General features: G+C 39.2%; 24 protein-coding genes, 1 long non-coding RNA gene and 1 other non-coding gene across 50 annotated transcripts; 17 read left to right on the top strand and 9 right to left on the bottom strand.

Moving 5' to 3' along the window:
- Positions 1-3,709: 3,709 nt before the first annotated feature.
- LOC131689727 (zinc finger protein 345-like) lies at positions 3,710-5,981 on the top strand. Its single transcript, XM_058975019.1, has 2 exons — positions 3,710-4,155; positions 4,221-5,981. Exons 1-2 carry the CDS (start codon positions 3,932-3,934, stop codon positions 5,941-5,943), a joined length of 1,947 nt encoding a protein of 648 aa, XP_058831002.1. The 5' UTR covers positions 3,710-3,931; the 3' UTR covers positions 5,944-5,981.
- Positions 5,982-8,181: 2,200 nt separating this feature from the next.
- On the bottom strand, positions 8,182-9,775 carry LOC131689744 (UDP-N-acetylglucosamine transporter). The gene is made up of 3 exons (XM_058975041.1): positions 9,501-9,775; positions 8,921-9,439; positions 8,182-8,861 (listed from the first exon to the last, which is right to left on the bottom strand). Exons 1-3 carry the CDS (start codon positions 9,508-9,510, stop codon positions 8,332-8,334), a joined length of 1,059 nt encoding a protein of 352 aa, XP_058831024.1. The 5' UTR covers positions 9,511-9,775; the 3' UTR covers positions 8,182-8,331.
- A 323-nt stretch (positions 9,776-10,098) lies between these two features.
- On the top strand, positions 10,099-18,799 carry LOC131689736 (uncharacterized). The gene is made up of 2 exons (XM_058975031.1): positions 10,099-10,302; positions 17,578-18,799. The coding sequence occupies exons 1-2, from the start codon at positions 10,236-10,238 to the stop codon at positions 18,729-18,731; spliced, it is 1,221 nt and encodes a 406-aa protein (XP_058831014.1). The 5' UTR covers positions 10,099-10,235; the 3' UTR covers positions 18,732-18,799.
- Positions 18,800-19,610: 811 nt separating this feature from the next.
- On the top strand, positions 19,611-315,483 carry LOC131689682 (serine/threonine-protein kinase tousled-like 2). Of its 10 annotated transcripts, XM_058974952.1 has the most exons (10): positions 19,611-20,877; positions 21,469-21,636; positions 40,377-40,462; positions 282,803-284,496; positions 300,913-301,351; positions 301,422-301,600; positions 301,665-301,857; positions 301,919-302,124; positions 302,296-302,515; positions 302,576-315,483. In XM_058974952.1, the coding sequence occupies exons 2-10, from the start codon at positions 21,603-21,605 to the stop codon at positions 302,888-302,890; spliced, it is 3,366 nt and encodes a 1,121-aa protein (XP_058830935.1). In that variant the 5' UTR covers positions 19,611-20,877; positions 21,469-21,602; the 3' UTR covers positions 302,891-315,483. The 10 variants fall into 10 exon arrangements, with proteins under 10 accessions (XP_058830935.1, XP_058830945.1, XP_058830991.1 ...); XM_058974962.1 differs by lacking the exon at positions 21,469-21,636; XM_058975008.1 differs by lacking the exons at positions 19,611-20,877; positions 21,469-21,636; positions 40,377-40,462 and adding an exon at positions 72,870-73,508.
- A 2,541-nt stretch (positions 315,484-318,024) lies between these two features.
- LOC131676192 (uncharacterized) lies at positions 318,025-332,809 on the top strand. Its single transcript, XM_058955314.1, has 5 exons — positions 318,025-318,247; positions 320,541-320,723; positions 330,610-331,820; positions 331,890-331,950; positions 332,207-332,809. The coding sequence occupies exons 1-5, from the start codon at positions 318,025-318,027 to the stop codon at positions 332,488-332,490; spliced, it is 1,962 nt and encodes a 653-aa protein (XP_058811297.1). The 3' UTR covers positions 332,491-332,809.
- A 3,931-nt stretch (positions 332,810-336,740) lies between these two features.
- Trnae-cuc (transfer RNA glutamic acid (anticodon CUC)) lies at positions 336,741-336,812 on the bottom strand. Its single transcript has one exon. It is a non-coding gene; the product is annotated as a tRNA-Glu (tRNA).
- Positions 336,813-345,373: 8,561 nt separating this feature from the next.
- On the top strand, positions 345,374-348,152 carry LOC131689665 (elongation factor 1-alpha-like). Its single transcript, XM_058974915.1, has 2 exons — positions 345,374-345,993; positions 346,063-348,152. The coding sequence occupies exon 2, from the start codon at positions 346,304-346,306 to the stop codon at positions 347,693-347,695; it is 1,392 nt and encodes a 463-aa protein (XP_058830898.1). The 5' UTR covers positions 345,374-345,993; positions 346,063-346,303; the 3' UTR covers positions 347,696-348,152.
- A 3,678-nt stretch (positions 348,153-351,830) lies between these two features.
- Positions 351,831-352,455, bottom strand: LOC131689674 (histone H2A-beta, sperm-like). The gene has a single exon (XM_058974926.1). The coding sequence runs from the start codon at positions 352,397-352,399 to the stop codon at positions 352,031-352,033; it is 369 nt and encodes a 122-aa protein (XP_058830909.1). The 5' UTR covers positions 352,400-352,455; the 3' UTR covers positions 351,831-352,030.
- Positions 352,456-359,582: 7,127 nt separating this feature from the next.
- Positions 359,583-362,018, top strand: LOC131689658 (F-box/LRR-repeat protein 4-like). The gene is made up of 3 exons (XM_058974903.1): positions 359,583-360,134; positions 360,195-361,015; positions 361,065-362,018. Exons 1-3 carry the CDS (start codon positions 359,847-359,849, stop codon positions 361,849-361,851), a joined length of 1,896 nt encoding a protein of 631 aa, XP_058830886.1. The 5' UTR covers positions 359,583-359,846; the 3' UTR covers positions 361,852-362,018.
- A 7,991-nt stretch (positions 362,019-370,009) lies between these two features.
- Positions 370,010-567,573, top strand: LOC131689633 (uncharacterized). Of its 3 annotated transcripts, XM_058974884.1 has the most exons (9): positions 370,010-370,149; positions 387,070-387,757; positions 414,320-414,697; positions 463,797-463,845; positions 476,154-476,323; positions 476,473-476,805; positions 555,262-555,567; positions 555,923-557,694; positions 566,222-567,573. In XM_058974884.1, exons 3-9 carry the CDS (start codon positions 414,479-414,481, stop codon positions 567,333-567,335), a joined length of 3,963 nt encoding a protein of 1,320 aa, XP_058830867.1. In that variant the 5' UTR covers positions 370,010-370,149; positions 387,070-387,757; positions 414,320-414,478; the 3' UTR covers positions 567,336-567,573. The 3 variants fall into 3 exon arrangements, with proteins under 3 accessions (XP_058830867.1, XP_058830850.1, XP_058830859.1); XM_058974867.1 differs by lacking the exons at positions 370,010-370,149; positions 387,070-387,757; positions 414,320-414,697 and adding an exon at positions 430,716-431,167 and having other exon boundaries at positions 463,267-463,845; XM_058974876.1 differs by lacking the exons at positions 370,010-370,149; positions 387,070-387,757; positions 414,320-414,697 and adding an exon at positions 430,716-431,181 and having other exon boundaries at positions 463,267-463,845.
- On the top strand, positions 492,329-492,685 carry LOC131689651 (uncharacterized). The gene is made up of 3 exons (XR_009305441.1): positions 492,329-492,377; positions 492,438-492,510; positions 492,571-492,685. It is a non-coding gene; the product is annotated as an uncharacterized LOC131689651 (long non-coding RNA).
- A 715-nt stretch (positions 567,574-568,288) lies between the features above and the next one.
- On the bottom strand, positions 568,289-570,606 carry LOC131689608 (uncharacterized). 8 transcript variants are annotated; one of them, XR_009305435.1, is made up of 5 exons: positions 569,724-570,606; positions 569,557-569,654; positions 569,350-569,498; positions 568,973-569,073; positions 568,289-568,893 (listed from the first exon to the last, which is right to left on the bottom strand). XR_009305435.1 is itself a non-coding variant. In XM_058974843.1 (3 exons), the coding sequence occupies exons 1-2, from the start codon at positions 570,361-570,363 to the stop codon at positions 569,368-569,370; spliced, it is 927 nt and encodes a 308-aa protein (XP_058830826.1). In that variant the 5' UTR covers positions 570,364-570,606; the 3' UTR covers positions 568,289-569,073; positions 569,350-569,367. The 8 variants fall into 8 exon arrangements, 2 of the variants coding, with proteins under 2 accessions (XP_058830826.1, XP_058830813.1); XR_009305436.1 differs by having other exon boundaries at positions 569,354-569,498; XR_009305432.1 differs by having other exon boundaries at positions 569,350-569,654.
- Positions 570,607-572,099: 1,493 nt separating this feature from the next.
- Positions 572,100-582,753, top strand: LOC131689601 (ubiquitin carboxyl-terminal hydrolase 30 homolog). The gene is made up of 3 exons (XM_058974811.1): positions 572,100-572,355; positions 572,460-573,903; positions 573,960-582,753. The coding sequence occupies exons 1-3, from the start codon at positions 572,274-572,276 to the stop codon at positions 574,105-574,107; spliced, it is 1,674 nt and encodes a 557-aa protein (XP_058830794.1). The 5' UTR covers positions 572,100-572,273; the 3' UTR covers positions 574,108-582,753.
- Positions 582,754-583,118: 365 nt separating this feature from the next.
- Positions 583,119-586,155, top strand: LOC131689590 (rab GTPase-binding effector protein 1). Of its 2 annotated transcripts, none has more exons than XM_058974799.1 (5): positions 583,119-583,663; positions 583,727-584,004; positions 584,072-584,179; positions 584,323-584,862; positions 585,077-586,155. In XM_058974799.1, the coding sequence occupies exons 1-5, from the start codon at positions 583,456-583,458 to the stop codon at positions 585,905-585,907; spliced, it is 1,965 nt and encodes a 654-aa protein (XP_058830782.1). In that variant the 5' UTR covers positions 583,119-583,455; the 3' UTR covers positions 585,908-586,155. The 2 variants fall into 2 exon arrangements, with proteins under 2 accessions (XP_058830782.1, XP_058830775.1); XM_058974792.1 differs by having other exon boundaries at positions 584,072-584,191.
- Positions 586,156-592,315: 6,160 nt separating this feature from the next.
- On the top strand, positions 592,316-593,529 carry LOC131676191 (uncharacterized). The gene is made up of 2 exons (XM_058955313.1): positions 592,316-592,880; positions 592,970-593,529. Exons 1-2 carry the CDS (start codon positions 592,316-592,318, stop codon positions 593,527-593,529), a joined length of 1,125 nt encoding a protein of 374 aa, XP_058811296.1.
- A 2,591-nt stretch (positions 593,530-596,120) lies between these two features.
- Positions 596,121-714,668, bottom strand: LOC131689500 (E3 ubiquitin-protein ligase Ubr3). Its single transcript, XM_058974626.1, has 12 exons — positions 713,806-714,668; positions 703,451-704,234; positions 655,946-656,688; positions 655,665-655,893; positions 655,425-655,604; positions 647,932-648,167; positions 647,718-647,873; positions 598,666-602,029; positions 597,760-598,403; positions 597,568-597,699; positions 597,362-597,501; positions 596,121-597,300 (listed from the first exon to the last, which is right to left on the bottom strand). The coding sequence occupies exons 2-12, from the start codon at positions 703,767-703,769 to the stop codon at positions 597,183-597,185; spliced, it is 6,261 nt and encodes a 2,086-aa protein (XP_058830609.1). The 5' UTR covers positions 703,770-704,234; positions 713,806-714,668; the 3' UTR covers positions 596,121-597,182.
- LOC131689510 (uncharacterized) lies at positions 609,867-646,437 on the top strand. Of its 6 annotated transcripts, XM_058974653.1 has the most exons (7): positions 609,867-610,289; positions 620,491-620,859; positions 620,924-621,241; positions 636,330-636,471; positions 644,808-645,393; positions 645,457-645,837; positions 645,903-646,437. In XM_058974653.1, exons 2-7 carry the CDS (start codon positions 620,521-620,523, stop codon positions 646,222-646,224), a joined length of 2,088 nt encoding a protein of 695 aa, XP_058830636.1. In that variant the 5' UTR covers positions 609,867-610,289; positions 620,491-620,520; the 3' UTR covers positions 646,225-646,437. The 6 variants fall into 6 exon arrangements, with proteins under 6 accessions (XP_058830636.1, XP_058830674.1, XP_058830653.1 ...); XM_058974691.1 differs by lacking the exons at positions 609,867-610,289; positions 620,491-620,859; positions 620,924-621,241 and adding exons at positions 621,540-621,731; positions 635,512-636,196; XM_058974670.1 differs by lacking the exons at positions 609,867-610,289; positions 620,491-620,859; positions 620,924-621,241 and adding exons at positions 621,540-621,731; positions 635,500-636,196.
- A 6,864-nt stretch (positions 714,669-721,532) lies between the features above and the next one.
- LOC131689531 (uncharacterized) lies at positions 721,533-722,779 on the bottom strand. The gene is made up of 3 exons (XM_058974729.1): positions 722,486-722,779; positions 721,970-722,423; positions 721,533-721,900 (listed from the first exon to the last, which is right to left on the bottom strand). Exons 1-2 carry the CDS (start codon positions 722,633-722,635, stop codon positions 721,971-721,973), a joined length of 603 nt encoding a protein of 200 aa, XP_058830712.1. The 5' UTR covers positions 722,636-722,779; the 3' UTR covers positions 721,533-721,900; position 721,970.
- Positions 722,780-723,702: 923 nt separating this feature from the next.
- On the bottom strand, positions 723,703-725,254 carry LOC131689581 (uncharacterized). The gene is made up of 2 exons (XM_058974779.1): positions 724,992-725,254; positions 723,703-724,184 (listed from the first exon to the last, which is right to left on the bottom strand). The coding sequence occupies exons 1-2, from the start codon at positions 725,133-725,135 to the stop codon at positions 723,795-723,797; spliced, it is 534 nt and encodes a 177-aa protein (XP_058830762.1). The 5' UTR covers positions 725,136-725,254; the 3' UTR covers positions 723,703-723,794.
- Positions 725,255-725,624: 370 nt separating this feature from the next.
- LOC131689564 (uncharacterized) lies at positions 725,625-726,953 on the top strand. Its single transcript, XM_058974757.1, has 2 exons — positions 725,625-725,846; positions 725,893-726,953. Exons 1-2 carry the CDS (start codon positions 725,703-725,705, stop codon positions 726,304-726,306), a joined length of 558 nt encoding a protein of 185 aa, XP_058830740.1. The 5' UTR covers positions 725,625-725,702; the 3' UTR covers positions 726,307-726,953.
- Positions 726,954-730,835: 3,882 nt separating this feature from the next.
- On the top strand, positions 730,836-731,865 carry LOC131689573 (uncharacterized). The gene is made up of 2 exons (XM_058974767.1): positions 730,836-731,090; positions 731,371-731,865. Exons 1-2 carry the CDS (start codon positions 730,938-730,940, stop codon positions 731,764-731,766), a joined length of 549 nt encoding a protein of 182 aa, XP_058830750.1. The 5' UTR covers positions 730,836-730,937; the 3' UTR covers positions 731,767-731,865.
- Positions 731,866-732,896: 1,031 nt separating this feature from the next.
- On the top strand, positions 732,897-733,823 carry LOC131689553 (uncharacterized). The gene is made up of 2 exons (XM_058974745.1): positions 732,897-733,228; positions 733,285-733,823. The coding sequence occupies exons 1-2, from the start codon at positions 733,079-733,081 to the stop codon at positions 733,693-733,695; spliced, it is 561 nt and encodes a 186-aa protein (XP_058830728.1). The 5' UTR covers positions 732,897-733,078; the 3' UTR covers positions 733,696-733,823.
- Positions 733,824-734,182: 359 nt separating this feature from the next.
- On the bottom strand, positions 734,183-735,178 carry LOC131689542 (uncharacterized). Its single transcript, XM_058974735.1, has 2 exons — positions 734,883-735,178; positions 734,183-734,820 (listed from the first exon to the last, which is right to left on the bottom strand). Exons 1-2 carry the CDS (start codon positions 735,030-735,032, stop codon positions 734,368-734,370), a joined length of 603 nt encoding a protein of 200 aa, XP_058830718.1. The 5' UTR covers positions 735,033-735,178; the 3' UTR covers positions 734,183-734,367.
- A 7,122-nt stretch (positions 735,179-742,300) lies between these two features.
- On the top strand, positions 742,301-892,985 carry LOC131689504 (uncharacterized). Its single transcript, XM_058974641.1, has 9 exons — positions 742,301-742,494; positions 742,786-743,135; positions 763,270-763,869; positions 788,023-788,202; positions 819,753-819,844; positions 847,144-847,269; positions 867,968-868,153; positions 879,848-879,982; positions 883,616-892,985. The coding sequence occupies exons 3-9, from the start codon at positions 763,477-763,479 to the stop codon at positions 885,042-885,044; spliced, it is 2,541 nt and encodes an 846-aa protein (XP_058830624.1). The 5' UTR covers positions 742,301-742,494; positions 742,786-743,135; positions 763,270-763,476; the 3' UTR covers positions 885,045-892,985.
- Positions 892,986-907,440: 14,455 nt separating this feature from the next.
- LOC131689526 (uncharacterized) lies at positions 907,441-916,948 on the top strand. Its single transcript, XM_058974718.1, has 5 exons — positions 907,441-907,579; positions 907,631-908,388; positions 910,497-910,768; positions 915,714-916,022; positions 916,450-916,948. The coding sequence occupies exons 3-5, from the start codon at positions 910,538-910,540 to the stop codon at positions 916,714-916,716; spliced, it is 807 nt and encodes a 268-aa protein (XP_058830701.1). The 5' UTR covers positions 907,441-907,579; positions 907,631-908,388; positions 910,497-910,537; the 3' UTR covers positions 916,717-916,948.
- A 10,547-nt stretch (positions 916,949-927,495) lies between these two features.
- LOC131676485 (cuticle protein 21.3) lies at positions 927,496-939,588 on the bottom strand. The gene is made up of 5 exons (XM_058955548.1): positions 939,501-939,588; positions 939,166-939,433; positions 929,333-929,380; positions 928,106-928,286; positions 927,496-928,029 (listed from the first exon to the last, which is right to left on the bottom strand). Exons 1-5 carry the CDS (start codon positions 939,510-939,512, stop codon positions 927,948-927,950), a joined length of 591 nt encoding a protein of 196 aa, XP_058811531.1. The 5' UTR covers positions 939,513-939,588; the 3' UTR covers positions 927,496-927,947.
- Between the last annotated feature and the right edge of the window lie 15,957 nt (positions 939,589-955,545).

Here is a 955,545-nt window from a genome sequence, read left to right as displayed (position 1 = left end):
ACCGATAAAGGGAAGTTGAAGATCGGATGGTCAGTATGCCCAGTTAGCATACCCCAGCCGCCTTCAGTGGACCTGTGTTTTAAATGTCTGGAGCCAGGCCACAAGTCATACGACTGTAAGGGCCCAGACAGGAGCAAGTTGTGTCGTCGCTGCGGCGAGGAGGGACACAAGGCACTGAAATGCGAGAGGGCACCCAAGTGTCTCATCTGCGCTAGCAAGAAGCAGGGCCGCAACCATGTTATGGGCGGACCTGCGTGTCCCTTCGGGGAGGCGGGAAAGAGGAAGCAATGGCAAACGTCACACAGCTGAATCTTAACCACTGCGCATCTGCTCAGCAGCTGCTGTGGCAGTCGGTATCGGAGTCGGGGACAGATGTCGCCCTCCTATCCGATCCGTACAACGTCCCTGCCGATAACGGCAACTGGGTGGCTGACGGGACTAGGATGGCGACAATCTCTACAACGGGACGGTTCCCGGTTCAGGAGGTAGTACAGTCCTTTGCGGAGGGTGTCGCGATGGCCAAGATCAATGGTGTGTTCTATTGTAGCTGCTATGCCCCACCTATGTGGCCAATAGAACAGTTCAACCAGATGATCGATAGGCTTTCGTCTGACATGGTGTGTCGAAAGCCGTTTGTCATAGCGGGTGACCTCAACGCTTGGGCAGTGGAGTGGGGCAGCCGCTGTACAAATAGTAGGGGCCAAGCGCTTCTGGAGGCGCTTGCGAAACTCGACGCAGTGCTAGTCAATGATGGTTCCGCTAGCACATTCCGTAGGAATGGGGTCGAGTCGTGGATTGACGTAACGTTTGCCAGTCCGAGTTTGGTCCCAGACATGGACTGGAGGGTAGACGAGGGCTACACCCATAGTGATCACCTAGCAATACGCTTCAGGATCAACTATGGTGTGCAGCATCCGAGGGTGGGTAATCCCTGTCAGGTACGCGGGTGGAAGTCCAATCACTTCGACAGCGAAGTTTTCACCGCGGCCCTGGGACTGGAAGCCAACAACGACAGTCTAAGCGGGGATGCGCTGGTGGCTGTTCTATCACGCGCGTGCGACGCCACTATGCCGAAGAAAACCCTGCCAAGAAATGGCAGAAGTTCGGTATATTGGTGGAGTGCAGAGATCGCAGCCCTCCGATCAGCTTGCCTACAAGCTAGACGTAGGATGCAGCGAGCCCGTACTGAGGAGGTTAGAGTGGATCGACGTAAAGTGTTTCGTGCTGCGAAATCGGCCCTTAATAAGGCCATCAAAAACAACAAGAGAGCGTGTTTTGACAATTTGTGCGAGGAGGCCAACGTGAATCCGTGGGGCGATGCCTACAGGATCGTGATGGCAAAGACCAAAGGGGGCTCCTCACCCCCCGAACGGTCGCCAGAACGGTTGGCGAGAATTATCGAAGTACTCTTCCCGTCCCGAGCCATAAGTCCCTGGCCCCCGGTGCCGCAAGGCACGGTGGGTACAGACGATATGGTGGCCCCGGTGACGAATGAAGAGCTACTTGCAGTAGCTAATTCTCTAGCAGTGAATAAAGCTCCAGGGCCTGATGGAGTTCCAAACAGCGCTCTCAAGAGAGCAATCATGGCGAACCCGAACATGTTCAGGATGGCTATGCAGAGATGCCTTGACGAGCGCCGTTTTCCGGATAGATGGAAAAGGCAGAAGCTGGTACTGTTTCCGAAGGCCGGGAAGCCGCCTGGTGACCCATCAGCGTACAGACCAATCTGTCTGATTGACACGACGGGCAAATTGCTTGAGAAGATTATCCTCAACAGGCTAACTCCATACACAGAAGGTACGGAGGGCCTGTCAAGTAATCAGTTCGGTTTTCGAAAGGGAAAGTCCACGGTGGACGCTATCAACTCAGTGGTAAGGACTGCCGAGATAGCGATCCAACGGAAAAGGCGAGGTATTCGATATTGTGCGTTAGTGACACTTGACGTGAAGATCGCATTCAACAGCGCAAGCTGGGATGCCATCGCGCTCTCGTTAAACCGACTTGGTCTGCCGGTGGGCCTGTACCGGATCTTGGAAAGCTACTTCCAGAACCATGTACTATTATACGAGTATTATGGAACCTTATGTATGACGGGGTTCTGAGACTAAAGTTCCCTCCGGGTATGAAAATCGTCGGTTTCGCCGATGATGTCACCCTGGCGGTCTACGGGGAGTCAATCTCCGAGGTAGAACTAACGGCGGCACACGCGATAAGCATAATGGCGGAATGGATGAGCGCGAGAGACCTAGAGCTCGCCCATCACAAGACGGAGGTGGTTGTTGTTAAAAACCGTACATCGGTACAACAAGCAGTTATCCAAGCGGGAGAAGTCGAGATAACTTCAAAGGGGAGCCTGAAGATTCTTGGGGCCATCATAGACGACAAGCTGACCTTCGGCAGCCATGTCGACTATGCGTGCAAGAAGGCTTCGACGGCTGATCAATCAATTGAAATGGTAAACATACTAGCAGTATTAGTCCTTACTCGCGATTCCTTTGCTACAACTGTGCTGTTTCTTCTCTATCTTATACCATAACTCGATGATCCTTGTTCTAATTCTGCTAATGAAGGCGTAACAAATATTTATCCACTATTCCCCATAAAGTTTGCTCGAACCGAATGTCCACCTGATTCGACTCGAATAGACCACACCGACCCGAAAGGGTTGCTTATCATTTCTGAGAGCCGGTGTACTTGGTCGAGTTTAATAATCATAAGAACAAGTCCTGAATAATTAACTATCTCTTAGGTGCCGGCCCTGCACTCCTTTCCTTAACTAGCCTCATACTCACGATCAAAAGAGTCGACACAACTAGTAGGATCCACATGTCTCCCACCCAAGCGAATCGATCAACTCGCAAGTAGGAGCACATATCTACCAACCAGCCAAGAAGACTTCCGAATCAATGAGAATGGACCATGCCAGTCGAAAGCCACAGGCCCAGCGCCATCTCGTACAGTGTCATTGACTCTGTCAATATGAGAACCTACAAAGCCTAACTGTTCGTATAGATTTTGGTTTGCTGAAACGAAACAAGAAAAGCAAAATAATTGTGGTTAGTATCGTAGTTATAATATATAAGTAAACGATTTCTCATCTGTTGTTTGTTTCCTTGTTCGTAGTCCTGACCTTCCTGTTCCTGATCTGCTTGGGCTACTGGCTTTACGTTTCCTTGGCCGTCATGTTCTCTTGCACCGTTGTCTTGAAAAGACAAAACAAAAAAAAATAAAATAAATGCGAAATGCTCTCCTTCCAGACCCCGAACATAACCCTTACTTTCCCTTTGCTTATCATTTTGGTACCAGCCAGGAAGCACTCGGCCTTGTACTCACTGCTCTTGCACCATCCTCGTGGTTTTTCTCCATTTATCACTGGCGTCACATGTGATTTCCTGAGCAGACAATTGAAAGAAGATTGCCAGGTAATTAGTGCACTTTCTGCACCAGGTGTCATATCGCATTTGTAGATACACATATTAAGTGTTTCTACTATAGGATATGATGGCCGAAAGGATAGATAAGCAACCCAAGCTCCCCATCTAATTCAATGCAATTAATGATTTTAAAACAGTCATTTCACTTTCAAACAGTTTAAAATTCAACCAAACTTTTTGTTGTTTCAAAAAGGTCACTTTTTTCTGTGTGTAAATTGAGTGTATCACTCAATTTTGAGTTAAATCGAATAAGCGTGTGACTGTCAGCGCAGAAGTAAACAAAACGATTCAAGATTTTTACACGGAGATTTTTCTCATTTTGCTTAATCTTTTCTTAATTTGAAATTTGTTGTCTTGCAGCTTTCGGAAATATGTTACTGTGTGCTGTACATCACGCCAAGTATGTAAACTAAGGAAATTGCAGTGAGATCAATTGATATTGAGCGTAATCGAACCTATTCTCGAATCGACGAAAATACGACATCATTCCCGTCGCAATGACCTGCTGTGTCCAACAGTGCCCTGGAGGGTCAAACTTCGTCAGCTTCCCGAAACTGGACCGATTCCGACAGCGCTGGCAAGAAGCAATCAAAATTGGAAGCGGAACAACGATAGTTTTGCCACCCGGCAAAAACGCCCCATTTGAGCAGCAAATCTGCACCTCACATTTCCCCAATCCAGATGAATTGGTTTACCAGGAGCCAACTCGGTTTATTGATAGGTAAATTCAGTTACTATTTTAATAGTAACATCTCTAATTCAGAAATGATGTGTCATTTTTTTTAGAACGGGTCAGATCCGAGAAGTCGAAAGCTGCCGGCTTTGTTTACGCTTTCAACCGAAACCAGCAATGCTTGCCATAGACGAGCAGCTTGCCGGTCATAACATAGGCAGCCTAATTGCGACAGCGTTGAAGATACGTTTGAAACCGTACGATTTTCTGCAGCATATTTGCCACGAGTGTCTAGTGAAAATAGATTTGGTCCGGGCGGTGCAGAGTCAATACGTACTCCGGGATGTTCAGTATCGGACACTGGAGCTGATGAAGATTCCGTTCATACCAGTCAAGAGTGTTCTGCCGGATACAAGGCATGATGTTTCATTGGATATTAAACCTGTTGTTTCGCCGGAAACGATGGAGGTTGAAACTTCGGATCAGAGTATAAAATTGGAGCCAGAAGTGACCATAGAAGAAAGCAATCTGGTAGAACAACTCAAACCGAAAAAGCCTAAAAGAACAATGGATAAACCAAGGAAAAAGTATAAAAAACGTGGGCAAAACCCCGTGAAAATTATTCCGAAAGAAGATCGTCTGAGATCGATTAACGCCAGAACCTGCTACATTTGCAGCACCAAGGTTCTGTTTGATAGCACCGATGAGCTTCACAAACATCTAACGGAAGTGCATGCCGGACAAATCGACTATGTATGTGTCCATTGCGACGGCAAACGATTTGCGGTTGTGTCCGGTTATAATAACCATCTGTGTCTGCACGATGTTTCCGAACGCCCGTTAAAGTGTAACTTTTGTGCTTTACGATACTCGACCAAGAAAGGTCTTCAAGTACACGAGAACAAACTACACGGGGCGAACCATCAACTGCCGAAGCTATGCATTTCCAAAAGGATGAAACCACAGTGCGAACACTGTGGCAAATTTTTCCCATCGATTATGCGAGCACGGGAGCATAAATTGGTTGTGCACGAGAATGGAGTCGTGGCTGAGTGTAAAATTTGTTTGAAAACGTTCGTTACAACGGCGAATCTTCGACGGCACATGTTGGTCCATAGTAAGGAGCGACCGTACGCGTGTAACATTTGTGGTATTCGTTTTCGTGTCAGCACTTATTTGACTAAACACATTCTGGCAGATCATCAGGGTAAATCGGCCTATCATTGTAAAGTTTGTGACATTCCCTTTCGGAATCAAAGCGAATACTACCGGCACCGGAACAAGCTTCATCTGAAACCGAACGTTCGGCTGTACAGATGTCGTCTCTGTTCGGAGGTGCCCGTGACCTCAAAGGATCTCGAAGCCCACATCGAAGTGTGTCATCCGGGCGGAGATTATCCGTACAAACGGTGTACGCAGTGCGATGAAAAATTTGTGACCAACATGAAGCTAGGCGTACATTTGCGTGCAAAGCATGATTTTGGAAGCAAACAGCAGCCGTTCGTTTGTGACGTCTGCGGAAAGGAATACAGTCAAAAACATAGCCTTCGGGTGCATTTGGCTAATGCGCACAGTGGTGAGAAGTCGTTCTGTTGCGACGTGTGCGATAAACGGTTCGTCTTTCAGAGCAACCTTACCCGGCACCAGCAGATGCACAAGCTGGTTAAACGATTCTCCTGTGACTTTTGTGGGAAAACGTTCGGTCAGAAGACGGCCATGATGAATCACCGGCGGAACATTCACACCGGCGAGAAGGCATTCGTCTGTCCGGTGTGTGGGGCAGGATTTAAGGAGAGTTCAACTTTCTATCGGCATAAGGCTGCTTGTAAGATGTAATACGGTGAACTATATGTAATCAAGAACATGGTGTTAAATGGGAGTCGTTATTTATTTTCCGAGTGAATATCACTGAAGAACCGAATGACGGGGGGGAAGGGGAGGAGTTGCTTCTCTAATCTTCCGGTCATCACATCGCATGCTTTGGTATTGTTAGTATGAATAACAAACATGAAGATGTGACACAAGGCGCCAACAGTGCACTAAAATCCTGTCAATCCTATTTTTCATTGGATTGTCTGCTCTAAATATATCACCAGGGGACCATTCATAAATGATGTTGGATATTGACAATAGAGAAGAGCGTCACGTAACGAGATAAAAACTAAAAATGAATTTTAGACGTATCAGAGGATCAGGGATAAAAAACGAACAACATTGCTTATGAATGGCCCCCACACAAAGAATATTCCATAACGAATATCACGTAACATCGGTGACAGAGCATTGGGATCAAGGCCAAGTCCCCCCTGGGTCGTGCAAAACTGAGAAGCAACATCAATTTAGGCACAGATAGCAGACGTCCATTTATTTTCATTTTGTTTTGTTTTGTCTTTTCATTTGTTTCTCCTGCTATGATGTCTAAATCGATCGAGCGTGACGGCCAAGGAAACGGAAAGCCAGTGGCCCAAACAGACCAGGAACAGGAGGGAGGACTACGAACAAGGGAAACCGACAACAGAGGAGAAATCGTTTATTTATTTATTATAGCTACGATACTAATCACAATTGTTTTGCTTTTCTTGTTTCGTTTCAGCAAACCAAAATCTATACGGATTAGCACATACAAACAGTTAGGCTTTGTAGGTTCTCATCTTGAGAAATGACAATGACACTGTACGAGATGGCGCTGGGCCTGTGGCCTTCGACTGGCATGGTCCATTCTCATTGATTCGGAAGTCTTCTTGGCTGGTTGGTAGACATGTGCTCCTACTTGCAAGCTGATCAATTCACTTGGGTGGGGGACATGTGGATCCTACTAGTTGTCGACTCTTTTGATCGTGAGTATGAGGCTAGTTCAGGAAAGGAGTGCAGGACTGGCACCTAGGAGATAGTTAATTATTCAGGACTTGTTCTTATGATTACTAAACTCGACCAAGCACACCGGCTTTCAGAAATGATAAGCAACCCTTTCGGGTCGGTGTGGTCTATTCGAATCGAACCAGGCGGACATTCGGTTCGAGCAAACTTTATGGTTAATAGTGGATAAATATTTCTTACGCCTTTATTGGCAGAGATTCTTTTTGCGAAATCCTAAAATACCTTCACTGGTATAGCTACTCAGGATAATAATAATAGAAAATTAAGGGTTTGCCTGGTCCATAATGTAATGAATATGTATATTGACTAGGACAGGGATAATCGAGTTATGTTATAAGATAGAGAAGAAACAGCACAGTTGAAGGAAAAGTATTCGCGAGTAAGGACAAATACTGCTAGTATGTTTACCGTTTCAATTACTAGTCGATTGATCTGCTTCGGACCTAGGAGACAAAAAGGAGATTAGGAAGAGACAGAAGCGGATTCAATGCAAAATTTGCCAATATGACGTTGACCCCAAGGCGATGGTAGGATTATTTTCCATAGGGTGACAGACTAGATGACACGACGTTACACGCTCTGAACTTGCGCCAAATAGTTTGTATGTATGTATGAAATTCGCGGACATCACGGCTGACTGCGATCTCTAATTTACTTAACAGTCGATTGATCCGCTTCTGACCTAGGGGACCCATGAGGAGATCAGGAAGAAAATAGAAGCGGAATCAATGCGAAGTTTTAATTGCATCACTGACGACTTAGCACGCGTTGTTAGGAGCAGGATACATTGGACCAGACAAAACAGAGAACTTGACGTTACGTTAAGCTGCAGTCCCATCTTCCCGATAAAAAAAAGAAAAAAACTGATCACAATTATTTTGCTTTTCTTGTCTCGTTTCAGCAAACCGAAATCTCTTTACTATCTCTTCATTTTCTGTCTCCAACTATCCTCTATGTAATGTATCTGAAACTTGTGGGACTGGTTAATAGCCGGCGCCTGCTTGTGGAAGAAACTGGTGTGCTATACGGACTAGCACATACGAACAGTTAGGCTTTGTAGGTCCTCATCTTGACAGAGTCTAGATGGGCGGATGAACGTCTGCCAGGGTGTGGGCTGAGAAATGACAATGACAATGACAATATCACTGAAGAACCGAATGATCATTTCTTTAAAAGGTTGTCATTTTTTATTGAAACTTTAAATAAACGCGCTGTTTGCTTAAGTAACAAGGACTTATTTGTTCTAAATTGCATTCGAATTATCAACCCAATCGACAGTAAAATATTCGATTTAAGTCTAAAAAGAAAAATACTTTTTGCACACCTTCGACCGACCGGCACACCGTGTTAAACCTTCTCCGCTAGCAGTCTCTCCTGATCCGGATCCGGGTGTAGTTTAATTACTTTGTGCTTACCGGCCTTACTGCTCGGATCGTACCCGTACAGGAAAATCGATCCGATCACGAGTGCGGCCCCGACGCTAAACTGCAACGTCAGGTTGAAATCAAACAAATACATCGACGCCACACAGGAGATAATGATGGCCAGCGAGGTCGCGAATCCTTTCAAAATATTATCCGCATACTTGACCACCACGGCCACGATCAAACCCCCGCCAGCCTGCAGTCCAATCAGATAGCAAATAAATCCGTCGTACCCGAAAAAGAACCCATCGGCGGTCAGCTTCGCGCCATCATTCACGACGCAGGTCAACAACCCGAACGGGAGACTCAGCAAGCTGAGCTGAATGTTTCGCATCCAGATGGAAATGTCTGCCCCCTTAAGCATCTTCTCGAAGAAAATTCCGGCAAAGCCGGATAAAAAGCAAGCACCGACAGCAGCCCCGAATCCGAGCAAACGATTCTGATCTGGTTCCCCTGAAATAAAATAAAAATTTCCTTATCATTTCCCATCAAAGTTACAAAAAACTACCCACCTGGCATCTGCTGCTGCCGGGAGGCAGCCTCACCCCCGGAATCCGTCTGCGCCAGCTGCACACTAGCCACCCCGATAACCAGCGCCACCAGTGCACCCCACTGCGTCGGCAGTAGCCGCTTCCTCAGTATGATCACCGCAAAAACGGCCGTCGTCAGAATCTTCAGCTGGTACGTAACCTGATAGGTGGCCGCATCCAGATGTGACGCGGCCACGTACAGCAAATTATTCTGTACAATGTACAGAAACGAAGGCACACAGATCTTCAGCGTGTCGAGCGGTTGCTTGACGATCGTGGCGTGTAGGGTACCCTTGAAGCGCGGTAGGCTTTTACCTTCTTCTAGGAAAACCAGCACCAAACTGGTTGCCAGTTTGACCACCTCGGCCATTACGACGGCCGTCGAGCTGAGAAACATCGGCCCGGATCGGGTCCGGGCGTAACGCATGCTGAGACCGAGGATCGCATTCTGCAGGGTGAGCGTGATCAGGCTGAGATATTTCAGGTTGCTGTTAGTGGGTTCTGCAGAAACGGGTTGCAAATTTATACATCAAACAACGGTTTTCACGGGATGATTACTTACTAGGGGCCATTTTTGACAAGCTTTCAGTCTCCTTTATTAGAATCAAACGGTTGTTCGGTTCGGGTAAGTGTCCATTCCACCAGCAGAACGATTCCGGCGCACTAATCAGTAATAAACAAATAAAAATAAAACAATTTCAACTAAAACTGATACGCGTAGGAGTCGTTTTGTTCTCTCCTTCTCGGTGATTGCAAAATTTTTGATTACGTTGACAGAATTGACCATTTGCCAATCAGAATCGTTGTTTGCTGCTTTCTTTTTCATCTTCTGTGAGTATTTTCTCATTTTCTCCGTCCGTCGGTAAAGCAGTTCTGATCATCTGTCAGAAACAGAGATGCCAGGTACTTTTTTCAAATGTCTGCGATAATAATTTTAAAAGTCTGGGAAGAACAAAAAATGTCAGGAAAGCTAGTGTAACCAAAAGCCTTTATATTCAAAAATCTGCAAATATCTGCAACCAAACTAAGAAATCTGCAAATATCTGCAACCAAACTAAAAAATCTGCAAATATCTGCGTCATCGAAAAAATCTGCAGCTTAAATTAAAAGTCTGCCAATTTGCAGACTTGTCTGCAAATCTGGCATCTCTGGTCAGAAAGTGCGAAGGGTGATCGGAATCATAACAAAGTAGCGAACAGGGAGCAGATACGCGAGTGCAGTGGTGTTTTTGTTGCGATTTCTGTTAATTTTTGAGGCTTTTGTGACACATTTGTGCATGTAACAAGTAGGCGTTGTAATGTTAAAGGCTTGCGTTATATCGGACGTTGTCTGCGTGGAAGCAGAACGGGACAATCCCGTTTTGTGTAAGTATATTCAGAGCCGCATGTTTTGAGCTTTCTGTGTTTGGAATCAACTGTGGTAATCCCATATAGCACCTTGTCAATTTTACAGGTTAGCGTCAATAGTTGGTACATTAGGGTGACAATATCGGGACATTATTGTTTAAGGTTCAAAGAGCTTGGGTGAGCATCTATACGAATTGAATGCTTGATAGTATGCATTGGAAATAATGTGTTCAACTTTGTCACCGGTTTATCCACATAAAGCATTTATTAAACTCTAAAAGAAGAAAATCAGTCGATTTATTAGATTATAATTCAAATTATACTGTATCGATTTTGTTGGCTATTTTCGGCAAATTTGAGACTAAGAGAAACGAAAGCAATGAAATTGAAAGACGGATAGGTATTCTAGAGCGAATTGGTAAAAAAGTAGATAAAAATTCTGCTAGCTGAGCTGTGTCATTAATTGCTATCAGCCATCCGTGCGTGCGGAACGAAAAAATCAATAAGTAGTTCAATCACAATAGGATCGGTGCGACACCGATAGCTTGGTGTCGATTGAATGCATACGTCACGGCTTGATGCTAGCAGAAAGGGAGAAGAATGATCGCATGGTCGTTCTAAGCGAGGATTTGCGAAGAATTTTTTGCCGGCGTCGGCGGTAAAACATGATGATGAGTTATGTTCTACCATAAACCATGCGGTAGACTTGGGTGCAACGCCCAACTCCTACTCTGCAGAAGGCAAAGAATTCTTCACATTTCCTTTCGATCATGCCCATATGAGCCTGCCTAGTTCTAGTTTTCCGTTCTAAGTTTATAACTGATTCGCTCTAGAATACCTATCCGTCTTTAAATTTCATTGCTTTCGTTTCTCTTAGTCTCAAATTTGCCGAAAATAGCCAACAAAATCGATACAGTAGAACCTTGCGGTAATTAAAATATAGTAACAATTCAAATTATGCAAAATAGTTGGTGAATATGGTTGTCACCCCTTCGGGTTTGACCCGGAGACTCCGGTTTTGTGGAGCGATCTCCGGGTTTCTGGGTATTAAATTAATTTCTCCGGGTTTGGTGGGAAGATGCATAATTTTAATTTTTTTGAAAATGATTGATTCTTTGCAAAATATTTGAAAAGTGAGTTTACTGAACCAGATTATTTTACCCGACTAACCATTCGTTTCAAGGTAGCGAAGATGAGTTCAAATATTACTGATTTCATTCGCTAAACAACGAAAATGAAAAACAAATCAAATTTATTACAAATTAAGGAAATTTATATTTTGCTATATGATACAATTGGAATTATGCATCCCACTAAGTCGCTCAGAATAGTGTAAAAGTTATTTTGCTGCAATTTTACCAAAAATCACTTCACTATTGATGGTTGTTATCTGCAGCTGCACCAAGGTATGGCGGATTTGTTCTAATTCAACTGGCTAGGTCAACATCAAACGAATTCTTCCGGTGTTGTTGCTACTCCTGCAGTAACTCCGGTTGGCTAGGGAGGTGAGTTGTGCCCCTTTTTTGGGACCTCTGGTGATGAACAACCACATAGTGTTTCCCATCTGATGCCGTTGCCCTACCTTCTTTGCACTCCTTTTCCTGTTAGTTGTGAAGGAGAGCAATTCTCGTTCGACTTATCCTCCACTGCGAGAGTAGCTGGTGCTTTTGTTTTCTTGGCACTTAGCTGGAGAAGTAAGAATACTACACCTGATTATACCGACAAAACCGTTCTCAAATGTGAGCAAATGCAGCTTTATTTTATTGCCATTGAAGAGTGGTGTGCACTAAGCTTCATAAAATCGTAACACTCTACGGTGATTAGGTGTAAGTTTTTGTAATTTTCAATTCTAATTGCTCTAAAATGTCGAGCAATCGCTTTGAGTCCAATATCTATCTAGTTACACTCAAAATCCACCACACCCTGGTCAGTGAAAATCTCCGGATCAAGGTCTCTCCAGCGGGTGGAACAGTATTTGTAATTGATTTAGCATGAACGATACCTTGGTTGTTGTACCTGGTTTATTGCACTTCTGTTTGCAAGTTCAGTGTGCGGAACTATCCACATACACATCAGTCGAAATGTCCAAGAGAAAGCTGAGTTACTGATCAGCAAGCTTCACTTTCAGCTGTAGTGGCCCTACAAGAAATCAGGGAGGCCATACGAGTTTGCTTTTAACAGTTTTGAACACACCGTGCGACTTATTTAACGGGTCCCAAAATAATTATCAGTGTCCTTTTCCGGACAATCCAGCATTTCTAATATGAGTTACAATCTTCGTTTACAAGAAACAAACTCGTTCTCATCTACGTTTTTCATTCTCTTCTAATATAAATGTAGGGAATTTCAATAGCGTCGATTATGGCGACTACGTTCGCTTGCATTCCTATATACTAGAAAAAAAGGCGAAAATCTTGACGCACGTTTTCTAAAAGTTTTTTCTTATAGTCAAGCTTTTCTTTTGAATTTTTTATTGTAGAATACAAAGTATCGGATTTGGCAGTCGTATGGCAGTGATTTTTTGAAATAGGATGCTTCTAACTTTTCAATATAGGGGCCTCGTTTCAAAAATTTTCGCCCGGAATTTAACCCGCTTTTTTGAACGCGAATATCCGCCGTTGTACTGAATGCAAAAATAGATGTTTGCGCTATCTGATCGAAAAACAATTTTGTAACTAATTCCGTAGAATGCACAAATGCCAAAAAGAACGGAAATTGTGGATTTGGTCAAAGCAGCAACTCTGCGCATTGATTGGTCCGTACAATTCAACCAACGGACCAAGTGATCCAATCTAGTTTTCGTTCGAAGCTTTACCTCTTTGACGATGGAAGTAAACTGTTTTTTCACTGATCAGTCCTTTTGTGTTTAACATAAATTAAATCAAGTACAAAATCGGGCGTCGCATGCGAGTGCGGCATGATTCGTGTAATATACTCGTGCTGGCTAAACCACACATACGCTGCTATGTTTGGACGCGGTAAAGGAGTTTCTATCGATCGATTCCATCATTCGCTGAAAAAGGGTCACTACGCTGAGTGTGTCGGTGCCGAAGCGCTCTGGTCTACCTGGTAGTAGCGATTTAATATTTTACCGACAAAGTATTGGAGCTGGTAGGACACGCTGCCCGCGATAACAAAAAGACGCAACCTTTCTGGCCGAAACAACAAAAAATCGCCCTTTTCTGGGCCATTATTTTCCACGCATAAATTAATTAGATTTTTTTCTGACTAATGTACATTGTAACACAGAGAACAGACGTCCATCTTCAGCATTCAACTTGTGTAAAATCTCTAACGGTTTCGAAAGTAGTTGGGATATCCAAACTAGGTGCGCTACTGTCGTTATGTTTTTTTTGTGGCTGAGTTCGACAGAATTGACAGCGGTTATTCCTCTACCCAGCCAAACTAGTCCGGAACCGGTTCGGATTTCCAGCATGAATTCCAGCTCAAATGCATCAACCGATAGAGTCGGAATCGGTTGTTTTCTTTGAGTAAGATTCCATACTGAATCCATTCAGGATTTCGAACCGGTTCCGGAATGGATTTGACGGATAGTAGTTGGGATAGGTTGGTGTGGCGGCGCTAGTGTTTATCGTATATTAATTCAAATGTTTACACACGTTTTTTAAATATTTTTGTTCGATCATGGATGTCTGTTCTCTGTGATTGTAAGGATTTGCCAATTTTTTAATATCAACGAAAAAGTCATCGTCTAATGGGACCGTACAGTTGAAATGTGACATAGTTTCTCATCCCCCTTGCGTGCTATTTTTCTGTTTATGGAACCATACCTCCTCACCGGCCATTTTGTTAGTTGAATTAAGCTGCGAAAACAAACACACACACCTCAGAACTTTTGGGGAAACCGCGCGCACCTTCATTTTCAATTATACTGAAAACTAGTGCCTCTGCCGCATCGCATTAAGATTGAAAACAATTCAAGCCGGAAGAAAGAAAAGGGAGGTTGTAACGTAATGAAAATTTTAGTTAATTCTTACTAGAATAGAATATTGGTTGGTCCTGAAATGGACCCGTTGGTTTGTGTTTTATTGTGGATTTATTACTTGGTGTGGATAGCGCACAGATTGGTATCCCGAACTAACCAGCCAGACATCGCTGACTTCTTGTAATTATTTATTTATATAGACGAGAATCGAAGCGATTAGTCGAATCCAACGAACCCCTTTTCATTCTACCATTTGAGCCAATGCGTTGAATAAGAATTGTATCGAAAATTAGTTCCACGCATTTCATTTCAAATCATTTAAAAATTAAGTTCTATTCGAACCAATGTTTAATTCTTTATTGTACGAGATTGAACTTGAACATTGTGAATAATGAAATTATTCAAATTGATCAACTTACCATTACCATTACATTTTTGGACGCTTTCGTCCCAATTTTTTTCAACTTCTGCTGCTTTGTCAGTTTTTTTTATTAGACCGCTCAGTAACGTACGTTGGGCCGAAACTGAGTGCGATTTGGTTGATTGATGTTTTTCTCAACGAAATCTATACCCCATCTCCGTGAGCCAATTGTTGAGTTGTTCTGGCGTAGTGCGGCGACACTAAATCCGGCCAAAACAGTGAACGGGTACTATGCTTCTTACGTTAAGGCAGCAACCTCTTCTGATGGCACTCAGATCAATGAAGGTACGTCTCTGTCGATGATAGATGCTGCAGTTGCAGAGAGTATTAAATTGCGGGGCCCGCTTGCTCATGTGTCCTACCTTTGGATGAATAGTATTTTGCACAAGGAAGAATAGTTGACGATGCTATCGTTCCGCCTTTCTGGACAATCTGGTGCTGCAGAATATCGCTCTATCCCCGGTGAAATTCAACATTGTCCATGTCAAGCGATTGTATCCCATGTTAAAGCTGAGATCCGTATTGCTTGTCCCTATATACTGACCTGCTCGAATAATGCTGAATGTCTGAATGTACGTACCTCTGTAGAAGGTTTGCAATTGACTCGTCATTTGGAATGAGCAATCCATGGACCAATAGATCCGCTCATTGCTGGTTCAAGTAAACATTATGCATTCCTGTTCTCAGTAAACGGTAACGTTGAACTTACCCATCTGGTGAAGCAAATATATAAGGTTGAAATTTTTGGGATTTCTGGACAGACGGCAAATATAGCGAAGATCAATATTGCATGCAATATATGCGATATTGCAGCAAAATTCAAGACTAATTTGATAAGAGGTACGCTAGGAAATGGCAGCCTGTAGAAATAGCTGTAACACCGAACACACTGGTGTCTACCTCACTTTAGCGTGATGAGCGTCGAGAAGTTTCGTTTGGTCATGGATATCAAAGCAAATCCACATGAGTTTTCTCCGAATGATCTGCTACTAAAAGGTACTGATTTAGTCCCGCCACTAATTACGATTCTGATCGGAACCAATATGAAGAAGATCTCCGTCTCCGTCAAAATCTAGAGCTGTGTTGGATTTATTTGATCTTGAAATAGTAGCGAATCAGAAACAGGATGATGTTTGTGTCCTCGGAATCAGGTGGGACCTGCAGTCCGATGAATTCGCATTTCCACTGAACTTTCCCAAGCTGGATGCGCTGTTCCGGACAGGCAAAGCTGTGCCTACGAAGGGGCAACTGTTCAAATCTATGACGGGCATCTTTGAACCACTAAGTTTACTCAGTCCTGTTACGATTCACCAAAAGTTCATCTTTCAAGAACTATAGTGACTGCAGTCCGGATGGAATATTGAATTTCTGGCGGCTTTGTTTCAAGATGGATGGAGTGGTTAAATTAAAATGCTAAACTGTGAAAACTACGACTGCCAAGGCACTAATATCCAGCAGTACCGTCATTTGATGATGTAGAATTTCCTACTTTCTGCGACGGGAATGATAAGGCTTCCGCTTGCGGGATCTATATGGTTCGACGAGATGGAAGCCACGCGTTTCTTGGGTATGTGCTAAATCACTGGTGGCCACCCCCTGAAGTCACAAACCGTGCTGCGGCTAGAACTGCAACGATGCGTTCTTGCCAGCCAATTGATGTTATGGTGCAATCAGAGCTGACGATATAAATCAAAAAGATTTTCTTCTGGAATGATTCGAAGATTTGATTGAGTTGGTTAAAGAACAATCAAAACTGGCGGTATACGTTGGTGTTCGCGTTTTAAAAATTAGAGATGGCAGTATACTAGAATAGTTGCGTTGCTCGGACTTCATTTAGTGTCAACTGGTCGAAATGTGCTCCGTTGGATATGTCTTCTGCTGAGCTTGTGAATATCCTTTCCGAATCTGCAAAGAATTACGTCTCATTGGATCGGCCGTGATTTATACCCCGGGAGATTTGTCACAACAAATATGCTGAGTTTCACGACTAACTGTATTGCGGGCATAGAGGCCAAAGCACAGATGGGTGTCATACGTACTGATCTAAAAGCAGCGTTTGAGAAAATCGATCACAGGATACTTCTTTGCAAGTTATCTCGTCTTGTCGGAATGTTTTCTCAACTCGTGACCTGGTTGAACTCGTATATTTCTGGAATAGTTTCACAGTTCGAGTTACTTAACCTGTCACTAATGGTAAAAATTCTTCAATTATTTTTGCTTAAACACGGGACATTCGGAGTTTGAACTGGCTTGAAATGCCCGTTTTCAAAGGATACACTGACAACCCAAGGAGATTTTATGTCCGAGGTAATCAACGCAACGAGAATATTGTCATAGAAATAGAAAGCCCGGAAACGCTCGATCATTTCTATTTCTAATTACAGGTTGCCTCTGAGACCGCTTGCTTTCTTGAGTGTTAAAAGGACCTGATTTGCCCTCACCACTTCCGATTATTTTTAGCCTATTTCGGTAATGTGGTGACATCAGGGAAATATTCCACCAATTTAAGATCGTCAATTACAACATTTCCCCATCGTGCTTATCTAAAGCAGCCTAACACGTTAGAAATTTGAACGGGCGATGGTTCACAGGTTAATATCCTCGTACAGCGGAAGTTATTGTGAAGAGCCACTACATCAATGATTTGCTAGAAATGTTTCGGACAACTCAAGATGCGTTAAACACGATGAACGTAATAAGTCATACATACATACGTCCACTTGTCAGGGGGACAGGCGAGGGGACAGGGATATCAGCTTTCATTGATTGCCTCCAAAACTATCGTGGTCCCGCAAGGTAACTGAAGTTATCTAAACCAAACTTAAAGATTATAAATAAAACTATACAAAGAGTAAAGCGACATTTGTTACCATTTTCATCAATTGATCGAATTCATAACAAATAATCCTTGTTTTCTTCCCCTCAGTAAACTTCCAAAACGCCGAAATGGGCTACAAGGACGACAACCAGATCCAGTGCTTCCGAGCGGTAGATACCGGCCGAGCAAATGACGACGATGATGCTGTCGACCCCGACCGGCAGCGGCATTCTCGCATGGCCGTGGTCATCTCCGAGCAGCAGGCCTACCGTGGTTATCTGGGCGAGGGACTACCAACGGATCAGCTAAACACGTACGTCGCGATTCGCAACAAGAAAACCGGTAAAATGCGACTGATCCAGCTGGAGGAATGTACGATGATTAACTCCTGCTACGATGATAATCGGAACAAGTTCGCCGACCTCGGTGCGGATAAAGGTCAGACTGCTATACGGCAGTTTGGTGGCAAGCATGCGCTTCGAGTGCTGGACCGGATGGCCCGGTCCGGAAGCAACATCGATGTTATGAACGAAACTATTGAGGAGTCGGTGCAAAAGTTTGACGACGAACAGTTCACCGAGGATAACGAGTTTACCAAGAACAAGCTGGAAGGGGAACTGATTTTGGCCAGTATGAAACCACCGAGGAATCCAGCAGCGGTAACTCCTGATGAGCTATACCGTCTAGAGGATATGATTTCGGAACCAGTGCTGAAGGAGCTGAATACTGTCTCGCTGGAGTTGTTGCAGAAGGATCCGGCATCGCTGCAGCTGGCAACTGTATACCTCACAAATAAGGTTAAAGCGGCACTTCAATGCAAAGAACCCGACTCGGTGGAGAACATACGCACGATCGTAATTTGCCTAGTGATGGATGCGCTAAGTCAGCTTTTAGACAAGCACAATCGTTCTTTGAAAAACTTGCAGCTGTCCGCCTTCAGCAAGCAACTGAATCGGGAGATAAAGAGTAACTTTTCGCAAATCAATCACCACAAACAGTTGAAAACCAAGTACACGGAGCACAAAGCTCTGACTTACTATTTGGCGCTGGCTTTCGCGCTGGAAGGGTGTGTGCTGAATGTGGATCAAATTCATACCGGATTGGGCATTCCTCGGAACGATCTGTTGAAGTTTGCGGCCTTCATCGGCGGGACGTACAATTCGGCGAAAAATACGTTGACGCTGCGGATGGGTGGAGGAGACGGTAGCTTCTCGGGTGGACGATCGTTTCTTGGGAAGAGGCGGTTTGGTAGGAAGAAATAGGGACGTTGGGGGGATGTGGTGAGTTTTTGATGTTCGTTCGAAAATTAATAAAAATGATTTGAAGAGAATTTTTTTCGAGTTTGCAGTAATTTATCCGAAATATTCATTACAAAAGTTATTAATGGGTTGAACCTATTTAAAAATAATCATGAAAGGCTTGAATTTAAACGTTTTACCCTTATTCTTGCTTGAGCCGGATTCCAACAAATATCCGTTAAAACACTAGCGCAGCTATACCAGAACTTCCCAACTAAAGGCATAGCTAGGGCGGTCAGTTTAAAATCTGTTTTGAGGCATAACTGGGTTGTCTATTTAAAAAAAATGACAGCTGAAATGTGATAGCTGTCATTTCAGTCCAATTCACTAGTGCATCTGTTGGTATTATCTCAATTACCGTTAATATTTAAACAAATTTTACGTTCAAGGCTAACCTCTGTTATTTGTGTTTTTATGGCTATTGCTAACTTCTATTTACTCGTTTTTTTAAAATTCCCTAACATCTAAAAACATTCCCGCAACAGAGTATTCATCGTTACTCGTATTTTAAAGTTTTTATAGAGTCCGATTTTTATTTTCATTCACCTATATCGGAAAGGTTCTTCGGAGTTCCCCGTAGAATTTATTTATTTTAAGAAATAATTTTAAGAATTTGTTCGAAATGCTTTCATTATAAAATTGAATACAAAACTTTCCGTGCAAATCAGATTCCTGAACCCCGTTACCACAGTTGAATCACCGCCCGTCAAAATATCGCGCGCTCCGCTCCCTTGTATGCGTGTGTTTTTCTCCATTCTCGCTTTCGCGTTTCTGCATCGGTTGTATCACACACCGCCAGCGGAAAAGTAGGCGCCTGTGTGTGCGATCAAACTCGCGTATATGGGAAGTAATTCTAGTGCTGTGTGCGGTTGGTTCGTAATCGCTCAAAGTTTGGGCGTAGTTTTATCGCGGAAAATCATCCTATTTTCACCCGGGTCCGTTTCCGGAGCATCCGTTGGCTCTGTCCGCATCCGGTGTCGGTCAGTGCGGAAGTGGAACGTGCGAGCAAGCCGCTAAAATTAAGGCCTCAAAAAGTTCGAATCTGTCCGAGGTATCGGAGTGTGAACTGTGGTGAAGAAAAAATCTCACTTTTTGCGATTGTGCGAAAGTGAGAAAATCGACTCATCGTTGCTTTGCAGCACAGTTTGCTGGTGTGCGCGCGTGTGTGTAAAGGCAGTGCGAGTGAGAATAAACGAACGAACGAAAAGAACTGTCAAAACAGCTCTTCGGCGCATCACCCCGAAACCCGTGTAGAAAGATAGACACGGCTGAAGAAGAGGAAGCGGAATCTTGCAAAAACAAGAAAAACAATTTCGCTGCTTGACGGCTCTGCACTTTGGTGAAGACGGCGAGGAAAAATAGTTTTTTTTTATCGGTTTTTCGCTCGATTGGTGGCGATTCGGAAGTGCTTTTGCCCCCTTTCGCGAGTTTGGGATAGAGCAGAAAGTTGCATCCCGTCTGTGGTTGCAGCCAAGGACATACACAGTGCGACAGGAGGAAGACGCTCCGGGAAGATTCAGTATCGTGAAGTAATTTTTTTTTCCAGGCGGATTCGTCCGTCAAGCCGGAATTAGAATATTAATCGATTTTACCCGATTCGGAGAGTTTTTTCCGTCGGGGATGGCACCCGAAATGGATTGAGACTGGGTGTGAGGTTTGACAAAGAGTTTGAGAAACTGCAAATTCGGATGGAATTCAGTGACATTTGACGAGAAAATCTGCAAACGATTAATTGCAATCAATTAATTAACGGTGATTAGACGGAGCAGCAGCAACAGAGCGAAGGTGATTCGCGATAATTGGCAGCCATATTTAAGTTGTTGCATCTCTTCGGGGTGAAAATTTATGAGAGGAAAAAATCTGGTGTGATTTCGTCGGGGCAACAAAAAAAAGAGTCACGATTGATTTCGAAGGTTCGGCAGAGTGAGGCTAGAAGTTCGAGTTGGGAGTAGTAGAACCGGGCCAGCATTCCGTCGCTGGCTGGTGGGATTTTTTGTTGTGTTCGGGGAGTTTCGTTGGTGAACAATTTGTGCCGATCGGCACCGTGAAAAGTATGAAATTGCACTTTTGACATCCGGCTGCAGCTTGATCGGGTTTCATGACCAGTTTGGTAAGTATGGGTTGGTTTAATAATTTGATTAAAAATATTAGAATAGGAGTAGGCAATTCTATAGTACATATCAACTTCTTCACACCCTCTTATCTCGTCCAATGAGCGAACGTAACATGGGATTTTCCCTTTCATATCTTTTCGGATCACGTGATAGTTTATTTTACACTGCAGGTCACTGTACGACCTGTAATCTTTGAGTCGAAACTTCCAGATAACCGATAATCTGCCCCCGTTAAACTCTTCTCCGTTCAATTAGATATGTGAGCAATTTTTGTAAATTTTGGTTCCGTTAGGCTATTTTTAGTCCTGAACACACGTCAGGAAACGCTTTTCAACACACTCCCGTCAGCTGAGCTGTGTTTTAATTTAACCTATTACTTATTGCTGACTTTCTAAAAAACGAACTCGGTGCTACGTCATCTACATTTTTTTCCGCTGACCTTTTCGTTCAGTCATCAAACGGTGCTTATGACGTGACTCTAGCGAGTCTAAAACATTGATTTCCATCGCCGATAATCTGAACTTACATGTATTATTCACTCACGGAATCGATTCCGGTTTCGTTCCGCTTTTCTCTTTCTATTCTAGGCCCTCTGTTAAATACTAACAAACCACCCCACCCCTGGAATCCGAACAGAACAGAACATGGCAGCTCGTTAGGCGAGGGACGGCGGCAGACTGGACCGGTGAATCCGTTTCCCCCCCGGATCGCTGTCACAGGAATGAATGATAGACGCCGGTCCCGTGCCGGAGGAGGTGAGAATGGTCCACATACGTACATCCTATGTTGCTCTTGGACAGCCGTACGCTTTTGGTTGATTCTGTTCTGTTCGGTGCTTGCTTGTTAGAATTTTGTTTGTTTTTCCGAAAAAAAATTCGTTATTTTCTTTGGCGTAATTATTTGCCATGTTCTGAAATATTTTCTGTATATTCTAAAGTTCTCAATTTAGGCTTCGCCGATAAAAGAACCTGTCTTGATACTACAAGATAGTCTCAGCTCTCCCCTATTGCAAAAATTGGAGCACGAAGCGGTAAAAGATGGTCGCTGCATGCCCCCTATAAAGAGTGTCATGTCATTATACTGATGTACTGCTATCGATTACAAGACCATGTGGCGTCTTAAAAATGATCAATGATTAGAGGAGAAAAAAGGGATTTCACTCTTTTTTCTCCTTAGGGAGAAGGTTTGCCCAAACTGGTTCTCATCAGCTTAATCAGGATTTTTTTTTCTTGTGGGACATTACGCTACATTAGATGTTTGTTCAGGATCTCAAATTGTTTGTTCGTTTTTGAAGTTAGCGTCAATCCGGCGTTAGCTTAGTCCGGCTCTATGCTAATCAGATTCTGATGAGACGAAAAACACAAATTTCATTACTAATTTAATATTTTGCTATAGAACTGGAACAAATCGTACACGGAAGTCTCTGTGTCATACGTAAACTTCGTTTAAGCTTTGAAAATTTTTGTAAAATTTGTATACAAAAATAACTTAAATTTGCAATGATTTTTATACGTATTTGACGTACCTGTCAATACGGTTGCGCGGCATTTTTCGGAAGACCTTAAAAAGGTATTGAAAACATGTGAAGTCTTCTGAAATTTTAATCAAATTCAAAAAACTGCAAAAAACCTAAAGATTTTAGAAAATTGCAGGAAACTTTCGAAGATTTTTGAACATTGCAGAAAGCTTCTGAAAATCTTCAAAAACTGCTGAGTGCTTCCAAAATTTACGAAAACTTCCGAAAACTCGAAGATTTTTTAGGTATCTGTCAGAAACATTTCTACGAAGCACGAAGGCTTCTGAAGACTTCTGTAGACTGCAGAAACCTTTGGAAGATTTTCGAAAACTGTAGTAAATTTTAAAAGATTGCAAAAAATCATCCGAAGATTTCAGAAAATTACAAAAGACTTCTGAAGACCTTTACAGACTGTTGACAGCTTCTTAAGAATTCTGAATACCTGGGGGTGGGCGTAGCGTATTGGTAAATCGATTGCCTCGTACGCAGCGTATATGGGTTCGAGTCCCGGCCCGCACATAGGGTTAGAAATTTCACAAGAGATTTTTCTAAACCGAAGAGGCAAATGGCATTAAGGTTAAAACCTCTAATCGAAATAAAAAAAATTCTGAATACATCCAAAAACTCCTGAAGATCTCCGAAGCTTCCAGAATGCTTCTGAAGACATTCTGGAGCATAAGAAGACTTCTGACGATTTTTGATGGTTTCTGATAACTTCTGAATATTTCTGAAGGGGTCTGCCAACTTATAACGTCTTCTGGAGGTTTCTGCAATTTTTTGATATCTTCTGAATTTTCTGAAAACTTCAGAGAGAAAATTTAGTGAGCTTGCTTCTAAAATACTAAAAAAATCTTTCAGTGTGGTGCAACTGGAGTTGTAGAGGCTCGAAAGAGCTCTCTTCCAGAATCACTCACTACAGTTGCAGACGAGACGGGAAATGTCAGTCTCTAAAATACTGCTTGCGGCCAATCGCACCGGATCGTGATTCTGATTGTGATGTTGAGCGTAACGTTCAAATGGGACGTGTGAAGACTGCATGATCGCGTGGAAACGAGCGTTCATATGTTGGCGCTTGAGACCTCGTTAATAAATTCGAAAGGGTTTACACGTTAAGTTGATTGTCAGGCTGTTTTTATGTTTGCAAGATCGCGGGGCGTAGTTTGCATTTGTACCCAGGGTTGTATTATCGCGAAGGGCCCGAGCGATTCGATGTTAACGTGTTCGATCGCATGGGCGTTTGTATGTCGCGTGTGTGTAATGTCGTTCTTATCATCCCCGAGCAAAGTTGAACAACAAAATTACAACAAGTAGAATTCATATTTCGAAAATAGCATCAAAGTAAAATGTTATTTTGCTATCCATTCTGATGTTAAATTTAGAGTGCACGATTCAGATGCCAGAAGAGAGTGAGCTCCCCCATATCACTAGAATACTCTACAAATGTCGCCCTGAAATTTATTGTCTAGTGTATTTGAGCATCACAATTTTTTTTTGTATGGCTCAACTAAAGGAATGGGCCTAGACTGCTATGACCGAGAGTAGGGGCTTCCGTTCGTGACCGCGTGGGAACGAGCGCCTGATTAATCGCATTTGAGTCCACATTTACAATTTTGTAATGCTAGCACGTTGATTTAATTGCCGGGACGTTTGATTCGACGCGAGATCGTTGGCGTAGATATGCGTGAGTAATCGCTTATACAACAGGGTTTTTTACCGGGAAAGACTCGAGCGTTTGTATGCCATCTCAAACCGTTTTTAGGCGGGATTGCTGTTTGAGGAGACCCCATAATTTTGTATCTGGTATGTTTTTAATGCCAAAAATAACATTACATTAAGGAAGAGTAACAGACAATCGTTTATTTAGGTATAGGGACCGCAAGTCAATCCAGCAAATTTTCAGACAATATTTTCCTAAAATTCCCTTGCGAAATGTAATATCGTACTCTTTTAAACTCTTCCTCGAAAATCCATTTCCATTCGGACTACTTCGTTCTCTACCAGCTGACATGTATTTTGTCTTGTCATAGCCCACTTCTCACAGTTCTCACTCTTTAAGAAGCATAAACGCCTCTTCCACTACACTGCGATCGACTCTAATGATGTTGATGTCGTCCACGGAGTCAAGAAGCGTGTAAGATTTAATTTTATTACGCATGGTAAACATGCTGTTTGCAATTTGGCACTTAACCCAACTGTGGAAACGTGTCTGAGAGGGAGAGTGGAGATGCCAACTTGTCATTAACATTTCGCAGCGAATTTGTTCACATTGATTTGGGATATCTCTTATGCTTTTTGTAAGCTTGCTTTGCGCTGAAAATGTTGGAAATGATAATTGAAGTTACTGGCCGGCTGTTCGGAGTTCAAATTACTCGTTTCGAATTGTCGGAAATTGATCGCGAGCGACTTTCGTACATATTGCTTAAATCACATTGTCTATCGATGAATAGATACCAATATTGTAGTCCACGCAGCCTTATCCTTTTATGCAGTCTTCCCAAGTGAACATCGAACACCATGTTCGATCTAGTTCTGTGCTCATCTTATACCCACATGTCATGTGCAAACTCGAACCCGCTAATGCGTACCAAAACACGTGCACGTGTTCGTCTGCACATCCGAACCCCATGTACGTACGCGGTTTTCGTACACACAGGATCTTGACACTAGTTTTCTCTGTCTCTCACTCATCATCACTAGCGTTGACGCATTCTGTTTTGTGCATGCCTTTCTTGTGTACGCACACAGTGTACGTACACGGTACTTAAACCTAAGTTTGCACATCGTTCGCTTGGGTTCGGTGCTCGATGCAAACCTGTACACAAGGACAAAGTATGTTTGAGGTTGAACGCGTGCACGAAATTTTGTACACGGGTGCAAACTTGTCGATGTTCATGGGAAGACTGGCTTTATGTAGCGCCCCGCGGAAGAAGAATTATTAAAATGCCTATTCGAACAGCATTCATATTTCTACTAGTGGTCGCGCAACTGAAAACTTTGATCTAAAATTAAAAGACAAAGCGCGTGAGTACTTAGCTAAGTCACAATATCTACCAAGATATATCCTGATTCATCTCCCTACCTACCAATCCTATCCGCAACTATGGTAACACTGTCGAGGCATGAATAAATGTATGAGTAATATTCCGAGTTGCGTGAAATATTACTCGAGAAAATATCAAGATTAAATTCTGTGAAATAATTCACAGCAATGAAAACCAGATCATGATCAACATATACTTATTCATGAATCAGCTCACTTCGTATAGTCTGACCGTGAACAGTGTTATTAAATTTATTGATAAAATTAGTTTCAAAAAGGCTCCATTTTGTTCACGGTTCTGTTTTCGTAACGTAAAAATGTTATTGTTCCAGCATCCATGGCAATTTATCTACGATTTTGCGTACAATTTTTTTCCGTTTGCGACGGGGATCCCTCTCGCAGGTTGATGGGATTGACGGTATTGTAAACATCATCAAGCCACAATATATTCAATAGAGTTATCTAAATATAAGGACCTTCGCTCTTTTTAGTTTTTATTTGCACCAAGTTCTACTACTAGAGGTTAATTAGTTCTCATGTTAATATTCCACCAAACATTATGACTACTGAGGATTTGATTTATATAAGAAGCCCGCTTCAAGATGTTGATTACAATACGCCTCGATAGTGGTGTGTCGGGGAGGCCGGGAGGGCTGATATGAGCCTTTTGTCTGTTCTATACCTTTCCTCTATTCACCAGCTCATAACCAACAATCAACCAGTAACAAATAGATAATTGAGAAAGGATGTGCTATGTGTGGTGATTGGCTATTCAAGTATTAGTAGTGTTTGAAGTACTAATGTATGTCTCATGTGATGATCATAACTTCAGCTGTATCTTGTACCTATCTAATCTATTACGTCTCTCATATATTGTCTTTTATTTCTTCTTTTCGAGTCCTATACTGCCATTCTACACCCGCCTTCAGCTGGGTCAACAAAGATGGTGATAGTGTACGTCTTAACACTCACACATTCTCAAACGCGATCTCAGCGGGAACCCACAAAAATGCCATCGTGCACGCGATTACGAATCGGTCATGTCTGAAAGTCTATCCTTGATCCTAGAAGCCTAGGTCCATGCCTTCAGCTGGACCATTTAAGAAAATACGCCCATACCTATTAGACAACACGTCTCATGGCGACATGACCGGGAACCCTATCGATATAAACGATCCCACTCTCTGCCAGAATTAAAACCGCGCACTGAAAATTTAATATCAGACTCACGGTTCGCGCAACCATTCAAGAACATACGTTACAAAATCACGTCAGCGCACAAACGTTAGAGCCCCTCGCGATTTTCCAAGCAACATACGAACTTGCAAACATGATTACACCCCGGTGATAAGGTGAAAATCTCAGCACTCATAAACTTACCAACACGATCTCAAGTGTCAACCTACAAACTCCCGCGCTCGCGCCATCATGAATCGGGATCGTCCGGAAGTATCTATCCTCGGTACAAACAATCTAGGTCCTTGTTAATTATTAAAAAAATAATAAAATTGAAAAATAGCTCCCATATCCACTAGACAAAACGTTCCATGGTGACATGACCAGAAACTCTAGTGATATGGGGTAACTCTCTCCCTGTCAGAATGTGATCCGTACACCGAAAACTAAAGATCAGAATGACGGTCCGCGAATATATAAATCGCCGCAGGGTTTCAAAATCGAATTTATACACGCGAAGTCACATACACGCGAGCACACGGGACAAACACGTCAACATACGAACGCTTAAGCCCTTCGCGATCATCTACGCACACCTATGCCCGCGATCGCGTAAACTGTAGCACTGCGGCAATTGTGTGAACGTTTTAGTACTTACGAAGTTACAAACGCGATCTCAAACGCCAACCCGCAAATGCGCGATCATGAATCGGTCACGTCCGGAAATCTTTAACCTTCATTCTAGCAATTTAGGTCTATACATTCAGTTGGACCAATCAAAAAAAAAAAAATAAAGCTCATATCCACTAGACCACGCGTTCTACGACGACATGATTGGGAACTCTAATGATATGGAAGAACCCACTTCCTTCTGGAATCTGAACCGTACACAAAAAATTAAGTATCAGATTCACGGTCCGCGCGCGATTATTCTAGAACACACGCGAATATGCGAAAGGCACACGGTTATGAAATAGAATTTATGCACGCGAAGTTACACGTTAGCACACGCGACATACAAACGCACACGCGATCGAGCACATTAACGTACAAATATTCAAGCCCTTCGCGATGATACACGCGATTCCGAGTCCCTACGCCCGCACATGCCTGAACCGTACAAAGAATATCACATTCAGAATCACGGCCCGCTATAATTGGCCTATTGCAGTGTTTTATTGGACGACATTGCCTGTCTCGTCTGCAAATTGTAGTATGTGATTCTGACGGGGAGCCCTTCCGAGAACCTAGCTCTACAGCTCCAGTAGGACAACTCTCGAAAAAAAAAAAAAAAAAAAAAATTGAGGGTACGTCGGATTTAAAGGCTTGTGAAAACTTCACGATCGCATGGAAACGAGCGTTTATATGTTCGAGCTAGAGACCTCGTTTATAAATTCGACAGGGTTTACACGGTGAGTTGATTGCCGAATTGTCTGTACTTCAAGTTGTACGTGGATGATCTCATTTCATTTGTGACCTGGTTTGTATTATCGCGAAGGGCCCGAGCATTTCGATGTTAACGTGTTCGATCGCATGGGCGTTCGTAGTCGCATGTGTGTAATTTCGTTTGTTACACTATATGAGTCTTGAATATCCACGCGGACCACGATTATGATGTTTAATTTAGAGTGTACGATTCACTAGATTATCTTGCAAATGTCGGCTTGAAACTGGTTGTCTAGTGTATATGCGCGTCACTTAGGTATATTTTTTTGAGCATGGTCTAACTGAAGCAATGGGCTTAGACTTCTAGGATCGGGAGTAAGGGATTCGGCTCTTGACCTATTTATGATCGCGTGAAAACGAGCGCATGATCGCATTTGGGATCAAGTTTATAGTTTTGCAAATGCTAACACGTTAATTTAATCACCGGGGCGTTTGCTTGCTCGCGAGATCGTTGGCGTAGATATGCGTGAGTGATCGCGTATGTTACAGAGTTTGTATTATCGGGAAAGGATGAAGCATTTGTATGTCATCTCGAACAGTTTTTTCCATTAGTCTGTTAAGCTTGTTTGACCTGCGTCAACCAAAACTGAACAGAGCCCCATAATATTTTCAGGAATTTTGTCAAAATTAACCTTTCAATTTCTTACACCTTTAAGGTTTTAATGGTATTTTTTTTAAAGTATAGAAAGTGTTAGTCAACCCAGTCAATTTCCACACAATAGCGCAATTTTGCAGCATCTTTTCTAAATGTTCATTGTGAAATGTTAAAAATTGGGCCAATGACATTGAATCTCTGGAGGCACCTTGTGAAAGCACGGTGTACATCGTAACTCAAGATATACTAGCACATTTTGCGTGGACCTTCTCTACCCGTATCTCCGTTTAAAAGTAACTGACAGTGTTTGTTTCTGTACGATCTGTCAACAGATTCCAGTACCGGTCGTTAATCATGACTGGCAAAAAGCTGATTTTAGCGTACAGAACTTCCGTGGCTAGTGCTACGATCCTACTAGCACTGAGAATCCTTCCTGGTCAGGGTTCGAACATATGACGACTGGCTTATGAGATTAGCGCCACACCCTCTGAACCGTCATGCCAGGGATGATCGGACCAGGGGACATCGTCTCTGATGAAACTTTCCTTTCCTTGCGTGAGCACTTTATCGTCGTACTCACGTTTCTTACGTTGAAGTAGTCTTTTTGTTGGCTGCCAACAGCTCTCCATACCGTTCTGACGTGTAGCCGCTGCAAACATTCGGGTCCTAGGTTGGGTTTTCTCTTTTCCATATTACTCGTTATCTTTAAATAAAAAAATTAATTTAATTCATGGTGTACATGAAGAATACAAAACTTCATCCGTGAACAATTGTTGGTTGTTTGTAAACATAAGTAGGGTTGCCGTATTGGATTCAGTGTCTGTCTGCGTGATTAAGTTTGTCTGCCAGATATTGATGAAATGAAGTGGAAACGCAAATCCATGGGGTTTTTTTTCGTCCCTCGCTTGAACCAATCTAGTTCGGACGATTTCCAGGTGTGGTATCCTATACTTCGATGGCTCTTTTAACGCATTAAGCTACCACGTTGCGTTTAGCTTATCTTAATGTAGATGTTATAAAAGTTCAAATTCCATATTGTTTTATATTCAAATACTGTGGCTGTTGCGGGTTAATTTTTTTAACTGTTGCAATTGTGTTTGTCTTCTAATACATGCACGCATCTTTGAAGTGGAAATGATAATTACCTTCCAGATATTTTGTATCATTCCAGATTGACAGCACTACATATTTCAATCCATCGCTTCATTTGTACGACTTAGCAAGTAGAGATTTTCCACTACTTTGGTTCTAATTTATTTGCCCAGCAGACCCCAAGTGACAGGGCGGCCAAAATGCTTTCACCAGAACTTCGGATTTTCGTATACAGAAGTAAAAAAATAAGCTAAAAAAATTATCTTGCAATAAAAACCTCAGAATACTACTGCTGCAACCCAATTCAAAGTAAAATAGATTTTTGTGAGATACTATGGCCCGACACAAGTCACATGAATCATATTTTGAACTTTTTTGTATTATGTTTCTTATTTTTAAATCAATAAATTTACGAAAAAATCATTAGAAAAAATAATACCGGTCAAATAGGAATCAACCGTTACTATTCACAAATCAGATTTCAACTAAAGACCGGATACTTTATTCGTCCTCGAGTTCTAATATATTCTAGACGTCGTGGTATTAAATCGACAAATGCTTCCAGGACCAAGATCTGAACGTTGAATTGTTTAAACAATGGAAGCCTAATAACAATTTCACTTATATATTGATTCCAGGACGGTAAACCTGAGGTAGTTTGATAGACTCGAGGAATTTGGGATTCCAGGATTCCGACATATTTGATAGTTGACTTTTGATTCGGAGACTACAATTGTATATTGTATTAATTAAATGAAACTAAGAACGGGTACGTTGTGATTCTGAGTTTCTACTATTAAGGGATATATGTATTTGTAATTCTGGGAACCACAACACTACAAAATCCTAGAATTATTTTGTTTCAAAACTTTTTTTAATTTTCAGTATTCTTCAAATCTGGAATCTGAGGAAAATTGGATTCTGGAGATGAGAGATTCCTGGATCTCAATTCAAAGTATCTGGTACACGTTAACAGAATTTCAAAATCCTAACGCGTAGAATTTCAGAAGTTTCAAATTACAGTGAGCCTCAGAAATACGTAAATCTGAGTTCTGAAATTTTGATATGCCGAATTCCGAATGTTTGATATTTGAACTTTTCAAATATCCGATTTCGAGACTCCAAAATATTGGACGTTCGATTTTAAGACTTGCTTACATTCTAGGATTCCGGTATTCAGATAGTCAGAAATACCGGATTTTTTCCAAGGATCTTGGATCTTCATTCAAATCAGGGCCTTTTGACCTTTGGTTTAGTGATTGTGGGAGGTTAATGCTTTGTTATTCTAGGATATTTTCTTAATTCAAATAACTCAGGATACTGTTATTGGAAATGGGACGGAAAAAATGATGACTTTTTCCTTATATAGAACTAGTCAAGTAAAGGTTCCCAACAAAACTTTAGTATTTTGGTTGAAGAAGTCTCTCTGATCTCTCCAGGATCTGAGAATTCATCGAAGATCGTTGAGATCGATTTTCCTTTTCTTTGTAACCGGAATTGCGGAGACTGTTTGAGGATTTAGGTAAAGATTCTTCTTTTACACCATTGCCATGGCTGGTTTAGAACAGCTTGAGTATGGTCCGAGATCGTAGATTCATACTCGCTCCTAACAGTAACGATAATATCGTCTGCCTAACCCTATATTTCAAATACCAGACCTTTCAGTTCATTCAGGAGTTCGTCTACTACCAGGACCACAGAAGGGGTGACAGCGCTCCTCCTTGAGGAAAACCTCTAGTTGTTCTCATGGTTATAGTAACGCATCCCAGCGACACTGTCACAGTTCGGTCACACAGCAACCTTTGCGGTCAGCTGAGTGTATATTACTAGGACACTATCTAGACATGAGCAACAGCGATGCGATTTTTAAACATTTGTTCATCCCGATGTATCTTTTTTATCCGATTCGATTCAATGTTTGGCAACATCGATTTTTTATTTAAAGGAATCGAACTTTGTTTTCAAAATGCCCATCATTAACATTGTCTTTAATTCTACTAGTGTTTTTTCTATAATTTTTTTTTTCGAATTGAAATAAAATGTACAAACATTGTTGCCAGTTGTTGTTGGTTTATTTTGGTAGCACATGGTCTACAGGTTGATGTTTTGACATAATTTCAGATAAATTCCCACCGTAACTACGTTTCAAAAATCCTTTTCGATCGGTCAAAAGTTGATCAATTTTGGTCATTTTTTCGACAATGGGTTTACATTTCGTGACAATGTTTGCCTCTAACTCATCAGTTGCATGCAGTTTATCGGTGTAGACGAGAAACGAAACGTAGCACCGTGAAAAAAATCTGAGGTTACCAAACTGCAAGAAAACGGCATCAAATCAACATTAACATTTTCGATAGGATTCGTTTATCGAACATCGTCTTCAATAAATCGATGGTTGCAACGGCCATATGACTTGATGTCCCATCTCATGTAGACCACAGGTCTTCCAAATCTTGTATAACAATATTTAGAAGCAAACTGTCCTCAACCATAGCTCGATGTTGCTCGCAAGTGATGTTGACGTTGGCCTCAGCATGAAGACCATAAATAATAAACCTCGTAATCATGAAAATATTTGTGTTTCCACAAAACTAATTTGCGCTAAAATAGACATGACGTAGGTTTGGTAAATGTGTTCTGAATATGCTTAGTTTTTATAAATATAGTTTGTAATTTAGGGATACACTGATTTGTATTAAGGGGTAGGTAGGGGTTGGGGTGCGGGAAAATAGGGTAAAGTTTGAATTTGTGAACTTCAATCACGGTTTCCGCCATGTCATTACCAAATTGATTTTGTGTACGTGAACTAGTTCACAACTTCATGAACACTGTTCATAAAACCAAAAGTTGACTCATGATGTTATTCATAGATTTAGAAACATTGGTTCACAAAATCAAAACCTTGTGGAGCTCGTCAACTATTTCACGAAACTCGATATTTTATTCATGTTTCTTTTCAACTTTCGTGAACTAATTCATGATTCCTAATATATGTCACGATCCAATATCCGTGCTCGTGAAATAGTTCACAAAATCATGACATATTCACGGATTCGTGAGCTGGGCATGGTTCCTAGTACATGATTCACGATTTGTTGTGCGTGTTTGGGATTTTTATAAGATATCCCTAATCATTTTCAATTGCATGCAACATGGTAATGAAATTTTCACGTGAATTTTCTCTCAAAATTTGGGGTGAAATCATTTTTGTTCCATACACTTTTTCATGAAATGTTCAGCCGCTAACGACCAGTAATAGGTACGAGCAGTAGATATACGAAAACTATTAAAAGCTCGAACATCGTTATTCTTTTGATAAGGTTCAGTCCCTAGTAACAATTTACGTTTTATGACATTCTTGAAGCCCTACTTGAAACTTAGAATGAACTTGTGGTGTGCTATAAAACTAGAAATGCTACTTGAGGTGTGATGTCTGGACAGTGAAGGAAAACTGCGCTGTGCGCCACAAATTGTGTTCGTGATATAGTTCACAGAACAAGATACCGCGAATCATTCACATTTTTATGATTAGGTTTATATTATATACTTATCACGTTATCCCGAGTAAAAAAACCGATGGTAACCAAAAAATAACAGATCTTGATGAGGCGAAGAGAAATTACGAATACAATAAAATTGCTGATATCATGAATATGAGTCACAGTATTCCCCTTTGTCTATTCGAATGAAAGCTCTAAAATATAATATTACGATAACATGAAATTACTAGTCTTGACTAAAATCTTGAAATCATGAACATAAATCACACAACTCGTGACAAAAATATTAAAAATCGTGACCAAGATCCTGAAATCATGAACATAAATAACCATAAACTAGTGACCAAAATATCTCGATAACGTGAATAAAAATTACGACAATCGCGACTAAGATCCTGACATCATGAACATCGTTTGTATGTCGGCTGTGTATTCCCAAATTGCGAACAAGGATCATAACCAAAATTAAAAATGTCCAGGGAACAACAATAGTAAACCCAACCAAACATTCGAATGTAACGCCATGTATATATCCGGGGCGAACTAGTTTTTTGGAAACGCAAATAGTTTCTTGAATACGAGGTTTATTCTTTATAAATTCAAGGATTTGGTTCGTAAACCATGAATTTATAAACGGATTTTTTTCCGTGCAAGCGGAATGGTGCTTTTGAAAAAGTGGCTGCGATTTTTGTCGCACTACCACATTGGGCTGAGGCACGCCACACAACTGTCTAATGAAAAAAAATGTAATGTTAAGCCACTTTTTCAAAAGCACCATTCCGCTTGGTCAATTAAGTTGCCACTAACTATTTTGCATAATTTGAATCGTGATAATCTAATAATTCGACTGATTTTCTTCTTTTAGAGTTTTAAAAAGGTTTTATATGGATTGACCGTTCGCAAAGCTCAAGGTTTCTTGAACCTGCATCCACTGGTTGGACGCAATTTAGATTATGACGTTGAGAACTGAGTAGGATTTATGATGGATTTTTTCCGATCAATCTACTTCTACAAACATTCTTTACTACTTTTCTCGCAACTCTTTTAATCTGATACTTAAATGACACGCCTTTTAAATCTCTAAAACTAGGATTGAGTAGTCTTTTAGGCTTACAAAATCGGGACATTTTTTCTTTCTCTTTACTAAACTAAACTAAACCGAAGCTGTTACATATTCTTCTCTAGTCCATAGACCTAGTCTCATAAAACTTTTTGATTATTTAGTATAAATTTTCCTTAAGTGGGTCTACCAATTAAAAAAAATATTTTTTTTATGTTTGCATATTTTTGCGAATCCAATATGTACTCTTATGTCCAACTTCGTGGTACTGAGGAAAGCGTCGCTGAGTCGGTTGCATTACATTAGGTAAGCACCATTACAACGTTCCTCACCTTACGCCAAGGATCGGTGAATATAGCCGTGACCGACAATGGCAGTTTTCAGATAAAATGGAACAACCGAAAGGAATATGCAGCCTGAATTACTTAATTTACATGAATCTGTCATCGACGAAAACACCCTGTTTTGTCACGGAAAATTTTATATATCAAATATTACAAAACACCAACGATGGAAGTTTCCAGATAAAAGTGTTTTGCTGAATCGCGCTCGAGGACACTGATCCGTGGAAACTTCACACACAATGTTCTCGGAGAATGGTGATTTGTTGAAAAGGTTTGCCTAAGGTAAAAATGAAAATTCTTCGGCCTCCCGTTCGCATGCGGATAGTTGCTGCTGCTATAAGAAACAATTCATAAAATACGTAACGCAAAGATTGCCCAAAATTGACTGCCCCCTCTCCCCATGTAACAAATTTTCACAAATTTTTCTATCCGCATTACGCAACAAATTATTTAAAAAAATATTTTTCTTCAGTAAAAACATGTTATGATGATGTCCAAGCAAGCAAAACAAACTGCTACTTTTATTCGTCTTGGGGTAAACGTTTTTCTATCTGTTGTGGGTTGGTTGATCTAGCCAAACGATGACGCAATGTGGTTTTTTTTATATTGGCGTAGCTGCCCTGCCGTTCCTTTTTTTCCGCGAGATGGAATAATTTTTGAAGGTATAAAAAACTTTATAGTGCTTAAAAACCTCTATCACGCCGTAAAACAATATTCTCTGGTACTGCATACTTCTGATAAGTTCATTGCAAGAGTCGTGACAAAATAAGGGGAGCAAAACTTCTTCCTAATTTCTATCTCAGATTGGTTTATGCTTGTGATACGCCCTATTCCTTTTTATCTGATCCTATAATACCGATTAACAGGCTTTGTGGATCTTAGGCAACATTGTGTACATACCAAGGTCAGATCTCCATGTGCCCATTTTGTAATTAGACAGAACACTATGGAAAAAAGATGCTTTAACCATAAAAAATATGTAATGCAGCAGAAAAGAAAAACGCTATGCATTCCAATGATTAATTCAATCAACAAAACAATCAAAAAATTACTGCGATTTGTTTGATTGAGAAGTCTTGATAAATTATAAGAAGGTCTGGAATTTTATGTTCAGTAATGATTCGACACCTTGTTATATTTGATGAAAAAGTTCACGGAGCAAAAATTTATAAATAATATTCCAATAAAAATTTCAAAGCCATATGCAGAGTTTCGTTAAAGTGAAAATGATAAGTGATATCTTCTACATTTGTGAACTTTTTCGCAAACACACAAGTACCACTTCACGAATCCATGAAAAATATTCGTAATTCTGTGAAATTGTTCACGTAAAGTTATTAAGATCATGCACAAAATTACGAAACTATATCATTCACTATAACGTTCCGAATTTTGTGAAATATTTCTCGAGAATGTATCAAATTTAATATTGCGAACAAATGGCAAATATTGATGGCAAAATTTGTATGGCGTGTCATAATTGTGCATGGAAAATTTTCCATAGGAAAAAAGCATCAATTATTAACTTTTATTAATATCTTCGGCTTTATTCGGCCTAGAAACAATCGATGAGATGCATTTTGAAGGAAATTGAGCAAGCAATCTAGAAAAATAGTAATTTTTAATTACAGTGTTGCCAAACATGAAATATTGCCAATTTAAAAGTAAAACTGCATATTTCTCGCAATACATGTATTTTTATTTTAAAAATTATTATGCCATTGTGTTCCCCAGACATTTTTACATATAAAAGCATCTAAAACATCTACATTACTTAAGCGAATCCCAATATGATTTAAAGCAAGAAACTGACAATTTCTCTTCACTTTTTTCGCTATAACTCAGTAACCAAGCAAAATTTCAAAATTCTGAAAACGCCATTTTGTAAAGAATTTTCAGATTAGTAATGTTACATATCTAATCCGGTTTACCTTAAAATGGCGTTTGTCATAAGATAGCACAACAGCGACGATGTGTTGACGCTGAAACACTTGAAACCAGCGGCGGATCCAGGAAGAGGGTTCGGGGGGTCCGTATCATATTTAATTAGCTTAATTAGCTCAATGTCGCAATCGAACCAGGTATGTCTATTATGTGAGGATGATTGTGATGAGAGAGACGGGGAAGGGGTCTGAAGAGGGTGCATGAGGTGGTCGTTCGAGGGAGATCTGTTGACGTGCTTTGAGGGTTTAGAGAAGGGTGGTGTGTAATGTGGGGGAGGGGGCTTACGAAAGGGTGGTGTGTAATGAGAGGGAGCAACTCCTCACCGCATATACCTAGCTACACCCCTGTTTAAATACAGAAAGCTTATATAAGTCAAAAAATTAGGTTTAGGTTGGCAATTTTCATTGCATAAACTTTCTATATGAAAAAGGCAAATAGAAACAAATATTTCTACGGATTTTTTCATCAGAATTGGTCAGATTAGGTATCCCCCTCTCCTAGGCTGACGGGTTTGACGGTATTGAAAACATCTTCAAGCATATTTGAGCAGACACCTGCTTTAAGATGGTTATTCCATTACGCCTCGATAGTGGTGCATCGAGGAGACCGAGAGGGCTTATGGGCCTTTTTTATGTTTTTTGTTATTTCATACTCTGCACCAGCCCAAACTAACAGTCAGCTAAGAACCTGTGCACACTGGCGTGGATGATTGGTGGGTCGCCGTGGATTGACTTTTTCTGTGGGCTGTGTTTGCAGACATTGTTCAACAGCTTAACGGCTGTCTTTTTGAGCACGGCTCGCAGTGGGAGTCATTGTGTGTCGATTTACCGGCCGACCTCGTCAACGTGCACAGGTGCATTAAAAAAAAATAACAGTTGAACCCTATTAGTTGTGTTGTGTTGTAATAATTGTAGTTTTTAGTCCTAGTGTAAAATTGTTATGTGCTAGTAATATGTCTGTCTGTGTATGTGTTCGTCTGAGGATTTGTGACATATGGGTCAGGGAATGGATGCAGAACTGGCTTATATGATAGAATAGTGGGTAATCCTTCTTTGGATCACTTTTTATCGGTGTTCAATTCGTGCATTCGATACGACTCATTCGGATTAGATAAATGAAGGTACGATTAATTTACCGACGCACATCAATCATCCATTCCCGGTCAGCATAGCATGAGGAACTTTTAACGGAATGCAATTGTCGTTAATGGTAAATATATATCATTTTCTGGCATTTAGACGATTCCAAGTAGTTTTATTGCATGTTATATGGGCGTTGTTCAAATAATACTCAATAATAATACTAACTCTTCTCTTTATTTCATTTTGTTTTATTTATTTTCGGTCTCATGCGTCACATTCCTATGATGACCTCTCCGAGTTCATTCATCAAAAAAGGGTAACATTGCTGTCAACAATGACTATTCGCTACCATCAGACGTCGCCAGGCTTTAGAAGAATTGAGATGTACTCTCATACTCAATTGAATCAGATAAGTAGGAACGACCAAAAACTGCAAGTAGCATATTACACACGTCTTATTTTAACACATTAAATATTATTTGTATTAACTTATTATTTACAGGTAACACATATCTCAACACACAACACTTCCCATACACACGTAAACATTCAAACTCGCAAATATACAAATGCTCGACAGGTGACTGGGCCAAGCGCATTCACTCGTAGGATCTATCATTTCGATGATCGCCTCGATTCTACGAAACCAGTGCACAATTAAGCTGACATAAACTTATCTCGTCTGGTGAATGCATGTAACCTGGAAGCCCCAGACACGACAGGACGAGACGGACAGATGACGGACAGGACGTGACGGGGCCTAGTTCAGAGTTTTAGGCATTATTCAATGCACGGCTGGCGACATAAAAAAAAGAAAGGATCTGCTATGTGTGGTGATTGGCTATTCAAGTATTAGTAGTGTTTGAAGTACTAATGTATGTCTCATGTGATGATCATAACTTCAGCTGTATCTTGTACCTATCTAATCTATTACGTCTCTCATATAGTGTCTTTTATTTCTTCTTTTCGAGTCCTATACTGCCATTCTACACCCGTCTTCAGCTGGGTCAACAAAGATGGTGATAGTGAACGTCTTAACACTCACACATTCTCAAACGCGGTCTCAGCGGGAACCTACAAAAATGCTATCGTGCACGCGATTACGACTCGGTCACGTCCGAAAGTCTATCCTTGATCCTAGAAGCCTAGGTCCCTGCCTTCAGCTGGACCAATTAAGAAAATACGCCCATACCTATTAGACAACACGTCTCATGGCGACATGACCGGGAACCCTATCGATATAAACGATCCCACTCTCTGCCAGAATTCTAACCGGGCACTGAAAATTTAATATCAGACTCACGGCAACCTACGCCCACGAACTCGCAAACATGATTATACCCCGGTGATAAGGTGAAAATCTCAGCACTCATAAACTTAGCAACACGATCTCAAGCGTCAACCTACAAACTCCCGCGCTCGCGCCATCATGAATCGGGATCGTCCGGAAGTCTCTATTCTCGGTACCAACAATCTAGGTCCTTGTTAATTAATAAAAAAATAATAAAATTGAAAAATAGCCCCCATATCCACTAGACAAAATGTTCCTTGGCGACATGTCTGGAAACTCTAGTGATATGGAGTAACTCTCTCCCTGTCAGAATGTGATCCGTACACCGAAAGCTAAAGATCAGAATGACGGTCCGCGAATATATGAATGGCCGCACGGTTTCAAAATCGAATTTATACACGCGAAGTCACATACACGCGACCACACGCGACAAACACGTCAACATACGAACGCTTTAGTCCTTCGCGATCACCTACGCACACCTATGCCCGCGATCGCGTAAACTTGATAACACTCCGGCAATTGTGTGAAAGTTTTAGTACTTACGAAGTTACAAACGCGGTCTCAAACGCGAACCCGCAAACGCGCGCGATCATGAATCGGTCACGTCCGGAAATCTTTAGCCTTCATTCTAGCAATTTAGGTCCATACATTCAGTTGGACCAATCCAAAAAAAAATAAAGCTCATATCCACTAGACCACGCGTTCTACGGCGACATGAATGGGAATTCTAATGATATGTAAGAACCCACTTTCTTCTGGAATCTGAACCGCACATAAAAAATGAAGTATCAGATTCACGGTCCGCGCACGATCATTCTAGAACACACGCGAATACGCGAAAGGCACACGGTTATGAAATAGAATTTATACACGCGAAGTTCATACACGTTAGCACACGCGACATACAAACGCACACGCGATCGAGCACGTTAACGTACAAATGTTCGAGCCCTTCGCGATGATACACGCGATCGCGAGTCCCTACGCCCGCACATACCTGAACCGTACAATGAATATCACATTCAGAATCACGGCCCGCTACAATTGGCCTATTGCAGTGTTTTATTGGGCGACATTACCTGTCTCGTCTGCAAATTGTAGTATGTGATTCTGACGGGGAGCCCTTCCGAGAATCTAGCTCTACAGTTCCAGTAGGACAACTCTCGAAAAAAAACAAAAAAAAGGTTTACAAATTTCACGAAGTCATTACCGCTTTATATTTCATTGCTAAGTAGGTAGAATTAAGTAATGAAAAGTTGATATCTTTCAACTCCTATCTTACTGTATTCTACTGGAATTAGACGAGCTTAGGCAAGCTTCTTAATTTGCTGAAAATGTGATAGTCACAAGAGAATGAATATGATTCTAATTCGACTAACCCGAAACCCCATCTATTTCCCTTCCAGGTGCATCAATCAAGATGGAACACTTCCAAGCCGCGATGGATCCGCGCAAGCAGGAACTACTCGAGGCCCGTTTTCTGGGAGCAAGGGTGAGTACCAAAAATATCCATTGGCCTCAACTAATAGAACCATGCGTCATCGTGAGAAAGCAATTTCGTCCTTCGGTTCCCATCGTCGATTGGAGATTTTTGTCGTTGATGTTTTCACTATACTATCCAATCCTTAAAACACCGAAAAAGGCTCGGTTGTTATCGATCCGTAACATTTCCCGACCGTATCGGTGGAAAGGGGGTGACTGAAGCTCGATTACAAGAGCAACTACATACCGATACAACCGGTTTTTTCCTTCTTCTTCTTGGAACCGAAAAAAGGAAAATAATTTGCCTTCTCCGCTTCACGCAGCCCAGCCTGCTGGGATCTACATATCTTCAAGCGGAAGGAAAAACGCGTGGAAATCAGCGAACTCCAAGAAAGGAGCCACATCCGCCCGGTGGTGGCGGATCTGTGCGCTCGTTGTGCGTGTGTGTGTGTGTGGCTATATTTCGGTCTTACCCCGTACTGTAGTAGCAGGCACAAGGCACAGCAACGTCAACGACATGATTTGTGTGCTGCACCAGCTAAATAAAGAAGGCGAAAAAAAAGGCGGCGACTGTTGCTGGAACTGTGGCCGCGCAAACATTTCTAGTGGAACAAAGTTTGTCTTTATGTTAACCCCCCCTACCTCCCTCCCACCCGGAATGGGTTTGAGGTGGATGGAAGTTGAGTAGGTTTACCTGTACGGTATTGCAAAGTTGGTTATCAACCTGGGAAAAAAATCAAAATGAAATGAGATTGTGTATGTAGATGAAATCCTGAAAAATCTAGAATAATTTCTAATGAGAATGGTTGGGAGTGGTTCCCTATTTTCAATTCCAAATAAAATCACTTTCGGTTGAGATTCATCGTATTATTCTGACAAGATCTCATTCGAAATCCGGATCTGAACTGGATCGATTCTATCGCTTTGTATGCAATTTCGGTTTCCATCATCTACTTCGTTTAAAATTTTCTACAAAGTTCCTCAAATGTGTTTAGTTCCTCTCTCGGGGTAGCCTTTCCCATTATGCACCATCCAATGGCGTCCGGGTCAACCGGTTACCACAGATCCCTTGCCGGTGAAACGAACAAATTCTCGCCGAATATCGATTTTATGATTATTCATTTCGTGTGTTCTGTGTGAGTGAGTTTGTATGTGTGTGTGTGTGTTTGTATGAATATATATGTTGTTGGTTAGTTGTACCGCAACAACCCGCGCGCCCACCCATTTCGAAAGTACGATGCCATTGTTCTCAAAAGCCTTGCCATACATCCCCTTTCCCACTCCCCCACCACCATGCCACCACCATCCAGTGTGAAACTTTGGCTCTCTTAGTCCCGACACTGGCGAGATGCGCCTTCCGTGATGTGTGCTGTATGTCCTTTTCTCTGTTTGTTCAGATGTGCATCCTGTGCATCAATCCCTCCTCTTCCATTTCCATTCCATTTTCAGTCGCTGCAGCTTCCCAAACCGAACCGAACCGAAAGCGCTGCATTAGTTGCAGTGAATGCACTTGCTGCTGCTTCTGGCTAGCAAGCTAGCTATTCCCGGTGTACATACATATTCACAACCCACTTGACACCCACCACCCCCGCGCCGTAACCGTGCCGAGTCATGCAAGCAAAAAGTCCTTTGGCGCACCTTATTATTATATACCATAAAGTATCATAAGTGCTGTTCCGGGAGTTGCGAATCGCTCGTTGTGTCCTCCTACACGTTTGCTTTCCCCTCCTTCTCCCAAAACGAAACAGCGTCGGAACAACGGAAGCCTGAACCCCCCGTGCTGCAGAGAATCGTCAGCCCGAGTTGTCGTCGTCGTGGTCCTTACATAACTTGATGGCAAAAACCCGAAAGCTCGCAGCAGAACTCCCAACAAGGTTGAATAATAACAAAAACACTACGTTAGCGACACAATAACGAGAGCTGTGCAAGTGCAGTTCCCAGCAAGCAAGCAAGCAACCAATGGCAATTATTCGACTCGATGGCAGGTCGGTACAGAACGACGGTCCGACCACCTCGACGAGAGACATATTGTTTGGGAATTAATTTAATTTAGTTTTAATGAGGAAAAGCGCCTATGTCTCTCGTTTGACCCAGGCCACCACCGGTCTGCTGACCGTTTCCATTCACACGTTCTGCAGCGCCGTGTCGGTTATGCTCTGGGATCACATATCTCAAACACGTCCAATCGTTGCTCATTAGCGATGAATAATTAAGATCTGCTGCTCGTTGGGCCGCCATTTTGCATAATCTAAATGCAAGAAACGAACGGTGATAAGATCCGGCTTTGGGTGTTATGTAGGAGCAAATTTTCTAGTGCGTTGAATGTCTAGCATTTAATATATTTCAAAGTTTGGCGATCTTTAAAGTCTTGAAAATTATGATTTACTCTGCCTAAGCTCAATTTCCTCCAGCGTGTGGTTTATCCGCTCCGAAGTAACAGTGGATTTTTGATATTGTAAGATTCGTCCCTCTGTTACTTAGAGAAACAATACGGTTCATGTAAAAATGTGAAGATCATTCGTGATATCGATTTCATTCAGAGAATTGGTTACCTCAAACCGGGGAATATTGCACATTAAAAAAAATCGAAAATTTTTCTTGAAATCAAGCACATGTAATGCCTTGAATTTTCGAAGCTGGTGCCCATAAATTAAACACAATCCAACAGTTGATCAGCCGAAATCATTGAATCAAAAAGAGAAAAACGTTTAAAAAGTTGTATAAATTGCATACCTCCAGGCAATTTAATGCCCGAACATATAACGCCTCAAAAGATTTAAAAATTGGCGAGAAAAGACACAGAGTCGTTTTGCCAAACTTTTTTCAGAAAAATAGTCAGAAATTAGGCGGAACTGATGAATATACATCATTCGAGCGGCTCAGAGATCTTCCAAAGTTTTTAGGATAGCATAGTTGTGCGTTTCGACTTCGTCTCATCAGAATCCGACATAACTTAGTGACAGGATTAAACTGGCACCGGATGGACTCTAGCTCAAAAAAAAAAAACAAAAACACTATTTGTGTCTCTAAGCAAATCCCTAGTTTTGCGTGATGTCCCGCAAGAAAAGGGAGCTCTGATTAAGCTGATGAGAATTAGTGAAATCAAAACTTAGTTTGGTTTAGCAAACCAACGCAAAATACCATATTTCTCCTTGGTGGAGAACAATTTAGGTAGGTACTATTTTTTCTCAATTAAGGAGAAAATCATGCGCTAGCTTAGTTCTGTCACTAAGCTAATGTCGAATTCTGATGAAATAAAGTCGAAATGAAAATTCCATAATTAATTTGGTTATAGGTTTTGTGCTCTTCACGCGCAAAGATGGGTTTAAATAATTTTCTCTTTAATGAAAAAAAAATAGCTTCCACCTAAATTTTTCTCCATTAAGGAGAAATATTGCGTAGTGCACAAGTTTGGCGCTTGACGAATAAAGCGCAAAAAACGAGAGAGCGCTGATTGCTCGTTTCAAGCATAATTCGAACATTTCGATACCAAAGAAAAAACAGGATGTTTCGCAAATTTTCATCTAGGGGGCCAAGAAACGATCCGCTTTGAAATGTACGGGGTGCAGAAATTCCTTAAATTGGGACTAACGCCTGGAGAGTGTTGCCAAAACGTGAGTCCCGTAACTACACGACGCTGTCAACGGAATATCGTTATCGCGAAAATGCTGTCGAATTTCGCTTTGAAATACCTGATTTGGCAAGCCATATGCATTTGTGGCAAACGTCCGAGACCAACTCTAAAATCGTGCACGAATTCTGTGGATTTTGCTTGGAAAGAAATAAACCCACCAAATTGTCTTGAACTCCGTCGAATCGAAACCTATTAGACCACGACGAAACGGAAAGCAAAGGTCCAATATGAAATAATGAGAAAGTAGAAAAAAAATTAGAAAATGGAGGGCGTCAATCGCAAATGTCCAGCACACACCTGGGCAATAGTTTGTTGTTCCTTGAAACGTTTAAGCACTGCATAGACGGGGATTTTAGCGATTTTCAGCTCCTGTGCAATTCCACAATCCGATAATGCTGGGTTTTGGTGGATAGTGTGCACTATTGCTATTGCTTCATTTCTTCGAACTTTCACAAAACAAAACTTACAATATTTAAATGAAATACTCGGTAAAGAATCTACTGTCAAATACTTTTACATCCGACCACTTGACGCGCTTTGATAGATAAATAAAACTATCGGTTCTACCGTACGACAGGTTCGTATGCTCTATAATTGCAATCGCAGATTTATGTTGATTAAGATTTGGATAACTTGGATTTCTTTAGATATTTCCATAGAATCAACTCGTGGTATTTCATCCTAAGTGACTCTGGCAACTTCTATGCTCAGACCACGCTGTGTACATACGAAAATCAGATTATCACGTGACGATGCTGTCAGAAAACTTCATACTACGGAAAGTTCTACGTGGAAATTAGTAGGAAAATGCATGTATTATAAGTGAAATCAACACACAATTTTCAGCAAAACGACAAGCAACCCAGTATTTCTGAACCAATATCCAGCACAACTGACGGAAAAGCAAACAGCAAAGAACGACAGTTTTACAGCTGCAACATAATAAACGAAATTTAAATTGAAATATGAACCTCACGCTGCAGTCCTCCGTTGAGACAGAAGTCGGTGTAGACTTGTCACGTAATATCCTTAGATCGTTACATGACACGAAATAATATTCCCCCGTCGAGCGAACCTGAGTGTAGTGCTGAATACCCTTTTTCAAAGCAAAGTTCTCAACGTGTTTCAAATGAGGCAACAAAGAGAACAACACTGTAATGATACTGAAACATTTGTTTGTACCTTGAAACTCCTACACAAAATACTATGCTACTGAACATGCCCTAAGGAATTTGGTAGGCCTTATTGCTTCCAAACTTGTTATAAAAATTGATGCCAATCAGTTTTTTTTTTGGTCAGATGGCATTACTTTTTGCTGGACTACCAAGGATCGCTTCGGAATAGCTTGGCAACTTTTTGAAAACAAATCAAAACTGCAACTGCTCTAACATTACTGGATCTGCTCACCCACCAAACTCTTCAACTAACCGCCGTTCAGTAGGCACAAACCCAGTGGAGTCTGCCCGTTCTGTAGAAATACCTACAGAAGCATGTTGTCAGATGTCTTAGTGATAAAAAACGCTTGAGGTAGATCCGAAATATGGAACGAGTGTGCCAATAACACATGAGAAGCGATATAGGCTTATCACCCTAGGTACGTACAAGCATATTTTGACAGGGGACGTGGCTGTAACTTCTGTGGATATCTTTAAACATTTTTTAAAACCTCTGATAAATCAGTAACAAAAACCCAATATAATGTAACGTATCTAAATGCAATTAAAAAAAGAGAAAAACTACAATTCTCACGGTATCATATAGATATAAAAATAACCTTAAGATATAAAACCCCTTTCAAATGACCACATCTTTTGAATGATATCCACATTGATGATGTCCCTCGCCATTTTGTTGTAACCGGAAGTCGCCATCAGGGTGTCCCAAAATGACATCATGTTAAAAAAGTCATCGGGCTCACTTCTTAAATGAAAGGTTAGGGTATTGGGACCACTTTCTTCTTCGGAGTGAGTTTGCTAAAACGCTTCCTACTGGTGGCGACTTTTGATTTTTTGAAAAATGAGCCGATTTTGGATAAAATTTCAAATTTATGCCTGTTGAAGAGGTCTGAACTGTCTTAGTTTTATTTTTAGCATTTTTTATTTTTCTGGAGATCCAAACGGAGAAGTTTGGTTAGTTAGTTTGTACAAATTTAGAATTATAAGAGCGGCAGGGCCATTAAAACTTAGCAAAAAGTGAAATTTTTGGTGTTTTTCAGTATTTTTTCTTCAAAACTGCGTATCTACAAAATTTAAAAAGTACAGAGAACACTTTATATAGTTGATCCGAATTCAGGGGCGTAATTTTGCTGAAGAAAGTGTATAGCTATGGCTAATGGGGTATGAGTAATTTAAAATTTTGTTAGATAACTTTTGACATTTTTAGCAATTTGTCAAAAATAATGCTGTTCCAAAAAGTATATCAGTTCAAATGTGCTTTGACCACACATTGTTTTTCGAAAAATAGCAGGAAAATTATGAAAAATGACGTTTTCTGTACGTCTTTAGTATGTCAGGACGAGGTTTAATGAGCATCTGATGATTTTTTTTGTAACTTAAATTATAAAAATAATAACTTTGCTAATGACGCCAAGTCTCTAATTATTTTTTGAAGAGTTAATTCTCCATAATTACTTCTAGCAAGCATCTTCAACAAAACGATTGTGTCAGAAGATGCGCTGTATTCTGTTGTAAAACTTTTTCGAGGATATTTGTCCCAAATTTGACTATTTCGGAATTATGTGATCCAAACAGTAAATATCAGTTTTTCAACACTCACCTCACTCTTCTGCATTTTTCTCCACTTCAAAGTTCCTAACATGAAAATAAGACTTTATATATAAAATGTAAGTACGTTAATCAATTCAGCCTTCAAATATACGCCATAACTTGCCATTAACTCGACATATTTGTTTAACTTTAGTGATTTTCAAACCCGCTAGGTGGCTATTAGTATAGAAAATATTTTAAAAAAAAAATCGTCAAATGCTCATAAAAACCGATTCTGATGTACTAGAGACAAGCGAAAAACGCCATTTTTCATCATTTTCTTTTTATTTTCCGAAAAATAATATGCGGACTAAGCCCACTTAAGTTGTTTTATTTTGTAGAACAGTGTTATTTTTTATGAATATCATAAAATGTCAAAAGGTTATTTAACAAAAACGTAAATAACTTATACCCCATTGGCCATAGCTATACACTTTCTTCAGCAAAATTACGCCCCTGCATTCGGCTTAACTATATAAAGTGTTTTCTGTACTTTTAAAATTTTGTAGATACCCAGTTTTGAAGAAAAAATACTGAAAACACCAAAAATTTCACTAAATTTTACTAAGTTTTAATGGCTCTGCCGCTCTTATAATTCTAAATTTGTACAAACTAACTAACCGAACTTCTCTGTTTGGATATCCAAAAAAATAAAAAACGCTGAAAAAATATCTAAGACAGTGCAGGACCGCTTCAACAGGCATAAATTTGAAATTTTATCCAAAATCGGCCCATTTTTCAAAAAATCAAAAGTAGGAAGCGTTTTAGCAAACTCACTCCGAAGAAGAAAGTGGTCCTAATACCCTAACGTTTCATTTAAGAATTTCATCGGGCTCGATGACTTTTTTAATATGATGTCATTTTGGGACACCCTAGTCGCCATCCTGGCTTTCAAAATGGTGCTAATCATCAATTCCCGATGTCTACTGAACACTCTCTTTCAAATGACATCCATATTGATAATATTCACCATTTTGTGATAACTGGAAGTCGCCATCTTGGTTTTCAAACTGGCGGCAATCGTCAATTTTCGGTGTCTGCTTTCAAATGACACCCATATTGATGGCGATTCTCGCTATTTTGTGGGAACCGGAAGTCGCCATCTTGGCTTTTATAATGTCGGTAATCGTCAAATTCCGATGCCTGCTGACCTTTACGGATTCTATATCTCACGATGTCTAAGATGTCGAAAAATTTGCTAAAATTTCATTACCCACAAGTCCGAGTAAGAAATATCTGATTATTTTCATAGCGCAAATATACCAGTCTTGCCCTGAAAATTTTGTCGAACCGCTTTTGCGCGAATTGCTATTTGACCCACTGTTACCTGAGGTTGTGATGAATATACCATGTCTGATCTAACAGAATATTTTAACCCACTTTTGCTCTGAGCAAAATTGCTCTCAGCCTCTCAATATAACCGGCGATGCAGTAGAAAATGAGAGAAACGCAAAAATCAGCCTGGAGACGAGCGCAGTTGACGACAGATTCCCAGCGCTGGTTTTACCGGAGATTCAGGAGGAACACGTTAATGTACAAACGCTCGAGCCCTTCGTGATGATACACGCGATCGCGAAGTGCCTACGCCTGCACATATCTGAACCGTACAATGAATATCACTTTTAGAATCATGGTCCGTTGTAATTGGCGTTACGTAGTGTTTTAGTGGGTGACATTTCTCGTCTTGTCTGCAATTGTAGTGAGTGATTCTGATGGGAAGTCCCTCCGAGACCCTATCTATAATACAACAAAAATTAACTGTGATTTCATTTTCAGTGAGTCGACGTAATTTTACTTTTACGAAGGGTAGATTGTGCTAAAAGTTCGACCTTTTAAACAAAAACTCTTCTTCCAATTGGGTCAAAGCGACATTCAATTCGAAGACTACCAACTTCGTACCTTCCATCTATGGCTGAAAACCCAATCAATAATCCTATCCCGTGTGCACTTACACACTTGCGAACACACACAATCTGTCTCTCTCTATCTCTCTAGCTAAGCCAATAAATATGCGTTTGGTGCGCTTCCTCTGGACCTGGACCAGATTCTGACGATGGCTGGTGCAGCCAGCCATTTCCCGGAACTGCAACGCGTATTTCCACCCATCTCAACCTGGTGCTGCTGCTGCTGCTGCCCGGTTTCACCAATGTCAGAAGAATCAAAAGTGAAATTGCATTGCGTCTATTATATAACAGCTCGGGAGTAACGACGGCAGCGACCGACCCAGCTTCACAGTCGATCGAAGTGGAAGGATGTGAAAAATAAGCTGTGTGGAAAGCTTTCCATCCAGGGGTGGGGGTTCTGATTCGTACAGTTCTCCGGGAATGTAGGGGACGATGGGGGGAAAGGGGTAGTTTGGCCATTTTTCGGTTATGTATCATCGGTGCGCACAGAACGGATGTCGGTGGCCTGCTTTTGCTGTATTTACTGAAAGTTTAACCATACTTTCAATAAGTTTACCGGTCGGTGCCTAGAGGAGACTTTTATTTCGGAACTCACAACAAAGCCCGACCCGACCGTCGTACTATGTGCAAGTATTCAAAAGAAAAAGGAAAAGCTTTTCCCCGTCCGGATGATTTGCGTACAGTTTTTTGTTTGAACAAGGAAAGGAGGGAAACTTTGGCATACATAAGGCATACCCCCCAACATGTTATCATCATCGGGGGGTTTTCTTCTCGCCTCGTCAGGGCATCGTAACATCATCTCGCTAGGAAAATGAGTTTATGGTATACATAAATATTTGTACACATAGCCTAGCGAGGGCACAAACACGCACACATACATCCGCACAAAGCATCAGTCGAGAAAGGATCCTCCAACTATTGCCTTGGTTCATTCGCCGTTGTCGAGCTGTTGTGCGTTTTCCCGGTACCCTGACTTAGAGTGTCCCTTAATCAATCGCAAAAAATTAATTTCAAGAATTGGTCCAAGTCAAAATGAAATAAAGTTTTAATAAAACAATAGATGTTCTGCCAAAGAGTTTTGATTTCAGGGACACCCTACCTCAGGCACCCAAGTGAAGAGAAAGCACCTACAAAAGTACATAAAATAATTCAATCTCGCTCCAACCCTTGGATAGAGCACCCAAACCAAAAAAAAATGACAGTGTGCAAACCTACTCCAAAATTCCAATCATACCGTGTGTCTCCATTGCGCTTTTCCTCTCTCTCTCCCTTCTCCACTCACCTCATCCATCGCCGGAGACGAGAAGAGTCGAAAGCTATAAATTTATTCACATTTACATGTAGCAGTCCATCCCAACACCACCCACTTCCCGTAGAAACGGCCTTGCTTGCTTGCTGGTATCCTCCTCCTTCTTTCATCGATGATCGCGCACAGTCAGTAGGACAGAGCTGACGATGACGCTATTCCACAAATCACGAAATCTGCCCAACGGGCTACAGCAAGCGAACAAAAAAAAACGGTGATTTTGGTGGCACCACCTAGATTAGCAAGTAAAATTTAAATTGTTATTGAATCTCACGCATCTTCGGTGGACGATGAATGTCACCTGGATTCCTTTTGCTTTGTCTTTCGCTAGGCTGAACAGGTTATGTAATTGCTTTGTTTGCCTTCGGCATTAGGTTGTGTGATTTCATTCGAGTTTTATTAAAAGCATCACTATCCGTACCGACTAAAAGCAGTTCTCGTTTAATCGCAAACTAATGAAAAAATCACCGTTGCGCTTGCTGAAGATGTGACAAAACTAATGTCTAATGCAGCAGATTGCTTGCCAAATAATAATTTTGTGTTGCAAAATTCGCTACCCGAGCGAAATTCAGTTCCATCGTCAGATTTTTTTTAAATAAATTTTTGGTGGAATCAGTTTTTGGAGAACCAATATCTCGTAAAACTTATTATTAGAGCATGAAAGCTAACTGTCAAGAAACATTATTGATAAAGAACAGTTCACAGCAGTAAAAGAAGAGAAAAAATTCTCTTTTGTTTACTATCAACAACTGGCGTGTAACGGTTTGTCCAGAATTTGCCTTAAAAGTTCATTTTGTCAGTTGGCTTTTACGTCCTAATCGTAAGCTTGTCGAGAAATAATCTTTTTTTCGTCGATTACACCCTTTTGACATTTTTTTTGAAATTTGTCTCAAATTTTATTTTTTTGTTAATGAGATTCCAAAATAATCTGCGGGAGGTTTTCGGTGCAAACTGCTAAAGGATTCCTACAACCCTCGGCATGATACTGTACCTTGATGTGGTCCGGAGACAGTGATTATATCACAGAAACTTGGGATACGATTATTTTCTTTTTAGTTAAGCTACATTGCGATCAATTTTAGTACTTAACTTGGCCACCTTTATTATCCACTATCATGGTCAAATAATACACAATGTGGGTTTAGGGCCAATTTCGCTCTGGAGGCACCTTTCTTTTATTGCTATATTTTAAATAAGGTCCATGCTAAGCACTTCCTAACACAAATTGCTTATTCTCTCATATACATTCACAATCTCTCATTCCAAATGCACAAACGTGGCCTTCTCAAACACCCCGGTAATTAAGTGAATGTTTTCACCTAAAAATTCACTAATACGGTCTCAAGCATCAACCCACCGCTCGCGCAATCATGAATCGGTCACGTCCGGAAGTCTCTGCCCCTGATCTTAGCATCCAAAACTAATGCTTTCAATTAGAGAAATAAAAATAAAAACTAGACAAGACGTCTACGCGCGATCATTGAAGAATACGCGAACATGCGAATGGCAACACGTTTAAAAAAATAATATGTCCACGCGAAATTACATACACACTAGCACCTGCGACAAAAACGTTAACATACAATCGCTCGAGTCCTTCGCGATCATCCACGCACAACCACACCCACGATCTCGCTCGAACAGGATAACAACCCGGTGGCTAAGAGAACGGTTTAGTACTTATAAATTCACAAACGCGGTCTCAAGAGTGAACCTCCAAATGCCCGTGTTCGCGCGATCATGAATCGGTTTCGTCCGGAAACCCATATTTTCGGCCCTAGTAGCATAAATCCAATGCCTTCAGGTTGACCAATCAAAAGCACTAAACTACACACTCCATGTAGACATAAAAATCGAATTTATACACAAGAAAGTCACATACACGCGACTCACAAACATACAAACGCTTGAGCCCTTCGCGATCATCCACCCAACCTACACGCGCGCTCTCACAGACATGATAACATCCCGGTCATAATATGAACGTCTCAGCACTTATAAGCATTCAAACGCGGTCTCAAGCGTGAACCTACAGTCCCCCGCATTCGCGCGTTCATAAATCGGCTACGTCCGGAAGTCTCTATCCTCATATCCACTGGACAACACGTTGCATGGCGACATGATCGGGAACACTTGCGATATGGAATAACTCACTCCCTGTCAGAATGTGATCCGTTCACCGAAAACTAAATATCGGAATGACGGTACGCGTGGCCATCCAAGAACACACGTGAATAAGTGAATGGCCACAGGGTTACAAAATCGAATTCATTCACGTGAAGTCACATACACGCGACAAACACGTCAACATACGAAGGCTTAAGCTCTTTGCGATCATCTACGCACGCCTACGTTCGCGATGGCGCAAACTTTATAACACTCCGATAACAATGTGAACGCTTTAGTACTTACGAAGTTACAAACGCGGTCTCAAACGCGCACGATCATGAATCGGTCACGTCCGAAAATCTCGATCCTCCATTGTAGCAACTTAGGTCCATACATTCAGTTATATCAATCAAAAACTAAAGCACATACCCACTAGACAACACGTTCCATGGCGACATGACTTGGAACTCTAGTGATATGAAAGAACCCACTTTGTTCTAGAATCTGAACCGCACACGAAAACTTAAGTATCAGATTCACGGTCCGCGCGCGATCATTCTAGAACACACGGGAATATGCGAAAGGCAAACGGCTTTAATATAGAATTTTTACACACGAAGTTACATGTTAGCACACGCGACATACAAACGCACACGCGATCGAACACGTTAACGTACAAATGCTCGAATCGTTCGCGATGATACACGCGATCGCGAAGTTCCGACGCCCGCACATACCTAAACCGTACAATAGATATCACATTCATATTCACGGCCCGGTACAATTGGCCTAAAGCAGTGTTTTAGTGAGCGCTATAGCCTGTCTCGTCTGCAATTGTAGTGTGTTATTCCGACGGGGAGCCCTTCCGAGAACTTAGCTCTACAGCTCCAGTAGGACAACTCTCGAAAAAAAACTTTATTGCTTGTATTAGAAATTACACTAACTTAGAGGCAAGACTAAGCTAGCGCCGAATTGACGACCTTTTGGTAATATCCGACAGGAGAAAAGAGATTGAAATCGTGAGTTAAGCGTAAGCAATTATGCGAAAAAAATCCCCCAGAGGCAGTATTCGAACCTGTAACCCTTGGGACTCCGGTCCAATGCAGAAACCCTGAGATATGATGACGTCCCAGAAAGAACGCATGATTATCGCATTGGCGACAGTGATCGTACACTGCATTTGGTATCGGAGCGGAGAAATTAAATAGATCAAATGTGTTGGTTGGTAGCAGTGGTTGTCTGTGATCCCGCTGTAGGGGCATGGTATGATTAGGGTTGCCAATGCGATAATCAAGTGTTCTTTCTGGCACATCATCATATTCCAAGGATAGCATAAGGGTTTGTGTATTGGGCCTGAGTCCCAAGGGTTGCAAGTTCGAATCGTGCCTTTGGGGTTTTTTTCAGATAATTGCTTTCGCTTAACTAAAGAATTTTAATCTGTTTACCTCTTTGGATACAAGAAAAAAGTCTTAAATAAGGTATTCGCATTTACGTAAAAAACCAAAAAAAAAAAGTATCATTTGCCGAATTGACGCTAGCTTTATTCGAATTGGTGTGACAGATAACAAGAAAAAGTTATTGACCAACTGGAACAAATCCATTTGTCTGATTTCTTCTAGAACATAGATGAACCTATAATTTTAGTGAAAGACAGATTTGGAATGTTTTTAGCACGTAAAGTCAAAATTTCATCTCAGATATGCGCAACTTCCAGAGAACTTGGGAAAAAAGTTACAGTGCCACGAATACTTCCAGTTTTTTTTAGATTCACATAGAAGATTTACTTATGTAAATTTTGCTGTTCTTTTCCCGCCAACTATTTGTTAGATTTTAAAAACTAAATAAAGCTATTGAGTCAATTTTTATGCATTTGATCGACTAAAGATCTAGTATGTGCTTACACTGAAATAATTCAACACCTTCCCAAGTGGGGGCAAAATCGACCATTTACCCTATTAATCGAATCCCTATCCCTACTAATACTTACATTCCTCCCGTTACTTTAGCGGAGTGCGCTGTAGTATATACGGCTTCTAACAACAGTGTCGGACTAACAATCCTTCCCTTAGGTTGCCCAGGCATTATTGTAATTAATATAATTATTTATTTGTTAAGGTTCTTCCCCGTTCGTGTGTACGGCCATGTCGTCGTCTAAATCTAAATCTAAAAATAGATTATGTGATTCTTGAGGTCGCTGATTACGATTTTGATATCAGAATTCGAAATTTTAAAATGGCGCCTACAAAATGGCAACCATTTTTTACGAGATTGGCAAATTTTGTTACAGTTAGTATAAAACTCGCTTCACGGGTTTTTTTCGCGTCGCGCTGTCGCCATATTGGATCCACCATTTTGAATTTTACATTTTAGACGTCAGAATGAGAACCAGCGACCCCGAAAGCCTTTATAAAGCTAAAAATAACAGTATTAACAATGAAAAAAACATTGCGTCGCAAAGGGTTAACAAGCGGTGTGCTTCTATTCTGCACGAGATGAGAAAGTAGACTGTAATGCCAGGCATTGCCATATATGTTCTCTTTGAATTATTAGCTAATCCTGATAGATAATGGAGTGGCAACCAGGGGTAATCGGAGTACGGGTTCGGATACTTTAAAAACTTTTTGCTCATGAATTATGTTAATTTCAAACGGTGTGAGAAAAGCGAATGTGATATCTCGAACCCGTCGAACTTAATTCTCATACATAATTTCTCCGTCACTAGCTTGACACTGATTTTTCCTATAAAATTTAACTGATTATCTTTCTTCTCACCCGATCAGGTGACATTTTTTATTTTCGTTAAGATAAACAAAAAAGTCAAAATATACACTTCATTGCCAAGAAAACCGACAACGAAATAGGATAGACTTTTTTGTCATGTTTTTGATGAGCGCCAGCACTACAGCAAGCATAAATAAGGTAACTTTTCATGTGACAATGAGTTTTTAATTGTTCTCGGTGTTGTGTTATCCGGAGTAAATGAACTCTTATAAGTGAGAAATGCTCTCTATTTTTCGACATATTAATAGAAGAAGCAATCGAATGGAACACCGGATCACACACATATAAAGTACGCGAAATGTCAACAAATTCAATGGTTTCGCTATGTCCAATCAAAACTTTATCGTTTCTTACAAACTTAGAGTTCAACCCTCAATTTACAATCACGACATCGAGCATGTTGTATGGTCATGTACCAAGTAATGTGTCGTCAGGTCACATGTAATGGATTCTCTTCGTTCAATTCAATTCAGCTTGGGATGTGTTGGGAAGCTGTAAACTCCCCTGTATGACCGTCTTCCTAAATCGTACCAAAATTCACAATTTAGTCCTTATTCTTAATTTAACTCATTCTCAGAAGTCCCCAGTATCACTGTTCCAAGAATTATCTATGGATTTTAGAGCAAATTCTAAACGACATAATACGGCTGCGTCATATGAGCCGATCAGCTCGAAAAAATTTTCATATAGAGGTTGTAAAACTGTTTTTCTAAAACTGTCGGGTTTAAGAAACGCAAAAACTTGTCTTACTCAAAACAAGTGCCTCTCTCGCAGTGTTAGAAGCAAACTAGTTTTCAAAATAATAGCAAACAACGAATTCAATTTTCACCGTTAACCGAAACTGCCCCTGGCAGCACTGCTTCAGCGGACTCCAAACCTGTAAAGGCTTGTAATTTTCCAATTTTTAAAGTTGCGTGAAGATATTCCGAATATGTTCGGAATTTTATCTCAACTAAAATGAGTAAAATTGAGACCTTTTCTACCTATGAATTATTTAGAATGAAAAATCCGTCCGAAAACCTCATAGGATCATCTCGTCAGGCCGCACTCCTGCCGTGGATTCGACCTGCAACTGCACCCAACTGTTTTTGCAATCCGATTTCGTTATTCTATCTTTAAAAAAGCATCCCCCCGTAATTCACCCCGCTCCATCCAGCGCCTGTTTTTTTCACAACCTACAGTCGAAAGGCGACATGTTTCTCACGCACATCAGAGCTCGGTTATATATTTTCGTTGAAACGTACGAGCTGGACACCCGTTCCTTTCCCCCACGCTCTCTTCTGAGTTCTGCAACGTGAATAGATTGGTAGCATAGTGCCTGCCAACGAATAACACATTTCTGATATGGACCTATTCTGTTCTGTTGCTGCTGCCTTCTGCCCCCTGTTGGATGACTGAGAACCAACAGATGATGGTAATGGAGATGATGATGATGATGCTGGTGGTTCTAGAAAAGTCCCCGAGAGCAGATGCTTTCGATGATACATATACACGCAGGATTTCCGTGTTGAGAAAGTCAGCTTTTCGTTCTGGCTTTTTTCAACGGCCATGTGATTAAAGGGTGTTTTCGTAAAAAATAGCATACACAGCGATTGCGATAATTCTAAACCAGCACTAAATTGGCGCCAGTTATGCACTAAAATCGAAAAAGTCACACGTCTTGCGTGAACGTCTAATAACTGGCTGGTACCGAGTGATGTCTCGGTAGTACGCGCAGAAGTTCATATTTACTGATGAGGAATGTTGTACCGAAACTGTCTTTAACTAGCATTAAGTTGGTGTTAGTTACTGACGAGGAGAATCCGATACACGAAAAAACAAATATTTCCAGAGTTTGTTACTGAATTTGGGCACACATTTTTTCCGTGCACGATTTAAAAAGGTACAGACAAATTTGAGTGTACTTTATGTGGGAAAATTGTACACTTTCTAAACTATTTTGTTCTCTGTTTCATTTGGAAGCGTATCAAACATTTGGGTCCTTTTGGAATCTTTGAAATTGATTTCTCTTCCCTCTTCCTCCTAGGGGTGGCAAACAATCCAATTTGCTTTTCGTTCTTTTAGCTCACCACCCGTTCACAGGCGGAGCCCAATGCGATCGGCATTCGAGATTTAACTCTTTTAACAAATTCATATTTGATAGACAAAAATTAAAATGTGACTCTGACCTAAACTGGTGAGGATAAGAAAATTCTTTAAACTCAAAGTTACAAAATCTTCATAGAGAAGAGCAAGTTTGTAAACTGAAACATTTGAGAATGCGCTAGAAAATTTGGCCCAGCCGCCACCTTCCCGAAATGGGTCTTGATCGATTGCAGCAACAACCACTTTTGCCTTGCCTGCTGGAGTCTCCTGTTTTCATTATGTACACAACTGTACATGTGTGAGATGACGGTCGGACAGAAAAGCACCAGCGAAAAATCCGTTGTGTTTCCCTGATGGAGCAGCTTGGGGGGGTATGGGGAGCAGCTTCAGTTTATATATTATTTATAGGAATAAATATTTTTCCTTACTCCTGCAACATTTTTGTTTGCTAACTTATCCGCTTTTTAACCACCCTTCGTCCTCCCAAATCTTTTCCCCACCAACCCAGACCCCAGAAGAAGCAAGCAGGTTGGCATGTCCTTCATCGACCGGTTCAGCTTCTGCTTTTTTCACAGAGACTAAACTTTCGCATATCTCTTCCGCTTTCTAGTAACCAACCCCGCACCGGATCAACCACGGAATTCCCCTCGGAGATTCGAGTGCTGCTTTAAGCCATGTCACCTCCTTTTCACTCACCTGTTCGTTCATCCCTGGCTGTTTCTTTGTTCGGCCACCGCACACGATGGTGATGATTTTTCACATCGCTTTTCCGCTTTTATTTTGTTTTTTCGGAGCAGGAAAAATTAAATCCAATTTATTGATTTTTAGCCTCGGCACGCGATCACCGGAAACATTCTCAACGTCGCCGACAGCCGGTGGGCTCGAGTGTTTGTGTGTTAAGGGGAGAAAATTTGTTTCTGAATAGGATGAAAAAAGTTGTTTCTCCAATGTCCGCAATTTCAGGTACGGGCTGGTCAGTATGCCTTTCGTCGACTCCGATTCGGATTTCTATCTGCATTTGGATCGCTACAAGTCAAACTTATCGCGGAACTCATTATTTCAGTTGAATTTGGCATACGTTTTCCCTATTGAAATGGTTTTAAATTTAGTTGACGAAATCTGGTTAGCACAGTCACTTAAAAAAAGAAACAAAGCTAAAAGTGTTCTTTTTCAAGGTGTGTTGCTTCTAATAAGTAAGAATCTATTGGTCTACTGATGTTGTAATCGCATAATTGATAACATTTTATAAATAAAACATTTTCACTGACAAACATAAATCAAACGTCCAGTACAAACAGCCAGAGAGACAACTCGTTTGGGACATTAGTTGGATTGAAGCAAGACGATGCACTTTATAACTTGACTTCGCGGACGACTTCGACATCGTTGACGTCGGCCGCAGAGCAGTGGAAGAGTCATTTGGATATGTTTCTTGTTTTGACGTAAGTCATGTTTTCTGCTTTAAGCATTGAAAATGCTTTACTCCACTATATGGGGCTAGGACTAGGTGTAAAACTAAAATCTAACATTCGACCCGCGTCACAAAAATGTGGCATAATTTCAAACGACTGTCGCGCTGTTAATTGTTGATGGATTTGCGTCATTTATATACCAATCGATTCAGAGAAGTCCAACATAAAAATTAATTGCAACTTTTAATTTGTTTTTCAACTGCACATTATTGAAAAATCCGTATTATTGTAAATCCATTGAAAAAATGTAAGGAAACAGACAAAGTTATCACTTACGTTTTGTTAATTGTTGATGGATTTTCATGATTCTAGCACCAATTGGTTCAGAAAATTGCCAGTAAAAATTGTTATCAATTTTATCTGTGTATTTTATTAGCACACTATTGAAAAATCTGTAAATCCACAAAACAATAGGGAAAACTTATACAATTTTCACAAATTTGCGCAACATTTTCCCTAACACATGCCTCATCTCGACACTTATAAACATCTTACATATTTCATCTCTTGCGTAACGAATGATTTTTTAGTCACGTAAAAAAAATTCATCGCTTGATATAAAAGGAAAGTTTCTGGCCAAATTCTTTCATTGCCATACCTACTCTGCTGATAGAACGAAGTATGTTATCGCTAGTGCTGGTAGGATATCTGTTATATCTTTCATTTGATAGGAGCTACGGAAGAGGAGTGTTTGTGTGCACTGGAAGGATTTTGCTCGTAGTTCCAAGCGACGATGGCGGAACAAAAGCGAGATGGCGAATTGCTGGTTTACGCAGCGCGTTTAGTCGTGCAGGAAAGGCTCAAATCGTTTCATAGGATTCTCGTCCTGTATCACAAGATAGTTATTAGCATTAGTATGGTATAGGCGAAAGAGGGCACTTCTGAGAATGATAAGAAAAATAAAAGGGGTAGTTAAATTTGTATACTGATGGTTTTTAGGAAGGCGTATACGAGGGACATATAGAGGAGATGCCGGATTGCCAGTTCATCTCGAATTGGGACGTTGGTTGGTCTTCCTCGGGCCCGCAGGGTATCCATTACTCGAGAACTGGCGGAACTGTACTCGGTGTACGTCCAAACAATGTGCTCGATGTCGCGATAGCCGATACCACTATCTAATGAAAATATTTTTATTTGTCGTACAAAAGAATGGTCTTCCATTTGCACCAAAAAGTTGATAAAAGAGATCACCTTGTTTTACAAAGTGCTTATTTGACATGAGTTGCGAAAGGGGAATGTTCGTGTGTGTACGCAGCAGAAGCGAATCGCCGACAAGGTTCGAATTGTTTCAAAGGATTCTCGTCCCGTATTACCAAACATAATTATAAGCAAACTGTGTTTATTAGAACGAATACATTATGGAAAAAGAAATCAATCCTTTTCTTAATTTGTATTAAATTTGCGCTTGTTAATTCTGTACTTTTACCAGTGAATCATAACATAAACATTCACACATGATGCAAAAATCTCTTTTATTAGCTGGTCTTAAATTTGTGCTTGTTAATAATCAATAATGTATCTTTACAAGTGAACAATAACATTAAACATAATGTCGCATTTTCAATGTCGGTGGTCGTGTCTTGTACACAACCTTCTAATTTTTTTTCCAAGGTTTTAAGCAACCTGTCCAACGAAAATCATAGTATAGATGGTTGGATTCCGGTTTTTGAACCCGAAACCGGGCTCGGATTTTATAAGTTTAAATTTCTCGGGTCTGGGTTTTTTTAAATTCGTAATTTTCGTTTGGGTCTCGAACCAATCAAATCCAACCATTTTTTTGTTGTCACTATTTGAAGTAAGGTCAATGAACTTGAGGTCGTGATACGCATTGATGATACGTGCTAACGTACTTGCATTTCGACGATTTTTAATATTTGGCCAAAATACTGTGTGTGTTCTGTTTAATCCACTGGCAGGCTTGTAGGGGTTCGAAGTCGTTCTGTGGACTCTATGTGAAATGTATAAGTATCTCTACTGACGCGTAAATCATACTATCTGAAGTATAAAAGAAACTATATACCTCATCACAGACGAATATCCTAACGCCAATGAGGTGATATTAAGAACTCGTCAAAGAAAATTGATCGACATCGACATTGAAACCAGTTTGGCTGCACCGACGCGTAACGCGGGTGGCGTCATGTAAACTGTCGAGTACGAATTACAAATAGCTTAAGGAGATCCCCTGCTAAGCCAAGACAAGTTTCGGCTTCACTTGTGTCTCATCGGCATAAACAGAACTTCTGCTCGAACGGAACATCACGTTTGATCAGTCGTTTGATTGAAACACATAGTGTGTTTTAGTTTTAAGGGATTTGCGTCAAGCCGGCGCTAATCTATTCCGACAATGTGTTAGTGTCGGTTTCTGATGAGGCGAAGCCGAAACGCAACATAGTATGAAATAAGGATTTGTGCCCTCCTGCACAAAGACTGGTTTTTACCAACAAATTTTCACCCTAGTGAGAAATTTTGGTTTTTACCAAATTTTCCTCCTTAGGGTGAAATATAGCATAGAGATCCCCTACTTTCGAGGCCCGAAATTAAGCTGTTTTTAGGGGAATTAATTGCAAGTTATCTATTGATTAGATTTCATTTCTTTTCTTTTTTTTTGGAAGCTATACGTTCGGATTTTGTAATTTTAATTTGACGACCTTGAAACGGCACTGATTACATTGATATCAAAACTACTTGCGAGTAGACTTCTCATAAAAGTATTAATTCAATTCCAATTTTTTTTTATCTTTGCGTCATTTTTGGCATATTAGGAAACCATAAAAATGGAACAGAACAAAATTTTGCAAATCTGTCACGGGAAAACATTGCGGTATGTTTAAAGAATAACTTAAAAAGCATTGAAATTGGACCAATACTTTTTGAACAGTCTTTTTTTTTTTTTATTCAAATCGTTTATTTGATAAGGCACGTTGCGTTAGCTTAAAGGTGCCAATTTTGTTTTGTTTTACATTTTAAATTGCTTAAAACTAGGGGATTACATATTGATTTTTTTAAAAATGAAACGAATGCGATTTTATAGCTATCTTATATATCTACACAAGGGGATAATATTGTTTTCGTAAGATTAGGGGGGTCATTTAGTTTTTGTGGCAATATGGTTTGACATTTTTATCAGTGAGATTATTGGAGCAAATAATGTTTAATTAAGGGGGACAATTTTTTACGACTAACTTAAAACTAGGAATAACTAGAGGGCATGATTGAATTTTGTAAAGATTCGTAATTATAGTTATTTTTGTGGGTAGTAGAGTTGGGCAATTTCAACGAGATTATATAATATAATAGTTAAAACTAGAAGAGACAAGAAGAGCTAAATGCTTCGTGATGATATTGGGGGGGGGGGTAGGGGTGTTACTTCTGGGTATAAGAGTCAGGGGAGGGAGGGTAGACAAAGATGGCAGGGAGAGAAAATTATTTCAGTTTCAGGCATCGTGAGATCAACGGATGGATTACAAACTCGGGTGGCCTTCATCAGGGGAATCATGTACTGGGACGTCGGGTGGTCCTCCTCAAGATGGCAGGGGTTTTTCTAGACGATTTCGTAGTACGGCTCAGATGTGGATCGGCTACATTTCGAGTTAAGCGTGTTATGTTCGTGCCGTAGGTCCCGTGTTTGTTGGCTCATTCGATACAGATGGTTTGATACAGGTGGAAGAGCGTTCTGAGAATGATAAGGAGATAACAAGGGGCAGTTAGACTTGTATATTGATGGTTTTCACAAAGGTGTATATAAGGGACATATAGAGAACGTCGCGGCTTGCCAGCACATCTCGAACCGGGACGTTGGTTGGTCTTCCTCGGGCCCGCAGGGTATCCATTAGCCGAGACCTAGCGGAACTGTACTCGGTGCACGCCCAGACAATGTGCTCGATGTCGTGATAGCCGTCGCCACAAGCGCAGATACCACTATCCACGAGCCCAATACGCCGGAGATGTGCATCCAGCGTGTAATGGTTTGCCATGAGTCGGGACATCACACGAATGAAGTCACGACCCACATCCATCCCCTTGAACCAAGGTTTCGTCGATACCTTAGGGATTATCGAATGTAGCCACCTTCCCAGCTCTCCACTGCTCCACGAAGTTTGCCAACTTTCGAGGGTTCTCTGATGAGTAATACTGAAAAATTCGCTGAAGCAAATTGGTCTTTCGTAAACGTCTCCTTCTAAGGCACCCACCTTAGCTAAGGAGTCTGCCTTCTCATTGCCCGGAATGGAGCAATGAGAAGGGACCCATACCAAGGTAATCTGGAAAGAGTTGTCAGATAAAGCACTCAGTAGCTCCCGTATTTTCCCCAAAAAATACGAGGAGTGCTTTCCATGTTTCATCGAGCGAATAGCGTCAATGGAACTGAGGCTATCCGAAACGATGAAGTAATGGCCTGCGGGTAATGTTTCAATGACTCCAAGGGTATACTGAATGGCAGCTAGTTCTGCGGCGTAAACTGAAGCAGGGTCACTGAGTTTGTAGGAGGCGGTGAACTTTTGATTGAAAATACCGAAGCCAGTGGATCCTTCGAGGTTTGATCCGTCAGTATAAAACATCTTAGAACAGTCGACTTCTCGGAATTTATTATAAAAAATGTTTGGAACCACTTGTGGGCGTATGTGGTCCGGAATTCCACTAATTTCGTCTTTCATGGATGTGTCGAAGAAAACAGTAGATTCAGAAGTATTTATGAAATGCACACGGTTGGGATTGTAAGAAGAAGGGTTAATATTCTGCGCCATGTAGTCAAAGTACAGGGACATGAAACGGGTCTGAGAATTGAGCTCAACAAGCCTTTCGAAATTTTCAATCACGACCGGGTTCAAGATATCGCATCGAATGAGCAATCGATATGAGAGTTCCCAAAATCGATTTTTCAACGGGAGAACGCCCGACAGCACTTCGAGACTCATCGTATGGGTCGACTGCATGCACCCTAAGGCGATACGCAAACAACGATACTGAATTCTTTCGAGTTTGATGAAATGTATGTTCGCGGCGGAGCGAAAGCAGAAGCATCCGTATTCCATTACCGACAGTATCGTTGTTTGATACAACCTAATTAGGTCTCCTGGGTGGGCACCCCACCATGTTCCGGTTATTGTACGAAGAAAGTTGATCCTTTGCTGGCATTTCTGTTTCAGATACCGAATATGGCATCCCCAAGTACCTTTCGAGTCGAACCAGACCCCTAGATATTTTACTGTGAAGACCTGAGCGATAGTTTGACCCATTAATAGAAGCTGTAGTTGTGCTGGTTCACGCTTCCTTGAAAATACAACTAGCTCAGTTTTCTCCGTGGAGAATTCGATACCCAGCTTAATAGCCCAAGCAGACAAATTGTCCAGGGTATTCTGTAATGGTCCTTGTAGATCGACAGCTTTGGGTCCCGTAACAGACACCACGCCATCGTCTGCAAGTTGCCTTAACGCGCAGGAATTGTCAAGACATTCATCAATGTCGTTGACATAGAAATTGTATAAAAGGGGGCTTAGACATGAGCCCTGGGGAAGGCCCATGTAGCTAAATCGTGATGTCGATAAGTCACCATGCGAAAAATGCATGTGCTTTTCCGACAACAAGTTTAGTAAAAAGTTGTTTAAAGTCGCTGAAAGACCATGCTGGTGCAGCTTCTCTGAAAGAATGTTGATAGAAACTGAATCAAAAGCCCCCTTAATATCTAGGAACACTGATGCCATCTGCTCTTTACTAGCATAGGCCATTTGAATTTCGGTTGAGAGCAACGCAAGACAATCATTCGTCCCTTTGCCTTTGCGAAAGCCAAATTGTGTATCTGACAGTAAGCCATTTGCTTCGACCCAATTGTCGAGGCGGGATAGGATCATTTTCTCGAACAACTTCCGGATACAAGATAGCATTGCGATCGGTCGATACGAATTGTGGTCGGAGGCTGGTTTTCCTGGTTTTTGGATGGCGATGACCTTCACTTGCCTCCAATCGTGTGGGACAATGTTAGCCTCAAGAAACTTATTAAATAAGTTCAACAAGCGTCTCTTGGCAGAGTCTGGCAGATTCTTCAACAAGTTGAATTTGATTCTGTCTGGCCCTGGAGCTTTATTGTTACACGACAAGAGAGCAAGTGAGAACTCCACCATCGAAAAAGGTGTTTCGTTCGCGTTATCGTGACGGGACGCGGCGCGGTAGATCTTCTGTGCCGGGGCGGAATCCGGACAAACCTTCTTGGCGAAATCGAATATCCAACGGTTTGAATATTCCACGCTCTCATTAGTACTGTTTCGATTTCGCATACGTCGGGCTGTTCCCCAAAGAGTGCTCATCGATGTTTCTCTCGTTAATCCGTCGACGAACCGGCGCCAATAACCGCGTTTTTTGGCTTTCATCAAACTCTTCATTCGCTTGTCTAACGTCGCGTACTGTCGAAAACTAGCGGGTAACCCGTCGTTCCGGAAGGTCTTAAACGCGGCGGCCTTCTCTGCGTACACGTCTGAGCACTCTTTATCCCACCAGGGATTGGGAGAACGTTTTTGTATGTTCGCGCCGGGTACTGGCCTAGTCTGAGCTTGATTCGCGCTGTCGAGAATCAAGCCAGCCAAAAAGCTGTACTCTTCCTCCGGAGGAAGTTCTTGAGTAGATTCGATGTTGTCGGATATCGCGGCAGCATAGCTCTTCCAATCGATATTTCGTGTGAGGTCATACGAAATATTGATTGATTTCAATGGCCTTGAACCGTTATTGATTGAGACTACAATCGGCAGATGGTCGCTGCCGTGGGGATCAGGAATTACCTTCCACGTGCAATTTAACCGCAGCGATGTTGAGCAAAGGGACAAGTCTAAGGCGCTCGGGCGCGCTGGAGGAGCAGGAATCCGTGTCATTTCACCCGTGTTTAAAATTGTCAAATTGAAGTTATCGCAAAGATCCTGAATTAAGGAAGACCGGTTATCATCATAGAGGCAACCCCATGCTGTACCGTGAGAGTTAAAGTCTCCTAAAACTAGTCGCGGTGCTGGCAGAGATTCTAAGATGTCTTGTAGCCGTCGGTGCCCAACCGCGGTGTTGGGGGGAATATATATGGAAGCTATGCAAAGGCTTTTGCCTTTGGTTGTTACTTGACAAGCGACAACTTCAATACCTGTTATCGAGGGAAGGTTAATTCTGTAGAAGGAATAGCACTTTTTGATCCCCAAAAGCACTCCTCCATAGGGGGTGTTTCGATCCAGGCGAATAATATTAAAGTCGTGGAAGTTGAGATCTATGTCGGAAGTTAACCAAGTTTCACATAATGCAAATGCATCACAACTCAAATTATTTATTAAAATTTTGAAGGAATCGATTTTCGGGATGATACTTCTGCAATTCCACTGTAGAACAGTGATCAAATCCGTGACCTCGTTCGATGAGTTAGCCATCGAAGGATACAATCGCTGAGAGGAGGGGCCATTTAGCAGTCAACTGCTTCAAAAATGTTCTCACTGTAGGGAGAAAAGCTAACATAAGACATAGGATCAGTAATATTGACAGTTTTTATTATCCAGTCCACTATGTCCGAGAGTTTTATAATTCCAGTGCTGTGATTACTCTCGAACTGAAACAAAGGAACACTTGGGATTTTTGATGTTCCTGGAAGTGCTGGGAACTCCTTCTCTGAGCTTAATCCTCCGAGACCAGGAGCTAATTGCTTCGGTTTGGTTGCAACACTTCCAATAGATGTGACTTTCGGAGCCCCCTCAAGGGACACCTTCTGGCCTTTACAAGGAACTTTACGAGAGGAAGTGTTCCTCCTCTTCCTATAAATTCTAGGCACCCTAGTAGATGTTCCCTCTTGTGGGTTACCAGCCTCGCCCTCGTCAGGAGGCAAGTGAGTATAGATGTTTGCTGAGGATGGTGGCGTAGCATTCTTTAACATTTCTGCGAAAGAATGTTTGGATCGTCCCGCAAGGGAACGTTTCAGTTTATCCCCGCGTAGTTTGTACGCGGGACATGCCGAGATATCATGCAGACTCTCCGCACAGTAAGGACACTTTTCGGCTTGCTTACTGCACGAATCATCCAGATGATTCTCCCCGCATTTTCCACAGCGGGCCTTATTGCTACAATGGGTGGCTGTGTGACCCAGTTGTTTACACTTTGTGCAATTCATGACCCGCGGCACAAACAGACGCACAGGCAGACGAACCTTGTGCAAGAGGACGAAATTTGGCAAAGCGGTACCAGCGAAGGTCACCCGATAAGAGTTTGATTGGGGGTACGTTTTTGAACCATCCCCCGCAACTACTACTGAGTGCAAACGTTTGCACTCAAGTATTTTAACTGGCTGAAGTAAGCGGTCTCTGAATCGGCCAACCCCGTACTTCAGCAGATCCTCGCACGTCAAACTCTCATCGGTTACGACGCCTTCGGATTGTACTCTTACAGCCGGAATATACACGTTATAATCCCGCGTAAAGTGCTCACAGCAAGCAATATCGTTTGCCTGCTTTGAGTTGGCTAGCAACACCCTTATCTTGTCCGAGCGGACCTTTGAAATTTCGGTCACAGCCGAGAACCGTTCCGTCAGGTCTCTAGAAATCTGAAGAAGATTCAGTGATTTAGTCTTGGGCCGAAAGAAGACCACAAATGGACCAGTTGAGAGTTCTGGATAGCATTTGGGCCGGGGGGGAGCCTTAGAAGTTGAACCCGATTCAACTTCCATTTGACCATCCGGAGAGGGAACCATAGAAAACGTCAACGCACGGGGTCAGCGCCCGCGCAGACGGAAGAAAGCAATAAATGTGTTACAAAAGACAAAAACCACTTAGCTTTAAACTGGTGTCCAACGACGAACCGATCCAGCTTATACAGCTGGCTATTGTTTAATCCTCACACGCGAACAAAAGACTGAGGACCGAACCGAACTGGCAAAATAACCTTGAATGCGGATTAACACTATTCTTTATCGCCTCAAACACAGCACTACGGACTAGAAAAAACAACCTCTGTCTCGATGGAGAGCTCGAAAACGAATGATTTGAACAGTCTTATTCGGCAGTATTTTCAACCTTAATGTAATCAATGATGTTTCAAGGTCGACAATGTTTTTTTCTGGTCATCAAAATTAAAATTTTAAAGCCAAGACATCTCCAAAAATAGCATAACTTTGGGCCTCGAGGGTAGAGGACTCCTTTAAAAGTTTTGATCTGGCAGGCAATTCGTGGATGCGTTGAATTCAATTCTGGCATCCCGTAACTACTATCACTTCTGTGGCATCACGTGAATTCAAGGCTAATTCAATTCCATGATAGTTTGAATTTAAAAATGAAACTTATGCACCCAACTAGAGACTGGGATATCGCAAGTTCGATTCCTGCTTGAGGACATATCTTTTCTCAGTGTGTACAATAAAAAGGTGAAAAAAGGAAAAAAAACATGACTCACGTCATAACAACGAAATTCCAACAACGGCTGGATTTGCCGGTACACTCAAGTTTTTTTTACGCGGTTTTTTTACGCGGATTTTGAAATTTACGCGGTTTTCATTTACGCGGTTTTTGAAATTTACGCGGATTTTGGAATTTACGCGGTATCCATCAACGAGGTTCCCTTTATCGCGGATTCTTAAATTTAAGTGGTCTTCATTTACGCGGATTTTGAAATTTACGCGGTTTTCATTTACGCGGATTTTGAAATTTACGCGGTTTTCATTTACACGGCCTGTATCCCCCGCGTAAAAAAACCATCTGCTGATAGGCTTTGAGAGCAGACTTCAATATGCTTCCCCATAGCTCTATACACTACCAAAGTCTGGCGGTGTCTGAGCTAGCTAATGGCGCGCAAACAGTGATAACAATATCTCAAGCCGGAACGCGTGCCACTGAAGCTAAGAATAGATAACGAGTTAGATCTACCTGGGAAGGGGCGGTAACGATTTGCATATAAGAGGCATCGGGGGTAGATGGGTCCTTTTGTAGGTATTGGGGTTGTTGCGGTGATCACGATACTGTTTGGGAATCTGCGATGACATCATCACAGTTTCTCAAGGGTGGAGTGGTTAACGCACCCAACTAGAGACTAGCACCGATTTCTGCGTGAGGACATATCTTTTCTCAGTGCATCCAATAGAAAGGTGAATTGCCACCGTTCCCGTATTTCTTTCTCTGTCTATTTTCCTTTGGACACGTTCCTAAAAATTAAGTCACTGTTAGTTCCGAGAAGGTGAAAATGGTCCCCCGTTATTTCAGATTTTGAGAAAAGGTTGTTAGAACTTCAGCAAAAGTTGACTGAGATCTCGTTCGAACAGTGAATATCTACAGATAAGTATACGTTTGAAATTCTAACAAATTCAGCAGACCTTGCAACATTTTCCGCTTGTAACACATTATTATATGAAAAGATAGCGATCTTAGTTTCTGAAAGATACAAAGTCTTTAATTAATTAAGGAAAAGTCGCTATTATTTGTGATCTTTCCGGATGTTGAACGAAATTTCCTCGCTGAATTTTGGAAATCGTTCATGTTTCTCTCGTTATCGTACACGTCGATGTCGTCATGGTTAATGCTGCTTTCATGCTCATGGTCACATGTTTTTCTTTGCTTTTAAGCCGCGGGTGGAAAAATGGGATCTTTCACAGTTGCTTTCTCGCTGATGGTGCAGGCTGTAGATTTTGAGGAACTGGACGCAATTTTTGTAGTCGTCATTATTGCTTGAAAAGCAGCCAAAAATTTGGCTACCACACAGATTTTCAGTATGCTCCACAGATTTCCGCATGTTTCCGCTATGATGCACTCAATTTGATATTTGTCGATTCTGTAACTACGAGCCCGAGAGTTTGGAACATATTTTCTACCACTGTGAAGCATTAGTCGGTGATGCTTTGGAAGGCATCTTATGCTGCCTTGTGAGATATGGCATACCTGTCCCAGACGGATCCTTAGCTACATTAATAATCTACTACCATGTTGGGACGACACATGTTGACAAACAGACAACTCGTTTCCGACTATGATCTATTTGGGCAATTTGTAGCATACAGAGAAAATAGGGCCAGTCACAAATGATAATCTGAATAGTGGTCGCAGTGTCAAAGTTTCCCCTAACACAAAATCGGTGCCAAATCGTGTAGCCGTACCTCAATTTTTTCATCGTCCACCTTTACGCGGATCTTGATTAGAACGCTGTCACACTCAACCACATATTTTGAATTGTTACGAAAAATGAATCCGTTTGTCTGGTTGAATTTGCTGAACGTTATTAGTACTGTGTTGTCAATATGATAGAATTGAATATAGGTACATCGTCGGTAATTGCTCTGCATTTTAAATAATCGACAAAGAGACTTGAGGTCAATTGCCATCCTATTTGACCGAAACATTACGTTATGATGCTTAGACTGACTCACTCCCCAGTGCCGGAATAAAACTAATGATTTTCTTTGTACTTAGGACAATGTACACAAGAAAAATGGGGGTCGTTTGTCGTTTGCTTTACGCTGGTTTGAACGGAAACAGATAGTAGACTGATAATATTGACAGTTGTCTTCGATGGTTATAAAGACTGCTGAGTGTCATTTTACCGAACTCAAATTAAACGAATGCAAGAAAATTTTACTATTTTTTCTTGTTTTGACTACATTGAATCGTTCCGATAGCTATCAGCCGTTTTAAAATATTTGGAAAGCGGGATGGAAGAGAAGACGCTTACATAGATTCGAATGACTGATGTAAGTACGATAGATAAAATTATTCTGAAATCAAAACTACAATTGCTTGTTGCACGATAGCCTACAAAGCGAAGAGCAAATCACAAATAACCCTTGGAAAAGATATGTGATGGTCAGTTCAATGACATATAAAGAACGGCTCATGTTGTAAAGAAGGAAAGTTATAAGTTTTTCCCTAGCTCATATAAGAATCCAAAACTTTTTTAACTGTTGGGGTCAAGAAAAACGAAAAGTATCTTTGATTAATACATACGCTTCTCTTGCAGTGCTAGAAGCTGTTCAACTTTAATTTTCCGATGCTCATTACAATTCTAGAATATTTACAATAGTCAAAACGCATGGAAATGGTAGATAAAGGCAGACTACATTGATAGAATTTACAAGCTTTGAAAAATATTTCAAGTTAACGAAGATTTATCAATTTTTTTCCGCTGGCTGGCAGCACTGCTTCAGTTGAATCCAACAATTACAATAATATAAGTGCCATGAATTCTGGAACAAACACATTTTCACGCTACGAACTCAGGACAATGAAAACAATCGTATGTTTTATAATTTTGTTCAATTTCCTTTCAGTAACGCTTGCACAACGCTTTTATTAGTGTAAATAATAGTTTTGGTTTTGTGAACTTCGGTCACGGTTTCCGTCACGTCATTACCAAATCGATCCTCTGTATGTGAACGTTTTTGGTAAAAATATTCAAACATTAGTCATAAAACCAAAGGTTGACTAGTGATGTTATTAATAGATTTAAGAACATAAGTTCACAAAGAATTTTATCCATGAATCCATTCAATCCTCGTGAACTATTTCATGATTCCTAATATATTGGTCATGATTAAGCTGACCAACGCTCACGAAAAAATCCGGACACCTTTCAGCAACGAAGCGTAATCGTTTACCATGCTCAGATAGATGGTTCGCATAGTGTACGGATTTTTTCGACAGACTTGGTCAGCTTAGTCATGATCCAATATCCGTAATCGTGAAATAGTTCACAAAATCATGAAATATTCATGTCTTCGTGAGCTGATTCATGATTCCTAGCAAAACAATTGTAACTTACCATTCGTTCCCGTGAAATAATTCACGACATCATAAAAAACTCATGTATTTGTTATCTTGTTAATTATTCCTAGTACAATAGTCACGTATAACCGTTCGTGCTCATCAAATAGTTCACAAAATCATGAAATATTATTCATGTATTCGTAAACTGGTTCATGATTCTTAGTACATGATTCGCGATCTATTTTGTGTGCTTGTGATATTTAGAAGATATCCCTAAACAATTTCTATTCCATGCAACATTGTAGTGAAATTTTCAAGCGAAGTTTTTCACAAAATTTGGACAAAGCGAAATCACAAAAATTGCGAACAAACTCCTGAAATCATGAACATTGTTTGACTGTCGGCGGTGTATTCCATAATTATGAAGAAGAATCATAACAAAAACTAAACATGTCCAGGGAAGTGATTCGTAGCTATGCTGTCTGGGCTCAACCCGTGCCAACAGAAGACAAAAGATTAGCCTGTATGATTTTGGGCCTGTTTCTAATGACTCTGCCCCTTCTAGTTGTCCGATCTGTATACTTCAAATCTTTGCTCTCACTTGAGTACTATCGCTCTAAATTTTCATAACATCTCTAGCTAATTGAATGTCGTGAAAAATAAAAAATATTCATAATTTCAGGAATTTGGTCACGGTTTTCGTAAATTGTTCAGTTCACGAAATCGTGTTCTTTGTTTCATGTATTTATGAACGATTTTTTTCCGTGGAAAGGTAAAACTCCCTGTTATTAGTCTTTCTTGTTTTTGTGATCTTGCCCAAACCAAACGTTGTATCTGTTGACTACTGGTAAAATGTCCGTAAACCAGGTTCGGCTCTTTCAGGCCCGAAATAATCCACAAATATTTAATCTAAAAAAGGAGTTTCATTAAAAATCATTCAAAACTCATCGAGCTGCATCGAAAACCATTTTGCCACTCATTCGCCACAAAAAATACTTTCACTTCCCACCGTGACCCCAACCTCCACCGTGGGGACAGGACACACGTGTGAAAACAACGATGACGGGAAGCCTAAGCTGCTGCAACAGCCAGCGAACAGACTTCCGGAAACCCGAATCCGAACAATGATGATTGACGATGAGGTTGAGCGAGAGGACAAGGAGGCTCCGCGAAGATGAGCGTATATCACACTTGGGAGCCACCGGATCTCACCCAGCATGCCAGGAAGGCAGGCAGGCAGGCTCTGTTCCGTTTGACGAGTGGCGGCGAGATTCCAGCAGGCGGCCGTCAACTAGGATGATGATGATGATGACTATGATGATGGTGGTGTTGGTTTGCTGGTACTTTTGCCTACTGAGAGAAACAGTCGTCAGCCAGGCCCGGTGGTGGCCCGCGCGGAAGTTGCAAAGGGATTTCGGATTCCCTCCATCGGGTCTCCTCAAAATGATTTGAGTTTGGATGGTCGGAGAATGAGATTGAGTACAGTGGCCGCCACACAGGATAAGAGAGCAGCAGCAAGGTCCCATCCACGTCAACATCTCGCGACGCGTGTGAACGGGAAAAGCTTTGTGTGTCGTCCGTACCGTGTTCCGGAGCGAACATTCATTGCATCCTCGTTATCGCAAAACCCGAAGGCTCCAAAATAGGAAGAGTGGAGAAAGAAAAAAAAGGAACAAACTAACCCGCCTCCACCAACCACCCTACTACACACGACGGAGGATGGATGGGTGGACGAACTGACGACGGTTACAGAAGCAGCAGCAGCAGCAGGAGCGCATACAGGCAGACCGGCAGTCGGTGTCAGTGCCGTGTGATAGTCGTCAGTTACCCACACACACGGTCCCACGCGGAATCCCCGGGTGTTCCGGAGTTCGGTTTTTGTCTCGTTTCTCCGCTAGTAGTGGCGAGGGTGGGTTAAGAAGAGAAAAATAAACTTCAGTTACAGGATGCAGCGTGTGAAAAGAAGATTACAGAAGAAAAACGACTTTGTTAATTAGAAGATTGTCCGCTAGAGGGGGTGAGGAAAAGATTCGGAAGTGTTTTTCTTTTGTTAGTTTATTTGTTTGGTTTGTTACGACGACGTTGAATTTTAGTGTCAGTGGTCAGTGCTGGTGTAAACAATAAACGAATGTCATACCTGTCACGATTGGATATGACCCGGACGACGAGAGCCAACGGTGGTTCTTCGTCACTTTTGTTTAATAATGGTGGATCAGCGTCAAGGAGTACTACGGCTGCGATGGCAGCGGCGACAACGGCGACAGCGACAACAACTACCGGAAGGAGACGAGAGAAAAATCAATGACGTGTAAGTTTCGTTCCCGAGGTCCAGTGCTGCTTGGGCGGAGAAAATTAGATTGGTCTTGTCGCAGCGATTGTTGCGATGCACCACCACTCAACATACACACCACCGGCCAGGCCAAGCCAGGCCGCAAGTGTACGCGAACGGAGCAGATATCCGGCTGTATCTGGTTTCTTTTACTGTCTGTATGTGTGCACGGGGAGGTTTGATTTATAATCAACGGTACATTTCCTCCACCGCTGGCGGCTTCATGGAGCTGTGCTCCAACGTTGCCAATTTGGTTGGCCTGTTTGCTATATTTGCACCAATTTTCGCGCCGTGCTGTGTGTCGTAAGTTCTTAGTTTGCGATCCCGGTGGGATCCAGTATTGTAATCGCCGACCGACCGACAGACCGACGAAATTGGTTCAGTTTATCTGCCCCACGAGTAGTCGGTCTCTCGGTGGTTGGACTGGACTGGTTAAGAAGGGGTGTTCTCTCACTGTACGACAGCTTCTCGTCCGATTCTCAACTGTCCGGTTGGCGTTCTGCTTAGTTGGATAGTGCTGCCGAGGGGTGTCGCGATACGTCGAGAACTAAGTTCAGGAAATTTTTAAGTATGAGCAATGATTTTTTTTTAACCCTTAAAGGCGCAAAGCAATTTTTTTTCAAATTTTCTGAAAATTGCCTAACAGTTTTAATACGTTACTATGATATTTTAAAATGGTTTTCGCAATGTTGTTTTAAAACAACACTGCGCATTTAAGGGTTAAATCCGGGTTACTTAGAGGAGATGAATTAGATTATTTTTAAAAGTTTCAGACACCACTACATGATTGTACTGTGCATGGTAATTTGTTTTGATGTCATATTTGGGATAAAACGAAAAATTTAGTGAAGAAATTTTTTTTTTCTGCGAATCAATACTTAAGCCGATCAAATGCGTTACAGAATGTTGTATTAATACGTGAAAATGGCCGTTGGGACAAATAATTTAGTGGGTTCCTAAAAGCTATGTCATTCTGAACCCGGAATTCTGAATCATTCGGTATTTGATACTTTCTAGAATAAACTCAATCGATAAAATTTCATGGTATAAATCAAATATCCAATCTGATTTTATTGCACCCCTACCAGCGCATAAATCTATCGCTCGAATACATATTTTAATAAGAGATATTTTTAACGAGAGCGGGTTATTTCACCGAATACAGTTTCACTGAAAGGCCTTTTCGCCAAATGAATCAATTTTCCGCATGCTATTTGCCGAATGGATAATTGTGACTTACCTGCCAGGTCTCAAAAGTTAAGAAAATCTGCAATACTCATCCTTTCAATCGCAATTTGTGACCAAAGTTGTATTATCGTGCAGAGCTTGAGCGTTTGTATGTTGTTGCGGGTTTGTTGCGCATATGTAACTTTGCGTGCATAAATTCATTTAAATAACCGTATAACCCCTTCGTGTGGGCTTTTGAATGCTCGCACGATCCGCGTTTTAGAGTGTACGCAATACTCAACCCATCAACCCACATTATTTTCGTGCCACTACTAAATAGGAACGGATGCGTGTTTTCCTATCCCAAAATGTTATTGCAGTTAAGATTACAAAAGACACTAAAATAACAAAACGCTACAGAAAGTCGCACTAAATGCTGTTTTGCTTTGAAAAATTGTAGGGAAACTACCTTAAGGTTAAATATCAAATTCGACTCATGCGTTGATGCATTGCTCGCAACTTGTACGCAAACCGTGATATGATATTCTTTTCAATTTCCATCAATATAATAACTTATACTAATAAAATTTTAAACGGAAAAATGTTTAAAATGGTTGAAAAAAGAGGCACAATATTGTATATTTCAGAACTGGGTGGAAAAGATGGACACCTGGCATGGGTAAGATGGACATCGTGTCAAGCTAGAAATGTTTCCCGAGATTAACGGTCTTCAGGTTCAGATCGCTATTGTCTGGCGCCAAAAAATTATATCTATTAGCGTGCTTTAGAGAAAAATGTTTTGCTTAAATATCTTAAATAATAATTCGCGTATTAGACAATAGCAGTATCTTTCAGAATGAATTTTCCAGTTTGTGAGAAACGCAAAGTGTCCATTTTTCACACCGTGTCCGTTTTAGGCTACCTTCCCCCATTTAATTACAATGAGTAAAAATTACCGGATTATATGAATTTTATCCCAAATGAATTTTTTTTTTAATCTTTCTGGAATAATTTCTTTGATGAGTCCTTCTTTTGAGCATGAGCAACTTTTAAGAATTTTTTTATTGGTTCTTTCCTTTTTATATTCAGAAAAGATGAAATGTGCTAGTTAGACTATCGTGCCTCTGTCCAACTAGCGAGTTAGTCTCGTTAGTTTAGGCGAATGGCAGACTCCAAGAAGTAGTCGAAAAAGATGATAGTAATGTAGACTGAATTTTGGTCACTCATATAGTCAATATCGTTATGATTGTCAAAATCAATTAAGTGCTAGATTTTGCCTTTCAGTTGCCTTTAAATTGGGCCTTGGGATAACAAAAAAAAAACAGCTAAGTTAAAAAAGCCTGCGGCTGTTCTACAACATTTTATGACTTTTTTCCTTTGGGCAGATGTAGAATTTTTTGTTAACGTGGAGCTATACAGTTGGGTTCTCGGAAGGGCTCCGCTAGCGAATGACGGATCCCAATAGTAGCATGTCTGTAATAACATACGTACATGGAACTATTGAGATCCAGAGCTACAGGTCCAAAGCCCTGGTAAAGGAGGATGGTTGTGATGATCCGGGCCGAGATCACCACGTAAAGCAAGGTAGGGCATAACCCCAATTCCAAGGCGTGAAGCGACCCGTGCCGAGGGATGAGTGATCGAGGGGGTGAAAAAGATGCTCGATCGTTAACGGAGCCTGTCGGGTACCTGGGCAACCCCCACAGTAAGCGTCCCTTACCACGCTAATGCGGAGCTCTGGCGTGGCGGACATATATTTCTCGCGCTACTCGTGGGACTATACATGGAGGCAAATAAAAATAAAAATAAACAGACGGAGGTGCCAAACCCCTTCGCAAGAGGTGGTTTGGCGAGGTCTCCCCCCGTGGGGAGAGTAGTGGAACGATGAGTGCTGTACTCGAAAGCACCAGTGACCCCCCAGCAGCGGTAGGCAATACCCCTACCAATGCATCGGAGGGGCCAATAGCTGCGATGCGCAAAGTAGCGAAGCAACTCGATGCTATAATCGACTTCGCTAGCGCAAAGCAGAACATAGCCAAGGAGTTGAAGCTGAGCCTTCTGGAGCTCCGGAAAGCTGTTCGTGTCGCAAGACAGGAACAGCAGGCATATGTTGAGAGGGTGGAATGTCGGGAGAGGCCCGACAGAGAAACCCAGACAGTGGCCTCCAATAGGGAGGAAAGAGAGAAGGTCAATAGAGGTTCACAGACAGTGGCCTTTACCTTCTACGGAGCAGCCACGTCGATCGGAGTGGCGACCGAGTTCCCCTCGAAGGGAAAAGGAAAGGGCAATCGCAAGACGGCATCGAATGCGAAGCGCCCTAGGAAGTCGAAAGGAGAGGGTGCCAAAACCGACACCAATCGGCGTGCAACCGTCAAGGTCAAACGCCGCCTGGGTGAGGTAAGCGAGGGCGAGAGTGACCTCGCTGTGGAGAGCGATGGTACCAGCAACCCGGCACGACCGGGGCAGGGGAGCTCAAACCCCTGGACGCTGGTTACCAAGAAAAAGCCGGCACCGAAACCGGAGGTACCGCGGCCTGCGAGGAAGGCCAAGGACAGAGGCGAAGCCTTGTGGTTAAAAACCGACAAGGACAAATACGCCGATGTCCTTAAATCGATGAAGGCGGCCGAAAGCCTCTCGGCCCTTGGGCAGGATGTGCGTAGCGTAAGACGCACCAACACGGGAGAGATGCTCCTGGTGCTGAAGCGAGGCGCACAATCAAGTGCAATATATAAGGCCTTGGCTCAAGAGGTCCTTGGCGAGGGCGCCCAAATCAGGTCGCTAGGTGCGGAAACAACTCTCCAGTGCAAGCACTTGGACGAGTTCACGACCGCAGAAGACGTCGTCGCAGCCGTCAAGGAGCAATGCGGCGTCACAATCGAGCGGGCCTCTGTGCGATTGAGGGACGGACCCTCTGGCACCCAAGTAGCCTACCTCAGGCTACTGAATGCGGATGCCAAAAAGGTAACCGAGAAAGGGAAGCTGAAGATCGGCTGGTCGGTATGCCCTATTAGTATACCCCAGCCGCCTTCAGTGGACAGGTGCTATCGGTGCCTAGAATCCGGCCATAAAGCTTACGAATGCAAAGGCTTAGACAGGAGCAAGCTATGTCGTCGATGCGGCGAGGAGGGGCATAAAGAGCGGGGGTGCACTAAGGCATATAAGTGCCTTATCTGCACCGCTAAGAAGCAAGCCCATAAACATGCTATGGGCGGACCTTCGTGTCCCTTCGGCGAGTTAAATAAGAAGAAGCCGTGAGAGTCACACAGCTAAATCTTAACCATTGTGCAGCAGCCCAACAGCTGCTGTGGCAGTCGGTCTCGGAGTCGAGGACAGATGTCGCCCTCTTATCAGACCCGTACAGCATCCCTGCCGGCAACAGCAATTGGGTGTCGGACGGGTCTGGAATGGTGGCAATCTGTACAACGGGAAGGTTCCCGGTTCAAGAGGTAATACACCCCTCCGCCGAGGGTGTGGCGATTGCCAAGATCAATGGTGTGTTCTATTGCAGCTGCTACGCCCCACCAAGGTGGCCAATAGAACAGTTCTACCAGATGATCGATAGGCTCTCGTCGGACCTCGTGGGCCGGAAACCGGTAGTAATAGCGGGAGACTTCAACGCTTGGGCAGTGGAGTGGGGCAGCCGCTGTACAAATAGCAGGGGTCAAGCGCTAATGGAAGCGTTTGCGAAACTCGATACTGTGCTAGCTAATGATGGCTCCGCTAGTACATTCCGTAGAAACGGAGTGGAGGCGTGGATTGATTTGACCTTTGCCAGCCCGAGTCTGGCTCCAGGCATGGAATGGAGGGTAGACGAAGGCTACACCCATAGTGATCATTTGGCAATCCGCTTTAAGATCAACTATGGTGTGCAGCATCCGAGGGCGGGAGATCCCTGTCAGGTACGCGGGTGGAAGTCCAATCACTTCGACAGCGAAGCTTTCACCGCGGCCCTGGGACTGGAGGCCAACACCGACAGTCTAAGCGGGGATGCGCTGGTAGCTGTTCTATCACGCGCGTGCGACGCCACTATGCCGAGAAAAACACTGCCAAGAAACGGTAGATGCCCGGTATACTGGTGGAGTGCCGAGATTGCAGCTCTACGGTCAGCCTGCCTCAGAGCTAGACGTAGGATGCAAAGAGCTCGCACCGAGGATGCAAGAGAGAACCGCCGTGAAGTGTTTCGAGCTGCGAAATTAGCCCTTAACAAGGCTATTAAAAACAGCAAGAGAGCGTGTTTCGACAACCTGTGTGAGAGTGCCAACGCGAATCCGTGGGGTGACGCCTACCGGATTGTGATGGCCAAGACCAAAGGGGGCTCCTCACCCCCAGAACGGTCTCCGGACCGGTTGGCAACGATTATCGAAGTACTCTTCCCGTCTCGAGCCACAAGCCCCTGGCCACCTGCACTACGAGACAGTGCGGGCACGGTCGAAATGGTGGCTCCAGTGACGAACGAAGAACTACTCGCAGTGGCTAAATCCCTAGCAATGAACAAAGCTCCAGGGCCGGATGGAGTTCCAAACAACGCTCTCAAGGCAGCGATCATAGCGAACCCGAACATGTTCAGGCTAGCTATGCAGAGATGTCTTGACGAGTGCCGTTTCCCCGATAGATGGAAAAGGCAGAAACTGGTGCTGTTGCCGAAGCCCGGGAAGCCGCCAGGCGACCCATCGGCGTACAGACCAATCTGCCTGATAGACACGACTGGCAAACTGCTTGAGAGGATCATCCTCAACAGGCTCACCCCGTACGCGGAAGGTATGGACGGTCTGTCAAGCAACCAGTTTGGCTTTCGGAAGGGTAAGTCCACAGTGGACGCTCTCAACTCAGTGATAAATACTGCCGAGATAGCGATCCAACGGAAAAGGCGAGGTATTCGATACTGTACGTTAGTGATACTTGACGTGAAGAATGCATTCAACAGCGCAAGCTGGGATGCCATCGCGCTCTCGTTACACCGGCTTAGCCTACCGGTGGGTCTGTACCGGATCCTGGAAAGTTACTTCCAAAACCGCGTACTGCTATACGAGACCGATGCCGGTCAGAAAAGGGTTCCGATTACCGCCGGAGTCCCGCAGGGCTCGATCCTAGGCCCGGTGCTATGGAACCTCATGTATGACGGGGTTCTGAGACTGAAGTTCCCTCCTGGGGTCAAGATCGTCGGCTTTGCCGACGACGTAACCTTGGAGGTCTACGGGGAGTCAATTCCTGAGGTAGAACTAACCGCAGAACACGCGATTAGCACGGTGGAGGAATGGATGAGCGCGAGAGGCCTGGAGCTCGCTCATCACAAGACGGAGGTAGTTATCGTCAACAACCGCAAGTCGGCACAACATGCAGTTATCCATGTGGGAGAAGTCGCGATCACTTCACAGCGAAGTCTGAAGTCTCTCGGAGTCATTATAGACGACAAGCTGACCTTCGGCAGCCATGTCGACTATACGTGCAAGAGAGCGTCGACTGCTGTTGCGGCACTATCGAGAATGATGTCCAACAGCTCAAAGGTGTGCGCCAGTAGACGTAGGCTACTGGCAGGCGTTGCCGTATCTATCATCAGGTACGGCGGCCCGTCATGGTCAAGAGCACTGAGGGTAACCAGTTACCTACAGAAACTGGAGAGCACCTACCGCGTGATGTGCCTCAGAGTGATATCTGCCTACCGCACGGTATCACACGATGCATCCTGCGTGATAGCGAGCATGATGCCAGTCGGGCTGGTCATTCGGGAAGATGAGGAGTGCTTTGAGCTACGTGGAAATAGGGGAGCCCGCGAGCGCACCAGGGTGACCTCGGTCGCCAGATGGCAGCGTGAGTGGGACAACTCCTCGAAAGGTAGGTGGACCCACCGGCTGATACCTAGCATATCGAGCTGGGTGGGAAGACCCCGTGGGGAAGTTCACTTCCACCTGACACAATTCCTGTCAGGCCATGGCTGTTTCCGTCAGTACCTCCACAGGTTCGGACACGCGGAGGTCCCAGTCTGCCCGGACTGCCCAGGTGTAGACGAAACTGCCGAACACATACTGTTCGTATGTCATCGGTTCGACGTCGAAAGAAGAGCAATGCTTGACGTCTGTGGCTGGGACACAACCCCGGATACCCTTATCCAGCGGATGTGTCAAACGGTGGAGAAGTGGAACGCAGTCTCGGCTGCTACCATCCAGATTGCCAGTAGGCTACAGGTAATCTGGCGAACCGAGCAACAGACGGCGGGCACGGCTAACTAGTGATTGGTTAGCTGGAGCGAAAAAGGCCAAGCGCAAAATAAGAGAGTGAATGGTCTGTTCATGCCGAGGTAGGTTGGCGCAGCGAATGGCAACCGCGTAAGGGGTAAACCCAGCCACCCCGAAGCAAGACAGAAGAGTGAGTGTATAGGCGTATAAGTGGACTGCCTCATGCCAAGACGGGAGGGTCGTAGCGTAGTATGTTGGAACTAAGCTATCGATGCCTCATGGCGTGGCAGAGGAGTGAAAGGGTGAGCATCCAAGTCAGTCTCACACTGCATGTTAAGGGTGAGCATAAAAGTCAGCCTCACAGGTTGGTAGCAAGCAAGGAATGAAAAAGGTGAGCACAAAAGTCAGCCTCGCATGGTATGTCAGAAGTGGGGCCTAAGAAAAATGTCCCACATGGGATGCCAGAGGGAGTGACAAAGGTACAATAGAGTGGCACGATTGAGAGTGAATCAGGTGATAGGGTGAGCACCCAAGTCAGCCTCACATGGATGGGTAGGGCGAGCACAAAAGTAAGCCTAGCAAGGAATGAGTAAGGTGAGCACACAAGTCAGCCTCGCATGGAACGTAAAAGGTGAGCACAAAAGTCAGCCTCATGTGGGAGTGTTTGAGAGCGAATCAAAGTGTGATTGAGAGAGCACCCAAGTAAGCCTCATACAGGATGTATGATCGCGTGAGTGAGAGTGAATGAGTACACTTAGTACAGCCATCCCCCCAGAAGTAATACCGAGAGGTAGTTCCTGGGAGGAATGATGGCGGAGCCCAATGGAGTTTAGTCGGTATTAATGGCTGGTCACCATTCGAGTCCGACACGCCCCCAGTGCACCCCGTGTGGTAGATTGGACCCTACCGTTAGCACGTGTACTGGGCTAGGACATAAAGGTCTTCTCCATTGTAAAAAAAAAAAAAAAAAAAGGGCTCCCTGTCAGAATCACTCACTACAATTGCAGACGAGACGAGAAATGTCATCTAATAAAAACACTAACTTAATGCCAGTTGCAGTGGACCGTGGTTCTCGTTGTGTTATTGAGTGTACGGTTTAGATGTGCCGTTGTGGAGATTTCTTGATCGCGTGGGAACGAGCGTTCATATGTTCGCGCTTGATGTCGTGTTTATAAGATTATGAGCACTAGAACGCCTAAGCCTTGTCACCGGCGCGATTTTCATGTTCGCGAGAACACGTGTGTAGGTGTGCGTGGATGATCGGGAAGGATTCGAGCGTTTGTATGTTAACATGTTTGAACGCGTAAGCGATTGTATGGCGCGTGTGCTAGTGGGTATGTAACTACGCACTGTGTAGTACGCAGTATATAAATTCGATTTTGTAACCGTGTGGTAATTTGCATATTCCCGCTGTAAAAAATCTTTTTTCCATTTAAGCAAAAATTGAATCAATTCATTTGTGCACAACACCTGACATAGAAAATTCAAATTTAAATGTTTTGTATTCCACTCGTCAGTAACTGACACCAATTTACTCCCAGTTAGATGATATATCCAAACACCGAATTGGCTTTTTTGGTGGCATCCAACGGGGACAACTAAATGAAATGGTGAGTCAAGCAAAAGCAATTATGTGAAAAAATTCCCCCAGAGGCAAGATCCAAATCCGCAACCTTCGAGACTTCCGCCCAATGCACTAACCCGTTATGCTATCCCTAGGATATGATGACGTCCCAGAAAGAACTTATGATTTTCGCTCTGGCGACGGTGCGAGATTACACACAACGCTTTGCAGGCAGGGTACAATCACCGTTGCTAGTGCATCATATGTTCTTTCTGGGACATCATCATATCCCAGGGATACCATAAAGCTTAGTGCATTGGGCGGGAGTCTCGAAGGTTGCGGGTTCGAATCTCTCCTCTGGGGGAATTTTTTCACATAATTGCTTCCGCTTCACTCACAATTTCGATCAATTGCCCCCATTGGATACCACTAAAAAGTCTTAAGTATGGTATTGGCACTTACGTCAAAAAACCAAATTAATGAATTATTAAATCAAATTGGCAACAGTTAGACACCAAATGCAAATAGTTCACACAACATATGTGAACGCCTAAAGGAACTGGCTTGTACCAAGTGATATCTCGGCTAGCAAAGCACAGAAGTTCTGAGTCACTGACAAGAGTTCGTTTGCCTGTACTCGTCAGCGACCCAGAGCTTCTGTACTTGGCTAACCGAGACATCATTCGGTACAAACTCGGTTGCTTTTGGGCGTTCACATATGTTGTGTGAACCGTTTGGACTTACTGTCATACTGGCACCAATTTGGTATTATTTTGGACATATCGTCTAACTGGCAGCAAGTTGGCGTCAGTTACTGACGAGTGAAACACGAAACATTCTAATCCAAATATTCGCGTTGGTTTTTGAATGATCGCGCGGACTTCGAGTATTATGTTTAATTTTGAGTGAACGGATCCGGTGAGTTCATCCGTATCATCAGAGTTCCCTGAAACTTTTTGTCTAGTGTGAGCGATTTTTTTAGGAATGGTTCGGTAGGGTAGGAACACGCATTTGAATAATCGTTTATAATTTCATTGGTGTTAAAACTTTAAGTTAGTCACCGGAGAATTTTTATATTTCCTAGATCGCGAGATTAGGTTTGCGTGGATGATCGCAATTGAAAGTTAGCGTTTATGACAAGGGTTGTACTACCGTGTAGTGCTCGAGCGATTGTATGTTAAAGGGTTTTTTGGCGAGGGCACGTGCGTGTAACTTCACGTGTACGCCCAAGTATCATTTCTAGTTTTATAGTGCACTTTTACAATTTAAATTTTAAGAAGGGCTCCACAAGCGTCTTAAAACCTTAATTATTACTAGGGTGGATACGTTTCTGTAACCGTGTAACCGCTTGTAAATTCACCTGCCCTTACCTACTCGATTTTGAGTGAATGGCTCAGCTTTAGAAGAGAAAGAGCTCCCTCATATCACTAGAATAGTTGACCATGGCTAGCTGAGCTTATATGAGTTTTTATTTATTTTAGACAAATACTGAAGCTGCTAGGGTCGAAGGTAGTGACTTCCGAATGCGATCGATACATGATCACATGGTAACGGCTGTTGGATTATTCGCATGCGAAACGCATGTAAATTCGTAAACGCTAACGTATTGATTTGATCACCCGAACGTTTTTGTGTATGGATTATGCGCAGATGATCGCGATCGCATTGTCGCATGCGTGACCAGATTTGTATTATTGTGAATGGCACAAGCGTTTCTATGTTTACGTATTTGATTGCGTGAGCGTTTTTATGTCGCGTATGCTAGCGTGTGTATAACGTAATGTATTTGAATTCGTTTCTGTAACCGAGTAGCGTTTGCATAATCGCGTGGGCTTTTGACTTGTTGTTTAGTGTATATAAGTGCCGTAGTTTAGAGGGGGAGCACTAGGCTGCCCAGACAAATAACGAATTGTTGAAAACTCAATCGGGCAATCCCTGAATCGAATAGTTCTACCAGGAGTTTCTGCTCCAAATTTGAAACAAATTATACTAGTTTAGCTACTGGACCAATGTGTTTGAAGTTTGTATGAGATTTTTCGACAATTTACATGGAGAAAACGTTCTAAGTTGCATTTTCATCGCTAGGTGGCACTGTATGCATCAGTTTATCGCTGCCAGTGAAAAAGAAAAAAATAAATGCATCAAAACGTAAAAATGGCGGTTGGGACTTTTTGTGCACTTCCAAATAATTTAATGCGTCCCGAAAAACTATATCATTCAATGGTATCTAAAACTTTCTAGAATTAACCCCAGCGGTATAAATTTATAGTATAAATAAAACATCTAAAAACTGGTTGTAAGGTACCCCTACCTACATCGCTCGAATAAATAATCTGATAAATTGGGTCATTTCACCGAAAAGCGTTTTTGCCGAATGAGTCATTTTTCCGCATGCTATTTACCGATTGGATAAGTATGGCTTACGCTTCAGGCCACCAAAATTAAGAAGACTTGCAATACGCAATCCATCAATCGCTATTGAAATTTCGCGTTTGTGACCAGAGTTGTATTATCGCGCAGAGCTTGAGCGTTTATATGTTACCGGGTTTGTCGCGTGGGCCTGTTTATGTCGCGTGTATTAAACTTCGCGTGTGTAAATTCATTTATATAACCGTGTAACCGCTTGTATATTCGCGTGAGCTTTTGAATTCTCGCGCGATCCGTGATTTTTAGTGTACGCAATACTCCTCTCATCAATCCACATTCTTTTCATACCCTGACTAAATAAGAACGGATCCTAGTGTCAAGGCCTTATTTTCTGATCCCACAATGCTATTTTGTTTATTTGGTTATTTTGTTTATTAGAGCAGGGAAAGACCTTCTGGAGCAGATCTTCTTGCAAATTCGCTCTCCAGAAGGATCCAACACATGACAAATATCCGAATGATACATTTCATTCATGTCGTTTCTCGCGGCAAAGAGGGACAAGTCTGTCTTTACCAGGAGACATGTTGGTGGACTTGAGTGATTCGGAGTTATGCTGCCTAAACTCGACTCCTGCCAACAGAAGACAAAAGATTAGCCCGTAAGATTTTAAGCCGGTTTCTAAAGACCCCGCATATTTCACATCCATATTTGCATAACTTTCCCTACTAAGTAATTGCTAGCTAATTGAACGTCGTTAAAAAAAAACAAAAAAGAGAATGTAACTACATATTAGTCGAAATAAAAAAGGAAAAAAAATGTAACTAAAAGCTAAACAAACCACTATTAACATAAACATAATAAATCACTAGAAACTAATGCTATTACGACAAGAATCGTCGAATCAATCGTTATAAAATATCGACACATACTGGAAAATGTATCACTGCAGGCGTAATTCGTTCTGGCATGAGGGATTCGCAAATCTAAGAATACGGCGGCGGATGTCAAAATCCACCAGCTCTGAAGGAGATCTGGGCAATCAATTTTTGATTGAAGTAGATCAGCAATGCAAGCTGCTTTTGAAACATCTCGACGAACTGACACCAGATCGAGGTCGATAAGTAAACAGCGGTCCTGATAGTTTAAGAAGGGCAAATCGAACAAATTTACGCTGAGCAGCTTCTATACGCTGGATGTCAATTTCGTAATAAGGTGACCAAACAACTGCAGCATATTCGAGAGTAGAGCGAACTAAGGCACAATACAGCGCCTTTAAGCAGTGAACATTGACGATAAATGAATCCTACAAGCTTTGAGGTCTTGGTAACAGTCTACTGCAAAGTTTAAATCATTAAGATAAAGCAGAAATATGAAGGGTCCTAGATGACTGCCCTGAGGAACTCCAACGCTGACTGTGAAAGGAGATGTAGTATGGTCTCCAATTTTTACTACCGTTTCGCGACCAGTCAAATATGACTAAAGGCGAGTTCAGAACCACTGAATCCGAGCCTATTCAGTTTTGCAACAGTTATTTCGAAGTTAATTTTGTCGAAGGCTGCGGTGAAATCGGTATAGATAGAGTCGACCTGTTAAGGTAATGCTTGTAATGATTGAAAAATGAAAGATGTGTACGATACTGGATTCGATCGATTGGGCATTAAGCCGTAGTTCGAGCAATTCTGGGCGATAAAATCGAGAACTATTAACTCAAACAGCTTAGATACAGCACATAACGCAGCTTCGAAATTTCGGTTTTAATCCCTTTTTTGAAGACTGGCAAGCTATACGATTTTTTCTACGAAATGGGGAAAGTTCTCGACTGTAGAGAGGTATTGAAGAGCGTTGCTAATGGTACGAGAATACTATTTGAGCAGTTGTAGTTAAAATTATAAAAAGACACAATAAGAACACAACGGGCGAATGGCCATTTGGTTGAACAATGGCCCTCAATAAACAATTATACAATAAGAACAAAATGTTACAGAAAGTCGTGCTATATGTTTTTTTGGAGGCTAGGCTAATATTACCTCGAACGTAATTTTATTTTAATTTTTCTAGAATAATTTAATTGATTAGATGTTTCCTTCTTTTGAACATGAGCAGTTTTTAAAACTTTTTATGTTGGCTCTTTATACAAAAAGGTGATTCATGTATATTTAGTATGTTGTGCTTGTTAGACAATCGTGGTTTTTTCCAACTAGCGAGTTCGCCTCATTAGTTTAGTCGAATGGCAGATTACATGAAGTAATTGCCGAATCACGGCAATTCTACAACATTATTAACGTGGTTCAACTGGAGCTGCAGAGCTGGACTCTCGGAAGGGCAGTATCCCTCACGACAACTGTAGACAAGACGAGAAACAATTGCAAACGAGACCGACTAAAACACTGCTTAAGACCAATTGCAGCGAGTCGTGAATCGGATTGTGATATTGAGTGTACGGTTTAGATGTGGGGTTGTGGAGATATCTTAATCGTGTGGGAACGAGCGTTCATATGTTCGCACTTGAGATCGTGGTTATAAATTTAAAAGCATTAAAACCGTTCACTTAATCACCGGGCGTTTTCATGTTTGCGAGATCACGAGCGTAGGTGTGCGTGGATGGTCGGAAAGGATTCGAGCGTTTGTATGTTAACGTGTTTGTCGCGTGTGCTAGTAGGTTTGTAACTTCGCGTGTATAATTTTGATTGTATAATCGTGTGGCCATTTGCATATTCCCGTTGGTTTTAAAATGGGCGCGCGGACCTCGAGTCTGCTGTTTAATGGTGAGTGAACAGCTCCGATGTTAGAAGTGAGTGAGTTTCCTGCTATCGCCAGAGTTTCCAACAATGTCGCCCTGAAACGTGTTGTCTAGTGTACATGAACGTATTTTTTTGGGAATGATGCAACTGAAGGCATGAACGAAGGGTTCTAGGACCGATAGTAGAGGCTTTCGAGATGATCGATCCAGATTCGCCTATGAACGTGCATTTTGTATAATAACACTAGAGACCGCTTTTATAGATTATGAAACGTTCATTTAATCACAGCGGCGTTTTGAAATTTGCGAGATCGCGGGCGTAGCTTTGCATAGATGATCGCAATTGCTTGTTCGTGCTTGTGGCCAGGGTTGTATTATCGCGCAGAGCTTGAGCGATTGTATGATAATGGGTTAGATGACGAGGGCGTATGTGTGTCGCGTGTATAAATTCATTTGTATAATCATGTAACCGTTTGCATCTTCGTGTGGGCGATCCGTGCTTTTAATTGTATGGTTTAGATTTAGAAGGAAGTGAGTTCTTCAATTTCACCAGAGTATCGCACCATGACGAGCTGATCTAGTGTCAGGATGTCACACCGTGATTACACGAGTAACTGTCACTGGATTGCGCTTAAATAGGTGTCATTTTTTATTTGCTTCGTTCCTAAAAAGTAACACAATGAAAAATCTGTCCTGGAAAATGTAAAATACTCGCATTTAAACGAAGCGAAAAGTCGCATCCTTATTCATTCTTCCACACCTATACTAATGCGTTGAACAGAGATAGCATACACTTCCCTAACTAATGTATCCAAATGAGTGAGATGAATTGAGGTGCTAAGATGAGTTAGGGCACGGCTACCCTATATGAGTTTGTTTCTTTTTAGGAGGAAAGGCTGAAGGCATCGACCTAGGCTGCCAGGGCTTAAGGTAGGGGCTTCCGGATGATCGCGTGCCAACGGGTGGTAGTTTAATCACACTTGAAACCATGTTTATAAATTCAAACATATTGTCCTTACCACCCAAGCGCTTTTATGTATGCGAGATCGCGGACGCATGTGCGCGCGGATTGTTGCATGTACGACCAGATTTGTATTATCGTGAAGGGCGCAAGCGGTTGTATATTTACGGATTTTATCGCGTAGACCTTTTTATGTCGCGTCAATTTTTGACTGTTTGCGCGGGCCGTCATTTTGATGTTTAAATTTGAGTTCACAGTTTAGATGAGCGGAGAAAGTTAGCTTTCCGTTTTCACTGTAGTTTACAACTGTGGTACCCTGAGACTTGTTGTTTAGTGTGTATAAGTTCTGTATTTTAGAGTGGTACCGCCCGGACGAATACGATTCATGATCGTGCGAAAGCGAGCGATTGTATGTTGGCACTTAAGACTGCGTTTATTCATTCGTAAGAGCGATATCGTGGGTGTATTGTATGCGTGAATGATCGTGTTTGCGACCCGGTTTCAGTTATCGCGAAAGGCTCGAGCGTTTGTATGTTATTGTGCTCGTTCTTTTCATCGTTTGGGCGTTTGCAAAGATCGTGTGTACTAATGCGTTCCTGTAACCGTCTGATCGTTTGCATATTCCTTTGTGCTTTTAAGTGTAACCAAGAAACAGCACATATTCGACATTCATTCCGTAAAGGTTAGATGGACGTTCGACTCGTAGACTACAATGTATTAATCTTGCGTGAGATCGTTACAAGAACTGAAGGATAACGAGAAAGCTGAGCATCGACTTTTACCGGCAGGTACATTATTGGCACACGCAGTATGGGCGTTACAGCTGAATATTAATTTAATGGTCGTCGCCGTTTCTACCTTCCAATACAAGCAACTTTCCACGTATCAGTGTCAGGCAGCCCTGAACAATCTACTCAACGAACTGGAAGGCCCAGTTGTGTTCCTTGGACGAAGACTTTGATGCGCATTGTATTGCTTGCGGATCTGAATCAGTAAATACATTTGATCGGTTCATCTCGTCATTCTAAATGACTGTTCTCCGATTCACATCGACCCTGCTACGGGCAATTCATTGGCTATTGATGTTTGTTTCTGTTCTGAAAATCTCGCTCGAAAGTTTATCTGGTGTCCCCTTCCGGACACACACAACAGTAATTATTTCCCGGTCACGATCTTCATCCCGGGTTTATCGAATATATAAAAACTCAGAAAATAAAACAATTGTGTTTGTGATTAGGTCACGGAGATTCGAGCTCGTGAAGTGCCAGTCAGTTCGACAACTGATGCGTAATTCTGTCGGAGCAGAAAGTTAGATCTAAAACCTTTTATCTATCCGAGCTGGTTATGCTAATTTCGGGCATTTTACTGCCGAGTCATGCTGTTTAAGTTTATTCGGAGATTTTCTACTTGATATCCAGGCTTTAAGTGATGCAATGGACACCTAAATCACTATCATAATCTGCGGTCCATTTCAGTCAACTCTTTGAAAATCGCCGAATCGTATGCGGCAAAATGCCGAACATTATTATCAACACTCAGGTTGACTGTAACGACACAAATATTGCGAGTTGTTAGCTCGAGTATAATACAAGGGTATTATTTCCAACGGTAGAAATTTCCTTTTTTTTGGAAAGACAATTCTGGAGCCTTAACTGTGACAGCGTCACCTTTCTGCAAAATGCAGTAGGTACCCATTCTTTTTGATTTTGGCGTAACTCGATTTATTTTTCGTCAACGGAATATGGAGAAATTATTTCCTCAGAAAACGAATGGAAAAAATTCGTTACCAATATCATCAACAGAGTTTAATTGCTGCGAATGCATTTAATTGAGCCTCCATACATCGTACTAAACCAAGGCGTTCGGTCTGCTCAGAAAACGCTATCCACATACGAATGCCATATTGCTTCGCGCTAATACTATCAACAAAATACAAATTACTGTTAGCCATACTCGGAAGTAGTCCAGAAAAAGATCGCATCTTAGACTCCAAGTTCTTTGGCCAAGCCAGGAACTGTCTGTCAACTATCATGAAAATTATTTTTGTATGTATTAGAACATGTATTTATTTTTATTTGTTGAACACGGGGCAAATAAGTTAAAACCAATTTTACGGTTACCAACACTAAGAAAGTTGGATTTAAATTTTTTGGATCTCGAATTTTATTTTAATTTTCAAACATAATTCCAATACTCAAAATGTTTTACAATTGAACTTTTTTCAATTTTCTGATTGATGATTGACCGTGTCTTCAAATTAATGGTTTCAAATCTTTTTTTTGGAAGCTCTAAGCAAATATTTCACCGATTTAAAAAAAAATTGCAATCATTCCGTCTACAGATAGTTAAATTTTGACTTTTTTCAGTAAAAAATCTCAGAAAAACCATTAAAATTTAATACGTTCCTATAAATTTTTTTTTACTCTTTTCTTCTTTAGGGGTCCAAATATGCATAGGAAAATTGTAGTGAGATTCAACAGGATTTTTTTTTAATATATTAGGATATGCACATTTTTTATACTTCGCTGATTTTTATTTGGAGTTTTGCCCACTGAACTCGGGTCACATAGTTTAAAAACAATCTAATGAATACTTTTTGATACCTGGATTATTGTTCCAAGGGCTGGAGGAATTTTTGCTCTTGTCGATTCCTTCGTGCATTCCCTTTCACCCAAGGCGCACTGCACTCGGACAACAGTATAGACATATGAAACTCAGATTGCTGCAATGTGTCAATTTGATCAGACAACTCGCACATTCCTACGGTGAAGCAGTTTAGAAAAACAGCATGCCTTCAATCGCGGGCAAATCCGCAATTTTCAACTAAATTATCGTTATCAACGTCAGTTTTCAGAAAGAAGAAAACTTGCTCCAATATCTGTTCTAATCCACCGACCCCTCGGCGCGGAGGAAATCGAAGAAAAGCACACAAAAAACAACAATCTGCATATAAAACACACACGGGCGCGTTTCAATTGCTGCTGATGGTGTTTTGCCTTTTCGTTCGAGTAGTTTTTTCTTCTCTCCGCCTCTCGTTGTTTCTCCATCCTTCCAACAACTACCACACTAACTACGCCGCCTAGGGACTGGCGCTGGTTGCTGCTGCTGCTTCTGCTAGGGGGTACCGACGAGAGACGTGTGAAAGTGCGAGGGCAAGTTGAGAATTGCCGCACGAAACCGAAACCATGCGCATGCCATTTATATAATTTCGACTTCTAAAATTCCTCCACCGACCGACCCACTACCGAAGATTTTTTTTCGCTATGTGAATTGTGACAGGTTTCGCTCCAACGGCAGCCATATTTCTTAAAGTAGCACCCTGAGAACTTGCCTCTTCCAGTTACCAGAATTGATAACACGTCGTTGTTATTAAAATACAACTTTTTCATCTCCCCTCAAACAACAAGACAATGAATTTATTTTATTGTGAGTTCTAATCACCTCACTAATTATCGCTGGGTTTATTTGTCGAAATCGTTCACACCGTAATCAGCCGCCCAGAATCATCGCCATCGCGTTGTTGATGGGCAAGCGGCTCGTTAAAAATAAATCCGAATTAGTAACACGACACCATGTCGGTTAGTACCAGTGCCAGTGTTGCCGAAATGCAGATAGCTTTATCTCACCTTACGTGAGGAACCATTACAACGAAACTGGCAGCACTGTTTTGGAAGCGATTATTCGCCCCTCACACGCCCCAGTATGTCTTAATGCGAGTCGACGACGACGAGAATGACAGCGACGGCGGCGGCGGCTAGATAAAAACCGATTGAGCAGTGGTAGCCCACGACGATGGGAGGTGTAACACGAAAAAAGAAGAAGAAATAAACGCTCGTAAAATGCAACCGCAACCTTGCCAAGCACGCCAACGTCTAGTCATCGGGATCGGATATCGGTCTGTCGTTGGCGAGACGGGGTTTTGCGTGTCGTGAGAGTTTTGTTATTTTGCCTTCTTCGCTCTTTTCGAACGGAATGCAATAGGACGTAGGATGGGAGGGTGGTCGTTCGGTGTGAACATGAATAGAAGAGAATGAGAGCGGCTCACATTAAGGTTTGAATCGGGTTAGACACACGGCGAAATGTAAACACACTCCACACCATAATGAAGCACTCATTTTCCGACGGGTACCCATACCCATACACTGACTCGATGCGATTTCGGAAATCAAACCAGAGCTACCTCAACAATTTACGCTTGGATGGCGGACTGCGTACACATACTCACACGGACGAAAACTGTTAGTGGTGGGTCCGTCGTCGTCGTCGTCGTCGTTGTCGGTCTCGAACGGAAGAAAGTGAGTGTTTGTCGAGCTTTTTTTAGAATGTTTTTATTGATGATATCTCTAGTGCCGATGGATGTGACGGCTGGTCACGGTGTCGAGCTCTTGCTTGTGAATGTGCCGCCGCTTGTCATCGTCGGCGCTTTTTCCGTCACCATATTTTATTAAAAGCATTTTTAACACTGTCTGGGTCGAGCTCGTCGCTCGTTCGTCGATCTTTCGCTCGTGGTTTGATCGCACGGGCAGTGATGGAAGGTTAAAGGAGTTGACACGGTGGGAATTGTTTGACGATTTTGGTTGTCTGAGGGAATGTCGACTCTGAAAACACTAAAATAATCACAGGTCAAAAAAAATGATTGGAATGTTGAAGTTCGAGTCCAAAATGTGTGAGATTCTCACAATTACTTTTTATATGCATCCCAAACGGTGTTAATGTAAAATATAGGAAAAAATCCATTCTCGAAATTCCGTTATGTAAAAAATCTACCTTAATCTTCGTTAAAAATGCCTTGAAATTTTTTTCTGTTCACATTATTTGGTTTCAAGTACACTTGTCATCAAATTAAAAAAAAGATTTAAATTTTCCCACCGTACACGGCCTTTCCTGACCGACACTCTCAGGGTGCACAATCATGATTTAATCCCACAACAGCACAATCAGAGCGCGCCGCCGCCGGGTTTGAGTTGTAGGAATTCCGTTGCGATAATCGAGCGTGTCGAAACGACCATCAGCGCCGTGCCGATGGAAGAGGAGGAGTGCACCTCTTGAGTGCTCCCTATGACATACAATTTGCTCAAAGCAATATACGAACGAGACCGAGAGATTTGCTATGAAACCAGTTATGCCCATTCGGTGGTCCACATTGTGCGAGCACGATCAGAGAGAACGAATGTGCACTCGACAAACAGAAAGCGAAAAAAAATGAGAGCGAGAGGGAGAGATTGAAAATTTGGCAAACAGTTCAAGTTCGTCAGTCTCGCGGTCGTTTGTTCGTGCAAGATTCATTCTCTCTCTCTCTCTCTCTCTCTCTCTCTCGTTTCTTGCAGTTGTTATACAGCAAGGTAGCAAAATGTAAATAGGGAAATGAATACTTGCCGTTTTGTGGAGTATGTTTTGCGAAACTGATCAATTATTGCTCAGTGTGTTCTCGCGCTATCTTTTCCGTCGCCTTGCTACCTACCGCCCCATGAGGTTGGTTTACTGTTTTTCCTTTCTTTCGTAAAAGGTGGATGCAGTGTTGCCAGTTCTATAGTCGTACATCTATGGGTCTCCAAAAACCGTAAGTCAGTACCAGGTTCTGATGAGACCGTGTCGAAACGGGAATTCCTCAGCTTTCTAAAGTAAATTTTTATGGCCTTCATGCATACAATGGGTTTGATTTCTTCTAATGAGAAATATGTCATGTTTTCTACTAGTTAGGTTACTTTTATTCCAACTTTTAACAATTCCTCGTCTGGTTCTTCAAAAATTGTAACTCCTATCAATTCATATATTTGAGTGACCATAAATGAAAGGTCCAAGGACAGAACATGTAGAAACCGATTTAAATTTATTAGAATGTACAAATCAGATACAAATTTCTGGCGTAAAAATCAGACAGAGATTCTTCAGCATAAGAATCGCTTAAAAAGTTTTCTCCCGAAAATATCGTGAAGGTTGTACCTACAGTATACAAAACGGTTCAATACAATAAATTGTTCGCAAGAAAACTCTTATATCATGCCATTCCATAATACAATTCGGCTTGCAAGAACCGGATATATTTTTTCCGGTTTTTGTATTGAAGGGCTTTGAAATGACTTTCAACTGAATCAAAAAAAATCCCAGTCCGATTTTTACGCTTGATGTTTATATCCGATTACCACATTCATTTAAGCGGGTCTTATGAAGCACGTCCTGTTCTTGGGACTATTTCCGGTCGCTCGTTTGATAATTTTTTCCCAACAGTTATACAGAGGATGCTCATTACACCACATCAGCAAAGCGCCTGCCGAATCAGAAATTTGTTACCAAAAAAAAGATATGCCTAACATTCGATAATCTAGCGCTGGCGAAGCGGAATTTGGGGGAAAACGCTGCTATGTTCTATATTTCCGGATTATCTGAGTTGATGTTCTGACTGTTCTGTGCATATAATGAAGTCAAAGTGCTAATGAGTTTCCAATTTTACGGCTTGCGTGTTTTTACGTGGAGTATCGTCTCATGAGGACAGATGAAGAACATTCTGCTTGAGGTAACTGTTTTCAAGCGATTACAACTTCGCCGCTTGTCTTGAAAAATTGTGTGTTTGGGGGCATCCACAGGCTAGTGTTTGCTGGATTATCAAGGTGTGATAAATTTAAATAGTTGATAATCAGAGCTTAATATAAAGGAAACATGAGATCCATAATCTAATATCCAAGTACTGAAATTTGAAGCGAATTTTTCAGTCAGGATCAGAAATTTTAAAACACAAATGTATAAAAATATTGAATAGTAAATATTAAACATTAAGTACTTTGTGTTAAATACTAGATATAACATTTAAAATGCAATCTATAGCAAACAATATTAATTAAATCGAGTTTGAATAGAAAATAGAAACTAGGAAATATGGAACGGCTCACGAAAAAAAAGGAATCAAAAACAGGAAAAAAGCAAAACACAAAAAAGAAACAAGGGAACCGAAAAGAAAAACATGAAGCGAAGCATAGAAAATAAAACAAATCAAAACATAAAACAGGAAAACAAGAAAATATGGAAACACGACAACATGAAAATATGAAAACAAGAACACAACATGACAACATGAAAACTTGAAAACATGGAAAATATGAAAGCATAAAAAACATGAAAACACAAAACCTCGAAAGCATGAACATATGAAAACATGAAAACTTGAAAACATGAAAACTTGAAAACATGAAACTTGAAAACACGAAGACTAGAAAACATGACAACATAAAAACTTAAAAACATGGAAAACATGAAAACAAAACAGCATAAAAATAAGAACATGAAAACACGAAAACATGAGAATGAAAAAATGAAGCCACGAAAATATGAAAACTTGAAAACATGAAACATTAAAACATGAGAACACGAAAACATGAGAACATGAAAACTTGAAAACATGGAAAACATGAAAATAAAAAGAACATAAAAACAAAAACATGAAAACACGAAAACATGAAAACATGACAACATGAAGCCACGAAAATATGAAAACTTGAAAACATGAAACATGATAACTTGAAATCATGAGAACACGAAAACATGAGACTATGAAAACATGAGAACATGAAAGCTTGAATACATGGAAAACATGAAAGAATTAAAACATGAGAGCGAGAAAACTCGAAAATTGAAAACTCAAAAACATAAAAACATGAGAACATAAAAACATAAAAAGGAAACATGAAAATATGAAAACTTGAAAACACAAGAACATGAAAAGTTGAAAACGTAAAAACACAAGAACTTGAAAACATGAAAATTAAAACATGACAACATGAAACCACGAAAATATGAAAACTTGAAAACATGAAAACTTGAATGTATGAAAACATGAAAACTTAAAAGCATGGAAAACATAAAAAAACATGAGAACATAAAACACGAAAACCCAAAAATCGAAATCGCAAAAATATGAAAATGAGAAAACTTGATAACACGAAAATATCAAAACTTGAAAATATGAAAACTTGGAAACATGAAAACATTAGAACATGAAAACTTTTCATTCAAGAACATGACAACATGAAAATAGGAAAACATGAAAACAAACAACCTAAAAACAAAAAACATGGAAACACAAAAAACACGAGAACATGGAACCATGAAAATATGAAAGCTTGAAAATATGAAAACATGAAAACGCGAAAACATGAAAGTATGTAAACATGAGAACTTGAAAACATGGAAAAAAATGAAGGAATTAAAAACATGAAAACATAAAAACATGAAAACCCAAAAATCGAAAACACAAAAACATGAAAAATTGAAAACATGAAAACTTAAAAACATTAAAACAAGAGAACATGAAAACTTGAAACACGAGATCATGAAAACGCAAAAATATGAGAATGAAACCATGAAAATATGAAACATGAAAACACGAAAACATACAAGTATGAAAACAAGAGAACATGAAAACTCAAAAACATGGAAAACATGAAAGAATTAAAACATGAAAACTAAAACGCAAAAACATAAAAACATGAAAACTTAAAAAAACATGAAATCATGAAAACTTGAAAACATGCGAACACGAAAATTTGAAAACTTGAAAGCCTAACATAAAAACATAAACATAAAAGCGTGGAAAATATGGCAAAACATGAAAAGCGTAGAAAACATGAATATTATGAAGAACACGAAAAACGTGAAAAACATAAGTAACCTGAAACACATGGAAAACATGCAAAACATGGAAAACATGAAAGCATAAAACATAAAACAAAAAATAACGCAAAACATAAAATAAAATACTGAAAACGAAAATGGAAAATGAAAATGTAAAGCAGAAAATGCAAAGCGATACACATAAAACCGAAAATCGTTGAAACAAAATAAAGAAAAAGAAAATAGCATGTAGAACACGGAAGATAGGAAACAAAAAGTGGGAAATCGACAACAGAAAATAAAATTCTCTACATTTCTTTTGTAAGAAATGTAAAACAATTAAAATAGCAAACAGATGGTATGCGTGACCGCCGCCACTCACCGAAATGGGTCTGGGTTTAATCCCAGCCGAGGTTGTTGGGCTTCTGTTGCGACGTCTTCTTTCGGAAGAGGATTAAAGCCGTTGGTCCCAGTCCACGTGTTGGTGACCCGGTCCATGTGTTGATGGTCCAAATGGTGGAGTCATCTCTCCGCCGGCTTTGTTGATAGGCACTCAGTACGGACAGAGTCCGACGGAGCTAAACAACAAAAAAACAATCAGAATCAAGGTCGCTGCAATTGGCACTGTTTTAGTGAGTGACATTTCCCGTCTCGTCTGCAATTTTTGGTGATTGCTTCTGAGGGGTGTCCTTCCGAGAACCAAGCTCTATAGTTCCTGTTGAATCACTCCCAAAACGTATATTGAAGATGATAAATATAATACGATATACAGAATATTATATACTCAATAACAATAAATGTTGTATATAAAATGTCGAGTATTTGAAATTAAATTTAAATATTTAAAATAATAAATCTAAATGCAATTGAACGTTAAGTAGAAAATAGTGAACAGCTAAAAGTAGCCAATAAAAAATATGTTCCATATTTGAAAAAAGAAAATGAAAAGCGAAAAACAGAGCAATAAGAGTAGAATAGAAAACAAAAAGAAAACTGAAAACAGCAAACTGGAACTAGACAATAGCAAAAAGAAAATAGGCAACAGAAAATTGAAAATGGAAAAAAGAAAATAAATAATAGGGAATATGGGATAAGAAACACTAATCAAAAAATTAGTTAGAAAAAGAAATACGAAATAGGAAAGAAAAAATGAGAAAGAAGCAATTGACAATAAGAAATAAGCTATACGAAATAGGAGTATGGAAATAGGATAAGGGAAATTAGAAATAGGAAATAATGGGAATTCAAAATAAAAATTAAATAAGAAATGAGAAATGCAAAACGAGAAATATGAAATAAAATAAGATAATATAAATTAAAAATAGAATATAGAAAACCGAATGGAAACCAAGAAATATAGCTACTAGCAAACAGTAAATAATAAATCACGAGTAGAAAAAAACAGAATAGAAAACTGTAAATAAAAATTGGTCATATATTAAAATAGTTAAATATTTTTTTAATAAAATACTATAATAATAAATGGCAGTATTTTAGAAGAACTGAATAAAATGGATAAATAATGCTGGAGACACAACCGAAGTGAAAGAGTACTTACTTATGGCTATTTAGGGGTTATATACAAAGTTGGAACTCAAAAAACCGATTTTTTTTATTGAATATTCTGAAAGTAAGATTCCGTTTTTGGCATGCTCCATTTTTGGAAACAAAAATGTTCCATTTTTGGCAACATTGTTTTTGTTCATAGTAAATCTTTAAAAAAAATGATCAATACACATTTTGTTGTGATAATGGATATCACTTTTGACTTTATTTCCAAACATAGGAGTCATATTTACTATATTTTATGGAGGCGGGCATAGCGAATAAAATTAAATTTGCTGATTTTTTTGTATTATTTCATTCCATTTCACATATTCTTATATAATTAATGTTCTTGTAACATTTATGAAGTCACAAATTGAAAATAAAAGCTTTTAAGGTATGGTTCCATTTTTTGGCACGGTTCCAGTTTTGGCAACTGAAAAAAATATATTGTTGCCAAAAACGGTATCCTACTGTACATACTTTTGAAATATATGTGAAGTGAAGTAAACACAAAACTTTAAACGCAATTATCGCGTAACTAAGTTTTTTGAAAAGTAACGTTGCGGTGAAAGTGATATTGCGAAAACGATTCATCCGATCTTCATATTTTTTTTGAATTGTTTGTATTATTATTCTGGTGTACTTGAACTCCTTTTTCATCCAAAAATTTTCGATTCTTCGCAATGAATTTTTGTTTAAAATTTTAAACACCAAGAAACTCAATTTTTTGGTCAACATGTTTTTTTTATCGGATTTTTTTTTTTGGGAAATCGATCGGTTCAAGTACATCACAATACATTTTTCTACAATAATCTTTTTACTTTTTTGATTTCTGTTGAGCGGTTCGGCTTGGAGAGCGTTCACCGCAAACCTCTGCCAAAACACGCTTCGGAGGGTAGGCCATAACTTCACCAACCTTGAATATGTTTTAATTCAATCTGTTTTTTTCGAACTTCGATAGTACTACTAACGAACTGTCTTTCGCTTTTTCAAATAAAATTTGCGCAAAACACTTTAAAAAAATCACGAACTTAGCTCACTTTTCGCCACAACTTTGTATATAACCCCTTAAATCAACCATATTTTTGATAATCTAGCTACAATGCCAACATTTTTAAACTGGCCTCTGTATTGGAAAGTTAGAAGCACAGTACTTTAAAAACCATCGGAAAATTATCGTCAAGCACAATAATGCTGCTAGCCTTAGCTTAATTATTGAATCGTTATCAGTATTGAATTTCGTATATGGTGGAACTGCATGAAGATGACTTCCGTTAGGCTCCGGTTCCATTTGCACCTTCTTAAAATAGAAGGGCGGAAACGACAATATTTAAAATCAATAGCTACTGTGTTTAACCGGAGTTTGCTCTTATTTTGCTGCAAAGCTTCACTCGACTCAATCAACACACGACAAACAGATAAACGATCGTCACAAAAATAAAATCAGCAGTGTTTTATCACTCACGTCAGATCATGGCGACTGTTGTTTGTCGATTGCTTTACTTTCTTAAAGTACTAGATTGAGCAATGGTACAATGTGGACAGACTGTACTCCTGCTGCCCGATTGCATTTAAAAACGCTTTTTGCCTTTGCAGTTGCATTTATTATATTCCAACTGACTTTTTTAATGGGTACTTCATCTCTGAAATGACGAATTGGTGTGAGAAATTATTAGCAGAGGCTAAACAATTGTTTGTCTCAAATTCGGCAATTTTTGGGAAAATTGCCTACTGAAAAATTGAGTGGAAAATTTTTGTAATTTGTAGGCAAACTTGTTTTTTAGTTTTTCTCGTAATTATCCGAATCTCGATCATTTTCTCAATTATGATCCTATTTTACAATTACGAAAAAATCAATGAACATCTAAATGATTTTGTATTGACAGTGCAATCAATATTAAAAATCTTATCAAATGGATAAAACGTTCCAAGAAAATAACTTTCTATTGACGTTTCAACCAAAATGAGAAAGATCATTTTGATTTCAGGAATAATATAGAGTATGTTTTAAATGGTACCTACTTAATGGAAGGCCTCCGACTCGACATAAGGACCACGATGTCGGGTCCAAGAGTATCCATTTATCCAGGATTCATCACCAACGGGCAATATGATCTTGACACATTTTTAGTAATTTCTTTGAATGAAAAATCTTGTTAAGATTTTTAAATATTCAAATTGCATGATAATTAAAAGAGCAAAAGTAGCTGAAAAAGTTATGTTTATAACAGTGACCAAAAATACACTACATGTTGTAAGCTCAAGCATTGAAAAATTGAAATTTAATTTGTTTGAGTACTACTCTGCCAAGTTTATAGAAAAGTTTTTGGAACATCTGGAAAATCAGTGAATTTTATTTTTAAAGGAATGAGTCGATACCCTGAATTAACAAATATATTTAGGCACAAAAGTCATGAAATTAAGCTCCTACCAAAACCGGCATCACTGCCTACCGACTTTTGTTACGAGAGAGTGAGATCTCACTCGATGAGAGTATCAACAGTACAACAGGCGAGACAAAAGTTCATGCTTGGCACGACCGGCGGCTGTACATGAGTATGCGTGCGCGCTCGAAAAGAGAGCGTGCGAAGCGGCAGAGGCGTGCAAAAGTGTTGTAAATTATATTTAAAGAGACAGAGATTAGAGGTATTATAATACACTACACGGTCATGACGTGTAATAAAATATCACGATGAAAACAGTGAGCAAACATTATAGAGCGTCGCAAATGAGAGCGGCAGTGTGGGGCATGATGGGCAACGGTAGCTTAGTGAGTTTTAAGCTTTCGAACTTTTATTTTCTAACCCATCACGGTAGGACATTCAGTGTGCCACACGCCGGTCGATGACCGTCGCAGATGCTCAATTGACCCCATCTTCCTCACCCCCCTAATGTACCGACACGGGAGCTTAACCCGCTAATGGTACTCTACCACAACACAGTCACCGACTGACTGACTGACTTGACTCGACTTCGTTTCGACCCGCCACCGCTGAATGGGATCGTATCGCGAATCGTTTTGCACGGTTTTTTTCCTTCTTTCTCGAGAGGTTGTGGGGATCGGAATCTGGTCTTCTGTCTGACAGATGTGGAAGACGAACGACACACAGCGAGAGAGAGAAAGATACGTAATGGCATATGGATGCTTTTTCCCACCCTGCGGATTTGTGGGAACCTTAAAGTTTAAGGGGTACCGGAGAAAGAGAGTCGAGCTGCATCATCAGGTCCGAGGAGTGGTTGTTGTTCGGCGGCCCCTTGTTTGTTTCTGTTGTTCTTCTTGCGCGCATTTCGATCATGAATCGACCAAATGGCCGAAGTCGCAATGATATCGAATCGAGAAAAATAGCTTTGAAAATTCGGTTCAGAAAATTAAATCGTATTTTAACAGTGTTTGCATACTGCGCCTTCAAATGTATTGAAACACTTTGAAACAATACTAGTTTTCGGAAGCATAACTAAAATGTTTTATATAATAACGTTTTCGTTGATAAAATTGAAAACAGATTATTTCGCCGAGTGTTGTTATGAAATGTTGATTAGGCCATTTTTGAGTCGCCCTCTTGTTTTGACGACTCTCAATTTCGCCCTGCAGTGTCGCCAAAAAACAAAAATCAAATGTGGCTTTCGCCGTGCTCGCTGGAGGGGAAAATTTGTTATTCTTCCTGGGCGTAACAAGCACTTGGTTTTTGTTTAGGGCGATTCTGTTTACGGACCTTGTAAACAATGATGCTGTCAATTTCGCCTGTATACACTACCTTAGAAATGCAGAGGCGTAACCCGCCTGGCTTTTTGTTTACAGTCGAAAGTCGGATCCGCCGTTTTGTATTTTATTGATTTTCATGAAGTGTGAAATATTTATAAATGAGTTTTTATATTTTTTATAAAGTATTTTTACTCCTCTTTCAGATATTAATCAAATCTCTGTTTGTGTATATTTGTTAGTTTCGCCCATTTGTCGGTTCACGATCGATTTGTCCCTTCGTTTATTCGCTTTTGGAAGCGGTCGATGCGAAGACATCAGCGGAACTAGGCGGATGACGTAGGAAGCGGTGAAGAGCGCGCAGTGCTTCTTCTTTTTTTTCTTCCTTTTCTCATTCTGTTGAGTCTGTACATCTGATGGATTTTCTTGCGGTTGGCAGCGCTGATTTTTTCCGGTGCGCTTTGCTTCCGGCTCTCGTACCGAACGACGGCGGGGCCTCTCCGTTGGGTTACCCCCCTCTCGTGTGTGTGTGTATATGCGGCGAGTGAGCTGGATCGCGCGGGTAACGACAACGGAGCAGAATCGCAATCAATTTGAGCTCTTCTTCTTTTCGAGTTTGCTTTGAAAAATGGTCGTCGTTCGCGTGGAGGTTTGAAGAAGAGGCGAACAAAATAGCGTCGGAAAGGTCATTTGCGTGTGCAGGTTTTCCACTGTGTTTCTCCACGCTATCGGTGTTTTCTTATTCTTCTGCTGATTTTTTTTTTTGCTGGTCGGGTTGGCGGGTTTCAGGCTGCAGGTTGGAAAGAGAAGGGAATCATTGATTTGAATGTTACTTGTTCATATTTGTGAATGTGTCGCTTAGCTCTAGCCGTTGTTTTCAGCTCTTTAAACGATTCAAAGATGGCGGCAAACTGTGCACGAGTTGGGGATGTGATAATAAATTGCATGATCGCAGTTATGGGTTGTTTGGTTTGTAAAGCAATACTGATAACAATTTTTCTTTCCTTTTCAGGTAAGTCGGTTGACCATTTTTCCATTGATGTCACACATAAAATGAAGCTTGTAAGTTGTATAAGATTTTGCTGCTTTTCACATTCAATCTTTTTGGAATCGATGAGATACCGAAATATCAAATCTTTTGGTGTAAATTCTAGGCCAAATTAGTTCATTGAAGGAATAAACTTCGTAAAAAATCGTTTAATTAATTAGTTTGGTTAAACGTTTTGATTTCAGATGTTTGCATTGCATTTGCATTGACTTGCAAAGCAGAATCCTGTTTCGATCTCGTTATAGTCGCATCAGTATCAGACTATTTGTTCTAACGGGACGACAACCGTTGCCATTTTTTATACTTAAACACATGTCTTGTTTCCATTTTTGAACTTGAACGTCAAGACGACTGTCATACGCTTATGAGATGAGTTCGACATGTTAAACCCAACTTAGCTTTCGTTGTAAAAGTTTGTGCCCTACAATGGAAATGGTTTACTCAATTTTCGCTTGGTGTCCTCTCTAACAAAAAATATTCAATTTATCCTGTGTGGTTAGCAATTCTCGCTCAATGTTTTGAAGGAAAAAAACACGCGTCTGTTGTTCAAACTATATTGCACAAATGACGTTGATAACCAATAAAAAGAGAAATGGTTCTGGAGGACTAGAATAGTTAGTTTACTATGCCAAAAGTACTGCAAGTGTTTTGACGTGATCGGAAATTGTTTCGACATCGAAAAAACTATGCTATAGTGTGACACTATATGAGCTATAGTGTCTTTAGCAAAAATTCTCACTAGAGGTATTAGTGCTAAAGCTGAGATTGGTGATTCGTGAAAATAAAACAACTATTTAGCAAATTTGTAGAGAATATAATCGGAAACAATTTTGCGGAAGAGACTATGTGTATATCTGTCGATTTTAATACATTTGTGAAGTTTTCTGTGCTACGCCCTCTGAAAATTATTTAAAAAATTAACTTCCTGGTGATTTTTTCGAATTTCAAAATGTTCTAAAATTGTCTCCGACATAAGAAAATACAAATTTTTTATCATAATTTTTTTTTTCGAGGCTAAAACAATTTCAACCACGTTTTTTTCTTATAAATTGATTTTAAAGAAAGAACCGCAATCTTAACCGACATGGTCCTGCATTAAATTACCAAACTATTTGAGAAAAACAATTTGTTACCATACACTTCACCGTAAGCACATTGCGAATGTAAAATTAATCATTTTGGATGATGAATCGTATTTTACATTTTCGCATCATATATCATCATCGAAAAACATTACGATCGTGAAGAAATTACGTCATATAAGCTGCCATTAAGCGAAAAAATGACCGATTTACTAAATGGACAAATAAAACGTGCCACAAGCACGTCAAATCGAAGAATTTTCGACTGTTCTCAAACGTATGGTGTACGACAAGCGTTTGGTAAGCTCCAAACGAGTTGCAATTGATATCTCGTATCAAGTGAAAGTTAAAGGAAATCAGCATCATCACCGTCCAAAACCTAATTCGAGATGTTCGTCGCACACTGCATGAAATCGAAGATCGAATGTTCAATTTTTTTGGAGGAGACGAACCACTGCGACCAGTATTTAGATCTATAATGGTATCGAAGGTCCAATAACTGCACTGAGAATGTATTTTTCGACAGCTTACATATAAACATATATATTCCTAAACAAACAATAAATTAATGCTAAAGATAATAAGAAAAGTAACATCGCCTGAGAAGTGAACACCATTTTTTCACCAACACATACCGCGTCTACGTACCCGCACACAAATTTGAGATCGATGGTGTGATCAGCGATTTGAGTTTCTCGTGGGGGAATCTGCTAGACCTCTGCGTTTTCTGTTTCAAGGACCCCCTACTACAATCGGTGAAAGAAATTCTATAAAATATCTATGTTCACTCAGACTCGTATCGAACGATCGTTTTTTTGAGCCGAAATCGTTGTTCTTTGGCAGTATAACTTCAAAATTTATATTTTTATAACCTTTTTTCTATTATAACCGTAGTTGATCAACTCAATATGTTCTACATACTTGTGGGAGCGTTTAAAAAATAACATTTTGTTGATAGCTCATAATGTATATAAATTTAAAAAAGTATCACATTTTATGTTATGAACCGTCGTACATGAATGGTCACTCAAACAATGAGTCTCGCTATATCCTGATCCTATGTAATTTTTAATTTATGCTTGGACCAATAGGAATAGCTAAAATTTGGCTGCCAAAAAGTGCCCATGAAAACAGAAATCATTGATGGAAATAGTTCAAATTTATATGAAAAATAGTTTCAGAAATCCAAACATTGATTTTAAAGTATTGGTTCTTTCAATAAAAAAAAATGTATTTCAGTGATACCTGCAAGTTTATAGAGCATGTTAAATTAATCGATTAATGGTTTAACATCGAAAATTCGAAAAAACTAGGTCATAATTGCAAAAAGCAACAATTTCGTCACCTAAAACTAGGTCTGATGTCTGTTATGTCTGTGGTATCTTCGACGAAGCTATTCGTAAATATTTTACAACTTTGCCGAAGACATTAACCCTCTAAAAATTTAACAAGAAGTTTTGCTCGTGTACTCTACTTTAGCTTGACCGAAATGTTTTGTATTCACAAAGTTGCAGAATAATATTGTGGATATATCCTATAAAGAAATACTGACTTTAAAATGACATCTAAGGCCTCAAATATGTTTTGTCCCAACGTGTTTGGACTGGTCCCACTGTGTACCGCGTCTACGTACCCGCACATATACTTGAGATCGACGGTGTGTTTTGTCGCGCGGAGATCTGCTAGAGCTCCGGGTTTGCTGTTTCAAGGACCCACTACTACAATCAGTGAAAGAAATTCTATAAAAAAAAAATCTATGTTTATTTAGATTCACATCGAACGCACCGTCCCCGTTCGATATGTTCTGCCAAAATGCGTTTTCCTAGACCTAGGAGGCCTTTTTGTGACATGGGTTTTTAATTGCAAGCGATTTGGCCATACAATCACCCATCGTGGCAATAGGGTCCGGTATGGCAAATGAGGAGGAAATCATGGAGATGATTATTGCAGCAAAATGCTGAAAAGAGTCTCTACTGTGGAGAGCATCCACATTAGCTTTCGGCATATCCTGTGAACGAACAGTGCGAGAAGAAACTGACGCATTCCAGTAAGGAAGGGTCTAGGTGCATTTTTGCAGAAATGTTTGTCTATTATCGCTTTTTTATATTTTGATCTCCTAGAGTTATTTTTAAGCGTAATTTTAAGTCCGATGCTTCTGTTTTCTTTGCAATTCACATTTGTGTGTTTATCCTACGTGTTCACTGTCGTCAACCAGCCACAATTTGTCCTGTATCCCGTCAAAACAGTTTGCTCCAAATTTGAACCAAGTCTGGCTAACAGATCGACTAGGGTTATTGTACCGGTATCGATGATCCCGGAATTACCAACCAATTGTCGGTGTCGAAATACTGTAGTGAATAATAGCAGGTAACGGTATTTTCGGGGCTATGCAAAATTTCAGGTGAGGAATCTATCCCTTCCTGCACCATACGGTCGAAAATATTTACCACGATTCCACTAATAGCTGTGAGCTATTTTTTTAATTCGTTTATCTGAAGCGGCTCATTGCGCCAGGTTAACGGAACCGATGCTCTTATAATTACAAGATATAAAAAAAATAATTTGCTGGTAAAGGAGACCTTTTCTCGCGGCGGGCAAACATTTACTTCTTAACAAACTGCGTTTTTCGGTTCTCTAGTTTCTCTCTCGCCCCGTCGTTTATGCTACCTTGCTGCTCTCAATTTCTTTGCTTCTTGCACGCATGAATCACGAGTCATTTCTATTGATGTCCCTGATGATGGTGCTGGCCGATGATTTTGAGGTACCGGACGCAGCAATCGCAGCTATTTCCTTAACAGCAGTCACACATTTGGTAGTTCAGGTAATCGTTGTGTTGAGCTGATCAACTCTGTCGACCAAATCCGTACAACAGTCAGCAAAGAAGAGTATTTGTTCACTATGACCAGTTACGCAGTTCGCATAGTGTACGGATTTTGTTATCGGAGGTGGTCAGCTTAGATATTGTAGACTGTGTGTTAGATTTGATTTTCGTAAATTAACTTGTCTTAGCGGTTTGTGATGATGTTATAAGTTTTTTCGCTATGCTCGGTCTGTCAACAGAACTGGCAGATGATAATTTGTGCTTAATATGTACAAAGAGTATTCTGTATAACGGTACAGCTTCGTGTTTCGCCATTCGTGGTCAGCTAAAAAGAAATTCGTCGGTCAAACTGCACTTATTATTAAAAAAAACGCACCATTAGAAATATCTGCGAAGTAGTTCCTCTAAGTAACGGACCTCACTTTACCGCACAATCTGCTGGATCGTGTAATCGTACCTCAATTTTCCCATCGTTCATATACATGGGGATCTTAATTTGAACGTTGTCACCTTGTGTTTTAGGTCATTAAGAAAAATGATTTTTTATCTACTGTGTTAATTTATTAAACGTTATCAATACTGAATGCCTTATACGATGGAACTGGTTATAAGCGATTTTCGAAAGCATGCGCTCCATTCTCACTGCCAATGTTCGAATACGCATACGGAAAGGCTGAAATTCATTAGCCGTCGTATTTAACTGGAGCTCTATTTCTTGCCTCTGCGACTCACATCGATTCAAATTTAAGTATTAACAACTAACATAAACAAACGAAACCTTGATTTTTTCTTTGTAATCTTCCAAGAACGTCGTCGGATTAATTCCTTTGACTCGCTGTTTCCCATCGCAGGTTGTATCCTAATTCACGTTCGTTTGCTGCCAAATAAATTCAAGGATTTTGGCATGATGTTCCAAAAATGTTTGTACCCATTGATTCCTTCCTTGATCTGACCAATATGAACAGGGAGGGCTTCCAATAGCAGGCGTAGAATTCTAGTAATATTAATTCCCATATTGATGGGATTCGTTTCTTTCGAACTTAATAAATGTAAATTATCAAGAAATCTCGAGTACTTTTTCAAATGGACGTAAGTAACAATGAGAGATTCTCTTTGAGGTCTTTCTCTTCTGTTGATTACTCGGCCATTTCAACATTTACTACTCTACTCTTTGCATAATATTGTAGTAAAAACCGTCGGCTTTCGATATGTACTGGAAAATTAGTACAAAGTGTTGTAATGACGTCGCACAGTGGCGGGTCTTCAAACAAAAGTCGGACTAAACCTCAAATGTTACTTAATTTGGCTGAAAATCACAATTTAAGCTAATTTTGAGGTGCTGAGCTCATTTTTAAAGTCAAAAGTCGTAAAATATTAAATGCATTTTTCCATACAGTGTCATTGAACCTTTCTTATAACTATGATCCCGTTTTCATGATAGATTTTCCGTTACTGTTCACCAATGTCAGCAATATCATAAAAAATGAAGAACACTACATTAAATCCATTGTATAACGTGTTGGTTTACTGTAGATTGTCAAACTATTTTACACAAAACACCATGCGCCTCCATATCAGCAACAAAGCTTCAAAATCTCCTTAAAAATTTTGCGCACCTAGGCGCAGAACGAGACCATGATATTCGAAAAGTAGAGGTTATTTCGCATAGAATGTATACTATGTGACCGTTCCGAAATGATTCCGAAATTTGTACAGATTACATTAGTGAAAAAAGTATTTTTGATCTGACCACCTCAAACATATTTAAACTAAAAAGTTATAGTTCCCAGGAAATTTACCAAATGTATTTTATTCACTAACCAAGTTCTTTCGTTCCCCTACACAATGAAACTAGTTGTGCTAAAATCGGACCAAAATCAAAAGAACAACATGCATTTGAAGTGAACAGAGCAACAGTGGTTTCGGATATGAAAATCATTAAAAAATCCGGACTTTGCTACGTTTAAACTGATGTTAAAAATCGTGTTCTTATCCAATGATCATAAAATTTTGAATATACATCATTCAATACATGAGAAATTTGGTAAAAATATAAAATATTAATATTTCAAAAATAAATTTTTGAGGTTTTGGCCAGCCTTCAGCAACTGTGCGTCGTAATAAACGAAAGAGAAAGTAAACAAAGAGAGGCTCTCAATGTTACATACGTCCATTTGAAAAAGTACTCGAGAAATGTTGTCAGAATCTACTATATATTATTTTAATTTACTTTTCACTTCATATTTACTAGTAATTTCTTCTAGCGGTTTGGATCACCGATTGTCGTTGTTCCAGATTGTTTAAATTTTTAATATTTTTTTAACTGACACATTCTGTTAAACCTTGAGAGTTCAGTACCCCAGCAGAGATACCCTACACTCCGTAAGTCGGTTTCCCCCAACAGAAACAGATGCCCGGTTGTTATATGAAAGCTTCGCCATCATCAATGTCAGTAATACAACCACAATCGCTCACACCTACAGGCACGCACACGCTATGCGTGAAACTACGTAGGAATGAGAAATCTTGTTTGCTTTTCATCGATCCATAATGACCCAACGTGGACTGAATGCAAAGCTAACCAGCCACCAACCAACCAACCGACCGACCGACTGATCGACCGGACTAAACCGCGCCAAAGGCACGCAGCAAAACACACCTATAATAAAATAGTTTTCAATCAATTTCCAAATCCGGCACTGACATCGAAGCAAATATTTTCCCCCCGTAACAAATCCAACACAAGACCTGGGCCGTCGGTCGTCACCCGTTCAGCAGCGTGCAGTGCTTCCGACTGATTAAAAAGTCAATAAAATTATACACTTGTTCTACTGCTTGTTTCCCAATATCCGAAGCGTAGCCCGCGCCCCTCTCTCTCTCTGGTTTCATTTTGGTGGTTCTGTTGTTGTGTGGAGAACACCCCTAGCACAGTGGGTCAGAGCACTAAATATATCTATGTTCCAAATTAAAAAGTTGTCCTTGACAGTAGTCAATTTAATTAAAATCCAAAATATTTGTTAAAAGTATGTAGAAAGCTTCAATTTAAATTTTATTTAATGTTACGAAAGATGTCATTTGTGACAAAAAAGCTGTTCTAGGAACGTGTGTAACGCATAGGATTGCTAGCCAAACCATAACTTCTATGCTTTCTATGCTCATAACCAATCAAAACTTCTATGCTTTCGGGACATCAGCACTGTTACGTTTTAGTCTTAGTAGCCAAGTCGGCCTGTCTGATACTGATGAAACAAGATTGATGCAAAAGTCTATAAAAAACTGAAAGTAAAATACGATTTCACTGTATGAATGTGACAACCACTGCACTAACAAGCACATATCGATGATCCGTCATAAAAATAAGTGAAAAAGTTTTTTTCTCCTGTAAAAATCCTTAATAAAGAGAACCCATTATATCACAGTTAAAAACACAAAACTTCCGAGTTGAAAAAAACGATAGTAAAAACATCAACAAATGCCATCAATCAACCATTCTCGGAGCACTGTGCCTTCGAGGGGGAACCGCCTGTGGCAGTGGGTTCTGAACCGAAAAGTGGCTCGTTTAGGGCCCCTCGCATATTTATTATTATTACTATTATTGTTATTATTATTATTATTATTAGAGTTATCGCGCGCGCGTTGGATTTGCTCGTTCATTTGTTCCTGCGTCCCCGTCGACTTTGGAAACGAGATAGGGGCAGGCAGGGGGTGTTCGTTTATCATCGCTTATAACAGCGAACAAGCGCAACCACGAGAACAAAGCCACGGGTACACACACAGGCAAACTCTGGGTCAAGTCTGAGCGATTCATTAGTTTTCTTGTTTCCCCTTATTTGTAAAGCGGTGATTCTCGTGCAAACGAAAAAGTGGCTAATGTTGTTCAGTGATATTCTGATCGGCCGACGGTTGGGAGCACCGTTTTGATTCATGGGCTTAACTTTGATATGTTTGGATTACTTACTGTGCTATTCGGGTGTCAAATGGACAAATTTGCCATCAATCAAACGCACTCACAGATTTAACAAGTATGCTTACTCTAATATCTACAATTTCAAATAAAATTGATTAATCCGACTATCAGTTGAACAGCACAGGTTCTGATTCCGGTATTTTACTTTAGCTTGAAATCGTATATTATTGAAGAAGATATTTTGTGTTTTTACTAGGCCTTTTTTCTAGTCTGCCCATTGTAATAAATGTTATATTTTCGCAGAGCTTTATTTCATTCTCGAACTATTTGTAAGCAGAACATGCTGAAAAGTCGGACTTACTATCGCCATAATATAGACATCTTTCGGTAGCTTTATTGCAACAGGAAACCAACACCAATCCACACCATGCAGTATTGCCCCAGTAGATGGCTACATGTGGCCCAGCAAACCATTATTCACGACAGAAAAACGAATTTTATCGGTTGGATGGCCTCATGTACCCTATCTACAACAAGGGCTGGAAACTTGAGTATAATAACTATCGCGACATAGCGATCCTTTAAACCGCCTATAAGAGGTACTCTCCCATGTTCTGTTTAGCAGCCTGCGCCCGTTGGCCGGATCCTTTGTCGGCGAATAACAATACGGGTCTCGATCAACAATGGACCACATGAATCCAACTTGCGGACGCACTCTTTGTTTATAGATTTTAAAGCGATTACGATTCAGTAAAACGAGACTAACTATGGCAGATTATGCTTGAACCTGAATTTCCGACAAAATTGGTTAAGGAGATTCGTATGAAACAAGATGAGTCGAAATCGAACGCCAAAATAGCCGGAGAGACATCCGACTCGTTTGTGATCGAACCGTGGACAATTTTTTTGCTCATATTTTTTTTTGCTTCGTTTGATGGTTTGGATCTTCTTAGCATTGCCGAAGATACTGTCGTACTAACAAATCAACAATTTAAAATACAGTAGGTTTAAGAATGGCGCACTCACTAGGGTCGCCTGGCGTCAGAGTACCAAACTATCATTCATCCTTCTAAAAGGTCATAATTTACTTATAAATGAGAGTTTCCTAAATGGTCAGGATTCTGAAGAACAGCCGAAAACCTAATCTTAGATTTCTCGAGAAATATTAAATATTAAAAAATGTGCTTAAATCTATTGTTCTACAACTTCTTTCGGAAGTTTTGTTGCTTGGACCATTTCCAACAAATTCCCGGTGGTGGAACATGGATTGCTGGTTCAACGTTCTTGGATTGATTTTGGAACGTCATTGTGCTGCTCGCTAGGAAAAGAAACTACTTCGTTCTGGTATGAAGTATGAATGGTTTTGACGTGATGCCAAATTGCCATCCCCGGCTCGAAATTCTCGGACGGTAAAGACGCGCAAACCACTTCCACCGCTACCCAATCCCGCAACTAGTGTCGTGTCAGCAACCACTTAGTGCAATTCAATTTGTGTAGGACCCGAATTGAATTCAGCCGTAACATAAATTATGAAGATAATCTCAAATAAGGTACGCGTTGGTTTGTCTGACCTTAAGCAGCGGTTATTGCGATCAGCTCTTCACGTTGGAGTACTGCGTATATGCACCCTCACGTGACGTAGAAATTAACGGTGTCATCACCGTCAATCAGTTAAGATATTTGAATGTGAGCAATTGCGTTCGGTATCTTGCGTAGATGGGATGAATTCGAGTAGCTTTCCCCGGGTCTGCTCTGCCTAGCAACATGTATATTGACAAGGCGAGAGCTATCGAAGAAAGCAAAAACCTCCAATAAACAAACCTCAGAGAGAAGGTGGACTGCTGAAGTTATCTGATACTGTGGACTGGATTTTCGAAGCCTTCGATATTTTCTGATCCTGTTCAATCACTTCTAACTGCATTTCTTCCAACAGTAAAAATATTATTGACGCAGTTAACTGCTCAATAGTTTCTTGTTAGGGACCGTTCATGTACCACGTGGACCAAACAACCTTCGTTTTTGGACCCCTCCTCCGTGGACAAGCGTAGACAATTCCCGTATCCAATCCTACAATGTTCACGTCGACTTTCCCAACGTTTTTAGTGAGTAATTACATGAAAAGGGTTGTCAATGACAGGTAAATCACGGATATACCCAATGTGTTGAACTACTTTGATATTGGCTGTAACCTTGAGAACAGAATGGAAATAGTGAACCATCTTCGTGGGTTTTCTTCGAATTTTGTACAATATGTATCTCATTTTTGAACAAAATTGGAAACTTTTAAAATATGTATATCTAAAATATGTTACTGCATTCATCATATTCACTAAAATTCACGTAATTTATGATGTATTACATTGGTCAATATATGTATTGTCAACAACATGCCTACAATTCGAAAAATGATACACAAAACTGTGTCTAGGGGCAAATTTTTACTCTGTAATGACTTTCCACTGTTTTTTGTGATGACAGTGGCCAACCCCCCATCGACAAAAACATCGGAAAAGTCCACGTGAACATTGTTGGGCGCAGTTAGGGGTACAGAAATTGTCTACGAAGGAGGAAGAGGGGATCAAAAATGAATTCCGGAAAAGATGAGAAGACAGTAGCAAAGCACAATTCCCCGACTACATAAGGGGATCGTGCCATTTGAGTCAATATATTCTGATTTCTAATTCCTGATTCCGTCGGATTACTGAACTGGCACGCAAGGATCTGGTCTTTATATGTACATAAAGTGGTATGAGATATGCCAACGCCTCATATTTAGTGTTGTAGGGTCAGATAATAAGAAATAGGTCGGGGCATTTTCAAGACACGAACACCGTCAGAAAATAAAACCTGGGAAAAAAATCCGAGTGGTTGCAAACGTAATGGCGACTCCTTATCTCCGTATTACGACATAGTGTTTGTAATAAACTTTATAGTCGTACGACGTGTTGCAAGTCGTTTAGCGTTTACACCAACGCAGAATATGAAAAAATGGGCATATTTCGGGATTTTTTTTTTGATCTATTCAAGAGATGAATGGAGAATCTGTAAAATTGGATTTATAATACGAATTGTGAGGCACAAAAACTTTAAACTTTTTCGAAAATGCGCACTTTTAAATAATAAGTGAACACAAAATTTGTTTCCTTTGAAAAAATTAAAAAAAAATCCTGCGTCCGTCGCTGTAGAAAACAGTTCTGAATATACTGTGTAAATTTCAAAACGATCAAAAACACTTGTCTGAGTTACGTTTCCTACCAACTTTAAGAAAGCAGTTTCGAGAAAAAAACGCATTTCATGTTTTCAGTACGCTCGAGAGGTATTGCTGCAGAATTGAAAATTTAAACATTTAGGAATTATTGTCCATTTTTTTAGCAGATTTTAGGCTAATCAAAAATCTAGAATTTTTTAATCTACCGTGACGTAGCTCCTAGGTAAAATTAAGCGTCCTTCCTCGGCTAAGCTGTTGTTTGTTAACTGTAAAAAATTTCGTATATGATAGAACTGTATAAATGTGTCATCCATCAACTTAAGCTCCGTTTTCACTTTTGATTAACATTTAACATCACGGACAGAAGGACGGCAACGGCAATATTTAAAATCAACAACCACTGTAATTTAACAGTAAATGAAAATACAATCCCAGTCGGAAAAAATAGATGCTCTGCAGATAATTTTTTTAGACGATACCGAGTGCTAAATCAGTTTCCATATATTAACGCTGCATTTGAACAATATTTTATTGGAAACTTTACGAATGTTTTAAGGTAAATAATTTGTTTCAAGCCTCCACATATCTAACTATTATCGTTGAAAAATTGGACACTTTATCGTCGAATTTTTTTTAATTTCCAACGAAAATATAATTCTGTTTAACTACACGGAAGGTTATGAATCGAGGTATAATGATATTGTTTTAAATTTCGCCAAAAAATATTATTTTTGAAATAGAAAGTACGTACATCTTGTCAATAATACAAGTTAGATTTGATGTATTGAGAGAAAATGCTTGTCTCAAAAATACTCTATGTTCAAATTATTTTTACAGTGGACAATATAAAAGATTTCGTTCTCACGACTAGATTCCTCACTGTACATGGCTTTTACATTAATTCAAATTGTGGGTAGGGTGGTTCCAACTTTACTGATATGTGAAATTTTACTTTTTATTTGTCCGATATAAAGTTTCCCTGGCGTTAGAAAATTCAAGAAAATAATTTTCTAAAAAACTTTGTCGAGAACACTGGAGACCTGCAGAAAACAAACATTGTACACAATGTTCGCTCTGGTTCTCTGCTCATATTAAACTCACTTCACGTACGTGAACTCAAACACGCTATTTCGTACTAAAACACGTGCACATGTTCGCCTACACAACCGAACCCCATGTACGTACACGGTGTGCGCACACATAGGATCGTTTTGTCTTTCTTACTCTCATCATCACTAGCGTTGACTCTTTTTGCCTTGCGCAAATCGTGTACGCACCCGGTGTACGTACACGAGTGTTTGAACTAGAGTTTGTACATCGTTCGCTTGGGCTCGATGTTCGAGGCGAACATGTACATCAAGACGAAGCATATTTCTTGAGCTTTTTTTCTAAACGGCATATCTACAATGAGTGACTCTCATCGTTTACTTCCTCTGCTGTTAATAATTCGTTCGCTTTAACATTTATCCCTCAACTCTTTGCATAATATGCTAGTCAAATATCCCCTTTTTCGAGATGTACCGTGAAAGCGAATGTCGTGTGAAAAGTGCTATAGTGACGCCGTAATAATCGAAAGAAAAAGTTCAACAAAGAGAGTCACTCATTGTAGATATGTCGTTTTGAATAGAGGCTCTAGATTTGAGGTTGAACGCATGCACAAAATGTTGCACACAGGTACAAACTTGTCGGTGTTCATAGGAAGTCTGGCAAGAAATGCACAAAGCAAAAAATAAATTAGGGAGCTGCTTAAAAAAGGTATTTATTTATAGATATAACTTTTGCAGTTTTGATTTTTCGTCGAGATGACTTTAGAAGTGCTTTCAGATATTTTAAAGGAGAACAGGTTGACTATGAATGTCGAAACTCTAGCTTCCGTCGTTGGAAAGATATCTGCTCTTTTTGCAAAAAAAATGGACCGTTTCTAAATAAATTTTGTAGGCTATATCCAAATATCGTCACTGCCTCTTTTTGGTGATATATACTAAAAAGTGCTGTATTTCATATGGTAGAAGGAGAAGTGCCCTAATCGAAGATTTTTGTATAAAGTTTCCCTGTTAAATTTGCGTTTCGACTTCGTCTCATCAGAATCCGACACAAAGTTAACCCTAATCGAAGAATTTTAAGAATGTAATATTCTTTATGTGAATTTCTCATAACATTGAAAAAATTCCCTAAAATAATCTTTAAGCTATCCAAAGGTTGCTGTAGTGTAAAGTAAAAACTATATGAGTGAATCCGTTTTTTTAAGAAAAATCCTGGAATGGACAGTAGTTAAGATAGAGCTCGCATGTCTTCAGCCGATTTGTCTAAAATGTGTTATTCTGCAACTTTTTTCTTAAACAACTTAATCACTTAGTATTGGGTTTTAGCAAAAAGTTGAAGCTTTTCTATGCTATAATTTTTGCTAGTGAGAAAAATGGGTAAATGCCAATATTTCTTTCACAACAATTTGCCTTCCGATTTCGTCTCATCAGAATCCTACACTAACTTAGAGCCGGATCTCGCTGTATCTCTAACGGGACGTCACGTTTGACTAGTTGTTTGCTTAGGAACACAAATAGTGATTTCGTCTAGCGCGTCAATCTGGCGCTAAACTACTCCGGCTCTAGTGTCGGATTCCGATGAGACGAAGTCGATCCGCAACCCATGACTTTATTGAAATTCCTGCTGAATACATTCTGAATTACCGGGCAATCATTTTAAATATTTCATATTCGACTCATAATTTCCCAGAAACCTTTTGTATTTTTGATATTTTCGTTTTTCGTAGCACTTGAAACCCGAAAAAAAAGTTTTCTCACTGAAAAATAAAATAGCCTGTTTTTAAATAGCTCTCGTAATTACCTAGGGAATTATGAAAAAAAGAACTGTGAAAAATTTCCAAGCAGTTGGTCCCGTAAATTATGAGTTATTTCGAAAACCGCATTTTTTCGAGGCCCTTCCAGAGACTCACTTGCTCAGTTTTTAATATTTTGGCATGAAAATTGTGGAAAAAATTGTTGCATTGTTATATGCAAATTGAACGAATAAAATAGCACCCTCTTGAATAGTAAAAATTTAAAAAACAATATTTTTTCGTAAAAAAAACCTTAAATCGAGGTTCTATCATTATTTATCATGGTTCCTTCCGTTTCATTGAATCGTACGCTTCCATGAAATCCACGATCAGAGGTGCCTGTAAACAAGGTTGGACTTTGAATTGCAAATGATACCACTTTGTCGTACGAACGAGTTTTGAAATATTTGAATGACTTAATATTTTTTCTTAGTTTCTTATACGTGACTCAATGCGTGAGCCTCACGGAGCCAATGGAATTTTATATTTATTTGCAAATTAAATTTAATCTGATAGATTCAGCTCGTTTATTTGCACTTCGTTTTGTGGATATCGATGGCAGTTCTTCGTTTGATAGGTCTTTTGTCTTTATTGATCAGCTACTTAATCTGGCTAGACAGATTCCGATTCAGCGATTGGTTTGACTAGAAAAACTCAAATTTCAAATGTAGAGCAATACTCCTAATATAGGACCACTAATTGAAACTTTGATAGCGGTAAGCTTGAAGCTAGTTGGTACCGCTGCACGGTACTATCTTTGATTTTAGGCCTGAGTTTAGTCCGATCTAAGACGTTAGTACTTGTCATCGCAGAAATGGCTGCATCCTGAAGCCAAATGAAAACAGTGTAAAGGGGCGCCATATTCCTCTTGCATGCATCTCAATAATTTGAATCAACTTTTCGACCTTTATGTGCAATATTATGGCCCATGTTGCACACAAACCATATGAGGGCAAGTAAGCAAGTTTTATACCGTACGAAAAACAGGTATAATTGAGTTTTAAATGTCATTTTTTTGATATTCTTTGTCCCCCTATCCATAAGGTGCTGCACGCTCATTTGAAAATGCCATGTCGAAGAGTTATATTGCAGGTTAGCAGAAGTCGAATCATTTTGAAACAAACCGTAGAACGAAATTTTATAATTGGATGCAGAGCTGCATTAAATAAAAATTGTTTTCGTTTGTTAGTTTACTTATGGCTATCAAAATGAGTGAAGCGGTTTAATTTACCCATAATTTTTTAGTTAGTTTAACTAGAGGAAAAGAAAAGAATATATAATCACAATGTGTACCCTTTTCTACTTATATCTTCTCACAGAGAACACAAGAAGCAAGTGGAAGTTTTCTTATATTTTTACTGCTTTCGAAAGAATCCAAAATAATTAATCTTATATAAGATTGTAAATGAAGCCATGCCATACAACCTAAGTAACACTATGACATCAAGCAATCTGCTACAAATATTCTCATTTTGATCGTAATTTAAATAATATCGAAGCTTGCTTATATTGTTTCACTATTTATAATTTTCCATCAGATCTTGGACGATTAGCATTTCCACTGTAGAACAAATTGTCATTTAATTCATAGTGATAGAACAGAAGTGCACAGGGTTTGAAAGAAGTTGTGAAAGTTGAGACTGGACAGATGACTTGGAAAAATGACACAAAAAGTTGAATGCGGTATAATCGCCTAAATCGTGTCGGAACTTAAGGGGGTTGTGTAAAGTATTATCGGCAAAAAATTGAATTCCTTAATTTTTTTTTCGATGCAAAGATTGTCTATTCAGTCAGGTGCCACGTCGAAAACTGGTTTTGCGGTGTACACCATAACTCAAAATCTGCTGGACCAATCGTTGATACATTTGCATAGTTGTTTTAACATCACTCCACAAGTAACTAATGGAGCTTTTATTTCTTGGTCGATTTTCGAACTTTTCATAGCACTTTGAAGCCAAAGTCCGATTATTGCTAAAAAACAATGAAAATGCTATTGAAAAAATAATAAAATTAAGCGTTTTGCAAAAAACTTTTGTAGTTACCTGGGCAATGATGTGAAGAAGAAAAACTTTGCAAAATTCAGTACGATTGGTCCAGGAAATTTTGAGTTACGGTTTACACCGCATTTTGTCGAGGTGCCTCCTGAAGATTCACTGTCTGCATCAAGCAAGTGTCAGGTTCAATCAAGCAAGTGTCAGGTTCAATTTGTTAAGTTATATCTGGTCCAGGAAATTTTGAGTTACGGTTTACACCGCATTTTGTCGAGGTGCCTCCTGAAGATTCACTGTCTGCATCAAGCAAGTGTCAGGTTCAATTTGTTAAGTTATATCTGTCAATTGATTATCAGACAGATTGCAGACTATAGGAAGTAATTGATTGTAATTTATTATTTTGTAACCGGATTTGAAGCTTTCTCAATTTTTGCATGACGTCGGAAAATTTCGTTGAACTGAACGTTTTAGCAATCCAAGATGTTGAAAGCTCAGCAATTTGGATTTAACCCATTTGACAGATTTACTTCGTTGAAAATCAGCTTTTGAAGTTGTCAAATTCTCAGCTCAATTACTGAACTTTTGGTATATCAGGATTGATTAGGTAATCGCGCTGATAATTTGAATTACTTCATTTTGAGCAATTCTATATGCATGGTTAGTGGAGTAGTTGGGTAGGATGGTATAATAAGCCTCACCAGGCTAAAATGTTTCTTTTGAAATGACCACATAATTATTTGAAGCAAATAAATTATTGTTTTTGGCTTTTCCATGTGCTGTAGAACAGCGACTAATACAAACCTTTCCAAAAAAAAGGTAAGCTTCCATTATTGTTCTGTAAGCATTTGATTTAATTTGAAATAGTCAGATTTGGCTGAACTGTCTGACTACTAAATATAATGTTAGAGAAGCTCTTTCAATCCTTGGAGTGGCTAGCGACTAACAATACAACTCTATAACATTCACGATAATATGCACCATTATTAGCAAAATAACGAAATAACGATATATACCATGTTCACACTACAGAGTTGAAACATGTTATGATAATTAGCAACAAGAAAAATGTCATCGAGATAGCGTTAAAACACTAATTTACTTATTGTGTGAACGTAGTATTAGCCACTTGGATCTTAAATAATTCTAATGTTACTTTGTTTAAGCTAAATCGAGGATTTCAAAATTATTTTAAAAATATAAATACATCAGACTACAGTCGTGATTCGCTGGTTGGGCCACAGCCTTGTCCAACTAACGAATTTGATTCGCTAGTTGGACCGACTGACAAATGTCAAAAACTCTCCAAAGGAGATGTTGGCTGTGTAAATGCATCTGGTCACATCTCTAAATATTGTCAGATTGATTGTCAAAGTAAATTTGACATAAGATTTTGGCGTTCAAATGCTTTTTAGTTGGACAATGGCCCAACCAGCGGAGGTCCAATTAAAAAGCAGTCCAGTTAAAAAGCGTCCAACCAGCGAATCACGACTGTATTAAATTGTATAAACAGTGAATTTTCAATTAACCTCATTGTACGGTTTTTAACATTGCCGTATATTGCCGATCAGAACGCAGTAATGCAAATGGCAGCATCATGTTACCGGAAGAAGACAAAAATATGACATGCTCCTCTTGCGCATACTTCGTTATTTTCAATCCTCTCTTCAGCTTTCTTCTGGATCAATATAGCTCTCTTTGCTCGCAATAAAGATGGCAATAAATAAGCCAGTTTTAACTGGTAGGAAAGACAAGCATCGTCGAACTATATTTACCTGTATTTTTGATTTCTCTGTTTTTTCCTTCTCTCTACACGCTTGATTCCAATTGCTCATCGAAGGGTTACAGGAGAGCATATTTGGATAAATCGAATCGATTATCGCATATTCAGATCAAAGTTGTTTTTGCGAATAGGAATCAAAACTGCAAGAAGAATTGTTTTGATTATTTTCTTTTACATATCGCTGTGAGAATAAGTGGGATCATTTTATTCCTTAATATAAATCAATAACATGTTATCACGAATTATTGCCCATATATCTGTCGTATCTCACATCAAAGAAAGTGAATAACGAAAAAAATTAGTTTTTTTTCATTCGATAGATCCAAATAAATGACAATCGGATGTAGATCATAAAATGCACTATTTTATAAATTTTCTTATTTTCACTCCCAGTTCACAAATTGAATCAGAATGTTAAATAAAAGATTTTAAATATACGTATTTTTCCTATATAAATAAACTCACATAAAACATCCAAATAAAAATATTTTAAAATTGATTGCGAACGCAACGGCGATCAATATATTTGTTCGCAAAAATATATTACTAGGATGCTCTAAACTTTCATTTCTGTTTATTTATAAAATCGTAGAAATTTTGTTAGCAAATAAAATCGTTCCAATCTGCATTGATGCATTACAGAAATATGCAATCAACAATATGAAATATAACACTTGTGATCATTCTGTCAAAGTTTAATTTTTTGTTTGACCTTTGTTTACTTTTTATTTAAGCTTCGCTGAAAAAAACGTGTACAATTCTAATTCGCAGAGTGTGATCTAACCTTTATTTATAATTGATATTTATTCCAAACTTGTGAAAATTAGCTTGAAATGAATATAAATATTCACCCCCCCCCCCCCCCCCCCGGTGTCGACAGGTATCGTGTTCAATTAGAATGATATTCACAGTTCATTTTGAATTCAAATTGAAATATTTCAACCAATTTTTTAATCAAAGTTTAAAATTACTATCATGGCACCAGTTACAAACGATGGTTATACCACTTCAAACTTATTTTCTTTTATGCATTAAACATTATGTCACTACAAAATGCTGTACATCATCGGCCAACTATAAACTATCCACCAAGTTAAAGTTCTATGTTCAGAAACATATCAGACAAAATTGTTCTCACACGCTATGGAACGAGACATATGACGAAGCAAAGCTATTTTACTGCAAGAAAATATCGGAATGAAAAACAATTCTCCATGTTGTCTAATTTACTCATTTTCTTTAACATGAATTTGTTGTTTTTTAACATTATCGTGTATCGCAGATCAGAACGCAGCCATATAAATGACAGCATCGTTGGGTTAAAGCTTACCAAATAGTTTAGGCCGGTTTAAAAGTTAGTCCGGTTTAAAAATAGTTAGTACGCGTTTGAGCTTACGGCTATGAAAGAAGTTTCTCGAAGCTAGTGCGAGCTACGTTTAGAAAGCATCATTACATATCATCATGGGTACAGAAAGGCGAATGAAGCTACGATGACAGTACGTTCGACATTCCCATATTGTCAATAAAGTACATATGTGTGTGTGTGTGTGATACTCCATTTTGTTACACCTATTTTTGCTACAACGATGTGGTAAAACTTTTTTCCTTCACCAAAATAGCAAAAGCGCACTTCGTACATCTCCATGCCGAGTTGTGGCATTTCTAGGGAGGACCGAAGGGGTGTAACTGGGTCGTTTTGAGCGCTGATGGGTTGCTCCTGAAGGGACCATGGGGAGAGGTAAGCAGGTACAAGCAGACACAATACTCGCTTGGCGATAGAGTTGTTTTTGTGCTGTTCTGCTGCTGTTCCATTCCGTGTAGCATTCCATTCAAGCGAAGGCTAGATACACTGTAAAAAATTGTCGTCAAAATTAATCCTCGAGTCGATATAAACAAATCTTGTTTTCTTTTGTACGGTGCCATTCTTCTTCGCTTTTCTCCCGACCCATCGTCGTCGCACCCAGTCGGTTTCCGAGGCCAGATTCAATTAAATTGTGTGTGCATATAAATTCACCGCACATAAAACCATCTCAGCGCTCAGGTCTCTCGGTGCCATTATTTTTCGCATCCCGCACCCGGTTTGGTGTTTGGTGTAACGAAACGACGAAAATGAATGCGAAGGTTTCTCACTCACTGTCTCATTTGGATTCGGGTCGAGAGGTGGAATGGCCACCTTTCGATGATGATGATGACGATGATGATGATACGGCCCCGATGCCGCCTGCCCGGCCGTGGTCTAACGGCGACTGCCGCACATCCTTTCACTTGTTACTTTCATTACGATTGTGTTCTGTTGGTTTTTTTTTCGCTGCTTCAACTTTGCGAATCGTCGACAATTTTCGATGGCTTCTGCGCTCTACCAGGCTCAGTCGCTGATTACGCTTTCGAATCGAAAGACATGCTTTAAATTCACGTTAACTTGCTCGTTAAAAATCGAAGGTACCAAGCTTCTTGAAAGAAAGTTCCAAAAATAGCAATTTCAGTTAAAAATATGACAACATGAGATAGTAGGGTAGTGTCACCAACAACATTTTTTAATTCTACTGTCTCCTTTCGACAGTGCTGCAACTTTTTGAATTATCAAACAAACAGAAAAAAGCATCGAACAATTTCGAAGTACTTCCCCGCCCACCATATCGCCAACCACAAAAGCACTGCCGGACCGGGACCGGTCACTGACCTCTGGTTGTGCGATGCGGCAGCTCTGCCACGGCTACGAACGGGGACCAGACCTGCGGAGACCTCGGAGCGGACGAGGAGGCGCAGAGGAGAAGTAAAAAATCAAATCTCTGCATAAGCGCATAGAAAAGATTGCCGTTGTTGCACAGTTCGGCACTTGGATTTATGTATCTGTTTGTGTTGGATATTTGGTGCAGCGGTAACCCCTGTTGTTGAATATATATATTCGGCACTCGAAGATTGAGAAGTGGGTTGTGGAATCGGGACGGTTTATCCGAGTCGAAATAGGAACACCACAGATTTTTATTTGCTCGTTGGTACACGTTAAGATCGCTATTCTTCGTCAGGCTGAAGATTGGAATTAATGCGATCCATTTACTGATGGTTTCGACGAGGCCTTCAGAATCTGGACCTTGCTAATTTCGATTTTAATCCGCTAAAGCCCAATATTCCTAAAATTTTCAAAAAAATTGTTATTTCCGTAATAAAAAAAAAAACAGTCATCAGACTGCAACTACAGATGCCTTGCCAAATCTGAAAAAATTTATTTGAGAAGTGCAAGATAAATTAACCACAGAACATTCCGAAAGCCCCGAAGGAAGTGATCGAAATCCTATCAAAATAAATACCAAAATTCTTGGTATGACTTATCTTCGTGAATTTTTCAAAATGTGCATAGCCAGAAACAGGTCCAAATTACATCACCCAAACTCAGCAAGTAAAATCCAATCGCATCGGTTTGTAGTGTTTTTTTCTGTAATTTTGTAATCCACATAAACTTCCGATCTCAGTACCCGTACCCACCCGAAAGAATGGGACCTCGCTGCATTCCCATCGGAAGGGTAGCTGGTTGGATGGCTGATGTGGGGTGGTTTGGAAAATTGGAACACATTGCGTACATTGGTCGTGACGCAAACTGGTTGGGAAACTGCGTGGATAGCTAGCTGACACTGACTGTCATCGTCGTCGAAAATGTGTGTAACGCTTTTATGTATATTTTATCTGCAGCATTCACACAAGGCTTCCAGCTAAGACTACATTCGGTTGGGTTGAACAGAGTGGAGTTGGGGGATAGAATGTATGTTTTGTTATGTACGTCGGTGGTACATGGTGGCAGAGAAGGATTCGGCTTCCGATATGCTTCACTCTCGCTCCATAGCAGAGACAAGCGTCCTGAATTCGGCTCGGTGTAGGAAGGGTGTGGGTGGCGGAATAGCGAAAGGAAAAGGAGTGTGAGACGAGGAAAGTTGTACATGTGAAAATTTTCATCATTTCCATTTCCGACCCGGCAGGCCCGGCCAAGCGCAACAAAACCTCGTACGAAGCAATTCGCAATATTGATTTTAATCATCTAGGAGTACGGCAACGGTCTGGTTTGGAACTGTATGGGTAGTGCTGGTGGTGGTGTTAGTCGTCGTCGTGAAAGAATGATTGTGTCTATCTGCTGAAACTGTTGGCGGATTTCATTACGAGTACTCGTTCAGCTAAAAATTTGTTCACAATGACTCGAAATCCGAATTTATTATGCGTATATAATTATTCGATGTATAATCATTGTAATTTTCTTGGAATTGCGTCGACGCTAGGAAATAGGATCAAATTTCATTGTTCTGGCTTTTACTATTATAATCATTAAAGCACCATAAAATTACCATTAAAGTACCATACAAATTCTGCAGTGATAACGAAAAAGTACCAAAAAGACCATAAAAGTATTACAAATATACTGAAATTAGTTACAGACAAATACTACAAAATTTCTTAAAATATCCTGTTAGTATCGTAAAAGCGCAATGGAAGTAACATCATTATTTTATAAATGTTCAAATTAAATTTCAAGGCATAAAAACGCGAACGCGATCGAACACATTAATGCGGAAACGCTCGACCCCTTCGCGATAGTACACGCGATCGTGAAGTCCATACGCCCGCACATATCTTGATGTAAATGTATAATGTACGTGCATTATAATAATACAATAAAAGCACTATAGATTACCATAAAATTACTATAGAGTTGACATGAAAATATTATAAAGGTTCGATAATGAAAAACCATAAAGTACCAACAAAATATTATGTAGACAACAAAAAATAATCAGAAATGTTCTGTTGCCACACAATAAAAATACCATAAAAATATTAATAAATTTCCATTCCAGAACATTAAAAAATCCATAAAAATTTAAAAAAAAGCATCAAAAAGTTCTAAAAAGAATAAACACCGAAAAGAAAAAAAATAAGAGTGGGACTACAACTAAAAAATCATCAATTGTTTTCACGACGAGAATATGAAATACTTTTGAGCGGTCCAAAATAGACAAAAATCAAGCTATCATATTAGTATGCTCATGTTCTTCGTGGTGATATGACAGCTGAAAATTATCAATACTCAACCCACATGCAGAATTTAACTGTTATCCTTCTACTCAGACAAGACCATGCGTATTCCCCACACACATTAGGTGCGCTGTTGACCCTAAACAAACCAAGATATTAGTTTGCTCAGGTCAAAAAAATACCTCGATTGGATACACCCGGCGGACACGTGCTCCCGTACAATGCCATGAAATCAACGAACATATAAAACTAAATATGACAAAATATGTGTAATTTGAAAAATAATGAAATGAAGATTATTATTTACTTACAAGAAAATAAGATCGGAAAATGTAATTGTGGCTCATTTTCAAAGATTGCATTGTTGATGAATCGGTTTATAAAAATAGAAAATAAGGACGCGAATGAAAATAGCTGATCACAGCCTTTATTCATATTGTTTATCTTATCTGTTTTATTAATGCTGCTCATTCTATTCATTTTATGGATTTCATTCATTCTAAATTCTGTTTTTATTTATTTTTCGTTTCTTTTATTCACTTTGTACATTGAATTTATTTTATTTTTTTCATTCAGTTTGATTCGTTATATATATATATATATATATATATATATATATATATATATATATATATATATATATATATATATATATATATATATATATATATATATATATATATATATATATATATATATATATATATATATATATATATATATATATATATATATATATATATATATATATATATATATATATATATATATATATATATATATATATATATATATATATATATATATATATATATATATATATATATATATATATATATATATATATATATATATATATATATATATATATATATATATATATATATATATATATATATATATATATATATAGATATATATAGATATATATATATAGATATATATAGATATATATATATATATATATATATATATATATATATATATATATATATATATATATATATATATATATATTTAATTTTTTCCATCTATTCGCCGAAGTACGATGGGTAATGAACTAAAAATTAGACATCAGACGATTATAAAAACCCGTGCCTTGGTATCTACCGGGGAAATTAAATAGATCAAATGTGTTGGGGTGATCAGCTGCCATTGTGTGTGATTCCTCGCTTTGCAGGCAGGGTACGATCACCGTCGCCAGTGGGATAATCATATGTTCTTTCTGGGATGTCACCATACCCAGGGATAGCATAAGGGTTAGTGCATTGGGCCGGAGTCTCAAAGGTTGCGGGTTCGAGTCTCGCCTCTGGGTGGTGAATTTTTTTCACATGATTGCTTAGCTTCACTCACCATTTCCGATCGTTTTTCCCCGTTGGATACCACCAGTCGTTCAGATTGTTTTATTTTTTGCTCATTTAATTAGATAACCTAATTTTATTAATTCTTTTTATATTACCATTTTTCATGATTTTATTCATTTTATTCGTTCGGTCATTTAATTAATTGCATTGATTTGGACCGTTTACCTGCTGTGATCAATATATTCCTTTTATCAATTTATTTCATTCTATTTATTTACACTCGTTCTTCATACCATTTGTAGTACTTATTTCATTTATTTTCTTAATGTTTTTGTTTTATTTTTGTCATTCATTTTGGTAATTCTATTTGTTTACGTTATTTAACTTATCTGAATGATTTTAATTATTCGATATATTTTATTCATAGAATAGAATCATTTTATTTACTTTCTTAATTTTTTTTTCATTTTATTAATTTTATTTACTTGTTAAATTTTGAATTTATTTTATTCCATTTGTTTTACTTATTTTACTAATTTTAATAATTAATTTAATAGTTGTTTTTTTAGTTTTGTTTTATTATTTTACTTATTTTATTAATTTCATTGTCTTCGTTTATAATTTTACTAAATGATCCAACACACCTCGTCCTGCCCAAAGTTTAGTATTTTCACTTAATATAATTTCAAACGTTCACAATAAAAGTTTAGAAAAAAATTACGGAATCTAGATAAAAATCAAGCAAATCCTTTGTAGCGTGCTTGAGTTATGAGCGATTCTATGTATGCTGCTAAGATTTATATTGATATATAGAAAATAGAAGATTCACATATATTTTATAGTTCTACTATGACCATTTAATTGATTTCTCCATTTATTTATCATCAATTTATTTATTAAGGTATTTGTTCATTTTTTTATTAAGAGTATTTTATTATGCTTCTTTTTTATTTTATTTACCTGATTTGATTCATTTTATTCATTTCATCGATTCTTGAATTTCTTTTTTTGTTTTATTTGTTCTACTAATTTGCTCATTTTATTTATTTTATGATTTCAACCATTCTATTCTCCCTATTATTGGCGTTATTCATTGACTAATTTCTTATTTTCCCTTATTTTTCTTCTAATTTATTTAATTTGATATGCGTATTCTGCCCTTTATTTTAAAAATTATATTTAGTTTATTTTTTTGCATTTATGTTTTTTATTACCGGATCCTTGAAGCGAAAGGGTGCATTCTTTTCGGACTTTATATGCATATTAATAATTAACTTAGATTTTTTGTTCATTGATTTAATAGTATTATTTATATCACCTGTTATGTGCATTGAAAACATTGCATTTGAAATAGGATATATTTAGCTTGACTCATCATTTAATTTTTCCCAGTTTGATGCCACCAAAAAAGTTTTGAATAAGGTATTGGCACTAACTTTAAAACCCAAAAAAAATTATCAATTGTTTAATTCTAACGACGGGGTCACTCTCGTCATACCTCTTTTAACTGGACAAGTAACCAGAAATCGATCTTAGTCCGATGGATAATAAACTAAAATCAGACACCAGACGCTAATGAATACCCCGGCCTTTGTATTTAGGGGAGAAATGCGGTTGTGTGTGTGTGTGTGTGTGTGATCTCACTTTAGAGTCATGTGTTCCTCTTGGGACGTCATCATAGGCCAGGGATAGCGTAGAGGTGTGTACAGTGGGCCGGAGTCCCAAGGGTTGCAGGCTCGAATCCTGCATCTGGGGTAACTTATTTCACAGAATTGCTTTCGTTCAACTCGCCATTTCAATCTGTTTTCCCCGTTGGTTACTACCAAAAAGTGTTATTTGGTTATTTATTTATTTTATGTTGATCATTTTATATATTTATTTTCTTTCGTTATTTTTATTCATGTTATCCATTTAGTCATGTTATTGATTCTGTTCATCTTTCCATTGGCGTATTCTAAGAATTTTGTTCTTTCAAGTCGTCCTATTTTCTTTATTTATTTTATTCGTTATGCTATATTTTATTCGTATTTTTCATGCTTTTTTCTATTATTTTTAGTTTTATTTTTTCTTGCCTTAATTTATTTTGTATGTATTGTTTGTTTTGTTTGTTATATTCATTTCACTAATTTTATTCAATTTATTTATTGTACTCGTTTTCGCATGTTAACATTTTATTTTGTTTTTTTTTGTGATTTATTGCACTGTTTTTTTTTCGTCCATTTTGTTCATATTTTTTCCATATTGTTCATTCATTGTTTTCCTTTAAATTATGCAAATCAATTCATTTCAATTATTCATTTAATTAAATTCATTTTAACTCGTATTTCTCTCATCTTATTAATGTTATGTATAACCTTTATTTTAATTTTTTTCTAATTTTATTTATTTATTCTTTGTGTTTATGTCAATCGTATTGTGGAAATAATCTATTACATTGATGTTATATTTTTCGTCCTGTTCATTTTTTTTTGTTTTATTCATTCTATTCATTTCAAGAATTTCTTTGTTGCATTCGATGTATTATTTTGTTTTTTTGTTCTGCATTTTGTTGTTATTAATTGTTTTATTCATTTCATTTTTATTTTCTTTTTTCTAATTTTTTTCAATTGCTTTATTTTGTTCTTTTCTCTAAATAAAAACTAATGATTTGATATTTTTTCATTATTCATTTTATTTTATTTCGATTGTAAATGTTTTAGTCTTAGGGTCTTTTGCTTCTTTTGCTAATAAGAAAGAAAAATCTCCAACCGTATATTCGGTGTTGAAAATCGAGCCCAGGCAATCTATTGACCAACCACGATATAACGGCCCTTTATTCTTATTCATCTTATTCGTATTAGTCATTTCTAACATTTTATTATTTTTTATCCATTGCATGCTTTCTTTCATTTGTTAATAATTTAATTCAGTTGATTTATTTGTTTTATTTTGTTATTTTAACTTTCTTTATTATTTTTTACGATTTTTCATATTATTTTTTAAATCATTTTGGTCATTCTAGTTTTTTGATCCACTGTATTAATTGTATTTTTTTTATAATTTCATTCGTTCCATTATTTTTTTTCTTTATTTTACTCTTTTTAAGTATTTTATTTATTTGATTGATTATATGATTTCCATTCAAGTTTTTTCTCGTGTAAGGCTTGAAGCTACGTTTTATCCACTTCCAGTTGGGTCTGTACTTGGCATCAATTCTGCAAACACAGTGATATAAGAAGTAGCTCATATCTCTTTTAGACTAAGAAATCGGGCATTTGAGTAATGTTACATATTTTTCCCAAACTCCCCTAATCAAATCCGCAATAAACTAATCATTCTGGTCTCCAGAATAAAATAATTCAGTATTTATTGCATTTTTGGGCTGATCGAAACCGTAATATATTCGATCGGTGATTCACACGGTTAATGATACAACCGAGATTTTAGTGAAATTTAAAAGGAAACCTATTATATTAGGTTTTTCAAAAGTAGGACTTTATGCTGGTATCATATCCAGCTACAGTTCCATGTAGTGAGTAAAAGCAACAAGTTTCCTCGCCAGTTCGAAGTCGACTATCATCGTAAAATTCAAAATAGCGACCATTTCCTCCATCGACGGAGATTGAAACTCCTCCTTCGTTCGTTGGTATGTTTTTTCTACATTTTGCACTTTTACTATGACCCCAACGCAACACGGCCCGAGAAGCCACTAACTAAATCCAAGTCGGTGGTTGATGTGTTTTCTTTTTTTTTTGTACTTGTCTATTTTTCACGAATGTGAAGCGAGAAATCGCAATAACTAAATGGCAAATGAAGGAGAGGACTACTTACAACATTGCATTGCAAAGAAGCAAACCGCGTTCCAATGACCCGACGCCACCGCTGCGGTCCTATGCTTCGTGCGCACCACCATCACCACCACCGTCTTTCTAACCAGTAAAATTACGAAACTGCCCTCGACGACGCGGTTTCTGTGGGCATTTTGCAGCTAGGAAAATGATGTTGAAAAAAAAAACAGAGGAACACGTTCGTTGATTTGCTTTGTTTCCCATTTCTGACACAATGAAAGGTTTTATCTTTCAAGAATTTTTATACCGTTTGACTAATTTTTGTTGAAAATTTCTGTTTGTTTGTATCTGTTTTAATTTTATTGGTGAATTTAAACGCTATGTTAAGCTTCCATTCAAGCTTGTTTTATTTAAATTTAGTCTTATTTCTATGAAGGCTCTACATTTTTGAGTACTGAACTAATGTGGATTCGCATCCACAAATCGCCTGCCAGATCTGAAAATTTAGGCTAAAACACTCTGAAACTCAAAATATTCTTTAAATTTTAATGATAATTCGGTTTTTTTTCAATGGACTCAGTTTTGGTGAATTTGGTGAGTCCATATCCACATATCGCCTGCCAAATCAGAATTTTTTTAGCAAATTTGTGCGAAAAGGATCTGGCACTGACCAATGGCTCATTGTTTCGCATCTTCAACCAATAACCACAGTGACTCATTGATTTAGATAATTTCGATTACACTTATTATCGAAACAACCCTCTCCTAGTCACAACATCACCAACCCAACAACTAGAATGTATATAATTAGCTAAACGTGCACTCATACAAACACACATCATCGGTGGCATACGTCATCGAACGTTTCACCAGCTAATAAATTACGTGTATTGGCGAATGATCGACGCAACAGGGCAGGGGTGTACACATGAAGCATCACGGTCTATCTGAACAGTTGCAGTTTAAGCAATAGCCAACCAGTAGCAATTGGAATGTGATATTTCATTCCATTTTGCATTCAGCAGCCATTTTTGCTGCTGCTTCCCCCCAACCAGGCCACAATCCGATCAACCAACCAACCGACCGTCCGACCGACCGACAAACTAAGGCACACAAGCCGCTCGCTCTGATGTGTTTGCGAGTACGCGAGAGATTTAAAAACTGTTACTAAATCAAAACAACAGTTAGTTGATCTCTTCGTCTCTCCGCCTCTGCTCTTCATCCTACTTCCCTTCGCCGTTTGTACACCAACCAAACAACGTTGGAGAATCGACGATGCGCATTCGGCAGTAAAATTGTGTAGTCCATTACAAAAAAATGGCGACCACCTTCACTAGCAGCAGCAGTGTGCATTGACAAAACAGCCGGGTCAGGGGGCAGGAGGCATTAGGTACTATTAATAGGTAAAGATCACCTGGCAATAATAGTGTTCGATTACCGGTGCGATGGTGCTGTACTGTAAGCCCTTTCTAATCGCGTTCAGAGTGGAGAAGAATAGGATGATGATGATGATGATGGGGGTCTTAGATACTGGGCAAAGGTCGCTGGAGTCATAATTTAGTAACTTTCGAAAATCTTTCGGCCAACCAACGACGCTGATGAGTCACATGATTCATGCAGCTTACCCTACAGTCGATAGAAGTCGTTGGCCACAAAGTGGCAACAGTGTGTGCGCCGTCATAACCGCAAACGATTGAGAAGGTAATTGAGCCACGTAAAGATGAAGACGTAATTGAAATTGGCACTGTAAGAAAAATATCTTAGTTTAGGTAGATTTGAACGGTTCCCGGAAGAAATCGCTCGAATGTTTTTCTTTCAGTGCCACTTACACCCTCTCTGAGCAAGCTCTGGTCGGGTCCGTAGAAATGTAGCGTCGATCACGCGCTATTTAAATTAACGGATAATAATTCACTCGCCAGTTTGTTTGCGCATGCAAATGATCTGGTCTTTTTCGACACACTTAACCAAAATGGTCCCCAACCACCCGTTTTCTACATTTTTGAAAGGATTATTTATCACGTGAAACAATGTTTGGGTGCTCATCCGTGATGCCAGATTTGAGCATTGAAAAACGCTTGGAAATTAAAACCGTCCGTCTCTATTGGGGGCTCGGCAAGAATTTCTGCGTGCAGGTTTTTTTTTCTTTAGAAAAAGTACCTTCACTTAAAACATCGACCAATGTGCTTAGTAAGGCTCCCTATCCGACAAAAATCTTTGCAGCTTAAAAAGCATGATTTTGTTAAATTTAGTTGAATTTTTGTGCTTCGAATTCGTCTCATCAGTAACAAGCAGCAACTTGGGGTAAGCTAGATTATATATCCAAGTTAGCACCACTTTTTAGAACTTCGCCCTCTAGGGGTCCGTAGACCCCAGGTTGAGAATCACTGGTTTAGACCATTAGGGCATAATGTACCCTTCCTACATATGGTGCGAACGTTACCCGGCCTCTCCCAGCAACTGATTAAGACGACTAAACTAAGTCTAAAACCGCTGATTCTGATGGTTCAAATTTCCGATTTGGCCCTTTTTCTTTTACAAAATTTAGCAATTTGAATATTGATTTCTTTTCTTGGATATAGGGTGATGAGCTTATTTTCACCATACTAAGCAAGGTGCTTCACTAATTCGGTAATTTCTTGCCTTACAATCAATGGAATGCATAAAAATTGACATCAGCCGCTTTGCTTCGTTGTTAAGAACCAATATAAAAAACACAAATGCGTTGAAAGCAGTAAAATTCTCGTGTTTGAGCGCAATGAAAACTCGAATCGAGTACCCCTATTGTTGCGCTACCATTTAACTCAATGCGTTGAACAAAGATGGCAGACACTGCTCTGACCAACGGCTTCAAATGGGTAGGGTGATAATAGAAACATGGCGCAAATAGGCTCATCACCCTAGATATAGTCATGACATGTATAATAAATTTGTGATATATACATTTGAAAGTTTACAATGAATATAAACAACGATGAAATCCTAGTGTTTTTGATTAAGAAAGGCATAATTATACCGCTAGGTGGGTTAAAACAGCGTCTTTTCTTCATTCGCCATGTTTTGTTTCCTTTTATTATTATATCTTAAATTAGAATCATAGTACCATTCACTAACACAATCAATTGCATATTCTCTCACAATCTCTCATTCCAAACGTACAAACGCTCGTGGCCTTCGCGATAACACAAACCTAATCACAAACGCAAACTTGCAATTGCAATCATCCAAATATGGTCACGCCCGCGATCTCGCCAACATTAAAACACACCGCTAATTAAGTGAACGTTCTAGCACTTACGAATTTACAAACGCGGTCTCAAGTATTACCCACTTGCTCGCGCGATCATAAATCAGCCACGCCCGGAAATCCCTAGCCTCGCCTTCAGATGGACCAATCAAGAAATAATGTCGCCAATATCCAGTAGACAATACGTTCCACCACGCTCTATTAGCATCTGAACCGTACACCGAAAATTAAGCATCAGATTTACGGTCCGCGCTGGATCATCCAAGGACACACTAATATGCAAATGGACACAGGGTTAGAAAATCGAATTTATACACGGGAAATTGCATACAAGCTAGCATACGCGACATTCAAACGCCCACGCGATCGAGCACGTTAACGCACGAACGCTCGGGCCCTTCGCGGTGATACACGCAATCGTGAAGTCTCTACGCCACGCACATATCTGAACCGTAAAATGTATATCGTCGCTGTTGTGCTATCTTATGACAAACGCCATTTAGGGGTAAACTGAATTATATATGCCACATTACTTGTTTGAAAAATCTCTACAAAGTGGCGTTTTCAGAATTTTGAAATTCTATTTGGTTACTTAGATATAGCGAGAAACCTGATAAGAAATTGTGAGTTTTTTGCTTCAAATCACTGTATCTAGGGATTTGCTCAAGTTATATTGAAGTTTTAGATGTTTTTATGTGTGAAAATGTCTGAGGAACACAATGGCATAAACATTTTCAAAGAAAAATTACACGAGTTGTGAGAAAAACGCAGTTTTAGTTTTAAACTGGAAATAAAGCATATTTGGCAACACTGTAATCAAAAATAACATTTTTTTCTAGATTCCCTGACTCATTTCCTTCAAAATGCATTTCACCGACTGTTTATAGAGCATATGAACGCAAAAATATGAATAAAATAAAAAAATGGTTAATTTTTTTCTATGGAAAATTTTCCATGCACGATTATGACACGTCATACAAATTTTGTCATCAATACACGCCTATGATACGTGTGAATGCGACTTTTGTTTACATTCATAGTTAAAACTCGCAACATAGTCAACCGATCTTCGTAATATTTGAGAGATTAATGCAGAATAAATAGAAGCATCAATTGTCTTTTTTGAATTGTTTATACCATTTATAAGTTTCAAAATATTCAATCTCAAACTTTAAAAATCGTTTTTCTCGAAATGTGCTAAATGGCGCTTGTCATAAGATAGCACAACAGCGATCACATTTAGAATCACGGCCCGCTGCAATTGGCCTTAAGCAGTGTTTTAGTGGGTGATATTTTCCCGTCTCGTCTGCAATTGTAATGAATGATTCTGACAGGCAGCCCTTCCAAGAACCTAGATCTACAGTACTAGTAGGACAACTCTCGAAAAAAAAAAGAAATCCCGCTGACTAAATCAATTTCAATGCTATGTAGGTTTTTTTTTAGCGAGAGGATAAAGTAATCGAAAGTTAATGGCACCTTAATTAATATGCCTATAAAGATGAATTTAAGCCCATTATCTTCTTTACAAGTTTACAAGATAGAGAATAATTAAATAATATTGTTCTTTAAAGGAAATATATGAAATGTTGTTTTTGTTTCAGACATATACTATAGAAATATATACAACGAACAGCTCATGTTAATAATAAGGAAAATGCCAGAATGTTTAGATTAGTAAGCACAACAATTGTGAAAATAAATAGATTGCATTCAATTTAATTCATATAAATTACAATCCACCATATAGCATTCTGCCAAACGAGTCATTCGGTCAATTGACCCTCTTGACAAAAGGGCACCAAACAACAAAAACAGATTTGTATTGATCGGATTTTTTTTTTTGAGAAAACCTTGCGATTAAATTTTTTTTTTCGATTTTGATATTTTAAACCATGTACTGATCTATGAAGTACAACATAGAAAGATTTGCTCTCAAATTTTCAGTTTGCTGCCAGTTTTTTTAAAGAGTTGAATTTGAAGATAGCTTTTAGATTACGGTTTGGCTTTAATCACCTGTATGTACAACCACTATGTATGTTTTATTTCAGTGGCTTCGTCAGTTAATAAAGAATTCAGTTCGTTTTAACACATTAGCGTTTTGAACTAAAGAAATTAGATTTTGTCCACCTAACAGTGAGTAGATTTTCTCTTTACCTTCAAAAAGGCAAGCTAAAATTATGACTTCAAGAATCATCGCTCCTGTGACCCAACGAAATCAATTACCTATTTTTTTGTCGTTTTATCAGTGAGAGAATCGAAAGCCCGAAAATGCTTAATCATTTGTATTTCAAATTATAAGTTAATTGAAACTAGAGAACTACAAATAGCCGGGCCTCGAAGACCGTAAATATCTGCTAATATTGGTTTGTTTGGTTTGTGCAGTGAAGCGACTCGTGGAATATGCGGGGGGCAATACGCATTGTTTTGTCTGAGTGATATGATGCATTAAAACACGTTTTATGGACGAAATGTTGATTATTTTCGGCAAATCAATAAAATAATTATATGTGTCCTTTATTATACCTCCGGCAGTTACGACTATTATCTACATTAAGGCGGCCGTTGGCAGCTCTAAGACCAATTCGCCTGAATTTAACAATGCTGTTCACTTAGTGAACTGTGACTCTTCCGGAGGGTTAATTATGATTATATTACTAGTAACCAAATGAACATTGTACACAATGTTTGCTCTGGTTCTGTGCTCATATTAAACTCACATTTTGTGTATGAACTCGAACACGTAATTTCGTACCAAAACACGTGCACATGTTCGACTGCACAACCGAACCTCATGTACGTACACGGTGTGTGTACATCTAGCGTACACACGGGTTCGTGGCACCAGTTTTCTCTTTCCCACTCTCATCATCACTAGCGTTGACTCTTTTTGTCTTGTGAGAATCGTTCTCGTGTACGCACCCGGCGACGTACACGGATGTTTGAACTAGAGTTTGTACATCGCTCGCTTGGGTTCGATTTTCAAAGCGAACCTGTACATCAAGACGAAGCATGTTTAAAGTTGAACGCGTGCATGAAATTTTGTACACAGGTACAAACTTGTCGATGAGCATAGGAAGTCTGCTAGTAACATTAAATTTTGAGCAGTAAAAAAACAAAGTCTTGGTACTACATTCTGTAGCGAAACATGACCTTCAACGGATTTCGCAGACAATTCTTAATATACAGAGCAATTGCAGGATTAGTGCAACGATCGTACTGACCACTAAGAATTCTTCCTGGTTGGGGCTCGAACAGACGACGAGATTCTTTTATGAGACGAACGCCTTTTCCATCTGAACGCTCTTACCTGTCTTATCCTAAATTAGATGAGAAGTGAAAAAGTTTTACTTAGATAGCTTGAGTAAAATAAGTGCTAAATAGAATGAATAACAATTTTTACTGGCATCCAAAGACTCCTCTACCATTCCCTTTCCGCACGAAATTGAAAAATAAATAAATAAATAGTGGTACCAAGGATTGACGATTATCGGAAAATTCGAAAAAGTGGTTTTAGATTATGTTAAATCTATTTGCAAAAAATTAATGCTTTATACGTTTTAACAAAAATATATATTTGAGCTCCACTTTTTTGAATTTTTCGAAACGTACTACTACCAATCCTTGGTACCGCTACTTATCTATCTAAATTGGGATCTTCAAATAGCCGAAGTGGAGTATTTGTATACCACTAAAAATCTTTTTGCCTTTCTCATATAAAGAAAGGCTATGCAATCACTGTAAAAATCGACTTTTTAACCAAGGCCCGGAGGGCCGAGTGTCATACACCATTCGATTCAGTTCGTCGAGATCGGCAAATGTCTGTGTGTGTATGTATGTGTGTGTGTGTATGTGTGTGTGTGTCATTTAAACTCACACAATTTTCTCAGAGATGGCTGAACCGATTTTCGCAAACTTAGTTTCATCTGAAAGGTATAACGTTCCCATAAGCTGCTATTGAATTTTTAGTTGATCCGACTTCCGGTTCCGGAGTTACGGGTTGAAAAGTGCGGTCACACAGCAAATTCCCATATAAACTGGTACCACCATGATGTTCAAATGATGTAAAACATATCAAAATTGATGTAACATTACTCTAGTTTGCGGGTCTGGATCACTAATGATCAATTAAAGCAGCTTTGACCACATTGGCCACCTATGACGGTTCATAACGCCCCCGGGGAACTCGCCAAGTTCCTAAACTAATATCACACCCATTCCACAACGAATTCTCTACCGATTTTTACAAACTTGATTTCAAATGAAAGATACAGTAATGCCATTGACTGCTGCTGAATTTCATTCGGTTCTGACTCTTGCTTCCGGAGTTACAGGAGTGTTGGTAAGGATACACTGGAATTTTCCATATAAATCGGTACAATCGTAATACCTCAGAGGCTAAAAACTATTGAAATGGTCACCAAATTACTTCTAATCGCAGATCTAGATCACTAATTGCCAATCAAACATTCTTTGAATATATTGTCCAATATCGACGATTCCGGAAGTCCGGAATTCCGGGCATATTCCACAATTAAAGTCACATCGGTTCTTCGGTGATGACTGAACCGATTTTCTCAAACCAAGTCTCAAATGGAAGGCAAAATATGCAGTTGAGTATTGCGTCACCACCCCTCCCCCCGCCTTGCCCTTACACCTCCCTCCTTCATCACTCCCCTTCCCTTGGACCACCCTCACGCCTGCATTTCCTTCATCCATCCCGTATACCGAAATAAGATGAAGGATTTCTCACGCATCCTCCACTCCCACTCTACTAACCCCCCATTCCCTACACGTTCAAACCCATTCCACCAACCTTTCCAAATTATAATCACATGAAGATAACATTGAACTCATGCTTATTAAGCTAATTAAATATTATTCTTTTGCCTTTCTTATATAGAAAGGTTATGCAATTGCTCCAAAAACCGACTTTCTAACCGAGGCCCGGAGGGCCGAGTCTCATATAACATTCGACTCAATTCGCCGAGATCGCAAAATATCTGTGTGTATGTATGTGTGTATGTATGTGTGTATGTGTGTATGTGCGGATTAACAAAATGTACACATCGGTTTCTCGGAGATGGCTGAACCGATTTTTACAAACTAAGATTCAAATGAAAGGTATAATATTCCCATAGGTTGCTATTGAATTTCATTTTCAACCGACATCTTGATCCGGATTACGAGTTGAAGAGTATGGTTACAAAACAAAATTTGTTGATTTGTCCACATCGGTTTCTCGGAATTTTCTGAACCGATTTTGACAAACTTGATTTTAAATGAAAGGTCCATCAGCTGCTGTTGAATTTTGTGTGGATCCGAGTTCTGGTTCCTGAATTACAGGGTGATACGTACGATCACGCAGCAAATTCCGATTGTAACGAATTTTGCGATGAATGTAAAAAGGTGATTTTTTTTCCAAAATGTGCACAACTGTTGAATTTGTAGATCTAGGTCCCCAACAGTCATTCAAAGGCTCTTTGGTCACACTGGCCACCATCGACGGATCCTGAAGTATCCAAATTCAGAATAACGGTTATATTGGTTTCTTAAAATGGCTAGACCGATTTGATCAACTTAGTCTCAAATGAAAGGTGTTGCGTCCCCGGAAACTGATATTAAATTCCATCTCCATCCAACTTCCGGCTCAGGAGTTACGGGTTGTGGAGTGCGATCACATAGAAAACTCCGATTCAAACCGATACCGCGATGAATGCAAAAAGGTGCTCTTATATATGTACTTGCCAAGTGTAATAAGAATGAAAGAGATTTCCATAATGTTATATTGTACGAACCAGCTATTATATCATAGTTTGGAGAAATGAGAAAGGCACAATTGCACCTCTAGGTGGATTAAAACAGGTTTTTTTATAATTCGTTTATTTGACACGGCTCGATATGTAAGCAGCAAATAAATGATAAAAATCTTTTAATGTGTGTCCATCGAATTCTCCTTACGCAATTAACCAGTGCACGTGGAGATTTTATTCTGTTATCATGGAGGTTTATGATTTCTTTGGTTTGTTTCTTGGGTTTTTGGATTGCCAACGTAAAACCATCGTTTTCGTTTTCTGTCTTGTTGTTGAAGGTGCTGTTTGTTGTTTCAGATAGTTCAACATGTGGTGGTAGTTGTGAATTAGTTGAAAATGATGAGGCCACTGTATTTTTTCAGTTCTTGTGGGCGGCTTTTGGTAATCCTGCGCGGAGTTTCCCGTAGTGTGCTGATCATTTGCAGTACTGCCAAGTGGGAGACTGATTGTCATAGGTACACAGCGTGGTCTGAGCTCAGATAGAGTCAGGCCACAGAATCACGAAGAAAGTAATGAGGCGCTACAGCCGCACACTCAACACTACAATAGCGTTGCCAAAGTCTGGCAAGTTTATCATCTCTAACGGAAATAATTTTTCCGCATTGCGACATGAACTGGCGAATAGTGCTATCGAGTGCACGCGGAGACAGGGAATGTAGTCGTGGTACACGATTGCGTTATCTACCGTCTTCACACTCAACATAGTGGCGCACGTTGTCAAGGGAAACAAATTGTTCGGCTAAGCAGTTACTTTTGAATCCTATCAGTACTACATGACGTACATGGTGAAACTGGATAGAAAGTTTGCTTGAGACACATTTTATCGTATGGGTCCCCTAATGTTGGGACCACGAAAATTTACACGGTAATGACACCACTTGTGGGATTAGGAATCAACACACAGGGGCGGGCCGATGAGGGTCATACTTTTCTCGTCACTATACTGTTCCGGCCATAAAAGCAATCAACGAAAAAAGTTCAAGGGATCAAAGTAAAAAAATCAAGGAAATTATGGTTTATCACCAGATGGAAGAAATTGTTTTGTGGAACCGTAGAATAAATCGTCGGTTATGTACATACTAAAGATAAAAGAATCCAAGGGCGAGCCCTGTGGTATTGTTTCAGATGATATCTTTGAAAAGCGAACAATTTGTTTACGTATTGCCAACTGAAATTTGTACAATTTTAGGAGTTTGGGAGTTTCACGTCAATAGTGTTAAAAAAATAATAAAAATGTCAATGTGTCGGTAAAAGTATCCTGCTGAAGTCGGTATAGAAGGTTTCTTACTATGTGGTTAAGGTTGTCAAATGACGCGAATTATACTAGATTACATTTAGTTGAGCGACGTTTACGTTTTCTTTAAATACATTGAAGGTGTATAAGAGGGTAATCTGTACATTTTCGAATATCTGCGACACTGATTGCCAATCAATTGACCGAAAGGTTGAACCTTACTACCCAGAGAACGAAGCAAAACGAACAGCACAACCATCATTTTTACCTCTCCGTACCATACCTATCTACATCGCTAGCTGACCCCTTTCCCCAAGAAAGTCCCGCAAAAGCCCAGAAAACGGATCGTGTAAAACAAAAAACCACAAATTTGAACTTGAACTTTGCTGAGAGTCCGGTTTGTCACACGCGCGTTCCTCCAGCTTGTATCTGGAGGTTGATCTCCTCGCACTGGAAAGATGATGCCTACCTAACTACCTACAGCAGAGAAAGGAAGAAAACAGGGAAGAGACTTGGACACAATTTCATCTTCCTCATTTCGATCCGGTTTCACCAGGTCCTCCACTCGGTCTACCACGATCTTGATCGTGGTGGTGGTGGTGGTCCACAAATCTATGTCGCTCGGTTTGAACATGTTGAAAATACGCGCGAGACTTTCCTGAATTACCGGTTCGATCAGCGGATTTCAGCTTATGAGCCGACCGTGAAGTTCGCTGCATTTTTATACGCGCGAATCGGGAGCAGACCACCACCATTACCACACTGCTGCAATGACCGACGCGGAAGGGTAGGCGGGCGCTGTCGGAGGCCAAACGGGTTCGCGGATTGACCTTTGCATTCCAGCTGCTACCGCCGGGTACTACGGGTAGTAGGGAATTCGCACCCATATGCTAAACGGAAAGAGAGGACGGTCAGCAAGTGCTAACAGCGAACAAATAGGCAATTTTTTGATTTGTTTACAGTTCGCGCAGCGTTCCGCTGAATTGTCGCGCAGCAATTAGCGAATTATTCACGTGGCATTGTGTCACCACCTTTGTGGGGACAGCTTTGTCAATGGGGGCGCGACGAAGGTGAACAATTGTGGCGATTTCGAACGAGCTGCGGACAGAGTTGAGTCATCTCAGGCCCAGGTTGGTCAGTGGTCACACGGAGGTGGACAATTACTCAGTCATCCTACACAGGGCGAGATGTAAGTGTGTGAGTGCTTTGACCGCGCTGGTTGATCTCATGCGTGATATTATGAATTACCATAAAAAGACAAGATGGTAGCTTTGATGCCGGCCTAACATCCTCGTGTTAGAATCAAACGTTTCAACGGTGTGTTAATAGTTGGGAAGCTCTTTCACACGTTTATTTTCCAATATATCATAAATGTCACGGCTGGTGTGTTCCAGATATTGACGCACCGGTTCAATCAGGTCAATCCCAATCGAACCCTGGTGAGGCGCATAACCTTAAATAATTTTTCTAAGCACAATGGTGAATGAAACTCTTCAAGGGGACAATTTCTAAGACATTTTCGGGTGTAATAATTGCAGGAAAAGTCTACCTCCTCGCCAAATTGATTGTTACACAACGTGGCAAAACCGCATCGTTCTGTGGTCCACACGAAGTCGAAGCTAAAAATAAATGGCATGCGGTTTGCACATAACAACTAAGCGCTGCAATTATCCACCTCGCCAACAACAACAACAACAACAACAAAAAAGTAGCGAAATTTATGGTGACTACTGTCAGTCGTCAGTCGGTGGTACACCTATCTATATTGGAGTGCAGTGACGGCCTCGACACGGACAACGGACCTCACGGTGTGCGTGTGCGTGTGTGTTTGTGTGCTTATTTGTATGTATGCACGCGTCGTATGCGAGGTGAGTTAAGTTGATTTTCGCACGCAGTAACCAATGCTGGCTGGCTGGCTGAACTGATGATATGGCCGGCCATTGGCCATGGGGAGTACCACCTAGTTTAGGCTTTGGTCCGAAGGTGCACCTTTCCCCCTATTCGATCGTCGTCGTCGTCGTTGGAGAGCAGAAAATGTGGCAACATTGCATACATTAAAACGCACTTGATGCTCATAACGATCAAAATCATGGCGGAGAAACGGTTAATTTCACTTGAAATGATGTTTTAAGAACGGAACACAGTACGTGAAATCAAAACATATATAAACCAGATTAGGGTTCAGTTACTTTGGCAACTCGAAATTGAAAGGGAGACAAAATTTAATGAATTGTTAAAAATATTGTAAAAACTAAGTAACACCCGAAAACAGATGTTGCTTCTCGCTTTCACTTCTTTCGATGCGTTTAAATATTAGATCCTTTATAGGTGAAATCTCTAACTGCCAATTGGGGATTGTTTCAGTTTCCGCTTTCTCAGTTGGTGCTAGAATTTTGTCTTAATTTCAAATTTTTAAATCAAGGAGCCCTTTGTTTTATTTTGTACCAGAACCATAGATTTCAATTTTATCCCAGACATCAATACTAAGGATAGGCGTTCTTTGATTTTTAAGCTTTTCTGCAAAACAGCGCATTTAATTTGATCACAGTTTGTAGGTGAAAACTGTAACGGGATCATTAGGGTTCTATCCAAAGTAAAAACATTTTTCAGTATTTTTTATTTATACTTCTTAACATTGCTTCAGATTAGCCAAAGAAAGCCGACCTTTATTCTGTATCACATTTGTAATCTTGGCTACTACTGAATACTTTTTAGCAAGTTCCCAGTAATTTAACTAACTCATTTCCAAGGACCAGAGCACCGCCTTAAGACCAATGGGGGCTCCATTGGTACCATTGGAGAGTTCCCCAAAACAAACGGGTGTCCCACAGCAAATTTCATCAACGAAAAAAAATCCATTGGGTATTTTCTCTTGAAAATTGGAGAAATGGCGTCACCCGAAAAGTGGCGAACGGCAAAAGGCGTCGGCGAAGTCACGAGTCCGGAAACTGTACACCCAGATGCTGACGAAGCCTCAATGTCCCTTCATGGATAATGAGACTTACGTTAAGGCTGACTTTCGGCAGCTTCCGGAGCCACTGTTTTTCACCGCCCATCACAAGTTTGATGTTGCGAAGGAAGTAAGGAAGCTAAAACTTTCGAAGTTTGCCAAACAAATACATGATTTAGCAAGCGATCTGCTCATGTGGCAAATGGAGTGTGCCGTTCGTGACTACCGGGACTGTAAAACGGGGAGATCTACCTCAAGGAGTGTCTACAGAAGCGTTTGCTACCTCTGGTGAAGCAACACGTGCGCCATACGATCTTCTGACCGGAACTAGCTTCGCGCTACTATTCAAATGGTAAGAAAGCCAATGGGGTCAAATAATGGGCAATTATGAAGCAGACACTACGGAAGCAGCCCAATGAGGTCAAATCTGAGGAAGACATGAGCAAAAAGTAGGTTTCCGTACAGAAGAAGCTTCAGCCAGATGTTGAACAGAACCTAATGAGTCGAGTTAAGCGTAAGGTACGAGCATGCGGTTATGGTATTGAAGTCAAATGAGTTAATTTGCCAAAAGCTTACTAATGGGTTATATTTTATTGTCTGAAAGTTTGAAAATGATCGGTTCACTAGGTAATTTTCAACAGCGTTTTTTTTCGTGGTGCAATTAGATGTGGGACACCCTTTACTAGGACGAAAGTAAATAAAGCACTCCCCGAGTGCACCGACCGGTCGCATTGTAATAATCGTCTTCTCAATCAGTGTTGATGTACTGTCTTCCGAAAAGAGGGTCATTCCGCATTCGAAGAGCTAATTTAGTTCAACATTTGCATCTGGATGCATGAAATGGGCGGGAACCAATCACGAGCGAGCTTCGGTCAGATGTTTTGAAATCGGTTTAGTTGTCCATGTTATTTAATGAATAAATAAAATTAAAGCGGAAATAAAAATAGTGGTCTCTGCTTGTAGCACGGAACAATACAAACTATTTAAATCACAATTCAGCTGACAAATATTATCTTCTTAATGTGTATAGTCCTTTGAGGAGATGTTCGACGACGGTTACACGTTTATATAAACGAATTCAAACACGTGAAGCGTTCAAGTACGTTAGCATAGAAACGCTTGTGCTTTCCGCGATAATACACTACCGAATATATAAACGAGATCTCAAGTGCCATTACACTAAAACTAACACCCGGTCCCACGCGAATACGAAGCGGTCACGTGCGGAAACCCCTATATTTGGTCCTAGTTCCCAAGGTCCAGCCTTTAAACTCTGTCTATAAAAAACAAGCAAACTCATATAAATTAGAGGACTTAGGGCGCCATGACCGGATACTCCACTAATATGGGGAAATTCGCTCTCTTCCACATCTGAACCGCACGTTAAAAAACGCGGGTCGCGAAGGCTATCGAAAGCCTTCGCGAATGTGCAAATTACACGGTTATACAAACGAAATTATACATGTGAAGTTACCTACAAGCAACACACACGCGCCCTCACGACCAAACACGTTAACATACAATTGCTTGATCTCGGCGCGATAATACAGCCCTGGTCACATACGCACACATACAATTGTGATCATCTATGCCAACCTACGCTGGCGATTTCGCATACATAAAAGTGAGCGTTTCAACACTTACGAATGTATAAACACGGTCTTAAGTGCGATTATACAAACGCACGCGTTCCCACACGAACCTGAATCGATCGCTTCTGAAAGTCCCTACCCTCGGCTCTAGAAGCCTAGGTCTATGTCTTATGTTGGACCATTCTCAAAAAAACGCTCATGTACACTAGACCAAAAGTTTCAGGGCGCTATTTGCAGGGAACTCTAATGATATACGGAAACTCATTTTGTTCTAGCATCTGAACTATACACTAAAAATTAAACATCAGACTTAAGATTCGCGTTACCATTCAAGGGCTCGCGCGAATATGCAGATGGACACACGGTTTTACAGACATATTTATACACGCGATGTTCCATGTAAACTTGCACGCGCGACATACAGACGTTCACGCGTTCAAATACGTTAACATATAAATGCTCGAACCCTTCGCGATTATCCACACATACCTAGGTCCGCATTCTCGCAAACATTGAAAAGTCCCAGTGATAAAGTGAATGTTTTAGCTCTCAGGAAATTTATAAACGCGGTCTCAAGCGCGGACAAATGAGTATTTCACCTGGTAATCTTCACGTTATTGCTGTTAATTCAGATCAAAGCGTGTTGCGCGGATTCATAAGCATAACCGCTTACGCGCACTTCTCGGGAAGAAACATTCTCTTTCAACAATAATATCCAGTTGAAAGATAATTAAAAATAAAATTTGTTCAACTTATATCTTCAGAAGTTTTCTTTAAGCAATTTGGGTTGACTATGCACGTTTATCGTAAATAGCGAACTAAATTTTTGGTTTTAAGATAACACTACAAAACAAAATTAAAAAAAAATTGGGAGCAGAACGACAAAAAACTGGCGAAAGTATGAGGTCACAGGAAATCCCTGGTGAAGATTTTTTTTAAAAAAATAATTGGAACGGGGCTTCACAGCTTAAAACCAAAGTTTGTATGGAGAACTAAAAATGGTGATCTTAAATGTTCGCATAAAGTCTTACATAAAATGCTTATTACATCAAAAAAGTAATGTGCATTTTTACCTAAACGATGCTATTTTTCAAAAATTTCACATAACTTTGATTTTAAACTGTGAAGACCCGTTCCAATTTTTTTCAAAAATTTCTTCGCGATGATTTAGTTGGAACCCTAAGTCCGCGCCATCATTTTATTTTTTCTGCTCCCAATCCCGGTTCGTTGGTAAAATTTGATCCAACAATGTCAAAAATGTGTTTTTCACCTAAAAAATGTTATTTTTTTTAATTCCACAAAATTTTGGTTTTAAACTGTGAAGCCAAAAATTTCTTCACCAGGGGTTCCTGGGACCTCAAACTTTCGCCATTTTTTTTTTTCGTTCTGCTCCCCGATCGTCTGTAATAAGACTGTTTCCAGTAATCTGCAAATGAAGCTATGAAAATAATTTCAAATTGTAGACCCTTAGTTTAGACAAAAAAACCATATTTGAAGCAAAGAAATATTAGCTCCTTCAAGCGAACGGATCGTACTGTTGCCAATAAACCGATTGTTTAAAAAAGAAAAGTTGAAAAACAGAATAGAGGTCGATGCTAGAAAAAAAATTCGTTTGGCAAGCAATTTGTATCTACGGAAATACACAATTATGTTACGTTGGTAATTAATAATAAAGACATTTATCGAAACGAGTGTCTTCGGAGTAGGTTCTCAGCGCAATCCCATGTACATGCAGGAAAACATTCCGTTTAAAGTAAGCTGATAACGTCTTTAGAAGCAGTATTTTTTTAAAGTAATTCCGTTAAAAATCTACAATTTGTTTTTTTTCGAGTAAAAAATTTCGACTTTTTTCCTAAAAAATCTGTAAAAGTCAGCCCACACATATTTTTACTAAGAAATTACCAGAATCCATGCAACTAATAAATTCTTGAATTATGTAGCTCCGCCAATTTGCTTGGAGAACACAGTTATTTCATTGGCGAAAGTTTCGTCTCGATATGAACAGTAGTAAAATAGTTCTGCTAATAGATGTAAGACGAGAAAGGAATATTGTTCCTGCACACCACCGACGTTGAAAACCCGACGTTATCAATTCGAAAAAAATGTAGATAATTTTGGCTCCCAGATAAGTTTTATCTGACCACAGCACGGGGTGAGTTCCCCATCAAATTCATGTTTGTTGTCGCCTATAAACTGGTTCAGAAGTTGATGATCCGGCAAGGAATTTACAGCTGCGGGCTCAGAACTATACTTCACAGTAAGAGTGTCTGGAGACATGTATACTGCCTTTCATGAAGGCTCTCCAAAAGGTTTAGTTTAGTTTTTGAAGAATTTAGATGTATTTTAATGTGTTACATTATACGAATCATCAACATTTTTTTTGGTCCAAACAATCGTCTAATTGGATACCGAAATTGATGGGTAAAAAGTACAACGAGGCCGCATAAGTTAATTCACAGATGTAGCTTCGACAATAACTTCAAATTGTAAATCTTTAGTTACAAGAAGTTCAAAATATAACACAAAATAAAATTGGATGATTAAAGATTCGTGTCGTGACTGAATAACAAAGGAAAGCTGAAAAACCAAATTGTGGTCGATGTTATAAAAAGAATCCGTTTGGCAAGTAATTTGTAATTGCGGAAATGTAAGATTCGCCCACGTTTGTAAATATTAATCGAGATATTCAACACAGCGAGTGCCTTTTGAAAAGTTTTTTTGGCCTTTTCCGATAAAACAGCTTAAGAGTACTGTAAAATGAAGCCTCTTTGCAGGAATTGCTCTGATCATGCGATACTTACTTGATGCTGGCTAATTTAATTAAACATTGTACAATAATAATTTTGGAATTGTCTGATTTTAGGCATCGTGAGGACTTTTGGAAAATTGTGGGAGCTGGATCCTGTAACTGATCTCTTAGCAGAGGTCCCATAGTTGTCAAATTACCATCAGCTCTTTTTTGAAGAGATGCTCGAAAATATGGACTAGGGACAATGCTTCGAATGGGAAGCGAAGTTTGATTAGGTTGATTGTCTGTAAACAAAAAACATGCACACCGAAAAATTGCATACATTTCAAAATAGGTTAAAAATTTATTTTTGCAGAATGCGTAGAGTTGAGACAAAAACTCAATGTGACTACAATAATATTTTTAAAAGTGGAAGGAAAATGATAAAAAATAACGTTTTCCTTTTGCCTCTAGTAGTTCAGGATCGGTTTTTATGAGTTTTATATAAATAGCCTCTAAGCTGGTGCAATAAAATTTTGAAAACGAGGACTCGTTTTGGATTTGTAATCTTTAATAATGAAGAAAAGTAAAATTAATGCTCGAAAACACTTTTTTACGGCCACGATCACATTATTTCGTCAATTTTGGGTGTTTAGTATCATTGAAGAATATTTTTTCTAAGAAAGTAATTTTGGCGGTTAATCCTCCTACAAATAATTATAAAGCATAAAAAATTTAGTTCTATATTTAATGTCTTCAGCAAAGTTTTTGCAATTTCAAACAACTTTGTTGAATGGGACGGGCTAAGCGTATTTGGTAAGTTGATTTCCTTGTACTCAGCTCACCTGGGTTCCATTCCTAACCCCCGCATGCAAGGTTAAAAAAAATTTCTAACCTGATAAAGGAACCGAAAGACCCTAAGATTAAAGCCTCTATAATCAAAATGAAAAGAAACTTTGTTGAAGACATTCCATAACTATATTTGTTGAAGGCATGAATGCTTCGTGTATTCAGAGTATCGAAATATATTAGGCTACATGTAAAGAAAATCTTTAAAACAAGTTATCCTGATATTGCTTTAATTGATAATTCTCTTCTGCTATGTATAAACAATAAAAGGTAGTCTCTGAAGCTTACAAGAAAAAGTTTTATTGAAAAAAACTGGCATTACAAAATTTCTTAAATATCGTTTTACTCGCTGTATTTCACTTTTGAAGCCATCAAATTCTCAACAAAGTTGTTTAAAACGACAATAACTTTGCTGAAGACAAATCTTACTATTTTTGAGTTTTTAGTTACTTCGTCATAATTACGTCTAGAAGATTTATCCAACAACATTATTATATCAAAAGATTCGATTTTTATGTTGGAAAGATTCTTCGAGGTTATCAAACCTACAAAGTTGATAGTTTCGAAATTATCTGATCGTGAGTTTTTGAACATTTATTTCACTTTGTATTTGCATTCTTTGACTTCGTTGGCATATTATAAAAGAAATTATAATAGGCATCTGATAGAATTATTGTTTCTGAACTTTCACTAATTTATCAAACTTACAGTAAATTTGAGCATTTTCGAAAAAATCAACGTTTTTTATCAAACCCTCCCCCTTGCAAATCAAATTTCTGGCTACGCCACTGAATGATATGCATTTTCTATTTTAAAAAAGTTAGGGGCAGGCGAGTGTTTTTTTTTGCTGCAGTGGAGGGAACTGAGACTGAACATGTGGCCTTCGACTGGCATTCTCATTGGTACGGATATATTGACTGGTTGGTGAATGTGTTTTCCTACTTACAAGTGAATTGATCAATATACTTGGGTGAGGGTACATGCCGTTCCTGTTAGTTGTCAACTCTGATCCGGATCACATCTCACAATCACCAAAACACCATGGAAATGGTCTCAAAATATGGTGTTAATATAAAAAATACCGGACCAGGCTAATAACCCGAGAATACTTTTTTTGGTATTCATACCAACACTTAGTATCCATTGAATATAAAACCTCATTGAGGTATTAAGCAGGTATTTAAATACATTTTTCAATGCCTACTTAATACCTCAATGAGGTATAATACTTTATTTCAGTATTATTTATGTATTCCAGCGATTTTTAAAAATACTCCATCAATACCTTATTGAATACCTCCATACAATGAATTTTCTTTTCGGAAGGTTCAAAAATGTTTTATTTTTTCAGGTATTAAAATAACTCCTTTCATTTTCAAATAGTTATTCGTAGAGCATGTCTGTGTTATAATTTTTTGGTGTTTTACCTCTTCTGTAGATCTCATTAATACCATATTTTAGTATACCGTCGTTGGTATGGAATACCTGAATTTAGTATTCCGCCAGAGTTTTTCGTTTTCTCGGGAGTCAAAGATCGGCAGGGCAAAAACAAAGCTAGGAGTTGAATGCTCGCAGCGGCTGCTGTGTCACGGCAGATAACAATATGACGAGCTGAAGGCAGTCTAGAAAAAAATGTTGACTAGCGTTAGAAACGTGGGTACATATTTCGTAAAAGTAATTACGATTAAAATGAAGATTATTATGACGAACGACCAGGCGTGAATTTGTTTGCATCGTCGGAAAGAAGTAGAACTTTGAGTAATTATTGAACGAACATAGTAAAATCACAAACACAATAGATCAGCTATTGATCCTAAGAGAAAAAATGTTATTAGGGAAATGGGAAAACCTGCAAGTCTGTAGGGATGAACAGAATTCCGACCGAACTTACAAATTGAGTAAGCGGTTGTTTACAACGTAATCGAGCTGATCTGGAAAGAAGAAAAAAATACTTTGGATTAGCTGAACGGTCTCTGGGATTCTTGTGAATAGCAGACAGACTAAATATTATTTATATTTTTAAATTAGTTATGGAATTTTCGTTTCGACTTCGTCTCATCAGAATCCGACACTAACTTAGTGACAGGACTAAGCTAGCGCCGAATTGACGCTAGCTCCAAAAAACGGAGGCACAATTTGCGTTCCTGAGCAAGCCCCTATTCAAGCTTGATGTCCCGCAAGAAAATTTCGAATAATTTAAAAATGCTGTTCAAGAAACTTTTAAAACAATATTGCCGACTTTCATGCCAGAAATAGAAATAACCTACCAACCAACCAATTTTTCCTTCCAAGAACAAAAACTTTCCACTACCTCAAAACAAACTCATAATAAATGTAAAATTGGTTCTCACTGGCTGCTGCCACGTCCCCTCACCGCAACCATTAGGCAACCTTCTCCTATCATACCGAACCCCCGGAAACTCCTAAAATACCTTCGAATGAAAGAAAGGAAGGAAGGAAATGATGGAAACAGCCGTGGTGTGTAAAGTTAGCCTCGGAAAGATATGCGTGAGTGCGATGGGATTTTGAGTTCCATCACGCACACATTCAAGAAAATGAGATGATTCCCTCGGCACTCAGTAGTAACTCAAACCTAAAGAGAGTCGCCGCAACACGTGCCCGTGGGATTTTCTCCGCAGAGAGATCCTGCGCCGTTTCTCCGGTGGCACACACTATAAATGGGCAGAGTGCATCGGCATTTGAGCGATCTTGTTTTCGTGTGGTTATTCCCTGTTCCTTCCCCCACTCCTGCTCCCGAGACTCACACACAGGATGACACGGTGAGATTTCTCTCATATTCTCGAAACGGTTGAAACGTAATTATGTTATGGTAACTTCTTTCAACAAGGTGGTGATCCTATTTTGTTTTGGGGTGTAAGTACTTCATTGGATTCACTGGTTGCATGCATCCTGTTACTCTAGTTAGGGCGCTCGTTCGGTCGCTCGCGCGTATGTATTTGTGAGTGAAGAAATGGGTGTAAAAGGGACGAGGTGGCAACCCTATAGTCAAGGAGTGAATAAATGAGGAGGTTTTTTTTATTTATTTCGATAGCCTCTCCCTCTCGAATCAGGACAAAACCGCCTTGTCGTTTGCGATGCCCACAGACGGTGAATGACGGTGGTTCTGGTGAAAATGTGGGCGACAGGAAATTGAGTGCGCTTTGGCTGGCTGTTTAATGAAAATCGATACATGGCGCTTGAATTCGGTTAGACATGCTGACGTATTCGTGCGCTTGTTGGGGAGCTTAAAACCTACTCGTAGGAAGGATGGAGGGCATGTAGGCGTTCATAGTTTATAAAAAGGATGAAAACCAAACGAAAATGTTGCTTCAACTCAGATCCTAACACATTAAAAATTCCATTACGTAATGCGTAATGAAATATTTAGTCTAACTTGATCCGATCCGTATCTATAAGGAGAAGAAATAGAAGAAGCAAAATGCCGTTTCATTCTACAACAAATAACAGAAGGGGAGAAAGATAAACGACGTAGATGGGAAGTGTTGTACGAAATGCGTTGTTAATATACCATGATAGGGGAAGATGAAGATCAAGATGCCCAGATCCGTCAAAGGTTGAGGGCATTTTATGTTCCATTGCTATTGAAAGCAGTTTTACATGGCAATTTTAGAAATTGGCAACCCGCAAACAAGCCATAGTCAAAGATTATAGAACTTGCTTAACAACTCATAATATTATCGAATGACACAATCTTTCTTCGAAACCCACCCTGAATGGAAAATACAGGACGCGATTAGCTGCTACTACTATTTTTATAGACCTTTGGAAGGGATGTTGTGCGTGGTTTCGAGCAGTGTCCTTGAGAGATGTCTTTTTTGTGGTATCTTCCCTGGAAAGACGCAGTTTCGATGCGACGTAATATAAGGAGGGTTAATTGATGGCGCAGTAATATCTACGTAAAACCTGTATGCAATAATGGGGTAGGGTGAGGGAATGCGCCAGTGTTCGATGGGCTGGTAGTTTTCCATTGAACTAGCACGATTTTTGACTACGCTAATAACATTCATCGGTGGAGAGTTATACAACTTTAAGACGTGAATCGATCTGATGGCAATGATATAAAAACATATTTTATTTCCTTTCTTCAAAGACGTTATACTCTTCTGTCGAACGAGTTTTTCTTGAATATCGTACCAGTCTCCGCAAAAGTTGTGCTTTTAAGTCACAGCTGCAAATCGCCAACCAAACCAAATATTATTAAGTAATCATTTTATTTAACCTTGCAAAATATAAATAGTAATTCTTGGTCAATAACAATTAATTATGTATAACAATTATAATGAGAATTTGATATTTATCTGTGACCTGATGCCAGGGTCTAAGTTTATAGAATATGGAACAAATATCAAAGTTGTGCAGAACTTGCTCTGCAAAACTTGAATATTAGTTCCATATTCTACAAGTTAAATACCAGCGAAAAAAAAAAAAAATAACGAAATTCAAGTTTTGAAAGCGTGAAAAAAACTAAAATCAGAATTTTAAAGAACTGCTCATGCTTAAAAGAAGGAAAAAAATTAATAGAAGTAACTATTCTGACAATATTCAAGCCGAAACCTACCAAAAAGGCGTGGTAGCATCTCGATACAAAGATGCGTGAAACAATTTCACTCCGTAAATATCCATTTTAAATAGCATTTAAAAACGGGTGAAATTATCTTCATACAAATAAACGACACCCGAAAGCTGCCATTGAACAACCGGATAACGCCTTTTCAAGCGACCGTCGGAAACCATTCCCTACCGAACACGGACCGACGTAAACAGTGTGGAAAATATCGATTTTCATACCTCGTTTTAATTTTCTTCTTGTCGCCGCGGGTTCGGCTTGTCGGTTTTTTTTTGCCGTTCTAGCCATTTGCTGGGCTGAGATGGACTTTTTTTTGTGCTGTCATAGCTCAACAGGAGCGGCGAAACCTTTTCTGGTACACACACAGACAAACATTCACACACGAGCGCGCTTGCGATCGAGAAAGAAAAGTGGTATTCTGGTCCTTTTTTTAATAAATTTTCATCCTTTCTTGAGTTCGGGCGACCGAATTTTTTTCCCACTCCCGGAGTCCGGTTGAGTTCAGAATATATATTTTTGGCTTTACTAGCCACTAAAAACTCCTGTTTCATTAGCTAAATCATCGACTTTAACTAGAATCCGAGGGAATCAGAACTTCACCGATACTTATTGCACTTTTCCTTTCTTTTGTCTCTCTTTACAGGTAAGTTCATTCACTGGATATTTCACTCAACCCACGTGTAATTTTGTTATGAATGATATCGACCAATCTCGGATGAAATTCCCACGGCATTCCAGTTTTGGTATAGTATCGATTGAAATTGTTTGATTCTATTCAACACAAGCCAAAACCATAACGCTAGCAATGCTCGATGTTTGGGCATTGCGTCATTCAATAAGACTTTAAAAGTTAGTTATAATAAAATATTCTTTTATTGTTAATATGTGGAAGAAAAAATTTATCTGAGATTATGAGTTTCAATATCGTTTCTAACTGTCTGAACTTGAGTTTTAAGTGGTTTCTTTCTATTCCACGGAAATGTAAGAAATAATAGAGTATACGAAAAATGACACTACCAAATATTGGCATGAAACAAATGGTAAAAGAAAAAAAAATGGCTAAAGGGAATAACGGAAAAAAAGGAAAACAAAAATTAGGATGACTCAAAAAAAATGGTAGAAAATTCGAAATCGAAATTGTGTTGAAATTGAAACGTGTGAAATGTAAAAAACAATAAAGCGGAAAATTTAGAAACTAAATAATCATGAAATGGTAAACCAAATATTATGTAAACGAAAAAAGAAGAACTATTAAATGAATGAAAAAGAAGCAAAACATCGAAATATACAAAAAATATCGAAAACTGTATGTACATCTATTTAATCAAACAGGTAAAATTGGAACTGAGAAAAAAATTGAAAAAAAAAACTCAGTGATAGAAACATAAGAAAGGTGTAAAACAGAAATTTAAAATAATGAAAAAAGACGACAAACTGTAAAAATTAAGGATTGGAAAGATGAGAATTCAGAAATCTAACAAGGAAAATCAGAAACGCTGGGTTTCTGATAGTAAAATAGGAGCACTTGATTTTTTTTTGGTGAAGTGCTGGGAACTCCTGGTTGTATCTCAATTTCCCAAAACCAGGAGATTTATAGCAGCACTTATAGTTCACGAATGATTTTTATTTTGTAATCCTGTTTGTGACAGCTTAGGGCCCTTACGAGGAAGCTGGGGTCAGGTTGGATTAGGTCTTTTCCTACAATTTCCAAGCAGAGCTAAAGAATGCCCCTCGCTAGGGTCATTAGAGGCGGTTGGCAAAGGGAACCTATGGGTTTTCGGAGATAAGTGGCGCAGCTCTTTTAAGCATTCCTGCGTAAGCACGTCTGAAGCGATCGTTGACGGATCACTTCAATTTATCCACTCACAGCTTGTACGTTGGGTATGTCAAAAGCGCATATGGATTCTCCCCACAGTAAACACACTTCTCAGCGAGCCTGCTGCATGCATTATGCGCATCGCGTTCCCCATGTTTGCCGCACCGCTGCTTGTTGCTACACTAGAAGGTGGCGGTATGACATAGCAGCTTGCAATTGGAACAATTTATGACCCGCAGGTATAAACAGACGCACAGGTAGACGAGCTCCTCCCACTTCAACGTAGCTCGGAAGTGTTGATCCGGCAAAAGTCACGCGAAACTAGTCTGCTGGATAGAACTTCCCATCTTCGATGAATATTGAGTGCAATTGCTTGCACTCAAAAATCTTAACTGATTGAAAGTTAGGGTCCTTAAAGCGGCCAACCCCATCATTCATCAGATCATCGACAGTTAGACCCGCATCACTTACCACACCGTCAATCTCCACATCACAAGAAGGAATGTAGACGCGATAATCCATCGTAAAGAGGCTATTGCTAACGCTTTCATTGACCTGTTTCAAGTCAGTAACGACTACGCGCAGTTTATCTGACTAAACCTTTTCAATCTCGGGTACGGCCGAGTAACGTTTTGTCAGCTTCCGCGCAGCAGTTATGCTGTTTACCGTTTTATTTTTGGGCCGTCATCCGCGTGACCTTCACACAGTAGAGAGCTGGTATAGCTTGTCTAAACAAAGCCGTCTTTCAGGTAAGAAAACTAGACACAATTTATTGTTTATAATGTTTATACTCTAGTTCTTGCTGAGATAATCACCTTCACCGATATCGCCTAACTGAAGGTAATGTTACACCAAACAACGCGTGTGTGTAAGGAACGGGCGCTCGGTTACGAATGTATCCACAGAGATGAATCCTAATAATTATCTTATCTCACGGTGTTGACATACAGTCTCCGGACATCTGACAAGTTGACTTGTTGGACTTGCTGAAACCCAATGAAATCTTTCTATTCAAGATTTGCGGCTCGATGCATGAAATTAGCGGGAACTAATCACGAACAAACTTCGGTCAGTTGATTTAAAATCGGGTTTTTCGCGTGTGTATGCTGCCCTCCATCCATCGAAAATGAAAGTAATGCCCTCTACTAGTAGTACGTAACAACACAACCTAATTCATTTACCAGCCGTGTACAGCTCACGAATATTTCCTTCTTGGTATTGTACAGCCTTCCGTTCACCCCAAGCAGCCGAATACGAATGATAATAGAAATAAATATTTAAAACTTTTCATCATTTAAGTGTTCGGTAGGTTATTGACGGCTCTGACCGAGATGAGTTGAAAATTTTCACCATTTCCGAATATTTTTCGAAATATTTTTTTCAAATCACAGTTATTGCGTTATTAATGCACTTTTTAAAATTTTAATACTGCATTGCCGAACATATTTTCGACAAAATGGCCCGACCCATCAAACCATTCTGTTAGGTATAATGTAAGTTATTAACGTTCAAAAACTGACACTGCTGCCACAGCCGATATTTTGAAACGGAACCTCTATACTGAAAGCTTAAATGTATTCTACATTAAAAAGATGAGTGGGTAATGTCTGGGACATAACCGAAGTGAAGTAGAATACACTTAGACTATTAATTCGAATGCTGCAATGGCAACTTGAAGACGATGGTTTCGGTAACGGGACCCAAAGCTATCGATTTACAAGGACCATTACAAAATACCTTGGACAGTTTGTCTGCTTGGGTTATTAAGCTGGGTATCGAATTCTCCACGGAGAAAACTGAGCTAGTTGTATTTTCTAGCGTGCGTGAACCAGCACAACTACAGCTTCTATTAAAGGGTCAAACTATAGCTCAAATCTTCACACTGAAATATCTACGGGTCTGGTTCGACTCGAAAGGTACTTGGGGATGCCACATTAGGTATCTGAAACAGAAATGCCAACAAAGGATCAGCTTTCTTCGTACAATAACCGGAACATGGTGGGGTGCCTACCCATGAGACCTCATTAGGTTGTATCAAACAACGATACTGTCGGTAATGGAATGCTTCTGCTTTCGCTCAAGATGTTTTTGCTATTTTTCCATGAAAATTATGAAAATTACTCGACATTCTTCTGAGGAAGCGTCTTTGTTTTAATAAGTCAGTAACGACTACGCACAGTTTATCTGACTAAACCTTTTCAATCTCGGGTACGGCCGAGTAACGTTTTGTCAGCTTCCGCGCAGCAGTTATGCTGTTTACCGGTTTATTTTTGGGCCGAAAGTATACCACCCAAGGACCAGCGGATCCATCCTGATAAACCTTGACACGGGGGGGGGGCTGTGAGATATTGAGGGAAAGTAGGGAAGGTGGATCTTCTGTCTCCGAATCAAATAGGCGTTCCTATTCCCCCCAAAAGATTCATCTTTGGAGGTCACCCGCGTGACCTTCACACAGTAGAGAGCTGGTATAGCTCGTCTAAACAAAGCCGTCTTTCTGGTAAGAAAACTGTTTAGCACCTCACCACACTGCACTGCCAGACACAATTTACTGTTTATAATGTTTATACTCCAGTTCTTGCTGGGATAATCACCTTCACCGATATCGCCCAACTCAAGGTAATGTCACACCAAACAACGCGTGTGTGTAACAAACGAGCGCTCGGTGACGAATGTATCCACAGAGATGAATCCTAATAATCACCTTATCTCACGGTGTTGACATACAGTCTCCGGACATCTGACAAGTTGACTTGCTGGACTTGCTGAAACCGACTGAAATCACAATTCTTTCTGTTCCAGATTTGCGGCTCGATGCATGCAATTAGTGGGAACTAATCACGAACAAACTTCGGTCAGTTGATTTAAAATCGGGTTTTTCGCGTGTGTATGCTGCCCTCCATCCATCGAAAATGAAAGTGATGCCCTCTACTAGTAGTACGTAACGACACAACCTGATTCATTTACCAGCCGTGTACAGCTCACGAATATTTCCTTCTTTGTATTGTACAGCCTTCCGTTCACCCCAAGCAGCCGAATACGAATGATAATAGAAATAAATATTTAAATCTTTTCATCATTTAAGTGTTCGGTAGGTTATTGACGGCTCTGACCGAGATGAGTTGAAAATTTTCACCATTTCCGAATAGTTTTCGAAATATTTTTTTCAAATCACAGTTATTGCGTTATTAATGCACTTTTTAAAATTTTAATACTACATTGCCGAACATATTTTCGACAAAATGGCCTGACCCATCAAATCATTCTGTTAGGTATAATGGAAGTTATTCACGTTCAAAAACTGACAGGGCTGCCACAGCCGATATTTTGAAACGGAACCTCTATACTGAAAGCTTAAATGTATTCTACATTAAAAAGATGAGTGGGTAATGTCTGAGACATAACCGAGATGAAGTAGAATACACTTAGACTGTTAATTCGAATGCTGAAATGGCAACTTGCAGACGATGGCGTGGTTTCTGTAACGGGACCCAAAGCTATCGATCTACAAGGAGCATTTCAAAATACCTTGGACAGTTTGTCTGCTTGGGTTATTAAGCTGGGTATCGAATTCTCCACGGAGAAAACTGACCTATTTATCATCAAAATCGGTTGAAAAATGGCAGAGTTAATTTTTTTTTCCAAATAAAAACTTGCTCGCAACTCTTAAGGGGTTAGTTAGATATTGTCTCACACTATAAAATGCTATAATTATATATTCCGTTATTTTTTTCAATTTCAAGCTCAATTTTCACACACATACTTTTGAATATATACGTAACCAAGCAAAAAAAATATTTTTTGAAAATTTTATATGAGACTGTCCCCTTAAAAGTTTATGCGAGCAAGTTTCGGATTTGGAAAAAAATATTAACCCTGCCATTTGCCAACCGATTTTGATCTGTAATTGGTCTTTGGATGGGGGGAATTAAATGTCTCACTAAACCTATATTTAAACGAAGACTCTTCCTAATAAAAGTGTACAGCAATTCGCATATTTTTAATGAAAATATCACAGAATAATGGGAACTTTCATATTGTTGTCCCAAAACCGCATAGTACTTTTAACAAAAGTAAATAACATACCATATCGTTGGAAAGGTTCGTTTTTTTTCCAAAACACTTAGAGAATTTAAAATCTGTTGAAAAATGACCTTGCTGAAAATTTTTTCGTGCTAAAAATCCTGAAAACTTGGTTTTTGCTATAAATCAAGATTTTGAGGGTATATTAAATTGATCAAACGTGGTTTTGTGTTGTATTTGACGAGATCTACAACCTTTAACAGATCACTTTAAAGTACATTATTTTTTGTTATTTTGTAGCACCGTGTGATTGCTCTGGGCAATCGGCTGCCGAAAATTTTGAAGATTTATCATATGGTGAATTAATACGAAATTTCTCATTCGCGAAATGTGCTTATATATCCAACCATGTGAAGTGCTGTTTATGCTGTATGCATTCGAATGTTGTTCAAACAGCGAGCAAGCAATAATATTTTTTTTCTGTTTCTCTAATTCGTTAAAATCCATCCAAATAGAATTTTATTCTACTGTCTCAACTTCAATCGTGACGTGTGATGATACCTAGATCAATAGAATTCCGATTCCGCGCGATTTGATAGTTACTGCTTATGATAAGTAAATAAAAATGGAAAAAAATACGTTTGTAAATTCATGAAACGAAGATCACGATTCCGTAAACGGAACGATTTTTAAAAGCCGTGCCCAAGTTCCAGAAATTATGAATAATTAACAACGTTTTCATGAAACTATTAGTGTTTCCAAAAAACTAGTTCGCCACGAATATATGCATTCGAATGTTTAGTTGAGTTACTGTAATCGTTCCCTGGTCGTGGTTAGTTTTTGATTCTGGTTCATAATTTGGGAATATAGCGCCGACAGTAAAACGATGTCCATTATTTCAGGAGCTTATTCGTGATTTTCGTAATTTCTCATCACGTCACCGTCATGAGATAACTGCCGGATTTTTTGCTGGAGTAGCGTGATTTATGCTCATGATTTCAGGATCTTAGTCAGGATTTTCGTAATTTTAATTCACGTTATCGTGATTCATGTTCATGATTTCAGGATCTTAGCCACAATTTTTTATATTTTTGTTACGAATAGTATGATTTATGTTCATGATTCATGACTGCATTATTTCGATTCATTGTCGTGATTCATATGGGCGCTATCATGATATTTTATTCTTGAGTTTATTTACGAATTTGACACGTGAAGTGATGTAAAACATGCTGAAATACACCAAAATACAGTTTTTATATGGGATCTTCTGGATCTTGGTTATAGAATTGTCATGGATTGAACCCATTTCAAGTACTATCAAACCATCATGCAGTGGGAATTAATTTAGATCAAGAGCATAGGGGGATTACGGGTTTTTCTTTTGCCCGGGAAGTGTGACTGATTCGTGGAATATTGTTCTTTTTTTATTTTAAATATATTTGACATGGCTCTGCGTTAGCACAACTGAGCCGTGGATCTTTTATGTTTTTACAATATTTAAAAATAGAAAAAATATCGTTACAGCCTGTTCGTCGGGTCTTGTTGACGCATCGTACTGCTGCATGTTGAGATCCTCTTCCTGGCAGTTGGTTTAGTGGTACTGGGCTCGATCGTTGTTGAGCTGGTGTTTGTTAATGCCCGGTCCGCAGTCGTTGGTTTACCAACTGGTTGTGGTTTAGCATACGACCACTGTATACCGGCTTTGGTCGTATCAGGTGATTTTCTTAGCAGTCTCTACGCAAGATTTCCCGGGGTGTAGCGGCTGATTACAATATTGACATGTAGGAATCTGCCCTGAGTATGTAACTAGTGTTCGTTGTGAATATTCAACACCTTGAGGTGATTTGCATGTAAAGGCCAGTAAGAGGGAATAGGTTTTGTCGGACGCATTCTCACAACATGAACGCTGTTGCGGAGTCGTGAGAAGAAGTTCCTCCAAGTATCTTCCTTAACACTATTCACCTCTCCGTATTTTGACATGATTTGTTTGATAGCGAAGGAACTTGTACGTGGTACCAGGTCATGTACCTTTATTTCAATACTGTCAACATCTATATACGTTGGGATACTGTATAAAGTGTCATTACAATCGAGGGGGTGTTTCGTGTTCTGGGAAGAGAAAATTCTGCTTAACTAATGTTTTTGATCATAATCAGTACCACATGACGTAAATGGTGGAATTGCACCGCATTAACTTTTGCTACGTTGAGCTTCATGTTCACCTTCAACATTTGTTCCACTCCATAGACCAAGCGGCGCGCGAGTAAATTTGATTACCTGCCCTACTATAACCGCGGAGCTACTTCTAGATTCTGAACTGGGCGAGATGAGAAACCGAACTGAATATTGTTCTGTGAACTATATCACGAACACGATTTGTAACTCTATAATGTGGAGTAGAATAGGGGGGAAATAGGTATCAGCCCCCAAATAATTCAAGGTAACGTTCAAAACATTACGTATTCGCGTGAAAGGAAAATTCTCGTCATAAATGCAAGCGCGTTAGATATTTTGCCTGAGTTAACAATATACTAATTGAAGGTGTTGTTGAAGTAGATAATCGAAAAATCATGAGCGGAAAGGAGAAGGAAAAGGAAACCAAAAAAAAACTGCTCCGAAGCGCAAACGTGATCGTCGCACAGTTAAGCAACCACGTGAGCCGGAATGCACAACTTCAATTCCACACTCTGGCAACGACGAGGACACCGAAGAAGTCATTCGAAAGTACAGAACCAGACGTAGCTGCTGAACAAAAAAATGTTATTTCAACATTTCCTTCCGCGGTTTCATGATTTTTCACATCATTTGCCACTTCCTCGTTTTCTTACCTGAATGACGTCAATGGATTGCATGTATTATTTGTGTTATATTTTTTTGAACAAATCTACTGCTCGTACTTATTACTGGTCGCTAGCATCTGGACATTCATGAAATAGTGCATGGAACAAATATGATTCTTCGAATAATATTCCAAATTTTGTAAAATAGTTCTCGCGAAAATGTCATGATTTTTTTTTGATGCATGAAATTGAAAATAATAAGGGGTATCTTCTAAATACCACAAGCATGCAAAATAGAGGAATTCCACGAAGATCCGTCCGAAAATCATTAAAATCGTGACCGACCATCTTAGATTCCGATGAAACTTTTCACGTTTCACCGTCATGGAAGACTAAATATTTTCCACAGGTAATAAGATTATTTTGACTCAAGAGCAACTTTTCAAAAGGGCGTAAATGTTTCTACATGTATGAATTTCAATTTTTTTTTGTTCGCTTACTATATTTTATACGGCAAAACTATCTAAGAACGAGTTACAGGGAATGAATACTTCTGTCTGAAAAAATTTGCGCTGAAAAAAATGTGTCATTTTTCAAAGAAACTAAAATTTATGATAAAAATTTAAATTGCTTAAAAAACCCCATTTTTTAAAACATTTTGAATGTGATTGCATGATGGAGAAAAAATCGGTAAAAAAGGTTTTCTAACAATAACTTCGTACATGTTTTTAAATTTCATACTAATTGACATACAAAATTGTAATTTTATTATAAAATATAATTCTAAGCACCATTTAAAATTAAAATGCATTTTACAAAAATCTTCCAAAATGCGATATAAAAAATTAAAAAAAATGGGTTTTTAAATTTAAATTTTTATCATAAATTTTTGTTTTTTTGAAAAATAACACATTTTTTTCAGTGTATATTTTTGTCAGACAGAAGTATTCATTCCCTGTAACTTGTTCTCAGAGAGTTTTGCTGTATAAAATACAGTAATCGAACAAAAAAATTTTGAAATTCATACACGTAGAGACGTTTACGCCCTTTTGAAAAATTGCTCTTGTGTCAAAATATTCCAATTGCCAGAGAATATCATGGAGATTCATACAGTGAACACACTTGCAAAGTTTCGTTCGAATCGACGATGGTCATATTTTGCGGTCGGCCGGTTTCTCATGGAATCCCTCAATAGTCGTAAATATTATACTAGGTATCATGAACCAGTTTACGAGTACATGAACAACATTTGATAATGTTGCGAACTATTTGACGAGCAATTCCGAGTTACGTGAAATAGCTCACAAGAAAATATCCAGACTGTTTTGGTTCTGTGAACTAATGTTCCTAAATCTAAGAGGTGTTCATAAAGTTATTAACTAGTTCTCGTAAATAGTTTCTGAATCCAGAAAACTAGAAAGTGGGCAAATCGGCTAAAAATTATCGTAAGTGCTCATAGTATTTCAGTTTTGAGGGTACTCGAGCATCTTATTGGTCTGTTACTGGATCTTGCTCTTCCACAGAGCCCCGCCTGTTATATCATCAATTTTATTCTCCTAAATGCTATGCTCAGCGATGTTCTAAGTTGCCACTAAATATCAATTTCTCACTTAGAAAAGGACATTGGATTTTTTTAGTTTGAAATCGGAAAAGGGTACCCTGTCGGACACATAAGGGTTAATCGAACCGATTAGGCCACAAAAAAGACAATTTCTGAAAAACTATTCGAAATACATTAAAAGTTTGATAAATTTTCATCCAGGCCCAGTGTGCAACAAGGGGTTAAACGCAGTCACGAGGCTGAATAAAAGCGATTAATACCACGTTCAATTGGCAATAACGAAAACACATTTTATCCGATCCGATCTACTTTCGGACGGTCATTGAATTGCCGTAATCATATATAAAGTACAAACATACAAATACACACACAGAGAGAGCATTTTAGCTGCAATGAAGACCGAAAAGAAATTGCGGAATAATTATCAGCTTCTTTTTGTACCCTTTTTATTGCACATTTTCTTTCGAACGGGATGCACCACCAACACCATCACAAAGAGGGAGGAATGTGCAACGACTGGCCCCCATAGCTGCGAGAGAATATTTAATCGGAGAGGAAACATTTCCAAACAAGATATACGATCAATTTCACAAATTGGGTGTACTAAAATAGTTGCCGAGTTGTGCTCACTGCACAGCACCAAAATTATCATTACCTTCCATAAAAAAAGTGTGGCAACGTCAGGTTGTAAATAAATCCTCCCCGAAAAATTGGCAGCGTTTATCGATCGAACGATATGGTGTGTACCATCAACCACAGTAATAAAAATATTATCATGCACCGAAATAACTATAATTGAAAGAGGAGAAGAGTGAGAAACCCAAATAAACGTGTATACAAAATACAAAAAAAAACTGAAACATCACCTACCAAACCGACGCCGAAACGAACGAAAAAGGTAGAAGACACATACCGAAAAAAAAAATTGTAAACATTTCCGTGTGTACATATTTTAGCCACGGCTGCCAGTCCCGCTGAAATGGAATGAGGTGAATGAAGAAGCGCAACAACGGCAGCAGTAGGAAAAAAAGTGAAAATTTGTTAGTATGCGCGCGTCCACTTATCTACTGGTATCTCCTCTTTTTTCTATATCGCTTTGTGGTTCCTCCTCGGGTGCTGTTGAGTTTGGGTTTCCCGAGTAAAGAAGGATACTCACATATGGACTAGACTAAGTGTGAGAATATCAGGCAAAAATATGGATTCAATGAAATAATGATTGGAATTATCGACTCGTTAGTTTATCAAAAAAACTTATAAAAGCTCCCAAAATAAGAAAAAAAAATGAAATGAAATGTTTAGGTTGTTATGAAATGAAAATCAGAAATGCAATCAACATTTTTTTTTAACGGACCACTTCAATGTTATCTGTGATAATAGCGCATCTGTATGTTATCATGTTTTCCTATGTATTGGTAATGTGCATTGCCTCCATTATTCTTTGATACCTAAAATAAAAGTCGAAAAACATTTAGAAACGCTCAGCGAATAAAAATATTTATCCGTTACGAAGATTTCCTGTCCCAAAAATCCGCATCTCAGTTCAGATCGCCGCAGTATGGCGCTCTCTGACACTGCAGCACTCTGGGTCATTTATCTCCGTAACTAAACAATAGAACTCACTCAACGTACCTTGATCCCTTTATGATAAGTATTAGAAGCTTTCCTAATTTATAGTTCCCTGAAAAATAGTGCCGAAACAGGAATTTCCTGTCCGTAAGTTTTGCGTAAAAACATGTTTGTTTACATGTCCATCGGCAACACTATAGCATATCAGAAGGCTTTCGAGCACTACGTGAAAATCATTAGATTGTGGTCAAAATTGGATATGTAATCTTGCGAAACACACATATTGCATCATAGTAAAATTTAAACATGAAATAGGTCTTTGAGAGTAAGTTTTATTTCGGAAAAAGTAATACAGGTAAGCGTTTATCTCATTTCTTTGAAATAAAGCTATGAACATTTGCTAGCATAATTGACCATTCATTATCGACCGTTTGTTACAGTGTGAAAGCTTTTTGGATAAAATCATATCTCATGGCCAGCTAGCCACAGTTTCGCTTGTTTGTTGATATAAATGACTTGACTTGCATTGATGTCAAATTCTAAATCTAGGCCGCAAGTTGAAAAGGGTTTATATTACTTTTGGGGAATCGATGTTTTATTTTTTCGCATGCTACTAAGGCCAATGTTGTACATTGTACCTGTAATGTAACTGTATGTTTATTTCGGAGATAAATTTGTATCAGTATAATAATTGCAATGTAACAAGCCGACATCTATCATATTGCACGACAAATAACATGTGACTTTTGTAAGTACTCTGTATAACAAAAGATAAACTCAAGTTTACCAGGTACCATACAAGCCTATTCGAATTGATGGTTAATTGCATGCATGCTTGGCACAATCAATCGAAATAAACGAGGTGTATTGTCATGGAAAATTCGGCCACGTTTGACGAATAAAATGAATATATTCGTTTGATATAGACCGTTATTTTCAACTACTTACGAGGATTACCATTTTTTCATTCATCTTACGGACTGTGTGCAGGAGCATGCTGTACGATTACGCCCCTTTGCCATATGTTATACGCAAAAAATCGTCAAAATGTGTCAATTTAGGCGTCAACAAAAACAAAGTAAAGCCATCGTTCCCAAGATTCGACGCAAAACGGAACAACGGATGCAAATCTACCGAATTTATGAATTCTTTTTGAATGGACCTCGGACATTTCATTACTGTTTTGTAAAATCAGTTCTATATCTCTGTACTGCCAGGTCAGGTACGTTTCCACTATCGGTAAAGGGTTACAGCAGCGTGTGATCGAGAGCTGGTGGATGAGTAAACAATGCGAGGTCTTGTTTGTTATATTATAAATAACTGAACAATTGTTTTTGTAGCTAGCGACCCTTCTAAGACAAAATTTTGAAACAAATCCACGAAATGGTGTGGTTTATGACATTCAGTCATGATACTAGTCAAGTGAATAGCGTGTTCGGTAAGAAACGACCAAGTACCATGCGAACCTCAGAAACACGGAGAAGAGACAGAGGCTAGTGATATTGTAGTGCTGCCAAAGGACCAAAGCACCCTCAGTGTTTTCGAGTGGAAGATATTGTGAAAACTTTATGGTGGACAGCAGATATAGCATAAACCATGAAGACAACCTATGGAACACGAATTGCGACAACTGCTTGAATAACTTCCCCGTCGGTCATATAACAACAGCTGATCCAACAGAAGGACAAGAGATGATCAGCGGGCGAAAAAAATCGACAAGATTGCAGGTGATATGTAGAGTCTTCCTTTCCTAGGGCGACGTACGGCCATCGACTATGAGGACTAGATACGCATCAATGGTCATCCAATGAGACTTTCGTCGTATGTTCATGAACCAATCTGCAAATACTTTCAGTGTCATGGTGTTCATTTTTTGCAATTGTCCTATATGCTGAATGTCTGCTTCGAAATCTCTTGAAAGGCGCGGATACATCATAGTTTATAAATGGATTGTGAGGTACGCAGCTCACCTGGGTCCGATTCGAAACCATCGCACGGGTTTTCCTAACCCTGGTGATAAAAAGGAATCTATGTTGCAATTCATATAAGAACCCAATTCGGTTTTTTGTTCAATGCTGAAAAAACTTTAGGCACGCATCTGAGATCAGCTTCATGCAAAATCGACATTATTCGCATGTTATTAATACGTGTAACAACTAAAGGACCTTTTCAGATGTAACGCTCATTTATTTGTAATGCGTGTCTTGTCAAAACCCATCAAAGTAATCAACAGTGTTCCTAAAATACTTTCATCGTCGATATAATTTTTCCGTTGAAGTGGTCCCTTAATTGTAGAGGTTTTAACCATAGAGTCATTCACCTCTTTTCGGGTTAGAGAAATCTCTTTTGGAAAAATCTCTAACACTATGTGCGGGGTTGGGAATCGAACCCAGGTGAGCTGCGTACAAGGCAACCGATTTACCAACTAAGCTATGACCGTCCTCCATTAACTACATAAATTTATTTTATGAATTAAAAAGCACATTTTCTTGTACTCATTCCAGTACATCCCAGTACTCGGGACTCATTCCGGAAGTTTTACTAGTCTCATGCCGCCAGTGCTTCTTCAACACCTCAATAGCACACTGTGGTAAAATATGTTAAGGCCCTGGTGCCCACACAAAACAAACCATCGCTTAATTTCACGGATGGGCCCCTCGTCATCCATCGCAGTAAGCAACGGCGATCGAATCAGTATCAAGTGACCACCGATCACCATCAACGAACCCCCAACTCTTCACGAACGGCCCGCGATCACTCTACCTACATGCACTCACTCATATCGAATCTGATCGGATCGAATCGTATCGTATCAGTGATCCTACGGTAGCTCCACTGGGGAGATTGAACCACAAACCGTGTGAAGAAGGAAGGGGGGGGGGGGGGGGGTGTTGAATAATTTAATGACCTTGAATATAAACGAGCCGATGCTAATGTGGTTGTGTGAAGCGACGCCGGGCGAGCTTTGCCGAAGCAGCAGCAGCAGAAAAAGAGCACTGAACTCTGGTGGTCGCGGCCGCGTACTGCGCGGTAAGCTCCCCGTCGTCGTCGTCGTCGTCGTCGTCATCGTCGTTGTGGGCAGGCATGATCGCGAGCCGGATCGGTGTGAGAGATCGGCCTCGGCATGGTATGGCATAGTTGGCGAACGATTGGGGCCCCCCCTCATGATCGCCATCAGCGGAAAACGGAATGTGCGCGAGAGATTATTCATTCTTTCCTCTGTGTGTCAGTACGCCGCCCGTGTGTGTTAAGTGGTTTTCTTTTATCTTAATTCGGCGTTGTATTACACGCTTTTTCGGTGTTCGGTTCGGTTGAGGTGTTCTGTTCGAATGATGTGGTACTTTAGTACCGTATTGCTTGTGCATTTTGTATGCATTTATGCATTCGAGGGGAGTGTGATTTGTCTGTTGGAATATGTTATTCATCGACTGTCATAAATGGCGACCATCAATGAATAACAAATGATAAAGAATAAAATATCATGTTTCGTTATCCAGTTTCCATGCTTATTCAATTTAAATGTATTTACTAGCTCAAAATAAATCAATTTGGGATGATAATTTGTCCAATTTCAAGATTGTTAGAAAAGTAGCGTGAGATATTGAACGATAATAATTCCCGTTGTACTGAACAAAACGAATAATTTATGGCGTTATTTTCTCGAAAATTGTTACAACAGTTTTAAAGAACCTCTGACAGACAATTGCTTTAAGATGGCTATTGCATTACGCCTAGATACCAGTGCATCGAGAAGACCGAGAGAGCTTATGGGCCTTTTTATGTTTGGTGTTTTTTCATACTCTGCAGCAACCCAAACTAACGATCAGCCAACAGCCTGTGCACACTGGCGTGGCCGACTGGTGGGATGCCGTGGATTCTTTTCTTCTGTGGGTTGTGTCTGCAAACAATGTTCAACATTTGCTAGCATTTAGACGAGTTCAAGTAGTTTGATTGCATGTTACATGTGTTCTTTTATTCTTCTTCATTAGTCTGTTTTTCTTGTACTACTCATGTATACCAAAAATAATATCGATCAATTTATACGCTTCTGCCTACTTTCTTTCTTTTTGTTACTATATCCTAAATTAAATTCATACTAACATTCACTAACACAATAAATTGCCTATTCTCTCATAAATACTCACAATCTTTCCCATTACAAACGTACAGTCGCTCGTTGCCTTCGCGACAACACAAACCTTGTCACAAACGCTAACATGTATTTGCTATCATCCACACATACTAACGTCCGCGATCTCGCCAACATTAAAACATCCCGGTAATTAAGTGAACGTTATAGCACTTATGAATCGACAAAAGCGATCTGAAGCACGTCCGAAAGTCTCTGCTCCCGATCCTAGCAGCCTAGACTCATGCCTTCAGTTGGACCAATCAAAAAATTATATTCATATTCATAGCGGTTCTCAACCTTTTTCGTTCCACGGACCCCTTGGAAATCACCCTGCACAGTGGGACGAGCCCGGACTTAAGTCCGTATATGAAGGTTATGCGATATTCCCACTAGTATTTTTCTCGTATCAGCTGTGCCATCAGAGACATTTTCGCGAGATTTTAGGTGATTTGAACGTAAAATGGATTTTTGACAGCTTTTTGAAGGTCATAACTCAAGTGTTTTTGCATTATTTGACCATAGGAACTACATACGATTATTTTCATTTTTCAAAGAAACGGTTGATTTTATGCATTGCATTACTTCACCAAAATTATCCGTGTGATAAAATTACATCGTAAAATCGCCAAAAATTAGTCACTAGTTGGTTTAGTTAGTGTTTAGATAACTGTTTGTCATGATTTTTTTTATTGAATTCGAACTTCAAATGCGATAACAACAACGACGCCCGTGAATGCCCGCGATCACACTATACTCATTCGAAAGCTTTTAATTTTCTCTTTAAAATAAGTCTATGCTAGTTTTGCGAAAACTTGCGATAAGAAGTCAAAATTAAAAAAAAATGTCAATGGAGACGCATGGTTATTAGTGATATTGAATTTGAATAATCACTTTATAGCTAGAATAATGACATTAATACATACACAACTTTCAAATAGCATTGAGAGCATGATCTACAAGGGTTTTACTAGTGATCAAGAATAAGAAACCGATTGGGAAGTTTGGTTTTTAGGTGGTAAAGGTATTAATAATGTTTAAAAATCAGTAAATATTCTCAACCATCTGAAATATGTCAAAATGTTTCTGGAACTATTTTTGCTAACTTATGCAATAACTGTCAAATTGAGTGAAGTGAGTTCTAGTCATTTGGTGAGACTATTTTGATCCGAGTTTGCATAGCACTGATATAGCTTAAGGGTATGCGATATTATCCATGTAAAATAAGACCATTTTTAATTTTTACGCGAAAAAAGGAATTTGAATTTTTTATTTAAGATATGAAATAAGCAATCTAAGTAACTTAAAACACACCTGTGAAAAAAAATCTTGTTGATTAGTGAATGTAAATCAACATTCCACTAAGACGCTCAAAATGTTTGTTTTGGAAATGAATGAAAATGTAGTTTTCATGTCAAGTAACCCAATAATGAATTAAACGTCCCAAAATTAGTCTAACACATCTAATTTGATCCTTAAAAACAAAATAATCATTTCTAAAACCCCATAATGAGATGACAATCAATTCGTTTCAATGTGGAAAATAAATTTCAAATTTACTATTGAAAAAAATCATTACAAAAGACAATATATTTACTTTTGAGCCACTCTAATAAGTAGTAAAGTTAATTTCTATTTTCATAACCAAAATAGCGCACAAAAATTTCTTTAAAAAAATTTTGAACCTTCACAACAAAATAATTATTTTTGAGCCACCCTAATGTATAATGAATTTTTTTAAGTGTTCATATAAAAAACGATTTAGCATACAAAAATTAACATACACAAATTTTAAGAGCGATTTCGAAAAAAAAAATTTTGGGACACCCTAATGAATGGTAAATGTTTATTTTTAAAATGTTTTAATATCAAAAACGAATTCAGCGCACCAAAATTACATAAAAACGGCCTATTTGAACCGATACGGTAAAGTTTGGACTTTAGTCCACCTTTTGTTCTAAGTCGTGCCACTGTGCCCTGGGTTGTTGCGGACTCCCACCGATAAATATCGATTTTGTTTGCTATCAATATGTTATTTTCAGTTTGTTAGAAAACAAAACTAGAAATTTCAATATGCTCTCGGAAAATATATTTTTCATCGCGGACCTCCAGCAACAACCCTAGGAGTCCGCGGACCCCAAGTTGAGAATCACTGCACTAGACAACTCGTTCTACGGGGCCATGACCGGGAACTCTAGTGATATGGAAGACTCTCACTTTCTTCTAGCATCCGAACCTTGCACCGAGAATTAAGTTTCAGATTCACGGTCCGTGCGCGATCATCCAAGAACACATGCGAATGTGTGAAAGGCACCTGATAATAAAATCGAATTTATACATACGAAATTACGTACACGTTAGCACACGCGACATACAAATGCACACGTGATCGTACACGTTAACGCACAAACGCTCGATCCCTTCGCGATGATACACGCGCTCGCGAAATCTACGCGCGCACATACCTGAACCGTACAGTGTATATCACGGCCTCACGGCCCGCTGCAATTCGCCTTAAGCAGTGTTTTAGTGGGTGACATTTCCCGCCTCGTCTATAATTGTAGTGTGTGATTCTAACGGGGAGCCCTTCCAAGAATCTAGCTCTACAGCGTTAGTAGGACAACTCAAAAAAAGAAATTTTAAATCTTTGTTAACCTTGTTTCTAGTTTTTCCATTTCAATTTTTATTTTTTTTTCATTTTTTATACATTCATTTGCATTATAATTGTTTTTATTTGTTAATATATTTCATTCCTGCACTTTTGTTACTTTTATTTTTACTTTGCTTTTAAATTTATTTATTTTTCATAGTTTTGGATTTTACTATTCTATTTAGCAATTTGTAATTTTTTATATTTATTTTTTTGTGTTTAATTCTTTACTTTTCTATTTTGTAATGCTTAAATTGAATTTTTTATTTACATTTTTATTATAATTTTTGATTTGCTAATATGTTTCATTTTTCATACAATTTTTTAAATCTTTATTCTTTTTTTAACTTCTAGTTCTTTATTTATTTATGTTTATCGTTTGCGCTTATTTACTAGTTTTTAATTTTTAGTTTGTGTTTTAGTTTTTGTGTACATTTCATAGGTTTTAGATTTCAGTTTTTAATTCTTAGTTTTCAGGTTTTAGTTTTCAGTGAAGTTTTATTTATTATTTTTCATGTTTTCTTAATAAAGTTTTATTTCACATGTTTTTGTTTTCGTTTTCAATTTTTTCTTTCTACTTTTTTATTTGTAGGGTAAGGTGGGGTAAATCCGACCTAGTAAATGGTTTTGGCTGTAAAATGCTCATTTTACATCGGATCAAGTCGTTTTATATACCAAATTAAAGGTTAAACTCCTGGGCAACTTTCTATATACAGCGTTTTATTCGCATCTTGGGAAAATTTTGAGATACAAGATTTTAACGAAAATGTTAATTTTTGCTGTTTTCAAAAATGGTGGGGTAAACCCGACCCCCTATGTTTTTCGTTGATTTAGCGCAGATATTACCCAAATTTTATGGTTTTTCAATGATAAATCAATGAATCTTGTGTTATTGAATTGTAACATGAAGAAAATGGAGTTCAATGTCAATCTTGGAATGCTAAAATCACGAGCAGGAGCACGTAATGATATTCCCATTTGCATCGGAGCAATTGCTTGACGAATACTATAATCATCACGTTTTTGTGTCTTTCATTTGTAATTATGAACCATTTTTCATAAAAATAATAAAAAATAACAATAAAAATATATTTCAATTTGATAAATAAACATTTTCTTAGCAAAAAAGCGGTCGGATTTGCCCCACCGCGCCATTTTTCATTACGGTGCAATTAAAAAAAGTTATGAAAAAGGTTGAACCAAATTCCTACACACTTTATAGGACTTCATTCAAAGAATTTAAATCTACTTACATTTTTTATGCAATCACTTTAACAATCAGAAATATCCTGTTGGCAATAATGCACAAAAGTCAAATAAAAAGTTGTAAAAACACACTTTTTGTCGTTTGAGCATCTCAATGTAGATTAATAAAATGCTGTCATGCCACCATTATGATTATTTTCGATGCTCTACACGACACCATTGATATTAGTTCGCGTAGTGCTTCTGATTTTCGGTAACAGAGAGTGGTCGGGTTTACCCAACGGTCGGATTTGCCCCACCTTACCCTAATATTTTTGGTTTATATATTTTTAGCGTTTATTTTTAATGTTTCATTTCGTCTGTTTTATTTGTTATTCTTAATTTTTTATTTCTTTTCAATTTTATTTTCAATTTTAGTTTTGTTAATTTTTGACGGTTTAGTTTTTATTTCGTTTTTATTTGTTTTATTTTTGATACAATATTTTTATTTCCAATCTTTTTATACATTTTAACCTTAGGGTCATTCGACTCTTTTCGGGTTTGGGTCTCTCTTTTGGAAAAATTTGTAAACCTATTTGCGGGGTTGGAAATCGAACCCAGGTGAGCTGCGTAAGAGGCAATCGATTTACCAACTACGCTATGCCCGTCCCCTCCAATCTTCTATATTGATTCCTTATTTTATATTTTTTATTTTACATTCTTTATTTTTTATATCAATTTTAATCATTTTTTATTTTGAATTGCAGTGAAGATCCGATTTTGTCAGACTCATGCAAATTCGCTTGATGGGTCCTAGCAAATGAACAAAGTCAAATTCGCGTAAATCCTTTCTTGAGCACTTTCTGGTTTCGAAATTAATTTTCATATTCATTTTTAATTGTTGTTTGTTCATTTAGCTGTTCATTTGTTCAATTATTCACTTGTTTAGCTATTCACTTGAATATTTTTTTCCTTGACAGCATGTTTACACTTTTTACTTTTAACGGTTTCACCTTTTTACTTTGTTTCTTTTATTTTTATTTGGCTTCATTACTTTTCATTTTTGCTTTGTTACTAGTTATTTTTTTTAATTATTTTCTCATTTTTCTATTTTTTCACTTTCAATTTTTTTACATTTTAATTTTTTATTGTTGAATTTTTTATTTTAATTTTTACATTTTTTACTTTTTGCATTCTAACTTTTCTACTTTTTCTCTTTTTTGCTTTTCTACTTTTTCGCTTTTCTACTTTTTACTATTTAATTTTTCTGTTACAGTTAACAGAGTTTTTTTTTTGGGTTTTTACGTAAGTGCCATTGCCTTAATTTAAGACTTTTTTGGTGATATTCAAAGGGGATATTATTGCTGCCTTCCATATTTTTGCACATTATTTTCGTGACTCCAAAGCATATTTTAGGCCACTTCGAAGCTTCTAATTGGAACGAAATCAGTTAACAAACTTTTTCTAGATGAAACATGCAGGTTTTCCGCCATATTGCAATTTTGATAGAAATTATTTTGCAACAGCTTCTGGTTGGAAAACTCAATCTCTACACCTGTTAATAATGAAATAAATTTTAAACCATGAAGTTTGGTGGTTCGGGTCTCATGTAACCTTATTAATCTGTTGTCATCCATTAGTATCGCTCTCATTGAAAACGAACCTACAAAAATCGTATAGATTTGCTTCGCCCATTCATTTGCTGAATGATTCGCTGTAATTTTCATTGTTATTTACTTAAATATAATTTTTTTCCGACAGTGATTTTTAAAACAACATAATTTTTGTTAAACGAATTTTACACTGTTGCGAAATAGCGTGGGTGGTATTCCCCGGGTAAAGAAAGCGTATATTGTACTGCCCATGAGTAGGAGGACAACACCAATTGGGTTGTCGTATATGCGTAAAAAATACGCATTACGATGTCAGAGTGGACCGCGATAACCACGGAATGTGCTGAAGCATCGGTAGAACGTGATAGTTCAGTTAATTAAACCTTCTGGCAAATTTCACTCACAGCTGATCGAGTTTAGAAACACCTTCTTTGATTGTCAACGCAACTATTCAGGAAATGTAATGTCGTATTTTATTGGGGCTAAGTTCTAGTCATTTAAGCAAAAAGTTTTTTTTTGTGAATCAGATTGTCAGACCTATTTTCATAGTTCTTTAGTCCTCAATCCTAAATATCTGGGAAATATGAAGTCTTGAACATTCTCTATTTTTCATGTTTTAGATTTACGAAATTTTAAATTAATATAACAATTATAGATCTCAGCCGACTTAGCGATCTGAATATCATTATAAATCTTGGTTTTGAAGTTCTTATTAGTCATGGGTGCGTTTCGACTTCGTCTCTTCAGAAACCGGCACTAACTTTTTGTCGGAATAGATTAGCGCCGGCTTGACGCAAAATCCCTAAAACTAAAACACATTTTGTGTTTCAATCGAACGACTGGTCGAGCGTGATGTCCGTCCGAGCAAGAGCTAAAAAAAGTCCCGCCTTGTCCCACTTATTGCCTTTCGTCGATATAAAAGTTCAAGGTATCAACTAGTCAAAACCAAATTTCAGCTGCCGCTTTGTGGGTTGTTAAAATTTTTATGGGACGCATTTTTTCAAAATTTGACGAAGAAAACCTTTAAATCTTATAACATTTATCACATTTTGGAACTTTTTTTTATATATTTTTGAAATTTTTTTTCCATAGATATGGCACATATGTTGAACATATCAAAACAAACAACTTTACTTACGATTAATGTAACTCTCAGAAGTGTTATCGTGTGTTTGTTGCTCTGGGCAACCGGCTACCGAGAATTTATGATAGATTAAGCGTTTGTTGAATTTATTTTGATATGCTCGTTTTGTTAAAAAGCAACATTATTTGCGCGCGTTGTTATGCTAACTGCAGTGCATTTTAACGGTATAATATAAGCACTAATACCTGAAATACCTGGAACGAGTAACTTTGTATGTTTGAATATACAACCGATGACATGAGCGCGGTTTTCTTATGTTAATTACTAGATCAAGATTGGAGGCAATAAGAACGAAAAAAAACTAATTTAATTTAAAACAACGCTGCAGATGCAAGAGACAAAGATGGGACTCTGGATTCTGTCATTTTCTTTCCGAGAGTTGTCCTACTGGAACTGTAGAGCTAGGTTATCGGAAGGGCTTCCGATTTTGTCATTTTTTACGTCAATAATCAAGCTATAATATTTTTATACTCATGATTAAATGTGGTTAACAAAGCAATCAATAATATAGTGCATTTACTACTCTAAAGTATATGAAAGTACTCAATACAATGAGAACAATTATAATTGATTGATATGACTGCTTGTGTGACTGAAGAAATTGGTAACTGGTTTTGGATTCTTCTCACGAATTGTTGATCCTCAACTCTCATACGCAATTCAAAAGGCATTATTCGCTCAGACAAGACCATGCGTATTCCCCACACGCATTTAATTCCCGGTGGATTAGTTTCCTAGTTGGTTAACTAAAAATGTATTAAAATAAAAAGTTTGCATTAACATAAGGTTGGAAATTGTTTTTTGCATGCATTTTTTTAAACTATTTAGAAAAAAAATGATAAACTAGACAAAGTTCGAAAATGCCAGTCACCATTGGAACAACACCCTAAAAATATGCTGTGAGAGACCAGATTATGCTAAAAATACCTTCCAGTGCGCAAGAAATTCACGTTCCACGTGACACAGGGGGAACGCAAGAAAAAAACCCACATTGATTTATTACTGAAATGCCCAAGATGGCCGCCGCCGTTCGAAACTGTCGAACCTCTCGCGGATTGGAGATTGCATTAGCCTGCCGGTGCTGCTGCTGCTGCCGCTGCTAAACACAGCAGATCGAGAAGCACCTCGGTGGTGCCGGTTTGGTTCAATTTCTACCACACCGCATGTACACACTCAACCCCGGTCGGTCCCCTCCGGCAGAGGCACCCTTCAAGTTTCGCGCATTGAATTGTGAATAGCATTAGCCAGCCAGCATAGGCAGCTCTAGTCGGTGTATTATAGCTCTAGGTACCTATATAGTATCTCCGTTTCTGTTGTTGTTGTTGGTTGTTTGGGAGAGACCCCACCAAACCGACCGGGGCCTGGGCCCGGGCGGACTAACGAAGAACACCGTCAACAAGCAGCAGAAGAAGAAGAAGGTAACCGTTTGTTCGAACCGAGAAGAGTTTGGAGAAATACGCAGAAGCAACGGAGGAAAGGCAACGGTGGCGGCTGTGGACCAAACCGTATTTTGCAAAGTATGTATTCCACCATCCGATGCTGTGCTGCCGCATTTATGCCTTGTGGAAGCGACCAAAGCCCGTGATTCGCGCACATACCTATCACCTCGTCGTCAGTGAAACTAGTTTTTTTTCGTTGTTGTTCGTTCACTTTTCTATACGTGCACCGAAAACTGCAGCTATGTGCTATAGCGCATGTGAAGGCGAAATTTCTGTAACGAGAGACCCCCCGAAAGCCCCCGCCCCCCCTCCTCTAAATCACCTTGCCACGGGGTGGTCGGAGTTGAAACATTTTGCAAGCCGCGCCACGTTTCGAGTTCAAATGGTCAATGTAACAAACGTTGCGAGTTTTGCACAACAAATCTGCTTACGTTGGCGACGACCCGAGCTTCCAACTGATAGGTCGAACACCAGCATTCCGTTGGAGTTGGAAGAAGTGACCTACTTTCGGGCAAGGGTGCAACCTTTGGGCGCGAACAGCGGATGTCATTTCGAACAACATTTTTGACCCTAGCAACATCAGTCAGTCGGCTGTGCGTGTGTAGGTGTGCGTTTGTGTAATAAGACTCGATTCGAGCTAGCTATCGATGCCTAGTGTTTTTCCCTGGAATCTATCCGTTCAGCCACGCCATCAGCAGCTATGTTTTCTAGCACGGCTCGAGCGATTTGACGGTGGCTCATCATCTATTTACATACATTTTCATACCCTCCCATGCGGAGCCGGCGGCCTAGCGACGATCGAAAACGGTGACGCTGAGGGGAAGGTGGTAGAGGACAGTTGCCCGGTTACTAGGGGTAGGGGAGTGCCCCACCTTCTCAAACCAATTTCTCTTCGTGTTTTCTGCTAGAGAAATCCTATATTTCGACTAGTTAGCTAGGTTGGCTGTTTCGAATGGACACAAAATGGTGGAGGACCACGTAATGATTATTATTTGTGATTGTTTCGTCGAATTTATTGCAAGTACATAACCCATGAAAAACACCCCCACTCAAGGTGTTAGTCAAACTCAGTCCGCATTTTACTGTCAGACAAATATAGTTCTGTTGATCTTTCGTTATAGTTCGAGGATTTTGTCCTCTAGAGAACAATTTATCGAGTTAAAGCAAGATATCAAAAAAGAAAGACTATGCAAGTCAGATATCTTATGTAATTGATCTGCGAGAATCGGAAATAGTGTATTAATTAAAAACCGAATTGTTTAGAGCAGTGGTCTAGCAAAATAAATTGCCAAACAAATATCCCTAGTAGCGATTGAGGTTTTATGGTAGTTTTATAGTCACTGATAAAACTTAGATTGCTCTTGTAGCGTGCTATAAAACATCAATTGTTACCTGAGATGTGACCGGCTGAGGTGTTACGAAAAAAAGTTTCTGCATATGATCTGGTCACCCTATGCAAACATCTTAGTCTCGGGGCATAGTAGGTGTTAGCTCTATCGATTTCCTAATGACCAAGCAGTACATACTGATGCCATTTTCCTTTCGCAAGCCCGCTCATGTATAATTCGAGTTTCAAATTTAAACCAGTATTATAGTCAAACTATTGATTCCTTGCTGGGAATCCTTATGCATTAGTGACAAGAAAAAATGACCTTTTCCTAGTACCACCAGAAGTGTCTGCTCCAAATTGGAATCGAAGACTAGTCTAGCTACCAGACCAGCAACGTGCTTGGCAATTTTAGTTGCACATTTCACCGCATACAGGGGACTAACACTAACTTTTCAGTGGTAAGAGATATAAACAAGGTACAGAGGTCCCAAAGAGCAAAAAGGGTTTTTTTATTGCGTCAAAACTTCAACAATGTGATGTCTTTGAGAAAGTTTCTTAGAATGGAACTTCCCCCTTAATGGTGAATTACGAAATTTATTTTCTTCAATAATTCAGATAGAAAAATACTTACTTCAGCAAATTAGTACAGAAACTCATTACAAACACTCTACCTGAAGCCTTTAACTCTCTAGCTTTTATGATTTTTGAGACTTAGGGCATTATTTGTAAAAGGCCTCTTGAAAACGGTTTTTTCATCTAAGATTTCTTCTAGATTTATATAAATGTTCTAGAACATTGTTTGGACTTTTTTATGTTGTAACGACATTTAATTAGCAAGGGACTAGAACGTGTGAAATATTGTTCAATATTAAGAGCCATAGTACTTAAGGAAGAGCAGTGCTACGATCTACATTTCAAGCCTTTTATATGTATACATTTTATATGTATCACCAATACAGTTGCGTCGGTTCCCATGGTAAAGAGGGATAAGTCTGTCTTTGTCGTGAGACATGTTGGTCGACTTGAGCGATTCGTAGTAACCTAAGCTCGACTCCTGCCAGCAGAAGACAAAAGATTAGTCCGTAAGATTTTAAGCCTGTTTCTAATGACCCTGCCTGCCCTGAGTTGTATACAAATATTAAAAAAAAACAAAATAATGAGCAAACATTAAGATTTGTAGCCTGTGGAAACCTTGCAATGTTATGTACAGTATTAGCAATCAGCATTACGCTATGGATTTTACGTTTGTGACGATACCTTTTCCGTTTCGATAACTCGTCACAGTACACCAATAAACACTCCCTCGTATCGGACAGTCTCCGTAGTTCTATTTTTGATGGCCGCCAGGATATAGTCATTGTACCTCATAATATGGCAGATAATCAATATAGAAGCAGCAATATTCGAATATTTGTTGAATGATTAACAAAATGCATCATTCTTTCTTTCATGAGCTGTTCTTCGAGGACACATATTTTCTTCTTGGACAATTACACCATGCATGTATGTAAGAACTAATCTAAGTTAATGTGCGTTATTCATACCCTAATACAAATGAGACGGATTTTAAACAAGAGCGTTGAGTTTAATTTAGTTATGTGCAGTGCTGTGCAATCTCACGATGACCTTTGAATTGTGACGGTAAATATAAAGTGACTGTATCACCACGAAAATGATCGTTATTTAATTTCCATTTTCAGTTAACTTCCTCTCGCAGAAGCTGTGCAAGAGAGAACACATTGTAATGATAGACAAATTGAGTTCCATTTTTTGTATTGGTTTGGTAAATGAAATATTTTCAGTGTATTGTATTCAGGCAGCATGCGGTGCTTTGTTGATTATTTCTCCACCTTTCTCTTTCTTTTCTGCAAAGCTATTTGTGTGAAACCGTCTGTTTGTTAATACTAGCTCGTTGTTTGTAACAAGATGACCGTAATAACCGTATTTATATTATTAATAAAATGACGGTCAGTTTCAATTTCTCTCAATAATGATTTCAATGAGTGAGAGATTCAGAAGAGAACCGTCTTACTGTTGTCAATTCATTGGAATAAGAACCGCAACTCAATAAGCATTACTTACTGCTTTAATTGCTAAACGTTTCATTCTCTTTTGTCTAGCAGGTTTGCCATCAGTACCGTAATGGAGCTCAGCACTGGTTATATGTAATCTTTCGATTGTGCGTCGGGAAATTAACGCAAGCTGAGTTTGCAAAGTTCTGCTTCTTTTATTTAAGTAAAGATTTCTTCAAGTTTGATCAGTTTCCAGAGTAATTTAACAACATTAAAAAAGTTCAAACATTTACGCTCTTACCACGCGATTCCATCACCGCCAAAAAGTGATTTCCTTGAAGTGGTACTTCAACGTGATAATTTATGCCTAATGTCCATTGTGCAAACGTCCATTATGCCTTATGTATATTACGCCTAACGTCCATTATGCCAAACGTCTTTATACCTAACGTGCTTATGCCAAACTTATTTATGCCTAATGGGGCACACCCCAAAAATAATATCGATCCGTTCATACGCTTCTACTTCATTTATTTCCTTTTTTTCTTTATTCGGCGTGTTATTTTCCTTTTATTACTATATCCTTAATTTGATTCATACTGACACTCATTAACACAATAAATTGCATGTTCTCTGATATATACTCACAATCTCTCATTCCAAACGTACAAACGCTCGTGATCTTCGCGATAACAAAAACCTTGTCACAAGCGCGAACTTGCAATCATCCACACATACTCACGCCAGCGATCCCACCGTCACAACACCTCGGTAATTAAATGAACCTATAAATTTACAAACGCGGTCTCAAGCATTAACCCACCGCTCGCATGATTATGTATCGGTCACGTCCGGAGATTTTCACCCTCGATCTTAGCAGCCCAAACTCATACCTTCAGTTGGACCAAAAAAAAATAACGCTCGTATTCACTAGACAACACGTTTCATGGCGACAACCGGGAACTCTAGTGAAATGGGCAAACTCACTCTCTTATAGCATCTGAACCATACACTAAAAATTAAGTATCAGTTTCACGGTCCGTGCGCGATCATTCTAAAACACGTGAACATGCGAATGGCCACACAGTTTTAAAAAATAATTTTATGCACGCGAAGTTACATACACATTCGCACACGCGACAAAAACGTTAACATACAAACGCTCGAATCGTTCGCGATCATCCATCCACACATAAGGCCAACGGTGTCACAAATAGGATTACACCCCGGTGACTAAGTGAACGTTTTAGCAATTATAAATTCACAAACGCGGTCAAAGGATGTGAACCTACTATCGCCCGTGTTCGCGTAATCATGAATCGGCTACGTCCGCAAGTAGCGACCTTTGGCCCTGGTAGCATCGTCCAATTTCTTCAAACAAATGACGCTCATATGCGCTAAGCAACACGTTCCATGGTGATATGACCGGGAATTTTAGTGATGTGGAAGACCCCACTCTCTACTAGTACCCGAACCGTAAGAACGCTCGCGCGAATATGCGAAAGAACTTCTTCACTTTACGTGGTAAGTGGGAGGGTTCGGTAGGCTACCTTACCGGGGTCGCGCTACCTACATCGCGCTGGTGGGGCTACCACCTTAGGTATAGCTGACGTGATACAGCATTTCATACTCAGCTGCTGGATGCCAGAACAGACGCTGTTTGAGCCGCACCTCCTTGGTGAACAGACGCTCGGGACGTACCTCCTCAATCTAGCTGAAGTCAGAAGGCTGCACTACCAGCTAGGCACACAACTCTTAGCTGGCGGTCGTTGTAATCATATGACCCGGGGAATCATGAGGTAGGGACTATGTTGGAGCTATGTTGGACGCTCCTTCCAGCGAAAGAACACACGGTTATAAAATAGAATTTATACATGCGAAGTTACATACACTTTAGTACACGCTACATACAAACACCCACGCGATCGAACACGTTAGCGTACAAACGCTCGAGCCGTTCGCGATGCTACACGCGATCGCAAAGGCCCTACGCTCGCACATATCTGAACCGTACAATGAATATCACATTCAGAGTCACGGCCTGCTGCAATTGACCTTAAACAGTTTTTTAGTGGGTTACAATTTCCGTCTCGTCTGCAATTGTAGTGAGTGATTCTGACGTGGAGCCCTTCCGAGACTCTAACTCGACAGCTCCTGTAGGACAACACTCGAAAAAAAAATTAGTTTAATTATCAAGTTTTTTTTATTGATTATTTATGTTCTATTGTCCAGTATCTTGTGCAAAAAAACGATTATCATTTGTCCGTTAAAGAGTCCTAGACAAATTATCCGCATAAGATTTCACAACCAGAAAATCACCATATAATAAACTCAATAACCTACACGCAGGTTTTTACGAAATTTTTTAACCGGAATTTTCCAATGAACGCGGTTTTTCTTCCGCGAACATGTTCTAACTCCTTTTGTAATACTTTAAACAATTTCCTTGACAGAGTGAAAAACGGATCTCATCTCAACAATATGTGTATGATCGGAATAGTCATGACCAGTAGATGCCACAGATCGATGATTGACGCCATTTCAAAATCCAATATGTGCACTTCTGAGTTAGCAAATCTACACCAGATGTTATCAGTTTCTAGCTGACGAACAAAGCTTAATTCGTGTGAATCTTTTCTTGGGCATATGCTATTCATCTTATAGATGAAGATGGCGATCAGTTCAAGTTTTCAAAAATTAATAATATCCAATGAAATGCTCGAGATAAAAAAAACGCTTTAATGAAGGTTGTGTATTTCGACGATTGCAACAACTACTTTGAACTTATGAAACTCTTAGGGATTATATTCGAAAAGATGGAGATTATCCAAATATGTTATATCGCTTTAATTTCTAAAGCATTTAAAGAAGAGATTTCGTGTATTCAGAAAAGATATTCGAGAAATTATTCTCCACAACTTTTTCGAAAGCGTCAGCTCATTTCTCCTACCCCAGAAAAAAAATCAATTAAATAATTTAACTTCTAAGAGGATTAATCAATAAGATAGAGCACCAAATGACAGATTTTGCCATTTCGAAGATACACTTGACGTAAAGTAAGTCGTTTCAACGGAAACGTCCAATCAATACTTGCATCACTTCATTTTTCAAAATTTCGATGCTGTATTGTGGAAAGTTGTTCATTTTGATAATACAAACCTTTCTACGAAACACACCGAACTTGTCAGGATGATACTTAAAAAGTTACATTAAAGAGTTAATTTTAAGGGGTTACACCCACAAACTACAAGAAAATCGTTAAAGATATTGAAAATGAGAATTTTGCATATTCAGCAAAGCAGTTGGCAACAGTATGCTCTACAACTTTGCTAAAAACATAATCTAAATACATTTACTTGAAAGAAGGTTGGTAAATATATCTTACTTTTAGGTGGATTAATCATTAAAATCACAACACCCTATGAAAAGTCTTATAATGTCCACGGATTCCTCCGAAGACGTCATTGACCCAAGTTTAACGATGTAGTTCAAGGCGTTTCCAAAAATGTATGATGTTTACTAGTGTTACAAAGAAACCACTTGAGTCCTTTGATGTTCGTAGTGTTCGTTAATGGAATCGGCAAAATGTGCTACAAAAAATCAAATCTATAATTCAAAGTTCAAAGTATAGGCAAACGATTTTTTTCATTTAAAATTACCCGACGTTTTGGCCTCAAAACTGCTAACAATATTTGTTAGATGTTTCTCGATCAATCGGTGGCTTAGTAATTGAAGTCCATCAACTTATTGGATTATCACAAACTTGCATAATTTTGTTACAATGAAAATTTTTCAAAATTTACAGTAAGCACCAGTCCCAGATGATAGTCATTATCTTTGGTTCCAAAATGGCGTCTAATATCGATCTCCGGTATCTATTCGTTAAGCCCAATTCCTAAAATACCATTGTTGTTGTTGGGACACGGCCATAAATAAACTTCAAGGCCAGTGGTTGATCATCAATCTTCGCCATCTACTTGCCTACTACACTTTTAACTGAATAATACATAAAAATTTAGATTTTAGTGCTTACGAAAGCTCCCAAAAGTAGTGCTCGATCATCAAACAAACATAACATGCGGTACCAATCAGCACTATTGTACATCATTGAACTACAGAAACATCAGCGGTTCAAGGAGCCTTCCTTGAGGGGTTCTTGACATACAAGTAAATTAAATGTAGGTTCCTGGTTTTCTCTATTCTTCGATGCTACATCATGGGAATTGGAACAATCGAAAAAAATTGCATTCATTCCAAATTTCTCCATTTTAGTGATTTTATATCGCGGTTCACCTTGAGCGCAACCTTCCATACTCTCTATTATCTAGGATGACAGGCACAGACAGTTGGTCGATGTCGAATCCTGAATGGTTCCATAATGAATAGTTCGAACAACGGCGAGACTGCGCTCATTAAAGTTATTCCTCGAAAGTTTCTGACGTCTAATTTACATTTTTAACATACAAACAAAAAAATCTGCTGACCAAAAATTGGGAAGAAATACCAAAATATCGATGAGAAGCTCTCAGATACCAAATTATCTTCCAGGTAGACTACATCTCAACTGTTCGGGTTATCGCAGAAATTTCAAAAAGCGTTCAACAGGAACTTAAACTGTAACTATACCCAATGACACAACAATGCGTATTTTGTCCGCATATTCAAACCAAATAGAACATAGACTTACCGAAAACATGATAATTATTCAGTAATCAATTATTGAAACCTAGGCCAGTCGCCGAGATGCGTTACCAACAGAATGAGCGATGTGATTGTTTAAAAGTAAGTTGAGAATCCAATATCACTCCAATATGATGTGAAAAACTACTGTGCAAATGTCTCAGCGATTGGTCCAGTAGATTTTAAATTATGATGTACACCGCAAAACCAGTTTTCGACTGAATAGATAAATAATTTTCGCGTCGAAAAAAAATTAAATTATCCAATTTTTCGCCGATAACACCTTACACAACTCCCTTTAAGTTCCGACACGATTTAGGCGATTCAAACAGGGTTGCTATGGTTACTAATAAAATCCATTTGTTTTGAAGTCATACTGCTTCTTTAGCTAATAACTTTTCTCAACGAATTTTTAGAGACTTGCAATGTTCCCCGAATGTGTTCAGTAGAAGAATACCTTTAGAAATATATAGTGTACTGATTAATTGATTGATGAGGTGATTTTTTAAGTATTTATTTTCAATCTTAACCGATTTTCCTTACAAACTTCCATATAAACTTTGAAATTTTTGGAGGGTCCGTAGACACAACCGATCGGTACCAAAATTTGCACAATTACTAAGGGCCATAAAAGGAATCAGTAGAGCCTGGTGGACCTAAAAGTCAAAAATTGAACCAGTCTAGTACATCATTGAAGTACAACAGAAACATCAACGATGCCAGGTGCCTTCCTTGGGGAGTTCCTGACGTAAAATTAAATATAGGCCTGGAAATCTCTACTTCTCAATCCTACATCGTAAGAATCGGAACAACCGCAAAAAAGTACTGTCGATTCCACATTTCTCCATTATAGCGAATGTTATATCGCGGTTCATTTTGATTGCGACCTTTCATTTTCTTTATTATGTAGGGTGATAAACACAGACGGTTGGTTGACGTCGAGAAACCTGAACGGTTCCATAATGAGCAGGTTCAATGAGCGGCGTGGAAACGCCGGTTTCCAGCAAGACGGGAAAATGCAACTGGCGGGAGATGCTCGAAAAATGAGAAGAAACGTAGTTACCGAAACATCGATGTGACTTTTCAGAAGTAGTGAAGCGAATCCGCAAGCTCTCGGATGCCAGATTTTTTTCGAAGCGGACTACACCTCAGCGAGATCTGAAGAATTCCCATTACTATTTTTGAGGTCATTATTTTTAGTTTTGCTTGTAGAAAATAAATAAAAGATCAACGGCTCCGTTAAGCAAACGCTATGTCAATTAAATTATTTTAAAAAAACTGCTCGGGGTTAGCAGCAACTTAAACTATATTTGATTACATTATACCAAAAAAACTCATACCAACCGTGTCCTATGACACAACCATGCGCATTTTCCCCGCATATTCGTACCAAATTTGACCTACCGAAACAACAAATTTCCCCGTTTTTTCCAAAGAAAAATGTGAATGTAAAAATCCATGAAGAAATGGCCAGTTTGCTCGATTTAATTTGCTGACATCCATTCACCGCCAAACCAGAAAATATCAACCAGAGTGTAGGTTGCCGTTACAGATGTGGAACAAAAAACGACACAGGGTAACCCGAAAACAAACCTCAACCAATTGGTGGACCCCGTTTGCACCCGACGAAGAACGCTGTACCGCACCTCATCATTATCATCATCAGCATCTGTGCTCACTGTGATGACCTGGCTCTGGGACCGACCGAAAACGCAGCCGAACAGCCAGCAGAAGAAAAAAACAGTCAGCAGCACTGTGTGGGTTATTAAAAAGCTCCTCCGCGCGCGGATATGTAATAAATAACCGGAGAAAATAAGAAAATTTGTTGACGTAAGGCGAAAATGGCGAAAACTTGGACGTGAGGGAAAAACAACATCAACATCTCGAGGAAGGAAGAGAGGAATTAAAAAGAAAACCGCACACATAAAATTGAAAACAAACTTGAACCGTTCCGCGGATCCGACCCTGGCATGGATGGATGGGCCTCATGGGAATGGTTCCTATTACACGCACGAACAGCAACAATAGGAAGACGTTCCATTCGCAAAATCGTACACAGAAAAAAAACTCCGTTCCGTTTGATGGAAAGTGCGGCAACGCTGCTGCTGCTGCTGCTGCGAGAAAACAAAATTAAAGCAAACCAAAATCTAATAACAATAATAAGTGTGTAACAGCAATAACAACAACAACAACATGCAATCAATTTCCATTTCCACTGAATTGTGAAGCTACTACACAATGCCTATGATCGCGCTCTAATGCGGCAGCGTGGCAGCAGACGCCATGTTTGATTTTGACACCGGTTTTCTCGCCGGCCTTCCGATCCGATCCGCGCCGATCGGGTTGATGAGGTGTAGGAGCACACAATTTTTCTTTTCCCGTATGGAAAATTGTACAGTGCACCACCACCACCGCCATTAAGCACCCTTCCGCCTTCGAGCCTATTCGCTTCCGGCGTTTCGACGGTGGTGGTGGTAGTTACCGAAGTGATTCAACGTTATTCGGTGAAGAAAGCAGGTAAAATTAAATAATGGTGCTGCTCAAAATTAATGGATAGGAAGGGAAGGTGCTGGCAGGGGTTGGAATGAACCCGCGCATGTTCTTTATCGGAGTTTATTTTTACACGGTATGACGTGGATGACATTCCTAGGTAAAGCGTTGCTTAATGTTTCGGGGCACGGAACGGAAAAAAATATGGAACTAGCTCCAATTCCTACTCTTTCTAACTGGCTGACATAACTGTGGTTGGCAATCTCTTGTAACTGTACCTGTACACATAAACGCATCACCATTGTCGGTATGGTTTCATCACTCAAGTGAAATGAACGGGGAAAAGGTCACCTTTCACAACAATCCAAATGGTTCCGAGTAGACGAGCTTTTTTTTCTTGATAACTTTTCGAGTCTAATGTTTTGAAACTTATTTCGCCACCTCAACATCTAACTGTCGACTATTTCACTTGTTTAGCGCACCACTCAGATTTTTTTTACCATAAGCAATGATTTTCAGTTTTGATCGAGAAACACTTTATGTACCCAGAAATGTATAATATTTTCTGTTAGGTATCTTACAAGGAAGTCACTTGAGACCTGTGATGTTTCTTAGTATTCGCTAATGACAGCGACAAACAGTGTAGCCTGATGCTACGCATCCAACAGAGCAATTAATAAATTAATTTATGGTTTGGTCAATGAGTGCAACCTGGGCGGACTATTTTTTGCTCGTTGTTTCGACTAAAACAATGCTAAGAATCTTTGCGTATTTTTCTGTAGATTGATCGACGGCTTAGCAATAAAAATTTATCATACCCTTTTGGATTCTTTTTATGTATGTGGCTTTGAATTAATTCATTCGTCACAGCAGGCCTTTTCGATTGCGCATAAATGGCTCTGCTTATGAAGTTTGACCCTTCATACAGTTATACAGTACATGAATTGCATTTGAACTAATAGTTCAATTTTTGGTCTTTTGACTTAAGTGCCAATACCTTATTTAGGACTGGTGGTATCCAACGGGGGAAAACGATCGGAAATGGTGAGTGACGCTAAGCTATCATGTGAAAAAACTCCCCCCAGAGGCGAGATTCGAACTCGCAACTTAAGTGAAAAGGCCAAAAATTGAATTATTAGTTTAATTCGAACGGGCGGGTTCGCTTTCGTCATACCTCTGTTCACTGGGCAAGGGACCAGAAATCGATAGTCTTCATTAGCTTTGTCACCCACCGAAGTACGATGGGTAATGAACTAAAAATTAGACATCAGACAATAATAAAAACCGGGCCCTGGGTATCTAGTGATGAAAGTAAATAGATCAAATTTGTTTAGGGTGATCAGCTGCCGTTGTGTGATTCTCGCTTTGCAGGCAGGGTACGATCACCGTCGCCATTGGGATAATATGTTCTTTCTGGGATGTCACCGCACCCAGGGATAGCATGAGGGTTAGTGCATTGGGCCGGAGTCTCAAAGGTTGCGAGTTCGAATCTCGCCTCTGGGGGGAGTTTTTTTTTCACATGATAGCTTAGCTTCACTCACCATTTCCGATCGTTTTCCCCGTTGGATACCACCAGTCCTAAATTGCATTTAATTACATAATTCTGTCCTTTTGCTGTTAAAAGCATTTGCAGCCACCGGTGTAGCACGCATTGATGCTGGGTTTCTAGCATATCATCATTTCTTTATTTTTAATCTTTTACCTTATATGCTTATATCCTTATTTCCTTTGTCCTCTTGCCGTGTTTTCTTGTCTGTTATTTCCTTATTTCTCATTTGCCTTTTCAACTTTCTTTTTTTTGTTCTGATTATAGAAATTTTAACTTTTAGGTCATTCGCCTCTTTTTTCGAGCTAGAATACTTTCTAGTTATATCTTTGAAAAGCACCTTCAACTCTATGAAAGGCCTAATTATTTGTTTATCCTCTATTCCCATACTACCAATAACCATTGACCCAGAAATGCGCATTTCCTCCCGCATATTTGATGTACGGGTGGGAATCGAACCCAGGTGAGCTACGTACAAGGCAATTGATTTACCAGCTACGCAATGCCTCCGCTCTTATTTTATTTTTTCTGATTTTTACATTTACTAGTTTCATTTTCGACTTATTTACTTATTTAGTTTTTGACTCATTTTTGCGTTTTCTCATTTTGCTTTTTTATTTCTTTGTTTTCTTATTTGCGTATTTTTCTTTTGCCGTATTTTATTTCTCCCTTTTTTCCTATATCTTGCGGAGTTATTTCTTTGTTCTATTATCACTGTGTTTCGTTTTTGTCTCGTTTACCTATTCCCATGTTTCCTTTTTCCGTGTTTTGTTATATGGTTAGTGCTACTTCTCTATTATTTCCATTTTAACTTATTTTTTATTGTTCTATTTTCGTTTTTTCTTATGTCTATTTTGCCTTATTTTCTGTTTTAATTTCATTATTTTCCCTATTTTTTGTTTCCCTTTTCTGTCATTACCTTATTTCCGTATTATTAATTTCTTTAATTCCTATTCACCTTATTTTTCTATTTCCTTAATTTCAATCTTCTTATTTTTTTTTAATTTCTTGTCTCCGCTCCGAAATATTTTCTCATTTCCTTTTTTTCTAATTTTAGTTTCATTACATTACATTATTCTCTTTCGCCTTATTTCGTTGTCGCTTATTTTATTATTTCTTGTTTTATTATTTCTTGTTTCAATCGTTGTCCTCTTTTTTTATTTTTTATTGTTCCTCCTTATTTTCCTTTTGCAGTATTTTCTTATTTTGTTCCTTTCTTAATTTCATTATTTCATACATTCTTATTTCATTATTTCTCTATTTCCAATTTCTCTTGTTTCACCATTTTCCTACTTCCTAGCTATTTTGATTCTTAGTTTTCTTGTTTTCCTATCTCTGCCAAGAAATCTAATGTCTAAATTTCTTTATTCATTACTTCCCTTCCGTTTCTCTCATTTGCTTATTTCTTTATTTCCCTTTTGCTATTTTTTTCTATTTTTATTATGGTTATTTTCTTATTTTTTTCTTCGCTTTTGCCTAATAAAGCCTCTTTCTATTTTTCTATTTGCATATATTCTTATTTCTTTTTAGTCATTTTTCCTTGTTTCGCCTAATTCCTATTTCTTTATTTTTATTTTTCCTTTTTTTCTTTTGATAATATTTGTTCAACTACAGATTACTAAGTAGAGAAAGTAGAGCCAACTGAGAGCACGGATGTTGGTGCTCATGGTAAAGAGGGACAGACTAGTAGACTCGAACGATCCGTAGTAACTTTGCCTTAGGTCGACTCCTACTAGCAAAAGACAAAAGATTAGTTCGAAAGATATTAGGCCTGTTACTAATGATTCTATCACTTCTCGTTTTCCGATCTGTGTATCCAAATTTTTATGCTTTCTAGTTAGTACACATTATCTAATAAAATGTTAAAAGGAAAAAAAAGAAAAAGGGAACTAAATGGCAGACGAATTATTTTCTTTCACTTTTTTGGCTTTGGGCGTATTTTTGTGATTTTTATTTTCTTGTTCTCTTATATCTCTATTTACTTATTGCCTTGATATCGTATTATCATATTCCTGCTGTCCTATTTTCTTATTTCTTTTTAAATTTATTTCTCTATTTCCTTATTTTTAATTCATTTCTCTATTCCTTATTTTATTATTTAATTTCCCTATTCTGCCAATTTGCTTATTTGTTATAATTTCTTATTTCCCTTTCTCATTAACGAATTACAGTAAAGACCCGTTTTTATCAGCCCATTGGCGAATTTTAAGCTGATAAAATCGGGACGAATATTTTCCTTTCTTTTTAATAAACCGAGGCTCTTAAAATATTTTTCTTTGGTCCTCAGATATAGCCTCACAACGTTTTCTGACTATTTATTTTAAGTTCCCCTTAAGGGGGTCTGACAGCGCAAAATTTATAAAAAAAATAATATTTTTATTTTTGCATTTTTCGGATCTCTAAGATAAGAAATATATGCCCGAGAAATGATTTACTCGAATTCAACCTAGTTCGTCTGCTAGAGCCCATCAAACTACCAGCTATAAATTTTCATATGAAGCAGATAAAATCGGATCAAAAAGCTGATAAAATCGGGGATTGGTAAAATCCGGTCTCCACTGTAGTATTATTTTGTCTTATTTCCCTAGCTCCATGGTTCTCTTTTGCTTTATTTTCTTATTTTCTTCGTTCTCTCTTATTTTTCAGTTCTTTTTGTCCCTTTTGCCTTTTTCCAATACCTTATTTTCGATTTTCCTTATTTTTATGTTTCATGATTTCTCTCTAGCCCTAGTTTTTTGTTCCCTTAATTTTTAGTCGTTTATTTACTTTATTCATTATTTCTCTCTTATCTTATTTCTTCATTTTCATATTTCCTTTTTCTTATTTCTTATTTACCTATTTCTCTTTTGCCCTCTTTCTTTATTTTATCTTCTTGTTTCTCTCTTTCCAATTTATGACCCATTATATTGCTTTCCATGTTTTATTTTTTTTAACGATTCTGTTTCTGTATTTATCATATTGTCTGCTTTTTCCTGATTCAGTGAATACCCGTTGGTGGTTTTATGAATCGAAGCTGTTTAAATAGTTATTTTTAGCCCTTAGACATAGTCGCAGAATATTTTAGGGTAATTTAGTATTATTTTGATGTGTAATTTGAATATTTCCATATTTTCTTCTTTCATTGTTTCTCTATTTCCTAATCCTCTTGTTTCAATATTTATTTTGTTTCTTAGTGTCCCAGTTTTCTTGCTTTCCTATATTTGCCTAAGTACTAATTACCTTGATTTCTTTTTTCCTTATTTCAGTTTTCTCTCATTTCTTTTTTACAAAATTTTACTATTTCTTATTTTGTGAATTATATGGTTTCGCTTTTGCCTAATTAGGGCTTTCTCTGTTTTTCTATTGTTTTATATTCTTATTTCTTTTTAGATATTTTTCCTTGCTTATAAATTTCTCTTAAAGGGGGTCTTCCTGTGCAAAATTCATAAAAACGGCACATTAATTTTTGCAATTTTTAAATTCACAAAATTTACTCAAATTTGACTTTGCTCGTCAGCTAGAGTCTATCAAATGGATTTTGATGTGAAGTTTACAAAATCGAGTCAAACAGCCAACAGAATCGGAGGCCGTCGAAATCTGGTCTTCACTCTATTATTATTAATCTATTTTCTAATATTCTCTCATTTAGTTTGTTTTATTTTTTTTTTTTGTATTTTCTTATTTACCTAATTTCTTTATTTTTGTATTTCCATATTTTCGTTTATTTTCTTATTTTTTCTTATTTACTTATTTCTTTTCCTTCTGTATTTCTTATTTCTTCATCCACTTATTTCCCTACTTCCTTGCAGTATTATTTTTTATCGCTTTGAATATTTTCATATTTTCTTATATTCATATTTCATTAACATTATGTTTTCGGTTTTTCTCTATTTCCTCATTTTATAATTTCTTTATTTTCTAGCTTTCCTGTAGATTTTTATTTAAATTTTTCCTTTTCCATAAAAATAAATCGCTGGCATAAAATAATTGATCGATCCAAAACGATTCGTAACGTCGGCATGCATTTCGATTTTGTCGCGAAATTGTAAATATTGTACTGTTGTTTTAACGTACATCGTAGCCGATTGCGTATCGATTTTGCGAAAATGGCGGCTTTGCTCTACCAACAGAACCCTTGACTTTGCCATCGGCATTCGCTTGACGTTGACCAGTTTGACACTTCAATGTCTGCCTTCCTATTTGCAGAGTGATCTTTAGCGACGTTTAAAATTTTCGTCAATACTAGAAAGTATTAACAAAGGTATTGAACGTGTAATGGAAAAAAAGGCTTGTAGCGAGTAAAGGCGCTTTAACCTAGGCTTATTAGCCACGACAAGGTGTAAATACCTTGTCCCCATCCCCCATCCCAAAGGACCAAAGGAGTGACATTAACCTTCTTAGCCAAGTCACTCCCAACGATTACTTTATTATATCCCTTTTAAATTGAAACGGTCGGTACGGTTGTCCTCGTTTATTCCTGCTTTAAGATTCAAAACAATTCGTTAATTAAATTATTCATTAAATGAATAATTTAATTGCCGTCTAGTTTTGAAACATCTTCAAACCCAACTCTGCACAGCAGGCCTGGCCGTTTTAATATTTGTGACATATGAAAATATGCTTCAAATATTAATGTTGACAAGAAAAATATTACAGAATAACTGCAGTGTTTTCCAGGATCCTTTTCAATACTGGGTGTGTAAGGGTTAGAATAGAGTAGAATAGAAATGGCCAGACATTTTTTTCCCTAATACGCCTTAGAAAGAAAAATATAAAACTACTTGTGATGTTACAGTCAATCCGCCGGTTGTTGTATACGACAGGAAGTGTGTCCGCTGTTCGGTACAAACTAAGTAGTCTTGTTTGGCAGGCCATTTGTAGCTGCGAACTAAAAAGTAAAGTTTTCACCATCCCTGGAAGTCTTAAATTTCACCTAAATATAATACTAAGTCATGTTTTTAGTATATTTATAGTTTATTCTCGAAATTGCCGACTAATAATAATGATAATAAAACAACTCTTTAGAACTAATTTTACTAAATAATTATTTTTCTTCTCGTTACAGGTATGTATTTTGACATTCTTATCCGGTACAGATCACTCAGGTAGATAAGTATGAAATTGTCAATGTATCTCCTCAACCCATATTTTGCAGCTGATTGATATCGTTCAAATATATCAAGAATATCAGCGGTATCAGGGTATTTCCTTAGCGAAGTCACTAGTCACCATTCCACCATTGCGATCTTATATAATCCGTATACGAAATCGGCTGTCATAAATCATGGTTCTGTTTATAACTCGGTCGTTTTTTCGTTTATCCCTTAACACTTTATATAATATACCGGTCAATACAGTCATCTTTCAGCATGTAACCAACTAAGAGCCCCTCAATGTAACTTAGGCCCTATTGAAAAATTTCCCCAGAATTATTCGAATCCATTGACAGAGCTACCAGCAGAGCTTCAAACTTTCTCATTGCATTTACCCTATAACCTTCTTCACGATAAACCATCATAGCAACCATTTGTTTTGCCCACCAATTGATCATTCCTATTTGTGTCAGTGTGTATGTTTATTCTTTCCGAAAAACATCCCTCTTTTCACGCTGGCATTCACCGTATCACCTCGATGACATTTTTACGGTTTCTTTTGACTTACGAGGACAGCAGCCGATCCTCGGTGCTTCCTGCTGGTCGCGTGTTTCTATTCGCAAACAAAAGGACTTCAGGTAGAGGCAGGCGACGGACGGATACAGCTGGTTTGAGCAAGATGCGCTCTAATAACTTAAGTCGTAGGTTGTGTTGTGTGCATTGCACACTGCAGGAGGTGCTCGTTTTGGGTTGATTATCTGTGTCAACTTTCGTGTAGGTAGATCGTGCATCGACTAATGTTATAATCCGAATGGATCCTTCTTAGAAACTTTTCCTTTTAATTGTTTCTGTAATAGCTTGGGTTTGAAAGTTTTTTTAATCGTTTCTAATTTTAGCTGCTCATGGGATTTTTGATGGTATTTGCGGTAATTTCCGTCACTTGTGATAGTTCGGCATCATCAGTACGCGAAAAGGAAAAAGTCAAAATATATTCTTCGCTATCGAAAAGAGCGATACGTGGCGTGACTACCAAGATGTGAAAATTTTCCACAACCCTCGAACAAAAATTTATCCCACACGATTTCTTTCCGATTGTACCTTTTTACATTCTCTTGTGATCTTCCATGATCTACATACCTACCTACCTAGCTTCGTATTTCGGTCTACTGGAAAAACGAAGGAATTTTGCTGCTTATTGCTTCTTTAATTCTTCTCATTCTTGAATCATTCGTAGCTGGGAGAATGAGCGACCTCGAGCAGTTGTTTTCATCATCATCATCATCTCGGTTGGTCGGTCGCTCGCTCGGTCGGTCTCTCACCAACTTTAATAGAATCGGCAAGAATGGTTTCCACTTATCTTTTCGTAAAAAGGGGACAGGGCAATAGTCTGGAGCAGTGCAGCCAAGTTTAGTTTTTCTTAATTCTGGAGCTTTTAATTTAATTTAATGTTTATGATCAGTTCAATGCTCGTTTTTTTCTTCTACCTTTTGGTTTCTGTATGTACATACATTTTATGCTACATGCAACTTGTTTACCGTACCTTTTGTCTGAGCCCAAGATTTTAAGAATTATGGAAAAAATTAAATTCTTGAGCGTTTTTTCAAAACGTCATATCTGCAATGAGTTACTCTCTTTGTTTACTTTCTCTTCTGTTAATAATTCGGTCACTTTAACATTTATCCCTCAACTCTTTGCATAATATGCTAGTTAAAACCACCGTCTTTCGATCTGTACTGTAAAATATGTGAAAAGTGTTATAGTGACGCCGTAAAAATCGAAAGAGAAGGTAAACAAAGAGAGTAACTCATTGCAGATATGACGTTTTGAAAAAACGCTCAAGAATTATGATTTTTTTAGTGCCGCTCATAGATATCACTGAAAGCGTTTAAAAAATTTGGACAAAATTCTGGAAAAAATGCGCTTACAATTTCCAGTTTCGGGTATTGCCATTAACTCTTCGGAAATCTCAAAATGCGCCAAAACCGCCTAAGAGTTTCAGGCGGTCACCTAAAGGTAAATAATTACGCGGTTGTCGTGATGTTCATCTCCGACACACCACCGTGATTAATGGATCAGAGCTCCGCAAAACCTCCCAACCTACAAATCCAGTTATCGTTTTAGTAAATTGAATGCAAGGATATGGTCTTGCATTTGTTGCTTTACTATTTTTTCAAAAACTTTTGATTGGAGTTCTGGTTCCAGAGTTGCGGGTTGAAGAGCGAGGCGCACAGGAAATTCCTATATAAACTGGTACCACTATGATGGCCAAATGAAGCAATACATATTAAAATGGATCCAAAATTACTTAACCCATTATTGCCCAACCTACTATATATAGTAGGTGCTAAGAATAACTCCTATTACTCAATTAATAACGCAGAACAGGCATTATAAACGAGTTAATATTGTTCATATACTCTTGCAGAATATGTTTAGAGAAGTTAGAGTGGTTAAACCGGTGTTTATGTTTTGTTTTTAATCAATTTTCACTTAAGGGGTTACACATTTTTGTTAGGATGAAAAAAATCGATTTTTTGTAAATTAGATATTCCAAAACTACATACGCTGAGGAAAATTTTCTCAAAGTTTCATTAAGATCGGAATACTACAACTTAAGTTACAGCTATTCATAGACCGCTACCCATTCACCACTTGTAGGCGGTTCGTAGTGTTTGATACGCTAGAGCGTTGACTCGCTGGACCGACAGTAAAACTCGATTATCTCGGAGTTGTATTTTGTTGAAAAGTTCATCCGCGGTGATCACGATATCTCAGGAACCGATTAGCCGATCAATCTTAAATTTTCACTGGTTGTTCCTTATAATATCAGCTACTTTGAGTGCAAAAATAATTTTACTGGAATGACCACATCATTTTTCTTCGATCGGAAAACACAATTTGTGATGCGCGTGAAAAATAAGTTGGGCAATAATGGGTTAAATTTGCGGGTCTTGGTCACTCATGGCAAGTCGAAGTAGCTTTGACCACATTGGCCACCTATGATGGTTCTTGATGCCCCCGGGCCATCTTCCAAGTTAATGTCACACCTATATCTCAGCGAATTGATTTGACCTATTTTTGCACACTTGATTTAAAATGAAAGATATGACACTCTCATAGACTTGTATTGATTTTTCAGATTTGACTTTTGGTTCCGGTGTTATAGGTTCTAGAGTTCAAGTCACATCGGTTATTCGGTGATGACTGAATCGATTTTCACAAATCAAGTATCAAATGGATGTAACATGCAGTTGGTTGCACTCCTCATCAAACCCTTCTTCTTCTTCCCTTCCTGAGTCGCATCCTATAGACTATTTTAAACTTTCGTACGTATCGGTTATATGATTCCGGAAATATAGATTGCATCGTCCTGTCGCATATGAAATTCCTATATAAGCAGGAACAGAGATTTTTTTGAAAGGGAGGATCATATGATATTCCAGAATTCAAATTCGTATTTTTGATGCCAAATGTCTTGAAAATGTATGAAACGTCGAGATTTAATGTCACCTCGAAAAAAATTTGGATGCTTGTTCTAAAAAATAACAACCAATTTTCACTAATCTGGTCTTAAATGGAAGATATTATATGAACTAGTCATATAACTACAGTAATGGTTTTCGTTGATGAAATTATTCCAACAGCGTAATGCTTTACCAAAGTTTGCTATTCTCTTTTCAATGCTTTCTTACAGGTTTTGGCATTTTTTATGTGTAAATACTGTACTGTTCGAAACGGTAGAAAAGACTGCTTTTTATGGTGCGTCTAGGTATCATTGAACAAAGGTAATTACCACCTTTTACATTTTAACGACATTCAATATGCTACAGATTACTGGGTAGGGAAAGTTATGAATACTAAGCCATAGTACTCAAGTGAGAGCCAGGGTAATGAAGTATACAGATCGGAAAACTAGAAGTGGCAGGGTCATCAGGACAGGCCTTAAACCTTACGGGCGTAAATTTTGCCTTCTGTTTTCATAACTTTCCCTACCCAGTAATCTCTAGCTAATTGAATGTCGTTAAAATGTAGAAAAAAGAAAAAAATAGTCGAAATAAAAAAGGAAAAAAGAATAATTACCACCATTACGTTGTTTTCCTATCCTGCGCTGCAAAAATGTTTTCAAGATAGAATGGATGTCGAAATAAAATTGAAGTGCCAAGCTGAAACTTTTTCCACGTTCCTCAATTTTTTTAACGTTATGCCAACAAATGATATACGTACCAGCAAACAAGGTCGAAATCGATGGAGTGGTTTCCGATCCGAATTAGCATTGCCCAGATGTGCTGATTAACATGGTTGGTTGTTTCATGGATGCTTTAGCTTTAGCTAGTGAAGATGCTGGACCGCAAATGATTACATTCAGCATCAGTCCTGTGTTAATTCACTCTCATCTCGGGTAAGCTTCGTCGGGTCAGCTTACTTAACTATTTCCTCGTTGATAAGTTTCGATTACCGATCTAGTTAACTTTTTTGTGCCTCAAGTCATAAACTGCATTAATTGCGAACAATTGGAACACACGGGGAAGGGAAAGTTTCTCTACTGTAGGGAAAATCCACATGACCTAGACACGCCCGGCGTATTAGAACTAGGCCACCGGCTACTGAGATTATATTTACGCCCTTGTCTAATAAGAGTCAACCTTTGAGTTACAGTGTCTTCGGCAAAGTTTGTTTGTAAAACACTTTCCATTTTTTTAGAGGTATCAGTTTAGTGATTAATCCCCCTAAAGATTACATGCAAGTTTTGGTTTACTCATTTATGCATATAAAAATTTACTTAATCCTCCGGAAGTCGCGCATATGGCTCACTGAACGAGCAGCCGCTGATGCCCTAAGACGATTTTGCTAGTTTTTAGAGCAGCGTGCACTCAGTGCACTAGCGCGACTTCTGGAAGGTTAATTCAGCAGAGCTGTAGGTATGGAATAAGATTCAACCTTGTTCAAGAATCTTTATATCTATCTGTTGATTTCATTGGGCACTTGTGGATAGAACATTTTGTTTAATTAAATTTTTCTGATAATTTTCTAGAATTTTGAAACGTTCCAAGATTTTGTCCGGCATAAGAAAACACTCAATTTTTTAATGAAAATGTGGTATAGAAAATCTTTAAACCGCTAATTTTTGCATTCCATAAATTCATATGCATATATTCATATGCATATGAATTTATGGAAAAACGTTATTAAATCCGAGTATAACCATTTGTCGCATGTTGTCTCTTGTATTTAAAAATATATACAGTTGAAGCGTTGATTACCTTAAATTTTGAAGTTTTTTATGTTATCTGGATCGAGAAAATTCTTTCGGAGGATCATTTTTGCAGGTCAAAACACTCGGGGATGGTTTTCCAAATCGTACTGGGACACAAACATGTACGCGAAGAAGGCTCCCGCCTGTAGAGAATCGTGAAGGTCTCCGGAACGTTTCGCAATTTCAGAAATTTAGCGACGTTCCAAACGACAATGAATAGTTGGATGAGAGTCAAAAACGCGGTTATCGGCGCAGATTCGTTGACGCGTTCTTGAAAGAAACATCGCTGAGCACTCTTAGGGGCGCTGACCGACTGCAAATGTTGAAGCTCAAGTCTCTATGTCAAATTTTGTGCGGACATGACTAGGGGATGTCGTCGAATCGTCTGTTCGAATATTTTCAGCCGGAGTAGTCCTTGGAATATCAGAAATTAAGATCGCATTTTATATTCCAAATGTTTTGAAAATGTATAAGAATTCTAGATCTGGTGACAATCCGGAATTTTTTAAAACATCTTTTTAAATCGTTTGGATTAAGATAAGATATTAGTTTAAAAATGCAGCTCTTATTTTTTATGCCAAATATCTTAGAAACATGTAAAACGTCGAGATCTGGTGTCATTTTGCACAAATATATTTGTTTAAAAAAGTTCCATTTCTGGAAATGAGAAGTTTGAAATCGATATTTTCTAAAAAAATCAAGAATTTTCGTTTGAATGAGCACTTGACTATACGTTTTCAAAAGCTGCCTTTCCAAACATAAGACTAGAGTTATTAAATTATTATTATTATTATTAGGCTATTAAAAGTTTATATAGAAAACAATTCCATTCTGAAGAAAGCAATTATGGGTTTGTTCGAATCGGTCGATAACTTTTTTGTTATTTGTCACGTCGATTCGAAACAATCTTGAAATATCACGGTTTTCCGGATTAACCGAATTAGTTGTGGAATTTGCATTTCGACTTCTTTTCGTCAGAATTCGACACTACCTTCGTGAAAACTAAGATGCCGCTAGCCCCTAAAACGAAAACACACGATCTGAGCAAGCCCCTGATGCTGCCTTCATGTTCACGATCAGAAGTTCCTATCTTACTTGTTGCCCTTGTCAATATCTCAATTATTGTACTGGCTATTGATTTTGAGGTACTTGATGCAGCCTTTGCAGTTGTCAACATCACCTGTACAGCTCTCACAAATTTAGCAACCGTTTGAGGTTCAGATAATGGCATTTATTTCTTTAGATAAGCTTAGATCTCCTGAGTGTTTCGGCATTGCCATTAACTTCCTTGAAGTCGCGTAATGTGTTTGCGATTATCAGGATCATTGGAGATTACTCTGCAACCGATTGGGCTGCTTCTGTCCAGGATTTTTGATTTGTTGTTGGTTGTAGTGGGAGAGTTTAAGATCGAACTAAAGAGCTTACTTTCTATATAACATGGACTCCATTCACTTTATACAATTCCTAAAGATCCTTATTGTAGTAATAGAATGCCAAATAACAAACGTTTTTCCACGCATTCTTCACTGTGCCCAGGCTACTATTAAACATGTAAAGAGCTCCTTAACGGTTACCCAATTTGCGTTAAAGTCGTCTAAAAAGCTGTTTAAACAACGCTTTTGGCAAAATTTTCACTGGAACTTTTTCACAAAATTTGGAGCATTCTTGGTAGAATCATTTTTGTTCCATGTACTATTCCTATGTCCAGCTACTAGCGAGCAGTAGATATAAGAAAACTATTATGACCTAGAACATCGTCATTCATTTGATAAGGCTCAGTATGATGTTTCCACAGAAAAAAGAAAACTGTACCGAGCACCAAAAACACATTATAGAGGCACAAATCGTGTTCGTTATATAGTTTATGGAACAAGATCCCGCTTATTAGTCGCACATTAATGTCCCTGTTTATATTGTTGCTTCCAGTACAAAAACCTATAATAACCAAAATATAAAAAATCGCGATAAGGCGAAGAGAAATTTCGATTATCATAATAAAACTGCTCATGTCATGAACATCAGTCACATTACTCCACTAACTAAAATCCTGAAATCATGAACATAAATAACTCTACTCGTGACTAAAATATCAAGATAACGTGAATTAAAAATAACAAAAATCGTGACTAAGATCCTGAAATCATGAATTGAAAACTAAGATCCTGAATTCGTGAACATAAATGACTGCTCGTTACTAAAATATTTTGAAAATCGTGACAAAGATCCTGAAATATAAATAACATTACTCACACACAAATCGTGACTAGTATCCTGAAATCATGACTAAAATACCACGATAAAGAAATTACGAAAATTGTGACTTAGATCAGGCAATCGTTAACATAAATCATGCTACTCTGACAAAAAAATCCGATAGTAAACTCATGAATAAAATATCGCGGTAACTTGATGAGAAAACACAAATAAGCTCCTGAAATCAAGAACATCGATTAACTGTCGTCTGTGTATTCCCAAATTGTGAACAAGGATCACAACAAAAACCAAACATGTTCAGTGAACAACCACAGTAACCCTACTAAACATTCGAATGTAACGCCATATCTATTTTCGACGCGAATTATTGTTTTGGAAACACAAATAGTTTAATACTAGGCTTATTATTCATAATTTCAGGAACTTGGTCACAGTAAATACTTCAGTTCACGAAATCATGACCTTGTTTTCATGAATTTTTGAACGGATTTTTTCCGCACACTTCTGGGGATTCCAAATTCGTTTTCGATCTGCTTCCCTACGCAAACAAGTGTTATAAAGAATAGACTCCTAACAGTCATATCTGTAATAAGATGGCACAATACGGAAACCATGTACAAAAGTCACTAACATATCCAACCTACATCCAGTCTTCGTCGGCAAATCACAGTGCTGCACATACTACCTCCAAACCAACAGCCAGTACCGCCAACGATGAACCGAATGACAACGAAGACGAATACACACTTGGGACTTGTACGTCCAACAAACAATCTTATTAATTTATACAACGTCAACAGATAAAGGGGACTAATTAATCCTATTAGGCATCAATACGTTAGGCATAATGGGCATTAGACATAATACACACTAGACATAACGAACCTTGGGCATGAATGACGTTATATTTAAACTATCATGATGTGCAATTTTTAAAACTCATTTGAAACGATTTTAACGTGTTGAACACTGCCAAAACCTAGCTAAAAACCTGTTTTAATCCACCTAGAGGTGCAATTGTGCCTTTCTCATTTCTCCAAACTATGATTTAATAGCTGGTTCGTACAATATAACATTATGGAAATGTCTTTCATTCTTATTACACTTGGTAAGTATATATAAGAGCACCTTTTTGCATTCATCGCGGTATCGGTTTGAATCGGAGTTTTCTATGTGATCGCACTCCACAACCCGTAACTCCGGAGCCGGAAGTCGGATGAAGATGGAATTTAATATCAGTTTCCGACGACGCAACACCTTTCATTTGAGACTAAGTTGATCAAATCGGTCTATCCATTTTCGAGAAACCAATATAACCGTTATTCTGAATTTGGATGCTTCCGAATCCGTCAATGGTGGCCAGTGTGGCCAAAGAGACTTTGAATGACTGTTGGTGACCTAGATCTACAAATTCAACAGTTGTGTTTACATTTTGGAAAAAAAATTCACCTTTTTACATTCATCGCAGAATTCGTTAGAATCGAGATTTGCTGCGTGATCGTACGTATCACCCTGTAATTCAGGAACCAGAACTCGGATCCACACAAAATTCAACAGCAGCTGATGGACCGAGCGAGCTTCATTTAAAATCAAGTTTGCCAAATCGGTTCAGAAAATTCCGAGAAACCGATGTGGACAAATCAACAAATTTTGGTTTGTAACCATACTCTTCAACTCGTAATCCGCAACAAGATGTCGGTTGAAAATGAAATTCAATAGCAACCTATGGGAATATTATACCTTTCATTTGAATCTTAGTTTGTAAAAATCCGTTCAGCCATTTCTGAGAAACCGATGTGGACATTTTGTTAACAAATCTGCACATACACACATACATGCATACATACATACACACATACATACACACATACATACACACAGATATTTTGCGATCTCGGCGAACTGAGTCGAATGTTATATGAGACTCGGCCCTCCGGGCCTCGGTTAGAAAGTCGGTTTTTGGAGCGATTGCATAAACTTTCTATATGAGAAAGGCAAAAGAATAATATTTAATTAGCTTAATCAGCATAAGCTCAATGTTATCTTCATGTGATTATATTTTGAAATGTTGGTGGAATGGGTTTGAAAGTGAAGGGAATGGGTAGAGTGGGAGTGGAGGATGCGTCAGAAATCCTTCATCTTATTTCGGTATACGGGGTGGATGAAGGAAATGCTGGCGTGAGGGTGGTCCAAGGGGAGGGGAGTAATGAAGGAGGGAGGTGCCCGGGCAAGGCGGGGGGGAGGGGCGGCGACGCAATACTCAACTGCATATTTTGCCTTCCATTTGAGACTTGGTTTGAGAAAATCGGTTCAGTCATCACCGAAGAACCGATGTGACTATAATTGTAGAATATGCCCGGAATTCCGGACTTCCGGAATCGTCGATAGTGGACAATATATTTAAAGAATGTTTGATTGGCAATCAGTTATCTAGATCTGCGATTAGAAGTAATTTGGAGACCATTTCACTAGTTTTTAGCCTCTGAGGTATTACGATTGTACCGATTTATATGGGAAATTCCAGTGTATCCTTACTAATACCCCTGTAACTCCGGAAACAAGAGTCAGAACCGAATGAAATTCAGCAGCAGTCAATGGTATTACTGTATCTTTCATTTGAAATCAAGTTTGTAAAAATCGGTAGAGAATTCGTTGGGGAATGGGTGTGATATTAGCTTAGGAACTTGGCGGGTTCCCCGGGGGCGTCATGAACCGTCATAGGTGGCCAATGTGGTCAAAGCTGCTTTGATTGATCATTAGTGATCCAGACCCGCAAACTAGAGTAATGTTACATCAATTTTAATATGTTTTACATCATTTGAACATCATGGTGGTACCAGTTTATATGGGAATTTGCTGTGTGATCGCACTCTTCAACCCGTAACTCCGGAACCGGAAGTCGGATCAACTAAAAATTCAATAGCAGCTTATGGGAGCGTTATACCTTTCAGATGAAACTAAGTTTGCGAAAATCGGTTCAGCCATCTCTGAGAAAATTGTGTGAGTTTAAATGACACACACACACATACACACACACACACACACACATACACACACACAGACATTTGCCGATCTCGACGAACTGAATCGAATGGTGTATGACACTCGGCCCTCCGGGCCTCGGTTGAAAAGTCGATTTTTACAGTGATTGCATAGCCTTTCTTTATATGAGAAAGGCAAAACGATCAACATTTTAAACTACTGTTTCAACTTGAAGTGGTTCCTGATCAAATAAAGAATGATCGGCTTGGAGAAACTCAGCTTGCAACGATTACTGTAGTTTAGTTCGACCTCGAGAAACAGAACAATAGCAAAACTAGCGTGAAAATAGGATCACCCGTGTATACGCGAAGCAGTGTTGAACATTTTGCCTTACGATTTAGGATTTTGAAGTAGAATACTTCTAACGTTTCAATATGGGGTCCCGTTTCAAAAATTTCAGTTGAGAAATTTTCCCAGGTTTGAAATGCGAATATCTTCCGTTCTACTGGACGAAATCGCAATATTTTTGCACTATCTGATCGGAAATTTGTGCACGTATTTCGTATTAAATTTCGGAATTACTGCGACTACTATAAATAAACCAAAACAAGGATTTTCAGAAAATCCTTCGGAAACAGCGAGGAAAATGCGCAATTTGCCAGCATATCCAACGCAGAGCCGTCAAAAAGGAGCATGTAAGCGTTTCATTACATACGGGAATGTTATATATACAGGACACGCGAGCTTGTTTTGTATCAGTGGGTGCTCGCTTACCACACGAGCAACATGCTCGTCCGGACGGTACAATGAGCGGTATCATGTTTGCGTTCCCGTACCAAGCGTCATCGCAAGGTTCTTCGTGATAAAATCCAGGGAATCACCAAATCTGCCATTCGGCGTCTGGCTCGTCGTGGTGGTGTAAAATGCATCTCCAATTTAATCTACGAATGCTGATGGTGTGCAGAAAAATGTCATCCGAGATGCCTTGACCTACACTGAACACGCCAAGCGCAAAACCGCAATGAATGTCGTCTATACTCTGAAGCGGCAGGGACGCACTTTGTATGGATTTGGAAGTTGAAAAGGTAGAACTCACTTGTATCATTTAAAAAAGGCCCTTTTCATGGCCACCAAAACCATTTCAAAGAATAAGTTTGCATTTTCTGTTTCATGGACTGTTTCTCCCTGGAGAGCAATTTGGGTTAAACCCTAAATTATGATTTATTTCAGTACGTAAATTGCAAATATGGTCAGAAACAAACTGGAGTGAAGTGGAAAACATTTTTACTAGGCGCATTCAAAAAAGGTTCCAATTCTCAAACATTTTACCAAGGTGCCGTATTACATTACTCTCTTTACCCCGAGTGTTCGATAATCTCCGTAGTGGAAACACAATTTCAATTTTGTTCTTTATCAAAAATATGTGGTCGACCAACGAAGGGGTGGAGCTTCGAAGAACACATATTGAGGACAACACAAAAAAGGACGAGCTTACATTGTGCTGTAGTCAGGTATAAAAACTCAGCATGCTGTTGCTCACGCTCAGTTCGTTTCCAGCATCAGCATGCAGCAGTTCGTTTGCAGCATCTCCCGCAAAATTCAAACCGCCGTCCGTTTGCTGCTGTCAGAAGAGTTGGCCAAGCACGCCGTCTTCGATGGCACCAAAACTGTTACCATATACACCAGCACCAAGTAAATTTCGAACACTGCCCAAAGAAAAGGCCCTTTTCAGGGCCATCAATTTATCGACAAAGAATGAAATTGAAGTTTTGTTATTACAAGCATCAGCTTGTCAAGAGCGTTGGATGGTAAGTGAGCCACTTGTGAACAATACCGTCGCTTTCACGAGAATGGCACAAAATCAAAAGTTATTTGTGATTTATAGACATTTTAGTGTAATGATTCAATTTACAAAAATCGAACGTTTTCTAACGTTTCGATATAGGTGCTCCGTTTCAAAATTTTCGGCCAGAATGCTGCCTGTTTTTTCAAACGTGAAAATCTGCTGTTGTATTGAATGAAAACCTTCGATTTTTGCGCTGATTGGAAATAGTTGTGACTAATTCTGTAGAATGTAGAATTACTGAAATAACGGATTTTGTGAAAGCAGTGGTTGGTCCGTACAATTCGATTCCAAGCGAGCCAGACTAGTTTTCGTTGGAAGGTCCACCTCTGACAATAGAAGTAAACTATTTTATATTGAATTCAACTACAACTTCCTTGAAAACAGCACAGCTAAAAAACTTTTGAGAAAAACGCGCAAACCTAAATTTTCTACTATAATGGAAACTGCCTGTGCCCAGCCGCACTGCATCATCAAGATTGATAGTAATTCAAGCCGGGAGGAAAGAGGTTGTAAGGCAATGGAAAACGAAAATTTCATTTATATCTTTCTGGAATATAATTGGCTGGTCCTGAAAAGAACTTGTTGGTTTGTGGTTTATATTGGGTCACAATTTAGGCCTGCTCGATTGCTGATAGCTGTGAATTTCTCGCAGGGCGACAGTTTCTGTTCAGTAGTGATGAGGCTTCCTAACGCCAACCGTGACTGGGGCACTTTTTCACGGCCTTCGTTGCTTACTGCTTGCGGGGAGGCTTTCCTCCGGTGGACTTACGAGCGGTATGTTTGGTACGGGCCATTTATCAACAAAGAATCGAATTGACATTTTGTTATTACAAGCATCCGAAAGTAGCTTGCCAAGAGCGTTCGATGGCAAGTGAGCTACTTGTGAACAATATAGTAGATTTCACGTAGAATGACACAAAATAAAAAGTTATCATTTGTGTGTTTGTTTACAGTTTCGTGTTTACTAGGCGCATTCAAAAACGGTTTCAATTCTCAAACATTTTACCAAAGTGCCGTATTACATTACTCTTTTTACCCTGAGTGTTCGATAACCTCCGTATTGGAAACACAATTTCAATTTTGTTCTTTATCAAAAATATGTGGTCGACCAACAAAGGGGTGGAGCTACGAAGAACACATATTGAGGACAACACAAAAAAGGACGAGCTTACATTGTGCTGTAGTCAGGTATAAAAACTCAGCATGCTGTTGTTCACGATCAGTTCGTTTGCAGCATCTCCCGCAAAATTCAAAGTCCGTTTGCTGCTGTCAGAAGAGTTGGCCAAGCACGCCGTCTTCGATGGCACCAAAACTGTTACCATATACACCAGCACCAAGTAAATTTCGAACACTGCCCAAAGAAAAGGCCCTTTTCAGGGCCATCAATTTATCGACAAAGAATCGAATTGAAATTTTATTACAAGCATCAGAAAGTGGCTTGCCAAGAGCGTTGGATGGTAAGTGAGCCACTTGTGAACAATATCGTCGCTTTCAAGTAGAATGGCACAAAATAAAAAAGTTATTTGTGTGATTTGTAGACAGGTTAGTGTAATGATTCAATTTACAAAAATGTAGAATGTTCAATTACTGAAAATAACAGATTTTGTGAAAGCAGTGGTTGGTCCATACAATTCGATTCCAAGCGAGCCAGACTAGTTTTCGTTGGAAGGTCCATCTCTGACAATAGAAATAAACTATTTTATTTTGAATTCAACTACAACTTCTTTGAAAACAGCACAGCTAAAAAACTTTTGGGAAAAACGAGCAAACCTAAGTTTTCCACCATAATAAAAACTAGTGCCCCCGCCGCACAGCATCATCAAGATTGATAGTTATTCAAGCCGGGTGGAAAGGGGGTGGGAGGTTTTAAGGCAATGGAAAATTTCATTTATAATAATAATACTTTATAATTGGCTGGTCCTGAAAACAACTTGTTGGTTTGTGGTTTATTTTGGGTCACAATTTAGGCCCGCTCGATTTCTGATAGCTGTGAATTTTTCGCAGGGCGACTGTTTCTGTTCGGTAGCGATGAGGCTTCTTAACGCTAACCGTGACTGGGGCACTTTTACATGGCCTTCGTTGCCAACCAGCCCCTGTCAAGGACGACGTCTCTGTACAGCCAGCATCACTGCCTTGAAAGGCAAAACATTGATTTTGAGCCGAATGATTAGAAGCTGTATTTAGTTACAAAATGTCGATTAAATTAAATTATTAAATCATCCCACAAGATGCAAAACGTCGTGTGAAATGCTTGAATATCGAGCATAGTGCCGAACATAATTCTTTGTTTGGGGCTTTATAGCTATAACGCCCCATATATGTCGGTCGCTGTCAAACTCCATATGATGGTATAGGGTTGCCAGGGGGTTGTTGCCAACTGCTTGCGAGGAGCCTTTCCTCCGGTGGACTTACGATAATTGATAATTCCAAAAATACTCCAAATAAACTATGAATGTGCTAAAGTCGACAAAATCGCATAGAAATTGCTTATTCCAGAGCAGAATTTACCGGTCTAAAGTGTATTCTACTTCACTCCGGTTATGTCTCTGACATTACCCACCCATCTTTTTTCCATCACATTTTAGCGCTTTAGTACTGGTATTCTACTAAATGAGAAAAAACGGTTATAAGGTTATGTCTAAGAACTAAAGAAGAATATTTCATATTTATTTTAAGCTAGAAAATATCAGGCCACAATACACCATGGAACTGCACAGTGGCACGACTTAGAACAAAACTTTGCCTTATCGGTTCAAATAGCGGTTTTATGTAATTTTTGTACGCTGAATTTGATATTAAAACATTTTAAAAATAAACATTTACTATTCATTAGGGTGTCTCAAAAATATATTTTTTTCGAAATTCAAATTTTCTTAAATTTGTGTATATTAATTTTCGTGTGTCAAATCATTTAAACTTGTAAAAAATTGGGGTGGCTTGTAAAAAATAGGGTGGCTCAAAAATAATTTTGTTGTCAAGGTTCAAAAAAAATTTTTAAGAAATTTTTGTGCGCTGAATTATTATTTTGGTTATAAAAAGAGAAATTAACTTTACTACTTATTAGAGTGGCTCAAATGTAAGTATTTTGTCTTCTATAATTTTTTTTTCAAAAGTATACAATTAGTATAGTATTTTAAATTTTGGAATTTATTTTCTATATTGAAACGAATTGATTAACATATCATTATGGGCCTTCAGAAATTACTATTTTATTCTTACGGATCAAATACGATGTGTTCGACCAGTTTGGAACGTTCAATTCATTAGTGGGTTACTTGATATGAAAACTGCATTTTCTTTCATTTTCAAAAGAAATATTTTGAGCGTTTTAGTAGAATGTTTCATTACAACCCCTAATGAACAAGTCGGCTAACGATTTTTTTCGCAGGTGTTTTTGACGTTACATAGATTGCTTATTTCAAAACTTAAATTAAAATAAATCCTTTTTTCGCGTATATGGTTCATTTAAAAATGGTCTTATTTTATTTGGATAATATCGCATACCCTTAAGCTTTATCAGTGCTATGCAAATTCGGATCAAAATAGTCTCAGAAAATGACTAGAACTCAACTGTGTTCACTCAATTTGACAGTTATTGCGTTAGGTAGCAAGAAATAGTTACAGAAACATTTTATGACATATTTCGGATGGTTGAAAACATTTAATGATTTTTAAACATTCTTAATACCTTTACCATCTAGAAAGCTATACTTCCCACTCGGTCCCTTAGTCTTGATCACTAGTAAAACCCTTGTATATCATGCTCTCAATTCTATTTGAAAGTTGTGCATGTATTCGTGTCATTTGTCTAGCTGTAAAGTAATTATTCAAATTCAATATCAGCAATAACCATGCGTCTCCATTCAGTTTTTTTAAATTTTCTCGTTTCTGTTATTGCATTAGAAGTTCGAATTCAATAGAAATTCATGACAAACAGTTATATAAACACTAACTAAACTAACTAGTGACTTATTTTTGGCGGTTTTACGATGTAATTTTATCACACGGATAATTTTGGTGAAGTAATGCAATGCATAAAATCAACCGTTTCTTTGAAAAACGAAAATAACCGTATGTAGTTCCTATGGTGAAATAAGGCAAAAAACACTTGAGTTATGCCCTTCAAAGGCTGTCAAAAATTCATTTTACGTTCAAATCACCGAAAAATCTCGCGAAAATGTCTCTGGTGGCTCAGGTGATACGAGAAAAATACTAGTGAGAATATCGCATAACCTTCATATATGGACTTAAGTCCGGGTTCGTCCCACTGTGGACTGATAAAATCGAGCCATCGCACAGTGATCACCTTCCATACAAAAGTTGGACAAAACCTCAAAAGTGGTCCGCATTTAATGAAAACTTCACATTAGGGACGCTAAATTCATATTTGTTGTTTATTTTTTGTTTTTTATTACCTCAAAATATTGGTACTTAGGGTGGTACGAAAATTCAACATTTACGAATATAAAGAGCACTATTTCCGAAAATTAATTTTCAAAAAATTAGGTGCGATGAATTTTTTAGCAGAATACACATTTTTTCAATTGTTGATAATGATAAGACACATCTATAAATTATATTACGAACCCTGGGTAGTCAAAGGCTACCATGCGTCTCCATCAGACGTATCATGAAAAATCACTTTTTTTCATACCTAGGGGCAGAAAGGGGCAAAACAAGATATTCATTTCCGGAAAGTACAGTAAATTTCAAGTATCGTGAACAACAAGCGATCTTTCCGAACCGTTTCAAAAGCCACTTTAAACATTTTAACTTTAAATGATTGCACGGTTTATAATTTCATTTTCATATCTGTACGAGAAGAACGGCTTGTATCAACTAAATCGAATCGTAGCTGCAGCGTAAGTGCAGCGAATAACTTTTCAAATTTGAATCAGTTTGACCCCAATAGGAATCTTAACTAAAAAGATATATTCATTTGAATAACTTAGGTTTGAAAATAGTTTTCCTCAGAATTCATCCTCTATTTCACACTTGATGTTCTGTAAAAAATCGAACTCTCGTCCTCGGGACTTAATATTTTGAGCAGACTCTATTCAACCTGTTAAGAAACAGAGAAAAATGGTAAATCATGAAAAATCTAAAATAAAATTTTGAGGTTCTGTCCGGCTAGGCGACACTGTGCATCGCTGTAAAAGACTACAACTAAAATAGGTTCAACATTCGTCTTGTACCAAACCGATGTGAGGTATTTAGAGATTACAATCATGTCATACATACATGTTGCAATTTACGAAATAGAGAACAAGGTTATAATGTTAAAAGAACAGCTCATGAAATGAAGAATGAAAAATTACTATTTTCTTCCAACGACTATAACTTTGTATATCGGGTCGTTCGAAAATTTGCTACTCCAATTTCGCTCTGCGAACTTATTGAACAACTAAGCAGTTTTTGATGTGGACATCCATTTGACTTGCTTAATTTAACTCAGTTTGCAATTTCTCACTAATGTTACACGACCTGTCAGTCATATCCTAAAACACCAGCTTTTTATGGAGCACTAATAAGGAGAACCTTCAAAATATAAAAAAAAACTCGCGACTTAGCCAAGCTATCGCATTGAATTGAATCAAGTAGACAAAATTTATGAAAATATTTTTACCTTTCCAAACACGGCCTCGGGACTGTAATACTGGCAGCACTGCCGCTCCGAAGCCATGAAATAAAAATATGTTAATATCAATGTTCGCCGATGTTTTATACCATCTTCCTGTTTTCTTCTTGCATGCGTTTATTACGGGTCTTGTTCCGAAGCGGCACTCCACCCGTGAGTACCAGTCACTCACTCACTCACTCGCTCGCTCACTCACCTAATCTTTCCTTTCGGTAGACGGTGGCTGGCAGCTGTTGGCTGGCTGACTGGGTTTTGTTGTTGGATTGGATTGGCTGGTTGGTTGGTTGGTTGGCCTCTGCCTCTGCACTCAGAATGCCCTTCTTTTGTCGGGTTCAGTTCAGTCAGACTTTGGCAAACGTCTCGTCGACAGTGTGTGTTGTTGAATACCACACCACCGGACATACGGAGGGTGCTCTAGTTAGTAGTTTGCTTTGCTATAGGTAGTGCGGTTTTTTTTTTCTTTGGAATTCGATTCGGATTCAGTTGGCGGTCGCCGCGCCGAAACCGGAACGCAAAAAAGTAGTGCAGTGCAGCACAGCGGCAGAGAAGCTGGTGTAAACAGTTGACAGACCGGAACGGATTGTGATGAAAGTGCATCCATCCCCCGGGAACGAAACGGAGTGTTTTTCAGCTTTGGTGGAACAAGCAACGTTCGTTCAGGTTCGGGTGTATTGATTTTCCTCGCGCCTGAGTCGCGTTTAATTGAGGTTACTTTTCGTGTGAAGCAACGTCGAGGTGAAACGCACAGCACAGAAAGAGATACGAATTAGAGTAGCCGTTGCTTGCCACAGGAGTAGTAGCAGGAGGAGAAGGAGTATTCGGTGCAGTAAAGGTCCACGTTCAACCCCCGACAATGTGTACTGCTGCTGCTGCCCGTACTAGTACAGTACGTTGTACGGTTTGTGCGCACGAAAGTGTGAGATAGAGCGAACCGTCGTCGCCGCCTCCGCCTCTGCCACCCGGGGGAAAGTAAGGTTGGATTTCAGCTCATTTTAGCTTTAGCCCGTTAGCGTGGATCATAATATCGCGAACCGTTGGTTGGAGCAGAGACACGCGCCACGGTGGTGTACGGGCGAAAGAAAGAGAACGGAATAACAGTGGTAGAAAATAGTGTAAGAATCAGATGTGACACAATCTCCTCCGTGGAGCGAAGTTGGATTGGAACTCGCCGCCTGGGTTCTTCTACGGTCGATAGGAGCCGGGTCAGAGGGTGGTGGTGGTGGTGTGAAACAGTGATGGAGGAGCAGCGACTGCTGCGAGCCCAAGTCAAGTGGCTGTCAAGGCAGTTGTGGTAAGAACAAAGAAGGAAAAACATCGTCTGTTTGAGCTCGAAACCAAGCGCCGCCGAGGAGGTTACACCCAATTTGCAGCGCTTTAAGTTGAGAAGATCGGATCGAATTTTGTACGAGATCTAGTAGCCTTTGAAAGGGAGGGGGCTAACAAACGGTGTGTCCTCTCGCGACTGTGTAGGCAAGATATTTAAAAAAATCCCAATCGTGATATCAGTGAGTTGCAAGTGATCGGCCGAGGAAAAGTACCAAGTGCATTCGACGATAGGCAAAGAAGGTGGCGATCCAAATAGGTGGTTGATTTTTTTTTCAACGCTGCTTGTGCACTCGTGCGTGTTTGTAGGTGTACGTGTATGTGGTTCTGTTGCGAACGGTGTATAAGTGCATGTCACGCGCGCATTACCCAAAGTATTTTGTATTATTTTACCCTGCCTCCTCCTGCTCTGGTCCGCCGCCCGTTCGCTTCGCTGGCTGGCGATCGATGGGCCGACCGAGCGAAGAAGTAAATCAAAAAGGTGGCAGTAGGAAAAAGTAGAAGCAGAGGAAAAATATGTGCGCGCTGGTGCTGCTGCTCCTCTCCCCGGCCCAGGGTGGCGCGGTGTTTGTTGGCCCGCCGAGAGTCAGCAGTCGGTCGAGCAGAGTGGTGTTAAGTATTGGCAACATAGCAGAAATTAATATTGTTTAAGAAGAAGAAGAATAATAACAAGTTGACGGGGACGGCTCTAGGCTGTACGTGGCGAAGGCAAAGAAGAGCGGCAGCAAGAGTGCAGAAGTGCAGCGTTTGAATAAACGAGAGTGGAAAAAAAATAAAAACGAAGGGGGTTTGAGAGGAGCAAAGAGAGCAATATCAAATGCACATAGTTGTTTTTTTTTCGTGTGTTGTTCTTGTTATTGCTGTTATTCGCATTTATAACAGTTCCCAGTGCAGGCACTACTAATACAGGGTGACGTGAACGCAGCTCACCTCCACAGACACAGTTCCGTGCACGGAGTGAGCGGAGTGTGTACCACCGAACGGGTTGTGGATGGTTTGTTCGGTTGAGGCGACCGAAAAGTGGAAAGGCAATAGATTTCTACTGCCCGAAGTCAGTGTCTTTGTTCAAATTTGCAAGAAAAGAGCCGTCTCGGTTACGGCAGTACAGTGCAAAAAGGGAAATTCGTGCCCTATTGAGTGGTTGTTGTGTTAATCTGTGTGTGTGCGCCTGTATCAGCAAATCTATCAACTGTCATGCAACAACGTCAGAACCGTCACCACCTGTCAGAACCGTCAATCGACCGGCCGGAGGTAACCAGGTTACCTCCACGGCAGCACGGAGGAAGCACACCAGGACAGGACAGGTACCTCCAGTGAGTAAGCCGCCGTGTGTTGTTGCCCTTCTTCTACTTCTTCCTCATCCGTCGTTGATAAGAGGAGGCCCCCGTCGGCTCCGGTGCAGGTGTACTAAGCTGGCAGAAGCACAAAAGTTGGCCCGGAACCAAGACAAGGTCCGTGGAAGGCAGCAGCAGGGGAAGAAAACGGTACACTCGATGAAGAATAAGCAGCAACAGCAGCAGGCACCACCAAAGAAGCAGAAGCAGAAACAGCAACAAAAGCAACAGCAACAGCAGCAGCAGCAACAACAACAGCAACAGCAGAAGAAAAACTTGGATATCATGTTGAGCTCTTCCTACTACATCTATGTAAGTCTTGTCAATTTACGAACCCTTCGAGGTTTTATTTTTCGAAAGATTAGGTGTGCGGAACAGGGTTGCCATCTTTGAGTTTGTAATCGGGGTCAACAAAATTCTGAAATTCATTTAAATCTTGGCATTTGATTGTTTCAAACTACTCTTGAATTTACTAAAAAAAATGTTTAAAATTCGCTTGACATTTTGCTACATTTTTTTTGGAATTTGTCCGCCCAAAAGTCTTCTTAAACTTATAGCAAACTTATCAGAAATTCGCTGGACATTTTTTTCTAAAATTTGGACATATTTTAAAATTTGTTCTGGTTCTCAACCGTCCAGATTTGTTTGAGTTTATGTTGGGCTCATTTTTCTCAAATTTTAGATTTTTTTTAAATTTATCTCTGTTCCAAATTCTTTTAAAAATTGTCCAAAATCCAAATTTATATTTAAAATTTAACATTTTTGTATTTGTCTCTATTGAAATTTTTTTTTCAAAATTTATTGAAGACTTGTCTAAAACCTTTTTTTTTGTCCAAAAAATTATAAAATTGTTTTAAAAGCCTGTTCCACGGGAGCCTTTCACCGACGCCTACTGATTTGTCCTTGTCCAAAACTGTCATAAAAGTGAAATGTGTCCAAAAACATTTTAAATATATATTTGGGAAAATAATTTTGTTCAAAACGTTTCTAAAATATATTGGTAACTTAAAAGATGGTTTTTTTTTTCTAAAATTTCTGCTTCTGGCAAAATTAGTCTTTTTTTCAAAAATTATTCGAAAGTCAGCTAACTTTTTCCTCTAAAGTTAGATTTTTATTTCATATTACTAAAATTTTAAAAAAATTGTCTAAAGCATTTGACATTTATGTACGTGGTTTTAAATTTGTCGAAAAGTCTTTTCCGAAATTTCTGCTTTTCATCATTTTTTTTTTTAATTTTAAAATTTTCTCTGAAACAATTCCGTATCAACTTTTGAAAAGGGCTAATAAGATTGGTAAACAAACTTTTGTTTTGCTGATTTCTTATTCACGTTTACATTTTGGAATTTGTTTATCTCAAACTATCCTTGAATTTTGTTTAAAAAATGTTTAAAAATGGCTTGATATTTTGCCATATTTTTTTTTTAATTTGTCCACCCGTAAGTTTCCTAAAATTTATAACACACTTATCAGAAATTCATTGGACATTTATTTTTCTAAAATTTGCAAATATTTTAAAATTTGTTTTGGTTCTTAACCGTCCAAATTTTTTTTGGTTATGTTCAACGCATTTTTCTCAAATTTTTAGAAATTTGTCACTGTTCAAAATGCTTCTAAAATTTACTAAAAATTGTCCAAACTCGTTTATATCTAAAATTATTTTTTTTTGTATTTAGTTCTGTCCAAAATTTATTGAAAATTTGTCTAAAACCTTTGATTGTCCAAAGAAATCATTTTTTTTTTAAATCTGTACCACAAGTGTCTTTCTCCGACGCCTACCGATTTTTTTTTTTTTCGTTTAAATTGTCCTTGCCCAAAACTGTCAAGAATTTGAAATGTGACCAAAAACTATTTGTATATTTATACATTAAGGAATATAGTTTTGCCCAAAGCTTTTCGAAAATATATTGGTAACTTTAAAGACGTTTGTTTTCTAAAAATTTCTGACTCTGTTAAAATTAGACTTTCTTTAAAACTTTTCGAAAACTGTAATAAAATTTTTCGAAAGACGTCAGCTAACTTTTTCTTGTAAATTTAGATTTTGATTACATATTACTAATATTTTTGAAAAATTGTCTAAAACTTTTGACATTTATGTAATTCGTTCAAAATTTGTCGAAAAGTCGTCAAATCTTTTTTCCGAAATTTCTGTTTTTCATCATTTGTTTTCAAATTTTTGTCTAAAATAATTCTGTGTCCAGAATTCATTACAAGTTAGCTTTTTAATATTTATTTGAATCGAGTATATCACCATTTTTTTTAATTTATCAAAAGGCTTTTTCTGACATATTCAGAATTCATTTTTGAACAAACTTTTCCACAATTTGTCCACAACTCATCAGGACCTTTTCTCTGAAATTTTTATTTTTACTGTTTAGAATATGTACTTGTTCAAAACATTCCAAAAATTTGTTACAAATTGATTTAAAACTATATTGCATTTTTTCTTAAATTAATTTTTTTTTGAGTTGCTTGAAACTTTTTTCAAATTGTTTGAAAATTTCTCCAAAATATTTAGCTTTTACTTTGTCCTAAATGTTTCTAAAATTTGGAGTTGCACAAATTGAATTTTTTAAAAACTTTCTTATAATTTATTTGATATTTGACTATAAATCGTTTGCCCATTTAAAAAAAAATGCAATTTTTTTTGGAATTTGGCTTCATGCAAAACTTGTACTTCATGCAAAAATGTATAAGAAATTTATCTAAAACTTGACCAAGGCTAATTAATCCTCTGTCCCTAAATTGTACAACGAATTCGTCTGTAATAAAAATAAGTCAAAAAATCTTCGGGTCCTCTCATGGAAATTCTTGAAAATTTTAGAATTTGTATTAATTTGTCCTAAACCTGTCCAAAATTTGGTGAAAATTTGTCTAAGGTTCCCTTTCTTCTTTTTTATATTTTATGTGATTTTTGCTGCAAGAAGATTTTTTTCGGCATTTCGGTCTTTAAAATAAGAAATGTTGTTGTATACTGTCCGACGTTTCGGCGACCGGGATTGACCTTTTTCAAGAAAATCTAATTTTGTTTAGTTTTTATCTATGACAATGTTGTATACTCACATATTATATTAGCGTTGTAAGTTTGTACGTGTAAAACGACGATGGTGGCCGAAAAAGATCTATTTAATTTTAATATAAATCAGAATCAGAAATCAGAAATTTGCCTTGAACTTTTCAAAAAAAAATTTCTGGAATTTCCATTTTTTTAATTTCTTATCCAGATCTATCCTAAAATGTCGTCAGACCTGTTTTAAATTTCTTATTACAAATTTTTCAAAGCGTATCAGAAATTTGTCTAGAACAGGCCGGGTTAAAATTTTAGATTTCTTTCGAATTTCTCTGAGCTTTTCTGAATATTATATTAAAACCAGGGGACCATTTCTTAAATTTTAGATGTTTGTGTGCTATTTGACGTTGTCAACAAGCTTCCCTCAGATTTGTTTGGAATTTATCTATGTCCACACCTTTCTCGGACTTCATTAGAGATTGGTTTTCATATAATTTTTTTTGTGATTTCGTTGATGACATCTCTCCTAAAATCAGAAGAAATTTGTCTAAACACCTTCAAGCCTTTTTTATAAAACTTCTGATGCCTGATTTTCAAAACTTGTCTAAAACCCACACAGGTCAAATTGTGGTTTTTTTTCGGATTTTTTTTTTTCTAGTACAGTGAAGACCCGTTTTTATCAGCCCCTTGATGAATTTTAATCTTTATCGGGGACATTGACAAAATCGTTGTTCAAAACTATGAAACGGAGCAGTAATCACATGTTTGCTTAAATTTGTCGTTGTTTAAATCTTTGTTTTGATATTTGACCACAAGCATCGGATTTTTTCTGAAATCTTCGATTTTTTTCGATTTTGTTTTTTTAAGGAAAAAGATTTTTTTTTCATATTTCGCGTCTTTATGATATTTGTTCGTACCCAAAACATCCCCAAACAAATGTTTTGTAATTTGGCTAAGCAGTCGTCAAGACGGTGCCGGTGGTTGAGTGGTAAGCGTGACCGCCACTCACCCCAGTTGGTCTGGGTTCAATGCCAGCCGAGGTCGCTGAGTTTTTCCGGAGGTGAAAAAAATCTGTAGTCGGAAGGGAAGTAAACCCGTTGGTCCCGGGTCCATGAGATGGTAGGTCGATATCTAGTCCAGATAGTGGCAACGGAAATAGGCCAACGGAAAATATCTCGTCAAATATTTTTCAAAAGTTTCGGGTTGGTTTTTTAAATTGGTCAACATTACTTTTTTTCTACAATTTTGGACAGGTTTATATTGTCTTTGACCGTAACATTCCTGATGATAGAAAATTTCTATAGCAGAAATCAGGTCTTTTTCTTCTAAAATTCCAAAGCTTTAAAATTGTTGGAAGCTTGTTTATCTTTAAAAAAAACTTTAAAAAAATTAATGCTGTCTTTGACCAAAATAGTTCTAAAATCCGTTGAAAAATTATATGAAATGAATCAGGATTTTTGTAAGCTTGAAGATTATTTGAATTTTTTTCAGAATTTTCTTTAAACCTGCTAGACATCAGCTTTTTTTACATTTTACGTTTTTTTATTGAATTTAATTTTAGTCAAGTTATTTCTAAAATTTGCTAGAAATTTGTCTAAAACAAATTAGGCATTTTTTCGAAAATTATCTTCGTCGAAATTGTCTTTCTAAAACATTCCTAAAATGTAATGGAAATTTGTCCAACAACATTTGAGTTAACTTTCTTTAATTTTTAGCATTTCTTATAAAATTTTCTTTTCGTTGATTTTTTTGCGAAATTCCCGATTTCTGTTAAATTTTGTCTGTGCCCAAATCTTTTCTAAAATTAGTCAAGATTTGTCTGAAACTTATTGGGTATTTTTCCTGAAATTTCAGGTTTTCGGAATCCTTCGTCCAAATCTCTGAAAACTTTGCTCAGAAAAATAGGGACTACTCCCATGGCCGGCTGTGTGGAATTGTTTAGAAAAGCATATAGAGCACTCTCGGTAGCCGGCTACCCAGAGTTTCGATACATCAAAAAATAAACAAGAGCTTTTATTCTTCTACAAGTATCTGTGTACTCGAAAACTATTTAAATCAACCGATAACATGCTTCTGTGGTCGTATTGCTCGCTTAGGACGAATCTTCAACCTTATACTCTTCTTAATGTTGAAGTCCGCGACATCTATGAGAGAGCCTGATGAATCGTCAAACTTCCGTTAAGTAGGTGGAATATTAAAACTTTATCGGTATCTCTCCCTTTATTATTCCCGGCGATCTAGAGAGACGGACGCAGTCAGCAATGGTGGCTATCGTTCTGTTGAGGCTTTAGTTACGGTTTGATTGGTATGAGCTCCTACTTACCTCCTACTTACCTGAGCAACTCTTGTTAAATAATCAGCAGTGAAACATGAGAAATCAGCGTATAATCCGCCAAATGCATCGTCCAAACCTCACGCAACGCAACGATATTTTTATGTTAAGGGAAAACTGACCGCTTTCAAAAGCCAGTGTGATTAGTCGGACGTAATAATCAAATACACCAGTCCACATTTTCTTAGGTGTCAGTCCTGTATGCCTTCCCTAGAACAACCATCAGACCCAATGTTAAAGGAGTCTAGCAGGACCTAGATACCAAATAAGCGAACTGATCAATTTACTTGTAACACGTAAAAATTGATCACGCCAGTCGAAGGCCACAGGCCCGTTGGTGCAAAACTAATACAACGGTTTCATTCAATTAGTGATCACGGTAGATAATGAAAAACATGAACCATTATTCGACTCAGACCAAGCAATGCGTATTACCCCTGCATATTAAATTCCCCGGTACCGAATGGGCGGAAGTGTACGTATTTCATATTTCAGATTCGGATAAAAAATTTAATAAGTTGCTAGAAGAAATCAAATTTTCAGGAAGATAAGCTCCCTTTTTCCGATTATATTAATAGCTTTCGACCTTTCTGGGAAAAATCGGACGATTTGAAAAAAATGAATAATTCACAAGGCTTAATTATGGTTGAATAGATTGATTTTAAAAGTTAAATAAAATACTATTTTACTGATTGCTTGTTTGACAAATTTTCACTAGCATTTTTGAAAAAGACTGATAAACGAAATCAGTTTTTAGGTTTTGAGAAACACTTTAATTTGAAAAACTCTATGTAGTCTTGGAGTTACCAAGTGAGTGGACCATTCGGTTGTTCAAGCTGGACTAGCGCCTAGCGTCTTATCTCTATGGTCGGGATAGTGAAGTAAGAATAAGCAAATTTTCAAAACTATACTATCGGCCAGTCGTGGAATTTGCACCTTGACTTCTTATCATTAGTGCCATGGCAGACCGATTTGGTCGTCAGATAGACGAGAAATCCAAGAGATGGACCCCTGCTCGAGCTCGCAACCAAACAACTGAACACAGGTGAAGTCCTGCAAATACCGAAGCTCTGTTTACTGATGAGAGACATAGCGAAAACGGATCCTTATTTTGCTTAGCAAGCCAATGCAGAATTAGATTAAACCATTTCGTAGATGAAGGGCGCAACACCTAACTGATTCCACATGTTACGCTTTTATTATATTGTCATATATAAATTATCAGCCGACTCAGACCCAACCATGCGTAATACCCCCGCATAATCGACACCTAGATGGTTAGATAAACCGCGACAATCTAAGATAATTTTTCAAGAGCAAAATGTTTTCAGATTTTTTTACCAAAAACGCACAAAGCTACTGAAAAGTAATCAAACCGGACATGATAATGAGTAAAGTCAAAAATTGTGTACACAGTTTGATTACTTTTCTGAAAGAAATAAGGAAGCAGTTTAGACCACTTGTTTGTTTCATTCTTTATCAACAATATCAATACATGTTAATACACAGATGAATACACGTTGCAGTGTTTCTGAACACGGAATTATCCAAGACCTACTACGATAGCCACACCCAGCTATTCTACGGAAACCGATATGACCGAAACGTGCTCGAGTCACTTGGTTTTTCAAATCCAATCTTCAAGCAAACCGCACCATTTGTTGGAAGCAAACTCATATAACCATGGCTGCCAACATGATGCCACTGAAAAAAAAAATCGCTATCATATCACACACGAAGAGAAAAGGCAAATTGGTTGATTGCACAGGTGATTGAGGCGGGAAGGGAGGGGGGAGGAAGGTTGGTTTGCGCCAACCATTTTTACGAAGCCCAACCAGGCAGCAGGTGAATCCACTCAATTATTACCATTTTCCACTGCTTTTCCCACTTTTGTTTCGCACATCTTTTTAGTGCGCGGCGTTGCTGCTGTTGTTATTGCTGTTTGTTTACCTCCTTGACTCGCCGCGCCTTCTTCTTCCTCTTTGACTTTGTCTCTGCTGCTGCTGCTGCTGCTTGACCAAAAATGGGGAAAAACACGGTCTCGCTGCCAACCGAGCAAAGCGAAAAACTCTTCAACTTGGCAATTGGCAAAGCCCCCGGATCCGAAGGGACAGTAGGTACGATAAAAAGGGAAAAAAGTGTGTTTCTTTTTTTTCCAATGCGGATAATAATGGAATTATACACATTCGTAGCCGTCGTAGTTCGCTTGCTTGCAAGGGAACACATTTTTGCATAAAGTACCTGCAATTGAAGCAACGGCACCACTAACACATCTTTGTGTACTCGCTGCTGGCAAATATCGGGCGGCGGGTGGTTTAACGGAGGGAGAACGGCGGTAAGATGAAATTTCGTTTCGGTTCCCTTCTCTTTCTTATGACGGTCGGGGCTCACCTACGGTGAGCTAATCTTTCGAAAACCGGAGCAGTGTTGCCACGTGTATAATTTTATCTGAGAATTTCATAAAAAACAAAAATCTTCTGTTTCTCTCTAGGGAGCAAATCGGATTGAACCAAATTTGTACACGAGGGTACAAAACATTAATAAGTCGACCTAGTGTTCTGAGATTTCGCTTCATCAGTATCTGATATACTGACTTGGTCGCCAGTTTGGCTTCTAGAATGTCACACTTGTGTGCACGATTAAAACGACTGATTCTACTAGCTACGAAAAAATTCCAATTTCGCTATTTTATCGCTAAATAAAAAATTTTGTGCTTCCAGGATTTACCATTTTCATTTGATTGGACTTTTGTAGATCAGAAAGTAAATGAGCAACGAAAGGAATAGCAGCTTCTAACACTGGGAAAACATACTAAAACTTGCTCAAAGTAGATGGTTCGACTTTGACCAAGTTTTTTGTGTTTCTTGACCTCAATAGTATTACGAAAAATTTGTTCTATGGTAATACTGTCGGAGCAGAGAGTTACACCTAACACCTCTTTCCTGCCCAATCGTGCAAATGTTGGGCGATTTCCTGTATTAAGTATATGTAACACGCTTGAGCCCAAAAAGAAATTCTTGATCGATTCCTGACAAATTTAACACAAGATAATTCAAACTTAAGTTTGCTGTTCTTTTTTAGACAATTTAAATGAAATTAGGACTATTTTAAGAATGATTGGGGACAAATTAGGAAACATTTTTCAGGCCGTATTTACAAATTTCTCGCCGAATAGGATTTTTTTCAAACTAACTAATTTTTCAGTTCATAGCTTTCCGAAAGCGACAAATCCAAACAGTTCACTTAACATATGTGAACTGTTTGGAGATATCCAAAATATAAAACCCCTTAAGCAACAGGCTAAACCAGTCCGGATGTCTCGGTAAGTAAACCCTGACGTACTGGTTTGCTGACAAACTGAATGGTTTTTGGCTTCTGAACTAAATGATTGGCGCAATGTAAAAATTTTACCTCATGTTCTTACTTGCCGAACAATCATTCGGCCCGTCGGTTTAGGCGTCCACGTATATTGTATGAGCTGTTCGAATTTAGTGTCTAACTGTCGCCAATTTGGTGTCTATTGTGATTATTGTGACTGTATCAGCATCAGGGCTTAAGTCTTCCAGAACTTCTCGGTCTTCAATAAATTTCCGTAGCTTCAGTATTACTTGGCTGCCTTTGGAGGATACAAATAATTCAAATTTTCTGTCTATTCTTCTTTTTTCATAAGCAGAGTAGTTGTTTCGAATTATATTATATGTGGGGTCAATAATTTAAATTATTGGTTTATTATCCATCTTTATATCATGAGCTGCTTTTTGTTATTATATCCTATGTATCTCACGTGATATAGTCTATCCAACCAGCCCAATTACGATACCCAAGGATTTAGATGAAAATTTAGTTTTATCATTTAGCCTGTTTTAAGCCAAATAGAACAAGGAGTCATTTTTTTTCATTTGTTTTCGAGCGCTCGATCGAGACACAAGTGTTTTGTTCCAGTCCGTGAAGTGCATAGCGACAAAAACAGTGCTAATTCGTGTTCAAGGTTATCTTGCGCATTCTCTGCCACTTCGAGGTTTTGGACTTTTGTCTTCTTTTGTGCGTTTGTTAACCGTTAGACCGCATTCCTCAGCCTTTTGTACGCACAGTGAGGATTAAACAATAGCCAGCGATATAAGCTGGACTAGTGCATCTTGGGAAACGAATATACAGTTAAGTTTAATCTACCTTTTTTGGCACATTTACGGCTTATTCCTGTCTGCGCGGGTCGACTCCCAAGGCTCTCCACCGACCCAAAGAATATCCAGAGCTCTGTTAGTGTTGGTTTCTGATGAGACGAAGTCGAAACGCACCCATGACTTTATTTATATAAGAATAGGGTTATTGATGGATTCGGTTTTCACAATTCTTCGAACAATTTGGCAAGAATCAGAACTACCTGAAAAGTACTCGTAGACAGTCGTCGGGGATGGAACCGTTCTACCTGGAAAGTGTGTGCCACAAAATCTTTAAATTACGAAAGTCGCCTATTAAATCTACTAGCTTCATTGAGACTTGAGGCAGAGGCTTTGGCAACCTCTCCTCAAAGAAGTGTCGAAGACCTAGTCGCCCCTTTCTTAAAGGTCCCACAGTTCGTGGATTTGGGATTAGGATATGTGACGATATCTAGCTAGACGTTTAAATGATGAAAGATGATGTATTTATGATCCAATAGCGACGTTGTGTTCGAATCTGTTAGCAAATTCATGTTTAATACTGTCGGAGCAGACAGTTGCATCTAGCACCTCTACTCTACCATTTCGTACAAATACGTTGGGCGATTTCCTGCATTGTCTGTATGCAGAATTTCTTTCCGTACAAAGCGGTAGAGATAGAAGATAAATTCATCCCATTTTTACTGTATTCGATCAGAGCTGTACACATTTAATCACAGCACGTGCTGTACAGTAACTGGAAGATATTGAAAATGTTGATGTGTAATCGCTGATTTTGTTCAGGCAATTGAGACAACTTTGGGATAATTTGGAGTAAAATTACGAAAAAATTGTGATGAATTTGAAATTCTTCTTTTTCATGAGCAGAGTAGTTGTTTCGAATTATGTTGCATGTGGCGTCAATAATTTATATTATTGGTTAAGTATCCTTCTTTATATCATGAGCTGTCATTTCATATTATATCCAATGTATCTCATTATAGTCCACCCAACCTACCCAATTACGATACCAATGGACTCAGACGAAAATAAAGTTTTATCATTAGCCTAAGCCGAACAAGGCGTCATTTTACAACTAGAGTGATGAGCCTATTTTCGCCATGTTTCACCCTACCTATTTGAAGCCGTTGCACAGTGGTCGGAAACGCCAAAAACGTAAACTTAATTCACTAGAGGGCAAACCATCGAATATATTCACAGGGTGTCTTTGTAGGAATTGTTCGTATGAATATTCCCCACAATCTGATAAAAATTGAAATTAGGCATGGCTTACTATGATCGAACTAAAAAATAAACTTTTTATACTGACGAGGTAGAAAGTTGGTGTCTTCGACAAAGTTTTAGAAATGCTCGTAGTGAAGAATTTTGTTAAAGTTTTTTTGCGCAACAAATATGAAAAAAAATTTTTGTTGCATTTTGTAAGGAAAAAGTAAAAAAAACGTGATAAAGTAATCTTACCCTATTAATAGGGTTTTAGAGTGCCACGGACCAAACCTTACCTTTATTGTGCATAGTTTCGACAGTGACAAAAGTGTCTGTTCGTACATTTTGGTTTGCACCTTTCTTTCTTATACGTAGCTGAAGTTGGTGTAAAAAAAATGAAAAAATCTTCAATAACTTTGAAACGAATGAGTATTCTTACATACAGTCTTCGACAATATTAGGTAGTTTTAATACCTACACATTTGTCTGGATCATCGTTTGCACGAAAAGTCACAATGAAAAAAGTTATATTAATACATCCGTATTTAAGGGGGTTACCATAGAAACGACTTATAAATCGATAACTTTTAGTCCTACAAGCTCAAGTTCTTCAACAAAATTCTTCACTACGAGCATTTCTAAAACTTTGTCGAAGACACCCATTTTCTACCTCGTCAGTATAAAAAGTCATTTTTTTAGTTAGATCATAGTAAGCCATGCCTAATTACAATTATTATCATATTGTGGGGAATGCTCATACGAACAATTCCTCCAAAGAATATTTTCGATGGATTGGCCTCTAGTGAATTATGTTCACTGTGCGTTGGTGAGAGCAGTGTCTGCCATCTTTGTTCAACGAATTTAGTCAAATGGTAGGGTAACAACAGGGACACTCGATTAGATTTTTTCGTTGCACTTAAACTGAAGTAGTTCACCATTTTTTAAACCATTTTTTTTATTATATTGGTTCTTAGGAATGAGGCAGAGTGGATTTATACGCATTCCATAGATTGTAGGCCGTGTAATAATGAAATAAAAAGGCACCCTGCCTAATAGGGTTAAAATAGCCACTTTACCCAATATTCAGTATTCAACCACAGTAAACCAGCTAAATATTCAAGTGTAACCTACTTTGGGACTATTCATCAATTACGTAACGCTTTTAGGAGGGGGGACGACAAGTTGTGACATAGGGGGAGGGGGAGTTAGCTACATCGTTACCTAACATGTTTTCACAGCAGAGAAAATTTTTTTTCTGGGAATTTGTTACGTTATTGGGGGAGGGGGGAGCAATGGAGAAGTTTGTGACAATTTGTTACATGGAGGGAGGGGGGAGTCAATTTTGGGCAATTTTTGCGTTACGCAATTTATGAATGGTCCCTTTTGTGAAATCACAAATAGTTTCAAGAATGCATGGTTTATTATTCGCGTTTTCATGGACCTGGTCACAATTTTTGTAAATGGTTCATTTATTGTATGAACTGTTTAAACTTATTGCTTTTATTTACCGTATCATTTTCTAAACATTTATAACACAAAACCACGCCATGGTTGTGCTCACATCAGAAACGTACTTTGAGTTGATATGGAATTGCAATCATTCATAGCTTTTAGGTTTTTTCAAGATGTCCGCCACTGGCTGGCTGACTGTTGGCTGGCCGGTCGTTCAGTCAGTCGGTCGGTCGATTGGGGACGGTCGCCTCGGTGGCTGCATCTCGTCATTTGCGTGCATTCCCTGTATACTGAGCTGAGTTGAACTGAACTAAAACCAAACCGAACTGACTCGACTGACTGCGATGTGCGAGGCTTGCAAAATATGGGAAGTTTTTCTTCGAGCCAAACGAGCTGAACTGAGCTTTGGATGTGGCGGCTAGTGGCTGCTGGCTGAATGGCTAGGCAGGGAAGGAAGAGGTGGTTGATAGGATGCACAGAAGAGCTGCTGCGGTGTGGCAGTTTTCGAGCGAAATCGAACTGAGCTGATGGCTGCTTGCTTGCTGGTTTGCTTGTTTTGCTAGCGGACTAGCACAGCTCTATCAGGGCCCGAATGCTCTGGCGTGACGTGCGCGGGTGATATGTGTGTATATAAGGTGCTGTGTGGTAGGTGGTCCCGTGATCCGGGGGGATAAGAGGGGGGGGGGGGCTAGATCTATAACTAACTATACACGTAGGCAGGCAGCCAGAGTCGTTCAGTTATTCGTTCGGCAAACTCGGGCTACGGATTGGGGCCTCTCTCTCTCTCTATCTCTGTTGGTTGGTCGGTCGATTCAGCACGGACAGGGCGGGTAGACGGAGTAGAGAAAGGAAAAGAAAAGACCGTTCCGGACGAAACAGCATCAGCGAGTGCGCTTCTATACCCTTGGTTTGCGGGAGGGGTTGATGATGGTGGTGGTGGTAGGCGGGTGTGAGGATGGTAAAAGATTCAATAAAAGTATAATGAAATACATGAGAGCTGTGATAGCGACCGAAACGCGCAGCAGATGTAAAGGAATTGAAACACCCTGTTTGAAGAGGATGGAATGGAAACGATCTAGGGTGAAAGGCTGATGGCATGGAGGAGGAGGAGGTTTGGACGAGAAACAGTCTCTTGGAAATCGGTGTGAGTTGTGGGACTAAACAGCGGATAAAAGATGGCTGGTGGTACCAACTCTCGATATTGCTGCTAGTCCGGATCTCGCAACTCTCGATTGAGACAATGAGCCCGAACCCGAGTGGAAGGGGCAGCAATAGCATCAGCACACCAGCACCTTGTTTTGCTAATAGAGCACGAAATGGCACTTGGTGGTTGGTTTTGCCAGTCAGTAGCGGCGGCCATTGCTGTACATTATCCGTCGTTTGCACTCAAATTTCGACCTTCGAATCCAAGAACACTCGCTAGTTTACAGTTATCGGTGCTCTAGAGGGATAGAGAAATAGAAAGAGAGAGATAGAGACACTGAGAGATGAGGAAATAGTCAAACACCAGCCAGCACCAGTAAAAGCAACAGCAGCAGCAGCACCACGGAAACTAAAAATAATTCGAAGGTTATTCGCCTCTTTGTTTTCTGTTCCTCCATAATTTCCCACACGCCTTTCCATCGGGCGGCTCTCCGGGTGTAGCAGAAACGGCAACTGTGTCATCAAATCAATACCGAAATACGCCTTCATCCCCCTGCTCTTCCCCAACAAGTTACTACACTAAATATATATGAAATCACCGTAGCAGCTCATATTCAGGTACAGTCAGTGTGTGTAAGCATCTGGCATGACGTTCGACATCGTTGTCTTACTTTCCGAACTGAAATTGTCACCCCCTTCGGAAGCAAAACGAGCGGAGAACAAAGTCAATGGTTGAATTTGTTTGTCGAGGATTATTAACCGATTTTGCTTGTTTCAATTGTGTGTGTATGGCTCTGTTCACAAAAGTCCGCTTGGACGGGTGGAAACGAAATATTGCGTCACTTTCAAACGGAATGAATCAGGGTAAATTCAGCTATTATTGGATTTGGATTTCTAAGCCACAAAGATGGATTTCAAGATAGCGTTCGATTCAATAAAACTCAACAAACTTCTGACATATGATGGTACAAAGTTACCCTACCCGATAGAATAGCCTGCAGTAGCTAAGTTGACCCTAATCGGGCGAGGGACGGAAAAGGAACAGTTAGTTAGTTTCTATGCCGGAGGAATGTACAAAAACCAACTCCGATCGTCACTCAAAAAGGCACCGATTGTAGATAGCGTGTGATACTGCGATATAGACACATACATGCAAACAACCCAGCGAATGTGTGAAGCGAAATGAGTGGCGCTAGATGTGGCAGTAGTAGTGCAAGTTTTTCGATTTTGCACTTTTCGATGCACTTTTCGTACATTATCTGATTACTTATGAACCTTGGGTACTGTCAACCTTTTCAAAAAGTCCACCTTCGGGGAAGGATGCACTATACTGCAAAAAGTAGCTCTAAAAATTGGTGGGTAATGTTAGAGACATAACCGAAGTGAAGTAGAATGCACTTTAGACCGTTTATACGAATGCTGCAATTTTTACTACTTTCTGAAATTAAAATTAGTTATTTCGGTATTTCCAATGGAAATATGGGTACATGTACACCGAAATCTAAATTATTCAAATATTCGAACATATTGATTCTCATATTGAAGGGGGTCGCAATATACTCATGATGTTGCTCATTTAATATTTGAGCGACGAATAATTAAAACAGACACGCGGCACCTCTATTTGTGAAGTACCTGTATTTGATTGTGTCACTTAGATGCGAGTCTGTGCATATTCCAATATTGGTGAAAATTCATAGCATCTACCGCAGTGGTTTTCAACCTTTTTCTTTCCATGTACCCCTTCCCGATTATTGATCCCCATGATGCGCCCCTTTCTAAAAATTGCTTACCATAAGAAAAAAAAATGGTTTTCAGTTGGATGAAAACCGTAATTTTCCAATTAGAATCCTGTTCCTGTGCACTATCAGCAAGCATCTCAATTCTTGACACACTGAAGCAATATATAAAGACAAATATCCGTCTGAAATGTTAGGATAATCAGTCTAAATTTATCTTATCTAGACAGAGGCATTTCGGGCTCCAAACAGCCCACCGTGGTGGTATGGCCTAGAAATGCTGACCGGATCACTATTTATTGCAACAAATATTTGGACAGTACGCACCCTCTCATTCTGCTATAATCGTCAGAGGGGCTGATAGCACCACCGTCGCCACCGGTTGAACGACCAAATGTCATGACTTAGACTCACATGGAGACACGAGATAGGACTCAAATTTGCATTCTGGTTCACATGGAAGCACCTACAAAGGGGCAAACCTTGAAAACAAAAATGACTAACAGTACTATGATCAATCTTACAGCTAAATCGCAGGTATGCAGTATACAGTGAGGACCCGATTTTATCTATCACCGTTTTTGGCAGATTTTTGACCCCATTTTGTCAACCTCGCACGAAAATCCGTCTGATGCTCTCTAGCACCACCAAATTCGAGTAAATCCTTTCGTGAGCATATTTTTCATATAACATAGATGCAAAACTTGCAAAAATAAAAATATCAATTTGTTTTTAAAGTTGCTCTAGAAGACCCCGTACTGAAAATAACGTAATTTATTAAAACGGGCTATGGGGCTAAGTTTAGTGACTAAAGAAGAATATTTTCACTTGTTTATAAAATAGAAAGAAAGAAATAGGTTCTGATTTTGTCGATATCCCTATTTTATCAGCCTAAAAGCCTGTAGAACGTGTATCATTTGCCAAGAGAGATATAAATAATGTTTCGCGGGTTTTCGAACTAGTTCACGCGAAATTAATAACACGACAACAGTTACTTTTTATTTAAATCGTTTCGACACAAAAAACTGATACTTTATCCATTCGGTACACCATGAAAATGAAGAAAAGTCATGTTTCTATATATTGTGAATTAGTTCACATAGCGAGTAGACCATCAACAATTTTCCACACTTTTTTGATTCTGTAGAACTACGCTAGAAGCCGGTCAAACTCGATCAACATTTGGAGTGAAAATATGAAGTCGCGTGTAAAAACGAAGCGAAACGTCGAACAAGTGCTCCCAAACTCCCAACCCCTTTTTCGTTTTATCATCTAAGCCAAAAAAACAGGTTGAAATGGTTAGGATGACAATAAATGTATCATTAAAATAGGCTGAACGCCCTTGTTTCAAACCAAACGAATTTGTATTTAGGTATGGATGACACATAGTTTCTTTGAATGCATGTTGCAATTGTCCAAGAAGAACACGTTTGCTTTGAAGAACAGCTCATGAAATAAAGAATGGAACATTTTATTACTTTTTTCAACAGTTATACAAACTTGGCTGCTTCTACAATGACTTCATCCCACATTTATCTAGACAATGAATGTACTCTTGTTCCCATTGAAGATAAAACTACGGAAACTGTTTGATGCAAAGAAGAGATTTTCCCATGTACTCTGACGAGTTGCCAAAACAACGCCTTCTAGAAGTTGAAATATGAAAATAAATTTTTCTAGCTCATAATAATATTAAGCTACAATGTTCGTGCTAATACTCGAAAATGTCATCGAAAACCAGGAAAAACCGTTTTTTGTTGGATGTGGGTCCACTGTATGACGTCAAATATACAATTGATTGAATAAAAAAAAACAACTTGTTTGGCAGAAAATTTGTAGTTGCTTCCAAAATTGAAATTTTCTTCAATAGCACCTCAAGATATCTATCAAAACGATCATTTCGAAAGGAGCTTGCGGTCTTCTCTACTGCAGCACAAGAAAAATTATCTTCTCCAGCAAAAAATGGATACTGAGATTAAGATCAATTATAATTTTCGTGTAAGTTTCGGTTTCCTAATTCAAAGGACTCTAAAGGTAAACCTTTTTTTTTGACACAGATTCGGGGATATTTTGTGACAGCTTTGTGTGATGTTATATTTTATCCCGAAGGGAACGTTGGATTGTATCATTATGTGACTATACTTAACATTAGAAAGTTGAGCTCCGATCTCGTCTCATCAGTATCAGCCCGATTTCGAATTCGCTATGTTTTCCATGAGCAATCAACCTTTGTACTTGCGGGACTTCACCGCTACTATACGCAAAACTGTGCTATGTTTTATGGGACTTTATATACATGGGACAATTGTGTGTAGAACGATAGTTCTCTTGTGGCTAGTTTTTTGCCCGTGAATAATAGTAGTTTTTAGGTAGTATTTTTTAGTTTTCTGACTAATTAAAAAAAAATTGCTCGGAAACGGGAAAGCAAAATTCATTGAGATTTTTTTTTCATATTACAAAACACGCGTTAGTTTTGAAAATAAATTAGTGAACCTCCGGAAAATCCTTTTTGTGGTATACATCATAACTTAATCGCTTTGAAATTTTGCATAGTTCTTTTGCACATCGTACGCCAGAAAATTGTAAACGCTTTTATTTTTATCTCGATTTTTCAATTTTTCGTATCCGTTTAAACCAAAAACACGATTTCCGCTAAAAAAATTATTTTGTAAAAGCGACGACGAAGTACAAAAAAAATTCTTCAAGTCAATCTCGCGTATAACTATTTCCATGATGACAAAGAGTCGGAAAATAAAGAAAATGCGGTCGCCCATAAAAATTAAGCGTCAGAAGTAAGAAAAATGTGCTGCAAAGTGCCACAGACATGGTTGGAAAATAAACACGCATTGGCACTACAATTTGGCATTTTAAAAACTCTACAACCAATTGTTTGTTGATGAAAACAACGTTGTTTATTATAGACGTAAGCGAGCACTACAAGATACAGCAAAACAACTAAAAAAACAATTTGCTACCGTGCACTTCACTGTGAACACTGCGAATGGGAAATTCATCGTTTTGTATAGTGAATCGGCTGGCAAATCTAAATTCGAGCCGGGAGTGTTGTTTTGACAACCATTTCTTGCTCGCCTTCAGTCTTCGTTTCAAAAAAAACGAAGTCATACGCTAGAAGGTTCAGGGCGCCATGGTCGGATACTCTAGTGATATGGGGCTACTCACTCCCTTCTGAATTTGAACCAAAAACTCAAAATCGTGGTTCGCGCGAAGATTCAAAAGCCTACGCTAGTATTCAAGCGGATAGTTATACAGAAGAATTTATACACACGGCCACGCGATCAAAACCGTTAACATACAAATACTTGAGCCTGGTTTGTTGTAAACGCGAGCATGTACTCAACATTCTACACCTACGAACAGTCTTCCCATATGCACATCGCACGCCATGTTCGCTCTGATTCTGTGCTCATCATGAACCCACACTTCGTGTACGAATTCAAACATGTTATTTCGTACCTAAACCCATGCACATGTTCGCCCGCACAAGCGAACCCCATGTACGTATACGTAGGTTCGAGGCACTAGTTTTATCTATCTCACTCTCATCATCACTAGCGTCGAATCTTTTTGCCTTGTGCAAATCGTTCTCGTGTACGAGCCCGGTGTACGTACACTAGGATGTTGAACAGGAGTTTATACACCGTTCGCTTGGGTTCGATGTTCGAGGCGAACCTGTACATCGAGACGAAGCATGTTTGAGGTTGAACTCGTGCACTAAATTTTGTACGCAGGTACAAAATTGTGGATGAAATGACACTTCCTTTTAGATTCTAATAGATCATTTTTTCCCCTGGTTTCTGCTTGTCTCTTTTTATTTCATAACGAACATAAAAGAGAACGAGATTGCTACATACTGGAGAGATGAAAACAAAACGTTAATCTCGCCGAACTAAGTACTATATGCAGCCAGTCGTAACATTGTAGTCGCTCTTCGTGATTGTCTATTGATGTCTCTACTGCAGCTGGTTGCAACCTTAAGTGCATCGTGTGAAAATTAATAGATATGCATAACAGTGAAGTGGATGTTATACCACGATTTGTCCAGCTTGCTTTCACGCGAATTTTTTACTAGACTTTTAACTTCTTTTGTATGTTTTTATTGTTTGTTGCACGATTGTTAAAAATTATCACGATTTTCCGGATCAACAGGGTTTTAATGTGGAGCTTATTCCCCACATGAAAATAAAATTGTTTATAAAATTAGTACAAAATCTCAAGTTATCAAACTATTAAAATGTAAAAACTTAGATAGTGTTTACAAGCTTGTAAGAAGGTAAAAGGCATAAGAATAGCTGAAATTGGCGTCATTGCAAAAAAATTTCAACTTGCATATGTCGCAAAAATACTAAAAACAGAAAAAATTACATAAATAGCAAAAATTGTATGCATAATTGGATTTTTTTAAATATCACTGATACCTTTCCATCTTTGCAACATGAGCTGCTCTCTATTGGTTCAGTGTATAGTGGTATATCGAGACAGTCGAACAGAAAATTAAATTTTCCTCCAAAACGATTCTTTCCAACTGTTGGTGGTCCTCGAAAGAGTGTTTGTACATTGCAAGACTTATCTTTTGTTGTGGTCTCTTTTTGGGGTCCCCTTACCCTTACACGCAATAATTCCGCAATCGTAGGTTTTCTATTGGAACCAAGTTGATTGAAAAATTTCTTACGATTATGCGGGGGAAATACGCATGGCTCTGTCTGAGTGAGTTGTGGTAACTGATAATCCCTGTTTTAAAATTTAGAATCAATTGGTTGGAAAACTGTTCAGAAAAAAATTTAACTGCAATAAAAGGCTTGTTTGCAACGTAAATGTTTTAGTTCTCGTTCCAGGGTCCTCTAGTGACAACTTCAGCTCTTCGTGCGATGATGACGTATACCATTTGATCGGTCATTCCCTCGGTCGAAGCGACTCCTCTGTTGTAGTAAATCATCGTAGAGCTAATAAGACAAGATAATGATTATTTTTAAATCATTCAACACACATCCTTTGTTAGCTTTTAAAATCACACAACACCCTAATACGGGTTCACGTTGTGCACAAATACATCCAAAACCATTCGTCTATTTTTCCTCCCCTGCTCTCCATTTGCCCATTATGTATGTATATCCTCCGACTGAGAGTCAGTGTCCGCACGGGGGAGACCACAAGGGCATGCGGTCGAGCGAAGAGGGGGCTGGCGGAAGGAAAAACACATTATTCGTGTGGCTTTTATCCACACATACTCAAAACCGAGCTCCAGCTCCAAAGATACAGATATCATATCCATCCAGCAAAACTTATGTACACACTTTTATAACAACGTCGCTCGAGGAGCTGGCCGTGTAGTTCTTTATGCATTTTTCCCTAGCCAAGTCAGTAATCGTCAGTCGGCGACTGTTCGCTTTCTACACACCCCACTCGTCTATCCTTGCCTGTGGCCTTTTCTCCTCTTACCCACCACCACCCACCAAGTGTTTGTGCCGTTTTCTGAGTTGTACCCTCCTCCTCCTCATCCTACTGTTAGCACGCCATAGCTATGTTGTTGCTGAAGTTGAAAAATTATCTAATTTGATTGCCTATACTATTGTCGAAGCCTGTAATGGAATTTTCCACCACACGACGAAAGTCGCCTCCGCCATCACTATTTAGCGGTCAACCTCCGGCAAAGTACAGAAAACAATCACAATCACACCAGTAGTCAGACCGAAAGTGATAACCCAGTAGGCTGTTCATTTGTTCGTTCGGTTGGCCGGTAGTCAGAATCAACAATTACAACCACCGGACGCGCAAATGTTCACTGACAGTTTTTTTTTTGTTTTTTCGTTTGACAAAGCGAGGGCGGGCAGATAAACAGGTCAACATCTGGGTGGAATTTGCCCCCCTCCCCGTCTCGCTCTCTCTAGTTAGTTGGAGGGGGAACAGCGCAAATGTCACCTCCAACAACAACAACAACAACGGTGATGGTGGTATGGCATAAAGCATATTCCCACGCGCCAAGTGCGTCTGCTAGTGTCTCCTGTTCATGGCCACCTTTGTTTCCCCGCGGGTCGGGAAAGGGCGGGCGACATGCTGGCTGTTGTGGGTGTGGGCGAATTGCAAAATGGCGCTTTTCGCCTAGCTAGCTAGCTAGCTTGCTAGGTAGGAAAAAAAAACAGATTTGGTCCTCAGTCTCAAAAGGGCGATGCTGGATCTGTGTCCGTCCGTCCTGGCAACAGCGCAAGGAAAAGGATCCGTTTTTGTGATTCTTCGTTTCAGCTCCTTCAGCATTAAGCTATTTTTCTCATACGGTAACCGGCCCAATCGCGGATCGGTTGAGGATGGTTGGGGGGGGGGGAGGGATGCGAGGGGGGTGATGACCTAAATTTCGTTTCACGGCTGCCGTTCTTTGTACATGTCTTCCCGAAGCTGCAGAAGCAGCAGTAGGAGCAACCACCCGCCCGGGGAATTAGTTCGGTGGGAGCTGGTTTGTTCACAAAAAGGAGAGAACCTTTGTCATCGATTTTTTTTCTTCGTAACATGGCGTGGTTAAAATGGTGATGGAAAGTGGATGGATTAGTAACAAGAATCGTTTCGATTGGAGGGCGGTTTGTTTCTAGATTGTTGTTCTATCCGTGATGGAATATTTAGCTGATAACAAGCAGTTCGAGCGGTGTGCTATCGAGGAAAAAACGCGTGCTATATTTCTTTCTAAGGAAAAAAAAATGAAAAACTCCAATATTCTTCCCTAAGACGAACCACTCCCAACTTAATAAAGTCACTGAGTTTTGACTTCGTCTCATCAGTATCCAACACTAACTTAGACCCGGAATATGCGGCGCTAAATGATTCCGACTAAAAGTTAGTGTAGGATTCTGATGAGACGAAGTCGAAACGCAATCCATGACTTTTTTGCTCAACAGGTTATGAAATAGTCTATTACTGATCTCAAAATACCAGGGAAGCACTGTAAGACTCTTGCTATTTTTATTATTTCTTAATGATGTATATTTTTTAAATAATTTGTCCGTTCCAGGTGAAAGTTTAGATTTGGAAATCAGTTTAATTTCGTTTTCATTTACTTTTAAAATAAAATTAAATTTTGAACAGGCTTAAACACTTTCCTAACCGATATTTTTCTTTTTGTTACAGGTACGTATTACGATTATTTTACAATTGAACATAGAAATGCTGGCACTTGGGTAAGGCGCAAACTCGGTAATTTTTAGTGATGATATTTTTCTTATTAAGCTTTCCAAGCAAATGAAAAATCGAATCCAAGATGTTTAAATTATGGTTGAACAATGCTGAAAAATGTCAAACGGCTTCTTTGGATATTTTTATTAACAGATAGTTAAGAACGATGTTTTATCCTGACTTACTAGCTGCTAGAAGTGAATCATGGCAACAGCTTTTTTAATAACCGATCACACTTACGAATAGAGATGGTCTAAATTAGAGATGGTCGGGTTCGGGTTTTTGGACCCGAAACCCGGACCCGACCCAAACGCGACGAGTTTCGGGTCGGGTTCGGGTTCTATAAATTTACACTTCTCGGCTTCGGTAAATACCTTTCATTTGATCTATAACCCATAAAAATCGGTTCAGTGGTTCAAAAGTTATGAATTTTTAAAAAAATCAACTTTTGAAAAATCAGGGTTTTTTGAACCCGTCTAACGTGGAAAGGGACACCCTAATGACGAAATAAAAAAATATGTATCTAATATTTTTCGGTAAGGAACGATTATACCAAATATTGCAGAATTCTGAGAGATCGTATAACTTTTCTTTCATGGAATTGCTGTATATGTATGTGTAGAACGATTTTTTTCCCCAAACATGACAGTCAATCACCCCTCGGGAGATTCTTAACCATGAACCAAACACCCTGTATATGAAACAAGCACTTTTTGCAAATTGTCCCCAGGCTGGGCCATAGCATGATCCGGCTTTCTTCATGAAAATACAGGAGTTTCCACGATCTTGAACAAATTGATCGTAAAAATATTGTGTGTTCTGTTCAAGCCATTAGCGGATTCGTAGAAGTTTAGAGTCGTTCCGAAAACTCCAATGGAGATGTCGTTGTACCTCTACTAGCTAATGATATGACATCAAGAACGCGTTAGAGAATCTTGATTGATACCCTTCGACACAAGTTTGACCGTACCAACCATTAACGCGGGTGACGTCGTGTAAACTGTCGAATACGAATTGCCAATTGACATTGCTTAATTTTATACATGTAATTATATAAAACAACTCTTGCAGGAATGGTTTTCGATAGAAATTTTGGTTAAGTACACCGGGAAAGTGTGAATATGTTATTATTACGCCTTTTGTTTCCCCATGCGTTAGCCGCCGTTTTATCATACTTTCCGGTTAAGATATCGACATTTTTTCAAGTTTATCGGAACATTACAAACGTTCAATAATAGTACATATAAATTCCGAATTCCTATCACCAGTAATTCGTTTTGCCATAGGCAAATAGAACTTGATATGTACGGTGCTACTTCAGGTTCAAGTGATTCAATAATTCTCAGATGAGCCTTTGTTCCAGCTCGGATGCCTAAAATGAAAAAAATTCGGGATATTTGGTTGATTCTCCGTATTAACAAGTCCGGTTTCTTAAATTATACATTTTCTGGTTAGGGTCGGGTTCGGGTTTTTAAATTTTGAAATTGTCGGGTTCGGGTCGGGCTCTGGTTTTACAAAATTTTCATTCTCGGGTTCGGGTCGGGTTCGGGTTTTTCAATTTTAGAATGTTCGACCTCGGGTCGGGTTCAGGTTTTTTCAAATTTTAAAATTTCTGGCGCGAGCCGGTCGGGTTTTTAAATTTTGAAATTATCGGGTTCGGGTCGGGCTCGGGTTTTACAGAATTATCATTCTCGGGCTCGGGTTTTTCAATTTTAGAATGTTCGAGCTCGGATCGGGTTCGGGTTTTTCAAATTTTAAAATTTCGGGCACGGGTCGGGCTCGGGTTTTACAAAATTATCATTCTCGGGTTTTTCAATTTTAGAATGTTCGAGCTTGGGTCGGGTTCGGGTTTTTCAAATTTTAAAATTTCGGGCACGGGTCGGGTTCGGGTTTTTAAATTTTGAAATTATCGGGCACGGGTCGGGTTCGGGTTTTTAAATTTTGAAATTATCGGGTTCGGGTTTTACAAAATTATTCTCGGGTTCGGGTTTTTCAATTTTAGAATGTTCGAGCTCGGGTCGGGTTCGGGTTTTTCAAATTTTGAAATTTCAAGCACGGGTCGGGTTCGGGTTTTTAAATTTTGAAATTATCGGGTTCGGGTCGGGCTCGGGTTTTACAGAATTATCATTCTCGGGCTCGGGTTTTTCAATTTTAGAATGTTCGAGCTCGGGTCGGGTTCGGGTTTTTCAAATTTTAAAATTTCGGGCACGGGTCGGGTTCGGGTTTTTAAATTTTGAAATTATCGGGTTCGGGTCGGGCTCGGGTTTTACAGAATTATCATTCTCGGGCTCGGGTTTTTCAATTTTAGAATGTTCGAGCTCGGGTCGGGTTCGGGTTTTTCAAATTTTAAAATTTCGGGCACGGGTCGGGTTCGGGTTTTTAAATTTTGAAATTATCGGGCACGGGTCGGGTTCGGGTTTTTAAATTTTGAAATTATCGGGTTCGGGTTGGGTTCGAGTTTTTCAATTTTATTTAGAATGTTCGAGCTCGGGTCGGGCTTGGGTTTTTCAAATTTTAAAATTTCGGACACGGGTCGGGTTCGGGTTTTTAAATTTTGAAATTATCGGGTTCGGGTCGGGCTCAGGTTTTACAAAATTTTCATTCTCGGGTTTGGGTTTTTCAATTTTAGAATGTTCGAGCTCGGGTCGGGCTTGGGTTTTTCAAATTTTAAAATTTCGGGCATGGGTCGGGTTTTTAAATTTTGAAATTATCAGGTTCGGGTCGGGTTCGAGTTTTTCAATTTTAGAATGTTCGAGCTCGGGTCGGGCTTGGGTTTTTCAAATTTTAAAATTTCGGGCACGGGTCGGGTTTTTCAAATTTTAAAATTTTGGGCGCGGGTCGGGCTCGGGTTTTACAAAATTATCATTCTCGGGTTCGGGTTTTTCAATTTTAGAATGTTTGAGCTCGGGTTTTTCAAATTTTAAAATTACGGGCACGGGTCGGGTTTTTAAATTTTGAAATTATCGGGTTCGGGTCGTGTTCGGGTTTTACAAAATTTTTATTCTCGGGTTCGGGTCGGGTTTTTCAATTTTAGAATGTTCGAGCTCGGGTCGGGTTCGCGTTTTTCAAATTTTAAAATTTCGGGCACGGGTCGGGCTCGGGTTTTACAAAATTATCATTCTCAGGTTCGGGTCGGGTTCGGGTTTTTCAATTTTAGAATGTTTGAGCTCGGGTTGGGTTTCTCAAATATTAAAATTTTGGGCACGGGTCGGGTTCGGGTTTCTAAATTTTAAAATTTCGGGCTCGGGTTTTATAAAATTATCATTCTCGGGTTCGGGTTTTTCAATTTTAGAATGTTCGAGCTCGGGTCGGGTTCGGGTTTTTCAAATTTTAAAATTTCGGGCGCGGGTCGGGTTCGGGTTTTTAAATTTTGAAATTATCGGGTTCGGGTCGAGCTCGGGTTTTACAAAATTATCATTCTCGGGTTCGGGTCGGGTTCGAGTTTTTCAATTTTAGAATGTTCGAGCTTGGGTCGAGTTCGGGTTTTTTTTTTCAAATTTTAAAGTTTCGGGCACGGGTCGGGCTCGGGTTTTTAAATCTTGATATTATCGGGTTCGCGTCGAGCTCGGGTTTTACAAAATTTTCATTCTCGGGTTCGGGTTCGGGGTTTTTCAAATTTTAAAATTTCGGGCGCAGGTCGGGTTCGGGGTTTTCAATTTTGAAGCTCTCGGGGTCGGGTCGGGTTCGGGTTCGAAAAAATTGAAACTCGACCATCTCTAAAATGTCGACTGATTCGTCATCATTCAATAATGAACTGTTCCATTAGTGAGGAGGGAACGAATCAATGTAACAACAGTAGCAGCACGTCTCGAAAAACAGATTTTTTTCCACTGTTTGAAAGTGCATAATGACTGAGAGTGCTTATCAGCAGGCTCAGGTTGAATTCCAATTCAGGTTGACTTGAGGCACTGGCACCGATAAGAGGCGCTGGCACCGATAAGAAACGCTTGTTGTTTCTATTCGAAACATGTTTGTTCGTTCTTTTGTTTGAGGTTTTAAACTTCTGAAAGTCCATCAGTCGTCGGTCCAAGGATCAATTATTTTGAAGGAAATTTCAATGACGAACAATGGCGGCACACTGGAGTAGGATCTTTCTATATGAGCTTGCTATTTCCATGAGCTTTGGTGTTTCTAAATGGAAAATTTTGGTTGTACATAGCTCAATCCGCGAAAAAAAAATTAGTTTTTGATTAACAAGTGCGAATCGCTTGCCAAATCAAATGAAAATGTTTAGTAAATTTCTTTCTTTTATTTCTACTTTTTTGTTGGAGACGAACCGCTTTCTACTTATAAATCTTAGCAGTTTTTAGACGTTATTAAGGAAACAATCCAAAAAAATATCCAAAAAGGGTGTTTTTATGCATTCTGTAAAATGAGTTCAAACCGGTTAGCTGTTTGATTTCAAATTTTTTTTCCAAATTAACATGCAATTTAAAATTACATTCGAGTTCTCCACAATTCAATTTCTCGTAACGAAACTACTGTGCGCAAAAAGGGTTTGTTTTATTAGTCTAATAAAACTCAACATTTCGAGCCACAAGTGCAAATCGCCTGCCAAATCATTAATTTTATTTGCGCTACTATTGACAGTTTATACGATTTATGTTTCTAGTTTCACTAAAAGAAACAGAAGTGGACCCTTCTACAAAAGATATGTTAACTCGAACAGCAAGAAACCCATCGGTTAAAATTGCTGAACAACTTCATTGACACTGATACAGTAAAAACTTCAAATCGTCGTCCACCTGGGATCAGTCTGTCTGCCCGCCCATAGTAACGAGCCATAAAACGAATGAACTCCGGTCCCCTGCAGCCCCTCAGAAAACCGGTTCACTCATTTTACGGCGACTTCTTTTCCTGGTTGCCACCGCCCCGCTACGCTATTTATTTGCCTTTTACCGTCATCATCATCGTCGATGCCCCATGAATTTTCGCGCATATTAATCGAGCTATAAAATGATTTGCCATTTGCAAATTACCACCACCGACTGTCATTTTAATATCGTATCGTTTATGGGTTGTAAAGTGATCCGCTAAAAAAAAAAAGAAATAATGTCAGCACCATCATCAAACATTCAAGCTCTGATATCGCAAATCTGACTAATTTGAAATACATACTATCATCGTTTGTCCGTTCTGTTAGTTTTGACAGTGAAACGATCGGAGAATGTCGACTGTTATTTACGACCAACGAACGAACGAAAAAAAACCAATCGAGCCCAGAACGTAAATGTAGAGCTGCTGAATTAATTAACTGTTCGAGGTGGAGTAAGTTGTTGGTTCGTTTTTTTTCTGCGTTCGTCGAAGCAAATATGGCGACCGACGAAACCAGTCAGTAGCACTGAGCGTTACTAGAGCTCTAGCCATTTCAGGTCCGTTTCGATCGACCGATAATGTGTATCTCGAAGAAGCTTGAGTTAGAGACTACTATCGGGATACCTAGCTCGAGTTGTTATACGCACATCATACCGTACCACGCACATCTAGGAGGGTTCGGTCGGTTTGTGATTTACCTTTTTCGGTGCGTGCCTAGAGAGAAGCGGTACAGTGTCGTCGTCACGCAATATGTCACGTACACAAAGTGAGGGGATGTTGGTACGGGTTTGATTTTCATTTTCTATGGAAGTTGTATCGCCTCATCGCCATCATTATCATCATCGATCTTTGAGTGGATTCGTACTCGCAGCCATATTGTTGATTTCCTCGGGTATGGTACTGGAACTGTTCGTTTAGATAGACAACGACGATTTGGTAAGGGCTCGCGAACATATCCGTTGCAGATGTCAAGTGGCGAATAAAATTAAAAAAGCTCAATTTCTTTCCAACTGAATTAGTCGCTAAAAATGGTTTTTAAATGAGCCTTACTCTGCCCACAAGGAAGCAACTTGGAACATGTATTAGTCTTATTGTTCATTAATGCTATCGACCGGTACCAGCATGTCAAGCAGGACCGTGTCGACAATTTTGTTATCTAAAATTTCAAAAAACTATCTGCTTTGAAACATACAATATTTCAAAAATCGTAGAGAACTAAAAAGTAAATTATAAAAAATAGAAAAAATTATCCAAGAATTAAAAAAAGAAAATTAGTTTAAATTTTGTAACTATTGACGCTTAAACAAAATTAAAAAAGTTGAAAGCTTCAAAAAAATAAATATAAAAAGCCATAAACTTGGGATTGAAAGATTACACTTATACGAAAAAAATGAGATTAAATCCAAAAAAAAATCAGAAAAATAAAAATTTGATGATTTATAAAAACCAATAAACTAAAGCATCAGGAACACTGAGAAAAGAATCAGTAAAACTAATCTATGCATAGAAACAAAATCGGAAAGATTCAGAAAAATCACGAATAACAGTTGAATCAGGAACAATATCTCTTATGACGTAGAAAAAATAGAAAAAATAAAAAAAGAATGACCAGAAAGATAGAAAAAGTATAAATGAGTGACGGTTTATTATATAAACAACCAGTACTTTTAAAAGTTCTTAAGATCACAAAAAATTGGCAAATACCCAAAAAAAGTTGCAAAAATAGTTATGGAAAAGAAAACTGATGAATCGAGAATTTTCAGCAATCTAAATTTAAATAACAATTCAAAAATCCTAGATGATTCCCAAGTAACCCTAAGAATTAAGTCATTTATATTGGCTATAGATTTGTACTAATATTGAATAAAACCCTATTTCAGAACTTACAATGCAATCAAATTCTATATTAGCATCGTGAATGCATAAGGGCACAGCCGATTAACAGCATTATCGCCATCTCTTTATACGTATATAAAGCTGATAAAAGGCATACATGCTTCAAGGGTCTTTAAACCATGTATGCTTTACATTTTCATTTAGTGCTATGGTACTGGAAATATCAAGCCAATATCATGCTAATGTAATGCCGTGGCTTTATTCGTTATGTATCTTGTCTAGAGAATTATATTCAGCATTCGAACTTATGAAATATGTCTTAGGCAATTTTTGATTTTCAATTTCAATTTCCGATTGTCGTTTTTCAATTCATCCTTTGTTAATTTAGCTTTATCATTGTCAATTTTCTGTTTGTCCTTTTTCATTTTCATTTGCAGTTTTCTATACTCACTTTTTATTATCTCATTTGTTCCATTTTCTCTATTCTAATTTTTTATTCTCAATTTTCTATTCATCATTTTCCAATTTACAGCTTTTAGGCTTCAGATTTCATGTTTTTTTTTAATTTTCAGTTTAATTTTTCCCATTTTTTTATGTTTACGATTTTATTTTCAACATTTTATTTTAAATTTTGTATTTACATCTATTTTAAATTTTCCCTTTCCAGCTTTCCATATTCTATTTTTGTTTTCCAATAAATCAATTTCATTTTTTCAGTTTGCCTTTCTCCTTTTTAATGTTCAATTTTCTATTTATTATTTTCCATTTTCCGTTCACTTTTGAATTTTTTGTTGTTCTATTTTCTATGTGTGATTTTAATTTTCAATTTTGCTATTCAAGTTTTCCATTTTCAATTTTCTGTGTTCAACTATTCATATTTAATTCAACTATCTTCCCATTTTTTAACGTCAGTTTTCGTTTACATTTATTTTTACTTCTATTTTCCATTTTCAGTTTTATATTTTCTATTTTCAACGTTTAATTTTCCATTCTCATTATTCTATTTGTTTTTTTTTATTTCAATCTTCCATTTTTCCAGTTTTAGTTTTCATTTTAAATTTCCCATTTGAAATTTAGTTTATTTTGCTTCTCATTTGCTTCTATTCTCAGTTTTCTATTTGAAACTATTCAATTTGTCATTGTAAATTGTTTTCCTAGTTTAAAATTTGCAATTTACCATGTTTCCATTTTCAATGCTCAATCGTCTTTTTTCAATTTTGGATTTAAAATTTTCTATTTTCCATTGTTATGTCATTTTTCGTTTTCACTCCCTTTTATATTTTCTATTTTTGTTTTTAATTTTCTTTTTCTAATTTGTCGTTTCTATTTTTTCGCTTTGAATTTTTAATTTTTCTATTTCCCTTTTCCCATACTCCATTGTTAATTTTCTATGACGTCATCTAACACTTTAAATTATTTTCAATTTGCGGTTTTCCCCTTTTCTACTTTTTCCGTTTCAATTTGAATTTTAAAATTTCTGATTTTCAAAGTTCCATTTTGAATTTTTAGTAGTTTTGCTTATTTTTTATATTTTCTTTCCATTATTTTTAATTAATTTATCTTTTCAATTCTTAATTTAAATTTTTTAGTGCATATTTTTCATTCCTCATTTTTTTTTGTTTTTAATTTTTAGTAGGTCCTTTTTTATTATTCTATTTTTTGATTATTTTTTTCATTTTTGATCTTAGTTTTCTATTCTGTATTTTTTATTTAATTATTTTTTGTTTCTTTATTTGCATTTTTTTTATTTTTTATATTTATTGTAAATTGTTAATTTTTAATTGTCTTTTTGGACTTGAGCATTCATAAATTACGTAAAGCAAAAAATGCCTAAAATTGACTCTCCCTCCCCACATGTAAAAAATTATCACAAATTTCTCTACATCCCCTTCCCTTTCCTCAATACGTAACGAATTCTTTGAAAATTTTGTTTTGTTCAGTAAAAACATATTACGTAACGTTCCAGTTTAAGTCCCCGTACCTCACAATATGTCACAATTTGTCGTACGCCCTCCTATAAAAGCGTTTCGTAATTTATGAATGGTCCCTTATCGATGCTATGTTTTTAAGTTCTTATTCATTTTTTCTACTCATATTAATATTTTCTTGGCGCATTATTTGTTTCATTTCAGTTGTTTTATTTTTCTTGCTTTTTGTTTTTTTTATTATATTACTGATTATTTTATTTTTTTCATTATTCGTTATTTATTTTTTACTATATTTTTAGCTCTCAGTTTTTATTTTTTTATTTCATTTCCTGTTTTCAATTTTGAATTTTCAGTTCATAGTTTCCTATTTTCAATTATCCGTTTCCTATTTAAAATATTCCATTTTCAAATTTTTGTTTTCCATTCAAAATGTTTAATTTATCTTCTCAATGCTCTATTTTCCATTATTATTTTTCATTCCTAATTATTGATATAGGCTTTATCTTATTTTTTTTGTTTGTTTTTGAATTGGTTGTTTTTTTTATTTACAGTTCTTATTTTTTTATTTTATTTTATTTGTTTCGATTCATCTTTATATTTTTGATTTTTTTAAATTCTTTTTCAGTTTTTTTTTAAATTTTATAGTTTTTGTTGTTCATTTTTTAATATTCCATGTATTATACATTTTATTAATTTTTTATGTTTATATTTTTTATTATTTTATTGTTAATCATTCGGTTTTTGATGCTTGTTGAAATTCAATTTTTTATATTTAATTTTTGGTGCACGTTTTTTTATCGTCTATCTACAATTTACTTAGTATATTTTTTTAAATGTTCAATTTGATTTTTAGTTTTTTATTTTTAATATTTACTCTTTTATTTTGTGTTTTTATTTGTTATTCAATAACTTTTTTATTTATCATATTTTTTATTAGATTTTTTATTTAATATCGTGCCATTTTTAAATTTTTGGTTTTAAGAATTGATTTATGATTCCTAAGAGAATTTTTCATTTCCAGTTTCACATTTATTTTTTTTTTTTTTGCTTTTCGCTTCCTATTGTAGAATTTTTCATTTTCCCTAGGATGATTGGATTGACGGTACTGTAAATATCTTCAAGCAATATTACATGTTTCCGCTTCAGGTTGCCAGAGTTGGAGACTTCAGTGAGATGGGAAAGCTCACGTTCTTCCTTCATCTGAACCATGCACTCAAAATTTACCACCAGAATGACGACTAGTTGGAACATTCAAAAGCCCACACGAATAAGCAAACTGCTACACAGTCATATAAACGAATGCAAACACGGCCTCGCGATCAAATACGTCAAGATAGAAACACTTATGCCTTCGCGATAATACAGCACTAGTCACGCATGCGCACATGGAATTGTGGTCATCTGCGCACAACTACGCACATATTCTTTTCGCATACATAAAAACGCTCGGGTAATCAAATCAATATGTTAGCACTTCCGAATATATCAACAAGGTCTCATGTGCGGCCGTTCCCACACTATTATGAATCGGCTACGTGCGGCAGCTTTTACCTTTGGTCCATGCAGCCCAGGTCCATGCTTTCGATCTTCGTCTCGAAAAGAAAGTAAACGAACTCATATACATTAGAAGTCTCGAGTTGCCATTGTCGAACACTTTAGTGATTTGAGGAAACTCGCTCTCTTCCAGCTCTGAACCGCGGTTCGCGTGAACATTCAAAAGTCTACACAAATATGCAAGCAATAATCCCTGGTAACAATTGTGGTTTTATGACTGTTTAATAGCCTCTCAAAAAGCTTAGATTGCACATGTAGCGCGCTATAAATCTTCGACAATTATTTGGGACACGATTATACGAATGAATTTATACACGTGAAGTTCGCAAACTCGTTAACATGCAGTCGCTCGTGCCCTTCGCGGTAATACATTCCTGGTCACAAACGCGAACATGTAATTACAATCTACCGCGCAAAGCTATGCCCGTGATCTCGCAAACATGAAAACGCCCAGGTGGTGATCTTAACTTTCAAAAAGGCAAGCTAAAATTGTGACTTCAAGAAGCATCGATCGTAAAAGACCAAATGAAACCAAAAGCCTCTTTTTTGTCGTTTAATTAGTGCGAGAATCGAGTGCCCGAAAACGCTCGATCATTTGTATTTGTAAATTACAAGTTCATTGAGACTAGAGAACTACAAATAGCCGAGACCCCCATACCTTTTTGAGGGTTAAGCGCGAACATATAAATGCTCGTTTCCACGCGATCGTGAAATCTTCACGACTCCACATCTGAACCGTACACTCAATAACACGAGCAGAGCTACGGCCTGCTACTGAATTGGCTTTAAGCAGTGTTTCAGTGGGTGATATTTCCCGTCTCGTCTGCAATTGTAGTAAGTGATTCTGACAGGGAGCCCTACCGAGAACCAGTAAAAACCACACTTAATAAATAGAATTTTTCATTTCTTCATTTAATTTCTTTCTATATTTTGCATTATTTTTTATATTTTCTTTATTCAATTTTCCTTTTTTTAGGTTTTCCATTTTAAATCATCAGTTTTTGTCATTTCCTGTTTATTTATTTACTATACTGCCGTTCTACGCATAATTGTTCGATGTATTTAGGGAATCCCATAGAACTTGGGACAATTAAGCTTATAACGGCAATATATTTCGTGGTCGATTTTATATTTGTAATTTTTTGTACCATCCATTTTCCCAGTTTATAACTTTTAAATGTCCTATTTGCTTCTTTTAATTTGCATTTTTCATTTTCTATTTTTTATTTTATGTACCCTTATCAAATTTTTATTTTTAAATTTCATTTTTCTATGTTCCATTTTCAGTTTCCTATTTTTAATTTACTATTGTCTTTTTTGTATTGACCTCTAAATTTAAAAATTCAAAAAATTTAATGTTCTTATTCCAATGTTTCCATTTTCTTTTGAAATGTATACTTTAAAATTTTTATTTATGATATTTTTCATGTTCATTTATTTTTAGCTTCTTGATTTATTTTTTGAGTCTTTAATTTGTTTTTTTACCTTTTTATAGTTTTATTTTTTATTTTATTTTCAATTCTTATTTTATATTTAATTATATTATTTTCATTTTTTTTTAATTTTTTGTAGTACGTTTTGTAGCATTCTATTTATTTTGATTTTCAATGTTCAATTTTTACTTTAACTTTTTATTTTTACTTCTTAATATTTTATTGTGCATTTTTCTTTACATTTTGTTTCTTATTTTTAGTTTTTTATTTTATGTTGATTTTTCGTTTTTCTTTATATTGCATTTTTTATGCTCTTATTTTATTTATCTTTTCAAATAAAAGCCAATTTTAGTTTCCAATTTCATATTTTTAATACATATAATTGATTTTTGACAATTGCTTCCATTTTTTGAATTTTTCATTATTTATTTAATGTTTTTATTTAACCCTCACTTTTAGATGTCCGACGGGTCAAGGTTCTCAAATTTTAATGAAGGTTCATAATAGAAACAGAGATCAACAAGCGTTCTTGTGCTTTCAATTATCCCATTGATAAAACGAAAAAAAGGATTCTTAATTTCACTGGGTTTTGGAAGTGGGGCTTGTTGAAGTTACGATTTCACTTTTTTTCTTTTTATTAGCTAGAGACTACTAAGTAGGAAAAGTTATACAAATTTAGGGCAATAGTACTCAGTTGCAACAAGAATTTGAAATATACATTGCAAATCGGAAAACTAAAATTGATACGGCCATTAGGAACAGGTGTACAATTTTACGGACTAATCTTTTGTCTTCTGCTGGTTGGAGTCGAGCTTAAGGAGAGTTACTAAGAATCACTCAAGTCTATTGACATGTCTCACGGCAAAAGGAGACTTCGATTTCAGTTTACCATTTCGAGAGTAACATTTTTATATTTTTCTCCTATATCTTATATTTAATTTTATTTTATTTCTTATTAGTCGCTTTTTATTTTTTATTTATTATTTTTAACTTTTTTGATTTCTTTTTTTATCCACTTTTGTTTAATTAGTTTACAATTTTTCATTAATCATTTTTAATTTTCAATTCTCAGTTTTTAGTTTTAGATTTTCCACTTTCAGTATCCCGTTCTCTATTTTCTATGTGTTTATGGTTTCAAATCATAATTTAAAATTTTCAGTCTTCTTAGAGATGGATCGAAATAAAATGAAACTATTTACAACTTTCATCTTCAGGTTCCTGATTCGCATCTTTGTAATTTATAGATTTTTTTGTTCCTAGTTTCCAGCTTCAGTATTTTTATTTTTCGTTATCGTAATAAAAATAATCAAGCATTTTAAAACACTTTAAGGAATTGATAAAAATTGATAAGGGAAAGAAAATGGTTAAAATTCAGGAATATGTAAAAACTTATGACTATATGAGAAGAATGTTAGAGAGAAAGATAGAAAACATTCGTTCCAATCAGCTCCAAACTTGTCTTTGCTTTTGTAGTCATCAGTCTTGAGAATTTGGAATGCTTAATATCTTTGTTTTATCATTTTTTCACTCTAATTGCAAAATTTTACTTCTATTGTATGTCAGCAGATCCCTCTGACATGCTTCTAAGTCAAGGTGTAATATTACATAAACGCTATTGAAGCATCCCCTGGGCAGTTTGATGACTGACATGATGCAATCTGATAGTTATAAGTGACTAACGTCGATTGAATTTAGACTGATGTCTACGTGACTGTAGTATATGATGGTATTGTTCGAGATCAACGTATTCTCCCCACAGGTAATTATGCTGACTGGTCAAAATCTATGCTACTGGAATCCATGATGAAGTATAATGGTTTCGTAGCTTAGTTGCCTTAGCGTTTGGCATCGTCAGTGTTCCAGTCAGAATTTTGTACTTATTATGTTCACATGTAATCGAACACTCGGTTCGACTGAGATGTGCTTGATGTACAGCACAAATAGCAGACGTCCATAAAGTGCTTCCTTGCGGAGATCGAGAACGTTCCGAATTTCGTTCGAATCAGTTTTCTCAATCCAGTTCGAACATTTTCCGTGCTACCTTTAAAGTACTACTTCGGAGCACTGGATTTTCCTTTACTTCTTCTAGTGAATTTGATGCGAAAACACATCTAATAATGAACAAAAAATCGCCCGCAATGATAACGACTACCCAGTGACCCTCCGTTCAAGATGGCGCCGGCCACTGCCTTCTGATTTCTGTGTGCTGTGATGCTAATTTGCGTCGCCTACTAATCAGACAGTGCTCCGTTGTTGCGCGTGACGCAATTATAAATAGCTTCGCTGACGTGTTGCGCGAGTTTTTTTTTGCAGATTAGCAGGCGAATATTAATCAATTTACACATCGAATCCGAACGAGTGAGTGAGTACTGCTGCTGAGTGGACGCCTCTCGGAACCAGCCGAGAGTTTATTCAATTTCGATCTTCGACCGTTGGCTGGCCGGGTTGGTTGCCATGGAGAACCGTGAGCTTTAAAAAAAATTAATTGTCTGTATTTCTTTTCCGCACCTTTTGTACCACTTATTCACGGCTATATAAAAATAAATACCCACTCGCGAGTGATAGGTCTGCCCGGAGTTGAAACAGTGTCTGGTGTTGGTTGGTTGCGGTGCGAGGTCTCGTCGATGAGCGCCTGCCGCGAGGAGTGGGCATATTAAAGTGTAACAAACGCTGACTGCAAAAGTACCTACCTCCTATGTACACAGCAATCGACGGAGGTGGCCCGCAAAGATATAGCCGCAATCTGCCTTCCACCTCGTTTTTATGTATTTTCACAAATATAGCTCACCTGCTCCTGCTTCTTCTCATTTTCCTCCTCCTCCTCGTGATGTTTCTGGTGGCTGCTGCCCTCCACATTCGCCCACAAGTACCAACTTCCGCCTACTGTCGCTGCTGGAGTTGGAGCAGGGCTTCTTCATCACCGTCGTCGTCGTCGTCTTCTTTTCTCGAACATTCATACAGACACACACACACTTCGCTCGCTTATCATATCGTGAAAAAGGCGAAAAATTTCTGCCAGCACACGGTATTTCATCGCCGCAGCTCTTCATTTCCCAAGATGGCGTTTCGCTGATGCTGTTGGATTCTCGCTGTCGTCGTCATGCATCGAAAAATTGAACTCAGGGAGTTGAGAAAGTTAAAAAAATGCTGGGATGGAATCGGTTACGACATGCTCGAACTGAATGCAAAAAAGACACTTGGCCGAAAGTCGACAAATTGAGACGGCGATGATGAGGGTCACAGTCCCACAACCACCTCATCCCATCGCTGCGTGTACCTAATAGAGAAAGTTGACTCATCTCACTCGGTTTCAGCACATTGATGCGAGCTACAGAGCTACTAACCGACGAGGGCACCGGACGTTGTATGTGGGCCGATGGAAAATGCCGTTAAGTGGTGAAAATTCAACTTATATACTTCGTATGGTGATGTGATTCGAATGGTCGTCGTCTGTTTTATCGAATGTAATTTGTTATGTACTACTTTGCTAAACGTTTCCACTGATATAAAGTTACCTAACTATACTTAGTCGATGAGTAGTTCCTATCCGACCGCGAACGATTCATAATCTACCCCAATCGACCGACTGTCGGAAGTCCTAACCTAGTAATCTTCTCTCGACAGGGACATCAAGGTCGCACCCGCCGCCGCCTATCATTAATCTTTGTCTCGTTTTTTCCGATTCGCGCGCACGTTACGAGTCAGTGACTGTTGAGCGCCACACTGCTGTCGGTCACCACACCACGATCTTTGCCGCCTCGCTACTAGACCGAGTACACTGCATTCCACACGCTCATTTCAATCGCATTCAGTCAGTCAGCCCGCACTCACTTGCAGCACACTGCTCTCTATCGTTTGCTTGCCCTTTTTTCTCTCTCTCTGGCTTTTATGATTAAATTCTGAAAATGTTTTCATTACAAGCCGCAATCTATTTATAACACACAGAGTATATGCTACAAGCGCAGCAGGCGATGAGCGCCGCACTTCCACACGTCTGCTCGCGCTCACTGGCGGCCGGTGATGGAACATAGTTTACCCGAAGGGGGTCGGGCCACCGAGAAGCCGGTTCATTTCTGAAATAGCCCTATAATCGCCCGCTCTGTCTGTTCTACCCCGACAAACCGGTCCGGATGACTCTATCATAGCGCGAATCTATACACTCCAATCCAATAGCGAGGTAGCGAGCGCAGGGCACCACCCGAAAGAGTGCCCTGAACCGTGTAAACAGACACTCGGTGATGATGGAAAACCACAACACACCAACACATCGGTAGCGATCATATGGTGTAGCCGATGCCAAAATGAAAAACGTGAGAACATAGGACTCGAGCGGCGCACATAAAGCCCCTGCCTGGTGCACTGCTGGGGTACTCAGAGGACGACGACTGCACAGAGAGACAGGCAATAACAGAGAGAACGAAAACAACAAACAAAGCGGAGATTGGAGAATGAACAACAGGACGGGTCGATTCGGCGGCATGCGTGCGTGCGTGCTCTACGGCAAATGGGATCTCATGAAGCGAAACGTGTGGGAAAAGGGTCGCAAAATGGTACTCAATCTCTCGCTCTCGAATGCGAGACGGAAAGCATGACTGACTGATGATAACAGTCGGTGGTGCCCGTGTCGACGAGACGTTCGCAACGGAATGTAAATTGGATTTGCCATTTTTGCCTCCTTCCTTTTCCGTTCGGTTTTATTGTCGCAGAGTGACGTCGTCGGTACTCTGGTTGTGTTGTTCTTTCGTCACCGCCAGTGATGCCAGAGTCGAGGGGGATAAATGTGGAGCGTTTATATTTTTGAGTAGAGATAACAGTTATAAGATTTATAGTTTTTGCTGCACGAAAGAAATGTATAATAACAAAGCCATAATTTTCACTGCCACAGTACAGTAATGTGATAATAATGTACAGTGAAGTTTATTGTTGTAACGTACAATAACAATAATCTATTATGTTCCTACAGCAAATTTCAATAAAAAATAAATTTTCACAGTAAAATTATTTAACATAAACAAAACAATTTATGCTTAACCGCAGTCTTAAACTACATGTGGGTCATTCCACGCGAAGTGATCAAAAAAAGATGCAAACTTGAAATCGACCTTCACGGATTTGAACAAAATTTGGAGGAATTGTTCATCTAGGGCCAATATATAAAAACCCAAATTTTTGTGTCAATTGAACCACCCCTCGGGTCATAGGAGCACCCCCCGTTTTGGAAAATTGCCAAAACCCTTGATTTTCTTTTGATCATATCTCCGGTTCTATTTAATCTAGAATCAAACCACAAGATGGCTTTTGAAGAAAATTGTTCAAGGAGTCTTTTAAAAATATTATTTTTTGCCGATAGTGTTGCCAACTATGCAATTTTTTTCAGTTAAATATTAAAAGTTAATTTTTCTCTCAATACGAAAATTTTAATGCCATCGCGTTCTTCAAACATTTTTACATAAAAAACACTTATCGTCCCAATATAATATGAGCGCATCCTGAGATATACCGTTTTGAAGGGAAAAACTGCGATTTTCTCATATAAAAATCCATTTTTATTGGCCAAAATTGAGACAATCTTCAAACTGTCATAAAAATCGTCCGTGATCTGCTAGAAGCAAACCAAATACGTAGTTTTTCATCATTTCTCGTCTACTTTACGAAAAATTATGTCTGTACTCAGAATAGTTGGTTTTTTAGTGTTGAGCGCTTGCGATATTATATGGGAAATTGCGGTTTTTTCTCTTCAAAACGGTGTATCTCAAGATGCGCTCATATTATATTGGGATGATAAGTGTTTTTTATGTAAAAATGTCTGAGGAACGCGACGGCATTAAAATTTTCAAAATTAAAATATACATATTGAGAGAAATAATTTTTCTCTTTTAATATTTAACTGAAAAAATTGTATAGTTGGCAACACTGTCGGCAAAAAAAATAATATTTTTTTATAGACTCCTTGAACAATTTTCTTCAAAAGCCATCTTGTGGTTTGATTCTAGAGTAAATAGAACCGGAGATATGATCAAAAGAAAATCAAGGATTTTGGCAATTTACCAAAACGAGGGGTGCTCCCATGACCCGAGGGGTGGTTCAATTGTCACAAAAATTTGGGATTTTATATGTTGGCCCTAGATGAACAAGTCCTCTAAATTTTGTTCAAATCCGTGGAGGTCGATTACACGTGCCTTGATCACTTCGCATGGAATGACCCATATATCGTTTTTGTTGGACAGTGAAGTCAATTATTATATGAATTTTTACTTTCTACTCTGCACAAAAAATATAGAAGTAGTAATAACTATAATATGTATTGTTCTATTGAATTGTTATTGAATTCTTGCTTCAAAATGGGGTTCCATTTTTTACCAATGATTTTTATTTGATTATATTTTTAGTTCAAGTTACATTTTAAACCTACGTGTCAAGTGAAGCAAAGTGATAAGCGAATCTTCAAAACGAACTTATCAACTAAAAAAGAGATAATTCGTTGCTACTGATGTTGCATCGACTTCTGTCGGAGATTGCTTATATTATTATATTATATTATCATTTTCCTCAATCACGATTTTTTTAGGACTGAGCTAACATCGACCTAATTTTTCTTTTCATTTGTCTCTACAGTTTTATAATACCGAAGATATACGCTTGAACAACGTCTTCAAACTTCAGAATGTTTAATCCAAAATTACCTTTTGTAAGTAGGGGTTTGCCCACTACTCGGGTTCTTGTTTGCCCGGCGAACCCTTCTTTTCAGGGCGGCCTAGGTGCTTCTACAGAATTTCGGATTTTCGTTTCACAAGAAAAAAAAGTAAACAAACAAATAAACTAAATTTACCAATTTTTATTCCACCGATCCCCTTCACTGCATACTACGCTGCTTCGTTTGAAACTGCTGGCGGACTGGCGGGCGGGTTTCTCCGTACGGCCGGGACAACAACGGCCTGGTCTGTCTACTGGTATCCCAGATGGCTGCTCCGGCAGCGGTCCTTGGCGTTTAGCTAGGGAGGTGAGCTTGGCTCCTTTGTTGGAACCTCCCTAGCGACGTTGGCGACGAATCGCCGGATCGTCTACTCGCCGTAAACGATCCCGGAAGTTACCGCAGTAAACTTCCCAGGGGGAACCTTTGTCCGCCCTGCTTCGTTCTCCTTGGCTATTAGCTATAGAGGAGAGCTTGGCTCGTTCGACTTATCCTCTATAGCGAGAACGGTCGATGTTCGGTTCCTTGTGAATTAGCCGGGGTAGCGAAAGAACTCCTTTGCTGTTAGCTTACCCCTGTTGGCGAACCGACACCGTAGTTTTCACTGTGCCCGAACCACAGGCCGGCAATCTCGACGGGTGATTTTACCGTCGCACTCACGCACTTCGCTACACTTGCTATCGTGGCGGGAAACTGTCCCGAAAACAAAAAAACGTAATCTGGCAGACGTCTGTATATCGCCGTGGTTCGTCACTTTCTAAAAAAACTCGATGGCCGCCTTCCTCATTCGACCCAAAACAAACACCAAAACCAGCACCAAAAAAACGTACCGCCGCATAGCTGTCATCGCTATAGCACAGCATAGTCAGACCACTTTTGCAGCGAAAGGAGAGCGGTAACCTAACTAAACCCTATGCTATTTATTTACAAATACACAACAAAAATTACTACACCTATCTGGACTAATAACAACGTTCATGGACTATTATTTAAACGAAATTTACATCAAAAACATGAACGAGCATAATAACCAGCGGTGAGTTATGTTGCAATAACAATACACTCTACGGAGAGAGTACGCACAAATAGGTATATTTCCACCCAGTGCTAAATTGTTACCCTGACGGGTTACACTTTCAGTTAAGCAAACTTTTCCAAAAATAAACCTTTTTAGACAAAGTTCATACAGTGAAGACCCGATTTTATCAGCCTTTTGATTCGATTTTATAAGCTTCATATGAAAATTGATAGTTGGTAGTTTGATGGGCTCTAACAGACGAACCAAGTTGAATTCGAGTAAATCCTTTCTTAAGCATATTTTTCTTATCTTAGAAATTCGAAATATGCAGAAAAAAATGGATCATTTTTTTTAAATTGTGCGCTGTCAGACCCCCTTAAGGGAAACTTAATCTAAACAATCAGGAAAGGTTGTGAGATTATATCTAGGGACTAAAGAAGAATGTTTTAAGAGCTTCGATTTATTAAAAAGAAAGAAAAAATATGTCCCGATTTTGTCAATGTCCCCATTTTATCAGCCTAAAATTCACCAAGGGGCTGATATAAAAGGGGTCTTCACTGTATTTATTGTAAGGGGTACATAATAAACTAAGCTGCCTATTCAGTGTAATGAGCAACCAGAGCAACAAGAGCCTAGAGATCCCATTTCATCCCAATACAGTGACTGTGTGGTGCAGGTTGTACACGAATGGCATGCTGGGTTCATTTTCTTTAAAATTTATGCTGAAGACAATGTCGACACCACTTGCGAGCATAATCGAGACATGGTTGAGGACTGGTTGCTTCCAAATGTTATTACGCGAGATTTGGAAGACCTTTTGACTAAATAATTTGGGACAATATTGATTAAAGACGATGTTCGATAGACGACTCTTATCGAAAAGCGGTAATGTCGATTGGCTGCCTTCTTGCGATTTGATGTCCTTGGAAATTTTTTCCATGGTGCTACGTTAATTTTCGAGTCTTCACCGACAAGCAATTGATAAGCTACAGATCAGCATAGAATGAGTTATTCGTGAAATTTCTCCAGTTTCTCATGAAAAAAAACAATATTGACCAAAATAAGACTGATGGATAGGGATTTTTAAAACAATCACGGTGGACGTTCATCCGAAAATATTTCAAAAATCAAATTGTATAGCATATGCTATCAAAATACACATACAACAATGGTTCTCTACGGGTTTTTATCATGAGTCATGCGCTGAATTTTTTGAAGCGTTTTCTTTCTTGTGACAGCACAACTTGCCCAAAATAATACTGCATACAACATTGACGGTCTAAATAATTACTGCTTGATAAATTCTTTGTTCATTAGGCAGACTCGTGAATTTATGTTTATAAGATGATATATACCTTTAAAATATTTTATGCATTTTGTTTAAATTCCTTCATGATCTTTGAAAATAAAATTTTTGTCGTGAATCCGACCCAAATATTTAAATTGATCCAGGCACTTGGCTTGAGAAAAGCTCCCGACTTCAGTGGAATAAAAAACTTTAATTGTGTTCTTGTCGCATTTTTAGAATTTTTCCATATACAAGCTTTGACTGCAAATGATACGAAGACTTCTACCCGGGTCAGAGATGCTAGTAACATAACAGAAAAGTTCGAAGTTAAAAGTTAGCGGACGGGTAGAAGGTGGGGTTCCGCTGGTTAGTACAATGTCTAAATGTATCTGCTTTTGAACGTTCCAGTACTCGTAATTATTGATTAGGCCAGTGATAACGTATACAGTAGTGGACACGAAATTAATCCCTTTTGATGATAGGATCGAAAAATTAAAAAAGTTACTCGACTAACTGTTCCACGATTTTTATTAGACTATTCGTGTCTTATGAACAAGCCTAGTACAATGAAGACCCGTTTTTATCAGCCCCTTGGAGAATTTTAAGCTGATAAAACAGGGACATTGATAAAATCGGGTCATATATTTTTCTGTCTTTTTGATAAACCGCTCTTAAAATATTCTTCTTTGGTCCTTAGATACAACCTTGCAACCTTTTCTGATTATTCACTTTAAGTTCCCCTAATTCGCTTTAAGTTCCTCTTATTCCCTTTAAGTTCCCCTAAGTCTGACAGTGCAAAATTTAAAAAGGAAAATTAATGTTTTTTATTTTTGCATTTTTCGCATCTCTAAGATACGAAATATATGCCCAAAAAAGGATTTACTCGAATTCAACTTGGTTCGTCTGCTAGAGACCATCAAACTACCAACCTTTCATATGAAGCTGATAAAATCGGGGGTAGAGAAAATCGGGGGCTGATAAAATCGGGTCTCCACAGCGACCACCAACAATTTTAATAATTATTCCCAGGACTGAAGTTATTGCAGTCAGTTTTATTAGATTCCTGTGGAGCAAATATTATATAACCACGGGCATGTCATGAAAGAACGGAACTTGAAATTAAATACGTAAATGCAAACATGGTCAATTTTCTATTGACCCGTGATCATCGATACTAGTCAGATTAAAGTCGTATTAGGACTGATGTCCGATTATTAATTTTTACGCTAGTGTTTCACGACTAGATCCGTTTGCGCCTGCTCATTCTGCTACTATCAACAGAAGGCTACTATCGCCGGTCTAACGAGCAAATATCATCAATAGACTTAGACTCGCGTGTAGGTATGAGATAGGAAACTTGTGAGAACCCACCGTTAGATGACCTGCGAGTGCTAGTTTATGTTAACGGTGAAAATGAAATTTTGATATATTTTCGTAGCTTTGAAATATTATTAAAAACTGATAAAATTCATCAATTTCGGCTCGTATTGACTACCTTTTCCAATTAATTGGACTGTAGTAAAAAATCTACGAGAATTGTATTGGGCATCGAGAGGTAAAATGGAGCAGATTGTAGTACTTCAAGTCAAGCTAATAAGTTTTTCGTATTTCTTGCCCCAACAGTTTCAGGAAAAAATGATTTTTGAATCCCATATGCGCCAGAAAAAAAGTTGGACATTGAAGGGTTAAAGTTCTGAACTGAGTCCCAAGGAAAAGTTGATGACTGACATTCCACATTTCTCTCCGATTGACAAAGTGCGGTTGTGAGGCGATGTCAGCAGATCTTCAGAGGCTCCATGTTTGTAATCTCGTTGATTTCGAGTGAAAACCCGGTTCGTCTATCATTGTCGTTGAGCGTTGACTCTCCAATGTTCGATGGTCGGTACGATGGGTGAGGTTGTATCTAAAGACAGCCCAGCCCTCGATTACTTTCCTGGTCTGGTTTTGCAAGCGACAAAAATTGGCCAGGAGGAATGATGAGGGAGAGTCCTGCGGACTGAACGTAGCGCTTTACGGTGGACTTAGATTGCCGACTCGTTTTCTGCGCCCCAGGATGTGTTGGGGATCTCCGCTGGTTTGTGAGATGTAAACCTTGGTTGTCTGAGCCACGATGAGTCCGAATTCATCTGTTGTGTAGGAGTGGTCGAGTGTGTAATGGCGTTCTTCGATGGATTGCTCGTGGGTTGGCCAATCGGAATGATTAAATTGCTGGTGAGCTGAAACGAAATTAGGACACGGTGGAGAAAAGTTTGGACGTAAGAAGGATCATATCGAGAGAATCTTTCGATTTTGAACTTCTAAATTTATCGCTATTGCTGGAACCCTTCTTTTTGACGGCCGGATCTTCTAAGCTTCGGGGGCTGCTAACAACGAACTTGCCCTTCATTGCTGTTGTACCCACAGGGGCGGTTTCGGTGATGATAGCATTGTTCCAGGAGTGGACAGGTGGCTTTCTCTAGAGCATGCTGTTTTGTAATTTTGGCCATGGCCGCTTGCAATTGCGTTTGCTGTCTAGCGTCGTTTTCTTTCAGCAGCATGCATATCCCCCATATTTATCGTCCTCTGAATTCTGAAGCTTGCCTGGTCTTTAGGTTTACTATCTCCTGTTGTAGGTATGCTATGACTGTATCTCGATCGTCGTGGAAGAACGTAGATAAAACATCTTTGTTGGTGCTGGCATAGCTCGGACCGTGGCATCTTTTTGCTATCAGAGTACTGTCCTCAGGAAAGATCAGGTTTTGTCCTTCCCGATGAACCTAGAGCACTTTTCACTACGAATCAAGCGTCCTTGTCCTCGGTTATCTTGAATTTACACAGCAATTTTCCTTGGATGTCTCGTATTGTTGACTGCAGTTTGTGCAGGAGCGGTGTTGGGACAGAAACGACAACTGTGCCCAAGGCAATCGCACTTGAAGCAGGTCTGCGGCAGTCGGTAGAACTGTCCGATGCTAGTGTGAAATAGTCTAATAAACACATGTTCCCGAAGAATGGAACCGAAGCAAAAGAGAATGATCAGTGGTGTGGTGATCGATTTACCTTCAATCATTTTGGTAATGTAACTATTTTAATAGTCCTCTGGAGGACTATGAAAACTCTTTTGTGACGCTCACAAGGTTTCTTGGATCGGTTCCTGCGCTGTCTGCACCGATTTCAGAATAAGAAAAAGTATCAGTGGAGAGACGTTCTTTGTTCCCTGGTTCGTTCGTTGATGGCTTTCAATAACAGTGTGCTGATCAATACTGTCCCCGGAATTTATGTACACTACACTCCGCCGGACGGCGGGTGAGAAAATATCCAGGTAGCGTAGGTCGAGCACTTGCTTTTTTAGGCAGCCACGGCAAAAAATACAACCAGTTAGATAAATTAGACGAGCATCTAAACCAGTACTCATATTAGCACTCATTAGACACAATAATCCAAACACTCGTGTGACACATCGTCGCTGTTGTGCTATCTTATGTCAAACGCCATTTTGGTTCAAACTGAGTTAGATATGCCACATCACTTGTCTAAAAAATCTCGATAAAGTGGCGTTTTCAGAATTTTGACATTCGGTTTGGTTACTGAGATATAGCGAGAAACGTGCTGAGAAATTTTTAATTTTTTGCTTCAGTTGACTGTGTCTGGGGATTGGCTCAAATTATCTTGATACTTAATATGTTTTTATGTGTAAAACTATCTGGCATAATCATTTTCAAAACAAAAATACAGGAATTGTAAGAAAAATGCAGTTTTAGTTTTAAACTGGAAATTTAGCATATTTGGCAACACTGTAAACAAAAATTACTATTTTTTTCCAGATTCCCTGATTCATTTGCTTCAAAATGCATCTCTCTGATTGTTTATAGACCAAATAAAGCCAAAGATATAAAAGTTAATAATTGATGATTTTTTTCTATGGAAAATTTTCCATGCACGATTATGACACACCATACAAATTTTGTCATTAATATACATTTATGACACGTGTGAGTGCGACTTTTGTTTACATTTATAGTAAAAACTCGCAACATAGTCAACCGATCTTCTTAATAAGCCGTGTGGTGTCCGGCGGGCTGAAATCTTTTTGCACTATTTCAACCAAGAATAGAACCTCTGGGAACTGCTCTCATGTCGTAAGAGGCGACTAACAACATGCTAGGAGTTCCTAGGCCGACGTTTTGCTCCGTACCGAAGACTTAATCTGGACGGACCTTAAGGTTTTCCATATTACCCTCTTTCCAGTCTGTATTTAGTGAATCACTGACATATACTCACCTTTTCTGATTCGCCTTTCTTGATTGTGTACCAACGTTTTAAGTTTCTTCTGGCGGTTGTATATTAGCCGTAAATGACGAAATCTAATTCTACACTAAGTAACAGAATATATTAATATACCGGCACTTCCACGCCAAGGTTTAACTTCCAAAGCTTTGGTTTAAAAACCGTTTTTAAAAAATGGAAACTTTCATGTAGGAAATTTATTGAATTGGCCTAAGATGGAGCTGTCGAATTTCACAAAAAGCTTTTTATGTTGCAAGTGATCTGTAGTTGTGTTAAATTAGGTATTTTTCTATTATATTTGGAACCGTCTACCGACAAATCTACATTTACGAATACCTCCAAAAGTGACTCCTTGAGGTCTCATGAAGGCCTGACACTAGCTTTATGATACTTTTGCTTTTCTAAACAGTAATAAAAATCTCAACATTCAAGAACTTCACTTTGTCAGAAAATGTAGGGCCATCGGAAGCTAAAACTTCGTAAAATCGCACTCCTGGTCCTTTTTTCAGTGCAGTACTCTACGTCACTCGTTCAAATTTGCACCGCTCTTATGGTAGTCGGTATTTGCTAGTATTACTGTTCTCCCATCCATTCTGGTAGTCAAACGGTGGGATAGCAAAATTCTTACAAGTTTCCTATCTCATGCCTCCACGCGAGTCTAAGTCTATTGATGACATTTGGTCCTTAGACCGCAGAATGAGAGGGTGCGAACAGAATGAGAGGGTGCGAACAGATCTAGTCGAGAAAACATTGCCGTAAAAATGAATAGTTGATCGGAAATTAGCCCCAATACGACTAATCTGACTAGTATCTATGAACACGGGTCAATACGTATTGAAAATTCGCCGCGTCTGTTTTTATGAACCTAATTTAAAGCTCCGTTATTGCTAACAAGCCCGTGCATCAGGTTAACAATCCTTTATTTTTCCCTTCAGTGTTCGTTATTATCGCTCGTATACTTGTATTCCACAAACAATCCGATATGGAAAATAAGAAATACTTTCCTTGATTTATAACATCTCTCGCTATTTTTGCCTGTATAATGTGTTATCACTCGGTAGTTTTCAAGCCAATAAATATATCGTAGAGAAGAAGTAGCGAATTCTGTCCAAATACTGTTGCAATAAATAGTGATCCGGCCCATTACGCGGATAAGATTAGCTTTTCTAGGCAATACTCCCACGGTCGGCCGTGTAGAGTTCAAATTGCTTTTGTTTAGGGAACATAGTATACTCTCGGTAGCCGGCTGCCCAGAGTTTAAAAATAACCAAAAACTAAACAAGATCATCTCTTTTTCGAGTGATCGTGCACTCGAAGACTAACTAAACAACTACCTAATAAAACATGCTTTACAGGTCGCATCGTTTTCTTGGAGCGAATCCTAGACCTGATACCCTTCCAAACCACCAACTCCGCGACACCTATGGAAGAGTCTGATGAATCGTCGTCCTTCCGTTAAGTAGGTGGAGCATTAACACTTCCCGTCTACCTTATCCTTTATCCTTCCCCGTGAACGATGGAGATGGGGGCGGCCGGCAATGATGGCTATCATGCTGTTGAGGTTTTAATATGGGTCGGATTGGTATGAATTCCTACTTACCACTTCCTAAGCAACTCTTATTAGATAATCAGCAGTCAAACATGATGAAGTCAGTGTGCAATCCGCCAAAATCATCGTCACAACGCAACGCAACGCAACGCAACATAGTCAACCGATCTTCTTAATATTTGAGATTAATACAGAATAGATAGAAGCATCAATTGTCTTCTTTGAACTGTTTATACTATTTATAAGTTTCAAGATATTCAACCCAAAGTTTAAAAATCGTTTTTCTTGAAATGTGCAAAATGGCGCTTGTCATAAGATAGCGCAACAGCGACGACATGTGAACGGCTAAAGAAACTGCCTTATCTCAAATGATGTCCCGGGAAGCGAAGCAGAAGGTCTGGTTTACAGATGAAAAAGCGAAAACGAACTCTTGTCTTTTGGCTAGGTAATCAAACGTCTGGCATTGCGCAATAGCCTAATTTGACCCCAAGTTGGTGGTTGTTACTGAATCGATGAACTCGAAGCACAAAAATCATAATTTAATTAAATTAAGTTTTGTGCCCTTAATGCGCAAATTGGTTTAATCCAATTTTTCCCTTATGGGAATTAATATTGCACGTGTCTGTTTGCGGTATCATCGAATTCTGGCAGCACTGTTCATGTTTCCATTCTTGGCTCTCTCGACTTGCGGGCGCACATCGCCATATCCGACCGATTCCAATGATGCGATGCATATATTGGCAGAAGTTTCGGTTTGTTCATTCATGCTACTCTCACTCTTTTTCTCTCTCTTCCTCCTCTTGCGCTGCTGCTGCTGTTGCTGGTGCTGGTTCACATCCATTTAAACGGAATATTGAGTGGATATGCTTTAATGCCTTAATTTTGTTGTTGTTTTTACATTATTTGGCTCCCGTAACTTGTTGTTGTTGTTGCTATTGCTATTGTCGCTGTAGTCGATGTCCGCCGCTGGGTTGTGTTGATACGATGCTCGCTCATTTGCTCATTCACTCACCGATCAGTCATCGGAGAGCTCTTATTCTCATCGGGTCGATCTCGGATAGTGTGCCCTCTAGTCGTCGCGCGAGGATTTGTAAATACAACACACGGCCGCAATAATAACACTAATAGCAACAATAAAACACCGACTGTGTGGCTGGCTGCTGCTCTTCCTCCTTCCTCACTTCACACTGCTGGCAGCACACCGCGCCCCGCGTATATTTCGGATTCGTCGTTTCGTTCGCTCTTTGCTCCGGTTGTGCGAGCAGGCCGTCGTGTGTTCTTGAATACCCACAGGCCTCGCTCCGTCGTCGTCGTCGTCGTCGTGTGTATCAATAGCGTGTGTCTAGAGTATTTTTTTTTACATTTTCGCCCGTGTGCTTTCTTGTTGTTCCTGTGTTGTGTATTTTGTACAATATTCATTATTGACTGGTTGCTGGTGTGTCGCCATATTGGAATTTTAGATTTACTTGCGCGAGGCGAATTTTTCACTGCAACTTGTGATCGGAAAGTCGTTTGATAGTGGAAATTGTGCGAAAAGTTCGGAAAAAGTGACACGACCAAGAAGTTGGATGTGTTGGTGTGTGCATTTTTAACACGCGGAATAAACCATAAAAATATCAATTTACTACGGAAAATCGCCTCATGTGTGCAGTAAAACGATGACCTGTGATGGTAGTGGTAATTATATATTTTTATTATGTTATTTACGTAGAAAATGGCAGCAGAAACGTCAAAATATTGACTCCGACACGGAATGGGACGATGATAGGGTATAAAATTGAAAATTAAAATTTTTCGTCGCTATCGCGGCTTCGAGCTCGTCTTTAAGAAAATCAACGTCGGCCATATTTGGATTTTCGACGTGAGGAAACGAGCACGAACAGGGAAAAAAACGGCAGAGTTTCTCGTTCGCTGAATATACGTATGGATATAAAATGTGCCTATATATATGTATACATATAAATTGTATATTTGTTTCTCGGTAATCAAACTCGAACAGCAGTCAGAGTCAGAAAACATTGAACAGAAGAACAGCGGGTGTGGGAAGGAAGGAAAAAAGAGAGCGCACGATTGTGCGAGCGATTTTGACACTGCCGACCGAGAATGAACGGAGAGCGTGAGAACCGATGAAAGCGGTCGTGCCCCTTGTTGCCAAACTGGTTGGGCTCTTCGGTGGAAACGAAGTTTGCTTTGTTCCCACGTAGTTTACCAAAAGTTATACAGATTACCATAGAATCTAAATCTGCGCAAGAATTTAAAATTTTAATCAGGGAATTTAAAGATGCGATACTGGCAACCCTGTAGGGTCCAGACGAAAAAAAAAAATGTGCGAGCACTTGTGAGGAATTTAACGAGTCTTCCCCAAATAAACGATAACGGAATAAGTGGGTGTTGCTGCATCGGCATGACTTTAACCGGTTAGTCATTTATCACCCCTTTTGTGTGCGTGTGTCTTGCTTACACGTCACGGGTAAGAGTGGAATTAAAATCGAAGCTAAAAGTTCATCAAAATTTAATAATAAAGTTTTCACACGCTCCGCCACCAGCTTATCTAAATATGGCCGCAATCGGAAGTTATCAAGTAGCGTAAAACTGGTTCAAACATTATTCAGCTGTCTGTCAAGTTATCGCTCTTCTCTTGTTTTGCTTTGTCTACATCTATGAAGTCTGTAATCGGATGGTGTGCGTCCGTCCGTGCACTTATGCTCTCACCAGCTCATTCATACATGTTGCAAATTCTCGCGATTTGCAATCGGCATGTGCATCCCCCGCCCGAAGCATTGCACTCACTCTCCCGAAGTGGATTTCTCTCTAGTTTCAAGTTTGACGTGTTGGTGAGATCTCTCCCATAGTATTGAACGTGTCGAATTCGGTCGAGAGCCGGGTACGATTTTTATGAATTAAAAGACTCCGTCTCGGCATTCCGCTGTCTGGCTCGGTCCCGTCTAGCTGTGTGGTGTCTTCTACTCTGTTTACTTCGTGCACGCCCGGCATCGGCGGAGGACAACACTCACACCGGTCGGTACGCGGCTACCGACACTAATATACTCCCGACAACCGATCGTCGGTGTGTTTATTCGTGTGTTTGGTTCACCCACTTTGCTCATTCTCGCTGTGCGCGCCTTCTTTGTTTTGATTAGACTGACACCCGTTTGCAGCACATAATCGTCAGTGGTCACGTTCAAACAAATTAGCGACCATCAAGATAGTTATCATCAGATAGTTGGTTTGAATCGTTTCGTGCGGGAGCACGGTCCTAAATTCAGCCCTGTTTATGCTTTTTTTTTTTTTTTTTTCTTGTTTCGTTGTTCTCCGGCAAGTGCTATTCGAGGTGCGCGCGAATGTTGTGCGATGATGTGGAAGCTGCTTACGTCCGTTCCTTCCCCGCGGAAACCCTTGACCTATCAAATGGGCGATGATTGTGCAAAACGGTTTCTACTTTACCTTCAAGGCACACAGGATAGGGGATTGGCGTTACGCTGTGCGAGGTTTGACTCAATTCGATACCAGAAATTGACTATTTTTAGCACTACTCATTGGAGCAAAAAAAGGTCGACATCAATATGGTGCTGGCTGCTTTTAAATGTACTTGTGGCCTCCGAAATTGTCGCGTATATGTAGTAAGTAGAAAGTACTCTCCTGTGAGGTTTGCCAAAGCAATCGTGTGACGGGTTGCTCAGGTGAAGGATACAACGAACCTGAACATAAGATAAGATAGGGTGTGTTATCGTTTATCTTGAGTTGGGTTTTTTGACAAATTATCATGATGTAACGAAGATGTTTGATCACGCTTCACAACACAGCTCACATGATTTACGGATCCTATTTACAATTCTGCTATGAGGTCATTCGACACCAAAATTCTCAATCTATCGCTAGGTTAAACCCGCGCCCCTCAGAAGTATCTAATTCGAGCAATTTAATTACGTCGCATTTATTCCGAGCTTACCGATAGTAGAATATGTAATTAACTTCGATTACCAACCTTCCACCACCCCCGTTGATACCGCAACAGAGCTACACATGAACATGTCGCTCTACACCACCACCGTCACGATGATCTTTTAGGTGGCTAGTCCGGAGATAAATGACTGAGCAAACCACAACTCAGCGTCCGGAGGAGTTGCCTCGCACTCGATTCTAGTAATCGATCGGAACAGTTTGTGTTCTAGTCGAGTCGCTAGCTGATAGTAGTTGTGCCGAATAGACTTCCGAAACCTTTTATCATCAGGTTTTTTCTCCCTCTCCTATTTGCTACTGTCTCCTATTATGTGACCACAGCTGTTTACCAAGTTCATCATTATAAAAGTTAATGTTTTCCGGCAACACTGTCACTCATGAACACATATTGCACTGCCGGGCGATTACGGTATGTAACCAGCACGCGATTCACAGTTGGTACTCACACACCCTTCCGAGGGGTCGTGAGAGCGAAATGCACTCGTGTGTGTGTCTGTACAATCTGTATCTGCGAAAGCGATGTATGCTGGATAGGAATGTGGTGTGATTGTTGCATCACTGATGCGACGTGTTGCATTCATAGACTTTTGGTCGCATAGCATTTTAGGAGCTTGTTGCAGCTATTGAGCTGTCTTTGGTATTGTGCTTACTTGTCGTAAAATTCTACTTCGTAAGCAAGCAGTTCAACAAAATTAGAAATCGGCTCGGAACTGTATAAATGAGGACAATAGCTAAAAAATAACAGCTGATCGTTTCTATCGGAGTGTTACGAAGCATCTTTTGCCAACGCTTGTTCAGAAAACCGATTATCCCTTTTGACAAGTTGATACATTCCGTTTTCTTCCATATTGTACACACAATGAGATCTAGAAGTTTTTTGCTATTTGGACTTGTTTCTACTGATATGAAATAATACAATGAGCACCCGTTTTTATCTACCCCCGATTTTATATACCCTCGATTTTATCAGCTTCATATGAAAATTGATAGTTGGTAGTTTGATGGGCTCTAGCAGACGCACCAAGTTGAATTCGAGTAAATCCTTTCTTAAGCATATATTTCTTATCTTAGAGATCTGAAAAATGCAAAATTAAAAATATTTTTTTTTAATTTTGCATTGTCGGACCCCTTAAGGGGTACTTAAAGTAAATATATGTCCCGATTTTATCAATGTCCCCGTTTTATCGGCTTAAAATTCACCAAGGGGCTCATAAAAACGGGTATTTACTGTATCACATCTTTCAGATAAGTAAAATATGCTCTAGAAAGGATTTGGCTTAATTCTTCTGATAGAGCGCATATAACAAAACCGGGGGTAAACAAAAGCGGGAGTAGAAAAAACCAGGGGCTGATAAAATTCGGCCTTCACTGTGGTAAGGTTGTCAGATGTCATAGATTTTCTCGATGTCACTTGTGTATTGGTAAATAGCTTAAATTTAGCTTTCCAAACCAAATTCAAAATCCCAAAAAGCTTCAATTTGAACATATATTAAGCAATTTTCGTCGTACTCTATTTTCCTCCTCCTCCTCACTCCCTATGTTCCAGAATGCTAATCTATTCCGCACTCCTCAATTCCTGCCCTAGCACAACGATGCTCCACTAGGTACTCACGAGCGCCTTCCCATCAGGCATGTTATTTTGGTCGCCTTCCTGCCGTAGCACCTCGGCTTCAATGCTTAACGCGCTTCGCAGGCGCCCTCGCGTGGTTCGTTTATTGTCGTGCCGGATCGCAAAACGCTTACTCGTCTACCAAAAGACCAATTTAGCCGGAGCGTTTTTTCTACCGCAGCTTATTCACCACCTTTCTATCTCAGCCCGCCGTCGAATCGTCCAGTTGAACTCACGTGCACAGGACCTCTTCGCCAACTTCCTCAGCAACAAAACATTCCACCAAAACTATTAACCAATTGCCGCTGCCGTAGCGATATCTATCCACCGATTGCTGCGGCAGGAACGAAAGTTTTCTGTTTAATCAGAGAAGACGGGTGAACCTGTTCATTCAGTTTCTACGAATATGGGAAATATATGTGCATTTTGGTAACATGTGAAATTCGGCACAGAAAACTTCATTTTTAGTCGTATAATTATTTATAAAGAAGCCGAATTAGACAATCAATATAGGCAGCAAACAAGTCAATCACTTCTTCATAAAAATTTGGATGCTGTTGTAGCTCTTTCAATAACCTACTTTCTACTGTCATTAGCATCAGATTAAATAGCCTTCACACATCTGTGTTCGTAGATATTTTTTCATCCCACGAAGCACAGAAAAGAACGCTCTATTGAAACTGTTGCACTAGGCAGAGTTCCCACAAAATTTTTGACAACTTTGTAACTCTGAGAAGGCGTCGCCGAGTTCAATATTAACTCGAGTATTTCACTGAGCTTTTTGTTTCTGAATTCAGACTTAGAAAATAACACTTTTAGTCCATTGGTTAATGTCGTACCATCAAAACAGTCAAGCGGTACCATCACGGACTGCAGCTATTCTTTTGGAAATGATGCTTCATATCTCGAACATTTATCTGCACTTAGAAGGCCAACATAACGTATTTTTTCTAACGATTTGAATCGGCCGTTTATTGCGTGGATCACACGTTCGATTATGCCATTGAAAAGGTTATGGAAAGTATGTTTTGTTTGTTTCTTGCCCAATTCTGCATTGCCAACGATGTAGACTATGGATTTGAAGACATCTTCCAAATTGTGACCGTTTTTAATTTTTGAATGGTGATTCGGCATAGCTGAACAGCATTCATGCGTTCCAATATGTCAGGCTCTTTAGTTCACAGAATTCTGTAGAGAATATCAGTCATTATCTGCAAAGATAGCAGCGAAAACCTTCAACTGGAACACTGTGCTGAACTCAAGCAAAAATGCATGCAACACAGGTGACAATCCTCGCGCTCAACCAAATTTTTCAGCTCGATTTATTTTTGTAGGCTGCGAAAAAAAAGCTGCAATCGACGATAGTGTTTTAACCCTTTCATGCCCGACTTTTTTCTAGTGCATGTAGGGTTTCAAAACTATTTTTCCTTTAAAACGGTGAGGTCAAGAAACTCGAAAAACCTTTTTGCATAAAGGTAGGTGCTTTCCTTGCAGTGCTAGAAGCTGCTCAATTTTTACCTTTTAATGCTCACTACAATTCTCCTGGAATATTTACAATAGTCCAACTGAGTGGAAAACGTAGCCAAAAATAGTTTAAATTGATAAGTTTTATCAGTTTTCAATAATATTGCAACATAACGAAGTTATATGAAAAATTCATTTTCCGTCGTCAACGTAAACGGTCCCTGGCAGCACTGCTCCATTGGAGTTCACTCAGACTAATTGTAATAACTTCAGTTCTAGAGCTGATCCTTGTAACCGTTAATACTCAAATGAAAGCCAATAGTCACATTTATTAGCCTTACTTGTTTTTGTGAGCAAATCTTGCCTCAATCGAAAGTTATAGCTGTTTAAAAACGTTGTTGTCCACAAACAACATGGGCATGAATGGGTTAAAAAATCGTGATGTTCTATTGTCGTCCACACAAGCATGTAATAGCACAAGATTTAAAATATGTGCCCTACAGTGAATATGCTCAGTTTTAGAAAACTGCTGTTTGACTAATACTAGGGTTCCGCCCTTTTCTGCAGACATAATTGCCGCTCCGTCGAGAGCTTAAGCCACTAGCTTATCAACATTTAGACCAAACCAATTCACATTTTCTTCAACCTGCATCACAAGAACGGAAGCATTTTTGTTGTTATTGACATCCTTCAAACGCATCAACCTTTTCTCAGGTGTGTCTGTAAAATGCATTACTTATTGTGATAATTTTTGGTAAACCCATAAAATAGAAATACATACTGTTCTTCTTGACACAACGCGAAGTAAACAATTGCGATAATCTTGTAGAGTCTGTTGTCTAATCTAGCATGAACTGTTTAGAGTGAACGCGAAGCATCTCCTCAAAGAGTTGTACAATACAGAGAAGGAAATATTAGTGTGCTGTGTGTCGCTAGTTAATGGATCACTTTGTGTCGTTACCTGCTATCCGATTCTTTTCATTTCTGATGGTTGGAAAATAGCATATTCAACAAAACAAAAAATCGGATTTTTTAGCACCCGACCGAATTCAGTTCGTGATTGGATCCTGTTGGATAGCCGAAGACTTCATTTCAACATCGGAAAGAGGTGATTATTAGGATTATGTGCTAGTAACGGGGGAATTGGAACAAAAATCTCCCGCGCAGAGAACATTTTCTTTGGAAAACTATTAGCCCTTTTCAGCGCTATCAAACCGTGAACCTAGAATTAAATCTTTTCTTTCACCAATTTTCTTTTTTTTTATCCGATGGGTCGATATCAGAATGCATACACGGGAAACCCGATTTTAAATTATCTGCCTGAAGCTCACTCCTGATTGGTTCCCGCTAATTACATACACCTAGCCGCAAGCCTTCAACAGCTTTCGCTCGAAGCTCCACCACTTTGACGATGGAAGTAAACTAATTTCATACGATGGCCAGCCAATTAGGCTACGAATGAAAATTTCAGTTAAAAGATGGGTTTTCTGTGACATAACCGGAGTGTCGTGATTATGGATCGGACACGTGTTGCAAATCTAACAATATTCTACGGAATGGAGTTTGAATGGGGAATTTTCAAGTAATTCGGAACAGAATCATTGATGTTTGCATTGTTTTTTTCTTTTTTATTAACGACTAAGAGTGAGTCTATTTTTCTGTTTTTTTTATGTTGTAACGACATTTAATTGGCAAGGACGGTATGAAATATTTCTCAATATTAAGAGCGATAGTACTCAAGGAAGAGCAAGGAGTTGATGGAGGAAAGTTTAGAAAAGTGTGGAATAGAGTGATATGAGCAAGCTTAGGCATTCACGGCGACTTAACCTTTTGTCTTCTACACGCAGGAGTCAGGATATTTTGGCATTAAGTGTGAGTCACCTGAGGGATGCACTGTATTCGAACATTGATGAATGCTGCTGAATTCTGTTCTCTATGTTCAGACACATCTGAATGCAATTTTGATATGATTGGTTTGAGCATAGGTCGTCAATCGGTAATTATTTTATCATGTATTGTGTATTGCAGATTAAAAATTAAACCACTGGACAATTAAAGCATTGCTTCATGATATGAAAGTATATTTTTGGCTTTCTATATTGGCGTTTTGGCAAACAAGAGATCAATGCATGTACCTTTAAGTGTTTCTTGTGCAGAATTAGAGATAATACGAAGGTTATCATTTCATATTTTTCTACTTTGAAATGTGAATGTTAAAACCTCCCGAACCAACAATCAATAATAAATAACGTGTGACGAATACCTGCTTTTCTATAAAAGTTGTATCTGGCGAAATGTATACTACAACCGGCAATGTTTTGAAATGTTTAGCGCTGATGACGGTTTTGGTAAAAAATAGCGTCAATGTTGTAAGCAGAAGATATATTTTGTACTCTTCATATCATAGGTCAAGACTACTATACAACACATGGTAAAATAATAATCGATCTACACCTACAGCAACCATGTCATGCTGACAGAAATCAGTTGCATCCAACCGATGAACAACAACGCAAACATCGAAGGTTCTTTTCCAAACCATCACTGTTATCATAAAGAATAATTTGAGAATTTCCCATTCAAACGCGATCCCATTGAAGATTATTAGATTTCAAATAGCTCCCAAGTGAAGTCGCGACTCCCGAGTTATGGATTACCCACTAGATGACAACAATCTTGATTTTTTTTTCGAAACACTTAATTCTAACGGTAACTAGCTTCAAATAACATTTTTCATATATAAGCTTTTTCGAAAACTTTAGTTCACTCACAAGAATGCTTGTATGTGAAAATATATGAAAAATGGGCAATGAAAACAATAAATTCTTTTGTGCCAGTATCATCTTGTGTATCCCAAAATCTGCAGATATATAGCTTAAAGTGTAAGGATCGCCATTTCCGAAGACTGCGAATTGATCCGATTTTGCAGTAAAATGATATTCTCATATAAAGTTATGTTTTGCTTCTCTTTCGCGCACATGCTTAGAATAGGAAATTAAAAAAAAAAAATTTGGTCTTGAAAGTTAAATGCCTTTTTAGGGCAACCTCCATTCAATATGCGATCTGCAACAAAGCTGTTTGTTATAAAATAAGTATGCAGAGTTACTGTGAAATATATATATTGCTATAGAAACTTGAAACCTCGAAACTTGAACTGGAGCTATCGGAAAAAGCTTATATTTTGCATATGATTATCATTACCAATTACTATTCGAATTAGCAATGTTCTGAAAAAAAAGTCAAAATTGCCGGTCTTTCTTTCAGTATTCCACCACTCTTTAAAAAAAATAGGAATATTAATTTTTATTGTAACGCAATCAAAATATAGGATTCCCTGTACAATTATGTGAAAAAGACTGCAAAATTTCGAAACAAAAGTAATTTTGAGTTATAATATACATCGCATTTCTTCAAGGTGGGATAAAATTTAGTAAAATATTGTTCGAATGATGTAATATGGAAATGGACTGAATTAATTTGATTTAATCTTGAACTCCTCCCTCCCACCGACATGAACTCCTACGTTTGTGTTTCCATGAACTTCTATCATTTCGAATTCCATGTTTGCCTTCTTCAGGATGGATCCCGTTATATTTGCGGTTGATGATTTTTATACTTTTCTATACAAACTCCACGATAACGAGTTTGTTTTCTAATGTTCAGACATTCTTGCATTGCAGAATTCCGTCTGTCTCTGGTTTCCGAATAAGAGAAATAATTGATTCCCAGAATTAGTATGCAATAAATTTTAAAATGATTGGTTTCTGAGCCTCGCGTTTTCAAAATGTGCGACGAATTGCCGGATAATTGATTACTTTAATTATAATTCTTGCAACTATCTGTGATTGTAAAACAAGTGAATACTGTATACTAAGCAATTGGGCTTCTTTTATACAACATTGTTCGAACAATAACAGAAACAGGAAAGAAACTACTACGATCACCACGAGTTTTATTGCCGCTTCTTCAAGGTGCCAAAATAAAAGCAATGCAAACGTATTCAGTCTTGCTGATAAAGTCGAATCATAGGGTCTGTATTAGAGTGCTTCTACTTTTGGACAGGCTAACGTATAGGGGCGGGCATAGCGCAGTTGGTAAATCGATTGACTTGTACGCAGCTCACCTGAGCTCGATTCCCAATCCCGCACATAGGGTTAGAGATTTTTCCAAAGAGATTTCCCTAACCCGAAAAAGAAGTCCCTAAAGTTTAAACCTATATAATCAAAATAAAAAAGACTAACGTATTTTTAAGTGTCCTCAGTAACTGTACAATGTTTGGTATCGTCTAACTGCGTACCAAATTATTTTCAAAGTTTATAATGCACCTGTTATGAAAAACCAAATAACGTTGAAAAAATCCAATGTTTAGCGGATCGATAGAATCCTTTTCTTTAAAAAGTGCGTACAATTCGAAGGGGTTGATAACCACTGCTCTTTCACATAATTCGTTATTTGCAACACATCCATCCCAGTGGGTAGCGTAATCACGTCTGCAACATAATACCCCTTGCGTCACACCACACTCCTATGCCGACTATTATCGCACAGAATTGCGATGATGCCGCGCGACATCCCATCGTCACCACCACAAACACACACACAGGCGATCGAATCGAAAAACAGACGGCAGAAAATCGCGCATGATTATAATTCGATCGGAATACGCACACACACACACACACGCCGTAAGCGATGGATGATACACAGAAAAAGAGAGACTGCCTTTGGATGTGAATCTCGAAAAAAAAAGTTTATATTCTATTTTAGCTGTGTACTTCTTTCGCCATTTTGTTTAATAACTAGTTCGGAAAATTGACAGAGTTGTGTGCTGTTCGCCAAGATATATACGCAGTGTGGTGTGTCTCCCGGCGGGTTGTGTGTATGGCATATCGAAAAGGAAAAACTTTTTCTCTCCCAACGGGACGGAACTGATACACACTAAATCATAGGTGAAAATAGTGTACAGATTTGTCACCGAAACATGGTGGACAGTGTCTAAAGACGAAAATTTATCAATTGGCGGTTGTGTGTAATGGAAACCGTAGGAAGTAATGTCGTGATAATGGTGGAAAAAAGGATAAAATCATCGGAACTCTGACCAAGACAGAGGGCACCTCTGCCGTCACCGCTATAGTATCTCCACTGTCTATGGGTACGGGAGAAGAGGCTCACACACACGCCCTTGTGAGACTTTTTCGATCAAAACTAATCACGGTCAGTGTGAAAAATTAAAACTCAAGTTCAGTGAATACTACGTAGGCCTTAATTAAGAACAACGATTAATTATTCGCAAAAATTTTTCATTAACTTCATCCGTCCCGAAACACGGTCGGGGAAAAATGTGTGCTGTCAGCCATATTGATTTCGATGTGTGCCGATGATGATACATACGGACAACGGAGAGCGAGTGAGAGCAACAAAGAGAACCGTGTAGAGCGACGAGAAACTGAGTTTATCTGATTAGCAACCAGACGTCGTGGTTGTCGTCGTCGTTCAAGTTTGTCAGTGCATACAGCAGCAGCAACAGCGATAACAACAACAACAAAAACAACGGCGGGGAGCAGCACCGTTTCCAACAGTGCGGAGCCCCATTTGGCACTTTGAAAATAAGCATCAGCGAAATAAAACCTCGAGAAAGGAACCAATTTGGGGACTTGGTTTAGTTCCAAAGGACAACCACTGGGCAGCGCTGCCATCGGACGAGATTCTGCTGGTTGGTTGTCATTCTCCGCGTCGGGATGCGGTGGAAGGCACCGATCAGCAGCAGTGGCGGCGACAGTGGATGTACAGGACAGTTCGGTTCAACAATCAACAGCAGCAGCAGCAGCGCTCGGTGGTGCCGAGATGGATTTGACAAGTAATTGTTAATTGGTGGCAGAGTTTGTTGTGGTGATAAGGGAATGCGAGGGAAATTATGGGGTTGTCTAGTGCGATGTTATCGATGGGAGTGACACTCAGAAATGTTGAATTAAGTATTGAGAAAAAAAAGAACTGGCTCTCGAATAGGATTTGATTTTGACAGTGTGTGCCGTTATGGTGGTAACCAACAAACAAGTACTGATACTGTTTTTGTGGTTTGGTTTCGGCCAGGACCACCCAAGTTTCCTGATAGTGCTTTTGATTGACCGAATGAGCCACCAGCTGTACACAATTCAAAATTGATTTCGAAAAATATAATATGTCGCATTTTAAATAATTTAATGAGTTACATGGACAATTATTCTACAAAACCATTTTTCACATATCAAAGCCTTTCATCGACAAATTTAGTTAGTTTCTTCTGTATGACTTAGACATTCACTACATGTCAACTAATTACTTTAGATATGCAGATGTGCTTTCGCGCCTAATTAATGCCGATATTCAAACGGAAGAGGATTTCGAAATAGCAGCCATGGAACTGGAGTGCACAGTTAAAAGTGCCATCAAACAAATGCTGGAACATTCGAAAATGAGGAGCGGCAGCTAACTTGGGACGAGCGGTTCTTCCAGTTGTGGACGGGGGTCTAATACATAGTGAAAGAAAAGTGGTGCCACAATTGTTCAGGAAACGGGTACTTCGGCAACTGCACAAGGGACACTAATGTTGACCGAATGCGGTCCATTGCACGTTCGTACGACGAAGATATTTCCAAATTGGTTCAAACCGTAACACGTATTACAGTGAGGCGAAAATCGACAGAAACACAAACTTGGAGAAACTGCGGCTGTAGATACATCCAGATTATGCTAGCCCTGTGAAAGGTCAGACTACCTCATTTTAGTGAATTCGTTCTCAAAGTGATCCAGACGAAGGATACATGCTGCACAGTGTTTTTACTAGTTTCGGAACGTACTGGTGAGAGACGATGAAAGACAATTCGCTAGTGATCAGATGGAGATCAGTTTCGTCACGACAACGCAATCCTGGACCAGAAAGCTACATCGTTGTATCAAACGGCCTTGCAGAGAGATTAATTGATACCTATAAAAGAGCACTTTGAAAATCTTCATAAGAGGAGGAACAGTGGATGATATGTCCTTGCTATGCTAGAGGTCTACGCCATGCCGTAACGCACAAGGGGGAAGTTGCCCGCTGAAATCTTGCACTTCGTCCTTCTGGTGAATACTTCACCCATCTGTGTTCAGTAAAGAACTTCGCAATAGCCAAGCGGAACAATTTAAACGAAACATGCTGCTTTGGTATTCTTTTTGGCGGCCGAAAACTAGTCGATAACAGCAACACTGATCCGGTTTCATCTCCTAAGCAGTGGCACTTGTTATATCATTCCCGCTTTCATCCAGGCGTTAGCAAGTAGATGGTCGGAAAAATATCCAAAGAAGAGTTAAACTGCAACAACGAGATCAAAGTTATTCAGTAAAAAGGTAGTGACGTCAGCACTTTGAACTTCATATTCTTCAATCTTGCAGTTCACCCAAAGTACTATGATACAGCTCCTAACTCTGATACATGACCGCTAGGCATACTGTTCAGGAAATTTGAGGAAAGCCGTACCCAGGACATATAATGCTCACAGATCGATTTTCCTCTACCTTCAGAAGAAGCATGCCATCCGCTGATTCATCTCGGTCCTTCAACGAGCCTGTCGAGGACTCCGTCATAATCGGTAATTATGAAGAAGTATCTTCTTAAAACGAATATTGCGCCGCAACGCAGTTGGTACTGTGGAAGCCCTGGACTCCCGAGCAACCGCGTTCAGCAGACGTCCTGATCATGTGTGCGTAAGTAGAGAAGATGTCTTCCAAGCCGTCGACTGATGCGTTTCTACCTCTCGTCGTAAGCTACCATCGTTGCTGAAAAACGCAGCTATAGTCATACCAGTGATCGTCCGATTTTGTGAAAGTGATATAAAAACCGCCGAACTCGCTCCAAAATGCAACATTCCTACGTTCTCTGCTACTACTACAATCGAACGTCGGGGGTTCAAATTCATCAACAGCTATTTGCTCGTGACCACGGGCTGCTTTTATGACGTCATGGCCTCGATCGAAATTTGGCCAACCATTCTCTGATTCGCCAGGTGCTTGGTTCAGCATTTGATATCTACAACTTTGACCACAACGCCCTCAACATTAATAAGACGTTGGGTGGTGGTGTGCTTATCGCTGTTCGAAATTGACAGTATCGAGTCTGTTCAACGCTTCTTCGACATCTCCCACAGCGTAGGATTCCAACTGCCGATCCACGAGAACCATTGTCAGTTGATACACCTTGATACTCTCAGTTTCGGGAAGGGCCGCTCTCGAACCCTTTTCGTTTCGGACTTACTGTTTGCTAGAGCGGATTACTCTAGAACACCTAGATATTCACGCCTGTATTCGATCTGTGCGTAATAACTTCTGCGTCTACCTTTCAGGAGAACCTGAACCAGATCTTCCAGTTGTGAGTCACGATGAAGAAGCTCAAGTTACAACTGCCAAATCAGCTGCCGTCGAACAATCGGTTGATGATAAAGCTGGCCCAATTGAAGAAGGTTGAACCCGACATACCAGCGGTATCAAGGGTAGAAGAGGAACAGAAACCTGCTGAAGAGCAGCCAGCTAGGACACAGACCGTCCTTGCACCGGAACACGACGAGGAGGAGAAACTAGCTAAAGGAAGACAACCAACCACAAGTGCACCACTGAGCCAAGATGCAGCACCGGAAATGCCAGTTGAAGAAATACATCCGCAGATGCCACTCAAAGCGGACAATCTAATCAAGGAACACGAGGAAGTCCCTGCTAGTACAAGTTAAAGTTGAGGACGAGAATGTTTGTTCCGAAAACAATCAGGAACATATACCAGTGAGCCATGATGTCGTTGCAGAAGAGGGAGGAAGCGACGAAGAAAATCGAAGCTGATGTACATGAAACAGTGACACCAACTTTGGATAAACATGGACAGGAAGAGGAGAAACCGGCTGAACTTGTGGAACCGGACACGCCAGCAACCAGTAGAAAAGGACGCAACAGAGGAAATACCGGCAATCTTTAGCCATGAAAAACCAGCTAAAGAGGAGAAACCAATTGAAACCGAATCAGCAACGATTAGCGCTAAAAGACCTGTCCAACAAGACGAGGTGGTGAAACCGGTTGTAAAACAGTGGGCAAAAAGAAACAGACTGAGAAGGAAGAAGAGGTGTTGAAGTCGACAGAGGCAGCACCGGCAAGCAATCAGAAATCGATTGAAGTAGAAATGAACCTGTTTAACAAAAAGTGATTAGTGAAGTTGAGGATGAACAAGAAGCAAAAGGAGAAGCGAAACCAGTTGCTGAAAAGGACAAAGCCACTTCACCATCAATCTCTTGTTAGGAAGAACAGAAACCAGTACCGGAAGACTACCATCGCTCCGTTGAAAAATGCAGCTAAAGCAGAACCAACGGGCGATGATAGAAACTACTGGAAAAAACGGAAGAGGAAGAAGATGATTCCGGAACAGCCGTCCATACCTTTCAAGGATGAAGACAAGGAAGTTCTAGAGTCAGGCGATACTCAGAAACCGGAAGAGGATAAACCAGTGGCTTCGGCTGACAATGTAGAAATCCAACCCATCTCTACTGATGCACCGAAACCCGCCAAAGATGGAGCTGTTGTCTCTGAAGAAGAAAAAAAAAAACAGGCCCAATGGCTGATGAAGTCGTAGAATAGAAACCAATGCTCCTTTCATAGAATCTGAAGAACCAGCAACTACAGCTGCTACTGTTGTCGCTGCTGACGAAAAGTTTAAAGAACCGATTGAGGAAGATGAAATTAAACCGGATGCTGATGAAGCTGAGCCTAAACCAACGAAACTCCCAGTTAAGATGGATCAGGTGACAGAAGAAGAAGAACCAGCTGCGGAACCAGTTGAACCAGAAGAAGCTGAGCAACATGTTGGTGCGGAAATTCAGTAGTAGGATGCTCACGAAGATGACGAGGAAGGAACTATTGCGACAGAAGCCCCGGCCAAAGAAAACAACTCCAAAGACTGTTGTGTATATACAACCAAGGACTGTGTTGGTGTAGATACAGCCAATAAACAAGTATTCTGAATTGGAGTATTGGGCTTCAAGCGGTGTGACTCGGATCCATGCCTGTATAAAGAGAAGGAGTACAACTGTTGGTGCTATGAATTGGTTTACGATGTCAACTTGACTGTAGTGTGCGAAAACGAAGGCCATAGAACATAATATTCAACGATAATTCGGTATTAAAGTGAAGCGTGACGATTTTTTCATCAACCGGAAATTATGCATGCGTTTGGCCTGAAAAATGTCTAAGAATGCATAAGATTCGGGAAGCTGGAAGCAGGGCGTATATTTTCACAGCAGTGTCAATACTGAGTCGCAAAACGAGAAATCTCAGTCACGTCACTCAGTGACTAGAAGGAATTTTTTTTCTAGTCACTAGGTGACGTGACTGCGAATAGGACCCGAAATTTCCCTTTGCCGTTTAATGGGAATCTCTCGTAGTGACTTCAGAATAGGGTGAAAAAAGTCACGTAGAGTGAGGTGAGATTAGTCATATCACGTCACATGCCGCGCACAACAAGCCAGTCAATTTTGAGAGTCGACTCGGGTGAGCTGTGATTTCCCCTTACCCGGCCTTATTCTGCGCGGCGTCTGACGACTAGACACCTCCCTTTACGTGATTTTGCTCACAATTCTGAAGGGCCACTACGGGTGACGTGAGACGCCCATTTAACGGCAACGGGGAATTTCATCTCACCCGAGTCGACTCCCCGAAAAGGGCGAGAAAATTGAGGTGAGTTTAGTCGTCTCACGTCACACGTCGTGCAGAATAAGAGGCCTTATTCTCACAGTCACGTCACCTAGTGATTAAAAGGAAATTTTCTTTTAATAACTAGTTGACGTGACTGTGAGAATAGGGTCCAAGGATGATCGTAAAATGGACGTTTCACGTCACGCGAAGTGAATCGTCAGAAACGAAAAAGAAGAGTCACGTAGGGTGAGTTGCGATTAGTATGCTGACGTCATATACCGTGACGAATTTTTGAGTCCATGGGTCCAAAGGCTTGCAAAGATTACCACCCGGACAAGTGCTTTATCAAATTAGATTATTTCCAATAGTTTATGGTGCGAGTTAGTACTGGGCTTGTGGCCTTCGACTGGCACGGCTCACCCATGGTCACTCGATGATTTTTTTTTCATACCGCAATCTAAAAAAAATCATGGAAATCAGAATACTCTCAACGATAAATATCGTTTTCAATATTTATCGTTGAGAGTATGCTGATTTCCATGATTTTTTTTAGATTGCATGATTTTACTGGAAAACTATTGTACTGTATTGAAGAAAGTCTTCGTACGAAATTGTTTTTAAAAGTCAATTTTTGGATCTGCAAGCAGATCAAGAGTTTTGCCTCGAGTCATAATCGTGCAGTTCAACCTTCAATTTCGATATTCTATTAGTACTCATTCGGCTACCATAAATTCTTATCGTCTTATTTTTTTCCTCTCTTCCAGATGTCTGCCGGTACTCAGTTGCAGATGGCACCACAGACAACTATAGTACAACAGGTCGGCCAAAATCATCTCCATTCGCATCATCTACAACCGCAGCAGCCACACTCGGTGCAGCATCAACCGCCGCCGCCACCGCCTCCGCCGCATTACAGCAATCCCCAGCAGCAGCAGGCAACGTTGGCTGTCAGTGGATTGGGTCTAGTGCCGCAGCACGGTTCGCTCACTAGCTTACATCAGGCGCAGCAGCAGCAGCAGCAGCAACAACAGTCCCACTACACTAATAACAACAAGGATCAGGACTCGAACATGAGTACCGGTTCGTCGCATAGTGATAAGGAGCTAGAGACTATAATCAATACTCCGACGCCGGAGAAGATTCCCCGGACGCCGTCGGATCGAAAGCGAAAGCGGAAAGCACCGGACGACAATGGCGGTCCGGGCGGGGGAGGAGGCGCTGGTCATATTCGTGATAGAGATAGTGTTAAGGGTCCGCGTTTGTCGATACCACCATTAGGCGATAGTAAGAAAATCAATGACTACTTTTCCAAGCATCCGGTAAGCAGTCCGCATCGGCCCCACCCGGCCGGAACCGGAGTCGGTGGTCCCCTAGGAGCAATAAGTAATTCTGGCCCACAGGCACAGCCCGGCCAGCCTGGCAGTGGCATCGGTGGAAGCCAAGGGCAAAGCCAGCAGGTTTCCACCAAAAGTCCCAGCCCCCAGCAGCATGGTCAGTATCCAATGTATCCACCTAGTCCTCAGCCACAGCTCGGTTCTGTGGTAACCTCCAGTGGTAACCTAACCAGCGCCGCAGCGGCACAAGAATTGTACGTGCGTTCTCAACGCGCCAGCGTCGCATCTTCCACACTAGTTCCTCCATCATCAGTATCCGCCACGTCGTCGTTACTAAACTCATCCTCACCTGTTGTTTCCGCCGCTGGTGTCGTCGTTTCGAATGCCCAGCAACAACAATCGCATCGAGATCGAGATTCTCAGCCTCCGCCACCTCCCCTGCCACCTACCGTTGTTATACAGCAACAACAACAGCAGCAACAACAACAGCAACAACAGGTACAGACACAGTCGCAAGTGTCACAGGTGCAAGTGGTTACACCTTCGCCGACCAGCTTGGGGACCCCAAATTCTTCACTAGCCATTACTAGTCTAGCGTCGTTAAATCATGCCAACAACGGTACCAACACTAGCAACAACAACAACAGCAGCAGCAGTAGTAATCACAGCAGCATACCCACTGTCCAATCGTTAGCTCAATCAAATGCCCAACTGCAGCAACAACAGCAGCAGCTACAACAGCAATCCCAACCTCTGACACCACCGGCTCCCCTCATGGTGTCCAAACTGGTTCAAACGGATCTTACCCTGTCCGATATTAGTGACCGCGAGACGGACTTCGAAACGTCGCGGACCCGGGTCGACGAACTGTCGCGGCTATCGGACGAGCAGAAGTGTCAAATCACCGCCCACCAGAAGGTGATCGAGCAGCACAAGAGCCACATCAACAAGTGCATCGATGTGGTGAAGAAGCTGCTGAAGCAGAAGAGCAACATCGAAAAGAAGGAAGCCCGGCAGAAGTGCATGCAGAACCGGCTCCGGTTGGGACAGTTCGTAACGCAGCGGGTCGGGGCGACCTTCCAGGAGAACTGGACCGACGGATACGCATTTCAGGAGCTGGCAAAGTGAGTATATTGATTGTTTTTTTTTGTTTTGCGGACGAAGAGTACCCATATATGCTGAAGAAATGAAAATGAAATGTTACACCCAAGTTAGTAAAGTAGCGTCCGAAGCGACTCCGCCGAATTGCTCTGGCTTCAATATAGTAAGTGAGAGATCCTTTGTAACTTTGCTAACTTTTCTAAAGTTCGTAAAATTGCTTTAATCTCTCAAATTCAAATTCACAGAAATAACTCGAAGATTGAAACGCTTCACAGAGGTTTACAGATCCCCTCTATGTTCATAGGACTTTTCTGAAGCTCTTATAACTTCCCTTTAGATTAGGTGATTTTCTAAAGCACGCAAATTTATGTCTGCAGAGATTCTTTGACGTTCGCCCATTTTATCTGCAGCGAATTCGCAGAAAAATGGAACGTTCTGTAAAGTTGGCGACACTACCTTACAGTCCCCAAAATTGACTTGAAAACGTTCCTCAAGTTCGCAGTACCCCTGGAGCATATAGAACATTTCTGATATTCGCAGATCTTCCCTGTGATTCGTCGAACTTTTTTAAAGTTTGCTGAACTTTTCAAAAGCATGCTGATCTTCCTTTTAGTGTGTAGAATCTCACTGAAAATCACAGAAATTTCCTAAACCTTTTCTCTGAAGTTTGCAGAGTTTAGAACTTCTTGGTTTGATTTTCCTTGACGATTGTAAAAATGCTCCCTGAAGCTCGAACAGCTTCTTCGAGGTTTCTGAAGCTAGATCAAAAATTCTTGGAAGGATTCAGCATTTCCCTGAATTTCGAAAAACCTTCTTGGCATTCCCAGATCTACTTTGATATTTGCAGTATTTCTCCGAACTTCACAAAACTTCCCTGAAATTTGCTGAAGATTTCCGCACATGTCAGTTTTAGATAACAAAAAATCGCGAAGTAAAATTTGGATTTGTTGGATCATATCAACCGAGTAGGGAAGCTAATGTAAGTTAAATGAAATTTTTAAATCACCTAAATTATGCTGAGTTAAATTACAGCTGGAAGCTACAGTCACCAGATACGACCTGCTATCTAGAAGCTCGAAACGATCCCAACACCTTTGAAATTCACTGTGTGTCTTTCACCAGCAACCAGTTCGAGTCAACCTGGCTACAAGCCATACACGAAGCGCCACTCATCTGTGTGATAACGCTTTAGTTACTGGAACAAGATCGTGTGCCACGCAGAATCCCAAACTACAAAGGCAAGTTGTGGCTGTCTAGTCGTCTATGATCGATTCGTGAGTTATACTGATATAAGCCACATCATGCCCATAACCGGTAAGAACCAGTTGATTATGGCCTCTAATACAATAGCTCATTCATACACGACTACCACAACTGAACAGTGCTGACGAAGAAGATACCCTATGTCATCGGGAGTTACAGCACTATGGCCTTCACAGATTTGCCAATCGGTTTAAAGCTATTACGTCAGGCAATTCAGAATTTTCTCCCTAGAAGCATGTGATCTTTTCCAAGGACAACCTAGCTGGCTGCGAACAGCTTTAGCAGAAGAACGACAGATCACTTTCCACTTAACAATGAAACTACCAGGAAGCAGCTATTCGGAAGAGCGTTACTATCTTGATCGTTTCTATTCTATTCCTAGAGCACTCAACAGAACCGCAAGGACGGATGGCAGTTATGCAGCCTTTCTACGACTACTACTAATGTCTGACGCATTTTCGAGCAAGATCGCAAATTTATTCAGCTCTGGGAAATTGGCGGTGCTTGTTCAGTTAAAGGTAGTAAAAATTTGGATGCTTCTGAAGAACGTGTACATGGCAACACCTAAAAGCATGAGTTTAAACTTATCATGCAGTTCCTTCATGCAGTCAGCGAACACTAGACTCACTGGACCACATCATCAAGGCTATCGCTGAAACAACTCACAACATCTTTGAGCAGCTACAAGCACCTTTGAATGCGATCAAGTAGGCTTCTAAAATCAGAAAATAGTAGCCCCATTGTAGTCGCTTTCGAGACAGCAGACGTTAAAGAACAACAACACACACACAAGCTCACGGTGTTATACTTGTATCCAAAATCTGTGAAGGTCTTTCAGCTCTCACTTTGCGCTCAACTCTCGAGTCGAGCAGAAGTCTTTATTCTCGCAAGCGCAAGTCTTAAACGGGCGAATTAGTCGGAAAAACTAGTATCGGTCGGGCGTCTCAGTGTCGGAATGAGTCGGCGTGAAAACATATTTCGCATTGACTATGCGAATGTGCCGAAAAAACCCTCGTTTGAAGAGCTTCATCACTTCATAGGTACAACTCTCGAATTGCAGAAAGAGCAAATCGTACGTATCCAGTGCAGTCGTAATCTCGGATGTATTTTTATCAAGACAAACGACCTTGAACCCGCACAAAGAATTGTGGATGAACATGACAATCGACACGAAACAGAAGTAGAAGGGAAGGTATACAAATTAAGAATCTTGATGGAGGATGGAGCTGTGGAAGTTAAGCTACATGATCTATCTGAAAATGTATCAAACGAAAGAATCGCTGAAGCCATGACTGATTATGGAGACGTGCTATCTATTCGCGAACTTTTGTGGGACGAAAAATTTCTATTTGGGGGCCTCCCTTCTGGAATTCGTCTGGTGAAAATGATCGTCAAGAAAAATATCGAGTCGTACATCACAATTGATGGAGAAACAACATGCGTTTCTTATTACGGCCAACATCAAACGTGCCGTCACTGTGGAGAATTTATACACAATGGAATCTCCTGTGTACAAAACAAAAAATTGTTGTATCAGAAGATAACAGTTGATCAATCTAAAAAATCATACGCAAGCGTAACTAAAGAAGCCATTGCTCCTACAAGGAATCTGGCAACTAAACCAGAAAACGGAACGCTATCCAAACAAGGTTCTACTCTAACAATAGCGCCACCGCCTCCCCCGGAGGCTCCAAAGCAATATCAACTAATTCGGCAACCAGAGACTACCCCAACTACAGACTTTAGACCAAATACAATATTTTATTCTCTCTCTGAAATACCAAGCCAGCAGTCTCAAGCTAGCGCAGATAATCATCGAAAGTATCCTCCAAGTGGTAATGATACTGATGATTCCACGACCTCCAATATCAGCAGACGACTCCGCGAAAGACCGCCAGGGAAAAAAATGCGACACGAAAACAACAACGTACTGCTAGATTAATTACCATTGCAATGGATTACTGCAGTTATAACATAGCTAGTATCAACATAAACACAATAACAAGCCCAACGAAACTAAACGGTCTCCAATCATTCATTAGAATGATGGAAACCGATATTTTATTCCTACAAGAGGTGGAGAACGAGCAGCTCACACTTCCTGGCTATAACTTCTGTGTTCTGTAATGTGGACCACTCAAGAAGAGGAACAGCTATAGCACTAAAGGACCACATTCAATGCACGCATATCGAAAAAAGTTTGGATGGACGACTGATAACACTCAGGATACAAAACACCACACTCTGCAACATTTATGCTCCCTCGGGCTCGGCTAATCGATCAGAGCGAGAGAAATTTTTTAATAGCACCGTCCCTTATTATCTACGGCACAATACCGATCACCTCATCATGGCTGGTGATTTTAACTGTGTTCTTCGAGAATGTGACTCTACCGGCCCTAATAGAAGTCCAGCCCTACAATCAATTGAACGACAACTCCGATTACACGATGTGTGGCAGAAAATTCATCCGCGAGTCTAAGGACACACGTACGTCTTGCACAACTCGAGTTCTAGACTGGATCGAGCTTACATAAGCGCATCACTTGAAAATCAACTGCGAGAGGCAAGCACCCATGTCTGCTCCTTCTCAGACCATAAGGCTCTCACGATAAAAATGTGTCTTCCAAACCTTGGAAGGGAAAGAGGCCGCGGATTTTGGTCGCTTCGTCCTCATCTCCTCACTCCAGAAACGCTTGGAGAATTCAGCATCAAATGACAATACTGGACTCGCCAGCGGCGGAACTTCTCATTATGGACAGCATGGTGGATTTCGTACGTAAAACCCAAGATAAAATCATTTTATCGCTGGAAATCTAAACAAGCATTTAATCAATTCAATCGTGAGCACCAACGTCTATACTGCCTCCTTAGACAGGCGTATGACGGTTATTACAACAATCCTGCACTGTTAGCGACAATTAACCGACTGAAAGGCGAAATGCTGACACTGCAAAGACAATTCCATCAAATGTTCTCAAGAATAAATGAAACGTACATTGCGGGGGAACCAATCTCAAGCAATAGAGCAGCACATTTTCCAATATTTTTCAGAGCTGTATCTGGATGAAAGGAGAGAGAGAGCGTAAACGACAACATGTTCCAGTGCGACAGGATGATCCCGGAAAACGCCCACACGAACGCGGCATGTATGGCTGAAATTACCAGTATGGAAGTTTTCACCGCTATCAAGACGAGTGCATCGATAAAATCTTCTGGACCGGATGGCATTCCGAAAGAATTTTACCTCAAAACATTTGACATCATCCATAGAGAGCTCAATTTAATACTAAATGAAGCATTATGCGGGAATTTTCCCTCTGAATTCGTCGACGGAGTAGTTGTTCTCGTAAAAAAGAAGGACTCTGATAACACTATTCGTTCATATAGGTCAATATCGTTGCTTAACGTCGACTACAAGATTCTTGCTCGCATTCTGAAGACACGATTAGAGAGCGTGCTGAGAGTTCTCAAACTTTTAAGCGACGGACAAAAATGCTCAAACCCCGATCGTAATATATTTCAAGCAACACTTGCACTGAAGGACAGCATAGCACAACTGATATCTCAAAAACGAAAAGGAAAATTAATCTCTTTCGATCTGGACCATGCGTTCGATCGGGTTAATCGGCGATTTCTTTACAACACCATGTGCTCACTCGGTATTAACTCGGAGCTGGTAGATTTAATCTCTCGAATTGGTGAACGTTCGTCTTCTCGCCTACTACTGAACGGTCATCTTACTCCGGCATTTCCAATAGAACGATCTGTTAGACAGGGAGATCCGATCAGTATGCATCTCTTTGTCCTTTTCCTTCATCCGCTTGTGAGTACGCTTGAAAGTGTTTGTGGACAAGACCTCGTCGTTGCGTATGCTGACGATATAACCATCCTGGTCACATCTCTCACTAAAATTGAGTCTGTGAAAGACATCTTCTCACGCTTTGAGCGAGTCTCTGGTTCAAGGCTAAATTTGAGGAAAACGACATCTATTAACGTTGGACTCACCTACGGCGATCACATGAACCTCTCTTAGCTGCACACGGCAGAACAAATCAAGATTTTGGGAGTTGTGTTTGGCAATTCGATTCGTACCATGACAAGAATTAATTGGGAGGAAATAGTACAAAAGTTTTTGAAACAAGTGTGGCTTCATTCAACAAGACTGTTAACATTACACCAAAAGATAATCCTGTTAAACACATACATGACTTCAAAGATATGGTATGTCTCGTCAGTTCTCGCTCCGTACTGCGCACACACTGCTAAAATAACAGCAACGATGGGTACATTCCTTTGGCGGGGTGTTCCAGCTCGCATTCCTATACAACAACTTGCACGAAATCGAGAACAAGGAGGATTAAAGCTTCACATTCCTGCACTTAAATGCAAAGCTCTTTTGCTAAAACGAAACATTCAAGAGCTTGAATATACTCCATACTACAAATCATTCATAACTAATGATACACCAATGAGAAATATTATTCCTTCTGATCTCCTTTGTTTGAAACAAGTTAGGCAACTTTTTACCGATCTGCCTGTCAATTTGAAACAAGATCCATCAGCCGGGGGCATTCATCAGCATTACACAGCAATGACAGGAGTACCAAAAGTGGAGAGGAATGAAGTGAATTGGACGCGTGCGTGGAAAAACATTGCTACTAACTATCTGACGTCTGCACAAAAAAGTGATATGTACATCTTCGTAAACGAGAAAACCGAACATAGGCGTCTATTGTTCACAATAGGGCGTGCAGACACAAGAGTGTGTCTATTGTAACATAGTCGTTGAAACACTTAAACACAAATTCTGTGAATGACCTCGGGTAGCACAGGCCTGGAATCTTCTGCAGCATAACATACCAACGATCACTCCCGGACGACGTAGAATGACATTCGAAGACCTGCAGAGCCCTACTATGCAGAATATAGGACCTCTTAAAAGAGCAAAAATCCTCTTCAAATGTTATTTCTTCAGCGAATGCCTCCTAGCACCAGATATATTCTTACGATAAGCGACCGAACTATTGGAAAGTTGGTGGGAATAGTGGACACAATGTTGGAGAATCTATCTCGACATGTTGTGGTTGTATCCGGGTCCGATCAGGAACGAAGCCAAGCATCTGCTCTAACTGCCGAAATTCGTCATCTCAAAATAAATCCTGGAACTTCCCGAAGCCAATCATCATCCGTGGTCAGAGGCGATGCAATGAACAGAATAAAATTGAAAATTTGGAGGGCGTTCTCTCAAATGCTGTGATTCATGTAGATACACTGCTGCCAAAGACTAGTTTCTCGTTCCCTCGAGACGGTCCCCGTATCATATTGTTGGATCCTACTAGTAACATGAGGATTTTAATCGACACCAGATCGGACTGCCAGCCACCAATCGAGACAGATCAAATGGATCATTCTCGTTCGACCTTCACGCAGCTGATTGATCAAAGTATCCGACAGGCGAGTTATAACATCGGATCTTGGTCCGCGACGATTTATTTGAAGATTTTTAATAGCAGATGTCAATGTAGCAATCATTGGTGCAGATTTTCTGGTATACTAGTAGATCTCAAGCATCACCGACTAATTGATGGGCTTACTAAACTCAATTTCGAGACTATCACAATGCACAGCATCACGGTTGTATCCTCGAATCATCCGAGAACATTTGTCGGAATATTGAGATGTTCCACTGCCAACGGATATGAAGACCAGAGTCGAAAAATGTTTTTTTCGTTTACCAAAATCCGACGAAAATGACGAGCGAGCGATGCTACTTTCTAAACCACTAGAACATTACGAAACCGAAAATGAGACAACGGCCTACGACAAAGCATGCGGGTAAATTCAATTTCATTATTTCCTCCACACATTCGTTTTCGCTTCGAAATTGAGAACGACATTAGTCTCTTCGATTTTGCACATAGCGCTGGCCAAACGAAAAGAAACTAGTAACGATATTTATTTGTCGTTGTTCGATTTGGGAGAATAACAAGCTAGCAATGATATTGGACGACTGAAGGGGCAGTGGTGTACGTATTTCCTGTGTTTGCGGCGTTCTAGTTGCATTTTATGATGCATATTGCTATAATTTCATTTAATGAAAATTAAAATAAAAATCAAAATTAGGCCATTACAAATCTTTTTTAAAAATTATGTCCAAGTACAAATTTTTTTCTGAAGGGGGGGCAAACAAAAAATAAATATTTATTTTAATAAACACAATTTTTTTTTCTTTTTACATTTTCTTTCGATTGTTCTCGTGGACGTTTCCACAGGGTGATTTCGAGGTTGAGCTATTTGTTTTACTAGAAAAATTCAAGCAAACATTACTGAATCAATCAAAAGTTCACATAGGAAAGGGATGCTAAAGTTTTCGTTTTAAATAATTTTCCGAACAGTGCAATTTCTAAAATCCCAATAAAAGCTTGAAAGTTCTCTAAGAACTTAATGTAAACATTTAAGAGTACATTAAGGTATTAACTTTTGGTTGCTTGAATAGGTTTCGTTCCGTTGTGGCGGCACATGGACCGACTGTACACACAAGGCATGAAAATCGGTCAAAAGTGAACATGCTCGATAACAATGTACAGAAACAGGATTGCAACATTTCACTTTTGGAAAACATTCTGGAATGAATCCAAAGGTAAAGTGTGCGTCAATGTAATTATTCATCTCAGATATGGTTTTCTCTGATATTTTTTTCTATTGCGTATTTCGTATACAGTAGCCTGGCGAACGTACATCCTGTGCATACTATACTTTTTCGAACTCTAGTGGAAACATCAGCTTTGGTTTATCGCTTGTGCTTGAAGACTTGTAGATTTGTTTGCTTGGTACATGATAGTAATTCGGCTCGGTTCCGTGTACATCTTCGAAATCTTTGCATGTTTCTCCATCTTGTTGCGCAGTAGGTAGCCACATCAGAGAAACTCATTTGATAGTCGTACGGATTTATGAAATGTATAGCAATCATCAGTTCATTTTTTGTCTTTTTCATATAAGGAAGACTGCAATCACTCTGAAACTCGACTTTTTAAGCTACACCCGTCATATACCACTAGATTCAGTTCGTCGATATCTGAAAACATCTGTATGTTTTATAATATGCTTAAATCGCTTCAAAACTGCATTGGCCCTAGGTGGGACTCACTTTTGTGCCTAACCACTACTAATAGTCCTTACTTCTCTTCCTTCCTTTTGTTCCACTGCATCGAAGTGTTATATCGTGGGGAGGCTGATTCAGTCTTAAGACAAAATGATACATTAGAGCGGTTTAGCTCCGAACACATATCCGGCTAATCGCAGTGGTGAACTTCCGTTAGCCGTTTGGCTCCCGTTTCTGTGAACCATTTAGTTCCTGTTTTCGCGAGCCATCTCAATTCCTCGTCGGAAGTTCTCCCGATACCGATGCCTGTTGCGTGAGTCAATTAGCTCCCAGTTTTGTCGCAATCTTCTCGCATAGTCCATAAATCCTGCTCAAAGGGCCAACCAGTACTTGGAGAGGACGGTTCGGCGATACCGGATGGAGCGTAGCTTCTGGTTCGCTGCTTCCGGTTCGTTGAAAACTCGAGGACCCACCGCTGGTGCTTCACTCGACCTACTCGATCTTGTCCCTGACGTTGAAACTAGTCTGCTCACATGCTTCGGTCCGGCGATTCCAGCTGGTTCGTAATGCCCAGTATACTGGCGCCTCAAGCAAAGCTGTGGTTGCTCTCACAGCCTTCCCCTTAACATAATCATCGTAACTTTAAAAGTTCAAATCGATGATATATTTTCCCACCGCGCTGTCTTTCGGCTGCTAGTCATCACCAACTCTGTTTTATGATGGGCAATCGTCTCCGTGTCGAGTGTCTCCTCTTCTAGCGATTGTCCGATTACTTGGAACACCACATCATCCGTGAAGCCGAAAATCGTTATATCTCTGGGAAGGTTCAGCTTCAATACTCCATCGTACACTGCGTTCCACAGCGTCGAGTCGAGGAACGTCAGTTGTAGTTGTGATTCTCCCTTGTCTGTCTCGTAATGTTCGGTACTGAAAGTAGCTCTATAATATCTTGCAGAGTTTTTCATGCTGTACAGCGAATGGGCGATTGCTTCCCAGCCAGTACTATTGAAGCATTCTTCACGTCTAAGGGAACCACCACGCAAAAACGATATCCTTATCTCTGCTGTCTCCAAAGCTCCCACAACCGTTTGGATGGATTTCACTGTAGACCTGCCTATAAGGAAGCCGAATTACATGAGATGCCGTTCTCACGGTCCGCGTACTTCGTTAGCTTGTTCAGGATTACTCCTTTTCTCTAACATTACCAAGGGATATATTGACTACGCTGAAAGATCTCCATGTTGTCCCGGCATCGCAAGCAACATCAGCTTTTGTCGCTTCCAATTATCGGATCGTTTTGAATATATCCGGGCTCTCATGTATCACTTCACTTTTATGGCTTTCGCCATCTCGATAAGCTGTTTGTTGGTAAATCGATCTTCATCTTTGTGATCAACCTCCTCACTGTACGGCGAAAATAGATTCATGTTGTGGGGAAAACCTTTCGATGGTGACCTCCATCTTTTCCGGGCACCTTTCAGGTGGTGCAGCTGAGCCTTTTATCTTTGTTATGCCAATTTTGTAGGTCTCTCCTAAGGAAATTCGCGTTGGCTTTGTGGCAAGGCTTTCTTGTACAGCTTGACTGCTTTGTTGAGAGCGGTTCTTGCAGCTCGCTTCCCTTGAGCTTTCTGACATCTGTTTTAATTTTAAATATATTTTACACGGCTCAATGCGTTAGCACAACTGAGCCGTGGAGCGCACCTTGGGGGTCATTTGCTCCGTCTTCTCTCGCGTTTTCGTTTACGTCCATGTCATCATCGGTACTGCATTCATCTTGCTCATCGTCGGATGTTCTTATTTGTAGTTTGTGCTTACGGGTCGCTATTGTAAATCCTTCTTCATCGGTATTAGATTCCTTATTGGTGGTGTTGGTTGTTGGTTTAGAAACATTTGCTGTAATCGTTGTTACTTCGATGTTGGTAATGGCAGTTAGTTTAGTGGTACTGGGACCGATCGTTGTTGAGCTGGTGGTTGTGAATGCAGTCGTTGGTTTACCAACTGGTTGTGGTTTAACATACGATGATTGTATACCGGCTTTGGTCGTATCAGGTGGAATTTCTTTAGCAGTCTCTGCGCACGGTTTCCCGTGGTGTAGCGGATGATCACAACATTGACAGGTAGGAATCTGTCCTGGGTGCGTGACTAGTGGTCGTTGAGAATATTCAACACCATGAGGTGATTTGCATGTGAAAGTCAAGTAAGAGGGAATAGGTTTTGTCGGACGCATTCTCACCACACGAACTCCGTTGCGGCGTCTTGGGAAGAAGTTCCTCCAACTATCTTCCTTAACACGTGGTGCCAGGTCATGTCAACATTTATATACGTTGGGATACTGTATAAAATGTCATTACATTCGATGACGTGTTTCATGTTGTTCTGGGAAGCGAATGATTCTGCTTGACTAATATTTTTTAACATATTCAGTACCGCATGACGTAAATGGTGGAATTGCACCGCATAAAGTACCGCAAGCTACGTTGAACTTCAAGTTCACCTTCAACATTTGCTCCCCTTCATGAATTGATGGTATTACCGGATATTTCGTGTAGTCAACAGCAACACAGTTTGCCCGCATCGTGATATACTTTTGCTTGGCATTGTCACACTAGGCAGAAGGAATCAATTTTTGCTAAGCGTCGCGCGGGTAAATTTGATTACTTGCCCTGCTATTGCAGCGGAGCGATTTCTAGCTTCTGAACTGAGCGAGATGAGAAACCGAAGTGATCTTCGACTTCTTCTCCAAGCTCGGAGGCAACTTATACGTAAATCGATAATCGTTGTATTGCACCCGGCGACCGTTTCTCAGTTTCCCATCTCTTGGTATGGTCGCATTACACGCCTTTGTTAGTAGTGCCGTGAACTCGTTCGCATTTAGGTTGAAGAGGATACCCTCAAATTCAAGTTCTTCGACGGACACGTTCATGTGAAAAATCGCTGTTTTCCATCTTCCCTCGTTTATATATCTCCTACATATTCATATTCATGTGTAGTTCATAGTCCTGTTATCAATGCTGTACCAGATCGCTTGGTGGTCGCTGTGGATATATCCTCGCACACTTTTCAGTCCATCTTTCCGGTTACTCCAAGGCTACAAAAATTGACATCGATAATGGATTCCCGGTTCTTCCTGCGGTAAGTGCCGATGATACCATTATTTGTAAGATCTATATTTAGCTTTGCTAGAGCATTCTTGATCGCTGATGGCCAGACAAAATTCTTTTGATTCCAGCGTCTATCTCGAAAATTTCGCATGTTTCTGGTTCTTGGAATATTTCAGAATTAATGTCTCTTCGGCTTCTTGGAAAACGGCTTATTCGATTTTCACAAGCTTATCCTTAAATGGAAGGTTTGGTAGCAGATTTTGATCTGATCAAGTTCATAAGAATCGCACATATGGCTGCGGAAATACGGTATGAATACTACGATCCCATATGAAATCTTTAAATGTCAAAAACCTTTCGCTAAAGCTCATGTATATTGAATATTGAACCACATATAAATCTCCAGGAGTCTGATTTTAATTCAGGTTGTTTCTTTATCTAAATTATTTTCGAATGCAACGATCGATTATGTCTCTATCGACTGTGGCGTTTAAAATTGAATCGATTCAGAAGTCGGTCTGTATTAGCCTTTCCATGAGATGTTTGTTTGATAATACACAGATGGGTCCTTCCTTCCGCGACCAGCAAACGTTTCATTTGATGATGGGATGGTAATTTCTAAAACTACCATAATAGTTTTCAGTTACGAAAAGCAAAACTCTATGGAAGTTATTGTTGTTATATAAAACGTGAAAATTTTTTGAATTTTGAATATTTAAAAAAAAATTATTTGCCCCCTGATTTTTTTCAGCGATTTTGAAGGGGGGGGGGGGGGGGGGTGACATAATTTTTTAAAAATATTTGTAATGGCCTTACTGATTTGAAATTAAAACGAGATTGAATTTTCGTATTGTCATAGGAAAACAAAAGTCACTACTTCTGCAACTCGCATCCATAGAATCGAGAGAAGAAGGGGCGTTGGCTTTATTGTTTCGCTTTGTGTGAATTTAGTAACGAAGGAAGCAGCGAAAAGACAAAGGTGAATTCAGTGAATTTCATCGTTCATTGAATGGGTATGAGAATTTTAGGCTCTGATGAAGACTACCGTACAACATGGGATGATGCACCATATCTAGACTAAAGAACACAATAGAGTTCCAGCTCATAAGTGAACTAGAGATTTGCAATCCGTCTAGCAGTAGCTGGGTCAGTCCATTGCACTTGTGTACGTAGAAAGAGTGAACAATGGAGATTTGTTGGAAACTTTCGTGCTTTAAATCAGATAGCAGTGTCAAATCGTTACCCAATTCCTCATATTCAAGATCTGCTGAACGCCTGTCAGGGAAAAACGATATTTACGAAGCTCGACCTTCCGAGAGCAAACCATCAAATTCCTGCCGAGGATGCGGATATCCCTATGGCGCGGCTGTTATCACTTCGTTTGGGCTTGTGCAACGTCAGTCAAACGTTCCAGAGGTCCATGTACAAGATATACGTGGACGATACTAGCATTGCTTCGTCTTCTATCAAAGAACGTTGCCGTCATTCCCCCGGCCCACGGATTTTCCCGAAGGCTGAGATAATCTGGCCTTGTTTCACACAAACTAGCGTCGAGTTGTTGAGGTATATAGTCAGTAAAGACGGAGTCCTTCCATTACCTGTTCGGGTAAAACCTGTTACTATCAAGCACCTACGACGATTTTTGGTGCTAATCATTTGCATTCCAGCGGTGTAAGCAATCAATATCCCGATACATCGAAACCTCTCAGTTTACTAATAGACGCTTCAAATATCGCAGCTGGGACTGTGCTGCAGCAGTACTTGGAAGGTTGCTGGATGCCACTCGGATTTTATTCGAATTTCGGAACATAATTTAGGGCAATGAAATTGGCAGTAATTTCGATATATGCTGAAAGGAAGGAAATTTATCATTTTCACCGACCACAAGTCACTTTCAAATGCTCTAACGTAACACCCTAACAGCAGACTGCCGCACGAAGAGTGATGCGTGCAGTTTCTATCGGAGTTTACGGAGTCACATTGGACATATAAGGAGCCATCAAAAATCCGCTGGCTCAACCTTACGAAGGACCATACGAGGCGGTGCATCGCTCTGAGAAATTCAGGAATATAAATATTAAAGGAAAAGTTCAACGGGTTTCCCTCGATCGTTTGAAGCCCGCACTCTGTTGTGACCAAGGAATATGTGACTATCCAGAAGAGGACAAAAACACCTTTAGTCACACCTTCAGGTCTTTGCGCAAGGTTTCTGATGTGACTAGAGGAGGGGGGAGGCTATGTGGTGACGCTAAACACTCATACGCCCGTTCTCCGTGAAAGCGTTGCTGCGGAGAAAGCAGTTCTGAAAGCACGGATCCAGGTACTCCCCCGAAACTGGTGACGGATGACTGGAAAAAAGGGGGGCGAGAAGACGTAGGCCACGACCCGGCAAACAATTTTGCTGAATATTGGCGTGGAAAGATCTTGGTCAGCTTCTTCTCTCGGATCAAAGGCTTGTTCAGCTTTCGTTGTTTGTTGGGGATTCATTTGATTGTGGATGAGAGTCAATATGGGCGAAGGCTACGTGCATAGTGCTGAAGGAGCATCACAAGCAGATCCCGAACCAGAATTTCAAGGTAGGCGACAATATGGATGCTTACCTGGCGGATATCGGGAAACAGTATGCTCGTCTCGAAAATTCTGGTTTTGTGATGCAAAAAGGTCTAGACGGGGACTTCAAAAATTGTTCAATCCTTTGACGACGACTTTGGAATCGCGGATCGATTTGGGGTGGAATGTTGAAGCGTCAAAGCAACCCATGAATAATTCAAAAACATTGTGTCGTATTGATAAAGAATACAAATTTTAATACTACAGCAAACCTTAACCGAACACGTCCAGCTTGGACAACCAGGTACTGTCAAATTACGGAGGATTCGCCGCAACCTATGTCACGATGCACGGGGTGATGTCCCCAAGGAAATAAAGTTTGTTTTAACTTGAAGGAGGAACAGATCTGCCCTACTGCCCTACTCTGTTCAATCCGCAGTTGTTAGTCGCGTCATTCATTCAAACAGCCATGCCGCTCAATAATTTTGTATTTATTTTCAATTTCATCAGCCCTGTGAATATCTCTCTACTGGGTGCTGACTAGGTTTTTCAAGCAAAACTTCTCTTAACACACTTCACACTGTTCGTGTGTGCATGAAAATGCTAAACATGTCAACATTTAACATAATCTGGCCACTTCAAAGCAAATCACGGCTTGAAAAACCTTAATATTGAGTTTAGTCACGAAAATCCTGCCAACTTGAAAGTGAATGCTTGAGAGAGGCTTTAAATTTTTGTTGCAGTAGATTCAACTGAAAGTTGGCATTTGAAAATGAAAATTCACATCACTGGCTCGGAAACTTACGATCTGGCAAAGAATTTGCAACTGCAGACAAAACCAAACTTTGCCCTGATTCGAAGCTGTACAGGTAAGAGTGTCTGGAGAAATATCTGCTACCTTTCATTAGGATTCACAAAGGCTTGTGAATGTGATGAAAAGTGATGCTCTGGCCTTTCTCGTGCTCAATGAATACAGAGACTCACTCGGTTCATGTGGCTGTTTTCTATGGGTGGTTGTTCGGGTAAAGTTAAATAACCGAATAGCTAGCGACCAAGTTCTCCTAATACCAATTCAAAGCAAATATCGAAAATTGCAAAATTAACAGTATACTGAATCTAGCGTCTCTAGAACTATCTCAGCTTATCTCAGCGAATAATTTATCGTTGAGGGTAATTCACGTCCGCTCGACCATATTCCGCTACATAATGAAAGTTGCACAGCGCCAAGAATCGTAATTTATGCTCGACCAGCGATGAAATTGTCTCTTTTCAGGACCTTTGAGTACGACTACTTTCTTTTTAGTTAAGCTACATTGCGATCAAATTAAGTACATAACTTGGCGACGACCTTTATTACCCACTTAGCCATGGTCGAAATAATGTACAAACTAAGTTTATGGCCAACTTCTCTCTGAGGAGCTATCCTGGTTTGGGTCTCTTTTTAACTTGAAGTACCCCATGCGAAGACTCCAGATGATCTTCGGCAGCCCTTTGCGATCATCCACGCATACCTAGGCTCGTGAGCTCCAAAACATGATAACACCTCAGTGATAAAGTGAGCCGTTACAAACATGGTCTCAAGCGTGAACCCTCAAATGCACGTGCTCGCGGTGATCACCTATCGCTCACTCCTGAAGTCTATATCCTCGGTCCTAGAACCAATCAAAAATAACGCTGATATCCACTAGAAAACACACTCCATGGCGACATGACCGGGAATTCTAGTGATGTGGAGGAACTCACTCTCTTCCAGAATCTGAACCGCATACTGAAAATTAAGTATCCTATGCAGCAGGATCCGCACGTTTATTCATGAATACACAAATGACCACATGGTTACGAAATTTAAGTCACTTACGTGTTGGCACACGCGACAAACACGTGAACATACAAACGCTTAAGCCTTTCGCGATCATCCACGCACACCTACGCTCACGATTTTGCAAACTTGATAATACCACTGTGCTAAAGTCAACTTTTTTTGACATCACATGATTAAGAAAAAAATTGATATCAAATCTTATGGAGAAACTATTTTTTTTATTTCTGAACAGCCAACAGTAGTACTGTTCAATTCACCTTTTCATCACATTCTGCAGCGCAATTATTCGTCAAGTATACATCAATTCCTTGACCCTAACCCAACCCACACCCCGATTCTCTCCCATGGCGTTTTTGTGATCTGCATGGACAATTTAGCCATTACCCTTCCTATCATCGGACTTGTGCTGACTTGCGCTCTCATTGCCCCCACTAAACGCTGCAAAATTGTCCCTTGTCAGGGCGACAAAAAGAACGAAAAAAAAGTCGGTTGTATTGTGTATTTTATATAATAAGAGTTTAACAATGTCCCATCTCAAAAGTGTGATCAAACTAAAACCAGTTAAAATATGTTGACTAAATGAGCTTCAATTCCCCAGACGCCAGGAGGAGATCACTGCCGAGCGGGAGGAGATCGACCGCCAGAAGAAGCTGCTGATGAAGAAACGGCCCACGAACAGCGAAAGCGGCCGGAAGCGCAACAACTCGAGCACATCGGCGGCGGCGGCGGCAGCAGCAGCGGCAGCGGCGGCGGCCGCAGCCGGTTCAACGACGAGCACGGTTGCCGCCGCGAGCCAGCTGGCCTCCTCGCTGCACAATGGCAACGAAAATACGTTCCTAAAGCCGGACCCGGTCGTCGGTAGCGGTACCACGTTCACCATCCAGGAGTACTACGAGTGCGACGAGATCCTGAAGCTGCGCCAGAACGCGCTGAAGAAAGAGGATGCCGATCTGCAGCTGGAGATGGAGAAGCTCGAGCGGGAACGGAACCTGCACATCCGCGAGCTGAAGCGGATACATAACGAGGATCAGGTTAGGGTGACTACGACTGCCGACTGTGGGGAGATGTTCGCAGGTCTTAACTGTTGTGTACTTTTTTTGTTTGCAGTCCCGATTCAACAATCATCCCGTGCTAAACGATCGGTATCTGCTGTTGATGCTGCTGGGTAAGGGTGGGTTTTCCGAGGTGCACAAGGCGTTCGATCTGAAGGAGCAGCGGTACGTTGCCTGCAAGGTGCACCAACTGAACAAAGACTGGAAGGAAGATAAGAAAGCTAATTATATTAAGTGAGTTGATCGCTGTTTTTCACGACCTTGTAGCAGCAACAAATTGTTATTTTTTTCGATTCAGGCACGCGCTACGGGAATACAACATTCACAAGGCGCTCGATCATCCACGGGTGGTCAAACTGTACGATGTGTTTGAGATCGATGCCAACTCATTCTGCACCGTGCTGGAGTACTGTGATGGGCATGATTTGGATTTTTATCTGAAGCAGCACAAGACGATACCGGAGAAGGAGGCACGATCGATCATCATGCAGGTACGATCATCCCTTTTCACAATAGTGATTTTCTGCAATTGAAATGATTTTCTTTTCGCAGGTTGTGTCCGCTCTGAAATACCTAAACGAGATTAAACCCCCGATCATCCACTACGACCTGAAGCCGGGCAACATCCTGCTGACGGAGGGAAACGTATGCGGTGAGATCAAGATCACCGATTTCGGTCTGTCGAAGGTGATGGACGAAGAGAACTATAACCCGGACCACGGTATGGATCTAACGTCACAAGGTGCTGGAACTTATTGGTGAGCAAACCGGATCAGAAAATGAAGATTCTCTGTCCAACCTCGTCCACCGATCTTCGGGGGCGAGTCTCATTATTACAGCTTCGCTAACGCTCGCGCACTGATTCGATGCGACATCCAACATTGACTAACCGGAACACTTCCCCCTGTCTCCCTTTTCATTCTATTCAGGTATCTACCGCCAGAGTGTTTCGTCGTCGGCAAGAACCCGCCGAAAATCTCCTCCAAGGTGGACGTGTGGAGCGTTGGGGTGATCTTTTACCAGTGTCTGTACGGCAAGAAACCGTTCGGTCACAACCAATCGCAGGCCACGATTCTCGAAGAGAACACCATCCTGAAGGCGACCGAGGTGCAGTTCGCCAACAAACCGACCGTCTCGAACGAAGCCAAGGTGCGTTTCGTGCTTTGACCTGAAAGAAATTAGAATTAATTGAAATTTGTTTACTTTCAGAGCTTCATCCGAGGTTGTTTGGCCTACCGGAAGGAAGACCGGATGGACGTGTTCGCGCTGGCAAAGCACGAGTATCTGCAGCCGCCGGTTTCGAAGCACAACCGAGGTGCCGCGGCTGCGGCCTCCAGTCAAAATCAGCACGGTAGCGGCAACAGCGGAGTCGGTGCCGGTGGTCTGGGTGGTGCCGGGGGTGGTGCTGGTGGTGGTGGTGGCGGTTCTGGTGGATCCGGCGGTGGCGGTGGCAATCAAACCGGACAACAGACGTCCTTCTCGACGGGGATGTTTGGCACGATGAACCAATCCAGCTCGTCTTAGCTGTTTTTCAATGGCTGTCTGAAAGCTACTGCTGCCGTCGTCGTCGCCAATGGAAACACGGTGGTTAATGTTGCGATCAAAGCTGCCGCGATCGGACATCAGGCCAACAGCGACCACAATAACCATAGCAACATCAACAACAACTACAACAAAAACAACATCAACAACAACAACAATAATAATGTTTCGCCACCAACGTCATCCAACTCACCCAAGTAGGCGCATGGCGCCGTCTAGACTTAATCCCCGATGTTCGTACTGTAAGTAAAACAAGCAAATGTGATGTGCTAAGCAAAATCGAAACAAAACCCAAATAGATGGAAATGCCTCCCAGCCCCGGTCCCAGTTAGTTCCCAAAAAAAAAAAAAAAATACACTCACAGGAGACCCAGCGACACCGATGGAAACAGTCGAATTGCTTGCTACAACAACTACCCTCTTCCTGCGAAATCGCAGGCAGAAGAAGATAATTCAATGTTTGCTGTAAAAAAAAAACAAAAACGTTCATTAATGATGTTCCACAAAACAGATAGCATACGAAACCAGAAAATAGTCAAAGAAAAACGATCAACAAATCGCTGCCCCACCAAACCGAGTGTGCGGAGCAGCAGAACACAAATCGAATCAACACTAGGTAAAATGTTATAATTTCGGTTGTATTGTTTCGTGTTTATCGTGTACATACCATTAAACGGAAAAGGGGAAACTTAACCAACCAGCAACCAAAAACAACAACAACAACGCTCATCAGTCGTATTTGAGAGGCGCGCACTATTCAAGGCAGGGGAGGATATATAGGAAGAAAAGTCGACTAACGAATACACCCACACATTGACACAGTGGTAAGATTATAGGGGGTAGAAGATACAAAGGAGGATGCATGTTCGCGCACACGTGCACGTGCTCTTCGGGTACGCGGAATAGTTTTTGGTTCCAGAACATTATTATTATTATTATTTACACTGGACTTAGTTTTGTGCTACGATTATTAGGGTTAGAATCAAAATTTTTGAATTTTGAAACACAAATGTACCATTTTGAACAGTACGAAGGATTCGGTTGTTTTTATTTTTGTTGTTTTTTTTTTTAAACTGAGACGTGTGACGGGCAGATGGTCTAGATGGTAACGGTTGAGGTTGCAAAGCGATAAGATTCGGAGTCGGGAGAGTATTTTTGTCCTTATAGGGGGAAACTTTGCCACTGCGACCAGGTAACCTTTTGTGGCTGTCTGAAAAGTTTTGGACTAGAAATTTTTGAAAATGTAGCTTGTAAATCTAAAAGATTCTTCGAGAGATAGTAACTGTCAATATAGCATCGTCGTGAGTAATCAAAACTAGATAAAATAACGCTTTGAATTTACGATCCCTGGTAAGGTAGTTGGGATTTTCTGAGTTGAGTTCTGGCCACGGTAAGTGAAGGTGTTGGTTCTGATACATGCATTGATCGTTTGAAGTCTAGATCTACTAGACTATGACTTTCGATCTGGTAGGCAAATAATTTTCAAACATTTTATTTTTCAAGCAAATTTTGGCATTCGTTCTCCTTGCTACTTAGAAAATTAAGAGTTCAAGAAATCCAGACATATGGAAATATTAAATACTTCACTTCGAGAATACAAATATTAAGCTTCTCTATTCTAGATTCTAGGTGAAAGAATTGAACAATCCAAGAAGACCAAATACGAAAAATGGAAATTCAACGAGCCAGCAATCGAGAGTTCGATAATCCAAGAAACCATGAAACGATCCAAAATCCAAGAATTTATTAAATAGTAGTCAGCTAATGGTGAACTGAATGCATAGAAAAATCAAGAATTCTATTCTTTTAATAGAATTGTTGTAACTCGTCGGGGTAACAATTTATCACTGAATGTTAAATTTCAAAAAAAAACTCGCGGCGTAGTTTAGCGCTGGTCACTATGCTCGTTCGTGCTTTTAAGGTCACTACTTTTGCTGTAAAATGTGTGCTGATATATGGCATGATGCTGGTTTGTTTTGATCATGGCGAAGAAATCGGATGGCAAAATCAAACAAGAAGAAATGGTTCATGAAAAATAAAGGATTATCCCCCTTTTCGGAATAGTTTTGCAGTCTCAGAACAAATTCAACGGGGTGTGGTGATAGATTTCCGTCGAAAAGTGCCGGCCACTGGTTCGGGTATTGAAGTTTGAGCTGCATGGATCCGGAGACACCATCCGTTCTCGCTGTAGAGTCGAACGAGTCAAGCTCTACCGTGCTACTCTCCAAGGGTAACGAAGCAAAGCGCACAAATAGAAAGTTCATTGTGGTGACTTCCGGGATCGTTTACTGCGGGTAGATAATTCGACGTTATTACGCCACCTTTGTTAGGTAGGTTCCAACAAATGAGCGATGCTCACCGACGTAGTTAAATGGTAAGAACCGCTGCCAGTATGCTCTTTCATCCTTTGGAGGCAAATGTGTCCTGATTTTTAAACTGCGCACCTCTACAATGAATAGATGGCATTATGCTGGCATATTTTGATCGTGGCGAAGAAAGCAGATAGTAAAACCGAATAAAGCAACGATTCGCGGAAAAGAAGTGACGTTTATCCTTGTTTTCGGGACGGATTTTCCAACGGTGTGTGACGATAGATTGCCGTCGAAATATTTCAGTTCGTGTACTAAAGTTTGAATTACAGTAGTGGAACGCTAAACAAAATGGACGGTGTTTCCCACTAATACGGATCCGGAGGCAGCAGCCTTTTTCGCTGTAGAATGTACATCGTACGAGTCAAGCTCACTTCAGCCAATTTCCAAAGGGAACGAACAATTGTGTTATTTGGGAACATGGATGATCGTTTGCTCAAAGTCTTAGCGTACGAGTAGTCAAACGAAGAATCTGAAGCCAATTATCCTGGCCTGCGATTGCTGGTCGTCAATTGCAACGAGTATACGAATAACTACGGACAGGCGTTAACGGCAACGCAGATTACGAATATTTTGTAACGAAAATTAATATTTTGATACGCAAAGACGCCTTCGAAAGATACCGTATTCTGGTCATTGAAACCAAACGATGCTGAGTTACTCGAGCAAACCGTGTCAAGCCGCAGTCACCAATTTCGGTCTAATCAAGACCGAAAGCTGTTGCTGTTTTAGACGAAGTCGTGATGCTAATGCCAGTTTAACTATGTCGTAAAATCGTGGAAATGTTTTAGTACAACCCCAAACGCTGGATTTGAACCAATCGCAATCCTCGAAAGAAACAAAATTTGAAACGCAGTGTGGCAAATTTGCAGGTAACCCTTGCAATTATATCCTCCACTACGCCAAGAAATGCAGGACCCAGCCATAGAAATAGCAGGATTTCGACAAGGTCGCACGTTCCTTAATCCTCAGCACAATGTTCAGTATCAGACTGCATCGGTTATCCAATACTTCAGCGTCTGCCATTGTCTACGAAAACTACCATGTTATAACTATTCAACAAAATTTAGCGTAGGGCGATTTGCCTTCTTATTGGCGAACTGGAATCATTTTCCCTATTCCAAAGCCTACTTCGAATGACACGGGCCCAGCTGGCTTCCGTCCCATCACTCTAACAAGCTGCATGGCGAAGGTTTTCCAGCGAATAGTCAACAGACAGGTTGACTACCGAGCTAGAGGTGAAGGGACCTCTCGACAAACGACAACATGCCTTTAGGTCCGGTCGGGAACCTGACCGTGATGAACACTGTTTGGTACCTTCGTTTAATTTGTCCAAGGCATAGACATCGCATCCTACGAACACTACAGGAATGGCAGATACGCGGAAGAATGATTAACATCCTTTAACAGTTTTCTGGCAGATAAAACGCTCCAGGTTAATGTGGAGGTCCATTTATAGCCAGTACATCCGTTGGAAAGTTAACCGTCGGTTTAACACTCGGACCGATCGCTGAACTTTAAAGTGCACTGCAAAATGACAAAGCAATCCCGGCTGCGAATCCTGAAGATGATCGGTGCCAGGTTACCCCATGGTCAACGCGCTTCAAATGCTACAAATCGGGTCCGCAATTGTAACTTCGCGAATCTTCTACGGCATGGGGCTTGTAAGCAAGGATGAAGATGCCCTCACCAAAATGCTCGCTCCTGCATACAGTAGGATGATAAGATTCGCATCCGGAGCATGCGTCGCGAGCCCGATCCTAGTCATTATGGCTGAAGCAGTTACATTACCGTTTGATCTACTCGTTCTCTAAACAATTGTACGATTGGCTATCCACATGGATGAAAACAGCAAGGATTACGCTGATCTTCCCTTGGTGCATCGACCTTCCGGTCGTTCAGGAGCTCCTAGCAGAACGTTTCAGCCGCTCAATTGTCGTCTATACCGACGGTTCCAAAGACGATAACGCAGTAGGCGCGGGAGTATTCGGAGAACACTATCAACAATCGATTGGCCTTCCGCCGCAATGCAGTGTCTTCTCTGCCGAGGCTTTCGCAGTGAGAACCACACGTCAAGAGACCTGCTAATATGGTTCGATTCGACCAGCTGTTGTCTATCAGCAATCGAAGCTGGCACATCACAGAACCCGTGGATCCAGGAGATTGAGAACATGCTTCGAAACCGTCCAATCAAGCTGTGCTGGATTGCGAGTCACGCTGGCATCGACTCGCTGGAGAAGGAATATATCTGTTCCGAAAGCAGACGCCGTTAACCAAATCAAACCAATCCATTTGCCTTGGCAGTAGTATGAATACGTAGTGCTCCAGGCAATGTTGTAAGCTCAATGAAAGTTTGAGAATCAATCTGGCTGCCTAGTACCGTGCTGTTGGTTTCAGAAACACGGCATCTAGTTACTCACGTATTACAAAAGGCCTTCGTAGCTGATTCAGGAAGCGGAACCGCCTCGGACCATCGACTGCAGCGGACCTTCCATTGTTAATAGAAACCGGTTTCCTTCAGACATTGGAAAATTCCGAAACAAGGTTGATGTGTTGTGCCGACAGTTAGCAATTGGTGGAACATTTAACGAAAACGTGTCACACCTCCAATCATTGCTGACATACGCACGTTTCTGAAATTAGGACGAGAAAATCCGTGTGAATACTTTGAAGAACCTGTGAAGCAACTTCGAAACGAGAGGGCGAATGCGATGATTGTCTGAATCGTCACAGTAAAGTAGTTTTCCTCCGTAAGTAGATTTTGACTCAAGCTTCAATAAATGTATCTTTTCTTTCAGAAGCCAAAACAAGTCAGTACCATTCTTTTTGGATCTTTTTGTCATTTGATCGAAATTAACTGGCGATGGGGCTCCAACTGTGTTTACTCTGGATAACACATCGGCTGCAAAATTATGTTTTTTTTTGCGGCAGATGTTTCGAAGCGTATGTGTCCATTAACACAACAACACGGTGTCCATCACAAATCTTCTGCCTTCGACGAGATGCGTGAAAAATATCGCGGCGATCAAACAGCGAAGATTTCCGTTGCGCCGGTAAAAGCCGGTCACGAATAAAATTTCAACGGCCTCTAAACTTTGTTTACATACTGTTGCAATGCCGCTCTCGTTGCAAAATTTAATGCGTCAACCATCATTCCCACAAGTTTGGATGCATCTGGATACGAATATGTAAAATTTCGCGGTGTGGGAATATGTGAGCGTAGACTGGAGAATGATAATGATCTTCACAAAGCGTTGAAAACTTACTTCACGCTGGATAGCATGGGGTCATCAAACCAAACAAGTTCTCTCAGGACGATCAACGAGATAAGTCATTGTAAGAATCCCTAATCCGTCGTCCACTGCTGAACCACTTCGAATCCGGCCTGGTCTGAAGACACGATCACGTTCGACTTCCGGACAGTGAAGCGATGGAAATGTCTCGAAAACCGTTTGAGCAAGGATCCAGTAAGAAGATCCAAGAACATGTCAAGAAGGGTTACGTGAGACAGCTGACTTCGGAAGAACTTCCTGAAAAGCGTGTGCGTATTTGGTACCTTCATATATTCGTTGTGGTAAACCCAAATAAGCCGGGCAAGTTTCGCCTAGTACGGGACGCAGTTTCCAACGTGTTTCTGGTGTTGCTTTAAATTCAGTCCTCCTGAAGTGTTCAGATCAGTTAACATCGTTGTTGTCGGCGCTGATCTGTTTCCGTGAGTTCCGAGTAGCAGCATGCGGGGACATCAGGAAGATGTTTCACCAAGTGCGGATAGGAGACGAAGACCAACATTGACAGCGCTTCTTCTAAAACGGTACCAACGAGTCGAAACACAGTATTTACATCGTTAAGGTGATGACCTTGGACACATGCTGTTCACCGACACGTGAAGAACCTGAACGTGACGATTCGCTTGAAGGGAAGAACTTAAACATCGATAACGAAGCTACTACAGAAAAAATGCTCGGAATGTTGTGGAATACGACGATTCACTTTCAAAATATTAACCCATTACGATGATTATCTGCTCTCCGGCAGTCCGCAGAAGTTCTCCGCACATTGATGATGGTGTACGATGCATTGGGTTTGTTTACGCACCTGTTGGTGGTTTTGAAGATTCTTCTGCAAGAACTATGGAGAACATCAGTAGGTTGGAATGCTCCTACAAAAGACACGCAGTTCGAGAAATATTTGTATATTTAAAATTTGTGTTCATCTGACACTAAGTCTTAATGAACTAAACTAAAAATAATTAACCTAATGTAACAGCAAACGGTGACGAAATTGTGATGAATTATAATTGAGGTCAAAGTGCTCGGCAAGCTCGTTGAAGCGACGAACCATCGCTAAAATCGGACTATTAGCAGCGTAGTTGGTGTTTCGCATTTCGATGTGTAGTAATGTCCGAGGGCGAAGAACACGGGTTGGGGCGTAGAGGTTGATTTGTCCAAGGAGATCGGGAACATCATACTCAGCCAACAGAAGCTTTGATATGAAAAATGGCCTGCGAAGTATGTCTACGTTCTTGCAAAGTATGTAGTCTCAATAGTCTGCAACGGTTCTCATATGGTGGCAGGTTCAACGGATCATTCCAAGGCAATTGACGTAAAGCATATCGTATAAATTTGCGCTGGACAGCTTCAATCCTTTCACTCCACGTTACATGATAAGGGCACCAGACGATGTTTGCAAATTCCACCTGCGAGCGCACCAGTGAGCAATATAAAGCCTTGAAACACAGAGGATCCCGGAATTCGCTAGAAATTTTGAACATAGAACATAGAAGTCGATTTGCTTTGTCGATGGTCGCTGACAGGTGATTGGTATAAGTTAGCCTTTCATCGAGAATAACACCTAGATCTTTTACGTGGTCAACGCGTTGCAGCTGAGTTCCGGCGATGTTGTAGTTAAAATTAAGCATGTCTCTTGTACGATGAAAACTGATGACAAAACATTTTGTAACACAAAGGATCAACATGTTTCTTTGACACCAATTGTAAAATGTATCAATGAGACACTGTAACTCACGGCAATCGGCTTCATTCCTTATCACAAGAAATATCTTCAAGTCATCGACGAAAAACAGTTTCCCTCCACGCATTAGAACAAAGACCGCATCATTCACGAACAATGAAAATAGTAATGGACCTAGTGTACTACCTTGGGGAACTCCGGAATTATTGCAAAAAGATTCAGACACGTTGTCACCAATTTGCACGACGCACTCGCGGTGAACAAGGTAGGATCGAAGCCAGTGGCAGAATCTCGAGGTACATCCTAGTTTATCAAGCTTTGCAAGCAGTATCTCATGGTTAACTGTGTCGAAAGCGGCCTTAAGATCTGTGTAGACCGTGTCAACCTGGAGTTTCCTGGATATGTTTTCAATGCAAAACGATGTGAAGCTAACTAAATTCGTCTCAACCGATCGACCAGGGAAGAATTCGTGCTGACAAGGGCTTATGTAATGTTTACTAGCAAAAAACAGCACCTCGTTGATAAGCGCTTCGAAGATTTTCGACTCAACTCTCAGTGAAGTGATTCCCCGGTAATTCACGATGTTGCTTTTGTCATTTTTCTTGTGAACCGGAAACATAACTGAAAACTTCCAATCATCGGGAAACTTTTGCTGCTGAAGCGACACATTGAAAAGGTGCGTCAGATATCGGAACATTTTTTCAGAACAGCAGACGGCATAGCACTTTGTCCTGGAGCATATGATGATTTTGTTTTCCGTATTGCAGAGAGAACCGATTGTACTGAAATAGTGAATACATCCATATCCACTGCACCAGTGGGAACATCACGGGTCGCTTTTCCGAGCTCGATGGCAGATGGCACATCAGTCGTGAAGACACTTGAAAAGTAGCTGGCAAATAGTGAGCATTTTTCCGCCGTTGTAGTCGCTACTTCGCCATTGTAGACCATCCTAGACGGAAGACCCGTTTCCTTTCTCTTCGTTTTAACAAAAGCCCAGAATCCCTTCGGATTTCGTCGTAAGTTTTGTTGGATGCGGTTCACATATCCTTTGTACAGCAATTTATTGTAACAACGCTACTCATTACTGGCGAGTGCGAAAAAGCAATGGTTGACATGGCTGGTCGTTTTTCGGAAGGTACGATCTGTGTAAGTAACGAGATGTTACCGAACGTCAACGACCGTTAAGGCGGAGCTGGAAATGCACACATTTGTTACATTCCTTCGATTTCGCGAGAGGCTCACGATTGAGAGCTAGTTGGTAGGAGAGAAAATGAGAGTATAGCGCCATTGAAATTCCCGTCCATCCCGAAGTCCGGGCTGCAAGTGACCTTACTCGGTGTTTGATAGGCGGATACGATAATGACATCGCGGTACGTCTGAAACAAACTCCAAGGACGTGTTATGCTGGCTGAGATCCAACAACCGGCGATGTAGCCCATTCTTTGCGTTTCTGAAGTGAACTTATGGATCTTGTAGGAAGGCCGCAAGAATACTCTCAATGTACGTCGACAACTTGCAGCACTACGAGACAAGAACATCGTGTCTTGTAACCGCTGATGCAACAAGAGCTAGCTAAAGCGGAGGACTATTGGTTCCGCCAAGCTCAGACGGAAGTTTGTATCGATGAGATCACCGTGCTAGCCGTAAATCACTCTGCGATGGATGAGTGGACGAAGATGATTAAAAACAATCCACTGTTTCATTGCGCCTTCCTAAACAAAAATGGAGTTGCTCGTGTTCGTGGTCGAACAAAAGTCTGTTCGATCGCCGAACGCGATTTTGTTGAACCCGTCGTTGTCCCTCGTAACCTTCACATCAAACAGTCGATCATTGCCGACATTCACGAACGTTTCAACCGCAGAAAAAATCATTCCACAATCATCAACGAAGTTCTACAACGCTACCGTATTCCTCGTTTGAAAGTCACCTACCATGCGATTCGGAGAGAGTGCCAGAAATGCAAAAACGATCGAGCTAAACCGCAACCTGCAACGATGGCTGATCTTCCACATTCTCGTCTGACCGCTTTCAGCCGCCCATTCACCTTTCAGACGACATTTGGAGAAAAGGTGACTACCGACTCTTACGTAATGGCAATTCAAACCTTCGTGGATGTGAGGGGAGTACTGGCTGTCTTCTATATCGATTGCGGAACTAGCTTCCAAGCAACATGCAAGGTGATCAAGCAGCTCGATTTCGGAAAAACTGGCTAGCGAATTTACCTCAAGTCGCACCCAGTTGTGGACCTTCAATTTGTCGTACTCGTTCCACTTAGGAACGTCTGATCCGCTGTGTGAAGCTGAATTTAAGCACGCTACAACGGAGAAGAAGTGCATCAGAACGCGTCGATCAAGGTAGAAAACATTGTCAACTCGTAACCACTGACCGACATGCCCCTGAATAACGACGAATCACCTGTGCTAACACCTAACCATTTTCTGTTAGGACCAGTAAACGGTTTGCGGTCGTGGGTTCACTTCGATGACAGTCATACATAGAAGGAAGCTAGGCAGGCGAGTTTGGATCATTCGAAGAATCTCCGTAGAGACCTGTCCGACCTGGTCCGTTCTACCTTCCCATTGACTGTGGAGAGGAGCAAGGCTTGTCCAGCTGATCATCCACAGCGAGTGTGGTTTGGTGTCGCTTGTCTCCTATATGAATAACCGGGGAAGTGAGTAGCAGTTTGGCGGTTAACTTCTCTCTTCTGGGCACCCAACACCAATACGCTAGTTCCCAAATCACGCTGCGGTACTTCAGCGGAAATATTCTTCCCACTAGGTGAAAAAATTCGCCAAAGGCTTCTTTATGGAATTTTGCTAACAAGACTAGTCAAGGATTTAGCCACATGCTTACCCATTTTGGCGTTCGAAACAGGAAAATGATCCAAAATCTCTGTCGAGCGATAAAACGATCGTTTCGCTTGGTCCAAACCTAATTATAAATCATTAACATCCAAGCTCCCATTCTCGCAACCACGTCACCATGCTTAAGTTTGTTGTTGCTCACAACAACACATTCTTTGCAATAGTCGCTTTCCGTTTCTTCTCGAATTAGTTGATATAAATACTTGAAGTATCTACGGAGTTGTAGGGAATTATTCCTCAAAGAACTTTTCCGAAGACACTAAGTCTTCATTGTTTTTTTCGAATGGTCCAATCCAAACCGAATAAGCCATACAAATTCCAAAAGTCATCAAATGTAAATCAAATTTCAAATTCAAATTTTTAGTTACTAAAAGTTGTCCTATAAATTATCTGGAACTCAATCCTCTATGCGCGTGATCTGCTTCCATCGCAACCGCTACCATCAAGCTCGATTCGATCAAAATCGGATCCACAACCTCACATCGATATATCGTAATCCACCTCAACAGAGTATGACGGACGTAGTAAGGTAGCAGCAGAAGCAGCAAGCGGCTGTCAACCAAAACACTAAACGCAAGAAAATAGGAGAATGAAAGAAACAAAAGAGATGAGAGATGTAAATTAGTTGTGGACGAAAAGAGAAGCAATTGTTGTTTGTTAATTCCATTGAAATGAGACGGAAAATTACTCGGAAGTAAAGAGAAGCAGAGAGAGAGAGAGGGAAGAATGCGACGGCTCGAGAAAGCATCCACTGTTGTAATGTGGATGTGCCAAACCTTTTTTTCGTTATACTTTTTTTTTGTAAATATATTGTTTAGTGTTTGTTTTATTATTAATAAATTACGAACTACTGATTAACAAAGAATAGGAAACACCCACTCACACACACACACACGAACAGACTTTCAGACACACAATACTGGATGAGGACGCGCAGATACTTCCCTTTCGCGCCAACGTGATCCCCACCTGCGGTTCCATCGTTTAGGGATGGACCCGCAGGTGTAAAACAGAATAGAAACGAGAACGAATCGGGCCGACTTTCGGTCCGATTCGGCTTGATTGTATCGCCCCGAAAGAAAAAAAAAACAGGGAAAACCGGATTTTCCCTGTTTCTATCAGGAGGCGGTACACGCTAATGGCTCTAGAGATATTTTATTGGAATTCTTTTTAATCAACTTGATAGGGAAACCAAATACAATTGTGTGCGCGTGCGAACGAACCGTTTTAATTTTAATGGTGCGTGTGTGAGGGACAGCGAGCGTGCGAAACAGACATCCTTAAGGATTAGATAAAAAAAAAGTAATAACTCGCAGGAAGAGAAAGATGTAACGGGAAGAAAGAGAAAGAATGAGTTATATGAGCTGTTTTTTTTCTCTAAACATAGTAAACTATCAATAGAAAACGTGAACATAGGTTGAATAAAATGCGATGTAATCTCTTCTTAACTTCATAAGGAAATGATAAAAAAAGAAACAAAAAACGGTGATCGATCAGCTTGGAGAACGACGTTATTTTCCGAACTCACTCACTCACACACATAGTAGGGTAAAAGAAACAAAAAATCGGAAAAATCGAAACGCGTGGCGGTAGCTTCAAGATCCAAAAACAAACAAAAAAAATCGCTTTGGTTCCAAGTAAATAATCTTCTGCCGGGACGTAATATGGCCTGCTGGAAGCGGGTCGTCGTCGGTTGCGCTCAAAACGAAAACAAAAAATGTAAAACAAATTGCAAAAAAATAAAAATAGACGCAATTCCAAGTCGAAACAAAGCAAAGCAACACGGAAAGAATTATTCAAAGCAAAACGCAGCAGCAGACACACACACAGACACATTAAAACAAACAAGCTTATTATTAGAAGTTGAAATATCAAGTTTAGTGGTTACATTCAAATAATCAATAATGGAAGATGGAAGATACAGAACGCAGAGCATGCTAGCCAGAGGTCACATGCGGAAGAAACTAAAAAAAAATATAATAGTAATAATAGGCGTTAGGCGCGAAAGGGAGATGTAATAGAACGCATGCGGGTGTGTGCGTGTGTGGGTGTTATGAGCAGTGTGTGAATGTGTGCGTGCTGAAAACGTGTCTGGCGCAGAAAGTTGAGCAAAGCGAGCCAGCAAAAAAAAAATAACAATGTGAAGCCGAAGAGAGAGATGATACACTTGAGGATGCAAAATCGTGAATGTCGATGCAAACAACACATTTAATAAATTTAAAGTAATAACTATTAAAAAACTATGAATAATTAATGAAAAAAAAAACACATACAGATAAATAATTATAATAAATTATTTAAGATATGAGAAAACTTCTATATGTAATAATTATTAAAAAATTAAAATAAAAAAATACACTATTATTTGAGTCGCTGCTTTGGGCTGGAAAGAAATGCGAGAAAAGAAATTATCCTGCACATCTCGACCCCTAGTTCGCTGGAAAACACCTCGACATGGTGCGATGGGGAGTCAGTTTTTTCGCCTAGGAGAATAGTGCAACGGTTTTCCAGTTTCGACATATTTCTCGATTTTGCTCATCGCACACGGTACAAAGGTTTAAATATCACCGAAGAAACCGAATCCCACTGTTTTCCGATTTAGCGCAGTGGAGAATTTATAAATATGCTGTCCTTTAAATAATTTTATTGAACAAGTCCAGTGAACTGAGTTCCTGATAATGTGTGCTGATGAACACAAAATATCATAAACATCGGATTGAAAAAGTTGATTCGACAGGTACGAGGAGAGATGCGCGTAGTCAGCAAGATAGATCGACCAAGCTGAAAGTGACCGAAGAAATTTTCTTACCCTGGGAGGCTGGCAAGCGATCACTAGCGACCAAGTGAGTAGGAGACGATTTCCTGATACAGCAAAGGATAACGGCGGCTTTTATTGCTTGATGGAGTAAGGTGTTTAAATTTTAGATGTGATATCTGTTTCATGAATCTTTATATTTTCAGACTACCTTCTCATCTGGTCCAGTGCAGGAGGTAAAAGTCGCTCCACTATAGCTAATAGCAAAGCAAATCAGCAATTTTTCCTACCAATTTGTTACTTATCCTCTGCACTAACACTATCGTATCGGTACCCACGGTTATGAAGTGAATTGTGCGTGTCGCAGCAGATAAAACCACCCCTATCACGGGAAAATGATTGACTTTAAATAATACACTTATTAGACCTACTGTGCATGAGCTGGAACCGTTGCTGAAGGTTAAAATGGAGTTCAAGCTCACGGAAGTGACCCATGTATAGCTACATCATCCGATAACGAAAACATTCAGAAGTTTAGCCGAAACAGAAAGCTTCATGTGAAGAACAACATCCAACATGACTTTCAATTCCATCAACAGCAAGATCGTCATATATATGGACAATCATAAAATCGTGGTATGATGTTAACAACAATTGGCAACGTGCACTAGCTCGAACTTCATTTAAGGAATCATGTCGAAATACGGAGGAGTGGAACCAGCTACGTTGTGTAAATAAGGGCAACCAAACCTGTTCCCGCGTACTTGGCTATTAACTACAAAGCAAACTTTTGTACTATCCAAGAAACCAGTTCCTCAGGCGTTCGCGCAGGCCTGAGACTTTTTGGACCCAGTGTCTTAGTTAACAGCCAAGTCGTTCCGTTATGCTACTGATGAGACGTAATCGAAACACGAAATTCAACTTTATTTAGACTACGGCTCGGGTTAAATCCTACTCGGTTAAGGGAAGCCGGGTGGGAGAGAATTACACAAACCCCCTACTCGTGGGACCAAACAAGGAAAGAATAATAATCAAAGACAAATACAATAACGATAACAAAAATACAGCAGTAGAACAAAGAGCCCTAAAACAGTGTCAGATGGATAACGCCGAGCAAGGGAACTCAAACCTCAAGCAGGGACCATAGGAAGTCACCCTTTCACATTCACAAGAGCAATGCCTTCCATATCCTCTCAGGAGCCGTGTGATTCAAATTGCAGTGAGATGAATGTCGCTAATACTGAAGAATACGACTCAGACGACGGAGAAGTCAGTAAAGAATTTCAAAAGATATGTCACAGAGGAAGCATTACACGTGCCATCGGAAGAAGGTATGGGAGAAATCCAAAGAACCAATGCCACCTAAAGACTAAAGATGTGAAACATGTGCAAAAAATTGATGATTCAGGACGTCGCTACAGTGCAATCGCTGTACACAGCAAAAAAATATTAAACTTAATCTTAGCGCATTTCAAACTTTCGCAGAATAAAACATCATGTAATTATATTTCAAGCGTAAATCTATACCAAATGTCGTGCACATAAAAGGAACGCTTAAAATCGTGTAATTCTATATGCTTCTATGGAAATTTACATCATATTTATCGATTTTTTACGCAATGCAGTTTGTTTTCAGCCAATATATTTTATTTTTACATGATTTTTCGTAAATCTACGTTGACGTCGCAAAAGAAAGCGAAGCTCACAAATTCAACGGCAGCCATATTTAACTTCCATTCATTCGCTCGCGATTTCGAAAGTTTCCATTAAAAGGTTGGTTAAAATGGTTCTAAAAATCAAGTGTTTGAACTGTAAAGTGGTTTCCATAGATGTAAAGTGTTTTTTAGTTCATACTAAGATACATCGCCATGAAAAATTGTTTCTATGTCCATTTTCCGAATGCGCTAAGAAATTCGGTTCATTTGCATCATTTCGGAAGCATATTCGGTTCCGACATATGGATCCCTTTGATGGGCCAAAGAAAAGAGTATTGTTCAAGTGTTCCTTGGCTACTTGCGACTTCATTGAAGACAATTTTCATAAAATCATGAAACATGCTTCCGCCCACATCTCCTCCGGACAACCCGTCTATTGTCCCATGCAGTGCCCGTCTAGGAAACCATTTGCTACTACCAATAGCCTCAGAATACATAAAATGTATGCCCATAGAGGTGGTTTCAAAACGTCCGGTGTCGTATTAAGTACCGAAGCGATATCAGACTCTGTCGAGGAATGTGGAGGAAATGTTGGGGAACGGAATTGTGACAACTCAACCAGAGAAGTTGCTCGAGAAGAGGTCTTCGGAGTGTATGACACGGACGTAGTAGAAGATGATTGCGAGCTGCATCCGCTGCGAATTGTGGAGAAAGTATTGGGAAGTTTGTTCCTAAAGCTTCTTTCCAAGCACCATGTTACAAATAGTGCAATACAAGAGGTTGTGGAAGCACTCAGTGAAGTGTGTCGCGTTCAACAAAAATATCTTAGAGAACACGCGGAAGAGTGTGTCAGACGATTGGATTTGACCGAAGTTGCCAAATGTGTGTTGATTGGCGAATTATCTGATGGACTTCTTTTGAGCAAAATATTCGGATCAGATGGGATTTTCCGTTCTGCATATATGCGAAGAAAGTTTTTCAGTGAAAATTTTTCATACGTGTCTCCAGTGCAGATTGATCTCCAAAAAGATGAAAAACACAATGATTCTTTCTACTATTATGTGCCGATTCTCGAGACACTACGTGGGTTGTTGAATGACAAAAATGGGTACAACGCAATGTTTGGAAACAAGGCCTCAGTTCCTGGTTACATCAGTGACTATACTGATGGTTTGAAATTTCAACACAGCTCTTTCTTCAGTAGAAAAACTGTAAATATTTTCATTTACCAAGATGCGGCTGAAGTTGTGCCTAACCAACTGGGAAATGCTACATCTCGATACAAGCTACTTCTGGTGTACATGGTGCTCGGAAACCTCTCACCTCACTTGCGATGTCTTACCGATAACGTACACCTTGTTTCAATTTGCAAAAACAAAGATTTTACGTACTTTGGAACTAGCACTATATTTCGCAGGTTGATCGAAGATTTAAAAGAATTAGAGCATGAGGGGATTGTGATACATGGTGGTGGTGACAATGAAAGAGTGTACGGTTCAGTTTTTGCCACCATGAATGATAATTTGGGTGCTCATCAACTAGCAGGCTTATCAGAAAATTTTTCAAAAAACTCATACTTTTGTCGCACATGCTACACTACATTAGACTCGTTTCGAAGCAATCCTTACGAGATAGCAATCTCAAGGACTCCAGAGTTGAACAGGCAAGACTTGAAGACTATTGAATGTAATCCTACTCAAATTCCGTATCGTGGTGTGAAACGAAGTTGTATTTTCAACGAGTTAAAATATTTTGAGATGTTTGATTTGGGTGCTGTACCTTGTGTTGCTCATGACCTTTTCGAAGGGTGGGTAAATTATGATCTCTTTCTTATTTTCAAAACCATCGTGGCAACCGGTACCGTTTCTAGGTGTTATCTGGAAGGAAGGGTGAACAATCTGTTCAAACAACTTAATATAAGCACACAAATAGTATTCAATTTCACACGAAAAACAGGCAATATAAAAGCTAAGGCATGTGATGTGTGGCATCTCATACAGATTATCCCTTTCATATTCCTGAACAAACCTGACATAAATTACAACAATCCACAAATTATTATGCTTCTTCTAATCAAGAAAATAACTGATGTCATAACGTCTCCATTACTGTCAAGCATCCAGATCAAAATTTTGGCAACGGATCTCAGAGAATATCTAGAGCTGAGAACAACTCATTTTAAAGTGCCGCTAAGACCTAAACATCATTACACTCTTCATTATCCTCGTTACATGTTATGGATGGGACCGATAATATCGTACTGCACACTTTTCTGCGAAAGAAAGCATTGCTTTTTCAAACGCTGTCTTAGGACCACTATAAACTTTAAGAACGTTGTTAAATTTTGTAGTGAACAATATCAGTATTACCAGGGTCTTTTAAATACGCAAACCGAACGTTTCAGAAACAACTTTCTATTGGAAAAATTTGTAGACAATATTTCGAACGTACCGAAGTCTCTTCAAAACGCATTGCACGCCATCAGGCTAGATGATTCTAGAAATGTATTCGTCGAGAAAGGTACATTTATGGGATATACGTATTCAGTAGGAGACTGCCTTTTCTTGCGCCATGATGAGTATGGAGAATGTTTTTATGTTTTGAAAATCAAATTGTTAGTTTTCAACCCAAAACATGAAAGTATTACAATGTTCGGAAGCGAACTTATTGCTGTTGATATTCATGAACGAGGGCTTATGGAAATAAATCCAACCTATGAAGAAAGCGAAAAACTTGTCAGTTCACCACTTGAAGAATTCATTGACCGAGCCCCTTTGACTTTATTTATGGAGAACAATAAAATGTATCTTTTTATTAAGCACTCGATTCCGCCGATCCCGGAACAAAATATTTAGAACTCAAAATGTCAATAACACCATATAAAATATGCGATTCGTCACGTCAAGCAAGACACGTAGTCTTTGCTAATGGTACCATCAACAGCTTAATTGAAGAAGGTAATTATTTTTGCCAGACATTGTCGATAAGAGGAACGCATTAACAAATTATATTTCAGCAACCAAAAAATTTCAACGACCATTCCGTAACATTGTGCTTGCGAGCGATGGGTGCGAGCTATCCTGTGATATAGCATTATCTGCGTTCAACAAAGAACTACTGATGTTATTGGAATTCGAAGAGATCTGGACTCCTGAAGGATTTTATGCTAACGATACACAAACACTAAGAAAAGAACAAGGTATGTCGTTGATAAACTATTTATAAATCCGCATAGTCTACTGCTAATATGAATTTGCTACAAAGTATTCAATTCGAGAAAGCTTGGTTAGGATTGGACAAATCACATCATTTGAAATTACTTTATGTGCCAACTTACTCTATCTAAACACCAAGATAATTACCAGAAAACCATTACCATGTATACATTCTGTAAATCTCTTAAACTTCAATTAGACTATGCATTACTAGTAGTCATCAAGCCCCAGAGAAAAACTATATCAAAACATTGATAAAACGTATCACTATTAGAGTGGGTCATGGCGTCATCATGTCGCAAAAGACGGATGTTTTTCTTATACAATTCGGCATTTCGATTGATCAATTCATGGTGCATATGTACATTAAATGAATTCTAAATATGTGCATGTAAATTGAAAATGTGAACTAGTCCAATTTGTAATATGATATCCGTTAGTTGAAACATCAGTTTAAATTAAGTTTAAGAGTGGAGGTGTGCAAGGCATCTAACATCCACATACTTTTTTAGTATGCACTACACTTTTGCGGTAATTCATTAATCACTAGTGCTAAGTTTAAAAGGTTTAAAATAATAAATAATTTTAAAGTGAAAGTCTTTGCTTAAACCAGTTTCTGACGTTTTTTTGTGTCTGTCAGACTGGCACATACACGCTTTTTCAATTTTAACCCAATAATGAGCCAAAAATAAAGATACTATCCAACCCAGTAAAATTCAGTCGGCAAATGAGCCGGAATGTTGGCTGGTTCTGGTTCGATTTAGCCTCCAGCAACACAACCAATTCTACACTGAGAAACAAAAATATGCAGAGTTAACATACTTTATATTCCCTTTTCTTTTATTCTCGTGTGATTTTTATGCATTTTCTAGCATATACTTCTAGTAAGCATTCAATGAGTGGAAAGACCGAATAAGTTCAATGCATAAAATTGACAACAGAAGAAAGGACCCAGTAAAATTCAGTCGGAAATGAACCGGAATTCTGGCTGGTTCTAGATAGTATTTCAGATCCAGTAACACAACCGATTCTAACAAGAATCGGTTGTATTACTGGAGCCGGAATACGAATTAGAACCATCCAGAATTCCAGCTCATTTTCTGGCTGAACTTAACTGGGTAGAGGCAGATAGAAAAGTATGCTATCGATGACTGAATAAAGTACTGCGTGTAGTTAGAATCGGGTGTCACGAGTCGGAATTACCCAGTTTAGCTCAGCCGGAAATGAACCGGAATTCCGTCTGGTTCCAGTTCGCATCCCGGCTCCAGTGACACAACCGATTCCAACTAGAATTTGTTGTATCATTGGAGCCGGAATTCGAACTGGAACCAGCCAGAATTCCAGTTCATTTCCGGCTGAACTTTACTGGGTAGGGATCATCCTTATACCACGTGGACAACTTGGGGGAGGGGTAGAGGGTACGAAAAAGCCCACGCTTGTCCATGATGAGGGGGGTGGAAGGGGGGGGGGGTATAGAAATATTTCATGGGACTCATACTTATATATTTTTTTCTTAATAAGGTCATAAAACAAATTTGTGTCATCATAGGTTTAAGCGTTTGATGTTTCCCTTCAAATCATTCCAAAACTGTAACGCTTAAAGAGCCCGTAACAGCATGGCATGGTGTCACAAAATCAGTGGAAATCAACACCGGGCTAAATGCTCTCGAAAAAACTTGATTCAATCCTCTATATCGTTTTCAACTATTTTAGAGTTTTAAATAATGTTGTTGATTTTACATAAGCCAATTGAAGTTCATAGTTTACTTAAATGTTGTGTATTGCAAAAAAGCGTCTTTTAGGCATACAATTTTTAATGCTTGTAATTTTTACAAATGTCTCAGCAAACCTACAAAGTTTGAACTATTTTTTAATTCGATGCTTCAGGTTACAGCAATTTTCAAAACAGTCCAACACAATATGAATACCTGAAATCGAAATGATATTACTTGAGAAAAATCTCGGGAAAGTCCACGTGGATATTGTGGGGAGAGGAGGGGGGGTGGTAGGAGTACATGAAATGTCCACGCTTGTCGATGTAGGGGGAGAAGGATGTCAAAACTGAAGGTTTTTTTGGAATACGTGGTATATGAATGGCCCTTAAGGCAATCCATCACGACATTTGTTTGACAATTCAACGAGGGGTTTTGTCAACAAGTTTGCTCCTGCGAACAGAAAAAACCCGTCCAACGATTATACATCGATAGCTCGATTCGTTTGATGTTGGATCGAATCGGCGATTTTGTCGGACGTCGCACCCACCCGAGTTACGTCAGAAGAAATAATCAGCTGATAAGGAATGTCTCATGGATTGCCTAATACTAACTAGAATCAACCAGACTTCTGGCTCATTTCCAGCTAAACACGTTCAAACATTTTTTTTATATATTTAAGAATAATTTAATCAGGGATACCAGGTATTTTTTAAAAATGTCTTAACATTTCTTAAAAAAAATGTCTTCACATTTCTTAAAAAATGTCCAAGATTCTCAATCGGCTTTATATTTTAATCCAGAATTCTGCCAAAAATCAGTCAGGCTCCAAAATGGAAAATCTGTCTTCACAACCTTTCAAATGTCTTCAAGACTTGTGTTCACATCTGGCATCGCTGAATATACACTGGAAATAATCGACACGATAGAACCATATGCACTTAAACATCACTTTCATGTGCATCCCTTTGAATTTTACATGAAAATCCATTAAAAAGCTTCTCATGGGGTGTTTATTTATCCATTGAATATTCATTGCCGTGCTATTGAGTCGCAAAGTTTGAACTTTCCACATGACTTTAGTATGAAAAACATGTAGTGCATGTAAAACAATTGATTTCACCGATTCTCCTGCCAATGAAATCTATAAGTAAAACGAAGTTTTATTCACGTGTAATTCATTTGGAAATGTTAGTCAATGATATTTCTTATGATGTTAATGTGCTTTTCACACCATGTTCGCATGAATTTCATTTGAAAACCATATTTCCCACACTCGAATGGATATTCAAGTGGCAACCGCGTGCGTTTCATGTGTTTGTGGATTGAAACAATTCAATAGATTTCCACATAATGTTAATGTGTTAAGTTTTTTCAGTGTACCCATCTCAGACTATGCCGATAAATTAAAATATCCATTAATGCGTAGAAAATTGCCAATTTTCAATAGAAGTGGAATAACCCATTTAATGGGTAAACAACTTGTACTCATTAATGAGTACAGACCTTGTACGTCAACCTGGGTACGTTTTATCCATTATTTTTCGCAGAACAGTTACAACAAAATGCGTAAAAAATACCCATTCTTGAAAATCGCTCCAGAATGAAAAATATTGAAAATAGAATTGAATTGAATTTAAAAAATGATATTATAAAACTGAAGAAGCACCGATTCACGATAAGGATGTTCTAATGCCACAAAACTAAATAAGACCTGTCATTGATTAGAATATTGTTTTTGGCTTTCAAAGCAGTCAAAACTACCGAACTGGGTCATATTTGCATCATCCTCAGTAGTTTAAACTGTCGTCGTTTTCAGAGTATTGCCGAAATGTTCCGATTCTGCTACGGTTTCGGCTACGAACCGACAATTTGCAGGTTTCTCCACGATCCATAATTTGCAGGTTAACTCTATATATATATATATATATATATATATATATATATATATATATATATATATATATATATATATATATATATATATATATATATATATATATATATATATATATATATATATATATATATATATATATATATATATATATATATATATATATATATATATATATATATATATATATATATATATATATATATATATATATATATATATATATATATATATATATATATATATATATATATATATATATATATATACATATATATATATATATATATATATATATATATATATATATATATATATATATATATATATATATATATATATATATATATATATATATATATATATATATATATATATATATATATCCATTGGCATTACCTCATCGAGTGGTTGTGAAATGGATAAAAAGTACCCATTGTTAGAAACAAAAAAGTACCCATTTTTTGACAGCTCGAATAACTGCCGAAAATTGGCAATTTGAATACATAAAATGGGTAAAAAATTTTTGCCGTGCAAACTGAAATTATCTTGATGGCAGCGATGCCACATGTGTTTGGGAAACATCTGTAGAAGAACTATTAAAATGTCTGGAAAGTCTGTAGACGGTTGTGTAAATCCTTGTAACACTAGAGTATTGCTTTAAAATTAGATTGAAATTCGAATACTATTGTGAAGGAATCACTTGTATTCAAATACAGTTATTATAGTGCAATTTTACTAAACAATTTTCCCCTTTTAAAAGTCTGTAGATTGCTAGCCACATCTGTAGGAGACTATCAAAAGTCTGTAAAATAAAATCTGGCATCGCTGCTTGATGGGAATGATTTCTACACTAACATTTCAAATGGTCCTATCTGGTAAACGATCGGCATACGAAATCAAAAGGCAAATAAAATTGTGATATAAAACGAATAAGTTTTCAACATAGTTTCATAAAAAAACAATCGAATGAAATTTTTGTTTTTTAATTCAACTCCATTATCTAGCCTTAAACAGCAAATCCATTACTTGATACCTTTTGCCCTTGAATCATAGAGAACAGACATCCATGATCGAACAGATATGTTAATAAAATTTGTGTAAACTTTTGAATGAATATACGTTAAAACACTAGCGCTGCCACACCAACTTATCTTAACTATCCATCAAATCCATTCTGGAACCGGTTCGAAATCCTGAATGGATTCAATATGAAATCTGGCTCAAAGGAAACAACCGATTCCGACTCAAACGGTTGATGCATTTGAGCTGGAATCCATACTGAATCCACTCGGAAGTCCTGTCCTGGAATGGTTTGACTTGGTATCAAATACCCGATAATAAATACAACCAAGGATAGAAGCTATCTTTTTCAAATCTTCATTTGGGTTCAATGGCCAGTATTCTGAATCGGTTATCGATTTCTGCCAGAAATCAACCAGACATCCGAATAAATTTGTCTTCAAAATGAAAAACACGTCTTCACAAAATTTCAAATGTCTTCAAAATGAAGACAAATCTTCACATCTGGCATCTCTGAGTACAACATATATGTGTTTTGCAGGTTTTATGTAATGAAAATGGGTATAATTTAGACGCTTACCTGAATTGAAATGTACAATAACAAAACCATGTTTTTCACTGTGACAGTAATTTTACAATAATTTAGAGTAAATTCTACTTAGGCTACAATAAAAAACCTATTTTAATCCACCTAGCGGTGCAATTGTGCCTTTCTCAATCATGAATCACGAGAATGTGTGCGTTGTTTATATTCATTAAAAGAGTTCGAGTTCTAAAATTTTGAAAAAAAACAGCCACGGTAATATTGAACTGAAAAAAGGTGCGAAATCGGCAAAGTCCCAAAAAGTCGATTTTTACAAAAAAAAATTTTTTCGAGATAACATAAAATCTCGACGTTTCATGCATTTTAAAGATGTTTGGCATCAAAAATACGAATTCGATTTCTGAAATTTCATGGGGTCCCCCCTTTGAAAAAAAAATTTGAGTTCCGGCTTATATGGGAATTTCATATGTGACCGGACGGTTTAGTCTATATTTCCGGAACCATATAAGCGATCCGTACGAAATTTTATAGACATCTATGGGGATATTATAGCTATCATTTGGGACTAAGTTTGTGAAAATTGGCCCAACCATTTCCGGGAAACTGATGTGAGTTCGTAAATTTTGAAAGATGGCCGCTTTTCCCGGGCACTTCCGGAACCGTCTATGGTGGTTAATGTAGTCAACGAAAGTTTGGTTGGCCGTCGGTGACCTAGAACAGCAAATTTAAGTTGTTTGAGAGACATTTTAGCGAAATTTTTACCTTTTTTGCTTTCATCGGAGTATCGGTTTGAATCACAATTTGCTATGTGATCGCACGCCACAACCTGTAACTCCGGAACCGGAAGTCGGATCGGGATGAAATTAAATAGCCATTTACGGGGACGCAATACCTTTCATTTGAGGCCAAGTTTAGTCGAATCGGTCTAGCCATCTCCGAGAAACCGATGTGACTGTTATTCTGAATTTAGATACTTCCGCCGGGGCTTCCGGAACCGAGGATGGTGGCCAATGTGGCCAAATAGACTTTGAATGGATGTTAGTGACCTAATACTACAAATCGAAGCAGTTGTGGTCATATTTTGGAAAATTTTTCACCTTTATACATTCATTGCAGAATTTATTAAAATCGACATTTTCTGCGTGTTCGTACTTATCACCCTGTAATTCCGGAACCGGAAGTCGGATCCATTAGAAATTCAATAGCAGCCTATGGGAATGTTGCACCTTTCATTTGAGACTAAGTTTGTCAAAATCGGTTCATCCATCTCTGAGAAAAATGAGTGACATTTTTGGTCACATACACACACACATACACACACACACATACATACATACACACATACATACACACACAGACATTTGCCGAACTCGACGAACTGAATCGAATGGTATATGTCACTCGGGCCTCCGTTAAAAAGTCGGTTTTCAGAGCAATTGCAATACCTTTCTATTGAGAAAGGCAAAAACAAACTTCATCATTTCTACAGTAAATTTCAATGTCAAAACAACTTTTACAGTAAAAAAGGGGGGTGGTTATATCTTACCATTAAAAAAATCTATTTCTCTTCATGCATTCATACATTTATTTTTCTTCATGCAGTAAAATTTAATGTGAATTTACTGTATCAGTTTTCTGCTGAACCTTAAAATTGATTGTTATATGAAATTTTATTGCAAATCTACTGCAAGAACTCAAACAAAGTTGAAACAGTAATAACTATAATATTTATTGTTTTATGATTGTTTGTAGGGTAAATGCTATTGTAAAATTATATTCGGGTATCCTCAGCTACTCATTGCAACAAAGACACTACGCTATTATCACTGATAACTGACATAAAAATCATGATTTCAGTGTGTGTAAGAAAAATATCTTTCGTTTCAAAACTTGACATTACCCGGTGCTACACAAAGTTTACTCAAATTTGTGTACAAACGGTTTCTGTTGCAATCACTATCAAAGAATAAGTGTGTACTACCGTTTGAGTATCCGCCGAACTATGGATGTAGGAACTATAGTGTATGTATACAAAACAATAAAAAAAAGAATATAATGATGTGTAGTCGAATGTTTGTTAAGCATATTAGGCAAGAAGTGAAAAATAATTGTATAATCGACAACGTTAGTGATTTGGAAGATTGGAGCATTTGTCAGGTTAAAAAAATTGTGTTTATATCGAATTAAATGCAAGCAAACTATGAAAATGTGAGTACAATTATTTGAACACCTCAAAATTTTTTTCTGAAAAAACTTTGGTTTAGATGGAAGAATCATCCGTGAATTAGGTGGAAGAATCATCCTGTCTCGAAATCCAATATTACGTAGAGAGCTATTTGGTATATAGATTCAAGAAATTGCTCTTGTTTTGAAAGAATCAACCCTTATGTTTGAGTATACCGGGCAGACGAGTGGATCAACAGTTTCTTTGCAAACTTATTTGGCATACAAATTCAAGGATTTGTCATGTTTGAAAGAAGCAATCAAACCCTAATTGTGGGAAAAGAGCGACTCATGTTTAAAAGAAGGAATCAATCCCTAAGTGTGAGTAAACCGGGCAAACGAGTGGATCACCGGTTTGATTGCGAGGGATATTTGGTATACAAACTCAAAGAACTGCTCATATTTAAAGAAGGAATCAACCCCTGCTTGAGTGAATGTGGTATTCGGGTTAATGACATTCGGGCGAGTGGTCCATTCGGGTTGATGGCATTCGGGTAAATGGTCCATTCGGGTTAATGACATTCGGGTAAATAGTCCATTCTGGTAAATGGTTTTCGGGCGAACGTCATTCGGGTAAATGACTTTCGGGCGAATGTCATTCGGGCGAATGTGATAGAACCCTGTAAAGGTTAATGTTTTAAATTCTGCCTTTTCACCTGTTGATTTGGTATTAGTCTCCTGCAAGATCAAGCTGCTAGTCCTTCTTCAACTCGAAGAGCATGTCGCCTTTTTGGGTTTTCCTCCACATCCCTCACATCTAGGTCCTCTCTGACCTTCTTGAGCAGCGCTGCATACGTCATGGCATTATTGGCCCTGACGAGCACGGCTTCTCTTATTGTCGCCTTCTGACGAGCTAGGTTTTCCTTTCCTCTTCTGCTGCCCTTCTGCTTTTGCTGTTTCTCCTTCCGACCTACAACGATACTCCCTGTTGGGTCCTTTCCTTCGGCAACAACAGTGTCTTCGGGCGCGTGCCCTTCTTCCCCACGGAACTACGGCAAGGTACTACTTCGTGGGGGGATCGTTGTGCTTTCCTCGCACCTCTTTCTTCTGCTCTATCTCGGATCCTCACTTGGTTCATGGAGTGGCTCGACCTATGAACTTTGATTTAACTCTCGACTCTTCTTTCGCTTTTTGTCTCCCTCTATTACGTTGCCGTTTAGCTCTCGTCCCCGTGAGCCGTTTAGGTGTAGGTGCTGATTTCTTGAGCCATGTTTCCGTGAATCATTCAGTTCCCGGCCTTATCACGATCTACTTGGATAGTCGCCAACGGTGAACTCACCCTACTTCGACCGATAGTTCCCCGACGGAGGAATTTCCCCCGACACCGATATCCGCTTCCTTGAGACATTTAGCTCCCAGCTTTATCGAGATTGACTCGGATATTACTCTACTCCGACTGAGAGTTCCCTGGCAATGGAATTTCTCTCGGTACTGGTGTATGTTTTGTGAACCAATTAGCTCCCCTTTTCATCAAGATTCTGTCGGGTAGTCCGCGCCTGCGAAACTACCCTACCGTGCATTCTCAGGCGGTAAATTGCTCTCGGTATCGATGTACGTTTCTGTGAGCCATTTAGCTCCTCGCTCTGTCTACTCGGTCTAATCTCCAGCGGTGGATCTAGCCTACTCGCGAGCTACCCGGTAGGGTGTCGAGGTCGGTCCGGCGATTCCTTCCTTACACAGGGTGTAGAACAGCACACGCCTGTCAGCCCAATGTCGCCGTCCGATTCGTGATCCGTGTCCTGTCAGTTGTCGTTTACCATGGCTAGCATGCCATAATGAGGATGTTACTGGCGTCGATCCTGATGTGTCGGTTGGTACTCCGGTTGGGCTAGAGTGCTTTCATTGCTAAGATCTTAGATTATTGGAATCTTAATATCTTAGCAGAATCGGCACAGACTCGCTTCGTCGAAAATGCTTTCGGAGTTATGGCTTTTTAGAGGTTTAGCAGAGTCCAATCCAAACCCCACCATATCCTAGCAAAACTTCGCAACTCGTAGTAAGGCCGGAGGGCTCGTTAAGCCCCTAGACTCCTGTCCTTCCTGCCCAATATTTTATTCAACATATATATATATATATTTTCGATCCATCAGTCAAATCAATCAACAAGATGTTCTTTCACGAAATGTATGCTACCTGTAGATTCGTTTGCGTCTGGATGACGATTTGTTCATTAATTATGATTTATAATTGATCAAAGGTATCCTAAGTTGCTAACGTGCCATTTGAGCCAATATATTCTGATTCCTGATCATAACAAAAATATATTTCCAGTTATTTTGCAGTAAAAAAGTGCAAAAAACTGGAAACTGTTTCTACTAACTCGAATGATCAAAATACTAGACGCAGTGGCTGGTCTTCTACGAAAAGCTTGGTCTATACTGTAACCGTAGCTTGAATCAGTTGAAAATCTATTAATTTTGTCGAAAATATATGAACCATTTTCATACAATTTTGTTTTCTTCCATTGACAGAACTTCAACAAATGCCTATAGATCAGTTAATAGTTTCACCTATCCAGAACACGCACGCTATAGGTGGAGCAGAATCGTCGACATTGCAGGCATTCAATATTGATCCAAACGTCATGACCATTATTCCCAACCAATCCATATCTGTATCAAATCCTCTCATTGAGAGATTTTTAGCTAGAGGAATAACGGATCAGGATATTTCATTACAACAACCGTCCACATCACAGCATGTAAATGACACAGATTATTCGATTACTGAACAGGAGGACAACGTCAACCAAGTATCGGATAAGGACTCAGACGATCCTACGATTGAAGAAAACCAATCTTATAACCTGACAAGAAAGCGACCAGAATCCGTAGAAGTACTAAAAAGTACAAAAAAGCATGCTGCTTCTGAAATGAAATTTCGTTGCTTTGAAATTAATTGGAACAAACTGAGCGATAATATTTTGAATAAGCTTAACACTTTGCAAGAATTTAAAATTAATAACCCTAATGCCCAGATTCCAGCTGCACTTCGCATGACTAAAGGTGATACCAGCAGTTTAATCAACAATATCGTTGATCAGTTAAGGGCGATTGATACCGATATAAAGGCAAGTGTAATGGAAACAGTCGCTAAACAGTTGCTTTCCAAATATTCATGCCTCGAGATGGTCGATGATGATGGATATAAGAACGGGACGGACCACGTTGTTATTAAGCACAAAATGATCAGCCACAACGCGTATTTGAATCGCTTTCGACCATTCCAGGAGAACATTCCTCCCTCCAATAAAGGACGAAACGTACGAGCTGGTACATTGAAGAGCTATTGGAAATGTTCGAAGAAGGAATGCGCGAAAGATGTACTGTCTAAGCTCCGTCGAGATGAACCGGAATTGTTAACAGACGAATTTCTTGCATCGTCGCAAAGTTTTGTTAGATATCAACTAACTGAAACTAAGGATATCAAGAAGCTACTGTCGGAATACCCTGTTCTACGACGGCGAGGTTTATTGAATTACCACTTTGCGCAAGCCACAGGGGTTTGTGTTGATGATTTGCGCAAATATTATGATATGAAGCGACCAAAGATAATCAATTACTCTATTACTGCTGGTCGAAAATTTGTGAAACTCGACAACGAATGCAGTGATATGGAAGTACTTGGGTTTTTGGCTTGCCTTGTAGGAGAGAACATCAACGATCTAATTGTCAAAAAGGAGGTATGTATGATCTGACCATATACACTTTCAAGCATATACATAAATACCCACATATTGATACAATTGCAGATTGGAACACACCTCGACGAGATTCAATTGGATTCAGCCGGACCCCTACTGGTATCTGTGGGTAAGGTTCAATTACTAGATGCATATATGTGATGACTTCATTTATTCATTTTGTCTATTGAACACCCTGTCCCCGACACATTATTTTGCTTTATATGTACATTTGCATATAATGACCACTTAACTTAATTTATTTCCTAAACATGATGCACATTTTTTTTCATTTCTATATTTACTTTCGGCAAATTAATCCTACTCAACAAGAAACGATTGATTAAAAAACAAGTGGTATAATCATTGTATTTGTTTGTTTTCAGATATGGGACAAGATACTTCAATATACTACGTTTTCGCTGATCAGGCGCGCCTCTCCGAAGGTACTGCTGATGCCATTTGTGCCATGCAAGATCTGCTGTGTGTACATTTTGTGCACAGCTTTAAGTATCTGAAAATAGCATCAAAGTTTCTAGAGCTTTTGCAACAGTATTTTTTAAAGATAATACCTTCATCTGGATCCAAATCGAATGCTTACAGGGTAGGCAACAAACAGCGCATTGTTCAAAAAGTTATTGAACTATTGTCGAGACATGTATACAAATAAGACTACTATAGAAAATTAAGCGAAATCGAGTTAGGATTTGGAAGAGGGAATTTAAGCAGAGTAACAAAAGTTATAGATTTAGTAAACTTGAACCGATATTTTAAGTTATCATAGATCTTTCATGTAAGGTTTTCTTATTTGATAAGCTGATGTTATTATTTTGCCAGTCCAAATGGTTTTAGTTGAAATCAGCAAGTAAAAGTAAGCACCTAAATATCTCTTTTGTAACATTATATGTAGACCATTATTTGCTTTCTACATAACCGGTCAGTAACATGTGATTAATAAAAATTATAACAAAGCAACTGTTTTTTCTTTTAGTAATTTGGATAACTCAAGAAAGTTCTATCTTTTTTTTCGTTTCTGTGTGTATTGCATAATTATACATCGCTGTTTTAACATTTCCATAATATACGCTGAAATTTACGCGACGATTGAAATTTCAGTCAAAACCTGTAAATTTACTTTAACTCAAATTAGACGACGTGTAAAATTCATCTTTCGCATATTTTTCCGCCATTCGTCACGTTCCCTTTATGTGCATCACAAATCGTGTAATTTTACATAATATGTTTTATCTGTGTAGTTATCAGATATAGGTTATTCCCAAGAACATTACCAACAGATATCTGAATGCGGAGGAGACCAGCCAAATGAGGAAAAGTTGACTATGTCCAAGAGCCTTTATCAAGGCCCAATACAAATATGCGGAAACGTGTGTAATCATAAACTCCCCGACATCCAGATCCAGAGAAAGAGGATGTAAGGTATCTCAAGTGCCTATATTTCCTGAGCTGGAAAAGACTGAGTAGCGGGAAAGAAAAATCAACTACCAGGAATCCCAATCAGGCTGCTGGACACTCATAACCACGAAAATGACATGAATTATCAAAAACATCCGAAGTAATTATAAGCAGTTCTAAGCAGAAGGTTCGTGAAGCAATCAAAAGGAATTGGATTCATCCAAGAACCATGGACAGTAGGAACTCGTGTTAGCGGAATTGTAAGTTATTTTACTGTTAAGACAAAAGTCGTCAAAAAGGTTGAAAAAGCCAAAAAAAAAAAAAAATTCGTAATATCGCTCTTCATCGCTATTGAGGGTGTCTTCGACAATATTGTTTACCATTCGTTTCAGCGTGCTGCTGAATCAAAGGGGATAGAGCGTGCCGCTGTCGAATGGATTACTGAAATGTTGTGTTGCCGGACAGTGACAGCATCGTTGGGAGGCGAGACTAACTATGAGAACCACTAGAGACTGTCCTGAAGGAGGAGTGCTGTCACCCCTTCTGTGGTTCCTGGAAGTAGACGGTCTCCTGAAACAACTAGAAGGTATGGGATATGAAGTGACGGGTTACGTAGCTGACAGCTCAATTCTTAGGACCCGCTTTATGCCCTTGTACTTTGACTACATGGGGCAGAATATTAATTCTTCTTCTCACAATCCAAACATTTTTTGCAATAAATTCCGAGAGATCGACGTGGGTGAATGGAGAACAGTGAGTCTAGTTATGTAAAGTTTGTAAATTAGGCTTGTTGGACTATCCAACTCAGTCTTAAATCACATACATATAGAGCAACATCAGATGTTGAATCAAACTGTCCCCAACTCCCATTTGGCGCTGTTTTCACAACGGCACCCGCGTTACGGCTTGGTAAGGCCAAACTGGTGTCGACGGTGGCCAATTAAGGTTGTCTGGCGTATTCTTCACTAGCGTTTCTACATTAGAATCAGCAGACATCCTTTGTTCTGTATAAAGTGATAGGGTGATGAGCCTATTTTTACCATACTAAGCAAGGTGCCTTACTAATTCGGTAATTTCTTGCCTTACAATCAATGGAATGCGTAAAAATTGACATCAACCGCTTTGCTTCGTTGTTAAGAACCAATATAATAACACAAATGTGTTGAAAACAGTAAAATTCTCGTGCTTGAGCACAATGAAAACTCGAATCGAGTGCCCCTATTGTTGCGCTACCATTTGACTCAATGCGTTGAACAAAGATGGCAGACACTGCTCTAACCAACGGATTCAAATGGGTAGGGTGATAATAGAAACATGGCGCAAATAGGCTAATCACCCTATATGTTTTTTTCGCTTCAGATAGTTGGTATTCGCACCAGCAGAGTTCCAATGGAAATGGCGGATTTGATGATATGGATTTCGATCCTATAAGACGATCGGCTGACGGTGTCGAAATGCCAGAAGAGATTGGCAGCGGTAAGCTCCACTGCTTACCTCTCGCTCCAGTGAACCGATAAGATGCAGCTTACATGAGTCATTTAGCACCCAGCCTTCTCACGATCTACTCGGATAGTCCCCGAGGATGAACTCACCCTACTCCGACTGAGAGTTCCCCGACGGAGGAATTTCTCTCGACACCGATACCTAATTTCTTGAGGCATTTAGCTCCCAGCTTTCTCGAGATCTACTCGGATATTATCCGGCGGTGAGTTTCCTGGCAGCGGAATTTCTCTTGGTAGCGATGTCTGTTTCGTGAGCAAATTAGCTCCCATTTTTGCCACGATATAGCCGTGCAGTCCACGGCGCAAAACTTTAGTAGCGTCCGTGAATTTCTCGCCAGATACCGACGATACTTACAGCACCGACTTCACTCTGAACTAGCTGACACTCGATAGAGGACGGATTGTATCGGTTATCCGATGCTTCAGCAACTCTTCAACAGAATATGGCGCAGTGGCGTATTCCCATCCTGTTAACGATCTGGAATTATCGTACCAATTCCAAAGCCAACCTTGAGTGACGCGGGTCCAGCTGCATTCCGTCCAACCACCTTAACGAGCTGTATGGCGAAGGTTTTCGAACAAATAGTGAATAGCGACTAGTGGACTAAAAGTAGGTGTCTTGACAAACGACACAACACGCTTTTAGGTTCGGTCGAGGTACTGACACATGCCTTGCGGAGTTAGAGAGGTCACTTCTCGACCGTGACCAGCACTGTCTGATAGCGTCAGTTGACTTGTCCAAGGTTTACGATACCACGGGGAGGTATGGCATCTTACGTTATGGCAGATAAGTGGTAGAATGATCAACCTGTTGATCAGTTTGCTGGCACAAAGACCGTTCCAGGTTAATGAAGACGGTCGCTTATCGCTCGCGCATCCGCTGTAAAATGGTGTGCCACAAGGTTCAGGGCTCTCGGTTACCCTATTTCTCGTGGCCATTGAATCCGTCTTTCGCGTGGTTCCGAATACTGTAAAGCTCTTCTTGTACGCCAACGATATCGTACTCGTAGTATGGGGGTAGAAAGACCAGCCGCTTGTTACAGTAAAATGTGTAATTTAAATGTTAACAGGGAGGAATAAGAGGTTAGTGTGTACTGCAAGAGGTGGGCATTTGACAGCCCGCTTGAAAGCAAAAGATCGCTGCACAATTTGCTTGAAAACAAATCTCCGGAAGAACGGGTGACAAAATAAAAATAGGTAGTCTGATAAAAGGGTTGATCGAGTACGGTCGAGAGCGGTGGTGTTTCCCCCCGCTGTTTAGTCGAGAAAAACCCACGAGTGAAGGAAGGTCGAGGTCGGGCCGTAGTGCCACCGCCATTACAAAAGTGGCACCCCTTTTCCCCACGTGAGGAGGAACGATCGCATTCCTGCAAGTAAATAGCGCACTAGGAAGACCATATTCATGCAGCAAGTTTTGGTGGTGGACTGCAGTAAAACAACAGGTTTGTCGGAACGAACGCAAGGCTAGTTTTCCGTCCCCTTTTTGCTTCGGTCCCGTCGCAATCGTCATCGTGTTCATCGGTGTGGTGAAAATCACGTAGTTATTTCAACCGTGCGCTCCGCGATCGGGAAACAATTTTTATTATCGCCAGCGATTTTAACAAGACTGCGCTCGTGTTTCCGAGACCCGAAAGGAGGGATTTGAAAGTTCCGGAACATTCCGACGAAACCGAAGAACGTGTTGGGTTGAACAGTCTCAAACGCAAATTGACCTCGCAAGTTGCAACAAGTTCGTGCTATTATCGAGTGCACATGTCACGGTGGTGAAACCGTCCCACATCTCCATCAGCCTGCCTGCATGGTCATACAGGCACCCGCTTCGTGAGGAAGGACCGCCAGCTACGACACGTCACAGTGACCTACTTTTGGTCTCAAGATGACACTCAAGACCCTGGACATGATCGTCAAATACGGGTGAGTCTGCACATTATCTCTTCCCTTTTGTAATAACATTATATATGTGGGGTTTCGCCTTTTAATTTGGGTTAGATAGATGCTTGTTTGGTTCCCAAACCGGGAATCGAACCCGGACATTCCGGGTGAGAGCCGGATATCCTAACCACTAGACAATATGGCATGCTAATGTAGGCTGCGCATCCTGAAGATGATCAGTGCCAAGCTACCTCGAGATCAACGCTCTTCTTTATTGCAAATCGGATCCGCAATTATTACTTCGAGACTTGTATGGCATTGGACTCGTTATGAGGGTGGAGATGCTGTCATCAAAACACTGGCACCTGCATACAACAAGATGACCAGATGTGCATCTGGGCATACGTCACCCATCCGATCATAGCCATTATGACCGAAACAGGTACTCTACTGTTAGATCTCTTCATTCTCCAAACTGTAGCCCAATTGGCCATTCGAATGTTGGAAACAGCAGGGAGAACGCGAAACAGAAAGACAACGAACGCGACTATCTGATCGAAAGTGGTGCGATCACAAGCCCTAGGTCATTTGGAACATCAAGAAGCGCGTGAAAACTGCAGACCCTTCGAGAATTTTTCATCCAGTTGTTCAAGAGCTCTTGATGAATCGGCTCAGCCGTTCAACAATCGTGTACACTGATGGCTCGAAAGACGACGATACCGCAGTAGGAGTATTCGGACACCGGACACCGCAATACAGTGTCTTCATTCGCAATAAAAACAGCGTTAACAGCATACAACACGATTTCGTGATCATGTCCGAGTCCCTATCAAGAAGAGAAACTACCGTCGAAATCATACAAGGAGTTCCCCAGATGGCCGATAGTTAGGGGGCCTTCTCCTGAATTCAGCGGAAAACCAAACAATATTTGAGAACATTTTTTTGTGGAAAAACGGAAAGGCATTATGCTGTTTACATTTTTAAAAATGCTGTCAATTTTTCCTTCGTGGTACGTACAACAAAAAGAACTCCTTAATAATGAAGTAAAACGAGAGATGACCTAAAACAGCTAGTGGCATACGAACGCCACCAACATTTTAAAATGGCGAACAAATTGACGAAATCGGATGAGGGACTTCGAAAATTCAAAAACATCGAAGATCGACAAAATAAAAGTTAGCAATTCAACCAAATATTGTAACCATTCCATCGCAGCAGCACTTCATGTATTAACCGAAAGTTTTAATGACTCATCATAACTCTACCGCCGTTTATTTAGAAGATTTTATTCGGTGGTTCGAACTGATATTTTCAAGAACAACAGACGATGCATTGCGGCTTTCGGGTCGTGCCCAATATGATTTTAAAATTAACCATTTAAAAATGATGGTGACACTGATATCTGAAATCAAGGTGAATAATTATGCTTCTTTTTATCCATGTATAATCAATAAAGTAATTGTTAGGTAGGTCGGTTTAGATGACCTCTGGATGCCGTGGCAAGCTGCTTTGGTGATAACTATGAATGCAGTACTTAGAATGCAGAGTAAATTGATGATAGCCTATCCGGTAGTTTATACGTCTCAAAATTCACCCAGGACTGCGTGGAAAATTTATGTTCAGTGGTAACATCAAAGCAGCGTGGACCAACCAGTTTACAATTTAAAAGCCATCTGAGAATTATAACATTGTTACAGTACATGTAAGATGTCAGGAATTCGTCTTACGATATGGATGACCGAGAATATCTGTCTAGTTTCATGGATCATCTGCTCTGCTCAGGATACTTTAGCATAGCCCTCTCCGTACTCCGAATAAATTTATGATTTTGCAGAAACTGAAGTATCCGTTCTAATCATGGAAACCCTACATAACTGAACAACGCATTCTTTCACGTGGCTGGGTACATCATGCGAAATATTTGCAATAATACTACTACCTGTTCACGGTGTCTGCAAAGTTGCATCCCGGCAGTTCCGTTTGACAAATGTTTTGGGAAGTTTACAAGTTTGTTATCACACGCAAAAGGAAAGTCACTTACTTCGAAAAAAAATCAGTTCACCGCCATCACCACCAAGTATTGAGAACTGCCACAATTTAAGAAATGAAGCCGGTGAAAAGATGTTTATAATTTAAAAACAAAGCTAATAAAATTGGTAAAATGAGTAAAAGAAAATTGGACAGTAGGAGCAAGTTTAACTGATTTTTTGCTACTGCATTAAATATTCAACAGAAAGTGCTACAGAGTAATTAAATAACTAAAAATATCACATGCAGACTCTTGAACAAAACTTCTATACGGCTATGACAATTCAAAATTAATCCTCAAAGGTTCATCAAATTAACTGCAACAAAAAGCCTGTCCATTAAATGGAACGGAATATACTTGCGATGTGAGCATTTCATGGCCTAAGTTGGCGTCTTTGGAAAAAACAGTGGCAAATATCTCGCCTTGAGCCCGGTAATCGTATGCTAACTGAAGCCGTTTTTCATTGTAAAACTCCGGACAGTGTATTACACTGGGTTGCATTTTACTGTGCTGCGGCTCGATGTTGTTGGTGTCAACTTTCTAAGAAACAATCTTAGAAATAACACATTGAGTAATTTCATTTTGCTACGTTAGCTTTTACTTTGTAATCAATACTATGAATAAAAAAGGCACTGAACAGTCAAACATCGAATCCTTGTCAGTATTCTGCCGTTTCTTTATTCTGATTGTCCGTTTTCATGGTCTTGGTATAAGAGCCAAATGAAGGAATACGGATCTTCTCGACATTCCCGAAGATGTCGAAACCGCAGTTCAAACTTTTTCCAACGTTCTGGGATACGTTATGGACAGGCACGTTCCGAAGAAAGTTCACCATCGACAAGCCGCGGCCCTCCATGGCCAACGCACAATACCACTCAGAAACTATTACGTTAGTCTCAACCACGCTTATAAACGAGCCAGTCAACACTCTTTCTTTCGATATCAGCAAAATAATCGGCGCGATCTTAGGACGCATCCTAAACGTTTCTGGAAATACGTGAACGAGCAGCGCAAAGAATATGGACTACTGTCGTCTATGACTTTCAATGGTAACACAGCTACCACATCGCTGCTAGCAATGCTCCACTTGTAGGCCAAGCTTTGGGTGCTATCGATGTCGACGCAACGATGATTACCAGAGCTTCCTCTCGGCTTAAGTCATCTTTCAATCCGGGACCCGCCGGGTTCTCCTCTGTTATCCTGAAAAGGCATATTGAAACTTTGATGACTCCGCTTCTTCAAATCTTTCGAGCATGTATTGCTAGAGCAGTTTTTCCATCTTGCTGGAAATACGCGGACATGTTCCCAGTCCACAAGAAGGGTAATAAGCGAGACGTCAATAACTACCGTGGAATAACTTCATTGAGTGCTGTTTCGAAGTTGTTTGAGCTGGTGATTATGAAACTTCTTCAGGCTCATTGTAAGCAGTATCTAAGTGACGATCAGCACGGCTTCACGTCCGGACGGTCAACTGCGTCTAACCTGCTATGTGTTTAACATCCTACATAACAGAGAGTATGGAACATCGTGCTCAAACCGACGTTGTTTACACCGATTTATCTGCAGCTTTCGATAAGATAAATCACGATATCGCAATCGCAAAAATGGAGAGATTTGGAATAAATGGTAGTGTTTTGCAGCTGTTTCGATCCTACCTCACAGACCGAGATACAGCGGTCGTCATAGGAGACTGTCAGGCCCCCACCTTCATTTCTACGTCAGGAATACCTCAAGGAAGCCACTTGGGACCGTTGATGTTTCTGCTATATTTCAATGATGTACAACTAGTTCTGAAGACTCCACGATTGTCCTTCGCAGATGACCTCAAGATATTTCGACTAATTCGTTCAATTGAATATTGCAGATTACTCCAACAGCAGCTTGATGTCTTTGCTGATTGGTGTAACACGAACCGCATGTGCGTGAACCCGAAGAAGTGTTCGGTTATATCGTTTTCACGGAAAAGGGATTCGATTCATTTCAACTACCGTCTACTAGAAACAGACATTGAACGCGTTAGTCACGTTAAAGATCTGGGAGTGATTCTGGATTCTTAACTTACGTTTAAGCAACACGTCTCTTGTGCAGTTGGTTAAGCATCTCGAGCCCTGGGATGCATCGTCAGAATAGCCAAAAATTTTACGGATATCTATTGTCTCAAATCGCTTTACAGTTCTTTACCGCAATCAATACTAGAATATTGCTCTGAAGTTTGGAGTCCAAACTACAATAACGGCGTTGAGAGAATAGAGTCCATTCAGCGTCGCTTTTTGCGTTTCGCGCTTCGTTGATGGCCGTGGAGAGCAAGGATGAAAAAAATCGATCAAATGAAAATCAGTCGGCTCTCTCTACTGATATTTTTTCCGCTTTGATTTTTTCCAAAGTATAGAAAGTGATAGAAAATCGATTACTAGGATCCGTTTCGTTGCCTAGAAAACTTGTTTATTTTCAATACCTTTGATACTGATTGCTGTTCAAACTACACAGAAGTCAAAAGGTGTTTGGATTTACCTACTACATTTCGAATTCGTTTAAAGTACGCAAAATGCGCTTGTAGGCATTCCTAGGTATATTTTCCAGCATGAAACGGAAGCTAAAAGGACGTTTTACTGCAAGTCGTAGATCAAGTGGAGGGAAAGTACTACTGCAAAGCCAACTTCGCTTGCCAGTACAATCAAAGTACTTATTTTCCGAGTAATTTCAAGAGACACCTTGCTGCTAAACATCCCGAAGTTCTTACAAGGTTGGGTATTCCTACAACCGATGCCGTAGAGTCTCAGGCTAAGAATCAAAAGAAGCTGGTAGTAAATACGGATCGAAAAACGATTTTGTGTGGCACTCTGCTTTTGCTGGCGGAAGGCTACCCACTTTCATTTCCCGAGAGCCGAGGATTCCGGAAGTTGGTTGGACCACTTTGGAAAGCAGTGGGTATAACAGCGAACCGCAATACCCTTTCTTCGATGGTTACCGATACTTCCTCAGTAATGCGACACTGTATGAAGTTGGAATTGGCAGGTCGTATGGTGAGCATTAAGGTTGATAGTGCTACTCGTGGAAATAGACATGTGTTCGGGATAAATGTTCAGTATTACATGGAAGGAAGGATAGTGATTCGTAACCTTGGTAAGTCGATAAATTTGATTAAACAAGCTGTGTTATTCGACCTATGATCCTTTACACAGCCATGAAAGAGATGCATGAGCGTCAAACGAAGGAAAACCTAAAAGCGGCTATAGATGAACAAATGGAACGTTATGGCATCAAGCTAAATCAGATTTACTCTGTGACTCACGATAATGGCGCAAACATGTGTGCAACGGTTAGTCTTATGAGAAAGATGATAGAAGACGAGCACGTAGAAGATTCCTTTAGAGCGAGAACGATTTTGATGAAGTACATACCAAGCGATACTACCGATGGTGATGAAGGTACTGATGTTACCGATGATGGGAGTGATGTTCTCGAAGCGACGAGGATGATATAAATGAAGACTCAGATGATTTCACTGATGGTCGTGAAGGTGATGAAGAGAAACCAACTGTACCGGAAAAGGAAGATTTGTTTGGTGAAAAAGTTGAGGAAATTATCGGAAGTACCCGATGCGCTGCTCACACAGCTCAGTTGGCAGTATGGGATGTATTGGGACCATACGAAAGAAGAATTAACAAAATTAAAAAAACCGCCATCAAATTGCGACAGCAAAAATTTCACAAGCATTTGAGGACTGCCGATGCTCACCTTCCACCTATTGGAAACAGGACACGATGGAATGGAACGTTCCTCATGATGAAAGCTTTAGCATCTCAGAAGACTTTCTATATTCAGATGAGGAAAAGTTTTTCGGAGATAGGTATACTATACATGTTTTCAATATTATTATGTACGTACATGGATAATTGTCTAAATTCCCTCAACTTCAATCCTCACACTTTCAAACTGCATGTTGCATGGTCTATATATCAACTTATTTCAGATTTTTCTAAGGACTGGAAGTTCATTGAGAGGTTCTGTGAAGCATTTGGGCCAGTTTATTTTTAACACTGAAACTGAAAGTATGCAGTTCATATCTTGCCTATACCTCGATCCCAGATTCAATTTTCTTGAGTCTAAGAGATTGTCGGCTGAAGATAAAGAAAAAGCACAGGTTAGTGTATTTATCTTCACACTTTTTGGATGCCATGCGTAATGAATTTAAATTATATAGAAAGCTTCAAATATTCTTTGACATTCTAGGACTTTCTGCTAAGAGTATCCAACCGTTTGGACGAGTTAGAAGGCATTGAGTCCGTGGAAAATTTATCTTTAGTTATCGTATCAGCGGACACGAACAACGACGACGATGTAGAACAATTCCTAACAACCTTTTTTGAAGAAGACACTTCGCATTTCGAAGAATCACTCATTCTTCAACTTAAAAAGCTTGAAATGCGTGAGAAGGTGTCAATTTCTTCAGTTCTTACAACAGTACAACCGCAGGAGCCAGAACCTTCCTCCAGCCAAAAAAATTACAATACGCCTTTTGATATTTTAAAGTACTGGGAAATTCAAAAGTTTGTATCTCCGGTGCTATATAGGATAGCAATGGTCATACTAGCAGCTACATCAACACAGGTATCAGTCGAGCGTGCATTTAGTGCACTTAAAATCGTTCTTTCTGATCTTCGAATGAACTTGTCCGAACGATCTGTCGAGAATTTACTACTGATCAAACTAAATCCAGATCTTTTGGAGAAAGCTGCCAAGATGAACGACACCGATCAAGAAGCTAACTGATCCAACTAACCTTTTATTACCTCAAATATGTTGTTTTAAAATAATAAATAAAATTTGAATAAATTTTTTATTAGTAGACATTTATTCTTCAACGCAGGGTAGTTAATAGCAATAGTTTTGAAAATAAAGGAACTCAGCGATGTCGACGACTTGAATTCCAATTAATCCATCAGTTTGTCTTAAATTTTGGTCGATTTAGCCACACTTTTATCTAAAGAATAAATATAAAAATAATTACAAAACCATGTAGCCAGTGACATTTTTCGGAATTACCATAACTGCTATCTTCAAAGTCCCTGGAACCCAACATCAAGGTCGACTACCAATTGTGCTTATAAGTCCAAGCGCCAGCAGAATAACATCTGCCGAATGACAGTGAGAACTAGTATGACATGGTTGGATGACCGGCATTTATTTGCCAGCAGCTGTAATACAAATTTCAAATATTACGATAATGGGACGACTTCAGAGTGCGAACAACTAAATCATTATTCAAACAAAATCACTTCTCCCGACGACAAATTTTCCTTTCCGAACTTTACCGATTAAATTGTGATGATTTTTTTTCGTTGATATCGCTAAGCAGGCCTATCAATAGCGACCGGTGATAAAATCAAATAATGAGTCGGACGATCAAATATACTGGATGACTACTAGACTGAATGATTTTTTCATCCTTGGTGGAGAGATCCTTCCCGACTACCACGCTATGAAAACCGGTGTCAGCTAATTCAACTAGAGCAGCCCCTACATGTTCGAAGGAATACTGCAAGAGCTTTGTTCATCGCTGACACTCTGCAAGGTCGTATAGATGCCCCAGCTATTTTGGAACAAATCAACATAAACGTCGCACCTCGAGCACTACGCAGCAACATTATGTTCAGATTACTATTCCGACGCACTAACTATAGTATGTATGGAGCCATCACTGGTCTGCAGCGAATTTTTAACCAGGCAGCTTCAGCATTCGATTTCAACGTTTCTCGACAAACTCTGCGTATATGTTTTTCCAGACTGTTTAGCTGCTATTCTTTTATTTATTTTTGTAATTGTTAATGATTTATTTAGGGATACAATTTTACCTCAGCTGATCACAGCACCTGCTACTCTCGCTGTGGAGAAGTTGAACGAGGTTCGGTCGCCTCTATAGTCATCAGCCAAAGAGAGTGAAGTAGGTTGAATAACGGAATCGCTTGGCAAGCAAACTGCGATGTTTTCCGTGATACTTTTCTGGGAGCAAAGAATTCGGTAGCTTGTAACATAACCATAAGAGATTTTCCAACCAAGGAGCAAAGCTTACCTTCTTAGCTAAAAGGTAAGGATGGTTGTAGGAGCAGCCATCAATAACACTGGATAAATTCAATAGTTGTTGGTCGATCAAAAGAGGGTCACCTACCTTCCAGCTAAGCAGCAACAGGGAGGCAGTTTTGTAAAAGAAACAGTTAACTTTTTCAAAATATTTCGAGTGACATACATTTCGTATAGTTACCTCAGTCAATAGTTGAATTTAAATTTCCTAAAGTTGATTCGTTTTTTTCTTTGTATTATATTCAGCGATTCTCAACCTGGGGTCCCCGGCACCCTGGAGGGTCTTAAAGTCGTTGCTGGGGATCCGCAAAGAAGAGTCTTTCCCGGAGAGATTGAAATTTCAAGTTACAGAAAAAATCTGTAACAGACTGTAATTTTGGCAGCATACTAAATCGATGTTAAACCGTGGGGGTTCGCGATCACCCAGGGTGATTTCAAGGATCAAACAAGGATGAGAACCGCTGATTTGGAAAGACTTGATGGATACATCTTGGTTACCTTTGGGGCGAAGAGTCAATCGAGACAAATTTCAAAAACTCTCTAAAGGAGATGTTGACAGTGTAAATCCATCTGTTCACATCTCTAAATATTGTCAGATTGATTGTCAAAGTGAATTTGACGTGAGACTTTGACGTTTAGATACTTTTTTTTGGACAAGGGTCCAACTAGTTGAGGTCCAACCAAAAAGCGGTCCAGTTGAAAAGTGTCCAACTAGCGAATCACGACTGTGTATTGCAAAGAAAAATTAAATTCTAAAGATTTAACGAATAAATTGATGTAAATCCCGGTAACTCGGAGATCGGCCCAAAAATACGGAGTGACGGTGGCAACTCTAATTACTAAACGAGCAAAAGAATCGAATACTGGCTTCAAGCTAATTGTATCGATTAGGTATCTATACCAATACGCATGCAAGGGCTTATTTAAAATAACTAATTCCTCTACCTTCGATACGTATTTCAAAATCTGTTGAAACAAAACCCGCGAGTTAGCAAATGTGATGCAATTGGTTGATTAATTCTGGAGGAACAACATACCCGGCAAACGCTGCTGACTGTTAGTCACGCTTCTACACCCCTTTAGTAAAGCTAGAGATAGAATACATACAAAGGTAAAAACAGTAGAGTAAACATTTCATATGTACGATTTACACGATCCGTCGATATTCCGTCACCGGAACGGTACGGTACATTAATGGAATTAATCCGCAAATTTGAAACGACTAGCTGGTATCCTGGGAACTTACTTTAACATAAGCTATAAATGGCTTTTAAGGGTGTGTATTTCTAGAACGTATCTCTGTCATTGAAATTTTGCTAAAACAAACATTTTTTTTTCATTTTAGTACAAAATATCCAAAACTCGCGAGGCGAAGGTGTACCGGATATAAAGCCTATTGACTGCGTTAAACTCATCCCAGCGGATCGGCAACGTTAACGAATGCCACCGTATCGTGTGAACCACACTAATATTCAATCAGCACCAACACGCATTTACAACTGGTTGAATGGGAGGAAACTTATTTCCTATATTAACCCTCCTTTTTCCACCATTCAGCTCAGTAGTCAGTACAGCAACCAACCGAGATGGGTAAGGAGAAAATTCACGTCAACATCGTCGTCATTGGACATGTCGATTCGGGCAAATCGACCACCACCGGGCACCTGATCTACAAGTGCGGTGGCATCGACAGTCGTACGATTGAGAAATTCGAAAAGGAAGCCCAGGAAATGGGCAAAGGTTCCTTCAAGTATGCCTGGGTGCTGGATAAGCTGAAAGCCGAACGTGAGCGTGGTATAACCATCGACATTGCCCTGTGGAAGTTTGAAACGAGCAAGTACTATGTGACCATAATTGACGCACCGGGACATCGTGATTTCATCAAGAACATGATCACCGGAACGTCGCAAGCGGATTGTGCCGTGCTGATTGTTGCTGCCGGTACGGGTGAGTTCGAAGCCGGTATTTCGCAGAACGGACAGACTCGAGAACATGCCCTGCTGGCTTTCACCCTCGGAGTCCGACAGCTGATCGTTGGTGTCAATAAGATGGATTCTACAGAACCCCCGTACAGTGAGACACGTTTCGAAGAAATCAAGAAGGAAGTTTCGTCGTACATTAAAAAGATCGGTTACAACCCGGTCGCCGTACCGTTTGTTCCGATTTCGGGATGGCACGGAGATAATATGATGGAACCATCCACAAAGATGCCATGGTTCAAGGGATGGAACGTCGAGCGTAAGGAAGGGAAGGCTGACGGCAAATGTTTGATTGATGCTTTGGATGCCATTCTGCCACCGTCTCGGCCAACTGAGAAACCTCTGCGTTTGCCACTGCAGGATGTGTACAAAATCGGTGGAATTGGAACGGTCCCGGTAGGTCGTATTGAAACCGGTATCCTGAAGCCAGGTACTCTGGTAGTGTTTGCCCCAGTTAATTTGACCACTGAAGTTAAGTCCGTCGAAATGCATCACGTGTCTCTACCGGAAGCCGGCCCCGGAGATAACGTTGGTTTCAACGTTAAGAACGTCCCGGTTAAGGATCTGCGTCGTGGTTATGTCGCTGGTGATGCTAAAAATGTTCCACCGAGGGGAGCCATTGATTTCACCGCTCAGGTCATCGTCCTGAACCATCCGGGTCAAATTACTAACGGTTACACGCCGGTGCTGGATTGTCACACTGCTCACATCGCTTGTAAATTTTCCGAAATCAAGGAAAAGGTTGATCGTCGTTCCGGTAAATCGATTGAGGAAAATCCTAAATCCATCAAATCGGGTGATTCTGCCATCGTCAATCTGGTCCCGAGCAAGCCGCTGTGCGTTGAATCCTACCAGGAGTTTCCACCGTTGGGACGGTTCGCTGTGCGTGATATGAGACAGACGGTTGCCGTTGGTGTTATCAAGTCGGTTAACTTCAAGGACGCCGCCGGTGGTAAGGTTACCAAGTCGGCCGAAAAGGCGCAGAAATCGAAGAAATAGCCATCACTGGTTGAGGTAGTGGGTCAGTTTGCCGCAGTCGTCAGTAGCATTCAAATACGCAGCAAGTGCATCATCACCGGCAGCAGAAAACATTCGGAATCAACATCGAAACGGCTGATAAAAGCTTATCACTGCTTGCATCGCAAAGCATTCAGGCGAAAAGTTAGCGGACAGTTTGGTTCGGTTCGTTTTTTTGCTATCTTAGAAGAACAGCTTTGTTTATTAATAAACTTTTATCTATATAGATTGGAACCGAATGTATAGTATATTAAAGGGTGATAGTAGAGATTGTTTATAGCGGAAAAGGTCATGTGAAGTTTTGAATTAACGTTCAACTACTATAGTTTTTTGTAAATGTTTGGAAAATATGTTGTACTTCGAGTTTTTTTTTGTAATTTTAGGCTTTTTAGTCTTCAAATAAAATATTTATAATTGAACCGGGTATTGTCACTCGAAAACTAAATAGTTTTTTATTTGGGAGATTTTGGAAACTTTGTTATTTAAAGCTATTGGATTATTCAAAATATTTTTGTTTATTTACATCTATAGAGTGCAACTTTCTAAATGTAAAAATATACGTATGGGCACTCAGCCTCTTAATTTTTCATAACGATTTGTATATTGATTCTCTACGGTAATGTAAACAGGATTCTTACGTGAAACTCTCGGTATTTCTTGATGATGGTTTCAACACAGCAAAAGGATACGGATCAAGCTGGTTAATTCGAAAGTTAGTTGCATCGAAAAATGTCAAAAGCAGCACAGTACTTGACACAATTATCATCATATCAGAAAATTATTGATTATAAGTCTTAATGCAGTACGTTCGAGCCAAAGACAAAATTTTATATTTATTTAATAAATAAAGTTGTGAATCGTACGAAGAATGTCAATAAAATGCGTGACTCATTTTGCAATTTTACAATGAGTAACTCGATCCCTGCAGCTTTTACCGGCACTCACCGCTTGATGGCGCCCCAGTTTGGTGTTTATGTTTAGAGTGTACTTCCACGATTAAAAGAAAATCATCAACGTAGGCCGAGATGCAGAAAAATAAATATAAATAAAATTTCAACACCAAGAATGACACTAGCTACCGTTAAAACGCGAAGGAAATTTTCGCCAAGCATTTTTGGTATACTGTAAGTGATATTTTATTCGTATTTTTCCCTTCCTGTACTAAAGCTTGCGTGGTTCCTGCAGGGCGACGAGTTTCATCATCCAGCCTCCGCGAAGTTTTTGATTTTATTCTGGTTCCGGGAGCAGCACAGCTAGCGGTAGCACTTCTTTCCGGACTAATTTTTGTATTCTGGCGAGCAAATGTCCATCAGCAGCATAAAGATTTCTTTGGAAGGCTTTTCAACCGAAATATTGCAATTCTGGGATAAATGAGACGGTTCTTATTCACAACGAGCAGGATTACTTACGTTTCGCCAGAACGTATATTAAACCGAACATGAGTGAATTGGTTATGAGATTCGATGGATTAGTATCAACAAATAGGATACAAAAAGAAGGCTGTTAGCAATTGGTAGTCAGTAGTACAAAAAACCCGGTTAACGGCTAATGTTGATAAGTTTTGACGCTTACAAACTTATGCTGGAACAGGAATTGGAAAATAAAACTTACGGTGGAGTTCGATTTGTAGTAGCTGCTTATCGACACCGCTTGAAGGCTGGGCCACTCAGTAATGGCCATCGGACACATTTAGTACATTTCTTCAGTAGACCACGTAGCACGGACCCTCCATACCTCAGTATCGAGGATAATACACTAACCAGAAGCCTCTTGCTATTGCTTGGCCCGGTATTGCGCGGCATCATCAACATTGAAACCGAATAATCTGGGCATTCTAAATCACGATTGAATGCATTTTATATTTTCAGGTTGCTCGAACTAGGGCCGCCAGTCTTCTTGAACGTCCACCGCCCACGCATCTTCCTCGACTGCTTACAGTGCTGGATCTGTCCCGAAGTCGACGACCACTTCCAGGTTCTCTGCTGAGCAAACTTGAGCTGGTCTCTTTTCGGAATTCGCGCTAATGTCCAACCTACTGTAGTCTACCGAATTCGACTGATAAAGGTCTTCGGATGTCACTTGATATATGGATATGCGCCATCTTTATTTTCTACTGTGCAGCCGTCTTTGAAAGCGGCATTCTCTCACACAGTCGGTCGGGGCAGTCGGTAGTTTACTTCTTTCAAGTGTAGAGAGAGCAATATCCGGTCGGGCAATAACAAATATCAAATGCAATGATCCTCCGCCAGGACCCCTGTAAAGGGAGCACGGAATCAAATTGCATCACTTTCAAATAATTAGTTCAGGTATTTTCGTGTTGACTTCGTCTCTTCAGAACCACGGTACTTGACCAATGCACCGGGTTGACGCTAGTCCAAAATTGTAGGGAGGTAGGCAGCATTTTGCATTTGCCTGGTTAGCTGAAAACAAGGTTCGATTCCAGTATGTCTCATCAGCAAACAGAACCTTTTCACTTACGTGCCTGCTGTTAAGCGTTGCGTTAGAATGTGTAATAAGGAGAGAGGGGATAGACACGAGAGGCACGATCTTCAGGAAGTGCGTCCGGCTTCCTGACAGAATGGCACGGAACTTTAAGGCGATGCCGGAAACGTACATCAGACTGAAAGGTGAAGCCAGCAGGATTGGACTTGCCATCATCGTTTCGAAGACAAAATACATGAGAGGAAGAGGTTCTAGAGACGACAATGTGAACCACCCATCCCGAGTTCGGATTGACGGCGACGAAATCGAGATGGTCGACGAATTCGTGTAATTGGGCTCACTGGTAACAGCCGACAATGATACCAGCAGAGAAATTCAGAGATGGTTCTAGGAAAATCGTGCCTACTTTGGACTCCGGAGGACGTTCCGGTTGACCACAATTCGCCGCCGCACGAAGTTGATTATCTACAAGACGCTGATTAGACCGGTGGTCCTCTACGGCCACGACACCTGGACTATGCTCGTGGAGGACCAACGCGTCCTTGGAGCTTTCGAACGAAAGGTGTTGCGTACCATCTATGGTGGCGTGCAGATGGAAGACGGAATGTGGCACAAGCGAATGAATCATGAGTTGCATCAGCTGCTGAAAGAACCGTCCATCGCGCAGATAGCAAAAAATAGGACGTTTGCGATGGGCTGGGTACGTCGTAAGAATGTCAGACGACGACCCGGTGAAGATGATTCTTGAGGGTGACCCAACAGGAACAAGAAGACGGGGCGCACAGCGAGCATGGTGGATCGACCAGATAGACCTTTCGAAGACTGTGAGGCCGAGGCGACAAGCAGCAATGGACCGAGTGCAGTGGAGACGGCTTCTGCGTACAGCAAGAGACAACAAGGCGCTAACCTGAACGGTAAGGTAAGGTTTGTTGATGAACTCGCAGAGCTCTTCTCTCTTCCTCTTGAGCTCCAGGGTACAGTGCCTCTTGGGGTGTACTCCCGATCCGATATATTTTGTTGTGAACATCTGGCTCAGCTCAAACCCTAGCTTTCCTTAGACTTTCTGTTGGTCTCGCTTGTTGCCATTTGGACTGGGTTTGATCACCTGCTTCGGTATAGGTGATCTCGCAAGTTTCCCGCTTATTGCGATCACTGTTTTCCATTTAGTTTCGGAGCGCTATCTCCACTAGTTGTACGTAGTCGTCTCTAATGATCCCATGGCCATCTAGGTAAGCAGGGAGGCCCTGCTAGGGTTGATACTACTCTTCCTGGAAATATTGTTCAGAGCCTGATCGGAAATTGTCCATCCGAAGCTAGTGTTTTGACGATTAGTTACGAATGAGACCTACCAAGTTTGTACCGGGACAGAGGTTGCTACCCCATTCTCCTACCCGACATTTCAGGAAGGTGTGACCCATTCCGATTAAGGGTGTAGAATAGCGCTACTGTCAGCCCTGTGTCGGAAGCGCAAGCAAATCTGCGATTCACTCGTTTGCCGGTTCGAAATTCTTTTATGATGGCATATGTCGATTTCGAAAAAAAAAAAATCGAACCAAAAAGGCTCTTCTTGGAAAACGGGGCGAAAGTAAATTATTACCCACGTTTTTGCCAACTGTAGAATTTTTCCCTGGATTGTCTCCTGAGTTTGCCGTAGTATATATATAAAAAAATTGAATTTTTCAATTTTATAACGTCAGTTTTTATTCGAGGATATTTCTTCATAAATACTTTACAACATAACTCTAACACTTAAGTCTAAACAATTCAAACATTTTCATCATTCAACAAAACAACCACTAATTTATTCCACATACACACATTTTAGCTCTCGCGTCAGCGGTCACTTTTTTCACTTCGCCATTTCGACCGCAATGCTCACGGCCAGGGAGACATACCGGGCGGCAGAACGTACATCTGAGGAATAATACCAGCCTGTGGAATAGTTCCATGGCCCAGCACCTGTCGCAGTTCGGCATCAAACTCGATGGCCATCATCAGATGGCGCGGAATAATCCGAACCTTTCGCGCATCGCGTGCATTATTTCCCGCCAGCTCCAGGATTTCCGTTGCTATGTACTCCATCACGGCCGTCAGGTACACGGACGCACCGGCTCCAATCCGATTGGCGTAGTTTCCTTTCTTCAGCAGTCGGTGAATGCGACCCACCGGGAAGCGGAGTTCCGCACGTGATGAACGAGAACGTCTGGATTTGGTTTTCGTCGTTAGACTGGCCCGAGTGTCCATGTTGTGTGGATGTTAAGATATGTTGCAAACAAACTGCTGAACTGAACTGGTGCCGAAACGAGCGAAGTGAGTGCTTTTGTAGCATCTGTCTGCCCCCCAATTCGATGACGACTCGCATACAAGTTTATTCAACGTTCATGAACGCACATGTTGGCCGGCTTTGGTGCGTTTGTGTTCACGGAAAAATAAAGGCAATTGAAAGTTTTGTTTTGGACGGTGCAAGAACTTTTTTCTGGGTTGTGGGACTTGTCGCGTCTTCCACAAGTGAGTACATTATTTTGTTTCTTGTCTTTGTGTCAGTAGGTTCTCAATTGCCCTGTACGGTAGTATTATTTTCGTTGAAATGCTTAATTTTTCGCATTTCTGATGCTTTTCCAAAACCAACACATGAAACTGCATCGGTAGACATCAATCAAAAATCTTTCAACTTTTAAATGCTTAAATCATTTTTTTTTAAATAAATTTTTGAAAATTGTCTCACAGTTTTCATACGTTATATTGATTACTTTGAAATGTCTGTGGCAATACAAAAAGTAAAAAAATGGAAATGGGGATATTTCAATAAGATATTGGTGGATTTTTGTGTATTACACAAATCATACATGTAGATTGAGAATACCCGATACGGATGCTCTATCTGTTTACTTGCGATAATGTACATGCAATAACATTACAGGCGCCTCGTGTTTGTGTCGAAACGTACAAACATGTTTGCCAATTTTTTTCGTGGACCAAAACTGCCAGCGCATGCGCAACTTGACCGGGTGGCTAGTCTTGTTAGAACATGGAAGCGAAGCGCCGTCAAAAGGGAATCCAAACAAAAACATTGGTAGGTACATGGACATTTTTATGTTGCGTACCGTGGTCGCACAAATTAGTTCTGGGTGGTTTCACGTTTTGCACCTTAATATTTAAAGTCATTGGATGTTTTTCAACAACTAATCATACTTTAGAGTTGCAGTTTGAGAGTTCATCATAAATCCACGCATGTCAGAGGTTAGTTCGTTTTTCTGTGAAAGGAAAAGCCCGTGGGTGGAATTTAAAGCGTAGTGATTGATCTCAATTTTGGATCAATAAAAATTTTCAAGGTTTTGACCAAAATGCCAAATATTAATGTATATAATATTGTATTATTAGCTTGAAAAAAAATCCCAATTCTAATAAAATCTTTAGCCAGCATAAGTCACAGTTGATTGTGTGTTTGTTATTTTTATGCTGCGAACGGGGGCTAACATCAACCGACGGCGTGATGTGTCAGTGTTGCCGATGCTGCCACAATATTTGAACTAAGACGTCCAATTTCTACGTGCATTAATTTCAATTTTTTTCGATTCATGTATTTTATACAACAAAACTTTCTGAGAACGATTTTCAGGGAAAAAATATTTATGTTCGAAAAAAATATACACTGTAAATAATGTTGTATTCTTTTTCACAAAAACAAATTTGTTAAAAATTTAAATTGCAAAAAAATAAACATTTTTTCTAATTTTTTATATTTTATAAACAAAAACCTTAAGAGAAAAGAAATATTTTGAATGTGATTGTATGATGGAGACATACAAAACTGTAATTTTATTACAGAATATAATTCTTAGCCTTATTTTAAATCAAAATGAATTTAACAAAAATCTTCCAAAGTGCGATAGTTTTCGAGATATTTGGCATTTTGTTCCATCAAAAACGATTAATTCGTGTGATTATACCATTTTTAGAAGTTATTCGCGTTACCCAATTAAAAACTGTCAAAAATCTCTATTTAATGTTTATCATTTTACATACGCAAAAAAAACTTTTTCAGTGTATTTGGATCATGGAGAAGCTTTCAATAAAAAACATTTCTAACAACTTTTGACATATTTTTATAATTCATACTATTTGCAGTCAAAAATTCAAAATGAGGCTTAGAATAATATTTTGTAAAAAATTGCAATTTTGTATGTCAATTAGTTTGAAATTTAAACACATGTATAAAATTATTGTTAGAAAAACTTTTTTACCGAGAAGCACTCCATCATACAATCACATTCAAAATATTTTTTTTCTTGAGGTTTTTTTTTTCGAGAATTGTCCTACTGGAGCTGTAGAGCTAGGTTCTCGGAAGGGCTCCCCGTCAGAATCACATACTACAATTTGCAGACGAGACAGGCAATGTCGCCCAATAAAACACTGCATTAGGCCAATTGTAGCGGGCCGTGATTCTGAATGTGATATTCATTGTACGGTTCAGGTATGTGCGGGCGTAGGGACTCGCGATCGCGTGTATCATCGCGAAGGGCTCGAACATTTGTACGTTAACGTGCTCGATCGCGTGCGCGTTTGTATGTCGCGTGCGCGTTTGTATGTCGCGTGTGCTAACGTGTATGAACTTCGCGTGTATAAATTCTATTTCATAACCGTGTGCCTTTCGCATATTCGCGTGTGTTCTAGAATGATCGCGCGCGGACCGTGAATCTGATACTTAATTTTTGATTTTTGGTGTACGGTTCGGATTCCAAAAAAAAAGTGGGTTCTTACATATCATTAGAATTTCCATTCATGTCGCCGTAGAACGCGTGATCTAGTGGATATGAGCTTTATTTTTATTTTTTGATTGGTCCAACTGAATGTATGGACCTAAATTGCTAGAATGAATGCTAAAGATTTCCGGACGTGACCGATTCATGATCGCGCGCGTTTGCGGGTTCGCGTTTGAGACCGCGTTTGTAACGTCGTAAGTACTAAAACGTTCACACAATTGCCGGAGTGTTATCAAGTTTACGCGATCTCGGGCATAGGTGTGCGTAGATGATCGCGAAGGGCTTAAGCGTTCGTATGTTGACGTGTTTGTCGGGTGTGCTCGCGCGTATGTGACTTCGCGTGTATAAATTCGATTTTGAAACCCTGCGGCCATTCATATATTCGCGGACCGTCATTCTGATCTTTAGCTTTCGGTGTACGGATCACATTCTGACAGGGAGAGAGTTACTCCATATCACTAGAGTTTCCGGTCATGTCGCCATGGAACGTTTTATCTAGTGGATATGGGAGTTATTTTTCAATTTTATTTTTTTTTTATTAATTAACAAGGACCTAGATTGTTTGTACCGAGGATAGAGACTTCCGGACGATCCCGATTCATGATGGCGCGAGCGCGGGAGTTTGTAGGTTGACGCTTGAGATCGTGTTGCTAAGTTTTTGAGTGCTGAGATTTTCACCTTATCACCGGGGTGTAATCACGTTTGCCAGTTCGTGGGCGTAGGTTGCTTGGAAAATCGCGAGGGGCTCTAACGTTTGTGCGCTGACGTGATTTTGTAACGTGTGTTCTTGTATGGTCGCGCGAACCGTGAGTCTGATATTAAATTTTCGGTGCGCGGTTAGAATTCTAGCAGAGAGTGGGATCGTTTATATCGATAGGGTTCCCGCTCATGTCGCCATGAGACGTGTTGTCTAATAGATATGAGCGTATTTTCTTAATTGGTCCAGCTGAAGGCATGGACCTAGGCTTCTAGGATCAAGGATAGACTTCCGGACGTGATCGATACGTAACCGCGCGCGGGGGCTTTTTTATAGGTTCATGCTTGAGACCGCGTTTGAGAATGTGTGAGTGTTAAGACGTTCACTATCACTATCACCGGGTGGCCATTATGTTTATCAAGATGACAACTTTGTTTTTTCAAACATTGATTTGCCCGCAGTAACCAAAGAGCCGTAGCGTGCGGTTGGCCAGGTTCGCCCCCGCCAAGGGCGCCTGTCTCAGAGGGGCGCTAAAATTATGACTGGCTTTTTAATTTTTGTGAGAATAAATTATGAAATAATTCAAGATAGTGTGCCATTACCAAGTGAACACTGAAAAACAAGAGAATGTAAACACCAAAGGGTTGCAAAACTAATGTACTTTTTGCTCGAGGAAAGACTAAGTCATGTTCTAACTGCAACTGTTGTTTCAACTGACTGATCCCCGCATGAGGATCATCAGAGGGATACTCTTCCAAAAGTGCATAATGATTTGTCGTGGTGAGTTGCGTAGCTTTTTTTAGTTTATCTGCAAGAGTGATTAGATCGTCTTTAAAGGGAACGCTTTTAGATTCCTACCCGAATAGAATTTTACAACAGCATTTACCCTACAAACAATCATAAAACAATAAATATTAGTATTACTGTTTCAACATTGTTTGACGCAGAGTTCTCACAGTACATTTACAATAAAATTTCATGTAACAATCAGTTTTACTGTTCAGCAAAAAACTGATACAGTAAATTCACATTAAATTTTACTGTTTTAGAGAAAAAAATGTATGGAGAAAAAGCGATTTTTTCAATGTTAATATACATAACCACCCCCTTTTCTACTGTAAAAGACGATTTTACATTGAAAGTTACTGTAGAAACGTTCAACTCTCTTATTTTCCAGCATTCTCAATGCAAGTGTCCCCGCAACAGCCAACCCCCGTGATTCAGTAGACCCACGCACATTTTCGAATCGGTGACTCCACCGTCAATCTTAACTTTGTAAGCGGACATTTAGACGCGGTAATCCTTCATACAAGCCTTGCCACTACTAACTTCAATTGCTTTCTTTAGACAGAATATCACAATTCTGATCTTATCTGGACGACCTTTCGGTATACGCTGAGTCCAGTGAATTGTCCCACGAACAGCTCGTAAAAAACCGGGATTGGAAGTTCAACCGTGGGCCGACTGCTTAAGCAAAAGGAAGCTATCAAATCCACAATAGACAGTCATAGAGAACACGGAATAGAGCAACGACGAACTATGAAAGAACAGAATTTTCCGTTGATAGAAGAGACATTGTTCATGTGTATCCTGCAACAAAGAAACGCAAACATAATTAATCCGTCGGATGTTCTGAAGGTTAAAGCAAAACTACTATTCGAAACATTACAGCAAAACGAATGCTACGAGACATGTCAATTTCTTGCATCGAGTGGGTGTGCTCGTCGTTTCCGCACTCGTTTTGGACTACGTACAGTTGTATCCGCTGGAGAAAAGGCTTCCGCCGATCTCGAAGCTTACGTTAAGTTTAAAGGAGTGCTCATGAACAAAATCATGGAAATGGGTTTAAAACCTTCGCAACTGTTTAACGCTGATGAATCCGCATAATTCGTTAAACTGATTGCGTCTCGCACGGTAGTCTTGTGGGATGAAAAAGCTGTATCTGTCCGTAAATTGAATCGGATCAGATACTCTTTCATGCCTTGTGCGAATATGGACGGAAACTTGGAATTAAAATTTTTTTATCGGGACGTCTGAAAATCCGAGAGACCTTCCTCGTAACAAGAAAGCTCTACCTGTTTTTGATTATAATTCGAAGAAGGCTTGGATGACCCGACTCCTGTTTCGAAAGTAGTTCGATGAGGAATTTGTTCCCGCTGTCCGAAAGTTCTGCAACGAGAATGGGCTTAAACCAAAAGGGCTTCTTGTCTTGGATAACTGCTCGGCTCACCACGATTTAAAAAGTGACGATGAATTGATCCAAGTTATCTACTTGCCTCCCAATGTTACTAGCGAATGGCAACCCATAAACCAGTCCGTAATCAACGCAATAAAAATGCGTTATAAGAGAAAGCTTATGTTAAAGTTGGATCTTGAAGATGATCAACTGCCTTTTAATCAACGATTGAAAAATATTTCATTGACACAATGTCTGGATTGGTTGTTCAGCTCGTGGGATGAGGTTTCTGCTTCAACAATAAAGCATTCTTGAAACAAACTAATTGACAATTTCCCAGAATTTGAACATCATTAATCTCCACCGGTGGAGCATAACATGCAAGAGCTTAAATCTCTCATAGCTGCAGCAGACAAAGCCGCTGGTACTAACACCAGCGAATGTGACATTGTTCGCTGGCTCAATGACCAGGTTGTGGACTCGCAAGGGATATTTTAAGTGTTACAAGTTACCACAAATGAAGAAATAATTCATTCAGTTTCACAGCGGTTAGATAATACAACGTGTACCGAGGAGGAATGGTTGAACACTTCCGGCGATAATATTCCTGGAATGGACGAGCAACAGGTGAAGTGTGATGCATCTCCAAACTGCAAAAAAAAACAATCGTACTCAAATCATTAGATAATGTGATTGAGTACGTCAGAGATGACCTCCAAGAGTTCAGAAAATTAACATCTCTGCGAAACAAACTAATTGATGCTGAATGGAAGAAGTGCATCCAACATCCAACATAGTATACATCTATTTTACTAAGAACATTCTGGAATATAATTAAAGTTTCATTTGATTTTAAAGCATGTTTTTTTCTAGCTCGCAATAGAAATCAACTAATGAGCCCTTTGAAATCGATGACTTTCAAACGTCAATCAGTGTTTGACTTTTAGTTTTGACGTAAGTAAGAGTGTCTTGTAGTTGGGGCACACCCAACTAACGAACCCCCAACTAACGAATTTGCGCTGTATCAGTAACCCCTGGCATTCTTCGGAGCAGCTTTCGAGTTTTTAATTCCATAAATCCGCATTTGTTAGGCATAAAATCCCTCATAATAACCTGTAAGCGCAATCACAAATTGCTCAGCAGCTGAGTACTTCTGCATCAGCAAAAGAAAACTAAAAACAGCATAAAGCTTAATGATCCAATTGACACCGAAAAATCCATACTTATCTGTAATCTTGTAGGACCAGAAAAGTTCCCAATATCAGTAAATGTGGCAACACTGAATACATCGCGCGGCCCAAAGAGAATAGGGAAAGAGACGAATAGTGTGAAGCCAAAAATACCTTATTGAGCAGACCAATCGTGCAATGTAAATAAACATTACTCATGCCTGAGTTGGAGGAGATAAGTATTGTACTTCTATCAAAAAAGAAATTTGAATTTTCGTCAGAATTTAGCTCAATCGTGATTGTAAGGTGCATTCTAGAGTATATGTATGAGTAAAAATAAGCTTTAGAATTATTTCATCTCTTTGTTTCGAAATGCACATCGTTTGATAAACAAATCCATCGATCGACATACGGTTTGTTTTCAAAATATAATAGGAGTCATTTAAAGTGCTGCCTGTAGAAGCGGTTGCCAAAATTCTAGTGTTGAAATCATCATAAAGGGAGTGTTGCCGTTTTGACTGATTTTCACTCTTCGTCTCTTTCACTATTCTCTTTGGCGCGGCCGGGAGCTAACCTCAACCAAAAGTGCAGTGCAATTCTGTCAGTTGTTCTTTATGCATCTTTGCATTGCAAGCATATGAGTGCATCAGTAGACGGCAGAGTTTGTTGTTATTTTGCCTGCATCACAAGTGCATTGCCATTGTCTTCGACAGTGAACGAAGAAAAAAGAACAGTTAACTTAATTTGTGGTGAAAATTTTCATTTTTCGCTTGTTTCACTGGCTCAATTCTATAAAATAGTCACTTAAAAAGTTTTTTTTGTCGCAACCGCAATTGAATATCAGAAAAATAGTTTATTCATCCGTTTTCAAAACCGGTGAAGGAGCATGATAAGCGATTACTCCCTCACGTCCTCCGATTGTGATGATACGAGCAGTTACGCCGATACGACCGAGGACGACGAGGAGGAAGTTTTCTTCCAGCTGTCCGGTGGTGACCACCAGGATGGCACCGAAAAGCAAAAACTGGTCACCATCAAACAGTACGCCCAGAATGTAGTCGATTTCAGTTCGCAGTACGGAAGCGACACTAGCATTTCCTACACGGCCTACAACGTAACTGGGAAGCCATCGAAGTACCCGGATTATGGCGACTTTCCAGAGACGTTCGCTTTCGTAAGATGTGTTGAAAATAGGGTTATCAAATATGTTTCATCAGTTCACTTTGTATTACAGCGCACCTACGGTCCCTGGTGGAAACGAGCACCATCCGCCGGGCGCGAAATTAACTCACAGAGCAATACCGAGTATGTTCCTCCGACTGATGATTTTATCCTGGCACAGTTTGAAGAACTGGTGTATCCAGAGTCTATCACAGTATTCGAAACTTACAACCCAGGTGGCATCGTTCGTATCTGGGCATACACTCAAGCGGAGGAATGGGTTCTTCTGTGGGACGTAAGCGAAGTTGAAGCGGATTTTCTACAACCCATTGAATGCAATAAAGCTCGACAGTTCTGTCCTCGTTTGAAATCTTGCCCAAACCTTACACGTTACATTCGGCTGGAGTTTCATACAACCCGCCTCGAGTATTTTACACAAATAGATGCTATTCTGCTGGTAGGACAGAAAACTGTATTAAACAAAGGTGACAATTTCAAGAATCTGAAAACGGAAAAGCTCCATCCGACGGTGGATGAATTCGCAGAAGAGGAACTGCGAAGCTCAGAGAGTGATAGTCTTTCCAGTAGTCGCAGTGCGACTCCGACTGACGATACCAGATTTACTCTGGATCAAATGCCATATGAGATTCTTTTTAAAATCCTATCTTTTCTGGATTTAAGATCATTGTTTAGATGCGGAAGCGTCTGTCGGACGTTCCACCAGATTGTGGCTTGTGATTCGTTGCTGTACACCGAGGTTAGTCTGAAACCGTACTGGAATCGAGCCTCGTCATCCACTCTGCGCTCGCTAAAGAAGAGATGTGCCTATACGAAGAAGTTGGATCTGTCCTGGTGCGGAATGTTCAACGCTATTACTCCCAGTGAATTTAAATAGTAAGCTTCTTAAACTCGCTTTTAAAATAATATTTCATATTTGTTTTAGCTTTTTAGCGACCTGCGGTGGAGGTCTCACCCACTTACGTTTGGATTCCTGCAAGTTCATCAGCAACGAGAAATGTCTGGAAGCAATCGGGGAGCATTGTTTCGAAAATCTTCGGGAACTTACACTTCAAAACTACACCCCACAGAACGACGATTTCTCCGGCTTGGCTCACTTCCGGAATCTCGAGCGGCTCGACTTAAGCCGCTCAACCATTGATACGTTTTCCTTGGTCAGAGTTCTTGCCCGGAACGAACACCTGCGCCATCTTAATTTAGCATTCTGTTCGTTGGACGTCAGCATGGATGATGTAGCGCAGCATATCTCCAAGTACAACCGTCGACTGATCTCGTTGGATATGTGGAAGTCACATTCACTGACATCGGTTGGACTGGCGGCGCTCGCCAAGTGCACTGATTTGGAGGAGGCAGATTTTGGCTGGTGTCTCCGGGAAGAACCCACACCCGGTGAATCGTTACGTGCACTGGTGAAAAGTTGTCCCCGGTTAAGGAAATTGTACCTGGCCGCGATTCGGGGCTTTACGGATCGCGATCTGGATGCGATTGCTACCCATTGTGTCAATCTGGAACAGTTGGACTTGCTCGGTTGTATGGGCATATCGTGGGAGATGTGCTGTAGGCTATTGAATCGCTGCAAGAAGTTGCAACTGTTGGATCTAAGCTTCTGTGATAATCTGGACGAGCTGAAGATTGCGCTGATGCGAGACTGCTTCGATGTAGCCATCAAGCGGAGCCTGGTGGACTTTGGACCGCGGCGGGGTGAGTTTTGAAGGGATGGGCGTTGCCCGTGGTTGTGATTTTACTCGATATCATTCCAAGCCAGTACAGGATACCGATATTTTATTACATGATTAACTCAATATTTACATTTCGCTCCGGGGGGAGAGCCACGTTTACTAAAATACATTTGAGATTACCCCTGTTTGTATTGATAGGATACATGATCATGAACTATGTTGAAAGAAAGTCCTGGGATGGAATTGACGGAGAAATTCCTCGACGTCACGTCGAATTATGCATAAGACTTTAGTAGCAGACTGCTTGTATTCGAACGACACCAACTAGTCATCTAAGTGGCACCATGTTAACGCTAGTTACTGATGAGATGAGATCCTACTTTATCTTACTAATTTGTATATCCTTGTTATACAAATTAGCTCATTTCAATTTTTTTCCTTTTGGAATTAAATTTTAAGTGTTTTAGAACATATTTTGATCCCATTTCTAGTGGATTAATTCAATTACTCATCCTCGTACAGAACCTCAATCTATTTTACTATTAAAAAATAAGCCTGGAACCAGCATTAAACTCCGATAGTTTACTAATCAAGGACCAATCGATACATCACTGATTTTTTTGTGTGATCAAATGTAAACTATTTTCTAGAAAAATCCTTCCATTTACATCTTTGTAGTGGTGTGAGGTGGAGCTGATCATGACAATCAACGGGTTTTATTCGACGACAAATTTTCTATTCACAGTTTGCCACTAAACGCTTTGTTTAACTGATATTTAATTCTTTTTTAATTTCAGATTGGAGCAAACGAAGACACCTATAACTGCTATCTGATTCTTCAATCCTATCAATGGTAAAATTGCACCATATGATAATTGTGAAATTTGTACATGCTTATTCTTTTTTTTTGCAGAGACAGCAACGGTATGTTAGAGGCCACGCTCGTCGTGTTGAGGATTTTAAAATATGTGAAAATAGAAATTGAAAAGAAAATCTTAGTATCAGACTGTCAGCACGCCGACGACTGAGATGACATAGGGCTCATTCTAAAGGTAAGTTTTGTTTTGGCGGTGATGTTTAATGTTTGACACAGGATTCACAAGGCTTTCGTCCGCCATCGATTCGTTTCTGTCGAGTATTTTGATTTAGGTTCGGAACTATCCGCTCATCTACAAATTGGATTATTTCGAACTTTCTTATTAGAGAGAAAACGAGCATAAAGTTTCCCGCTTTATTGTAGTCAAGTCCGTTGTGTTTCTTGAGCTAGTATATGGTAGTATTTACGGCGAAGTTTGAGCCTACTTCACTGACATTGGCTCTGTAGCCGCACCAATCTTGCAATCTCCTTAGAGTCCAACTTTTGATGCAGTAACATCAGGAGTCGAGGAACGAGTCGTTACTGTATTCCCTTACATCCATGGAGAGAAGTGGTGGTGGGTGGAAGCAGAAAACTGTGACATTGCGTGACTTTCCGGAATCGTGATGTAGCATGCATGGCCTTTGTGCATGTGTGGTAAATGTCGACATCAACTACAGACCAGATCCGAGGTCTACCGTCGGCATAGCCGGAAGCTTCCTTGGCGAAATAGATTTCAGCTGCCGAGCTACGAAAACTGTTGTCAGTTAATACAGCTTTACACTCTTGGTAATTAAGCGGCAAATAATGTGAAAGAAAGTAACTTTCACAAGTGTCACACGCATACTCTCATTCTTAGGAAGAGTTCGTTCCGTTCGGTCGGCGAAAACCTTGCGTGAGAGCAGCCTGTCAAAAAGGAAGCTGAGGAGTGGTGCAAAAGCACACGGAAAGGTAACGAGCTGGTGGCGAATAAAGAAAATTACCAATAAGGCTTCAGCGCGAACCACGTGCCAGCTAAGCAGCGAGCCGAAAAAGAGTCTGAAAGAAAGGATTGATTTCTGGCGAGAACAGCAACCATCACACAAATCACCCCGAGGCAAGGGTAAGACCAAATCAGGCCATATCGGAAGAGAAAGTAGCAGACTGTTCCCTGTAGGGCGGTTTTTCCTGGTTTTCTTTCTTTAGATACGGAAGGCACTGGATCGAAGTAATACACTTATTAAGCCAACGAGAGATGACGGTGCAGACCAAGTGGATGCATTGGTCGTTTCAGGTGCAGATCAAACCGATGCATTTATCGCGCTCGCAACGGACTTCGGCAGGGATCGAGCCAAGGCATCTGTCGACCCGGAGATAGACGACGGCACAGATCAACTCGGTGCGACTCACTCGAACGAGCCAAGCGTTAGTGCATAGAGCGCCGGCGTGAGACGAGGAAGTGGGAGCAATCCGCTACTTTGAGCGAAAAAGGCTCTTCATGGGATTGGCCGCCCGTATCGAACGATTGTTTCTTGAGCCGACGGAGGCGAGCTTAGAGTCATCGTCACGATGCTACGATGTCATGTGACGTCGAGTGCAGACATGTCGATGGTGAGTACGTTCCATTATTTGGGACGAAGGCGAGGAGAAAGCTGACAGAATAAGCGAAGATTAGCATCAGATCGAAGTGGAAATAAAGTAAAGGAGGAGTGATTAGAGGAAGAGTGTAGGAGATAAGAGCATGACTTGGGGTGTGTGAAACCGTGTCACAATAAATTTATGTATGAACAAATTTTGTGGTTCTTTGTTGGTATGAGGAAATGCAACAGGGCAATCATCACTAAGAAGAAGCAGTTGAAAGTTATGGTGAAAAACATTCCTGGAGGACATGGACCATACCCAACATCAAATCCAGTGAAGTGTCCAGCGAGCTTCAAGAAAGTCCTACAATGTTCGAAATATCTAGCGGAAGCTTGGGAAGATCCTGCTTTACGATTGGCATGTCCTGTAACATTCAGTAAAGTCCTAAGAAGTGCAAGGGTTTTTTAGAGAGAAGATTCGGCCTTTACGGAAGTCTCAAGCATTTCATGACAACGAAAAGGCCTCAAGTTTTCCTGGATTGAACACGAGCTGCAGTAAATTTATAGCCGCTTCGGTAACATCAGTTGAAGTGCCGAATAACTTTACGGTACTTCAGAGAAAACCTACGAATTTCAATTATGATCCTTCAGCGTTACTGCAAGGTTGGCGCAGGCCTAGCTAGCCGCCCATAAAAATAGCATGCTCAGGAAGTTCAACCAGAAATTTCGGATGGACAAAATTGACACAGACATACGCAACGGAAACGGACAAGAGACTGGAAACTTGGGACATGGAACTGCAGCTCGCTTAACTTTATCGGGAGCACTCGCATACTTGCCGATATAGTGAAAGACCGCAAGTTCGACATTGTGGCGCTGCAGGAGGTGTGTTGGAAGGGGTCTACGGTGCGGGTCTTTCGCGAGAACCACACCATATACCAAAGCTGCGGCAATACACACGAGCTGGGAACAGCTTTAATGGTGGTGGGGGAGATGCAAAAGCGAGTGATCGGATGGTGGCCGGTCAGCGACAGAATGTGCAGGTTGAGGATCAAGGGCCGGTTCTTCAACATCAGCGTAATTAACGTGCATAGTCCCCATCTCGAAAGTAGCGATGACGACATAGACGAATTCTACGCGCAGCTGGAGCGTGAATACGATCGCTGCCCAAGACATTATGTCAAGGTCGTCATCGGCGACCTTAATGCTCAGGTTGTACAGGAGGTGGAATACAGACCGGTAATTGGAAGGTTCAGCGCCCACCAGCAGACGAACTAGAACGGCCCTAAGACTAATCGATTTCGCCACCTCCAAGAACATGGCCATAAGGAGCACCTTCTTCCAGCACCGCCTTCTGCACCGATACACCTGGAGAACACCGCAACAAACAGAGACGCAAATTGATCATGTTCTGATTGATGGAAGGCACTTCTCGGACATTATCGACGTAAGGACCTATCGGGGCGCTAACATCGACTCGGACCACTATCTGGTGATGGTTAAACTATCTGTAGTGAACAGTGTAAGATACCGGCGCCCGCCGCGGTATAACCTGGACCGACTGAGGGAAACCAACATCGCGACAACGTACTTGAAGCAGCGCTGCCACCGGAGGAGGAGCTCATCGATGCTCCCTTTGAGTACTGTTGGACCAGGATTAAAGTAGCCATAAGCAGCACTGCGGAGAGCGTCCTGGGATACGTACAGAAGAGTCGACGGAACGATTGGTTCAATGGCGAGTGTCAAGAGATATTGGACCAGAAGAATTCAGCACGCGCAGCGATGTTGCTTCAAGCCACTCGTCAGAACGTGAAGTCATATCGACGGAAGCGAAAACAGCAGAGTCGTCGTTTTCAGGACAAAAAGCGCCGCCTGGAAAAGTCTGAGAGAGAGAGGAGATGGAGCTGCTGTATCGCTTTCAGGAAACGCGGGCGTTCTTCAAGAAGCTGAATGACTCTCGCAACGGTTTTGTGCCGCGGGCCGAAATGTGTAGAGACAAGGAAGGTGGCATCTTGACGCAGGCGGATAATCGGGCGTTCGAGGAGGACGATTATGTCAGTGTCGCAGCCGACGGGGATGTACCGGCGCCCACTATGTATGAGGTTAGCGAGGCTATTCAACAGCTCAAGAACAACAAGGCAGCTGGTAAGGATGGTCTAGGAGCGGAACTCTTCAATATACAAGAAAAGGGACAAATTGGACTGTGAAAACTACAGAGCGATCACGGTGACAAATGACGCTTTATCCCAGTTTCTGTTCCGGTGCCTATCACCGCTGGTAAATGGATTTGTTGGGAGTTATCAGACCGGGTCAGTGGCGGATCCAGGGGGAGGGTCTTGGGGGTCCGAACCCCCCCCCCCCGAAAATTTTTAAGTTCTCGAGAAATTTTAAAATAGTTTCTATTTTAAATTCATTCCAAGTTCAAAATCATTGAAAACTATATTCGATTACCAATCCTGATTTTAATTAAATGAGGGTATTTCATATTACGTATGGACCCCCCCCGAAATTTTTTTCTGGATCCGTTCCTGGACCGGGTTCATCAACGGCAGATCAACAAACGACCAGATCTTTACTAAACGGTAAATCCTCTAAAAATGCCGTGAATATCCGGTCCCGACACACCACCTGTTCATCGACTTCAAAGCCGCATATGACACGGTGGACCGTGTAGAGCTATGATGATGGATGGTGTAAGGTGTTTTGTCAAAATTCCGGGCGCCCTCTCGGGTCCGTTTGAAATACGCAGGGGACTAAGGCAAAGGCGATGGGTTGTCCTGCCTGCTGTTCAATATAGCGCTGGAAGGTGTAATGCGAAGAGCGGGGCACGATTTTCACGAGGTCCGGACAGTTCGTGTGCTTCGCTGACGACTTGGACACAATCGGTAGAATCAAGGAGACGGTAGCAGATCTGTATACCCGACTGAAGTGCGAAGCAGCACGAGTAGGACTGAAGATAAATGTGTCTAAGACGAAGTACACGCTGGCTGGTGGAACCGATCGCGATAGGGAATGCTTGGGCAGTAGTATTACGATCGACGGCGACGAGTTCGAGGTGGTTGGCGAGTTCATCTATCTAGGCTCATTGGTGACTGCGGACAAAAAACACCAGCCGGGAGATCAGAAGGCGTATTATCTCTGGAAGTCGTGCTTACTATGGGCTCCACAAAACTTTGAGATCCAGGAAGCTTCACCACCGCACGAAATGCGCTATGTACAACACTAATCAGTGTGGTTCTCTACGGGCACGAAACGTGAACAATGCTCGAGGAGGATCTGCAAGCACTCGAAGTCTTCGAAAGAAGGGTGCTGAGAACGATCTTCGGTGGTGTGCAGGAGGATGGCGTGTGGAGGAGAAGGATGAACCACGAACTTGCGCGACTCTATGGTGAACCAAGTATCCGGAAAGTAGCTCAAGCTGGAAGGGTACGGTGGGCGGGGCATGTTGTGAGGGTGCCGGATAACAACCCCACCAACTTGGTTTTCACCTCCAATCCGGCAGGTACAAGACGGAGAGGAGCGAAGCTGGCTGGACCAAGTGGAGCAGAACCTGGCGAGTATCGGGCACCTGAGAGGTTGGAGAGAAGCAGCAACTGACCGAGTGACGTGGCGAAATATTGTGGAACAGATTAAATCATGATAATATGATGTATAATCAGGAAATTTAATACAGACTTACCTGCTGAGTTTAAATGAGAAGTATTAACTCTTTCATTCTTTTTGTATCTCGTCGAGGTATCAATTACAAAAATTGACTCACATTCACTTGCTTTGTTGTGCTGAACTTTTCTCGGTGAGCTCTGAATTTTTTGCGTAGATAAACCGTTTTGTTGATTTAGATAGATGTAGAATTTCACTTCACCGGCTAACAAAAAAATGCAAAAGCACCGACCACTCTCGCTGTGGAGGATAAGCCGCACTAGGATTGTCACAGCTAACAGGAGTAGAGTAAAGCAGGCAGCAAAGCGACAATGTCTGGGAAGCACACTGCGGCGTCTTCTGGAAATCACAGTCACTCGGGAGGTTCCAGCAAAAGGAATAAACCTTGTCTTCCTGATCAGCTGTTAGGGACCGCTGCAGAAGCGCCCAACATGAACACCGGAAGAACTCGTTTGAAACTAACAAATTCAGTTAAAATTATTCATCGTTTCAGTGTACCCGGTGAAATTGATTCAAAACCCGGAGGCCCAGAGATCGTCTCCAATAACCGGAGTCTCCGGATCTAACCCAGAAGGTCGTCAACCCTATTAAGGAGCTGCATGAAAACGAGCCAGGGTTCCCATTTCTACAGATTACCACCAACATGTTGTAATTTTTACAGCTGAATAGGTATGTGTTGGGTAAAATTCATTAAAAAATAGTCATAACCAATTTATGAGTAAAGTAGCCAACCTAATTATATTTAGCTTCAAACTGACCATCTTCACCGACCGAGAGTCGGATGGTGCCAAATCACGCTCGTTTAGAAGTAATAAATTATGTCTGCGCCAACAGACAGAGACTCATGGGTTCTCCAGTCGTCAACCTGCGACAATGAAAGTTACGATCCAACCGACCAGCTTCTCTACGGCGGCGCTTAGTGGTAAAAAAAATCTATGACCGCAAAACGGTGTGGTTGATGGTCGTCCATGGATGGTGGAGGCGGGTACGCGGTAAGCTATAAACCGAGCTGAGATCGTGCCTAATATAGATTCCCCGTTTCGGATGGTTGTGTGTGCACCACTGTGTTTTTTGTTGCGCTTTGTTAGGCCTGTCAAAGTTGATCCTTTTGTGAAGATCGGATTTGTTTACCCCGATCGAAAAGATGTGACCTCAGAATGTTGATATTCCCACAAGTTCCGAACGATGTGTGCTTTTCGATGGGTAATCAAATGACAAACATTTGCACTAGTGTATGCTTGTTGCCGTGCATAGATTCACAACTTTACGGAACGGTTTCGATGCTCAGCTGGCGTGGTGGTTTCCATGGTTCCTTCGTTATTGCGCAGTTTGTTGACTACATTCTGCGTGGGAGACGTCACTGGCAAGGCGAACAAGTAGTTTTGTTTTCTTTTCGCGTCAAAAATAAGAAGCTTTATTTTGTCTGAGTTTTATTACTAAGAATTGAAATATTGGTTTTTTGTACAATGCCTAAAAGAATTCTTTTTTTCAGACCCGAAACCGCATGAATTGTGGTGAGTAACATCCGGTACCACCCAGCCGCAGCATCCAACCTTGCACACCGAGGAAGCGTCTGACGACACACTCGGTTACCACTGATCGCTGATAGTGATCGTGACTAAAGCATCGATGACGCTAGTATCGCATTTTCAACTCGGCAAAGGCGGAACAAATACCTGCACCTACCTTTCTGGGCATAACAAGCAAATGACTGCGAGCGAGCGAAGCGAACGAACGAACGAGCTGTTATTGGTCATCATCACCCACCGCGCACATACACACACACACGCGGGGGGAGCTGCAAAATGTGTGTTACCCGAGCATACCTGCGAAGATTTTTGTCCCGCGCTGGTGCGCTTCTATCCCACCAATCAACCAGCGCACCATTGCTCCGCGCGGACAAGTTGCGGTACAAGTAAGAACCCGCTTCATGTTGCTGCTGCCTGACTCCCCACCGGCGCGGCACCTTGTTGCGGCTGATTACCTCCTTCATCTAGCCTCTGCTGAGCAAACCGCGTGTCGCGGTTTGACCACACAGCAACTATCGCGCACATCAAAACGAACGGGCGCGCGCGCGCTCTCTGATCGCGCTGATCGGTTGTCCTGTCCTGCGGCCTCTGCTGTGGATGTGTATTATGATGGGCAATATCAACGGGGGCCAGTTTCGTCGCGACTTCTGAGCGATTAACATGTGTGATTAATAGAAAAACTCGATTAGCCCCGAGGAGAGATTGGTGCTGTGCGAGATTTTGATCGGTAGGTTGTTTACAAGCGTTTAGAGCTGTTGATTTGTGAATGTGCTACGATACGTTATAGAGTTGATTGGTACCCTGATGGGAAGTTTTAAGTGGTTTTCAGAAGTTCGCTGTTTCTCCAATTCAAAAGAATAGATAACGGATTCTGAATAAGAGACAATCCACACTTTTGTCACCTTCACACGGGTGTGACTTTGCATCAGGCACCGTTTGTCCGTGAGGTAAAATTAACATGTCAGAAGGTGAATTGCCCATAAACGGACCGTGCCTTGCACTTGACACCATAAACACACTAATGTACGTATGTGCGGGCTTGGACAATAACGGATAGACGAGCGCCCACGGGTCAGGTGGAACTAAAGCTTCAAACAAAGGTCTAATTTGGTATTCCGTGGATCAAAAAGAAGAAACGTGCTGGAAGAGAATCACACATACATCGTTTTGTCATCAGCATCCCGCCGGCAAAGTTATTGTATTGAATCTATTCATCTGGTTGGTGTCACTTTGATGTTGTGGCTTGTCGAATAGGAGAATGTTTGCGTTCGTCTTTGAGTCATCATCGTAAGCGAAAGATTGCATGTTCGAATGGAATTGGGAAATTTTCGCAAAATCGTCGTTGAGTGACCCTGACAGAAACGAGGTGATGGGTTTTTAATCTGCATAGTAATAATAACGAATATGAGAAGGTTATTTTGACCCATTGCACAGTGGGAAAAAATGTACCCAAACCGATTTTTTGAATAGGCTGAAGCTGTAGAAAGTTGAATGGGACTAACCAAAAATAGTAGTCTTTTCGTAAAAAATTCCAGAGAATTGATTGAAGATAGACATAATAATCTCACGAAACGTGGGTTCCGATTTCACCCCAATTCTTCGCATGTTTTATGTTCGAAGTTAATCCTGGCTCTATACTTCGATAAAAAAACTATATGCGACTGATCGTTTGATAATTATTATGTAAACTGTCCCGGTTATCGTTTGAACATACTTAAAATTACCGCCAGAAGAGTGTGTACGTTATCATTTTACCCCAATTCTATCAGAAAAAGGACAAAAACTCAAGTGTGATGTTAAACCTGGCTGTTCTACTCGGAAAGAGGCTGAATGCCGATGATCAAAAGTAGTAATTCTTATCTAGAAAATATTCGGGAAATCGATTGAAGGTAGCGAGAATGGCCACACAAAACGTTTGTGCTCGTTTTACCCCTATTCTTTCCAAAATACAAATGTCAAGTTATACCATATTTAACATTTCAGGAAAAGGATCGAAAGTAGTTTTATGCTAAGTAACTCAGGGATTCGTTTGTACATATTAGAATAAAAATACGAAACGTGTTAACTCGTTTTACCCCAAATCCATTTTGAAGGTTCACTTGCCTATATTGCTCGGAAAGGGGTTGAATGCGGTAGAAGTTATATTTGTTATGTAAAAAAATCCAGAGAATCGATTGCAGAAAATCAGTTTGATCGCACGTATCGTGTGAATCTATTTTATCCTCATTCTTTCCAATACACAAGCTACCCCTTAAACGGGCTTTACCGAGGGGCAAGCACTAAAACTTCAATACGACGCAGTGCTAAAAGTTGTACTTAATTAGTTATTTTAAATACCGTTAAGTACCACAAAGTACATTAGGTACAGCCAATATTTAAAAAGTACATGACAAATCGACTGTAATACTAGAAAGTTTTTAAGTACAGATCTTTTCTACTTTAAATACGCTAAAATATTTTAAGTACCTCTTTTATGTACTTTAAATACTTTAAGTACTTGTACAAATTAATTACATTAAGTATCATATTTAGTACAACATAAGTAGTTTTAATTACTTTAGTTACATTTAAAATGCGCAGATATTTTCAATACGACGCACTCAAACCTGCTAGTGCTGCCCCCTCGGGCTATACCCAAGTAACCATAAGCATTAAGCCATTGCATAATATTGGCTATATATTTGCACTAATGTTGCATTGAAACTCAATTACTGCATTAACGGTGCAATCAAGCTCAATATTAGCATTATAAATGAATACATGCGCAGCCGAATTATAGCATTATCGCTTGCTTTGTAAACGTATATAAAGCTGATATAAGACGTACATGGTACAAGGATCTTTAAAGCACGTCTGCTTTACATGTGTGTTTAGTGCCACTATATAGCAAATATAAAACCGATATAATGCTATCATAAAACAGTGGGTTTATTCGTTATGCAATCCTCTTGATAATTATACACGGCATATTTCATTTCATTCGAATATCTGCTTTATAGCCTAGACAGCAAAAGCAGCGCACGTTAATTTCCATAAATCATTCATATCGCGTGAGAATGAAATTCCGAAAAGGATATACATTACAATGCATTAGAAGGGAGTAAATTGCGGATCCAAACAGTATTTTCATTTTCGGCTACGTTATAATGCTTATTGGTTACTTGGGTAGATCTCTGACGAAGGCTTGGATTCAATGTTAAATGGTCGGTGTTAAGTCAGACCGGACTAAGTCGCAAAACATAAAAAAATGAGATATTGATAGCACTGGATAAAGAATATCGTCAGCTACATTCGACGTTTGCCAGATTTGAAATATGTAACAATAAACAAGAACTATGGCAAAAATTAATTTCCAATCATAATGTAAAGGATGCTGCGATTCACACTTTAAACTCGTTTTTCTCGAAATCAATATTTTGTCACTTGGTCCGGTCTGACTTAACACCGACCAAATGGGAAAGCTTGTTCAATGAGGTCATTTTAACTAGTTATAATTTATTTCTAGGATTTTTGTTTATTATAAATACTATCTTCCATTGACAAGGCCAGTATCCTTCCGAGATATATAGTCATGCTCAATTGCAAAGCTCGATTTTGGGAAGATTGAGAGTAAAACGATTCTTCACATTCGAGCGATCACTCTAGCTCTCTACAATCGATTCTCTTAAATTTTATTTTACGTCAAGCACACAACTTTTGATCAGCTGCGCTTAGCCGCTTCCGAAATGCAGAGTAAGGTTTAGCGGAAAACACGAAATTTGGGAAGAATTTAGGATAAAACGGGCTCACACTTTCGTTTTTAACTACCTGCTATCAATTTCTCGGCTTTTCATAAATAACAAATATTACTTTTGATGCGCCGGACCCAGCCTTTTTCCGAAATGGAGAGTAAGGATTAATTTCAAATTTAAGTAATGGGAACTGGGATAAAACGTTAGCATATGTTTAATACCTAACTGTGTTCAATCGATTTCCTGCAACTTTTTCTTATAAAAAATACTAGTTATAATCTGCCACACGAGACCTTTTTCAGATATGTAGAGCCATCAGGATCAACTTCAAACTTAAGTTATAAGAAGCATTGGGGTAAGGCAAACAGGTAAGCGAGCCCAATTCAAAAGCACAAAGTTTAGAAGGTCCGGCGAAAGGCCCCAAATGAGGCTGATGGAAAACAAGTTGTCTTTTAATGTAGAATACATTTAAGGTTTCAATATAGGGGTCCCGTTTCCAAATATCGGCTGCGGCGCCGCGTCAGATTTTGAACGTTAATAACTTTTATCATACTTAACAGAATGATTTGATTTTTAGGCCAATTTGTTGCAAATATGTTCCTCTATGCTGTATTAAAATTTGAAGTATGTATATCATGTACTAATAACAAAAAAAATGTGTTTTGAAAAATCTTTCGAAAACGACTCGGAAAAGTGAAAATTTTCAGCCCATCCCGCACAGAGCCGTCGTTATGGTAGACCAACCGAACAATAAAATAATGAAAAGTTTATATATAGGTCCACTATATGATTGTTCGTATGGTTATTCGCATTGGGTTGCTTGACGAGAGCACTTGGTGGGGGAAAGACGGCATATTCCTTTGGTTAAGCCATTAGAAGCCGGACGGAAAAAAGGCTCATGCACGGCACGAGAACGAGGGAGAAAGCGATAGTATTGCATATTAGCGCGATTATATAAATATCTGTCGGTCGGTTTTTCACATCATTCGTATTCGTTCAAGCACTAGCAAGCAGCCAGTCCACCGAAGAAAAGCAGTCGGCGATGACGACGGCGGAAAAAGTGCCCCAGCTACTGGTGACTCATCGCAACCCGATCAGGAACTGTCGCCCTGCAAGAATTTCGCCCCAACTAAAGGGCAACAGAGTAGGCTATCGTTCCAGCGTCTGGGTCGTGAGATTGTGCAGGACTGCACAGTCGAGCTACGCTTACAAAGCTCAGTCGTAATGATGCCCCGAGAAGCCAACGATGCCTACTTGGTCGGTTTGTTCGAGAATGCAAAATAGTGCTTTCTAGCTCACCGTGTCCGCGGGGAGTGCGTCTGAATTATGCTCCCGCAATAAAACAAACGGTTCTTTACAGGACCAATTAATTGTGTTCTAATAAGAGTTAAACTGAAATTTACATTTTATGGTGTATAACAAATAATTTTCAGAGAGCAATATAAGAAATACGATGTGTGGAAAGAAAGAAAGAGAATTTAAATTATCCTCTCGCTCGTTTTCGTGCACTGCTTTTCCATTCCTTTCTGCTGCTACTACCATCATAACTAAAACGAATGTGCGTGTTCCCCCACCATCTCATGACCAGTGTTGCCACAATTGCATGTCGCTATAATAATTTGAATTATTTTATTGATCCTCTCTAGTATTGATAAAACATAGAACATGCAAAGTACACTAGTCGCATGCTTTTATTCGAACTTTTTGGCAGCCTCCGTTGATTAACTGCATAAATCGATTTTTTTGTGCAGCTCCTTGCTAGTAGCAAACTAAATAGCCTTTATCAGCGCTAACAAATAAAACAAAAGAATTTAAATTTGTGAAAATCTTCTCCTTCCTTCTTTTCAAATCTGCAACATTCTTTGAAAATATTGTTGGAATGTTTTTATTGAAAAACTGAACATGCAAGTTTGCTAGCACTGGCCACTATATTGAAGGCGATGGAAAGACAGAATATTCGTTTTGGTTATGCTAGTATTGGTAGCCGAACGGAAAGGAAAGGCACAGGAATGGCACGAAAACGAGCGGGAGAGCGATAGTAGTGCTTTCTCGTGTTTTCATATATGAATATTGGTCGGTCGGTTTTTCTCATCATTCGTATTCGTTCAAGCACTAGCAAGCAGCCAGTCCACCGGAGGAAAGCAGTTGGCGATGATGGCGGTCCGCAAAAGTGCCCCAGCTACTGGTGGCCCATCGCAACCAACTACCGATCAGGAACTGTCGCCATGCTAGTATTTCGCCCCAACTAAAGGGCAACGGAGCAACTAATCCGCTGGCTAACATTCCAGCGTCTGGTTCGTAAGGTTGTGTATTACTTCAAAGTCGAGCTACGCTTACAAAACTCAGCCGTAATGAAGCCACTGATGCCTACTTGGTCGGTTTGTGGGAGTGGGCGTAAATTACAATAAAAGCAACGGTTCTTTTCAGGACCAATCAATTGTGTTCTAGTGAGAGTTAAACTGAAACTTTTATTTTAAGGTGTGTAGCAAATTTTCAACAAGCAACATAATACGTTGGGTGGAAAGAAGTAGCTTGCACACGGAACAAAAATTTAAAGTATCCTCTCGTTCGTTTCCATTCCTTTCTACTGTTATTATCAGTATTACCAAAACGAATGTGTTGTTGCATGTGTTTAAGAGAAACGTTGAAGTCGCATGCTTCTATTCAAGCTTTTTGGCAGCCCCCGTGAACTAACTGCATTAAATGATTTTTTGTGCAGCTCCGTGCTAGTAGCAAACAAAATGGCCCTACCAGTGTCTGATTCGTGAGATTGTGCAGGATTTCAAAGTCGAGCTAAGCTTATAAAGTTCAGCCGTAATGGTACCCGAAGAAGCCAGTCTTGTCGTTTTGTTCGAGGCTACAAAACAGTTCGCCAGGCACGTAACTATCATGCCAAAAATATCCAACGATCCAGCGCATCACTATCAACACCAACGCCGATACCAAAGGTTCTTTTCAGAACCACCATTATTACCATAGAGAATTATTTGAAAATTTCCCATTCAAACGTGATTCTGTTGAATATTATTAGATTTAAATTAGCGTCTCGAATTGAAATCACGACGCTCCGGTTATGTGACAGATATTACCCACCCATCTTTTTTTATTGTGACCACGACACCCCATTTCAATATTTCTGAATGAACAGAAGGTCGAGTTTGGAAAGTTTGTAACTTTCATTGTACTTAACCAAATTACACAATGTTCGCACTAATGATTCAGAAATATGATCAGGAATCTTCTGTTAGATTTGTAAGTATGTATAATTTACATGAATAAAGAAAAATTGATTTTCAGGAATCAATTATTATCTGTTCTTCCATTGGCCAGTACTACGCGACTTCCTCATGCTAACAATTAATTTCATCGTTAGCCATCTCCCTCACCAAGGCCAACAACGCCAACAAAACCGGTCCTTTTCAGGACCACCATCATTTTTGTAAAGAATAATTTGAAATATTCCTCGCCCAAATCAGCTTTTGTCCGAAAATCCTAATGAGTATCAACATATTTGAAGAACGTGTTCCTTATGTATTCTACATCTCTCCGGTTATGTCGCAGACATTACCCACCCAACTTTTTATACCTCACGATTTCTGCTGAACGAAATTGCATGCAATCCGGAATCTTCACTGACAACCAAAGGATTGGTGGAGGAGTCAACCCCATGCTTCAGCAGCTCTTCGCAATTAAGGCCTCTGTTGAAGACCACACCATCAATCTCTACACCTTGGGTGGGCATGTAGACAAGATACTTCTTCGTACACGAACGCGTGTTGTTTAGTTAGATCAGGCGATATATTGATGTTGAATGGCTTATCTTAGATCCGGAAGATTAGATGGATATAATTTGTATAGAAACGGAGACTTATCGGTATTACTTCTGCCATCGGGAAAATATTCAAATCGACCTTCATTGAGCCTGAGCAGATTTCGGTAGTCGGAGATGCCTTCCCATTAGCCAACGCTATCATGCGGGCCAATTTAATTCGAACAAACGCATTGCGAATGATTTAATTTTTGTAATTTAAGCGTGTGTATTGCGAAAATGTGTCAAATTTCTAGTAATGCATGGTATAAGTATTACACCGGCCCTGGATTCACAAAGATCACACAAATAATACTCAGCGCGCTGAATAGTAGCCAAATGAAACAAATTATTTACCATTTTCGGACTCATATCCGTTTTGGATTCAACGCAAGTTTGCAAGCTACACCAATGGTTAGCATGTTCTACTACTCTTTGTTAAGACTTTAGTGCACAGGCCAAAAACCATCGGCTTAGCTAAATGGTGCTTTTGAAAAAGTGGCTGTGGTTTTTCATTGCGCAGTTGTGTTGCGTACCCCAGCTCGGTGTGGTAGTGTGATAAAAAATCACAGCCACTTTTTCAAAAGCACCATCCAGCTAAGCCGATGGTTTTTCCAGCAGGTATTTTACATGAATTGAATCGTGATGATCTAATAAATCGACTGATATTCTTCTTTTAGAGTTTTGAAAAGGTTTAAATGGATAATCTGGTGGCAAAGCTGAACACAATTTTTCTTACGCATACTACCAAGCCTTGAGGTAACTTGAGCCTTAACACATTTCAGTATTTCCAGCCATTCAGTACTTGGCACGGAAAAACACGTTGACTTGACTATAGCTCCTGTTTTCACTACAGCCTCTTACGACATGGGAAGCAGGAAACCAGTAGATTAATTCTTGGTTGAGATACTTCAGTCCACTGAATTCCACACGGCCTCTAGGTTAGTTTTATTCGGTAAAAGATAATAAGAATGTTATCAACCTTTTTGGTGGACCATAGCCACAGTTGAGTTCTCATCGAACATTTTTTGTTGTGATCTTAGGTCGTTTGATAGCCTCGAGACTCGAGAAAAGGTTCTATTGAAAACCAGCAACAAATGTCACTTTGCTGAAATATCCGTCTCTAAATTTACTGAATACGCGGCTACTCGGAAATTGCCAAGCTGAGTGTGTAGCAATGTTCACAGCAGTCAATGCAAGAGAAATATTTCTTTTTTTGTGCCTATTATCACAGAGTCTGTTCTCTGTGATAATAGGCCATCATCGAACAAAAATATTTAAAAAAAACGTGTGTAAACATTTGAACTAATGTACGATAAACACTAGCGCCGCCACACCAACCTATCCCAACTATCCGTCAAATCCATTCCGGAACCGGTTCGAAATCCTGCATGGATTCAGTGTGGAATCTTGCTCAAAGAAAACAACCGATTCCGACTCTATCGGTTGATGCATTTGAGCTGGAATTCATGCTGTCGAACTCAGCCACAAAAAAACATGACGACAGTAGCGCACCTGGTTTGGATATCCCAACTATCTTCGAGACCGTTGGAGATTTTACACAAGTTGAATGCTGAAGATGGACGTCTGTTCTCTGCGCTCTCTCCAACATCTGAGATTGGCGAGTAACGGTTCGCTCGGAAATTTCCTCCGAGGTGGATTTTGATAGTTAGCTTTTACGCCCTAATCATAAATTTGTCGAGAATTATTTGATATGTTGGAGAGGTTCCGGGGATTGTTTCTGTGATGCTTTCAACGACTGGAGTCGTTCCGAGGAAGCTGCTGGAGACGCTGAAGGAGTTGGCTGCAGAAGAGCACCTGCGCGATCATTCGAATGTTCGGCATGCCGGTTCTTGAAGAGTAGCAGAGCTGAGCTTTATTGTTTATAGTTACGCAGTTTTGTATCGTGTATTTGCAGTGATGCGGTAACGCTGTCCAAATAAATGTCTGTGAATACCGTAAAAAGCATACTTCGAATTCTATGGTGTGCAATGCAACACACGAAATCGCGTTGATGATGAAGGAGGCTTTGCTTTTCTTTGTTCTAAAGTTCATATATAGGAAGATCCCACGGCTCACAGAAACGAGGCTTGCTACTCCGCGAATTGACAGTTGTCGGTGACGTCAGAGGACTCGTTGAGATAAACAAATGGATTTCTCGAATGTTGTTAATTGACAATATTTGAGCTCCTACAGTAAAAAAAAAGTTGGGTGGGTAATGTCTGCGACATAACCGGAGAGATGTAGAATACATAAGGAACACGTTCTTCAAATATGTTGATACTCATTAGGATTTTCGGACAAAAGCTGATTTGGGCGAGGAATATTTCAAATTATTCTTTACAAAAATGATGGTGGTCCTGAAAAGGACCGGTTTTGTTGGCGTTGTTGGCCTTGGTGAGGGAGATGGCTAACGATGAAATTAATTGTTAGCATGAGGAAGTCGCGTAGTACTGGCCAATGGAAGAACAGATAATAATTGATTCCTGAAAATCAATTTTTCTTTATTCATGTAAATTATACATACTTACAAATCTAACAGAAGATTCCTGATCATATTTCTGAATCATTAGTGCGAACATTGTGTAATTTGGTTAAGTACAATGAAAGTTACAAACTTTCCAAACTCGACCTTCTGTTCATTCAGAAATATTGAAATGGGGTGTCGTGGTCACAATAAACAAAGATGGGTGGGTAATGTCTGTCACATAACCGGAGCGTCGTGATTTCAATTCGAGACGTTAATTTAAATCTAATAATATTCAACAGAATCACGTTTGAATGGGAAATTTTCAAATAATTCTCTATGGTAATAATGGTGGTTCTGAAAAGAACCTTTGGTATCGGCGTTGGTGTTGATAGTGATGCGCTGGATCGTTGGATATTTTTGGCATGATAGTTACGTGCCTGGCGAACTGTTTTGTAGCCTCGAACAAAACGACAAGACTGGCTTCTTCGGGTACCATTACGGCTGAACTTTATAAGCTTAGCTCGACTTTGAAATCCTGCACAATCTCACGAATCAGACACTGGTAGGGCCATTTTGTTTGCTACTAGCACGGAGCTGCACAAAAAATCATTTAATGCAGTTAGTTCACGGGGGCTGCCAAAAAGCTTGAATAGAAGCATGCGACTTCAACGTTTCTCTTAAACACATGCAACAACACATTCGTTTTGGTAATACTGATAATAACAGTAGAAAGGAATGGAAACGAACGAGAGGATACTTTAAATTTTTGTTCCGTGTGCAAGCTACTTCTTTCCACCCAACGTATTATGTTGCTTGTTGAAAATTTGCTACACACCTTAAAATAAAAGTTTCAGTTTAACTCTCACTAGAACACAATTGATTGGTCCTGAAAAGAACCGTTGCTTTTATTGTAATTTACGCCCACTCCCACAAACCGACCAAGTAGGCATCAGTGGCTTCATTACGGCTGAGTTTGGTAAGCGTAGCTCGACTTTGAAGTAATACACAACCTTACGAACCAGACGCTGGAATGTTAGCCAGCGGATTAGTTGCTCCGTTGCCCTTTAGTTGGGGCGAAATACTAGCATGGCGACAGTTCCTGATCGGTAGTTGGTTGCGATGGGCCACCAGTAGCTGGGGCACTTTTGCGGACCGTCATCATCGCCAACTGATTTCCTCCGGTGGACTGGCTGCTTGCTAGTGCTTGAACGAATACGAATGATGAGAAAAACCGACCGACCAATATTCATATATGAAAACACGAGAAAGCACTACTATCGCTCTCCCGCTCGTTTTCGTGCCATTCCTGTGCCTTTCCTTTCCGTTCGGCTACCAATACTAGCATAACCAAAACGAATATTCTGTCTTTCCATCGCCTTCAATATAGTGGCCAGTGCTAGCAAACTTGCATGTTCAGTTTTTCAATAAAAACATTCCAACAATATTTTCAAAGAATGTTGCAGATTTGAAAAGAAGGAAGGAGAAGATTTTCACAAATTTAAATTCTTTTGTTTTATTTGTTAGCGCTGATAAAGGCTATTTAGTTTGCTACTAGCAAGGAGCTGCACAAAAAAATCGATTTATGCAGTTAATCAACGGAGGCTGCCAAAAAGTTCGAATAAAAGCATGCGACTAGTGTACTTTGCATGTTCTATGTTTTATCAATACTAGAGAGGATCAATAAAATAATTCAAATTATTATAGCGACATGCAATTGTGGCAACACTGGTCATGAGATGGTGGGGGAACACGCACATTCGTTTTAGTTATGATGGTAGTAGCAGCAGAAAGGAATGGAAAAGCAGTGCACGAAAACGAGCGAGAGGATAATTTAAATTCTCTTTCTTTCTTTCCACACATCGTATTTCTTATATTGCTCTCTGAAAATTATTTGTTATACACCATAAAATGTAAATTTCAGTTTAACTCTTATTAGAACACAATTAATTGGTCCTGTAAAGAACCGTTTGTTTTATTGCGGGAGCATAATTCAGACGCACTCCCCGCGGACACGGTGAGCTAGAAAGCACTATTTTGCATTCTCGAACAAACCGACCAAGTAGGCATCGTTGGCTTCTCGGGGCATCATTACGACTGAGCTTTGTAAGCGTAGCTCGACTGTGCAGTCCTGCACAATCTCACGACCCAGACGCTGGAACGATAGCCTACTCTGTTGCCCTTTAGTTGGGGCGAAATTCTTGCAGGGCGACAGTTCCTGATCGGGTTGCGATGAGTCACCAGTAGCTGGGGCACTTTTTCCGCCGTCGTCATCGCCGACTGCTTTTCTTCGGTGGACTGGCTGCTTGCTAGTGCTTGAACGAATACGAATGATGTGAAAAACCGACCGACAGATATTTATATAATCGCGCTAATATGCAATACTATCGCTTTCTCCCTCGTTCTCGTGCCGTGCATGAGCCTTTTTTTCCGTCCGGCTTCTAATGGCTTAACCAAAGGAATATGCCGTCTTTCCCCCACCAAGTGCTCTCGTCAAGCAACCCAATGCGAATAACCATACGAACAATCATATAGTGGACCTATATATAAACTTTTCATTATTTTATTGTTCGGTTGGTCTACCATAACGACGGCTCTGTGCGGGATGGGCTGAAAATTTTCACTTTTCCGAGTCGTTTTCGAAAGATTTTTCAAAACACATTTTTTTTGTTATTAGTACATGATATACATACTTCAAATTTTAATACAGCATAGAGGAACATATTTGCAACAAATTGGCCTAAAAATCAAATCATTCTGTTAAGTATGATAAAAGTTATTAACGTTCAAAATCTGACGCGGCGCCGCAGCCGATATTTGGAAACGGGACCCCTATATTGAAACCTTAAATGTATTCTACATTAAAAAATAATATGCAACGGATTCATGACGTAAATGACGCCATAATTACTCTAGACACAGTGGATAATCAGTGCATCTTTGTGATTATTAGCGAAAATCAGGAATTTGGCTGCATGCCATAGAAAACATATCTCACCGTAATTTCCTGTTACCAGAAAAGGTTTTGGACGTCGGCATAGCTTCCTTGTGATGTATCAGGTGCCGATCATTCGTTAGCAGCAAACAATAAATGAATTCCATCCTATTGTTTTCACCGACGATTTCTATGACGCGCACTCGACAAATGTTTACACTCTAACGAGCTAGCCTGGTATATGTAAGCCGTGGGAAGATCCTAGCATGCGTCAAAACGAAAACTGCCTCTGTGCTCGTATGTGTGACAGTTTCTATGGCGAATGGTAGCGTCTACGTCATAAATACCAAGTTTTATAGGCTGTCCCTGTTCACTAACACTAAAAGTTTTGATGCATTTTGAGACCTTGTTTAGAAGGACTTTGGAATTAAGCGACAGGCTGTTATCGGTTGTTTATTTGGGTTTGCAGCAAAATATTTTTGTTCTTATGTGCCAAGTGCAAATTTCGATCGTTGCGATATTCCAAATTGGATGGAATGGAAGCTGTTGAAGAAAAAGTTGTCCTACTGTGATTTTAAATATCCTCCGATGGTTCTACGAGCGGGAGATTTTGAGAGCGCGAGATTTACAGCTCTGAAGACTCGTCATTAGGATTGAACAGAAAATAGGTAAAAATCGAAAACGAAAAAAGAAATTTTTTTCCACACCGTGTGTTAGATCTTCATAAAAATCAATCAGCACTACTTTAACAACATTCCACATAAGCTGATTGATTTTTATGAAGATCTAACACACGGTGTGGAAAAAACTGCTTTTTTCGTTTTCATTTTTGCCCATTCTCTGTCCAACCTTAACATCAACCAACCACTACGAACTTCATAAGCCTGATGGAAAATTAGATTACTAGATTGGTGCATCGGTGTTTCTTCGGAAGTTGGTAGTCTCGTTTAGTCTCTGCTTAAACTGTCATGAATAAACTAGTGATTGCCTAGGTGCTGTTTGTCAGTTGGTATCCGCATAAACGTGTACCATATGGCAACCATTGAATCAAACGTTGAAAAACCATTTTCAATATGGTGTGTTCAACTATAGATTAACCATTGCCTGGTATAATATCGAAAATAACCATTATCGTTTTCGCGCACTCGACCATACAAACAACGGGTTGTTTTTTCCATATACATTTTGACAACATACCATTCAAGAACCATAGAGTTTATGGTTACATGTATATTTTAGATCCAGCGTTGCATAAAATATTAGGTGGAGAAAAAAGTCTCTTCTCGTTCACATTTCAATTCTATCGATTGATGATGTTTTATTTCGCTGCGCTCGATTTTCTGCAGAAAGCTTCGTTGGCGCTATGTTGACTGACGCTTTATCCCATTGAGCTATCGCCGCAATATTGTAAGATGAGGATTTTTAATCATTTTAATCTACAGGTTTTTGGAGCAGAGTAAACAGATATACAAATAATAAAGACGATCAGAGCAATATTAACCTGTACGTAGTATACAAATCTTCGATTCAGGATACCCGGAAGGTATTGGAAAAGGTAGCTAAAATGAGTATGGTAGTTCAATACTTGAATTATAATGATGGAATATATCAATAGTATTCCCAAGATGGTGTGTATTATATGAATAGTTTGGAAATGGTTCCAAAGATTTCTGAAATGGTATTTATTTATACTAGTACCTAAACATTCGGAAGTAATCGCATACTAGACGATGCAAAGCTTCTGTTATCGAAATAGAATTCAGCATTTTGCTGGTGGCTGCGTTTTCAAATGCGCACTCTATTTTGACAAGTCGTATGTACAGTGTCAACTTTGACACCTCGTCAGCAGTGTCAATTTTGACAAGCGGTCTCATCAGCCTTGAGTTTCATGGCTATCATGTTCCCTGCTTCTTTATGTTCTCAATTCAAACGTTAAACGTCAAATTTGAAATTTGTTAGTTTATTTTCAAACGCCTTTTCCGATGATTTCATTTTTTGCGAATTTATTTATAAGCATGTCTTTGACTTTACTAATCTATCTAACAATCTTTTACACTACTACTGTCTTCTTTGGAGAGCTTATGACATTTGTCAGTCGGTCCAACTAGCGAATTAAATTCGTTAGTTGGACAGAGGCTGTGGCCCAACCAACGAATCACGACAAAAGAGATTATAACTACTAGAGGAAGCAAAGCGCCACTGTTTCCATGTATTCGCGGACTGAAACATGGGGTCTCGCTCTAGCATATTGTATCCCATTACTTTGACATGTATGTACCCGGGGAAATATGTGTCAAACTAATGGGCCTAGCATATGTAAGAGCGAGATGATAAATTTTCAGTGTTAACAGCGACACGCGGCCTCTAGTAGTTATAATCTCTTTTATAACGACTGTATTCCGATTGCGAATAGCAAAAACTTTCGAATAGAGTTCTATGTAAATCATTTCACTCACGCCACTTGGGTGATTTGTTTTCCTCCAGCTGTCATATGTAAAACTGTCAGCCAATTTAAACATTTGAAATAGTTCGCATAAAGTATTTATAATGGTGCTGAAATTCTCTTTGTTGCTGTAAAAATCATTCCGAAGACGTACAGGTCGTCAAACGGTGGGATAACAAAATTCTCACAAGTTTCCTATCTCATGCCTCCACGCGAGTCTAAGTCTATTGATGAAATTTGGTCCTTAGACCGGCGGCGACTGGGTGCTATCAGCCTTCTGCCGATAATAGCAGAATGAGAGGGTGCGAACAGATCTAGCCGAGAAAACATTGCCGTAAAAATGAATAGTTGATCGGAAATTAACCCCAATACGACTAATCTGACTAGTATCTATGAACACGGGTCAATACGTATTGAAAATTCGCCGCGTCTGTTTTTATGAACCTAATTTAAAGCTCCGTTATTGCTAACAAGCCCGTGCATCAGGTTAACAGTCCTTTATATTTCCCTTCAGTGTTCGTTATTATCGCTCGTATACTTGTATTCCACAAACAATCCGATATGGAAAATAAGAAATACTTTCCTTGATTTATAACATCTCGCGCTATTTTTGCCTGTATAATGTGTTATCACACGGTAGTTTTCAAGCCAATAAATATATCGTAGAGAATTCTGTCCAAATACTGTTGCAATAAATAGTGATCCGGCCCATTACGCAGATAAGATTAACTTTTCTAGGCAATACTCCCACGGTCCGGCTGTGTGGAGTTCAAATTGCCTTTGTTTAGGGAACATAATATACTTTCGGTAGCCGGCTGCCCAGAGTTTAAAAAGAACCAAAAACTAAACAAGATCTCTTTTTCGAGTGATCGTGCACTCGAAGTCTAACTAAACAACTATCTAAAAAAAATATGCTTTACAGGTCGCATCGCTTGCTTGGAGCGAATTCTAGACCTGATACCCTTCCAAACTACCAACTCCGCGACACCTATGGAAGAGTCTGATGAATCGTCGTCCTTCCGTTAAGTAGGTGGAGCATCAACACTTCCTGTCTACCTTATCCTTTATCCTTCCCCGTGAACGATGAAGATGGGGGCGGCCGGCAATGATGGCTATCATGCTATTGAGGTTTTAATATGGGTCGGATTGGTATGAATTCCTACTTACCATTTCCTAAGCAACTCTTATTAGATAATCAGCAGTCAAACATGATGAAGTCAGTGTGCAATCCGCCAAAATCATCGTCACAACGCAACGCAACGCGTAAACAAATACACTCTACGGAGCGTATACTCAAACATAGGTATTTTCCACCCAGTGCTAATTGTTACTCTGACAGGTATAATTTTCTACTTAACTTGGGTTATGTCTGTGACATTATTAGAGGTTTGGTATGCTTTCTATCAGAACTTTCATAACTTAGACCAACAAACAAACAAAATTTACAATATTTGCATAGTTCTTGAATCCCCAGTTCTTTTTATTTATCCGGGAAGTAAACCTCGGACCGATCGACGCACGTGCCGTTTTCTGGACTCCGCTAGCTTCCAGCAGCCAGTGCGGTGCGTGTGGGTAGCTTTTGTTCTCCTGCTCTACCCGATCCGAGCGTCAAGTTTCGCCAACTTTGCACGTAGTACCTACCTGCCAACCACCACCAAACCGAGAGCTCCACCGCGAGTCGAACGCGTAAATATGCCCATATTTGTCCACTTGCTCACTCACACATTTCATCCGACCAGTCCGTCCATTCAACCAATCGATCGACTTCTGAGTGGTCTCGCTGGCGACACAGGAAGGTTCAGTTCCGATATTCTACTTCTTTATGCGTTGTGTGTGCTTTTTTTCGTTTTGTTTTACTCGCATCATCACCCGCCAGCCAGCCAAGCGAGCGAACGAACCAGCCAAGTGTTCAAAGACGATCGAACAGGTCCACCTTCTGCGCCATCAAAAGCCGCGATTCGCGGCTAGTTGGTCCTTTCGGAAATAATAGGTTTGTTCCAGTACACGGAAGTCACTCCGGAGTAAACAGGAGCAAAAAATCTTAGCTCCTTTTTACTCCGGTTTGCTCCCAGAAGAAGAAAAAAGAGAAGAAGAGAGTACTGGAACGATTTTCTCCGGAGTACTTCCAGTTTCTCCTGGTACTGGAACAGACCTAATATGTTGTATAATACTGTCAGTATTAGTTTATCTGTCAAACTGTTCCCCATGCAGAAGATATCTAGTTAGCCGAGATTAATTTTTGTTTTTTTTTCTTTTCCCACAGATTCAATCAAGCAACGTCAAGAACGAAGAGAAGGAGGACAGCTTTGACACCTCTAAAACCGAACGGAAGCTTAGGAAAAATGATTCTGCCATCGATGCTGGAAGATTGTTCCGTGAATCAATCAGCTTTTTAGCAAGCAGTGAGTGGGTTTTCTGGACACGCGTGTATGGTTCGCGAAAAAGTGGTTTTAAGTGTCGATCAAAATAAGAGAAGAAATAATAATTCGAAAGTGGATTCGATGCGCGATTGAGTGAGGGGGTGTGATTTGTTGTTGTGTTATTGGTGTGTGTGTGTGTGTGCGTGCGTGTGTAGTTATAGAAGTGTCGCGCCACAGCAGGTCGTTTGAGGAGCTGCCTCGAGGAAATCTAGTTCTGGTCGAGAATCGGATCAATCCGGTACCGTGTACAAAGTTGTCGCGAATTTGGTGCAGCTGGTGCAAACATTGACGGATTTGATAACGACGGGAACCGGTTAGGTATCCGGTGAAGATCAAACAAGTGAATACATATTTAAAGTGAAGAAGATAAAGGATCAAACAAATTAGTGTAAACAATTTTTAACGAAGATTTCAACGAACGTTAAAGCTACGAACACTCCCTTGCGATTGGTCCTGGGAACGAAAATCGAAGAGTTGAGTGGATGGGAATCGCGAAACGTCGGAAGGTGATTAATAAATTTAGAACGAACGGTAAGTAGCCTTTTCAAACTATAATAATTTGATTACGCCAAGTAATTTGTTTAAGACCATATGTATGTAGTTACATGTAAGGTCGTATAACACCCGTGCAACGTGTAGTACACAATTTTTGCTTATGCCGCTCGCCTTCGGCATAATATCGCTGATCAAATATGCGGCATGATAACGGCTTAGGTCTGATGTTGAGTAATGGATACGCAACAATTTTGTAATCAGGTGTCTCGAAACGTTTTCAGACCGAGGGTGACGACAGCTTTTCAGTTTCTCGTTGACGCCGGTAAATTTACCTAACTTTCCCTGGAATGTAATTTATTGTAACATGTTTATGTCTGTTTGTTATAAACCAGACGGTTTATAACGTCACCCTTTCCGGGGACAAAACCCTAACACGGTAGCGAACACTATCGAAGAACCGCAGTAATTTAATTTCCATTTAAGTACCTACCGATCGCCGTTTTATGGAATGGAAATTGTCGCCTCGATTGCTTTGATGATCACCAAGGACGCCGTCAACCATGCGAGTGGGATGTTTATTTACTTTGATCCTACCTAGCGACGAGTCTAGAGATGGAGAAATCGCCTTCACGTTCAATGGTGTGCTAGGGCAAAACTGAAACTCTGGCATATCGCTGGGAAGATTAGCGCCACTTGCCCCCCTATTCCAGTACACGGCGAATGATTCATGGCACAGCATCAACATGTAATTGTGGTTATTGCTGCTGCTGCTGCTGATGCTGATGATGACAATAAATGTCGTGATCGCTTGTCACTTCGGCTCGGGCTGATAAATGTGTGTTTGTAATTAGACGAAGTACGTACCTGCCTGCTTCGATGGATTTCGGATTGAAATTATCTCGCAGGGCTATAAGTCAAACAATAACTCACTCTCGTCAGCGGTTCAGTGGTTGACAAGACAACGGGTTGACGGTTTTTCCGCTCCACCAAGCCTGCTTGGTTGGTGATTCTTGTGCTAAGCTATGCTGAGCTTAATGGCTCGCGAGTTGTGCGTGATTAACAGCGATTACGGTTTGTGGGTACATTTTCACAGGAAATAAATCCCAAACTAGTTCTAATCCATAATGGATTAGGAAAGGAATACGACGGGGGCATCGGTAAATCGTGACCCTTCTTTACCGGACAGCTAACGCGATAGCGATCGCGATCGATTCAACTGACAGTGCGGGATCTGTTCGTCGAGTCTTAAACGGGTTTATAGAACCAATGGTTTTGTTTTTTTGTTCTCATAAGAAACGTAGAAAAACAACCAAAAAAAATTAAAAAATGTGTTAATAGATTCGGCAGGTATACCACCTGCCTATCGATCCGTGACTAGGGAAAATTTATCGCGCTGAAAGCCATTTTTCATCGCCGATAATTGGTGAATGGACAGAACTATTTTAATTGTGTTTAATTGGTGGGTTCCCGGTAGTGCGCAGCACCTGATTTCATTTTCAGTGGAACTCGGAACATTCCATTCCAACATGCATTCCAACCGTACGAGATGGAAAAGAACTTCGTGGAGAGGTTTTAGTTAATGCATAAAACTAAGGTCAATTTTCATCTCCAATCTGTCATGCCAATGCACGCTCTCTCATACGTCTTCCGGAGGCGCTGGTTGGTGATCCGTAAACAGATAAAAACTGTAAACAGGATCATTAATGTAATGTAGCGTCAGTGTTCAAGGATCGACTTAAAAGTACAAAGCACAATGGCTTCAACATCGTCGTGCGACTACTAATATATGATAAACTATTAACACATCCGATATTATTTTGGACATTATCTCTACTCTACTCTCTTCTGAACGGAAAAAGTACCTAAAAAACTTTACACGAAAGAATTGAACGTGTCCATACTAGTACGCAAGAATTAGTGGTGGTTTCAATGCGCTCATCACAGTATGCTGTGTGTTTGACTGTCATCTTTCGTTTGTTTACTTTTTTGTACGATTTAATTTCTTCGTTTCCAAAATGACGCACATTGAAAAAGAAGTTAAAAGTAAGATTTTGGACACATGGCTAACTGTAAAAGGGGAACGAAAATTAGCGAAGCGCTTTGGAATTCATCAAGCAAGTGTAAAATTCATCATGAACCAGTTTAGAAAACGCTATTCTTTGGCTTACCTGACAGGAAGAGGCAGGAGACCCACGATCTTGCAACTCGCAACTGAACCAAAAAGCTGTATCTCTAATTGGGAAGAATAAATCGATGCCGTTACGTGAGCAGTCCAATAAACCTGGAACGACCGTCAGAATAATCCAACGTATGAAGAAACGAAACAATCTGAATTCCTACAAAAAAATCGTCAAACAAAGTGCAGAACAATGCAACGTACTGCAACAAGGACCCGGAGAATTCATTTCAAGCAACCGCATTTTGGTGGACTACGAGTCCCAAGTCCACAATTTTATATTGCTGTAAGGGAGGATGTAAGCGATGGGAACAGGTCGATTCAAGTGGAGAAAATTGGTGATCGAAACTTGCTGGTATGGTAAGCTGAATTTTTACACTACCGGAACTATAAATGCGGAAATCTGTCGATCTGAGTGTCTCCAGAAGAGTGTTGCTTCTTTTATATGACAATCATAGAATCTTTCCACTGTTTTGGCGGCTCAAACGTTCATTTGGATAGAACATTATTTTTTATATGAGATTACTAAGGATAGTAAAAGTTTTAGAAAAAAAAAAACATTTTGAAGCGGCATTGATTGGAAACAGGTGTGACAATGAAAAGAATAACAATTATGTTCAATAATTGAAGTGCTTTGTTGTCAAATTGATTAAGTGATATTGCAGCTCGTGAACGTTGAGTGACAAAAGTGAAAATTGAAAAAATTGAAATTGATTTGAAAGAAACACAATAACAGCGTTTGAACTGACTAGAAACAAATATTGCAATGTAGGAATAACTGCATAGCAAAGTTCACCAATTAAAGATATTTTTCGTTATGTTGAAAATGGTGACTTTTAGAAGAATCAAACTCAAGGCTCAACTGCTGCGGCGATGACAGCGCCACCAATCGTTGCTCTAATACATGACAAATTCTTTCCAACATTGTAGCTTCGGATGAGTTACTTTACTTACTTTACTCGAGGGTGATTACAAAGTGTTGAGACATTTCTCTGTTCCTTTAGTATTTCAATTCCAATCCGATAATCTTTCATTTCAGATCTCCCTCTTATTTTTATATGCTTTTGATAGAACACGGTAAACATGAGTTTGGAGAGTTTGCGAAGTCTACACGCATAGGGACAAACAAGATCATACGATAATATAGATATCGAAAACATTCGAACGGAATGGATTAACCTTTTATACTAGGCTCTCTTTGCGGAGGCACTGACTTGAATGTGGAAGAGTTAACAGAAACGTTAGCAATAGCATGTGACATAACCATTCAAAGAAAACTGGAACCAGGATACAGATGGCGGCCGGCTTTCTAGTGGAACAAGGAACTCGCAAGAGAGCTAGTACAGATACAGCGGGAGAGGAGCGAAGTATAATGTTGCGAGCAGCAAGGGCCAACTTAGGATAAATCAGAGCATGAAGGGAATGTGCCGAAAAGCTGATTCCAACCCCTAGAATGTTGCATGACAGTGTCTATACTTCACAATGTGAATCATGGTGTCAGCTATTTTAAACTTGTCTGCGTTGTCTGAAGAACAAATGAAACCGATACGTTTACTTTTATCGTGAGGTCTGGTTAAATGTATTACAAACAATCGTTTTGCCACCAAAAATTAGGTCCTGAAGAAGATCCCCAACCATGTGTCGAAACGTTGGTAACTATGAAAAATTGACGCAACTTTCACGTGACGCTAGTGCCGATATCATTTCGCATTTTAAAACACGAAATTGTTTGCGTCACAGTGTTAAAATCAAGATCCCCGTGTAATTTGACAATGAGAAAATCAAAGTACAGTTACGCGATCTGGTACCGAGTACTTGCGATGTAGCCATAATAAAATTTGTGCCGCAATTTGAAGAATTGGATACATGCAGGAACTACTTTCTAGGTCTCAAGGTAAAGATGGACAAGTCACTCTATGCCAGGAGACATGCTGTGAACTCGAGTGATTCGTAGTTATGCTGCCTAAGCTCGACCCTCATTAGCAGAAGACAAAAGTTAAACCCGTACGATATTAAGCCTGTTCTAATGAGCCTGCCACTTCTAGTTTTCGATCTGTATACTTCACATCCTTGTTCTTACTTGGGCACTATGGCTCTAATTTTCATAACTTTCCCTACCCAGTAATCTCTAGCTAATTGAATGTCGTTAAACGTTCAAATTTTGCAGGAAAGATTATCACTGAATTCCACCGACTTATACAAATGCAGTAAAATGCTTGATCAGCTTTTGCTTTTAACATTTAAAGTCAAGCGTAATGTCTCGCAAGAAAAGAAGCCCATTTTGAGCTGATGAGAACTAATGAAACTGAAACGTTTGGTTTGACTGAGCAGGCCCTATTACCACTAAGAAGAAAGCTTACCGAAAAGCCCAAAATTATTGAAAGGAAACGGGAGTGAAGGAAAAAATTAACCCATCTAGAATGTAAACTTTCTTCTGTAGATACTTTATAGCTACGTAGTACAGCTCGTTCGAACAGCATGCAACACAGAATGGGTGCAGAGGCAAATTGGTGGTTTATACTTATAATCCTACTTGCTTCATATTGATGGCTCTGTTCGAGAAATGTTGATTAATGCTAAATTTTTCCGTTATCTGTGATTAAATGTATGTCCAAATTTGCGTTTGGAAACTTTCGTGAGTTTCGCGAAGCTATGCAACAAACATTCACGACTGATGATTTGACGGTGCTCTTAGGCCGATGACAAGCTTACGCGATTTGCGATGCGGTAGCGGTAAGCGAAGCGAATGCGTTTGACCTATCTCTTTGGCGTGTGCATGTAGAACGCGTAATACTGTCATAGTAAAAGCGGGGCGAACGCGGCAAATCACTATGGACGCGTCCGCAAACGCTTCGCTTTCCGCTTCAGCTTGTCATCGGCCTTAGACTTTCAAGCTTCATCGTTCGTTCGCAGTTTGCCCATCTAGTGACCTACTGTGGACTTTTTTCAACCCTTTCGCTTGCTACGTTATTAATTAGCCATGAATTGAAGTTTTTTTTGTGGTCGACAAACAACGGTTAAGAAAAAGCTGCTTGGCTAAATCCAATACAATTTTATCATATAACTGGCACCAAGATAGTGCTAGTTACTGATGAGAAGAATTCGAAACGTTAAAAACTAGTTTTACATTTATTTGGTTTTCTGGCTTGTTGGCATCAACGTATATTTTGAGGAGGTTTTTACGATGAAGGCTTTCTAAGGTTTGAAAACGAGTTTCGTGTCTTGAAGGTACTTTGAAATGAAATTGAAAAGGAAGTGAAAATTAGGGTCTTGGGCATATGCCGATGAGAAGAAAGTGTAACTAAATAGGCCAAAACTGGCGAAGTGCGTTTGAATCTACCACGTGAGTGTAAAATCCATTATAAGCAAATTTGGGGACCACCATTCTTTGGCTAAACTGTCAGCAAGAGGCAGAAAACTCGGATTTTCCAACCCGAAACTGGATCAGAAAGTAATATTTCTAATTGGGAAGAATTAATACCGGTGCGTGATTAGTCGAATAATGCAGAAACGAGCATCGGAATGATCCAACGTATCAAGAAACGGAACAATCTGAACAATGGTCCGGGATCTTTTCCACCAAAGCAGTATTACAGTGTTCATATCACATAGAAACTTGGGATGTGATTATTTTATTTTTAGTTAAGCTACATTGGGATCAAATTTAGTACTTAACATGGTGACCATTATTACCCACTTATACCACGGTCGAAATAATGTACAATGTGGGTTTAGGGTCAAGTTTTCTCTGGAGGCACCCTCCCTGGGCTTCGGTGATGAGTCTAAGGGCACGTAGTCTAGGGTTAGAATCGGAATATATTGGCTTAAATGGCGCGTTCCCCGTATGTAGCCGGTGGGAGATAGGAGTGGGAGATCCGAGCGTGTGCTGGTTCTTTGATCTCTTAATCTCATGACTATGAGTCATCATTAGACCAAGTGTTTTTTGCGGATCAATGGACTGTCATCTATAACAGACGATCAGACCGAAGATGGGTGTTTTTATCTCTACTCGCTCGAACTGTCGCTCTGACTCGTGAAGATAGTGAGTAACATTTCTCTATAACGAAACGGATTCTTTGTTTTCAGAAACAGGGACGACAATCTCTTATGGATGGAACCTTTTTCTAAAACGTACTGTTCAGCCACTAGTTAATGCTCAACTTTTTAAGAAATTCCAAACTCCTAATCGTAGTCTAGATACATGTAATATCTGTTTCTTTCCGTAGCTAATATATTTCCATCCGCTCAATAGCATTGATAATCTATATTCCCTACTTTATAGATCAATTTACTCAGCCTTAACATTATCCATGCATACTAAAAGTAATCTATATTTGTGTTCTACCTTAAATCAGATTCACACTAACACTCACTTAGATTAAGCAAATGGCATACCACAATAGATCTAAATACCGGTCGCAGTGGTTCGTCTCCAAAAAAACCCACAAATGCATTAAATTGCATATTCTCTCATATACACTCACAATCTCACCCATTCTAAACGTACAAACGCTCGTGACATTCGCGATAACCCAAATCTGGTCACGAACGCGAACATGTAATTGCAATCATTCACATACTTACACCCGCGATCTTGCCAACAAAACACCCCTTTAATAAAGTGAATGACTTAGCACTTATAAATTTACAAACGTGCACTCAAGCATTAACCCACCGCTCGCGCGTACTCCCTTCCGTAAGTCTCTACCCTCGATCCTAGCAGCCTAGCCTCATGCCTTCTGATGGAACAACAAAAAATTACACTTGTATACACTAGACAACACGTTCCATGGTGACATGACCGGGAACTCTAGTAATATTCGAGAACTCACTCTCTTCCAGCATGTGAACCCGTACACTTAAAATTAGATATCAGATTCACGGTCCGCGTAATCCTCTAAAAGCACGGGAATATGCGAATGGGCCTACGGTTATACGGTCGAGTTTATACACGCGAAGTCACATACACGCGACAAACACGTTAACATACAAATGCTTGAGTCCTTCGCGATCATACACTCAACCTATATTCGCGATCTCGCAAACATGATAACATCCCGGTGGTAAGGTGAACGTCTCAGCACTTATAAATTTTCAAAGATGATCTTAAACGCGAACGTACTAACTCCTGCGCTTGCGCAATCATGAATCGACCACTTCTGGAAGTCTCTATTCTCGGTACCAACAGCAATGCCTAAAATTCTCATACCTATTCAATGAACGACGAAATTTAGAGAATTCATCTTCGTCCTTTCCTTGCCACTTTCGTCGCTAAATGCATGAAAAAATAAAACAATAAAGGCGATGTCCCCTCCTCTCTCGATTCTACGAAAACGAGTAGCAGCAGCAGCCACTTTCGTTTTCCTATGACGATCCGAAATTTCAATTTCGTTTTGATGCATGCTCAGTAATTTGCGACTATCATTCATTAAATGAAATTAATGCAATGTGCATCTAATAATGCAACTAGAACATAGTTAAAATGAGAAATATGCACACCGATCAGGCTTCCGTCTTACAATACCATCATTAGCTCGCAAATCTAAAGAATCGAGCATCGACAAATAAATATCATTGCTAGTGTATTTTCGTTTCCCCAGCAGTAAGGTCAATATCGAAGTTACCAATATCATTCTGAATCTCAAAGCGAAAACGAGCGTGTGGAGAGAATAATGAAAACGCTCTGCTACATGCTTGCTTTGTCCTAGCCCTAGCCCTCTCATTTTAGATTTCGCAAAGTGCTAGTGGTATGGAAAGAAGCTTCGTTCTTTCGTCAGTTTCGCCAGATTTTGGCAAATGAAAAAAACATTTTCCGACTCTGACCAGCAGTCTAGGCCCATGCCTTCAATTGAACCAATTAACCCTCAAATTAAAAGTTCATTGAAACTAGAAAACTGTAACTAGCCGGACCTCTGAGACCCCTTGCCTTTTGGAGGGTTAACCGGGAACTCTAGTGATATGGGGTAACTCACTCCCTGTCAAAGTGAACCGCACACCGTAAACTAAATATCATAATGACGGTCCGCGTGACCATACAAGAACACACACGAATATGGCCACAGGGTTACAAAATCGAACTTATACGCGCGAAATGACGTACACGCGACAAACACGTTAACATACGAACGCTTAAGCCCTTCGCGATCAACAGCGCACACCTACGCCAGTAATAAGGTGAACGTTTTTGCACTTACAAAGTTTCAAACGTGAACCTACAAACGTCCGTGTTTACGCGATCATGAATCGGTCAAGTCCAGACATCATTACCTCGGTCATAGCAACTAAGGTCCATACATTCAGTTGGACCAATAAAAAAAATAACGCTTATATCCACTAGACAACCCGTTCCATAGCGACATGACCGGGAATTTTAGTGCTATGGAAGAACTCACTTTCTTCTAGCATCTGAGCCATACACAAAAGATTAAGTATTAGATTCACGGTCCGGGCGCGATCATCCAAGAACACATGCGAATATGCGAAAGACACACGGTTATGAAATAAAATTTATACACGTGAAGTTACATACTCGTTAGCACGCGCGACATACAAACGCACACGCGATTGAACACGTTAACGTACAAATGCTCGAGCTCTTTGCGATGATACACGCGATCGTGAAGTTTATACGCCCGCACAACGAATATCACATTCAGAATCACGGCCCGCTATAATTGACCTAAAGCAGTGTTTTAGTGGGCGACGTTGCCTGTCTCGTCTGCAATTGTAGTGTGTGATTCTAACCCTTCCGAGAAAATAGCTCTACAGCTCCAGTAGGACAACTCTCGAAAAAAAACTTTTCTCTTCGTTTGATTCGATCGATTTTCGTGACCGCTGTACTCAGTAGCTGGAAAGAAACAATTATGCGTGGAACGGCAGTATTGTAGAACATAAAACCAAAAACCATCATTCCAGTACTACCCTTTAAATTATTTCTAAAATACGCTAGAACGATTCTAGTAACACTTAAAATTCCAGTGAGCCTTTATAACAGTTCTAGTGCGCAACAAAATTCAATATAGCGCACTCTCCAAACTTATACGCTACGCCACTAAAAATTCTAGTACACTCCGAAAACTTTTCTAGTACATCCCATTGATAATTTTTGTACACTTTTAAAGCTATTTTAGTGCACTTTTAGAACACAACTCAACCTTTTTGTGAAGAAAATTTTAACCTTAAAATAATACTCCCTTATGTATTCTAGTACTTCAATATAACAATGCCAGAACCCTGAAAATCGTTCCAATTCACTTATGGAAAAATAGTGCTCTATCAAAATATTCTAAGGCGATTCTATTAAATTCTCTAGAACCATTTTATTACGTCTATATTATAATTCAAGTAGCATATTGAAAAAATCCAGATTATCCTCAAGATCATTCAGAAGCATTGAATAATAAAAATTATCCCAAAACCATCATCACAATACACCCCTAGAACAATTCTAGTGTACTCCAATATCCATCAAATTACACTCTAGAACAATTCTAGTACATCCTTAAAGTTATTATAGTACGTCTCCGGAACAACTCTAGTTCACCACAAAATAAAATATAGCGCTATGCTCAGATTCTTGTACTACACCCATAATCTATTCTCGAACATCTCTAAGGTCACTCTAGAACACCCTATTAACAATTATAGTATCCTCCTAAAACTATTCTATTACAATTTAAAACCATTCTAGTACTAAAACAAATGAAAAAATACGCTCAAATTAAAAAAAAATGCTGCCAGCAATACCATTGGCTTGCGTTCATTTCGATCAAGCAGTTGTTGGAAATCCAAAGACCTTTGTCAAGACAGCCCACAAACTACTTGTTAACACATGTTGCAACGGTATTGTACGTGCGTCGAGTATGTTACGGGGAAATAATCTGAATCTGATACCAAACATAAAGCTGGACTAAGCAATTTTTGTTCCTAAGCAAACAAGCTTGACTAGCGTGATGTCCCGTAAGACAGAGGGTGCTATTAAACTGGAGAAAATGAGTTAGATCGAAACTATCTGAGGTGAAAAAATATGATATATAAACGTGTCCTGCTATAGTGTACAACTCAAGAAATACCACCTGGTGCAATGAGAAGGAATTTTTAAAATAAATTTTCTATTTAATTTCAAAATTTCACTAAAGCACTTAACAAAAAGAAATATAACAATTATTATTCATGTTTGGTACGTGCAGAAGAATTTTAGTAAACGAGATCAATTTCAATTAGATTTTTGAAGCGTGGAAAAACAGCTCATGTTTCAAATAATGGAAAATTTCATCATTTTTGTCCAATGTAATTTGAATGAAAATCGAGTTTCAGTTGTAATTAGGATACATCGCGAATCGAACGTTGCTTTCTTTGGGTTCCATTCCGAAAAAATATACATTACTCTACTGGCTGTATTCATACAGTATCCTATGCCACAATAGAGCTGTGGTTGGAGAACTGCCACTAATCGGAAATTATTTGCAGGCAATCTCCTTCATCATCCTGCTCGAAGATTCTCGTTCTATTTCCTAACCGGTGCCACACACAAAGCACAGTACAGATCAAGTAAGATTACTATTTCGGGGAGGCAGTACGAGCCATTTCTGTAGCATAATGCGTAATGTGAGTTAGTGATTTTGCCGGTGGCATTAGCCAATTCCTTAGCTTGGCCACATCGATATCAAAAGGTTGTTCGAAGTTCGTCGATCGCACGAGACGCTGACTGGGCAGAACGTCTTGAGTTGAACCGTAACAGGTTTGTAGATTCTAGTATAATAAAGTTAATCTTAGTTGAACAGTGAATTTGAGTACTTCAGTCTACTTTTATAAGAAGAAATTCGGAAACAGAAATCGTTAATTTGCAGTAGCTCCGAAGTTGCTAAGGATGCTAGCCTCGCAACCAGTTATTGGAGCTTGGTTCTCAATCCCGTTTCTCCATTTGTTTCATTTTTTGATCCGTTTGCTATTACACACTGCATTAGTATAACAGGTAGTGGCGACTTCGCGTCAAGCAAAAGGCGTATAAAATGTAAAACCAGCTCATGTTTTAAAAAAGGAAAGAAAATTTTTTTTTTGTGATTTTTTTGAAGGAAACTAAGAGTTGTGAAAAGCAGAACAACCAGATTTCAGGAGGAGTTTTCTTCGAGCTCCTCTCTTAAAGATGTTTGAGACATTAAATAATAGCTCAGACTTTAAAGAAGATAAAGTTAATACTGTCATCGGCATGAAAACGAATGTGTAGATAGCACATACAAACATGTTTAAATCGTTGTTTTCTCTAAGAACTATTCTTTAAAATATTTTTTAAAATTCAAAAATAACAGCTCATTTAGTGAAAAAGGATAAATTCACCGATATATTTAAAAAAAATCACTCAAATGAAAATAATTTTTTTTCGTTTTTTCTTGGTTCTAACCTCATGCAATTGACTAGAAATTAGAAAACAAATCGTCCATCCTCTGTGAATTACTCAACGAACATGTGTCTAGGCAGACTTGTCCCTCGTTACCATGATAACCTATATATCGCATCGCACGCATTTTTTCTTTCTTTGCCATTTTTTTAAAGGCTTGAAAGAACCGCTCATGTTCTAAAGATGGATCAATCAATCAGTGAAAATGAAAGTTGCCAAAAGCATTAGAATTCATTGCGAGAATTTGTTGGTTTTGCATTGATAGCTCCAAAATATTTTTTTTAGCTGGGCTGTTTTTCCAGTTTTAAAGTATTTTTAAGACATGAAAAAACGGCTCATGTTTAAAAAAAGGAAAATTTCGCTTTATGTTAATTTTTCATCGGAACGAAAATGAAAATATTGCTATCTATAGCAATGTAACGCATCTAACCCATTGCTTTTTCTGCGACTAATTTCTAATGAAAAGGATTTTTAGAAACTCTAACAAAGAGTTCATTTTTTTTCGAGAGTTGTCCTACTAGAGCTGTAGAGCTAGGTTCTCGGAAGGGCTCCCCGTCAGAATCACATACTACAATTTGCAGACGAGACAGGCAATGTCGCCCAATAAAACACTGCATTAGGCCAATTGTAGCGGGCCGTGATTCTGAATGTGATATTCATTGTACGGTTCAGGTATGTGCGGGCGTAGGGACTCGCGATCGTGTGTATCATCGCGAAGGGCTCGAAGATTTGTACGTTAACGTGCTCGATCGCGTGTGCGTTTGTATGTCGCGTGTGCGTTTGCATGTCGCGTGCGCGTTTGTATGTCGCGTGTGCTAACGTGTATGAACTTCGCGTGTATACATTCTATTTCATAACCGTGTGCCTTTCGCATCTTCGCGTGTGTTCTAGAATGATCGCGCGCGAACCGTGAATCTGATACTTAATTTTTGATTTTTGGTGTACGGTTCAGATTTCAAAAGAAGGTGGGTTCTTACATATTATTAGAATTCCCATTCATGTCGCCGTAGAACGCGTGATCTAGTGGATATGAGCTTTATTTTTTTTTTTTGATTGGTCCAACTGAATGTATGGACCTAAATTGCTAGAATGAATGCTAAAGATTTGATCGCGCGCGTTTGCGGGTTCGCGTTTGAGACCGCGTTTGTAACGTCGTAAGTACTAAAACGTTCACACAATTGCCGGAGTGTTATCAAGTTTACGCGATCTCGAGCATAGGTGTGCGTAGATGATCGCGAAGGGCTTAAGCGTTCGTATGTTGACGTGTTTGTTGCGTGTGCTCGCGCGTATGTGACTTCGCGTGTATAAATTCGATTTTGAAACCCTGCGGCCATTCATATATTCGCGGACCGTCATTCTGATCTTTAGCTTTCGGTGTACGGATCACATTCTGACAGGGAGAGAGTTACCCCATATCACTAGAGTTTTCGGTCATGTCGCCATGGAACGTTTTGTCTAGTGGATATGGGAGTTATTTTTCAATTTTATTATTTTTTTTTTAAATTAACAAGGACCTAGATTGTTGGTACCGAGGATAGAGACTTCCGGACGATCCCGATTCATGATGGCACGAGCGCGGGAGTTTGTAGGTTGACGCTTGAGATCGTGTTGCTAAGTTTATGAGTGCTAAGATTTTCACCTTATCACCGGGGTGTAATCACGTTTGCGAGTTCGTGGGCGTAGGTTGCTTGGAAAATCGCGAGGGGCTCTAACGTTTGTGCGCTGACGTGATTTTGTAACTTGTGTTCTTGAATGGTCGCGCGAACCGTGAGTCTGATATTAAATTTTCGGTGCGCGGTTAGAATTCTAGCAGAGAGTGGGATCGTTTATATCGATAGGGTTCCCGGTCATGTCGCCATGAGACGTGTTGTCTAATAGGTATGAGCGTATTTTCTTAATTGGTCCAGCTGAAGGCATGGACCTAGGCTTCTAGGATCAAGGATAGACTTCCGTACGTGACCGATTCGTAATCGCGTGCACGATGGCATTTTTGTAGGTTCCCGCTGAGACCGCGTTTGAGAATGTGTGAGTGTTAAGACGTTCACTATCACCATCTTTGTTGACCCAGCTGAAGGCGGGTGTAGAATGGCAGTATAGGACTCGAAAAGAAGAAATAAAGGACAATATATGAGAGACGTAATAGATTAGATAGGTACAAGATACAGCTGAATTTATGATCATCACATGAAAGACATACATTAGTACTGAGAATTGGGCCCTAAACCCACATTGTATATTATTTGACCATGGCAGTGGATAATAAAGGTCGCCAAGTTAAGTACTAAAATTGATCACAATGTAGCTTAACTAAAAAGAAAATAATCGTATCCCAAGTTTATGTGATATAATCACTGTAATACTGCTTTGGTGGAAAAGCCCCCGGACCACATCAAGGTACAGTATCATGCCGAGGGCGTAACTCTAACAAAGAGTTCATGTTATAAAAATGTCAAGGGTCACAAAAACTTTTCAGAAATTTTTATCTGAATGTAAAATTTTTAAAAGGCATTTCGATGCGTTGCCTCTCGTCTCTTAAGCATTGAGTTCTTTATGGTTGATTCCTAAAAAAAATACATTTAGAAAACCAGAAGAACAGCTCATGCTTCAAAGAAGGGAACATTCATCTTTATTTAAACAAAAATTTCGCATGAAAATTTTGTGGGAATTACGGTATATCAAGTATTATAAGCTCTGAGAGCAATTCCTTCGACGTTTTTATTATTTTCGGTTGTGATGCCCTACTAATAAAATTTAAGCGTTCAATCGAAGTTATTAAGACTGTTTTGAAATACTAAGGCTTGTGGCAGCTCTTTCCTATTTTATTCAATCATTAAGCATCGAAGCCTGTCGATGACGACGAAAACATAGGTTGATGTTAGCACATTTTTCACTCAATGCTGAGTAAAGAAGCCAATACGTGGTACAGCAGTTTTTGCTGAATGAAAGGTTCTTCCTGGCGTGTTCAGTGTTCATTGCAAATAATATGACATGGCAAAAGTGAGAATATAACATTGAATCATTTCGTCTTATTAATATGTTCATTAATCAATATCACTGCTTTAAAGGATACTTTCATTGTTATATTGTTAGCAATAACGATTTATTGCGTCTTATGCAATACTTTCTTTCGAAATGACGCCTATTTTTTGAAACTTGATAAAAAAAGACAGCTCATGTTTCAAAAAATGAAAATTGTGAAAAGGACTCACAATACACAATCTCATGCATTGCTTTCCCAAAATAAAAAATTTTGAAGCAGATTCCAATGTTTTTCCAGATTATGACATAATGACCCAAATGCCAAACGACGTTCAAAATGTGGTGCACTTTTTTTATTTTGTTAAATTGATGTAAAACCCTGTGCCGTTAATGTTTTCGGTCCACCAAAACCTCGAAATCAGGTTGTAAATTTCGGTACTCGATCACTCGCGGATCAACAATACAAAAACACTACTCATCAAAATTGACAAACACCAATAAATTTGATTGAAGTTTATTGCCCCTATTCCGAGTAGGATGCCGACTCACGTCACGACGGATAATGAATCATAGCATGTTTGTCTCCTGTTTGCGGCTACCGACCAACCGCGGCATGCTATGTTTCTCAAAAAGCTATCAACTTTAATTTCGTATATAGGTAGGCTCCTCGCAGTGCAGTCACAGGCTGTGAATGAACAACAACAACATTCCATATCTGGAAGTGGGACAATGAACGACGGAGGACATCCCTGCTTGGCTGAGGGCGATGCGAGTTTCGATGCTGAGACGATTGGTTTAGAGCGCTGCTCAGCCACGCTATGACCGCCGGGGATGACCTTAACCCACAGCGTGCTGGTGATTCGGTTCAGGAAATCCTTTCTGTTGGCGATCGTATTAAATCAAAACGAAGTCAGTAAAACAATTGTACTTTTACAGTTGGAGGCGGTATAATGATTACCGATTTATTACGATTACTGCAGCTACTTACTGATGAAAAAAACCAAGCAAAACAAGTTCAACCATTAGCAACGGTGATAGCGACGTACTAATTTGCGTCAAAACTTGTCAACTTTGGCGTGGGTTGCGCTTAATGGTAAATGCACTGACCGCTGCGCAATTGTGACTTCTTTCGAATTTAAAGCTTGATCTGAAAAGCAGCGTATGAATGACTCTGTGTGCAAAATTCCATCTCCAAAGCAATCGCCCGCCCGCTTGCTGTCAATCAGTTTTGCGTGGGGGACTGCGCGATGGTCATTCCGGGCGTGCAAGGAAAACAAAGATTCTTCCACAGCCTACTACTATTACTACTTGAAAACGACGCTCTACTGATTGAGGTTCAAATCAAAACTCAACGAGCGTTGATTGAGTGAGACAAAAATCGATGTAAATCAAGAATCATTCGATTAGGATGGAATTTATTACCCAGTGTCGTAACAGCTAAGATGGGTACGGGCAAGAACCGTGTTTGGGCAGTTCAACAGCTGTGCCACGGCCGTGGCATAAATTGCTTAATAAATGGCTAATTTATGTATTTATTAAAAAGGATTACCTACACGGTTGAATGCGAAGTAAAAGATTTTCCGGTTTCCGTTGTATGATGACCAGCATATTCACCATTTTTTTGACGTTTCGGTTATCACCTCTGTCGAGGTTTGATTTCATTCATTTGAGTTAATTACTAATTATGAGACTTCGACTACCCAAAAACCATAATTCATACGCAGTACAACTTCCGCGGGACTATCAAATGTCATAAATCGAAAAAAATTCTCGCCCCATTAACTCACATCGCACCGAATTCTTAAGTGCTCTGTTTTCATTGTAAAACCACGCAAGCGTCAAGAAGCATCAGGTCAGTCAGTAACTTGGCACTCGCCTCCTACGATTAACTTGAACAACGGCGCACTCGTTTCAGAATGGCCATTCTTTTTACTGCTTGTTTTGATCGATTCGGGGTTGGTAAAGTATTTTTTTTCGAATCGTTCACATATAGGAAATTTGAATTTTAATGGTCAGTGTACAGGTACTACCGATCTGACGGTAGTTGATTAAATTTTTATGGTGTTTTGATTGGCGTTGATGACATTCAATGAATTCTGACGCCCAAATGTTTGAACTTTTCTGTCTTCAATTAAAATTTGTTTTTGTTGTATTTACTATTATTGAAATACTTATTCAATCTGTAATTGTTCTGAAAAGATTATGTATTTGGCCACACTAATCTAGAGTAGTTCAGATAGATAAGGTCGGACGGGAAGCGAACAACAAAAAGTAATATTCAGACAATAGACATATAACTGAATAGAAATAATTCTCTATAAACTATGCATCTCACTGCACAACGAACCTATCATAGTTGGTTGCACCTAGCACCGACAAATGACCGTGTGTTTCCTACTTTATTATGTAAAACGTAGGAGTTCTGCGGTTGCTTTGATGTGAAACCAAGGGCTAGGTCATATGGTTAAGGGGATACTGACGCAACGTGCCTTCCATTCGAAGCATTTAGCTATAAAATGTCCCACTGTTTCTTTGCAAATTAATAACGCGTGTGCATATATTTAGGCTGAAGCTAATCTAAATACTCAAACAGAAATATTTGAATTTAGTGTCTATCTGGCGACCATGTCGGTCTGCGACAATACTGATGAGACGCAGGCGTAAATTCCCATAATTACAAAAATGAGTAGTTTGGTTGGAAATGCCTAACAATGCAAAGTCGCTTTTCTTTAAAAATATTTGATATTAGTTGTATTATTTCGCAAATGTAACCCCTTAATCCATCGGACTATAATTAATTCAGAACGCTGCTAATTGTCACTGTCGGAACGGTGATCGTGCATGTCGTTGCGGTGAATAGTGCCCAACATGTCAGATGGTTTATTCTGGGTAGATTGAAAAAAAAACTTGAATAAATTTTTTCCTGAAGAAAAACTTGTTTTCGTCGTAAGTTGGCAATTTTTGGTACATCTGCTTCAAATCGTCACTGTATACAATCATCAATTCTCGAAAGGCGGAGAGAACTTTGATTAGTGTCGCGACCATATCTGGTCATTGTAACAACTGTGAACTCAAGAATACTCCTTGTACCGGTGTTGTAGCATTCCATACGAGGCGAACTTCCTGAGGCCTCTACGGATTCTGACGGTGACGGTGATTCGAAAATATTAGACGCGTTCGGAAGCAGTATTGGTCAGTTTTTCGGTGATAGCGAAATGTGATTTGATGTTTAAAATTTTAATTTTCGAGTTCTTGATTTCCAATTTTAGAATTATAGATTCAAAATGCAAAAAAACAATTCCCATTTTAAAAATAACAGATTCGTTTCACGTTTTAGTTCTTAGAACATTAAATTTCCTGGTTTGGTTCAGCTTTTCCATTTTTCAAATGCTATAACCCCTAAACAGAGGACGTTCTAAAATATTCCAATAGCCTTCGTTGGATTAACGATGTTCAACAGCTAATTTGTCAGACTGTCGTCAATCAGTGAAAACGCATAGTTCTGATACTGGTAGAAAAGTACAAATATATAAAATTATTTTGGGGTTTAAAAGCTTACACATAAGACGACAAAGATTCCATTCAAGTAACATGAATTCGTAGCCGCTATCAAAATTAGTTTCCTCGATGTACATTGAACTCCGTGCGCAGAATTAATTCAAGGATATTGTTAATAAATTCCACGGAAAACTGGATCTACAGTTTGAAAGAAACCTGTGAATTTCCATTCAATTAGATGTAATAAAAAGCATCCATTGAATATAACGGAATGTAACATGTCATGCCAGAGAAGTGGATCACATGGCACATGGAACGCTTTGGAAGTCATATCTATCAATTTTCAAGAGAGATAAAAATAGCCCGTATGCAACTATCAAGTCATTCAAGAAAAATATCAAATATTCGAGATTAATCTAGTTTGAGAAAGCCTACAGTATTTACTTACTTCAAGTTACCGGCAGGAAAATTTCCGCATAACATGAGGAACGAGCCAATCGATTCATTATCTTCTGATTTCTTATTATGAATCGTTAGAAATCGTATCCCGCTCCTTCGAAAACCGTTTCTCACAAATTTTCATTTCCACACAAACACTATTCACATACTCTGCTTTAAAAAAAAGAAGCTATTAATACTATAACACAATTTTTCGCAACATTTCTGGCCACCCGATCTCGCAATACGCAACCGACTACATAGAAAACAAACACTTAATTTCCTCTACCTCGCAACGACACAACCTACTGCGATGACGCTCACGAGAGGCAGCTTTTTGCTCCACAGCTCGCTTCTTCACTTCCGAAAGCGACAGCACCACAGACAGCTCCGCGCATGATTGAACGTGTCGCGCGTTCAAAATGGTGTTTTTCTGCGCCGATATTTCGCAAACTTTAACACTGCTTTTAATCACAACACTTTACTCTGCTTTTTGGCAACGAATTTTGATTCTTCTGCCACATCTTTTTTTACCCATAGCACACATTAAACACTGCGAAGTGGAAAGCAGCAATTCCTTCACTGCACTGTGGTTGGATACTAGAATCCGCGACGAGTGAAACGCACTGTTTTCCGTACGAGAAAAAAAAACATCCGAAACATTACGCACGATAGTTGTAAACTGTGATAACTGATCTACGAAATTTGCTAGAAAACCGGGTGGATGAGGACTGTTCCTCCGGAACCGAACCGTAACGCGATAGCTGATGAACTGAACGAAAAAACATCGATAGGGCGATGTGCAGCGCATTGAGTGACTGAGCGTGTGTTTGTGCACTCTGCATAGTCGCGCACGCAGATGATCAAGGGAAGCGAGCAGAGTTGCCAGATTATTTGGTTGATTATCTGTATTATTATAATAAAAAAAACTTCTGTTTAACATAATATTTCATATCATTGCTGTTGTTTAAAATTTACTTCTCGGTTCTTGTTTTCATTTAGTGGCTGCCAGTGGCTGTTTTTGTTTAGTCTAATCAGCTTAAGCCTTTTTTCGTTGGGTGTGATACATTTCTTTTTATTGTCGTAGTCCAGTTATGATAGGACTCCAATTAGTTTTTTAGAGCTGTGATTTCCCACTTTGTCAGTTTCGTTTTAAGGGCACTCGATGAGACCCCACAGAATGGTTCTGGACCGATAAAACTAGTGGAAAACCCTCTTCTTGCTATTCATCAGCCTTTTCATTCCCTGAAACCCCACAATGTTCTGGAATTCAGTATAAATTGACATGATTTTTCTCGTCAATCGTTCATTTTTGGCCCATCTCCATAGAACAGCACGGACGGAGACTACAGCTATGATAAAAAGTGTTTCTTGGGAATCAATGGTGAAAGTTCCATCGTCCATCTTCACACTATCTATCTCATCTGTATTTTTGAGAGAGGTTTTTGTGGTTTCGCAACGACGGGAGTTTGTTCAACCCGCTCGCACATCAGTCTCCAACTCTTTCTTCGAGATTTCCTAATTTCTACGTTATAAGTCGAAAGAGAATTCTTGTACTCATCCAGTCCGGTTGAACAGTTTCCTAGTAACTTTTCTGAGCTTTTCTATGATTTTGTTCCACCTTATTGGATGTGAATAGATACGGAAGGTAGAATTTCTACACTAAACAATACACGAAGATATAATCCGAAATAAAGTTGGTAACCGAAGCCCATGAACGCGCAAGCACCATCGGACTCTTCTATTGATCGTTCCGTTCTATCTGCCCTTTTCTCATTCTGGATCCGAAAGTGTGCTCGTGCACACCGTTGCACACAGGCAGAAATTTGTACAAGTGCGTGCTGCTGGTTCAATGAGAAGTCGAAAGATGGTGTTGGAGTCACCAGAAAGCTGTTGCCGATGATTTGTTCGTGGAATTTGACAGTGGGATATCTTGTAGTACGCCACCTTTGCTTTGAGCAAGCTTAGACTGATAGAGTCTGAAGGGGAATGGTTACTAAAGGTGAAAATGGAGCTTTATCTCGAGAAAGTGACCTACTTACAGCTACATCATGTCTGTAATTGTGTACTGTTACTGTGTTCAGAAGTTTAGCTCAGGCGGAAAAATTCATAGTGAAAAATAACATAACCCAACGTCGCGCACTAGACCAGACTACATTAGTAGATGTCGAAATGTGGAGAAGTGGAATTCATTACGAATGATACTTAGAGAAAGCTTTCTACTGGCATAGTAACAGAACTTATTAGGCACAGTCTGGTTTCTCATCTTGCTCAGTTCAGACAGGACAGGACATGCAATCAAATTTACCCGTGCGCCGCTTTGTCTATTTACAAATGCAATCATTGATTCCTTCTACCTAGTGCGTGAAACGTGAACAAACAATGAGTGCCAATGCAAAAGAAGTACGTTGTACGTTGACGTTTCGGCCTAAAAAAGCGTTTCATAGGGTGATTGCCACTCGCTTACCTGCTACATATGGCTATTTTCTATCTAATATATATTTCTTGCACGAATGTATATTGTTGAACGTCTTTTTCGAACATTCCAGTGAAATTGTCATGTCTCTACATTTAAAGTTAACCGAGCAAAAATGCGCCATACAGCGAAGACCCGTTTTTATCAGCCCCCTTGGCTAATTTTGGGTTGACAAAATGGGAACAATAACAAAACATATTTGTTTATTTCTTTTCAATAAACCGAAGTTGTAATAATGTTCCTCTTCAATCCCAAGACATAACCTTATAACCCTGTCTGGTTGACAAAATTAGGTAAAAGAAATCGATAAAATGGGGGGCCGATAAAAACGGGTCTTCTATGTATTTCAAAACTTGTAGGACCTACAAGGTTAATATCTTCAGGAGATATACATATAATTATCTGACATACAACTGTGTCGTACACACCATCTTCCTATCTCGTACCAGTAAAAAGTTGATAATAGCGCCACCCTTTTTCCCATTTTTTGTTAACAAACTGTTAAGTTAATTTGTTAATTATTTCAACGGCATTTAATTAGCAAGGGACCGTAAGGTGAAGTATATTTTCAATATTAGGAGCCATCGTACTCAAGGAAGAGCAAGGAGATGAAGGAAGTTTGTTTAGAAAAACGTGAAAGGATCATATGAGCAAGCTTAGAGTTTCCCGGTGACTTAACTCTTTGTCTGCTACCGCAGGAGTCAGGATCTTTTGCCATTAGAAATGCGAATTACCTGAGTCTGCGTCATATTCGGACGAGCGTAAAGTAACTTGTTACTTCACGCTATCGGAACCGACAAAAAGTTAAGTCACGGAAAACTTCCACACTAAGCTTTTTACGACGTTGAAACTCATAGAATGAGCTAGTTTTTGCCCTCTCTTATTGCCTGCCAAGGTGTTTTGTTACATAAACTAACAGATAACAGTCGACTTTCTCATCTCTCATAGAGCAGAAGCTAAAACTCGCTAGGCTAGCGACTAATTTTACCTACCGCTTTTTTGTTTGTCCACAGCTCAAAGAGTGTTACTATGTTTTAATGACGCGTTTTTTGATCTGCGGCACACGCTAATCGCAGAATGATTGAGAAAAATCCTTTTTCATTTACAGAAGGCGTTACATTTACGTCCGTCGTGATTTGTATGGGATTTACAGTATAATTTTTATGCACCTAAAGATCATCTTACAGGAAGTTAGACGTTCATCGGCCAAGCGGTATGTCAACAATATGAAGGTTGGCTGGTTTGGATAAAACTTCTTCCTGTTATGCCATTTGATAACGCAAAAGAGGCCCTTGATAAATCAGGATCTAGCGTTTTAGAGTGGTGGAGCCCCTGATCGCCACAAGTAACTTTTCAACGTGGAAACGATTGTAACAACCTATGCACTTCGATCCATCTCTAATTTGAAGTGTCGAGATGAGAGTGATCAGTCCTATAGTGGTCCTTTTACTGGCGATATTCACCAAGCAAAAAGTGATGTTTCCTTAGATGAATTGGCATAGTAAAGCCACTACCAAGTGGATGTTTTCTTCGACAAGTCAGTCCTTTCTTGGACGATAACCATAACATCACTAGAATGAAGGAAAAGGCTAGAAAATGTTGGTAATCTGGTAACCTAGCTTATGTTATCAAGTTGCCATTAAAAAATCAACCTTCGAAACCACGAGTCGGTCGTGAACGCTGTGCTGCAGAGATTTTGTATCAGTCGACTTCGAACAACTTTGAAAAAGATTCGGAGAAGTTGTCAGTAGTGCAAAAATCGTGAAACAACTCCAAACTCTCGAGATCACTGACCTACCTTTCAGTTAGGTTGGCTGCATACAAACGGCCATTGTTAGACATAGGAGTAGCTTACTTCGGTTCAATAATGGTCACGGTGGGCAGAAGGTCTGAAAAGCGTTGCTTAACGATACGTGCAATATACAAAGAGATCGTGGACTCCCTTAACACCAGCTCTTGCATAATGACTCTTCGCAACTTCGTAGCCCACAGATAAACCCCACTGGCAGTTTACAGTGATAGAGGAACTATCTTTATAGGTGCGAACAGGGAACTCCACGGCGCAGTGAAAATGGTGAACCAGGACAAGATTGTACACGAGTTTACTACATGTGAGTGTGTCAGTGAAACGAAATCTGATGGAGATGGTTGTGAAACTGGGGGTATCCGAGAAAAAGAACTCCGAATCGTAGGCGATATCATAACTATAGCAGATCCTGCAATTGTTGGCCCAAGGATAAAGTAATCAGAACAGTGGAAAAAGACGGCCAGGCACGAAACAGTCAAAGGAGGTTAGGACCGGACAGCCGTGTCGAAGCAACGGACCCGACACACAGCGAGGGGATTATCAGAGTCACACACTTCCTGAGTCAAGAGAGTATAATCATTTGAGGTGGTGAGTGGGGTAGCTCTTTCTAGTATTTCTGCAAAAGAATGTTTAGAGCGTCTTTTGAAGGATCGCTACAGATTCTTCGGGCTCTGTTTGTACACGGGCCATGATTATACATGACATGAACTCTCCCCACAATAGCGTCACTTTTCAACAATCCCAATGCAAGAGTTATCCTCATGGTTCATTGTCACATCGATTCTTATTGCTAAAATGACACATTTTCTTGTATTTAGTCCAGTGCGACAATGCATGACGCGTGGTATGAACAGCCGAACAGGCGAACGATCCGTTTCGAAGAAGATGTAATTAAGCGCAAAGCAGTCCCGCCAATACGAGTTTGTAGGGACACACAATGTCGTCCCATCTAGTGCGATCGCCTTTCAAAACTTTCACTCACTGAAGCGAAGTCATTCCCGTGATTCAGTAGATCCACGCATAACAAACGCGAATCGGTGATCACACCATCGATTTTAATGTTGTGAGCGGACACGTAGACGCGGTATTCATTCATAAAACATTGGTCGCCACTAATGTCATTTGCTTGCTTGAGACAGAATACTACAGAACACTAGACTGCAATAAGAACGAGTCAGTATCGTGGCTTAGTTGAACGAAATGCGCCGTTTCCAAAATATATTTAATCACATTCAATGTGTCCAAAAAATTAGCATGGATGGGTCCAAAATTAATAAAATCTATGACGTAAAGAAATATCAACGTCATGTTTCTGCCAATTAATAAAAACCCCATTGACAGTTTTTCTCCAATGGTAGTAGTTTTTGAACAGATCAATTGCAAAAAAAACAGACAAGTACAAATTTTTCAACGTGGACGAAAAGCAAGGGGTGAGTCGCTTAGCACAAATCGAATTGTGCTCACAAACAAACAGCGTGGTAGCTTGTGCCGCAACGTGCCACGATGTGCCACGTTGTGCCACGGTGTTCAGTGAAACAAATGCAATGGTTGCTATGATTATTTAACTACACTTTGTTGACAGTTTTTGAGTTGTCAGAAGTGTGCCTCATTGTGCCACACATTGTGGTAATGAGTGAAATGATCGTGTATTATTGTGAATCGTTATCTTATATCGTGTTATCGTAGGTGATTCAGTGTGTATGGCACATTGTTCTAAGCGACTCACCCCTTGACGAAAAGTCACTTTCTCAAGGAGTCTAAAATTGATTGGTAACCCTATTCTTCACAAGATCCCATCGTATTTAAGAGGCTTTTTCCTCCAATAAGAATCACTTTATTTTAGTTCACTTTATTCAGTATTACTCGTATGAAAACGTTATATTTTTGAAATTTTTACCCAATTATAATAAAAAAGTTTATTGGCAATTTACAATTAATAATAAAACCTGGTGAAATAGATCCACTGGCATCGTTTCCGACTCTAACCGGGCCATACTTTACATGTTTATCTTTTATTTACCCAATCGCATAGTTTTGCCTCGCTTCGCCGATTGCAACGCCTACTCTGTGCTTTTATCATTTCGCATTACTATTCATTGATTCCTATTTACAGGGTTAGAAACGTTCCTCGTCGGCTCACAGCGTCTGTCATTGCATTTTTTGTTTTTTTTTGTTATACATATTTGCACATGTCTTATTTTTACGCGCTCGTCAGTCACTCAATTGATTAGTTTTCGCTACAGTAAAGCGCTGTTAAACTTCGGGGTTTCAGTTTCTATTCAGACTCGAAAATTGCCCGAACTGTCGTCACTCATTTGTGAGCAAATTGGGCTGAAGATTGGCAGTGAAATTGACTTCATGACCTCTGCTACTGCTGCTTGGTGTCCGGTTCAGTGGTAGACTTGAAAGTGAATGAGCCTAAAGGTAGGCTATCATCTGTGTTCGTGCGCTGTTGACTGGCTGGCTCATCGTGTCAGTGAGTGGCATGTACAATTAGTCGGAGAGTTGTGATTTAGGCAAAAATACTGGCCAAAATTCATTACTAATTTATCACAAAGGCTTATAGCCTTTGTCGACAAACTCGCCTTTCAATCTGATATAATTCTTCAGCTTGAAATGTTCGCTAATATGAGGAATGACGATGAGATTTGCCCTGTATTTTTCAAGAGAAAACAATCACTGCTGAGGTATAAGGAACAAAATAATTATAAGTCTCCGGAATTAGTACAGTCGTGATTCGCTGGTTGGGCCACACCTCTGTCCAACTAACGAATTTGATTCGTTAGTTGGACCGACTGACAGATGTCAAAAACTCTCCAAAGGAGATGTTAGTAGTGTAATTGCATCTATTGACATCTCTAATAATTGGCAGATTGATTGTCAAAGTAAATTTAACATAAGATTTTGACATTCAGATGCTTTTTAGTTGGACAATGGTCCAACTAGCGGAGGTCCAACTAAAAAGCGGTCCAGTTAAAAAATGTCCAACCAGCGAATCTCGACTGTATTGAATTATGGTTTTTAGAATCTCATAGGACTCAGAAAAAAACAACGGTTAATCTTAATTATGATCGTATTCCTGAAAGTTACGTCAACACAAGAAAAATGTCAGCGTTTCAACAACAAATATTTTCCGAAGGTGAGATGGCACTTGAGAAACGATTTCTCCGGCAAAGTGTGAATCACGCCACTTCCATATCAATTAGAAGCATATTATAAATGCTTAGTCTGTTCTAACTGCCAATTAACTACTACCGGCGACCGCTGGACACAATCGGTTCTTTACGGTCCATTTCCTTTGCCATTTTTGGTTCTCCGTCAGAAAATGAAGCTTGCTAGAGCTCCGGCTGTGGTAGTGGCGTTTCGCACGGAACTCAAGCGTTGGAAGAGTATGGAGTGATCGATGCTAGACACTTATTGATGTTTTATTCAATTTCCAATTTTTGGCCCGTGAATCTGTGAAAAAAAAAAAATGAAACGACAAATCTTAATTTTTATATAATACGAAAAGTAAGATCGCTCTTTTTAAACTACCGTTCTCTCCTTGATTCCAGTATTTTTCTTGTTTGAGTGCAAATACTCAATGTAAACTATTTATTTTCCTCCAAATGACACATCAAAACAGGTCAGTGCCCATAACAACTGCATAGAACTATTATTGAAATCCGATCTGAACTCATTTCCACCAGCCTGCTGTGATAGCAATCATCACGATCTGTCAAACCATGGAAGGGACATTTTTCTTCCACCAGACGTGACCGTCGTTCGATCTAAATAGTGCAAAAAATTCTTCAACTAACAGCATTTTTCTCTCATTCCTTCCACAGATTACGAAACATGGTTCCATTCTGAGCACGTGTGACCGAGGTGCACCCCGAAACAAGTGAAAACAAACAAAACAATAACAGCAAAAAATAAACGAACGAACTGAAAAAAATCTAGGTGCGAAATCGTCGTCGGAATTAACCAGTGACCCACAAAAAGACATGAGTGAACCGAAAAACCTGGTGCCGCCAAATCGAACAACGCCGGGTGCGTCGCGCAGGGCAAAGCGTGGTGCCGGCGATGCTATCGTGACGACGTCGAAGGCGACGCCGGCACCCAACAGCAGCGGCGGCAGCAACAATAACAACAATGCTGGCAAAACTATTGTCGCCGAGCAAAAGTTTGAAGGACTCACGCTTGAAGGCGTCAGCCAGAATTTGGTAAGTCACGATCTTTCCATTTGAGTGTTTAGTCTGCAAAGTGCTGTAGGAATGTTTGATTATTGTTTATTGTTACCTGTACCTTAATGTGTTTAACCTGTCCAGATTCGACTGCTGATAGTTGTTGTTGGATTATGTTTGCTGAGCGTTTTATTTTTCATTTTCAGTCTAATTGAGTTATGCAGCAATTTCCGTTTCAGAGCAGTATTTCTAAAGTTTGACAAGATCACGACTCGTGCATGCATATATGTAGATGAGCACAGCTGGGAACATTAATTGCGATGACGAACCATCTTTTCCCGTGCACCTACGCGTAGTAGGTTCATTGATGTAAAACACGTCCGACACGGTTAATGTGCGATCCTCCCGCAGCAGGTTGCTTCAGAGTGTAGCGGCAATAACCAGCTTTCAAATTCGCCATACAGCGATTCTGTGAGAAACCCCTCTAAGAACAACAGCCGGCATCATCTGCACTGACTGGCGCGGCCTACTACTACTACCGTTGATCAGATTGCCGCAAGAACGCCCGATCTCATAAATCGGCGCAAATACTGTCCAACATCACCCCCACGGTACATGTACATATGTGTGTGTGTCTGTATAGTATTCACCCGAGCAGCAATGCACCCGGTTATGTAACAATTCGTGGCTAGTTTTGTTGAGCAGGGCCAACTATGCATATACTATAACTTCGTTTAGGTTATGTTAGGTTAGGACAGCTCATTAAAACGTGAACGTGCTACTCTTCCCGCTGTCTCTATACTCTTGCTCTCTCTCTCATCAAGGTTGCAGAATCGCCGGTTGCTACTCGAACGAACGAACAAATACCGAAACCGAAATCAGCTGCATATACATTTCATGCATTTCGTCCGACTGCGCGGTTTGGTTGATGCCGGTAGACGCGATGGTATTATAGCAATTGGCAATAAACGGACATCAAGTAGCCCTTTTATTGGCCGGTCTGGTCGTTATGGTGAATATTTCGCGCGGCCCATCAAATAGCACCCCCGCCGGCTACTATGTTTGTGTTTAGCTCGTGGTACTGCACCGAACCGAACGACGACGGATGGATGCTATTGGGAAATGGTTAGTGCATACCTAGGGGTTTTGGTTGTTGCGTGTCAAAGACTTATCTCGTGAGTGTCTTGAACTAAAGTGGCCTCTTAATATGTGGACGATTGGTCAACATTATACCTTCGAGAGTGCTCTGTGGCGGATTGCGAATGGAATTGGTCAATATTATCGTATATACTGTATGTAATTTAACGCTTTATTTCATAGTACACTGAAACGCGAGAATCTACCTCATTAAAGACGCTGAATTTCCGTAAAAAGACTATTTTAATTTCTCGAAATAAACAAAAACGAGTGCGATCCGATTCTAAGACAAAATTTAAATTCTGAAAAATGTAAAACGTGATCTTATTCAACATACAGATTTATTACGATAACTTTAACACAACACAGATTTTATAGAACGTTTTTGTCAGACGGTGACATTTGCTGAAGGCGCTAGTTCTTTAACAAATTATTGCAAAACGAAGCATAACAATTTTTATATTCGAACACATTCGAATTTGTTGTTTTGATTTTGAATAGACAATATTGTATTCCGCTAATTTTTAATTTCCTGATCGCGCATCAATTATCTAAATTTATTCATTGAGTACCGACAAATACAAATGTTGTTATTAGAATAATACTAATAGTCAACAAAATCATCTGGCAACTCTGCTCACTTGCCTCGCTCATCTGCATGCGACTGTGCAGAGTGCACAAACACACACTCAGTCACTCAATCGCTGTGCGCGCTTCGCCAACGATGTTTTTCGCTTAGTTCATCAGCGACCGCGTTACGGTTCGGGTTCGGTAATTTTTTGTGAAGACGCAGTCCTCCAGCGCGACCGGTTTTCTGAAAAAAAGTTTCGTAGATCAGTTATCACAGTTTGGCATGTTTTCTTTTTCATTCGGAAAACGAGCTCGATTAGTGCGTTACCCTCGTCGCGGATTCAGTATCCTACCGGAATACCGCAGTGCAGTGAAAGAAGTGCTGCTTCCCTTTGCAGTGGATAATGAGTGATGAAAAAAAATCTGGCGGTTCTTTGCCCAAAAAGCAGAGTAAAGTGTTGTGTTTAAAAGAAGTTTTTAGGTTGGCGAAATATCGGCGTAGAAAACGCCATTTTGGACGCGCGACACGTTCAATCGTGATCATGCGCGGGGCTGTCTGTTGCTCTGTTGCTTTCGGAAGCGGAGCGAGCTGTGCAGCAAAAATGAAATGGAAATAATAGCACGGTGGCAGCATTCGGTTGACGCTGCCGCTCATGAGTGTGTCAGCGCAGTAGGCTGTGTCGTTGAAGGTGGAGGAAATTAAAAGTGTTTGTTTTCGATCTTGTCCACTGTGTATGTATAGTGAAATTGGGTAGATAATGCAAAAATAGTGGTGAAGTTTAAAAAAGCTTATTTTAAAGCAGAGTATGGAATAGTGTTTGTGCTCGCTTCGTTGTGGAAAAGAAAATTTGTGAGAATCGGTGTTCGAACGAGCTGGATACGGTTGATCGAAGTAAGTCATATTTTACAAAACTAGATCAATTTTGAATGGTTGAGATTTTTTGAAATGACATCGCAGCTGCGGTACGCACAATTTTTATTCCAACTGACGCTTCAGAACAAGTCAAACTGATGTTTTACACTTCTCATTACTTTTTCCAAAGCGTTCTATGCGCCCTGTGATTCATTTCTCCGCCTTACACGACGGAGCGGAAAGGGATATCATCGAATTTAATGACAATATCCTTGAGTTTAATCTGCACACAGAAGACAAATTGATTTGGATAGCTACTATATCACAAAGAGTTGATCGGAATTAGTCGGCGATGAATTTGTATATATGTTGATGTTTTATGGTCCGCATTTTATAAATGTCCATGTAAAAAGTAAGCGATCTCTACGAGTCCATGGTACTTAAGGGGAGCTTATTCTTCTGAGTAAGCTAAAAAACCCCTACATAATTTTGAATACTTCTACTTTACTATCGCTATAAGAAATATGCGTCTTCACTGATTGGCGATATCCTGACAGTTTAGCTGTTATATAACGTTGGTCCAATGAAGACCATTGCGTTATTGTGAAAAATTTTAGGGGAATACTAACCAAGAAATTTCAATACTGAAAAATCTGTATCGACCGATCCAAAAATTTTAAATTTGAGAAACTCAAAACCGACCCGAATCTGGCCTTTTTGAAATTAGAACTTTTTTTCTTATATTTGAATCTTAAATTTCTTAAATAGCAAAACTCGAACGAAACTTCAAAATTATAAAAATCTCAACACGACTTGAGCTCAAAATTTTTAAATTTAAGAAGCCCAAGAATGTTTAAGTAGGTATTCGACCCGAGCCCAAAGATTTTTTTTTGGAAAATTCGAACCTAAAAATTCAAAATTTCAAAAACCCTTATTTCCAATTATTAAAATCTTCCTGAACTCGAAAGTTTCGTATGCACTAAATCCGAGCCTGATGGCATTTATGAATTAAACCACGCACCCGAGAGGTCGGTACATATACTTTGCTATTTTTGCTTCTTTAATTTCTTCAAAGGAAATGATACTTCTGAAGAAAGTTTATGGTGCCTAGCGATGTATGACATACATGTCCTACACGGATCCTCAGCAACATTGGTAATGTATGTCGACAAACAAACAACTCGCCTCCAACTACATTTGATTCGGGTAATTGGTGACTTGCAGAGCAAACAGGGACTGCCACCAACGGTAATCAGATTAGCGATAAGTAGTCACAACGGGCAAAGTTGTCCCTACCAGAAAAAATCAATCCGAACCTTAACATTTTAAAGTTAACCCTGTTAAATATGCGTCTAAAAATTAAAAAAGTTTGAAGTCCTTTTTTATTTAAAAAAAAATTCCGCTCCTATTCGAAAAATGTTTTATCTGAAATTATCTAACCCACACTCTAACTTCACTCCAGCAGGGAAACGGTAAATTTGAAATATTCAAACTAGAGACTTACCTAGAGAACATAGGACCGTTTGAGAAAAGAAGAATTTGGCGCATGGTGGTTAATTTTGGACCAAAGAATTCAAATTTGAATAAACTGATTCCGAAATTTTTGAACTTGAAACACCCAAAGTTCACCCGGACCCAGCAGTTTAAATTTTTTTTAAACCCTAACTTGAGATCAAAAATGTTAGATTCGAAGAATCCAAGAACGTTATTGTAGGAATCATTGAATCCGACTCGGACCGAACAATATTGAAATTTAAATTTTTAATATTGAAGAGCTCGAACCGGATTTTATTAACCGCTTGGCATTCAGTAACCAAAATTACAAAGGCTAGACCAAAAAGATTCACGTTGTTGTGTCTGACCTGAAGCAATCAAATTCGCTTGCTCTTCACTATAGAATACCGCTCATATATCCCTTCACGAGAGGTGGAGATTCACGGTGTCCTCATCGCATCAAGTTTGATTATCGAAGAAAATATTCTGGAATATGGGGTTGACAATTTCAGGGAGCTCTCGTATCAGTCAATGAGGATAATTGCGTTTAGTATCGTTCAATGGAGGGTTGAAGACATGGATCCCCATCAGACTACTTTCAAGTGATTTTTCATGGTCTGCTCTGTCTAGTTTATATTGACAAATGTCGTCTATCACATTATCTCTCGACATCGTCCGCGTACAAACTGCGCGGGAATAATTCCAAGCGATCTTTAAACGCTCTATGTGCTATTAGGCAGAAATGCTGCTAGGAGCTATGTCAGTGTCACTTGCCTGGAAAAATTCCTATGAAATCGGTCTTCGATTCTGGAGAATGAAAAAGATTGCGAGGAACACGGAAAGGAAACGAAACGCCCGCTTACAAGTACGACTGTAGACCATCAATCGACTAGTAACTCACTTTTAATGGAGCAGAAACTGCCACCATCGATTGTCAAAAGTGTGCTATTGGAGGCAAGCTGAAAGCAACAATGGAAGTCATCGATGTTAACGCCGAGTACAAAGTACCAAAATTGCATTGCACTGTGTCGAGAATCATCAAACTGCTCGAGCGAATATAAATATGGTCAGTTACTAATTTTAGAACCATTCGAACACCATAAAATGATCTCAATAACCTATAAATGCACCGAAATAGGTTTTTTACATGGGATCTACTGCACCATGGCGATGGTGTTGATCCCATTACAGACTATGAAAATACCAATCTGGACCATGAGCATGGTGGTATTATGGGCTAATCGTGTACTCGGATGAACATTATGACCTGAAAGGAACTTTTCATATGCCGGTGAGTTCATACGAGACAACGAATTTTATCCCATAAAAGAATAGATTGAAATTGAACATCAAAACCTCAAAACAATTTAACGTGAAAAAAATAAAATTATTATGAACAAAATATTATGCTGACAAAATCGGGGGCTGGTAAAATTAGAGATTGACAGAATCGGGTCTTCGCTGTATCACAAATAAGAAATTCGGGAAAGGTTTGCTAAAATTTCACTAGGTTTCAAATAAAATTTGACTATATCATGTTCTACTTAGACACAACCATACGCATTTCCTCGCATATTCGATACTCAATTCCTTTTTTTTTGGCCACATGAACACTGCTTGATAACAAAGCAAATATTATTTGGATGTGTTCCAAGTTATTTCAGCTCGATTAGTGACGCCAATGAACGCGTGTTATCTCACATTGCAAATGATTTTGTTGTCAAAACTTGTTGATGAATGAATCAAAGCATACATCTGTTATGTCTTCCGAAATGTTTGTGAACTCCCAATCTTTCATTCCGGTGATATTTTTTGTGATTAATAATCGCTAAATATTTCTGCTACGATTTTGACATTTGAAATTACAGTCGATGTCCGAAAAAAAATCCGGAAATCAGGAAATTACACGGACTGACCTGGAAAACCTGTAATGTTCAGAGAATTTGTAATAAAATTAGGCAAATTTTTCAAACCGGTGTTAAATTATGTTTTACTATATCACTAATAAACAAACAAACAAACTACCGCCTAATGTAGCTACGCCACTACGCTTTACTTCGAGTACTGACCTAAATTAATTAATAACCCCTACGGCTGAGTAAGCCGGGCAAACGAGTGGATAACAGATTTGCTTGGAAGGGGCCGCCGCTTCCGACGGCGGGTCGACGCCCAGCTCGTCCAGTGGATCCTCAGCGGCTTGCCGCCGCTTCGGTTCCTTGGCCTCGGTTATGCGGTTACACCGCATTACGCTGGCTATGTGGTCAACTTTAAAGCAGTTCCGTACTAGTTTTATCGAACATATTTTGCACCTGATACATTCGAAAAAAAAAAATTGGACTATTGGAAATTTCAGTACTATTTTCTGTATAATTGATTGCGACAAGCGATCCAAATATGATATGCTATACCTTAACCCTTAAATGCATGAAACTCATTTTCCTTGGTACTCATTTTTCTGGCTGGATACGATATATACCTCTTGTTAAGGCTTTATGTCACGGAATTCGGTATGTTTCCAAATGGCAACAGTATGCATTTAAGGGTTTAATCGCAAATCAACGTTGAGAAAAGGATATAATTGGCCGATCAATCATATAAAGAATAGCTCATGTTATAAAAAAGGAAAAACACAAAAAAATTAAAATAGTTGTATTTTATAATTTACAATTTTTTTAGTCAAATGCTTGGTAGAATTCAATGTTTGTTTAAGATTAACATATAATAGCATAAGTATAATTAACATATAAGTTAAAATAAGCATAACAAAGTAAAAGTATAAAATAAATATATCTATTGCTTAAGTATTAAAGAAATTGATATGATGTAATCTTCGAGGCTAGTGTTTTCAAATGCTCTCGTGATTTGCCATTTATTGCTTGTAAACAATTTCTTTTGAATGTTGACCGAGCAGCGCGCGAGGTGTTCCAATTTTTTAAAACGTGTTCGAGTATTTCAAGTGGTATATGGCTAATTACTCGAGCAATATTAGCTTCTAATGCTTCAAACTTTTGATTTCACATAACCCCATAGAAAAAAGTCTATAGGTGTGATATCGCCCTATCTAGGCGACAAACTGACAGGTCCACGGTGAGAAATTAAATCTCTCACGCTTAATGCCACTGTTTCATTACTTGTGTGGCACTTGGCGCTGTCTCATTGGGACCAAATGTTGTCAAGATTACTAGCTTCAAGTTCGGACAATAACCAGTCTGTTAACATGCTTTTAAACCAAGACTCTTCCGTAAAATACGCCATGTTGTTGCATACGCCTGACTACAAAGCTGGCACGTGGGGATCTGGGCTTAATGTGTACAAAATATGTTCTGAGCACTGATAACACCTCTTGGTTGTGTTGTAGTAGCCGGATGAAAAGGAATAGGTCGAGCCACCCGCATTCCCGTTCGACTTAGTCGTGCTCTTCCGTTGAATAATGTACTTTTGAGTTGTTTGCGCCTTACTCGAAAATTGGTAAATTTAACTTCATCAGCGACCGCGTTACGGTTCGGGTTCGGTTTTCTAAAAAAAGTTTCGTAGATCAGTTATCACAGTTTGGCAAAAACTAGATCGGGTAGATCGCGACAAAACTGGGAGCAAATGGTTCACGAATACAGATATCGGTATCGAGAGAAATTCCGCCGTCGAAAAATTCTCAGTCAGAAGAAATCGGCTACCACAGGAGAGAAGAATAAAAACGCTGGTGGGGATGAGAAAGCCAAAAAACCAAAGGCTGCCGCTAAGAAACCGGCTGCGAAGAAATGGCGAGAATGCGTCCCACAAAACCTATCCCGTCCTGCCTGACCATTCACTGCAAATAAATCCAAGGTGTCACATATGTATAGTCAGCAAACATTGGTCACGTATCCAGGACAGATTCCTACGTGCCAAAATTCTGTGATCAGCCGCTACACCATGGAAAACCTTGAGCAGAGGCTGCTAAGGAAATTCCATCTGTTACAGGCCCGACCGAAACACAGTCGTCGTATGCTAAACAACAACCGGTTGCTGGCGCTGGCGACCGAGGACCCGGCAGTAACAAACACTAAATAAATAATGATCGTGCCCAGTACCAGTAAACGACTTTCTTGTTTTTTTTCTTCGCTTTAACCAAAAGCGAAGAAAAGAAACAACTATTACATCAAATGCCTCCAAACTAACAACCAACACCACTAATAAATAACAACCAACACCACTAAAAAACGACTCGTAAGAAGAAAGAATCAAACTAGAACTTCCAACAATGAACAGCATGAAAGCAGTACTGATGACGACATGGACCTGAGATAGACGGACTGACCCCCAAGTTGCAGAAGATAACGCAACTAATGCATCATCGTCAAGGAAAGAGGTCTCAACACACAGCAGCAAGCTGCTTTAACAAAACCCGACGGACTGGTAGTAACTTAGTATTTTTCTATTTTTACATCTTGTAAAAACATAATAGATCCACTGCTCAGTAGTGCTAACGTATTAAGCTGTGCCAAATAAGTCAGAAGAAAGAAATAGTCTAGAAATAACAAATCACCTTTCAATGTAAATCTGATAATTCCAAGTTGTTTATTGATCAATATATATATACAGGGTGTTTGGTTCATGAGTAAGAATCTCTCGAGGGGCGATTTACTGTCATATTTGGAGCAAAAAATCGTTCTACACATACCATCAAATCTCAACCGTTACAGAGTTATTGAACTTTTTGTGTGTTAAAAACTTAGTTGTCTTAAAATAGCTCTAGCTCAAAAATTATACCTTGTATTTCAAATCTTTTAGATCCGTTGGATAGGTGAGAAAATTTTCCACTGAAAAATGTCCTCAAATGTTTCAGCTAAGGAGGTTAAGTAATCTTTTCACAGTAATTTATTTAAAATTTAACAATTTTGATCGATTTTTTGTTCACTTCGCGAAAATATTAATAGTTAACATCACTATTTTAATAATTCAAATTGTTAGTCTTGAAAAGTTGTATAATTTGTTCTTTGACATGATACACTTATCTTGTCTTATTTTCATCTGTTTTGGTTATTGAACTTGGATATTTTTATCTCATATTCACTAATACTAGCTCTTATTGAAAAAGTATGGCACTTATTGAACCTTTTCTTATTTTTATTCGAAAGCCAGGAAAATTTGGCAGAGAAAAATGTATTAATACCTTTCAGTTAAGTGAATTTAGTATTCTTTTAAAGGTTCATTAGTTTAAAGTTAGTGTTATTATTAGCATTTTCGTTATTTTCTTAAAATAGTAAATAATAAACTTCACCATAATTATCGTAGAATCAATGCATCTCAGCAATTTCTACAATTCTTCCTTTGACTCCATTCAATTATCTCTTTTAGTTTCGAAGTAAAATCATTTTTATCTTCTCGTTTCATATGCAAAAACAACGATTTCGAACCCACTGCATTTGTGATAAGGTCATGCTGTGTTAACTATTAAATTGCAACGAAATGAAAAGCGATAGGGATAAAGTTTCAAATAACAAGTTGTAGAGAATATTAAGGGGCACCAAATGAACAATAGTGACGATAAATTTAGTTGATTAATAATTAGAATAATTACAAAAATCACCAAAAAACGTAAATTTTGAGTTATTTTACTAGTACAAAGTCATGTAGTACACTTAACTAAAATATATCTGTACATAAATCGAAACGAATTTTTCTCAGCTTTCCAATGAATCGCTGATAATAGCGATATTAAGCATATTTTTTAGATTAGAGTCTTTTAAGAACTTGCAAGTCAATTACAGGAAAAGTTTAGAAGTCAAATTACAAGGAAACGAGAAGAGATAGGAATATTATGTTGAAGAACAAATTATGAATCGTCCTCAAACCTAACTTTTGGATAATAGATATTGCTACAATCATAATTCATTATTTTGAGAAAATTAACAAAAACCTCATCAAAAACACTAACTTTTAATTACTTTACAACTAAAAGGTAATTAAAACTAATTATCTGAAAGACATGAGAAAATTATTCAACAGAAAATTTTCTCACCTTTCCAATGGCACTAAAAGATTAAAAATACGAGGTATACTTTTTGAGTTAGAGGTGTTTTAAGATAAACAAGTTTTTTATACAAAAAGTTCAATAACTCTGTAACGGTTGAGATTTGATGGTATGTGTAGAACGATTTTTTGCTCCAAATATGACAGTAAATCACCCCTCGAGAGATTCTTACTCATGAACCAAACACCCTGTATATATATATATATATATATATATATATATATATATATATATATATATATATATATATATATATATATATATATATATATATATATATATATATATATATATATATATATATATATATATATATATATATATATATATATATATATATATATATATATATATATATATATATATATATATATATATATATATATATATATATATATATATATATATATATATATATTGTAGTAGGAAACGGAAGGAATGTTAGTTCGACATTTGTTATTGCTAGAAATCGTATATATCACTGTGCACTCCACAAGTGTCATGGGAGGAGGAAACGTGCTAGCAGGAATGGAGCTTCGATAAAAAATTGTTCCGGAATTAGCGCGCGATATAAGGTTGAGTAATCTCTGGGCCACCAGGAGACTCAATAAATAGTTAAAAAGACTTTTTAGGAATATCATCACGGTAAATAGCGAAAAAATATCAAGAGATATACTTATAATTGATTTTTTTTTCGAATATGTTTTATAGAAGAAAAACTAGTAGAAGAAAAAGAACAAATCAATCTCGAACAAATTAAGCGAGACTAATGAACAAACTGAAGCTACAACAGAAAAATTAACAATGTAATTCTTAAAGAGAATATGAAATAATTTTGAGCGGCCCATAATAAGCATTCACTGTACCGCAAGCTTTACTTTGTATGTCGGATACATTAGGAAACTCATGTACGCGTCGTTTGTACCCCATCTCTGTTAGCACGTGGCCACAGATTTCACCAGACCGTTACACTTCCGCTGGAAGCGTAACCGCAACCCCCCACCTACAGTCAAAATGTATGCACTGACAGCGGTTAGGGCTAGAACCCGACTTTAATCCGCTTCCGACAACCAACAGATAAAAAATTCCACGAAATATCGTTTTAAAAACTTGACACTAATTGTAAATGTAGTAATACTAGATAAAGCTGCTCATGAAATAAAGAAGGATAAATAACAAAAAAATTAAATTAGTTTTTGTGCTCCAAAGCTTGTGGCTGTGGTCCACTAGGAGGTTAGTAACAGTCTATTATCTTTCTCATGACAAAAAAAAATTATTTCACCAAGAATTGATCCACTGAATTTCAGATCCCATCTCGTAAGAGGCAACTGAAAACTGGAGGTCTCGAGTCGAAGTGTTTCTCTATGCCGAGTCGCACATTGAGTGTCGTGAATATTATCCTTGCTATCCTTGCGACGTTTGTTTCTTCACAAATCGTGGGATTCAAATGATGGTCATGTCATTAATGCCCATTTTGGGGATTCGCTGTAAGCCAACGTGTTTGGTATGGTCTAGTTGCTTTGTACACTAAGTGCCGGTGATGAAATGTGCAGTGGTCTGATCGACCATGGTTCGAGTAGCAGGAGTAGCATAAACGTACACCAACTATGCATGCATTCCGCCTTTTTCAGGGAGGAAAAGCTTCCATAGGTTCAAGAATCGTATTTCCACGAAGAAAAGTTCTATATTGGAAATCTACTTAACCCCGTCTTACAACAAAATGGCGGGACAAATCCACGTGAAATGCCTCGTGCATGTAAATTTGTGTATAGTGCTATTGACGCATATCTTCTATCCGACCAAACAACTCGTGATATTTGTGCTGTCACAGCCAATACAGGGGATACGTCTATTGTTGGGTATACTTGCCGCATTGCCTTGTGATTATTTCAAAAGGGTTGTGTCATACTGTGACAGAAATGGGTTTCCACCCATGATCGGCAGTGATGCAAATACCCACAACATAATTTGGGGAAGCTCAGATATCAATTTGAATTTATGGACTAGTTAAGCAGCATAAATTTGCACATACTTAATGTAGGAAATCACTCAACATTTGCCCGGTCCGGTAGAGAAGAGGTGTTAGATGTAACTCTCTGATCTGACAGTATTACGCATGAGTTGGCAAAATGGCTCGTACCAGACTTCATCTCGTCGTTTTCGGATAATAAGTACATCGTCTTTGATCATTTAAACGTATAGATGTAGCAAACACTTGCGGTTGTAAATTTTAAATCTCTTTGATTAAACCGTTGATGCGTGTAGATCCTTTTTGGATTTTCGGGGAATCGAAAATTGAGTCCCTTCCCACAACATCACGTGTGAATACTGACGGTTGCGAGAAGCCATTAAAAATGGGTAAAATTTTGATAAAAATCACCCTTCAGCAATGTTTCGGCTCATGGTATAGAGTCTTCGAGTCTCAATACTTGTCGAGCTGGAGAAAGGCCACTATTCGATGGCGCTGAAGAATGATCTTCACGGGTGGCTCTTTTCAATCCCTCTTAACTCATTCATCCCCAGGTTCATTGGGTTTGGTTTAAGGTATGGTATTGTTTGGTTTCTCTCCGGATAACGAACCAACCTGTACCTGGCTGAAACAGCAATTGGATGAGATAAGAGGGAAGGCAGGGAATTTCCGTTTCATTTTCGAACCATATAACCCTCGCCAGCAAAAAGATATTTACATTCCGTGAAATCTTTAGGAATGTTTGAATAGTACTGAATTTGATGTAGCTAGATTTTTCATAACCCTGGTTCGTAGGCAGTTTGCTGGGAAACCCTGAGAACCAAGAACTGCAGTATTTTTGTCGTATCGACAATCGTTCTCTGGAATTTCTGAAAAAACGGTAAAACCTGAACTATGGCCTCCAAAAAGACACAGCGAAAGTTTATAAACCTAAATCGGTTTAAGCCGAATTTGAATGACAATTCTTTATCAGGAGCGTAATCGTTCTGTTATTTTAATATCCCCTCTGGGGTGTTATATCCGCTCATCGAGAAGTGTCTAGTTCGAGCTAGTTGCTATAGAAATATAGTATTCCTAGTTAAAGCTGCTCATGAAATAAAGAAGGATAAGTAAAAAAAATGAAATTAGTTTTTATGCACCAAAGTCATTGCAATACTAAGACATTCGTCTAAAACAGGATCGAATAATTATCTAAAACTTAGAAGTCATGGATACTCCGAAGTAAACATCTGAAAATGACAGTAGTTTCTTTCCCTCTTAGTAATTGTTTGGTTTAATATCCTTAATGGCCTTCGACCTGATGGCTGGACACCGTTCAATATAATGCGTGAAGTTTGAGGATCCGTTACTAAGAATCAGTGCCATCCGGTGAACTAGATCCCGGTTTAATAATAAAACATATGACATAAAACACAGTGTGCCATGACTTGCTAGTCCGTGCTAAAATTCAAACCACTAAACTGAACAAAACGGTCACACGAAACTTGATTGGAAGCGTAAATAGCTCACGATTTTCGTTTTCAATTTAGGTTGAGCTTTGGTCTTTTGGCATTATTACCATGCACTTTACACTTTTTGCTTTTTTGTAGCGAAAAAAATGACGACTACCGCCGTCACGTCTTTAAATGTTTCCCCCCGCATCGCTAACAATAACAATTCTATTCGCGGCTGGATACCTCCACTGTCAGAATCATCGCGGAGCCGGTTCATTAGTGTGTACAGTGCACTTAAGCCGTTCGCGCAATTAGAACTGGTGCTACTGATGATGACGGCACGCCGCCGCTACGCCGCACCGTGAATGGCTATCGTGTGAACATTCCGGTGACCTTAAAACTTCGTGAGCTCCGGGAGTAAAACCAATCATCGTTCTAGGGTAACTGCGACCAGTACCGGTTTCCTTCTTAAGTAACCTAGTCAAATGGTTCATTTACCCTACTGCTGCGATTTAATTTCCCACCTTGGGGGCCATAAAGCAAGTGATCTTTGCCTCGCGGTGCAGTCGGTAATCAATACGACCGACCGACCAACACCACCCTCTTCACCATCCATTGCATCATTCACGAACAACCGTACCGTAACCACCAGCTAGACTAGCTCTCGGTACAGTTAGGTTCCATTAGTAGTAAACATAGCCGCTCTAGTACTATAGTAGAGTGTGGTATTTACTTTACACTTATCAGTGATTGATTTTCATTGCTGTGCACATTTTTTTTTCTGCGCCGCACAGCGCCGATGCACCGGACGGCGACGACGCACAGTGGCGGGTCTTCAAACAAAAGTCGGGCAAAACCTCAAATTTTACCTAATTTGGCTGAAAATCACAATTTAAGCTAATTTTGAGGTGCTGAGCTCATTTTTGATGTCAAAAGTCGTAAAATATTAAATGCATTTTTCCATACAGTGTCATTGAACCTTTCTTATAACTATGATCCCGTTTTCATGATAGATTTTCCGTTACTGTTCACCAATGTCAGCAATATCATAAAAAATGAAGAATACTACTTTAAATCCATTGTATAACATATTGGTTTACTGTAGATTGTCTAACTATTTTAAACAAAACACCATGCGCCTCCATATCAGCAACAAAGCTTAAAAATCTCCTTAAAACTTTTTGCGCACCTAGGCGCAGAACGAGACCAGGATATTCGAAAAGTAGAGGTTATTTCCCATAAAATGTATACTATGTCACCGTTTCGAAATGATTCCGAAATTTGTACAGAATACATTAGTGAAAAAAGTATTTTTGATCTGACCACATCAAACATATTTAAAATTAAAAGTCATAGTTCCAAGCAAATTTACCAAATGTATTTTATTCACTAACCAAGTTCTTTCGTTCATCTACACAATGAAACTAGTTGTTCTAAAATCGGACGAAAATCAAAAGAGCAACATGCGTTTGAAGTGAACAGAGCAATGGTGGTTTCGGAAATGAAAATCAATAAAAAGTCCGGACTTTGCTACGTTTAAACTCATGTTAAAAATCGTGTTCTTATCCAATGATCATTAAATTTAGAATATACATCATTCAATATATGAGAAATTTAGAAAAAATATAAAATATCAATATTTCAAAAATAAATTTTTGAGGTTTTGGCCAGCCTCCAGCCACTGTGCGACGCGTGGAGTTTCTAGGTCTATGCTTTTACATGCAGTAGGCCGGTGTTGTTCAAACATAGGATCGTGAATTGTGTGCAAGTCTCTCTCGCTGTGTGTAGGAAAAAGGGTGGCGTTGGGAGGCGCTATCCGATCCGGTCGATTTTCCACGGTTAGCTAGTTTGTGGTTTGAGGCACTGTTAAAAATAGTGTAAAATTCTATACAACAAGTTGCATTTTGTCATTAGCTAGTGATGAGAAGAATTCGTAACACAAAAAATCAACTTTTCTAAGGTTCTAAATTAACTCAATAATTATTGATTTTTTTCACTGTGCCCCAGAATGCAACCCGTGAGAACCACCCCTTTCGAATTGGTTCCGAAAGTCACCCAGCCATCATCATCATTAGGTCGGTACTCCACCCTCCGCTCGATCACTGATGGCACGCGAGAGGGTAAGCGAGAGAGAGCACTAGAGCAAGCAGGAGAGCGTGAGTTGGTAACTTTAACTTTTTCCAGCAACTAGAAGAGCCTATAAGCGGACCCTACACGAGCAGAAATATTGACAATAAATCATTTATTGATTAATATATTGATGGTGTAAGGTCATCTTGAAAATATTGATTCTGTAGAATTTAAATGGGATTGATGGATTGAAGCAGTCTTGTCAATATATTTATTGACAATATTTCTGTCTCGTGTAGGGTCCGCTATAGGTCAACACGTACACACGACCACCGTGCCTCCTCGATTGCCCCTTCGATCACCGACGCGCGATGATAGGCTCCCCCAGTAGTAGTTTAGTTGCGCTTTAGTCGCTGTACTTTAGACGAAGAGAGAGAGAAACAAAAATGGCAAAATACTAAGCCGATCTAAACGAGAACGACGTCAAGAAAACCGGGCTGCTGATCGTCGTCGCACTAGCTTCTCACACCCCCAGCGTGCGGTCGGTCGGATGGTTGGTCGTGTTGGGTTGGGTAACGCGAATCAGCCCGAATTTTCGGGTTTAGAAGAGAAACCGTACCGAGTGATAGATAGATAGGTGGTAAACAATCGAAGCAAGCTCTGCACCTAGTCCGGATATTAGTTGACAGAAGAACGTTCTTTTTTTTGCTCGGTTTGGACTGGTTGTTTGAAATCGAATAGACGAATTACGTTTCCGTGGCGACCGTTTGTTGGCGTAGTATTGATTCCGGACCGTGCTAGGAACCAGGAATACCCGACCAACAGATCGTAAGATCGCTGCTGAAAGATACAGGAGGAAAACAAATCAAATTTTTACTAGTGCAGATCAAGTGATTGTTCATCGTGACAAGTAGCTGGTGGGTGCATGTGTGTTTGTGTGAGTGTCAGTGTTTTAATACTGGCGCAGCGGGAAGTAAGTGTTCAGCTGTGTGTATCGTGAAGCGCTCTGTTTGCAAGGTTAACTTTAATAGATGCTGCTGAGCTGTGAAACCTCGGAATGAAATAAACATTGACGATGTTATCATCATCATCGCCGTCGTTGTCGGCATCATTGAGCGAGTTGAATTGCGATGAAAATGGTTGATAATGGTCGGTTAGTGTTTGATCAAGTGCAACGGAAGTGAATTTAAAGTTCAAACGTAACCTTGAAATGGTAACAGAAGGGGAAGAAGATTCTCGCATCAGGTATTTTAGGGGAAAAAATCTTATTCAGCGGAGCCAGTTTGACTAAAATCTAGTATTAAGTACAAAAAAATGATCTCAATGTATTTCAAACGTCAGATATCTCAACTGACCCATATTGATGTCTGAATTTGGAGGAAAAACATCGTCGAATACTTTGACAGGACTAAGCTAGCGCCGGATTGACGCTAGCTCCTTAAAGCGAAAACACACTGTGCTCAGAAACACATAGTTTTTGCAGCTAGCGTTAATCCGTAGTCCTGTCACTAAGTTAATGTCAGCTTCTGATGAGACGAAGTCAAACCGCAAATTCCGTAACGAATTTGGGTGAAACCACTTTTTGCGCGTGAAGGGCACAAAACCTAAAACTTAATTAGTTATGGAATACGTTTCGATTTCGCCTCACCGGAATCCGATACTAACGTCAAATTTTTCTCCTTAGGGAGAAATACATATAACATAGTACATATTGTATTGGCGTTGTTAAGCCGAACCAGATTTCGATTTCACTGGTTCTCATTAGCTTAATCAGAATTCCTTCTCTTGCGGGAGGTATTTGCTCAGGAACTTAAATTGCGTCTCCGATTTTTTCAGCTAGCATCAATCCAGCTCTGGCTTAGCCCAGCTCTAAGTTACTATCGAATTCTGATGAGACGAATACGAAACGAAAATTCCATAACTAAATTAATCATTTACAGTTAAGTTTATCATAATACAACAATCTTTGAATAACCAACTTCGACGAATTTTGAGCAAGACTTTTTAAAATTACATTTAACCGTTTGAAAAGAGTGTAAAATGTTAGATTTTCTCAGTGATATTTAATAAAACAATTTAGAAATGATTATAACTAAATTATTTGTTGTCCTATAACTGTCGAATAAATTTTATAACTGATTTCTATTCGCGTTCCAACTTTACTTTTCGTTGGAAGTGATCGGAAACATTAATCAATTAATCGTGACATCGTTTTGCTTTTGTCATGGATGTCGCCTTCGTAGTAAGTGTGAAATTATTCCCTCCTACAAGGCACAATTTATGGGCTCATCAATATTTAACTAACCATCAGGTAGTGTGTTGTTATACAGTTGACATTTCCTTTTTGTACCCATTTGGTTTAAGTGTGTCGGTCTTAATTGGTTTATCTTGACATAGCAATCTTATTCTGGTTAGCGCCAGTCCAACCAGAACGAGTAGAAATTGTAAATTGGTGGAACTTTTAACTAAGTTTGTTATGGAATTTGCGTTTCGACTTCGTCTCATCCGAATCCGACCCTAACTTAGTGACAGGATTGAGCTAGCGCTGGATTGACGCTAGCTCGAAGAAAAAACGAACACTATTTGTGTTTCTGAGTAAACCCTTAGTCCTTAGTCGCAAGAATAGTGTTTTCGAGTTTTCTTTGAGCTACCGTCAATCCGGTGTTAGCTTAGTCCTGACACTATGTTAGTGTCGGATTTTGATGAGACGAAGCTGAAACTCAAATTCCATACCTAATTTAGTTATAGGTTTGGGAACTTTTAATATTTTTTTTCTGTATGTCAGAATTAGTATATATTCACAAGAGTAGATTATCCACCTCTGGTGACTCTTTAACCTGGATGTTTTTTTTCTGACCCGAAGATAGACTTCAAAAGAAACTCTGAAACCAGACAAAATTTCGAATCAAGGCCATTTCTCGATAAACTTTCGCAACACTTTCGTCACTGTTCTTTGCATAATGAGTTAAAAACAGTAATGTATGCTCTTTGGAATTTCTCCTGTAACCCGTGAGTGTAACAATTTAGCACAAGGTGGATAAGAGTTCTGTTTTGCCGGCTAAGAATTCAAAAGCACCAGCCATTATCGCTGTGGAGAATAAGTCGAACAAGCATTGCACTCCATAGCTAAACTCAAAAGAGAATGAAGCAGGTAGAACAACGGTATCGCATGGGAGGCACATTGCGGTGTCGGAATTTTTGTGGGGACAAAGAATTTGACGATTCGTCGCTAGTTGAAATTTGTGGAATGCAGTTGAAGTTGAAGTTTGTGGAATGCAGATTAAAGCAGGGCGGACGAGCAGGATCGCAAAGAAAACTTGTGAGGTGGGGGGGGGGTACAATGTACACCCGTACACCCCGATATCAACTCCGCTAGCGAATGACGGATCCCAATAGTAGCATGTCTGTAATAACATACGTACATGGAACTATTGAGATCCAGAGCTACAGGTCCAAAGCCCTGGTAAAGGAGGATGGTTGTGATGATCCGGGCCGAGATCACCACGTAAAGCAAGGTAGGGCATAACCCCAATTCCAAGGCGTGAAGCGACCCGTGCCGAGGGATGAGTGATCGAGGGGGTGAAAAAGATGCTCGATCGTTAACGGAGCCTGTGGGGTACCTGGGCAACCCCCACAGTAAGCGTCCCTTACCACGCTAATGCGGAGCTCTGGCGTGGCGGACATATATTTCTCGCGCTACTCGTGGGACTATACATGGAGGCAAATAAAAATAAAAATAAACAGACGGAGGTGCCAAACCCCTTCGCAAGAGGTGGTTTGGCGAGGTCTCCCCCCCGTGGGGAGAGTAGTGGAGCGATGAGTGCTACACCCGAAAGCACCAGTGACCCCCCAGCAGCGGTAGGCAATACCCCTACCAATGCATCGGAGGGGCCAATAGCTGCGATGCGCAAAGTAGCGAAGCAACTCGATGCTATAATCGACTTCGCTAGCGCAAAGCAGAACATAGCCAAGGAGTTGAAGTTGAGCCTTCTGGAGCTCCGGAAAGCTGTTCGTGTCGCAAGACAGGAACAGCAGGCATATGTTGAGAGGGTGGAATGTCGGGAGAGGCCCGACAGAGAAACCCAGACAGTGGCCTCCAATAGGGAGGAAAGAGAGAAGGTCAATAGAGGTTCACAGACAGTGGCCTTTACCTTCTACGGAGCAGCCACGTCGATCGGAGCGGCGACCGAGTTCCCCTCGAAGGGAAAAGGAAAGGGCAATCGCAAGACGGCATCGAATGCGAAGCGCCCTAGGAAGTCGCCAGGAGAGGGTGCCAAAACCGACACCACTCGGCGTGCAATCGTCAAGGTCAAACGCCGCCTGGGTGAGGTAAGCGAGGGCGAGAGTGACCTCGCTGTGGAGAGCGATGGTACCAGCAACCCGACACGACCGGGGCAGGGGGGCTCAAACCCCTGGACGCTGGTTACCAAGAAAAAGCCGGCACCGAAACCGGAGGTACCGCGGCCTGCGAGGAAGGCCAAGGACAGAGGCGAAGCCTTGTGGTTAAAAACCGACAAGGACAAATACGCCGATGTCCTTAAATCGATGAAGGCGGCCGAAAGTCTCTCGGCCCTTGGGCAGGATGTGCGTAGCGTAAGACGCACCAATACGGGAGAGATGCTCCTGGTGCTGAAGCGAGGCGCACGATCAAGTGCAGTATATAAGGCCTTGGCCCAAGAGGTCCTTGGTGAGGGCGCCCAAATCAGGTCGCTAGGTGCGGAAACAACTCTCCAGTGCAAGCACTTGGACAAGTTCGCGACCGCAGAAGACGTCGTCGCAGCCGTCAAGGAGCAATGCGGCGTCACAATCGAGCGGGCCTCTGTGCGATTGAGGGACGGACCCTCTGGCACCCAGGTAGCCTACCTCAGGCTACTGAATGCGGATGCCAAAAAGGTAACCGAGAAAGGGAAGCTGAAGATCGGCTGGTCGGTATGCCCTATTAGTATACCCCAGCCGCCTTCAGTGGACAGGTGCTATCGGTGCCTAGAATCCGGCCATAAAGCTTACGAATGCAAAGGCCTAGACAGGAGCAAGCTATGTCGTCGATGCGGCGAGGAGGGGCATAAAGAGCGGGGGTGCACTAAGGCATATAAGTGCCTTATCTGCACCGCTAAGAAGCAAGCCCATAAACATGCTATGGGCGGACCTTCGTGTCCCTTCGGCGAGGTAAATAAGAAGAAGCCGTGAGAGTCACACAGCTAAATCTTAACCATTGTGCAGCAGCCCAACAGCTGCTGTGGCAGACGGTCTCGGAGTCGAGGACAGATGTCGCCCTCTTATCAGACCCGTACAGCATCCCTGCCGGCAACGGCAATTGGGTGTCGGACGGGTCTGGAATGGTGGCAATCTGTACAACGGGAAGGTTCCCGGTTCAAGAGGTAATACACCCCTCCGCCGAGGGTGTGGCGATTGCCAAGATCAATGGTGTGTTCTATTGCAGCTGCTACGCCCCACCAAGGTGGCCAATAGAACAGTTCTACCAGATGATCGACAGGCTCTCGTCGGACCTCGTGGGCCGGAAACCGGTAGTAATAGCGGGAGACTTCAACGCTTGGGCAGTGGAGTGGGGCAGCCGCTGTACAAATAGCAGGGGTCAAGCGCTAATGGAAGCGTTTGCGAAACTCGATACTGTGCTAGCTAATGATGGCTCCGCTAGTACATTCCGTAGAAACGGAGTGGAGGCGTGGATTGATTTGACCTTTGCCAGCCCGAGTCTGGCTCCAGGCATGGAATGGAGGGTAGACGAAGGCTACACCCATAGTGATCATTTGGCAATCCGCTTTAAGATCAACTATGGTGTGCAGCATCCGAGGGCGGGAGATCCCTGTCAGGTACGCGGGTGGAAGTCCAATCACTTCGACAGCGAAGCTTTCACCGCGGCCCTGGGACTGGAGGCCAACACCGACAGTCTAAGCGGGGATGCGCTGGTAGCTGTTCTATCACGCGCGTGCGACGCCACTATGCCGAGAAAAACACTGCCAAGAAACGGTAGATGCCCGGTATACTGGTGGAGTGCCGAGATTGCAGCTCTACGGTCAGCCTGTCTCAGAGCTAGACGTAGGATGCAAAGAGCTCGCACCGAGGATGCAAGAGAGAACCGCCGTGAAGTGTTTCGAGCTGCGAAATTAGCCCTTAACAAGGCTATTAAAAGCAGCAAGAGAGCGTGTTTCGACAACCTGTGTGAGAGTGCCAACGCGAATCCGTGGGGTGACGCCTACCGGATTGTGATGGCCAAGACCAAAGGGGGCTCCTCACCCCCAGAACGGTCTCCGGACCGGTTGGCAACGATTATCGAAGTACTCTTCCCGTCTCGAGCCACAAGCCCCTGGCCACCTGCACTACGAGACAGTGCGGGCACGGTCGAAATGGTGGCTCCAGTGACGAATGAAGAACTACTCGCAGTGGCTAAATCCCTAGCAATGAACAAAGCTCCAGGGCCGGATGGAGTTCCAAACAACGCTCTCAAGGCAGCGATCATAGCGAACCCGAACATGTTCAGGCTAGCTATGCAGAGATGCCTTGACGAGTGCCGTTTCCCCGATAGATGGAAAAGGCAGAAACTGGTGCTGTTGCCGAAGCCCGGGCGCCAGGCGACCCATCGGCGTACAGACCAATCTGTCTGATAGACACGACTGGCAAACTGCTTGAGAGGATCATCCTCAACAGGCTCACCCCGTACGCGGAAGGTACGGACGGTCTGTCAAGCAACCAGTTTGGCTTTCGGAAGGGTAAGTCCACAGTGGACGCTCTCAACTCAGTGATAAATACTGCCGAGATAGCGATCCAACGAAAAAGGCGAGGTATTCGATACTGTGCGTTAGTGACACTTGACGTGAAGAACGCATTCAACAGCGCAAGCTGGGATGCCATCGCGCTCTCGTTACACCGGCTTAGCCTACCGGTGGGTCTGTACAGGATCCTGGAAAGTTACTTCCAAAACCGCGTACTGCTATACGAGACCGATGCCGGTCAGAAAAGGGTTCCGATTACCGCCGGAGTCCCGCAGGGCTCGATCCTAGGCCCGGTGCTATGGAACCTCATGTATGACGGGGTTCTGAGACTGAAGTTCCCTCCTGGGGTCAAGATCGTCGGCTTTGCCGACGACGTAACCTTGGAGGACTACGGGAAGTCAATTCCTGAGGTAGAACTAACCGCAGAACACGCGATTAGCAAGGTGGAGGAATGGATGAGCGCGAGAGGCCTGGAGCTCGCTCATCATAAGACGGAGGTAGTTATCGTCAACAACCGCAAGTCGGTACAACATGCAGTTATCCATGTGGGAGAAGTCGCGATCACTTCACAGCGAAGTCTGAAGTCTCTCGGAGTCATTATAGACGACAAACTGACCTTCGGCAGCCATGTCGACTATACGTGCAAGAGAGCGTCGACTGCTGTTGCGGCACTATCGAGAATGATGTCCAACAGCTCAAAGGTGTGCGCCAGTAGACGTAGGTTACTGGCAGGCGTTGCCGTATCTATCCTCAGGTACGGCGGCCCGTCATGGTCAAGAGCACTGAGGGTAACCAGTTACCTACAGAAACTGGAGAGCACCTACCGCGTGATGTGCCTCAGAGTGATATCTGCCTACCGCACGGTATCACACGATGCATCCTGCGTGATAGCGAGCATGATGCCAGTCGGGCTGGTCATTCGGGAAGATGAGGAGTGCTTTGAGCTACGTGGAAATAGGGGAGCCCGCGAGCGCACCAGGGTGACCTCGGTCGCCAGATGGCAGCGTGAGTGGGACAACTCCTCGAAAGGTAGGTGGACCCACCGGCTGATACCTAGCATATCGAGCTGGGTGGGAAGACCCCATGGGGAAGTTCACTTCCACCTGACACAATTCCTGTCAGGCCATGGCTGTTTCCGTCAGTACCTCCACAGGTTCGGACACGCGGAGGTCCCAGTCTGCCCGGACTGCCCAGGTGTAGATGAAACTGCCGAACACATACTGTTCGTATGTCATCGGTTCGACGTCGAAAGAAGAGCAATGCTTGACGTCTGTGGCTGGGACACAACCCCGGATACCCTTATTCAGCGGATGTGTCAAACGGTGGAGAAGTGGAACGCAGTCTCGGCTGCTACCATCCAGATTGCCAGTAGGCTACAGGTAATCTGGCGAACCGAGCAACAGACGGCGGGCACGGCTAACTAGTGATTGGTTAGTTGGAGCGAAAAAGGCCAAGCGCAAAATAAGAGAGTGAATGGTCTGTTCATGCCGAGGTTGGTTGGCGCAGCGAATGGCAACCGCGTAAGGGGTAAACCCAGCCACCCCGAAGCAAGACAGAAGAGTGAGTGTATAGGCGTATAAGTGGACTGCCTCATGCCAAGACGGGAGGGTCGTAGCGTAGTATGTTGGAACTAAGCTATCGATGCCTCATGGCGTGGCAGAGGAGTGAAAGGGTGAGCATCCAAGTCAGTCTCACACTGCATGTTAAGGGTGAGCATAAAAGTCAGCCTCACAGGTTGGTAGCAAGCAAGGAATGAAAAAGGTGAGCACAAAAGTCAGCCTCGCATGGTATGTCAGAAGTGGGGCCTAAGAAAAATGTCCCACATGGGATGCCAGAGGGAGTGACAAAGGTACAATAGAGTGGCACGATTGAGAGTGAATCAGGTGATAGGGTGAGCACCCAAGTCAGCCTCACATGGATGGGTAGGGCGAGCACAAAAGTAAGCCTAGCAAGGAATGAGTAAGGTGAGCACACAAGTCAGCCTCGCATGGAACGTAAAAGGTGAGCACAAAAGTCAGCCTCATGTGGGAGTGTTTGAGAGTGAATCAAAGTGTGATTGAGAGAGCACCCAAGTAAGCATACAGGATGTATGATCGCGTGAGTGAGAGTGAATGAGTACACTTAGTACAGCCATCCCCCCAGAAGTAATACCGAGAGGTAGTTCCTGGGAGGAATGATGGCGGAGCCCAATGGAGTTTAGTCGGTATTAATGGCTGGTCACCATTCGAGTCCGACACGCCCCCAGTGCACCCCGTGTGGTAGATTGGACCCTACCGTTAGCACGTGTACTGGGCTAGGACATAAAGGTCTTCTCCATTGTAAAAAAAAAAAAAAAAAAAAAAAAACACCCCGATATCAAGCAGCTAGTGGCGAAAATTAAATCTTCCGTAATGTCTGCTGAACGTGAGCAGTAGGCACTTTTGGTGAAATCTGAATCCGAGGAGTCACCGCAATACTCGTATGGAGAAGTGTGAGTAACCCGACAGAGAACCTGAAGGAACAGAAGAGCGAGCTAGAGCCAACCAGCAATTCGAGGAACGCTGGAAAGGTCAGTGGGGCTGGTGCATCGTGCAAAGTCAACAGGCGAAGCGGAAGAAAAACGGCGGCAGGAGGATAAAAAAAGAGAACGAACAGGAGAAGAAAGAAAAACTACAGGCTTCTCGGGAGAGGTACAAAGGCGATGCACTGATCGATAAAATATCGTACGCGGTTCTTCTCAAGAGAAAGAAAGGACCCCGAGCTGAAGGCGTACGTGAGATCTCTGCCGCGCTAGGGATTGAACGAGATCACGACCGTGGTAGAACCGAGGGGTGAACTGATTATACTGATTAAGCACGCTAGTACACGCGACATACAAACGCTGACGCGATCAAACACGTTAACATACAAATCGTGATAATCCACGTGACGTCGCAAACATTAAAGCGTCTCGGTGATTTGATGAACGTTTTAACAATAATAAATTTAAAAAACCCGGTCTCATGCGCGAACATACAAGCGCTCGTTCCCACGCGATCGTAAAATCTCCGCACCTTCACTTCTGAACCGTACATTGAATATCACGATCAAAATCATGGCCAGTTGCGATTAAGTAGTGTTTTGGTAGGGTTACATTTCCAGTCTCGTCTGCAATTGTAGTGAGTGATTCTAACAGGGAGCCTTTTGGAAAATCCTACTATACAGCTTTTGTTAGAGCATTCAAAAAAAGAGCTTATCGGCAGCAAATTTATTTACGGTTTCATGATGATCACTAAAAATATCTGCATAATGACACCATGAAACATTGTTTACAACTTTTTGAAGATTTGTTTTTGCTTTTTTATTTAAGTAGGGTAACCCGCGGCTATTCTGACCTATCTAAGCATATCGCTCTTTTAGGTGGATGTGATGTAAAAGAATTTATCAGTCAATGGTCCTAATTGTTAGTTTGAAACCTCACCTACATTTTGGAGCCATAAAAATTTGCACCTCTCCATGGCAGCGCTAGGCGACGATCAGCAAAACTCTACGTTTTTCCATCCTTTTGCAATGTGGTCAGACCGTCAATTTTGTTTAGTTTATTTTACAATGGAATTGTACCTATGAAATCTTTATTGAAGAAATTCCAGAAGATGCAAAAAAAATTACGTTAAAAAAAATTAATCTGGGTAGTTACAGCTATCGATTCGCGCATCATGAATTGTCTTTGCTGTGTGCAATCGTGTGCGCAGCTGCAAGCCGCTGAACGGCGGTTGATGGAATAGGGAGTCCGAATGGCACCGCGTACGCTTATTTCGCAAAAAGTGGTGAGCGTCTTGAAAATATCTGTGTTCACCCAAACAAAAATCATTTAATAAAAGAGGAACCTTAAGCTTTCCCAAACACCTGTTATTTTTTTTCACTTTTATTTCTTACAATAATCCTAGTTTTACCATTATAATGATTTTTGTTTTGAGGATGTCAAAAAAATGGAACACGAATCTCCTTTCTAAAAAAAACTGCAGAATGAGATTCATCCGTCAAAATTAATGTCTCAGAATAGTGCTTCCACGAATATTTACGACAGTCAGAAAGTTTCACGATTTTCTGAGAAATCGAGGGTGTCTGAATTACCTCTACGTTCTTAATAGCGCCAGGTCCCCGTAAGTTATTTTTCAAGCAACGACAACACGGCTATTTTCCAGATACCGATCGAAACATCAACAGGTTGGCGAGAAGATATATTTTACAAATCCTGGTACAGTTTGCTGTGAGGTTTGCCTAAAATTAATACGGCAACATGGGACAGAAACAAGCAGAACTTCCCTGAAGAAGAATTAGGCGAATAGACGAAAAAAAAATTTTAATTGGTAGAATTACGTTCAATCACTAAGTACAATACTTTCCAACTGATAACCGTCACTCTCCCAAGATCGCCACTACCACTATGGTAGATTTAAAACAATTCTAAGCTAAAGTAGAAATATTTTTTTTTATTTCGACGCTGCATTGCACTGCAAGGAGAATTATTAAGATCGTTATTTGTGCGCAAATTCCATTAATCGGATTTCATTTTGCTTTCAATGTAAAGTGTTCATCCGAAATGATGAATTTTTCATTCGCAATGTGTTTACGGTGAAGTGCACGGCAGCAAATTGGTATTTTTTTTCGAGTTGTTTCGCTGTATATTTTGGTGCTCACTTATGGTTATTGTAAATTACGTTGTTTTTCTTCGAAAATTCAGTGGACAGCTAGAAACGCCTAATTTTCGTGCTCATTTATGTATAGATCGTCCAACCTTTTTTTAGCTCTTGAAAGCACAGTTTTCTCTATTCTGGATCTAAACTGGCTTGTCCTTGAACACTTGAACGACTTCCTTCGTATTGAGTAGTCCAATTTGAGGTTAACAGTTCAGCAGGAGTACAGCTAACTGTAACAAGTGCATTGGTTGACATGTTAATGCTTGTTTAAGCCGTAGAATAAATGTCAGAATTTAGTCTAAAATTTTTCCGATGAGATATTATTAAGCAGTCATCTCCTTACGAATTTTTAAGATAAATTAATTCGTGCTAGTTCCATGATTCGACGGTACAACTCGCCTATGGAAAGCAATACATACTATCCAAATTTTCGGCAACTGTTCAGACCATAATGACAACTGCAAATGCTGCATCCAGTACCTCAAGACAATAGAAATGCACCACCACCAGCGAAATAGTAGAGTGGTCAAATATTATTCTGACAACTTCCTAAAAATATACATAACTGAAAGCATTTTTTCTTAAAAAAACGGGTTCTGGTACGCCCCTAGAATATTATAATATGCCTTTTAAACCGCTATTAAAATTCAGAAAAAAAAATAATTGGAATTTCGGGTGTCGACTTTTTCGCATTTCACCGAGGCAAAATTCGTTCATTTATCGTTTTAAATGGAGAACATTTCTCGGTATTTCGACATGAATTTGTGAATAGTGCTATGAAGTGTACGGGAAGATAGATCGTGTAATCGTACCTCGATTGCGTTACCTTCCTAATACACGGGGATCTGGACCCCTACATAGTCACACTCAACAAAGTGTTCCATGTTGTTCCAAATAGTTGTGTTAAACCGTTATTCTGGAATATCTATCAGTACAACATTACGTATGTGATGGAATTGAATGTGAGTCTCTTGGTTCAAAAAATTTTCTGTTCAGCATTTTCGTATGCCGTATGCCGAGTATCGTCCCGGTCAAGTCTAATAATATTAATTTATACGGAGAACAGGTCCACTCATTTCGATGCATAAGATCCTCATCCTTTCGTTTATCTACTTTTGTTTTAACTCTTTGTATATCTGGGTAAGATTAAAAGCTAACTGAGCTAGTGGCCATGTGAAAAACTGTTTAAAACAAGATCGAATTCTTTCTTACTGCAAAAATATCAATATCCATTGTAACCATTGTCATCTGTTCCAGGGCTACTACGTTTCGAATGAAGACCACAATTAGAACCCGTAAGAGCACCAACATTGATCACATGCATTAAAATGAAAGTTAGTCGAAATCCTATCGGAAGCATGAGGAAAATGGCGAATGAAACAAATGTATTCGAAAAACCGGATAGAAGGATTATACAATACGATCTTAATACGACTTGAAAAACGAACCGTTCGTCTTCTTGTTTTCGGATGAGGCACTACTTACCATGGACAATGTATCCAATAGAAGCACTGATGTACCGGATAACGTGAGATTCACATACTAAACCAATCATCCAGCTCGTGTGATGCTAGCTTTCAGTAAAACAAACGAGACTTGGTTTTGATTGGAAAAGACAGATACTGAGATATTGGGAGTTGTGAATACTGGTTTAGATAGATATTCTTACTGGAAGGCCCTAGTATGCTTTAGATTGTGTCTAATTTTGACCAAAAAGCAAATATTGTGTATCAGCAAGACGGATCGGCAACCCACATAGTCAAAAGAACCCAATTGTAACTATGAGAAACACAAGCCATGATTCTTGGTTAAAAAATGTGGCCTCCAAGTGCTAGATCATCGAATCTGCAGTTAGATTAAATGATTGGTCAACGGTAGAAATTGTTTTCCTGGAACCGTTCGATTACAACAAACCAACGCCTAAATATCCAATCGACGTAAGTAAAGCTTTAAATGCAGCAGGAGTTGAAAACTATGTCGACATACAAACAATCGGTAAACTTCACTTCAATGTCAATCTGACTAAATTGAACCTAAAGGACTGCATCTCGATGATTTGGTATCTAATGGTTGGACTGAGATCCCAGTGGATTATACGGCGATGATCCAAGTAGTATGTAGCAACATCTAGATCAAAAACGTTGAAAGACTGCAAAAACGGAACAAAGACAGGGAGCTCGAACGTACCCGGAAGGTAAAGAGTACATTCTGCGTATGAAAACTTCCAGTTAGAGTAGAGCAGTATTTATTCCCGGTATGGGCAATGCAGTCAGTGATATTTTGGGCATTAAAACGAAAAATGCAGATGTCGCAGTGAAATCAACAAAAAAATTGAAATTGATTTGAAAGAAACAAGAAAAACTAATAATGATGACGAAAGATAAGTTGTCGTATGGGGTGAATTGACAAAAATTTTGTACACAAAACTGTTTCGAAATACTACAAGATCTGGAAGAGGCTCACAACGAAGAACAATATATAGTCAGAAATTTGCGTAAAACCAGAACAAAACTACAAAATGAGTACGTGAAAGAAGAACTTGACGAATTCATAAATAATTCCCATAAAATCAGTGAATGGGAAAAGACTATGAATGATATCCAGAAATGTTGGAAAATTTTAAATGTCTAAAATGACTAGGCTAATGAAACTACTGACTGGTATACATCTCGAAATTATCAGTATGGAACTAGTGATAAGCACAGCACAGTATTAATGGAAAATGGAAGTTATTAGATAACACAACTGAGTAAGAAACTGATATGAATAAGAATATTCAAATTTTACAAAGCAACCAATCCAATAGAGACAACAGATGACATTTCATTACATTATAATATTCGTGAAAAGAGAAGACATAGTAATTGCAGGCATACAAGAAATGTCGATGAAGACAACATAAATATAGGACAAAAGGATATAACTTGGTAACTTAATGTATAGATGAATGTTTCGGTGCAGTTGGACTACTAATCCGATAGTACGTATATTTTGAAACCGTCCAATTAACTAATTTTCGTCCCGTGAAACTTGTTTCCATGCAATCAAGAAATCTTCTCGACGGCTTCATAAACCACTTTAAGCGCCACTCAGTCAGAAATTAACTAAAACCGCAGCAAGAGAAATCAAAGAACTGTTCAAATACTTGGGAGAAAGTAGATGGAGAGCTGCTCTTAGTTGAAGAATACAATGCTAAGAACCCGCTGTAAGAAAAAGAAACCAGACCATGCGAGAGAACAAAGATGAGTACAGGAGCAGGATAACTCGAAATTGCTTTTGCCGAATAATTGATAAATAACCACCATTCCAAGAATCAACTGCGCGCCTACAGCTATCGATTTGTCAATCGAAACCAAGGTTATTCTTGAGGAGTACAGCAAGAAGAGTTCGGCAGCAACTAATTGAGATCCTAGTGGAAGCACCAGCAGTCGCAGATAAAATAGTAATATACGATGAAACATTTGTGTCAAAGCGGATTTCAAGCAGGTCAAGAGATTTAAATGACTACCGGGAAAGGCAAGATTCAGGATTAGTTTCAGCAGAAAGGATTCTCAAAGTTTCCGAAAAATACTTGGTTTGGCAAGCGATCTGCACATGTATACTGAAAAGCGAAACTTTCAGTAAAGATATTCATGACAAGGAATGTTAGCAGAAACGCTTGTGAATCGTATACCTCCAACAGCGTGCAAATCGCATCATAGGACAAAAACCCTCCAAACTCGTCAGTGTAGCGAACAATATTAGGCAATCATCTGGCGGAACCTCGAAAAAAAAAACTCAGAAAGTAGTTGGAGAAACATGTCAAGACAATTTGGCGTTCGGCTTCAAATAAAGTACGGCGGTACAAAATCTGATGAAAGGTGTGTAATCTAAAGCCCGAAAATTTGCAATGAATTGGATTTATTTACTATGGATTTCGTATTTTATAGTCATAGAACTTCAAAAAGAAATATTGTTTGCGCTTTTATATAATAATCATGTTTGGCCAATACTAACCTACTGTGCTGGATGTAGCTGTCTGTCTGCAGGTAAGGTTGATGTTAATCATCTAAAAACAACACAGCAACAATATGATTATTTTCATATGCACACATTCCTGTGAGTGAAGGACTGCGACTAAAGAAAATACGATTTTCAGAACAATTGTCAAAATTAGAGCTACCTCCCTAATTTGAACATATTCAGTCAATGGAAAAAGCATTTCACCGAATTATTCCCACTTTGTAGAATCTTTTCTAGTCAAAAGTGTAATTTTTATAAATTTATATTATGTGTTTCGACTTCGTCTCCTGAGTAGCGTTGTAGACTGTTTTGGCCGCCAGTTAGACACCATTTCCAACAAATTCATACTACTTATGTGATCACCAGGACAGCCTGTCTCGACTGATGTCTCGGGAAGCACAGAAGTTCAGGTTTGCAGTTGATATATAGTATCTAGCAGGCGGCCAAGACGGTCTGCTTCGTTACTGGTGAGACGAAGTCGAAGCACAAAATCCGACTTTATTTTCGTTCGGTATTGTTAGGTATTCAAGCTCAAATTTGTTGAATGTTAAAGATTACCTCAGACCTAAACTAACAACTAATTTTCGGTCCCACCCTCTACCTCGGAAAGTGTGAATCAACAATCAAACATCATCTCCTGCGCGGCTCTCTAATCGACAGATTCAACAACATTACCATCGCCAGCATGATTGCTATATTTGATGAGTATGCTTGCCAACCTTGGGCGGTAGGTATGTACTTTGGGTACCTAAACACGCATCCTCTGGCAATCACACTCAAATAGAACGCACTTTTATTAGGTTCCCTGCCGCCACGCGTCACTTGATGAGGAGTCCATAAATAGTTTGCTGAGTTGAATTGCCGATGACCAAAATTAACTCAAACTCAAACCGTGTTTACCCGTGTTAACCGCGTCCCTCGATCGTCCGTGGGTCCGTCAGCTGCTGCTGGACGAATGTTGGTTGGGCAATCGGCGTCGTGATCTGCGCAAGGGAACGTGATCCATTCGAGGCAAAGTGCTAAAAATATTTAATTTCGTGTACACATACCATTTGCATTGTGTTTCTTTAGGCTTCTAGTAGGCAGGGCCTGCTTAGACGAAATTGGCCGAAAGTTGATTTTTGACAGTAGTTTCATTCATGGGTGATGGTTTAGCATATATTTGTCAGGTGGAATAATAGATGTATGAAACAAATTCATGCATAGGATTTTGGGTTTCTGCCACCCCTGTAGTTACCTTTTGCGCTAAGAAGTGTAGTGGATACGACCGAAACATACACGGTATGTTACGTAAAGTCTTCCCATTGAAGGCAAAAGACTAAAAGTGAAATGAAGAAAAAACAATGGCCCTTTCAAATGCAAATTTCAGAAACCGAAAACCGCTGCGCTAGTAAATTTATAGGGATCCTAATCCAGTGTGCCCATGCATAAATACATCACTGTTTGACTATCCTATTTTCTTAGATTATTTAAATTAATCAGTTTTGTGAGAATTATTCTGTCTGGCTGCACTTCTGTAATATTCTTCCGACCCCGCCGTCATTGGGTAAGCATTTTTCTAAGTGACCGGTGCACTATGGCGGTTTTCTTGCCGAAACACACACAGTCAGACACCGTCTGATTTTCTTACACCCCACCCCACCCACATTAATATGCGACCCACATATCCACGGGGCGGTGGGCTGTGCGCGCGCAGATCGACAACACGCGGAAAACCGACAGACTGTCAGAAGTAATTCTACCTTCCCCCATATCGGTTAGCATTCATCCGGTCGTCGTATCTACTACACTCGATCGATGTACGGCAGCAGCAGTAACAGCAGGCGGCGACGACCCGTCTTCTTCGGTGCATTCGTACGTTCTCGTTCTCTCGCGTCATCATCGTTCGCGTAATCGGCAGTGAACGCAAATTGGCGCAAAGCGCATCATCCATCAGTAGGCTGGCAGTCAGTCAGTGAGTTGGCGTAGTACAGGTGGCAAGAGGCGACGAACCGCCGGGTTTTTCGTTTCTGTTCTGCTTCGATAGAGTGCATTCGGTTTCGTTTCGGAAGAAAAACACTGAAATCCGTCAAACTGGGGGTCGGTGGGAGGGAAGTGAATTAAGTTTTTCACCTAGAAAGTGTAATGCTTTTTTGTGCAAGATTTGAGACAGTTGGCAGTTAAGGTGCTACTCACGATGTCACAACCCCCTCAAGTCGAGACAAAGATGAATTGGTTTTACCGAAGACACAAAGTGCCAATCTTCAATTCAGATAAATGTTCTGTGTTTTTACACAAGTAGTTATTTGTGAAATCAATTTCGAAATCAATTTGTCTACCTTATTGCGGTGTGATTCGAAGCATGACTTTTAGTACCTATCTGCGCGAAACTGTTACCAAAGTGTGGATCAAAACTGTGCAAAAACATGTTGTTCCAAGTCGAATACTTGTTGAGTGTCAAGAGAACTATTTTCCTGCGACAAATTCTGTAGCAAAATCAGCCGAAAAACTGGTCCCGATGACATATTTGAATGTCAAGTAACAAACATCTCTTAACCCCGTCGTGACATTCTCTCGAATCGTTATTCCAGTGCCTACTACTCTGCAACCTGTAGCCAAAATAGATGTTAGTTATGGTGGGAAACTGTTGTTAGCACGACCAAGTCGCTAAATAGTTCCGCCATCGCGTGCGCTCCGCCGCACCTTCAAGGACAAATTTCGTTCCCAGTTCCCAACCCAAGTGATGCTGCTGCTGTGAAGCGCGGTGGTGCTGGCTGTGAGTGTTGAGATTACCAAAAAAATATTGAGTTTGTATCCGAGCGGGGGGCCGAGGGAGTAACCGTAATGACAAATGAAAGTGAAGGTTTTGTTTTGTTTCCTACGGCGCCGCCGCCGCCTACTGTGAGGTGTGATTTAGAAACAATGCCGAAGAAGTGTTGTGATGGATTGGACTAAGAGATAAATGATGCTTCGGGTAGGAACTGTAGGATTTGAGATGAAACAGACGACGCTGGCATTGGATCGAGGTGAAACTTTGATGGACTAGTCCGATTTGAAATGGGAAATTCAGATCTAACAACAATAGACGAGTTTTGTGTTTTTTTTTTCTGACGAATTTTTGGGCATTAACGTACCTCGAAGTTAGAAGGGTTCAGACCGATTTTTTTCATTTCCTGGGCATCTTAAATTGATATTCATTATGATGGGTTAGAAGAGTCCGGTAGATCTTGCTAGTTTAAAAAATAAAAAATTAAAAACTAGAAATTTAAAAAAATGCGAAATGCAAAATTTAAAATTAAAACTTGACAAAAAGTAATGAAAAACGAAAAATGAATGAAGAATGAAGAATAAAAAATGGGAAATGAAAATTGAAGCACGAAAATTTAGAAATGGAAAAAGATAAATGTAAAACAAATGATGAAAAATGAAAAATAAAAAATCGAAATATAAAAATTAGGAGTTAAAAAATTCAGAAGTTGATGAAGTAGAAATTCAGTAAAAACCTAATAAATTAATGAGTTCAAATATAAAAAACGAATTTCGGAAATTATTGTATTTGAAAAACAAAAATACGCAGTATGGAAAAATAAGTAATTTAAAAAATAAATTAAACAAAAAAGTCAAGAATCAAAAAAATTAAAAATCAAAATTAATGAAGAAAATCAAAAACTAAAAATCCAGTTAAAAATAGTCTATAATGAAATACAATAAAATACAAGCGAAAAATTAAAAAAAATAATTAGGAAAATAAAAAACAAAAATATTTTAAAAGTTTTGTTTAGAAATTTAAAATTTTTTAATCAATCTTCAAATTTTTTTAAATTTCTGAATTTTTGATTTTAAAAGTTATAAAAATATAGAAATTTTGAAAAAATGAGAATCTTAAAAAAATGTTAAATCTATGGATACAAAAATTTAAAGTAATAATTTATAAAAAAGAAAATGGATAAGAAAATTCAATAATTAGAAAAAATAAGGCTTAAAAATATTAAGTTATAAAATAAACGAATTAAACATGAAAGCAATAACTAAACAGAAAATTATAAAAACTAGGAATTACGAAATTTAAGTATAAAAATAGTTGAACAAAATTAAAAAAAATCAAGTTTACGAAAATATAGTTAGAAAATTAGGAAGTCAGAAATTGAGAAATTAAAAATAATTACTGAAAATTTAATAAAAAATATGGATAGATTAAAAAATTAAAGATTGAAAGATCAGAAAATTCGAATGCAAAGAAATTGAAAAATAGGGGGTCAAAGAATTGAAAAAAATTAATCAGTTTAATTAAAAACATGGGAAGCGCGAAATCAATAAAAAAATATAGAAAATAAAAAGCATCCCAAAAATTTAAAAATTAAAGAATTCAAAAGTGAAAAATAATAAACAAAATAAAAATAATAATTTGAGACCAAAAATTCAGTGTGGAAGTTAGAAGACCGAAAATCAAATTTCAAGCATCAGAATTCCGAAATCAAAAATCCAAAATTAAAAATCAAGGATTTTCAATCAAAAATCGAGAGCCAAGAATCAAAAATTTAATTTCTGAAATCTGCTGAAAATCTAAAATCTGAAATCTAAAATCTAAGATCTAATATCTAAAATTTTTAATCTTAAATCTAAAATCGAGAATCTAAAGTCTAAAATATAAAATCTAAAAAAAATTAAAAATAGAATTTCAAAAGCCAAAATAAACATAAAACATAAAACATAAAACATAAAACATAAAACATAAAACATAAAACATAAAACATAAAACATAAAACATAAAACATAAAACATAAAACATAAAACATAAAACATAAAACATAAAACATAAAACATAAAACATAAAACATAAAACATAAAACATAAAACATAAAACATAAAACATAAAACATAAAACATAAAACATAAAACATAAAACATAAAACATAAAACATAAAACATAAAACATAAAACATAAAACATAAAACATAAAACATAAAACATAAAACATAAAACATAAAACATAAAACATAAAACATAAAACATAAAACATAAAACATAAAACATAAAACATAAAACATAAAACATAAAACATAAAACATAAAACATAAAACATAAAACATAAAACATAAAACATAAAACATAAAACATAAAACATAAAACATAAAACATAAAACATAAAACATAAAACATAAAACATAAAACATAAAACATAAAACATAAAACATAAAACATAAAACATAAAACATAAAACATAAAACATAAAACATAAAACATAAAACATAAAACATAAAACATAAAACATAAAACATAAAACATAAAACATAAAACATAAAACATAAAACATAAAACATAAAACATAAAACATAAAACATAAAACATAAAACATAAAACATAAAACATAAAACATAAAACATAAAACATAAAACATAAAACATAAAACATAAAACATAAAACATAAAACATAAAACATAAAACATAAAACATAAAACATAAAACATAAAACATAAAACATAAAACATAAAACATAAAACATAAAACATAAAACATAAAACATAAAACATAAAACATTTGAATTTAAAAATTTGAAAAATTTCTAAATTTGTAATGCTTAAAATTTGAGTATTGGACTATTGAAAAATTGGAAATTTGAAAATTTGGAAAATTGGAAAATTTGAAAATCGAAAAATTGGTAGAGTGGAAAATTAAAAAATCGGAAGATTTGAAAATTTGAAGAATGAAAAATTGGAAGATCGGAAAATTGCAAAATTGGAGCATTGAAAAATTGAAACATTGAAAAACGGGAAAACTGAGAATTGAAAATAGAAAATCTAAAATTGGAAAATAGAAAATCCGAAATCGAAAATTGAAAATTCGAATATTCAAAAACTCGAAAAATCAAGAATTTCAAAATTTGGAAATTTGAAAATTGGGAATTTGAATATTTGAAGATTTAAAAATTCGAGAATTCAAAAATTTGAAAATTCGAGAATTCAACATTTGAAGAATTCTAAAATTTAGAAATTCAAAAATACGGAAATTCAAAAATTTGAAATTTCAAAAATTCGAAAATTCAACAATTCAAAAATTCTAAAATTCGATTATTCGATAAATTAATTCAAATTTGAAGATTTAAAAATTTGAGAATTCGAAAATTGGAAGAACCAAAAAAAATGAATATTTGAGCGTTGAAGAATCGTCGTAGATAATTTAGTATTTTTTGATGGTTCAACATGTGTTAGTAGTTGGATAAAAATTTGTGAATGCAGATGAGTCCACTGTATTATTTTAAATGTCGTGGGTGGGTTTTTGGTAATCCAACGCAGAGTTTCCTGTAGTGTGCAGATTGTTTGCAGTACTGACAAGTGGGAGACTGATTGTCATAAGTTCACAGGGTGGTTTGAGCACAGGTTGAGTCAGGTCACATGGTCACGAAGTAAGGATAAGTTCCTCCACTTAACATCTCTAATGAACTAGCGAATAGTGCTATCGCGTGTACGCGGAGACAGATCATGTAGTCGTACCTCGATTGCGTTATCTTCATAATACACGGGGATGTTGACTCTAACATTGTCACACTCAACCTAGCGCTGCATGTTGTTTTGGGAAGCAAACTGTTCAGCTAAGCGGTTACTTTTGAATCCTTATCAGTACAATATCACGTACATGGTGAAACTGAAAGAACATCAATTCCGCTTGAGACACATTTTATGTTTCAGCAAGCACTCCATTTGTTGTATCGGTGGTCTAATTTTGGAACCTCGAAAATCCACAACGGCAGTGTAATGGCGCCACATAGAAATCTCCTCTCTATCCAAGGTCAACTCGATCAATACAGTCCTCACTGTTGGAATGCAAATAGCGGTGATTGACTTCTACAGTACAAAGCAACGGTAATGGTATATATCTCCGGTTTGCTATTCGTGACCGATGTCTTTTCTGGATGGAAGCACTGATTTTTCTTTATTTTATATTTTCTATTCTTGAGTTTGATTTTCTGTGCTTCGTATTCTACTCGTCAGTAATTGACACCAACTTGGGACCGATTCAATGTTAAGTTTTTATTCCAATTCTTTGATTTTCAAACAAACAAAATCTCCAATTCTATGAATTCTCCATAAATTCCACAATTTGGTTCCAACACCTAATCCAACTATTTCAAATATTTTCCATTGAAAATAGAAGTAAAATTATGAAGCAATCAATCTCAATAAGCTTAGATTTTCCCAGCATGAGTACACGTTTGTTCGTGACAACCGAACACAGTCTATGTATTGGAAATTGACGCTAGCAAAAAGACCACCGCTTGCTGTGCTGTTATGCCAGCAGTAGGTCACTTGGATCAACGATATTTTCCGCTTCCAATGAATGAAAATAAAAGAAAAATCAGGTACCCGAGGAGGTGAAGAACTTACAGATGGTAATCTGTCGTTTCTTTCATCATGACAGCCTCAGTAAATTGGGAAGAAAACAGGTGTGGTGCCCTCTTGGAGTTTTGTGGCGCAAATTGGGTACCTACCTGATACAGGTTCAATTACCTACGCCAACCCGAAAGCTGAATGATGGCTATCTAGGACGGTAATTGTAGATTTTTTAAGACGTTCTTTTTTCTAGTCTACCATGCTAAATTGTCTTTCAACATAAATAGTTTACGTAATAGTACCATAAATTTCACGACTGTTGGTATTTTTTGAGAAGTTTAAAACTTGTTTCACGGTCATTGTCATGACAATTGCTAAATGCAGATTTATTTCTTCTAGCTGACGCTTCGGTGGTGAAATGTACCAAGTGACAAATTTTCGTGAACAAAAAAGACAATTTTACGCTTATTAGATATGTAATAATGGAAATAACTGAAACCAATAATCAAGTGATTAGTTGTCGAAGGACCAATATAGATGGGGTTGGCACATCGTTGTTAGCATGTCATTTGCCTACGATAGCGATAGAGAAGCGAGCCGTAATGTGCGCAACAAATAAAAAGCACCCTTCAAAAATTAAGAATCAATCGAAGCAACCCATTCAAAACTACTCGGCAGCGGCCACCGACGACCAATCATCATTTCGTGTCCGTCGTTTGATGGTCGCCTGATGGTTTGTTGGCCTTTCGCGAAAAATATTGATTGCTCTACGAATGCCGAACCCTTGCCCAAGTGGGTACTCTGTGAGTGACCTTGTATTGCCAGCTGGTTCGGCAAATTTGCGGTAGGGAAAGTACGCGAAAAGAAAATTTGCACCTCAGACGGATAGTAGAAGGTAAACAAAGACCGCAAAAATCATTTCACTGTCTGAGGTGAATCCTGTTATAAGGTACGTAAAAAACAGTGTTTGAAATGGATTACAGTTTTATCACTTCAAATCCTCTTTGTTATGTTATGAAGTGCTCGCTCGATGCCACATTTGCAAATCATACAAACGATTCAATCTAACGTATGGGGTTATCCCAAATAGGAGGTATTTAACCACCGTAATCTACTGAATATTTTAATAGCAAACATTTCAACTCCTGAAAGGTGCACATTCAAAGGCCCTCTTTTCGATTAAAGGGTAACCAAAAAACCCTACTTGATAAATTGACTTTCGTAAGTTCAAAATCGAGCCACTTCAGTTTCTCCTCGACTGGAAGTCAAAAGAGCGTAAACACACACAAACATCGAACTGACCGAACTTGGTGGAAGCCCGGCATTTATGGACCTTAGTGGCCGCTAAGCCACTCTCTAATGCAATGCGGTTATTTAAAACGGTTTGGTGGAGAATGGATTGAACCTCTGAGTACTATAATTTAGCCGTCGAACTGACTGGTCGTAAATGATCGTTACAGAAGTGTGGTTAAAGGGACTTTCGGTTTTCGGTTAAAGTCTGAAAAATGATGGGTTTTTCTGTAATGAAAAACCCTTCACTGTTTTCATCTTTCTATGGGCGTTTCTTGGAAATACATAACTTTTTTGTGGCAAATTTAGAGTAAAAATAGGGTTGATTAGTGTAGACAGTTTCAATCACTTTTCACAAGGGCATTTTTAAACTTTTTTTGGTTATTACGAAGGTTTACCTTCATAACGGCCGAAACATTTTTTTAATGTGGCAAATTGTATTTCAAAAATAACCTTATTGGTTCTGTGTCAGTCTAAGGCGGTACAGTGAAAAATGCACTTCCAGAGACCTCAAGAAGCACCGAAGTTACTTTTGAAGGCTCCCAACTAGGAGGTACCAGATGTGATAAAAAACTGAATATTTGCCACATCCACGGTTTGCTTGCCAAACAAGAATTTTTATTACGAATTTCGACATCTTCACTGCGACACACGTATAATGTACTAGCTAATACCCATCGCGCGTTGCTGCGACTTTGAACGAAATAGGAGGAAAACACAATTTGTTCCGAAGCGCCATCTGGCGGGCCGATAATCCCCAACAAATAGCACACAAACACGCTCCATAACAAATACCTACTATATATAAATTTTGACGGTAATTGGTGAAGCCGTTTGGATGACCATTAATCATATACATACAAACATTGACTTTATATATATATATATATATATATATATATATATATATATATATATATATATATATATATATATATATATATATATATATATATATATATATATATATATATATATATATATATATATATATATATATATATATATATATATATATATATATATATATATATATATATATATATATATATATATATATATATATATATATATATATATATATATATATATATATATATATATATATATATATATATATATATATATATATATATATATATATATATATATATATATATATATATATATATAGATGGTCCAGAAGAAAAAATCATCAATTCGCTTTTTGACGCCTTTGCTGCTGCAACACGAGTGCAGTTTCCTCGTTGGTTTGACAGATCCGTCAATATGGGGCGGCGGCCGCCTGAGAGACAATCAGAGAAGTGAAGTCAAAAATAGAGATGCCGCGTGTACGTTTCAATCATTCGTTGCTCGCCTGCTAAACGAGCAACATCATGATTATAACGTCCGGACGGTACACTTAGTACAGGTTAAACACTCGTTTCTTCGCTTCGTGTAACGCTTATCGTGCGGGCGATTTGAAACGAACAAATATGGAAATGATATTTTTCGAGTCATGCACACACGATGATTTGGAAAGTGGGTAGGTAGGGTGAGTTTTTGGACTGAGCTCAACACACGGCAGGGTGCGACATGTGGGTAATGCTTTTGATTTAGCATCGAGAAAAAATCTTTATTTTAATGCTTGTGTGTGCGTTGGGCTGATAATTCTCATGTCAAAATTGCTTTTGGGTTTGTAGGTAGGGTCTATTTTGGCCCTATTAGGGAGAGTGCAGTACTAATTCCTCGGCCTACAATCGATGGAATGCGTATAAATTGGCATCAGCATCTTTGCATCGTTCCTAGGAACCCATCTAACCAATAAAATGGCCTGAAAATGGTGCTATACTTATGTTTGAGTGCGACGAAAACTCAAATTTGTGGGGGTGGGGGGGGGGGGGTGGTCAGGCAATGAACCTTTAGGCACATACGTTTCATATTTCGGATGTACATTGATGCTCCTTTATCACTAAAGCATCTGATAACATTCTTCTGTAGGTATTTCTGAAGCACGGGTGGACTCAACAGGTTTTGTGTTTACTTAAAGGCGGAAGTTAGCTGAAGATTGAGGTGGGTAAGGTGATTGAGTTATTTTAGAATATTTAATGTTCGTTCAATACGTTCAATGTTATCCCGAGGAGACTCAGACATCTCCTGCTACATTTTCGGGTTCGACATTGTTTATGCTTCCTCGGATGATACTTTCGCCTTGGTCTCGATAAGTGATTTTTCAGCATTCTCATCTCGCGATTCCCGTCACTAGTTGCTTTGTCCTAGCGCGGACTTTGTTCTTGCCTTTAATGATCTCGTAGAGCGCTTCTATTTTCTTTTTGAGATCTGTCGTGTTAAATCTCCCAACTTGCAGTGAATATAAAAATAGCCACACGGTTATACACGTTAACATACAAACGCTCGGATCCTTCGCGATCATCCACGCACCCCCCCTTAGGCCCACGATCTAGTAAATGTGAAAACACCCCTGTGATTCAGCGAATGCTTTAGCACTTATAAATTTATAAACGAGGTCTCAAACGCGAACATATAACCCCCGTACACTTAATATCACAATCAGAATCTGTGGGCCGCGCTTGACCCTAACAAGTGTTTTAGGCTGTGACATTTTCCATCTCATCTGCAATGGTAGTGACTGGCCTTTCGAGAATCCAGCTCTACTGCTCCAGTTGGACCAGCCTACAAAAAGAAGAATCCGGACCTTGTAAGGATTTCTAAGCAATTGACTATAAAACATAAAAAAATCACTGTTTCTGTGGGCGTTTTTCTTTGGAAATGCATAACTTTTTTGTGGCAAATTTAGAGTAAAGGTAGAGTCGATTAGTGTAGAGAGTTTCCATCACCTTTCACAAGGGCCTTTTTTAAACTTTTTTGGGTTATTACGAAGGTTTACCTTCATGACGGACGAAACATTTTTTAATGTGGCGAAGTATACTTCAAAAATAACATTATTGGTTCTGTGTCAGTCTAAGATGCGTGAAAGATGCGAAATCCGACTGAAACAGTATCGAGACTTCTAGAGACCTCAAGAAGCGCCGATATTGCTTTTGGAGGGTCCCATGTAAGTTTTCCGTTAATGGTCTCAGATGTGATAAGGAACTGAATATTTGCCACATCTGCGGTTTGCTTTAAATAAATCAAATTGAATTATTAAATACATACGTAGAAACCTATTAGTTGTCGTTTTGTAATAATTGTAGTTTTTAGTACTAGTGTACAATTGTTATGTGTTAGTCGTATGTCTATCTGTGTATGTATTCGTCTGAGTATTTGTGACAGTTGGGTCAAGGAATGGATGCAGTAACATGTGTTTTTATCTTCTATTTCATTGGTCTGTTTCTTTTGTACTTCTATTATCCTGCTTATTCGTTACTCGTGTGTATCAAAATAGTATCAATCAATTTTGTACACTTCTAATCAATCTCTTTGCATCTTTTTTCTTTATTGGGCATGTTATGATTCCTTTTATTATTATTTCTATACTATACTCTATCTAAACGAATATACTTACAAACGTGCTAACGCTCGTGGCCTTCGCGATAGCACAAACCTGGTAACAAACGCGACCATGCAATTGCAATAATCTACACATACTTACGCCTGCGATTTCGCCAACATTAAGACTTCCCGCTGGTTAAGTAGACATTGTAGCATCTATAAACTTACAAACGCGCAAGCATTAACTCACCACTCGCCGCGATCATGAAACGGTCGCGTCCAGAAGTCTAACCTCGGGGTCCCGCACTTAGGATGAACATAAAATCATTCATTAGACTAAATTTCAAAAAATATTTGTCTTATCCCACGAGATCAACACGTTAAAGGACATCCGAGCGACAGAAAATTGGACACTGCATGACTATTGAACCAGTTCAAACGTCAATCCAGCATTTTGATTAAAGTTTGGAAGGCACCGAACCTTAGCCAACCAACCAGAAAACCTTGTATGGCGAGCGATCTGTGGATGGGGAAATCTATTAATTTCTACCTCATATCTGAGTCTGTAAATGGACAAATCCACATGGAAGCGCCCAAAAGTGAGGTCTTACGAAGACTCGACGCTTTTTGGTCGGATTTGGCAAGTTTCATTCTGCCTGGTCAGTCTGTTTTACATTCCTACAATTGAAACAAATTGTACCGATTATATTGATAGATTCGAGTAATTTTTTGTCGCTTTAAAAGCAATTTTAAGCAAACTTTGCGCGATAACTAAGATATTGAACACTTCTTGTATCGAATAGTGAGCAAGGAAGGTCAGATTACACCGTACCGTATGAAAATACTATAGCGTAGGTGATAAGTCCGTTTCACTGTACGCAGCTTACCTCAGTTCGAACTCGCACCACCGCATATAGTGTGCTAGACCGTTTGTCACCATCGGTTAGATCGGTCAGAAAACCAAATAACCTTTCAAGATGTACTCAGTTCATCTTGCGTTTTTGACGATATTTGGGCATCGGCAGCGACCCGTGCTTGTGGAAATCTGAAATCGTCTTTGTTCTCCGTATATTTTGAACCCATTAGACAACACCTTCAATGGCGACATGATCAGGAACTCTAGTGATTTGGAAAATTTCACTTGATTTTAGCATCTGATCCGTACATCAAACATTAAGTATCAGGTACACGGTCCGCGCGCGATCATCCAAGAACACACGCGAAAGGCACACGGTTATAAAATAGAATTCATACACGCGAAGTTACTTACACGTTAGCACATGCGACATACAAACGCACACGCGATTGAAAACGCTAACGTACAAATGTTCGAGCCCTTCGCGATGATACACGCGATCGCGAAGTCTATGCGTCCGCACATATCTGAACAGTACAATGAATATCTTATTCAAAATCACGGCCCGCTGCAATTGGTCTAAAGCAGTGTTTTAGTGGGCGCCATTGGCTGTCTCGTCTGCAATTGTAGTATGTGATTCTGACGGGGAGCTTTTCCGAGAACCTACAACTCTACAGCTCCAGTAGGACAACTCTCGAAAAAAAAATTTAAAATAAAAGAAATCGATCTTTAATTTTTGCATATTTTACAAAAAAATATGATCAAGAAAGGACTTTTGCTTGGTTCGCCTCTTGTTGTTGCGATGTAATTTGTATTGTGTTGTAAGAAGTACAAGTTATACGCATATGTACGTGCATCCAATAAAACTCCCACTGACCGCCATTACTTCTATGCACACCTATTTATGTATATCAATAAATTCCTTTTTTATCGAAAAATTCAAACATTTTTAGCCCAGGAGATGAAAGGTAATAGCTCTATCATACATCCAACGGCCCATTTCAAGAATGCCTAGTTTTACACGTACAATCTAAAAACGCCTTCATGTATATTAGGCGCCGCAAAAATACGTTCATGTAACAATTTGATGGGCGTAATATATTGACACTTCTAGAATGAAAAAAAAACATTTTGGATTCTGATATGCATTTAAATAAAGCAAAATATTTCAACTAATTCTATGTATGCGTCAAACAATAACATAAAACGATCTCACTAACATCCGGCTCCTAATTGATTCGGCGAATATTATCGTTACAGTTGAATACTGGAAAATCTAACCAACCACAATCGTTTTTTCTTTTGCTCAGTGCTACTAATAATTATACGAAAAATTCGCACTACTTCCGACGTGATTCAATTGTTTAGAACGCGCCAAAAAAATTTATCTCGTTTATGAAATAAGTGAGAATAAGTCATAAAATAAGACAGAATGAGTATGCCATTTTGTTGCACACATAAAATTTTTGTTCGAAAGTTGAACTTAAGAAGAAAGCCAATATAAACACCAAAGAGGCGTTAAACTGTGCTTCGACCAAAGGTACCAGAAGCGCACGTTGCGGCCCTGCCAGTCACAACGACGACAATGACACAATTTTGTCCCGTCCTGTGCGGCGATCCATTTAAAATCTTCACTCACTGGAGAAATGTGTCCTTGAAACAGTTAATCTGCTCACGCATGAACAACTCGAACCAGTGGCAGCACTGTCGATCTCAACTATCAGAGCGGACATGTAGACGTGGTACTGCTTCGTAAAAGACTTCTCGCCAATAATGTCATTTGCTTGCTTTCGACAGGCTATCACTATTCTGAGCTTCTCTGGACGAACGTTCGAGATAGCTGTGACGGCTGAATATTTCTGCGTCAGCTCGTTCGAAATCGTTAGAATACTTACCGGAGTATCATTGATGCGAAAAAAGATTAGATATGGTTCGACCGATTTCAATGATTTTAAACGGAAGTCGAAGTCATGTTCCATCTCAGCATCAGCTGGGTCTTTTTCAGAAGAATTCAAACTTGCGGAATACGAAAGAAGAGACTACAATTACAGGAGATAGAAACAATTTAAAGATTTTCGTAGCAAATAGACCAAAGAATGTTGTGAAAACCTTTTGGCAGCAATAGATCATATAAGCATCTTTGTTTCACTCTCAGGTGTGAAAAGATTGGTGGGTAACGTCAGGGACATAACCGGAATGACGACACTATGTGGGTGAAATTTATCTCTTCAGAATAAACAGCTTATTGCGAACTATATATCGGGGTTGACAAATAGATGACGAACGTGCTGAATACAGCTTTGAAACCTAAGATAGCGACTACTGGGTAAGCAAAATGGAAAAAAAAAGTTGTCTATAATCCCTGCAATAGACGGATCGATATCTGACGCCATTTGAAAATCCAAAATTTCTGTTGCGTGAAAGTTACCATTTTAGATCATAAATTGGCGTCAAGCTTCGATTTCCATCATCTACTTGTCAATTCTTTACTAAAAATATCCACCTAGTTAAGGTTATCGAGAATTTTTCTCAACAAGAAGTGGAAGTTTTATCTGTGATTCTTGTCGCCATCGCTGCATCATTCTTGAGATGTTGCTGATTCAAATCTAGACACTCATCGCAATCAGAGTTTCCAGAATGCGAATCACTGTTTGGGTTGAGTAAGATATTATCGATCATTTTAATGTTTTTTATGAAGAACAGCTCATGCTGTAAAGAAGAAAAGAAAGGATTTGAAGAAAAATATTGTTATATTGACTGTTCAATAGAGTTTGGAGTCATAAAATCTCTCTATTCGTTAAATTGGCTGGTGCATTTGTCTGTGGAGTAGGGTATTGCCACTATTAGTCACGCGGTAAAAAAATCCTTTCTATTTTCGTGACATTTCCTATCATGATAGTCGTTCTTCAATTCACTTTATTTGTCAGCGTTGTTCGTTGGTCTACAACTCGAATCCGCAACTAAACAAGCTCTCTCATAGAAAGTTCGAGCATCATTATGCGTATGTTGGTTTATGGTTCCATTTTTGCTGTTGCGTGACAAGTGCATATCGCTTGCCAAACTAGTTATGTTTTTTAAATCTCTAAAAGTTTTTTATTTTCAAACTAGAATCGTTTTATCGCCAAGGTTTGAATTGAATTTTTAACCGATTTTCAAACTGAGTTATTACCCAATTTCAAATTAAGCGACATCTCCATTTCACTATTCCGTCCAATTGAGGTTACAAATATTCCAAATTAGTGACAGCTCATTATTTCAAGCCAGAATAATTTTTCCTTGTGCTATCTCAGAATCAGATCTCAGAATGGTGTGGGTTACAAATGGGCTAATTTATGTTTCCTGATTCCACAAAAAATTCACACTCTTCTATCCACAGCTGTGAATCGCTTGCCAAGCAAGTTTTTTTAAAGTCAGTCTGTAAATTTAGAGCGAACCTACTGTGGCACGAATTGAAATACACTATCAAACTTAATTTCATTGATAAAAGTGACTCAATACTGAAAATACTCATGCCAAGAGTGGAGTGCTAATTCCATCGTAGCAACCCAGCATGATTCACGCGAAGTACCTGCTGCTGTACCGGTTAGGTCGGATCTCAACCGAACAAAATACCTATAACCTGTTCACTGTTAACGGTGAGAAACAAATCGTGAACGGGTGGAAAATAGCACCCATGATTTGTACTCTGTTGTCAGACCGCCTGAAACTGGGATTTGCTCTCATGCTCTACTGTACCTCCACTGCTCGCGAAAGACACCCATGATTAATTTGGACGGCTTCGATTGAATATAGGCTAGAGGTGCGCCTTTCTCCCCTCCAGCAGCTGGGTTTGACAGTTTATGCTGCAGTAGAACGACGCGATCTGTAATTTTCTTCCAAACTCCCGCCCTGGTCCCCCATCTTCGACCGACCGCGGTTGCCTGCAAAATTGTTCAGCGTGACGGTGTGGCGCAGTATGCCATGGGAAAAGATCACCATGCCGACCACCCGCCCGCTAGGCAAACGCGTCGCTCGAGAGAGCGAGAGGGAGTGGTTCTGCAAGTGCATCGATTCGGCTTTGCTGGTGTCCTTCTATGCGCTTAGCTTATAGAGACAGCTTATAGGTTAGGTTAGGTTAGGGTTTCGTTTGTAAACGAAACGTGCTATATTATTATGGTTATTACTTTTTTTTTTATTTGTCCCGATTGTTGTTGGTGACAGTCGCTGCCGGGAACTGTTTTGCCGACAAGTGCATAGTTCAGGCGAATATTTATGACAACTACTGTAACGCCCTCCCTCGTTTGTCGGCTCGGTAAATTCTTACGTCGTTTAGGTTTTCGATGGCTGGGTGTGACCTTATTCCTACGTTGGTTGGAGAATTTACGTCATTTTTTCAACAACAAAGGATTAGCTTTAACTAATTAAAGATGGCTTCAAAGTTGAAAGCAAGCAATTTCATATATCGATATCGATTATTTAACTCGAGTTCAAGTTTATTGCCAACATCCGACGGCCAAATCCATAAAGTTTCACGTCGTCAATAATCATAAACGCTCAAAAAATGAATGCCGCGCGGAATTTTAATTACAAAATTAGCCAATCAAAATCAACAACTGTCTAAATGTAGCCGTGGAATATTCGAAAGGAAACGCCAACAATTGCTGTTGCCATATAGTAATTGATTAGCGTACTGTAGGTCGACTTCCACTTCGCAAAACGATCAATCAATTCCCGTGGTTTCACAGCAGCACATCACCGAAAAAAAACAAACTCGTACACCGTCACCCAAACCCCTAATCCACAACCCACTCTATCAGGTGTTCAGTAAAACAATTTACGTCGCCGTGGTTACCCGTCCGAAGCAACCAAGCCGCCATCCTTCAATGTCACACCACCCATTCGAATGGTGGTGATATTGATAGTTTTACCGCCGTCGACATGTCAGCCGCCGCTTCAGTGCTATCATCATCATTGTCATCATCTTCATAATGACCACCGCCACCAACTCGGTCATCATTACCGCAACCAAAGTTACCAAAAACCACCGGCAACCGCTGGTGAACCGATTCGGGTGCATCGCATTTTCTCGACGGCGGCTACCCAGACAGATTCGCGCCGACCGATTCAGCGGGAAAGTTCAAACGTTGTTCCGCCTTCGCGAACGGATCGTAACAATAACAATAGCAATAACAAATCCGATTATCAGCGACAGTGTAAACGCTCAGCAAATCATAGAAACAACAACTACAGCAGTCGAAATGGATCGAGGGCGGCTACTAACGCCAGCACTAATCCAAGCAACCTTCGGTACACCTCACGAGTAATTATTTCCGATGACTTTTCACAGGTGGACATCCGATCGGACGATAACGAGGTGGAGGCGGTCAATCGGGAAGGTGAGTACGATTCTAGGTTAGATTTTTCTGTTTTTTTATATCGAAAGGCCTTTCCTGTTAGAAGTTTTTTATCCAAAATTTTTTAATTTAATATTTTTGAGTGATTTTGATGAAAAATTTAAACGTTTCCACGTGATTGATTTCTTATAGTTTCTCATTCTGTTCCTGGCGACTTTTTACGCCTAAATGCTGATAATTGTCCTCCATGTGTTGAACCGAAAGCTTTTTTTGCTCGATGTCGCACTGCACATAGGAGGATTTGAACAAGAAAAAGTGGCCAAAATTCTGTTGTCAGATTTGTACTACTGAATTTTTGTTGTCTGTTTTTTAAATCGGTTAATCCGTAACCAATTGACAAGTTTGTGTATACGTAAAACAGGCTTTTCTCATTTAAAATAATAAAATCGTCCAAAAAGAATAAAATTTTAAGGGCAAGGTAAAACTCATTTTTAAAACGGCATTTTCAATATTGTTTTTACTATAAAGAGAGTGCTGATATATTCATTCTATTTCCATGCAACATTTGACGTTATTCCCAGAATTTGCATTGCAATATATTGAAAATTGAGCGAATAACAGTTTTGAAATTTTGCGCAGTACTCCTTCACATAATTCCCAAGGTAACAACGGTAGATTTGTCGTACCAATGCACGACATTCCCAGAGAACATGCTTTGATGTTCCACTTTCAGAGCCACAGACGCGACATTTATCGCGCGTAAGTTTACCAATCATTTAATGGTACATAGCTTTTTTTTTAATAAAAACGCTTTTAATTCACCTAACAGTGTGATGAGAAATTTCTTATAACTCTTTCCACTCTCTTCGGGCATTATATCGATCAAATTAGCGTGGGACAAATCAAAAGTAAAGCCCCAAAATTAACATAGGCGGACAATAGACTTATTACTAAAGCTTTGTGAATAAAATATTCAATTTTTTCATTCAATGCATTATTAATGGAATATATTTATGTTGTGTAAGCCCAAAAATAATAAAAAATAAAAATATTGCGTATATTTGAAGTATATATCCTTAATAGCGCTTATTAAAATTTTCATGGCGATCGGAGAACTAGAATTGAAATTGCAACCCTTGATAACACGCTACCTCAATGCGATTATTTCGATTCCGACTTTTTCCAAAAGTGACCTCGCAGTGACCAACATATTTCGGATACCGTTGGACTCACAATAGCTAGTGATTGAACAAAGAATTTTGATTTGCATCATTACTGCTAATCCCAATGCCAAAAAACCAGCCTAAAGCTATCAATAGATGCTTTTTTAGGGAAAATCGTCATCATTACTGAGTGTACTGAAAACTTTAGCAGCTTTTTTTTTCTCGAAACCACATTTTTTGCGGTAGCCGGTAATATAACTCGAGCAAACGATTTTCTATCGTTCTGAAATTTTCACAGTGTAGTCAAAATTGCTTTTTCTCGTTTTTATAGTTACTACGTCCAGCAAAACATCTTGGTTTTATCTGCGTCTTATTATAATATCGTAAATTCGTTTAGATTTTCACCGCATAGGTGGCACTGCAAAGTTAACTTTTCATTTCGCATCCTAGAGGTTTGGCGTCTTCGGCAAAGTTTTAAAAGGTTCAGAACTACGACAAGTTGTTGAAGATAGTTAAGCTGTATGTCTTCAACTAACAAAGTTATGGCGATAATTATAAAATCACAAAATGTCTAGGATGCGAAATAAAAAGTCAACATTGCAGCACCACCTAAGCGGTGAAAATCCAAACCAATTTACATTATCATAATAAGACGCAGATAAAACCAAGATTATTTGCTTAGCTATTAAAAAAATCCACTCCTACATCGCTAGAGGTTTTATTTTGCTAATATTCATTCCTGCCCCATTGTGCAGTGACGTGCGCAGGATTTTTGGTGTCGATTTATGTCATTTTCAGCGTTTTTCTATTAAAAATATGCCATTTCGTGGGGAATTTAAATATCTTAAAAATCCTACGTACGTCGCTTTCTACCTTTCTAATCGAAAAAACTTTTGTTTTTGGCTCTAGGCGAAATATTACGGGAGACTGAGTGGCTGACTAACTGAGCGCAATCCTATCTCTGCGATCGCTGCGCATTCATGAGCATAGAAACACGTTGTCAGGCACATCCAATACGCCCAACTGGGTCTCGCAAGGCAGTCGTGTTGGCCCTCTAATTTTTATATTATTTATCAACGATATCTGAAACCGCGTGAAGTCTAAAAATCAGATGATCTCAAAATCTGCATACTTCAAAAATAGTGCTCGTTTAACGGAATGGAAGTCAGTGTTAACAGATGAAAAGCGCTAAGTTTCGGGTGCTTGCTTGCTCGAGCACGTTTTGAATTTTTTCCCAAAACCTCTATAATGTTTTCCGAACAGACGATAAATTCTGATCAGGTACGTACTGCCGTTGTTTGTTGATTTAACTGATGTCGTATAAACTACGTTTTCCAAATTATGCTTACTTTAAACCTGTTCCAATTTGTTTTTTTTTTCTAAAAAACGTGTGCGGATCGATAAATCTGTACCTTTTAAAGTTCTGTACTTGTGGCTCACATCAATGTATATGGCACAGATGAGTAACTGGGGTCGAATCCTGGCCAATTTTTTTATTGCTGCTATTGCTGTTATTATGCCTTAATATGAACTAAAAATAGACAATGACTAGTTTTTGGAACAATTTGGCATCTATCCTATCAGTGCAGAGGTCAATTTTCTGTATCCTTTCGAAAACATTTAATTTCGAGATGACCTTTGTGAGTATATTTGTTTTGCCAGTTACATAAACAGTTGATTGGTGGTGAACGATCAATTTTAATCTTGGCTCGTACCTACAATCTAGTCTCCGATTTATTTTAATTGAACAGAAATTACTTCCTAAAATAGTTTTCCACCTACTTGTACCGAACACTGCCCTTGTATGCAAAAGTGGCGTAAACGCCATTGAGTATATTTGTCAGGAAATCAAGTTTTGTCTTGCATGGTACGGTTTAAAGCATGCGTCACTTTGTTTTTCGCGTTTTAAAAGTCATTTATTATTTTTATTTGAAGTCGCCTGCACTGAAAGATGGTGCGAATTTTCGTAGCGAATTTAAAAATACGAAACAGTGAAATTTGACCAAAGTGGCTTTTGCATACAAGGGCAGTACATCATTTTGGTGTATCTCAAATTAGTAAAAAATCAATATCTTCAAAGCGCTTGAAATTTGTGGAACGGACAAGATCGGAAGAGTTTGAATGTTTTTAGGAAAGCCGGAATCTTGTTTTATAATATTGCTTTAGCAACTTTGCCGGATCTTGCCGCAAACCTTAACTTTTTTATCGTTCAAATTTGGAATAAAATCTTAAACAAATGGTATTTTTAAAGCTTTCGCTTATTTTTTAACCTGATGTTATACAAATTGTTGTGTTCAACTACGTTTCTTATAACATTGTCTTATTTAATACAGTCATCATCGAGATTTCTGGATATTCAATAAGCCCTTAGAAAATCCGAGAGGTGGCGTTCATAGTGTCGGTAAAGATTTTTTGTTATTAGCACTATCGATAGAAAAGCTGTCAAAATTTCAAAATTTCTATCGCCGATTAAAGTCCACAACATTTGTTTATTTATAACAATGGAAAAAAGCGAGTTCAGGGCTGTCACCAAACATCTCCTTTGGAAAGGCTTAAGCCTGGAATAAATCAGAGCCAAGTTGGATGCAGTTAATGGCCCATCCGCACCTATGTTTGCGACGGTTTACTATTGGGTGAATGAATTTAAACGTGGTCGTTCAGCCACAAAAGATGAACATCGTTGAGGACGCCTAGGTGAGGTGCCTACTCCTGAAATCATCCATAAAATCCACGATCTGATTTTGAGCGATCGGCGAATCAAAGTGCAGGAATTAGTTGAGGCCACAGGCATATTACAAGATACAGTCGCTTCAATTCTACATGAATAATAGCCTGTGAAAAAAATACAGCAAGATGGGTGCCGCGGTTTGCTCTCGGAGGAGAATAACCTCAATCGTGTAGGGGTTATGTTCACGCTCTTCCATCGCAATCCTACCGATTTGCTTCGTCGATATGTCACTGTGGATGAAACCTGGATTCCAAGGCGGAAGTCATTGCTCAAAGGGATAAGTATTTGGCAGAACTTCCAAAATCCCTTTTTTGGACGGGATAAATTTTTTGGGGGAGCTGAAAGGTTGGGAGAAAAAAGAAAATTTCCAAAAAAGTGTTTCCATTTTTTCCTAAGGACTTATTGAACGACTCTCGTATAATGAAAAATTATTAACAACCCCTTAAATATCACCATTTTGCATCCATGAAAAAAGTCTTTAGCAATTTGCGACAGCTTCCTTATTTTTCCACGTTGTGCAGTATGCTTTTAGGTATGTAAAAAAAATAAATATAAAATAAAAAACTACAAGGGGCAGCCCTATGGGGTTGCACGAACTATAGACGTAGGACTATACTACTTAATGTAAAATATTTATTTTCTTAGTACTTAGTGTGTGGGAAAAACACCAGGACCGGTGAAGAAAAATCAAATTTTAGACAATATAATCACATCTCATGTTTAGTACAAGCTTTCTAGTTGCTCTCAAACAGATACTAAAAGTTCAAACACCCATGGATAACCCCAAGTTTGTAGATGTGTTTCGATGCCACAGGATTGTAAAATGGTTAATATTACGTCATGAAAATTCAATTCTTACGTCACAATTTTTTTTTGCCTGAAAAATGCCCTGTGTGTATGCAAAGCTCATGATTTGTTGGGATATTAGCATTGATCGGAAAATGCTTTCGAACGCTGCGCATTGCATACATACAGGACATTTTGCAGGTCACCAGAAGCTGTTCATTTTACCACCGCCACATGTTCATTTTACCCACTCGCTATAAACATGTCTCATTTTTGGACATGTTTAGAAATCAAAAATCATGTTTGAAAAAATGTGTTTATGACGAAGTATTTTTACCAAATATGTACAAAACATGTCTAACAAGAAACATATAAGGTGATCGTAATATCTCATTCACTTATTAGTTAGAAAATAATGACTGCTTATACAACGTTCACACTACGAGTTAAAACGTGTTTTAACGCTATCTTGATGACATTTTTTCTTGTTGCTAATTATTATAACATGTTTTAACTCTGTAGTGTGAACATGGTATTAACGTGTTCATTTTACCGCCAGTTCCCCTACCTAACAACACATTCGCCCCAAACATTGAACCCAAGCGCACAATGCAAAATGAGTCAACGCTGATGATGATGATGGGTAGAGCGAAAGAGACAACTAGTACCACCACGACACTATTAGCGCGTTTCACCAAAATTCCACGCGGCCTTTCCCGATTGAAAGGAACGGCCGCGCTTAGCCCATATGTCATAATATCATGATTTTGCATAGCGAAGGGCTGAATGATTTTGTTCCAAAAAACAGCCCTGCGTTATGCAACACTTTGTGCAGTTGATTATACCAGTTGCAAGTGGAGCCAAATTCACCAAGTTCCGTAAAATTCCTTTTAAATTACAGAATTGATAAAATTGCTGAGATGAGCTAAACTAATTAATCAAATTCTGTTTTGAAAACTGTCCTTGCGTTTAAACCAAAATGGGAAGCTTATTACTACCACTACATTACTTAATTTCAAGCGCAAAGTTAAACCAAAAATTTACTGGCAACATTACAGCGGAATTTAGGAAGCAGTTGGAGCGGTCGCCGATCTGCTTCGCCAGCCGTTCAACAGGGAACTGAGCGTATCGGGCCAAGTCCGTTCTTTAAATAGTCGATGATGACGTCATTCATAGAAGCGTTGCGCGCTAGGTACACCAATCCGTCGTACAGGGCTTGGGAAGCGCTATCTTCTGTGCGTTAATGCGCGATATTTTGACAAGGTTGTATATAATTAAATTTTTTAATGCTAAGATATCAAAAATCTTTGGGTTTATCTATTGGAATCTATTCTTAGAAATATTTCGGGGCGATTTGGGTAAAAAATTTGAAAATTTATCGTAAGATGGCTGAATTATATGCGTTTAAAATTGGACCACTTTTCGTTACATACCATTTTTGTAGAATTTGCAGAGTGCATCCCCATATCGAAAACAAAGACGTAGTCCTACGTCAAAATCTTTTTTAATCCACCTAGAAGTGCAATTGTGCCTTTCTCAATCATGAACACGAGAATTTTTGCGTTGTTTATATTCATTAAAATCTTTCAAATGTATATATTACATTTTTATTATACACTACATGACAACTATATACAAGAAAAGAAATCATTATTCGAGTTCTAAAATTTTGTAAACGAAAAAGCAGCTACGGTAATATTAAATTGAAAAGAAGGTGCAAAATTGGCAAAGTCCCAAAAAGTCGATTTTTATGAATAAAACTTTTTTCGAGATAACACAAAATCTCGACGTTTCATGTATTTTAAAGATGTTTGGCATCAAAAATACGAATTCGATTTCTGAAATTTCATGGGGTCACCCCCTTTGAAAAAAATTTGAATTCCGGCTTTTATGGGTATTTCATATGTGACCGAACGGTTCAGTCTATATTTCCGGAAAAATATAAGCGACCCGAACGGAATTTTATAGACATCTGTGGGGATAATATAGCTATCATTTGGGACGTAGTTTGTGAAAATCGCTCCAACCATTTCCGAGAAAGTCATACGAGTTTGCTAGTTTTGAAAGATGGCCGCTTTTCCCGCGCACTTCCGGAACCGTCTATGGTGGTCAATGTAGTCAACGAAAGTTTGTTTAGCCGTCGGTGACCTAGAACTGCAAATTTAAGTTGTTTGAGAGACATTTTAGCGATTTTTTTACCTTTTTTGCTTTCATCGGAGTATCGGTTTGAATCGCAATTTGCTATATGATCGCCACAACCTGTAACTCCGGAACCGGAAGTCGGATCGGGATGAAATTAAATAGCCATTTACAGGGACGCAATACCTTTCATTTGAGGCCAAGTTTAGTCGAATCGGTCTAGCCATCTCCGAGAAACCGATGTGACTGTTGTTCTGAATTTAGATACTTCCGCCTGGGCTTCCGGAATCGATGATGGTGGCCAATGTGACCAAATAGACTTTGAATGGATGTTAGTGACTTACAAATCGAAGCAGTTGTGGTCATATTTTGGAAAATTTTTCACCTTTATACATTCATTGCAGAATTTATTAAAATCGACATTTTCTGCGTGTTCGTACTCATCACCCTGTAATTCCGGAACCGGAGGTCGGATCCATTAGAAATTCAACAGCAGCCTATGGGAACCTTTCATTTGAGTTTAAGTTTGTCAAAATCGGTTCAGCCATCTCTGAGAAAAATGAGTGACATTTTTGGTCACATACACACACAGATGCACATACATACATACACACATACATACACACGCACAGGCATTTGCCGAACTCGACGAATTGAATCGAATGGTATATGTCACTCGGCCCTCCAGGCCTCCGTTAAAAAGTCAGTTTTCAAAGCAATTGCAATACCTTTCTATTGAGAAAGGCAAAAAGGGACTCGATTTCTATGACATATAGTGGATTATAAAAAAAACCAATAGTCGTTTTGGAATTTTCCAAGGCAATTACAAAGCATGCAAACTCCAAACAACTTCTACTGTCTATCGAACCGCAAATATTGATCAACATTTTGGCCCTTTTCAAAGCCACCAATACTGCGTTAGGAAAGTGGAAGTTTTAAAAATAATTCCGTTCCATTTATAATGCGTTTCGCGATCTATTTTATCCATCTGCCATCAATATACATTTGTTACACACGTCACGTGACATTTGTTTACATTCACTATAATCAACCGATCTTCAAATAAATCGAGAGATCACAGAAAAGATAGAAACAGCCGTTGTCTTCTCTGAAATGTTTCTACTATTATTAATTTGTAATCCCAATTTTTAGAAATCATTTGTATAGAAAGGGTGTAAATGGTGCTTGCATAAGATAGAACAACAGCGAACCGACAGAAAAACTTTGAAGCCCAAGCGGAAATGTCAAAACCATCACCACGCAACCCGCGAGTCGTAGCTGCCTACTGATAATTGTCAAATAGCGTATAGCATTGCACGTCAATCACGCTACTTATGTTTATTTGCATAAGCAGATTTAGTTCCGAGTCCATCCGTACCGGCAACAATCTAATTGCTAAACGTTTGAACTTGTTTCTTGGTAAACAAAAGTAAAAACAAATTCCTCTGGTGATCTATTTATTTGTTTATTCATAGTGTGTTATTATAAGCACTGTTCGAGGGTTACTGGCCTTTGTGGTTGCGACTCCAAATAGAAAACGACTACCTTAGTCAAGTGCATCGTGTATAAAAAGGTGTCATTCGCAAACATTAAAATGCATGGTTAGTTCCTGACAGGGCCTCGTTCAAAGTTGTTTATTTTACTTCAAACAATATGCCTTTTAAAATATGATGGATTCTTGCTTGCTGCCGTTAAAGTCTGTTACTTTTTCCATCTTCCAATCTCTTGGGAGCACTGAAAGCTTTTTTCCACTCTCCGTGACCATTCTCTGAGCAAAAAGCAAACAAACCGCCCACTGCACAGTGGGACGAGCCCGGACTTAAGTCCATATATGAAGGTTATGCGATATTCTCAGTAGTATTTTTCTCGTATCAACTGAGCCATTGGAGACATTTTCGCGAGATTTTAGGTGATTTGAATGCAAAATGAATTTTTGACAGCTTTTTGAAGGGCATAACTCAAGTGTTTTTTGCATTATTTGACCATAGGAACTACATACGGTTATTCTCGTTTTTCAAAGAAACGGTTGATTTTATGAATTGCGTTACTTCACCAAAATAATCCGTGTGATAAAATTACATCGTAAAATCGCCAAAAATAAGTCACTAGTTGGTTTAGTTAGTGTTTAGATAACTGTTTGTCATGAATTTTTATTGAATTCGAACTTCTAAAGCGATAACAACAACGACGCCCGTGAATGCCCGCGATCACACTATGCTCATTCGAAAGCTTTTCATTTTCTCTTTAAAATGAGCCTATGCTAGTTTTGCGAAAACTTGCGATAAGCAGTCAAAATTTGAAAAAACTGTGAATGGAGACGCATGGTTATTACTGATATTTAATTTGAATATTCACTTTATGACTAGAATAATGACACTAATTTATGCACAGCAATAATAGCATTTAGAGCATGATCTACAAGGGTTTTACTAGTGATCAAGAGTAAGGAGCCGAATGGGAAGTATGGTTTTTAAGTGGTAAAGGAATTAAGAATGTTTAAAATTCAGTCAATATTTTCAACCATCTGAAATGTGTCATAAAATGTTTCATGAACTATGTTTGCTAACTTACGCAATAACTGTCAAATTGAGTGAACACAGTTGAGTTCTAGTCATTTGATAAGACTTTTTTTCGATATTATCCTAATAAAATAAGACCATTTTTAAATGAACCATTAACGCGAAAAAAGGATTTTGGATTTATTTTAATTTAAGGTATGAAATAAGCAATATAAGCAACTTAAAACACACCTGCGAAAACAAAATCGTTAACCATCTTGTTGATTAGTGAATGTAATCAATATTCCACTAAGACGCTCAAAATGTTTGTTGTGAAAATGAAAAAAATGGAGTTTTCATACCAAGTAACCCACTAATGAATTAAACGTTCCAAAATTAATCGATCACATCTTATTTCATCCTTAAAAATAATATAGTCATTTCTAAAGCCACATAATGAGAATCAATTCGTTTCAATACGGAAAATAAATTCCAAAATTACAATTGAAAGAAATCTTTATAAAAGACAAAATATTTACTTTTAAGCCACTCTAATAAATAGTAAAGTTAATTTCTATTTTCTATAACCAACATAAGAATTCAGCGTACAAAAATGTCTTTAAAAAAATTTTTAACCTTCACAGCAAAATAATTATTTTTGAGCCACCCTAATGTATAATAATTTTTTTTGCAGATATTAATATCAAAAACGGTTTAGCACACGAAAATTAATATACACAAATTTTAAGAACGATTTAGAAAAAAAAAATTTTTTTGAGACACCCTAATGAATAGTAAATGTTTATTTTTGAAATGTTTTAATATCGAAAACGAATTCAGCGTACCAAAATTACATAAAGACGTCCTATATGAACCGATACGGAAAAGTTTGGACTTTAGTCCACCTTTTGTTCTAAGTCGTGCCACTGTGCAGTGGCACGACTTAGAACAAAAGGTGGACTAAAGTCCAAACTTTTCCGTATCGGTTCATATAGGACGTCTTTATGTAATTTTGGTACGCTGAATTCGTTTTCGATATTAAAACATTTCAAAAATAAACATTTACTATTCATTAGGGTGTCTCAAAAAAATTTTTTTTTTCTAAATCGTTCTTAAAATTTGTGTATATTAATTTTCGTGTGCTAAACCGTTTTTGATATTAATATCTGCAAAAAAAATTATTATACATTAGGGTGGCTCAAAAATAATTATTTTGCTGTGAAGGTTAAAAAATTTTTTAAAGACATTTTTGTACGCTGAATTCTTATGTTGGTTATAGAAAATAGAAATTAACTTTACTATTTATTAGAGTGGCTTAAAAGTAAATATTTTGTCTTTTATAAAGATTTCTTTCAATTGTAATTTTGGAATTTATTTTCCGTATTGAAACGAATTGATTCTCATTATGTGGCTTTAGAAATGACTATATTATTTTTAAGGATGAAATAAGATGTGATCGATTAATTTTGGAACGTTTAATTCATTAGTGGGTTACTTGGTATGAAAACTCCATTTTTTTCATTTTCACAACAAACATTTTGAGCGTCTTAGTGGAATATTGATTACATTCACTAATCAACAAGATGGTTAACGATTTTGTTTTCGCAGGTGTGTTTTAAGTTGCTTATATTGCTTATTTCATACCTTAAATTAAAATAAATCCAAAATCCTTTTTTCGCGTTAATGGTTCATTTAAAAATGGTCTTATTTTATTAGGATAATATCGAAAAAAAAGTCTTATCAAATGACTAGAACTCAACTGTGTTCACTCAATTTGACAGTTATTGCGTAAGTTAGCAAACATAGTTCATGAAACATTTTATGACACATTTCAGATGGTTGAAAATATTGACTGAATTTTAAACATTCTTAATTCCTTTACCACTTAAAAACCATACTTCCCATTCGGCTCCTTACTCTTGATCACTAGTAAAACCCTTGTAGATCATGCTCTAAATGCTATTATTGCTGTGCATAAATTAGTGTCATTATTCTAGTCATAAAGTGAATATTCAAATTAAATATCAGTAATAACCATGCGTCTCCATTCACAGTTTTTTCAAATTTTGACTGCTTATCGCAAGTTTTCGCAAAACTAGCATAGGCTCATTTTAAAGAGAAAATGAAAAGCTTTCGAATGAGCATAGTGTGATCGCGGGCATTCACGGGCGTCGTTGTTGTTATCGCTTTAGAAGTTCGAATTCAATAAAAATTCATGACAAACAGTTATCTAAACACTAACTAAACCAACTAGTGACTTATTTTTGGCGATTTTACGATGTAATTTTATCACACGGATTATTTTGGTGAAGTAACGCAATTCATAAAATCAACCGTTTCTTTGAAAAACGAGAATAACCGTATGTAGTTCCTATGGTCAAATAATGCAAAAAACACTTGAGTTATGCCCTTCAAAAAGCTGTCAAAAATTCATTTTGCATTCAAATCACCTAAAATCTCGCGAAAATGTCTCCAATGGCTCAGTTGATACGAGAAAAATACTACTGAGAATATCGCATAACCTTCATATATGGACTTAAGTCCGGGCTCGTCCCACTGTGCACTGTTGCACTGTGTGTAATGTGCCAGCAGTTACTCCACGGACAAGCTTACTTACGATGGTATTGTAATGTATCGCGAAAAGCATACCTTTTGGCGCATTCCAGTCTTGTTTGTACAGTGTAAAATGTTGCGTTGCGTTGTCGACCAGAATGTCACGTGGTTTTTCATTGGTGTGCTTTTACTTGAGTTCTTTACGAATCATTCGTCTTGATAAAAAAAAAATATTTCAACGTGTTGCTCAACAACACAGCAACAATGTGATGGGGTTTCATGCAGTGTCAAGTTACCAATTTGTCATCTTCAAAGTTCACGCCGCTTGCTTAGATGCGGTGAAGAAGTTTTTTTTCTGCTGTCACGACACGTGCGAATTTATAATTTAGCGGAGGCGGTGTTTATTTCTGTGTTATGCGTTAGTTATTGGAAAATATTAACCCTTATTCTATTCTTCTCTCGTTTCCAAAAATCAATTCACAGAGGAAATAATCAAAAAGCGCAAAACCGAACTAACCACCACGCGCCAAATCGAGACCCGCATCAAGCGCCAGCTGCTGCTCGAGGATGGCAAAGTCATTGAAGATTCCGGTCCGATCGTGTCCACCAACACCACCGAGGATACCGACCGGCAGGAAACGGTGCAAACTGAGGTAAGCAGCTATCATTAATCCTAGTTGGGAAACGGCTTTCGTTCCTTTCTTACGATCCCTTTAGTGAATAAGTAATTGGTTTCAAATTGGGAAGTTTACCAAACAAAATCGAAAGTTAAATGTTTATTGATGCTTTTGTTTCCCTCCAGCATCGTACCCTGGGTGATCCAACGGCGGAGGAAGATGTTACCAGAACGCGGGCCGTCGATTCGGGCGGGACACCGGTCCCCACCGGTACGGATGCTGATGGCCCGCATAAACTAGTCAGTGATGAAAACGGAGGAGGAGGTGGTCAAACAGTCGTCGGCGGCGGCGGTGGCGACACCAATAACAGCAACAAACCAAAGATCATCAGTGCCATCGTGGCCCGGCCCGATGGACTGCTGAAGAATACCAAGGAGAAGGTGGAGGTTTCCCGGGAGGAGACTAAGGAGTGCACGGTTATGGCCGAGCGGAAACATTTCGGCGATTTCACCGATGATGTGAGTACCTTTGTGCCTTATTTTAGATTCAATCGGAAAAATTATCTTATGCTTAATCACAACCCATCAGCCAGGGGTTCGGCAACCCCTGTTGACCCTTATATGGGTCAATTGCTGCTGCCTACTACTGACTGTCGAGTTCCTTGGCATGCAATCATGACGACCGGGGGAGGAGATCGGTTAGTGGTGCAAATCGTTTCCACCCTTTCTCGGGTATCTCGAGCGAAGCGATGGCAGCGAGACCTAATTTAGCATTTTTCGTGCCATCCGTGGCAAATCCAACTCCCCCGCCGCGTATTCGCCTTGACGACTTTCGTTGATCAGCGGGACACGGTTCGAGCGCTTACATAACTGCATCGCCGCTTGGGTTCGCCGCGCCGGTTTTGTAGCGTGCACAGATGTTTCGCCGCGGGTTACCGATTCTTATTTTTTTCTGTCGTTTGCCCCCTGGCTTTAAGGTTCCTCCCCCAGTGATTGGTTGAAGCCGCCGGTGGCGTAACGATGGCAGACCCAAGGATTAACTTCGTGCTGAGGTGCTGGAGGTTTCTTTGCGCAGAATTTTCCCATTGATTGTGGTAGCCGGGGTGAAGTTTACTTTCTTTTTTTGGCCGAAGTGTGCTTAGCGAAGATCAACTAATTCAGTTGATTAAATATCAGAATAGTTTCTGTTTTAGTTAAGGATCTTTAGTCATTTCTATACGACACCGGGCCCTAAAAACAGACATCTCAATTAGATCACAGCTATGCAAGTCATCCGGTTCTGTTGTTGAAAGAGTGTCCTTCATCACATAACTTATACCGCTGCGCTCTTGAAAATCTCGGAACGGAACGTGAAGTGCTTTTGTATCACTCATTGTAACTGTACTTCATATGGGGGTCCATACAGACGCCACTTTTATCGCTTCTAATACCTAATAATAGTGTCTGCGACGTGGCATTAGCGCGGGAATTGTTCGTTCAGCAGACCACTCGTTTACGAGTGGTATCTGCCCCTTTCCACACTCGCGAGTTCGTGTCGATTAGCGACGAACTTCTTCCCATCATCATCATCATCATCATCGTCGTCGTCTCAGCATCATAATCAGCTAGCAGTACCATTGTTATTAACACCATTTCCTGGTTTCAAGAATGAACATAACCTCAGCTAGTGTTTTACTTCCTTATTCATTGTCTGGTAATTCGACGAACATTGGCAATGTACAATTTCCCATTTTGTGAACATTGTCAAAATTAGTTATGGAATTTACGTTTCGACTTCATCTCATCAGAATCCGACACTAACTTAGTGACAACTAACCTAGCGCTTAATTGACGCCGGCTTCAAAAAACCAAAAAACCCTTAATTGTGTTTCTGAACGATCCCCTAGTTCTGCCTCGAACAAGAATCAACGGCCAGAAAATTGGCCCATAAACTGTAGAACCAGATGCTGATGAAACTTTATGGATGTGTCTTGATCGACAATGAAACGGCGATGCGAAAGCCGATTTCAAACGAATCCAGAGGCTCAAATTCTGCAAGGCTTCCGCTCGCGGTAAGGTTCCTGGCAGATTAAAGCTTGTTTTCGCGGATAAGTTCGTGAAAAATATATGATTTGGTAAGGGATCTGCTCCTGAAGTCTGTGGCAACAGATTGGAGAAATTTCGCTAAGAGATTATAGTACCAATACTTTTTCGATTCACCGCTGGTTAAATTATATGGAATATTCGTCTTAGTAATAATATCACAAAAGTAACTAATCATGTTTCCATTCGCTTTTTATTTTTTAACTATATGCATATTAAAATATATTAATTTCTCCTTTCATGTACGAGTGGAGCAGAATACGGAAACTGTGGAAATACGAGCTTTGTTCTTCAACACAATAAAAAGGATGAGAATAGCAAAGGACGATTATTGTTGGAAGTCACTGCATCCCATTATGCTCAGAAGAAAACATAAGAAATGAAAAATGGAAATAGAATTTGAAAGAAAAATGGCAGTTATTTTATGATAAGAAGCATCCGAGCTATTGTTTGAACAGATTTCAAAATCATCAAATTGCTCGCTACGACGCGACAGCTAGTGTGAGAGATTATTCGAATGTGTTCTATTCACCGTACCGAGTCCAAACTAGAAACCACAAAAATCTGTGAATCAACCTCAGCTGCCGACAACTTGTCTACGAAACAAAATGCAGAACTACTATTCTACAGCATTAGACGGATATTCAACTCAAATTATACCCCTCCGTTTGTTACCAGATTGACAGGGTCAGTACCTCTCCTATTTGTCGTGCCGCAAGTGCCAACAACCTCCGTAAAGTGCCCTGCGTAGCTCAAGTGTAATCAGCCAAACTAGTTGCCGACCGCAGTGTAGATTGTTATACGGTTTCCCTCGCACCGACCGAACGCGCACGCAATGAAGTTGTTAACTATAATGGAATGTGCGGTCGGATGTGGCATTTTTCATAAACACACGTTTAGCTTTAATAATAATTGTACTTGAATCGACCGTTTACCGGCGATCCTGAAGCGGACCTATTTACGTATTCAAAAAAAAAACGAAATCGGCTCAGATCCGCGCTGGCGCATGGTGTTTTACGCCGTGAAAATGAGCTAATTAGGCTCCCTATGGTAATAAACCAGACGGCAGTTTGCGGCTGAAATAGCTCATAACACCGTTCATTGGTTGCGAATTAAATCATCTTTGTGGCGCGACGGAAAACATGCACGGTTTTATTTTTATGATGGGAATAGTCTCGCGTTGGAAGTTCGTAGGATTGGTGTCGGAGAGCAGAGCTGGCAGAAAATAGTTTACAAACCGGGCTGCCCTTTGCACAACCTGCAAGCGGTAGTAGTTGAATCAGTAAAGAAGCAAATCGCGAAGGCATTTCTCTCGTTTCTTTCGCTGCCTCCTGGGTGTGATGATGCTGTGGAATGATGAGATCAAAGTGTAACGATGTAACCTGTTGCTTGATAAGTATTTTTTGCTTTCAACCGTCTTTACAATATTTGATCGGTTCAAGAATTTACCCACCGAAGGTGGTTGGGTGTTTCTATGGTTTTGGTCCTTTATCACCGGTGTTGTTTTAAGAAATTTTATAAACCGAAAAAGTAACCAACTTTCGAACTGATTAAATTAACAAATCAAAACAGTCCAAAAATGAGGACCACCCTAACCTGTGAGGGTGGCGGTTCGTGAATGTCGAACGTTGCAATCGGTTTTGCATTACAACTATTCGCGGGGGTGGGGAAGATATGAACTAATAGCAGTACAATGTAGGAAAGGTTTGAAACATGTCTGTTTCACCTCTGTAACATGCTTCGGATACCCCATGTAGCTCTAATTGAAATTGACTTATATGTTTCATTGTGCATCTGCCTTAAAGTGTAATAGTTATTATCACTAATTATGACCTCCTATGGATTGTTATTGTTTCTTCGACCAAGGCTAGTTTTTGTTAGTTTACTATGCTGCCAAATCGATATCGTTTTTATGATTGAATAAAAGTTTCGAGAAAAAGAATGGCGTGGGAAAGAAAATGACATTTCCCATAGTGCCCATTGTTCAGCTCACTGTGGCTTGTCCTCTTTTAGAAGCTTTTCTTATGTCCAATTTCCATTTCATCGCTGAGTATCAAGTACAGTTCAATGAAAATAGATGGTTCATCTTTAAATCAATACGGTTGCGATTGATGTCAACCACTGCAAGATCCGTCCTTCAGTTCGCTCTCAATCTTCTCACACTCGAGCAGGATGCTATTTTCAACGTACGAAACCTTCTGGAAATTCGTTGTATTTGACAAAGTATATTAGAAAAAACTGAGCTGTATTTTAACAATTTGGTTTTGGTCTAGATAAGTTGAAACTGATCTAGATCTGTCCTGAGTTTCGACAAAAATATCATAGCGAAAATTTCCCTCTGTGAAGTAATTTATTTTGATATTTTTAATAAATACACTGGTAACATTCATGCACTGTACCCCATGAAGATGGCGCTGTATGACATTTCATAGAAATTGTTTTTAACACCCAAACGCTCGGGATGGGATTTTCGCGGAATTTTTGTTTTCAAAAATTCAAACTCTAGATAAAGAAGGCCAATTTCGATGTTTTATATGTCAATAGAACCGGATATTCTTCTAGTTCATACTAATGCAGACTGGACCACCATGGTTAAAAAACATCGGGGTTATTCCGGATTGGGGTTGGGGTAAATCGGTTTTGCCATTTGGGTTTTTTTATAACTTTGAAATTTTCTATGGAACTAACCTTAAACTGTTTTAAAACTTGTAGGATTTACTAAAGGACATCAAAATAAAGTATTTCGAGGTTTGGCCAATCTTCCCCGAGGGCCCTTTAGCCGGTCACATAAGGCTGAATGCTCATTGAGAAATTGACTCCAAGTATGGCAAAGTTAGTGTAGATGGCAGTGGACTACTATGTGTAAGAACCATTCTAACCATTTCATCATGCTACATATCAAAAAAAAATCTTCGTGAGCTTCACAAGATTTATCAATGCATTCGAAACACGTTTGTGGGCCATTTGGCTGCGATGATCAGTTCCGGTGAATCCTGAATCTGGTCCCTGAGGGTCACTTTTATCAAACCGCGAACCATCATCATACCACACAAAATATAAAAAAAAACATCTACGGAGCGTAGTAAAAAAATGTCTGATTTGGTTCAAATTTCGAGCAGACACTCCTGTTTGGACTTATACTCGACTCATGAGTTGGCGCATAAGGCTCCTCCGGCTCCTGGCTACGCCACTTCCATGATCTTAATAGTCGACTACAGTTGAGGCTGGAACCCAAAACAACCTTTAAAATAAAATATGCAAATAAATATAGACACGCGAAAAAAAAGTCCGAAAATGTTTTGCTTGTTGACTAAGTCGGACTCAAACTGTATCATAAAAATCTTATAAAAGCATTATAAATATACCAGATCAATAAAGTATCTTCAAGGTACATCAAAATATTCTATCGCATCGTAAAAGTTACATTACCTTTCAAATACTGTACAATATAACAGCCTCATTAAACAACCATTAAAAGGCCATAGAAATCATTAAAAATGGAGGCTATCATAATAAAAAAAACTGTTAAAGTATTGAAAGACCATAAAAATATCTTGAAATGCCAAATTTAAATACCTTAAAAGGTCTATAAAATATATTGAAGGAACTAAAAAAACTAAAAAAATGCTATTAAATACCATAGAAATAAGAGATGTACCATAAAATGTTATAAAAATATTATAGAAGCACTATAAGAAAGATATGCTACTTTCATTCAAGCACCTACCATAAATCTATCATAGAAATTTCATGAATTCTTAACCATAAAGATTCCTTTAAAATATTGTAAAAATATGCAAAAGTTTCACAAAATGTGGACGTAACCTAAAATTTCATAGTAAGATCAGCGTAGTATCATTAAAATATTAAAGTACCGTAGACATGACATAAAAATCTTTTTAAAAATCCATAAAAGTTTCAACAATATCAGAATATGATAAAAATACCATGACAATCCTCTAAAATACCTTAAACGTACTAAAAATACTATAAAAGTACAGGCCAGATTCGATTATCTGTAGGGTGCAATTTCGCTTCGGATAATCGAACAAAATTTTTTTTTTCTTCAAGAAATATGGGTCATTCCACGCGAAGTGATCAAAAAAGATGCAAACTTGAAATCGACCTTCACGGATTTGAACAAAATTTGGAGGAATTGTTCATCTAGGGCCAATATATAAAAACCCAAATTTTCGTGTCAATTGAACCACCCCTCGGGTCATGGGAGCACCCCCCGTTTTGGCAAATTGCCAAAACCCTTGATTTTCTTTTGATCATATCTCCCGTTCTATATACTCTAGAATCAAACCACAAGATGGCTTTTGAAGAAAATTGTTCAAGGAGTCTATAAAAAATATTATTTTTTGCCGACAGTGTTGCCAACTATGCAATTTTTTCAGTTAAATATTAAAAGTTACTTTTTCTCAAAATACGTATATTTTAATTTTGAAAATTTTAATGCCATTGCATTCCTCAGACATTTTTACATAAAAAACACTTATCGTCCCAATATAATATGAGCGCATCCTGAGATATACCGTTTTGAAGGGAAAAACTCCGATTTTCTCATATAAAAATCCATTTTAATTGGCCAAAATTGCGAAAATCTTCAAACTGTCATAAAAATCGACCCTGATCTGCTAGAAGCAAACCAAATACGTAGTTTTTCATCATTTCTCGTCTACTTCACGAAAAAATATGTTTGAACTTAGAATACTCAAGTTGGTTTTTTAGTGTTGTGCGCTTGCGATTTTATATGGGAAATTGCGTTTTTTTCTCTTCAAAACGGTGTATCTCAGGATGCGCTCATATTATATTGGGATGATAAGTGTTTTTTATGTAAAAATGTCTGAGGAACGCGATGGCATTAAAATTTTCAAAATTAAAGTATACGTATTTTGAGAAAAATTAACTTTTAATATTTAACTGAAAAAATTGCATAGTTGGCAACACTGTCGGCAAAAAATAATATTTTTTATAGACTCCTTGAACAATTTTCTTCAAAAGCCATCTTGTGGTTTGATTCTAGAGTATATAGAACGGGAGATATGATCAAAAGAAAATCAAGGGTTTTGGCAATTTGCCAAAACGGGGGGTACTCTCATGACCCGAGGGGTGGTTCAATTGTCACAAAAAATTGGGTTTTTATATATTGGCCCTAGATGAACAATTCCTCTAAATTTTGTTCAAATCCGTGGAGGTCGATTACACATGCCTTGATCACTTCGCATGGAATGACCCATATATTTGTTATGAGTTGAAAAACAGTATCTAAGGTACATGCATCAATGTTTGACTTATGGACTTTTTCGGTCAAACCGTTTTAATAAGTGAAACGAACATCGATCATTTTATATTCTATAAAGTGAAAGTAAGACATGTAATAACTAAATTCTCCGCGTGGAACTTCAGTCAACTTAATACTGTATTGAGTAAATTAAGACAGCGATTACAAATGAATTTGAGATTATGTGCCACTGGTTTGCATACAGCACAAAAACTTTGGGAATCTTCTAAGGAAGCAACACGCTAGATTCCATTGAGAAACCAAAAAAAAAAAGGGTCGAAACCATCGCACACAGGTCCAATAATGGACGCCTGCTAAACGCGTCTGCTGGGCGTCGTCCAACGTTGGTCCAACGAAGGACCAGCATTGGACGATTTTAAAACATGTATTTCTTGGGGGAATGAATTTTACACAAGTTACATGTAACAACAATGCACAATTTTTCACGCGCACGACAACAAGGCACAGTGGTCGACATGATGTTTTTGGAGCAATTGTTCGTATGAATATTCCCCACAATCCGATAAAAATTAAAATTAGGCATGGCTTGCTATGATCGAACTAAAAAAACCTTTTTATTCTGACAATCTACAAAGTTGGTAACTTCGACATAGTTTTAGAAATGCTCGTAATGAAGAATATTTTGGAAAAACTTGAACTTGTAGGACTAAAGGTTATCGATTAAAAAACCGTTTTCTACGGCAACCCCCTTAAATTTAGTTTTTATAATATAACTTTTTCCACTGTGACTTTTCGTGCAACTGATGTTCCAGACAAATGTAGAGGACGTAAAACGACGTAATATTGTTGAAGACTGTATGTAAAAATATTTATCCGTTTCAAAGTTATTGAAGATGTTTACCTTTTTTTATGCCAACTTCAACTACGTATAAAAATGAAAGGTACTAATCAAAATGCACGAGCAGGCACTTTTTTCAATGCCTAGACTATGCACAACAATGGGAAGAAGGTTTGATCCGTGGCACTCTAGAACTCTATGAATAGGGTAAGCTCACTTTTTCTTGTTTTTTGACGTTTTCCATATAAAAATGAACAAAAAATTTCATTTTTTTTTTTCGTAAAATTTAGCAAACAAGTAACGTTTTTGGATATTTTAAACTATAAATATGCTTATTCAAATGCATTAGGGGATTCAAGTTGTTATACATTGTAGCACAGTAAACTTTTTTCTCTTGTTTGCTTGGTGGAAATATCATCCAGGATCTTCATTTGGTCATTGTTCAACGTTCTACGTAGCCGAGTCGCTTAAAGGCTGTTCAGTGCATCTACTTTGTAAAGAATTACTAGCACTGTTCTTTTCTGAGCGGTGCGAAATACTGACTACAGTGAAGATCCTATTTTATTAGTCCACGTCCCATCATAGCCCCCCCCCCTCCTCCCCCCAAAAAGATCCCCCTCAAACAAACACCTCATGCATCCTACTCGGACCCACTCCCCTCTCATTCCAATCACTTTCACCCCGTAGGCATACCAAGATAGGCTGGGGGTGGTTCGGTTGTGGGTTATTCATCCCCTGAACATACCATTGAGTATGTACCATAAAATACCTTTCAAATACTATAAAATATAGCAGCCCCATTATAAAACTGCCATTAAAATGTCATAGAAACAGTTAGAAATGTAGACCACCAAAAATACAGTAAAAATATCAAAGTACCATACAAATATCTTAACAATACCGTGAAAATATCATAAAGAAGCCAGTACCACTAAATACATTCAAATCTTTATAAAAATCTTAAAAGTACCAAAAAATATTATAAAACCGCTACAAACATATCAGAAAAATAAAAAAAGTCCCATAAAATACTATAAAAATATTAAAGTCCCATAATAAAGGGCGAACACGAAATTATTGCGACACCGAAAATGTCATGCCAATTTTCTTATAATGTTTAAAATCAAACCAAAATTTTAGGGTAGTTTTATACATATATTTACTTTAAAAATCAAAAGAAAAGTTAATCGATGGAGCCTTGAGTATAAAATTGAACGCATTTTCGCTTGATGCCCTCCATCAAAGTCTTTACAGTGTCATCCGGTACCAGTTTGTCAGTTTTTTTTCCGTTTTCTTAACATGTCCTTCTCGTCTTTGACTGTCTTCTTGCTCTTCCGAAGTTCCCGCTTCATCATTGCCCAGTACTGCTCCACCGGGCGCAGCTCCGGACAGTTTGGCGGATTCATGTCCTTTGGAACAAAATGGACAGAATTGGCCTCATACCACTCCAGGACACGTAGAATGGTGGCATGATGCCAAATCTGGCCAAAATAGGGGAGCTTCGTCGTGCTGCTGCATGAACGGCAAAAGGCGCTTCTCGAGACACTCAGATTTGTAGATCTCGCCATTTACTGTGCCCTTTGTCACGAAAGGCTCTCTTCTCAGTCCGCAAGAGTAGATGGCCTGCCAAATGAGATATTTGGAGGCGAACTTCGACATTTTCTTCTTCTTAAATTTGTCGTGCACATAGAACTTGCTCTTGCCGGTGAAAAACTCCAACCCCGGAATTTGCTTAAAATCGGCTTTTATATACGTTTCGTCGTCCATCACACAGCAGCCATATTTTGTCAGCATCTTCTCGTAGAGCTTCCGTGCCCGAGTTTTAGCCGTCGATTGTTGCCGCTCATCGCGGTTTGGGAAGTGCTGTACCTTGTATGTATGTAGTCCAGCTCTCTTCTTTGCATTCTGGACGTAGCTCTGCGACATGCCGATCTTTTTGGCCAAATCACGGCTTGAGACGTTGGGATTTGCTTTAATCATCCGCTTCACCTTTCCCTCCGTCTTTTTGTTCTCCGGTCCCGGTTTTCTGCCAGCTCCTTTGCCGTGGTCCAACGTCAACCGCTCCTGGAACCGCTTCAACACTCTGGAGACGGTTGAATGGCGAATGTTCAACATTTTTCCCAAAGGCCGGTGCGACAGATCAGGAAATTCCAGGTGTTTGGATGGAATTTGTTCTCTCGACTCGCGTTGGTTCACCTCCATTTTCGTTGAATCGAAAAACACGACTTCGGGTTTGACAGCATGTAAACAATACACATCAATGAGAAAGTGTGCAAAATTTGGTTGATTTTTACTCAATGGTAAAACAGTTATGCCCTGTTAAATATGTCGCAATAATTTCGCGTTCGCCCTTTAAATATGAATGACATACCGTAAAAGTACCTGCCACAAAAATTTCATAAATGTTTGACCGTGAAGATATCTTTAAAGTACTATAAAATTACAAAAAAGTCTGACAAAATGAATGATGCCATAAAATCCATAAACAACATGGACGTACCTTAAATGGTTGTTAAAATCAGTGAAGTTTCATTTAAATATCATTAAAGTACCATCAAACTCCCATATATACATCTATTACATTCATATTACACTTGGTAAGTATATATAGGAATCAGAATATATTGGCTCAAATGGCACGTTCCCCGTACATAGTCGGGGATTTGTGCCTAAAATGAATTTTAATTTTTAACTGAAAAAACGCATAATTGGCAGCACTGCCTCCAAAAATAATTAATGTTACTCCTTAAACAATTTCTTTGAAAAAAAGACATCTCGTTGCTTGATTCTAGAGTAAATAGAACCTGAGATATAGTCAAAAGGTCGTGAAGGTCGATTTAAACGCTATGAAAGTACCATGCTATAACTTAAAAATAATATTTTCTATGAGTCTGTTGCGGCACAGCATCATTTACGGCCGCTCTATTCGGTCATCGTTCATCATCATCGACCGATCCACAGTGTTCACTTACAAAGATGGGATAAAATGAGAATGAGATCCAACCGAGATGCCAGTCGTCGTTCGTTCTATAATTATAAATTAAATGTATATTGTACGAACAAAATGTATTTGATTAGAGAAGCAAAACGACCTGATGATCAAATAAATTAGTAGTAAGGAAAACGGACCGCAAGTTTTTATTCGTTATAGCCGTTTTAACGTTTTCGAACGGATTGCCATTTCTTCGGTCTTGCGGTAATCAGCCGTCTTAATAGCAACCTAATGTTCGACGAAATCTTCAGTCTATATGCCCGATTAAAAGACTAACCAGGGAAGCATGCAATAAAAATATCAAGTACTAGATAGATACGATCAAACAGCCATAAAAATATACCAGTGCCATAAAAAATTCATGAACCATAAAAATACCTTCAAATTACTATAAAAAATAAAGCTCTGCAAAATTCTTAACAATGCCTTAATATCCATAACAAAAACGGACTTACATTTATGTATCTACCATAAAATGACTAAAGCATCAAAATACCATAAAATCACGTTCACATTCTTATACATACCTTGAAAGTACAAAAAATACTATAAAAGTACTATTAAAATATCAAAGTTGATATTGCAAGAACATCTTCAGATACCTTCCAAATCGAATCTAAAAAGAGGAACTATAGCATTGAAATGTATCACTAAATTTAACTTTTTGCCTTTCTCATATAAAGAAAGGCTATGCAATCACTGTAAAAATCGACTTTTTAACCGAGGCCCTGAGGGCCGAGTGTCATACACCATTCGATTCAGTTCGTCGAGATCGGGAAATGTCTGTGTGTGTATGTGTGTGTGTATGTGTGTGTGCAATTTAAACTCAAAATTTTCTCAGAGATGGCTGAACCGATTTTCGCAAACTTAGTTTCATCTGAAAGGTATAACGCTCCCATAAGCTGCTATTAAACTTTTAGTTGATCCGACTTCCGGTTCCGGAGTAACGGGTTGAGGAGTGCTGTCACACAGCAAATCCTTATATAAACTGGTACCACCATGATGTTAAAATGATGTAAAACATATTAAAATTGATGTAACATTACTCTAGTTTGCGGGTCTGGATCACTAATGATCAATCAAAGCAGCTTTGACCACATTGGCCACCTATGACGGTTCATGACGCCCTCGGGGAACCCGCCAAGTTCCTAAGCTAATATCACTCCCATTCCACAACGAATTCTCTACCGATTTTTACGAACTTAATTTCAAATGAAAGATACAGTAATGCCATTGACTGCTGCTAAATTTCATTCGGTTCTGACTCTTGCTTCCGGAGTTACAGGGGTGTTAGTAAGGATACACTGGAATTTCCCATATAAATCGGTACAATCGTAATACCTCAGAGGCTAAAAACTATTGAAATGGTTACCAAATTACTTCTAATCGTAGATCTAGATCACTGATTGCCAATCAAACATTCTTTGAATATATTGTCCACTATCGACGATTCCGGAAGTCCGGAATTTCGGGAATATTCCACAATTAAAGTCACATCGGTTCATCGGTGATGACTGAACCGATTTTCTCAAACCAAGTCTCAAATGGAAGGCAAAATATGCAGCTGAGTATTGCGTAGCCGCCCCTTCCCCCCTCCCCACCTTGCCCTTACACCTCCCTCCTTCATCACTCCCCTCTTCTTGAATCACCCTCACGCCCAGATTTCCTTCATCCACCCCGTATACCGAAATAAGATGAAGGATTTCTGACGCATCCTCCACTCCCACTCTACTAACCCCCCATTCCCTACACGTTCAAACGCATTCCACCAACCTTTGCAAATTATAATCACATGAAGATAACATTGAACTCATGCTTATTAAGCTAATTAAATATTATTCTTTTGCCTTTCTTATATAGAAAGGTTATGCAATTGCTCCAAAAACCGACTTTCTAACCGAGGCCCGGAGGGCCGAGTCTCATATAACATTCGACTCAGTTCGCCGAGATCGCAAAATATCTGTGTGTATGTATGTGTGTATGTATGTATGTGTGTATGTGTATGTGTGTATGTATGTGTGTGTATGTGCGGATTTGTTAACAAAATGTCCACATCGGTTACTCGGAGATGGCTGAGCCGATTTTTACAAACTAAGATTCAAATGAAAGGTATAATATTCCCATAGGTTGCTATTGAATTTCATTTTCAACCGACATCTTGTTCCGAATTACGAGTTGGAGAGTATGGTTACAAAACAAAATTTGTTGATTTTTCCAAATCGGTTTCTCGGAATTTTCTGAACCGATTTTGACAAACTTAATTTTAAATGAAAGGTCCATCAGCTGCTGTTGAATTTTGTGTGGATCCGAGTTCTGGTTCCTGAATTACAGGGTGATACGTACGATCACGCAGCAAATTCCGATTGTAACGAATTTTGCGATGAATGTAAAAAGGTGATTTTTTTCCAAAATGTGCACAACTGTTGAATTTGTAGATCTAGGTCCCCAACAGTCATTCAAAGGCTCTTTGGTCACACTGGCCACCATCGACGGATCCTGAAGTATCCAAATTCAGAATAACGGTTATATTGGTTTCTCTAAAATGGCTAGATTTGCTCAACTTAGTCTCAAATGAAAGGTGTCGCGTCCCCGGAAACTGATATTAAATTCCATCTCCATCCGACTTCCGGCTCCGGAGTTACGGGTTGTGGAGTGCGATCACATAGAAAACTCCGATTCAAACCGATACCGCGATGAATGCAAAAAGGTGCTCTTATATATACTTACCAAGTGTAATAAGAATGAAAGACATTTCCATAAAGTTATATTGTACGAACCAGCTATTAAATCATAGTTTGGAGAAATGAGAAAGGCACAATTGCACCTCTAGGTGGATTAAAACAGGTTTTTTATTTTCCAGATAGCTTAATCGACTGCATAACAACATTATAAAAACTATAATAAATATCATAAAAATAGCGTCAAAACTATAAAAACACCTTAAAAGTCCCATAAAATACTATATAAGTCTTATAAAAGTATCACGCAAATTCCTAATGTAAATTGCTGTTAAAATACCGTAAAAATATCAAACTATCATTACCATAAAAACTATAACAATAATGTAGGCGTACCATAAAATACCATAAACCATTCATTAAGGCCCATAAAAATAGTATGAGCGCCGTAAAATGCCCCAAAATCCTCTAAATGTATCATAAAACATGCTTTTAAACTATCACAAAGCACATCAAAATTACTATAACTAAGTGTGATAAAAATATGATAACAATACTATAAAAGTACCAAAAGAACCAAAAATGTAACAACAATACCATAAAAATGAGCTAGCGCTAGCTAAGGGAGCCATTAGAATACCTTGAAAGTATGTGAAACTTCCTCAAATTTCGTGGCACTTTTTTTAAAGGTCATCGGACCTCTCGGAAGTGCGATATTCTTGGAGTTTTCTGATTTACTTATAGTTTGTCTTAGGATCTCTCTGAGACTCGTTTAGATTTTTTCAAGCTCACAGAGTGTATTTGATGATAGTAGACCTTACCGTCCACTCTTTTGTAATTTAAAAAATCCTTGAACATTTATCGCAATAGTAGTGCTGTGGTCTTTTTTGAGATTTTTTTCATAATTTAAAAAATTAAGCAGTCTAACATTTCTTCAGACTGAGCAAACTAATTTATTAGTGTTTATTTGACCAACCAGGAAACTAATCCACTGGGCATTTAATACGCGTGGGGTATACGCATAGTCTTGTCTGAGCGAATGATGACTTTTTAATTATGTATGAGGGTTGAGGACTAACAATTCACAAGAATTCAAAACCAGTTACCAATTTTTGGCAGTTCTATCAGCACGAAGAACAAATGTTTTATTGTCATATTCATTGGTTTGCTTTTAGTCCACTGAATCAACAATAAATTTAATTAATTGTGCTTATTGTCTTGAGTACTTACATATGCTTTGGAGTAGTACATGTGCTATATTACTGTTACGTTTACAATATTTCTTCATGAGCATAAAAATATTGTAGCTAGATTATTGACGCGAAAGGTGACAAGTTAATTTTTTTTTGTTCTTGTTTTGAATCTTTTTGCCGGAATGAAGGAGCAATGAATAGTAAAATTGTCCACCTGCCTTTTGATTTATTTAACGTGCAACACTCCCGACTCTCGGCTGTCCGGAGCTGAAGTTACTTTTTTTACAAGCCGAGCATTCTAAAATTAATTCAATAAACGATAAATTTATCATAAACTCTCGGCAGCCGGCTGCCCAGAACAATAAACACAAGATAACACTACTGAGAGTTGCATAGATCGTATTACAGATCAAGGTGAATTCAGATTTGTGTAACTCTTAACCCCATCCTGCTAACAAAAGCTCCTTCCCGTGGCAAACGTGGAGATGCAGGGGTATACACGGCCTTCATAACAACATTCGTTACACTAACATGCCTGCCCGTCCCCGATGACTGTAAGTACGTGGCCGACGCCGATATTGGCATTTTAAAGTATAGAACTCTCGAAACGTGCACATTGTAGATGGATAGCTACTCCCAGGTCCAATTTGTTTTAGGAGTTGCTGCTTTGTAAAAGATACCTTGTCGCAACTGCTCGTTGCACCGCACCATACATCCAAATAAAATAATTGTCTGCACCTATATGTAAACATCTTTGCCATGCGATCGCCCCTATAAATCGGGCGCCGCTGGCGTTCGGAGATGATCGAGGGAGAAACGTCAAAAAGAATTGCAAGTCAGCGAGGAAAAGTTGTACTCTACGAAAGTTTATTTGCCATTTGTAATTCACGATTAAATACTACAAGTACAGTTCAGTAGATTAATTATTCTAGTTGAAATCAAGTACAGTGCAGTAAATCTAAAATTATAGTTCTAAAAACAAGTGCAGTACGATAAATTGAAAAATTTCTAATTAAAAGCAGTTAAATCCTACAGCTATTAGTACGGCTGATTGAAATTGGTTAGTTTAGTGCTATATATTGTTCCTAACTAAATTAAATTAAACCATAAAAATCCTTAGGTACTACATAGCTGCTATCCTTTCATCTACGGTATCGTAAAAACTAAATTAATCATACAACACACAATAAGAGGTAAAATATTCAGCATGAAAGCATGGTGAAACTTAACCTAACCTACAAACCTTATTTTAGCATTACCACCACCAACTGAACTACTGTAAAAGACATAAAAGGGACACTAAACGTAAGTTTTCTTAAATCTATTAACTAAAAATATGCAAACGTTATATCGAACCACTAACTAAAATATGTACCACACTGAAAAATTATATATCCCTCCGGCAGGTATTTTTTAACGCTGTCATATACTGTAAAATACAACGTTCAGAAAATCGGAAAAACTGTCTCTTTTTCGTTGCAATCGCAACACACCTCGTTTCTATTAAGTATATTAAGTAAATATTAAAGTACTGTGCAAATATCTTAATAATGCCGTAAATATATCCAAGAAACAGAAAAGTATCAAAAACTTATCATAAAACTGCTACAAAAATACCATAACAATAAAAAAGCGTCCCAGAAAATGCTATAAAAAATTTAAAGCCAATGTATGTGAATGAAATACCATAAAAATGCCAGATTCGTAAAAGTACCTACCATAAAAACTTCATAAATGTTTAAACGTAAGATGCTTTTAAAATACTATAAAAAATTTCAAAAGTCTCACTAAACTCGTAACGTCATGAAATCTATAAACAAACATGGACGTACCTTAAAATTCTGTTAAAAAATCAGCATAGTTTCATTAAAATATCATTAAAGTACCATACAAATGCAGTATAAATTTCATTAACAATCTACAAAAGTATCAGGAAATATCATAAAAACACTAAAAATATAATAAACCTACCACCACAATGCTTTAAAAATACCTTAAAAGGACTAAAACACTATAGAAGTATCAAAAATATATGACCGTACCATTAAAATAGCAGAATACCCATTCCCGTAAAAATACCTTCAGGATACAATGACAATATCATAAAAGAACCAAAAAACTGTACTAACATAATATAGACTTACCTCAAAATGCTATAAACATCATTACATTATATTAAAAAACTTAACAAAAAGGCCTTTTCACGTTTTAAAGAAAAAAAATGCCTGAGGAACAAGATGGCATTAAAATTTTAAAAATTAAATTACATGCTTTCTGAGAAAAATAACTTTTATTTTTTACTGAAAAAAACGCATGATTGGCAGCACTGCAGCCAACATATTTTTTTTTTCTGGACTCCTTAAACAATTTCGTCAAAAAAAGATATCTCGAGGTTTGATTCTAGAGTAAATAAAACCTAAGATATAGTCAAAACAAATTTGACCATTTGGGCGGGGATTCTCCCATAACTCGAGGGGTGGTTCAATTGACATGTTTTAAATTTTTAATACATTGACCCTAGATGAACAATTCCTCCAAAATTAGTTCCAATCCGTGAAGATCGATCTGAAGTTTGCTTCTATTTTTTGATCACTGTTCTGCGGAAATATCCATATAGGAGATATGGGATAAAAATGTCACGAAAACGCTATGAAAGTACTATGCTATAACTTAAAAATGCCAAAAAAATATTTTCTGAGCCACAAAACTATCATAAAACTGCTATTAAAAAAAGCGTAAAATAATATAGACGTACCCAAAATATCAAAGTTTGTACTTTAAAAAAACCTTCAGATACCTTCCAAATCTAATCTAAAAAGAGGTTAGGAACTATAGTATTGAAATGGGTCACTCAATTTAACATTACATAACATAAGAATTATCATAAAAATTGCGCCAAAACCATAAAAATACCTTAAAAGTCCCAAAAAACACTATATAAGTCCTATAAAAATTGCATACAAATTCGTAATGTTTTGAAATATTAAATACTGTTGAAGTACCATAAAAATATCAAACTATCAAAACTACCATAAAAACTACACAATAATATAGGCGTACCATAAAATACCATAAGAATTTTATTTAGGCACATAAAAATAGTACGATAAAACATAATTTTTTTAAATGCCATAAAACACATCATCTTGGGATTTGTACTCCTTTGGATATTCTTGGAGTTTTCTGTGTTACTTATAATTTGTCTTAGGAGACTCGTTTCAATTTTTTTAAGCTCACAGAGTGTATTTGATGATTGTAGACCTTACCGTCCACTTTTTATTAAAATAAAAATTCGTTCAACATTTATTGCAAAATTAGAGCTGTGATTCTTTGTGATCTTTTTAATAATTTGTTTATTATCATAGATGGGCAGACCGCTGGTTCGCCTGCAATCAGCCTACGACCAAAAGGAATTAGTTATGGAGTATGCGTTTCAACGTCGTCTCATCAAAATCCGACACTAACTTAGTGACAGGACTAAGCTGGCGCCGATTTGACGCTAGCTCCAAAGACGGAAACACGATTTGTGTTCCTGCGCAGTTGTCAAGCGTGATATTCCACACTTTCAGTTGTAGGTATCAAATATGTTTTTACTAAATATTTTCCTTATTGTAGAAAAATTGGGTTCTACCAACATTTTTCTTCTTAGGAAGAAATATAGCATAGTACAAAGGGAATTGGTGACGAGAGAAATATTATTGGAATTTCATTAACTTGAGATAGACAAAGAACAAGAAAAAATTGAACGTACTGCAAAGCTCGAAACGCATAAAACAACAAAATAGACCCAAAAACCATGATCAAGCTTCAGAATGATTTTGCAGTCTTTCTTCTTTGTCATGCGAAAAGCGGTTAAACAAGAACAAGTTTCACCGCTAGCAGCAAACCAAAGATAAGGGCCTACTTTGATGTATACTTATTACGTGCGCCCGTCCTTCCCGGCCAAACCGCTTGTTTTATTTATCTGCAGTTGGCCAAGTCCTTGAAGTTTCGTTTCGGGCCCGCTGCGGACGGACCCGACATTTGCTGTTTATGTGTATTTGAATTTTCAACTTCAACAAACTGACTCCGGAATGGAAAACCACTTCAATGCAGGCCCCAGCATTCTTATGCAACTTGGTTATTGGCTGGAAGACTGGATGCTGTGGCACGCAGTTCACCGTAGTACGTAGGTATGTTGACAAAGCGCACCAGTCGGACAAAACGGTACCCATTGCAGCACCCCCCGGTTTTCGGTTTGACTCCGTACACTGCAGTTGCAGTTGCAGCGTTTGTGATCCCAGCAGCGCGAAACTTGATTTTGCAACCCAACAAAAACCCAACCGGGGCGAAAAGAAGTGGGCACATACATACCGTCAAACAAACACCAGTTTTTCTTCTGGTTCGAGAGTGCGCAGCAACTGTAATCTTCAACTCCAGTGGGTTTGCCACAAACTTGTTTTATTTGCCTTCTTCGCCCTGGTTGGTTTCCGACAGAATTCCTGGTTCTGTTGGTTGGTGGTTCAGAGTTGGAAATTCAAATTGTAGAGATAAATTGAAGTAATGCAATTTATCTTAATCGCTCATTTTCTTTCAACTAATTCAAATAAGAGTTCGAAAAAAAACACTCTGACACCCCTAACCCCAACGCTATCAATGCTCTTGATTAATGTTCCAGACACGCCAACGAAAAAAAAAGAGAAGGTTCGCAACCTGTTCTGTTTTCTTTCTCTCGCGCGCAACGCGATAATGTTTGTGCTTTTCAGTTTTCACTTCAATCAGACCTCTCCGAACAAGCTGCGGAGGAGCCTACTTCGATGCGAGGTTGACCTCCACTCCAACAACGCGACCGCTCGCTCACTCTCGCGAACGAACAAATGAACGAACGAAACGAACCTTCTCTTCCCTGCAAAGCCTACTATACAGCCCGAACGAGAACAACCAACCAACCAGTCGTCGTCGTGGGGCTCCAAACTCCTCTATAGATGGTAATATTTTTTTTTTGAGTACAAACAGCGAGGCTCCAGCTCTCTGGTGGTGGGACCTCTCGGGCTCAACAGAATCGACAAAGCCTGTCAATAGCGGTTCGCGTTTCGCCGGATTCGGGTGGTGATGGTGTGCCTGCTTGGTTGATGGCCTCGCTTGGCGCTTGGTGTTATCGAGTGAGTGTGTGTGAGAGAGAGGGAAAGAAAGAAACCGGGTGGATTGATCGAGGAAGCGGCGCAGATATACGGAAAAAAAGTCAACAAACCACTGATCTTCTTTTTTTGTTGCTTGATCGTTTTATGGTGTGTGCGGAAGAATGCCGATCATCGACAGTTAGATCATCGATCATTGGCCGTGGTGGTGCACCTATCAACAGCCATAGAGTTGAGAATCGGGGCCCGCAGCGGAAAAGTGAAGGATTTTAACCTTTCGTCGGTTGACGGAATTGGTGGCGGGCTTCGGAAGTCACCGAAAAGTGATTGGTTCTAGAATCCTGTCGTTGGGGACGTTGGTGTCAGTTCGAAGATTAAATCGGAAAAGGGGATAGTGATAAAGTGGGTAGAGCCAAGGACGGTAAAGTGATTATACACCGAGAAAAATAACATAAAACATAAGAATCAATCAATCGGAGCTTCGTCGGTGTTGTGTTTGTACACGAGAAGAAGAAAAAAATAATAAACGTCAAAGGGAAAGGAATTCCAACCGAGGAGTAGAATCGATCGGTGTGTGCGCGCGGTCGGTTTCCCCGAGGCCGAGGAATCAGTGCTGAAGAAGGCACGAACAAAATTTAAATTAGCCCCTTGTGTGCCCTTTTCACTGATGATCAGCACAAGACGCGTGAGATTTTTCGTCGTTTGCGGAAAAGGTGACCACGATCGTAAACAGTGCCGAGTGGTTCAAGCGAAACGGTAGACAGATAAGTGAACCCAAGGTGTGACTAGAATTTGGCATTTGCTGCTAATTTCGAGTAGCATTCTAACCAAGAAGCGGAGGTGCGGTCTTCAAGGTACATAACTAATTGTAAAGGCTTTAATGGAACACGGTTTGAGTGCTGTTGAATGATGATTTTAACTTGTCAAGTTGGGCTGTCGAATGGCCCGGGTTAAAATTCCTTTTCCTCCCAGCAAAATAAAATAAATTTATAATTAAATTGAAATTAATTTAATTGACAATAAAGTTAACAAGCTGAAAATGTAGTCCATCTTTCATGTTACTGATTCGTGGAACTCTGTATGCTCAGACCACGCCTTGTACATATGAGAATCAAACAGCTATGTGTCAATTCTGTAAACAAAATGCATACGATATAATCTTCTGAAAGAAAGGCATCGGTAATAATCGTGGCCGAATATTGCACGTGTTTCCAACGATAATAGAATATTTTGTAGGCCTCATAGTTGCTTGCGGTACTGTAAAAAAATAGGTACTGTGCAAAACTTTTAATAAAGAATATATCTAATTTAGAGCTAATACTTGACAATACTCATTCGTGGATAAGGCCGTCTTATGACCACTTAAGATCCCGGGGCACCATTAAACTGATGGGTCCATATGGAGCGAGTGTAAACAACTCTACCTTTGTTTACATTCGATCAAAGTAATAATGCATCAGACCAAAAAATGATTAATTTCAGTATTGCTTGCAATTAATACAATTCATGACCGATGTTATAAAAAGGCCTCCAAGGTCTAGGACGACGTAGTTTGGCAGTGCGGAAGCAGAACAGCTCACACAATCGGTGATCACACCGTCAATCTCAACTTTGTGCGCAGGCGGGTAGACGTGATACTCCTTTGCATAAGATATTATTTTTATTTTCATTCTTCTATGATTGTGTCGCTAAGATATAACCTAAAAATATCTTAAATTTCCAAATGCCTCTTTACAAACTTGTTTTATGACATAAAAATCATAGAGGTGACAAACTTCATTAAGGGGACCTGGATTTGGTGGAAAATAAAACAATATTCGTGTTTTTTTGTTGTAAAATGAAAAGAAAGAACTTCTGCTTTTGATCTTTTATTCGTTATTTATCGATGATTAGAAAATGTTTTTTTTTCTTGATAATTCAAAATTGCGGATCTCGTCGGCCTCTGCGTGCGAGGCATCATCCTACTTTGTCAAGTGCAGGGCCTCTCGTAGTTAACTGCAATAAGAAATGATTATAAATTATTAAAATAGATGAAATTTCCTATGACTTATAGCTAATTTCAAAAAAAAAAAATGATGGAATTTTTTTTAAGGACGTTACAGAAAAAAATTAAAAAGACCAGTTATCGATAAATACCGAATAAAAGATCAAAAACAGAAGTTCTTTTCTCACTTTTTCACAAAAAAATTTGATTTTCCGTCAAATCCAGAAGGACCCCTTAAGCAACCTGTTCAAGGGGACCTTCTTCTGGATGATGAACTGATGACGGCAGTTCGTCCGATGGTACCTAGAAAAGCGAGTAATTACAAAGACGATGTTGTGGTGCGTTAAAGCTGAGACTCTGATCCTTTGGGGGTTTACCTTAAACATTGTGAAGATGTGATGAAATTAGTGTTGTTTTCTTCACGAGTTTTTGAATTTTTGATTGAACACATTTTCCTGTATATTCCCAGTTCTCTGCAGGCACTTAGATCCATCGCACTTTTATTTAGTTCGGCAGTATAGAAAATGAAAGAGTAAAAAATGGTAGAGCTCAAACCGCATGAACATATTGCTTGCCGCTCCAGCAATTTTTGATCAAATTTCTCAATATAATCGCATTCTCCGCTATGATGGCAGTATAATACTGTGGACCTGTAGGAATTTTGGAGCCCTCTTTTTTACAGGTCTCACAGTCCATCCAAATGCATACATCCGATCACCGACTGAAAAAAATCACGGACGCAATTTCCGGTCCTTTGTTGCAGTACGTTGCTTATTCTGTTCGGTGATTTTTTTTACTTTTTTACAAGTCTTCACGTTGTGTTGGCTAAATCAACGAATAACATTAATGTATTCTTCCTAATTAGAGCTACAGTTTCAATTATAATTACAGTTCTTTCCTTCATAATTTCCGATTATATCTTTTTTAATTCTACAACGAATAAAAAAAAAGAACTAGAGAGTTCGATATACTAAAGACGGGAAATGGTAACGTTAATGGCAACTACTTGACTTATAGATTCAGCCAGTCGCAACATTTTAGTCGCTCTCGCTGATTTCTTGTTGTTGCCTGTTTGATGTATCGTCGCGTTGTTTTAGCACTTAAATAAACATTGACTGGTGACTCTAGAAAGCTACTAAAATACTGCTGCTGGTAGCAACATTATGTTTACCGTATGATTTCAAGCTAGAAGTGAAAATTGGAGTTGAAGAATTTGTTTCTTCACCAACTGCGTGTTGTGGGTCGTTCATTTCTGTCTCGTTATTGTACACTTCTGTGTCATCATCGTGGTTGCGATCAGATTTGCTTCCTTGTCTGTTGTCCTTACGGATAATGAGTATAAACTTTCTTGCTGATAGTACTGGCTGTTGGTTTTGAAGTGCTTGGCGCAACCGCTTGTGGTTCAGCTGAAATTTATTTCTGTAGATGATCTTTCCTCAGCGGTTTCAGAGCATGGTAGTCCATAATGGGCTGTCTTTTTACAAAGCTAGCACGTATCCGTTTGTCATTGATGTGGGCAAAAAAGTATCTATGCAATTGTACGATCGCCTTATCTTTTGTACTGCGGTAACCCTGAACAATTTGAAATGTTGGAAAGTAGTCCCTCGTAATGGGTTCTATTTCTCCTAAACGTGGCACGAATCTTTTATTGGCCTCTTGATAGCCTCCATTTTACCCCCTCCTCTCATTCAATTCAGTGAACAACACTTGCTCTAAGACCTCATTTCACCTAATAAGAGACACAGAATATTCTGTTTTTCGGCGAATAAATGAGATAATTATTGTTGTAGAAGGATTTATATTCAAGTCCTCCTATTTACACAACCTTGAGCTTGAAGGGACGTTTAAAATTATCTTCTGTTTGGGATAACACAATCGAACTTTTCTCTCACGAGGATTACAAAATCTTCTGCAAACCGAATAACTTTGTATCCCACTTAAGTTAACTATTTCAATAGCTCGTCTACAAAAAATGACCACAGTAAGGGCGACAGAACTCTGCCTATAGGGAATCCCTTATTTATTTTTATAGACAGCTTCGTGTTTCCAAGGTAGTTATTTCACGGTTTGTAAGTTGTTCCAGTTTATCGTGTAAATATCAAACCCTTGTTTTCTCATTTTCTAATGAATCGAAAAAAACTGGTTTTCGTCAATAAATAAAAAATATTGAAGACAGACTTCCGGTCATGTGGACTCTTTCTAAAAAAAACTCGCTGACGGAAAAAGTGCAGCCATCTTGTGATAAAATGCCGAACTCTACAATGGTACAACGGTGAAGCGTCATGAAAACTTTATCAAAGATATATATCGATCTGGAATTTCGTAACCGGGATCCTATGATGTTCATCAAACTACTTACAATTGCATTCGCTTGCAAGTAAATCAATGAATCTGAAACAATTTTTAACGCTTCTTTTGAGAAATTGTCTTGCAACATTTGGGCAAGCGATATTTTCTTTCGCTAAATACATCTTCTACAGTCGCAAAAAAACATTGCTGATAGAAAATAAAAAATGTTTCACCAAAAAATCGAACAATATAACAATATTCATCGAAAAAGTTTCAGCATACGATCAGTCAAAAAGGACCTAATATGAAAAATAACGTTTTTCGTTTGGCTTTAATACTCAAATTATGCACTTTTTTCAGTTAATGTTACATAATTTCGAAATAAAGATATATTAGGTCAGTCTATCTTCTCATCTCGTTCAGAACAGAAGCTTTAGCGCAGACTAACAGACGTAACACTCGAAAACAATTCTTCACCCGCTTTAACGGTTATTTTACATATATTTATAGTTGGAATTTTTTCAGTGTTATGTCTGTTAGTCTGTGATATTGTGGTCAAAAAAATTTGCTCATCTGGATTTGGTTTTACAATGCCAAATACTACCAAAAAATTGGATCTTTCATCTAAATTGCGATATCACCTAATTTCGGTGGCTCGTTTGAAAAATTTTGGCTCTTCAAGTCCATTTTTCAGTAGCAAAATAACAATTTTCAAACTCGATTCAAATTTTTTTCAGGAATATCTCCTTTGCTTTTTTTTTAAACATGCCTGAAATCATTCCCTTTGAAATACAAGAAAAAGATTTTTTTTTCGCTTGCTCCAAAAACGAAAAAAAATCTTTTTCTTGTATTTCAAAGATATAAAGATATAAATATTTTAAAAGGACCTAGTTTTATTCAATATTGCTCATAACTTCGGTTCTCAAAGTGATATCTGAATTCTTCTATCATGAAAAAAAAAAATTGTCTTGATGAGCTTTAAAAGTTGTCTGAAGACACCGCTCATGAGAAATAAAAAATAAAAAAATTACAGTTTCTGTTAGGAACACCCTAAGTTGCTTAATTAAAAAAGCTATAAAATGAAAACCTTTTGAGACTCAACTACGACGTCTTCGGCAAAGTTGCTTGGTATATGTTCCTACACAATATTCCTGAAGACTACAATATTATATCTCCCCACATTCAGTAAATAATTTTGAAGCACCCTAACATTAAGAGTCACCCTAATACGATCTACATCTGAAGATGACTCATTGGATACTGATTATTTGTTCTGAAGACATCGTAGCTCCAAAATATAAGGTTTAGCTATAAACATTTTTTTCTTCCTAAATTGTGGATTCGGACCACTGTGAATTGGTCCAAAATAAATCCAAAATTGGCTTACCCTGGGTCGGAAATTGGTCCATAGTTGGTCCAAAACAAACTAGACATTGGTCTGAAATTGGTTCAAATTAAATCCGACATCGGTCCAATATTGATCCGAAATTTGCTCCGGCATTGGTCCGAAAGTGGTTCTACATTTGTTTTAAAATGGTCCAAAATTTAACCAAACTTGATCCGAAATTGGACCAACATTGGTCCGAAATATCACCATTCGATTGATTTTGGTTCGAAATTGGCTCAACATCGGCACAAAATTGGTGAAATCAGCTCGAAATTGGTCCAAAATTTCATCGAAATCGGTCTGAAATAAATGGTCCGAAATTGTCTGGATATTGAACTGAACTTAATCCAAAATTTGCCCGAAATCGGGTCAAAATTGGTTCGAAAATAGGTTCGAAATAAGTTCGCATTGAGCCGAAATTGATTCGAATTTGGACCGAAATTTGTCCAAAAATTGGCCCGAAATGGGCAAAAATAGGTCCAAATTGGCTCAAAATTGGTTCAACATTGGTCCGGAATTGGTCTAAAATTGGCTCGGCCTTGGTCCGAATTTGATGGAATTGAAACAACATTGGTCCGATATTGGGTCAAAAATTAGTCTAAAATTGATCCAAAATTGATTTGGTTTTTGAAAAATATCTCAGTAGGAGTATATACAATTGTTCATCTCATCATTCATCAATTTGTGACATTTAACTTTGAAACAATGGTGACGACGAAGGGAACGCCATTGGATAATTGTAATATTTCGTTCAGTTTTGCATGAATTCGTATTTCATCCGGTAATTTTAGAAAATTTAAACAATTTTCTAACAAATCGAGTATTGCTAAAAAAATTCGAAGAAATTACAACAAATCTATTCAATCTCAATCCAATTTTGCTCGAATTTCGAGCAATTTGATGTAACTGGCAACTCTGTATACTATATGTTCGAATCTTTTAATAATTCTGGCAACAAAATTTATGTATCTGTTTTCAATTTGGTCATGCAGTTATGCTGCTGGAAATGTTTTGTTTTGGTTTCATCGAGCACTGAAACTGTCAAAAGTTGGGTTTCGAGATTTCAATTTTTTTTTCATGTCATTTTTCAAACCATATGGGGCTATTCCTAGGGGCAGGTCACTCTAGAAATGTATAACAAATTTGCATCAAATTAGAAAAAAATGCATTTAATTTTCATTTTTGCACCAACTTTGCACTCCCTCGCAGAAAAGTTTGTTTAACAAACGTCCTACGCTGATTCACTTTGTTCGACGTTTTGTTGAATGTAGGGCTAGTTTTTTGTAGGGTTTTGACGTCTTACACGCAACGCAAAATACATTATGAATTTGTATTTTGATGGAAAGAAATGCATTTAATTTAGCTGATTTTTAAAAATGCATCACATCACATCTGCCCCTAGGGCTATTCCAAACCATTCTCAATCAATGTTGCAAATGCGAATCCATTTCGAACTAACCAATGCCAATCTTTATCAATCGGTTCAGAATTATAAAATAAAAGTTCACTTCATCAACAAACCACGGAGTGTCGTTCACCTCGGGTGACGACATATGCGCACTTATCATTCTTTTTTAAACTTATCTCATAAACTGGTTAGTTGGACTGGTCTGTCTATAAAAGTCCCATCTCAATCACTTGAAATACATGTGTTTTGACAGCGGGCAGTTTTGGGATCCCTCGCACTTTGAAAGCGCGGAGTCCAGGTTAGTGGGAAATGCGCAATATCGAAGTGATCGATGAGTTTGTGTATTTAGACCAGGACGGGTACAGGTGGGCACATTTCTTTTTCTATGTATGAGTGCGGTTGTCATTTTTCTCTGATGAAGGAGAAAAAGCATAAACAAATCATGTAGTGGGCAGGGTGGCCAGATAGAATTCCTTAATATCGGTAGGGTCACTAAAAGTTTATCGGTAGCTATCGGTAGGCCGGGCACAGAGAACAGACATCCATGATCGAACAAAAATATTTAAAAAAACGTGTGTAAACATTTGAATTAATATACTAAACACACTAGCGCCGCCACACCAACCTATCCCAACTATCCGTCAAATCGATTCCGGAACCGGTTCGAAATCCTGGATGGATTCTGCATGGAATCTAGCTCAAAGAAAACAACCGATTCCGACTCTATCGGTTGACGCATTTGAGCTGGAATTCATGCTGGAAGTCCGAATCGGTTCCGGATTAGTTTGACTGGGTAGAGGAATAACCGCTGTCAATTCTGTCGCACTCAGCCACAAAAAACATGACGACAGTAGCGCACCTGGTTTAGATATCCAAACTACCTTCGAAACCGTTAGAGATTTTACACAAGTTGAATGCTGAAGATGGACGTCTGTTCTCTGTGAGCCGGGTGTCCCAAAAACGTTGTATTGACATAGAATTGTACAATACTGACAACACAGATCTCAGACCAAATCCAACCCACAAAATGAATGTTGAGTAGGATGTGTCCAAAATCAATAAAAATCGGTAGTTTTCGGTAGGAATAACAAAATATCGGTAGTATTGCCTTGGTCGTCTGTGAATCGGTAGGGAAGACCAAAATCGGTAGGATTACCGATAAATCGGTAGGTCTGGCCACCCTGGTAGTGGGCTTTTCTGTTACCGTACGTTTTGTTTTGGTTCAGTCATAATTATTACTTCTAGTAAGCATTCAATGAGTGGATAGACCGAATATGTCCAATGCATCAAATTTACAGCAAAAGACACGAGAGGCAGATAGAAAAGTATGCTATCGATGCATAAATAAAATTCTGCGTGCAGGGTTGCATGGATTCATTTTTCTTCCTACGTAAAGTGAACACACTTTATCACCTTTAAGAGATGAATGTGTGCAAAAGTAAGGGAACGATTCTAATGTTCGATGTGCCTACTACGATTTATCATCGTATTCCCGTGAACTTTTCCCCATGCTAGTTCCATATCTGTACTTCAACGTCTGTGTGCTGCACCACTGTTGACTGCCCGCCTTGCGGGGGTGTGCTTGAGATTAATAAATCGTGTGTCTTTCCACGCTATGGTGCATTTAGATGCACACATTTCTTAGACGATTTGCAACCATTGGAGGGAGTACGGAATTCCTTACATCGAGAATGAAGGGTTGGCCCCATTCTGGGAATGTCAAAGTCGAGGTGGGCAAAAGATTCGAAGAATGTCACGCGGCGAAGAGGGAAACTCCTCCGCTTCGAGCAGAAGTTGAATTAGAAATAGAATGGTTTGTGAATTAGGTTATGTTGTTCTCAGAGTGTTTATCAACTCATGGAACATTTAAGTTAATTAGAAATTTATGGTACCTATCATGTTTGGTTAGGCATGGCCATCATCTGACCTTCCCATGCGAAAGCAATATTCTTTGTGACACTTAAGTACAAGCAGTGACCCCCTTCACAATATCGGTACTCACATGAGAGCCATCATTTATTTTAGCCGAGGGTTCGACGTTTGTATTTCCTTCAGAGCAAATTACAACAAAGCTAAGTGAAATAACGGAACCCGATGCTGAACATGCTTCCAAGGTTTTAATTGGAGTGAAATGTACCCTACTAAAGGCAGTCAGTCTACATCATTGTGATATTAATAAAGGTCACTATTGCTACAAAAAAGGGGAGAACTGCCATTAATCGATGAGAGTTGAAAGAACAGTTGGATGTTACCTTATCTTGCGCGACGGGCAGGGCAGAACAATTAACAAATAAACACTAATTAGTTGAAGAATTAGTCATTAGAAATTTCAGTAAGCACGGAATATAATTGAGAAATATACACACTTCTTCACACGTCGCTGTGTTAAGTGTCAATTCTACAGCAAAAAACACGCCTGCCCCGATCGATCTGTTCTACAGATTTGCGAAAATTTGCAGCGAAACTAAGAAGTGCAGCCAATCGAACAAAATGGTTTCGAAAAAGCAAAAGTATTGCTATTCACATCAAATGTTTTCGAATATTTTTGAATGAAAAATTAAAAGCAGATAGTGTTCTCTGTTTTTTTATTTCATTTTGTATTTGATTACATTGTTTAGTTTGCATTACATTTCCAATTCAATATACTAAATGTTCTGCCACTTTTCATCCCTATTGTTCACATGATTCGGCTAATTATTAAGATATAATATGCTCTGACAGTCAAGGGCTTATAAATATTGCGGTGTAGGAAACAAAGGAAAAGTTCGAAATTTTATACTTATTTATATTTATATGTCTAACGTAATAAAGGGTCGTATTTGCAAAATCCACTTGAGAACATGAAAAAATATTAATAATTGTCGAAATTATAACAATTTCCACAAAACGCATCTTTTTCAAAGAGTTTTGCCGTGGCTACGATTCCTGTCTAACAGCTCAACTGAAAGCATAGAAATAAACAAAAAATCATTCGTACAGGTACTTGTGGTGTCCTTGAGCGATTCATTGTAAATATTTTTTTTAATTCATGCGAACGGGACGACTTTTTTCCACTAGAAAATAAAATGATTAAACAATTCATTAAATTGACAAGAAATGACATGGTCCTCGTAAGGAAGCAATAAGAAAAACGCTTTAGGTGTGCTTCTACTGCTTGGATCTTTGTAATAATTTGGGAAAACCTAGGAAGTTTTAAGCCTACTTGTCATTTGCTTAAGGAGCTAAACATATAAATTAACTTATACTACGTTTACACTACGAGTTAAAACGTGTTTTAATTTTATCTTGATGACATTTTTCTTGTTACTAATTATTAAAACGAGTTTAAATCTGTAGTGTGAGCATAGTATTATAAACTATAAAGAGAGCTAATCGTTACATTTGTTGATTGTAACGCAACGATTTTTATCGGAAATTGCTTATAGTACTGTTCGTCATAATTTCTAATGTTTCTATGTTTGCAAGTCTGTGCAATTTGTTTGTACTAAATCAGGGAGGACGATTTAAAATCACTTTCAGGGCCTAGAATTCCTGCTTATAAGGAGGTATAAACATTTTATATATGTGTTGTCTTTGGCTTGGATTTCTTCAATATGATCCTTAAAAGTAAGTGTTTTTTATCGTAAATATTTGTATTTGATTTGGTCTGACCACGTTAAATATCATAATATGGTTATAATTTGGTTTAAGAGAAAAAGCACTTGACTTATGCGGAAACACAATCAATTGTGCTTTTGCCGCATTAGCGGAAATTTTCCATTTTTTCAGATAATCATTGAAAATATTCAAGCTTCGTTGCAATCGATTGCAGATAATTCGAAGGCTTCTACCTGTAGCAGAGATGCTAGTATCATCACAGAAAAGTTACTTTTTACAGCTTTTTCAGTAGACGTGGAAAATCAGAGGTAAAAATATTATATAGGATTGGAGCAACGCTTGACCTATGAGGGACGCCTGCTTTAATGAATAGCTTATTAGATATTCTGTTAAGGTACCTGTAAGGTATGGTGTTAGATTTTTTTTATAATTTTTATTATGTAAATTGGACAATTGAAATCCAATATTTTGGCAATTAATCGTTTGTGCCAAACACTCGAAAAGAATTTTTCACTAGTGGTCTATCCCCCATATGCTTGTTCATATGTCAGTGGCGCCAAAATTGCAAATGTGACCACTGTCCCAACGACAAATATATTTAAAATAACCGTTAAAGCGGGCGAAGCATTGTTTTGGAGTGTTATGTCTGTTAGTCTGTGATATAGGTTACTTTCCTAATTCACTTTGTGAAATTCACTGAGCTAATGGGATTGGGAACAGTGAAAAAGTTACTAGAACCAAAGTCAGCATGTGCAATCAATTCGCTACAAATCTCGACAAACCTACGATTGCGGCGTAAAAGCTAACTGTAAAAATTCATTTTGATTCAAAATTCCAGACAAGCGGTCACTCGCTAATCACAGATGTCGGTAGTAAACAAAAGAGAAAAGTTTTCTCTTGCATTTAGTACTGTGAACGGTGTTCGACCAGTAACGGTTTGTCCGGAGTTTCCCTTTAAAAAGAATTTTGGCAGTTGGCTTGTACGCCGTAATCATATGTTTGTCGAGAAATGTAACTTCGATTTGTCAAAATCAAATCAATTGTTGAAGGATTCCTAGCAGACGAATAGCACGTAGGTCCATTCGGGAACAAAATTGAATAATAACCAGCAGAGCAATCATTAAAAAGTAGTTTACCGTTGGAATAGCTTTGAGCATTATTCCAGGATCGGTGTTTAGCGTTAAAATCACCGATTATAAAGAATTTTGACCGATTTCTTGTACGTTTTTGCCTTTCTCAATAGAAAGGTATTGCAATTGCTCTGAAAACCGACTTTTTAACGGAGGCCCGGAGGGCCGAGTAACATATACCATTCGATTCAGTTTGTCGAGTTCGGCAAATGTCTGTGTGTGTGTATGTATGTGTGTATGTATGTATGTGTGTGTGTGTATGTGTGTGTATGTGACCAAAAATGTCACTCATTTTTCTCAGAGATGGCTGAACCGATTTTGACAAACTTAGTCTCAAATGAAAGGTGCAACGTTCTCATAGGCTGCTATTGAATTTCTAACGGATCCGACTTCCGGTTCCGGAATTACAAGGTGATAAGTACGAACACGCAGAAAATGTCGATTTTAATAAATTCTGCAATGAATGTATAAAGGTGAAAAATTTTCCAAAATATGACCACAACTACTTCGATTTGTAGTATTAGGTCACTAACATCCATTCAAAGTCTATTTGGCCACATTGGCCACCATCCTCGGTTCCGGAAGCCCCGGCGGAAGTATCTAAATTCAGAATAACAGTCACATCGGTTTCTCGGAGATGGCTAGACCGATTCGACTAAACTTGGCCTCAAATGAAAGGTATTGCGTCCCCGTAAATGGTTATTTAATTTCATCCCGATCCGACTTTCGGTTCCGGAGTTACAGGTTGTGGCGTGCGATCACATAGCAAATTGTTATTCAAACCGATACTCCGATGAAAGCAAAAAAGTTAAAAATTTCGCTAAAATGTCTCTCAAACAACTTAAATTTGCTGTTCTAGGTCACTGACGGCCAACCAAACTTTCGTTGACTACATTGACCACCATAGACGGTTCCGGAAGTGCCCGGGAAAAGCGGCCATCTTTCAAAATTTACGAACTCGCATCAGTTTCCCGGAAATAGTTAGGCCGATTTTCATAAACTTAGTCCCAAATGATAGCTATAATACCCCCACAGATGTCTATAAAATTTCATACGGATCGCTTATATGGGTCCGGAAATATAGACTAAATCGTCCGGTCACTCATGAAATTCCCATATAAGCCGGAACTCAATTTTTTTTTTCAAAGGGGGGACCCCATGAAATTTCAGAAATCGAATTCGTATTTTTGATGCCAAACATCTTTAAAATGCATCGAGATTTTATGTTATCTCGAAAATTTTTTTATAAAAATCGACTTTTTGGGACTTTGCCGATTTCGCACCTTTTTTCAGTTCAATATTACCGTGGCTGTTTTTTCTTTTTCAAAATTTTAGAACTCGAATAATGATATTTTCCTGTATATAGTTGTCATGTGATGTATAATAATAAAATGTAATATATGCATTTAAAAGTTTTTAATGAATATAAACAACGCACACATTCTCGTGATTCATAATTGAGAAAGGCACAATTGCACCGCTAGGTGGATTAAAATAGGTTTTTTAAGTTTCGTTTCAAGAAATTAGTTGCCTCGCCAGTGCATTGAAAAGGCGAATACGCTGCAGCAATAAAAATAAAACCAAGATCGGTTTCAACGTCGATACCCAAACTATCGCTCACCTTGGTATCAAGAAACGGCAAGACGCGATGTTTGATTGTTCGATTATCCGCTATAGTGATTCCTCCGCTGAATCCAACAATCCGATCAAATCGATGAATTATATAATTAAACTTACTCTTTAATTTTTGTTTTAAAAAAGTGCTATATGCACATTATGTACCCTCACGAAGTTGAAAAATTCATCTTCACACGTTTTTAAATTTAATAAATTGTTATTTTAAGTCATTATTAAACTTTAAATTAATTACAATTTTGTTAGCAAATTTCCACCCAGTTTGAAAAGCTTCAAACATGGAGATAGAATTTAGCATTTCAGTCATCAATTGAAACATTGATTACTGCAAGAAATTCAATCTTTCTTCCATAATGCTACGTAGATCGGTCGAAGCAAAGGAAGCATGGAAAACGAAATTGGAGGCATGGTAGTCATCGTTGTTTTAGTCGTGGTACCTGCCACTGAAGCATAAGATGACGCACCATTGTAGGATGGTGTGACGGAGATAGAAGATCCTTGTACAGGTGCTCCCACACAGAAAACAATATTTTGTAATTTTAAGTTTATTTTCATGCACATATTTGGAGCATGAATATAAATGTAAAATTAAGTTCCACCACAAATACATACGACTTGTCGTGCTTTCTTCAGCGAATTTTATTATAATTTTACACGTGGATTGAAAACTACAGTTTCTTTAAACGGAGAACAAATGCACCTCAATGTATTTTATTCTAATATTACTGTAAAATGCATGACATGTAATATTACACGAATGAAAGTGTAAAATTGTATGCTTTTTTATGCTCCAATTGAGTGCATTGATTTTAACGTAATTTTCAATTAAATATTTGATTCAATCTTTGTATGTTTACATTCGTATTGATTTACATGTCGTTTAAATTTCATTATTTTTAGGTGTGCATGTCGTCTATAGTATTCCCACTTAACTCGCACGTTTAGTTATTTATTTATTTGAGGAGTAGGGAAAAGCCCGCTGGAGTTGTTTTTCATTGGTTCAAACTTTTTCTCCAGCAAGCATGAAACCTCATCATTTGCATCAACAGATTACAAACATCCAAATGATACATATCAGCTCTTATTTCTACAATTAATAGTAACATTATGCAATTGCTAATTTATAACTAACACTGATATTAAAGCTAACTTGACAAAGGATTAAGAAACAATCGCTTGGTAACGCTACGGGCAAGTTAAAGTCAAAAACATCAGAACTGGTTTTGACGAAAGGAATGCGGAAGAAAGTATTATATCGAAGGTACGACGACGGATATCGAACTTTTAAATTCGGTAGAAGATCAGAACAATCGATACTTGACTACAGTAGATCTGCGATGAACGTTGCTTTTGAAATATCTCGACGAACATAAGCTTACAGCGATCCTGGTAGCTCGGGAGGTTTACCGGGTCCCTCCACGGGAGACGACGAAGAGCGAACCTGACAAATTTACGTTGGATAGATTCGATGCGTTGAATATCGTTTTGATAATAAGGTGACCAAACTACAGCTGCATATTCGAGCGTGGAGCTTACAGTGCCTTTAAGCAGTGTATATCGATAAAATCCTTAGCGGCTCGAAAAATACATCCTAGAAGCTTGGATGTTTTGGAAATAGTGTAATCTATGTGTTCCTTAAAATTCAGTTTGATGTCCAGTAGAACTCCCAGATCCTTGACGGACAATTCCCGATTAAGGATAGTCTGTGAAATATTAAAGTTGAACTTGGTGGTAGAATGTTTCAGGGTGAAGGCGATAACTAAGATTCAACTCCATCCTGTTAACCTTACACCAATTTGTGAAAATATTCAACTGAGACTGCAAGAATTCAGTATCGGTGGATGTTTTGATCGAAAGATTTAAGTCATCCAGATAGAGTAAAAATATAAATGGGCCTAGATGACTGCCCTGTGTAACTCGAGAGCTTGCAGCAAAAGGTCGTGCTGTCGCCAATTTTTACAGCCTTTTCACGTCCTGACAGGTACGAATGGAGCTAATTGAGAAAAGCGCCGCCAAATTCAAGCCTATCTAGCTTGGAAATGCGTCAAGTGTCAGAAATGAGTGGTTTTCACCCGCTATAGTACAGGCGTCTAATCATCCTAACGAATGTTACGCGGTCACTAGTATCCAATACAGTGCAGACACAGTGAGTATAGGTATAGGCTAGCGGGGTCAGACCGCGGGTAATTATCGACTCGGCGTTGCGGCAGTTATTTGCGAAAATCTGGGCCGGCCGGTAGTTATGAACCCGTGGCCCCCTCCGACCGGAGCTTCGGAGTCGTTTTACTGAATTTGGCGTTTGGTCGATGCAGTGTGGGATGGAGTGAAGGCACCAATCGGGTGATAATTCGTATGCATTTCCGAATCGCAAAAGTGAGGTTACGAAAAAGTAAGTACATACAGCTGTCAGTTTGTGGTACAAGGAGAAAAGTTCGCTAACGACTTACTGCGGTGCATTTTCGTGGATGGATCCACGCGGTATCTCATTAGCTTAATTTCGATGGGCGATGCTAAAAAATAATTTGACAGTACTGTCGAAAATTCCGACCAAAGCATTAAGGGAGGGAAAGTAGGTTGTAATTTTCAAATGGTTAATAGTAGAAAATCAACAAACTGATGATCATGAAAAGCAATCGATTCAGCTTAATTTCATTCTGTCGCAAGTATGTCGTCACTATCATCCCATAACAATGCCAAGGAAACAAAATGATTTTATCTAATATTTTCGGTAACGCTTGACACCCTTTTTTCGCTTTGTTTACCTAATGAAGCTGGCAACCACTGGGCGAAGCAGATGCTAAGGCCTTATCTACGAAACAGTATGTATAGGAGAAAGGACAAATACATTTTAAGGGCTTAGCGTGTCATAAACCGATTAACAGGCTGTCATAAATTAGGTGAGTTGCCTTGATTTAAAAAGTATTCAATTAATGAACAAAAAGCTAATCTTGTTACCGTTTAGATAACATCTTTTGTTCCACAGAAACAAATGTCTCTCCGAATAACCACAAAAAAGTTGCCCTAGTATGAATATAAAATATACAAAAAAACCTTCTCAGGATTACATACACGAGAGATCTGCCATAAAGGGAACAAGTTTTACTGTTAACAGCCGGTCGGCAAGGGCTGATTAGCGGCATTATTTCAAGCTTTCGTGTTGCCAAGCGTTCGTGGTCATGAACCGTTTCACAACGGCAATCTAGTAGGCCAGAGAAATAAAATAAAGAACGGGCATTCTTTCAGTTTTTTTACAAGTTGTTTGGCAAGGCTCTGTATATTGTATTACTATTACCAATTAGAAAACAATTTTTTAAGATGTTTCTAAAATAATTTAAAGGAAAGTACATTTAATTTAATGTTCTATCCGTGTACAATTCGTTTATGCCAAATCTTACTTTCGAACGAGATAATGTTCCGCACAATCATCACAGCCAACGACCCATATCTATGCCACAACAGCACTTGCACTGCGACTTTTCCTCTCAGCTCAATACCCAAAAAATCATCAACCCGCCCCGGTGGAAAGTGAAAAGGAAAACAACAATTGAAAAAAAGTATGTTACACAGTCAATTGCAAGCAAATAAAAAATATTGAGAAACGCAAAAAAAACTCCTCGCACCCATCAAACCGACGTGGTGGATACCCGGCTGAGCAGCCGGCAACACTAGATCGAAAGTGAAATTTGATTATTCATCATTATTGATCAATTAACGACTCGCCAGCCTGGCAGCAAGCCATGAGCCAGCCAGTTCGCAGTGGTAACCGATCCTAGCTCACAATCATCATCACCCGGTTGGGGTGTGTGCGCGCGTGGCCTGCTGCGATAACGCGCCGGCCGCCAACACGGGTGAACAAAATTCAATTTTTTCAACTTGACTTATCGAATTTGAGATTTCCGCTTTGTCGACGTCGTCGTGCGTCGTTCGGTCATTCTCTCGTCGATCATTAAATGCTTTAAATTTTGTTTTTGGAGATTATGGCTAGCGCCGATTCGTGACATTCGTGCGTAAATGGATTACAGTAGGCGTGTTTCGAAATTCAACAGTGCTCAACAATTGGTCATCGATGACCAAATTGTTGAGTTAAACATGGCTGCCGCGATTTTTTTCGGTGAGCAAAAGAGAAAGTTTTGCTCTGTTGTGATACAAAACTTCGGATGCAACATTGCACGTTGGAGAGCTGCGACACCCATTCCCCTCTCGCTGCTGAGCAGCAAAGAGAAACTAAAATAAGCTGGTACCAGTGATGCCACATTTTATATTATTTACCGGGAATAAAAAAATCGCACTACTTTTTCAGAAAATTTGTACCGAAATTTACAGCAATAAGTTAATGCAAACGTTTTGCTAGTTGAATAATATTTGGTTAATTTGGGTGTTTTATACATCAACCTTTCCAATCTCGCTTTATTTTTCCGTCAATAATAAATAAAAAACACTGAGTTCTTAGTGCAAAAATCATTTGTTCTATTGTTAAGGTTTCAATAATAAGTTCATTCGCCAGCAAATCATTTGTTTGGAGTAGTCAAATTACAAAATATATTTGTATTACACACCAAAGAAAAACAGTTTCCGTAAATTTATATATCCTATATAAACATTCTTAATATTACTAGGTATTAGAAATGTCAAATAAAACTATTGCTTTACCATTTTATCTCCAAAAATATGTACCATGCTGTAGTTTCCTTAGACATCATTTTAATCTGTACCTATACAATTCAAAGAATCTGCAGCTTTATAGAAACATCTGTACTTTTGGTAGCACTGCGCAGTACGCATACAGATCTGTCAATCGCGCTTCTCATTCGTTCTTGAAATGATGGTGGGGGCATGCAGTCGGCCGAAATAAATTCCCATTCTCACAACATGTGGTCGGCACCCAGGATGCTATCTCTTTCGCTTCTTTTACCTGTTGTATAAGCTTCTTTCAAGAATGCGTATACCACCGTCAACGAAGTTTTGTCGTCAGTGTGCTCTTGGGCTCGCATCTGGTAGGATGGTTGTTAGTTGATGCGCGCAGTTGTATGATAAATAGAGCATTCAAGTTTTCATTGCGCTCAAATACAGTTTTTCACTATTCTCGGGTTATTTTTGCTATTATCAGTTTCTCGGTGATGGTTTGGCCGATTATCACAAATGCCTCAAATTAAAGGCATGTTTTCCTGCTACAAAATTTCGTACGGATCCGTTGTATGGTTCCGGAAATATAAACTGTTAATCGTCCGGTCACATGAAATTCCCATAGAAGAAGGAACTAAAAAATTCTAAGAAATCGAATTTGAATTTGGGATGACAAATATCTTTAAAATGCATGAAACATCGAGATTTTAACCAAACCATTTTTGGTGTTTAGATCATATGGGCATCCTTCCTATACATTATGCGAACATTATCCTGTTTCTCCTACCAGCTGATGAAGACGACCAAACTCAAACCGCTGATTACTGGTTCAAGTTATCGATTTGATCGGTCTTTTCTTTTACAAAATTTTAGAACTCGAATATTGATTTCTTGTATATAGTTGTCATGTCATGTATAACGAAAATGTATTACACTCAGGGTTTTTTACGTGGGGGTTACGTACCGCGTTAATTCGAAAATCCTCGTAAAAAAACCGCGTTAATTCTTAGAATATTAGAATATATTTAGACTTAGAATATTTTTAAAAGTTTTTTTTTTTTTTGCACGGATTTCGCAATTATCTCGTTTTTTACAAAAATATGCCTAGTCCTTTTGAATGCAACAGACTTAGAAGATTTTCGGAAAGATGGAAGAGACGGGTCTGGACTCCTTATGTCCCGCACCTCAACAATATGGGTCTTTTCTGAATGGTCTTGACGAGTAGGTGCCAGAAATTGATTTTTGGTGTCATTTTGAAATCCAAGATGGCGACTTCCGGTTTAGCGAAATTCTCTACAACCCATGCAATATGGGTATTGTCGGAATAGTCTTGACGAATAGGGGCCATGCATAAATGACGTAGCATTTTGGGGGGTAGGGAGGGTATACTAAATTTGTGACGAAGTGTGACGAGGGGGAGGGTAGGGTCAAAAGTTGCGCGACGTAGCATTAAATTTAAAACCCATTGTTTAGAGAAAATAATTTATTGATTCTCCATTCCCAAGAGAAATGAATTTAAATTCAAATAAGTTACTTTTGATGCGGTTTTTCATGAGGTAAATTTTACGATTCGTGGAATTACAAGTTCACAAAAATACGAAAAGATTTTGTATGCGGATTTAACTTGCTACATTAGTTAGTTAATGTTGCTAACTAGTAGACTTAGTTTGGAAGCTGAATTAAATTTTCACTTCGGATTCAGCCAAACAAAATTTAGTAATTTAGAACGTATGCTTCTTAGAATCATTGGCAGCTGCAGGATTGTGAACTGAGAGAACTTCTTTTTATGCTCCCCTTGACAAATAAAATTCAAAACAAAGCTATCAACACAATATTTGTGATGAAATGGGCTTATTTTGCACGCAATTTGCTGTTATAATGAAAATGTTGATAAAAGTCGTCAAACATTTTGAAAGGACATGTATTTAAAATAATTGAAAAACATGTAATTTTTTTTCATCACCCGGGTGCTTTGCATGGGACGAGGGGGAGGGGGTACGTAATTGCTACGTTATTTACGAGGGGGAGGTTAGAATTTTGTGACCAAATGCTACGAGGGGGGAGGGAGGGGTCAAAAATCTCCGAAAAAAAGCTACGTCATTTGTGTACGGCCCCATAGGTGCCAGAAATGTGTGTTTGACGGCATTTTGAAATCCAAAATGGCGACTTCCGGTTTGGCGAAATTCGTTATAACCCAATAAATATGTGTATTTTCGGAATGGTCTTGAAGAGTAGGTGCCAGAAATTGATATTTGACGCTATTTTGAAATCCAAGATGGCAACTTCCGGTTTAGCGAAATTCGCTGTAACCCAATCAATATAGGTATTTTCGGAATGGTGTTAACGAGCAGGTGCCAGGAATAAATAAATAAATAAATCAGCATCTTCAGCCCAAGGTTGTCCATGAAAAATTGATTTTGGAAGCCATTTTGAAATCCAAGATGGTGATTTCCGGCTTAGCGAGATTCTCTACAACTTAACCAATATGAATATTTTCGGAATGGTTTTTGACGAGCAGGAGACAAATGTCGAGTTTGACGACATTTTGAAATTCTAGATGGCGACTTCCGGTTAACCGAAATTCCTGAATGGAAAATCTGGGCGATCATCCAAAACATCCTCGAATAAAAGATCTAATCATAAACCAGCGAAATGTAAAATATTTTTATGTGTGCATCCTGAAGAGTGCGGTGAGAATGGAAATGAGAGAAGAAAGAGATGTATGTAATGTGAGTTGGGGGTTTTAATTGATTCAAATTAAACATATTGCTAAAATTCAAGTAAATTCAACTGCCTAATTAAAGCTATTTGTACATCCCATACTGATTATGTTATAGCGAATTTCGCTAAACCGGAAGTCGCTATCTTAGATTTAAAAATGGCGTCAATATCAATTTCTGGTACCTACTTAAAGACCATTCCGAAAATATCCATATTGTTGAGGTGCGGGCCATAAGGAATCTTCCAGACCCGCGTCTTTCAGGTTTCTGAAAATCTTCTAAGTCTTTTGCATTCAAAAGGACTCAGAATATTTTTTTGAAAAAAACCGTGTTAATTTCGAAATCCACGCAAAAAATAAACTGCTAAAAAAGTTCTTTGCATTTCAAAGGACAGATTTTTTTTTCAGAGAAACATTAAAAAAAGGAAATTTATTCATTTCAACTACCATCAAAGGCATTTTCAACATCATTCTTCATTAGATGCACGATATATGTACCTATGTGAAAAACTGGTGCGAGTATTACGTACTACTATTGCACTGGCGGATCGCATTCATTGCAATTGAGTGAGTTTCAGGCAACCTATATTTTAACTAAAGATTAGGACAAATCAGACTTAAGTCCACGCTGGCACGTAGCCAGAAGGAAGGAGGGGGAGTCTAAAGAGTAACTCTGCTCCCCCACCACATTTTCGGGAATAATGATAAATGACCACAAATAAAAAAAATAATAATTCCAAACAAGCGTGTTTTCAAATTGATGTGAAAATGATATAGAATAAATTTAATAGTAGAATGAGCATTGGTAAAATCAAATTCTTACATTGGCGATCCTGCCGGTTATTGTAAAAAGAATCCAGTTAGAATCCCCCACGCGGTTAAATCAAGTAAGGAAAGAGTGAAAGCGTGTAAACTGAAAGGCTTCCCAAAACAATATGGCGACTCGAAAGAAAAAGAATTGTGAAAGCGTGTAAACCACGTGCCTTTTCATACTAGCAAAATTGCTGCTTGGTCGCCTGTCATGAAAAATGGCTGCTTTGTAGCCTGCAAAGAAAAAAGTCAGCAGCCGCATGCATATATTATATTTCGCAAAAATCGCCTTAAGGGCCATCCATATACCACGTGAACCATTTAGGAAAGGGTAGAGGTCACGAGAAAGTCCATGCTTGTCCATTGGGATGGGGGTATGGGTAATGTCCACGTCGTCATATTTTTGTTTTTTATATAAAAATGAAACAAATTTGTATTGTCATTGGTGTGAGCGGTTATATTCAATTTTTTCAAGATTTTTAAATAGTCCAAGTGCTTATAACAGCATAGTATATGCGTGTGCATCACGTGTGAAAATTGAAAACATCTATGAAGACTATGATCGAAAAAATCATAAGAACTCGCACGAAAAAGAATCAGAATTTTTTAACTAGGGCTCCCTAATTCATCTTAACACCTATATTCATCTCACCCATTTGAACACATTAGTTAGAGCAGTATCTGCTATCTCTATTCAACGCATTAGCTCAAATGGTAGGATGAATAAGGGTACGTTGTGCTCGACTTTTCGCTTCGCTCAAACGCGAGTATTTTACAATTCCCAGGAAATTTTTTTAAACTGTGCTGCTTCTTAGGAACGAAGCGAAGATGATGATACCTATTTAAGCGCAATCCACTAACTCTAAGTCGAGTTATCAACGAAGGAGTGTGATATCCTGACTAATGAGATGAATACGGGCTCCTCTACCTGTAACATGGTCTAATCACATCAATTTTGGATTTCATAGCTAGAGGTTGAAATTACGAACCAATTCAAGAATTCAAAGGTTATTTGTGATGAATCTTTGAAATGTAAATATAAAATATCATACGTCGTTGAGATTTGAACGATTTTCATAAGGTTTGCTTCATATTAGTCTTCCACACGGGAAAATTTTCTAGATCCCATTTTTATGAAACTACCCATTTTTTTGAAAGTCCACATGGACACCGTAGGGAGGGGTAGGGGTTTATGAATCGTCCACACTTGTCCACGAGGGGGTCAGAAAAGAGGGGTTTTTTGTCCACGTGGTAAATAAACGGCCCCTTACAGTACGCCACATCGCAATTGAATAAAAAAGCTCGCGCATAAATGTCAGCAAAAATACCTTGCCGCAATGAAAACTAGGCATGACGGTTCGGGACAACCACTTTATATTCAAATCACAAAACAAATAGTTTTCCTTTTGTTCTAACATAATAACATCGCATAATTGCATATAATCAATCGTAAGACTAAAACAAAATGGCCGCCCGCATAAAATATTACCGCTACAAAGCTTGGCATGGCAGATCGAGACGATCGCATTGTATTCAGCTAAATGCCTTGAGCACGATTTTTTTGAGCCATTAATGCATTGCTCGTATACGCACACCAGCGTTAGCAACGACGAGCCAAAGGGCTCATTGATCGCAGCGACCTCGACCGGCCATCTTTTTGCTTACGATCGCCTCACAGGTAAGACATGCTCCTGTTGCTCTCATTTAAGTGTAATACCGTGATGGGATATTTTTAAGCAATGCAATCAAATTCTCAAATTTTGGTCTACGTGGTTTATGAATGGCCCCTTGTCTCTCTGGTCGTGACAATTTGGTGTATACAGTGCTACCCAGCGGTGAAAACACGACCCATGGGCTTTTCCCATGTAAATTATCAAAAACGGTTCACCAGAAGTTGCCATCTTGGTTTTCAGAATTGCGTCCAAAATCGATCTCTGGTATCTACTCGTAAAGCCTGTTCCGAAAATACCCATATTGATTAGGTTAGAGAGAATTAAGCATTTGCCACAAAAATGGGGTAAAATAAATAATAACAATTGTGGCGAATTGGCATTCAATTTTTGAACCACAATATAAAATTAATTCACTTCGTAAATATTCTATGTGCATACTTTTTCGATCGATCTGCTTCTTTCTATAACACTCAGCAAATGATCAAAAAAATTTTAAGCAGGTTTTCACTTGTTCAACAAATATTTTGGTTGTAGTACAGAACCTACGAATCAATTGTCGACAACCGACCAGTGACGGCAACCGACCAGTTTCCCCTACCTACTACGAAACTATATGAAGTGAAACAACGAGAAAAATGTTAGCCATTCGTTAGGTGTAACATTTTTGTAACAAATAATTCAAAATTATTTAAAGCCATATTTAAATGTTTTTGAAACCAAATTGTTTGTTAGAAATTCAGAGTTTGGTAAATAATGTCTTTGATGCGGTTGGCCAACACGAATCGGTGCCGAAATGGATCATGTGTGGCCTCAATAATACTGTACAAAGATAATGTGGTCAATCGATAAAACTGATTCAAAACCTTTATAATAATTTTTAAAGCATGTAGAAAATCTCAACTAAAATAAGATTGAAACTTCATGAATTTCTCATTTCAACTCAGAGTTTTTTTTCGGAAGCATTTTTAGTAGATTTACTGATATTAATATATACTGGTGACTGAATTAAGGTCCATATAAGTTCTAGAATATGAATTGACCAATTTTACACAAACTCGAATTCAAATTCCAATTAGTTCCAATTAAAGTTAAAAAATTCCTTTCGACAAAAACAACACCGCATTTAATGTAAAATTTGTAAATTTTACATTCATCAAGCAGTGACCGCTGGCTTATTCTTTGTTCTGGAACTCTGTGGACTCTCGAAAGTATTTTCAAAATAGCATTGCAACTATTGCGCTTTTTATCTGTTTTGCCTAAACAATTTCAAGGTACCGAAGAGGGGCAGTAAAACAGTTTTTGCATGTCGCTAAATATTGTATTTAAACACTAAAGTGTGTTTTTAACTACGCAAGAGACCTCAATATATTTGACATTCTCGTGTTCGCTGATTTTTTTTAAGACGGATCAGAAAACGTAGAAAAACATCTATGGTCCCTTAAGAGATTGGTATACATCAGCAATATTGAACGTATTATTGTTTGAATTATTTTCCAACAGTAAATATACTGTTTGTTTAGGCTTAGGTGCTTTTCTGATCTAACAGGTAGGGTGATAATAGAAACAAGGAGAAAATCTGCTCATTACCTTATATTTTCATAAAAATATACAGGCATTTTCCAACGTCAACGAAATAAGCAGATTGGAAGCTACACCACTAATTTTGTTCTACCGACTCTCACTTTTTCCGCAACTTTTTACCAAGTTTTATGCAGCCGAGCTAACCAAGATCTCAGTACAAGTGACGTTTGTTTTGCTGAAACTCGGAAAATATATTACTGAAAATCAGTAAATTGAAGCCACGTTGCTGAACTATTAATTGAAAAAATTAACTGACCGTTCAGCTGTACGGAAAACACTGAACTGAAGATGAGATATTCAAATTTTGAATCTTCAAAAGCGCGAACAATTTTGAAGAAACTACTTACCACCGAATCAAACTTAAATTATAAATGCTAATAACAGTTTTGGTTTCATCTCAATTAATGCCTGAAGCATTGAGACGAGTACATATAGACCTTTTTAGTAGACCCAACACGAAAAACACTCAAATAGCTATATAATTAACTGTAGGAAGCTAAAAAATGCATTTAAAGAATAGTCCATAAAGGAAGAGTATTCTGATTGCAATTGAAAAGCGAGATAGTGAACTTGTTCTTTGTTTATTGTCTTGTTTTCAGAGTGCGCAACTAGTGTTTAGGATAAGCAATTTATTAACTAAAATGTACATAAGATGCGCATAAGTTGCCCAGGCCGAAAATAGGAAAAAACGACAGGCGCAAGTCCAATCAGTTTCTAAACTGCTCACTCGACTGACACGCAGAAGTGAAACTTATTCACCAGCAATTCAATACTAGCGCATGCCAAATAACTGGTGTATTGGTATGTGTACTTTAAAAGTCTCTTTCCTCTCGATGCCGTTTGTTGACCAAATCATCGGCCCTCACCGTACGATGGATTGTTGAGCTGTCTGATGTGATGATCTCTCTCTCGCGCAACATAATCAAGGTTTGTTTATGTTGCACACTGGTGTCACAGCGCGTCGCTTTACTCTCCCGCAACAAAAAGTCATCAAAATACCGATGAGTTGCTGGTGGATTTAAGGACGCGGCTAGTGACGTTTGGGAAATTGGAAGCGGGGAACGTTGACTCCAGAGAAAGAGAGGAGTGTTTTTCGTGTTGATTGATAACTACTGGAACCACTGTGTCTGTCACGTTTGCGGTGTGAATCCTTGTCGGGTTTTGATCCGTTGTTTTTCGGCCCTTTAATACGATTTTTTATATATTCCTATGAACTTGAACTAGTTTGATGTCGATTATCGAAAGAATGCAAATTTAGATAGATAATAACAATCAATTCTGAGTTCGGAATGTTTCGCAAAATTTACCTAACATAAATATAAAATATCTTTATGGTTGAACCAACCTCTTTTGGAAGGAATTGGACAATTTCATGGAGGATATTAAGTAATGCAGTTTAATAGAATCGATTTTCCGGATCAAATTCGTGACCTCGATTGACAGATTAGCCATCGAAGGGATCGATCACTGAAAGAATCGCAGTTAACTGCTTCAAAAAGGCTCTCACTATAGAGAGAGAGATTATCAAAAGACTATTGAGGGAATCAGAAATTTTGAAATATCTAGTTCACGGTGACTGATCGGAGCGGGGATTCTTTGAAACTACCACTGCCGTGATCCAACCGATCCAAGCGTGTCAAACCCGAATCGGTGACCGCCCCGTTGACCTAAACATTGTGTGCTGGCACGTAAACTCGGTACTTCTTCGTCAGGATCTTATCTCCTGCAATATCATTTGCTTGGTTGACCAGATGTTATCTGGGCAGGCTTTCAAAGTTTCAATTGTGGTCGACATGGAAAAAGATCACAAATGGTTCAACGGGTAGGACTTCAAATGGAGGAATCTTGTTTGACATCAATTTCAGGTAATTTTCGAAAAAGGTCATTTATGCCAATTTTGGACCGATTTCGGGGACACCTTTTGAATCAATTTTTGATCGATAAATCTGACCAATTTCGGTATATCTCGGATCAATTTTGGACCAAATCCAGCTCAATTTGGAACAACTTCAAACTAATTTTTTCCAAATTCGCACCAACTTTGAACCAATTTTGTATCACTTTTTGACCGAACTCGGGGCAAATTCAGAACCAATTTTGGGCCGATTGCTAGCAAATTTTTGACCAATGAAACCCCGACCTCGGACCAATTTTAAACCGTGCTCGGTCCAATTTAGGACCATTTTTGGTTCTATTTTAGACCAATTTCGTTTCAGTTTTAGACCAATTTCGGTTCAATTTTAGACCAGTTTCGGATTAATTTTGGACTAATTTTGAACCAATTTCGGACTCGCTTTGAACCAATTTCGGTCCATTATTTGACGAATTTCCGACCACTTTTGGACTAATTTCGGCCAAATCTCGAACCAAGCTGGACTAATTTCCGACCAATTATGAACCAATTTTTGGTCCAATTTTGGACCGATTTTATGACCCATTTTGAACCAGTTTTCGGACCAATTTTGAATCAATTTTGGACCACTTTCTAGGCTTGGGCCGCTTTCGGACAAATTGTTGACCAGTATCGTCCTGGGACAATTTTGGACAAATTTCGGACAAAGTTTTGGACATCAACGCGGATCATTCGAAAGACGTGACAGGTCCCGTCCCGTCGACGGCGGATGCTACGCGTTTTACAAGTCCTTTGTGCGTGCAAAATAAAATGATCTGTGGGCCGAATCCGGTATCCAGTCAAATATCGAGTAAACATACTGAGAAGAAGGCTAGAACCAAATGTGGACGCGATTTCTCAATCTGTCACGTTTTTTAGCAAAAGAAAAGGTCTTGGTACTGCGGCTGGACCAATTTCTGCCCAGTCCTGGGCCAATTTTGGACAATTATGGCCAAATTTTGGACCAATTTCAGACCAAATTTTGTCAAAAAATTGGACCCATTTCGGGCCAATTTTGGACCGGTTTAGGACAAATTCTTGGCCACTTTCGGTCCAATTTTTGGCCAATTTCGGACTAATTTTGGTCCAATTTCGAAACGAGATTTGATCGATTTCAGACCAAGATTTGACCAATTTCGAACAAATGTTGAGTCAGTTTCGGTTCAACTTTGAATCGAGAATTTAAACCAATTCTGGGTCAATTTTAGACCGATTTTTGATCAATTTCGGACCATTTTGGACTAATTTCGATCCAATTTTGTAGCGATTGTGGGCAATTCTTTGGCCAATCTCGGACCAATTTTGGACTAAATCTGGACCAACTTTTGTCCAATCTTGGTCAATTTTGGGCTAATCTTGGACTAATTTTGAGCGAAATTTGGACCATGTTTTGACCAATTTTGAATTAATTTTGGATCAATTTTGAGCCAATTTCGAACTAGTCATGGACCAGTTTCGGTCCAAAATGGACCCGATTTTGGACCAATATCGAATTAATTTCGGTCCAATGTCAAACCAATATTTTGCAAATTTCAGACATTTTGGACTGATTTCGGACCATTTTCGAAATTTTTTTTAACCAATTTTGAACTAATTTTGGACCAATTTTAGACTTACGTTTGCTAAAAAAAATAGTTCAATTTTTTTTTGACAAAAGTCTCGGACGAATTTTGGATGAATTTCGATCCAATTTTGGACAATTTCTTGTCCAATTTTAGACCAATCTCGGATAAATTTTGGACCAAATCTGGACCAATCTCGGACTAATTTTAGACTAATCTTGGATCAATTTTAAAATAATTTCGGACCAATTTTGGGCCAATTTCGGTTCATTGCGGGGCCAATTTTGGACCGATTTCGTACCAATGTTTGACTAATTATGGACCAATTTTGGTCCAATTTCAAAACGAGTTTGGACCGATTCCAGACCAACTTTCGACCAATTTCGGACAGTGTTTTTGAATATTTGACCAATTTCGGTTCATTTTGAACCGATTGCGGAAATTTTTTTGGGCAATTTCGGACCAATATCGGACCAATTGTGGTCAATTTCGAACCAATTTTGGACAAATCATTTTTGTGTTCAACTTGATTGTTTGGTGTATGACTAGAATTAAGACCAACAACACTGGAGCTTTGGAAGGTGTGTTGATGAGTTTAGACAAATGAGTAAACAAACGAATAAAAAAACCAAAACGATATCAAAAACATGCTTTCCCTGGCAAACCACCGCGTTGAACTTTTCGCTATTACTTCACAAAGTGAAAATGGGATTTAAACCATTTTGTGCATTTTAGTGAGTCGTGAATTTGTATTACGGCTTCGTCTCATCAGTATCTGGCAGACCGATATGGCCATTATACAGATTTTCTTACTGCTTACAAATTTAGCCCGCGGGTGAAAATAGATTCTGTCCAATACAACTTTTGTGCATTTTGAATGTTTATATAGCATACTGTAAAAATACGTAATAAAGTTTGAATACATTGAAATTGTTCAAGCGGCGAGTATGGAATAAATATTAACAAGTTTTGAATCGATTTATTGGACGTCTCAGTGCGAGCTAGCCCGTCCGTATAAACTCGTCGAGTTCGACAATATGTATAACTTTTTTTTTGTCTTAAAAACCTAAAAGAATACAATAACCGTTATACCAAACGCAGTGAAAATCAAGTTATCTGGACGATTGGGCATTGCATGTTCTTCAAGCATTCAGCTGCTTCTTGGAAGGAGTTACAAGCGCTTCATAAGCAGACACGCAGCTGGAATCAGTTGCAAATTTTGTCCGTGGTACTGCATGTTGGGTAGATGATGCTTTATTCATCTCAATGGGTCAGGGTGACTCACATTTTTTTAGACCAATCAGTACAGAATCAATAAATTGCGCTTGAATCAGTAATATTATCACAGGTGATGTCCCGCAAGTACAGACGCTTTGTTTGCTGATGAGAAACCGAATTTAGCGTCAATCTGTCGACCACGAGACACTGTTACTGATGAGACCAAGTCGAAACGCAAAATTCTAGAGTTACAAAATCAATCGTATCTAGCAAAATATCGGTTATTTGTTATGTTTACCGAATTCATTCGTTTGACTGTTTAACATGCCTTACTAATCTAGTTAACGTATTCCTATTAGTGGAATAAGTAGCGGGTGTAAGACGAATTAAGGAGCAGTTACCCTATTGTACCGCCTCACATTCAGCTGCACAGTCAAGCATGCTGAGAACTGCAAGAATCGGCAAGATTTTCAGCAGCAAAGCAACCCATTGCCCACCATCAAAATACAGGTTTGCGTACACGAACGTAACACGATCGGAACAGGTTTTTCTCTCCTCTCAGCCTACTGCTGCGGTCTGTTCTTCGCCGTGTGTTTTGCTAGTTGCAGTTTGCAGTTACAGACAGGGCTCATTCTTACAGCTTCTGACGTGATCCGGTCACTCGTCGACCACCGGTAAGCCCCTATGTAGCCCGTCTACTGCATCAGACTAAATCTAATGATTTTTGATAGCTGCCATGGTAGCCGCCCCGTAAAGTTGCGGTGGAAAATAACATGTGCTCCTACTGAATTCAGTGCACGGAGTTGGTTAGCCTACTGCGGTATTTTGCTTGCGGAGGTCGGCGAAGGACCTTGTGTCTCTATCAGGTTGGCCGTGCCGTGCACGAAGAAGTAATAAACTGGGTGCTGGGTTGAGGGTTGTACATTTTTGTTGATAAAATCAGGTTTTTTTTGCAATATCTGTATTTTTACACTAATCTATTTCTACACGATCAATAGTTGCATGTTTCGAAAAATTCTCAACAACACTTCAAACTAAACACATTTCGAACAAGTCACTTCTCAAAATGTTGATCAACCCTGCATCCGTACCCACCGCCAACTATATTCACATCTATTTCTTCGGCCTTCAAGCAACGCGCACCCAAGTAGGCCGCTGATTAATGCTTGTACTTAATTTTTGAACCATTTTACGATTTCGACCGAGTCGGCTTTGGCGTTTCTTCGCACCCGCCGCCACTGCCCTTGCGCACTTTCTTTGTCCCGTTTGGTTTTCTTTTTCGTACCAAAACCATTCGCTTGCTATGATCAACTTACCAGCGCTTAACAAAACTTACGCCGGAACCTTGTATAGAAAAAAGCGGTGACTGCTGCGTTTTGTTTTTGTTATTTTATGTGTGTCGAGGTGAAATGCCTCAAGTACTATTGTTAGGGGCTATTTTCACGGCTGCAAACGCCGAGTGACCAACTGGTAGGTGCTCGTATTATCTGGTCGGTGTTAAGTCAGACCGGACTAAGTGACAAAATATTGATTTCGAGAAAAACGAGTTTAAAGTTTGAATCGTAGCATCCTTTACATTATAATTGAAAATTAATTTTTGTCATAATTCTTGATTATTGTTACATATTCCAAATCTGGCAAAAGCCGAATGTAGCTGACAAAATTTCCTATCCAGTGACATCATTATCTCATTTTTTTATGTTTTGCGACTTAGTCCGGTCTGACTTAACACCGACCATCTGTTATCTGAACTGAGTACAGTCGTGATTCACTAAATGGACCACCCCATCTCTTTCCTAGCAATCATTGTTCAACTAAAAAGTAAATGTCAAAATTTCATGTCAAATTCATTTTGACAATCATACTGACAACAGTTAGAAATGTTAGCAGATGCATTTAAAATACGAACATCCCTTTTAACTACTTTTTGACATTTGTCAAACTAAAAAGCAACCCACCTCAAAAATGTCCAAGCAGCATTTCACAACTGTAGTGGATTTCGATCGATAATGGGCCAAACTAGTGCTATCTACCCTAAATATGTCTTCTGAATAAACGCGCGTCCTTAGCAAGTCAAAAATAAATAAATAAACAAATAGGTGAGATTAAACTTTTTACGCGTATACGTTTTTGACACTGGCCCGAGCTAATGAATGGATTGACCGTTTATGGGCTTAACAGGCAGCGCGCGTTTAGTTGAAAGTTTCGAAATACACGTATGGAAATAAGAAATTACCGTGTCGGGCAGGTAAATATTTATTTATCGATAAAGCGTCGCTTCACACATATTTTAAATCGCAGTAGTCCGTTCATTATTCGGAACCATCAGTCAGTCAGCGAGCTCGAGTGCTGTCAGTCCAGTCTATGCTTAAATTTATATATAGTAGGTAGGTCGGATTTGCGTTTTATTATTGGCATGATTTTTTTTCCCCGCTGGCGGAAACCTAGTTTTCGTTGTCTTTCTCTTTCGATTAAACTGACTACGGCTACCGACTCCGTCCGGTGTAAAATTATGGCGTTTTGCTCTCTAATAAAAGTGAACGTTCCGCGATTGAATTGATTGAGCTATTATGGTGATTGTGTGAAAAGGAATTGGGGTTCAACCGAAAGTTTTTGGAATTTGTGTTTACGGTGTCTGATCTTTTCGGGGGCAAACAACATTGTTAGGGAGTGACGATGCTATTTTTCATTGTGTTAAACTTCTTCGTTTGCTCATGAAATGAAGTATTTATTATATTGGCCCGTCGGGATTTGAGATGGACCCTAGCTTGTTCCCTTCTTAATAATAAACCACCTAACGAAATCTACCTTGGATTGCATCCCACACAATTTCGTACCGAATGGACAGGTGACAGCCAGTAGAGCCAACACCATCGCATATTACCATACTAGACTCGACTGGTGCATGTCAAGTGCAAATAGGGAGCAGTCTTATGTTATTATTGCCTTGAGCTAGCGTGGCCTTCGCTGCCCGTTAGACTCATGGATTACTAGATACTGAATGCATTGTATGAGAGCACTAATTCAATTCACCGGACGGGTTGTCCGAGCAAGAGCAAAGTTTTATTGCTTGATGAAGTGAAGCTGTCATAAGTCAACCTACGCTGTATTTTGAGTGTATTATTTAATCGGGTCGTTCGAGTCCTCCCGAATCAGACTTTTCGTCGAAAACCCTTCTGATTTTTAAAAGACGTCCCGCTTAAGAGTGTCCTAATTTTCTTATAATAATAGTGAATGCAAAATTTGGATCATCTCACTCCCTTTTTTCTATTAGCCTAAGATAAAGCATTTATATTTATCTGCAAATTGACAAAAAATCCAGCAAAATATTGAAAAATGCCATTTCTAAATTATCCAGAAAGACATGTTCGCCCGAACCCCATGTACGTACACGGTGTGCGTACACATAGGTTCGTGACGCCAGTTTTCTCTTTCTCACTCTCATCATCACTAGTTTTGACTCGTTTTGCCTTGTGCGAATCGTTCTCGTGTACGCACCTGGTGTACGTACACAGATGTTTGAACTAGAGTTTGCACATCATTCGCTTGGACCGAAGACCACCAACGTAAACTCAGCTGCGACTGACAGAAAGTTTTTGAGCAAACCTCAAACGGAAGATCGTATAATTCGTGGCCAAAAAAGAACTTCTCCTGTTCGCCAAACATAGGAAAGAGTTGAAGAAGATGGAAAATTTGCGCAAGGTCACCTAACAGACCTGCACTGAATGCCTATCACCGACGCCAGAGATATCGGCTTATCATCACTTAGACCGGATCCAAAGGCTTTTCTTCCCTTCCGAAGGGTCCGATATTTGTCCAAAATTGGTCCAACATTGCTCAGACATTAGCTATAAATCGGTCCAGGTTGGTCAAAAATGGTCCGAAATTGGTTCAAAACTGGTCCAAAATTAGTCCGAAATTGGTCCGGTACTGGTTTAAAATTGGTCCGAAATTGGGCAAAAATTTATCCGAGATCGGTCTAATTGTACCGAAATTTATCCAACATTTTTCCAAAATTTGTCAAAAATTAGATTGAAATTGGTCCAAAGTTGAACTGAAATTGGTCCAAAATTGGTTTGATTTCAAATTGTTCAAAATTCGTCTGAAATTGGTCAATTTTGGACCGATTTTGGACTAACCTCGGACCAATTTTTCACTATTTTTGGACCAACATCGTATTAATTTTGGACCAATTTCGGACCAATTTTGAACAATACTCGGCCGAATTTTTGACTAATTTCCAACTAATTTCGGACCAACATTAGGCCAATTTTGAGCCAATCTCGGACCAATTTTTGACTAATTTTTGACCAATTTCGAAGCAGTGTTGGAGCAATTGTTGGCCAATTTTGGACAAAGTTTGGACCAATTTGGGAGCAACTCTGAACCAATTTCAGACCAATGTCGGTTCAACTTTGAACCCATTTCGGTCTAATCTTGAATCAATTTTGACCGAATTCGGACCAATTGTGGGCTAGTATCGATCCAATTTCGGACTGACTTCGACCAAGTTTTCAACCAATTTTAGACCAATTTTGAACCAATTTCGGACAAATTGTGAGCCAGTTAGTTCAAAATCGGTCCAAAATTGACCGGAACTTAGACCAAGATTTGTTCGAAATTGGCTAAAATTGGTCCGAAATTTAAAATTTAAAATTGATCCGAGATTGATACAAAATTAGCCAGAAATTGGTTGGTTCCGGAATTGGTCAGAAATTGGAAAAAATTGTTCGAAACTGGTTCAAAATTTGTCCGGAATTGGTTCATAAATTGTTCGAAATTGGACAAAAAAAGGTCCGCAATTTGTTCGAAATTGACTGGACATTGGTCCAATTTTTGTTCGAAATTAAACCGTAATTGGTAAAATTGAACAAAAATTGGTCAAAAATTGACCCAAATTTGGTGGAAAATTTGTCATAAATTTTGTTCGATATTGATTCAAAATAGGTAAGAAATGCAAATTGGTTCAAAATTGGTCCAAAATTTTGTCCGAAACCGGCCCAAAGTGAGTCCGAAATTGGTCCAAAATTAAGCTGAAATTGGTTTCAAAAATTGTCCAAAATTGGTTCAAAATTGATCTGAGACGGATCCAAAATTGTTCCGAAATTGGTCAACAATTCGTCCAAAGTTGGCCCAAAATTTGTCCGGAGTTGGTTTAAAATTGATCCGAAATTGGTAAAAAAAATTGGTCCGAAGTTGATGAAAAATTGGTCCAAAATGGGTCTAAATTTGGTCCAAAATTTGCCCAAAATTGGTTAAAAATTTATCTGAAATTCGTTCGAAATTAACTAGACATTACTGGGGTGGGCGTAGCGTATTGGTAAATCGATTCCCTTCTACGCAGCGCACCTGGGTTCGAGTCCCGACCCCGCACATAGGGTTAGAAATTTTTCATAAGAGATTTTTCTAACCCGAAGAGGTGAATGACCTTAAGGTTAAAACCTCTATAATCGAAATAAAAAAAAAAAAAAAAAAAAAAAAAAACTAGACATTGGTCCAAAATTCGTTTGAAATAGGCCCGAAATTAGCCCAACATTGTTCCAAAATCGGCTCGAAATTGGTGCAACAATGCTCTGATATTCCGTCCTGATTATTGCCATCATATTTAGGTTTCCTCGCTTTTTATGTCAAATAAACTCGGTTCACTGTCATTCAGAATGTGAAATTAATTTAATTTAATTGATTTTGGTTTGAAGAAGTAAAATCTCATAACGGGTGGAAATCAGTTGGTGATCAGCTCTGAATTTGAGACACGTACCTTTGAGACGATGATGGAGACATACGTACGACTGAAGGAAACTGCAAAGCGAATAGGACTGAAAATACATGAGGAGGAAGAAGCATTACGCCTCCCAACGCGCCTCCCTATTCTCACAGTCACGTAACTTGGTGACTAGAAGGAAATTTCCCTGTAGTCACTAGGTGACGTGACTAGGAGAATAGGGCCCCGTGTATTTCGGCACTGTGTCCACTTTGGGCACCGAAAAACCCGTCGGCCGAACAAAAAACGCTAACGCACGACCATCTACATCAACCATCTACATAACGCTCATTAGACCGAATGTTCTACAAACTATCTTTTGTACTATACTAAAACTATTTTTTCTGAATGATCCGCTTCACATTGGAATTATTACCATACCGTCAAGCTTACGTGGAATTTCGTCTTTCGGCTTAGATAAATCGATTGAATTGATTGTGTAATAATTTTCAAGTACTACCTTCGGAAGTTGCGAATAAATCATTATCTTGCAAAAAAAAGATGGCGAATCTGAAGTACTAACATTCTACCACAGACAATATCCCACAAAACCCAACCACTTTTTCACATTATCAATAGGTTTGTCGGGATCGAATACCCAAGTATAAAAATTAATTTGAAAATCGCTTCGACAAAAGTTAACTTCTTCTAATGTTGGATCGATTGGCAGCCTTCGACAAAGTTGTTGATAATCAAATTATCTTTCAGAATCTCACTATAATCGATAATTTAAAAAAAAAAAAAAATGAAATGTTCAATACTGGACAATAGTTTCTGTTTAGGTCGTCAGTCAGACCGAAGATTTTTTTTAACTCTTGCAAGTCGATTCAGTCAGGTGTTCGATGTAATTCCCAAATTCCAAACATTCTCAGTGTGCATCTGCTCGCATAATCGGCATAATTTGTAGTTAGGTACGTGTGCAGTAGGCGCTGACTGAGTTACAACCTCATCGGGATTTTTTTCGTCTTCTGCTCAGTCTCTGACGGTTTTTCACATAGCGCGATGCATACCAATCAGTCTTTTTCTCTCTCTGCTGCTAGCACTACCCAAGCTACCATGAGAATTGTCTGCACTTTTTTCACCATTCCAGCATTTCACGCTTGACTAGAGTTATGTGCGGGTTCGAAGAATAAGCTATAGCTAGGGAGCATTAGGCAAGCTTCGGTTATGAATGAGCTGAGGAGCGAGAGCCCTGTTTGTGATTCGTGATCGTGTGTTGATTGCAAACATCGGCTGATCGACAGTTCTGTGGCTCCGTTGCTTGGCTATTGTGGTGTACTGTGTTGGTTGGTTGTCATGGGGATGCCCGCGGGGTTTTGACTTTTGTTCTGCACAGTCCGGTGATTGGTGATCACGATTGTTATGCGAAACATTTAGATGTTTGTTTGTTGGTATTTGCTGAGTAGATGATTAGATTTTCTATCTAATTCATTAAATCTTATTTCTGTTGTTGAATTTTGTCTGAGATGTTAGAACCACAAGTTTGTGATTCTTTTGTCTCTTCAATGGATTTTTTTTTTGCCAAAAAGTTCTTTCAACCAGACTAGATAATGAGAAATTCAGATACCAAACGAAGACTAATTTCTACGATAACTTTAAAGACATTGGATTTAAAGAGTTTACAAATGTACCTAAGTCTTCGCATTAAGCACAGCGTTTTCTGTCCACCTACTTTCCCTTTACTACAACCCATCATCCCGCAACCCAACAGAAAGGAGACCTTTACCATTATGGAACCTTCTAATACCCAACCTGTGTGTAGCAAATAAATAGGGCACTTCTTTCTAATCGACTCTAAACATCATGTTTTGTGCACCGGTCCCGATTCTCGGTAAAACTCGTGACCTCCATCTCTGGCCAGGAGAAAAGGGCCGACCAACAGACAGCTGGCTATTTTGCACCTATTTTCTTTCTTCGATGGCGGACCTAGCCTATTTATATCGAGAAAAACAAACTGAGGCAGTAGGCTGTGATGCTGAATCAGTTCACAAAGAAGGCGTTGTTCGGTGTCCTCCTTTTTTCGGATCCGTAACACCGTCCGTAGTGGAGGTAAGAGATCGCCTTAGTGTTACTAATCTTGGAAATATATGGAAGTGGTTGGAACAGGGGTCGCATATGCAATTATGACGCTACTGAACTACAAGTTTGCACGAAGTACAGACTAAAGTAAACATTACACCATTGCACAATATTGGCTATACATTTGCACTAATGTTACATTCAAACTCTATTGTAGTATTAACAATGCTAACAAGCTCTATATTAGCATCATAAGTGCATACATGCGCAGCCGCAATATTGCATTACGCTTGCTCTGTATACGTATATAAAGCTGATATAACGCACAAATGCTTTAAGGATCTTTAAAGCATGTATGTTTCACATGTGCATGCTATTATAGAGCAAATATAAAGCCGATATAATGCTACCGTAATTATGTGGGTTTAAGGAACCATTCATAAATTACGTAACGCAAAAATTGCCCAAAAAGGACCCCCCATGTAACAAATTGTCACACAATTCTCCATCTCCCCTCCCCTATTACGTAACAAATTCCTAGAATTTCTTTTTTTCCTGGGTGAAAACATGTTATGTAACGATCTAACTAACTCCTTCTTCCCCCTATGTCAAAACATGTCACAACTTGTCGTACCCCCTCCCCCCTAAAGGCGTTACGTAATTTATGATGGGTCCCTTATTCGTTATGCAACTCCTCTTGAAAATTATATTCGGCATATTTAATATCATTCGAACATATGAAGACTTTTTTTCATTAGGCCCAATCGGCAAATGAGAGCCCTCTTTTTTCGCCTATTACTGCGAAACCATAAAACTTTTTAAACATTCATTAGCATGTTTCGAAAGATCAAGTTTTTTACTAGCTTATTATGCATAGAGTTGAAGGGAAATCAGAAAGATGACCGAGTAATTCGCGGAAAGGAAAGTAAACAAAGAGAGGCTCTCTTTTGCAGATTGGACCTATTGAAAAAAAGTCTTCATATACAATAAAGCCCAGGCAGCAAAAGCTGCACATTTGCCGCAAAACACGAAGAGAGATATATCTCTGCTCGAGACATAGGGGAAACCGAGGAGAGTTGAAACAGATGAGAGTTCAAACAACGCTCACTGCTAGCGAAACCATGCCGTTTGAAATCTGACCAAAGTACTTTTGTTGTACATCTTTCCTATGTGTTTAACAAACGAATTTTTGAAAAATGCCTGACGGTTTGGTTTTGCTAGAAATGGGCTTTGTTTCAACTCTCCTCGGTTTTCCCTACTAAGGGTAATTTTCATAAACATTATTCATATCGTGTGAGAGCGAAATTCCGTTAATGAAATTCATTACAATTCATTGGAAGGGATTCAATTACGGTTTTGTACAGTATTTCAATATTTTTCGTTTTTGTTCATCATACCGAAAGGGAAACATATGAACTCATTACAAAACCATTGCGGAAAATGACAGCCAATTGAAACTTTCTAATGACATGAGTGGTGCCAACACCAGGCTTTCAAATTTGAAATTTGTGCGCTGATGCCATATAATAGCATTGGTAACGCAAAAACGGGCTGTCATCTCTGCACAATAATAGCTCAATGTTTAGAATATAGGGCTTAACGGCTCTTAAAGACTGCCTTATGTGTAGATCTAAAGCACATATTAGGGTACGTTATAATGCTTATTGCTTACTTGGTTAGTATGCTCAAGAACAAAAGATGTTGTTGCCACCATGAGTTAATTTGACGAAAACAAATGCTGCTCCAGCCCGCTACCGCGGTAATGCATTTCACATTTTGTGCTATTCAACCGAGCATCCGCGAGGTGGATAATTTACAGAAGACAAAATTGAAGTTTAGACTTTAGACTTTTTAGAAGTTTAGACGGAAGTCACCTTCATCCAGTTCCATCACCCACGTAATTCAGTACCAATATCATTCAACTTGTTAGCCCCAGCTGAAATTTTCGTTTTACAAGACATCCTTTAACACGCGGTTGAATTTGAAGGCGTTAAAATTAAGATTCCCGTGTATGAAGAAGATGACAAAATGGAGGTACGACTACACGATCTAGCACCACGCATGCCCGCACGGTTTTGAAGCTTCTTGTATTTCCAAAGCCTGCTCAGTTGCTGGTTGGATGATGAACCAAAATTCAATTAGCAATTTACTGATGTAGTAGAATTTTTGGTAATAGAAGACTAGTGGGCATGATGGCGATTCGATATTGATGATTTTCTGAAAAGATTAAGGTTCAACTGAGAAAGCCGCGAGAAGCGGCCATCTTGGAAAACGCCAAAAGCAGTTTTTTCTCACGCCATCGAAAAAGTCTTCATGAAAATCAATCAGTAGTACTCTACCAATGCCCCGAATACATTGATTCATTTTCATGAACATGTTTCCATTGGTGTGAGAAAAAAACGGCTTTTTTCATTTTCCAAGATGGTCGCTTTTCGAGGCGTCCTTAGTTGAACCTTAAGGGCGTTACGCATTCTGATCCAGATAACTTTACGACCTTGGATTGTGTGTGTGTGTGTAAGTTCTCTATATTGTGCCATACAAATTGCATGCCTGTAAATGTTAAAATTGTATACATTCGCCATCTTGGATTTCGAAATTGTGACAAAGATCAATTTTTGACTTCCAGTTTTTTGATAACAAATGTATTTAATACAGTCAGGTTTTTTTTCGCGGTTTTTACGAGGTTTTTTTACGCGGATTCCGCGTAAAAACCGCTTTTATTGGAAAATCTGCGTAAAAAACCGCGTTAATTCGAAAATCCGCATAAAAAAACCCTTGGCGCACCTCAACAATATGGGTATTTTCGAAATGGTCTTGAGGAGCAGGTGCCAGAAATTGGTTTTTGACGCCATTTTGAAATTCAACATGGCGACTTCCGGCTTAAAGAAATTCACTACAACTCAATCAATCTGGCTAGTTTTGAAATAGTATTGACGAGTAGGTAGGAGTAGTAGGACACAGGTCGATGTTTGACGACATTTTGAAATTCTAGATGGCGACTTCCAGTTTACCGCAATTCCTGCATGGAAAATCTGGGCGATCATCCAAAACTTCCTTAAATATACGAACTAATCATAAACCAGCGAAATGCAGAATATTTTTATGTGTTCATCTAGAAGAGTGCGGTGAGATTGGAAGTGAGAGGAGAAAGAGAAGGATGTGGTGCGAGTTGGGGGTTTGAATTGATTCAAATTAAACATTTTGCTGAATTCAAGTATATTCAACCGCTTAATTAAAACTATTTGTACTACAACTTCAACTTCCAAAAATACCCACATTGGTTGGGTTATAGCGAATTTCGCTAAAACGGAAGTCGCCATCATGGATTTCAAAATGTCGTCAAAAATCAATTTCTACCACTTACTCGTCAAGTCCATTCCGAAAATACCCATATTGTTGAGGTACGGGCCAACACGGTTTTTTCACGCGGACTTATCCCCGCGTAAAAAAAACCTGGGTGTATACATGTTTCCGGTGATAATCCGTTAAAAAAGGAAGCCATCTTGAATTTGGGGCCACTATATTGGATTTAAAAAGGACAGGTAACCTCAATTGTTAAACAATGTCTAGAGAAATCCACTATAAAATAAAGTTCCGCCATCTTGGATGTTTCTATGGATTTGACACAGAAAACGAGGAAAGAACTTGTGCATTGTGTAATCATTTTCGCTCTATTTGCGAATTTATTTTTCAGTGTATCAATTTAATACATGAAAGGTTGTCATGTAGCATTTGGGCTCGCTAGCTTAGATTTCAATATGCCGGCAAAAATGACAATATCTTCGACTGCTACATATATCACTTCTCCTTACAAAAATACTATCATTATGCGGTTATAGATTTTAATTCTATGTAAAAAGATGCCCTTATTGCATACAGGTTACACCTTTTTGGATTACAAAATAGCCGAATGCATCAACTTTTGGCGTTTAGACATTTTGCCCATATAAAAAATGTGCTTTCTGAGTAGTTATTCCATAAAATGAGCTTATCAGAAGGTTTCATTTCATAAATGGCAATATAAAGCCAACTATCCTAAATTACGGATTGCCGTCTTAGATTTTCTAATGACGGTAGATATAAACTTTCAACACATAGACATCTTTCCCTAATTAAATTTGGTGCCTTTTCATGGTTTTGGGCCCAAAAGTCAGCATGAAAAGCTTAAATTAATTTCGCCATCTTAGATTTTAAAATGGCGGCAAAAAATCAACAAAATACATTGCGTGGTTTTAGGTTAGCCATAATTTTAAAATGGCAGCTAACTACATTTTTTAGAGTTAGTATTTAGCGTTTCGGATTCCCCTCATCAGTAACTAGCACCGTCTTGGTGGCAGTTGAATGATAGTTCTAAACTAGCACCATAATTGGCACTCCTGCGCTTTGCTTAGTACTGTCACTAAGTTGGAGCTCGAGGCGCCCCTCCAATAACTAATTTAACTAGTTAAGTGCAAAACCCAAAAAGTCTTACGTCTTGCATGAACAATAAACGTCTGGTTTGTTCCGAGTGATGTATCAGAAGATAAGCACAGAAGTTCGAGTTCGCGGAATCCGAAACATTTTTTTGGTTAAGCGCTTGGCCTAATGCAATTTTACTTTTATTTTTTAGGAATGAACCAGTTTTTTTTTTGTGCAAGATGGCACAAAATGGGCATATCGCTTGATTTTGAAAATAAATCGCTTTGGGAAGGCCGCTTTTTTAAAATTTAGATCCGCCATACTGGATATAAACATTGCGTCGAACATATTTTTCTGACATTTCGAAACCTTTTCTATTGTGTGGTGGTACGATTAATAGCTACGAAAAGTTCGCCATCTTGAATTTTGGTTTATCATTTTAGATTTAAAAATGGCGGCGCGCCTCATTTTTTGTCTCTAGATATCTTTAATATTCCACGAATATCTATATTGCATGATTTCAGATGATAAATAGTTTTGAACAGTCCACCATCTTCGATTTAGATTTGCCAATTTGTCAATGTAATACTTATGAACACTTTACCAAACCAAACATATTTACATCGTCTGATTGAACCAACAAAAAAAGTTCACAAACAAAGCAAGCAAGGAAAAAAGAAAAATATCCAACTGCACATAACTGCGACAGACACGAGACTCTCTGCCACCACCCCGGTGCTGGATGCTGATGACCTTATAACCTGTTTAGCCGAGCTGCTTTTGATGTGTTACTTCGGAGTCGAGTCGTGAAAAGTGAAAAAAGAGGATACAGTTAACCCGTGGTGATGGTGTGGAAGAAATGTAATTTGATGCACGATTTGTTGGTTTGGCATTAGACGTAAATATTTTTATTACGTTGACTTTTGTGACAAAAAATCTTTCAATTTGTTGTTAAACATAAATCGGGCGGCGAATTAAATTGCGGGTTTTCGAACAATCTAAAACAAAAATAAAAAAGTACCGAAGAATGTTCTACAATCTGTGAATTTCGGTAAAAATCAAAAATGATGTTCACGGTGAAGGTCTCTTAGATTCTAAATCAAAAATTCGTAGCAGGCTGTGAATTCAAAGAAGCGATAAAAATTTGCATAATACCCAACAGTTATACAGTAGGCTGCGAAATCGTCGCGACTCCATCCGTCAACAAACAAAAAATCAAGGAGCCGCGTGCATCCGAACTCGCGCCAGCAAGCACAGTTCCGGAACCTAAATACCGGCCGGTCGGTCGGTCGGTCAGGGTCCAACAAACCAGAAGCAACCAACCAAAATCGTCATCGCTTTGTTTGGAAATTTTATGATCCAAGAAACAATTTAATCTTTACCCTTTTACACTTTGTGATAATGTCACGGTCGCCATCGCACCGCCGTGTCCGTTTATGACTTGTGTTCGGATGGCTTTGGCATCTCGCCGAGGGATTTTTATTTCATTTGCTTTTTTTAGCGACTTTGTCGCGCTGATTCTGCCTCGGAGGATCGTTAAAGCATTATCACATCTCGTTTTAATGGTTTGTGTCTGTCTGTATGTGACTACGTCAGCACCGACGTCAAATTGTTTATATTATTTTTTTCGTATATTTACTGATTGTTGGTAGTTTTATGTATCTTTCGGTGACGGCTTCCAGTTTCTGGTCGGCTATAGTTTTAAAGGAAGGAGAAGAAGAAACTGTTAGCTCTACAACCTCGGGCGTGTTTGAGCAATGGGTGACTAATAATTTAGAGAGGTTTCGAGTATGGTTCGTCGTTTTTTGCGCATTGAAATTCTTCGAATCACTTGCGGTAGGAAATGTGTGTTTTGAAGTAGAATACTTCTAACGTTTCAATATGGGGTCCCATTTCAAAAATTTCAGTTGAGAAATTTTCCCAGGTTTGAAATGCGAGTATCTTCCGTTCTACTGGACGAAATCGCAATATTTTTGCACTATCTGATCGGAAATTTGTGCACGTGTTTCGTATTAAATTTCGGAATTACTGCGACTACTATAAATAAACCAAAACAAGGATTTTCAGAAAATCCTTCGGAAACAGCGAGGAAAATGCGCAATTTGCCAGCATATCCCACGCAGAGCCGTCAAAAAGGAGCATGTAAGCGTTTCATTACATACGGGAATGTTATATATACAGGTCACACGAGCTTGTTTTGTATCAGTGGGTGCTCGCTTACCACACGAGCAACATGCTCGTCCGGACGGTACAATGAGCGGTATCATGTTTGCGTTCCCGTACCAAGCGTCATCGCAAGGTTCTTCGTGATAAAATCCAGGGAATCACCAAATTCGGCGTCTGGCTCGTCGTGGTGGTGTAAAATGCATCTCCAATTTAATCTACGAATGCTGATGGTGTGCAGAAAAATGTCATCCGAGATGCCGTGACCTACACTGAACACGCCAAGCGCAAAACCGCAATGAATGTCGTCTATACTCTGAAGCGGCAGGGACGCACTTTGTATGGATTTGGAAGTTGAAAAGGTAGAACTCACTTGTATCATTATAAAAAAGGCCCTTTTCAGGGCCACCAAAACCATTTCAAAGAATAAGTTTGCATTTTCTGTTTCATGGACTGTTTCTCCCTGGAGAGCAATTTGGGTTAAACCCTAAATTATGATTTATTTCAGTACGTAAATTGCAAATATGGTCAGAAACAAACTGGAGTGAAGTGGAAAACATTTTTACTAGGCGCATTCAAAAAAGGTTCCAATTCTCAAACATTTTACCAAGGTGCCGTATTACATTACTCTCTTTACCCCGAGTGTTCGATAATCTCCGTAGTGGAAACACAATTTCAATTTTGTTCTTTATCAAAAATATGTGGTCGACCAACGAAGGGGTGGAGCTTCGAAGAACACATATTGAGGACAACACAAAAAAGGACGAGCTTACATTGTGCTGTAGTCAGGTATAAAAACTCAGCATGCTGTTGCTCACGCTCAGTTCGTTTCCAGCATCAGCATGCAGCAGTTCGTTTGCAGCATCTCCCGCAAAATTCAAACCGCCGTCCGTTTGCTGCTGTCAGAAGAGTTGGCCAAGCACGCCGTCTTCGATGGCACCAAAACTGTTACCATATACACCAGCACCAAGTAAATTTCGAACACTGCCCAAAGAAAAGGCCCTTTTCAGGGCCATCAATTTATCGACAAAGAATGAAATTGAAGTTTTGTTATTACAAGCATCAGCTTGTCAAGAGCGTTGGATGGTAAGTGAGCCACTTGTGAACAATACCGTCGCTTTCACGAGAATGGCACAAAATCAAAAGTTGTTTGTGATTTATAGACATTTTAGTGTAATGATTCAATTTACAAAAATCGAACGTTTTCTAACGTTTCGATATAGGTGCTCCGTTTCAAAATTTTCGGCCAGAATGCTGCCTGTTTTTTCAAACGTGAAAATCTGCTGTTGTATTGAATGAAAACCTTCGATTTTTGCGCTGATTGGAAATAGTTGTGACTAATTCTGTAGAATGTACAATTACTGAAATAACGGATTTTGTGAAAGCAGTGGTTGGTCCGTACAATTCGATTCCAAGCGAGCCAGACTAGTTTTCGTTGGAAGGTCTACCTCTGACAATAGAAGTAAACTATTTTATATTAAATTCAACTACAACTTCCTTGAAAACAGCACAGCTAAAAAACTTTTGGGAAAAACGCGCAAACCTAAATTTTCCACTATAATGGAAACTGCCTGTGCCCAGCCGCACTGCATCATCAAGATTGATAGTAATTCAAGCCGGGAGGAAAGAGGTTGTAAGGCAATGGAAAACGAAAATTTCATTTATATCTTACTGGAATATAATTGGCTGGTCCTGAAAAGAACTTGTTGGTTTGTGGTTTATATTGGGTCACAATTTAGGCCTGCTCGATTGCTGATAGCTGTGAATTTCTCGCAGGGCGACAGTTTCTGTTCAGTAGTGATGAGGCTTCCTAACGCCAACCGTGACTGGGGCACTTTTTCACGGCCTTCGTTGCTTACTGCTTGCGGGGAGGCTTTCCTCCGGTGGACTTACGAGCGGTATGTTTGGTACGGGCCATTTATCAACAAAGAATCGAATTGACATTTTGTTATTACAAGCATCCGAAAGTAGCTTGCCAAGAGCGTTCGATGGCAAGTGAGCTACTTGTGAACAATATAGTAGATTTCACGTAGAATGACACAAAATAAAAAGTTATCATTTGTGTGTTTGTTTACAGTTTCGTGTTTACTAGGCGCATTCAAAAACGGTTTCAATTCTCAAACATTTTACCAAAGTGCCGTATTACATTACTCTTTTTACCCTGAGTGTTCGATAACCTCCGTATTGGAAACACAATTTCAATTTTGTTCTTTATCAAAAATATGTGGTCGACCAACAAAGGGGTGGAGCTACGAAGAACACATATTGAGGACAACACAAAAAAGGACGAGCTTACATTGTGCTGTAGTCAGGTATAAAAACTCAGCATGCTGCTGTTCACGATCAGTTCGTTTGCAGCATCAGCATGCAGCAGTTTGTTTGCAGCATCTCCCGCAAAATTTAAACCGCAGTCGGTTTGCTGCTGTCAGAAGAGTTGGCCAAGCACGCCGTCTTCGATGGCACCAAGTAAATTTCGAACACTGCCCAAAGAAAAGGCCCTTTTCAGGGCCATCAATTTATCGACAAAGAATCGAATTGAAATTTTATTACAAGCATCAGAAAGTGGCTTGCCAAGAGCGTTGGATGGTAAGTGAGCCACTTGTGAACAATATCGTCGCTTTCAAGTCGAATGGCACAAAATAAAAAAGTTATTTGTGTGATTTGTAGACAGGTTAGTGTAATGATTCAATTTACAAAAATGTAGAATGTTCAATTACTGAAAATAACAGTTTTTGTGAAAGCAGTGGTTGGTCCATACAATTCGATTCCAAGCGAGCCAGACTAGTTTTCGTTGGAAGGTGCATCTCTGACAATAAAAATAAACTATTTTATTTTGAATTCAACTACAACTTCTTTGAAAACAACACAGCTAAAAACTTTTGGGAAAAACGCGCAAACCTAAATTTTCCACCATAATAAAAACTAGTGCCCCCGCCGCACAGCATCATCAAGATTGATAGTTATTCAAGCCGGGAGGAAAGGGAGAGGGAGGTTGTAAGGCAATGGAAAATTTCATTTATAATAATAATACTTTATAATTGGCTGGTTCTGAAAACAACTTGTTGGTTTGTGGTTTATTTTGGGTCACAATTTAGGCCCGCTCGATTTCTGATAGCTGTGAATTTTTCGCAGGGCGACTGTTTCTGTTCGGTAGCGATGAGGCTTCTTAACGCTAACCGTGACTGGGGCACTTTTACATGGCCTTCGTTGCCAACCAGCCCCTGTCAAGGACGACGTCTCTGTACAGCCAGCATCACTGCCTTGAAAGGCAAAACATTGATTTTGAGCCGAATGATTAGAAGCTGTATTTAGTTACAAAATGTCGATTAAATTAAATTATTAAATCATCCCACAAGATGCAAAACGTCGTGTGAAATGCTTGAATATCGAGCATAGTGCCGAACATAATTCTTTGTTTGGGGCTTTATAGCTATAACGCCCCATATATGTCGGTCGCTGTCAAACTCCATATGATGGTATAGGGTTGCCAGGGGGTTGTTGCCAACTGCTTGCGGGGAGCCTTTCCTCCGGTGGACTTACGAGCGGTTTGTTTGGTACAGGCCATGTAGCGAAAAATGCTGATCTGCTACTTCTCTGATGCTGGTAGTAGGACGACGGTCAAACGCTCGTTTGCGTGCCTTCATTCATAAAAGTTCAACAATATTTTCAAAGAATGTTGCAAATTGTCAACTTGATAATTCCAAAAATACTCCAAATAAACTATGAATGTGCTAAAGTCGACAAAATCGCATAGAAATTGCTTATTCCAGAGCAGAATTTACCGGTCTAAAGTGTATTCTACTTCACTCCGGTTATGTCTCTGACATTACCCACCCATCTTTTTTTTAATTATCAATTATTGTGTGTCATTAGTTGTTGTCAATATTGGTTGTCGGAGTTATTGATTTAAACTCGGTGTTATTGATCGAAGTAACAATAAATAACAAGAGTTTTTCGATGAACTTTGTTTATTTAAGCATCGCTTGCTTGACTGATTTTTGTTGAATGTTTCCTTGACATCCAAAGACGCTGAATGTCTGAGACATTTCAATCGAATCAAAACAAAAGTACTCAAATCAAGCAAAATCTCTTGGAATACATTCCGAAGCATAGCATTGATAGTTCTCGTGCTCGATTATAGATCGAGCCATTAAGATTTCTAACAGTTCACTTACAACTACAAATGCAAAGTCTAACCGAAGGAGTTTGGTTTGTTTTCCTCACGAAATACCTAACCTCAACCAGTTTTTGCACTGCAAAATGTTTTGTTTTCCTTACGAAATAATTCGGCACCATTTCTTTTCAAACGGGAATTGAAAGGCTTATTGACATCGATGTTTGCAATTAGAGAACTTTTTCCGTAATAATGGTATAAAAATCGTAATCGAAGGCTGTAGAGGAAAAATGGTCAAACTTGGTTAAATTTGACATTTGAACATAGTTGTTACAATATTAGGGTTGAGTGAGAAGATGTGCTTCGAACACGAGTTTTTTGCCAAGCCCTGAACTGGTTCCATAAAATAAGGGGTGAGTTCAGCTCTAGTTGTTTACTGTGTACTTGCAAAGACATTTGAGTTCAAAACGATAAAGTTTGGTCTTAGGCTACTCAATTCACAGCCAAATTTCTGCGATTTCTACAATACTGAAAGGAACGCCACTATCTAACACGACCTAATGCGCAAGAAAAAAAAAAGGAACCACCGCCGGCCAGCCGCAAAAAATATCAATGAACAACATAACAGTAAAAGGGGCTCAGCATCGCAGCGCACAAAGAAAAAAAGCCGTGATAGAAAAGGGGAGAGCCAGGCAGCTGCCTGCCTGCCTGCCAGACTGACTGACTGACATGTTCATAAATTGAGCATCCCCGCCTGCTGGCTTGGTGTGCAGCGCGCGCTGCCCTCAATTTGCGGTCAGATGGCAATTTGCAGATCCCAGAGTGTACAACATTGGTCACTGGTATATAGTGGTGTGTGACCCCTTTCACAGCATGCTGAGATCAGGCTGCACATCATTTGCTGCGGTCACAGACTAAATGGACGTCAAGCTACATAATGATTTCATGCCAAAACTAAATCAATCAAAATGGTATCATTGGCAGTTGAGAAAATTTAAATCTCGAAACGAAATTAGCAGATTAGAAAGGTTAAAATCTTGTCCTAAAAAGCGTCAAATTACGGACAAATATAACAACCAACTTTTTCATTTGCTTGGTGAGTGACCTCTCCACAGCATGGTGACAGCTAGGTAGATGGATGGACTGTCCGCTCGCTGAGAACATTAACTCTGTTTTGAAGATGATGATGATGATGCCTTCACAACTGAGGTGAATTTCCAGGGATTTTTCAGTTTGTTAACCCTCGTTGTAGATTGTATACAACTACGTTACACACAGTAAAATTTGAAGAAACAAGAAAGATATGTGTTTTTGGTTAATTTTGGGTCACATTCATTTCGGAGCAGGAGCAAATTAAGGTTATAGTTGTGCTTAATTTGACGGTGCTTACAAGCCATCGGAGCAACGTATTTGAGATTTGTATGAAATTTGCTTGTTGGCATTTTCGTCACAAGGTGGAGCAAGCTTAGATTTTCGAAAAAATGAAATTATGACAGATAATTTTATTGTCAACAACTTTATCGAAGACTGCCATTCGCTGCATCGTCAGAAGAAGTTAACTTTTGGCAAGGCGATGTCAAATTATTTTTTTTATTAATACTTGGGATAATCGATCTCCACAAATCTATTTATATTGTGAAAAAGTTGTTGGGTTTTGTGGGATATTATATATGAAATAATTTTAGTACCTGAAATTCGCTACCTTTAAGCTGGATACTGTTTGGTTTCATTTAGGAACAATATCGAGTTGATTTTGGACCAAATTTTGACCAATAGCGAATCAATGTCGGAGCAATGTTGGACAAATTTTTGACCAATTTCCGCTTTTGATTAATTTTGAACCAATTTCAGATCAATTTGGGACCAATTATTGACCAATTGTGGGCCAATCTCGGGACAATGTTGGACCAATTTTTGAACGATTTCGGCTTTTGACCAACAGAGATATGACACGAATTCCTAAGCCACCAGCGCGTGCAAGTGCACCAGATTTATCTTTTTGCTCAACGATGCTGCGGTTAGATTGCAGCTGGAGGAAGGGAATTCTCGATCCCAACGGTACTGATCATTTGCCAATGAGTTTTTCAAGAAATAACCGCACAAGCCGCGTGGACTCGATTGATGTTTCGTATGAACGCACAGGAAACATTGATTGGTAGAAACATGAGAGCGAGATCACAGATAGTATAACCACGGTACAGGATCTTCCTTCGAACGAAAAATAGAAGTTCCTCGTTGGTTAGATCATCGATGTGGCGGTGCAAATCCAATCAAAATGCTTGTCTGGCGCGACGGTAAACTGACAATCTCACCTAGGGTTGCCACCTCTGGTGAATCTTTTCCCCGGAGATTTTTACTGATAGGCTTCAGGTGAAGCACGAGAAAACGCTGAAACCAGAGAAAAATTTTAACGAAATCGATCGCTAGCTATTTTAGAGCACATTAATCGATTTTTAATACCTATTGCGTTGAAAAGAAGCAAGTTGAAACTCTTTCAATCCCTTTGTAGCTAAGCAGGTTATAAATAAGCACTGCTTGAAAACATATCTAATTTACTCATATTTATCGTTGCTTTGGCAAAGCATAAGCACCACTTGTCTGTGTAGTTCACATTGTGTAGAATTTCACTTCTCCGGCTAACTGCAAAGTATTCAAAAGCACCAGCCACTCTCGCTGTGGTGGATAAGCCGAACGAGCATTGTCCTCCGCCAGTGCTAACAGAAATAGGAGAGTGGCATAGTATGAGAAGCACACTGTAGTGTCTTCCGGAATTTTTTACGGGGCTCAAAGAATCCGGTTATTCGTCACCACAGTCGCTAGGAAAGTTTCAACAAAGGTGCATAGCTGACCTCTTTGTCAAAGAGCCAGCATGGACACCGTAAAAGCTGGTTTGAAATGCAGGACTATAAAAGTAAAAATTATTTATTCTCTCACCAGACCCGGAGAAATTCATGTGGAACCCGAAGATCGCTTTCAAAAACCGGAGTCTCCAAGTCAAACCCGGAGGGGTGGCAACCCTATACAACCCCTTGCACAGTGGGCGGAAACTCCAATAACGTGAATTTAATTCACTAGAGGCCAAACCATCGAGGATGTCTTTGAAGGAATTGTTCATATGAATATTCCCCACAATTTAATAAAAATTAAAATTAGGCATGGCTTACTATGATCAAACTAATGGCGTTTTCGTTTTTTCTTGGTGCTACACCGGTGTAGTGCAAAGAAAGAGATAGACTGATTACACCCAAGTTTGAATGAGTGTAGCACCGACTACACCGGTGTAGTGCACTGTCAAAAACGAATATGCCATAAGTTGGTGTCTTCGACAAAGTTTGAGAAATGCTCGTAATAAAGAATTCTACTGAAGAACTTCAACTAAAGGTTATCGATTTAAAAAGCGTTTTCTACGGCAACTTCATCAACGTTAATTTGTGCTACGGATCAAACCTTCTTAGCGTTATTAGGAAAATTGGCTGGATTTTGAAAAAAAGAGCCTGCTCGTGCATTCTGGTTTGCACGTTCTTATATGTAGTTGAAGTTGGCATATAAAAATCTTCAATAACGAATGATTATTTTTACATACAGCCTTCAATACCATTATGTGCTTTTAATGCCTCCACATTAATCTGGAACATCGTTTGCACTAAAAGTCACAATGGAAAAAGTTATATTAAAAAAACTATATTTTAGGGGGCTGCCATATAAAATGCTTTACAAATCGATAATCATACAAGCTCAAGTTCTTCAACAAAATTCCTTATTACAAGTATTTGATCGAAGACACCAACTTTCTACCTCGTCAATTCAAAAAGTAAGTTTTTTTTAGTTCGATCATAAAAAGCCATTCCTAGTTTTAATTATCAGGTTGTGGGCAATATTCGCACGAACAACTCCTCTAAAGAGACTCTGTAACTATATTCGATGGTTTGGCCTCTAGTGAATGGATTTCACGTTTTTGGGGTTTCCGACCACTGTGCCATGGTGGGTTAAAGAGTATTCTGCTCATGCAGAAAAGTGCGAAGTATATAAAGAATTTCGGAAGCGTAGTGGTAGAACACCGAAAGAGCGTTGCACTGCTTTGGACAGCAAGTTTAAACACTTGCTTCGTGCGAAGAAAAAAAGCCGTTATTGGCGCCGGTTTGTCGATGGTTTAACAAGAAAGACATCGATGGGCTCTCTATGGAACACTGCTAAACAATGCGCCATCGAAATGTATCGAACGACAGCGAGGAACATTCGAAGCGATGAGTTTTTGACTTTGCAAGAAAGGTATATAGAAAATCGTGCGCTCTTCGAGGATTAAATTTTCAGTTGCACTTCTGTCATCGAATAATAATGCTCCTGGATCTAACAGAAAAAAAATCAACTTATCGAAGAATCTGCCTGATCCTTCAAAAAGTGTTTGTTGAATTTGTTTAAAAAGTTTCCTGTGTAGAATGTGACTGGAGACAAGTGGAGATTGCTATCCGTAAATCGGGAAAACCAACCTCCAACCCCAATTCGTATTGGCCTATTACAAATGCTTTTCTGTATACGGTAATTAATGGGGAAAGTAAGCTTACGACGCATCGATGATTGGGTTGAGGTTTGAGAGACGGAGACTCGTGAAATTCCTAATCTCCTATCTTTACGGGAGATCCCAAAAAACATTGCAAATCAATACACGTTTACGCGAGAAAATGTTTTTCATTGGCGGATAACGTATCGAAAAGTCCACTGGCTTCGGTATTTTCAACAACAATATATTCGTCTCCTATAAGCTGACTGATCCTGCTTCAGTTTACGTCGCAGAGCTAGCTGCAGTTCAGTATGTTCTTAGCATCATTGACAGTGGCTGTAGATCATTATTTTATCTTCACTGTTAGCCTAAGTACAATCGAGGCTCTTCGTTCAATGAAGATCGATAGGTACTTTTCGTATTTCTTTGAGAATATAGGGCAATCTCTAAATATTTTGGCAGGGAAATTCTATCACTTGACCTCGGTATAGGTGCCTGCTAAATATTCAAGCGTGGGAAACGAAAGTGCGGACTTACTCGCGAAAATGAGCGCATTAGACGGTGGCATTTTCGAATGACCTATCGCTTTCCATATTTTTTTCAGTAAATCACACGGTACAATGAGGACCACCAAGACCAGGACATCGAGCACGTTGTTTGGTCGTGTGCAGAATATCGTAGTGCTAGGTGTAAGAAATCTAGGAAGATGAAGGACAGCTAAACAACCGACATACGGAATGCGGATGGCGAAACGTGGAAACCGTAGAAGAGAGGAGGAAAAAGGAAAGAAAATGAGAAAAAGAAGAAAGACAAGATGAGATATAAGAGAGTCAATCTAGTCGTCAAAGCAAACGACGGCGTGACGTACACCGCAATCCTCAAAAAGATGAGAAAGGATCCCAAACCGAAGGAGCTGGAGAAGAATGCAGTAAGAACCAGGCGCACTTAGGAAGGGTGCAATGCTGTTCGAGCTGAAGAAGGATCTATTGATGAAGAGCTCTACCTGCGGTGGGAGAAGAAGCGAACGTGAGATCTTTAGTTAAGCCAGCAGTAGTCGAGTGCAAATACGAATTTGGGCGAGATCACAGCGAAAGGCAAAGTTAGGAGCGCAGTAATTGAGCAATGTAACCTGGAGAAAGAGCAGATGTCAATGAAGTTGAGAACGGTGTATAGTGGCACACAGAACGCAGCGATACGCTGATCGCCAACCGCAGCCAACCACCTGATCCCTTAGAGCTACTAAACAAACGGGGCGGTGTTGCAGGTGCCAGAGTTTTCGCCATCAGGGAAGAAACTGTAAAAGCACGGACAGATCTGATCTGTACAGAATAGGTGGGGAAAAGGGACACTAGAAATTGCATAGAGTAACCGAAGGAGGGCAGAAAGGACCACATGACGGGAGGCTTCTTATAACCAGAGTAAAAAGGCGAAGACAGGTCAATGATGATGGAGACAAACCTGCGTAATCTGAATCATTGCGACATTGTCCAGCAACTGTTGTGGCAAACGAGTTTGAGCTTGTGCGACCAACCGTGGCAGCTACTCCGTGACAGTGAACATCAGAGCAGTACAATCGGATGCTGGACGCACTAACCGACTCGTTAGTCGGGCGAACGCCGGTTGTTATATGAGAAGATTTTAACGTTTAGAGCGTGTAGTAGGATAGCAGGCTGAGCAACGCAAGAGGTTACAGCTTGTTGGAAGCACTGTAGCACGGAGAGTGAGGACTGGCGAGCGTAAGTGGGAAATAAAAGACTTCGACAAGGACTTTTTTATGGAAGCACTTCGTGTTGACAGCCTCACTCTAATCCGGAATGCCAAGGAGCAGTCGGAAATATTAGCGACGGCGTGTGACGTAACAATCCCGATGAACTACCGGCGTCTGGCATATTGAGGGAAAGAAAGGCTCAGCATCCTCCGGGCTGGATACCTAAATTTCAGAAGGCGCGGTCAGAGACTGAAATTTGAGGTAGTCGGAGAAGAGTTAAAGGAGACATTGTAAGGCCGCTTTTAAACGCGATATATTGCTTAGATAGTCCACCTGCTCCAAGGAACTTAAGAGAAGCAGACGGAACGCTTACCGTGTCGTGATGGCCAAGATCAAGAGTCCAACGACGCCAGCTGAAATGTGCGCTGACAAACTGATCGTGGAGGGTCTTTTTCCGAAGCACGACCAAACTGCATGGCCGCCTATACCATACGTTGACACAGACGGTGGAAATGCTGTCTCCAACGACGAGCTCCTTATAGTGATGAAAGGGGTGAAAGCGAAGAAAGTACCCGTTCTGCATAGTATCCCCGTTGTGGCTTTGAAGACCATGATGCTGGCGTTTTCAAACATGTTCAGGCTAGTTCTACAGAAATGGCTGGACGAAGGCTACTTCACGGATAGGCGAAAGATCCAGAAGCTACTCCTGCCAAAACCAGGGAAGCCACCAGGAGATCCAGCATCGTTACGGTCTATATGCCTACTGGACATTCTTGGTAAACTTCTGGAAAAGGTCGTCCTCAACAGGCAGACGACCTACGCTGAAAGTGAGAACGGACTATCGCAGAGGAAGCTCTGGTTCCGGAAAGGAATTTCGATGGTTGAAGCCATCCGCACAGTCATAACGAGCGCGGAGAAATCATCGAAGCATAGGAGAAGGGGTAATCGCTACTGCACCGTGGTGGGTTCAACAGCACCAACTGGGCTGCTATCGCCGTAGCGCTGGAAGACGGGTCCCGGACTATTTGTGCAAAGTTCCGAAAAGTTACTTTCGTATCCGAGTACTGGCCTACGGGACGAACATGGGACAGAGGTCGATTAGGGTCACGGCGGGAGTACCTCAGAGCTGCATACTCGGCCCAACGCTTTGGGGAGTCGAGAGCTTTTTTCTGGTCAGCAACCGAAAGTGCGCTGAATATCCGAGGTGTGATGGTCGACGATCGGTTAAATCACAACAGCCATGTAGACTATGTATGTGAGAAGACTGCGAAAACAACTAGCGTATTGGCAAGGATCATGCAGAACATTGGAGGAGCAAGATGCAGTATGAGACGTCTCCTGGCGGGTGTCTCATCCTCAGTATTGAGGTTTGGCGCACTGGCCTGGGCTGCTGTGCTGAACTCAAAGCGGAACTCGTCAGACGCGGTATGCGTCATTAGCGGGATGATTCCCATCTGCACCACTCTGGTTGAAGACGTGGAATCCTACCAACAGAGAAATACACGAACTGTAAGGAGAGACTCGTTCGTCAAGTGGCAACAAGCGACAACGTGGAAAAAGGAAGCTGGACCCGCCGACTCATTCCGAAGCGTGGAGAGGTGAATTTCTATTTGACAGTTTTGGTCCGGGCACAGATTCTTCCGGAGGTACCTGCATTGGTTTGGACATGCTTCGTAACTTCTTTGACCGGAGTGTGTAAAAGTGCAAGAGACGCCGGAACACGTGGTCTTCGAATGTCCTAGTTTCGAAGAAGTTCAAAGGGGTATGCCCAGCGTGACAATCGACAGTATTGTCGAAGAGATATGCCACGATGAGCATATCTGGTATGCGTTCAACAGAGTAGTGACGAGTAAATGCCGCCGTGAAACAATACATCGGGTCCGGAAAAAAGTTCCGCCGTCGGTGACTACTCTGCCGGATTCACCACCGGGGACTAATTGAACGAATCGAACGCCAGGCTCCACCGGAATTACCGAACCCACCTCGACACCTTACCGAACAGCTCAAGATTACACTAGATCTGCCGCCGGGGACTAGATCGAATAGACCGCGTCGAACAGCCAGCAGTGGCTCGTTGAGGCATCAGTGAACTGGAAGCTACGCTCCACCCGGAATTGCTGGACAGACCTCTGCACCAGCTGCTGGCTGGCCCGTTGAGTAGGCTGGGCTAATTGGCTCATGAAAGCATCGGGATCGGGATAACTCCATCGCCGAGAAATTCACAATAGGCTGCATTCTAATTGACTGGGAGTTGATTGGCTCACGAAACAGACATAGGTACCGAGAGAAATTCCGCCGTCGAGGAACTCTCAGCCGGAGTAGGGTCGTTTCACCGCTGGATAATATACAAGTAGATCTCGATGAAGCTGTGAGCTAAATGGCTCAGGAAAGTGGGTATTCGTGTCGGGAGAAATTCCTCCGTCGGGAAACTCTCAGTCAGAGTAGGGTGACTTCATCGCCGGGGACTATCCGAGTAGATCGTGATAAGGTTGGGGGCTGAATGAACTAAATGGCTTATGAAATCAGCAGCTAAACGGCTCACTGAGACGAGAACTAATTGGCGACGTAATAAATGGAGACGAAAAGCAAGAGAAGCCCGACCAAATTCTCGTGGGCTCAGACACGATGTAACCCTTTGAAAAGACCATAGATATGGTCCGCGCCAAATTTCACAACCATCAAAACAACATAACATGGTCCCAAAAATCCATAACTACATCAAAATATAATTTTTATATGAGATCAACCGGACCATTGTGATGGTGTATTCATGGATTGATCCCATTAAAAACACTATCAAAACACCATGCAGTGGGGGTGAAATAGGACCATGAGCAAGGGGGTATTACAGGGTTTTCGTTTGCTCGGGAGACTAGAGAGTGGATTGGCGGCTTATAGGTCGTGCTATTTCATGAATCAAATGAAGCTTCGAGATAGCTACAGAAAACTCGTGGGCAGCAGGAGCGGGGCGAGATGAGAAGAGCGACGAAAGCACAACAAGCCCCCCCCCCACGAAGTAATACCTTGATACAGTTCCGTAGGGAAGAAGGGCGAAAAAGTAGTAAGTAGTAAGGAGTGTTTTAGTGGTTAGGCACGAAAGTGAGTCGTGAGTCCCAGACAGTGAAGCAACACTATAAAAACACACTGAATAGCTACTGCCCAGGTACTATGTCATATATATTTGTGAAGATTTTAGTGCTTAAAGGCTATTGAATACCTAGGGATTTGTTCCCTAAGCGTTTCAAATGGGAGATGGATTTTAGATTAGACTAGACAACATAATTCTTGAATATGCATTCGTGGCAAGAAATTGAAAGTTTGATTATAATACTGGTACAATTGTGATATACGTGTTATAACTGAGTGGGACTTTCCGACGGAAAAATGGCCTCGGAATGTACCATTAGGTCTCTGTCATTCTGAAATGGGTCATTGGAAAATCGGTAGAGCTAACACCTACTACATCCCGAGATTAATGTGGTGCATGGGGCGATTGGACCATATGCAGAAAACTTGTTATCATAATACCACTGCCGGCCAGTGGGATGTAGAAGTTTACACACACAACATAATTTTTATTTTGACAGTATAGAGGGATTTCCGTGATCAAAGTCCGGCACAAAATGTTGTGTCCCATAAATAAGAACGCGGATTATGGGAATAACTTATTTATTATTATTTTAATTTTGTCACGAGGTAACTCTTTCATTCTAGAGCAATCGATCTAATAAACATTTTTCGCCTTAAACACCTGTTGAGGTTTCAAGAACAATACCAGTATAGGTGTGTACCGGTTGGTTTTCTTGTCCACCTCTGTTGTCCTCGACTATCGCCAGTTCAGGACCTACCACTGCCTGCCTACCTTTTTAAATTGATTACCTGGCGGTTACCGTCCTCAAGTTATATTTTTTCCTTCCATTGACGGTGACAGTTGATAAACACAGCGAAAAAAAATCAGCCTGCCACAACCATGGTCTACTAAGAACTTGTCGTGTGTGTAATGAAAATATGAAATTGAGAGGATCGATAGAGAAAAAAAATGCGCAAAAGATCATCAATTACAAACGATATTATTCGTCAAATACGAGTAGGTCTTAACAAATCCGAAACAACCCGGCAAAATGTAAACTCAGTGACGATTGAAGCTTGTCGATAAGATGAAACACAAGCTGACTACAAACGATCTCAGCGAGTAGCCGACGACCCGAAAGCCACCTGAAACAAACCTATAATAGTTACACCGTATGTAGGCGGAACAATTTTTTTTCTTCTTTGAAGTACGGAAACCAATAATTTGCATATTCATTAGATTATTGCTGCCGCCCCGCTGCTGCTGCTCAGCTTTCAATTGGTTTCGCGCGGGCGCAAGTTTTACACACTTCACATCTTATTGCCGCCGTCATGATTGCTGTAACGCCAACGGCAGCATGGACTCGCAATCAATTCTGACCCGTGTTGTGGTCGGACTGACTATCCAATCCTCATAAGTTATACAAACACGTAGCAGCAGCAAAAAACCCACGCAACTTCTGTTCGGCCGAACACTTCTATTTGTTTTTTTCGATAGTCGATGATGGCAATCGGACAATGCGACCAGCGTATAATTAATGATTTTCAATCACGTCCAAATAAGTTTGTAACTGATTCTTTTTTTTGCAGGCTTATCTGCGTGCCATCAACAGCGGTGTGGACGATATCCGCGAGCTGCTACTGTCGGAGGAAGCCCGGCTTGAGCTGGCCCCATCCGGTCCGCAGCTGGTAAGTCACAGTACTAAGTCGCGGAAGGTCATCGATAGTGAGGATACGGATGTGCAGCTGTCGGCCCGTTTGGACGGTACACTGGTGACGGAGAAAACGCAAACCCGACAGCACGAGGTCCTGTTCGACGACGATCTGCCGGGGGATGAGCGGTTGAGTACCGGGCTGGATCAGGTGGATAGTGCTGAGCGGATTTTGGATCAGAAGGTGGGTTAAGGCTTTAAACCAAATCGAGTCATGTTTTTTAAATATCTGCTGTCTTAATAATAATAATTGGGAACTACTGACCAGCCTGTATAAATTTACTAGAAGGTACTAGAAAATTAATGCAATATTATATGAAGGGGCCGAAAAAACAAAAAAATTGCACATTTGGTGCAACATTTGTACATATGATTAGTTGAAAAAATTGGCTAGAATTGCTTCTCGAACGAAACTTCTATCACGATCATAGTAGCCATGCTTGAAAGCTTGAAAACATTTCTGTGCAAAATACGAAAGAAACGTCAAAATCTAATAAATTAATAATCCTTTAATCTCTCCCTCCCCCCAAACCCAACAGGCCTCATCCCACCGTTACTTCAAGCAGCGCGATGAACAGCACGTGGATCTGATCGGCCGTAGTGGACAAGTGCTGGATAGCGAGATGCGTTACGCAGCGGAAACAACTCAAATGGAGAAGGACGGCAATCGGCCGGAAAATCTACTCTCCGAGTGGGACAGCCTATCGGATCGGTTACGGAAAGCGCGCCGACTTGGACGGCACTCGACACCGAAGGAAGCGGTACTCGGTGCTACCACGGGTACGGGGTTACCAACGGCGCTGGTTGATCGAACGGATGCACTGACCAAACGGCCGCTTGATTTCGATCGGGAGGATGAGACACGCAAGCAAGAGACGAACAAGTGGTTGGAGAGTCACTTCGGTAGTGAGTCCCGATCATCGCGGGGGTCCCGAGATGATTTGGATGATATTGTGGAACCGACGAAGAAGACGTACTTTAATGTGACAATTAAAAGCGGCGGGGATGGACCGGAGGAGCTTCGCGGCAGTAGCAATAATGTGTACAAGAGTCATCAGTTGAGTGCACCGGCGAAAGTAATTATGCCGGAACGGGAGGAACCGGTTGGAAAGAAATACTTCCAAGGGGTGAGCGAATGGAATAATAGGAATCGGTACGCAAATGGGAGGGGTTCCAGAGAAAATCTGGTGGACAGTGAGGAGTACGGTTATAGGAAGCAGAAAGATTTTCGCTTCGAAGATAGCAAAAATTCGTCCTACAAGGACGATTCGGCGTACGTTTCTTCGTCGACATTCTTCACGACCCCCAGATCTCCAAAACACTTGAAGGATAGTAATTTCAATGCGAGATATGGGCGGGAGGCTCGTTCGGTGTCACCGGATCGAATCGAATTCATTCCAGTGGAACGACCAATGGTTCCACAAAGGAAAAAAGTTCTTGAACGAAAGCTGACGAACGGCAGTGGCATGATGACAACTTTGAAACCCACACCTCCTGAACCACAAATCATTCAGTACGCCCCCCGTAGTCGTTCAATTTCCCCCATTCAAATCCCTCCGGTGACTACAACCCTGCGGAAACCTTATCAGAAAACACGCTTCAGTAGCATTCAAGATCTAAGTCACACCTCCAGAGGTTCGGGACCGGCTGCGACGCGAGCCCAGAGCAATCCTCCAAAGAGCAAAGTCGGCTCAGTCATCGGCAACAGCATCCGAAAGCTGGTTGGCAAAATACGCTCCGCAAGTGCCGAACGCAAGCTTCGACTAAAATCAGCCAAACATCGTTCCCCTTCACCGTCCTCATCCGCCGCTAAACGTAACAGTTCATCCAGTACGACCTACCAACAGTACAACGTCATTGACGGTCACATTGGAGGACGAGGATACTCACCAACACCACCAACTCAACCAGCAGTAGCAGCAACGACACCAACAACAACGCTTCAAAACCAGTCTCACCCCCAGCATCAGGCTCAACGCCACCAGACGCAACCGATCGGTGTCAGTCACAAACAGAACGGCAACATTTCCAGACGTGATCGCGAGCGTGCTGATCCCGGCTACGACCAGCGTCGTGGTTCCTCTGATATCGTGTCCGACATGACAACCAACAGCGGCGGCGGCGGTGGCGGCGGGGTACCGATCCCCAAGCAGAAGTACTACCTCGGTGAGAATCCCTACGGTGGGAGCATCTTTGGCAAGGAGAACAAGTACGACGGTACGAAGGGTCGATTGGGCCAACAGCAGCAGCAACCAGCACCAGCACAGTTACAACGAAGTGAGGAACGGATCGTGACGTCGTCCCACACGAGGTAAGTCCTGCCAATTGAAATGGAAATAGTTTAAATACTATAACAGACAGTCAGACAGCGGACAAGGAATTTCTTGCTGGGTTCCCCACACGCTGTGCGACTAGAACGCCTCAATCAGTGGCGGTGCAGTCGCGAGTGGGTTTTTTTTGCTGTTGTCTCGGCAAAAAGGCTGAGCAAATTTAATGCTAATCCAATGATTGCAGAGAGTTAGCAGCTGCTTACCTAGCGGGTGCGAAGCAGGTTTTTATTTCGTCGTATTTTTCTAAGTGCTTGTTTGATGCTGATGCAGATTGAGATGTGCGGTGGGGACGCATGGTTGATAGTGTGGAGCTGAACATTTTCTGAAATTTAGAAATGCCACTTAAGTTTTCCGGAGTTTTCTTAAACTCATAGGACGTTCCCAAAGCTTATATGATTCTTTTAAAATTTGATTGATTTCTCTGATGTTAGTAGGGCTTACATGAAGTTCGCAATGATTATCTAAATTGCATAGAACTTTTTATTAATAGAACAGAATAGAATTCATAAAACTTTCCTAAAGGACTGTGACACTGTGCACATTGCAAGAGAATCAGGAAGATTATGTTATTTTCAATTTTATTGAAGACTCCAAATCAATCCCACTCCAAAGTTACCGAACTTTTAGTGCAGCGCTACCTTAGTTGTACGGAGCCTATGAGCACATCGTGGTGGTTCAGTTTTCCACGAACTTTTGTGTTTTGTGAAGAAAATGGTGGGTTCAGCTGACCAAGAATTTTACTACATAAAATGTGCTTTGCAAATTTTAGTTCCTCATTTCACTGTTTAGATGGCAACAATACTAGTTATTCAATTGAGAAAGGTGGGACATGGAACATGATGAGTGGAACTAAGCTTCGCAGCCTTTTTTTTCTTGCAGGACATCATGTTTAACTAGGGGTTTACTGCCGCTATAAGCTATATTATTCTATGTTCTATGCGATTCCCTATATACATTGGACAATTAAGCGTAAAACGGCAGTTTATTCAGGAATACAAATTGTGTCACAATTTTTTTGGAGCTGAGCTTAGTTCTAGTACTAAGTTAGTGTCGGATTCTGATGAGATGAACTCGAAACGAAAATTCAATAACTAATTTAAGCTAGTGAAAGATACAGAATGGAACAATCGGTAAAGGATACGGTACTTGTAACAGGGGAAAGCCGCCCTACTTGCTCGGGAGCTGCAAAAAATGAAAATGAAGAGTTCAAGTGCCACATTTACTACAGAGGCGTCGAGAAAACAAACCTTTGTTGTACTTGGTAAGCAGCAGCGACAAATTATTAGGTGAAGGGCGATGAGTGATCAAATTCTGCGACTATAACCACCAATGACGAATCCGATGATGTGAAAGATGAGTTTAGATGCGACTAGGCAAGGTATAGAAATAGTGCCAAAAACGTAAAAGTTATAATCGAGGACACGAATGAACAGGTCGGAAGGGAAGAATTCGTTTGCCAGCTTTTGGCATAGCGAGCTTTCGCTCAAAGAATTATGAACTTCGCCACAGTCAGAGGGACGGCAATCTCTAGCACCCATTTCGCACGAAAGAATCATCAGAAGAATGGTGAAACTTTCTCGCAAATCAATCATGTTTTGATAGATGATAGACACTTCTCCAATGTGACTGATGTCAGGAACTTCTCAGGAACGAATGTCAACCTTGACTATTACATTAGTCACAGAAATTTTTGCTCAACGCCGCGTGAAAAAATCGACGGAATGGCTGGTTTGATGCAGAGTCAAAAATGGTTTTTCATTTATCAAAATCAGGCAAAAATGACAAACCACTAAAACTTGACGAAAATGAGACAACGACAAAGCATGCGTGTAAACTCGATTTCATTATTTCCTACGCACACTCGTTTTCGCTTTGAAATTGAGAGCGACATTAGTCCATTCGATATTGAACGTAGTGCTGGGCAACCAAAAATACATTAGTAACGAAATGTACTTGTTGTTGTTCGATTCCGTGGATTTACGAGCTAGCGATGATATTGGAAGACAAAAGTACTATACTGCCCATGATCGCAATATGTGTCCCGTTTTCTATGGGATTTCCTATCTTTATGGGACTGATTTGCGATCATGGGCAGTATAGGTGTGCATATTCCTCGGTTTGCTGCGTTCTAGATGCATTTTGTGATGCACATTGCTATAATTTCAGTACATGAAAACACAAATGAGAATCGAAATTTATTTATTATAAATGAAAACGAATATGAATATTCGTATTGCCGTAGGAAAACGAAAGTCGTTATCTCTATGCGCTTCCGTAGAATTGAAGGAAGATGGGGTTTTGTCTTTATTGTTTTGCTTGCTATGTATTTAGTAATGAAAGAGATAGTGCCCAAGTAACCATAAGAGTTAAGCCATTGCACAATATTGGCAATGAAACTCCATTATAACATTAGCAATGCAATAAAGCTCAATATTAAAGCATTATCGCTAACTCTGTATACGTATATAAAACTGGTATAAGGCGTACATGCTTAAAGGATATTTAAAGCGTGTATGCTTTACATGCGCGTTTAGTACTACTATGTAGCAGATATAAAGCCGATATAATGCCATTATAATGCTATGGGTTTATTCGTTATGCAACTTCTCTTGAAGATTATATTCGGCATGTTTCATTTCATTCGTACATATGCAATATAGCCTAGACAGCAAAAGCGCACATGCCGTCAGGGACGAGGCATGGTATCTCTGTTCGAGACTCACGAAAGTTTATTTGCATAAAACATTCATATTCATATCATTAGTCTTCCCAAATGAACATCGAACACAATGTTCGCTCTAGTTCTGTGCTCATCCTACACCATCATTTCGTGTGCAAACTTGAACGCGCTAATGCGTACCAAAACACGAGCATTCGTCTGCACAACCGAACCCCATGTACGTACGCGGTGTTCGTACACACAGGTTCTTGATACTAGTTTTCTCTTTCTCTCACCCATCATCACTAGCGTTGACTCATTCTTTTTTGTGTGTGCCTTTATTATGTACGCACACGGTGTTTAAACCTAAGTTTGCACATCGTTCGCTTGGGTTCGGTGTTCGATGCGAACCTGTACACAAAGGCAAAGCATGTTTCAGGTTGAAAGCGCGCGAAATTTTGTACACGGATGCAAACTTGTCGATGTTCATGGGAAGACTGCCGGTAAGAATATTCATTATAATACATTAGAAGGGAGTCAATTACAGTTCCAAACAGTATTTTTATATTTTTCCTTTTTGTTCTCATACCGAAACGAAAAGTTAAAAAATCGTTGCGAAACCAGATTGCGGAAAATTGACAGCCAATGCAAGCTATCCAATAGCATGACATTTGTGCAGTAGCGCTATATAATAGCATTATTACCGCACAAACGCTGTCAATTTCTGCACAATAATAGCACTATATTCAATCTTTTCTGGCATATTGGCATTATATCAGGATATAGGGCTTAGCGGCTCTTTTAGACAGCCTTATATGTAGATCTAATGCAGATATAAGGCCACGTTATAATGCTTATTGGTTACTTGGGTGAATAGACGAAGATGGATTCATTGAGTTCCCGATCATTGAATGGATATGAAAATTTTAGACTCTGGTTCGATGACGACGAAAATGAGACTAGAAACCGAAGGCTTACATCGGCTGCACGTCAGAAGAGTAACGATACTATGAGTCAAGGAAGGCACATTTTTCTATGTGTGAGTGCGGTTGAATTATTTTTCCGATCGAAATGGAAGAAAAGCTCGTGGTACCTTTCTATTTGTGTGCCTGACCACCATACTTATTTTCACCACATGCTCACAAGCTTCGTTTCGATTGGTTGATTTTGTTGATGTTATTCTCCAGAGGCCCGGAAGACATGATTAATTTCGCTAGCAAGAAATCAACACACTCAAAAACGGCGCGTATTTTCATCTCCTGTTTTATCATCTTAACTGTGAGTTGAGAGCAGTCGAGAACAAATTTCATAGGCGTAAGACACGTGGGCACGACCAAAAGGTACTCGCTACGAACGATCAATAACATGAGGATACAAGTACCCCGGCGTCGATCATGATTATTGGCCGGGACGGGAATCTGTTGACAGATCGTACAGGAGTGACTGTCAGGTGGAAGAATTGAGTTGCTAGGGATCGAACAACCGAACAGAGAAGACACAAAGAGAATGATATTTGGGGATGATGAACATTCAACAAGCTCTGTGATCGGTTCGATCCGGCTAGAAGAAGAAATGCCTTTGCACTCGTTGGATGGGCTCATTCCCTATATCCCTATTATCTGTTTCACATTGTGTATAGATATCTGCATGCTGATCGATACTGACTCCGGCCTCGTCCGAATGCAGACCTGTTAGAGAATGAACATTAGTCCGATATATGTTGCCGATAGAGACCGAGCACTCATCTGCATCTCCGCGCGTATCACAGGATACATGACAATGAAACTGTCAATTTTGTCATCATGTGTTCATTGCTCTGGGCAGCAGGCTGCCGAGATTTTTGTTTTAAGTCCGGCGAGCCGGTTCTCGGGAGTGTAACTAATATTTAATTGAATCGAATTTTGTTTAACATCGAGCGAACAAGTTGTCTAGTTTTATTCCGGTGATAAACGATAATGGTTCGGCGTTTAAAAAAAACTTGTGTGATATCTGGCTGGCTCTAAACAGAGATGCCAGGTACTTTTTTCAAATGTCTGCAAAAATAATTTTAAAAGTCTGGGAAGAACAAAAAATGTCAGGATAGCTAGTGTAACCAAAAGCTTTTATATTCAAAAATCTGTAAATATCTGCAACCAAACTAAAAAATCTGCAAATATCTGCGTCATCGAAAAAATCTGCAGCTTAAATTAAAAGTCTGTGCATTTGCAGACTTGTCTAGCGAGACGTTTGATTGATCAAAGACGATGTACTTATGATCAGATAACGACGGTTACTGTCAGAGCAGAGAGTTACATCGAACACCTCCTCTCTGCCAGCTCGTGCAAATGTTGTTTTTTCTTCGGCACGAAGAAGCAACTTTGACTTGAGGACCTCTTTTTATGTCGACGACATATGTCATACGACATGGGGGCAGGAACCCAGTGGATCAACTCTTGGTTAAGAAGGCCTCTAGGCTGGCTTTGTCCGGAAAAAGATAATAGTTTCCTTATAGTACATTTTTGGTGTAGATCCGGTGTGATCGGCATTTCTGCCCTAAGTCAAAAATGCGTGCCCTCCTCAACCCAAATTTTAAACTAGGACGAATTAGCGCATGGGCGCCATTTAAACACCTTTTTCAATATAAAGAATGTCATTTGGTATCATTATTATTATCATTGCTTGTTGTATTCTTGCCTTTCCGTTTCCATAATTTGCCATTACGCTAATATTTACCGCCTATTTTTTAGCATCATTCCTTGTTCTTTTGAGAGTATGGATGCTATTTTATATTTCACCTTCTTTCTCTGTAAGGTACTAGGTGGATTAGCACAATTGATATTACCTTAATCCCCGGTTATGTCGGCTTTTTTTGCCTGTCATGGGTCAGTTGGTACTTTCCCTTCGTTCTTTCTTAGTCCTGTTTCCGTTCTGTTTTAGTAAGCTCATTGTGTCCACGATTTCATGGGTTATTTTTTCTTATCCTTTGTACTCTACCCTTTTTTGTTTGTTTCAGTGCGTTCAGGAGTCTCCGGCGTTAGCGCACTTGAATATTTCTTTTCCTTTGTTTTTGCTTATATTCATGTGTGCACATATGTATGTATTTCTTAGTTTCATTCATTATTTCCGAATCTCCCAGGATAAAAGCAGATATCAGCAGATCTTTCTTACTTAGCCTTCCGATGGGTGCGTTGAATTGTGCGACATTAACAAGCGGTAAATATTAGATATTTTGAGATCTTATTTCTCAGCATTGTGGAATCGAGGAATCGAATGTTGCTTGAGGTGCCAGTATTATGTGTGCATGTAATTGCAGATTCTCGATCAGCGATATACTGAGAGCTATCATTTTTTGTTCACTGTTGATAATCCTAGGCATCAGTTTTTGCACATCATTAATCCTTAGTAAATCTTGTCCAGAGAAGAAAAAAATAACTAAAACGATGCAGAAAGGAAAAAGGTGAGTGTTATGAATAAATAAATTTATGTTGGCTACTCAGAATTGTTCAACGGACATGAAACAGGAACATGGTTAGTCATATTTTGTGATACATACACTTATAGTTTAGTGACCCAAAGCGGTTGACGAATTATAACTATGTAAACTAAACCGATTTTAATGACGTACATCTGTCCATTTCTAAGTCTTCGATTGATCCCTGCCAGTAATTGCAATCGGCTCAGGCTCTTTTGTGCATCATGACTCACAATCGAATTGTGCCTCGACCAACCTGACAAAACGCGCCCTTTTTCCTTACTGAGCAAAAGGGCAGAGAGTTTTGTCCGGAAAAAGATAATAGACTGTTATCAACTTTCTTGTGGACCCCAACCGGAGTGGCTCCAACAGTAGTGCTTTCCCAGGGCATGATCGCAGCTGTTCCAGGGTATACGTAGGGTATATAACCCTTATGATGACTCTCGAGCTCGACTTGGTCATTCTTGTGACTAGTATTATATTCCTTGATTTTTTTCCTACAGTAATTATTATTCCGGCGCTCGATATCCGTTGAGGGCTGTCGCTTGGCTGATGCCTTTCATATGAAGATTGTGGTCAGCTCTAGTGCGTCGGCAGGTTTGTGGCCATTTCGCAATAGCCATCCATAACGCCTCTTTGCAGCTCCGCTTAACTGACGAGTTCCTTGTATCCCTTTTAGATTTTTGCTCCCAGTGTCTTCTGGGTCGTCAGCTGCTTTGTTTACTCTTTGGCTACTTGACTTGGCAAGAGCTAAAATACAGATATGCCTTGTGGATCCAAAGGTTCCTTGCGCGGCTTGGTATTTCACATCACGTTGAACCTCAGTCCTAGTATAGCGTAGAGTTAACACCCACCTATCATTAATTCTTTGGCACCAGTCGCGTAACATCTTGAGTTGGGCCAGAAATTTGACAGTATGTGTTGTGTCGATATCCGTTAGTACCCTCTCATTTTTCTACTACCGCTAAAGGCTGAATGCACCCAGTCTACCCTGTCCTAACTCCAAATGGCTTAGCCATACGTAGAGGCATGAAATAGAAGTGAACACTAGGTTTTCTCACCGTTCTCACAGTTCATCCAGCACTTGTTGGGTAATGATCTTTGCAAAAACGTCGCAGGGTCAAAAAAAGTGCTCCTTCCTGGCGCAGCGTTGGACCTAATTTAAAAAATTCCAAAATTATCGTGATATCGCCTTGCTCGCTATTTTTCAAACCCTCAAAAAGGGAAATCTTACCTAGAATCGGAATGCGTTTTGCTTCAAGTAACGATGGTATTTTGATATATAATAATAAACATTCCACCATAATCACTACAAATCTAATCTCAAACAAAAAAAAATCCTACCTTTGAAAAATCGAATACCTAGTTATTCTGCAAACAATTACGAAAAGCGAAAACCAGAACCTTTTTGATTGACTCGAGAAATTGCAAACAAAGAACCAGAATGAAAAAAAAACAAACTGCCTCGCCTCCATAGCAGCCCCGTTATTTCATGGCCTGCTGCTAGACAACGGCAAACAGCCAACCGAATATGGAAACGCGTTCAGCTTCCTATAAAAGGATCACATGTTCGTGTATACGCTGAGAAGCTTATAAAAAAAGATCTATTAGACAACGACGGACAATGATTGAGTTGAATGACGTCTCCCCCTCATCTCCCACGGTTCTATGCTCGCTCGTGCGTACGGAGGAATGCCCGCTCTAGCGCACCTCCCAATAAGGAAGAGTAATAATCATGTCCAAAAATGGTAACAAACTGGCATTTGACAAGTGGCGAACGTTTTATTACGGTACCGCGACAATCAATTATAGCGGTGCTGATATAAAGCCTCAAGCAGCAAGGTGATTAAATCGTAGTTTGACCTTTTACGACGTTGCTGCATCTTCCGGTTTTCTATAGCAGCTGAGACTTTAACGTTGTTTTGTTTTCAGCGAGTCGAGTATTTTAAATAATGGAATCCCATTTATTTGAGTCCATCGTGGAGCAGCGCTGCTCTTGAAGCGCCAGTTCCATTAAAATACGCAGCATGACGAGCCGAGGATGTCATCTGCGAGAAGAAAAAAAAACTACTTTATTAGCGGTTACCTATCGAGTCGCGAATATTAGCACCCCACGCAAACCGGTTCTCCGGGTAGAGATTTTAATCAGAAACTCACGTATTATGTGTAATCTGCTGGCCTTGGTGGGATGGGACTATTTATGGGCACAACCAACTGCGTGCCTTGAGGCGTGAAATGGCCAACAAAGGTGACGTCACGTTGTTTATCTTTTCTAATTGCTACCCAACATTCTTTTGATTCGACCTAACAAGGATCAAAGTAGGCTGTGCTTTAACGTTACCATGTGAGAAGAAAATTGTATTACATCACTGTATTAACGATTTTCTCTCTATTGCAGAAGCACCAGTCAACCGCCCCCGCCGACCGCAACCACCCTTGGCCGGTACAGCAAAAGCACCAACCGACTGCCATCCACCACCAACGGACACCATCACGAGCCGAACGGATTATCCTCGTCTTACATGCAGTCCTCGTCCAATCATTACCACAACAGTTCCCAAACCCTCCCCCGTAAGTTGTACGAGCAAAAATCAAAAGCAAAACCCCTCCATTCGTCCACCATCAACGTGTCGATCGTGAACACGGTTAGCTCGTCCCCGCAGCCCCCGCTTACAAACACTGGACCGGTGAAACCGGCCCGAACCTACAAAGCGCTGAACCGAAGCAAATCGTTCAATGTGCATGGGCTAAACGGGACCAACGATCCTAGTCCAATCTATCTGGAGAAGGTAAGCCGAAACAATTACAGTTCGTTCTACCGTTCGAATTCCCATCTGGACGAACTGCAGCAGACTCCCTCCCGGCACCAGAACGAATCAATGCAGCTGAAAAGTCCGTCCATCGTCAATCTGATCACGCGAAGCACCCGTGACCTCACGCAAAGTCCGCTGTACGAAGACGAACGCATCCAGTCGCGAAACGAGTACTACAACGAATATTCCGCCAACAAGAAGAACGTCTTTCTGAAAAACCTACAGAACCGGGCACCGGAACTGTACCGAACTCTACACGGCAATAGCAATGGTGGCGGCAGCATGGATCCGAATGGACCCTCCCGGGACTACCTCAATACGTACATCAGTCGAGAGCAGGAATCCTCGCTCGGATCCCGTTCGCCTCTGACCGTCAACAAGGACACCGCAAGTATCGTTCGTCGGGGCAGCTCCAGCACGGAAGACTTTTCGGAATCTTATAAAATCACCCAAAAATCGGAGGATCCAGCACGGCCTGGGGTTACCAACACGGTGCGGAATTTTAGTAAGAAAACCGTCCCCTCCAAGGACGGTCGGGGAATGCAGACGATCGAAACGAGTGAGGTACGTACCACCAGCAGCAGTCGCTACAGGGGAGATCAACCGGCGGCACTAAAGTATCAGGAGTTTCGCAACGGGCTGTCGCACGGAAGCGGCGGTGCGGGTGGTGTTGTGATCGAGCTGCGGGGAAATTCGTAGGAGCGGTTGGAGTTTTTTTCGAAGGTTTTTTTAAAGTATTCATTTTTTCAATAAAAAAGATTTTCTACTTGTGCCAGAACTTTGAGAAATGTTCTTCGTTTCTTTCTTGTACTTAAGGCGACTAATCGAGAAGCAAATAAAAAAAAAATATCTTACGCTAACCAGTGATAAGTGTATTTAAACTTATTTTTTTCGAAAACGGCAATAATAAAATGTGAAATAAAGTAACAAGTGAGAATGTGTAGTTTTAAACATTATTTATCCGAGATATTCCAAATTCTAACAACTTTGGGACCATTCATAAATTACGTAACGCTTTTAGGGGGAGAGGGGCACAACAAGTTGTGACATAGGGGGGAGGGGGAGTTAGCTAGATCGTTACGTAATTACGTAACAAAAGAAAAAAAATTCTGGGAATTTGTTACGTAATAGGGGAGGGGGGAATGGAGAAATTTGTGACAATTTGTTACATGGGGAGAGGGGGGAGTCAATTTTGGGCAATTTTTACGTAATTTACGTAATTTATGAATGGTCCCTTTACTTGAGCGGTATTTGTTGCAACTTGCATGCAAGTTTTGACGAATGGTAGTTTTATAGTAGTTTTATGGTTCTTCTGAGTAAAGTTTATGGTATTTTTATGGCTCTTCCATAGTTGACAAGTTTTCGATTTGCAGGATATTATCAAAGGGCGCCAATTGGAAACTTGCACGTAGATCGTTAAAATTTAATGTAAGAAAGCAGACGGTGGATGGCAGAGTTGTATTTCGAAATTAGCCATTTGCAAGGCGATACCTTCCAGCTCCATGGCGAGTTAAGGGTTTAATAAAATTTTGCGCCTCTGAGGGGTTTCAAAATGGTTTTAACCATGGATCGCGACGTTTTCCAATTAGATCTGACGCCTGTAACTTTATCTCTTTACTAAGGAATTTCGTTTGAACAATAACTGGACAGCATGTTTTCACTGTTTCAAACAGTATGATACGTTATTTGTATTTATTTTACTTGTGACTTTCTATCCTATCTTTTAGATTTAAGTAGTTTAGTTTGTTTTGTATATACATAAGACAAAATATGAGCTTACCTAAAATGGATGCTGATGAGAATTCACTTATTCTATACTTGAAACCAAAACGTAACGGTTGGTTCGAAAAAACAATAAAAATAGTTCAACAAGTTGGAGATAATGGCAATAGAATACCTACCAGAGTGGCACGAACGAGTTTGGCCGACAGTCTCTAGAGTTGAAGCTACTTCTCTATCTCTCTCTCATTCTTGATTGAATCCAACTTTCTGAAATAACAATCCAATGGCAGAAAAAGTGGAGTGAAAGCAACGTGACTCAACAGGGTAACTTTAAAGGACAGGGTGATCTCTAGCTGGACTCGATGATCCCCGGGAGAAATGAGTGCTCTTGTAAAATCAACATTCAAGATTATCTCATTTCTCCACTCCACCGAATCGAACTAAAGATTCCCCTCTTTTTTGAAACGATACAACGGCGAAACTGGATGCTGCATTAGGTCTTCCTACTCTGGTATTTCTCCGAGAACCATCCTTGCTGCAAATGTGAATTGAGAAGGGTTTAATAGCATTGGCCAATTGTACTTCACTCGATGTGCAAGGATTGACTGCCCCACCTTCTTTTGCATCCTGTATAACCGGTTACTGAAGCTAGATACATGAAGAATCCAACGTCTTTTCTGTTTCAAATCAATGCTTCTCGTGCGTGTGTAGCCAGCTGAAATTGCAACATACATTACTAGTAACGTGTTTTTTTTCTATCTCGACTAGGATATGTTTGTGCGACTGTTTTTTGTTTATTCTACGTCATTACTCCAACTTGTTTTTTTATCGGAATTCTTCTGTCTTACTTGAATGAATGATTCTTATTCAGTTAAAAGGAAATGTAGCGTACAAACTACCATAATTATGCAAATCTAAACAATATTATCCACTATCATTGTTAACGAAAACAAATGTGTAATTATCTTAGTAAAAAAAACTTGATACGGACATACTACTGAGACCTGATTCATCGCTCCTGTGCATCTTCGAGCCATGCCCGGTGGGAGCTCAGCGCACAGGAGGCGCAAAACTCCACCGACACTCGCCCACCGGGCACGATGTGAACGCACACACCTCCTGCATCTGCTCCTGCGGAAACTGATTCCAACGAGGCTTCATTACTGTGTTCAAAATAGTTATGTTCAGTGGTAATTACTTGATTACTGCCCGTCATAGTCGACAGAAGCTCGTCCACGTCCGGTAACCGACTGAACTCCTCGTCAAACAGTACTTCCTGCGACGCCAAACCTAAATCTGGGAATGAAAATTCGAATTCGGTCAAAAAGCTGGACAAATATGGATCCTCCTTTGTGGTGACAGTACCGTGCGTGTTGAATTTGTTATCTTCGTCGGTAAGCATCGGAGGATGAGGTGAAGCAAATCCCTCGTCGCTGCTACTTCCTGCTGGCGTTCTGGCAGCCTCTGTCACATAACTCAATCCGGACGAAGTCATAGGGAAACCGATCCTTCTAACTGAATTCAGTACTGCCATTATACCCGTCCTGTTAGCAATAACATTCTTCAAATAGTTCCTTTCTCGGGTCAACTGCTCCACCAATTTCGTCTTCCTTTTCATCTCTTTGCGTATCTTATAGTTGACCTCCTTCAACTCGTCCACTTCCTTCTCGAGACTCTCAACATGTTCCTTCTTGCGCCGTCGATTCTCTCGCGCCAGCAGTGCATTTCGATTGGAAATTTTTGGATTCGGACGTCGCGTTGGATTTCGCTGTAGTTTACATGCTTTTCCCTCCGTGTGGTTATCTAGCGCTACGCCACCGATCGCTGAAATGCGACGCTTTTTAACTGATCGCAACTGTTCATCACTATCATCGCAATCGTCCTCCTCTTCCGGAATGGTTTCAGTTTCGCTGCCGCTGCTGGCGGATTCATCATCTTCCTCCTCGTATCCGTACACGGTGGGATCAATTTTCTTGGTGAAAAATCGGTTCAACGATGAAGCCATTTTGAAACGTTTTCAATCGTTGCAAATCGAAGCGGGGCCGACGGTCGGTGCAGTGGAAAATAGTCGAGAAAACGGGTCAATTCAGGGTAACCTTCACGTTGCTGGGATAGTACTTACTTCCGGGAAGGAATTGGGTATATTTTTGCACTTTAGAACTGATAAACACAACTTTTTTTTCTCCAAAAATAACTGCAAACAGCAGTGACTAAACACGATGAAAAAATTTTTTTAGGGAATATGAGACGATGACGAAGGTAGCTTGGAGCTTTTTTGACAGTGGTGAATATAAATTAAATTCAACACTCTGCAGCAGCTGTTTTAGAGATGTGAGTAGGTCTATGGGATAACTCCAGGCTCCTGCTAGGCAGCCATTTTGTCCTAGCCAACATCTGCCTTTGTTATGATCAAAACAACCCAATTGACTACTTTACGCTGACATCACAAATGAACTGAGTGATCATTTTTGACAGTTCGCTTGTACTGCTTACATCGACTTAGAAAAATTCTTTACGATTTTCTTCGAGCGAATCTAGTCGTCGACAAATTTTTCTAAGTCCATGTAAACAGTACAAGCGAACTGTCAAGAAAAGTGTGGTTAACTGTGCCAATAAAGAACCTAATGCTATTGCACGGGCGACATGGGCCTAGAGCCGGCTAGGCCCACATATGTTGACTACTGTCAAAGTCTGTATATCTCCATAGCGGATGACAGGAGTGACACCCTCCTGGATAACTCGGATAACTCTCTTGTGAAGTGGACAAGAAAAATATAATTACACGGAAAAATAAAACAACCCGCATAATAAGTTCTTTTAACTTAAATTTAGGTAATTTTGAGTTTTGCGTCGCCTTCGCACTTATTAGTGTTGTTAAAAATAAACAGAGAGAGATTCGACTCAATCGAGGCCTTCCATGGAATAAGGTATTTTTGAGTTGTTTGATACTCAAAATTAGGTAGATTCAACTTAAATTTAGGCGTATTTAACTCAAGGTTCAGTATAAAAAAAACCTGTCAATGAGTTGTGGTTTTTGCCGTGGTTAAAGGGAAACTACCTTCAACACGGTTTACCTTATTTTACCTTATTGCACGATACCCCGAGATTGAGTCAAAAGAGCTCAACTTTTGGTAGTTTTTCGATTCCGTGTATGCACAAGCTTTTTTTTGGGTTATAGAGGTTTTGCCCATAAAGTCGTTCACTCTCTTTTTGGGGTTAATCCATTTAGAAAAATCTCTAATCCTATGTGCGGGGTTGGGAATCAAACCCAGGTGAGCTGCGTGCAAAGTAATCGATTTACCAACTACAGTCGTGATTCGCTGGTTGGGTCACACCTCTGTCCAACTCAGAGATGCCAGGTACTTTTTTCAAATGTCTGCAATAATAATTTTAAAAGTCTGGGAAGAACAAAAATGTCATGAAAGCTAGTGTAATCAAAAGCCTTTACATTCAAAAATCTGTAAATATCTGCAACTAAACTAAAAAATCTGCAAATATCTGCGTCATCGAAATCTGCAGCTTAAATTAAAAGTCTGCGAATTTGCAGACTTGTCTTGTAGCTTAACTATACTGTCACAATGAAAAATATAATTTTGTAAGTGTACATTTCAATTCGGGTATGCTTCGATATCAATTTCATTTTCTTTTTACGAAAGGCGCGTTTCCAGTGAAAAGTACAGTATTCGCATCAGCTCACATCTCGCTCTGTTTCGTTTTTATCGGACGCCACCATCCCCAAATGTCAATCCAACCAAAACAAAGCGAAAAAATCCACATAACGAAAAAATCGTTGCAAATGCAAGCGAACTTTTTTTATCAAGAGTATCTTCTAATTTCACCAAACGTAATCTAATCAACAGCAGTGATAATTGGTGCTGTTTTTGGAATGCAGTAAGCGTAGTGCGTAGAGTAGCAATGGAAGGTGACAAGCTGCTTATGGCAGCGGGAGTAACCGCTGCCGTGGTCGTCGGGGCGTTTGTTTTCTGGGGTCCATCGGGTAAGAAAAATCAATAATCAATCTGCATGATAATAGATAGCGAAGCGGAAAAGACTCATCCCACTATATGCACAACGATTCATCATAATTTGATTGCATTTCAGGTTCATCACGATTGCGTCAACGACGTGGCCAAATTGCTGGATTGCATAATTTTGGAAAGACCTGTTTTCTGAACACCTTGCTACAGGCATTAGCAGCCTGTCCTCAGTTCATAGCTTGGCTGCAGCTGCACAATACCAAGGACAAAAAGAGCCTTGTCAGCTCCCTCCAGAATGTACTGGAAGTGGTCAATGGGACACATCCAACGCTTCGTGGAGATCCGTATTCTCCCGGGGCAGTTATTCGTGCCCTGCACTCCCTCGGGTGGGTCATTCCACCTGACGAGCACGACACTCACGAGCTACTGCATGTGTTGCTAAACTCACTAGAGGAGGAAGCTACCAAACCGAAAAAAATCGGTTGCCTTTCGGATGCACTGGGAGAGATGGAGTTACAATCGATTATGCCTCCTGCTCGCCCATCGAGCGCGATGCTTTCAGATTTTTGCAATGCTGAATACGATGAAAGTACGAATTTGACGCGTTATACGCGGTCTGAGGCACATACTCCGGATTCTCCGCATTCGACCTGTACGGAAACGGAAGATTCGATGGCGGCTCAGGACGGATCGCTGATGGATTGTGCCGGTTCTCCGCCATCGATTATTTCAACTTTCAGTGGACGACCAAGTCGTCCGAGATCTATTCTGGCGACCGAAATGGTCGGCAACGGTGCATTGAATAAGCGATCTTCGTCTGGGTCGTGCCGGTCATTGGAACGGCTAACCCGAGGGCCAGGCCGTGTCTCAGTTTGGGGTGATCGACAGCAGATCCAAGTTCCTCACCCGTTCCGCGGTGGACTGAGCAGTCAACTGTGCTGTTCCGGTTGCGGCTACAAATCGGTCGTTCGGTACGATAAATTCGACAGTATTACTCTGTCGCTTCCGGAGATTAAAAATCCGGGGATTTCGATTGGTAGTCTTTTGACGGAATTTATTCAACCGGAGACACTGAATGGGGTTCAGTGTGAGGCGTGCAACGAAACGACTACTCATACGAAGACTTTGACCTTTAGCAAGCTGCCGGCTTGCCTGTGCATTCACATCGCCCGTACGACGTGGCTCCCAACTGGGCACGCCTACAAACGGCAGGACTTTGTGCACTTTCCCGAGACGCTTTCGATGGCTCCGTATAGCTTTGTGCAGCCCAGTTTGAACAGTGCCATGAGTACCCCGTGGGGTTCTACGATGTCGCTTTACTCGGCCAGTCTTGGTGCGGCAGCTTACGAAGCATCGGTCGGCGGCGGCGGTGGAGGAATAGGAGGAGGAACGGAACAGAATACACCGGTCGGATCCGTGGGCAGTGCCTTCAACTTCGGATCATACACGTTCGGGGCAATGTTTCCGAAGAATCTGTACCGATTGCTGGCGGTGATCGTACACTCGGGGGAGGCGAACAGTGGACACTTTGTGACGTATAGGCGGGGGGCGCTGCGGAATTCTCACAAGTGGGATTTTTTGTTTCTGGTTGGTATTTATGATTGATGGTTGATTGTTTCCTCAGATGGTTCTACACCTCGGATGCTGTCGTCAAGGAAGTTAGTATTGAGGAAGTACTGAGCAGTCCGGCGTACATGCTTTTCTACGATCGTGGACCGTCGTCGTCCAAGTACAGTCAGTCGGGAGCTGGCCCATCCGGCGGTGGACATTAGCGGAAACGGGGAAGGTAAGGCGTCTAATCAAAAGAACGAAAGTAGAAACTTGGGGAAGCGTAGTAAGTAGTGTTGTTCGAAAAGTTGTTTATCAATTTGGCGATAATCAAAAAAACAGTTGTCAAAAAGTAACGTTTTTAGAGCTAGAAGTTTCCCGATTAACCTGAATGATTTCGATTGTTGTCCACCAGGGGAAAGATGAATATGTTAGCGATTTGAATGGCAAATGTCGACTATTGCGAACTCTAGAACTGATTTCAGTTTATTTAAACCAGGAGATATTGGAATTTATGTTCCCCTCTCAGATAATCATTTACATCGAAGGCATTTACTTGAAAACCTGTGTTACTCTGACTACTGTTAATTTTCACCAAGTCCTAGATGCACAATATTTTAGTGAGTCAAATAAAAATGTCCCATCTGTTACTAATTTTAAATGTAAATAAGCTTTTTTGCGTAGTTTTCACCTATACTATAAACATTTGATGCAAAGTTGGAAATTTGGATTTCCGATGCGAAAGTTCCTTCAAGCATGCTCACGACAGCTACTGCTTAATTTGGTACATAAGTTACCTTAAACTAAAAACATTGGTTTCGATACACGAGTAGATTTTGAGAACTTGAAATTGTTGCGAAAAGTTTCAAAAAATCAATTATAATCTTGAACGGCCTGCGATGCAAGTGAAGGTGTCATTTTTATAATGAAGCAAGAGTTGATTTGATTGCATCAACAATACCATAGATACCACCTATCCACACTCCAAAGCGTGGATTGCTTCGATTGCATTTATTCCGTATAACAGTTGATTGAAAAAAGATTGATGACTGCAAAAAATTATTTAATACTCTGGATAATTTTTCTGGAACGAAGTACAAAGAAAATTGCAAATAGAACGGAGTGATGGAAAGTTAAATGAAGGAAATCATACCGGATTGACTTGGACCAACGTTCTTAAGAACTGTAATTGTCCTGTAATTTATTTTAATCGGTGAACTGAAAGTGTTATACGGCTTATAATTCGCTTCGAAGCGAATAAATCTGTCTATGAAACAACTTTTCCTTTTTAAGTGCCTATCTAATACACCGATTTCGGCCTAATTTTTCCAATTTCTGATCAATCTGACCTATTTCGGACCAATTGTGGTCCGATTATGGATCAATATCGGACAAAAATTAAAAGTCTCGGTTCAGTTTCGAACTGACTAATTTAAAAGGGGGAACACGAAATTATTGCGACACCGAAAATGTCATGCCAATTTTCTTATAATGTTTAAAATCAAACCAAAATTTTAGGGTAGTTTTATACATATATTTACTTCAAAAATCAAAAGAAAAGTTAATCGATGGAGCCTTGAGTGTAAAATTGAACGCATTTTCGCTTGATGCCTTCCATCAAAGTCTTTACAGTGTCATGCGGTACCAGTTTCTCAATTTTTTTTTCCATTTTCTTAACATGTCCTTCTCGTCTTTGACTGTATTCTTGCTCTTCCGAAGTTCCCGCTTCATCATTGCCCAGTACTGCTCCACCGGGCGCAGCTCCGGACAGTTTGGCGGATTCATGTCCTTTGGAACAAAATGGACAGAATTGGCCTCATACCACTCCAGGACACTTAGAATAGTGGAATTATGCCAAATCTGGCCAAAATATCGGAGCTTCGTCGTGCTGCTACAAGAACGGCAAAAGGCGCTTCTCGAGGCACTCAGATTTATAGATCTCGCCATTTACTGTGCCCTTTGTCACGAAAGGCTCAGTCCGCAAGAGCAGATGGCCTGCCAAATGAGATATTTGGAGGCGAACTTCGACATTTTCTTCTTCTTAAATTTGTCGTCCACATAGAACTTGCTTTTGCCGGTGAAAAACTCCAACCCCGGAATTTGCTTAAAATCGGCTTTTATATACGTTTCGTCGTCCATCACACAGCAGCCATATTTTGTCAGCATCTTCTCGTAGAGCTTCCGTGCCCGAGTTTTAGCCGTCGATTGTTGCCCCTCATCGCGGTTTGGGAAGTTCTGTACCTTGTATGTATGTAGTCCAGCCCTCTTCTTTGCATTCTGGACGTAGCTCTGCGACATGCCGATCTTTTTAGCCAAATCACGGCTTGCGACGTTGGGATTTGCTTTAATCATCCGCTTCACCTTTCCCTCCGTCTTTTTGTTCTCCGATCCCGGTTTTCTTCCAGCTCCTTTGCCGAGGTCCAACGTCAACTGCTCCTGGAACCACTTCATCACTCTGGAGACGGTTGAATGGTGAATGTTCAACATTTTTCCCAACTGCCGGTGCGACAGGTCAGTAAATTCCAGGTGTTTGGAAAGAATTTGTTCTCTCGACTCGTGTTGGTTCACCTCCATTTTCGTTGAATCGAAAAACACGACTTTGAGTTTGACAGCATGTAAACAATACACATTAATGAGAAAGTGTACAAAATTTGATTGATTTTTACACAATGGTAAAAAAGTTATGCCCTGTTGAATGTGTCGCAATAATTTCGTGTTTTGAACTAATTTTGGACCGATTACTCTGTTCAATAGACGATCTGGGAGCAGAACGAAAAAAAAATGGCGAAAGTTTGGGGTCCCAGGAAATCCCTGGTGAAGAAATTTTTGTAAAAGATTGGAACGGGGCTTCGCAGTTTAAAACCAAAGTTTGTATGGAGAACTAGGGGTGTTCAAGAGGGAAGATATCAATGGTAATGGTCGTCTTAAATCGTCGCATGAAGTCTCACATGAATTATTATTATTATTATTTATTTCATCTGAAAAAGAGTCTACATGAATACTTAAAAAAACTTACACAAATAAAAATACATTTACATTGACATCAAACAGTTGAGTTAAAAAGTTTCAATCGGTTTTTAAAAGCATCCACTGAATGTGAAATATCAAGCAAGAGGCAAACTCTGTTGAGTTCCCGAAGCATTGACTGAACTGGTTCATTTTTTTTCACAGTCCGTTCGGCTTAAGTTCAACCTCAAGAAATCTCTCGATCTTAGCTATACAGCTGGTACGTTAAGATTGATCTGTTCGAGAATCGGGGGACAGTCGATGTTTCCTAGCAGAAGTTCAGAAGCAAACAAAGCTCTGGTCGAGCTACGTCGTTGTTGAAGAGTTTCCATTCCGAGCAAGCCGACAGCGGTAAACTAAAAGAATTACTCCAAGGGAGAAACCTCAGCGCAAATCTGATAAATCGACCTGGAATGGCTTCTGGAATGTTGAACCAGATGCAAACGTACGGACTCCATATAATCGAAGCAGTTTCTAAGACCGAACGAACAGTAACAGGATCTCAAAATCCGTTGGTAACTCTGATTATGAAACCGAAATTTGTGTTTGCTTGTAACGTTTAAGTTTTTGTTAAAATTAAAATCATTATGCGCAATGAGTTGTAGCATAAAAAAATTTATTAATGATGGTTCTTGGGGTAAATGATTTGAACGTGCACGGCACACCCTACACAAGAAGGTATGCCTCAACATGCTCGCTTGAAAACCGATAAATATACTGGATAAAAAGGCCGGACGTCAAAGAAAAAAAGTAGAGCGTCTCTTGTGTTGAGTTTGGAAAAGAAGCCGGCGGTACAAAAAGGTGGTGGAAAAATGTGCTCGTTGTGTAAGAATAAGTTGGTGAGCCACTGCGGAAAAGGGAGCCAGGACAGTGCCAGGCGGGAATTGATCGAGCAGGCAAAGTGTCCGAAACCGGACAAAACACTAGTAACGAAATTCCCGTGGTTCCGCCCGGAAGATTGCCCCAGCGTACGACAGTTCATTTTTTCCACCCCGCCATTCCGGAGAAGAGTGATCACCGCGTGACTAAAAGTTTGCAGCCGTTGCGAAGAGAAAAAAAGGAGCCAGCGTCGTGAAAGGCGGTCATCAACGGAGCAGGCGAAGTGTCCCGGAACAGGACAAAGGGACAGCAACGGTATTCCTGGGGTTCTGCTCAGAAGAAGTCTCAGTGTACGCCTGTTGATTCTTTTCGTCCCGCCACTCCGGAACAGAGTGCAATCGGAATCTTTCTCTTCACTCATCCGCCCGGGGGACCGTGACTGTGTGAGTCCTCGTGCGATTGTTCGTGGCGCGGGTAAAGTGAAGATTAGGCGGCGCGGTAAGGACGGCACTCGAACTCAGCGGAAGCGGAGTGCGACACATCCTCGTGGTCAAATGACGACAAAGAAGACTGCGATGGATCAAAGGTGAGTGCACCCATTCATATTCCCTTTTAAGATACCATCCAGTTTTTGGGCTATTAGATGACAGATTTGGGTATAGCCAATTTTTGTTTCACATGCTTTAGCAATGATGCTTGAGTAGTGATTTCTAAACGAGAACTGTGTGTCCAATAGAACTCCAAGCTCTTTTACCAAATTTACTCGCTCAACCTGACTTCCACCGATTTTATATATCCAGTTAACAGAATTTTTTACACGAAAATGAGATAACATTTTTGCACACTAATAGTCAGTTGATTTCAAAAGCACCAGTCCTCAAATAGCTCAATTAGTCATAGTTCTCTGCAGTCCTCTTTAGATCTGACAACAAACAATCCGGAAACCCGGTGGGATGATTAGACAAACATCGTTAAAAAATATTGAAAACAATAGCGGTCCCAGGTTGCTTCCTTGTGGAACACCTGAGCTGTTGGTAAATTTGTAGGATTGGTATGCTCGAAACTTGACAGTAAGTCGCCTGTCAACTAGGTAGGGCTCTAACCAAGGGGTGAAGCGTGATGAACAACCTAATCGGTTAAGCTTTGCTAGTAGCAGTAGGTGATCAACGCAGTCGAAGGCTGCTTCGAACTCTGTATAGACTGTGTCAATTTACGCTCCTTTCTCAATAGCTTTGATGCAGTGCAATGAAAAATTAGTAAGATTCGTATCTATTAATCTTCCTTTGAAGAAACCATGCTGATCAACCGAAAGGTATGATTTTACTGCAGCGAAAAGCACATCACCCACCAAAATTTCTAATAGTTTTAATCCGTTGACTTGTTAAAAATGGCTGTCAGAGCGGGTAGCAATTGTGTCAGCCCATTTTTTCAACACAATCGAAGGAATACCATCACAACCAGCAACTGCAGATGATTTCAATTTTCGAATAGCATTAAGAACGTTTTGGTCCGAAAGTGTGATATTACCGACATCTATCACGTCTCTGGGTACAGTTCGTAGCGCTTGATTAATATAGTTTCATCTAACATGGAATAAGTTTTTGAACACGCTAGAGAAGATTGCAAATCTTTTCACGAGCATCAGCTAACTGAGTGCCTAGGAACATAGTTGTTGGAAGACCATTCACTTTCCGTTTATTGTTCATGAAAGTCCAAAAACTTTTTGGGTTCCGTTTAAGGTCATCTTCCTTGCGGTGAATATAGCTCGAGTAGAGCGAACGATTATATATCCGATAATTATTGCTGGCAATGTTGAACTGACGTTTTTCTGCAGGATATCGGTGGTTCAGCTGGCGTAAATGAGCATTTGACCAGGGCGAATTTCGTCGTTGTCGAGGAGCAGGAACACACTGGTGAAACAACTATGTAATTGTGGTAGTAAACGATGAGACGGACGAGTCGATGTCGCCGTATAAAATCCGCTGTAGACATACCATCCATGAGACTGGAGCTTGCTGTAGAAAAGCTGGATTCCAATGGATCAGGATAGAAAAAACCAGTAGAACAGCCTACCCAAACAAGGTCTGGTTGATTGTAGTCGCCTAGAAGAAGATGAGTGTCGTATGGTCTTAATGACTCCGTAACAACGAATGCAGACTTAACATTTGTATAATATCTTCATCGATCGCCTGCTCCGGTGCCAACTAAACTACGCCCACAGCGATAGTACTTGCTGCACCAAACACATTAACCCATAGGTGTTCAACAGCAGCGCTAACTCCAGTCCCGACTTTTGCGGAACTATGCTTGTTGCAGACGGCAATAAGTACGCCCCCTCCTCTCCTTTTCTTTGGAAGAAATAGGATCACGATCGTTCCGGTAAACTGTGTAGACATTACCAAACAGTTGAGCAGAGTGGATTTCATTATTCAGCCAGGTTTCGGTCAGAACGATAACATCATATTTTTCATCTGACACAGCCAAGAAGAAATCATCGATTTTAGTTCGGAGTCCTCGCACATTTCGATAGTACACCGTAACATGACCGTCAGTGTGTATCATTGAATCGCTACAGGAGTCTCCACTCGTATAATGACGATTGACGAAACGAATATCGGATCCGAAGACGATTCAGGCGTGATGACATGATACTCTTGATATGTGTAGTTTCTGCAGTCGCTTCGGGTGGACATATACTCGTTAATTTATTACCTGTGAGAAAAGATAATCCCACGATGTCAGTTTGGTGTGTGGTAGTGCGCAATCATTCTCAGGGTACAAGGACCGATGAAAGGTACTGGCGCTAGCTGACGGAATGGCATGTGCCACGTTGTCAGGTGTCAAGTCACAGGAGTCGGCAGCTGTAGGAAACGAGGGACGAGTAGTTAAACTTGTTTCCGTTGTATTGTTGCATTTTTTTCAGCTCAATCGGACATCATTAACGGGGTGCGGCGTTTGAATATTGATTTTGTATTCGAAAAAATCCAAAGAGGGGAGACATGAAATGTTGGAAATCGAATTTTTTTGTCGAAATATGTCTAAAAATAACATGAAAAATTAGCATTTGGTGTTAAAACAAACGAAAACCGCTAAAAACATTTTTGATCGAATTTTCCCATTTTGATCAAAAATGCCAATTTTCACCTAATTTTAAACTGTGAAGCCCCATTCCAATTTTTTTTTAAATTTTTGCTCCAAGGGGTTTCCTGGGACTCCAAACTTTTGCCATGTTTTTTTCGTTCTGCTCTCAATATTTTTTTTTTTTTGTTTCGCAGTGTTATGAATCAAATTCGGACAAATTTTTCCTATTCGCGACCAGTTTTTGACCACTTTTGAACCAATTTATGAGCAATTTTGGATCAATTTTGGACCAATTTTGAACTGATTGCGGTCCTATTTTGGGTCAATTTTGAATCGATCTCGGACCAATTTTGGAGCTATTAAAGTTGGACCAGTTTTGGGCCAATGTCAAGCTAATTTGACACTAACTTTGAAATTTTTTTGCAAACTTTCGGGAGGTTCTCGGACCTATGGCGGGTCAATAACAGAGGCTCTTTTTTCTCGCAGATCACACCACCAGTGAACGAAGGAAACAACTTTTTCTATGTCGCCAAATGTCAAAGCTTTCTTAGACTATTTGTGACGATTTGTCCGAGATTCTCCCGAAAAGCGTGTAAACCCTGAGCAGCCTAGTACTGGACAAATACTGTATCTAAAATTACATTTGAAAAAAAGTTTGGAAATAGAAATCGAACGTGAATCATCAAAAAATAAGCCATAACTTTGCTAATCAATTCTCAGAAACCGATGTTACCTTTTAAAGGACGCCATTCCAGTTCAACGGTCAGCCTTACTCTGCGTTCTGACTGGATGCCAAGAGAGACCTAGATTCGATCACATCACATTCTTTCGAAGAATCAATCCGTCGTAATGCAGAATAAGTCTGGCTATTTCTAGCTTTTAACGAAGATTCCGAGAAACGATATTCTATACTGAAGTATACTTGACATTTATTTTTAAACGAATTCCGTTAAAGTTGTATTAACCTTTCCTCAGGAGCGATCATTTCTATTGAATTGATTATTTTTTATTCTAAAAATGTAAATATCGCTTTTGGGCATTTCTAGGAAAATTCTGACAGAATAAACACGCGTAACACGATCCTCTTCGGTTTGGATGAAAGTTTTCTCCATCAAGGAGAAAATGGTTTAAAACCATCTTTGCGCGTGAAGAGCACAAAACCTATAACTAAATTAGTTATGGAATTTGCGTTTCGACTTCTTCTAATCAGAATCCGTTTTGTTGGAGCTAGCGTCAATCCGGCGCTAGCTTAGTTCTATCAGTTAGTATCGGATTCAGATGAGACGAAGTCGAAACGCAAATTCCTTAACTAAAACGTGAAAGTTGCATCCAAATATAAAAATCTGAAGCACTGGTTAGTCGTTAAAAGATTTGCGAATGTTGTATTGGAAATTCAAGGGATTCGACAAATAAAAAGGACAAAATCGTCCTTTCAAATATTCTGCCGTGTACGTGCACGTGGCACTAAAAATACTAAATCTAATCAGCAACTTTAGTTTTGAGTCACTCAAACAGATAATATTGATTAACTGTTGCTTAGCTTTTGTTAAAAATTTATACATACAGTTTAAAATTAAAACAACTATTGTTAAAAATTCAGACTTTTTCCGCGATGTTTTCGGGTAAAAAATCGAAAAAAAAGAAATGCAGGAACTCCTCCTACACTGGAAATTGAAACAGCTATCGATCGGCGGAAATCATTCCATTTTGAACAAAACACATGAATGGCATAGGATCGTGTGGAGGAGGGGTTCCAAACTAAACATCTGCATGTGGTGAATATTTAGTGTTACAGGCGAAGATTTCTTATTTTTTAAGAGATACACTTTAATGTTGTAGGGTTAAGAACAAAATACCAAATTGTAGGCGATTCACGATTGCATGTACCGTGTATAACATTAACGAATGTAAGAATATACTAAGCTTAAGTGTCTCACGAATAAATGTTATTGCTGAATAATCGATTGATTGTGGAATTTCATACGATGACAATCACCAGATTGGAATTTGTTGATTAAATAGCGAAAATACGCTTTGTTTTTGAGTCAAAATCAACTCCTGGTGAACAGAGTTCGGCCAGTAACGGTTTATTCGGAATGCCCCTTCAAAGATAATTTTAACAGTTGGCTTTTATGCCGTAATCATATGTTTGCCGAGAAATGCATTTAATTTTGTTGATTTTCAAAAATGCGTCGCAATTGATGTCCCTAGAACGGTCCTGTTTCTACGAGAACATTATATTCAAAGAAACATGTATAGTTTCAATTCAGCGTACACATTTGTTGGTAACCGTCAGCTTGCTACCATCGCTTGACAGTTGTCAAAAAGAGAAAACCAAAATATTACAGCAGCGACTCGTAAAAGTTTTTAGGTGGCGTTCTTTCATATATTTTCCCATGCTCTCGTATTGTTTGATGTGAATTCAACATCTTTTTGACCAGTTTTGTCGTATCAACCTGGTCAGAACTCTAGAATATAACCCGTTTCCCCTTGCCGAGCGAATCGAAATCACGAAACAAAAAAGTGAAACCCCAACTGCGATGACTAGCCCACTCTTGGTCGAAGGAGAAAATTCGTAACACTGCTGTTGTTGGTACCGTTGGAAAAACTTTGTTGCCTATATCTTCTACCACCTGAACGTCTGAGCAATTATATAGCTCACAGTGATGTTGGAACCAACTAGCGGCGAACTGCAACAGAAGCAAGAGCTTGACAAAAATGCTGTCAACGAGATACCAGTTCAGGTGAAAGTCACGGATGAAGAGAAGCTAGATGCCACTAAGGTACGTGACCTGCAGCAGGAATTGAAACGGACACGGGATGAGTTCAATCAGCAGCGGGCCAAGATGAAAGAGCTGTACCTAGCCAAAGAAGGTACGTGATTATGATGATAGATGAAAGAATCAATAATTTTTACTATTCGGTAAATTGTTACAGCGGAATGCAAGCGATTAGCCAAGGAATTCAATCTGGCTCGGAAGGAGCTGGAGGAAACCAAATCACAGATGATGGTGATGGAGTACAGCCGGGAGAAGGATTTGGAAGAGCAGAATCGAAGAACGCAAGAGGAAATCCAAACACTTCAGCAGCTGGTACAGGAAACGGTTGACGAATCCACGTTTTGCCAGGGAGAGATACGACGGCTGGCGGAGGAAAATGAACGACTGAAAACGGAACAGCAAGAACTGAAGGAGGCACTGGTTGCGGCCCAGCAGGTGTGTGTGTGTTAATCTTTATCCATCTCAGCTTTAGTTTTATTGAAGTTTCGTTTTACTGCCGAAGGATTCACCCGGACTGGCACCGGTTCTCAATCAGGCGAAAAAGATTATTCGCAAGCTGGGGGCATCCGATTCCAGCAGTCACGACAATCTGGAGGATTCGATGCGGAAGGTAAACAAATATGTACGTACCTTGCTTATTTTCTTGCTTTTTCCATGTTTTTCGTCCGTCAACGTTTAATCCGCATGAAAGTGGGAGTCCAAAAATGGAAGGCAGTTCGAATTTGTAACGTTTCGTTTTTTTTTTGCACAAAGGCTCAGGAAGATGCTGAGGTTCTGCGCTCGTTGGTAGTTCCGTTGGAAGAGGAAATCAAAACTCTGAAAGAAAAGTTACGACATGCCTACGACGAGATGGAGACTCAGCGGGGAAGCGATAGTCGAAAGGCACCGGAATCGGCACTGGTTGGAATGCTGAAAGAGGCAGGTAAATTGGTACCAGTTACGCCATCTGATAACGCTACGAAAGAAGAAGAAACGACATGTAAAATGTGCTCCGCCAACGAAGCAAAGCTGGTTCAAAGTCAAGAACTAATAAACGGTGAGAAACTGAAGGTACAACAGCTGGAGAAGAGCGTAGAACGGATGAAAGAGGAACTGGCTAAGGAGGGAGCTATGCGGGGTGATCTGGAGGCACAGTGGCAGCAGAAACGAGAGGAACACAAGGCTGAGGTGCAACGACTGAATGAACAGACGAGCAAAGCGGAACAGGAGCTCGGTAAACTGCGGAAAGGTTACGGCCAGTTGAAACAAAGCGTCAACGATGAATTGCAAAAGCTAACGGAAGAACGGGAACAGGTAACTGCTGATGGTGGGAAGAAAGGTTTCCTACAGAAGTATCGCAAGATGATTGGTTAGTTTATTAGCTAAATTCTATTTTTCTGAAGGTGAAATAGAATTTTACACTATACTTGAATATATTATTGTTTGTAGTAGTAGATTTATGAAAAATATAAAACATGTTTCAATAATGCTAAACGATTTTTCAAACAAGCGCATTCCCTTTCCGCAGGTTTATCGGCATCTGGATATGCTCCAGAAGGATAACGAATTCCTTTCCGGCAAATATCTGGAAAACTCGGAAATGCTCAAGGATCAGGAGATCAACCTTCCTCAGAACATTGACGAGCTGAACGAGCTAGTTCTGACGTTGCACGAAAATTTGATTGTCACTAAAACCGGTTGTGAGTTTGCCGAGCGAAAGACGCTGAGCATGCAGGACGAGGTTACACTGCTCCGGGATCAGCAGCATCTACGTGAGCGTGATTTGCGCCGCGTCGAAAGAGATTACTCCAACAAACTTACCCAACAGGAGGAACAACTGCGTCAGCAGTATCAGCACTATCAAAGGTTGGCTTCCCTCAAGGAGGACCTCGAACGAGCCGATGCCGAAAACAAGCGACAAATATCCGAATTGCGAATGCAAACGATCGAACTGCAGGCAACCAACGAGAAACTGGACAAGCAGAATGTCGATCTGCGGAATAAGATGAGCGTTCTGCAGGAGGATCTCGCCAACAATGAAGCCGTCCAGAAGGACTTTGTAAAGCTATCGCAATCGCTGCAGATGCAGCTGGAAAAGATCCGCTCGGCCGATACCCAGGTTCGCTGGCAGGACGAGGAAGATGTCGATCAGTGTCCGAACTGTCGGAAGGATTTTACAGTGACCAGGCGAAAGCAGCACTGTCGCCACTGTGGGACCATCTACTGTCAGCCGTGTCTGGTGAAAACTGTTCCCACCGGTACCAATCGGCGCCCGGCGAAGGTTTGCGACGTGTGCCATACCTTGCTGGTTCAGGACACGGCTCCGTACTTTAGCCGGGAGCCACCGCAATCGCCGTAGGGGGTGGTGCAGCAGCGCATGTCGTTCGTTTGTTACGCTATTGAGCTGTTTAGGGCTGTAAAAATCTAAATATTAATAATTAACGAAACAAGGACAACCGACCGGAATCCAAAGCTAAGAGCAAGGCGAAAAATAAAGGGGAATCGTTACGGTTATAGGGTGCATGTTTTTATTCTTTCAATTTTAGTGTAAATTTACCTTCGCTTTGTCGTAATTAAAAAAGGCTAGAAGAAAAAATTACTAACCAACGCCGAGTTGTTTTCTTTTTATGATTTTACCCTAGTATTAGCACGTCATTTTCATCGATTACAAACAGACAATGAATCCAGAAACCGAATCTTTTATTTTTACTTTGTCTTGTTAGGGTTCATAAAATTAGTTCGATTCTAGAAGCTTCCGTTTTTATGACACACATGCCTCTTCCACTGCTCTACGATCGACTTCAATGATGTCGATGTCGACCGTGAAGCTAAGAAGCATGCGAGATCTCGCGATGATGATTCGGGTCGTTCCAAATGCGAACAATTCACCTTCCTCGGTGAGTGTTTCCCACCCCGTTGCACTGAATGCTACATTTAAAGGGTATGGACAATTTTGAGATTTATTGGAGTGTAGGAAAAGCTGTGAAGTTTTCTTTTCAATTTCAATGAGCAAGAAATGTGTTATTTTATTTTTTATTGTAAACTGGCCCCTCCAGGATCCAGATTCCACGACATTTTTTTTCAAGTTGGGCGAACCAGTAGCAAATACATGTATAATATAGTGGACTGCGTAGAGGATTTCAAATATATCAATTTTATGAGAAATGGTAAAAATTTAATCAAAAAATTGTAACCCGATCCTCGGAATAACAGTTTACCACAAGGTGGAAAAATACTCAAATTTGTATTATACATTCCATAGAGTGTATTTTTTCGCCAGAGAGAATTGAAGGGATATTAAGACGGTTAAAGTTATATTTATTTGTTACTTTTTGTTTGATTGTTTGCGAAAGACATCCAGCATCCTGGTCGCCTGTAGCCAAGAGTCACTCGGGCAAACTTATAAAATTCGTTTCTTTACGAAAAAATTTCATTATAGAAAAAAGGGGTGATATGACAGCCTAGTGCATCTCGTTCCATTCCGGCAGATAAATTTTGCACAATTGGACAATGTAGCGACTGTCTGTCAAGTAAACATTGATCCTCGGCAGGAGAGCATAATTTTGCGCATGCTTCCCTCAAAGATCCAATCGCTTCTTCTAGCTACCCAAGGTGTCTTATTAACTGGTTGATAGATGTGTGTTCCTACTTACGAGTGAATTGATCACTTCACTTGGGCTGGGATACATGTGGGTCCAGTTAGTTTCAATAACTAACTGGACCCACATGTATCCCAGCCCAAGCGAAGTGATCAATTTACTCGTAAGTAGGAACACACATCCATCAACCAGTTAAGAAGACATCCGTACGAACGACAAAGTACCACGCCGGACGAAGGCCACAGAACTAGCACCAACCAGTCCCATCTCAGCAAAAATATTCTAACTCTTTGAAAGCACCATTTGAATAGAGTTCACTTATTGGTTGATAACAATCATTCTACTCAGATCAAACAATACGTATCTCCCCTGCATATTAAACATTCCAGATATCAGTTCTCGGCTAATCAAATTGAACAAAGCAAGAAATATTTTCGCTGGCGGACATCGACTACTATCAACTGAAAGTACGCCTGAAGCAGTCTTTATAGAACCGCGTCACCGCGCAGCAGTCGGCCATCATATTTGCACAAATGTAGTTCGAAGAGAACATGGGAAATTCAGACCAACGCCACTTGCATCCCTATTTCTTTCGACAAAATGCTCCGTCCCTGTATCAAATCGATCATAGCTGGTTCACCTATACAATGCGTTTATTGATAGCCAAGTTTTCCCCGCAATTTGGAAGAAGGCTGTCGTACAAATGAACCCCAAAATAACCCATCCGTAACAGCCTTTCGGACCTGATAGCCATCTCTAAAATATTTGTAAAGGTTCTGCTAAATCGAATCACTGAATACCGCTCCTGGCGAAATATCAATCAGCAAATAGAAAAGGCTTTGGTACAACGACTGCGCTTGAAAAGGTAACTCACGATGTCTGCAACAACCTTGACCGAGACTCCTGCAAAGCCATGGTCCTCGTCGGTTTTTCCCTTGCCTTCAACTGCGGTAGCCATCATAAGTAAGGCACGAAGGACAATCAAGAATTAAATTTCTCCGGTACCGCCTGTGATCTAATCAAATCATTTCTAGGCCAGCGGAGTCAACTGGTAAATGCATCATTTTCACAGAAGAAGCTGCATTTGATGGAACTCCACACAGGGATCCTGCTTGAGCGCTTCATTGTTCAGCTTGTACATCAACAACCTCCCGAGCCATTTAAAATGTGCATATCAGCTATATGCTGACGGTTTACAGTTGTACGAGTCTGGCACCAACGAGGCAGTTCATGAACTTGTTGCCGATATCAACATCTGACCCCACATCCATCAAAAGCTGGACAAAACATAATCTTCTATTTTCGAACAGGCGATCATATTTTGACGGAGGGCAAGCCGAACAAACGCGCTGTTCTTACTCAATTCGATGGACACCATTCACATGAGGGTTCCACACAGCTGAGCAATGTTCCAGTGTTGATCGAACGAGTGAGCAGAAAATATCTGAAAAGTGCATAAATATTTTCATTGCGAACCCCAAACAGTGTGATACCTTTGCGACAATATAGCTGATATGCTGCTTAAACGTCAGTTGTTCAACGCGAAAAACTTCGAGATGTTTGACACGATTCGCTCTGTTAAGCGTGTATTTTGCTAGACAGTATTCAAATCGAATTGGCATTTTTTCCTTGAGAACGTAAGTTTTAGTATTTAAGGTCATTCGGTTGATTTCATTGCGCAAAGCATACCGGTTGGTGTTAAAGGAACGCTGCGTCGTCAGTATTCCGGATTCTGTGGTTTAACTTGAGGTCATCAGCGTGGTTCTTCTAAACAAAAATTGATGTCATTGAATTGAAATACAGAAGAAAAATCAAAGGACCGAGATGGCTGCCTTGCGGAATACCAGATGAAGCGAAGAACTCTTCGGATGCTCAATCACCTATCTTGACAGTTAGACGACGATTACTGAGATACGATTGCATCCAATGGAGAATAGCCACGTCTATCCAACTTTGCCACTTCAATAGCGTGTTTAATCTTGCCAAAAGTAGCCGAAAGGTTCGTATAGATTGCTTCAGTTTGAAGGCCGTCCGACATGACATCTGTCACAGAGGGTTGTGGACGACAGAAAATTCGTAGATGTTGAACGTTCCGGTATAAACCTATGTTGAGTTTCGGAGATGTACTATTTGCATTGACTAAAAATGGGCCTGTCTCTCGTTGGAGAAAACACTCGCGAACTGTTCAGCGAATCGTTGGCAAATCTACTGTGAATTAGAGCTCATACGCCCTCAAAAGCCCATCGACGTTTGAATCCAATAGCTGCTGTATGGCTGGCGCTAAGACTGTAGAGGAAGACTCAGATGACGGAGGAACCAGTAAGGAGCCTGAAAAAATAGGTCAACCTAGACAAAGAGGATGTGGCATCGGAAGCATAGATTTTCTTTAAAGAACGCTTAACACAAATCCAAAGAATCAACGTCACTCTAAAGAGAAACCAGCTAAAGATGACACCGGTAGTATGCACAAAACACTGCCGTCTTTATCGGAGACAGAAGGGAAGAGGAACCGCTTAGATATATGTATCAGATACCTCTCAAACGGCACAGAAGAAACAAAAAGATGGTAGTGGGGATGTGAAACCTGTGCAAAGTATTGATCATAAATCAGGCTCTAGCTAAAGTGTAATCAATCGAAAGAGCTACCAGAAAAGGGTACCATTCCTAAAGAACATCTGAGTACGAAGAAGACTAGCCAAATTAAGGAGTGCTTGTGGAGCAAAGGGCTAGCAACAATGTCAAGCCGCTATTCACGCCAAACACTTCCCTCAGGTCGGCTTAGATGGTCTTTCACTGTTTGGACGAAGAAAGTGCTAAATGGCATGAAGAACTATACTACTGGAATATTTTTGACTGTACCATGTAACCCGGCAGGGTAACAATTTAACACTGGGTGAAAAAATCTCATCTTTTGAGTATACAATTTTTAGAGTGCAATTTGTTTATGCAACATGACCCTCCAATGTTTTATATGCTCGTTCATGTGGTTGACTTTAGTTTCATTTGTTTTGTTCACCCAATAATGCTTTTAATCCCCGACTATGTAATTAGGGATTAACCCTTTACTTGGGATCTGATTTTACCTGCCCGGTAGACCATTATTGCCAGGGCGGCGGAAGCGCTTGTATCAAAAATTTCGGATTTTCGTAAACATAACAAGCAAAAAGTAAGCAGAACTAAACTATTTTTATTGTTTCATTACCTTTTCTTTCCGATTTTCGTACAGTGTAGCAGTACGCTTTTCGTCGATCTGCTGCTGTTGGCAGAAAGGCAGGCGGTTTCTTCCGACTATCCGAGACAACAACGGCTGCGGTTGTTTCTGTTGGCTGCTCCGGAAGCGGTCCTTGACGTAGAGCTAGAGAGGTGAGTTTTTTGGAATCTCCATAGCGAGGTGACGAAATATCGTCGGATTCCCTTGCTCCCCGCAAGGAATCCTGGAAGACACCGCGGTGTTCCTTCGAGACGGAGCTGTTGTCCCACATGCTTTCCTCTCTTTGACTGTTAGCGGTGAAGGAGAGCTTTTGTCCTCTACAGCGAGAGGGGCGAGTGTTTCGGATCCTTAGCGGTTAGCCGGAGTTCTAGGAAATTAGCTTCGCTTATCGATGATTCGGCCCCCCCTCAAGTGCCCAAACCACGGGCCTGCATTTTTGATGGGTATCCTTCTGTCACACATTGGAAGCTGTGACGATAAACTGTCCCGAAATTACGTATCGAGAACATCTTTTCTTCACCGTGGTCTGACTTTTCTCGATGATCGCCTATCGCTCGATGTAAGCAAACTCTCCCGCCTTCCACCACCGCCGTTGCTGTCACCTGCTGAGTAGCGTATTCAGCACTCGCTTTTGCAAGCAAGCTATCTTTACCTTGAAAGTGGATACCATCCCTTGGGCAGAATGAAGGCTACGTAGTTTCAAGATTGATTTTGGATACGGCCAGAAGGTTAAACAAACTGAAGGTCAACCCCAAGAAATAGGAGGACGCCACACAGAGTAACAAGCGAAGTTACAAAGATTCGACTGAAATCCTATCGGCAGCGGGATTCAAATTGCGGAAATGGGCCTCAAACTACAAATATCTTATAACTGAGGACTCTGCAGACGAGCTATCACCGGTACCAGTAAAACTCTCCGATCAAGGAGAGGCAATTAAGGCTTTAGGAATTCAGTGGCTTCCAACGCAGGACGAATATGGATTCAAGGTTAACCTCTCTCCAGATAGCGCTAATACGAAACGTCAGATGATCTCCGATTCATCGCGGCTTTTTGACCCGTTTGGTTGGCTAGCACCTGTGCTGGTTAAGATCAAGATCCTATATCAACTGCTTTGGTTGTACAACGTCGCGTGGAATTCCTTGCCATCAACAGTAGAAAACGATTGGAAGGAAGTGAAGCACAATTTACAACTTACAGCCCCCGTGCGTAGTCAATTGCAGCTCCATGGATTCTCTGACGCCTCCGAGCAAGCATTTGCTGCAGTAGTGTATGCCTGATCAGTTAACGACGGTAAGGTTTCGGTGGTTCTTGTAGCTGCTAAATCCGGTGTGGCACCCATCAAGCAAGTGGCGCTTCCACAACTAGAGCTGAATGCTGCTTTGTTGCTAACGGAACTGATGCAGCGTATCACTGAAGCAGTATCACATCTTGAAATAGAGCATTGGGCGTGGACGGACTCAACCATCGTCTTAAATTGGTTTCCTCTCATACACGAAAATGGAAGACCTTTGAGCCTAACCGAACATCTGCTATACTTGAGTATTTGCCACGTTCGATAATCTACTGTGGTTCCAGGGAGCATCATGGTTGAAGGTCAATCAATCCGAGTGAAAGTTGTACCCAGTGCCTTCTAGAAATCAAACCTGTGAAATTACTGCATCTAGCAGTTATCTCGAAGCGTACCAATTACGATATTGAAATGCAGCTCATGAAGAAATGTTCCAGATTTTTTGTTCATCATCCGCACATTGGCCTGTGTTAACCGGTTCATCAACAATCTCCGATCAATCGTCGTCGACCGACGGATTGGGGAATTGGTCCCAATGGAACTGCAAAACACCAAATTACAGCTGGTTCGATCTATTCAGCACACAGCATACGCATCTGAATTGGAATTACTGAAGAAACAAACATATCCTTTCTGCCCACCACTCATTTCTCGATGACCAAGGCACCATGCGCGTGGGCGGTCGTCTGCAGAACTACGCCCTACCATACGACCAGAAACATCCCTTAATTCTGCCCATGAATCACGTGGCGACTGAAATGCTTGTGTGTGAATTACAATTGCGCAATTTGCACGCGGGGCCGTCATTGCTGAGTGCAACTATCTATCAACAATATTGGATCGTTGGATGCCAGACGGTAGTACGCAAGGTGGTGCAAGGATGCCCGCGATGTGTTCGTCTCAAAGGTAAAACTGCTAAGCAACTGATGGGCAACCTACCAGCGGAAAGGGTGCGAGCATCAAGGGTGTTTTCGCACGTCGGCGTTGACTACGCTGGCCCAATCAAACTCAAGGCATCCTGTGTTCGAGGACTGAAGGTCACCAATGGTTATATCGTGGTGTTTGTGTGTTTCTCAATACGAGCAGTGCACCTTGAAGTGGCATCCGAAGTGGTCTATCCACGAATACCTTTATTAACGTTCTCAAGCGGTTCGTATCACGGCGCGGATATCCGAACGAAATATGGTCAGATAATGGGACCAATTTCGTTGGAAATGATCGTGTTTTGCAAGAGTTTGTCGAGAAAATTAAGTCACACAGCAAAGAAGGAAGCCGATATTTATCCACTCCTGGCATAAAATGGACATTTAACCCTCCATCAGCACCGCATATGGGCGGTATAGGGGAGGCTGCTGTCAAGAGTACCAAGAAGCACCTAGTAGCAGAACTTGGGGACGAAGCGATCACATTTGAAGACTTGTCGCCAATCTTATGTCAGGTTGAAGCATGTCTTAACTCGAGACCATTATGTGCGTTATCCAGCAATCCGGACAGTGTTGAAGTGTTGACCCCTGGACATTTCTTGATCGGGAAGGCGATTAATCTTATTTCTGAACCAGGTGTGCAGCATCTACCAGTGGGACGCATGGACCGGTGGCAACAACTTCCCAAACGCACCGTCAGAATCTGGAATAGATGGAAGGGTGAGTATTTAATCAGTTTACAGCCATGCAACAAGTGGCGCACCTCGCAACCTAACATCAAGGTGGATCAACTGGTTCTAGTTAAAAATGACAACGCTCCACCCACCCAATGGGAACTAGCACGAGTGGTGCAGGCGCATCCGGATGCAACTGGGGCGGTTCGAACTGTGACTCTACGACGAGGCTCAACTATATATCAACGACCCATCCACAAGTTGTGTCTGCTTCCGGGGAATTGAGACACTGGCCTCAAGGAGGGGAGGATGTTCCGGTGATGCGCCCTATCACAACAGCGCCATACTATTAGCAGTGGGTTTTCTAACTTTTTTTGCAACTAAAAAGCAGTGCATTAGCAGACGTCGCGAAGTACAGTTGACAAAAAAAAAACAATAAAAATTCGTTTGATTTAATACCGCGTGTCACGTATTCATTTTCCTCATTTTTTTCGGCTCGAAATTGTCCGGCTCAAGTTCTAATAGATTTTGATGCACAGTCCACCTAGACCCGAGAACAATGGGAATACCCCCACGTACATTAGCTCTCCACATTTCAGTTGTTATCATTGCGTTGACCTTAAGAAAATAACTCATAAAGCTGTTGGTGTCCCGAAGAGAATAAAATGGAACACGTATATGTAGTCTGTATAAAACGTTTTTGGAGGATTTCTAGGTCAATGGCATAGACTCCAAACATCTCAACGAAGTTACCACGGAACTTGGAGTACTGTGTACGAAGGAAGTTTTCTACTAACCAAAACCAAACGGACTATGAACAGACTATGAAAATTCCCAAGGTGTAATAATAACCTTGAGAGACCGCGCAGGAATGTGAGGTCTACGTATAAAAATGAATCGGCGAAATATTAGCGACAAAGGATCAATTAAGATCCTTTGACCAAATATAACAAACCCGGCATCTAAGAATAAATCCTTTGCGAGGATGATCTCATCAAAAATCTTTGCGATGAGGAAACCAGTTGACTCGCATACCGATGAGAAAAAAACGAAAAAAGCCCTTTAAATAAAGAATGCGCAATATCGCGTTTCATGGACATTGACGGCACCTTCGACAATACTGCCTTCGATTCGCCTTCAGCGTACTGCTGAGTCAAATGGGATGATAGGGCGTTCGACTGTTGAGTGGATTACTGAAATGTTGTGTTGCCGGACTGTGACAGCGTCGTTGGGGGGCAACACTATAACCATAGGAACAACTAGAGGCTGTCCTTAAGGAGGAGTGCTGTCACTCCTTCTGTGGTCTCTGTTGGTTGACGGACTCCTGAATGAACTAGAAGCGACGCACAGCGGCGAAACTACTACCAAACCGAACATTATTTACACATATATTGTCACAAAGCACAAACAATTATTTTCTACCTCTCTTTCATATATAAGGCTTAAAAATGTGCAAAATAATTTTGGCTATGAATTTAGTCTAGTTACACCACTGCGCGACAGGTTATGCAGACGACATTGTCATCACTGTTAGTGGCAAGGATGAATCTACGATTTCGGACCGTACTCAAGTTGTTGTAAACATGCCACGGCGATGGTGCAAAACGGGAACATCTTAGCACTGATCCCAATAAAAAAAACCTTTAATTCCATTTACAAGGGAACAAAAAGTCAAAATGAATTTGCTACGGAAGTAAAACATCTTGACGAAATAATAGATAGATAACTGCTGCCTAATACGCCGATAAGGTGAGTTCGCGGTGATCAAACTGAATAGATGAACGGAGACCATCCTGTTATGGAAAATACCCTAGATAATATTCAAAAATAGCACAAAAGGAGACTGTGGTGTGGAAGCAGGGGTCTGTGGCCCTTAGTATAGGTTCTAAAAGGCTCTAAGTTCTACACCGTCTATCTTTCAAGCGGAGGTATATGGAATTGAGACCCGTGCCAGAAAGTGTTGCTTAGGAGCAACCTAACGACCAAAGCGTCGATCATTCTATCGCCAGCTCACTTTGATGAGAGTGCCAGGGCACACGGGAATCGAAGAAGACGAGTTAACTGGCTGGGAGCAACCTTAAAGGAAACGTTATAGAAGACTGGAAACAAGAGCTGAAGCGTAAACTCTTTGATGTCTCGTTCTTAATCCCGACGGTTTATTCAAAACCTAAAAAGAAAATTTGGAGGATTTCTCATTTTACGTGAACCCGAACTAAAGGTAATCACTAACCTATTGACAGGCTGCTCTCTCAGAGCTTATTGGGCTAATTAGGAAAGGCTCAAAATAGGAAGGAAATGTCATCAAGCGGTGGAAACATCCAAACACAAACTATGCGACTATCACGCTTTCTCTATAATCAGAATGAGCTCAACGATCTTTGGTAAAGGATTCCCAGATCCCGAAAGGATCAGAGAGACATCCTCACGCAACATATTAAAATTCTTTAGGAATTTTAAACTGATGAACGATTAAGCATTGCCCAATGCGCACCCAGGGGATACACAACAGTTCTATGTGAGAACGAAGTGTACTGAACAGTAACAGTAGGCTCTAAGCTCCCATGTATTGAAAATATTGATACTGCTTCACCTACTTCGGATTAACGGGATTGCATTCAAAAACAAAGGGGAACAGAACGGAAGAACACTAGGCGGTGGAATCAATTTTACAGGTGTTAGAAGAACAGGCCCAAAGGTTAGTTGGAGATTCAGGTTTGGAGAAAAAATACGGGAGGAATGTTGCAGATGTAGATCTTTTTACTCGCCGATTTAGCAAGTGATCAAACAAATTCTGAATTTAAGAGAAAGGAAACGAATACTGCAACGAAAAATGCTTTCTTTCAAACTTCAATCTTTTGTAACATTACATGTAAAGATTTTTTCTTCATACATTAATTATTGGTTTTATTGTTTCACATAATCGTAACATGAGTGTTTCGTTCTGTTCGTGCTATATCCCGTCTCACCCGGTTTGACTCACAACAAAACCACTCTCTAGCGAGCTTTGTGTTCGTGCAACCCGGAACGATACGGTTTCGAAGGGGGAAGGACGTTTGCGACTATATTCGAGAGACACTTCCGATAATAACTATTTCAAAACAGCCCTAGCGCGGTAATCTAAGCATCATCATTAGTAACAAATCGAATAACTAATGTAATAATCGTGTGTTATGAAAAAAAAACAGGAAAAAACGGTCAACGCTTACACAATATTCTCACTTGCTCTCGCTCACCAATCACCACGGGGGCCACAGCATCGCGGAAGATTAACTCCCCCTCCGAAAAGGTGGTGTTGTGGCTACAATTTGTTAAATCCTAGAGTCAGTTTGCTTTGCATTTCATTCCTACTTAATTCGTTAATATATCCTATACAAAGTCTGCTTTCTAAGGCCATCCCTGGGAAGTGTGGTTTCTCGCCACAATTCCGTTTTTTGATTTGAGCAAACGTCATTTTCGAGTGTTGAAACCAAACCGCGAAACGAATTCATCGCAACAGAACAGCGCCTTCCTGGAGTTATATTCGTACGAGCTGCTGAATGCTTAGATTAATGTACAATTTAACTATCGTCTATTAATAGCTACTAACGGTTAGGAAGTGAGATTGCATCCTAGATACTTTGTTGAGGGGTTCGCTTGAGAGAGAGATAGAGGATGTTCTACATTACAACAGTTACACAATATCACAAAGCAAGAAATTTATATACGTTACTCTATATGTATCATTATAGATTGAATGTTTTTGACTTATTGGTTAAATAACGGTCATATTAACTTATTTTACCTTCCCAAATCTCAACGATTTGCGTTTCTTAGTTTTTAATAGTTTTTTTTTCTCTCCAATGCCAACCAGAGGCAGAGGGAATACATACAAACAAACATACACGTACTCACCACACTCGCATACATCGTCCAGAAACGGTTTTTTTCTTCGTTTGATTCTACAGCGAATCTCGATGCCACACCCAGGTGTGTTTGGTGTGAGCGAATCGATGCGACAACCACTGCGATTCGAGCAGGTTGAAACGGTCTTCACTTAGGTAGAGTGGTTTGCCGCGTCTTTCCGAAGGAAACAATAGTTAATTAATCGTTTTTAGATGAAAGATCTAAGAATACTTACTTCAAATCGCGATCCTCTTCATCGTAGTCATCTAGATACAATGAACCCCACAGACAAGCTCTGCGACCTCGGATTATGATGATGTACGTCGAAGTCACCATTAGGAATATGCCTGTCCCTCCGCCACAGATGATGGAATGCTGTAGAGGAAACGAAAACGTGGTCAATTTCGAAGAAAAGCGAATAGAGACTGTACGAATACTAACCCTTACGGCTTCACAGCAGTCCTGTTCCTTGCAGCAGGCCTGCTTCAAACATACAATCGTACCACACAGCAAACAGATTGAACTTTCCTTCGGTACATTCTGGCACTTGAGACAGGGTTGTTCGTGATAGTACTGTAATCAAAATTGCTTGGGTTATTAACTAACAGTTCCTAATTGACCAACTCAACTTACCGTAAACAACCGCTCGTACTCGCGTGGTAAGCGAAGCAGTTTCGGTTGTTGCCATTCCATGTGCTGAGTCAGTACCAGCGGCCGTATCGATTCGTACGTTGACAGCGCCAACTGATCACACCAGAACTTCGGAAGTTCCAGTTCCGATCCGGGTATAAAACACAGCGCCTTACTGGCGTTGAACTTATCCAAATCCATACTGACGGTGACTAGTTCCAGGTAGTATACCAACCGACTAAACTCCCAGTGCGGTCCAGGGATCTCCGGTATTTCGGAATGATAGATATGGTGCCTGAGTAGAGCGGCTACCCGCAGAAACGGTAGACACATTCGCTGAAGATCTTTCTCTAGGACGCCTAGATCGAGCGGCCGGGGTGATAGGACGGTAGCTCCGTTCGGGGTACCGGTACCGGTTTCTAGGCGAATTCTGCGACAACGATCGAGATTTGCTAGGAGGAAGGCCATTGCTGCGCCAACACACGGGATGCCTTTCTCACGGACTACTGCAGGTGGTGAATCTCCGCCGGATGAGTATTTCTCCAGCAGCTGATCGCAATCGTCCTCCGTTAGTTGGGTGCACAGTTGTAGGACGATTTGGTAGTACAGCAGGTTGTACATTACCTTCACGATGCAGGTGAAATACACTGGTGGGAAAGAGAAGAGATTAGAAAGTTATAACCGGGAGTGGGCCATTTGACATAATGGACGTTTAGCATAACGGACATTTGGCATAATTTAGAGACGTGATAATTGTGCAGGTTATTTGGCATACCAGACGAATGGGTATTTATTATGACCGCCAGTGAGATTTAGCTTTCCATACAGCGTTCCAATAATTAAAATTATCCCTCTTATCCTTCTTTATATCATGAGCATGCCAAACGACCCAGATCCAACAAAACCTACCTTGCTCCAGATGCAACGGCGCCAGCAGAATAAACTTCAACATCATCGCACAAGGATCGCTCAGCAAGACTGGGATGAGATCCGCTACTACCGGTGCGGCAACTGCTGCACTGGACGAACTACTGCTACTGCCGCCACTGTTACTGGTCGACGTACCGATGTCGACCCCCGTCAAGGTTTCCCACAGTCGCCACGCCGTCCACTCATCGTCCAGTTTGAATCGAACCGGTGCATCGTCACTCATTCGGCGGCGAATGTGCAACGATAGGACGTGCAGCAGCGGAACAATACAGTCCCGCTTGGGTTTGTAGCGGAGGTCCTTCTGCGTACAGAGTGAACCACCGCGCTGGATTACCTCCGATTCCAGATTGATGCGAGCGATCGAGATCACGAAGGCACTCTGCGGTATGTCCGGGTGTCGTTTGATGTTCCGCTGCGTACAGCTGATCATGTTTTCCATGGCTTCGTAGAATTTGGTGGTCGTCGGAGGGCGCTTGTTTTCCCTGATTAAATTCATTATTTCGTTGACTAGAGTGGCAAATGGAGGCGTCGGTGCACGAGTGGTTAGAATCGGCCGTTCAAGCGAAGGGCTCAACGGAAGCACAGAATTTGCCAGCTGTCCGCAGTAAGGACAGAAAAATTCGCCCCGCTCGACGTCCAGATTTTGAGGACGCGGCGAAGTGTGCAAAGATTTAAGATACAAATCCTGACAGGCCAAATGCACGTGATGGCCGCAGGACTGCACGTGGACACCTCCTTCCCAACCAATATTATGCGACTGATACCAGGCAGTCTTGCCAAACCTCTGCTGCAAAAGATCTACCCGTTTGTTAAACTCCGAAGACATCTTCACGTTCCGTTCCAGTCTGATCTTGTCGTCGTCGTTCACCGGCAGCGGACAACGTTCACTTTCTTTCCTTCGATGACCCACAATACTACTAGACTCCACCAAAACCACTAACCCAATCGGTTTCAGTTCCGTACTCGGCTCAGTCGTATTACAAATAATACAGTCATACTCCTTCTCCCGTGGCATCTCAATCATCTCCTCCTCCTCATCTTCATCCCCTTCAAAACAATCCATATTTGCTGCCGCCTGCTCCATAAACGCTTTCTGCCGGCTAGCAAATTCCTCCATCATCTTCTTCTGCCGCTCTTTAGCTCTTTTACTACGCTCCTCCCGCTCCTTAGTCTCCCGTGCCTTCTGCTCTGCCTGACGCTCTCTTTGGTTAGGCCACAGCGCATGTCGGATTTCGTCGATCCTGCGAGCACAACTCTCATCCAACCGAGCAATTCTTCGCAGCAGATTGCCGATGAAGAACGGTCCATCGCCGATTCGTGACTCGGATACTTTTATGCGCTGCTGCTGCTGGTGACTAGAAGAGCTGGATTCGTCATCCTGATCCATTACGATGTCGTCCTCGTTCTCTGGAGCATCATCATCATCCTCCAGTGAGAAACTATCCAGGGTTCCACTAAGCTGGGAGTGCAGCTTCAGAAGCAGCGACAGAATGCTCTCCTCAATTCGAACCGTGTCCGGTTCGTGGGCGTTTCCTTCGAGAGCTTCAATATTACGGCGTTTGTGCCGTAGACGTCCTGCTGGTATTTGATGTACTAGCTGGTAGTTGGCCCGGCCTGCGGCCGTTGACGCTGCGCCACCTGTATTAGCCACCGTAGTCGTCGTATTGACGGGGGCCGGCAACTGAGGTCTTCTAGGAACTGCAACCGGTTGAACACGATTGAAGGGAAGCATGAGACCGGCGTTTGCCGGGACGGAAGACGAGAACATCGTCATGTCCGGAGTCGTAGTCCGCGTGGTCTCATTCACAGCCGAGTTTTGGGTAGGAACCAAGGGAAAATCATGGCGAATCACCAGTTCCATGCTGGTTTCGTTGTAGATTTCGCTGGTGACGCGAGGAATTACCACGGTACCACCGGGAGAAGGTAGTGCCGGGAGTGGTAGTCGTCCTCCCGGAACAATAGGCATGGTATTGCTGTCATTGTTGTTGTTGTTATTATGGTACTCCACCAATGTGAGAGCTGGTCTTTGACTTATCGGCGGAAGCGATTGGATTCTTTCGTCTACAATCATTCGATCCATATCTTCGTCATCGTCGTCGTCCATTCGTCTAGCTAGGGAACTTCCACGAACCACCGACAAATCCTGTGGTATTGCTACCTCACCTCCTCCTACTCCGCTGTTCAGACGCTGCTCGTACTCATTGTCCACGCTGCCAACCAACATCGGAAGCGTTTCACTTTCCGACAGCTCCCATTCTACATCACTGTCAAACGTTGGAGTTCCCGTGCTCTGATTTTGATAGTTTGCTGGCAGAACTTGTGGTTCCCCTGGTAGTAGCGATATCCTCTTGATCGTCATCTTCAAATTTTCACTCAAGCAATTACTCGGATAACAATTCAAAAGCTCCGGAACCGTTTCTCGATTTTCCTCCGAAACTCGCCGCCGGTTACCTGTTCCCGACCCTCTACACTCCAGCTCACTTCCACTGTCCCGATTAGTCTCACAGTTACACACAGCCATCTCCAGGAGAAACACAGCCAACGCCAGCATATGTTCAGAAACGCTGTGCGTATGAACAGCCCGGTAGAAGATCGCCAACAGCATCGCATGCAGTACCCGCGAACTTAAAACACTAGCCGGATCACTGTAAACCTTTCCGCATGAACTCGGCAACCGAAACGGTGGCCACAGACTCCTACTCTTCGGCATCTTTCCCACACCCTTCACGTATCCACCAAACCGGTCCATCGAGTTCTGAAAATCTCTCCGATGAACTGCCCTCAGCAGCACATGAAGCGGATCATAGTACCGCTCCCAAACTTCCTCCACCGGCATAAACAAACCCTGTTCCAAATTTTCCGACCCGACCGGCGGCGGCCGGTACACCGACAGTTCCTTCAAGAACTTTTCAAAATTTCTCGTATGCGCATTCAAACTCCTCTCCGGCATCAACTCCAGCAGCTGACTGTGCGTCTTATCCCCGGTCGCCAGCAGGGCACTGATCTCGATAATACACTGCGTCTTTTCGTCGTTCCCCAGGTTAACCCGGGAAGTGATCAACGTCGCCAGAAACGTCAGCAGTCCCTCCAGCATCGAATCCTGTCCCATTTCCTGTGGTGCACTAAGTACTCCCATCCCAAGCCACTCGGAAACACCGAAGATCGAGATGCAATCGGTGAGGAACAGATTCGCCGGCAGCTGGGTGGCGCAGATCTGCAGAAAGAACAGATCCATGTCGACCATGGAGTTGCAGAAGTTCGCCTGCAGGTAGGTCATCGCTTGGCCCTTCATCTGGAGCCCGTTGCGAACCCAGATCCCGGACAGGATCTCGTAGAAGAGGCTCTGTTAGGGAGAGAGATAGATAAAATAGGTGAATTAGTATTGGTTGGAGATGAGTTCGGTTGTTTTAATCGTATTTTATCCATCAACGGAAGATTTCTGCTTGCAGCTAGCTGATGAACCAACGTCTAAAATGTAGAGGGTCATGGTTAGCGTTTCGACTTCGTCTTGTCAGAAGCTGGTACTGACTTAGCACTAGTTCTTAGAGGCCTTCAGACCTAATGAGGGTAGAATCAAATACTCAACTCACTGGTAACCATAACAAAAAGATTCTCGCAAAGATACTTTCGATAATATTTTCTCATCCTTTACAAGCATGTCTAACCAACTCAATCATCATTTGGATAGTTTACTTCTGGACCAGAAAGCATCTTTTAATAGAATTGAAATATCGGCTGGGATTGAAATGATTAATACTCGACCAGCAAATGTTAGGCTGTTTGTGAAGTATCCTTGTATACGTACCCGCTCGGAAAGTTTAGATTAACGGTGTGGTCACCAACGTGGGGTTCAATTTCTTCCAAGGCCGCTTTGCCTCAATCAGTGAAAATTCGGGATTGAAAAAAATCGCCGAAAGTAAGAGATACTCCATTTATCTTGTTTCAGGTGATCTTTACCCGGTCTCTTCTTCCAAACTTTGTCTTTTTTGACCGGTTACATCTACATGTTCGCTTTTTTCTGTTGTGATTTGACAACTATCTCTATTACAAACGCTGTGTGGAAAATGCGGAATCATTAGGAAGGTTCTTGCCGTCGGATGAATTATCCCTATATTGTGGAAAAATTCCGTAGGATCTCTGGACTCGTTCACGTGCATATTGGGCGAGGATGAAACGGAATCGTTTACACTTTAGAATGTAAAGAACACTAATTCATGTCATAAATGCTTTAACAATTGTAAAGATAGTTCGCAGTAGTTAGAATATCCGGTCAATGAAATTGTTTACTTTCGTAGCTTTTACGATTTGCTAAGTTCCAAGATCATTTTTTGAGTAAAAAAGTGCTAATATTCCGACCGCGGCGACAGATATCCTGCCAAATATCATACATTTGTAGATATCTATACAGTAATCTTCCGTGGCTCCAATCGACATCCCGCAGATCTTTTGGGTCGCAAGATGCGCAGCTGACGGGTACGGCATTTTGTGCTGGTGGAGGTTTCGGAACAGTTTCGGACAATTTTCGGATGATCTTGGACTAATTTTCGAATCATTGTTGGACCAATTTCGGATCAATTTTGTACCGACTTCAGACCATTTTTTTTACCGATTTCGGACTAACTTTGGGTCCTTTTTCGGACATACAATACGGACTAATTGTAGACCAGCTTCTGACCAATTTTTAGACCAATTTCGGACCGATTTCGGTTTAATTTTTTAACTAATTTCGGACCAATCCCCGACCAATTTCGTACCAATTTTGAACTAATTTCGAACAAATTTTTCCAACCAATTTAAAACTAATTTTTGACCAATTTTGAACCAACCTCGGACTAACTTAGGACCATTTTCTGTTTAATTTCGTTCCAACTTTGGACCGGTTAAGGACTAAATTTAGACCAATTTTGAACAAATTTTTAACCAGTTTTGGACTAATTTTGGTCCTAATGTGGTCCAATTTTGGATAATTTTTTTCCAAATTGCCTGCAATCTGACCAATTCTGGACCAATTCTAAAACAATCTCGGAGTTATTGGTTCGATCTTCGATAAATTTTTGACCAATTTCGGGCCAATCGCTGACCAATTTCGGACTAATTTTTCCAATTTACGACCGATCTTTGACCAATTTCGGACCAATTTTGGGCCAGCTTCGGATAAATTTTGGATCAATTTCGGAACAATTTTGGGCCAGTTTGACAATTTTTTAGCTAACTTTGAACCAATTTTGGTCCAATTTGGGATCGGTTTCGGACAAATTTTTGAACAGTTTCGAACCAATTTTTTACCAATCTTTGACCAAATTCGGACCAATTCTAGATCAATTTCGGACCAACCTTGGACCGACTTTTCATGTTATACAGAACGAGTGTTTGTAGTGGTTTTTATGCAAAGTTATACAAAACGTTTGGCTTCGCCTAGTCCAATCTGTTGAACGTTATCAGAACTGAGTGACTTATATCATAAAACTGGAAAAAAGCGACTTCCGAAAAGCTAAGTTTCCTTATTTTTCAGTCCAATGACGGATCTATTTTGGTCCAATTTTGGACCGATTTCGCTCAAAATTTTGAGCAATCTCGGACCAGTTTTGGACCAACCTTCGAGCCAATTTTAGACCAGTTTTGAGCCAATTTTTGGTCCAGTTTCGGTCCAGTTTTTGACCAAATTTAGACCTATTTCTGAACAATTTTGGACCAATATCGGACTAAATTTTGAAGTTGCCGACCAATCTGATCAATTTTGGACAATCTTGAACTAATCTTGGATTAATTTTAAACCAATTTCGGTTCAATTTTAGACTAATTTCGGACAAACTTTTGACAAATTTTGAAGCAATTTTTGACCAGTTTCGGACCAATTTTGAAACATTTTCTACCGATTTTGTAAGTTTTTGACCAATCTTGATCCAAATCCGATCCAATTATGGGCCTATTTTGGACCGATTCATGATTCATGAATTTATGATCAATCTCGGACCAATTTCGAACCAATCTTAAGCCAATTCTGGACCAATTACTTTAGACCAATTTCGGTCCAATTATAAGCTTATTTTGGTCAAATTTTTTAACATACTCGGACCAATTTTGAACCAATTTTTGACCGGTTTCGAGCAAACAATTGTAGACTAATTTTTGATCAATTTCGGACCAAGTTTGGAACAATGTTTTACCAATCTCTGACCAATTTCGGATTAATTTTGATCTCAATTTAGTTCAATTTTGAACCAATTTAGTACTCATTTCGGACCAAACTAAGACTTGTGTCGGTTCAATTTTTGGCCAGCTTCGGACCAATTTTGAACAAAACTCGGATCAATCTCGGGCCAACATCGGAGAAATGCCGAACCAATTTTGAACCGATGTGGAACCAATGTTTTACCAACATCAAAACAATGTCGAGCCAATTTCGGATCAATGTAGGATTAACGTAGGACCAATTTTGGATCAATGTCGATCAAATTTCGCACAAACTTTGAGCAATTTTGGAAAAATTTCCAATTTCGAACCAAAGTCGGGTCAATTTCAGACCAACGCCATCTGATACTCGGACGTAGCACTTCACTGAAGCCATTACCGATTTCGGGCAAATTTGACTGATTTTGGACCAATTCTTGACCAATTTCGTAACAATTTTAGACTAATTTTTCCAATTTTCCACCAATCTTTGACCAGTTTCGGACTAATTTTGAACCAATCTCGAATTAGTTTTGGAACAATTTCGGTTCAAATTCTGACCATATCGAACTAATTTATCAATTTAGACCTATTTTGAAACAGTTTTGGATAAGTTTTGGACCAATTTTGATTAATTTTTTAACAGTTTTAAACCAGTGTCGGACTAATTTTGGTCCCAATTCAGTCAAATTTCGTATTCATTTCGGACCAAATTAGGACCTGTATCCGTTCATTTTTAACCAATTTTGAACCAATTACGGCTCAGTTTTGGACCGCTTTCTGACAAATTTTGTACCGATTTTAAACAAATTTTAAACCAATTTCGGACCCATCCCTGACGAATTTTGGATCAAATTCGTACCAATTTTGAACCAAAATTTTTTCAATTTCCAACCAATCTTTGACCAATTTCAAATTAATTTCGGACTAATTTTGAACCAAACTCGGATTATTTTGGACGAATTTCGGATCAATTCCTAAGCAATTTTGACTAGCTTTGGGTAAATTTTGGTCCCAATTCGGTTCAATTTTTGACCAATTTTGGACCATTTTCAAACCAATGTCAAGCCAACTTTGTATCAATGCATACCCAATATTGAACCAACATCAAACCAATGTCGAGCTATTTCGGATCAATGTTGGACCCATTTCGGACCAATGTCTAGCTAATTTCACACCAACTTTGAGCAACTTTGCACCGACCTTGAAAAAAAAATTGATTCGACGCCGGGCCAATAACAGACCAATGTTCGCTTGATATCGAACTGTTTTGGACCAAGCAGTGACCAATTTCGAATCAAAGTCGAACCAATTTTGGACCAATGTAGCAGCAATGTGGATCCAATTTCGGACCAATGTCCTCTAATACTCGAACGTAGCACATCATTGCCATTACTGCCCTGGTCGGATGTGATGGTTTGTTCGGAAACCTGCAATCGTGTAAAAATAAATTGACCAATATTGGATGACGATGAAAAAAAAATTACAACAATTTTCACTAAATCCTACGCTTAATAAACCTTTTACAAAAATGCTGCGGCTGACGGCGCAGGTGGTTGAGCGGTAAACCTGATCACCAATCATACTACTGCTTGAAATTTTCTGAACTGAAATAACTGTGGTCATGTCTACGTTCGGAAGGGAAGTAAAGTCATTGATCCCGTCCCCTATGTTGATGGGGTTCAGATGGTGGAGTCACCTCTCTGGCGTCGGTGATAGGCATTCAGTACAGGCAGAGAAAGAACTGGGCCCTGCCAAGCGGCCTTGTGCCAGTTTCCCATGGCCTTCAATTCTTTCATAGGCTTGGCGATCAGTTGCTTCTCAATGTTGGCCAAGATAAGCCCTTTGATCGTTTTACGGCATCCCTTAACCATGTCCGATTGCGTGCAAATTTCGCACTTTTTTCGAGGCACTAAAGCTTTTGCACACTAACCGTGATGACTATTTACCCTAATATGTTACACTGAACGAGGGGTTATTGTGATTGTTATGATAAACAATTTGTTGCTTTGGCCAATCATTTGAACGATATCAGAACTGAGTGACTTATATGATGGAACTGGAAAAAAGCGACTTCCGAAAGCCTGAGCTTCATTTTTCCCTTTAATATTGATTCAATGTTACGACTACTTGGTATAATTCGGAAGCAACTAGTCAGTGGCCACCGTATACGAAGCAGCTTCCCTTTTTGCATCCCACATTCACTTTTCTCGTTGGATGATAAAGAAACTCGGCAATTTTTGACGACGCGCGAGAAAAGTTTTTGTTCCATCTGTTTTTTTTTCTTAGTTTGTTTATTTGACACGGCACAATACCTTAGCTTGAAGGTATGACATTTTAGAAGTTTTTTTCTTCCCATCATTTGTAGCGATATAATGAGTGGCAATTTTTAAAACTGTGAACTAACTATCTACGTGCCCGCTCGGAATATTGAGATCGACGGCATGGTCACCGACGCGGAGCCTAATTGCAAAGATTAGCTGAAGAATGCAGGACATCTGAAGAAGCGTCGGCTTAGAGTTTGGAGAAATACGTTAAACTCGAAAGATGAATACTATAATTGGTGCCTCAAAATGGTAATCGACGCATAAGGTCGTTATGCGATGCTAGAGGTTTGACGATTATATTGATCTGTTCCAAAATGGCTGAACAATCCAGATGATCTTGCGGAATGTCAGCAATGAACAACGTCCTTGGAGTATTCCTTCGAAGATACAGGTTTCCAGATGAATCGGTTGACACCGACTTTCACAATTAAGGAGTCGGACAGGATCTTTCTACGGCAACCTACGGAGCGCGAAACGACATTGCACGGACTCGATTCTTTCAACGCCGTTATTCTAGTTTTGGATTCAACCTTCAAAGTAGTATTCCAAAAATTGCTCCCAGATCCTTCATATAACTGACTCGTTCACTTCCAGCAGACAGCAGTCAAAGTAAAGCGGGTCTTTCATCCGTAGAAATAAGATCACCACGCACTTGTTCGGATTTACACATATGTGATTCATACTACACCAATCAATTGCAATGCATTTTTCAATTGAACGGATTAGACGGAATATGTTGAGATCATCTGCGAATGGAGTCTTCGGTATTAGATGTACATCATTGAAGTACAGCAGAAAGATTAACAGACCCAAATGGCTTCCTCGAGGTATTCCTGACGTCCAAGTAAATATCTATACCTCAGTTTGTGAGGCAGAGTAGAAACCGTTGTAGAACACTACAATTGAATCTGCAGACGTGAATCCATGCTAATACTCGCTTAGATGCTGCTTGCCATAGGTTTGTGTAGGTTCCATAATTACCAGGTACGTCAACTTAGAGACGGTACTCAAAAATAGATTTCCAGCATATATGAAAAAAGTTACTGGCAATAGATGCGTGAAAGAAGTGAAGAAGCGCAGTCACTAATTGACGTTGTGCCTTTTAGAATAACTGAAAGAAATTGTCAGGTAATGATTTGAAATACGATTTAAGTCGAGAAGAAGCTCTGATAATCATCGCTGTGACGACGTCGAGAGCACCAAGAGTTTGGCCCTCAAACGAAATTTAGCAGTTAGCAGCGGGTTCAATTTGAGCAGTAGTTTGCTCCTTATCTGTGAACACATTCGCAAGTTTCCAAAAAAAAAAAAAAATGCACATGTGCCTTAGCTAGCCCCTTCGGATGCAACTAGAATTCACGCTGGGTCATTGTCCTTCGGAACTCGCCTTGCTGTTCTCCACATATGCTACGACAAAAATATCCAAAAGTACGAAATCTTTCGAAAATGATCGCTTGAAAATCAATCTACGCCACGAAATGAATATTTCATCTTGACGCAGATCATATGAAATGAACTTCCTCAGTATCCTCGGCAAATACTTCGATCCCAATCGACAATCACCTTATCACTTTTTGCCAGCCAATATCTCGTTGGAAATTACTATGCGCTAGAGGAGTATGCCACTGTATGTCATTGCATCGACGGCCAAGAAAATTGCAATCGTCGAGTTCGCCCTTCGGCTGTTTCAATGATCAAGATCTAGATGGCGCTTCAAGTGATTAGTGAAATGTGCGGTGCTGAGTGCCTTATATGATGGAACTGGAAATAGAAGACGCTTTGCCTTCCGGAAGTCTAAGATTCATTTCCCCTTCAATAATGACTCAATTGGAGAATGGAACCACCCGTACAGCAGCTTTTGTTGCCTAGCAGTCCCCACGACATAATTCGTTGAAAGTAAGCGTACATCATTATTTAACTGATTTAGCGCCCAGCCGTTATTTTTTAGTAATGCTACACCGTACCATTTGAGCTATTGCGTTGTAGAAATATGGCAGACTCTGGATCAACAAATTGTTTGAAATATGTAGGTTGGTAAGAGTACTTATAATAATGTCATAGAACCTTCCAAGAAATGTAATAACTCAATTAAAAAAGTTCCGAAAACAAAATTAAACACGGTTTCCAATTAACAGTGTATGAAACTTGATCGATTCCACCACATCACATAGCTAATATTCGCTACTACAACCACAGCTATGAGTCAGCAATTGATTCGAGCTTCGGACAGCATCGAATTCAACACCATCAACACATAAATTGCTTACCCGCGGGCAACATTCATTGATGTGTTGTGTAGAGTCATAGAGCGGACTACCCACAAAAGCCGTTGATGAACTGGAATAGGTATAGTTTGTTTAGGTTGAATGAAACTAGAAACCACACTCTTTTCCTCTCTTACTTTGTCTCATTCTCTTTGTAAAAGTGAACTACTTTGGTGTAACTCGCATGAATCACTACCAATTTTATGAAACATGAAACAAAGACCCGCATAGTTCGTTTCGAATCATACAACAGCAGGCGGGTGGTAGAGATCATAATGAACAGCAACAGTAATTGGTCGTAGACCGGGCGCAGTGTGACACCGTGATGTGTGTGTGTGTGTGCGGTGGGCAGTTTAGTTGTAGTGCTCAGAACATTGTCCCCTCATAACAACAGACTGAGTGATTGTGCTGGCAGGCAGTAACCGTTTCAGAACTTTTCTAGTCACCGTTCGGGGCGGTTGTTGAGATTCGCGATTCGTACATCCATCTGCCCCATTCCTTTGGAGATTGGACTGATCAGTGGCGAAAGTCTTCAACGCATATCTTCGCGAAAAGAGTGAATCATAGTTATGTCGTAACCAGCTGGTTGCAATTTTACATTTTGTCATTTCACTGACTGGTTTATGTGTGTAGTGCATCATTGGACTCTGAATTCAGCGCAGGCGGAGATGTTTCGTTAGGCGGCAACAACAACAACAACAAACAAAAACAACACAGCCTACTGCAAAAGTTTTAAAGTGGTGTGTGGCCTTCAAAGCGTGCGCCATCATCGCTGAAGACTTGAGGACGAGCGCAATTTGACACAGCGGAAATTCACTAGTAACTGAAACGCACTGAAAAAAAGGTAAGTGTCTATGCGAATCAGCAAAATACCCGCTCCGGCAAAGAAAGTGATTCAGGCGCACACACGCTGAAAGAAAGTGTGCCCCCTTCTTCTATCGTTCATCGTGTGAATGTGAATCAGACGGATGATAATTTCTATCAACGCCAGTGCTGGCCAGTTAGCAACCGCAACAACTGGTTATCGCTTTCCGTGTAGTCCAGCGAGAGACCCTAATTGAACAATTGCTGTTCGGGGATATGTCGTATGAATTGGCGCGATGCATCCTGCGTGGGGAGAAATGGGTGAAGATCGCGTGTAAAATTTTTCTTATCGTAAAAGTGTGGGTGGAAGTTACGGTCGCATCAGACTTTGGGCTGGCGATAGTAAGTTGGGTCCAAACAGTTCTAATCAGTAATGGCAACTTTTTGAAGTTCATTGACATTTCGTTTTTTCGTTGTGTCGTTATTTCATATAGCAGTGAAGTAGAATAAACTGGTCTTATAAGTAAAAAAATGTCCGTTTAGGCCACCAGTGCAAATCACTTGCCCAATCCGATTTTTTTTTAATCAGGTGAAAGTAAACGTGGTCCAAGCTTTAGAGCAAAAACAATAACTAATTACTACTCAGTTCTGGCTGTTCATCCCTTGTCGTACACCAGCCTAATGAGAAATTTTGAGTTTTCACATATCTAGATAAACATGTTTAAAGGGCATAACGCAAATGAGAGCCTCTCTGTGTCTACTTTTTCTTTCGATTATTACGGCGTCATCATAAAACTTTCCAACATTGTTTTAATAAATATCGAAAAACTCCGATGTCGTCTAGCATATTATGATAAGAGTTAATAAGTTATTGACGGAAGAGAAAGTAAACACAGAGAGGCTCTCATTTGCGATATGCCCTTTTCACATGTTTATCCAGACTTTGGTAGTTTATAGCTTTATTTGAAGGTGAGCAATTGCTACGTTTTAGTGTCTAATAATGAGGTGAAATAGCTTTCGTCTTTTTTGCAATAACTCTCGTCGAAATTGCTATTGCAACGAAACTGTTTTGAGAAATTAGTAGACGCGTTGTTGCACTTTCTATGACGCACTAGAAATTTTTGTATTTGAGTAAAGTGACAGCAAGACTAGGAAAGCTAAAATTCAACTGGTTCCAAATCGATACAAATTTTCTTTAGAAATCCATCAAATTTGGTGCGTTCGTTGACGAAGATGAAGATATTTGCCTTAAAAACAGCTCATGAAATAAAGAATGAAAAAATTGGTGATTATTCGTTCAACAAATATAAATACCTGCTGCTTATACGATTTTCTGCCATATTTTATTTTTGTTTTTGTCATCATCGAAGTGAAAACGAGGGGGTAAATATTTTTGTTGAATGTAAATTCGAAATATATTTCATTCTTTGGTTCATGAGCTGTTCTTTAAGATAATTATTTTCTTCTTCTGTAATAAAAATATAGAAGAGAACAATCTATGGTTCCCGTGCGTACTTTCTAAGTGCAATTGACGTGAATGAGTTTTTTCTGAGCTTGCTTTAGTATTGTTCCTATTATCGGAATTTGAAGCTGCTAGAAAAGGATTTGCTCCCTGTATTCAGTGCACTTACCCAAAATCTAGTACGAATAATGAGACATTATCTATTCGAAGTTTTACTTCGATTTTTAACAACAGCCTCCAGTTGTATTTAAGGTTTGTTTTTGTGTTGATTTAGTAAGTTTTTCCATTGTGACAGCAATATGATATTTTATGCCTCATGTTCATTATCCCGAGCAAACGGAAAGCCCGAATTATGGTCCCAAGCTAATGGTGAACATAGGTGTGTGAAATGGGTTCAATCCATTTAAATACCATCACCATGGCCTGGTTATTCCATTTTAAAATAATATTTTGAGAAAATTTATGGATTATTGAGACCATTTCACTAGTATATGTGGCGCACAAACATCGATTTCATATACATTTTCTATCCATTAAAAAGCCATATGCGGTGTTTAATAAGTATCCGTCTGCTAAATTGTGTTTTACAGCTATTGGAGTGGTATATTCTAGGTGTTTTTTAAACCATCCATCCTAATGGATTATGTGCCTTCATTTAACGATACCATTTAAGAGGGAAATCTAAAAAAACCGAAGGAGAAACTTGTTGAGTATTACAGTAACTCATCGAATACAACGGTCAAAAGATTAACATACATCGTGCGAGCAAAATTAGCGAACCGCCTTCCTACAAACCGACCAGTGGGAATAACGCCTCAAAACAATTGACAAAATCGATCTTCCAGTAATCGACAAATTTGAATTTTGTGATATAGCTGACACCGTAGGCATCCCAGCAGAACGTGTCTTTAACATGTTACATCACCACATGCGTTGACTGGTGCTCAAAAACAAGCATTATGCTCCGACCGAATTAGACTGCGAAATCATTTCACAGGCTCCTTATTCTTTGGATATGGCCCCAGGGTTACCATATTCACAGATTTTTCTGTAATGTCACAGATTTTTTTTACAATTTTCGATCGCAGATTCTTTTTCACAGATGACAGATTTTTGGCATTTTGATAAAAATTTCACAGATTTTTGGAAATATTGTGATTTTTCACAGATTTTTTGGCAATTTATCACAGATTTTTTCCTGTTTTAGTCATCGCTGATGGTAAAAAGATTTTTTTGGCCGAAACACAGATTTCAATGTGGCATCCCCGATGGCCCCTAGTAACTATTGTCTGTCTCCGAATCTTTTTTACTGAAATGATAATGGTCTGCATATTTTGGAGGGCCTGACGCCAGGTACTATAAATAGGAATAGTGTGCGGGTTAGTACAATGCACAGTAACCAAGAATGTGAATTTGGCAGGAATTTTAACTTTTTGCTAAAACTAAACAACCTATGACTTATTAAACGTATTATATGTACAGGAAAGCTTTAGAGTATTCCTCAAATTATTATATACCTTTTGCAATTTTAAATTAATTATGGAATTGGCGTTTCGACTTCGTCTCATCAGAATCCGACACTAAAATAGTGACAGGACTAAGCTAGCGCCAGAATGACGCTATCTCCAAAAAACAGAGACACAATTTAAGTGTTTGCTCAGGAACACAAATTGTGTCTCCATTTTTTTTTTTTTGGAGCAAGCGTCAATTCGGTGCTAGCTTAGTCCTGTCACTAAGTTAGGGTCGGATTCTGATGAGACGAAATCGAAATGCAAATTTCATAACTAATTTAGTTATACGTTTTGTGTTTTTTACGCGCAAAGATGGTTTTAAACAATTTTCCTCTTCACGGAGAAAAAATAGTATTTACTGAAATTGTTCTCCACTAAGGATAAATATAGCATTTTGTAGTTTTTATTTCTTGTTTCTTGATGACGGGCTATTCCGAAAAATGTATCTTTGTTTACTCGTAGTTAAAATGCACATTACGACTAGACAACGTTAGTAACTTATGAAAATCAGGTTGCACTATGTTAATAGAATTTTATGTGGAAAAAGAAGTGAGTCAAGGAATCAAAAAATAGGCAGAATTTGAGTTAAATTGGACCATACTTTCCCATCAGCAAACCAAAGCTTCTGCGCTTACCTTCCGAGACATCAATCGGAACAAGCCAGTTACTTTAGGCGTTCACACAAGTTGTGTGACTGTTTGGATTTAATGTCTTAGCTCTAGGCTTATTTTATATGTTAGCTTGGATTTCTCGTCTACTTGGCTTCAAGTTGGCGCTAGTTACTGATGAGATGAATTTGTATTTATAATATTGTATTATAAATATGTAGGATTTTAACTGGTTTAACCAAATTCCCCCCTTTTCCGAAAGTCTTTCTCTTGATTGTCGTGGAAAGTCAAATAAATACGCGAAAAAATCTCCACAAGACGTCAACAAGTCTTGTTCGAGAGATATATGATATTTGACATTATTTCGTGATTTTGAAGATGCGATTTTTTTTAAAGCGAAATAAATTTCTCGCTGAGTAAATCTGCTAAAACAAATACTTCAACTGTCCAGGAAAGCGCCCTATTGATACGGAATTTAATTTTTCAGAAACCTATTTTAAGCTATTTCCGGTACCAGCGTAACGGATTAGGCACTAAACCCAAATGATTTCTGAGCTCAGGATAACATTTGTTGTTAAGCTTTCGAATTTGTTGGTTCATCATCGATTTATTTTACGACTCCACAGCTAAATATGAATAAATCTAAATGTTTACAATTTGTAATTAGCTCAAAAATTTCCATTCTGAATTGTGGCCGAGTTGGCCATATGAGAGGTTTTAATAGGAGTACTACGAAAGGCCGAATCACATAAGGCCGAAACACAAAAGGCCGAAATCACTAAAGGTCATTGTAGTAACCCATGGTGTTATTGATGAGCTGGTGCATATCATAACTTGAATTCATTGCAGAAAACTGCTTTAATTTCTTTTTGATTTAATTAAATTAAATTAGGTTAAATTCAAAAGAACAGCTCATGTTAAAAAGAAGGAAAAATACCGTAAAAGATAGTAGGTACCATTCATAAATGACGTAGCATTTTTCGAGTGGTTTTTAATACCGCCCTCCCCCATCGTAACATTTCGTCACAAACCTCTAAATACCCCCTCACCAACCCCCACCCCCCCGTGTCACCGTAATTTTTTTTTAAATAAGGTGATGTTAGGGGAATACTTTAAAACAAAAACTACTTAGCATGACATGACCCCCAACCCCCCGGTCATCCCACATCATCACAAAGTACAAAACTCCCCCATATAATGCTACGTCATTTATGGAAGGTCCCGTATAATAATGAACATGGCATTATTTCTAAAAATCGGTTTAACGTTTATTGACCACTTATCGTTAAATTATGCACTATCCACATTGCATATTTTCTGATTAGGTCTTTTCGGTATTTTGGGGTAGGTTAGAACGATGCTGGGTCATTAGTCCAAGGGTAATCCGGTCGAAGAACATAAGACCAAATAGGCATTAGAACGAGACACACTAGGCCGAATGCACCGAACAGGGTGTGAAATAAAGTCTCTGGAACTGAAAACCAGATTTTAACGAATTATCAGCTTTCAATGAAAGACAATTTGATTGGAACTTTTGAAGCTATTGTTTAGCATATTTACGTCATCTTGCTCGCCGTAAATATGCAGCGTATATGAAGGTGCTGAGTCATTGGGCCGCAAGCCGAATGTCGTTCGACCGAATGCCGTTAGGCTGACTGCCATTAGGCCGAAGGCGTCACTAGGCCGAAAGGGTCATTAGGTCGAATGGTCCAAAGAGAATCATAAGTATGTAGAGCGGTTGGAACTGAAAACTTTCAATGAAGGGTGATTTTTTACGATTTCTTTCAATAGAATAATAATGTTTATAATATTTCTCGTTACGTATTAGCCGCTGTAATGGAATAAATAAACAACCGCGACGCCATCGCTTTATTCCCGTTTCAATACCCGCACCTCTTCTCATTAGCAGTGACGATTCTTCAACCATCACTGTGCAGTAGCATAAAATGTTGCATAAATTACGGATGCTAGTTTCGAATCCAGCAAAAAGAGAGGAAATTTTTATTCCCGCTATTCTAGTTGTTCATTTTTTTTTATTTCGATTATAAAGGTTTTAACGATAGGGTCACTCGCCCTTTTTTCAGGACAGAAAAAATCTCTAACCCTATGTGCGGGGTTGGCAATCGAAACCAGGTGAGCTGCGTATAAGGCAATTGATTAACCAACTACACTATGTTCATTATTTCGATTTGTGAGTGATACAGAAACATGGCTAAAACGCTCAAAACTCTCTTGGTTTTACGCTTGAATACCAATTCTATTGAGAAAGCACAGAAAATACATTTATTTTGATGCATTCGTTACCAAAGATAATATTTACCTTAAAGAGCAGCTCATGAAATAAAGAATGAATACACAACATATACAAATAGGGTAATTATTCCTATTCGGCTACCCTTCGAAGCCGTTGGTTTGAACAGACTCTGCTATCTTTATGCAACGCATAAAAATGGTCGAGTTGCACTCATCCGATTACAGTTAAGTTTTGTTATTATCTCAAATGTACAATATGCTATTACGAAAAATATTGGAAGAATTTCTTGAAGCAGCAAATGAGCATATTTGTTGAAATAACAATTTCATTCTTTGCTTCATGAGCTGCTCTTTAAGACAATCATTTTCTTCTGTTTCTTCTGCAAGAAAAGTGCTACCTGCATTCAGCACATTATTCCAAATGGTAGTACGAATTATGAGACACACGTTACCATTACGTTTTACTAGGATTTTAAACGGTAGGAGATTTTCATTACAGTTTTGTGATTGTACTGTTTCTTGGAATAAAAAGTAGAAAAATTCCCAATTCAATATGAGGGTGAAAATATCATTATATTTAAATGAGCGTGTTAGTATCTTTTAAATTTCAAAGTAACTACCACAAACGACGGAAACATGTCTTTTATTAGTGACGATCTGATTGTGTTTTCCATTATTCACTGTGTGCCGACATAATTACACTGTTCGGCAAGAAAAACTCACTTGAGATTACATATTGTTCTTCAAAATGTAGAAGAAAAATTATGCTTATGACTTTTTTCCATCTGTCTCTCGTACGCCAAAATAAAGAGCAATTGAAGAATTATGACGTTTTGACGTTAGGGTCGCCTTTTTTCATTGATGTGGTGGGTTGGGAATCGAACACAGGTGAGCTGCGTGCCAATTATCAACTACGCTATGCCCGCCCCCATTTTTTATTATCTATTAAATAGCCACTCAGGGATTGAAAATTAGAAACAAGATAAAATAATCAAGTTAGTGGCTATTAATATTGTACATTCGAGTAATGAATTGACTGGAGTAATCAAATTTTGCATGCAACGTCTCTTTTTCAGGCTATAAACTTTTATTTCGTTTTATATCTCAAAACCCTGAAAACATAGGTATATTCTATGTGTCTTCTATAAAGTTGTTTTTAATGGCATTCTCATCGTTTTGCTGAAGCAACCAAAGTTAATTCTTCATAAATACATCTAGGATTTGCCAAAAATTATTTTATGGGAAAACACTCTGTACGATGTTGTAAAACTGCTTCGAATCATTCGAATTTTCTCAATTTTCAATCCAACTTTAATAATTGATAATACTATAAATTATCAAATGTTTTCATGCTGAACAATGTTAGTTTTTGGTCTAAGTCACGTATGTATTTGATTTGCTGTTGGTCTTTATCTATAAAAGAACGAACACTGCTTATGTAGCTAACTCTGTCTGAAATAGTCTGGTAAGCTTTGGTATTTCCACGTCGCATTCGAGAGATTTTCTGAAAATTGTTTATTATGTTATTTATTGAAGTCACTTCAAAATATGGAATTGGCGTACATCTTTCCGATTAATTGGTGCAAATGTTTTAAAATTCAGTTTAGTACAATGCCAGTTATTAACGTTCAAAAACTATCACTCCAGTTTTTTTTCTCGAATCTTTACAAGTGGGCCACTATATTTAAAGGTTAGTCGGATTCACTATAAAGCGATTATTGGCGCCGGTTTATTGATGGTTTACCGTCAAAAACATCGATCAACTATCTATGGAATGTTGCTAAAAAGAGCTAATATTGTGCAATGACAGAACACACGGTATATTAGAGACGACGGATTGTAGATTTTGCAAGGAAGGTGCGTGGCACCTTTCTGACATTATTCGTTTGCTATACAACCCGGAAACTACTCAACCTATCTAGGGGACGGGTTGGTAAATAGTTGGTAAATCGATTGCCTTGTACGCAGCTCACCTGGGTTCGATTCCTAACCCCACACATAGGGTTAGTTTTTTCCAAAGGTGATTGTTCTAACCCGAAAAGAGGCGAATGACCCTAAGGTTAAAACCTCTATAATAAAAATAAATAAATAAAAAAGATACTCGACCTATTGGGCACGACAAACCCTGACAACTCGACTGCCAAAAAGTAACGACGAGGACTCTCCACTGTGGGACAACTGTGGTCCCTTTTCTCACCAGACTGCAACGCGATTGGACGTATCGGTAAGTCACTGGTTATCCCGCCTATCAAAAGCTCATAACTAACTAATATCTCCCGTTGGAACTTGTTTCAATTTTCTGTTATTTATTTATTTATAGATATTGTCAGATTCCATTCTCGTGCAGAAAAATGAGCACGATATGTCGCCGGAAATAAATTAGAGTTCTTGAGTCGGACAGATTCCAATTAAAATTGTTGAAAAATCCTTCCGATCCACAAGTCGCTTATCGGATTTATTCCGTAAGTTTCTACAACAGAACATTACACCACGATAACAAAACTTCCGACCACAATTCGTATCGGCCGATTGCGTTAGTATCCTATGTCTGGAAACTGTTGGAGAAAATTATCCCTCGACACCCAGACAACTGGATTGAGGTAAACGGCTGGCTTATGATGCGTTGTGAGGTGAAATGAAGCTACCATTACTCCAAGGTTTGTTCAGTGGATATAGGTAGATCTACTGTAGCCTCAAAACGAGATGCCGCAAAGTTGGAAATTCTCGCTGTTTCTGAAGAAAGGGTTTGATGAACACATAAGGATGCATCAAGTCTGATAAAATTAAATGCAAAAGATGGTTGTGGTAAGGAGGCATAATATTGTCACTTCAAAATTGGAATAAGAAAGACGGATATGCGGCATTTACAAAAATGGTCGTAGGATAGGGGAGAGTAAGACGTATCTCGAACAATACATTTTGACTTCTTTCGGTACAATATTGTAATAATACAAAAAAAAAGCCCAATGTTACGCAATCTGACAGAATTTTACTTTGTATTCGTAAAAGAAATATATCCATCTTTCCAATTTTGTCCGGTTGACTCCACATGGTACCAAATTTAAATACCCGTGTCAATCCACCTAGTGGTACAATAGTTCCTTAATTCTACGGTAGCGTAGATTCGTGAGAAAACACACAGCTTCGAACATGATTAGTGACGTATCGACCCTGATTTATACATTACAAATTTGATTTTTTTTTATAAGAATCGTGTTACGAAGTCGTGATTTGCTGAATTTAATTTTTTTTCGCTTAAGAAGAGAATCATTGAACTCGCACCGAAATTCCCAAAAATATCGAAATAAAAAGTTACGTTCAGAAGTGTAATCCAACATACTTCCATAAAACCAAAAGATTATAGGATTATCATATTAACATGGTACTCTATATTCAGTAAAACAGTTATGTTGTTCCTTCTTTGAAACATGAGCTGTGTTTCCTAGGTCCAAATCTAGCTAAATAATATTCGACCACACAGCTTTTCGTCGTGCAATTACCCATTCGGCACAAACGGATTTCAACGAATTGACGTAAAACCGTTTTTGTTATTAAAATATTTCGGCATTCCCTGGTTGCACGGTATTTTTCTTAGTCTTTGAAAAAATTAGTCTTTCCAGTCCTTAACCAGACGCTCGCTCCGTTGTCACGCCCGATCCTGAGATATTTCTGAATGTAAACACGTCAACGAATTTCGATCCCATAAACAGACTGAGAACGTATATTATCAGTACAATATGCATTCCACAGCGAAATGCAATACTAGGTATAATTTCACTGACTGTAAACAATCGTTAGCATATCAAAACAAAGCAGCGTTGAAGCGACGAGGGCGAATCAATCGTGGCGGCGGCAGCTGCCGTAGAATTTCTAAAGCGCAACTTATTAAGTGCATTTCCGGTGAACAGCGGACGGACGTGATTTAATGGATCATTTGGCACCTTTTCGTCGATTGTACGAAACCATCGCTTTCTGGGGTTGGAGTTTGTTTAGCCACTCTAAGGTTTGTTCAAAATCGTGACCCAGAGAAATGAGACTTTACTGGATAAATCTAACAAGTGGGAAGATGATGTAACAAAGACCCATTCCGATGTAAACTGATTCTGTTGTAGCAAATTATGCAATTTAATCGCAATTCCGGAAGAGCTCGCACTTCAACCCAGTATGAGGTCACGATCATTTTCCCCCTTTCTTCAAATCTGTCTTTTCGCAACAGTAGTCATCTATAATAGTTCACAGTGTTTTGTTCGTGGGAAAACTGATAACAGCGCAGCAGCAGCTGCCAATTGTGCGAGTTATGGGGAACGAACGATAACCACTCTATCGACCGGACTGATTCATCTCCAACCGAATGTTTCACTAGCGGAATTAACTTCCTCTTTTTTTTCTCTCCCCCCGCAATTTTAGACTCTACTGGGTCATGCTTCCCCTCGCACGATGAGACTAACTAAGCAATACTCAACGACTGCCGCCGTCACCTCAAATGCTAGCAGCAGCAGCAAACTAACCCGGTCGCTGTTGACCAGCTTCAGCTGCTTGCTCCTGCTGTTCACTCTCACCAACCATGTTCGCCCAGTTCGAACCGAAGTAGCTTCGGTGGCAAGCGTTATTTCGGTGCTACACCTAGGCAAGGAAGTGATTTCCAGCATCATCGAAACCTGGGACCTGGTGGAGGAGGTCGGCGACATCCATCTGCCCTTCAAGCGCAACAAGGACGAGAAGATTCTGAGGAAGATGTACGAACTTAGCCAGCAAATTGCTGCCAGCGAGGATCAGGTTGGTTTCCGTTAAACATTGATTTAATCTAAACATTAACTGTCGTTTTTTTTTGTCCGCATAGTTCGCCAACACGGCCCAGGCCACGGTTGAGACCCTACTCAAACAGCTTGCGATCGATTCGCGACTCGAGAATCAACTGCAGGAGTTGGCCGATCTGATGAATCGGGTTAGCCATCGGGAGCTGGTGATGCGTTCGTACGTCGAATCGGAGGAAAAGGTCGAACAGCTCACGCTGGAATCGTTCTGTCGTAGCACCGTGGCACACGATGTTAATAGTGTGCCGGAGCTGGTTTCACGAATTGATCTGCTAGTGTCCGGATCGAGGGAACTGCCGTTTAAGAAGCCGGGAGTGCTGGAACTGTTGCAGTATGCTACGGAGGTAAGAATTTTAAAGAAGTAAATTAAAGTACACGAAAAAAGAGTGTTCTCAAATTCGCGAATTACATGGTAAAAACCTAACGTTCAGTTTCAACAACTCAGACATAGATGTCACTACCGTGTAGATTCAGGATGAACTTCTAAGTGGTACTCATTCTCTCACTGATCGGTTCGCCTTCCCAAGTCTCATCTTATTCGCTCACCACGATGGCGTCTCTCTTTCGCTCGATCGTAAACAGAACAAACAGGTCTCTCACATTCGCACTGTCGACGTTCGGCGACCGGTTCATTTCAGCTCAGTTCAGTCCACGAGTGACATTCAAGTTGATTGAACGTGTTTCCGCCGTATTGTTACACTCGCGTCGCTCTGACATTATTGCCTCTACCTACTGGTTACCCGTGCTAAATTGCTGCTACCCTGAATATTGAGCCGCAGCTAGTAGGAATAAAGAAGAAATTTTGCAAATCGTGAAAGTTTTCCGGTGGAATAGGTAGTGTGATTGATTTTCTGATAACCATCCACGGGTGTAGGAGGTGAGGTGTGGTGGTTAAGAACCTAAAATTGGATGTGATTTGTGGCGGCTGCTTACACGATCGACAGGATTATTTAGAACAGACCAGCTGCATAATTCATGATGCCGTTCTACCACCAGCCGATGATAGTGCCAAGGTCATGTCGTACGCAGTAATCTACCGAGTCATAGCAGTAAGACCGACCAATCGACCGACACACAGGACGAGAGTCTTACACGAGGAAGAGAAGTAGCTTTTGTAGCTTGTGTCATATTCGGAGGAACGTGGCGGCGGTGGAACGGTTCCGCACAAGTACTACTCTGTACACGCCACAGTCACAGACAATGGACTGATGCGAGGCTGGCTTGCTTTGATCGTTGTTCCGAGGAGTAAAGCAAAAAAGGAGGAAAACATAAACAAAGAACTTTTGTAACCTTTGACTGACGCGGTGATGAACATACACAGCAGACCGTGGTTTGGGGGTGAACGGGGCACAGCAGACGACAAAGGGATGAACTACTGCATGACCTGCGCAAACAACATCTGTTTGTTGCCTACTGGTGTTTGGGTGCGAGAAGATTCATTCACCCCTACCTGAATTTCTACAAAATGGATAGGATATTGACCGACCACCTGCGGATGCGGGTGGGTGCCTTTTATGTGTCAAATGGGGAGGTCCCATATGTACAATGATTGTGTAGTTTTGAGCTAACCACTGATGTCATTGATTTCGAACGGAACGACGTGAAAGTTGTGGTTCAAGTCCGGCTCGTTTGTTGCACCTGTGTGCCTTTAGTATTATGAAGAAATCGCACGTACTTACCACCGCTGGCACTAAAAACCGATCCACGATCAATGTGATCACAGAGTGTGTATACGGTGTAGAAAATGAACATGCAAATTAACGTGAATTGGCAAATAAGCGGTCTGATAGATCCTACACAGCCACTTAAGCCGGAGAATTATCTGCGCCTCGGTAGAGTTGGCGTGAAAAATTGGAATGTTAGCGAGTTTGTATTTTTTTTTACTCCCGTCATACATGACCTTGTTGGAGGTTTCTAGCGGTAGAGTAATTGAGTGTAACCTATGGTTAAATAATACGTGGTAGCTGCAAGGATTCATTGTTTTGTTTTGGTTGCACTTTCCAATATTAGGAAATAATTTAAAGAAATACATTAGTGTCTATTTAACGGCCAAAAATTCAGAGATCCACAGGGAAGCCACTTGGTACCCTGTCTCTTTGTATTATTTCTTAATGAACATATACTAAACTATATTTGAACTATTCTCATACATGCACTGAGTATTTTTATTAAGTTCAATATGTTTTAGTGTTTTTTTAATTCGTTTAACATGGCGTGAGTTTAACGGAGCCGTGCATCTTTTACATGATTACAACAAATAAGTAATAAAAACATTCTGAGCGTGTCCTTCGATTATTTCCACATGAAATTTATCGGTGAACGAAGATATTGTTCATATGAAGTATATTCCTCAATCAGTGACACAGTTTGAGATAATGCAAACAAACCCGCTTCATCAAAACTGTAAATAAGAACACGCATCCGAAACCATTGCGGAATACCGTTGTTTACCGCTGAAACAGTAAACACAAATCAATTCCTGGAAATTCTGATTAAAAATAAACCCCGCACATTATTATCGACCCGTAGATTTCGACGAAATCGTTGAACTGGTCGCGGTCCGGTCCGGCAACCGAACAATCTTCCGAGTGTCGAAGCGATTTATTACCATCGTCTACCGAAGCAACAGCCACGGCACCCGGCAGTTGAGTAAACACAGCCAAATAAACACGCGGAAAAGAAGTGCAAACGTTGCTGGAAAGGTGCTACTGCCGCTGTTGGTGTGTCGATTGGAGGGCAATTTAAAAGTATATACATTCCCATCACCAATCGGAACGGTGGTTGGTCGGCTGTGATGGCAAATTGGCTGGGTTGGGCAAATTTTTTAGTGCGTTGGCTATCCGCACGAAACTTGGTAGTCAGGCATATGCTGTGTTTGAATAGTAATTTTTATTTTGCGTCAGTTCAAATTACTGAAATCTGTCTTCATCATTGAGGATTTTTGTAAAGGTAAATCTTAACCAGGGTGCCAGATTCTATTTTCAGCAATTTTGAGAATTTGTTTGGGTCAAAGCGAAATTTCGTCCGTCACTTGTAGCAGTCATTCCTCTCAGTTTTTCTTAATTCGTTCTCCTAAATTGCCGTGACACTATTATTCGTACCTTATAAAATTTTAAGTTCAGTTGACCGATTACACAAACTTATTTTGTCTTTATTGAGATTTTGAGATAACTTCAACCCAATATTTTCAATTTCAAAATATCTACCTACATTATGATTTGATTGGCAAGCATTAGCCTCATCTTTTTTGTACTAATGCGATTAGACAAGATATCCATAGCAATCGATCGAAGCGTTTAGTATAGGGAGAGTGAAGATGCCAACTCCTCGTTGTCAACTTTTCCCATTTATTAAGGCGCCTCTCTTTGTGATGGCTTTCACTACAAACGATGAGCGGATCTTGGTTCTGAAAGCAGACTCTCTTGCTTGCTGTGAATTTTGAGTAAGTATATCTGCTTACGGGTTCGCTCAAGCCATTTTGGCGCCGAGCTTAAATTAGCGTGTTACAATCAAAAAGCATGCAAGTGGATGTTGTTTGGATAGAATCCTTCGAAACAATCACTACTTAATTTTGCTTTTGATGCGGATTCTTAATAATTTCTATATTTGTTAGTTTTTAAAGAATTCACGGTAATTTGAGTTTTATTTAACTTCGATCCCTAAAACAATTGAACTGTTCTAGCTTCAGAATCATCTAAATTCGAGGGCACACCGTGTGTGTCAGATGGTTAACCTTCAGGAAGTCGCTAATCAAATTCTAGTGAAATCATATTAGAATTACAAGAAGTTGCCTTAATGTAGATAATACCGCGTCTGCTGGAGGATTAATTTTTTCCCAAATCCCAACTACCCAAAAAGAGAGTTTATATTTTACTCCCAATATTACATTAAACTTCATATTTAGTAAAATAGTTTATTCCATGTTTATAGTCCATGGTTTCCACTCGCACACATTGGTGTCGATTTCGTAACTTCTGCCGAAGGACAATTTTTTCGCATTTTTTTTATCAATTTAATGGAAATTTAAAAAAAAAACCAGCAATCCTCAGCTTAGGGATCACATTCAGCACTACAAAGTAACGGAAAAAACACTTACAATACGCCGGCGTTACAAGTTGTTTCAATTGAACGAGGGCGTTATTGACGGCTTAAGATCTGATTTTCGTAGGTTACTAGTGTTGTCTGGACACAATGTGGGCTTTTGTTGGCAGTATTAAACGATGGAATTGACACAGCTTAAGGGATGATTCTTAGCACACAAATTGTCCCGGTAACACGATATGTTTCCGACTGTTTGGTTACATCAATTTTCAACAAATCTGAGATATACAGTGAAGACCAGTTTTTATCAGCCCCTTGTTTTATTTTAGGCTAACAAAATTGGGATTGTGACAAAATTGGGACATTTAAACCGAAGCTGTTAAGATATTCTTCTATAGTCCCTAAGCGTAATCCTTTCTGATTATTTGATATAAATTTTCCTAAATGGTTTAGTGCAAAATTTAAAAAACACAGATTTTTAAAATTTTTGCATATTTTGCATCTCTAAGTCAAGAAAAATATGTTACTCGAATTTGACTTGGTTCGTCTGTTAGAGCTCATCAAACATTTTTTTCATATAAGGTCTTCACTATTTTTCTTCAATTTGCAGTTTGACACCACTAAATATAGTTTTTGAGGAAATAAAATTGATGATACAGTTAGTATACGAATTTTTTACCCTTCAACAGGCCAATCTGGTAGCTGCAAAAATTGAACATTTTGTAACCGATTTCGGTAGCAGTACTGAGATATTATTTGTGAAATTTTGAATCTAGGATCCTCCTAGGTGTCAAAACTCCATATTGTTATGGAACCATTCAATGATTCTATCGCGGAACGGTCATTCATGGACAGGTTCCCGCTAAATCCAAACAGTCACACAACTTGCCTAAACGTCTAAAGTAACTGGCTCATTTCGAGTGATGTCTCGGGAAGTAAGTGCAGAAGCTCTGGTTTGTTAACGATAAAACGAAAACAAACGTGTTATTTTTTTGTTTGGGAACTTCTATAACTAAAACAAAAATATACCAATATTTGAAAAAGTTTTCATATAAATTTGTGAACATTGTGTGACAGATTTGGACCAAAGTTTAACGCTATAATTTGTTATAAAACTGTAATGTGTTGAAGTAAAGTTAGGATAATTTCGACCCTATTTCCCGAATGATTACTAAATTTGTCGGTACATTTGTCAAATTCAAAACTTATAAACGAGCGAAAAACTTGTGAATTGTCATGGTTTGCAGCAACACTTCGCAGACAGGGGTTAAATTAATCCATTTTGGAGGTAGTTGAATCTTCAAATTTGGGATTATCTGATGCATTCCTGTTTCTACTATATTTTATATTAAGAATCGCGCATATTTTGTGTAATATAACTGGATGCCCTAAAGCAGGTAAATTTCACAGATAAATCTATGGCAAATTTAAGGAACATATTTTTATAAAAGTTTTAAATTACATATTAGACAATTTTGACCCACGTTTTGCAGATTTACACAGCTTTGAACCTTTACCAATTTTCATGAATTATTAACTTTAGGAAAAGATTGGTAAAATTTTAGACCCTTTTGGAACGGTTTGTTTTTACTCTTTTTGGAATAATTAACCAAACTTCTAGGACAGTTTGATCTGATTTGTGTGTTTTATAACTAAAAGAAATCAAGAGACTAAATAAATCGATGATACAAATTCCCAATCTCTCAAAAAAAAAAATTCAAAAGAAACCAAACATACTCACAAACTCAAAACTGTTCCAAATATAGTGCAGAACCGATTTTAGCAACCCCTTGGTGTATTTTAGGCTGACAAAATGTGGATATATTTTTTCCTTCTTTTTAATAAACCATTGAGTATTCCTCATTCGTCCTTAGACATAGCCTTATAAGCCTTTTTTTTATAATTTAGTATAAATTTTTCTTAAGGGAGTTTTTTAGAATTTAGAAAAAATTTGAATTATTATTCTTGCATATTTTGTTTTCTTAAGCTGAGAAAAATACACTAAGGAAAGCTTTGCTCTAATTTGACTTTGATCATCTGCTATATTCCCACAAACGAATTTTCATGTGATATTATTTATCATAATTTAATATGAAATGAATGAATTCAAGCCACACGAACAAATTGCTTGCCATACAAGAAGTTTTTGTCAAAATTTTCCGAACTGAATCAACTTCTCACTATTGACCTTCGTGTAAAATTGCGGCCCCTGGAAGCGTTTTGGAATACATCCGTTTCATCATCCATCAGAAAAACATGAAGACGGGTAGTTAGAAAATCATAGTTATATAGCCTCATCAGATGTTTCGAATCATGTGATTGGCTATCCTTGTCTTATCATTTTCGTCTCCCATGAAATTCGTGACCTTCCGGATATAATAAAAATACAACAACCAAGCAGTTACGGATTCATGTTTTGACAAATAAATACGTCAAATGTAGGTGAGCCCAGATCGCTAGCTTTACATGTATACGAATAAGAGTGGCCAGCCCAGCAAGCTTCCAAGTGGGTGGTTTTTGCGCCGCTCTCAGTGGAGAGAACACCCACCCGATATACAGAGCTACCTGGCCTAGTGAGTTTTCATCACTTTAGGAAGCAAACTAGTTAGCTGGAAACAAAGTACGTTCGCGTCGATGATCTGCTAACCAAAAAACTATCTGAAACGGACTGGATACTTTTAACATCACTACTTGTTATTTCAATATTTTGAAATTAGTAAAATGAATGAATTGTATAACATGAATAAAGTGTATAACGCGAATAAAGTGAAAATTAATAATGTTCACGATTTACAGCAACACTACGTACATGGGGTAAATTCGTTAATTTTCTGGAGATAGTTGAATGTTTAAATTTAGGATGACGCTGTGTACTGCTGTCTCTATGATATTATACTTTAAATGGAAATACCTGAGATCCAGTATTTTTATTTGTAATTCTAATTGGTTGTGCATTTAGGCATAATCCTAAACTGTTAGTTTTAGTAGTTACACATAGATATGACGACGATGACACCATGCCAAACTTACGACAAATTTGAATAGGATTTTTTATGAAAAGGTTCAGATAATTCATCCACAGATTAAAAAGTTACCGCTTTTCAATTTTTACAAATTTTATAAACTAACAAACTTTGAAAAATTTTAGTCATATATGAGATATATGTTCGATTGGCAGTTTGATTATTACTTTAGTAAAAAATGATAATGACTCCGACAGGGTACGTGGGTATCTCTGCAGATTTCAATCCAAAAAATTGCAAGGTTATTTCCCTAGCTGTAAATTTTATATTAGTTCTTCAAAAGGACTAAAGAGATTTTCATTAACAGTTTTGTTTCACTGGCTATTCCGCTGTAGAGGCGAATTTCATACACGTTTAGGAATTGTAAGTTTTCTGCCCTGCAGTAAATTCATAGAAAAAAAATTCGTTGGCCCCTGCATAAATTGATGTGGAATTGATACTTTGTGCCATTTTGAAACATGTCTGGACGTAGCCTTTGAGGGAATAAAATTGACGATACCGTGAAGGGCTTGTTTAACCCCTTAATAGGCCGACACGGTTCCTCAAAAAGTTTAATTACTCATAACTATGGCATTCTCCAGCCGATTTGGGTGCCAGTACTGAGATACTATTTACAAATTTCAATGGGATTCTTGCAACATGGTGTCAACATTCTTGAAATTTCCTCACCTCACCTTTAGCCCCAAATCGACACGAAATCCAATCACATAATCTGCGTTAAACGTTTGCAGCAACTTGCTCGATTTTGAGTGATGTCTCGGAAAGTAAGCACAGAACTTTGGTTTGTTGTCGAAAAATTAAAAATGAGCGTTTGTTTTTTTGGCCTGGGATCTAAACGCTTGGTACTACACAAAATATATACTCGCTAAAGGGCCCAATTTTGGTGCCCAAATTCAGGAATCAGAACAGTCATAATCGGAGATTTGCGCCTCAGTTGGTGCCAGTTACTGACGAGATGAATTGGAAACACAAAATTCAACTCTATCCAAGCATTAGACGGCTGAACAAATTACTAGGAATCTATTGACATGATCCCGAAAATCCGAATTTCTGGGAACCGGATGATCTATTTGTTGGTATTTTTGTTGGACACCTAACGGTTCAACAATTGGGTAGATTATATAATAATAATGAATAAGCGAAATTTTCGTCTCCATATTTTAAAAATATTAGGATTTCAGAAAAAAATTAAATTGAACCAAGTAAAATTTTACCAATATTGTACACATGGACAAATTTTAGACACATTCCAAACAAATCCCTAACACAATTTTGGATGCAAGAATAGTGTAGTTGATAAGTCGATTGTCTTGTACGCAACTCATCTGTGTTCGATCTCCATCTCTACAGATAAATTTTTTTGCATTCACAATTTTTTTTTCGTCGACATCGGTCCGCACCGCCAAAGATAGACGAATTCACCATCTGGACCCTGAGTATCGACCCATCAACACATCGCTTCCGAAGGAAAACATCACCAGAAAGATTATCGCCTCAAAAAATTTTCTAACCCGAAATAAAAGAAGAATGATAGCAACTTCTATAATCGAAACAGAGAAAAATAACCCAATTTTTACTATTTTTGCAGTTAGTTTTCATGCAAATTTGTGAACATTTTGTGACGGTTTTGGGTCAATTTTAAGGCTTCACTTTGCTATAAGTATGTAATGTGTTTGGGTGAATTTATGATAATTACACAGCAATTCCTTGGTTTGGAGAAGTATTTGGCTGCACTTTAATTTATTTTTGAGAACTCAAATAGTAATTGAAGGAAAATAAGTGTCCCTTAAGCGTTCTATGTTAACACTAAGTTATCGAAAAATCAATTTTAGTATAAAATTATGGCGTTCAGTTCTTTTTGGCTTAACGCAGGCCATTTGTTAACTTCACTAAATTACAAAGCAAAATATGGCCAAATGTCACTGTTTATAGCAACGCTTCGCACACGGGGGTTAAATTGATCTATTTTGGAGATAGTAATATTTTTTAAATTGTGAATTGTCTCTACAACATTATAAGATATTCGCGATTCGCACCTATTTTTATTTGGAACCTAATTGGCTGCCCATTTTTGATCAACTTCTGTGTAATTAGCAGGTAAATTTTACCGATAAATCTATGGCAAATTTGAAGAAGATATTTTTTATGGAAGGTTCTAGATAATTAGATAATTTTTACCCACATTTTGCAGATACACAGCTTTTCATTTTGACAAATTCATGGAACTACCAAGTTTGCGGAAAAGTTTAGCAGAATATTGGACAACACATTTTTTCTATCTTTATGGGCAGCTAGGGCCGAGGGTGGTGGCTAGCGGATTTCATGCATCCTTGACCTGACGGACGAAGCTATGGAGCCTTGAGAACACAGGCAACGCAGATCCAAGGCCATCATTGAAACGATAAGCTCTTCGTTTGAGATGCACTTCCCCCGGTTGCCAGACGAATACCCGTAATTATTGCGTGTGTCTTCGTATGTATAAGTCAAAATTGTCCTAATTGTGAGTCCTGTGGCGGGTGTGTGGTGCGTGGAAGGTGTGAGTTTTAGCGTTCGAGTCCAGGGCTGCATATCTGGCTGGGTTGGCGTGGCTGTTCACTGATTGCGTAGTAGTATGATCGCGAAGGGCACAAGCGTTTGTATGTTAACGTGTCTGACGTTTACGCTAGCGTGTATGGATCTTCGCGTGCTTTAATTTGATTTTATAATCGTGTGGCCATTCGCATATTTTCGTGCATTCTTGAATGCTCGCGCGCGGACCGTGAATCTGATGTTTAATTTTTAGTGTATGGTAGAGGTGCTAGAAGTGAGTCAGTTTCCCCATATCATTAGAGTTCCAAATCATGTCGCCATGGAACGTGTTGTCTAGTGAATATGAGCTTTCGAGGGCGAATGCATCTAAGATATAGCAATAAAAGAGAAAATAACATGCCGAATAAAGAAAAATTAAGTAGAAGCGAAAATTATCGATATTATTTTTGGTACACATAAGTAGTGGAAAAGCAACCTATAAAATTTACAAAAAAACAGACTAATGAAGTAAAAGAAGTGCACGTTGACGAGGCCGACCGATAAATCGACACACAATGACTCCCACTGCGTGCCGTGCTCACAAACACTGCCGTTAAGTTGTTGAATAATGTTTGCCAATACAATCCACAGAAAAAGTTAATCCACGGTGACCCGCCAGTGTGCACAGGCTCTTGGCTGACCGTTAGTTTGGGTTGGTGCAGAGTTTGAAAAAACACAAAACATGAAAAAGGCCCATAAGCCCTCTCGGTCTCCTGGATGCACCAATAATCATCTTAAAGCAGTTGTCTGTCTTTTTGAGGGTTAAACAATTTTAATTATCATGATATAATTTAAAATGAATGAATTCAAGCCACACGAACAAATTGCTTGCCATACAAGAACTTTTTGTCCAAATTTTTCTACCTGAATCGACTTCTCGAAGTCAGTAACAGCTCCGCTAATGACCTTTCGATCTTGGTATAAAATTGCGGTCCTGGAAGAGTTCTGGAATCCCATTTCGCATATGTTTCATCATCCATCAAAAAAAAACACGAAGGCGGTATACTGCCCATATAAGCATAAGAGTCCCATATGGATTTTTGTCGAAAATGAGATATCTGTTGGGTTGTATTCTGCATCACCATTGAATCATAATGCACAAATAAGATTACCAGGTTTGTTCAGAAAATATCGAAAAAAATACCAAAACATGGTTGTCCCATCCATAAGGCTCAATGAAAAATGTAAATCTTGAACAGCGTTTTTCTCGGTTCTGCTGTTTTTCCATATGGGACTCTTATGCATATATGGGCAGTATACACGAGTGTTAAATTCGACAGTGTTGGAGCTGGTTGAATCTTTAAATTTGTGATGATCTCGGGTATTACTAAGCTGACCAACTCTGACGAAAAAATCCGTACACCATACCGCAACGAAGCGAAATCATTCACCACGCTCAGGCAATCAGTCCGCACAGTGTACGATTTTTTTTCGTCAGAGTTGGTCAGCTTAGGTATTACTGTCTTTTTGATATTGATATTTGAAACGATTTTGGGAAAAACGATTATTTAGAATTTTGCAATTACAACGGTTTAAACAAAATTTTGAATACCAAAGACTTCGCATTTTTTTAGAAAAGAGGCAAAGACGGATCTTGAGGTTCTTTTGACCCGAACATTAACCATATGAGATCGATGTCTGGCACCATATTGAAATCCAAGATGGTAACTGCGGTTTAACAGTATACTCTAAGGGGGCGGGCGTAGCATAGTTGGTAAATCGATTGCCTTGTACGCAGCGCACATGGGTTCGAGTCCCGACCCCCGCACATAGGGGGTTAGAAATTTTTCATAAGCGATTTTTCTAACCCGAAGAGGCGTATGACCTTAAGGATAAAACTTCTATAATCAAAATAAAAAAAAAAAATATACTACTAAATATACTCTGAAATCCAAGTATTATTGGGTATTTTTGGAATGGGCAGAAGTCGTAGGCTAGAGTTTTACGTTGTTTTGAAATCCAAAATGGCGACATCCGTTTTAACTAATTTCTCTATACCCACAACAATGTGGGAATTTTTGGAATAAGTGTAATGATTAAATGCCGGATGTCAATGCTTCAATCCAGGATGACTACATCCAAGTGTGAAAGTCTCTTTAACCCCAATAATATATGCATTTTCGGTGAGATCTAATTTGGAAGTCGTCATCCTGGATGCTAAAATGACCCTTTAGCAACAGCATAGTCACGAAGCCCGTTCCAAGAAACTCCATTTTGTTTGAATTATGCAAAATTTTGCTAAGTCAGAAGTTGCCCTTTTGCATTTTGAAATGGCGTCAAGCATTGATATTTGGCATCTATTCGTCAATCTCATTACCATGCAAGGCAAAAGGAATGTTTGCCACTTTTCTAACCGATTGCAGCGTGGCAGCTTTTCAATTTTTGCAATTCTTATTAACTATGAACTTTTGGGTAAAATTTTAGTCAAAATTCTGTCTATTTTGGAACAAAATTTGGATTGGTTTTACACAAAGTAATAAATCTTTTTTCTATCAAATTCGTTATATCGACACTCTTTTAGTGTCAATTATGAATAAGAAGCCAAAACCAAATTGGTGACACGTTTATGGTAAACAATTTAAAAAATTTCCAAACTTTACAATCTTTAGAAAAAAGTTACTAATTTCTAGATTTAAGAAAATATTAATTTAAAGTTCAGTAATATTTTCGAATCTAATTTGAGGCAAACTGTTTTCCTCTGATTTGAGTCTCAATGATGATAAATTTAAGATCGATGTGCACAAAAAATGGAGCTGATATCCTACTATAACACCTAAAATACGAAAAATTCTTACATTTTAAATAACGTTTGGGCAAATATGTAATAGATGTGAGATATACAGTGAAGACCCGATTTTATCAACTTCATATGAAAATTGATAGTTGGTACTTTGATGGGCTCTAGCAGACGAACCAAATTAAATTCGCGTAAATCCTTTCTTGAGCATATTTTTCATATCTTAGAGATCCGATACATGCAAAAAAAAATTATGTTGTGCTGTCAGACCCCCTTAAAGAAAAGTTTAAGCTAAATAATCAGGAAAGCTTATGAGACTATATCTAGGAACTAGAGAAGAATGTTTTAAAAGCTTCGGTTTCCCAAAAAGAAAGAAAAATATATGTCCCGGTTTTATCTGCCTAAAATTCACCAAGGGGCTGATAAAAACGGGTCTTCACTGTATTTATGTTGAACTAGCTAATACCCATCGCGCGTTACTGCGATTTTCAACGAAATAGAAAGAAAACACAATTTGTTCCGTAGCGCCATCTGGTGGTCAGATAATCCCCAACCAATAGCACACAAACACGCTCCATAATAAATGCCTACTGTGTATAAATCTTCACGGAAATCGGTTTAGCCGTTTCGGAGTCTATAAATCATATACATACAAACTTTGACTTTTATACATATAGATTTGTGCGTTAAACTGCCAAATCCCACTGGTCGACAGTGTGTTCTGCGCACCACCTGCAGACAATTTAATCTCCAGACATAGTAGGTGTTAGTTCCATCGCTTTTCGAATGGTCCATTTCAAAATGTTAGAGACCGAGCAACAGACATATTGAACACTTTTCTCAAAAAAAAGTTTTATTTACCTTTTAGATTTCACTATTGCTTGTATCTACGACAGACTTATCGTAGATACAAGTGAAAATGTTCGCTAAGCTGCCCGATAACCTGGTAAAAATGTTGATAAATTTGAATATTTTGTGTAATTTGAGTTCAATATTTCTTACATTTGACTCAAATTGAAAGTAATTTTGTAATCAAACTATTCTTAAATTGCTTGCACTTTCCCATATCGAAAGGATATTTTTAGAACCAAAAAAATTTTGCCGTCCATTTTAAAAACTTAGATCCGTAAAAGTGTTCATATTAGAATGAAGACTGCGATCCTGTGCTGTATCCCATATTCAAATCGAAAAGTGTTATCGAACATGTATATTTTGTGGTTTGACGTCTCTTATAAAAATAAAAATTCGAACGCAACTGCAGTCTTTCAACTATTATTAACCCTCAAAAATGCAAGCCAAAATTGAGACTTCAAGAAGCATCGCTCCTATGATCCAATGAAATCAAAAGCAGCCTCATTTGTGTTGTTTTATCAGTGAGAGAATCGAAAGCCTGGAAACGCTCAATCATTTGTATTTCAAATTACAAGTTCAATGAAACTAGAGAACTGTAACAAGCAGGGGTTTAGAGATCCCTTGCCTTTTGTGGGTTTAAATAATAGTATGACTGTTTTCAATCAATAATGAAATGCTGATATTTTTATCTGGTGTTACTAGAAATTTCTCAAAAAATGTTTTTACAAATTTCCCACAAGGAAGCCTCCTCGAACCACCCGCCTTCGGGCATTTCGTCAATGGTTTAAACTTTTTTTTTCAACCCGATTTTCGTGCAAATCTCATCAGATTAAGCAATTTTCTGTCGATTTGGAAACCTGATTTTTAAATATTCCGACGATCTGCTCTTTTGGGATTTTTTAAACAACAAATCGACTACAAGTGCTTAGAACTATTAAAGACCCAAAAACAGAGAAAAACCAGTTTTTCTATTACAAAATGACTGAAGCATGCCAGAGTTGAACTTCCTCATCACAAATGCCATGTTCGAGAAAAATTCACTTCCCCGACAGTATCGCTAGCACATTTCTCCCTGAAACCGACACAATTATCACAAGTCCACCTACAAAAAGGTTTCGCATTACCGTCCGATTATCTGGATCTCGCCAAGGCAGCAGATCGCCGCAAATCACGTCCAATTCGATCGCCACATTCCGAACAAAACCATGTACACACACACACTCACTCACCAATCAAGTAAACAAACAAACTTCCATATCGCTTCAATCCCAGCCAACCGGTTCCCATTAGCGAACTGCAAACAAGCATAACAATTTCGTTCTTTTGTTTCCCACCCCATTGGCTGTTATTTAACCGTGACTGATTTCGTCACCGTCGACAGCCAACGGTACAGAACAATCGGAAGTCAGTCGTAGTTGAGAATCGGTTGCGTGTGGAGCTGTGAGATACCGATCGTCAGTCAAACCGAAAACAGGTTGAAATGACTGAACTCTAGAGAGTGAACGGAATAGATTAACAACACACGGATGAAGTGGAACATATTAGTACCAGTGGTAGTGGTGGTGGTGGCAGCTAGTCTTATTCTAGAATGCGACGCCGCCCGTAAATTGAAAGGATCCACGGACGTGGACACCCTCCGGCATCGCTATCTGGAGCTGGAGAGCCGTGCCTGGACGATCGTCAATCAGATCGATAAGGTCGAGAATCAGAAGGACGAGGATCGCGTGCTGCAGCGGAACATCGTGCTGAAGGAACTGATCGGTATCTATTCTGGGTTCGCGAACGATGAGCTTGGGCCGGACAATACCTACGATGAGGATGATTATTTTATACTGAAGCGGTTCTATGAGTGGCAACTGTTGGAGCAGGATCTCATCAACGTGCACAAACTGTTCGATGCTCTGCGGCAGTATATGAAGAATAAAAATCAGTTGCCGGCGGACGATGCTGATTTGGAGTTGGCGAGTACGGATCTGGCGGATACGGTGCTGAGTGATCCGCATTTTCCCGTGAATTCTACGCTGGAGCAGATCGATACGATTATGATTCGGCAGGGATTGTTCTATAAGGCGCAACTGGTAATGATTGTTATTGTGCGGAGATCAATTGTCAATCCCTCTCGTTTCTGAAATTACTAACGATGAATGAATTTGCGTGACTAGAATAAATTTGTTCTAACGGTTTGTTTTTATTATTTTCTCACAAACACAGGAAGCAAAATCGACGATATGCAGCTTTGGATTGTCGGCGCAGCAAGTGCTCTACCAGCTGTACAATGCGATCTCGATTACGGAACTGAAGGGCTACTCGATGATGCAGTTTTCGTGGATGCTGTTGAAAGCGTACGGAAAAGGTAAGGCACGGTTCAGTTGGTCATACACGCATATGAAAAAGTACCTCAAAGTGGGTTGTTTTCAAGAAATTTTGGGGTAACGTTCAAAAAGGGTAAATTTAAGAAGACCATTTTGGAGATAGTTTCTATTTACTCACGGCAAATTACTGACCAATAGTTAAGTTTTTATACTCAACCTTGGGTAAATTATACTCACAGTTATTTACTCAATTTTGGGTATATCTCAAAAAACTAAAATTATTCAAAGGGTGATCAGAGTCGAATTTGTTTTTCTTTTACTTGTTTTCTAGAAAAGACACAGCCTAAATTTAGGATAAAAGTACCGGTTCTTTGAGTAGTTTCATTTTTCCGTGTAGTTAGCCATTTCATATACCAATACGGTCAGCGAATAGCAACGAGATACAGCAGGTAATTACAGATTAGTTGCATTCATGAATGCGCTCTCTACACGTACGTGCTCTACACGAACCCTGATTGTACATCAGATTGATTCGCAAGACAACGCCATTCCATCATAGCCATCCGGAGTGAATCATCACTTTTGTGCTGGAGCCTGTATTCGCTACGAACGCACGTTCGCGAGTTCTAATGTCACTCGAAACAAAGAAACAAACTATGTGCCATCGAGTGTCAAGTACCTCACTTCATACACAGGTACCTGACAGTTCCAGTCGGTTTGGAGGTAGAATGGAATTTGTACTTAGCGGTAGAATGAGAGTCGTTTCCGTAAAAAAATGTTTCCATTTTTTTAAATGAAATTCTTCATTATCACCAAACGATGATGTCGCTGCTGTCAATACAACAAAACGGTTGACAGTTATGACGATAGGGAGTTCGTTGCCAGTACGGGCCGGACTGGACCGCACCTGCTTCTGATGGGTGTTGAGAGGTTAATCACCTTTTACTATCTAACAGACAGAGGCGAAAGACGTGCAGTGAATGAAATTTCGAAAGGAGGGTGTTTGATGACTTGTGATCAATCAGCAGTTTGATGTGATCGTATATGACGATCATTGGTCAGTTAATATAAGGAAAATATCTAGATTTTTGAAAACATGTCCATTAATCACACAAAACAAAAATGTTTTCGAATCCGAATTGCAAAAAAAGGACAATGTCACTTACTGTGCCCGTGAAATAAATTACAAAATCATAAAATATTCATGTATTCGTGAACTGGTTCATGATTCCTAGTAAATGATTTACGATCTATTTTTCGTGCTTGTGATTGTTAGAAGATACCCCTAACCATCTTCAATTTAATGCAACATGGTAATTAAATTTTCACGTAAACTTTTTCAAAAAAATTGGAGTATTATTCATGGAATCTGCTAGCGTCCAGTAAATATGAGCAGTAGGTATAAGAAAACGATTAGGACCTCTAACATGGTTATTCATTTAATAAGGTTCAGTGTGATGTATGGGCAAAAAAGAATCCCTCACACTTTTATCATCCACTTCATATAGGAAGCGGGCCATTTGGCATAATGGTGATTTGGCATAATTTTGAGAATTGATCGCACTGAAGGTCATTTGGCATAACGGACATTTGGCATAATGTAGCTAAGTGATCTCACTGAAAGTCATTTGGCATGTATATCAGGTGAATGACCCATAAGGTTAAAGCTGCACTAAGCAATAATAATAATGTGTTGTTATCCATTACCTAATATTGATTACATATATTCCGAGCGAATTTTTAACATTTTATAACTGATTTTATTAAATATGAGCAGTTCTTTTGAGTTTCATTTTTGAAATTGTTGTGCTTGTTCATTCTTGCAGTTATGGATCCTTTGCTATGACCTACGTTTTAGAATAGCATAGTGTAGAACTACGATCCACCTATCCTGTTTTGGCCATTTTTATTATGATCGCCAGTGAGTTTTGATTTTCCATACAATGTTTCAATAATTCAAATTATCCTTATCATCCTTCTTTATATCATGAGCTGTTCTTTCGAATTATATATTTCATTTGCGGATTTCGTCATGTTTTTCAAATGATTTATTGACTGAACTTACATATATCGGCAGCGGCGGCCCCTCTCAAGCAAACCTGAGATCCATTACATATACATACAAAAAAGATATAGAGGGATTCCACGAAGATCCGTCCGAAAATATTTAAAATCGTGACCTATGATAGATTCCTATGAAACTCTACACATTGCACCGGCATGGAAGACTAAACATTTTCCACAATCAGTAAGATTATTTTGACTCGGGAGTATTTTTTTAAAAGGGCGTAAACATTTCTACGTACATTAATTTCAATTTTTTTTTGTTCGATTACTGTATTTTATACAGCAAAACTTTCCGAGAACGACTTTCAGGGAATAAATATTTGTGCACGAAAAAAATATACACCGAAAAAAATGTTGTGTCATTTTTCACAACAACAAAAATTTGTGTTAAAAATTTAAATTGCAAAAACATTTTTTGTACAACCAAAATATGATCGAACTATTTAGTTTAATCATAAGACGCTATAGTTGAATAGTATTTTGGTTATTTTCGTATAGCTTTCAAATGGTTTACAATATCACCTTGATGTCAAAGAGAAAGTAACAGGCAATGGTATGTGCCTTTTGAAAAACTTATTGTTGTTGATGGAGAAACGCGAATTACTTCTGAAAAGGTCGTAATAGAACAAAAGAATTGTGTTGCTGAAACGAAATTTAAAATATCTCGAGAACAGCTATATTTCAGAAATTTTTTGTTGTAAGCATTTTGGTTCAAAATAGCGTTCAGGATCATATTCAAAAAGAAAATTGCATTTTTGACGGCAAATAATATGAATTATAAAAATATGTCAAAAATGTTGTTAGGAAAACTTTTTTTATTGAAAGCTTCTTCATGATTCAATTACTCTGAAAAAGTTTCTTTTACGTTTTTAAAACGATGAACATTTAATTTTTGACATTTTGTGATGGGGTAACGAGAATAACTTAAAAAGGGCATAATCACACGAATTAACTTTTTTGTTGGAACAAAATATCTCGAAAACTATCGCATTTTGGAAGACTTTTGTTAAATGTACTTTGATTTAAAATTATACTTATAATTATATTCTGTAATAGAATTACAGTTTTGTATGTCAATTAGTATGAAATTTTAAAACATGTATAAAATTATTGTTAGAAAACTTTTTTCCGATAAGCTCCCCATCATACAATCACATTCAAAATGTTTCTTTTCTCTTTAAGTTTTCGTTGACAAAATATAAAAAAATACAAAAAAAAAATTTTTTTTGCAATTTTGAACACAAATGTTTGTTTTTTGTGAAAAATGACAATATTTTTTTCAGTGTATATTTTTTTCGTAGATAAATATTTGTTCCCTGAAACTCGTTCTCAGAAAGTTTTGCTGTATAAAATACAGTAATCGAACAAAAAAATTGAAATTATTGTACGTAGAAATGTTTACGCTATTTTGAAAAATTGCTCTTGTATCAAAATATTGCAATTGTCAGAAAAAATTATGGAGATTCATAAACCGAACACAACTTCAAAGTTTCGTTTGATTCGACGATGATTATATTTTGCGGTCGGCCGATTTCTCACGGAATCCCTTTATACTCAAAAAAACATCCTGGTAATCAATAACTTTATCACTACATATGCCTACCTATGCCGCTATGCTAAATTACTGTTTTCCTGAACATAAAAATATTTGTACGGAACGATCTTCAGCAGTAGCATGGCTCAAAATTATGTCGAATTACCTGACTTCTCGCACAGTCTTAAATTTTGTGGTTCCCTGTAGTTGATAAAATGGCAAATGACCCCCATGTGATCACTTTTCAAAATTAGACCAAATGTCCGATATGCGAAATGTCCATTATGCCAAATGACCTTCAGTGTGATCATTACTGAAAATTAGACCAAATGTCCGATATGCCGAATGTCCATTATGCCAAATGACCTTCAGTGCGATCAATTCTCAAAATTATGCCCAATGTCCGATTTGCCAAATGTCCGTTATGCCAAATGACCTTCGGTGTGACCAATTCTCAAAACTATGCCAAATGTCCGTTATGCCAAATGACCGTTATACCAAATGTAATCAATTTTCAACATGCCAAATGTCCATTATGACAAATAACCTTCAGTGTAATCAATTCTAAAAATTATGCCAAATTACCGTTATGCCAAATAACCGCTATGCCGAATGTCCGTTATGCTAATTGACCTTATGCCAAATGACTTTATGCCAATCGACCCAGACCCGTTCATATAGTCACGTTACTTCGAGTAAAAAACAATAGTAACTCAAAAGTAACAGATCGCGACAAGGCGAAGGGAAAATAACGAACACCATGACAAAACTTCTGATATCATGAAGATGAGTCACATTACTCCACGTGTTAAATTCTAAAGTAAGCTCCAGAATAAAATATCACGGTAACGTGAACAGAAATTACAAAAATCGTGACGAAGATCCTGAAATCATGAACATAAATAAACATAAATCTTTACTCGCGACCAAATTATCACGACAACGTGAATAGAAATCATGATAATCATGATAAAATTCCTGAAATCGTGAATATAAATCACATTACTCGTGATTAAAATATCACAATACCGTGAATAGAGTCTGAAACCAGAACAATAAATCTCGCTAGTCTGACAGAAAAATTCAATGGAAAACTCATGAAGAAAATAGCACGGTAACGTGATGAGAAGTCACGAAAATCGTGAATAAGCTCCTGAAATCATGAACATCGTTTAACTGCCGGCGGTGTATGCCCAATTTATTAACAAGAATCACAACAAAAACTAAACATGTCCAGGGAACAACAACCAAACATTGGAATATAACGCCATGTATATAATCGGGGCGAAACACAATTTGTTTTATGAAAACTAGTTTTATTATTTATAATTTCAGGAACTTGGTCACGGTTTTCGTAAATCGTTCGGTTCACGAAATTGTGATCTTTGTTTCATGAATTTATGAACGGATTTTTTTCCGTGTGATCTGCCTGTCACAAAGCGAATTACTGGTGAACGGCGAAAAGGGTTGCTAAATCGGATGCTAACTCGTGGAAAATCGAGAAGTTTAATGCTAACAGTTTCAATCAAATTTACTCGTCCTATTCAACCCAAGTTTATCTTTCTTTGTCGAAAACCATTCTATGAAGACCAGATTGGAATAGTTGATTAGTGTTCACGACGTCACCCGCGTGACCGTTTAGTATTGTCAAACTGCTGCCGAAGGATGTCAATCAAAGTTGGCTGACGTGAAGTCACTATCGTTAGAATGCTCGTCTGTGATACGGTAAATTCATTTTTCGCTTCAGATGGTATTAAGTTGAAACCTTCACAAATCCACTACAGGGTGGACAGAACAGATAGTATATTGGATCGATTCCGAAAAATCGTGGAAATTAGGGAGTTTTCGTGAAGAAATCCGAGTCATGCCACGGCCTTGGCCGATTGAGTTTGGAGTCTAGAATACCACGCACTCAATTTGATCCGCGACAATAATCTTAGAGTTGAAAAACTGTAACGAACGAGCCCCGGTTGTAATACTACGTTGCGTGAAAAGCACCATTGCTGTTTTAGTCCCACACGAAGACATAATTGCACATAAGGCTTGCTGCATCTCATCAAAAAATGTGTTAATGCAAATACCGGTGATCATTACATGATAATCATCGGCGAAACCATATGTCGGAAAACCAAGCTCATTAAGTTTACTCAAGGCGACAAGGTTTCATAGAAGTGGGGACAGTACACCACCTTGAGGACATCCGCAGACACTCAGTTTCCTTATCTCTACATGTCTTAAGGATGAGCACAGATGTCGGTTGCTAAGCATTGCGTGTATGCAGTGCATGATATATAAAGCACCTTGAATATCGTTAAAAAAAACACATGCTTGGTTGCTTCTGCGAAATGTTTTTTCAATGTTGTGGACAACATTGTGTAAAAGGAGTTATAAAATTATAAGTTATAAAACCCTACATGTTCTAGAGAAAACTTGAGTTTGAATCAAAACAAATTGGCTCGATTGACACGTTTCTCATGTTATTCGGAGAATTGTGCTTTGGTAATACTGTCGGAGCAGAAAGTAACACTTAACACCTCTTTCCTGCCAGATAGTGCAAATGTTGGGCGATTTCCTACATTGAATATATGTAGATTTGCGCTATTTAAGCATTTTCAGAGCTTCTTAGCTTGATTGATATCAATGAGCTGACCGAAAACATGTGATGGACCACCTTTCTGCCACAGTGTGATACAACTCTGCTTGAATTATCACCTCAAACCGACGGATGCGACACGACCTCTAGACTGGCTTTGTCCGGACAAAGATAACAGTCTGTTATCAACCTCCTAGTGGACAACCGGCCCGACCGTAAAAGAACCAGGCAATCTCATCGATAAATTGCAATTTTTTAGAAGTTCAGCATCCAGAAAATTTGTGATTCCTAAGAACAATGTACAAAGCAATCAATCAAGCAAAGCCAGAAAGCTTGCCTTGAGGAGCTTTGTAACAAATCGCACGCTTGTACTCGTTTAAAACCATATTTTTGCGTGAAGAGCACAACAAAGCCCATAACTAAATTAGTTATGGAATTTGCGTTTCGACTTCGTCTCACCAGAACCCGACACTATTTTAGTAACAGGACTACTAGTTCTCATCAACTAAAAAGAAGCTCATTTTTTGCGGGATATCATGCTTGCTAGGGGTTTGCTCAGGAACACAAATTGTGTTTCCGTTTTTCGGAGCTAACGTCAATCCGGCGCTAGCTTGGCCCTGTCACTAAGTTACTGTCGGATTCTGATGAGACGAAGCCGAAACGCAAATTCCATAACTAATTTAGAAGATAAAATGGCCAGTTGAACGACCAGAAAGGTGCCCGGACAAAATGAAGGTCAAATTTGAAGGGTTTTTCCTGCAGCATGGACCAACGATCAGGTCACTTCCACCGTAAGTGAGGAATATGATTGTGAAGAAGCATCCCCCATTAATCAAAGAAGTGCTAATTGAGATGATGAAAGTTGTAGGACCCCACTTAATCCCAAACCTGCTTCTGAAACCAGCGATACTGGAGAACACGAAGAAATAAAGTAATGTTTAAACAGCACGTTCAGGTTGTTAAGCATGATGGTAGCTAGCACCTACCGGTCCAGACCAGAATGATTCTCATTGTATTGCCACTGAAGGAGGATGGGGAGTGCTATACGAACAGAGTCCGACGAAGAACACGGATTGACACCATGAAGAGATGGCACGAGGAATGGGATAACGCGATGAATGGAAGATAGACGCAACGATTGACCCCGATCGTGTCCACGTGAATGCGCAGGAAGCATGGAGAAGATTTTTATCTGACGCAATTTTTGTCAGGCCATGGCTGCTACAGGATTTACCTTCGCCGATTCGGGTATGCGGAGTCCCCTCTCAGCCTGGAGGGCACAGACGTTGAAGAACGCGTGATTTTTGACTGTTCACGGTATGGTTCAATGCGAAGCGCAAGGTTCACTATCAGTTGAACAGACACCAACCCAGACATCGTTCATAGAATGTATCGCGATGAAAATACGTTGGATGTCATTAGCGAAGCCATTGTGCAAATTATATCGGCTCTGCAGCGAAAATGGCGGGATGATCAAGCGAGTGGTTGAATGGAACAGCGGGTAGTCGCCCTGGAGTAGGCCAGCCAGATCCTCCGCCGAAGATTAGATCGCTTGAAGTGCCAGCGGTGGATCGTCGGGATTAGCTTTATCCGGATCGACCTCGACACCTACTGGTTTTAGCCCATTGAGTAGGGTCCGAGAGGTAGATCGCATCAAAACTGCGAGCTAAATGACTCACGCAACGGGTATCGGCATGAAGAGAAATTCCGCTGCCGAGAAACTCTCAGTCGGAGATGTGTACAGTTACCGCCGAGAGACTAACTATCTGAGCAGATCGTGACAAAACTGGAAGCTAAATGGCTCACGGCAACAGAAGATAAATGGTTTATTGATACGGGGGTTAAATGGCTACAGGTACTACGGGCCGAGCTTTTAAAAAAAAAAATCAAACTTACTATAAAAAAAACACACAGGGATATTTTCAGAAATTGTTGTACTTAGTCGAATGGTATATGACACTAGGCAGTACAGGTCTCGGTTGAAAAGTCGAATTTCAGAGTGATTGTTCTTTACACAAAATGCCGAATGCAAAGTACCAAGACTTTGCTTTGATAGAAGGACATAGGTCATGTGAGACAATTTTCTTCGATCGTTTTATCGAATGTTGACTTCACTAACGAATTGCTAATGACCACTAATCACTAACTCTACCTTCTCTCTCACCCACCCACCCACTCGACAGGCAACTTCACCACCGAGGCCAAACTGATGCGCCGTCGCTTCGAGGACCGTACGAGCCGCACCCAGACGCTGCTGCAGCGGGTGATGCAGCAGGCTAGCCGCGAGTACTGGCGCTGCGATCCGGAACGGAACCAGCAAAAGGAGGGTGAAACGTTCCTACAGCTAACCCGGCTGCTGCAGGGTTACGTCGAGAACGAGGTGGACATGAACACGGATAACACCTGTAAGGAAAATTGCGCCCACTACAGCTGGGGAGTTAAGCAGGAACAGTGCTATAAGGATCTGTACTGTTCGAAGCAGCCAAAGTGTTCGGGGAAAATTTACGACTGTGAATATATGGACTCGGATATGTGGATCTGTCCGGCGGCTAGCAGCAGTGATCGGCGGTACGAGTATATTGAGTACGAGAACGGGATGATACTTGGTCAGAAGAAGCACTGCTCGCGGGGAACGACTAAGGTGGACTCGTGGTGGAGGTGGTTGTTCTGGCACTGCAGCTACTGTTTCTGTCTGTGCGATGACGCTGGACCGCGCTCGGATAGGTACATCAACATGAAGGAATCGGTGTCAGACGTAATGAATAACAAGTAGGTTCGAATACTGACAAAATATTATTTTAAACTAATTCGTCATTTTTTCCATCTTCACAGGGTCGTAACCGGAATGCGATTCGTCAAAAAGAATCGAATCATTCACTTAGTTGTCCAACAAGGAACGCTTCTACCGCGAGGTCAGATCGACAATACCACCTTGGACTGGGTTGAAGCGGAAAGTTACAACATTCTGTCACCTAATGTCCGCAACGGACGAGACTATCATACCCTGGGTCACGACAATCGTATTTTGGATCTGGACGATCTAGAAGTGCAACCGTCTTACGTCCTAACAGGAGTTCGATTCCGTCTACTGGGTACCCATCTAAACATGGAAATTCGTATGACCGAAATGGACTTTGGCACCGGAAAGTTGATGGATCCGGACAAGAGCATTTGGATTGGAAGCGACAAAACCGAACACAGTGAAGATAAGAGGTAGTTAACGAATCAATCGAATTAGTTGTAGTAATTTTTTACACCTAATTTTATCTTCTTAATAGAACCGAACTGAAACTGGATCGACCGCACGTACCACTGCTTACACCGGCAAAGTCAATCCCGGACTCGATCAGCAACCAGTTTATTCGCTTCCGCGAGAGTGACCGTGGAATGGACGCAGCCCAGACGACGGTACCGTTCTTCGACGCTCAACCGGTGGTTCCGACCAAACCTGTTCCACTTGCCGGAGCTGGATTGTTCCACAAAGGTCGGCCAAAATTCGGTGGATTCGTTGCTCCCAAAGTGCTGACGTATGATTTTGGACCGCACGTGCAGGCACCGATCGAGCAGGTGGATGCCGATGAACGACAGCAGCGAGGTTGAGTGGAGATTTTTTTGAAGGCGGGGTTTGGGAATAGGAGTTTTATGTTGTACTACTACCAAATTGAGTGCGCATACTTGCGTGGACGCGATAGAACTATAGAACATCGAAAGTAGGTCCCATGCGAGGAAACTTGAGCGTTATAAAATTATTCTCCAACTTGTATTACTACTATGTAGAGGTCTGTTCTAATAAAAGTCATGATCTATCTGATCCGCGTTAGCGTTTGATTTGAATGTCACAAACTCAATCGCTGGTTCCGGAGGATGTTCGGAACCTCGCGAAGTCAACAAAGTCATTTTTTTTAAACCCCGGACTATGTACATTCGGTTGCCAAATGTTGTCGGTAGGTTCGGATTTCTTCTAAACAAAATGAAGGGTTACCCAAGGAAGCACTTTTGGACCTTTGCTGGTAGGCATCGTCAATTTGGAAATTGTTTTCGAATTGGACATTCAAACGATGAAAAATTTGCCTAGGCAATTTCTCGTTTGTAATGAAAAATTCGACTCACGCTCACACGACACCAAATTAAATTATAAAACACCAGGTTCTCGTGATTTATAGTCCCCTTTGAGTATAATACACATCAAAATACACTCAGGTTTTTTTTACGCGGGGGATACGAGCCGCGTAAATGAAAACCGCGTAAATGAAAACCGCGTAAATTTCAAAAACCGCGTAAATGAAAACCGCGTAAATTTCAAAATCCGCGTAAATGAAAACCGCGTAAAAAAATACCGCGCAAAAAAAAACCGCGTAAAAAAAAACTTGAGTGTATATGGTATTAAAATGAACAGATCGTTTTTCAGGACAATCTTACGATTTTCTGTACAGATTGTGAGCGCCCAATAGATTTTCCTGTCCACGGAACTCATTCAATTTAGTTTATTAACTAAAAAGACCAAAGGAGTTCCGCGCAGTTAATAAAAAAATTGTCGTGAGGTCACGGTCGCCATATATGAAAAAAATAAGTTATTTACAACTGAGACCGTTGGAGTAGTTTTCTGGATAATATTAGCTTAGACGTGGTTTTAGTCGGAGTTGGTCCGTTTTTAACCACGTCGAGGAAGAGTCCTTTTCAAAACTAACCACTGCCATGAAACTGGAAGACAGCAATCTCGATGAATTTGGCAGTAGATATGTTGGTCTTGATAAATGCAACTCCTATGGAAGTTAGCCGTCTGTGTTAATCGTGTTTTTCAATTTGGTTTTATTCCATTAGTTCTAGAATGCCCACGATCGGATACAGTACGCATTTTCCGTAAATATCTAAGTCAGATCATAGCTCCGAATAAAACGAGGTAAAGGTAAAGAGATCGACTACACGATACAAAGCAACAAGACGGGCCCAACAGAACTGTTCGACGATGATCTCTAATTTTGTTTTGTCTACGACCGAATGGTACATAATTCACTGTTTTTTGGTAACGAATTCCTCACAGAAAATCCTCCGTTGATGTTTCCGAGAAAAATGAAAAATAAATCTTCACTCACCTGTACCCGCAGCGGATGCATCATCAGCATCGGCAGCAGATCCGCGGATGGCAGGATATCACTCAGCGACATTCCCATCCGTTTCACACCCTGGCAGATGAACGCCGCCAGGTATCGATGCAACGGGAAGTGAAACGATGCCCGATACAGTTCATCCTAAAACAGTAAATGATCAAATTAGCTAGTGCTTTTCTCATGCCTAAAATACACGTACCTTATCAAACTTCGGATGCAGATAGAAATTGACCGCATCCAGCCAGTCCTGCAGATAGTTGACGCAGAAGAGCATAAACTTCTTCGCCAGCGGAGCGTGCGAGGGGTCCTTCAGGTGTGAGATTATGGACCACATGGGGTAAGCGCTGGCTTCCAGCTCACAGCTGAATGCGGCCGTGTAGAGGTTCGGTTCGATCTCGACGTGGCTGCCCGTCTCCCGGATGTTAACGTTCATGCCTGTGGAATATGGAGAAACGGGTAAGAGCTTTCTTTATACTCGAGTTTAAGTTGTTGGTTTCCGGAATTAACTAAAAAGTTTTAATATGTTTAATTGTACATAAATAAACAGACTACTTAGACTAGCCACATTTGGGGACATCTAAAAAAATTGCTTTAATCGTATTCCACGTCAAGTGGAAGTCGAATGCGGTAGCAGCACTGTTAAAAATACGCTGAAGTCTGTTCGCAGGATTTTGGCGGCCACAGTCGGTTCTCCTGAAGGGCAGTCGCAGGAGAGCTCGAAAACTGCCTTGAAGATCGAGGTGTTCGAGACTGGCAGAGCAGGGGCTCGAGAGCAGTCCCTTTGGATGTTGAAAGTGTGTAGGTGTATTAACTGACATCGGTTATTGGCGGTGCAAAGCGTATGAACCGATGTGGAACAGCCTCGATACCAACCCTGCACTTGTAGTATGCGTTACGTTGCGTTGCGTAATCACGGTATACTTCGTAGCTTGCAGACTGATGACTCTCATTTCCAGCCAGACTACTTGAGGAGCATTGTTTGGGAATAACAATTGATCCAGTCCAAGCGAGAGTTTCGCCTGAGAGCCACCATTGCGGGCCACGACCATCTTTACCGTAACTCGGGATGAGAAAGGAAGTGTTGATGTGGTACTTACTTAATGGAAGGCACCGACTCAGTGACACTCCCATAAGTACCACGGATTGGGTATAGTGGGCGGGTTGTTAGTCAGGATTCGCTTCAAGCAAGCGATGCAACTGAGACTATATTTTCGTGCATGTTTGAATAGTTTATTGACTGTAGGATACGTAAATCTTCTAGGCGTTTAGGTAGGTGCCTCAACATGATGGTAGAGAAATCAATTAGTGAATTGGTTGTTAGTATTCAGTTATTCCTCTGCGAAGAGTCCGAACTATTTTTTGCGATCAGGATTGCCAATGATTCGGGCCAACTCTCGTTGCGCTGGAAAAGTAGTTTAGTTTTTTTTTTTGCTAAGACCAGTTGGTCGAAGCAAACATTCTCAACCGCTTCTTGCGTGGCTAAAGAGACTCATTTCTCCATCGACTCCATATCTGGTAACTACTTTTAAAATATCTGTCCTCGACTCCGAGACCGACTGCCACAACAGCTGTTGGGCAGCTGCATAGTGGTTAAGATTCAGCTGTGTGACGTTCACGGCTCCTCACCGAAGGGATACGAAGGTCCACCCATAGCATGGTTACGGGCTTGCTTATTGGCGGTACAGATAAGGAATTTAGGCGACTTAGTACAGTCCCGCTCATTATGACCCTCCTCGCCGCAGCAACGACATAATTTGCTCCTGTCTAGTCCCTTGCATTCGTACGACTTGTGGCCGGATTCTAGGCACCGATAGCACCTATCCACTGAAGGCTGGTGGGGTATGCTTACTGGGCATACTAACCAGCCGATCTTCAGCTTCCCTTTCTCGGCAACCTTTTAAGCTTCCGCAGTCAGTAGCCTGAGGTAGGCTACTTGCGTGCCAGAAAATCCCGCTCTTAAGCGCACAGAGGCCCGCTCGATCACTGCGTCACACTGTTCTGTGACGGCAGAGACGACATCGTCTGCGGTCGTGAACTCGTCCAGTTGCGTGCACTGGAGTCACTTCCGCACCTAGCGATCTCACATGGGCGCCTTTACCCAGGACTTTTTGGGCCAAGGTCTTGTACGCCGCACTAGATAGTGCGCATTGCATTAGCACCAAGAGCATTTCACCGGTCTTGGTACGTCTCACGCTGCGCACGTCCTGCCCGAGGGCCGAGAGGCTTTCAGCTGCCCGCATTGACTTAAGAACGTCGGCATATTTTCCCTTGTCGGTTTTCACTAAAAAGGCCTCGTCTCTGTCCTTGGTCTTCTTTGCGGGTCGAGGAGCGTTCGACGTCCGCTTCCCCCTACTGACCAACTTCTAGGGGTTTTCGAGCCCCCCCCCCCCCAAGTAATGTACCAGCAATCTGGCATCTGGTACCAGCAATCTTTTTTCTGCCCGACGGGGTCATTTGGCTACCGTGATTGCACGCCGTTTGGCGTTGTTTTTGCATCCTCGCCTGGTAACTGCCTAGGTCGCTTCGGGTTCGGCGCCGTCTTGCCCTGATCTTCTAGGCGAAATCAGTCGCCGCTTAGGCTGATTTGGCTGTTCTATAGAAGGGGAAGGGGAAGACCCCTGTCTGGGTTCCTCTGTCGGCCTTCTCTTTTCCCTCCACCCTCTTGACGTATGCTTCCTGCTCTTGTCTTGCGACTCGAACAGCCTTGCGGAGCACCAGCAGGTTCTTTTTCATTATTTTTATAATGCTTAAAATCAAACCAAAATTTTAGGGTAGTTTTATACATATATTTACTTCAACAATCAAAAGAAAAGTTAATCGATGGAGCCTTGAGTGTAAAATTGAACGCATTTTCGCTTGATGCCCTCCATCAAAGTCTTTACAGTGTCATCCGGTACCAGTTTCTCAGTTTTTTCCATTTTCTTAACATGTCCTTCTCGTCTTTGACTGTCTTCTTGCTCTTCCGAAGTTCCCGCTTCATCATTGCCCAGTACTGCTCCACCGGGCGCAGCTCGGGACAGTTTGGCGGATTCATGTCATTTGGAACAAAATGGACAGAATTGGCCTCATACCACTCCAGGACACATTTAGAATAGTGGCATGATGTCAAATCTGGCCAAAATAGCGGAGCTTCGTCGTGCTGCTGCAAGAACGGCAAAAGGCGCTTCTCGAGGCACTCAGATTTGTAGATCTCGCCATTTACTGTGCCCTTTGTCACGAAAGGCTCGCTCCTCAGTCCGCAAGAGCAGATGGCCTGCCAAATGAGATATTTGGAGGCGAACTTCGACATTTTCTTCTTCTTAAATTTGTCGTCCACATAGAACTTGCTCTTGCCGGTAAAAAACTCCAACCCCGGAATTTGCTTAAAATCGGCTTTTATACGTTTCGTCGTCCATCACACAGCAGCCATATTTTGTCAGCATCTTCTCGTAGAGCTTCCGTGCCCGAGTCTTAGCCGTCGATTTTTGCCGCTCATCGCAGTTTGGGAAGTTCTGTACCTTGTATGTATGTAGTCCAGCTCTCTTCTTTGCATTCTGGACGTAGCTATGCGACATGCCGATCTTTTTAGCCAAATCACGGCTTGAGACGTTGGGATTTGCTTTAATCATCCGCTTCACCTTTTCCTCCGTCTTTTTGTTCTCCGGTCCCTGTTTTCTTCCAGCTCCTTTGCCGTGGTCCAACGTCAACCGCTCCCGGAACCGCTTCAACACTCTGGAGACGATTAAATGGTGAATATTCAACATTTTTCCCAACTGCCGGTGCGACAGGTCAGGAAATACCAGGTGTTTGGAAAGAATTTGTTCTCTCGACTCGCGTTGGTTCACCTCCATTTTCGTTGAATCGAAAAACACGACTTCTAGTTTGACAGCATGTAAACAATACACATCAATGAGAAAGTGTGCAAAATTTGGTTGATTTTTACCCAATGGTAAAAAAGTTATGCCCTGTTGAATGTGTCGCAATAATTTCGTGTTCGCCCTTTAATTCACTCATACTGCTCCCACGAGTTGCGCGAGAAAGAAAGGTCCGCCACGCCAGAGCTCCGCAGTAACGTGGTAAGGGATGCCCAGGTACCCCACAGGCTCCGTTAACGATCGAGCATCTTTTTCACCCCCTCGACCACTCATCCATCGGCACGGGTCGCTTCACGCCTTGGACTTGGGGTTATGCCCGTTGAGGCTTTACGTGATGACGACTGCGGCCTAGATCATCACAACCATCCTCCTTTACCAGGGCTTTGGACTCCTGTAACCGAAAATCGAGCGATTTTTTTTCTGATGAGCCCAAGAATCTGCTATTGCACAGGTTACCTGGAAGGAACCTCGAACTTTCATTAGAGCTATTGACAAAACTGTGACGTTTGTTGATGGATCAACGGTGATGACATCCGCTTTGAAACTCGAAATCTCATTAGATAGGGCTTCCGACACTGGCTCGGCATAACATTTTTCCGCGGTTTTATCTGTTCCTTTCGCAGCTAGTTCTTCGCTGTTTCTCCTATCACCATCTGCGGTTTCTAGTGCATCACAATTATTTACAAAAAAATCGAAGAAATTTGCCAATGTAGAGATCCTCCAAGTCAACGATTTTCTGCGCCCATAGCACAAGTTTATCATTTTTTTCATCGTAAGAACCAGCACCATCCAAGGATCTCGAGATTCATACGGTTGATCTATAGCATTGTCAGATGTCGACACTAGTTTTTAAAGATGATTGATCCAAACACTCTTTTACGAGCAAACAAACGGCATATTTCTGTTGATCGTATCGCTGAATTAACTTTTACCAGAATTGTCCATAATTGGTACCCGTTATAGCAAACATCATCCTTATATAACGGGGGGGGGGGGTCTCCAAAAAAACAGCCCTCTAATTTTTTTTAATATGTTCTACTTAGCCTAAATCATAACCGAATCCAGTTTTTGCGTCCTATATACACAATTATCGCTAGGATTGATTGAATCGAGTTTTACTGAGTGCCCTATCATTTTGGTTGATTGAATTTAAGGCTTTTATTGAATTATTCCTCATTCGAATAGATAACGATGGCGGCAGGATGATCTACGATCAACCCTATAACGTTTTGCATGTCTCTCAGCCTCTTTTTCGTTGCCTCAGAAAGACGCTGGTGTTGTCGGAGTTTATACGGATAAAAACCAAAATCTTTTTTCACCGAAGATTGGATCGTCTTACGTGACATTGTAGTCCTTAGCCATTTGGTTCATTGATCTGGCCGGATCATTATTGTTGGTCACAGTTTTAATCAATGCTTACAGAATGAGGCCTTTTTCGTCCTGGACGTCCAGATGCTCCACTTCCATCTTGTAATTGCTTCTTACATTGTCAGACAAATTTTCGATTCACACCGAGCAGCGGACTTCTGTTAGGGTAATAGTACCAAACCTGTACAGCGCTTTGATTCGCAATCCATTGTTCCGAAATTTCACAATATCACTAAGCAATTATTACATTAACTTTATCCCAGAAGAAAAGATTTTCACATACACTTCAATTTGATATGTTCCCAACGGTTTGTAACCATGGGATTGTTTTAGCAAGCCATCCTGTAGCGCTATTATGAATCCCCTAGGTGCACGTTGGACAATGCTTAATCGTCCGTTATGTTGCGTGAAGAAGTCTCTCTGGTTTCTTCACAATCTAATAATCCTTGACCAAAGATCATTGAAGTTATTCTTGTTCTGACAAGAGCCGTGCGGTCGCGTAGAATGCTGCTGCTTGTCTCCAACCTCTCAGGTGCCCGATACTCGCCAGGTTCTGCTCCACTTGGTCCAGCCACCGGGAACGCTGCGCTCTTCTCCGTCTTGTACCTGCCGGGCTGGAGGTGAAAACCAACTTGGTGGGGTTGTTGTCCGGCCTCCTCACAACATGCCCCGCCCACCGTACCCTTCCAGCTTCAGCTACTTTCCGGACACTTGGCTCACCATAGAATCGCGCAGGTTCGTAGTTCATCCTTCTCCTTCACACGCCATCCTCCTGCACACCACCGAAGATCGTTCTCAGCATCCTTCTTTCGAAGACTTCGAGTGCTTGCAGATCCTTCTCGAGCATTGTCCACGTTTCGTGCCCGTAGAGAACCACCGGTCTCTAATCAGTGTGTTGTACATGGCGCATTTCGTGCGGTAGTGAAGCTTCCTGGATCTCAAAGTTTTTTGGAGCCCATAGTAAGCACGACTTCCAGAGATAATACCCCCTTCTGATCTCCCGTCTGGTGTTATTGTCCGCAGTCACCAATGAGCCTAGATAGATGAACTCGTCAACCACCTCGAACTCGTCGTCGTCGATCGTAATAGTACTGCCCAAGCGTTCCCTATCGCGATCGGTTCCGCCAGCCAGCATTTACTTCGTCTTAGACACATTTATCTTCAGTCCTACTCGTGCTGCTTCGCGCTTCAGTCGGGTATACAGATCTGCTACCGTCTCCTTGTTTCTACCGATTATGTCCACGTTGTCAGCGAAGCGAAGCACACGAACCGCATGTTGAACCCCGCTCTTCGCATTACACCTTCCAGCGCTATATTGAACAGCAGACAGGACAACCCATCGCCTTGTCTTAGTCCCCTGCGTGTTTCAAACGGACCCGAGAGTCCGCCCGAAATTTTGACACAACACCTTACACCATCCATCGTAGCCTTAATCAGTCTTGGCAGCTTTTGTTGTCTGCATATATGGAGAGAGAAAAAAACCAGCACAATTGGCCTATTACACTGGCGGCTCGCATCCATCCATCTGGAGCTAGTGTTTACTGCCGTGAAATAGGATTGGAACTTTTTCATTCGCTGGGTAGTGACTGTACTGTATTCCAATCCAAAATTTTCGCGTGTTTGTGTGAGTACAATTGACCCTACAAACGGGGCTTGTCCAACAAAGTGATTATTTTTTGATCCGTTAGCCAAGCTGCAGTCAGGGTCCTTAGCTCGGACAACTTACGATTCGTGACCGCACGTCAAGCTCATTTAATTCGTATAGATTGTGAATTTTGTCGTGTTAGATGAAGAAAAAGATTCTGTCTTGGGCTTTATCCAAACACAGTGGCGTAGTCTACAAAATTGTTCTCAAACAAAATTATTTGATTCATGACGGCTCCTCGTATCATCTGAAATGCAACTTCCTATACGCAATTGCGTTGTCGAGTTTTTGGATGTTCTAATCTGTGTTTGGACTTCTTAAACGTAGTGATATGTTTCTAATCCATGCTTCCAATCATGCGATTCAAACTGCTCGTGTGTTTGTAAGTACCTGCTGTAACAGTCATTTTGCAACGTTTTTTTCCATCATATCAATGTATCCAATAATCCAAAAATGAATTATTCATCTTTTTTAACGACCTCATCATTTCAATTTGTTCTAATCAATGGAACGATTAGAAGATACGATAGGGCACAAATCCTATACTATACACGTGCTATTTGAGTCCAATTATTCTGATGCCACGATTTCCTCGAAGTTAGTAGAACCGATTTGCGCATCCCATTTTTAAGTCGAAGCTCTAGTTTCTATGATGCGGGTTTCTGGACGTTTGTATATATCACATAGAAACCAGTAACACCAAGAAGTTGAATATCAACTTGGATATCAAAATTAATCTCACTGCTCACTTCACAAACAATACTAGTAGTCCATTTTCGCCCAAATTCCATGACCACCCCTAATTATTTTCCACCATTGACTCACCTTGCAGCATCGACAGAAACTGGAACCACATATCGATCAGATTGTCGTCCTTGAGGAACACCAGCGCGACCGATTCGTGCGACAGGACATTATTGAAATCGGATGCCAGCGGCCAGTAGCAGTGATCCTTCATCACCCGCTTGGCACAGTCCACCACATAGTGGAAGTTTTTGTCCGGGTCTAAAAAGAATATTTTTATCGTATCATTGCTTCAAACAGAAAATTCTAAGTATAACATACCATGCAACGTGTTCGGCGTTAGAATCTTCGACATCATCTGTCGCATACTGATAATCATCACGTGCAACAAACTCAACTCTTCCACCATCTTCAGTGCGAGGCTTTCGTTCGAGAACAACTGAACGCTCATGTGAACCACCCGATTGCTGAGCGTATCCGGATCGTTGGACATCTCCAACACACTCGGTATCCTGCAGTAATGCATCACGAAGGTTCTCGTGAGATGTTCCTGTAAAAAATAAAATTGAAATGAGCATCCAAAAACCGTTCGAAAAACATACCTTATAGTCCTGATCGGGCAACATGTTCAGCAGAAAACAAACGATATTCTGCGGAAACTCGAACTTGAACGTCCAGAAGATGAACTCTTCCAGCAGAGTCTTGTGCATAATTTTCTCTCCCAGCGCCGGCAGATGTCGGTATTCGTCGGGTGGTTCCGGCGAAGGAAATAAGCGTACCGCATCCTCATACTTTCGTCGACTTTGTTCGAGCAGACTCCCATACTGATTGGAAGCGAACGGAGGCTCTACCAGCCTCCGATAGGTTGCCTCGTCTATCAGTGCTTTGGTCATAACCCGCCGCATCAGTTCACCCATATTGTTGAACTCCATCAGCATGCTACAGTAATCGTCGCAGTACTTTGCCGTCCGACTGAATACCGCCGAATTGTGCATCTTGGCACTGTGATTGCGGAAGTGCAGCAGCAATCGCAGTAGTAACCGAGGCATCATCGCTTCCGCAACCACCATCAGATCGTCAGGAACGGGAGCCTTATTTTGTCGGTTATTGATTCCATGATCGCTGCAGAAACCTTCGGCTTTCATTACCGAGGTATCGCCGCAGTCACAGGCACCGCCCGCCAGCGAAAGGAACATGTTGAAATCGTGATCGGTGTGATTGCCCCGTTTGAAGCAATCCCGACAGATGGACATACAGGGTGAGATACCGCACGTTCGGCACCGGTAGGCTACCACGTGGGGGATCCAAACGAGACCGCACTTGGCGTGGTTGTCGTAGCCGCGCACTGTGGATGGAAGAGAAGATTTGAATAGGGTTAGTTAGTTTTGAGGATGAAATAGCATAATGGGCGCGGTAAATGGTTAAATAATGTTGGAATTTTTCAAAATTTAATTGCGGTACTGTCGGTTCTCACAGTCACGTTACCTGGTGACAAGGGAAATTTCGTTTATTCGTTAGGTGGTGTAACTGTGATAATAGAGCTCTTGATAGGACTTTTTCTGACCTGTACTGCTCTGTGATTGTAATAAGCAGTGGGAGAAGATTTAAAAGATGACTGTTTTTTTACAGTTTCAGACTGTGTTGAGATGATCGACGTTCTCACGCTAATACGAGGTCATCGCGGATTACATATATGACAGACGGAAAATACCCACTCGTCTTCGTTATTTTTATTCGTAGAAGGTGACATCAGACGATTTTGGAAACTATTCATCCAAAGCGTGTGCTGAATTTTGGTGCTTTATGGGCCACCCACTTTATGACAAAGTGTAAAATAAGCGTACTTAGATTACTTTATTTATTTGTCGGATTTGGCTACACTAGAACCAGACAATTAACCTTGTGCTGCCTAGGTTCATTATCTCGGTACATATTATATACTAGTGTGATGTAAAATTAAACCTTCATACACAGGAGACTGTGCGTGTTCGAAGTGCGTTTAAAAGTTGAACGCTTATTACTTTAAAGGAGCAGGAACACTTCTGAGGGAATTCGAATAAGAAGATTTCTATTTTAATCTGTAACATGTAATCAGTCAATATTTTAAGGATAACTCAAACTTGTCATATGTTCCTTACTTTGGTAAAAGAATTTGTCTACAATTTCTCCAAATTTGGAAAAAAAAATGAATCTAAAAAACTGCACAAAAATAAGACACTAAAAAATCATCCTAAATTCGCTGGAAAACGATTTCACACTGGTATCTAGTTTTTCTCGTATCTAGCATTCAGCTTAATTTTCAAACTTATTCCATATTGTGCTCAAGCTTGTTACAATTTTGTTTTAAATTTGATGCAAATTTTTCAAATAAAGCCAAATTCTAAAATTGCTCTTGAAATTGTCTCAAATTGATTAAAATTTGTTCTAGAACTTATTCAAATTCAAGCAACCCTCAAACCTTTTAAATCAATCGCTGCTCTGAGTAGCACCTAATAATGTTTGAATCAAGGCAACGTCAACAACAAAATAAAAAGAAAGAAAACGCGAATACTGGCGCCGGTTCGTTGCCAAGAGGAACATGTAAACGTTTTCAGTTTTGATTGGAAGATATCTCGAATTTGTCTCAAACTATACTAGTTAACCAAAAAAAATTTTAATCCGCACAAAATTAACATTTTTTCTACAGTCCATAAAACAATTCTTAGCTATTTTTGATTTTGATTTGACAATTAATAAGACATGTTACGTTGAGTAGCCACAGTATACTTCGCGGATGGTAGACCGACGACTGTGATTTCCATATAAACGACTTGATGAATAATATTTGTCCCAGTTCAAGCGAGAACATTGTCTAAGAGCTATCGCGGGCGACGGACAGTGGGAAAGGTTCGTGGCACCAGTTTTGTCCTCCTTGTCACACCGAGCCTTAATTTAATGGTCCATTCGCGCATTTTTCGAAAATGCCGTAATTACAAGCAAAGCACTCCGCCCAAACGTTACCCGACACAAGTTTGAAGACACACACACACCATGCTGCCCCTATTTGAGCGCGATTACCATTCAAAATCTTTGCTCGCTAGCGCAAGGGATCTTTAAAAAAACCAACTCCGTGCTTCAGTAGATTCACGCTTGACAAACTCGAATCGATGACGACACCGTCGATCTCAACTTTGCACACGGGTATGTAGATGTGATAATCCTTCATAAAAGCTGCTAAAAATTGCCTTCTCAGTACACTAGTCTTACTATACGGTGGTGTGTCAGTATTTATAGTCATCCTGAATTTTCAAACCGGACATACCTCAAAAGTTTTAGCACCACGAAAAAGTTACTATGCAACATTTAAGCTCAATCGAAAAAAATGCCTAATAAATGTCATAAAACGACGAGATCTGTTGTAATCCCGAACAATTTGCCTTTCTAGGACATGGAACACTTTTTAGTTGAAATGCTACTTGAATTTGGAAATGTAAAATGTTTGTATGCCAAATGTCTCAGAAATGTTTGTAACGGTATCTGGTAGGCGGTGGTCAGCTATTTTCGTCCGCGTCCCTTATCACTTATTTTTATAAAGTGATTCATCAGCAGTGCTATCTTTGAAAATGAACCACCTCGGATACCCGAGCAAACGAAAAGCCCATAATACCCCCATACTCATAAGGTTTGACATGGGTGTTTGAAATGGGTTCAACCCATGAAAACACCATCACCATGGTCCGGTGGATCCCATAGAAAATACCATATGTTGGTATATTTATGGGTTACTGAGACCATTTTATGGTGTCTTGATGGTTGTGAATTTTGGGACGGACCATGCCGAAGGTCTTTTCAAGGGGCTATGTGGTGTTTGAACCCATGAGTATTTGCTCGGGTATGCAACTTATTTTAATGCAAATGAGAAAGTTTTCATTTCACTATAGTCAGAATTGCACATATTTTGTCGAATGTAAATTTAAATATTCTTTGATTTGATAGCATTGTAAGGAAGCACGTATGATGCCAATCGAGCTGACATTTCTTTGGACTGAGCAAACTAATTTCTTTGTCTGTTTAGTGCTTTTTTGACCAACTAGTAAACTAATCCACTTGGTATTTGATGCACGTGGGGAATACGCATGGTCTTGTCTGAGTGAATAGTAACTTTTGAATTATGTATGTGTGGGTTAAGAATTAACAATTCGCAAGAAGAATTCAAAATCAGTTGCCAATTTTCGGCAGGCATATCAGCACGAAAAACAAATATTTTATTGTTATATACATTGGTTTTCTTTTAGTCCATTAAATCATCAATAAAGTACATTAATTGTTCTTATTGTATTGAGTACTTGCATATGCTTTGGAGTAGTACATGCACTATGCTACTGTCACGTATAAAAATATGACATTTTATGACATTCTAAGACATCACGTTTTTTTATGGGTGAACATTCTTGCACATTGGCCGCTTGGCGTGCGACCCCTGATCATATCCGATTGATTTCAAATTTTGCATCGAGACTTTTTTCGAGATGCTAATGCTTTCAAAGTGTGCTCAGTTATACAATTCAAAGGTCACTTTTTCCAATACATGCCATTGGCACACTCTGTCACAGTCTCCTGAAGAGTCTCTGTCGCCTTCAAACACCTAGCGTCAACTGACTTCATGAATATATAGTTTAACATCTGCGGCTGGAATTTTCATGGAAATCGGGGTTTTCCACTCATCGGAAACAATCCTCCGTCCGTCGTATTCAAATTCAAAGTTTCATTAAAACTGTCAAATATTGCATCGAATGTGTATGCTCCAAGATTAACTGTGGATCCGTAATTCAACCTAAACTTATTGTTGTTCATTTACCCACCAGTATTCATTGGCCCTTTCCTCCGAGAACGGCGTACATCCAATTGTCAGAATGGAGAACGCTGTGCTACAGCGAATGGATCTAATGGTCACAAACCTATTTTACATTATCTCCCTATGAAGTTTTACTAATTGCATTGTTATAATTTCAAGACAGTCTACATTCTTATCTTGAAAATCGCTCTGATATCGCAATCAGTGAAGTAATTGTTCACCACTTTGCTGCTTATCCACTGCACGAACAGTATAGTATAGATGTCCTCGACTGTTAAATGAATGTAGTGAGCCTCAGACCTGATAACGTTTAGCAATATTGTAAAGGGCAGTACGCAACACGACGTCGAATACATCAACTTTACAACCACGATTTCTGTACATCACACATTCATTAAAAACCATGTCGAAATGCGCAGAAGTGGAATCTGATAATGATACCTGAAGATAATATTTTTCCCTGAAATTTATAACACCGTTTGTATTGAGAGAATGCGGGAGATCACACCTACTACCTCTCACCTGACTATTGAATGCAAATCACCTTGGAAAGGTGTAACCTATAGTCAAACAACGCTGATCGCAGACTCCGGCCCGAGCCCTATGTATCAGTTCTAAGACCAGACGGCCCACCTCGGAAACCATGTGTCGAACCATATAAAGAAAACTTATCTACTAAAATAAACAGCATTAACAGTCACCAACAACTGTTACTAAACCAGACATCCGCCCAACCAATAATTGCTGCGCCTAATATCTCAAAACCAACAACCGGCACATCGGGCGATATAACTGCTTCAAACCAACAGCCAGTACCATCAACAAAGAAGCAAACGCCGAAGAAGAACAAGAACATCCAACCACGAACAACAGGAAAGTAGTACCAAGGACAAATTTAGGCGTGTACGCTAACGCGAGGGAAATGCTCCCCACGATTGCCATATATTTTTCATATGGGCGGAGCTCTGGCGTTGCTGTTGGTCTTTTTCGGCAATGACAAGATGCAAAATCTAACCAAAACCCCTCCCCTAGGTGGATGAGTTTGACGGTATTGCAAACATCATCAAGCATATTTCGTGCATCGGTTTTAAGGAACCTCTGACAGACAATTGCTTTAAGATGGTTATTGCATTAGGCCTGGATAGCGGTGCATGGAGGAGACCGAAATGAAAAAAAACACAAAACATGAAAAGACGTATAAAAGTTACTTTGCACAAGCCCAAACTAAAGATCAACTATTAAAGAAATGTAAAAGTAGAAGCTTATTAATGTTAGTGTAGTTATAATCGCAGTTTTTAGTACTAGTGTACGATTGGGCTGGGTCAGGAAATGGATGTAGAACTGGCGTATATGATGGAATAGTGTGTAATCTATTGTCTCGCGTGTAATTTTTTCCTTCCTAGGATTCGTTGATCACAGTTTTCTGGTATTTGGAAGAGTTCTAGTAGATTGATTGCATGTTACATGTGTTCTTTTATTCTACTTAATTAGTCTGTTTTTGTGGTATTTCTATTACAGTCGTGATTCGCTGGTTGGACACTTTTTAACTGGACCGCTTTTTAGTTGGACCTCCGCTGGTTGGACCATTGTCCAACTAAAAAGCATCATCGCGGGCACGAAATTTTGTACACAGGCACCAACTTGTCTATGTTCATGGGAAGTCTGGTTCTGAGTATGCATTATGTCATAAAGTATCTCGGGTAAAATTTAGTGATATTCAGACAACTTTGGTGTCGATCTAGACAACTTGAAACGGATCTAGATCAGTTCTATATTTTTATAGAAGTGTCTTAGAAAAATACTTTCCTCGACAAAGTTGTTTGTTTTGATATTTGCAAGACATTTTCCGAAGACACTTATACTCCAAAATGTATGTAGATGGCGCTGCGCCTGCAATACATGACAAATACTCGTGGAAATGAATTTTGACAAATTATTACATTCATAATTGACTTGCATGTGTTTGACGGTCTCAGAAGACACCTATATTCTAAAACATTTGTAGATGGCACACATATGATAAATAAATTTGCTTTCGACGAAGAAAGTCCCAAGAAGGTCAGGTGTCTTTGGAAAAGTATCCTAGATAATTGAACAATAGCTTGATCCCATGGGTATTGATCAGGATAAGTTTAAACAGATCAACAATCTAGCTTGTAACAAAGAGTAACCTATATTATTAATTTGTTGTTTTAATGTATTTAAAAATAGGCATTTGCCGTGAAAAACATAATCTTTATGTAAATTAGTTCTTAAATGTTTGGTTCGATTTCGTCTCATCAGAATCCGTCATTAGCTTAGTGATAGGACTAAGCTAGCGCCGGATTGACACTAGCTCGGAAAAAAAACGGAGACACAATCTCATGTATTTCAAACGTCATTAGAAAGATTATGATCTCGACTACTTAAAAGCAAAACTTTACCTGTCACTTCATAAGTTGTTCATATTTTTACAGAACATTTTTTCGAAGTTTTTAATGAAATGTTCCGCAAAATGTCTCAATCATACGGATAAATATTTACAACTGGCTTTATTATAGTTTTTTTTTTTTTGAGTTGTCCTACTGGAGCTGTAGAGTAGTCTCGGAAGAACTCCCTGTTAGAATCACTCACTACAGTGGCAGACGAGACGGGAAATATCACTCACTAAAATACTGCTTTGAGACCAATTGCAGCGGGCCGTGATTTTGAATGTGATATTGAGTGTACGGGCGAAGAGACTTCGCGATCGCGTGTATCATCGCGAAGGACTCGAGCGTTTGTACGTTACCATGTTCGATCGCGTGTGCGTTTGTATATCGTGTGTGCCAACTTGTACGTAACTTCGCGTGCATAAATTCTATTTTATTACCGTGTGCCTTTCGCATATTCGTATGTGCTTGTGTATGATCGCGCAGTCCGTGAATCTGATACTTAAATTTCGGTATACAGTTCAAATTCTAGAAGAAAGTTAGTTCCCGATCATGTCCCCATTGAACGTGTTGTCTGTGGATATGAACGTTATTTTTTTATTGATGCAACCGAATATATGGACCTATGTTGCTAGGACGGAGGGTAAACATTTCCGGACGTGACCGATACATTATCGCGCGAACATGGGCGTTTGAGGGCTCGCGTTTGAGACAGCGTTTGGAACTTCGTAAGTACTAAAGCGTTCACCTTATTACCGGGGTGTTACAAAGTTTGCGCAATCTCGGGCGTAGGTGTGCGTGGATGATCGCGAAGGGCTTAAGTGTTCGTAAGTTATATTTGTCGCGTGTGTGACTTCGCGTGTATACATTCGATTTTGTAACCGTGTGGTCATTCATACATTCGCGTGTGTTCTTGGGTGGTCGCGCGGACCGTCATTCCGATATTTAGTTTTCGGTACACGATTCAGATTCTGACAGGGAGTGAGTTATCCCATATCACTAGAGTTCCCGGTCACGTTGGCTAGTGGATATGGGAGTTATTTCTTTCTTAATTTTTTCGCTTCTTTTTTATCAATTGGTCCTATTGAAGGCATGGACCTAGACTGTTCCAGTTCGAAAGTAGAAAGATCCATATCAGCTGTCCGCCAAAGCACCCAATTTATAATGATTATTAGTCATGAGATTCAGAGATCAAAGAACCAGCACTCGCTCGAATCTCACACTCTTATGCATCACCCAGGAGTACGCGCCCTTACGCTTATCATCGAAGCCCAAGGTAATCCAAATCGAAAAATGTTCAGTGGAACAATATGCTTGGAAGAAACTTCCTAATTCACATTGAGCACTCTGTTTTGCAAATCGATCAAAACAAAGCCCAGCTCACGATCGAGCGCAAATCGAATAAGAAAAAAAGAATGTTAGTCTGATGCATGTTTCTGCTAAAGACCAAGGAATCTTTTGGATCCCCACTTGTATTACGGGGTGCAATAATTTGTTAGTATGTGTACCTATAGCATTCACATGTATTAAAAGCTCTGGGCAGCCAGCTACCAAGAACTGTTAAAGGATTTGTTCATTGTTCTATTAATTCGTACATTTCCGTAGAACAGGAAAACAATTTAGAACCCAAGCTGTCGGAAGCGTTGCTTATAATATATTTGACGTTTTTTGTCAATCTCCCGAAAAATGGCATTTCCTGTTTGTGTTGTGCTGGAATGCTACGACGAGATACAAAAGATCTTTATTAAATGTTACAGTGAAAATTGAAGACCTTTAAATGTTACAGCATTACAGTGAAAAGTAAATGACCTCTAAATAGGTTCGAATTAAAGAAATTTGTGACAATTAGCTGTAGGGGGGGGGGGGGGTATGATAGACGTCAGTCAGTTTTGGACAATTATTACTTTCTCAACACAATGTCATTAAATGAATGACAAAACCTATTTCTACATATGGAGGATAGCGCAGTCGACATACGGCTATATGATCTGTCTTCAGGTACACCTGATAGTGTAATTCATAGATTGTCAATGGTGTACGATTGCAAAGAATGCGACTGAACCGCTCGATTCCTTCCTACGTAACCCTGAAATCTGGCACCTGCATTGCACAGACCACGCTATGCACCTATGACGACCAAACTGCAATGTGTCAGCTTTGTGAATAAAAGAAACGTGAATAACGTGAATTATGTGACAAGAACCACTACCACCAAAGCAGAAGCAAACAACAATGAGAAAAGCTTTACGACCGTAATCAGTAAATCAAAGAAGCATATCAAAACAATCGATCACGATCTTTGAGACAACAGTAGCGACGATATTATGGACGAAAACAACAATCGAATGATCTTCAGGCGTTATAAGGTAACGCTAAAAATGCCCCCCCTGCCACAGAGAAGAATCTCCTAATGCAAGGGTAAATTGCGTGCCCCAAAAATTCAGTGGTAAGACCTTAAATGATTTTTTTTTATTATTTGCTGATTTTAAATATTAAAGTCATAGGCTCCGTAAAGCTTTAATCCGACGCAAACAAACAAAATAAACAAAATGACCCTTAACAAGTACGCGTAATTGCGAGCTTGAGCTTGTGCGACCACCCCTGGCTGCTACTCCGTTATCGATCGGGACTAGCTGAAGTTGCACAGGGAATCAGTAGATAATTATGCTTGGGATTAGCGAAACATCTTTCAATGTGCCACTTCTGGTAATCCTAAAGTATTTCTCATCAATACCGGCGCCGGCCAGGCCCGAACGTAGATCGCGGAAGGAAAGGGAAGGAATGGTTAGTCCGATACTAGCTTTTGCTAGAGGCCGTATATACTACTGGACACTCCACAAGTATCACGGGAGGAGGATATTTTTGTTAGTAGAGTATAAGTTGGATATACTTCTTCTTTACCGACGCCAGAGAGGTGATTCCCTTACCTGGACTAGATATCGATCCACCAATTTCATGGACCGGGGACCAACGGCTTTACTTCCCTTCCGAAGGAAGACGTGACCACAGATTTTTCACCTCAGAAAAATCTCAACGACCTCGGCTGGAATTGGACCCAGGCCAACTGGAATGAGTGGCGGTCACGCTTACCACTCAACCACCGGCGCCGTCACCTTAACAAGTACACGTAATTGCGTTATTTAAATTTCTGCTTTTCATTGAAAGGAAATTCACTACCCACCCATTGCACATAATTGGCTCTGCTTATGGATCCGCTCCTTTTTAGCCCTTCATACAGCGATAATGTGAATGACAACCTAATTCTGTTATAAGCATCGGCAGGCACCAGAGTCACGGAGAAACAGATCAAAAAACGAACAATTAGCGAATATCAGAGATGAGAATCCATGAAAAAAAAATCCGGTGGCAGACTAAGTGGGCTGGCAGTTATTTTATTGGAATTTTGTCCACCGCGGCCATAAAATCAATCAAAGTTCAGAACAAAATTTGAGTTAAATTAGACCATAACAAACTTTGTTTTAAAGGAAGAAATAAATTTGAAATTTGGGACAGTTTGAGCACAATATGGATGCAATCAAAAATATTAGAACGAAAAAAAAAATTTTTAAGCAACCGGAAATCTGAATTTTTATATGAACAATATTTTAGAAATTTATGCACGTGTTAGCATATTCCACGGGCGGAGAATGCTACCAGTTTGTACACATACTTTATGCGAACGAAATAAAGGCTGAAGTGTTTGTGTGCCTGAAGCAATAGTGGTTTACTCTTTTGTGACCGTTTTTTAATTTTTGTATTCTGTACATTCTTATTTAAGGGAAGGCTCTAGGCCCGAGCATGAATGGTCTCTTTCGATAAAGACATACTTGACGGTGAAATGAATATCGAATAGGATTCGTCAACAAAGACTCCGATTCTCCGTTCGAAGTCCTACCCATTGAACTCGGTCTTAACGTTTCTGATCTTTTTCCTGCCCAGAGATAAAGCGCTAAGTTTATTGACGCTTTCAAAAACTGACAAAACGATATTCGGCCGTGACCGAAATCACAAAAATCCTTTCCAGGATTGCAGTTTTCGACCTAAAGCAAGCAAATGGCATCGCTGGAGATAAGGTCCTTGCGGATGGGTTTCGTGTCTACGTACCCGCCCACAAAGTCGAGATAAACGGTGTAGATATAGATTCGAGTTTGACATGCGTGGACATCTACTGAAGCACAAAATTGGGTGTTTCAAAGCGCCCTAAAATGTCACGCTAGGTAACACACGACTGTTGGCAAACCACCTGGAGCAATGGGGAGCTTGGTTACGCTGATCAGTCTATTTGTGTCTAAGAAAACCTGGTCTTAAGCGGATGAGCACAAAAAACCAACTTCCCAAAACTAAGGTTAGATCTCTTAGGTGCTCCATACTGATAAAACTGTCAATAGACTGGGAATTTTGGTTTTTTTTCCGGAAGTTTCTTACAATTAGTTTTTGCGTTTTTAAAAGAAGTCATACAAACTTAGAAATTTAATGCAAAATTGGAGAACATTTTCCCAAATGATTAGTGTAATCATTGCATAATTCCGCTCAATAAAATGAAACGTTAACAACCTTGAGATTTCTGCTTTTTCTGATATTTTGAAAAGGGACACCTATATTGAAAGGTACGTCGTAGTGATGGCAAAAAAGTAGACTTCTGCAGGAGTACATTCCTTCCAGAGGAAACATCATAAAATTATTACCAAGGAACCAAATCCAAGGTCAGATGATATCGATCAAGCAGAGCAAAAAAATCAATTACTGCTTCAATGATATTTACAAACACGACAGGCCGCAAGTGATATAAACCCCGGTTGGGTCCATTCCCCTCTGGGTGCGGTCGGTCAACAACGGTGAAAGTATCCGGATCAGATCGCTGTTTCATCACCTTCTCACCGCGCTCTGTCGTTCAAGGCTTGTCAGTGCGCCATGACGACATACTTTCACCTTCCACGCGTCCTGCCTCGATCGCAGGCCTCAACAGCTTGCAACAACGCGGACGTGCTGCTATGCGAGGCGCGAGGCTGGAGAAAACCGAAGACATGCACGAGACGCGGGGCAGTTCGAAAGTGCCACTGCCAAGGTCGTTCGGTTCCATGAACTCCACGAGAGTTCGATTTTCTGTTTGCTTTTTGGACTGCCTGTATCGGTTGGACATGAAGGAAGGTGATCTCTGACGACGCGAAGCTTTAACGAAAGTTTTAGTTCAAGTTTCCCATCCAAATATCATTGCATAATTTTATTTTTCTGTTCGAATTGATCACGTCTTCCTCCATTATCACAACAGAAAGGCAAAACAGACCACCTTGAAATCCTCCAAGTGCACGAGCCTACCTGGGTGCCATTCCGTTGGAACCAGTTTCGATCAGATCGCGCCTTCTCTCTTTCTCTCCCGCTCAAGCTGAAACCCATCGCTATACCAGTTCAACAACAAAAACAACAACGGCACGGCAAGTCATTGAACCTGTGGCCCGATCTTCAGAACCCAACGACCCACAGTGAGCGAGCGCGAGTTCGACTCTGGAGCCTAGTTCAATTATACTCCGAACCAGATCTAGATATTACATACATACAAAGTATGGATGGGATGGACGCGTGAAGAAAGCAGTTTCCACGCAGCACGCAATGAATGCGCGATCAACCGATCAACAGCAAGACGGGAGCGCGATGATCCAACATCCCACAACGCACAGGCGATGTTGCGGTGGCGGCGGAAGAAGAGAGATCATTGACACCGCGTGCGTGCGGCCGGCCAGAGTGTGGTGACCGATGGATGACAGCAGCCGGTTGGCATGTAAACAACAAAACAAAAGCCTGGGTTTGAGATGGTTCAAAGTGGTTACGGGATATTAATATGGATGAGGTAACTTTTGGCTTTCATGGAGTTCTATTGTTGCTTTTCAAGTACTAACAGTCATCATCTTGGACAATATTTTCGGTGTGAAGGTTGAGATACCGTCAAGCTATTTCTTCAACATTATCAACTAGGTTTCATTAGGTTCATTATAGCGGGAAATAGTCTTTAGCCGGTCAGTGGATTCAACGCAACAACACACACGCACACACGTGCTGGAGTGAGATCCGTCACACTCACACTCGTCTAACGGCGAGAGTGAGGAATTTCAGAATGAACTTGCATGGGTCACTTTGTGGGTCTCACGCATACTAACCAGAGGAAATGAGTGGTTACAATATCATAGACCCAGCTTAGACTTATCCACTCAATAGTGTCTTGTTTGCCTTGTATTTGAGATCGAAAATAAGGTGCTGCTTGCGAGTTATTCATTTTGAACTGTACCACCAACACCTTCGTCAGCCTAAATAACGGCCAAAATGATTTTTATGACCGACCTCTTAGATTATTTCCCATATTTTTCAAAAATGTATGTATTTTAGAAAAACATTGCTGAAGCAAGTATATTTAGTACAAAGACCATACATGATCATGTATCAGTTTCCTAAAGAACTAGAATCTCGGGAGAATCTCAGTGTTTCATTTGAAATTTATTGGATGATTCGAGATTCCTGCCAGGAACTATTAGCATTGGATTTAGAATTTACCAAGGCTCCTGGTACCACTGATATTCATCATTTTATCCAACGATATCAGTAGTAGTAACAAAAGATGGTCTTGGATGGAATATTGATAATTTCATACTTATCTACCAAATCGAATGGCTGCCTAGGGTGGATAAGGAAGTCATACTACATACCTGCAACGAGAAGAAAAAAAGTATTGTTCAGTAAAGTTGGTTTTAAGAGATTTCAAGTAGTTTTTATTCTCTTAATACAACGTAGATTTTGTGTGTGGATTCCAAAAAACATGATTTGGTTTGATATATTCATTTAATTTTCAAGAATTTTAGAGTATATATAACTAAATCATTCGACTCGACAAATAAGACCATATAACAAAAAATAACGGATTTAACCTAAGAACCAATCACCTCTTTATTTGGCATAGAAATGATTCTAACCCAATGTGTGGCGATTGGGAACAGACCTGAGGTGAGCGATTCGTCAACTACACTATATTCGACTTAACTTGTATTTTGCTTCAGATAAGATACAACATTCATTTACCAACACGGAATACTTTGCTGTGAATAATCTACCTCATTGCTCCAGGGATGACGAAAGCTTTGCTTTACAATCTGCAGGTACAAATTGCCTGCTAAACAAGATGTTTTTTCTTCATAACATTGAGCTGCTGTTTTTTTTCTTTCCAAGGTAGTTTCCGATCGTGTTCTGTATACAATTGTACTCTGGTATTTTCGCAAAATTGTCCTAGAAACGGCTGCGAAGTGCGCTCTAATAGAAGGTAGAATACACTTCGAAAATAGAAGCCGATATGGATTGAGAAAATTCAAAAGACAGCTCTTTGATTACAAGAGACAATTCTTTAATGGGCAGGGGAAGTAAGAATGTGAAGAAGTAAAGAAATAAGCGTTGAAATAGGGTAAAAAGCAAAGGGAAAGTAAGGATATAAGAATATAAGAAAAAATACGACAAAATGGCAATAAAGAAATGAGGACATCATATGAAAAAATAAGAAAAATAAAATAATAGAGAATTAAAACAGTAAGAAAATGGGGAAATAGAAAATAAATGAATAAAAAATAAATCAATAAGGACAAAAGAAAACAAGGACATGGAAAGTAAGATAAATTGAAATAAGAAGATAAGGAAATAGGAAAATAAGAAAATATTAAAGATAGGGAAATGCGTGAAATTTGGAAACGTTGCGTTGCGTTGTGAGGGGCCGTACACAAATGACGTAGCTTTTTTCGGCTATTTTCGACCCCTCCCTCCCCCCTCGTAGCATTTGGTCACAAAACTCTAAACTCCCCCTTGTAAATGACGTAGCATTTACCACCCTCCCCCCCCCCTCCGGGGCAATGAGACGAAAAAAAATGTTATGCAATTCTTCTTTGACGGCTTTTATTAACATTTTCGTTATAACAGCAAATTGCGCCCAAAATAAATCCATTTCATGACAAATATAGTTTTGATAGTTTTGTTTTGAATTTTATATGTCATGGAGCATGGAGTTCTCTCAGTTCATAATCCTACAGCTGCCAATGATTCTAAGAAGAATTCGTTCACCTAAATTACTATATTGGTTTGGTTGAACCCGAAGAAAAAAAATTAATTCAAGTGCCAAACTAAATCGACTAGTTAGCAAGAGTAGCTAACTAATCTAGCAAATCTTTTCGTTTTCTTGCGAGCTTGAAATTCCGCAAATCGAGAAATTATTTCTCTTAGGAATTGAGGAACATTAAATTTATTTTTATTTTTATTTAGGAACATTAAATTTATTTTTATTTTATTTTTATTTATTTCCTTATCTTCGGTATACACCGTACAGACGCATTTTAAAACTAAATATTTCTTATTAATATCTTATATCTATGCTTGGAAACGTTAAAATCATACACTGAAGAAGCTTCGTTAAATCTGCGGCAACATCTCTCCAGTGGATTATTTTGTCCATGTGAAGTACGGTGTCTAGGGATCCACAACAGAATGGGGTTACGGAGAACACGAGGAGGCGCATACAAATTAACGCCCGACAGAAGATCGGGATTGTCGATATTACCTGACAGCAAGTCGAAAACAAAAACTCTTTGCAGGAAGATACGGCGAGTCGCCAGAGTCTGCAGACCGAGTAGCATACATCTATCGGCATAAGGAGGCAACACAACTGGATCATTCCATAGAAGTTTCCTGAGGCGAATCGCACAAAACATCTTTGTATACGCTCTAGTCTGTCAATTTGAACGGCATGGTATGGTGCCCACACTTTTCTCTAATCATTGGGTTTTGATGCCCGTCAAAAAATTAAACTTGATGCTACGTCGCACAGCTTCTGACCCTACCCTCCCCCTCGTCACACTTCGTCACGAATTTGGTATACCCCCCCTACCCCCCAAAATGCTACGTCATTTATGCATGGCCCCTGACGATGATTTTGGCGGATTGAACACTGACTTCATCATGTTTGACTGCTGATTATCTAATAAGAGTTGCTTAGGAAATGGTAAGTAGGAATTCATACCAATCCGACCCATATTAAAACCTCAACAGCATGATAGCCATCATTGCCGGCCGCCCCCATCTCCATCGTTCACGGGGAAGGATAAAGGATAAGGTAGACAGGAAGTGTTGATGCTCCACCTACTTAACGGAAGGACGACGATTCATCAGACTCTTCCATAGGTGTCGCGGAGTTGGTGGTTTGGAAGGGTATCAGGTCTAGGATTCGCTCCAAGCAAACGATGCGACCTGTAAAGCATGTTTTATTAGGTAGTTGTTTAGTTAGTCTTCGAGTGCACGATCACTCGAAAAAGAGATGATCTTGTTTAGTTTTTGGTTATTTTTAAACTCTGGGCAGCCGGCTACCGAGAGTATACTATGTTCCCTAAACAAAAGCAATTTGAACTCTACACGGCCGACCGTGGGAGTATTGCCTAGAAAAGCTAATCTTATCCGCGTAATGGGCCGGATCACTATTTATTGCAACAGTATTTGGACAGAACTCGCTACTTCTTCTCTACGATATATTTATTGGCTTGAAAACAACCAAGTGACAGCATATTATATGTACTGGCAAAAATAGCGCGAGATGTTATAAATCAAGGAAAGTATTTCTTATTTTCCATATCAGATTGTTTGTGGAATACAAGAATTGGGGGTAATTTCCGATCAACTATTCATTTTTACGGCAATGTTTTCTCGACTAGATCTGTTCGCACCCTCTCATTCTGCTACTATCGGCAGAAGGCTGATAGCACCCAGTCGTCGCCGGTCTAAGGACCAAATGTCACCAATAGACTTAGACTCGCGTGGAGGCATGAGATAGGAAACTTGTGAGAATTTTGTTATCCCACCGTTTGACGACCGGAAATGCGTGAAATTTGGAAACAAGTGAAAACTAAGAAATAGTGAAATAAGCTTATAAGAAAATAAAACCGGCTAAGAAGAAAACTAGAAAATCTAAAATAGAGAAAAACTAAAGAAAAATGAGCTAAGGAAATAAGACAAATTTAATATAAGGCGATGGTGAAATGAAGAGAAGATAGAATTATGAAATGCGTAAACAAAAAATATAAGAAGAGAAATAAAAGAAATTAGGAGAAAGCGGGAAATTTGAAAAGAAGCAAAAAGAAAAAGTAAGCCAGAAGGAAAATAGGGAATCAAGAAAATATTAAATTAAGGCAATAAGAAAAAAGAAAATAGGGAGAGGCAGGCATAGTGTAGTTGGTAAATCAATTGCCTTGTACGCAGCTCACCTGGGTTCGATTTTCCAATCCAGCACATAGAATTAGAGATTATTCTAGCCCGAGGTAAATAACAAAATAAGAAACAAGGAAGTCAGAAGAAAAGGCATAAGGGATGCCATAAAATAAGAAGCGAAAAAAGCAAAATAAGGAAATGAGAAATTGAAATTAAAAAAAAAAAATTATAAAATTAGGGAAAAGTTTTCATGGGAGAAAAAAATTAAGAGAATAAGGAGCTGAGGCATTGGAAAAATAAAATACCCAGGGAAATATGGATGCAAAAAATAGGACAACAGAAAATAGGGGTGGTGCATCTTGCTCCTCCAATGTTCGGTATCATCCTCGCTAATACGTTAGTTGTCCTTGCAGCCTTCTCACATGCATATTCGGCAAGGCTGTTGTAATTTAACGCACGAATCGATGAAATTGAGTGTTCCTCCACACTGATCACAACTCGCTAGATTTTTTTTTCAGTTTTTGACCAGCACTACCTCCATCTTATGGTGAGCCAACTGCAACTTGACATCCAGGTTTCCACATCAGCCATTCCCGGTTCTTGTCGGCTAACGACGAAAATCTACGCTGCGGTGTTAGCCACCCAGCAGGCGCTGTTCAAGTCGTTCTTCACATCGATCGTTACCACGGTTCAGTAGCGATAACCTCTTCTTCTTTGCTTCGACTCGATGACGAGTGGCGTCCATTGCCGAGATCCCTTTCCGGAGTCCGAACTGCCTCTACGATAGTCCGGTTTCACTTTCAGCGTAGTTCATCAACCTGTTGAGGACGACCCTTTCCAGAAGTTCACCAAGAATATTCCTGCATTCGACTACTGCTTCCTGAACTAAAGATCTCACGTTCGCTTCTTCTCCCACCGTAGGTAGAGCTCTTCATCAATAGATCCTTCTTCAGCTCGAACAGCATTTCATCTTTCTTAGTGCGCCTGGTTCTTACTGCATTCTTCTCCAGCTCCTTCGGCTTGGAATCCTTTCTCATCTTTTTGAGGATTGCGGTATGTCATGCCGTCGTTTGCTTTGACGACTAGATTGACTCTCTTATATCTCTTCTAGCGTAGTCGAAGGTTGTCTTTCTTCTTTTTCTCATTTTCTTTCTTTTTTTTCCTACTCTCTTCTACGGTTTCTACGTTTCGTCATCCGTATTCCATATGTCGGTTGATTCACAGTCCTTCAACGATCTTCTTAGACCTATTACCACGATATTCTGCACACGACCAAACAACGTGCTCGATGTATTGGTCTTGATGGTCCCCACTGTTCCGTGCGATTTACTGATAAATTTATTAAAAGCGATAGGTCATTCGAAAAAAAAAACTACCGTCTCACGCGCTCATTTTTGCGGGTGAGTCCGCAATTTCGTTTCTCAGACTTGACGAATTAACAGGTACCTATACCAAGGTCAAGTGATAATCCTCCCAGAACACACCCAGAGATTGCCGTATGTTCTCCAAGAAATACAAGAACTGCTTATCGACCTTCGTTGAACGAAGAGCTGTTGTTGAACATACCGAAGCCAGTGCACTCTTCGATACGCGATCCGTCAGTGAAGAACATTCTATCGCCGTCAAAGTGTTTGTATTTATTTGCTATAATTGTTGGGATCTGGCGTAAATATTAGTGAACAGGAATTTCACGTGTTTCCGTCCCTTTTCCTTTGCGAAAGCCCAATTCAGTAACTGATAAGAGAACGTTAACCTTAACCCAATCGTCGAAGCGTCGTGAGATTATTTCCTCCATCAATTTCTGGATGCAGGAAAGCATTGCATCGGCCGGTCCGAATTGTGGTCGGAGGTCACTAACACTAGTCTCTAGTCACTTGGAACAATGTTCTACACAAGAAATATGTTGAGCAAATTCAACAAACGTCTCTCTCCAGAATCAGGCAGATTCTTTGATAAGTTGAATTTCTTTCTGTTAGTCCAGGAGCATTACTCTTGAATGACAGAAGTACAACTGAGAACTCCGTCATCGAAAAAGATCAGTCAATTTCGTAGTTTTCCAGCGTCATGTCACGTACAATTTTTATATACCTTATTTGCAGAGTCAAAACCCCATCGCTTCGAATATTACTCGCTTTCGTACGTGACCTTTCGATTACGCATCCATTTAGCATTGTTTCGTAGAGGGCTCATCGATGTCTTTCTTGTTAAACCATCGACAAACCGGTGTCAATAACCTTTTTTTTCGCGTGAGGCTAGTTTTTGTACTTATATTGTCCAAAGGTATTCCGCCTCCACGATTCGGATATAATTTTTCATGCTTCGCACTTTCCCGCATGAGCATCATAACACTATTTATCTCACCATGGATTGTGGATCGTCTGGTTACTGTCGCGTTAGACAAGCGTTTCGATTGGATTTGCACCGCCGCATCGATGATCAAACTAGCGAGGAAGTTCTATTCTTCGTTCGAAGGAAGATCCTGTACCTTGGCTGTAGTATATATGATCTTTTTTTTTCATGTTTCTACCAATCAATTTTTCCTGTGAGCTCATACGAAACATCAATCGAGTCCACGCTGCTTGTATCGTTATTTATAGAAAAAAATGATTGGCAAATGATCACTACCATTGCACAGTGGTCCAGAATGCAAATTTAGCAGGAATTTTGAGATTTTACTAAAACTAAACAACTTAAGGTGAAACGCAAATAAAGAAATTAAGGGGTAAAGGATTAACGTTTTTACGGTAAATAAATGTTTCAATTTTTTTTAGATGCAAAGAGTGTTAAGCTGTTCACTCAATTTCTATTCAATATGGCGTCTTCCATTGCGAAATGTGGAAAATCGTTTGTTCATTGCGAAATGTGGAAACTCGGAGTGACAATCAATCTTCGGAAGAACCTAAAAAAAACGCGGCATGCATCATAACTCAAAATCTACTGGACCAATCGTTTTGAAATTGTTCTTCGTTTTTTTTAATATCATTTTTCGGTAACTATAAGAGCTTTTACAAAATCATATAGGGTGGGTGCTCCTATAGTTGAGGTGTACCAATAGTTGCAGTAGTGGGTTATACGCCTAACTAAGGTACCAACCATCAACAAATATTTTTTTATCGATTCATCGCACTAAAATTATGCGACAATAAAACTGTTATCCTTGAAATTTGCTCAAATAACTATTGAAAAAAATGATTTACTTAGAATTTTGAGCTCCCTTGCACCTATAGTTGATGTAGTGTACCTATAGTTGCATGTCCCATAAGAAAGCAATGTGATTTGCAACAATAGGAAATTAGCGATTGCACCACTATTGGTACATGTGTTCCTATAGTGGTACAAGCGGTTTTGAATACATAAATTGGTTATTAAGCCATCTTTATATTTTTCCTATGAAGCAGGGACTGAAAGCTTACGTTTAATGTATTAACATTGCCCACAGGTCTATTAATCGATTTTTTATCAAAAAATTTCCTTAAGCATGCGACTATTGGTACATCCACCCTATAGAATTATTTTTACAATAACATCCCAGCCCACTTTGTTTTATAGATTTTTAGTTTTGATGTACACCGCAAAACGAATTTTCTACGGGGCGCCATTCATTGTGACTCGCTCAAATTATAATTTACTACAACTGCAGACGAGACGGAAAATGTCACCCACTGAAACACTGTTTAAGACCAATCGTAGCAGGCCGTGATTCCGATAGTGACGTTGAGTGTACGGTTCAGGTGTGGGCCATAAAAACTTCATGATCGCGTGGGAACGAGCATTTGTATGTATAAATATATAAGGTCCTTTAATCACCGGGACGTCTTCATGTTTGCGAAGTCACGGGAGTAGGTGTGCGTGAATGATTGCGAAAGCCACGAGCATTTATATGTTAACATTGCTCGTGTGAGCGTTTATGTGTCGCGTGTGTTGATGTGTAACCTTGTATGTATAATAGCATTAAATTGATCAATAGCGGCGCCAGCCAGACCCAAACATAGATCGCAGTAGGAAATGGAATGAATAGTAGTCCGACAATTGCTTTTATTAGAGGCTATACTACTGCTGACTCCGCAAGTATCACGGGAAGAGCGAGATTGTTAGTAAAGATATTTGAAAAAGTACTGGATTACGCAATCGATTCAAAATTTCAGGAGTGTCTGGGCACCCGGCCACCAGGAGACTCATTACTGGGGCTACATCCAAAAATGTCGATTATCATCGCGACAAGGATATGAGAAAATTTTAAGCGAAACGGAATTAACTGACCCAAAACTTGACTATATTATTATCCTATCTACTAGAAAGAGAAGCAGGTAGATTTATCACTAATAAGAACAAAGAACAATGATCAAAATTAATGTGCTAATTTAGTACAAAAACTAGAAAGTCTGAAACATGCAGGAGATGCAGTTCATGTACACGTTTGTCGTGAATTAATTGCTGGGCGGAGTAAGCTAGAACGTGAAGTAACCATGGTTTTATTCATGAAGAAAAAAAAATTCGAATCGTTCTAGAGGAAAAATAAAATAAAGATATGTGTGGTCTAGGAGGAAGAGGAGTCAATTTTGAGCACCTACTGAGTCATCGGTTTCAAAACTGCTCCAGTGTTTGTGGCGAACCGCACTGGTTTTGCCGCATAACCGAGACCCTGGATCCAGATCGGTGCAAAGCCACTAATGATCCGCCGGACGGGATCGTCATATGCCAGCCGTTGGAAGCGGTGGCCCCTTGCAAGCAAACCTAAGACCTAGTCGTTTTGCCAGAATTACTCAAGCATGGGTGCTATAAATTAGTCCAAGTCCGACAAAGCGGGAGCGGTTATTTGCGGAGAACACGTTGTTCTAATGTTACTATTTATGATAACGCTTTCATTCGTTTGACGTTCTGCAAAGTGGTTTAGAGCAGTGAAATGCACATTTTGCTCAAAGCAAGATAAAAATAGATTAAAATATGCAATAAAGTTAAATGGAAGAAAATTCGATTTAATTTTGTATATATTTTTTTATGTAATTTAATTTTGTATATATTTTGTATGTTCCATTATGCTATAGGCAGCTTTGACGTCTTCAACAAAGTTGTTTCAAATGCAAATCTCGAAAACTTTACCGATGACACTCAGTCTCTAAATATTTTAGAGTTATTCTCCATAATTACTTCTAGAGGGATTTGTCATCAAAATTACTTTTTTAGGTGATAGGATGTATTAAATATGTTATAAACACTTTTCTATGGAGTGAATTTTAGAACAGATTCTTCAGTGTAGTACTAAAAATGCCCAAGAACACACTTTAAAAGCTCGGATCAAATCATGCACTTTCCGTTACTATAATTGATCGATTATACAACTAGTAACATTCGACTAAGCATTCAACCGAATGGTTTTCGGCTATTTGACCCTTACGAACCATTAACCAGTTCGCTATTCGGACAAATACGTATCTGTCAATAAAATTGATGTGAATAAGATAGAGAAATTGAACAGCAACTGGGTTTGTATTATATACATTAATAAACATTCTAGTGTCCTAATTCTGTTGTTACAAACATTCGCACCAATTTTTATTGCAATAATTATCAAATATAAATATCGAACGAAATATTTGTCTGATCGAGGGACAACCGTGGAGTTTTTTGCACTAAATTTACATCATTCCAGTAAAGCAGAAACATCAACGGCCCCAAGTGGTTTCTTTGTGATATAACTAAAAGTGCCTGGCAAGTTTCAATCACAACCACTATCTCTCGATCTGTTAGAAAGCATCGAAAACAGGTTCCTCATCCATCACTTCAAACAATTTGAAGACAGCAATGCAATCTAAATGAAACTCCTTCACGATAGTAATTAAGGTGAATGAAAATTCCTGTTTTAGTGACTGAATATATGGAATTGGAATTATATACTTGGTAATCAGATATTTTACCAACAAACAACCCCTCTTTATCTATCCAGTTAAAATTAAACCAAACATTTCGACTGATAAATTGCAAAACTCTCACAACTAAATCGTTTTTTTTCTATCTACAAACTTCATTTCTAACGTATGATGCCACGACGCTTCTCGAACGCCGCCACAGCCAAACGTAATCGCACTTGAAAAACAAAAACAACATAACCAAAAAGGTAGCACACGAAAGCGCGAAGCACCGCATATAAGGAACCCAAGAAAACAAACAGACCCCCTACTCGATGATCGCGCTTGTACTGTTTTCTGTAGTTTCGCCTCCAGCCAGCGATCGAGCTGTTGTCTTTGATGCAGCTCTCTTGGTATGTGTGTAGTATAGGCCCACTGTACATACGTACAGTGAAAAGCCTCCACCAAACACCTCGGCTTCCCCATTCACGAAGCTATAGCTTGCGACGATCGTGATTGCGCAGCGAGGTGCGAGAAAACACCACTCACGGATCGCCTCGGGACTCAACTCTTTTTACGCCGGCCCCGACGAGAGCGCGCAAAGTTAGTTCATTGACATTGAAAGTATTTCATTATGGCATACCAAACTACTAGTAGCTCTTTACCCAGAATCAGATGTTGCTGGGTGCTGGTTTCTATAAGCGCAATCGCGCGCGCGTGTGTGTGTGTGAATGTTGTTTTTAAACATTTGCGTCCATCCACTAGGCGATGTTCTCCGGAAGACGACGTTCTGCTCGGGTGTCGGGTTTCGCCAACTGCCCAATGTGATCCCGATCGTAACGACGACAAACGGATGGAGTCATATTGCGAAATGGAACACAAAACTCACTCACTCACACAGCGATACACCTGCTGAAACGAAACGAAAAACCGTCGAACACGGGCAGCTTCTTCCTGACTATGCGCGAATGGCGGCGGCTCTGTGCTAGGGGTGATGATCGCAGTTACAAGTTACATCATGGCCGGTTGCCGGGCCATACACAGTTCAAAATCGCCGAGATCGTCGATCGGTGCGCGGTGGCGCGGCATTGGTCCCATTCAAAGGGGACGGGCTTTTAGCAATAAGAAGGCATCGTGAGATGAGGAAGTTGTATGTTGCTGTGGCGGCGCGACCTTGAAGTCGTTAACGGTAACGGTTCCGCGCGCGTGCATGTCCGTTCTTCGCAAGCAGCATGACCGGAGTGTGGGTCACTTAGGCGGGGGGTTGGCAGGTCAAGGAGAGTAAGTAGAACACAAAGGGAGTAATTAGGGGTTGCAAACGGGGTAAACTGTTGTCCGGTTAGGTGAACAAATAGTGCAACGTCCTGGACAGTACAGTAACTATTGAAGCTATCTTTGGCCACGTGGTTGTATTGAAATCGGATCCGTAGAGGGGAGAGAGTGGGTCAGTGAACTTTGGAGAACCGTTGCAAATTGAACGCGTCAATTGTTAAGTGGAGTAATGCTATTGAATTGATCCATTTATGGAACTGTGAGTTTGAATTCATCGGTACGTTCATTGGTTCCGATTGGTGTTCGTAGATAGAACATATTTTTGGCGTTGGAATTGATGAATTTGTAAGAGGAATTAAATTAAACCATGCGTAAAGAATACCAATCATATGGAATTTAGGACTGTATAGATTTTCGGGCGTGTTTGGAACAAGTTCATGTACGAGATTTGCACGGAATTTTTGCAATCAAAAATTTAAAAACGAATACAAAAATTTAAAGAAGGTCAAATGTTTTCAAAATACAATTTTATGCGAAACACGAAAATTACTCGAATCTATAAATAAGGACAAAGCACTTCATTTCAGAACAATTTTTGTCATTTAAGACAAATTTCTGTACATGAAGACTTTGTCACAAAAAGCCACTTTTCATACTTTGTTTTTTTTTTCAAAAATGATCTAGACTGTCTTTTGAAAAGGGTCAAACCTTTTTTGTACTAATTTTTTTCAAATAGCTATAGTCTAAAAATGACAAATCCTGCAAAAAAATGATTTTCACAAAATGAGTAAAATTTTTGAATAAAAGTATTGAATTTTTTTCATCGACTCCTACGCTGGAAAAAATCGATTTAAAAAATTTAAAGTCGATTTACAAAAAACACCCCATCTTTGATTTGGATGAAATTATGTTCCAAGATAGGTAATTATGTTCCCTACCTACCGTCAAAAGTTCAATTTGGGCACTTTCAAGGAAAAATAGTCATTTGAAAAAACCTTTTGCCCAAACTGAATTTTTTTTCCATTTTATTTTTGCCGTGTGCTAAATTTATCTAATTCTAAACAACCTCGCGCCAAATTTTAAATTTATCCGCTGAGATACATTTCTGATCTTTCGAAATTGACAATTATAAATACAATGTATTGATTTTTTGCAAATTATAGCGTAAGTTCTAGTATCTTTGTGAAGATTTTGAATGCGATGAATAATTTTCTTCTCGGTCGTCTCAAGATTAGAGACGATTATAAAACCGGCGAAAGCGAACAATGCGCCTCCATTTATTACCAGGATGTGACAAGATCGACAGCTGCACGAGCCGAACTAATTGAAGGTCAAACCCACTGCGCAATAATGAAAACATTTTTTCTGTATAGCAATTGCCAGATCCCAGCATTAGAATACAGATTAACACTGAGATCATTGAGATGCGCTGCCTGCATACATTATTAGAGATAAAAAAATTTTGATCAGGCAAGCAATTTGCTGCTGTAGTCTTAAATTCTTCACCTTATATTCAAAGGAGTAATTAAACCGTTGAGATCCGGCACATTACAAGTTTTTAAGCTCCAATAAAAACTAGACTGGACAAAATATGTTGCAAAATTCAAATAAAAACTATCATACCTACAACTTCGTTGTAATAGTATCTGTTCGTGATCTTCTCGAATTTCAATACCCATATCGATTGGTATCGCCGTTCGAATTTTATTACCTATTCGACCAAAAGCTTCTGTAGTAATATTTATTAATGTCGCAATAAATCAGAACATCCGTTTCTGATTTTAGGAGCGGTTCACCACTGCGTCCGTCTCGGAGGCGTAAGACTAATTATTCTTCGTAAGACTAATTATTCTTCGTTCATGTTACCTGCTAGCGGGCAGAACTAGTAGCAACCAGACAAATAGCTGGACTACAAACTCGGTCGTTATGCCCAGCATTTTGATATAGAACAGAACTCGCCGCTATCGTCACCAACTGGACCTAGGACAGACAGAGGAAGATCCCTCTAAGGAACGGTTTCATGGTATTCAACTGAGAAAGCAAACCACTCTGTCTTTCAACGATAACACGCAATTCTCACTACAGAACGATTAGAAAGTTCAGCTCTTCGACCATTTCAATTTTAGCCGGGTTTCTCCTCAGCCACTGATCTTGGCAGATCATTTCTTCAATTTCTCGATAACGCCTATCGAAAATATCGCCTAAATCGGCTCCAATGTTTTTCAACTAGGTCCACCATCAGAATATGAGGTAGGTGTTGATGTTGCTAATGACCGCTGACAGCAATGCACAAACTGTTGACCTTACTGTCGTAGAGAGGATTCCCTACCACATCTACCAAGCGATCATTTCGTCTCACATTCTCCGAACTAGCAGGTTATACAAGCCCAAAAGATACATCACTAATTGATCAAGTAGGAAAAGTGCACATATAGTTCACACTTACCGAAATAAATTTTATGTGAAATTCTGTACTTATAACTGAGCCTTCATAACCAAATCGGAGAGAAAAGTGCTCAGACCACGTTGATCACATACAACGACCAGATCCTCACGTGCCGATTTTAAATTCGAGAGAAATACTGTCACCAAAAAAGACCTGCTGTAATGTGGCCATGAAAAGATTGCTCAAAATAATAAAAGCTGCACTTTCCGGAGCCAGCTACATTTTCAAGGGGTTGAAATTGATGATTTTACTAGGTTTTTAAGGCTTTAAAATTGAAGAAATGTGTTGGGTTGTCGGGGAGTCGCATGATATTCATGTGTTCTTCTTGGGACGTCATAACTCAGGTATTTGATAAGGGTAAGTGCATAGGCTCAGAATTTGCTGGTTTGAATTATGCCTTTTAGGTGATTTTTTCACGTAATTGCTTCCGTTTAACTCAATATTTTGATCTGTTTTCCGTTGAACATGACCAAAAATCCTAAGTAAGTTATTGGTAATTATGTATGTCATACCCCAGAAAACGAATCGTACTATTGTAAGACCTTTTAGCCGAATTCAATAGATAGATTATTTAGATATGTTACTATTTGACTCATTTTAACGAAATGGAAAAATGAATGTGCGAGTAAGTATATTACAATGTGATCAGAATTGTCACATTTTTTTGGAGGCCGCTGAGTCGGTGTGCTGCTTTTACCTTTTATCATTTGGATCAGAATTCTGGTTCCAAAGATATGGATTGATCAGTAAAAGTACGCTGCAACTTTCAAAAGTATTCGGTATCAAACGTAATTCAAATCTTAAAATCCTATGATAAAAATAATGAACACTTGAGCTGGTTTCGTTGCATTTATTTTTTATCGTGTGGATCGAAATTCTGATTCCGGAGATATGAATTGATGAACACAACTATGCGAGAAAATGCTTTGCAAATCACATAGATATCATCGAAATAATTCAATCGAAAAAATAGATGAAAAATATATTGATGCGTTTTTTTATTTCGATTATAGAGGTTTTAACCTTAAGGTCACTCGCCTGTTCGGGGTCGGGACTCGAACCCAAGTGCGCTGCGTACAAGGCAATCGATTAACCAATTACGCTACGCTCACCCTCTTGATGTGTTTTTCTTAGTGCTGACTTCTCAATTGTTTGTTTTATTTGAGCGCGAGCGCTTATTTAAAGAAAAAAATTTGTTCAATCCTCAATCAATTTTGCAGGACTTTATTAACACGTTGTTAACATTTTGTTGCACTTTTCTTAAATCATTTATTTAAATGGAATTCCGCGCACGCATATTGCTACTATTGCACTTGTTTTTTTTGTTGTGGCTCGTGTTTCTTTCTTGCAGTTTTCAGTAATAAGCAGATTTTGTACAGTACTGACACGTGAGGGATTGATTACCATACGTACACATCGTGGTCTGAGCACAAGTAAATCCAGGTTACAGGGTTACGAAGAAAGGCATTCCAACCGCATTTTCACCACGCGAACACCGTTGCCAATACTTGGGAATACATTCCACCATATATCTTCTCTAACAAAAAAACGCATTTTCGAGTTGCGATATTACTCCTTGAAAAGTGTATTTGGGCCCACATCATGTAGTCGAATTTCAATTGCGTTATCTTCGTAATAAACGGAAATCTTAACCTCTAATATTGCAACACTCTACAAAGTGATTTATGTTGTTATAGAAAATAAATTATTAAGCTGAACCGGCAATCCAAAATTTTATCAGCGCCCAATTGGCGTATATGGTTGAAACGAATAAGAACTTTAGTTTTGACGATAATCATTTTATTGTTTAGCAAGCGCTCTGGTACACGTATGGGCAATCTAATTTCGCAAGCCGTAAAGGCTACAGTGGTCGTACAGTTACGCCGCAAAAATATGGCTTCGCCATCACTGAAAGTCATCTCGATCAATAAAATCCTCGCTATCTGAACGAGAACAACGGTACATGGCATGTCAGTTCCATAACACAGTAGACATTTACCTAACGCGAACATTTTTGGGTTTTTAATTCAAAAGATCGTTTGATCCTTCCCCAGAAAATTTACAATACTTTCCATTCGTAGTGGTGCGTTTCCCACGTAATAGTGTTAGTTTTACGATTCAACATAGAACCTGGCTCTTACAGGGAGTCCAATCAACATCCAACTAATCCACTTTTATTATAATTCCTTGACATTTCTTCTTAATCGTCATGCGATTCAAATGCTACAAAATTTAAAAAAAATGCATATAAATGTTTCATCAGCCTCTCGTTTGTCTGTAAACTGTGGCTTAAGCTTGCAGAAAACAACCTCTGTACAATTTCATCACACACGAAATTCTGACGCACAACAGTTAAGTCGAAGGTTTTATTGTGTCGGAAACGGAGTCGAAAACATGATATTGTGTGTTGTGTACCCGTGTATATGGGCGATGATAGGATCAAGGTACGACTACACAATCTGTAGTCGCTTGCTTCCGATGAGTTCACTACAAGCGTACATGTTTAAATAGGAGAGGCGGAGGCACGTATCGTAAAAATTCGGATGTCCATTTTATGCTTGATCGGCTAGCGAAACAGAAATTTTGTAAATTCCCTGAAAATCCAGGTTATATTAAATATTAAAATATTGAATAGGCTGTTTGGGTTAGGGACGCATTTTGAAGATCAGTGTTCTGGTTCGGGCCGGCTTTTCTAAACATGAAGTTAGGGTTGGGCTTGGCTTTTTTCAAATTCCAAATTCGAGCGGTTCTCATTTTTCATTTAAAATGTAACTGTTTGAGTCCAGATTCTCGAACATCCAAATTTTGTTAGATTGGAATAAGTTTTCCAAATTTAAACTTCGGACAGGATTTTAATTTTCATTATTTGACGTTTTCGAGTATGGGTCGGATTCTCATAATGATGAATTCTTGAGTTCAAAGTTTGAGAAAGAAAATAAATTCTAGTGCGGGTATTCAAAATCTAAATTTACAGCATTTTTTCGACGAAAAAAAAGTTCGTGTTCTGGTTGGATGCTCCAAAAATAAAATTCTGGTTTAAGTTAGACATTTTAAATGTCGGGTCCAGATATTCCATGTTAAAGTTTAAAATTTCTAAATTCAGATCCAAAACGTCTGGTTCTTCAAATTTGAATTTCGTTGGGTATTTTTTTCAATTTTCTGTTGAATTGCCGGAATATCAAATTTTCTGAAAAGATCCAATTCGACATTCTCGATTTCTGGTCAAGTCTTGAAAATAAAAACCAAGGCATTGATTTGTTAAAATCTCAGTTTTCTTCATAAGCCAGTTACTAAGGTAGTGACGTAACGTTTTAGACAAATTTTGAAGCTGCCAAAAAAAATGGTGAATTCGTTCCGTTTATTGCATATTTTTGAGCGCTCAAAATTAAATTATGTACACAGTTTCATAAAAGCGCTTCGCCGTTAGCTCGGAGTATGCCTGATAAGAATTGAAAACTGAAAAAAAATCGAATATGCGGGGAAATGCGCATTGTTTCGCGTGAGTTCGAGAAAGCTATTTTTTTGTCACTAGAGACTGAGACGTATGTTGTATGCACGGAAAAAATTGTTCCCAAAATCGTGAATAAAATGCCATGAATAGCGGAATAATCACGTTTTTACGTTACGACAACAGGACCATGAACAATAATCTAAGCTTTTATAATTATGTTTAATTACCCTTCAGTAACGCCCGCATAACGCTTTCATTAGTGGAAATATGTTTTTATTTTGTGTACTTCAGTCACGGTTTCCGACAACTTATATCTAATTCGATTCTCAGTACGCGAACTAGTTCACAACTTTATGAACATTATTCATAAAACCAAAGGTTGACTAATGATTGTTTTTCATAGATATAGGAACATTAGTTCGCAAACTCAAAATATTCTGGCTATTTTTTTGTGAACTCTTTCACAAAATTCGGAATTTTATTCATGAATCCATTCAATCCTCGTAAACTAATTCATGATACCTAATATATTAGTCACGATCCAATATCCGTGCTCGTGAAATAATTCACAAAATCCTCAAATATTATTCATGTATTCGTGAACTCGTTCATGATTCCTAATATATTAGTTACAATCCAATATCCGTGCTCGTGAAATAGTTCACGGAATCATAAAATATTATTCATGTTTCCTAATGATTTACTATCTATCTAGTATCTATTTGCGTGCTTGTGATAGTTAGAAGATATCCCTAATCATTTACAATTTCATGCAACATGGTAATGAAATTTTTAGGTGAACTCTTTCACAAAATTTGGAGTGGAATAATTTTTTTCCATGCACTTTTTCATGAAATACCCAACTGCTAGCGACCAGTAATAGGTACGAGCAGTAGATATAAAAAAACTATCAGAACCTCGAACATTGTTATTCATTTAATAATATTCATTATGATGTCCGGACAGAAACGAAAACTGCACTGAGAACCCCAGATAGTGTGCGTGATATAGTTCACAGAACAAGATATCGAAAATGAATCTTGTTTTAATGATCCAGTTCATATTGTCACGTTATTCCGAGTAAAAAAACCGTTAGTAACCAAAAAAAAAGATCGAATTTACGAATATCATGATAAAGCTGCTGAGATCACGAACATTAGTTACATTACTCTTTGAAAGCAAGCTCTAAAATAAAATATCAGGATAACATGAACAGAAATTACGAAAATCGTGACCTGAGATCCTGAACACAAATCACCCAACTAGTGACAAACATATCTAAAATCGTGACAAAGATCCTGAAATCATGAACACGAATCACTCTACTCATGATTAAAATATCACGATAACGTGAATATACAGTTTGAATGCTTATTTACCAGTCAAACTGTATAGTATCATTGGCTCCAACTGCGAAGTGAAATGAGTGAGCTGAAGAAAATAAAAGTGTCGGCACTGAGGGAAAACATCAAGACGATTGAATGTAAACTGCATACAGCTACATCACGTCCGCAATTGTGTACTGATGGTGCTTAAAAGTTTAGCCAAGACAGAAAACTTATCTGCATCGAATAACAAGCCGCACGACGTCGAACTCTAACTTTAAAGCCAAGATCACTGTATATATGGATGACGATAAAATCGAAGTACGCCTACGCGATCTAGCATTACGTACTATATTAGGCCACATTAAAATAACTCATGTCGAAATACGGAGAAGGGGAATCCATTACGAAATATGTTTGGAGAATTTTTTTCCGACATACCCAACGACGTCCGGGTGGAGAAAATGCGACCGAATCTGTTTCTTTCTATCTGACTTTTGAAGTCAAAGATGATGGGGACATTACTGTGATCTTTGCGTGCCAGTTCTGTAATTAGGCGCCACATTACGGAACGTCTATGTGCCGAAGCCGCTAGAAAAAAAACCTACATACAATCAACAAGAAGCATTTGACAAACACCGCTAAAACACAAACGAACCGTCAACTTGTAGTTGAACGGAACGTTAGTCGACTATATTCGGCATGTTAGCTTGAGCGAGCACCCGCTGCAATGCATATCAGCGGAGGAAGTCTCCCGTCACTCTGTTACACAATGTTGTCTACAACATTGAAAAAGCTTTTTCGCAAAATTTTAGTTGTTTTTCTTGACATTGAAGGTGCTTCTGACAACACGTCTTTCGATTTCATTTTGGCAGTAGAGCGAGGTCATGGAATACCTTCATATATCACAAACTGGGTACACGCAATGCTTAGCAACCGACATCTGTGCTCGCCGTGAAGACAAGTAGAGATAAGGAAACTGAGTGTCTGCGGATGCCCTCAAGGTGGTGTGCTGTCACCACGTCTATGGAACTTTGTCGCTGATGGATTTTTGAGGAATCCTAATGAGCTTGGGCTTCCGACATACGGTTTCGCCGATGATTGTCATATAATGATCACCGGTATTGGCATTAACACACTTTTTGATTTGATGCAACAAGACTTATGTGTTGTAGAGCAATGGAGTCTTCATGTTGGACTATCAGTTAATCCAAATGAAATATCAATTCTGTTTTTCACGCAACAAAGGATTACTACCGGAACTTGTCAGTTGCAGCTCTTTGATTCTGAAACTGTTGTCGCGGATTGAAATTTATGGACGTTGGGGAAATTCTTGACTCAAAACGTAATTGGACAACTCACATCGATTTCAAAACCAAGAAAGCTTGCATGGCGTTCGGTCAATGTAGACGAGCGGCAAATCTAGGGGACTCAAACTTAGGTAACTTCAGTGGATGTAAACAACTATTGTTAGACCAATACTGGCATGTGGGTGCATTGTTTGGTGGCAAAAGTGAGAAGTTATGACAATCTAATCAAAGTTAAACCATTTTCAGAGGATGGTTTTCATGGCGAAGACTGGTACATTTTCGACAATACCTACTGCTACTCTAGAGGCTCTCTTGGACATAAAACCACTACATGTTTCTGAAAAAAGAATCACATTTTTGTGCATAAGGTTACTGAGCTTTGGAGCAGTAACCCAATAGATCGCGCGACTATCCACACAAGACTGTGGCCCCAAATGGTTACTTGGAATGAGTATACACTTGCTCCCAGTGACCTTACACTCACATGTAGTTTTCCTTTTGAAACTTTCAATGTGAGAGTTCCTTTTCGCGAGGAATGGCTTCCTGGCTGGATGGAGTGACAACTTGAAGAATACGTAGTTTATTATACTGACGGTTCTTGGTTAGAGGAGCGAGCCGGTTCTGATGTCTATTGTCGCGAAATGAGACTGAACCAACCTCACTCGGTTGGTAGATACTGTATCATATTCCAAGCAGAAATCTTCGCGATTCTGTGTCGCGTACAATCGACACTTCAAATGCTATCTACCTTCTATGAGTACCCAGCCATGCTGGAATTACTAAAATTGAATAGTGGACGAATTGGCTAGAGCAAGCGCTGCACCGACTTGATCCAGAATCAGTTATATAAAGTCGATAAGTTATATAAAGCACAAGATTCGTTCAAAGTATTTGCTGCATTTTTCCAAGCACAATTGCAATGTTCTGGTTAAAATGAATGAATTATCACATGGCCATTATTCAGCGTGCTGAGTATGATTCGTGTGATCTTTGTGCATCCAATTACGGAACAATAATACAATCGCATTTTCGGCTTTTTGGACCCCATACATAGACGAACAGAGAGCTAAAACTCAAGGATATGCTATTGTTCCTAACCCAGTGCGGTAGAGAGCTATATTTTAAGCCGTATTTGACTGACAATATCTTTTCGGGGGTGTTGTCATTCTGTTATCTCAATATCCCCTCGGGGGTGCTGATATATCCGCATATCAAGAAGTGTCTTTTATTCCCTTGAGAGTGAAGAATACTTCCGTATTATCAATGTTCTCTGTGTCGTTATTTTCCTTATCCACAACCTTGCCATTTTCCCAATCCTTCCCATCAGAAAATCATGAAACGACAAATCACGACAAGGCACAAATCTCCGATCAACATGGGGAACGTGCTATTTGAGCCAGTAGCTACTGATACTCAAATTTTAGAACTATGGCCACATAAAGATCATTTAAAATTTAAATTTTCGATTCCGAATTCACGAAAAATCCTAATTTTTGCTAGTGGTGATCTTCAAATTTAAAGTTCGAGTCGGGTTCGGATTCTGTCGGGTTTACAAAATTCTGAATTCGAGACCTAAGTATCGAGGATAATAATGCATTCGACCGTTATTTTTAAACAATTCAAATCTAGTGTTGGTATATAAATTCTCTAGATTTGAGGATTTTTTCTAGGATATGGTAGGATTTTCCATATAAAAGCTATTTTTTTAAATTTTTTGAACTAGAATACTGCTAACGTTTCAATATGGGGGCCCTGTTGAAAAAATTCTGCTAAGTTATTTTCCCAGTTTCAAATGCGAATAACTTCCGTTGTACTGATCGAAATCGCTATATTTTTGCAATATCTGATCGTATTGTATCGTATACGTATATTGTATTTGATTCCGTAAAATGTACGTCTACTATAGATTACGAAAATAATGTGTTTTGTAAAGGTGCTAATTAACAGCGCTGATCGGTCTGTACAATTCAGCCAAGCAGCGACTCGTTGCTAGAACCGCCCCTTTGTTATCCAATGAACGTATAAAAACGGCACATAAGAGAAAATTTGTCAGTTTGCTTTGGGATCATCCATAAATGACGTAGCATTTTTTGAGCGATTTTAACACCCCCCTCCCCCATGGTAGCATTTCGTCACAAATCTCTAAATACCCCATCCACTTGACAGCGTAAAAAAATGATGTTGGATGAAACGGGTAAGGTTGTCGTGACATCAGGTCAACCCCTATTCTCTTTAAAAAAGCTACGTACCATGACATGCCTCCGTATCCCCCTGTCGTCACACATCATCACAAAATACAAAACTCCCCCATATAATGCTACGTCATTTATGGATGGTCTCTTTCTGACCTCGTAGTAGCTGCTGCGTTCTGTGTCAGCTCAAACTTGCTTGGTTGGAATATATTAAATGACGGCGGCCGCAGGTATCATTCCACCCAATGATGCACAGGCGTGCCAGTTTCATGCATACAATGATCAGCACACATCGCAAAAAAAGCAGAACGCTCATTTTTCGGAATTCAATAAACGGTTTGCAAGTATGCGCGTGCGAAGGGGTGGTTTGGTGCGAGAGACCCCGCTCTCTTGCTCTTCAAATGATGTGTGGCGAGCTCAGATAAATTTGTTCATTCGGTTAATTTTCTTTTGGCAAGCGGTAGTGCGATTGACGATGACCATTTGAATAGCATTGGTTGTTGTGTTGTGTGAAGGAGATAATGGTGGCTCATTGGATACTGATATAATGTGTTTCTGCTGTTGATTTGATACTCGGGGCAAACTGGGACTTTTTACCTATCGTACACGCTGCTATAAACCCAGTTTTATAACGATCCGTAGAAACAGATTAATTGTATAACTGCTGCATGTATGACCGGATTTGTACATCCACATTAAGACCTGCTGGCTCTTAATTGTAGAGTGAGTTCAACTTACAGTAAGACCAAAAACTATTTGTTATCCGATTTGGCTTTATTTGTAAATGGCATACTCTAAAGTGGCCTACTTCTAAAAATATTCAGCTAGACAAATGTATTTTGATTCCACTATACATATGTGTAATGGAATATTCAATAATTACGACCGGTGGGTAATGTGGGTAGTAAAGGTAGTACTATCCACTTGAATATAATTGAGTTGGTAATTACCCACTTGAAACTTTGGAACAAACCTAACATTTGAATTTTGCCACGCATGTGTCTCGGGTGCACATTTGAAATTTTCGAGGTATGACGAAGATTCCATTTGCACAAAATCATCGCGTGATTCATGTGAATGTAATGCAAGCGTATGTAAGGGTAGATGGGCTAAAATAAACCCTAAGAAAATATAATCATAGCTTGGCTATAGACCATCGAGAATTTAATTAATGATATCAGTTAGCCAACATTTTACTCTGAAATCACAACAAAATCATTATAAATTGCTCTTTGAAATATGCCCTGCCTGTGCGGAGGTAAAACGCACCACAACAACGGGGCACCATGCATCATAACAAATATCGAAATAGCTGATTTTAATGCAGAAGATAGCAAAAATTGCAGCATTTGAATCAACAGCCTAAGTGTATTCTACTTCACTTCGGTTATGTCTCTGACATTACCTGCAAATCTATTTTCTGCGAAGTTTTTAAATTTTCAATTTTTGGATTCGCTACGGATTCTCAACCTTCCGGCAGTCGTGCTATTGTACTGAGTGCACGCTGCTCTGAAAATCTAACTTAGGCACAGTACCTAACTTAGATAAAGGTGGATTTGTTCACATAGTCACACAACTTGTGCGAACATGTCTAAAGCAACTGGCTGATCTTGAGTGATGTGTAGAGAAGCTAGCACAGAAGCTCTGGTTTTGCTGACGAGAAAACGAACACTAACTTTTTTTGAGCATTATGCAAAATGTACTCCCTAAAGGGGAAAACGACTGTTTGGATTTAGTGTCTAACTGGTGCCAACTGTGGTGCAATTTTGCGTTTATACTCTAACTGACCCCAAGTTGGTGCCAGTTACTGACAAGATGAATACGAAGCACCAAATTCAACTCTGCTATTGGTATTGATTATGTAGACTTTAGCCTACCTTTTCATACTGATCAACTACTAATTTAGAACCTAAATACACTCGGTTTTAACATTTTTCAATTTATTTGTTATTCTAATGACACTTAAGGAAACTTATTTATGATCAACGTATCGATTGAGGACCAAGTCAGAATACAGATAATTCGAAAATAGGCATTTCATCCGCAAATATATTATTAAAATCTGGATCACCAACGAAAACGAATTAGTTGCACAAAATCGCAAACCAGCTGCTGTCAAGATGACGTCACTCAGCAAGCGTCCGTGACGGCGCGCGAGATAGAAAGAGAGAGAGAGAGAGAGAAACCGAGGCCAGCCTACTGCGTAAAGAACACGTAATAATTGACGACAGCCTATAATAGTACGAGTGCGAGCAAACACGAGAGACAGACATACACTCTTCTTCCTGCCGGGCAGTTTGCTAAGAAGAACGAAAAAGTTACGTGTGCCTATCGAAGTTTGCTTCTGGTATGCTTGCGCGTGTTCGGCGAAACTGGTTCTCTGGGGAGCACGACAGCGAAAAAAAAATATCGTCGGTAACCAAACCCATCAGTTCTCCTCGGTTTAAGTTAAAAATGGACCTACCCTCAGTGATTGCAGCAACACAATTTTTCAAGTAAATCAGGATCATTGCTTTATGTGACAGCGCTATCCGTCAATTGCGGCAGTTTTTCGAGAAAAAAGACACTTGCTTACTTTGTAACGCGAACATTGAACTCGTCCCATGGTCGGTCATTGTCGGTCCTTCGAAGCGTAATTGGGGGACAGGTGTTTTTTCACAGTTGGGTACATGCGATGGCTTCGTGTTTGTATAAAAGTGCTCCTCTCGTTCAGGGAAGCGCATATAACGACTTATCAACTTAATTGCGTTTTTTCAGGATGATAGATCCTTCCATTCCAAGTTCAAGAAATAATTAGACATTGTCTCAAACTACAACCATGGTGTAACGTCTCACCCAGGTCTCATGCCAACGGGATGATTGATGGAATAATTGTCTCACCTCCTCGTCATCGCCGTCGTCGTCTGTCTCGGTTAGGCTCAAGGAAAGCGAGTCTACCACAGTCATAGGAAGGAAGGTGCAATCAAATTAGATTTATAAAGTAGCTACAGCCGGAGAGGCGTTGTCATGGTTGCCGTCGTTCGTGGAAACGATTTCCAACGCCGACTGTCGACTTGCCGCCACCCGGGTCGGAATGGTTGGATAGGGATTGGTTACTATTATCACAGCAAACAAACAACAAGACTAGAAGCAGCACCGGAACCCACCGGAATCAACAATCCGTGTAAAATGTTTACCGATGTTCTGAGGCGAGTTAGGTATCTATCTACCACTTAATACACGCGCGCCGGTAGGTAAGTGACGGCTGGTTTGCACCGGGGTCATAATCCAAATGCGTCACAGTTCGATGAGTTCGGTTTCTGGGTCGTCGTCGTCGTCATTATAATCTCTTTAGCGCGCACTGTCAGTTTGATTTCAAAGTGACCGTATCAGTTGGGTTGTGTCATGTGCCTCTACCGGGGAGTCACAGATTAAGGGATTTATAATTATCTAGGTTGGTTTGTTTTTGGGTTGAATGTTAGGGGGAACATGACGAAGGGGTGAATGTTTGCTGATTGAGGCTTGAATGAAATCTGAAAATTAAGCAAAATACACACCTGTAATTATTTTCTCCTGGAACTGTAGAGCTAGGACCTTGGCAGGACTCCCCATTAGAATCACTCACTACAATTGCAGACGTGACGGGAAATGATACCCACTAAAGCACTGCTTAAGGCCAATTACAGTAGGCCGTGACTCCGAACGTTATATTGAGTACGGTTCAGACGTGCGGGTGTAAGGACTCTACGATCGCGGTATTATCGCGAAGTGCTCGAGCGTTTGTATGTTGCGTTCGTATATCGCGTGTATGCAACTTCGCGAGTATGAATTCGTTTTTATGACCGTGTTGCCATTCACATATCAGCGAGTGTTCTTGAATAATCATGTAGACCGTAAATCTAATACTTAACTTTCAGTGTACGGTTCATATACTAGGAGATCGCGAGTTCTCTCATAACACTAGAGTTCCCGGTAATGTCACGTTCTATCTAGTGAACATGAGCGACATTTTTTGATTAATCGAACTGGACAAGAATCTTGTAGGCTGATAAAACCGACGGTAGGGACTTTCGGACGTGACCGATTCACAATTGTGCTAACATGGACGTTTGTGGGTTTATGCTTGAGCTTGCGTTTGTAAATTTACAAGTGCTAAAACGTTCACTTAAATACCGGAGGCGTTCAAATATTGGCAAGATCGTGGGCGTAAGTATGTGTTAATGATCACAATTACATGTTCATGTTTGTGACCAAGTATGTATTATCGCGAAAGCCGCGAGCGTTTGCCAGTTCGGAATGAGAGAGCTTGTTAATGTATATGAGTATATACATTATTATATACATAGATTAAGTGGGAGCGTATAAATTGACCGATATTATGTTTAGTACACGGAAAAAATATCTGTTAATAAATTCATGAACAAAAAATCACGATTTAATGAATTGAGCGATTTACAAAAATCGTGACCAAGTTCCTGATATTATGGATTCATGAAACTATGTGTGTTTTTACAAAAACTAGTTCGCGCAAAAATGTACATGGCGTTACATTGCAATTTTTGGTTGGGTTACTGTGGTTGTAAAGATTCTTGTTCACACTTTGGGAATACACTGGTTTGTAGTATATCAACTAAAACAAAGGACATGATTTCAGGAGCTTAGTCGTGATTTCTCATCACGTTACTGTGATACTTTATTTTTGATTTTGATATCGGATTTTTGTGGAAGACGATTTATGTTCATGATTTCAGGGATTTAATCACAATATTCATAGCTTATTTCCACGTTTTTGTGTTATTTTTTTCACGAGTTCCGTGTTGAATTTTTTTTGGTAGAGTAGCGTGACTCATGTTCATGATTTCAGGACCTCAATCACGATTTTCAAAACTTCTATTCACGTTATCGTGAAATTTTAGTCACACGTAGTGATTTGTGTTCATGATTACAGGATCATAGTCACGATTTTTGATATTTTAATCACGAATAGTGTAATTTATGTTCATAATTTCAGGATCTTAGTCACGTTCTTCGTAATTTATATGCATGTTATCATGATAAATGTTGGGCTTTTTACTCCGGGTAACGCAACAATATGATTTGGTTCATAAAACCGTAAATGGTTTGCGGTATCATGTTTTGTGAACAACATCACGAACAAGAATTGTGGCTCTATAATATATTTGTAATACTCAGCGCAGTTTTCGTTTTCTGTCGAGACATCACATTGAACCTTATCGAATGAATAATGATGTTTGAGGTCTTAAAAGTTTTCTTATATCTGCCGCTCGCACCTATTTACTATTCGCTATAGGCTGTACAAAAATATATGACATTTGACGACAAAATCCGAATTTTGTGAAATATTTTACGTGAAAATTTTAAGACCATGTGCAGAGTTGAATGAAATTTTAAAATGATTACGGATGTCTTTTAAATATCACAAGCACTCAAGATAGATAGTTCACAAATCCATGAATAAAATTTTGATTATGGAACTATTTCACGAGCACGAATGGTCAGTTGTAAAAATTATACTAGGAATCATGAACTAGTTCACGAACACATGAACGATATTTTTTGATTTTGTGAACTAGTTCACGGCCACACAAGGTCAGGTGTGACTATTATATTAGGAATACCAAATCACGTTTCTATAAATAGGATTTCATGATTTTGTGAACTATTTCAAGAGCACGAATGGTTAGTTGCCAGGAATCATAAATCAGTTCACGTATACATGAATATTTTTCGATTTTGTAAATTATTGCTCGAGCTCGAATGGTATGTAGTGACTATTATACTAGGAATTATGAACTAGTTTACTAGTATAAAAATTATTTCATAGTTTTGTGAACTAATTCATGATAATGAATGGTGAGTTGTGACTAAATTGGCAAGAAATCGGGAATCAGTTCACGTATATATAAATATAAATAACATTATGTGATTTTGTGAACCACTTCGCGAGCGCGGATATTGAATCGTGACTATTATTTTTGGAATCATGAGCTAGTTCACGATGATTGAAAGAATAAATGAATATGCCGGGTTTCATGAAATAGTTCACGCGTAAATATGTTTTTCAAAAGCTATGAATAATATTGCGTTTTTTTATGAACAGTGGTCATAAAATTGGGAACTAGTTCACATACAGAAAATCGATATGACGGAATCCGTGACTGAAGTTCACGAAACAAAAACAAATGTCTTCACAAATAAAAGCGTTATTTAGGCGTTACTGGCTGCAAATGGAGCATAATTATAAAATACATGATTTTTGCTCATAGTCCTGTTTCCGTAACGTAAAAACGTGATTTTTTTCTGAATTCATGGCGTTTTATTCACGTTTTCGGGAACAATTATTTTCCCGTGTAAGCATGAGAAGTTTAAAAACAAACTAATATAGGACCACAAAAACAAACTAATGAATAGATAATAACTCACGTAACATGAAATCGATCTTTTTGAATTCGCTTAGAATATTGAACGAACACATAAAAAATCCAGCAAAAGTGTACCTCGGTAAATTAATCAAACCCTACCGACTGATTTGAACCGAATGCGCTAATTAAAGACCTGTAAAAAGTAACCAACGAATCTTAGGAATGATAAAATTGCATGCAAAACACTACATTACCTACTATTCTATCACATACGCCAGTTTAACATCTATTCCCTTACCTAGCTGTTACAAAATAATTAGAGTGAACGCATCTCGAGTGATGTCTCGGATAGCAAGCATAGAAGTTCTGGATAAAATCAAAGCTAGGAGTCGATTGTTTGCAGAGGCTACACGTTCGAACACGGAACGGTATAGCGAACTGAGGGGAGCCGAGAAAACTTCGCCGTTGTAAGAAACGTAGGTAAGACAGAAAAGCACTCGTGGAAGCAGAGAAAAACTTTGCCAGAAACGTACAGCGAAAATATTTTTGAACGATCAATATGAGGAGAAAAGAGCTCCGAGTCCGGTCTTGATCAACGAACAACAGAACTTACAGACGTGGCTGACAGATGGAAGGTACACTTTCAGTTGGTATTGAGCGGACAAACAAGGAAAGAAGGCATAAACTGAATGAGGACAGGGGATGATCGATAAGCTGTCTGACGCTAGATAAAGTTCGAAATGCTATTCGAGAACTGCAAAAACTATAAGGCCGTTGGGAAGGACGGAATCCCGACCGAGCTTCTAATAGTCGGGGACTGTACGAAACAATTTGGTTGTAGGTTTGGAAATATCGTTTAACTGGCAGCAAGTTGATGTCAGTTACTGACGAGTGGAACGCGAAACATTAAAATCCAACTTTTCAAAGTAAGGTCTTGCACCCTGATGCGCAAATTGGTTAATCCAATTTTCCCCTTAGGAAAAAAGGTTGCATGTACGAAACAGTTTACTGCGTGATCGCGGTGATCTAAGTGGAAGCAGAAATGCTGCCGGATTGGTTGAATGGCTTCATGTGCTCTATCTTTAGGAAGGGCCACCAACTCGAGTATAATAACTAACAAGTCGGTTTCGAGAGGGATGATCAACGACGGATTAGATGCGATAATATTCGGATAATTTCCGAGAATACAACTTGCGGACTCACACCCTGTTTATGGATTCTAAGGCTACGCACGATTCAGTGAAATGAAACAAACGGGGGCAGATAATGTTTGGCCATGACTGATTGGTACTTCGTAAGGTTCTGGATGGCTCATAATAGACGAAGAGAGATCTGACTTGTTTGAAGCATTCGGCGGATTGAAGCAGGGCGATGCACCTTTAATCTATTGTTCAATAAAGCGATACGATGATCTGTTGTGTAAATAAGTGAAACAATCATCACAAGCTCACGTACACTTCTTCGATTCCCAATGAACGATATTAACATTATTGACGTTGATCGCAGAGGAGTGGAAGAGGCATTTCTGCTTTCTGAAAAAGAACCAACGGGAAATGGACTAAAAATTCTGACAAGAAAAAGTACATGATAGCTGGATGATTCTGGGGACATGTTATAACGAAAGTCGAGGTGATTAGTCGTGATTGTCTATGGTTTGCGTAGTCCGGTAGCCTACATTTGCGCACATACAAATCGCCGATCCTCTGTTGACGCTTTGAACGATTGCGGGATATGGACGTTGAAGGAGGCGGGCTACCGAATGCTCGGTTGATGTGAGAGAGGAATTCTGGGTTCAATACTCGCCGGAACCGTAGAAAATGGAGAATCACATGAACCACGTACTATATTAACCCTACGGAGGCCGTGCAAGTGGCTCACTGAACTAGCAGCCACTGGTGCCCGGAGACGATTTCGTTAGATTTTCAGAGTGGCATGCACTCAGTGCACTATCGCTAGTGACGGAAGATTAAGTACACAAACATGCTGACATCGAAACACGGCTTACTACAATGGGCTGGACATGTAGCACGAATGCCGGAAAAGAGTCCAACTAAAGCTATACTCAGCAGAGGACCTGGCAAAAGTCGTCGATTTTGGGACATACCTCGCACTCGCTGGCTGCGTTCAACCGAGGAAGATTTCCAAGCAGTGACCTTACTTAAAAATGGCAACCCAAAATCGAGTAATCTAAACTACATTTGGTCATGATTATGAATTAAACCTTAGTGCATCTTAAAAATCTATCATATATCAAGAAAAAACAAGCTTTAAGGGCGCCGTACGGATTACAGAAAAGATCCATAAAAACTTCAATCGATTGAAGACCGAAAAAATAAAAAAAATAATGTGGTGCCCTTCCTGATGAAGCCAGTCTAGGCCCATTACCCTATCTAGAGTGACAATAGAACAGTTTTTTAATGATAATAGCCATTTACAAACACGATTCTTTACAATTTGACTATATTATGATTTTGTTACTATTCCTTTGGGAATATCCGGAACAAAGTAGATCGCTTGGAAACCAGTGACACGAAAGATTGTTTGATTACCAACACAGATAGCGATCGGATCAAAATTGAACATTACGTGGTACAGTAAACCATCGTTCTGGACGCTGAGATCTAAAAAGGAAAATGTCAAAAAACCTTCGTTAGCTACCGAAAGAAAAATATTGAGTTGTTCCACCTCAATTGATTATTCTAGGACTTGTTAACAAGAAAATAAGTTTGATAAAAATTCTAGTTTAGCAAGCAATTTGTGTATGTGGAAAAATGAGCGTACCTAGCATCATCTTTGGATCTTTCAATGGACAGATTTTTAAGGAAGAATGCTTTGAAAAACGATTGCTGCCTTTATTAAAATCTTAAAAAGATTCCACACTGTTTTGCACAGAGAGCTTCTATACCCGACACGTGTTGGACTGGTAAGCACGAAGTAACCGATGTTTATTTCATACCAAAGGGATCTGGGAACAACAGTCTATTGTCTCTCGGGAAGCTTTGAATTGATGGTCTGAGAAGGGAGACGTGTCAGATCTTACTCTGTGCTCTGACAGTATTACGTATCTTTTCGCTAACTAAGCTCAAATCTTCCCTATCCCATAAAACTGGGTCAGCGGGTCCACCTAGCCCGGTGGACCGGTTTATAGATTTGGAATTGCGAAGTGAATATGAATATGAAAGCCAATCATGAAGAGACCTTCATGATTGGCTTTCATGTTCATATTCGAATAACATAGCATTGATTAGAATAAGGTGTTCATTTGTATTGCTTAGGAAATCAAGGAGTGTCTGACGGTCACCGAAGTTTTTACGTGGCTGAAGTTGGTTTAAAATACAATTTTCTCTTCGGAAGTGTTGGTAGTTTATTTGTTAAAGTTGCTGTCCCTATCCTTAAACCCTGCTCTGCCACTACTGCCATGAAAATGGAGATAAAGCATTGTGGACGAATAAATTTTCCAAAAAACATAAAATAAAAAAAAAATTAGATTATGACGAAACTTGATGAAGGGGGTTAACAGTAAGGTATTTACTTTGACATAAGAAAGGGGCTAGATTAAAATAATTTTTCCGAAACATTCTAATAGTAGTACATCATTGCAGGAAAGTTTTGAGGAAGTCGGATATCATTGCGATTTCACTAGAGTTTACCTTCTTTTTAGCATGAGCTGTTTTAGAAAGAATTTTGTAATTTCAATAATTTCAAAAAAAAAAATACAATCGGTCCCGTTCTATGAGTTAATAGGACAGAGACCGATATAAAATAAAGATGGGTAGAAAGAAATTACAATCACAAGTGTTTGCCTTCTTGTGAATAAAAACAGCTATCAAAGAAAGATACCAAGAGAAACAGGCAACAATTTGAAAAGCGAAAGTTAGTTGGCTATTATTGTTTATCTAAAATGTAAAAATAGGTCAAACCTATTTTTTGGAGTTGTTCTACTGGAGCTGCGTTCTCGAGGGCTCCCTGTCAGAATCACTCACTACAACAGCAGACGAGACGGGAAATACGCCCACTAAAACGCTGCGTTTACTGCGATCCGGCGACTTATAACCACCATCACTAAGGAGGTTCCAACCAAGTAGCCAAGCTCACCTTCCTAGTTAAAAAAAAGACATGGACTGCTGATGGAGCATCCAACGGAAACCTAAAGAAATACACAATCGTCGTTATGCCGGCCTCCCGCAAGGAAACGCCCGGCCTCTCTTCACAAGCAGCATTGGGATCCAGCATCAGCTGCAGTGGAAAATAGGAGTGAAAAATGCACGGTAAAATTTAATTGTTTACTTTTCTTGTTTGTATACGAAAATCCTAAATTCTGGTCGAAGTTAACTAGGGTCCGCCTGGCTAATAAACAAGGATCAAAGTGGTAAGAAAATACCTACTTAAACAGTTCAGATATATGCGAGCGTAGGGACTCCTCAATGGCGAGTATCATTGCGAAGGGCTCGAGCATTTATGCATTAACGTGTTCGATCGCGTGTGCAAGCGTGTACGAGACTTCGCGTGCATAAATTTGATTTTGAAACCATGTGGTCCTTTGCTTATTCGCCTGTGTTCTTGAATGATCGCGCGGACCGTAAATATGCTACTTAATTTCCTAGTGAGCGGTACAGATGCTAGAAGAGAGCGAGTTCCCCCATATCACTAGAGTCATGTCGCCATAAACGGAACCAGTTACGACAGCATGAAGTAACAAGTTACTTTACGAACGCCGGATATGCCGTAGACTCAGGTGATTCACATTTCTAATGCCAAAAGATCCTAACTCCTGCGGTAGCAGACAAAGGGTTAAGACGCAGGTAAACTCTAAGCTTGTTCATATGACTCTTTCCACGCTTTTCTAAAACTTTCTTCCTTCAACCCCTTGCTCTCCCTTGAGCACTATGGGTCTTAATATTGAAAAATAGGTTTCATTTTCCAGTCCCTTGCTAATTGAACGTCGTTTAATGCATAAAAAAAAGAAAAATTACTCACTCTTAGTCGTTAACAAAAAAGGGGAAAAAGCAACTTTAGATATTTTTGTTGAAATTAGCAAAAGCAAAGTCACATCTTACAACATTCCTTTTAATAAATACATCCTGATTCAAGATTCCAGGAGAAACGAAAGTTTCAGTCCACAACTACGAATTGCTTGCCAGATAACATTTTTTTCTGAATGTATCTGCTCTTGCACGATCGATTTTGTTAGCAACATCCTGTTGTTAATTCACTGGAATCATCAACCAAACATCGAAACAACTTCTCCTTGATTTTCAAAAACCAGCATCGAAAGATCCCAAAAGTTTCAAAACTAAACAAACATCGGAATAACTTCCCCCGGATGCGCCGGAATCACATTGACCCCTAACGGACCCCGGCGCGGATGTGGCGCTTTCGCACTCAATGTTCCGATGCAAATAAATATGACAGGGATACTGAAACCAGTATTATTAAGAAAAGTAGAGAAAAAAAACAGACCAACAGTCACACATTTTGCGATGGACATTTACCCAGGCAAAGACCTGCGTCTCAGTCGATCGCAAGCCCTCCGAGCGGATACATACCAACCAACGGCAGCCTGCCCCGATCTCGAGCAGCAGCAGCAGCGGGGAAAACGTAGTAGAGCGCAACGTTCGGGCTCGTATCACTCACCTCAGCGGGAGTTCAACAGACGGAACTTGGCTGTTGCCAGCTTGCTGGTTGTTGTTGTTGTTATTGTTGTAATGTTTTGCTTACTTTTTTCTCCTTACACTCGCGCGATCCGTCTCTTTCTTTCAAGCAAGTGCTCTGTCTCAGTTTCTAACTCTTTCGCTTCTTTCCCACTGGTGGTGGTGGTGGTGGTGGTTGGTGGCACCCAGCGCGGTTGATGTTCCGAGTGTGTTGTGAGTGCATTTTCCGACTGCTGACTTTGCGCTGCCTGCTTATTGAACTCTTTCAATTATAATTGTTAGAGGAGGTTTAATGGTTATTTCACCTACACTTTATAGTCTTGTTCGGTGCGATTCCAACGAACTTTGCGCAAGAGGAATTTTTTGTTTCGCGCAGGCCAAGCCGAAAATGCTGAACCCTCGCGCGCCACCTGAACTGGCCATTCTTCTTAAGTTCTTAAAAGGCAGATATAATCAATTTTCGCTTAAACACGTATGTGCAACGGCGAAAGAAAGAAAAAAGAAGGTGTTAAGCACAGTCCACTGATCCACTGCTAATTACAACCGCAAACGCAAGCGCACGAAATAGCAAAATAATCGGTTCAGTTTGGCTGATTCCTCATCCCAAACCCGCACAACTGTGGATGGTGGTTTCTTCCGCAGCAGATTCAATCAGCTGCAACCAAGGAGCAAAAAACTCTTGACTTTGTGGGGGTCACCGAGAATGTTGACCCGGAATAGATGTCCCCCGTCTTTACCGAGCTTAAAATTCAAAACAAGAATGAATTCCGAATATTTATACCGACTCACCTATCGAAGCAAACTCCTCGGGTGTCCGACCGCCGGCGATCAGCCACTTGCACCACTCGATGCTGAATCCGTCGGCAATTAGCCGTTCCGGGGACAGTAGATCATCCAACATCGCATCCAGATATTCCGATTGTCCCATCACGGCCAACTCCCGGTGGACTGCGGCCGCTGCTTGCTGCTTTTTCCTTTCCTTTACCTGTTCGACGGAAAGCGGGGAACTGCTGCCCCCGCGACTACTACCGGTGTTGTTTCCGAAGGGTGGCATCCCATCACCGCTGCTTCCCCCTTCGCCGCTCGATGATGGATTGTAAAATTCCATTTTATTTTATTTTCCGGATCAAACACTTGAAAGAATGGCAATCAACTTTTTATATTTGCGTGAATTTTTCTTTTCACTAGTGGCGTGTTCTAGAACACTGATCAACAACATTCAGAGACACTTTTTTTGAACGGCTCCACGGCCTCTCTTCTTCATTTACGAATTTTTCTTTTAACACACACTAAGAATAGCACTTCATCCTTCGGTTTCGCCCTCGGGAAACACACGTCCATCAGACGACGACGACAGGCGGCAAGCGTCACTGGGCGCATAGAAACTGACACATTCATTCATGAGGTGGCAATTTTATTTTTTTCTTCTATCACATGGAAAATGTGACGCAATCTATCCGATGATGACCACTAAAATGGCCGGGGTGCAGCAGCACCGTTGGCCTTGGGGGCAGCTGTTCGAGTTCGATTCCATTTGTTCGCTTAAACTGATACCGGGGGTATTGGGGAATCTCTGCAAATGGGAAAAAGAAAATATATGTATATTAATCAGTCTTAATTGGTTTATAGCAGAACGATTGAGATTGTGATAGGTGACTCTAGTCAGTCAGTCATCGAGAGGACAGAAAGCAGTACAGCGTATCGAACTTTATTCTTAAATAATGAATCATCGAGCGAAAATGCTGAGACATGGTAAAGACGTGTTTATACTTGGTATAAAAATATACAGTAAAAGCAGATTACGTGAACTACATCTGAATCGGAATTTGAAGAACCCGTCCGTATATCAGTCATTTTTTAATAACGAAATAACAATAAAGATTTTTAACTAAGAATTTTTTCTCTGCATATGAAAACATCGATGGCGAGTGTCCTCACGAGTTTCCTTCTACTGGACCTGAAGAGCTAACATCTCGGAAGGACTCCCCGTCAGAATCACTCACTACAATTTCAGACGAGACGGGAAATATGTCGCCATAGAATATGTCTAGTGACTATGAGCGTCATTTTTATTGGTCCAATTGAGGACATGGACCTAGGCCGCTAATACCGAAGAAAAAGATTTCCGGACGTGACCGATGCATTATCGTGCGAACATGGGCGTTTGCAGGTTCCTGTTTGAAATCGCTTTTTTTAGGTTTATTATTTGCGAGACCTGTTGGATTTAGTATGCGTGGATGATCGCGAAGGCCTTGAGCGTTTGTTATGTTATGTTAATGTGCTGAATGCTAGAAGAGAGCGAGATTCCCCATATCACTAAAGTTCCCGGTCATGTCGCCATTGTTTAGTGGATATGAGCGTCGTTTTTTCGATTGGTCCAACCCAAGGTAAGGATCTAAGCTACTAAAGTCATTCGGCATATTGGACGTTCAGCATGTCGTGACCGGAGCATTTGCAGCTGCTCACGTATTTCCTTCCAAAAACTAAAACTTGATTGTCTGTCACAACAACCAAGAACAGATGATTGCGGACTTCAGAAAAGTTGTATAATATTCAATTTTGAACATTTACCTTATACAAACTGTAGATTTTTTTTTCAGCCGAAATCTTTGTTCTTTGGCAGTTTAACTTCAAAATTTGTATTTTACTTTTCCATATTGTAATCGTAATTAATCAATTCTAGCCAAACATTTGAAAAGGGCCTAACTGCAAAATGTGAACAAATCGAATTTTCATGTTTTCCATTAGAAAATATCCAACCGAACACGTACATAACGCAACAATTGATTATGAAGAACTTTGATAACGATTTTATCACAAATTTCAAAAGGGCCTAATTGATTTTTATGAAGTAACTGATTATAAAAGGGACTAACTGATTTCAAAAGGGCCTAACTTGTTTAATAGGGCCTAATTAGCAATGCACTCATAAGGACTATAAATTATTCGAAGCTACAACTGCTCTGAGTCAAATAAAAAAAATCCTTTTTCTATGTAATATTAAATTAATTCTTGGAATGATAGAGTTTCGGAATAGTCGAAGTTTGGCTGCCCGATAGCGCCCATGAAAACAGGAATTTTTGATGAAAATAGTGCAAATTTATATGAGTATTGTCATTATGTTATTAGTTCCCTCAATAAAATGTTGCATTTCAGTGATACCTGCAGCTATGTAGAACATATTAAATTAATCAATTTAGGATTTAGCATAAAAAAGTCGAAGAACTGATTTTTGGGTTTACAAAAAACAACAATTTAGCCTCAAAAATGAGGTCGGATGTCTGTGGTTTTATAGACGAACTTATTCAAAACATAAAATTCTATAACTTTGCCAGTCATTTACCCTCTAAAAATTTTTTTTGCTTGTCTAAGCAAAATATGTTTAATTTAAAAATTTGTAGAATAATATTGTGAACATATCCTACGAAGAAGTACTGGCTCTAAAATGACATCTAAGGCCTCAAATAGGTTGTCCCAGCGGCGGCCCCTCGCAAGCAAACCTGTGATCCACTCGTTTGCCCAGATTACCCTAACATAGGGGTTATGAATTAGTTTAAATCCGACGGAGCGACAACGATGCCGGACAGTATCCTACTAGAAACGATGTGGCGTAGCCACATTGGGCGTGAATGTTATTTATTAATTTGGCTGTTTCCCTGTAAATAAAAAACAGATGACACCCATTGTGATCACTTCTCAAAATTATGCCAAATGTCCGTTATGTCAAATAATCCTGAATTTACGCAGAATTAGAAATTATGCCAAATGATCGACATCCTAAATAAAATAAATTAAGCCAATTGTTCGTTATCCTGAAGTTACAAGAAATTATGCGAAATGTTCGTTATGCGTAATGACCTTCAGTGAGGTCAATGCCTAAAATTATGCCAAATGACCATTATGCCAAATAATTGTTATGTCAAATATCAGTTATGGTAAATGACCTTATACCAAGTGACTCAGATCCCTTTGTTTGGTGCCAGTCCATTATGCCAAAAGCCTTTAGGCAGAATGCTAAATAGCCGAAAACCTAAACCGGTCATTTAACCGAATGAATCATTAGGCAGAATGAGTCATCAGGCCGAATGGGTTAATTTTGTTGGAAGGCCATCGACAATCGTGTTAAATGCGCAGGCGTCTAGCGTAAAAGCGGTCTTGCGACTGGCGGCCCAAGATAAAGCAACCATGATTCGGAACATCCGGATTGAGCCGAATTTCGCATGAATACTTGTTTAATGTCGAAATTTATCGATTGTTCAAAAATTTGAATCTATCGATCGAAGCAGTTCTATTTACTGGGTGTACCCCATTAGGCATAAATATGTTAAGCATAATGGACGTTAGACATGAATTATCATACTGATGAATAACTAAATGAAACTCATTTTTCGATGGCGCTGGTGGTGGGTGATAAGAGCACGAATGTCTTCACTTTTATCTTTTAGAAATACGCTGTAATCTGACCGAACTCATTCAACATCTTAGCCTGCCGTGGAAACTTGAAGAAATCTTTGTTCGAATAAAATAAGCGGTAGTTTAGCATGAAGAGACTCATTTGTATTTAGGTATAGAAAATACACATATACTGTCATGGTGCAATTGTCCAATAAGAAAATATTTGTCTTGTAGAACAGCTCATGAATTAAAGAATGATCAATTTTATTATTATTCAGTCAACGAATATACAGCTATGGTCGCTGCTTCTACAATGATTTCTTCTCATATTATTTATTATCATTTTTGCCATCAAAGAAAACTACACAAACTATCTTACGCAAGAGAGAGAGAGAGAGAGAGAGAGAGAGAAATTTTTACATGTTCCACGAGTTGCGAAACAAACAAGGTCCTATCGCAAACGTAACATTTGTAGCCCAATACTTAGCCTATCTAAAAAACTGTAAGTAGGCTACGAAGATTAATTGTTTATAGCCGAACTAGCCTAAAGCTGAAGTTTTTAAAATAAATACCTCCAGTCCAAATTTTGCAAGAACATACGAAAAGTAGGAATAAATTCTACGCCTCTAAGGGTTAAATAACTTGCTTTGTCTTGTTCATTTTGTAACATCGTTAAAACTATACGAGAGGATGGTGTAGCATAACATTGATTCTTCTAACCCGAAGAACGAGCATATGAGTAAAAATTTCTGTAATAAAAAAGCTACACGTCTTTTTGTAAATTTAGCCCATCGTCCATTTTGTCAAACGTACTTTATGACAAAACGTACTTATGCCTAACGTCGGTCACCCCTATTTATTAGAACAAGATTTTTATCTGTTCAACTTGACAGCATTGTCCACTGATCATTTTAAAACTGTAAATTGTCCTAAATACTAAAGTTCTTAAGATTCTTTATTAAACGTTCGGCTTTATTGCCTTTGGCCTAATGTCCATTCGGTATACTGTCCTAGTTACCTACCGTTTCTAAATCTAGCAGTGATATGCAAACGGGTAAACGTTGCAATCACAGTTCTGTTAAAATTAAAAAAAAACAGCTCATGATTTAAAGAAGGAAAAATACATAATTGTTTTTTTTTCAGACTCAAACACATCAATCATGTGATCAGTTCTACTGTCGTTGTTAACTGCTACAGGTCGTTATATCAGAGGCCTTGAGTTAGGACAAATTAAGTCAAATATCACACCTTGGAGCCAAACTAGCTCAGATGTTTATTTATTCTTATGGTACTCGGCCTAATAACAATTCGGCCTTATGTCCCATTCGACGTAGCGCAAGAAAAAACGGAAATGCTATTAATTGCAGGATCTTCGTCGAACGGATCATCCCAGTCTAGTTCAGACACCACGCGATGATAATTTGCCAAATACGACCCCGAGGAGATTGTTGAATTTAGCGACTTCGACATAGATCAACCGTTTGATTATAACGCCTCATGTCGCTGGCAAGGAATAGTGTATCAGTATCTGAATTCTAGAGCAGAACCAGCACCTCGATGATCACTTTGATACGCATTAGGTTTTGCGGGTGTCGCCTACTGGAGGGATTCCAACGAATTGAAACACCATTTGTAGATGAGAAAATTACAACAGTCGCTCCAGTTTCCGTTTTACAGCGATAACCTCCGACACCAACTCGGCATTAGAAGTACCATAAGTGATGGTGTACAGATCCAGTTTTCGCAGTGGTTGTTAAATTTCTTGCTAGAAGATTCATTGATAGTGTTGAAACTTGGGCACCATCAGAATGTGACAGAAAATTTTGGAGATATCGGCTGCTTGATGGAGTACGTCGTCTAAAGCTAGATTTTATGGAAACAACTTTGTGCTGGCATCGAATATCATCCGGGATTACCTGCTTAAGCTGGCCGAGGACCTCGTATGCTCGGATGAACTCGATGTACTGCGTTTGGTGCTTGGGGTTACGTAGCAATCTCTTTACTAGCATCAGATATTCCTTCAGCGCTAATTCTGATGGTTTCTGGTTTCTATGAATGGTTGTTGGACCACAGGCTCACTCGTATATGGAACACGAAGTGTGTTTCTAGGTTTCTAGAGAGCTTGGGGATGTCCAACTATTCCTCGAGTTATCAAAACCGATACATCACTATTTTAACCGTTTCGATAGGGTTTGAATTTTGAACTGTTCGTTGGCGTTGAACGGCTTCTTAAGGATACCAGCCACGATCCATCGCAGGTGAGATTCTTGCAGCTGTCGTAGCTTGTCCGACAAGATCAAATGTCTTTTATTCAGTATGTAGAAGAGTCTCTCCTCACCGATGGGTATATCTATTCCTGCGGGAAGGCGCCATTCGCTAACGACGATCTTGGTGATTGTGATTCGTCCAGTGACTTTGGGTGTAACCAGACATTCGAGACACTCTGTAAAGGATTTTGTGCATAATTATGTCGCGAGTTGCGTCTTGACGCCTAAACGATTGATCATTTTCTCTGTAATAAAGCTTACTTGTGAGCCGCAACCAAGGAGAACGTTACAGAGACACAGTTGGCCGTGTTTGTCAATGACTTCTACCTCTGTGTTTAGCAGCAGTACTGGTGGCGAAATAGCTGAGGCAGGATGTGCTTGATGCTCTACCGTAAAGGGTGTCTTCGTTTTTTCGACGAACGGTATTTAAGACTGGGACACATTGGCTACTACCGACGCATTGGGTCACATCGGACGTCACATCTTTTGATTCGTTCTCTAGGGCTCTCGTTGAGTTTGCCAGAGAGATGTTGGAGTCGCTGAACCCTAGATGGAATGCTGATTGTTTCACTATCGGTACATAATTCAATATCACAACAGCTAGGAATAAGCTACTGTTAGGTTAAATTTACAAAAAAAAGGTGGAGGTCAAGAACTCTTGCAATGCCCGAAACGGGTTTGTGCCTCATTCCAACGTTCAAAACAACGAGGCTGTTTTAGTTCGCTACAGAGTCTGCCGCACTCTACATTCTTATCCGTCTCCGTGTCCCTGGTTCCTCGCCAACCACATCGCTTCCTCCTGAAACCACCTGCGTAATAACAGGAAGATTTTTGCTTCAGCCATTTGTGCCAAAATACTTCGGTGATGAACCGCACCAACTTCCACCTGCTTCTCTGTGTTGAACGACTATCCACCGGCCCCGTAGACAGGAACTTGATACCGGATGAGTTGCTCATCAGAAGGTGATTTGGTGTCAATGCTGCTTGATCTGCAAACTCCAGCGATGTAGATAAGTTTCGACGAGTTTTCGGGGACCATCCCCAGAGCTACTCCGATCGCGACCTGGACTGAACGAACTTGTCTCTCTTTCACACCGCCCATGTGTAGAGCAGCAGACGTAACGATCTTCTATGACGTTTGTGCAACGAGCTTTCAGTTCGTTGTTAGTGCCCTGAAAACAGGTTGCGTTGTCACGTGGGGTAGCACGGTGGAAGACGAAGCGTTGAACAGTCGTAATACACGGCTCCATACTCAAAGGGTGTACCTCTTTCAAATTGATGGATCTGGTAGTATGCCATGTAAAGATGGCTGCCCAGGGCTTGACATTGCTTTTATCCATCCTAACAAGCATCGGCCCGAAGTTGAAGAACCCGGTGAAGGTAAACGGTCGAATGACCAACGGAAGAAGGCCCATAGCGGATGGTTTGAAATGCAAAACCAGGTATAGCTTCGTGCTATGAATCGTTGGTGAAGCTCGTTCAATACGGGGCACTATTTTCACAGTCACGTCACCTAATGACTAGAAGGACATTTTCTTCTAGTCACTAAGTGACGTGACTGTGAGAATAGGGCCCACGATCTCTTGGCCAGCGTGTTGAAAACGGCAACGGAATCAGTCTAAAAAACAAGAATGTGATTAAATGTTGTTTGAGGAAGATCATAGAAAATATAGCTCGAATCGGTGCATAGGATGCAGCAGAGTTTCGGCCACGACTCCGTAGAACTCCCATCTCATCAAGGAATGCCCACTTCATGTAGATGTCGTTGTAAGTCATCTCTCATAGAAGCGCTGTAGGGCATCTCTCATACCAAAGAAATACACAAACACGTTCTCGTCTGGCAAGCAGCACTCATTCGGACTTTTTACCTCACTCCAAATTAAGTTCTTCGACGACATCCTGGACCATCTCTCCCTTTGAATGCACGAAAATTACCTTATTCACAACTGTGAAACTGCCCAAGTCTCGAGAGAAACCTCACAGACTCAAACACCAAACAACCCCTTGAAACCACCAAAACACTAATATATCAAATTCTTTAACCGAAGTTCCGGATCATGGTTGAACCAATTCTAAACACCATGAGCATGGGGGTATTATGGGCTTTTCGTTGGCTCGAGTAATCCACCGTCTATGGAAACTGACCCTCAATGTCAGCTTCTTTCACCGAGCAGCCTACTAGATAAGACTTATAGTGCCAGTAGTAGTTATTTCAATCGGCTAAGAATTGCACCGTAGACCACTTGTACCGGTAGTAAAAACCTACCAGACAGGTAACCCCAATTCCATAGTTTCATGCCACCCGTGTGTATGGTTCAATAGTTGAAGGAGCTTTAAATATTCTCAATCGCTAACGGAGCCTGGGAAGTATCAGGACCAACTTCTTAGTATGAAGTCCTTCCAACATTACTACTAGTCGGTGATGCAGTTGACTCACCATACCGAACTTTTTTGGTTTTTCAGAATGGGATCAACTCAATGCTTAAAAACCTTCAAATAACCTAACACGCTGTGAAACACGACACTATGAAAACATATATGGGATGTCCTCATAGCGGAGTTCTGTCACCCTTGTTGTGATCATAAGTTGTAGACGAGCTATTAAAATCATTTATTGAAATAGGATACAAAGTGATTGGATCTGCAGATGATGTTATAGTCCTCGTGAAGGGGAAATCTCAAACAGAATACAATCTGCATTGAACTTCACTTTGAAGTGGTGTAAAAATGAGGACCTGAACATAAATCCCTCAAAAAATCATAATCTCATTTACTCGAAAAAGGAAATATTCCGTATCAAGTTAATCTGAAAGATATCGAATTCGGGATAGGCCCCACAATAACTTGTTATTGCGTGCGATCGAGTAAGTTACGCGTGTAGCAGCCGTATATGGAGACCGGAAACTAGACATTAAGTCATGACTCTGAATTGTTCAACCACGATTGTGACAAAATCTTTCTTTTTTTCTTTATGAATCCTTAAAACGTGAATATCAGCAACAAGATTGCTCCACGTGCTCAATTTTTTTGATTTCCGAGATTCTTATACTGAAACATTCAACCCGGTCAGTAAACTACTATAATTCTAATAAATCTCCTAACTTTGAGTATCTAATTTGGATTCTTATCAGATCCCCACGCGGAACTGTTCCAAACTTGCCGACTCACCCTGTCCGTCACTCGTACAGACAAACAAACGCAAGCCCTCGGGCAAAGGGGCGAAATTCATGCGGGAGCGAATAACAAACGAAAAAACATCCAATTAAATTATATCGAAAAATAATGTTCTGAACCGCAAAGTTCGATTCAACGACGATGATGGTGGTGGTATTGGTGTTGGTGTTCGACAAAGAATGTAACCTCAGCGCGGAATCAGCCGGTCGAGTTCGCGTTCTCCTGCTCCGAATCAGCAAGTTTTTTTTTCGCCATCGCAAGTACCCTTCTTCCCGTGTGTCCCGTCTGCTCCCCGGTTGTGGAGTTTAGCACGAAATAGTTCTATTAGACTTGAAGTTCGATGTGGAGAATTGATGAAGCAACCAAAGGTAAAGAAAAGCAAAAAGGAAAAAAAAACTACAAGGTAGACTGTTTCGGGTTCTTCTTTTCAGGTGCGCACTCGTTGTAGTGTTCGCGTTTTTGGGGCATCGATTGCTTGAAAAATAGCTTCGAATTCGGAGAAGGTTTCTCGTTCAGATATAAGACACCGCGTGGTTGGTCGGTTTGCTGTTTCTAACACCACCGGTTGTTTCTACATATGATCGCCAACAGATTCACCGGAGAAACCAGCGTGTTCGTCGTGTGCCTTGCTGGAATTGGACGTACTGTCGTCGTCAGCTGTATTATCGTACGGAAATTTATCACTTCGAATGTGGAATTATTGCTCTATGGTTTTTTTTAGTCATTAGTTACTTTGAACCATTAACTAGAGTAGATGTATCTCGAATCATTTCGTAAATCGTGATGGGGATGGTGACAACGAATACATGGTTTTGTTTAAATTTAGATTGGCACTTTTCGTTATATGACGGTCGTTTTCACTTGAAGCCAAACTGAGTCAGGTTCCTACCCCAACTGTTAAACTAAAATGACATAGGTCAGAACCTAACGTAACACTATGACAGTAATACCCGATGACCTGGGAGGGCTCGTCACACTGATTGTCCTATGAAGTCACACTAGTCGGCCCTGGCCTATATCACCACATGGAACCAACTCGAAGTGGAAAAAGTGCAAAAATAAGTCGCACACGTAACGCAGTCACATGCAATGACCCATCTGATGAGTGTATTTTTATACCACATAAAAAAATTGTCATTCAAAAGGAAATTCTAAGTAACTTCCTCATCTCTATAAGACTTTTAATAGTTTAAAATAAGTTCCATAAATGTAGTTGAATATCCATGTTTCAATTTCGTACATTTCAAAACACCTGTAACTTGAACAAAAAACAATTAAAACATTACAAATCTGGCAACACTTACGTACCTGTCTCTTTCAGACGTTTCTTCTTCCCGTTCTGTTTTGACAACACACCGCAGCAGATTTTCTCTGCGTGCGATGGAAGAAACGAACGAACAGCAGCACCAACACTGGCAGTATTCTTCCTTCTTATTCCTTCCTTCCTGTATCGCAATTCACAGTACGAGCGAGCTCGCTCGAGAAAAACTCACACAAACACACCGCAACTTCTTTGCCCGCAAGAGGCGATCCAAGACACCACTTCGTTTATGTAGAACACAGAACACTACCAGAACAAAAAAAGCAACGAAAACGCCACACACCGAAATTTTCTACTTGTTCCCTTGCCTCGCCGCACCAGCCCCGGCCATCCAACCAGCCTATCGACCGACAGTCCGGTTCCTCTTCGTGATGACCAATTTTACTCAATGAATGCTGCCTGCCTGCTGCAGATAGAAGCGAAAATTTTCCTTCACACGTTTTGGATTCGTTTTCCTGTCAAAAAATATGGCTTCCACCCGAAAACCTGGAGGAGGTGGCGGCCTTGAAAGCTCACGTCACAGTTGGGATACGAGAAAATTTCACCACCATCACACTATACACACGGTTCTTTTCGGGAACGAAAAACACGCGACCGACGAAACGGTGCTGCTATTTTGTGTCCGAATAGCGCACAGAAACGAGAAAAAAAACCGCAGAAAACGAGTCCTAGTTACACGAATCTACCCACACACACACAGACACTTTTCGCCGATTCGAGTCCTGCTGATTTTCTTTTTTCGGGGTAATAGAGAGGTGATACACACGCAAAAAATTTCTATCGCGAGTACTACGAACAGGAGAAACGTCTCGGTTAAAGTCTCAAACAGTTCTGAACCGTCAGCGACGGTGAAGGAACGATCGAACCGAGAAAAAAGATTTGGAGTGAACGAGAGAGTGTGATTTTTGTTGCTGCTTCTTCGACGATTCCACGGAAGAGTTGCCATCAGGTTAATTGGCGATGTTTACGCGAAATATTGACAGGTGTGGTTCGATGTTTTTGTACTTTTCCGAAGGTATTCGTTCGAGGGGTGCCTTGATGGATACGGTTCACGGAACAATGTTTCAGAAAAATTTGTATGGACTTTCTCAAGCTGAATCTGGGACGGAATTTTTTTTAAAATCCCCCTGACTTTTCCACCTACTAAATAGGCTGCTGTCTTTCTACAGCTACCCCATAGAAAAACCACAATCGACCGACTATACCATCAATTAATCGGTCGATTATTGCACCGACTCTTATGGGGGTTTGTAGTTGAAATTATGGCGCAGTGACATATGAACAAGCATATGGGGGATAAACACCAGTGAAAAATCGTTCCCAAACCTGAGGGGTAACCCACCAGTAAATAAGTGTTAGGGACCGTGGATAAAAGGTAGAGCTAGTGTTCTGGGAAAATTGTTGGATCGATGTTTTTTAAGGGAATTTCCTCATAGTGTTATGTCTGTTAGTCTGTGCCCGAAGCACCCGATTTCGTCGGGTTTTTATGGGGCACCCCGAATAGAAATGTACAATAACAAAACCATGATTTTCATTGTGACAGTACAGTAATTTTACAATAATTTACAGTAAGCTCTAGTGTTATGCTACAATACAAATACAATAAACTTTAACGTTTCTACAGTACAATTCAATGTAAAAGAGGGTGTTTATGTATCTTAACATTGAAAAAATCGCTTTTTCTCCAAATATTTTTTTTTGAGAACAGTAAAATTTAATGTGGATTTACTGTATCAGTTTTTTGCTGACCAGTAAAATTGATTGTTACAGAAATTTTATTTTAAATGTACTGTGAGAACTCTGCATCAAGCAATGTTGAAAAAGTAATAATTATAATATTTATTGTTTTATGATTGTTTGTAGGGTAAATGCTGTTGTAAAATTCTGTTCGGATACTGCTTGGGGGGTAACGGGTGATCTCTTCTGACCAATTGAGACAACAATATTCCAGTTTTCCAGGTGTTATCGTTGACTGCTCCTATTGGGGGCTTTAACCAACGAAAAACTGTTGCTTTAACTGTTACCTCAGGACGCGATCTTTGCTTCTTTATTAAGACTATGGGACCTCAACGTAAACTTATGTTTAAGTAGAGTACGAAAACATATCCCAAATACACTCTAATCTATCAATGCAATAATCTTTAATTCTCTCAATAGTGGCTCGTTATTTCTCTTTTCAACATTAGGTTTGTTCCAGTACCAGGAGAAACTGGAAGTACTCCGGAGCAAACATCAGAAAGAAAATCGTTCCAGTATTATCTTCTTCTCTTTTTTCTTCTTCTGGTGGCAAACTGGAGTGAAAAGGAGCAAGAATTTTTTGCTCCGGAGCAACAGGGAGTAACTTCCATGTACTGGAACAAAACTATTATTTTCTTACATTGAAATTGCAGAGATAAAAAACGAGACAATCATACCCAGTCACTGTGCGACGCAGAAAGTTAGCAAAAGTTGAGCTAAGCGAAATTGATTCTGGTAGCGTTTTTGTCAGTATTTTGCGCGATTTGTGTGAGAATTGTGGCAAAAAAATCGCTCAAATGAAACAACCGTTTCTGACAGAAGCGGTTAAACTAACCGATGCTGCTCACTTTTAGCCGGAATCCAGCCAAGAATGTACGGCCAAGATCTCTGCACGCTTCCTGCCACATCTTTGTCAGATGTTTGCTCGAATCGTGCTAAATTCTACCAGGTAGGAGTTGCCAGGATCTTTGCACGGTTCATTCCCGAGTTATGCCCTAGGGGCATAATTTCATTATGTATTTTGCGTTGCGTGCAATATATTTTGCGATGCGTGTAAGACGTCAAAACTCTACAAAAAATTAGCTCTACATTTAAGGTTATGTAGATTACGACTGGTATATGGTGCTGGAAGAACGAAGTCGGCTGTCTCAGTCTAGATCATCAAAACAAGGGTTTCTTACTACCCGACGTTTCCGCCTTTGGTGGTGACCTTTTTCAAGGGAAACTACAATTTTATTGGAGAGGAACATTAACATAAATACATAAAAACATGAAGACAACATGAGGACGGATTGGATTTACAGTGTGAACTTACTAAAGTCTATTGTTTATCGTCAAAATGTCGCTGTCCGACAGTACGGTGTCTGGTGATTGTGTCTGGATGCATGGAAAATGTGCTTCTGGATGCGCGAAACTAATGCGAATTTGCATTTAAAAAAATATATATATATCGATCTACATTGGGCCACTACTACACTGCTTGACGGTTGTTTGAAAATTGAAAATAGGTTTGACGTGCACAGCTCAAGCTCCACGTCAGTACCTATTTTCATTTTCGGAATTTCGGATTTTTAAAGAGAAAAAAAAACAAATAAACTAAATTTATCGACTTTTATTCTCCTCTCCTCTATGCTGCACTCTGCCGGTGAAACTAATCAACTACTTTTGACGATGGCGGAAGGCGGGGGTTTATCCTACCGGTCGGGACTCCGACGGCCGAGTTCTCCTGCTGGCATCGTTGACTGCTATCGCAGCGGTTCTTTTCAATTAGCGAGGGAGGTGAGTAAGGCTCTTTTGTTGGAATCTCCCAAGCGACGGGGTGAATAATCGCCGGGTCCAATCACTCCCCGTGAATGGCCCAGATAGGTTCCGCAGTAACCTACCTCAGGGGGAACCTTTGTCCGCCCTGCTTCGTTGCTCTTTACGATTAACTGTGGATCTCCTCCTTTTTCCTGGTAGGCTCGTTCGGCTGATCCTCCACAGTGACAAAGGCACTGGTGTTACCTGGGTCCTTTTTGTTTAGCCGAGGAAGCGAGTGGCTCCTTGGTGGTTAGCTTCCTGTTTCGGCGACCGTACACCAGGACTTTTCCGAATGCCCGGACCACAAACCGATACACTGACGGATTTAATTTGCCGTCGCACGTGCGCACTGCACTTCTATTACGGTGGCAGGAAACTGTCCCGAAAAAATAAATAAGTTTTTCGAACGTCTGTTCGTGGCTGTGGTCCGTCATTATCTGCTTTTTTCACGATGGCCGCCTTCCGCACTCGACCATAACAAACCGCCAACCGCCCTGTCGCATAGCTGTCAACGATGAGCAGCATAACAAGTGCACACGATTTTTCGCAAGAGGAGAGCGGTAGCCTACCTAAGCCTTTTGTTATTAATACACAAACATAAAACAAAATTTTCTACACCTATCTGTACGCACAGAACCGTTCACAAACGCGAAACTATACAAAAGATTTACAAACTAAATGTGAACGGTATCGAACAGCGGTGAGCATAACAATACGTAAACAATACACTCTACGGAGTGTATACGCAAAAAGAGTATATTTCCACCCAGTGCTAAATTGTTACCCTGACGGGTTACACGGTGAGCCCGCTGAACGATGGTGGTGAGTGACTTAGGGATTTGCGGTTTGTGGAGGGGTCACGAAAGAACCTCCCCAGCACCCGGTTCGGATACGGTGGGGTGCCCGCTGGGCGATGGTGACTAGTTGGGTTGACGGGACGGGGGTGAATCACCCCAGCACCCGGCCTTGGTGTGGCGGAACGCCCGCTGAGCAGTGGTGGTAGATGGATAGTGTCAGGTCAGCCCGTTCGCGGTCTGCCTTAGATAGATTCTAGAATATTGACCTCTTTCAAGAAAAGATGTAGTGCGTCTTCGTGCACTGGGTCGTTTCCTAGTGTTTCCCGAATTGAGGAGGGCAAGTTGTGGTGTCGTCGCAGGTTTTCGAGCTCCCAGTGGTTTATGAGTGCTCCATCGTGAGTCTTGTATTGCAAGTTGTGCTTACTGGAGGATCGACACGCGTGTTGGTGTGAGCATGGGTGATCCTCATACGATTCACGCGGAGGCGGAGAAGCTCTCTTTGGTCTATTTGGTTTTCGCTGTATGCCCACCTTTCCAGGTCTCCCCTTACCTTCTGAGGGTAGCCTACTCCAGTGAGTGATGAAGTTCGCCTTGAATTCCCTGATGTCGGATGACGGGACCTCACTAGAAAATAGGCCGCAAGAGTGGCAACCGAGCGCGGCCAAGCGGTCATCATCCTCGGTACCGCGGATTTCGCTTTGCCCGAGAGCCCCCCGATATGGTAGTTAACGGGTCACAGGATTGCTCTACGGCTTGGACTCCCCTGATTCCAGCGCCTTGATTACCGAGAGGGAATAGGAAAGGGTGTCTTCAGGTAACGGCAATGACGATGGCGGCGGCTTCTGCGTAGAGCACGGAGGGTAGGCGATGGGCGAAGCCCGCCTCAATCGAGCCGTCGGCGAAGATGTGCAGATGGTTTGAGTTTTGATATTCGACCATCTGGAGGAATTTGGGACGGCGCCGGTGGTTGAGTGGTAAGCGTGACCGCCACTCATTCCAGTTGGCTTGGGTTCAATTCCCGCCGAGGTCTGTGGTCACGTCTTCCTTCGGAAGGGCAGTAAAGCCGTTGGTCCCCGGTCCATGAGTTGATGGATCGATATATCGTCCAGATAGTGGAGTCAGCTCTCTGGCGTCGGTATAGAAGAAGTAGAATCCAACTTCTATACTTACTAACAAATATCATCCTCCCGTGATACTTGTGGAGTGCGCAGTAGTATATACGGCCTCTAGCAAAAGCAAGTATCGGACTAACATTTCCTTCCGCGATCTACGTTCGGGCCTGGCCGGCGCCGGTATTGGTCAATAAACACTTTAGGATTACCAGGAGTTGCACAATGAAAGATGTTTCGCTACTCCCAAGCATAATTATCTACTGATTCCTTGGGAAACTTCAGCTAGTCCAGATCGATAACGCAGTAGCAGCCAGGGGTGGTTGCACAAGCTCAAGCTCGACCATCTGGGGGAATTTGGATCTGATTGCACGGTGAGGATCGCCGGCTATAGTGGATACAGCCACACTGAAGTCTATGTTAGGGCCACGATCGTACCAGCCGCGGTTGTTGACTTGTCTGTAATTGTGCGATTGTGGGAAGAGGTGCATCGGCAAGCGTGATGTGTATGTCCATAGCTGTCTGTAGCAGATGGTGATGTATGACCACTGACAGGGAAGATCGCCGGTTTCAACGCAGGCAGCTTTGGCGAGGGTGTTGGGCTGCAGGTTTAAGGTCGATCTTATTGATCCGTGATACAGCAATGCGAGGATATCGACTAGGCCCTTCCAATTACGATTGTTTATCTCAAGGCCGTAGTACAGATGACTGTGGATGAGGACCTGGCTGATGTTGAGTGCGGTTCGCCTATTTCTCCTCGGGTTTTCCGAACTGGTGATTCGGACAAGTCGTTTTCTGCTTTCACAGTCCTTTTTCACCTGTCGAAAGTGCGGAAAGAAAGTCATCTTCCGGTCGACGATCACGCAACTTTACGAATGGTACTACTCATCCAGCGAGTTTGACCGGCCGACCGGTGGCTACGTGGTGGAAATTGCAACAGTGCGAAATAGCGCACTTTGGGGCTGAGATGCTGAAACCGGCCGAGTTGGTCCAACGGCTTTTACAGCTGCATGCAATTTCAGTCTAGTGTTGTCGGTCTTTTTCCCGATCGCTAGAAGAATGACGTCGTCGGCATAAATAATCACGAATATTCCTTTCGGGAACGTGACGAAGAGAGAGTTCATGCTGACTAAGAATTGTGTGACTGCTGGTGCCGTTTAGCTCCTAAAATCTGATTGGTTTCCTTCAATACCTACCTTGAATCTTCGATCATTGAGGTACTGCTTGATAAAGCAGCCAAGGTTTCCGGGGATGCCCCATTGATGCAGCTGGCGGAGCACTCCTTCACGCCATACTGTGTTGTAGGCCTTGGCGAGATCTATGATGGCGATATTCGTAAGCATGTCGTTGGCTATGGTGCCACTTAAAATTTCTTCGAGGCATCATACCTGTGCCGAGTTCCTTTCGGAATGCGAGCTGACGACGATCAAGAAGATCCTGTTCCTCGGAGGAAGGTTAACAGACGTCTGTTCACCATTCTTTTCATCGTTTTTCCCCAACGTAGGGGAGGGGACTGATGGCTCGGAAGTCATTCGGGCTTCTGGTTTCCTCGCATTGATGATCACGGCTCTCCAGTTGTCTGGTAGAGGCTCGCCTCCCTAAATCCTGTCGAATCCGTCTAGAAGCGCACGCTTAGCAACCGGAGGTAGATGTCTTAACAGGAGATAAACTACGTCGTCGAGTCCGGCAGCATTACCCTTTGCTGTACTTAGTGCAGTGGCGAGTTCCACACCGGAGAAAGGTTTGTTGTAATTCTGGCTCGCACATGGCGTGAATGTTGTATGGGTGATTTCTGTGGCCCTCTTCGTTTTGAGGAAGGAGGGAGGAATCCTCCGAGATCAAGGCGAAGTGTTTCCCGATTTCGTTTGCTATTTCGGAGGGTACAACCGTCGTGTTAATTCCGCCATGTTTACGCTTTAAATGTTAAATTTAAAAGACGGATGGAAGCTGGTTTTAGAAGCACGAAATTATTTTTTTTCAGCTACTAAAATCAGGTTTTTATTATAACATTTAAAACAGAGAAAGTTCCTGAGAATAAATCGAACTGGTACCCGTTGTTGGCCAAACTCTGGGCACTATCGATGCCGATGAAAAGATAATCACTGGAGTTTCTTCTCGACTTAAATAATCGTCTTTTAATTCGGGACTCGACGTCTGTGTCCTCGTAAAATCACCAGAGCATTCCGTATTAACAGATTGGTATTTCAGAATGCAAATCACTTTCGCTCGAAAAAGCAATGCTTTGTAATACGGAGTACTGACGTGCGTACGTACTAAAATCAAAAAATGTTGTTTATTTGTTGTATCTTCACCAACAGACCCCTTGGTCCCAATGGTAATTGCTTAAACTAATTACATTTTAGGGTAGAATTTTTTTAGCTTTAATAGAATTCCTCGTCAGATTGAAGTTAAAAGCTGTTGCTACACTGTTATAAATACGCTGAAGTCCGGCAACAGCGGTCTGGCGACCATAGTTGGTTCTCCTGAACGATTGTGCGATTATTAAAACGCGTTTTAACTTCGCAGTGCGAACATATGTTACAATGAGATTCTTATTGTTTACTTTCTCTTCCGGTAATAACTCGATCGTTTTAACCCTTAAATCTGAATAATGTCAGCCAAAACCATTACTTTTCAATCTGTACAAGAGAGTTAGAAAAGTTTTGTAGTTTCGCCGAGAGAAGGTAAAACATAAAAACGACACTAACGTCAGAATTGTACAAAATCAGTTCCCGGAATCGCTTGGTCCTGCTTCCCCGATGACAGGTGATTTGTAGTTGCATCCTGCGCTCTAGCCGCCATCAACCGTCCCTTGTACTGCAACCACCAGTGGTAGGCGTACGAGTAGCACGCCAACATTCCAAACACGCCGGACAACAGATACATCACCGGGTAGTAACTTCCGATGAACATAGCACACATTCCGTAGGAACCGACGTAGTACAGCAATCCTACGATGCCAGTGTAGTACAGTACCCCAGTGTTCCAAACTTCCGGCACCAGTCCAAACCGTTGGCGCAGTTTCCCCTCATTCAATCCATCCCAGAGAATTGCCGCACTTAGTAGTGAAGTGTTGAAGGCGAAAAACATGAAACCACATGCAAACATGGGGTTCTCGTGAAAAGGCGAACGAACCAGAACCAGTGCCAAGATGCCGAGAACCTGCGGGGAGGATTAAGCTTTATATTGTTGATTTTAACTAGTATTAATTTGAAGTTACTTACAATTTGTACAAGTTGCAGTATTACGAATTTTGATTTGAGATTACCATTGTTTATTCCGCTGCAACGAACTAGATTCGGGTGTGGTTCCGGCACCGGAATAGTACCACCGAATGGTGGCTTCTCGTCCGATAGAGAAACGGTCACGGTCATTGCTTTCGAAATTAGACGCAGTTGTTTTCTTTCTGGATCAAACAGGACGAACTACTAGTTTACAGTTCTTTTTTCTCGGCAGAAAATTCACCAACAACATGAATATACTTGTAAACAAGAAGTCATTCGCTGCAAAGATGCTTGTATTTATACCACCCGCTCTAATACACGGAAACGAAAAACTACCTAAAATTGAGTTCCTTTGACTCAATCTCGTGGTATCGTGGGGGAACTTAAAATTAGGTAAACCGTGTTGAAGGTAGTTTCCATTTAACCACGGCAAAAATTACAACTCATTGATAGGTTTTTTATACTCAAATTTAAGTTGAATTTACCTAATTTTGAGTTCAACCCAAACAACTCAAAAGTACCTTCCTCCACGGAAGACCTCGACTGAGTCGAATCTCTCTTTTTGTTTTTGACAACACTAATAAGTGCGAAAGCGACGCACAACTCAAAAGTAAGTTAAAACAACTTATTCTGCAGGTTGTTTTATTTAACCGTGTACCGCTTACAACCAGGCTAAATATGCAGAAATTAAAAGGTGAAAACATTAGTTCGTTTTGAGTGTGTTGGTAGCTTGTCATATTAATAAAACATCGCATGAAACTGTTTAACATCGCTTTTTGACAATTCAGAGAGCTTTCTAAAGCTTGCTCCGGAGAAGATTTATTAGTTCTACAGCAACAACCAGAGCTTCGAAGTTTTTCGGTCGTTTGAAACCGAATCCCAACACGTTGTTTGATTGCCAGCTTTCTTCTGAGCAAAGGATGGTTTTTTCACCAAAGACAAATAATAAAGACGTAAATCTTACGAAGAAAGTCTACAAAATTTGCTTTAAAATTGTAAAATTTTGGAACCATTGACTCGGGTCCCTTAAGTTTTGACTGCTCTTCAATTGTTATTTTCCGTTGGCCTATTTCCGCTACGAGGTCAAACACCGAAACGCCCGAGAGGTGACTCCATGAGCTAGAGACCAACGGCTTGGTTCCCTTCACCCGTATGTACCTATCAGAAGGCCTTTAATTTGGTGTCATGTCAGTATTCTCAAGCAAAAATGACGTGTGTGAAATCAACCCGTCTATCAACATATATTTGAAGGAAACTGTCCTTAAACACAAATACACCAATTGTCAAATCAATCCCTCCATTTCTCCGTCTACGATTCCACCGCTACCTGCTCCTTATCGGCATTGATCCGGGCCTTGTACAGCACAAACCAGTTGTACGCATACGCCAGACATGCCAAAATCCCGAACACTCCAGCCACGATGTTCGTTTCCGGGTTCCAAACCCACATGAAGAAGCCCACCATTCCGATTGCATGGAGATAGTACAACAAACCCACAATCCCAGTGAGGTACAGTATCCCAGTGGTCCAAACTTCCGGCTCCAGCTCGAACACCTTCCGCAGCCTTCCTTCACTCATCCCATCCCAAAGAATGGCCGCACTTACGAGCGAAGCGTGGAACGTCAAATTCATGAACAGGAACGAGATAATGTACTCATTAGTCTGACGAATTAGGGCTAGGGCCACGATTCCGAAAACCTGCCAATGAAAAAAAAAATATCATTCAAATGCTTTATACATAGAATTGCGGAGAAAAAACGGCAAAACTAGCAACCATTTCTGATTACGATTGGATTCTAACATCTTGTAAACAGTCTCGCTGAACTGTCTACTTTTTTCCTAGATGGCGTCAGCATGCAATGTTCCATGGCTCCAAAAAACTGGCATCCTTTGTTTGTGTAGGCCGTGCATGAGCTTCCCCGGAGGGAAACGTCACTTCAGAATAATAATTATTATATTTCGTTCAATTTTGTATATATTCGTATTTTTTCGATAATTTTAGAAAATTTAAACAAATTTCTATTAAAGCGAGTATTTCTAAAAAAAATCGTAAAAAATAGAACAAATTTATCCAATCTCAATCACATTTCACTCGAATTTCGACCAAATTGATGTTTACTGGCAACTCTGCATGCTCTGTTTTCGAATCTTTCAATAATTCTGGCAACAAAATGTATGTTTTTGTTTTGATTTGTTCTTGCAGTTTGTTTTGTTTTGTTTTCATCGAGCACTGAAACTGTCAAAATGTGAATTTCGAGCAAAAATTCATGTTTTTTCATGACACATTTCAAACCATCCTCGGCCATTCCAAGCCACTATCAATTAATGCTGGAAATTAGAATTCATTCCGGACTAATCAATGCAAATCTTTAAAAATCCAATAAGAATTTTAAGTTATAAGTTCATTTCATCAACATAAACGAATAAAGCAAATATTCGCAAGTATGTGTAGAGAAGTGTCTGCACTGTTTACGGTTTAATTTGATGCGTCACTGTACTACTTACAATTTGTGCAATCTGCAGTATACCGCTCTTCGATCTGAGATAGCTATTTTTGATTCTGAGGCCACAGGCAGCACATTGCGGACGGGGTGCTTCCGGTGCAAGAGTGGTGCCCTTCCCTTCCGATAGGGTTATGGCTACGGTCATCGCTTCTGTTTTGGGCAAACTTTGACGGATTGGTACTGCTCTTGCCGGGGTGTATCTACTAACTAGTTGAAAGTACTTGTATGTCTCTATGTAGTTGAATTATGGAGCGATAAAAGTATATATTTATTTGTCAGCGATGAGCGGAAACATACACTCCTAACTGCAACACTAAAAGCAAAATATTCTCAACAACGACTATGCAGGGTGCGTGCGGTATTTTTGTACTAAATTCAGATGTCATTCTTATGTTACAGTACTAAATACCATTTAGTCTGAAGTCCTTTACTGTATTCACTAAAATTTTAACTTGACAAAATTAAAACGGAAATTCGACAACATTTTAGTTGGATAGATCATCTTTCCATCCCTGTCAAATACATATCGCCATATAATACTGATAAGTAAACACATTTGTTTACTCCGATAGTGCGCTGCGCAGGTATTCTTATCTTCTTCTACAATCACAGCAGGCGAGTATATACCAGTTTCATTTCATATCAGTTATTTAGTCGCTGATTACACTTCCGCGAGAAAGTAGTTTTCTTTTTTTATCTCGAAACTCGAAACATGACGGTCACTCTTTTCGTAGACAATCCATCCATCGGGAACACGGCTCCGGCATCGGAAGTGTTCCCAGAGGACAGTTGCAAACCCAACCATAACAATGGACAGCGCCGGTTGAAATGCGGCAAGCTGAAAACCGTTCAAATCGTGAGTCACCATCTTCCAGTAAATAAAAATCCTAACAAAATTTCAGATTCTAGGTGTATTAGTACTAGTATTAATCCGTCCACGCTTCCGTGACGCCAACATCGAGTACATTCAGATGTTCGTGACCTGTAACGCCACCCTTCTGACTACCGTTCTCCTTTGGGACAAGGTGCGCCGATCGCTCGAGTGGGATCGGGTTTGCGACGGAAAGTTGGAACTGTACTACACTGGCGTTGTGGCCGTCCTGTACTACAGTGCGTCGTTCGGGATGCTAGCCTGTTACATCGGCTATTACAATCCGCGAACGAATATCGAGGCCGGGCTGGTCGGAATGTTGGCCAGCTTTGCCTACGGATACAACTGGTGGCTGTTGTACCGGGAGCAGGTTCTGAGTCGATTACGGATAGACTGTGCGGAGGAAACTAATCGATCGCGGCAGAAGGAACAGGAATTGGTTTAATATATTGATTTTATCTTATCACATAGATAACGGATATTTGTGGACAAATTATGGCTGAGTGTGTTGAAAGCAGTACATAGTCGAACCAGTGACTGGTTTATAGGAATGTATGTAAACAGTCTCTGATACTAATAATAGGAAAATATCTATCAATTTACCAAAGGACAAGTAGAATTTCGCAACATACATTATGTTTAACAAAAGTTAAATACGATTATAGGATGTATACAGAAGTTCGGCAAGTTTTTGTTAAATTCGTTATGGAATTTACGTCTCATCAGAATCCGACACTAACTTAGTGACGGGACTAAGCTAGCTCCAAAACGAAGACTCTTTGTTGTTTAATAGATCTTAATTTTGTAAAATTAGATTTACATGGTAATTATCTCCTTATATGTTTGTTCTCCCTTTTTCTAACTCTCCGAAACTCGCGTCAATATCACATTCAGACGACCGCTTAATGATTCGCAAAGAATAAAGTTAGTGTGGGTGCCCCGTACGTTACGAAATATAAAATTTGTAGCCAAACGTTGACTCTCACTGCGTATTAGAATTCTTCCAAACGTACTTTTCAGCTAAATATAATATTTTTTTCAAAAAAAAAGATGAAGTACGAAGAATCGTCCACTGACTCATCACCATGTACCATTAGGTTCCGTGTAAAACTGGCTCAGACGTCACTCTGTTTACCATTTATCTGCCAATGTCATTGCAATCGAGCACGAACAGGGTTGCCACTATTTTTTAAAGGAAATGTGTCAGTTCAACTAAAAATGTCTGGCAAAATCTGTCATGTGACAGCGACCTCAAAATCATCGAAATTTGACATACGTTTTAGTGCGTAAATCAAATTTCTTTAAATTTGGGAAAATTTAACTCAAATTCCCAAAATTTAAAAATCTGGCGGAATGAGAGGTTTGTCTTTCTGTCTGGGCAATCCATGAGACGTTTCCAAGAGGGTGACGTGACGTCATATTTTTGTAGCCAACATAAGAACTTTGCTTGTAACAAAATGAACGAAATTAATTTTAAATACGAACGAGGAGCACGTTAATTTACATCAAATCAGTTAAAGTGTTCATTGTTTTCTTTTGTTTACTGCTACTATTGTTTGTTGATGACATTTTAAGCGATTTTGACGTTGTCAAACTGATACCCATCGATCGGTGGAAAAAGATGTTGCCTATTGTCAAACACTGTATGTAGAGATAGGGATGCCAGTTACCTGGACGTTTCTGATCAGCTGATTTTTTCTTGTTTACCTCTTCTGACGTTAATCCGACATCCGACAATATCGTTGATTCGATCCAACATCAAACGAATCGGACTAACGAAAGATGTTTATCGGACGAGGTTTTCCGTTCGCAGGAGTAGACTTGTTGACAGAACCCACCGCTGAATTGTCAAACAAACGTCTAATGGATTGCCTAATGGACATCACTGCCTGAAATGCGGCAAGCTGAAAACCGTTCAAATCGTGAGTCGTTACTTCCGGTCACCATTCATAAATCCAGGGGCTGGAATTTTACAAAGCTACGCGGAATCTAGCAGATTATTGTTTGGTTTCGCGGATAAATTCTCGAAAAAAATATGATTTGGCAAGGAAAGTTCCTGTGGCTAGAAAATAAACATTTTTGTGACGGATAAGACTAACAATTCGGAAACGCAAACACAAATCCATTTTACTCTTCAATACGTCCCATGATAGTCGCGTTACGTTATGGCCAGGTCTGGCTAGCAGTCATAACTGCGAGGACTTGCTTCAATGGTACAGGGTGTCCCACATCAAATTGCATCACGGAAAAAACGCTGTAGAAAATTATCTAGTGTATTGATCCTTTCAAAGTTTCAGACAGTAAAATACAATCCATTAGTGAGCTTTTGGCATATTTATTTCATTCAATTTCAATACCATAATCGTACGCTGGCACCTTACGCTTAACTCCACTCATTAGGTACTGTACAACATCTGACTGCAGCTTATTCTGTACGGAAACCCATTTTTTCTACATGTCTTCCTCAGATTTGACCGTAGTGCCTGCTTCATAATTGCATTGCCCAGTATTTTTCGATGGGCCTTAGTTCTGGTGCGTTAGGGGAATCATGTCCTCGGGTACGAAAGTGACCCCGTTCGTTTCGTACCACTCCAGACCTACATACGAATAGTGGCACGATGCTAGATTCGGCCGGAAGGTCGTAGGGCCTTCGTATTGCTTCAACAGAGGAAGCAGACGTTTCTGTAGATACTCCTTGAGGCAGATCTTCCCGTTTACAGTCTCGGTAGTCACGAACGACGCACTCCGTTTGCCATATAAGCAGATCGCATGCCAAATCATCCAATTATTGGCAAATTTGAAAGTTTTTGAAGAATATGAGCCCGCTTTGACGTAAATCTCATCGTTCATGATGAAACCATGAGGGTCAACATCTGGCTGTACAGTTTCCGGGCCCATGACTTTCCTACCGTATTTTACCGTTCGTCACGATTTAGAGCCTTCTGCATATTGTACGTATGCAGTCGCTTCCGATCCATGGCTCTCTGAACGAAGTAGACTTGGACAGATTTAAGTTTTTGAATACATCCCTGACCGGATTTGCTTAAACGCTTTCACTACACGCTTGTGATCTTGATTACTAATAGAACATCCATTCTGACAGCATTTCTCCTTTCGTTCCTTTTCGTTGTTTTCCGATGTCCCGATGACAGAGTTGAGGATTTTCCAGGTACTTGCGCAAAATCAACTCGCGACGTTGTTTTTTGAGTGACGCCATTTTTTCTAATTTTCGAAAAACTGACAGCGATAAAAATACAGTGTAAACAATACACTCTAAACTAGTTCTACCCTAATTTTTAAGAGAAAATACCCAATGACTTATTTTCTACAACGTTTTTTTCGTGATGCAATTTGATGTGGGACATACTTTAGAAGCGTATAAATTGACCGATATATTTTGGAATATATAAGTAGTGAAAAAGCAGAACTAGACTAGCAGTACAAAAAACAGACTAATGAAATAGAAGAAAAGAACGTATGTAACATGCAATCGAACTACCTGAACTCTTCCAAATGCCAGCAAATGATATTTCTTTACCATTAACGACATCCGATCTTCTCGAATGAATCGAATCGGCAAATAATGGCCAACGACCCCTAGGAAGGATTACCCCTACTATTCTATCATATAAGCCAGTTCTGCATCCATTCCCTGACTCAGATTTCACAAATACTGAGAACACATATACAGATAGACATACGACTAGCACACAACAAACGAAACCCCTGAAAACAAAAAAGCAGTCCCCCTTCACCTTACGCTCGCAATCTTCATGAAAGTCAACCAGTAGAGTAGAATGGGGTCAGATACGTATGGGGTGCAATAGGTATAGGGCATTATCTTTGCTACGGTATTGCAAAGGTCGCTTATATTTCTTGAATTTGGTACACGGTAGAGAACATCGTTGATGACTGTCATTTCGGATGTTACCGTGATTCAGCTGTCTTAATTACGGCGTCGTTTATGTTTTCGCGTGTTGTTCTGCGAAAACGCATCGCCGTTCGTCCTCAGTACAGTACATTTAATCAATGTAAAAAAAGTCAATAGAGTTTTTTCTTACGTAAAAATTAATGCCGAACACGAGAATTGTGTTGGTTTTTCGATATCTTTATTTTTGAAAAAAATACGGACATCAGCATGAAACATATGCTTGGGAGCTCGATAGGTCAATCGTACTACAATGTAAATTTGAATTGTTTCGACAGGGAAATTGTGCATAATTTCGTGCGTAATATTCCAAAAAAGAAATGAAGAGGACATAAAGAAGGCAATTGCCTCTGTACAAGATGGCGCCAGTATTCGATCAGCTTCTAAACAATTCAAGGTTCCGTTCGAAACGTGCTCGTGTGAAAGGAAAGTGCTCGTCATCAATGAAAGCGTGTCAGATATTTCGCGCAAATTAACAATATAAGAGTCAAAAGAGAAAGAAAAGGAATCCAACAAAATGCTCCGAAGCGCAAACGTCATCGTCGCATAGCTAAGCAACCACGTTTGTCGGAATGCACAACTTCAATTCCACACTCTGGCGATGACGAGGACACCGAAGAAGTCATTTGTAAGTACAAGACCAGACGCAGTTGCGGAAAAAAATTTTTTACGTTTGCCTCCGCGGTTTCAGATTTTTCAACTTATTTGCAACTTCCTCATTTTCTTACCTGAATGACTAAATGAATTGCATTTATTATTTGTGTTATTAATTTTTAAATGATCCGCAGTATTTATACTCTTCACATAAATATTGAACTGTTGATTTTCTGTACATTGTTTTATTTAACCTCGAATTTAGTGACCTATCGTACCCCCAGATTTTAAATGAGATTTTAAAATTTGAATTTATTTAGTACAAAAACACCGCACGCACCCTGTACATTCGTTGTTATTTTTTCCCTCTATAGTTCCCAGTGTGCACTTTCGCTCACCGGCGCTGACAAATAAATAAATACGCTTAACGCTCCACAATCCCGCCACACGGAGGCGTACACGTACTTTCAACCGGTTAGTAAATACTCTCCGACGAGAACCGTAAATGCAGTCCGTTGAAGTTTGTCATAAATAATCGAATCGCGTTAGAAGCAATGACCGTCGCCGTTACTCTATCGGAGGGGAAACCGCCTTTCGGCGGCACGATTCCCACACAGGAAGAAACCTGTCCGAAGAGTGCCTGTAGCATCAGAATCAAAAATAGTTATCTCAGATCGAAAAGCGGTATTCTACAAATTGCACAAATTGTAAGTAAAGTGGCGCATCAAGTTAAGTGTAAATATTGCAGACACTTCACTACACAGACCGGCAAAGGTTTGTTTATTTCGTTGTTCAACGAACTGTAAAAGAAACAGTCTAACGATCATAACGGTTTGACGAGACGAAATATCGAAAAATCTTGCAGAATCTGGCAGTGATGCCAGTTTTTTTAAAGCTTATATTATTAGTGTTTTAACCTCCCGCAAGTCTATGTATGATGTATCCACAGTAAAAGCCCAAATTTTTAAAAAAAATTCTCACCGACAGCTTTTTGGAATCGTGGCACTAGCTCTAATCCGTCGAACCAACGAGTACATTATCTCATTCCTCTTCATGTATTTGACGTTCAGCAGTTCGCTGCTAAGTGCGGCGATTCTCTGGGATGGACTGAGTGATGGAAAACTACGGAAGGTGTTCGATCTACAGCCAGCAGTTTGGACCAAATGGGTACTGTACTTCACTGGCATTGCCGGATTCCTGTACTGTCTAAATTCAATCGGAATGGTGGGCTTCTTCATTTGGGTTCGGATCCCGGAGACGAACATTTTGGCTGGGGTATGCGGAATTTTTGCATGTCTGGCGTATGCGTACAACTGGTTTGTGCTGTACAAGGCCTGGATTAGAGCCGGTCAGGAGCAGAACGCAATGGAACAGAGCCCATAGACGGTATAACGACGCCGCGGAGAGCTTTCTGGATTAATTTGGTACTATAAAAATAAGATATTATACGATCTTTCAAAAAAGTATTAAAAAACTGTGGTGATTTCATGCAAACCCCAGGATTATTACTTAAGTACCCTGAAAGAAAATGAGTGGCTATAAAGAAATGTTTATAATAGTTATAAATTGGGTCATTAAGCCTACAGACACTTTATACAAAGACTTTCGAAGACAAAAACAGTAAAACTAGCAACCATGAACATTTCCTGGCAACACGGACGATCCCATAAGCTTCGCACGGAGTTCCCTATTTGCTTCCCCTCTCAATATCCTCATGATCGTTTGGCTGCACTTTTTGACACTTCGCTAGTCTGTGTTTAAAGAGTCTGTAATTAATGTTTGGATAATTATTTATCGTTTATTGCTTATCCGATAATTGTAGAGGGGTTCACTAGGAAGTTGATATCACTATTATTTTCCTCCAGACAAAACCCAGCCCAATGATCTTATGGCATCTGGCGACATAAGCTGAGAATTGAACGATTTTCACTTACAGTTATGCTTATATTGGGCCGCTCAAAATTATTTCAAATTCTCGTTGCGAAAGCAATCGATACCTTTTTAGTTGTAGCCTTTGTTTGTTTATCAAGTAAGTTATGGATTGCGTTTCAACTACGTCTTATCAATACCTGACACTGACTTAGCGCCAGCTAGATACTAAATCTAGAAGCGGAACCAAATTTCGGTTTCGCTCTGTTTTGTCAACAAATCAGAACTTCTGGACCAGTTCTGTTTGGTTCGCGAACAAAAGTTGTGTTACGCTTTTGGATGTAGCGTCTATCTGGTGCTAAGACAGTGACAGACACTGATGAAACGAAGTCGAAGTGCAATCAGTGACTTACTATTGTGTGTTATGCGCGTAAGAATGTTTTTATACTCAATTTTCCCTTTAGAGATGAGGAGAGATACTATGTCTATTGCAGCCATTTTTAAAATTTTCCAATGTAAGAATGGGATACTGAGGTTCGAATTGAGTGCGATAATACCGCACGCGCCCTGTATAATCACTGTTCGGAATATATGTATTTTTAATGTAGTTTAGCAGTGTGTGCTTCCCGTGCTTCCGCTGATAAAAAAATATATATATTTTATCTCTTCCATTCAATCCATCCACACAAAGGCACACAAGTATTTTCCTGTTAATATATTCCTCGCTAGTTTCAACCAGTTGATCGATACGCTCCGCGGTGAGAGCAGCAGTAACAACAGTTCGTCGAAGTCAAAGCAAAAAAAAAAATCAACTGCGTCAAAAACGATGACCGTGGCCGTATCCCTATCGGAGGAGAAGCCGCCTTTCGGCGGCACAATTCCTGGACCGGAACCGAACCCGAAATGTGCCTGTAGTTGCGACAATAAAAATAGCTATCTCAGATCGAAAACCGGCATGTTGACAATTGCACAAATTGTAAGTACAGTGTGACTCATCATAATGAAAATAATACAAACATATTCCATTCGCAGGTTTTTGGAATCGTGGCCCTTGCACTGATCCGTTCGCCTAATTATTTCATCGTTGGGTACGGTTTGTTGATTCTGGCTTTCAACGCTTCGCTCGTAAGTGCGGCGATTTTCTGGGATGGTTTCAGCGAGGGAAAACTGCGCCGGTTGTTCGTACTGGAAGCGAAGGTTTGGAACACCGCGGTCCTGTACTACACTGGCATCGTGGGTCTGCTGTACTACTTCAGTTCCTTCGGAATGATTGCCGTGTACATTTGGGCCTGGAGCCCGGAGACGAACATCGTGGCCGGGGTGTTCGGGTTGTTGGCATGTTTTGCGCACGTGTACAACTGGTTTCTGCAGTACAAGACCCGCGTCAATGCCGGTAGGGTACGGGAAGCTATGAGTCAGGCAGGAATGGAACAGCAGCCGTAGATGGAGGTACTAGAAAGTGTCGTTTGGATTTGAGGATATTTTTTGTGAAATAAATAAAGCTTTCTACCCAATTTCCTTCAAGACGAGATATAACAAAGTGCATTTGCATTGACTTGGTAAACCAAATAGACTATTCGTAGTTTAACGTTATATGGCGGTCAAGTCGGTTGCCATATACTGATGAGATGAATTTGAAACGTCAAATCCAATTTATTAAAAGCCAACAATTCTCCGCCATAGCGCCTGCTTCCATTCGACTCCAACTCTATTGTATTCCAGAATACAAATCACTTTCACTCGAAAATAGCAATCCTTCGTAATACATAATACTGGCATACGTACTACAATCAAAACTTGTTTTAGTAAAAACTTGTTTAAGGGAACATAAAAATCTCAAGAAACAATTAAGTTTGTAGTGTTAACGTATTGCTAAACGTGTTTTAACTGTGTAGTCTATCGGTAATTTAGATCTGGAGAAAGACTGATGTAAGTTATAATGAGATTCTTATTGTTTACTTTCTCTTCCGTTAATAACATAACCGCTTTTGCGTTCGCCCCTTAACTTATTCTATGTCAGCTTATACCGGCCATTTTTGATCCGTACTGAAAAGTTAGTAAAAACTTTTGTTATTTCGCCGCAATATTCAAAAGAAAACGAAAACGGCACTAGCATCAGAATTGTACAAAATCTATTCCCAAAATCGCTTGGTCCTGCTCCCCCGAAGACTGATGGTGCATCGTGGCCTCCTGCGATCTAGCCGCCATCAACCGTCCATTGTACTGCAACCACCAGTGGTAGGCGTAGGCGCAACATGTCACCATTCCGAACACTCCGGACAACATATACACCAGTGGGTTGTAACTATCGATGTACATAGCACACATTCCGTACGAACCGACGTAGTACAGCAGTCCTACGATGCCAGTGTAGTACAGTACCCCAGTGTTCCAGGCTTCCGGTTCCAGCTCGAACTGTTGCCGAAGTTTGCCTTCATTCAGTGCATCCCACAGAATGGTCGCACTTAGCAGCGACGTGTTGAATGCCAGAAACATGAAACCACATGTCAAGAAGGGGTTATCGTGAAAAGGAGAACGAACCAGAACCAGGGTCAAGATGCCGAGAATCTGCGGGGAGGATTAATCTTTATATTGCTGATCTTTACTAGAATTAATTAGTAGTTACTTACAATTTGTACAATTTGCAGTACTACGAATTTCGATTTGAGATTACCATTGTTTATTCCGCTGCAACGAACTAGGTTCGGGTGTGGTTCCGGAGTTGGAATAGTGTCACCGAATTGTGGCTTTTCCTCCACTAGGGAAACAGTCACGGTCATTGCTTTCGAAGTTAGACACAGTTGTTTTCTTTCTGATCAAACAGGACGAACTACTAGTTTAGAGTTTTTTTTTCTCGGCAAAAAATAGAGTATTCACCAACAACATGAATATACTTGTAAACAAGAAGTCATTCGCAGCAAAGATGCTTGTATTTATACCACCCGCTCTAATACCGCTTACATATACAACCAGGCTCCATATGAAGAAATTGTAAGGTGAAAACATTAGTTCGTTTTGAGTGTGTTGGTAGCTTGTCATATTAATAGAACATCGCATTAAACTGCTTAACATCGCTTCTTGACATTTCGGAGAGCTTTTCCAAAGCTTGCTCTGGAGAAGATTTTTTAGTTCTACAGCAACAACAAATCTTGAGCGTTTTTTTTTTAAAAAGACATCTGCAATGAGTTATGAGTCTTTGTTTATTTTCTCTTCTGTTAATAATTCGGTCGCTTTAACATTTATCCCTCAACTATTTGCATAATATGCTAGTTAAAACCACCGTCTCTCGGTTTGTACTGTAAAATAAGTGAAAAGTGTTATAGTGACGCCGTAAAAATTGAAAGAGTTAGCAAACAAAGAGAGTAACTCATTGTAGATATGTCGTTTTGAATAAAAGCTCTAGAAATAGCAAATTACCAGAGCTTCAAATTTCTTCCTAGGTCGTTTGCAACCGAATCTCAACACGTTGTTTGATCGCCAGACGCCATTTTCTTTGCAAACAACGTTTTCGCCAAAGACAAATAATAAAGACGTGAATCGTACGAAGAAAGTCTACAAAATTTGCTGCTCATTTTACAATTTTGGAATGATTTACTCGGGTCCCTAGCGTTTTGGCTGCTCTTCAGTTTTTTTGTTATTCTCCGTTGGCCTATTTTCGCTATAAGGCCAACCATCGTCGCCAGAGAGGTGACTCCATGGGCCAGGGACCAACCGGATCATTGGCGAACACCATCTATGCAGGATTTTGACCGTATTCTTCCAGCTTTGGCCACCTTTTGGATACTAGGTTCACCATAGAGTGCAGCGAGCTCGTGGTTCATCCTTCGCCGCCACACACGGTTCTCCTGCACACCGCCGAAGATCGTCCTTAGCACCCGTTGCTCGAAAACTCCTAGCGCTTCCAGGTCCTCCTCGAGCATGGTCCAAGTCTCGTGCCCGTAGAGAGCCACCGTTCTGATAAGCGTTTTGTACATGGTGCATTTGGTGCGGGGGTGAGTCTTTCTTGACCGCAGTTTCTTCTGGAGCCCATGGTAGGCCCGACTTCCACTGATGATGCGTCAGCCGTTAATAAGGATCCTAGGTGTAGATTCGAATGGACTAGAAAGCTCACCCGAAATCCTTACGCTGTTTTGTACACCGTCCATCGTTGCTTTGATCAGTCGAGTCAGCTTCCCCGGAAAGCTGTTTTGGTTCATGATTTTCCATAGCTCTACGCGGTCGATACTGTCGTAATCCGCCTTGAAGTCGATGAACAGGTGATGCGTTGGGACCTGCTATTCATGGCCTTTCTGGAGGATTTGCCGTACGGTGAAGATCTGGTCCGTTGTCGACTGACCATCGATGAAGCCAGCTTGATAACTTCCCACGAACTCATTTACTTACTAGGTGATAGACGACGGTAGATGATCTGGGATAGCACTTTGTGGGCGGCATTCAAAATGGTGAGTTCTCACACTTCAAATGGTCGCCTTTCTTGTGAATGGGGCAGGTCACACCTTCTTTCTACTCCTCCGGTAGCTGTTCGGTTTCCCAGATCGTGACTACTAACCGGTGCAGACAAGTAGCCAACTTTTCCGGGCCCAACTTGATGAGTTCTGCAGCGATATCATCTTTGCCAGCTGCTTTGTTGTTCTTGAGCTGTTGGATGACATTCTTAACTTCCCTCAACGTGGGAGTTGGTTCATTCCCGTCCTCAACTGCACTGACGTAATCAAATCCTCCGTTGCCTTGGTCATCTGTACATTTATTCTCCTCGTCGTACAGGTGCTCGTCGAAGTGCTGCTTACACCTTTCGATCATCCCACGGTTGTCCGTCAGCAGGCTTGCGGCACGAAGCCTTTGCGGGATGCGTTGAGCTTCTGGTAGAACTTCCGTATATCTTGAGAGCGGCACAGCAGTTCCATTTCCTCGCACTCCGCTTCTTTCAGGCGGCGTCGTTTTTTTCTCACGGAAGGAGCGCGTCTGCTGCCACCGCTTCTGTTTGTATCGTTCCATATTCTGTCGGGTTCCATGTTGCAGCATGACCGCTCGCGCTGCATTCTTCTCCTCCAATACCGCTCTACACTCCTCGTCGAACCAATCGTTCCGTCGTCTCCGTTCCTCGTACCCGACAATGTCCTCAGCTACGCTGTTGATGTCTGCTTTTACTCGTCTCCAGCAGTCCTCTAGAGGGGCCACATCGAGCTCTTCCTCGTCCGGCAACGTATGCGTATGCAGTGGCGACATCTGGTTGCTTCAGTTGCTCCAGATCGTACCGAGGCGGCCGTCGGTAGCGTACATGATTAATGATGGATAGTTTTGGGCGCAATTTAACCATCACCAGGTAGTGGTCAGAGTCGATGTTAGCTCCACGATAGGTCCATCGATCAGGACGTGGTCGCTTTGTGATTCCGTTTATAGCGGTGATCTCCAGGTCTAAGGATAATGGAGGCTGTGCTGGAAGAAGGTGCTACAAATGGCCATGTTCTTGGAGGCGGCGAAATCAATGAGTCGAAGGCCGTTCGCATTCGTCAGCTGGTGAGCGCTGAACTTTCCAGTCGTCGGTCTGTCTTCCTCCTCCTGGCGTACCTGAGCGTTTTTAGACCCCAATGATGATATTGACGTCGTGACTTAAGCAGCGGTCGTATTCTCGTTCGAGCTGCGCGTACAAACCGTCTTTGTCATCATCGGTGCTTCCGGAGTGAGTGCTGTACACGTTTATTATCCTGATGTTGAAGAAACGGCCCTTGATCCTCAACCTGCACATTCTTTCGTCGATCGGCCACCAACCGAACACGCGCCTTTGCATATCGCCCATCACAGTAAAAGCTGTCCCTAGCTCATGTGTGTTGCGGCAGCTCTAGTAGATGGTATGATTACCTCTAAACGTTCGCACCATGGATCCTGTCCAACACACCTCCTGCAGCGCTACCATTCCGAACCCGCGGTCCTTGAGAACATCGGTGAGTACGCGGGTGCTCCCGATGGAGTTGAGAGTTCCACGTTCCGAGCTTCCAATCACTAGTCCTTTTTCGTCGCAGTGGTCGTCGCCATTGGTATCGGTTTGCATTCTTATCTTGACTTTTCGCTGCAATTAGTTTTTTACGGCTGGCTCGCAGAGCCTGACACCAACCCCCTAACTTTCTGGAGGACCATAGTACACAGTTGACCTTAGAGTCGTTCACTGGCACTCGGACGATGATCAGCCGCCCCTAACATGGGGAACAGACGCTGTTTTGAGCCACTCCTCCTCCGTTATTTCGAATCCCAGCTCTTCCGCTTCGTTTAGAAGTCCGTCCCTCTACCCGGGACCATATAAGGGATGACAGCACTACTACTCCTTGAGGGTATCCTCTAGTGGTTTTCACGGTTACGATCTTGCCAAAAACACCGTAGCCCATTCGATTGTTTATCTTCTTCGATTCGAACGCTTTAATGGCTCGTACCTCTAAGCTTTCAACATTATATCGCAGAGCAATCATCACTTTTCAAAGTGAATTGATCAAAATAGTTCTTGCAATTGCAGCTGGACCTATCAGAGTATCGATTTTCGACAGAACCAATCGGTACGAGAACATACAGCGTTCGAGTGGATTTTGTCCGAAGGTCCGAAGGATGACGAAATCTTCTAGCGGTTGTCCGACTGGAACACTGGCCGCTCAAAGTATTGGATTGGATTGTACAATCATCGGTTGAATTACATTTCGAAAAATATGATCGTACAAGGATCGAAGGACCGGTTGTGAATCACAGTTTTCCATGGCTACCCGGGCCGTGTACGGGGAGGCGATCGAGTTCCATATTGCTTCATGATTGCGATCCAGTGCTTTCTCTGTCACCGTGGTTTTTTCCGTGTAGAAAATGTATGCAGATAACACAAATTTTGAAGGTTCCAGCAATCAAAAGAATCGCATAGACGGCATCGGTGATTGAGTAGTAAGCGTGACTTCAAACTGTCAGATATTTGGTATATTTATTTCATACAACTTCAATGCCATAACCGTACGCTCGCACCTTACACTCTTTAGGGTCCGTACAACATCTGGCTGGAGCTTCTTCTGTACGGAAACCAACTTTTTCTTCGTGTTTTCCTTAGATTTGACCTCCTTGGGATGCTGCCGTATTGCCTGCTTCATTATTGCCCCAGTATTTTTCGATGGGCCTTAGTTTCGGTGCGATGGGGGAATCATGCACGAAAGTTATCCCGTTGGCTTCGTACCACTCCAGGACAACAGTTGAAGTGGCGCGAAGCCGTTTGCTACATGAGCAGATCGCTTGCCAAATCATATATTTATTAGCAAGCGTTTTGAAAGTTTCGGCTTCCTTACTTCCTCCGGAACATCAAACTTGACGTGACTTCCCCACCATATTTTGCCGTTCGTCACGATTTGGAGTCTTCTACCTTTTGTACGTTTACAATCCCTCCCGGTCATTGGCTCTTTGAACGAATAACAGATTCAACTTTTTGGCCGGATTCTGTTTAAACGCTTCCGCTACACGCTTGTGATCCTGACCCTTCGTTACTTATAGTTTAGTTGTAACGTTTAATCACACGACTCACCGTTGACTGTCCGATTCCGAGTTGTTTTCCGATGAGAGAGTTGAGGATTTTCCAGATGCTTGGACAAAATCAATTCGTTGCCTTTCGGTTTGCGCCATTTTTAAAACTGACGGCGATAAAAATACAGTGTAAACAATACACTCTAAACCACTTCTACCCAAATTTTCAAGAGAAGATACTTTCTACATCATTTTTTTCATGACAAGATTTGATGTGGGACACCCTTTAAAATCCATCATCCTTCTTGTTGTATTGTCTGAGCATTCAAACACGTTCCAAATTCAAAATGATGTCGGTCTACTCTCTCCGGCATTTCTGCTTCCATTTTGGTTATGTTGCCTGACCTTAATCCGACATCTCGTTCATTTGTTTCACGTTCCTCTGCAGGTTTACAAAATGAGTTACAAGTGGTACGACAGTTCCTGAACCTGTCTCTGCCTCCCTAGAGCGGCTTCTTTCCGCTTCAAATTTTCTAAGCAACATTGATTCGCTGCTGAGTTACACAATCGTAATGCTTTCTTGCCGTATTTCTTCTACGTCGTACTCGATAGTCGACTCTCGGTTGAGATAAATCCAGGGTACATCACAATTCTTCTCTCAATTCGATCCTTTTCTATTTTTGAAGGTTTTTCACCCGTCACGACTGCGATCGTTCATTGGCATCATTTTAAGTATCAGCCGTCGACACAATAGTTTTTTATTCAAAGATTTTTGTCGCCTGTAATTAAAGAAAAGATGAAACAAACAATCGATTTGATATGGATAACATTGTTAGTTTCCGTTGTCGCAGACTCATAGGTGCTTTTCTCAATGATTTCTTTTCCCTATCCATATTTTATACCGAATGTAAATTCAAATATTTTACCGCCGTCCATGAAAAGTGTTCCAAATGATCGGTCGTTGGTATCGTCTTACGCATCAACTGTCCTCCATTTTTTTTTATTCAAGGATATTTTTCGCCTGTAATCAATGAAAAAATGAAACAAACAATTAATTTAATATTGATAAAGCTATTACCTTCCGTTTTCGTAGATTCGTAGATGCCTTTCTCAATGATTTCTGTTACCTATCCATACTTTATACTGAATTGAAATCAAAAAAACTTACCGCTTCCCAAAAAAGTTTACCAAAACAGTCTAACACGTGTTCCTCGGTGGACGTAAGCTTCAAAATTCATTGGTCGACGTACATCGTTGGACTAATGAAGGATTTTCGATTCTACGGACAAACTACTATACATTGTCTCTCGGCCTAACTGGGTGTTAATGACGCCGATAACTAGATTAACATTCAGTGTCTAACAGCCATCATAGATATGTTTCATAGTTCCAGCGGCGTATACTCTTCTTCGTTCTCGTGTCCTGCTTTATGTAGACAGCGTACGTTGATGATACTGTAGTTGAGGAAATGACCTTTGATACTCACTCCACAAATCCCATCACTAGTCCAGCACTTTGAAGTAGGTTTCCCTCTTCTGGATGTACCACCGCTGTGGTAGAATGTTACCAATCGATCAACGTATGCCCACGCCTTCCACTAATTACGATTTCACAGTTGAGTGTGTAGTATTCTCTCAAACCTTAGAAAGTCGCACAACTTGCCGCTTGTAATTGTAACAACGATACGGATGATCCTAAAATAAAAAAGAAGGGTAAGTTATCTGGAATCAAAAATGCAGATAAGCAGAAACTACTAGGGATACATTCTAAAAACGGTGAGGCATTAAAAGGTCATAATCGACCTGTTTCTGAACTTTAAAAATTAGCGTATCGCGCGGACGAACTTTCCATGCTACGAGTTCTGAAAAATGCATCCTACAAATAAACCTCTCTTCAAAATTCTTTAGATTCCGGTTGTGAAGCTTCGTAAACTCGAACTTCCGGTGCACAACACTTGTTCCAAGTTTCTCCGCAGAACATAGGAGCAGGAGAACTCACTCCTGTTTACTCCGGTTACCAACAAAAACAAAGAAAAGTAGCTCCTAACTCCGCCAAGTTTCTCTCGGTACTGGAACAAATCTACTGTTATTATAAATGAAAATTAAGCATGAATTTCACTAGCACTACGCACTAGAGTAAAATCTTCGTCAAATCTGTGAAATTTAATTCAGGAATTGCTTCTGTAAGAACCTCTATCCGAAAAGTCGATTTGAAACGTGATGAATGAGAATCGTGAAAACCAAAAACATTCACATCCATCGCAGCAAGCGTCGTTTTTAATGAGCAAACCTTCTCACCATCAGCTGTCATTTTTCCCGGCCGCAAACAACACGCTTCAGCGTCTCCATTCACCGGTTCGTTTCGGACTCGTACGCGCTGTTATCAAACAAAGCTTCGGTTCCTTGAGCGAAAGCACGTGGTCTATCCTTCGCGCGAGACCTGCGCATTCCCGTCTGATCCGTATTGGAATGATACGCGCGGTAAAAGGAGTTCCGGTGTGACCGCACCAACCGATATGGTATTTATTATCTACTTCCTTGCGATTTCAGCTTCAGTCCGGTCGCGAATTCCCTATCGAACGGAACAACAGAACGGTTCGCTACCCAGTTGATTGGATTGGATTATCGTCGACAACAACGACTTGTGAAAGAAGGTGTGTCAGTTACTCGTTGACAGCAACACAGCAGGGATCGGCGATCCCCGTACGGGAACAACGGCATAAGAAGGTGGTGATAGTCGGAAGCTGGCTAATGCTACAAAACGGTACCCTTGGGAGTGACATGTAGCGGGCGTGAAGCCAGGATCACGTTCTGTGTTTCTGTTTTTTTTGTTTCGTCTTGCTCCGCTGAAACGGTTAGTTTTGATAGTGCAGTCGCCGGTGGTGGTGCGGAAGAATGACTGATTTTTAAAGTAGTTCCGTGCTAAGATTAAAAAAATAACACAATAGGGAATACAATTTCCCAACTTCAATACAGCGTCAAAAAACGAATTAAGCTCCTATAAAATATTAAATTTTATTGACGTTTATTTTTTCAACCTTTTTCAACATCACAGATCTGTGATGCTTGTTAAAATATCGAAAGTGATGGCAGCAGCAGGCTGGTCCGGTTTCCTAGCAGCGAAATTTCCGGTGAAGTGATTGTGGCCGCACGGGTAGGTTTCCGGTATCCGCGGGCATTGTTGTGGTGTGTGTTGGATTTCACAATTTTTCACGCGTGTATCGAATGAAGTGTGGTTATAATAATAATTCATTGGTTCGTTATAATTCGGAGCCATTGGAGATTTAATTGCTGAAACGAACCAGAACCGGATCCTCGTTAATTGATCGCAATTTTTTTTATGGTGCGGTGAAACGGAAAACTGCCGTCGGTTGGCGAACTTGATAACGTATTGATTTATGTGTGGTAAGTATAGTTTGATAAACGTTCTGCTAAATAACGCGTCGTGGGAAAACGGCTCTTTAACCTCAATAAACTGCCAGGCGTTCCCATGGTTACTGAGAAGAATAAACAACACGGCGATGGTGAGGTTCCCCATGATTCTTCACCGAAGCAGCTCCCATCCATTCGTCGACTGCAAATGTCGTATCGAAGTTGAAGCCAATTAAGTGAAAATCTATTATTGCGTTAGCAATGATGACTGGCAGGTGGAAAGCTCTCGATAATGTATAACGTGTAGGCACCGAGCGAACAAACAACAGCATCGCATCGCACGTCAAATGTCAATGGGATGGGATTTCGATGGCATTGGCTCGAATGAAAATGGATCGGTTTATCAGGACCGTGGATTAATTCGTTTGAATAAACATTTATTGCTCATCTCAATTTTCCGTTGATGTGCACTGTGCAGATCGGAAAATTCTGAAGAATTTGTGCGGTAAGGTACCGACGGTACCGCAATCGTGGGGGATGATGCCTAATACAGGTATTGTTTTTGGTTAAATAAATTTAGAAGCATGACACCTTTGACAGGTACACGGAGAAATGCATATATTCCAACTCGATTATTCTGATATGATTGTGATGCACATAATTTTCTAAAAAAAAATGTGTTTCATTTGTACTTCAGTTGACTTGTATCGACAGATCCGCTTATTTCAATTACGGTAGAGCTAACACCTTCTACGTCCCGACATTAAGTTGTTTGCAAGGGGTGATTGGACCATTTGCAAAAGCTTTCATAATTCCTTCGCCAAAAAGTAGTAATGATATAGTAGGGTGGTTGGAACGCACATTCGCCGTTTCATCTTCATTGTCAGATTGTGCTCGTTATTCATGTATTCTTCAATATTTCAAGTATTCTGTTACTCCAATACATTCCTGTTACTCCATACATTTAGAAAATGTAGTACTTTGAAAGGTGCGTATTTTTTTATCTTTCTTTCAGCCTAAAGCCTCTCATTAGCCGGCGAACAGCTTCTTTACTTACGGTCCTACCAAGCCGATTCTACCAATTTTTCATCCGACCTATGTCACTGGTTGCAATCGTTCCCTTCATCTTCAGCCTTCCCGCTTCATTTTCTTCCAATGCCTCTCTACTGAACGGAACTGGGATTAATTTGGTGGATTCCGCCTTTTTTGGGATTAACTGGAATCCATTGTTGTTGTAACGTTGTGCTTGCCGTCATGGCTAGATTTAGTTTTCTTGCCACAGAAACAGATCCCTTGCCAAATCATTAGTTTTTTTGCGGCCTAGTCTGCAGGAAATCTACTTCAAACCATATTGCGAGAAGGCACGTCCTATCACTTTCACACATGGGTTTTTTCCACTGTTTGTTGCTTGAGGGTTAAGTTTTTTCTCCAAGACATATTCCGAGATATTTTCTTTGATTTTCAGAATGACCTTGAGTAGCCGTTGACGATAAAATGTTCCACTCCGAGTCTCGGTTGGCACTTGCGAGAGGAAGTTGTGAGAGTTGCACTGTACTTTTTAAACATTCGCCACAGTTTTTTAGATGATCCAGCCATTGACGCTTAACCGACTATTCCTGAGGGTGACATTAGAACGTAGGCTCGCAAAAGTCGCAATAATCCAGTTCCATTATATAAAGCACTTAGTTCTGATCACGTTCAACCAATTAGTCCAGCAACAATATTGATTTTGCCTAAAAACATAAAACACATGACACCGTACGAATCAAGTTAGGCAATGAAGCAAATGTTTCGCTGTCGCGATAAACGGTCTTTCAGTTCTAGCGGATAGTTAGGCGTATAGCGGCAGAGTATGTCGTTGTATAAAGAAACAGTAAACTTTTAACCATCAGGAAATTTGGGAAAAGGTAATAATGTTGAAACGTAAATTCTTTCTATTTTTTCCCTTTACTCTTGAGCTGTTTGCGATATTATTTGTCAAAATAAATAGTAGCTTAACGGAAAATTAGGAAAATGTCTTTGTCTAAGAATATTGTACATGCACATAATGAAAGGATAAAGAACAGTTCTATCTGATTTATTAATTATATATTATTTCTGCTGTGACAATAGTATGTATAAAAAAGACTGAGACACGGTCATAGCAAATGCCACTTCTGTGTATTGTAGTATAGTCTTATTAATTCATCTGGTCGAGAGGCGGGATATTTATTAAGGGTGAAAATGGATCCTATTTTTCCGGTCACCTATATCCAGTTCCATCATGTAAGAAACATCGATATTCTTCAAGTGTTTGGCCAAAACAGAAAATTTTACCGAGCATGTCGGCGATTAAGGGTACTAAGATGCTGATATAAATGTCACAACAAAGAAGGGAGGGATCCGTTCCGTTTGAGATAAGGAAGAACTTCTTCCCAGGACTTTTTAACAGTGACGCGAATGTGGGAGGTCTGATCATTTGCTTCCTGCCTGGTCCTACGAACTCATCGCTATAATTGCTTTCACGCTGAGCACATATCAAGAGACATCAATCAAGTCTTTAAGTGACGAAGACACATTTTCTTTTCTTATATGTTCATACGAAGATGTAAACATGTCGATTTTGCTCGACAATGAATTACTTGTCAACCCCATTCTGAAAATATCCATATTATTAGAGCTATAGAGTGATTCGTTCTATCGCAAGTCGCCATTTTAGAACTTAGAATTATGCCAGATATCGATTCTCGTGATCTCCTTATTAATTTCATTCCAAAAAAATCAATATTGTTAGAATTATCGAGAATTTCGCTCAACCGGAAGTCGCTATCTTGCATATTAGAATGGCGTCAAACATCGATTTCCGTCATCTTCTCAATCTCAATCTTCGTCAACCTCATTTCGAAAATATCCATATTGCTAGGGTAATAGAAAATTACGTTCAACTGAAAGTCGTAATGTAGGATTTTAAAATGGCGTAAGGCATCAATTTTTTCATCTACTCGTCAACCCCGTTCTTAAAATATCCATGTTATTAAGCTTTTAATGTATTGTAGGTCAGGTTTTTATAAAAAGGTGCCAGGCGTTGACCTGAATCTTATTCCGAAATTATCCATATTGTTAGGGCTGTAGAGCATTTTGTTCAACTGGAACTCACCTTTTTGATGTCTCGGATAGAGGTACCTTGACTCCTTGCCGTATGTTCGAATACAATGAATAAATATAATAAATCCACAGTATCACATTAGCATACCATCGGCTTTACAATTGTTCTAAATGGGGTTCTGATGCAACATGAATGCAAATGTATAGCCAATATTGTGCACTGATTTAATGCTTATGGTCACTTTGGTTAAGCAGATATGAGTAGTAAAAATCGGATATAAATTTAAAGCGTAAAAATCGGTCTGAGATCCTTCAGAATAAGAATCACTTTAAATGTTCTCACCACAAAAAGTAGGTATGTGCCCAAAAACAAATAATTCTTGCGCAGTAAAGCTCGTATAATATTACATTCAAAAATTGAAGTTGGATAAAGAGAAATACTTTCTATGAATCGGATATATTTTTTTCGGTTTTCATACTGAAGATTTTTTTAAACGATTCTTACATCGAAGAGCTGTTGTCCGATTTTAACGCTTGAAGTTTATATCCGATTTTTACATTATGATATTTTTAAACAAATCACTTATTTGTTAACAATAAGTTTTTATTCTACTCATACCAAACAATGCGTATTTCTCCTGCATATTAAACTACTCAAAAATGCGTTCATGGCTAATCAAACATAACGGAAAAGATATAACATAGTGTGCAGTATCCTATCAGCAGAGAAACTTGCCCGTATATTCACTACTCTATCACCGATGTGATATTACTCGATAGGGTTCATTGTTTGACGATATCCGTTGGATACACAATCTTATGAAAACTAAGTTTGCCAACTCTCTCCATAACATCAGCAATATTCATTTAAATAGCAAAAATAGCCCAAACGTAGACTAAATTATGCTCAAATATTAATGTTTCTTCATATGATGGAAGGTTTTTGAAAATACAGTAAAAAAGGAAATAAATTGTCGTACAAGATTGTAACTGAAATCGTAGGCATGGTTTAAACATTGTTTGTAGTAGATTTTTAGCTCAGTTTCGAAACAAAACAAACTCCGTAGGTAAGGGGGCATGTAGCGACCCTAATTTTAACACATTCCTCGCTGGGAAATTTTTGAGTCGCGCTTTTTTACATTTTTTTGTGTAAAGCTTTCAATCTTAGTGTCATTCGCTTTTCAATTTTGAGTTGGAAAAATATCTAGCTACGCGAGTTAATAATTAAGTTCACTCCAGAATCAGCAGCAACTAATGAGCATTTAGAAGTAGCCTTAAATAAGGGATCGGAAATAAAAATCGCAAGAACAGAACATGCTTCAAATATATTAGAATGTAAATGTCGGATATACACTTTAAGCGTAAAAAATGCAGATTACGAGCTGGGGACGGGGAGAGTATTTTTCAAAATAGTTACTGGGCCGGGTTACAGCTGGGCTTGTGGCCTTCGACTGGCAGGATCTAAACCGCTGAAAAAATATTCTCTCTTTTAAATGTTTTTCTCTTTTTAATGTTTGGGAACAATTTTTGTTATTTTAACCATTTCTATTCTATTTTTTTGTATTTTGGCTGATTTTACTATTTTTAGTTATTTTGCCATAGTGCTACAGGGTCATTTTTGCAATTCAAATATTTTATAATTTCTTGCAATTTTAGCTGGATTTTCAGATAAGAACATGGATAAGAAAATTTAAAGAAAAAAATGGAATGGAAAGTCAAAAAGAAATTTTGACCTCGGTTGGAAACTTTTTCGGCAATCCTAGTCACCGCAGCGACATTTTTGGTAAAGCTTCTACTGCTTGATTCAATATAAAAATTTGGGACATTCTAAAGAACTCAAACTGGCAAAATTTTATTTTATGACCGACCTCAGCATATATATCCCCTTAAGCGCTATTTTTGATACTTGTAAGAGTATTGTTTTTGGTGCATACTACTTTTTTTAATTTTTAATGACATTCAATTAGCTAGAGAGTACTAAGTAGGGGAAGTTCTGAAAGTCTTTTCAGAGTCATAGTATTTCATTGAAAGCAAGGATGTGAAATATACAGATAAAAAAACTAGAAGTGACAGAGTCGTTAGAAACAGGCTTAAAATCTTACGAACTAATATTTTGTCTGCTGGTAGGAGTCGAGCTTGGGCAGAGTTACTACGAATCGCTCAAGTCTACCAACATGTCTCACGACAAAGGGAAACTTCTAGTTCTGTACAATTCATATCTTTGCTCTCATTTCAGTACTTTGGCTCTAAATTTTCATTACTTCCTCTACCTGTTAACCTCAAACTAGTTGAATATCGTTAAAAGGGAAAAATGAAAAATGTAACTGCAAATTGTAAGTAGGGGCTAACCACTATTTGAGTTCTATCTTTAGCTGACCCTTAGTGACAGGGCGGCCAAAGGGCTTCTACCCAGACTTTCGGTTTGTCTTATATAACACGAAAAACAAACAAACAAATACATTTAACTTGCCGTGTATTATTGCTCCTGCGGTACACTTTTGATGTTACTGACGGTGATGCTAGAGCAGGGTGGGGTCAAGTGTGTCAGTTTTCTTTGGCGAGCTCGTGCGTGATTTTGACAAACAAGCACCCGTTGGAAAGGTTATACATCTGGCAACGGTTTGGAAATAATGGTTTTATGTCTAGCTAAATATTTTTCAAGCTAAATCTAATAAGGCGAAGGTACTTTCTTCGATGTTTTTTTAATCTAAGGGTACGATAGGTCACTATATTCGAGATTAAATTAAACAATGTACACTAGACTGCCCAGAAAATTAGTGTCCAACTAGGTGGCACTGTATGCATCGTTTTATCATGCAGTGCCATCTAGCGGTGGAAATGTGAGATAGTGAGTTTTCTCCATGTAAATTGTCGAAAAATCCCATACAAACTTTAGGCATGTTGGTCCGGTAGCTAGACTTGTCCGATTTGCTTCAAATTTGGTGCAAGTACTCCTGGTGGGATTAGCAATCGACTCAGGGGTTATTTGTTTTGTTCAACTTATTTATTTTTTAAATATTAATTTTATTATTCTTTAATCTTTTTCTTTATTTTATGCAATTGATCAATTTTATACATGTCGTTATTTCTTGTTTTATATATTTTACTCTATTCATCCCTTTAATTCATTTTATTTTTCTGTTTATTCAATTAATTTTAATAATTTTATTTCTTATGATTTTTTTTTGACGTAGGACTACGTTTTTGTACACGTCGAAATACTTCTAAGAATAGATTCCAATAGATAAATCCAAAGATTTTTAATATCATGACATTAAAAATTTAAATAATGTACAACCTAGTCAAAATATCGTGTATTTACACACAGAAGATAGCGCTTCCTAAGTCCGGCACGACAGATTTGTGTACCCAACACGCTACGCTTCTATGAATGACGTCATCATCGACTATTTCAAGAACGGATTTGGCCGGACAAGCTCAGTTGCCTGGTGAACGGCAGGCGGAGCAGATCACTGCGCTGTGTGTTTTCACAGCCAGTGTAGCTGAGTTTAAAGTCCGTTACACTGGCTGTAGAGCTGAGCTACCCAGTTCCGTCCAATACGCAACTGAGCTTGTCCGTTCAAACACTATGCTTTCTTTTGCTCATTTCCAGCACACTTTTATGGACAATCTCGAACACAAGTATTCGTACACAAAATCGCTGTACATTCGAGCTCCATTTACAAACACGGTTAACACAGTGCCGTGGTGCTAGTTATCTCGTTCGCTCTACCCATCAGCGTTGACTCATTTTGCTTTGTGCGCTTGGGTTCAATGTTTGAGGCGAATGTAAGTATATCTAATTTGTTACTAACAAATTATTTGCGGTTGCATGCGTAACATGCGTATAATTTTGTTCAATTTGTTTGAATTATAATAATTGTATTTATTTAATTAATTTTATTCAAATAATTCATTCAATTAATTTTATTCATTTTGTTTATTTTTTTAGTTTATTTTATTCAATTTAATTCATTTTAGTACTTCTTTATTCATTTCGTTCATTTAATTAATTTAATTATTCTTTTTCATTTTATTAATTGTATGCTTTTTATTTTTTTTATTTCGGTTTTAACCTTAAGGTCATTTGCGTCTTCGGATTAGAAAAATCTCTTATGAAAAATTTCTAACCCTATGTGCGGGGTCGGGACTCGAACCCAGCTGCGCTGCGTACAGGGCAATCGATTTACCAACTATGCTACGCCCACCCCCTGTTTTTTATTAATTTTATTCATTTTGTTCCTTTCATTGATATTGCTCGTTTGATTCTTTTTTACTTCATTCTTTTTGTTTAGTTTCTTCGTCATATTAGTACCTCTGTTTAGTTATCTTTTTTATTCATTTTATCCTATTTGTACATTTAATGTTTTCTCTCGATTTTGTTACTTTTTTTAATTTTCTGATATTCATTTGATGGGCTGAACTAATTTGATTAATTTGTTTCATTCATTTGATTTATATTGATCATCCTACTCGTTTTATGAATTTCATTTACCTCATTATTTTTTTTAAATTTCATTCGTTTTATTGATTGCCTATAATTTATTAAATTTATTCGAGGATTTTTTTTTTCGTGCTGGACTAGAAACTATGGTCATCCCATCTCTAGTTGGAGACCTATCTCGTATGACTTGTGCAAATCTATGAATGATCCATCGGGCTCATATTACTGCTAGATGGATTAAGTCGTTTTTTTCTATTATGGCCAAATATGCCGTATTAGTTAATTTTGTTACTGTGCTATTGTTTTATTTTTATGCATTCTTTGCTAATCTTGCTGCTTTTACAACTTGAGCTATTGTGCTAAATCGGTTATTTTGCTGTTTTACGAATTTTGCCATTATCACTTGATCCTTTTTTGTTTTGTTTTCTAGTCTTTTTTGAGAGTTGTAACTGTAGAACTTGGTTCCCAGAAGGGCTCCCCGTCTGAATCTCTCACTACAATTGCAGACGAGAGGGAAAATGTCGCCCACTAAAATACCGCTTAAGGACAGTTGCAGCGTGCCCTTGATTCCGATTGCTATATTGAGTGTACCATTTAGATGTGCGGGCGTAGAAACTGTACGATCGCGTGGGAATGAGCGTTTATTTGTACGCGCTTGAGACCGCTTTAATCAGATTCTAAGTACTATAGCGTTCACTAAATCATCGAGGCGTTATTGCATTTACGAAAATTGTGGCGTAACTGTGCGTGGACCATTGCGAGTGCATATTCGTCTTTGTGTATCATCGCGAAGGGCTCGGGCGTTTGTATGTTAACATGTTTGTATTTCGCGCAAAGAGTCAAATCTTTAATCACGCAGACCGTGAAACTGACGCTTAATTATCAGTATACGGTTCAGATGCTAGAAGAGAGTTTTTTTTCTCACATTCTTCATCTAAAGCGACAATTTTGGGAATCATATTCGCTCGGCTTTTCTCAAAACAGATTTATAGCCAATAAACAGCATCATTAGATTCAGGGAGCATAAACCGGAAACAAAAACAGAAGAAGAATAGTACGTGGGACGAGAGGTGCTAAGAAAAACAGTCATTAGCTAGCGAAGCGTAGACACAACCGAATAATATTTTATGAGCAGCTCAAATAAACGCATAATTCATAAGATGGAAGCACACATTTTCCACACCAAAAGTCGCTCCTCGAATCATCAACCGCACACTCGTTAATATTCCACCCCAAAATCTGGCCAGGGGACGGGGGTCAAAAAAATATTGCACTCAAGCAGCCAGCAGTCACTCAAACGCTGAAGTTGAGGCCGATGATGAAAGGGAAGAAAGAGCGACGGAAGGGGCGGATGAGTTCGTAGACGATAAAATTGAATTTATGATAATTGCCTGATTATGTTGATAATAAAGTGTGCTCAAACCGCTCAGAAACCGCCATTTCACTCAACGCTAGTAGGCTGGGTGGTGGTGGTATCAGTATGTGGTTCGGTTTGTGTCTGTCTCGGATAGCTTACTGTTGTTGTTGTTTTTGTTGTTGTTGTTGTTGTCGCCGATCGTTCCGGGTTTCCCATGCATACAGACAGCTCATGCATTCAAATGAGTAGAGGAAGTGAGTGAGTGCATTTGATGGCTCACTTTCTGGAATATCGTATTATCTAATCACAAAAATGACAACTCCGGTGGGTGGAAGGTACTGAAAGCCCTGGGATTGGGAAACATAAATCGATTTTTTTCCGTTTTGATGCGGAGGAAAATACAGTGGCGAAGCATACCGATAAGATATAGACGGAAGGGAGAATTTGTTTGAGTGGAATAAACGAATGAAAAACAGGAATAACTACCGCTCGCTTCCAGCGAATTTTACATTTCAAAGGAAGCGCATGGTGGTTCGTTAAATTAATTCAAAGAAAATGACGTTTCGTTCTAGTGTAGGTCGCTAAGGATTTCAAACTGAATTTTTCCCATCGGAAAATTTCAATTAGAACAGAACTCAACACAAGCTCGATATGATTGATTAACTTTGAAACTTGTGGTATAATTAGATCGCAGCTGGCTAATGGAATGAACTTTGTAACCATGGAAACATGGTAACAACACGTCGTCTGCCGGCTGTCAGTTTTCTTGTGAGTAATCTAACATGTGGCAGACAGTTGCTTAGAGTTTCGAGACATATTAGCAAGATTTGTCCATATCGATGTGGAATAGAAGCAGTAACCTTGAATAACCTTTCTTTCGTTTGTCTACCATATTCCGAACAAGCAAACAGAAACTTTTGTATTTGTTTTAGAAAAAAAAGTTAACAAACATATGCTTATGAATGAACCATTCCTACTAATCCTGTTTCCTTCTTTCCAAGGTTTGACCATTCCGCTAGGCTCAGCGTTCAACCGTCGAAAACGAAATAAGAAAGAAAAAATCGATCCGGATTGAGTCCGATTCCAATATTGCCGCCGCCGCCGCATTCCAGGAAAGTGATATGCCCTCGCGGCGTTAATTCCCTCTTCATCCCGGTCGTGATACCAGCAACCGGCCGGCTTCATAACTCGGAAGGAAGGAAATAATCGCTGTGGCTCTGGTCGTGGCCGTGACCATGCGACAACGAACGCGGTATGAAACACGCGCAAGGGGTGACGGCGTCGTGGATTTTCTCACACCGAAGCTGAAGCCCCGGAGGGCTTAGCTCGGATTGATGCGTAAATATGCGTATTGCTTTTGCATTGTTAGCTTCGCTAGGACTGGCTGGTCGTGTTTCAAATGGAAAGAAATTTTGTTTTCGGTGGATATTTCCGGTCTGATTGGAGTTTATCGGTGGGTATAAAAAGAGTGATGGTGTCGGAAGGTTAAATAACCGGGATCCGCTTCCAATGTGAGTATCAAAGGTCTTGGAATTCGCTGGTGTAATTGATTGCTAGGACACAAACAAGTCCAACAACGGCATAGGTGTTAGCTACTGATGAGGAGAACACGAAATGCAAAAATTGTGACTTAACTTTAAGTAGTTATGGACATTTTTTGCATAAATTTAGGAATTTAAGGTCCCTAGAGAGAATCAGCCATCATCAATAAGTTGCTTGCTTTTCGAGACACCTCTTGGGACCAGCCGCAGGATCGTTATTTCCGTCCTACCCCAATGACACTTCAGATGAATATTATCGACACCGCGAAAGGGTGTCAAGCTGTACGAAGCAACGGGAAATTGGCTCCGTTTCGGATATGCCACAGCAAGCTTTAATTGTACCCCAGGGAGCACCGATGACAGTGTAGTTGTACAATTTTAAATCAAATCTCGTCCCTCTACAGAGCATGGGAAACGGCATACGCGAAATCCAACCCACTTCAAATGCATGTATGGTACCATGTGATGCTTTAATACCCGCCACAAAAGCACCAGAGCTACCAGAGACTCGAACAGAGTTGGAACACACAGAAAAAATATGATCACTGACAGTTCCATCTGTGGAACGATAATGGCGCTGTTCTCGTCCTAGAGAGTCCTAGCATAAACCGAGGAGAAATAATACGAGAAATTGTAACTTCCAGTTGTTTTGTAGAAATTATCACTTCACAGACGAAATGGAGGGAGAAGGCAAACTTGCACGCAAGTTACCCTGCGTGAAAGCTACAGCTTCGTTCACTACGAATTGTGCTCTTTTAGTTTTTGTAATCAAATTTACGTGAATCTAGCGACATCCAATTGAAAAGAGCTATTCACAGGGAAACATTTTGTAAACCCTAGACCGGAAAAGGAAGCATCTACCATGAGTGCAATAGAAGCACACTTCAGTGGAACGTTGTACGTTGTTGTACAGACCAACCTCCTAACCGAAAGTACCGAGTCATTGAATATATTAAAATGGGGATAATACCCATCATATAGTACCGCCACAAACAAACAGACTGAGTCGGTGTTTCAGTACTTTTGTTACCATCCCACTAGTTCCTTGTAACCTATCCGATTATCGGTGAATGCACGTTCCACGGAATGTTTCCATCCTTCAGCGGATCGCTCGTGCATGCCTCTTTTTCCGTCCGGAAACAAAAATGAACCTTTCCGCCCACAGTTATGCAATGCGACCATTCGTGGAGAGCGAGAAATATGAATTATCTACTCGACATTCGCCAGAGTCACCAGGACAGGAGAAAGCCGAACGAACTTAACTAAACTATTTTCACAAGCCATTTACGTTCGACCAAATTTTCTGTGAAGTCATCCAATTCCTAATTCCAGCGCATGGTAAATGCAGCTCAGCGATGTGATGGATGTAAACTGTCTCGTTCACCCGTTAGAATCGTTATGTTCGGCCTTTGTTCGGCTGTTGCGGTGGTCCGTAGGATATTCAACAATATTATGACGGCTTGTTTGCTTTCGGAAGAGTAGTGCGCACCAAGTCCCAAAATCCGATGTCAGTTGATTTGAAAATTTATTTTATGGAGCACCGCGTCGTATCAGTGCATGGCTATCATATTGTTCAATTTTTCCAGGAATTTTTGACCCTATCTAGGTTGTTAGTGGTGGCGTGTTGTCTTGCTTCACGTTTAAAATTTCGTTTAAAAAAATCACGATGATTTTTTTTCGTGTCACGGGAGTCTAAAAAACAGCAATTAAGTAATTTTCCTTCTTTGAAGCATGAGCCGTTCTTTTCAATTTTCACAAAGAGATGACATTGATCAGTACCCTCTCAGAATCGAAGGTATCTTTGAGTGTGTAAAAATTTCGGGTAGCTAGAGAAACTTTGAAACTATTGATCTAGATCGTCATTTGAGCTCAAATGGGACAATTATGCGACATTTTATTCAGTTTCATTATTTGTACTAATGTTACTAAAATTACACTATAGGTAATTTTCTTGGATTGGCTTGATATAACTTTATTACCAATGTCAAGAAATCCAATCATTCTCGGTTAGTGCGGGGATGTTACCGCTGCTGGATTATCTGAAAGGGTGAATACAGAAATACACGGTACAATCTTAGAGTTCGAGACCCCATCCAAGCCCACAAACTGTCGAAAATGACACAGCTAGTTGACGGTACCGTAGCAGTATTAAAAACACACCGAATCTTGATGTATGCCGGTGCATCATACTACTAGTTCAACAAATTACACATTGGTGGTACTGGTTATTGATCTGGAGGTACTAGAGGCGGAAACGCCTTGTGTATGATTCTGTTGTTTCTCAGCAACACCGATTGTTTGTGATTTAATTGATATTAAAGAGGGCTGTGTTGTGGGTTTGCTTGGGGTAGATGTTGTTTCGTTAGAGGTCTTTGTATACGTTTTTTCGTTGTGGCACGTAGGGATCTGTCCTTCATATGTACACTGCGTGCTTTGAAAATTGGTAATGCCTGCCATGTCGTATTTAATTTTCAGATAAGAAGGAATATGTTTCATCACTCGCATTCTCACAACCCGAACCCCTTTTTTAATACCTGGGAAAAAGTAAGTACACGGGGATAAATCGTGTAGACGCACTTCAGTGTTGTCAAGGTCCATATGAAGACGGGTGACGGGTTGATTCTAACATGGTCATGCCCATGTTATTATGAATATTAAAACTTCCCGCCATGGCCAAGGTTTTGAACGTTGACAGTACACAGCATTAGGTGTGTGTGTGTGTGTGGTGTAATTGGCTATCGACGATTTTCGCAAGTTTAAGTTGCATTTGCACCTTTAGAGAATGTTTCATTTCGTGAACACGGCGGTGGATTGGACAATATTTAGAACAGACAACTATTGTATTCAGATTTTGCTGATGAACTACACTCATCATGAAAAACCGATCGATACCGCAACGCCTTACTGTTCACACTGATTGGGGGTATTGGCGCGGGTAGGTATAGACCACCGACTGTAGGTTAGTACAGTTTGTTCGTTTAGTCCAGCAATTTTTAGCTTCTGTTCCGATCGAGATGAGAAGGTAGACTCATGAGACTTAGTTGAAAGATGCTAGTTTAGTAGATGACGGAAATTGATGATTGGAACATTCTTCGCAAGTAAATATTGTAGTTCGATGTCGGACGCTACTTTTGAAATCTACGGTTTAGCTAAATTCTCTAAAACCCCAACCACAATGGTTGTTTTCTGAGTTGGCTTAACGAATAGATGCTAAAAGTTTACTTGGTTCCTAATCATGACTCATAACTATTTCTTGTCACTATAATAGATACAGATATCCCATCAAAGGGTCTTCCAGTGTAAAAATATGAATTTGCTTTTTATTTCTGCATTTTTAGCTCTAGCCCCTATCATCATCAGTTTGAAATGGGATTCCGTCATGATATTTCCGATAAAATAATCCCAACTTCAAGGAGCAAGGATCATAGGCATGGTCCATTGAACCCATCAAAAGCCTTTGATTCAATATAGCGGATTGTTATGAAAGACCATGTGTACCGTCCTAAATAAATTCCTTAATAGTTGGACCAAAAAGTCCTTCAAAACCGTTCCTCTTCGTACAGGTCCTAGTTCGTAGATTTGGAATTACGATGTGTGACAATATCTAGCGAGACGTTAGAATGATTAACCCTCCAGCATTCGCGCTAATGGCTCCCCGAATGAGCAGCCGCTGATGCTGAAAGAAGATTTCGCTAGAGTTTCTGAAGGTGTTGCACAAAATACAACGGCGCGAGTGCCGGATGCTTAAAGACGATGTAATTATGATCAGATAACGACGGCTCGAGCTCATTGAGTACAAACCAGTTTGTCAACTCTTGCGTAATACTGTCGGAGCAGAAGTTTACGTCTAACACCTTTTTCCCGTCAGATCGTGCAAATGCTGGGCCATTTTCTCTATCGAGTAAATGAATATCTGTGTTGCCCCAAATTATGTGGTGGACATTTTCATCACTACCAATTATGATTGGAAACCCATTTCTGCCACAGTATGACGCAACGCTTTTGCAATTATCAGAAGGAGATGATTCATTATACGACAAAAATACAAAAAACTTTAACCATTTTCGATCAGAGAAATACACATCATGACCATCATTTGAATCCCCCAAGCAAAGGTACACTGCGTACGCGACTGGCTTCTCTCAGTTCCGTCAGCGCCATATAGTTCGTGACTTGAGAAGTCATGTTTTCAACCGCCTCTTACGCCGTGGGAGCAGTGACCTCGAGGATCGGTTCTTGGCTGAGATACTTCCACCCGCCAGATGCCACACGGCATCTTGGCTAGTTTTGTTCGGAGAAAGATAATATTTCATAATCTATTGAACTCTACTTCATAAACTTCACTGGTTTTGTCAAGTATCTCATTACCATCCTTATCTCTAATTCCCCAAATTTCAAGGAGCGCGTAAACGCAAGACATCCACCTCCCAGCCTCAATCCAGTGTTCAACCAAGTGTCAGAGACAAATGGATCGACTGACCTGACAAGTCGGTATTCTGCTGCAACCAAAATAAAAAAAAACAAAAGTGAGACAGATCCTGGCTAACTCGTAGTAGTTTCTAACCAGAAGAAAGCAAACGTGCTTCTTCGAGATTAGATTTTACGCTAGAGTACCGCATATATGTACCTTCACGGGATGTGGAGATTGATGGTGTTATCACTGAATCGAGTCTACAAAACTTGCAGAAGCTCGAAATTGGACATTTCAACGATTTCGCACCGACATAGATAATTGAATACGATCGGCTGTATGCGGTATCCTTCGAAAGAGATCAGAGGATATATCTCCCATCAGACTCCTTTCGGGTGATTTTCGCCGGATCTGCACTGTAAACTCACGCCTTCCACCGAACGAAGAATACAACTTCGTCGCTAGCTTGATCCATCGATGCCACTGTACGAACACCGAAACGAAACGCGTGACGGTAAATATACGACCCCCTGATCAGTGGTAGGATAATGAATGTTCTGATGATCATGCGGCAAAGTGGAACAGTGGTTTCAGACAGCAAGTTTGAAAACTTGCTTCGAACGAAAAAAAGTGATTTAGTGGCGCCCGTTTGTAGATGGTTTATGGAACGAGACATCGATGGGCTCATTATGGAACACAGCTAGAAGAATGTGTAATAGAAATATAACAAACGAAAGCGAGGAATATTCGACACGATGGATGTTCGGGTTTGCAAAAAAGGTATGTTCGGACTCCGTTCCTATCCAGAAAACTTTCGATTATGTACTTCTGTCATGTAAGGAACAATGTTTCTTGGCCAGACAGAATCGAATTCAGCTTGTTGGAATTTTTGCCCGATCTTGCAAGGAGTCGTTTAACAGTGGAGTAAGCAGAACAAATTTCTGGCCAAGACCAAACATTTTTATTTCTCCGATTTTTTATTCTGTCATATTTTTTTATATACCTGAAAGCACACTGCAGAATGACCAAATTAAGAATATGTTAAAAATTGCTAAAGAAGACAGAAGAATGCCAATCTGTTATTAACTTATGTTATTAACTATTGTTAACTTGGTATTAAGGCATAATAACGGTAATAGCAATAATATTGGCCTAGATTCAACCTCAGTTACTCCTCTGTGCACTTGTTAAATTTATTAAAAATATTTTTTAAGCAGAACATTGTTCCGCGTAGATGTAGCAAGTAAAAGTGATCGCCATTCAAAAAACCGGACAAATAAGCCTCCGACCACAACTCCTATCGACCGATTGCAGATGATGGCGTGGTTTGGAACCAGAGCTAAAGATTTGCAAAGTCCGTTGGGAGATACTTCGGACAAATTGTCCATTTCATCTTCTCTTTAGCCTGTGTAAAATAGAGGCACTTCGATCAATGAACTTCGATAAGCACTCTTATTTCTTGTGGAAGATAATTATATCACTTGACTATGGTATGGTGTCCTGCTCATACTCCAATTCCAGGAAATTAGAGTGCGGACTCTCTAGCTAAGATGGGCGCATTTGATGGTAATAATTTCGAAAGACCTATACGTTTGACGATCATCTCCATTATATTGGTCTCACTGAGTATAATCGTTGAGATTGTGGCGAGGGTTAGCACGACATTGAGCACGTTGTTTGGTCGTGCGCTGAGTATTGTGATACCAGTTCCTTCTTATTAGTTTCCCTGCGAGCCCCAGGGTAGACCGCTCAACGTTCCAGATCGTGAAATCTTGGCGAACCGAGAGATCTGCATTTTAAAATAATAAAAAACATAAATATACAGGTGTGATTCTTCTTTCGCATCCAACAGTTAAAAGATGTTTATGATTGCGGGAGCTTATTCCCGATTAATCATGAGTTTAGGTCGGATTTTTCTGTCAGAGTAGAACGATTTATGTTCATGATTTAAGGGTTTTAGAAACGATTTTTGATATTTTAATCACGAGTAATGTGATTTATGTTCATGATTCCAGGATCTTAGTCACAATTTTCGTAACTTCCATTCAAGTTATTTTGATATTTTATTCTAGAAATTACATTCAAATTTGACACGTGGAGTAATGTGATTCATGTTCATGACATTAGCAGTTTCATTATGATATTAATAATTTTTTTCGCCTTATCGCGATCCGTTATTGTTTGGTTATTATCGCTTTTTTGGTCGAAGTAACGTAACAATATGAAGAGAAACATAAAAGTGTAACTGATTCGCGGTATCTTGTTCGGCGAACTATATCACGAACACGATTTGTGGATCTATAGTGTATTTTTAGTGCTCAGTGCAGGTTTCTTTTTCTGTCGAGACAACTTATTCAAGAACTGCCGCCTTACCCTGCAAAACGACATTTTTTGAATTTGTTTCATTCGTAGGTTGCTTGAACAGAACATTATTTCACCGTGACTGGAGACAAGTCAGAGTGATTGCTATTGATAATTCGGGAAAAGCAGCCTCCGACCACAATTCGTATCGGCCGACACAACACATCACACTGAATCTTATCAAAGGAATGACGTTGGTCTAGGTTCAAATGGTGTTATTATAACTACTGCTCGTGCCTCTTACTGGTCGCTAGCAGCTGGATACAAAAATAATTCTACGAATAATACACAAAATTTTGTGAAATAATTTACGTGACAATTTCATTACCACGTACAGAGTTGGATGAGTTTGAAAATGATGAAAGATATAATCTAAATATCAAAAGTACGCAAGATAAATCGTACTAGGAATCATGAAATAGTTCACCAATCCATGAACAAAGTTTCATGATTTTGTGAACTATTTCATGTGCACGAATGGTCAATTGTGTTCGTTGTACTAGAAATCATGAATTAGTTCACGAGGATTGAATAGATTCAGGAATAAAATTGCGAGTTTCGCTTAATAGTTCACAAGAAAGTATCCAAACTGTTTTGATTTTGTTAACTTATGTTTCTAAATCTATGAATAACATCACGAGTCAAACTTTGGTTTTATGAATAAGGTTCATGAAGTTGTGTACTAGTTCACGTACAGAAAATTCATTTGGTAATGGCGCGGCGGAAGCTGTGACAAACATTCACAAAACAAGTAAAAAACATTTTTTTCACTTATAAAAGCGTTATGCGAGCGCTACCGAAGGGAAATTAAACACAACTATAAAGCACGTGATTTTTGTTCATGGTCCTGTTTTCGTAACGTCAAAACGTGATTGTTCCAAAAAGTCATGGCAGTTTATTCACGATTTTGGGAACAATTTTTCTCCGCGTAGAAAGATTTGAGTGTTTTCAAATCCGAAAGAGAGAGATAGAGATAGAGATAGAGATAGAGATAGAGATAGAGATAGAGATAGAGATAGAGACAGAGATAGAGATAGAGATAGAGATAGAGGTAGAGATAGAGATAGAGATAGAGATAGAGATAGAGATAGAGATAGAGATAGAGATAGAGATAGAGATAGAGATAGAGATAGAGATAGAGATAGAGATAGAGATAGAGATAGAGATAGAGATAGAGATAGAGATAGAGATAGAGATAGAGATAGAGATAGAGATAGAGATAGAGATAGAGATAGAGATAGAGATAGAGATAGAGATAGAGATAGAGATAGAGATAGAGATAGAGATAGAGATAGAGATAGAGATAGAGATAGAGATAAAGATAGAGATAGAGATAGAGATAGAGATAGAGATAGAGATAGAGATAGAGATAGAGATAGAGATAGAGATAGAGATAGAGATAGAGATAGAGATAGAGATAGAGATAGAGATAGAGATAGAGATAGAGATAGAGATAGAGATAGAGATAGAGATAGAGATAGAGATAGAGATAGAGATAGAGATAGAGATAGAGATAGAGATAGAGATAGAGATAGAGATAGAGATAGAGATAGAGATAGAGATAGAGATAGAGATAGAGATAGAGATAGAGATAGAGATAGAGATAGAGATAGAGATAGAGATAGAGATAGAGATAGAGATAGAGATAGAGATAAAGATAGAAATAGAGATAGAGATAGAGATAGGCAGAGAGCGAGAGATAGTTGATGTATGGACAGAATTAGGCTAGGCAATCTCTATCAAACTGATCCTTTTGTATTCTACCGAAGGTGTTGTACTTTTCACATTTCATTTATGTCTCAGAAAATTCTTAGACTTAAATCCAATCCATTTTAAAATACTAAATTAATACATCAGTTTCAGTTCTCACGGTAAAGAGGGACAAGTCTGTCTTTGCCGTGAGACATGTTGGTAGACTTGAGCGATTTGTAGTAACACTGCCTAAGCTCGACTCCTGCCGGCAGAAGACAAAAGATTAGTCCGTAAAATTTTAAGCCTGTTTCTAATGACCCTGCCACTGCTAGTTTTCCGATCTGCATATTTCACATCCTTGCTCTCGCTTGAGTACTATGGCTCCAAATTTTCATACTTTTTCCAACTAAGTAAACTCTAGCTAATTGAATGTCGTTAAAAAGTAACAAAGAAAGCGTGACTAAATCAGTCGAAACAAAAAATGAAAACAGGTGTGGTATCTTCGGTAAGATGTATGAAAAAGAAAAGTATTCCTTACAAACAGCCTTTCCAACAAAATTTATAATTTTCGAGCTTGTTCAAAAGTAGCACTTCATTGTTCCGTCAACTTTACCCTTACACCTAAAACATTGGTTTCTATGATAAAGTAAATTTTCTCAACAACTTTGCTGAAGACATCGGGTGTCTCACAAATTACTTTAAGAAACATTGGATCATAAAAACTTTTTAAAGTTATTTGATCGATCAAGAGACCATTTAATTGGATTGGTTTCCATTTCCCCCGATAACGCTTTAGAATTTTCCATATGCAAATCCTCAACCCAACCATTCTCCTGTTTCACACACCCACCCTTACCCCATCAGTAAATATTTTACCGCCTCCTCAACACAACATTCAGCGCCAGCTTTGATCGCAGTTATCCAAACAGAACCATCATCACTGAAGCAGCCCCGGGAGCCTGTTAGCTAAACTTGTAGCATCCTCCCCTTGGCAAACACATTTCCGTTAACGGTAATGTGTGTCTTTCCACATTCAATTTGAATGTGTGTGTGGGAGATGGTAACAGGGGTCCCATTCAATCTAATGGGGTTCAAATGTTCTGACGTGTGGATCGGGTTTATATGCGGCCTGTGCTTGGTTCGGTTCGGTTTCAAAGCAATATAATCGCATTTTCCGCCAAAAATCCCATCAAAACCGCACACACAGTTGAATAGCTCTCGCTTACTGTGAAGTGTATTCCTTCTATTTATTTGCTTTTGGTTTTCTCTATTTGCAGATTATTACGCGGGCACCCTTCTCGACCAGCTGTTGCTTGACGACGAGTGTGTGTGTGATTTCGAATGCGGTTGGAGCTTCATTAGTTGCAGCACCATCAGAACACTGCGTGTAATTAGTAGTGGTAGTAGGCCATATCCTATCCGCGTGGTCAAGTGAAATGGGTTAACATTGTAAACACTGCGGACGCCAGCGGAAATCAGTCATCATGAAGTCCGCGATGGACTTCAAAAACGTTCCGGACAATTTCCTGGCCGCGGTTGCCCAGGTCGTGCTCGGCATTGTCGGAGATCACAACGAAACACTGCACGGCGGTGACTATGGGAGTCCGGTACTGAAACCGGTAGTGTCACGGATCTATCCACTGTTTATCATCATTTACGCGATTCCGGCGGCGCTGGGAATCGGCAGTAACGTACTGATAGTGTCCTACATCAGCAAGTACCGGTTGCACCGGGATGCGACGCAGGCTTTCATCGTGAATCTGGCCGTCTGTCATACGGTGCAGTGTGCGTTTGTGCTGCCCGTTACGCTGATGGTGATGCTGATTCAGAACTGGATCTTCGGCCAGTTTCTGTGCTTCTTTCTGCCGCTGCTGCAGGTGAGTATAGTTGTTGGTGGGGGGTGGGGGACTACAGGAAATGTTAGTTTGGTTTCTCCTTTTCCCAGATATTTATGTTATTTTGCGGTGATTCAGTTGCTGGGTTTTACCTAAAGTACGATATATGTTATTCATATAGCTCGGTATGTGCATCCTTTTGGCAGGGATGCAAAACTCAGTCCTAGTTATAGCAAACACAGAGAGATAAATCATTTGTTATTCGCTTTCTTAGTTGGTGACTTTTTTCATGAACACGACCGACGACCGGAAGTTTCCGTCTAGGATATTGCAATTTGAGGTTAAGTACACAAAATGGATAACATTACTCTCTGAACCGTTGGTCTTGATTCACACTGTTCGGTAGAAACTACATAAAACTAATTTTGGCATACCTTTGGGGTATTATGCTGCAGAAGGGAGCACACCCTGGTGGAACGAGTAACTTGTCTTAGTGAATAGTTTGCACAGATTTGTGATTTTGTTTTTCGCTTTTCCAAGATTGGAAATGAAGGGGTGTTAAACGGTACAGAACAGTTGCATTGCATTGTCTTAAATAATTACTTAAATCATAAACCATTGCCCGGTAGAAGGAGTAGTCGGATCGCTATTAAGGTGACATTCTTCATACATTTTGACGTAGGTCTTTTTTTATTATGCTGGGTGTCATTTCAATATTTCATAACATAACCGAGTTGTTGACGTAGCATAATTATTTTGTGTAAAAGTTTTCTGTATAATCGTAAAAAATCCTGACTAAAACAGTTTTCGAATTACTGAACTAGCCAGTATTTCATAGTAAAGTTAGATTTGAATATTTTGTGTTCCACTCGTCAGTAACTGACACCAACTTGCTGCCTGTTAGAAATATCCAAACTAACACCAAAATTGGCACCAGTTAGACACTAAACGGCTAAAGTAAGTTAGGTCTGGTGCCCTTATTCGCAAATTAGGAAAGATGCAGCATTCCATGACAAAATTTTACCGAAAACTATATCCTCTTATTGGCAGATGTTTGTAAATATTTTAAGCGGGGAACTCGGTAATAAAATTGGTTTACTAAATTGAAGAGATTTTATTCAAATCCCCAGCAACATTTTTCTAAACCCGGTGAATCAAAATTAATGTGTAAATTTAGCCGTTGGAAAGAGATACAAGCAGAATTTTGATAACATGATACGCCAACAAATAGTCCTACGTCAACACTACGGTTATGCCCCAGACAAAACCTGTCCCTAGTTTTTTAAGACTAAATATTAAGAAATACGTAAGATGTAATAAAGTTGCATAAAAAGGGTTTTTACCGTAATCGTTGTAGCTTGCCGCTGGTTCATCTGAAATTAAAAAAAAGAAAGGATTATTAGTTAATGATATAATACTCCGGGTGGTCGAAAGAATCAGAAAAAATGTTGACTTTTCTAAAAATGGTGAATGTTGAACTTTTTTGTTTATAAAATGCTTCATCTGTAATATATACCGTACAGAACCTGCGAAAAAAATTCATACAAACTGTACCTTCCTGGATAAATCCGCAACGAAGTGTACTAGTTCGAAATAACTTCTGCTGTGCATCGAACCACCAACATATCGGTCCTTTTCAGGGCCATTAATGCAGTAGATACGTAAATGCCTACTATTTATTTATTTGCTGGGTTTTAAAGAAAAAGTTTTCCACAACTACCTCCATAACTGAGCTCCATCTATCTTGTGGACAATTGTTGATTGAATTCAAAAGTCTCTTGAATGGTTATTGAAATCCTAAGTATATTCTACATCACATGCTTAACTTTTTCAAATAGGGTTGAACAATTTTTTTTGGGTTTTGACATAAGTGCCAATACCTTATTTAAGACTTTTTTGGTGGTATCCAACAGATTGAAATGATGAGTTAATCGAAAAACTTATGTGAAAAAGAAATTTCCCCCAGAGGCAGGATTCGAACCTGCAACCCTTGGGACTCCGGCCCAATGCACAAATCCTTACGCTATCCCTGGGCTAAAATGACGTCTATGATTATCGCATTGGCGACAGTGATCGTACCATTGCCTCTATAGAGAGAGAGAGAGATAGATCACACAAAATAGCCGCTGAAACTTAACACATTTGGTCTATTTAATTTCCCCGCCAGATACCAAGGCCTGGGTTTTTATTATCGTCTGATGTTTGATTTTAGTTTATCAGAGGTATGACGGCAGCAAAATCACCGTTCGAATTAAACAATAAAATCATTCTTTTTTGAATTTTAAAATAAGTGTCAACGCCTTACCAAATTAAACAGATCAAACGTGTTGTTTGGCAGCGGCGGTTGTATGTGATCTCCTCTCCAGAGGCAGTGGTAAGGTCACTGTCACCAATGCGATAATCGTGTGTTCTTCCTGGGATGTCATCATAGCCCAGGGATAGTATAAGGGCTTGTGCGTTGAATCGGTGTCCCACGGGTTGCAGGTTCCAATACTGCCTCTGAGGGGATTTTTTTTCGCGTTACACTTTGTTTTACGAACTAACTCGATTTACGAACCCCGGGTTGGTGCGTCTACGTACCTGCACAGACGGTTGAGATCGATGGAGTACTCACACAAATGGGGGGCTGATATGTGAGGGTTTGCTGAAGTATGGGGATGGGACTTTCACAGACCCCATGCTCCAGTCAGTGAAAATTGAGCATTGCAAGCAATGACGTTCATCTAACACAACGGAGGTTCCTTGATAAACAGAAACCTCTAGCGTTCTTGGTATGCATCCCGATGTTTGGATGTCTTTAGCAAGATATATTGCGTACAGAATTCAATATTACTTTAGAATTTTTGGTTCTTATCTAGATAGGTAGTAACTCATCTAGATAGGTTCTATATTTTTAAAGTGAAGTCGCGGTTGACATTTGTTTAAAGTTGTTTTAAATTATTAAATTGAAAACCATAAGTTAGGGATGATCCATAAATTACGTAGCATTTTTTGAGTGATTTTTAACACCCCCCTCCCCCATCGTAGCATTTCGTCACAAACCTCTAAATACCCCCTGGTAATTACGTAGCTTTACGATAACTCTGCCCCCCCTTGTCAACGTAATTTTTTTTAAAAATTCTATTCTATTCCCCTTTAAAGAAGCTACGTAACATGACATGACCCCCTACCCCCCCTGTCGTCACACATCATCACAAAATACAACTCCCCCCTCCCCCATATAATGCTACGTCATTTATGGATGATCCCTTACCAAAATAAGCAAAAAACAATTGTTTTTTACAACTATTTGTGTGTTATATTTAATTTAAAAAAAATATGAAACCCTTTAATTTAGATTTTCGCCATATTGGGCTCGTAGAGGGTAACCATTGTGCTTGCGGAGAGGGATACTACGACATTGAGCATGTTGTTTGGTCATTGAAGTACTAGCGTTAGACAAATTACTATTTTGGTAACCTGTTAGTATAAAGAATTTTTTGTCAAATGCTATGAAAGAAAAGAAACTCCGGCGTAAAAAACTTTCGCAAATACCGTGTCAAATAAACGCATTGGAAATGTTTTCTAAAAACTTATGATGACGCCGTAATAATCGAAAGAGAAGGCAAACAAAGGGAGGCTCTTATTTGCACTTTGGACCATTCCACATGTTTTTATTAACATTTATTAACTGATTATTCGTTTTATTATTTTATTCCATTTTTATTCTCTTCATTTTATTTATTTAATTCCTTTCATTTATTTCATTCATTTAATTCATTCAATTTCATTAATTTCCCAAATCTTCTGAAATTCCTAAATTTTCTAACTTTTGTAAATTTCCTAAATTTCGTAAATTTCCTGAATTTCCTAAATTTCGTAAGTTCCCAAATTTTCTAAATTTCGTAAATTTTCTGAATTTCGTAAATTTCGTTAATTTCGTAAATTTCCTAAATTTTCTAAATTTCCTAAATTTCGTAAAGTTCCTAAATTTTCTAAATTTCGTAAATTTTCTAAATTTCGTTAATTTCCTAAATTTCATGAATTTCGTAAATTTTGTAAATTTTGTAAATTTTGTAAATTTTGTAAATTTTGTAAATTTTGTAAATTTTGTAAATTTTGTAAATTTTGTAAATTTTGTAAATTTTGTAAATTTTGTAAATTTTGTAAATTTTGTAAATTTTGTAAATTTTGTAAATTTTGTAAATTTTGTAAATTTTGTAAATTTTGTAAATTTTGTAAATTTTGTAAATTTTGTAAATTTTGTAAATTTTGTAAATTTTGTAAATTTTGTAAATTTTGTAAATTTTGTAAATTTTGTAAATTTTGTAAATTTTGTAAATTTTGTAAATTTTGTAAATTTTGTAAATTTTGTAAATTTTGTAAATTTTGTAAATTTTGTAAATTTTGTAAATTTTGTAAATTTTGTAAATTTTGTAAATTTTGTAAATTTTGTAAATTTTGTAAATTTTGTAAATTTTGTAAATTTTGTAAATTTTGTAAATTTTGTAAATTTTGTAATTTTTGTAAATTTTGTAAATTTTGTAAATTTTGTGAATTTTGAAAATTTTGTAAATTTTGTAAATTTTGTAAATTTTGTAAATTTTGTAAATTTTGTAAATTTTGTAAATTTTGTTAATTTTGTAAATTTTGTAAATGTTGTAAATTTTGTAAATGTTGTCCTAAATTTCCTATATTTCCCAAATTTCCTGAATTTCCTAAATTTCCTGAATTTCATAAATGTCCTGAATTTCGTAAATTTTGTAAATTTCGTAAATTTCGGCAATTTTCCAAATTTCCTAAATTTTTTAAATGTTCTAAATTTTTTAATTTTCTAAACTTCTTAAATTTCCTGAATTTCGTAAATTTTGTGAATTTTGTAAATTTCGTAGATTTCGTAAATTTCGTGAATTTCGCAAATTTTCTAAATTTCTTAAATTTCCTGAATTTCGTAAATTTCTTAAATTTTGTAAATTTTGCAAATTTCGTAAATTTCGTTAATTTCTTGAATTTCGTGAATTTACTAAATTTCGTAAATTTCCTGAATTTTACAAATTTTGTAAATTTCGTGAATTTTGTAAATTTCGTAAACTTCGTAAATTTCGTAAACTTCGTAAATTTTGTAAATTTCCTAAATGTCCTAAATTTTCTGAATTTTCTAAATTTTCTGTATTTCGTAAATTTCGCAAATTTCGTATATTTCGTGAATTGCGTAAATTTCCTAAAATTCCTAAATTTCCTGAATTTTCCAAATTTCCTAAATTTTGTAAATTTCCTGAATTTTGTAAATTTTGTGAACTTTGTAAATTTTGTGAACTTTGTAAATTTCATAATTTCGTAAATTTCATTATTTTCATTAATTGCATTAATTTCATTAATTGCATTAATTTCATTAATTTCATCAATTGCATTAATTTCATTAATTGCATTAATTTCATTAATTGCATTAATTTCATTATTTGCATTAATTTCATTATTTGCATTAATTTCATTAATTTCATTAATTTCATTAATTTCATTAATTTCATTAATTTAATAAATTTAATTAATTTCATTAATTTCATTGATTTCATTATTTTTCCCTAATTTTCTTAATTCCTTAATTTCATTAATTCCATTTTTTCCATTAATTCCATTTTTCCATTAATTCCATTTTTCCATTAATTCCATTTTTTCCATTTTTTCCTTAATTCCATTAATTACATTAAGTCCATTTATTTAATTAATTTCATTTATTTCTTTTATTTATTTTATTTTTCTTATTTCTTTTATTTTTTTTGTTTCTTTCATTTATAACGTCATTTGGTTCATTCGATTACTTCCAGTCTTTTTTACTTTGTATTCATTTTATTCCTTTTTTAATATAATTTATTAATTTTATTCGTGCACTCATTTAGCTCAATTGGTCAAGTTTACTCTTCTTATTCATTTTATTCGTAAAACTATGTTATACACTTTATTCATTATATTCATTTTGTTCATTTCATTCGATATAAAATGAATTATTTGCTTTATTTTATTGATTTTGTTTGATTTATTAATTTTTTTCGTTTTCTTACGTTCATCCGATTTTTACTTGTACACGTATTTCGCATAAATTAAAAAAAAATGAGAGAACAAAGTAGTGATACAAGAAATATCTCATATCACTGCTAGGGGTATTAAAAAGTTTTTATTATCTTTAGCTGTTCGAAGCCATCTTGAACAAGTCACCGGATTTTAGAAGAAAGAATTTTAGCAATGTTATAAATACGAGCAAATTGATACCACATCGAATAGTTTCTTTAAACCGAACGGGAAAAAGCTGTTCTCAATATTCGGATTCCACAAAACAATTCAAGCACAGCTGTGACACCTTGAACTAGAAGGAAAAGTACTTCATTGGATTGGATTCGGACTGGAAGCGAAACTGGATGGATAATTGGGAGACGGTGTGGACGGTGACGAGTTTCAACCGAATTTCCTCGTTATTGTTCTGCAGGTTGGCAAATAATTGGATTGGAAATAGATTGAATTTCTAGCAGGTGTTTCAATGCACAGAGTGGAATACTTTTGGCATTAATCGAACAGCTGAACAACGAACGTGGATAGGGCAGATTCTGTTTCGTAAAATCTCTTTGAGTTTACTAGAGTATAAAAGTCGACTGCAAACGTTAAGCGACGTGCCATTTGAGCCAGTCGCTACTGATTGGTGTAAGAATTGTTTGAAAAGTTCTCCCTCGAAAACCTTCTGTCTCACAGTGTGAGAAAAATCGGTAAAAAAATCATTAGGCTGGATTTTTTTCGTTTCGAGTTCTTCTCGTCAGTAACTAGCACCAACTTGGTGCCAAGTTAGACGATGTATCAAAATAGTTTCTAAATTAGCCTAAAGCAACTGGCTAGTCCCGAATGATTTTTCCAATCCGAAAGAGTTGATAGACTCGAATGGTAAAACCTATATAATCGAAAAAAGAGCTCTGGTTTGATGACGAAAAGTAAAACGTTTTTTATTTTGGCTATGGAATTAAACTCCTGGCGCTATGCAATATATAAATCCATATAATTTCGCAGTAGAAAGCTGCTTCTTAAGCAGGATTCTAGACACAAGTGAAGACATAAGATTTTTTTCCAATTTTTTATTCTTACTAGATCATTTGATACGGTTCACTGCGATAGCTTGAATGAGCCGTAGATTTTTTATATTTATTTTGAAATTGATAGAATATTTTAAAGACCACTTAAAATTTCTTTCTTTGGTCTACTGAATACTGTTTGTTTGCTGTGTGTTAAGATCCAACTTCTCTCGGTGGCAATACATATCGTGTCTGCTATAAATAATCGATCATCGCAAATGCATCGGACCATCTCAATCACATTAATTTCACACATTCAGGCGTGTCATTTTCCATTTCCCATCGGGTACAAGGCTCCGTTGAACCAACCGGTCGCACCCGTACCCAACCAAGCAAATAATTTCGACACGCGGCAGCAGGGACAGCACAGCAGGGAAACCAAATCCAATTTGGACAACAACAAGAGCTTGTCAAGTATCTGGGGTCTGTTTTGTTCGGGTTTGGTGTGACTATCAGTTGCCGGTCCCTCCATTCTTGTGTGTGTGTGGAAGAGGTGTCCTCTTCAGTGCTGTTGTGTCGTAAAGTGGCAACCGTGGTTCACATTGAACTCGTCTCTTATCTACATGCATATTCGTGTATGTGATATGTCAGATAATGAACTCGGTGAGGGTTCATCCATGCGATATTGATACAGGCAGCAGTTCGAAAGTTCAGTTACTTTTAACGAATCTATTGGGCGTCGTGAAAGAACAATATTTCCTGAAATAATTATGGAATTTGCGTATCAACTTCGTCTCTTCAGATTTCGACACTAACTTAGTGCAAGGACAAAGCTAGCTTCAAAAACGGCGACACAATTTGTGTTCCTGAGCAAATTCCTATAGTCAGGCGTGATGTCCCGGAAGAACAAAAATTCTGATTAAGCTGATGACAATTGATGAAATCGAAACTTAGTTTGATTTAGAAAGCCAATATGTACTGTATTTAATTTTATCCTAAGGAGAAAAATTAAGGTAGAAGCTATTTTTACTCTACTAACGAGAAAATTGGGAAAAATGAAGGGCCCAAAATGAAGTTCTTGCGGGACATCACACTTAACTAGGGGTTTGCCCAGGAGCACAAATTGTGTCTTCATTTCTAACGCTAGCATCAATACGGCACTAGCTTAGTCCTGGCACTAAGTTAATGTCGGATTCTGATGAACCGAAGTCGAAACGAAAATTCCATAACTGATCTAGTTATAGTTCATAGACCGAGTTTACTTGCAATTCGAATCGCATAAAAACGATGACTGGCATCTGAGGGTTAATATTATTATATAATATAATCAAACTTCAGAGATGCTTCCCACACTGAAACTCGAGCTTAATGCAGATTTGTGTCACATTAAAATACATCCTGGTAGGAAACATTTAACTACAGATTTAACACGAGTCAACCGGAAACTCGCTCCGCACAACAACAACAGCAGTACTGCTGGCCATTGATGTAGCACCATACAGGAGTCAACTCGGTATATTAAATGCAGACAATCATCCCTGATCGTGTACTTCATTTTCACTATACCACCGCACGGAAAAAAAATCTGTTGTCAAATGTATAGATAGCATGATTCAAATTCAGGAGATTTGTGCGTGTCAAGTTGGCCGCACTTTACTGATGAGACGAAGACGAAATGTTTATCCTAACTCGAACAAATTTTTCTCCGTGCATATGCATATCCATCCGAGGTACCAAGCAGCATGTCCGCATTCATCCTGTCCGTTCAAGCGTGTGAACAAGTGCCACATTTCCGAGTCCTTTTAAAGAGCATCCTCACATCACACGCGCTGGCCGTGTCGTCACCTTAGCTTAACCCCGAGTTCAACCCGGTGACACGGATCTTGCCTCAGGTTTTGCGCTCTGCGAGAAATTCATTAATTTTAATTACTTCAAACCATACGGTCAACGGTTTGTCGTCACCGTCCAGGGTTCATCCCCCATCAATTGAGAGATGTGTCGTGTCCTCGGGAAGGAAATTGATGTACGTGTTTAATCCCTCTGGATGCAGACCCTCCTCCACCCACCCGCTCGGATCAACATAAGATTCAAACGGTTTTAGTCTATCCCTTTCTGCCTCGAGCAAGTTCCTGTTATAAATTGTTTCTCGTCGATTAAAAACACGTGCCCTGATGGGGCTGTGATAAAGTGTTGTTGGTCTTTGATAAGGAGTAAATCGTTCCAAGAAGGTTTCTCCAGTTTCAATCAGGGCACAGGACAGACTGTACCTTGGAAAAGGTGGAAATTTTCCCATCCTGTGGGAATGCTGATAGCATCAGCGGGGAAATGCGACATTTTCAAGACACGATTAGAGTCCAAGCTGCTCTTCAACTTGAACCACTTGCGATTCCTTAGAATAGTTAGAATAATAAACTGGAAGCAATCAAAAGATAGGTGGCATTTTTAAATTTAAAATAATCAATGTAACACTTTTTCGTCATTGTTTTGAATCGATTCAGTAGTTAACACAATTCAACTACACCATACACGAAATGTTACAGAAATAGGGTGGGGTCAAGTAGGTCAGTTTTGTTGGCGAGCTCGTGCGAAGGTATTTTTGCGCTGATTTTGGCGAACAAGCACTTGTTGGAAAAGTTATACATCTAGTAACGTGTTGGCAATAATGATTCTATGCATGGTGAAATATCTTTCAATCTAAATCCAAAAAGGCGAAAGCACTTTTTTCGATGTTTTCAAAATCTGGGGGTATGATAGGTATATATTCCAGGTTAACTAAAACAACGTACACACCTAGAAAATCAGTGGTTCAACTTTTATTTGAAGAGTATAAATACTGCAGATCATTTAAAAAATCATAACACAAATAATAAATGCAATCCATTGACGTCATTCAGGTAAGATAATGGAGCAAATGAAGTGAAAAATCATGAAACCGCAGAAGGAAATCTAAAAAAACACGTTTTTTCAGCAGCTGCGTCTGGTCTTGTGCTTGCAAATGACTTCTTCGATGCCCTCGTCGTCGCCAGAGTGTGGAATTGAAGTTGTGCATTCCGGCTAACGTGGTTGCTTAGCTGCGCGACAATGTTTCGAACGGAACCTTGAATTTTTTAGAGGCTGGATCGAATACTGGCTCCATCTTGTACAGAGACAATTGCATTGTTTGTATCCTGTTCACTTCGTTTTGACCTTGTTTGCACGAAATTAATCTCTACCGTGTATTCAAGCAAAATAAGCGACTTCTGCAATAACATAGCAAAGATTTTTAGTGTGAATTTTTTTAACCGACTTTCACGATTTTTTGTGGTTAAAAATCGTTAGTCTTAAACAGATTTTCTTTCTGAAGATTTATCCCGGCTGTTTTTTTTTCGAGGAAAAGTTTTTCAAGCGATTTTTACGGCGAAACACATAATCTTGATTTTTTTGAACGATTTTTACACTTGAATTGAATCAAAGCTATTTTATATAACAGTGTCTGCCCTCTCAACTCTTGTTTTCAACGGTTCGATTGATGTCAAGCAGCTGGAGCTCGCTCTGCTTGAAATTCAATCTAATCGCATTATTTTTGAACCTGAAGAACAAAAAAAGAAAAAGATTCGGTTGTAACTCGTCACCGTCCATACCGTTCCTAATTATCCATCCGGTTTCGCTTCCAGTTCCAATCCAATGAAGCGTTTTTCCATTGGTTCAAAGTGGTACAGCTGATGCTTGAATTGTCACTTTTTTGAGGAATCCGAATAAAGAGAGTAGCTGTCTCCCGTCTGGTTGAAAAAAAAAAACTATTGGACATGGTACTTATTAGCTCTTATTTATTACAATGCCCACAATTATTTCGATAATTTCGAGAAAGATACATAAATAATCTAAATAACTAAAACAAACGAACCTCTAGAATTTTGAATACATAGCAAGATAGTTGTTCGTTTCGTTGCCTTGGAAGAAATTTGTTTCATAAACGGGTATGAAAGGTGGTTTAAAAAAAAACTGACAGAAACTTTCATTTTTCGGAAATTTATATATTTGTATTTTCTAAGAATTGTGTAATAAAATACATATACATTTTTGGACGATACCCTTATGAAAGTTGAATAAAAATGGCACCTTTTAAAGCCAAAAAAAAAAAAACATGAAGTTGAAAATAAAAAAAATACATGAAAGCAATAAAATCGGCCGATATGAGTTATGATCGGAGATTAGTTTCCCTAGTTATCGAGCTCTGGCTAAATAAATTCGACAAGCGCACCATTGTCTGCGAATCGGGTCGATAGCTAAATTCTTAATCCAGAAATGACACACAGCTTATATAGGACAGATGAAACGTCTGATCGAGACTGATGTCCCGATTGGTAGAGAATTGAATAAAAGCGTGCGAAAAATTATTCACGCGAAAACGGTAAAGCGTGTCCATCAATGAGTTGTTTTATAAGGATCCAAGACTTTCATTTTGATGAAATAGTTATAGTTATTAATCTCCCTTAAAGTGCGATATTTGCGACCATTTTTTTTCAAAGCATGAAAAACAAAATGAAGTCTTCGGAAAAATTAAAGAAATTGTTTTTGCGAACATCTTTACTGAAGACCAAAAATCTCTATTTACTGTAAACTCAAAGTTATTGACCGTTGTGTGTGAATGAGCCCACAAAAACTTTTTTTTAACATTACTTTTTATATATCGTAGATAAATCATCACCACATTTCGGAAAGTTGTTCGCCTCATCAAGATGCATATCTTCTTCTAGAAGAGATCATCGCTCTTGTGACGTAGAAGTTATCGGGGGTTTTTTGGTAAAATTAGCTAAAGTTTTAAAAGTAATAACTTTCGAACGGGGTCGGGCAGCCAGCTCTAGGTGCAATTAGAAATGCATTTAAAAAAGACACTTCATGTATTCAGCAATTCGCGAAAGCAATTTCCACAACTTTTCCAAAGACGTTAGCTCATTTGTCTTACAAAAAAAAAAAAAAATTGGTAAATAATTCAAACCTTTTTACGGAACATACCAAATTTGTCAGAATGATATTTAAAAAGTTTTATTAAAGGTTCACATAATTCACAAACAAACAGCAATAAAGTTGAATTAAATATTAAATAATTAAATAATATTGGTATTAAAGATAAAAACTTTGTGTCTTCAGTAAAGTTATTTTCAAAAGCTTGCTCAACAACTTTGCTGAAGACTTTGTGTCTTCACTAAAGCTATCGGCAAAAGCATGCAAAGAAAGTTGGTAATAATATTTTACTTATAGGGAGATTGACCATTAAAATAGCAACACCAAATGAAAGGGTTTTAGCAATTTTGGACGCAATTAACAGATCATACGATTTTTTTTGGAAAAACGAAACTAGTGTGCAACCAATTCAACTGTTCCATATAAGTTCAAATTAAGAAAAAAGATAAAAATTCAACAAAGTTTCAAACTATCTAATAATTCAATTTTTGGTCTTTTGACTTAAGTGCCAATAGCTTATTTAGGACTGGTGGTATCCAACGGGTAAAACCGATCGGAAATGGTGAGTGAAGCTAAGCAATCATGTGAAAAAAATTCCCCCCAGAGGCGAGATTCGAACTCGCAACCTTTGAGACTCCGGACCAATGCACTAACCCTTATGCTATCCCTGGGTATGGTGAACCATGTGTTCTTTCTGGGATGTCTCAAAGGTTGCGAGTTCGAATCTCGCCTCTCGGGGGGGAATTTTTAACACATGATTGCTTAGCTTCACTCACCATTTCCGATCGGTTTTCTCCGTTGGATAGTCCGTCAAACTATCGTCTGAAAGCAAACAAAGACAATTTCGATTTCTTAGAAACATTTCAGTGAAAAAAATATCAAATTAACTGCGTGATAGGACAAAAGTGAGGTATGAGCGGAAAAATTCTCCACCTGCTCCAAATTCAGAACTCTCGAAAGATTCAATAAATATGCGAATTTTTAAAACAAAACAAAAACACAGAAAGGTGATTTCGCTCGTTAACAGGTTACCAAAGGAAACATCGATTATAAAGCTTCGTGATGCTTCCAGACGTATGCGTACCCGAAACAGTAAAAAACACGAAAGCGAGTATCTTCGATATCGTTGAGAAAATTTGTTCCAGCTCCAAAATCTCCCTGACGTTACTCGAGCTGTGTATAAGATCCAATTCAACTTGTAGATGCCAAATGCCGAATAGATTGTTCAATTGACTCAACATGTTTCAAAATCCGAAAAATTAGCCTCCGATCATAACTTCTATCGGCCGATTGCGATTGAATTTCACTTACAAATCGGACACCTTATTTAGTCTATAGCAGCGCTTCGGGTGGTCGAATTTGAAATACTTTGATAGCGAATTGTTGCAAAAATACACGTGTTTCAGTGGCGAAAACTTCGTCACGATACGATAGAAAATCATAAAAAAATGACCAAGCCCACCGACATCGTAAACCCGTCACTGTACTGATCAACCTCAGCGGCAACTTTTCTCCAACATCGAGCCTTTTTTCGCAACATACCTTCGGCCGAATAATGGCCGTATACTTTTCGATTAGGCAGAGTTGTGGGCAGATCGGTGGATTGATATCCCAGTGAGTAAGACTTACCATATTGTTGGGGCCGTAGCGGCAGCTTCCCAAATCTGAATAAAACATCATTGGACGTTTCTGAGCCTTAATGATAGGTAGTACAGTTAGCTATAAGCACTTTTGTTACTACAGATTCAAATACACCGTTTTGTTGATTATGAAATGCTTAGTTTAGAGTTTGCAGCTACAAATTCCTTGACAGATCGCAAGTTTTAGGCCGAATTCTTCGGCGAAAATTATTCATTTGTACATCCCGTGTACTGTGGTTAGAAAAAAAAACTTTTGTCCGGAAACATTCCTGAAATCCATCTTGGCGGCATAGGTTTCGTTATCCATGAGACGGCATGCTCTGGATTTTGACGTAAATTTTCTTTTCTCACCTTCCATTCAGCACAATTTTTACAATCTACTCGACACGAAACTCTCCCCGCTGAACCTGTTGTTGTGAATGCTAGACTTTTTGGATTTTAGAGCCATTCTAAAATCAAAAAAGTCGATTTCCATTTGTGTTATTACTCCATCGATTTCAACTACCTGGGCAGGTACGCAGACGCGCAGTGCTTCTGCATAAAATGCTTGCAGCAATCTTGTTAGTCAATTGGATACGGTCGCGCATCGAGGTGTCGAATCTCACGGTATCGCGATGATATCGAATGCTTTATTTTTGGTTTGGTGGTAGACCACAAATTGACCGCCCGAATTGCGTTGATATTCTTAGTACTGGATGACATTGGGTTTGTCGATTTCGGTTTCGCCAGCAGGTTGTGAATTTGGAGAAGAGTTTCATCTCCATTGAATCGGTGGAATTGTTGTTCGTAAGAGATACACTGGACCATCCATTTACGAACCAAACCGGAGGTTCGTAAATTGAGTTAGTTCGTAAAAAAGTGTTCGTGATTTGGGGTTTGGTTCGCTTCCCATCCTTATTTCAAATCGTTTCGTAAAAGCGGTTCACAAAATTTTATGAATAAAACCTAACAATGACTACTCTTGTAATGGGCTTGATTAGTAGACAAAAGAAATATTGGCGTCATTTTGAGATCCACGATGGCAACTTCCGGTTGAGCTAAATTCTCTAAACCATAAAGGTGTATTTTAAATTGGCTTGACGAGTGGATGATGGAAATCGATGAGTGACGCCATTTTGAAGGCAAGGAGAGCGACTTTCGGTAGAGCAAAATTTTCCACTAAATCCAAAATTTGTAAACTTACAAACGATACATGCCGCGTCCGCGGATCTGAAAGTGAAACATCAAAGCATCTGCTCTGCGAATGCAGTGCATTGATACAACGCAGACCAAGAGTCCTCGGTAAACGAACATTGGATTCGTTTGATATTTGGACTGCAAATCCCAACCCTGGAGTGCCTAACTCGGAAGATTTTGGCGACAATGATGTTCATCATCTACTCGTTAATCCCATTCTGAAACTACGGTCAGTGTTTAGGTACTAGAGAATTGATCTGAACCGGAAATCGCCATTTTGGATTGTGAAATGGCTTCAGTCATCGATTTCCATCGTCAGCCACCTTCCGAAAATATGGATATTGCTGAGATTATACAGAATTTATCTATACCGGAAGTGGCCATTGTGGATTGTGGAATGGCTTCAGATAACGTTTTCCGTCATCTACTGATCAACCGCACTCCGAAAATACTTCTTTCGCGAGGTCTGTTGACAAACAGCGTCAGGGAGGTCAATCTAATTCTCTCTTGTTTTTCACGTCCCGGTCGAAGCTGGCTTGGTGACTGGGATCAGATGTCCGCTGCTTCTTGCACTTACTGTTGATCAGTGTAAATCCGTCGTTATTGTTACTACATTTGTTACCGATGTTGCTTACAGTTGCTTTTGGGGTGCGTTTGTCATTATGGTCTGAACAGCTGCCACAAATTTGGCCACCGTTTGTGGTTCAGGCATTGGTATTGAAAACTCTGTTTTAGGTTGGTTTGCCGTAGATGAGTTGGCGATCGGTTGAGATGCATTTTCCTCTGCATCTTCCGTGCAAGGTTGTCCATGATGAGCTGTCTGATTACAATACTGACACGTAGGAGTTTGCCCCTCATGGGTGCATAGCGTAGTTTGCATAATTGTAGTTCCGTAAGTTTTGAGTTTTTTTTGTCAAGTAGGAGGGTATAGGCCTTTCAACCCACATTCTCACTGCAAAAACGAGTACCCGGGAAGAAGTTTCTCCAAGTATCAGGTATAGCGGATTCTACTTCTCCATATTCCGACATGCATTTTGCAATTGGCTCAAGAGGGGTACGAGGTGGTAGGTCATATAACCTTACATCATATAATCATTCTCAATATATACGGGAATCTTAATTCCAACGTTGTCACTTTCAACCACGTGTTTTAAGTTGTTCTTCTAAACGAAACGCTCGGCTTGTGCTAACGTGTTGAATGATATTAACACTGCATTGCGCAGATGATGATACTGAAGGTACAAGACTTCCGCAAGCCTAAGTTGCATTTTTACCTTCAGAAGGTATTCCACTTCACTAAAACTCGGTCGATTTTAACAAAATTTAAAGTCAACGACCGCAGCGTTGAATCAGAGTAGAGCTTTTTCGTCAACTTTACTCATGATGACAAGAATAATCCGATGTTTCCTTTGTTCTCGAGACAATGCACACTAGATCGAGAGGCCTGTTGTTCACTTGTACGTCTGACTGCGCCAGAAGTAGAAAGTAGACTGATCACAACCACAATGTGCCTCGCAGAAAAGGCATCCTTCAGCCGCTTCCTTAGGGTGGCCGCTTTCTCATGACTATGTCCACTTTTTGGCCCAAGGCACGGAAGGATTTCGCCACATTTTCTTCCATTTTCCGTTTCAGCGTTTGCTGCACTATCCGATCTCGCAAAACCGTCCGATGATCTGAACATGGTCCAGTAACGCCTGTATCCGGCTAACACAAAGTGCGCCACCATGACCGACTTCTTCGCTTCAGAGTGAAGCCGGTGGTAATTACAAACCATCGAACGTAGTTGCTTCACTGCTTTCACCATGGCTGCCGTAAACAAACTGAAAGAGCTGTCAAATATTTGTTTTTGTTTATAGCCTACTGATGTTTATTGATGTTTCAATGGGGGAATCATCACCAGGTGGCAGTGTAATATCATGCCTAAACGAAGCCTCTTCTTTTTAATGCATTTTTCCGTGTAGGGATGTAATTCATCACATTTTCAATAAACCGGAAATATAAAGAAACACTTCCATGAACTACTTCTGCAGCAAGTGACAATCGAAACAGACGACAAAGAGGTGTGACCTAACAACGACTGAGCATTTCTACGAAACGACTACGTATTCATATACACGCATTGTCCTTGGTTGTTTCTTACTCGTTTCAGATCCGGAACAGGAGAAGTTCGCTGCAGAACGAATAATAGGAAAACTGAAAAGTATCTACCATTGAAACGACGGCTCGCCATTCAGTATTCAGTTCATGGAAAGACGTGTTAAAACAGGGCATGCATCAAACGGAAGTTGACGGCATAAATCCTACTGCTGCTATCCACCAGTACGATACAACCACCACAGTCTGCAAGAAAATAGTTCCAACTCGGATGAAACTATATAACTTCATATCGAATCCAATCAACCATCCATCTGGAATGTAACTTACTGCCTGGTAACGTTCAAGAAGGAAACTTCATCAATGCACACAGCAGTGAATGGAAAACGTGAGCATTTGATCCTATGATGCCGTTCCATCGATGGGTGGATGTGTGCGCATAAATGTATGCAATAAATGATGCACTGGAACTGGGTCGTAAATTGATAGGAAAAACTATGCATCGACTATGACTGATTCACCGAACCGAGGTGGAGGATTCAATTCGATTCGGATGCAGTTTCAGTTGAGTTCATTAATTGTGAATGCATACCATATCGGTTGGTTTTTTACGAGTCTGGCCAACGCACTGGCACCGGTCACCGAGGAGAAGAATTTCAACTTGGTCCGTCCATGTAGATCTTCATCATGATTCATACTACCAGCCATCTGTACAGCATCTGGCCTAAATAATTGGGAGCCCGGTCAAAAGGAAATTGCTAAATTATGCCTGAGAACAGATTACGTGATAAATTGTAATAAATTTTATATTAAATTGTTATAAATCAGGTCTAGCAGCAGTAGTCCAGATTTCGCTCGAGAACGCCAGTAGGCGTTGCAACCTGTTGTTATGGATGGTGACATTCAGTCACCAGCAGTGCTCCGAGAACAAATCGATTACTCTCCCTCCATTGTATTTCTGGTATTCGGAGCAGTTGAACCAAATCGGACTGGAAGTGATTTCTATTTGTGAAAAGTGTCACGTCTATAACCTTTCGCAGAAAAAAACGATGGTTCCGAAAGACCTAAAAGAAACAAATTACTCATTTTCCCCGAAGTAAAATTTCATGTAATTTTCCATTCCAATCATTCTTACCTTTCTTGTCGCAACAAAACAACACACACAAAGTTGCTCATTTTTCAACTTGCTTCCAGAGGCCTCACCCGCCGTAACAATTTGTAAAGCACTCAAACTTAACTTTTTTTCTTGAAATTTGAAGCAACAATCTGCCAAACCATCCCTGATATTCTGACAACTTCCCCCGTCGATTATTTATGGATTGTTTGGAAAGTTTCCCGGAAGGGCAAACATTTTCCGCTCAAGAGAACTTTTCCATACGCAGCTCCTTTTTGCACAGGCCATCCGATAAAAAACCGACAGTTTCATCAATCTAGTTGGCCACGGTCGGTCGGTATAATTTTCGTTTTAGCGGAGAGGGTGGTGGCATACCTACTTTTTTCCTTCCGCGTACCGTGTCGCGGTACGAAATGTGACAGCTTTCGGAGAACGGTTCATTTCGAGTTCTTGCGGCAAAAAAATTAAGTATGATTAAAATGTAAATTATTTCTTCAATGAAACGTGTATTCCTGGCAAATTAGGAGTAGGTTTGTGCTGGCAAGCTCACACCCAACTGGTAGGGGGCGCATCAGCTGCTGCTGGGTTTGGTTGTCGGTGGTTGTCATCGGCATCCGGCATCGACGGTCCCATCAGGAGCTCTGACAGTACAGTGTGTGCCGTTTCCATCGAATCCCACCGGACAGGGTCCACAGACGGTTGCGCCTCTACCGCCCGCCATTTCGATGCAGGATGCTTTTCTGAAAGTAGATGGGGATTGTACAGTTCTTTTCACATTTTTTTTTCATTGTTCTATATTCGTGGAAGTCTTTGTCAACTTTGGTATTAATTTCATGTATTTCGCATGTTTGTCACTTTATGTCTCTTTGTTTGTCTTCAGACAAATCTGTCTTACGAATCCTCAGAGAAAATACTACAAAACATTGAAAAACCATCAGCTAGAGGAACTCTATTCCGCTTCGGAAATGTCGAAGAAAACATTCCACAAAATTCGCTGTGGAATGTTTTCTTTGTGGTGGCTTACAGTCTGTCACATGGTTGAGCACGTAAAAATACGGTCAGGCAAAAAAACTACAAATTAGCTATGGAATTTGCGTTTCGACTTCGTCTCATCAGAATCCGACACTAATTTAGTGACAGGACTAAGCTAGCGCTGGATTGACACTGGCTCCAGCAAACAATAAACAAACGTTCAAATTCTAAATTAGGAAATCTAAAAATAATATAATAATAAATTTATTAAATTGATAAATCAAAAATAATAAATTAATAAATCAATACATTAATAAATTAAGAAATTAAGGAATCAAGGAATTAAGGAAATTAAGAAATTAAGAAATAGAGAAATTAAAAAATTAAGCGAATCAAGAAATTAGGAAATCAGAATTTAAAACTTGAAAATTGAAAATTGAGAAAATTGAAAAATGAGAAAATTGAAAATTGAGAAAATTGAAAATTAAGAAAATTGAAAATTGAGAAAATTGAAAATTGAGAAAATTGAAAAATGAGGAAATTGAAAAATGAGAAAATTGAAAATTGAGAAAATTGAAAATTTAAAATTGAGAAAATTTAAAATCGAGAATATTGAAAATTAAGAAAATTGAAAATTGAGAAAATTGAAAATTAAGAATATTGAAAATTGAGAAAATTAAAAATTGAGAAAATTAAAAATTGAAAAAAATGAAAATTGAGAAAATTGAAAAATGAGAAAATTGAAAATTGAGAAAATTGAAAATTGAGAAAATTGCGAAAATTGAAAATAGAGAAAATTGAAAATTGAGAAAATTGAAAATTGAGAAAATTGAGAAAATTGAAAATTGAGAAAATTGAAAATTAAAAAGTAAAAGGTAAAAAAGAAACAGAAAACAGAAAACAGGAAACAGGAAAAAGGAAAAAGGAAAAAGGAAAAAGGAAAAAGGAAAAAGGAAAAAGGAAAAAGGAAAAAGGAAAAAGGAAAAAGGAAAAAGGAAAAAGGAAAAAGGAAAAAGGAAAAAGGAAAAAGGAAAAAGGAAAAAGGAAAAGGAAAAAGGAAAAAGGAAAAAGGGAAAAAGGGAAAAAGGAAAAGAAAAAAGGAAAAAGGAAAAAAGAAAAGGGAAAAAGGGAAAAAGGAAAAAGGAAAAAGGAAAAAGGAAAAAGGAAAAAGGAAAAAGGAAAAAGGAAAAAGGAAAAAGGAAAAAGGAAAAGGAAAAAGGAAAAAGGAAAAAGGAAAAAGGAAAAAGAAAAAAGGAAAAAGGAAAAGGGAAAAAGGGAAAAGGGAAAAAGGAAAAAGAAAAAAGGAAAAAGGAAAAAGAAAAGGGAAAAAGGGAAAAAGGAAAAAGGAAAAAGGAAAAAGGAAAAAGGAAAAAGGAAAAAGGAAAAAGGAAAAAGGAAAAAGGAAAAAGGAAAAAGGAAAAAGGAAAAGGAAAAAGGAAAAAGGAAAAAGGAAAAAGGAAAAAGGAAAAAGGAAAAAGGAAAAAGGAAAAAGGAAAAAGGAAAAAGGAAAAAGGAAAAAGGAAAAAGGAAAAAGGAAAAGGAAAAAGGAAAAAGGAAAAAGGAAAAAAGGAAAAAGGAAAAAAGGAAAAAAGAAAAAGGAAAAAGGAAAAAGGAAAAAGGAAAAAGGAAAAAGGAAAAAGGAAAAAAGGAAAAGGAAAAAGGAAAAAGGAAAAAGCAAAAAGGAAAAAGAAAAAGGAAAATGAAAAAGAAAAAGGAAAAAGGAAAAAGGAAAAAGGAAAAAGGAAAAAGGAAAAAGGAAAAAGGAAAAAGGAAAAAGGAAAAAGGAAAAAGGAAAAAGGAAAAAAGGAAAAAGGAAAAAGGAAAAAGGAAAAAGGAAAAAGGAAAAAGGAAAAAGGAAAAAGGAAAAAGGAAAAAGGAAAAAGGAAAAAGGAAAAAGGAAAAAGGAAAAAGGAAAAAGGAAAAAGGAAAAAGGAAAAAGGAAAAAGGAAAAAGGAAAAAGGAAAAAGGAAAAAGGAAAAAGGAAAAAGGAAAAGGAAACAAGAAAAAGGAAAAGGAAACAAGAAAAAGAAAAAGGAAAAAATAAAAAAAAGTAAGAAAGGTTGCCAGAGATAAAAAAAGTAGAACTCTATAGGTGCAAAATAAATAAACGACAGAAAAAAGCGAATAGCCAAAGGTCGAATGTCGAAATTTACAGTCAATAGTCACGACAACTTATTAAAAACACGTCACGATAAAGTAAAAAGTAAAAGTAAAAAGTAAAAGTAAAAAGTAAAAAGTAAAAAGTAAAAGTAAAAGTAAAAAGTAAAAGTAAAAGTAAAAAGTAAAAGTAAAAAGTAAAAAGTAAAAGTAAAAAGTAAAAAGTAAAAGTAAAAAGTAAAAGTAAAAAGTAAAAAGTAAAAGTAAAAGTAAAAAGTAAAAAGTAAAAGTAAAAAGTAAAAAGTAAAAAGTAAAAAGTAAAAAGTAAAAGTAAAAAGTAAAAGTAAAAGTAAAAAGTAAAAAGTAAAAAGTAAAAAGTAAAAAGTAAAAAGTAAAAAGTAAAAAGTAAAAGTAAAAGAAAAAAGTAAAAAGTAAAAAGTAAAAAGTAAAAAGTAAAAAGTAAAAAGTAAAAAGTAAAAAGTAAAAAGTAAAAAGTAAAAGTAAAAAGTAAAAAGTAAAAAGTAAAAAGTAAAAAGTAAAAAGTAAAAAGTAAAAAGTAAAAGTAAAAAGTAAAAGTAAAAAGTAAAAAGTAAAAGTAAAAGTAAAAAGTAAAAAGTAAAAGTAAAAAGTAAAAAGTAAAAGTAAAAAGTAAAAAGTAAAAAGTAAAAGTAAAAAGTAAAAGTAAAAAGTAAAAAGTAAAAAGTAAAAAGTAAAAAGTAAAAAGTAAAAAGTAAAAGTAAAAAGTAAAAGTAAAAAGTAAAAGTAAAAAGTAAAAAGTAAAAAGTAAAAGTAAAAGTAAAAAGTAAAAAGTAAAAAGTAAAAAGTAAAAGTAAAAAGTAAAAGTAAAAAGTAAAAAGTAAAAAGTAAAAGTAAAAAGTAAAAAGTAAAAGTAAAAAGTAAAAGTAAAAAGTAAAAAGTAAAAAGTAAAAAGTAAAAGTAAAAAGTAAAAGTAAAAAGTAAAAGTAAAAAGTAAAAGTAAAAAGTAAAAGTAAAAAGTAAAAAGTAAAAGTAAAAGTAAAAGTAAAAAGTAAAAAGTAAAAGTAAAAAGTAAAAAGTAAAAAGTAAAAGTAAAAGTAAAAAGTAAAAAGTAAAAGTAAAAAGTAAAAAGTAAAAAGTAAAAAGTAAAAAGTAAAAAGTAAAAAGTAAAAAGTAAAAAGTAAAAAGTAAAAAGTAAATAGTAAAAAGTAAAAAGTAAAAAGTAAAAAGTAGAAAGTAAAAAGTAAAAAGTAAAAAGTAAAAAGTAAAAAGTAAAACGTAAAACGTAAAAAGTCAAAAGTAGAAAGTCAAAAATAAAAGTAAAAAAGTAAAGTTTTATCTGACCTGAGGCAAACAAACGCGTTTTCATGTGATAAGCTCTTAACGTTAGAATTCCATGTATATGTACCACCACAAGACGTGGAGATTGACGGCGTGATCATGGAATCGAGACTGACTGTCGCAGACTCGATGAAGTATGTAGTTGGCCGATGGTAGGACTCCTCGGGTTTGCTCAGGAACACAATTAGTGTCTCCGTTTTTGGAGCTAGCGTCAATTCGGCACTCCAAAGTCTCAAGATATATCGGAGGCTAGTTAAATGAAGATTTAGATGACTAGGCCGAGTATTTTAAAATTTCATATTCGTCAGTCAGTTCAGTCTTAATTTCTTCCTAACGAATCAAAAGTCACCGTTTCTTTGGCAAAACATGTCACCCACTGTCCGCCATCGATGATTGATTGAAAGGGTCTAATTGAATTAATCCCCACCCGGAACTGACTGCAGTCCGAAATCGGTGGAAATCACAACAACAACACTCACCCAAAACACGGTCCATCCGCACACCTTGGACCAACTCCTCCGGTCAAGATGCCTGCCGAATCGGTGCTGCTGCTGCCGCTAATGATAAGGGTCGTCATTCCCGCCAGACATCGGGAGCACTTATCCATCAAAGTGCGTAAAAGTTGAATCTCCTGTTCCATCTCCTTGGCCACTGTTTGATAGAACCGAACCGGACGAACACCGAAAGAAAGAAAGAAAAACACGATCACCATCACGGTGCCTAATAGCTTGAATAATTCAAACGAACCGTAGAAAACACTCACATCGACACTTATCCGGTGGAAAAGGAGAATTGGCGGACATTGGGTCCGCCTCGTCCCGGAGCGGAAGAAGGAAATGATCCCTGGCATCACCGTAGCAAGCCGCAGGTTCGGCCGTGGGAATTAGCAGCGAAAACAGCAGGAGCTGAAGGAAAAACCAAAAACAACCGTCCATTCAACGACGTGATGAAAGAGAGCACCAAGTTGTCCAAGCTTGACGAACGACGAAGACAGACTGTCGGAAAAAGGGGCGTCGTCGGCGGAAAAAGTTAGCTTTACTTACAGCAGTCACAGACAAAAGCGATTCTGAAACTGTCGGTTTGAGTTTGAGTGCGAACTATCAGGGTAGGAGGCCATGAAGTTTGGGAGAAACCATTGGCGAATGTCGGGCTCCTGTTAGGATTGTGACGTAAAGAGTTTGCGGATTTGTTTCAAATGTTGTGTCTATTTGTCTATCAGTTTTGTCGTTGTTTGAGTTTTTCGGGTGAAAAAGTTTTTAAACCGATATAGTCGGAGGCCGATTGATAAGGGATTTTTTTTCATGTTCGACTGAAACTGATTGAAGCAAAAAGCAGAAGCCGACCGTCCTACAATGTACAGTGAAATATGAGCTTATGATTGGAATTGTGTACTGTCCACTGACCATCGTTGGTTGGAATTATATGACGCAGCTGTTTGAAGTTTTTAAGCTGAAAATGTGATTGGTATTGTAGAAGGATGGAACCAAATCCGAAAAAATATCTTCTGTTTATTCAAATGGAACATTTTTTTCCGGCACCCATCCAAGTAGCAGCTGCGTTTCCTTCGATACCGCACCCTTCCAAATATAGACAGGTTGTCGTCGACTTATCCTCGCAACGGTTTCGACACGCATTTCCGGTAAATAAGAGAACAACACTCCAATTAATTTACCAAAACCACCGCTTCCAGCGCATTTATATCGAAGCAAGAGTAACCAACAAGACCGAAACACAAAACCGAAAAACACAACGCAAAAACAAACTCAATTAACATTTATTCGATTGTTGTTGTCTCTTTTTTCCTTTTCAGGACATTCCCCTGCACGTCGCTATGATATCGCACCTTCTGATTGCCTGGGACCGGAAACGATGGCTGACGGATCCACTCAAGGCACGGCTGCCGGCTTTCGTGTGCAGTTGCGCTTCCTGGCTTGCCGGGATGGTCATTGCGCTTCCGTATCCCATCTATACGACCTATCTGGATCTGGGGGTGAGTGTCTTTCAATTTAATATTATTTTTCGGATTATTTAATTGAATGGACGGATGTTGGTGGTGTATGGAGCTGTTGGCGGCAATTATAATTTTTGGGGATTTTATTGGTTTGTTACACTATTTGGAGAGATTTGATTAAAGTTATGGATTGCGTTTCGGCTTCGTCTCATCAGAATTTGACACTGACTTAGCGCCAGATAGACGCTAGATTCAAAACGGCAGCGCATCTTCTATTCCAAAGGAAACAACTATTTAAGTTTGTGGTCCTGCACGAAAGATGCTTTGAACGGTTGTCTTTATTTATCCAATTTCTACTTAGGGAGTACATAAAATAGTGCTTCAACCATTTGTAAGCACATTTTCAATAAATTTTCAATATGCACTCAGTTTATTCTGTAAATTTTGAATAAAGTTTCAGCATAAATTTCTATTAATAAAATACTCATCAAAATTTAAATTTTCTACGAACACATTTAAGTCACATTTTCAGCAGAAGTCCAACAAGAAAAACTTTGAAACAATTGTGAGTACTTTATCCCAATTTTGAAGAAATAAAACAGCTGAACTACAACACAGACCTCAACATTAATTAAATGCGATAATTTGCAATTAAGTAATACTAGGTGTGTTGGTTGGTTGTGTTGGTGAAACAAACTGAAAATCAGTAAAACCCACAGAAAATTTGGAAAATAATAATAATATTTATCTAATTGTTGTGATAAAGTACTACAATTAGATAAATAAGAGATATTAACAAAAATAGAAGTAGCTAGAAAAGAATAAGTAGAGTTAATGAAAAATGGAAAATTATCACAAATCAGGATGAAAAAAGATAGAATCAAATGAATAATGAAAAATTATTTAAAAAATCACAAAAATTAAACCTGAAAATCTTTATTGGAAATCGAGAAAATAGAAATAACAAAATATCTGAATCAGAAATAAAAAGAAAAATCAAAGACCATGAAGAGAAATTTAAATCTGAAATTAGAATAAGCAAAAAGAAAAATCAAGAAATGAATAAATGAAGCAGTAAAATAAAGCAGCATGACAGATGATAAAAATAATGTAAAAAGAGGGAAACAAATGTCAAATCAAAAGAAAAGAAAAATTACAGTAGGCAAAATAGGGTCAAGAATAATGCCAAACAGGAAACAGCCAAAAAGAAAAATGTAAAAAAGAATCAAACTAAAATGGAAAAAGAGGATAGGAAAAATCAACCTAAAAGATGGGAAATGATAGAGTAGAAGTAACAAGAAAGTTGAAAGGAGTAATAGGACAAAAATGGTAATAAATCGAACGTAAGAAAGAAACAATTAATAAAGAAAAAATGTAGGATGAAAAATAGAAAAAATAGAAAAATGAAATACAAAAACCCAAAAAGAAAATAAGAAAAAATAAAAATAAAAGGGAATAATAATACACTCAGGTTTTTTTTACGCGGGGGATACATGCCGCGTAAATGAAAACCGCGTAAATTTCAAAATCCGCGTAAATGAAAACCGCGTAAATTTCAAAAACCGCGTAAATTTCAAATTCCGCATAAATGAAAGCAGCGTAAATTTCAAAATCCGCGTAAAAATACCGCGCAAAAAAACCGCGTAAAAAAACTTGAGTGTATCAAGTGATAATTGAAAACAAGAAAAAAAAATAAAAAAAAAATGAAAAGGCAAAAAGTAAAGAAAGGAAAAAGAACAGTGAATATGGTATCAGGGAAATAGGAAAAAAAAGTAAATTAGAATACGAAAATGAATTAGGAATAAGTGAGTAGATAAAAGAGACTGTTAGAAGGCTTAGGGAAAAATAGAAGAAGAGAAATAAAAAACAAGAGAGTAAAAATGCAAAAATTGTAAAGCAGAATAGGCAAAAGTTTAAGGAATACAAAATAGACAAAGAAGGATACAAACCAGTAAGGAAAATTCAAAATTAAAAAAGAAAAACGGCTATTAATAAATATGAAAGAATAAATGAAAAATGCGGAAAAACCGGTGAAAAGAAAAAAAGGAAAAAAAGAAAGGAATAAAATTAGAGTACCACGAAAGAAAAACTCGAACAAGGAAAACTAAGTTGAAAAGGTGAACAGAAAAGCAATAAAAAGAAGGCAGAAAAATCGAATAGCAATAAGCGAGAGAACGGGAAAATGTAACATGGGAAAAGCGACTCGGATAATAAATAGTGGTAAACGAAGTAATGAAAAATAACAAATCAAAAATAGTAGAAAGGAAAAGCAAGAGTATCAAAATTAAAAAAGAGAAGAGAATGAAATAGAAAAAGTGAATTAAAAAGCAAAGAGTATGAAAGAAAAGATTGAAAGAAAAAGTGCAGAAGAGGGAAAAGAACAAAAAACAAGTGGAAAAAAGAAGCAGTATCAAAGATGATAGAAATTGTAAAGTTATGAAATGAGAAAAAAAAACGTAAACATAACATACACACATATAGGCTTTTTCCGATCTCGGAGAACTGATTCGAACAATATAAAAGCTTTGACCTGATCTCGGCTAAAGATAGTTCGGAGCGGTTGTATAGGCTTGATATACGTGAAAAGTAAGGGGAAAGAGCAATGAAAAAAGAACACAGGAATTGTAAAAATAGAAACAAAGCAAAGAAGCAAAAATTAAATATGTAAAATCAAAAAAGGCAAATGGGATAAAGGAATGGAAATACGAAAGAAAAATAGTTAAAATAAGATGTAGAATAGGGGAAGGTAAACTTGAAATAACAACAACAGAAAATAAAGGAGAAAAGAGAAAGGTGAAAGGTGAATAGAAAACAGAGAAAAAGGATCACTGATAATACAGTAAAAAATTGTAAAAAAATACAGTTAGCAAAATAATAAAGAAAGAAATTTAAAATTAAAAAAGAACAAAACAGAAGAAAAACGGGCATAAAAATGAAAAAGGAGAGCAAGGAAAGTAAATTGAAAAACGGAAAAGTGTAAAAATGAAAAGGTAGGAAAGAAAACCTGATGAATGAAAAGTAATAATCAAAAAAGGGAAAATTAAAAAGCAGATAAAAAGAACAGATGATAAAATATATGTAATGCAATGAGAAAAACGAAGACAAATAAAAAGGTCAAAATTCAAGAAGAGCAATAAACAAGTAATAGAGCAAAAAAAAAACAAACAGATATGAAAAAATAAAAAGAATTGAAAAATTGCAAAGTAAAAAACAGACTAAAAAAAGAAGAAAATGGTAGAAGAGAAAAAGAAAAAAGGAAAAAAACAAAAAAGGAACAAGCAAAGAGAAAAATTGGAAATGAGGTAAATAAGAAAAAAAAGAAATAAAATCAAGCATGAAAAACTATTGAAGGAGAAGATAAAAATAAACAAGCGAAAAGAAAAGAAACAAAAGGAAAAAATAACCAAAGGACAAAGAAAGTACTGAAAAAAGTATAAAGGGTAATCACAAAATGAAAGGTAAATGAAATAACAGAAATAAAAAAAAAATTGAAAAAACTGATACTAGGAAGCAAAAAAGAAGGAAAAAGTAAGAGATTGAAATAAATGGAACAGAAAATGGAAGAAAAAATAGAAATAAATAAAATCAAATAGGGTAGGAAGACTGTGAAAAAGACGAAAAAATAACGAATAGAAAAGCGAAATAGAAAAGTGGTAAAAGAAAACAATTAGGAGGCAAACAGATAACAGGAAAAGGTGTAGAGAATATACGCAAACTAAAAGATGGAAGAAAAATGAGAACAGGATGCAAAAAAATGTAGAGAAAATGAAAAATATTAGGAAACGAAAAAGGAATTAAAATGGAACTGAAAAGGTAGACAGAAAAGAAATGATGGATAACGGAAAATAAAAAAGTACAAAACAGGTAGATACCAAAAAGGAAAAGAGAACAGGCAAAAGTAACAGCGAAAAAGGGTCACGGATAATATAGCCAACAGAAAATTAGTAACCAGAAACAGGAAGCAAATTAAATTAAAAAAAAAACAGAAAATAAGGAAAAGAGTATCGAAAAAATGGAAACATGAACAGGAAAAGCAAATAGAAAATGGAATGAACAAAAAAGGAAATAAAAAGGTAAAAAATGGAAAATTAAAGAGTGAAAATTAATAATCAAAAAGCAAAAAGAAAAAATAGTAATGCAATGTGAAGAATAATGACAAATAAAAAAGGAAAAAGTAAAGAATCACAAGAAAAAGGTAAAAAAGGACACATCTAACAAATATGACGAAAAATGGGAAGTAGACATCAACAAAGAAACCAAAATTAAGAAAGAAAATTGAAAAAGTAAATAGGAAAAAAAATGCAAAAGAAAATTTTTTAGGTTATCTGGGAAGGCCCACCACACATCCGTACACATCGCTTGAAGTGTGGAAGATTTAAAAAGAAGAACTAGTTTAACTAAGAAGTAAAAAAAAGAAAGCAAAAAAATGGGAAAGAGAAAATAGGAAAATGAAGCACTGCAACTATGAAAAGGTAAAAAAGAAGAGAGGGTGAAAATGGGCAAGCGAAACCGGAAGGTGGTAGAAGTGAAGAAGAGAAAGAAGTTAACGGATAAAATGAAAATGAAGAAAGTTTTAAAGTGTAAGCGCTAAATGAAAGATGAATGAAATACGAGGAATGAAAAATAAAAAAATCAGGAACGAAAAATTGAAAGGAAATTAAATGCTTAAACCGAATATGAAAAAAATCGCAGTATAAAACAGGTTAAAGTAACAAAAAACATAAAAGAAGTAGAGTAGTGGATTATGAAGTAAAAAGGAAGTTATACAAAAGGCAAGAAAGTAAAGAAAAAAGCAATATACACAGAAAAGAACGAGAAGTGTTAGAAATAAGAAAAAATCGAAAAATGGAAACAAGCTATATAGAAAAGTAAATAGTAAATGAAGACCAGCAGAGATGAAAAAAATGAAGAGAGAATTGTAAGAAAAAAGAAGAAACGATAAAAGAAGACGGGAATAAGCGAAAGGTAAAAGAGGACATAGACGAGGGAAGGGAAAAATGTCAGAAAAATTGAAAATGAATAAGATCAAGTGAAAAAAGGAATAGTAGGAAAGGAATTAGTAAGAGGCCTAGAGGAAAAAATTAACAAAAATGGGAAGGTGAGTGGCATGAGTTCCGATGAAAAGACAAAACGGAAAAACGAAAAAACAGAAAGCGGGAAAGAGAGAAAACATAAAAAGAGAAAAAAATAGTAAATGACAAAAAGAAAGAGTGAACCGTTTCCAGGAAAATAGAAGATGTTGTAAAAAGAAAAATAAAGCACTTAACAGGGCGAGGTAAAATAAAAAAAGAAAGCCACAAAGGAGAAAAAGAGAAAAATATAAGAATCATTAAAAATAATGAAACAGAATAAGAAAAAAAAACAAGAAATAAAAAAAGAAAAAGAGTAAAAAAATTGACAGGAAAAAAAGGTCAAGCAATAAAAAACTGAAAAGCAAATCAGAAAGAAAGAAAAGAGGTAAAGAAAGGGAACAATAAAAGGAAAAACGAGTGATAAAAAAATGGTAAATGGAACAAGTTGCGGAAAGAGAAAATGTGGCACATAAAAATTGAAATCAAAATTTAGAAAAAAAACTAAGCCTTCATAAATCCACAAAAAGAAATTGAAGAAATCGATAAAATTCAAATAAAATAAAAATTCTAATTAGGAAAAATTGAAAATTCAGAAAAATAAATTAAAAAATAAATGAAAAAATAATAAATTGTATTTTTTTACCGTATCAGAAATCGAGTCTTTGAGAAAAGAAATCAAGTGAGAGTAAAGTAAGTAAAATGAATAAAATATATAAAATAAACGTTTAAATTAAAATCTTGTGAAAGTTTAAAATATAGAAATAAAAACCAAGAATACTTTGTCCCCACTGGGTGCCTATCGCCGTCTGAACACGATCAGCACCCCAGATAACAGTCCATCACACTCAGTTGGTATGGAACCATTTGAGGGTAGCTTGCAGTTACAAGTGAATCGCAGGCACCGCCGTCAGTGGATAAATTAGTAAAACAACTTGGTAAATATAAAAAAAACAGAAAATTGTGAAAAAAGGATAAAAACTAAAGAAATTTTTTTCGCATAATCCCGCTTCCTTATTTTTCCCATTTTCGCTTCCTTTTGACTTTTTGACTTTGTTACCTATCCACTGCACAAACAGTACATTATCGCTTCCAACTGGCTGCACAGTGAAAAGAACCAGCTACTGAAAAATAAAAGAACTCGTACTTCCGGAAACACAATTTTGATTGACTTTAAGCCAATTCGTCAACGCAACGCAAACAAAATGAACGTGAAAGAACACTAGAAAAAGCAGACCCATTGATCCCCAAATTAAGGTCGAAATCGGAAAGAAAGAAGATCCGACGTAAACACATAAAAGCTCCACGCCTTAGTTTTGCTAACGCTTTGAGCGAGATATTTTTATATCCTTGAGAGTGTAAATATTGAGGAATATAGTGACAATTTCATCACATCCACAAATCGCTTACCAAATCACATATTTTTAATTCGAGTATGCAAATTTTGAAAACTGAACCGAGCCCAATACAAATATCATTCTCCGACGTAAAGTTCTCACATCAATATGTTTCCACTCAAGTTTCCTGATTGAGTTAACACGCCCTCATCAAACACACCCTCTTGAGCAGAGACATTTCGCTGGAAAAGTTTTCAACCAATATTGATCACTCTCGTATCCACTGGTACAATCTGCAAAGAATTTCGAACCAGCATACAAATGTGGCTGGCTTAATGTGTACAACTGAAACCGAAGAAGATTGATTCAATTGCCATGGCTTCCGTTCTCTGTTACTGGTGATGGTGGCATCTTCGCGGTAGCGTAGGCGGAGTTGTTCAATGTTTATTAGTATGGAAAGGGGCGTTTGATAAGATGAATTCGTGACTGGGTGAAACGATGGAAGCTCTTGACTTGAGCCAGCAGGCTCCGAAATCCATAATCACTAGCAAGTAACAATTTCGTGAGATTCGATGAAAATCTACTTTTTGTTTGGATGGGATTCTCCCAGCTGAAATGTGAAACGATAGCATCGGTGCGTGTCAAGGATCAAATTTTGACCTATCGAATAAAAAAGCCCCCACCCACACCGAGAGATTGCGCATCGTTTCTCTTCTTCACAGCTACACTTTTCATGGTAATAATTTTGATTTGTTCCCGATAAAAACGGAAGAAAAATGAACCATGAACGCCAGATGGGTTGCATGTTAAAGAGTAATGTTTCAATTTCGCGTGAGTTAGAACAAGGAATTCCTTCTACACCGTTTGTTCGTGTCTACCGGAAGGTGAAGCCACTTCGAACAAACTTTTTACTACAGGATCTGTTTTCCTTCCGACATCAGTCTTGAGAGTGTAGTGGAAAGCAGTGTAAAAAGTTGCCATGTAAATTACTATACTTGGAGCAATTTTCTCTCTCGATGAAACGAAGATACGTCTTTGTTCATGGCTATCCTTCTCTTGGTTTCCTTTTTTGTTCCGGACTAGTCCGTAACACGTACAATAATCCCCTTAGGCTAACGCTTGTCGATGATGGAGATGAATGTTGCGTGGGTAGCTATCGTGGAGTGGGATAGGTATCCATTCAAGCGCTGGTATGTTATAGAAACGGGGATAATTATGATCGGAAATCAAAGTAGGCTTCACACAGTCATCGAGCAGGTAATACAGTAATACCGGCTGCTTGCCTATTAGGTTCGGGTAGAATGTGAAGATACTTCAAATCACAGCCAACTTAGAGTACCGATGAGAACGGTTGAAGTTGGTTGAGAGGGCAACCCGGTATCTATAATATGTTTATTTTATTTCGATTAATAAGTTCGTTCATTATTTTCTCGTTGCAATCATAGAAAATATGGATTCCTATTTTTCTCATTGCATTCCGGAAAAGATTTCTAAAATTCCGGGAACCCTGAAAACATGAGCTCATTTAGTACTGAACTTGTGGTTTGGAGTTGAACTTCTAAGCACCATCTTTATTTTTTAATTTATTTTTACCGTTATTATCGTCACGGTCGCCATATCGTGGTAAAATGTTTAGATTTTTTGGTCGATATAGACCGCAATGTAATTCGATTAACGTAAGTCGTACAGCTGAAATTGGAACAAATTTATTTTTTTTATTTTTCATCGAACAAATTTTCTTTAGTTACATTAAACTAACAATTTAAGCGCTGGAGTAACCAGCGTTGAAGTGGAACCGTTCGTCGTCAACTGCGGGTGATGGTCATTCGGGAAAAAACTGAATGCTAACCGCTGTACTGTGCGTTGAAGTTCCTCTCCGAGAAAGTAAAGCCTCAGAAAACAAATAGTGGGCGGAGCCCGGTCCCGTAAGCTGTACAACAAGATGCTATTGAAACTCGATAGAGGATTTCGAACAAACCCCGGGGATCAACTTCGACAAGGGTTCTGCTCGTGGTAAGGTTCGTGTCCGATTGAAGTTGGTTTTCGTGCGAAAAAATGTGATTTGGCAAGGGATCTGTTCTTGTTGCAAGAAAACAAACATCAAATTGTCCCAAGTTTCCTCCAATAGAGAAGTATGGGTCGATAATGAAGCGGAAAATGAAGGTGAAGAGAGCAATCACCAACGACACACTGGTTGGATGAAGAATTGGTGGAATCAGCTGGTCGAAACCGTGACTAAAGAAGTGCGAGTGCAGAAATTTGTTTGACGTAATGATGAATATTTTTCCAATTATTGTCATGAGATAAAGTTAATTTATATAAAAAAGAACCAAATGTAAAAATCAGAAAAACTCAAATAATAAAAAAGAACCCAAAAGATCACAAAATTCAGCATGGAGCTTGTGGTTTGAAGCTGAACTTCTAAGTATCTTCTTAATTTAAGAATTTCTCAAATATTGCATTCCGAAGTTTTTGCTTTCAATTTTTTTTATTTTTGAAATGTATTCCTCATTGTGGAAAATATCTAGCTAGCAAGATGAATTAATGTTGGTATTTGTTAAACGTTTGGTTTCATGACAAAATTATCGTTGTAGAACGTTCTGTCACGGTCGCCATATCGTGTCAAAATGTTCAGACTTTTTTGGTCGGCATAGGTTATAATATAGAACCAATTTCTGTTTTTTATTGTTCAGCGAACAAATTTATTTTAGTTGCTTTAAACTAACAGTAACCACAAGCGTGGGAGTGGGAACGTTCATCGTCAACTGCAGGTGAGGATCATTTGGCCATAAACTAAATGCTAATCGCTGTACGGTGCGGTCAAGTCTCTCTCCGAGATCATCCGGCTACAAATGTTACCAAGTACAACCGAAGCCTCATAAAACAAACAGTGGGCTGAACCCGGAACCTGTAAGCCGTACCATCAGGTGCTATTGAAACTCGATGAATTATTTCAAACGCTGCAAGAGTTCTGCTCGCGGCAAGATTCCTGTCAGATTCAAGTTGGTTTTCGCGGATAAGTTTGCGAAAAAAAAAATTGATTTGGCAAGGGATCTGTTCCTGTTGCAAGAAAACCAGCGTGTTTGTGACGGATAAGGACATAAGCTCGGAAGCATATAAAAGGAACTAACCCGTATCCAAGGGATTTTACCATTTGATCAGTCACATGATAGTATGGTTTGGCTAGGTTTGTCCAGCAGCCATTACAACAATGGCCAGTGTGCTACAATGGTAAAACGACAATGGAGTCCAGTTTATACCAGCAGAGCTGAACCCACCAAATTGTCCCCAGCTTCGTCAAATGGAGAAGTACTGGGCGATACTAAAGCGGAAACTGAACATAAAGGGAGTAGTCATCGAAGACATACTGGTCAGATGAAGAATTGCTGGAAGCAGCTAGCCGAAACCGTGTCTCCAATTATTCTCATAATATAAATTGTAATTCATAATTCCACAAAATCAAAAACAAAATGTAGAAAACAGCAAATAATAATAATAATAATAATAATAATAATAATAATAATAATAATAATAATAATAATAATAATAATAATAATAATAATAATAATAATAATAATAATAATAATAATAATAATAATAATAATAATAATAATAATAATAATAATAATAATAATAATAATAATAATAATAATAATAATAATAATAATAATAATAATAATAATAATAATAAAAAGAATCCAGAAAATCACAAATATAGAAAAACTGAAAAAAAATCTTCGTTGTTCATAAAAAGTAAACAATCAGATAAAACAGCAAAACAGAATTCGAAAATCAAAAAAAAAACAAACAGCACAACTCGAACCTGCAATCAGAAATATGAAATTCATAAATTAGAAATCTGATATCAACAAACTCAGAAGAAAGAGCTAATTACCAAAGAAAACAGATTTCATTAAAAAAATCAAAATGAGGAAAAAATTGAAGATAATAAGCGATAGTAGGAAAATAGTAAACAAAAAAATCATCAGTATCATAAAGATTAGATTAAAACAAAACTGTACATAATGGGAATAATAACATACTTTCGTCAGTCCGGCAAGCTGCACGTCAAGTCGTTCTACTAGCATTTTTTTTATTTGTTTTCTTTAATGAATATTTTAATTTTTTTCGTCTATTTTTTCCTCCTAAGTTCCTGTTAGGAACTTAGTTCCTTTCTTTTTATTCTTTTATTTTTTAATATTTCATCTTTACATGTTGTCCTTTTCTGTTTATTATAATTCGTCTTTATTTTCTTCCTTTCTAAATTTTCTCTTTTGTTATTTCTATAATTTGTTTGTTTATCTTCCATTCTTTCATTTCTTTTTTTCCTTTTGCTTGCTCGTTTTTTCCTGTTGTTTTATTCTTTTGTGGCGGGATTACTTCATGCTTTTTATTCAACTTTTATCACTTTATCCATGGATCTGTTTTATACTGTTGTTTTATGTCATATTCGGCTTTGTTACATTTCTCTATGTTTTCTATTTTAGCAATATTTTTTAGTTTTTTTTTCTTGTATTTTTGTTTTCATTAGTTATTCCTTATTTCGATTTCCCTATTTCTCTCTTCGCCTTTTCATTGTCTCTCTTTTGTATGGGCTCTGTGTTGTTAATTCGTGTTTTTCGTATGGCCCTGTTTCTTAATTTGTCATCTATTCTCTCGTTTCTCCATTGTCAGTTTTATGATCATTCTAAAATTTCCTTTTTTTCGGTTTTTCCTTTTTGATAGTGAAAAATCCATTCTTCATTTTAATTTTTGTTTTTCCACTCCCGCTTTCTTTTTCTCTCTCTTTCTTTTGTTTTCTGTTTCCTTTAATGCAGTTTTCTTTTCCATATTGTCGTTTTTTTCCTTATCTCTTTTTCTCTTTTCTTTTTCTTGTTTTTTCCTGTCCCATTATACCTTTTTCATTTTTACTCGTTATTTTGCTACCGATCCTTATCCTTTTTTCGTTTTATTTTACTACCATTTTTTCAGAGAAAAAGTAAAGAAGAAAATTGTTTCTCGCTTTTCTTTGTTGGTTAGTTTTTCCTTTTCTCCTTAATTTTATTTATTTTTTGTTTGTTTTATGTCTGCACTTCTCGTCTTTCTTCATTTATTAATTTTAGCTTTTTTCATTTTACTGGTTATCTGTTACTGCTTTCGGTTATTCGTTGTATCCTTTTTTTTAATATTTTTTTGTACTCAGTTTTTCCTCTGTTTATTCGTTTGTCTATTTGCCCTGCAGTTTTTTAAATAATTTTTGCTGGCTGACTGGCATGCTTCTATTTTTCTTGTAGCTATTTTTTTCTTTTTATTATTATTGTTGTTTCGCTTTTACCTTTTATTCATTTTTTAAAATTTTCGTAAATTTGTTTTTTGACTATTCTTCTTCAATTTTGTATTTATTTTTCTTCTTTTTAGATGCTATGTTTCATTTTATTGTTTTATCTTTCTTACGTTTTAATTGCCTTCCTTTTTTCCAGTTTTTTTTATTTCAATTATAGAGGTTCTAGCCTTAAGGTTATTCGCCTCATCGGGTTAGAAAAATTTCTTATGAAAAACCAACCCAACCCTACGTGTGGGGTCGGGACTCGAACCTAGGTACGCTAGGTACAAGGCAATCGATTTACCAACTACGCTACGCCCACTCCTTTCTAGTTTTCTTATTTTGTTTTTAAGTCAAATTTTGTTTCATTTTTCAGTTCCATTTCTTTTTTGATTTATTTATGCTCTTGCATTTTACTTATTGTTTTATTTTTCCTATGAAAATGAAAACAACAAAACAGCAGTTTTTCCTTTATTTTGTTTTTTTAAACTCGGTTCGATATTGTTTTTTTGTCTATCTTTTACTTTGTTCGCCATTTCCTTTTCCAATTTATTTTTGGTTAGCCTTCATCCTTTATCTTCTTCTTTCCCTTCATTCTTTAGGTTCTTTTGCTGTGCTTGGTCTTTTTTTATTCTCATTTAAGTTATCTCTGTTTTGTCTTTGTTTTTTTCAGTTCAGTAACTTTTATTTCCGATGGTGCTTTTTTCCGTTATATTTTTATTTTTTTTTGTTTTAGTTTTGTGGTTTACGTTTTCCATTCTACATTTTCTCTCTTAACATTTGTGTTTCGTTTTCTGTAGTTTTCATTCCTTATTTCTTAATTATCATCATTCTTCTGTTCTTTAATCTTTCTAGTTATTTATGCAATCACTCTGAACATCGTCAAGTCAATCCCGGCCCGGAGGGGCGTCTGTCATATACCATTTGACTCAGTTCGTCTAATTCGGCAAATGTCTGTGCGTGGCCATTTTTTTGACTTGTATAGGTTTTCTGTATCTTAACAGGGGCGTAATTAGGGGTATACGATGAGGGGTACCCCCTCTCCCCAACATCACTCGCAGCCTTTTCCTAAACCGCCCTTCCCTCATCATGCACCTCCCTACCCGAACAAAATTTTCTAGTTCCTCCAGAATAAATTTTCCTAGTGGGTTTGAAAAACCAGTGAAAAATTTGGTTTGAAATGATTTTGAGTTAAGAAACTAATTTAAAATTTCTTAACAAGTTGAAAATTTTTGGTGGGGTCCAAACTCCCGAACCCTCGTCCTGGATCCGCCGCTGATTTCAAGTGTTTCAGCGTCGACACATAGCAACTCAAGTTCGAAGCTGTCGATTCATTGTACGTATGTGTAAATCGCACTGAATATGTAATAAACATTTCCACCATTATATTAAACATACCCAGCCATGGAATTGTAGTTTGGATAAATGAGAAAGGCACAATCGCACCACCAGGTGGATTAAAACGGGTTTTTTCTGTTTGATGTTGTTCAGTTTTCTTTTAAATTTTTTCTTTCTTTCTCGCACTTTTATTTTTTAGATTTCGTGTTCGTCCATTTCTTTTGGCATTGTTCTTTTTTATTTTTTTGTCTGCTTACTTTCTCCTATTATTTCTTTTCTTTCCTTTTCCTTTGTTTTTAATGTCCTGTCCCCTTTTACTTTTTTTCTTCCTTCTTTTTTTCATTTACATTTGGTATTCTTACTTCATTCAGCATCCTTTTTATACCTGTTCTTTTTACTCTTTTCTTTTTTTTCTGTTTGATGTTCCGTTTTCTTTTCAATTTTTTCTTTCTTTCTCGCTTTTTTATTTTTTGTTTTATTGCTTTTCTAATTTACTCCTTTCTCTTGACGTTTTTCTTCATTCTCTTCTTTAGGTTTTTCCGATTAATATAGAAACCTTCCCTTCACAGACTCGTTCTATTTATTCATCTTTCATCCAGCCAGGAGTAAAGCTAATAACCGCTACATATGTTCTAACACTACTTTGCCCAGCTGACCCTTGTTGACAGGGCGGCCAAGATACCTCTATCGGCAGATTTTAGATTTTCGCAGCTCCAAATAAGTTAATACTACTTTATCTATAGCGTCGTTTCCAATATTTTTAAGCTTATCTTCCATCCTTTGATTTCTTTTTTATTCGTTTCTTCGTTTCGGCATGAAAAACTAGTGACTGCTCTTTCGTTGACAAGTTTCACTACCCTTTTAAAGTTCACATCGGTTCAGTTCTAATTAATTCGAACCCTTTTGAAACACAAGTAGTTTAATTTTCAATTGATTTCGAAACCCCAAACCCAATCAAGTTTATCACTCAGCCAACCATTTGTTATTTGCCATTTGAATGTCCAAATGCCACAGCTCGTTATCACCAAACGAACAGGGGTCCTTGTCGGTCGCAATCAAAAGGATAAATTTCCCAACAAAATCCAATAAGAAACCTTTTTCACCCCCCAGCAGGGAATTCTGAATTAGCACCGCAACCAGTTCGGGTCGATTTATCATGTATCATGTCCCATTCATTTGACGATTGCCACCACCAACTCAGGACCCGTCTCGTCCCTCCCCACACACACCAAAACACTCCGGATGACGAAGGTACCCATTACCAAGTCTACTAGAGCGCACATAAATAATCGTATCCACACCACACACCGTCCCTCACAAGGATGCTGCTCCTATAACTGTCAAATTTACCTTACTCCCCAGAAACCACTCAACACCGCTCGGGAAGCGGATGCGGGCACGATTATCGAATCCGACCCGGAAGCAGGTCACAGAAATGGGGGCAACATTTGGTAGTCATTTGTCAGGGAATGCTCCAGCTGCGGTGATTGATCAAAAAGGACAAACAGAACGGAGGAAATCGAATGATAATGTATTATTTGCTATTTCACCTCGATTCTGTTTGTGTCTGGAATTCAGATGATTGTATTAAACAATTCCACTAATCTTTCGACTACAACCAAAACAACTTGCATCTTTTACAAAGAGAGTTATACAACGGTGGGATCCTATCCATGGGTTTATCACCAAACTACAGAACGATGGGACAAGAAATGGGAAATTAAAAACAATTACGGCAGAGTGGCTTAAGCGCCACTCCACTGGCTGATCCGTTCCCAGAAGTTTTATAATAGCTTATGAAAAAATCGATCGTTAACCTGGTTCAATGGTTAACTCTTCCACTTTCTCCGTCATAGGGTGGAAATTTTAATTAAATCTTCTGTCATTAATATTGGATTAAATTGCTGGCTGAATGAACGCCGAATACAACGACACACACACCCGCAGTCCGTAGCGAATGTCCTTCACTAGAAGGACGAAACTGGGTTCCATTGTAATAATCTGCCCCCCGTTTCCACCAACTTCGATTTCCGTTCCGTAGTAGCAGCAAGCAAACGTTTTTTGTGACCCTTCTGCCTGGTGAACGAACGGACCGGGAACGATGACAACGTCCGAAGAATCGACGGTCGAAGGAGATTAACTTGCTTCGTTTCCGACTGGGAAGGAGATAAAGCTTGATTCGCAATGTAGATGGCTCGATGCTAAAATGTTGGGAAAATTAAAGCTGACTTTGAATTTAACTCGGAATCAGCCTTTCTGGGATGAAAATACCTCTGTCCCATCCCAAAGGACCAAAGGAGTTTTTTAACCTTCTTAGCAAAGTCACTCACAACGATTTATTATATCCCCTTCAAACTGAAACGATCGGTACGGTTGTCCTCGTTTCTTCCTCTTTTAAGATTCAAAACAATTCGTTAATTAAATTATTCATTAAATGAATAGTTTAATTGCCGTCTATTTTTGAAACATCTTCAAACCCAACTCTGCACAGTAGTCCTGGCCGTTCTAATATTTGCGACATATGGAAATATGCTTCAAATATTAATATTGGCAAGAAAAACACTATAGAATAACTGCAGTGTTATCCAGGATGCTTTTCAATACTGGCTGTGTAAGGGTTAGAATAGAATAGAATAGAATAAATGAGCCTTTCTGGGGGATAATATAAAGCTGGGTTGATTCTAGTGTTCTTTTGTTTAACGCCGATGACAAATCTTACATTCTACCTATCTAGCTCGTCTTCGCAAAGACGAGTCCTATGTGAGCAGTGGACGTTGATGATGCTTTAGTTGAAGAAAGGGCCTTTGATTCTTATCTTAGACACCTTCTCTTGCAGATTGCTTACCATTTTTTCGATTCGACTTTTTTTTAAATTCTTTAAATTAAATAGTAATAACAAGTTTCTGATTTACCTATGAAACGTCCACAAGACTCCATTTGGTCATATTGGTCAAAATTTATCAAATCTTTTCAAAATTAATTAATTTTTGTCAAAACTCTCGTACAAAAATAACAAGCGACCTCGGAATTGCTTCAAATGTATTTCGAAATTCTTGTTAAAAAATTGCCTCGTATTTTGATGTCAATCTTTCCAGCAGGCACAACATAGCGAATCAAAATGGCAATTGGCGTTTCAGCATGTACCTCACGCGTACCATAGCGTAACTGGGAGGATTTTTGACGTACTTCAAAATTTTTATGATTTTCATGTGACTGCTGGATAGATGTATGATTTTGAGAAAAACTCACATAGAAAATGCGGTGTTCGCGAAAGTGATGTACCAACTGCTTACCAAACGAATCTGTGGTCGGTTTTCAACCTACCAAAAATTTAAGTTAAAATGGTTCTAAAACTTTTTTTAAGCATAGTATATGCTACATTCACCAACGCAGTTCGAATGCTCGGAAAATTCTGCACCGATTTCATAGATAAAACTTATCACTTAAGTAACTTCTGCATAATTTTTCAGAAAATATTTTTTTATTTAACCCACCATCGACCACGCGTCTCCACCGAAATAATGATAATGATCAAATAAACGCAGTGTTAATTACAACGTTACAAAACAATCACAAACCTTACAACAACCATGAAATTATCAAAATTTACTCGATATTAGGCCCAGACATACTTAGTACTACTACCTTTAAAAAATTACGAATATTTTCCGAAAAATAAAAACTATAAAATTCCAAAACTATTTTAGAGAAATATTCAATGTTTTTTAAAAAAATACTTAAAAAGTACTTTACACAAAAGCTAACCATAGACAACAAAAATCATTGATGAACTTTAGATGCTTTTTTGTACTTGAAGATGAATCGTACCAAAATAGTTTTGGAATTTTACAGTTTTTAAACATTTTTCGGAAAATATTCGTAATTTCAAAGGAAGTTGTACCAAGTATGTCTGGGCCTAATATCGAGTAAATTTTGTTAATTTCATGTTTGTAGTAAGGTTTGTGATTGTTTTGGGGCGTTGTAATTAACACAGCGTTTATTGGATCATCATCAATTTATTATTTCGATGGAGACGCGTGGTCGATGGTGGGTCAAATAAAAGAAATTCCCCTTGATAAAAGCATACTTGTAACGTAATCTAAAAATAGTGAAAAAATAAATCTAAATTTTCTTAAAATCGACTGGATATTGTGTAAAACTAGCTATTTCCGTTATTCGCAATTTGTTTGAAAACTTATCCAGAGTAACATAATAAGACTAAAAAATCACTTAAAATTAATTGTAGTAGTTCGAAAAGGGACGAAGAATAGTCTGAAATGTTCTTAAAAATTCTAAACTTGTCCCTAAAGACGGGGCTTATTTTATTCCAAACTCGAAACCGACCCGACCAACTTTAGGTCGAATTTACTTAAATTTGTATCCAAACAGTACAAAATAGACCAGAATTTCACAAAAAATATCCAAAATTTCTTTTAAAATATATCAATTATCACTCAAGATGGTTAGACTTATTTTTGTTAATCGAACCTCAACGCAACCTGATCGTGAAATCGGAAATATACTCTTAGCCCGAACATTAAAAATTTTGAGAAACTCGGACCCAACTCGAGCCGCGAGTTCAATTGTAATGGATTCAAGTTCGGTTAGGATTCACGTCAAAAAAGCTTGAATTTAACCAAAACTATGAACTGTCTGATTTTTTTTGTTAAATTTCAGCACGCATTAAAGACGGGCCCGAATTGTTTCTTCGAACGAGAAATCAACATGATCTCGAAAAAGTTTTGATTCTCAAAATCTAACTTGAGCGCGACATTTTCAATATTTGATAAGTCGAAGTTGGATCCAGTTCTCGTTTCGTTTGGTTCGAAATGGGGTATGGCAAAAAAATTCACCTGACCTGCATCGGTTTTGGTTTTTCTGGGATGTACTGAAACGTTTAAGGGGAAGTACTAGAGCGATTTGAGGGGTACTAGAAATAATAATTTTAGGTAACTACCAGAGTGGTTTTAGGAGAATGCTACGATATTTTTAGGGTACTAGTTATAAGAATAGTTGCAGGAGAAATTTAGAATTGTCGAGGAGGCGAACAAACATCGTGATAGGGGCGTAATAGAATGGTTTCAGAAGCGCTTCTAGATTTTAAAGATATGCACAGGCACTACAATTTTTAGAAGCATACCAGAATAGCTTTATAAGCGCACTTGTATGATTATGGAAATGTGCTTGAATGGTTTTAAGTGTGTTTAAGAATTTTAATGGTATACTAGAAAAATTTTAGGAGTATTAGAAGACTCTCTGTGGAGTGGTATTTTTAGCATTGTGATGATTTTAGAGATGTGATAGATTTTCCAGAATATTTAGAGTGGTAATCTAGACCCGTTTTTAAAGAGTACTAGAACTGTTATCGGGTTGTTATAAAACACCAATTTTCATACACCAATTTGTTGAAATTGAAGTAGACCACAATTTTCAGAAGAATGGTATTGTAAATTTCCTCAAAAAAATGAAGTAATACATAGAAGTACAGCAATTTCAAATAACAAATAGCTTCGATTTGAAAGCGATGAATTGCACATTGGACAAACAAAATTTCATATTTCCTCCAAAAATAACAAAAATGCGTAAAAATACCGAAATTTTATTTGATTTAAAATCAGTTGAGTAGCAGATCGGATATGATCGATCAAAGCAAGCGTTATCCCCTTGATATTCTTAGTGTTAATAACGTACCAAAACGAGTCTGTAGGTGTTGTTGAATAGTTTGAAAAGTGTACTAGATTTATCTTGGTGGCGTTAATCTTTTTTCCCCCGTTATAAGGGTGCACTAGAACCTTCAAGGACGTATTAGAACGGTATTAGGGATATAAAAGTTGCTATGGAGGAGTACTAGATTGGTTCTAATATAGTACTATTATTATTAATTTTGATGGAGAAAAAAATTGGTTTTAGAGCATTATAGTATAGAATTTTCGATACAGTTTAAAGTGATGTACTAGAATTGTCTTTTTTATCTTATAGAATCATTTTTGGAGTGTAAAAGAAAGTTTTTAAGGTGCATAAGAACGACGGTTGTCAAGTTGGTGGACATTTTACCACTACAGAGATTTTATAGGCAAGCTAGATTTTTCTTGCGACGTACTAGAATTTGAGGCGTACTAGAACAATTTTGGGTGAAAACTATAAATGTTTTACTGGTCTACTAGAATAATTGGTGCGGTGATCTTGAGCGGTTTTAGGAATGTTCTGTAGTTAATCCTTTTAGAGATGTACTAGAATCGTCTTAAAAGCACACATGGACTTTTATGGATGTACTGAAACAGTACACGAATTGTTTTTATGATGTGTCAAAATAGGCTTAGGAGTGTTCTAAATTTGAAATGCGATTTTAGAGCTGTACTAGAATTTATGTTTGCTATGTCCAAATGTCAAAAACGCACACAACTGTAGTTTCTAACAAGATCGTGCTTGTGTCCATACAACATCAGAACACAGGTTTGTTTTTTCCTCTCCACAGTTCTGTTGATCGGATTTTTTATATTCATACTATGTTGCGTTTCGGCTTCGCCTCTTCAGAAACCGACACTAACGTATTGTCGGAATAGATTAGCGCCGGCTTCAGTGCTGCAGCATAGTGCTTTCGCATAGGCCTGCTAAGCCAAGACAAGTTTCGGCTTCACTTGTGTCTCATCGGCATAAACAGAACTTCTGCTCGAACGGGACATCACGTTTGATCAGTCGTTTGATTGAAACACATAGTGTGTTTTAGTTTTAAGGGATTTGCGTCAAGCCGGCGCTAATCTATTCCGACAATACGTTAGTGTCGGTTTCTGAAGAGGCGAAGCCGAAACGCAACATAGTATGAAATAAGGATTTGTGCCCTCCTGTACAAAGACTGGTTTTTACCAACAAATTTTCACCCTAGTGAGAAATTTTGGTTTTTACCAAATTTTCCTCCTTAGGGTGAAATATAGCATAGTTTTTTATATTGTTGACTCGAAAGGTTTTCAAAATGGATGATAGTGAATTTGAATGATTTTAGAGTTTACTAGAAATTGCAAAGACATATCCTTGAACGGCTCGTTACTCGAATTGTGATAGTACTCATGGAATTTTTCAGAAGGTGTACTAGAATGTTTCTAGAAGTGTATCAGATTGTTCAAGCCCCTAGAATAAACAAATTTAGAAGTGTACCACAATGGTTCCGAGAGGCGTCCTAGAATTGTTCTACGGAAGTACTAGAATGGTCTTGGAGCAGCACTACAATAAGTATGGGGTACTAGTTACAACAAAGGTTGAGGAGATATATCAGAAGAGTTGAGGGAATGTAATAAAATAAAATAATTTAGAAGTGTACTAGAATACCTTTGGAAGTATACTAGAATTGCCAGACTAGCCTAATTTTAGGAGTGTACGAAATAGTTGATGGTTGTTCTATATTAGTATAAGAAGCGCACTAAATTTGATTTCGAGGTGTACTAGAAATGTTGTAGACGTATACAGGAATGATCTAATGGATGTGATCCAGTCGTTTAAGTTCTGAATTAAATGAATTTTTGAGTGTACTAGAACAGTTATTGAGGCGTAGTAGAATGATTATTTTTCGGGTATGGATTTAATTACGTACTACAATGTTCCAGGGAGGTTCTAGATTTTTAAAAAGGTTTACTGGAGTGGTTATTAGGCTGGCTGGAATAGCCGGTTGAAAAATGTTCCATTCATCTAATTTTTTCAACCTTTGATGAAAGGACACGTCATTTAGAAGAAATCTGGTTTTAAAAATAACGTACTGGAATGGTTTTAAATATCGGCTTCAATGATTTCATGGGGGTTCTATACATTTTTAGAAGTATACTATAAGGGTTCAATGAGTGCACTAGCATTTCTTGGTACGTACTAGAATAGTTAAAGGTGTTCTGGAACTGTTTTTGCTACCTGCTAGAACGGTTGGGTTACATAAAATTTTCAATTATGTGCTACGATCCATCTGGAGGTGTACAACCGTTTTATATTAGATTGGTCTTAGAATCATACTAGAATTTTAGTCTACAAGTACTTCAAAGGTATTATGGGTGTATAGAAATTGGTATTGGAGGCTCCTAGACTATATTCAGGGGTATTTGAGAATAATTGTTGCGGTGTAATAAAATTATCTAGGGAGACCAATTCTGAGGTGCGTGTGTATATTTTAAGGAAGTACTGGAATTGTATCATTTGATCACTGTAATGATTTCCACGGAGTACTAGAATGATTACAGGGAATTTCTAGAATAGTTTTAGGGTACTAGTTGCTAGGAATTTACTTAAATTTGTATCCAAGCAGTCCAAAATAGACCAGAATTTTACCAAAAAATGTCTTTTTTTTGTTTTTTTTTCAATTACCACTCTAGATTGCTTAGACTTATTTTTGTTAATCGAGCCCCAATGCAACCTGATCGTGAAATCGGAAATATACTCTTAACCCGAACATTTAAAATTTTGAGAAACTCGGACCCGACTCGAGCCTATAGTTCAACTATAATGGTTTCAGGTTCGGTTCGGATTCACGTCAAAAAAGCTTTAATTTAACCAAAACTATGAACTGTCTGATTTTTTTTGTTAAATTTCAACACGCATTAAAGACGGGCCCGAATTGTTTCTTCGAACGAGAACTCAACATGATCTCGAAAAAGTTTTGATTCTCAAAATCTAACTTGAGCGCGACATTTTCAATATTTGATAAGTCGAAGTTGGATCCAGTTCTCGTTTCGTTTGGTTCGAATTGGGGTATGACAAAAAAAAATCACCCGACCCGAACTAGAAATTGCTGCTCAATGAGCCAATCGAATTCCGTAAATGTGCGGGTTTCGATTTTCGAGGGTGTACTGAAACGTTCTAGAGGAAGTACTAGAACGGTTTGAAGGGTATTAGAAATAATGGTACCAGAGTGGTTTTAGGGGAATACTAAGATATTTTTAGGGTTGTAAATTTTGCGGATGGCTGCAGGCGAAATGAAGGATTGTTGAGGAGACGCGCAAACATCATGATGGTGGTGTACTAGAATCTAGAATTTTTAAGAGCTTTTTTAGAACACACATTTTCATACGCCAATTAGAATTGTAGATTTTCTCGAACAATTTAAAAAAAAATGCGTGGAGGTACAGAAATTTCAATGAATTTAAAATTGTTTATAACCGGTCAGGGCAAGCGTTCCCACTTTTTTTTGCGCTCTAGGCATTCTGCATTATTCTTTAACTCCTCGATATTCTGAGTGTTAATAACGTACCAAAATGATTTTATATGCGTACTTGAATGGCTCTAGAAGTGTACTAGATTTGTCCTGGAGTTGTTTTAAAAATCATGTTGGGGATGCACTAGAATTTTCAAGTGCGTACTAGAGCGGTTTTAGGGATATTAAAATTATTTAGAGGAGTACTAGATTGGTTTCAAGAGGGTACTAGTTATAACGGTGTACTAGAATGATTTTAGGGATGCACTGGAATGCTTAAGAATATCATTTATTGTTCCTCTCTTTTCTTCTAGTTTTTATCCTTATATACACTTTCGATTTCTTTTTAATTTTTTTTGTCTTTGTTTTTGACAGCAAGTTGGTGTATGTTACTGACGAGTGGAACAGGAAACATTCAAATCCAACTTCTTTACTTTTATTCTTACTTCATCAAACAACCACTCCTTATTAGTGCCACTAAGCCAGACGTCAGCCTTTGATTCGCCTTCGCTGAAGCTTAAGGAGGAGCTTGTGGCACCATTTGCAACATATGCGCCAAGAAAGCATGCAGAAAACAGAACACATTTCCCAAACCCCTGAAACTCTGCAATTCAACTGGTTAAAACGCGCCAATAAATCATCTATAATCTAATAAATCATGTACCATTTGCTTTCTTTTGTTCTCGGTAACTCGCAACGTTCCATAATTTTCCAAGCGTGCTTTTTTTCTGTGCACATAATACACATACACCGACATATTTCTAATTAATGAGCGAAATCAAACTCCGGCTTTAGCTTCGGAAAGGATCCTGGTGATGATGAAATCAATCATGGAATGGAGTAGGGAAAGTCAATACACGCGAAACCTTCCCGAGTTCGACGAAGAATATGCGAACAAATCGCGCATTCGATGAACTGTGTGTTCGCACACAAAAAGGCTCTTCATTATTCCGCCCATTCACTAGCTGTGGGGTTGCTTGGGAAAAGTAGGCGATGGCAAATTTAATTGCTATCACGCTCTCGGCTTCTCGCTTTGAAGGATGTATGTATGTATGGTACTAGAGTTCTTGTGCGCGGCCAACTGGGATGGGTTGCTGCTGGTGGTAAATAGTTTACCGAATTCAAGCACGAGTTACGCTCAATTAAATGCAGAACAAAATGTCGTTTCGTGTTTAGGAAACAGACCACGGGAGGGAGTGGGAACGAAGCTTGAAGCACTTGTTTTCTCTGTGACAGGTCTTTAATTTTACCGCAGTTGCAAGTAGGATTTTGCTAGTTTGATGTCATTATTCATTAGATTTGTGGCTGAATTAAAACCACACAACACGCATTTAGTTTCTAGAGCTCTTTCTAACTAGCTCCTGATTAATTGGAATTAAGATTTATTTAATCAGGTGAAACAACAAAATAACGGTACAGGCGTTGACGTTTTCATTCCGATACATTTCACAATATTCAGAATTGCATTTTTGTTATATTTTCCTTCGATCCAGCTTATATCAATCGACATTTCAGTCTCAAAATAGCATAAATAATGTACCCTCACCTGTTCTCCAATTTCCAAGTTGAACTTTTCCCATCCATTACTCCAAGAAAAACAATACTTTCCAAGTTCACTCAATTACAGACACCTCCATCAATTCCATCCATCTCCTCCTCACCTAGTTGCCACCTATCTTTCAACCACTCGAGAAAAGTTCATCCCATCGAACACCCAACCCAACCCAACGAGCAGTGGCATCGGAATTGAGAGGAGCTACAATGAGCAAACAATAAAGAAAAATTATTGCCTCGAAAAATTCGTCACCTGTCTCGTTATCTGTTCACTTCGATCGCACCATCGCAAGGCCAACTGAGGTAGAGAAATGTCGAATTGTGTGTGTGTGTGTGTGTTTATTGACGAAGATCCGGTGCCACGTACGGGGGAAAGCTAGATCGAACAGGAAGGGGCTGAAAATATTGTATGGCATCGTGCGGTTGATTCTGTTTGTATATTTTTTGGCTCTTGTCAGACTTCAATACCTTCATTAATCAGAAGTCAACGTCGCAACGGAAAAGGAAGCGGTTGCTTTCCGCTTGGGGGGTTCAGTATGTAGGCTGTGGTGATTGAGTTTTGACATGTTTCTGGAGTTTATCATTTACTTGTATTTGACATCGCTAAATTTTCAACCCCAATTCAGGATAATTTTGGCACAAAACCATCGAAATACATCCGCTCATCATTTCCAGTAAATTATACCCTGAGCCCATTCTAGTACTACTCAATCGCGATTAGATGTTCCATTTTATGATGCAATGATGAAAAATGATAAAATAAATGAAACAACTACAATGAAATGTCGAAACCACAAAAGAATGAGAAGAAATAAAATATATAAGAAAGAATATGATAAAAACGAAAAAAAGACCGAAGAAGAAAAAAACGAAGGTAGGCACAGAAAACAAAAAAAAAACAATATTAATCAAAAACAATCATCTTATAAGAAAAAGAAAGCGATTTAACAACGAAGAAGGGATAAAAATAATAATAAAGATAATAAAAGATAAAATGAGCAATGCACAATGCAGAATTATGGATGAGGTATGTAAATGTAAAATTTAAAAATGAGACAAAGATAATAGTTAAAAAGGAAAAGGAAAAATGCAGAATGAAAAAAAGAAGAGAGGGAAATAAGTTTAACAATTCAATAAATTAATAAAAATCTGGGAAAAAGCATATTAGAACAAAAAATAGAATAGAAAAAGAAAGAGTCTAAGATCAGGGGGCGGGCATAGCGTGGATGGATAATCGATTGCCTTGTACCTTGGTTCGATTCCCAACCCCGCACATAGGGTTAGAAATTTTTCTAAAAAGATTTTTCTAAACCGAAACGAAGCAAATGACCATACGGTTAAAACCTCTGTAATCAAAATAAGAAAAAAGTGTCTGGGATAAAAAAACATAGAACCAGGAAAACTCGAAACAAGAGGATGAAAAAAGAATCAAAAGGAAAAAAACTAACGGCCGAAAGAAAAAAAAAGAAGCAAATAGAGAAAATTGAGAAAAGGCGAAAGAGAAAAATAATTAGAAGCGAATAATAGATGAACGTAAAAAGGGAGAAATAGAGAATTATAAAAAAATAAACAGACTAAAGGAAAATAAGAGCAAAATAGAAAAAGTAACTAAAAGAGAAAAGGCAAGATATAATTAGAAGGTATGCAATAGTAAAAATAGACAAAAAAATCATGAAAGAATGAGAAAAACAAAGATGAAAGGAAAATCAGAAAAAGAAAATCTGAAAACAATTCCAAAATAGGGAGGATATTGAAAGAAAATTAAAGAAAATGTAAAAAGATACAGAAAACAAAAAACCAAATGAGAAAAATGTAAGGCTTAAGTAAAAATATAATCAACAGGAAATTTATAAGGAAGGAGAAGGAAACGAGAGAATGGAAAAGGGGAAATCAGAAAAGAAGAAAGAAACCGAACAAAGGAACAATGAAAAATTGAAAGAGCTAGCATATGAACAAAAATGAAGCATAAACATCTTAGTAATAGCAATTTAAAAATACTGGAACAAATCCACAAAAACAAAAGAAAAAATAAAGAGAAACCTTGGAATAAATGCGAAAAATCAAATAAACAGAATGATGAGAATTGGAAAGAGGAAAAAATTATACAGTAAACTCAGAAAAAATCAGTAGCGGTAAAACTAATACAAAAAACAAATGAACGAACATGAAAAATACGAAAAAAAAACAGTTGAGAGTGGGTTTATTGTCGTGTACCGCCTTGTACTTCGACCACCTGGATTCGGTGTTCAACCCCCAAACGTTGGCTTAGGAATTCTTTTAACCCGAGAAAAGGAGCAAATGATCTTAAGGTTGAAACCATTAAAAGCGAAACAAGAAAGAGTTAGAAAAGGACAAAGGAACTCAACAAAACAAAATAAAACATAGAAAATAGAAGAACAGGAAAATGAAACAAGTAAACAGAGGAAAGGAGAGAGGAAAAATAGCTAAAGGAATGAATGAAAAAACCAAACCCAGAAAATGAAAGGAAAAAAAGACCAAAACAAATGATAAAGGAAAAATAAAAAACAATTTGAAAGAAAGAAAACGGAAAAGGAAAAAGGGGAAAAAGCGAAGATAAAAAAGGAAAGAGGAGAAAGAAACATGGAAAATAAAACTAAAACAATAGAAAGCAAAAGGGGGAAATGGAAAAAGGAAGGCGAAAAAGAGAAAAAAAAAAAAAGAAAATAAAATTGATCAGAATTGAAAAAAGGAACAAGAAAACCGCTAAAGAGAAAAATTGGAAATAGTGAAAGCACCAATAAGGTAGAAAATAAATGAATGGAAAAATATCAGTAATGCAAAAAATGTATGAGGAAAGTGCAGCATGAATTACAAAAAAAGAATAAAATGAATGAAGGGCAGACAATGTGAAACAGAAATAAATTTGGAAACAAGATCGAAAGGAGAAATATAAATGGAATCAAATTGAAAATTAGAACGAGAAAAATGGGAAGGAAAAACAAGAAAATGTGAACATGAAATAAAGAAAAATAAACAAAACAAAAAGAGCCAAAAATAAACGATTATCTAATACAATCTACAATTGCAAAAAATGGAAAAAACTAAAGAACACGACCATGGAGAATAATATGGAAAAGAATAGAAAGGAGCAAAAATCTGAAAACAAAGTAAAAGAAAAATTGACATGGCAAGTAAAATAAATAAAGAAAAAAAGAAAACAAAGAATAGGGGGAACCAGTAATCGAGAAGAAAAGAAAATTCAATAAAGGCGAAAAATGAAAAATGAAGCAGAAGAAAATAAATAAATTAAGACAAAAGGAAAATATGATGAGAGGAAAAACGAAATGTAGTAAAATTCGAAAAGGAAGAAACGATGTAATGTTAAAAAGAACCAAAAATGGATGAAAGTAAAAAGAGGAAGTTTAAAATTGACAAAGGAAAAAAACGGTAATAAGAGAAAGCAACAAAAAATAAAAAAGGATGCAGGGCAGCCAGAAAAAAATTAGAATAAATAACAGGAAATTTTAAAATGTAACAAAATAAAAAAAATAAAAAGGCAGAAAAATAAAAAAAATGAAAAGTGACAAGTGAGAAGAAGAGAAAAGGTTGTATGAAAAACAGAACAGTAGAACGAAGCAACATTAGGATGAAGGCAATAAAAGATAAATTGAACAATGAATAATGCAGAATAAAAATACAGCAGACAAAAAAAAGAAAAATAGATAAAAAAGGAAATGTGAAAGAAGACAAAGGCAAAGAAGTTAACCAAACCAAAACAATCATAGAATCAAAGTTGAACAAAAAAGGACAGAAAACGAAAAAGAACAAAAAGATTGTGTCATTGAAGAAGAGGATCAAAAACTCGAAACAGAAATATAAAAAAAACAAAAGGAAAAAAACGGACTGTAAGGAAAAAAGCCATTAGAGAACATTGAAAACAGACTTAAAGGCAAAATTAACAAAACGCGAATAATAGGTGAATGGAAAAGCGGGGAAATAAAGCAAAAGAAACAAAGTCAAACAGACTACAAGGGAAAATTAGAAAAAAGAGGAGAAAATAAACGAAAAAAAGAAAAAAAAAGTAAGAAATAAATTGAAACATGAATAATAAAAAACTAAACAATGAAAAGGCAAAATTAAAGAGACAAATAAGTGAATGCAAAACCAAAAAATTCAATAAAAAAAAGGAAAATGAAAAAAGAAAATGAGAACATAAGGAATCAATTAAAAAATAAAGAGAATATTATAAGGAATGGAATATGATAATGACTAATAACTAATTCACTAGAAGAAAGGAAAATAAAGAAACTTGAAATAGATGAAAAACTAAATAAGAAACAAGGAGAAGATAAGCAGAAAGAAGCCAAATGAAAAGAACGGAAAAGATGAAAAAACGAAAACAATGAAAAAACTAAAACAAGAACTGAACAAAATGAAAATAAGAAATGCGAAAAAGTAGAAGAGAAAAAAAACGAGAAGTCGGTTGCCTTGAATGCCGACCACCTGTATTTAGTTTCCAACTCCTGCACATAGCGGTAGGATTTTTATAACCCGAATAAGGAGCGAATGACCGTGAGGACAGAAGCATTAAAATCGAAGCAAGAAAAATTTAGAAAGGAGCACGAAAATCGAGGAAACGAATCAAAATGGAGCAAAGGACAACATAGAAAATAAGAAATAAGAGACTGGAAAAGGGAATACGGCAAAAGGAAAAAGAAAAAAGTTCTAAGAAAGAAAAAAGAACAAAGCCAAATGCAAAAGGAAAGATAAATACAGTATAAAGTAATAAGAAGGGGGAAAGGGAAATGAAAACGAAATGGCATAGGGCAAAAGAAAAAAGTAACAAAAATGAAAAAGACAAAAGAAGAAACGGAAAAAGGCAAGCAGAAAAAAAGAAAAAAAAAACAAAAAAAGGAAGGAGGAAAAGGAAAACTCGAAAATGAAAATGGAAAATGAACATGAAAACAGATCAACAGGAAAATTTGAAAAGAGAAAAGTAAAAACGATTAGAGTAGTTTAAATGAAAAAAAGCATCAATGAAAAGAACAAATAAAAACGAAATTAAAAAAAATTAAAAGGTGCAAAATGAATTACGAATAAGGATTAAAACATAACAAAAAATAAAATAAAAAAATCAGAAATAAAAATGGGAACAAGATCTTAAAGAAAAGTATGAAAAATTTAAAATGTGCGAGAGACCATAAAAAAGAATGAGTAAAAATGGAAAGGAAAAGGAAAAATACGAAAAGCGAAGAAAAATAATCAAAACAAATCAAGTAAAAAAGGAAAAACTAATAAAAACTACAGCTAAAAATAATAAATGCGAAAACGAAAAAAACATGACAATAAGGAATAATGTAAAAATAAGATAAACAAGCAAAAATGTAAAAACGAGGAAAGTAAAAAAATGACAAAGAAAAAAAACATTGCCAATATGAAAATAAAGGAAAAGAAGAAAACAAAGATTAAAGGGAACCAGGAAAAATGATAACGAAAATCAAAAAATGCGAAAATGAAACATGAAAAGAGGAACATGAATGAACACTGAAAAAAATGGAGTAAAAAGAAATTAAAAAATAAATAAATGAAAATGGAACAAATGAAGTAGTGTAATAAAGAAAAAATAAATTAGAAAAAATTAAGGAAGAAGAAAATGGACAAATGAAAAATAGGAAAATTGTAAGTCAGAAAGCAATAACAACAGAAATAGGGCAAAAGAATGAAAGAATTCCATTAAATGAAGTGAAATCGAAAACAAAAAAATAAAAGGTAGGAAAGTAAAAAAGAGAAAAAGTTTAGAAAAGAACAAGTAAAAAGAAAAATATTACCAAAAGTTAAGAACAGAAAAAAATGAGAAGAGGAAAAGTTCTAAGAAAAACACAAAAGTAGAAGGAAGAAAGAACAAATAAATGAAAGAAAATCAAATAGCAAAAGAGTGACTGAAAAATAACTGAATGGATAAAAGGAATAATGGATAATGGAAAGGATAATGGAACTGAATGGAAAAAAATAACTGAATGGATAAATGGAAAAATAACTGAATGAATGGAAAAATTCTAAAACCTGTTAAATAATAGACTAATGAAAATAAAAAAAAGTCAAATCAAAAGTTTAAAATATGCTACACAAAACGCGAAAAAAGACGAAGTAATCTAAAAATTAATCGAGAAATAGTTTAAAAAAGTCAATTCTATACTTAGAAAGGCCCAAAGAAGTGGACCCAAGTGGAGTCTAAATAATGTCAAAGAGGAATTGAAAAGACTGCAGACAATCTTAAGTGTTTGAAGAAATTGAATAGCTATGTTCCTCAGTCTTTAAGAAGTTTTCTCAATTCTCTTCTCAATTCCGTTACATACATCAAAACTCAATGCATTTACCATTGATCGGCATTTCTTCTAGGGAAGGAACCTATCGGCACCTATTTATACCCATAGATGAAGGTTGTATTAGCCCCGGGCATGGAAGGTGATAGCTCTACTGAAAAATGCTGACTAATTGAAGTTATTCCGAAACAACGATCGCAACCATCTCATCTTTATAAGAGTATTCCTATTCCCACTTGATGTCTGTAATTTGCATGAGTTTTTTTTTAAATTTCTGCGGAGATAAGACACATGTTCATATTTTGACATTAGCTGCCACTCTAAAACTGAGAATATCACTTAAATTGAGATCTAAAAGACAATTTTACTGCCTACAGCTTTGACGAAGACTGCGAGTCGATCTGATTTCACTCGGAGAAGTCAGTGATTTTCTAGCAAAGTAACGTCTGAATTAGATTTGTACGGGGTCCAAGGGCGCATGGTTTAACCCTCAAAAAGGCAGGGGGTTTCAGGGGCCCGGCTAGTTACAGTTTTCCTGTTTCAATAATCTTGTAATTTGAAATACAAATGTTTTCGGGGCTTCGATTCCCTCACTGATAAAACGACAAAAAATAGGTTTTTGATTTCATTGGGTCTTAGGAGCGATGCTTCTTGAAGTCACAATTTTAGCTTGCTTTTTTGAGGGTTAAGTTGAAGAATTGAACATCAAGAACTTAGAAGTGAGGATGAGATAGAAATTAACGACAATGGAATACATTTCTTATTACTTTAAAATTTAATAGGTATTTATAATCATATATTATATTTTTAAACATAACAATGCCGTAAAAATTACAACTGTTTCAGAGCGAAATCACAATAGCACTGACTTCTCTATTATATCACGCGTGACGTGACAATGAAAACCGTCAAAAGCAGGTTACTTGATTGCGATCGGAATCTCCGTTCAGAAATCAGCAAACCACGCTTTAATTATGAGGTTAGAAAGATTTTCTCCTAATCTTCAACCTTCAAGTTTTCCTATTTTAATCCAACCGCGCTTTTGGAATGTGCGATTGTGGCAGGGCGGGGGTGGCTGTTTGGAAAACATTCGGCTTCCAAGCAACTCTCCTACCTCCTCCTACACTACGCCTGACGGAGAAATTGCCACTTCGCGGAAACGCGTTCCGTGCGGCTTCCCCATCCTGTGGCTTCTGTAGTCGGTCGGCATCAGCGGAAAATTTAATTTCACTCTTATGGCTTTTGGTTAGTGGTGAGTTGCTTCCATAAACGGCCCAATCGGTGTGTGTGTGTGTGTGGTGGGGGAGCGTTGGCATCACTGAGTGAGAACAGTAATTCGAGGATTTTGTACGCGGAATAAACAGGAAGTGATTGCTCGGGTGGTTGTGGAGAAGAATAGGGCCGTTGAAAATTAAACTCATTGTGATTGGGTAACAAAAAAAAAAGCATCACATTTTTCAGACATTTTAATAAGCGTCATGCGTTCAACTCAATTCATTTGTGTTTAATTTTTTCCACGTTTACTTCTGTCTCTTTCAGAAATACGTACCGAAGTTTGAAGGCGTGGGGATTTGTGCTGTCAATCTGGTTGACGACATGCAGGAGTACATGCGAGGATTATTCGTAATTATGTGAGTATCAACACACCTACGCCGAGCTCTTTTATTCCCGGTATGAATACACAGCTGAACAATAGGGCTTTTTGTTGTTGTCATGAAACGAGTTTGTTCATGTACAAATAATGCTTGTTGAACAGCACAGATAATTTGAATCAGGCGTTGATAATATCCGAGAGGACGAAAAAATGTAATCACCATTCTGGTGCTTTTAATTTCTGACCCGCGTCGGTGTTGTCAACATTGGTAATTATCGGAGATGAACTTTTATGTTGAGCTGATTGGATGAGCCTTTTTGTTTCCATACACCATTGTATTAGGTACGACCTCTCGATAAGCTTCTGTAGTCGCGGCTGACTATGATGGAAAATTTGTTGACACATACAAAACTGTCAGATTAAAATTTAGAACCAATTCTAGGTTATCCCAATCTAGTAGGCTACCGACAGCTCGACTACCCCAATAAGAGATTTTTAGCTTCCAAGTGAACGATTAATAAAAAGATAGTTGTCAGTAGTTCTATTTTAAATAAAAATTTGGCCAACAAGTAATAGAAACCTGATATCCTGACACGTAAAAGGACTCCTGTTAACATTTTCCCAGAAATTAAGTCTTTAAACTAATGACAGAATAACGGTACATTCATCCTCAAAAATTCCCTCGATTCCCGAAGATGTCGAAATTAGACCGATGGAAGGAGGTAGAAGTTCGCTAAAAACCTTTTAATTCATTTAATGCTAATGTGTTTTCGGCGTCGTCGGGTGAAACTTTTCCCAGAAACAAATCTCACGCTGACGAAAAAACAAACGACTTGGAATCCAATAAGCCCTACACTCGTTAAAGGGAAACGCAATTTCCATCACAAAATAAGTCCGAACAGAATCCTTCTGCTTCGGGCGCAATATCCGATCGAAATGGGAGCAAATCAGTCAGTCGTCGACTTCGTCGTTGTAGCGATCAAATTGATATTCAAGAAAGGGTCCTTGCTTCCAAACCAGATCCAAACGATAGCAGTGGGAGAAAACGGGCATAATGCCACATATTTGCATAAACATTTCTCATGGCTACTATGATGAATCTGTCGGACCAATAGCGCCGCTTGCTTTCGTTGAAGTAAATATCCTGTTTTATTTTTTGTTTCGTTCCGCTGCAGAAGAATGTATTAAAGGTTATATTCGCAACTTGTCTGTCCGAAGGAGACGAAAAAATGTGGGATAGTATCGTGGTCAGAGACATGACAAATACTTAAATCTGTATCATGCTTTATACTGGAAAAGGACCGGGCAAAATAAATGTGATTCTCGGTGAAACTTATGACGGCTTAGGGTTTTGGTTTTGGTCGTAAGGGAACTGTTTCAGCTTTTTTCCCGTTGTCGTTTTTTATGGAATGTGTCAATGTTTCTGAACAGATTTGAAGCTAGTACTGCATATCCGGAACACGAACATTAACAATCGTAAAACCGTTCAAATAATTGTTGGCCCAAAATTTGATACGTCCCTAATAACCGTGCATTAAAAAATAGCAAACAAAAAGTTTGTGGGTCTGTGGCTTGCCAAAGCAATGTTAAACTCAGTTTTCAAATGTAGCAAGAGTTAAGTTACTTATTGTCGGACAATGACAATTGTGCAAAAATCTTGAAGAAGGCCAAACGCTTGCGGCTAATCAAATAACTTGAACATGGCTGAGACGTCCGTTCAAAGTTTCTAAGACAAGTATTCTTGCTTACTCGTTGAGAGGCATCATACAATCAAAGGTCACATGAATGCAAACAAATATTACAAACAAGTCTCAACAAAACAAGTTACGAAAAGTATATGGGGACGTGACCCATTCGGCCAAAACACGTGCTCAGCTGCAAACTTATGGTTTTATTTCACGTTGCATTTCCTTGCAAGAGTTTATGCGCCCATTCAAAACTAGGCACCATTGTGGTGAACGAGAATCAGCTCAACAGCGCCTGGAAAGAGATACATAACAATGGTATTCGGAGATTTATGATTTAAATAATGCAATTTCGCCTATCGTGAAACCTGCCTGAACAATCAGAGCTCTAGGCGAGAGATATCCTTTTGTTCACGGACCGCCAGCGAAATTATAACTGTAGTTCTTCGAAGAAGTTTCCAGACATGACAAGTGGCATCTTTTGATATTTGAGTTAGGTGACTCATTCTCTTAAAAGCGAGATACAAAATGTGAGTTTTCCAACTAATTTACTAATTTTATTAAGCTGTGCTGCAATACTAGGGTATATAAACCTACCTAGAAAAAATTTACATGCAGACTTATATTTCACCAGACCATTTAAACTAAATGTCGTGTTGAAGTAGGACACTAGACCAAATCTCACGTTCTGATTTTTATGAACTTGCCATATGCTAAACTAACTCAGACATTACTTTCTTAGAAGTTCAACAACTTTCACACATGATTTGATATCGACTAGCTTCCTTCTAAAAAGTTGTAGACAACAAAATTATCTTCCAGAATTTCGATTTTAATGGTGTTTTCATTTTTAGAGCATCACCCAGTGGCGAAAATGTAAATCAGTGGGTTTCCTCAATATAGATTGTAGAAAAATGCCATACCAGTTTCAGGAACCTCGGTCCGGTAGCTAGACAGGAAAGGGGTGGTTCAAAATTGAACCAGACACTGTGGATAACATTAGGGAGCCAATGATTTTTTTAAATAATCAAAGATATGCTCAGCTTCCTAAAATATTTACAAAACCTTTCTTAGGACTACATGAATGCCTTTGAGATGATACCTTTGGATAAGTCTTTAATTTCTCTTTCACTGCTTCAAACTATTCTACACGTGAAATTTGCTAAGGCATTCGAGAAGGGCAATTTTATGCACTTGTACTTACCCATATTTCCATACATTTTTCAGCCTGGTCCTTCTGTTGCTAATACAATCCTTTCGCAGACCCAGTTGGGTCAGTAAGTGTACGTCTTCTGTGGTTTCATTTTTAAACTTCCCACAGAAGAGAAGAACACTGACTGATCGATATTGCTTTTTGGGTTCCATTTCTATTATTTTGCGCTCAACTCGAATCTGCTTCTATTGTTACTATACAATTCCCGCATCAGATCACAACTAAATTACTGATTTCTTCAAAACTAGATCGTTTTAGAATATTTTCGCAAAACAGACTGTTCAGCCAGCAGAGTTTCGGGTATGTTTTAGAAATTCGTTTTTTACAATTTGATGGAGATGTAAACAGCAAACACCGAATAACTTTTCCTGTGGTGGAGCGTTTTAGTTGAATTCTGAAAATAAAGAAAAAAATATGAAAAAACGAATGAATTGAAACAAATGATCAGAACCAAAATGAAGATAGAGCATGACTCAATGTATGTATAGTGGTACACCTCTTAGCTTTCCGTTATCTATAGTGAATCAATGAATTCTTTCGACAAATCCTTTGTTCATGACGTCCGCCGATCTTCCGGTCGAAATTTACGCCCGAAGTTTAAAGTCGACTTTTACGCGTATAGCTTATTAAGGAACACTTTCCATTTCAGCCGCTTATATGAGAAAGGTGTTTCCATTAGAGCTCACCAACTACCCACAGTTCATCGAAACACTGAAGCGACTAGTCTTTCTTGTGCAAGCTTTTGCGGCGATGCATCCAAATTCGGAATGTAGGATGCCTCTGGAACTTTATAGCGACGAATTTTTTTTATTCTTTGGATTCTGTTATATACCAGCTTTTGAGTTAATTTTCCGCTCAACGTTCTCTCGCATACAATGTCAGACCACAGTGACCTAATCGGGTACTACTGTGTCTGTGTGCTATATTTGATTATCAGAAGTTAAACTTTACACGTTTGCTTCTGTGAAAACTTACCATTATGGGGATTTGGGTTTGATATGTACATAATGCGATCGAAGAACTGTTAATGGCTTGTACAGCAAATTGTAGACGCTGATAATAAATGATAATATCGAACCACCCGCCAATTGTTACTAAATCACGTATAGGCTAATCTATTGCATCAGGGTCGATGGATTTTGCCGTAAGCTATGTTCTCATGAGTTAAAAGCAGCAGTAGCAACCTTTTCGACGCTCTCCATAACTCTCCATAACTGCATACCCAGCAAAGTTTCGGTAGAAAATTCACGTTGTTGGTTTCTTACTATTCCGACACATTTCGATCCAGATTCAGGCCAAAATAGAATTGAATGCTGACCAATAAAGACAAATAATTGCAGCTGATCGAAGGCAAGAATTCCCGCTCATCTCACGGTTTTTTGTTCCATAGATGATTCTGGTAGTGCTGGTTTCACCACACACGCAAATCGCTTGCCAGATAAAATTTTCTTTGATTATTTCTGAATATATTTTTGGGGTTTCTGCATTACTTTATTATTATTTGGTTGCTGATTTTATGTCAGCAGAATTATTGTAATTATGCATTTAATTTTTAAATCCTTGTCAAGTATGCATGACTTACTCACTTACATCTTGTCAAAGCAACGTAACAAATTAAATTTAGTCTTGAACATTTCGAATGATATGAAAGTCCACAGGCTAACAATTAGTCGACTGCTTCGACGGTCATATTAAATATTTTTTTGTTGGAACTGCCATCGTATGTGCGTTAATGGTGCAACTGACATATACACAAGTATACGGGGAAGAGACCACTAGTGTAAAATTGTTCCTGGGCATGAAGGATAATCCACTTGCTAGGCTGACTGGTTGGGAGCGTGTATTGGCAAAAATGATCGACATTTTTTAGAAGAATATGCTCATTGTGTTAGATCATTTTTTCATTAAAACAAATAAAAAAATTCGACCAAAAAAGTCCGAAAATTCTATGATTTTTAGATCATAAACAAACATGCCTTGCCAACTTGAATACTTCTTACTTATCAACAACTTTTCGACCTGTTTCACAGTTTTCTGCTGTAAATGGATTATGCGAAAGCAGCCATTAGTTGTATTCTGGTTGTCTACTGTTGGATCGGCGAGCGAGCATTTTGTTGCATTGTTTGCACCGCCCATTGGACAACTATTCCGTTTTTTTGTAGTTGTACCGATATACTGTGTAGTACACACAGGTCGTGTGAACTGTTGATTTTTTTGTGTCTAACTAATGCTATTTTGGATACTAGTTTAGACACATCGTCTAACTAGACACCTAGTTGGTGTTAGTTACTGACGAGATGAATTCGCAACACAAAATTCAAACCTAATTCACAGAAGAGAAGCTTCTGCGTCACAGTGCCGTCTCTTTCGGTGGGAAGATTTCTCTAGCTGGTGCTAGAGCTCCGTACACACCAATCTATTTCTCCAAATTAGATCGCTCTGAAACATTTGCGTGTAGTTGTTTAACAAACCAGCATAATTTTGGATGTTTTAGGAATCCATTTTGAGAAATTAATGGAGATGTAAACAGCAAATAGGAAATCGTTTTTCCTGTAGTGGAATGCTGAAATCAAATAAGAAATATAATGATGAAAAAGACCAAGGTTTTGAGGCAATGAATTAGAACCGAAAGTGGCTAGATGCTGGGCTAAATTATCTCTTGTACACTGAGTTTCCCTAAACATATATTCGGATTTAAAAACTTATGGTTTTCGACAAAAATAGCTATAAACTGAAACGGTCGGTACGGTTGTCCATGTTTCTTCCTTATTCAAGGTTTGAAATAGTTCGTTGATTAAATTCTTCATTAAATGAATAATTTAATTGCCGTATAATTTTGCACCACAAACATTAATATTAGGCGAGCGTCTGCAATTTTCCAGGATATTTACATGTATTGGCTGTGTAGATTAGACTTATGGTTTTCGACAACAATAACTATAGTTTTTGACGAACAGTGTGGTGAAAAGCAAAACTCAAAAATACCTAAATTAAAGTAAAAATAAGCTATTTCATATTTCGTTGAGTTGTAGCTGGTTGTCATGATAACACACTACCCAGTCAACAGTCTAATTTTGCTCGCTTGATTTATTCGCAACGTAAAACCAAGTGATTACATAATGGAAGAACTTCCAACTTCCGTAGGGCACTGGACCGCCAATAACCATGTTGCCTTGTGTTTTGACGAAATGTAAGACTATTTTTGGCATCCCCCAGCCATTAAATGAGTTTAACAATACGATTTTTTACACCACCACCCCTATCGTGTCTAGCACGTATCGTTTACAGCTGTACAGTAGGTAGCTCTTTTACGCCCTCCCTCCAGGCAGGCTCACCATTCAAAATGAGCTCCATAACATAGCTGCGTACTGGAGAAAATTTGTTACAATTACCCGCTCCACCTTCACAATCATCGTCTGTGACGACGGTGGTGGGACAACCGAACCGGTTAGGTAGTTCCGAACAAAAAGATTTCCATCGTTTCCATCAAATCAATCCCAGTTTCCACCGTTTTCTCCTTTCTATTTGTGACTCAAAACGGCGTTGGTTTGGTCCCTAGGGTGTTGCGGAACGTAAAGATGGGTTTATTTTGTGTCCATTGAATGGAAACGATCTTTTTTTCGTGGAATAATTTATCCCTTCGTTTATTATTTTGCATTGCTTAACTGGTGGTGGTGGAGATGGCGCTCTTTGTAAATATGTTCGTAAATATTAAATTTGAATTTTGCGTCTAGCGCATTACCGTGAATGAATGGATGTCTGGGTATTAGGAGGCGTAGTAGGCAATGACTAGCAGTCAGTTGTGGCAGAACACGATTTATGACCACCCGCCATTGAGTTAATAAGCGAACGAAATAGGATCCCGAACGAAAAAAGATACTGATAATAAAAATTAAACTTAATTTAAATTACAAAATATTTAAACATTCGGAAATAAATGGTCAAATAAATTGCCTCATTGATTCAGACAGGTACTCTATAGTGTGTGTTCCCTTGAGCTGTTCAAGTGTACGGGTACACAACATAAACGGATGGATGTCGTGTTTATTTTACCCGGAAATAGAAAAATATTAAATTTCCCATCGAACAACATGAGTTGGATAATTCATCGAACCAAGGATTTCTGCCCTGGGGCACTAACTTCGATACTGCATCCTCCTTGTTTGTGGCATGACGCGTACAAGATTGCCAGTACAAAGGAAAGGCATTTTTGTTGATCATTCTTCCGTAGATAGCGAAAAAAAATGAGTAGCAACTGCTACGACACCAAACCCACATGATTTATTCGGAATAGGGCTTTTCAACCTACCGTACATAATCGCTATATTTTGTTAGTGCTCGAAAGCCACAATTTCTGCTCTCATATCTGGAAGCGCGACTGTTTATCAGACCGTATTTTAAAATTTTTCAAAAAACTATTACCAAAAGCTTCTGGCAGTTATTTCCACGGGAAAGCTCTATTATCTACCGCGCCGAAGCGAGAAGAGAAGCCTGCGGGCGGGCAGCAGCAGCAGCAGCCAGCGATATAACCATCAACGAACGACATTGTGTCAGCTCGAACGTATATCGGAGGTTCTTCGCGGAATTGATGAATAAACATGAAGCTGATATTTTACAGTGCAGCGGTATATCCGCCGAGATCCCACTTCGGTTGAAGTCTGGTATGAAAAGGACCTTTTCAGGGGAATAGTCCAACCCACGTTGGGCTTGCCTGCATAAATTCGCGGGATGTATGCGATATCAAGCGGAAGATTTTGTTCCCACTAACTTCCATATGTCGGTTTTGCCACGGAAAGCCGCGTTCGATTGAAAGATAACGAAGCAAGTTTTTAATTCGTAAATTATTTGATAACATCTCAGAGAAGCATTTATGGATTTGGAGTCGACTCATCAATTGGCAACACTCACTTTTAATCTAATGTGAGCGAGAAGACTGTTTACTTTCTTCAATTAAAAAATATCTTCGCAACTTACATTAGGACAACTTTTTTGCTCTTGAAAGTCATAGCCTTAGTTAAATAGCTGATATCACTTTCACTCTTTCAAACTATACTGCAAATGGCATTTACAATGGTCGTCGAACGGTTGATATTAATATATATTTACATATCTATTTGTCCTTACCTTTTCGTGCTAGCTTCTTCTGTTACTAATCAAATCATTCCTTAGATCCTGTAAGGAAGGATAATACTCGGCAATTCTTCTCACTTCAAAATGAACTGAAAACATTTGTTGATCGATTTTCTTTTTGCATTCTATTTCTATTATTTTCTTAAACACCAATCAACCATTTGAAAATACAATTCATCATACATCAAATGGCAGTTGTCACTGATTTCTTCAATACCAGGTCGTTTTAGAATATTTGCGCCAAATTATTAAATCAGCACTATTTCGGATATGCTTTAGAAACACGTTTTTATCCCTTCATGGATATGTCGACAGCAAATATTGTATAGCTTTTCCACTGGTGTGCCGTTTTGAAGGAATTCTGAAAATAAATAAAAAATAGAAAGATTAACAAAAGCTGAATGATTTGAAACAATATGAGAATGTGGATAGAATCCGATCCAAATACTCAGTACTGATACACCTCTTAATTCCCGCTGCTACTTTCCCGTGTAAGAGTATTTCCGCAGATTTTTCTTTGGAAGTTTTGACCTTTTCAGGGAACAAAACAACTCGCAGTAGGCAATGCCATAAAATACATGCGACGTACCACATTAACCGAAAATTCCTTTCCGATTTAAACCTCACTTCATTTTGCTACGTAAAAATACAAAGTACACAACACATGACAAAGTCAAATAGTTTTGATAGAACATTAAATTTCCTGCATAGTTCAAAACCACTCTGGTGAAACCGTAAAAACAATATTTACACATTCCGTTGATAATTTTCACCGCTTGCTAGCTTAAAAGTCTGTTATCTGTGTCGGAATCTCGTCGCATCGTCCACAGACACACACACCCATCGTCCAGCTCTATCCCACATAGATTTGTAGCAGGACGACAAATTGCACCATCAGGAACGTCCCGGCGGCGACTGAGGGTTGCTGTTAATCCGCAGGAGTTGTCCTAGCGTGTAGAAGACACGTCTATCCTGCGGCATGTTCTCCCGTGCAGAGGAAATCCGTGTGCTGCTGATGCTGCTGTTTATGACGATGGTGATGAAAGTGCTGTTCGTTGATAGCATTACTGAGGCTGAGGATGGATTCAGCGGTGGGTGGATGCAACACAGATGGCGACCGGGATCCACATACTGTGCAGTTTGCGAGAAATGTTTACAATTTTGCATCCGACAAGTTGGAACAGATTGTCGGATTATCAGTTTGACGTTTTGCGATGCGAGCTGAAGTTTTCGATATGCTTAAGATGTTGGGAAAGTTCCGCAGACTAATTAGAATTGTCCTTAGATTGTTCACGTTCAAGTTTTCAAGTATACACATTCTTGGAAACATTTTCCTCAGTTAATAAATAAACATCCATAAGACGGAGAAAATGGAACGTCAAAATAACGACAAGTGCAAAGACCCTGCCTTGAAACACGATGCGACGACAACAAAGTCCACCTCGACGAACCTAGCTGGAAGGAATAATTCATATCATATCACTCTCGCTGGAGTATCATCCCCTTTGAAGGTGGCGATCTGCCTCGGGCAGGTAGGAGATAGCGTCGTGCTATCACAAATGGATGGCACAAAAAGTACGCCACTTGTCGCATGGTTTGACCCCGATAGAAAGAAGTGCAATTTGTGGACAACCCTCTGCGCGAAGTTCGCCGCGGAATGATTTTCTGCAATGGAATTTTATTTTACATTCACTGGACACCGGGTACTGCATCACTTAGGCGTGAGTGGTTCCTAATGAGAAAGAAGCGAAAGCAGGAGGATATTTTGTTTTATATCTTTTTTTTCTGATGAAGCAAACCAATTACACTGAAAATAATACACACGTTCTTTCCAAGTGCTAACTACACTTGAATTTCAATGTATCGCAACACGCTCATTTTAAGTGGTTTCCTATTGAATTTCGTTAATGAAGCACGTTATTTTCATGTGTATTGACTTATGGACAAAATTCAAGGAACATTTTATTGATGTTCATATGCAACACACGTCACTTTCAAGTGTTCCTCCTATGATTTCGCCATCTTGATATGCAGATGCATACGAAAACAAGATGGCGGATACACCAAAAGCGCAGTCACGTTCGTCGGATGAAGAAAAATTTAAAGCGTTCGGTTTTCCTGATCATATTTGCAGGATACTTTTAGGTATGTATAGAAAATAATGAAATATTAGAGAAATATATTATTTTTGTGTTATAGAGCAAAACATAGATCCGGACAACGGAACGGAAGTTCTACGTTTGCTGGCCGAACAGCGACTGGCCCGTATTGTCACTGACGAAAGTGACAACACCACGATTATTTTCGAGGTAAATATAATCAAAATATAATGCAATATAACACATTAATTATTGCCTAATGTTTCATTCAATTTATAGCAGGATTCTGAAGTACCGGAGGCCGTAGCGGTTGATAGCTCACCGTCGTCCGATACGATTGAACCCGCTGCAGTTAACACTCCATTGTCTGTTGAGCTCACAGACACCTCTGACGTAACCTTACCACTTTCCACGGATGAAACGGAAGCAGTACCGAGTACATCGGGATTATCGATTCCTTTTTTGCAGGAGGCAAGTATCATTCCAATCGCACATGTCCCACTAAAAAGACAATTTTTTTAGTTACATGCTGTTCTAATTAAAGACGAGAGTGTATTGAAGAAAACAACTCGTCACAAAATTTAAAAATATGTTTGAACATTCTTCTCTATTATCCGAATAAGTGGATGTTTTTCAGTATTAATGTTGTTAATTTTTGCAGGTAACTGATTACCACTCGCAACCTACTGAAAGCAATAATCAATTAAAACCTGAACTGACACCGTCAGTACTAGCAAATATTTTAAAAGGAACGATCTTGGGGCAACAACTTCTAGAGCTTGGTACTCGAGGAACGCCGTTCTCGGAGGCTCGCCAATCTGAGCTTGCCGGGATTATCGCCGAGTGGCATCTGGCTCACATATCCAAGACGACCGACAGTGACGTTCAACAATACGCACGAACAGTGACACTTATATTTAAACACGAAAAATTGGTATATGTTAACAAAATGAACATAAATTATGTAAAGGTTCCTAACATCTTCCTTTTTTGCAGGAATCGTATTATCTACCTCGTGGAGGCGAAAAAAGAAACCTAGGTGGGAAAATCTACAACAAGATCAATACCCTCAAAACAAAAGCACGCAAACGAAAGCTTGAAGATGCGCAACAATCAACATTAGTTGCTAGAAAAAATTGCGAAAATACGAACCAGGCTGAGGTGGCTAAGAAAGAAGACCTTCAATGGCTGTACCAAAATGATGGCCCTTGGACAACGGTACTAGATAAGTGGAAAGGGACTTTCCAAACTCGGGAACGCTTCCTTGGTAAAGCAAACACGAAAGAACACCTCATTACAACAAAACTCTGGCGATTCGTGCAATTTGAACACGGTTTTCAACTGGTAAGCATATGTGTGCGTGAGTTTAGTGTCTGTGGGCTGTGTTTATGTGTATGTTTTATTGAGTTGAATGTCGACTAAACCTGAACTCCTTTCAACTCAATATCTGCGACCTCCCGGGAAAGACAGTGTTCATATATATGGGCTTGTGATTAATTTATCATTTTAACATTTACAGCTGGACATCGATTATCAGTTGCTACGTTTGACTCCAGATTACGACGAGGATTATTGGGATTTGAAGTGGTCCCATATACTGGGTTGCGTAGGGCTGTATTTCCTACATCGTACGGTTGACACATTATCTTGCGAATTACTGGACATTTTAAACGACGCAGCTAAAAGTGAAGGTTAGTTTTACCTGCATATCTTGCTTACGTTTCTTCAAAAACACAAGTACTATGCTAATACTCTAACTGATGTTACAGACGCACGAATAACTGCATTTCTATTACTCTTGAACTGTGTGCTGCATCCAACTAAAGTGACAATAACTTATAAACCAACAGTTGTTAATGGACAGGAAGATACAATTCTTTTTGCGGCCTCTCTAGATGATGCAAACAGGAGAATAGAAGACCTGTACAAGAGATATCAAGACCTTGGGCTGCCAAAATTACCAAAACTTGTTTTCCTAGGAAAACCTCAATGTTTGACTGGTAATTTTTACGTGTGCTACGACGGTTTGTCTTACTCACTCCCAACCGCACGTCGAGCGCTGGATGTACTTATAAAAACAAATGCAGTTCTTGGGTTGCAGCATTCCAAGATCAGCAAACTGATTTGGTTGTTTGTTCGTCACTATCTTTATCAACACAACATTCGTGGGAAATACGCTTGCATTGAGAAACTTGAATCATTTCTAAATACTTACCGCGATGCCGAATGAAAAGTATAAATGTTTCGTCGATAGATGCGTTAAACAGTATTCTACCCCAGCCGAGTACATTCAACATTTGGTAGAACAACATCGCATTCCACAAAACTATAGAATACCATGTACATATCCTTCCTGTCCCTCTATTTTTAACAATTTTAGCAGATTCAAACGACATATCCTTAATCATAACAATAACAATCATCATACAACCAAAAAAACATTCACTTCGGCAGTTGTCGAAACGGTACAAAATCATACACTGAGCGAAATATCATTTCCAAGCCCTACACTGTTTGTTGAACCGGTTGAACCAGATGACGGTAATATAACGGATGTTGACACGATTCGGAGGAGTTCAATATTAGAGATCGAAAAGGTAGCGATTAATTTTACTCTAGAACTACATCACAAAAATAATTTAACTAGATCGGACATTACATCAATTCAGTCAGGTACACAAGCGCTATTCAAACTAATTGCTGACAAGATATCAAACTTGCCGTTACAGGATCAGAATGCGCAAACGATGTACGACTTGAATTCGTATTTAAATAAAATGAAATCCATGTTCAATGACATAAATACCGATCACAAACTATTTAATTACTTACAAAGCATAAATTTGTATCGTTCACCGAAAATAATAACAGTTGAAAATAATTCCGTTGGGGAATTGCACCGTTTTGATCCGGACTTTCTCTTAAGTATTGAATCTAGTAGGCATCATATGGTGTTAATGGACATAGAGTTCCAACTTAAGTCGTTTTTTGAAACCCCAAACATTTTCGAGCAAACTATATCTTTTGTACGAGAGCTTGAGCAGACTGATCGGATAAATCATTTCGTGAACGGTACGGCATGGAAAGACATTAAAGAAAGATACAAGGGTGAGTTTGTTTTGCCGCTATCGTTCTATTCGGACGAATATGAAATAAACGACAACTTGTCCTCACACAATAAAAAACATGCAATATGCGGTATGTACTACACCTGCCTTGCTGTTCCTGATAGATTCGCATCGAAGTTGTGTAATATATTCGTAGCTGGAATAGCCAAAAAGGTAGATATACAAGCTTTGGGAATGAACAAAATGATTGAAAAGGTAGTTCAGGCATTCAAATCAATTGAAGAAAACGGCATAGTGCTTAGAATAGGCAATGAACGTATGTTGATAAGGTTTGCGGTTGTATTAGTTCAAGGAGATAATTTAGGCATCCACAGCATGTTAATGTTGGCGGGTGGCTTCGGAGCAAAATACTATTGTCGTTTTTGTCGGCGGCCAAAAGAAATATTGCAATTCGATGTAGATGAGCATGAAGTTGACCTACGTAATGAAGCTAACTATAATAATGATATATTATTCGGGAACCAGAAAGATACCGGTGTCAAAGGTAGAACCGAGTTTTCTACTCTTCCATCCTTTCAAGTGACGAAAAATATATCGGCAGATGCAATGCATGATATATTTAGCGGCGGTGTTTGTAATCATGGTTTTAAAAATGCTTTGAAATATTTTATCTACGTCAAAAAGTATATGACACTCGATGAATTAAATGCACGACGAAGAGTTTTGGGAAATCAAGCACTGAATGAATCGTTGTCACGGATGCCGGATCTAGAAGAAACGTATGAAACGAAATCTAAATCAAAAACGATAAAATTTCGTATGACATCAGCTGAAATGCGTTCTTTCTGTCATTATTTCACATTTATAGCTGGTCCTTTTGTGCCTGTAGATGATCCTATATGGGAATACGTGAAGCTCTTAGTCAAATTAGTTGAATTCTGTTTGTTGCCATCGTTTACCATAGATGATATCAAAGAACTTAGAGCTTTAGTAACGCATCATCACGAAATGTTCCTGAAGTGTTTTCCTGGTCAAGTTTTACGCCCAAAACATCATCATCTTTTGCATTATGGAAACGTCATAAAAAGTAGTGGTCCAATAAGCAAGTTAATGTGTTTCCGCTTCGAAGCAAAGCACAAACAATTCAAGCAATATTCACACATGACGTCATCTCGCAAAAACATATGTTACACTCTAGGAGTGAAAGCTTCTTTGCAATATAGTGCTGATCTTGGTAAAGCTGTATTTTTCCAAAATGATTCTACCGATAACTTTTTAACAGTTGATTTGAGAGCAAGATCCTATTTTAAGTCATTGGTTCAGTGTAATGCGTTTAATTTTGATTTCAATGTTTCATCTTCCCACTATTGCAAAATTTACGGAACGGTATACAAGAATGGATTATTTCTAACGATAACAAAGAATCGGGTGACTGAATTATATGAAATCGAAGAAATATTGCAAAACCAAACTGGGTTTCTTATTGTTGGTGTATTGTGGGAATGCGATCTGTTTGATGAACACTACCAAGCTTACAAAGCTGTAAAACGCACGCAACTTTATTCCATAATACCTTTAAATGAGTTTGACGGTCAGCCGATAATGATACATTATTGTAAGGATAATCTATATTTTAGAAAGAAATACGATTTTATGATCCAAGAAAACGATTTATAGTTATGAGTTTACTGTTATAATTATTTAATAAATATGTATTAGATGTATTATCCATATTTTATTTCACTTCATTATTCATTATCCAAACAGCTCCAATTTTTGTGGTCTATAAGGTATTAAAGCGAGATTTGTATTGCTTCTTGTGCGAAAAATCCGTTTTAATGCCTTATACACTACTACTCCCAAAATCACACAGTTCAATATTGAAAGGCGGTCTTAATTGCGCTGATTGATTTATAAATGCTTTGTAACATAAAACTCATAAGAAAATAATATAAATTTCATGAGGACAACATTGAAGTCTTTAAAGAAAGTGATTGATTATCAAGTGAAGGATCCAGCACATTCCGAGTGCAAAACACGTTAAAATCAAGTGTTTGGCTATTGAAATGATTGTTCGCCATAATAGATGAATCTCAAGTGTTTGGCATATGGATTTCATATGATTTATATTATAGCACAGATTCAAGTGCGAAACACTTGACAATAACGTGTGTATTATTTTCAGTGTAGTACGCGCTGGAAGACTCAAATTACAACTGATAAACATGCAAGAGTGGGAAAATGCACGTGTAGATATCACATCTGGAGCGATCTGGAAGTTGTTTTTCTCGTTCTACCGGGAACCCATCGAAAGCGTGCATTTTTCTCATCCGAAACGTTGGTGGAATATCAAATGTCGCGCTAGACGTGATGTGACCTGGATGTTACTAGCCAAGCAGCGATGCAGTCAACAGCGGCGCAGCTGAAGTTTCCGGTGGTAGCAGGCTGTGCTTGAAAAAGCAAAAACAAACTTTGCGTTTGAAAGGAAAGGTTTACCCCTTTTTTCGCATGTACCATAGCTCCGAGTTTCGTTTGCTCATACGTAACCCGAACTGCTGAATAATCCATGCAGCGTACACATGAATTTAAATGCTACCGACATACTCGATGATAGGATGGTTTTTTCTTCTGCTTTGTGGGGACCGGCTGGAGCTAACTAACAATGTAGAATCCAAAGTTAGTCTTAAGGACTCTCGAAAGGCCTTTCATATATCGACGGCCCATACCGGCGCCATTAGTGGATCATTACGGAAAACATTTCACAGCATCACGATGTATTGTAGTGATTATCATACAATTCAAAAGTTTGATGAGAGTTTGGAAAAGTAAATTGTGCATTTTTCCTTACTTGAAACATGAGCTGTTCTGTTCAATTTTTACAATTAATTGCTGTTCGGTCACTAATCCGAAGGACAGTAGACCGAATGGACACCAGGTCGCATGTTTAACAGATAGGAGGAAAGAGAAGCTGAAGTTTAACCCACGTTAATTTAGCGTAGTTCAATTAGTCCATTTTTTATTGTTTTATTGGCTCGAGGATACAACAATTTTTCCAACTTTTTCGAATTCAAACTGCAAGTGAAATTTTCATAGCAATATATGTGTTATTAAAATTGCCTTTGTCTACAGCTGCGCCAATTAAAAAAAAAACGCAACAAATTTGTATGAATTTATTGAGAAAACGAACCGCTTTCGTTTTACCATACAAAGAGTACAGTTTTTATTTGTTTCCTTGAGCCCCATTCGCCCATCAGCTGCATTATTATGCGGTTAGAGATTCGCCAAAATACTGGGAAAATGAATCATAATTTTTCAACGCAGTACTTGTTTCCACTGCACGTTCCTACACTTCTCCAGATCATCCTTTTTTCGCGAAAATTTTTCACTCGTCCTGACTCGTCGTCGCTTCTCAAAACTGCGTTTTGTTAGCATACTTTCTTACGTAGAGTGTGCCGTTTACATAATTTATCGTAAAGAACCATAATTTAATGTTGCTGTAATAGCATTTCTAGCATTGTCATAGCAGTTGTAGAAATGTTGTTTCTACAACTGCTATTCTGTTCTTTCAAATAAGTTTCGAAAAACTTCTCAAGAATTTTTCCTTGTTTTCAGTTCCAACCGCTTTTGATCCATTCTGATTTGCGTCCATCTGCCAAATGTCCTTCGACTGGTTTTTAAATGGTCGGTTGATAATGCCGTCAAGTCGAGCAAATGAGCATTTGCTGGTGCTACTTAGTCGACGGTTTCCTCCAGGTTCTCTACAGAACGTGGCTCGTTCGGTCAAATGGCTCTCAAGCTCAAAAAATCATTAAACACGTAAAATATACTCTCAGATGGGTGTTGAAACAATAATTCAATACATCTAGTTCCAAAAAGTAGCTAAGACAACAGTCGTGGAAGCTCGCAAAGCATATGGGAAAAAACATATAGTTAACTAGCCGCTTTTGGTAGTTTTTTAGATACCAACAACAAAGTAGCATCATTTTCGGTCCGACAATGGAGATTGTAGCTGAACGAAACTAATTTTGTAACTAAGATTAGTTTTCTTCCTTCCGATTATCTACATGACGATTGTCGATTTCAGGAGCTGCAAAATTAGACACTCTGATAAGAAGTGAAGCGTCTATTGAAAGGTAAAATATACAATTTCACCATACACGAAATGTTGCACTGATAGAATTTAACTTTACAATTACAATAGAATCCATTATTCTACAAATAAACATGAAATGTTGCAACAATACTACTGTCAAAAACCTTGTCTACGTTGAAGATAGTGCAGTCGAGGTCTCAATGCACGACCTGTCTTCACTAGATGCCGCTATTATCAAATTTAGGTTGCAATATGCAGACGTTCTATACGTTGTGGAAGAACAGAGGATTATCCCAGCCAATCTTAACTGCGTTTGAGTGATGAGAATATGTTTTAAAATATCCCATTCCTTCGTGTCACAGCAACCTGAGTCTGCATATTCTCAGACGACGATGTGTACTTAAGACGATCAGTCTCTCAAGTTTCAATACTGTAAAGTAATTTGAAAAGCCTACGCACGGGTACCAGCGATAAAAACATCTACTGCAACGATGCAATAATCTCCACGTCTCGATAGTAGAGAGCGAGGCAGTTGGAGTTCGCTAAGAAATATCTGGTTTGGCAGGCAGCATGTATTTGTGGCTTGAAAAGTTGCATTTTCATTCCAACCGGGACTACAGTGGCACCGGGCGGTTAAAATACAACTAAGTGCGCTTTCTCCATTTAAAAATCCCATACAAACTTCGAACGTGTTGCTCCAATAGATAGACTTGTCCACTTTGATTCAAATTTAAATTTTAAAAATTCGTTTTTTTCTGAACAGTCTAATGAATACTAGGCTACCTCATACTTCTGATCAAAACAGTGCTACAAGCAAGCAAAGCAATCGACGAATACCAAATCGCTTCGTAATCCTTCAAAATTTCAAAGCTCCAGGACAAGCTGATATGCTTTCGATCTTGAAATGAGTTACGGCAAGGTGATGGACTCTCTTGTCTGGCGACAAACAGCAAAGGACCGTGAACTGGAAATGACTTCTTGATGCACTAAAGGATATGAAGGCCTTTGACTGAATGGTAAGATATGCAATGACAATGGTAAGACAAAAACGGACGAATCTGTGCTATATGTAATGTAATAGTTCATAGTTGTAACTACCCTTCTTTGAAACATGAGCTGTTCGTCATATATCGTTAAACTGATCACTATGTTAGTGAAGAATTATTTTTATTTTTCAATGCAGGCTATTGTGCAGTAAGCATTGGTGCTGTTGTTTTCAGAATATCTCGATCGATCGTGCTGAAATCATCTATTTGAATTAAAGCGATACACAGTGCTCAGCAGTCCACAATGAAAATTGACTAAGAATCGAATGAGAGTGGTCATTTAACCGCCGCTGTATTCAAAACCTGGTTTATAATAAATGGTATAAAGTATCCTAAAAAACTTGTTTACTTGTGAAAATAAGCTTGAAAAAGGATACAATATGTCTATGCGATCGTAGCTCACTTATGGGGAGGCGGAGTGCTGATTGCAGTGAATAGAGGTCTGAGGCTGGGAGCCTATCTTACTGCCAAATTTTGATCAACTTGACCAATTTTCAGGTCAGGTAAAATCTTAATAATGGTTTCTCTGCACTATTGCTTCGATCTAAGTCTTCTCTTGACCTGTAGAACGCTCAAAGTGAACATAGTGCGAGTATCATAATCGAAGATCCAGAATCTCGGACCTAGAATTTCCATTAACTCAGTAATCCGAATTAAATATTAAAAATTCGCATTCCAGAATCCACAACCTAGAATTAAAACGCATTCTGTCACGGTCTTAAGGGTCAAGTGTGGTGGACCCTCAAACTGCTACACTTACACGCAGTCCACTGACATTATTAAGATTCCCCTTTCAATGCCAAAATCCTTTTTTAATTTGTGAAGTACTCTCTAAAATCCAAGATCCAGCATCCAGATTTATATAAGGCTATGTATTTTCGTGCTGCGTCCATCGTTCGTTAGATTCGAGTAAGATAAGCCCGTCGATATGCGGTCATCAAACGAAACGTTATTTCGGTAGATCTAATCAGACGTGATATAACAGATATTTCAGTCAAATAGAGTCTATCTATACAGTCGAGTCATGAGTGTTAAGTTGGCGGCAAATGGATTTAATTTTATTTTTCATTTAAAGACCTGTATCGACTTGACTTGAAAATTTGCATTTTTGCATACTTTTTGTTTTATCTCTTTCAATTATAGACTGAGAAATAACGATTTTGGGTTCCGTTATTCAACGATCAGTTTGAAAGTCCACTACATTGTGCCACTGATTGCGGTATTCGGGTAAGTGGAGATTGCAACGGACAACCAAACCCCGGCGAGCTGAGATTCTACATCACTCTTCGTCATCCGGCGGATGTGTTTTGTTCCAGTTTCATGCGCGGATTAGCTACGGAAAGTGTAGTAAAAATAAGTGCTTCAGTGCAACGGCGGTGGTTCACCAGTTCACCATCTCCTCCTAATGGCTATCCGTCTGCATCGAAGGGGGTTCGGGGGGATTAAAGCGAAATTTACAGTTGCTTGGTTGATGATAAATCTAACCTGACAGCTGGGTACGTTCTCGCTGGTTTGATATATGAACGGAATATACTCAAGCTGATTTTTAAGCGAGAAAATACGTGTATCGTGTGTGAAAAGAAAGCTTTTCAGGAAATTTCCTTCATTAGCACCCTAGGTTTAGAGCAGGTTTTGTACGCAGCGTTAGGGTACGGTTTTTTGGAAGCAACAAGAGATGTCCCTTCATGAGGGTCGCTCTCTTCCTGAACCAAGAGAGCATAATGATTTGTTGTGGCGTAGCGTAATTCTTTTTAGAGTTTTACGAAAATTAGTGCATCGAGCGTAAGAATCCTCGGGCGCTTTTTTATGTGGGTCTTGGCAATAGATCGTGTGGACTCTCCCTACAATAAGCCTATTTTCCAGAATTCCGAATGTAAGAGTCATACTCACGAATCTGCGCTTTTGTAACACCGAGCCTTTTTGTTACAAAGGTCCATTTTCTTGTATTTAGAGCAATGACGCAATGCATGACTCGGGGTGCAAAATGCTGAACAGGCAGGCGATCTTTGTCGAAGAAGACGAAATTTTAAAGGCAAGGCAGTTTTGCCAAAGGTCATCCGATACGAGTATGAAGCAACGCATAATTTACTCCCGTGCAGTACGATTGCAATTCCAAAGCGTCGCTCACTGGAGCAAGGGGTCCTTGAAACAGGTTACGCCGTGCTTTAGTAGATCTACGCAAAACAAACTCGAATCTCGATGATCACACCGTCGATCTCAACATTATGTGCAGGTATGTAGACACAGTAGTCTTTCATAAAAGACCGGGGTCGCCAGCAACATCATTTGCTTGTTTTAAACAAAATGTCACAATTCTGAGCCCATCTGGGTAAATTGCATATCTTGGTCATAATTCTGTCCTTAATTTTTTATCTTTTGATCGGTTATTCATCGGTCAATTGTCTCAAGCAAGAAAGTATCACAAACGACATCCTCGCCCTCTTTATGTAAAAGTCTTAACATAAAAATTATCGCACCATAGGGCCTAGGATCCAGATGTATCATTTAAATTTAATTTATATTTCGAGTTGGGTCTATGATCGCATTTGCCATGATGGCCCACTGATACATGCACAGGTATGTGGGACTACTAGTAAATAAATGCTCCCAAGCCTAAGGGGTAGCCCACTAGCAAATGAGTGTCGGGAACTGTGTAGAAAAAGTGGAGCTGTTATATATGTTAGTATGTTGCTTAAACATGGCTTGATATCTAGACCTTTGTCTAACCTTCTAATATCGAACATAATGAAGAGTGCGGAATATCGCGATCAATTTGGTGTTATTCACACAAATCATTCATTTGATAAATTGAACACCGATATAATCGCTAAAATTCAGATATTCGAAATGACCAATAATTGTTGTAGTTGTTTCGATTCTTTCTCATTGAACGAGGAATGGAGGTTGCCAGGTACCTACATTTACTTCAAAGTAAACAAATATCCCAAGGATGGCACCTGGTACCGTTGATGTTTCTGTTGTACTTTAATGATGTACATGTAGTTTTAAGGATTTGACGATTGGCGTTCGCGGATGATCTCAAGACATTTCTTCTGATTCGCTCAATTCAAGATTGAAGATTTCTACAACACTAGCATCCAATTTTTGAGGATAGGATAGAATAGGTATAGAAAAAACCGCACGGCTGGCATCCAAAAGGGATTACACACATTTTCCATTTTTTACAGGAAATGCAAAAAATTTTCCGCATTTCCAAAATACAATTGGTTCTATTGTAAAAGTACATTATTTTTAGTAGTTCATTGACTCTTGCTGTCTAAACAAAATAAGATCATTACATGTACTACTTATCAATTCAAAAGCATTTTCGTAATATGGGGAGGGGGTACCTAGCGTCCAAAAGGGGGTAACCCACAACTCACAGGTCCTTTTCTTGCCTTTCGTTTTAGAGATGTCTTTGGCAAAATTGTTCCATGGCAACTAGCGCTTTGTTCGATTATTTCATATTAGTTCAGAATTCAGTCGCTAGGGTGGCGCTGTTATAAACTTTTTAATGGAATGAGATAGAAACATGGTATCTACGGCAAGCTCCCATTACCCCCAGGGGGTTGTTCAATTGACAAAAAATTCGGGTTTTTACATATTGGCCCTAGATGATCAAGGTCGATTACACGTGCCTTGATCACTTCGCGTGGAACCCATAGGTCGACCCACCACAGTGGGGAATTTCTCCCTTTCGGGACATTTTGGTCCATGATGAAGGAAATTCTCCGTACAAATCAAAAAGTGATTGAAATTGAAATGTCTCGTGATGATGATGATGATGATGGCGGAGAAGGGGTAAACAACCAACGCACATTGAGAAAACCAACGGAAAAGTTTCAAAATCCAATGATTTCAATGCTCTCGAAAGAAAATTATCCAAATATCCAAATATTGTGATTCTGAATTGGCAAGTCTAAGGAATCCAATGGAATCTGGTACATGGTACATGCACAATTGTGGGAGCTGGGGCTGCTTCGAGGTAGCATACTGCTCCCATATGCATTTTTGGTAAAAATGAGTTATCGGTTGGATTGTATTCTGAATCACCTTCGATTTACAATAAACAAATAAGATTACAAGTTTTGCTTAGAAAATATCAAGAAAATTACGATAACATGGGTTCCACTTGCTTTTTTCAATATGGGACTCTTATGCTTTAATGAGTAGAATAGTCCTAAAATATACAATCTTCTTGAGACAACTGTTATAATTTCGAGTAATAGTAGAGAAATTTAACCAGAAATAGTTATTCACGCACAATAGATATGATTTTCATGTGCACATTGAACGAATGCATCTAGTACCTCCGAATCCAACAGCCAGCACCACTAGCGGAAAAGCAAAATAAGACAAAATAAGGACAAATAAGGAAATGGTAGAATAAATGACTCTATTTTTTCCAAATGTTAAATAACTTAGTTCAGCTAACTCATACAATCGTTTCAATTATACGAAATCCATAAAAAGTTTAAAACATAATAGTTCGCTTGCATTTGGCATTAACTTGGTTACACTATCTCGTCTATCGAAACATTTAAATAGCTGCGCAAACGCCCCCCAAAAATGCACGTTATTTTATTCGCTAGTTCTGTTCATGTAAGCAGCTCATACGGGTTCAAATCTCAAAAGTAACTTTGTATATTTTGTGTAAAAAGTGATTATTGCAGTGAAAAATATAACTAATTTTTCACCTTTCATTTGGATCAATTGCTTACAGTGTATGCAACGGATATCTTTCAGAAAAGTTCACATCTCACTTCAGGTGGATTTCCATCGCAAAAAAGCGGAAGTGGAGTCTGTTGTCGTTAATTACCAGGACTTTTATTTTTTTTTTCGTATCAACTTCTCCCTTGGGGTGTATCAATTTACCCCAGGATATGGAGTAAATTGATACCAGTCTTCCTAAATGAACATCGTACACAATGTTCGCTCTGGTTCTGTGCTCATATTAGACCCACATTTTGTGTATGAACACGAACACGCTATTTTGTACCAAAAACCGTGCACATGTTCGCCTGCACAACCCCATGCACTTACACGATGTGCGTACACACAGGTTCGTGGCATCATTTTTCCCTTTCTCACTCTCATCATCATTAGCATTGACTCTTTTTGCCTTGTGCGAATCGTTCTCGTGTACGCACACGGATGTTTGAACTAGAGTTTGTACATCGTTCGCTTGGGATCGATGTTCGAGGCGAACCTTCACATCGAGACGAAGCGTGCTTCAGGTTGAACGCTTGCTCGAAATTTTGTACACAATGTTCATGGGAAGTCTGATTGATACCAAAACGAAGATGGATAAAAACATTATTTTCTCAACATTGCTTTGAAAAACAGAAAGTAAATTTGGTAATATATGTAAAGTGGGGTGGACGCTTCAATTTAGTGCATCTTGTGATTTATAACTCAAGACGAAATATGAATCAACTTGCCGCGGTCTCCCCTAATCTGCTACGAAATAATGTATTTCAATACAGACGTAGTTTCAAAATTGCAATTAGATTATCAACAATGCGTTTGATGTAACGGTCATAAATTCTCTACCACTTTTGTTTTATCTTCAACATTTTTGATCCATCTTTTTCGTACACAACTGGTGAATCTAAAAATATGAAATGTTGCAGTAATATTATGGTACAAAACTCCGTGTATGTTGAAGATGATGCAGTCGAGGCTCCAATGCACGATCTGTCTTTGGAAACTCTAGAGGCTAACAACAACGTACATAATATCATTGGAGGGGGTCAAGAATTAACAGAGATATAATGAGAGACCTATAGGACCATTGGTCCTAGCTAACTGTAAGGTAAAAATGTGAGCACTTATCTTTAGTAGGTAGCCGGCTTGATGTTGATATTATACACTCGCCGGCGACTGAACACCGAAAAATCTAGCACAAGGAATGTGCAATAATCTTGAGAGCAACAGTTCACAAGCTTAATTTTTTGCGTTTTTGTTTCACTAACACAAAAGACCAATCTATATGAGACATACACGTACAGCAACGCCTGATTTGTTTGACAAGGGTACGCGGCACTTTACTCGATACACGTCCGAATGATCCGAACGACACAATACGAATGCAACTACTTGTTAACGAGTAAATGCACCACGAATTTGCCTAACACTACTATTGCAGCGGAAAGATCCATCCAAGTCATTTGATTGCTTGTTTTCGGTATACTACTAGAACGTTAGAAGTATACCTACCAAAATCTCTCGCCTTCGCTTGTAGTTATCCTGTTGTGATTAGGATGTATAATCGTTCCACTGAAACTTGTTAAGATCGAATATCGATAGTGCAAAATATTTGTTAGGGGGTAGGTGGAGTGCTAATTGCAGTTAACTCTTTGCGACGCGAATTTTTTTCATTGTTAATACTTTTATTTTTAGCTTTATATAGGCTTTCGGGGTCGCTGATTCTGCTTCTGACGTCGAAAATGTAAAATTCGAAATAGCGGATCCAATATGGCGACTGTGTTTGGTTAGATTTCATGTTTTTTTTAAATATCGGCCTAAAACGTCTTACAAAAAGGTTTTCGGGGTCACTGATTCTGATTCTGACGTCGAAAATGTAAAATTCAAAATGGCGGATCTAATATGGCGACTGTGCTTGGCTAAATTTCATTTTTTTCCTATTGGCCTAAAACGTCTTACAAGGGGATTTTCGGGGTCGCTGATTCTGATTCTGACGTCGAAAAAGTAAAATTCGAAATGGCGGATCCAATATGGCGACTGTGCTTGGCTAAATTTCATGTTTTTTATGTTGGCCTAAAACGTCTTACAAAGAGATTTTCGGGGTCACTGATTCTGACGTCGAAAATGTGAAATTCAAAATGGCGGAACCAATATGGCGACTGTGCTTGGGTAAATTTCATGTTTTTTATGTTGGCCTAAAACGTCTTACAAAGAGGTTTTCGGGGTCGCTGATTCTGATTCTGACGTCGAAAAAGTAAAATTCGAAATGGCGGATCCAATATGGCAACTGTGTATGGTTTCATGTTTTTTTTGAATATCGGCCTAAAACGTCTTACAAAGAGGTTTTCGGGGTCGCTGATTCCGATTCTGAAGTCGAAAATGTAAAATTCAAAATGGCGGATATACTATGACTGTGTTTGGCTAAATTTCATGTTTTTTTTCATATTGGCCTAAAACGTCTTACAAAGGGGTTTTGAGGGTCGCTGATTCTGATTCTGACGTCGAAAATGTAAAATTCGAAATAGCGGATCCAATATGGCGACTGTGCTTGGCTAAATTTCATGTTTTTTTTATGATTCTGACATCAGAATCGTAATCAGCGATCCCTAAAACTCTCGTTAATCGAGTTTTATTCTCATTGTAACAAAATTAGCTAATTTCGTACAAAATGGCTGCCATTGTGTAGCCACCATTTTGAATTTTCAAATTCTGTTATCAGAATCGTAATAAGCGACCTCAAAAACCACATAATCTATTTTTATGCTAGTTGAGAAGTTATCCCTGTCTCTTACAGAATCTTTTATAGACCGACATAATAATAAACTCCATTTTTGTATGTTTTGATAAAAACGAAAAATTCTGCAAAAAATCTATTATTTAGTTCAGTGTTTGAGATACTAGCAACAAAAATTTAGATCTCTAGGACTTTTAGCTCAGACACAGCCGAATTTATTGTAAAATAGGTTTTGAGATTTTTAATTGTTTATAACTAATAAGTAATTAACAAATTCACATATTTTGTGCTAGTTGTACTCCTTTCATCCCTAAAAGTTTATTAAAAAAAATCGTATTTATACGTCAACGCTAACTAAAAATCTAATAAAAACTAGTTGGGAGAAGTAGATAGGACATATACGTCCCACTGCGTCGCAAAGGGTTAAGATCGAATATCGATAGTGCAAAATATTCGTTACGGGGAGATGGAGTGCTAATTGCAGTCAAAAGGGGTCTGAGTTATGATCCTATCTTACTGCCAAATTTTGACCAGCTTGACTAAGTTTCAGTTCGGGTGAAATCGGAACATTGCTTGCTCTACACTATTGGCATACATCTTCTCTTGAACTTTATAACGCTCAAAGTGAAAGCAGTGCAAGTATCATAACCAATGATTCAGAATTTCGTATCTCGATTGTAGAATTCTAAATACCAGAACTCAGTAAAAAGATATAAAAAACGAAGATTGATAAACGCATTACTTTTTCAATGTTGCTTTGAAATTCAGAACTTAAATTTGAGAATATATGTAGAGAAGGGCGTAAGCTTCAATTTAGTACATTTAGTTTTTAGCAAAAAGCAACATCTTGTGATTTATAATAAAGACGAAATCTGTATCAACTTGCCCCGGTCTCCCAAAAAATGTTTCAATATATTTCTATACAGAGAACAGTTTCAAAATTTTGGCATCTCAACTAAATTATCAACAATGTGTTTGATTTAATAGACATAATTAGAAAAAACTGGTCCGGAATAATAATCCACGGCTCACGAATTTGAAACATCGAAGTAGGCTCTGCGTTACGACGAACGGTAGCAATCAGTCCAAGCCTGCTGGTCCTACCTAAAGTTCTGTCATCACAGTTTCAGTAAAACTACCTAAACAAATAGAAATTCCTACAATACACAGCACAAAAGCCAAAATAAAACCGTACCCATCAGTGCCTAGCGAGCTTTGATCTGATTACCCGAATTCGGGATATTTCCACCGGGTTGCGACCGGTTTCACCAACTTTCCTCCATAAGCCCATCGACACATGGGTCCTGGCTCCATTAACAAATTATTTTACGAGTTTGCCCCTACGGTGGAAAACCGGACCAAATGCACCACAATCGGAACGGTCAATGTGTGCTACCGACATCAGTAAATAACTGGACAGCGGATACAAACACCGCCGGGGGATGGGTCAACGTTTAATTAGAGTTGATACGAGAAAAGGGTGACCAACATACTTCACACTAATAATGTGTCCTTTTTTATTCTTTCTTTCTTTTTTTCTTTCCTTCCCGTGACTTCCCAGGTACTGCGCACCGACGACCCTACTCGGCTATCTGTACATACGGACATCCCGCGAGCTGCGACCCCCGGATGGACCCCTGTCCATTATGATGTTCGAGGCCCGGGCTGAAGCAAGAACCAAGCAGATGTAAGTAGTAATTGTGGAAACAGCAGGGAAGCTTAGCAAACAGAATCGAATAGTGTCGAGTTGTCAACGGAGGGGGGTTCGAGAAAAATCCTGACGATGGAACCGAAGAGCTATTAGTGTTGTTTCAAGTTTAGAGTGTATGTTTTGAAAAGATGTTCCATTGAGATAAGAAACATCGAGTACTGTCCCTGACATTGTGTATCTAGGCAACTCGGTTTTTTTTGCAGAGCATGTTTTCTTTAATTGGATTGCTTTGATCTGACATTTTTTTACTCTAGTTCCTCCTCTATCATAGATCTCCATTTCTTTGTGTAGCAAACATTCCGGTGACAGCGTTCTACTCAAGACACGACCCCTGCCTGGGAACCTGGGAGGAAAAAAATCTACGCTCGTGTTGAACGACCTGCAATTATGTTCGATATCTGTGCTGATTTGCCCAGGATCTTTTCCACACGAGGTTGGAAATTCGTCACACGTTTTCCTGCTGCCACTAAACATCCTTATCAGCAAAACCAAACGAGTGTGAGAAATAGACGCGGGGGAGACGCTTTTTTTCGTATCCGACAATTTACTACGCACCAACCGCACGTGTTCATTTTGCGGATCCCACACAAAATAGTGATAGACGCCAGCACACACACACACGCCCAATCCACCTATCTGAGGAGGCTTAGACATCTGACGAAAGTCGCACGACCTTTACTCTGGAGCTGTCCTGAATTTTCCACAAACCGGGGACGTGGGAGGACCGTGTGGAGATGATTAGTTATGATAGATGCGAATATAAGTTGTGGATCATATATTAATTCCAGGGGACAGGGTGTGGTTTAGAAATATTAGCAGATACGAACAGCTGTATCAAGCTGTGAAATTAATTCACCTTCAATATAACGTCTTGATCCCATACGTATAGTTTTGATTGAAATAATGACCAAGAGTAACAGTCTAGTTGGCCTTGAAATTGTGCCGTCATTCGATTCATAGTGGTGTATTTGAAATGGGCCACATGGAACCATCCGTTCCAAAACAGACTAGAAACCTATTTCCAGTCGGTGAATTTGTCTTTACCAACCGTGAAATAATAGTTAGTGATAATAAAAATTCTTTTAAAAATATTCATTTTTCTTCTTGGAAGCTTCTAAAAACTCGCAATCAAATTTAATAATTCAATTGAAACGCAGCAGGTCATGAATTAAAATTCAAACTCACCAACGGAAGATGTCAATACCCCATAGCACCCAGCACAAGCGACTGACAGGTATCGATAGATTAACATATCTATTGCAGACGCGGTGGTCATCTGACAACCCTCGCTTGAGCCGATGCGGATGCGACCAATATCGGCACTTTTCGCATGTGACAGTTGACATGCGATGCCGCACCCGATGTGGGTGTGTGTGTTGTGTGTCGCATCGTACCGTACCGCACCGGACCGGAACTTCAAGAAGATAGCGAAAATATCAACCAATCGCCGAATGGGTTTGAAATCGATTTGACCCACCCTTGAACCGGCAACAAGTAACCTACTCGAACCTTACCAGTGGGTGTGTGTGTGTGGGTGTGATTGTGCTCGACTGACCGGAATGTTTTTATTTGAAATTGATCTAGGTAGGCTGGTTGTATGGTCGTATGGTTCACTAAAGAAATTATTTTACTCTGGGAAATGATAGAAGCTTTAGTTCATGTCTCATGGGAAATACTTGAAAACATAATAACTTTTTTTTTTGAATAACCATGCAACGGGAAAATTTTACACGTTGCCAGGGTACTTGGTGGTTCTAAGTAAAATTTTAAAACCATTTTGTGCAGGTCATTAAACCCACTTTGATAAGTTGGGATTAACGTTTCGTATTTAACTCATTAGTATGGAGCAGCAAACTTGGTCGCACGCATAGATTTGAAGTCAACAAATTTTAGGGGGTGAGCATAGCGTAGTTGGTAAATTGATTGCCTTGTACGCAGCTTCCCTGGGTCCGGTTCCCTGCGCGCGTACATGCGGTTAAGAATTTTTCTAATTAGAAAAAAAAATCGCAAATGGCTCCGTTTAGTATAAATGACTGACGTTTCTTCAGATATTGTAACTTAACGTTATCCAAAATAAAAAAACTGGAGCTTTTGCGAAGAAGACTTACTGATTAGTTCAGCCCTGGACAACGTCGTGGATACGACATACGAGGAGGTTAATCTGCTTCGAATTGTGCGTGCTTCTACAGACTCACCTTTGGGGATGGGGAGTGCGGCACCATCAAAAACGACTGCCCCTAAGGAAGTCCAGGAAGTTTTGATTTCCCACTAAAAGACCCACCCATCCAAACTGACAACATCGCAACCACCAACCCCTAGGAAATTGTCAACGCCACTTCGCAACCCTTTCAGCAACCACATCACTGCCACCCGACTTCCTGAGCAAGAAGCCTATTCCCTTCATTACTACACTCGAGCGGAATCAACCTTTCTGCGAAAGGTATCGGCCATCCACAACAAAGGAACCTACAACCGAATATGGGATGGCGCACCGTTCCAATACTCCTGGTAAACTGACTTAGTTATACCGATCCCCAAAAGAACTCAAGGGACACGCACACCCAAGAACTTCAGGCCAATCAGCATCCTCTCTTGTATAGCCAAAACACTGGATCGAATGGATTATGGACACCTTACCACAATCCTTGAGGAGCGGCACACAAAAGGCATTCCGGAAAGGAAAAGGCACCACATCCTACCTTGCATCTCATGGAGAGATTCTAGACTAGGCGTTACGATCACCACCTTGGACATCGATAAGGCTTGCAATACAGTATGGCGGGAAGGAGTCATCCAACAACGCGACCGCTGGGGCATACGTGGCCACCTCGGCAATTACTCGCCTTCAAAACACGAAATTCTGCGTCGGAATCCAAGGAAGCGCATCCGATCATTTTACCGAAAAGAACGGGGTACTCCAGGGAGCCGTCCTGGTCGTCACCCTCTTCCTGATCAGAATGCAATCCATCTTCGGCTGCCTACCAGCTGGAATCTACATATTTCTATACGGCGACGACATCCTACCAGCAGTTACCAGAAAGACCCAGAAATAATTTGAAAACATCAGGAAGCGCCGTTTCCCGAAGGGCTGCTGGCCGTAGGTTTCCGTATTTCAATCCAGAAAAACTTTTAGCCGAAAATTCGCGGAATTACAATGGACATCGCAAGGCAACCTTCGTCGCCCACTTCCGGAAGGTTAAGAACGAATGCGCCAACTGGAAAAGGCTTGTGGGTACCATATGCACCAGACACCCGAACTGCAATCGAAACCTGGCAGTGACCATCAACGAAGTGATTATCTTCGTACCTCCTTACAACGGACAACCTCCAAACTACTACCTAGCACACCTGCAGAAAGCTCATGCGTTGAAACCGGCCTTCTGATCTTCCGCTGGACCATCGCCTTGGTATCCCTCCGACAAGCTATATCCATCTTAGAAAAAAAATATCCGGAAATGATGAGTCCGGATCCGCATACAATCAACTCGTTCGGAGGTGTTTCCCTAACCAGGCCTCTCCCTCCGCCTTCCATCTGAATACTTCGTTTTGTACGCCTAAGCCACAGTCATCATCCTACCCGTATCCCAAAAACCAGAGAACATAGCCAACCGTTATCTTCACCGACTCCCTCTCGGTACTCCGCGTGCTTGAAGCTGGCCAATCCAGACACCCGATCGTTCAGGTCAGTGAAATCAACATCGATTCATTCACCACCCTCTGTTGGATCCCCGGATACTACAACATGCGGAGAAATGTGGACACCGGTCACCTGGCAGCTAAGGGTCACAGAGCCAGGAGGGTCGTAACCCAAGCCCTGCAGACCTCACAGGAATAACTGCGGGAGAAAAAAAAACTGCAATGGGATCGGATGGGATGACCATGAGGACTGGAGAGTACAAAGGGTTCTATCCAGATTTCGGACAAGATCTCCCACGTCCACACTGTTTCCAAGACCCAACCTCCCATATGCATCACATGCTAGACATCCGGAAGATAGTTGACCATATTCGTTAAAAATATCATGAGCTCCACGATCTCCGAGAAACATATGACCGCTGGTTCTCAATGCGCGACATCCTGACTAATAACCCTGTCGAACAATTTGACAACATCTAAGCCTAAACTCAACACCCTTGTCAACGATGGGCTCCCTGCTAGCCCCCCCCCCCCCTCTCAACTGGTGCAGGAGATATCACTCATGGCCCACCCTAGTACAAACTTCCCTCGAAACCACTAGATGCGACTACCTCGGAGGAGGGCTGTGCTTATGGACTTCGTTTGAGCTAGTCGCTAATAGATGCCGCTCGTTCGTTGTAATAACGATAGAGCCAGTAATCTGCACAAAGACGTCACTACAGTTTTTGGTGTCTCCCTAGGCTACTTGAGGCCAGTAACTCAATTCACTGGAGCCCTGCTTCTACTCAATGTCCTTGAAGCATGATGTCAGCTGTTATCCAGTCTATCCGGTCTTCCGTGAGCGAACCTGTAGGAATACGAAGTCGGTCCAGCAATTCCGGGTAGAGCATGACTTCCGGTACGCTGGTGCTCCGACCTAGTCCATTTCGATGGCGTAGAAAATTCTAGCCAGCCAGGAACTACTTCGTTGGTCCCTTCGCCACTTTCTCTACAGCTTGGAGAGTATCCGTGTCACTACTCTCATCCCAACTATGTTCGTCTTGGCACATCTCTTCGACGATATGGTTGACTGTCGCCCTTCGAACTTCTTAGAACTCATGGGACTCGAAGTCACAAAGGTCAACACTTCCTCCTGGAGTCTGGTCGATTATGGTAAGGACAACGTCATCTGATCTCGACTCTAGTTGACAATTCCAGTACCAAATACTACACTATATTCCACAGCGTAGAGTCGAGAATGGAGTCCAGAGGTACTCCCGCATTGACCCCAATCGACTACCAAGAGTATCCTGCAGGCGTATATGTGCCTATACAATGCTGCCTTCGTCTAGGTATTTCTGTAGCACTGTCCAGAACATATCCGGAAATTGCAGGATTGCAGTCTTCAGTGAGTGCTACGTTACGGAATTGGAGGAAATTTATCTGCACGAAGTACTTCTACGAAGAGATTCTTGTCGTATTTCTATATATCCCACCTCAGCTCGACAGTCCTCGCTCTCCACGTCACAGTATAATTCCACCGACCAATGGTATAATGGATGCTGGGTAAACTATTCATCACGACTTCTTGTGACAGAGCTCTCAGGTTGGCTTCGCTGCCCAAGGACGGTGCGGTAGACCACGCTCTCTACAGAAGTGTTCTTCTTCAGCTCGAAGATCATCGTACCTTGAAGTGCGCCTCATTTTAAAGACGTTCTCTCACATCGCCTTCTTCTCCGAGTACTCTCTAACTCTCACGAGAAGAGCCGCGTATGATGTTTTATCGTTCGCTTCGACGAACAGTGAATCGCCCTTGTACTTCTTCCGAGTAGGTTGACGTGATACTTTCTTCAGTTGTTCCTTCTTTACCTTCCTTTTGTGATCGTTTGTCCTGTTTCGTCCGCTGGCATCAGCCACAGTCCTTTCCGACGTTCTAATGATCGCCAGTGGACTCCAGTTAGTTCTTCTGTTTCTTGGAGTTCCCTTGCTCCTCCGGTGTGTCCCTCACTCTTGACTCCGAGCGATTATTGCGGTGACTTTTCGGCATCTCCTCAGTTTTGGCCGTTGCGTGTTCCGCGATTTTCCTTCAGAGCTTTTACGGCTGATTCGGTTCATGTTCAGCAGATGTCTCGACAGATTCAAGGCTTGTCACTAGCTATTTGACGAACTCATAGGAGCTCGCCGACTTCGTTTTCTCACCTCCTTTCTCTCTCAAGTTGTGAGCCATTCTGGGTGATGTCGCTACCTGAGCTCGGGGTGAACATACATTTCAGGAACCCCATCTCTCATTGGTTTCTATGTGACTCACCCTGTACCGTGTCGCTGCTGATAGTGGGTGCTACTCTTGCTGATCTCTGGAGCTTACGACTCCTTGCAAACGCAATCGCGTCCTCCTTTACTTCACACTGGAATTTTTGAATGCCACCATGCAGGTGGGTCTCCCTACAGGTCGCTATCTCATCTCATTGCTTGTAGTCACCTATTGTGATTCATTGGTTATCAGTGCAAGCAGTGAGGTCAAGCAAGGGTTGGACACGACCCTTTACAAGAATTGGCGTTAATCACGGATTGCTAAAGTTACCGGGTCGAGCTTCGAACGTACCTGCAGACCTGCCAAGGTACTACCGAGAAGGAGGCAGTCGCACCGTTATGCCACTCACCGTTTCAAGAGTCGCTCGCTGTCACCCCTTCCTTACTCATGGAGCAGAACATCACGACTGGCAGCCCAAAGTCATCGTCCAATTCAAGAGCTGTGTCCTGTCCGTTGACGTTTGCCATGATCGGTGTGCCCTAAACATAATGCGTCGATCCTAAGGTGCTTGTACTAAAATATTTACTAAGATCTCGCTTCGACAGAACTGCTTTCGGATTTTGTTGGTTTCTTATAAAGGTTTAACAGAGCTCACTCACACCCCACCAAATCCTAGCCAATGTCATCTTCGTTAAAGCTGCCTTGGTTTTCGCAATCAGATGTTCTGCTTTGCCTCTTGCACTTACGGGTAAATCCAGCGTAAATCCACCGCTATTGGTATTAACTCCCTCGCCGATGGCGTTGGTAGTTGATTTTGGGGTTTCTTTGGGAACTCCTGTACAATATAAAAAAATCTTGCCCCAGGGATATTTTACGAAGTTAAGGGAAGCTCTACAAACTTCCAAAAAGGGCTACAAAACGTTGAGTGACTGTAGTGTGAAGGTAGCGTTGGTGATTGCAATCAGATTTTCTTCTTCGTCTCATCGACAACAAACACGGCGGTTTTGATTGGGTTGTCACTCAATCACGTGTTTTAGGTTGTAATGCAAAATAAAATTGAGGGCCATTTTGTTGAACGTCATCACTAGTGTGTAATTAATATGATGGAACTGGATAAAGGCGGCTTTCGTAAGTGTAATACGAAAAAATCTAAAGTCAATGGCAACCTCCAACAGGACTGGCCATGTTCAACATAATCGGCAAACAGCGTTTGTTCCTAAGCGTATGACCGTCACTGTTACAGTAAGCATTGTGTGCACTTTGTAGATTGAGATGTCACAACTTTAGTACAATGAGTGAACCTTTAGACAGCGGTCATGGATTTTGAAGCCTCAAAAATTTTGCCACCTTTACGAGAGCTCGAGCGCTTAATAGAAGAGAAAATGCGAATTGCCAATAATAAACTAAATCTTATTCAGTTGCAGCATATAAGAAACGTGGTTCTGGTAGGATTCAAACAAAATTTCACGCTGCATCAATTTATCCAGAATCCATGGAGAAAATTGCGATCGATAGTGCAGTCCGTAGATTCTTGTCAAAGTACGATGAAGTATTCGCCGTTAAACGCGACTCGTAGAGGAATTTTTTTTCCCGGTATGCCAATGGTGTTCGGGTGGTAAGAATGCACGGAAATAAATCCGTTCATAAATTCATGAAAACAACATCACGATTTCTTGAACTGAAGTATTTACGAAAACCGTAACAAAGTTTCTGACATTATGACAATAATAAATCTCGTATTCACGAAACCATTTGTGTTTCCAAAAAACTAGTTCGCGTCGAATATATACATGGCGTTACATTTGAATGGTGGGTAGGGTCACTGTGGTTGTTTCCTGGACATGTTTAGTTATTGTTGTGATCCTTGTTCACAATTTGGGAATACACAGACGACAGTTAAACGAAGTTCACAATTGCAGGAGCTTTTTCCCGATTTTTGTGATTTCTTATCAAGTTACTGTGATATTTTATTCATGAGTTTGCTATCGGATTTTTCTGTTAGAGTTGCCTGATATATGTTTATGATTGCAGGATCTTAGTCACGATTATCGTAATTTATATTTCGTGGCATTTTAGTCATGCGTAGAGTGATTCATGCTCATGCTTTTAGTATACTAGTCACGTTTTTGTGTGAGTAATGTAATTTATATTCATGATTTTAGGATCTCTTTCACGATTTTCATAATTTCTATTCACGTGATCGTAATATTTTAGTCACGAGTAGATTCAGTTATGTTCACGAATTCAGCATCTCAGTCACAATTTTTGATATTTTAATAACGAGTAAATTGTTTTATATTCATGATTCCTGGATCTTAGTCACGATTTTCGTAATTTTTAGTCACGCTATCTTGATGTTTTAGTCACGAGTAGAGTGATTTATATTCATGATTCAGGATCTTAGTCACGATTTTTGATATTTTTCTCACGAATAGTATGATTTATGTTCTTGAATTTAAGATTTTAGTCACGATTTTCGTAATTTATTTTCACGTTATCATGACATTTTATTCTAGAGCTTAATTTCAATTTTGTACGGGGAGTGATGTGACTGAGAGGCCATTCATAGATGACCTAGCATTTTTTGAGTTATTTTTAACACCCCCCTCTCCCATCGTAGCATTTCGTCACAAACCTCTGAATACCCCTGCTAATTACGTAACTTGACGGTAACTCTCCCCCCTTGTCCTCGTAAATTAAAAAAAAATAAAAAACGATGTTAGTTATTCCCCTTTAAAAAGGCTACGTAGCTTGACATGAACCCCTACTCCCGGTCGTCACACATCATCACAAAATACAAAACTCCCCCCTACCCATATAATGCTATGTCATTTATGGATGGTCCCTGATATGCATGAAATCAGCAGTTTTATTATATTCGCAATTTCTCTTCGCCTTATCGCTATCTGCTACATTTTAGTTATTATCGGTTCTTGTACCCGGAGTATCGCGACAATATAAACAGGAACATAAATGTGTGAGTAATATAAGGGATTTTGTTCCATGAACTTTATCACGAATACGATTTGTGGCTCTATAATGTATTTTTGGTGCTCAGCGCAATTTTTTTTTGTCGAGACATCATACTGAACCTTATCAAATGAGTAACGGAATAGTGCATGGAACAAAAATGATTCTACCAATTATACTCCAGATTTTGTGAAATTTGGTTTGTTCCCGTGAAAATTTCATGACCATGTTGCATGAAATTGAAAATGGTTAGGGATATCTTCTAAATATCACAGGCACGCAAGATAGATCCTAGGTCAAGTACTAGGAATCATGAACCAGTTCACGAAAACATGAATAATATTTGATGATTTCGTGAACTTTTTCACGAGCACGAAGGGTAAGTTGTGACTGTCAGTTCATGAATACATGAATAATATTCTACGATTTTGTGAACTATTTCACGACCACAAATAGTAAATCGTGGCTATTATGTTAGGAATCATGACCCAGTTCACGAATACATGAATAGTATTGCATGATTTCGTGATCTATTTCACGACCACGAATGGTAAGTCAGGACTATTATATTAGGAATCATGAACCAGTTCACGAATACATGAATAATGTAATGAGCACGGATATTGGATCGTGACTAATATATTACGAATCATGAGTTAGTTCACGAGGATTGTATGCATTCATGAATAAAAAATCGTGAAATTCAATAACTACTCAACCGATCTCTTTCAAATTTTGCATACACATTCTATGTTAAAAATACCTAACCCCTACCTTGAGTTTAAGATAATCTTTCATTTAAGGGGGTGTTACTCATAAAAAGGCGGAATTTTTCATGAAAAATAGTATTTTTTATTAAAAATGAGTAAAACACTCCCTTAATTAAATTTTTTTCTCGAAAACTCAACATAGGGGTTAGGTATTTTTCACCTAGAATGTGTATGCAAAGTTTGAAAGAAATCGGTTAAGTAGTTTTTGAATGGCAGGTTACACCACAAATCATGTTTTTTTTTTCAGAGAAGTTGTACAAAAAGCTTCGTCACCGTGTCGTTTGTCGATATTTTTGCATTCAAAAATTACAGCATGTTCTTAAAGTGTTATACCACAACGTACAAAAGTTTTGATCAATTCGCTTTACGCAAAGTTCTAGAAAAATCACAAAAAAGGGGTTTTTTTGCACGCTGAAACCCTTAGCCACCCCCCCCCCCCCCCTTAATTGTGTGACCAAACTGCACAACATAGAAAACCCCGCATGGAGAAAAGAACAGAAATCACAACTAAAACAAAATCTAAAGTTCGATCACAGACAATTATTGAAGCGACCACGACGATTACCGTAGAAACATAACAAAACAATCGACCGTGATCTTCAAGGCAATAGCAGCGAAAATGAGGGTCAAAGAAGCAAGACCGTTTTCTATCTCTATTTTCAGAAAGTATTACGATTTGTCCAAAAAAAATGGACAAGAGAGATTAACAACCCCTTCAGTAAACACGAATTGATTTTGTTCAATGCAAAAGAAATCTAATCATTTTCCAATCTGCCAAACCCTCTTTTCCGCGTGGAAAACAACAAACTCCTGCTCAGGCAGAGTAGGCGAGAATATTGATTGTATGCATCTAGTGGCGTGTTATTATTTTACGCTCTGTCGCAGTAAGGTTGTTTGGATACCACAAACTAAACTGAACTGTCAGCGATTTTCCTTGCCATATGGTTTCACTATCCTTGCAGGAGCTTTGAATATGTTCCGAATAAATTTTCGTATTAAAAAAAGAACTGAAAATCCTCATGTGCGAAAATTAAACAAAAGAGAAGGATTTCGAAAAGCATAGCAATTCCCTCGTTCATGAATATTTTCGATCCGAACTTTAAATCTTTCCTCACTCAAAATGCAGGATACGATATCCCATCAATAATAATCATATCCGCTTCGTGAACGGTAAAGGACAGTCATCGTCTTGAACATAACCTGTCGGGCAGTTCCCATGACAAGTAGAGTCCCCTCCCCCTTTCTTGGAATTGCTCCAAGACTCTTGAACGGGCAAAATTGATTGTAAACGAATGGATCCGAACTCTGATGTGGGCCTGCCTGATAAAGGTAAAGTTACGCAATTCGAAACCGGGGAATTCTTTTTTTCCTACTCTCCATCAAAGTTGCTGCTGTACACGCTGGAGATGGTTTTATTTTCCCGTTCATAAACTTTCAGCTTGGTTAGTTAGAGCTTTGATGTGGGTCCCCCCGTTTTGCAAGAAGAACGAACACACCCACTCACTCACACATACGCTCGTACAGCTATTGAGAAAGGTTGTTGATTTTCGTACATACCCTTCGGCACAAAAGGGTCGATACTGACTGAGTCTGGCCGGGGGTACGATGATATTTTCCACTGACTGGCTTCTTGAGAATGATTTGTGCATTATTAAATGTAAGGTTCCGCCTATAGCCGCTCAAGTGTTGTTGAAAAGCTGGGGGCTCGCTTGTCATATTGAACAAAGCAGGCGGGAGTGAAAGATATTGGCCTGGTTGAAGCCATCGGCATCGGGTTGAACGTCAACTGTTTGTAGGGTTGCGAAAGTTTTGGATAAAGTTTGGTTTCTTTATGAAGCTTCTTGTTGAATCTTATGACCATTCCCGTAAGGGTTCCCCGTGTATTGGTTAACCGATACAAGGAAGTAAAATACAACAAACTTTTCCTTTAATCTTAATCACTAAATTGAATTCATTTTTCATTTAGAACCCTCGAAAAGATCCCAAATGAACTGAAACGTCGATTGGAGCCATAATCGATGTTTTTTCGCAGAATTTTTCAAAGCAGGAGAGGCAAGAATATGGAAATTTTATTTCAAATCGTGTAGTACCTTTCTAAAATTCCGAAAAAAATGTGAATGGTCCGGAAACATCAGCCCTTTTTGCTGTCTATTTTATGAAAATGAAAAATTTGTGTCCATTTTTTTTAATTTGATAGAATTTTTTTTAAATAAAACTTCAAATGTAACCAAAACATATGTATGCAGCTATCCACGTACGTTCAAATTTGGACTTTGGCTGAACCCAAAACAACATCGACAGATAATATATTTACGACTCGCGAAACCGATCAATAATCACGTTGCATACCAGTACACTAGCCCATATGGAAGCAGCAGCTGCTCGCCTATATCAAATTTCCCACTCCAACTAGTCTACGTGGTCGATGATAAGAAATGGCAGGGTGGAGTTTGTTGTATTCCTTTTCGCTTCGAAATCGACAGTGCAGTTGAATATCCCAGAGGAAACGGAGATTTGTCGGTCGGAGGGTGACTTCAAGTAGTTTGTAAAGACAGCCGAGCTGGGTTCGAATTCGTTATTCCCTTATTTTTTTTTTCCTTTTTATTAACGACTAACAGTGAGTTAATTTTTAAAGGGGCGAGGGACTGGAAGGTGTGAAACCCCCATCAAATTGAAACGGTTGTGTACGGTTGTCCACGTTTCTTCCTTATTCAAGGTTCAAAATAATCCGCTGATTAAATTATTCATTGAATGAATAATTTGATTGCATTTATTACATATAATTTGATTGCACAGTGGGCCTGGCCGCTTTAATGCTTGTGTCATATTCAATATGTGCCACAAACATTAATAATGACAAGAAAAATTGTGGACGAACGTCTGCAATTTTCCAGGATCCCTACATGTATTGGCTGTGTATGTGTAGACTAGACTAGACTAGAAAAGGGCGAGGGACTGGAATATGTGAAATATTTTTCAATATTAAATACTCAAGGGAGAGCAAGGAGTTTAGACAGTTTAGAAAAGCGTGGAGTAGGGTCATATGAGCAAGATTAGAGTTTTTCGGCGATTTAACCTTTTGTCTTCTACCGCAGGCGTCAGAATATTTTGGCATTTGAAATGCGAATCACCTGAGTCTGTGGCATGTTCTGGACGAGCGCAAAGTAACTTTGTACTTTATGCGGTCCCTTACATTGGCTAATCAGAGAAAGGAGTCAAGAAATCTGCTTTAAAAATACTTTTCAAGCAAACTTAAAGTATAATTCGAACTTATTTAATATCTTCTATCCTCAAGAAGATCCCAGGTGTACCGAAACGTCGGTTAGAAACAAGATTGCATTTTTTTTATGTTAACTATATAGATAATCTGGGCTTATTTTTCATCGCAAATCCTCCAATGTCTATGATCTTTCCTTCTAACGCGAAATGTTTCAGTTCCATCGACGATTTTACAAGATCATGGCATTTTAAATTTCATTGTGTCGATAAATATGTTATGTCTTGTTCAAACACTTATCATCACGAAATTTTTATAGTTTTGTCTAAATCTTTTCCTGAAAAATTTATTTTTTGTCTAAAATTTGACATAAATTTTTTGAAAATCAATTTGTTCAATTTTTTTTTCTAAAGTCGAGCTGTAGAGCTGGGTTCTCGGAAGGGCTCCCCATCAGAATCACTCGTTACATTTGCAGACGAGACGTGAAATGTTCACCACTAAAGCTCTGCTTAAGGCCAATTGCAGCGGGCCGTTATTCTGATTGTGATGTTGATTGTACGGTTCAGCTAGGGATTTCACGATCGCGTGGGAAGAGGCGTTTATATGTGCGTGCTTGAGACCGCATTAATCAAATTATAAGTGCTGTAGCGTTCGCTAAATTATCAGTGTTTCTATGTTTACGAAATTTTGGTCGTAGTTGTGCATGGATGATCGCGATTGTACGTTCGCTTTTGTGTATCATCGCGAAGAGCTCGAGCGTTTGTTGGGTAACGTGTCATGCACACGGTTCGCGTAGTGTGTTCGTCAGAGTGTGTCACCCGAACAAATATTTATGGATTTAAACACAATACAGCCCCATAAAAATACTACGAAGAAGGTCCGCGCTAAATTGCAAAACCATCAAAACACTTTAAAGTGGTCTCAAACACACATAAATACACCAAAATATAATTTTTTTATGGGATTTTCCGGACCATGGTGATAGTTGTTTCATGGGTTGAACCGATTTTAAAAACTATCAAAACACCACACAGATAAATCTGATACTTAATTTTTAAGGTACGGTTCAGTTGCTAGAAGAGAAAGAGTTCCCCCACATCACTCGATCATGTCGCCATGGAACATGTTTCTAAGTTTAAATATACTAAAACGTTCACTTAATCATCGGGGTTTTTTCATGTTTGTGAGTTCACGAGCCTATAAGGGTGCGAGGATGATCGCAAAAGATTCGAGCGATTGTATTTCAACGTATTTGATCGCTTGAGCGTTTGTATGTATTTAACTTTGCGTATATAAATTCGGGTATGCGCGCGGACTGTGAGTCTGATGTTTAATTTTGAAGGGAACGGCTCAGGAGTTAGAACTTTTAGGGAATGGAGCTAGGCTGCTAGGACCAAGAATAGGAACCTTCGGACGTGATCGATTTATGATCACGTGGCGACGCACGCTTGTACAAATCGCACTAAGGACCGCGTTTATAAATTGTAGGCGCTCAGACGTTCACTTGATCACAAGGTAGTTTTTATGTTTGCCAGATTTCGAGTGTAGTTTTTCGTAGTTGATTTCAATTGTATGTTTGAGTGTATTACCAGAGCTATATTATCGCGCAGGGCTCGAGTATTTGTATGTTAACGGTTTTGATCACGCGAGCGTGTGTGTTGCATGTATACATTCGTTTCTATGCCCATGTAATCGTTTACATATTCGTGTTGAATGTTCGCGTGAATTTGAGTTTACGGTTCAGATCTAGAAGGGAGCGAATTCCCCCATATAACTGGATTATCCGACTTTGGCACTCTGAGATTCCCGAGCAAACGAAAATCCCGTAATACCCCGATGGTCATGGGGTTTGACATGGGTGTTTGAAATGGGTTTAAACCATGAAAACACCATCACCATGGTCCGGTAGATCCCATGTAAAACACCATATGGTTGTGTATTTATGGGTTATTGAGACCATTTTATGGTGTCTTGATGGTTGTGAATTTTGTCACGGACCATGTCTAAGGTCTTTTCAAAGGGCTATGTTGTGTTTGAACCTAGGGGCAGATCACTTGTGATGCATTTTTAAAAATCAGCTAAATTAAATGCATTTCTTTCCATCAAAAGAGAAATTCGTTATGTATTTTGCGTTGCGTGCAATGTATTTTGCGTTGCGTGTAAGACGTCAAAACCCTACAAAAAAAAATCAGCCCTACATTCAACAAAACGTCGAACAAAGTGAATCAGCGTAGGACGCTTGTTAAACAAAATTTTCTGCGAGGGAGTGCAAAGTTGATGCAAAAATGGGAATTAAATGCATTTTTTCTAATTTGATGCAAATTTGTTATACATTTCTAGAGTGATCTGCCCTAGGTTTGAACCCATGAGTATTTGTTCGGGTTTCTAGTGCACATGAGATTTTTAGAGACCTAGATCCAAGGGATGGGCCCAGGCTGCTGGGACCAAAGAAAGTGGCTTCCGGACGTGACCGATTCATGTTCGTGTGAGGACTAGCGTTGGCACTTGAGACTGTGTTTATAAATTCGTAAGTGCTAACGTACGAGATCGCGGGTCTTAGGGTGGCGCAGATGATCGCGATTACAAGATTGCATACGTGACCAGATTTGTATTATCGCGAAGGAACGAGCGTTTGTAGGTCAACTTGTTTGATGTCGGGGGCGTTTTTTATGTATGCTAGCGTATTCATAACTTCGCGGGTTGGAATTCGTTTATATAACCGTTACGTCATTTGCGTTCGTTTGGACTTTTGAATGCTCGCACGAGTCGTCATCCAGATGTTTAATTTTGAGTATATATGATTCAAATGAAGCAGAAAAGCCAGGTACACAGATTAATTTGTGTTTCACTGATTTTCAATGTGCTGCACGTATTTTTTAAACTGCACAGATTTTCATAGTTTTCTGTTACAATGCACAGATTTCACCTATCACAGATTTCTCAATTTTTGACCTCGTATACAACCTAGGAAAAGGTGACTATTTATTATTTTGAGACCAATTTTTCCCTGACACATTTTTTTACATATGCTGCGCATAGAATTCTTAAAATGTTACCTGTCATCCCTGAAATAAAGCAAAGAAATTAAGCTCCCTTATTTCACTGTACTCTATAACTATGGAGCGTTGAGATTTGCTGTGTAGTGTATATAAGTTCTGTATTTTCAAGTGGGAGCTCCCGGAAGAGTAAGTTTCAATATCGCGTGAGAGCGGATGTTTGTATGTTGACCCATGAGACAGCGTTTATAAATTCGTAAGTGCTACCACGTTGACTTAATCGCCAGGACGTTCGTATGTTTGCGAGAACGTGGGCGTAGGTATGCGTGTATGATCACGATTGCGATCGGATTTGTATTATCGCAAAAGACTCGAGCGCTTGTATGTTATAGTGCGTGGATTAGCAAATGTCAATACGCTTTAAATAATTTGCATAAGATTTCAACTATTCTAAAAAAATTAAGTGCAGCAATCCGATCAACTAAATAATATTGCAGAATTATTAAAATTAAGAAATATTTATATACAAAATCAGTAAAATGGATAATATTGAGAAAAGGTAGAACACTTTATTTATTAATAGACCATTATTAGAATGACTAAAATTAATGAAATTACAATTTTACGACATCAATGGGACAATATAATTATAAAAAATAATGAAAAATAAGAAATATAATGAAATTGACCCACGACACTCTACTTTCTACTTCAAGCTGAACCAGCGTTAAGTAAACGACAAAAAAACAGTTACGTTTATTATATGTGCATTATCTGAAGAACAAAGAAATTTATTACTTGAGTTCACACAGCAGATAAACGTGGTGCTACGCCCAAATACAGTGACCATTGACTTCAGGTTTCTTGGTTGTAGATCAAGTAATCGAGATATGGAGCAATTACTAACGATCCAAATGGAGCTTAGGCTTACGGAAGTCACCTACATTCAAGTTCACCTTATCGACAACATAGTGCTGATAACGTTCAGTGGATTGGAGTACGTCAATTTCGAATGACATCCGTGGTTGGATCAAGATTCTCGTTTCCAAGTATCATTATCCTCTAAATCGAAATACGTGGCACCACTAACTTGAAAGGTTGCCATAAAAAAATCATGTCGCAATTTGAAAAAGTGGAATCCATTACGGCGGATACATGGAGAAACTACCTCCCCGGTCTTCCCAATGATGTTGTTGTAATGACAATACGATTGGATCCACCCATTCCTCTCTACTTGAACCTTGAATTAAAATACCAAAACCCAGACTACTTTTTACATATATAAGGGACAGATTAATACGTGCCAGTTCTGTGAACTGAGGAAACCCTATCTATGGAAAAAAGATGAGTGGGTAAAAAGCCCGCACTTCAAATGTTTCGTTCGCAATTTTCGTATAAAACGAGATTTGAGCGAGGAGTATTATGCTTTGGGCCGTTTTTGTTTTTGGCGTTGTTGTCGTCGGTGTTGGTAAAGGCAATGCGCTGGCGTCGATTTCCTTTAACTGTTTCTGACTTCTTACTATTTCCAGGCCTAGCTGTTGTTCTGGATGCGATTCTGACATGGTATGGTGCAGGTGTAGGTCGTCACCCGGTTATAATTTTTCCAAGCGTTGTATATTTCACATTACAAATAAAACCACTGGACCAAATATTGGTCTGTGGCATAAATTTAAGTTTTTTTTAATGGTTTGGTAGCTCTCATAAAAGCTAAGAAAACTTTCTCTCTCCGGGTGGGAGATTTTCGTTCCAATTGGCCCTGGTTACTTGCACGATGCTGCACAAATTAATCCACGGAGACGAATCCTAATAATCACCTGCTCTGCCGGTGTAGACACACAGTCTCCGGACATCAGACAAGGTTGGTGGACTTGCTGAAACCGACTGAAATCACAATTCTTTCCGTTCAAGATTTGCGGTTCGGTGCATGAAATTAGCGGGAATCAATCGTGAATGAGCTTCGGTCTGGTGGTTTTAAATCGTTTTTCCATATGAATGCATCTTTCCATTGATTGAAAATAAAGATAATAGTTGGCAAAAGAAAAATTTAATTCTTTTGAACGGTTGGTAACACTGATAAGCGACATCCTTCCACTTCAGCAATTTATTTGTTATGCAGTTATGCAATCAGATCGTCTGTTTATAACGTTCTCATATAATATCTAAGTAACTATTTTCGAGCTCATAAAGAAAAAATCAAATCATTCTGTTGAGTATAATAGAAGTTATTAAAGTTCAAAAACTGAAGCGGCTACCACAGCCCTATAGTAAAAGCTTAAATGTATTCTACATTAAAAAATCCAACAAACAGAATCCAATAACCAGAAACGATTGCCAAATTTTTAGCTGCTGCTCAGGCAGCAATAACTGAAAAAGCTGCACCAAGTACCTCACAACCAACAGCCGTACCATCAGAGAGAAAGTGAGTTATTACTAAGAATTGATGGTGTACAATCGTGATCCGTAAAGGTAACAAGCTAGGAAGAACAACTGATCGCGAACAACAAGGCATGAACGATGATGATGACAGGGGCGTGTACAAAACCGAGAGAGATATGATTGGCCACCAACATGCACAGTGGGACGAGCCCGGACTTAAGTCCATATATGAATGTTATGCGATATTCTCACTAATATTTTTCTCCTATCAGCTGAGCCATCAGTCATTTTTGCGAGATTTTAAGTGATTTGAACGTAAAATGAATTTTTGGCAGCTTTTTTAAGGGCATAATTCAAGTGTTTTTTGCATAATTTGACCATAGGGACTACATCCGGTTATTTTCGTTTTTCAAAGAAATGGTTGATTTTATGCATTGCATTACTTCACCAAAATTATCTGTGTGATACTACATTACATCGTAAAATCGCCAAAAATAAGTCACTAGTTGGTTTGGTTTGTGTTTAGATAACTGTTTGTCATGAATTTTTATTGAACTCGAACTTCTAATGCGATAACAACAACGACGCCCGTGAATGCCCGCTGTCACACTATACTCATTCGAAAGCTTTTAATTTTCTCTATAAAAAGGGTATATGCTAGCTTTGCGAAAGTTGCGATAAGCAATCAAAATTTTAAAAAAACTGAATGGAGACGCATGGTTATTACTGACATTGAATTTGAATAATCGCTTTATAGCTAGAATAATGACACGAATACATGTAAAACTTTCAAATAGCATTGAGAGCATGATCTAAAAGGGTTTTACTAGTGATCAAGAGTATGGAGCCGAGTGGGAAGTATGTTTTTTTAGATGGTAGGGGTATTAAGAATGATTGAAAATCAGTAAATATTTTCAACCATCTGAAATAGGTTATAAAATGTTTCTGGAACTATTTTTTGCTAACTTGCGCAATAACTGTCAAATAGAGTGAACACAGTTGAGTTCTAGTCATTTGGTAAGACTATTTTGATCCAAATTTGCATAGCACTGATATAGCTTAAGGGTATGCGATATTATCCAAATAAAATAATACCATTTTTAAACGAACCATATGCACGAAAAAAGGGTTTTGGATTTATTTTCATTTAAGATATAAAATAAGCAATCTAAGTAACTTAAAACACACCTTTTCGCAGCCATCGTTAACCATCTTGTTGATTGTAGTTAAACATTTCACTAAGGCGCTCAAAATATTTGGTTTGAAAATGTAGCTTTCATGTCAAGTAACCCACTAATGAATTAAATGTTCCAAAATTAGTCGAACACATATTATTTGATCCGTAGAAACAAAATAGTCATTTCTGAAGCTCCATCATGAGATGTTAATTAATTAAATAATTTCCAAAATTACTATTGAAAAAAAATCAATATAAAAGACAAAATACTTTTGAGCCACTCTAATAAATAGTAAAATAGTTTTTTTTATTAAAATAAAAATTCAGTGCACAAATACATGTTCAAAAATTTTTTTTGGACCCTCGCAAAATAATTTGTTGAGCCACCCTAACGTATAATGAATTTTTTTTTACATGTGTTAATATCAAAAACGATTTAGCACACGAAAATTAATATACACAAATTGCAGAAACGATTTCGAAAATTTTGCGACACCCTAATGAATAGTAAACGTCTATTTTTGAAATATTTTAATACCTTAAACGAATGCAGCGTAGTTTGGACTTTAGTCCACCCTTTGTTCTAAGTCGTGCCACTGTGACATGGCAGCTGGCAAGGAAACAAATATTTCCCCGCCGTGACGAAAGGTCACCGCGCACAATGGCAAGTTGCGTGTCGAATGGTACTGTAAGAAAATTGAAAAATTGTAGTACAAGCGTCCTGTTTTATTAAATAGGCTTAAATATATTTTGAAGCTGAAATGTTTGTCTCCTGTGCTACAAAATAAATAGGAGTATCATGAAATATTAAAAGAAATATAAATTAATAGCGTCCCATTTGGATCAGTGTAACTACGTTAAAAAGCTTTCAATTTTCGAAAAATAATTCGTTTTTCCAACGAATGGCAGCCACACGTGCTACGATGTACCATATAGGATATAAATTGGCCAATGTGTTTCGCCATGTCACATTTTCGGTGGCACCAGTGAAAATAGCTTCAAGCCTGTCGTGTGCGATGTCGACAATTACAGCCATATTTACGACAATGTGTTAATTGTGGTTCGAATTCACGAATGTTCCACGCTCACCGAACACCACACCATAAATAAATCCAATCAGCCGTATAGGCAGGTAACATTGTTCACCAAATTGTATTCCCCTCTTAATCCGGAAGCGTTTTTTGGGTTTCCAACACTCCGAGTCCACCCGTTTAGTTTTGATGATGTTTATTCTGTTTAGTGTATTTGCTTAACAAAAACGACCCGGTCGTCATTGTTTGCTTCTCTTCTATTTCATTCTAGCCGTGCCAGTCGCAGCGGATCATCGGGTGGTGGTGGAACCAGCGGTGCGAACCTGAGTAGCAATTCCCGAACCTACGATCTGTACGATGCGGAACTGGATGTGAACAGGGAAAAACGTACCCAGCGCCATCTGGGAGCGATGGCATCCGCCCAGGTGCTGTGCGTATGCCCGCTGATGATTTTGAGGTTAGTAGTTTTTGTGCGTTGGTTTGAACGTACCCATGTGCTTTTTTGTTGTGTGGGGTTTGGTCTAACATTCCGAGCTCCTTCGTCGTAGCTTGCTTTGATGTGCCGGAAAAGTAAATAAATCTACATAATTACTTTATTTCGTGAGTGCCGTTCCAAGAGGCATCTGTTCTTGTGACAGTCGTCTCGTGTTCTAGTAAATCGATAGCAGTTTTACTACCGTTCAATCATTTTACCGAAATAGGTAGCAGAGTTCGGACAAAAAGTTGCTTCAGGGAATTTTCCTGCCAGTTCCAATCAAGTAAAAATGGAACAAAGGCGTAGGTCGTGACCACGGTCTATTTTGACGTGCTGGGTCGGACAAGGGAAATAGAAAGGTTCATTTGCGTGTAAATTCAGCGTCTCCATTAAGATGTCAAAAAACTGGCAAACAGACCTTCTTTCAAGGGCTACTCCGATTCATTCTCACTAATTTCGCACAAATTAAATATCAATTTAAAATGTGTTGTCGACAGGGACGGGGGTTGAATGAGAACGGTTGGCTGTTCATTTAGCACGAATAAACGAATGAAAATGGCTCCTAGGAGACATTTATGATCCTTTTCAAATGTGCTCTTTTGCAGGTGGAAAGTGATGAAAGGAAAATTGTGTCTCGACGGGAAAATTGGAACAATTTTCTAGCGATATAAAATTAAGCGATGGTCTGCTACGACCAGTATGGTAATAACGCCTACTATGAGATTAAAAATAGGCCACCCACAGGCAATTTCTTGCTCGAATTTAGTTCGAAAAATTTCGATGATAAACTTTGAAGTCTATCAAGCAAAAAAAATGTAATTAAAACTTGAATCTCGTTACAAGCAATATACCATCCCGAGTCAGATATACCATTTGATCCAGATTGCTCTACAGAAAGAACCAGCACAATTTAAATTTTAAATTTCTGTTTCACATTTATGACAGTTAACAGCACACTTTTGAATTTACCTCTGGGAGCACAGCAGTCAGTAGGCTTTGCTGGTGTCTCTGACGGGGGGATCCACCGCAAGCCATTACAGTGTCCCCATAAAATACCGAGGGATTAACCGATCCGAATCACATTGCTTTGTTTGATGTGGGTTTTTCCCGTCGCCGGTAGCCTTCAGGAATTGGTGTGAGAGCTGTTTTATCAGTATTCATCCCGGGATTAAAGATTTTCCATGGGATGGCAAAAATTTATTCTGGGGCTTTCCAAAATCCCCCTTTACCGTGTAATGAAATAGTGGCCGGGAAAATTGTTTGTTTAGGAAGGTGGTGGAATCCCGAGGGATTCTTCCTATCCAGCTTCCAACGATGGATTACATTACGCCCGACAGCGATTAGAACTCCTTTCCGGCAGCTAACACCCAGTTAATTATGAATATAAATCCAACCGACGAGGCAAATCTTAAAAATATCAAAGTCACACAGCCGGATCCCCAATCTCGCATTATCCAACCAATTTAAACTTGAGCCAAATATTTAAGCCCCACAGCTACTGCCGAAACACACACAAAGCACCCGTCCGGAAGGCGTGAGGATCCCGCTTTTCCATCACATCGTTCGCAAACGGGCCGCCGAGGGTTGGATTATACGGCAATTTGTAGCGGAAAACCGTTTACCCCATTAATCAGAAAAACCAACGCTTCGAGGCACGCATGTTACACACAATATGGCGGTAGGTGGTGATGGTTATGGTAGCTATAATTGGCATATTTTTCAATTTCCGATTTCCACCGTATGCACCGTGTAAGGGGAACCACCGCGAATTTCGGTCAAACAGAATGGTTCGTACACTGAACGGAATTCGACCGCTAGTTGTATGTACATTTCAAACAATATTTTAATTAAAATAGGAACTATACAGATGTTTAATAACTTTTACTTGCACGATGATTCAGTCGCGTTTCGGCATCAGAATTGACAAAAACATTTTCTTATTCCGCATCAACGAATTGCTTGCCAAACAAGATGTTTTTTTACATTTAACAATCTTACTATCCACATCACAGATTCTTTGAATTGTATGGGTGAAAATAAAGGTCGGAATTGTAATCCTAGAAGAGTGTGAGGTCGGCTAAAAAAATCAAGCGTTAAATTTAAACTGTGAAAATTCGGCGCATGAATTGTTTGAGTAGTCTCTTGAGTCTAAAAAACTTTATTTACTGTGAGATTTTTTTAGCCTTCTTCGGAGAAATACGAAAGGATTCAAATCCTATAACTTGAGTAAATTGGGGTTTAGCGTTTCACCTTAGACTCATCAGGACAGTACAGTGCAGCCGACTTGATAACAATACATTAGTCCAAAAAAGGGACTTTTTTGTGTCCCCATGTAAACAAATGTCCACAGATGAGAACCCGTAAGCACAGATATTTTATATTTTAATGTGATCATAGCGAACCAAAACCGAAACATGGTTAGGCTTGGCCGCCCGGGGGAAGCGAATCATTTGAACTAGATACGTTACAAACTAGTAGCAGGTCATTACAAGAATAGGACACAATAAAAATTAAGTTTAAATGGATGAGAAAGTGTCCAAAATGTTAAATAAGTTTAGGACCAAAAATCAATAAATTCTATCTTGGATAAGAAGTAGTAAGCGTTAGAATCAGTTCAAAATTGATTTGCTGTGAGAGATTGCATTTGAAAAAAATTAATAGAACTGCAGAAAAAATGTTGTATGGCAAGCAGTTTGTAGCTGCGGACCGAAAAGCAAAATTTTCGATAAATCTTCCAGACAGTATTTCAGAACAATTTTGAACAATTTATTTACAGGTATTTTAGCTTATCGGCCTAAGCTAAAGCGGTGAATTACGTTTAACCTTCTGGAAGTCGCGAAGTACCTAGAGCTCATATACTTTTGATTTGCAAATAAAACCGCTTGTTAGAGCTGTAGACGGTCGGCTAAGTAAATAATAACACGACTAACAGAGGATTACATAGATTATTCAAAAAAAATCTGAAATGCTGTCTTAGTAATTTATCGAAAACTTCAAGTTTTAGTGCGCAGCTACAAACTGCTTGCCAAACAACATAGATCCTTGGAACTTCGAGTGTCATTAAGGAAACTTTCGAATGGAAACCTTCAGATAGTATTTCAGTGATTTCTAACTCTCAAATAGGTAAGCTAAAACCGTGACTTCGAGAAGCATCGCTTCTTAACTCAATGAAATTAAAAGCCTATTTTTTGTCGTTTTATCAACGAAAGAATTAAAACTCAGAAACATTCGGTTTTATTCTATTTCAAATTCATCAAAACTTGAGAACTGTGATACGCCCGGGAAAATAATCTTTCTATTTGTATGAAAAATGTAGTGCCAAAGACAATAAAAATTGGAATGAGAACGAGAGGATTTTCTGGGAACGAGAACAAGAATGAAAATGAGAATAAGGAAAAATGATAGCGACAATCGGAAGGGAGAACTAGAACGAAAATGAGAAGTAGTTGGATTAAAACTAAATGTTTATAGGACAGAGTGCTACTCGAAAGTTCAACAGCATTTAAGTGAAAGGAAACTAAACTGTCAGCAGAAGCGATAGAACTAAAATTAATACGGCAATAGCCAATGAGTATTAAAAATTAAGCATGAAAGCAGAGAAAAATATTATGTCTAAAACACAATCTATCATCACAGATCGTAAGCTGTTGGAAACAGACGAACACGCTTTCTCTATTCTAGTCTAGTCTACACATACACAGCCAATACATGTAGGGATCCTGGAAGATTGCAGACGTTCGCTTACAATTTTAAGCGGCCAGGCCAACTGTGCGGCAATTAAATTATTAATTTAATGAAGATTTTAATCAACGAACTATTTCAAACCTTAAATAAGGAAGAAACGTGGACAACCGTACCGACCGTTTCAATTTGATGGGGATTTGTAAAGTCGGAAGTCGTGAGTGTGTGCAGGAGGAAATTTTTTTATTGAATACAGATGGATGTAAGAAAAAAGCTTCTTTGAACAACTGTACTGAACATTCACGCAATGAGAAGAAGGTTAAGAATAAGAATAATGGTTTCTCGCCTCCCCGAAAAAATAATCACTAGAGTTAGTGAGACAAAGTAGCGCGGGGTGCACAAATAACGACTACTAATTACCTTGTTCCTGGGGCCCAATATCAAACCGGCTAACACTTAAGGGTTCAAGCGTAAAAAATCAGTTTTGTCATTTTTTTTTTTTCAGAATGTTAGGCGAAGTAAAATCATTTCAATAACATTCTGTAATTTTTCATGCAAAAATAACTGCGAGCGACTTGGTGACGAAGCTTTTTGTGGAAAGTCTCTGGAAAAACACGATTTGCGGTGTTAACTGCCATTCAAAAACTACTTGACTGATTTATTTCAATCTTTGCATACACATTTTATGTAAAAAAATATCCAACCCCTACGTTCAGTTTTTGAGATGATTTTTCAATTAGGAGGTTTTTTACTAATAAAATGGTGGAATTGATATTTTTCAAGTCTTCTCAAGATGGGCAACGCGCCAATTGATTTCTATTTATATTTGCAATGTGATATTTATTCAGAGTGAGGTATATTTTTTTCGTTAAGAAGGTGCAAGAATATTAAACAATAAACAAAGCACAGAAAATAAAACAAAACCCGAATTAATATCAAAATAATATGAAACCAGAAAAAAGCGGTAACTATTCCAAAAAATAGAAGATATGAAACGAAAAACGAAGACACAAAGACAAGTAAAACGGTATGAAAACAAAAACCGAAACAGGGTACAAAAAGTTGGAGATGTGTAAAAAACAGTAATCAAAAGACATTAAACAAAAAAACAGAAAATAGCCAAACGAAAAACAAAAACAAGAAATGAAAAGCAAAAAAATAAATAAGAAAATTAACACCAAAACAAAAAGAATGTAAAAATCGGAAGACTTAAAAACAAGAACAAAAGCAAGAGCAAGAACGAGAGCAAGATCAAGTGTAAGAGCAAGAGCGAGAGCAAGAACAAAAACAAGAACGGAAAAAAGGGAGATTCATGAGCAAGAACAAAAACAAGAACGGAAAAGATGGAGATTCAAGAGCAAGTAAAACAAAAAAAAATCAAGATCAAAAGCAAGAGTAAGAGTAAGAACAAGAACAAAAGCGAGAGCAAGAGCAAATGTAAGAGCAAGAGTGAGAGAATGAACAAAAACAGAACGAAAACAAAAAACGGCAAGGGAATGAGCAAAAATAAGAGCAAGAGCGAAAACAAGAGCAAAAGCAAGAGTAAGAACAAGGGAGAAAGCAACAACAAAAATAAGAACGAAAACAAAAAAGAACACGAGCAAGAACAAAAATACTACAAGAACAAGGACGAAAACAAAAAGAGCAAGAACAAAAACAAGAGAAAAAGCGAGAGCAAGAGTCAGAACAAAAACAGGAACAAGAGCAAAAGCAAGAGCAAGAGCGAGAACAGAAGCAAAAGCAGGAGCAAGAGCGAGAGCAACAACAAAAATAATAACGAAAACAAAAAAGAGCAAGAGCAAAAACGAGAGAAAGAGCAAGAGCGAAAGCAAGAGCAAGAAAAAGAGCAAGAGTAAGAACAAGAGAAGGAGAAAAGGCAAGAGCAAGAGCAAACGCAAGAACAAAAGCGAGAGCAAGAGGGAGAGTAAAAGCAAGAGCAAAAGTAAGAGCAAAAGCGACAGCAAGAGCAAAAGCGAGAGCAACAGCAAGAGTAAGAGCAAAAGGGAGAACAAAGAGATCGAAAACAAGAAAGAGCAAGAACAAAAACAACACAAAAACAAGAACAAAAACAAAAAAGAGCAAGAGTAAAAGCAAGAGAAAAACGACAGCAAGAGCAAGAGCAAAAGCAAGAGCAAGAGTAAGAACAAGAGCAAGAGGAAAAGCAAGAGCAAGAACATGAGCAATAGCAAGAGCAAGAGCAAGAGAGAAAGCAACAACAAAGATAAGAACAAAAAAGAGCAAGAGCAAGAACGAAAATAACACAAAAATAAGGACGAAAACAAAAAGAGCAACAACAAAAGCAAGAGCAAAAGCGAGAGCAAGAACAAGAGCGAGAACAAGAGCAAAAGCAGGAGCGAGAGAGAGAGCAACAACAAAAATAAGAACGAAAACAAAAAAGAGCAAGACAAGAACAAAAACAAGGACGAAAACAAAAAAGAGCAAGAGCAAAAGCGAGAGAAAGAGCGAGGGCAAGAGCAAGAATAAAAGCAAGAGTAAAAACAAGAGCAGGAGCAAGAGTAAAATCAAGAGCAAAAGCAAGAACAAAAGCAAGAGCAAAAGTAAGTGCGAGAGCAAGAGCAAGAGCAAAAGCAAGAGCGAGAGCAACAGCAAGAGTACGAGCAAGAGGGAGAGCAACGACAAAAATAAGAGCGAAAACAAAAAAGAGCAAGAGTAAAAGCGAGAGAAAGAGCAAGAGTAAAATCAAGAGCAAAAGCGAGAGCAAGAGCAAATGTAAGAGCAAAAGCGAGAGCAAGAGTAAGAGCAAGAGAGAGAGAAAGAGAGAGAGAGAGAGCAACCACAAAAATAAGATAGAAAACAAGAAAGAGCAAGAACAAAAACAACACAAAAACAAGAACGAAAAACAAAAAAGAGCAGAAGCAAGATAAAGAGCAAGAGCGAGAGCAAGAGTAAGAACAAGAGCAGGAGTAAGGGCAAAAGCAAGAGTAAAATCAAGAGCGAGAGCAGGAGCTAGAGTAAGAGCGAGAGCAGGAGCAAGAGCAAAAGAAAGAGCAATAGCAAAAGCAAGATCGAGAGCAAGAGCGAGAGCAAGAGTAAGAGCAAGAGGAAGAGCAACAACAAAAATAAGAACAAAAACAAAAAAGAGCAAGTGCGCAAGCAAGAACAAAAAGAAGAACGATAACAAAAAGAGCAAGAACAAAAGCAAGAGAAAGAGTAAAAAGAAGAGCAGGAACAAAAACAAGAACGACAAAAGAACAAAAGCAACGAAGACAAATCAAACTAAAACTGAAACCAAAACTAGTACAAAAACAGGAAATAAATGAAAATTTAACAAAACAACCACAAGAACGAAAAACCTATTTTAATCCACCTAGCGGTGCAATTGTGCCTTTCTCAATCATGAATTACGAGAATGTGTGCGTTGTTTATATTCATTAAAAGCTTTTAAATGCATATATTATATTTTATTATTATACATCACATGACAACTATATACAGGAAAATAAATCATTATTCGAGTTCTAAAATTTTGAAAAAGAAAAAACAGCCACGGTAATATTGAACTGAAAAAAGGTGCAAAATCGGCAAAGTCCCAAAGAGTCGATTTTTATAAAAAAAAATTTTTTTCGAGATAACATAAAATCTCGACGTTTCATGCATTTTATAGATGTTTGGCATCAAAAATACGAATTCGATTTCTGAAATTTCATGAGGTCCCGCCATTGAAAAAAAAAATTGAGTTCCGGCCTATATGGGAATTTCATATGTGACCGGACGATTTAGTCTATATTTCCGGACCCATATAAGCGATCCGTACGAAATTTTATATCTATAGGGATATTATAGCTATCATTTGGGACTAAGTTTGTGAAAATCGGTCCAACCATTTCCGGGAAACTGATGTGAGTTCGTAAATTTTGAAAGATGGCCGTTTTTCCCGGGCACTTCCGGAACCGTCTATGGTGGTCAATGTAGTCAACGAAAGTTTGGTTGGCCGTCGGTGACCTAGAACAGCAAATTTAAGTTGTTTGAGAGACATTTTAGCGAAATTTTTACCTTTTTTGCTTTCATCGGAGTATCGGTTTGAATCACAATTTGCTATGTGATCGACGGTTCCCAACCTGTAACTCCGGAACCGGAAGTCGGATCGGGATGAAATTAAATAACCATTTACGGGGACGCAATACCTTTCATTTGAGGCCAAGTTTAGTCGAATCGGTCTAGCCATCTCCGAGAAACCGATATGACTGTTATTCTGAATTTAGATACTTCCGCCGGGGCTTCCGGAACCGATGATGGTGGCCAATGTGGCCAAATAGACTTTGAATGGATGTTAGTGACCTAATACTACAAATCGAAGCAGTTGTGGTCACATTTTGGAAAAATTTTCACCATTATACATTCATTGCAGAATTTCTTAAAATCGACATTTTCTGCGTGATCGTACTCATCACCCTGTAATTCCGGAACCGGAAGTCGGATCCATTAGAAATTCAATACCAGCCTATGGGAACGTTGCACCTTTCATTTGGGACTAAGTTTGTGAAAATCGGTTCATCCATCTCTGAGAAAAGTGAGTGAGATTGTGTTCGCGTACACACACAGACGCACATACACACACATACATACATACACACACAGACATTTGCCGAACTCGACGAACTGAATCGAATGGTATATGTCACTCGGCCCTCCGGGCCTCCGTTAAAAAGTCGGTTTTCAGAGCAATTGCAATACCTTTCTATTGAGAAAGGCAAAAACGAATGACAAGGACAAAAACTAAGATAAGAAATAAGAACAACAACGAGATCAAGAGCATATAAAAGCAACCAGAATGGAATTTAAAAAAAGAGAACAAATGACAAGAAACAATAAATCAAGAAACAAAAAAACAGACAAAACGCGAAAAACCAAAGTGAAAAAAAATTCATGATAAAAAACAAGACAGGGAAAAAACGAGAAACAAAACCAAAAAGACAAAGTGCAAAAAAAGAACAAAAATCCACCAATGAAAAATAATGAAAAGAAACGACGAACAGCAAAAAGAAAACAAAAAACAGAGCACCACAAACAAGCAAAATGAAACAGTAAACAAAAACTAAAACCAAAGAGAAATAAAACTAAACAAAGCATTTTAAAAAACGAGAACCGAAACAAAATATAAGAATAAAAAACAGAAGTCAGAAAACTAAAAATCAAATACAGAAAGCAAAAAATAAAAACGAAAAAAGTTAAAAGATGAAAAAATCAAAAACAAGAAACGAAGTAAAAGATAAAAGAAATACAAAAATGAGCAGAAAGGCGAAACGGGAAATAAAACACAAAGAACAAAATCAAAAAAAAACAAATTGAAAATAGGAAAAAGAAGCCAAAAATAAAAACCAAAAAAGGCTACAAAAACCAAAACATAAAATAAACTATAAAGAAAACGAATTACAAAAACACTAAGAACAAATCCAACCAAAAAATAAACCAACATCGACAAAAAACGAAACAAAATGCAACAAACAAAAAAAAACAATAATAAAAGACACACGAAACATAAGAAACATAAAATAGCTAAAAAAGAACGATAAGCAAAAAGACACAAAAATACGAATAACCAAAACAAAATTTTAACCTAACACAAAAAGCCATAAAAATTATTCCATGATGTCATAGTTACTCTTTAGGATTATTTTCGTACAATTTCGCGACAGATTCGAAATCAAAAAGCCATTTTATTCGTGAACATTGCATAATGAAGGTTTATTTTGAATGATACCTTTGCACACAAATGAATTGAAAAAGCAGATTACTCGAACAAGCTGAAACTGTCGGTAAAATAAATTCGAAAGAAGAAAGAAAAATACTGGAAAAGTAAGGTAATTATTTGGGAAAATAAGCTATTATATTATTCAAGAAAAAAGTATTCTTGTTGGCAAACAATTTGTAGCTACGGACTGAAAAAGTTCTAACAGCTTTTTAGTACTACTTTTCAACTCTTTGGAGATTTTTTCTGGCGCAGTTTTGACAGATACAAAATACATTAATATGAAGTCTTCGGGTAGAAATAAATATTTCGGTAACTTTTTTTGTAAGATTTGATTTATTCGAAGAAATTTACAAATAACATTTTATAAATCCAACAATTTTTATTAGTTCTTTTGGAAAGCATTTGTTCTCGTACAAAGAACTGTTTCCAGAAACCATAAATATTCTTTCGAATAGTTTTGAAAGTTTTTATGACACTTTTTTATTTTATAGATGATCTATTCAACAAAATTCTTTAGAATAAAGGTAAAATAACTGTATGGATAGTCTTGTCTAATTTTTCAATAGAAACTCGGAAACATAAGAAATAGGAATTAAATCAATTTGGCAAATTGGCAAAAATAGGATTAAACCAATTTGTGCAGATTAAGTTGGAGTTTTTTTGTGTGTTCCGAATTCATCTCACAAGTATCTAGCACTAGTGATGTCTCGGGAAGCACGCACAGAGAAGCTCTAACTCAGACGTTCACATAGGGTGTGAGACTGTTTGGATTTTTGGTCGATCTGGCGCCAAGTTGGTGTTAGTTACTAATGAGATGAATTTGAATCACGACTTTAACTAAATAGGAAATAAATCTGAAAGCGAAAATAGATTAATTATTATTTTTATAAATTAAAAGTAGACAGTATACAAAAACAGTAAAAAAACACTAAGCTGTTAAAAAATCTGAAAGCAGGAATCAGTGAACTGTGAAATGTTCTTTCACGATTGAAAAATCAGTCCAGAAAAAGCAATATCTCTAATATGCAAAAACGTATAAACAAATAAAATGAAAAATCAGTTATTCAAGGGAAAAGAAAATCGCAATCAGATTGCGGAAAAGAAACAACAAACCAGAAAAACCCATTTCAATTTCATCGAAGAACGCAGCGCATATTTCTGGCAGCGGGACCGGTCACTAGCTACGACTTCCAGCATAGTTCACTTAGAGCAACGAGGTTCTTTCGAAGAATTTTTTTGCAGAAGCAAAACTGACCCGGAGCAGAAAACTCTTGTTGCAACTTTCAGTAGAGGACAAAGACGAAAGGCGTCCGTGAAACATCGGCCCACATTATGCACGCTACGATGACATTAGTCCAAAGAGAGATTAGTATTCTGGGATCGGAAAAAAATAGTGCGAGGATCTAAACCCGCAACGATATTAATATCCGTCTGCCACAATTATGCAAGGGTGTGGGAGGAAAACGAAAAGCCACATCGACGGTGTGTTTTCCGTTCATTTTCCCCCCCCCCCCTTATTTTCTATCTATCTGCATCGTAATGGACGCTTCGTGATGAAAAAAGAGCCGTCACCCGTCAGCGCTTGCTGGGATGTCTCAATTGTTGGATGCGCTTTCAGTGCGTGTAAACAGAAGGAAAAATGTCCGGCGAAGAGGCGAGGGCGTTGGCTATCATCCTTGAAACGCATTCATAACGGTGGTGATCCGCTTAACTAGCCCTGACTTCCTGTTTATCAATTCCGAACGGGTCAGTGAGTGAAAAAAAAAGTTGTACTGGGAATGTTTCATTCGTTCCGGAGCGGTTGCACCGGATAGAGTTCACTTTTTTCTCGAAGGAAATTGAAATTATCCTGGTTGGAGTGGTAGTTTCTGGAGAATTGCCGGAACCTTAGCGTCATTTGTTTTATTAAATTGGCACGGTTTGGTGGTCAAGACAAAACGAGTGCATTCGCGCGGGGTCACCTTGACGTTAATTTCTATCACGGTCCAGATCTAACACGTGCTTCGGTTGGGTTGAATACTGTTTCCTGTGTTATTCTAGCGTTTGAATTATCTCCTAAAATAAGCAACTTAAATACAACACGTTTTCATTGGCGAGAGAGAAAATTAATCAAATTTCCCGAGCACAAAAGGGTGACCCCTTCCTCCGAACACAGCACCGGGTATTTCCTATTTTGTGTTCTGCTACCAGTGATTTTTTTTCTCGATCCCATGCCCTGTTCAAGTTAGATCGTCGGAATTCGAATGGTTGGATGATGTTACGCTTCGCTCCATTCTTTGCAGGCTAGCCCGGATGACACTGGTGGAAACGTACGAGAATCAGGCCCACTTTGACATCACCTATCTGATGTTCGTGTGGATTGCATTCCTGCCGACCGTCATCGTGCCTTGGATTTATGCCAGCTGGGTCCTATCGAGGTGAGTTTGTGGTTGCAAAAAAAAAAATGGGAAACGCTTGACGTAAGTTGTGATCGGCGTAAACGACCAAGCGTTTCCATGACGATAACATTAAATCTAAAGAGCCGTAGGATTTACCACCAGTAACCCATACAAGTGGCGACCCTGAAAATGCCACAATTAACGAGCGTGCTTCCACACCCGAAAGCGCAAACATCGCAAGGAAGCCGCTGAAATGTCGTAAATAAACACAGAGCCAAACCGCAGCACCTCTCACCACTCCAAACCTCCTTTTGGTTGGTACTTGATGTGAGGCGGTTCATCTGTTGGCGCTGGCTTGTTATTTGGTTTTAGACCGGCATCGTTAAAGTGAAGCTAACAGAGCTCTTCACTAGTCTGGTTCTGGTATTTTCATTTTCTTACATTGGCCTCATAGCTCCGGCTTAGTGGTTAGTCTCACCCTCAAGCCATCATCAGTGCCATTATCGGTCGGCCGTGTCACCATTCAGGTCGAGCGTGGCTGTGTTTTTATCAGGGAAAAAAAGCTGCTCGAGACTCTTTAAGTTTGGGCCCGATTACAAAGAAATGCTGAAAAATTAAAATCGAAAATACGCCAAAATAGGAAATAGAAAATAGGAAATAGAAAATAGAAAATAGAAAATAGAAAATAGAAAATAGAAAATAGAAAATAGAAAATAGAAAATAGAAAATAGAAAATAGAAAATAGAAAATAGAAAATAGAAAATAGAAAATAGAAAATAGAAAATAGAAAATAGAAAATAGAAAATAGAAAATAGAAAATAGAAAATAGAAAATAGAAAATAGAAAATAGAAAATAGAAAATAGAAAATAGAAAATAGAAAATAGAAAATAGAAAATAGAAAATAGAAAATAGAAAATAGAAAATAGAAAATAGAAAATAGAAAATAGAAAATAGAAAATAGAAAATAGAAAATAGAAAATAGAAAATAGAAAATAGAAAATAGAAAATAGAAAATAGAAAATAGAAAATAGAAAATAGAAAATAGAAAATAGAAAATAGAAAATAGAAAATAGAAAATAGAAAATAGAAAATAGAAAATAGAAAATAGAAAATAGAAAATAGAAAATAGAAAATAGAAAATAGAAAATAGAAAATAGAAAATAGAAAATAGAAAATAGAAAATAGAAAATAGAAAATAGAAAATAGAAAATAGAAAATAGAAAATAGAAAATAGAAAATAGAAAATAGAAAATAGAAAATAGAAAATAGAAAATAGAAAATAGAAAATAGAAAATAGAAAATAGAAAATAGAAAATAGAAAATAGAAAATAGAAAATAGAAAATAGAAAATAGAAAATAGAAAATAGAAAATAGAAAATAGAAAATAGAAAATAGAAAATAGAAAATAGAAAATAGAAAATAGAAAATAGAAAATAGAAAATAGAAAATAGAAAATAGAAAATAGAAAATAGAAAATAGAAAATAGAAAATAGAAAATAGAAAATAGAAAATAGAAAATAGAAAATAGAAAATAGAAAATAGAAAATAGAAAATAGAAAATAGAAAATAGAAAATAGAAAATAGAAAATAGAAAATAGAAAATAGAAAATAGAAAATAGAAAATAGAAAATAGAAAATAGAAAATAGAAAATAGAAAATAGAAAATAGAAAATAGAAAATAGAAAATAGAAAATAGAAAATAGAAAATAGAAAATAGAAAATAGAAAATAGAAAATAGAAAATAGAAAATAGAAAATAGAAAATAGAAAATAGAAAATAGAAAATAGAAAATAGAAAATAGAAAATAGAAAATAGAAAATAGAAAATAGAAAATAGAAAATAGAAAATAGAAAATAGAAAATAGAAAATAGAAAATAGAAAATAGAAAATAGAAAATAGAAAATAGAAAATAGAAAATAGAAAATAGAAAATAGAAAATAGAAAATAGAAAATAGAAAATAGAAAATAGAAAATAGAAAATAGAAAATAGAAAATAGAAAATAGAAAATAGAAAATAGAAAATAGAAAATAGAAAATAGAAAATAGAAAATAGAAAATAGAAAATAGAAAATAGAAAATAGAAAATAGAAAATAGAAAATAGAAAATAGAAAATAGAAAATAGAAAATAGAAAATAGAAAATAGAAAATAGAAAATAGAAAATAGAAAATAGAAAATAGAAAATAGAAAATAGAAAATAGAAAATAGAAAATAGAAAATAGAAAATAGAAAATAGAAAATAGAAAATAGAAAATAGAAAATAGAAAATAGAAAATAGAAAATAGAAAATAGAAAATAGAAAATAGAAAATAGAAAATAGAAAATAGAAAATAGAAAATAGAAAATAGAAAATAGAAAATAGAAAATAGAAAATAGAAAATAGAAAATAGAAAATAGAAAATAGAAAATAGAAAATAGAAAATAGAAAATAGAAAATAGAAAATAGAAAATAGAAAATAGAAAATAGAAAATAGAAAATAGAAAATAGAAAATAGAAAATAGAAAATAGAAAATAGAAAATAGAAAATAGAAAATAGAAATTTAGAAAATAGAAAATAGAAATTTAGAAAATAGAAAATAGAAATTTAGAAAATAGAAAATAGAAAATAGAAAATAGAAAATAGAAAATAGAAAATAGAAAATAGAAAATAGAAAATAGAAAATAGAAAATAGAAAATAGAAAATAGAAAATAGAAAATAGAAAATAGAAAATAGAAAATAGAAAATAGAAAATAGAAAATAGAAAATAGAAAATAGAAAATAGAAAATAGAAAATAGAAAATAGAAAATAGAAAATAGAAAATAGAAAATAGAAAATAGAAAATAGAAAATAGAAAATAGAAAATAGAAAATAGAAAATAGAAAATAGAAAATAGAAAATAGAAAATAGAAAATAGAAAATAGAAAATAGAAAATAGAAAATAGAAAATAGAAAATAGAAAATAGAGAATAGAAAATGAAATGGAAAACTGAAAATTGAGAATTAAAAATTGAAAATTAAAAATAAAAATTTTATATTTGAATTTTCAAATTACAAATTCCAATTCAGAATTTGAAATTTAAAATTCAAAATCAAAATTCAAAATCCAAAATTTAAAGTTTAAAATTAAAAATCAAAAATTAAAAATTTAAAAGTTTAAAGATTTGAAAATTCAAATTTCAAAACTCAAATTTAATTTTAAAATTTAAAATGATATTTTACATGCTAAATTTTATATTTTATATTTTATATTTTATATTTTATATTTTATATTTTATATTTTATATTTTATATTTTATATTTGATATTTTATATTTTATATTTTATATTTTATATTTTATATTTTATATTTTATATTTTATATTTTATATTTTATATTTTATATTTTATATTTTATATTTTATATTTTATATTTTATATTTTATATTTTATATTTTATATTTTATATTTTATATTTTATATTTTATATTTTATATTTTATATTTTATATTTTATATTTTATATTTTATATTTTATATTTTATATTTTATATTTTATATTTTATATTTTATATTTTATATTTTATATTTTATATTTTATATTTTATATTTTATATTTTATATTTTATATTTTATATTTTATGTTTTATATTTTATATTTTATATTTTATATTTTATATTTTATGTTTAAAAATTTCTTTTCTTCTCTTCCAGACCCGCCAAGGAGCGACTGCGCGGCTACCTGCGCCTATCATCCCGGCGAAACACCAACACCAAATCCGAACCCTCGATAGACGACGGTAGTTCCCCACCGGGTATCAAAACACCTCTTTCCACCCAGATGTCGACGGTAAGTAGCAGCCATCCACCCTCAACGATGGTCATATCCTCCGTCCCGGCTGTAGATCAGCCGGGTACAGAAATCCGACGGCAAGCGGCAACTTTTGCACAGGTCAAAGCGTTACCCTCGATCGACCGGTCCAAGTCTCCGGCCGAGGTCAGCAGCAAATCCCAACAATCCAGCGTGGAGGGTAGTAAGACTGAGGACTCCGTCACATCGAGACTATCAAAGGAGTCTGAATCGACAACGAGACGACCGAAGCGGCAACTTCCTCCACCGCTACGCATCGAGCACAGCAACTTCCACAAGACTCCATCCACGAAGAGTCGCAGTTCTTCGGGAACGGCAGTTCAGCGATCCTCGCTGAGATCGAACAATAGTCGAACCGGTTCAAACCACAGTAGGAATCCAGTAGACGTAACAGCCGAAGAGGAGGATGACTACAGCTCTTCGCTGGCGGGAAACGGCTCGAACATAACCTCCAGTACCTACTGTAACATCAACGAGCGTGAAGTCGTAGCTCCAGAGATTTTCGCCGCTCACCGGCAGAATTCCGTGCGCAAGTCAGCTTCCCCCTACTACCAAGCAGCCAACACGGATGAACTAAACGACATCGATTCGGACTCGGACATCTACCAACGAAGAAGCACCAGGTACGGATCACTCTCCAAACAGGACTCCGGCATCCTAAAGACCACCCCGTCGATAATATCGGTCAACGAAAGTGAGTACTCCTCTCGTAAAGGTTCCCTCAGTACACTCTCCCGCGATATGGAGATCATAGACCGGTTGGAGCGAGAACGCAGCATGGACATCCAGGAGATGATCCAACGGGAGAAAAACTACGAATACTATCTGGCGCGTCAGAACTCCAAGCTGAAATTCTCGACCAACTTCGATGACTACTTCGAGGAGGAACCTCCACAGCCGGTTAACACCCGGTCCATCTCGCCGCACGTCGTCCGGAACGTAACGGCGGCGAATCGCCGCCGCAGTAGCAACTTGAGTTATTCTTCCGCCAAGCGGGATAGCGGTTACGAGCAGTCGATAGTGGGGACACCACCGGCACTGCTACCGGCTACGCCGGTTGCGGCTCCACCACCGCTACAGCCGGCGCCAGCGCCGGTTCCGATAGCGACAACGGGAGTTCCGATTAATTCGGATGCGTATATGTACAATAGCCGGGGACCCCGCAGATCGCTGGAGTTGGAGAGGCAAAGGTTCCCGCGGACCTATAGCTCACGATCGGCGCGCAGTTCGACCAAATCTCGGGATAGAGTTAGCTTTCATGACGATATCTAGGTTCGGTGGTTTGATTCTGGTGGGGTCGGGGGAAGTTTGTGCCAAATTAGGTGACCGTGAGTGGGGAATAGATTTTGTACAAAGTAAAGAGCTGTTGAACGTTTTGAAATTATTAGTAAACACACGTAAATATTTATAAATGTTAGCGAGGAGACTTGAAGATTTTATAAAGTTTGAATAGATTGTTTGAAATTTGCTCATTGTGAAGAGGAAGTGTGTGGGAATCGAAACGTTGGAACACTATAAATATGTATAGAAGAGTGTTTTAAAAATGTTGACGGGAAGCTGATAGGTGAAAAAGTTGGACTTTTTTTTAGTCTAGTCATAATTTGCTTACGTCAATCGACATGGCTAAACAAATTGGGACAATGTCAGTGGTTTTTATAAAGAGAGGGGATATCCTTAACCTCTTGGTTCTCCATACCTGCACTATTATGAGACCACTATTAAGTATTGCTTTGCGAAATCTTGGCCCTTGGCACTTTTTCTTTTGTGTTGAAAATTCATATTTTCCTCCATAGCAGCTGTTTCTTGCTCGTGTCCAAAGTGCAATATATCCGACCTGCGAAGATCTGCTTCAAATGTCGAGACGCCAACTGATCCGGATACGTCGACCATCTTGACCGACATCACACTCATTCGCAGCTAGGTTTCTTCTTCGACTTAAAGGTGTTGCTAGCTCGTAGTCTTATCCTTACTGTGTTACTGTGCTTATCCAGCGGTGGATTGTATTCCTTTGTTGTGTCATTCAGTTCTCACCATTGACCCCAATAATTTCATCAACGCTAAGTGACAAGGACCACTTACTCTGTTCTCCGACATGCCCACATTATGGACAGACAGATGACGAATCATGACCGAACGGATGAGGGTACTGTCCGAACCATGACCAAGCAGAAACTTCGGCATCATGTAGAAGGTTGCTTTTTCAAGCTTCCTTTTCACCTTGATCGAGAGAAACCGGTATCGGTGTATGTCTATCTACCTATCTCCACCAAACACCAAGCCATTAAGTCAGGTCTTGGCATTTTTCGTATTTCGTTGGTCTTCCCCTGCTATAGTCCTGAACGAGTAAGAGCAAGGATGTGAAGTATACAGATCGGAAAACTAGAAGAACAGGCCTAATATCTTACGGGCTTAACTTTTGTCTTCTGCTAATGAGGGTCGAGCTTAGGCAGCATAACTACGAATCACTCGAGCTCACAACATGTCTCCATGCCGTCGGTTCTCACGGTAAAGATGAACGAGTCTGTCTATGTCAGGAGACGTGCTGTGAACTCGAGTGATTCGTAGTTATGCTGCCTAAGCTCGACCCTCATTAGCAGAAGACAAAAGTTAAGCCCGTAAGATATTAGGCCTGTTCTTCTAGTTTTCCGATCTGTATACTTCACATCCTTGCTCTTACTTGAGTACTATGGCTCTAATTTTCATACCCAGTAATCTCTAGCTAATTGTATGTCGTGAAAATGTAAAAAAATGTGACTAACATAGTCGAAATAAAAAAGGAAAAAAACTAAATGTCTTAGAAATTCATGAAGCAACGGTTCTTGAGTTCTGGTACTTTTAATGTTTAAACTGAGATTTTCAAATAAAAATCATGATTTTTTTTTCGAATCGACACCAGATTTCGACATTTCATAAATTTCTTAAACATTTGGCATCCAAGAAAACAAATAAAACTACATTTTCCAACTGAAGTCCCCCATCTCAATTCAAAATTTTTCCTTGCATCATAAAGGCATTTTTAACATTATACAAGATCTCGACGCTTCACGAAGAATAATGCGATTCCGCTCAAATTTTGCATGGGTTTTTTATCGAGATGCAATACTTATTAGGTGTGTCCGGTTTCAAAATTCAGGATGACCATAAATATTGGCACTCTACCGTGTATCAAGTATACTGAGGAGACAATTTTAGGAACTTTGTACTGGTTGGTGGATTGTTGATTAGGGTGCATATCATTAGCATACCGGTTATATTCCAGATAGCACCCACCCATCTTTTTGTACAAGCAACTGAACCAAAGATGCTTTTATGATCTATTGCTGATCAAGTTATTGACATATTCTTCGATCCAGTTTCTAAGAAAATAAGTTGCATCCAGTAATCTATCCAGTAAAGATAGATGACCACATTATTTCATTATTCAGGCTTTATTCTTTCAAACTATATCTCCCATGATTTCTGTCTCTTGATTCATATTCTACAGCTTTTACTTTGCGTCTGCTCTAGGCCCGTGCATAAATAACCTCTCCTGATATGCCCAAAAAATGCCAAAATGGATGTCGAACAAAATTCGTCATCAAAGACTCCAAATTTCTATTTAAAATCAAACACATTGAACTGGTTTCGACCGTACTCGATCTTCTTTACGATCAAGATAGTCCGCTACTTTTTCTATAATTTCTCTAGACGCCGAAATATTCAGCTGTGACAGATATCTCGAAAGTTCGCTTAGATAAAACTCAGAATTGTGATATTATGTCTAAAGCAAACAAATGATGCTACAGGCGGCAATACATTTATGAACTAACTAACGGGTTTACATACCCGCTCACAAAGTTGAGATCGATGGTGTAATTATCGGCTCTAGCTTGGCATGCGTGGATCTACTGAATGACGCAGGCTGTTTCAGACCCCTTGCTCCAGTGGGCGAAGATTTTGAATGGCAATCGCACCAGATGGGACAAAATCGTGTGTCCCTTCTAACTAGTATCGGGTGACCTTTGACGAGACTGCTTTGCGTCTTCTTCGATAAGGATCGTTTGCACGATCGGTTGTTTGTTCGCGTTATGCATGTAGTATTGCACTAATTACAAGCAAATGGGACTTTGTAGCAATATTTTTGAAGTAGAATACTTCTTACGTTTCATATAGGGGCCTAGCTTTAAAAAAAATGGGCTAAAATTGTCGTTGTACTAAAAGAAAAAATAAGATTTTTAAGCTATCTCGTTGGAAATATGTACAACAATTTTGTGTCTAATTACGTAGTATATATAATGGAAATAATGGATTTTGTGAAGTAATTAACTACTCCATGATTAGCCCGTACAATTCTACCAAGCAGCGAGCGTTGCTGGGACTGCCCCTTTGTCATCCAAAGAAATGCGACACACGTATAAAAGCAGAACACATGAAAAAAATCATCAGTTTGCTCTCTGACCTCGTAATAAGCAAACATTTTATGCCAGATCAATCTCTTCGGGGCAATATGGGTATTTCATGACTGCCGCCAGCAATCATTCCAATGATGCACAGGCGCGCCAGTTTCATGCATCCAATGATCACATATCACAGAAAAAGCAGACCACTGTTTTCTTTGCGCTGGAGATGGGATGGTTGGGCGTGAAAGACCCCGCTTTCTTGCTCTTTAAATTATGTGTGGCGTGTTCAGATAAATTCACTACGGCCCACGCTCCAAAGTGTAGTGCGGGTGCGATTGACGATTTTTTTTTGCACTGATTTCGAAAAATAAAATCGGTGCTGTCAAACATCGGACCGGGAAAGATCGAATGAAAAAAAAAAACGATTTTTCGAGACAAAAAGATCAATTTTGAAAAATTATCGACTTCACCCATTCCTATTCCGTTGTGCGAAGGAGATGATGTTGGCTTATTGGATGCTGATTTAAGGTTTTGCTGATGAAATGATGCGAATTGCTTTGCGTATGATCGTATATGTTGCAATAACCACAGTTTTCTAACGATCCGTAGAACCAGATTAATTGTATAACAGGTGCATACATCCATATTAAGACGGGTTTATTTCATGTTCGGCTTAATGTCTCAATGTTCTTTTCCTTATTTTGTGTGTGACTTTCGCGGCTCAAAGTTAAATGCTTTATTAAAAGTAATGTCCTGGTACTACATTCGCTGTCGGTTATTATCATACGTAACAATTGCAAAGTTATTGCGAGAATTCCACATTCATTTCAATAATCAGGGTCGATGGGTAATGTGGGTAGCATAGATAATACTACCCACTCGAAAATAACCTGATGAGATGAAGCTTAGGAGTAAGCCTAGCATTTTAAATTTGCCACGCATCGCAAGTGATTTATGTGAATGTAATGCAAACATGCGATATATTTCCAGTAATAATATGCGGGTACCATTATATTTGGATTGCACCTAGAAATACCGAAATAACTGGTTTTAATGCAGCCAGAAAAAAATTGCAGCATTCGAATTAACAGTCTATGTGTTACTTCACTTCGGTTATGTCCCAGATATTACCCACCCATCTTTTTTCTCTAAATGTTTATTTGACACGGCATTTGCAAAAGCTTTTTTACGCCGGGGTTTCTTTTTTACATATCATGTTACAAAAGTTCTTAAGACGTTATAAGAGAAAATCACTTCCTAATACTAACACTCCGAATAATCATCATTTGAAAATTGAGCAATGAAATGTAGTTAATCTTACCATTACCATACTTGTTTCTAACCCACGCCATTAATGTGTTTCTTTCAAATCAACTTCAATTTTTATGCCATCACTTTTATCGGTTCACATTCACTAACTACAATTTCACTTCATCGCTTTAGTGATAAAGTTGTTTTTCGTCCCATTGTCATACCTGCTTCCAACCAACGCCGCTTCAAAATGTTTTTCTTTCAAATCAATTTCAATTTTTCTGTTTCAATTGTCACTTCTGTCACTGCATCGTTCCTGCACTTGGCCACTCACCTAATTTGATGCTATCCAAACCTTGAGTACTTCGGTATGTGCATGTTGATGTCCCGTAAGGAAAGACACTTCAGTGGAATAATGTAAATAATTGCCTTCGTCCTGTTCATTGAATTAATTTACACTTTGAAGATGAGCTGTAACTGCCGCTCTAAGCATAATTGTCCCATGTATATAGGGAATCCCACAGAACATGGGACAAATATGCTTATAACGGCAGTGTTCGGGAAGAAAAAAAATGGTGGGAACAATATCAACTATGCTAGCTTCAATGATACGAATTGGTTGCTTAAATTTTCACTATCTCAAACCACACCGTCAACCAATTTATTGAACATAAACAGCCGATGACAGGTACTTTATCCTACTCTTTTAATCGACAGCTTTACGATAAGAATCGAGTTAAATCTGACGAAGTCCTTTTCTAGAATTTGGTGAAAGTTTGTTTAAGATTCTCGGAAAATGCTGCGCATTTTTCTAATGGAATCCTACCCATGAATGTTGTAAAGTCCTGCCAACAATTCCTATAAAAATCTATTCAAAATGTCGATGCAATTCTTTTCAGGGGCTCTGATCTAAATCTGTTATTTCGTTCGAGCCTTGAATATGATTTCATCGGATAGTCTAAAATATATGGGAAGGTTTTCTTTGAAGTTTCAAGTAAACAAAATAATGATAAAAATTCATTAGAATTGGAACTCTAAGGATGTCTCCATGGGAATTCTGAGGATTCGGTCAGAATTCTATGAAGCTAACCCTAAGAAGACTTGTGAGCGCGATTGTATCTGCATCCTGAGGATATATTTGTCAAATACCGAGAAGAACCGTCGAATTTCTGAGATTTGCATCAAATGCTCTATTTATTAACACACACATTCATCATTTAGTGAAATTTGGCATCGCATTTATATCAAAATTGTGTAAAATTATGTAGCTTATTTCACGAAATTGAGGTGGAAAAATTCGTGCAAATTTTATTGCTTTAATTCGCATAGAATTCAAGATTTGAAAATACACTCTCGGTCATGAAAACTCCACTACAGTACCGTGGTGTGGGTTTTTAATAATTTTGTTGACATCGGAAACGCGTTTCCAGACCTACACCCTACACCTACAGACAGTGACACACCTTCGAGGGGCAAAATATGCAAACGACAGTGTGAGTCGGGTGATTTTGCTACAAAGTACGGTACAAATTCATTTGAACGGAAAACACAATTTTTTAAAAGTAACCTGGCATCCCTGATGAAAATCATTTTGGCCAGACCGACGCCAATCTCTTGTTAAAGAATCACTATAATTTTTCGTGGTTTACACCTATCGAAGGCAAAGCAGGCGACGCAAATTTTCGGCACTAAAATTGCCAATGCTTTCAACGCGATGCTGTTCGTAGAGAAAGTTCATGGAAATCAGACTGCAAAATCTGTTAGTACTAGTAGTTTTGTAAAATAGTTTACAGTGAAAATAATTCCGGAAAAGTTGATTCATTTAGTGAAGAAAATTGGAGAGCAATAAAAAGCTGTCATCACTGTAGCTAAGGACCGGATTGCAAAAATTTTCGAACCAGAGCTTGTCAAGAGCTTCCCAGCAGTGGATGACGTAACCGTGTGAAAAGCTCGTTTTCACACTAGTACATAGAGTATCTTCTAATCTGCATCAAAAAGTCTCCCTCCAGGGATCCAAACCACCCCAATAATCCTAATCCTATTTTCCACTATTCGACGACAAAAGAAGCGAAACGATCTCCCTCCCCGAGATCCCTTCTCGATCTCCTCATCCTTCACCGTACCGTACATGGATGTGTCTATGCCTCTTTCGATACAACAAGCACCGGAAATTATGCCAACCTCGTCGCAGTGCTTCATTTGCCTACCAAGCACCGTATCCTCATTTTCAGTTTTAGCCATTTTAGCGTATTCTTTTGAATGGTTCAGAAGCTGCCAGCTAGAGGAGCGCCCCATCAGCATTTCGCATAAGAAATAAGATATTTGCATGTGGTGAGTGCGTGCACGTTAGTTGTTAGTTTGGTACCGGGGAAGGCGTCGTCTGCCTCCAGCGCAAATGCAATTTGGAGCGAAAAGTTAAATGATGAAACCTTTGCCTTTCGTTGCGTTGCGGGTTGTGGGTGGATTAATTTTGTTGCCTTATTTTCTAATTCCGTTTCCTGTACAGATTGTAAGCTGTATAACCATGGTTCAAACATTCTCCTAGCCCTTCGAACACGGTACTGGGGAAACCGAACGGAGTTTATCAGTAAGAAGTGGGGCTATGAATGCGAAACTATCCCTGGAAGGGATAGTTTGCATGCCAAGTAGCTGTCAGCATCTGCCAGCAAAAGTAAATCCAGTTTGGGTACGGACCAACAATTCCAACCGGTAAATTTGTTATCACTGAACCGGACGTTTAATTTGCTTACTAATCGAAATGAACAATTTTGAGTTGGATTCTAAATAAAATCTTATTGTTCGGAGAAAGCACCAGTTTCAATGGAAACCGGATTCCAGGAATCGGAAAACGCTCCATTAGGCCGGAGGGCATTCGTTAGAAAAGTATAATTATTACAGAAGAATGTTGAGACTGGATAAATAAACAACAAGGTTCAGTTCGAGTAATTGGAGATCTTCCATTGTAATAATTTTCTTTTTCCTTTCTCAATTTTTTCTAGTTTTCATTTCGTTCAAAATTGACAGCTGTGACGACCACTGAGGTGGTACAGTACACAGCCTGCTTTGACCAAGCAAACTGTGTACAAACCCTACACACCCACCCGACTACCCGGTGGGTGTCCCACAGTAGCGGTTAACCTCCGATTATTTAGTTGTGTTATTTACTAAATCGTAATCCTTGAAGCGAACTTTGTCGAATGACACTTTCCGCACCATTTAGTACCTATGAATAAAACAATACCTAGAAACTCATGCCGGTTGATGTGGTCGTCAAGCTCGAACAGTTTGCTAATTCTCTCTCTCTCTGATAGTGTTGCTTTTTTCGAGCTTTCTGTCACTTTGACCTAAATTCCGGGAAAGGGGGACAGTCTGATGAGATACTGTCATGTTTGCAGTGCATTAAATGGACGATTGCGTTTTTATTCCCTTCCTGGTGTGATGAACACAGATTTTGCATCACTTATGGTATCTGGCAGTCCTTATCTAGAATTGGTTGTCATTCTGAAATTTGTAAAATCAGCCGCCATGAAATTGTGGAATGTTTTAAGAGATTATGGGTAGGGAAACCGCCAGCTACAAAATAGATATCCATTATTTTTTCTGCGATACTTTTTCAAATAGACGTATCTATTAAAAAGACTCATTTCGTTTGGAAACGATCAATTTCAAATGTGAACGCAGCAAAATTGCACAGCCTGCCTTGATTTCGGGAAGTATATTGACCTCAAACGAAAATAGGGATATCTGTCGTAAAATATCTATTGCTAAAACACTTTATAATCACTTTCGAGTAAAGCATGGAAAAAATTCGATTATTCATATGTATCTAAGCTACACAAAGCTTCACTAACCGTTGTCATCGCCCGAGCAGTCGACCTTGAGTTTGATATTTCACTTTTTTCGACATAATGACAAATCTTGTATCATTGAACTTGGTATTGTAGTTATTTCTACCATTGTCATACTTGTTTCTAACCAACGCCGTTATTGTTTCTTTCTAATCAATTACATTTTTTATCACTCGGTACAATATCACTCAATCGACTTACCGACAAACGTCTTCAGTGATCGAGCGTAATTGTTATTCTCACCTATTTCCAACCAACGCCGTTTCAAAATGTGTTTCTTTCAAATCAGTTTCAATTTTTCTGTTTCATTTTTTTGCCACTGCACCGCAACTCACTTTATTTGATAATATCCACACCTTGAGCACTTTGGCATGTGTAAGTTGATGTACCGTGAGGAAAGATATTTCGACGTTATAATGCAGATTTATCGTTGTCCTGTTCACTCAGCTGTTCAGGAAGAAAAACGAAATGGAGAAATATTAGAAACTCGAGCTTCAGCGATACTAAAATACACCTTTATCACTCCACCTTCACGAGATACAATATTACTCAATCGACTTACCGGCAAAATTCTTCAATCATCTAGAGGAGTTGTTATTCTTACCCGTTTCCAACCAACGCCGTTCCGAAATGTGTTTCTTTCAAATCAATTTCAATTTTTCTGTTTCAATTATCACTTCTGTCACTGCACCGTTTACGAAGCACTTGGCCACTCACTTAATTTGATACTATCCAAACCTGGAGCACTTCGGTATGTGTAAGTTGATGTCCCGTGAGGAAAGATATTTCGGTGTTATAATGAAGATTATTATCGTTGCCCTGTTCACTGCGCCGGATTAAACTTTGAAGTAGAGCTGTTCCGGAAGAAAAAAAATACAGAAATGGAGAAATATTATTAAAAACTCGAGCTTGAGCGATACGAAAATACATAAATAGCAGATAATAAGTGAATGGCTGGAGTCCAAAAGGGGCTAACCCACATTTAACATTTTTTCACGGGAAATGGAAAAACTCCCGCATTTCCAAGTTAACATTGTTTTTATTGTAAGAATACAATATTTTATTAGTAGTTCACTGGCCCATGCTGTTTAGAAAAAATAAGATCATTACATGTACTACTGTTCAATTCACAAGCATTTTCGTAATTCGGGGGGCTAACCCTGGGGTTACCTTTCCTTATCTTTGGCAAAGTTATTGCATAGTATCTAGCGCTTCATTTGATCATTTCAGTAAAATTGTTTACCAAAACATGCTCTATCTCGAAACATACAGGACCTACAAAGTTTGCAGCTTCAGAAGATATAAGTAAAATCATAGGCCCTACAACTCTGTCCAAGAGACCACATTTCTATCTAGCTTTACTAAAAAAACAGCGCCGCCCCAGCGACTGAATTCCGAGCTGGTATGATTCAAACAAATAAGGCGATAGGTGCCATGCAGCAACTTTTCCGAAGACACCATAACTCTATAACGAAAGATAATTGATTCGACGTTTTTATGTAGTTTTTTTATTATACAGGTTTTAACCATACGGTCATTCACCTCTTTTCGGGTTAGAGAAATCTTTGGAATTTTTCGAAAAATCACTAACCCTATGTGCGAGGTTGGGAATCGAACCCAGGTGAGCTGCGCATAAGACAATCGATTTACTAACTACACTGTGCCCGCCCCACATTGTACTGTTTTTTCGATTGATCCATTATTGCTCAATCAACTTTCAATGTAGAGCCATAAATTCACTGGATTTTTCGAAAAAATGCGCTCAACAATAGACATTTGTACGAGAAATATATATTAGATAGGAAATAGTCATACATAGCAAGTATGTGAGCGACACTCACCTTCAGGAAGGACTGTTTTGAGCCGAAACGTCAACGAACAATGAAAAGCCAACTAAAATCAGTACTATATCCAGTTCACCGATATGAGAACTACTACACATTTTTAGACGGCGAATCGATCAACTATTTTTTTCTGAAATCTCGGAAAACGAACGAGAAAACTCGAATTTCACCAAGACACAACGTGGGGTTAATCTCTTTTTGGACGCCAGCTAGTACTGGGATTACTTTCGTGGTCAACTTTGACTTCTAATAGAAGAAAACCAAGAAAATATTTTCTAATTTCTCAAATGACAATACACGTGAATTACTTAGAACTGTAAAAAATGCAAAAAAAAAATATTTCGGGAAAAAATGTGGGTTACCCCCTTTTGGACGACGCTAGCCATTTATTTGTCGTGGTGAGTGACGTAGCTCTTTTCAATATTTCTTCAAAAGAATTCTTGGAGCGTCTGCAGATTCCTCGGACACTGTTTGTGCGTGGGACATGCTAACAGATTGAGTACTCTTCCCACAATAAGCACATTTTTCAGCATTCTCATTGCGACAGCAATCCTCACGATTCTCTGCACAATTTTCCCGTCAAACTCTATTGCTGCAATGACCCATAACCTTCTATTTATAGTGCAATGCTGCAATACATAAGGCGCGATAACAAAATTGGTAGGCGATTCTTGTCTAAGAGGACGTAATCAAACGCAAAACAGTCTCGCTAATACCGGATCAGATACGAGTTTAAAGAGAAAGCACAATTTTGCTTCGTACAGTACTAGAGCTAGAGGCCCTTGAAATAGCTAAAGTCCACCCCGTGCTTTAGTAGATCCACGCAGGACAAACTCGAATCGGTGACCACACCGTCGATCTTAACTTTGTGCCCAGGCATGTAGATGCGGTAGTCTTTTATAAAACACTTATCGCTGCAAACGTTATCTGGTTGCTTTTGAATATTTCTTTTGAAAATTTTAAAATCTTTAGCGGATTATCTTTTATCAGAAAGAAGATCTGATAGGGTTTGATGGCGTTAATGAGTGATCTTAAACGGGGAATCGGGAGTCTTCGATGACGAATCTTGTTCGACATCCATTTTACCATCTGCTGGGTCTTTTCAGGAGAGTCCATTTCTGGACTGGATTAGATACCGACGCAAAATGAAACCTTAATGACTAATTGAGCAAATTGAAAGACAAGTCAGGGGATAGTAAAGCAAATATGTGGTCACATATCTTCACTCGATGTATGAGTGGATGAATGCAACTGGCACAACTACTGTGTAAAAATGTTTATCAGCATCAGATCAAAAAAGCAACTTTGTTTTTCTTGCATGTGCAAAAGGATGGGTGAGTAATATCAGGCACATAACCGGAATGACGTGACGGCATTTGTAATTCACTAAGCCCGTAACTAACAATCCACCAATTGATCATCTAACTAGACACCCATTTGGTGCTAGTTACTGACGAGATGAATTCGAAACAAAAATCAACCCAAATTTAGGTTAAGTTTTGTGCCCTCAATGCACAAATAGATTCACTCCAATGTATCCTTTGGGGAACCTAATATAGCATATTCTAGATTGTTATCATCGGTCCATATTTCCAACAATAACGCAGTTTATGAGCTAACGCATTTTTGTTTACCTTCAAACGTTGGACATTGTTGTGTTGGATTTTAATGTTAGGCGTTAGTATCCTGACCATGCGACCTCATGGCACTAATCCAGATTGTTTAGAACAATTGGTTGGTTCGCTTTCCTCCGACAGTTCCGTCATTTTATTGTCCCCAACTTTTACGCAGCTGCAGATGTCGCTGTTCCTGCTGTGTTCTTCCTTTTCGATGTTATTGGCTTTCCTTTTTTGCCGTTCAGGTTTACATCCCCTCCCTTTTCAAATGCTGTTCCTTCTGTTTCGTGACATGTGAAGCTGGCGGAAATCCGTTCTTCGTACCGAGCTGAGAGTTCTGTCACATGCTTTGCGGTCATTTTCGTTTTCATAACGTGAAAACTCTCACTGACGCAGATACCCTATTGCTACGAAATACCACTCCAATCTTCATGGTTGGAACCTTCATCTTTAGATTTTGATAAATTATAAACCAGTTGACCTCTTGTTACTCGAGCATATAAATCATCTCACGAGCGTGATTGATCTTTTCTATGTCGAGAAGGACCGACTTCACAAAATCATTTTGCTTCAAAACAGAACCGATCGAAATTTTATTTATACTGATTGTTGCCGTTTTCTACCCGAACCCAGAATGGTCCACCTTTCATTTCTATTTTTTCGACTATCTTGGCGACTCTTAGCGTCGTTGGCATTTCCTCCATTTTGTGCATCCATCAGTGCCCTGTTTGGGGATACCGCCACTGTTACCCATTTTCGGTTATCAATCACTGGCGTCCTATCGCAAAACTTTTATTTTGGTACATTTTTACACTTTCTTCGATATTCACAATCCTGCTCGTTTGAATTTATTGTTCACACCGATACCGAAAAAACAATGGCCGACTCGAGAATAATCCAAAACGTTGTCAATGTTAGCGCTGCAAATCTGCACCGCCTGCTTCGGTTTCGACAGGCGTTCCCAGTAAACGAAACAGTGCGTTTGAATAATCACTGGCGAGCGGTAGGCTATTGAAGCTTTGTTGTAGACTACTCGTCGTAACTAGCCGTTCATTGGAAAAATAGTGTGGATAATGACTACGAAAAATTATACACCGTCTTGTGAGAAGGCCATGATAAATTTGATAGATCCTAAGAAGCAAATGTCCTATAAGTATTCATATTAAGGCCACGATGAATTTCTGCTCGTTTGGATATACTTCCTTCTTGTCCTGACACAAACTAGAGGGCGCTACGAAAATGTGCTAGAAAAGTTACCCAACTGCGTTAGTATTGAGCCGTTTAGATTTTAAAATTTGGAGGAAAACATCGTTTACACGGCGAAATTGGAGGCAAACAAACGACTACTGGACTTGGGAGGAGGGCTGTAGTGTTAAAAAGAAAATAAACTTGAAGGGATTACAATTGATTATGGCGTCCGAATCTTATTCGTTTCTAATCTGAAACTTGGTTAAAAGTAAGGATAAATGGTCCTCGGGTTACCGTCTCTTATAGAACTCAGCTGTTGTCTAGCATTCACCAATCGGTCAAACTCAACTGCATCCACAGCTCCGTACACAAAATCACGACGGCATGTTTATTTATATCAGGTATGATACAGTTTTAAATCACTTCATCAAAACCCAAACACGTACTTGTCAAATAAAGCAGAGTAGAAGAAGGAAAAAAACCCGGAGCTGTGACTAGGGTCAGAAAACGAACACATCGTATAAAAAGCCATAAGAACTGCATCGACAATAGAAGAGAAAGGAAAAAAAACTAATTTAAAATGGAACATCATTTCATCGAAATCAAATCGCAGAGGAAAATGTAAAAATGGTCACTTGATTATAAAAAAATGAACAAAAAAACAGCAGCTGAAAGCTAATCATTTTCACTCCAAAGGCCACATCGAGGTGATTGATTTAAATTGGATATTTCGAAACGTCGGTCAAAGCGTAAATAGCAGATCAAAGCATGCTGACCACGTGCAAAAACTACAAACTGTTTACCAGTTACCCAGTTGCAAGTTGGACTGGAATGCTGCACTGTTGCAGTTTGATCAACACGAGTGTCAAGTGGGCACTGGCAAAAAAAAACTTTAGAGACGCTGAACATATGTACAAGGACTAGACATTTCAATCGTTTGTTCTGTCAGTGACATTCTAATCGAATAGGAGAACTGTCACTGATTCGAAGATATATTTCGTCGATTTGCATGCAATTGACAGGTTTCTTACTCGATTGAGATTACATCGATAGATAAAGGGTGAATCAAAGATTGAGATGTTAAGTCTTTATGCAGAGCTTTAGCGTCTTCAGTAAAAGATGTAATGGTGTTGAAAAATTGTTTAGGTAAATAACGACCCCGTAACGGACTAGATCATTTTCTTCGTCGAACCTAATCGCAATTTTATTTACACTTTTATCGAAACTCATCTGATTACACCTGCATACAAACAAGTTCGTAATTTAGAGGCTCTTCCACACAAAAAAACAATAAAGGCCAGGTCTGCCAGGGGTAAAATCAGGTCGCTACATGCCCCCTTTGTATGAGAGATTAATAGACGGTTTGCCTACCCGTGTTGGCCCCTAGTTATCCAGCAATTTTCCTTTTCGAGTTAGGAACAATTTTTCAAGCGAATTTTTGCTATTTTTTAAATCACGACAAAAATTAGAGGAATATTGAGGTTAAGTCAGCAACGTTTAGTGCTAACAGGGACATAAACCAATTCATTTTGACTAGTTTGCAATTAGTGTACATTTTTCCAAGTGAACTGTCAAAAAATTAAATCAATAACGTGACGAGTTCCATGTACAACTTGAAAGAAACAAAAATCGAATAGAATAGAATGGACTCTTTTTTAGATGAAGTGAACCGGATGAGTATTTTTCGAAAATGAACGATAAAATCAAACTTCAAGCACGTCAGTTAGCTATAAAACAAATAAATTTCGATGTGATATGAAGTGAAGTCCGCACACTAACTGCATGCAGAGAAGCAAAAACAAGTTTCGCCAACGGTTGATGTTTGCGAAGCAAACGCGAAACACGGTGTAGGTGCCAGCCAACTTTTATGGCAGTTTTAGCAGATAGCTCCCAGAGTAAATATAAATATAAACACATACACACATATGGAACGAGAAAAGTTGCAATCCTGAATTTGTTGATGTTTCGGGGTGAGCGTTATTCAAATCTAGATATACACCAGCTCTATATCTATAACTAGCATCTATTATTTTGACTACTACTTATAAGAGTATGGGACGATTTGTTTGCGGTACCCGATGCAACAAAACCAAAAGTAAATACGTAATGCGGAGAAAACTTTTTCCTCGGCTCTACACTGAGTACATTTTGTAACTGGTTTGGCTACACAGTATAACCCTTTAGAGCGATAAGAAACAAAACTAAGCGTAAAACAATAACTTTTTGAATGTTAGAAAACCTTTGAAGATAACAAAAAAAAACTGTTCCATATTTCATGTTAGAATAATGTAGATCCCGTTTCGAGAAAAAAAAAACCGAAAGTTACCCATTTTTTAATGAAAAGATAGGAAGCGTGTAACATATTTGTTCACAGTTTGCAGGTAGTTTCCTCGACAAAAAAGGCACTAACGAGTGCCATCGTCCCACTTATTGCTTTTGTGCTCTCCATCCAACAACAAGCAGAACGTCGTCGTCGCCGCCAACTTTGATGTCGACGCGACTCGATCGGTAATTTGTTCCAGAGTTCGAAAGCGTGGATAGATTTATTTTATTTATTTAGATAATGTAAATCAGTGTTCAATAACGACTACCGATCCGTCGTAGTGTAGAAGGATAAGTTGCGATGGAGGAGTTTGTTTGACGATTGTGACTAAAGAACCAGCTACATATTTGTGATGAATGCCATTTTGTGAAATATTTGAACGGGCGAAGGATGGAAGAAAATAAAACAATTTTTAACTCTCTTGTAGTAATAGAGCAGATTCTTTGACAGGACAGTGAAGTTAATGAAAAGAAATTTTATACTGTTGAGAAAATATATAAGAAAATTAAAATAAATGTAAATCACAATGTAATTTTTTTAGATGAATTTCTTCGAACTATAGCACAAAATTTGGATACTAGTGAAGGCAGCTGAACCAACTGAACACTAGCGGATAAGCTAATCCGTTATATACCAATCAACAGGTGAGTGAAACTATTGATTTAAAAAATAAATACAGCTACGGATAATATCTGAGAAATTTGCAATGTTGCAAATAAATGTTCCACTTGAATGACATCTAGCTGGAAAATTTTTGCTATCATCGCTGTCGATGTACTGTCTATTGTCTTGTGTGGCAGCGCTGGTGACGATGCTGGTTGTTGATTTAGAGAAACTAGAAACAGTCGGTGATTTAACGGAAGATACTGAAGATTGTCAGGACAGGTTTGATTGCAGTAGATGTATTTTCCTTAGCAGCTACGGCGCAAGGTTTTCCATTGTGTGCCGTTGGATGGAGCAAGTGGCACGTAAGAATCTGTCCTCGATACGTGCATAACGTGGTTTGTGTAATTTGAGATCCGTGTGTTTTGATATATAGAATATTCGAGGAATAGTTTCTTCATTTGACAATTTTTGGCTGAGAACTTTTTTACGGTGCTATACCTTCCTTGATTCCGGGATCGGGCCGCTGTGCGACTTTTTTGTGGATTCGATCTAGTATTTAAGATACTAGAAAAAAGAAGTCAACTACACAGCTGCCTAATGTAACACTTCGCTTTAGCTGCTCTTTTTGTTAGCTACTGCCTTTGTCGCGCGCCAGTAAGTCACATATCGTGCAATTTGAAACGATTCATGTGACTGACAAATCCAAAAAGACTAGGTTCTAAATAGATGTTTGCTCTTCTATAGATAAAGACTAAACTGTACAACGAATAAAGATGTGACTTAGGCCGCAAACTAATTATGTCGGCACACTGTGAATAGAGGGGAACTACTACGAACTTCGCTTATGAAATATTCTCAAAAAATCATGTCCATTATTTTCTGTTCGTTACTTATTTTTGTTCATTGCAGGTATTTCACTACCGAAAATCGGTATTCACCATAGCCCTATTTCCAATGGACGGATAGTGGATACGCGGTGCTAGATCGTGTAGTCGTACCTATATTTTACCATCATCCATGTACACGGGAAGCTTAATTCAAACGCTTTCTCTCAACCCCGTATTTCAGATTGTTCTTCGAAACCAAAACTTTCTGCTTGAGATAACGTGTTGAATCGTATCATCACTGAATGACGTAGATGGTGGAGATAAATAAAGGATACTTCCGTAAGCCTAATTTCAGAGTGTACACTTCAACAAAAACTAATCCACACTTTATGCATTATTGGATTATGGCTAGTAAACTCGAGTATGCCGTGGCCCACAGTTTATTTTAGCGATTGAAGATCCAGACGTCCGAGGATTGTAGGGCAATCCACTCTGGCAGAGAGTAAGTCCGAGAGGAACAGGGCTCGAGAGCAGTCCCTCCGAATGCTGAGTGTATCGAGGTGTATTAGCTGGCAACGGTTTTCATAGCTCGGCAGCTGAAATCTGTTTCGCCATGGGAGATGACGAAGGGCGAAGCGTATGAACCTGCGTTGGACAGCCTCGATTCTGTTAATCCCGTTCTGGTAGTACTTGATGAAACTATTAAGGTTTGCACTAACTGAATATTTGTCGTAAACCTATCAAGTCCCACTGGCCGACAATGATATTATGAAAACAAAAGTTTTTTGTAAGTGATCTGGTCACTCCACGCTAACAACTAAATCTCGGGACATAGTAGGTGTTAGCTCTACCAATTTTCCAATGGCACATTTCAAGGCCCGCTTAATTATAATATCACATTTTTACCATTATTACAATCAAACTTTCGAATGGAATTAACGCGTGTTTACTGTGTCGTGCAATTTTGTTTTATTGGGCTCCTTTCACCTTATGTAATGCGCTATTTGCATCTGGATGAACTGTATATAGCCAATGAAATATAACAAATAACACAACCAAACTGTATACACCATATTTTCACCACAGAGACCAATCTCAAAGGAATTCGTAGTACTGAACCGTCAATTGACATCATATTTTCCTTCATGTTTGATTAGCCGAATCACACTTACACATACAAAAGTGATGATAAAATCGCTATGCAAAATAACACTATTCTCATTTTATTTTCAACAACTAACACCCCCCTCAGTAGGTGACCTGACAAATCATCAAAAATCATAACTTTTATGTAAATCTGTACATATAGCAAAAACACAATTGGGCAGGCCACAGCTTCAATATCGGCGAACACAGGGAGGTTGATTCTGTAACAGAAGTAACCTTTACGTATTCTAATAGTACTCCTCCTGCTCCTTCATGATGATCGGCACTATCTCAGCGTCTAATGTTGAAATTGCACCCTCGGGGCCATGTTTCTGGCTGTACAATTAGTACAGTTCATGATTTTCAGAACATACATGTGTACCGGAAGTCAAAGTTGGGCCATAAGTATGAAGTTGAAGCTTTTGCAGCACCTGTGGCTGATACCGAGTTCCACTATTTAACTTCCAGTATTTGAACCTGTGAAAGGGTTTTGGGTCTTGAAAAGACCATTATTTCGTTCGGCGACAATTCACGACTCTTCCGTTACAACACCATTTATCTCGACGACGTTAACCGGAATGTATACGTGATATTCTATGTTAAAAACAAAAAACAAAGATAGAATGATATACTTTTCAAAGATTCAATTTAATTTACAATTCGTTAGATTACAAAAATGCTAAACGAATACTAGTGCTGTCGTCGATCCTGGGCGCACTGCTTTCCACTCTTTGTGTTAAAATTCTTTTTCGGTGCCGAGCAATGGTCAACTTTACCCTCTTCTGCTGACAGATCGTTCTGTCTGCCTTCTCCCTCGCTCTTGTTTGCCTCCTCTGTCGTCGTCCGTAGAGCTTTGATATTCTCTGTTAAATGCTTGGTGCTTTTTTGTGTTTTCAAGTGGTATAGCCGTCTCCTTTTTTGTTTATTACTTCCCGGAGTGTGTTAGCTGTTGGTTTGTGGATACCGTGGAATGACATTTTTTCAGCATTGTTTTAGCTTTTTTTTATGACGTATCAACAGACGTCGAAGGTTGTTTGTCAGTATTGGTTGTAATAGATGAATTTTCCTTAATCTGGTCGGCGCATGGCTTACGTTAGTGTGATTACAGAACTGGTATCAGGGTATGTGCATTGGGTTAACCCCTTGAGATGATCTACCCTCTAAATTTAAGTAAGAAGGTATAGGTTGGTTCAGACGCATTCATTTGTGGCCGTTTCCACTTCACCATATTTCGACATGAATCTTTGAATATAATATCTACATATACAATTTAATATAATCCGTGGGTTTTGACGTTTTCGCTTTCGATATCGTGTTGCATGTTGTTCTTCGCGGGGAAGATTTCTACCTCGGCTAAGGAGTTGCACATTATTAGTACTACATGCCTCGTATGATGTAACGGCACTTCTGTAAGCACAAGTTCCATTTACTCCTTGATCAACGGTTCAACCTCGAGCACTGTAGGTCTACGATGGGTCTGCATACCCGAGCAAATAAAAAGCCGACGTTCATTTACTCCCACTGCATGATGTTTTGATAGTGTTCGAAATGGGATCAACCCATGAAAACACCATCACCATGGTCCGGAAGATCTCATATAAAAATGATACTGTGGTGTATTTATGGGTTTTTGAAACCATTTTATGGTCTTTTGATGGTTGCGAAATTTGGCGCGGACCATATTCATAGTACACATGACAAATAACAATTTTTTTTATCTAATCCGGTCCCGGATTGTTATTGTTGCACAATAGTAGAGCTATTGAGAAATCGACCATCGAAAATGAGAGCTCAGGATCTGTTGAGGTATTTCGGAAGAATTCTTGTCAGAAAACCATCGATCTCAACTCCTAATACTCAACATCTTCATTTGACGTTGACTGATTACGCATGTTTCTGGCTGTCTTCCAAAAAGCACTCATAGAAGCATCTTTTGACAAGCATTCAACAAAACGGTTCCAATAACCGCTCTTTTTCTTTCATGAGGCTTTTTAGCCTGTGCTCAAGTGAGGTATATTCGACATGAAATTCCTGCTAGCCTTCTCAACGCCAATTTTAGTACGAATCAGACTTGTTTTGCTAGAATTATTAGCGCTCTTTGTTCCACCATCGATTTTGGGAGTGCTTTCAGAGAAATACTTAGTTTGAACTTTAACTGCACAGTTGTAAAATAGGCTGACGGTAACAGAACTTCAGTAGACTCAATTGACCCTGCTACTATTTCCGCGTATTTCTTCCAGTCAATATTTCGTGCAAGATCATACGAAATATCTACTGGCTTCGCTCGATTAGGTCCATTGGTAATAGAAATAGCGATCGGCAAATTGTCACTAACTTGAGGGTCTTGAGTAACGATCCCTTTCTCAAGCTGGTGGGGCTGTTGTGTGGATGTGTCCTATTTTGAGGTAAGACTCCTACTGTTCCTTCTTAATACTGTTCGATGAAATTGCCAATCGAAGCTTATAAGTGAAGACAGAAAAGGTTATTTAGCAACTAACTGCTTAGCCAATTCGCTAGAAGTTGGGAACCGGACAGAGAAGACGCATCGAGCCTAGACTCGATGGTCTTTCCTTTGATTTGGAAAACTTGGGAAGTCCTTGTCTTGAATTCAAAAACCAGGGACTACTAGTTTGTTAGCAGGTAGTTTTTTGACGTAGATGGTTTAGGTTGTACCATCCGTTAAGCTTCGTTGAACGTAGTTTGTACGTCGGACATGCACGTGCAGAATGAGGAACCACCACCGCAAAGAAAGCATTTTCAAACTTTTTTCGGAATGTTGTCGCTGTATGCATCACCGCACTTTGAGCGGTTTACTTAGTTGCAGCCGTAGGCTGTGAGAATAGGCCCACATCATTATCTAGGTCGGCATCAGTCAACGCGTCTTTTGTAACAACACCATCTATCTCGACGACGTTAGCTGGAATGTGCACACGATATTCAATGATAAAGCGTAGGCCTATTTCCGACATTTTTGTTGTCAGTAACAGAACAAGTATCAGATTCCAAGAAAATCAAGAAGGAGGGGGTACAGTAGGAATAAGAAATTCTGGTTAGTTGTTTCGGTATTGCGCCACGGTGTGCACAAAACCATTATAAACAAAAAAATGACCACCAATTCGGCATTCGAAATATATAATAGCCAAGTATCTTCTCAATGAATTTAAAAATTATCCACCGATGGATTCGAATGATATATCGGTTTGAAGTTTTTTGTTAATTTTCATACTGCCACATGCATAAGTTTGGTCCGATCTTTATAAAAAAAATATTTGTCCATCTATAAGGTACCATATTTCTTTGCAAAGCTTTTTCCATATTTCTTTGCAAAGCTTTTTGCTGGACAATTCGTTGTTTCGACCAGAAATGCGATGTTTAGAAATACTCAACCCTGGACAACGTTCACGCCGGAGAGCAATTTGTTCCTGCCAGCTCCAATACTTCGGTGGCAAGACATTCCATCACTACTGCTAGGTAGACTGGTGCTCCGGCACCGGACACGCTCGACGTAGTTGTTCTTTCTCAGCAGACGGTGGATTCTGCCGACAGGAAACTTGAGTTTTCCCGTCACCTTTTCTGCTTTACTGTATACAGACCTATCGAGCTTATGTGGGTTGTAGCAAGAGTGTAGCACACATGAATGATGCCGCACTCGCATACGGCTCCGATTTTGTACGAGGTTCAGTTTACCGTTGAAGTGTTTGTTTCCTAGGAATCACCTTCTCTCTCGGTGTTGATATACAGTCTCCAGTCTTCTGACAAGATTGGTTGACTTGCTCTGCAACCGACTGAAATCACAATTCTTTCCGTTCAAGATTTGCGGTTCGGTGGTGCAGGAATTTAGCGGGAACCGAGCTTCCGTCAGATGGTTTAAAAACGGTTTTTATATCGCAAAAATTCAAAAAATTTACTGTGAAGAAAAGCGATTTTGCTATATCTAAGAATAATGCTGGTCTAGATCAGTTTCAACTCATCCAGACCAAAACGAAAGCTTTTTTATTTTAGCTCAATTTCACCCGAGATACTTTGTCGAAGGCACCAGTACAGGTTAGTTTTAATTTAGGCATTCAAGCCACTGTTTGTATGAGAAAAAAGGACGATTTTTGGAAGTTTCCACAATCAATTACAGCCTTCATTGGTGAGGAATTTTGAGATGAGTTTTAAGTTTAAATTTTCAATAAGAGTTATTAATTATTGACCTACAAATTACAGTACAGTTTTCAGGTCTATTAGTACAAGTCGAAGACGAGCAGTGCACTGCACAATATTGACCAAACAATTCCCAGAGATATGCCATATTGCTCCACCAAGAGGAAATTGGATTAAACCAATTTGTAGACAAAAGACACAATACATAACTATCATAAGTCGAAGAGCTTCCGCTCATCTCATCCGTATTGCGGTAAACTAGCAAACATTCGCTAAATCTAGAAATGGAGAGCATCGGCAACCCTGGATAAATATGAACAAAACATCAACCACATCGTTCCATCCCGTTTCAGCCACATAGGAATTATTTATGATACGTTTCACAGATGATAAATATAATCGACTTACTCTGCCTGCCGATACCGCGACGACGACGACATCGATAGTGGGTGCTTCAAAACCGATCAACATCTTTATGGACACACTCTCCGGACGGACGATTGGACGGACTGCGGTGCATCTTCTTAATTAACGATTCAAGGCACGTTTCCGGTGGTACCGGTCAAGCCTAGTCATTGTCATCGGTATTCGGACTCGATAGATGGAAGTAGACCGGTTCACGACCCGTTTGAGGTTAGATACAACAACTTTTTCAATAACAATGATAGTCACATAATTTTCTAGGCATGCTGCGATGTTGAAAATTTGAAGGGTTGAACCAGCGTTCCTTTCAAAAAGGTGCTAGCAAGCCTCGAATTTGTTAGTAGTGGTGAATGTAGACATAAAACTATAGAAAGAGGTAATGATGACGACATCACGACCAAGCCAGTTTTGGTTTGAGAATTTTAGACGGTATTAACATCGAGTGAACTGGTCTATTGCTCAAAGTAATATTCAAACCAGTTGCATAAACTGGACGGACGCGGCCGGCCAGCCAGTGGCCGCATTCGCATTCACGCACCGATCGCCATTTATTGATGAAATTTAGCCAGATTACAGCGAAGCCGGGGGACTCCAAGGTAGGTGGAAAACATGGATTGCAGCGGTCATAAATCAGCAGCTCAGTTTAGTCTAGCTGTCGTATGCAATATGTACTTACTAGTAGTAACGAACGGCGGGCCGTAAGGGTACCTTCGGTGATTGTGTGACCGACTCTGCTGACCGTTACGTTACGTAATCGATCGAAGGCACGTGCGGTATGGTTATTCGATTTCGTGTGCTGTGTAAATCAACGACGACGACGACGACGGAATTAGGCAGATTGTTGGCGGAACCGGGACGGGGTGCTGGAGCTACTGCCGTTTCCTAAGCTAGCTGGTTGGTGAAGGCCACGCCATCGCCAGGGCGAACTGACTATCGCTTGATGATAATCGAGTCAGTTGGTAACACAGCCCGGACGGAATTATAATTATCCGAAAGGAGTTATCTCTAAATGGTGAAAGGTTAGATTTTCATTGCTGGTTATCGTGGTTCGTGTGTGTGTGTAGATTTTAGCGAAATGTGCTTCGAGAGTAGGGGATTATTGAAGCGAGTGCAGAATGTGAAGTACGTAGTCAAGGCTGAAATTGGATTGTAATTATAAGGGCTGGCAGGGTGGATTGTTTGTCGGTATATTTTCGAAAATGTTCCGTTAATCCTCCTGAAAGTGTAATAATGGATTTGTCATATACACTCATGTTCTTTAAACGTGTTTTTTTTTCAGCAAAATTTTACTAGATGACCAATCCCATATTTCGTCACCCTAGCCTAAGACATTAATTTGCGCTCAAACAACGCTACGCACCTATAATAACGCGATCGCTACGAATCTATTCTGCCGGCAGGAATGTTTCTACAAGAAACCAGTCACTCTCCAGATAAGCGGGATCTCTACAATAATAATAATAAAAGCTCGTTCAGTACGCCAAGTCGCAAACCACGCCTGAAATACTTTGTCGTCATGTCTGTTGCCTTTTTAATGCTCTATATCAGCACCAACAAAACGATCCATCCCAACCAAGCACCTTTCGAATTTAATAGGACTATTTTTATGGGCCATCGCTGTGAGCGGAATCGGTAATACATTGCTAACCGTTATAGGGTAATTTGCCTATTTTAAATCCATTAGCTATTATTTCGTTGATCGATCTACGTCGATATAAATATTTTTACTTCAATCAAGCGGTAAAACTCTCGCGTTAAAAATATAACTGAACAGTGCGACCCATTTTCCGATTTTATTAGAGAACATCTCACCCATCGCAGGGAACCAGTAGGCGTTGCTTTAAATGACAAGGTAAAAAAGCGTGACGACCAGGAAAATGGTAGCAGCACCCCCGCACAGAAAGCAACCACCGGAGACATTTAAATTTCGAACGAAAGCGACGTTTTCATCCTCCATCAGCGAACGTAGATGCAGAGCTAGCTCGTAAAGTGAAATGGAAAGTGGTAAAAAAATTGACAAGTGAAATATTATGTGGAAGCATCAATTGACATACCTTTAAGAGTGGTGGTTTATTTTTGCGGGAGTAAAATTTTAAGGTTCAATGATATACAATTGATTCAATGGCAATTTTTTGATATGATGACAGCACTTTCTAAATTCTCGAATCACGTCCAAATGGCTGGCGGTGTGGTTAGGGTTTTCAGTCCTAGCGTGGCGCTTTAGGCGTCACGTTTCAGTGACGTGAATAACCGCTGATGTTGGGCATATATTGAACAGAACGAATCTCCAGAAACGAATTATTAGAGGCCTAAAAGCCAGCTGTCATAACACTTTTTGATGGTAAACAATAACGGGGGAATCGGTCCCCGTCGGGGACCTAGCTGTCAACAGATAATGGCAAAGACGAATTTGAAATATCGGCGCCTACTATTATAATCAACGACTAACGGTTTTGACAATTGCCTTCAACGTCCGAAAAAAGAAAATTCAAAAGACCTTTTTTCTAGACATAGTAGGCACTGCTAGTAACCTTCTGGTTTACCACTGCATAACCACAAAAACAAACCAAACTGAAGTACACTTTCGAAGTGTTTAATTATTGACACAAACAGCGACCACAAGTGAACAGGTCACACCGCCAGTCATAAGACCATATCAAGGTGAGAGGCGCGAGGGGGGAGGGGGGTGCACAACGAACTGACCGAAAACGTGACGTAGGTACAATATTTAAAATTGTATCACCATCATTGCGTACGCATGCCGCACAATCAGAGCGGCGGGGACTGGTTACTTTCTGATGGGAACTTATTTAATCATTCCGGCTAACTCCGATGGAGGTTAGTACGGTTTGGTTCGGGTTAACACTAGCGACCAGTAAGAGAAAAGGTAGTGCGATATCGCTCTGGAAGTAAGTGTTGGTGGAAAGTTGCTGAACCGGTGACAGTTGTAGAATCAGTTATTTAACGATCTTAGAACCGTTTCACCTGAGTACATCGAAGAGTTTGAAGTGACAATTGAATGAAACGGTTCATAGTGCCTCAAAAAAAGATTTCTAGAACTCAAATCACAAAGTGATGCAGCAATTTCGCTACAAATCAGCCTAAAATCGGATCTCTAATTTTTCAGCACATTGAAATTGTCAGGAACGAAAAGAAAACAAACCAAAAATGGTCCAAGCAAGTCCAAAAACTAACCTCAAACTGCTAGTGACTGTACTGGCAACACTTCTGGCATCCGCCAGCGCACAACTCTCCTTCCAAACGGATGCCTCGCGGAACAGCTTCCAAATCCAGACGCCTGGTTTTCAGCAGAGCTTTACCCGTTACTTCAACGGCCAACAGGGTAGTCTTCTGGCCGCCCAACAACAGCAGGATCCTCAACAGGTGCAGCAATATGCGGTAGGTAGTTTAAAAAACTTTTGTTAACTTTAGTTTATTGTGGAGTTACGTCCACTCACGGGTGTAACAATGTACGTGTTCTCTCGAATTTCGTTGAATTATTACAGCTTACTACGTTTCGTCTGGATTCGAAATGTATTTTCCTCTCTTGTGTATGAAACATAACGAATTTGCTAGAATCCTTAAGATCAAACTTCCCATGAACATCGACAAGTTTGTACCTGTGTACAAAATTTCGTACACGCGTTCAAGCGAACGATGTACAAACTCTAATTCAAACATCTGTGTACATACACCGGGAGCATACACGAGAACGATTCGCACAAGGCAAAAAGAGTCAACGCTACTGATGATGAAGAGTGCGAAAGAGAAAACTGGAATTTGTCCTACTAGAACTGTAGAGCGAAGTTCTCGGCGTATTGCAGTCTTTGGTTACAAAATTTATTTTGGTGACTCTGTACAGTTCTACAACTGATTTCGTATAACGGCACGATGCAAAATTACACCAAAACACCGGAGAACTACAGTCTCGTCTAAAATATGTAATCCACGTTTGTTGCTTGTGGTAGGGGTGTTAAGTTCCTTGCTCTGGCTCATAACCCCGGTTGTAACATCTATCTGAACTCATTTGCCGAAACTGCAGATTGCTAGCCAGATAAAAAAAAATCTGACCGATTTCGAATTATTTTTTGTTTGGATTTTTCATTACTATTAAATCTATCTCAGGCGGTAAACATCAGGTACTCTCGAAACTGTGGTGTTCACTGCCCCGAGTCGTTACTAAGTTTACGATGCGATCATTTAGAATTCATGCAACGTGCGAGCTGAATTTCCTAAAGGCTAAATTTTCTGGTTATGTAATAGAAAGAAAACTCACCAAATTTCTCAAACTTTACATTTACATTAGCCCATTATTACATTTACAAGATAAGAACAGTACACATTAAACTGCACTTCGGCTAAACATGGTTCTTCTACGTGGTGCAATATTTTCGAGGATGGCATTAAGAGTGGAAAACCCTAAAAATATGAAGATAGTATGGTCGGTGTTAAGCCGGACCGGACTAAGTCGCAAAACATAAAAAAATGCTTTTAGCATTAATAACGAAAAAATTCATTGACCATTTTTCATCATTTGATGTATCTACTTTTGATCTTTCGTGTTGCTGCTCTTCAAAAGGAATTACTCTTGAACTTTCTACTGGTACACTATCGAGACTTGTATAAACTTTCAAATTACAAACACTACACAAACCGAACTGAGCTCTACGGCTATGTGTCCAGGTTGAGCCTATGGCCGTGTCAAGCTCGGCCACAAATTTGGTGTAGGTAGGCGATCAGTAGGAGATCTGTGTACTCCCAATGGATCTCGTTGTCCGTAGTACGAAGCAGTCTGCTCCAGTTGTACTTTGCCCAGCAAATCCTAGCTTCCACGAAGGTCTGGATTTAATGGCTGGTTAGCAGGTCAGAAGCAGCATGGTCGGTCCATTGGTATAGAGGGCTTGAAATGACGATGAAACCATCCGCGTTGTTGGACATTAGCTCCACCCCGTTAAATATCCTGGTATTGAATAACGTCTTGCTAATGTTGTGTGCAGTGCGGCAGATACAATACCTGTGCCGATAGCCGATCATTTTAATTAGTTGCAATAGTGTCTGACAATCAACCTCGACCCGGCGTAAGTGTGGTGCAAAGATGAGACGACTGTCTACGGGTATACTCAGTCTCTTCGGTTCCTTACGGTAGTTAACGACTACCTCGTCCAGTAGAATCGGTTTTACTGTCACAACATTCTGCGTAGTAATGCGTTTAGCGATGACATGTTAAATATAACAGATATTGCCCATCGGCCAGCTGCCTTTAAGGTTGTTTGAAGTTTTCGATGGATGTTTCCCGTTGAAACTATCACAATTTCATTCGCGTAGATCAAAGCGTAGCTTGTTTGTGTTTCATATAACAAGTCTTATTGAAATCGAATGCAGATTCCACTGAGAAAATGACGAATAATTGGTGGATTATATCCGTACAGAGTTTGATGAAATCCTGGTTGTCGTAGAGACCGCTGACTTAGCATCCTACTTGATACGCGGAAAGCAAGTAACGATAGAAGGTGGAAGCGGTGGACAGCGCTGTTTGACAATTTAACGACGAAGGTTGCTTGCTGAGGTGACATTTATCGTAATACGATGAAAGATTCGAAGGATCGCGGGAATTTCTTTGCACCCGCTCGCTATTTAACGGCCAGACAACCGTCGACTTTTTGATGATTGGATGCACAAACGTATCGTGCATCTAAATATAGTCGTCCACATAGATCATCAGATCAGCAGCGGTACATACGAGCTTATATCTAAAGCCCAGTGAAGCTGCCACGTCGTTGCGAAAGATAACAAACACGAGGGCCTAAGATGCCTCCTTGCAGGATGCCAGATGTAATAGTAAACGAGATGCAAAAGGTTCTAACCGAGCTTAACACGTAGTATCCTGTTAATCAAGTACGGTGTCAACCACGACACCAGTATATTCGAAGCTCCAAGATGCAAATAGTTTGTTGAGTATAATTCTATGGTCAAAGTAGTCAAAAGCAACCTTCAAGCCTGTACAACGTCGACCTGCTCCTTGTCCTCCGAACTCAACAAGTAGTTTGATCGGGATGCTCTTCCATCAAACCAAAGTCACTTCTGTCCGGCGGAATAGATAGTTCACATTAGGAATGTAAACACGTTTCTGTCCAGGCCCGGTTGCGAATTCGGTGGAAGATTCTCCGTTTGTGTACTCCCGATACATCTTATTAGTTGCCTATAGTAAGCAGTAGTCCTTTTCGAATTCCAGTGCTCTTCTAACGATGGTGCGGCCGCCTACCAAAGGGGTGAACCCTAGCCTCTACGTAAGTCGCCAGCAAAATCAGTTGATCTCCGGTGTCAACCTGGCCAAGTTGTATCCTGACACTTCCGAGGAAATAGTAACATCAATGGTGGAACCGGTCTGTCCGCGAAGGAACGATCCTGTTCCCCCTCCTGTTGCACACACACGAGACGGGAGCCCCACATTATTCTGAGCCCCGTCGAGCATGATGCACTGAACTGAATATTCAATCCCGCTGGTGACGGCCATTATTTCGATATCGAGTGCTATCATTCGCGCTGGTGCATTGACTCGGATGACTAGATCTACCGACCGACAGATGTTATCCCCGATGACGGCGATCTGCAGACCATGACGCCGAGTTCCTGTGGTCCAGGAGGTTTGTCTTCTGCAACGTCAAGCAAATGGAGTTAATCGGAGCTGATTCTCTGTTTGTCACCAAAGAATCCTCGACGGCGATTTGTGTTCCACTGGATGGCCAGTGTTGTTTATTTGTACGTTGAGGGAATGGAGTGGAGGCTAGAAGAGGATTGGCTCACGTCCACTTTCACCGCTACCGTCCTTCGTCTGTCCGCGTCTGTTTGAAAATGTGAAAATCAATAAATCACGACATTTGTCAACTTACTTGGAATCACCGATACCAGGCCTACAATGCAGGTCTTTTTCTTTTGCTGCTCATGGAATGTTAATTTCGTCTAGAAAATACAAAAAAACAAATTTATTTTGTGGGATACTTGAGAAAAATACCTTATGGTAACCTGTGTACAATAAAATCAGTACCTTATTTATCTGCTTTTCTACATTTTCTTTCCAATTCCACTTCAATTTTTGATATATTTTAAGATACAGTTAGGGATAATTATTCTCACCTTTTTATATTTTCTTTCCAATTCTACTTCAATTTTTAATATAACAGATCTGGATCGTTTATGTTTGCTCTTTCCTGGATCCTAATTATCGTTGCTTATTCGATACCATCTCAAGGTCGTTGTGGTGTGAATTTTCGATTTTACAGCTCTGCTCTATTCGCAATTTGAATGCCGCAATTGCAGATCGCTTCCCAAATTGAACATTTTTGGTTAATAAAAAAAATAGTACAATGGTTTAAAACTGGCAAATGTTGATACAGTTTGCGCACATGTTATTTAACCGCAATATTCTGCCACTCAGCAATTGGAGAACTCCTGGACATTGATGTGGCCATTCCATTCGATTTGTGAAACATTCAGTTTTTTAACCACACTTGGTTTGATTTTCAGCCAGAACCTGCGTGGCTAAATCCTCATATAGAACAATCAGTTGTATTTCAATTCAGTTCTGAAAAAGGCAAAAAAACTTTAGTTTTCAGAAATGGCCGGTTTGCTACATAGACTAAAAATTATTATATGCACTTCTCCGAAGCTGTTTTCAACTAACACGATGCAATTTCGTTGGGTAAGTAGTATTTGCAGGGTGTGTTCAAGACTTCATCAAGATTACTTTTTTGTTTCACATTCATTCCACAGTGTCCGGCATGGAATTTTTGACAATTTACACGATACACTGAAATTATAAAAAAATTGATTATCCGTCATTTGTAGGAGAAGTTGTGGGAAATGCTATGGCGAAACTCTCAACCTTTTCTTCTGTTGCCAGTTCTTCCTACCATTTTCCGGCTCCGAATTAATTCAATAACATAAAGTGCCTGACCCTGCTTACGGCGAATGTTTTTTTTCCCAAACAGCTTCCCATCCAAAAACAATGTGTCAACCAAATTCAATAATCCACCGAAGTAAAAGGATAAAAGTAACCGAAAAGTGACAAAGTTTTTTTTCGCTTCTCCCTTAACGCTCCCCCCCTAAACTGAAGATTGACTTACGGGTTTGTTTTTCCACAAGTGCTTCCGTGTCGCATCCGGAAAGGCATTAAGTTATTTCACCCCAGATAAAAAAAAACAAGTTTATGTTTACACTTTCAAAAGTTAATTGAGCACTGTTTAAATGCTGTCAGCGTTGTTGACAAACGGAAGTACTCGCTCGGCTGACTAGATTGCATTTAAGTGGGCTGAAGCAAAAATAATTTTCCTTTCTGTCTTTTTAGCCTCTACCTCAAACCTACGCTCAAAACGATCCCGCCGCTTATCAACAGTACTATCAACAACCGCAGCATAGATTCGCATCTCCATTGACCGGTGACGCAGGACAACCTCAATTTACCACTACCCAGGAAAACTACATTAACCCTAACATTAGGCTAGCCGCTGAACAGCGTCGATTGCAACAGCAACAACAACAGCAACGACAATTGCAAGGTGAACAACAGCAGCAGCAACAACAACAACAATCACAACAGCAGGAGCAGCAGTTTTATACCCCGCAGGACATCCAGGCCTATCTGCAAAGTCAACAGGTTCGTTCAGCAGCCAATATTATTACACCATTGTAAACTAATTAATTCACGTTCCATTGCCCATTTTCGACCAAATTTCGACTAAAATTTCCGAAACCATCTGAAATAACAAAATTCCCCATCAATATCCGTGGTATCTGCGCGCCAATCGAGAAGCCACCCGAGCCATGTGACCACACGAATCCCATTCACACGTAAAACCACCCGCCATAACTCGAACCATTAATGTTTAATGTAGCTTGTCATAATCTCTTTTCAACAACCGGTGAAACAACCCGGCTCGCCCGGTAGCTTTACAAACTGAAAACTGTCCAACAAGCTATTAATTAACCATTCTATTTCCATCTTTCTCTCTCTCTCCTTCTCAACCCCCCGCCAAACGCACGCAACCACCCTTTCAAAACGGAAACTGATTTTGTCGCATCAGGCTGCCCAAGCCTACGCAGGTCAGCAGCAGCAGCCACAGCAACGGGATCAGAGCCCCCAGTCGCAGTTTGAGTATATCCAGCAGTTGCAGCAGCAACAGCAGCAGCAGCAACAACAACAACAGCAACAGCAGGATTCAGCCTCAGCACCCTCATCAGCAACGGGTGAGAGAGCCACCCCCAACAAAGTGATCGGGGTTGCCTTCTCACCCTCCAACGAAGTGTCGCAAGTTAAGTTCAGCAGCAGCGGGCTCAAGTATAACTTCTGAAGCAGAGCACAGTTTCCGAGTTAGAAGGATTTTTCTTTTCACATTGTTATCTGGCTGTCGGTCGGTTGTTTGCTGTTGTTCTTGTCGTTGATGTTGATAGTGTAGCATAAGTTTGTACGCAAAAAAGGCAAGCGTCGTTGTTTTGTTCGTAAGCTCCGTTAGTTTTTAGCGCTTTTTGATGGAAATAGTTTCTGGAGATCCGGTTGTGCATAGAGAGTAGGGAAGACTGAAAAGTGAGTTTTGATTTTATGCTTCTTGATTGGTTAATAAAGATTTAAGTCATGCGGAAGTCGTTGGGTTAATTTATGTGCTTTGGGTCTTGGGAACGAGAACAAACGAAACTATTAGGTAAGTGTACGTAGAGCCTTCAAGATCGATTAGGCTATCATCTCTGATGTTTTTTGATAGCTTCCGGTACGTGCTACCTATTCTGACGGAGTCGGAAATGCCACACCTGATCATCGCGATACAGAAAAGGTATCGAAGTTCTGTAAAAACTATCCTATTTAGCAAGCAATTTGTAACTGTGGCATAAAATTTTAATCAACCCTGACCCAGAGTATAGTTCGAAAAACGGATGTAAACAAACCCCTCTCCGACTCGAATGAAATGTTGTGAATGCATTGGTAAAGCTGAACTCAACATTCTAACACAGTAGGATATAGTTTTCCTTAGTGGAGAAATTTGTTGGAAAAATTTTGCTCCATTAAGGAGCAAGTTATTTAAAACCATCTTTGCGCGTGAAGAGTACAAAACTTTTTACTAAATTAGTTATGGAATTTGCGTTTCGACTTCGTCTCATCAGAATTCGACACTAACTTATTGACATAACTCTTTTTCTTGCGGGACATCACGCATGACTAGGAGCTTGTGTTTTTGTTTTTGGGAGCTATCGTCAATCTGCCGCTAGTTTAGTCCTGTCAATAAGTTAGTATCGAATTCTGATGAGATGAAGTCGAAACGCAAATTCCATAACTAATTTTGGAAACGAGCTTTTTCCAAATTTTATTTCAGTTCGAACAAAAGCTTCGTTATTATTTTTATACTGCAACTCGGAACGAGATGAATGAGAGCCGAGGCTGAAAGAAGCTTCGGCCATTGCACAGGTACACAGCGAGAATTGATTTTAGTTGCGGCAAGATTTGTACCAGTGTCTGTAAAGTTGGACGTGTATTGAAAGAGAAAACGTGGCTCCCGATTTAATACCCTCTATAATACAGTTTCATCATGTTCGCAACATTGTACTGACATCTTTCAATCTTGGCAGATCTCTTTATTCATCCAGAAATACTTGATGAAACGCGAAATGGACCTGGAAGGTGTCAATGTTAAGATCCTTGCGTATGGGAACTAGAGTGATAAGAAATAATGACCCAATGATACCAGCCCTGAGTTAATTCTTATTCCCACCAGCAGTGTCTGATTCAATTTTTGAGCCGAATCGATCTAGTCTAGCTACCGAACCAATGTTTCTCAAATTTAGGTGGCATTTTTCGATAATCTATACGGAGGCATCCAATTTGTTCACATATTCACCACTAGGTGGCACTTTAAACAACCACATTACTGAAATTGAGGTTCTGAAAGATAACTTTATTGGGTAAAATTTTGCCGACAACTGACAACGAATCTAAAATCATTGGGAATTGTTAAACTTCTATCGAAGCAGTGTCCGAGTGATTTTGAGTGAGACCACGAAAATAACTTAAAAAGTGCTGTGCTCGTTGATCATATTAGTTATTTTTCCTTGCAACCACGGGTCAATAAAATGAAATCACCCCACGGCAAGAGAATAAAACAATTATCTTCTAAGTAGAAATACATTCACCAACAAGCTTGCCAGTCGAAGGCCATAGCCGCAGTCTCAGCACAATCCACGACCTACTAACTATTAAGCATAATCTAATTTCCTAATACAAGTCCTACAGCTGTACATTATTCTGTAGCTAATCATTTTATTCATCGCCATGGGGTATTTGGCCTTGTACTCACTACCTTATCATCAATGTGATGTGATATTCATTTTAAAATATTGTTGGAGAATGCGTTAAATTATTCTAATGGAAAGGGATTGCCCGGTCATCATACATATTAAGTGCATATATTATGATTGGAGAAATTCGCTCCCCCAGATTTCGAACAAAGCGTTAAAAAAGACACTGTCTGAAAACCGTTGGTTATACCCAACCATTTCAAACGTATAGAATTTAGGAGGACTGTTCGGATTTTTGGACGTTCGTTCGGAAAAGCACCAGTTCGGATTTATCCGGAATTTGTAAGGAAGTTTCTACTTCAATGATGGGAAAAGCGCACTAATTGTTGAAGAAATGAGAAATAAGATGAAGCCAAGGGCTATGAAAGCTAATGAAACGTGTAAGGTGCGTCGTAACCTGCTATTTCCCAAGAACAGAAGATATTGGAATTTGCTGCTTTTAGAGCCCGCGATTAGTTTGTCACAGAAGGCTCCAGCAGGGGAGGGCACGCATCGAGAAGATTCGACCACCGTTTAAATGATTCAACAGACTCTAATACTGTTACCAAATTTTTCTTTTTGAAATATTTCTTTCTAAAATTTGGTAGCTACCTGTTGAAAATAGAATAAAAAACTTAAGCACCGAAATCAAAAAATCAATAAACACTGATTGTTATGTAAGATATTAAAATTACTCGAAACTATAAATAAACGTATTGCACGCTCATTTCAGTATCACTCGCGTAAGATACGCACCCATTTCTACAAAAACAATCAGTAGAACTTAAAATAACAGGTCGTGATTTCTATATCACGTCGTGAACAGGGATATTTTTTTTGATAAATTAGGAAAATTTGTGAAAAAAGCTTAAGAGACCAAATGTACAACTCATGACAACACTGTCACCAAAACCCGGTAGATGCCACATACTAAACCCTATTTCGGTCTATTTATAGATTATTAAGACCATTTCATGTTGTTTGGCTGGTTGTGAAATTTAACTCGGACCATATTTATGGTCTTTACAAAGTGGTGTTTAAACCCATAACATATGTTCGGGTCCCTTCAATTCGTGGACTGCTAAGCCCTTCAGAATCACAAATAAAATCTCATTTTCGAACGAATCCAATCTGAATCGAATGATATGTTAGAGTAGTGAAGTACTTTTATGTGCCACATGAAGCAGTTAAAACGCCCAACAACCGGTCATCTCTCAGCTACCAGCCCACCAGTCTTTTACTGAACTAACCGCACACCGAAGTTTGAAAGAGTCGACCACTAGCATAAACTTATAGGTCCTTCAACAAATCAATCATCAAATCAAATTGATTCACTAGTAAGTAGGTACACATATTCACCAGCCAGTCATGACAACATCCGAATCAATGAGAATGTATTATGCCAGTCGAAGGCCACAGGCTCAGCACTAACCCACACCATCAACCAGTGATTATATATGAATTAAAAAATGTACGTGTTCGTACGTCAAACTTGTAGAAAGTTTCGTACGAACACGTAGATCACTCATTGATTGGAAACAGAACAAATCAGCCCCCATCCCACTCAAACCAAATCATGTGTATCCCCCTTGCATTCTCTTGCTAACTTAAAATGCCGATATAGACCTTTACTTAGTTGCCTTTTAGCATGAAGCAGGACGTCACCGCAGTGCACTCCCCAAGAGGAACCTATATCCGCTCTGCTTCATTCTCCTCGTCAATTAGCTGGCTAGTTAGTCTTTCACAGCACACTACAGCGAGAACGGTTGATGTTTGGTTCATGTAGATTACCCAGGGTATCTAAAAGACTCCTCTTTCGATTAGCTAAGGTAGACGAACGTTTGTCATGACCTGCATTGCTGTGAAAAAGTGTTTAGAGTTCTTCGCGAAACATGTTAAGAGTTTATGCGGACTTTTTTCACCTTAGGAACAACTTTGTACAGTATCAAAAGCTCCGCATTTTCCACACTATGTTTACTGCAGCAATCGATTCTAGCCCAATTGATTACGATGGAGATAGCTCATTACCCGCAGTACAAAAAAGGAAAACTGTCGGACGGACCCGATCCAAGAAGACGAAGCTTAACAAAGCTGACAGTCACACGAAACGAAGCCGATAGAGAATAAGTGATTATCTAATCCTCAGCGATTTTTGCTAGACAGAATTGTTTGCAATCCACAATTTCCACTGACTGGGAACTTTTCTTCCCCGTCTTGTTTACCTAATTGTATTCTTAGTTTTAAGATAGCTGTGAAATGCCTCATAAAAAGTTGTTTCCCTTCTTGTATATTAATCTGCATTCCTAGTCCTAAGATAGCTGTAATTTTTTTTCGTAAAAAGCTATTATTCAATCGAATCGTATTTAAGATAGCCGTGAAAAAGTGATCCTCTTAACATCATAAAAAATGTGCACTGTAACCTCCTAGTTTTAAGATATTCCAAATGTAAAAAAAAGAATTTGGCACCGCCAAGCTAACGCATTTGTGCCTGTTAAATAAACGAACTGAATAAAAAAAATTTCGCTGACTGAAACGTGGGCTCTTTACAAGGCAGTAAATCTTCAGTAGATCTGCCCAGGTCAGCCGTCTTGGTAATTACTCCATCAATTTCAACTTTCCGTGCGGGTACGTAGACACGACCCTTCTGCGTAAAATACTTGCAGCAAGCAATCATGTTTGTTTAAGGTCATTCTTGCTTTTTCTGACCAAACATTGGTTACACAGGATACGACCAAGTATCACGTTGCATAATCTCACGATACCTGTAACGAATTTGACTGCGAAAGGACAGGTAGAATTATGTGGATATTCCTCGTGCCGGGATGGCGTAAGGTTTGTCAATCTAGGTTTTGCCAACAGGTTGATCATTTGGAGAAGGTTTCGATTCGATTTTCATTGAATCTGAGAACCTATTGCTGATGGAAAATTTCATTCCACCAGCAAACATTATCAAGAAGGTTAGGCACTTCGCGAAGTGGAGTTGAAACATAATTGCAACAACACGAAAAAAATAGAAAAGAAAAGAGATGGAGCAATCAGCAAACCTTTACGAAAGGATTAAAAATTCCATTAATGTCCAACTATGGTCCGGTGGCTCTTGTTTCTCACAAGGACGTTGTCTGTAGGTTTGTAAGTCGGGTAGAAACGATTCCGAAAACAATGCACAAATAATGCTTAGACCATTAAACGACACATCGTGAAGTGAAGTTCAGTATCCTGCTTACTTAAAAATATGTTTCATATGGGCAGACCTCGTAGGCTAATTACTATCTATCTTTATACGAAATTTTAACAATAGTTTAGTTCTAAATACGCGCTAGACTTAAAAGTAGAATTTTGATATTATAGCGTGTATTCGTTCGGGATATAATCGATAAGATAGCGACTTTAGAATGTGAGTATATGAACATGAATTCTTGAAATAGATCGTTGGATGTACAGTAGAGCTAACACCTTCCATCTCCAGAGCTAAATATGCTCGATTGAATGCTTAACGAATATAATTATAAATAGTTAATTACAAATTTCTTTCTCGAAGCACTCTACCGTGACCTGATCCTTGACTCCAAAGCTATTATTCCGACAATACGTCGAAAAGATCAGCAACAAATGTTTCCTCCTAATAAACCACCTCTATCCACTAACATGTCGTCCATCTAGGTTGTCCCGAAAAAATCAAATTGGCTGTAACTTTTACGCAGCTTCTTACAAGAAAAGGCTGCAGGTTACTATTGGGCCTACCATACGGTACTCGAACATATTGTACAGTTATTCCTAATTATTTAGAAGTTTTAGCTCTGAATTGATCCATCTCTTACAGGAAGGACAGGTTATCCCCATTCAGAAACAAAATTGTTCATAAATTTTTTGTTCATAAAATTTTTAAACTGGAATGGTTGGAAGACCACATAAAATTAATGCTGTTTCTTCACGACTTAGCGAATATTCGATCGAAAACTATTCATCAACTTCTGGACAATCACATTTATTGGACACCTTAGCCCAACTTTTTTTAACCTCCGTATATTTCGAGCTGCTTTATCAGTCTTTTTTACTCTTCCAAATCGCCCCATTAAATTCGAAGGGGCTGAATCTGAGGGCAATTTGGTGGCCTGATGTCATTCTCGTGTACCAATTGAGTGTTGTTTGAGTGTAGTGTACAAACACCAAATCCGATCAAAACAATGGGGAACTAATAATCTCAAAAAAAAAAAAAGAAAAGGTTACTAAGACGATCGAATCGCATCTATTACGCTTTTATAGTTCCAGTGATGTAAAAATGGTAGACTTCAAACCGCAGGAACGTATTGCTTGCCATACTAGATTTTTTGATTTTAAAATTATTTAAATCCCTCCCCTTGGTTGATGGGTTTAACGGCATTGCAATCATCATCGAGCATATCTGTGCATCAGTTTCAGAGAAGCTTTAAGATGGTTATTGTATTATGCCTCGATAGTGGTGCATCAAGGAGACCGTGTTTCTTCATACTTTGCACCTGCACCATACTATCGCTCAACCATTAGCCTGTGCATGCTGGCGTGGCAGACTGATGGATCGACGTGGATTGGCTCTTGCTGTGGGCCGTGTTTGCAGACATTGTTCCACAGCTTGATGACAGTGTTGGTGGACACGGCTAGCACAGTGGGAGTCATTGTGTGTCGATTTATCGATCGATTTCGTTATCGTGCACAGGCTAGTTGAAAAAATGTAAAAGTAGAAGCCTAATATTGGTTGTGCTGTATTAACTGTAGTTTTTAGTACTAGCATACAATTTTTGCTAGTCTGTGTATGTGTTCGTTTGCGTATTTGTAACAGCTGGGTCAGAGAATAGATGCAGAACTGGCGTATATGATAGAAAAGTGAGCAATCCTTCTTAGAATTCGTTGGTCGCTTTTTTCCGATGATCAATTCGTGCATTCGATTCGATTAATTCGGGAAGATCGAATTGGATAAATTAAGATACGATTAACCATTCATGCCCATGTTGTTTGTGGACAACAATGTTTTTAAACAGCTATAACTTTTGATTGGGACAAGATTTACTCACTAAAATAAGTAAGGCTAATAAATGTGACTATTACCTTTCATTTCAGTATTTTCAGTTAAATGGATCAGCTCTATACCTGAAGTTATTGCAATTAGTCTGATTGGATTCCGATGGAGCAGTGCTGCCAGGGACAGTTTAGGTTTCATATATATTCGTTATGTTGCAATATTATTGAAAACGGATAAAACTCGTCAATTGAACTTGTCTTTGGCTGCATTTTCTTCGCAATTGGACTGTTGTAAATATTATATGAAAATTGTATTGAGCATTGGAAGGTAAAAATGTTATTTTTCTATTTATTACTATATCCTTAATAAAGATTCATACTAAAACTCATTAACACAATAAATTGCATATTCTCTCATATACACTCACAATCTCTCTCATTCCAAACGTACAAACGCTCGTGTCCTTCGCGATAGCAAAAACCTTGTCGCAAACACGAACGTGCAATTGCAATCATCCAAACGTACTTACGTCCGCGAACTCGCAGACACAGCGATACTTCGGTAACCCACCACTCGCTCGGCCATCAATCGGTCACGTCCGGAAATCTCCGCCTTCGATCATAGCAGCTCAGACTCATGCCTTCAGTTGGACCAATAAAAAAAAATGACGCTCATATTCACTAGACAACACGTTCCATGGTGGCATGACCGGAAACTCTAGTGAAATTGGAAATTTTACTCTCTTCTAGCATCTGAATAGTACACCGAAAATTAAGTATGGGATTCACGGTCCGCGCGCGATCATCCAAGAACACACGAGTTTTCAAATTTCAACTCATTTACATACAAAACTGTAATTTTATTGCAGAATATAATTCTAAGTATCATTTTAAATCAATATGCATTTAACAAAAATCTTCCAAAATGCGATAGTTTTGGAGATATTTGAAATTTTGCTCCAATAAAAATAATTAATTCGTGTAATTAGGCCCTTTTTAAAAGTTATTCACGTTACCCCATCATAACATATCAACAATCTAATCACATTCAAAATGTTTCTTTTCTCTTTAACTTTTCGTTGACAAAATATAAAAAAAATAAAAAATGAGTTTTTTTGCAATTTAAATTTTTAACATAAATTTTTGTTTTTGTGGAAACATTTTTTTCAATGCATATTTTTTTCGTGAAGAAGCTGTAATTCCTTCTCAGATAGTCTTGTTATATAAAATAGGGTTATCGATCGATCAAAAAAAAAATTGAAATTAATGCATGTAGAAACGTCTACGCCCTTTTAAAAAATTGCATTTGCGTCAAAATAATCTTATTGACTAGGGAAAATGTTTAGTCTTCCATGGCTGTGAAACCTGTTAAGTATAATCGGAATATAAGATGGTCGGTCACGATTTAGTAGTTTTTCGGATGGATCTTCGTGCAATTCCTCACACGCGAATATGAGAATGGACACACGGTTATAAAATCGAATTTATACACGCGAAGTTACATACACGTTGGAACACGCGACATACTAACGCAAAGGCGATGATCGAACATGTTAACGTACAAACGCTCGAGTCCTTCGCGATGATACACGCACTCGCGAAGTCCCTACACCCCGCACATATCCGAACTGTACAATGACTATCACATTCCAAATCACGGCTCGCTGAAATTGGCCTTAAGGAGTGTTTTAGTGGGTGACATTTCCCGTCTCTACTGCAATTGTAATCAGTGATTCTGATGAGGAGCTCCTAGTTCTACCGCTCCTCTCGAAAAAAAATGTGCAACGAAACAATGTAGGATAATTTGAATGAATTTTGAAAAAAAAAAATCTTTAAAACATAAGAAAAATTTACGAATGATGATCTACAACCATTCCTTCTTTGATCTTTCTTTATTTTCTCCCAAAAATTCTAGGTCTCTTTAATTTTTAAAGCAGAATCCACATCACATCAGATCTCAACCAAACCCTATCCCCGATATGAAAAAAATGTCACCTGAAACAGTTTTCTTTGAAAGCCCACGGAAAAGACACCGCACGTGGCTAGATCTTGGGATTTCCACGAAGTCAAACCGACCGAATCCGGCTGATTGTGTAAGAGATTTCTTCCAAATTCCCGTTCACCTTTTCTTCAACCTTCTCCTCCTCCTCCTCCTCATAATCATCATCATTCTGAGTGAATGCCTTTGAAAAGGATTGCGTACCAGGTTGCTAGCCGCCGGCGGCAACTAATTTCGTCGCCTTTGCACCGTTCACTATTCGGGCTTTGACCGCAATCGGTGGGTTCCCACCGCTCTTCTCTGGTACCGGCGATTGGTCGGCGCTAGGAGAAGGTTGTTGAATTAGTCGGAAATGAGGGGAAAACTCAGATGCTTTCCCAGTAAAGCCAGAAATTAAATTAGAGGTTTAATTTGGGGAGGATAAATGCCCAACAGTGTCGGATGGTAGTTCAACTGTTCAACAGGGGTAATTGAAATGGTTTCTTCTTTCTTTTTTAAAGGGTTGCAATTAGTCTTTCAATACTTACCGTAAATATTTTATTAATGTATTTGGACAGATCCTAAGACGAGATAGTAGTTCTTTTCTATATTTTCTATATCACTTCGTAAGGGGTGAATTTGTGTTTCATTTTCATCTCATCAGTACCTGGCAGACCAACTTGACTTCACCAGCCACAGTTGATGTCCCGCAAGCAATAAAGTTGCTAATGCAATCATGGCGAAATCGAAACATGGTTCGACTAGCAAACCATTGTTCTAAGAATTTCTATAAAGCTCTCTAACAAAAAATTTAAATTAGACCCATTTTGGGCATTAGAAGGCACATTATCTGCCACTTTTGCTTATAATGGACTGAATTTTTCGATTTATCATCTGAGCGAATACTGGTTTTAAATTCGCTATGCTATCAGCAGCAATCAGAACTTCTGTACTTGCGGAACATCAACCGTAGCCAGTCTTCCCATATGCACATCGCACATAATGTTCGCTCTGGTTCTGTGCTCATATTAAACCCACACTTCGTGTACGAACTCAAACACGCTATTTCGTACCTAAACACGTGCACATGTTCGCTTGCACAACTGAACCCCATGTACGTACACGGTGTGCGTACACATCGGTTCGTGGCACCAGTTTTCTCTTTCTCACTTTCATCGCCACCAGCGCTGACTCTTTTTGCCATGTGCGAATCGTTCTCGTGTACGCACCCGGTGTACGTACACGGATGTTTGAACTAGTTTGCACATCGTTCGCTTGAGTTCAATGTTCGAGGCGAACTTGTACATCGAGTACAAAATTGTCCATGATCATGGGAAGTCTGACCGTAGCTATTTCCTGGTGAACGCCAGTTATATTGCCGTTTTGAATCTAGCATCTATCTATGTGGTCAAGTCGGTCTGCCAGATACTGATGAGACAAGGTCGAAACACAAAACCCTGACTTACAAGCAGTAAATCAACTTTAGTTTTAGTATTTAACATCAATTTTAATTTTTTCCCACTGAAAAAGTTTAAATCGACAATTGACATTGCGAAAACCGCCGGAAAACCGCTCAACGATGCGTAACGATTTCAAATTACCGGATAAACTTCCCTCCAAACGTTAATTTGGCAGCCATTATTCCCGCACGAGTGATCTCGTGGAAAGATTGGCCCGGAACTTTAAATTGGAACCTGTCCGGTTCCACTAAATCGACTCGGTGTATATGTACGTTCAATATGCCCCCCTCCCAAAAAAACAGCAAACGAACCGGCACCGATAGTGTCCCCGGTCCGATGCTGAAATAAAGTAAGATTTATGAGGCTCAGTTTTATGTGGTTTTTCTCATTCACAATTTTATTGCTTTCTTTCTTTTGGAGGGTTCTCTCTCTCGCTCGGATGAGTGAACATTTTACACGGGGATAATAAGTATGTACAGTGTGGATCCGCCGCTCGGGGGTAGCCCAGCGAAGGTTCCAAAGGTTGTAAAACCGAAAAGTATAAAAGCTACATTTACTTTATCTTTTTTCACTAGAATGATAATCTCAGTTCTCGCAGTTATTCCAAAAGCTGCAAAATTAAAGCTACAAAACATATGCACAAAAGGTACACATTTTCCCTTGACTGTAGGTGACCGTAGTATCTCTTATCGTATTAGTTCGTCGTATCCGTGTGTGTGTTCCGGAGCAGGGCAGCTGGACGAAGAGAGTGTTCCGGAAGTGCGTGGCGGTTCTTCGTTTGAAATTGGTTTCGGGGGAGTCCTGGCTGATGGTATGGTATCTGCGCTTACCACGCGTACTGAGCACCGAGACCGGAGAACGAAACCACGGCTCCGGGGTGGGCCACGTGGGCAGCGGCAATTGGGGCTCTACGGGTTGGGAAAAATGTGTTTAGGTTCGTATGCGGATACATTTTCCACGAAAACGCGGAATTTTTGTCCCTACTTGTACGCTAGACCGTGTCCGTAGGCCGGATAGGCAGCAGCATGTCCATAAGCTGGGTAGGCGGCGGCATGTCCGTAAGCGGGATAAGCAGCAGCATGACCGTAGGCAGGGTAGGCGGCCCTAACAACCGGGGCGGCGGCTGGGTAGTGCAGGGCTGCACCACCGTAATGGACGGCCGGAGCTGTACAAAACAAATACGAAAGGAAAAACAAATGGGGGGAAAAGTGAGCAGAGATTGCGGGTGGCTAAACTGTAAAACCGAGGACAGCATCGAATTCGACGTTTGAAGTGGAAAGGTGCTAGCTCCGATCCGGTTGGAATAAAATTTCTAACAGAATTTGAATCGGAATTTAGGTGGCTTTCAGTAGAATCAAATGTTGCGTTCGTTCGAAACCGATTGGACGCGGATTAATCGAGATCAATGGAATTAGAAATTCAGGGCTTCATAAATCAAGTATTAAACGGAAAATGAAACCCGATACCCCGGATTCCAGAAAGCTAAATCAATTCATAATTCCACAGTTAAATTTTTCCGTTTTCGAATTAATTACAATTGATAAATAATCCGCGAAAACAATTAATATTTCAGTTGCTAGAAACTAGCATATTTAGAGGTTATGAAACAGCCTCATCTAGCTGCGTTGGTATTGATTGATCCGTTTTGACGTTGAAATTGAGTGAAAAACGATCTCAGTGTGCGTATTTTAAACGTCAAAAACTCAATTCTGAATGGTCCATCAAAATGTTCCACCAGCGTCCGCTAATCCATGGATCGCTTTCTGCACCGAACAAGCGAGCGAAGCGACGTTGTCAAGACAACTTCAAAACTTTTCAAACTTTCCCTGACGCGCTGCATCACGACTGCATGACAGCAGCCTTCGGGATTGACCCTTAACTACTAATGTGGTTTTCGTTTGAGGCGAAACTGAGTCAGTTCCTAACCCCAACTGCTGTCAAAATGTATGAACTGACAGCGGTTGGGGTTAGAACCTGACTCAGTTTCAGGTTCAAGCGAAATCGCCATAAGAAACTCGTTAAAGCAAACTCAACTCACACGCCACAGGATCCACCGCCTGAAGGGGAAATTACCGATGGGCAATGCAACTTTAAAGTTAACCTTGCCTTCGGTCTGTGCAGACGGAACATAAACACCGTCATCTTATGAATACTTGCGGTAGTTCTTTTTTTCCCTACTGAATATGAATGAATGAAATCCTGAACACTTACCGGCAATGGCAGGAGCTCCGTAACGATAAGCTGGGGCAGCATAGTGAGCTGAAAGAAACAAGTAGATAGAAGAAGAAAAAAGTAAGGCATTAGTTGCAGGTTCTTGCAGTAAATAGCACACGCGGTATCGTGGAAAGTCGTCCCACGATGGGGGAATTTAATAAAGCACAATTGTAAGAACACACAATAGTTTGAAGAGAAAAAAAAACTGCAACAGCTGACAACGGTCGAGTTGTTGTTGGTACATGGCTCACTTCAGGTTAGGTTAGGTTCTTGGTGGTGAGAAAACTTGTCCAACGCCTGCTTTGCTGCAGATATCTCACTGTAGTGAAACATGGTTAATGGTGAAAGCGTGACTGGTGACTTTCGCGACGGAAATTTCTTTCAGGAAAATGACAGCAGATGGTTGTTTTTTGAGAGCTTTGTAACTATAATCGATTTGCTACATGACGACCCACTATAAACCATTTAATTTCTCACGAAGGAAAAAAAAATCGGTTGAATCTATTTGCACATAAAGGCACAAAACCTAACTTGGAAAAGTTTGTTTCGTGTTCCACTCGTCAGTAACTGACACCAATTTGCTGCCAATTAGACGATATATCCAAACTTACATCAAATTGACGCCTGTTGATGAGTGAAACACGAAACATTCAAATTCAACTTTTCTAAGTTAGCCGTTCTGCCCTTATGCACCAATCGGTTCAACCATTTCTTTTCTTTCGTGAAAATTGAATGTTGCATACACTCGAACGTTTGACTCTCACGCCAGAAGACAAGAGTTTGGTCCCTTGACTGGTCAGCGACCCAGAGCTTCTCTGCTTGGCTAACCGAGACTTCACTCGGTACCAGCCAGTTGCTTCAGGCGTTCGCATGTGCTGAGTGAACTGTTTGGATTTAGTGTCTAACTGGCGCCAATTTGGTGTTAGTTTGGATATATCATCTAACTGGCAGCAAGTTGTTGTCAGTTACTGACGAGTGGAACACGAAACATTCAAATCCAACTTTTTATTTTACATATATTTTTGTCCTGCTATCGCTCTTCAACCTTTCAGCAGTAGCGTTATTACCTACATTCAAGTGACCGCCTGGAGCTCTAAGACGATTTCACCTGAATTTCAGAACGAAGTGCAGTACAGGAGGATCCCAATTTAAGCGCCAAAAAAGGAACACAGATGTAAAAAACTACAAAAATTAGTTTGGATCGGATCAATTTGTCATCAATAGGCGGAATAAATTAAAAAATTCAGTTGGTTCATTTGAAAAGATTGGTTCGAAACTGCAACATTGACATCCATCGTGACAATTCCACCGTGAGTATCTGCTCCAAATTAAAATCGAATTGAAGAAGTTTGGCAACCGAATCAACCTGCTTCCGACTTTCAATAAATGTGAAATTTGGTAACAGAATTTTAATGTCTACAACTTTGTTGAAGACTGCAAACCAATCCGACTTCATTAGGAAAAGTCATTGAAATTTCGACGAAGCCATTAGTTTTGTACGTGGCGTAATAGCGCAAGTTGTGCTTGCAATCCAGTATTTTATTAACTCAGACAACCATGTGCTCCAGCAGATCCTCGCACGTCAAACTCTCATCGGTGACTACACCATCAATCTCGACTTTCCGAACGGGTATGTAGACGCGATAGTTCGTGAAGAGCTCCCAGCAAGCAATATCATTTACCTGCTTTAAACTCGCCATCACGCTCCTGAGTTTGTTCGTCCGGAGCATTGTTATTTCGGTTATAGAGGAAAAACGTCCCGTCAGGTCATTTGAAATGTGTTCAATAAAGTCAATGATTTAGTTTTGTTATGGGACCACAAAGGAACCGGTCGAAGATTCTGGATATCATTTGGATCAAGGATTCTAAGGAATCGATTCTGATTCGACATCCATTTGGCTATCCGGAGAGAGAGCCAGAGAGAGAACCAAGCGAGAGGATTGAAATATCCCACAGGGGCAGTACCCGCTCAAACGAGAACGGAAAGATAAATGGGTTTTAGAAAGAACACAAACTGTTGCAGGATAACATGCGATCCAGGGAATAATATTCATACAGCAACGACTATGTCCAGTACTTCTAAATCGAACAACCAGCACGTCTGACGAGAAAGAAAATAGCAGGGAAGCAACTGCATCCAGCGGTCTACCATAAATGTCTGTCATCCATATATGTAATTGTTGGAAACTATTGACATCAAAAATTATATATTTCGATTTTCTCTAGTAGAAAAAAAGTGCATTCCGCCCACTAGAAATATTTAGTCAATAGTGTATCCAATTAAAATTTGCAAAAACAAATTTGAAAATTTTCCCTGACTTGATTACAAATCCCCTGAAAACACTAGTTTTTTTTTCAATTTTTTTGTAAATAGCTGGATTTTGCAGGTTTCGTTCAGAAATGGTGCACGAACTTTCAATAGGCACATACAACATCTGCTTTCTACCTCTGCCCAAGAGAGTGCTACAAGCAAGAATAGCAATTGACACATAATAATCTCCTCGGTCGCATGTGAAGGATAGGGTACTGTTACTTTCCTCATTACTGGAAGTGATTGAGTGAGGTTCTGCTGTAAAATGAGAACCCGCTTCGGTACAAAACACAACACACCTAAAACTAATCATCGGGAGCATAAATGCATCTGTTTTTTTTCGCCCTCGAACTGTGAGCGAAAAGCTCCAAAATGATTCGGTTGTGTTAAACCAACCTCATACTTGTTCAATAGCTACACGTAGTTGGCTACACAGTTCAGACTTGACTAACACATACCAACGTCTACATGCTGTCCCACTTTCGATCGCTGCTACCATGATTAGTTTATACAGCTTCTCCGTACAACTAGCAATAATCAGTCACCTTTATATGGGTTCGTCATATACAAAATTCTATATTAATAACTATGCTTACAATACCAAAAAGAAAAAAAAATATAATTTCTCAGACCACGTTATGCACGCATCGTGGCCAGATACCCATGTGCCAATTCCGTATTCAGATGGAAAATCCTATACCCCATACAAAAATCTACTGTAAACAAATCCAGCAGGCTTCAGCATCACCAGTTAAATTACGAACGGTTGTAGTGGTATGTTTGGGCAGCATAACTTCACCATGGACTAGCATTACAAGCGAGAGGCAAAATGATAAGCTTACGGAAACTGGTCTCACAATGATAAAATGCTTTCTCTCACCAGCTGTACTATCTTCTCATTTAATTCTCTTCAGCTCTAAATATCCACTTGTTGTCAGTCCATACTGGAATGGTGAATTATGGATGAACAATCCACTTCACCAAATCTTAGTCTATTATCCATTAATCTGCTTTTCTTCACATCTCCGAGCCACCGGGAACTACCTATATTATTTTGGTATACGGGGTGATGAAGGTATTTATAATTAGGAATACATTGCAGGCATCCAATTGATTCGTGAACGTGTAGTATTCGAAGCCCGCCTCAAACTGTACGTGTAAGAACAAGCATTCTTGAAATGGGTCGTTGGATGTGCAGTAGAGCTATCACCTTCCATACCCTGGGCTAAACATAATATTTCACATTTCACCGAACAGAGGGCGGTACCGTTAACTTTCCAATGGAGACAGATGGAGTATAGACATGTTTAGAAGAACTTCTTAATAAGCTCTACCTGTTGAAATGTTAGTGCTGGTGCCCTCTATGCGTGGCATGTGGAACGTAAGCTGGCGCATCTAACGCACTAAATGTCTATCGAAAGTATGTTTCAACTAAAATCATCGGCTTTCTCGCAAAATAAACTAGTTAGTGGGGATCCACTATTGTTCCACCACCATGTGTTATTAGGCCTCGTGCAAAACTGATTCAGAAATCGATTTGTAGAAAGTTTAATAAATTCTCCTACCAAAGTTAGATTGATTTGCTAACATTTATGGTGCTTTAAAAGACCTTGTTTAGAGTGACTCAGAACACTGTTGAATTTTCTCTGGTTCAATAGATACCATAATGGATAGAATTTATTGTGTGTGGTATACATAGAAATCAAATTCAAAAAATCCGCTCATGATATAAAAAAGGATAATAAACAGACAATTTAAGTCATTGAATTTATTCACGGCATACCCTAGGTAAGAAGGCGAACAAACAAAGCGCTATCTTAAAAGTACAACTTACCGTCCGAAAAAAAAAATACGAACGTTTGAGAAATGTCAAAGGAAAGTAAGCATCTACGAAACGTGAGCAAAAGAAAAAACACGTGCACAGAAAAAGTTTCGCACTGTAACATTTGATTTGACACTGTAGCGAAATACCGGGAAACACTATAGTATTGCAGTTGCGGTGTGAGTGGCCTCGAGAAAGCAGGAGGAAAACAAAACGTGTTGTTTGAGTGGTAGAGCGCCAGCGGTCACGTTCTTCAGACCGTAAAGGAAAAGTTCATCGAGGTTTTCACATTGGATTTGCACAAGCTAGACGCGTATGGAAAATACCACAGTTTGGAACAAAGTAATAAAAATCTCACTTGCAGAGCAACTTAAAAGTACTACTCATGAAATGAAGAAGGATAATTAATAGAAAATTGAAGGTATTTTTATTCACGAAAGACACTGGAATTACAAGAGAGTCATCTGGAGAAGCAGGGCCTCGTAAATTTCGAAGCAAATCACTATAAATTATCTTCTCTATTAATCATTCGGCCTAACGTCCGTTTGATCCAATTTCCATTCGACCTACTGCCAATACGACCGGATGGACAGTAGGTCAAATGGAAATTTATGTCCGGGCACCGTTAAATTCACTCACAACCGAAATGGAGGATCAATATTTGATCCTACAGAACATTTGTTCTAAATTTATTTCCCAACTTCTGTCCAAATTGACCTTGAGTCTGAATACATGCATAAAGGTGAAACATAAAGAGCTTTGCCTGAGTCAAAAATGCTTAGTCACGATTGTTAATGTAACTGAATCAATCTTGGTGCAATTGCTCATCCTGATATTCGCAGATAGTTTATTGAACTTTTTCATCAAATGAAAAAAGGTCAGTCTTCTTCCAACTACTGAAGACAACGACCACGGTGCTTCGTTAAGAGTTTAACGACTTCTCCTGATAATTTGAAATCGATTAGCAGACTTTCACAAAGCTCTAGACAAGAAAATTATCCTTCCGAATCTTAGCCCTAGTGATGTTCTGATGTCTACCCGATCAGAATGCAATAACAAAATTATAACAGAATACACTTTTCGTTGTAAGCTGTCATATAAATCTTGTCTCACTAATAGTTAAAATAACAGAAAATTATAACAAGTAACAACGGGAGATATAGCTTTGAAGCATAGATCGGGTAGAGTTATCCACAGTGAAGAGAATGTGAACAAGTGAGTATACTTCGAGTAGATTGTCAAAAAATACTTCGAGAACGTTGGTTGCGATACAATTAGCACCAAATTGAAACAGATACTCATTGTGGGACTAGAAATCTACTCAAAAAGGGCCGATTTAGTTTCTCAATGCTAATTTCTGGGTTGTCCAATACATACTTGCAAACATTGACGCAGCTGGAAGCAGAAGATGTTAGATACGACTCTCTGCTCCGACAGTATAACGCACGAGTTAGTGAACACTGACTTGTACCTATCAAGCAAATTTACGAATTGGGACCTCTACGGAGAGGGCTTGGTTATTAGATTCATTGGGTATTTTTCCATTCAGAAAAATTATGAGACATGGTAAAGCTCAAATCTCCTAATAACGTTTACTTGACACGGCGCAATGCATTAGCTTGACTGAACCGTGAAATTTTTTTTCAATTGCAATGTGTGAACAGAAGTAAATAATCGTATACTATTAGGTTTCCATGTTGTGGATAGTCTTGTATGTCTGCTGACCATCTTTGTAATTTGCATTTTATTTGACGGTGCTGGCTTTTGGATTGGAGGTAGAAGGCGCAGCACAGTACGCAGGTTTCATTGTTGCGGTATTCGATGAGATGACATGAAAACGAAACACAAAAATCCATTTTAATCTAACTAGTTTTATGTCCTTATGTAGAAATCGGGTTAATCCAATTTTAGCACCTTTTGGGAGTAGATTTAGCATCTATGACACAGCTTGGGACACCAAACAATGATTCCGTTTCATAATTCAGCAGGCCAAACATCCTTTCGATTGTGTACTTTTTCGTAAAAATCTGAGATGCAAAAAAGTACATTTTCCCACACTAATTCCCACTTTCAACGCAATTCACCAATTCGGGGAGTACCCCATCGGTCCCATAATTTACCAATTAAAACCACAAAAGAAACTCAACTAGTTAGTTTCAAATTGTTGGAATTGGTACATTTCTTAAAACCCATCGAGGTCGTCTCAATCATTGATTATTTGTCGCTTCCCAATCAAAAGATTACAACAAAAATTGTATCGAAATATAATCTCGTATTAACACATGTTATAATTTTAAGTTATTTTAACTACCAAAGAGGCCACATTTATGACACAGCCTAACACGCAAATTGCACTCGGGTATTTGATTCTGATTGAGTTTTTGGACATAATTATAGGAGTGAAGTATAGTGGCGAGTAAGCCAGCACCAAATATTTTATTTTTAAAGTAGGAAAGAGCAGCTCATGTTTGAAAGAAGGCAAAATTGATTGTTTCGCATTTCCTTAACGTATCTATCCCCTGCGTGTGAAGTCACACGGCATCACCAGGCATGACGTGTACAATTGTATTGTAATTACTTGCTTAAACACTAGAGTGAGCACCATTGGGCCACCCCTGTTTCGACTCCAAGTCCCACCAGCAGACTCCACTACAAATTTGAACCAAAATAGGAGAAAACTTACTACCAAACCAACGACAATTTTCGACAATTTACACGGAGAAAGTCCGCTAACCGTCATTTTCACGGCTAGGTGACACTATATGCATCAGTTACTGCAAGTGAAAATAAGGTAATTTAATTGGTTACAACTTTGTCGAAGACGGCAAATCAATGCAACTTTCGTAGAAGTTTTCAAGCTTTTCATGAAGAGATGTCTAGGTCAGTTTTGTAGTAGTCGATTTGGAGGAACTTTATTTTTTGGCTAAATAATTTTTGGGTTTAGCTGAATAGTATGTTTGGAAGAATTTTATTACATGATATGAGAAAATTTTAGTTCCGTATATCAACACATAGGGGGCACCAACACTAACTTTTCAACGGAAAGAGATAGAAATTAGGTGTCTTCTACAAAGTTGTTGAACAAGCCGTTTCCAGTAATTCTAGTCAACATATCCATAGTCTGTCACTCTTCCTTTAAAAGATAGTGTTGGTGCCATCCATATGGTGAAATATGAAACACAAAAGATGACCTGTACTAAAAAAAACTTCCGAGTATACCATTCAGTTGAGCTTATTAAAAATTTAATAACGTCTAAGGAAGTTAGATTGATTTGCAGTCTTCGGCGAAGTTATAGACAAGAGAATTATCTTTCTTATTTTTACTTGCGATGGTAAACACAGTGCCATCTAGTAGTTTAAATGCAAGTTAGTGTGTCGAAAAATCCCAAACAAATTTCGAACTCGTTGGTCCGGTAGCTAAACTTGTTCGATTCGGTTCAAATTTGGAGCAGACTCCTGGCGGGACTAGGAATCGACTCAGGAGTAGGACGATTGAAAAGTTTGTTGATTTTCTGGGTAGTCAGTTTAAGAACTGTTTTTTTTTTTGTACAAATATTTTTATTTTTATTATAGCGGTTTTAGCCTGAGGGTCTTTTGCCTCTTTTAGGGTTAGAGAAATCTCTTGTGGAAAAATTTCTAACCCTACGTGCGGGGTTGGGAATCGAACCCAGGTGAGCTGCGTATAAGGTAATCGATTTGCCAACTAAGCTATACCCGTCCCCCAGAATTCAAAGTACTGAAAAAAATGTGAATGGGTTAAAATCCATTATATGATAAGACCCACCGATACAGCTAACTGCTGAAGCGACGCTAAATTAGAGGTCTTACCCAGGACAACAAAAATGGAAGCAAATTATTACATTTCTTTTATGAGACTCTCTAGCTAATGATGCTTTCAATCCTATTCTATCAATAGGTGTAATGTCATTCTACCAAATGACCAGATCAATTTAATCACACAAAACCGTACGCTTTGCGGCTCTTGACCTAATGGCGTATGGGACCCAATAAATCATTCGACCTAATGACTCATTAGGGTCATTCGGTCGACTGGCCCATTCGACTTGTTCACCCGTTTGACCTAACGGCCCAATTTTTTATGTTTTTCAGCTTTTGGTCTAATGGCTAATAGGACTTAGTGACCCATTCGGCATAAAGGCCCATTCTGTCAATTGACCCATTTGGACTAATGTCCCACTCGGCCTTATGGAGGAATTTGACCTAGTTTCCCGTTCGGCCTAATGACTCAAAACTCCAAGCTTACTGTAAATAGCTTATTGCATCTAATAACACAATTGGCCTAAGGACCCGTTTAGTCTAATGGCCTATTCGGTCTCATAGCCTGAAACTCCAAATGTTAACCTAATGACCCATTGGGCCATACGATCCTTTCGATCGAATGACCTATTTGGTCTAATGACAAAAAAACTAGTGTAAAATGTTCTCAACGCTTCACTAATGCACAAAAATAAGTGGATCCCATTTCAAATAGTATTAAAATGCCTGTAGCGATAGCGAATTTGGGCCATGACCATAAGGCTTTTCGTTTGCTCGGGATGCACATATTTTCCCGTAGCGTGCAGCCCATTTCAATAACTGACCAATCTGATTTTCATACGTACAGAACGTGGTCTGAGCATAAGGACGCTATAACTTCAAAACCACTAGACAATATGACCAATGAATGACATTTAGTAAATCGGATGAATTTATATTAAAAATTGCAAAAAAAAAAACAAATCGTGATGGGGAAGATTTATTTCAAAGCAATATGACGTTCGGAAGAAAGTACTGTCAAAGTGTGGAATAGAGTCATATCAGAAAGTTTAAAATCATCCTCCGTAAGAATTGGAACAAGTCGATGCTTTCATTAAACGCGAATTACCTGAGTCTCAAACATGTGCATAAATCAAATATCAAACTAACTTAGTACCTTATACCAGTATCGCACAAATTTATCCAACTGAACGATTGTCCAAAATTGAGTCAAAATAACTGCGAAATGTAATCGCTTATTTACTCTTTTTTGCAAACAGTACAAAATACGGAACCTTTTTTTTAAACTGCGAGAAACAAACGATGAATTCTGATTACAGAAATGAAAAAAACACACCAATTGTTTTCAAACACTGATCCCTGGAGCTAGGAAATATTGTTCAAATTTATGCAATAATTATTCCCAAAAGGGAAAAGCAACTGCTTTTGCTTCCCGGGACATTACTCGGGACAAGTCAGTTGCTTAGACTTCACATGTGTCGTGTGAACTGCTCGGATTTTTTTTTTGTTTGACTAGCGCTAATTTGGGTACTAGTTTAGATACATCGTCTAACTAGACACCCAGATGGTACTAGTTACTGACGAGATGAATTCCTAACACAAAAAAATCAAACTTAATTGTTCAAATTGCTTATCATTGTTCACACAAATAATCTAGAAAGTGAGCAAAAATCCACAGAACAGCCGCAATAAATTGTACCAACTCTATGTTCCACATTAGGCCAAAATCACTTTTCCTCCCAAAAATTGGCACTCCACAAAACAACGCCAAATTTAGTTCCAACCACAGAACCCTGTTTCAAACACAAATCCTCCAAACCTATCACAGTCTTTCGGTGGAATAACACAATTTCAACGCTTGCTGCGCTCCTTCCAAAAAAACACTACCTACAGCTACCTAACCAACAATCCCAAACTTACCAGCATGGGGGTAAGCAGCGGCATGCGCATAGTGCGGACCGTACGCTAGCCCATCATTGCTCAGCCGGGAGCTTGCCACTCGCACCGACGAGTGCGCGGAATCGACAGCCTTCGAGTACTGCGATAGCACATTCTGTCCGTACAGTCCCTTGACGGTGTGCTCCTGGCTGGAACCGACCGAGTGGTAATCCAAACTGGGAGCCGCAATCGAGTAGGCAGCCGGTCCACCGGCGCTTACGCAGGCAACCAGTGCCATCAGGACGACGTACTAGGGCGGCAATGAAAAGGGGGTTAGAGTTAAGACGGATCGTCGCGGATTCCACGGCTGGTGGTACCTTGAATGCCATTCTGCTGATTATGATTTTCGGGTGAAGTTGTAGGTTAGATTCACACACACGCACGTTATCACTTGCGGTTAGGCACTGCAACTGAGTCAGGTCGCGCAATTCGCTTTTATACGCACAGTGCATTTCTGTGCAGCGACGCACGCCCTTTAGCTTCGAAAGTGAGCGGTGGCCAGAGGTGGGTCCAGAGGTTGCTGAATGTACTCCAAAAACGATATTCTGCAGGGTTGGGTCAACGAGAACACGGGGGGAGCAGAGTTACGTCGTCTCGCTTACGCCTTCCAATTTTTGCCAGCGGATATATATGTAGCTATCGATTAGAACCTGCCAAAGCCCGTTGGTGGTGTGATTTGTAGGCCCATAGTTTTAAATATGCTAGAGCTACACCCAAACGAACGGGGCCCGCGTGTTCTTGATGATGGCTGCCGTTGATGAACGAATATTTATATATTTAGAACGGACGAATTTATTATTCATAAAGTGCAACAACTTTCGACTGGTGTGTCTTATGTCGTAGCTAGCGCGTTAAGGTGCAGCCTACTGTGGTGGAAAGTTGTTTGAAAAACAAAACCAAGGAAGGTTTGATCAATTTATTAATTGGGATTTGTTTTCAAAACTTGGTTGGTATGTTTTTTTTTCTCATGACTAATAACGTTTTTTGCTTGACGCGAAACTGTACAAGTCGAGATATTCTTGAAAACTAGGAATACAGAGTGACATTTTATGTCCAGGAACACATCTGCCATTTGCTGTTGGCAAGTGTAAGTTTTTTCGAATTGTCAAAGAGAGCAGCGAACGGTTGTCAAACCCGAACTTGGTATCTGGAAATGAGTTGTTTGCCTCGATCCTATTAATGAACTATCGCAGGATAATTTGCTTCAATAATTTCCGGATATTGGATAGCATTCTCAGTTGTCGATGCGTTGGTTAGTTTTTTTTTGCAAAATTGATGAACCGTTGACAAACCGGCGCCAATAAGTGCATTTTTTGCACGAAGTCAATTAAAGGATCTCTCGATGTTCACTTTAAATTTGACTAATTGAAAATACAAAACGTAATTTGTCCTCTCTGAATTATGGTAATAGGAAAAATATTCAGCGGACGAAATGCATAACTTCGTAAAATTTTCGTTTTCGGTTGGGTCCCCATATTGATGACCCTGCCCGAGATAGGTTATCTTTACTTATCTCGCCCAGTTTTGTTCGTTATTTCGAAATTGAGCACTAAATTGGTGATTTTTTTCTGAGTGAATAGGGCAAAAATTGTGCTTTGCTGTTTAGTATAACGAAGATTGGTAACATTAAAAATCTCAGTTTCGTTTTCTGAAAATCTAAAACGGGGTCCTACACCGAAAGATTAGTCGTTAGATACGTTGTAAATACTATAAAATAATACCTTCCATTCTAATTCTATACAGGCCACCGCCTTGGACGAGTCTTCGGCTACAGTTCAGGTCGCTTTTCGCACATTATCTGATTGAAGCAAATACTGGTTTTCTATGTCGAGCAACGAGAAAAAAAACAGAAAGAAAAGGCTGCACATAAAAATGCGACCGTCTGGGTCTCGATTATCGACAGACCTTTCCAGTCAGTCGTGTGGCTGCAATTATGCTGATGGTTTCCGATTCAAGCCCACTTAAATGCAGTCTCTCTCTCTCTGTGTCAACTGATCCGCCGTCAGCGCGAAGCCCTTTCGCTTTCGATGGTTTCGAGTTCAGTAGGTTTATGCGAGCGTTTATTCTTGCTTCATTTTTATCGGCCACTGCAACGGTCATGATCATGATTAACGGTTTCGGAAAGGCCAGTTGGATTTTGCAGTATGCAAGCGTTAACTATGGGAACTGTAATGGTTCATGGAGGTACTTAGTTAAGAGTGGTTAGCAGGATACGGCGGTCGTAGTTCATAAATGGAAAATATTAACTCTAACAGTTTAATTAGGTCGTTGAGCCTCCATTATACTAACTATTTTATCTATCAAAAAAAGTTGCAGTTTAGTTTTCCAAGCAATATTTTGGAGCAAATAAAAAATTGTTGTTAATCTGGTGGAAGTCAGTTTGCATATACTCGAGATCTTGATATAGCAAAATAGCCACATAAGATAACCTGACTAGTGGTCGCAGTAGCAAAGTTTCCCTTAAACAAAAATATATAGCAATGTACAATCAAGACGGAACGATAGAGTACGTATGTTTGTTTCCCATGGTAGGTTGGCTTCAAACAGCGTAATAACTATACACGCAACCCGTTTAAGAGGTCAAATGATGTGTTTAGGTCCAGTATTAACACTGTCTAAATTTATCTGAAATCTTCCACATTTTTGCCAAGTAGCATGTCATCAAAAAACAAATATTCTCATATTAGTCTAATAGATAAACGGAATTTAATGATTGACGCAATTTTAAAATCCATGATGGTGGCTTTCGACTAGCACAAAACTATGAAAATCATCATCAATATGAGTCCTAACTATTGAAGTACGCTAAGAAATATCTGGTTTGGCAGGCTATCTGTACCTGTGGCTTAAAAAGGCGACATTTTTACCGAAAAAAGGTTATGAAGTGGTATGCTATTAAGAACGGACAGGGGAGTGTCTAACAAACTGCCCAAGAAAAAGATGGGTCGGTAATGTCAGAGACATAATCGAAGTGAAGTAGAATACTTTTTAGGCTGTTAATACGAATGCTGTAATTTTTATTATCTTCTGCAAAGTTGTATTAAAACCAGCCTTTTCGGCATTTCTATGGTAACCTTGAAAAGGGCATTTAATGATAGTGAAACTACTCATTTGGTAACAGCAGAAAATTAGATATACGTGTAATATAAAACCGAAACAACTAGTGTTAATTAAACCTTTTAAAAGATAGTAAAACTTGCAGCATTCGTATTAACAATCTGAAATATATTCTACTTCACTTCGGTTATGTCTCTGACATTACTAACTCATCTTTTTTATTGGAACTAAAAGCGCATGTTTTCCAATGAGAAAAAAAATCGCTAATTAGTAATACGGCCAATTAATAATTTATTTATACGCTTAGCGGATCTAAAAAAACCCTATTTAATACTAATTCGTTTATTTATTAAGAGAAGCTTCTCCTGGATTCGGCGGATAATCAAAGCAATATTTGAAAATTTTTTGTGGAAGAATGCAGACACACGAACTTTTGCTTTTAATCTTTTATTCGTTATTTATCGATAATTAGAAAATGATTGATTTTTTTGAAAAATTCAAAATGGTGGCTTCAAAATGACGGTTTTTTTTTTCGAAACCATGTTTTTTTCTGCTAACGTCTTCGGTGATAGCCGATTTTCTCGGTTTATTTTCGGTCTTCTTTGGCAGCAGAATGGGTTAGATATTGGGAAACACAAAACCCCGGGAAATAGTCACGCCGAAGAGCAATTTGTTCATCTCTTCGTCATTTCGAATGGCCAACTGTAGACGACAACGGATGACCTTGGTCTACTTGTTATCACGGTCGGCGTTCACTGCCAGCTCCGATACTTTGACGGCAAGATATTCCATCACTGCTGCCAGGCAGACGGGTACTTCGGCACCGACACGCTCGGCGTAGTGACCCTTTCTCAGCAAACGATGGGTTCGACCGACAGGACGTGCTGGTGTAGCCAGCACAAGTGTAACACACGAATGATACCGCACTTGCATACGAGCCCCCGGTTTTGTACTTGATTAAGCTTACGTTCAAAGCCAAAGGGGCCGGCCATCGAACGAAAACAGCTTACTTCCATCGTCAAAGAGCTGGAGCTAGTCTGGTACGCTTGCAAGCGAACTGTACGGACCAATCATGGTGCAAATAAGGACTGCATTCACAAAATTCATTATTTTCGTTATTTTCAATAATTGTACATCTAATTACAAAATTGTTGTACATATTTACAACCAGATAGCGCAAAAATCTAATTTAGTACAACAGCCGATATTCACGTTCCAAAACTCGGGTAAAATTCTGGCTGAAAATTTTGAAATAGGAGCCGCTATATTCAAACGTTAAAAGCAAAAACTCAGTCGCCCACCTCCTCCCTAAGTCGATTTCGATTTATATTAGGAGACGCTGCTTTTAAATTGAATCGAATCGGACAAGTCTAGCTACCGGACAATGTGTTGGAAGTTTGCATGGGATTTTTGACAAATTCAACGAGAAAGTTTAATTTTCACCGCTAGGTGGCACTGTATGCATCAGTTAATCACTGCAAAAGATTATTTTATTGTCTACAACTTTGTTGAAGACTGCAAATCAATTCAACCTCCTTGGGAGAAGTTATATATGTTTTATTGAAGTAATGTCTGAGTTAGTTTTGTACCCGGCATAACAGCACTTGGTGGTGAATCAGTAGTTGCTTCCCACGAACCTTATTTTTTTACGAAATAATAATTGGGTTTAACTGGATAGTAATCAAATAACCATAAGCATTAAGCCATTGCAATATATTGGCTATACATTTACACTAATGTTGCATTAAAACTCCATAACAGCATTAACAATGCAATAAAGCTCTATATTAGCATCAATAATGCATAACTGCACAGCCACATTATCGCTTGCTCTATATGCGTATATAAAGCTGATATAACGCGTACATGCTTCAAGGATCTTTAAAGCATGTAAGCTTTACAAGTGCATTTAGTGCCATTATAGAGCAAATAAAAAGCCGATATAATGCTATTGTAATGCTGTGGGTTTATTTGTTATGCAACTCTTCTTGAAGATTATATTCGGCATATTTCATTTCAATCGAACATGTGCAATATAGTCTAGGGAGCAAACGCAGCGAACATTCATATTATGTGAACGAAAACCCATTAAGGATATTCATAACAATGCATTAGAAGAGAGACAAATACGGTTTTAAACAGAACATCTTATTTTTAAATTCTTCCTTTTTGCACATCTTAACAAAAGAAAACATAAGAAATGGTTTCAAAACCATGGCGGACAATGACAGCCAACTAAAACTTTTTAATAGCATTAGTATTGCCAATATAAGGCTTTCAATATTTACATTTGTGCGCTGGTGCTATATAATAGCATTAGTACTGCAGAAACGAGCTGTCGATCTCTGCACAGTAATAGCACTATATTTCGCCTTTTCTGGCATAATATCAGCATTATATCAGTATTTAGGGCTTCACGGCTCTTTATATGTGGATCTAAAGCAGATATTAGGCTACGTTATAATGCTTATTGGTTACTTGGGTCATGGTGTTCGTTGTCAGAAGTTATAGTTTGTTTAATGACTAATCTCCCTAAAAGTGAGATATAATAACCAACTTTCTTGTAGGTACATGTTTTAAAACAGTCTTAAGCAAAGTTGTAGAGCAACAACTTTACTGAAGACACAAAGTCTTTATCTTAAATATCTTCAACATTACTACTGATCCCTTTCAACCCAATTCATTAATATAACTTTTAAAATATTCTGACAGGTCCTGTTTGTTTCGTAAAAAGGTTTGATTTATCAAAATGGACATCTTTTTATGCTACAAAAATAGCTTATCTCGAGTATTTCCAAAGTAATTTGGCAAATTTTGAAAAATAATGTCTCTCAAATGGTGATTGGTTGTTAACGTAGAAACGGTTTAGTTTACGTCAGTAGTGTTTTCGGACTGCTCGTCAAAAATAGTAAGGTTTTTTTTGAAAATAAATGAGATAACGTTTTTAGAAAAGTTGAGGAGATTGCTTTCATCAATAACTCGAATACGAAGTCTTTTCTTTAAACGCTTAAGAAGTTTTAGCTCGTGCAATTTGGATGACACCCAAAAACATTTTTCAAATATCTTTTCAATTATCATTCAATTCAATACATTCTACGAAGTTATTTTAATCATCAAAATACACAATTTTTATTAACGCATATTTTTTCTTGTCTCGAGTAGTTTCGAAGATAATGAACATTTTTCAAACGATAGTTTTTGTGTGCTATTCTATTGCTATTAGGAACAAATTGGGTTTTACTCTTATTTCGTTGAAAGTTGCAGCAACGCGCTGTGGGTATTAGCAGGATATCTATAACGTCTACTGGAGACAGTGTTGATCTAGCATTTGTAACTCCAACTTGATCTGGCTGAACGTTTTTGCCCGTTCAAAAGTTATCACCTTTAAATATTTTCCTAATTTTACCAAAAACGACCCCATAACTACTAAGTCACAAAATATAGACCAATGATCTCTTCTAGAAAGATATGGATCTTGATGAGACGAACAACTTTCTGGAACCTATTGAAGCTTTATCTACGATGGTTAAGAATATGCCGAGGGGACGGGCATTCCCAACACAGCACATAAGGTTAGAGATTTCTCTAACCTGAAAAGAAGCGAATGACCCTAAGATTAAAACCTTAGTAATCAAAATAAAAAAAAAAATAGTTAGGTAGTTTTGATGCAATTTTATTGAGGGTCATTATCAAACACTGATCAATAACTTCGATGTATTATAAATAAATTTTTGGTCATTAGTAAAGATGCTCACAAAAACAAGTCCTTTAATATTTCTGAAAACTTCCTCTTGTTTTTCATTCTTAGAAACAAATTATATCAAATATCTCACTTCAAAGGAAATTAATCACTATGACTATATCATCAAAACAAAACTCACTAAACATCCATGAAGACATAATTGCTGTACGCTTTACCGTTTTTGCGTAAATCGATCAGAAAACAAGCAACGGCTGGTGATCAAGATCTACGGTGCTTTCTATCATACACTCCATGTCCAATTTTTAAACGATCCAATATAAACTCAACTGGTTATCAACGTTATCCGGCTTACCGACCTAGTCCACACGGTGAACACACCGTCGATCTCCACTTCACGGTCGGAGACGTAGACACGACAATTCTTCCGGAAGGGTTTGATATCATGATATCACAACCTTGAGTTTTCCGAGCAGAGTTTTGATATTTGGGTCACCGTTCCGAAGAGGTCAGTTTGATTTTTGAAATTGTATCGTAACGTATCGTGGCCATTCAAAGAGAAAATCAGCCGTGTGGTACTGCGGTGCCCGCAGTGTCGTGAAAGAAGCCAATAAAATTGTTTACAGAGTGTAGGGATCAGTTTAGAGAAAAACTATAATTGGCAGCTCAAAGGGGGTTGAACAAACTTTTTACATGCATAAAAAATCAAATATTTACTAGAATCCTAAAATCTTTTATTCATAGAAATTTCTGAAATGTTTGGATAATAGGATTTTTGATTTTTTTAATTTCTTGCCCAAGAACTGAGTTTCTCTGCTGCGAAACTCTGTTTTTGCATCCCTCCATTCCATGCTTTCAACAATTCTTGGATTTTTAATTTCCGGATTCTGACAAATCTCGTTTCCTGTTGCTCTCTATTCTTAGATACACAAATACTAATCCCAAAATAGCACACTCACATTTTCTGTTTTTGCGCCCAATTGCAATATTTTCTGAACATGGAGCTATTTTTGTATAGCTTGCGGTGAGTGCGACGCTCTTAAAAGAATCGGTGGCACACACACTCACCTACAAAGAGACTTAGTATTTCAAATTCTCTCTGCACTCTGTAACCAACAACGTGTAGCTGTGGGGTTCGATATTGTATTGCACCAGTATGAGTTTGGTTGAACAGTAACGAATCACTTGGGAGCTTTTTGTGAGCACCAAAACATATGCATTTACGCTCCCGATGATTCGTTTTGAGTGTCAGAATCTAAGCTATATGGTATTCGTGTCCTCTCTACTCATTGGTATGTCGTGACTATCGACTTACCTTTGAACAACCTTTTTAAAATTTCGAAACTGAGTTTTATCGAAAATAAGTCTAGTAATGTTGCATAAAAATAACGAAAAAACTATGTAATTATTTGTGGAAACAAAAGTAAGCCATTCCATTTCGAACGGAGGTTATTAATGTGCAAATCCTTGGCCTACTTTGTCACCGAAATTGTCAAAGGCTGGACGCATCCTACGTCCAAAAAAATAAGCAAGGACCAGGATAGGACAAAATTTTAATTTGAAAATATTAAGAATTAAATTATCATCTCATTTTCCTATTAAAAATCCAAATTCACACATTATCCCCCACCGCACCACCCTCCGATCATCGCTAATTACCGTTTCGAGCCCAAACGGAAATGTCACTTGCCCGAAATGGGCACCTGACATCGTGTTTAATTTGAATTCGATTTTAATGCGGCACGTAAATCACCGGTTTCGCCGTCGGTGTTCACCACCGGCTGGCAGTCTTAAATTATGAACTTAATAATTGCCTCCTTCTTCTGTGTTGCGCTATAGAACTAGTTCGCTCGTTTGCTGGTAATGACACTCACATTTATGCATCAATTTATCAATAATCACCTGTTTGGGAGTAAATTACAATCAGGGGACGTTCGTACCACCACGGGGGAGCAATTTTGGAGCAGCAAGGTTGCTGTCTGTGTGTATGCTTTACTAAACACACCCTTCGATGTCGGCCAAGCCCGAGTTTTGAGTGCAACTGCAGCAGCATCGATGCAACCACGCAATGCTCCATTGCGATGGAGTTGTTCGCATTGGAAGCATCCGGAGATGTGGGGATACCGCGGGCGGAGTATCGTCACGAGACGATGTTAGTTTTTGTGCTCTCACTAATGGTCTATGCAATCAGTATTTTGTCGTGGAAGAAGAGTCTTCACATTTTTTTGGCACATATACTTTGAGCCTAAAGTTAGATTTCAATTATGTTTGCTTTAAAGAAAAAGCATATTATTTACAAAATACACTCTGCGTAAAGCGACGTAACTCAGTTTTACAACTTGATGAAAATTTTTAATAGGTATAAACCTTTTTTGAAGAGGCTTGTTTGCATATTTCACCGTTTATAGAACATAATATGATGAAAGGGCACTCATTTGTTCACATCCTCAAATTGCTTGCCAGATCAGAAACATTTAGCATAACAACCTTTTTTTTTAAAAAATAAATAGTAGAGAAACCATTCAAACATTGAAATATTTTTCAAGGCATTGAGGTCTTACTTCCACATACCCATCCACCCAGCATGATGAATTTGAATAATGTAATGAGTGGATTTTTTTCAGTAAATTTCAACACACTGCTAGGAACTTTGCTCCATTTTCCTCCGTGGATACTTGAATAGTTCGGAACTGAACAAAATTTGCCTTTCAGTTTACGTCTTCATCACGTTATCTATTTCTGAAACGAAAATCTGCATCAGCAGTAGCAGTGCCGTTGAATTTCAAACTTAGTCGCACAGTTCACTACTAAATGGTAAACTTTTCCCATAAACTTTTCAGGTAAATTATTTGGGCTGATGCAATTACGGCGACTGTCGATAGTTGCCGTTCGGACTGACAAACTGGCAAGCACGGAGAGGGAAGGTGTATCATGTTTTTTACAGTCAAAAGCGAAAGACGCTATCGTTAACAACGACCTACCAAACTATCCAGTTTTCTATTATTTCGCACTTATTCGAACTTAATACGTTCGGAGTTGGTACGGACAAAGAAGTTTAAATCAGTGAGAAATAATAAAAGTGCATTGTAACACATAGATGATTCCATTCCCCGTTAGCTAGTAGACATGTTTTATGCAGTCCACGATTTACGGGCACCATGTTAAGGGCGTACGGGATGACGAAACAAACAACGAAAAACCGTGCATTTATAAGAAAAGTTTGCAGTTTGTTATAGCAGCAGTGCTTGAGTGATTCCCTGCGGGGAAAATTATACTCCAGATTTTTCAGTTATATTGCCTCGAATGAAGGGTCGGAGTCTCTAATTTTATTTTTATTGGTTTGATCTGCCTGTGTGGAAGTAAAAAATACACCAAAAAAATTCATTAAAAAATCAGAATTTCTGTACCACTAGGATATCAGACCGAAACAGTTTCAACCGTACAACTTAACGAGGACCGAGGACAATCCGAACCAAGAAAAACCAACTCAAAGTTGTAAATATGTTAATTTTATACCTTCCATTCTAAATCTAAAGCACAGACTGCCTTCAACCTGTCTTCGGCTGTAGTTCAGGTCAGCTTTCGCATATTATTATCTGATTGAAACAAATACCTACTGGTTTTCCATGTCGAGCATGCTTCACCCCTCGTAGCCTAATGGGGTGGGGCAAAATAGACTTCTCTGCCTAACCACCAATAAACATAAAGCACAACGAAATTTCTGATCCAAAGCTCTCCGAAAAACCAAAACTTTCACTAAAAAAAAACAATCTTGATGATGGAAAAGAGATTACTGTTTTGTCACCTCATACGACTTGGAAGCAGGAATATATTAGTTCGAGCAACTTAAGTAAAGCTTGCTTTAGCCACCCGATGTCCATGGCATTCAGCCTAATTGTGTTCGAACAAAGATATTATTGCTATGAACCTATTAGGAAATACCCACCTTTTTGAAGATTCCAATTGAAATAAATGAAAGAATAACCAAATTGGAATGGGCTCACCGGTAGGAATGTGGAGTCTTAACTACTCCATTTCACTCCAACTTTTTCCAGTAGCGGTGCACATAAAACATGAAACATGCAACATGCAACATGCAACATGCAACATGCAACATGCAACATGCAACATGCAACATGCAACATGCAACATGCAACATGCAACATGCAACATGCAACATGCAACATGCAACATGCAACATGCAACATGCAACATGCAACATGCAACATGCAACATGCAACATGCAACATGCAACATGCAACATGCAACATGCAACATGCAACATGCAACATGCAACATGCAACATGCAACATGCAACATGCAACATGCAACATGCAACATGCAACATGCAACATGCAACATGCAACATGCAACATGCAACATGCAACATGCAACATGCAACATGCAACATGCAACATGCAACATGCAACATGCAACATGCAACATGCAACATGCAACATGCAACATGCAACATGCAACATGCAACATGCAACATGCAACATGCAACATGCAACATGCAACATGCAACATGCAACATGCAACATGCAACATGCAACATGCAACATGCAACATGCAACATGCAACATGCAACATGCAACATGCAACATGCAACATGCAACATGCAACATGCAACATGCAACATGCAACATGCAACATGCAACATGCAACATGCAACATGCAACATGCAACATGCAACATGCAACATGCAACATGCAACATGCAACATGCAACATGCAACATGCAACATGCAACATGCAACATGCAACATGCAACATGCAACATGCAACATGCAACATGCAACATGCAACATGCAACATGCAACATGCAACATGCAACATGCAACATGCAACATGCAACATGCAACATGCAACATGCAACATGCAACATGCAACATGCAACATGCAACATGCAACATGCAACATGCAACATGCAGCATGCAACATGCAACATGCAACATGCAACATGCAACATGCAACATGCAACATGCAACATGCAACATGCAACATGCAACATGCAACATGCAACATGCAACATGCAACATGCAACATGCAACATGCAACATGCAACATGCAACATGCAACATGCAACATGCAACATGCAACATGCAACATGCAACATGCAACATGCAACATGCAACATGCAACATGCAACATGCAACATGCAACATGCAACATGCAACATGCAACATGCAACATGCAACATGCAACATGCAACATGCAACATGCAACATGCAACATACAACATGCAACATGCAACATGCAACATGCAACATGCAACATGCAACATGCAACATGCAACATGCAACATGCAACATGCAACATGCAACATGAAACATGAAACATGAAACATGAAACATGAAACATGAAACATGAAACATGAAACATGAAACATGAAACATGAAACATGAAACATGAAACATGAAACATGAAACATGAAACATGAAACATAAAACATAAAACATAAACCATAAAACATAAACCATAAACCATAAACCATAAACCATAAACCATAAACCATAAACCATAAACCATAAACCATAAACCATAAACCATAAACCATAAAACATAAAACATAAAACATGAAACATGAAACATGAAACATGAAACATGAAACATGAAACATGAAACATGAAACATGAAACATGAAACATGAAACATGAAACATGAAACATGAAACATGAAACATGAAACATGAAACATGAAACATGAAACATGAAACATGAAACATGAAACATGAAACATGAAACATGAAACATGAAACATGAAACATGAAACATGAAACATGAAACATGAAACATGAAACATGAAACATGAAACATGAAACATGAAACATGAAACATGAAACATGAAACATGAAACATAAAACATAAAACATAAAACATAAAACATAAAACATAAAACATAAAACATAAAACATAAACCATAAACCATAAACCATAAACCATAAACCATAAACCATAAACCATAAACCATAAACCATAAACCATAAACCATAAACCATAAACCATAAACCATAAACCATAAACCATAAACCATAAACCATAAACCATAAACCATAAACCATAAACCATAAACCATAAACCATAAACCATAAACCATAAACCATAAACCATAAACCATAAACCATAAACCATAAACCATAAACCATAAACCATAAAACATAAAACATAAAACATAAAACATAAAACATAAAACATAAAACATAAAACATAAAACATAAAACATAAAACATAAAACATAAAACATAAAACATAAAACATAAAACATAAAACATAAAACATAAAACATAAAACATGAAACATAAAACATGAAACATGAAACATGAAACATGAAACATGAAACATGAAACATGAAACATGAAACATGAAACATGAAACATGAAACATGAAACATGAAACATGAAACATGAAACATGAAACATGAAACATGAAACATGAAACATGAAACATGAAACATGAAACATGAAACATGAAACATGAAACATGAAACATGAAACATGAAACATGAAACATGAAACATGAAACATGAAACATGAAACATGAAACATGAAACATGAAACATGAAACATGAAACATGAAACATGAAACATGAAACATGAAACATGAAACATGAAACATGAAACATGAAACATGAAACATGAAACATGAAACATGAAACATGAAACATGAAACATGAAACATGAAACATGAAACATGAAACATGAAACATGAAACATGAAACATGAAACATGAAACATGAAACATGAAACATGAAACATGAAACATGAAACATGAAACATGAAACATGAAACATGAAACATGAAACATGAAACATAAAACATAAAACATAAAACATAAAACATAAAACATAAAACATAAAACATAAAACATAAAACATAAAACATAAAACATAAAACATAAAACATAAAACATAAAACATAAAACATAAAACATAAAACATAAAACATAAAACATAAAACATAAAACATAATACATAATACATAAAACATAAACCATAAACCATAAACCATAAACCATAAACCATAAACCATAAACCATAAACCATAAACCATAAACCATAAACCATAAACCATAAACCATAAACCATAAACCATAAACCATAAACCATAAACCATAAACCATAAACCATAAACCATAAACCATAAACCATAAACCATAAACCATAAAACATAAAACATAAAACATAAAACATAAAACATAAAACATAAAACATAAAACATAAAACATGAAACATGAAACATGAAACATGAAACATGAAACATGAAACATGAAACATGAAACATGAAACATGAAACATGAAACATGAAACATGAAACATGAAACATGAAACATGAAACATGAAACATGAAACATGAAACATGAAACATGAAACATGAAACATGAAACATGAAACATGAAACATGAAACATGAAACATGAAACATGAAACATGAAACATGAAACATGAAACATGAAACATGAAACATGAAACATGAAACATGAAACATGAAACATGAAACATGAAACATGAAACATGAAACATGAAACATGAAACATGAAACATGAAACATGAAACATGAAACATGAAACATGAAACATGAAACATGAAACATGAAACATGAAACATGAAACATGAAACATGAAACATGAAACATGAAACATGAAACATGAAACATGAAACATGAAACATGAAACATGAAACATGAAACATGAAACATGAAACATGAAACATGAAACATGAAACATGAAACATGAAACATGAAACATGAAACATGAAACATGAAACATGAAACATGAAACATGAAACATGAAACATGAAACATAAAACATAAAACATAAAACATAAAACATAAAACATAAAACATAAAACATAAAACATAAAACATAAAACATAAAACATAAAACATAAAACATAAAACATAAAACATAAAACATAAAACATAAAACATAAAACATAAAACATAAAACATAAAACATAAAACATAAAACATAAAACATAAAACATAAAACATAAAACATAAAACATAAAACATAAAACATAAAACATAAAACATAAAACATAAAACATAAAACATAAAACATAAAACATAAAACATAAAACATAAAACATAAAACATAAAACATAAAACATAAAACATAAAACATAAAACATAAAACATAAAACATAAAACATAAAACATAAAACATAAAACATAAAACATAAAACATAAAACATAAAACATAAAACATAAAACATAAAACATAAAACATAAAACATAAAACATAAAACATAAAACATAAAACATAAAACATAAAACATAAAACATAAAACATAAAACATAAAACATAAAACATAAAACATAAAACATAAAACATAAAACATAAAACATAAAACATAAAACATAAAACATAAAACATAAAACATAAAACATAAAACATAAAACATAAAACATAAAACATAAAACATAAAACATAAAACATAAAACATAAAACATAAAACATAAAACATAAAACATAAAACATAAAACATAAAACATAAAACATAAAACATAAAACATAAAACATAAAACATAAAACATAAAACATAAAACATAAAACATAAAACATAAAACATAAAACATAAAACATAAAACATAAAACATAAAACATAAAACATAAAACATAAAACATAAAACATAAAACATAAAACATAAAACATAAAACATGAAACATGAAACATGAAACATGAAACATGAAACATGAAACATGAAACATGAAACATGAAACATGAAACATGAAACATGAAACATGAAACATGAAACATGAAACATGAAACATGAGACATGAAACATGAAACATAAAACATGAAACATAAAACATAAAACATAAAACATAAAACATAAAACATAAAACATAAAACATAAAACATAAAACATAAAACATAAAACATAAAACATAAAACATAAAACATAAAACATAAAACATAAAACATAAAACATAAAACATAAAACATAAAACATAAAACATAAAACATAAAACATAAAACATAAAACATAAAACATAAAACATAAAACATAAAACATAAAACATAAAACATAAAACATAAAACATAAAACATGAAACATGAAACATGAAACATGAAACATGAAACATGAAACATGAAACATGAAACATGAAACATGAAACATGAAACATGAAACATGAAACATGAAACATGAAACATGAAACATGAAACATGAAACATGAAACATGAAACATGAAACATGAAACATGAAACATGAAACATGAAACATGAAACATGAAACATGAAACATGAAACATGAAACATGAAACATAAAACATAAAACATAAAACATAAAACATAAAACATAAAACATAAAACATAAAACATAAAACATAAAACATAAAACATAAAACATAAAACATAAAACATAAAACATAAAACATAAAACATAAAACATAAAACATAAAACATAAAACATAAAACATAAAACATAAAACATAAAACATAAAACATAAAACATAAAACATAAAACATAAAACATAAAACATAAAACATAAAACATAAAACATAAAACATAAAACATAAAACATAAAACATAAAACATAAAACATAAAACATAAAACATAAAACATAAAACATAAAACATAAAACATAAAACATAAAACAT

Source organism: Topomyia yanbarensis, chromosome 1 (genome assembly GCF_030247195.1).
Source record: "Topomyia yanbarensis strain Yona2022 chromosome 1, ASM3024719v1, whole genome shotgun sequence".
Classification (NCBI taxonomy): domain Eukaryota; kingdom Metazoa; phylum Arthropoda; class Insecta; order Diptera; family Culicidae; genus Topomyia; species Topomyia yanbarensis.
Note: the sequence above shows the minus strand (reverse complement) of the source record. Positions and strands in the feature narration are given on the sequence as shown.

Excerpts from the sequence above, each read along its gene's own strand:
- LOC131689608 (XM_058974830.1), bottom strand. The coding sequence starts at position 570,363 with ATGGCTTCATCGTTGAACCGATTTTTCACCAAGAAAATTGATCCCACC. Across the intron at positions 569,655-569,723 it reads TAACAAATTCAACACGCACG|ATTTAGGTTTGGCGTCGCAG; the intron begins GTACTGTCACCA and ends TTTCATTCCCAG.
- LOC131689736 (XM_058975031.1), top strand. The coding sequence starts at position 10,236 with ATGTTAAAGGCTTGCGTTATATCGGACGTTGTCTGCGTGGAAGCAGAA. Across the intron at positions 10,303-17,577 it reads ACGGGACAATCCCGTTTTGT|TAAACTTCCAAAACGCCGAA; the intron begins GTAAGTATATTC and ends TCTTCCCCTCAG.
- LOC131676192 (XM_058955314.1), top strand. The coding sequence starts at position 318,025 with ATGTATGCCCATAGAGGTGGTTTCAAAACGTCCGGTGTCGTATTAAGT. Across the intron at positions 318,248-320,540 it reads TGTGGAGAAAGTATTGGGAA|CAACCAAAAAATTTCAACGA; the intron begins GTTTGTTCCTAA and ends ATTATATTTCAG. Across the intron at positions 331,821-331,889 it reads ATCTAATTGTCAAAAAGGAG|ATTGGAACACACCTCGACGA; the intron begins GTATGTATGATC and ends ATACAATTGCAG.
- LOC131689601 (XM_058974811.1), top strand. The coding sequence starts at position 572,274 with ATGGAAGGTGACAAGCTGCTTATGGCAGCGGGAGTAACCGCTGCCGTG. Across the intron at positions 572,356-572,459 it reads TGTTTTCTGGGGTCCATCGG|GTTCATCACGATTGCGTCAA; the intron begins GTAAGAAAAATC and ends ATTGCATTTCAG. Across the intron at positions 573,904-573,959 it reads GCGCTGCGGAATTCTCACAA|ATGGTTCTACACCTCGGATG; the intron begins GTGGGATTTTTT and ends TTGTTTCCTCAG.
- LOC131689665 (XM_058974915.1), top strand. The coding sequence starts at position 346,304 with ATGGGTAAGGAGAAAATTCACGTCAACATCGTCGTCATTGGACATGTC.
- LOC131689590 (XM_058974792.1), top strand. The coding sequence starts at position 583,456 with ATGTTGGAACCAACTAGCGGCGAACTGCAACAGAAGCAAGAGCTTGAC. Across the intron at positions 584,005-584,071 it reads CACTGGTTGCGGCCCAGCAG|GATTCACCCGGACTGGCACC; the intron begins GTGTGTGTGTGT and ends TTACTGCCGAAG. Across the intron at positions 584,863-585,076 it reads TAACGGAAGAACGGGAACAG|GTTTATCGGCATCTGGATAT; the intron begins GTAACTGCTGAT and ends CCCTTTCCGCAG.
- LOC131689504 (XM_058974641.1), top strand. The coding sequence starts at position 763,477 with ATGAAGTCCGCGATGGACTTCAAAAACGTTCCGGACAATTTCCTGGCC. Across the intron at positions 763,870-788,022 it reads TCTTTCTGCCGCTGCTGCAG|GACATTCCCCTGCACGTCGC; the intron begins GTGAGTATAGTT and ends TTTCCTTTTCAG. Across the intron at positions 847,270-867,967 it reads GAAGCAAGAACCAAGCAGAT|CCGTGCCAGTCGCAGCGGAT; the intron begins GTAAGTAGTAAT and ends ATTTCATTCTAG.
- LOC131689581 (XM_058974779.1), bottom strand. The coding sequence starts at position 725,135 with ATGACCGTAGCCATAACCCTATCGGAAGGGAAGGGCACCACTCTTGCA. Across the intron at positions 724,185-724,991 it reads TACTGCAGATTGCACAAATT|GTTTTCGGAATCGTGGCCCT; the intron begins GTAAGTAGTACA and ends TTTCATTGGCAG.
- LOC131689553 (XM_058974745.1), top strand. The coding sequence starts at position 733,079 with ATGACCGTGGCCGTATCCCTATCGGAGGAGAAGCCGCCTTTCGGCGGC. Across the intron at positions 733,229-733,284 it reads TGTTGACAATTGCACAAATT|GTTTTTGGAATCGTGGCCCT; the intron begins GTAAGTACAGTG and ends TTCCATTCGCAG.
- LOC131689573 (XM_058974767.1), top strand. The coding sequence starts at position 730,938 with ATGACCGTCGCCGTTACTCTATCGGAGGGGAAACCGCCTTTCGGCGGC. Across the intron at positions 731,091-731,370 it reads TTCTACAAATTGCACAAATT|CTTTTTGGAATCGTGGCACT; the intron begins GTAAGTAAAGTG and ends TCTCACCGACAG.
- LOC131689542 (XM_058974735.1), bottom strand. The coding sequence starts at position 735,032 with ATGACCGTGACTGTTTCCCTAGTGGAGGAAAAGCCACAATTCGGTGAC. Across the intron at positions 734,821-734,882 it reads TACTGCAAATTGTACAAATT|ATTCTCGGCATCTTGACCCT; the intron begins GTAAGTAACTAC and ends TCCTCCCCGCAG.
- LOC131689744 (XM_058975041.1), bottom strand. Across the intron at positions 8,862-8,920 it reads CCGGCAGCAGCAGATGCCAG|GGGAACCAGATCAGAATCGT; the intron begins GTGGGTAGTTTT and ends ATTTTATTTCAG.
- LOC131689727 (XM_058975019.1), top strand. The coding sequence starts at position 3,932 with ATGACCTGCTGTGTCCAACAGTGCCCTGGAGGGTCAAACTTCGTCAGC. Across the intron at positions 4,156-4,220 it reads CCAACTCGGTTTATTGATAG|AACGGGTCAGATCCGAGAAG; the intron begins GTAAATTCAGTT and ends CATTTTTTTTAG.
- LOC131689564 (XM_058974757.1), top strand. The coding sequence starts at position 725,703 with ATGACGGTCACTCTTTTCGTAGACAATCCATCCATCGGGAACACGGCT. Across the intron at positions 725,847-725,892 it reads AGCTGAAAACCGTTCAAATC|ATTCTAGGTGTATTAGTACT; the intron begins GTGAGTCACCAT and ends ACAAAATTTCAG.
- LOC131689674 (XM_058974926.1), bottom strand. The coding sequence starts at position 352,399 with ATGGACACTCGGGCCAGTCTAACGACGAAAACCAAATCCAGACGTTCT.
- LOC131676191 (XM_058955313.1), top strand. The coding sequence starts at position 592,316 with ATGCGCGTGGGCGGTCGTCTGCAGAACTACGCCCTACCATACGACCAG. Across the intron at positions 592,881-592,969 it reads AATGATCGTGTTTTGCAAGA|CACCGCATATGGGCGGTATA; the intron begins GTTTGTCGAGAA and ends ACCCTCCATCAG.
- LOC131689682 (XM_058974939.1), top strand. The coding sequence starts at position 215,898 with ATGAAGAATAAGCAGCAACAGCAGCAGGCACCACCAAAGAAGCAGAAG. Across the intron at positions 301,352-301,421 it reads ATAACGAGGATCAGGTTAGG|TCCCGATTCAACAATCATCC; the intron begins GTGACTACGACT and ends TTTTGTTTGCAG. Across the intron at positions 302,125-302,295 it reads CAAGGTGCTGGAACTTATTG|GTATCTACCGCCAGAGTGTT; the intron begins GTGAGCAAACCG and ends CATTCTATTCAG.
- LOC131689633 (XM_058974867.1), top strand. The coding sequence starts at position 463,353 with ATGGTGGTGATATTGATAGTTTTACCGCCGTCGACATGTCAGCCGCCG. Across the intron at positions 476,806-555,261 it reads TCGGCGATTTCACCGATGAT|GCTTATCTGCGTGCCATCAA; the intron begins GTGAGTACCTTT and ends TTTTTTTTGCAG. Across the intron at positions 555,568-555,922 it reads AGCGGATTTTGGATCAGAAG|GCCTCATCCCACCGTTACTT; the intron begins GTGGGTTAAGGC and ends CAAACCCAACAG.
- LOC131676485 (XM_058955548.1), bottom strand. Across the intron at positions 929,381-939,165 it reads CGCTGCTTACCCCCATGCTG|CTCACTATGCTGCCCCAGCT; the intron begins GTAAGTTTGGGA and ends TGTTTCTTTCAG. Across the intron at positions 928,287-929,332 it reads CGGAGCTCCTGCCATTGCCG|CTCCGGCCGTCCATTACGGT; the intron begins GTAAGTGTTCAG and ends TGTTTTGTACAG.
- LOC131689500 (XM_058974626.1), bottom strand. The coding sequence starts at position 703,769 with ATGGAATTTTACAATCCATCATCGAGCGGCGAAGGGGGAAGCAGCGGT. Across the intron at positions 655,894-655,945 it reads TGCCCGATCAGGACTATAAG|GAACATCTCACGAGAACCTT; the intron begins GTATGTTTTTCG and ends TATTTTTTACAG. Across the intron at positions 602,030-647,717 it reads TGCATCCGCTGCGGGTACAG|AGCCTCTTCTACGAGATCCT; the intron begins GTGAGTGAAGAT and ends TCTCCCTAACAG.
- LOC131689531 (XM_058974729.1), bottom strand. The coding sequence starts at position 722,635 with ATGACCGTGACCGTTTCTCTATCGGACGAGAAGCCACCATTCGGTGGT. Across the intron at positions 722,424-722,485 it reads TACTGCAACTTGTACAAATT|GTTCTCGGCATCTTGGCACT; the intron begins GTAAGTAACTTC and ends TCCTCCCCGCAG.
- LOC131689658 (XM_058974903.1), top strand. The coding sequence starts at position 359,847 with ATGATAAGCGATTACTCCCTCACGTCCTCCGATTGTGATGATACGAGC. Across the intron at positions 360,135-360,194 it reads TTCCAGAGACGTTCGCTTTC|CGCACCTACGGTCCCTGGTG; the intron begins GTAAGATGTGTT and ends TTTGTATTACAG. Across the intron at positions 361,016-361,064 it reads ACTCCCAGTGAATTTAAATA|CTTTTTAGCGACCTGCGGTG; the intron begins GTAAGCTTCTTA and ends TATTTGTTTTAG.
- LOC131689526 (XM_058974718.1), top strand. The coding sequence starts at position 910,538 with ATGGTCCAAGCAAGTCCAAAAACTAACCTCAAACTGCTAGTGACTGTA. Across the intron at positions 910,769-915,713 it reads AACAGGTGCAGCAATATGCG|CCTCTACCTCAAACCTACGC; the intron begins GTAGGTAGTTTA and ends CTGTCTTTTTAG. Across the intron at positions 916,023-916,449 it reads CCTATCTGCAAAGTCAACAG|GCTGCCCAAGCCTACGCAGG; the intron begins GTTCGTTCAGCA and ends TTGTCGCATCAG.
- LOC131689510 (XM_058974653.1), top strand. The coding sequence starts at position 620,521 with ATGAGACTAACTAAGCAATACTCAACGACTGCCGCCGTCACCTCAAAT. Across the intron at positions 620,860-620,923 it reads TTGCTGCCAGCGAGGATCAG|TTCGCCAACACGGCCCAGGC; the intron begins GTTGGTTTCCGT and ends TTGTCCGCATAG. Across the intron at positions 645,394-645,456 it reads TCAGACGTAATGAATAACAA|GGTCGTAACCGGAATGCGAT; the intron begins GTAGGTTCGAAT and ends CCATCTTCACAG.